The 1153433-nt window shown below is 42.2% G+C and overlaps 6 protein-coding genes, 1 long non-coding RNA gene and 1 pseudogene across 11 annotated transcripts; 5 read left to right on the top strand and 3 right to left on the bottom strand.

Annotated features, from left to right (window-relative positions):
- Positions 1-26552: 26552 nt before the first annotated feature.
- On the bottom strand, positions 26553-41544 carry LOC143988057 (uncharacterized). Its single transcript, XR_013276740.1, has 3 exons — positions 41325-41544; positions 34312-34452; positions 26553-30599 (listed from the first exon to the last, which is right to left on the bottom strand). It is a non-coding gene; the product is annotated as an uncharacterized LOC143988057 (long non-coding RNA).
- A 79-nt stretch (positions 41545-41623) lies between these two features.
- On the top strand, positions 41624-398135 carry ME1 (malic enzyme 1). The gene is made up of 14 exons (XM_077487320.1): positions 41624-41881; positions 109879-110012; positions 123313-123462; positions 199772-199847; positions 206220-206381; positions 238428-238531; positions 325584-325693; positions 350706-350803; positions 356528-356641; positions 383936-384041; positions 384124-384266; positions 388143-388316; positions 396079-396177; positions 397855-398135. The coding sequence occupies exons 1-14, from the start codon at positions 41765-41767 to the stop codon at positions 398020-398022; spliced, it is 1755 nt and encodes a 584-aa protein (XP_077343446.1). The 5' UTR covers positions 41624-41764; the 3' UTR covers positions 398023-398135.
- A 33859-nt stretch (positions 398136-431994) lies between these two features.
- RWDD2A (RWD domain containing 2A) lies at positions 431995-468499 on the bottom strand. Of its 2 annotated transcripts, XM_077487323.1 has the most exons (3): positions 468400-468499; positions 439074-439303; positions 431995-432715 (listed from the first exon to the last, which is right to left on the bottom strand). In XM_077487323.1, exons 1-3 carry the CDS (start codon positions 468407-468409, stop codon positions 432050-432052), a joined length of 906 nt encoding a protein of 301 aa, XP_077343449.1. In that variant the 5' UTR covers positions 468410-468499; the 3' UTR covers positions 431995-432049. The 2 variants fall into 2 exon arrangements, with proteins under 2 accessions (XP_077343449.1, XP_077343448.1); XM_077487322.1 differs by lacking the exon at positions 468400-468499 and having other exon boundaries at positions 439074-439322.
- On the top strand, positions 468427-516643 carry PGM3 (phosphoglucomutase 3). The gene is made up of 13 exons (XM_077487321.1): positions 468427-468563; positions 475492-475696; positions 475771-475955; positions 490351-490418; positions 492150-492283; positions 494931-495126; positions 495225-495382; positions 497577-497660; positions 505679-505777; positions 507487-507603; positions 507792-507914; positions 514355-514528; positions 516339-516643. The coding sequence occupies exons 2-13, from the start codon at positions 475493-475495 to the stop codon at positions 516426-516428; spliced, it is 1632 nt and encodes a 543-aa protein (XP_077343447.1). The 5' UTR covers positions 468427-468563; position 475492; the 3' UTR covers positions 516429-516643.
- A 2032-nt stretch (positions 516644-518675) lies between these two features.
- On the bottom strand, positions 518676-652042 carry DOP1A (DOP1 leucine zipper like protein A). Of its 4 annotated transcripts, none has more exons than XM_077487325.1 (38): positions 651951-652042; positions 632965-633150; positions 616597-616778; positions 616197-616367; positions 614670-614859; positions 610171-610269; positions 607671-607770; positions 601673-601755; positions 600253-600361; positions 599126-599246; positions 594898-595017; positions 587933-588044; positions 581475-581504; positions 574779-575009; positions 572821-573442; positions 569353-569627; positions 568227-568379; positions 567597-567697; positions 565454-565710; positions 555860-557819; positions 554001-554112; positions 552822-553004; positions 549254-549379; positions 548961-549095; positions 547815-547870; positions 544944-545048; positions 538315-538381; positions 534988-535132; positions 534827-534906; positions 533780-533889; positions 529584-529733; positions 528399-528460; positions 528073-528225; positions 526704-526840; positions 526104-526159; positions 525854-526018; positions 524237-524366; positions 518676-519271 (listed from the first exon to the last, which is right to left on the bottom strand). In XM_077487325.1, exons 2-38 carry the CDS (start codon positions 633100-633102, stop codon positions 518966-518968), a joined length of 7332 nt encoding a protein of 2443 aa, XP_077343451.1. In that variant the 5' UTR covers positions 633103-633150; positions 651951-652042; the 3' UTR covers positions 518676-518965. The 4 variants fall into 4 exon arrangements, with proteins under 4 accessions (XP_077343451.1, XP_077343450.1, XP_077343452.1 ...); XM_077487324.1 differs by having other exon boundaries at positions 601673-601782; XM_077487326.1 differs by lacking the exon at positions 581475-581504 and having other exon boundaries at positions 601673-601782.
- A 242-nt stretch (positions 652043-652284) lies between these two features.
- UBE3D (ubiquitin protein ligase E3D) lies at positions 652285-959667 on the top strand. The gene is made up of 10 exons (XM_077487328.1): positions 652285-652478; positions 658029-658225; positions 709708-709798; positions 743590-743815; positions 753922-753991; positions 779965-780034; positions 781437-781545; positions 829223-829389; positions 854040-854178; positions 956513-959667. Exons 1-10 carry the CDS (start codon positions 652417-652419, stop codon positions 956531-956533), a joined length of 1152 nt encoding a protein of 383 aa, XP_077343454.1. The 5' UTR covers positions 652285-652416; the 3' UTR covers positions 956534-959667.
- Positions 695613-695742, top strand: LOC143990639 (U2 spliceosomal RNA; annotated as a pseudogene).
- LOC143990155 (uncharacterized) lies at positions 764462-766803 on the top strand. Its single transcript, XM_077490305.1, has 4 exons — positions 764462-764828; positions 764923-765082; positions 765588-765732; positions 765827-766803. Exons 1-4 carry the CDS (start codon positions 764633-764635, stop codon positions 766637-766639), a joined length of 1314 nt encoding a protein of 437 aa, XP_077346431.1. The 5' UTR covers positions 764462-764632; the 3' UTR covers positions 766640-766803.
- Positions 959668-1153433: the final 193766 nt, after the last annotated feature.

Consider the following 1153433-nt stretch of genomic DNA (forward strand, 5'->3'; position numbering starts at 1 on the left):
ATCGCAGATCACCTCAACTAGTAAAAAAAAAAAAGAAAAGATAAAATAATAATAAAAATTATTATTGATGAAGTCACGTGACCGTGACGAACACGCGTCGGGACGCTACCGGAAGTGACGCAATCGAGCTCGAGGCTCGTTTATACACTGCATTTGAAACTTGTCTGCTTGTGAGTACATTACTGTTTTGCTGTAATAAATCATATGTGTTGAGAATTACTACACTATGGGGCTCCCTTCCTCCTTATTTCTTTAACCCCTTACATATGCACCAATTGCCGAGGTAAACCTACACCCCCCCCCCACGCTGAGTGCTGCTGAGCAAATACTTAAAGGGACCAACACAGCGTGATAGGCAGGAGACGCCAGGATCCGTGGATACCAGGATCTGTAAATATCGGGACAAGACCTCGAGGGATAAAGAACAGGAGTTCTGAGGATATACATATCACACGCTGTTACCTTACAGCTGTAAGGTAAGGGGACACCCATACTCCAACCACACAGGACCACGTGGGATATATTCACCTCTTTCACCACCATCACCGATTATATTGCTCTGTGCACTTATATACAGACACGGACATTATATGCGATTTGTCGACATATGCGACTTTTGACATAATCGCCACCGTTTATCGCACAAAGCAGAATGGTCACACTCTGATATATGCTATTGTTATTTTTTATATAATTTCTTGTAGGTATCGCACACAGTTTTTTGATTAGTTTGTGGGATTCTTTTTACTCCCTTAACACCAATATTACTTATGCGTTTATTTTGATTTTCTGTCATTTTCTTGCACAATTGAACTATTGAGCTGTTCACGGTCGCAGGAATATTGTTTTGATGATTATATGGTAGAGAACACCCGCACGGACCTTGTTCTACCACTTCTGTGACACTAGCACTTTATGCGACTTCTGGCAGCTACAACTCACCATTTCTTGCACATACGTTTTATCGAGTTGGTGATTGTTTTATACATATTATCCTATTTACCTTATTGTGTAATAGAATATTCCACACACCTTCTCACCTTTAGCACTGGCACTTTATGCGATTTTGTCAGCGTGAACAAATCGCACTGCGATTCACTATTCTTTGTGACTGCTTTATATATATTGTTTTATTTAATCTATGGTGTAGTTAATACTTTCATGATTCTATTTATTGTCTAGCACTGGCACTTTATGCGATTCTGTCAGTTATAAAATCGCATTAGGGATTACTTATTCCAAGCATTGCAATTTTTTCTTTTTTTCTTACTCATTACATTTGTCTCCTATCTTGAATATCATCATGCTATAGTGGTGAGAGTTGTCCACCACCCCCTTATAAAAATATAAAAATACGCACAACTTTTTATATACCTTTCTCTTACTGTATACGGGAATATATATATCACGCACAATCTTAGTGCCTATAGAATTTATTAAGCCTCCTAAGCCAACTCCCTATTATAGTACCGCGCATCACTACTTTTTTACCTCTTTACTCCGCTATTGGGACCCAAGCATCCCCATTTCAGTGTATGCAGCAGTACGATTATCGGATTCTTCCCTGATTAGGCGCAGGAATAACCCTTTTCTCAATAATAAAAATGCCATAAATCTATACCCTATTTTGTAGACGCTATAACTTTTGCGCAAACCAATCAATATATGCTTATTGCGATTTTTGTTACCAAAAATATGTAGAAGAATACATATTATCCCAAACTGAGAAAAAAAATATTGTTTTTTTTTTAAAATTTGAGATATTTATTATAGCAAAAAGTACAAAATATTGTGTTTTCTTTTTCAAAATTGTCGGTATTTTTTGTTTATAGCACAAAAAATAGAAACAGCAGAGATGATCAAATACCAACAAAAGAAAGCTTAATTTGTGGGGAAAAAAGGACGTCAATTTTGTTTGGGTACAACATCGCACGAGCGCACAATTGTCAGTTAAAGCGACACAGTGCCGTATCACAGAAAATGGCCTGGTGAATGAGTAGCCAAATCTTCCGGGGCTGAAGTGGTCAAAATAACAAACAGGTTTATACTTACTTGCAATTTGCAATAGAATTGCACAGAGTGGCCCCAAACCTGCTCTTCTCTAGTCCCACGCCAGCACTCTCGGCTCCTCCTCTTTACGGTGCGCCACCATAAGAAACTGGTTCCTGCAGTGACTATCTTGCATCTAGACAAAGGCGGTGTAGCTCTGTCCCACTCCCTGCTCTCTTTGCAAAGGATTTGATTGACAGCATCAGGAGCCAACGGCTTCTACTGCTCTTCGCCAAGCCTGGGAGAGTGGAGAGAAGGAAGAAGAGAGCCGCTGCAGATTGGCACAGCAATGGATCCAGTAAGGGCTTAGGTAAGTATAAGAAGGTGATGTGGGGGGCGTGAGGGAACATACTGCTACCTAAACATTTTTCACTTTAATGCAATTGTCTAGGCTTTAGAGCCACTTTAAATGTAGTGCCTACAAGAGGTTTTTTTTTTTTTTTTAGAATTTTCTCCTTTATTTCCATCTAGTTATCTGGCCAGTAATAAACTTCCCGGATCAGGGTGTCTCCACTCTGGATGGAGGAGAAACTGAGATTTCGGCAACATCGTCAGCCTGGTGGGAGGGCAGTGTTAGTTGCACTAGCAGATTTGGATGGGCATGACTGACAAATTAAAGTCCAACTCAAACTAACACCTAAGAATAGAAAACTAAGAATTGGTAAACTGCAATATGATACATTTTTAAATCTGTTTTTATTCCAAAAACATGACGGTTCGCACTGCTGTAAATACGCACATGAACATACGTTGCATAAACATACTTTTTTTGTTAAGGACCCATCATGCTATAATGTAATTGTATGTTATAATGAAGAACAAACAAATTAATTTATATTATTCTTGCACATTAAGGCCTCATGCACACGAGACGCAGTTAAACGCGCGTTCAGATGCAGTTGGACAGTTTTTTCAACTGCACCTGAACTCATTCAATGTTATCCTATGTGTCCATGCACACAGTCTCGTTTTTTTCCGTTTATATGCAGTTGCGTTTAATCTCGTTTTTCCAGAAGCAAAAAAATGCGTTCAGAAACAAAAATTTCTGCGTTTCAGACGCAAAACGCGGCTAAACGCGGCTAAACGCGGCACCCGCGTTTAGCCGCGTTTGCGTTTATATGCGTTTTTAAAGGTGACCTTTTTTTTTACATTAAAAATCTCAAAAATGATTGCAAATGATGAAAAACCATTAGAAAAATATTTTAAACAATTGCAATTGCAAGTGGACAATCCACAACTTGTGGCAAGTGACGTGGCAAGTGGACAATCCACAACTTGTGGCAAGTGACATGGCAGGTGGCAAGTGATGTGGCAAGTGGACAATCCACAACTTGTGGCAAGTGACGTGGCAGGTGAAGTGGCAAGTGACGTGGAAAGTGGACAATCCACAACTTGTGGCAAGTGACCTGGCAGGTGACGCGGCAAGTGACTTGGCAGGTGACGTGGCAAGTGGAAAATCAACAACTTGTGGCAGGTGACTGGCATGTGACGTGGCAAGTGGACAATCCATAACTTGTGGCAGGTGACGTGGCAAGTGACGTGGCAAGTGGACAATCCACTTGTGGCAGGGGACGTGGCAAGTGATGTGGCAAGTGGACAATCCACTTCTGGCAGGTGATGTGGCAAGTGACGTGGCGAGTGGACAATCCACAACTTGTGGCAGGTGATGTGGCAAGTGATGTGGCAAGTGGACAATCCACTTGTGGCAGGTGACGTGGCAGGGGACGTGGCAAGGGACGTGGCAAGTGGACAATCCACAACTTGTGGCAGGTGATGTGGCTGGTGACGTGGCAAGTGGACAATCCACATCTTGTGGCAGGTGACGTGGAAAGTGGTGTGGCAAGTGGACAATCCACAACTTGTGGCAGGTGATGTGGCTGGTGACGTGGTAAGTGGACAATCCACAACTTGTGGCAGATGGCATGGCAGGTGACGTGGAAAGTGGACAATCCACATCTTGTGGCAAGTGACATGGCAGGTGATGTGGCAAGTGACGTGGCAAGTGGACAATCCACAACTTGTGGCAGGTGACGTGGCAGGTGATGTGGCAAGTGATGTGGCAGGTGATGTGACAAGTGGACAATCCACATCTTGTGGCAAGTGACGTGGCAGGTGACGTGGCAAGTGACGTGGCAGGTGATGTGGCAAGTGACATGGCAAGTGGACAATCCACATCTCGTGGCAAGTGACGTGGCAGGTGATGTGGCAAGTGACGTGGCAAGTGGACAATCCACAACTTGTGGCAGGTGACGTGGCAGGTGATGTGGCAGGTGATGTGGCAGCTGACGTGGCAAGTGACATGGCAAGTGGACAATCCAAAACTTGTGGCAGGTGACGTGGCAAGTGACGTGGCAGGTGACGTGGCAAGTGATGTGGCAAGTGGACAATCCACAGCTTGTGGCAAGTGACGTGGCAAGTGGACAATCCACAACTTGTGGCAGGTGACGTGGCAAGTGACGTGGCAGGTGACGTGGCAAGTGATGTGGCAAGTGGACAATCCACAGCTTGTGGCAAGTGACGTGGCAAGTGGACAATCCACAACTTGTGGCAGGTGACGTGGCAGGTGAACAATCCACAACTTGTGGCAGGTGACGTGGCAAGTGACGTGGCAGGTGATGTGGCAAGTGACGCGGGAAGTAGACAATCCACAACTTGTGGCAGGTGATGTGGTAAGTGACGTGGCAGGTGATGTGGCAAGTCACGTGGCAAGTGGACAATCCACAACTTGTGGCAGGTGATGTGGCTGGTGACGTGGCAAGTGGACAATCCACAGCTTGTGGCAGGTGGCATGGCAGATGACGTGGAAAGTGGACAATCCACATCTCGTGGCAAGTGACGTGGCAGGTGATGTGGCAAGTGACGTGGCAAGTGGACAATCCACAATTTGTGGCAGGTGACGTGGCAGGTGATGTGGCAAGTGGACAATCCCCAACTTGTGGCAAGTGACGTGGCAAGTGGACAATCCACAACTTGTGGCAGGTGCCGTGGCAAGTGACACGGCAAATGCAAGTGTACAACTGCTCTCTATGCTGCTGCTGCTCACTCTGATCAAAATAGCAGAAATAGTTAAAAAAAATGCTTTGAGAGCTTGGGGAGGGTCTACATGATGTTATCTTTATAAACGCGTTTAAACGCAAACGCGTCTAAACGCGTCTAAACGCGTCTAAACGCGGCATGCAAACGCGGCAAAACGCGCGTTTCTAAACGCGCGTTTCAGCTTTTTTTTAACAGAGGTTTCATCTGCGTCTCGTGTGCATGAGGCCTAAAATTACAGTGCTTACTTTTTATTGGGATATTTGCTAATTTCCTTGACCTTGCATATGTAGAAAATTACATTTATAATAAAACAATCTCAAAACTGGCAACAATATGTCCTGCCTAAAATGAAATTACAGTGATTGTGTGCATTATCCCTGCATTAGATAATTTATTTTTAACAAACACTAACAGAAAACACTTATGGAAAAACTAAATACAATGTACATAAATACCCAAGTATAAAACTCAAATAAAGGAAAGTTCCACCAGTACAACAACTAGATGTCCATTAACCTTCCTGCTGATTAAATGTAATAGAGACAACACTCCATATTCATTACCTTGATTTTTATTTACAAGCCCATCTCTGACTAACATTTAAAGCGGAGGTCCACCCTAAAGTGGACCTTCCGCTCATTGGAATCCTCCCCCCTCTGGCGCCACAATTGGCACCTTTCAGGGGGGAGGGGGGTGCAGGTACCTGTACAGTACAGGTATCTGCACCCACTTCCGGGATAGCTCTCTGCGGAAAGGGGCGTAGATTACGCCCCTTTCCGAAAGTCCCCCGCTGCCTGCTGGGAAACACACAGATCCCAGAGGCAGCGGGTCCATCCTTATTGCGCAGCGCGACTTGCGCATGCGCAGTAGGGAACCGGGAAATGAAGCCGAAAGGCTCCACTTCCTGATTCCCATACCCAAGATGGTGGCGGCAGCACCTGAGAGACGATCGAGAGATTGGCTTCGGGTGCCGACATCGCGGGCGCGCTGGACAGGTAAGTGTCACTATTTTAAAAGTCAGCAGCTGCAGTATTTGTAGCTGCTGGCTTTTAAAAAAAAAAACGCGGACTCCCGGCGGACTCCCGCTTTAAGAAGAAAGAAGCAGCATCGGCTCAGTAAACATGCTAGTCTGTGAACTCATTAACGTGGTATTAAAGGTTTCAGCAATAAAAAAAAAACAAGTCATACTTACCTGTTCTGTGCAATGGTTTTGCACAGGGCAGCCTCAATCCTCCTTTACGCTTGTCCCCTGCCGATGCTCCTGGCTCCTCACCCTTGACTAGTGCCCCCAATAGCAAACTGCTTTCTATGGGTGCACTGATGCGTGCTCATACAGCATAAGACACATAGTGCTGCAGCTCTGCCCTCTTTCCTCATCTGCTCACTGGCTGTGATTGCGTCTCAGCCAATGAGGAGATGAAGTCACGGGACAGCCGAGGCTCTCATGCACATCACTGGATCAAGAGGAGGCTCAGGTGAGTATTGGGGGGGGGGGGGACTGTGGGGAGAGCAGCAAACAAAAGGCATAGAATGCATGAAGGTAAAAAACCTTCGGCCTTTACAACCACTCTAAAAAGTTTGTAACCCTTAAAAAAAATAAAAAAATACTGTTATTTTAAACTAGGTTAAACAGCACAGTGCTTGTGCTGTCTAATCTGTCCCTTTCTATGCTGTAAAAAAACTGTTTGATCCTGCCTGGTCCTGTGTCCCCCTATGTAAACTGACACAGCACGGTAATCATAGCTGCTGATCCATGATACCGTGGTCAGTTTACGTGCCTCTGTCATCCCTCTCCCCCCCTCCCTCCTTGCCTATGTGTGAGCCATCTTCTCCCAGCCCCTCCCCTTCTGCCGATATTAGTAGCTGGCAGTAAAGTCAGCTTAGGATCACCGCAAGCCCCTCTGTTATATCAAGATATACCACACAGTGTAAATTTTTGTTTAAAATTATGCTGCTAAATACCTTCTTTCAGATCGCCTCTGTGTGGTCACGTGCTCTCCCGCTGCCCTCCTGCCCTAGGGACTACAGTGGGAGGGGCTGAATGGACAGCACAGCAGTCACGTGACATCCTGGCTGACATCAGGGGGGGGATCTCAGCGCTTCCTGCTGTAGCCCTTAGATCGGGGGAGGAGAGCAAAGGGAGGTCACGCTACTGCACAAAGGCCATCTGAATTAAGTTATTTATTGGCATAATTTTGGCAACAAACATTTACACTTTGTAGTATACCTTGGTAAACAGAGCGGCTGCCAGCAATCCTACTCTGACTTTACAACTACTTTAAGGGTTCATGTTAACAGACAATGTTTTCTGCATTTAAAACGCATGTCAAATGAAGGGTAGCAAAATCCCATTGAATATAAGGCTCTGTTCACACCAGTGCGCTGTGCGAGATCACATTGCGATGTCCGTCTGTGCGATGCAATTTCACATTTTGACCAAACTCGCACAAGACCCTTTATTGGGTACACCCATGCGATCCGATTCCTGTCTGAATTGACAGTTTGCACTGCGATATGGATATGGCAGTGTGAACTGCCTGCGAGTTGGGTGTGATGCGGGAACCTGAAGTGGATTCGCACAGTTCTTGCATTGCACCAGTGTGAATGGAGCCTAAAGGAGGAATGCCCATGGCAGTTGAGAGGTTGTGTTTGACCTGCTTTGCGTTGTGTTACTTTGGATGCAGCATGCCCTAAGGGTTCTTTAACCACCTCAATACAGTGCACTTACACCCCCTTCCTGACCAGACCAATTTTCAGCTTTCAGCGCTCTCACAGTTTGAATGACAATTACACAGTCATGCAACACTGTACCCATATGAAACTTGCGTTCTTTTTTTGCACACAAATAGAGCTTTATTTTAGTGGTATTTAATCACTAGTGGGTTTTTTATTTTTGTGCTATAAATAAAAAACAAACGTAAATTTTGTGAAAAAAATGCCTTTTTCTTTGTTTCTGTCATAAAATTTTGCTAATTAGTAATTTTTCTTCATAAATTTTGGCCAAAATTTATACTGCTACATATCTTTGGTAAAAATAACCCACATTAGTATATATTATTTGGTCTTTGTGAAAGTTATAGAGTCTACAAACTATGGTGCCAATCACTGAAAATTGATCACTTCTGATCAGGCCTTCAGTACATCAGGTGTATCTCATTTCTTGAGACACTAACAAGTCAGGAAAGTACAAATACCCCCCAAATGACCCCTTTTTAGAAAGTAGACATTCCAAGGTTAAGTAAGTAGCATGGCGAGTTTTTTTAAGTTGTCATTTTTTCCCACAATTCTTTGCAAAATGAAGATTTTTTTTATTATTATTATTTTTTACAAAATGTTCATATTATCGGGTTATTTCTCACACACAGCATATGCATACAAAAAATTACACCCCGAAATACATTCTGATACTCTTCCCGAGTATGGCGATACCACATGTGTGAGACTTTTACACAGCCTGGCCACATACAGAGCACCAACATTGAAGTGGCACTTTCAGATGTTCTACGAGCAAAAATGACATCTCATTTCACAGCCACCTATTACACTTTTGAAGGCCCTGGAGTACCAGGACAATGGAATTGCCCATAAAATGACCCCATTTTGGAAAGCAAACACCCCAACGTATAATCTATTAAGCATAATGAGTCTTTTTAACAGTTTATTTTTTTCCAGAAGTTTTTGGAAAATGTGGAAAAAAATGAAAATGCATTTTTATTTTACACAAAGTTGTCAATTTATAAGATATTTCTAACACATAGCATGTATATAGCAAAAATTACACCCCAAAACACATTCTGCTACTCCTCCCGATACCACATGTGTAGGACTTTTACACAGATGGTCACATAGAGAGGCCGAACATTGAAGTAGTACCTTCAGGCGTTCTAGGAGCATAAACAACACATCTCATTTCATTCCTACCTATCACACTTTTGAAGGTTCTGGAGCACCAGGACAGTGATATTACCCACAAAATGACCCCATTTTGGAAAGCAAACACCCCAACATATATTCTATGAGGCATGGGCTGCAAATAGGTACTCAGGTACTCTGATGGGCTGCAGATAGGTACTCTGGTACTCTGATGGCCTGGTGACAGGTACTCGGGTACTCGATGGCCTGATGACAGGTACTCTGGTACTCTGATGGCCTGGTGACAGGTACTCGGGTACTTGATGGCCTGATGACAGGTACTCTGGTACTCTGCTGGCCTGGTGACAGGTACTGGGGTACTTTATGGCCTGGTGACAGGTACTTGGGTACTCTGATGGACTGTGAGTGACAGGTACTATGATGGGTGGTGACAGCTCCTCTTTATTGGGGGGGGGGCAATCAGTGTGCTTTGTGTGTACTGTAAGCGGTATCTCCACGATCGGTGAGTGAGGAGGAAAACCCGGTAACATCTCGTTACCGTGGTTTGTTTACATTTAGTGATCGGCTGTGAAAGGATCACAGACGATCACATGGGTAAACAGCCAGCCAATGACTGTTTACCAGCGTTGGTGACGAGCAGTGTTCCCGGGAACACGCCGCCACTGACGTGCACACGCAGTGCGCTCGCGGTCGCGCACACACGCGCCGTGCACAGTGGGGGGTGTAACCATCTGTGATCGGCCGTGACTTCATCACGGCTGATCACGTGGTAAACAGCCATGCCCAATGGCTGTTCACCCCCCTCGGTGGCGAGCGGTGTCTCCGTGACACGCCGACACCGAAGGAACAGGGATTGCCACGCACAATCGTGCGCATTCCCTGTTTAAACGGGAGGACGCCACAAAAGGTGCACCGCCTGGCCGTCATATGCCGTGAGTGGCTGCTTCCGTGCGCATGCGCGGGAGTGAACGTCATTGCGGCTTCGTCGAATGACAGCGGCGGTGCAGCGAGACCCACCGAGAAGATGGATGCTCCGGACTACAGGGGACAGCGGTGACTTCGCTGGCTCCTGTGTCAGGTAAGTGACGCATAATAGACTACTATGCGATGCATAGTAGTCTATTATGCTTTGCCTTTGCAGGGAATCAAAGAGGAAGTAAACTCATCAGGGTTTACTTCCTCTTTAAGAGCATTATAGGCCCCCGGGCAATACAGTGCACTGGGGCCCTGTCTACACAATCATGCACAAGAATAAAAATGCAAATTATCAATAAGGCTTCCAACAAAATCAATGTTTAAACAAGGTGCTGGCAAAGGTAATAAAAAAAAAAAAAACAGTACCCTAGGACCTATGAAATATAAAAAATAAAAAAAAATTTGTGTCCCAGGACCAGAATAACCATATAAATATAATAACAACTATAGATCTATATAGGGCATGTTTGATACAGATTGATTGGTTCGTTTACGTAATTACACAGTTTTGGTCAATCTAAAACTATATAAAAACAGTACAGTCAGATGGCAAAAATGTATGGAGCATCCTATCAAAAGTAATAAACCAATAGTGGGGATTGAGATGGAGAAGGAGGCTGCTGTGACCAGGAAGTTATTAGCAGGAGAAAAGCGCACTAATATTCAGGGATCCTGGAGGCTGGATTACTGGACAGAAGAACAGAAATGTCAAGTATCAGGGTTTTTTTTTGTAATTTACCCACTCTCGCCACTGCCACACTATTTTCCCAGTAAAAAAACACCTGTTTTTCTTGAGGCTTCTGTCTTGCCACTCTTCCATAAAGGCCAAATTATTGGAGTGCACGACAAATAGTTGTCCTGTGGACAGATTCTCCCAACTGAGCTGTGGATTTCTACAGCTCCTCCAGCGTTACCATGGACCTCTTGGCTGCTTCTCTGATTAATGCTCTCCTTGCCCGGCTGTCAGTTTAGTAAACGGCCATGTCTTGTTAGGTTTGCAGTTGTGCCACACTCTTTCCATTTTCAGATGATGAATCGAACAGAGCTCCATGGGATGTTCAAAATGTTGGAAATGTTTTCTTATAACCAAACCCTGCTTTAAAACTTCTCCCCAATTTTATCCCTGACCTGTCTGACGTGTTCCTTGGCCTTCATGATGCTGCTTGTTCACTAATGCTCTCTAACAAACCTCTGGGGGCTTCACCGAACAGTTGCATTTATACTGAGATTAAATTACACACAGGTGGACTCTATTTACTAATTAGGTGACTTCTGAAGGCAATTGGTTTCACTGGATTTTAGTGGGTATCAGAGTAAAAGGGGCTGAATACAAATGCACGCCATACTTTTCAAATTTTTTTTGTAAAAAAATGTGAAAACCATGTATCATTTTCCTTCCACTTCACAATTATGTGCCACTTTGTGTCGGTCTATCATAAAATCCCAATAAAATGCATTTAAGATTTTGGTTGCAACATGACAAAATGTGCAAAATTTCAATGAGTATGAATACTTTTTTAAGGCACTGTAGGTTGCATTTAGGAGGGATTCCGCTGAGCCCGTGCCTTCTCTATGAGTCCAGTGTACCTCCACTGCCTCACTCTCAATAACAGAATGGGGTCCCACTGGGCACATAGTGCAGACCTTATCCATGCACTTGTTAACTCCTTCCTTCCCATGCCATGTTGCCAGGTTTAGGGTCTCCGTAACGTAGGTTCAGTTATGGTTGCTTTGGGAAACTGACCCCTGGGGAGGTAGCCAGGTCACCGATCCCCTTGGTACTGGAGATGTACTTTGTACTAGTCCTTGGTTAGTAACTGTATTCCTTCTCTTTGTCTTGCTGAGGTAACCCTTTTGTAGCAGTGTTGCTTCATATCCCACATGTGCTTTACTGACCCAAGTTCTTTTGATATGCCATACAAACCCTTGAATAACTTCAGTCCAGGCTTTGAATGTTTTAAGACTTTAATGTGAGCTCCTCGTGGCAAAGATCACAACAGTACAACATGTTTAGTACAATACATCTCATCCCTGACTGTCCAAGCTAATGCTGCCCAGGCATACCTCGACACAGGTGAAGGTCCAGTTTTGGCATACTCCATAGCTTGGAAGACCTCTGATCATCTGGTGCCTTCTTGAAGCTCTTCTAGACGGTCTTCGGGACCAGGCAGCTCTACTTTTGGAGGGAAGAGGCAAGTGTGAGAGTGGGCTCTCGAGACCCGGCCTTCCCCATATATATATGACAGGTCCCAAAAAACCTGGGAAAGGAGCATATTACCTGCCTGGGTTGACTAACTCAGTAACTATAACAAGACCTACAGTATACCTATAGGCAACCTACCTACATGGAGAGCTCACTGAAGAGTCCCTGGTGGAAGTTGGAAAGAGGCATCCAGATGTCCTGTGACATTGTGAGCATTAATAATAAAGTAAAGGTGTTGGTGCTACTAAACATCACATATATGGTAAATTAGCATAATAAAGAATTCACATATGTACCATGTGAATAATCATTTGCAAACTAATAAAGCCCAATGTGACAAACCCAACACTAAATAAAACATAAAATATTTTCTTCTAATTTGATGTATCTTCAAAAAAAAATGCTTCACCACTAATGCTCATGAGGTAGATGGCAACTCACCAAAGGTGTTTGACCACTTTATACACTTACATACACTTTATTTGAATAAACCAGATGAATCCTGGATTTAAAACTCTTCACTTTAAGACTCCCTCTGCCAAAAGCTTGAGATGTGGGAACAGACTCCACCAGGGACACAAAGAAGAACTTTATGGTGTAGTACGTATTATTTAAAAGGTTTAAAAACATATAACAAAGGTTTCACTCACGTGAATGTGCCAATCCCGGCACTAAGGTATCTATAGCATGTGCGGATAGAGTATACCAGGCTCTAGGTAGCGTGCAATCGACTCCTCGTTCTGGATATACTACTTGGTTAAATGTCACGTATGGGACCTGGACAGATCCCCGCTGGGAGCCAGGGAGCTGGGATTCATAATTTCCGGGTCCCATATGTGACATCTAACCAAGTAGTATATCCAGAATGAGGCGTGCATCGCACAGTCGCATGAGCCTGGTATACTCCGCACATGCTGGGAGCGGGGATTTGTCATTTACAGGGTCAGATATGTGACGTCTCTCTCTCTCTCTGGATTGAGACAAGTACACACTATATAGGGATGTGTTTTGTTCATACATCATGTCTGAGGTTAACAACCACTTTAATGAGCCGTAGTGAATGAACTGTTGCTGTGTACCTGGCTGCCAACACACTCATTTTGGGATTGAACCAGTTAAAGTGAAGTTCCACCCAAAAGTAGAACTTCCACTCATTTGTCTCCTCTGCCTCTCCATGGCCACAATTGGCACCTTTCGGGGGGGGAGGGGGGACAGGATACCTGTTTTTGACAGGTATCCTGTTCCCACTTCTGGGAGTCCAGGCCGACACCTGTGACATCACCGCAGGGCTCCCTCCTCCTCTCCCTGTCGCCGGCCCAGTAGCAGAGAGGAGCGGGGCCTCGCACATGCGCAGTAGGGTTCCTGGGATGAAGCCTTAAGGCTACACTGCCGGGTACGCTTACCCGCAATGGTAGCGGCAGCACCTGACAGCTGATGGAAACATCAGCTGCGGTGCCGACATCGCACTACTCCAGGACAGGTAAGTGTCCTATTGTTAAAAGCCAGCAGCTGCATTATGTATAGATGCTGGCTTTTAATTTGTTTTGGGCGGAAAACAGCTTTAAATTACAGTGGTTCCTTCAGTGGCTGCGCTACATTTATGACATAACAAAAAATAAAGAAGATATATCATGCTTAGCGTCTAGTAGTATAGGGCCCATCTGTGAAGTGGTTATAGAAAGAGTTATTTTAGGAGCACTTTGATTTAAAACCTCAACAAGTAATGAATTATGACTATTTCAGAAGAACAAAAAATCTGCTGCCAGTTAGCAATGATCCACGTTACATTCTACTCCTAAAAGTTTATACTTAAGTTGCCAATGTTTTGTAGCAGCTGAGATATTTCCAAAAATATGCTAAACACGCTTTGCTTTTTCATTGAAAAGTGGCAGTCTCGTAGAGACTGTATACAATATATATATGAAATAAAATCTCCCAGCTGACTGCTTCCCAAAGCTTTTAAGCTTTTTTTTTTATAATGCTATTTATTTCTTCATTTCTGATTGAACTTGACATCAAAAAAAGGAAAGAGACATGGTGGAGGATTTGTTTAGAGAAACACTTTGACTATTTAATTGAAAACTTCAAATGGCATAGGGTATTTTTACCATTCACAAAACCAGCTGAAACATATACAGCAAGTCTGCGGTAAGTGAAAACTAAATTTCCATTATGAAAATTATAAATGTATATATCTGCCAATAATTAATGTCTATTTTAGTGGAAGCAATATTTATTTTTTAATAGGCCATTGTTATACAAAATATTGTATTCTGGTAATTGTATGCAGAAATTATATGTGATGAAAGCATTTAGTAGAAAAAATAATTTTTCTTTAATACACATGCCCTTCCTTACTGTATATTTTCTCCACATTTACACACAGACCAAGCTGTCCATCAAAAGCACCAATGGCAGGGGTTGAGATAATTTAGAACATTGCCTGTGATGGTCGAGCAATCGCAGCATCAGCTTTTTTTTTTCTTTTTTTAAAAGGGACTGTTCTTAGCCTTATCAGGCATTATTATGGTTTGTTTTGTTTGTTCTAACTCCTGTCGCTGGTATGTTTAGTGGACAGCTTGACCTGAGTTTCTCACAGTATGTAGCTACCACAGGCCAGATAAAGCCCACTTAATTTCCTGTCTGGAAGACATTCAGCATCATATACCACCTTCCTCCCCAGTCTTAGGGTGCAATTAATCAGCCTGCACACAAAATGCCCTGTTTTTTTGTTATCAATACCATATCAGTACACCATTTGCCTTTACCTATGCCATCAGGTTAGAGTATATTCCAGCTATCCGACCCAGCATCACCTCTCCCAGTCCAATATGTCTGAGGACAGAAAACATGAACGACCAGTTATCTCGGTCGAATGCCTTTTCTGCGTCAGTGTTCAGAAAGACACATGGGGTATCTGTGGACTGGGCTATATGTAAAAGATTTAGCACTTTAGAAGTACTGTCTCTTGCTTCCAGTGTGGGAATAAATCCCACTTGGTCTAGGTGGATGAGTTTTTGCAGGTGTGGAGCTAGCCGGGTAGCTAGAATCTTTGTGTATAATTTAAGATCCGTATTTAACAGCGATATGGGTCTGTAACTTCCGCATGCAGTAGTGTCCTTCCCTTCTTTGTGTATTACAGAGATGTGGGCTCTCAGAGTGTCTCTGGCAAAAACTGAGCCAGCATCAATAGCATTGAATAGTTGAATCATGTGTGGGCCTAGGGTTGGGAGCTGTGTTTTGTAGTATTGTACCTTATACCCATCAGGGCCCGGTGCTTTCCCGATTTCATGGACCCCAGTGCTTTTTGTATCTCCAGAAGAGAGATAGGAGAGTCAAGTCAAGACATAACCCACATTCTTCAGAGCAGGCGTGGTAATTGTGGGGACGGTCGATGAGGTAGTGTCCATGACATCCGGAGTGGCTCCTCCGGTAACGGTGGTGACAGCATCTCCCTCCGGGACACTGGCTGTTGTAGACCGCATACAAGTTGTAGGCCTTGCCACAGGGGCATACACAGCATACTCCTCGGTGGCAATGCCCGTGATCCAGTACATGCGGTACGCCCGAGGCGGCACAGTGGGTTGCTCCACTTTGAACAGATATTCTCCACACTGCAGGCATTAGACAAACTGCTCCTCCCACTGGTTCCTTGGTTTTGTGCTTATTTTCTTTTTTATGATTAATCATTAAGCTGGTTAGACACATTAAGACTTTCTTGTTTATCTCCATGGGCTGAATGAGAGTAACTTCACTCCCTCATCAATGATAAACAGTGTGGGGGAATGAATCTACAGTGCTGGCTATTGTATTCACCTGGCACCCACAGCTGTCAGAGTACCTGAACAGTGCCTGCATTTGATTAGATGCAGGCAGGGCTTTTTTTCAGCAGGAACATGGGGGAACGCACTTCCGGCACCTCCAACACTGTATGTAATGGCAAGGGGTGCTGGGGTGTGCTTGAAAGTCTATAGAAGCTGGCTGCGGGGGGGGGATCAGTTGTCATTGGAGGTGATATATTTATCAAGATGGTCTATTGTTGCTAAAGGTGAGTCTTATGTTGCTGGGGGGTCAGTTGTTACTGGGAGGAATGTACTGTTGGCAAAGGGGTTCGTTGTTGCTGGCTGCTGGAGAGTCTATTGATGTTGGCTGCAGAGAGATCAGTCGTTGCTGCTTGGGGTCTATTGTTGCTGACTGAGTATTTTGCTGCGGCTGGTCCATTGTTGTTGGGGGGGATCTACTGTTGCTAGCTGCAGGGGATCTATTTTACTGCTTTTCTTATCATCATTAACAAATTCCATAACCACAAAATTATACTTGGTTCTGTATTCTCTAAAAGGGTCGTACTGGGAAGTGGGTAGGGGATGGAACCAAGCAGTGGTGCTCGGATGTGAGTATGGGTGGAGACTAGGGATGAGCCGAACACCCCCCGGTTCGGTTCGCACCAGAACTTTCGAACGGACCCCGCGTTCGAAACGAACGTTAGAACCCCATTGAAGTCTATGGGACTCGAACGTTCGAAATGGAAAGTGCTAATTTTAACGGCTAATATGCAAGATACTATCCTAAAAAGGGTTTGGGGACCTGACTCCTGCCTCAGGGGACATGGGTCAATGCAAAAAAAGGTTTTAAAAACGGCCGTTTTGGCGGGAGCACTGATTTTAATGACGATTAAAGTGAAAAAAAAAGTGAAATATTCCTTTAAATATGGTGCCTGGGGGGTGTCTGTAGTATGCCTGTGAAGTGCCACGTGTTTCCCGTGTTTAGAACAGTCCCTGCACAAAATGACATTAAACGGAAATAACACCATTTAAAACTGCTTGCGGTTTTAATGTTATATCTGGTTCCTGCAATATGGTTGAAAATCATTGAGAAAAATGGCATGGGTAGCCCTCCCTGCCCATTACCAGCCTATTTGGGTCTTGTACGCATATTAAGGGGAACCCCGTACCCATATTAAAAAAAGGAAATGCGTGTGGCCCCCAGGCCCTATATGCTCAGAACAGCAGTATACAGGCGGTGCAAACAAGACAGGGACTGTGTAGGTTTGTTGTGTTAAGTTGAATCTGTTTGTCATTTTCAACCGGTACATTTTTAAAGTGTAGCTCCAGTCAAAAAAAAGATTTTTAAGCTTTTTGGAAAACATAGGGAAGGGTTATCACCCCTGTATAATTTGTTTTGTCGTCCATCTTTTTTCATCTCACTTGCTGCTGTCTCCTTGCGTTTGCAAGTAGGAGATGTTTGTAAGTTGGATGTTTGAAAGTAGGGGCCTGCCCTATATTATAGCGGTATGTACTGGGTACAGAGCACGCAGACAGCACGCACTATCTCCTAACACTACTGACTGCAAGCTCTATTATTAACCACTTGACCACTGGGCACTTAAACACCCTTAATAACCAGACCAATTTTCAGCTTTCGGTGCCCTCACATTTTGAATGACAATTACTCAGTCATGCAACACTGGACCTATAGGAAATGTTTGTCCTTTTTTTCACACAAATAGAGCTTTCTTTTGGTGGTATTTAATCACCTCTCAGTTTTTTATTTTTTGTGCTATAAAAGAAAAAAGACCGAAAATTCTGCGAAAAAATAAATTTTTCTTCGTTTCTGTTATAAAATTTAGCAGATTAGTAATTTTTTCTTCATAAATTTTGGCCAAAATTCATACTACTACATATCTTTGGTAAAAATAAGTACAAATTGGTGGATATTATTTGGTCTTTGTGAAAGTTATAGAGTCCACAAGCTATGGTGCCAATATCTGAAAATTGATCACACCTGAAGTACTGACGGCCTATTTCCTTTTTTTTTTTTTTTCCACAAAATTGTCATATCATCAGGTTATTTCACACACACAGCATATGCATACCACAAATTACACCCCAAAACACATTCTGCTATTACTCCCGAGTACGGCGATACCACATGTGTGAGACTTTTACACAGCGTGGCCACATACAGAGGCCCAACATGCAGGGAGCGCCATCAGGCGTTCTGGAGCACCCAGGCCAATTCTGACATTTCTCTCCTACATGTAAAAATCATCATTTATTTGCTAGAAAATTACAGAGAACCCCAAAACATTATATATATATTTTTTTTTTAGCAAAGACCCTGGAGAATACAATGGTGGTCGTTGCAAATTTTTATCTCACACGGTATTTGCACAGCAATTTTTCAAACGCGTTTTTTTGGGGGAAAAAACAGTTTTGTGCTTAAAAAACAAACAAAAAAAACAGTAAAGTTAGCCCAATGTTTGCATAAAGTGAAAGATGAAGTTATGCTGAGTAAATAGATATCAAACATGTCACTCTTCAAAATTGCACATGCCCGTGGAATGGCGCCAAACGTCGCTACTTAAAAAATCCCCATAGGCGACACTTTAAATTTTTTTTTACTGGTTACATGTTTTGATTTGCAGAGGAGGTCTAGGACTAGAACTATTGCTCTCGCTCTAACGTTCTCGGCGATACCTCACATGTGTGGTTTGAACACCGTTTTCATATGTGGGCGGGGCTTACGCATGCGTTCGCTTCTGCATGCGAGCACATGGGGACATGGGCGCTTTAAAAAAATTTTTTTTTTTTTATTGTTCATTTTACTTTATTTATTTTAGTTTGACATTTTTTTCCCCAAAAATATATTTTTGATCACTTTTATTCCTATTACAAGGAATGTAAACATCCCTTGTAATAGGAATATGGGGTGACAGGTCCTCTTTACAGTGAAATCTGGGGGTCAATATGACCCCACATCTCACCTCTAGGCTGGGAAGCCTGAAATAAAAAATAAAAAAAAGATTCTGGCTTTGATCGTACTGGCGAGTTGGTAGAAGCACCGGAGGGCGGTGAGGGGTGGGGGGCGTCTATGGCTGGGTATTTCAGGGTATCACCGAGTATGGCTGGGTATCTCTGAGTATGGCTGGGTATAGCAATTTATGGCAGGGTATGGCAATTTATGGCAGGGTATTGCAGAGTATTGGCGGGGTATTGGCGGGGTACTACAGAGTAATAGCAGGGTACTGCAGAGTATTGGGGGGTACTCCAGAGTAATGGCAGGGTACTGCAGAGTAATGGGGGTTACTGCAGAGTAATGGCAGGGTACTGCAGAGTAATGGCAGGGTACTGCACTGCAAAGTAATGGCGGGGTACTGCAGAGTAATGGCGGGTACTGCAGAGTATTGGGGGGTACTGCAGAGTATTGGGGGGTACTGCAGAGTAATGGGGGGTACTGCAGAGTAATGGCAGGGTACTGCAGAGTAATGGGGGTACTGCAGAGTAATGGCAGGGTACTGCAGAGTAATGGCAGGGTACTGCACTGCAGAGTAATGGCGGGGTACTGCAGAGTAATGGCGGGGTACTGCAGAGTAATGGCAGGGTACTGCAGAGTAATGGCAGGGTACTGCAGAGTATGCACTGGTATTGCAGAGTATTGGCAGGGAATTGAGGGGTTAAATTCGGTGAGCAGCGATGTGGGCACTGCAGATGCAGCCCACATCGCTGCTGACACCGATCTCTTTCCCCTCCGCTGTACCGATCGGTACAGAGAGGGGAGGGAGGAACCGGCGTCATAACATGACGCCGGTTTGTTTACAAGTGATCACTCCGTCATTTGACGGAGCGATCACGTGGTAAACGGCCGCGACGAGCGGCCGTTTACCGTGATCCGTGATGCGCCGGGTCCTGTGGAGTGGGGCGTGCGAGAGCAGAATTCTGGGAGGCCGTTAATTAACGGCCTCTCAGAGTTAAACAACCGCCCTGAAGCCGTTAATCGGCAATGGGCAGTTGTTAAGTGGTTAAAGCTAGATCACTAGCTATATAGGTGAGGTGAATATAGTGGTGTATACTGCGGTCAGGGCACAGACAACAACCACTACACAGCAGCAAGATAGGAAATCAGCCAAAAACGATTGGTGTGTAACTGTGTTGAAGGTACACAGAACACCCACTGCTTCAGATGCTAACACACTACACGAGGCCGCAAAAGGCGGCCTTATATAGTGTGGGGCGTGCACTACACAGCCTGAGCTATGATTGGCCACAGGCAGGATGCCTGTGGCCAATCATGGCTCTCCTCGCTGCTGGCGCTACGATTGGCCAAGCATGCACTGTGACCCCGCATGCTATCATGAGCCAGCAATGCACTGCGCCACCGCAGTGCATTGTGGTCCGCGCGCGCCACTCGAATTTTGACGCGAACGGCCCAAACGTTCGGAATTCGCCGAACGGCCGAACAGCCAATGTTCGAGTCGAACGTACGTTCGACTCGAACACGAAGCTCATCCCTAGTGGAGACAATGGGTGAAGCAAAAAGCATAAGTTCCAGCACCTATTCTCTGAGAAAAAAAAAGCCCTGGATGCAGGTATTGTTTGGCCAACAATGTTCTGCCCAATTGCAGCAATGTTTCAATTTAAAGGTGTCAGGTGGAGTAGTGCAAAAAATACCGCCCACTGATTGAATTTCAGCCGGTTCATTAGGATCTGAAAGTCACTTATTGTGCAGCCAGCTTTAGGTGATAATATGTGCAATATAATCAATTTTTACGGAAGCAGTAACAATTATGAAACTGCACGTGACACACAATACCTTGTCTATTGTCTTCCATGATTTGCATTAAACTAAAGCTGTGTGGATTCGTTTAGATAGGTATGATGGCTGTAAAGGGCCAACCACAGTAGAGTGAGTATTACTTGAGAAATTCTAAGATGGATTGTGTGCATCCATAGACACACACAGTGCCATTATGCCACACCTCTGCTTCCTCTTCACGGGAGTGTGAATGACAGCACTATGGATCCTACTGTTCTCAATGTCTCCTGTGAACCTAAGAAAAGAGGAGCAGTGCTGCAGCAGGGACAGCAATGGATTGGTGAGAAGAGCCAGGTCAGTGTTTAAGGATGGGGGCACATGAAGTGAGGTGTTTTTTACTTAATGCAGGGAAATCATTAAGGTAAAAAAAAATTCACTTTATAACCACTTTAGGATAGAAGTGAGAAGTATTTATACAGTTGACTAAGAGCTGTGGATGGCTAGCAAATCAGAGGACACTGGTGGTATTAGGGGGTTGGAGTAGGAAAAAGAGATATAATGTGATCCAACTTTAACAATAACTCTCTTTTTAGTCCATTCTTCTTTAATTAACACCACCACCGCCAGCATCCTCTTAAATTTTACACTTACCTGTCCCTGCTCCCCAAGACTCCATTCACATTTGGCATTTTTGGATCTCAGGCAGAATTGCTGCAGTTCTAACCGTAATCTCAAATAGCACTGCAATCGCTAAAACACAGGTTCAGGTTTTTACTTGCAACGTCACATAAGATATGGAGCGGTTTTGCAGCGATTGTGTTTTGCGACTGCAGTGTGATTTGAGATCGTGGGCAGAATCGCAGCGAGATCCCAAAATGCTGAATGTGAATGGAGTTTAAGATTATAATCTCAATGGATAGAAGAACAGCGGGTTAGCAGCAGGCCAGCAGAACAGCTCTCCTTCTTACAGTCAACTGTCACAAGATGGAACAGCCTGCAGCCGTTCATTCGCTTCCAACGCACTGCCCCAATACAACATTGGCAGCTCACATCACGCTTTGCCACTTTCATGCTGTATTCAGCACACATTAATACATGCTGTTTAAATCACAATTTCACATTTAGCCTAGACTTCTTTCCTTCAGTATCACAGGATCCTAAATTTCCTGGGGACTGGAATATAAAGCCAAAGTTGCTTGTAGGTGAGGTGTTGAAGAGACGCTTTATTTTTTGGAAGCGAATGTAAGCAGTGGGAAATTCACAATTATTACATTTCTGCCAAGAGAGTTATCAAATGGGGGACAAGATGGGTCATGCCAACCAGCACACATAAGATTGCTTCCCGATGCCAAAAAAAAAAAAAAACATGAACTAAATACTGGATCTGTTGTATAGTATCCTTAAACTTAGCAGTTGAAATGTCATTTGAAACTTTAGTCTAGTCCAATATTTAGCTGAGGTCGCAGATAATGTCAGATATGCAGCCGGGAGGGGTACATTTTGATCCATGTATGGGCAGGGAGGTTGTACAGATGTTAATCTACCAATTGACTTCTGTACAACCACCCTGTACCAAGTGCAACCCTGGTCAGTGTGTTCTGATGGCGAAGAAGTCTCTCCAGCATCAGAATACGATAGCTCAGCGGGGAGTATTCCCCCATCCACATTTACTTTGTGGATGGGCGAATCAAGTCCGTTTTTTCATTCTTCCCACTGGCTGAACAAAAAAACAACTGACTACTCTAGAGGTAAGACATGGATTGAAATTCTTTCGATCCATCTATGGGCAGGCTGATTGGGCAGAAGTCGATCAGTGTCGATCGATCAGGGAAATGTAACTGTCAGAATACAATATCTTAGCAGAGAGGGGAATCAGGTCTTTTTTTTCCCCCCTTCAACGTACTGGTTGAAGGAAAAAAAATGATTAATGTATGGGCTGTATTAGAGATAGACTAGAATAAATGATTACAGATGACAAATGAAGGTTTAATTGAATTGGACTTATAATATGATAACTGGAGACGATCCTGAGTCATGCAGGAGGGCAGTAAGAGGAGTTAAAAGCAGATACCTGAGAATTAAACAAACACAGATAGTCAACTGTAGGGGAGTGTAAATTAACATTGGTTTAGGATTGCAAAGAATGTTTTAATGGACAAAGTGAAGGCCACATGGATGACCTTTTTTCATCTCAGAAATGTTGGAGGCTTAATGATTTACTAAACTGTGCTAATGTAGTTATATAAAATATCTATACTTGCATAACAATTTGAACATGAAAATGAACAAATCAGTATTTCACACATCCCTTAAAGCAGAACTATACTGCATCTGAGCACTACAAACTAAAAATGCAAGTTAATACATTTTTAATACTCAAAGACATTTCACCCATCCATCCATGTCCATCTGCTTTATTTGGCTGAGAAATCAATTTGAAAAACACCCCTAGCATTTCTGGTCATGGCGATCTTGAGTAAGGGCAGATGATTCATGTAGCATTTACTTTCTGGAATCCATCTGACCTTAGCTCAAGCATGCGGGCAGAAGGGTGTGTTTAGCCAAGAACCCCCCCCCCCCCAAAGGGGGCTCTTTAGGGGCCAAACTATCACTTCCAGGACTCCTTGTTCTTCATTATGCTGAAGATAGTTATTAATGTCATTGGTTGTATGTTTGGGATCATTGTCCTGCTGAAAAGATTTGGGGCCAATTACACACTTCCCTGATGGTATGGCATGATGAATAATTGTCTTCCTGTGTTTCTCAGCATTGAGGACATCATTAATCCTGACCAAATCTCCAACTCCATTTTCAGAAATGTAGCCCTAAACTTGCAAGGAACCTCCACAATACTTCACTGTTGCCTGCAGACACTCATTATTTTACCAAACATTGTACTGATTCAGTGGAAAAACTGCCTCCTTCTACAGCCAAATTGCTGTCATTTTTCTGTACCCCAGATCCTATGCTTTTGTGCATGGCTACATCACTTATGCCCTGTATTCCGATGGAAAATGTGCGATCAGATCTTGTTGTCGGAAAATCCGTTCGTGTGTGGGCTCCATCAAACTTTTCCCTTCAGAATTTCCGACACACAAAGTTTGAGAGCAGGATCTAAAATTTTCCGACAACAAAATCCGATTGTTTAAATTCCGATCGTGTGTAGACAATTCCGATGGACAAAGTGCCATGCTCAGAATAAATTACAAGATGAAAGCTATTGGCTACTGCCCTCTTTTAGTCCCGTCTTACGTGCTGTAAGTCACCGCGTTCTGAACGATCGGATTTTCCAATAACTTTGTGCGACTGTGTGTATGCAAGACAAGTTTGGACCAAAATACGTCTGAAAAGATCCAACGGATTTTGTTGTCGGAATGTCCGACTGAGTACAGGGCATTAGCCTTGTGTCCACATTGGAGGTATGGCTTTTTGACTGCAAAACTTCCATGAGGACCACTTCTGGCTAGACTTCTAAAGACAGTAGATAAGTGTACCTGGGTCCTACTGGTTTCCATAAGTTCTGTGCTGACAGCACTGCTGGAAATCTTCCAATGCTGAAGGTATGTAAACATGATGCATCTTACATCTGCTACATTAAGTTTCCTTGGCTGACCACTGCATCTACAGCCCTCAGCAATGCTTGTTTCTTTGTGCTTCTTCAAAAGATCTTGAACAGCACTTCTTGGAACCCCAGTCTGCTTTGAAATCTTTGCCTGGGAGAGACCGTGCTGATCAATTAACAACTACAAGTTGCATAAATGGAAAAAAAAACAAATCAATATTTGCAGAATTTGTGTTAACCAACCTGTTCCTTTAAAACAGTATCAATTAGCCCTAGAAGATTTTCACACAGGCATACAGCATGTTCCATCGCATTAATAAACAAATATAGTATACAGATGCTTTTGTTTAATAAGATACCATGTAGTTTAAAATACAATCAGAGTCAGCTGTATAGGAAGAATGACACTGGGTGAGGAAGAGTCATACTTTACTAACAATTTGAGGTCGTTGAAGACAGTTCAGTGTAAAAAATCTTACACAATGGCAAAACTGAGCACCGCAACAAGATACAAGGTGGTCTTACTGCATTAGCAGTAGTAGTAGTAGTAGTCGCTCACAGGCAGAAATTTAAAAGAAGACAGGTGTTGCCAGATGTGCTGTCAAAGCTCTCCTGCAGAAGCACAAAGAAACAGGCAAAGCTAAAGAAAAAGCAGCGGTAAGCCAAGGAAATGTAATACGGCAGATGGACACATTATGCTGACTTCCCTTCACGCTTAGTAGATGTCCATTAGCACTCATCACATCAGACGTGGCAGAAACCAGTGGAACCCAACCCAAGGTATGCCCATCTACTGTCTGGAGATGTCTACTCAGAAGTGGTCTTCATGGAAGACTTGCAGCTAAAAGGACATACCTCTGATGGGGAAACAAGTCTATTGCTGCGTACACAGGACTGTTTTTTCTGTCAGAATAAACTCTGATGGTCTTTCTCATGGAGTTCCGCTGAAACGGACTTGCCTACACACGATCACACCAAAGTCTGTTAGTTTAGAACATGATGACGTACAACGGGACTAGAAAAAGGAAGTTCAATAGCCAGTAGCCAATAGCTGCCCTTGCGTTGTTTTTGGTCCGTTGGAATAGCATACAGACAGTTTTCCTGATAGGGATTGATTCCGTCAGAAAGATTTAAAACATGCTCTATTTCTAGGTCCATCAGAATTTTTGAAAAAAAAAAGTCAGATGAAGCCCACACATGATCGGAATATCCGATGAGAGGATTCCGTCGGACCATTTCTGCCGGAAAGCACAGTCGTGTGTACGCGACATAAGAGACTTTCCAATGCGCAAAAACACTAGAACTGGTGTGCAGATAAATGATAAATTTGAAATATTTTGCTGTAATAGAAGGTAGTTCAGAGAGCAGTACAAAAATAAGGCAAAAGTAAAGTAAGATGCAACTGAGCCTAAACCCACACAAGTACTATGGTTGGTGCTACTAGATGTTTAGAACAATCTACCTGCTGAATTACTTAAAAAAAAGATGTGCTAAGAAAATTGTTTTAAGAGTAAAGGGCACACCAAATATTGATCTGATTTCGTTTTTTCTGTTTATGTGCTTTGTAGTCTGTTAATTGATAAATCAAAAGAATTACTTGCATTTTTCTTGAAAGCATTTTCCCTTTACAGCAAGTGCCTACATTATATTATTAGATTTCTGGAACAAAATTACAACTAAAGACCCACTATGTTTAGTCAAACCTTTATGGAGTCACCTGTGTTCAGTATATATGTCAAAACAGACCACCATCTAGTATTTGCTTCATACTCTAATCATAAAACACATTCCTGCCAACAAATGAGGAGAAACTCTTTAAAATTCCCTTCTTTCATAAATAAACACACCTTACTAGAAATTCTAATACTGTATATCATAAAAATACCTTATAATACTTAATGGCATGAAACGCTGTAACATTTGGTCCTATTTAAGAGCACCCGTGCACAACAGTTTGGCTAGGTCAAATCTATTTCAGAAACATTTGATTACAAAGTTCTAGCAAATATACAGGGATTACGTTATTGTTACCAAACAGGTGCATAGTTAGAATCAATATTGTAAAACTGGTTCAGGATGGCAAAGAGCATGCATACATCACAGAGCAATGCAAAACAGATTCTAAAAGCTGCACAAACTTTGTTTCTCCCAAACAATGTGGCTCAATCAGGGTAATGTGGCAGCATACAAATATGGGGACAACACCACTCCAGGTGAGGAAAAGAATCAAATACCATCACTAATCCCTTCCAGCAGGTAGTGGCCTGGCTCACCACTGCAGTAAACCAAGAAGATAGAAGACAGCTGCACACCGCAACAGGATACTGAGAAATGCTTCTTTATTCCAAAAGATGACAGGTAATACAGCACAGGGTTCCAAAGGATGTTAACGCATTTCACACAACATAGCGCTTAATCATAACTACTAATGTGGCAGCATAGCGTCTGTAAAACTCTATAACAACAGAGAGTTTACCAAAAAATGAAAGCCACAAACTGTAAAAACCACATTATAGTTCTTTATTCCAGGTAACTGGCTTCCAAAAACACAGTTCCCGCCTTTGGCCACACCCTCTGACACATTTCACCCCTATTGGGTTTAATTATAGAGGTAGGGGTGGCCAAGGGTGGAGGTCACTTACCGTATTTTTCGCTCCATAAGACGCACCTGACCATAAGACGCACCTAAAAATATTCTGAACCAAATGATGTACTAAAATATTTTCCAGTGCCCATGAAATGCAGAGTGACCATTACCACAGAAAATGCAGAGTGACCATTACCATAGAAAATATTGGCAGAGTATTGGCAGGGTATTGCAGAGTATTAGCAGGGTATGGCAGAGTATTGGCAGGTTATGGCAGAGTATTGGTAGGGTATGGCAGAGTATTGGCAGGGTATGGCAGAATATTGGCAGGAAATTGCAGAGTATTGGCAGGGTATTGCAGAGTATTGGCAGGGAATTGCAGAGTATTGGCAGAGTATTGGCAGGGAATTGCAGAGTATTGGCAGGGAATTGCAGAGTATTGGCAGGGTATGGAGGGATGGCTGTGACTGCACTTGTCACAGAGCAGCGCTGTGGACACTACAGATGCAGCCCACAGCGCTGCTGCCATCCGATCTCTCCCCTCCACTGTACAGATCCGTACACAGAGGGGAGAGAGGAACCGGTGTTGGTTTGTTTACAAGTGATCGCTCCATCATTTGACGGAGCGATCACATTGTAAACGGCGGATGGGTGCACCAAGATGGCCTCCACTCCGGAGCTAGGCCGAAGCCGCGGCCTTTCCTAAGGCCGAGGCCGCGGAATGCTCCGGATCGCGGCAGGGGGTGGTGCCAATCGTATATTCGCACCATAAGACGCAGGCACATTTCCCCCCATATTTCTGGGGGAAAAAAGTGCATCTTATAGTCCGAAAAATACGGTATCTCCACCAAGTTGACATGCAATCAAGTACAACCAAATGTATTGCATAAAAAACTTGGTGGATATAAATGACCACTTGTTTGCGTGATTAGGATCTAAGGAATATTGAACAGAGCTTTGAGTGGTGAAACCTCTTTATGTGAATTCAACAGAGTCTACCTGAGAATCACTACTTTGGTAAAACAGTTCAGGACATAAACAGAAACGTGCACTTATTCTCATAGGCATCATGCCCAACACTGAAGTCTAGCCTAGCTCCGATAACATAGATGAACAGCTGGAGAAGCTATGTACTATTAGGCTCCTGCTTCACATACTGATTTTGACTGTGGAGGGCCTATTACCTGGCTGCAGATCATTTGCCCAGCTACCTCTGCATCATCTGAGCTTCTGATATATTTTAGGTACTGTTGAGCAGTAAAACTAAACAAAAACATTTAGAACACCAATTATCTGAAAGCCCCTTATAGAGAATACTACTCAAAATTTAGGTGTATGAGGCAGATTGTAGCGATGTGAGTTTTCCGTATGACTAAAATCTGTTATTTCTATACATTTGTTTGCTGATCTCCATGTATCTATCAGCCTGTAATATATTTTTTTTTCTAAAATAATAACTACTTAATATATGTAGCACCCTGGTGTTTAGGCAGGGTTGCTCCTAAATCTACCTGCCAGGTATAGCTGCCTTGGCTAATTGTTAAGCATCAATTGATTTCACTCTAAGTCTGTAATTGCTACACTTCTTTCTTTTGCCGCTAGGTGGCCGGGTACTTGGTGGCATTAGATATGAGGAGGGCAATGCAAGGTCAGATTATGGGTATATGGCGCATCCCAGCCAATGGACAGGGGTTTTCTTAAATCCCTTGGCCTGCTGGGAGAACCTATATATGTGGATGAAGTCAAGTGATCGCTGTTCTGTGCCACCTGGACAGCTGTCTGGATGGACTTGTGTTGCATTGTCCAGACTGCTAGGCTGGAGATTGATCCTATCCCAGGCACATCTGGCTGCTAGGCTGAAGATTGGACCTATCCCAGGCACATCTGGCTGCTAGGCTGTCTGAGGGCCTTTCTAGAAGCAAGAGAGCAGCGCAGGGTTGGGATTGCGGCTTGCAGGCCAACCAGAAGGGACGGTTCTGTCGGCCGGAGAACCTGTCGTGGTCAGAGGTAGAGGGGAAGCTGTCGCCACTAAGGGTCCAACCACCTTGTTACCAGGGACCACAGTGAGTAACTGAAGCAAGTACCAGAGCAGTATTCTCACCAACTGGGGATAGTGAAGAACCTGGAAACTTCAGTGGGTATCAAGCCAGGGACCCAGCCAGCAGAGGTGACGTTTGCATAGCAGCCTTGTGTGTCAAGCCAGGGACCGAGCAAAGCCAGCGGGGTGAAGCTTGAGAAGTATCTTGAGTGCCAAGCTGGGGACTTAGCAGGGGGGGTGATGCTGGAAGAAGATACTATCAGGAAAATTGCAGGAGCTCAAGTTATTCAGTGGCAGTGAATCATTTAGTCTAGAGAAAGAGAGAATGGGAGCTCTGTGGGGTGAAGAACTACAAGAAGTGATTTTAGTGGAAGTGAAGGAACTGTAAGCCCTTGTACACACGGTCGGAGATTCCGTCGGAATGTTTCCTATCGGACCGTTTTGTCGGATATTCCGACTGTGTGTGGTCTGCATCGGACTGTTTCCAATTTTTCCAACTTGCTGGTAAAATTTCCTGACAAAATGCTCCCATCGGACATACTCCGATCATGTGTAGCCTACTCCGACGGACAAAGTGCTCAGATCAAATTCCTAGACCAAAGCTATTGGCTACTAGCCTGAACGTAGTCCCGTCGTAACGAAATAACGTCATCACGTTATGTACAATCGGATTTTCCGACAACTTAGTCCGACCGTGTGTATGCAACATCACTTCCGGATCTCAATTAATCCGCCAGAATTACTCAGACGGATTTGGTTGTCGTAATCTCCGACCGTGTGTACAAGGGCTTACACTTTGTGTTAGGAACTGTTAAAGATGGTTGCCATATGAGACAGCACTTCTATACATGCAGATGTGACCAATTAATCTTTCAATTACCTAAGAGTGTCCTGGCCCTAACACTCTCTCCCAAAATTCTGTTAAGAGAAATAAAAACTTTTGCATTTAAGAAGTGTCTGGCGTCCAATGACTCTAACTGCTTTGCACCCACTATGCCTCACAACCCACCACATACAGAAGGGCGTCAGCTATCTCTGACCCTGGATATTCTCATTAGACCGAAGGAGGTCTGGGACCTTGCTACATGTATAATGGGAATATTTTGAAAGAAAGTCAGCAGGAGCTGGAGGATTACTAAACACAGACATATGAGAGAGTAGGGGCAAGCTGGATAGCAGAACCTACAATGGCTTCTGGGCAACCTAAGGAGTAAATAGCTGGAATGGAAAGAAAAAAAGTAGTGAGATGTTTGACAGAAAAGGCGTAGGGATACAAAAAAAAAACACCACCAATACAAGGGTTTAAGGGGAAAAATGAATGCTTTTCTTTTTTTTGTAATTATTATCAATGAAAATTATATGAAAGCTCCTGCGAGAGTGAATAAGTTGAAGATTGAAAGTGTATGCTGTAGAATGGTTTTCTATTGGAAAATTAATAAAGAGAGTTAAAAAAAAAAAAAAAAAAGACATATTACCTCCCAACATTGTCAGTACTGTAGAAGACCGCGGCAATGGGATAGGGCAGTGATATTAGCAAACATATATCACCTGTTTTAATCCATCCAAAAACGTATCTTTCAAGAAGTACAGCAAATTGTTAAAAGGGTTTAGGGTTTTAATCCTTATGATGTGTTGGAAGAAGTGCTGTAACCCAGAACAAGTCTTTCTTGGATGTTCAATAGCTTATACCTTCCAAAGACAGTGAAGTCATTCATACATCCAGGCTATCGCTATCATTATAGTTCTATAGACAAAATACAATAAATAAAAACAGCATTAATCTCATTGTGTCTGTTTTCTGGGAAATACAAATGGTAACCATAAACAATGCTAACCACATAGTATATTAAAAATCTACTTGCATAAACTATTTTTTAATGGAAAACACTACAGCATACATCTGTTTCTGCAAATGGTCAAACACGTGAATTAGTATGTCATGTATGATTAATCTGAAGACTCATCTAGACTGTTCTGTCAATTGTCTCTGTCACCAAGAGTATTTACTTACAGAATATAACTGACACATTTTGATGTTTTTTTCTTTCTTTTTTTATTCTTTTTTTTTTTTTATCTCTACCCCTCTTCCATACACCCCTTCATCCCCATCTTAATGCTATCTACCCATTTAGACAGTTAACACCGGCGCCAGAAGATTCATTCAAATTAAACTGTTTCCATAAGATTATTTGTGCATTTAAAGTGGACCTTCACCCTCTTCTGCTACTTCCCTCCTCTCCACCCCTCCTTCCATCTTCTGTAAGGCTCGATTCACACTAATGCATTTTTTGATGCATTTTGCAGAAATGCAGGGACATTTTTTAACATGGGTTCATATGGAACATGTTTACATCAATGCATTTTTGTGCCTCTGCGTTTTTGGAAAGGGTCAGGGACTTTTTTCCCACAAAATGCAGCATTTTGCATGTAATAGAATTCAATAGACCCACATTCAAAATGCAAGTACCGCGTTTTTACCGTGATTTTGCCACGATTTGCGTTTTTTAAATTCTTTTTTTACATCTTATATTGCTGGTTGCTAGGGATGGGGTGCCGGAAAGCCGGCCGCCACGTCCTTAACAACCGATGAGTCTTCAGCTGTCAGCTGGCTTCCCGCTCAATGTAAAAAAAAAAATGCTGGCTAAAAAAGAAATAGTGGGAAAAAACAGCATGGGGTCCCCCACCCAGGTCCATACCAGGCCCTTGGGTCTAGTATGGATTCCCACACACCAAAATTTTAAAAAAAAAACATGTGGGGTCCCTCAAAGTCCATAACAGACCCTTATCCGAGCATGCAGCCTGGTAGGTCAGGAAAGGGAGGGGACGAACGAGCGCCCCCCCCCCCCCCCCGAACCATACCAGGCCGCATGCCCTCAACATGGGGGGATGGATGCTTTGGGGCGGGGGCTCTGCGCTCCCACCCCAAAGCACCTTGCCCCCATGTTGATGGGGACAAGGGCCTCTGCCTGACAACCCTTGACCGGTGGTTGTCGGGGTCTGCAGGCGGGGGGCTTATCAGAATCTGGAAGCCCCCTTTAACAAGGGGGCCCCCAGATCCCAGCCCCCCCATGTGAATGAGTATGGGGTACAGTGTACCCATTCACTAACAAAAAAGTAGTTTAGTGTTAAAAAATACAGTAGACAGTTTTTGACAAGTCTTTTATTAAAAATCTTCTTTTTCTCCGCTTCTTCCTCCATCTTTTCCCGCATCTTCATCCTCCAGTCTTCTCCTTCTCCCTTGCTTCTTCTTCCACTCTTCTTCTGGCTTCTTTGTCTGGTGTTCTTCTTCCTCTGCCACCACTCCCACCGATGATCATCCTCCGATGCTGCGTCCTGCTGATCTGTCGGCACCGATGTCCTGCATTTCTTAAATAATGTTGGGGCGTGACAATCGGATTACGTCATCCAGAGGCCACAACCCCTTGTGATGTCACTGACCCATCATGCCTGGGCAGTGACGTCACAAGGGGGCTTGGCCTCCGGGTGACGTAATCCATAAGCTCCTGTCTTACAGTCCTGTTTACACCTTGCTTTTGCTTGGTGCTTTGCTTGGTGCTTTGATGAGACTTCAATAGGGCTTCAGTGAGGCTTTGGTGGAGCTTCAATGGGTGTTTCGATGAGTCTTTGGTGGGGCTTCGATGAAGCTTCATTGGGGCTGCAGTAGGGCTTTAGTGGGGCTTCAAGCAAGCTTGGCCATAGACTTCTATGGATGCTTTGAAGCACCACTAAAGCTACATATAATTTTTGAAGTGAAGCAAAGCAAAGCAAAGCAAAGCAAAAGCAAGGTGTAAACAGGACTGTAAGCTAACCATTTTATTTAGTGACAGCAGTTTTGTCTGGCGTTCAAAGAGCTTTAACAAAACCTGTCCGATGCCTTGTTTTGAAGCAAGTGTAATGTAACCGTTAATGTGTGTTGAAGCCTACCAAGTGTATATGAGCCCTAAGGGTGTACCTCCCCATGCGCGTAAGTCACCTTAGGCGACTGACATGCACACTACCCGCTGTGCCTCCCAGAATATGTGTGTCACATATCCCAGGAGGCATAGCCTTCTAGTCAGAAAAGGAGGAGGAGCGAGCCTATTGGTGAGTCATCGGGAGGCCCATCCGCTGAACCAGAAAGCACCGGCAGGCCTCTCGATAACGTCAGAAAGGACAGGGCTGTGGCCGGGCATGAGAAGATCTCAGTGTGACATCGCTGGATTCGCGAGTATCTGAAATCTGCAGATACCATTTTAAGGTGGGGGGGGGGGGGGGGGTGAATTATAAAAAATGCAGGTGGCAAATGCAGATCCTGTTTAACACATTTTATATATGTTATTTACCTGTAAAAGCTTCCCTCGTTTAGGCATCAAAACCAATGTTAATTTTGTCATCAAATTTCGATTTAGTTTCACTTATAGACTTTTGACTAAAATGTAATTTAAGTTTTAGTCGTATTTTAATCTTTTGACTAAAATGCCATTTTAGATTTAGTCGTATTTTAGTCATCTGCGCTGTTTTCGTTTTAGTCGTGTTTTATTCTACTAAAATTCCCAGTACATTTTAATCTACTAAAATCTGAGTTAAATTAAATTGTAATACATTCGTTCATTAGAACTGCCAAACATATATTCCTGGAGAAAAAATCTAATAAGATTATTTATTTATTAAGGTTTAAACATGAACTACAGACACAGATTTAGCCATTGTGATAGAGTGTATATATATATATATATTTGAGTTTTAGTCATAGTCTTTTGACTAAAATGCCATTTTAGCTTTAGTCGTATATAATAGTCTTATATATAATGTTATTTTAGTTTTAATCAAATTTTAGTCATCTGAATTGTTTTAGTCGACTAAAATAGTCTTAATTTAGTCAATGAAAATATTTTAGTCAACAAACTTAACACTGACCCACGCTGCTGGGCACTGCCATTTTGGATGTGATGTCAGCAGACTTAGATCTGTCACTCAATAGTATTCCCCTTTGCTCATTTTTCTGGCAGTTACATAAGTGGATATGTGAAGTGAAGGTCCAAGGAGCTAGGCCAGCACAGACAGTAACCAAACACTCCTAGAAGCGGTGAAGTTTAAGACATGCAAGGAGGGAGGGGGATATGCTAGGGAATTGACTCTCCTGGAGCTGTCAATTTTTGGAGTTGTCAAATTTTCTAGCCTGCCCAAAGACACATTACATTGCAAGTGAATAATAAAAAAAATTTACGGGCAGCAAAAACACTGCACGTAAGCATTTAAAAATGTTGCTGCTGCAGGCAAAATCTAATTACAGTGTAGCCCAAATGTACATTTTGAGTACAGATACTAATCCTCCTTTGATACTGGAATGTTTGTACATCTTAGCCACAGTTTAAAGTTGTACTATGGGCGAAAAAACTTTCATTTAAATAAATTCCTCAATAGAATAAAAGGATATCAATTTACCCTTTGTGCACCTTTCCAAACCCAGATATTACCTTGTAAAAGTAGTGGTGACATCATCCCTGTGATGCATATAGCCTGTGCAGGGAGCAGAGCTGTAGGTAAGACCAAGAAGCTCCACCCACTATATGCTGAGTGGATAAAACTGCAAGGGGGCGGAGACAAGACTAGTCACCCTGCAAAAGGAAGGAGGGCGTCATTGATTGGTCTGTAAGACAGGAAACTCCTGCATAGAAGCAAAGTACAGGAGATGTTTTATGCTGAATTACTGCACAGATCTGGGGCAAATACACAAAGAACAGCAAGATTAAGATTAAGTAAGATTACCCAAGCTGCTTAGATTCTACAATGTTTGTTTTATTTGGATTTCAGCTCTAAATGAAAAGGCCTATCTGCTTGAGGCCTCTATATGTGATACCAGCCAGGTGTACAATTTTCTGTAGTTTTCTTATAAACAAACTATGTAAGTTGTGTGAAAAGCTGGAGTACTTCTTTAAGGGAGCTGAGGCAAGAAATGTGTCATTATGGCTTCATTGAATTCTTCTGAATGTGGACAAAGATGGCTCTCACTTAAGCTAGGTTCATACCTATGTGTTTTTTAGGCCGCGTACACACGGGCGGACTGTTCGCCCAACTTTGTCCGTCCAACAGTTTCGGCAAACAGTCCGCTCAAAATTAGCATGGACGGACATGGCCACACACGAACAGTTTGCTGAAACCGTGCGCGATGACGTGAACGGCACGTACGACGGGACGAAAAATACGACGTCCTATACACTGCATTATAGCTTTCGGCGTGAAAATCCTTTCTGAGCATGCGCGCAACTTTGTTTGACGAACAAGCCTACACATGAGCGGACTGTTCGCTGAAACAAGGTTTCAGCGGACAGTTTTTCGGAAATTCCGAAAAACCTTGTCCGTCCAACTGTCCGCTGAAACTGTCCGCTGAAAGCCCACACACGAGCGGACTGTCCGCCCAAACACTGTTCAGCGGACAAAGTTGGGCGAACAGTCCGCCCGTGTGTACGCGGCCTTAGTGTGTTTGCAGAAATGCACTACAGTCCATTTAACATTAGTTTCTATGGGTTTTTTGGAGAGGTGTGCAAGGACTTTTTTACATGCAGTACAATGCGTTTTTGGCTTCATAGACTTCAATAAAAGATTGAATCAAAAACACATGTACATGCGTTTTTGGTGTGTTTCCTGTGTGACAACAGACGTCTCCTACTAGCAATATTAACACATCTCAAAAGCAACAAAAAAAAAAAGTTTTAAAACATGCATACAAAACACGCAAGATTCGCTGGAAAACAGGCCTCAAAAATGCATCAACCACACATGCATAGATGTGAACCTATCTCTAATGAAACAGTTACACAACCCCTCATGAGCCTGGTCCCACACAATTGATGATAAATGTCTATCCAGTTCGTCCCCTCCCATGGTCATGCAACACTGTACCCAAATGAAAGTTTTATAATTTTTTGAGAGGTGGTATTTAATTACCACTGGGTTTTTTATTTTTTGCTAAACTAACAAAAAAAGACAATTAAAAAAAAAAAAAATTAAATGTTTTTCATAGTTTCTGTTATAACATTATGCAAAAAAATAAATCTTTCTCCTTTACTGATGTGCGTTGATTAGGTGGCGCTGATGGACAGTGATAGTTGGCACTAATGGTCACTGATAGGCACTGACAGATGGCACTAATGGTCACTGATAGGCAGCACTGCTCATCAGGGCACTGATTATCAGTGTAAATGTCCCCTGTCGGAATTGCCGATTACTTTACTCTTCTTTCTTCACACTGTGACAGCACACCACAGTGAGGAAAGGAATCTCGATAATCATCAAGTTGGTTTACATGTGATCAGCTGTGATTGGACACAGTTGATCACATGGTAAAGGGCTGCTGTGATTGGCTCTTTACCACGAACTGTGATTAGCGATTACAGAACCTGCTGGGGAAGCCCTCCCAGAAATGGAAAACCACTCTGTAGCTGTCTTTTGGCTATAATGCGGTCGGGAAATAGTTAAAACAACCTGAAATGTAAAAAGTTTACTCTAATCAGCCCTAATTAACTCTTTATTAACTTCTTATTCTTCTAATTAACTCCTAATTAATGTAATCTCTTCTCCTTATCCTCCTCTCTTTACGAAATTTTCTTGCTGATTTTTTTTTTGCTTGTTTCTGTTTTACTAACTAATAATGTTTAAACTTTTTTTTTTTTTTGTTCATGTTTTTTCTTGTTAATATGTTTTACAGATTTAACATATATTTACATCTTACCCATTTAAAAAAAGTACAAAAGGGAAATAAAAATAAAAATAACTTTGCAATGCTTTTTACCAGAATGATAAGTTTAGGGTTATTTTAAACAGGACAAATTTCAGATTACAAACTACAAAATAAAATGTGCACATTTTATGTGCAGTAATACTATTTATTTTTAAACCAAAACTGCTAAAATAAAAAATATATATTTTGTTTAGTTTTGCCATACATTATTAAATTTCCTTTAGGCTTACCTTCTACTTTTGTACTATAGGGGCTTGCCTGATTGCATACAAATTTAAAGTGTTTAGGTTTGACCTCATATTATATGGTTTTGGTCAAATTAAAAGGAAAATTTTACAAGAATGTATAATGTATGACAAAGTTATTGGCGAATAAACAGGTCCAGAAATGTAAAAATTGCTCTGGTCCTACTGGTTATAGTCCATCCTTCCTTATAAGCAGGGGCATTGCTAGGTCTACAAAAAAATCTAGGGCTAGAGTCCATAGCAGCGTAGTAAAGAGTCATACGCTTGGGTGGGCATATAGTTACACACGTATATAATTTATGCATGTGTGTGTTTATTTCCCCAGAGAGCCCCCCCTTACATCAGGGTCCCCAGAGAGCCCCCCTTACATCAAGGTCCCAAGAGAGCCCCCCTTACATCAGAGTACCCAGAGAGCCTCTCCTTACATCAGGGTCCCCAGAGAGCCCCCCCTTACATCAGGGTCCCCAGAGATCTCATCCTTAAATCAGGGTCCACAGAGAGCCTCCCCTCCCCTTAGAGACCCCTGCAGAGACTTGGGGCTATGGACCCCAGATTCAGGGCTATAGCCCCAAAAGCCATCCCCTAGTGATGCCACTGCTTATAAGGGTACAAGAAAAATAACCTCTGCTCCAGGTGTATAAAGATAAGGCTGATTGGAGTATCTTGCAGAGTGCTAGCCCCGGCCCACCTCCGTGGGAAACTTGGAAAGAAGAAAGAATTTTGTGCACATCCAGAAGTTCTGATTGCCTTTTATTTTGTTTCACAAAGATAACACTAAAGACACCAAACTGTGGTCAAACTACGTGATCACAGTTTGGTGTCTTTAGTGTTATCTTTGTGAAACAAAATAAAAGGCAATCAGAAGTTCTGGATGTGCACACAATTCTTTCTTCTTTCCTTCTTTATAAGGGACAGTCTGAATTTCTGAGACAATATAACTGTTGAAAGTAGCTGAATGTAACTTTCTGCAGGTGACAGTTCTTGCAGATGGTACAGTACTTGGATTGATATAACAGGCAAAGGATCTACCCACATCTGACCAGTTGTAGATTAGCCCATTTTATCATTGTACAGTGATACATTAAGTAAGTCACATTTAGTGCATCCAGCATTTTCTGGAACAATAGATACAGCTGCTGCCACCCTGCTATTATAATGTAGATGTATTCACCACACCAGGGGCGGACTGACAACTCATGGGGCCCCCGGGCAATAGGAGATCATGGGGCCCCCCCTGTGTCCCAGCCACACTGCCCACATTACATACATTGGTCTCTACCCCCTTTAGCTGCAGAGGCAGCAGCTGAGGATGTACACATGCTGCGGCAGGAATTATACCCCCTGTTGCTTTTGATGGATGATCATGACCCAATCAAGTGAATAGGGCCACTCTGCAAACACCCAGCAACAATGTGTAATGCACGCAGTAGCATCATGCTAGTGTGAGATCCAAGGGGTTAAAGCAGGTTAACCCCTCCTTATAGCCTGCTTTAGCCACTTGGTCGCTGTACTGGATAAGGTTGCACAACCTTTGCAGAGCAAGCCCCATGCCAAGCGTGACAGGGTGTATAATTTCTGCTGAGGCTGCAACGTGTGTAAACCCCTGGACCCCTAGGATGGAAGCAGAGAGGGATCCCTGGGATGGGGGCCAGAGGGGGATCCCTGGGATGGGGGCAGAGGGGGATCCCTGGGATGGGGGCAGAGGGGGATCCCTGGGATGGGGACAGAGGGGGATCCCTGGGATGGGGACAGAGGGGGATCCCTGGGATGGGGGCAGGGGGGGATCCCTGGGATGGGGGCAGAGGGGGATCCCTGGAATGGGGACAGAGGGGGATCCCTGGAATGGGGACAGAGGGGGATCCCTGGGATGGGGACAGAGGGGGATCCCTGGGATGGGGGCAGAGAGCTGCAGACATGATAAAAGACAAGAGATGGTCAGATGCTGCGGACATGAAATAGGAGGTGGACAAAGGCTTCAGACATACTGCAGGAGGTGGACAGAGGTTGCGGACATACTGCAGGAGGTGGACAGAGGTTGCGGACATACTGCAGGAGGTGGACAGAGGTTGCGGACATACTGCAGGAGGTGGACAGAGGTTGCGGACATACTGCAGGAGGTGGACAGAGGTTGCGGACATACTGCAGGAGGTGGACAGAGGTTGCGGACATACTGCAGGAGGTGGACAGAGGTTGCGGACATACTGCAGGAGGTGGACAGAGGTTGCGGACATACTGCAGGAGGTGGACAGAGGTTGCGGACATACTGCAGGAGGTGGACAGAGGTTGCGGACATACTGCAGGAGGTGGACAGAGGTTACGGTCATACTGCAGGAGGTGGACAGAGGTTGCGGACATACTGCAGGAGGTGGACAGAGGCTGCGGACATACTGCAGGAGGTGGACAGAGGCTGCGGACATACTGCAGGAGGTGGACAGTGGCTGCGGACATATTGCAGGAGGTGGACAGAGGCTGCGGACATACTGCAGGAGGTGGACAGAGGTTGCGGACATACTGCAGGAGGTGGACAGAGGTTGCGGACATACTGCAGGAGGGGGACAGAGGTTGCGGACATACTGCAGGAGGGGGACAGAGGTTGCGGACATACTGCAGGAGGGGGACAGAGGTTGCGGACATACTGCAGGAGGGGGACAGAGGTTGCGGACATACTGCAGGAGGGGGACAGAGGTTGCGGACATACTGCAGGAGGGGGACAGAGGTTGCGGACATACTGCAGGAGGTGGACAGAGGTTGTGGACATACTGCAGGAGGTGGACAGAGGTTGCGGACATACTGCAGGAGGGGGACAGAGGTTGCGGACATACTGCAGGAGGGGGACAGAGGTTGCGGACATACTGCAGGAGGGGGACAGAGGTTGAAGACATGATAGTGTCCTCCTCACAGTAGCCTCCTCCTCTGTCCACCATCACTACTTCTCCACATGATCAGTGTGCTGTGTCCTCCTCCTGTGCCCCTTTCACCTCTCCACTGGTCAGGGCAGCACAGTGCTTCTCTGACCTGTGGAGAGGTGAAAGGGGCACAGGAGGAAGACACAGCACTGATGATGTGGAGAAGTAATATGATAGTTGACAGAACACATTAGTCTCTGTCCCTCCCCTGCATGCCACAGCTTCACCCTCCGCCACCTCCGGGCTCCCAGCGATGTCCTCCGCTCTCACTCACAGAGTTTACCCACAGTTTAACTCTCCTCTTCCCTCATCAGTAATCACCCCTGCTCGGCTGCTCTGCCAGTGTCCCGATCGTCTATTCGAAAATGGCGCCGGGAAGTTACTGCGCATGCGCCGCCCAGCCGAGCGCGTACGAACTTTCCCGAGCCCGGTCGGCTTTGGAACAGCGCATGCGCCATTCCACGGTCGGCTCGCGACCATCTTTTTTGCGGGCACCGATGCCCATAATAGATTTTAATGGCCAGCTCAAAAAAGGGGTTAACTCTACGGTCGGTTGCAAACACCGTGGGGCCCCCTGCTGGACACCGGGCCCTCGGTCCGCGCCCGACTGCCCTAATGGTCAGTCTGCCCCTGCACCACACTACTACATTACTCTAAAGACATGGTGGTAGGTTAATTGGATCCTGTTTAAAAATCGTCCCTAGTATATGTATGAATGTGTGTAAAGCTGGCCATACACCTATAGATTATCTGCAGATTTTCTACGGTTAGATGGAAAAAGTGCAACAGATTTCTCCATGTTCGCTAAACTGTGTGGATGGATTAATCTCCCACTTTTTTTTATCTAACCATAGAAAATCTGCAGATATCTATAGGTGTATGGCCAGCTTTAAGCCCCATACATACTATTAGATTTACTGCAGATTTTTGTCTTCAGATTTACCAAAACCATATAATATGAGGTCAAACCTTAAGCCTTTGTACACACGGTCGGACATTCCGACAACAAAATCCATCGGATTTTGTCCGAAACTTGTGTTGCATACACACGGTCAGACAAAGTTGTCGGACAATCCGATCATTCAGAACGTGATGATGCTATTTCGTTACGACGGGACTATGTTCAGGCTAGTAGCCAATAGCTTTGATCTAGGAATTTGATCTGAGCATGCGTGGCACTTTGCCCGATCGGAATTCTCTATAAACGATCGGACAAAGTCCAATCGGATCATGTTGTCGGAAAATTTTATAGCCCAGCTCTAAAACTTTGTCGGGCGGACATTCCGACGGGAATAGTCCGATGGAGCCCACACGCGGTCGGATTATCCGACAACACGGTCCGATCGGACATTTTCCGTCAGAATGTCCGACCGTGTGTACAAGGGCTAAGAGTTTCAATGTGTATGCAATCTGGCAGGCCCTTGCACTACATGGTTTTGGTAAATCTGAAGACAAAAATCTGCAAAAAATCTAATAGTGTGTATGGGGCCTAAGGGACCTTAGGTTGTAAGCTCCTTGAGAGTAGGGACTGATGAGAATGTACAATGTATATGTAAAAGCTGCATAAATGAATGTAGCTGAAATAAATAATTAATTACATGTTATGTCCCAAAGGAATTCTGCGGCCTGCTCTACGTGCTGTCTTTAACAAAGTAGGGATTGTAGTGCCTCACGTCACTTTTCCATCGGAACGGAGCTTGCAGCTTAACAGTTCCTGGCAAAAAATGATGACATGGCATGATGAAAACAGTATTATAAAAGTTTACAGCTTACAAGTGGGGAAAAGCAAAGGAAGCTTCTGGAGCTCAGCACTTTATCTTAGTGCCAGTGACTCAGCACTTCCCTCCTCCTGTCCTCTAATGTCACATACAATCTGTCAGCTGATCCTCCCAGCTCTGCCAGTACTAGCACCAGTTAGCACACACCTAGCCATTGAAACACTCACAAAAGAGAAAGCCCCAGTGCAGTCACATTATTTTTTTTTTTCTACATCTGAGCAATTCATTAGCATTGCTTTCTCCCTGGATCAGTAGCAGCAATGTCTTCTAAGGTGGTAAATAAAGACCAAGAAGGGAAGGAGCAGCATGACAGCCAGACTTTCACGTACACCAGGAAGAGAGGCTATGACATAACCCGGGACCCCCACCTTAACAAGGTAATTAGGGCTGGCTGCTTTGTGAACACTGCAGGCCCCAGTAGTGGAGTGGAGTCTGAGGCATTTGTGTCTGTGCTCCTGGCCTGCACTTAGGCTAACTTGCTGTTGGTTTTGAATGCCTGCACTGATTACAAGCATTTGTTTACCATGCTTGCTCTTCTATCTATTCATTTTATATTCAGAACAATGACATTATTTTTCTTCTGTACTGTTTTAGAAACGTGGAGTGACAAATGTGCCATTTCAATGTGAAGTTCATTCATTTTATTTCAGTCATTCAGTCTTCCTGAATGGAAACGTGAAAGAAAAACGAGAAATACTTCTGGTTGAAGTTCATATATTGTATTTATATTCCTGCTGCCATTTGCAAATGCAACATGTTCTTTAGGCCTCATACAAGCAGAATGTAGAAATACCCCTTCTTAGGCTGGATTCACACCTATGCATTTTTAGTGCATTTTGCAGATTTGCGCTACAGAACGTGTTCCATAGGAAACCATGTTAAATGGACTGTAGTGCAAATCTGCAAAATGCAAAAGGCACTAAAAATGCATAGGTGTGAATCCAGCCTAAATGCATTTTGTTGGGTTTTCTTTTTTTTTTTTTTTTTTTTCAGGCTGTAAGGCTGGATTCACACCTGTACTTTTTTGCATTTTGCAGGTTTGCACCACAGAACGTGTTCCAAAACCCCTATGAGAAGGGAGCAGGGGGTGTAGTGCAAAATGCAAAAAGCACTAAAAATGCATAGGTGTGAATCCAGCCTAAAAGCACCTCCTATGATAGCCTAATGTATGTGTCCATGCACATGTTAGACGTTTACAGGCATATTAGAAAAAGAGCGTTTGCAGGCTGAACCCCCCCTCCCCAGCACATTCTGAAGAGGGGCTTTTGGGCAAAAAATAAATGCATCTAAACACCAGTCACATTTTGCGCTTGAGTGTTCTTTCATTCCGATGGCCAGAATAAATTAATATTCTGGCCAATGGAATCCATAAATGCTCAAACACTTGATGTGCCTAAACGCATGTGCAATACGTGGCTTTTGGTGCGTTTTTTAAGCTGCTTTTTCCTGCCAGGATTAAAAATTTTAATTCCCAGTGTGCATGAGGCCTTATACAATGCATGTTTCAAAGTGCTTGTGCGCTTAGCTAGCCATAGACGCAGTCCCAGTAGGTGTCTGAACTCTCATTATGAGCTCAGCATGTAGAGAACATGTAACACCTTTTGTGTAAGACCCCTTTCACGCTGGGGCAGTTTTCAGGCGCTGAAAACCACCTTCTATTCATTCAAGAAGTGTGACTTTTCACACTCGGTTGGTGCGCTTGCGGGACGTTCCGAAAAGTCCTGCAAGCAGCATCTTTGGGTCGGTTTGGGAGTATTTAGTGCTTCCCAAAATACTCTGCCCATTGAAATGAATAGGTATCGCTTCCAAAGAGCCTAAAAAGCGCAACGACATGGCACATGTAAGCAGCCGAGAAGCGCCACTTAAACATTGGTAATGTGCCGCTAAAATGAGCAGCGCTTTACCACAAATGCAGCTGCGGCCCCAGTGTGAATGGGGTCTGAGTGAACCATACAGGGAGCAAATGGGGATAATGCCAAAAAGGCTGATGGTATAAAACTTGTACACCTGAAGGTGCATTGTTTAGTTATATAGTGAAAAGTTGAACAGGGACTACATAAAAATGGGTTTTAATGTCTACATAAATGTATTTATGTATACTATATAGTTAAGGTTATAGCTAAAGGCATTTTTTTTATTTAAAAAGGGATTATACTGATATTGTAATGATATTGCACAGAAAGGTCACTTTTCTCCTCTGCTGGCACTGTCTGGTCTTCCCTCCTTCGGTTTCCACTTGTAGCAGGCCGAGTGCTAAGGAGACACGCATGCATGCTTCTGAGCCAGGCTGTGTGTGTCTATAGACGCACACAGCACCAATAAGCTACACCCCTGCTCCCTCCTCATTGGGGTTTGACTGAAGCAGCAGGGACCTATGGGTAGGACAAATAGTGGGGGTTTTTACCTTTTTTAAAGTGTTACTAAACCTTTTTTTTTTTTTTTTTGTTTTGTTTTTTCTTTCCTTTTTATATTAAATAACAAACATGTTATACTTAGATGCTCAGAGGTTTTGCACAGAGCAGCCCGGGTTCCTCCTCTTTTCGGGTCCCACGCTGACACTCCTGGCCCCTCCCTCCCACCCCCACAGCAAGCAGGCACGCTCCCGAGCTGTGGCTCTGTGTGTCCATTCAAACACAGAGCCGCGGCTCAGCCTCCATCTCCTGTTTGGCTCACAGCAGCAGGAGACAATCAGAAGTGCCAGTCCCTGGAGAGCCAGAGTTCCCATGGACATTGCTGGATCGAGAGGGGGCTCAGGTAAGTTTTATGGGGGGGGGGGGGCGGGGGGAGTCTGCTGCACACAGGTTTTTTACCTTCATACATAGAATGCATGAAGGTAAAATACCTTGTACCTGTACAACCACTTTAATGCAGAGAATGCATTACGATAAAAAAACATTTAGGCTAGGTTAACACTTTGTGAATTGGATGCAGGTTTCCCTGCATCCAATTTGCAAGTCAAAAGATTGTGACCGGCTCTCAATGGAGCCGGTTCGCACATCCCCCGAGTGGCTCCTGTTTGAATTGCACAGGGGTCCTGTGTGTCTTCTCTGACGTTTCAGGTCCAAATTCATCTAAAATTTAGAGCTGAAATGGGACCTGAAACGGTGAACATGGACACAACGGACCCCTGCTGTGAGCCTCTCCCTGCTGTGGTATGAACCTGGCCTTCGACTTTAATTTTTAAAGTGGTTGTAAACCTTGGTAAAGGGAAAAAAAACCTGCAAGACAAAGGCATAATGAGCTAGTATGCATAGCATACTAGCCCATTATGAATTACTTACCTGAGAACGAAGCCCCCACAGCCGTCCTCGTCTCCTCCTCTGACCGGCGACATCCCTCCCAAGGGTTACTTCTGGGTATCACAGCTATGTGATTGGCTTGAGCCGCGATGATGTCACTCCCGCGCATGCACGTGGGAGCCGCTGGTAATGGCACACAGACTGAAGGAACGGCACATACATGCCATTGCTTCTGTTTGCCCCAGTGCACATGTGCCGATGTCATCGGCACATGCAGGGGACAAGGGGTATCTCCTAAACCAGGGATCCTCAAACTACGGCCCTCCAGCTGTTGCCATGAGGCATTGTAAAACTCTGACATTCACAGACATGACTAGGCATGATGGGAATTGTAGTTCCTGAACAACTGGAGGGCCGTAGTTTGAAGACCCCTGCCTTAAACCATGCAGGTTTAGGAGTTATCCTGGGTAGCTACTTAATATAGGCTTACCTGTAGCATAAAGTTGTTGTAATGGGTTTACAGCCACTTTAAAAACAGCTGTCATGCTGTTGACCGTAGGCTGGGCAGCTAACTTTCTCTTGTTCTGACATGTCAACGGCAATGGGGCAGACTGCAGAGAGGATGGGTGGCTGTCCACTGTGCGGATATGGCAAAGAGTGCTCTGCCATTACCTCTAACAGCAGCGACGCCGCCCCCTCACAGTGGGATAAGGAGTGGGACTGCCTCACTTTCTTTTCCTGTGGCACAGTGCTGGGGTTTATAGTGTGAGCAGGGGTGGGGGTGCAGACCAAGCCCTCTCTCCTCTCCCATCTGTGTGTGTGTGTGTGTGGTGGGGGGGGGATTGTTAGTGCTGGCTTTGGGCAGTGTGAAAGAGAGTGTAACAGACACTCGGCTTAGACAACTACAGCCAGCAACCCTGCTGGGAAGCCATAGTTCAGTCTGAATAATATGTCCAGGTTTCAGGCAGTTTGAAATCCGGACATATGATTCCCAACCCAAACTGTCCGGGTGAATCCCGGACAGGTGGCAACCCTACCTGGGGCCAACAGTTTGCACAACGCTTTACAATGTGAGATAAATTTTATATATGAATTCAGGTTAGAATAAATGGCAGGGTGAATCTCTCTCTCTCTCTCTCTCTCTCTCAAAATATCTCTGCAATAACATCCTCTCACTAGCTCTGCCCATACTGCACTGACTCTCCGGTGAAATTTTTGCTCTCTCCTCCTCTGAGTTGGCAAAGGATCCTGGGTAGTCTGTCCTGCCGCTCATCCTTTTTCTTTATACAGTGCTCTCCCCATGACTACATCTCCCGGTGTCCTTTGAGCAGCTGCATCTCTCGACAGAGCCACCTTTTCGTGGCTACCGGGGGGCACGCGGCAAGAGCAGGTGCAGATCCGGCAGAGCACCCGGCTACACTAGCATCAAATTTGAAATGGCCTAACTAAATCTTTTCAGTTTACCTTTTGTGTTTTAGAATATACTGTATGTACTGACATTCTTCTTGCAGAGGCTACCTGGTAGAACAGTTTAGAGGGTATTATTTATTTATGTATTACAGGCATTTAAATAGCAACAATGCAGCACTTTACATATTGGACATTCACATCAGTCCCTGCCTCAAGAAGCTTACAATGCAAGGTCCCTATTTCACCTGCATACGAAGGCCAAAATTAAACAGGGGCTGTTTAACCTGCCAGCATGTCTAATGCCGCGTACACACAATCGGAATTCCGGCCAGAAAAAGACCGATGAGAGCTTTTCATCGGAAAATGCAATTGTGTGTATGCTCCATCGGAATTTAGCTGTCTGAATTTCTGCCAGCCAAAAATTGATAGCATGTTCTCAATTTTACTGACTGAAAAACTTTCGGAAATTCCGATCGTGTGTATGCCATTCCGACACGCCAAAAATCACGCATGCTCAGATTCAACTACGAGACAGAAGCTATTGGCTACTGGCTATTGAACTTCCTTTTTCTAGTCCCGTCATACGTGTTGTACGTCACCACATTATAAACAATCGGAATTTGGTTGGACCGTGTGTAAGCAAGACAGCTTGAGCCGAATTCCGTCGGGAAAACCCACACAAGCACTGAGAGAACATGCAAACTTCATGCAGCTAGTGTCCTGGTTGGGGTTCAAACCAAGGACCCTAGTGCACGCACTGCAGAAAACTGGTTATGGCTTAAAAAGAGGACTTGCACACTGTAAACAAGGAGATGGTAAGCAGACATTGAAAATTCGGAAGTGCTACTGTGCATTGTCCATACATACAGAATAAGACCAGATACTGAGAATTAGGCCTGATTCACAACCTATGCAGTTTGCTCTTGATCCATTTCTGCAGTGCATTTTGCATTTTTGTGCACACATTTGTCACACTTTTTTTTTTGATGCGTTTTGCATTTTTTATGCTTTTTGTTTTTTAAAGGGGAGATGTTTTTGTGGTTAGGAAGATTAAAAAATGCAAAACGCATCGAACGCACTACATGCATTTCCACAAAGTGTCCGTTGAAGTCTATTGAACTAAAAACACACCATGTTGTACTTGGAAAAAAAAAGTCTGTGACCCTTTCCAAAAATAGAGCAGCTGGAAAACAAATAGATGTGAACTTGTCTCATAGGAAACCATAGACTATAGTGCGTTTCTGCAAAATCCCCAAAAAAATGCATAGGTCTGAACCAGACCTTAAACCCAGCATACAAAACAAGGGCCACCTCCAGCATTCAGGAGAAGATGGAAGTGTCTCTCCTCTAGACCTGCCCTGCTAATGGAGCCAAAAAGCAGGACGCTAATGTGTTTAGAGGGAACTGTGTGATTGGATGGCTCTGTGATGGGGGGGCCCTCTGGTGTGATTGGAGAACCTCTTATGTGAAGGGGGGCTTCTGGTGTGAAGGTAATTTCACCAGAGCGGTTGTGCGCATTGTCCCAGGCTCAGGTTTCCCATTGACACATAACATAACTGTAGTGCTGGTCCCCCGGGTTGCTACGTGTTACAGCATCCACACATTTCACCCTGCTGCCAGCCATCCATTAGACACACTTTTCAGTCAATGAACAGTCTCTAGCTTGTTTTTGTTGTTTTTTTTATTAGGGGATTGTACTTGGTTGAGGAAAAGGGACACGGGATGCCCATAGGATGTATATTGCTTGGCAGAATAAAAGTAGCTGCGTCGCACTTCTCAGCAGAGTAAAAGTAACTGCGCATATACTTCTTCAGCAGAACAAAAGATGGTTTACTCTAAACTTGACAGTCCTCTCCCCAGCACACTACTTAGGAACACTTACTTCACTGTCCAACTTTAGTCTCCTGTCGCACCATGACTAGGCCTCGCTCTGAACAAGTCCCAGTATTTATTACTTGATGGCCTTTTGTAGGCAGGGGTCTGCAGTACCCCCTTTCTGTGGTAGCAACCAATCCTGCCCTCCCTCCTGGCTCGATGTGATGTGACTCGAAAATTCCACAGTCTCTCCCTCTGGCTCTACATCCAGCTCCCCTGGAAGATCTCTTCCAGAGCTTTCCACTGTGCTTTCCACTCACCAACATCTGTCCTGGATCCTTCCTGAATGACTTTACTCTGGACGTGCTGACCAGCTCCCTGTTCCAATGACACCTCTCCATTATCATGTAAGGAGAGGCTCCTTACCAGCTCCTGAGCTCCCTGCCTGAGGCACCCCCCCCCCCCCCAGAGAGGGGGTTCCCTCAAACACGACAGTCTAACATGCCATCATACAGTTCACCCAGCCAACAACTCCTCCCCCAGTAAGCTGACCATGGGTATATGAAGGAGGCCTGCCCCCCTGCCAATCCTAGTTGGCGGTTGGTCAGAGCTCCCACATGCACCCCATGTCACTCCATCTCTCTGCCCTGCCACATTTCCAGAACCTTCTCCCTGGAAACATAGGAGGCACCCAAGAGCTGAAGCACATGTCAGTCACCTACTGCTATACTAAACCACTCCCCTGCCCCCAGATCAAAACAAACAGGCCTAGCTCACAGAATAGGCCTGCCTAAACTTACCTGCGTTGGCAGCTTACACAAAACCTACACCTAGCACCTACCTACCTACCTAAGGTAGAGGTTGCTACATAACATTATAGTTTTTGGGGTGCCTTGAGATTTTGCATACTTTTGAAGTGTACTGAAAAAAAAAAGTTTGACAAATGCTGCTCTAGACCAGTGTTTCTCAACCTTTTTTCAGTCAAGGCACGCTTTAAAATTCTGCACAATCTCCGGACACCCCATTCTAAAAACGAAACTAATAGCTGTATATATCTCAGCAACATCCTACACACTTAATACACCCAACGTCATTGGTTGTTAGGATGCTGGCGGCTGGAAGGTTGTAATAGTGCACAATGAAACCCTGTGGCTTTGTGTAACTAAAAGACAGGCTTCATCTCCACTGGCTTGCATACAAGTTTTGGGCAATTTTTAGGCATTTTCCCAAGGCAATCCTAAAGAAACCTGAAGGCACCCCTGGATGCCTGGGCACCCTGGTTGAAAAAGGCTGCTCTAGAAACTGCAAATTGTTTAGCACCGTTGTGCTCAGAGTATAGAAAAGCCAGAGAATTGGCATGATAGCCAGTAACTAGAAACTTTAGACCGGGGTTTGCTGTGGCAGCCAAAGCATTCTCTATAAACTGCACATGGTTAAAAATTAGAAGTGCATGCATTTTAAAAAAAACTCACATTTTCAAAATCTTGCTTTTTTACTGCTGGAGCTAATCCACATTAGACACTAGTCTTATAGGGGTGCCAATATTATTTTTTCAAAGAAACAGAGTTGGAATCTGATGTGTCATTAGCTTGGAGAAAAAAAAATAAATACAGATAGAAACTTGGACAAACTATTAGCAGGTTCGTTTAGTGTTCTACATACTCGCAGCTTATGTTTTTCATTATCTGGGATTGCACATTCAGCAAAATGAAACAATGGAATTGCTTGATTTTCAGAAAACAAGGACTTGTGTTGATGGCCAATGCAGCTTGTTTTAGGTACATTCCACGTGCATATGAGCTCAGTTTGAGACACTTCTGAAATCTGAGTTCACTGAAAGCGTCATATGAAAGTAGATGACCTCCTTCTCACCTGCGTTTATCCTCCTCATAGCTGCTTTTGCATTCCCATAGACTTGCATGAGGAGAGATGCATGTCTGACTTGAACAAATGGTTATCAACACGGGTCTCTTTCAGTAAAGGTCAGTTGGCAACCCTACATGTAAATTGCATGCAGTAACATTTCGGTGCATTTTTAGGATCTTGTTCAAATGAACTGTAGTCATCAATGTAGGGTAACAGACAGTACTATGTTTTGCCCCCTCCCACACATAAGGGGTTTATTTACTAAAGGCAAATCCACTTTTCACTAGACATGTGCAGTTCGCTTCGTTCCAAGTCCGTTAATTCTGAAATATCCAAATTAACAAAAACCCAAATATTCGTAAACTCATACATTTGTAAATCGGTAAATTCTTATTCGGAAGTTTGGAAATTCGGAAATCTGAAATAGTAACTAATAATAACTTAACTATTAAATTATAGGTATTGTTATTTCCTTTCAAATTTGGCTGTTAGAGAACGTAACGAATTCAAATTTATACGAAGTTACGAATTATCCAAAATAATGAATGCTGTATCCAAACGAATGGAGCACAATACATTAATAATAATAAATAACAATAAAAACGTTTTATTATTATTAATTTATTCCGCTCCATTTGTTTATATGCGGCAGACGTTATTTCGGATCAATTCATATTTATTACGTTTACTAACAGCCAAATTTGAAAGGGAAATTCCAATACCTATAATTTAATAGTTAGTTACTTCAGATTTTCGAATTTCTGAATTTTATAATTTACGAATGCACGAATTTACGAATTGCGATCATAACGAATGACCTGGAAAACTAACAAGGTTTTTGGCAGTGCACAGTGTACTTCTACTTTTCACTACAAGTGCAGTCGCTGTAGCTCTGAAGGGGACATGCAAGAAAAATAAAAAACGCCATTTTTTTTTTATTGAAAGATAAAATCAGCAGTGCTTCCCCTCATTTCAGATCTTCCCCTCAGATTTACAGCGACTGCACTTGCAGTGCAGAGAGGATTTGCCTTTAGTAAATCAAATCCATACTGTATTGCTCTTTCTCTCCTGCACTGCTGCTTCACTTAGCTGCCAGAAACAATGAAAATATTTGGATACATCCAGGTATGGGGAGCATATGACCCATGTCTTGTGACAGTGCTGGGCAAACCTACTTTCAGTGGGTAAATAGACTGGCTGGGGAGTGAAAGAAAGCTGAAAATGTGCTACTAGAGTGGAGGGGAAAATAAAGCAGAAATGTGGGCAAAGCACAGGTTCATTTTAACTCCGCTTAGCTAATGTTAATTAGAATAGTTAAAAACTGCATTTTGAAGATTAGGTTTAATGTAATAATGTTACTCACTGTACTAGTTTACCAATACTCTATATATCGTCCTTTTTGAGACCAGAACCGGGAAAATATCCTTCAAAATGCATTGCGTGCCCAAACAGTAAAGAATAATGTTTATTGCCCACACCAAAAAGTATGGGAGTGCAAAACATGTATTGAAATTCTGGAAGCCTATGGGTGGTGTTGGGTGTCACTGTGGGGGGAAGATGGGTGTTGTGGCATGGGTTAGGGCAGTTATGGAGAACCTTGGCACCCCAGATGTTTTGGAACTACATTTTCCATGATGCTCATGCACTCTGCAGTGTAGTTGAGCATCATGGGAAATGTAGTTCCAAAAGATCTGGGGTGCCAAGGTTTGCCATCACTGGGTTAGGGGCTCTGCAGATGACTTGGTGGCCCTGTAGGGGGCGAGGCTTCTGGAAGGAGCTAAGAAGCACTGTGGGAGGTTGGGGGGCACTGTGGGACACTGCAGAAGGTTGGGAGAACTATGGAGGGCTGGAAGCTCTACATTAGGCAGGGTGCACTGTGGGGGGCTGGGGGCCACTATGGAAACTAAGGGCTCTAATGTGGCCTAAGGGACACTGGGGGCACAAATCTGGAAGGAAACTTGGGGAGCAGGGAGAAACTGGAGGAGGTTATGTGCAGCTGGCTGGAGACCCAGGAGAGAAGTGGCTGGAGCCTGGCAATAAGCCACAGCCTAGTTGTTGAGATCCACTGAACTAGGATCCAAGAACTTTAACAGATACCAGAGTGGGGTAGGAATCAGCAATTTTAAAGATGGATAAACACAATTAGCTTTGCAGTTCCTCTCGCCCAATTGAAAAACCAAAGGAGCTGGGTAGAAAATTGTCTAACAAACAACCGACAATTGTTAGAATTGTTAAATTATTTATCAGTGTATGGCAAGCCTAAAGCTACATTATAGTCACGGCAAAGTCCTGGAACTCCCTAAAAACTACACTGCAAAGAAGCAACACATCCTCGTCAGGGACCAACTCAAGCCTGACTGGACAGTGATGGCACACTGATCCCTCATCACCCTGTCAGGGTTCTATTCAGAATAAAAATGAGTATGTGCTTAAAAGGAGACAGATAAATAAAAATGTGCAGGTGCTGAGGAAGACCTGGCATAGTTACCAATAATTTACATGGTCATGCTAGTTTGAATGTTCACACTGGTGCATGTTCATGCATACCTGCTACAAGAACTGGTGCCAAACGCCCTATATAAGGTCAGTGGCTGCACTTAGGCTTTGGATGATCTTCAGTTACCAGTACTCCTTGCATTCTTTGGATTACTTGTTACCGACCCGGCTTGCTCTCTGCTGCCCGATCTCTGGTTTTGACCTGGCTTGCTCTAAGGACTCTGCTTCTCTTGCTCTTACCTGCATGAACCTGGCTTGATCCTGTTTACCCTTCTGCATACTCCCTGGCTTGTCTTCCTGTGTATGACTTTGGCTCCCATCCTGAATGCGCCTCTTCAGTCCGGTCCTGCCTGCCTGTTTCTGCTTCTTCCTCGAGTGCCACCTTGGTTCCATTACACACCTGGGGATAAGGAGGTCCTGCAATCTGCCCTGACAGACCAGCTGACAGCTATCCAGTTCTGCTATGCTGCAAGCCGCGTCCAGCAGATCTACCTAAACGGCACCCAAGTATAAACATTATCAATTCCCCTGCATGAAAATACACTTTGCAATTCAGGAGGAGAAAACATAAAACATAGTGTTTAGGATGTTGGTGCAGATGACAAAATAATATAGCTGTTGGAAACGGTACATGAATTTGGAGCAAACACCACACATGGGGGAGTACTGGGGACTCCACTGCGCTCCTCCTCCGTTGCTGCAGCTGTCACACAAACAGAAGAGAATCCAGAAGTTTTGTTGCTAAGTGGCAGAGCAAGATGGTGAAGCTGAGACAGTAGTTTCTCATCAGTTTCACTCGATTGACCGCAGCCAAATGACAGCCTGCTATTGACCATATAATCTGCCCACTGCCTGTTGTCTGTCACAAGGAGAGAACACACTTGATGGGGAACTAGAATTGCAGCTTCTCCATCAGGTTCCATCCACTGTCAGCATCCTACAAAGCCAGTGACATAAGGGGAGGGGCCAGTGGCACCAAACATACCACCCTTTTACACAGCATACAGAAACTGGCACTCTGCCTGTCTCTATACGCCAACTTACATTTGGTCTTCATTACCCCAGTTTCGTTATCTATTATTTTTGAATCTGGTGCAGTAATAGTTCCACATGGTGAAAGTGGCACTATTATCAAGTACTTGAATCTACCACAAGTGTCGGTAAAGCTACTAAAACAGGCAGCAGGGATATTTGAATATAGCACAGCAAGACTTTTTATCCCCCTAATTGTGTGATTCTGTTTTAGAAAAATAAGAGAAGTAACAAGGGCAAATTGGTCAGAAATAGCCCTTTTGAACTGTAATATAACTGCGTTTAGTATGATTTAAAACATGCATACATCAGCATAGTTATAGATTGCTGTGTTGTGAGCATCTTTCTGCATGTCTTGTAGTTTTTAAACAAAAGCACACATCCAGAATACACAAAGCCATGTCTATAATAAACCACTGTGCTGTACAGCCCTTATGTTCTTGTCAGCTGATACGTAAGCATGTTTATTGGGCAGTGTGTGCATATGAAGGGAAGATGCTGTATCATCACGGACTTCCCTAGTTCTATTCACACAGCACAAACGACCTGATCTGTGCATTTACAACAAATACACCTCCACAGCACATAGTGACCTCTGTATTCCTGCAATGAACAGCATTCATTATAGAAGGGCTGGGGAGTACTTATATGCTTAGGTTTTGTTAACAATTCTCTCCAAGATATACTACAGAACCCCCTCTCAGGAAACAATTTGTGCAGTCTTGCAGCGCGCGGTGGTTGTTTTTCTGATTAGTTTGGCAGCTCGTTTATCTGCATGTGACTGTAGAAGGAAGCTGCTTGGGGAACTTCCCACTCTGTGCACAATTTTTCTAAAATAGAAAGTTAATTTTAATAAGTAAAATATTTACAAAAAAGAATACTGCACTTCTATTCTCATGGGGCAAATTAATTTGTAGTTTATAAAATAATTTGGGGAACTGGGTTATAAAAGGCGATGTAAAAACTTGAATGATGGCAGAAGATTCATTATTTTGACTACTATGACATAGTAAGACTTTTTAATGTTTTCATTAGGTTCTGAAGGACACATTCTGCCCCTTTCCCAGGGTAAAAACATGGCAATTATTTTATGGCAGTCTGGTAGATCCCAGTTTATTTGATAATTTTCATACATTGAACACTACAGAGCCCTCCTGCAGATTGTGGCACCTCGCTAACTGCCCTCTCAGATATTTCCAAGGTCTGCGTGCACCCAATTTCAGGGTCCCTCATACCATATTCCTGGTACTACCAAACTCCTGTCTAGCAGCTGAGACCCACTTTTAATCAGCTGTCTGTGAGGTTTAGGCCCTTGTACACACGGTCGGAGATTCCGACAACCAAATCCGTTGGAATTTGTCCGAAACTGCTGTATACACACGGTCGAACAAAGTTGTCGGAAAATCCGGCGTGATGACGTTATTTCGTTACGACGGGACTACGTTCACGCTAGTAGCCAATAGCTTTGGTGTAGGAATTTGATCTGAGCATGCGTGGCACTTTGCCCGTTCGGAATTCTCTACACATGATCGGAGTATGTCCGATCGGAGCATTTTGTCGGAAAATTTTACCAACAAGTTAGAAAACTTGGTCCGTCGGAGTATCCGACAGAAATAGTCTGATGTAGACCACACACAGTCGGAATATCCAACAAAACGGTCCGATTGAACACATTCCGTCGGAATCTCCGACCGTGTGTACAAGGGCTATGATGCCCTCTTTGGGTAATACACACTGTACTGGACCTGTGACGTGTTCACCTGCCTGTTCCATTTCAGTTCTGATCCACTGTAGCAGCTGAGTAATGAATCAATGGCCCCAGCCTCACTACCCCTACTTAGGGGGCCCACCTCAAACCCCATTGATGATATCATCGTCAATCAGATGTTTGATCCCCCCACTTCCTGTCAAGTCTCTTCTCTGCAATCAGGCACTTTGTCCTGCTAACCACAATCTTAAGTCTTGCACGAGGGCCACCCTCCACATGCAGCGCCACACCTGCTGCCATCTAGGGTTTAGATCTACTTTTAAAGGCATAATACAAATTTTGTAAAATAGTCATCTATGCATTTCATTATGATACTCATAATGAAAACCACACCTGTGCTGCATTGAAAACTTTGAGGGATAGATGGAAATTGTAATCCCTAGTTCTCCAAAAGGCATGATAGCCTTAACCACTTAACGACCAGCGCATGCCGATTTACGTCCTATTTTTGAGGAGGGATATCTCGGTAACAGCAGCAGCTGCTGCCACAATGGAGATATCCACCTCTTCAGGCGCCTGTCGTCTGTACGATAACGGTGGTCTCCGCGACGGGTTCATTTTTTTCAAATTACTTTCTTTTTTTTATTATTGCATTTAAGTCCAAATATGAGATCTGAGGACTTTTTAACCCAGATCTCATATTTAAGAGGACCTGTCATGCTTTTTTCTATTACAAGGGATGTTTACATTCCTTGTAATAGGAATAAAAGTGATCTATTTTTATTTTTTATTTTTTTTAAACTGTGTAAAGATAAATAAAATCAATGAAAATAAATAAGAAAAAAAAAAGGTTTTTAAGAACACCCCGTCACGACGAGCTTGCGTGCGGAAGCGAGCGCATACGTGAGTAGCGCCCACATATGAAAACGGCGGTCAAACCACACATGTGAGGTATCGGTAGAATGAGAGCAATAATTCTAGCCCTAGACCTCCTCTGTAACGCAAAAAATGCAACCTGTAGATTTTTTTTAAATGTCGCTTATGGAGATTTTTGAGGCTAAAAAGTTTGACGCCATTCCACGAGTGGGCGCAATTTTGAAGCGTGATATGTTGGGTATCAATTTACTCAGCGTAACATTATCTTTCACAATATAAAAAAATTGGGCTAATTTTACTGTTGTCTTATTTCTTTATTCAAAAAAGTGGATTTTTTCCAAAAAAAAAGTGCGCTTGTAAGACCGCTGCACAAATACGGTGTGAAAACAAGTATTGCAATGACCGCCATTTTATTCTCTAGGGTGTTAGAAAAAAAACTATATAAAATGTTTGGGGGTTCTAAGTAATTTTCTTGCAAAAAAAAACCTGTTTTAAACATGTAAACACCGAGTCTGAAAAAGAGGTTCGGTCCTTAAGTGGTTAAGCAGTCTATCTCTGGAGCTACAAAATTCTTTAATGTGTGGTGACCACATCTTCATATGCTTAGAAGGCCATTTTGTGCTCAAAATTGTGACATGTTTGTGCTATCTAAAAATGTATGAATAAAAGAAAAAAATCAGACCCCCCTATTCTTTGCTGTTCAGATACAAAACAAAGCTTGGCCTGATTTTCCTTTTAACAAGCCTTACTAGAATAACCTTTGCTTTATGTAGTTTCAATGACTGACATGATCTTGACCTTAGTGTTTTGTACCATAGATAACAGCTCTTATCTTCTATCATTGTTCAAACTAATGCTGACTGCAGCTTATTTGTATCTTCATGCAGAGTTCAGGCACACAATTTTGCTAATTTTTCTCTACTAGCTTATTTGCCTACTGTAGTTCTATAATACTCACCAGTGTTTTACTGGGTAATCCAACACATTAGGTAACTTACTAGGAATGTACAAAAACCAGTAAGGCCCTTGCACACAGGCTTTCCAATATAGTCCGCCTGTCAGTTTTTCAGGCGAACTCGATCGGACGCTCCATTCACCCCTATGGTGCAGGGGATGTCAGTGGTGACATGTCCACTGATATCCGATCCAATCACTGTCCATGAAATCCAGATGGATGAAAACCCTAGTTTCCATCCATCTGGAGGATCAGTCCTTTTTCATGCGATCTCCCTATAGAGGAGAGCCGGACTCTGAGGCCGCGTACACACGGGCGGACTGTTCGCCCAACTTTGTTCGTCAAACAGTTTCGGCAAACAGTCCGCTCAAAATTAGCATGGACGGACATGGCCACACACGGCACTTTTTGAGCGGACTGTTTCAGCGAACTGTTTGCCAAACAGTTCGCTCAACTTTTGAAATGAACGGACTCGCCCACGTAAGGCGGAGGCAAATCCGCCCATTTCGAGCGCGTGTACAGGTAGGCGGGGCCCGCGAAGGAGACGTCGCGGGCTCCGCCGCCTGGAATGGACTTAAAGGGGAACCCCAACGCCGAAAAAAATCGGCGTGGGGTCCCCCCAAAGTCCACAACAGACCCTTGTCCGAGCGCGCTACCCGGCCGGCCAGGAAAGGGGGGCGAGCGAGCGCGCCCCCCCTCCTGAGCCGTACCAGGCCGCGTGCCCTCAACATGGGGGGGTGCCTTGGGGAAGGGGGGGCCGCGCGGCCCCCCCACCCCAAAGCACCTTGTCCCCATGTTGATGAGGACAAGGGCCTCTTCCCGACAACCCTGGCCGTTGGTTGTCGGGGTCTGCGGGCGGGGGGCTTATCGGAATCCGGGAGCCCCCTTTAAGAAGGGGGGCCCCCGGATACCGGCCCCCCACCCTATGTGAATGAGTATGGGGTACAATGTACCCCTACCCATTCACCTGTGAAATAAAGTACAAAAAAAACACAACACAGGGAAAAAATATTTTATTGCACAGCTCCGGGGGTCTTCCGTCTTCGGGGGTCTTCTCGTCGGACTCCTCCGCTATCTTCGTGTAGCTCTTTTGCTAGCGGAGGAGTCCGGCTTTCTTCCTCCCCGCCGCCGGCCTCTTCTCCCGACTTCGGGGGTCTTGTCCCCCTCTTCGGTTCTTCTGCCGGGCCACCGCGCCTTCTTGTAGCTCTTTTGCAGGCGGTGGCCCGGTCTTCTGTCGCCGCTGCCTTCCGTTCTTCTGTCGCCGCCTTCGGTTCTTCTGCCGGGCCACCGCGCCTTCTTGTAGCTCTTTTACAGGCGGTGGCCCGGTCTTCTGTCGCCGCTGTCGCTGTCGCCGTCGCCGCCTTCCGTTCTTCTTCTTCTTCTTGTTCTTCTTCTTCTTCTCCAGGAGATGTTGACACGTCGCTCTCTCCGGCCGGAATGCCAGAGCCGCGCTGTGCGGTCACTTATATAGTGACAATGGGGCGGTGTCACATGGTATATGTCACATGGGTTGGTCACATGGGTTGATGTCACATGGGGACTATGACATCGTAAGGGGGCGGGGTCACCATGTGACCAACCCATGTGACATATACCATGTGACACCGCCCCATTGTCACTATATAAGTGACCGCACAGCGCGGCTCTGGCATTCCGGCCGGAGAGAGCGACGTGTCAACATCTCCTGGAGAAGAAGAAGAAGAACAAGAAGAAGAAGAAGAACGGAAGGCGGCGACGGCGACAGCGACAGCGGCGACAGAAGACCGGGCCACCGCCTGTAAAAGAGCTACAAGAAGGCGCGGTGGCCCGGCAGAAGAACCGAAGGCGGCGACAGAAGAACGGAAGGCAGCGGCGACAGAAGACCGGGCCACCGCCTGCAAAAGAGCTACAAGAAGGCGCGGTGGCCCGGCAGAAGAACCGAAGAGGGGGACAAGACCCCCGAAGTCGGGAGAAGAGGCCGGCGGCGGGGAGGAAGAAAGCCGGACTCCTCCGCTAGCAAAAGAGCTACACGAAGATAGCGGAGGAGTCCGGCGAGAAGACCCCCGAAGACGGAAGACCCCCGGAGCTGTGCAATAAAATATTTTTTCCCTGTGTTGTGTTTTTTTTTGTACTTTATTTCACAGGTGAATGGGTAGGGGTACATTGTACCCCATACTCATTCACAAAGGGTGGGGGGCCGGTATCCGGGGGCCCCCTTCTTAAAGGGGGCTCCCGGATTCCGATAAGCCCCCCGCCCGCAGACCCCGACAACCAACGGCCAGGGTTGTCGGGAAGAGGCCCTTGTCCTCATCAACATGGGGACAAGGTGCTTTGGGGTGGGGGGGCCGCGCGGCCCCCCCTTCCCCAAGGCACCCCCCATGTTGAGGGCACGCGGCCTGGTACGGCTCAGGAGGGGGGGCGCGCTCGCTCGCCCCCCTTTCCTGGCCGGCCGGGTAGCGTGCTCGGACAAGGGTCTGTTGTGGACTTTGGGGGAACCCCCACGCCGATTTTTTTTTCGGCGTTGGGGTTCCCCTTTAAGCCCATTCCAGGCGGCGGAGCCCGCGACGTCTCCGTCGCGGGCCCCGCCTACCTTCACACGCGCTCGAAATGAGCAGACTTTCCTCCGAGCGGGAACAGTTTGCTCATTTCGAAAGTAGCCTACACACGGGCGGACTGTTCGCTCAAACACAGTTTCAGCGGACAGTTTTTCGGAATTTCCGAAAGACTTTGTCCGTCAAACTGTCCGCTGAAACTGTCCGCTGAAAGCCCACACACGAGCGGACTGTCCGCCCAAACACTGTTCAGTGGACAAGGTTGGGCGAACAGTCCGCCCGTGTGTGCGCGGCCTGACAGGTCCATCTCTGAACAGTGAGCTGAGACAGATCCGTCATCTGCCTGCTCAGTGCCTGTTAAAGTATGACAACCTGTCAGATGTCTTGATTAGTCAGTTTTGCAGTATCAAATACAAGTAAAAATTTTTTGCATTTAAAGTAGAACTATAGGCAAAACTTTTTATTTTCATTTAGAGTAAGGCAGGGTTATAACCTCTATTAGCTTTATTGTTGCTCTTTTTGTCTCATTGGGGAGATTTCTCTTTATTTCCTGTTCCATAGTTAAAACAGGAAGTTAGAGGAAATTCCTGCAAATTAAGGGACCCACAGGTCGCCAGAATCCCAAAATGTGGGATTTTCTTTTACTTTTAGTTTCAATGATAATGGTAAACAGGACAAGTAGAGAGGGTTAATCTCCCTAACAGGGGCAGAGACAGCAATAAAAAAAAATGATACGTTTTCTAATCCCTCTCCCCTCTAATGAAAAAAAAAGTTTTGCCTTTAGTCACACTTTAAGGAAATAAAATGCTTTTTGTATTTATCTATAACATTTCAATTATCAATAATGTATGGCCACTCTGCATCTATTTTTTTAAAATGCTTCATTCATCTGTAGAGAAACCTGCTGCGTTGAAGAGCTAGTCCCATTAAAAGATCTTCTACGTTTTCAGGTGTGTTGGATGCTGACACCTGTAGTTCCATTAAAAGTTCAAGGCGGGGAACCAGGCATCCAACTCATTCAAAATTGTACCAGTTGCTGAAGCTCTTATAGTGTATTAATAGCTATATTGCATATTTATGATCATACATAATTCTATTAAATAGGTAAAATGTCACTATACCATCACATTAACATTGCCCCACAGTCATTAAATCTGCTTTCAAGAATATTGGCAAATAATATTCTCCTCAAAGGTAAGCCCCAAAAAGTTTCAGATGGCCTACATAAGAGTGTCCGGACTTTTCGATATTACAGTATCTCACAAAAGTGAGTACACCCCTCACATTTTTGTAAATATTTTATTATATCTTTACATGTGACAACACTAAATGATACTTTGCTGCAATGTAAAGTAGTGAGTGTACAGCTTGAATAACAGTGTAAATTTGCTGTCCCCTCAAAATAACTCAACACACAGCTATTAATGCCTAAACCACTGGCAACAAAAATGAGTACACCCCTTAGTGAAAATGTCAAAAATGGGCCCGATTAGCCATTTTTCCCTCCCCGATGTCATATGACTCGATAGTGTTACAAGGTCTCAGGTATGAATGGGGAGCAGGTGTGTTAAATTTGGTGTTATGGCTCTCACTCTCTTCTACTGGTCACTGGACGTTCAACATAACACTTCATGGCAAATAACTCTCAAAGGATCTGAGACAAATAATTTTTCCTCTGCATAATGATGGCCTAGGCCAGTGATGGCGAACCTTGGCACTCCAGATGTTTTGGAACTACATTTCCCATGATGCTCTGGTACCTTGCATTGTAGTGGAGCATCATGGGAAATGTAGTTCCAAAACATCTGGGGTGCCAAGGTTCGCCATCACTGGCCTAGGCTATAGGAAGATTGCCAAGACCCTGAAACTGAGCTGCAGCACAGTGGCTAAGACCATACAGCAGTTTAACAGGACAGGTTCCACTCAGAACAGGCCTCACCATGGTTGGCCAAAGAAGTTGAGTGCATATCAGAGGTTGTCTTTGGGAAATAGAGTAATGTGTACTGTTAGCATTGCTGCAAAGGTTGAATGGGTGGGGGGTCAGCCTGTCAGTGCTCAGACTATACACTGCACACTGCATCAAATTGGTCCGCATGGCTGTTGTCCCAGAAGGAAGCCTCTTCTAAAGAAGACTAAGATTCAGATGGTGTCAAGCTTATGTGGCACCACCCAGGTGAGGAGTACAAAGACCAGTGTGTCTTGCCTACAGTCAAGCATGGGGGTGGGAGTGTCATGGCCTGGGGCTGCATGAGTGCTACCGCGCTGGGGAGCTACAGTTCATTGAAGGAACCATCAATGCCAACATGTACTGGGACATACTAGAGCATGATCCCCTCCCTTCAGAGACTGGGCCGCAGGGCAGTATTCCAACATAACGACCCCAAACACACCTCCAACACGACCACTGCCTTGCTAAAGAAGCTGAGGGTAAAGGTGATGGACTGGCCAAGCATGTCTCCAGACCTAAACCCTACTGAGCGTCTGTGGAGCATACTCAAATAGAAGGTGCACAAATACAAGGTCTTTAATATCCACCAGCTTCGCGATGTCATCATGTTGGAGTGGAAGAGGACTCCAGTGGCAACCTGTGAAGCTCTGGTCAACTCCATGCCCAAGAGGGTTAAGAAAGTGCTGGACAATAATGGTGGCCACACAAAATATTGACACTTTGGGCCCTATCTGGACATTTTCACGTAGGGGTGTACTCACTTTTGTTACCAGCGGTTTAGACATTAATGGCTGTGTGTTGAGTTATTTTGAGGAGACAGTGTAGATTTTCTGTTATACAAGCTGTATACTCACTACTTCACATTGTAGCAAAGTGCCATTTCTTCAGAGTTGTCACATGAAAAGATATAATAAAATATTTACAAAAATCTGAGGGATGTACTCATTTTTGTGAGCTACTGTATGTACAACTTTATTACGGCAAATATTAGCACCGCTTGCATACTTGGCTTTTTTACTCCTCACACTGTTAGCGTGCGGAGAAAAAAAAAAGATTGCCAATATTCTGTTTACATCTTGTGATCAGCTGTCATTGGCTGACAGCTGATCATGTGGTAAGGGGCCGGGATACTGTGATCACCTGAGTCTCATTGACCTGACCTGCAGGGGGCGCGGGGAGCGTGCAAAGGGGGGGAGGTCTGTTGATGGCCTCTCTGCAAAGTAGGTCCATGGTGTAGCCGTTATTTGGCTATAGCACGGATCTGAGGGGGTTAACCAATAAGTCCAGAGTTAAAGTGTATGTTACCCTAAATATTGTTTTTGTTTATATGTGTGTATTTTCTAAATCATAGTCTCATTTTCATGTACTTCTATCTGAAGTATTTGGATAAACCTGTTAGTCACCTCTCTTCCTTATTTTAAACTGACCACACAAAGTATGGAAAGTGATCTGTGGTTAGCGTGGTCAGTTTTCATCCTTTGGCTGGCCATTCAGAGGTACAAGACACTGTGCAGATGCACCGTATGACGTTGGATAGTTTGTTCAGCCACCACACCCACCTCCCAATCACAACCTGCCTCTGGCACACATCCCCTTCTCAATCACAGCCTGCCTCTAGAACACTTCCCCTGCATCTTGAAAGAAGGAAGAAGAGATGCATGGTCACATGAAATAAAATGCTATAAAAAAATCCTTGTTGTCAGGTCTGAACTGTGCATGTGCAGTCCTAGAGCCAGCCAATTAGTCAACTGCAGAGTTTGGCCTCCACTAATGCAATGGGGAGTGTGAGTATAAGTCATGCCCATATAAGTGCCATGATCTCATTGCGCAGGCGCGCACCTGGCCCCCTCCTCTACCCAATCCAAGTCTGAGTCCAGCTGCTTATTAGAGAACAAGGAGATTTTTTAAAGGCACTTTTCTTGTGTCTATGGACATTTACGGACCCCAAATTTATAGATGGTTGGCAACGTCGTTAATATCTAATTCTAGGTAATCAAAATATCAACTCAGCATGTAAGAAACATTATTGCAAAAATAACATTGTAGATATTATTATTCCCTGTTTCCTTCATTGTATACAATCATTGTTATATAATTTCCTGTTAATTACACAATTCACACTGTGCTTTACAAATGATTTTCAATAACATAACCTGATGAAAAATTCTCCATGGCTCAAAGCACCAAATTTGCATGCATGTTTTCCTAGAAATCCAAAGGAACTCTTAGCCCTGGTTCAAACCGGTGCAGCTTTAAAATTGCACTACTTTTGATTTGCACTGCCAATTTCATTGCGGCTTGTGACTTAATTTAACAGAAGTCTATGCAAATCATAATTAAATCAGTAAAAAGTACTGCAGGAACTTTTTTCATAATCAGTGTGCCAGAAATGGGGTGCGATTTGGAACGCACGTGTGAAGGGGGGGGGCTTAAATGTGATTAAACAGGTGAACAGAAATCCTTAACAGGAAACATTTCTAGTACTTTTATTTATTTTTTATAACAAAAGTATAACTCCCTAGTTATGAAGTTGTCATTGAAGTGCAATATCGTCAGTTTTGGTTTTGAGATTTATGCATGCTATATGCTATAAAAAACAATGCTAGGCAAAAAATTTCAGTATCTTTCTTCCTTCTCTTTTACGTAGCTTTCTTGCTTGGGCCCCCCATTCAAAACATTCAGGTAAATGCAGGAAGAAGAATCAGCATTCTATCTGGAACTTTTTACATATTTTCACATAAAAAAATGCTATTCTCATAAAATTACAATAAATAAGCCAATATTTTCTGTCTCAGGCTCAACGTTCAATTTTTTTTTTTTTTTTTACTGACCACTGATTTTATACTCTAAACATATAGTTATATTGGTTCAGTTTTTATCAGTTACTATGTTACCATGGTTATACTTGTGGATGAAATGTCTATAATAAGATGCCCTATATGTATGAAAAATAACTTCACAAATATGATAGCATAAATCAAACACAAACCTACACATTTTGTACCAGCCTTGACAAAATCATTTTATGGAATATTTATTGGCAGTGGTGCACGATTGGTTAGCTAAACATACCACGACCTGAGTTGCCTGGATTACATTTTGTAATTCTCAGGAGTTTCAAGCCTTTCTCTCTTCTTAAGGTGGGCATCTTAGAGCTGGGATTTTTGGGTTGGTTTTTATTTTTTTTTGCTTCTCATTGTTTGGTCCCTGATTCTAAGTGTAGTACCCTCTACCTAAAGGTAGGTGTTAGAATAGGATTTTTCAAGCTCAGGGCCCAAGTGCAGGTAAATTTAGCCAGGCCTGTGATTTAGGCTAGGCCTGGTTGTTTTGATTTGGGACTGGGAGTGTTCAGTGTAGTGGTGGGTGTGGTCACCTGTGCTCTGATTTAGAGATGCCTCCCCTGCTTTCAGAAGGATGGTTCTGGAATGGGGTTTGAACCTGAAATCTGATTGTCGGGCAGCTCATGTGAGGAACCCTGACCAATTATCTTTCGGTATTGGCAGGGGGCAGGCCTCCCATATAAGCTGGGGTCACATGCTGCCAGGGAGCAGTCTGGAGTTCAGAAAAGACAGCATGGAGGATTGAGGTGCTTTTCCTGGTGTCCCCATGTGGGTATGCGCTGAGCACTGAGGAGAGATGGAGGAACCGCAGAGAGGGAGTCTAAGATAAAGATCTTCATCTTTAAAAGAGTATCAAGCTGCTTTGACCGGGGAACACGGGACTTGAATGCTGGACAAGATCAGAACTGAAGAAGTAGCAGTAAAGCGGAAGAGAGTAGAGCAGCATTCTGTGACCGGGGACACAGAACGGTCAAGTAACCAAATGTAAGTGTAACAGAACAAGAGAAGTTATCAAGAACAGTGTAGAATGTTGTGGCCGGGAAACACAGCATTGACAGCAAAGGACTGGCTGGGAGCAGTAGTTCAACCATTACCATGTGTCAGGTCATCGGGGGGGGGGGGGGGGGGGGAGATGCCGTGCTATTTCTGGTCTGGTTAGCACATTGGTAATATCTTCCAAAGACTGTGTGGCTGTCTAACTCATTGATCCATCGGGGATAGGTTGTGTTAGGCCTCTGGATCTTTGATTCTCAGAAACCATCATAGTCTGCAAGGTGGAATTATTCAGAGTGATTCTTCTTTGTCAAAATTGGAAGCAAAGAAATAGTGTTTCAGGAATTTTCTGAGAATACTAGATGTACTACAACTTTCAAGCTACGGCTATTCAGTATTGTCAAACAATACACCAACTGCTATGGGCGTCTCGTATCACCCCTTGTTCCACCCAAGTTGTACCTTCAATAAATGCAACAAAACCGCGCAAATGACTGTTCCTCGTCTTCTCTGAATGTGGGGAGCCTGGCAGCAGGGTGATTGGCAGATTGCTAAGTAACCAAATCAGCAGCCCTTATGAGGGTACCGCTATATAAGTTTTGGAGATATCTATTTTCTATTATGTTAGATTTCTGGGATCTGTATGGTTATCATTGGGTGTTTGGGTTCCCTTCTATTTATGGTTCTTACCCAGACATAAGGTTATTGGTTATGGTATTTCTCAGGATTACTTCCAAATCTTCGTACGCAACTGTGAAGCCTTCTTTGTACTTTTTTAAATCTCCTTCCTTTACAACAATAACATAATATAAAAAAAAAACTGTTTATTTAACTAGTTTAAAGAGGAGCTCCAGTAATTTTTCTGCAAATTAGAAGAAACTGTAGCTGCTGACTTTTAATAAACAAACACACTTCATAGTTTCATAGTTAGTAAAGTTGAATATAGACACCAGTCCATCCAGTTCAACCTGAGTGAGTGTCTACAATTGTCTCTATCCCTGTACATTGCACAATCGGTCCCTACCGTCAAGGAGCCCACAATCCCAAGGTCTCCATTCATATACTAGGGCCAATTTTGGACAGAAGCCAATTAACCTACCTGCATGTCTTTGGATTGTGGGAGGAAACGGAGTACCCGGAGGAAACCCATGCAGGCATAGGGAGAACATGCAAACTCCAGGCAGGTAGTGTCGTGGTTGGGATTCAAACCAACAACCCTTTTTACTGCTAGGTGAGAGTGCTAACCACTACACCACTTGTCCCAGGATCCAGCGCTGTGCTCGCCGGAAGGCATCTTAACTGTGGGCACCTGGCTGGGGACAGCTTGAAGCTTCACAGCTGGGTGCCCACAGCATATGCCAACATTGTGAATGGTCCCACAGTTTTCTGGGACCTTTGACGTTATTGGTTAACAGCTTGCAGCCATGGAGTCCTCAATTTGATTTGTTGGCCAGGAAACTATCTGCATAGGTCTCCTTGCATAATTACCTCCCACATTACAAAGACATGCTGGTTAGTTAATTGGCTCATGTCTAATATATGTGTGTATGTGAGATAAGGACCTCTAAACTCCCTGAGAACAGGGATTAAAGTGAATGTACAGTATGCTGGGCATTCATTATATTCACTACATAAATATCAATATTAAATGTGGACCAAACTTTTTTTTCAGTGTTCGAGTTAATGGGTTACACACTATGGAAAAACTTCCATACAAGGCACGGTCGTTTGATTTTGGTATAGTGTATACACACCTTTTCACATCCAATTCAGACTTTGAAAAATAAAATGAATGAAGAGACAAAATCCAAAATGTATTTTTTTGATGATTGATAAGAGCGTACACTTTTCGTTTTAATGTGTACCATTTTCATCCAATTTTCGTATGAGAAAAACCAAATATGAAAGACTGCGCATGATCAAAAACAATAAACAACAAATAAAGCCTTTGCAATACGAGAATTTTCATACATTATTTCCTTCCTTGGTTCTCAAACATTGAGGAAACCTGAACGACCCTCCGCCTGATTTTCTTATAGTGTGTACCAGCCTTAGGAAGGTTTAGAACTTTTGTCACTTTATTTTTTTGTTCTCTGTTCACTACCTTCCCAGAGATGCAAGAGGGATTAAGAGGAAATCTCTACAAAATGAGGGGAATGAACTTCTTGGACTGTTGTCACCAGAACAGGTGTCCCCATTGGAAGATTTGACCTCAAAACTTAAAATTTCCTAACAATAAAAATGTGACGGTGGCGCTAATACTTTGCTACTCTATCTAAAACCATAAAAACATTGTGGTTATACATTTTAAATCTATTGCCACTATTTCTTGTTTGTCTCATTTGTTCCATGAATCTTTCTTCCTAGGATTTTCTCAACCTTTTTTTTTTTTTTTAAGTGGTACTATTTAAAAGTATGCAAAATCTCGAGTCATCCCAGTCAAAAATGATCAGAAACATACGTTGTCATGGTGCAGGCAAGCCCTCGCTATTATAAACAATGATGCAGTGTGTCCCAGCTCTAGAGTGTCATTGATTGTTATAGCATGGCAATTCAAGATACTAAACTAGGGAAAACTGAATGAATGAATGAATGAATGAATACTTGTATAGCGCACAATGCGAACTGAATCGCCTCTAGGCGCTGTGGCGAGCTTTGATCATCTGCTAAAAGAGTAAGGTCTTGAGTTTTTTCCTAAAAGCCAGGTGATTTTCTTCCAGGCGGATGTTGATTGGTAGAGCATTCCATAGCCGAGGCCCTTGGACAGCGAATCTCCGATCCCCCTTGGATTTATACCGGGCTTTGGGCACGAGGAGGAGGTTTTTGTTGGCTGATCGAAGACTGTGGTTTGGTGTGTAATGATTCATTTTCTCCATTAGGTATTGCGGAGCTTCTCTATGCACGCATTTGTGGGTGAGGCACAAGGTCTTGAACGTGATCCGATTTTTTACGGTTAGCCAATGTAAGCTCCTCAGTGAAGGAGAGATGGATTCCCAGGGTTTTTTTCCTGTTATCAGCCTTGCCGCCGTGTTTTGGATCAGTTGTAATCGCGCAAGTTGATATTGTGGTAATCCTATGTAAAGCGAGTTTGCGTAGTCCAGTCGTGAATTAATGATTGTTCCAACTACCACTGCTTTTTCATTCTTTGGGATAAAAGGGATGAGTCTGCGAAGCATGCGCAGCAGATGGTGAGATCGACTGACTACAGATCCTATTTGCGCATCCATTGACATTTTTGCGTCTAAAATAACCCCGAGACTCTTCGCTTTGGTCTTTGGGGAGATAGTCTGCCCAAAGATGGTTGGTGGAGACCAGGAGGTTTTGGTTGCGGGCTTATGATTTGGGTGTAAGATAAGAAGCTCTGTCTTTGATTCGTTCAGCTGGAGGGAGTTGGTGGTCATCCAGTCCTCTATTGATTTGAGGCAGTTTTCAAGTTGTTGTTGGTGATCTTTTTTTCCATTGATCCGGAAAAAAAGTTGCGTGTCGTCAGCGTAAGAGTGGAAGCAGAGATCTGAGCATCTGATGATTTGAAGGAGTGGGCGAATGTAAATGTTGAAGAGAACGGGTGACAACGGAGAGCCTTGAGGGACTCCGCAGGTGACTGCCCGAGTTTCGGAGAGGAATTTTCTTAGTTTCACTGTCTGTGACCGATGTCTGGGTCCAGTGCTCTCAACACCCCAAGGGAACCAAGATGGCACACCAGGGTGCCATGGCACCTTGATTGAGAAGCACTGCCCTACGCAATGATATAGAGAAGCCTTACCTCATTTGGTCTCTGAATGCCAGTCAATGCCCCTGCCACTAAATAAAATGGTTATCTTATGGTCCTTGCTTTTGCTTGGTGCTTTGATGAGGCTTCGTTGGAGCTTCGATGAGGCTTTGGTGGAGCTTCGATGAGGCTTTGGTGGAGCTTCGATGAGGCTTTGGTGGAGCTTCGATGAGGCTTTGGTGGAGCTTCGATGAGGCTTCGGTGGAGCTTCAAAGAGGCTTCGGTGGGGCTTTGATAGGGCTTCGAGGAGCATTTGTTGAGGCTTCAATGAGACTTTGTGGGGCTTTGTGGGGTTTTAATGAGGATTCGGTGGGGCTTCGCCATAGACTTCTATGGAGGTTTTGAAGATGCATTGATACACCACTAAAAAAGGTATCAGTTTTGAAGCAAGGCAAAGCAAAAGCAAGGTGTAAACAGGACTGTAAGCTAACCAGTTTATTTAGTGACAGGAGCTTTGACTAGCGTCAAAACAAAGGCTGTCCGAAGCAAGTGTAAACTAGCCGTTAATGTGTGAAGCCGAAGCAAGTGTAAATGAGCCCTAAGAGAGAAATTCGATTTTTCAGCTATACCAACACAACAGGTACCGTATTTATCGCCGTACATCACGCACTTTTTTCCCCCTAAAATCAGGGGGAAATCAGGGGTGCGTGTTATACGTCGATCCCCCGCCCTTCCTATCCTTTTCTGCCGCTCTCGGCGGCTTTAAGGTATTTTCGGCCGTTCTCAGGTATATTCGGCTATTTTTGGCCGTTCTCTGCTATTTTCGGACACATTCGGCCATTCTCGTTGGCTTTCGGCTGTCCGGGTTGCGGCCGAAAATAGGTGAGAAGGGCCGAAAATAGCCGAGAACGGCCAAGTGCGGCCGAAAATACCGCCGCCGAGAACGAGCGCCGCTGAGATACACAGGACATCCGCTCTGTATCTCGGTGGCGCCATTTTTAAAATGACAAGGAGACAAGCCTGCAAGGCTGCAATGGAAGGCTGCAATGGAAGGCTGCAAATGACTGACAAGGCTGCAAATTACACTGACAAGGCTGCATTGATGGGCATTTAAATATACGTTTTTTTTTTCCCTTAAACTTCCCTCCTAAAAGTTTTTTTTTTTCTTTTAAATTCCCTCCTAAACTTGGGGCGCGTGTTATACGGTATATAGATGTGATATCCTCCTCCAATTTACTGCATAGCCTCAAGTAGTTGTCTTTGATTTATAGCTGAATTTATTGTATAAGGCAAACTTTTATATCTTTCAAATGAAAATCATTCTTCTTGTAAACAGGAATGGTAACTATAATAATATCAGCTTATTTAGGAGGTTAAAAACACATAAAAACTACTCCTGGAATATCAAGTAAATAAATGCAACTAACCAAAATGAGTTTTTTGATGACGTATACTGAATATATTTTGTGTAAAAATTTGTTTTTTGAATCACTTAGTAGCTCTGGCCTTTGGATGCCAAATCAATTTAGTTGAAAGTTTGTCCTGGTGAAAGCACAATCTGGGCATTCTTTCTTAATAATCAATTGCTTTCAATAGTACACTGTGCCTTTCTGACATTCTAAGTTTAATTTATGTCTAATGGGTAAGAAAAACAGCATGGAAGCCTTTATCTACAACCTCTTCAAAAACTGTTAGTAGAAGGAAATACGTCAGGAAAATAGGAAATGAAGGTAAAACCAAAACAGGGGAAAAGCCAAAGGAATATTTTACACTGTGAAATGGAACCTTTGTGAGTGTGTACAGACTCCTCGTGAGCAGCATAGTTTGGGTTAGGGCTTCTATATAACAGTAAACTTCTATTTTGCATCCTATTTAGACACCAAATCAATTGACTGTGTAGGCCCCAGCTGTATACACAGGAGAGAAAGCTCCTTGTGCACTTTGGGTTATTTTTATCTTGACCCCTTGTAGTGGTATACGAACGAGAGCATCTGAATTGGTTTTTGTGTACAGTATGAATGCTATATTCTACGTCAAGTTCTCTTTAAAGCTAATGAAGTGGTTTAACTTGAACACCTCTATTTTTCTCCTGTCAATAAGTTTGACCTTTCAGTGACTGAGTTGCTGGTTGTAGCATAGCACGTTGTTCAGCAGGTACAGTATACCAAGGCAATGCCAGACGATACAAAGAGTCTCTTATATTCCTCGCATTGCATAGTTTAAATAGCCAACCTTCACAGTGATGCAGCTTTCTTTATTTTTCTGACTTGTAAAGTATTACTTTACTTCTTATCTTCACCATGCAGGCTATCATACTTATTGCCAGTATCATGACATCTAATCTTTTAGATATGCTAGTATTACAATCAATGATTTAATTGAAGTTAGGTAAATGGAAGAATAATTTGTTTCTAAGATTACATAGATTGGGCTCTCCCAGAGCTGGCCTACATTCCCTTAGCTGAAGTATGTCATTTAAAACAATTAAAGTCTTGTGGCAATCTCTTCTGAAAACCATATGCAATAATGGATTGTCAAACCTGACAGTATAGCCAATAGTGGGTACAAATGTAAAGCGTGCCTCTAATGAAGCGTATGCTCTTTGGGTAATGTTATCATTTCCTGACTAATTCTTTTAAAATCAGCAAAATAATTAAGAATTTTCAAGGATGCTAAGGGGGTTGTAGGTTTAAAGTGTAACTCAAGATATTTTTATAATTTTGAACAAATATTTAAAGGGTACGATCCACTGTCAGTGTTTATGTTGATAACTGTGGGTAGATTTTCCATTTCCTTCCTGTACCAATGACTCTCTGTTAGGAAAAGTATTTTTTATTTTTTTATTTTTAGGTTTTATTGCTGTTGTGTCTCAGATTGTCATAAAAAATTCCTTCTAGGCACACTTTTGCTAACATTCAGGTACTTAAAGTGGAACTTTAGTTAGAAAATTAAGTCCTGCTAGATAACTTTATGCCAGCCCCTTTTGCAGGTATAGCTATGTAAAACAATAAAAAGAAGTGTCTATACTTTTTAAAATCCAGTAATACACTGTCACACCCTGCTCTGCAAATGCTCAGTTGCTCTCCATTTTTAGGCACTGCTGAATTTGTAAAGGCTGATCTGTAGACAGCCTTAAAGTGGAATTAAACCATCCTATCTTTTACAGCTGCTTCTGTTTGATCTACAACTGCCATGGTGCTGCACATGTGATCAGCCATTTGTGGTTTAACAGTTTGGTTGAGGACACAAGCAAATATAAGTTAGTGTTCCTGGCATTCCATCAATGTAGCTGTTTTTTTTAAAACCATTAAATCAATGGGTTTAGTTCCGCTTTATAATTTACTGCTGTTCAGGGGCTCTGGGCTTCAGCAGAATGGTGGCCTCCAGCAAGAAGAAACAAAAACAATGCTGGAGGCAATTTACAGCACTCACTATTTTGGTAGCATAATTATTAATGTGGAATGTATGTTCCTTGCTAAATAACATCATTTTTTTATCAAGTTTCTATGGGTAAAGTTCCACTGTAAAGTAAACCCATTGATGTAACTGTTTCCCAAAACAGTCACATGAATGTGTGCCATGAATGATAACTTTAACAATTGTTTTGGCTCTTAACTAATCTGTCAACTCATTAAATGGTTTGTTTCAAAACTGATCATATGTGCAGCCCTGCGGCTAATAAGATTAAACAAACCCCAAGATGGCAGATTCCTTGGCTGTAAAGGATAGGATAGGATAGGGTTTAGTTCTACTTTAAAGTAAGAATTTCATCAACTTAGTCTGCTGCCTGAAGGACTTGACTTGTCTACTCTTTTGCAACCTTTCCAGGACCCATTCTAGCCTAGCTGCAGAACATTAACAGATACAGTATAATAGTCCACCACCAGTTGATCGGGAATTCAGAGTTATTAGCACATCAAATCAAACAGAAGTCATATGCAAAATGCCTTGATGTGTCAAGGTGCTTTGAAAAGGATTGCTGTATAATTTGATGTGTTAATAAACCTGCTGGATTTTAAAGATCTCTCAGTGTTGGCCCATTTATGTTGCACTGTAGGTAGTTCAGGAGTCTGATTATTCCTGAGCAAGCTGTCACTGTGTAATTCTGTTAGCTTGTGAGTGGGGCTTACTCACTCTGCACATGGGGGTGCCTTTCATGTGTAGGCGCTCACCAATGTCCAGAACCAGGTGGGGCCACGTTCATGTAAAAGTCAACATTAAGGCGGAATCTCAGCTTAGAGGTGAGCCGTACATCGTGTGCAGCTATGTAACAAACAGATTCCCCCTGTGAAGCACTTTGTCCTCTGTCACTGTACACCTTGTCTTTCAGAATGTAGCATTTAGAGGGGGACACCACTGAGTCCTTGTTCAGCTCCACCAATTCAGCTTTTCTCTGCCACCTCACTTCTATTGACAGAATGGGGTCCCACTGTGCACTAAGCGCAGACCTTGTGTGCATTTTATAACTCCTGTACCTGCGTCTAGGTCCATGAGGTCTCTGCACTGCAGGTTTGGTGCCGATTTGCTTTTGGGGAACTGACCGCTGTGAGGAAGCCAGAACACCGACCCCCCCCCCCCCCCCCACGGCTACCTGGGGGACCTGTCACCCATGCCAGGTACTACTCCTTTGTTTAACAGCAAAACATTCCCACTGTTTCATGGTTACCTTCAACAACTACACTCTTCCAAGGACTTCTTTGCTCTGTTACCCCTTGTGGTGGACTTCCGTTCCTTACTCTTGTAACCCAGTGTGTGCCTTACAGGCCCTGTTCTTTCAATGCGCTTTATACCACCCCTTTGAATAACTTCAGACCAGGAATGAAACAGTTGACACCATTTACTGGAACTTTTTCAGTAATACAGTCTCAAGTGCATAACACAGTTTCTTCCTAACTAACTAGTCTCAGGCTTCCCAAGTATACCTTTCCAGGTAGTAGTCCATAATTGAAAGAGTCCTTGTCAGGTGGATTCCCGTGGAGGGAGCTCTCAGGTTGCTGGTGGCTACATCTTTACAGGTGGACTTCTCTCTTCTTTCCCGTGCTATCATGCGCTCTCTGAGCCCAACCCTCGGCAAAACCCAGAAAAGCCTGGGAAAATGCAGAACCCACAAAAAAAAGCGTTACTAAGCACACAATAGTAAAATCAGTCTGTATATGCAGTAAAGCATGCTTGTTATACTCACTGTGGAACCTAAGGGGTTAATCCTCCACATTGTGTAGAAAGTCTTCCCCTAATCCTCTCCTTCGTCCACTGTCACCTAACCATCTCCTGATAGTACAGAGCCTTGGGGGCAGTCTGCACATGCTCAGTTTGGTGTGCATTGCAAGAGAGTCTTTGTTTTGTTTCTTGGGAGGGTGCATGTGATCAGCACAGGACCAATCCGCACTGTCCAGACAGAGGGTCAGGGGTCATGCAGCCTCATTGGTCAATCAGTAGAGAATGAAAACTACTCCTACAAGCTTTAACAAGTGCTCAGCTGGACGTTGATAAAGTCAGGACCTGTCACAATACTGCTGTATAGTGCTGATGAGAAAAAGTATTTAGCAGTTTATATTTACTAAAATTATTGCATTCCCATGTTCTGTGTACTGTCGGAGACCATATATACTGAATGCAGGGTCCTGGCTTTAGTAACACTTTAACCATTCCCTCACCTTTTCAGACCAGAAGCTAGATCTAACAGCAGCCCTATTAGTAGGTACCTGCCTACAAGCTACCTTATGGGAAAATAGCAGCTGTAGGGTTTTCTTTTGAAGTGGCACTTAATCTGCAATCAAACTATTGGTTCTTGGTCCTATTGACTTTATTTTTCTATATGATAAATTAAAGGAATGCATGAGCCATTATGGCCTAAATTGTTCTTGCTGGAGAAGAGACACTTAAGATGATTCTAGCATAGGGGGAAAACTATTCAGTGTTAGGCAACTTAAGGAGAAATGTGGCCTCTCAGTGAAGTTGGACGAGAAGCTGTAAGAGGTTCTCTATTGTTAAAGTGGTAAGTATGTAGAACTCCCTTCCTTAGTAGTGTCAGTGGGAAGTGTTGATTAATTTCAAAAAGCTTTTAGATGGGCTTCTTAGTGAACGCAATATACAGGGATATGGAAAACGGTATTGACATAAACACACATATACACGTTGAGCTGGGTGGACGAGTGTCTTTATTCAACCTGTAAGGGATCTTCCCGGGGTAGGGTGTGTTTGGACACAGTTCACAGCAGACTTGGACTTTATAAAGCAGACCTTGGCGTTTATTCGTGGTACAAACAGTCCAACAAACAAAATATACAGCAACACCGTGCTTCTTGTGTATAACAGGAAAAAAATAATAACAAAAACAAACAACCTAGCCCGGCTGGGCGCTTACTAACAGGTTCTTCTCACCTATCTGACACTTATAAACACAGCGTCTTTCGCCTGGATATCGCAGGGTGGATTTTAGCTCCAGCAGTGGCTGTGCTTGCAGCTTCCTCAAACACACAGACTGTTCGTTTCCCTGGCTGAGAGCAAACACCTGCAGGCCCGCAGAGCCTTTACCTTCCCAGGCTAATTAGGATCAAAGCTCACCTGATCCAAAACCCAGAACTGGAACGAGGGATGGGGGGTGTGGAATGACAGGTCCCTCTACCAAACCTACCTGCCATTCCATATAAACCCAGGCCCGGCAAGATTAAATAACAACTCAGCAGCATATTGCTGCTGAGAAACTGATCCATCCTGGACTTACCATCTCACACTGTGTAGCAACCTAGGTGAGATGTACACCCCCTCAACCACTTCTCCAGTGACATGTCTACAAACCTTACCAACCATATAATACAGGTAATGTTAGCTTTTACTCTTCTTCCATGATTGCATGCATATTAGTGTAATCTGTTAAAATGGGTGCCACTTCCACCCTGACAAATTGGAACAAAATCCCCTCTAAAGTTAGCTAATAAGTAAAGTATAACTGGATTTCATGTTAAAAGCTCAATGTGTTTCTTAAAGGGAATGTGTCATCAAGCTACATTTTTAAATTTTTTTGATGGAGGCTATCATCGTTTTACCTCCAAGCTGGATGCTTATTATGAGGCAGTGAAAAACCTGTTTAGCATCACTGTGAGTGCCTTTCAACTAGTTTTTAGATCATAAGTCAGACAGCCCAAAAAGTAAGCTGTACAACACGAGCATCAGGTCAATGGTCAAAGAAGCCAAATTTGAGCTTTCATTGAGGTATAGTAGAGCAACATACATATGGGGGGGGGGTCTGTCACTCAGGGCCTAGATTTTGCATGAACTTGAAAATGGTATACTTGATTTCAAATGGAAGATTTTGTCAGGCTAACACACTTAGCTGCAGTGTCTCTGTAACTATTTAAGCAGCATAGTTTCAGTTTTGAGGTTTAGACTTTAATCACAAAATGTCATAGATATTAATATACTTATAGCAACTTTTAGTCACTATGGGGTTGATTTACTAAAGGCAAATCCACTGTGCACTATAAGTGCACTACAAGTGCACTTGGAAGTGCAGTCGCTGTAGATATCAGGGGAATATCTGATATGAGGGGAAGCTCTGCTGATTTTATCATCCAGTCGTGTACAACCAAAAATGATGATTTTTTTTTTTTCCTTGCATGTCCCCCTCAGATCTACAGCCACTGCACTTCCAAGTGCCCTTCTGCGTGCACTTGCAGTGCACAGTGGATTTGCCTTTAGTAAATAACCCCCTATGTGTTATATCCCTGTGGGATGGGGTCAGAAGGCACTTATATTCTTCACTACCAAAAAGTGAAGAAAGAGTGGTGTGACTCAAGGCAACACTGGAGGGGCGATAATTTGCATCTGCTGACAGTTTATCCTGCTGCCTACTTAATGCTCCTCCACAGATTTGCTTCACATTAAATTAAAAAACAACAGTACAATTCTAATTTAATATACTGGTTTTCACCCAGCCTGTCCCTATCCCTTTCATGTAATCAACTCAGAGGTATTAAGCAGTCCTTTAAATGTTAATCTTTCTTTATTACACAGGAAATTAAACTATAGGTCACACTCTTCTATAACCAACTAATGGAACTTTATATTCTAAACTTTACTTGTGGATAAAGTATCTCTTTGTACATGTACTATATTAAAAAAATAGCACATTTAACTTTATATTAACTATATTTTAGCTTGCTGCATTTTCACCTCCCAGTCTGTGTTTTACATGTAATTGGATGAAGTATTGTCAGTTATGTGGGCGCACTCACACCATACGAATGGTATTAAAAGTCAACATGAAACTACTCAAGAGGTTGTATTCATTAAAAAGGGGCATGCCGATATCTACCTTAAAGTGGAAACAAGCACTCACAACCACTATATTAAATGGCAGCCATCAAGGTAATCTAATGGACATAATTAACACATGATATATACTATGCCTTGATGTATGTACTTATGTTTTCCCACCAGCACTCCCAAATACAGAATGTTATCTTATTTCTTTACTTCCTGAAAGCAGGTATGCTGGGAGCAGACATCACAGGCTCTCTCGGACAAGGAGGCCCATCTCTGAAAACAGATGGCAGATATTCAATGAGCGTGCAGATCACCATGCTAACCATTGTCCGCTTATATTTGCACCCTCAACTTGTGAAACATCCTCCGTCATAGGAAAGGATGTAAACATGCTTAGCTTTACTTATGGTGTCAATCAAAAGCTGTTCTCTGGAATAGGGTGGAACAACACCATGAATCACCTGGTGTCGCTGAGAGTAGCCAGAAGGTTCTCATGCAGACTGGGGGGAAAATGGGAGCACAGCCCGACTACTAACTGGGCACAATAAAAATACATATATACAAGTTATATTAATGTAAATTGTGTCTTTCAAGTTTCAACAGTAAATTACTACTTTAATAAATGGAGCTCATATAATGTAGAAGCCTAGTTTGTCACTGTTGTGTTATTTTTAAGGGATATCCAGAAAATACTGGTGTAAGACTGCAGCTAAGAAATGATTATATTTGATTTTGCAGATCCAAATTAGAAAAGGGAGGACTGTCATTTTTTTTTTTCTTCTAAATTGCCAGCATAAGAGCTTAGTACAGGCTATTGATATTAGTGTAACATTGTTAAAAGATGAACTCCAACTTTCTTTTCACTAAAACTGAATGCAATGATCAATGCCAGCATAGATCATATCTCTGTACCATGTTGCTCTGTTGTCTGCAGAGCCCCTGATATTCTGGGTTTAGTTGTGGCTTTGTACCATGTGACACTCTGTATAGTCTGCTGTAGACTGAGACCCTTCCACAGCCACTTCCTGCAGCAACTAGAGCCTATAACACTGCTCTTTGTAGTATTTCTCACCCATCTCCTTCTTCTACTTTACAAGTGATGTGGTTCTGTAGTTCTGAGAAAATTTTACAGAAAAAAAAAACAGAGCACTTTCAATGGTTTATTTAGCCAACCAAAAGTGACCAAGTAAGTAAAGTTAATTTTTAGAGTTTACATAAACTTTAATACAAGGGTGCTCAACTTTTTGAAGAGCGAGGGCCACTTAAGTGATTTGGTAACTGGTAGTGGGCAATAATGAAATGAAATGGTTCTGAATTTAGAATTTTTAATTTTGAATAGCATAATGAACATTTTCCTTCTGCAGCTGTTAAAGGGAGAGAAGGAGAAGCCGGCTTTCAGTGGTTGCCGGAGGAGAATGAAGAGGACCAGTTCCTATATAAGCCACCTCTCTTGCCCAAATGGAAAACAGAATGCGACAGGGAGGCCGCATGGGCCCCTGGAGCATGGGGCAGGGTCACCATTGCGATCCCTGATGCTACACCAGTGGTGGGGTTCAAAAAAGGTCTCAACTATGGGGTTTTACCACCCCAAACTGCTAATGATTCCTTACTGTCCTAAGCCCCATATAAGGCATTTTACACTGATGTCCTGTGGGTAACCCGCACCGCAGGTGCAGCACAGTGCACATGTGGCTTTCCTGCAAGTTAGCTGTGCTTTGCCATAGACTTCTATTATATCTTGTGGGTGTGGTGCATTTTCATAAAGCGCACCAAAACTCCTGCATTCAGTTTCAGGTCGATGGCCACATGTGGCCCCCACCCCAAAGTACATTGTCCCCATGTTGATGAGGACAAGGGCCTCTTCCCGACAACCCTGGTCGTTGGTTGTCGGGGTCTGCGGGGGGCTTATTGGAATCCAGGAGCCCCCTTTAATAAGGGGGCCCATTGATCCCCCCCCCCCACCCTATGTGAATGAGTATGGGGTACATCATACCCCATACCCATTCACCTGAGGGAAAAAGTGTCAATAAAAAAAAGAACACAAGTTTTTAAAATAATTTATTAGACAGCTCCGGTGGTCTTCGGTCTTGGGGGTCTTCTCACCGGACTCCTCTGCTATCTTCTGCTAGCTCTTTTACTAGCGGAGGAGCCCAGCTTTCTTCTTCGTCGTCGCTGCCATCTGGGGGTCTTCTTCCGACTTCGGGGTCTTGTCCCGCTCTTTTGGGGTCTTGTCCCGCTCTTCGGTTCTTCTTGCCGGACCTCGACAGGCGGCGACAGAAGACTGGGCTGGTGCTAGTAAAAGAGCTAGCAGAAGATAGCGGAGGCCCAGCAGAAGAACCAAAGAGGGGGACAAGACCCCCAAAGAGCAGGACAAGACTCCGAATTCAGAAGAAGACCCCAGGATGGCGGCGACGGCGAAGAAGAAAGCCAGGCTCCTCTGCTAGTAACAGAGCTAGCAAAAGAGCAGAAGATAGCGGAGGAGTCCAACGAGAAGACCCCCCAAGACGGAATAAGAGAAGACCACCGGAGCTGTCCAATTAATTAATTTAAAAACTTGTGTTGTGTTTTTTTTATTTACACTTTTTTTCCCCAAGTGAATGGGTAGGGGTACATTGTACCCCATACTCATTAACATAGGGAGGGGGGCCAGTATCTGGGGGCCCCCTTATTAAAGGGGCTCCTGGATTCCGATAAGCCCCATGCCCGCAGACCCCGACAACCAACGACCAGGGTTGTCAGGAAGAGGCCCTTGTATTCATCAATATGGAGACAAGGTGCTTTGGGGTGGAGGGGCCGCAGGGCCCCCCTTTCCCAAAGCACACCCCCATGTTGAGGGCACGCGCCTGGTACAGCTCAGGAGGGGGGGCGCTCGCTCGTCCCCACCCCCTTTCCTGACCAGCCGGGCTGCGTGCTCGGATAAGGGTCTGCTATGGACTTTGGGGGGACTCTCACGCCTTCCCCTTTTAAGTCCATACCAGGTTACGGAGCTAGCGACGTGTCAATCTCATCGATGGAGGCGGCGACATTGACTTCCTTTGCTAGTCCCGTCTACTTGGAGCCACGTTAAAAATTAACAGACTTTTCTCTGTGTGTGGGCAAGTCCGTTTATTTCAAAAGTCTGCCGGAAAAGTCCGGTCGTGTGTGGGAAGGTCCGCTTGTTCGGGAAGTCCGGCGGACCTCAGCTGCAAAGTCCGGCTGTTTGTCTGCCAGACTACAGTGGGTGCTGCCGATATTATGTTTCCAGCGCGATCCTGTCGTGCTGGTTCCCGGCGACGGGCTTCTCTAACCAGCACAATCCCGTCACGCTGGTCCTCGCGCTGGCTGCAATAGGAAAATGTCATTTTCCTATAGTAGCTAGCGAGAGAGCGGCAATAATGTCGCCTCACTAATGAAGCCTGCATGCCTTCGGGGCATACCAGGCACTTAGGTCCAGTATGGATTTTAAGGGGAATCCCCTACGCCAAAAAAACGGTGTGGGGGTCCCCCCAAAACCCATATCAGACCCCATCCGAGCACGCAGCCCAGCCGGTGAGGAAAGGGGGTGGGGACGCCCCTCCTTCTGAGCCATATCAGGCCGCGTGCCCTCAACATGGGGGGTGGGTGCTTTGGGGGAAGGGGGCGCCCTGCGGCCCCCCACCCCAAAGCACCTTGTCCACATGTTGATGAGGACAAGGGCCTCTTCCCGACAACCCTGGCCGTTGGTTTCGGGGTCTGCGGGCAGGGGGCTTATCGGAATCCGGGAGCCCCCTTTAAGAAGGGGGCCCAGATACCGGCCCCCGGCTCTCTCTGGCCCCATGTTGAGGGCACGCGGCCTGGTATGGCTCAGGAGGGGGCGGGGCGCTCGCTCGTCCCCAACCCCTTTTCTGACCAGCCGGGCTGCATGCTCGGATAGGGGTCTAGTATGGATTTTGGGGGGCCCCCCATGCCGTTTTTTTAAGCGTAGGGGATTCCCCTTAAAATCCCTACTGGACCCAAGGGTCTGGTATGCCTCCGGAGGGGGAACCCATGCCGTTTATTTTTATTTATTTTTTTTTTATTTTTTTTTATTTGGCGTGGAGTTCTCCCTTAGGATTCATACCAAATACAGTGGCTGGTATTGGCGGGAATCCAATTCAGATCCCCGCACCAGTGTGAGCCTCAATGTCAGCGATGCTTGTCGCTTATCGGGAAAGGAAAATAAAAATTTTTCCTTTCCCGATGCAAGCTGGCTCCCGCGACAGGGCTCACATGTTGTCAATCTCACCAATCAAAAGCGGCGAGATTGACACAATATCGCGGTCACCTACTGTAAGTCTGCCGGATAGTCCGATCGTGTGTACGCAGCATTAGACGTACTAGCATATTTAAATCCAATAAACAAATTGAAGCTAAACTCCAGTTAATACTTTATAATCAGCTACAACATACAACATAAACGTTTTACATAAATAAAAGCTAAACATTTTAAGCACCCCTGACAGTATTAAATGGTCTGTCTTATCCCTATAACTGCAAGAGAACCTTTCTGTTAAAAAACAACAGACCAATACCCCACTCCCTTTTTTTTTTATATATATATCTGTTAGCGTTTGTTTTATCTGTGCATTCATTTCTATGCTTATACTGTATGATTTGCAACAATTAATTGTAACTCATCCATGAGCAATGTTCAAGTGCTTTTTGCAAGGGCTCTTTTGTATTGTACTTTACTTAAATTTTATAAAAATGTTGGAAATGAAAAACAGTAGGCTTACTGGTTGGATCACCAGATAAAAATAGAAGAAAGGAAGCCTAAAAAAGGAAACTAATAGAGCCATCACATCTTAGAATTGGTATGCTGCAGTATAATAAATGATGGCTTTTGGGTTTAATACTACTTTAAATTAGGTAATCTGGGGTACTATTCACCTAGGTATAAAATAGTTTATACAGTTTATGGTTCAGCTGGCTAATACAGTGAATCACATTCCTAGTTTATATCCCACACTGTGTACTGTAGTCTTGTGGGATAAATCAAATGAGTAATGTCTCGTTTTAAAAGAAAATTAGATCAATTGAATTCATGTGTTGCTCATGTTTATGTTTTTAATAAATCTTTTTTTTTTTCTATTATCACTGTTTATCTTCATTTCAATGGAACACATTTTTTCAAATTTAGAGTAAAAGTCTTGTCTAGGATTAGAATCTACTAATTGCCCCTAATACATTTGGAACCAGTCAGTGGACAGAGGGATCGGTTAGCAGGGAAAGTCGGGCCCAAACAACAAAGTGAAACAAAATCAGAAAGGGGTACAAAAGAAGCTTCTCTAGGCAACTAAGGTAATAGCAGGCAAAAGGGAAGTAATATAAATGAAATTAGGCAGAGAACACTTACTAAAAGAATAACAAATATAGAATTTTGAATCCTACTGCATATTCAAAAATCTAATTTTCATTTATATGTTACATTTCTCAGTACCGTACATGGCATGCATTCCGCAACCTAGAACATGACAGAATCTTGAGGTTAATTTAAAGAATTTCAAGTCGAAGAACATGTTAATGTATGAGATCATATGTAGAAATATTTAAAAGGTTGAGTTTGCAGGTATGTTTTTATTATCTTTGTTCAAAAAAATAATAATAACCTGCAAACATTCTTTATGTTGTATAGTTACATTATTAGTTTGATGCTTGTTGTGGAACGATAAAGGTCAAAATGCTTAATTTAACAAAGGTGATGTCAATATCTTGAAGCAAACATCCAAAAAAGCCACCATGCACATTGGTAGGGTATTGCAGTACATCCATTTTTTTGGGGCTCCCCAATGGACTTAAGCAACCCACATAGGTTGCTGCACACCACAACACAATGTAATGAAATAATGGGTTGTTTTGCAGTGTGTTGCCAAACCCATGTCAGGTGTTTTGAGATGGATCGACTTGGGTACAATCAGCCTTCTCATAGTCCTTGCTGAACCATCTATGGCTGGCGTAACAGTCTCTACTATAGTAAATTAACCTGAGGAGTTTTGAACAGAGGGCACTGAATTCATCAGCCATGTATATTTTACACAATAGGATACAAAAAAGTGACTATTAAGACTAATCACAATGCTTTTGCTGAATTTGTCTGTGAATGTTTACTAAGATTTCCACTTGTAATTCGACAAGCCTCTCAGGTATTGATCAACGCATAGTTGGATGTAATCAGGGGAGTGCATTTTCTTCCACTTTCAGGAAGCTGATAGCATTCCGGTTGCTCCCCTTGTACTTTTCAGAAACAATTAATACAGCTAATGGTATGTCCAGGCACGATATGGTGCCTACTGCCCAGTAACAGTGCTGTCTTATGGGTTAGATAAGAACATGTCTGCTTTACTATAACAGTGGTCTACTTTGGCACAGATACACTGTAACAAATATTGTGCTGGGTATACTCCAATAAATTGAGGGAACTATTTGCATCAGCTATTTAGATACTGTCAACTAATTATTTTTTTGTCTGACTCATTAGACTTTTCATGTTTTCAACTTTGTTGTTTTAAGTAAAGCCAACTAAAGTTTTTTTTTTTTTCAGTTTATAGACCATAGTGTTTTCAGTTAGGAATTCATACCTTAACTTGTCTGTTTTAAGTAAAGCCAACTCAATATTTCCAGTTTATAGACCATAATTTCAAGAAAAGCCAACTTGATTTTTCCAGTTTCTAGAAAAAATGTAATTAGGAACACATACATTAACTTATTTATTTCAGGTATTTATATAGCACCGTAAATTTATGGAGCGCTTTACATATACATTGTACATTCACATCAGTTCCTGCCCTCAAGGAGCTTTCAATATAAGATCCCTAAGTCACATTCAGGTGACATGCAGGTAGTGTTGTAGTCTGAATTCAAACCAGCAACCCTTTTTCTGCTAGGCAAAAGTGCTAACCACTACACCACTGTGCTGCCCTATTACTTAGTAATGTACCGTATTTGATATATGTTTGAAGGTTTTTATATAAAAATACAATAATATATAGTTTTTTTTTAAAAGGACTAGTCTCATGAAACAGGCTTTCAAAACAAATGAACATTTATTATTTATAAAGTGTTACAAATGTAATATTATTAACCACTTGCCTACTGGGCACTTAAACACCCTTCATGCCCAGACCAATTTTCAGCTTTCGGTGCTCTCACACTTTGATTGACAATTACTCAGTCATGCAACACTGTACCCAAATGAATTTTGTGTTCTTTTTTTTCCCCACAAATAGAGCTTTCTTTTTGTGGTATTTGATCACCTCTGGGGTTTTTATTTTTTGCGCTATAAATGAAAAAAGACCGATAAATTAAAAAAAGAAAACGCATATTTCTTTGTTTCTGTGACAAAATTATGCAAATTATTAATTTTTCGTCATACATTTTGGCCACAATTTATACTGCTAGATATCTTTGGTAAAAATAACCCAAATTAGTGGATATTATTTGGACTTTGAGAAAGTTAGAGAGTCTACAAGCTGTGGTGCGAATCATACAAAACTGATCACATCTGATATACTGGTGGACTATCTCACTTCTTGCGACCCGAACAAGTCAGGAAAGTACAAATACCCCCCCAAATGACCCCTTTTTGGAGAGTAGACATTCCAAGGTATTTAGTAAGAGGCATGGTGAGCTTTTTGATGTTGTAATTTTTTCCCACAATTCTTTGAAACATTAAAGCGGTTCTGCACTCATAATAAAACATTTGCCCATTCTGTTGCCTCTAGACCATATATTTGATAATGCCACCTGTTTTTTTTTTTGATTCATCTACCTTTTGTAATCCGTAGTCGTTTATTTTCATCCCCTGCGGCCATGGGCGGTCTCTTGCGGGGATCAGCATCATTTCCTGCTGAAGCCCGCACTGTCTCCTGGGATCTCATTCAAGTAATCCCAGGAGACATTGCGGCTAATGCACCCGACATCTCGCGAGATTTCGGCTAATACAGTGATGTAATAGCCGAAATCACGCGAGATGTCGGCTGTATTAGCCGAAATCTCGCGAGATGTCGGGTGCATTAGCCGCAATGTCTCCTGGGATTAATTGAACGAGATCCCAGGAGACAGTGCGGGCTTCAGCAGGAAATGATGCTGATCCCCGCAAGAGACCGCCCATCGCCGCAGGGGATGAAAATAAACTACTACGGATTACAAAAGGTAGATGAATCAAAAAAAAAAACAGGTGGCATTATCAAATATATGGTCTAGAGGCAACAGAATGGGCAAATGTTTTATTATGAGTGCAGAACCGCTTTAAGATTTTTTATTTATTTTTTTCCAGAAAATTGTAATTTGTGATAGGTTATTTCTCTCACGTGGCATGTGTATACCACAAATGACACCCCCCAAAAAATTCTGCTACTCCTCCTGAGTATTACAATACCACATGTGTGGGACTTTTTCACAGCCTGGCCACATAGAGAGGCCCAACATGCAGGGAGCGCCATCACGTGTTCTAGGAGCATAAATTACACATCTAACTTGTTGACTACCTATTACACTTTTGAAGGCCCTAGAGCACCAGGACAATGACATGTGGCACCGATGACAGATGGCACTGATGAGACTGATGAGACTTATACGTGGCACTGATGACAGATGGCACTAATATGTGGCACTGATGACAGATGACACTTATACGTGGCACTGATAACACATGGCACTGATGACAGATGGCACTAATATGTGGCACTGATGACAGATGGCACTAATACGTGGCACTAATACGTGGCACAGATGGCACTAATACGTGGCACCGATGACGCGTGACACTGATGACAGATGGCACTGATACGTGGCATTGATGACACGTGACACTGACAACAGATGGCACGTGACACTGACGACAAATGGCACTGATGACAGATGGCACTATGTGGCACTGATGACACGTGGCACTGATAACAGATGGCACTTATATGTGGCACTGATGGCAGATGGCACTGGGGACAAATGGCACTAACAACAGGTGGCACTGGGGACAGATAGCACTGGGAACAGATAGCACTAACAGGTGGCACTGGGCGAGGATGGCACTGGATGAGGATGGCACTGGGGCGGATGACACTGGGGGAGGATGGCACTGGGGCGGATGACACTTTTTTTTTCCTTTTTTTTTTACTTACGGCTGCTGCAGCCGTTGATCTCTCCCTTCTCACACGCTGTCTGTGTGAGGTGGGAGAGCGGCGCCGAGAGATGATCTAATATGTTTACATATGAGATCATCTCTCATTGGACACGCCGATCGTGCAGTAAACGGCCGCTGTGATTGCCCGTTTACAGCGATCTGAGACTGGCTGTGTCCGAGGGACACTGCCAGCACAGAACTTCCCCGATGCACGCTTGCGGGAGCGTGCATTGCGGAAGTAAACAGGAGGCCATTCAGGAACGGCCTCCCGGCAGTTAGCGTCCGCTCTGTAGCCGTCTTTCGGCTATAGGGCGGGCGCAAAGCGGTTAAAGCAGCATCAAATGTAAATGTAAACATTTAAAAAAGAAAATAAAAAATGCCTCTTTCTCCGCCAACAAATCAAACTGAAACACACGTGTATATACAGTATATATGTAAATAACATAGAATACAGAATGTGTTAACTTTTTTTTTTTAAGCCTATTAAGAAAGTAATTTGCATTTTAACCACTTCAGCCCGGAAGGATTAGCCGCCTTAATGACCAGACCATTTTTTGCAATACAGCACTGCATTGCTTTAACAGACAATTGTGCGGTCGTGGGATGCTGAACCCAAATAAAATTGACATCCTTTATTTTTCCCACAAATAGAGCTTTCTTTTGGTGGTATTTGATCACCTCTGCAGTTTTTATTTTTTGTGCCATAGAGAAAAAAAAAATCGTACTTTATACTATAATACATATCGAAAAAACATATATAAAAAAACTAATTTATTCATCAGTTTAGGCCGATCTACATTCCTCTACATATTTTTGGTAAAATATATTGCATTGATTGGTTTGTGCAAAAGTTAATGCATCTACAAACTTTAGGATAGATTTAGGGACTTTTATTTTTATTTTTTCTATTATTTTTACTGGTAATGGTGGCAATCTGCAATTCTTAGTGGGACTGGAACATTGCGGCGTACAAATCTGACCCCAAATTACACTTTTTTGGGACCAGTGACATTATTACTTTGTTCAGTGCTATAAAAATGCACTGATCAAGGTATAAATTACACTGGCAGGGAAGGTGTTAACACTAGGGGGTAATCAAGGGGTTAAGTGTGTTCCCTGGGTGTGTTCTAACTGTAGGAAGGGTGGGCTACCATGGACATGACAGAGATAGCTGTTCCCAATCACTGGAAACAGAAGATCTCTGACATGTCATCTGGAAGAATGGGGCATTGCCTTGTTTACAGATGCCCATTCTGCCTCTGTATACCGTGATCGTGGGTCGGTGGAGGACATCGAGTCTGCCGGACCCACGGGCTGGTCGGCAAGTGGTTAAAGTGATTAAAGTGTGAACTTTTGAAGATAGGTAGATTCCCCACATATAGCTCTAAAAAGATCTTCTGAGAAACTTCAAAGGTATATTTTAGGTTTTCAGAGTAGCTCAGGCTAAAAGCATAAATGAGTCCCGTAATCATTATGCAATATGCTTGTTTTTCCTGCCAATGCAGCATAAATATGGTAAATTTGTTTTTGAAATGTAATATCGTGCAAAGTGGGCAGGGCTTTAGGTTACATAATCTAACATGGTCCAATATCTCAAAAACCGAACAAACGGTAAGTTTGTTTTTGTGGTACAAATCAGCACAAACGCAGCACAAAGAAATTGTATAATTGTTTTTAAAATGTAATAACATGTGGTACACAGTGGGAAAGGTTTCATCAACTATTATTCGCAATATCCCTGAAACCAAACCAGCACATACGTTTGTTTTTTCAGCACAGATGCAGTGCAAACGTATGCTATCTTTGTTTTAAAATTTTAATAGCATTGGGAGCAAAGTGGGCGGGGCTTGATGTTACATAATCTGAATTTGAATTTCAATATCTAAAAAACTGAATTGGCTGAAACATTCATTTGTGGCACAAAATAAATTTTAAGCTTAACAGCTGGTGGTCCCTCACCCTGCATCTTTGTAGCGTTCTGCAGAATGCAGTAAGTGCAAACTTTGCGTGCGCACAAGTGAGTTGGCTCAGTAGGTGTATACAACGGGCGTTTGTCCATTTATTACAAATACATTAGTCTTTAAATAAAATAAAAAATGTGGATGATATGTTAAGCAACATTTAAAGCACGTCAATGATAATTTGTTCAATATTCACTCTTACCTTTCAATGGCATTACATAGCTTTGTAGTGACTTGGAAAATTTCTTGTCACTGGTGCTGCTCTTTTGTCCTGATGGGTCTTAAATGAATGGGAATGTAACTCAATTAGAACATGGAAATGCGCATACCTTAAAAGTTTTGTCTAGATTACTCAATATTACACATTATTTTTGTAAATGTAAAAGATGTGTTTTAAGAACTAATGAAAATTAAGTAAGGTACTTAAAATATCAAAGTAAATGAATTAACATTTATTTTTATGTTGAAAATTATAATATTTTTATGTTAAAATTACAAGCCAACATAATCATGCTTATCAGTGTATGTTTACCTGAGTTATAATATGAAAAGCATCTTTATTTTATAAAGGTATATATTATTTCAAAAGAATTAAATTGTATGTAAACCCTAACTTTTGGGTTTGAATTGAGTGAGGAAATTTTAAACCCCCCCCCCTCAGCTTTTTATTACTGTCTACGTCCCTGCTGGAGATTTACCCTCTCTGTGTCCTGGTGATCATTGTCCAGAAAGTGATGGGATATGCTAAATTCTAGAGAGGTCACAGGTACAGGAGATAAGGGCAAAGCATCTTGTTCCAGTGACAATTGTATAAAAGTGATTTCCCATGGCTTTAGAGAGATTTCTTCTTACTTCCTGTTTTGTCTCCGGGACGGGAAGTGAAGGGAAAGCTCCCTGACAGAACACAGAGACCAAACAAAACCCTGACAGAGGATCTCAACCCTTCTCTACTCTATCCAAAAATAAATTAAAAAAGGTTTGGGCTTTAAATATACTTTAAATCGTTTGTTTCATGCTGAGTAGCACACAAGGGTCAACAGCTGTAGGAAGTGATATGGAACATGTTACTAAGCCTTTCCAGTGTCCATGAGTTAAAACCAGAATTGCGTCCAAGAAATACATATGGCATGCTTCACACTTAACCACAATTCTGGCACATGACTATGTTTTCTTCTTATTTACTTAGCAATTTCAAAATCTGAAAAACTGTACAAACGACTAACCATAATTCCATCAGACGGCAAACAGACACAACATTAATGGGTTAGAAGGTTGTCAAGATCAATTTCTAATCACCAACACTTCCTGTCCAATAGAATTAATATTGGACTGTAGCATATTGTGTTTTGTAGTATATGGCCACAACACTAGGAAGCAAGAGTATGTGACAAGTGGGTTTTCATATTCTGCTTCAGGCCACAATAGTTGTGCTGTTGTATTTTTTTCTTCCAAAAGAAGTAATAAAAAAAAAAAAAAAAACAGGAAATGTATTTATAAGCACAAGGAATTGGCCCATATATTTGTAACCACATCTGACATTTCCAGAGTGTAGGAGGCACTCTATTTCAGAGAGTTTCAGATGCTCCCCTTTCCCAGGCCCAAGGTCCTTGCAGCAGCTGGGAAGCCTTGTGTCAACTGAAAAGACTACCAATGCAGATCCAGCACTTAGAGGATAGTTGAGAATATAAAGTCTATTTCTAGCACAGTGGGGTAACATAATTGATAAAGATGGCCAGCCTGACTTATGGCTATGTACCCCCTCCTGCATTAGACACTGTTGTTTGGTAATTGGCTCAACACTGTCACACGGAGCAATTTACCTCCACGTACTGATGTAATGTGCGGATTTGTCACTGTGAAGGGCTATTAAGGCATACTGGTCAGTTTGGCCTTCATGGGCAAAATACAAGTCTTCTTTAAAGTCAGCAGTAAAAAAAAATAAATATATATATATAATGTAGTGTTCCTCACCCCAAGACAGCAAGGGTTAAATGCTTGTTTATTCTAGGGACCATAGAGTAAGCTGAATTACCTATCCTATTTCTATGTTTTCTGGAAGCCAGCACTCTGTGAGAGAGACAGAGACACAGACGTATGTATGCGGGGGGTGGGGGGGGTGGGGGGGGGTCATTCCCGCATTCTGCATTCTGCCATTTCCTCCACTCAGGCCTCACATTACACATTACACTGAGTTTTTCTCTCTATCCTGTGCAGTGTGTGACATTAGATCCTCCTCCCTGTCTTCTGGACCTCTGAAAACTATTTTGATCTTCTGTTTTATAACGTTGTAGACAAGAGAGAGCTTCAGATAAATGGGTACTGTAATGTAGGAGGATTTGTTTTATCTATGTTTATCACCCAAAGGTTTCTTATTTTGACTGCTGATGTAGATACGGCTGGTCAGGACTAGTGATGGCCAAACGGTTCACCCGGCGGTCGTTTCGCGGCGAATTTCGGCTGTTCGCGATTTGCCCGATCGGTGGACTATTGCCGCCGCTCGCCCGGCGGACTTCCGTGTTTTCTGTGAAAAAGAACTTTGACCTATGATGACACATCCATCATGGGGTACAGGACAGCCAATTGAGACATTACAGCACATGGACACTTGGACATTCCCCCTAACTTATAAATACACCTGATCCGGCGACAATTTTACATTCTTTCTTCTGTCACTATAGGGAGATGTTGCTGTGTGGAGCAGGAAGAGATTGCAGTGACCCAAATTCACTAGCTATTTGGTACACAAGTTCTTTTCAGGACTGGTATAGGTGTTAGGTGTATATAGGTTTGCTGTGCTACTGATTGTTGCAGCAGCCTGAGTGTCTTTTGTCATTTTAGAGAAAGGGACAGGACGGTGTGTGCTGCAGGGAGAGTCAGTTTAATCATTAGCTGTTATTATCAGGTCCACAAAAGTGCTATTCCAGTAACCAGTTATTGTTCCAGCAGCCTCTGTTTTGTCAGTTTATATAGGGACAGGCAGGAAGCAGTGTGTGAGGCAGTGAGGGTCAGTTTAATCAGTAGCTGTTACTATCAGGTCCACAAAAGTGCTATTCCAGTAACCAGTTATTGTTCCAGCAGCCTCTGTTTTGTCAGTTTATATAGGGACAGGCAGGAAGCAGTGTGTGAGGCAGTGAGGGTCAGTTTAATCAGTAGCTGTTACTATATTAGGTCCACAAAGGTTCTTTTCAGGACTGGTATCAGTGGTATGGTAATAGGCTTGTACACGTATAATATTCTTTCTTCCAAATATAGAAAGAATATTATACTTGACTGCTGTCCTTCTGCTGCAGTCTGCTAATCAGTCACAATACATAGGGTTGAGGTGCACTACTGCTGACCGCTGCCCTATACTGCAGCCGTCCTTTATCAGTATAGGGACTGACGTACAGTCTGCTAATCATTCACAACCTACTTGTTCCACAAAGGTCCTTATAAGGACTGGTAAGGTATAGGGTACTACAGTACATAGGGTTGAGTGAGGTACAGTCTGCTATTCTATAAGGACTGGTATAGGTCCACAATACATAGGGTTGAGGTGCACTACTGCTGACCGCTGCCCTAGACTGCAGCAGTCCTTCATCAGTATAGGGACTGAGAGTTTTGTCACAGGGTCATTTAAAAAATGACAGGCAGAGGAAGAGGCAGGCCCTTCCGCAGGGGTGGTAGGGGTAGGGCAGGAGCAACAGGCTTGAGCCAAAGTGGGAAGTTGCAGAAGGTGCGTTCAATTACTTTAAAGGACGCACCAGACTTGTTTGAGTGGCTCACTCAGCCTTACTCTTCTGCATCCTCCTCATCCTCTCGATCTGCACCCTCTTCTTCACTCTCTGCTATGTGCACCCCCAAAGACACTACCACCAACAACACCACCACCACCACATACCTTCCGCTTGAGTCACAGGAATTATTTTCCGATCCATATCAAGAAGACATTTCTGATGTGCAGCCACTCTTGGTATTGGATCAGTAAGAGGAGGTAGCAACAACCGCTACTCAGCAGTCTGACGACAGTACCCAGATCAGCCCAAGGAGGAGGTTGGATGGTTGCTGCCTACTCCGAGATCTCTACTTATAGCGGTGGGGAAGGTGACGTCGATGATGACGTGTCTAGTGATGTCAAGTGGGTGCCCACAAGAGAGGAAGAGGAGGGGAGTTCAGAGGGAGATATGGACCAGCAGATAGGGAGAAGAAGCAGGCGGAACATAGATTGCACAGGGGGGACATAGCAGACTGCTAATGTATCAGGAGCAAGGCATCAACCATGTACGGTCACATCTGGCGCTCTCAAGACGCCGGCACATGGCTCCGCAGTGTGGGCTTTTTTTAACGTGTCCGCTGCTGACAATAGCGTTGCCATCTGCAATCTTTGCAGTCAACGCATTAGTCGCTGTAAGCCCAACACTCACCTAGGGACGACCGCCTTAAGAAGGCACATGAGCAGCCATCACCGAGCCGAGTGGGAGCAACGGAACACACAAAGCCACACTCCAGGCTCTCACCGTCCAGCCTCGTCTTCTACTTCTCCTTCTCCTCTCTCCTCACAATTGTCCTCCACTCCACCTTCCATCACGCCAAGCTCACGGAATGGAAGGTCCCAGGAAGGAAGTATTTCTCACAGAAGGGCATCCCAGAGCTATATGGCCATGTTCAGCGGCAAGTGAATGTATCTCTGGCACACAGTGTCAGTGCCAAGATACATCTGACCACAGACACGTAGTCTAGCAAACACGGGCAGGGAAGGTATATCACTTTTACTGCCCACTGGGTGAACCTTCTGACGGCCGTCAAGCATGTAACCCGTGGCACCCGTGTAGATTTGGTTTTACCGCCACGGATTGCATGCAGGCCTGGCTCTTCTTCTCCTCCTCCTACTCCATCCTCCTCCCTCTCCTCCTCGGCTGACTCCTCCTTTTCCGCTGCTAGCGTCTCTTCCGCTGCGCCGCCCAAGCTCCCCAGAACCTATTCGACATGCCAGGTGAGACGTTGCCATGCCGTGCTGCGTCTGTTGTGCCTGGAAGCCAAGAGCCACACTGGCCCGGCACTCCTTTCAGCTTTGCGTTCACAGGCAGATCAGTGGCTAACACTGCTCAATTTGACAGTTGGTAAAGTGGTGTGTGACAATGGTACCAATCTGCTTAGTGCATTGAAACAGGGCAAAATCATGCACGTGCCATGCATGGCACACGTCTTAAACTTGGTCGTGCAGCGATTCGTTGTCAAATACCCTGGGGTCCAGGACATCTTGCGGCAGGCAAGGAAAATCACGGCCCATTTCAGAAGATCTTACACGGCCATGGCTCGCCTTGCTGACATTCAGCGGCGACACAATCTGCCGGTCAGACGTCTTATTTGCGATTGCCCAACGCGATGGAACTCAACCTTCTATATGCTTGATAGGCTGCTCCAGCAGAAACGTGCAGTTAGCGTCTACCTGTATGAACTCTGCGGCAGAACAGGTTCTGGGGAGCTGTTTTTTTTTCACCGTGCCAGTGGCTGCTCATGCACGACGCATGCAGACTTCTGCGGCCATTTGAGGAGATCACCAAACTGGTCAGTCGCAGCCATGGCGCCATCAGTGACATGGTACCTTATGCCTTCTTTATGGAGCGTGCATTGCGTCGTGTCATTGATCAAGCTGTGGAGGAGCAGGAGCGGGAAGATGAGGAAGTCGCAATGCTGGATGAATTCCCAGGGGGGGTACTCTATCTGAGACAAGTCAACAGGAGTCTGAAGAAGAGTCAGAGGAGGATGGTGCCGGGGCGGATGAGGAGGAGCAAGAAGAGCATGCTTTAAACCTTTCTGGGACCCCTGTTGTTGTGCGTGGATGGGGAGAGGAGAATGAAGAGGACGACATTATCCTGGATGATGAGCAGGAGCCAGGCCACCACACCGCTTCCAGTTTAGTGCAAATGGGGGCCTTCATGCTCCAGTGTTTTAATAGGGACCCCCGTATAAAAAGCATAAGGGTCAAGGACCAGTACTGGGTGGCAACGTACTTAGACCCCCGGTACAAACACAAAATGGCGGAAATGCTACCGCCGTCACTGAGGGCTGTCAGAATGCAGCACTTCCAGGCCTTGCTTCGAGAAATGCTGCATTCTGCTTTTGCGTGCGCTGGCAGAGGAGCAATTCCCACTCCCAGAGAAGGAGTTGCGGCTACTAATCCAACAGCGCCTGCAAGAAGAGGCCGGTTTGAAGATGTGTTGGTGACTTTGGATATGAGGTCATTCTTTCAGCCGACCCATCGACAGGTGTCATCCGGATCCAGCATCAGGGAATGCCTAGACTGTCAAGTGTCCGACTACATCGGGTTAACGGCCGATGTAGACGCTCTGAGGAGTGATGAACCCCTGGACTACTGGGTGGGCAGGCTTGACCTCTGGCCAGAGCTTGCCCAATTTGCAATCGAACTGTTGGCTTGCCCCTCGTCCAGTGTCCTGTCCGAAAGGTCGTTCAGCGCAGCAGGGGGGATCGTGACCGATAAGCGTACTCGCCTAGCTCACGACAGTGTTAACTACCTCACATTTCTAAAAATGAATGAGGCATGGATCTCAGAGGAATTCAACACATGTGACCAGTAGACCATGTATATGTCTATAAACAATTTTTTTAATCGAGCACACAGACCTCCTTTCTTCATTTGGCTCACTTCCTTGTCAAAAAAAAGCACACCGTACTATATTCCCGTACCCTCCTCTTTGAAGAGGTTGAGCGGTGTCATATTTCTACTGGGGCTGCTTATTATGAGAGGCTCCCACCATCCCTGTGCTGTGCTGACTTCCTCCTGGGGCTGCTTATTATGAGGTGCTCCCACCATCCCTGTGCTGTGCTGACTTCCTCCTGGGGCTGCTTATTATGAGGGGCTCCCACCATCCCTGTGCTATGCTTATTATGAGGGGCTCCCACCATCCCTGTGCTGTGCTGACTTCCTCCTGGGGCTACTTATTATGAGGGCCTCCCACCATCCCTGTGCTATGCTTATTATGAGGGGCTCCCACCATCCCTGTGCTGTGCTGACTTTCTCCTGGGGCTGCTTATTATGAGGGGCTCCCACCATCCCTGTGCTGTGCTGACTTTCTCCTGGGGCTGTACCTCTGCTGTGCATATTATGAGGGGCTCCCACCATCCCTGTGCTATGCTCATTATGAGGGGCTCCCACCATCCATGTGCTATGCTCATTATGAGGGGCTCCCACCATCCATGTGCTATGCTCATTATGAGGGGCTCCCACCATCCCTGTGCTATGCTCATTATGAGGGGCTCCCACCATCCCTGTGCTATTCTGACTTCCTCCTGGGGCTGCTTACGGTGCAGGAGTCAGTGCTGTATATCACGGTGCTGATGTCAGTACTCTCTATCACGGTGCTGCTGTCAGTGCTGTATATCACGGTGCTGGTGTTAGTGCTTTATGTCACGCTGCTGATGTCAGTGCTCTCTATCACGGTGCTGTTGTCAGATCACGGTGCAGGTGTCATTTCTGTATGTCACGCTGCTGGTGATCATCTCCTGCACCCTCTTCTTTGCCTACCCTGGTCCCTGACCTTCCCTCTCCTCCATTGCCTTCATGCGCTCCACAGTCCTGAATTGTCACAACAATTTCCCATATAAAAAAAGAATGCTTGTAGTTGTCGATCCCAGATTCACCTCATACGTGTGTTATGTGATTGGCCATGTGGTGGGACTATGTTTGCACAGCTATTAATTATTTTGTGGCTGCAAATTTGACCTGTAGGTTTGCAAAGTTCGCCTGCCATTGAAGTCAATGGGGCCCGCCGCGAACGTTCCGGTTCGCAAACTATCGGCCGCGTTCGCGGAACGTCCCGTCGGAAGTTCGTCCATCACTAGTCAGGACTCCTAATTCAGCAATCAGCTTCCCTGTCCAGATTCAAACAAGAAAGCCTTACTTTGAGCCTTACATTCAAGGTTCTTATTTTTTACTGAAGCCCTGATGAACGGGGAGTACTTTGAACCCTGAAATGTGTTTGCACACCATCAATAGATTACAGGTATACCCCACTTCTAAGTACACAATGGGGTCTATTTTCTAAAGCTGGAAAGTGCAAAATCAGGCTCACTTCTGCATAGTAACCAATGCGCTTCTAGCCCCACCTTGTTCAATTAAGCTTTGGTAATAAAACCTGGAAGCTCATTGGTTTCTATGCAGAAGTGAGCCTGATTTTGCAATTTCCAGCTTTAGTAAATAAACCCGATTGTGTACTTAAAAGTGGGGTATGCCTGTAATTTGGACTCTTCTCTTTTGGTCTGGTGCTCCTGTTATTTATGCACTACACCCAAAGCTAGTCACTTTAGTGAGTATATATTGTAAGGGTTTACAACCACTTTAAATTATTACACAACTGGAAAAAATGGGTTTTTTTCATATCTGCATCGAATTTAGCCTTCTTTCATACAATTCACAGAAAATAGAACATTTCCTAAAAGATTTTTTAGTGGCCTAAGCTTTTAAAATAGAATGCAATGAATCTATTATTTCTTTTCCCTGTGTAAATCCATTCATCTCAAGATACAGTATGTAGCATTCCTAGTAAGGCACTGCATCAACAGTTCAACAAAAAAGCCTACATAAATACACTGCCAACGGAACTTCCAGAGTTTAAACTAAAACTTCTGGTGTTCTAGTTGGACAAAATTCTAGGTTTCTTTTTTTTTTTTTATTACCATATTTCACAGTTCCTTTCAGTCTAAAAACACAGTTCTTTTGTAAAAACAAAATTCCACAATTGACTTGTTTTGAACTTCATTTCAGAATTCCTGTACTAGTCTTGCATTTATAGTTATTGTTCAGCAACAAAGTCCACTGCCTAACCCTGTCCATCTTGTTATCAGCCACGCTATTTGCATATTCAGTTCGCATTGTGCGCTATACAAGTATGTCATTCATTCATTCATATTACCTTAACAGTTGCATCTTTTGTTGGGCAGACATTCAAGTGTCTCTCTTATAGTATACTAATTACAAACTAGACCCATACCCGGTCTGCTTTAACAGCAAAAAATGCATCACTGGAAGAATGAATATTTTTGTGCTCAATTAGGCAAAAAAAATATAAATATATATATATATATATATATATATATATATATATATATATATATATATATATATATATATATATATTATATAATTTAAATTTTTTAATGACTTTCATTCCACTGATTATAAAATACATTTGTGTTACTGGGAACCATTTCCATGGCTGTGAATGTATTACTCATAAATGTTCCTCAAGAAATCAAGAGCTAGATTGGCCACTGTGGGCACCACTTCATTCCTTTTTTGGTTTTGTGAATAAACCTCATTGATTATAACTTTGTACAAAAAGTGTAAAGAATAAAAGTGGTTCTAAAGGCTGAAGGTTTTTTACCCCAATGCATTCTCTGCATTAAGGTAGTAACCCTTCAGCATGCAGCAGTCCCCCACTATACTTAATTGAGCTTGATCTCGATGTCCCGCTGCCGTCAAGGCGCAGGGAGCTGGGCCATGGGGGGGGGGGGGGGCAAGGTCAGGCCATGCTCTGTGCTTGGGAGTGAGCCTGTGGGTGCCCTCATAGCAAGCGGCTTGCTATGGTGGGCACTCAGTGGAGGCAGGAGCCAGGAAAACCGGTGGGGTTCCAGAGAAGAGGAGCATTGTGGTTGCTCTGTGCAAAAGCATTGCACAGAGCAGGTAAGTATGTGTTTACAATAACTTTAAACAAAATAATTAAAAAGTAATATAGAGTTATTTAGAAAGCTCATATAGTGACCCTTTTCAATATCAATACTTTATTACCCTCTCCCCCCTTCCTTCCCAGCAGCATATACTCGCCTATTCTCTATAAGCGACCTGATAGGATAGTTTGCGCTTCCTAAATTTACAAAAATAAATAGCCTTTGGCTGGAGTTGGGCTTTAACAGCCCTTTTGAAGGCATAAGGTTTTTAAGACTGGACTTTTGTCACACCTATAAAAAGACTCACAACACCAAAATTCAAGCAGCCTTGGAGCTGCTTTTATACATACAAACAGCTAATTGCTAGGTACTTAAGCTGGAAATTCGAGCATTCCTCACCAGCGCATGGGTTGAAGTTTTTCTTGTTTTTATTTCAAAATGGAAAATCCTTTTAAATTAAAATACACTGTTATACTTTAAACCAAACAGCATAGTCAAAGTCCTGGAAACTGTTGCAATTAGTCTGTGTCTGAATTTGATACATAAATATATCGTTATAAGCTTCTTAAAAAAAAAAAATGGTCTTCAAAAAAGTGTACGATTTCTTTTTTGGGTGCCCTAAATAATTGGTGCAATGAGGACAGTGTTTCCATTGCCCATTGAGGATTTTTTTCTATTTATGTTAGGGTTTGGTGATGGCATTTATTTGGCCAGCTGGATACAGTGAATAAAATTCCATCCCATGTAATGCTATTCACCATAAAATGCTCAGTGTTTTCATAGTAATAAAAAGCAAGCCCCCTTTTACACACTGGGCAGCAGGTGCTGAATGCCTTCACTGATAAAATACTTAAAACACATTCACTCCTCAAATGTGATTATTTGCGTTCCTCATTGATGTGTACCATAATAAACGTACTCGTTTTTTTATCAGATTTTCTTCACATAACTATATTGTTAGCTTATTTAGCTTCATACTACAGCTATATATAAAAAAAAAAAAAGTCTTCAAGTCTTCATTCTTTTTAAAATGACAGTTCCTGGCCATTCTGATGATTTGGGAAGCCCTCAGGCTTAACAGATGGCAATGTGTTTCAGAAGTCCTACGTTTCAAAGTCTGATTAGATCTGATACCTTTAACCTTTGTTTGCTTTGGCCAGTCATAATATGAGTATTTGTTCATGATCCAATGTCAGATGCCAAATTTGAAAGTTCAGGATAGTAATATATTCACAGAACTGAGTGCTTTTATTGCCTTTTCCAAGTACATAAATATTTTCAGGTAAAAAGTGATGTGACTTGTCAGGATGACAATAGGGGTCCCATCTTTTGTTTTAGGGCCCTTTGCTTGTTAGATTTTCTGTATATTTCATTGGGAAACTAACCCTTATGAGGCCCCAGGAGACTTTCAATAACCAAATGTTGAGTCCTAATACACAGCTGTATTTTTAGCTTCAGTCTAGAGTATAATGCCCGTACACTCGATCAGATTTTCCGACAACAAATGTTGGATGTGAGCTTGTTGGCTGAAAGTCCGACCGTGTGTATGCTCCATCGAACTAGTGTGAACCTAGCCTTAAGCACAGCTACAGTGTATACATCTACCTGTAAGTCCATTTACAGAAGACCCATCCCTTAAGCCCTGGTTCACACCAGTGCAGCTTTGAAACCGTGCTATTTCAGCGGGATTTCAAAGCACATCAGTGCGATTTTCACTGCCGATTTAATTGCAGCTTCAGACTTCGTTTAACAGAAGTCTATGCAAGTCGCAATGAAATCAGTAAAAAGTAGTTCAGGAACTTTTTCGTAATTGCAAGAGTCGCGCCAATATGAACGGTTCCATTGCCAGCAATGGGGTGCAACTTGTCATACGATTTGGAACTGTCAAATCGCATGACAAGTTGCACTGGTGTGAACGGGGGTTAAATGTTATAGTAAGTTATAACAAGGATTGAAGACATTTCACAACTATCACAAGGTATACCATGTGGGAAAAAGATGGAAAACTTCATATTTATTATCATCATCACTTTCTTTAGTGATTTTTTTTTTTTTTAAAGCCATACTAAAGGGATCCAGGGCTCAATTAATGAGATAAATGAATTGGGTGAAACATTTTCAGCAATTATATCATGAGATGCTGAAACTGTCAATTCACTATCACCTCAAGAGTTATTTACCTCATAAACCAAACACATGAGGTAAATAACTCATAAAATGGGGTTAAAATCAGTTCACTAAAGGAAATAAATAAATGTATGAAGTAAATAAGTAGTGGTCCAGGCATGAGATATTTTTTAATTACAAACGTTTTTATTGGGTGCAAAAAAAAAAAAGTAAATAGAGCCACAGAAGCAGGTACATGACTGCATCAAGGAATAGTACAAAAGAAATACACTTCAGGCAATTATAGCTGGAACAGCAACGTACAAGGCACAAAGGAGAACACTCAATAGAAGTATACACAAATAGCCTAGTCCGTGTGCACCAGGTGATGCTTATCAAGTCCATGTAGGTTATTAATAAAAGGCAAGTAAAATAAAAAAAATAAAAAATAAACAGAATAACGTAACAGTGCAATTATTATTACCGCTGACTTCACATTCAAACAGCAAATATATCACAGCTCTGTCCCAGAGCAGGGGCTAGCCACGGCCTGGGGCCAAGGGGGTGGGAGAATAAACCATCCAGTGTGGCAATCTTGGGATTCATCAGGTCCGTCCGGACTTCACCGCATCTCCTACGGGGGGTGTTGGAGAGAGGGCTCACCCGTGGCACCGGGATATCAGGCATGAGATATTTAAAGACTTCCCACCCCGCCTATAGCAAAATGACGGCGGGGAAGTGGTTTAGTTATCCTGACTGGGTGTCATATGACGTTCAGCAGGATAAGCCGTGATCACGTTCTCGCCGGGGCATGCAGCGTGGCGATCCATCGTGTGGTGTGTCACTCTGACACACTGCATCTCCACTCATTGTAAAGAGCCTCTGATGGAGGCGCTTTACCACGTGATTAGCTGTGACCAATCACAACTGATCACAGCGTGAGCCAAAAAGTGCTAGTAATCGGCTTTCCTCAGTTTGCGCTGACAGGGGGAGCCGATCGGCATCTCTCCTGTCAGAAAGTGGGTGTGCACTGATAATCAGCATATTGATTATCAGTGCAGCTCCATCAAAGGTGCCTACCTCAATGCCAATCAGTGCCCATCAGCTGCCAGTCAGTGCCCACCCAAATTGCCAATCAGTAACATCTGTCAGTGCCCTTCACAAATGCCCATCAGTGCTGCCTTCAGTGGCATCTATTAGTGCCCATAAGTTCTGCCTATCAGTGCCATCAGTACTGCATATCAGTGCCACCTATCAGTGCCCATCAATTCTACATATTAGTGCCACCCCAGCAGTGCCACCTCATAAGTGCCCATTATGCAGCCTCATCAGTGCCATCAGTGAAGGAGAAAACAAAATGTTATAACAGAAACAAAGAACAACTTTTTTTTTTTTGATCTTTTTTAGTTCGTGTATCAAAAAATAAAAAACACAGCGGTGATCAAATACCACTAAAAGAAAGCTCTATTTGTGGGAAGAAAATTATAAAAATGTAGTTTGGGTACAGTGTTATATGACCGCACAATTGTCATTCAAATGCGACAGCGCTGAAAGCTGAAAATTGGTCTGCGCAAGAAGGGGGGAGGTGCCCTGTATTGAAGTGGTTAAGGAATGTAAAAATATAATAGGCAATTTGGAGGAGTCTCTACCTTTTTGGCTCAGTAATGCATATAAAAAACACAAAATCATTGGGGCTGATTTACTTCAAGTATAACTTTTTTTTTTTTTTTTGGATAAAGTGGAGCTGGATTAGCACCCCTGCCAGGTTTTTATTGCTATCTGTGCCCCCGTTACGGAGATTCATTCTCTATTTGTCCTGTTTACCATTATCATTGAAAGGGAAAGAAAATCCCTTATTTTGGGTTGTTCCCAGAAAAGTAATAGAGGGGAAATCTTCCAATGGGGAAATTAGTCCTGTGACCTAGAGGACCCCAAGGGATTCCCTTAAAGGGGAAGTCCACCCTAACACTAAAATCACTACATCTACAGACATCCACAATATAAGCCTAACCTATCTAGCCCTATAAAGAAGAAATCGGTATACAGTATCTGACAAAAGTGAGTACACCCCTCACATTTTTGTAAATATTTTATTATATCTTTTCATGTGACAACACTGAAGAAATTATATTTTGCTACAATGTAAAGTAGTGAGTGTACAGCTTTTATAACAGAGTAAATTTGCTGTCCCCTCAAAATAACTCAACACACAGCCATTAACCTCTTGCCGACCAGCCGTCGTCATTATACTGCTGCAGGTTGGCACGGCTGCACAAACTGCCCTGTAGATGTACGTCAGCCGCTTTAAGAGCTATAGGGGGCTTTAAACAGTAAAACAACTCTGTGAATTGAGCCACTAGTGTCAACCAAAATCAGTGCAACTACAAACAGCGCCTCCTGGCAATGCAGTCATTTGTGAGACCACTGAGCAGAATCAAGGCCTGGTATATGTAGTGGTTGATTACAAAAGGGAAATAGACTGTTTACTTACCATGGGAATTTTCCCTAACTTAATGATTGAGGTAAAGTTCTGCTGATGTGGTTGGTATTGTTTGTAAAATTTAATTTTTTACCATATTCTCTAAGCTAAGGGAAAAATTCCTTTGCAAAGTGAACAGCATGTTCAATCCCATAACCTCCAATTGGCTGTATAGCACTAACCAAGAGATTTAATAAGAGCTGCCTTGTGCTATATATTTTCTAAGATTTTTATTTTACATAAAGGATTTTTTCAGTGCTAACCTATTTTTTTCAGGAGCACGTGTAGCCGCTATGAAGCCTAAAGCTGGCCATACATGGATCAAAATTCAGCTGGGCCGGCAGGGGCCCATCAAATTTCCATCAATGTATGGGAACTGTAAATGTGCAAAAGTCAATCTACCCATTGACTTGCGTACACCCACCCTGTTGGGTTTTCCCTGCTTGATCAGTGCTGCAGGCTATCCGACACGGCTGATCAGTGTATTCTGACAGTGGAGTGGTTTCCCCGCTGTTAAAATACAATAGTTTGGCAGGGAGAATTCCCCCATCTACCCCAAGAGTTTGGATGGGGGTATTTAGTAAATTTTTTTCAGTCAACACACTGGTTGAATGAGGAAAATAAATAAATTTATTTATATATATATATATATATATATATATATATATATATATATATATATATATATATATATATATATATATATATATATATATATATATATATATATATAAAGCTTCTTTAGGTCTTTCCCTCCTTCCCTAAGGAAGTCTTTATTGTCAATAGATCTACAACAGCTAACGGGTAGCTGCCACAGTTCTTCAGGCTCTGCCTGTCAATGAACTTGAAAGGTTCTTAGTAAAGTTCATGGTCAGTCACTTTAAAGTGGACCTGTAAGTAATTTTACAAATCCGCAAGACACACTAGTTTGTTTTATTTTTTTAAATTGTACCTTTTCTGATTGATCAGTCCTAAATCTCCAAACAAGTGACTGATTGGAGGAACAATGCCAGTTTTGGAGCAGTTTGAAAGAACATTCTGCTGCAAGCAAAAGGAAGCATTTTCTGTGTCTCTTATCAAGAAAGATGTTGGTTTAAGTCATCCAAATCCTAGTAGTCACAAACACAAGCACAGTATATTAAGTGTATTTGCATATTTTGGCTTCATGTTTTATAGTTGCTGGACCTGCAGCAATAAAGATGTTGCATGATTGTACAGTAAAGGCCGAGATTCCACCAGAGAACATACCTATCTTTGAACTCATGGAAAAGTTGTAAAGTTTGCAAAAACAAAGTCATCAATTTCTTTGCCAATGGCTATTTGTTTTTCTGATTGCTATCACTTTCAAAGTGTATTCAATTGCAAACACTTTAATAAATAACCAGCTATTTGGAGTGATAAAAATTTAATTTGGCTTTGTCTCAGTACATTTGCTGTAATAAGTGAAGTTGAACTAAAGTTACATCTGACAAGGTTAACATTGACACACAAACGGTACACATACATATGAATATAAATTTGCATTCATTACTTTCTAGAAAAGTATGACAATGCTATTATCATTTGGTCATTAACAATAAATTAAAAGAGAAGTCCAGCCTGAAGTCATTTGGCTGGGCTTCTCCTATGGGTCAAAAGAGTGCAATTCGTTTTGCACTAATGTGACCCGTTTTTAGCAGAGAGAGGTCGGAATTCAGCTCTCTGCTGACATCACATGGATCAGTCTGTGTGACTGATCCGGACTGATAGGCATCTCAGCCTCTCAGTGAGCCCCTGAGAGCCTGAGACAGCTGCCCCTTGCCCCTCCACAGCTCAGCGCTCCAGTGAGCGTGAAGGAGCAGAGCAGGAGAGCTGCTGATTGACAGTCAGCAGCTCTCCACTCGGGAAGGTGAGAGAACCGAGACACTGGTGGTGTTCGGTGGCTCTGTTCTCAGTGAAGAGGTGGCGGGGGACCAATGCTGCATCCTCCTAGGTAAGTATGATTATGGGATAACAAAAATCCCATACTTCTCTTTTAAGTGGTATGTCATTTTGTTTCAAATGTCTTTTCAAAATGAATTGTTCCATTACAGGTGCCAGAAGTCAACGTTAAAGATAAATAAAACAATCTGAAAATCAGAATTTATAGCTAAATAAGATTGATAACAGAGAGTGAGGGACCTATGCCACCGTTTATAGTTTCAACAACGGCAGTGCACATAGACAGGGTAATATACAAAATAGTACAAAGGGGGTCCCCAGAGGGCACACCACCATTGTTACTTTTTTGAATTTGGTGTAAACATACACTGGAAGTCCTCAGCTACCTTGTAAAAGCAAAGTCTGGGCTTCTGGTCTGTTGCTCTGCCTCCAGGGGCTGCCAACAGGTGAGCCTGCTTAATGTTTCTGCATCACTATATAAAGGCCACTTTCTTCCATTGCTCCGAGGTCCAGTTCTTTACCAGGTCCAGGGTTAGCATGGGCACCCCAATTGGTCTGCAGCTATGCAGCCCCATACATAACAAAATTAAATCCCCATTTTTTATTCTTTCAACACATCATCTTCTGGGGCAAGTTTACTTCTTGCCTATTATATCCCACTGACTTTCAGTTGCCATTGTAAAAAGACAGCTAATGTTATTCACTTAAAGTGTTTCCAGAGCCCAAACATTTTTACTACAATGCATGCGTTGCATCAAGATAAAAAACGTTTAGGTAATATGATCACCGCCTCGTTCCCCTTATACCTACCTCAGTCCTCACTCAATTCAGCGATGTTCCCATCTGTAGCTGCTCTCAAAGGCTTTTCTGAGGCAGAGGAAGTCAGTGGCTCCCACCTGTGATGAGGAGGGGGGGATTTGGTGGCTGAGACATGCTGTCTGTGTCTTTGAATGCAGGCAGCGCAGCTCAGGATCAAGTCCAAAGGTATGTCACAATAGGAAGCAGCATCCTATAGTGACACAGGAAGAAGAGGAGGAACCAGGTACACCAGTGGGGGGTCCCAGCAGAAGAGGGTTGCTCTGTGCAACTCTTTTGCAGAGAGCAGGTAAGTATAATATGTTTGTCTTTTTTTTTTTTCTTTTTTACTTTACAATCACTTTAACCTGTAAGTGGTCATAAAGGTATGGCTTATTGGTGTATGTTCCCATAGTTGGGAAACTAAGATTGTTTATAGCTAGGAACCACAGATTTCAGATGTGCCTTGACATGGTAGTGTGGCTTCTAGATGTATCTGGAAATGTGTGCAACTGAAAACTCTGTAACCCCTTTTGCCATCCAATGGCTGTTTGCACCATTCTGCAGAATGTTGTGTCACAGGTGGATTCTCTATCACCTCAGTGATCTCCTAACACCTCAGAAGCAGCTGCCCTCTCTTCTGTGCAGCCAATCAGTAAATGTTAATGTTGACACTTCCCATATATAAAAACCTCAGCACATAGAATAAGGCTTTAATTTAATACTAGATACCTTTTGGAGAAGGGTGGGATAGGATGGTGGTTGCTGTTAGGTGAGTGTTAGTAGCTCAGGGCCCTCTGATCCCTCCTATACTGAATTGTAATGTAACTGTACTATCTACCCCCATGTTGTAAAGCGCTGTGAAAACTGTTGGCACTATATAAACCCTGTATAATAATAATAATAATAATAATAATAGTACAATTTGATGTCCTTTACAATGTAGATGGTAAAGTTTTACTGTATTTCTGTAAAAGCTTGGTGTCATTTCTGTTTTTAACACTACAAGTGGCATGTTTCAGAACCATAGCGTACATAGACAGCTGAGCACAGAACCTGTGCTTTTGGAAAACAGTTTTTCATAAACTGGCATGTCTATAGGTTTTGTCACAAGGCAGCAAAATGAAAAAGGGAGCTAAAAATAAAGCAATAGTCAAAATACCACATTAGTAAATGCACTTTTCCTGCCAATACATTCATCATTTTAATTCTTCAAGCCTTTTCAAGACGCATTTCAAAGTAGAGTAAGGGAGCTGAATATTGGAAGATTAAACAAGCAACACAATAAAGTAACTGTGGAGTAGATTTACTAAAACTGGAGCTGTGCATGGTAGCCAGTCAGCTTCTAACTTAATTTTGTTCATTCAAGCTTTGGCAATACATTTTGGAAGGTTTCTGTGCAGAGTTGCACCAGATTTTGCACTCGCCCGTTTTAGTAAATAAACCCCTATGTTTAGTAATTTGTCAAATTGTGAGTAAGTATTAATGTACATGAAAATCACGTTTTTAGTTCCAATTTTCACAGACCATTAGAAGTGGGAATTTTGACTGGCTCACTCATACCTAGAAGTAAACCAGTTTACCTTTTATGCACTTTATGAAAAAGTAATTTTAAAGACATCTTGGACTCTCTACTATTATGTTAAATGAGCTCTACCTCGGCATAGTTTAATTTCCCCCCTGCCAAGAGAAAGGCACAGTTTTCTATGTCTATCTGTGTCAATAAAATATCAAGTCATTAATTTCCATTTCACAGAGTTTGTGCTGGGCAGCCATCTTGGTTGGAGTTCATCAGAAAGTGAACCACAGTTACCTCTGTTTCTGGCAGTTCCAGCACTTAAAGTATTCTGAGCTAAAATCAGGGAATATGAGCAGATTTATAGCACAATTACTTCTTAAAACTTGGCTGTCAATGGTCATTTGGAGTTTATAAGAATGTGTTAAAGAGGAAAGCCAGTCTGGGCTTTTACGTGGTTTCTGATAATGAAACTGGTTTTTACTTACTTTACTAAAAATCTGTAAATGATTTTTTGATGCAGTGATTACTGGCAATATGCAAAACAGCTGAATTCAACCACAGCTGAAAACAACCAGAATAAGTTTTCGGCACTTTGCCTACTGTAAGATTATTGGGAGTCAAAGACAAATTGTGCCTGTGCCTACATCTAATAGCTAAAGTATGTTGGGGAAGTGTTACACTACTGAATATATCTGAGTGCTGAATGGATAATGCTTGTATTTGCATCTAGTGTGTACCTGTCTAATCTTCAAACATGGATATTGTGCTGTGATACTGCAATAGTCTTAGCCAAGGTTTCTTAACTAGGGTTCCATGGAACCCTTGCTTTTCTCCAGAGTTTACTAGGGGTTCCTTGAGCAATTTCTGCCTCTCTGATAAGTTACCACTGTTACAATTGATCTTTATAGCTATCTGTAAGGGGGCAATTCTTCTCAGTATCTACAAGTATAAGTAGCATTCCTCCCATTTTGTATCAACATTATTGTATCATGAGTTGTAGCTATAGTTATTTTTAGCAGGGTTTCCCTGAGACTGTAAAGTTACCGTAATTCACAATTTCCTCTGTGTTGGAAAGGTTGAAAAAGGATGGTCTAAGCTGTGTATTAACTGCTTTCAAAAGGACTGGCACAAACAACTTCCAAAAATGACATCCTGTCAATCAATGTCCTACCCACATGGTTACTGCTGGGCTCAATGTGCACTATGTGAAATTTAACATTCTTTAGCTGCATTGACACTATATTTCCTATTAGTAATTAATTTTTTTGCTTGGTCCCTGAGAAAGCAGAGCATTAATAAAGTGTTTTTGACTTTTCATATTTGATGAATACAGTTTGTTTTTCTTTTCTTTTAAATTAGACAAAGTACACTTTTAAACGTAAAAGTGTGAATGTGACCGCACGTTATTAACTCTTCATCACACACATCAAATCCTAGATCCATTCTTTTCTAATGTTCCTTCATGAAATTTAGAAAATATGATGATGGAGCCGATATAAATTTATTCAGTAAAACTAATTCTACTAGAGAAGGTATTTGAACACAGTGATTGTGGGAGGACTTAATAGAACTATTCTGTACTTGTCCAGTATTTGTTGGAATTAAACAATGCATTCTTTACTTTTTTTTTTTTTTTTTTTTTTTAATAAAATATATTTAACTCTATGCAAGTACTGTATTTGGCGAGCACTTTTCCCTGGAGGAAATAAGTATCAATTTCTGAAAAATAGAATAATGGGCAACTTGTTTCCTAGTCTGAAAAGAATAGCATTTGAGACTATGGTCCTCTGTTTCATGAGCAGTTGAAACAAAGTTCATTGGTAAACACAAGTTTAGAAAATATGTAAATCATGTTCACATAATATAAAAAGATGGTATTGCTGTGTACAGAAGCATATTTATATATAATCAGATTAAAAAAAAAATATTTATTTTAATTTATTTTAACAATTTCCAATAAGCTTCCAGTAAGTGTCCTTTTCCATTGTGCTTCTCCTTAACAGATGACTGCAATGTATGGATTCTTGGTGTGGCATAGGATCCATGCAGACTAGCATGAATGGCCAAGACTATTTAGAGCCACGCAAATTGTAAATATGCTCTTGTCAGGGTGCAATCCTCACCAGAGCCCTTGTCCCTGGGATAAACACACTGTTTCTATGGTAGCTAGTCAGGCTATAGTAAGGGAACATTCATTAGGCAAGTTAGTGATCAGCATTGGCCAAACGTCATTGCTAAAAGTTGTAGTTCTAGGTGAGTATTCTAAAAATATTTGTTTTAATACCGTATTAATCATGTTGCTCTAATGTCATATCTTTGGACACCTTTTTGATTTTCCAGATATGTGCCCAGACAAATATTGTAACTATCAAAATGGTTCCCATAAGTTCCATTTCTTAGAAGATTTTGGCCTAAATATACGAGTATATATGTTACCTCAACATAACTTCTGGAAAGCTAGTATATACATTACAGTATATACATATATGATAGTTAATGAGAGAAACTAATCAATATTGCAACAAAGGCTTAGCTACTGAGCTCTGAAAAGATTTGAAACATTAAGCTCCTAATGAAATTTCTATGACAACAATCTTAAGGAGGCACATTTCCACACTGGGTATGTAGCAAAAATATCTGACTCAATCACAAAGCCAACACACCATGATATGGATACATATTTTCAAAAAATCTTTGTGGTAAAGCTTTGTGAATTGAGCCTTTAGCAATCATGCAGTGTAGATCAGCTTTAAATGGCTAAAGTCCTGTTACATTTTGCAAACTAGTAGAAGCATGTGTCCCAGTTTCTATTGTTTTTCACATGAACTACTCCTCAAAAATGAGAGAAGTACCCATGGTGAAATTAGTGTTTGTATCTAGAATACTGTATATTTGTGTGGTTTTTAAAGGTATTTGCACACATTTGAAATATGGAGTTATTGGTAAATGATAGGTTGATAGGATTGCTTTTCTTCATATTTTACTGGTTAAAAGGTCACATATATTGTTGGTTTATATGCTTCACTTTGGCACATGTGAAAACATTTTGTTATTAATAGATGAGTAATCATTTTCTTTAGATTTGTCTAAAACTGTGCATTTATTATGTGTACTTTTTGTATTTTAGGGCATGGCATTCTCTATGGAAGAGAGACTACAGTTGGGTATCCATGGCCTTCTACCTCCCTGTTATCTCAGTCAAGATGTCCAGGTTTTGAGAGTGCTTCGAAACTATGAAAGGCAGAAAAATGACCTTGATAGGTAAAAACCTACCTCATAGGCAGTATATTTTCTGTGTTGCTGGTAGTGTTTTGTAGTACCTGCTTCAAATTGTACAATGACATGTATATATTTTGTGCTATTGTGCCACACGTACCAATGGGTCCATCACTATGATGGGCTACCTTGCTTGCCAATAGGAAAGGTGTCTGTAATCATGGCAGCATTTTAGATGCTACAGGTATGTGTAAGCAGTTAATGTACGTGCACTTTACACCTGACACTAGTTTTCATTACATTTTTTTGAACAAAAGGTTGCCTTATGGTTCACTGAAGTGAAAACTGAAAACGAATCCTTCAGATGCATATAAGGAACATAGTCCACCCGTTTAAAGTTCTTCCTTTTTTTTTCTTTTTTTTTTACACAGACATAGTTCTGCTGTACCAATCCACCACAATCTCATAGTCTGGTAATCCTGGAACACACCTGCTCATAATGCTGGATCATGCCTCTCACACATTGAAATCTGGATGAATAAATAACAGTACAAAAGTTTTCTTGCAGCTACCAATCAGATTCAAGTCTGTCAAGTACATTTTGAGTATGATTGGTGATGCAGTAAGCAGAGAGAGATAGGAATATACACTGATACTGCAGTCTCCTTTTGGTGCTCCATGGAAATGTGTTCCAGAGGAAGCTGCACCTGAAGTATTCTTAATTTTTTTTGCAACATGTACAGATAAATACTTTGTTCTACCAGTGGTAAGTGCATAGGTGCAAGATGGTTGTAGCACTGCCCCATCCACTTGAATAGGTCATGTTAGGTGCACAGGGGGTATCATTTTTGTTGCAGGCATGAAGCAAAGCATTGCAGCAGCATTATGGGTACAACCCTATCCAGCTACCTTTGCAGTTAAAGGAGTGTGGTAAAAATGTGACTCATTAACCCCTGACCACAAGTGTAAAGAGAAGTGTAGCAAATGCATACTAGGAAGTGGAAACTGCATACAAAAGAGTTTGTCCTATTGTGCAATGCATACAAAGTGAATATTGTGTATTAATTTAGTAGCTGTCAAAAAAAGCTTGGGATAGGGATTGGACTTTTAAAAAAAATATTTAGTAAGATTACACAAAGGCTAGATTCAGATTTATCAAGATAAAAAAGTTCTAAGTTTTTGTAAATTTGATCATGAAAACAAGAGTACAATCAGAGTCTGCATTGAAATAGAAATTGGTATGTGATATCATGCCCAGTAAGCTCATGCAATAGTTCTGTTAAAATACGCAGATGAGCCATAAATTATGACCACCCACCATAACTTGTTGAGGCATGGACTTCGCTAGACCTCTGAAGGTATGCTGTGATATCTAGCACCAAGCTATCAGTAGTAGATCCTTTAAGTCCTGTAAGTTGGGAAGTCGAGCCTCCATGGCTCAGACTTGTTTTTCCAGCACATCCAAGACCAAGTCAACAGCTGAAACCTGTTTTTATGTTCCTCAAACCATGAGTTTTTCAGGCCAGTCCACCTTCTTCCATTGCCCAGTTATCCAGCTCTGATGCTTATATGACCATTGTAGGTGCTGTTCTCTGTGGACACAGGTCTGCATGGGCACTCTGACGGGTCTACTGCTACACAGACCCATATGCAACAAACAAAGATACAATGTGTATTCTGACACCTTTCTAAACCAGCATCATTTTATTCATCAATTTGAGCTACAATAGCTCCTATATTGGATTGGACTAATCGGGCCAGACTTTGCTCCCCACATGCTTCAATTTAGTCTTGGCCACCCATGACCCAGTTCGCTGGTTTTTCTTCCTTTGACCACTACAGACCATGAACATCCCACAAGAGCTTACATTTTACAGTTGCTCTGCTTAAGATGTCTAGCCATTACAATTTAGAAATTGTCAGAGTCCTTCAAAACCTTATGCTTGCCCATTTTTTTCTGCATTGCGCACATCAACTTCAGAGACTAAATGTTCACATGCTGCCTTATATTTTCCACCCATTTTCAGATGTCATCATAATGAGACAATCAATGTTATTCACTTTATCTGTCAGTGGTCATAATGTTATCACTGATCGGTGTATGTTAGCATTGTGTTACATTTGTTGGGTGGTGTAACATTCTTCAGCATTGCTATTTTAATAATGTTCATAGTCATTTGCTAGTCAACCCTTTTCTTTAAGGAAACTATAAAGTAATTTATTCTGTGATGTAATAATATCTACTTATCCTCAGCAATAGCTTGCTGGCCATAGCCGGAGCCTGCTGAACCAAAGATTACAGCTTCTGCCTTGAATGTGACCTTTGGGCTCTGGGTTCTGCTAGAGGTGCTTTCAAGACCTTGGTGCACTGTGTTAGCTGTAATGCTCCAGGTCCAAAGCTGTGACACAGCCTCTGGTTTGACCCAGTCTCTGAAGACTCACTCTGTGAGTAAGCCTATGGATGGGGCAAAAATTACCTGCAATGTGAACTTTCAGCACTGGGCTCTGCATGCTTCTGCTTTCCAGACCCATGCGTACTATGTCAGAGCATTCTCCAGTTTCAGAGCTGTAGTGCAGCCTCTGGTGTAACCCAGGATCTGATGACTTACTGTGTGAGTAACCCACTGTAATTGGTTGGGTTAGCATGGTATGTAATATTCAGTCACTACACTCTGCATTGTGGCACTTTCCAGAATTTTGTCAGCCACGACAGAGTGCTCTCCAAGTCCAGAGCTGTGGTACAGCTTCAGCTGTGACCCAGTTCCTGCAGTAACAGCTGTCAAATTCAAAGCCTTTGGGCAATGAACTGTGCTTTATGGCACTGCCCAATCCTATGTATACTGTATTAACAAGATATAGAGTTTTAACTGTGTTTTGGCACCATCTATGGCAAAGTCTGCCTCAGACCTTACTGGGCCTTTATCTCTGACAGTGCCTGAGACCCCATTACCTCCTCTGATTCAGATTCAGTGCTTTTAAAATCTGCCTCTAACAAGACTGTATTTTAGTGGGTTCTTTAAAACTCCGCTTATGCAATCTGATGTTTCCACTCTTATTGATGGAGTATGTTCTCCTATTCATAGGGGATCAACCTGTTGTACCTGGTATGAGGTCTTTTGGGGCTTGTGCTGCCACAAAGTCCTTCCTATACAACACATACAGTATTGTACAAAAGTGAGCACACCCCTCACATTTTTGAAAATATTTTATTCTATCTTTTCATGTGACAACACTGAAGAAATGACACTTTGCTACAAGCAGTTTATTTGTATTCACACAGTATATATTGATTTACGGTGTATACAATAGGGTAGCGCAGCTTTCATAACCATTTATCTTCTCTATGGTATAGACATCATACACCATTTAAAGCAGAAGCAACCCAAAATTTGTAAAATTAGACAGTCTGCATGAGTAATTGATTGCATACATTGTCTTTAGGGCCCTTTCACGTGGGCTTTCCGATCCGGGCCACCTGTCAGTTTTTCAGGCGGACCTGATCGGAGACTCCATTTACCCCTATGGGGCAGCGGATGTCAGCGGAGACATACCCACTGCTATCCGATCCTGTCCGCCAAATCCAGACGGATGGTGATCCTATTTTCCATCCATCTGGCAGATCAGATAGGATCGGATGAAAATGGACAGGCGGTCATCTGATCTCCCCATAGAGGAGAGCGGGACTCTGACAGGTCTGTCTCTGCACAGTGAGCGGAGACAGGATCAGCAGAGCAATCCCCCACTGAGCAAGCAGAGTCTGTCGAATGGACAAACCTGTGTGAAAGGGCCCTTTTAGATAAACAAAATTTAAATTGTGGTGGCTGCAATAGTTTTTTTTAAGGCATTTTTTCCTTTATTTTCACCTAGTGATACAGCCAGTAACACACATCCTATCTCAAAGCAAATTAAACCCATCAGTTTACGGGTTCCCCAAACCATTTTAATCAAGGCATGTTGTGAATAATAATTGTCAGAACTGACCAACAAATTAAAGCCAAACTCCAGCTAACACATTTTAAGCCATTACAGCAAACATTTTTTTGTTCCTTTTGGGATAAAGATTTTGCATAATTAAATAAAAAAATGACCATTGTAAGAACCCCTGTCAGTGTTAAATGGTTTGGCTCAACTTTCTAATTACCACTTTTGTTGGACAGTTTGATCTGTTAGAGGAAACTGAAAAATAACAGATTTATTGGCTGGATCATTAGAGCAAAAAAAAGAAAACAGATTCAGCCTTCGCAGCTAGAAATTGGTATACTATAATATAATAAATATTTGCTTTTGAGTTTAATACTGCTTTCCAAGATTAATATTTGCATATTGTTTTCCTTCGGTCATATGAATGTATCACTTGGTGAAATTATCTTTTTAAAAGAATAACTTATAAATAATAAAATGACAAACCTAAGTCCCATATTTATGCTCTATGGATAATTATAATATTTTATGTAATACAGATCCAGTATTCTGAAATCCGTACAGTTTTTAAATATGCACAGTGTGGAATAGTGGATCCCTTTACAGGAGACATTCTTTTTGTCAAAGGAGGAATATTAAATGCCTCTATGTGTCAGCAGCTGGTCTGTCAGAATGAATGTGCATTTAATATTTGTTTGGTTTTAGTTACACATCTCTAACATTCCTTTTTGATGCATTTAAAAGGGACGGCCTCACAAGACCAGTCTTTATATCCCTGCCTTTATACTTTATGCACAGCTCACGGCAGGGTAAGAAATCCCAAAGACACTCACCTAAGCAAATTACAATAGCACATTTTGTTCAGTCTGCCAAGTCTTGCTTATTTTTCTTTCACAGTTCTACTGTTCAATGGAGGATTTCAGTGATGAAACCTACATTACATATCTGGAATTTTAAAACTAGGGGTGCCACTGGATATGTTACCTGATCTAACACATATGGGTTGATTTACTAAAGGCAAACATACTGTTCATTTTTCAAGCAAAATTGCTCTTTGCAAGGGAAGTTGCATTTTTGCAAGGGAATTTGCTCCAGAGCTGTCAACAAGGGGATACTCTGCTGACTACCATCATTTAATCATTTGGAAGCAAAAGTCCAGTTTTTTTTTTTTCATTATCCTTGATTGGGTATTCCTTGCAAAATAAAACTTCACCACATTCACTAAGTTCTGGTGCTGATTCTTTTGGAAATTTAACATTTTAACATTTTGCCTTTTAAATAATCAACAACATAAGGAGAATTTCTTCACTGTATGTGTAAAACTTATATTTGTTAAAGCCATATAAACTCACCGGCCACTTTATTAGGTACATCTGTTCAATTACCAATCGCATGGCAGTAACTCAATGCATCTAGACGTAGTGAAGATGACTTGCGGAAGTTGAAACCGGACATCAGAATGGGGAAGAAAGGGTATTTAAGTGACTTTGAATGTTGCATGTTGTTGGTGCCAGATGGACTGGTCTGAGTATTTAAAAAAAACTGCTGATCAATTGGTAATTTTGTGCACAACCATCTCTATGGTCCAAAAAAAGAGAAAATATTCAGTGAGTGGCACTTGTGTGGACAAAAATGCCTTGTTAACATGAGAGCTCAGAGGAGAATGGGCATACTTGTTTGAGATGATAGGCAACAGTAACTAAAAAAAACACTTGTTACAACCAAGGTATGCAGAATACCATCTCTGAATGCACAATGCCACAGACACACAACCGGACTTTCCGGCAGACTAGGTCCAACGGTCTTCCCGATGGACTTTCGGCGGAGTTCTGACGGACTTTCCAAACGAACGGACTTGGCCACACACGAACGGACAAAGACCGTTCAAAGTTTGTTTGTTTTGAATGTGATGACGTAAACGGGACTAAACAAGGAAGTTCAATAGCCAGGAGCCAATAGCTTCCCTTGCGTCGTATTTGGTCCGTCGGACCAGCACACAGACGAACGGTTTTCCCAATTTTAGTCCGTCGGAATTGAGTCCATCGGATAGATTTGAAACATGTTCTATTTCATGGCCTGTCGGATTTATTTTTCGAAAAATTATCGGACTAGCCCACACAAGATCAGATTGTCGAACGCACTAATTCCTTCAGACCGAGTCTGCTGGAAAGCCCGGTCGTGTGTACGTAGCACAACACATCCAACCTTGAAGCATATGGGCTAAAGCAGCAGAAGACCACATCAGGTGCCACTCCTGTCAGTTAAGAACATCAAACTAAGGCTACAATTCGCACAGGCTCACCAAAGTTGGACAATAGAAGATTGGAATAATGAAGTCTCGATTTCAGTTGCGACATTTAGATGGTGGGGTCAGAATTTGGCGTAAACCACATGAAACACGGATCCATCCTGCCTTTTATCAATAGTTCAGGCTGATGGTGCAATGGTGTGGGAGATATATTCTTGGTATGCTTTGGGCCCCTTCGTGCTAATTAAGCATTCTTTAACCACTTCAGCCCCGTAAACCAAATTTACGTCCTTTTTTTCCCCACAAATTTAGCTTTTTTTTTTGGTCATATTTGATCATCTCTGCAGCTTTTAATTTTTGCGCTATAAACAAAAAAAGGGACAATTTTGAAAAAAACACAATAGGGGTTATTTACTAAAGGAAAATCCACTTTGCACTGCAAGTGCACTTGGAAGTAAAGTTGCTGTAGATCCGAGGGGGACATGCAAAATAAAAAACAGCATTTTAGCTTGCACGTGATTGGATGATAAAATCAGAAGAGCTTCACATCATTTCAGATCTACCCCTCAAATTTACAGTGACTGCACTTCCAAGTGCACTTTTGGTGCAATTTCAAGTGCACTTGCAGTGCAAAGTGGATTTGCCTTTCGTAAATAACCCCCAATATTTTGTACTTTTTGCTATAATAAATACCCCCATTTTTTTATTTATTTTTTAAAAGCAATTATTTTTTTCTCAGTTTAGCCAATATGTATTCTTCTACATATTTTTGGTAAAAAAAATTGCAATAAGCGGATATTTATTGGTTTGCGCAAAAGTTATAGCGTCTACAGAATAGGAGATAGATTTATGACATTTTTATTATTTTTTTTTTTACTAGTAATGGCAGCGATCTGCGATTTTTATCGTGACTGCGACATTATGGCGGACACATCGGACACTTTTGACACATTTTTGGGACGATTGACAATTATACACCGATACGTACTATAAAACAGCACTGATTACTGTATAAATGTCACTGGCAGGCAAGGGGTTAACACTAGGGGGCAATCAAGGGGTTAACTGTGTTCCCTGACTATGTGTTCTAACTGTGGGGGGAGGAGACTGACTATAGGAGATGACAGATTGTGGTTCCTAGCTATTAGGAACTCATGATCTACTGTACATCTCCTCTCAGAACAGAACAGGGATTTGTGTGTTTTACACACAAACGTCCCTGTTCTGTCTCTCGTGCCCACGATCGCTTGTGGCCAGCGGTCATCGTGACCACCGGTCACGGGCATTGTCACCCCCAAAATGCAGCGGGTGCATGCACGCGCGCCTGCTATCCAGCTTAAAGTGGAAGTAAACCCATCGATTTAAATAGTTTAAAAAAAAAGGCATGCCGGGAATGCTAACTGCACATTGGCTGTGCTCTCAGCCAAACTATCAATCCATCCAATGGCTGGTGTCATAACGAATCACATGTGCAGCACCATAGCAGTTGAAGATTAAACAGAGGCAAAGATGGCAGCTTCCTTGGCTGAAAACGATAGGGGAGTTTACTTCCACTTTAAAGGAGCTGACGTATAGCTACGACAGCTCGTGGGATTGTGCCAACCTGCCGCAGTATAATGACGGCATCTGGTCGGCAAGTGGTTAATTGCCATGACCTACCTGAGTATTGATGCTGACCCTGTCCATCCCTTTATGACTACAGTGTACCCATCTTCTGATGGCTACATCTGGCAGGATAATGTGCCATGTAATAAAGCTCAAATTATCTCACCACTGGTTTCTTGAACTTGAACCTGAGCATTCTTCAATCCAATAGAGTGTTCATCAAACCTGTCATCAGGGCCCACTAACAGGCCAGGTTTGCAAGATAACTGAAATACATCACAGGTGATATAATTTGCTGCTCAGTGAATGCAGTATTCTAGTCGGCATCTCCCCAAGGTAATACATAAAACCTGGTCTGTTAGTGGGTCCTGAGGACAGGGTTGATGACCACTGCCATAGAGCACCTTTGGGAGGTGGTGGAGATTTTCATCATGGATGTGCAGTTGACAAATCTGTGGCAACTGCGTGATGCTATCATCTGAAATTGGATCAAAATCTCTGAGGAATGTTTCCAACCACTTGTTGAATCTATGCCACAAAGAATTAAGGCAGTTCTGAAGGCAAAAGGAGGTCAAACTCGGTACTAGCAAGGTGTACCTCATAAAGTGGCCAGTGAGTGTTTATGTTCTCTGTGACGTCCATACAGTGTATACACTGGGGAGTATTGGCATCACCTTGAATTGCATGGACAGCAATAAAAAACATTTCGCAATTTTTAACTCTTCAAAGTGTGCTTTATCTTTGTGTGTGTCCCCATTGGTGATTTTTCCATAACTTCCCATACAGACAGGAAGTGAGGGGGAATCTCCCCCCCCCCCCCCTTTACCTTCATTATTCAAAAAAAAAAATGTTTTGAGTTTTGAGCACTGAAATACAATCACTAGTAACTTGTGACCATCTTCAAAGCTCATACACTTTATTATATAAGAACATTTGCCATTTGGAGAATGTTAACAGTGTTGCCAAAAATAAGGTCATTGCAGCAAGCCAATTAAGTTTTGCTTATTCATATAAAACTGGCTTTTTATTTTTCAGTGCTAATCTCATCAGCCCAAGTTTTATAAAGTAGCTCGCCAACTGGCTCAACCTTGCCAAAGTCATACATACACAGAAATAATTTTTGGGTACATTACTCTGCTGATATGTCTTTGAATTGCATGAAGATGTACTGTGAAGATACAGGAAGGATATACAAACTCCATGCAAATATTGTCCTTGGTTCAAGCCAAACCCTGGACCCTTCTGCAAAGCTAGAATGTTAACCATTAATGTGTTTCTAAAGGATTGTTTTAACACACATGTTATACTTGCCCTGACCCTCCTCTTCTTGGGTCCCCTGATGGCACTCTCCACTCCACCTCTTCAGTATCTTGCTATGTCTATAGATACACATAGCATGGCCCATCCCTGCCCCCCCCCCCCACTCCCTTCTCACTGGATTTGATTGACAGCAGCAGGAGCCAATGGTTTTTGCAGCTGTCTTTATGTCCAGAGAGCAGGCCCAGGTAAGTATTCAGAGGAGGCTAATCTTGGAAGGTGTTTTACCTTAATGCAGAGGCAACATTAAGCTGAAAAACATTTAGCCATTACAGACACTTTAAATGTTTGTGTCACATTTATATTAATAGTTCAGTTTCAGTGCTAGAAAGGTGTATTTGATTAAATACAGAATTAAACAGGTCAGCAAATTGAATCATCCATGCTTTTTGCTATTTTGGAGAGTTTGTAGTCTATATCCCAGCTAATATTAAGTGTAGCACTTACCCTTGAAGATGCAGCTGATGTTTTGGACCTTAGATTTCAGATGTCAATGACCTTTCCAGCAATACCAAATCCTTTGGCACACCAAGGCTAACTAAGGGGAATTTATCTGGGAAATATTCCCAACAAGGCAATGAAGCAGAATAGCAATAACAGTAAAAAAATAGCAGCTAATGAATTGTCACAACACCACAAATAATAAAAGGACCTCTGCACCTGACCCCTGAAACTAGGGAGGTCCTAACTAAAGGGGTGGTACTTAAAGTGAAAGGTCCTTCAGCCCCTCCATACCCCCAACCACTGGCGAGTGTAGCTTAGCTGTTGGGGCCCAAAATTCCTGCATTGGAGTTCTCAGGTAAGGGTGGATCCCACAATACAGGTGTAGGTACCCAAAATATTTCCCAAGCTGGGGGTAACACTGTCCCTTTAGTTGGCAGGGAAGCTGTGGCCAGCGGACTTTCACCAACAAGTAGTCTATGATTACAACTTTTTCCGCTCTTGAACATTCAGAACCGATGATGTTGGCGATCACTCAGGATGCTCCCTGGCAGCTGTGACCTCTGTACAGATGTGGCAGTCCAGTCCTTCATTCTCTGACACTGCGGCAAAGAGTAGCAGGTAGCTCTCCAACACAGCAACTCTCTCTAGTGGTCCCCTCTCATGCTCCCCACGAGACTGCTCAGGCTCCCCTCTCCCCTTTACCTTCTCCTGCAGATCCCTGTACTCCAGGGACTTTAGTCCCTTCGAATGATTGACTTGCTAAAGCCCCATGTACACTATTAGATTTTCTGAAGATTTTTTTCTTCAGATTTACCAAAACCATATAATATGAGGTCAAACCTTAAAAGTTTCAATTTGTATGCATTCAGGCAGGCCCTTGCACTACATGTTTTTGATAAACCTGAAGCCAAAAATCTGCAGAAAATCTAATAGTGTGTATGAGACTTTAGAAACTGTATCCTGGGGACTATAGGTGCACAGCAGCCAACCAGTATCCTTTTTTATGCTCTGAGTTGGTAGGGGACCTGTCAAATGCTCTCTGCAGAGTGATCCAAAAGCAGATCGCTCTTCAGAGAGCAATGAGCGCGTGAACAAGCCCTTATTTATTTTTAAAATTATGTTTTACAATATTATTGTATTTAATTCTTTACATTTGTAACAGACCTGTTGGGGGACTTGGATGACTCAGCAGCACTGCAGAATAAATGAACAGGAAGCACTCTGTATAGATGCTTCCTGTTTGTTCACAAACTGAAGCATAGTAAACACAAGTAACTATTCTTAAATTATGAATGAATACAGAAGCAGTCGGTACCAATTTTTCACTGTGTTCATACAGAAAATGAAGAGACTCCTAAACATGTTTACTGGTCCCCCCACTTTCCATCTTGACACCTATCCTCCTGTGCCCCACAGTAGCTGAAAGTTAGAGGGAGGGAAAGGAAGATAAGCAAACAGTACTGCGGGAAGTGGAGGGTACACAGGGGGATCGAAGCTGTGTGAAGGGGGGTTGATTGGGGTGGTAGAGGGGTGAAATTGCAGGAACTGATCCCCCAGTGGCTGCAGCATCTACACACCAGCCAGAGAGAGAGGAGAAGAACGCTGCACTGGAGAGGGAGTCAAAGCCCCTGTACACACGGTCGGAGATTTCCACAACCAAATCCGTCGGATTTTGCCCGTCAGATCTTGTCTGTCGGATCTTGTCCGAAACTGTTGCATACACATGGTCGGACAAAGTTGGCGAAAAATCCGATCTTTCAGAACGTGATGACGTAATTTCGTTACGATGGGACTACATTGAGGCTAGTAGCCAATAGCTTTGATGTAGGAATTTGATCTGAGCATGCGTGGCACTTGGTCTGATCAAAATTCTCTACACATGATCGGAGTATGTCCGATCAGCCCAGTTGGTCGGGAAATATTTCCAACATGTTGGAAAATTGGGTCCGACGGATATTCCGACGGTATCAGTCCGATGCATACCACACACAGTCGGATTATCCGACGACACTGTCCGATAGGACACATTCTGATGGATTCTCCGACCGTGTATACAAGGGCAAAGAAGGATCGGTTTCATGGATTTCCCCCGCCACTCCAAACACTCTGTCCTGCATTTCAGTTGCCCAGGCTCCCCTGTTGAATTGATAGGGCCCAGGACCCATACAGGAAGGCCAGCATCGCACCCATATCAGTGGTCCTGGTCATGCCTCCCTGTTGAGTCGCAGCTAGAGCTGTGGAATGGGCAGGAGCATGTGTTTTGCTGATTGCACAGTTCTCTGCAGTTAGGACTCCTTGTAGGGGTCTATCTGACCATTGCAGCAAGGACCGTTGCTCATAGGCAGGTAGCATCAGTCTTCTCTAGAGCATGCCATTGGGATCTGAAGCTTTTATGTTGCTGGTGAAAATATTATCAATGGACTATATCTGTTTGTCAGCACATTCTGTGTATCTATGAGATATACCATAAGACTTTTAAATTGGGCTTTGACACACGTCATGAAGAAACTTGGATCTACTTCTGAAAATTGCTCGGTTGCCTCTGTTTTCAAAGCCCATCTCAACATACCCTCAACCTCACTTCCCTCCTGTCTCAACCCTTTTTGCAGTTTTTTAATGATCTTTTAGAGTGTGTTATACTAGCAAAGTTTCTTAGTGCAGAGGTTGGTAATACAGTGCTGCAAATGTGTCCATGACAGCCTGTCCTCTGCTAACATTATCGCCAACAGACTTCCGGACCCTAGGAGGCCTCCAGGAATGGACAGTAAATAGGAAGTGTCCACATCACACAGGTGATGAACTGGATACTCAAAGAAGAGCGAACATTTGGGATCCGAATGTCATGTGACCAAGGATTTAGGTGAGTAAAATGAGAAATTAGGTGGTTTATGTTTGTTTGTTTTACACCAGCAATTAGTTAGAGGGAAGTTGGGGGAGCAAAGAATTCAGCATAAATTAGTTGGCGTTGTATCCACAAAAGTCAAAATTCCTGATCTGCATACATATTTTGGGTGAGTAAATTTGGATGTTTTCAAAGCTTCGAAAGTTCATGCGGTTAGCAATGTGCCCAAGTATTTCCCTCAGGATTTGTTCAATTAAGCGGGGGCAGGGGGGGGGGCGGTGGGGGCTCGGGGCATAGCAGAGAACTGTGGTTTTACCCCCAGTGACCCAACAGAAAGTAGTGTGGTGGATGATATAGCATTAGAGGGGGGCTAGACCTTTAACAAAAATACTTTACTTTTGATGCTGTTAATACATGTAAACAAAGACTTTTTAATCTGTATTTGTAAAAATGTGATAAGTGCATGTCATTTAGCTGTTTCTGGTCATTGAACAAAATTGTAATCTGCATTCTGTAGCCAGAATTCCATGCTGATTGTCCTCAAGAAACCTGAACCACTATCCTAACTTGGCTTCTCCTGTAATAGTTCTGGCTCTGCTACAGACTTACAAGATGAAAAACTGTTTATAATAGCCAAGCATTGCGGTTTATTAATGTGCTTGGCAAAGGGTTCATTAACTGGCAGATGAGCTGACATGGCAAAGAATGGTTTGTAATCTTAAGCAGGTGTTCTCAAAAGAATTGCCTTGTTATGGCTTCCTGGGGACAGTTTATAATACCAGGACCAAGTATGGAAAATAGGGAGGTTGGTATTTTGGTGTATATCACCAAGGTTTCTCCCTTGGTATTGGGTATGTTTGTGGGTACATGAGAAGACATTTTAGAAAATGAATTGTATGTATAACAATCATCTATTACATCACATTACTATTTTTCAGGTCATTTTTTATTCATTTTTAATCATGCAGGTATATTTTGCTGATGGGATTGCAAGATCGGAATGAAAAGTTGTTTTACAAAGTTTTGACATCTGATATTGAGAGATTCATGCCTATTGTTTATACTCCCACTGTGGGCTTGGCTTGTCAACAGTATGGCTTAGCATTCCGAAGACCAAGGTATTGTGAACCAGCATTTCAGTAATTATTTTTGTAAAATATACAGTTACAATTGCCTTGAAAAAGTATTCATACCCCTTGAAATGTTCCACATTTTGTCATTTTACAACCAAAGACGTGAATGTATTTTATTGGGATTTTATGTGATAGACCAACAAAAAGTGGCACATAATTGTGACGTGAAAGGAAAATGATACATTGTTTTAATTTTTTTTTTACAAATATCAGAAAAGTGTGGCATGCATTTGTATTCAGCCCCCCTGAGTCAATACTAATAGACTAATAGAACCACATTACGCTGCAATTACAGCTGCAGGTCTTTTTTGGGTATGTCCCTACCAGCTTTGCCAGAGAGTGAAATTTTTGCCCATTCTTCTTTGCAAAATAGCTTAAGCTCTGGCAGATTGGACAGAGAGCATCTGTGAACAGCAATTTTCAAATCTTGTCACGGATTCTGAATTGGAGTTAGGTTTAGACTTTGACTGGGCCATTCTAATACATGAATATGCTTTGCTTTGATCTAAGCCATTCCATTGTAGCTTTGGCTGTAATGTTTAGGGTCTTTGTCCTGCTGGAATGTGAACCATCTTCCCATCAACTCTGACCAGCTTCCCTGTCCCTGCTGAAGAAAAGCATCCCCACAATCATGTTTCATGGTGTTATATAGAAAAGGGGAATGAGGGTGGGAAGATGGAACAGTTGCTGAAGCTGGCCATAAAGAAATGGGGTTAGAATTATGGCCAGCTTCAGCAACTGTTCCATCCCACCCTCATTCCCCATTTCTATATATCAATCTGGATGATGGTACTTTGTTAATTTTGACTAAATAAAAATGTTATAGGAGGCTATACTCCAAATCCAATATATGGTTCATGTAGGTGATGGTTTGCTCAGGGTGATTTGCAGTATTAGTTTACCGACATACATAGCATTTTGCCTTTAGGCCAAAAAGGTAAATTTTCATCTCATCTGACCAGAGCATCTTGTTCCAGGGGTGGACTGACTGGTTGGTCCATGGTTCAAGGGCCCGAGCACTGCAGCGCCACCTGCTGAAACTCTTAGGGCTCCTGCGGGCCCCCGACGACCATCTTTTCAGGCCTGAGCGCTGCCTCAGTGGGTAAGGGGGGGTGAGTGCCGCCGGATCACACAGAGTGTGGAAGTCCCACTTACAATCCATCCACTGTCATCCGATGAAACGCTTCTTGGTTCCTTTGACAAATGTCACACCAATGGTGGGGGACGTGTGAGCATAAGCCTATAGAGAGGAAAGAACACTGGTACACAAATTAGCAGTTAAGTTCCTTCAGCCACAGTGTATTTCAAGTTTTCTCCAGTGGTAATGAGGATGGAGGAGATGATGGTGAGGTCACTGATGCGACTTGGGTGCCAGATAGAGCAGAGGAGGAAAGTGAGGGTGAAACACAACCCCAATGAGGTAGCCATCATGGAAGAGTAGAGAGCAGCCACCCTATTCCATCACATTGTGAAGCTGTTATCTCCCAACCCACTTCCCGCAGCTGAGATGTCTGGGCCTTTTTTAGCACACGTGCAGCTGATCGTACTGTTGCAATTTGCAAACTTTGTCTCAAGCACATCAAGCGTGGCAAAAACACCAGCCATTTAGGTACCACATGCTTGGCAAGGCATTTAACCTCCACCACTCATTGGCAAGAGCACCTGAAAGCCACACAAAAGGGGCGCAAATGTGTTCCTCCTCCTTTCTTACTCACTTCAGTCTGCCCCTACTATACCTCATGACCTCTCAACAGCCTCCACTGACAGAGATGATGTTTTTGGGATGTGGAATTCCTGCAGGACTTCAAGGCTGCCTAGTGTTGTGGGTGTTGATTTTATCTGGAAGATTTTTTTTTGGTGTAGGTTTTATGGGCACAATTAACACCCAAAGAAAGACCAATCCCCCCCCCCCTTGTTTGGCAGACTTGCTTTCATCAAGAGTACCTATATAAGGTTACGGTGTGAAGGTACCACCGACATCCAAAGACCAATTTTTCTGCACTTGTCACTTCTATCCAAAGTCTGTGGAAGCGACACCAGAATTTATCCAAAAAATATCTAATCTTGTTCCCAGTGCACTACAGCCTCCTCATACAGACTGGCTCAACAAGCCAGTGGACAGTGCATGGAGGAAGAGGACATACCAGCCAGCCACAGCAGGGCCATGGTATGAGACCGATAAAGCCCACAAATTGTTTGACGGATTCGTTCCATCTGACCTTTGCTGTCAAAGTCTAGCCCTGTGTACACGGCATCATTTGTCCTGGAGGAGGGCCTCTCTAACAGAGACTCCCTAATGGACACTGTTGGAGAGAGACCCCTCCTCCCAGGTCCCATTAGACTCTGATGTGGACTCTAATAGGGTCTCAAAAGGTTGCTTTCTAACAGACTGTCTAATGGACACTGTTCGAGAGAGACCCCCTCTCCCAGGTCCCATTAAAAAAAAAAGACTGACAGGGGGCCCTTAGTTTATTCGGTCCGGGAGTCCTGACTCCTGAGTGTTTTCAATCTGCCCCTGCCTTCTTCCACTTGTTTGCTCTGTTCCCCATATGGCTTCTCGCAAACTTCTTATGGCTTTCTTTCAACAATTACTTTCTTCTTGCCACTCTTCCTTAAAGCCAGATTTGTGGAGTGAAGGACTTATAGTTGTCCTGTGGACAGATTCTCCCACCTAAGCTGTGGATCTCTGCAGCTCCTTCAGAGTTACCATGGGCCTTTTGGCTGCTTCTCTGATTAATGCTCTCCTTGCCCGGCTTGTCATTTTAGGTGGACGGCCATGCCTTGATAGGTTTGCAGTTGTGCCATACTCTTTTTATTTTCAGATGATACATTGAACAGTGCTCTGTGAGATGTTCAAAGCTTGGGATGTTTTTTTATAACCTAACCCTGCTTTAAACTTTTCCACAACTTTATCCCTGACCTATATGGTTTGTTCCTTGGCCTTCATTATGTTGTTTGTTCACTAAAGTTTTCTAACACACGCCTGAGGGCTTCACAGAACAGCTGTGTTTATACTGAGATTAAATTACACACAGGACACAGATGGACTCTATTTACTAATTAGGTGACTTATGAAGCCAACTGGTTCCACTAGGTTTTAGTTAGGGGTACCTTATGTCGGGAAGCATCCCAAACAAAAGAGTTTGAGTCCATGGTTTTAAATATTCAAAATGGCAAAAAGGTTGGGGAGTGCCAGATAAAAAATATTTAGGAGTTTTGGTAACAGAATAATTTTCAGCAGATTTATGCGGCCCATTACCCCATGGGGAAGGTGTGCCCAGTTTTGTGTTTTGCTTTTAATTAGTGCAAATAGGGGTTCTATATTTAGCTTAGTATAAGCTATATTTAATTCTGTTTCTGTAGTATTTGTTTCGGGGTAAGCAGGTGTGCATGGCATTTAAACATAGACAATCATCCCTGATTATGCCTTTTTTTTCAAAGGCTTCACTACACATGTTTATAGTGAAAGATGAAAAATGCTCATGATTTACCATTAGTAAAGTGGTAGGGCTCTTTCGCATGGGTAGCAGTGCCTACTGCCCTGTTAAAAATGATCTGTGGTGGACTGGTTTTCAGAGGGCAGTATAGCAATGGCTATCAGTTGCTCATCATGGGGTGATCCTGCTACCTCCTGATTGTCTGTATGCTTTTTTCTTTTTCTTTGTTTTAACCTGCTTGGTGGTATTCCCGAGTCTGGCTCAGGGTGGAATTTCAGTACCACAAGCGGTAGCCCCGAGCCAGACTCGGGATCACATTGCAGGATACAGGGAGACTTGCTTACCTTGTCCCCTGGATCCAGTGATGTCCCCCTGCTGTGTGTGCAAGCCTTCCTCCGCTCGATTCACACAGTGCCCGAGTGCCGCCGAGCTATGTTCCCTGCGACGTTACGACGCACGGGAGCGGAGATCGGCGCCAAATTCAAAAAAAGTAAAAACACAATACATATACAGTACTGTAATCTTACAGATTACAGTACTGTATAATAAAAATACACATCCTCTTTCTTCCTAGTGGTCTGTCCAGTGCCCTGCATGCACTTTTATGTTAAAAAAAGCAGTTTTTTTCTGCCTGGAATTTGGAGATTGTACATAGCAACCAAAAAGTGTCCCTTTATGTCAAAACAGCGATAATAAATTAGAATCACTTGCAGAATTGAGCGACAGCGATTTGTGGGGAGATCCGTCATCAAACACTAAATATAATGACAGCGACAATTCTGCAAATGAGCAAATTTCTGTGTTTTTGGATTTGATTACATTATTGAATAATTTTTATTATTATTTGTTATCATTTTTTTTAGTTATTTATTATATTATAAACTTTATCATACCCGGGATGTCTACTAGACTCTTGTTTGAACAGATTTAAGAGAGTTATTCCTAAGAATTGCAGGCCTACAATATAAAACGCCAAATTTCCATGCAAAATAATTGTACCGCTTTCATCACCTAAAATCAGAAATAATCATACCGCCAGGGAGGTTAAGCTGAAAATTTGACAGGTGGTACTACCTGTCAAACTTTGCAGACTGAGTTAAAATTGCCATGCCTGCAAAACAAAGCAAATTTACCATGGGATGGTAAAACAGTTTTTCAGCTGTATGTTTTTACTGTTCCTCAATCACCCATGTGAAAGGGCCCTTAAGTTTTAAGATAACATTTCTTTAGTAAGGGGTCCCTCCTTGGCATGGCATAATAGCACATTATGAAATACTTAGACCTTAGAACGAAGCCCCCACAGCGGCACCCGGTCCCCGCTGAGGAGGCTGACCTATTCCCCTGGCATTTCTGCCAGGTTCATGGGCTTCAGCGCTGTGAGTGGGCCAGAGCCGCAATGACGTCAATCCCACACATGCGGGCGGGAGGCCCTTGTACACACGGTCGGACATTCCAACAACAAAATCCGTCGGATTTTGTCCGAAACTGGACAAAGTTGTCTGAAAATCCGATCGTTCGTAACGTGATGACATTATTTAGTTATGACGGGACTACGTTCAGGTTAGTAGCCAATAGCTTTGGTCTAGGAATTTGATCTGAGCATGCATGGCACTTTGTGTGATCGGAATTCTCTACAAACGATCGGACAAAGTCCAATCGGATCATGTTGTCGGAAAATTTTATAGCCAAGCTCTCAAACTATGTCCGTTGGATATTCCGACGGAAACAGTCCGATGGAGCCCACACACGGTCGTATTATCTGACAACGCGGTCCGATCGGACATTTTCCGTCGGAATATCCGACCGTGTGTACAAGGGCTAAGACAGATTGTGTGGATTTACCGGTCCCTCTTCTGATTACAGATACCCAGTAGGCATACTTTTGACTTCATCCCAGAACCAGCATGAGACTATAAGCTGTTGGCCAAGCTGGAAGTGACTGTTGCTATACAGGCAAGCCTCATGCTGTTCCAAGGCTAAACCTACCCGTGTGCAGCTTTATACATTATTGCACCTGCTCCTAGACTAGCTTCAACCTCAGGTGCTGACCCCTACTAATAAGTCTTTCTAAAGAACTGTGCTTCCTAAAGAACTCTGGGAGTGTTGTTACCCTGCTCCAATCTGATGGGTTGTGAGTAACGCTGATAATGAGAACAAGTGGGTGTCATCTGTGTGTACAATGATGTAAAAGACTATCACATGGCCCATGTAACCCTGTCAACCCCAGTGGGAACTGCTGCACTTAACGTTGGAGTGATGCCAGGGTTGCAACATGACTTGTTTGTCTGGTGAGACTGTCCCTTATTCTGATTCTTATGGGTTCCCCTAAATGGGGGAACCCAATGATAAAATAACTAATTCTACACTGTAGCTTTAAAAAAAGGTTATTTCATGTCGGCAGAAATGTCATCCAGGAGAGAAAGACCTGGATCCCCTTGGGGCATTTGCAGGATTAGAAGTAAAGGCCCCCTTCTCTGAGCCAGACCTGTCTGATTTCGAGCTCTCACAACATTTTTTGTAGTGCTCATTTGAGAGACCCCAAACTGATCCCCGCCAGGGGCCAGGTCACAGAGTTAAACAGTTAGCCACAGCAATCTGGGACAGATTGCGGTTTTCCCATTTTGCTGTGAATAATCTGCTGTGCAGAGTAAATAAAGAATAATGAAGTGGTTGAACTAGTGGTACCTCAGCCTTTTAGGCTTGTGGGTCATCTTTGAGTGGCTAAAACTCAGCAGCTGCTTTGTTTGCCTGGAGTATACCAGGAAATCAAGGACTTTTGTGAGTCCTGGCCAACCAGTTCAAGTAACTGCTCCAACATGCTATTTTTGGAGTTTGCTGTTATTGCTTCCAAATATCAAGGTACCCTTCAAACACATAGGGGAAACCAATACATTTTAGTGGTCTTTGACTATGCTATTAGATATCCAGGTGGGCATTGATTTAAGTGTATGATATAAATGTAAAGTGCTGCGTAAATTGTCGGTGCTATATCAATACCTGTAATACATTTTTCAAAATACAATAAAAATGATGAAGGTCTACCAGCCCACAAAAGGGAAAGCTCTACCAAAACTAGCATGTTAACCTAATTAAACACTGGATAGAGAGAGAGACAGTAGGTCAGAAAATTCCAGAAGATCTTGACAGTCATATTAAAAAAGTAAGATTAGTAGAAACCTCCCACTCTCACTCTCAAAGAGAGGAGGCCTAGGAATTCTTGCAGAAAAATTGAGAAAAGTTGTAAAACTTGCCAAGCTTATCTAATGTAATTGAGTAGCATATTCTTGCCAACCTTAGTGTCTCTGTGAACCGCATTCCTGAAGCTGGACATGAGGTTATAACCATGTAGCTTAAAAATAAGTGGGATAATGCTGCATAAACGAACGTTAGCGGAAAACACGCTCCACACATTGCAGAAGGCTAGATTAGATCTCTTGGAGGAACTAAACATTCCAATCAGGAGGAAATATATCCTTATGCAACGAAATTATTATGAATTTGGTAACAAAACAGGAAAACTCTTAGCTAGAGCAATCCAAAATCGAAAAGCAATGTCCACGATTCATCACATAGTTGATCCGCAAGGCCAAAAGATTAAATCCCCATCTGGAATAGTAGATCAATTTAAAAAATTTTACTCAAATCTTTATAATCTCCCTCACCATCCCTCAGTAGGAACACAACATGACAGAATCCAAAAGATGACGGAATTTCTGGACGATAATTGTCCAGGGAGTATTTCTGACGACATAGCCACAGATTTAGAGAAGCCAATATCGAAAGAAGAAATCTTTACCGCCCTTAAACAGCTAAAACCGGGTAAAAGCCCTGGCCCAGACGGTTTGCCTACACTATATTATAAAACCTTCTCGGACATGCTTATTCCGCATATCACTGAACTATTTAACAAACTTCCTGACTCCCCATCGCTTCACATGGAACTCCATGAAGCACACATTACAATGATTCCGAAACCAGGGAAAGATGATTCTTTGGTCCCTAATTACAGACCAATTTCGCTTATAAACGTAGACATGAAGCTTTACGCAAAAATTATAGCGAATCGCATTCTCCCTTTCTTACCCTCCCTTGTTTCCTTGGACCAAGTAGGTTTCGTTCCGGGTTGGGAGGCGCGGGACAACACGCTAAAAGCGATCAATGTCCATAAGTGGCCATCTGCTTCTCAAACTCCGGGCTTCTTTCTGTCGTTGGACGCGGAGAAGGCGTTCGACAGAGTGGCTTGGGACTACATGCTGGCCACCCTCAGAAAAATGGGCTTCAAAGAACGTACCTTACAATATATTATGGCACTTTACTCATCCCCCACAGCCAGAATTACGGTTAATGGTTATGTGTCGGACGCCTTCTCCTTATCCAACGGAACAAGGCAGGGATGCCCACTATCTCCGATTCTATTTATTTTAACGATTGAACCCATGCTTCACAGGCTTCGAACAAACACGAATATTAAGGGAATCCAAATTAAGGGCGAGACTTACAAAGTGGCAGCGTACGCGGACAATATCCTCTTATTTCTAGCAGACCCAATCACTACCTTACCCAATTTACTCCAAGATTTCGCTCAATTTAAAACGATAGCGAACCTCCAAATTAATTTCAATAAATCCAAGGCCCTCAACATTACGCTACCCGACGCAGTGCTGACACAATGCCAAACAAACTTTCCCTTTAGTTGGGAAAAACATGCCATCACATATTTGGGAATTCAATTACCGACTAAGTTGTCAGACCTGTATCCCCGCTACTATCTACCACTACTTAACTCCATTAGGACAGACTTGCAAAACTAGAAAATTCCTACTATCTCGTGGTTCGGGAGAGCGGCGATTCTAAAAATGAATATCCTCCCCAGGTTCCTATACCTCTTACAAACGATTCCAATCACCCTTCCCTCCACGTTTTTCACGACATTCAAAACTCTCTGCTCCCAATATGTTTGGGCTAACAAAAAAGCTTGTATTAAGTGGGAGACTCTGACTCTTCCCAAATTACAAGGGGGTCTGGGAATCCCAGACCTATGAAAATATCAATGGGCATGCCAATTGACCAGAATCGTGGATTGGCACGTCCACAGACAGAACAAAGCCTGGGTAGCGATTGAAGAGGCATTTGCTCACGCACCGATACATCTACTCCCGTGGATAGGCACTGACCCCACTCCGACAACACTCTCATCTCACCCTTTGATAAGCACTACACTTAACACTTGGAAAACAGTTTGTCACAAAACAAAAATTTCTTCCACACATGGCTCGCTTACCTCATTAGAGTACAATTCGGAATTCACCCCTGGTATTCAAGCGCCATATACCACTGACGACGTCCCTAGAGATTACGTGCGAGCAGGGTCCTTTTTTGATAAGGGTAGAATGCTCACATTCCAATCTCTACTGACTAAATTTCCGGACAGGAAGATACCCTTCTTTAATTTCCTTCAAATCAGACATTTTTTACTCAATAAGTACCCCGCAAATACGTGGTGCAGGGAATTGACTCCGTTTGAACAGCTTTGTACTAGGAAAACTCCACAGAGACATCTCATTTCTGAGCTTTATGCTATCCTCTTTCCTACTACAAATGACTTAGTGGATTCGGTGCGCGCAAAATGGGCGTCGGATACAGGCCTGGAACTGACACAAGATGATTGGGGAAAAATACTGATAAACATTCACAAGGGTTCTAGGAATGTATCCGTACAAGAAAACGGCTTTAAACTCTATTCCCGATGGTATAGGACCCCGGATATTTTACACAAATACTACACGACGGTACCCTCAATATGCTGGAGATGCGGTGAAGCAGTAGGAACTATCTTGCACATCTGGTGGGACTGCCAAGCACTTAGATCGTACTGGCAGGCTATCCACCAACTCATCTCTACCATAACAACCTTTACACTAGACTTCACGCCTGCACAATATTTACTTCATCATACAGCCATGACACAAAGTCACTACAGAAAATCCGTTGTAATACACTTAGTTAATGCAGCCAAAATGTGCATTCCGGTTTATTGGAAATCTACTACGACTCCCTGTATTAAGGATTGGATACGTAGAGTGAAAAGGATAATGGAAATGGAAGAAATCACGCATCAACTCCTTGACACCTCACCCAAATTCACTAACACCTGGGCATGTTGGATACACTTCCAAACATCGGAAGAATATAAGCGGTACATGACTGACTGAAGGTTTGACCTGAGGGTTGCTTCCATCTGATACTTTAGAGGGCACCCCACTCTTTGACAAAGCCACGTATTGCTCTTAGAAAATAAACTTATACCTACCCTCCCCTTTCCCTTACACATTTTCCTGCCCTCTCCCCCCCCCCCCTCCCTGTATAATGATGCTGGTCATCACTTATTCTACTTATAGATATATAACTATAGCTCACACTCTAGTTGCAGCGAACAATTGGAAGAGTTGTAGAGGAATTTTACCGAATTACTCGCCTTATGCAGCTGGGGGTACTCCAGTTGCTAACTACTTCCACCCGCATAAAGGTTCTACGAAGTTAGATATTAAAGTTACTCGCACCTCGTAAGAGGAGAAATACGTAAACAACTATTTGACAACTTGTTGTTATGTTAGGAATTACTACTACTGTTGTTTGTTACAAATGTCATGTACCTACTGCTTCTGCTGTATGTTTTGAATCTCTCAATAAAAAGATCTTGAAAAAAAAATAAAAAAAATAAGTGGGATCATTGTGAAGTCCTCCAGTAGTTGGTCAAGCACATTAGTTCTAGTGTGAACCCTAAGAAAAGCAAGATTGGAGAAGGCCCAGGACGTATGGTATGTTGTAGGCAAATACATGATCAAACCAAAGCTGGACATGTTTCCTCACAAAAAGAGTAGGTATGCTCTTTTTCTCAGTGTAGCGCTGGCTCCTGAAGAGCATGCGCTATATGTTTTGAAAGTTAATGTTACACCTGAACTGCAGTTTGGTTTGGGTACAATTGTTCCAAATTTGGACCTCAGCATCAGTCTGACGGGACTATAGGATGTTCAGTCTGGCCATATGGGGGCACTGTCTCTTCTGGCAGGCATGGAACCACAGTTTGGTTGAGTGCTTTAAGGTTACTTTCTCTCGGAGCCCGCCCAGTGGGATTGTCACTCTTGCTGTGCTTTCTGGGAGAGGGCACTTAAGATGCGGATGTCACGTGGTTCGGGGTTCTGGTCCAGAAGTATGTTCTGACTCCATGGTCCTGGTCCTCCTGACCAGCCCCCGGGAAGGCTGTAGCCTGGGGTGTGGATCCACCCGACTTATTGTCTCGGGGCTGGCTAGCCCGAGGCAAGGAAACGAAAGAAGGATTCTGAGGTGGTCCGGTGCCGTCTCCGGTAGTTGGAGAGACCCAGTAACTTTGTAGCTAACCAGGGGAGGACTCTTCAGAAGAAGGCCACATATGGGTTGGTTTCTTAGCAAGAGCCTGGTGGGGCTGAAGTAGCTAAGTGAATGTAGTCTCGACAAACTGGCTGAAAGATCCAGGTATCACACGAGTGTTCCACAAGTTTTAGTTTCCTGCATGTTCTACAACAACGTCTGTGGCAGAGACTTGCTCCTGAGTTAAGCACCTGGTTGGCTGTTGGCCTTGTGAGAGAGGGACTATCCAACTTCAGTGAACATCCAGTTGTGAGTGGCTATTCTGTGGATTTAGTCAAAGCAAGCAAGTCCTTCATTATTGACTTTGACATTAAGAGTACCTGAACTTTATTCCTAACCCTCTGATCCTATTTTAAGAGACTGTTCGTTGACTACGTTTCTTGCAAATAAAAATCCCTTTATGCGGATCTGTCGTCAGTCTCTAGAGTTACTGGGCCATCTACCACGGGACACCCCTAGACACAAATCGAGCAGGAGAAGGTAACGGTAAGCCCAAATAAAACCAGCAGCTCCTTCGGGGGTTAGTGCTACATCAGCATTGTGGGGTATTAGAGTATCCTCAACTTTTCCAGCTTAGCCACTTCTTTGACAGACCTCAAAAAGGGATAAACTTCCACTGTAATTCACTAGAGTCCTGAGGTAGAAGCAACATTCTTTCAGTTGAGGCAGGCTTTTTTGCCAAGAACCAGTCCTTGAACCCCTGAATTTTCACAAAGAGTTTTTAGTCAAAACAAATGCTTCAAAACTGGTGCTGGATAGAGTCTTGTCCAAATTAGTTGATGAAGGAGAGCACCTTGTATACCTGAGCTCACTCTGGTCGAAAGGGAGTGTCTTGTGATAAAGTGGACTTTATGGACATTCTGGTACTACTTGTTGTGCTGACCCTTCATGTGTCATACCTGGATGGCACAAAATAAAGACAGGATTTCCCGGATCACAGGTGGTTGCTCACTCTTCATGATTTCAAGTTTACAGTGGTGCATAGACCAAGGAGAGTGCATCAGAATGCAAATGCCCTTTCTGTGTCCTCTTGTTGTTTTGTCTGAGGTGTTCAGACCCCTGAAATAAACTGTCAAGGGCAGGGTTAAGAGGGAGATAATTTTGGAGGGAAAATTTTCCTCTACAGCCCTGCCCAATAAACAGATGAGCTCAGAGAGTCACAGTTGATTGTGAAGAAAGCTGTTTGCACCTAGGATCATTGTGAAAGGTGACTCAGGGCTCATTGAAAGGTTTGCATATCATTCGAAGGGGCACTCGTCAAGGCTGCCCACTTTCGCCCCTATTATTTGTTTTGGCCATGGAACCTCTAGCGGAGTCGATTCGTTCACATCCTGACGTCAAAGGCATCGAAGTGGCGGGTTTTCCACATAAAATTTCGCTATTTGCAGATGATATCCTGTTAACTTTGACTTCACCCAGACTTTCCCTACCTAACTTGTTTTCTCTCTTGGAGACTTTTGCGTCCCTTTCGGGTCTACGAGTTAACCCTACTAAGTCCAAAGCTATGTCGGTAAATCTTTCATCCCTAGAATTATTCTCTATAAAAGCAAATTTCCCTTTTCAATGGCTTCCTTCATTACCCTATTTGGAAATTCATATCACCCCTAAGTATGGGTTTGTACCAGGCCAATTTTCCTTCTCTTTTTCGTAAACTAGATGCATTGCTGTCCTCCTGGTCCCACTGTCCGATCTCCTGGTTTGGCAGAATTACAGCGGTCCGTATGACCTATCTCCCTAAGTTATTATATTTCTTTAGGGTTCTGCCCATCCCAATTGCCCCCCACATACTGCGAATCTATCAGCGTAAACTTCTGAAATTTATATGGGGGTCCTCTCGTCCTAGAATTAACAAACAGACATTGTACGCCAGGCGGATTGAGGGGGGCCTGTCGGTCCCTAATCTTCGGGCGTACTATCTGGCGGCGAATATCGCCCCAATCACTCTCCTCCACGATAATTACCAAATGCCACGGTGGGCCACTATTGACCTGGTCGACTCACACCCCACACCCATCTCGTCCATACCATGGCTTCCTCCCGCGAAGCGCCCAAAGGGGCTTGGACCGTGTATGGTCCATTCGCTACGCCTCTGGGACTCGATAAAATATTCAGCGAATCTCATATCCCCCCATTTGCCTTTACTACGCCTTGCGCACTGCCTAGTTGCGACAATCCAGGCCAGTTTTCTTGGTGGGCGAATAGGGGCTTTACAGATGTTTATTCACTGCTTACCCCTATGAAAATAATCTCCTTTGAAACGCTTCGTTCCTCCCATGACATTCCCTTGCGGGAACATTATAGTTACCTACAAATTAAGCACTTTCTCCAGCAACTCCTTCGGGCCCAGCCTACTCCGTACACTCTGACCTCCTTTGAAAAGATATGTAGGGCTACTCCTCACTCCCCGGGGACTATATCCCTACTATACTCTTCTATCATTTCTATTAGCAAACCCCCCGTAAACAAATATTATCTCCAATGGGAGAAGGACCTAGCGAGACGGCTGGACCCGGAGGACTGGCAGACTATGACATTATCTCTCATGAAAAGTTCAAGGAATGTCCTTATTCTTGAAAATGCATATAAAGTCTTTTATAGGTGGTATTATACGCCCGACAGGCTAGCGAGATTTATCCCCTCTCATTCTTCTCATTGTTTTAGGGGCTGCCCGATAACAGGGTCTATGGCACATATTTGGTGGACATGCCCAAAAGTTTGCAGACTCTGGGTCAGGGTCTATGCACTGCTACGGAATATGTTTCATACCAACCTGAAAAGAGATCCATATGAAGCCCTACTTTGTAAACCTATCCAAGAGCTTCTTTGCTCAGAGCGCCAACTAGCCCAACATCTTTTTAATGCAACAAAATTGACCATTGCGCGCTCTTGGAAAACTCCTGTACTCAGCTTTGAGGCAGTTAAAAATCGTATGAATGACATCATGGTTAACGAGAAACTAACGTCTTTAACCTCCGACACACACAATAAATTTCTTAGAACCTGGAGTCCCTGGATATCTTGTAACCCGGCCTCCAGATTTGATAGTCGCTTGATGTCAATCTAAGGGCTCTGTGCGCACCCCCCCCCCTTCCCTAGTGGAACGGACTCTCTCCCCTCTTTTTCTTTTGGTCTTTCCTATTCATCTTCTCTACCCTCCTTCTGACTTTTGCTTCTAACCTACTTTTTCCTTTCTCTTGTCTATATGTGTACTCCTTCCTCTGACCTAGGTTGTGAAGGACCCACATGTGTCTTGCTGGTTATGATGGTTGGAAATAGTCAAACCCGACAGATTGCACTATATTTTAATTTTTTCTCCTCTCTTATATAACGTCCTTTTGATTTACTTATAAGTGATTGTTCATTTTGGGTGCGTTTGTTTTTTACCGTTTTCCAACACTCATGTTGATGTACACCATGCTAAACATGTAATATTCCGCTGTCGGGATTTTTTTTTATATATTTTTTTCTCTCTTTTATTGATATCTAATGTAACCAGCAACCATTTGGATATTCTTGTTATGTTTTACTTGTTAATAAAACTTTTGTAAAAGAAAGGTTTGCATATCTAGAACTTTCCTGGTTGGTGCACCAGAGTAGCTGTTATTATTTGAATCTGTACTGAAGTTAAGAACATATCTTCCTCTGTTTAAAGACTACATTGAAGAAAAAAAAAAGTGTTTATTTTATGGGCTTTTTTTTCAATAAATCGGACTTTGTTTATAAACTGTGTTCGGGAGACCTGTTTCCCCTCTGATTTTGACACATTATCAGTTATTTGTGTAGCCCTCTTTTGGGGGGTTATGGGAAATGGCCCTCCCCAAACAGGATATTGCGCTAAACCTGTAGGTAAATATGAGAATCGGAACCTTTGCTAAGTAGACGCGTAGGTTTGACAATAAAGTTGGCAGTACCTCCACCCAGGACAGGGAGGAGGGAATTCTATCCTAGGAAATTGTTGCATAATTCAGTCAAAGTAATTGGGAGCAGAGTAACTACTGCATCCAGCATATAACATTACCATAAATATAAAGATGCACACCAGTATGTAAATAATACAAGCTTTATATAAGAAAAGGTGAAATAATAGTACTTACATCCAATGTACAGTCATGTATGATCATCAAAGGGCCCAACAAGTGTCCTTTTGGAATTATGCACTTATACCTGGGTAAATATACACATTCACAAAAAAGTCGACGCTGTGTAAAATTTACATAAAACAGAATGCAATGATTGGCAAATCTCATACACCCATATTTTATGCATAATATAAAATAGAAACCAAATAAAATGTCTATACTGAAAAAATGTGCCATTTTAAGAAAAAGGTAATTTTGAAATTGATGGCAGCGACCCGTATCCAAAAAAGTTGGGACAAGGCAACAAAAAACTGGCAACGTAAGTGGCACTAACAACAAAGGGTTGGAAGCATATTTTGCAGCAATTTAGGTTAATAGGAAAAGGCCAGTTGAGTGGGTATAAAAAGGGCATCTTAAAGAGCCAGAGTGTCTCAGAAGAAAAGATGGGAGAGGTTCACCAATCTTCCACAGAATACAGAGTACAGGGTTCAGGAGTGCAGAGTTCATGAGTGCGCTACGTACAGAGTGCAGAGTTCATGAGTGCGCTATGTTCAGAGTGCAGGGTTCATGAGTGCGCTATGTTCAGAGTGCAGGGTTCATGAGTGCGCTACGTACAGAGTGCAGGGTTTATGAGTGCGCTACCTACAGAGTGCAGGGTTCATGAGTGCGCTACGTACAGAGTGCAAGGTTCATGAGTGCGCTACGTACAGAGTGCAGGGTTCATGAGTGCGCTACGTACAGAGTGCAGGGTTCATGAGTGCGCTACGTACAGAGTGCAGGGTTCATGAATGCGCTACGTACAGAGTGCAGGGTTCATGAGTGCGCTACGTACAGAGTGCAGGGTTCATGAGTGCGCTACGTACAGAGTGCAGGGTTCATGAGTGCGCTACGTACAGAGTGCAGGGTTCATGAGTGCGCTACGTACAGAGTGCAGGGTTCATGAGTGCGCTACGTACAGAGTGCAGGGTTCATGAGTGCGCTACGTACAGAGTGCAGGGTTCATGAGTGCACTATGTAGAGAGTATAGAATTCAAGAGTGCACTATGTAGAGAGTATAGAATTCAAGAATGCACTATGTACAGAGTTCATGGTTCAGGAGTGAGCTATGTACAGGTTGTTGTGTTCAGGAGTTTGCTATGCACAGTGTGCAGAGTTCATGAGTGCTTCATGCACAGAGGGATGGGTTCTGGAGTGCATAGAGTGCAGGGTTCAGGAGTGTGCTACATATAGAATGCAGGGTTCAGGATTGCATTACATTAGGATTACAAGGCTCAGGAGTGTACTATGTATAGAGTCCAGGAGTGCAATACACAGAGCTGGAAGCATATTTTGCATCAATTTAGGTTAATAGGAAAAGGTCAGTTGCATGATTGGGTATAAAAAGGGCATCTTAAAGAGCCAGATTGTCTCCGAAGTAAAGATGGGAGAGGTTCACCAAACTTCCACAGAGTACAGGGTTCAGGAGTGTATAGAGTGCAACGTTCAGGAATGGGCTACGTACAGAGTGCAGGGTTCATGATGAGTGCACTACGTACACAGTGCAGGGTCCAGGAGTGTACTATGTACAGAGTACAGGATTCAAGAGTGCACTATGTACAGAGGGTTCAGGGTTCAGGAGCGAGCTATGTACAGGGTGTTGGGTTCAGGAGTGTGCTATGTACAGTGTGCAGAGTTCATGAGTGCTTTATGCACAGTGGTGGATTCTGGAGTGCACAGAGTGCAGGGATCAGGAGTGTGCTACATATAGAATGCAGGGTTCAGGATTGCATTGCATTAGGATTACAAGGCTCAGAAGTCTAATATGTATAGAGTGCAGGGTTGAGGAGCATGTTATGTACAGGTTACAGGGCCCAGGAGTGTGATACACACACACACACACACACACACACACACACACACACACACACACACACACAGTGCAGAGTTCAGGAGTGTGCTAGGTACAGAGAGCAGAGTTCATGATTGCACTGTGTACAGAGAACAGGGTTCATAAGTGTGCTACAAAAAGGATGTAGGGTTTAGGAATGCACTACATCAAGAGTGGAGGAAAAACAAAAATAGAGCAGCACAACAGAATCCACTATAGTGTAGTACATTGTATTTAACGGCGCACATAAATCGAAAAAAACAAGCTAAAAGTAATGCACTTAAAAAGGGAGGAGGTCAAGAACAACACTGTCACAACATAAGGAAAGTGTCTTTGTGCATCTAGTCCAGGCTGGGGGATGTATCGGCATGCTTAAGCTGATCACACAAGAGATCAGAGCCATCCGTCCGTTGCAGAGATCAGGATGTGCAGGGCAAGGAGATTCTGTGGCAACTGCTGGGAAAGGGGCCCTGTCAATTGTAAACACTGAGTGACGAGCACAGGACGTATAAGCCCTGTATCAGCTCATGAATAAATAAAAAAAATAATTATATAAAACACAAACCGGGCACTTTATTCGTTACATCTTGCTAGTACTGGGTTGGTACCCCTTTTGCCTTCAGAACTGCCTTAATTCTTTGCGGTATAGATTCAACAAGGTGTTGGAGACATTCTTCGAGATTTTGGTCCATATTGACATGATAGCATCACGCAGTTGCTGCAGATTTGTTGGCTGCACATCCATGATGTGAATCTCCCATTCTATCACATCCCAAAGGTGCTCTATTGGATTGAGATCTGGTGACTGTGGAGGCCATTGGAGTACAGAGAACTCATTGTCATGTTCAAGAAACCAGTGGTGAGATGATTTGAGCTTTGTGACATGGTTCATTATCCTGGTGGAAGTAGCCATCAGAAGATGTGTATAGTAGTCATGAAGGGATGGACATGGTCAGCAACAATACTCAGGTATGACATTTAAACGATACTCAGTTGGTATTAAGGGGCCAAAAGTGTGCCAAGAAAATATCTCCCATTACACCACCATCTTCAGCCTGAACTGTTTATACAAGGCAAAATGCATCCATGCTTTCATGTTGTTTATACCAAATTCTGACCCTACCATCTGAATGTCACAGCTCAAATCAAGACTCATCAGACCAGGCAACATTTTTCCAATCTTCTGTTGTCCAATTTTGTTGAGCCTGTGCGAATTGTAGCCTCCGTTTCCTGTTCTTGGCTAACAGGAATGGCACTCAATGTGGTCTACTGCTGCTGTAGCCCATCTGCTTCAAAGTTCGATCTGTTGTTCATTCAGAGATGTTATTATGCATACCTTGGTTGTTACGAGTGGTTATTTGCGTTACTGTTGCCTTTCTATCATCTAAAACTTCTGCCCATTCTCCTCTGACATCAACAAGGCATTTTCGTCCACACAACTGTCACTCACTGGATATTTTCTCTTTTTTTGGACTATTCTCTATAAACCCTAAAGATGGTTGTGCATGAAAATCCCAGTAGATCAGCATTTTTTCAAATACTCAGACCAGCCCATCTGGCACCAACAACCATGCCACGTTCAAAGTCACTTAAATCCCCTTTCTTCCCCATTCTGATGCTCGGTTTGAACTTCAGCAATTTGTCTTCACCACGTCTAGATGCCGAGTTACTTCCATGCGATTGGCCGATTAGCAATTTGTGTTATATATATATATAGCGCCCTGCTCCTGATGAGCTATTCAGGGCACTACTCAGGGCAGACAGTACACTTGCAATACAAATCAATACAGGAGGGATCAGGGGACACTGCTCGTGTGAGCTTACAATCTAGAAGGGAGAGTGAAGTAGAAACAAAAGGGAATAACTGTGGGGGTGAGCTGATGGAGAAAATGGGAAAACAGTTGTTAGGTGTGGGTAGGGTAGGCTTCTCTGAGGAGAAGGGTTTTCAGGGATCGTCTAAAAGCTAATAGAGTAGGAGATAAGTGGACAGATTGGTGTAGGGCATCCCATAGGATTGGAGAGACTTTAGAAAAGTCTTGGAGGCGAGCATGGAGGAGGTGATGAGGGAGCTAGAGAGCAGGAGGTCTTGAGAGGGGCGAAGAGAATGAGTAGGTTGTTATTTAGAGACTAGGCTAGTGATGTAGCTGGGAGCTAAATTGTGGATGGCTTTGTACATAGTTGTTAGTATTTTGAATTTAATTCATTGGCTGAGCAGAAGCCAGTGGAGGGATTGACAGAGAGGGGTAGCAGAGACAGAGTGATTGGTAAGGTGGATGAGTCTGGCAGCAGAATTCGTGATGGATTGAAGAGGGATAGACTATGTAGAGGTAAGCCAATGAGAAGGGATTTGCAGTAGTCGAGGAGAGAGATGACCAGCAAGTAAATTAAGAGCTTTGTTGTGTCATTGGTTAGAAAGGGGCGTATGACACTGTACAAAGGTCCGGGTCAATGGAGTCATTAACGGAACCCCCTCTTGGGTGAGACAAATGGTGAATGAGCCAAAACTTGTTCGACTCCTTTTTGGGAACAACACCCAATGAAGAAACAACCAGATGGGACACTGACAGCGTCTCAAAGAGGCCAGCCAAGCGACCCAAAAAAACTTCTAACAACAAAGCCATCTCCCGATTAGGGTAATGCTCAGGAAAGACGCCATCCTTCCTACACTCACCGGCATCCTCCCTTTTTCCAGCATCCCCCACTCTACCCCTTCCTTGCTTGAAGCACCGAGACTGTGGGTGAGACCCCCAGCAACCTGAACATTCATGAGGTGAATGGCACTTAGCTCGGAACTTGCAAATACCAGCATTGTATTGCCAGCAGAATCCCATGCGAGTGCTGGCCAGTTGTGCAGCAGAGGCTGCACCCCGGCCCCATCCTGAAAGGGAGCAACCGCTCTCCACAGAGACAACATCATCTTCACCCAAAGACTGATGTCCTTATGGTCCCACTGCAGAGAAGGACGGACCGCCTTCCGCTGGCAGAATTGCTAATCATAACACAGCCAAGCAACCCCACCATACACTCGCTGCGCCTTGCCAATGAAATCTAGATAACAAAAGAGGGGGAGCAATTTTCAGGGGCCTTTTCACCGATGATGCTCGCCAATATCACAAATGCGTGGGGAATAAACCAAAACTGCCATTTCTCTTCCTTCTCCTTTTTACTCTCATCTGGTTTAACTTTGTCCAAGTTTAACTTCTCTAAGGGCAAAAAAGAAAATATCTCTACATACCCATCCTTCCAGATATGTTCCCTCATTTCTGGGTTCAAACACACGTAAAATTTGCCTCCAAATGCACCCCATCCCCCCCCAGCAATCCCTTTTTCCACCGCAGCGGCTTTGGAAACCATAGCCACTGCAATGGTCCCAGTCGCCACTGTCAGTTGAGGACCATGCAAACCCCTGGTCCCATTCCAGCATGCAAGCGTGCAAACCACAGCCTCACCCGAAACCAAAGGGGGTGCAACCAGAATAGCCACTACCTGACACTGCCTCGTGTAGTGGAAGCATGGGACATGGACCACACTGATACCGGTGATGAGATAGCCACAGACCAGCCTCATGCCCCATCCTCGCAGTGTGCCAGCGCCTCTCTAAGGCCTTCCAGCAAAGTGTGGATAACTCCATCTGTCCGGGCCGTCACCAAAGAAGGGAAAGATGAACCTGCACCATCACCCAATCCAGCAGCCCCCCTATGCCTCAAGACCCCCAGAGCCCCCACGCCGTCCTTGGAGCCCCCCAAGTCAGAGACAGCAGAATTAGAAGGAGACAAGACAGTTACAACAGTCTTACCTGGCTGCCACTGCCCTTCGGGGCATCCAGCCACATGTCCAGTTCCATGCGTTGCCTCCGGAATCTTCTGAGCCACTGATTTCTGACAGGCATTCCTGTGTCCTCCTGGCAGTCCCCCCGCGATCCACATGAGCAGGCAGGATGGATCCGGCCCCAGATTCCGCTGGGTCCACGCCACTGATGTCATCTCCCCACGCCAGACCAGAGACCTGGGCCTGTATCCTCTGGCAGCCATGCTGAGCTCTGTGCAGGGCAAGGGAAGCCCGCCAAACTGCGGACTGTTTCTCGTCGTCCCCGTCACCATCACCTCCGTGCCGGGACGCCTCCAGGGATCCTTGTCGTCCACTCCCTCCGGAACTGGGGCCCCTGGCTGCTCCAGGAACCAGGCTAGCACCCGCCGAGCAGTCTCTCCCACGCCGAGCCACCCTCTTAACAGGCGGAGAGCCCCCAGAGCTGGCCGCACTGGCCACATGGTAAGCAGAAGGGGGGTGGGAGCAGGGAGCAGGCATAGAGTCCCCACCCCAGGTCTGACGTGGATGGGGATTCCTCCCGACTCTCACACTGGGCAAAGTGAAGTCAGAGGGTGCTTAGAAAGGCTCCCCTGCCAGAAGTCGCTTCAGGGCTGAAACGTTCAGGAGGCCTGGACCTCCTAGCACGTGTGTGACCATGAGAGGGGCCAGTAGCTGGAGTAGGAGAGGCCTGGCTGGGCTCATGTAATAAATCGGAAACAGTAGCCTGGAGCCAGCCAGCACCTCTGGTCACAGCCTCGGCTCGGAGCTGGGAGAACAGGGTATCCAAATCATTCATGGCCCACCTTTTTTTTTTTTTTTTGTCTTTTTTCTCAGCAGAAGCCTTCCTAATGCTATGAGAAGCTCCAACTGGGCTCTGACAAGAACCTATGCCCCTTTACCCCCACTGGACACCCCCCTTTCCTCTGCACCCACCAATCCAGGTAAATGAATACTACCTCCCACATCACACCACTTTTATCTCTGCTTCAATGCCCACCCCAGTCTGGAGCTCCTCCAAGTTGCACTTTTGCTCCAGGCCATTGACTTACTGGAGTGTATTGCCAGCCTGACAGCATCTCTGTTTAGCGACATTCTCAGAGTTGATAATAATATACTGTAGATAAAATATGCCATATAATGCAATGGACATATGGCCTAATAAGAATAAAAAGAAATACATCTTAATTTAGCATGTTGTGTATTTTTCCAGAGAGCCCCTGGATTCCTATAATTTATGAGTTATTTAGGAACTCCCTAGTAAGGTGAAAACTGGAAGGCAAATGTATTATGGAGACAAAGAAAAGGAAATAAAATATCTGAACTGCCAGACTCCATAAAGACTTCAGATTTAATCCCAGGGCTCTTTTTATGTGCCAGATATATAAAAGTTCTTGATAAATTTCCTTTTCTAGTCTGCAGCACATATTTAATGGTGACATAACTAATTTAGCAGGACAGCCTTAGTTTACAAATAATATGATACACAGGCACACTTGCATACATAACAGTGTCCAGAATAGCTGCTCAGCAGTATGACTTTACAAACTATACATTTAATATATTTAGCAGTCAGGTATGACTGAATAAACTGAAATCTACTGCCAGTCTTTTTCTATATATTTTATTAGAGTTTTTCTCCAGATTATTGTATTTAGCAGTGCAAAGGAGATCAAGATACCTAATCGTATTTCTATGAATTTGAGAAGTTCATAATTTGACCTGTTTTAGACATACAAAGCATACTACCTATGTTCATGAACAAAAGAGCTCCACAACCAAAAGCCTGTTTTTCTATATTTTCAATGAACATTTGGAATAAAACTTGAAAAATGCTTTGTGGGGTAGGAGGATTCACCTCCCTTCCATCCACTGGAGTGGATCCAGCAGAGACCACAATGTTAGAGGGCAATTCCTGAAGCCAGGTTTCAGCAACGGCAAGTAGGTTAAAGAAACTGAAAATAAAAAGGTCATGGACATAGGTGAGTTGGTTGCAGACAAAGTGCTCATTCCAGGGGCACGGGCTGGTTTTTGGAAGCAAGGGAATAAAAATTTGAGTTTGTGGATTCTGACTTTCACCAAAGGAGGAGGGTGTGATTGGGGGTGAAAATTAGATAGGGGAGGGCCATGATTGGGGGAAATATCTCCAGAAGTTATAAGGAAAAATGGTGAGGGAAATATGATAGGAGTGGGAATTATATGAGCATACATGCCCAGTGACATTCAGGCTATGTTAGCAGGTGGGTTTGACATTAGCAGGAGGTAGGTATGAGCTTTGGACTCAGGCTGACCATGAGTACAACCTGAACCCAAGCTGTTTGCAGTTTACCAAACGGGCAAACGAAAGAACCAGACTGAAACCAGAAGTCATTCATTTAATGATGGCATTAATACTGCTGCTAAATGATGACTTTCCAGCCTTATTTCACACTGCAACATGAACAGGAATATCATTGAGCATTGGGTAATGTCATTTGCGACAAGAGTATCAGCAAGGAAGAAACATTGTGGTGCAGGTCATTGTGATAGATCGGGTTGGGCACATCACGGATCTGGTGGACAGATTACTGGGAGAGGCTGGGGAAGACATATAATGAATTTGGGTGACAAAAATATGAATGCAATCTATACACTGGGGGGAGAACCTCTGGGGGAATCTAGGATGGAAAAGGACCTGGGGGTCCTAGTAGATGATAGGCTCAGCAATTGCATGCAATGACAAGCTGCTGCTAATAAAGCAAGCAGAATATTGGCATGCATTAAAAAGGGATCAACTCCAGAGATAAAACAATAATTCTCCCGCTCTGCAAGACTCTACTAGACAAAACCTAGAGTATGCTGTCCAGTTCTGGGCACCGGTCCTTAGAAAGGATGTGCTGGAAATGGTGCAAGTACAAAGAAGGGCAACAAAGCTGATAAATGGTCTGGAGGATATTAGTTATGAGGAAAGGTTGCAAGCACTGAACTTATTCTCTCTGGAGAAGAGACGCTTGAGAGGGGATATGATTTTAATATACAAATACCATACTGGTGACCCCACAATAGGGATAACAGTTTTTTGCAGAAGGGAGTTTAACAAGACTCGTGGCCACTCATTAAAATTAGAAGAAAAGAGGTTTAACCTTAAACTACGTAGAGGGTTCTTTACTGCAAGAGCGGCAAGGATGTGGAATTCCCTTCCACCGATGGTGGTCTCAGCAGGGAGCATCAATGGTTTCAAGAAACTATTATAGAAGCACCTGAATGACCGCAACATACAGGGATATACAATGTAATACATATAATCACACACATGGGTTGGACTTGATGGACTTGTGTCTTTTTTCAACCTCACCTACTATGGAACATCATTGGACAATGTAATTGACCTTAGATTTACATGGTACACCTGGTACAATAGTCATTTATTTAAAGGAGATCCAAAGTTATAGCATACACTTTTTTTTTTTTTAAATGACATCGGCATTGTGGTAGCAATCCAAGCAATAGTTATTTTTGACAGTCCAAGTTTAACTGAAAAATCTCCTTTCATGTTGTATGTACTGGGCATCAACAGCTTGCTGGATTCCCTGCATGCTACATATAGTTGCAGACAGTTCAGACAAAAAAAGGCCTCTGGGAAATGAGTGACACTCAATGGCACTACCTCACTGCATTTAGGGAAGAAAATGTTTGGGTTCCTTCTAAAGATTGTTCAGATTAATTAATAGTCTAGAAATAAAGTGGAAATTAATCCATGATTTTACATTTTGACACACTTTAATAAAGGACTTTTACAATAGTGTCTGCGTGTTGTGGGGATGATGATAAGTTGTGAGGCGGGGGCACTTGAGAATGTACTTTCCCAGTGTGACCTAGTATAGTTCAGGGGGAAAAGAGGGTCTGGTATGGCGTTTGATGGGGACCCCAGGCAAAATAGAAATGCAGCCTGGCTGGCCAGGAAAGAGAAGAGCATGCATCCCTCTCCTGAAACAAACCAGGACATATGAACTCAACTCTGGGAGGTCACCTTAACAGGAGCCCCCCTGGCAAGGCACCATGTCCCCAGGTAAATGTAGCTTTAATTTACAAGAACATTACATTTTTGGAAAGATAAAATTGTATTTTCTCTAGCTGCCTAAAATGTTCCTAGCCTCAAAAATTTTAAAGTAAACCATGTAAGGTTTGGTATGCTGCAATATATTTCGTTTTTGTACTTGAGTTTAGACATCCATTAGTCACATCTCTGCAGAATTATTTATTATTAGTGATGGACAGATCTGCCAGGTTTGCCGAATCTGGTTTTAAGAGGACAAACTTGAATTTTGCTGGTAATCCTTCTGAAGTCTATGGGGACAAATCCTGCCTAAGCAAACTATTGTCAGAAAGGGAATGGGGAACTGGGCACTGCCATGAGCGACATCTAACAAAGCAAATGAAATAAAAAAATAAAAATACCATACATGGGGGGAGAGGGTCCTTTTTGATGCAACTTTGATAGCTACTTGGAATAAACCAATCCTTTAAATTACATACTTTAGAGATGCATTTAAACTGTGTAGCACTACCTCCTAGGAGCTGCTGATTAGAGTGGGTCCTCTGTTCTTTGCTCAAACCTTTAAAAAAAAAAAACTTGGGCCCTCTAACACACCAGGTTGAGTGTACAAACATACAATTTTACTGGAAATTAGCACTATATCAAAGAAATATCAAAGAAATACTAGAGTATAAGTGAGAAAGACATGCAGGTATTATCTTGAAATACATATTAGAGTGTATTATCTATGTTTCTTATGACTTATGCAGCGTACACATGACCGGACTTTTCGATGGTCTATGTGCGACGGTCTTCCCAACGGACTTTCGGTGGAGGTCCGACGGACTTTCTGATCGTTTTGAATTTGATGATGTAAACGGGACTCAACAAGGAAGTTCAATAGCCAGTAGCCAATAGCTGCCCTTGCGTCGTATTTGGTCCATAGGACTAGCACACAGATGAGCGGTTTTCCGGATTTTTTTATTTTTTTATTTTTTTTTTATCATGTTCTATTTCTAGGTCCATCAGATTTTTTTTCTAAAAAACAGTCAGACTGGCCCACACACGATCGGATTGTCCGGACTGATCCCATGGATCCTAGTCTGCCGGAAAGTCCGGTCGTGTGTACACGGCATAAGCCTATCAGTGGGAAATGTGTCAAGGGGGAGGGTCCCTGGGTAGGGACATTTTGTATGCCATTTATGGTTGAATTAAGGCTTTTAGAGAAATTGCCATGACCGAGTGTCCACAGCAGGGCACTTGGATTATCAAATATTGTATTATCTCATAGACAAAAGCCATACATGTTTTACAGTGGCTTGACGGTATGTAAGAAACTTGGTTAAGCCATAATATATGAGGTAGACAAGAGGCAGGTTTTATCTAAAATAAACATTAAAGTGATTGCAAGAGCACCGGAATAGGCCACAAGCGCTATGGTGCAATATAGGATATAGGAACGTTACAAAATTGCAGATATGGACAAGCTACAGAAACCTTGTATGCCCCATTAACAGTGCCAGAGAACTGAAACAGGCCACAGACTGAGGCACAAATTGGGTTATACCCTATAGTTAGCATTAGATATTTTGCAGCTGTGGCTGAGCTGTAAGAATATTATGTGCCTGTAACTGCCAGGAGATGTGCCAGGAACTGGTAATGGTGAGGAGTGTCTTTTTTTGGGGAATGGGTGATACATAAAAGTTTGGTCTGTAGAATCAGCAGCAGAGATTCAGTACTATGCAAGCTCCGCCCCATGGTCTCGCAAAGACCCCCAATAGTCCATTGGGTCCCCACTTCTGAGAGTTTCCTTACCAACCAATGCACTGTCTAATTGGGCGACTATGTGACAGATGAGGTTTAATGTTGATAAATGTAAATTTATGCACTTGGGGACTAAGAATATGCATGCATCATGCACACTAGGGGGGGTACAACTGGGGGGGATCTGTAGTGGAGAAGGATCTGGGGGTTTTGGTAGATCATAAGCTGAATATTAACATGTAATGCCAAGCTGCGGTTTCCAAAGCGATCAAAATCCTTTCTTGTATTAACTGCTTCAGCCCCGGAAGATTTTACCCCCTTCCTGACTAGAGCACTTTTTGCGATTCGGCACTGCGTAGCTTTAACTGACAAGTGCATGGTTGTGCGACATTGCACCCAAGCAAAATTGACATCAAATAGAGCTTTCTTTTGGTGGTATTTGATCACCTCTGCGGTTTTTATTTTTTGCACTATAAACAAAAAAGAGAGAAATTTTGAAAAAAAAGCAATATTTTTTTACTTTTTACTATAATAACTATTCCCCAAAAATATATAAAAAAAACGTTTTTTCCTCAGTTTAGATCGATATGTATTCTAATACATATTTTTGGAAAAATTCGCAATAAGCGTATATTGATTGGTTTGCGCAAAGGGGATAGTTTTATGGCATTTTTAGTATTAATTTGTTTTTTTATTGGTAATGGTGACAATCTGCAATTTTTATCGTGACTGCGACATTATGGCAGACACATCGGACACTTTTGACACTATTTTGGACTTATTACTGTGTAAATGTAACTGGCAGTGAAGGTGTTAAACACTAGGGGGCGATCAAGGGGTTAAGTGTGTCCTAGGGTGTGATTCTAACTGTGGGGGGTGGGCTTCCACTTACATGACAGCGATCACTGCTCCCGATGACAGGGAGCAGTGATTCGCTGTCATGTCACAAGGCAGAATGGGGAAATGCTTTGTTTACATCGGCATCTCCCCATCCTGCGGCTCTGTGACACAATCGCCAGGAGACCGGCGGACATCCCCTGCTGTAGCAAATTGGATCATACTTTGCTGGGATTTTTCGCCTTCCTCTGGATCAACTGTGGGTATAGGATTGGCTTTATGGGATTGTTTAATATTATTTTTTTTTATTTATTTATTTTATGGTTGAACTAGATGTGTTTTTTTTCAACCTAACTATGTAACCCTGAACCCTAAGTCAGCAATCATGTGGTTCAGGAGGTGCCTGTGAGTGTTGCCAGCAGCCAGGCCTGGTTGCTGGTGTTTAGAAAAATTCTGAAAAGTGGATTTGAAGGAGCCATCCCCACTGCTGCTGTTTTTTTTTTCCTTTTCTTTTTCAGCACATCTTCAAAGTGCCATATTTTTTACTCCCTCTGCGGTTCTGGCAGTTCTGGCCATTTCACCTTTGTATCAGGGATCTAATAGGGTGGCAACCCAATAGTTGTCCCTCCCATTGATGACATGAATCCTGGGGTTCTTGCACGGGCATTTGAGCATAAAAGACCCCATTCAACAAAAGGAGGAGCCAGAGCTCTCTATATTCATCAGGACACTGTAGCTTCAAGCCTTAAATGCCTTAATTCTTTGACCCAATCCACATCAGGAATGGATCACAAAGGACCTGGTGTGGATCAGGTCAAAGCATTAAAGGCCTGAAGCTATTGCACCAGACACTCCCTTGACAAAGCAGACTTGGGACAAAATGCATAGGTTCAAACCCTGGCACTGCTAGCAGAGTAAAGCTGTGTCCGAATTATGTGTTTCTCAAGAGGAGGATAGCTGGGAAGCCGCTGGCTGATGGAGGGCTTTAGCTCTGTGTATGTCAAGTTAATTTACACAGCTTACTTCTGCTTGTATAACAACTAAATGTGCTTGGGATCTGCTGGATCTTTGTATGCAGTATTTTATGTTTATAATAAATACTTTCTTATGGTATTGCACTATTTGGAGTCTTTCTTTCCTGCGTAAAATTAACATCCATCTCTGGGTTTGGAGGTGCTGTGAGTGGGGTGGGGGGGTGGGGGGCAGTGAAGGATTACTCCCTGAGACGAAATCCAAGTAGTGCAAGATCATCATCATACTTGTTGTTCATGCTGCGCTAGTCTGTCTTTAATTAGATTGGCCCACACTTTTGGTGAGTGTGTTTTTTTTTTAAGTGGTGTAATGGGATCACCACAGATGAAAATTTGTCATTCACAGAAGATTCACTGGATGTTATATACACGTGAAGATTTTTTGTACACATGTTTTATGAACTGTTTATGAACTGTTCTGATGTTAAAGATATATTATGTAGATTTGTTAGGAGCTCCTATTTTCATAGGATTTTTTATATGTTTACACCAAAAGATTGACCCAGTGTGCTCTGAATGATACGTAGCATACTTGCCGATTTTTACTGGACCATGCTTCCGTGGTCATGTGTACCCAGGCATTTTTGTTGCTGACTTGTCTCATTGAGATGCTGCTCTTTGGTAGCCAATTTCTTGTGTTTCCCCATGCATGCAGTACCCAAATTGCTTGTACTTTTACCACAGGTGGTACTTTGCAGGCAGGGGCAGTAGATTACAATTGTGCTTTCAGCAGCAGATATGTTAAAAAGTTCCATTCTGCAGAGGATAGTAGTGACTTGCCAGATGGTTTAGGACAGCTGCTCCCTTCAGTTCTTGTGCGATCGAAAATGGAGGGGAAAGGAATATACTGTATGTAGACTATCTACAATCCACAGTCATTTAGAAATATTTTTGTAATTTAGCAATATTTAGTAATATAGCATCATACAGAAATGGACTCTCCCTACATAGACTGCCAGCGCTCTCTAAACTACTTCAACACATATTGACAAATAGATGCTGGGAAGTCACGTTTTATTGTGAGTGGGCTGGCACATAAAAAAGCCCCTATTTTTGGCAATTCTAATCCTGCTGACCACAATTGAATTCTCAGGCAGGGCATTATGGGTTCTTTAAACTTTGGTCTGTCAAATTTATCAATAACCAATACACCCAACCACAAACCCCCCCCCCCCCCCCCTCCCCAATTTACAGCAAACCCAAGGGTGATTAGCAGTCTGAGGCACGGGTTCAATAGAAGAACAATGGTCAGTAGTCTTTGAGAATCCCTGTTTAAAAGCGGTTGTGCTTTACATTGCTTGCTGTAGAAATGTACGTAATGTAGAAACTCCTACACATACATGTAGTGGTATGCTGCACTTCACTAATGTATAAAATAGTGTGGAAGAAGTTGGCCTTAAAGGTCCATGTGAAGAACCAAACATGATTCCATACAGGAATGTTTCAGGTGGTTGAGGAATCACCAATCTAGTGTGAAAACTGCCTATGTGAATAATGATCTTTGACGGGGAATTCTTAAGAAATGACCCTAGGATTTTTCAAATTGTTCAAGTGGCTACAATAGTTACACCACTTCAGTTTAGTCAATGAATGACCAATTGAAGGTGTTTTCTTTCATTTGTAACTGTCTATAATGTGGTTGTCCGAAAATCAAGTCTTTCCTAATTGGTATTGGCAATAATTATTATTTTTGATCAATTGGTTTGGTCAGCAAATACTTAGCTACTATCTTTTATTACTATGGAATTTCTACATTTAATTAAATAGAGGTCAAAAACCTTAGTGAGATTTTTTGCCTGTTAAATTCTTATGACTGCAGTGTAACTAGCTCAAGGGAAGCAGCAGCTGCTGAAAGCTTCAAACTGGTGTTTTCGTGAACTATTCAAGCGTTGATGACACTAAGAGCCAATACAGATTACAAGTTAGCCTGTTACTGGCGACCACCTACAATGTGAAATAAAGTATGCCCATTATTAGGATAATCATTAGACATCAGGTACAAAGAACACCTTGTATTAAGCAGTGATCTTTAGCTTTTACAATCTGTAATCTTTTTTACAATAACCCCTGATCTTGAAATGACATGAGCTTGTGTTTTAATTTTGTAAGGCAATATCTTTTCTTATATGAGACCTTTACTGTTCCAGAGTCCTCTTTACCATCATTCGCTCAGAAAATGGTTTGTACGTTATTTTTATTTTTTTAGAACACTGGTGGTGTGTGACCAGAAAATGGTTTCTTAATCATTACCTTATTAACAATTAGGGATGGAATCTAACAGGCATTGCATCAACAGGCCACACACAAAGCTTCAGCCAGCCATGTAAGAAAAGACTAGTTAAGTGTGCTGTTGTTTGAATCCCAACTTTACTAAAAAATAAAAATGATGGGCTTGTATTATTAAAAACATACTGTATATAAAAATCAAATGTGATAATTTAATTAAAGAGCAATTCCAAGTGAAATTAATCTGTGGGCTACTTGTGTATTCAAATACACTTTAGCTGTGCTAAATTCAGAAAGTTCCCTGATTTAACCTAGAGCTACACTGGTGATTAAAGAGTTACTAAACCCACAACAGTAAAATCAGTCTGTATATGCTCTAAAGCAAGTTTGGTAATACTCACTGTGGAACCTAAGGGGTTAACCCTCCACAATGTGTAAAAAGACTGTTTGATCCTGTTATCTCTGATCCTCCCCCTCTTTTACGGTCTCCAATCTATCTGCTAATAGTAGAGAGTGTTGGCGGCACTCTGCACATGCTCAGTTTGGTGTGTATTGCTAGAGAGGTTTTTTTTTTTTTTTTGGGAGGGTGCATGTGATCAGTACAGGGCCAATCAGCATTGTCCAGACAGAAAGTCAGGAGTCATGCAGCCTCATAGGCTAGTCAGAGGAGAATGAATACTCCTACCAGCTTTAACCAGTGCTCAGGCGGACACTGACAGAAGTCACAAGACTGCTATTTACTGCTGATGAAAAAGGGTATTAGGGTATTTAGCATTTTATATTTACTAAAATAATTAAATTTTCATGTTCTGTGTACCAGAGGCCAGATACAGTAAATACAGTGTCCTGGGTTTAGTAACACTTTAAATACTCTTTGCTGCTGAGAGATTTAAAGTGGAGTTCCACCCAGAAATTGAACTTCCGCTGTTTGAATCCCCCCCCCCCCCCAGTGTCACATTTGGCACCTTCCAGGGGGGAGGGGGAAGCAGATACCTGTGAAATCCAGTTATCTGCTCCCACTTCCGGTGATCTATGCTATTTCCGGCAAAGCCTCGCCCCCCCTGCTGTCTTCTGGGAGACACACGGGTCCCAGAAGACAGCAGGGACAAATCAGAACATGCAGCGCGGAACCAGGAGTGAAGCCGAAAGGCTTCACTGCCTGGTTCTCCTACCAGGAATAGCGGTGGTAGCACCCGGTAGCACCTGGAAGTCGATGGGGTGTTGTTATTGCAGGCTCCCTGGACAGGTAAGTGTCCTTATATTAAAAGTCAGCACAGTATTTGTAGCTGCTGACTTTTTTTATTTTTTCCACCGGCGGAACTCTGCTTTAACTGCTTATTGACACTAACCTCATATGCAGCACACTAAATTATGTTGGTTGCTAATGAGATGGTGAACTACAAGCAGTATATCCCTTAGTAACAACTTGGTTTAATCATCTATGTAGGTTTATGATTTAGTTAGGCACACATGGCTTGAAGTTGGGCTGATTCCTGCAGAATCTTCTGAAATTCAAGCCACAAGTGACCCTGTTGGCACCGCCTGGCTTGCCAAACTTTGATTGAATTCCAATACCTCTTTTTCCAGCATCACCAATCAAATTTTCACTTCCACTTGAATTTATTTGCTGGATGTGAGAAACTTAATACTGCAATTTTTTACATTATAATGTTGTTATGTGAGAGGCAGAGAGAAGAATATGCCAGCATCATAAGGAGTTATGCTTCAAGATCACCAAATTAACAATAAAACAAAATCATGTACACTGAAACTAACAGACTGTGATGTTATGCTGTGCTCACTGTATGCACCTTAAAGCGGAACTTAACTGTAACTGAGCGCCACAAACTGAAAACACTATTTAATTCATATTTAATATTCAAAGCAAATTCACCTATCCATCCATCAATGTCTCCATGCTTTATTTTGTTGAGAAATCTCTTTGAAAAACACTCCTCTAGCATTTCTACCCATGGCAATCTTGTGGTTCCAAAGTGCTTCTTGTGCTAAGTCAACAACACTGCTACCTATAGATACAGTACACTAAATGAGTGTTGCCACTCAAGGGCTGTAAGGGGTGTTAAGAAAAAAAAAAAATTTCAGAGCTATTCATTCTGTGCGAATGCTGGCAAAATCAAATGTCACTGTGCTATTTTCTCTCCAGGATGGATGCTATTTATTCATAACAATAACATGAATCAGGAACATACTGCATTATGTTAATAAGTATTTATTTCCTATAATCATTGGCTCCATCTAATGTCCATGATACAGTATTTTCCTGTTTTGCGCTAATCCTATGAATGAAAAACATTTGGCCTGAAGATAAAATAGCGTAGTAACATTCAATTTTGCCAGCATTTGCACAGAATCAATGAACTTGCTGTTTTGTAGGACAAATAGATCTGCAATTTGTTTATAACTATACCCCCAAGTATGCTATTGGCTACAAAGTAAACTGATGATACCCTAAATAAGAGAAAGGATTGCAAATGGTTGGATTTCAGAAAGTCAACCCAATACTATTAAACAAAAGGTATTATAACTGATTTATAAACATGGTGATCATGCTGTATCTCAGTTCCGGGGTATTTCTTAGAAGTCTGAAACTCTCAGCATCTTAAAAATCTTACATGAAATTCTTTTCAGTAATGGCACATTATATATTGATATATGTGTAGCGCACCCCCTTAAGGGCCGCAGATGAACTGGGATCTCCCACCCTGCACAGCCAGGCACCAAATTTTCACAATCGCTCATATATCGAGTCAGATAACAGTCTGTGACTTTGTTTTATTGAGAATAATAAACTTGGATGTGGATGAGAGGTATTATGGGATGCCCACTTGACTTCAGAGATACTTCAGAGACAACTTCTCCTATATACAGTCTATATACAACTCCAACCTCTTCCTCCAGCACACACTTGTTTGCAAAACTCTAGCTGTGTCACCTTGTTGCAATTTGGTAGCTAAGGCCCATTACAGGCAGGGACACACAGCCCCTAACCTTGAAGATAGGGTGCAGCGCTAATAGGTCTTCCAAGTTGAGGAGTAACAGATGTCAGATAACATTATGGTGTGAAAGGTACAGTATCTCACAAAATGGGTACACCCCTCACATTTTTGTAAATATTTTATTATACCTTTTCATGTGACAACACTGAAGAAATGCCACAATGTGTAAATTTGCTGTCCCCTCAAAATAACTCAACACACAGCCATTAATGTCTAAACCGCTGGCAACAAAAGTGAAAATGTCCAAATTGGGCCCAATGTGTCAATATTTTGTCTGGCCACCATTATTTTCCAGCACTGTCTTAACCCTATTGCACATGGAGTTCACCAGAGCTCCACATGTTGCCACTGGAGTCCTCTTCCACTCCTAAATAATGAAAGCCCCTTTGAGAGCGTGGTTCTTTTTGTCACACACTTTTCAATTTTACCATTCCCTATAAAAGCGTTTGCCCTTGGTGTACCAGATTAGCCTAGCTCTGAGGAAGGGGGTGTGCCCCTGAAACACGTTAGCTGTACCCCGTGTTCTGTGCATGTCTATGCACTGTGTTTGTGGCCTTTTGTCAGTTGCATTTTGTGAGTACTCGCTTTTATAGAAAGGTTTCTTATTATTAAATTATCTCTGGTAAAGCACTAGGTGTGCATGCTTTCCATGTCTGTTTTTTATTGAAGATAGGGTGGCACAGCTTACACTTTGCCAGCATTTCTTCTTCCTCCCGCTGTCCCTGATCTCAGCACCACCTCTTCAGGCACTGCCAGCCCACCTGGCTGCAGCTGCCCCTTTCACTAGCCCTCCTGGCTAACTTCTCCATTGTCCTTCCAGACTGACACTCTCTCCACAGTTCTCCCAGACTGAACACTCACCAGCCCACCCGGCTGACTTCTCAGGAGATCTCCCGGACTTGCTGACCTGCTCCTGCTGTATTCTCTGCTGCTTCTATGCTTACAGGATAGGATTCCTCCATGTATTGTAGAGCGTCCCTCCAGCACCCGAGCCCCAGGCCCCAGGTCATCCTCAAAAAAAAAAAAATTGTCCTAGAATCCACCTTCACCTAGATAGAGTATCAGCTGATTCGTCAAATAAAAGACGGGATACCTACCGCACAGAGCTGGCTTAATAGCATCATGGGCCACAGGACAAAGTAATGCACTGGGGCCCCTATCAGTCTGCCCCAAATTTTCACACCTACTCCCAAGAATGAAAGTATAAATAGTTGATTGAATTAAACATATTTATTAGTACTTTAAAATTGATTTTAAATGGTAAGAAAACATGCCATAAATCAAAGACTAATCAACATAAAGGGCACAGAAAGGAGGGTGCAGAAGGGCAGAGCACAAAGGTAGTCAGGAGGGCACAATACTGAGATTAGGAGGGTACAACACAGGTTCTGGGACAGCATAGTAAAAAGCGTGATTGTCCCAGCAAATCCAGGACCGTTACCAAGTATGATGTAATGCAAGATTATCATGGGGCTCCCGTGCAATGCCCAGGGGTGCCCATGCATTAAGTCAGCCCTGCTACCGCATAAGCAAAAAGCACTATGTAATAGAAAAATTAGGGACAAGGGAGTCCCATGAAAGCAAAAAAGGGAAGAATCAACCACGGCTTTTGATACAGAGTAAAAAATTGGCTTTATTGAAACGTAGAGGGAGGGGCCACATACACAATATAACTAGTGTATGCAAAAAGGGAATATAGTAAATCCTATTTAACACTATATATCTCACTAAATATAACAATCCATAAAAATATGCTGCAGAATTATAAGATTAAAAATGCAGGGTCTTTCTACAGGAAATAAAACACACACCATGTATCCATAATACCCCAGATGAAAGTGACAGCATAATTCCGTCCATAATTAACTAATTTGTAATGTGGGTTTACATATATCCACACACAGAAATAGTTACACAAGTACCCAAGTACTAATTTTAGGATTAGAATTCACTTCCAGAGATGGCCTCCATAGGTACTACTCTTCCAGAGAAAAAAAAAATATACATATATGTTTCTTGTGCAAAGATAGCAATATTATTATCAAAGAAGCATAGTCTCAGAGTTCTGTGTAAAGCATCCAAGTATTTAAGTAGATTTGGAAACAGTTACATTTCTATTTATAAAGAATGTATCCCAATGTATGGAGCAGCTTTTCACAGTGTCTAATTCCTTTCAGACACGCATCTCACACCGAATGTATCCAACTGCATAGAGTGGCTTTTTATAGTGTCAAAGTTCTTTCAGAAACACATCTCATACCATGAGCGCAGGTTAAACCAGACAGAGCACTTAATAGATTCACCGCTTATGTCAGACAGTAAAAGGAGAAACAGCAGGATTCAAATATACTGAGTTATTGATAAGCAAAAGGGCTGCCCAGCTGGGCTCTCACCACTCCAATCGCTTTTTAATCTTATAATGCTGCAGCATATTTTTATGGATTGTTATATTTAGTGAGATATATAGTGTTAAATAAGATTTACTATATTCCCTTTTTGCATACACTAGTTATATTGTGTATGTGGCCCTTCCCCCTACGTTTCAATAAAGCCAATTGTTTACTCTGTATCAAAAGCCAAGGTTGATTCTTCCCTTTTTTGCTTTCATGGGACTCCCTTGTCCCTAATTTTTATATTACCCAGGTCATCTTCCCCCTAGGGGGCACCCTCAAGGGCCACCGACAGCCTCCTCAGCACTCCATCTTTCACCCGACTGCCCCTGCTGGCATGACTCATGCCTATTTATGAGGTGCCTACCCCCTTCCATCCCTTTTTTACTGGGGATTGGTCGAGGACCTCATAACTATGCCAAGCAGCCCCGTCTAGTCTCCACCCACTACATAGGGAAGCTTCTCTGAGGTTCTAGAAGAAGGGGAAGCCACCAGAGAAACTGCTCGCTGGATCATCCTGCCTCCCTGAGTCACTCAGCCCTGACCCAGATTCAACCCAGGCCTGGCTCTCAGACCGATTTTCCTACACTAACAAACCTATATACATCCAGCACACTAGCTAGAGGGTGCTACATATGATATATACAGATGATATGAGAGGGATCCTACCACTGTGTTTCTTCTTTTTAAATCACTGCAGTGTATTTGGCTTTAGTCTATGCCATCTGTCACACATTTTTTTGTTGATTTGGTGGCGTCCTATTCCACATTTAATGGCAAACCTTTCAAAATCATGAATTGCATCCTTTTGTGCATTGTTTTTTTCTTTCTGGTAAAAGAGTTTGCGTAGGGGACTTCCTTTCTGCAGGTTGAAGAAATGAAATCCGGGATTACATTATTTCTCAGTAGTCCATTACATCTATTCTGAGAGTCATTCTCTTCCTTGTATGATCAGTGTAGGCCATGATAGTAAATGACACTAAAAAGTGCTTTCAAAAAAGTTAGCCTCCCAAACCTTATATTTCAGTTTTATATATTGCATCAAATCTCACCACTGGAGTCTCTGACAGATATAATATACCACTATTTTTTATATGATAAAATTGGCTTTTAAACTCTGAGCAATATCTATTAATCCCTTTACTGGTGTATAACTCAAACTGTGGAGATATGTGCTACAGATAAAGGAAGACATCTACATGTAAATCATATAGTGTCAATTCTAGTGGAGGAAACTTTTGGGCGGAAAGTAAAATTCAAGCCAGGGTGAAATATTACCTTTCAACGTATATCTCCCTTATGGCCATAATTAGGTGTGAAACAGACTATGTTTAGCTCCAGCATTTCTACAGCACAATAGATCTAAGACCTTAGATTTCTGGCTAAAGAACAAGAATTTTACAATAACAAGATACAGAGGTAATATTTTCATTCACCTGATGTATGTCAATAGAACTGGAGCTAAGTTAACAAATGAGAAATTCTCTGCATAGAAAGACATGCACAAAGCAGAGGAGGAACGGAATCAGTGTAGGGCATACATGACAGGGTGAGAAGAGGAACCGGCTGTAAGAGGTTAATCTATTTAAAGTTAACATCTTAGTTCTGGCAATTACCTTATTGGCTCAGAGGAGGGTGTGACGGGATGGGGCTAGTAGTCAGTTGTCCGAAAAGGAAGGTCCCAGGACACTTTCTGAGAAGAAATCGTCAGAAGAGCGTCTACTGCCCTGTTGGTGCTGGTTCCTGCAATAGAGAAATAAAAAGAAAATTGCGATTTGGAGCATCTGATGGCTCAACCTAGGGCTGCTGCTGATATTCATGGCTCAGCCTGAGTCCAGAGCCAGGTTGCAGCCACTCTTCAGTAGTATTATATGATCCTTGGGTACTGGCATCCACCAGCGGGTGGTTACTGGCAGTGTGGGGCCGACATCATCTTCTGCAATTAGGCATCACCTGAGTAATTGCAGGAGGTGTGTATAAGTACCTGGCAGACACACCGATGCCTTGCCTTGCTATCTTCCTTGCGCCCTGACCCTGAATCTGTGAAGCTCTGCATCTGCATCTGAACCTGTTCCTGTTCCTGTCTGTTACCTGAACCCTGAGCCTTGTACCTGACCCATCCCTCCTGTGAAGCATCCATCCTCTCCTTGTCATGTTTGTCTTCCTTCCCCAGCTGCTGACCCCCCGTTGTTGACCCTGGCCTGGCCTGGTTTATGATTCTGGTATTCCCCTTTACTTGTATATATTTGTCTGTTATTATTTGTGGGTTTCTGTTGGTGGTTATTTGATTGCACATTGTAGTATATCACAGGTGGTTGTATTTATTCACTTATATATTTTCACCTTATCTGCGTTTGTTGCTCTGTTGCTGTCTACACAGGTCTGGTCACACCTGATACGTGACACAGACACACTTCAGGTACCACCATGGCACTATATATGGTTGACCATAGAGCACCGGGCCGACCTTCAAATTTGGGATATCTTTTTAGAGTCCTATAATGGACACTCCCTCTGGATGGCCGGTCCAGTGAGCAACGCAGACTTGGCTTTGTTTACCGATGCGGCAGGTTCAGCTGGCTATGGAGTGTTTTTTCAGGGGAAAGGGAGTGCCGAAGGGTGGCCTGAGGAGTGGCATTTGGCTGTCTTTCTCAAAAATCTGGTACTGTTGGGGCTGTTTCCAATTGTCCTGCTGGTTGAGATATGGGGGGAGGCTTTTCGTAATAGAAAGGTTCGCTTTCACTGTGACAATATGGGTGTGGTGTCAGTGATTAATTCTACATCTGCATCTTCTCCACTAGTGGTGTGCCTCTTGCATCATTTGGCTTTCCTCTGTCTTCGGCTAAATGCTTTCATTTATGCTGTGCATATTTCTGGGAGTTTGCAACAAAGTGGCAGATGATTTATCTCGATTTCAGTGGGACAAGTTTTGCGTGTTGGCACTGGAATCAGAGCGGCATGGAATGCCTTATCCCCGTGGACTTTGGAGAATTGCTTTGGAGTCGTCGCTGGATTGATTCGGGATTTGTGGACTACTTCAACCTGGGAGGCTTACTCAAGGGCCTGGAAGGAATGGATTTCTTTGTTGGAGGAGGTAGGCCATGGCGGGGTGGACGTTTCTTGGATGGTCCTTTATTTTGTGAGTCGCAGTTTTGGGAGGGGTGTATCGGCTTCTATGGTGGATAGAAAATTGTTCGGCCTGGCCTTTTGTTTCAAATTGCTTTGCGGTACGACAGGCCATGACAGGGTATCATATGGGTTGCAGAACGATCGATTTAAGGAGCCCAGTGTCTTTCTCTGTTCTAGGTGCTATCTTGGGTCAGTTATGCAGGGTCTGTTCGTCCTCTTATGAACCTACATTTTTGGTGGCCTTTTTTGGGGCTCTTCGCATTAGCGAGCTGGTCAGTCCTTCAAAGCGTGTAGCTGGGGGTTTGATGGTGAAGGATGTTGCTGCTTCCACTTCCTCAGTCAGGATTTTGATTCAGCGATCCAAGACTGACCAGAGTGGCAAGGGCTTGTTGGTACAGCTGTTTGAGGGTAATGGCCCTCTTTTTTGTCTGGTGCTTGCCTTAGAACAGCTCTTGCTGGTTCAACCTTGGACCAGAGGTGCCCCGTTCCTACATTCAGATGGCTTGTGTCTATCTAAGTTTCAATGTGTAGCTGTCTTCTGTACATGCCTGATGGCAGCTGGGTTTTATCCGCTTGAGTACGCTTCTTACTCCCTTTGTATTCTGGTGGCCACTGAGGGGTCCCGGTGGGGATTGGATGAGAATATTGGTAGGCAGGAGTCCAACCGATTCCGCTAGTATGTTAGGCCGCATTTGCTATAGACATTTTTATGCAGGTAGTTTTTTTCCTTCTACTGTACTGCTGTTTAGTGTTGTTGTACCTAGTTCCTGTTGGGGTGCACTGTGTTTTTATTTTTATCAGGTGCCCCAAGATGCCTCGTTTGGATCCTGGGACATTCTTTTGTGTTTTGGGGGGCCAGGAGGGCAGAGGTTAGACTCAATGGGAGGCAATTAGGTCTACCTTGTGCTTTGGGTAACATACGTTGGATCAGGGTCCCGGGCATGCTATGGGGCCAGCTAGTCCCGGAGGTCACTCACTTTGCCAGGTTGGATAGGGCCACTGATATTCTAATTCTTCATGTGGGGGGCAATGATTTGGGCCTCTGCTCCAGTAGAGAGCTCCTCAGGGACGTAAAGTTTGATTTTCTTAGACTTCGAACTGTTCACTGGCATGCTCATACTCTGAAGTCGTGGCTTGTACATCTTGGCGGATGGCCAGATTGGTCAAAAAAATTAATAAGGCATGGGTCAAGGTGAACAAAGAAGTGGGGAGGTTTGTTGTTTGGAATGGGGGTTTAGTTATTCGCCACTTGAATTTGGAGACCAACACCTGGCAGTTTCTTAGGGGTGATGGTGTCCACCTTAATGCAGTGGGTACTGATCTGTTACTGTTAGGTTTGGAAGATTGGCTACAACAAGCTGTTCGGGTGTGGAGGGGTGCACAAGTGTAAGGCTTTGTGCCGCTGTGGTGGTTGGGGGTGCTTGACGAAGGTCTATTTACGGTTATTGGGAAAATGGTGGGGATCCATCTGAGGTAAGGAGTCCTTGAGTGTGTACAGTACAATGCATATTAGTGTTAAGACCGGTGGGTGTCTTAGGTCAGCTGGTTTAGGCTCCGAGCCGGTGTTTGCAGCTAGGGTCGCAGCTCAGCTATCTGGTGCCTCAGACTCAAAATAAATTTGCCAAGGTGGCACTGTCAGGGCCCTCTAATCTTGATAGCTGGATAAGTCATGTATGGTTATGTTATGTTTATATAGAAAGAGTATGTTTAATAAATAGGCCGTGTTCAGCCATTTTAACTCCACGTATGTCTTGTATGGTCATTCCTGATAATTATGGGGGGGAAGTGGGGTTTACATAGGTAGTACAATAGCAGATGAGCTCTTACCTACCCTAGTCAGGTACAGTCATTTGTTTTTAAACTTTGAGTAACATGAACTGAGTAATAGATGGTGCTCAATTTCTGCTAGTTCAAAGTAAGTAATCAGTGTAGGTACAAATGTAAATGTGTTTAATGATTCACATGTAATTTTTTTACATGTAAAAACTGCAGAAAGGAAACCAAAAATGTCTCAAATTTGTTACGGCCAAAATGAGTTTTACTTTTGTAAAATAATCAAATTATACACTACAGCAGTTTGAAGCTTATTTGAAATTAGAGTACACTTTTATTGTCCAACCATAAATACTAATTTGATTCCAAATATCTGTACTTCAGCAATGAATCCTGCAGTTTTTGGTTCACCATCGGGAGCATGTATGCGATCCAAGGAGCTTATTATTGCAAGGGTGAGGAGGAAATGTGTTTGAAATGGATCTAGAGCAGATTAGACAACTATCTGGTACTGTTCTACTTGGCAGGAATGGTTTACTCTCAGATTACTGCATGAAAGAAAAAATACTCGGCACCATGAGGTCATTTATTTTTTACAGAGGAATAGCACAAGAATATTTTTTCTTCTATGGGTTAAGTTAATTTTTGTTGACCAAGCGCCAGATAAATTCCAGCTGTCTGATGTTTTCAAGTGTAACCTTAAGATGAAATCCATTTTTATCCTGGAGTTTCCATGGGCAACTATAAACCATTCTCACTGACTGATATACTGTATGTGCCATTACGGCTCACTAGTTTGTGATTTTTTTTTTTTTTTAGGGTTCAAACTTGTGCTGGTTTTAGGTGTAAATGAAGCAATCCTAGTCCATTTTTCTACTGATTTTGTAGAACATTATGCAGTCAAATGAGAGCAAAGAAATGTTTTTTTTCATTACATAAATACAAAGTAGGAATGTGATGCTTGTTAGCACACCATTGCCCAAAGTGACCATTCAAAATTCTTATGCCATGTCTCTATAAAATACGTGATGCTGCTTGCAACAACACAACTTTTGTTTGAGTACTATGTTTCAATTTTTCTATGTTAAGTGATGTCACTGTATGAGGGTATCAGTGCAAATCTGATTCCAGTGTAGTATTCTGAATAAAATATTACCAGGTTTAACTTCTATGTATCCAAACATAATATTTTAAAATGTATATGACACTGACTGTAGGCTACAGTTGTGCAGTGCTATACAATGCCCACTGTAGCACCATTTTTCTGTTCTTTTCTGACAGAAATTAAACCCAACATGGTCTTCTAAAGCTTTAGAGCAGTGGTTCTCCGCATTAGACCAGGGCTCAGTAAATTCTTCCAAAACCTTCCATGTTCCAACATGGCCGTGATCGATGGCTATATTGCTATCGACCTGTTGCTGAATCTCATTCTTAACCTTCCCTTAGCAAACAAACACAAGTTTGGCCTACAGATACACTTTAAAATCATAACGTATTGTCATAAGAATCTATAGGGCTGATCAATTAAAACTTAAAACAGAAAAATAGCACACAATTGTAGTTGCATTGCACAGCAAGAGCAACCAATCAAATTGTATTCTCACTGGTCAATTGTTTCCCTAAAAAATAAACAATTACATCTAATTGGTTGCTGTTAGTCACAACTCCAGTTGTCTGCATACTTTATTTTCTCATTTTGATAATGTAATGTTAGATCCCTGGAGCAGACATTTTTGCACAGTGACATGTCCCATATATGCATACATCAATCAAAATAGATAAAAACCATGAAGCAAACACTTTCAAGCCAAGTAAAAATGAAATAAATGAGTGATCACTAGGTCAGCCCAGAGCCTGGCAGACTGCAGAGAAAGGTTTTTAGGAAGAGTGCAGTATGCAGGTTTAAAAATAGATAATGGCATCCCAGAATGAGAATGTGAAAGCGGGTACATAACCCCAAGCTGGCCACTATGCCACCGCCTCACCAAGGAGGCTTCAGTGTATTCTGAGCTGATCAATAAGCTCCCCTCCCTGTTCCGGCTGCAGGTGGGACACCTTCCTGTAAATGGGGCTCCACTGCAGTGGTGCAGGCTTTGGTTTGCACAGGCAGGCATCAGCAGCATATAAATCAAGATCCTCCATGACACCGGGATCCACGCTGTCCTATATGTGGGCAAAGCCACAAGGCTCTCTCCAGCCAGTTCCAGCTAGTGTCCTGGCTTGGACGCAAAGCTGGACCATGGTGTGTATCACCTTGCTAGGACTGTCAGGCATGGCATCCAAAACCCCATTTCTTCACCCACTGTCCAGAAACCAGCAGATGTGCAGGACAGAACACTCCTGCTGAGCGGGAGCACCCATCTGCTCCAACAACTAGTCTAACTGTCAAAGCAGATATGAAACCAGGGCTTGACAGGAGGAAGGCTGTATAGCATTGCATTGTAAGAGGGAGACTTTTACTGTACAATATATCATTAATAGGGTAGATGAGTTTAGTATACATTCAAGGTTGCAAAAAGTAATAACTAATGAGTCCCTGGTGTGGAATCCGTTTTAAAGCCTTATTCGCCATTATCACTTAAAGGGTAACTCCAATTTTATCGGATAAAAAAATAATAATAATATAGCATATATAATTGTAACACAAGTCATATTGTAATTGAACGTTATTAAAATGACCTTTCCTTTTCAATCTGCAGCTCTGGAATTTTCCCTAAAATGCAATATGTCTACCTGGAGGTATTCTGTACACAGAATGTGTACAGAACGCCCCCCAGAAACGTAATATCCTACTTGTGTGATTGGCTCACTGATTTTTCCAGAAGTCTACACTAAGATACAAGTCAGATTATTGGCATCTCCTGCAAGAGAAATTTAATTTTTGATAAGATGCTCCCAATAGAAAAATAACACCTAAAGGGATGCAGACCCTGCAACGTTCTTCATTAGAGCTCTGATTCTGCAGCAGCTGGTTGATAATTATAAAACCACTCTCATGCACTGCATTTTATTTCTGCATCATAAATGCATGGAGAGTAGGTTATTTGGTTTCCAATGGCATAGGTCACACCAGTGTGGTCAGTTCCAGAGCTTTCCAGTTCCAGAAAAAAATTAGAACATTCTAAATTTTTCCTGCACGGTACTGTACTGGAACGCAGTAAAACGCAACAAAAACACACTGGAATGCTTTAAAGGTGCATAAAAATGTACTGTCTAATATAGTGGGAAAAAAAACAGGAAAAAGGAATAAAGAAAAAGCACCTGGAATGCATCTGGAAAGGCACCAAAAAACTTGCTAAAAACACACATGCAGAAAAAAGCATCTGGAATGGATCTGTACTTAAACCATATGGATGGTTGCAATTCCACTTCGAGGGAGGTTATAAAATAAATATATATAACAGTAGTCAAATCATATTATACTGTACATATTACCCTGGCAACTATGTATATTTTAAATTCTTTATTTGAGGGGGAAGGCACAGGTACAGAGATATGCTCTGTACAACCAGTTGGACTTTCAGACAGAAAATTTACTATCAGACTGTGTTGTTGGAAATTCTGATCGTATATGGACTCCATTGGACTTTTATCGTCAGAATTACCGACACACAAAGTTTGAGATCTGGATCTAAAATTTTCCGACAACAAAATCCGTTAAAATAGTTTAAATTCCAATCATGTGTAGACAATTCCGACCCACAAAGTGCTCAGAATAAATTACGAGATGAAAGCTATTGGCTACTGGCCTCTTTATAGTCCCGTTGTACGTGGTTTACGTCACCTCGTTCAGACTGATCAGATTTTTCGACAACTTTGTCCGACCGTGTGTATGGAAGACTAGTTTGGGCCAAAATCCGTTGGAAAAAATCTGATGGATTTTGTCGCCGGAATGTCCGACTGTGTGTACAGGGCATTAGAGTCATATACCGAAGTTTCTCAGACGCAGTTGAAAAAAAAATGAACTGCTAAACACCCCAATGCATGACTAGTACAAAACTGCAGCTCTTCATTACTGAAAAATGATGTTTACTTTAGAATACAAATGAGCAACCCTTTGGTTGGGATAGCAGTTGTGTTCCAAAACTGATTAGGTAAGATTAGTAACAATCAAATCAGGAGTATTCTATATCGTCTATTTTTCTCTTACTTACAGAACTACAGCTATGTTTGATTCACATTAAGAATGGAGACGTTGAAATTATTTGAATTCATTGTTCAATGTTTTGAGAACCATGTTCCAAAGCTTGCGTCGCAGGCCAAAACATCACTTTAGTTGTATTCTGAATTATCAAGAACTCTGTGTTCAATAATTTGATAGCAAGTATATATGTATGAGAACACCTAGCCAAGATAGTGAGTCGACAGATTTTTGGCAGAAAAATTGGTGGGATGGTTTTGCTTTCCTGGCAATCATCCTACATCATTGGAGGGTGCAGCACTGTGAGAATGTAGCTCATTACTTGTGCTATTTCTAATTTATTTGATTCTTGACTGAATATATTTTTACATGTAAAAAAGTGCTCAATTTCTAAGCTTTATTTTGATGCAGATGGATGCAATCGTCCATCCAGATTCTAAAATGGCGCTGATGGAGCCTGTGCATGTGTGGCATTCTCACCGGTCAATTAATTGAGAATTCAGATACCTGCATGAATTATATATAACAAGCAAAACGAAGGGTGTAGGCTTTTCACATGGGCCATGGGCCACGACCACATCAATAAACAAGGCAAAATATCTTTAAACTACTATGCTGCAGTTGCACTTATTACCCTGCAATTACTCTTGCACTGCTGACCCCAGCATTCTGTGCATTTGTGGGGTGTGGTTTAAAAGTGGGCATGGTTGGCAGGTGTCCTGTATTTCATTCTGAAAAAACTTTATACCTAATGTATGTTGTTTTTTCAATTAATGTCAATAGCTAGAGGGGGGGATTGGGGGAGGAGTTTGGGTATCAGTGGGGGAAGCCCAGAAAGTAGCTTTAAGGGGTTAACACTAGGAGGCGATCCAGGGGCTAAGTGTTCCCTGGGTGTCTTCTAACTGTAGGGGTGGTGGGCTACCAGGGACATGACAGATCACTGTTCCCGATCACTGGAAACAGAAGATCTCTGACATGCCATCTGGCAGAATGGGGAATCACCTTGTTTACATAGGCAGTTCCCCATTCTGCCTCTGTACACTGCGATCGTGGGTTCCCGGCGGGCATTCTCCTGCAGCGGGCATGCCCATGTCTGCTATCTCCTGTGCAAAGACCGACATACACCTATGGCTGTTTGCGCGGGAGAGCCAACCCGCTGCAGTATAATGACGGCAGCTGGTCAGCAAGTGGATAAAGTAGAACTATGACCTCTCATTAACAAATATATGCTGTGGTACTTATTCATAAGTGAGCGTGAACCTAGTTTAATCTTAGTCCCCCTGCAAAGTCCCACAAAGTGCTGTTGATCCTGTCAGTGAAGTCCACCTTATGCAAATTCTTGGGGAGGCAACAATGCTGCACTGCTCCTGAATTCAAAGCATTGTTTCCACGCTTATGTACTGCACTACCACTCTTATGTACTTGCGCTACAGCACTATATATATAAAAAAAAGTTGCTGGGGGTACGGCTGAATGTATTGTCACTGCTGATTTACAAGCCTGTATATTGTCATTCAGCACCTGGCCACACCTAGCCCTGCCTGCTGCTTTCTGAAACCCTTCCATCGTGAGCTGCGGTGTCTGAAAAGGGGGTGGGGGGTGGGGAGTGGGACACAAAGGAAAGGAGTTCACTAAAGCCCCATACACACTATTGGATTTTCTGCAGATTTTTGTTTTCAGATTAACTACAACCATGTAGTGTAGGGGCCTGCCTGATTGCACACAAATTAAAACTTATAAGGTTTGTAAATCTGAAGACAAGTCTGCAAAAAATCTAATGGTGTGTATGGGGTCTTAGGCTGGCCATACATTATACCATTTTTTCATTCAATTTTCCTTTAGATTTACCAAAACTATATAATATGAGATCAAACCTAAACACTTTCAATGTGTATGCAACCAGTAAGGCCCTTGCACTACATAGTTAAAGGTAAATCTAAAGAAAATTGAATAGGAAAATTCTACTGTATAGTGTATGGCCAGCCATAAGCCTTGTACACACGGTACGATTGTTGGCAGGGGATTGTCTGTCGACAGACTGGTGTCCTAAAATCTTACCATTAGTATGCTCCTTTTGACAATTGTTGTCCAATTTTCGGCCAACAAATGTTGGATGACAGGCTAGTAAATTTTCGGTGGACAATGGCTTGACATCAGATTTTTGTATGCTCAGTAAACAATTCCGTCACACAAAAGTCGAAAGTACAAACACGCATTCACGGAATCAATATTTGCCAAAGACGAAATTAACAGAAAAGGCCCAAAGGGTGTTGCTCAAGATCCTTCCATTCTTTGTAGTACGTGACTATGTTTGTGTTCGTGGCACGACAATTGAGTAGCGTTAATATACAAGATCCTGGCACACGCCCCTTTTGACAAAAATTTAGACTCTCGGTTGGCCAACAATCATACAGTGTGTACGAGGCTTCAGTTAGAGAAGTTAGGGACGTTTTTGTTTACTTTACGAGGAATGTGCATTGCATAATAACTTGATTTGGGACTTGTCCAGACTCATACAAGAACTGTTACCAAAAAAGAAAAAAATTGGGACCCCAGGAGCCATAATGCATTAGTATGCACAATGTGTTAGCACATTATGGTACACTTACCTTTCAAGTAATCCCTTTCAGTGATTTGATGTCGGTGCGCCCCTCTACCGGCAGTGCTTTCATCTTCTCCTAGCCTTCCAACTCTTTACTGGCCAGGCTGGGATGATGTAACTCCCTCACATTACATTGTCTTGGCACAGAACTCAGCTGTGTATGCATGACCCAGTGTACAGAAACCCTGACAGCAAGGAGAAGCAATTATGGGAGAAGATGCATACAAACTCTCTTCTGTCATAAAAACCTTAGCAGTTAAAAAAAAAAAAAAGTTACTTCACTTTCAATTGAAATAATATGTGTATGTATGTATATGTGTGTGTATATATGTATGTATGTGTATGTGTGTGTATATATATATATATATATATATATATATATATATATATATATATATATATATATATATATATATATATATATATATATATATATATATATATATATATACATACATACATACACACAGTACATAGAGACATAATAAAAGTGTTATTTCTAAACATATTCACAATCAATGTAAATATGTTGTTTGTATCATTTATACTGTATACATAATATATACAGTATATATAAATATGTATATACACACATTTACTCAAAATATACTGTGTCATTGTACATAATACCATTTTACACAAGCAAGATAATGTTCTTTGAAATCTCATAAAGTCTACTCTTATCTAAAGCCTTTTTCTTTTCAGTGGTATGCTTTTCATCTAGTTTTGAGTGATCTTGTTAACTGGAACTGTTTGAACGAATTTCTTGTTTATTTTCTCTTCAATCCTTGAAGGCCAAGTTAATATCGGAGCTGTTTTTCTAAGCTCTGTTAAACCAGCAACCAATTACACACCTAATATCCTTGCACCCAGATTAATTAGAATGGGAGGGGGTGCCATGCTATCAATCCTTAATTAATGTATACATTTGAAACACTATCTTAAAAATCATTAATAGCCAAATATTTCAATTTTTTTATTTATATTACTTCCCAAATGTTCTTAGATGAAGGGTATCCTGTTTAATTGTATAATGAACTACTGAGATTAAATAACACCTTATTTACTTGACCGCCTGGATAAAAAATATGTTTGAGTACAACAAATTGAGTGAGTACAATAAATCCCCCCCCACCCCAAAAAAAAAGTTGATAGGACTTTTAGTACATAATACACTGGTATGATTTACAAAAAATAAATAGACTATTCACCTTGTAAGGGAAGTTGCACTTTTCTGTGAATAAGATGAAGCTCAGTTGACTTTCATCATCCAATCACGTGCAAGCAAAAATTTTATTTTTTATTCTTTTACATAATTGGATATTCTTTGCTAGGTAAAATTTCACTGCATTCACCAAGCTTTAGGGAAGATTTCCATGCAAACTGCAACTTACCTTGAAAAGTGAACAGCCTATCTGCCTTTCATACAGTAAATCATCTGCATTGTATTCACATTCAATATAGAATACTGAGTTATACTGTTATTGTGGTAGCATTGAAGGCATATTTGGATTTTGGAAACATACCATGATTTTAAGGATACAAGCATGCATTTATTTAATTTTTTTCTGTTTTTTAACACAATTCCTTTGGGAACCAGGAGGAGTGAGGAATTTGCTTGGTAGCCTCCTCTTTTACTCCAGATAAGGACCTCCTGTAGCAATGCATGTGTTGCCTCCCTGGCCGGTACTAATATGTTAGGCTGGTAGCGCAAGTAGAGATACTTCCCTATTCAGACCTTAATCAGACAGTAACACCTGCTGAGCGTTATATAGTATCTGCTCTCTTGTCAGGCCTGATGTTATATGACAAAAGTAAATGCTGGAAAAATGTAGAACTGTGCAACGTGCTATGCTCATTTGTAAAAGGAGGCTAAATGATAAGACTAGCATTGGTGACATGGTATTTTATTTATAGTACTTATTTACAAGAGTCTGTCATTTTTACAGAGCTGAAGACACCATGTTTAGCTCTTAAAGAACTTTTTCATTTACAGTTCATTTCTTAAAATTCCTCCTTTTAAGCATATGTGCCATGAAAAGGTAAGTTGGTTGGGTTTTTCCTCCCAGTCCTTCCCAGCTGGTGACATAGCATATTCAACTTGCTACCCTAAGCACACTTGGGTGAAATGTGCTGGCGTCTGGTCAGGATGTGACCAAAAAAATAAAAAACAGGTTGTGCTGTTGATGGAAGCATGCCACGTGTTTATATAGAGATTTCTCTAAGGTCATTAAGACACAAACCTGCAGAAAAAATGGATACTGGCTGTGTGTGCTACTTTAGTGGCAGAGTGGATTGTGACTCCTCTCTACAGCAGTCTCTCTCTGCCTTCAGTCTGGTTATATTACAAACATGTACAATAGACTATGTAAGACAAGGACTAGCTATCCATGGACCAGGAACTTTTCTATATGCTTCATTTAATGTCTGATTCTTAATAGGATTATAATTCGAAATCGGATATAAATATATTCTTCAAACATAGTATTCCAGATTTCTGTATGCTTCATGTTTTAACACTGGAAAAGGAAATGGCTGCACACCATGGCTGGTCCTGAGTCCTTTTATTGAAATATCCCAATGTGACACACACAGAACACTGGCAAGTTATAGATGGTTAACCCGTTTCACACAAGACTGTGCTTGATCACGTTGGTTGTGATCAAGTAGTCTTTTGTGTGAAACGCATTAATCATCTGTAACTTGCCAGTGTGTGTCACATTGGGATATTTAAATAAAAAGACTCAGGACCAGCCATGGTGTGCAGCCATTTCTTTTTATCAGTATATGCTTTATGGGGCGAGCCGGGACGGGCACTCACGTGTGGAGTCTCAGAGGCTTCGTTATCTCACCTGGAGCGACATGTCTCTTGCCCTTCATGTTTTAACAGATATGGTATTTTGCATAAATCAACAAAAAAAATGCTTTCTATTAACATGATAGTACAGATATATTTATTTTCTATGTCAATCAGTCAATCATAACTTGCATAATATTCAGTGGATGAAATAGCATAGTTTGGTCTTCCAAACTATGCTTTAACCACTTCAGCCCTGGATGGATTTGCCCCCTTAATGACCAGGTCATTTTTTGAGATACGGCACTGCATTGCTTTACCTGATAATTGCGCGGTCGTGCGTCGCTGTACCCAAAGAAAATTTGACGTCGTTTTTTACCCACATATAGAGCTTTATTTTGGTGGTATTTGGTCACCTCTGCGTTTTTTGTTTTTTTATGCGCTATAAACAAAAAAAGACCTACAATTTAAAAAAAATATATATATTTTTTTACTTTCTGCTATAATACATATCCCCCCAAAATCAACAAATCTAACTGTAGGGGGGATGGGCTTACTGGAACATGAAAGAGATCACTGTTCCTGATCACTGGGAACAGAAGGTGATACACACGGTCAGACTTTCTGACGGAAAATATGCGATCAGATTATGTTGTCGGAAATTCAGATCGTGCGTGGGATCCATCTGACTTTTTCACTCGGAATTTCCGACACACAAAGTTTAAGAGCTGGATATAAAATTTTCTGACAACAAAATCCAATCGTTTAAATTCCGATCGTGTGTAGACAAATCCGACGCACAAAGTGCCACGCATGCTCAGAATAAATTACCAGATGAAAGCTATTGACTACTGGCCCGTTTATAGTCCCGTTGTACGTGTTTTACCTCACCTTGTTCTGAACGATCAGATTTTCCGACAACTTTGTGCAACTGTGTGTATGCAAGACAAGTTTGGGCCAAAATCCATTGGAAAAAATCCGACGGATTTTGTCGTCGGAATGGCCAACCGTGTGCACAGGGCATTAGAGTAAACTGTGTGTAATTGTGATATTAAATCATACAGCTTTAGTATGTTTACTTAAAGTTGGTCTCCAGCTTTAGTTTTTGTTTGGATGGACTCCCCCCTCAGCTGACCCATTCCTGAATTTAAAAAAAAAGTTTACAAAGTATTAGTTGCTCTCTCCACTCCCCAGCACTATCCTGCATGTTTATCTCTGCTCTCAAACACTGGTTCTCCAATGCCCAGCAATATTTGACCAACTAACTGTGAACCTAGGGTGTCATGGACACACTCCCTAAGAGGAGCACATCACTATGATGGCACCATAATGTGCAGCAGCAAGAAACCTCCCCACCACTGGAGAAAAGAATTGGAGGAAGAGGGCCCTGCTTGCCTACTACCCATTTTTAAAATTACATATGGGGGGTTTGAAGCTGGGGTTTAAACATCTTTGCCCCAAGGATATCGCTGTAACTATGTATTTGTACTCCTGCCAAGAAGTATAGATAATATGCAAATAATGTGAGCAGTTATTTTTCCTTTACATTTTTAAATGGTCAGTGCACACAAGTTTTCTTTTCAGCTCTTGTATATCTCAAGGGTTGTGATGGTGAGATCCATGGCTTGTGTTCCCAGGTCTTTACAACTGCCACAGTCAAAATTATGAGACTGCAATTTCCCTGTGGGGGTTTATATTCTAGAAAATGCAATAGGAAAAGTGGTAAAAAAAACAGATCTCAGAACTAGGTGAGATTAAAGCATGGAGGAATACCCAGGGGTTTTAAGATGTCAGTGGCTCACTAAGTACATTAGACTAAAAAATTATTTTAAATGGACTGGTTCTTGAAATGTTTCTGTTTGTATGTTAATTTCACCAAACCCTTAAAAAAAACAGTTACCTTTTGATACATATGTGCACACATGATACTAAGGTCAGATAAAGGTTAAATATTTATCTTCTTTTAAATAGTTTTAACAAGACACTGTTAGCAAAGACCAAGCATAACGCCCTCACATATATTTTTTACAATTTTTGAAAATATAAACATATATTCTTAGGTATTTTATTAATCGGTATTCTCTGGAGCCATCGTGGTTTGAATTATGTCCTTCCAGAAACCCCTGGCCAACCATGGAAAGGAAGCACCCTCAATATTAAATGCCTTCCCAGAAACTCTTGGCCAACCATAGAAGTAAGCCTCTGCAGTACGGAATGTCAATCTCTTAATTATGTCCAGGGTCGTTGAAAAAAATGTGAATAAAAAGAATTTTCCAAGAAAAAAAAAATTATGTCCGAGGTCTAGCCATGCTTTATTTATTAATACATATATGGCCATGAGCACTGTTGGAACACTCAACCAAACTACTGGCTTGCATCTGCTATCTTGGACAGCAGTGGTTTGGATCATGACTCTCCATACAATTTACTCACCTGCGTGCTAAAAAGATTTTAATCCAGTAAGGAAATCATTACAATGCATAAGGGTTTACAAAAGAAATATATACCATATCTTCTTTAAACACAGCACCTTTACCGTAAAGCCAATTAACTTAGCAGGATGTTTTTGGACTGTGACAAGTAACACTTCCACTACCATAGGAAATTCTCTCCATCTTTCCTCTGCAGCATATTTAAACAGTCTTGGTTCAGCTAACTTTTTGCTATTTTTATTTTTCAATATATGCACAAAGTCATTTGTACAGCGAGACTGTCCTAGGTTCACCAAGAGTCCACTCTGAAGGTGAGGACTCCTAAATACCGTACTTCACATTATGCAATAGTAGATAGTGAAGTGATAGACTGAGGGCTTTTGAACTGTAGATGTAAATAACAGTGTGGTAACAGCAGCATAACAATGTATGCTTTATCTTGGAAAGAGCACTAACACAGATTCCAGCTTCATTGTTTATGAATCTTGGAATGGAACCGGTTCATTTTTGGAAATGGAAATCTATGTGCAGCTGATAGCCAGTGGCAGCAGCACTAAGAATACTGTTAAGACCAGTGCCAAGGTAATGTCTTTGTCCTGATGTTTGGAAAAATTAAAATTTTCAGTACTTGCACAAGTACTGTTAGAATGTTTAGCAGCAAATGAACTGTTGAAATTAGACTATTAAACAGCAGACAAACATTATTCTGAGGCTAAAAATGTATGAAGCTAAAAAGGCTTGCGTCAAATACATTTCCAGCAGTCATACTGTATAATGTATTCGGCAGACTTAATATTATGAAGTTGATGATGATAATTTAATAGTGCTGTGGTTTAAAATGTCAGGTAATTATTCATATGGTTTGATGTCCACTATTGCCTGTTTTGTACAGTACATGACCTACTACACCAAGCAGTATTTGGAAGGACTATTTAATCATATTTATCGTTTATGCCCTAGTAAAATGCATAAACTTAAATTGATTGTAAACTTAATTTTTTATTAACAAATATGTCATACTTACCTGCTCTGTGCATTGGTTTTGCACAGAGCAGCCCTGATCCTCTTCTGCAGTCTCTTGCTGACACTCCTGGCTCCTCCCCCCTGCTTGCTATGGGGGCACTTGTGTGGGTTTGATCCCAAGCCCTAAACTGTGTGACCTTAGACACACACAGCGAGGCTCAGCACCCCCCCCCCCCCCCCCCGCTTACTCTCCTCACTGGATGTGATTGACAGCAGCAGAAGCCAATGGCTTTCACTGCTGCCTTCATGTTAAGTGAGGGGACAGTGTTGGATAGAGATTGTGCTCAGGTAAGTATGAGGGGAGGGGGGGGGGGGGTGCTCGCACACAGAAAAGACTTTTGAATTTATTGCAGAGAATGAATTTCTACAAAAAACAGAATGCAAAAAACTTTCACTTTAAACTGCCTGTGCATTGTGTGCAATAGGGCTGATTTACTAAAGAAACAGAGCCTATTCAGCTATCAAAGTGAATGTTCAGTTTGCAAAGTGAATGTTCACCTAGATTAGTTAAAATTATGAAGTTGTGTTCATCCAATCACATACAAGCAAAGCACCTGTTTTTTTCTTGTTTTTTTTCTCCCTTGCACATCACTGAGTAATCAGCTTATTCACTTAGTTTCGTGAACGTCCACCCTTTTTTAAGTCAGTGGTCGCTTCTCTTTTAGTAAATCAGACTTAGTGGCTGTCAAGCAGGTTTATAATGTAGTAAAGACCGATTAATGTGGCAGAGAAAGCTGCCACAATAATTGACCCATGTATAAGGAGAATTGACCCACGTATAAGGAGAAAAGGACTTGAACAGCAGACCGTGATTTGACTAGTGACTTGATATAAAATGGCCAGAATGGTAAAGCTGGTCCTTCTTGTATCAGTTTTTGGAGTTATCCTATGACTATTTATTGTGTTAGTCCAAATAAGACCTATAAACATTCACAGAAAACTTTTCTATTGATCCAGTAGGCTAAAGCCCTGTGTTTGAGAATTTTGAGCTTTTGTTGATGGCATCAATTTGATACCAGTTTCAGATTTGTCTGAAATCATTCAAAATTCTTGGAAAGGTACATTTGGCATGCAGTTTACCTCCTTTACCCTGCATGTTACTGGCTTCAAATATATTTTGTGTTCCCATAGACTTGTAACCCACTTGAAACAAACAAAAGGCCATTAGCACAGCCCCTGATGGTCATATCATGGAGGATCTTTGTTCACATGGATCTTTTTAAGCTGAAGCTAGGTGCAATATAATATGCTTTGGATTTACCAAAGGCATGCGGCATTTAAGTCTGGTTTAAAATAAACCATTTGTAATCTGCAAATTAATATTTTAATATATTTATATAACAGCAATTTAATTTATAGCATATTCTGAAACAATCTCGCTATCTTTTTTGTTCTTAATTTACTGTCCCTCGTTATTTAAAGCAGCATTTCTCAACATGTTGCCAGTCTTGAGGTACCCCAAGCTAAAAAGTTAAAAAGATATATATTTTTTTTTTCATCAATGGGCAACCTGCGCCTCATTCATTGCACACAACTGCCCTCTTCAGATTTCGCAAAGTACTCATTTGTGAGAAGACTTCTTTAAAGGCCCAAACCTGCCCAAAAATGATATTTTAGAGACATGTGAGGCCTGGGGGGATGCATACCTCCCAGGTGTGGGTTCTTCTGTTAACATTTGCCTGTGCAGGCTCCAGGGAACACATTTTATACATCTCTTTTTGCATTAAAGCGGAGGTCCACCCTAAAGTGGACCTTCCGCTCATTGGAATCCTCCCCCCCTCCGGCGCCACAATTGGCACCTTTCAGGGGGAGGGGGGTGCAGGTACCTGTACAGTACAGGTATCTGCACCCACTTCCGGGATAGCTATCTGCGGAAAGGGGCGTAGATCTACGCCCCTTTCCGAAAGTCCCCCGCTGCCTGCTGGGAAACACACAGATCCCAGAGGCAGCGGGACCATCCTTATTGCGCAGCACGACTCGCGTATGCGCAGTAGGGAACTGGGAAATGAAGCCGAAAGGCTCCACTTCCTGATTCCCATACCCAAGATGGCGACGGCAGCACCCGAGAGACGATCGAGAGATCGGCTTCGGGTGCCGACATCGCGGGCGCGCTGGGCGGGTAAGTGTCCTTATTTTAAAAGTCAGCAGCTGCAGTATTTGTAGCTGCTGGCTTTTAAAAAAAAAAAAAAAAACGCGGAACTCCCGGCGGACTCCCGCTTTATAAGGGATTTGCATAGAATAAGTTCTCCATGGGTCTCTGAAGTAGTGCTAGCTTTCAGGAACATATGTGTCACCTTGTCCCATATGTTCATTAGGGAAGTCCAATACTGCTCACGTGCTTGGCCATCCCTGTCTCTTCTCTCATTATCCATCATTATAGTTCAGTGACCCCAATGTTGATATTGTAACATGGGGTGGGGCAACTAAAGATGCTGTATGAGCTGGCCACTGGCATGCTGACAACCGATGATTGTTTTGCACCATAACTACCAATCATGCTGTTAAAAAAAAAAAAAAACACCTGTAATGACAGCAGCCCCAATGAAGCCAAATGGCTCTGCAGTTGAAAAAGGGGGATTTAAAGAATGCTTAATAAGAAGCTGAGCTACTGTTGTTAACTTGTAATATGTCTAATGTTATGTTATTACTGGCAACCGCAAAGTATACATATTTTACTCCCACCGACTTGTTTAAAATAGTTACTTTATTCTGAAAAACAAGGCTGTGAGAAATGTCTGAACTTGCGTTCACATGAAAAAATCACAAGCATGATATTGTCACTTAATTAATATTCTGTGACAAATATGTTTGCCTTCATATTGTAAACTGACTGTTCCAACATTTATATACAGTATACAGTTATATACAGTTCTTACTATAAAAATAAAAAATCTGCTGGGAATTGACATACCAGACATACAACATGATGAAAAATCAGTAATGACAGTTATATAGACTTCCTACAAATTCCCTTCATTATTGCTAGTTTAATGACAGTCATGGGAGCCTATATATCCTGTAATGTTTTTTTTTACCTCTGGGATAAAGATGACCCCCCCCACTAGCCCTCCCTCCCACCCTTTCTACATGATTGCTGTAAAAAAAAAAAAAAAAAAAAAAACTTTTTAGTTACTTTAATCATTTGACCCCCTGGAAGATTTACCCCCTTCCTGAGCAGGCCATTTTTTGCGATACTACACTGCGTTATTTTAACTGACAATTTTGTGGGCACACAAGGCTTTACCCAAAAAAAAAATTGATGTCCTTTTTTTCCCACAAATAGAGCTTTCTTTTGGTGGTATTTGATCACCTTTTTCATTTTTTTTATTTTTTTTGTGCTATAAATAAAAAAAGACTAACACTTGTTTGAAAAAAAAAATATATATTTTTTTTCTGCTATAAAACATATCTAGTAAAAATTTCAATGATCAGATGTCTTCATAAGTTCAGGGCAATATGTATTCTGCTACATAATTTTGGTAAAAAAAATCCCAATATTGTATTCTGCTACATAAGTTTGGTAAAAAAAATAAAAATAAAAAAAATCCCAATATGTGTATATTGGTTTGTGCAAACATTATAGCGTCTACAAACTATAGGACATCTTTATTTGTTTATTTTATTTTTTTACTATTAACCACTTCAGCTCCGGACCAATAAACACCTTAAGGACCAGAGGTCTTTTTGCAATTTCGCACTGCGCTGCTTTAACTGGTAATTGCGCGGTCATGCAATATTGCACCCAAACGAAATTTGCGTCCTTTTCTTCCCACAAATAGAGCTTTCTTTTGATGGTATTTGATTGCCTCTGCGATTTTTTTTTTTTGCGATATAAATGGAAAAAGAGCGAAAATTTTGAAAAAAAAAGATATTTTCTTCTTTTTGTTATAAGAAAAATCGAATAAACTAAATTTTAGTCATACATTGAGGGCAAAATGTATTCAGCCACATGTCTTTAGTAAAAAAAATGTCAATAAGCGTATATTTTTTGGTTTGCGCAAAAGTTATAGCGTCTACAAACTAGAGTACATTTTCTGGAATTTACACAGCTTTTAATTTATGACTGCCGATCTCATTTCTTGAGGTGCTAAAATGGCAGGGCAGTACAAATCCCCCCCAAATGACCCCATTTTGGAAAGTAGACACCCCAAGGAAATTGCTGATGGGTATGTTGAGCCCATTGAATATTTATTTTTTTTGTCCTAAGGGATTGAATAATGACAAAAAAAAAAAAAATAATTTTTTTACAAAAAGTTGTCACTAAATGATATATTGCTCACACATGCCATGGTTATATGTGGAATTGCACCCCAAAATATATTCCGCTACTTCTCCCGAGTATGGGGATACCACATGTGTGGGACTTTTTGGGAGTCTAGTCGCGCACGGCACCCCGAAAACCAAACACCACCTTCAGGATTTCTAAGGGTGCAAATTTTTGATTTAACTCCTCACTACCTATCACAGTTTCGAAGGCCATAAAATGCCAAAATAGCACAAAACCCCCCCAAATGACCCCATTTTGGAAAGTAGACACCCCAAGCTATTTACTGAGAGGCATGTTGAGTCCATGGAATATTTTATATTTTGCCAAAAGTTGCGGGAATATTACAAACTTTTTTTTTTTTTGCACAAAGTTGTCACTAAATGATATATTGCTCACACATGCTATGGGCAGAAGTCAAATTACACCCCAAAATAAATTCTGCTGCTTCTCCCGAGTACGGGGATACCACATGTGGGGGACTTTTTGGGAGCCTAGCCACGTACGGGACCCCGAAAACCAAGCACTGCCTTCCGGATTATATATAAAAAACAAACTAACCAGAGTCACCCGTAACACTTATACGGTGATCAGTGGTGAAAGGGTTAACTAGGGGCAATCAGGGGGTTCAAATTTTTATTAGGTAGTATATGGGGGTCCCTGGCGCTATATAAAAACCTGACGGGGAACCTAAATAACTAACTGGCTAACCAGCGTCACCAGTGACACTTATACTGTGATCGCTGGTGAAAGGGGGTGAAAGGGTTAACTAGCAGCAATCAGGGGGTTAAAACCATTATTGGGTAGTATATCGGGGTACCTAGCGCTATAAAAACCTGGCGGTGAACCTAAAAAAATAACTAGCTACCTAGCGACACTAGCGACACTGATGCAGCGTTCAGAAAAATTATCGCTTAGTGACACTGGCAAAAGGGGGTGAAAGGGTTAACTAGCGGAAATCAGGGGGTTAAAACCATTATTGGATAGTATATCGGGGTACCTAGCGCTATAAAAACCTGGCGGTGAACCTAAAAAAATAACTAGCTACCTAGCGACTGTAGCGACACTAATGCAGCGATCAGAAAAACGATCGCTTAGTGACACTGGCAAAAGGGGGTGAAAGGGTTAACTAGCGGCAATCAGGGGGTTAAAACCATTATTGGGTAGTATATCGGGGTACCTAGCGATATAAAAACCTGGCGGTGAACCTAAAAAAATAACTAGCTACCTAGCGACACATGCAGCGATCAGAAAAATGATCGCTTAGTGACACTGGCAAAAGGGGGTGAAAGGGTTAACTCTAGGGGCAATCAGGGGGTTAAATCTTTATTGGGGGGTGATAGGGGGCTACCCTGGACCTAACACTAACTGTCCTGACAGTTTTTACTGTCACAACTGACACTGAATGCATTGATCAGTAAAGAAATGATCAATGCAATCAGTGACACTGTGACTGGGGGGGGAGGAGGGGCGGGGGGGATCGGGGGGGGATCGGGGGGGGTTTGTGTGCCTGTGTGTACCTACATGTCAGTGTAGTGTTGGTGCACACTTACTATTAGTCTTCTCCTCGTAGTCCGGTCAAAAAGACCGCCCCGAGGAGAATGACATCACTTCCTCCTTCCTGTGTAAACAATACACAGGGGAGGAAGCTTCTCATTGGCCAGGAGCGATCCAGAGGGGGTGGCCGAAAACCAACGGCCATCCCCTCATCACGGAGCGCTCCTGGACCGAATCGGACCGCCGTAAACAGCGGGAGGGGGTCCGATCGGACCCCCCACCCGCTGGAAGGCAATCACGTAAATCTACGTGATTGTGCCTGCCTGTGCCATTGTGCTGACGTACAATGGCAATACGGCGGTCCTGAAGTGGTTAATGGCGGTGATCAGTGACTTATAGCGGGACTGCGATATTGCGGCAGACATTCTGCTGACACGAATGCCACGTACACATGATCAGACTATCCGGCGGACCGGAGTCCGCTAGACAATCCACCCATGTGTGGGCTTCGGTGGACTTTTTGTTCGCAAAAGTCCGCCGGACTTAGAAAGAAGTTTTGACTCAAAATTGTCCGCCAGACTACCCGTCTGTGTGATAGTCCGCCGGACTTTTGAAATGAACGGACTTGCCCACACACAGAGAAAAGTCCGTTCATTTTGAACGCGGCTCCAGGTAGACAAGACTAGCGAAGGAAGTCAATGTCGCTGCCTTCATCGGCAAGATTGACACCTCGCTATCCCCGTCACCTGGTATGGACTTAAAGGGGAAGCCCTACCCCGGAAAAATGGCATGGGGTCCCCCCAAAGTCCATTACAGACCCTTATACGAGCATGCAGCCCGGCCAGTCAGGAAAGGGGGTGGGGACGAGGCCCCCCTCCTGAGCCATACCAGGCCGCGTGCCCTCAGCATGGGCGGGTGCCTCTTCCCAACAACCCTGGCCTTTGGTTGTCGGGGTCTGTGAGCGGGGGGCTTATCGGAATCTGGGATCCCCTTTAATAAAGTACCGGCCCCCCACCCTATGTGAATGAGTATGGGGTACCCCTACCCATTCACCTGGGAAAAAAAGTGTAAATAAAAAAACACAAGTTTTTAAAATAATTTATTAGACAGCTCCGGTGGTCTTCTTCCGTCTTAGGGGGTCTTCTCTTCTTCCGCCTTGATGGGATCTTCTCGCAGACTCCTCCGCTATCTTCTTCTCTTTTACTAGCTCTTTTACTAGCAGAGGAGCCTGGCTTTCTTCTTCGTCGCCGCCGTCCGGGGGTCTTCTTCCGACTTTGGGGTCTTGTCCCACTCTTCTGGGGTCTTGTCCCCCTCTTCGGTTCTTCTGCCGGGCCTCCGCTATCTTCTTATAGCTCTTTTACTAGCATTGGCCTGGTCTTCTGTCACTGTCGTCTTCTTCTCTTCGCCTTCTTCTCTTTAGGGCATGCGGCCTGGTACAGCTGGGGGGGGCGCTCGCTCGTCCCCACCCCCTTTCCTGACCGGCCGGGCTGCGTGCTCGGATAAGGGTCTGTAATGGACACTGGGGGGACCCCCAAGCCGTTTTTTCAGCGCAGCGCTTCCCCTTTAAGTCCATACCAGGTGACGGGGATAGCGAGGTGTCAATCTTGCCGATGAAGGCAGCGACATTGACTTCCTTCGCTAGTCCCGTCTGCCTGGAGCCGCATTCAAAATTAACTGACTTTTCTCCGTGTGTGGGCAAGTCTGTTCCTTTCAAAAGTCCGGCGGAAGTACGGTCGTGTGTGGGCAGCTCCGCTCGGAAAAGTCCGGTGGGCCTCCACTGCAAATTCCGGCAGGTTGTCCGCCGGACTAAGTCCACTGTACTATGTCCACCGGATAGTATGATCGTGTGTACACGGCATAACTGACACTTTTTGGGAACATGTGACACTAATACAGTGATCAGTGCTAAAACTATGCACTGTCACTGTACTCATTTCACTGGCTGGGAAGGGGTTAACATCAGGGTTGATTAAAGGTTTAACTGTGTGCCTACCAGTGTTTATGTCAACTGTGTGAGATGCTTTTATTAGGGGAAGAGATGGAATTTATGGGAATGTAGACAGAAATAGTAACCTATAAATAAGAAACCAACAAACCAAATAGTGGAGTAAACTTGGCCGCGGCCTTTATGATTGGTATTCAATTTATTTTTATTAAACGTGTAACCATTTATAGTTGTATAAATAAATTATCAAATAACTTAATTACTCAAAACCACCTTACAATCACCAACCCAGCCACTACAACTCAGGTTAATGACAAGTATAACAATTTTTTATTAAGCACTTCAGCCCCTGACCAATTTTCAGCCAGAGGTGTTTTTACAATTTCGCACTACACTGCTTTAACTGGTAATTGTGCGGTCATGCAATGTTGTACCCAAACAAAATTTGCGTCCTTTTCTTCCCACAAATAGAGCTTTCTTTTGATGGTATTTGATTGCCTCTGCGATTTTTATTTTTTGCGATATAAATGGAAAAAGACCGAAAATTTTGAGAAAAAAATATATTTTCAAATTTTTGTTATAAGAAAAATCAAATAAACTCAATTTTAGTCATACATTTAGGGCAAAATGTATTCAGCCACATGTCTTTAGTAAAAAAAATGTCAATAAGCGTATATTTATTGGTTTGCGCAAAAGTTATAGCGTCTACAAACTAGAGTACATTTTCTGGAATTTACACAGCTTTTAATTTATGACTGCCTATCTCATTTCTTGAGGTGCTAAAATGGCAGGGCAGTACAAACCCCCCCCCCCCAAATGACCCCATTTTGGAAAGTAGACACCCCAAGGAAATTGCTGAGGGGCACGTTGAGCCCATTGAATATTTTTATTTTTTTTCCCAAGTGATTGAATGACAAAAAAAAAAAAGTTTACAAAAAGTTGTCACTAAATGATATATTGCTCACACATGCCATAGTTATATGTGGAATTGCACCCCAAAATATATTCTGCTGCTTCTCCTGAGTACGAGGATACCACATATGTGGGACTTTTTGGGAGTCTAGCTGCGTACGGCACCCCCCGAAAACCAATCACTGTCTTCAGGGTTTTTAAGGGTGCAAATTTTTGATTTCACTCCTCACTACCTATCACAGTTTCGAAGGCCATAAAATGCCAAAATAGCACAAAACCCCCCCAAATGACCCCATTTTGGAAAGTAGACACCCCAAGCTACTTACTGAGAGGCTTGTTGAGTCCATGAAATATTTTATATTTTGCCACAAGTTGCAGGAATATTACAATTTTTTTTTTTTTTGCACAAAGTTGTCACTAAATGATATATTGCTCACACATGCTATGGGCATAAGTCAAATTACACCCCAAAATAAATTCTGCTGCTTCTCCCGAGTACGGGGATACCATATGTGGGGGACTTTTTGGGAGCCTAGCCACGTACGGGACTCCGAAAACCAAGCACTGCCTTCCGGATTTAAATATAAAACGCTACCAAAAAAAACTGTTAGCGATCGCAGGGATCAGGCCTGACTCTGCGAACGCTGCAGTTATGTGTTTAGTGTTTTGTAAGTGACAGTGATCGATCGATACTGCACTTGGGTGGGCTGGGCGGAGGGGCAAAACGCAGGTGCTAGCAGGTATCTGGGCTGATCCTGCTAACAATGCGTTTTTTTGGAACCCTAAACTGCTGGGGACGCTAGTATAGATCTGATCAGATCAGATATTGATCTGTTCAGATTCTATACCACTACGGGAGGTTTATGCTTTGTGCGTGGGTGTTAGCGGTACTGGCACTAACCTAGCGCTGCCTGGGGCGACGCAGACCCTGACCCTAAAACCTAATTGATATCACCCGCCGGGTGATCAGGGGGTTAAACCTTTATTGGGTAATAAATGGTGGGTGCCCTGATGCTATAAAAAGAAAACTAACCAGAGTCACTCGTAACACTTATACGGTGATCACTGATGAAAGGGTTAACTAGGGGCAATCAGGGGGTTCAAATTTTTATTAGGTAGTATATGGGGGTCCCTGGCGCTATATAAAAACCTGACGGGGAACCTAAATAACGAACTGGCTAACCAGCGTAACCAGTGACACTTATACGGTGATCGCTGGTGAAAGGGTGAACTAGGGGCAATCGGGGGGTTAAAACCATTATTGGGTAGTATATGGGGGTACCTAGCGCTATAAAAACCTGGCGGTGAACCTAAAAAAAATAACTAGCTACCTAGCAACACTAGTGATACTAATGCAGCGATCAGAAAAATGATCGCTTAGTGACACTGGCAAAAGGGGGTGAAAGGGTTAACTTGGGGCAATCAGGGGGTTAAAACCATTATTGGGTAGTATATGGGGGTACCTAGCGCTATAAAAACCTGGCGGTGAACCTAAAAAAATAACTAGCTACTTAGCGGCACCAGTGACACTAATGCAGCGATCAGAAAAACGATCGCTTAGTGACACTGGCAAAAGGGGGTGAAAGGGTTAACTCTAGAGGCAATCAGGGGGTTAAACCTTTATTGGGGGGTGGTAGGGGGCTACCCTGGACCTAACACTAACTGCCCTGACACTTTTTACTGTCACAACTGACACTGAATGCAGTGATCAGTAAATAAATGATCACTGCAATCAGTGACACAGTGACTGTGAGGGGGGGCGATCAGGGGGGTGATCGGGGGGGTTTGTGTGCCTACATGTTAGTGTAGTGTTTGGTGCACTTACTTTCAGTGTTCTCCTCATAGTCCGGTCAAAAAGACCACCCCGAGGAGAATGACATCACTTCCTCCCTGCCTGTGTTTACTATACACAGCGGGAGGAAGCTTCTCATTCGCCAGGAGCCATCGAGAGGGGGTGGCCAGAAACCAACGGCCATCCCCTCATCCCGGATCACTCCTGAAGCGAAACGGACCACCGCATCCAGCGGGAGGGGGTCCGATCGGACTCCCCACCCGCTGGAAGGCAAGCACGTACATGTACGTGCTTGTGCCTGTACATGCCATTCTGATGACGTACATTGGCATGCGGCGGTCCTTAAGTGGTTAATCACTCCCTCAAGATACAGGGAAGGGTAAACCACATAATATTATAAGGCCACAACAAGGTAGAGGGGAGGGGAGCTCAGAGGTGGGATCTTGAGAAACTGGCAAAGAGCACCTGGTGCACTGCCTTATATAGCCTTTTGACCCTTCCAGAACATTCCAAAAGGTCATGTGACTTAATCTTCTGGATTGTTCCTTAAGGTCAGCTGACCTCCAGTGGTCAGCTGACCTTGACTTGACTATATGACCTTTTATTGGCTACCTAAACCTATACCTTTTAAACCTTACTATTGACCTTAACTGGCAGGAAATAAGCCCTGCCCACCTAACTAGTTGCCCAATTAACTACCTGGGGGTCTTGAAACTCCTTTTCAGCTTTAAAACAGAACCCATTACTTTTATTACCTGCTTTGCAGGGCCTCAAACTCTATCCTTTCTCCCTGCCAGAAAGGCAATCTACAATCTTTTCATTAGTAACACAGTTCTGTCTCTCTGCCTGATGATCGGAGGGTGCCGGAGGACATTGAGTATCTGACACCCGCCAATCGGCTTCCGCTGTGTCTAATCACAACAGAGGCGAGCCACTGTATATATACGTAATCCAGCACACAGCTGCCGCCCTGTAGCAGTAAAACTGTTATAGGGTGGATAGCAAGTGGTTAAGGTGATACTAAATACTTTTTTGTTTACCTCCTCATTGCAATGATACTGCACAGAAAGATTTATTTCCTCTGGCAATCCCCCACTTAGCCCTTGTACACACGGTCGGAGATTCCGTCGGAATGTGTCCGATCGGAACGTTTTTGTCTGATATTCCGACTGTGTGTGGTATGCATCGGACCAAATTTTCCAACTTGCCGGAAATATTTTCCGACAAACTGCTCAGATCGGACATACTCCTGTCATATGTAGCCTACTCTGACGGACAAAGTGCCACGCATGCTCAGATCAAATTCCTAGACCAAAGCTATTGGCTACTAGCCTGAACGTAGTCCCGTCGTAACGAAATAACGGCATCACGTTATGTACAATCGGATTTTCCGACAACTTTGTCCAACCGTGTGTATGCAACAGTTTCGGACAAAATTCGTCGGACAAAATCCGTCGGACAAAATCCAACGGATTTGGTTGTCAGAATGTCTGACCGTGTGTACAAGGGCTTACTCCTATTAATCTGAATGATCTTGACGGTTGTAAACTTCGTTTTTGAAGATCTCCATATATGGTTCCTTAAATTCTGTGAAACATATTCATTATGGTAAGAAGATAGAAATGACCAGGAAAAAGGGCAGCACTCACAACATGAAAGTAGATTTTAGAGAAATTAGTAGAAATTTAGTAGAAATTTAGATTTTTTTAGAAGTAAGCAAATATTGAATTGTCAAAAAGAAGTATTGTTATTACATTGCTGATGATCTAAATTGAAAGTATGCTGTGACCATAGATATCCTTTAAAGGGGTTGTATACCCCCCCCCCCCATTTTCTATACCCGTAAGGTAAAAGGCATAATGAGCTAGTATGCACCACATACTAGCTCATTATGAAATACTTACCTTAGAACGAGGGGTCGGCAACTCACCTGGTCCAGGCCGAGGTAGCTGGCATGTTGCCTTGGCGTGTCTTCCGGGTATTGCGGCTCCAGCGCTGTGAGTGGCTGGAGCCGCAATGTCGTCACTCCCACGCGTGCGAATGGGAGACTTCTTTCTGGCAAAGTCTGCCGTTTGCCGGGCTTTCAGCCGAGAATCCCAGGTGCGCATACGCCGCTGAAGTCAGCAGCTCATTGCGAGGGGAATATCTCCTAAACCGTACAGGTTTAGGAGATATTCTTTTTACCTACAGGTAAGCCTCATTATAGGCTTACCTGTAGGTTTAAAGTTATAAAATGAACTATACAACCATTTTAAGTTTTTTGGTGGAGATGCAACTGTGTTCTATTTTGTAGTGAAGGGGGATGTAATATGGTGCTGTTTTAGGGGAAGTAAGTGATGTGCTGGAAGTGTCATTGGGCGCTGAATGAGATCCTTCATGCATGGGGCTCTAAACTATTGCCATGAGTAGGGCCATGTTATTTATTAATGGAGTCCTAAATGCCAGTATTATTCTAGCAGAACTGTATTTATAAATTACCTGTGCACCAGCCAACTCCTTTCCTGGAAGCAGAAATTTATTCTTCAATATATTCTGTGAACAGAACCTCTGGAATGCGTAATCTCACTACTGGCAAGATCTGAAATGTCTACTATGTTTATATGAGACCATTTTGTACATGCCTCATGAAATCTGGTCATCTGATAATTGGAAATCCAGGTTTTCTGGAAACTGAGCCAAATCTACTCATGCAGCCCACAATGTGCACACTTAAACCAACAGTCTCTGGTTATCTTGAATTTACATTCTGACTCACCAATCTGTTATTATGTGGAGTCCAGAAATTCATCAGCATGGCCTCCAATGAGATTCCATTTCTATAAACAAACCTCTGCTCTCAGCCTGCTAATGCAAATCAAAGTAAAACCTTGATATCAATGATATATTCAGCCCAGATAACAATATTTGGCTGCAGGAGCCACTTTTAGCTATACCAATGATCAGCAATATTTTCATTTTTCTGACTTACCTACACTGATAAATATGGTTGCTATGGGTTATTCCATTTTGTCCGTCATCCTTGTCTTTGTACTGCATTTGCAAATGATTATAAGTCATAGCTACGGTATGGTGCAGCATATCAATCATTGTTTTACATGTAACAATCACAGGTTGTTCCAAATCAGTTAATGTGACTGAAAATCACTTGTACAAGCTCTTAAGGGCCCGTTTACTTTTCTGCTTGTATGCCACATGTTAAAGGGGTTGTAAATCCTTACATATACCCAGTGAAGTGACAGGCCTCAAGTGTTACACAGAGATTACCCCACTTGCCTACTGGGCACTTTCACCCCTTTCCTGCCCAGACCAATTTTCAGCTTTCAGTGTTGTCGCACTTTGAATGAGAACTGCACAGTCATGCAACACTGCACACAGGTTAAGTGTTTATCTTTTATTTTTTTTATTTTTTTGAGACAGATAGAGCTTTCTTTTGGTGGTATTTAATCACCACTGGGGTTTTAATTTTTTGCTAAACTAATGAAACATTTTTGAAAAAACAAAACAAAAACCTTTGTCTTGTTTTTTGTTTTAAAATTTTGCAAATAAATTTTCTTCTTCACTGATGTACACTGATGAGGATGCACTGATGGACACTAATAGGCTGCACTCATGGGCACTGATAGGCTGCATTGATGGGTACTGTTATGCTGCACTGATGGGCACTGATGAGATTGCACTAATGGGCACTGATGAGGCTACACTGATGGGCACTGATAAGCACTGATGAGGCTTCACAAATAAAATGGCACTAATGGGCACTGATGAAGACACACTGATAAGGCAGCATTGATGGGCACTGATAGGCTGCACTGATGGACGCGGATATGCTGCACTGATGGACACTGACAGTGCTGAAGAAAGGAAATGATGATAACTGACATTTGTTTACATGTGATCAGCTGCAAGTGGACACCGCTCATCACATGGTAAAGAGCCTACATCATTGGTTCTTTACGGTGATCAGTGAGTTGCTGTGTCGGAGGGATACATCATATAACATCCTCCCTGAACAAGAACAGTCCCGCTCTCCATATTGTACAATGACAGTCAGGCAGGACTGCTTGTCCCTGCTCTTGCAGTTCAACAAATCCTCCTACATGTTGTACCTTTTTGTGTCTGTGTTCTTCTCTTCTCTAAATGTGTTCAAAGTCCAGAATTTATACAATTTATCTAAGCTGTCAGAAAGCAGGGGATGAGGAGGTGAATTTACACTCTGCAGAGCTCAGTGAGGAGAGCTCTGACAGCTGATTGGTGGGAAGGGACACACCCCCTTTTACACAACACATAGGAACAGAGCTGAGTTAAGCAACTGGAACTCCTTCCCCATTACCTTTTGTCTTGTGGTGTCAGAAAAACTTCTCATAATGGATTCATGCTGACAACAGACAGAAATTACACTTAAGCCCCATACACACGATCAGAAATTCTGCCAGCAAAAGTCAGATGTGAGTTTTGGTCAGAAATTCCGACCGTGTGTATACTTCATCAGATTTTTGCTGGCAGAATTCCAGCCAGCAAAAGATAGAGAGCAGGTTCTCTATTTTTCGGTCGGAAAAATTTCCGATCGGAAATTCTAATCGCCTGTACAAATTCCAACACACAAAATTCCCACGCATGCTTGGAAACAATTCGACACATGCTTGGAAGCATTGAACTTAATTTTCTCGGCTCATCATAGTGTTGTACATCACCGCGTTCATGACGGTTGAAAGTTAAGAGAAATTTTGTGTGACCGTGTGTATCCAAACTTGAGCGGAATTCCGTCAGAAAAAAACATCCAATCCGCTCGTGTATAAGGGGCATTAGTGCTCTGGACAGAGCCAAGTACACAATAAGAGGGATATGCTTTGTTCATATTTCATGTCTGAGGTTTGCAACCACTATAACATGCATTGTGTACTGTACATGACCTTTTTTTTTTTTTTTCAACCCAATGCACTACAGTGCAGGTGTGTTGCCATAACACACAAGTGACCAAGCGTGGGAGCGTGACTTTGGCCTAAATTTAAGGCCTCATGCACACTGGACGTTTTGCTATCTTTCCTAGACGCCTTTCCTCCTGGCAGCAGAGTTTTGGCAGAAAAAACACTTCTTGTTAGTGTGTGTAAAACAATTAGGCACGTCAAGCAATTTGTCATTTATTTCACTGGCCAGAATAACCATTTATTTTGGTAACTGAAGTAAATTAGCGCTAAAGTGCTAAATGTATCTAGCGTTAACACATGTTTAGACGTGTTTAGGTGTGTCAAGTGTTTTTTTATGACAAAACAATGCAATGTCTCTAAATGCCCCTGCCACAAAACTCCTCTAAACGCCCATCTGTGACACATATGGGCAGAAAATAAAACGCCAAACGCCCCTATTAGCTGCAGAAAAAACATTCAGTGTGCATGAGGCATAACATGTACTGATTGAAATATGTAGGCTACTACTGAAAAATTTAGGATTCATCTGAAAAGGCCTTTTAACTGCGTGTATTCGGCTTCTATGTTTTTTGAGACAATGAGGCAGAACTAGCATGCAGCCAGTGACATCTTTCTGGCTTGAGAAAACACCTAAGTAAGGAAAACAGGCCACTGTCCGCAGGGGCCCTGAGGGCTGCACAATAAATGCAAAAGGGTTACATACAGCCCCGGTGACAGATTGGGCACTAAAGGTTTAAAGGAAACCAGTACTGAATGACACAGGTTGCTGATGCTAATCTCTTTCTATAAAATGGTTTGTTGTCAGTCGTGCTGTTTCAATGGCTGTAGTATAGGGTTGCTCCCTCATTCCATTAAAACTGAACACATATTAATTACGCAGGTTCTGTGGCTAATTAAGGTGGTAATTAAACTTGGTGCCTTATTTGTATTAAATTAGCCTTAGAACCTGTGTAATTAATATGTTCGGTTTTTTGCCCTGTACACACGGTCTGACATTCCGACGACAAAATCTGTCTGATTTTTTTTTCCGACATATTTTGGCCAAACTTGTCTTGTACACACGGTCACACAAAGTTGTCGGAAAATCCGATCGTTCAGAACTAGGTGACGTAAACCACGTACGTCAGGACTATAAACAGGCCAGTAGCCAATAGCTTTCGTCTCGTAATTTATTCTGAGCATGCGTGGCACTTTGTCTGTCGGAATTGTCTACACGCGATCGGAATTTAAACGATCAGATTTTGTTGTCGGAAAATTTTAGATCCAGCTCCCAAACTTTGTGTGTCAGAAATTCCGACGGAAAAAGTCAGTTGGAGCCCACACATGATTGGATTTTCCATCAACACGATCCGATCGCACATTTTCTGTCGGAAAGTCCGACATGTGTACAGGGCATTAAAGGGATGAGGTGGCAACCCTACTGCAGTACCCGGAGTGGTCAATGACCAGGAACAAGCATACATAGCTACAATCAAAGTGACGTGAGAGCTCCTGGACAATAATACTTAGTTTTTGTACATGACTCAAAGGCTTTGAATCTCTAGAACCAGCATACCAGGTAGGCAGGTGTATTTGCAGAATGAGAGATTACTAAGGGCAACCCACATATTTTCTAACTGTAGGCTAGCTTTAACCTCTTCCAGACTGCCCACTGTACGTACACTGCGGCAGGGCAGCCTGGCTGCACAAAATCACGTACCTGTGTAGGGGGCGTGCGCACCATGATTAGACACAGTGGGAGTCAATCAGTGGGTCCAGTGTCCGTGATGGCCATCGAGACCCACCGATTGTTCACAGGAGGCACGGAACAGCAGTGTGCCTATGTAAACAAGCACACCGCTGATCTGTCAGTGAGGTAAAGAGAGATCTTCTGTTTCAGCTAAGCGGAAACACGACCTCTGTTTTCCTCCAGTGTAACACTCCCCCCCACAGTTAGAAAGCACATCCCTAGGACACACTTAACCCCTTGATCGATCCCTAGTGTTAACCCCTTCCCTGCCATTGTCATTTATACAGCAATCAGTGCATTTTTGTAGCACTGATCACTGTATTGGTGTCACTGGTCCCCAAAAAGTGTCACCTAGGGTCAGATTTGACTGCCACAATGTTGCAGTCATGCTGATCGCTGCCATTACTAGTAAAAAATAAAATAAAAATGCCATAAATCTAACCCATGGTTTGTAGATGCAATAACTTTTCAATAAATCAATAAACGCTTATTGGGATTTTTTTTTTACCAAAATTATGTAGCAGAATACATATTGGCCTAAACTGATGAAGAGATTTAATTTGATTTTTTTATTGGAAATAAAGGAAAGTAAGGAACATTGTTTCAAAATTGCTGCTTTTTTTTGTTTATAGCGCAAAAAAACTAAAAAGCTGCTGAGGTGATCAAATACCACCAAAAGAATGGGAAAAAATAAAAAATGAATTTTATTTAGGTAAAGGAATTGCACGACCAAGCAATTGTCAGTTAAAGCAATACAGCGCCAAATCGCAAAAAATGGCCTGGTCAGGAAGTGGGTAAAACCTGTTTGTGATTTAAAATTGCAGCAGATAAAATGGTAAATTTGTTGCAAATGTATCTAAAAGCAGCTTTCTGAGCCTCTAGATCATTGGTGGACAATTTAGAAATAACAGAGGGCCTCAAAAGTGGCTCCCATCAATTCCATAGAGCTGCAAAATAGCTGCAAATTTTTGTGCATTAAGGTGGATTGCATCAAGTTACGTATTCAATTTAATGGGCCTTAACGTACCTCGAACCTAGAAATATCTGTCCTGCTACATTTTTTTACAGTGTATCGCAATGTACGCTAAATAGAAAGTTGGAGTTGTCACTGGTGTCAGTGACCACAATAAACACCCCCAGCATTCATGTCAGTGACCGCAATAATAACTCCCCAGCATTGGTTTCAGTAATCACAATTAAAAAAAACAGCATTGGTCACAGTGACTAAAATAAAAATCCTCAGGATTGGTGTCAGTAACCTAAAAATGACCTCCAGCATTGGTGTCAGTAACCACAATTATAACCTCCAGCATTGGCGTCAGTAACCGTAATTATAACCCCCAGAATCGGTGTCAGTGGCAGTGCTGTTAGCTACTCCTCCTCTGCACTTGTGCTCCCTAGAAGTGCTACTAGTAGCACTGGTAGTAGTGTTTCCTAATCACCTCCCTCAGGTGGTCAGTGCAATTACAGTGAAATTTACCCCCCTCCTTAACTGATCACACTCTCCTTTCCCCAAGAGGCCTGACAGTACTGTCTTTGTTTCAGGTCTGGATACTGAAAAACAAAGAGTGCTTTCAGTACCCAGCACCCCACTACTGCTCTGAAAATTTCACATGGCTAAATATACCATTGAAAGAGTTTTGGTATATTTGTTAAAGAAAAAAAAACTGTTGATCCTGCCAAAAATCCAGTAACTTCCTGTTCACTCTATTTTGCACTGCAATCTGAATGAGTGTTATCAGTCCTGTCCAGTTTGCCTCTGTAAACTACTGGTCACTAGCCCACTATATTACTGAGAAAAAGACAGGGTGAGGATTCCTGTAGTCTTGTCCTAGCGTGACAACGCTTCCCCTCCACAGATAAAGTACAGTGAGTAACCATTGTCACTCTAGGACAGGAAGTGTACTACGAACAGTATCACCAGGCAGCTGCCACATCTAGGGACTGGTAAGCTGCAATGTTTGCCATTTTTGTTCTTGAGTTTAGATATACTTTAATGGTATTAAAGTACTGTATTTTGTCATTAGTACGAATCGTTATAAGAGTTTGTTTACACTATGGCAGCCCTTGCCGTCCCTCTGGAAAGACGTCTGCATTGTGTTTTCCAGGAGGCAGGTGCCCATTTTAATGTCAAAAAGCTTGTGTTACCATGTTGCAACCGCATGTTGTGGTGCTCTCTCATTCACTTTAATGGGCTGATGCCCGCTGAACAGGACAGAGAGTATAATTTTTGCTGTGGCATGCACACAACCCTCTCTGGCTGCTGTTTTGGATTAAGAGGAGTAATTGGAGAGCTGCAAAACAGCCACCGCCTATTTTTAACGTCCCCCTGGTCACAAGTGTGAATGAGCCATAAATGTTTAAAATTAAGCACCACTTGATTTCTTACTTTCGTCCAACAAGAAAAGGAAACCATTTATATATATATATATATATATATATATATATATATATATATATATATATATATATATATTTATATAGTTGCAAACATTTAAAAAATGTAACGATGAATCATCCCTAGCCCCAAATGATTACAGGGCTTTCTAGGTACACAGAATGCTGCAACTAATCTGTTTTTCTAATTAAAAGCCAATATATATATATATATATATATATATATATATATATATATATAATAAACGCAATATTTTGATTCATCGTCCAGTATTTCTTCTTTTTTTTTTTTCACGTGTCTCATTTAGACCCCTTTCACATTGGGAAGTTTTTCAGGCGCTTGTGGGCTAAAAATAACACTTGCAATGCGCCTGAAAAGCACCTCTCCTGCAGCCCCAGTGTGAGAGCTCGACATTACAAAAAGTCCTGCAAACAGCATCTTTCAGGCGGTGCATGAGAGTTGTATACAATGCTCCGCCACCACCCCAGCCATTGGAATCAATGGCACCGAATACGAAGCACCCGCAAAGCAGCTCGGCATCCGCGCTTTGCTGGAGCTTTTTTAAAAGTTCCCCGCTAGCGGCCAAAAAGCAATCTATTACAGTGGTAAAGCACCGCTAAAATTAAACTTTACCCCCCGCCCCAGTTTGAAAGTAGCCTTAAAGTCCTAGAACCCTCCTTTTTGGGGCTAAAATGCTTAACAAAAAAAGTAATCCTTGGTACATAAGAAAATAACAGAAACTAGGGGTTCTAAGTCTGCTTAGACAAATATAGGATATTACCAGAATTCCATGAAATCCTAGGGTTCCTTCAGAGTTTGCTAGGGGTTCCTTGAACAATGAGCATTTTCCGCCTCTCAGATAAAATTCCACTGACACCATTGATCTTTTTAGCTATCTATAAAGGGGTAATTCTTCACAATTTCCACAAGTGTAAGGAGCATTCTTCCCACTGACCATCACACTAGTGTATAATGAATTGTAGATATAGTAATTTTTAGTAGGGGTTCCCTGAGACTGGAAAGCTATTTCAAGGGTTCCTCTGTGTTGAAAGGGTTGAGAAAGGCTGATATAGAGGGTCAAAAACCTCAAGTCCACCAATGAAGTAAAATAGAAAATGTCTTATTATATTGCAGTTTACCAATTCTTAGATGTGATGGCTGTATTCATTCTCTTTTTTAGTTTTTTTTTTTTTTTCTTCTATTTTCATCTGGTGATGTGGCCAGTAAGTTTGTTGTTTTTTCAAAAGAAAAAGCTCCCTTGCAGATGTATCAGTTACAACATTGGCAGGGGTGCTTACAATGATCAGTTGTATTTATTTGTGTAAAACCTGTATCCCAAAAGCTATTTGTTGTAAATGCTTATAAAGTGTTAGCTGGAGTTTGGTTTCATTCCGTTAGAATATTTAAATGTGCAAGTCCATTTAAAACAACCACCCCCCCAGACTGACAATTCTGCCACCCAGTTGTGCACTTGTGCTCCTTCATCCATACAGGAGGTTTGTTACTGGCCAGATCACCAGGTAAAAACAGAAGGAAGAAAACCTAAAAGTCTCTCTGGTCTGCCCCCCCATCCCCTTGTTCACTGGAGAATTGGCTGTGGAGGGGGCAGAAGTGGCCAGCTCAGGCTCTCAGCAGCTCACTGAGAGGCTGAGCCAGGTGCAGGTCCAGGTATATCGGCAGATCCCGACTTCATTGTTGCAATCTTGCCTGAGCCTGGACTAGCTCTGTGACATCAGGCGACAGTGGGATTCAGCCCGCTGTCTGCTGAAAACGTGTCAAAGCAGCGCAGAACGAACTGCACTCCTGTGATCCATAGGAGGAGTACAGCCAAAATTTGTTTCGCCTTTAAAAATCCATTGGCCAGGAATCCGGTTTCTAGGTATGAGATGGTCTAGTTACACATAGCAGTACAGGATACAGGCAACTAGGAGGAACCCCCATGTAACCTCCACATATGAAATTTCAGAACAGACATTAAACATATATAATATACTGTAGGTGACAAGTTAAAATAAGTAAGACAACTTAACTTTTTTTTTAAGGGAACTAGGCCCTTCTACAACCTCCTTCCTTTTCCATTCACATTTCACAGTTTTATGCTTAGTTTTTCATATTTCTATTATTATATTTAATATACAGTTTCTCTCTGTAGTAGCCATATAACTTAAGCAGTAGTGGAGTGAACAACTGTTGGGAAAAAGTTAGGCACTTGATGAGCCTCAATATGTCTTTTGTCCATTGCACAGTCATTGCCTAGCACTATAAAGCAGTCAGAATAAACACGCATAGCTGTCCACATAATTGAAAGAAATCCAGAATTCACTGCAACACTGCATCTTTACTGATCCTTCATGCAAAAGACATCACAAAGTGAGGGGACGGTAAAAGTTGATGCGTTTCACGCTGTGGCTAGTGCTTACTCATAACCTCATTATGAATATGATGTTATGTGTAAGCACTAGCCACAGCGTGAAACGCGGCAACTTTTACTATACCCCATACACTGTGATGTCTTGTGCATGAAGAATCAGTGAAGATGAAGTGTTGCAGTGAATTCCAGATTTCTTTCAATTGTGTATCCGCAGATGAGCTGTGCTAGCACCTTCACCCCAACCCTGGCTATGCTGTGGATGGATGGATAATGTGCTGACCTGGAGCGGTTTTCTTTGATGGCTATCCACATGTATATATATTAAATGATACAAAGTTTTTAAAACATTACCATACATCAATATGTTAGACTTACCACATTCACAATTTTATCTAAATGCATTTAGGGTTAACTAATTACAGCACACACACAAAGCCCCTTCTAAAGTCCTATCGCCATTTAACGTGTATAGCTAAACACATTTAAAAGACTATCCAGTCAGCAAAGCAATGTGTACTGTCCCTAGAAACCAATTATAAAGAAGAAAAAAAAATGTATACGGCTGAGATATGACACTTTATGGAAGGAAAGCAAATCTGTTTCTAAAATGGCTGATCTCATCAGATGATGGGTTTATCAGACATCTAAATTATATATTTCATAACTTCTATATGTATTTTTTCCCCACAGAGGCCTCTTCATTACAATTCACGATCGTGGTCATCTTTCCACAGTAATAAAATCATGGCCTGAAGACAATATTAAGGTAATGTATGCTCAGTTTCCTTTACATATAAATAGTCAGTTTAACACTATTACCTTGTAAATGTAAGCAACTATGGAACTTGAGCAGGTCACATAAGGACATGACCTCATAAGGAAGCTTCTTGTAAACCTGAGACCAGAAACATGCCCAGAAGGTGTGTGCCTATAGACGGCAGAGGCAAATGGGTGCTACGTCTTGTAGAATTATTGGTCACCAATCTTTTCCTATTATAAGTAGACATTTTAAATTCTTATCAAGATACTTACACATTATCACAACAGGTAAAAAAAAGTTGATTCTAGTGGAGGGTGTTACTTAGGGCATCAAAAATGTTGTGCCTTTATCTAGGCTCAAGTTATAAAAGTTAAGTTGCTAGAGATGCATACAAAGGCCACGGCTTAGATGGTCAGGTTTTTAGGTTTTTACCCAAGAATTACTGTAGAGTATGTTTATTATTATTAAAGATAAAGTTTAGTAAGAAAAAGTTTGGGAGGCCACAGCCTTGGTCAAATAACTCATATGTACTGAAGTGCAACCCACGTCCTGGTGTTGCTTACTGTAGAACTTTTCTCTCCAGTAAAGCCAACTTCTTTTCACAGCACTGAATTTCCTATGCTATGTAGGTAAATTGTCTATGAAGAAGGGAGGAGGTGCCCGACAGGGCCTTTATCAATGTACTTTAATGGTAGATCTGAGGCAATTAATCTGTGCAGCACCAGAAGTTCAGGATTGTGAAGAAGAGCCCGCTTCACTGGAGAGAAGATTTCTACAGTTAACAGCACTCAGAAGGGCATGGGATACCCTTCATTACAGGTACATTTTGAACAACGTGCGGCGTTCAGGGGTGCGCAGTGTACAAAATACAGAGTTAAGGGGTGCACAGTGTTCAGGTATGTGCAGTGTGCAGAGTTCTGGGAGTATGCAGTGTACAGAGTGAGGAGTTTGGGGTGCACTGTGTCCAGAGTGCGGTGTTCGGGAGTGTGCGCAGTGTACAGAGTGCAGAGTTCAGGGGTGTGCAGTGTTTAGTGGTGCCCAGTGTACAGAGTGCAGAGTTCAGAGGTGAACAGTTTACAGAGCTCAGGGGTCAGCAGTGTACCACCTCCCACCCCACATCTTTGACTGGATTGGCAGCCCAATGTTGGCACAAGCCCCCCTATCCCTCCATCTACTGTAAATCCTCTTCTCCCCCTCCCCCAGCTGTACAAATGCCACAAAAAAAGGAGATGTTCTTCCTTCCAGGCTCCTCTGCTGGGTCTGTGTTCAGGCAGTTAAGAGCCGAGGAGGAACTTAGTGGAAGCTTCTTGTGCTTTTTTACACTAGTATGGTGGTGCTGAGGATGCCAGGAAGGCATCCTCAGCAGGGCAATGTCTGGATGCACTGCACTGCACTCCTCCCTCCTGTATGTAACAGCACAGTGCCCGGAGATTGCGAGGAGGGTTCGGTGCAGCCGCTCAGAGGAGTGCTGTCACTTTTCAATACAGAAACTGAACATCTGTATTGAGAAGTGACAACGCTCTTTTGAGTGGAAATCACAGAGCTAGCGCTAGAGCCCTGTGTGCATGGGGTGAATAGGATGTGCCGAGGCACACCTGGCACACCCCATGCGCATGTCTATGGCGCTACCTACAGGGTGCAGAGTGCCGGGCTCAAAAGTGCACTACATACAGAGTGCAGAGTTAAGGAGTGTACTACATACAGAGGGCAGGGTTTAATAGTGACCTACATATAAATTGCAGAGTTCAGACGTGTGCGCCATATAGAGTGCAGGGCTCAGGGGTGTGCTTTATACAGAGTGCAGAGTTTGAGCATATGCTGCATACAGTATGCAGGTTTTAGGAGTGCACTACATACAGAGTGCAGAGTTAAGGATTGTACTATGTAAGTGCATATTTCAAGAATACATATTTCACAACTTCCTCCCAGTGCAGAGTTCTCCCACCAATCCCCCCCCCACCCTTTCCAGTACAGAGCTGTCCTCCCACCCCCAAATCCACTCCCCCCTCCCCCTCAGAGAGTACCAGAGAGAGGAAAGAGGAGCATGCTGGCTGTGGGCACAGGCTTCTGGAGGAGCTGCCCCTGCAAGACTAGAGTGGCTGTGCACAGGGTCGTCTTTAATATTGATTGGACCCTGGACAAACATTTTCTTGGGCCCCCCCCCCATGCAATTTCACTCTCCACCTGCTCTGAGACATACAATAAATAGCAGCTAGACTTAAAATCAGTTTACTGTATCAGATCAGGCAGAAATTGCTATTGGTTTTCAGCAGTTACAGCATATCATTACTGCTTACTGACTGGTTGCTAGAGGTTACAGCACACATTATGGCTCACTGATTAGTTGCTAGAGGTTACAGCACATCATCACCTCACTGCAGGGGACTATGATATACATATGAATGCTGCCTTTATTTACATATCAATGCCGCTGGCCACATCTATTTACTTACTAATGCCGCTGCTATTTACATATGAATGCCGGTTATTTACATGTAAACACAGGGTCTGCAGGTGAGTTACTTGTATACAACAATAGGACAGAGCTGGGCAGCATTAGTACCAGAATTTCACACTGAGATATCGGGACACAGCACAGGACTAAAACTTCAAGGAACAAGGGAATTTAAACTGGGATAGTTGGCAAGTATGAGACAGCTGCTTTGGGCCCCCAACAATGACAGGGCCCAGGGCAGCTGCGCCTTTTGCCCTGCCTTAAAGACGGCCCTGGCTGTGCACATCCCTCGCCCCCTCTTCTGCTGTCATAGGAATAGTCTAGGGCAGGGAGGGTTATGTGGGAACTGCCAGGAGAAGTTCTTCTGTGTGTGTGCAAATTACAGTAGTGAGCAAGAAGCTAGTGCGTGGAACTTCTGCCACACTCTGGCTGAAAAAAAGCCCTGGGTGTAGGAGATACACTCTAAAAAATTCAACAAAACTCCTAGGGCATACAGAAAGTCCTATATCCCACAGTATGTCCTATGCCTCTATGCCCTGCTCCTCTTCACCAGCAACGTCATTTTGTTAGAAATTCTGTATATAGCCCTACAGAACAGACAGTGCACAGTCCACATGGGCTTTGCTAATTAACACAGTGCTTTCCTCCTTAATGACCAGGCCATTTTTTGCAATACGGCACTGCGTTGCTTTAACTGACAATTGCGTGATCAAACAAAATTGATGTCCTTTTTTCCCACAAATAGAGCTTTCTTTTGTCACCTGTGGTATTTGATCACCTCTGTTTTTTTTTTTTTTTTTGCACTATAAATGAAAAAATAATTTTGAAAAAACAAAAACAAATTTTTCTTAGTTTCTGTGATAAAATTTTGCAAATTATGAATTTTTCTTCATAAATTTTGTCCACAATTTATACTGCTACATATCTTTGGTATAAATAACCCAAATCAGTGGATATTATTTGGTCTTTGTGAAAGTTATAGAGACTACAATCTCATTTCTTGAGACCCGAACAAGCCAGGAAAGTACAAATACCCCCCAAATGACCCCTTTTTTTAAATATATTTAGTAAGATGTATGGTGAGGTTTTTGATGTTCTCATTTTTTCCCACAATTCTTTGCAAAATTAAGATTTTTTTATTTTTCCACAACATTGTCATTGTAATAGGTTATTTCTCTCACACGGCATGTGTATACCACAAATAACACCCCAAAATACATTCTGCTACTCCTGAGTATTATGATACCACGTGTGTCTGACTTTTTCACAGCCTGGCCACATAGAGAGGCCCAACATGCAGGGAGCACCATCAGGTGTTCTAGGAGCATAAATTACACATCTAACTTGGTGACTACCTATTACACTTTTGAAGGCCCTGGAGCACCAGGACAATGACACGTGACACTGATGTGGCACTGATGACAGATGGCACTGATACGTGGCACTGATGGCACATGGCACTGATGTGGCACTGATGACAGATGGCACTAATACGCGGCACTGTCTGATAATGTTTGACGCTGATGTGGCACTGATGACAGATGGCAATAAGACGTGGCACTGATGACACATGACACTGATGTGGCACTGATGACAGATGGCACTAATACATGGCACTGATGACACGTGACACTGATGTGGCACTGATGACACATGACACTGACAGATGGCACTGATACATGGCACTGATGACAGATGGCAAAAATACATGGCACTGATGACACATGACACTGATGTGGCACTAATGACATGTGATACTGATAACAGATGGCACGTGGCACTGGAGGCAGGTGGCCCTGACAGGTGGCACTGGGGACAGATGGCACTGACAGGTGGCACTGGGGACAGATGCACTGATAGGAGGCACTGGGGACAGGTGGCACTGCGGTCAAATGGCACTGACAGGTGGCACTGGTGACAGATGGCACTGACAGGTGGCACTGGTGACAGATGGCACTGACAGGTGGCACTGGGGACAGATGGCACTGTGGGCATGTGTGCTTGTGTGTGTGGGCACTGTTTGTGCTCACACCCATGCTGCAGCCGGAGTTCGCTCTTCCTCCTCACACGAGGTCTCTGTGTGAGGAGGGAGAGCCGGCGATGAGAGATGATCTCATATGTTTACATATGAGATCATCTTTCATTGGACACTCAAATCCAGTGCTAAATGGCTGCTGTGATTGGCCATTTAGCATGATCTGTGATTGGCCGTGTCCAAGGGACACGGCCAACACAGATTTCCCCTGATGCAGCACGCAGGGAGGATGTAAACAAGAGGACGTCCAGGGACGCCCTCCCACCAATTGAGTGCCGCACTGTAGACGTCTTCCCTCTATAGCACAGGCGCAAGGTGGTTAAGTTGTTAAAGAGGAACTGCAGTCTGCTCACATAATTTGTAATAAAAACATTGTTGCCATTCTGAAGCTTCCCTCCAACCACTGCATATTATTTTATATATACTGTGTTTCTGTACTTGCTATATATGCTGCAAAGAATCCCCTCCAATAGCCTGGCTTCAAACATCTTAACTGTGGGCAGATGAAGCTGCTGCCTGTTCACTTCCTGGATTTACACAGACACACAGCACACCTCCAGCTCTGCAGCCCTGCAGCTCTCATTGGCCCTCTTATGTCTCACCCCCCCCCTGCCTTCCTGGCAAACGCACACGACACAGGGTAGATCTAATAGATGGAAAGTTGAAAAAAATTACTGAGGGTCTGCTTTAACTGCAGACAGGAACGTGAACTTTTAGAGAAAAGACAATACACAGTACAGTAGATGCAGCTACAAACGTATAAACACTTCCATCTACTGGCTGATGTAGTTGTTGCACAAAATAAATTAACAATATATTTTAACATGTAGCACTACTTGTTCTAAAACTAACTATGGTAAAGTGGTATGCCTATAGATTGCATAGAAAAATACAATAATGTATGCAAGACCATATTGCCAAATGACAGTCTTGCACACACATGCACTTATTATTTAGTTAAAGTGTAACTAAAGGCAAAACTTTGTTTCATTTTGGATAGAGTAAAACCCCACACACACAGGCCGAATGTTGGCAGACAACAGCTGGTTCAAAAAAAGTGACAACATTTGGCCCATGTGTATGTTGGTCTGTCCAACAGAAGCCGGCTGTTCAGCCAGCTTCTTTTGGATGTTCATGCTGGAAAACCATTATTTAGCCAGAATATGAATTAATTCTGGCTATTGAAATGAATTAAATTAATGCTTAAGTACTATACACACCTGGCAATAATGCGTGTTTACACGCGTTTCTACCAAAACACCATTGGTCCTGGATGCATTGGTAGTGGGGGTTTTTTCTGCCTCCAAACATCTAAGCCCTTGTACACACGGTCGGACATTCCGACAACAAAATCCGTCGGATTTTGTCCAACGAATTTTGTCCGAAACTGGTGTTGCATACACACGGTCGGACAAAGTTGTCGGAAAATCCGGCCGTTCGTAACGTGATGACGTTATTTAGTTATGGCTAGTAGCCAATAGCTTTGGTCTAAGAATTTGATCTGAGCATGCATGGCACTTTGTCCGATCGGAATTCTCTACAAACTTTGTCGGTCGGATATTCTGACGGAAACAGTCTGATGGAGCCCACACAGGGTCGGACTATCCGACAACATGGTCCGATAGGACATTTTCCGTCAGAATGTCCGACCGTGTGTACAAGGGCTTAGTGTGCACGGACACATAGGTTAACATGCAGGGGCATTTAGAGGCATAAAGAAAGCTCCACACTGCCATAAAAACAGTGTTCAAAATGTCCAGTGTGCATGAGGCAAATGGTATAAGCAATTCACACACTCGATTTTAAAATGTGTTAGCAAATAGTTTATGTTGTTTGGCACAGAGATAAAACAAGGCCAAAATAGTATAACTCTACTTTGTGTTTGTAGGCTATTGTAGTGACTGATGGAGAGAGGATCCTTGGTCTAGGGGATCTTGGAAGTTATGGCATGGGAATTCCTGTTGGCAAACTGGCACTTTATACAGCATGTGGAGGAGTAAAGCCCCAGGAGTGTCTACCTGTAATGTTGGATGTAGGAACCGATAATGAGGTAAGTGTAATATCAGTAGTAAAAATGTGCATTCAATCACTTAAAGCTGTTGTAAGGTTTATATTTTTTTAAACATTTAAATAACAAACATGTTGTACCTACATTCTTTTTGCAACGGTATTGCACAGAGCAGCCGCAATGCTCCTTTTTGGGGTCCCCCACCACTGCTCTTGCTGCTCTCCTTCTTGGTGTGCTCCCCAGGAAGCCACTTCCTATGGTAGTACATCTGCAGGTTTGCTCCAGAGCCATGGTGTGTGCATCCATAGACATAAAAAAAAAATATGGACAGCTAGGACTACCCCTTGACAAACTGTAAACAAGCCAATACCATTTGCTGCCATTCAAGCCTCAAATATTCTCTGCTTATCATTCAATCAAATAGTATGCCATTATAGATAAAAACCTTTATTGTTCTCCCAAATATAGCAGGTTTCCTTCCAGGTCTTAAGTTGTAACATGACATTTTATATATGGCACCATGACTGCTCTAAATTTGCTTGGTATAAAGAATTATCAGATACTTTCAGTAATCCTTGTGATGTATCAATATTAGATAAAATCAGGACTTTTTCCAGCGAGAACGCAGTTTCGGCACCTCCAGCATTGGATGTATGTAATGACAAGGGGTGTTCAGGGAGAGGTCTATTGATGCTGGCTGATAGATTTGTTGTTGCTGGGGGAAGTCTATTGTTGAGGGAGTTTACTGTTGTTGGGGTGGGGTCTATTTTTTCTCATTGCGCTGGGATTTATTTTACCATCTTTCTTGTTATCATTAACAAATGCCATACAAATGACTTAGTAACAGAAAATTATATTTGGTTCTGTATTCTCTAAAAAGGGCACTACTGGGAGGTGGGTAGGGGGTGGAACCTAGGTTTGGTGCTAAGAGGTGGGTAGGAGGCAGAGACAAAGGGTGACTCATAAAGATGGCGTTCCTGCACATATTCTCTAAGAAAGAAAGCCCTGGATAAAATTATTATTTTAGTACCTATGGATCTAGGGATTTTAGTATTGTTTCAAAAACAAACTTCTGGTCATACACTGTTCGGACAAAGCTGTGCTGGTGAGTGATGAACACTGACCTTATTCTGTGATTGATACTGTCGTAAGTATCAAGTTGTAACTCAATTTGTGAATAGGATTGTGCTTTATCCTTTTTAATGAAATTTAAATAAATTGAAGCACTGATCTACTTTACGTTTTTAAATACCTTCTTTACCTTGATGTGGATTGAAAAGTAATATGGGCATGTTTAAGAATGGTCTTGGTAGTTAATCATCACTCAAAAACTACTATTTTTGTAATAGAGAAAGCTGAGTGATTTTTCAGTTTGACCACCATATGAGATTTGGATTTGGAAAGCACTCTTCTTACTTGTTTAATTGGATTAATTAAGTGCATGATTGTAAGATGTTGATGCAAGAAATCTGGAACTGCATCTTGAACTGTCTGTGGCCAGCTTAAGGGGCTGTCACTTGCTGTCATCCAGAGAGCCCAACTATGCCCATCCTTTCCACTCACCTTCTCCATTCATAGAAACAGCTTCTATTATTGAAACAAGATTTATAAATGGTGGATAGGTGTATGATTGATAGGTCTGCTACTTGATTTCATAGATCACATTTCATTCAGATAAGCTGTAATATGGCTTCTATGATTGGAGCAGCTTGGCGGAAAGAGTGGGAATAGTTGGGCTTTCTTGATGAAAGCCTGTGACGGCCCCTTAGTAGTATTAATCCCTGCCACATTGGAAGATTTTGGTGACAAGCTTGGGGTTGGGGGTGGCATGGATAAAGGAGGATATCAGCTAAAAAGAAGGCATCAATACAAGGGACACATCCTACTGAATGTGAGTTACAGTATGTCCCTTATGCTGATTTGTCTACTTTTTTATTTTGTCTGCACTTAAGCTTTAAGTTGTGTGAGAGTAATAAATAGATCAGTGTGATTAATAGGCAGTGGGGTTTACTTATGGAGCTCTGCAGAATATGGCATGTTATACTTTTGAAATTAGATTGTTTTAAACCCCTTGCTGTAACAACTTAGTTAACTATCACATTTACACTTACATTGATCATTAATTTAGTAAGTGTTGAGTTGCATGGGAACATTGTAGAATGTAATTGTTTTCAAACCCATCTGTGGGATTTCCAGAAAATTGAGGCTCTCAATTGTCATCTTCTAGTGTATACAAAAATCAGAATGTAAAAAGTGGTCTTCAATAGACTGCATCAGTAAGTGTATATGCTCCCTTTATGACCAGTTCTGTTGGCCTCTGTTAAATTGATGCACTCACATTAGGTCATAACAGTTGATAGCCAATTGTATTACAGTGTCCTTTGTGCCTCAATTTCCTGATATATGGACATCTTATGAGCAAGTAAGAATTACATTTAAAGGAAACCACCAACAGGATTACAAAAACAAAGTCAAAATGTCAGTTAAAATTGATAATATTGTGCAAACAGGCCTATTTGTAGTGTAGAGTGCCATGCCTTTACATGATAACTCATAAAAATAATATAGGATGGATCTGAGTTCAGGCTTTTCCCGGAAGCCAAGGAAAATTGATCCTAAATTAGCTACCACCTAGCAGGTGGATTAAGGAAAGATTGTACCGATTGCATGCAATGTACAGTTTCAGTATTATTTAGATATACTGATGAAACAAACAGGCAAAATAAAACGGGACATTGCCAAATTTTTTAGAAAAGTAATCTTCGTACATAGTAGTAGTTATAAAGGTGGTATTTACAAGTGTTCACTAAACACTAAGTCATATTAATTAATAGATTCTGCTTTTAAAGTAATAATCTGTGGTCCTCCCTAAGAACATATTAACTATCAAAAACAGAGACCTACAGGATTTATTATGTTTGGAGAGTGACCAATTTCTTGATCTGAGATGTTTGACTATATATTCTATAATTAGACTCCCATGTGTTGTAAAAGGAAATCAATACACCAGTTTGCTCATTTCCTAAAAGCCACAGTATGTTTTCGTACAGGTGCCAAAAGAAACAAGAACTCTTATGATTTTATTCCACTAACTCACTTAATCCAGGTGCATCTGGAGTTTGTATTGTAGGACATAAGCAATCTAAATTAAATTGTTTGAATAGTACAATCCAAATTGATTAGTAAAAAATAGAAATTTTCCTTTATTACAGTGTAAGATCTAACTTTTATGAAAAAAGTTGTATGTAGTGTAGCGGGGTCGCTTTAAGAACTATAAAACTACTGTTCCCAGAACCCCGCTGGTTCCCAGGATGCTTTGAGTTATGCCCCAGAGACTTATGGGGGAGGAAATATAAGGAGGGGGAGAGGCCTAGTTCGCTCTCTTTGGACACCCCCCTCACTTCAAGCAAGAGGAGATCTGTGCTGAACTGCTGAGGCACAAGGCCTGAAGCCTGGGCCTTGTGCTCTTTTCCAAAGAGCTCTCTGCCAGCCTAGTTGCACCTGAGAGACATTTTCTCATTCCTTGCTGCTGTACACCAGAAGGATTGAAGACTCGGAGGTCGGTGGATTCCTGTTCCTAGACGAAAAGGCAGAGAAAACGGACTTGGACTTGTCCGGGTGGTGAGAGCTGTTTAAAGACAGATGCTTTATCTTTATTATTCGTTTGGATTACAAAGTTGTTCTTCAAGTGCACCACCGAAAGATTGCTAGCGAATATTGTTTCACTGGACTTCCATCTAGATCAGTCAGGCCTGACTGCATAGGTAGACAGTACTGGGTGTTTACCCATGTGGGGAAGTAGCTGAAAAAGGGCAGCGCTAGAGTTGCATAGCAATACTTTATTATGCTGATTACTCTGTTTATCTTTATTACTGGTTACTGCAGGGACCTGATTATGTGTTGCAATCCAAATGTTTGATTCATGTTATTCCTTTTATAAAAACAATAAGTAAAGTCAGTTATATACTTTCAAAGATTGTCTATGAGCTTGAGTTACCCACGCACGCACACATATTTTTAGAGTATAAGTGATTTAATGTGTATTGCTAGATACTAACTGTGCCAGAGTGGGTAGTGCAGATTGCCGGGGGGTTGGCGGAGATGTGCTCAGGACCCAAACCAAACTTGCGGCCCTCTTAAGTGAGGGCATCGCTATACGTGGGGGCTCGTAAATCCGGGATTTCTGAGACAGCGGTGAACACGCCAGAGGTACCGGCATGGACCCACAGGGAGTCAGAGCGTGGTGTGAAGCAGCTAAGGCCGACCCAAGGCAGTCAGTGGTCTTTAGCCTCCCAGGGGAGAAATGGTCGACTGAGACCGTAGAGGAGTTAATGAAGTCAGTGTCCCCAGACCATGAACCATGGGTGATGGAGATAAAATCAGACCCAGACATCTCATATCAGTACGCGCTAGTGGAATACTGGGATGAGATGCCGGAGGCTTGCAAGCGCAACTGTGTACGGACACAAGACAACAGATCCTATAGGTTGGCGCACGCAACAAAGGAGGAGCCATCGCCAATGGGATCACGCAGGCTGCAGCCCGTACCTCACCCGAGAGTCTCAGATCAGCACCGGCCACCCTTAGCGCAGAACTGTGTGCTGTCCTGGGGGAGATTGTGGCCCAGTGCAGGAAGGATCCCACAGATTATCCGATGTCGGGGTACAGAAAACTCCGGATGTTTTCAGGGAGGAAACCTGTACCTTCGGAAGAAGAGGGATTTGAAGATTGATTAGATAGCGCAACTCAGGCACTAGAGGAATGGGAAGTTCCAGAGCGCAGAAAGAAGCAGAGGATTGTGGAAAGTCTAAAGGGGCCTGCTCTAGAGGCCGTTCGCAACCTGAAGATGAGCAGGACAGACTGTAATGCGCAGGAGTACCTAGATGTACTACAGACTGTGTTTGGTGGGACAGAGAAAATCTCTGAGCTTGCTTATCAGTTAGAGCATTGCTACCAGAAGAAAGGTGAAAAACTATCAGACTACATGGGACGTTTAGATAAAATCCTGCATAGGATGATCCTAAAGAAGGGGATCAGCCCAGGAAAAGTAGATGAGGCCCGTGCTCAACAGGTACTGAGGGGAGCTCAACCCATGGATCCTATTGCATGGACACTGCGTGCCCGACTGGATGGGAAGAATCTGGAGTACACTGACCTCATCCGAATGATCAGAGAGGAAGAGGCCCTACTGGAAGAGAAAAGGGAAGAACATCTCACCGAGCCCGTCAACCAACCGGTAGCAATAGTTACACCGGCCATGACTCCCGCTAGAGATAAGGAGCTGGACACTTTGAAGTTACAGATGTCCCAGGTGATGGAGATGTTGACTGCTATGATGGCGAAAGGTCAAGGGGGAGCCGAGAAACCAAGTCCTAGGAGGGAGTTGTTTCCAGATACACCAACACCAAGCCCCACTCGAGACCGAGAAGAGATGCTATGCTACAACTGCGGGGGCAGTGGCCACTTCGCCAGTAGATGTTCCAGTCCCAAGAAGAAGATAGATAACCGCCAGCCGGCGGGAAACTTCAGAGGGCCCCGGTGAGGGAGTCAACCGGGTGCCCATGCCTTTCAGTGAACTCCAAACTGAATAGAAGGAAGAGAGAGAGAGGAAACCAGACCCCTCAGAAGGAATGTTTACAAATAAGAGACAATAACATCCCTCAGCGGGTTTGTACTCCCATTACTGTGGGCAGGGTCAATGCATACCAGGCTCGAAAAAGAGTAAAGTCAAAAACCAACTGGATGAAGACGGGTCCCCAGAAGAGGGTGGCCTCAACCCGGCCCTTCCCAGAAGAATTGGTCGGCCCGTCCCCCACTGTCTCCATCCAGGTGGAAGGAGTCTACACGAAGGCCCTCCTGGACACTGGAGCTCAAGTGACTTTGTTGTACAGAGACTTCTATGATAGGCACTTGAGCCATTTGCCTATACAGAAGATAGAAGAGCTGGAGATATGGGGCCTTGGAACTCAGAGTTTCCCCTACGATGGTTACCTGCCCATAAAGCTGACCTTCGATCCATCTGTGGCAGGGAAAACTGAGGTGTTTGACACCCTGGCAGTTGTGTGTCCTAGACCGCCCGGGGCCAGCAAGATGTCCCTCATCATAGGGACCAATACGGATCTGGGGCGAAGACTTCTGACCCCTCTAGTGGAGACGAGTAACCATCAAGATCCCAATATCCATCCCATGCTGAAGACAGCCTACCAACGGTTGGTCCTAGAGCAGAAGACCCCAGGAGAGGGGATAGGGAAGGTGTGGAGACTTGGGAGAGAGGGAGTGGTGCTGCAGCCCGGAGAGGTAGCCTGCCTCAGGGCCACGGTGAAGCTTACCTGGGAGCAGCCTGGCCCCTTTGTCATGCTGGAATCTGATCCAAGGGAGGATCACTCAGGCCTGGAAGTGATACCGGAAGTGATTTCAATCAAGGCCCTGAAGAAGGCTCGAGGAAGAGTCCCAGTGAGTGTGAGAAACCCTACGGAGAGACCCATAGAGATCCCTGCCAGAATGCTGTTGGGGCAGGTGAGTCCTGCGGCCCCAGTCAGCTGGTCTGAAGTAAAAGGAACGGGTGAAGGAGGAGATGTTTGGGAAAAACTTTCCATGGAGAACCCGGACCTACCTGGAGCCTGGAAGGAGAGAGCCAAGGCCCAGCTGACTAGATGGGAGAGGATTTTCTCAAAGGATGAGTTTGATGTTGGATGTGCCAGGAGTGCCACCCACCGAATCCGCCTCCAAGAAGACAAACCCTTCAGGGAAAGGGTTAGGCGGGTCCCTCTAGCTGACCTGGAGGATCTGAGGGAGCAGCTTGCGGAGTTGAAGACTGGTGTGATTCGGGAGTCTAGAAGTCCCTATGCCTCCCCCATAGTGGTGGTCAGGAAAAAGAATGGGTCGTTGAGGCTTTGTATTGACTACAGGACTCTCAACAGGAAGACCATCCCTGACCAGTATACCACACCGAGAATAGAGGATGCCCTACAGAGTTTGGCTGGTGCCAAGTGGTTCAGTGTAATGGACCTCAAGAGTGGGTACTACCAAATCCCCATGCACCAGGAAGACCGAGAGAAGACAGCTTTCATAACCCCAGTGGGATTATTTGAATTCAACAGAATGTTGGAGACATGAACCTCATAGAAGTCCTTGTGTACTTGGACGATGTCATTGTCTTCGGGAAGACTTTGGAAGAACATGAGGCCAGGTTGGAGAAGGTGTTGAGAAGACTCAGCGAAGAGGGACTCAAGCTTTCTCCCGAGAAGTGCCGGTTTTACCAATCCTCTGTGAACTATCTGGGACACATAGTGTCTGAAAAGAGAGTGGCTACAGACCCTGAGAAGTTGGAGGCAGTTACCTCTTGGTCAAGACCGACAACAGTCACAGAGCTCAGATCTTTCCTGGGGTTCTGCTCCTATTATAGAAGATTTGTGGATGGGTTTGCCTGGATTGCCAAGCCACTGAACGAATTGCTCAAGACTGAAGGAGAAGAGGATGGTTTGGGACCCAGGAGGGCCGGTGAGTCGGTTCAAGATCAGTGGAGCCCAAGGTGTGAAGAGGCTTTCCGAACCTTGAAGAGGAGCCTTACCACGGCCCCAGTCCTGGCCTATGCCGACCCCACCAGACCATATGAGCTACATGTCGATGCCAGTCATGAGGGCCTAGGCGGAGTGCTCTATCAAGAGCATGAAGAGCAGCTGCGACCAGTGGCCTATGTGAGCCGGAGCCTGACTCCCTCGGAGAAGAACTACCCCACTCATAAATTGGAGTTCTTGGCCCTCAAATGGGCAGTTGTAGACAAACTGAAGGACTATCTCTATGGGGCGGAGTTTACCGTAAAGACAGATAACAATCCTCTGACCTACCTCTTCACTACTGCAAAGTTAGATGCAACCGGACACAGATGGTTGGCTGCATTATCCGGATTCAACTTCAGTCTAAAATACAGACCAGGGGCTGGAAATAGGGATGCAGATGCCCTGTCCCGAAGATCTCATGTCATGGTCGATGACTGGGAAGACTGGACTCAGGTAGCACCAGAAGGAGTGCGAGCACTCTGTCAGGGTGCTGAGTTTCAAGCAAGAGGGGGCTCCAGAGCAGAGGAGATAGGAGTCACCGCAGTGGGAGTCCCTCAACCCTACTGTGGGGTAATTCAACTAGCAGAGGAACTCCTGCCAAAGCTGTCCAGAAAGGAGCTGAGCTATGACCAATTGGAAGACCCCATGGGGAGATTGGTCCTTGAAGCTTTGGAGAATGAGAATCCAGAGGGACTTCGACATCACCCTTCCAAGGAGGCTCGCCTGCTGAGGAAAGAGTTGGATAAGCTACAAGTACATCAGGGAGTGGTCTACCGAAGGGGCCCCTCTGATAACTCAGAAGATAAGTGGCAGTTGTTTCTCCCAGAGAAGCACCGAGAGACGGTACTAATTGCCTTACATGACCAGCATGGCCATCTAGGGGCGGAGAGAACTTTTCAGCTTGTCAGAAGCCGGTTCTATTGACCCTGTATGAGGGCAGAAGTGGAGGAATATTGCCGTTCTTGTGCACGATGCATCCAGAGGAAGACTCTACCCCATCAAGCTGCCCCAATGGGCCACCTACAGAGTCAGGGTCCAATGGATCTGGTGTGCATTGACTTTCTCTGCCTTGAACCCGATTTGAGTGGATTGGGAAATGTTCTGGTGGTAACCGATCATTTCACCCGTTATGCCCAGGCTTTCCCCACCAAAGACCAAAAGGCCTCCACTGTGGCCAAGGTGCTCATGGAAAAATACTTTGTCCACTATGGATTACCACAGAGAATCCACTCAGACCAAGGAAGGGACTTTGAGAGTCGTCTGATCCGGAACCTACTGGACTCATTGGGAGTAGAGAAGACCAGGACTACACCTTATCATCCACAAGGAGATGCCCAACCTGAGAGGTTTAATCGGACCTTACTAAACATGCTTGGAACTCTAGAGACAGAGAAGAAGCAACACTGGAGCCAACACATATCAGCTCTGGTGCACGCTTACAACTGCACCACAAGTGATGTGACGGGTTACTCCCCCTACCGGCTCATGTTTGGGAGAGAAGCAAGATTGCCGGTGGATCTGGCCTTTGGCATTTCCCTAGACCATGCCTCTGCTACCTCCCACAAGGGATATGTGGACCGACTTAGACACAATTTGAAAGTGGCCCATGAACGAGCTCAGGCGGCCTCGGACCAAAGGGGAGCCCGCAACAAGAGGAACTTCGATCTGAAGGTTCGAGTGCAAGACCTGCAGCCTGGGGACCGTGTACTGCTACGCAATCTGGGGATCCCTGGGAAGCACAAGCTTGCTGATAGATGGAGATCGGAGCCCTATGTCATTTGCAGAAAGCTACCTGGATTGCCTGTGTATAAGCTAAAACCAGAGGGGAAAATGGGGCCCTTGAAAACTTGGCACAGGAATCATTTGCTCCCGCTTACTGAGGCAGTCAGAATACCTCCAGTGAGAGATCCACCTGAATCTGTTTCCATTCTGGATACCCCAGGACCTAGCACTCGGTCTCAGACCTCCCGGGTTAGAGATGGACAAGATTCCCAACAAGGTGAAGGTGGAAGAGGAGAGCTTGAGTGGCTGTGGCCTTCATCAACTCCAGGAAATTCTGCCATAGATCTCCCACCTACTGAGGATACACAGGATGGGGCACTGAACCCAGAAGCTACAGAGTTCATTCCATCTAGTGGTGTGCCTGAAGGCTGGGAAGATATCCCTAGCATTTACTCAGAAGAGGAAGGAACTGATGTTCCAGAACCAGTGATGCTGTCAGAATGTGTTCCTGAAGTAGAGCCTGTGGCACCAGAGCCTGAAGTCCCAAGAGAACAGAGAGCTCGCCGAGTTGTGAGACCCCCCAAGAAGCTAACCTACTCTCAAATGGGAGAGAGCTCTGAGGACTCTGTTGTGACTGCTAGAAGAAGTGCTGAACGCTCTAATCCTTCCACTGACCATTTGGTGGAGGGCAACCCCAGCTCACTCTCTGGCACAGTTAGGCAGGCCACTCATGTCAGTGTGACCTGTGGGACAGGGAATCCCACCTCTGAGTTCTGGTGGAAATTCCCTGTACCAACATCATACTCGGCACTTTCAAAATTGGTACAGGATATGTGTTAAAAGTTTATCTTTGGGGACCAAAGAGTTTAAGTGGGGGGAGTGTGTAGCGGGGTCTCTTTAAGAACTATAAAACTACTGTTCCCAGAACCCCGCTGGTTCCCAGGATGCTTTGAGTTATGCCCCAGAGACTTATGGGGGAGGAAATATAAGGAGGGGGAGAGGCCTAGTTCGCTCTCTTTGGACACCCCCCTCTCTTCAAGCAAGAGGAGATCTGTGCTGAACTGCTGAGGCACAAGGCCTGAAGCCTGGGCCTTGTGCTCTTTTCCAAAGAGCTCTCTGCCAGCCTAGTTGCACCCGAGAGACATTTTCTCATTCCTTGCTGCTGTACACCAGAAGGATTGAAGACTCGGAGGTCGGTGGATTCCTGTTCCTAGACGAAAAGGCAGAGAAAACGGACTTGGACTTGTCCGGGTGGTGAGAGCTGTTTAAAGACAGATGCTTTATCTTTATTATTCGTTTGGATTACAAAGTTGTTCTTCAAGTGCACCACCGAAAGATTGCTAGCGAATATTGTTTCACTGGACTTCCATCTAGATCAGTCAGGCCTGACTGCATAGGTAGACAGTGCTGGGTGTTTACCCATGTGGGGAAGTAGCTGAAAAAGGGCAGCGCTAGAGTTGCATAGCAATACTTTATTATGCTGATTACTCTGTTTATCTTTATTACTGGTTACTGCAGGGACCTGATTATGTGTTGCAATCCAAATGTTTGATTCATGTTATTCCTTTTATAAAAACAATAAGTAAAGTCAGTTATATACTTTCAAAGATTGTCTATGAGCTTGAGTTACCCACGCACGCACACACACATATTTAGAGTATAAGTGATTTAATGTGTATTGCTAGATACTAACTGTGCCAGAGTGGGTAGTGCAGATTGCCGGGGGGTTGGCGGAGATGTGCTCAGGACCCAAACCAAACTTGCGGCCCTCTTAAGTGAGGGTATCGCTATAGTAGTAATAAGTGAATGCAATAAAATGTAATGAGTGAATCCATTCATTTATTGTACCGCATGTTTCCATTTTGTAAACCAACAGCTAACATGACAAGCCTAGGTACTTGCCAGCATTTTGCAGTTTGCAGTATGCAGTTTGTAAAAGAACAGCAAAGACCAAAGCTTTGTGAAACAGTAGAGGCTGTGTTCAGGTAGTTTAACAGTTTTAAATTATTTAATTGGTATGTATGTTTCTCCGACAAGGGATAGATGTATGCATGCTTACAGTGGAACTTTACTCTTCCAATCAACATGAATTACTTTTAATCCAAATGGTGCTTGCATTAGTAAATAGATAGGAATATATATTATATTTACTTGTTTTAAACTTTTTTTTTTTTTTTTACATTTTTTTAGTTACTTCTTGGTTTCCTGTCTAGGCAAATTAAAGAGGAAGTAAACCCTGATGAGTTTACTTCCTCTTTCATTTCCTGCAAAGGCAAAGCATAATGGACTACTATGCATCGCATAGTAGTCCATTATGTGTCACTTACCTGACACAGGAGCCAGCGAAGTCGCCGCTGTCCCCTGTAGTCCGCCGAATCCATCTTCTTGGTGGGGTCTCGCAGCTCCGCCGCTGTGATTCGGCGAAGCCGCGATGACGTCACTCCCGCGCATGCGCACGGGAGCCGACACGCACGGCAGCTCCGTCGTTGAGAATGCCGCGCTCAGTGCGCCTGCGCGCAGCTGTCTACGGCGCATGCGCCGTAGACAGCGGTGCATGCGCCGTAGACAGCGGTGCATGCGCCGTAGACAGCGGTGCCTGTTTTCAGGCAAATATCTCCTAAACCATATAGGTTTAGGAGATATTTCTTGGACCTACAGGTAAGCCTTAATCTAGGCTTACCTGTAGGTCAAAGTGGTTTGTAAGGGTTTACAACCACTTTAAGTCATATCTCAGGAGTCTTCAGGAGGGGAGAAGAGGAGGAGGATTTTTTTCAGCTAGGCACACTCTCCTGCATGCACGCTTGAGTTAAAGGCAGATGGATTCCAGGAAGTAAATGCTACTTGAATTGTTTGCCCTTACTCAAGTTGGCCACAGCCAAAAATGCTAGGGGTGTTTTTCAAAGTGATTTCTCAACAAAATAAAGCATGGAGTCATAGATGGATGGATGAGTTTGATTTGTATCATTTTTATTATTCAAAGCAAACTCACCCATCCATCCATGTCTCCATGCTTTATTTTGTTGAGAAATCACTTTTAGTTTCTGGTGCTCAGGTGCAGTGAAGATCTGCTTTAAAGCATCTCTATTGCCTGAATTTTTCTAAAAGCCCCTGTCAAATTAAAGGTAATAATACTACTAGTTCAGTGGGCAGCCTATGTGTTTTCCTTGTAGTCACTATGCACATTTTTTTCATTATCTGCAATATGATTATTTATACAATTTCACACTATTGTAGGTAGGACAAGTAAAACAAAGTAGTGATTATTAGCAGTGGAGTTTAGTTTTGGAACCAATGGTTGTTCACCTATGGGTTCCAGTGATGGGAATCCAGTTCTGACAATAAGGTTGACCAGTTCATCCAGAGGGCAATGTTAGATTTGTGGGAGTGCTGCATAACTCTTTATCATCCATAGGAACCCTTGAAAGCTCTGAGAATGTATCCAAAGGGAATACCGCAGCTGACATATATTTAAGATCCATGCTCCCAAGAAGTGAGCAACTGGAAAATTTGGAAAACTTCTTAACCCTCTGTAGCACTATCCCCACAGGGGCTGCTGGCAACTGGTACCCCTACTCCTGCACAGGCAACACGCATTCTCTGCTTGCATCCAAACACAGGAAGTTAGTTCCTTGGCTTTGTTTTGATGTTTTATTAGGGTTAACAACTTTTCTTCCTGGGCTCACACAGTCCTTAGTGGATAAATAGCAAAAGTTAATTACAGGTCTCTTAGCCTCTCTTGGAAATAGCACACAAATCAGGTAAACTGCATGCAGGAGCGTATACTTTAATAATGTAGATCTGCTTCAAGCTCAGCTGCTTGCAGGCAATACCAGCTCTCCTGGCTGCTCTGAAGGACTCCCAGGGCAAGGGTAAAAAGGGTTAAGCTCAGCGCTGTCCTTTAGAAAGCTTGCTACATGTGGCAGTCTCCCCCCTTGAAAATCCCTGGATGTGCTGACATACGCACTCTGTCCTCCTTGCCCCCACTGCTCTCAGGCGAGACTCCTGGACAAACCAAGATGCTGCAAGGGTCTTCCTAAGCCAGCCCAAGCCCAGCCTGGAGGTAGAGACCCCCCAAGACCTAGGGTATCCCTCCTAGGCCACTGACAGCCTCCTCAGCACCCCATCTTCCACTTGACTCCCTTGCTAGCATGACTCATCCATATTTAAGGGCTGACTCAGCCACCCTGCCAGGACATTCTGCCTGGGAATTGGTCATGTTCTCTCAAGTATGAAGATTATCCTTCATGGCTTCCGCCCACTAACTTCTAGACGTTTCTCCAAACTTCCAGATCGGGGGTGTATCAGAGACCTTCCTGTATGAATCATTCAGCCTGACCTGCAATAAACCCTGACCCAGATTCAGACTCTGTTTTCCATGAGTCAATACATTTGCCTGCACTATACTAGAGGGTGCTACATCTCTGTTAAGCTGACATCTATAAGACCCAGCAACAAGAATGTTGCTTGCCAGGATCAATGCCTGGTTCACTATAGTTCTAGCTTCTTCTTCCACCTATTCTACCCTTGACGATGTGATGAATAAAATGGAATGCGCACTTTTACACTGCAGTGGCCTGTGCCACCTCTATGTGACTACATTTCCAAGTATTCAGTGTGGCTTGCTGAATGATAGGGATGAGTAGAAACATTATATATGGAGGTCACTCAGTGTTTACTTCACAGGACAGAGCCAATGTGAAGTGCATTACTACCAGCAATCCAGAAGACCAGAGGATGTACTTATGTTAGGTAGGCAACTGATATGGTAATGCTGGGCAATATGCTGGGCAATATGCAGGCTGGAAGGGCAGCAACTGCTATGGAACTCAAGAGACTTTGGAGGTACACAGCAAGCAGGGGGAAAAAAACAGCGCTGCATATGTGGAAAAGATCACATCTACAAACAGAAAAGAAGAAGTGAGGCTAGAATTTGGCTATAAATGTAAGTACATGTCGTTGTTTACCTTTTTAAATACACCTAGCGATTGATCAGACCCATCTAGTGTGCTCTATTTCTTGTTCGTATATTATTATAAATACTCAAACATATATAAATACATTATAAGTCATTCTAGTTTAGATAGATAAATAGATAGATAGATATCCATATTGCTGTATAAAGAGATCACATCAAGTAACGGAATAAAACCAATAAAATATGAAAATTTTAGTGCAATCCTTTTAAAGCTGACATTTATTTTGGAATATATATTCACCTTGAACATGACATTTACGCCTTGGGTTCCTAATTTCTAGGCATGGATTACCAAGTATGTTCCACGAAACCATGTTGAAGCACAGCCCTGTGGTTTAGCCGGTAATGCTTGCAACCTTGGAAGTTACTAAAGATTGTGCCAGCTTGCCGTAAGCTGTACAGGCATAAACAAGCCACGGTGGTTTGACTCATTTCTCTGTGGCAACAAGAACACATCAGTGCCTTGAATAACTTCATCTTCCTTCTCCCTGAACATCTATTAACAATTATACATGCTTGCATTTATATTGAGTGAAAATACTAGGATTCTTTTCACTGTCTCATTTTAGATTGACATCACTTTGTTGATGTTCCAAATAATCTGAGCATCTTGTGTTTGCCCAATATTGCGTATGCCTACAAAATACGCACACAAACCACAACTTCTGTGGGTAATAAAGTAGGGGGTTTTGTAATGGAAAAAAGCTTTGTGAAGATATCAAGCATTGTATGCAAATGGGAGCAAGCTGTATTCCCGGGGGGCAGATAAACAAATATAACTTTTCTTTACAGCAGTCACTTTTCTCATCCTGGACAGAAAACAATGAATGTTATCCAGGAAAATGGAGGCATAAGTAATATCTCCTCAATTTCTTGAAAAGGTACTGTCAGGAAGTATTGCTAAACTTCATTGCTAGAATTAGCAGACACCAGAGGAATAGCTTGCAAAAAAATCATTCTTTGTTATATATGATACTAAATGCCAGGTAGCAAGTTTATTTGTTATACATGTCGATATACTGTAATACTTTGTTAAGGCCACAGAAAATGGCAGTTGTCCAAATTGTGACAGTCTTTAGACAGTCACCAAACTAAACAAACAATCTCGTGTCTTTTGGGATCACACTGACAAACGATCATTAGACAGGTTAAAAAATTTTTTTTTTTCTAATAGTCTCTCTCCCTGCTATTCCTCACTTCACTGCATTTCCCTGTTCAAATAACATTATAAAATGAACATAGACAATAACACAAGTTTATAGAAGCTCTGCAGTTCTGCCATCATTCCCAAGGGTCATCAGATCTGGCTGCAAGTCCAACTATCTCTTAAAGTTTATGGCCAGATGTACAGACCCATGTAACATTATGATTGTTCATTTTAGTTTTTCTGAAAGGGTCAGGCCACCCAAAACGTAAGTTTTTAATAGCTGCTGAAGAGTTAAAGCGGTTCTGCACCTAAAATAAAAATATTAAAAGCCAGCAGCTACTAATATTGCAGCTGCTGACTTTTAATAAAATCACACTTACCTGTCCCAGGGTCCAGCGATGTCGGCGGCAGGTGACGAGCGATCGCTCGTCTCACTGCTGCCCCTGCCGCCATCCTCTGTCAGGGAATCGGGAAGTGAAGCATTACAGCTTCACTGCCCGGTTCCCTACTGCGCATGCGCGAGTCGCGCTGCGCGTCTCTTATGGTCCCCCGCTGTGTCTCTGGGAACTGTGTGTTTCCCAGAACACAACGGGGGGGGGGCGTCTGCGGGGGTCTGCGGCGGTCTGGCCGGAAGTGGGTGCAGTTACCTGGATTATCCAGGTAACTGCACCCCCCTCCCCCCTGAAAGGTGCCGATTGTGGCACCGGAGGGGGGGAGGGATCAGATTAGCGGAACTTCCCCTTTAGAGTGAAGAACCGCTTTAAAGTGATAATAAACCCTTACATAAGCCCACTGAAGTGATTGGCCACAGGTGATACACAGTGGTGAGTTAAAGCCTCCTACACAAGTTGTACCTGTTTACCTGCATCTTTCTCTTCTCAAGAGCCGTTCAAAGTACACAGATTAGATGGTATTGGTCAGTTTGCAGGAGGCAGGGGGCAGAATCCGACGTCACACAATGCACAGCACAGAGCAGATATGAGTGTAATCTGAGACCTGAGTGAGAATAGACACATGCCCTCTACACAGCTTCATAGGAAAACATGCACATCTGAGGCTGTCGGTCACCTGCTGTGTGCTGCACAGGATTACTTGGTGTCAAGATAAACTGTCAAAAGTGGCTCAAGTAGATAGCAGAGGAAAGAGACAGCCCACAGAATTCACATTAGGTACTACAGATTGAGGCAAGTCTACACTTTAGATGGATATGATTTGTTAATTTTTCATTTTAGGGGTTTACAATGCATGCGTGGTGAGAATGGGAGGTCAAATGAAGTCCTCCCAGAACGAGAGTGCTCCCACCCGTCTATCATTTTACTATAAGCAGTTCAACTTGCCTATCACTTTTTTTTTATGTGTTGGGAATTTCAATACTAAGATTTGTACACAGCTGCTGTGGCTGTTTTAAAGGTTTAATCTTTTTACCCTGGGTTTCTTAAAAAAAAAAAAATAATAATGTGAGGTGCAAGCACTCAAAAGTCCCAGCTCTGAGAAAAATATATTAAACATTATTTCATTGAAGCTTCACTGCTGTACAATCCACGACAAATAAGAAGCTCATGGTTTATTTAGCCTGCCCGACCGGACCTTTCATGTTTGCGAGGACTGATTCCAATTATAATTATGTAAACAATAGATCTGTAGAAAATAATTAATTGCTGTAAATTAGGGCCCTTTCACACTGATACGTAAGGGAAAAAATTCTCCTGCGTTTTTCTTGCAAGGTAAAAACGCAGGACAAATTTTTCCCTTTAAATCCTATGGGACTTTTCACACCACTGCGCTGTGGAGTGGAGTGCACTTTGAAAAGTCATGCATGCTGAATCTTTGGGGCGTGGTTTTTGAAAACCACACCAAAAATACAGCTTCCCATTGAAGTGAATGGAAATGGCAAAATCACGGCAAAAACACACTTGTAATTTGTGGTTTTGAGTCACATGCCAATTTTTCACTGGTGCAGGCAGCCCGCACCAGAAACATGTGGGAAATTTGTGCGATTTTGCTACAGAGCAGTGTGAAAGGGGCCTTAATAAACATTCTTGCTAATGTAATAAACAGTTTTACCACTGTTTTTAAGAACTGGAAGATACAATTGGGGGTTACCAAATAAAAGACATCAAGTGTATCAAACACTTATTAAGCAAAAGTAAAGTCATGCTCGTAATCAACCGAATTCTTAAGGAACAAGTCTAGATTTACCACAGAAAATTAACAAGAGCTGAAATAGATTGCTATAGTAGGCTTGCATCGTTGGCAAATTACTGATGTTCCATGCATATGGTGCAGTTCTAGTTCACAGCACACTTTGAACATCCAAATAATGATGCTCGTGTGACTTCTGTTCTTACAAAGTACATTTGTGTGTCAACATTTTACCTAAATATGAAAAAAAATAAAAATGTTAGCAATAAAAATTCTACGCAAAGCAACAGCTTAAAAGAACTAGCACATCATGCATTTGGAGCAGAAAAGGGAATGTTTGTATGGGAGTTTATCCTCCAGTCCATGATGCTTGCCAGAGCCACGATGACTAAACCTGCACATGCACACAATAATACCCCTGTACAGTGCATTAGTACACACTTCATATGGCTTTATTCCTGCATAAAATGCACATGTAGAATCTTTAACAGCAGTCAGTTTAAGTCAAAATACACAAAAAAATACAGAAAACCTAATTTTTATTTTAGACACACCACAACTTAGCTGGCCTATCCATACCACTATTTACTGACACTTCTTACTAAATATAACATTTAATATATATGTTGAAGCCTCTGTAAGGCTCGATTCACACTAATCCATTTTTTTTATGCATTTTGCATTTTGCAGAAATGCAGGGATTTTTTTTAACATAGGTTCCTATGGAACATGTTCACATCAATGCATTTATGTGCCACTGCATTTTTGGAAAGGGTCGGGGACTTTTTTTTCTTCAAAATGCAGCACTTTGCATGTAATAGAATTCAATGGACCTGCATCCAAATCACAAGTACCGTGATTCCGATAAGCCCCCTGCCTGCAAACCCCCAACAACCACCAGGCAAGGGTTGTTGGGAAGAGGCCCTTGTCCCCATCAACATGGGGGCAAGGTGCTTTGGGGTGAGGGACGCAGAGCCCCGGTAAATAGTAACAAATAGTAGCAAATAGTAACACTAAATGTGTGAATACACTTAATATGCAGAAATAGTAGCCTTTAATGAACATAGAAATGATAACCACAGCAACCATGCAGCAGAATAATAATTCCAAGTCGAATAAGCCACCGAATTCTTCATATTCTCAAAAATGAAATCAGATACCGTAAATGGGGTGAGCATGAAGCCCCGACTAGTTCCCCCTCCGGCAGCAGGGAGAAAAACGGGTCCAGCTGCAGGCGAGTGATAGCGTCAGCTATGAAGTTAAACTTACCTTGAATGTATTTAGCCTTTAACCAGACGTTACATTTTAGACAAAGAAAGACTAAATGACACAAAAAGGAAACCACCTGTGGAGACTTGGAGGAAAGACAATTTACAGCAAAACACACACCTTTATTGTCTGTACTCAATAATATTCTCCTATTGGCAAACTGAGAACTCCATAGCGCTAAAGAAACAATTGATCAAAATAATTCTGAAAGCACTATATTTCCGCAGAAGCCACTAGCAATCCACCGACTTGGCCAAGCAGATACACACCAATGGCTTCTCCAGATTGCTCCAAACCCAATCGATTCCGCCGCATCTGTTGCTAAGCAAAATTCTCTGTCCTAAATAAATCTTTCTGCCACACTGTTTTCCCAGTAAAATGCTCCAGAAAATGTATCCAAACCAGAAGGTCACCTTTAGTCTCCAAGGTCAATCTGACATGTGAGGAAGGGTTTATAAACCTAATATAGCCATATACAACCTCCTGGAGAAAACTCTCCCCATCGGTAAAACCCTTGACGCAACTGCCAATTGACCCAAAAGCGATTGCATTTCTTTTAACCCCCCTGGTGGTATTCCCGAGTCTGGCTCTGGGTGAAAATTCAGAACCATTAGCGGTAACCCCGTGCCAGACTCGGGGTCGCATCTCAGGATCCAGGATGAGTGTGCTTACCTTATCCCCTGGATCCAGTGATGTCTCCCCGCAGTGCGAGCGGCTTGTCCTCCACTCGATCTATCATGGAGCCGAGCTCCGTTCTCTGCAAGCGTTGCGATGCACGGGGACGGAAAACAGCGCCAAATTCAAAATGTAAAACATACACATTACATACAGTATAATGTCATCTTACAGATTACATTGCTGTATGTAACTATTTCACATCCCTTCTGTCCCTAGTGGTCTGCCCAGTGCCCTGCATGCAGTTTTATATTATAAAAACTGTTCTTTCTGCCTGGAAACTGGAGATTGTCCATAGCAACTAAAACTGTGCCTTTTACATCAAAAGTGGTTTTAGACCAGCTAGAAAACAGCGATAATAAATTAGAATCACTTGCAGAATTGAGTGATAGTGATTTGTGGGGAGATCCGTCATCAAACACTGAAAAGTAATGACAGTGACAATCCTGCAACTGAGAAAATTTCTGTGTTTTTGATTTGATTACATTATTGAATCATTTTTATTATTATTATATTATTATTTGGTATAATTATTTATAGTTATTTATTATATTTTAATTTATGATTTTGTTTTTCAAATTTTATCATACCCGGGATGTCTACTAGACTCTAGTTTGGACAGATTTAAGTGAGTTATTTCTAAGAATTACAGGCCTACAATATAAAATGCCAAATTTCCATGCAAAACATTGTATCTCTTTCAGCACCTAAAATGCGACATAATACCGCTAGGGAGGTTAATGTTATTTTCTTCCTTCTTATGACCATTAATAGCATATGCATAAGCTTGTATATCTTATCGCTGGGGAGCCAAAACTTACCTGCTACTGTATCCAATGTGATACCTAAGAAATATATAGACGTCGTTGAAAAAGCTGTTTTTTCTTCTGCCAGTAGAATACCAAAATATTTACAAACTGAAAAGAATGAATGTAGTAAATGAAAACATTCCTCCAGCTCCCATGAAAAGAAAATCATCTAAATTTTTTTTTTTAATAAATGTTTATTGAAACAGTAGAGACAAACAACAAACAATGAACATAAAATAAATCGGTGGTACATATAGAATGGTACTGGTTACCTGAACATTTAATGGCCTCTGAGGGCCAGCTATACGTCCACCTGCATCTATATAGATACTACAGTATATGCTCCATCATAGCTTAACGTTTGGAAAGGTAAGATCATAGTTCTGTGCATATAATAAGGGTAGAAAAAGCAAGTGTAGTTTGTCTATAAAAGAGAGAAAAGTTTAAGCAGTAAAGTAGAGGGAAAGAGGAAGGGGGAGGAAACAAAGAAGGGGAGTTGAGAGGGAGGAGAGGGGAATGGAGGCTTGCATGTCAACACCTGGGAAAGTAATATATTGGATATTTGTACATGTACGACTAAATAATACGACTAAATAATAAGCTTATAGCTCAGATGGAATGGCTCTTGTACAAAAGATGTTGTTATTTCAAGTTCAGAGGGGTGGTCGCATCATCAGGATCTTGTGTTAAGAGTTCTTTGTAATAGGAGGTGGTTTTAAATTCCAGCCACGGGATCCAAGTTATATGATGTCTCTGAGCGGAAGTCCTGTTGTGGTGGGTAATGTCCTCCATGAGATGCACTTCTGCTACCTTTTGTAGCCAGCTTTTGATTGTTGGAATCCTAGGTTGTCCCCAAAGAGTGGGTATCAATGCCTTTGCTGTGTTCAACAAGTGAGGAATGATCGAGCGTTTACATGGGCCGACCGATTCCATGGTGGTGTGGAAAAGAACGGTCCAAGGGTCGTTATAAAGGCTGGTGCCTGAGTTCCGGTGTATAAGTTGGGTAATGGTGGCCCAAAACGGTCGGATATTGGGGCATGACCACCAGATATGTGCATGAGTTGCTTTAAAACCACAATTCCTCCAACAAAACGGGGAATTGTCAGGGAACATCTGGTGCAGCTTTGACGGGGTGTAGTGCCATCTGGTGAGCAGTTTATAGTTCACTTCCGCCATTTTAGAAGCAAGGGATGAGATGTGGGTTAACTGTAGGATTTTATCCTTACGATGTTTTGTGATTGGGGAGTTTAGATCGACTTCCCATTTGGCTAAGAAAGCCGGGTGTGCATTGCCAAGGAGAGAAATAAGAGCTTTGTAAAAAATCGAGATGCAGTGTAAGGGCGGATCTTCCGGATGGAACACCTCCTCGATAACATTTAGGTCCTCTAGCCCTCTTAGCGGCTGGGAGAGAGTTCTAATAAAGCACTGCAGCTGTGTGAACCTCCAATTATACAAGAATGTAGTTGATCTGGAGCCAATGATCTCAGACAGGGGTTTGAAAGCCTTTGCTCGGAGGACATGGTGTAGCAGTAATGGTCGGTCCGGGGACCATGTCTTAAAGCCTGGGTCAAGCAAGCCAGGTAAAAAATAGTTATGGTTAAGAAGCGGTAATGAAGGAGAATCTTATGAGCAAGAGAATTTCCTGTGCAAAGTGTCCCAGGCATCTAAGGTAGAAGTGGTGGGTGAAGAAGTTGTGTGGCCAAGGCCCCTGTGCAGGCGGGGTATCAAAGGAACCACCAAGAGATCAGTGCTGCTGAGGGAATGTTCCAGGTCAACCCATAATTTGGAGTGGACAGCATATTTCCAATCTGCTATTCTAGACAGTATTACAGCGTGATTATAAGCTCTGATGTTCGGGAGGGCCAGTCCCCCCGAGACCCTGGATCGGTATAAAACGTCCCTTGAGACTCTGGGGTGACTGTTCCTCCAGCTATAGCGGGAGATAATGGTCTGCAGTGTAGTAAAGAACCCTATGGGCACACCCAGTGGAATCATTTGGAAGAGAAAAAGTACTCAAGGTAATATGTTCATTTTAACAACATTCCCCCTGCCTAGCCAGGAATGTGCTAAGCTATTCCAATTCCTTAAGTCCTCTCTTACTTTATTCAATAAAGGGATATAGTTGTGTTTAAGTACTTCATGGTACATTGAACCCATCTAAAAGGGAAGAGGGGACATAGTAATTCCTCTTCTCATCTAGGGAGGTTGATGTTTAAGATCTCTGACTTGGAAAGGTTCATTTTGAAGTTGGAGAATGATTGGAAGGTGGAGAAAGCAGACATAAGGTTAGGTAGTGATATACGAGGCTGTCGTACGAAGAACAAGATATCATCAGCATATGCTGCATATTTGTGAGTTATAGAGCCTACCTGAATACCGTGTACAGCAGAGTTTCATTTAACTGTGGACAGAAAGGGTTCTAGGGTGAGTGCGAATAGGAGAGGGGCGAGGGGGCAGCCCTTTCTAGTCCCATTAAAGAGTGTGAATGAGCCGCTTAAAGTGGCGTTAATGCGAATTCGTGCCGTGGGATTGGAGTACAGGGAGGAGATGCAATGAAACATGCTTGGGCCCAATCCGAAGTGCCACAAGGTCGCTCTGAGGTATTCCCAGTCCACCCTATCAAACGCCTTTTCGGCAGAAAATCATCTAGATAATGGATCAAGAATTTACTACCCATTCAATGAATGATGAAAATGTTTCAAAATAGAGACAAAACAAACAGCCCATTGGCAGACACTTGTCAAAGTAAAACTTATTCTCAAAACAAATTACTAATGAGCTGAAACAATTTGTATTTAACGGTAGATGCCTAAAAGCTGACTTTATATCTGCTTTAGCCAATAACGCATTATTTTCCAATATATGCAGCTTTTCTAAAGCTGACTCAAAGGACGCATGAGTCACTGAAGGATAGATTATGGGTCTATCTGCTCATTTAAAGCTGGTTGAGTAGACGGAATTCATTCGGTTCTTTTTTGGGGACTACCCCAAAGGAGACACCCGAAAGTTCAAAAATGGCGGAGATTCAAAAGGGTCTTGTTAGTTAATTTAACTCTAACCACATAAAGAAATTCTCTAACTGAATTTAAATGACTTACTACCGTACAACCTGGGCCATCAAAAGGGGGTAAATTAAAACAAAACCTTTAATTAACAATGAAGCCTTCTGCTGGTTTGGATAAATTCTGAGCCAAGGGACCATTCTTTGAATAATCACAGGCGTTACCGCTTTTTTGAAAGTTGTCTTTTTGACCCGACTGAAGTTTCCAAGACCTATAACCTATTTGCCTCAAGGATTATATTGATGTTTTAGAATAGGGCAGAACTCTTCTTGGGATATCTCTCACATAATATGTGTTAGGGGGTTCCTTAAATAGCCCCCAAAAAGCCTTCCAGATGGTTCTAAAGGTCACCTGACCCTAACTAACCAATCCCCATTTAAGCTACTAACCTTCTGGAAGCTTCTCTATCATGTGACCCTATTCCACCAATTAGAATAAGCCCAATTTAAACTCCTTTAATATTAATAAAATAGCCGACGCCACGGTCCCATAAGGCAAGGAGGGGCCTAAATAGGCTACCCCCCTTTCCCTCCCCCATTCTCTGGAAACTCAATGGAAGTATGGTGATGTCACCCCCTGCACTACAGAAACAGAGGTTAAGGTAAGTATCCTTAAAAAAAAAAAAACTTTACAAAAGTTTGCTTGCACATGATTGGATGGTTATATTCAGCATCACTTCACCTCAATTGCTAAGCTAAGTGAATTTTGTATTTTGTATACCACACTAACAACTCAAGGTATTTAGGTTCTTTGGTGAGATTTTATCACTGATGTCCAGTACAGGCATATCCCACTTTTAAGTATACAATGGGGTTTATTTACTAAAGGTGGAAAGTTCAAAATCAGGCTCACTTCTGCATAGAAACCAATGAGCTTCTAACCCTAGCTTGTTCAATTAAGCTTTGGTAATAAAACCTGAAAGCTTATTGGTTTCTATGCAGAAGTGAGCCTGATTTGCACTTTCCTACGTTAGTAAATAAACCTCATTGTGTACTTAAAAGTGGGGTATGCCTGTATTGCAAGAACATAATACAAACCATCAGCAAATATCAATGAATTTAATATAAACCTTCAGATAATACACATAACATTCTATCCATTGAAAGTTCCTTTCATTTTATGGATACAAATCTACACAGGTAAACCATACCCCATGATGTGTACAGCATGCTCTTGATTTAGCGTTTCATCATGTGCTGCGCACATCTCAAGTATTTGTTTTTCTATCCCTGTAATGGACTATTAGCCCTGCAAATGCAAAATGTAATCGGGCATGCACCTTTCCAAGCCAATGAACTAGCGTGGACACTAACGTATTCATTGTATTACCACCTACTACCAAACTTCCCTGCCTTCAACAAAGGTAATCCTTGTTAAAGAAAAAGAAACAACTTTTAATCTCCAGTTGCTTTTCTATTGCACATATTTTGAACTTCACAATTCGTATACATCTGCTAATAAACACAGAGAATCCTTGCAAATAATTACCTACATAATATATACAATACGGTAAACTACAAAAAATGTCATTAAGACATTTTTATTTTTATAACCATGCAGTGAATAAAATTATATACAGATGGGATAAATATTGGTATTCTTAATAAAGTACATATAGTGTTACCAACCAAATGTTATGCAGACATATAAATAATAATTTAGTCTGTGCAGAAGGATATTTGGTTATTTTAGAGCCACTGGCTATAAAAAACTTTTAACGCAACACAAGTCAGTGTTCCTGCAAATGTTGTTTCTGTGAAAAAGTTGGATTATATTGAAGGTGTGTGGGATATTATAGAGATACATGCATTACATTTACAAACTGTGAAATACTTGCTGCATAATAGTTGGGCACACAGTTGTAATTTGCCTTCCTGAACCATCTTCTCCATCAAGAAATGATTATAGATTAAATGTTTTGGTGTAGAATTTTTGGTGAAGAATAGTAATCTGGACCTTTACATCTGTAGTGCTTGGCACTATTTGCCTTAAAGGGGCGTTCCGGCCGCAAAATATGAACAAAGCATGTCCTTCTATAACATGTACTTGTCTCAATTAAGAGCACTAAGGGGTTGATTTACTAAAGACAAAACAACTGTGCACTTTGCAAAATGCAGTTCCTCCAGAGCTTAGTAAATGAGCAGAAACTCTACTGACTCATCCAATAATGTAAAAAATAAAAAAAATGCAGTTTTTTTTAATTTTCCTTACACGTGATTGAGTACTCTTTGCAAAGTGAAGCCTTACCTCATTAACTGAGCTTTGGAGCACTTGCAGAAAAATGGCAGGGAAAGGAGCTCCAGTTGATTGACAGCCTCAGCTCTGTTCCTATGAGCTGTGTGTGTGTGTGTGGGGGGGGGGGGGGGGGGGGTGTTTCTTCCCTTCTTACAAAGTGTAACTTCAGCTCTCCATCTCCTTCTTATTACTGAACTCTTAGACAAACTTTATATATTCAGGACTTTGAACAGATGTAGAGAAGACTGCAGATAGACAGGTACAACTTATGTAGGGGGATTTGTTTAGTCTCTGTGTATCACCTGAGAATAGTCCCTTCACTGGGTATATGTAAGGGTTTACAACCACTTTAATGATTCAGCAGTACATTGTAACTTCCAAGTTTAAAGGGGTTCCAGCTCCACTCCAGAAACTTAAAGTGGAATTTGTGGGTATTATAACCAGGTTTAAAATGTTTCCCCAACCGCTCCCCTCCCCCACCACAACGCAAACACACACTGCATACTGTTTGTAATAGTTCAATGTAAATACCTTTTCTTTAACTCTCACATGATCACTAAGCTCTGTCAGCACTGTTGGTGAGGGGCTGAATTCACAGACATTTGACGTCACCTGCCAGCTTCCATTGCTCCCTGTTTGTTGGCACTGCCATCTTTCAGCTTTAGCAGCCAATCACTGATACAGGTGGGTTGGAGCTTAGAGATCACATGATCGCACCAAATAAGAGTAGAACAAAGGTATTTACACTGAGCCATTTAACAAACTGCATGCAGCATGTGTTTGAGCAGGGGGAAGCCATGCTTTAAACCAGACTGGAGGAAGCTGTATATTGACAGAAGCACCCAAGTTGACAGTTCCGTCACACTCCCCCACAGAGACAAAGAATGGAGTGCCACACTTTAACTGAGAGTCCAAAAATAGGGTTTTCATCCCTTCAAAACAGATTAGTACATTCTGCAAATGTAGCCTGATTGAATCGTGCTTTAACCACTTGGGTCCTGGATGCTATTTTACATGCCCCTTGGACCATGTAATTTTAAATTGTCAACCAGACTCAGCAGTTCTCTCAGGACCCGATGGTTTCAGTGTCCCAAAAAAAAATGTAATGTATAATAAATTGGGGTAGACTGCAAACACTAAAGGCATAATGTATGGAACAGAGACATTGCTAAACCCTGCCGAAAAACAATCTGGGGTTTAAGGGACAAAGAGACAAAAAGGCTTGGGGACTCAAGCGTTAAAGAACTTTGGGAAAGCTGCTAAAGGTTGATTTGTAAATGCTTGCCAAATCTGATGCTCTCAAGGCTTAAGTTTACAGGCTGAGATGAAGCAATGTCCATGTATATGAGACCTAACCTACCATTATTTTTTAGAATCCTAGTAGGGAACTGGAGTACCCAGACAAAATCACCACAAACACATGGAAACACACAAAGTCCTTGTAGATAATGTTGCTGGTGGAAATTAAACCCTGTTATCCATCAAAACAAATCCACAGAGCTAACCCTTAAACCACTACCACTGAGACATTCTTCCTTGCATGCATTTTGGAACTTACATTGTGGCAAAGTCATTGACATGTCATTCCATGTGAATAATGTGGTCGATGGAGATATAACACAAAAACTATTTTGTGAAAAGCAGTATCTAATGCTATATTAGGTCAGTCACCACACATTCTGACCTTTTTTTTTTCTCATGGTTTTTCTCAGTAATGTACGCCTCTGGTAATACATAAAATATCATGTGAAAGCAGAAAATCAAGCCAAATGCATGACTCACCATAACTAGGGACCAAATCAAAGAAACTGTTTCCTGAACTTCTTTATTTATATATTTCCTTAAATTTATTCTGCTGAAATGTAACTGAAATCGCACTTGCTGTTTTGCATGTTTGCTATATTTTGCAAACTACTTGTCATTATAGTGATGAGTGAGATTTTCATATGCTGGCTTAATTGTGTCATTGTACTGGGCAGTACTTAAATAGTTTTTCAATTGATGCAATTTTAAACCAAACAAAAAGAAAATGAGAGAAAAGAGAACAGAGATGTATTTTTAGATTTGCTTTATGTACTAAGAACACAGATAAGTACTTATCTGTTAACTAGATAAGTATAAATGAGCTTAACACAAGCAGGAAATTATGTTTTATATTTCTTATTGTGTTTTGTACAGAGACAGTTTGCAGAATGCCCCTAGACTGACACCTAGAAGAAAGTAAGACTTGATTATTTAGCAATTTTGGAAAAAACATATCAGCTGCAGGTTGACATGGAAAGGTACTTTTTAGTGACTACATATTACAGAATGGTTTATGTAGCCACTTTATATGTTTCTTATAATATTTTGTAGAAGTTCATTGAGGAACACAGGAATTAGGGATTCCTAAACAAAGCAGAGTTTGCAACATTGTAAAACAAAAAAACTTGAAGCCAGCCTCTGTATAACCTGGCCTCCAACTGTCATGCCACACGTTTGTGCAAACAGTACATGGTTTAGTCTGGGATGCTCCTCACAAATTTACTTGCCAGGAGTAGTTACCCTGGTCAATTGTTAGAGATCCATTGATTTCTCCCTAGTTGTACTTTTCTCTTCTACCACTAGGTGGCCGGGCACTTGGTGGTACTAGATATGAGAAGGACAAACCAAGGTCAGGTTATTGGTATATGGGGTATCTCAGCCATCGGGCAGGGTTTTTTTTTGTGATCCTTTGGTTTGCTAGGAGATATATATTCGGGTGGAGTCAGGTTATCTATGTTCTGTGCCAACGAATGGCTGTATGGGTGGATGTGTGTCATGTGCCCCAGGCTGCTAGGCCAGAGATTGGGCTTTTTCTGGGGGCATCTGGCCGCTAGGCTATGGGAGGGCATATCCAGAAGTAAGAGAGCAGTGCAGGGTTGGGATTGCGGCTTGCAGTCCAACCAGAAATTATGGTTCTGCCAACCGGAGAATCTGTCAGTGGTCGGAGGTAGAAGGGAAGCTGTTGCCATAAAGGGACCAACCACTTTATTACCAGGGACCACAGTGAGTAATTGAAGAAAGTACCGGAGCAGCATTCTCACCGAACGGGCATGGTGGAGAATCTGGTAACTTCTGGTAACATCAGGCGGTGATCAAGTCAGGGACCCAACCAGCAGGGGTGATGCTTGCAGAGAAGCCTTGTGCGTCAAGCCAGGGACCGAGCCAGTCAGCAGGGGTGAAGCTTGAGAAGTATCTAGAGTACCAAGCTAGGGACCCAGCAGGGAAGCATGGGTGACGCTTGAGGGAGATACCACCACAAATATTGGAGGAGCTCAAGGGGATCATTCAGTAAATCAAAGGGTCTAGTGAGAGACCAGGAGCTCAGTGTTGAAGAACTATGAGAGGCAGTTGTAGTGAAGCTGAAGGAACTGTTACATTTGAGTTAGGAACTGTCAAAGACTGTTGCCATAGGAGACAGCATTCCTGCATGTGCAGAAGTGATGTCTTGCTGGGGCCTTTCCCTGCACAACTGTCCTCTTATTGAAGTCTTGGAGTCTGCCAATTGGATCTGCAACTATTTAAGTGTGTCCTGGCCCTTTCCCCCAAAAATATAAAAAGGGCTGTTAAGAGAAATAAAACCTCTTTTACATCCAAGAAGTTTCTGGCACCCAATAACTTTGTCCACCTTGAACCCACTATGGCTCACAGCCCACCACTTTACAGAAAAATGTCAGCTATCTTTGACTGGGAAAGTTCTCATTAGACTGGACAAAGCCAGAGACCTTGCTACATAGGCTAAGGGACATTCTCATTTTTGTCCATAGAGCTTCAACCTATAATTCTGAATGTGGCATGAAAACATTTCAAATGATTAGTGGCTTGTAACCACTTCCTTACCTGTAGTGCACGATATGATAATCTGAGTGCTTAGATTATTCATATAGATTTAAAAAAAAACACATCAATAATGCTAATGGTAGAAGTCTTCAGAAGGTCCGGATGATAATCGGGCTGTCTAATGTCGCGTACACATGACCGGACTTTCCAGCAGACTAGGTCTGACGGTCTTCCCGAAGGACTTTTCAGCTGAGTTCCGACGGACTTCTGAATGAACAGACTTGGCCACACACGAACAGACTAAGTCAGTTCGAAAGTCTGTTCGTTTTGAACGTGATGACGTCACAGCGACTTCAGTAGTGTCAATTGGAACGGCTCTCACAGAGATACATGACATTTCACATGTCCTGCGACTTGGGATATCACAAGTTAGATCCTATGTTGCACTAGTGTGAAAGAAACCTAATGCCACGTACACATGACCGAACTTTCCGGCAGACTAGGTCAGACAGGATCAGTCCATGGGACAATCTGATCGTGTGTGGGCTAATCTGATCGTTTATTGTTATAAAAATCCGAAGGACCTAGAAATAGAACATATTTTAAATCTTTCCGATGGAATCAATTCCTATCGGGAAAACTGTTCCTCTCTATACTAGTGCGATGGACCGAATACAACGCAAGGGCAGCTATTGGCTACTGGCTATTGAACTTCCTTTTCTACTCCCATCGTACGTCATCATGCTAGAAAGGTGTGAATCGTGTGTAAGCAAGTCCGCTCAGTCGGAACTCCGTCGGAAAAACCATCAGAGTTTATTCTGATGGAAAGTACGGTTGTGTGTACGCAGCATTAAAGACTAAACCTTTTTCTGATACTTGTTAGTTTCAAGTTAAAAATCATTATTTTTTGCTAGAAAATTACTTAGAACCCCCAAACATTTTATTTATTTATATATATATATATATATATATATATATATATATATATATATATATATAAATATATATATATATATATATATATATATATATATATATATATATATATATATATATATATAATATATTTTTTAGCAGAGACCCTAGAGAATAAAATGATGGTTGTTGCAATATTTTAAGTCACACTGTATTTGCGCAACTGTCTTTCAAATGCATTTTTTTGGGGGAAAAAAATACACTTTAATGAATAAAAAAACTAACTGTAAAGTTAGCCCAATTTTTTTATGTAATGTGAAAGTTGATGTTACGCTGTGAGAATCGTGATCTTTATTCGAAACAAAAAAATCGTGATTCTAATTTTTCACAAAATCATGCAGCTCTAGCAGATATTTATAAATTCACTGATAGATCAAACTGTATCAGGTGGATCTCCATTCCCCCAAAAAAAGTCTCTTGAGCAATGACAACATAATGCCCATTCACACCGGGTACAGTGAATGGCATTTTTAAAATACATTTGCACTGCATATACAGTTCAAAATACATGTTATATAATGGGCATAGATTACATCATCACAGTGCAGTAAAAAGTACAGCAAGCTGCATTTTGTGTCCTTGTTACCTCCATAGTCAGATGGGGGGTTACCTAATTGCTGTAGGATTTTTTTTCTGCTTTACCTGTATTCCTAAAGATTAGTTTACACTGGTAGTTGGGGGTTGGGAAAAATCGCCAGTTGAGCCCCCCTCCTCATACACACCTTGGCCATGATACTTTCCAACTTAGCATATCAACATTTGTTCCCATTGTCACATTCGATGGGCAGTACTACCCACCCCATGTGACCCATTCAAGTGATTGGGGCCACACAACAACCACTCCTCAAGCATGTAATGTACATGGTTGCAGTACAGTTTTAGGGCTTTTAGGGGTTAAAACAGGAGATGAGGATCGCTCTTTAAGGCATGTGTAAATGAGCCCTAAGAGCCAAGGAGACACAGGAAAAGTTTTTTCATCAGAAGGGAGTAGACTTTATTAGCCACATTCTCATGGAGCACTGCCATAGGGCATGCCATACTATGCATCATTCAGAATACAGATGGCCAGATTTTACACATAATCTGTAATTATGTAATAATATGTACAGCATCAGTTATGTTTCTGGCAGTCCTTTTCATGAGAACATTGCTACCAATAAATATATAAACATGACATTTTAACAGTGATGACTTTGCAAGTTAAAGACTATGTACCACATAATGGAATGACATATGTCATTTTTGTATGCGGAGTTTACCAATGCTTTACCTTTCTTTGAGCATAAATACAAACACTTATGCCTTTTATATATAGTATGCAAGGCTTTTTTCAGCAGGAACATGGGCGTACCGCAGTCCGGCACCTCCAGCACTGAATGTATGTTATGGCAAGAGGTGGTAGAGTGTTCTGGAGGGTCTATTGTTGGCTACTGGGGATCTATTGTCGCTGGAGGGGTCTATTGTTGCTGGTGGGGATCTATTTTGCTATGGAGGTTGTATGTTGCTGCAAACGATCTACTGTTGAGGGAGGGGTCTTTTGTTGCAGGCTGCTGGAGAGTTGTAATTTGTTATAAGGGGTCAATTGTTGCTGGCTGCAGGAGATCAGGGACAGTGCTTGGAGGTGAGTAGGGGGCGGGGACAAGGGGTAAGTACTTGTACCTATTCCCTGAGAAAAAAAGCCCTGACTGTGATCCTTATAATGCTTTTTCTTCAACAGGAGTTACTAAAGGACCCTTTGTATATTGGACTAAGACACAAAAGAGTAAGAGGAAAGCCTTATGATGACCTTCTGGAGGAATTCATGAAAGCTGTGACTGACAGGTAAGCACATTTGTTGATTAGTTAATACAGTATTCAGAAAGAAATCCCCACTATTATTTAATGTTTATGGAATCAAGTTTATAACTGTAATGAAAACAGAATATTTGAAGAGCACAAATCGATAGGTGGGTTATCAAAATGCATTGTACATGCTCAAATTTGGTTTTTCCTTTTCCAATGCAATTTTTTTTACAATTTTACAAATTTTATTCATATTTTACAAATGTATAATTTACATCCAGTAGGCATTGACATAATCTGGTGATGAAGATTCTGTAAAGATTTTACTTTTTACTGGCTAGTGTAGTCAAACTAATAAAATGAAGGTGCATACTTTTCAGGCTCTTGTTCGACTAAGCTAAAATGCCGCAACAGTCATGGTCTTTGGAGTATTTTATAAAATATGTAATCTTTCAGTGAGGTCTGATAATATGAGGGAAAGAACACAGCATTAGACCCCCTCCTAACCCCTGTTACTAATTATTACTAAAAAATGTGCTGTGACTGCAATAGTACTTGTTCAAATAATGGGTGACATGGAGTCCTGGACTGATTTTTTTTTTCATGGGACAGCAAAAAATGGGGCTGTGGTTTGTGTTTAGTTAATAGAGAAAATTAAGTACTGTCCGTGATACTTTTTTTTTATTTGCACTAACATATCATTTTTCATGGACGAGCTTTTGGGGTGAGTCCCCTTCTTCAAGTTCCAAGCAGTACTGATTCACAAAAGTTTTAGCAGAAGGTAAAATGTTAAAACAAAACAAAACAATTGGGGGGAGGGGGGGGGGGAGGTGTGATAGTCACAGAGGGGGTCATAAAACTGTAGTATAATGGGTGAGTAAACCAATATCTAAATTTAGGCCATTGTTTTTTGTGTCAAGAAGTATCATTCTTAGCTCAAACATTTTTCCTTTTCTGGATAGTTCTGAAATTCCCTAAGAACTAAAGCATTGACGTCTTCTATAGTGTGGTCCGGTTGTGAGAAATGATGTCCCACAGGTGTGCAGAAAATGTCTTCTTTATGTTCCTTGATGGTATGTCTGTGCAAATGTGTCCTCACTTGCAACTTCTGTCCTGTTTCACCAACATAAGATCCTTTGTTTCACCTGTTGCATTGGATGAAGAACACAACATTACTGGAGGTACAGCTGTATGATCCCGTGATATTGAAGGTCCCGTTTGTGTGTGTGACACTTTTGGATAGGTTGATCTGGTTGCAGTTTGCAGTGTTTTTTATTGCAGGGTTTGCTTGGGTGGTTGGGTGGTTGTCTGAAAGCCAATAATGGGGGTTGTTGGAATATTTTTTTCAGAGTTTCATCCTCTGTTATAATGGGTTGTAAATCTTTGATTATATTTTTGATCCCTTCTAGTATTGGGTTGTATGGGGTGACTATAGGTACTTGGTTGTTTGTTTTTTTCTCTGTGTATTGGAGGAGATTTTCTCTTTGGGGTTTCAAGGCTGTGTTTATGCTGTTGTTGATGGTTTTGTCTTTGTAACCTTTCTTATGGAAGGAGTATGCCAGTGTTCTCAGATGTTTATCTCTGTCTTCTGGGTCTGAACATATTCAGTGGTATCTGATGGCCTGGCTGTGTATGATGGCTCGTTTAGTGTGTTGGGGGTGAAAACTGGAATTATGGAGCTGCATCGGTCAGTTGGTTTTCTCTGTCACAATTGCACTAATACGGCTACAGTCACCTCAAGTATGATTAGTTAATAGTAATATAAACTTATTGCTGTCAATAGAACTATGTAGTAGCATACCTTTCTGCGATGGGAATGAGGGACACCTATTTGCAAAAGTATGTAGGCATAAAACACACAATAATGCCACGCCCTCCATAAAGGAGAAATTTACAAACAATTTCACGTGTATCAACCCTCAGTGGGCCTTAACCATAGCCAATGATTAAGACCCACTGAGGGTCAATTCACTTGAGCCTGGAGGACTGTATGTTGTATTCCCTCAAGTAAATAAAGTATTGCAGGGTGCCAGTGAGTGCTAGCTATATTTATTCATGGTGGTATTGAGGCCTTGGTTTGGGGCAACAGGCATCAGTCACTTCGTATTTGACAGGTAATATTTGGCTTTTATTCACCACAAGCATACCATACATAATGTGGTAAGTGGTAATTGTAGTAAACCGATTGAGAGATCTTGATTTCTTGATCTATACACTGCCATGTGCTTGTTTTCCCATATCTTCTGACCTTTTAAAAATGTAACTTTGCTTTAGCAATTACGGAAAGTGGCATTTTCAGGTTGCACCACTCTAACAAAATAAGAAAAACTGACGTGTGTCTAAGTGATTTCTGCTGAAAGGTAATACCCATATTATAATTCACCATCTGTCTAACATGTTATTATAAAATGGCTAAAAAAGGACAAGCAAATAATAAATGTTACTCCATTGACAGAGAGCTCCTTTGTTTGACTTCATATCTCTAAATGGGAAAGAATGTGCTGGTGTTCTGTTATTTTAGTCTTCTAATAACTTTTCTATAAGCTAAATTTGGACTTTCGGTTGCAAAGGAGGAGACGCATTCTTTTGTTCAGAATATGAGAAGAAACTATTTATTAGAGCTTTAAGCCATACTGAGAAGTCTGGGACTGCGCTGAGGCTCTACTTACAGCAAATGGAAAATATAGCCAGGAATCAGAATCAAGATTCATGTTGATGTGGCAACATAAGTGCTGAATTTCATGGAAGCTGTTTTTATTAACCCTACCATCACATCTCTTGATGAAAAAAAAATATTATATACATGTCCTGCTTATTTTCTCTTTTGACCCCATTTTCCTAATATGTGACCTTAGGTTACTGTAACACAGCATATGTCTTGAGACCCATTAAAACACAGAGCACCACTCAAAGCTCCAGTATGTTGTTTCAGTGATTCAAACCCTTCCAGGTGCTAAATCCCCAGAGGCCTGTCTCACCCGATCACCAACAATGAAAAAAGAAAGGTGGAAGTACACACAGGAGGCTGGCTCGTTTCAGATATGTCAGAAAGGCTTCAGCTTTGCCCCCTCTCAAGCCACTTCCCCCTACTGAGTTTCACCTGCTCATGGGATTAGTATATGATTAAGCCCATGAGTGGGTGAAACATGTTAGCTTAGTATGTCTTGGGAGGAGGCAAAGCTGAAGCCTTTCTGACACATCTGAAACTGGGTGACCTCACAGAGTGCGCTTCCACCTTTCTTTTTACAGCATATTTCTTACTTGTAACTCAAAGTCTCATGTGTAGTACTATTGATATCTGCCCTATTGTCTATGTTGTGGTTGTGATTACAAGCATGCAATTATTTCAGTCTACCTAAACAGAAGAAAGTTGCTTTGAGATAAAGAGCAGCTGAAATTAAAGGGTACCTATGCTCAGGTGTTCCTATAAACCTTTGTAGCAGTCTTGCTAGTAAGGTTAAACATGATCGGAATTCCGGCCAGAAAAAGACCGATGAGAGCTTTTCATCGGAAAATGCGACCGTGTGTATGCTCCATCGGAATTCAGCTGTCCGAATTTCCGCCAGCCAAAAATTGATAGCATGTTCTCAATTTTCCCGACGGAAAAACTTTCCATTGGTAATTCCGATTGTGTGTATGCAATTCCGACACGCCAAAAATCACGCATGCTCAGATTCAACTACGAGACAGAAGCTATTGGCTACTGGCTATTGAACTTCCTTTTTCTAGTCACGTCGTACGTTTTGTACGTCACCGTGTTATAAATGATCGGAATTTGATGTGACCGTGTGTAGGCAAGACAGCTTGAGCCGAATTCCGTCGGGAAAACCATCAGAGCTTTTTCCAACGAGAATTCCGATCATGTGGTCAGAGTTCAGATTAACCAGTGTTTCCATTCCGCAGAGCAAACATGATCAAATTACTAGACTTTCAGACACTATTTATCAATCCAAGCAAGAGTGCCAATGTACTTTATGTTAAAGTGTGAGTATAGGTCCACTTTAGGTTATCCTTGCCGCTGATATGCAAATGAGTAAATGTGTAGTACAAAACGCTTTTGGACATTAGCCTCATATAAAAGAAAATGAGCACAACAGCGCAGTTATTGTTCATAGAAAGTCATGTTTCCATAAAATGAAAGTTGAAATCCGATTGGCTATGCTTATTTTCTTTTCTCCAATATTAAATCAGAAGTATGGCCGAAGCCTTTTTGGCTATAATTCAGATTTGAATCACAGGGGGGCAGTTTGTTCTGCACTCTTGTGACCCATTTTCAGCCAACAACGAGCTAAAGCCCGCTGTCAGCTGACATCACTCAGCCAGTCCAGGCTCAGATAAGATCCCAACCATATGGTCAGGATCAACCCAGATGCCTGGACTGGCACCCCGCTCAGCTTACCAGAGGGGGTCAGAGGGACTGGCCCAGGCTCTCAGATGAGGCTTCTTTCAAGCGCTTTACAGGCGCTTGAAAAACGCCTGAAAAACGCCCCAGTGTGAAAGGGGTCTTAACCATTTCCTCCCCTATCAAAAATGTAAAAAAAAGTTTCAGCTATAGATAAACTTTTAGAATATCAATCTGTATGTTTCATATTAGTCTGTACATTTATTTTCTATGTTGAACAGGAACATTACACAAATATAAATGTATAAACAGTACTTTTATTAAAAGGTTTGCATTTTTATTTTCAGTTTCTCTTCCACTTTCTCTGCAATTGTATTTGTCAAATTAGAGCATTTAGGTGTTCTATCACAGTACAGTTTAAGTATAAAATGATAATTTGATAATCACACACATAAATGGGTTTGCTTAGTTCAGCTCAATCCTACCTGTTTTGGCAGACTGCACTGCATGACTAAAGTTACAGTATAATGTGTACCATATGAGCTGACAAACCACGTGACTTTTTTTATGGAATGAGATCATACCTGGAAAGGACATATCAGTATAAACTAGGGAATGCAGGAAATATAGTGCAAACTGTTACATTGTATGGATTTTACACTCCAGGCAATAAATTATAACCATAACCATATAACACCTTCATTTCAAAACACTGACATTATTGGCAGGCCTTGTCAAAACAAAATTCATTTGTTAGTGAGCTTTCATGACACCTATGGAATGCATGCCAATATAAATGATATATGTATATATATGTGTGTATGTGTGTGTGTATGTGTGTGTGTATGTGTGTGTGTGTGTGTATATATATATATATATATATATATATATATATATAATGTGTGTGTATGTATGATAAGAGTCACAATTACTTCCCTTTAATTGGTTAAACTACAGTGCCTTGAAAAAGTATTCATACCCCATTGACATTTTCCATATTTTGTCATGTTGCAACTGAAAATTGAAATGTCTTTTACTGGGATTTTATGTGATAGGCCAACACAATGTGGCACATAATTCTGAAGTGGAGGGGAAATGATAAATGGTTTTCATTTTTCTTTACAAATATCTGAAAAGTGTGGCGTGCATTTTGTATTCAGCCCCCCGAGTCAATGCTTTGTAGAACCACCTTTTACTGCAAGTACAGCGGCAAGTCTTTTTGGGTATGAGTTAAAATTTTGGGCATTCTTCGTTGCAAAATAGCTCAAGCTCTGTCAGATTGAATGGAGAGCATCTGTGAACAGCAATTTTCAAGTCTTGCCACTGATTCTCAATTGCATCTAGGTCTGGGCTTTGACTGGGCCATTCTAACACATGAATATGCTTTGATCTAAACCATTCCATAGTGGCAGGCAGTGGTGGTACTTGGGGGCAGGTGGCAGCAGTGGTGGTGCCATCCTCTCCCACCACCACCTCTGCCTCTTACTATTCCCATCCCCACCACCACTGATCTCATCCCTACTGTATCCTCTCCATCACCTCTGTTGTAGAAGTGATGGTGGGTGGGTAGGGATGGAATCAATAAGAAGCAGAGGTGGTGGAGGACTTGGAATGAATCGATTCCACTGCAATTCGAATCATCAGACAGTCACTTAATTGAATGCCTCCGGGGGTGCCTTTCCTCATGGGGAGAGAGAGAGACCCTCCCCTTCACTCGATTGGTGTCAGCTGACTTCATTTTTCAGTGTCCGCCCCGCCTCCCTACATTCTCTCTCTCTGGATAGACGGGGCTAGATGGAGCGGTCCAGACAGTCTCTATGAGTCTCAGCCTCTTCTCAGCTCAGCGGACGAAAGCCCCCCTCCCGCGACGGAACGAACGGCGGGCCTCCCAGGCGGTAAATATAATTGCGGTAACACTGCCCAAATGGGAACTGAGTTACCATGAGGGGAAGAGTAATCAGTTAGATTACTCGTTACCCTCTAAAGTAACTGCGTTAAGTAGCTCCATTTATTTTACCTGAGTTACTTACATCACTGCTGATCACACCCCAATTAGTTCAGAGGTGCTAAATGGAGACAATCTCCCAAATCCTGGCATTGGAAACTAATCGAGTCACCAGTACATGATGAATAACTCAAAAATACCATACAAGCAGGAACAAAAATCATACATTTCCAAAGAGTTAACACCTCACTGGGAATATCCAAAAAGTATATATAGTACTATGCAAACATTTTAGGTAGGTGTGAAAACATGCTGGAAATTAAGAAAGCTTTCAAAAATAGAAGTGTTAATGGTTTATTTTTTCAAGTAACAAAATGAGTAAAAAATTAAAAAAAAAAAGTAAATAAACAAAAGAGAAATCCAAATCCAAATCCAGTGAATATTTGACGTGACAATGCTTTGCCTCTGAAGCAACATCAATTCTTCTAAGTACACGTGCACACAGTTTTTGAAGGAACTTGGCAGGTAGGCTGTTCCAAACATCTTGGAGAACTAACTACAGATCTTCTGTGGATGTAGGCTGCTTCAAATACTTCTGTCTCTACATGTAATCCCAGATCTCAGTTTTGTGGGGTTTTCCTGTAAGGATACTTCTTGTTCTAACTAAAATGAAAATTCTTAAGGCCATACTGGAGCCTAATAAACAGAAATAATTCAACACAATTGGTCTACACAGGAAATGGCGCCATCATTAGAGGAATTACACCTACATAGAACCTTGATACTTTTGGTAACCTCATCTCTATGCTCTGCATGATGCTTTATGTCAAATGATTTTCTATGTATCCTGTTTTTTCTTAGCTCTAACAAGCTTAACACAAATTTTCATGTAAAAAGTTTTAAGCATGGCTTCAAAGAAATAATTTATTTAAAAAAATGTAATCCAGCGCTTTGTGTCTTTTTGGCACAACGTTTTCTTCTATTTCCAGATACTTTTCAATAAAATGTTATAAGCCATATGTTGCATGCTCATATGTTGTTAATTCCATATGATGATGATTGAGCATACAGTATTTGGTTTTCTTCTAGCATTATACATTTAATTCCACATATTAATTCAGTCTTGGTAAATCAAATCTGTTAAAGATGGACAGACTTCCTTCTGTTCACTGTAATTCTTGCTACTGAGTTTACATATAATACATTCTTACATAGTTTGCAGAAGAAAAAAGCTGGTTTGTAGGCATATGGTTTTAGCATCCCCCCCCCCCCCCCTCTCAAATATCACCTATCCCTAAAACAAAAAGAACCCGCTCCAGGTGTCTACTTCCTGATGATCTCTCCTCTCTCCAGGCGTGGGTGCAGCTCAATATGCAACCATATGCAAAAATTGAACAAATAGGTCCGGATGGCCGCACTCCAATGAAAAAATGTCTTTATTGTTATAATCCATGCAGCAAGGATAAAACCACTGACGCGTTTCACAATGGCCATCTGGACCTTTTTGTTCAATCATCGCCTATACCTAACACTTAGGTTGACATCACACCATTCATTGCAGTAATGTGTGCTTAAATGCACACGTGTGTTCCTGTGTGAATGGCACCCTGTTGCACAAAAGCAATGCATGTGTTTTGCAGTACACTACAATACACAGTAATGCACAGTAGAGGTAGAGATACAGGACTTTGCTTTCTCATATCAGAGTCAGGAGGGGCAACCAACAACAGATGCTACATAGCAAGCCTATTGATAACATCCCAGCATAGACTCTGCAGCCGTTGCCGATCATCTTTGCTCTTCATTGTAGCCAGTCGCTGAAGAGGTCATGTAACCAGACTGGAACACCCTCAGCATAAGTAAGTATAGACATCTTTCAGGGTAGTTAGAATTGGCTTAGAGTGGGCGTGGGATCTGATTTAAGTATAGTTAGGATTTGACTGGACTTCTACTTTGATGATCTCCATACTTCATCATTGATAGGGGATAGTCTGAATACGAGTCAAGTGCAGGAAGACAACTTTGGCTGGGGATCAGTTCATCTTGTCTGAAAATACACCAGACAAAACTATTAAGAAGAATAAGTAAAAGAGATCTTCATGCTCTTGTCTATATTCAGAAAGGAAATACAGTATGTAAGAGATTTTGGAACCAAAGAAAATGCTTGACATTTTGGATCATGTAGTATAGAAATACCACAGGTTGGAAGAAGGGCCCCGTTTTTTATTTCAAATAAAAATATAAAAATAACACACATGAGCATGTTACAACAATCTGATGCCAGATGGTTTGCTAACAATAATAATATGCTGCATAAACAGCCTGGTCTAAACATTATTTTTTGGCCTGCCCAAAATTTAGAAAATCCCACAAAGCACAGTTCCTAAGAATTTGAATGCCAGGTTCCCAAAAATAACTTCAGCTACATTTAGGATACACAAAAGAGATAACACACAAATTAATAGAATGTAAAGGGATAATAAGAAACTGGTATAAGTAAAATACCAAGATAAAGAAGTATCTGCAAGTTATTTCGATTGTCAAGTTTTCTCATCTATTGCATTCCTACATCAATCAAGTAGAGCTTTAGATAGCAAAAGTGATTACCCTGATAATGTATTTAAAGAAATGTGAAAAAAAATGTAAATCTCAACAGGATGATTTCGGCTTTTAAATCTCTTCTACCAATCTAAAAATATGTGCAGTTCTGCCTATGTGGATAATGTGCTTCAAAATACACTTTGGAAGATAATAATAAAAAATAAAATCTATAAAAAATGGGTTGGGAACACAAATATTTTCCCATTATTTCTCTTGAGACCTACATATTTAATCTATTCAAATTTACATCAGTTAGTAATTACATACCAAAGGGACAGTTATGGGGAGCATAACATTAACGTAAAAATGCATTTCTGGAAATATTTTACAACCATCAAATAAAATATTCCCCCTGGTGCTGCATTTACAAATTCATACTGGGTCTGTATACGTCTAAGCCCTTGTACACACGGTCGGACATTCCGACGGAAAATGTCCAATCGGACCGCGTTGTCGTATAATCCAACCGTGTGTGGGCTACATCGGACTGTTTCCGTCGGAATATCCGACCGACAAAGTTTTAGAGCTGGGCTATAAAATTTTCCGACAACATGATCCGATTGGACTTTGTCCGATCGTTTGTAGAGAATTCCGATCGGACAAAGTGCCACGCATGCTCAAATCAAATTCCTAGACCAAAGCTATTGGCTACTAGCCTGAATGTAGTCCCGTCGTAACAAAATAATGTCATCACGTTACGAACGATCGGATTTTCCGACAACTTTGTCTGACCGTGTGTATGCAACACAAGTTTCAGACAAAATCCGTCGGACAAAATCCAACAGATTTTGTTGTCGGAATGTCCAACCGTGTGTACAAGGGCTAACACTTTCTGATCTGCAATGATTGCATGAGTGTGTTGTCGCAGATAAATCATCTTTTATGGCTTATAGTAGTGAATTCATGGATTTAGACAGCTACTGTATGTGAAGCAGATTCCTTCTTTGTTATAATGTCTTTTCTATTACAGTGTGAGCTACAGAAAAGCTGAACGCTAAATATTGGAATACTTACTCTAAACCGAGCCTGTAATGACAGCTCTCAAACCCCAAAGATAGAATAGAAAGAGGTTAATTTGGTTTTATTTTCTAGATTGTTCGGTATACCTAGACATGTTTTAAAATTTGTTACATATTAAAGCATTATTATCTTGTACTGTACTTTAAATCTTAGTAATTTATTGTCAATATTTCATTATGTCTGTTAATTGTAGTTAAAGGATAATTGTACTTTTCACTTGCCACTGCCTACTGGGCACTCTTACCCCCTTCCTGCACAGGCCAATTTTCAGCTTTCAGCACAGTCACACTTTGAATGATAATTGCCCGGTCATGCAACACTGTACCCAAACAAAACTTTTATCATTTGTTTCTTTTGGTGGTATTTTATCACCACTGGATTTTTCTATTTTTTTGCTGAACAAAAAAAGACTGAAAAATTTGAAATTTGATAGTTTGCTATCAAATTTTGGAAGCAGGTAATTTGTCCCTTTACTGATGTGCGCTGATGAGGCTGCATTGTTGGGCACTGATAGGTTGCATTGATGGGCACTGATAGGCGGCACTGATGAACACTGGTAGACGGCACTGATAGGTGCCACTGATGAGGAGGCACTGATGGACACTTATAGACAGCACAGATTGGCAGCACTGGTGGGCACTGATTGGCAGCACTGGTGAGCACACATTGGCAGCATTGGTGGGCACTGTTTGGACTGCACTCATTTAGGACACTGATAATCAATGTCCTAATTATTAGTGTACATATCCCTCTTAGAGAAGCTGATTATCAGCTCTCTTCTCCTCTCCTCATGCTGTCAGCATGAGGAAAGGAGTGCAGATAACCGGCTTCTATTTACATACGTGATCAGCTGTAAATGGACACAATTGATCATGTGGTAAAGAGCCGCTGATTGGCTCTTTACCTCAATCTGTGATCAGCAGTGTCCTCCGGACACTGTGGATCACAGAGCATGCCGCCCACGCCCGGCAGCGGGCACATAGTGGGCACGATCACGGGAGGCCGTCATATGGCGGCATCCCAGAACTCTCCATCTGCACTGTAGCTGTCATTCGGCTATAGTGCAGTCCGCAAGTGGTTAATATGAAACCGGAGGAAAGAGGGAGATGCACGTAGCTACCTGTAGTGCCTCATACTCACACTCTCCCTATTTACTACTGATCCCTGAGCTCTGCATAACTCTCCTGACCTCTGAACCCTGTGTTACTACTGACCTCTGAACTCTGTGTTACATACTACTGGCCCCTGAACTCTGAGTTACTACTGCCCCTGAACCCCACAAACTATGATTATTGTTTATTAGAACCTTTCTCGGTTTTCTCTTTAAAAAGAAAGCACACTGCACCCTGGTGCTTTTTAATCTCTTTCATGTTGTTGTAGATCTCTACAAGTCTGTCTACCCTGCTTTAGGTGTTTCTCAATGGACTTGAGTAGGCCAACTCCATCAAGCACCTATACAGGGCCTTTTCATTATTAACGATTTAAAGTGGAAGTAAACCCATCGATTTAAACAGTTTCAAAAAACGGCATGCCGGGAATGCTAACTGCTCATTGGCTGTGCTCTCAACCAAACTGTCAAACCACCCAATGGCTGGTGTCCTAACGGATCACATGTGCAGCACCGTGGCAGTTGAAGATTAAACAGAGGCAAAGATGGCAGCTTCCATGGATGAAAACGATAGGGGAGTTTACTTCCACTTTAATTAAGCTTTGGATAGGTAGTGGTACTTATTTGAGACAGACCAATTGTTTGGTTGGCTGGCATCGTGAATGTTACTTGGCACTCTGCAGTATCAGTGTGTGACCAGACTGGGGTACAGAGGGACACTGCAGCTGGACCTGATATCTGATAGTGGTCCACAGGCTGGAGGGGAGGACAGCACTGTGAGGTGTTGGAGGCAGGCACTGTAACCCTTTTTCTCCCAGAAGCCCTGAATATGACATACTCCTGACCACTTTACTCTGAATGTTGAGCTGTATATAACATATTCCTGATCACTGCACTTTGTCTGTTGGCTGAATAGGACATATTCCTGACCACTGCACTCTGTATGCCAGGCTGTATATGACATTCTTCTGACCACTGCACTCTAAATACTTTATATACTCAAGGCCAATGCACTCTATCTATGGTATATTGTGCAACAGTTGTTGTTCCTAAGTAGTCATTGACTATGGTAATGATGTTTTTCATCAAGCTAGGCTGTGTGCAAAAAGCATATGCAATGGAAGAGTTCAATTTTTTTATTAATGATTGTGCTGAGGTTTGTACGTATGTGTGAAACTCTCACTTGTGGCAGAGTGACTAAAGGAAGTGAACTGTGGGATATGTTACTGTCTAGAATTAGGCTTAAGTTTTATGGCCAGTATAATTTTTCCATATGCACAATTCACCACATCACGCAGTGCACGCTGCCTTATTATTCTCTTCTTCCTGCCCAAGACTGACCGCCCCAAACCCCCAAATAAGAGACCTTTTTTTTTTTTTAATGGAATTTACATATACTTTAAGGTCTATCTTCATCAAGGCTGTCTTGGATCGTGTATGGCAATGTTTATTACATTTCATTTTTTGGAGGCGCTTACTTTGAAAACCTTGTTCATTATGGAACCTTTACAGATTATTTTACTGAGGTGTTACCCACCTAAAAATTTGATATATGTATGCCTATGTAGTTTTTCTTTTATATAAGTTGTTATACAAAGTTATTAGTATTTATAACATTAGAATGTATCCTTAAATCATATCTGATATGAATTCTTTCACAGCTGCAAAGCATTTAACTTATTTTCCAAATGGTTGGCTGCGTTTGATTTGGCCCAACCTAGATTTAAGTAAGTGTAAACACAGTTTGGTTGTTTCAGCTTTATGACACTGGGCAGGGCAGAGCAAAAATGAGGATTTGCCATGATAAAACCCAAATGTTTTATAACCCTCAATATCATCTAATGTCTGTGTCTGATCTCTCTGAAATCTAGGAAACTTGATAAATTATATAATGGAAAATAGCTATCCCTGATATGCGGTAGGAAGACTAGGATAGCGTTTTGTCTCAAGCCACAACTTCAATTGTTTCATTTAGAGATAATCTGATCAGCATTGTTTTTTAGACCTCAGAGACTTTACTTCATAGAAAAAATCCTGCTATCTTACTGATTTAGGTTCTCTGGTGAAAGGACAGGTTTCCTCTGGGACTGCCTTGTGATTAGCATCTATTGGTTACATATTACAGACTTTATCAGTGAAAAAGTTGGCACTTCCAATATCTGTAGCCCAATTTGGTGTATTTTGGGGCCCACCAGGAAACTCCATCTGTTATCAGCACTGAAAGTGCTTTCAGGCTGGGTTCACACATGTGCGATGCGAATTCCTGCTCCGTTTTCTCTGCAAAGAGAAAAAGCAGCTGTTCAGCAATTCTTCTCCTCTGTATCTGCGGATTAGCTGAGTAGGGAGAGGGTGAGGTGTAGGAGGAGGAGAGAATTCTTGTCCACAACGGAATGCATTTGCAAATCAGATGCGTTCCCATAGAAAATTATAGGACTTAAATTCGCACCGCAATGCCCAGAAAATGCACATGTTTTTTGGGCAACAGAGTGTGAATGCAACACACATATGTGAACCAACCTCATTCAAATGTACAGTTTTTAAAATGTCCTGCGAATTACCGCATCCAATTTGCATAGGTGTGAACCCAGCCTTAATGTTTCTTTTGATTTATGCTAAAAAGCTAATACCATTACCCTGGAAATATCCAAGACAGTACTTAATCCTTTGACCCTTGGGGGGGGGGGGGTCACCTGAAGTTCCATTAGCTAATAATCTAGCTCTAGATTCATACTGGGCATTAACCTCCCTGACAGTATTCCTGTGGCTTGGGATGGATTTTCAGTACCAAAAGCGGTAACCCCGAGCAAGACTCGGGATCGCATCGCAGGATCCAGGTACAGTTACTTACCTTGTCCACAGGATCCAGCGATGCCTTCCCGCTGTGTTTGCGAGCCGTCCTCCGCTCAATCTATCACAGCACCAGGCTGAGTTTCCTGCGAGCGTTGCAACGCACGGGGACGGAGCACGGTGCCAAATTCAAAAAGTGAAACACACACAATACATACACTACAATCAAGACCGTCATCTGGGGGGTACAGATGTTACAACTGTAAGGGGCCTGCCTGGGCCAGAAGAAGGCAGGAAGGTCATGCGTGCTGTGCAGTATAGAAACAATCTCACAGTTTCTGCAGTTCTTGTGTCATTGATTTTAGACATCAAGCTCTTTACTGCCACCTCTGGCTACTATGTGCATGTGCACCCCTTGTGGGACAGTGATCTGCCTGTACTATGCTTCTCAGCAACATGTCAGCTTTGTAAAAATGAGCTGGGACCAGGTAGGAAGTTACAAGTAGGGGCTGTGAAAGAAAGGGAGGGGGGCTGTTTGTGTACAGGGAGGGGCCAGAGGCTTGTGTGTGTACATATTTGTGTATGTGGGGTTGCCATATATACAGGTGTGTGTGTGTGTGAGGGGGTGGCTGAAATATATACAGGTGTGTGTTTGTGGGGGGGGGCTGACAAATATACAGGTTTGGGGGGACTGATAAATATACAGGTGTGAGGGGGCTGACATATATACAGGATTGAGGGGGTAGCTGAGTGTGTTCAGGTGAAGTGGCCTATGTGCGGATTCAGTAGGATGGCCTATAGGCAAGCCCTGGGGAATGTTGGTGGTCAGGCTCGGGCACTGTAATTTTACAGATTACATTACTGTAATCATTTGTAATCAAATGATGTCACATCACTTTTGTCCCTAGTGGTTTGTCCAGTGCCCTGCATGCAGTTTCATACTGTTCTTTCTGCCTGGGAACTGGAGATTGCCCATAGCAACCAAAAAATGTCCCTTTATATCAAGAGGTTTTAGGCCAGCTAGAAAACAGCGATAATAAATTAGAATTATACGCAGAATTGAGCGATAGCAATTTGTGGGGAGATCCATCATCAAACACTGAAAAGTAATGACAGTGACAATTCTGCAACTGAGCAAATTTCTGTGTTTTTGATTTGATTACATTATTGAATCATTTTTATTATTTTTATTTGTTATAATTATTTATAGTTATTTATTATATTATGATTTATGATTTCGTGTTTCAAACTTTATTATACCCGGGAAGTCTGCTAGACTCTTGTTTGGACAGATTTAAGTGTGTTATTCCTAAGAATTACAGGACTACAATATAATACGCCAAATTTCCATACAAAACATTGTACCGCTTTGAGCATCAAAATTCTGAAATAATCATACCGCCAGGGAGGTTAATAGCATATACAGCTGACACAAACTGCCTTTTTTTCTTTATATGTTTGCATTGATCTTACAAGATTGAAGCAATTTCCAACTATCTTTGACCATTATATAAGTTGTTGTATGTGTCCATGACACTTTTCTAGCATGAATCCTTTTTGTTAACGTATTGTGCCAAATTCATGAAGCATTTGCAACACTTTTTGTTCTGACAGTGACTTGTGCACCAAATTCAGGTAGTTCTAAAATGTGCCATTTTTATATTGTGTTGCAATTAATATGCCAAATTCAAAATAAAATACGAACAGTTTGTATCTTATGAAAGTGTAGATAATTAGGAAACAGCATTTTTGCTAAAGTGTCTTGCGTGCATTCTAAAAGTCATGCAGCATGCGCAAAATTCAAATACAAGTTCTAGACAAGTACATAAATTTGACACGTTCTGCACCACTTTTGGAATGCATAAGGCTGCGTACACACGGGCGGATTGTCTGTCCAACTTAGTCCGCTGAACAGTGTTTCAGCGGACAATCCGCTCGTGTGTGGGCTTCAGCGGACTTTTTCAGCGGACAATCTGACGAACAAAGTCTTACGGAATTTCCGTAAGACAGTCCGTTCAAACTTGGTTTTGTCCGTCCAAACTTGGTTTTGTCCGTCCAAACTTGGTTTCAGCGGACAGTCCGCTCGTGTGTAGGCAAGTTGGACGGACTAAGTATGGCGCATGCTCAGAAAGGGTTTACACGGCCGAAGGTTGCATTGCAGTGTATAGGACGTCGTTTTTCTAGTCCCGTCGTACGTGCTGTACACGTCATCACGCACGCTTTCAGCGGACTGTCTGCTCATCGTGTGTGGTCAAGTCCGTTCATGCTAATTTTGAACGGACTGTCTGTCGGATTGTCTGCCGAACTTAGTTGGGCAGACAATCCGCCCGTGTGTACGCGGCCTGAGAGACATGTTTGCAAAATCTGTCTGCACCAGTCCTAATGAATTCCAAGTAATATATTTTAACCACTTGCCGACTGCGCTATAGTCAAATGACAGCTACAGCATGATCGTCCAGTTCTGGGAGGGCGTCCTACGGACACAGCTGATCACAGATTGGGGTAATGGGCCAATCACAGTGGCCCTTTACCACGTGATCAGCTGTGTACAATCACAGCTGATCACAATGTAAACACACTTGCCGGTTATCGGCATTCCTTTCCTCATGCACCGTCACAGCGTGAGGAGAGGAGAGCAGGTAACCTGCAATCCTGAAAGGGGACATCTACATTGATAATCAGGGCACTGATAATCTGTGTCCTTATTATCAGTGCAGTCCCAACAGTGCCAATCAGTGCTGCCTATCAGTGCCCTTCAGTGCTGCCTATCATTGTCTCCTCATCAGTGCCCATCAATGCCACCTATCACACAAAAATTCCAAGCTGCTCACAGGTCAGCTGGCACCAACAGCATGATCTACTCACTGCAAGGTGCTTGCTCAGTGCCAACTGAAGCAATGATGAAAGGAAAATCCGGATAGCTACACACCTAACTAAGATCCAAATACTAATATTCACATAAAACCATGAAGCACATGAAGAGCACTACATGTACAAGGGGGGATCAGCATACAATGTTACCAATTAATTAATTGATAAAGCACAATTCGAGTGCAAAACATATAAGCCAGTCTTCCCTTGCTTGTACATGTAGTGCTCTTCATGTTCTTCATGATTTTATGCGGCTAAAGGCATTTGGATCTCAGTTTCGTATGCAGCCATCCGATTTTCCTTCCATTAGTGCCGTCCATCAGTGCTGCATATCAGTGTAGTAGCCTCACCAGTGCCTCCTCATTAGTGCCCATCAGTGCCACATCAGTGCCCATCAATGCAGCCTCATCAACGCACATCAGTGAAGGAGAAAAATTACTTATTTGCTAAATTTTATAACAGAAACTAAGAAAACCTTTTTTTTTCATTTAGTTTAGTTAAAAAAAAAGTGATAACATTTTCATATGGGTACAGAGTTGCATGACTGCGCAATTGTCATTCAAAGTGTAACAGCAGTGGAAGCTGAAATTTGGTCTGGGCAGGAAGGGGATAAAAGTGCCCAGTAGGCAAGTGGTTAAAAAAATGATGTAAGGGCTTGTGCATCAAAATCAGTAGGGTATGCTTGGCAAAACTTTGTGCATTTCCTACAGTGCTCCCTCGTGGCTGTTGCATGGGAAACATAATATTCCATGTGGCATTGCATTTCTTTGGATGCAGCAAGTGAAAAGATTTGGATTGGATACAAATCAGGTCAGATGTAGGCTTTTCAAGTCAAATGCTTTGCATTGCAGCACGTATGTTTTAGCAGCGCTACATTTCAATGGAAAAGGCTCTGTTTGACTTGTCTACACAAGCCCTAAGATTAATTTTATTTACAAAAAAAACCTAAACACATGGGTTTTATTTTTTCACTGTCTGCATCTGCATGCATGTTTCTGTTTATACAGCATAAAATAGCAAAATGTGTTTATTCCCAGACAATGGTAATATCATGACAATTTACACAATTAGTAAATTGGATTATGATGCCCTAAACTAGTGAGATATTGGAAAGATGTAATTTCTAAAATGAATGACGTATATAATATAGGCATTAGTAACTCCTTGCTTCACAGCATTGATAGCACTGGTTTAGATAACCCCATTCTCACTGCAGTGCAGAGGTCTCGGTAGGTAGCACAAAGTGTAATAATACTATGATGGATGGCTAATAATATTACACCTATTTTTTATATCTTTACATCTTTATCCAAATGTATTTGGTTCTGTTCTGAGTTGCTGCCCTGCTGCATTGTGAACACAGAAAGTTGGCCATTTGGCTGGGGCACGAAAGAGAACGATTTGGAAGAGGTGGAGGTTGATGATTGGATGAGGTGGAGAGTGTGACTGTCAGAAACCATGAAATCAGACCGAGACTGAAGTACAGTTAAATCACACTTGTTTAATAATAAAAGTAAAAAGAACAAACATAGTCAAAACATAACCAAAGTTCAGTAACCGAAACGGATAATCAGCCAAGCCAGAAGATAGGGATCAAAGTAGTGGAACAGCAAGCAGGATCTGGAGCCAGAGGGGATGTCAGCAATGCCAGTCTTTAAACAGGAACACAGGAGATAGTTTCTTGTGATGTGACCAAGGTGAATTCAGAGCTCGACTGGACAGCTTAAGTAGGCAGGACTGACGAGCAGGATCATCAACAGCTGAGTAACTGTGGAGAGAGATGGGAGCTGGCAATTAGCCGACAGCTGAGTGGCTAGCTCAGAGAAGGAAGGGCTGAGCAGTGACATCACTGCCCTGCCTATTTACCTTGCCCAATCAGAGAACTTAGCACTTATCATTCATTGAAAAAATGCAAAGCAACCTCTAAATGGCGCCCTTGCCAAGAGGCTGACCTCCTGTGTTCAGAATGTAGCAGGACAGCCACTCAGCATGGGACCCAGAAGCTAGTGGAGATGGCTGTAGTAGCGGTGTCTACTACTCTACTACATTGATTTCCAGCTTCTAGAGGGATCCCACGGGTATAGTATATGCATAGTATAAGCTGGACCAATGTAACTAGGTAAAAATATCTATATCTGGAATTTTTATTTAATAAAGACAAGCTCACATTTTGGAAGCTACAAGTACAGAATTCCTATGGTTTGCAAATTTCTTACAACTATGTACAGTGCAGAATTTCAGTTTTTATAGGTGGTGATACAACTCTAAGATCACTTTCAGTCGTTGTTCTAGCTCACACTAACATTTCTATCCCCTGTGATTTGCACTGTCAGTTTAAATCAGGGATATGATTTGGCTTCACCTGTAGTTATTCTAAAACATAAAATGTGACCATACAGGAGAGCACTGGTTGCAGCTTCAATCATTTCTGTTTAATGCATAAGAAAACAGTTTAGACAATTTTTTACATATCCAGAACTAAATATGAAAAGGTTAGTTTACAGCTGCTTGTCTCAGAGGATTGACACTGATTCCTGTTTTATACCCTTCAAGCAGCTACAGAATAAAAATAATAGGTTCCAGGCACAAAATAACATTTTCTTTACCTCTGCAGTTAGCAAAAATGAATTATTTTGGGGCACTCTGTTCTAGCTGTTATAAAATAATCCGTAAATGTACTTTTACATTTCAGATCTTAATCTTGATGTATATTATTATGGGGTGTCTGGTTGTCATGCTGTTCCCGCTGAATGAAGTATGGCCATATGTGAGGTTACCTGCTGATTAGATGGGGGGGGAGACTAAAATAGCATATCATCCCACACGGGGGAAGTCAAACATTCACCTGGTAATGGTCATTACTATATATCAGGCATATGCAATTAGCGGACCTCCAGCTGTTGCAGAACTAAAATTCCCATGAGGCATAGCAAGACTCTGACAGCCACAAGCATGACACCCAGAGGCAGAGGCATGATGGTACTTGTAGTTTTGCAACAGCTGGAGGTCTGCTAATTGCATATGCCTGCTATATATGGTAACAAGCAATCATCCAGCTAAAGCAAGCACATATACAATTTTAGTCAAATGTAAACATATACCCATCAGCCACTTTATCAGGTACACCTGTTCAATTGCTTGGTAACACAAATTGCTAATCAGCCAATCACATGGCAGCAACTCAATGCATTTAGGCATCTAGACATGATAAAGGTGAATTTCTGAAGTTCAAACGGAGCATCAGAATGGGGGAAGAAAGGGATTCAAGTGACTTTGAATATGCCATGGTTGTTGGTGCCACACGGGCTGTAATGAGAATTTCAAAAACTGTTGATCTACTGGAATTTTCACGCACAGCCATCTCTAGGGTTTACAGAGAATGATTTGAAAATTTCTAGTGAGTGCCAGTTGTGTGGACGAAAATGCCTTGTTGATGTCAGAAGTCAGAGGAGAATGGGCATACTGATGATTGAAAGGCAACAGTAGCTCAAATAACTACTCCTTCCATCCAAGGTATGCAGAATACCATCTCTGAATGTACAACACATCGAACCTTGAAGCAGATGGGCTACAGCAGCAGAAGACCACACTAGGTGCCACTCCTGTCCACTAAAAACAAGAAACTGAGGCTACAATTTGCACGGGTTTGCCAAAATTGGGCAATAGAAGATTGTAAAAACATTGCCGGGTCTGATGAGTCTCGATTTCAGCTGAAACATATAGATGGCAGGGTCAGAATTTGGCGTAAGCAACATGAAAGCATGAATCCATCCTACATCATATCAACAGTTCAGGCTGGTGGTGTAATGTTGTGGGGGATATTTTCTTGGCACACTTTGGGCCCCTTAGTACCAATTAAGCATTGGTTAAACATCATGGCCTACCTGAGTATTGTTGCTGACCATGTCCATCTTCTGATGGCTACTTCCAGCAGGATAATGCACAGTGTCACAAAGCTCAGATCATCTCACAACTGATTTCTTGAACATGATATTGAGTTCTCTGTACTCCAATGGCCTCCACAGCCACCAGATTTCAATCCAATAGAGCACCTTTGAGATGTGGTGGAACAGGAGATTCACATGATGGATGTGAAGCCAACAAATCTTCAGAAACTGCGTGATGCCATCATGTCAATGTGGACCAAAATCTCTAAGGCGTGTTTCCAACACCCTGTTGAATCTATGCCATGAAGCATTAGGGCAGTTCTGAAGGCAAAGGGGGGTCCAACCCAGTACTATCAAGGTGTACCTAATTAAGTGGCCGGTGAGTGTATACCGTGTTTCCCCGAAATAAGCCCAGGTCTTATATATATTTTGGACACCAAAAACACACTAGGGCTTATTTTCGGGGTAGGGCTTGCCATACAGGAATCCCCAGTATGAACATACCAGTAAAAGTATAATATAATGCAAAGGGTGCTGCTGCAATACAATTGTGTAAACACCCTTACCGTATATTGCCCTTCTGTGCTTCCATGGCCTGCCCCGACGTGTTGAAAAGCAGGGCAGCGAAAATCAGCTGAGCACCTGCAGAGGGAGGGGGCGATATCCCCCGCTGACACCCATCTCTTCCATGGCCAGCCCCAAGCTGTCTTCTCTGCTTTGAACACTGCAGGGAGGGGGCCTGAGATCCCCCGCTGACACCCGGTGCTTTCATGGCTAGCCCCAAGCTGTCTTCTCCACTCTGAACATTGCAGGGAGGGGGGCTGAGATCCCCCACTGACACCCGGTGCTTTCATGGCTAGCCCCAAGCTGTCTTCTCCACTCTGAACATTGCAGGGAGGGGGGCTGAGATCCCCCACTGACACCCGGTGCTTTCATGGCTAGCCCCAAGCTGTCTTCTCCACTCTGAACATTGCAGGGAGGGGGGCTGAGATCCCCCACTGACACCCGGTGCTTTCATGGCTAGCCCCAAGCTGTCTTCTCCACTCTGAACATTGCAGGGAGGGGGGCTGAGATCCCCCACTGACACCCGGTGCTTTCATGGCTAGCCCCAAGCTGTCTTCTCCACTCTGAACATTGCAGGGAGGGGGGCTGAGATCCCCCACTGACACCCGGTACTTTCATGGCTAGCCCCAAGCTGTCTTCTCCACTCTGAACATTGCAGGGAGGGGGGCTGAGATCCCCCACTGACACCCGGTGCTTTCATGGCTAGCCCCAAGCTGTCTTCTCCACTCTGAACATTGCAGGGAGGGGGGCTGAGATCCCCCACTGACAGCCAGGTGAAGAGATTAGTGTCGATCTGTGCCGCAGCAAAGGTATTCACCGCAAACAGACCACAGCAACATACACAGTATAGACCACACAACACTGTAATACAGTGCATTTTAGGACTTCACAACCCTTCCAAACTAGAGCTTATTTTCAGGGTAGGGCTTATATTACAGCCCTCCCTGAAAATCACAGTAGGTCTTATTTTCGGTGGAAACATGGTATGTGGCTAGCTCTTCTAAATTCTTGCATATAGGTTGTAAATAGGCTGCTGTTAGTTAATACCTAGGCTATTATACATATTGCTATTGGCATCCCTAGCCCTGCGTATCATATTTTGTATTACTTCTTACTGCATCTCTTCTGTGTATCTTTCAACGAAGTTCCAGTTTTCTTTCTCTGTTTAAAACTTAAATCCCCTCAGTCAGCCAGGCAAAAGAAGGAATTTGTTATGCTGTAAGTCTTGGGGCAACCAGATACTGGCAAACATATAGTGGTTGATTTACTAAAGGCAAATACTGTATGCTGCTCACTTTGGAATGGAAGATTGTTACATTTGGTTAATTTATACTTTGCAAAAGAATACCCATCTTGTACAAGGAAAATTAAAAAAACAGCATTTTTGCTTGCATGCTTTTGGATGATTGAAGTCAGTAGAGTCTCACCTAACTTGCCTAACTTAAGTTCTAGGGCAACTTCCCTTGTAAGGTGAACAGTATATGCAGGTATATGCAGCAAATCTTTCTTCTTGTATGTGTTTGTGGTTTAGTTTACCTTTATAAGCCTGCTGTTTACTTCTTTTGGCTCTTGATCCTCTGTCTTGAGGATGAAGCCTTGTATTTTGTACCCTGATTATCTCACTAGTCCCAAATTTTGGAACTTCCAACCCTCTTAGATACTATCAGTGTAGTTCTGCTCATCATTACATGACTGTAAAAGTATATGAAAGGCAAAATAGGGAAAATAAAATATTAATTGCATAACAATTGTCTAATGGTTATGGGCATCTTGAAAAAAAAAGCCAAATAAGATTGGGTGGGAAACCTTTTTGAGAGCACAGGTCGGAGGGAAACCACTTTTCCCCTGTACACGCAACCTGTTTTCCCATCGGAATACACTCTGAAGGTTTTTCCGATGGAGTTCCCACAGAATTCCGCTGAAACTATCTTGCGAACACACGATCACACCAAAGTCCGATCGTCAAGAATGCGGTGACGTACAATACCTACAACGGGACTAGAAAAAGGAAGTTCTATAGCCAGTAGCCAATAGTTTCCATCTCGTACTTGCTTGAGAGCATGCGTCGTTTTTGGTCTGCCGGAACAGCATACAGACGAGCAGTTTTTCCAATAGGAATTGGTTCCGTCGGAAATATTTAGAACATGTTCTATTTCTAGATCTGTCAGAATTTTCAAAAATAAAAGTCCAATGAGGCATATACTTGATCGGAATATACAATGAAAAGCTTCCGTCTGACTTTTTCTGTCAGACATTCCGCTCGTGTGTACACGGCATTTCTCTTTTGTAGTCAACTGGTATGAGTTCCAAAGGGCCAGAGCAGAAATCCATCTGTGAAGTAAGTTTGGATTTTCTGGTTCACCACCAGAGTAAATCTGAGTAGAATTGGTCATCACTATTTTGATACATTCTTAAAACACCAAATTATACACTGCCATATTAAGACCTCCTAGATAGTACCTCTTTATGCTAATGTTCTTCATTGTTTCCACATTTTAAATTTGGATTTCATACCATACTCAACCACATCTTGAAACTAAAATGCTGTCATGGGAAAATAAATTCAACTACTAGCTATAAGTTTTATTCATTCAAGTCATGACTAGAAACTTGAATTGCAGATTCATTTATTTTAAAATTTTGTTAAAGCTGATAAGAAAACAAGACTGTAAAATGTCTCTGAGAAAAGGCCACTGTGTGGAAAGTAAAGAACAATGATTTTTTTTCTAGGTATATTGCCACTATTCAGTAGCATATATTTGCCATTGACAACTAAATATCAGAGGAAATCTCCGAGTCCTTTTTTTTCTTGCTACTCCTTTGTGCATATATAAATATATAATATAATATTTTATTAATATAAAAACAGCTAAAGATAACAAGTGGAATGTACTCAAACATCCCTTGCCAGGGTAGACAACAAACTAGATTTTGGATTCAATTATTTTTCAATCTATTCATTATTTACACTAAGAAAAATGTAAATTGTAGTAAGGTAGTTGAAGATTCACTTTTCAAATGGGGTTGATGGCATACTGTGTCCAATTTATTGTTTATCATTTCTTAAAGACTGCAGCCTGGAGGGAATAAAAACAGAACAAGAATGAAAAGAACTCATGAAAATGAGTTCTTTATGATTGGTTAAACTTGGCAAGGATCCCTGTAGTCTAATCTGGAGTGCACTGTTGATGTTAGATGTGATGCATTCTGGAAGGAATTGAGAAGCAGTTGATATAATGCATCCTTAGCTTAACAAGGATGATGCACCTTATGATCGATGCAATGATTACCATTCATTTTCAACACAGGATCCAGATAAATCAAGATTTCTCCCTAGCAGATGTCATATCTAATAGTACACATTGGTTACAATTACCAGCTATTTTGACTTGACTTCTAATGACATGTACACATGAGTGGACTGTCCGACAGAAAAAGTCAGACGGAAGATTTTCATTGTATATTCCGATCGTGTGTGTATGCCTCATCTGACTTTTTTTTTTCAAAAATTCTGACGGACCTAGAAATAGAACATGTTCTAAATATTTCCGACGGAACCAAATCCTATCGGGAAAAACGCTTGTCTGTATGTTGTTCCGACGGACCAAAAACGACGGATGCTCTGAAGCAAGTATGAGACGGAAGCTATTGGCTACTGGCTATTGCACTTCCTTTTTATAGTCCCATCGTACGTGCTGTACATCACTGTGTTCTTGACGATCGGACTTTGGTGTGATAGTGTGTACGCAGAAAAGTGTCAGCGGAATTTTGTCGGAACTACGTCAGAAAAACCTTCAGAGTTTATTCCGACGGGAAAACCTGTCGTATGTAAAGGGCATGCGGCTAGTTTCTGGTGTTTTTCTTTGACATATGAACCAAGAATGTACTGCCCATTTATCCTTAGACATAATAACGTAATGATTATTTTTTGTGTCAAAATGTATTTACATTTTGTTCAGTGTGCTTTTTGTTTGCAGCTTTAAAAAGAGATGTTGTAAGACTTTGTTGTTTCATCAGTGCTAAAGGATAGCCTTTTTATCTTTTACTGAAGAAAGGTGTTTTTGTTTATGAACTTAAGTTGGTCAGAGATGGTTCAAATCCTGCTGGACTGGCTGAGATTCTAACTATGCATGGGCAGGCTGAATGTACCCAAGTTGATTGATTCATCCAATTGGCTATACTACGACAAACGTGGTGAAGTAGCTTATGCACCTTTTTGAAGGTGGTTTGTGTAAATAAAAATAAAATTGCATGCCTGCTTGCCACATTTGGGGTGCGATTAACAATGATTGCCACTCCATCTATGAAGGAGCAACATAGCCACAATGTAGCCATCCTTAGACAGCAGCATTTTAACCTGTGAAGAGGGTAGTGTTAGCCCTTGTACACACGGTCAGAGATTCCGACGGAATGTGTCCTATCGGACCGTTTTGCGGGTTAATCCGACAGTGTGTGGTCTCCATCGGACTGTTTGCATCAGAGTATCCGACGGACCAAGTTTTCCAACTTGTCCATAAAATTTTCCAACAAAATTCTCCGATTTGGACATACTCCGATCATGTGTAGTCTACTCCGACGGACAAAGTGCCACGCATGCTCAGATCAAATTCCTAGACAAAAGCTATTGGCTACTAGCCTGAACGTAGTCCCGTCGTAACGAAATAACATCATCACGTTATGTACAATTGGATTTTCCGACAACTTAGTCCGACCATGTGTATGCAACAGTTTCGGACGAAATCCGTCGGACAAAATCCAACGGAGTTGGTTGTCAGAATGTCCGACCGTGTGTACAAGGGCTTCGGCTGGTAAATTTAGGTAGATTTTACAAAGTGACTTACAAATTTTGTTTTCCTTTTTGAAATAAAAGTTTTATTTAAACAAATAAAATCTTCCCACTGTAAGCACATCGTCAGTCTTGAATAGTTTGTCCCAATCATCTAACTGCCTTTTTTGCTGGACGGCCTGGCATGTTAAGTTGAAACATATTAGACTTCGTGGCAGGATGAACAGGTACAAATCTATGTTACAGGGGGGAAAATTACTGACGTATCATATACAGAAAGTAATTTCTTATTTTGCCCATAGTTCCACTTTATTTAAACACACGGATATACTAAATGGCAATTTATAATACTCAGTGAAGGCATACAGTTGTAATTTCTTTCTCACTCACTGATATATCAAACATACTTATGTCAACATATTTAGCTTCAGGCTAACTGGAAAGGCATAGAAACATGAAAGCCATTCGTAAGTAAATGATTTTTCAGGCTATAGGGTAAGCAGAAATAATGGATAAAGTTTCAAAAAATAGAACTTGGCATATGAGATTGTGCTCATTATATTTAGTCCTTTTATCTTAAACAGTTTCCACATTTTACTACTGAAGTTACTCCAAGATTAAACAAATTTGTGATATTTGGTATTTTGTACTCTTGACTTCATATATATTTGGTAAAATAAACAGTAACATGTAAAATAATACAAGTATTTTTTCCTTTACGACAGATGTTGAACTAATTTAATGTAAACAGTGTGAAAGAAAAAAGCAATTAAACTGTAATTAAGCGAGTTAATTAGCCATTAGGAAGAACCCGGCTATATGTGGTTTTAAACGGGGTGATGTGGAAGATAAAATAGTCCTGTATGCGGATGATGCGCTCTTTTTTTTGGGCGACACATCTACCTATCTGACAAGATTCATGGAATTGATACAGAGGTTTGGGACCTTTTCAGGGTTCAAATTGGGATAAATCCACATTATTACCACTTGTTCAGCTTTTGTCGCCCCTTGCCCAGATAGCAGAACAGATTAAGGTGGTAGACACATTTTGGTACCTAGATATAATCATTCACTCCAACTTAGACCTTTATATTAAACTCATTATAAACCCGCTACTCCAAAAATTTCAGGAAAAAACAGCCAGTTGAATTAAATTACCTCTCTCAGTAGTGGGCCAGACAAAAATTATTTGGAGCCCACAACTCTTGTGTGCGCTTCACAACGCACCCATCTGGATCCCTATCCATGTGTTTTAAAAGTGTAATACCATATTCCGCAGCCTGATATGGAGGAAACGAGTACCTCGTATCAAGCTGTTAACACTACAAGAGGCGAAGGACTTTGGTAGTTTGGCAGTTCAAAGCCCATAATATTATTATATACCAGCTCGATTGCAGCATTTGACGAGATGGCTAAACCTAGATAGAGTCCTCTGACCCTATAAGAAATATTGTACGCACGCAATTTTCTGGTGATGGCCTTGTGGAATGCATAGAAGCGGGGGAAATTGGAACATTTTCCCACATTGGTACTCATACTCGTGGTTCTCGACCTGTACAGGGTGAGGACGAGGCACTGAGGTTGTAAAGCAGTTGCAGACCAAAGGTTTTAATAAGGACACATGAAAACATTTAAGATAAGCTTATTAGAAGGAAGGCCTAATGCGTAAGCCGCAGAGTTAATCCTGCGAAGAATACGGAAAGGCCCAATAAACCGAGGTGCGAACTTCAGAGATGGAACACAAAGTCGGAGGTTGCAAGATGACAGCCATACCCTGTCCCCAACCTGGCAGGCAGGCGTCTGCGGTCAGCATGGATTCTGTACCTATAATTAGCATGTTGCAAAGCCTCCTGGACTTGTGCCCAAGTGGAATGAAGACCACGGAGATGCTTTTCTAATGCAGGAATACTCTGCTGAACAAAGTAATCAGGCAACATGGAAGGTTGGAAACCATAGTTCGCCATAAACGGGGACAATCGGGCAGCAGAATTCAAGGCACTATTGTGAGCGAACTCCACCCACAGAAAGAGGTCTGACCAGTTGTTATGATGGTCAGAAATATAGCAACATAGGAATTGCTCCAAGAACTGATTGACTCATTCTGCAGCCCCATTAGACTGTGAGTGATACACAGAGGAGAAAGCAAAAATGGAAGCCAGTTCCTTAGAAGTGGGCAAATTCTTAAGTTGAATACAATGAGACCGTTTCGAGAAATGGTCAACCACCATGAGGATAACTGTGTTGCCCTGGGAGTTGGCTAACTCCACAATGAAATCCATAGACAGGTGGGTCCAGGGCCTCTCTCCATTGGATCCTTAATCCTCACCAGATCATATGCCAAATCAAATCAAGTCTCGTGAAAACCATTGTTTCCTTGAGGTGGTCAAATAACTCCTTAATCAACGGAATCGGAAAGGCATTCTTAATTGTGAAACAATTGAGACCCCTATAATCAATACAAGGTCTTAGTTCATCACTCTTCTTTTTCACAAAGAAGAAACCAGCACTAGCAGGAGCCGAGGATTTGCGGATGAAACCTCAAGAAAGTGCGTCTACAACCTACTCCTCTATGGCCTTATCCTCCAAGACCGACAAAGGGTAAACCCGGCCACGAGTTGGTATGGCACCAGGTTGAAGGATGATTGCACAATCATACGACCGGTGTGGAGGCAAACTACCGGCTTGACCTTTGTCAAAGACATCGATCCTCCAGTACTCCTCCATTAGGGAGGAGAGTGAAGAGATGCAGAGGACCTTGGCTACCTTCTGGAAGCATGTCTTACTGCATTGTGGTGACCAGGAGAGAACTTCAGCACAGAACCAATCAAAAGAGGGGTTGTGCATCTGTAACCAAGGATAACCAATGATAACCAATAACCAGCGGAAACTTAGGTGAGGAAATAACTTGGAATTAGATTACCTCATAGTGAAGAGCCCCTACTGCTATGGACAATGGAACAGTCTCATGAGTTACATGGGCAGGCTGTAGAGGTCTCCCATCAAGATCCTCAATGGCAAGTGGAGTGTCACGCAGCTGTAGTGGAATCGAGTGCTTCGATACAAAGGCAGCATCAATGAACAGACCTGTAGCCCCAGAGTCGATTAGAGTCTGTATCTTGATGGATGACTCAGCCCAAGAATGGTTAACCGAAACCAGGAGCTTATCCTTCAGGATAACTGGGGACAAAACAACACCACCTAAGGTCTGTCTATGATAAGACCTCAAGGTTCAGGCATTCCCTGGACAGGTAGGACAAGACTTCAAAAAGTGACTTGCCTGACCACAATAAAAGCACAAATTCTTCCTCCTCGGAGTTCTCTCATCTGCATCTGAGACGTGTGAAGCCCAAGTGCATGGGTTCATCTTTACTGACCGACTCGGTACCAAGAGGCATGGGAGGTGAGGGAGGCATGAGTGGGACTGCAAAGCTTGGAGACAAATGTACAGGAGGCTTCTGCAAGCGCTCCTTAAAAGAGGGTCTTTCTTTGAATGTGGAGTCAATGATGTTGGCAAATGTGATCAACTTCTCTAGCTCAGTGGGTATAACTCAGGCTGCTATCTCATCCTTGATGGTATCCATGAGAAAAAGCAGCCACAAGGGGACTCATTGTTCCATGCAACCTCTGCTGCCAGAGTACAGAATTCAATGGCGTAATTGGCAACAGTTCTCATACTCTGTTTGATGGACATGAGGCACTTGGCAGCAGAAGCAGAGCACACGGGAACATCAATTACCCTTTTAAAAGAAGCTACAAACTTAGGGTAACTCAAGACAACAGGTTTTTGTGTCTCCCATAGAGGGTTTTCCCAGGCCAAGGCTCTCTCAGAAAGCAAAGATATCATGAAACCTACTTTGCTTCTATCCGTGGGAAACACCTGGGGCAGCATCTCAAAGTATATCTCAACCTGGTTGAGAAACCCTTTCCATTGGACTGGATTGCACCCAAATTGCTGGGGAAGCAGCACGGAACCAAGCATACCTCTCTTATGGAGGTAATACTCGAGGCGGGTGCCTGCACAGAGACTGGAGCAGCAGCAGGGAAGGCCTGCCACACAAGTTGTACGGGAGCAGCAACAGTGGGAGATTCCAGGTGAGCCGCGTGACTCAGGCGCATTTGTAATGCCATGTCAAACTGATCCATGCGGTGATTCTGCTCATTCAATCTGGAAAACATATTACCAACAAGTGGATTGACTGCATCTTCTGAATTCATGGCCTTTGCCTACTGTCAGAAACCATGAATCAGACTGAGACAGAAGTACAGTTAAATCACACTTGTTTAATAATAATAAAAAAAAAGGTAAACAGAGAAAACTTAGTCAGAGTTCAGCAACTGGAATGGATAGTCCGACAAGCTAAAATGCCAGGGAGCCAGAGAACAGCATAGTAGAACAGCAAGCAGGATCTGGAGCCAGAAGGAATGTCAGTCAAGCAAGTCTTTAACAGGAACATAGGAGAGTGTCTCTCTGAGGGTTTCACCAACAGGTGGCAATTAACCAACAGCTGAACGGCCAGCTCAGAGAAGGAAGGGCTGAGCCCCAGCCCTGACAATATCACCTAGCCTCCATACTTTCTGGCTTTCCTAAAGGGAACCTTTCTTTTTCTTGGGACCTCTCTGCCGTTTAAGCTTACATCTTTCTGTGCAATGTTAGTTGTGGGTACCTACTGTATATTACTGTGTTTCTTTCTCTGAAATTCCTGCCACAAACATGGTCCATGCAAATGAGCACTGCAGTAAAAGATGACCCTATTACCCAAGTTTCTGTAATATTTCAGAATGTTAGAATTATCCATTCTTTATTTTTTACCCTTTTAATTTCAAAGACAGATTCATTCCTTTACTTGGGGTTCTAGTAAACCTTGGACCCCTAGAAATATTCTTTATAGGCACAAAAGAGAGGAAGGTGTAGAACTCTACTATTCTACATTAATATTACGGTCATATTTTGCCCTTGCTTACTCTTCATCAAAGCAACAAAAGCGCTTTTATGCATTTTCCTGAAAATCTAAGTCACATTATATTATTACCCCTGCCTCTAAATTCCTCTAAATGCATGGACACATAGGGGGTTATTTACTAAAGGAAAATCGACTTTGCGCTGAAAGTGCACTTGGAATTAAAGTCACTGTAGAGCCGAGGGGGACATGCAAGGAAAATAAAAAGCGGCATTTTAGCTTGCACATGATTGGATGATAAAATCAGCAGAGCTTCCACTCATTTCAGATCTACCCCTTGGATTTAGAGCGACTGCACTTCCAAGGGCACTTGCAGTGCAAAGTGGAGTTGCCTTTTGTAAATAACCCCCGTAGGCTAACATACAGGAGCATTTAAAGGCAGGGAGAGAAATGCCAAACACCCCTAGCAGTAGCAGAAAAAACATTGAGTGTGCATGAGGTCTAAGTGTATGACCACATTTAAGAGGAGTCCAGAACTATTACTGCTGTCTTTAAACAAGGTTTCTAGTAATAGATCTCAGGAATACACAGCACACAAATGAACAATTCCTTAAGTGACCATAAAGGCTTTTGTATGATAGCATAACTAGAAATACTATCTAATCTCTTCTGTTCATTTTATTAACTTATGCTGGATAGAAATCCTAGAGGTATCCTCATTCAGTCATGTTTTAAATCATTTTTAGGATGCAGTTCTTCATTAGTGACATGTTGTTTCCACACACTATTTGAGTCTTAGGTAGTATGACAGCATATACAAATTTCTGTTTTTTTAAGATGTGCAATAATTATTTATTATGCTGAAAATCTATTTTTACAACTTCAGTAAATTATGTTTTATATAACCTTTAATGAGTGTCAAATTCAGTAAACTTTCTATAAAGACTGTTTCTACCAGCATTCTGATGACAGCATTCTTAGAATCTTGCCATAAAGCACTGCAAATAATCACTCTCTTGGTGAGCTAATACCAACATAAACATTATTTTACTTCCAAGAATTTATCCAGGATAATGCAGTACACATAGGGGAAAATGCACAAAGGTAGACATAAGGAGAGACTGTAGAATAAATGAAGGATTCAATGTGCAGCCAGTTAAGGGCAATTTACCATATGCATAAATCTTATTTCCTTACTAGTGATGAGGTTCAGATTTGGGTCTAATGTGGATTTGAGGTGAATTCAAGCCTTCGCAGACCCACTGAACTAATGCGCAATTTTACCTCCATAGGAGCCAACTTACCACAATGCACTTCCTGAACTTCAGACTTAGATCAGCTGGCTTGGAATGGCTAATAACGGAGCCATTTATCATTGTGTCAGAGTAGTTTAGGGAGAACTGACAGCCTGTGTGTACACAGAACTAAAAGAATAAAAAATGCAGCACTATGAAAAGATTTTTATTTTTTGTGAAAATCCCAGGAGTGACCCCCAGGGAAAGAGGTTATCAGATATTTGTGGAAATCCCAGGAGTCACCTCTTGAGATAAGTGCTAAACTAGTGACTACCAGCAGTATACAGGTGCACAACAAATATACAAATGCTTCTATAGGGAGTTCCTGGAGCAACACCCCAGAGATAAAAAAAATGCACAGGTGTCTGCTGATTAGTACTGTATAAACCAGTAACATGAAAATATGCAACAAAGTGTATCAGTATAAAACAAATACTGCTATAATGTGACCAAATGAGAAAGTCTTTGTAAGAAAAACCAACCAAAATAGTCTGTGAAAATCAGTGTGTAACAAATACTGCTATAATGTAGCCAAGTAAAAAAAAGTATTTGTGAAAAAAAGTCCAACAAGAACAGTCTGTGAAAGACGAATCACTGTAACTGGAAGCTCCTCCCTCAGATGTTATATGATCCTATTACGAGGAAAATAGGAGTGGCGCTTCTTCAAAAGTGATGATAAATGTAACCATATGAGTTTAACAACAAGCAGATTGGATACGCTTACCACAGGTGGTGGACACACACACCGTATAGTGGTGGGTCAAACGAGCCTTTAAGCCATCCACTCTAGTGGAACTTAACTGGGAAATGATGGTGTGATGGTATACCCAGGGGCCAAGTCCTGGGGAAAAAAGCGTGGGAACTCCCACCCAAGATCCACTCCCCCACCAAAAAAAAAAATGATACGCTCATATGCACGAACGCTTCAAAAGTGGTATTTTTCATCCAATTTTCATATTGTGTGTATGAAGCTTAACTGTTAGTACATAAAAAAAAAAAACAATCCTCAATAAACATAAATAAGGTAATTCTCTGAATAATCAGCATTCATTCAATTGTGCCTCCATGTAAATTTATCTTTATTGGGGAATGTTATTTTGTATATAGAGTGTTTATGTGGTGAGTTTACACTTTTCATTGAACAGAGTTTGGATAACACAGGGTTAAACAGAAAGGTCATAAATTATTTTTTATATAATTTTTTTATATAATTTTTAATATAATTTTTTAATATAATTTTTTATATAATTATTATCTGGACAGAATGCTTGGGAAGATAGTGATGTGTTCCTGCTTAGGAGATGTATGTTAGCTTGGGGGGCTGCAAACTCTGCAGGGCTCCAACACACACTCGCTGCTATTCCAACCCTTCACATATTTCCACATAACCTTCCCTCCTGGCATTAAACTTTGCCAGGTATTGTGCTCAGTTTACCACCCCAAACTGATGTTCCTCCCTCAGCTCACCTCTCTCCCTGCATGTCCTGTGAGCAGAATATCTGTGCTCCTCCTCTGGGTACTCTCATCATATGGCACTGAAGATAGAGGAGAGGGGGATTCAGCGGGACACACAGAGCAAAAATGCAGGAGACTGGGGTGGGGGGGAGATGAGGCGACAGAAAATCAGGAGGAGCCGGCGGGGAGGAGCACATCATGAGAGGTCTGACTAAATACAATCTCTTAGCAGCAGGGACCTGATCTACCCGTCAGCTAGCTGTGATTGACAGGTAGATCGAAGCGGAAGCTGTCATGGGGCCCCCTACTGGCAATGCCTGAATGGTTAGTCCACCCCTGGTGTGCGCCACTTACTATTGCGAGCTGTGTCGGCAGCTGCTGGTGTAGCACCTGCCACACGGCTCGCATACTTCAAAGTCACGCAGGACACGGCTGCTAATGGGAACTGAGTTCCTGTTGTGGAAAAAGTACAGGAACTCCGTTCCCATGCGTTCCCGCAGGACTTGAGCCCTGGGTATACCTCATTTAATAACCTCAACCCCCCACCACCCCAAAAAAGAAAAATATAAATTATTTAACACCCCAGTTTCGACCTCACCTCTCTAAGGGACTCCACTCCCCATCTCAATCCAACCAGATAATGTCCCTTCTATACTTTAAAACATCTTACATTTCAGGGCCCAATACCTCTAACCAGCCTTTCCAAATAGCTTCAAATTTACCTTGACAACTTCTATGTAGAAAAATAAATTTCTCTTTCAATATGGTTTCTTTTATTTGCGTTCTCCATTTCTCCACTGTCAGATATATGGAGATCAATTTCTGCGCTATTTCCATGCCTGGAACAAACCTCTCACTATTGTGAGATAGGCATTTTCCCCAAAAAATTGATTCCTCCATTATATTTAGCAGACACATTCCAGAATCCAGTGATAGTTTGATTCAAAGCACATTATTCATAGTCTTAATTATGCCCTGCCAGTATCAGTGGAGTCTGGAAGATCTCCATAACACGTGTATTAAATTTTCCGGGGTACCTCTACAATGAGGATATAGGGGGGATTCTTTACGTTTCCACTTAAACAATTACTCCGGGTTATGATGTGATCTATGTAGGATAAACAATTGCGTTAATTTTTGGGTAGTGGATAACAACACTTTTGGTGTCGCGGACAGAGCCATTAACCACTGATCATCTAACAGTCCCAGGTCTCGTTCCCACTGAACCCTAGGGGGAATATCAACAATGATATTATTTTAGAATTATTGAGTTTAAATTAGAAAATACGAGATTGAGCCTGTAAGGCATGTCTAAGCTGCAAATATTGGAAAAACCTTTGTATTGGGATCTCAAATTCATCAGATATTTGAGTGAAGGATTTTAGACTATCATTCCAGAACAGTTACTCCACATATCTCAACCCCTGTGTTTGCCATAGCTCAAACCCTTCTAACTTCTGCAATTTCTTACAGTTTGCATTGTTCCAAATTGGAATATAGGAAGTATAACTCGTGATATTGGTGAGTTTTTTAATTTATGCCAGACCTTAGCAAAAAGTTTACTTGTCATGAACTTTTGTATCCATTTGTAGGATTTTTGTCAATAGTAGGGAGATCAATATATATATCCCCTACATAGCGGCAATAATAATCCCTGTATAGGATCAGACTCCACAGCCTCCGTCCAACCAAAAAATTGTTGCATTTGTGAGGCTAAAAAGTAATTTATGGGTGGGGGAATAGCAAGTCCCCCTTCATCTTTAGCTAACTTTAAACTCAATAATTTTAAACGATTGTTTTTTTTTCCACCATATAAGCTCACGGAAGAGAGATCCTACCTTCCTAAACTAGATCGTTGCTATCCAAATAGGGAAATTATGAAAATTATACAGTAGCTGTGGAGCCCAAATAATTTTTATAAGATTAGCTCTGAGAATCACTGTTAATGGGAGCTTGCACCAACTCCAACACTTGTCCCTGAACCTGAGCAGTAGTGGTTTGAGATTCAAATCAACAAAGTCCCCCACTTTTCGTGTTCCCTCGATCCCAAGATACTTATCTTTATGTTTTATTTATATTTTAATGGCACCATATGGTAAGGAGATGTTCCCATCATGTAGTGGCATCAATATTGATTTCTCCCATTTAATACGAAAACCCAGAGATCTGTCAAAATGCAGAGACAAGCATCATACGTTTCTCTAGGGATTCTGCGGTATCACCTAGAAAGATAAGGGTGTCATCCGCATGTAAAGCTGTTTTTTCCTCCCCTTCCCGAACGTCAAAACCCCACTATCCCCTTCAACGGCTAGTGGTTCTACTGCCAAAGTAAATGTAGCACCCTCTACCAATAGGTAGGTGCTAGTAAGGGTTATTTTGCTAGGTAAATTTAGGCAGGCCTATGCTGCAAGCTAGGCCTGTCTGTTTTGATCTGGGGGCTGGGAGTGCTCAGAGTAGCAGTGGGTGTGACCACCTGCACTTCAGTTCTGAGGCGCCTCCCCTGCTTCTAGAGAGAAGATTCTGGAAGAGGGACTGGGCCTGGAACTGGAGTGGCAGGCAGCTTGTGTGTGAGCCCTGACCAATCCCCAATAGGTGTTGGCAGGCGGCGGACCTCATATATAAGCTGAGCAAATATGCCACTGGGGGGAGAAGTTGGTCATTAGCAGAGTCTTTCTCAAACACATGGTGTATGATGGGGAGTCCTGAATCAGAAAAGAGACTGTGGGGATCTGTGTCAAGTCATTATGGCCTGAGGGCACATGATTTGAAAGTTGGGCTGGCTGGGAACAGTAGTCCATTTCCTTCATGCTTTTAAACTACTAGGCCTCCAGGGAGAGGTTCTGCAGGCCTCAGGCCTAGTAGCAGCAAGCAACCAGAGCCAGTAAAGGGACTTATTCAGAGTGGGCCTCTATTACCCAATAGAAGAAGATGTGACATACTTAATTTCAGTAACTACAAGTATGTGCAGGAGGAAACCAGTGTATGTAGGTAGAAGTAATCAAGCTTTGTGCAGGAGGGAAGAAGTTTCTGGGAACATAATTTCTACACGGTCAGAAGTGATGTCTTCATTCTCTAACATGGTATTGAATGAGGAGTCCTTGGAAGCAAATGGTCTGCGGGAGGAGAGCAGAGGAGGAGCAACAGTCTGCATGGAGATGTAGGAGGAGATTTACATTTAATGTTTATGCACATCTAATCTTCTGGCTCTGTCATTGTGTTTTGTGCTTAAATTATAAATATGATGGAAATGATAAATCCTATGGGCATCCCATATTCCAATCCCTGGACATATACCGAAGGCAGTTAATATCATCCACAGATATTTCCATTCCACCATATCAAAAGCCTTCTGTGCATCCAGGGACAGAATGGCACCAGTTCCCCCATTATCCATTGGTAGCTGCAGGTTCAAAAAGAGTCTTTGAATATTTGTTGCTGCTAATCTAGATGGAATAAATACTGATCCCTGTGAATCAAAATGTTAATATGTCTGGATAACCTATTTTCCAATACCCTGGCTAAGATCTTAATGTCTGACGTAAAAAGAGAGATTGGGCGATATGAATCTGGTTTTAATGGGTCTTTACCAAGTTTTAAGATTACAATTATTATTGTTTCCATTATTGATTTAGGGAGTTCCTGTGTAATATAAGCTTCATTTAACACTTCAAGAAGTTCTGGAAGTAAAGTATGGCCATATATTTTATATATCTCTGCAGGAAGTCCGTCCATCCCTGGGGCTTTATTATTTCAAATGTACCTCACTGCTTCTTCCAACTCTACTAGAGTTATAGGGATATCCAGAGACACGTTCTATTGATGTCAGTTTAGGTACGAGATTTCAGATTCATAGAGCTGTGTATAAAAATCTAAAAAATGTACTCTGGATACTCTGTGTCATATACCACACTACACCTTTTATATCTTTGATAGCAGCTATACCAGACAGGCCTTCTTGATTCCGTGCTATCATAGCCAGCATATGCCCCAACTTCTCCCCCGTTTCATAATGCTTTTGACTCTGTAGGAATCTGCTATTCTCTGCCTTGACTATAGATACATTTCTGTATAGCTTCTGAGTTTCCTGCCAGTCTAAACATATTTCTTCTGTGCGGTCTAGTATAAACTGTTCTATTTGCTTAACTCTTTGCATTACTTCTTTGTCTCGTTGTCTTGTTAACTTTTTAATTCTAGAGATTTCATTAATTTCCATGCCTTGTAGATAGGCTTTTATGCCATCCCAAACTACTACCATGGAGGTTGAGCACTTATTATCTCAAAAAAAGCTTTGCAACAATAATTGTATATGACTCCTCTCTGGAATCAGGGTTGTCCACTGGGGGCTAACTTTCCACTGTGGACGAACACATTGTCCCCCTCAATTCTAGAGACAGAATCATTAGCCACATATATGCAATAATGCATCCTGTGTTCCAAGAGTATTAATGTCAACAGAAGAAGTTATTGGCTGTATAGCATCCTCTAGTGTGCTAGGTTTGTTGGTAAAGAATGGTTAGTGTAGAAAAATGTAGTTTAGGTCAGGGCTAAGCCTGAGCTGTGAATCTGGGTTAGGGTTCAGTGACTCAGGTCTGGGTAACTCATCCTAGCAGCCTCCCTGGTGCTGCCACCTGTTTTGCTGGACATTGGAGAATTTTTTACATATAGTGGGTGGAGGCTAGCAGAAGCTGCTTAGAATATTTATGATGGCCTCAGGGGGCAGGCTAACTCATAAATAGGCATGAGTCATGCCAGGAGGGGCAGTCGGTGGAAGATGGAGTGCTGAGGAGGCTGGCAGTGGCCTTTGAGAGTGCCCCCTAGTCTGGGGGGGTGACCCTGGGCTGGGGAAAAGGCACTGGAAGGATCCTGCCAAAAAGCATGGAGGAAGCCCTTCCCGGAGGCACAGAAGCAAGACGAGAGGACAGCAGGAGAAGGTCAGCACGTCTGGGAGAGGCTTTTCAGGGTGGGGGATCCCAGTTCATCTGCGACCCTTAAGAGGGTGCGCTACAGCTGTTTAAAATCACAACACAACAGGTGTAAAAGTGTCTCTATTGTGTGAGTATCCAGCCAACAAAAAGTTTAATAAAAGCGAACAACATATGGTCCAAGAACAAAAAAGTCCAGAACTGTGAAACCTAAAGCAAGAACTGTTTTCTTATTTATTTATCAGTCTTTACTCAGTGCTGTAAATTATTAGAGTAAACTCAGAATGAGGGACATGGCTGTTCAGACATACAGGAGTCACAAGTAATATTTTTAATCTTCTAAGGGAATTCTATAATCTTCCAAGTATGCTGTATCAGATTTCTCAGCATCTAGTTTATTTTTACATTTTAGCTGAAAAACAGATGAGAAGTTTTTGATGGCATTAACATAATGTGACCTTTAAATAATATATAAGCATCATACGCTGAATATAAAACAATATGTGGCCTGCAAAGTACAATGATTTGCCCAAGAAACAATACATTTCTGGTGTATCTGTATCTATTTTACACATATGCAGTAGTATTGGGCTGAGTTACAATTAAAGTGGAATTCCAGGCTACAACTATCTATTCTTAAACCTTCTCCCAACCCCCATGTAGACCCCATATTAAGCTCATGAGTGACATCATCGCCTATGCACTCCAGCCATTGTTGGCACTCTCTCCTCTTCCCTGAAGCCGGCCACTGAATAGATGATGTGACCAGACCAAAGTGCCCTGAGAAAAGGTAAGTACAAACAACTTCCTTCTACAGGGTAGTTAGAATAAGAGTTGGGGGGGGGGGGGGGGCAGATGTAAGAGTCGATAGTTGTAGCCTGGAATTCCACTTTAAAATGGGTTAGAGAGATCTTTAAGTGATTTTAGAGTCTTGGGTTTTTTTTATTTGTTTTTAATAAAAAATGTGTTATACAGTGGTCTTTCACAGAGCAGCCTGGATCCTCCTCTTCTCTGGTCCCACGCCAGCGCTCCTGGCCTCTCCCTCCTGCCGGGTGCCCCCACAGAAAGCAGATTCCAATGGGGGCACTCAAGCAGGCGATCAGCAGCTCTGTTTGTCCATTCACGCACGGAGCCCTAGCACCGTCCCCTCCATCTCCTGATTAAAAGACAATCAGGAGTGCAAGTCTTGGGATAGGCAGGGCTCTTGTGGACATCGTTGTATTGAGACTGGGCTCAGATAAACATTAGGGGGGCTGGGAGGGCTGCTGCACACAGAAGATTTTTTTTACCTTCATGCATAGAATGCATGAAGCTGAAAAACCTTATGCCTTTACAACCACTTTAAATTGAAAGTAAACTTCCAGCTCTTGCTTTTAACTATAAGTAAGTCTATAATAAGACTTAGCTATAGGCAGTGTAAATATCTCCTAAATGTGCACCGTTTAGGTAGTGTAAATATCTCCTAAACGTGCATCATTTAGTAGATGTTTAGAGTACATGCAGCCAGTGACATCACTGGCACATGCGCTCTGAAGAAGCGGCCACCCATGCCATTTCTTCAGAACCCTGTGCCATGGGAGTGATTTAATCGCGGCTCCAGCCAGTCACAGAGCCAGAGTCCGCAAATCCGGAAGCAAGATGAGTGAAGATGAGAGGGCCTACAGCCCTGACATCTCGGCACTGGAAGAGATTCATTTTTGGTAAGTTTAACATAATGTGCTAGTATGCGATGAATACTAGCACATTATGCCTTTACCTTGCAGGTACAAAAAAAAAATGTCCAGCAGTTTACAACACTTTAAGACAGAACAAATATCTTTCCAAAACATGGCAGATGACACAGCAGAGGCTTTCTAGAGAAACATATGTAGCCTTGGAAAATTGGAGTCTCAGTGTTCTGGATAAAACAGCCATATTTCTTAAATATTGCTGTTTTTTCATAGATTTATTGTGAAAAAAGCACTAGCACTAGCTGAAATATGAGCAGCTCGCAACATAGGTTTATATACATATGCCCATAACATCAGAGTGATAACAAAATGTTAGGGCTATAATCAAAATAAAAATATAAGCAAATCATAAAATAATATTGCACAAGTAAAGTCCTCATGCATAAACATAAAAATAGTTCCAATATGTGCGTCCACTGTGGACTTCCTCCACCGTGTAATGTGTTTCCACCCAAGTATGTGACAGTCTCCTTTCAACAAATAGCAGAAAATCACACGCATCACAAATAAATGTTGCCAGATTCTAAGCAGCAGGATAGCATAAAAAAATAAAACTTTTAAAGTTTGACTTATTTTTATTCAGACATCACAAAATTAGCATAAAGCTGTCCATAAACTGTAATGGCACGTACACACGACCGGAATTTCTGGCAGAATAGGTCAGACGGAATCATTCCGTCGCATAGTCCGATCGTGTGTGGGATAGTCCGATCATTTTTCTTTAAAAAATTCAGACGGACCTAGAAATAGAACATGTTTCAAATCTGTCCAACAGACTCATTTCCTATAGGGAAAAACATTCGTCTGTATGCTGGTCCGGACCTAATACAACGCAAGGGCAGCTATTGGCTACTGGCTATTGAAATTCCTTCTCTAGTACTATCGTATGTCATCACATTCAAAACTAACGGACTTTCAAACAGACTTTAGTCCGTTCGTGTGTGGGCAAGTCCATTTGTTCGAAAGTCCGTCATAACTCCATCGAAAGACCGTCAGACCTTTTCTGCTGGAAAGTCCGGTCGTGTGTACGTGGCATAAGACTTCATCTGGACAAGGACAAAATTAGCTTTGTGTATTGTCAACGCTAGGTCATCACAAGAGACAATGATCAAAAGTATAAAATAGATAAGAAACTTGCTCTTTTAAAGAAAAACAAAAAAGAGTAATGGGTAGACTAGGCGAATCATTTTTTTTTAATGTCCCGTGTACATACTGTACATAACACATGTCCTGTGTTATGTATGTATCAGGAACGGCTGTTTTATAGCACATACTGCCTAACCTGTCTTGTCATGGTTTCTATCCTTTTAAAATGATGTCTATAAGTATGGTTTTATCTTTTCTCAATAGTGTCTTTAAAATGTGTGTGCGCATTTGATTCTACTGTGTATGCATGTAAATCAATAGACTGCTAAACCTACCATTTTAAAATGTAAAAAAAGCATGTGCTAAGTGAGAGAGGCCTTAGCACATTATCAAACTCAATGTATGCATTTTTTTTTTATATTTATTTTACTTATGTAGTGACAACAAATGGCGGAGCATTCTCAGACCATGTAGAACATACACATTGGTTCCTTACCTGGAGGAACTTAACATCCACAGTAGTACTTACAGTGGTGTGAAAAAGTGTTTGCCCCCTTCCTCATTTCCTGTTCCTTTGCATGTTTGTCACACTTAAGTGTTTCGGAACATCAAACCAATTTAAACAATAGTCAAGGACAACACAAGTAAACACAAAATGCAATTTGTAAATGAAGGTGTTTATTATTAAAGGTGAAAAGAAATCCAAACCATCATGGCCCTGTGTGAAAAAGTGATTGCCCCCTAAACCTAATAACTGGTTGGGCCACCCTTAGCAGCAACAACTGCAACCAAGCGTTTGCGATAACGTGCAATGAGGCTTTTACAGCGTCCTGGAGGAATTTTGGCCCACTCATCTTTGCAGAATTGTCCTAATTCAGTTACATTAGAGGGTTTTCGAGCATGAACGGCCTTTTTAAGGTCATATCACAACATCTCAATAGGATTCAGGTCAGGACTTTGGCTAGTTTTTTGGTTTTTTGGTTTTTCTTCAGCCATTCGGTGGTGGACTTGCTGGTGTGTTTAGGATCATTGTCCTGCTGCAGAACCCAAGTTCGTTTCAGCTTGAGTACACGAACAGATGGTCGGACATTCTCCTTCAGGATCTCTTGGTAGACAGCAGAATTCATAGTTCCTTTTATCACGGCAAGTCTTCCAGGTCCTGAAGCAGCAAAACAGCCCCAGACCATCACACTACCACCACCATATTTTACTGTTGGTATAATGTTCTTTTTATGAAATGCAGTGTTCCTTCTACGCCAGATATACTTGGACACACACCTTCCAAAGAGTTCCACTTTTGTCTCATCGGTCCACAGAATGCTGTCCCAAAAGTCTTGGGGATCATCAAGATGTGTTGTGGAGAAATTGAGACGAGCTTTGATGTTCTTTTTGCTCAGCAGTGGTTTTCTCCTTGGAACTCTGCCATGCAGGCCATTTTTGCCCAGTCTTTTCCTGATGGTGGAGGCATGAACGCTGACCTTAACTGAGGCAAGTGAGGCCTGCAGTTCCTTGGACGTTGTTGTGGGGTCTTTTGTGACCTCTTGGATGAGTCGTCGCTGTGCTCTTGGGGTAATTTTGGGCGGCCAGGCACACCTGGGAAGGTTCACCACTGTTCCATGTCTTCGCCATTTGTGGATAATGGCTCTCACTGTGGTTCGCTGGATTCCCAAAGCTTTGGAAATGGCTTTATAACCCTTTCCAGACTGATAGATCTCAATTACTTTCTTTCTCAATTGTTCCTGAATTTCTTTGGGTCTTGGCATGATGTGTAGCTTTTAAGGATCTTCTGGTGGACCTTACTGTGTCAAGCAGCTCCTATTTAAGTGATGCCTTGATTGTGAACAGGTGTGGCAATAATCAGGCCTGGGTGTGGCTAGAGAAATTGAACTCAGGTGTGGACAACCACAGTTATAGTATGTTTTAACAAGGGGGGCAATCACTTTTTCACACAGGGCCATGATGGTTTGGATTTTTTTTCACCTTTAATAATAAACACCTTCATTTACAAATTGCATTTTGTGTTTACTTGTGTTGTCCTTGACTATTGTTTAAATTGGTTTGATGTTCCGAAACACTTAAGTGTGACAAACATGCAAAGGAACAGGAAATGAGGAAGGGGGCAAACACTTTTTCACACCACTGTATATAGTACCAACGTAAGTGGAGAATTTTAGACCATTTAGACTATACACATCAGTACCTTTACCTGGTGTCATATTAGTACTTATATAGTGCCAACAAACAGTGGAGAGTTTTAGACAAAGTGGACTATAGACATCAGTCCCTTTACCTGAAGGAACTTACCATCTTATGTCCATACCACAGTAGTACTTATATAGTGCCAACAAAAAGTGGAAAGTTTTAGACCATGTGGACTATACACATCAGTCTCTTTACTTGGAGGAATGTCCCTACTGCAGTAGTACGAGCACAAAAAAACAGTGTGTATGCTAATTAAGCAATCACTGTGATCATGTTTGTGGGAGGAAACGCCAAACAGGAAACATAAAAATTCCAAGGAGATAGTGACCTTAATAGAATTTGATCCCATAACCCAGTGCTGCAAGTGAGAATCCTCCAAAATTGATGAATGAGTGACACAAAGGTCAACAAAAAAGTAAGCAAAATAGTAGGGAAATTTCAGTTCTCAGATAACTATGTTTTGTTTTCCTACAGTGCATATCAGTATAATGAAGTAGCAATAGTACGAGGGGCGTGGCCTGGCAGCGCATGTAGGTGGACGTGTGTTCCCGGAGCTCCGCCGGCCATCCGTGCATACATCCTCCCCAGCCCGCTCTAGTGCGGCGAAACAATCCAGAAATTGCTCCACCGGGCACCGGGAGACGGGCGGGCTCTGCCTCCGGACGCCGTAGGACACCGGACATGTCTAAAGGACACAGACAGAACAAGGCCCCGTCGGATCCCCCTGACCAAGATGGCACGGGCGCGCGGAGGGCGGCGAAAGATTGCTACAAGGAGGCTGCACGGAAACTCCTGTATGGAGGGAAATCCTACAAGGAAGCCCTGGCTGGTCAACTCACATCGGGGGCTACCCCTCGGGGGTCCCCAGAAGCCGATGGCACTCTCCCCCTGGAGGATGCTGATGGATTCCCTGCGGTGTGGAACACAGTGAGTACCCCTAATGGCGATGTCCCTGAGTCGCAAGCTCACTCCCCTGCCGCTGATGTGCCAGAACCCACATTGAGAGACATATTTACTGCGGTCACCTCATGTAACCATTCTATAACTGCTCTCTCTGCTGATATTAAAGGTGTAAAGGCCAAAATTACTTTTGTCCGCCATGACATGCAAAAACTTAGGGAGAGGGCCTCAGCCCTGGAGGGCCGGCTGAGTACAGTGGAGGATGACATGTTACCCATGCAGAGAGACTTGAGATTTAATTGCCATCTCACCGAGCAACATGCTATGCGACTCGACGAAATGGAGAATCGCATGAGGCGCAATAATGTGTGTGCCCTGGGGATTCCGGAAAGGGCTGAGGGCAAGAGTCCTGTAGACTTTATTGAGAACTGGTTGATCGCAACATTTGGTAGAGTCCTTCTCTCCCCTCTTTGCTGTGGAGCGGGCCCATAGGGTGCCATCCCGCCCGTTGCCTCCAGGTAACCATCCGCGACCCTTCCTGTTCAAACTTCTCAACTACAAAGACAGGGATGCTATACTTTCCAAGGCCAGGGGCTTCTCTGACAAGATGGTGATTGATAATGCCAGAATATCGCTGTTTCCTGACTTCTCAGCAGAGCTGCAGAAGAAACGGGCAACGTTTATTGAAGTCAAAAAGAAGCTCAGGGATCTTAATGTTCAATATGGCATGCTATACCCAGCTCGTCTCCGGGTTACCGCCCTAGGCTCTACCCATTTCTTTGATAGTCCTGCTGCGGCCAGGCAGTGGCTGGACCGTGAAGATAAAGCGCTTAAAGAAGCCAGGCAACAACGTCCTTCTGTGTGATCCCGGATCCGGATGCCTCATTTTGACAGGGACTATCTTTCTACAGATTCGGCGGAGTGAAAAGAACTCAGAGTTTACTTCTACCTACTAATAGACTATGCTGCTTGTTCGGGTGAAACCCCTTTTGTTACCTGGGAATGTTTCCCCTGGGTGTTTCCGTGGCCTTCCCCCCCCCCCCCCCCACATAGAGGAAGTGGGGACGCGTTCCACCTTTGGTATGCAGGTCCAGGGCCTGGTTGGCTCTACAACTGACTTTCTTATCCCCTGCATGTTGGATTTTCTTTTTCTTTTTTGTTTTGTTTCCCTTCCCCTCCCTTCTTCTTTTTTACAGAGTCCCTCTGATTCCGTAACATTCTCGTTGCTGCAGAGACATCACCCACATGATTGGTTCCAGAAATATGGCGGGAGGCTCTTTTTTTTCCGGCATAGATACTTTGGTTCTCGGGGCGACTATGCCAGGGTGTTTTGGTTCAATGCTGCCTCTCTGTTTATCTTAACACTGTTATCACTTATACTGAGTATGTACATTTTTATGTTCTGAGCAATGTCAATCACCGTTAAGTGCCTTTCCTGGAATGTTAGGGGACTGAGCAGCCCTGTGAAGCGTCTGGCAGTCCTCCGACATTTGAAAGCCATGGGTGCAGGTATTATCTGCCTCCAGGAGACTCATTTCCCCCCGGACCATATACCTAGTTTTAGCCCGAGGGTATACCCTACTCAATTTCATTACACATTTTCTGCATTTGCTAGGGGAGTGAGTGTCCTGATTCGTCAGGATACCCACTTCACTTGTTCTCGGGCGGTTATTGATCCTGGGGGAGGATATATATTTTTGTTTGGTAGACTTGGTCACTGGGCATGCATTATTGCTAATATTTATGTACCACCCCCTTACTCAGCTGAAGTTCTCCGCTGTTTAGCCAGGTTTATGGCCCCACACCCCACGGTCCCCCTATTGGCACTGGGCGACTTTAACAACTATCTAAACCATAGATGGGATAAGATTCCTGTCCCCCCGTCCATGCCTTCTCACCCTACTGGTGATACCCTGTTTGCAGACCTGCTGTCCGAACTTGGGCTGACGGATGTGTGGCGGACCTCCCACCCCCGGGCCAGATGCTACTCGTGCTGTTCTACCGCTCATGGAAGCCTGTCGCGCATTGACCTGGGGCTGGGTAATGCGGCCTTACTCCCTTTTGTCACTGACTCTGGTTATGGGGATAGACACATTTCTGACCATTCATCTTTTTGGGTTGAACTTAAGCTATTCACTGCCGTTAGCCCTAGGATGTGGAAATTGAACCCTTTCTGGCTGGCGCTTTTTCCCTCACCCGACCCCATTAGTGATAATCTCCAGATCTTTCTGCAGGACAATCTTGGTACCGCCTCCCTGGGTATGGTTTGGGACACAGCGAAAGCCTTTTTAAGGGGTCAGTTCATTGCCGCTATTACTTCTATTAAAACAAATACCAAGGCCTGGGAAAGAGAGGTATGTAAAACCCTTAGGGATACAGAGGACCAATATGTTAACCACCCCTCGGACACTACCAAGAAGCTCTGGCTGGGTGCGCAGGCTATGTCTACTCAGCTAGCTCTGCAGTTAGCGGAGAATAAGCGTTTTTTTTTGCAGCAAACGCATTTTGAGGAGGGAGAGTCTACTGGTCACATGCTGGCTATGCTAGCGAGAGCCCAGGGATCCGCCCAGATGGTTTCTTCCCTGTGTGATACACAGGGGGTACTCCATACGGATGCCCCCTCTATATTGCAAATCTTTCACTCATTTTACGCTGATCTGTATGCCTCCAAGGTCCATCCCAGTGCAGATGAGATTGATGCTTTTTTGGCACGGTGTGAACTGCCTTGCTTATCTGCTTCAGATGCTCGTGAGTTGGATGCCCCGTTAAATATTGCCGAACTTGCTCTAGCACTGGAACAAACTCATAACAATAAATCTCCAGGGGCAGACAGGCTTCCTTCTGAGGTGTATAAGCGATATGCGGCCACTTTACTGCCAACACTTTTGAAAGTTTTTAATAGTGCGTTGGAATCTGGCACGCTTCCGGATTCCATGAATGAGGCAGTTATAATTGTGTTGTTAAAACCAGGTAAAGAGCCCACGTCCCCTGACTCCTACCGGCCCATCTCCCTACTTACGACGGATGTTAAGTTGTTGGCTAGAGTCTTGGCAACCAGGTTATCCCACGTTATTCAGAAGCTAGTGCATTATGACCATGATCAGGCTTCATACCCACAAGATCCACGGCACACAATATACAACGTCTCTATCTAAATATTCAAATCCCTGTACTGAATCCTGGTAACCGAGCCGTCCTCTCGCTGGACGCAGCTAAGGCCTTCGACAGCGTCGAGTGGCCTTACCTGTGGAAGGTTTTGGAGCGGATGGGTCTGGGTAAAAGGTTTATTAGTTGGGTCAGACTACTTTATGCCAAACCTGTGGCTAGGATCCGGGTTAATTCTGTAACGTCAGAGCCCTTCCCCCTGTTTCGTGGTACCAGGCAAGGATGCCCTTTATCTCCCTTGCTCTTTGCCCTGGCTCTAGAACCTCTTGCTGCTAGGATAAGGGGAGATGACTGTATTAGGGGATTTACTCGAGATACCGGACTGGATGTGGTATCGCTCTATGCGGATGACACTTTGTTATACCTAGGGGACACTCAGGGCTCCCTGACGGCCGTTATGACCCTGATTACGGACTTTGGCACTCTTTCTGGCTTTTCTATTAACTGGAACAAATCGGTACTTTTACCCCTAGATCCCCTATTGACCCCCCTCCCTGACTGTGCAGCTACGATTCAGGTAGTGTCCACTTTTAAATATCTGGGGGTACAGGTCTCCCAAGAGGTAGCACATTATATCCAATTAAATCTGGTTCCCCTGCTGGCTAAATTTAGGGAAAAATGCAAAGCTTGGTGCAAACTACCGTTATCAGTGGTAGGGCGGGCTAATCTTATAAAAATGGTCTTGGCCCCCCAATTGCTATACATTTGCCACAACTCCCCGGTGTGGATACCCAAATACTGGTTTGATAAAATAGATTCCCTATTCAGAGAGTTAATCTGGCGTAAAAAAGCTGCCAGAATTGGTCTAAGAATACTACAGTATGGTAAGGAGGCAGGGGGCTTGGCCGTTCCACATGCCAGGGCCTATTTTTTGGCTTCCCAATTGCAGCAGCTTGGTGGATGGGGACTGGAAGATTCGCTAGACCCTATTCGCAGGTTGCTGAGCCATACGGCTCGCCACCGTGTGGCATTTTCAAACTTAGAAGCGGGCTTCCCCTATCTCCCTAGGGGGGCTCCGACTGTGGTTTTACTGAACACACTTTGGAAATATGTTAAGCGGCTGCTGAAGATCCGGGGCTTTTTTTTCTCTTACTCCTATTTGGGACAATGGTTCTTATCATCAACTGCTGAGGCTCAAGGGTTTCCGCAGCTGGCAGGTGAAAGGTCTGGAATATTTTACCCAATTATACAGTGGCCCTACACTTAAGTCCTTTTTGGAGCTGCAGGGGGAGTTTGAAATTCCACGCACTGATTTCTTTAAATATCTTCAATTGAGACACGCTTTACAGTCCCAGTCCAGAACTACCCCTCTTGGCCTGGTTGATCATACGATTGTGCAATCTATTATGAGGACAGCCAGTAGGAAGGGTATGATTTCTAAGGGGTACGCCATTATTACTGGAGCGCTCCAAGACTCGGCTACATTGCCGAGCCGGCGTAAATGGGAGGGGGACCTAGGACCATTAGATGGAGAGACTTGGGATCTCTGTCTTGTCTCTGCCCACCGGGTGTCAGTGTCAGCCTCCCAGAAACTCTTGCATCTTTATTTACTACATAGAGCTTATAAGACACCGGCTAAACTGTATGATTGGGGCCTTCGGGACTCCCCCTTGTGCCCTAAATGTAAAAGAGACCACGGAGACCTTCTCCATATGTTCTGGAAGTGCCCTAAATTGATTCGCTATTGGACTGCGATTTTGGAGACTATTCATCAGGTGTTCAGAATCGTGATTCCCACAAATCCGGTAATCTGCCTGCTGGGGGCCCTGGACGAGGAGTCCCTTACCCCAGCCATCCACACGGCAATACTCCGGTTGCTTTATGTAGCTCGTAAATTGATAGCCCAGATGTGGATCACGCCCAGGGTACCCAGCAGGCAACAGTGGATTGATCAGGTTAATAGGATGCTGATACGTGAGAAACTGGCATACCAACATAGGAGCACCCCCCAAAAGTTTTATAACCTATGGCAAGACTGGCTAGACCTACCAGGCCTGGCTCCGCATCAGTTGATTCAAAATAGGTTGCTGCAGGGCTGATCTGACCTCGACCTCTGTCATGAGTTCTGAATAACCTGTCTAGAGTTTTTGTACACAACTGTTGGGGCATGATTTTGAATGCTGATAGATGTGGGTGTTATGTACGATACTATCTCCATGTGTTCTGTTTCTAAGGGATCTCTGACTCTCCTTCCCTTCCCCTATTCTCAGTTTTTTTCTTTTTCTCTTTTATTTTGTCTCCTATAAAAAGAAAACGAAAAGTTAAGTATTGTGAATGCACGAAAGACCTCTCCTCCTTCCCTCCTGTGTATTGTGCAGATATCCTGTCTGCTGACACCCTGTTTATTTTGTTTCTTCACCAACGATTCGGTCTCACTTATTCCCATTTAATGTACCTCCTTGATTTGGTACCTATGTGAAGAATATGTCTGTTACTCAGATTTCATATTATGTGCGTTGGTACATGGTGTGGTCATTGTCATGGATGTCTTGTACCATTATGTTTTCTAATAAAAACTTTTTCTGATTAAAAAAAAAAAAAAGTAGCAATAGTACTATGTCTTTATGTCATAGCAGGAGTTGAAGCTGGATTTTTCTTGACACAACTCCTTGATGCAAATGATTGAAGGATTTTTACAAAATGCAAGGCGATTGTCTATGAAATTAATATTTATTAGACAGTACATCTTAACTTACAGCTTTCTTGTGCTATGCTTTCAACAAGGTTTTGCTATATACTATATTTACTTTCCTGTATTATTTGTTTCTTATTTGCCAATGTACTGTTTCTTTAAATGCTAACAAATTGAAATAAGAGGAAATTCAATATGCAGATATACCTTACAAACATAGGAAACTTGCTGTACTGCATTGGCAGAGATGAACTAACCTGGTAACAATATCCATTTAAGGTCCGTTTATAGTCGGTGAAATCATCTTTAAATTGATTCATAACTTTTGGCTCTAGAGGTTTTTTTTTTTTAACCATAAAACATGTCACTTGGTAGCTGTGAATAATCCAGCTACATTCCATAAATGAACAAATCAGAACCCATACTAGATTACATCATGACACTTATTATCCATTCTGACAGCTCCAAAAGCAAAATAAAGCTGACATTTTCACCAAGCCATCAATCTTGATAGAGGTAAAAAAATAAAAAAAAATTGTCCATATCTAGTCATTAGGATGCAGATAGAATAGTAGATGGAATCCTGCTGAAAAATTGAAAATTACTCATCAGGAAATGTTTAATCTCTTGATGCAACAAGGCTAAACAAGTATCGCCTAAGGGCCTGTTCGAGTGATTTACTAAAGGAGTTGAAGGTGCTTACTTATTCTGGCCGAAGGTGGCTTGAATTTTCGACCAATAAGGAGCCAAAAGGAAAATTGCCAAAAAGTGGCTGCATTTATTCAAATGCAGTTGCTGTTCAGCCATTTTGATAGCTGTAGAGGCCAGTTGTCAAAATACAATGGCTGCAGCATGGATGGAGGAACCTGTTTGATTTTTTTTAATTCAGTCCATAGGCTGAATGAAAAAATATACTGTATGTGTATGACCAGCTTAAGGGAGATTATTTTAAACCGGCCAATGCCGCCAGACATTCGGCCTGTGTGTACAAGGCTTAAGCCTAGTTTTTTTTTTTGGTCAACAATTCGATGTTAGTACAGTGATCTCCCCTGCTGTGCTATTGTGTTCTGACGGGGGACGGCCCCCCACCAGAACACTCTGGTCAGCAGATATTTTTTGTTCATGACCCTTCTGTTGGACCGGCTGCCATATACATGGGCCAAATGCTGCACAGTTTCTATTGAACCGGCCAATGCTGCCTGACATTCGGCCCATGTGCACTAGGCAGTAAGGATTCTTATGACCCCAACCTATAAAAATCTAATGCTGTACCTGTAAGGTTAGAGACAGGATAATGATCAGAAAAAATTATCAGGGCATGGAAATCAGGGCCGGTACAAGGCATGGGTGGAAGGGGCACCTCTCTGTAGAGGCAGGGGTCGCACTTAGAGCTCCAGCAGTTTCCTTCTCTCTTTGTAGAGAAGCCAAAAATAAATACAGGAAAATAAAGTGTTTTATCCTATCCCCTCATGTGATAATAGAACACTCTCTGCACAGAGACTGCAGCCTGGCAGTAAAAGGCTGAGCCTGAGTGTGCAGTGATCATTCACTAATCAGGTGAGGAGATTTACTTCCGTGCATTTGTTTTCAGTATAGTCAGTGTTTATCTGACGCTCCAGGTGGAGTAATCCTTAGGGGTATAGTCTGTGGCTGTAATAGCTGGATAGTGATGTATCCTTAGAAATGGGTATTACTGGTCTACAACCAACTGAGTGACCACCTCGCTGATAATAGCCTTCTTCATCCCCTTCAGTCTGGATTTCGTCCTCAACACTCCACAGAAACTGCTCTCCTAAAACTAACAAGCTATCTACTAATGGCCAAAACCAATCGACATTATTCTGTACTCCTCCTCCTGGACCTCTCTGCTGCCTTTGATACGATTGACCATCCCCTTCTTCTCAAAAAACTCCACACCTTTGGTCTCCGTGACCGTACTCTACGATGGTTCTCTTCCTACTTATCCAACCGCACCTTTAGCGTTTCTTACAACTCTACTTCCTCCTCTCCTCTTCCTTTCTCTGCTGGGGTCCCCCAAGGTTCTGTCCTTGGACCACTCCTATTTTCAATCTATACCTCCTCCCTGGGTCAACTGATAGCCTCCCACGGCTTCCAATACCACCTCTATGCTGACGACACCCATATCTATCTCTCTACCCCTCAGCTCACTCCCTCTGTCTCCTCACGTATCACTAATTTACTATCAGATATATCAGTCTGGATGTCACACCACTTCCTCAAAATCAATCTATCCAAAACCGAACTTATAATTTTTCCTCCCACATATGCCCCTTCCTCTGATCTCACTGTCAAAATTGATGGCACAACCATAAGCCCATCCCCACACGCCAAGGTTCTAGGTGTAGTCCTGGACTCTGAACTCTCCTTCAAGCAACACATCCAATCACTGTCCAAATCCTGCCGCCTCAACCTCCGCAACATCTCCAAAATACGCCCCTTTCTAACCAATGACACAACAAAGCTCTTAATTCACTCGCTGGTCATCTCTCGCCTTGACTACTGCAACTACCTTCTCATTGGCTTACCTCTACATAGTCTAGCACCTCTTCAATCCATTATGAATGCTGCTGCCAGACTCATCCACCTTACCAATCGCTCGGTGTCTGCTACTCCTCTCTGTCAATCCCTCCACTGGCTTCCGCTCAGCCAAAGAATTAAATTCAAAATACTAACAATTACATACAAAGCCATCCACAACTCTGCCCCCAGCTACATCACTAGCTTAGTCTCTAAATACCAACCTACTCGTCCTCTTCGTTCCTCTCAAGACCTCCTGCTCTCTAGCTCCCTCATCACCTCCTCCCATACTCGCCTCCAGGACTTTTCCAAAGCCTCCCCAATCCTATGGAATGCCCTACCCCAATCTGTCCGCTTATCTCCTACTTTATTAGCTTTTAGACGATCCCTGAAAACACTTCTCTTCAGAGAAGCCTACCCCACCCACACCTAACTGTATTTTCATTTTCTCCATCAGCTCATCCCCCCACAGTTAAAACCTTTTGTTTCAACTTGACCCTCCCTTCTAGAATGTAAGCTCCAACGAGCAGGGCCCTCTGATCCCTCCTGTATTGATTTGTATTGTAAGTGTACTGTCTGCCCTCATATTGTAAAGCGCTGCGCAAACTGTTGGCGCTATATAAATCCTGAATAATAATAATAATAATATATATATATATACCCTTCACAATATAAATGCTGGTATACAGACCTATAAAGAATTGACATACAGATGAGAAACAATGCATAGTAGCTATTTAAACTGCTAGACATTGTCAACCAAGGCCAAGGGAAATAGCTTACCTAACTGAGAGACCTCGAACATATATGAAAGGGGATACTGGTGATCACAATACATCCTTATAGTAACCAGGGGAGTCCATACCACAGCCTTCACAATGGGTATTGATGACAGGCAAAAAAGCATAGGATGCTAACAAAGCAGTCCCCAATCATGATAAAACATTAGGTTATCTGGGAAAAAGTAAATAATTTGGCTCAAAAACTCATGTGCCACTAGCAAGAGCACAAGCAGCCTTGATAGATAATGAAGGAGTACAAAATACCTGACAGGGAGATCCATACAACAACCAGCCGCCACTGCCAAAGCAATCACATGAGAGAGTTCCATTTGTATACATGTCCTGTCCATAGTCAACCAATTGGCCGTGGCGTGGATGATATCATCCAGGCCAGCCCAAAATCTCCATTGCGCATGCGCCTGAGCCATCAGAAATCGACAGCATGGTGCACAAGGTGCAGGGTGGAGATGGCAGCGATGAAAGAGGGTCAGAACAGAGGAGCGCCCTCTGTCTGATCCTCAATGCGCCACAGCCCAATTACCCTATGAAGGGTGAAATGGAAAAACAGGCAGTAGCGCTGTGCCGCCACATAGTGAAGGGACGTTGCCTAAAACCACCAAGCAAGGGGATACAGAATGATGGCCATAAGGGGGAGGAACAAGAGGAATAAATAGAGAAACATATAATATAATGTCAAAAATTACAATATTATAACCATAATAATTACACTGTATATGAAAAAAAATGAAAAAATGAAAAACCAACCTTTATACAATAATAACCGCTGATGGAACATTACAATAAAGAGGTCTTAAAGCATTGAGCATAGACGAACTCTGGAAAATAGGGTGCAAGTGCAAACAGAACAATGGCAATAAAGAATGTGCTACATTGCCCAGTAATTACTTGGAGGTAATAAACCTTTGCAAATAGGTATAAACTAGAGACCGATTGTATTGACAAAGATGTTGAACCAAGACAGTGTAAAAGCACACATGATATATAGCAATTAAGATAGAACATATGTTAAGATTAATACTATCAAAAAAAAAATCTAATATATCAACTGGAGTACAGCATAGAGTGATGCCTTATGTTTACACAAAATAGGAAAGATTAATGAACTAGTTTTTATGATACGTATGACTGGGTTTATGCTACAAGAGAATATTTGATACCATAGCTAGGAATTTCAATGGCTTTTCATTCATTGGTTCCTGCTGAGTTAAACTATTTCTATCTCCCACACGCAGTTAGCTTGACATTTTTTCACATGGCAGTGGGAGTTTATTCAGTGGAAAAACAGATGGGTATCTGTCTCAGGCTAAGGCTTTGGAAAGAATAATAGACGTTCTCACTTAATAGTCTTCTTGGCAATAGTTGTTTCTAAATCTGGTGAACAACAGCTTCAGAGTTAATCATTGCATTGCTCTACCAGTCCATTACCCTGTAAATAGACTCCCAGCAAGGGACTTTATACACATTAACTATTGTATTATGGTAAGTCTTCATACATGCAAAAGTGGGTAACACGTGAACTTTTTATGCAGAACAATAATTTCATAAAGAATTAACAGTGGGAAGGAGTGCCGGAGTCAGGCAATTAACATATAACTCCAAGCAATCTGACAAATCATAAAAGGGTGAGGTCTAATTAACAGCATTTCTGCATAGTAATAGCATAGACGTCATCTATGTTCAGGTTTTCCTGGCATCATGTTAAATATTTAAAAGCCTCATACTGGCCAATAATCTAAAAATAGATGATTTCTAAAGACTAAAATGTAACTCCGCACAGCGGCAAAAGAATGAAAAATTATATTTTCTGTCAAGCTGCATGTGCATTTAATATTAAATATAAGTTGATCTTGCCCCAATCTATCATTTTTTTTTATACACTATTATCAGATGTAAAATGCACCAACTTTAACATACAAAGAAACCTGTGCATATTTTTAGTGTGCCAACTTAGGGGGGCCATGGGCAGGTTACCTTCATAACTCAGGTGTTTCCAAAAGGAAGGCCAAAGTAAAAATATGATCTGATCACCCTTCACTCAGAACACCAGCCCAGGAGAAAAAAAAGAATGTGGAAAGGTTGTTTATACCCAGTTTATCTATAAACTTGTTGCAACATTTACTATTATTGAATTAATTCATTTATTTAAATGAATGATTTAAATCATAAGCAAGAGCATTTCCCAAAAGTTTCAGAAGATGTGTGGCGTTCTTGAAAAAGTTATGATTTTGGCCTAAAATTTCTATAAAAAAAAAATGTTTAATATATTGATCTCAAAAATAGATTGTTAGCTTCTGAATAAAATAATAAGGTATGTTTTTAAAATAGGTCTCTAATTCCCCCCCCTCCCCAAAAAAGTTTTAATAATCTTTATTAGGTTTGTCCCCATTCACTTAAGGCCATGGACCCCTGGACTCCTGGAGGCAGGGCCAGGACAAAGGGCAGTTTGGCATGTTCGCCCCGGCTCTAGAAGACCTTGTCCTGGCACTGCCTAGAAGAAGATGTAAATTACCTTCTCGGGTCAGCCTGGAGACTAAAGAGTGAATGTTGAGATATGCATTTTGATGAATGCATTCCATAGAAGCTTTGGCTCCCCCACTCCATCCCCACCCTTTATGTGCTAGAAGAGAGCTTAGTTAGAGCATTTGTGACCCTGAAAGTTAATTGGTTGTGTTAATTGTACTGGCTCTGTCCTCCTTTTCCCATGCATTTCATCCCTACTGACTGGCTCCTGCATGAGAGGGGTAAACTCTTTCCTTTTCCAGAGGTGATGCTAACAATTGTAACCTGCCCAGCACTTGTAACAACAAATGTAGAACAATATAACAACAATGTACAACAATATGCTTCATAAACGTTGCAAATACTAGATCATTGATTATCTGAGAATAATGACTTTCTCAAATCAATTTGTTAATAAACAAAAAAAGCATATCTATTCCTCTGTAAAGAGAACGCTTTTAACAGAGACAAATTGCTATTTCATCAGCATCCTACTGCACAGAAACAGTAGTATAGAATTCCAAATTCACCTCAGCAGCCTGCATAGTTTACAGACAGGCCCTCTATAAAGAAGCCATGTATGGAAAATCTATTTCCACAGACCAATATCAGATTTTAAGACAAATGGGTAGGCTTTGATCATTTTCCACTAGCTTATTTTGATCAACTTTGAGTTTCAAAACTCATTTTTCATCAAGCACATGTATTTATTGAATGAAAAAGTAATTTTTCTCCAAAATTACAAGAATTCGATTTTGATATCAGAAGTGGGAACATTTATATCATTTGCATTGGTTTGTATCATTTTCTGGCAGAAAGAATTGTGTAGAAATGCTCAAAGCAGAAGGTAAATGCCCCATTAATATCAGATAATGACAGATTCAACTATCGCTTATGTTAGCTTTTAGCAGGGGTTAGCGAGTTTTCCTAAGAACAACGGAACCACTCTAAAGCCTCGTACACACAATTGGATTTTCCAAGGGGAAATGTGTGATGACTGGCTGTTGGCGGAAAATTTGACCGTTTGTACACTCCATCGGACAATTGTTGTCGGATTTTCCACGGACAAATGTTGGATGGCAGGTTTTAAAATTTTCCGCGGACAAATGTCTGTTGTCAGATTTTCCGAGCATGTGTACAAAAGTCTATGAGACAAAAGTACAAAGTACAAACACGCATGCTCAGAAGCAAGCACAAGCCAGAAGCGGTCAGTCTTGTAAACTAGCATTTGTAATGGAGAATTAACATGTGTGACATGGCAAATTATGAAATCTCAAAATGCAGCGCACATTCTTTTCTTCTTTAGTGGGATAATAATGAAGCTGCTTTGCTGGAGATACTGATGGAGTTATTGTAATCAAATTTTCAAAGACTTTTTTTTTCAAGTGATAACAAGAATAATAATAATATGCTTTTTTTTTTTTTGAGCAAGATACCACAACACCATTATCCTGTAATTTTTAAGATCAAAGATACAACTATGTTGATGTCCCTTGTCAGGGCCATCTTTAATATTGATTGGACCCTGGGCAAAAATTTTCTTAGGGCCCCCCTCCCCCCATGCAATTTTGTTTTCCACCTTCTCTGAAACATACAATAAATAGCAGCTAGACTTAAAATAAGTTGTATCAAGATGCTGTATCAGATCAGGCAGCGATTGCGATTAGTTGCCAGAAGTTACAGCATATCATTACTGCTTACTGACTGGTTGCTAGAGGTTACAGCACTCCTTAAGGCTCACTGATTAGTTGCTAGAGGTTACAGCACATTTCTGCTTGTTGATTGGCTGCTAGAGATTACTGTACAGTAATACTGCTCACTGGTTGCTATAGGTTACAGCACATCTCCTCCTCACTGCAGGGGGGCATGATATACCTATGAATGCTGCCTTTATTTACATATCAATGCCGTTGGCCTCAGCTATTTGCATATGCATGTCACTGCTATTTACATATGAATGCCGGTATTTACATGTAAACACAGGTCTACAGGCGAGTCATCTGTACACAACAATAGGGCAGACCTGGGCAGCATTAGTAGCAGCACTTCACACTGAGATGTCAGGACACAGCACAGGACTAAAACTTCAAGGGAAAAGGGAATGTAAACTGGGATAGTTGGCAAGTATGAGGCAGCTGCTTTGGGCCCCACAACGACAGGGCCCAGGGCAGCTGCCCCTTTAGCCCTGCCTTAAAGACGGCCCTGTCCCTTGTTAATTTTACATTGTATTTTTTTAAATGTAACTGCCTACTCCCAAACTGTCATTTGAAGTAAAACACATAGCCAAGTATTATTCTCCAAATTTTTATTTGATTGTACATTAAAAAAAGAAAACAAATAAAATTAGACATTTTTTCCTTTTTTATTTTTTTATTTTTTTTTGCAAAGAAGCATATTAGTATGAAAGGGCCCTAAGGGGTACATAGGACCTCTAGTTGCTCATAATAAAAAAATGGAGTACATCCATCAATCACATCATCCAGTGATGTAGAACCATCATCAATAAAGATAAACAACACTTAAAATGACTGCTGATACAAACATAATGTCCCGCACATGACAACACTGCTTTCGTTGTACTCATGCAACAACTCACAGATTGCTGGCTGGTTGCTGAATGGCACCAAGCCAGCCTGTGCTGGCTAACATCATTGGCAAAATGTGGTCTGGAGTATACTTGTTCAATGACATCACTTAGGGAGCCCATTGGCTTGCATAAAAACAAGTCAGCAGGCAGTGGGATAGTGGTTACTGGGACGCTGGCAGCCACCTGCAGCCTAGCAACCAAAGACGCTGCAAATGGTAAGAGTCATTGGTTGCTAAGATGGTTGCTAAGATGCAAGTGGCTGCATGACACCGTTGGTTGCTAGGACACAATTGGTCACCCGAATTCTAAAAATTATTATCCTGCTAATTGCTTGTATACAGAAAGTCATTTCATAGCGGTGATCATACCATAGTGGTGGTAGTACTACCGCCAGTAGGGAAATTTTCCTGAAGCCAGAGGTTTATGTAGCAAACAGGCCAAATCTGCCCATTTTGTTTGACCATTAACAAGCAACAAACAGCAAGAGTCCCTAGTGAATCCTATGTCACCATGAACTCACATGTGATCCCTATTCCTCAGTTAAGTGAACATTTACTATGTAAAGAGAAAATTCTATATATCTTAATATCTTAATAAATCAACCCCCTTGCCAATCTCTACTCTGGCTTCTTATGACTGGGCTCACTCAGGCATCCTTTAACCATTTCATTAACACTTTTGGAATTGGCATAATTACTTAAAACCTCCAAATATTATATATTTTATGAAATGAAAAAATGTCCAATGGTGTACATCCATAGTCAATCACATCAGCCAGCAATGTAGATACAACACCAAGAAACTCCCCAAACAGTGTATGTTTTTTGAAAGCAGATGGTGGCAAATACAATTTTTATGTCGCACAATTATTGCACCACTGTTTATTGAATCTCTATTTTTAGTAAAAAAAAATACACTCAGATTAATGTCGATGTACACAAGCACAATAAATGCTTACAATAAATAGATACCAAGTATGTCAAATCATAAAATTGTGCATACCCATGAAATGGCAAGAAACTAAGGACAAAAATTGTCCTTAAGTGATGCTTGAAAAGCCTATACAGGTCAGTAATTTACAGTTAACAGTAAACGATATCCCTAGACTTATTTCTCTCTCATCCTTGTGCAGTGATACCTAATATGTACATTATGTCAAAATTATTGTTTTCATATGTACAGGTAGGTGGGTGGGGCTTTAAAATATTTTTTTATGTTTCTTTAATTAAAGGTGATCTAAATGTAGTGCTACCCCCCGCAGGACTCTATCGCTCAACCCCAATAACAGTGTCAGCCCCCTCTGGCACACCTTGCAATAGTGTAAGTGCAAGGACCAATGAAAGCACACAGGTTATGATAAAAGATAGAAATTGTCTACTATAAGGTTTTCTGTGAAAAGTAACAGACAATAACAGTAGCTATATATCAAGCGAATCAACTGAGCAGTAATAACTAAGACCAAGAGCAATATAGCTCAATAAGGGGATTCCAGACCTAAGAATAACCCCAAAGCACTGGCAAACACTTCAACAATACGATCACTAATGGCAACTTATATCACATTCGTTACCTCCACTTAAATTGGCTCTATGAGTCCTGGCAAGAGGAGAGCAGAGGAATGACCCTCTTATGTCAGACCTCTCGCTTCTGTCCTCTGACACCACAGGCCCAACTACAAACAGTGTACCCAAATCAACATTTAGTGGCTTAACTCCCAAGTCAGACTATCCCCCCACATCCACTACATACACAGAGCCCTGAATCTGTGTGTGCGTGCCTGTATGGCACCAGTAACTTCAGTCCCTTAGAAAGAAGGATGAGGCTTTGGATCTTCAGCTAGCCACTTTAGTTGGTGCACTTAGAACTCCTGCTTGGTAAAGTGTAACTGTGGTACGATGACAGTATCTGGATAGCAAGCCGGACACTGGGACTGCTTAACAGGCCAGTAACAAGACCCAGGTTCTAGTAAGTGTAGGCAAAAGTGAGGTAGTTCTGTCTGTGTGTGTGCAGTGTCCTTGTGAGAGCCTCGGTCACCTTGACATGGTCAAGGGAGATGCGAGCTTCGGTCAGCTTGGCATGGCCGCAGGAGATGCGGAGCACCCGCTACATAAAGTCACAGCGTACTCTTTTTTATAATATCAGCTTTTTTGCTGGCCATCTCTTTCAACAACTTGCTAGATTCCATGCATTCATAGAAGCTTTTCCTCTGCTCATTGCCTTTTTTGTTTACTTGCAGTTTCTATGAACTACAACTCCCATTGCTCCTTCTCTCAGCACCTTTCTAGTTTAGAAAGTGGGCTTTGAAATGTGTGACATAAGCTGTGCATATTCACAGGGTATAGTAAATATGTGTCACTGAATTTCAGGAAGAAAATGTATGGGATTCTTCAAAATAGTACAATTTAAAACTTCAGGATCATGCACTTAAGGTCCGCCCTATAGCAGGTGTACTATCTATATCTATATCTATATATATATATATATATATATATATATATATAATGTATGTGACTGAATAATAAAGGATACTAGTGCGCACAACCCAAATGCTCCTACCTAAAAATTACACTAATAGAAAAATTTGTCGGGCAGCTGCCAGCATATAGAAGTGATCTCTCCACAGTTAAAGTTCATACATAATAAATATGTGGCACTACCTTACTTCCTATTAAATAGTATGTGTATATAAAAGATTTTTTATACCATCAAATAATTCATATCTATAATAAAGTGCAATCAATCATAAATGTGCAAACATATTACTGTGGTAATGTGCAAAAGCAGCTAAAAACAGTGCAAATCCACAAAAAAGTGCTCATACTCATATATCGCAATAATGTGCAAAACAGCTGTATAAAGTGCAAAATGCTAGTAAATAATTTCCAAAGTGCATCCGTGCATACGTGTATCACAATAATAAAATTATGTGACCAAATTCATTTCTTAACAAGTCCCAAAGTAATGAATGATCTTTCATAAAAAGTTCAAATTGACCATGCCAAAATAGGTGCAATTCACTTCAAACAGTGTCAGTCCACCGATGCTCAGTGTTCAATGTGCTCCAGAGTGCGCCCCTTGTTTCCCCCAGCCTCTCACCTCAAATAGCGGCCATTACAGGCCATATGTCACTGTATATACACTGGCTGTAGATTTCTCCTCCACTCCTCGCAGGTTCAGCCCATCATATGTAAGCATATGCCATCAATATTAAACTCCTCTGCTGTCACTTCCAGCAATGGCTCCTCTCTACTTCCTAGAGACAGGATGTGCTTCTAAATGCACAAATATAACTAACCATTAATACTATAAAAATACTCTGTAGATAGATCAGGGAGGAATTATTTCCCTACTGAAGCAAATTCAACTAAACTGAAGAGTTTTCTTGCCTTCTGGAGAAAGTAGGTTTCTAATTTTTTTTTTTGGTTCTTTGTGTTCAACTCAGAATGTTGTTGTATTTTGATATGTTCTTCTGATCCCCCCACCTGTTTTGGTGTTAGTGGGTACAGCTAGACACTCCCTTCCTCTCTGCTGTCCAGTTGTTATTTTCACTTTACAAGCAGATATAGGGCTTAGGAAAGTCACGGTCATTTGAGATAAAATTGCATTTGAATCAGTGTTAATTTAATCTATGAAAATATTTTAGTGGGCAAAATTAACACTATTTTAGTTGACTAAAATGCAACTAAAATTAAAACAATTTGCATGACTAAAATACAACTAAAATGCCATTGAAAACTACGACTAAAATTAAATTGAAATTTGATATCAAGATTAACACTCGTTGGAATTAACTTCGTGTCTTATTGGAGAGTTAAGCTGCCTGTGGATTCTGTCAAATCAGCAACTGGCCATACTATCCGCACAGACTGGGTCTAAGGAGATATGTCATTACATATCTGCTTAGACCCATTGTCAGAAACCCCGAATACTTGTTTATTAAATAAAAAATAAAAAGGTAAATAGAAAAAGCGAAGTCAAAGCATAGCCAGAGTCCAGTAACCGGATAGAGTAGTCAGCCAGGCCAGAGTTCAATAACCAGATTGGGTAATCAGCCAGGCCAGAAGTCAGGGATCCAAGTAGAGCAACAGCAAGCAGGATAAGGAGCCAGAAGGGATGTCAGCAAGCCAGTCTTTAAACAGAACCGCAGGAGATGGTTTCTTGTGATGTGACTAGGCGAAGGCAGAGGTGAAGTGAGCTGGACAGCTTTAAGTAGGCAGGTCAGACGAGCATGATCAGGAACAGCTGGTAACTGTGGAGAGAGATGAGAGCTGGCAATTAGCGGACAGCTGAGCAGCCAGCCCAGAGAAGGAAGGGCTAAGCCAGCCCTGACACCCATCTTCATATTTCAACTGGATCTATGTGTAAAACTTCCTTCTTCCTTTTAGTTAGAACCTTATTTTATTAATGGCTGTAATCACTGTTGAACTTTCCTCAATTTAAAACAGAACAATATACGTGCCGTTTTTTTTTACAAAAATAACCCACCCAACTCTTCAGTGACTTTACAAATAATGATTAGATGATGAAGTTGAATTTCCACTCAAAACATTTTCTTTGTTTTAGATAGTTGGGAATAGGTAGTCACCTGAAAGAAATATCAAAATCTTTCTACTAGAGTTGTATGGGGCTTTTGGTGCTGTCATTATTCCTATAACTAGATTTCTCTTCACTTCCTATTCTGATGATATATGGCCATGGTGACAGGAATAAAGAGGAAAGCTCAACAGTGATTACAGCCATTAATAAAACAAGGTTCTAACTAAAAGGAAGAAGGATGTTTTACACATCGATCCAGTTGAAATGTGAAGATGGTTCCATTAGAATGACTTCAGATAAAGCAAACATGTTCCATGTGATGATAAATCAGATTTTTTCATAGATCTAGTATTAAAAACACCAGTTTATAATGGCATTTAAAGTCTTAAATTTTGCAGCTTATCAAATGTTTTATAGGCTAGGTTGTAAAGTTTCGGCAGACTGATCCCAGCCAAAAACTGCGGTTTTAAAGTTAATGTGCTTACCAGAAAAATCAAAGTATTCTTTGAAATTGAGTGTGAAATAGGAAAATATAAGCTCTGCACAATACAGAATGCAGGGCAACGTGAGTAAGAGAAATGCATAAAAATATGAAGGAGAGCCACGGTATAAATTTTTAAAGCTGTTCTTAAAGGAGCTTTTTACTTTCACAAAAAAAAGGCCCAGGTGCTCATCCATCAACGATTGCTACCTACTATGAGGACACTATACATAACTTAAAGAATAACTAAAGGCAAAGCTTTGGTGGAGATAGATTAGAACACCTCTCAGTTTATGTGTTTTAAATTATTTTTATTATTTTTTTAGGAAAAGACAAACATAATACATAACAATCAAAAGTCTCGACATACTAAAAAAAAAGTACAAAAACCTTCACATTACAAAAAACATGGTACATGACATTCCTAAGGTATATAAATCATACAGCATTTCCACCTCCAATTGATGAACATTATAATTCTAAGGTGCCCCCTTCCATATACTGACATTTTTATGAGGGAGGGGGAAAAAAAACACCCCACACATATCACCTACCATAATCCACTCTTTTTATCAATATAAACCTAAAAAGTTGATAATTAAATTTAAATTAAGGGGTGGTTCTAGGGAGGATTGCACAAAGGCCTCCCTCCTGTTCCACCCTAATTCCATGCTCACTCATTCCCCTTAATCTACCTATCCCCCCTTTCTTTCCCTTTCTTTAAACTCTACTCCCCCAATGCTGTGAGGGAAAAATCACCCAAAACCCACTAACCCCAATCCTTCAAACCAGGTGAACCTAAAGTGTTATTTAGTATTCAATAAAATTAGATTAAGGGGTGGGTCTAGAGATCCACATTCTAGTTCCACCCTGATTCTGTGCACTTTTAGCCCCCTCTCAGTTCCTCATTTCAATTTACCCCCCTCCTTTTAACTCCTCTCCCTCCATGTGGAGAACCCCCCCCCCCCCCCCCAGCAGTACTTTAATCTCTTATATAGCTTAAGTAAGTCCCTGATTGTTTAAACTCAAGCCAACCTCTCCAAGTTCCATAGAATCTCTCTCTGCAGTCATTTTGCCAAGATATTAGTTCTTCCATCAATCTAGTTTTATCTACTTCCCTAAACCAATCCTTTATTGACAGGATTTCCTTTCATTTCTATTGCCTTGGAATTAGGGCTTTTGCTGCATTCAACAAATACGGAACCACTGCTGCTCTATATTTTGTATTGTATTTTCCTTTGTTATTGGAGCTGCATCCCCAGGAAGGTCCCTATATTGCCTTGGTACCCAAATTATTTGACCCAGGCATATTCCGCTTAGGTTTTCTTCCAATGATCCCCATTTTTTCTGAGAAGTACCATGAATCCAGTCAATTGTCCTCCATAACACCGCTGCCTCATGATACCTCTCAAAATCTGGGAGATATAACCCCCCCCGGACCTCGGTCTAACAAAAGTCCCAATGGAAATACAAGGATTCCTGTTTTTCAATATAAATCACCTTATCAATATTCTAATGCCACATACACAAGATCGGAATTCTCGTCGGAAAAAGCTCTGATGATTTTCGCGTTTGAATTCCAACGGAATTCGGCTCAAACTGTCACACGGTCACACCAAATTCCGACGGTCAATAACATTGCGACATACAGCACGTCGAATGGCACTATAAAAAGGAAGTTTAATGCTTTCGAGCATGCGTCGAATTGTTTCCGAGCATGCGTCGGAATTTTGCGTGTCGGAAATTGCATACACACGATCGAAAAATCCGATACAAAGGTTTTCTGTCAGAAAAATTAAGAACAGGCTCTTAATCTAAAGACCATTGGAGATGCTGACAGAAAAAGACCGATGGGCATACACACGGTTGGAAAATCTGACGAAAAGCTCCCATCGGACTGTTTCCATCGGAAATTCCGGCCGTGTGTACGCGGCATAAGAGTTTTTTAAAGTAGGCTTTTGGGATGTTTATTGGGAGGGTTTGAAAGACATACAGGGCTTTCGGAAGAGTCACCATCTTGATAACATTTATCACCAAGATATCCCCTCAAGTCTTGCTTAATTTTATTTAACAAAGGCAAATAATTATCTTGGTATAAATCTACTTGTGAAGAAAAACACCAAGATACTTTAAGCCCCATGAGCAAACAAGCAGGACAAAACTCTGGATAGCTGCACACTGGAAAAAGACTTGAAATCCCATCTTTAATTGAAACAACATGGGTCATATCAAAACGAAATAAAAAAATCCACAGCAAAAGAATAACAGGGTACAGGAAAACTGATGCTTTTTGCACTGTAATCAGTGCTCACTCATAGCTGCTTTTTCAGTGTGCGGCTATCCAGAGTTTTGTCCTGCTTGTTTGCTCATGGTGTGTGTAATGGTCAGCACCTGGGGCTCATCAATAGAAGACAGAGCTTCAGTCCTCAGGGATTACTTTGGATCGGTGGTTCTTCCTTTCTATACTTTAAGCCCCGCTGCTTCCAAGCAAAAGGATATAGAGCTCTAAGATCTCTACATTCTGCTAAGGGAACAGAGATCTTCAATATCTCCATCTTCTCTTGGTTAATCTTTCAATTTTTTATTTCTCCATACTTTTCAAATTCCGCTAAAATATTTGGGAGTGTTAGTCCCAGGTTGGAGACATAACATCATATCATCTGCACATGCAGAAACCTTATGTTCTTGTCCAGCCACCTCCACACCCCTGATTTCCTGATTTGCCCGTATAGTTGCTAGCATGGGTTCCAGAGATAGGACAAAAAGTAAAGGCGAAAGTGGGCATCCCTGACGTGTACCATTATAAAGCGTATAAGTACCTGAAAGGGTCCCATTAACTCGTACCTGAGCAGTTGGTCTGGAGTATAATGTCTCTATCCAATTATACATATGTGAACCTATGCCAGCATGTCTCAATGTTGCACACATATACTCCCAGTCCAATCTGTCAAAGGCCTTTTCGGCGTCTACTGACAGAAATAATAATGGTTTCTTTCCCCTTTTGCTCCATGGATTAAAAGTAATGATCTTTTTACATTGTCCCTCACTTCCCTCCCAGGGACAAAGCCCACCTGATGTTTTTCTATTCATTTTGACATAAAGAGTTTCAGCTACTTGGCCAATATCCTTGCATAGATCTTTATTTCTTCATTGATAAAGGATATTGGCCTATAGCAGGCACACAATATTGGATCTTTCCCTTCTTTAGCTAGGAGAGTTATACGGGCCCCTGGGGCTTCTTCCCGTATTTGATTGCCTGCTCTATTTCCTCTCTTGAGACCTCTATGTTCAACTTAATAGAACCTTCTTCTGGTATAGCCGGTAACTTTGCCGGTAGTATTGCTCTATTTTACTTCTTCTAAGTTGTATATCATCAGGATTGTGTATGTTATTTACTTTATACAGCATTTGGTAATATTCTTGAAAAATCTTTGTAACATCTTTTGTAGAGTATTTTAGTTCCCCTTCTTATCTTTCATTTTTGCTATATAATTCAAATTACTTCTGGATTTAATTACCCCTGCCAACAAGTTCCTGAGCTTATTCCCCATTTCATAATATTTCCTACTTGTCCTGTTAAATACCCATTTAGTATCTTGCTCCATCAGGTCCCTCAGAGTCTCTCTCACTTTTCTGTTGATGTAGCCATAATTTGAACTTCCTGTAATCCTTTATGATAACTGTTCCAAAGCCTGGATTTCTTGTAGAAGGGATTGTTTCTGGGCTTGCCATATTTTTTTCCCTCTTGGCCCTCTGCTATCAGTCTCCCCCCTCATATAAACTTTATGCGTTTCCGAGAGTACAGTCAGAGCGATATTTTCTCTATTATTTTCTTTAAAAAATAAAATAATTTCCTTCTCTAAATCACACATTATCCTGGAATCGTGCAAAAGAGATTCATCTATTCTCCAAGACCTCTGTCCAGTCAGGATGTTCTTTAACTCCAGGACTGCCACCACTGGAGCATGGTCTGAGAGAGTTATTGATTTTATTTCTATATTTTGTAACCCTTCTAATAACTGATGATCTAATAAGATATAGTCAATTAGAGTATGACAAGTGTATTAAAGAGTAATATGTAAAATATTTATCTCTGGGATGCAAAATTCTCCATGCCTCTACTAACTGCAGTTGATGACGTTTGTGTTTAATTGCCCTTAAATATTTTCCCTCTGACCTCAGAGAGAGAGGTTGAGTATCAAGAGCTGGGTCAAAGATAAAGTTGAAATCTCCTGCCTGTATCAATCTTCCCTCTCTGAAACCCTCTAATTTATTTAAGACCTTTTATAAAAAAGCAGAGGGACGTATATTAGGGCAGTATGCATTCAACAAGGTATAGTAGGTATTAAATAGGGACCCCTTGATGAATAGATACTGCCCTTCGGGATCTGACTCCATTGCTTTCAATGTAAATTGTGTGTTCTTATCAAACCCTATTGCTGTCCCCTTAGATCTTTTATTGGGCGAATAACCGTGCATTCACGTGGGGAAATTTTTCGATCCCAAACTAATTTTTGATGTCCATTTTAAATGGGTTTCTTATAAATAAAACTGTTTGCCGAAAATCCTTTCAACTAACCTCTGTTTTTTTTTTTTTGTTTTTTTTTTATTGTTTATTTATAACAATTATAAAACATCACATCATAAGATACAGAAAGTAAGACATTCGGAAAGTATAAAACAATATAGAAAACTAGCAAACAGAGCTTAACAGGGATACAAGTATGGGTGAATAAAAGCGACTTCCATCAATGGATCATCTAGGCAAAAATTCCATACATGTGTTAGATTATAATATAAAGATAGAGTATATTCAAAGGGTATTTCTAATGGGAATCATAAGGTTGTGTGATTATCAGATTCAAGAGGATATACTGAGCCATCCCAGGCTTTCCATGTCTTATCAAATAAGGGTAAGTTACCATCAGTCTTTGCAGTCAAATGTTCCATCCTACGTATATATCTGCTACTATAGAAAGAAAGTGGTGGAAAGTGGGAGGAGAGGTAGAGAGCCAGTGGAATGGCTCTTTTCGCTGCCAAAAGTATAAAGGACCCAAGTTTCTGTAATGTTTTGGAGATACTCGGGATAGGGAGGTCTAGAAGGAAATTATAGGATTCAATTGAATGGCTATGGAAAGTAATATTTGTAAAAGTTTTTGAACCTCCTTTCCAAAATATATGAAAATGAGAGCCTACAGACTCACCACATCTCCAGCATAGGTTAGAGATGGAGAGATTACAGGCATGTAACAAGTCAGGGGTTCTATACCAAAAGAACAATATCTTAATGGCAGTTTCTTTTTGTGCTACACATTGTGAGATTTTTGAGGACGAATCCCATATTTTTCCCCAATCTAATAATGAGTTTGGCCAGTGCAATATTCGGGACCATGTTTTCATGTAATTGTGTGAGTAGTCTGTTAAAAGGGGCGTCTTGTGTAGTATTTTATATATGGATGAAATTACTTTGGTTTCATAAGAGCCATTGGCACATAGTATTTCAAAGTCTGCGGGTTCCTCCAAGGATAGTGCGGGTGCGATAGCTAGGCTTGTGCAATTAGTTTCATAGCGAATCAAAATTCAGCCGAATTTTGCATCTTTCGGACATTTGGATGCATCCGAATAAAAAAATAAATTTCAACTAATATGAAAAAATTATAGCGGATATAACAAATGAAGTCTACATGATTCAGTAATTTGTTAAAGATCTAATGAAACGAAAGGTCAACTCAATGTAAATCTTACAGTCCAATCAGATGATTAATTTTGTGCTGGATTACTGGCAAAGTTCATTTCTGCGAACTGAGTGAGAAGGGTGTTGTATTGTATTTGAGCAGAGGAGAAGAGATATTGTCATTGTGTTGTGTTAATAGATTCAACAAGCAAACGACTTTCCAATAAACGTATTAACGTAAGAGAACGAAATTATGTATTTTACAAATGACAACGAATGTAAACTAAACTAAATTTTTTGTTGTGCACAAGTCTAGCGATAGCAAGGAAAAAAATTGTAAATTGTAAGAACAAGTACGACGAGGAGTCAACGAGTTCATGTTTCTTTTGTAGATCTGGGAAGCACAGTTTACGTGTAACCGGGTGTATGTGATGTTGCAACTGAAAAATGCTGAATCCATGGGAGCGTTTGTGTATAGGACATTCCATCTAGAATACCCGGGTTAAAAAGGACATTCAGGAGTGAGGAACAAGGGGAGGAGAGAGAGAACTGGTCTGCACATTTTCTCCAAATGGATAGGGTGAAAGGCATGGTGGCCAAACAAAGGGATCGTAGTTGGGGCATGAATTTATTCGAGGAAGGCCATAACGTATAACAAGGATGTACTGGAACAGTGATCCCCATTTTGATTTCAGCCCATCTATTTGGAGCTTTCCTTGAAGTCCAGGAAGTCAATGCCCTGAGGTGGGAGGCATAATAATATTTAATGATATCTGGTGCAGCCAACCCTCCTTTAGTTCTGAGAGCAAAAACTACTGATTGAGCTATTCTATGAAAGGCGTTATTCCATATAAAATTGAGGCATTTTCTCTGGAGGTTTTTCAGCTGCCAATTGGGACCTGGATTGGCAATGTTTCAAATAAGTACAGTAATTTAGGCAGGATCAACATTTTGCGAATGTTGATTCTGCCGAAGAGAGAGATAGGGATAGAAGACCAGAAGTGTAGAAGTCTGGTTATTTCTGCAAACATAGGGGGACAGTTGGCTAGATAGAGGGAGGAATATGTGGGGGTGAGATGAATGCCTAGGTACTTCAGCGTAGTTGAGCACCATTGGTATTTAAATCTGCCTTGTAGGGAGCTGAGCAAATCTGAGGGTAGGTTAATGGGTAGGGCTTCTGTTTTGGACTGGTTAATCTTAAAACCAGACAGAGATCCAAAGGTGGATAGAGTGTCGTGTAAGAAAGGTAAGGTGATGTCGGGATGAGTGAGAGTCAATAAGATGTCGTCAGCAAAAAGTGATAGCTTATAGTCCTGTTGTCACAGCGGGACCCCCCGAAATTCAGAGTGAGATCTAATGGCCGTTGCAAGAGGTTCAAGACTCAATATAAACAACAGGGGTGATAAGGAACACACCTGTCTGGTGCCATTACCAAAGGTGAACCGCTGTGACATATAGGAGAACATCTGAACTTGAGAGGTGGGGTGAGATTACAGGGCTTGTAGGGCCTGTATGAAGGAACCCGAGAATCCATATCTACCCAGGACCGTGAACATAAATGGCCAGCTTAAACAATGGAAAGCTTTTTGCGCATCTAAGCTTAAAACTATAGTGGGTTGTTTTGTTTTGGTTACTAAGTCAATCAGGTGTATGTATCTTCTCGTGTTGTCCCCTGCATGTCTTGTTGGGGCGAATCCCACTTGATCTTTATGAATAAAAGTCATCAGTAGGGGTGAAAGTGTATTAGCTAATATTTTGGTAAAGATCTTATAGTTCGATTTAATAAAGCAATGGGGCAGTAGTTGTCCGGTAGTGCAGAATATTTACCCAGCTTAGGAATGACTGTTATATATGCATGTATAAACTGTGAGTGTGGGATGGAACCCTTAAGGAGAGAGGAATATAGGGACTGTAAGTAGGAGTTTAGAGTTTGTGAGAAGGTTTTGTAATAAATGTAAGGGAGCCCATCCGGACCTGGGGACTTGTGAGCCAGCAAATTTTTGATCACTTCTGCTATTTCCTCTATGGTGATTGATGCGTGAAGTATAGAAATTTGTTCAGTATACAGTTTGGGTAATGTTAGGGAGGATATGAATTCATCAAACTTTGACTTTGAGAATTGGGAATTCAGGTCAGAGTTTAAACAGTTATATAATCGATTATGAAAATCACCAAAAACCTTAGACATAACTTTAGGACAGTATCTAGGGGTGCCATCTGACTGCATCAGATGGTCAGATATTGATAGAAAGGGCCGTGGTTTTAGCCTGTTAACTAGCATGCTATGTGGTTTATTTGCAAATTCATAGAATTTTTGTCTGGCCCATAACATAGATTTGGAAATTTTATTCATATCAAATGATTTCATTCGATTACGAATTGAGGTAACAGCTCTCAATCTTTCCACCATGGGGGATTCCAGTAAGAGCATCTCTGCAGTTTGTAGTTGAGCAAGGAGGTAAACTTTTAATTTGACAGAGTTTAGTTTCAGGCGAGAGGCGGTAGATATGCACTCGCCTCTGAAAAAAGCCTTGTGGGCTTCCCACAGGATGGAAATTTCTGCAACCCGACCCATCATTTAATTAAAAGAATTTGGTCAGCTTCTGTTGCAGGTGAATTTGAGATACTGGATTTTTGATTGGGGACTCGTTAAGACTCCAGTGGCATGTCTTGGGATTTGATGCCGTCAAAACAATGTTGAGTTCAATGGGTGCATGGTCTAACAAAGTGATAGGGTTTATCTCCGAGGAGACTACATATGGAAGGAGTGGGGCCGTAGTGAAAAAATGATCAAGTCTAGAATATAACTTATGGGGGGAAGTAGAATGTGTAACTCTTCTGAGTGGGGTGCTTTACTCTCCAGGTGTCAAAAAGGTTATGTGATCGAGTTAATTTACGAAAACTTTCTGGGTAGCAATCCGTGGGATATCTTGGAATAGGGCTCGTCTGTCCTTGGCCAGGGACATGCACACATTGAAATCACTTCCCATAATCATAAAAGGCTGAGAAAAGGATTGCAACTTCTCAAAAACTGTTGTGAGGAAACTGTTTTGTCCTACATTTGGAGCATATATGTTAGCCAAAGTGAAATGAGTGTTCAGTTGACTACAATTCAGGAGTATGAACCGACCGTTAGGGTCTAGATAAGATGAGAGAACCTGGATCTGGCAGGATCATTTAATGAGAATTGCTACTCCTGCCTTTCCAGATGGGTCTGAATTTGAATGAGCCACAAGATTTAAAGGGGGTTTCCTAAATCATAATCGCCTCTGCATTGGAGGACCTAAACTCCTTCAGAGCTTGCCATCGCTTCTCAATGGAGTTCAGGCCCTTGACATTACATGAATATATCTTGATGCCGCGTACACACGACTGGACTTTCCGGCAGACTAGGTCAGACGAATCAGTCCATCGGGGCATATCCGATTGTGTGTGGGCTAATCCGATAGTTTTTCATTAAAAACATCAGACGGACCTAGAAATAGAACATGTTTTAAATCTGTCCGATGGACTAAATACATATCGGGAAAACCATTTGTCTGTATTCTGGTCCGACGGACCAAATACAACGCAAGGGAAGCTATTGGCTACTTAGTCCATTAGTGTGTGGGCAAGTCCGTTTTGGAAGGTCCGTTGAAACTCTGCCAAAAGTCCGTCGGGAAGACCATCGGACCTAGTCTGCCGGAAAATCTGGTCATGTGTACGGGCCATATCTAAGCAGGTGTAAATATTGCTAGCATATTATAGACTGTAAGCAAGTATATAAACATCCAAGAGGTAAAACACATAAAGGCACACAGATACCGAAGTTGAAAAGGTGTCATAGAATTAGTATTTGCAAACGTATAAAGGTCAAAAAAAGGACCTGTAAATTGAAACAGTAAAAAATAACAAAAAAAAGAAAAAATGTAAAAAAAAAAAAAAAAAAACCTGAATATAAGAAACATTTCAGGATACCCAGGCAAAAGCCAGGGGTCATGGCGAGGGCCATAGCAGCCTGCAGGAACAGGCAGAGCATCCCCGTCTCTTCTAAAGTAGCAGACAAAACTGATCAGTGGTAAGAAACTGGTTAATCAAAAAAGGGGAAGGAAACGTCTTCCATTAAAAAATATGGGTGGTGGGTTCTATCAAACAGAGTAAGGAATGTGTCTCTATATGAGAGAAAGTGACCCGTCTCCAAGAGGGTCACCAGAATAGCCTGACTAAACATTGTCTGGCCATTGTATGAAAAATTAAAGAGTGATGGAGGAAGGGTCTCCTCAGGTCAGAAATCTGTGAGGATTAGCTCATTGAGAGGTAGAAAAGGGCTTCTGCGATCTTCGTTGAACTGGGGTCCAGATCTTGGCTGGGGCCGTGAGCGGCTTAGGATTCGGAGCATGGAGCTGAAGTTCTTCCTTAGGGATGGGTGGGAGATCTAGGTTGTGGACAAAGGCTTCACTTTCGTAGAGATCTCTCAGTGAGTATTGGACTCCATCTTTGGAAGCGGACAGGCGGAATGGGAACCCCCAGCGGTAAGGCACCTGATAGTATTGTAGATGGGTGGTGACAGGGCAAAAGCTGCGTTTTTTGGCCAAAGTAATCGGTTAAAGATCACTGAAGATCTGAATCTTGGTTTGTTTAAAGTCAATGCGTGACTTGTTGCGGGTTGCACCTGTGAGGGTTTCTTTACTCTCGTAGCAGTGGAAACGTACAATAACATCTCTGGGGTTAGCACTAGGAGGGGGGTTTGGAGCCAGGGATCTGTAGGCCCTATCAAGGCGCCAATCTATGTCAGGGATATGGGGAGCTAAGGTGTTAAAGACAGGCCTAAAAGATGAGGGTTGCAGCTCCTTGTCACTGACCATTTCTGGGATCCCTCGGATTCTCAAATTCTGGCGTCTTTCCCAGTTCTCCAAGTCTTCCTGCTGTAGCTGGAGTTGGGAGACTGTATGCTTCATGGTGGCATTGTCTTCCTCGAGAGCATGCACATACTGGGTTCATTTATCAAATTTATTCTCCAAAGTGTCAGTGAGTTCTCCCAGTTGATCTATCTCTCCCCGCAGCTCATCTGCTATTTTACCCACCTCCTTGGCAATATTGTGGGTCCGGTCCTGGAGTAATGATTGAAGTTTGAGATCCAGTATAGCCACGGTCACAGCAGCTGTAGTAGTATCATATGATTGGGATTGCTGGGACCTGTGATCCCCCGAAATTGCATTTCCAGCCATCAGGGGAGTACAGCAGTGTCCGGCAGTCTGGGTGGGTCAGTCGAGGCTGGGGATTGTGGCCTATCCAGGAAGTGCTCCATATTGTGAAAAGGCCGCGACGGTGGCGGCGGGATAAAACCTCTATAGATCGCATTTTGGAAGCCGATCTTTCTGATATGGTGCCCGGAAACCACTGGCAGTCGGCAGTTTCACTCATGGGGCTAGTGGTGCGGTGTAAGCTGAGCTGGGACCGGAGTTCTTCTCTCACATGTCCACCATCCTACACGCCATGCATGCACTAACCTCTCAGTTTATATTGCTGTCTGTGCCCCCCTTAAGGAGATTCCCCCTCTCCATTTGTCTTGTTTAACCATTTCAGAGCACTTTGCGATTCGAGACTGCCACCTAATCCTATCAGTTTCGCTTAAAGTGGTTGTAAACCCACTTTACAAAGTGGTTGTAAAGTGGTTGTAAAAAAAAGGCATAATGAACTAGTATGCATAACATACTAGCTCATTATGTAAAACTCACCTGAGATCGAAGCCCCCGCTGCGGTGCCCGTACACAGCACCGGCCGGCGACATTTCTCCCCGAAGTTACTTCCGGGCATCACGGCTCCTGTGATTGGCCAGAGCTGCGATGACCTAACTGTAACAGCACACTCACTGAACCAAACGGCATGTACGTGCCATGCTTCAGTGCGCATGCTGATGACATTGGCGCATGGAGATACAAGGGATATCTCCTAAACCGTGCAGGTTTAGGAGGTATCCGGGGTAGCTACAGGTAAGCCTTATTATAGGCTTACCTGTAGCAAAAAGTGGATTGTAAGGGTTTACAACCCTTATTTTTTTTTATTAGTGCCACCTATCAGTGCTCATCAGTGCTGCATATCAGTGCCACCTAATCTGTATTATGCTTTGAAAACTGTAATTAAAGTGGTATCGGGACAACCCTAAGACAGTCTGTTGTATTTTAGTTCAGTTGGATTTATTATATTACTCTGTTTTTCAAGTTGTATAGAACATGGAGGACGATGTTTTATGCCACATTATGCAATATACTTTTTATGATCTCCTTTCAAGACAATGGTCTATAATATGTATTCTGTATGTTCATAAATTTTCGTAATTAAAAACGAGATTATGTTACGTCTCTCTACGGTCCAGACAATAAATACATATTTATCTTTATTATTGACAAATTTTTTAGCCATACTGAGCATGCCTCATTTAAAGTCCCAACTTGCTGTATTTCTAAATCTTACCATCAGCCTTGGGCTATTTCCACATCTCCATGTTTGGATCACTTTTCAAAGGTGTTTGACAAGTGGTAAGGAGGTAATATGATGCCTGTTCTAACCCCATAAATGCCACACCATGTCTCAACTTTGTGCATTGCAAGTGGTTGTAGGGCATGTGCAATGTATTCACATTTGCTTGAATGAGTTGCGTTTGGCAGTGGTACTGCCTGCAGAATGTAACAGGAGTGATTATATTTGCTCTGGGTACAAACAAAAGCATTTAAACCATGGCATGTGAACACCTCCCTTTGATGCCTTTGCAGATTTTGGGGTGGGGGGGCGGTTGGGGGACTCAACAGCATGTTTTTTTAAGGCCCCATCCCCCAAACTGCAAGTCTAAATGAGGCCCTTACAGTACTCTAGTAGACAATGCCCAGCTGGAGCCCTATAACAAATACTCTGTTTCATAGTATGAGTATAGGCATGCCCCCTACCCTCAATCCAAATACTAAACAGCAGTGCTTTAAATTTAGTAAATGGACCAGTACAGGATCATTTTGATGGGAAGTCTGGGTGCAGATTCAATAGAAAGCTTCCAGGCTTCAAGAGGCTGTTAGCAGGCCTTGGAAGAATATTGGTCTTAGCTTAGATGATCATGTGTTTTCAATATACTTTGTAAATATCTGCTTAAGTTTGCTAAATGCTATTGGATATAATACTCTTCAGTCTTCAGACTTTTTGCAAGATGAAGAATTGTTCATGTCACTTTGCTTGAAGACAACACTAAAAATGAACTCAACTGAAATTAAGATCTCTGCTTATGGTGCCTCTGTGATAAAAAAAAAAAGGCAGATGATAAGACAGAGGAAGTAACAAGAACTGATACTTTCTAAACACAGATGTACACGTGTTAAGATACAGAACTTTTATTAAAAGAGAAACCCACAAACAGAAGGCATTGTTTCAAAAAACATTTCTGTGACAAAATCATTTAGCGTGCCATAGCAAATCCATTTCTTGCTGCAGACTGAAACAGTTAGTGTAACAAATTGTCAAAAATGTCTTATGTTAAAACTGTCCCAAGACATAGTATGGTACATTAAAATGAAAATGGATACTGAAAGTTATATACACCATATGCAATTTTTTCTTTATTTTTATTGTAAATGAACTGTAACTCATTTCATATTGTCTGTATGGATACAGTAATGGGATCCATGGAGAAAACATAGGGTTGTGTAGAACCTCCTTTACCCTTTTTGGCTTCCTCCCCCTAAGGTATTCCCAATTACCATCATGACACCATAAATATTATCATCATCCTTACGGATATCATCAGAAGTAGGACTTGTGGGTTTTGGCGCTTCTAACCTACCACCGACTTGTCAAGCTGTAAACAAAATACCCCAGAAATATGCATTCTTGTAAAATGTAGACTGTAAGAAGTATGGTTCCTCCAGTTACAAGGTCATACGTATCAGTCAGAGTTGTTGCCCTTGCTTGTACTGCAAAGAGAAGCAACAAAAAGGGTCCAGTGTCAGATGACTGTTCAGGGCTTAGAAGCCTTGTAGTTTGTAATGTCTTCTGGGAAGATGAACAAATCAGGCAATTGACTATCTAAGAAGATAGTTTGAAGAAATGTTTTGCAGAAAATGTGTAAAAAATGTTGGAACAGCACCAACATGTTGCTAATGTGCTCATCACCTCTGCCAGCACTAGCTTCCTCCCATCCTGCCCATTTGTATTTTAGGACACCTAACATTTTTATAAAAATTTTTACAGTTGCACTCTTTGGTGTTAATATTCATGAGTTTCTCTTCTCCCCAAGTTTCTCTCCCTCATTCTCTCCTTAATTTACCCAACGTCACCCCAGTGCGGACAGAGAAGAGTAGGGGAGGGGCAAACAAGGATATCCTCAGGCGCCCAATGTCCTCCTTATCAATCTAAAATGGCACTGGTTGTTAGCAAGCCAGCCACTGGCCCGCACGGTGCCCAAGGTTGTAATGCGGCACACTAAAACCTGTGGCTTTGTGTAACAAAAAATGCAGGCTTTACCCACCTTCCAGCATGTTGACAATTTTTGGGGATTTGCCAAGGCACTCCTGAAGAACCCAGAAGGCACCGCAGGCTTCGGCACCCTGGTTAAAAAAAGCTGGTCTAGACACCCAGTAGTATATTTTTGAAGTCTAATACCCTGTACACACGGTCGGACTTTCCGACGGAAAATGTGCGAAAAGATTGTGTTGTCAGAAAAATCTGATCGTGTGTGGGCTCCATCTGACTTTTTGCATCGGAATTTCCAACACACAAAGTTTGAGAGCTGGATCTAAAATTTTCTAACAACAAAATCCGAACGTTTAAATTTGGATTGTGTGTAGACAAATCCGACGTACAAAGTGCCACACATGCTCAGAATAAATTACGAGACGAAAGCTATTGGCTACTGGCCCATTTATAGTCCCGATGTACTTCTTTTACGTCACCTCATTCTGAACTATCGGATTTTCCGACAACTTTGTGCAACTGTGTGTATGCATGACAGGTTTGGGCCAAAATCCATCAGAAAAAATCAGATGGATTTTGACGTCGGAATGTCCGTACAGAGTATAACAATCTATCAAAAAGTAAATAATACAATTACCCATGTCATCCAGCATAGTACTTGTAATTACATGGAACCATTAGGACTTCACTCCTTATGATTTAGCTTACTGAATGAAACATCAGCTAGTGAGGTCTAGGTGGGGCCATGTACAATTAAGTACAATAAAGTCTTATACATGATAGAAGACAGAGTGATCCAGTCAGAGATCTTATTTGTACTGGCATTAAAAGAGGTAATATGAAGGATTAATCTCTAGGGAAAAAAAAGAACAACAGAATGCATAGTGATACGTTGGAATACAGCTCTGAAAGAGTATGGCTACTTAAGCACAGTGTGATATTATTTAACAGAAATATCCTAGTGCAAACCTAGTGCCACCACTGCAACAAAATCCAAAGGGTACTGTTAAAATGTGGCTTTTAAACTTTTTTATAAATTGTCACTTTTTTATAAATTGTTGCATGGTACAATCAACAATTCCCTTCTTCAAACCAGCTACTATAGATGAGGTTGCTAAACTTAACCATATGTCCCCTGGACCCTGTTTTCTCTGAAATACTGTGGTCACTCTCTGACTCTATCCTACACTCTTTAACCACTTGCTTACTGGGCACTTAAACACCCTTCCTGACCAGACCAATTTTCAGCTTTTGGTGCTCTCACACTTTGAATGACAATTACTCAGTCAAGCAACACTGTACCCAAATGAATTTTGTGTCCTTTTTTTCCCACAAATAGAGCTTTCTTTTGGTGGTATTTGATCACCTCTGGGGTTTTTATTTTTTGTGCTATAAATGAAAAAAGACCGAAAATGTTGAAAAAAAACGCATATTTCTTTGTTTCTGTGATAAAATTTTGCAAATTATAATTTTTTTTTCATAAATTTTGGCCACAATTTATACTGCTACATATCTTTGGTAAAAATAACCCAAATTAGTGGATATTATTTGGTCTTTGTGAAAGTTAGAGAGTCTACAAGCTGTGGTGCGAATCACACAAAATTGATCACACCTGATGTACTGGTGGCCTATCTCATTTCTTGCGACCCGAACAAGTCAGGAAAGTACAAATACCCCCCAAATGACCCCTTTTTTGAAAGTAGACATTCCAAGGTATTTAGTAAGATGCATGGTGAGGTTTTTGATGTTGTCATCTTTTTCCCATAATTCTTTGCAAAATTAAGATTTTTTTTTTCTCACAAAATTTTCAATGTAATAGGTTATTTCTCTCACATGGCATGTGTATACCACAAATGACACCCCAAAATACGTTCTGCTACTCCTTCTGAGTATTATACGATACCAAATGTGTGAGACTTTTACACAGCCTGGCCACATACAGAGGCCCAATATTGAAATAGCACCATCAGGCGTTCTAGGAGCATAAATTACACATTTCATTTCTCAACCACCTATTACATTTTTGAAGGCCCTGGAGCACCAGGACAATGGAAATGCCCACAAAGTGACCCCATTTTGGAAAGCTAACACCCCAACGTATAATCTATGAGGCATAATGAGTCGTTTGAATGGTTCATTTTTTTTCCAGAAGTTTTGGGAAAATGTGGAAAAAAAATGAAAATGCATTTTTTTTACGCAAAGTTGTCCATTTATAAGATATTTCCAACACATAGCATGTACATAGCAAAAATGACACCCCAAAATATGTTCTACTACTCCTCCTGAGTATAACGATACCAAATGTGTGAGACTTTTACACAGCTTGACCACATACAGAGGCCCAATATTGAAATAGCACCATCAGGCGTTCTAGGAGCATAAATTACACATCCTTTTTCTCAACCACCTATTACAGTTTTGAAGGCCCTGGAGCACCAGGACAATGGAAATGCCCACAAAGTGACCCCACGTGGCACTGACAGATGGCACTGGAGGCAGATGGCACTGGAGGCAGATGGGGCTGACATATGGGGCTGGCAGATGGGGCTGGCAGATGGGGCTGACAGATGGGGCTGGCAGATGGGGCTGGCAGATGTCGCTGGGGCTGGCACTGGCAGATGGTGCTGGCTATTTGCTCTGGCTAATTGCTCTGGCAAATGGGGCTGGCAGATGGCACTGGCGCTGGCAGGTGGCACTGGCAGGTGGCACTGGCGGCACTGGGGCTGACGGCACTGGGGCTGACGGATGGCACTGGCGCTGGCAGGTGGCACTGGCGCTGGCAGGTGGCACTGGCGCTGGCAGGTGGCACTGGCAGGTGGCGCTGGCACGTGGCACTGGCACGTGGCACTGGCGGCACTGGGGCTGGCGGCACTGGGGCTGACGGCACTGGGGCTGACGGCACTGGCGCTGGCAGGTGGCACTGGCAGGTGGCACTGGCGGCACTGGCACTGGCGGCAGGTGGCGCTGGCAGGTGGCACTGGCGGCACTGGGGCTGACGGCACTGGGGCTGACGGAACTGGGGCTGACGGATGGCAATGGGGCTGGCAGGTGGCACTGGCAGGTGGCACTGGCAGGTGGCACTGGCGGCACTGGGGCTGACGGCACTGGCGGCACTGGGGCTGACGGCACTGGGGCTGACGGATGGCACTGGGGCTGACGGATGGCACTGGGGCTGACGGATGGCGCTGGCAGGTGGCACTGGCGCTGGCGGCACTGGGGCTGACGGCACTGGGGCTGACGGCAGGCACTGGCGCTGGTGCTGGCAGGTGGCACTGGGCTGACAGATGGCACTGGCACTGGGGCTGACAGATGGCAGTGGGGCTGACAGATGGCACTGACACTGGGGCTGACAGATGGCAGTGGGGCTGACAGATGGCACTGGGCTGACAGATGGCACTGGCACTGGGGCTGATAGATGGCACTGGGAATGACAGTGTAACAATTTATCACTTACAGATCGCTCTCCCTCCTCACACGCTGTCTCTGTGTGAGGAGGGAGAGACACGGCAATGGGAGATGATCTCATATGTTTACATATGAGATCATCTCCCATTGGCAGCTGCGATCGCGCTGTGAACGGCCGCTTTGATTGGCCGTTCACGGCGATCTGTATTTGCCTGTCTCCGGGAGACACGGCGAATACAAAACTTCCGCGATGCGCGCCCCCGGCGGCGTGCATTGCGGAAGTAAACACGAGGCCGTCCAGGGACGGCCAGGCGAAGGAACCCGCCTGCTCTAAGGCCGTCATTCGGCCATAGGGCGGACGGGAAGTGGTTAACCCATATCTTCAATCTCTCCCTCTTTTCTGGCATCTTCCCCAAATCTCTAAAACATGCACTAGTCATCCCCAAATTTTAAAAAGTCTTCCATGGACCCTACCAATCTTAGCAACCTATGCCCCATCTCCTTGCTCCCCTTTTCCTCCAAACTCCTTGAATGCCTGGTCTACAACCAACTGAGTGACCACATCATTAAAGAGGGATTCCACTGGAAACAAAAATATTACAAGCCAGCAGCTATAAATACTACAGCTGCTGACTTTTAATAAATGGACACTCGCCTGTCCCAAGGTCCAGCGATGTCGGTGGCTGAGACCGATCGATCGCTCGGCTCTTGGCTACTGCCGCTATTCTCGGTGAGGGAATTAGAAAGCGAGTCACGCAGCGCAATGGGAATGGTCCGCGCTGTCTCTAGGACCCGTGTGTGTGTCCCAGCAGACAGCGTGCCGGGATAGGAAACAGCATAGACTCCCGTGGGAGTCTATGCCCGGAAGTGGGTGCAAATACCTGTCTTAAACAGGTATCTGCACCCTCCTCCCCCCTGAAAGGTGCCAACTGTGACACCGGAGGGGGGGAAGGTGCCGATGAGCGGAGGTTCCACTTTAGGGTGGAACCCCGCTTTAAGAATAACTTACTCGATATCCTTCTGTTTGAATTTGTCCGCAACATTCCACATAAACTGCTCTCCTAAAACTCACAATTTACTAACGGCAAAAACCAATGGACACTATTCTGTACTCTTACTTCTGGACCTTTCAGTTGCCTTTGATATGGTTGACCACCTCCTCCTCAAAAAAAAAAACTTTACTCCTTTGGTCTCCGTGATTGTGCTCTTCATTGGCTCTCATCCTACATATCCTACTGCACCGTCAGTGTCACTTATTATTCTACTTCCTCTTCCTTTCTCTGTCGGGGCCCCCCAAGGTTCTTTTCTTGGGCCTCACCTATTCTCAATCTACACCTCTTCCCTGGGTCAGCTGATAGCCTTCCATGGCTTTCAATATCATTTCCACACTGACAACACCTAAATATATCTCTTTACCCCTCAGCTCACAACATCAGTCTCCTCGCATCACTTTACTGAATGACATATAAGTTTGGATGTCACACCACTTCTTCAAACTCAACCTGTCCAAAACCGAGCTCACAATATTTCCGCCCATATGTGCCCCTTCCCCTGACTTCTCTGTCAAGATCAATGGCACAACCATTAACCCAGCCCTGAATGTCAAGGTGCTAGGTATAGTGCTAGACTCATCTTTTGACCCCACATCCAATCATTTTGCAAAGCTTGCCACCCCAACCTCTGCAACATCTCTTAAATATACCCCTTCCTAACCAATGACACCACAAATCTCCTAATTCACTCCCTGATTATCTCTCACCTCGACTACTGCAACTCCCTCCTCATTGGCGTACCTTTAAATAGGTTATTCCCTATTCAGGCCATAATGAATGCTGCTACCAGGCTCATCCACCTTACAATCCACTCAGTGTCTGCTATCCCTCTATGCTGATCCCTCCATTAGCTGCCACTCACCCAAAAAAAAATAATTAAAAATACTAAGAATAACTGATAAAGCCATCCACAACTTGGCCCCCAGCTACATCACTAATTTATTCTCAAAATACCAGCCAAAGCTTTCTCTTCATTCCTCCCAAGACCTCCTGCTCTCTAGTTCTCTTGTCACCTCCTCCCATGCTCGCCTCCAGAAATTCTCTCAAGCCTTTCCCATCCTTTGGAATTACCTACCCCAGCCCTGAAAACTTTTCTCTTTAGCCTATCCTGCCTCCACCTAACAACTGTACTTTTATTTTCTCCAGAAGCTCATCCCCCCACAGTTATTACATTTTGTATCACTTGACCCTCCCTTTTAGATTGTAAGCTCTAACGAGCATGGCCCTCTGATTCCTCCTGTATTGAATTGTATTTTAATTGTACTGTCTGCCCTCACATTGTAAAGTGCTATACAAACTGTTGGCGTTATATACACCCTGTATAATAATAATAATAATAATGTCACAGCACTTAAAGTCAGCTTGCATTGCACCATTCTGCATAACGTTATAAGAACCATCTTCCCTATGAGTGCTATATGAGAGCTGCCTAAAATAGTTAAACACTGTTCTGTAATTACATTTAGCATACATTAGTTATCTGTATCTTTGATATGCAAAAAAAAAAAAAAACATCTTTACTAGTTAGCGCTGTCAAATAAACAAAGAGTTAAATAAAATATAAACAGTGAAACAGAACAAGAAATTCAATTACATCGACTCAGATGATTTTAATATACATTTTTAAATTAGTGCCAGAATATTTATGTCTAAAGTTCTTTTTAGCTTCAGAAATATCTGTCTGGCCATATTTACTTTGGCTTCTTAACTGCATAAATTAATATATTTGATGTTATGTTGGAAGCAGGGTTCCAGTTAGAGTTCACATCAAAAAGAACATTGCTTCCAGTAAGAGTGGACAGTAAAGGAATAAAACCTTCAAAGTTATTTGTTTTAATAATGATCATGCTATATTAAACTTTTACTCATTCCTGAAACTTGAAGATGTCTTCTTTTGTTAATGTATGTGTAAGCAACCAAGAGAAGTGAATATCTTAAAATCCATTCTCTTGGTGATCAGGGACTCGTTTATGCTTGCTGTACTTTAGGCCAACTGTCTTACTGTGCCCCCTTTGTTACCTAAGCCACACAAGGTGGAGTGAGGTTAGGGGTGGAGAGAGTAATGCCGCGTACACACGACCGGACTTTTCAACATCAAAGGTCCGACTGAACAATTCCGGCAGACCATTTGATCGTGTGTGGGCTGCAGCGGACTTTTGATTTGCAAAAGTCTGACAGACTTTAGAAATGGAACATATTTCAAATTTTTCTGCCGGAACTCCACCGGACCCAGTTCCTACCGAGAAATCCGCTCGTGTGTATGCTAGTCCGACGGACAAAAACTGACGCGAGGGCAGCTATTGGCTACTGGCTATGAACTTCCTTATTGTAGTCCGGTCGTACGTCATCACGTTCGAATCCGTCAGACTTTGGTGTGATTGTGTGTGGCCAAGTCCGTTCATTCGGAAAGTCCGTCAGAACTGTGTCAGAACTCCGTCAGAACTCCGTCGAAAGTCTGTCGGACCTAGTCCCTCAAAGTCCAGTCGTGTGTACGCGGCATAAGAGAAACCATTCTTTGCTGGTATACCTATACTCCAGCTGAATAGTAAAAGTTACAGATCCTTTTTACATTTTTATCAAAAGCGTGCCTGTTCTAGAACTGGTAATTATAGGGATTTTACAAACTATGCAAAAAATAAATAAAAATTTTTTGTAGTGGGCAGTATGTGCAAGATGGGAATGCAAAGGAAATGACAGGGAAGTATGTACAGGAGACAATTATGGGCAGGGGAGGAGTGTAAATGGTAAAAACATGAGGAGCATGTACAAGAGAGGAGTGTGGTGGGTATGAGAGCAGGCAGTATTGTTCAGATGAGAGACTGAGCAGAGTTTGAAAGTGTACAGTATATGCAGGAGAGTAGCATGAAGGGTATGACAGTGTTACAGTATTGTAGGGGAGGAGTGCAGAGCGTGTGAAAATGACCAGTAATGTATGTGCAGATGAGGCATGGACATGCATTAATTGGCAATGGCATACAATATGATGTATGTTGATGTGCAATGTAAAAATGTGCAGCAGAGCAGAGATAGACAAGTCATTTATTCAGTAACAGGCATTTTAAAGTGATGAACTGGCAAAACAATGTATTCGATATTCTTCCAAACTGATCTCAGAAGCAGAAATTAGATGTATCTGTACACCCAGTCTAAAATATATGATATCATTGATTGTGCAGCAGAAATCATTTTTAAAAATAATAAAGAATAATGGGTTGTGGTTTCTGCCCTGTGAGTGTTTCCTGTTGTACTCAGGGACATGCCAAAGGGTATGGGGAGGCAGAAGGAGTAGCTTCCCCTGGTAGTAAACTCATGTGAGGGAGGGAGGGGGTTGCATGGTGAGTTCCCCTACTACTCATTACAGGAATGGTGACTCCGAATCCCTACAGGAGTAGTGACAGCAGCAGAGAGGAGGAGAGAGCCAAGAGGAGGTGCAGGCTGTGCTCTCCCCCACCCCCTCCAACTCTTCCCCCCTGTCAGAGCAATGTTTCTCAGTACAGTAGTTGATACAGGAATGCTGTCAGATCAGGACTGTACAGGGTTTGATTACCCGACCCCCATCTCCTCCCTAGCCTGTTCCCATCCTGGCAGCAGGAAATGTGGGTAGGGGGCAGGTAATATTACCCCACACAGTCCCAAACTGACATCACTCCTGGGTCAACTCCTGCATACCAACAGGGGAGAGTACAGCCTGTAGCCCCACCCCACTCCATCATCTTCTCTGCTGCTGTCACTACCCTGTTGCAAGTTCCAGCCACTATAACATCTAATGTCTGTAAGTTTCAGGTAGGGAGAAAGGTAGGAGGAAATTGTGCTGGTGATACAGTGGAAGGATGGGGGGGGGGTCGATTTGTGCTAGAAAGGGTTTGTGCTAGGAGGTGGAATTGGGGGAAGAGGATTTGTGGTCGGGGGAGGGTTTAGGAGGGGAATTTCTGCTAGAAGGGGGAGTTTGGGGGAGGAGTTTATGCTGAGATTGTGGTGGGGCACAAAGACTTGTGCTGGAAGGGGGATTTGTACTGGGAGGAGGGGTAAATATTTGCATCTTTGCTTAGGGAGAATTTTGGCTTGCAAAGGAAAGGGGAGGCTTAGGGAGATGAGCGTGCAGATTAGCGCTAGATGTTTTTTTTGGAAGGAAGGGATTTTAACTAAGATGCTTATTGTGGGGGGGGGGGGGGGGTAGCACAGTTTTTCATATTTGCCCTAGGTGCTAGGTGACTTTGTTCCAGCACTGATTGTGCTGCCATGCAATGCTTTCCTGACAAAAAGTAAAGGGACATTCATTGCGGTACAGTGGTGTAGTGGGTAGCACTCTCACCTAGCAGTAAAAAGGGTTGCTGGTTTGAATCCCAAACACAACACTACCTGCCTGGAGTTTTCGTGTTCTTCCTGTGCCTGCGTGGGTTTCCTCCAGGTACTCTGGTTTCCTCCCACACTCCAAAGACATGCTGGTAGGTTAATTGGCTTCTGTTCAAGTTGGGGACCTTGGATTGTGGGCTCCTTGAGGGTAGGGACTGATGTGAGTGTACAACGTATGTGTGGAGCTCTGTATAAATTGATGGCACTATATGGGTACCTTAAATAAAATAACAAATATAATAGATAAGCATATTAATGAGACACAATGTACAGGGGTAGGGACAATTGTAGACATGCACCCACACTCACTCAGGTTGAACTGGATGGACTGGTGTCTTCATTCAACCTTACTATGTAACTATGCTAGCCCTCGTCTGAAAATGGTAAATGCCTGGCTGTTTTGTTGGCCCACTGTCTTCAATACTTCTGAGCTACTGATTCAGGAAAGAAACAATACAGGTTTAGAAAGTCAGACAACAGTCTAGGGTTTGTATGCTTGTTCTAAGTATATAAAATTTACTCTCTTCCTTTCAGGTATGGCATGACCTGCCTCATCCAGTTTGAAGATTTTGCCAATGCCAATGCATTTCGTCTACTGAACAAATATCGTAATCAGTACTGTACCTTCAATGATGATATTCAAGGTAGGCAAATCACCTTTTTACTAATGGGTGTCTTTACTATTATGCTCTGTTTTAGCATTGTACATTTTAATATTACTTATGCAGGAGAATATGATTTCTTTAGAATAAAAATGACAAAACTGAGGTGATTGGAACTGGAACCAGAAACCATAGAAATTAATTTCATAGCATACTGAATACTTTGCCCTGTTAAAATGAGTGGGATAGCCATTTGACATACAGATATCTGGTTACATGATTTGTGGCTTAATCAAATTCAGGTTTTACAGTGTACCTGTAATCATAGAGAACATGATATACTGTAGTGGAAGCTATGCATATAACACCAGGCCCGGATTTACTCCCTTTGCCGCCCCAAGGCCGGGGCCTTCAATGCCCCCCCCCCCCCCCCCCCCCACACACACACACACACACACTATTCGCGTCCTTTATCGATATCTGCTACAATAGATCAATTAAAAACATATTTCCACACACGAGAACACTGAAAATAACTGCCTTTAATTGTACAGACTGAAAATACTCTAACACAGAAAATGCCTTTTAAAGATTATAGCAGTAAGAAACTCCCTACAATTTTTTAGTTCTTACTTTTCTTTTGGCAAACTCATTGATAATATCTTCGTAGGACAAAGTATTTAAAAGTTCTGACTCTATGGCAAGTAAAGCTAAACTGTTCAGTCTTTATTGACCCAAAGATAATCGTAAATAGTTCTTTATGCAAATACATTTCATTCATTTTTATGCACCACTGTTCAGTTGCAGTGCATAGAAACAGTATGCAGTGGTGCTGTTGCAGTGTGAACAGGACACATAGAAAACAATTGTTTTCTTATGCCCTTGCAAAGACCTGTGTTTTGCTAGTGCAGAGATCACAGACCCCCTTTTACATCAGTGTCTTCAGTCCCCCCTTCACATCACATCACAGACCCCCTTTTACATTAGTCTCCTCAGTCCCCCCTTTACATCACATACTCCCCTTTTACATCACGACCCCCTTTTACATCAGTGTCCTTAGCCCCCCCTTATGTCACATCCCCCCTGCCTCATCACAAACTCCCATCACAGACCCCCCATTACAGACTGACCCATCACAGACCCCCATTGCAGACTGACCCATCATAGACTGACCCCCCCTCACAGACTGACCCATCACAGACCCTCTCATCACCGACTGACCCCTCAAATCACAGACCCCCATTACAGACTGACCTGACCCATGGCAGACCCCATCATAGACTGACCCCCCCATCACAAACTGGTCCTGACCCATCACAGACTGCCCATCATAGACCCCCATCGCAGACTGCCCCCCCAAATCACAGACTGACCCCCCAATCACAGACTGAGCCCCCATCACAGTCCTCTCTCAATATCAAACTCCTTTACAGCACAGCACTCCACCCTCCCCAAAGAACCCTACCTTATTCACACAAGACATGGAGCCTGGCCGCTCTGGACAATGGGCGGGACTTAAAAGGGAGTGATTTATTGCTGGGACCGCCCCACTGCCTAGCAACCAATCACCCATTTCTTAACTTAAAAAGCCCTGCCTTTTGTTTAGAGTGGCCACGCTTCATGTTTTGTGTGAATAAGACAAGCAGCAGGGAGGGGAGGGGGCAGGGCAGTGATATTAGAGAAGGCACGGACCTGCCGCACCTGCCATGCTGCTATGTTAGTGCGGGGGGCGGCCGAGAAGTCGCCACAGGAGTGGCGCCGCCCTGTACCACTGCTGCCCGAGGCCTGGCCTCAGTGGCCTTGTGGGAAATCCGGCCCTGTATAACACCCTATATTCACTGCTGCCACCATATTAATGAATGGAAAGTTAGCAACATATGAAATAAAGGTGCACAAACTAGGGGTACACCCCAACTTTACAGTAGCGCTGTCGTCCAAAATATCACAATTTATCAATAAAGTCCATAAACCGCATAATAAAATAATAAGTCCTTAAATAGACCATAATAGTGCAAAGAAAAAATGCTGTGTCTCTTCACAAATTGTCCACCAAATGTGCTAGTGAAATCCCTCTCCTTTCAGGAAAAAAACACAACTTATATGACTGGCATTTCATCATCAGATCATTCTTCCTTCTGGTTCATTGGCCACCACCAATGATATGAAAAGAAAGATGTGGTGAGACAGCCGAGTTAGCACTATACTCCATGTCCTGATGCCATTATCCATTATCGATACGTTTATTTTTGTTTTATGCTGTAAGTGCCTTTTTATCAATAAAATAAGGTTGTTTTGGTTACTGTACAATTGGAGGCTATGAAAAGAAATAGCCTCCAATTGTACAGTAACCAAAACAACCTCATTTTATTGATAAAAAGGCACTTACAGCATAAAACAAAAATAAACGTATCAATAATGGATAATGGCATCAAGACATGGAGTATAGTGCTAGCTCGGCTGTCTCACCACCTCCACAACCATCAAGCGCACCAGCTGCTACACTTCCTGTTCCAACTTAGACCTTACTTTTGGTTGACGTGTAGCCACGGGTGCTCCCGATGGTTCTTTGTGCTCCTTTATGCAATGCAGACAGATCATGGCTGGTGGAAGTGGCTAGCAGGTTGTTGTACATAGCTTCATGAAAACATTACAACAGTCCTACTTTTATGAACACTCAGCCCTGGTAAATTAACCAAATAAGAAAAAATAACAAGAGCCTACAAGGAGAAGAACCCCAGCATTCAGTAAGGGACACCGTTCGTGGTAGGGACCGAGACTATTTCATGTTAAACCCTAACACTTGTATAACACAAATTATGGTAAGAAAGCTGTGCTTAGCCTTTAAATGTTTCAGAATTTTTAGTCAGTGGATCGCTCGTACTGTGCACAGGTTCCTGCAGACTATTTCTCCAGCTGCAGGTGAAGAATTTTTAATTGGCTGCACTTTACTGCAAAATACTAAATCTGTATAATGATTTTAATAATATAATTGCTGTAACCAAAAATCGAGAAAACCAGTTATTATGGCTGCACTGATTACACTCAATGCACATTTAAAACAAATAACTTTTTAATGAAACAAATGTAACAAAAATTAATACAGCAAATAAAAACGAACCTGGTCAAGGTAAAACACACAGTAAATACAACATGGCTGAATGAAATTTCAGCACAATTAAAATTAAAAATCAAATGATTGCAGCAGAAACTAAGCAAACTGGGTGCTCTCGCCAAAGCACAAATGAGCTATAGCAAACAGTTGGACAGAATGCTGAGATACCTGACTTGGAGAGGCAAGTGTATTAATCCTTTCCACAATCAGGGGCAGGTAGGAATTTCTAAATGGAGCTGCTGGGAGACACCTACTGGTTAACAGTGAAGTAAACCTACGAGCAATAGAGGGCCATTGTCAGCTAGAGGACTGCAGCTTTTCATCACAACAATGTAACTACCTCAGTGCAGGTATACTGTACTATAACCTTATGGAAGGTATATTTGCTGTTTGCTGGTTGCTTATGTAAATTGTAGATGCCCAGCATTTATGCTGATCTAACGGTTTCATTGTTTTCACTACACACTACAAGTATATTAATCGGGAGACCTGACTCCACTCTAAGCCCTTGTACACACGGTCGGACATTCCGATGGACAATGTCCGATAGGACCGTTTTGTCAGATAATCCGACAGTGTGTGGGCTCCATCGGACTATTTCTGTCGGAGTAACCGACGGACCAAGTTTTCCAGCTGGGCTATAACATTTTCCGACAACATGATCCGATCAGACTTTGTCCGATCATGTGTAGAGAATTCCGATCGGACAAAGTGCCACGCATGCTCAGATCAAATTCCTAGACCAAAGGTATTGGCTACTAGCCTGAACGTAGTCCCGTCCTAACGAAATAACGTCATCACGTTAAGTACGATTGGATTTTCTGACAACTTTGTCAGACTGTGTGTATGCAACAGTTTCGGACAAAATCCGATGAATTTGGTTGTCGGAATGTCCGACCGTGTGTACAAGAGCTTAGGCCTGTTTCACAGGGGCTTCAGTTTGTATAGGAGCAACGTGAAGCTGAAGCCTGCTAGCAGCATGTTTAAAGTGGCAATCAGCAGCCCCATTAGGGTTTGCGTTCAACATTTACAAACTGGAGCTGGATGGTATTTTAAAATCTTCAACAAAGCTTCCTGAAAGCTCTGCAAATTATTTATCAAAGCTTGCTGTTCACACTGCTCTTATACAAGCTGAAGCCCATGTAAAACAGGCCTAAGATTATAGTAAGCCAGCTTTTTACAGTTCAGTAAGCCTAGGTTCACACTTTAGGCTGATACATAATCCCATTTTTGTAACACAATTTTACACACATTTTTGATGCATTTTCATGCTTCGTGCTATTTTCATAGGAGGAAAATGGTTGTTAAATACAAAACCCTACCCATAAAGCACCAAAAACACATGTACGTATATTTTTCATGCATTTTCCATGTGCTCTCATTGAAGTCTATTGGGCCAAAAATGCATTATTCTGCAACAAAAGAAGCACCTGCACCTTTTCAAAAATCAAAATGCACCATGTAGCATTGAAGAGAAAAGAATAGAATAGAGAATAATTTAATTTCCATTGCCATGCATTGCAGAGCAACAGCAGACACGGGAGAAATTACACTAGTGTGAAAAGGTCCAGTCTCAGAATGTACCGAGGCCAGATACAAAAATAGCTGTTATATTTCTGGCAGTATAGGTTTTCAGTAAAAAGTCACATACGAATATCAGTTGAAAATAAGATATTCACATACATTATATTACAACACATGCATTTACAACAAGCTTGATGAAGACTGGTCCTCACTCTTCCTGTGTCTTTGGTTATATATTACTGTTATTATTCTTGTTCTATGAGCTGTTGCTATATACTGTACATAAAAGAAGACACTGTATTTGTGCCATAAAACATTAATGGTTCCAACTCCTATAAGTTATTTTAATCACTATTCCAGCGCTGTTTACTATCTCCCAGTGACTATAAAATTCTATAATAAACCTGCTCTTTCTCACGGGTCTTCCTGTAAAACTCATTTTCATTAAATTAAAACCAGAAACTGACTATGTTTCAGAACCCCACCTTCAATTTTAGGGAATGTTCTGATTAAATAACTTTTTCCAAATCATGTTCATGTCAGCTACTTCACTTCTGAACCCCAGGAATGTTTATAGATATATTCGTTTTTTTTCACATGTTCTTATCAAATTTCTTACAGCGTTTGCAATAGAAAACCAGCAGGCTTCATTATATGTGAGAAAAGTACAACAGAATATACAGTGGATATAAAAAGTCTACACACCCCTGTTAAAATGTCAGGTTTCTGTGATGTAAAAAATGAGACAAAGATAAATCATTTCAGAACTTTTTCCACCTTTAATGTGATTATTCTTTGCAAAAACACTCCAAATAGGTCCGATTGCGAGGGCAACCCCCGGGTACAGCCCTCTTCAGATCACCCCACGGATTTTCAATAGGATTCAGGTCTGGGCCCTGGCTGGGCCATTCCAAAACTTTAATCTTCTGGTTAAAGCCATTCCTTTGTTGATTTGGATGTATGCTTTGGGTCGTTGTCATGCTGAAAGATGAAGTTCCTCTTCATGTTCAGCTTTCTAGCAGAAGCCTGAAGGTTTTTGTGCCAATATTGACTGGTATTTGGAACTGTTCATAATCCCCTCTGCCTTGACTAAGGCCCCTGTTCCAGCTGAAGAAAAAAAGCCCCAAACCATGATGCTGCCACCACCATGCTTCACGGTGTGTATGGTATTCTTGTGGTGATGTGCAGTGTTGTTTTTGCACCAAGTATTTCTTTTGGAATTATGGCCAGAAAGTTCAACCTTGGTTTCATCAGACCATAACACATTTTCCCACATGCTTTTCAGAGACTTCCAATGTGTTTTTGCTAAATTTCGTAAGAAAAGGCTTCCATCTTGCCACTCTACCCCATAGCCCATACATATGAAGAATACGGGAGATTGTTGCCACATGTACCTCACAGCCAGTACTTGTCAGATATTCCTGCAGCTCCTTCAATGTTGCTGTAGGCCTCTTGTCAGCCTTCCTGACCAGTTTTTCATCTATTTTGGAGGGATGTCTAGTTCTTGTTAATGTCACTTTTGTGCCACATTTTCTACCCCTTGATGATGACTTCTTCGCTGTTTACCATGGTATATCTAATGGCTTGGAAATTCTTTTGTACCCTTCTCCTGACTGATACCTTTGAACAATGAGATCCCTCTAATGCTTTGGAAGCTCTCTGCGGACCATGGCTTTTGCTGGAAGATGCGACAAAGAAAATGTCAGGAAAGACCTACTAGAACAGCTGAACTTTATTTGGGGTTAATCAGGGTTACTTTAAAATGATGGCAGGTGTGTACAGACTCCTATTTAACATGAGTTTGAATGTGATTGCTTAATTCGGAACACAGCTACATCCCCAGTTATAAGAGGGTGTGCACACTTTTGCAACCACATTGTTTTATTTGTTTTATTTTTACTCCCCCCATAAAAGATTTCAACTTGTTTTTCAATTGAGTTGCACAGTTTAAGTTAGGTTGAGGGGGGTTGGAGCCCCGAGTGGGTCACCAAAAAGCCCCGGGTCTCGGGTATTCACAATTCTATTATTAGCCCCGAGCAGGGACCGATCCGACCCCGAGCGCAGCTGAGTGACATAGCAGGTCCCACCCTCTGGTGCCTGCAGCTCCTATGATGGATGTCCAACTTGTCCAATGGCAGGACTGCGGGACGTGTGACATCCATCATAGGTGCTGCATGCTCCAGAAGGCAGGAAATACGGTTGATGTGCCGCATCACTGTGAGAAGATCTCAGCTCAGCGCTCAGTCGGGCAGCTCTCCTCGCCTGTCATGGCTCTGGATCTGGCTGCCTGCTGCTGTCTACTCTACTGTGATGGGCACGCTGCACACTATGGCTGAGCTGTAGGAGAAGGTCCTGTCACCTGAAGTCTGGTCAGGTAGGTCAGTGTGTGTCAGTGTGGGTCAGTGTATGTCAGATAGGTAGGTCAGTGTATGTCAGTCAGGTAAGTCAGTATGTGTTAGGTAGGTCAGTGTATGTCAGCCAGGTAGGTCAGTGTGTGTCAGGTAGGTCAGTGTATGTCAGGTAGGTCACACCCCACCCACACAACCCCACCGCAATCCCCCTCCCCCGGTGCTGGCCTCTGACTTCGGGCTGAAGCCCCTGGTCTTTTTGCCACTTAGCAATGCCCCTGGGTCACATTAAAGGTGAAAATTATTTCTTTGTCTCATTTTTTTTCATCACAGAAACCTCACATTTTAACAGGGGACTTTTTATATCCACTGTATATATGCCTACCTGTCATTGCCAGTTGAGTTGTAACTGCCATTTTTAAAGCACGGGTTATAAACTGATAAGCAAAAGTTCCTTTTTTTTTCGACCAGACTGAAATTGAAAGCCTCATTCACACAAGGTGTACTAAAGGATTTGCCTGTGGAGGGCAGGTGTTCCATGCATCTCCGTGCAGGTAGTCCTATTGATGTCAATTGGGATGCAAAAGGTGCACTGACATCTGTGTGGATGTCTGATTACTGTCTATGCTGGCCCAGCATTTTCATCCCTCCTCTTACTTCTTATATACTCTTTTGTGAGCAGCCCAGGGAGTGAAAGGGACAACTACAGTGGCGGCCCATGCATTGTAGGTGCACCGGTGCCGCCCGCCCCCCCCCCCATTCATGTGCCCGGCCCCTTTCAGGACGCTGGACACATGGATTCCTATGGCGGGGGCGGGAGGAGGTGGTACATTTTGAAGCACCTGATTAGAACCAGAGGCTCTAATAGGTTTCAAAACAGGGTGGGCTTGGGGCCCAGAGAGTGTGCACTGATCCCACCCAATTGTGTGACAATAGCAAGTTCATTTTCGCTATTTTCACACTAACCTTCCTCCTCGCCAATCAGGAGGCAGGGCATCAGACCTGTTTCCTGATTGGCCAAAGCGCCAGACCACCTGCTTGCGGTGAGTGTGGGGGCAGGGTCTGTCAGAGCCGAGGGGGGAGGTGGTGGTGGTTATGGATGGAGTGCTGCAAGAGCCACGAGCCCCACGAGTGGGGGGGTCAGTGGGCACACTGGCTGCACATGCTGGGAACAGTGACTGTATTTGGTGGGCACAATGGCTGCATATGATGGGCACTGTGGCTGAATTGTTAGTGGGGACAGTGGCTGCACATGATGGGCACAGTGGCTGCATTTGGTGGGCACAGTGGCTGCATTTGATGGGCACAGTGACTGCATTTGATGGGCAAAGTGACTGAATTTGATAGGCACAGTGAGACTTCAATTGATGATTTTTTTTTTGTTTTAAGTATTTTTCAGACTTTTTCAGTTTTTGCTTGCACCCCAACCCCCCCCCCCCCAAAAAAAATTTGAGCACCAGCCGCCACTGAAATACTATATGGTGGCACCCAGCAGCTGTCTCAGGGCTTTTAGCTATCAACACAAGGGATGTGTTTACAAGTAAATTGTGGGGGGGGTTTAGCTCGGCAGCGGGTGTGTGTGACCCCCTGGATGGGTTCACAACACAAAATCAGGCACAGCAGACAGCGTTGTAGGTGCAAAAACAAAAGATGCGGTTTATTTATGCTACATGCAGTGATACATATAACAGCCAAACAAAAATAAAACATGAAAATAAATCCTGGTCAGCTTGACCTCTAACTACACACTTAGATTCCCTGTCTAACAACTGAGTGCAGCCTTGTGCTGCACCAGTCCCTGTCTCTGTTGTAGAGGTTTGCCACACAGGCATTAACTCACCGCACAGAACAGATATCACACTCCCCAGTCTATACAAACACAAAACTGGTTCCAGGATGGAGCATCTCCCTAAGCATGCTGGGGTTTTTTGTCGAGGTTTTAATGAGCCCACTTACTTCAGCTGGGCTCATTAACTCTTCCCCTCTAATTGTAAAAGTCTGCATAAAGCCTGAATCTAGGGCACACATATTTCCCATCCTGGATACAACCAGGTGACTTTACCTGCGTGCTGCCACAAAATATATATGTTGAATGGACATATAATTTTATTGTAAGATTGCTGTTGCAATGAATGATCTAGCGATAGCCAGATGGGGATCAAAATGGCCTAATATACCTAAGTGGCTTCTAGATAATAAATGTCTAACTCTATTTGAAACTATGGACACGATCAATTCATAGATCAAGGCAAACAGATTCTATACCTTACATGAAATATATATGTATATAAACTGTTTGCAGTTGATTTGATCTGTTTGACCATTTTTGCAATCAAAACCTGACTGGGCATTGTTGAAAGTGCTAGGAAAGTGGCATTGGGAAAGACCCAACCTAATTCAACCAGATTGTGGAGAAAGCTCAGTAAGAAAAAGTCAACAGAATTGAAGCACGCACCCACCTGACCTTGAAGGCATGGTGGCGACCCCCAAAGACAGGGTAGGCTGACATTTCACCTCAGGGTGCAAATTGTTAGGCATAGTGGGATATTAACAGATGGGTGCCAGTCACTTTAGGTACAGGAAAAATTCTCAGGAAGGAGGGGTAAGGGACTCAGGACACCCAAAATTATGCAGGCAGATTGGCAGACTCCCCAAAAATAGCAGTACGGAAAAGATCCTTTAGGCTGTATCCAGCGTTCTGTACCTTCTTAGCAACAGCTGTCTACAGTAGCAACCATGACTTACAGTAAACACAGAAACTGACTGGGTGAGTCAATTTTGACCCTTTCCCAGGTTCTCTACGGTTCTCCCCTGTGGCAGAGTGACTTGGTACTTCATTTCAGGTCCTCATCAGTTCCCTCCAGCTGGCCAAAATCACAGAGCCTTGAGCACACAGCTGCTACTCACACACCCAGACCAGACCAAGGTCTGAGTGGGTGGACCCCAATTACTTGGCCTCCCCCAAATATTTATAGTTTCCCCCAACATCCACCAGCAACCAAAAAACTCCTACTGGTTGGTTGGGAGATGTATGAATATTCATGAACCATTTTCACTGCAGCTGATAATACTAATACCAGAGGTACCAGTGACACCTGCTGGCAAAGCTCAGATACTACAGCTACACTGAATTTAGGGGAAACCCAAGTGATCAAATAGACTACAACTCACCTGGATTACCTACCACAGGCAAAGCTAAATTTAACCAGTAGTTTTTGTTTAGGAAAGGGTGGCTACGGACTTTTTTTTTTTTATATAGCTTGAAATAATTTTTATGCCAACATAGACTGCTGTCCAGTCTTCTAAGCAAAGTTTAGTAAAATAAAACAACAGAAGAAAATAAAAAAATATTGACTGCAGAAACCAGTCAGCTTCCAGCTTGTTTTTCTAGCATGGGTCACATAACAAAACTATCATCTGAATGTTTGCTATGGAAAAAAATGGCAGTGTTAATTTTGCTGTGACTGCAACACATTTATCTTATGGCAAGCAAAACACTTTCCAAAATATCCACTGCTTCAATAGTAGAGAACAAAGAGTCATTCAGTAGGTCAAATCCAAAAGTTGCCCATTATTTGGTCTTCCATCTAGCTGGACATAATGTAGATGAATTATTTCTGGTGATGGTCATTCTGCTTGATTTATAAGCTCCCAGATGTGTGATCACTCATTTCTTCTTAGCTTTCATCTTTCTCCATTTCCACATTGAGCAATCAGCATGAGTTAGGGTGGGGAACCACAATCTCATAATAGCTAACATGTAGTTACAGTTGGAGTTTTGAAATAAACATTACTGATGTTTATGATTTATGGAAAATTCTCATGGCATTAAATTAAAGGGTTTATAAAAATATTACATTTAAAAATATGATGTGGTAACTTTGGGATCGACGCAGTCTTAATATCTGTGGTGGAATTACTCATATGAGTAGGAAGAGTTAATCCCCTGTACCGGTGAAAACAAAGATCAGTATGGAACTTATTTATGTTGGGTCAGTCCTCCTAAAACCAATATTGTATAATGTAATGTAATGTAGCTACAGGTGAAACCTGGTGGGCTGAGTTTCTGATGTGTCTAGGATATTCCAACAGCAAGATCTCCTTTTCATATGTAGTTAGTATGTTCCGGTTCACCTGGGAGTTTCCACATTTATTTGTTCTAGCTCATCTAAAGTAACCTTTGTAATAAAAACAGGTATGCTCACCCAACCCAATGGCAAAGATCTCATAAATAGGGTTTCCAAGAGATATAAGAAATTCTCAGAAAGGTTAATTATGCAGTATCTACCAAAAACGGAAAAAAAATATTTTAGATAGGGAGATCCTCTATTGTGTTCCAAGTATAGCGATATTCTGTATCCCATAACTATCGGTTCCCATTAATCTGCTTTCACCTACCCACTAAAACTTCATTTTAGGCATCACTGTATTTGTGATTGTTTTATTTATTATATAAGAATATGTGTACATTTGCTGGTGTGTTAAGGAGCAGTTAATATGCAGGCTCTAGTATAGTGCGCTGTTAACTAGCACCTAAATTCTGTCGTTTTTATACTGTTGCCTTCCTCCCTGATCCTCACTGATATACAATCTAATGTAAGTGCTTTGCAGTTTACAGTGATTTTAAAGGCTCTTTTTTTTTTTAATAACAAACAGGTTTATAACTACCTACTCTGTGCAATGGTTTTGCACAGAGCAGCTCCAATCCTCCCCTTCCTCTTTTCAGTGTGCCACCATAGGAAGCCGCTTTCTATTGTGGCACACATGCGCGCTCGACCCCGAGCTGCACTGCCTGAGTCTATAGACATAGACAGAGAGGTTTGGTCTCCCACTCTCCTCACTGGCTGTGATTGACAATGGCTCCTGCTGCTGACACTGAGCCAGTGGGGAGAGAAAGAGAGATAACAGCTCTACTGCTCTCAGGCATAGTGCTGGATTGAGATAAAGAATTTGGGAGGGGGAAAAACATTGAAAGATTTTTTACCTTAATGCAGAGAATGCATTAAGGTAAAAAAAACTTTAGCCTTTACAAAACCACTTAAAATGCAGTATATTTGTAATACATTTATGTTCTGAAGAGTTCAACGGGGGCAGCTCTTCCATGTGGCAAGATGAGCATGGCAGCTCAGCTAGCTGCCTAATAGGAACCACAAGGGATACTGGCTCTCTTGCATATATAATAATGTCTTCCTTCTGACATAGGGAAGATGCACAGGTATGATTAATAAGGAACTGAAAATCTTCCACGTATGTTAGAGAGTAAGGCGAGGATATTTTCTTCTTATTGATATTAACAGGAAAGAAGGAATTTATTGATGAAAGTTTTATTATCCATCTGAAGTAACTGCCAATTTATACACTTAGGTGAAATTAAAATCTAATAACCCCCTTGGCTTTTGATGCACATCCAGGTTTGGGTAAATGAGCCCATAATACTCTAACGTGAATATTTAAAATGAGATTTTGGCCAATATTTTCAAATTACTTTTTATCCTTTATACTGTATACTGTACTTAGCCTTTACCAGGTATTCATTGTTTATTGTTGGGTTTTCGTGTTAAACAGCTGTGTTACTTTTTTTACTTTTAACTTTAAATTCCTGTTTAGGTAAGCCAGGCCAATATTTATAACAGTTTTCCATGAGTTTGACCTACTCATACTAACAAGATTAAAGAAGACGTTCATGCCATTTTGCTGTGGAAAATAAATGCATGCAATGCACAAAAAAGTATAAAAAAAAAAACAGCTAAAATATCAGACTACGGTAGCTATCGGCTTTCTCTTTAGCAATGCCATTCAGTTCAATAATGTCATGCTGATGATATTAGAGTGGTAGGGCTTTCCTCTACCTGGCTTCCACGTGTATGGTCACATTTGTGAGCTGGCATTCCTTTCTTCTGTTAGGTGAGCCAGTTAATTACCTTTTCCCAGATGTATGTTGTGGCTGGACAGCATCCTGCACCTGCCATAACACCTTGGCAAAAGAAGCTTTGTCCCACATTTCATGTGCCGTTACACCTGTACAGCAAGATCGGATAATGATCGGATCACAGCAGTGTGAACCTAACCTAAGATATATTCATATGCATATTCATTGTAATTAATATAGCATAATCCTCTTTTTCATTACTAAGATTAAAATTGTTGTATGTCTTCCAAAAATATAACAGACACCCCTGTGAGAACATATAAGGAAAATAAGACACCCATTCCATGCTGCTATATTAATGATTTTAGCAATAAAATAGAATACAAAGCCATATGTTACTGATGCTTCCCACTTTTTCCCACTTTTTCAGCAAAGTGAAAGAGATTATACATTCTTGCATATATAATCAGCCCAAATAGTATTAATTGTACAATAATTAAAAGAGAAGTATGGGCTTTGCATAAAAAAACACAGTTTACTCACCCGCTGGCTCTGCAGTGAGAACTGTGCTATCAAACACCACTGATTGCTCAGTTCTCCCCCTCCGCTCTGAGAAGAGAGCCATGACTGTCACTCTCAGGTGCTCTGCTCTGCCTCTCCAGCGCTCACTGGAGTGTTGGGCTGGGGAAGGGGCAGGAAGGGCTGGCTAAGGATCTCGGCAGATCACTGAGAGGCTGAGCAAGGTGCCTGTCCAGATTTCTGGGTGGATCCCGACCATAAGATCGGAATCTCTTCTGAGCCTGGGCCATCTCTGTGACGTCAGCCAACAGTGGGCTTTAGCCCATTATTGGCTGGGAACATATCACAAAAGTGCAGACTGAACTGCACTCCTGTGATCCATAGTAGAAATGCAGCCAAAAAAGCTTTGGCTGTACTTTTTTTTTTTTTTTTTTAAGTTGTTTTTATTGTAATTTCAAGGTAAAAAAAAAAATGTATGAGCCTAAATCATATAAGGCTTGCGCCAGATTTGAGTAGTTTTTACTACTGCTTTTTTTAGAATCTGTCACTATGGCTGTGACAGATAAGCAAACTGGCAGTAATTAACCTCTTGGCACAAATATGCTGTCTCTCGCGGGCAGGCCTTGGCATCAAATGGCCGCATATTTGTGTGTATTAGTGAAAAAACAGCTGTGCCGAGAGCGCACGCCCTGCGTGTTTCTGGCACAGTTACCGGCAGCTAACGATCATGCCAATCACCTCAGTTACATGATCATAAACCCTGTCTCCTGGCATCCAAAACCCCTTAAATAGCCTGGAGGCACTGGCTCCAAGGGGTTAAGACCAACTCAAAGTTGGCGTACAGGGGAGAAGGGGATGTTGTGTGTTCATTACCTTTTATTGATGCATTTTTCATTTACAGCATTGGTTGCTAGGACAAAGGCTGTCTGCGTCCTAGCAACCACTGAGGCAAATTGCACTGAACTGACAGTGGATGGGGCTGATGGGGAACTCTCAGACTAATTCTCCATCAGGTCTGCTTTGCCTGCAGATGGCAGTATGTGGAAGCCACTATTCAATCCAAGAGTGCCATGCCCCAATGGTATTCAAAAGACACACTTAATGAATTCCCCAGAGTATATGTTTATTCCAAAATGTGGATGGTAAACCAGTTGTAAGTTTGATCAATAAAAAGAGTCTTAAACCAGCTGAGAAGCAATTATATTAGCAAATCAGATTTCCTGACCTAAAAATATTTAGGTTTTTAATAAAGACATGTTAGGGAAGCATGTGTAGTATGGCCCCTTTAATATGGCATGGGTCAAAATATCATAGTCCTTGTTAAAAATGAATTGTGTGCCTCTAATATGAAAGGTACACAGTTTGAAAAAATATAACTCACATAAGTAGTCTTAAATGTGCTTTCCAACAGTGCTTCTGCTAATCATGCTCCAAAACAAATGTCTTTGCCAGATCAGCTCTTTCACGTTGTAACTAATAGACATAGTTGGCTGCTTCAGTTATACTGGATATCAGTATATAAACAAATATGTCCAGATGTGTGAATGACATGCTAGCACACATAGCCTAATGTTTCCTGAAATTGCTCTTTCCTTAGAAAAATTAAAGATTTATGAAACCCTAATTAAGATATTATTATTTTCCTTTAAAATTGTCAAATTTTTTCTGCTCAGACGGATCTCTAGGTTGATCTACCTCTCCACCCCCCTCGTGTCTCTTGAGCTAGCTGCTAAGGAGACACCCATGCATGCACTTTCCTGGCCAGTGTTGTATGTGTCCATAGAAACACAGTGCCCAAGAAACCACATCCCTGCTCCCTCCCTCCTCCCTCCTCCCAGCATTTTGAGTGATGGCAGCAGGAACCTACTTGCTCCACTGCCCTAAGTACCCACTTCTAGAACCCAGAAGATCAGGGAAGCAGTACAGATCTTGGAACACCCGGTAGCAATGACAAGGCATGGCAAGTAAGTTTTTGGGCAAAGAGGAGCATGGAAAGATACTGGGTTGATTTAACCTTTAATGCAGAGAATACGTTAAGGTAAAAAAAACACCAAAGCACTTAGAACTTTAACTGTGCTTACTTGTAAATTATGATAATTAGTGTATGGAAACAAATTTAATACACTCTTCATAAGAATATATTAAAATTCAGTTTTTTTTTAAAAATTGTGGTTTCTATAAACATGTTTGGCCTCCTATAAATTCGATTACAGAAAGTAATAACATAAGGACACCTGGTCCTTTCTTTTATGGCAAACCAAATTAGATTGGTTGAACCTGCATTGTTTTACCAAGTACTACGCATACAATATTATTATTCCTGCATTCTTGGAATGCCCAATTTATTTATTTTATTGCAATAATTAATTACATTTATAAAAACTATATTTAAAGACGTAATAAATTCCACAGAATAAATCTAATACTACTATAGGGTTCAGTGACACTACACATCACTGTATGTGAGATAGTTGAACAAATAATATGGGGGTTATTTACGAAAAGGCAAATCCACTTTGCACTACAAGTTCAAAGTGCACTTGAAATTGCACTGAAAGTGCACTTGGAAGTGTGGTCGCTGTAGATCCGAGGGGGACATGCAAGGAAAATAAAAAACAGCATTTTATCTTGCACATATTTGGATGATAAAATCAGCAGAGCTTCCTCTCATTTCAGATCTATCCCTCAGTACAGCGACTGCACTTCCAAGTGCACTTTCAGTGAAATTTTGAAGTGCACTTTGCATTTGTAGTTTGTATTTGTAGTGCAAAGTGGATTTGCCTTTTGTAAATAACCTCCATGGGGTCACTGCATTAGGCTTGTCCTAGACATACAAAAGGCTTCAGCACATTAAAATGTAACTACAAGCAAAACATTTTTTTGTGGAGAGGAATTAGAACACGTGTCAATTTATATTGCTAACTGTGTCCCCATTAAGGAGATTCACCCTCTCTATTTATCCTGTTCACCGTTACATTTGAAAGTAAAAGTAAAAGAAAATCCCAAATTTTGGGTTGACGCCAGAGCAATAATAAAGGGGAAATCTTTAAATGGGGACACTAGTTCTGGTGACATCCCAGGGTTCCCTCACTTTGGAGGGATTTTCCTATTTTGGAAGGGAAATCGCTCCTATGAGATAGATGGCAAAAAGGTTAACGAGGGTTATAACCTTTCCTTCCTCTATCCAAATGAATAGAAATGGTCTTTAGTTACATGCTAAAGTGATTGTAAATGATCACCTTGTAAAACAACTCATTCAGTTTAAAATAGAAATGAAAGGCAAAACATTTTTGTATAAATATAAAAAAAAAATGTAATGACTGTTGGAGTCATGATCAAGAGGTGGAAGAAGCACAGATTCACAGAATGAATGTAGCAGAAACAGGGAGTTTCATGCACTACAAGTATACAGGTACAATTTTCTCTCCAGCAACATTCAGAAGAACAAGGAGCTGCATGGGAGTGACATTGCCAAATATGTGGTTTGTAGTGTGCAGCCACTAACAATAGAATAACTTGGCCAGGTAGTAGAGTGGCTGGAGAATGTTGGGACTTCTCCCAGACAATGCCCCCCCCCCCCCCCCCCAGGTACCAAGCCTCTTCACTGTACCAATCAGTTCCTCAAACTCTCTCCTTCCAGTTCTTACAGCTCTCCACGTATACATCTGCCAGCATACCTCAGTGAGGAGGCTGACAGGTTCAGAGTGACATGCTGACAGTGAAGGCAGCGTAGGCTGGACAGGGACAGCCAAAAGGCTGGATATAGCCCCAGGGCTGCAATTTGCCAGGTCTGTCTTGAAGTGACACTAAACTCTGGTTTAAAAAAATATATATATATTCAAGTATGTATTCTTAACTCAGAAAGGTACTTTCTATTGCACCCAACCACCTTCAAATTATTATTATTTTTTTTTTACTGATGTGTTGTGACTTCCTGTTAGAGGGTTGCTACCATCATTATCCATGGTCCCATTAAATGAAGGATCATAGCCAGTCTCTCTTTCACATTTCCGGGCTGTACTAGGCACTATAAATTATAGACTACGGTATGTGTAGTGCACATGACCGCAACTAAAGTGTACTATTCTTTCCAAGCGGAAATAAGGGTGAAAGGAGAAGTACAGGAGCCCACGGAGGAGCTTAAAAAACAAAAACAAAATAATTCATGAAATGCAAAGTAGACTACATGGCCATTAAATAGTGGATGTGTATGGATTATGTTTGTAGAATAAAGATCTTGATAAGTGGCAAATGATCTCACTGTAGACATGCAACTATGAGGCTGTAGGCACAGGAGTGCTCAGGCACATCAATATGTCAGGGAGTTCCTTTCTTTTTTTCAAGAGAAACTGTAGATGACAACCTTTGTTCATTATAAGATAGGAAATGTTAGACTGTTTTAAGTATATCTCTACTTTTAAGAATTTGATTATGGAATTTATTAGTATAAACAGCATACGTATACATATGCACCTGATAAGTTCATCCAAAAGTACACTGTTTTTGTTTGTTTTTCCTCTACAATGTCAAATTATATTTTATAAAGCATACATACAGTATGTGCCTTAGCAGTGTGGTCCTATTTCGGCCTTGTGTATACAAGATTAAAGCAATTGGAAAATTACCAGCCAGAGACAAAATTCAGAAATCCAGATGAGGATATGGGATTTTAGGCCAGATTTCTAAGCCAGTGTCCACAGTACAGCAAATGAAAATTGCCAAAAAGAGCTGGAAGCCTGATGGAAAGAGAGAAACTTCCCTTTTTCAGTACTCAAGATGTTCCCAACATTTATACATCTTACAAAACAATTACTTTGATGGCAAACACAGAGCTGGCATTCAAACAATGGACGGGTCATGGTGAAACCTTCAATGCAGACACAACTAAGTTTTAAGAAATACAGTACTTTAGAAAATAACCAAAACAGCATGTCAGAGTTGCAGTAAAATTCTGAAATTCTACAAAAAGAATATTCATCCTTGGAGATTTGTAGTAAATGAACAGCATACCAAGTTTTAATCAGCAGTAATAAATCCTTATCTGAAACTGAAAATTGACTGTACCCCCTACAGTGTGTTTAGCATAGTAAAGAATAATTCAAAGTCCTTATACTGTGTATTTTTATTTATTAGCTGAATGTGCCAGTATGTCCAAGGTGAGAACATCGCTGGCATTGTGTGAAACATTAAAAACGCATCCAGTTGTTTTACTAAAACAAATGTAACCAGTTTGTGCCATTGTTCAAACATATTACTAGTGAGGAGGTTTGGGTTTACTGATATCCTCGGGTGATACCTGAGGGTTGGAAAATTAAGAGAATTTGTGTGCAGATATGCCCTGGAGAATCTTTTTAAAACCATAGTGTACTTCATAGTCTTTAACTATGGCCAGCAGGTTTAGAAGATACAATAAGGGGACTTTTGCATAAGCCAGACCCCTCATTATAAAAGGGGCTTGGGGCAGCTACAGTATCAATGTATTTGAAGCTGCTCTAGGAAAAAAGATAGATAAAGCTGGCAAGTTGCACAGGGAGAGATTAGGGACAGTTGGGAAACTGTACTTTTGCTAGTTGTCTGCTCAATTAATCCCTATTGCTACCCTTGTTTTTGTTCTCATTACTGGATTCTCATTTTGTCTTTAATTTTAGTTTGTAAATGATTTATGGCCAACAGTTATAATTATGACAACAATTAAACCTTTTGGGGGTTTTTTTGCAGAAAAACTTCCCTTTTTATAAAATGCCAGGAATGGTATTTTAGGGTTTGAAATGTCTTTTTTTTTTTTATGTTTTGTGTAGACAGGGTCTTCTTACGTTTGGGGTACAAAAAGAGCAGCATTCAGTTGTTACTGATCATTTGAGTGAAAGGAAAAGCAACCAAATGCACGGACAGTATGCACCTAAACCTGCTCACACTATATAATTTAGATTCAACTCACCCCCCTTATTCCCATAGTAAAAAATACAATTAGGCATACACTGGTTAGGCTTATTATCCCTGATTAAAAGAGAAGTATGTTTTTTTTGATTCATACTTACCTAGGTGGATGCAGCATCGATCCAATGCTGCATCTGTCCCCCGGCACCTCTAACACTGAGAACTAAGCGTTCGAACACCGCCGATCACTCGGTTCTCACAACTCCCCGAGCAGAGAGTTGGAGACTGTCAGTCACAGCTCTCTGCTCTGCCCCCTCCTTGCTCATTGGAGTGCTGGGCTGTGTAGGGGGCAGGAGCATCCGGCTCAGGCTCTCAGTGGCTCGCTGAGAGGCTGAGCCAGGTGTCGGTCCAGGGATCTGAACAGATCCCAACTCCGTGGTCGTGATGGACCCACTCTGTGACGAGCAGCAGAAAGTGGACTTCAGCCCGCTCTCTCCTGAAAATGGGTAACAGGAGTGCAAAATGAACTGCACTCCTGTGATCCACAGGAGAAGTACAGCCAAATGAGCTTTGGCTGTACTTCTCCATTAAAACTGTACTACTACTGACCAATTTTACACTGTTCTATCATTGACATCATTTTAATTCTTGAAGTAAATCCTTTGCCTGTGCTCTTTGTCTCTAGCAGGGGTGGCCCGTCCATTAGGGCACACGGGCACCGTCCCCCGAATCCATGCATCCTGCCCCCTGATCTACATGTAGGTGTGTCGGACCATGGATTCCAATGGTGGGGTTGTATTTTTTTGAAGCATGTGATTAAAGCCAGAGACTCCTTTGCCTGTGCTCTTTGTCTCTAGCAGGGGTGGCCCGTCCATTAGGGCACACGGGCACCGTCCCCCGAATCCATGCATCCTGCCCCCTGATCTACATGTAGGTGTGTCGGACCATAGATTCCAATGGTGGGGTTGTATTTTTTTGAAGCATGTGATTAAAGCCAGAGACTCTAATAGGTTTAAAAAAAGGGTGGGCTTGGGGCGCAGAGCATTGAATAAATATTCGCTATCGCGACACTGATCCTCCTCCCCGCCAATCAGGAAGCGGGTCTGAGACCCATCGCCCGATTGGCTAAAGGGACAGGCAATCCTATTGGATGCCTAGGAGGAGGGAGGAGGATCACACTAGGGCATGCTGCCACCACCCGTAGGACATGCTGCCTTCCCGCCCGCCCACTACCTAGATGGGGTAAGTTCCGGGCTTACCCCTTTCATCCGACCGGTTCATGGGCGCCGCTGACCGGAGGGTGGTTATTTGCCGCCCCCCTGCTCCCCAGTAAGAAAAACACCAGCTGCCATTACTTTCTAGTTAAGTTATGTTTTTTTTAATTCTTAATGAGAGTTTGATGGAAATCGGCCAGCAGCAGGGCAGTTTTACATCAAGAGAGGACAGGGTCAGCCTCAGTGAACTACTTGCCAATTTCTATCTGCTGGTCAAAGTGGGTCTATTACAGTTTGATGAAAAAGCTTGTGGTTCTGCTATGCATACCTGAAAAAAAAAGTTTTAAACTAAAATTAATCAGATTGGAGTGCTGCTGCTGTATGTAATCCAAGCTAATTTGAAATGAAAAGCTTAATTCTAAAGTCAAATATGTGCTGTCTCTGGAATTGTCTACAGAAACTGTACTGTTCCCTAAAACTATGTATACTGTAAGGCATTCCTGAAGCATACCTCCCAACTTTTTGAGAGTCACCTATTAGCAAAAGTTGTAGGCATACGACATACCCCCTGACATGCCCCCCTTAACCACTTAAGCCCCGGACCATTTTCCAGCTAAAGGACCAAGCGACTTTTTGCGATTCGGCACTGCGTCACTTTAACTGACAATTGTGCGGTCATGCAACGTGGCTCCAAAACAAAATACATTTTTTGCGCTATAAACAAAAAAAGAGTGACAATTTTTAAAAAAACACATTATTTTTTACATTTTGCTCTAATAATTATCCCCCAAAAATATATAAAAAAACTTTTTTTTTCCTCAGTTTATGCCGATACGTATTCTTCTACATATTTTTGGTAAAAAAAATCGCAATAAGCGTTTATTGATTGGTTTGTGCAAACGTTATAGTGTCTACAAAATAGGGGATAGTTTTATGGCATTTCTATTAATAGTTTTTTTTTACTACTAATGGCCGCAATCAGCGATTTTTATTGTGACTGCGACATTATGGTGGACACGTTGGACAATTTTGACACATTTTTGGGACCATTGGCATTAATACCGCAATCAGTGCAATAAAGAAAAAAGGGGGGGTTAACCACTAGGGGGCAGTGTAGGGGTTAAGTGTGTGTGTGTGTGTTTTTTTTTTTTAACTGTAGGGGGCGTAGCTTGGCGTCTGACGTCACTGATCGTCTTTCACTATATACTCGCTGAATCAAACCCAGGCAGAGTTGCTCACCCCTTCTCATTACAACCATTAGGGCCCGTTCACACTAGAATGCAGTGTGGCTTCCAACAACGCTTTCCAATCACATTGCCCTTGCGATCTGTTGTGGAGGGCAGTGCAAAGTTAACAACACCCCAAACGCAGGTCGCAAACACAGTGCGTTTGCCCACGCAGGCCCTTGCTGGATTGCATGGTACAAAAGTATCATGCAATGCAGTTGCAGTGCATTTCAGAAAGTAGTGCATGCAAAGCTTTTGGTGTTGCATAGAGCAGTGCGATTTCAGCCCATTCATCATGAATAGTGCTTAAATTGCACTGCATAAAACTGCATGTGAATCACACAGGAACCACATAGTGTTCTTGTGCGACTTACATGCAGTTTCTAGTGTGAATGGAACACCTAACATGGGATACTCTCTAGCTTATATATTGTATGTTTTGTGCTACCCTCAGAGAAGCCGCTGAATTGTTATGTGATTTCTCTGCAGATGGTACACCTTGCACACTCAGCACTTTCACACCTTGAGTATTCAAAGAACTTATTCAGCCAAGGAACAGCAAGTGTACTCATACAAAAAAATCTGACAATAATGGTACTCTGAGAGATATGGTTAAACACCTGCAATATTCTAACTAAGGCCGCGTACACACGGGCGGATTGTCTGTCCAACTTAGTCCGCTGAACCTTGTTTCAGCGGACAATCCGCTCGTGTGTGGGCTTCAGCTGACTTTTTCAGCGGACTGTCTGACGAACAAAGTCTTACGGAATTTCCGTAATTTTGTCCGTTCAAACTTGGTTTTGTCCGTCCAAACTTGGTTTCAGCGGACAGTCCGCTCGTGTGTAGGCAAGTTGGACGGACTAAGTATGGTGCATGCTCAGAAAGGATTTACACGGCCGAAGGTTGCATTGCAGTGTATAGGACGTCGTTTTTCTAGTCCCGTCGTACGTGCTGTACACATCATCACGCACGCTTTCAGCGGACTGTCTGCTCATCGTGTGTGGTCAAGTCCGTTCATTCAAATTTTGAACGGACTGTCTGTCGGATTGTCTGACGAACTTAGTTGGGCAGACAATCCGCCCGTGTGTACGCGGCCTTACAGTAATTAACAGAACTAAATTGCATTTACCTAGAAACAATATATAAAGACAGTCCTAACTTGTTATAACAGTCCCATTTTTTTCCCATGGGCCAACAATTGATGAAAAAAGAACATTGGCTGGCGAAGTTGTGGTCCTTAACCACTTACCGACCGCCCACCATCATTATACGGTGGCTATTTGAAGAGGAATACTGTTGTTATGGCTGCAGCTAACTGCCATATCCCTGGTATCCTCTTCTTGAGCCGTCAGTCAGCTTTCAGATAAAAGTGGTCTCAGCGGTGTATTTGCCATGAGATCACTTTTATCGGGGGTGGGTGAGGGGCCACCCACCGCATTCCGATCGTCTCTACTGCTTGCCGGAGCCGTCGGTAGCGGCGAAGATTATCGGGTCCTCTTCCCTCACAGGCTGGATGCCGAGTGAGGGAAAGATGTCCCCTGCTCAGCTCCACACCATTGGATGGCGGAAGCTACATCAAACGTCACTTCCGCCCAATGGTCTTATAGGGAATTTTTTACTTTATTTTTTGTAAAAACAAAAATTACATTTAATTATTTTTTTTTTTTTACAAACCCCAGATCTCACATTTAAGAGGTACGGTCATGCTTTTTTCTATTACAAGGGATGTTTACATTCATTGTAATAGGAATAAAAATGGCCCAAAGACAGTGTAAAAATAAAAATAAAAATCTAAAAAAAATTAAAATTAAAAATAAATTTTATTAAAAAAAATTAAAATTAAAATTTATAAAAAAAGTAAGTAAAATTAAATGAAAAAAGTTAATTAAATAAGATTTTTTTTTTTAAAGCGACTAAACTCTAAACTGGTAACCTGTAGAAATGTTTAAACTTCACCTATGGAGATTTTTAAGAGTCAAAGTTTGTCGCCATTCCACTAGCGGGTGCAATTTTGAAGCGTGACATGTTGGGTATGAATTTACTCAGCATAACATTATCTTTCACAACATAAAAAAAATTAGGCTAACTTTACTGTTGTCTTATTTTTTTAATTAAAAAAGTGTATTTTTTCCAAAATAATTGTGCTTGTGTGACCACTACGCAAATAGGGTGTGACATAAAGTATTGCAACACATTTAACATTTTATTCTCTAGGGTGTCTGAAAAAAATATATATAATGTTTGGGGGTTCGAAGTAATTTTCTAGCAAAAAAAAATATTTTAACTTGTAAACACCAAATCTCAAAAAGAGGCTCGGTCCTTAAGTGGTTAAAGAAAGCAAAACAGTACCCAGCAGAGTATTGTCTCTTCTGGGTCTCTGGACACGTGATCTTGTTCAGTTCAAGGCCACAGACAGGACTCCTGCTGAGACAGTCCCACTTCTCCTTCCTTACAAGTGGTGGGAGTGCTCTCTCTAGTACAGTCTGATCACAAACCCTCCCAGGTAGAAGGATCCCATTCTTTGGAGCAAGAATCTACACAATGAGCAGTCTCATTGCTTCTCTCAGTTCTCTCTTGATTGTGATCAGCTATGGAAGCCTCCTGTTCAGTTGGCAGCAGTCCAATCTTTTCTAACATCCCTGCTAGCTTTAATATTGTCCTCACTTTTCTCTTCGGTAACCTGCAGACGCAAGTCTCCTTGTTTTGTTATATCAGCCAATCACTGTACTCAGGGATCAATTCAGACCTAGCCAAGATGGCTTCCCCCTGCACTGGAGACGTTCTAAAGACAAGCATTGCAAAGTGATCTCTGTAAAACTGGCTGCTGTATTTCTGCATTCATGAGTATTCAGTTTATACCTGTCCACACTGCAGAAGGATAATACAGCAGCAACAAAGGAAGACATTCTGCAGCAATTATCAACTAGAGTCAAGGTTAAATATGTATACATGTGTATAAATGTATCTAAATCGCATAAAGTTCATTCATCCATATTATCAGAGAGCAGATCTCCTGTTGCACAATATTTTACCTAGTAGTGATTTTGGACTTATCAATTTAAATATGACAGTACAAAAAGGCATATACTGTATAATGCAAAGACCATGTAAGCCAATAAGCTGTATTTTCTCATATTTGCTGTTCAGTGGTTTTATTTTACAATTCTACCTTGAATAAATTTATTTAGCAAGCCCTTGGTGTTACCAGGTAAGGCAGTGATGTAATTACTGTTAATGTGTCATGCTACTATTCCCAAGAATGCAGTGGTAAAGCAAGTGTTTTTGTCTTATGTTCACCATGCTATATAAGTAACTAATATAAAGAAAAGTTCTTCTATGTCATAGCTTTCTGTGTCTTCTTTCAGGGACTGCAGCTGTTGCGGTAGCTGGACTTCTTGCAGCACTTCGTATTACAAAGAATAAACTATCCAATCACACAGTACTTTTCCAAGGAGCAGGAGAGGTAGGCTGGCTTTTTTTTGGGAATTGTGCTGTTTACCATTGCATTGCCATTATCCATCAAGGTCTTTTTCAATAATTATAGAATTAAACCTTCAATACTACCAAATAGCTGAGACCTTTACCAAATGCAAATGGAAATTCAGTTATGTTTATTCATGACTGATCTAGACATTAGTTTAGCCACAATGTTCACCGATGCAGATTTTTGTATTTTTATTTTATTTTTACTGATCTGCAGTATATGCAGCACCCATTTTCGTGACTGTGTGTACAATAAAAACAATGGGCTGTATTTAGATCAGTAAAAAAAAAAAAATATCTAAAAACGTGGCATTTTTAGGCATCCAGTGTGCAAGAGGCTTTGAAGAATATGTTACCCTAACATTTCATATTCATGATATGTGTCTGTTGTGCCACGCATTTGTGTTAAAAAACTATCCTGTTCTCTTTATATTGCTTCCATTGTGTGAAATACCTGGTGATCTTGCCAGTCCCTCTGCTTTCCTATTTCAAACTGACCACACTTGGCATAGAAGCACATCCTTTTATAATAAGACTATGGCGCTACTGTGACTCCCAAGTGGCAAACAGGAAATGGGTAGGGAATGAGGATGGATAAAACAAAGTCAATGAGATTGATGGTGGTTTCTCCTTCATGGACATGTTCTTTCGTATAGAAGCACATCCTTCCCTGCCTGGTCAGTTTTCTGGCTGTGCTGGGAGAAGAGCCTGTCTGTCCTTCAATAATCAGGCTTGTGCTGGCACACCCCCTCCTATACAACCATTCAATGGGAAGATAAGTCTAATGTTGTTTCTCCACCCCCATGTTTTGTATACCAGATACTGTATATAGACAAATGTTTTACCTATCATTTGTAATTTTAAAATGATTGGGCTGTTTCACAAGTTAAAGCATAAGCTCACCTTTCATAACATGTTACCCATATTCAGGGTGTAACATGTTATAAATTGCACCAGCCCCCGCACCCACTGCTCCCCCACTGTGCCAGCTAGTGGGGATCTTCTTTACCTGCTAGCTGTCAAAAAAATATTAAAACGCTCCGCCCACTCTGTTGCGTCACTCATTCACAGTGCTCTGTGAATAGAAAACTACAAGATCTGGCAGCCTTTGCAGCTGTCGGCTTGTAGTTTTCAATGATCTACCATGGCTCTGTGGTAGTTTATTCATTCTTTCTGTCAGCATGTATTGGCTTCCTCATACGAGGTAAGCGCAAACCTATACATTGACAGGTCTGCAGGAGATCTGCATGGCATTAACTATCTGCTGATCACTGGTGTAATGCTTTACAGGCTTATGCAACATAAAAAAATTAATGCAATTTTTTTTACCTGCAAAAAAATGTGCATTTATTCTTTTTCCTGAAAGGGTGAACTTATCCTTTAAGGATTCACATATACTTTAAAGGCCCAAACAAAGAGAGGTAATGCACAACTTTTATAGACATGAAAGGATTTACTGTTATGGCGCGTACACACGATCTGACTTTTTGACGTACTTGGTCCGGCGGACTGGAATCCATCAGACAATTCGATCATGTGTGGGCTCCAGCAGACTTTTTCTTCCCAAAAGTCCAATGGACCTAGAAATAAAACATGTTTCAAATCTTTCCGGTCCCGTCTAAAAAAAAGGTCGTCTGTGTGCTAGTCCGACGGACTAAAACCAACGCTAGAGCAGCTATTGGCTACTGGCTATGAACTTCCTTATTCTACGTCATCAAGTTCGAATCCGTCTGACTTTTGGAGTGATCGTGTGTGGGCAAGTCCGTTCGTTTGAAAGTCTGGCAGACCTCTGCTGCAAAGTCCATCGGATTGTCCGCCGGACCAAGTCAGTCGAAAAGTCAGATTGTGTGTATGTGGCATTAGGGGGCCTCTGTCTTTAGACCGTAAATGCAAAAAAAAAGCTTTTTACCTGTTTTCAGCCACACATTTTCCCCCATCTTTAGTAAAAATTTAGCAATTTTACAGACTTTCCAAACTAAAATTTCCTGGACAAAACCCCAAAATGTTTCTTGTATGTGAACAAAACTAACAGTTTTCATTTAATGTGCACCGTTTTCATACAGTTTTGGCACAAGAAAAATCAGATACAAAAGACTGCGCATGATCAGAAACCATAAACAAAACAAAAATAACCTTTGTCGCAGGAGAATTTTCATACATTAGTTCCATCCTCGGTTTTGACTTGCTGTGAAACATCGCGGAAACCCAGACGATCATTTGCCAGATTTTATTATAGTGTTTACCCACCCTAACATACAGGTATATCTCCTAAAATTAGAATATCATCTAATATCTCAAAGAGTAAAACTCATATATTTTATATAGTGTTACAGTGTTACTCATATAGTGTTTATATGTGTTACACACAGAATTATATATTTTAAGCATATCTTTCTTTTAATTTTGATGATTACGGCGTACAGCTAGTGATAACCCCAAATTCAGTATCTCAGAAAATTAGAATATTACATAAGACCAATAAAAAAAAAAAATTTTAATACAGAAATGTTGGCTTGGTGAAAAGTATGTCCGTGTACAGTATAGTATGCACTCAACACTTGGTCGGGGCTCCTTTTGCATGAATTACTGCATCAATTTGGCATGGTATGGAGGCAATCAGCCCATGGCACTGCTGAGGTGTTATGGAAGCCCAGGTTGCTTTGATAGCTTCAGCGCCTCTGCATTGTTGGGTCTGGTGTCTCTCATCTTCCTCTTGATAATACCCCACAGATTCTCTATGGGATTTAGGTCAGGCGAGTTTGCTGGCTAATCAAACACAGTGACACCATAATCATTAAACCAGGTATTGGTACTTTTGGCAGTGTGGGCAGGTACCAAGTCCTGATGGAAAATGAAATCAGCATCTCTATAAAGCTGGTCAGCAGAAGGAAGCATAAAGTGCTCTAGAATTTCCTGCTAGAGGGCTGCACTGACTTTGGACTTGATAAAGCACAGTGGACTAACACCAGCAGATGACATGGCTCCCCAAATAATCACGGACTGTGGAAAATGTTGCATTTCATTTGGAAGTCAAGGTCCCAGAGTCTGGAGGAAGGGTAGAGGGGCACAGAGACCAAGTTGCATGAGGTCCAGTATGAAGTTTCCACTGTCAGTGATGATTTGGTGGGCCATGTCATCTGCTGGTGTTGGTCCACTGTGTTTTATAAAGTCCAAAGTGAGCACAGCCCTTTACTAGAAAATTCTGTAGCACTTTATGCTCCCCTCTGATGACCAGCCTTATGGAGATGCTGATTTAATTTTCCAGCAGGACTTGGTACCGGCCCACAAGCCCGAAACTACCAATACCTGGTTTAATGATCAAGGTATCACTGTGCTTGAATGGCCAGCAAACTCGCCTGACCTAAACCCCATAGAGAATTTGTGGGGTATTGTCAAGAGGAAGATGAGGGACACCAGACCCAACAATGCAGACAAGCTGAAGGCCACTATCAAAGCATAACATAAAACCTCAGCAGTGCCACAAGCTGATGGCCTCCATGCCATGCCGCATTGATGCAGTAATTCATGCAAAAGGAGCCCCAATCAAGTATTAAGTGCATACTATACTGTACATGGACATACTTTTCACTAAGCCAATATTTCTGTATTAAAAATCCTTTTTTTATTGGTCCTATGTAATATTCAATTTTTTTGTGATACTGAACTTTGTGTTTTCACTAGCTGTAAGCCATAATCATCAAAATAAAATAAAGAAATGCTTGAAATATATCACTCTGTGTATAATGCATCTATGTAAAATATATGAGTTTTACTTTTTGAATTGAATTAGTGAAATTAATTAACTTTTAGATGATATTCTAATTTTATGAGATGAACCTGTAGATACCTAATTGCATAGTATGTTTATGTTTGGATACAACATACAGAATAATAGTCAGTGAAAAATAACGGGGTTGATTTACTAAAACAGAGCAAGAGGCTTGCTATTGGGGGCACTTGGCAGGGGGGAGGAGACAGGGCCACCAACAGGGTACCCAAAAAGAAGAGGATCAGTGCTGCTTTCTGCAAAACCATTGCTCAGAGCAAATAAGTATAACATATTTGTTATTTTGCTGTTTTTTTTAATTACAACCTTTAGCACCACTTTAAGATATTGTCAAAATAATTCCCCAATTAACCCATCTGCAGTAACCTTTACCCAGCCGAAAATTGGAGTTACACTTTCCTGATTAACTTCTTCATGACAAAAGGTAAAAGAAATCCTAATGCTTGAACACAGATTTGAACTTTGACATGCATTAGTAAAGCTGTACATATTATCACAATTACTTAGTGTATCCAGGTGAATTATACCTTGTGTTTTTTTAGGAAATATTGGGCTTTCATTTGGTCAAAAATAGTAATGGATCGCCTGTTTTTTTTATTTTTTTTATTATTATTAAAGAAAAACTGGCACAAAACCGTTAAAAACATTTTTTTTGATCTGTATTTCTTACTATCACCATAACCTACTACCAAAGAACAACCCAAAATAAATTCTCCCATTCCAGCTGATCACAGTGATACCACATATCTAGATTGTAAGCTCTAACGAGCAGGGCCCTCGGATTCCCCCTGTATTGAATTGTATTGTAATGTCTGCCCTAATGTTGTAAAGCGCTGCAAAAACTGTCTGCGCTATATAAATCCTGTATAATAATATCTACATAACATTTATAGTTTTCACTCATAGTAGGGCGTAGAAACAATAATGCACATTTAGCATTTTTTTGTCCTATGTCTACACTGACACTAATTTAATCCTACTTAAAATATACTGACCCCAACCTTTGACACTGCCCATGACTTTGACCCTAATTTTGACCCTAACCCTGACATAGATCAATCCCTGATCTAGCTATTTAATCTTTAATGTTTTATTTTTATATATTTTTTTTCTTTACACACATTTCTTTCTTTACAATTTTCTCCTATAGCATGGAGAAGAAGATACAGGACTAGTTCACCCCAGGAATTGCACAGGAATTGCACAGGAATGTGCTTGCATTCTTGTACAATTCCTGTGCATTTTGAGTGTAGTGTATTTTGAGCACATTCATTTGAATCAGCTGAAATCACACTGCATCACACCAAAAGTAGAGCATGCACTACTTTTAAAAATACACTGCAAATGGATGCCATGGTATTTTGATGCTATGAGATCAGGTTCAGACAGAAGTACTGTGTTTGCTATCTGCATTTGCGTTGTCATTAGCTTTACGCTGACACCTGCTGCAGATCGCAGACATAGTGTGTTTAAAATGCAGTGCGGGAAATGTGCATGGTTTCCCGCACTGTGTTACAGTGTGAACCGGCACACACTATCTTTTTCAGTATTAGTACCGGACCCGGGGCTCTTAATGAAACCCCAGTCTCTGTGCTGGGAGTGCATTGTGCAGTGTGCTACCAGCTTCCGTGGGAGCGTGTACATTATATGTGTACAGTCATCAGAAAGTGGGAAGTTTGATAATGTCGAATCAATGGGGAATCACAAAAACTTTCTGTATTTAAGTAAAACACCCACACTAAAAATAGTGATCCACACACTAAGGCTAGGTTAAAATTTGCGCATTTACATGTGTTTTTGGGTGCATTTTTACAAGTACTGATGTGCATTGTAATAATAACAATAGCAATATTATTAAAAATGTAGTAATGCTGAAAATATATATTACATGTTATTAATTTTTTTTTTCATTTGAAGGCTGCCATGGGAATTGCAGACTTAATAATTATGGCCATGGAGAAAGAAGGGACAACTAGAGAGGATGCAATTAGGAAAATCTGGATGGTGGATTCTAAAGGGCTGATAGTCAAGGTAAGAATGCCAAAATTACATTCTTTCACATTAAAGCGGTAGTAAACTCCGATCATTGAACCACAAATTATAGATAATGAATGACCTTTAGTTGTTTATAATCGATAGACGGTAAAAAAAGAATGCTTCTTACTTGATATATTTAACGTTTTTGTAAAGACCCGGCTTGTTTACAGCCAGCGCCATTGTTACTCCTGTCTTCCGTGTCTATAGAGTAGTTAATTTCCGACCCTCACTTGCTCTTCACGGCCATAATCCCGCGTGTGTGTGGTTGTTCCCAATCCAAGCCTCGTTTTCATTCTTTTTTTGCCAAAGCAACATAGTTCAGCGAATAGGAGCCGATCCTGTGCTCCGTTCTCCATTTCCACAACCCCTATGACATAGTGAGTCACATGGGGTTAAAGCTCATCTTCTGATTTAGGAAGTAGTATCGCAAGCTCAGACGCAGAGAAAATTACATAGCTCCGATGTTCTGCCGAGAACTGTCCCCCCATCAGATAGTGTCCGCCCCGTACTGTGCAGGCACAGCACAGAGGACAAGGAGACGCCGAAAGTCTCCGAAGATGAATGGTGCTTGCGCACTTAATAGTACCTTGTGCCCTGAGGCCAGGTTCAAGCCCCACCATGCAAGTGGATATACGGTAGATGATGTTAAACAGCACTTCGTAAGAGGGCCCCTCGCGGGCTTGCCACACTTTGGGCACGGCCTCGCTTTGCTCGGCAATTTTTTATTCTGACTCTATGTCCGCTTGGATGGTGGGGCTTGAACCTGGACTCAGGGCACAAGGTACTAAGTGCGCAGGCACCGTTCATCTTCGGAGACTTTCGGCGCAGTTCATCTTCGGAGACCTTCAGTGTCTCCTTGTCTTCCGTACAGGGCGGACACTATCCGACGGGGACAGTATTCGACAAGACACCGGCATGCACAGAGAGAGAAAGAAAAATTATACGAGCAGAGTATGTGCCAGCGACGTCATTGCACACAAAACACAGGATTACTACGATAGCAGGCAGGTAGGTAGTCAGGCTAACAAAGCAGACATTTCAATTGATTTCAATGAGTAATTTAACTGAACGTTAATTATATGATTTTACTACCGCCTTAAATAAACCCTACAATATTGCAAAGGGGCTATAGCAGAACGGCGGACTGCTTATTTTTTAGTTTAAAATGTGATTTAAATATTTTATCATTTAAGATTCCTTCCTGTTTTATGATCACTCTCCTTTGTGACTTAAATTTAAAATGTTAAAATAAGAGCAGTGTCATTCAGGGAATAAATTTGTGGTATACTGGTTTGAAATAAGAGAACCATATTTCAGTTTAAAACAGTAGGAGAGTACCAGAACAGTAATTAGTGGTTTCCTCTGGTTCTACTTCAATGTAAATCTGAAAATACACCACCTATATATGCCACTTCACGTGTACTGTTAAAGCAGCCTGTGTTTAGTTGGTTTCTTTAAACCACAATAGTCGTTTTGCCCATTCTTGCATCATGTTATATCAAAAATCAATATGTCATGTACTGTTTATGACTCTATTCAGAATATAGGATATTTCTCTAGGTTTTATTGTAGTTGAACATTGCTGTAGAGTGAACATCAAACAAAAAAGGGACACTTTCACGCACAGCTGTTTACGCTACAATGTTTAAGAACTCTGGTCTATGTAAAAACCGTTACATAACATCCAATTACAGAGCTGTTCTGAGATCCTCATTTCAATTGAGCAAATTTATGTCAATAAATTTGTATACAAATTAGCTGAGCTCCCAAACCAAACGCCCACAATAATGTACAAAATGTGCTATAAGATCATCAGAATTCAGTGAAATACCCATTCAGTCTGTCATTAGCCTTACAAGTGACAGGGTCATGTGCACTAAAGAGGAGGCATGGCAAACACATTTTGCTTTCAATTCTCTTATTTCTATGACTTTTACATGTATAGGCACCTTAAAAGCATGTATTCCTTTTATTTCCCAGAGTGGGGCACTTCTCCACCAACATTAAATTGGTTATTTGTTATTTTACCAGGTTAAACACAAAAAGTGTATTTATGGGATCAAATCTTTGAAATATACCATCACCAAGTCACAGGTTACAGACTTCTTCTTCCTCGCAAACAGCATTGCTCTCTATTCTCCCAGGGTTACACACCCATATCTGCACAGATCTTCTGTGTTTTTTTCATAACAGCAGCAAAAACTGTCATTCCTGGACACTGGAAAAACAAATGGTCCAGATACATGACAAACAGGTCTAGGCATCTAGACTACTCTATATAGACTGGAAAAACAAATGATCCAGATACATGACCAACAGGTCTAAGCACTTAGACTACTCTATATAGACATTAAAGTCCTCAAATAACTTAAAATTGCCTGATACCAACAAACCCTTCCTACTATGTTGCAGGGTTTAGTATAGCCCATAGCAACAACAAAAAAAAACAGTCCAGGACTTACATGATAAGGAACACAGAGTGAGCCAGGAAAGTCAGGGTTAAAATCTTTAGGTCAGTTAACTTAGCTTTATGGCTATTGGGCAGCTAGTGTGGGGAAGGGACTGTAAGGGTAGTATCTGGGGATGTGAAGGGGAGCTGGACATCCGGGGGAGGACATGAGAAGAAACATGCCCGCCCGCCCTACATTGGATTGGTTCGTTCTATGTTTGTTTTTTGTTTTGTTCTTGCATGCTAAGTGCGGTTGGGGTATTTGGAGGCATTTAAAACCATCTGCTGTGATTATATTATTATGGACCCATCTAATGTATAGAGTCACCAGTGGAATCCCAGTTATGGTGGATTAACTGGTAATTACAATGGTGGTATCTGCAGAGTGTGTTTCGTCCCCGGGACGGTGTAGTGCGGCTGGGGACCATGGAAGTAGTTATGCAGATATGAACTGGATAATTTGATACTCGGTACCTCCAAATTTTATGTTTTTTTTTGTAGTATTTGGTTACATAATTTGTTATTGTTTTAATAAAGAGGTTGAAACTGCCAATTTTACTTCAACCTTTGTGTCATGGTATTTTTGGTAAGTTTAGTTTGGGTAAAAAGAATGGTGGTGCTGCATTTAGTAATAGAAAAGGGTTAGGATGTCATGGGTATACCCTGCACCACATATATACACCTTTATATTTACCACTACTTCAAATGCTTGAGATTAAAATCAGGTACACCAAATTAGGTGCAAATAATTAGGACCTCATTAGAGGGTATGCAGGTGGAACCTATCTCAGATTCTGGTGTTTTCTTAGCAATTGACACATGTTGTGGTATCATGCTGAGTTTTAAAGTGGTTGTAAACCCTTAGACCCCTTTCACACTGGGGCACTTTTCAGGCACTTTAGTGCTGGAAATAGCCTCTGCTAAGCACCTGAAAATCACTTCCTATTCATTCCAGTGTGACTTTTCACACTCAGGCGCTGTGCGCTTGCGGGTCATTCAGAAAAGTCCTGCAAGCAGCATCTATGGGGCGGGTTCGGAGCACTGTACCTTTCCTGTACTTCTCCATTGCTTGGAGTCGGCAGAGGAATGGAGTCATGCAGATAGCAGAGGAATGGGGCGGCAGACAGAAATCATAGTCACAGTCGTTTATTTGTCATAGTCGGAGGATTACAACCTTTTAAAAGTTCCCTAAGGCCCTCAGAAATACAGTTATGGATACCTATGGGTTGAGGAAAATAATTTATAAAGATTACCAAGTTATTTGAAATCAATTATCTATTGTAATTGCTAGTCTGTCAAGGACAGGCCAGCCCGATAAATTCAGCCTAAGAGCTGACACTTTGATGCTAAAAGAAGTTTCCAAGAACCCCAAAATTTCATAAAGGGATCTACAGGTAACTTTTGCAGCAGTTGGCATCAAAGCCCTGCATCTACCATCAGATTAGGAGAAGTGCAGTAAAAATTACACATTTTAAAAAATTTTTAAAAATGGTACAACTGGTAAATGTAGTCAAAACATAGCAAGGGTTCAGTAGCCAAATCGAGTACTCAGAACAAGCCAGAAAAACAGGAAGCCAGAGATCAGCATAGCCAAAGGCAGCAGACAGGATCAGGAACCAGAAGGGATGTCAGCCGGGCAAATCTTCAACAGGAACACAGCAGAGAATCTCTAGATATGTTGACCAAGGCGAAGGCATTGAAGAAATTAACCAGGCAGTTTAAATAGCCAGAAGGGGCTGGCTGTGGGCTTGACTGACGAGCAGGAGATGATCAACAGGTGAGCCACTGTGGAACGATGAATACTGGAAATTGACCGACAGCTGAGAAACCTGAGCACCGAGAAGGAAGGGCTGAGAGCCCAGCCCTGACAGTACTCCCTCCTCAAAGACCCCTCCCCCTCAGAGGACCACCAGGTTTGAGGGGAAAATGTATATGGAAAGCATGGAAGAGGACAGGAGCATGTACATCTGAGGATGAGACCCAAGAGCAATCCTTCGGAACGTACCTTTTCCAATGAACCAGGCACTGCATGCGCCCACGGAACCTATGGGAATCAGTGATCGATTGTATCTCCTACTCCTCATGGTTCTCGATCTGCACCGGGCGAGGATGTGGTACTGAGTTGGTGAAGCGGTTGCACACCAAAGATTTTAATAAGGAGACATGAAAGACATTCAAAATATGCATGTTAGAAGGAAGCCACTGGTCCTACGGAGAATACGGAAAGGGCCAATAAATTGTGGTGCCATTTTCAGTGAGGGAACATAAAGTCGGAGGTTACGAAATGACAGCCAGACCCTCTCCGCTGGTAGGCGTTGGCGGTCAGTATGGAGTCTGTACCTCTCACTGGCACGTTGCAAGGACTCTTGGAACAAAGATCAAGGAGATACTCCTCTAACACAGGATATCTTTAAGGAACAAATCAGTCAGGCAACATGGATGGTTGGAAACCATAACTCACCATAAACAGAGACAATCGGGAAGTGGTATTGATGCCACTATTGTGAGCAAACTCCGCCCAATATAGGAGGTCTGACTAGTTGTTATGGTGGTCAGAAATATGGCAGTGTAGAAACTGCTCAAAGGCTTGGTTGGCTCGTTCTGCTGCCCCATTGGACTGTGGGTGATACACAGAGGAGAAGGAACGCTGAATTCCTAACTGTGCACAAAAGGCTCACCATAACCTGGAGACAAACTGGCTACCCCTGTCAGAGATGATAACCTTGGGTATCTTATGTAACCGAAAAGATCTCCCGAGCAAAAATGGATGCCAGTTCTTTGGATGTGGGCAACTTCTTTAGTGGAATACAATTTAACATTTTCGATAAACAGTCAACCACCATGAGAATAACTGTGTTGCCCTGGGAGTTGGGTAACTCCACAATAAAGTCCATAGACAGGTGGGTCCAAGGAATCTCTCCATTGGGTATGTGTATGGCTACAAAGGTAGTTTCAACAGCGCGGAGGCTAGGCTACCAGAATTGTTGAGAAATAGCCCAAATGAGTTGATGCTTCCCTTGGTGGCCAGCTGCCTTGGGAGAATTGTAAGTTTGGAGCAAAGCAGTGCGGAGATTCTTGGAAACAAAGCAGCGGTCACCAGTTGGGACTGCTGTCTTGTACGCCGGCCATGTAACCAGTCATGGTCAGAGGTAGAGGGGAAGCTGTGGCCACCAAGGGACCATCCACCTCGTTACCGGAGACCACTGTGAGTAAAACTGAGGACAGTACCAGAACAGACTTCTTGTGTGAAAGAATCAGTAAGTTTGAGGAGTATTGGTGAGTGCCAAGCCAGGGACCCAGCAGAGAAGCAGGGCGATGCTTGAGGAAGATACTGAGTGCTAGATTTGAAGAGCTCAGGGGATCCAGTGGCAGTGGAACAGGAAGTTTAGTGAAAGACCGAGTTTGGCAAAGTCAAGTTCTACAACAAGATATTGTAGAAAAAAGTTAAAGAGTTCATTGTAAACTTTGTTAGAAACTGTTACAAGACTGTTGCCATAGGAGACATTGTTCCTACTTATGCAGATGTGATGTCTGGCTGGATACCTTTACCTGCATGGCTGTCTGCCTATAGAAGTCTCGGAGTCTGCCAATAAACATTGCATCTACTTAAGGGTGTCCTGGCCCCAACCCTCTCTCCCCCAGTTCTGTTTGAGAAAATAAATCTCTTTGCATTCAAGAAGTGTCTGGCACCCATTAATCCACCTTGCATTACACCCACCATGCCTCGTAACCCACTATACACAGAAGGATGTCAGCTGTCCCTGACTCTGGAGGTCAGTATTGGGCCGAGAGAGGGCCGAGACTTCGCTACACCTGCAACACATGGTTACAGGAAAGAAAATTGCTTTGTCCATGGCCTGCCTTAGGTCCTGTTCACACCTGGGGATTTGATTTGTGTTTTAAATGTAAAAGGTAAAAAAAAAAAAAATCCTGCTTGTTCTATCTTTGCACTTTCATGAAAACTCTACATTCATATAGAATTCAATAGTACCATACCTAAAATTCACCACACAAATGTGAACCAGCGCTTGGGGTTATATGGTACTACCACTAAAGCATGCCAAAGGCTGCAAGTGACAGTGAATAACCAGAAAGCTCTCTTACTGTTCTTTATTATACATGAGCATTCAGCAATTTTATTTGGAAGAAATTAGCACAGAACTGCATCTCATACAAAAGATGGATACAGAGAGTTGTCTGAAAAAAAAATATTATTTTTATGATAACATTGCAGTCTACAAAACCAAAGAAAACACAGACTGTTAAAAACATTTACTTGCTAGAAACAGATATGCAACATTCTCTTAAGAAAAATGGGGACTATCCTTTGCATCTCTCTGGGACAGCCTGAAAACGAAAAATCAACTACAATCAAAACATAACCCCCTATTATCCTTTTTCAAAAATCCTGCCTTCTGCCCGGCATGGATATATCTGAAATCATTTAAAGTCTGGTCAAATGCCAACCTCTTAATGCACCATGAATTCATTACTCCTAATTCCTTCTGATCATTCACGGAACTTAGGGAAAGCTATGGTTTACCGCAGTCTGAACTATTCAGGTATCTACAAATCAAAAAAAAATATTTGCACCCCTCACAAATGCTGGATTACCCTTACCTCGCCTTTCCTTTTTTGAATCAATGTGCAAAAATTACCCACTTGCTAAAGTAATGATATCTCTTTACACACAACTTTTGACTAAATCAAAATCTGATAAATTAAGCGATGTCCAAAAGTGGGAGGAAGATTTGGGACGAAAACTGTCCAATGCAGAATGGTTTGAAATATGGTTAACTACTAAATCTTCCTCGCCCAATGTTACTGGGATGGAAGCAAATTATAAAGTTCTAACCCACTGGTACCTAGTATCTGCCAGAATGGAGTTGTACAGATTCAGGTACACACCTACATATATGGTGAACATGTCCAATAGCGAAATTTTATTGGGAGAAAATATTTGAACTAGCCTCCAAAATTTTCCAAACGCCTCTAACACCAGACCCTTTCATTGCATTACTTAATCTAAAACCAGATCATCTAACATTCTCCCAATTTAAGCTTTTTGTTCAACTTTCAACCATTGCTAAACAAACAATGGCAAAAGCATGGGAATCACCAAAACTGTCATTGGCTGAAACCAAGAACAGAATGAATTCTGCAATATCTCACACTAAAATGTCTGCTATTGAAGGCAACCAATTTCCAAAATTCAATAAAATATGGAATCCATGGATAAAGACTCATTTACCCCCAAATTTCAATGATTCAGTCCTTCAGCCATGGGTAACTGATTATTTAACTGGTTATCTGATTACTTAACAAAACCATGTAACCACATTTTATTCATACATGGAATAAATACACAGAACCATGCTCTGGTACATGGACCGACCTTGTGAACTTTACTCTTTATCTATTCTTTCTTCTCCTTCCTTTTCTCTTACCTTTCTTTTTTATCTCATTTTATGTTATGGTTCAATATTTGATCATCCATATCTGCTTTATATGTATACATATTAGACCGATATACTGTGTGTATATATATATATATATATATATATATATATATGTATGTATGTATGTATGTATGTGTGTATGTGTATATATATATATATATATATATATGTAAGTTTGTTATAAAGATATCTTCTGTTAGATATTTATAGTTACATCTTTCATATTTATTAGATAAATTAACATAGAGCAGTTAATTATTTAATTAAATGTATGTGATGAAGTTTAATGAAAACAATAACATACTATGTTACCTATATATATAATTTGTTTTATTGTTTAACAAAGAGCTTACGTTTATACATCCTTGTACATGTAACCAATGTACTTTCATTTTATTGTGCAATCAATAAACCCTTTTGACAAGAAAAATGGGAACTATTATGACTGTCCTAAAAATGCTAGTTGAGTTTTGTCCAGCTCTTCATAAACCATAGACTACATTATGGAAAAGAGCCATTTTGATTTAAATATCTAGACAGCTCTAGTATGTTTATGCAGTTTACTCAGTGCCTCTCTGGGTGACTCTGCCCTAGAATGTACTCCAAGCCTCTCAACAAGCCAGTAATCTACAATAGAATACTGTGCATGCCGTAAGTACACAACATGGAGATCTGCAACACAACTCAAGGGCATCTAGGGTTTACTAAGAAGTTAGAAAAGGTTGTGGCCATGTCTCCTTTTCCCTCTCTTTTATAATGCAAGGCAAAGAGAGCTGTGTATATTAATCAAAATTCAACCTTAGAAAACATAATTTAGTTATATATCTCAGGATCTCAGGAATCGGATTATATTCACATATGGTGGCTGGTGATAATTTGGGATGGAATATTAAAAGGACACGTATTTCATGGGTCCCTAGGACCACAGGAATGTAAAATACAGCCAGACTCTCAGTGGAATGCTAAATTTTTATTTGTATTTGCATGAATAGTCCACTATAATTTCTAGGGTGCTTAACTATAGTTTATTCGTTAATAAACATAATTTTTTTTAATTCACTTGCATTGCATTCTAAAAATAATATAAATAATTTTTTATCTTCATAACTAGGGAGATAAAGGCATATTTAGACAGACAGTCTATTTTTTCCCATGTGACAGTGGGATTTAAAATGAAAGTCTGCATACACCACAACCATTTTCAAAAGCAAAAGGCTGTAATTCCAGTCTGTGGTAGCATAGCTGTAACATGTAATATATGTAAGAAAAGCTGAATTATAGAGTAATCTAAGAATCGGATGTAAAAAGAAAAAGCTGTATTGTTGCATAAAGGTGTAGAGTAGTTCCTGTCCCTGTTCATCAGTATCAGCAAACTGGCCTTCTCCTGTACTAAAAACAATAAGAAAAAAAATACTTCCACATCATTAATGTAAATAGCAATGACAGTGACTCTAGCTACAGGCTGTAACCGCAAATTTAATACCATGGAGGCACTAATTTTACTGGTTTCTGGATTTGCCTCAGTTAATGCTAACCCTTATTTTATTATTTTTTGTGGATGTAACTGCAAATGGGCTGGGCTTTGTGAAAAAGATTTTTATGATTTCTTATTTGTTTCTTCTACTGTTGCCAAATGCCAATATACCTTTTATGTAGGTTTGGAAGGCTTTATTTTTTGTGAATGGGGCAACCCTCTTTTTATTTATTTCACGGATAGTACAGGATAGGAGTGAGTGTTTCTGTTTATTCTGTGGCCACTGTACTATTTAGACCCCAACAACCATTTAAAAATTCCCACCTTCTCCCTCTTATTTTCATGCCTGATGTTGCAGATCAAAGGTGGAGGACAACTGAGGGCGCGTGCTCAGGCAGTCACTGACTCACAAATGGGTACCATAAATAGACTTGGCTGTGAAAGTAACATCCCTTTTTTTTGCAGCAGTGCATGAACCTGTAAGCTCAGGTGGACCTGCAAAGGCAGACAATAGCTTTCAAGTGGCAAGCAGGGTAGATGCTTATTTTGACATAATATCTGCTCTCTTGTTTCTTTGCTGCAGTACATTTTTCACTCTGCCTTTCACCATTGTATTCTGTAACCTCTCATGGCAGCAGATACAGTCTTTGTGCACACTATCACACAAAGACTGCTTATTTTCATTTAGTTTTCTCCTAGCTAGAGCTCACGTTTTGTAGGTCTTCAGTTGCACATCAGCTAGCCTGTTTTCAAGATCACGGTATTGGGGCAGCATGTGCACTTGGCGCACCACTTGCAGTGAACAGTGGTCACATTTCTATAACCTTGGTTTTCCTTGTAGTGCTCCTGTGCTCAGCTGGTCCATCAATATTCCTGCAGGAGTTGAGTATCTTTTTTCCTTAAAAGTATAGCTTTCTTCTGTTACCAACACATCTGGTGTTGCATAGTAAGGCAGTTACCCTGCAAATGCAGGTTACCCACCTAATCAGGACCTAATTTGCACATTACTGTCCCACCCCGCCTTTAAATCCTCAAGGGATCTTTTCCTTTCCCCAACACACTGTCTGGGCTCAGTTTTCATAGACCTAGATTTTCTACCAAGATTTCCTCATCATTCCTTATTCTATGATTTTATCTAAAAAAGATTGGAAACAACTGGGCAAAAAAATCCTTACACCTAAGTGTTTGCTGGCACTCTATCCTATTGAGATTCTCCTTTTCTTTGTGTGCCTTATTCAAAAAAGAAATTGTGAGCAATTTCTCATTCTTCCCCCAACACATGCCTTTGATCACATTTCCCAGGCTCTGGTTGACTGGTCAAAATGCTTAAGCAGGGATCTGTCCACTGCTGCTGTTAACATTCAACATACTAATGGAGTTGACCAGATGATTGTTGCGTTGCATTGTCTGCATGATGCAACACTGGAAGCCAGCTCTTTTAACCCCTCCTTCGATACAAATCTGCATCTGTGCTGGTTGGCAGAGCAACAGTGTAGGAAGGCTTTTTTATGCCTACCCATTGTAGATCATTGTAGCACTTACCCCAGCTATGCTAAACGAAGGATCCATGATGCAGGTTTACACCTTACTATTCTTCATCAAAATATCAATTTCATTCCACTGTCAGGTTCCAGTTTTCAGGTCCACGTGACCCTCTAGCTCAGGGGGTTCTAAATACCAATGACAAACCAAAGGATTTAAGTCTATGTATAAATCTGCTACTGCATCCAGGTCCCCCCTCATCACTTTCATTAGAGGTGGCAGATGTTTCACGGCTTCTTCGGCCATTTGGGAAACTCTTATAGTCAACACCTGAGTGTGGGAAGTCGTTTAAAAAGGTCACAAAAATAGAGTTTTACCTTCAATCTCCACACAATTCTTTGCTTCATGTCTTCTCATGTCTTACCAAAATCAGATGGACCACCTTTCTGCCATTTGGGGGTTGTTGTCCCAGAGGGTTATTGTTTCTGTTGCCCTAGTTGAAAGGTTTCAAGATTTATCCTCAAACCAGATTTCCAGTCACAAAACCCAAAGGAAGTATTTGCTCTATTCAGGACTTATTCAACCCCAAATTTTTGGATGGAATCTATTTACACTTTCCCATGTTTTTAGGTCATCAGTGACTGTTCACTTTGCCGTGAATGACAACTTCTATCTGTTTGTGGCCCTTCCCTTCAGCCAAGCCTAGGTTCTGAGAGCATTCACAAAGGTCCCTGCACCAGTTCTGGATCTTTTTCATCTTTTAGGTATTCCAGACATTGAATACCTGAATAATCTGCTGAATAATACACAAGCAGACCTCTCTGACCTTGGACTGCAATATGTCTTTCAAAACGTGGACACTGGAGGACTTTGTATCGATCCTGAACTTTAAAAAGTCACCTCTGATTCTGTTACCGTAGGAAATACTTGGGCCTTCCCCTGAATACCTTTCAGGTCAAGGTCTTTCTGCCTTAGGACAAATTGGAAAAAAAACTGCCTTAGACACAGCCTTGTTTGCTCAATTCCACTATAGAAACTTTCAGCACATTCACTCAGAACATTGTCACAGAATGGGGCCAAACCATTTTTTTTTTCTGGACAAGAAGATGTGCTTACATACTTGAACCAAAAAGCCTCTGTCATGGTGTCTTCTGTCCCCAGCATTGTCGAAGGGCATCTTTTTTTGTTAAACTGGAAGATTTTTACAATGGATAGCAGTTTTCTAGGTTGGCATAAAATTCTGTATTACCTTTCTGTTCTGGATTGTTGGTCGCAGGAGGAAACAATGCTTACAGTCAAAATCCTGTAACTATAAGCATTTTCTCTATTCATCTGTACTTTCCCAGAACCGGTCATCTGGTCAGGACTCAATTGAACCATGCCACAGCTGCAGCTTACATCAACCATCAAGGGGGCACCAGGAGTGTTACAGTAGTGACAGAATTAGTGCCTATCCTGCCCTTGGCAAAGTTTCACGTTTCATCATTTTCCGTGGTACACATTCAGGCAGAGCTGCTGTTAGAAATCATGGGGCCCCGCACAGCCTACCTGACAGGGCCCCCTCTGAAAATGTTAAATGATTTATTTTGCTAAAGTTAAGAAATTATACCCCACATCAAACTATATCCATTCAGGTGAAGAGCACTGCTCTGCAAGCGTCCCACAAGTGAATACAAAGTGGGGTTAAAGCATGCAGTGAGGAGGCAATATGCCTCCTCAATGCCTGTCAAATGCTTAATGAAGACCAATCCAAATGTTGACTGCTCTTCAGAGGACAAAGCACATTTATACAAGTTCTTGATTTTTTTTCTAATTTATTTTTTAGAATTTTACATTTTTAAATCTTTTTTTAGAACTGTATTTTAGTTTTTTTTTTTCTTTTTTTTTTTAACTGCCAGTTAGGGGGCTTTGGTAAAATATAAGGGGTCTAAACAGACCCCTGATGTCTTATATTTGAGATAGAGAAAGGGACTGAGTACAGAGATTCACCAGTCCCTTTCTCTGCAGCCTTAGCTGCCCTCTACTGTGAATGAATGGGAGACTTCCTGTTCATTCACAAACTGAAGCATAGTAAACAGTTTTCTATGTATGCTTCATTGATGAATGGACACATGAGCGCTTGGAACCGATCGCTCACTGTGTTCATTTAGGAAAGGAAGGGACCGTTAAATAGAACATATTTTCTGCCCCCTCCCACCTGTTCTCCATCCCGAAATGTCCCTCTGTGTGCCCACAACAGCTCTCGGCAGGAGAGGAGAGATGGTAAGCCGGAAGCGCTACAGATAGTGATCCCTCTGTAGTGCAGCCAGAGGGAGAAAAAGGAGAAGCTCACAGCCTTTGCAGGCAGAGTAACAATAGTCGGCAGTATGCTGTACAGCTGGCCCTCCTGCTCGGCAAGTGTCCTGGTCCCTTTTTTCAACTGATATGGCCCAGTCCTGGTACAGGAGAGGCAGCTGCACTGCCTTATCAGTGGCCCTCCATTCAGGAGTAAAAAACTGTGAGGCAGATTTTCTCAGTAAACAAATTCTGACCTGAGGGAATCCTCTATCCTGCTGGAGGTGTTCCAGACATATATTATGTCTCTGTTTTAAATCTAGTGACGTCTGTGTTACTAAGACCTGATTTCAGTCCTCCTGTAGGGAGTCTCAGTCTGATTAAGGTGAAAAGTGGTTTCCACTTTTCACCTTAATAAGGATATTGTGTTGACTTTCCTAGACTGGTTTAGAGGATGTATGTGGCTTCCATCAATCATCAAGAGGGCACCAATAATTTTGTGTCAATGACAGAGGTACAGCCTATCTTGTATAACAAAGATGGTATAAAAAATAAAAAAAAGAAGCCCTGGCAGCATTTATAACCCTATTGTCATGGTTATGCAATAGTTTGTCTGCTTACCTGTTCCCATGTGTTCATCTAGAGACCAGCCGACCCTCACCTGTCTGCTTTTGTAATCCATCCTCTGGCATGGCTCCACCCTAGCTCCTATCAGGGAACTCTATATTAACCTGTGCACTGCAGGCCAATCCTGCTGATCAACTTTTGTGTGTTAGCTTCCTGTTACCTGCCGTTTGCTCTTCTGTTGTTCGGTTACCGACTTTGGTGTATCCTTGACTATCCCTGTTTGCCTGTGATCCTGACCTTTTGGCGTGTCCCTGACTATTCCTGTCTGCTTGTGGCCCCGACCTTGGCTTTGTCCCTCACTATCCCTATCCTCCTGTTGCCTACTGTGGGTGTGAGCTGGGGGACCCTGGGGGTCGCGACCTGGAGCCAGTTGCAGCCAAGTCCATCCTCACCACTAGAGATGCTGGTGAACACCTGCTGGCTCTTAGACTCCTCGCCCCAGGGAATCTTACGCTCTAACCCCAGTGGGATCTGTCCCCCGTCTGCAGCAGTCAGCCGTAGGGTCCACAACCTTGCGGTGCACTCCTGATCCCTACGGTGTGCATCTGTCACCTCGCCTCAAGGTGACCTGACACCTATCCCTTTGTTAGGACCTGGGCTTGAACCTGGGACCTCTGGTGTGTCTGGCAGTGACTCTGCTTGCTGAGCCACCTGGAATGCTGGACAGCTCCTTGGACAATTCCTTTAGTGATCATGTCTTGAATCTTGTTTGCCTTGAACCTTGAACCCTTTGCTCCTCCCATGAACTTCCTATATAAGCCATGTCTCTGCACTTCCTCCTTGCCAGAATATTGTGCCTTTACCAGCCAATATCTTGCTTCTATCTCTCCTGCTGCCGACCGTATCCTTGCTACCTTTCGTTACCGACATTTGGCTTGCTCCTGGACTACGCTTCTGCTGAATCCCAACCTGCAACTATTGGTTACCGACTTTTGGCTTGTTTCTCAACTACGCTTCTGCTTGATCTCTACCTGCTATATCTGCTACCAGACCCCCGGCTTGCTCACCTCCTGGTGGGGCTATCCTGAGGACCGCGACCTGGCACTAACACGCAGCCAAGCCCATCTCCACCTTTGGGAGCTCTGGTGAATACCGGTTAGTGCTTAGACCCCGCACCTCAGGTGAACCCGTGCCATCAGCCAGGGTGACCTGTGTGAATATCTGCTCTGCTGCTATAGCTATTGGTCTCTGAGCCTGACTCCAGATCGTGACACCCTTTCTATCCAATTTTCTTTCAAAAAAGTTTGAGATTTAGATTTTAATGCATGATCTGTAAATGTATATGTTATAAAAGAAGTATGTTTATGATGACTTTCACTGCACTTTTCTGTATACTGTATTAGCTAGTTCAAGCTCTAAAAATGTCTTTAGTATAAAAAATTATGGTAATTCAGCATTAAATTATAAGACTCTTATGCCGCGTACACACGGGCGGACTGTATGGCGTACTTAGTCCGTCGTACAATCCGACGGACAGTCCGTCATACTTTCGACTGAACGGACTTGACCACACACAGATACCCAAACAGTCCGTCAAAAGCTTGCGGGATGACGTGTACAGCACGTACGACGGGACTAGAAATAGGAAGTCCAATACACAGCAAAGCACCCTTCCGCCGTGTAAATCCTTTCTGGGCTTGCGCCATTCTTAGTCCGTCGAACTAGCCTACTGACGAGCGGATTGTCCGCTGAAACCAAAGTACGACGGACAGAATTTCGAAAAATCCGAAATACTTAGTACACCAGACTGCACGCTGAAAAAGTCCGCTGAAGCCCACACACGAGCGGACTGTCCGCTGAAATGTGTTTCGACGGACTAAGTACGCCATACAGTCCGCCCGTGTGTACGCGGCATTACACTGAAATCATGATACCCTGCATTGGACTTTGTACTAAACGGTTTTCATAATCCATAATGGCAGCTAGGGATGAGCCGAACACCCCCCAGTTTGGTTCGCATCAGAACAGCAGAACATGCGAACAGGCAATAAATTTGTTCGAACATCCGAACACTGTTAAAGTCTATGGAACTCAAACATGAAAAATCTAAAGTGCTAATTTTAAAGGGTTTTATATGGAAGTTATTGTCATAAAAAGTGTTTGGGGACCCGGGTCCTGCCCCAGGGGACAAGTGTCAATGCAAAAAAAAGTTTTAAAAACTGCAGTTTTTTCGGGAGCAGTGATTTTAATAATGCTTAAAGTGAAACAATAAAAGTGAAATATTCCTTTAAATTTTGTACCTAGGGGGAGTGTATAGTATGCCTGTAAAGTAGCGCTTGTTACTTAGAACTGTCCCTGCACAAAGTGTCATTTCTGAAGGAAAAAAATCATTCAAAAGCACTCGCGGCTATAATGAATTGGCTCCTGGTAATACACAGAACAGTCATTGATAAAAAAAGAAAAAAATGCGTGGGGGTCCCCCCAAATTCAATTACCAGGCCCTTCAGGTCTGGTGTGGATATTAAGGGAAACCCTGCGTCAAATTTTTAAAAAAATGACGTGGGGTTCCCCCCAAATATCCATACCAGACCCTGAAGGGTCTGGTATGAACTTTAAGGGGAACTCCACTCCAAATTTTTTTTTAAAATGGCGTGGAGTTCCCCACAAAAATCCATACCAGACCCTTTATCCAAGCACGCAACCTGGCAGGCCGCAGGAAAAGAGGGGGGATGAGAGCGCCCCCCCTCCTGAACTGTACCAGGCCACATGCTCTCAACATGGGGAGGATGCACCATGTTGATGGGGCCAAGGGCCTCCTCCCCGCAACCCTTGCATGGTGGTTGTGGGGGTCTATGGGCAGGGGGCTTATCAGAATCTGGAAACCCCCTTTAACAAGGGGACCCCCAGATCCCACCCCCCGTTTGAAATGGTAACGGGTACATTGTACCCCTACCATTTCACAAAGAAAGTGTAAAAAATTGTAAATTAAACACACAGACACCATTGCAGGTTTCCATTACATCAGAGGGGGGCAGGGTCACCCCAAAATCACTGGGGAAGCCTGGGTTTCCCCTTGCATCAGAGGGGGATGGGGTCACATGACGGGTGGCCCCATCCTCAGCTAAGAGACCTGTTAGGCTGCCGGGATTCCCGCGGTGTCTCCGGTGGAGACAGGATGCGCTGCGCTGGACATCATCATTGGATCCTGGACCTGGAGAGGAGAGATCATCCATTGCTGGGCCCCGGAGAAGAGATCACCCATCGCAGGATACCGAGAGTGGATTACCACCGCTGGAGTCTTTTTTTTAATTATTTTTTATTTTAAATAAAGGACTTATTCCAACTGTGTCTGTGTGTTTTTTTACAATTTTTACGCATTCTTTGTGAAATGGTAGGGGTACAATGTACCCGTTACCATTTCAAACAAGGGGGCTGGCATCTGGGGGTCCCCTTGTTAAAGGAGGCTTGCAGATTCCGATAAGCCTTCCGTCCGCAGACCCCCACAACCACCGGGCATCAACATGGGGACATGGTGCTTTGAGGGGTCACAGACGTCCAAAGCATCCTCCCCTTGTTGATGGCATGTGGCCTGGTACGGTTCAGGAGGGGGGATGCTCTCTCACCCCCCTCTTTTCCTGCGGCCTGCCAGGTTGCGTGCTCGGCTAAAGGGTCTGGTATGGATTTTTGGGGGGAACCCTACGTCATTTTTTTTTTAAATTTGACGCAGGGTTCCCCTTAATATCCATACCAGACCTGAAGGGCCTGGTAATTGAATTTGGGGGGACCCCACGCATTTTTTTTTATCAATGACTGTTCTCTGTATTACCAGGAGCCGACAATTCATTATAGCTGCGAGTGCTTTTAAATTACTTTTTTCCTTCAGAAATTACACTTTGTGCAGGGAAAGTTCTAAGCACGGGAAACAAGTGCTACTTTACAGGCATACTATACACACCCCCTAGGTACGAAATTTAAAGGAATATTTCACTTTTATTGTTTCACTTTTAAGAATTATTAAAATCCCTGCTCTTGAAAAAAATGGCCGTTTAAAAAAAAATTGCATTGATACATGTCTCCTGGGGCAGGACCCAGGTCCCCAAACACTTTTTATGACAATAACTTGTATATAAGCCTTTAAAATTAGCACTTTAGATTTCTCCCATAGACTTTTACAGGGTGTTCCGCAGCTTTTCGAATTTGCCACGAACACCCCAAATTGTTTGCTGTTCAGTGAACGGGCAGGCATGAGTTTGACTCGAACGCGAAGCTCATCCCTAATGGCAGCTATAAAGTTATGCAAATTGGAAGCCCAAAATACCATGGTCCTGTCTTTTGGCATCTGTATAGTTTATGTCCAAAGGCATAAAAGTCTTTGGTTGTGAATAAAATATATAGTGGGTGTTATTAGTCTTATTAGCATGGTTCTTATTATTTTAATATATTTTTTACACACTAACTAGTTCTTTACCCTGAGTTTAAATATTTTCCTTTTCCATATTAAGAATTTAATGCATCATATCTTGCAGCAGTTGGAGACTGGAAACTTCTTAATTAGATCCTGAAGGCCATCAATGCTTGGTATAAGCAGAAATACTGAGAAGCCACCCACTTGCTGCTAGTCATGTGGAGAATCAATTCACTTTTCCATTGGCTAGCATAATTCCAAGCTGTGCAATACTCTAGCAACTGTGATGACTTTATAATCTGTTTAGTTTTGCATTTGGCATTGGGTATTTCAAAGTGTAAGTTTATTAAATTGCTTGTATTACAGCCTAATATGAATGTAACTGTTAGGTCTGGAAAACAAAGAAATTACTTGTTTGCAGTGTACAAATCCCACATCCCAGATACAAGAACCATAGATTTGTTTTTCATTTAGCATTTAAAGCAGTAGTAAACTTTCAAAAAAAATAAAAAAATTGTCATCCTGCAGATTTATGCCATAATGTGCTGTTATGCACCGCGTACTAGCACATTATGATAGACTTATCTGTCAAACAGAGCCCTTGCTGTCACCGCTCCCGCTGATCCCAGGCGCTATAACAATAAAATATGTGCTTTTTGGGGGACTTTGTTTTTTAGGCCAATGCATAACTACATTAATCTCTTTGTATTTGAAGTGAACCTCTGTTCACCTTAAGTTTCCTAAACTGCTGACAAACCTGTATACAGTGCCTTGAAAAAGTATTCATACCCCTTGAAATTTTCAACATTTTGTCATGCTACAGCAATAAACTTAAACGTATTTTATTGGGATTTTATGTGATAGACCAGTACAAAATGGCACATACTTGTGCAGTGGAAGGAAAATGATAAAAGGTTTTCAAAATGTTTTACAAATAAATATGTGAAAGTGTGGTGTGTATTTGTATTCAGCCCCCCTGAGTCAATACTTTGTAGCAAATACAGATGCAAGTATTTTTGGGTATGTCTCTGCCAGCTTTGCACATCTAGAGAGTGACATTTTTGCCCATTCTTCTTTGTAAAATAGCTCAAGCTCTGTCAGATTGGATGGAAAGCATTTATGAACACCAATTTTCAAGGCTTGCCACAGATTCTCAATTGGATTTAGGTCTGGACTTGGACTGGGCCATTCTAACACATGAAGATGCTTTGATCTAAACCATTCCATTGTAGCTCTGGCTGTATGTTTAGGATAGTTATTCTATGTTTGCTTATGCATTACACTCAGAGATGAGAGTAATTGTAGATTTCATGATTAAGCTCATTGCTAAGTCAAATGCATTGAAGGGCACAGGTTCAGGTGATTTTGCATTTTAAATTCAAAAGGATTAATAGACATTTTTATCAGCTTTCATCTTGGAGTGCAGCTTCTCTTTTTTTTTTTTTGCAAATATTTTAATTGGGACAAAGAAGCTAATGTGGATGTAGATGGATAATGCTGATAGAAACAAACATTAGCTGCACATAAAAAAACAAATATTTTAGGCAGAGCCCCTTATAAGTTAAAATCAAGTTTTTATTTTTGATTAACACCCCTAAATCACAATTCGCACATCCTAAGGTATTACACACATGGTTAGTAAAAGTGGAATTTCAGTCTCCTTAACCATAGCTCCACCCCACGCCATCCCACACGGGGTGGCCATTTTTAATTGTCTGGCACTTTCACAGATGTGGAAAAGGGGCTCTGCCTGGCCTTCAGGACCTGGCAGAGTGTCAAGGCTGGGCTCAGCCCTTCCTTCCCTGAGCTGGCCGCTTAGCTGTCGGCTAATTGCCAGCTCCCATCTCTCTCCACAGTTACCCAGCTGAAGTTGATCCTGGTCATCAGTCCTGCCTACTTAAGCCATCCAGTCCAGAGGAGCTCTGCCTTTGCCTTGGTCACATCACAAGAATCTATCTCCTGCATTCCTGTTTTAAAGACTGGCTTTACTGGCATCCCTTCAGGCTACAGATCCTGCTTGCTGTTCCACTACTTTGATCCCTGACTCCTGGCTTGGCTGACGATCCATTCCGGCTACTGAACTTTGGCTATGTTTTGACTAAGTTTATTCTTTTTACTTTTATTATTAAACAAGTGTGATTTAACTGTACTTCTGTCTCAGTCTGATTTCATGGTTTCTGACAGTAGGCGAAGGCCATGAATTCAGAAGATGCAGTCAATCCACTTGTTGCCAATATTTTTTACAGATTGGATGAGCAAGATCACTGCATGGATCAGTTTGCCATAGCGTTACAAATGCTCCTGAGTCGCACGGCTCACCTGGCTCCCACTGTGGCTGCTCCGGTACAACCTAAGTTGCAGGCCACCCCTGCTGCTGCGCCAGCCTCTGAGCAGGCACCTGCCTTGAATATTACCTCTGTAAGAGGTATGTCTGGTTCCGCTCCACTTCCCCAGCGATTGGGGGGCTAGTCAGTTCAATGCAGAGGCTTTCTCAACCAGGTTGAGATGCACTTTGAGATGCTGCCCCAGGCGTTTCCCATGGACAGAAGCAAAGTAGGTTTCCTGATATCTTTGCTTTCTGAGAGAGCCTTGGCCTGGGCAAACCCTCTATGGGAGACACAAAAACCTGTTGTCTTGAGTTACCCTGAGTTTGTGGACTCCTTTTAAAGGGTATTTGACATTCCCGCTTCTGCTGCCAAGTGCCTCATGTCCATCAGAGTACGAGAACTGTTGCTGACTACACCATTGAATTCCGTACTCTGGCAGCAGGTTGCTTGGAACAGTGAGGCCCTGGTGGTCTCTCGGATTCCATCAAAGATGAGATAGCAGCCTGAGATATACCCACTGAGCTGGAGAAGTTGCTCACATTTGCCATCCTCATTGACTCCAGAAAGACTCTTTTTTAAGGAGCACTTGCGGAAGCCTCCTGTACATTTGCCTCCAAGCTTTGAAGTCCCACCCATGCATCCCTCACCTCCCATGCCTCCTGGTACCGAGACGGTCAGTGAAGATGAAACCATGCACTTGGGCTTCACGCGTCTCTCTGCGGATGAGAGAACGTTTAGGAGGGAGAGATTGTGCCTTTATTGTGTCCAGGCAGGTCACTTTTTTAAGTCTTGTCCTACCTGTCCAGGGAACGGCCGAACCTCGAGGTCCTGTCACAGACCGACCTTAGGTGGCATTGTTTCATCCCCAGTTATCCAGAAGGATAAGCCCCTGTTTTCAGTCACCTTTTCTTGCTGAGTTGTCCATCTAGATACAGGCTCTAATCGACTCTGGGGCTGCAGTCCTGTTCATTGATGCTGCCTTTGTATCGAAGCACTTGATTCCGCTGCAGCTGCGTGACACTCCACTTGCCATTGAGGCTCTTGCCGGGAGACCTCTACAGCCTGCCCATGTGACTCATGAGACGGTTCCGTTGTCCATAGCCATAGGGGCTCTTCTCCATGTGATAATTCCAAGTTATTTTCTCACCTAAGTGTCCGCTAGTTATTGGTTATCCTTGGTTACAGAGGCACATCCCCTCTTTTGATTGGCTCCATGCTGATGTTCTCTCCTGGTCACCACAATACAGTGAGACATGCTTCCAGAAGGTAGCCAAAGTCCTGTACACCTCTTCATTCTCCTCCCTGCTGGAGGGCTACTGTGATTTTAGCAATGTCTTTGACAAACGTCAAGCCGGTAGTTTTCCTCCACACCGGCCATATGATTGCACAATTGACCTTCAACCTGGTGCCATACCCCCTCGTGACTGGGTTTACCCTTTGTTGGTCTTGGAGGATAAGGCCATGGAGTAGTATGTTGCAGATGCACTTTCTCAAGGTTTCATCAGCAAATCCTCATCTGGGGGTGAGGGTGTTCCTGACTTTGTATGTAAATAACTAGCAGGTTTACTCCTGTACTGCAGTCACTAAATGGGTACATGGGTAAAATTATTGTGTATATAGTGCAGTTATGAGTTAAACCCCATACACACTATCAGTTTTTCTGCTGAGTTTTTCCTTTAGGTTTACCAAAACCATGTAGTGCAGGGGCTTGCCTGATTGTATACAAATTGCAACTCCTAAGGTTTGACCTCATATTATATGGTTTTGGTAAATCTGAAGGAAAAACTCAGCAGAAAAACTGATAGTGTGTACGGGGTATTAGTCATATGCACAGAAGAATAAATGGTAAACATGAATGTATTTATTTATTTTTTGAATCTATAATTAAGACCATATAGCCTTATATACTATATATTCACATTTTCCGGGTTCTAGAGCTGTACCTTAACATGTACCCAATGGTAATTAGGATTATAAAACTGAAAATATTTACATTTGAATCACATTGAATTCTGTACTGTTGGCTAGGATTGTACCTCTGGTAACATTTCCAAGCCACAACATAAATACTGAAAGTTATGTTTATTATTGAAAATGTTGTAACTGTTGGCATAATGTATATTTGCATATAGCTGGAACTACGACTCAGACTGTAGTGCCATCTACTGGAATGTTTAAAGTATGACAGTTTGGCTTGTACTTGAATTTCGGTCTCATAGTATGCCTAAAGCAATATGAATTTCAAGTGTAAATATGAATAAATAAAATGTATATTATAAAACATGACTAATTTAGCTGTTCAGTTAAAACACACACTAAATTAATAATGATTTAACCAATTTATTTAATAATACAGTTTCCATTAAACTGAATAAATAAGGAAGCTTCTCAGGTTACGCAATCTTTATGAATTCTCTATTACAGGCTTTGGACCCGCTATTTGCTTTCTTTTTTTTTTTTTTTATTACAATTTTATTAACACATGACATCTTCCTATAAAGATACCAGCACACCTATGAATCAATGAAACAGATCACAGAGCATTTGAAAATTCTCAGAATGCCTTTTCCTTGAGCTATAAAACATTTCTGTAAGATTCATCAGTTCTGCTGCAAACTGCAGAATAAAGATGTGGGAGAGCGTTTCGCTTCAGAATGTAATTAAAGAAATGTTTTAGAATTCAAGGAAGACCCAGCGCAATCATAACTCTTAAAAAAAAGTGTTAAAAGGCAGGGGAGGATGCTTTACTTAAAACAAGCGTCTCCTTTGTGCTGTAAAGAACTAGCAAGGGGTGCCAGGAAGCTAATCAGTCCTGGAGGTGCCCAACAGCACAGGGCTGATGTTTTGGAAAGGGCTCCATTTTTTTTTTTGCAGCACAGTTCAATCGCCACTTGACAAAGGCCAAAAAAGGCCAGTAACCTAGCAGGCAATCCTTTTTTTGTGACTCTCTAGCTGTAGAGATTTCAGACTGTATGCTAGGTGTTTTAGGTTGCTATAGTTTAAAGTAAATATAGGCAAAACTTTTTTTTGGGATAGAGCAAGGATGGGTCATAACCCCTGTCTGATTTTTTTTTCCCATAGCCAAACAGGAAATGAGAGAAAATCTCTGCAAATGAAGGGAATTCCTTGGGGATCCCCAGGCCACCAGAACTAATGTCCCCATTGGAAGACTTCCCCTTTATCACTTTTCTGGGGACAACCCAAAATTTTAGATTTTCTTTTACTTTCATTTTCAAAGATAATGGTAAAGGGACAAATCGAGACAGTGAATTTCCTTAACGGGGGCACAAACAGCAAAAAACGTGACAAGCCTTCTAATCCCTCTGTACTGTATCCAAAACTAAAAATACTATACTTTAAGTATTATAAAAACATATATATTTACCAGTCAGATTTTGAACCATCAGTTGTCACATCTCCAACATATATATCACCTATGAGGCACACAGAGCTGTTATACGTGAGTCTGTTTAATACTTAGAAGTGTGAGAGTAACCTTTTTTGATTTTCAATACAAAACAAGCACATGGATGCACTGCGGGGATGTGATTAGAACAGATGCTTCCCAGCTACAGCCTCCATCTCAGATGGTTTCATTATGGATGTGTTTCACACCTTTGCCTTTTCTTCAGTGTCATTAACTTTTCCTTGCATCATTCTTGCTTACATACTACATAACAGAGTAAAGTTATTCTCCAAATGATGACAGAAATTGTAAGAACTGTGACTGTGTTGAGATTTAGACGTTGGCAGGGATGCTGGGGCACTCCAAGTTCATTGGGTCCCTCGTACACATGAATTAGGGCTCATTCACAGGGCGCAGAGGGCCTTCTACGTGCAGAATTCAGCATGTTTCTGCACCCAGGAGTGACAGGTGTGTATGTACAGCTATGGCCAGCAACTTGTGTAGATGAATGACAGGCTGAAAGCGGCTGTGGCTGCACACACATATAGCATAAAGAGACAGATGAGTGTCCCAGAATGCAGACAGTTTGTATGTAAGTTTTAACAGCATGAAACCGCTTGGATGTGCGTACAGCTAGGGTATTTGACAGCCTGTTGTTGATTTGTACAGGCTGCTGGCCACAGCTATATGTAAAAACCCACGACTCATGGGTGCAGAAATATACAGAATACTATCTTTGTATAGCCCTCTGCACCTGTGTTAATTAGCCCTTAGAATGGCAGATCACCCAATTTATATGTAAAAGTCAGTTTATTGCATGCTGTAGAAAGTTATGTTTATGTAGTTAAATGAGTTATACAGTATCTCACAAAAGTGAGTACACCCTTCACATATTTGTAAATATTTTATTATATCTTTTCACGTGACAACACTGAAGAAATGACACTTTGCTATAATGTAAAGTAGTGAGTGTACAGCTTATATAACAGTGTAAATTTGCTGTCCCCTCAAAATAACTCAACACATTAATGTCTAAACCTCTGGTAACAAAAGTGAGTACACCCCTAAGTGAAAATGCCAATTCACAATTGTCCCTTCCTGGTGTCATGTGACTCATTAGTGTTACAAGGTCTCGGGTGTGAATGAGAAGCAGGTATGTTAAATTTGGTGTTATTGCTCTCACTCTTTCACTCTTTCATACTGGTCACTGGAAGTTCAACATGGCACCTCATGGCAAAGAACTCCCTGAGGATCTGAAAAAAGTGCTGCCAGCATTGCTGCCGAGGTTGAAGGGGTGGGGGGGTCAGCTTGTCAGCGCTCAGACCATACGGCGCTCACTGCATAAAATTGGTCTGCATAGCTGTCGTCCCAGAAGGAAGCCTCTTCTAAAGATGATGCACAAGAAAGAAAACAGTTTGCTGAAGACAAGCAGACTAAGGACATGGATTACTGAAACCATGTCCTGTGGTCTGATGAGACCAAGATTAACTTATTTGGTTCAGATGGTGTCAAGCGTGTGTGGCAACAACCAGGTGAGGACTACAAAGACAAGTATGTCTTGCCTACAGTAAAGCTACAGTAAAGCATGGTGGTGGGAGTGTCATGGTCTGGGGCTGCATGAGTGCTGTCGGCACTCGGGAGCTACAGTTCATTGAGGGAACCAGGAATGCCAACATGTACTGTGACATACTGAAGCTGAGCATGATCCCCTCCCTTCAGAGACTGGGCCGCAGGACAGTATTTCAACATAATGACCCCAAACACACCCCCAGGATGACCACTGCCTTGCTAAAGAAGCTGAGGGTAAAGTGGATGGATTGGCCAAGCATGTCTCTAGACCTAAACCCTATTGAGCATCTGTGGGGCATCCTCAAACAGAAGGTGGAGGAGCGCAAGGTCTCTAACATCCACCAACTCCATGATGTCCTCATAGAGGAGTGGAAGAGGACACCAGTGGCAACATGTGAAGCTCTGGTGAACTCCATGCCCAAGAGGGTTAAGGCAGCACTGGAAAATAATGGGAAAATATATTGACACTTTGGGCCTAATTTGGACATTTTCACTTAGGGGTGTTCTCACTTTTGTTGGCAGCAGTTTAGACATAAATGGCTGCGTGTTGAGTTATTTTGAGGGGACAGCAAATTGACACTGTTATACAAGCTGTACACTCACTACTTTACATTGTGGCAAAGTGTCATTTCTAAAATATTTACAAAAATGTGAGGGGTGTACTCACTTTTGTGAGATACTGTATATCTGATTGCATGCAAAATTGTGCTTCCCGGGATAAATTTTAATAACAGAACTATTATAAATTAGTATAGAAGGGGACTCCTGGCAGGAGGCATGGGGTAATTGCCCCTTTATAAATCCAGCACTGTCTGCGTAACCTGTAATGAGTCCCCTTGCTGAATGATAAAAAAACAAATCATCTATGGCCAGCTATACAGGTTAGGAAGGATGGGTAGGAGGAAGGGGAGGGAACATTTTTAGCTATAGTTAGGCTTTGTTTTTTTTTTGTATTTGTAGACAGACCTCTAAACCATAGGAGGTCTTACATGGCTCTGATCTTTCTCCCAGTGTGGTATCACATAAATCTTAATTTTCTTCCAAGTATTTCATATCCAGGCCCAAATTTCATACATGTTGCCATCAATAAACAAGCAAAGAAACATTGTGCTCTTGGTTTTGACTTTATTAAAAAAAAGAGCTCAGATTAATAACACTTACATGAGTTAAACAATACAAGTGCTTGTAAATCCTCTGCTCATTAATCAATGCTATCCACAAAGCCACAACTACACTCACCTGCTCGCTTCTCGGCACTCCTCTCTCTTTTAGTGGTGTCGGTGTATCGGCTCCAGAGCACACCTCTGACATCCTCTGACAAGGTCTAGTAGAGACGTAACGTATAAGGCAGAGCATTCCCTGGTGACATCGGCTCCAGAGCAATGATGTCACCTCTGACATCCTCTGACAAGGTGTAGTAGAGACGTAACGTATAAGGCAGAACATTCCCTGGTGACGACATTGCACTGGAGACGATACACAGACACTGCTGAAAGAGAGAGGAGTGCCAAGAAGAGAGTAAGTGAGTGTAGTTGTGGCTTTGCAGATTGATTAATGGGAAGAATATTTACAAGCACTTCTATTGTTTAATTCATTTAAGTGTTTTTAATCTGAGTTTTTTTTTTTTTTTATAAAGCCAAAACCAAGAGCACTATGTTTCTTTGCTTGTTCACTGAGAGCTAAGATCTACACCTGTGGCTGCACCCCAGGCGGCAGTGTGCCCTAAGCGGCTGCCTAGTTCGCCTGGTGGTAGAGCTGGCCCTGATTATACCTAGAGCACAAGCATCAACAACACAGTCACAGCTTTCTGAAATTTGGGTCACAGAGGAACTTCCATCATTACAGTCAAGTTTATTTGCGCATATCTTTCTTACAGGGCAGGTCTTCTCTTACCCATGAAAAGGAACACTTTGCCCATCCACACAAGGAAATGAAGAGTTTGGAAGATGTTGTTAAAGATATCAAACCAACAGCTTTAATAGGTGATATGTTAACTGTAGTTTATAGATGCTTCCTTGGTTTTGTATTGTGGTCATGTTTATTAAAGCATTGTACATTTTATAGGTGTTGCAGCAATAGGTGGAGCATTTACCGAGCAGATTTTGAAAGACATGGCTGTACTGAACGAGCGACCGATTATATTCGCCCTCAGCAATCCAACAAGTAAAGCAGAGTGCACTGCAGAACAGTGTTATGTCCTGACTGAGGTAAGAACAGCAGTCGCTGTTATAGTTCCTGAGTTCCTGCAGATTTCCACTAAGCAGTGAATGGAATCTATAGATATTAGTCTAATATTTCCTTTTATAGGTCACAAGATTAAATTAATTTTACTGGAACTCTCAAAAAAAAAACAAAAAAAAAACGTGCATTTGAGTTTTACAAGAGTGGTCAAATCAAATACTTCTCTTTAGGAAACACCGGCATTTGTGTGATTTACCTCACATGGTGTTGCACTCCGCTGTAAAATCCTCAGAAGAAATGATTGAAACAATGAATAATAAGAGCATCATGTCTATCGTGTAGCAAGGGGCATCTTCCTTTTAGTATTCTCACTGTATATTTTGGTCCTTCAGCTGGAGCCCCTACCTTTTCTTCTAAATTTAAGGAAATACTTGTAATTCCTGTAAGTGAATATCGTCTTATAATTAAGAGCATGTTACCTTGCTACTATGAGTGACAATGGACTGCAAATTCTATGCTATCCACCATAACAGCCTATTAGAAATAGTTCAGCAATATGGATTATTTCTTCTCTCACTTTATCGTATAGTAAAAGAGGTGAATTCTAATAACCCTCATAGTGTAAACATATTAAAATTAATCTTACATTTAGAGAGATACAGTATCAGTTAATGTGGTTTTAAACCCCCAAAGCAAACATTTACCTAACAATTCTTAGATGTGATGACTGTATTACTTTTCAGCCTTTATTTTCACCCGGTGATCTTGCCAGTAGGTTTGTCGTTTTTCAACAGAACAAGCTGTCTTGGAGCTGTAGTAGTTTGAGGGCTGAGACAAACCATTTACCATTGAGAGTCAGCTTATATTTATTTTTTACAATGGTCAGCTTTTATTTATTTAGTTATGTAAAATCTTTATCAGAAAAAGGAATAAAAAAAACTATATGCTGTGCTCCCCTTCCCCCATACTGGCAATGCTGCTGCCCAAGTGTGTCTCTGTTGCTCCTTCATCCAGAGTAGGGACACTCTAATACAAGATGTGTGTTACTGGCCAAATCACCAGGAGAAAATACAGGGGGTAAAGACTAAAACAGAAATCTGGTGTAGCTACCACATCTAATGATTGGTAGGCTGCAATGTATTACATTTTTGGCTTTGGGTTTAATACCGCTTTAAAGAGGTCCTGTCACTAGACCATTTATTTCAACACACACTTCCATAAGATTATATGTGCATTTAACATATTTATGCATGTTATTTACCTGTAATCACATCCAATACATGTCCAAAGAGCCCTGCGATTGGCACCCCAGATGTTTTGGAACTACATTTGTCATGATGTGCAGAGGAAATGTAGTTCCAAAACATCTGGAGTGCCGCTACATAAAATGTTATGTAGACAGGGGAGATAGGCCAGCACAGACAGTAATTAAACCCTTAGCGTCGGCGCATCCTGACCCTTCAAGAGGTTTCTGTTATTGGGAGGCAGGGTTTTAGATCATGTGACCGCTGTGATTGGTTGTCACATGATCGAAAAACTCCAGATCGCAAGTAGAGATCGGGAGCTTTCAGTTAGCCACCGGTAATTTTGCTGAGAGCGTGCAGGGCATGTGCTCTTGGCACAGCTCTGTTTACATTCTGGTTTGCACACATGCAGCCGTTTGGCATTAGGGCCCACCCTCTGAGATGCTGCAAAAATGTGTACCTAAAGAGGTTAAACGCACCCAGAAGAGGAGAAGGCTATGCGTGTATGGGAGGGGGTGGTCCTAGAAACTTGGCTATTCCCAAAGTCATCAACCTTTCTAGCATGTTCAAAGGCACATTGTAAGTGAATAAAATAGTCTATGGAAAGTAACATTTCTGCAAGTAAGCATTTAACATATGACATTTCTTTGTGATTTTATCTGCAATTTTTAGGTTGCTGCAAACTCCACCACTTGCTATTCACAGAACAAAACAGTTAATGAAAATGATTTTCCTCTTTACAGTAAATAAATAAAGCAGGGCTGAGGCATCTAATTTAAATCTCTATTATACAGTTGGTTTTCCTTGATCTGGTTTCCTCCAATCAGCAACCCCTCACTGCCAACTAGTAATCTTGTAGTGAAAGCTAGGAATGTAAAGCCTACTGTTTAACTGGAACTCTGCTATGGATGACAAGGAATAGTGCACATAAGTGATACAATAAGATTTAATCAACTCTAGCAGTATGTAGGATAAATGAGCGATGTACAGTACACACAGCCTAAATTTGCCTACAGAATACGGTATATATTTGCAACTAGACCAAAGGAGACTTTACATATAATGGCACATATAATGCCACCACATCCCTAATAATATTTTTACAACAATATCCAAAAAGCAGGATCTTAAAGCGGAGTTCCACCCAAAAGTGGAACTTCCGCTCATCTGATTCCTCCCCCCCTCTCCGGTGCCACATTTGATGCCTTTCGGGGGGAGGGGAGAGAGGATGTCTTTCTCAGGTATCCTGTCCCCACATCTGGGAGCCTGCGCCACAGCCCTTGGCGTCATCCTCGGCTCCCTCCTCCTTCCCCTGCCACCGGGCCAATAGGAGAGAGAAGCGGAGCCTTGCGCATGCACAGTAGGGTTCCCGGCGTGAAACAGTAAGGCTACACTGCCAGGTACCCTTACCCAAAATGGCGGCGGCAGCACCCGACAGCTGATGGAAGTTAAGGAGTTGGTGGACCTCTGCTTTTAAGGGTGCAAAGTAACGCAATATATTTAAAAAGTTTATGACAACTTTTATTCACATCAAGTTAAAATCACATTTAAAATATTTTGGTAGCATCCATGTTACAGCAATGAGTTTGGTGTCTCTCCATGACAACTACACTGATGTATCCCTCAACATATTTCATCAACAATGGCTTTATCAGGTGGAGTATTGTTGGTAATAACTGCATACATAATAATAAATACGATATAATATAATGCATGTATTATATGTATGTATATGTAACATAGATTTATTGTTTTGTATTCAGCTTATTAATTACCAGCAACACTCCTCCTGATGAGGTCAGCAATCATTGATATCAGTGTAGCTGTTATGAAGAGATACCAAGCTCATTGTATTTTAAATGTGGTTTTAACATGATGTAAATAAAAATTGTTATAAACTTTTTAAATATATTGTGTTACGGAATGCCTACAAAGATCACACTAGCTTTTTAACACTCTCTAACATGCCTGTCCATTTGAAAAATAGAATCAGAATTTCCAGAGCCCAGCAAAATGGGTTACTATGAATTACACAAAAAGATGTTCCACATTCTACTGTTTTGGTTGTACAAAATGAACAGTTAAAATAAAACACATAACCACCTCATGTGTAATGGCCTGTACACACGATCCGAATATCATACAACAGATCGTACGACCTTTTTCACTTAATAGTTGCAAGTAGAAATTAAACAGGTAAATAAAGTCACGAAAATTCTCATATGAAAGAGAAAAAAAAAAGTGATATCATGTGTTGTAATGTATTTGTATTGTATTTTCGTACGACAACTATAAATGTACATAAAATTCGTACAATCTGGTATCGTACGAGGAAAATTTTTGTGCTTGTCTGGTCTAATAATATCGTATAAACTGTCGTGATCGGCTCTCAAAAGTAGTGTACACACGATCTGAAAATCGTACGATTTTTCCTCGGACGACAGTTTTCGTACAATATTTGGATCGTGTGTACGGGCCATTAGACTCCCCAGGTATGCTGAAAATAAAGAAATCAAAATAAATGCAAGTTTTACGGGTAAGTAGTTTTGTTTACACAATCATTTTTTGCCAATTATTTAATGTGACTCTGTTTAATTGTGTAACAGTTCTTTTCAGAAGAACAAGTAAACCAAGCACTCTATCTTACATTAAACACAGGGCCGGGGGATTTTTGCAAGTGGAAGTCCTTTTGATCCCGTCACGCTACCAGATGGGCGAACACTGTATCCAGGGCAGGGCAACAATTCCTATGTGTTCCCGGGTGTGGCCCTTGGCATTGTTGCATGTGGCATGAGGCACATAAGTGATGATGTTTTCCTGACCACTGCTGAGGTAAGAAGCACCAGAGGAGTGAGATGAGAGGTCACTGTACACTTCTAATAGTGTTTTACATCCATAAAACATTGGATACATATTTCTCCTGCAGAGACTTCATGTGTTATTTTCCATTTTAGCAGCAAGTAATTCCATTACAGTTGTGGATATAAACTCCCCAAGCTTCGAGCATTAGGTCTGTCTGCAGCTGACTATATAAATGCTGAGAGAGGTTTACTATCATATTAGCACACATCAATGGACACATTAATGTGGAATATCTACAGGTTTAAATGTTTCTTTTTATTTTAGTTCTATTTTAGACATTGTATAACACGGTTTAGCAGGAGTTCAGTCCATTTGTAAACAGTATGAAGCTTTTTTTGTATTGTTGTCTATGTGTAACACTCAGTTTAAGGGTCGTTCAATGGAAACTATTGTTTCAGTTTTTGGTTAATGCTAAATAATTAAATCACTTAATTATTTTCTTTCTCTGTGAGGGACTCCTGCAGTGAGATCTCTGTGCTTCAACTGAACAATTACCAGGACAATTCCATGTGGGTTCCATGCTCTCTGTGTAATTTCTTTATGCTTTGGAAACAAAAAATATGTTGAAAAGCGAACATGCGATCAGATTTTCCGAAAACAAAACCGTGTATTTTTTTCCGACGGATGTTGGCTCAAACTTGTCTTGCATGCACACAGTCACACAAATGCTGGCCCAAAATTCCAAACATGAGAATGTGGTGACGTACAACACGTAGGACGAGCCGAGAAAAAGGAAGTTCAATAACCAGTGAGGTTCCTTCTGCTTGATTCCGAGCATGCGCAAACTTCTGTGCGACGGACTTGTGTACACACAATCAGACTTTCCGACAACAAGTTTTGTGTGTGGAAATTCCGACAACAAATGTTTAATGGAGCATACACATGGTTGGACTTACCGACAGCAAGCTCACATCGAACATTTCCAGACGGAAAATCCGACCGTGTGTACACAGCATAAGAGGTGGTCAATAACACCAAGAAAGGCAGGAAGAGATCTAGTAACTGTGAAAGGGAGTTTGCACCAGTGGAGTACCCAAGATACAATATATACAAGACTAGCACCCTACTACCCAGATAGCAAGCAATTGTGCTGCAAGTTTGATAATGACTTGCTATTGCTAGACTTGACAGGCTTTACGCATTTGTTGCACAATTGCAGCAAATCCACATTGTATGACTCCAGATTAACTTTCTTTACAAACATTCTGCAAGTCTGCTGCAAGTTCTGTTTCAGTTATGTTGTACAATAGTAATCCCACCACAGGGGTCACTGTGGCTGAGTTTTCATTCTGTAGACTTGCAGAGTTCTTGTTGTAGACTCACCACTGCAACTTTGCTCTTGCTAGAGACTTACCAGGCAAATTTGCTACCAATTGGAAACGTGTCAAATAGAACTTATGCTTCAAGTACTCGGCAAGTGTACAACTTTCCAGTGAAAATGTGCACCAAGTTAACAGAAATACAATTCAACATTGCCACAAATTTGTGGCAATTTATCCTTGCTATCTGGGTAAACATCATTTATATTTGAAATAACGTTTTCAGCTGTATGAAATCTTTCATTTTACACTGAAGTGAATATAAGGCATTCCTGGTCAAGTACTTAGACCAGAGACAATGGAGTAGCCCTAAAACCAAACTTTTAAAAGCCAACTCCACCTTTAAAAACATGTTACTGTACATATTGCACCTGTATTTAACACCCAACCCCCACCCCAAAAGCAGCCACCATTGTGATGGCCTGCAGGGGTTTTTCTCCACCCATACAGCTGAGTCTTTCATTCACCAAGATCTGTGAATGACTCACCTACACGTCCCCTCTTCCTCTACAGCAGACTTGTACTTCTCAATCGGATACAAATGTGGTAATTAGCGTGCTCATAGTCCTTTGACACTCGCAGTCCACCTTCCAGCTCTCCAACTAAAAAAGTCCATACAGAGGTCTGGACAGAAAGCTGAAAGAAAAGCCTGACATTGCATCCACGATCCAATGCTTTTCAGGCTCATGTGAAAAAAAAAAATGTATCCTGCAAAAATATATGCATTTATTATTATTTTTAAATGGGAACTTAGCCTTTAAAGTTGAACTTTAGGTATGGATATTTTTACTAGACATGTGCACTGCCAAAAAATTTGTTAGTTTTCGATTCATTCGTTTTTTGATTTCTTTTTTAATTTTTTGGGTCATTCGTTATGGTCGAAATTTACAAATTTCCAGAATTTAGAATTTCCGAAATTTTGAGTTTCCGTATTTTCGAATTTAGAATCTATGAATTTTGAAATTTCCACATTTGCAAATATTAGAAATTATGAATTTATGAATATTCGAAAAAAAACAAGAATTCGGAACAAAACAAATTGCACATGTCTTTTTTTTTTTCATAGTTCCATTGGTCCAGTTTGGACCAATGTAAGTATGTATACTCTATACCTGGCTGTGCCCAATAAAAGCTGGAATTTGCTCTAGTAGTCACTACTACTGCAGTGATTGCCGTTAGTTTCAGAGTCCCTAGCCAAGCCACTGCCCCACTGCTTAGGATACAGGAGGTCAAACGCACATTGCAGGTGCCATTCAGTAAACACTTTAAAAGGACTCTATCAAAACTGGTGCAGCTCTGGATCTTTATGGACACAATTACCTTCTATTTTCAGCTTTTTCAGTTAAGCTTAGATAATGAGAACTAGAAGCTGCTCCAGATTCTGGCAGCTCTACTTTTGAAATATTCTCCTCCTTTCATTTTTTCAATGGCATACAATGGCATTCTCTGATTGAATGAGATGGAAATTGTGGCGCCACTGTGCCAATTCTTTATGTTGTCAATCAGAGCATGCTTTGCATTCACTAAGAAAATGCAATGTGTTCTTCTGAATTGCACCTGTTCTGAATGACTAACCTCCTGTGTTCACTAAGCAGCAGGGAAGCCGCTCTGCGCTGAACCCCGGACGTTAGCGGCGATCACTGTAGTAGCAGTGTCAGCAAAAGGAAAGGAGGCTCATGCCATCAAAGGATTTGCTTTGCAAGGGAAGTTGCACTTTGCATGGCACTTTTCCACAGAGCTTAGTAAATGTGGCAAAACGGTCATTTTACAAAGGATAACAAATCCTGCATAAGGAAAATGAAAAGTAGAAGTTGGCAGAACTTCAGCTCATTCACTAAGCCCTGTAGAAAATATTCATGCAAAGTGTAACTTCCCTTGCAAAGTTAACAGTCTATTTGTTTTTACTAAATCAACCCCAATATACTCCAGTAGTTTTACCATCCTTTTACATGCACCAATAACAAAACAAATGAATTAATAAGAATGTGTCATGATGACTGTTACCTGTCTTAGCTGGAATGTTATCCAACTCTGGAGATAGCTCTTGTGTGACTCCCAGAATCAGTGCTAGTTTGGGATCAGAGTACACCTCTGCATTTACAATGATGTTCTTGGCCTGGATCTAACACCAGTCAGGCAATGGCAGCCTCCAGAGATGGACGAGAGCCATGGAGTAACCGCTATCCTGCCAGGTTCTCTAACCCAAATGTTTTCCTAAAGAAAAGATTTTGTAGAATCAAGCTAGTATCTATTATTTCTATGTCATACATTTCTGCTGTAAATGATTTTCAAAACTCTTTTAATCATAACTTTGTTGTTTACTTACTGTGTGTGAGATCCAAAAATAACAATATTTGGAAGGTTTGTTTTCACAAAATCTATTACTGTGTTCTACCAGGTAAAGCCCACTTTAACAATGACTTCAAAGAGCACCAAAACCTCTGCCCAAAAAATCTGGCACAGCTCTGCATAGAAACCAATCAGCTTCCATTTTTTTCTTTTTTTTGTCAAAGCTTAACTAGTTCCCACCCAGCCTATAACAGAATAAAGGCCGGGCGGTCCTCTCATTGATCTGGGTGGACATCATATGATGCCATCACGAATCGCTCTGCGGCTCGATTTGTCACAGGCTGTGTCTGATCAGTGTACCGGCTCACTGCTGGTACCAAGTGACTTCTGTGACCAATCACAGCAGGTCACATGACAGTTGTAAACAATATATGGCTTCCTTTCGTGCCATCCATTGTGTACAATTGGGTTGATAGCTGTAATTGTTCAGTCTGATCACATGGTACAGACAGGTCCAATCACAGCCCATCTGTACCATGTGATTAGCTCTGGCCAATCACAGCTAATCAAGACAAAACAAACTGAATTAATCAATCAACAATATATTGCTCTGGTCAGTGTGTTAAAAAAAGAAAGAAAAAAATGTAAAAAAAAGAAAAAAGAAGTTAATAAAAAATAATTATTATTATTTTTTTGTCAAAAAATTACAACTTCAAAAAACTTGCCATGCCTCTTATTAAATACATTGGACTGTCTATTTTCAAAAAAGGGGTTATTCGGGGCATAGCTCTACTGTCCTGGTGTTTTCAAGACATGATATAGGCCGTCAGTACATCAGGATTAATCAATTTTCCGATATATATATACCATAGTTTGTGGACTCTATAACTTTCACAGAGACTAAATAATATACACTGATTTGGGTTATTTTCACCAAAGAAATATAGCAGAATACACTTTGCCCTAAATTTATGAAGACCAATTATTTATTTGCTAATTTTTAGCATTTTTAGCAGAAATTAAGAAATAGAAATAGATTTCCCTTCACCTTCTGTCCTGATAAGAAAGGGGTTGATTTACTAAAACTGGAGAGTGCAAAAACTGGTGCAGCTGTGCATGGTACCCAATCAGCTTCTACCATCAGCTTGTTCAGTTAACCACTTCAATACAGGGCACTTTTACCCCCTTCCTGCCGAGGCCAATTTTTCAGCTTTCAGCGCTATTGTAATTTGAATGACAATTGCATGGTAATTCAACACTGTACCCATATGAGTTTTTTTTTTACCCAACTAGAGCTTTCTTTTGGTGGTATTTAATCACCACTGGGTTTTTTTTTTAATTTTTGCTAAATAAATGAAAAAGAAAAACAGAAAATTTTGAAAAAAAAACGTGTTATTTGAAAACATTGCACTGTAAAAATGGACCCCCTGTCCAAAACAAACCTATCCTGGAGTTGGGAAATAAAAACTAGAGAAGAAGGCTGAGCATATCGCCTAAGCTATGTCTGATCCCATCGACACAGATTTGGGGGTTTCCAGATTTGGTTTAGGGGTTTCTGTTATGGGTTTTCATTATGCCTCTCTTGATTGGCACAAAGATATCCAAGCACTGGTTGCTCATGGCTGGACTATGATGAATCACTTGGCATTGAATTGTCTGTCTCTCCTTATTTCATTGGTATCTAGTAAGGTGACATCTCTCTAAGATTTACAGTGATATATGTTTAGTAATTATGTTTTTCAGATTCAACAATGTACAATATTTGTTTTGTATTTGTGCACCCAACAAATTAGCTTTTCAAAAATTACCATGTCTCTTTGACACCAATGGCTATATACCAAGGATGGTATCATACATCAAATCTGTCATTGGTTTGCAGGAAACATGCTCGATAGAATCAAAATCTTTGGAATTACCTTTTTTTATTGTTATGCTTTGTAACCTGTATCATTGGAGCTAATCAACCCAAAATAATCAAATTTATAACAAAGACTTGATGGACTTTTTGGAATTGATTTACTAAACAAATGGAGAATGCTTAAGGCCCCTTTCACACTGGTGGACTGATCGGGTCCACCTTTCAGCTTTTCAGGAGGATCTAATCAAGCCTTCCAATCTCCCCTATGGAGCAGCGGGTGTCAACAGACATGTCTCCATTGACACCTGCCAAACATCTGATCCTCCCTGCTAAAAACAGATGGATAGGGGACCCTTACCCATTCATCTGGCAAATCGGATTGGCAGTTGGGTGTAAACAGATAAACAGATAGGCAGCCCATTTACATGTGACCGCCCATACAGGAGAGCAGGTTGTGTCTGTGTCCACTCTGCATAAGCAGAGCAGACATGGACCAGCCATCCTCCCTGCACAGTGGGTATCAGTGCACAGATTCCCTGCTGAGCAGGCAGATACCAACGGTGCCCATCCCATGTGGAAGGGGCCTTAATGAAATGTTCACTGAGCTTATATGATGAAGGTATCCGTGTTTTGTCATAAATGCCCTTATTATTTTCCCTATAACATGATTGGGTATTCTAAGTAAACACAGGTTTACCTTATATACAATTCTTAACTTTGCATACAGTGAACAGCCTCCACTGCTTTAGTGAATAAACGTCAATGTGTCGTTCTGATTCAGATATGGGTTTTCTGTACATTTTTCATTGTTCTGCGGCATTTCAGCTAATGACAAGCAGCACGTGCACATCTTGGCATCTTTACAGCATAGATTACATTTTTAAATGGGATTATCTACGAAGTTAGTCGGGCATCCAGGTAACGGTGCCAAAACTATTTTATTAGTTCATAAAATCCTTGACATTTTTGTTCTTGGTAAAACTCATAAAAACAGGGAACATAGCTTGTCATCACTGTGAAATTGTCTGCAATTAGAAGGTATTACAGCTTGAAATACCTTGCATTTATCAACTGAAATCAAAGTTACTCTCTGTTTTATTTGGCTTTAGAAAGTGAACACCTGAGTAATAGTCTGTCTTGCTGACAATAAATGTTTTAACCGCAAAAGCCAGAGAGGTGACAAAGCATGATCTAATACAACCTCATGGCTTCTTAATAACAATCATTCATAATCAGTTATATGATACAAGAGAGAAACAAGGAATTTAAAGGACAAAGCTACTTTCAGTTACATTGCTCTCACATTCATGCATCCAATCTTTATTTCTGTAGCTATTAGTTGGGAATATTAGTTGTTACAAATTGATTCCTTTAGGTCTCTCTAAGTTCATTATATACAATTTGCAATATTTGAGTCTCCACCCATTTGAGCACTGTTTACAATGGAGATACTGTGTTTCTACTTCCTTCCTGTTGTGTTTCCAGAACATAACGTGATGAGGAATCTCTCCAATTAAACACAAATGGTAAAAACAAAAAAAAGCCCCAAAAACCGATAAGTCTTTTAACCTCTGCACTCTATCCAAAACTAAAAAAAAAGAAAAAATACACAATGTCAGATATACTGTACTTTTACCTGGCAAGAAGAACTTTGCCATCTCCTCCCTTAGTTCCTGATACTGGAATGTCCCTATTAAAGTGTGCTACAGGAAATACAACACTAAGAGATATGTAAGGTAACTATGTCAATTATAATACACTAACTGCGCTTTGTGACTATTTATTTTTTCATATAAAATGATTATTACAATAAAACAAGTCCTAATTTGAAGATATAAAATAACTGTGTCCTCTGGTAATTGTTTGCAAACATCTTTTGAACTTTTGTTCAAACTGAATCAACTGTTAAACACTGTAAAACTTGAAATATTTTGGCAAATGTTTGGAGATGATTATATGTAGTATAGATTTTAATAGTCATGGTAGTTCTACAGTATATGCTTATGAAAATAAAAGAAACGGATTTTGTTTTCATAACTTTCACATGTTAACCCCCGAGAAAGACAATAACTGCATAATTGTTTGTAATGAGGTTCAATTCCAAACTCAGATTTGTGATGTTGTACAGTTTTAAAGTTTTTCATGCACCATTATTATGTATGTGTTACTGTTATGTTCTGTTAGGTTTATTTGGCTCCACATACTGTATGTTTGAAGCAGATTACCAATAGCTCTTTTTTTAGTTTACTTTTTTTTCTAATTCTAGATCATAGCTGATCAAGTTTCAGATGAACATTTGAAGGAAGGACGTTTGTATCCACCTTTGCAAACAATAAATGACGTCTCAGTTAAAATAGCTGTCAAGGTTAGCTTGCTATATTATTATTATCATTATAATGATTACACAAAGGGTCTTCAAAAAGTTTCTGCACTTTTTTATACTTAAAAGAGTTTTAAAAAGTGTGGAATCTTCTTGAAGAACCCCTGTATATGTATGTATTATAAGGATGTGTTAAATAACAGAGTGGTCTTGGAAATGTTGATATAGAAACCCTATGTGCACCTTCAAAGTATCTCTGGGGAAAACTGTACTAAGGTTATTTTGGTGCTCTCCCTTCTTAGTAATACCTGTAAACAGACAACAGTTGTAAAATTGAGGTAGAGAGCTCAGTACCTAATGACAAAATGGTATGTTAAAGACAAATTAATCACATTCAGATTATATATATCATACATTTAAAGCTTAAATTATTTAGACAATTTTGTTTAAAATCAGCACAAGGGATGGTACTTACTAATCACGAGAAGTGTCCCTTGTGCTACTGCCAGCTGGTCTAGTCCAAAGACAGGCTGGTAGGCTAATTGACTACTGTCTAAACTGGCCCCAGTATGTGCATGTATGAATGTGAGTTAGTGACCTTAGATTGTAAGCTCATTAAGAGCAGGGACTGATGTGAATGTACATTATATATGTAAAGCGTTACATACTTTAACGGTGCTATATAAGTACCTGAAATAAAAAAAAAAATCCAAAGTCCATTGCTCTCACAGCCCCACAGCTATAATCTTCCAGTGCTATTATGGGGGATGGACCTGTCATATGCACTCTGCAAGAGTGCTGACTATGTCCATTCTTTCCACCCCTTCCTCCTTTTATTGAAGCCCCACTATAAATTCCATGAATAAAAGTGCACTATGAATAGAAGAATGAATTAGGTGGCTAGCCCATTCATTTGCCTATCCTCTATTCATAGAACACTTTTCATTGATGGATGTTATAGTACAGCTTTTATGAATAGAGGAGGGGGCAGAATGGGCACACATTGTCGGCACTGTTGACAATTGCCTATGTCAGCTCCAGTGCTTGTAGTAACCCCTGCAGTATAGGAACATTGTGGCTTCAAGATGGGAGATGGCAGTGGACTTCATCTAGGACAGCCAGCACCAGCACAAGTGACACTTCTCATTAATCGTAAGTACCATCCCTTGTATTGATTTAAAAAAATACCTTAACCTAGGCTTTAAAATAGTCTTATTTAGTCTACAGTATATTTCAAATTAGCCCTTGAATTTCCAATTATTCAATATACAGCAAAGCTAAAATAATATATCACTGGGATTGTGAATTGCCACACAAGCAAATAGGTCCCACATCAAGCACCCATTGTACAACATACTTTCTACACAAAATACAGTATATATGTACATTCACTCATGAGGAATTAAAGAAAATATAAACATGAAACATCTACGGTATTTCCAATTGTCAGAAATATAAACAACAAACTATGATTATGGAATGGTTTCTTGAACTGAAGCCCCATCACATTTTTCCATATGACATATGGATGTAAATAAACCCCTCAACATATGTACCAGAACACTGGATCGTTTTCAAATAAACCATTTGATAAATGTACCTGTACCGCCGCTGGCTGCTTTCCCAGTGTCTATATGATGGATTAATCCATGGCAAATATCATAGATCATTCTTGGATATGACAGATTTTCTGTTAAATATTATTATGTTGTCTTCTTACAGGTTGTGGAGAATGCGTACAAAGATAACACAGCGTCTGTCTATCCGGAACCTTCAGATAAGGAGGCATTTGTCCGCGCTCGGATGTACAGTACGGATTATGACCAGTTTGTGGTGGATTCCTACTCCTGGCCAGACGAGGCTATGAAAGTCCAGACTGTCACACTGTAAACACTGGTGGAAGGAGACCTTTATTGGTTACTTGTGTTTTTTATTGATTTTTACATTGAAAAGTTTATTTTATAAATCACCCTTATAATAAAGATACAGTGCAGTGACTACAACTGTTTTGTCATTTAATATAAAAAAAAAAATTGCTTACACTTCGCACATTATCTAATTGCCGAATATACTCACCTTCATCAACTCAAAAACAGGGAACAAGAAAGAACTGTAGTTCTTCTGCTTAATTTATCGGTGCAAACTACAGACCCTGAGGTATTTTTAAACTACAGGTGAGAGGTGGAATTCATCAATAAGGGATTATTAAATTGCCAATTAAGTGTCCAATATCACAGCTGGAGGAGACATCCAATCTTCTACATGTATATGATACAGAAAAGGCAAGTGCATACAGATTAAAGGATATGTGGAAAATGAAAGCTATATATCAAGAGCTTTTTTGCAGCAGCAGCATTCCACTAAGACACTGTATAGTCTATACTGAACAAACATATGGAAGTGCTCAATAATAAATGGTCCATCTATAAAATGAGAGAGAAATTTACATATGGTCAGAAGGCATCCATGACTCTCATAACAGGAAAGAGTATGTATATTGTACATAGCAGCAAAGCTACATCTTTTACATTTATTATGGAGACATAGAGGTCATCTATTAGACCCCCATGTATCCCCTGCCCTCCAATGCATTTAATCAAGTACAGATTGCACAGCCTTTCTCAATACAGTAAAAGTGATTGGGTAGCTGTAAACTCTCTCAGATTACTTTTACATAACAGCCAATCGCTAGCTGTAAAAAAATAATACCAAGCTCATGGCTAGGGATGAGCCGAACACCCCCCGGTTCGGTTCGCACCAGAACTTTTGAACGGACCCCAAATTCGTACGAACTTTAGAACCACATTGAAGTCTATGGGACTCGAACGTTCGAAATTAAAAGTGCTAATTTTAATGGCTAATATTCAAGATACTGTCCTAAAAAGGGTTTGGGGACCTGGCTCCTGCCCCAGGGGACATGGGTCAATGCCTAAAATGTTTTTAAAAATGGCCGTTTTGGCAGGAGCACTGATTTTAATGACGATTAAAGTAAAAAAAAAAGTGAAATATTCCTTTAAATATGGTGCCTGGGGGATGTCTGTAGTATGCCTGTGAAGTGCCACGTGTTTCCCGTGTTTAGAACAGTCCCTGCACAAAATGACATTAAACAGAAATAACATAATTTAAAACTGCTTGCGGTTTTAATGTTATATCTGGTTCCTGCAATATGGTTGAAAATCATTGAGAAAAATGGCATGGGTAGCCCTCCCTGCCCATTACCAGCCCCTTTGGGTCTTGTACGCATATTACGGGGAACCCCGTACCCATATTAAAAAAAGGAAATGCGTGTGGCCCCCAGGCCCTATATACTCAGAACAGCAGTATACAGGCGGTGCAAACACGACAGGGACTGTGTAGGTTTGTTGTGTTAAGTTGAATCTGTTTGTAATTTTCAACTGGCACATTTTTCAAGTGTAGCTCCAGCTCCAGCTCCAGTCAAAAAAACAATTTTTAAGCTTTTTGGAAAACATAGGGAAGGGTTATCACCCCTGTATAATTTGTTTTGTTGTCCATCTTTTTTCATCTCACTTGCTGTTGTCTCCTTCCGTTTGCAAGTAGGAGATGTTTGTAAGTTGGATGTTTGAAAGTAGGGGCCTGCCCTATATGCTCTGCAGAAATGGCGGAACAAGGTGTTGGTTTTGCCACAACATTGTAAGCCCTGAAAGTGACTCTTGGTGGGCGCTGGAGCGCCCTGCTGTGAACGATTATATCAAGAATTGTAATTACATGCCATTGTTGAACAGTGGTAGAAAAATTGACCTTTGGTGGTTGTGGTGCTGGTGCCACAACACTATAAGTCCTCACAGTTACTCTGGGTGGGCACAGGAAGGGGCCCTCCTGTGAAATATTATATCAAGAATTGTAATTACATGTCCCTGTTAAACAGGGGCAGAACAATTGGGCCTTAGGCACTGGTGCTGGTGCCACCACACTGCAACCTCTCCCATATGCTCTAGTTTTATTGCAGGAATTAGCCCTGCTGCAAAGCATTGCATCAAAAATTGTACTTAAATGCCCCTGTTAAACAGGGGCAGAAAAATTGGGCCTTAGGCACTGGTGCTGGTGCCACGACACTGCAATCTCTCCCATATACTCTAGTTTTATTGCAGGAATTAGCCCTGCTGCAAAGCATTGCATCAAAAATTGTATTTAAAAGCCCATGTTAAACAGGGGCAGAAAAATTGGGCCTTAGGCACTGGTGCTGATGCCAACACACTGCAACCTCTCCCATATACTCTATTTTTATTGCAGGAATTAGCCCTGCTGCAAAGCATTGCATCAAAAATTGTAATTAAACGCCCCTGTTAAACAGGGGCAGAAAAATTGGGCTGATGGCATCACCCAGAACCAGAAATGTTCTTCCAACATATCAGCGGAGGAGGAAGAGGATAGACAATCAACATAACAGGACAGTCACTCAGCATCAGCATAAGCAGTCTTGAAGGGATGTGATATTTCAAAAAAAATTATTCGGTTACATCAGCTTCAGGTGCTTGGTAACTGTGGGTGATCCAAGACTGATTCATCTTGATGAAGGTCAGTCGATCAACTGATTCGGTGGACAGGCGCACCCTGTGATCGGTAACAAAGCCACCAGCAGCACTGAATGTGCGTTCCAAAAGAACGCTGGATGCAGGACAGGCCAGTAGCTCAATTGCATACTGTGCAAGCTCTGGCCAGTGATCCATCCTCAAGACCCAGTAAGCCAGAGGATTTTCGGTGGGAAAGGTGTCCAAGTCTGACCTTGCCCCTAGGTATTCCTGCACCATGTAAATCAGACGCTGGCGATGGTTGCTGGAACCGATCATACCTTGGGGCTGCGGACTAAAAAATTGTCTGAAGGCATCAGTCAGACGGCCACCTTCTCCACCACTCCTTCTGACCGATGCCTCAGCAACACGTTGTCCAGGACCAGGAGTTTGTAACCTCCGAGTCTCTGGGAACGCGTTGCACAGACCTTTCTGCAAGGCCTCCCGGAGATGTCTCATCCTCTGCTCCCTCTGCGATGGCAAGATAAGGTCGGCAACCTTACCCTTGTACCGTGGATCAAGGAGAGTGGCCAGCCAGTAATGGTCCCTCTCCTTGATCCGAAGAATACGAGGATCCTTCCGCAGGCTTTGCAGGATCAGGGAGGCCATGCAGCGTAGGTTAGCTGAGGCATTCGGTCTGGAGTCCTCTGGGTCACTAAGGGCAACTTGATCCGCAGCTACCTCCTCCCAGCCACATACAAGTCCACGTGTTTCTTGGGACTGTAAATCATCCCTACAAGACTGCTGCTGCTGATGCTGAGTGCCAGCCTCCACCTCCATGCTGACACAACCATCATCCTCCTCCTCTTCCTCCTCCTCATCCTCTTCCTGTGTGATGGGTGGCACAGCAGGAACACTGTCTGGATAAAGGGGGCCTTGAGAGGCAAGGAAGTCCTCCTCTTCCTGCCTCTGTTCTGCCTCAAGTGCCCTGTCCATTATTCCACGCAGCGTATGCTCCAAGAGGTGGACAAGAGGTACAGTGTCACTGATGCATGCACTGTCACTGCTCACCATCCTTGTGGCCTCCTCAAACGGTGACAGGACAGTGCATGCATCCCTGATCATGCCCCACTGGCGTGGTGAGAAAAAACCGAGTTCCCCTGACCCTGTCCTGGTGCCGTAGTCGCACAGGTACTCATTGATGGCCCTCTGCTGCGTGTGCAGCCGCTGCAGAATGGCCAACGTTGAGTTCCACCTGGTGGGCATGTCACATATAAGGCAGTTCTTGGGCAGGTTCAACTCCTTTTGGAGCTCAGCCAGCCGAGCACAGGCATTAAATGATCGGTGGAAATGTACACAGACTTTCCTGGCCTGCTTCAGGACATCCTGTAAGCCGGGGTACCTGCCCAAGAACCGCTGCACCACCAGGTTAAGGACGTGAGCTACACAGGGCACATGGGTCAGTTGTCCCTGTCGGAGGGCGGAGAGGAGGTTGGTGCCATTGTCACAAACCACCATTCCTGGCTTAAGCTGGCGTGGCGTCAACCACCTCTCGGCCTGCCCCTGCAGAGCTGACAGAACATCCGCCCCAGTGTGGCTCCTGTCCCCTAAACAAACCAGCGCAAGCACGGCATGGCATCGTTTTGCCTGCATACTTGCGTAGCCCCTGGAACGCCTACGGAGCACCGCTGGTTCTGAGGACAGAGCACTGGAAGAGGCCATGGAGGAAGAAGAAGAGGAGGGGGGGAGGAGAGAGGTGTGTCACAATCAATAGTAGCATTTTGGAGGCATGGTGGCGGAACAACCTCCAACACTACTGGACCTTGTCCTGCATCCTTCCCAGCTGCCAGAAGAGTGACCTAATGGACCGTGAAAGACAGGTAACGTCCCTGTCCATGCCTGCTGGACCATGAGTCAGCGGTAATATGCACCTTACCGCTGCCCGCCCTGTCCAGCGAGGCAAGGACATTGCCTTCCACATGCCGGTAGAGAGCCAAGATCGCCTTCCGTGAGAAAAAGTGGCGTTTGGGGACCTGCCACTGAGGAACCGCACATTGTACAAACTCACGGAAGGGGGCCGAGTCTACCAACTGAAAAGGAAGCAGTTGAAGTGCTAGCAATTTAGCCAAGCTAGCATTCAACCGCTGGGCATGTGGATGGCTGGGAGTGAACTTCTTTCGCCAGTCCAGCAGCTGGGGCAGGGACATTTGCCTGCTATAATCCGACATGGGTGTACTGCTAGCAGAGTGCCCGGAAGCACTTGGCTGTGACACACCTAATTCTACACCTTCATTCCTCTCAGAGCAGGTTTCAGAGAGGACTGAAGGTCTAGTGGGGTTGGAGATGCCAGCTGATGAGGAGTAAGGAGAGGTCCGCTTTGTTCTTTGGTGTGGGTCTTTGAGGTACGCTTGCCAACGAGCTGCATGGCAGGTCAACATATGTCTGGTCAAGCATGTGGTGCCCAAGAGGCTGATGTTTTGGCCACGCGAGATACGCTTGAGACATATGTTGCAAATAGCAGCGGTGCGATCTGATGTACTCGTCTCAAAAAAGGCCCACACCAAAGAACTTTTAGAATAACGCGCAGAGGCAACGCCCTGCACAGGCGGAGCTCTGCGGTGTGATTCAGTCGATGTGCTGCCCCTAAGCTGGCCCCCGGAGGGCACCCTGCCTCGTTGGACATGTGCCTCCTCCTCCTCTCTCCTACCAGGCACCCACGTGGAGTCAGTGCCCTCATCATCCCCTCCCTCTTCATCGCTGTAGCAAACCTGGCAATATGCTGCAGCTTGTGGAACATGACTGCCAGATTGCTGTCCTTCTTGAGCATCCCCTCTCTCTGCATTCACGCTACTGCCTTCCTCTAGCTGAGTGTCATCATCAGAGCCTACAAAACACTGGGCATCCTCCTGGAGCATGTACCCAACACTGTGCTCAAAGAGTTCAGGAGACTCCTCAGGAGGACGTGGTGGGTCTAGGGAAGAAGTCACTGATGATGACATTGAGAGGAGGGAAGACGATGAGTTGGCAGCTGCTTTGCTAGTACCCTGAGACGGGGTGAGAGAGGATAAGGAGGATGAAGAGGGCTTGGTCATCCACTCTACCAAGTCGTTGGCATGTTGCGGTTCAACGTGTCTAGCTGCCGAAAAGAAGGACAAGCGTGTCCCATGGCCACGTGCTGATGACAATGCACCGCGTCCACGACCAGCACTGTTGTCTCTAGACACAGAGCCTGCTTGCCCTCTTTTATCGGCTCGCGCCTGTCTGCCTCTCCTTGCTGGCCTTCCAGACATGGTAATGGCCTGAAGGGAGTTGGGTAAAACAGCAGTTGGGTAGTGTATATTGTGCTGGAGGCACACAACACCCACTAACTCCTGCAGATGCCTTTATTATAGAACACCAGAGATAAAGGGGTATACTGTAATGGAGTCACACAACACCCACTAAGCCCTGCAGGTGGCTCTATTAGAGAACAGCAATAAAGGCTAGATACAGGTGTATATTGTGCTGGAGGCACAAAACACCCACTAACTCCTGCAGATGCCTTTATTATAGAACACCAGAGATAAAGGGGTATATACAGATGTATACTGTGCTGTGCTGGAGGCACACACAACTTCCAATAACTCCTGCAGATGGCAAGTGGGCCCAAATAGAGAAGAGCTATGTAGGTGGATATAGCGGTATGTACAGGGTACAGAGTACGCAGACAGCACGCACAAGCTCCTAACACTACTGACTGCAAGCTCTATTATAAAAGATAGATCACTAGCTATATAGGTGAGGTGAATATAGCGGCAGTGGCGGAATTATCAGGGTCGCACCAGTCGCATCTGCGACTGGGCCCTTGAGTTCCGCCATTGTAGGGGGGCCCGCCGCCCGGAATATAGTCATTTACACGGAGAGTCCTGTAAGCCCCGCCCATCCTTTCCGGCTGCTCCTCCCATCCTCCCCGCCCATTCTCTCCACCCATCCTCTGCTCCCGCACTCACGGGGACAGTCCCCGCCCGCTTCGCCCATCTCCTCTGTGCGCACAGTCTCCGCCCATCTTCTCTGTCCCCCCTCCCGCTCCGCCCATCTTCTCAGGCCACACCTTCACTCACAGGCTCTGCCCAGCCTCTCTGCTCACCCAAGACCAAGCACGGAGGAGGAACGAAGTTATCTGCAAGTGAGTGGCACCCATCGCTTAATAACAACACTGCCACTGATACCCCCTCCACACCACTACTGCCCATGATACCCTCCACACCACCATTACTGCCACTGATACCCCCCACACCACCACAACTGCCACTGATACCCCCCACACCACCACAACTGCCACTGATACCCCCCACACCACCGCTACTGCCACTAATACCCCCCACACCACCATTACTGCCCATGATTCTCCCCACACCACCATTACTGCCACTGATACCCCCCACACCACCATTACTGCCACTGATACCCCCACACCACCACAACTGCCACTGATACCCCCACACCACCGCTACTGCCACTGATACCCCCCCACACCACCATTACTGCCACTGATACCCCCCACACCACCACAACTGCCACTGATACCCCCCACACACCACCACTACTGCCACTGATACCCCCACACCACCGCTACTGCCACCGATACCCCCCACACCACCACTACTGCCACTGATACCCCCCACACCACCACAGCTGCCACTGATACCCCCCACACCACCGCTACTGCCACTAATACCCCCCACACCACCATTACTGCCACTGATACCCCCCACACCACCATTACTGCCACTGATACCCCCCACACCAGCACAACTGCCACTGATACCCCCCACACCACCGCTACTGCCACTAATACCCCCCACACCACCATTACTGCCCATGATACTCCCCACACCACCATTACTGCCACTGATACCCCCCACACCACCATTACTGCCACTGATACCCCCCACACCACCATTACTGCCACTGATACCCCCCACACCACCATTACTGCCACTGATACCCCCCACACCACCATTACTGCCACTGATACCCCCCACACCACCACAACTGCCACTGATACCCCCACACCACCGCCACTGCCACTGATACCCCCCCACACCACCATTACTGCCACTGATACCCCCCACACCACCACAACTGCCACTGATACCCCCCACACCACCACAACTGCCACTGATACCCCCCACACACCACTATTACTGCCACTGATACCCCCACACCACCACAACTGCCACTGATACCCCCCACACACCACCACAACTGCCACTGATACCCCCACACCACCGCTACTGCCACCAATACCCCCCACACCACCACTACTGCCACTGATACCCCCCACACCACCACAGCTGCCACTGATACCCCCCACACCACCGCTACTGCCACTGATACCTCCCCACACACCACCACTACTGCCACTGATACCTCCCCACACACCACCACTACTGCCACTGATACCCCCTCCACACCACTACTGCCCATGATACCCTCCACACCACCATTACTGCCACTGATACCTCCCCACACACCACCACTACTGCCACTGATACACCCACACACCACCACTACTGCCACTGATACCCCCCACACACCACCATTACTGCCACTGATACCCCCCACACACCACCATTACTGCCACTGATACCCCCCACACCACCACAACTGCCACTGACACCCCCCACACTACCACTACTGCCACTGATGCCCCACACACACACCACCACTACTGCCACTGATACCCCCACACACCACCACTACTGCCACTGATACCCCCCACACACCACCACTACTGCCACTGATACCCCCCACACACCAACACTACTGCCACTGATTCCCCCTCCTCCCACAACACCACCACTAATACCCCCCACACCACCACTGATCCACCACACCATGACCGCTGCTGCCACTGATCCCATTCTGCAACCACCATCCTTGCCACTGATACCATTCCCTTCCCCACCACTCATCCCATCCCACCCCCCCAACCACCACCCTCACCACAGATCCCATCCTCCCACCACCACTGCCACTCATCCCATGCCACCCCCCTCCAACCATCACCCTTTCCACTGATCCCATTCCCACCACCACATCTGCCACTCATCCCATTCAACCCCCTCTATCACTGATCCCACCCCCCAACCACAACCCTTGCCACTGATCCCATCCCCCCTCACCACTGCCACTCATCCCATTCCCCCACCACCACCGCTACTACTGATCCCATCCCCACCCAACCACCACTGCTGCCACTCATCCCATCTCTCCCTCACCACTGCCACTCATCCCATCCCCCACCACGGATACCACTGATCCTATCACTCCTCAACCACCACTGCTGCCAATAATCCCATCCCCCGCCACCACCACTGGCACTCATCCCAGGGGCGTAACTACAGGGGTCACAATTGCCACTGAACACCTGGATGGGGGAGGGGGGGCGTTTAGAGGAACAAATCTCCTCAATTTTTCTTCTGCAGCTACTAAAAGTCTGCTTCTCCTCCTGTCCCTCTGATAGGCATTAAGTGACTGCAGGAGGAAAATGGAGGGGATTTGTTCCCCCTCCTATCCAGGTCCTGCTGCCCCCGGGATCAGTGGGAAGAGCCCTGGCTGGAGGTCAGGGGGGCCCTCCATGGTTTCTTGCACTGGGGCCCTGAAGGTTCTAGTTACGCCTCTGTATAGCGGTGTATACTGCGGTCAGGGCACGCAGACAATAACCACTACAGAAGAGCAAGATCGAAAATCGGCCGATAACGATCGGTGTATACTGTGTTGAAGGTACACAGAACACCCACTAACTGCTTCAGACGCCAACACACTACACAAGGCCGCCGCGCTGGCAGCCTTATACAGTGTGGGCGTGTACTACACAGCCTGAGCTATGATTGGCCACAGGCATCCTGCCTGTGGCCAATCATGGCTCTCCTCGCTGCTGGCGCTGTGATTGGCCAAGCATGCGGGGTCACAGTGCATGCTTGGCCAATCATGAGCCAGCAATGCACTGCGATGACGCAGTGCATTGTGGGCCGTGAGTGCCACACGAATTTGGCGCGCATGGCCCATAACGTTCGGAATTCGCCGAACGGGCAAAAGGCCGATGTTCGAGTCGAACGTATGTTCGACTCGAACACGAAGCTCACCCCTACTCATGGCCACAGCTACAGTCATGACCATGTTATAACTACTTGAATCCAGGCCATTTTTATACCTTTAGTGGACAGAAAGTGGTTAATGACAATATAGATAAATCGGTAGCTGAAATAATAAAAAAAAAAGCTTAAACACGGTCAACTAATTCCGAAAGAAAAATCTTAAACATGGTCAACGAAATTTCCGTCTTGGATGGTTTTTCTAAGGGAATTCCGCTCAAGCTTGGCTTGCATACAGACGGTCACACAAAAGTTCTCTGAACTTTCGACCGTCAAGAACACGGTGATGTACAACACTACAAAGAGCCGAGAAAATTAAGTTCAATGCTTCAGAGCATGCGTCGAATTGTTTCCGAGCATGCGTAGGAATTTTGCACGTCAGAATTGGTACAGATGATCAGAATTTCCGATCAGAACTTTTTCCGAACAAACATTTGAGAACCTGCTCTCAATCTTTTGCTGGTGGGAATTCCACCAGCAAAAGTCTGATGGATCATACACACGGTCAGAATTTCCGACCAAAAGCTTACATCGGACTTTTGCTGGCGGAATTTCCGATCGTGTGTACGGGGCATAAGTGTGCGAAAGACAAATATATAAATTAAAAGCTATGAGTAAGCACTAGCCTTAGTGCAAAACACGCCAGCTGTTAGCATCTTTCGCTGTGATGTAATTTGCTGTGTCCTAAATATTATTTGAATAAAGCATCGTTTTAGCATTGGAGTGCGGCTGTCCAGAGTTCTGTCATTATCTGCATGCTGTGGCTTGCATCCGGATCCCTTCACCTGGAGCAATTATTTCTGAGTTCCCAAGACCTGCCTTTGAGCAGTGGTGTATATCTCTCAACAGATGAAAAGGACCTACACAAGTCAAACAATGCTGAGGAACTTTTAAGGAACACCCAAGTTTCAGATATGTACCCTAATTATCCAAAAGGTCCTGCTTGGGGAAAGTCCTCATGCTTCTTGGAGAAGCCCTCACCCTACCTTTTACAGAATTTCTATGACACAGGAGATCACTCTGGCCATTCAAAGGCAGCCCTGCCTTTTGGCCAATTATGGCTCTCTCAGTACAGCGTGCTGTGATTGGCCAAAGCATGCAGGTCAGGTGCATGCTTTGGCCAATCATCATACAGCAATGCACTGCGATCTCGCAGTGCATTATGGGGCATTCCATGGTGCTCCGATTTTCTGTGAACGCCCCATATGTTTGGTTTGCTTTAGATCAAATGAACACTTTATGTTCGAGTCAAACGCGCATGCTCATCCCTATATATTAGAAGGGTATACAAGCAGTATTAAACCCAGCCAGCAGGTCTGCTGCTTTTCACAGCACAAACTCTCCAGCAGAACGTATCAGTTTACATGGATGAGACAAAACACTTAACACTAGCAGGGGTGATTAAAATAATCAGTTTTTTTTTTTTATTCATGTAAAACATTGATCCCAAAAGGAAAAAAAAAAGCTGCTGTAACTTCTTATAAAGTGTAAGCTGACGTTTTTGCTTTAATTTGTTAGTGGTTCTAAATCTGCTAAGACATTTAACACACCCCTCACTCTCCGAGTGACAATGCTGCTGTCTGCCGTGCCTCCTGTGCTCATCCCTCCAGAGTTGTCTCTCACAGGAGATGGGTTACTGGCCAGATCACCAGATGAAAACAGAGGGGGGAAAAGCCAAAGAAAAGAAAACTGATGCAATCACCACTTCTAATGATTGGTACTGTAAGTTGCAATATATTACATTTTCAGTTTTGGACTTAATTTCGCTTTAATTATGTTGTCACCTAATGGTGGCTCCTTGTTGAGTAAGGATGAGCCGAACACCCCCCTGTTCAGTTCGCACCAGAACCTGCGAACAGACCTAAACTTTGTGTGAACTTTAGAACCCTATTAAAGTCTATGTGACTCGAACGTTCAAAATCTAAAGTGCTAATTTTAAAGGCTAATATGCAAGTTACTGTCCTAAAAAGTGTTTGGGGACCGGGTCCTGCCCCAGGGGACATGGATCAATGCAAAAAAAAGTTTTAAAAACTGCAGTTTTTTCGGGAGCAGTGATTTTAATAATGATTAAAGTGAAACAATAAAAGTGTAATATTGCTTTAAATTTTGTACCTGGGGGGTGTCTATAGTATGCCTGTAAAGGGGTGCATGTTTCCTGTGCTTAGAACTGTCCCTGCACAAAGTGTCATTTCTGCAGAAAAAAAAGTCCTCGCGGCTATAATGAATTGTCGGCTCCCGTAATACAGAGAACACTCATTGAAAGTCATTGATAAAAAAAAACAAGAAAACCTGGGGTTCAAATTCAATTACCAGGCCCTTCAGATCTGGTATGGATATTAAGGGGAACCCCGCATCAAATTAAAAAAAAATTGACGTGGAGGTCCCCCTAAAAATCCATACCAGACCCTTTATCCGAGCACGCAACCTGGCAGGCCGCAGAAAAAGAGGGGGGACGAGAGAGCGCCCCCCCCCTCCTGAACCGTACCAGGCCACATGCCCTCAACATTGGAAGGATGCTTCAATGCCTCAAAGCACCATGTCCCCATGTTGATGGGGACAAGGGCCTCATCCCCACAACTCTGGCCGGTGGTTGTGGGGGTCTGCGGGCGGGGGGCTTATCAGAATCTGGAAGCCCCCTTTAACAAGGGGACCCCCAGATCCCGCCCCCCCCCCTGTTTGAAATGGTAAGGGGGTACAAAAGTACCCCTACCATTTCACAAAGAAAGTGTAAACAATAGTTAAATAAGACAAACACACTTTTGAAAAATTCCTTTATTAAAAATATTTTTTTTTTTAAAAAGATTCCAGCAGTGGTAATCCACTCTTGCTATCCAGCGACGGATGATCATCTCTCCGGGGTCCAGCGATGGCTGATCTGATCCAGCGACAGGTGATTTCTTAGTCAAGCACAGCGAATCCATCCATCCATCTTCTGTCTCCACGGAGGAGACACTGCGGGGATCCCGGTGGCTGGCGTTTCTTATATGAGGAGGGCAGGGCCACCCATCACTTGACCCCGCCCCTCTCTGAAGCTAGTGAGGGAAGCTGGGCTTCCCCAATGACGTATGGGTGACCCCGCCCCCCTCTGATGTAACTGAAACCTGTGTTACAGGGACAGGGACAGTTCTAAGCACAGGAAACATGCGCCCCTTCACAGGCATACTATAGACACCATGTACGAAATTTTAAGGAATATTACACTTTTATTGTTTCACTTTAATCATTATTAAAATCACTGCTCCTGAAAAAACGCCAGTTTTTAAAAAAAATTTGCATTGATCCATGTCCCTTGGGGCAGGACCCAGGTCCCCAAACACTTTTTAGGACAATAACTTGCATACTAGCCTTTAAAATTAGCACTTTAGATTTCTCCCATAGACTTGTACAGGGTGTTCCGGCTTTTCGAATTTGCCGCGAACATCCCAAATTGTTCACTGTTCGCTGAACAGGCGAACAGGCAATGTTTGAGTCGAACGTGAGTTCGACTCGAACTCAAAGCTCATCCCTATTGTTGAGTATTCACTGTGACAACTTATTATAGTAATCACTGATAGATACATTGGAACTATTTTGTTACGCTGTAATTAGTTGCAGCTGTTACATGCAGATAGCAGACTTTTAATTTCAGTGCATTCGTATTTAACATTTGGGTAATCCTAATTATCCCTAATTTCCTTCCTAAGGCTAGTTCAGGCATTTATTTTTCTTTGCCCAATTATGCTACCTGTTGGGTTATCTTTTTGTAATTAAAGCTAAGTGTTCACACAGCTCTATCAGTTCTTGAGGAAACCAAGCCTGCATATACACACACGCTTGTCTAAGAGAAGTAATTCCTTAACCACTACAATACAGGTCACTTTCGCCCCCTTCCTTCCCAGCCCAATTTTCAGCTTTCAGCGCTCTAGCGCTTTCAGTGACAATTGCGCGGTCATGCTACACTGTACCCAAATGAAATTGTTATCATTTTGTTCGCACAAATAGAGCTTTATTTTGGTGTTATTTATTCACGACTCCGTTTTTTTTTTTTGCGATATAAGCGCAAAAATAGCGGAAATTTGGAAAAAAAACTATATTTTCTTTTTTCTATTTGAAAAGAAATCCAATAAAATCAAATGTTGTCATAAATTTAAGCCAAAATGTATTCTGCTACATGTTTTTGGTAAAAAAAATTCCGTTAAGTGTATAATAATTGGTTTGTGTGATCACGGACATATGTACGCAAATGATCATGTACATATGTGTGCAGGTGATCACGTACATATGTGTGCAGATAATCATTGGGACATGTGATTTTAGTGGGACATATGTGGGGGACATGTTTTTATTATTAGGGACATGTGTTTTTATTATTTGGGGACATGTATGTTTTGGGGACATGTGTGTTTTGGGGACATGTGTGGGGACTGTGTTTGTACTGTGTGGTGTGTTGTGTGTTTACACTACACTGATGATCAGTGAGTAAAAAGCTGTAAAAAGCAGCCCATACTCACTGATCATCAGCCGGCTGCAGCGTTCTGCTCTCCTCTCCTCAGCGGTGACTTCCGTGTGAGGAGAGGAGAGCCGATTGCCTAGCAACCGGCTGTTTGTTTACATCACATGACGGCCGTGATTGGACACGGCCGTCATGTGATCAGGAGGGCCAATCACAGAGCCCTCCTGCCGATCTGAGATGTGCCGTGTCCGGGTGACACGAGCACTTCGGGATCGCGCCGCTGCGCGGGCACGCGCGCGCACGATCCCGCTACTCCTGAATGACGTTCCTGAACGTCCTATCAGGAGTAGACGGCTCCCACCCGGCCGTATATATGCATTGGCCGGGTGGGAAGTGGTTAAGATCATTTTAATAGTTTACTTCTCTCAGACAAGTGACTGTTTGTACATATACACACAACCTTAAAATGATTGTAAAGTCATTTTTTTTTCTTATTAAAATATTAACCACTTAAGGACCAGCTGCCCAGTGTCATTAGTACAATAACAGTGCATATTTTTAGCACTGATTACTGTAATAATGTCACTGGTTTCCAAAAAAGTGTCAAAAATGGCACTTAGGTGTCCAATCTGTCCGCCGCAATGTCGCAGTCCCACTAAAAATGACTGATCACCGCCATTACTAGTAAAACATGAATAAACAATAAAAATGCCATAAATCCATCCCCTATTTTGTAGACACTATAACTTTTGTGCAAATCAATACACGCTTATTGCAATTTATTTTACCAAAAATATGTAGAAGAATACATATTGGCCTAAACTGATGAAGAAATTAGTATTTTTTATAATTTTTTGGGTATAATTATTATTAAAGCAATTATTTTTTTCAAAATTGTCGCTCTTTATTTGTTTATAGTGCAAAAAATAAAGCTCTATTTGTGGGAAAAAAAGAACATCAATTTTGTTTGAGTACATCGTTTCACGACCGCGCAATTATCAGTTAAAGCGACACAGTGCCGTATCGCAAAAAATGGCATGGTCATTAAGGGGGAAAATCTTCCGGTCCTTAAATGGTTAAACAGGTGCCACAGAGCAGCCCCAAACCTCTGCGCCCCCCCCCCCCCTCCGCTGGCAATCTTGGTCCCTCCTCTTCTGTGTCTGTCCTGTGATCCGAAGCTGGACTATGCGTGCCCAGAGACAAACACAGTGTAGTTTGGCCCCACCCCCTGCTCACTGGATTTGACTGACTGCAGCAGGAGCCAAAGACTCCCGTTGCTATCACGCAAAGTCTGTGAGAACAGGAAGAGGTGAGAAAAGACTTGCAGCTGAGCACAGCGCTGGATCGATAAAGGACTTAGGTTAAAGTGATTGTAAAGTCTTCTTTTTTTTTTCTATAAAAATAACAAACATGTTAAACTTACCTGCCCTGTGCAGTGGATTTGCACAGAGTGACCCAAATCCTCCTCTTTTCTGGTCCCTCTTCCATGCTCCTGGCCCCTCCCTCCTGTCGCGTGCCTCTACAGCAAGCAGCTTGCTATGGGGCCCCCAAGCCGATTCACAGCTCCCTGTGTTTATTCAGACATGGAGCTGCGTCCCAGGCCCTTCTCTCTCCTGATTGGCTGACTGACTATGATTGACAGCAGTGGGAGAAAATGGTGCTGCTACTGTGTCTCAGCCAATCATGATACAGAGTCTTGGATGGCAGAGAGACTCGTGGACATTGCTGGATAGAGATGGGACTCGGGTAAGTATTAGGAGGACTGGGAGGGGCTGCTGCACACAGAAGGCTTTTTATCTTAATGCATAGAATGCATTTAGATAAAAAAAACCTTCTGCCCTTACAACCACTTTAAGCCTGGGTTCACACTGTAGCGATGCGGGAACCAGCGCGATTACAGCATCGCTCCCTGCACACTGCACACTGCCCTCTGCGAACCGCTGCAAGTATCAATACAATGTTAATGACACCCCAGATTGGATCGCAGATCGTAGTGTGAACTGTGGATTCGGACAGGGATTAGATCACAACACCCATGCAATCTGATTCCACTGCAGGAAAAAAAAAGTCCCTGCACCTTTTTTGTACGAATCCAATGCAAGTTCAGCCATACAACTATATGGCTGAACCGATTGCACAGACATCGCATGTGATCGGCACCACAGTACTGGTGCGAATCACATGCAATGTCTGTGTTTGCTACAGTGTGAACCCAGGCTTTGTGTTGGGGGGGGGTAACAGACAGTGCAAAGTTTATTACCCTAATGCTGAGAATGCATTAAGGTAAAAAAAAAACACACTTTGGTGCAGGGGTGGACTGACAACTCATGGGGCCCCCAGGCAATAGGAGATTATGGGGCCCCCAGGCAATCAGACATTATGGGGCCACACAGTATACACAAACACACACACACGCAGTATACAATCACACAGTATACACAGACATGTTTCTAATGGCTGAGAAGGTACTGGAGAAGTGGGGCAGCTATAATCTCGGGATTTTTAGACCAAAAGGATGTCGGTAAGGGACATTTCAGAGACAGATGTAAAAAAAAACACAGATTTTTACATACTGTCCCTGGTTTTATTGAGTTTGGCAACCCTGACGGGGCCCCCTAGTGGCACGGGGCCCTCGGGCAGTGCCCGAGTGGCCCAATGGTCAGTCCGCCCCTGCTTTGGTGTTAAGAACCACTTCTTCAAAAGCACAAAGCTATTGTTTTTTAGAGGTAGATACAAGGCCACCTACCTGTCAGATGGACTTGAACCAGATAGCCTGCCTCACTTCATTTGCTTAAGAAAGCCTAGCATCATCTAGCTCTTTCCTTCCTATCCTGACTGTCCCTGACCCATCCTTTCCATTGGCTGGATTTCTGTTTTTCAATTACAGATGCTTAGCATCACATGTGGGCATTGTTAAGAAACGAGCACTGCTCCAGACCAACACTGTCCAAGCACTTTTATATTTGCATAACTTCTCCACAGATACAGCCCGCTGCTTGCATCAGGGCTGAGGGCTCTTTAGAGAACTACATATGCAGGGTGCTGGGATGTTTTCAGGGAGCTATGTCCAGCACTCTATCTCCTCCCATCAGCCATAATCTGCCTGCATTGCACAGGGAAGCACTGAGATCCAGCAATGGTGTTACTGGGTCTTAGGGTATGAAATGAAAACAGAAAAAGGGCATTGGCATGTTGACAAGGAATGTGGAAAGGGAAAATATAAGCAGATGGAACGTCAGCTTTAAGAGACACTGAATTAAAGGGAATATAGTAATCCCTCCACTGGCTTCCACTCACCCAACGAATAAAATTCATTGTACTAACAATAATTTACAAAGCTATCCATAACTCTGCCCCCAGCTATATCACTAATCTAGTCCCAAAATACCAACCAAGCCGCTCTCTTCAGTCATCCCAAGTCCTCCTGCTCTCTAGCTCCCTTGTCACCTCCTCCCATGCTCGCCTCCAGGATTTCTCCAGAGCTTCTCCTATCCTTTGGAACTCCCTACCCCAATCTGTCCGACTGTCCCCTAATCTATCTTTAGACGATCCCTGAAAACCCTTCTCTTCAAAGAAGCCTGTACTGCTTCTAACTAACACTGTTTTACTTCCTACATAAGCTCACACCCCAACAGCTATTACCTGTTGTATCAATTGACCCTCCCTCCTAGAGCAAGGCCCTCTGATTCCTCTTGTACCAAATTGTAATGTAACTGTAATGTCTGCCCTCATGTTGTAAAGCACTGCGCAAACTGTTGGCACTATATAAAACCTGTATAATAATAATAATAGTGTTTTGTTTTTTTTATATTTTTTTTTATTGGTTTTCTGAATATAGTAGTGTTTGAACATGTGGCAATTACATTAAATTGTTATATTTAACAATTTCATTAAGATCCAACAGTGACAATTCTATTCACATCTGTTTAAGAGGCTGTTTGGGCTGTATCATTAAGTTCCATCCAAATAACGTCTTTTTTTTTTCTGTAAACATTTTTCATGCTTTCTGAATGCAGGGTGTGCTCTGCATTCCAAACACTACAGAAAAAGCAATAAACTAACTTTATATTGCGCAGCCCACCCACCAAGATATCTGTTAAGATTAGTAACTATGTAAGTATATATTAGATATTCAACTTATTTTTGAGCAAATAATATCACTACTCATCATGATTAGATTCCCAACAGCTGTTTAGATGCACATGAAATACTGCAATCACATTTAACAGAACTATGCACAGATACAGGGAATTTTTCAAAGCGTTATTTGTGCAAACCTAAACCATTCAATTCAATATATTTCAATAACTGTACCATCATTTGTAAGCTACATCTGTTGAATTTAATGCACTGGGGCATAATTGTGTTGAGAAAATAGACATTAAGTCAAATAAATCATTTAAAGCGGTTGTAAACCCTTACAAACCACTTTGACCTACAGGTAAGCCTAGATTAGGGCTTACCTGTAGGTCCAAGAAATATCTCCTAAACCTACACGGTTTAGGAGATATTTACTAAAAGACATGCACTGCTGTCTACGGCGCATGCGCCGTAGATAGCGGCGCGCAGGCGCACTATCGCCATTAGCAGCATGCCACTGCTAATGGCGATATGTCGTTAGTGGCGGCTCCCATGCGCATGCGTGGGAGTGACGTCATCGCCGCTCCGGCGCTGTGAGTAGCCGAAGCAGTGACCCCCGGAAGGAGATGGATGCTCCATACTACAGTGGACAGCGGTGACATCGCTGGCTCCTGTGTCAGGTAAGTGACACATAATGGACTACTATGCGATGCATAGTAGTCCATTATGCTTTACCTTTGCAGGGAGACAAAGCAGAAGTAAACCCATTAGGGTTTACTTACTCTTTAAGGTTCCCCCAGAATCAGTTGCAGTATCCAGGCTGTTGAGTTGCAGTATCCTGGCTAGTTTTGCCTTATAAAAGCTTAATATACTCTAGCTCATGACTTTTCAAGTCGTAAAAAAAGGCAATGCAACATTTTAAAATGGCACTGCAAAAAAAAAAAAAAAAACCTTTAAACTATATATTGTTTATGCAGGGCAAAGCAACATGTTTGCTTTAATTCTCGCTCCATACTTGAATTCTGTGTGAAGAAAAGCTGGTTGTTAAAGAGCAGGACGGGAAGCCAGCCAGCCATCGCATTTTTTAACAACCGATGACACATCAGCTCTCAGTGGGCTTCCCCACTGAGAGCTGAAATGTAAACAAAAGAATGGCAGCAATAGAACATTTAGGGAAAAGGGGCGTTCCCCCCCCCCCCCAATCCATTCAAGGCTCTTAGGGTCTGGTATTGCCTTTTCAGGGGAACCCTATGCCAAAACTTAAAAAAAAAACAGAGTAGGATCCCCCCCCAAAATCCCTATCAAACCCCTTATTTGAGCATGCAACCTGGCAGGCCAGGAAAGGGGGGGCGGCGGCGAGCGCCCCCCTCCTAAACATACCAGTCCACATGCCCTCAACATGGGGGTGTGCTTTGGGGCAGCCTTGTCCCCATGTTGCATGCCATTGCTGAGCCTGTAATCTACTAGGACCCCCAGATCTTTTTCCATCCTGGATTCCTCCAAAGGTCCTTGCACTAGTGAGTGATTTGTGTTCATATTTTGTAGCCCTCAAGTGCAATACCTTACATTTTTCAACTTTTGCGATGTAGTTGCCCATCCCTTTATTTTTATTGAGCTCTATTTTATTGAGCTCTGCTTGTAAAGCTTCTACATCCTGTTAGTTTTGTATCCTCAGCAACCACTGAAATGTAACTATTTATACCCACCTTTATAATATTTATGAATAAATTAAATAGAATTGGTCCCAAAACAGAGCCTTGTGATACCACACTTGCAAATCCAGTATATTCTGAGTACATTCTATTTATTATCACCCTTTGGACATGCCCCTGTAACCAGTTTTCTATCCAGGTACATACACAATCGTCAATACTAACTGACCTCAGTTTGTAAATAAAATGCTTATAAGGAACTGTATCTAATGCTTTGGCAAAATCCAAATACACCATGTCCACAGCCCTTCTTTTATCTAGCTGACAACTCACTTCCTCATAGAATGTTAACAGATTGGTCTGGCAAGAGCAATTTTTCATAAATCCCTGATGATTACTACTAAAAATACTATTTTCATAAGCAAATTCTTGGACATTGTTCCTTATCATCCTCTCCAATAATTTACATACTATTGATGTTAGACTGACAGGCCTGTATTTCCCAGGTATATATATTAAATATTGGTACCACATTGGCTTCTTGTCAATCATCTGGTATCATTCATGTCAGTTAGCTGTCCTTAAAAATGAGGAATAATGGTTTGGTTATAACCTGGTTAAGTTCCTTGGAGTCTCTCAGGTGTAAGCCATCTGGTCTTGGTGATTTATTTAGATTATGTTTTTCAATTATTTTCTGGACACTATTTTCTCCTAGCCACAAGGTTGCATTCCCTGTTGTGTTACTAACAACACTGTGTTGTCTATTATATCCCTCCATTTCCTTTGCAAAAAGTGAGAAGAATGCATTTTGTACAGTTGCCTTCTCTTTGCCATTTGTAACCAACTTCCCCTGACCACACTTTATTGGGCCAATATGGTTTGACCTTGCTTTCTTATTATTAATATATGTAATACAATTTGGATTTTTTTTCTTTTACTCTCCTCCGCTATGTATCTATTGTGGTCTTTTTTAGCTTGCCTGATTGCATTCTTACATTTTTTATTGCATTCATTGTAGTGTTGGAATGCTGATGGCCCCTCAGCATTATTTTTTTAAAGGCCTTTTTTCTCTTTTATATGCCTTTTTATGCTAAAGTACTGGCTAATGCAGTTATTTAATATGTTTTTAAAGCACTTCCATTTTTCCTTAGTTTTCAGTATTTCTATAATTTGATGCCATTTAATATCTTATTAGTAGTAGTAGTATGAAGAGCAGTTTAGAAAAGTTAGCTCTTTCAAAATTTAGTGTTCTTGCACTACCCTCATGACTCTTTTTTTCAATGATTTACAATGAATGTAATTTCTCTGTGATTGCTGTTTCCTCTGGAGTAAAAAGAAGGTGCTATTTATTTTTTACGCCCCATGGTACTGGCGCAAATGTTTATCAAAACAATATTTTTGCTAAAAATACACTAAAACCATTAACAGATAAAAACACAGCTAATTTACAAAATTCCTGCTAAATTCCAACTAAATATAAAAGCTTAGCCAGTATGGATTTAATAAATAACAAAAAAAATATTTTTTTACATTGCGCCTTTTTACAAAATGGTGAAAATCGAACATAGACAAAAATGTAAATATCAACATTTCTCAAAAAATCTGAAGGTTTTCATTTTCTCCCTTACAGCTTTCAGAATTTGTGAAAGACCCCAACCATATATTTTCTAAAAGCATATGATCTCTAGAATAAAAAGAAGGTGCTACTGATTTTTTAGACCCTGTGGTATTTGCGCAAGTGTTTATCGAACCAATATATTCTCAAAAAACACAGCTAATTTTACCAAAATTCCTGATTAATCCCTACTTATAAAAGCTTAACCTGTATGGAGTTCATAAATAACAAATATTTGTAATTGCGCCATCCATTTAGCAGATCAGATTGGATGGTATCCAATGGAACTGGACAGGCAAGCCGTTTGACCACCCCATAGAGAACAGTGGGCTGTGTGCGTGTCCTCTCTGCATAAGAGGGTTTATAAGGAGCGGACACAGACCTGTCATCCGCCTGCTCAGCGGGGATCGGCAGACAGATCCCCCCTGAGCAGGTGAATCTGCTTGACAGAGTCCACTGCATGAGAAAGTGGTCTTATCAGGAGCCAGTACATTAAGGGTGCTTGGTCGCCACCCCCTGCAGGTTGCCGGACTCATACCTTTTATATGAGGTTTTTTTTTCAAGCCACATGATTAGAACCTGAAGCTCTAATTAGCTTGAAAAAGGTTGGGCTCAGGGTAGAGAGCATTGCACCCCAAACCCACCCACTTATGACAATAGCAAATTAATATTCACTATTGGCTTCTCCTCCTGGCTAATCAGGACAGATCGGGTTGGCCGGGAGGAGAAGCTGAGGGAGCTGTGGAGGGGTGAGTGTGGGCGGACCTGGGGGGGGGGTCTTGCTATGTTTGTGTATTTTTTATATATATTTTTACTATTTATATTTTTTTACAGTTTTTTTTGTTTTTCGAGAGGGGGTCTTTGGTGAGATAACAGAGGTCTAAACAGACCCCCATATCTCTTTTTTGAGATAGAGAAAGGGACTGAAGTCTCTTTTCTCTGCAGCACTTTACTTGAATGAGGAATCTGTATAGAGATTTCTCATTCATTCATAAAATGACAGTCTGATACACAGTTTACTATGTATCAGCTGTATAGGAGCGATCACTGCCCATATTCACTGTACTACAGGGGGCAGCTTGGTAAACACATTTTTACCAAGCCCCCCCCCAAGACACAACTTCAAACCCGCTGCTGTGTTCCCAAGCCTGACAGATCAAGACGATCAGTGCAGAGTCACAAACCTCTAGAATGTCAACCAGCACCTGGTGGTCACACACAGTCCTGCCCACTGCTTTCTGTATTGAAAGCTTGCAGAAAACCTCCCACTGTAAGCTGCACTGTTTGGGGCAGGGAAGGTAAAGGTTTTTTTTGTTTACTTTAAGAGGATTGTGCATTATATAGTAACTGCATTTGAGACTTGTTTAGACTAGGGTGCCTTCAGGTGTCTTCAGGGGTGCCCTGACACCAGTCTCCTAACAACCAATGATGTCATTGGTTGATAAGGAGGATGTCTAGCACCTGTCCTTTCCCTTCAGCACCAGGGTCAGATTAGCTGAGTGAGGGAGAGAAACTGAGGGAGAAGAGAAACATTGGAATACTAATCAGTACCAGTGTGCAAAGGTGTATTTGCTTTGGAAAAATAAATCACTGCTAATGTTGGGTGTCCTATGCATGTGGCTGTTGCTACGTTATGCAAATCTATTGGTTTAAATTTTTACATTTTAGAATGGGGTGCCTCAAGATTGTTCAAAATTTTAAAGGTTGCCTTGACTAAAAAAAGGTTGAGAAACACTGGTTTAGACTGTCATACGGGAGCATTTTGGTCCTGGTTCATGCTAGTGTGATTTCAGATGTGACTTGAGTCAAACAGAATTGCATGACAATGGAAATCACATTGTTTTCAATAAAAGGGTCAGAATCTCAACACAGCTTTTAAATCACATATTAGTGATGCATCACTTTAGTTTATGACACAATGTAAAATGTTCAGAATCAACATATAAAGTCAAAATGTCACATACTGCCATCCATCGAAGAAACAAAATAAATGCTTTTCAAGTGGCTAATAAAATTCCCCATCTCACAAAATTGTTTTGTATATTGCAGTTGGCCCTTCAGGACTGCCACGTTTCACAGAATACTGCAGCAGACCTGGCAAGTGACAATGTGTCAATTAGAACCATAGCTATATTGTTACATCCACTCTTGGTCAGGGCAGATGTTTGGTTCTTCCAACTCACTGTAATTACTTGTAATGTAAAGTTGTAATGCCAAGTGTTGCAGAACCTATCATTTTTGCTAAATGTTCAATCTGCTCAGAATAATGATGTAGGAAATGTGACAGCTGCACTCTCTTTTGTATACTTTACCTTTGGTTACAAGCACATTTAGATATATTATGTGGATCAATGTGCAAGTTTGGCCAAAATGTTTAAAGCCATGATGCTTAGTTGTGACAATACCAGACGGCCTCTTTACCCAATGGAAAAACTCCAATGGAATGAAGAAGTTAAATAACTTTTTGGAACTGTCAAAAACCAAAGCAGCCAACAATAATGATGGCCGAGTTAAAAAATGTTTATGTTACTAAAAGTACATTAATCATGGTAAGGGAATATTTTGCTATAACAGGCACTCAATTTTGTAGTTGAGAAGTGTTACATGTTGGAAAAGTATGCTGACTTCTTTTTTTTTAACCCAACATTCAGCATACCAAAATGCTCTAAGTCATTTATTTGAAACAATTATAAATGAAGTAAAATATGTCTTAAAATATGCAACAAATACAAAAGCAGCATAGATGGCTTGGAATGGTGACTAGCAAATGTGGACTGTTTTCACTGATCTGCGGAATAATCAACACATTATAAAATGTGAAAAATTCAGATCCTGAGTCCATCATTATCCTATCCCATGTGTCCAGAGGATTCTCTCTTCCTGTACACAGCTTTCTGAATGTTTTCGCTTGATTTGGTTCTTCTAGTATTTATACATAAAATGCATTCAGTATCCTATCTAAGAAATGTTTGTTACATTTGATTTGCGACAGGTAGTGGAATCATCCTACTCAATAAATCCTTGAGGATTACTTGGTCCGGTTTGATGGCCTTTGCTCATATTACTGCAGAGATAGGGAGTATTATATGTGTATGTATGATTCCTTTGTACATAATCTGATTTCATCTGTCAATGACATCAACTGTTATTTGATCTTATCCTGCATACTTGTTGTTCAAAGGTTCTGATTACCTTAAGGCCCCGTTCTCAGCTGCGATTCTGAAAGTGAGATTTACATGCATTTTTGCGTGTCAAGCATAGGGCAATCTATTCGCTTCAATGAGCTGCCCTATGCATGTTTGTCACCCAAAAGAAGCTCCTCTTTGGAAACCAAGCTTAGCATGATTTTTAACCACTTCAGCCCCGGACCAATTAACAGCCTAAGGACCAGAGGTTTTTTTACAATTTCGCACTGCACTGCTTTAACTGGTAATTGCGCGGTCATGCAATGTTGTATCCAAACGAAATTTGCGTCCTTCCTTTTCTTCCCACAAATAGAGCTTTCTTTTGATGGTATTTCATTGCCTCTGCGATTTTTACTTTTTGCGATATAAATGGAAAAAGACCGAAAATTTCGAGAAAAAAATATATTTTCTACTTTTTGTTATAAGAAAAATCGAATAAACTCAATTTTAGTCATACATTTAGGGCAAAATTTATTCAGCCACATGTCTTTAGTAAAAAAAAATGTCAATAAGCGTATATTCATTGGTTTGCGCAAAAGTTATAGTGTCTACAAATTAGAGTACATTTTCTGGAATTTACACAGCTTTTAATTTATGACTGCCTATCTCATTTCTTGAGGTGATAAAATGGCAGGGCAGTACAAACACCCCCCCAAATTACCCCATTTTGGAAAGTAGACACCCCAAGGAAATTGCTGAGGGGCATGTTGAGCCCATTGAATATATTTTTTTGTCCCAAGTGATTGAATAATGACAAAAAAAAAGTTTACAAAAAGTTGTCACTAAATGATATATTGCTCGCACATGCCATAGTTATATGTGGAATTGCACCCCAAAATATATTCTGCTGCTTCTCCTGAGTACGAGGATACCACATATGTGGGACTTTTTGGGAGTCTAGCCGCTTACGGCACCCCGAAAACCAATCACTGCCTTCAGGATTTCTAAGGGTGCAAATTTTTGATTTCACTCCTCACTACCTATCACAGTTTCGAAGGCCATAAAATGCCAAATTAACACAAACCCCCCACCCCCCAAATGACCCCATTTTGGAAAGTAGACACCCCAAGGAAATTGCTGAGGGGCATGTTGAGCCCATTGAATATTTTTTTTTGTCCCAAGTGATTGAATAATGAAACAAAAAAAAAAAAAAGTTTACAAAAAGTTGTCACTAAATGATATATTGCTCACACATGCCATAGTTATATGTGGAATTGCACCCCAAAATATATTCTGCTGCTTCTCCTGAGTACGGGGATACCACATATGTGGGACTTTTTGGGAGTCTAACCGCGTACGGCACCCCAAAAACCAATCACTGCCTTCAGGATTTCTAAGGGTGCAAATTTTTGATTTCACTCCTCACTACCTATCACAGTTTCGAAGGCCATAAAATGCCAAAATAGCACAAAACCCCCCCAAATGACCCCATTTTGGAAAGTAGACACCCCAAGCTATTTACTGAGAGGCATGTTGAGTCCATGAAATATTTTATATTTTGCCACAAGTTGCAGGAATATTACATTTTTTTTTTTTTTTTGCACAAAGTTGTCACTAAATGATATATTGCTCACACATGCTATGGGCATAAGTGCAATTACACCCCAAAATAAATTCTGCTGCTTCTCCCGAGTAAGGGGATACCACATGTGAGGGACTTTTTGGGAGTCTAACCACGTACGGGACCCCGAAAACCAAGCACTGCCTTCCGCATTTAAATATAAAACGCTACAAAAAAAACCTGTTAGCGATTGCAGGGATCAGGCCTGACTCTGCGAACGCTGCAGTTATGTGTTTAGTGTTTTGTAAGTGACAGTGATCGATCGATACTGCACTTGGGTGGGCTGGGCGGAGGGATAAAACGCAGGTGCCAGCAGGTATCTGGGCTGATCCCGCTAACAATGCGTTTTTTTGGAACCCTAAACTGCTGGGGACGCTAGTATAGATCTGATCAGATCAGATCTTGATCTGTTCAGATTCTATACCACTACGGGAGGTGTATGCTTTGCGTGTGGATGTTAGCGGTACTGGCACTAACCTAGGGCTGCCTGGGGCGACGCAGACCCTGACCCTAAAACCTAATTGATATCACCCGCCGGGTGATCAGGGGGTTAAACCTTTATTGGGTAATAAATGGTGGGTGCCCTGATGCTATAAAAAGCAAACTAACCAGAGTCACCCGTAACACTTATACTGTGATCACTGGTGAAAGGGTTAACTAGGGGCAATCAGGGGGTTAAAATCTTTATTAGGTAGTGAATGGGGGTCCCTGGCGTTATATAAAAACCTGACGGGGAACCTAAATAACTAACTGGCTAACCAGCGTCACCAGTGGCACTTATATGGTGATCGCTGGTGAAAGGGTTAACTAGGGGCAATTGGGGAGTTAAAACCATTATTGGATAGTATATGGGGGTACCTAGCGATATAAAAACCTGGCGGTGAACCTAAAAAAATAACTAGCTACCTAGCAGCACTAGTGACACTAATGCAGCGATCAGAAAAATGATCGCTTAGTGACACTGGCAAAAGGGGGTGAAAGGGTTAACTAGGGGCAATCATGGGGTTAAAACCATTATTGGGTAGTATATCGGGGTACCTAGCGCTATAAAAACTTGGCGGTGAACCTAAAAAAATAATTAGCTACTTAGCGGCACCAGTGACACTAATGCAGCGATCAGAAAAATGATCGCTTAGTGACACTGGCAAAAGGGGGTGAAAGGGTTAACTAGGGGCAATCAGGGAGTTAAAACCATTATTGGGTAGTATATTGGGGTACCTAGCTCTATGTGTGCCTATGGGTGCCTACATGTTAGTGTAGTGTTGGTGCACACTTACTTTGACTCTTTTCCTCGTAGTCCGGTCAAAAAGACCGCCCCGAGGAGAATGACATCACTTCCTCCCTGCCTGTGTTTATTATACACAGCGGGGGAAGCTTCTCATTCGCCAGGAACAATTGAGAGGGGGTGGCCAGAAACCAACGGCCATCCCCTCATCCCGGATCGCTCCTGAAGCAAAACAGACCGCCGCATCCAGCGGGAGGGGGTCCGATCGGACCCCCCACCCGCTGGAAGGCAAGCACGTACATGTACGTGCTTGTGCCTGTACATGCCATTGTGATGAAATTTACAAAATAATATACAAAATATTGAAAAAGTGTTTAGTGAAGCCCAGAACTTTTCTGTTAGATTGGGGTCAATTCACTAATGTTTACTGATAGCTTTACCGAACGTTTAGCGATAACATGGTCACGTGACTCGTTTGCATAAATTATTTCATGCAGTAAAAGTCAAAGTCACCCACAAAAGTTTTGATGATTATGTGGTATTTATGGCAAAATTTTAAATGTGCCTGTAAATATTGCCAAAAAAACATGCAGTAAGCTCCTAAGTCCAATTCACAAATGGAACGGAAACATGCAATATTAATCACCAGAGTTTTGCTGGCGGTATCACATGCGGTATTTGTCAGAAACAGTGTGGGGGTCCCCCCTCCGATAGCTGGTTGCTCGGGGGGACCAGAAAACCAGCTGCCGCATCCTTAACCACTTTCAGACCGGACCATTTTGCTGGCTTAAGACCAGACCACTTTTTGCGATTCGGCACTGCGTCACTTTAACTGACAATTGCGCGGCCGTGCGACGTGGCTCCCAAACAAAACCTTTTTTTCCCACAAATAGAGATTCATTTTGGTGGTATTTGATCACCTCTGCGGTTTTTATTTTTTGCGCTATAAACAAAAATAGAGTGACAATTTTGAAAAACCGTTTGTTATAATAAATATCCCCCAAAAATATATAAAAAAACATTTCTTTCCCTCAGTTTAGGCCGATACGTATTCTTCTACATATTTTTGGTAAAAAAAAATCGCAATAAGTGATTATTGATTGGTTTGCGCAAAAGTTATAACGTTTACAAAATAGGGGATAGTTTTATGGCATTTTTATTCATTTTTTTTTTTACTAGTAATGGCGGCGATCAGCGATTTTTATTGTGACTGCGACATTATGGCGGACACATCGGACATTTTTGGGACCATTGTCATTTATACAGCAATCAATGCTATACAAATGCATTGATTCCTGTGTAAATGACACTGGCAGTAAAGGGGTTAACCAGGGGGTGGCAGTGTAGGGGTTAAGTGTTCCTAGGGGCGTGTTACTAACTGTGGGGGGCTGGGCTTTGTGTTAGTGAACACTGATCTCTGCTCCAATCACATGGAGTAGAGATCAACGTCACTTGTTGCTAGGCAGAACGGGGGAATGCTATTTACAATGGCATCTCTCTGTTCAGCCGCCCCATGAGATGATCACGGGTATCCCTGTGGCGATCGAGTCTGCGGGACCCGCGACCGAACTCACGGGGGTCCCGACCGGCGGTGCGCACGCGATGGCAGGGCGGTATATTAAAATGGACGTACCTGTACGCCAATATGCCTGCCCATGCCATTCTGCCGACGTACATCGACGTGCGCCGGTCGGGAAGTGGTTAATGACGGATGACTCATCAGCAGTCAGCAGGTTCTCCGTTGACAGCTGAATGTAAAGAAAACATGCCGGCAATTAAAAAGATAAAGAAAAAGAAAACTGCGTGGAGTCCCTCCCAATCCATACCAGACCCTTATTCAAACATGCAGCCCGGCAGGTCAGAAAAGGGAGGGGATGAGCTAGCACCCCCCCTCCTGAACCATACCATGTTGATGGGGCAAGGGCCTCTTCCCCACAACCCTGGCCTAAGGTTGTGGGGGCTGTGGGTGGGGGGCTTATAATCTGGAAGTCCCCTCTAACAAGGGGCCCCCTAGATCCCGCCCCCCATGTGAATGAGTAAAGGATACATTTGTATCCCTACTCATTCACCAAAAAACTTTTCAAAAATAAATAAAAACACACACACAGATTTTGACAATTCCGTTAACATATATATATTTTTTTAAATGTCCCCCCCCCCCCCCCCCCAAGTAGATCCAACAACAATCTCGATGCTTGCCGCACCGCTGGACTTGACTGCCTGCTTCACCCTCTGACAGTTATTAAATAGCTAATTGTGACATCATTGGCCAGGAGCATGCATGACGTCACAAGGGGATGGGGCCACCCAATGGGGGGGACCCCACGCTGTTTTTTTCATAACTTTTAATTGGCAGCATGTTTTCTTTACATTCAGCTGTCAGCAGGAACCTGCTGGGGAGCTAATGAGTCATCTGTTAAGGACGTGGTGGCCGACTTTCCTAGAAAGCAAGACGGTGTAGCAATATGCTAAGGGGGCGGGCCCCCTTATTATTATTTTATTGCTACAGGTACACCATTTATGCCCCATAGACCCAAAAAAAAAAAACACTCTTGAAATAGATAATGTTCTAATACATCAAGCCATGTGAAAACACTCGGGTCATGTGATTCTGGCTCTTTATCAATTTTTATTCTTCTTGACCTGAGTTCTGCATTTGGCACTGTAGCCCACAAGCTCTTACGTTACCATACGTGGAGTTTTAGAAATTGTTCAAGTCTCTATCTGATGATGGTACTGAACTTTAACTTTAGTCTAAATTGAAACTGAAATCAGGGATGACATTGGTGCTAGCTTAACATTTGATCCACATGTACACAATGTGCAGAGACAATCTTTCTCCACTTGAGAAATATCACTTGACTATGTCCTATGTTATCATAGTGTGCAATGTACAGGGATAGGGACAATTGTAGACACTCAGGTTGAACTGGATGGACTGGTGTCTTTATTCAACCTTGGTAACTATGTAACACTATGGCTGAAAAGCTGATCATTACATTTGTGTTCTCCCTACTTGACTACTGTAATGCTCTACTTGCTGAGGTACCTTTTATGACATTAAACAGACTACAGTATGTACAGAATTTGTCAGCCAGAATCCTCACTAGGTCTAGTGCAAGTGATCATATTGCTTGTTTAGTCCTTGCACTGGCCACCTGTCAGGTTTTGCATTGATTTAAAAATCCTCATGTTCTATAAGGCTCTGCATGGTTTAGCACCCCTTTATCTGTCTGAACTTTTATCACCCTACTGCCCCCCTCCCCCTTGTAACCTTCCCTTCTCTAAATCTGGTCTTTTGTTTGTCCCTCAAACCCATCTACAATCTATGAGGGACATTATCCTGGTATCCCCAAAACTCTTCCTAGGTAGAACAGACATTCACCTTTTAAACACTTTCAGATCAAAACATGAAAGCCATTTATATCCCTTGACAAGTGTTCACCTAATAGTTCCTTTTTTGTGCATCTCTTGTTTTTCTTTTGTAAGGCACTTTGAGAAGGTAACATTTAAAGGTCCTATATACAATTCATTGTAAAGGCTCAAGGTTTTTTTTACCTTAATACATTCTTAAGCCATTGGCTCCTGCTGCTGTCAATCACAGCCAGTGAGCCAATGAGGCGAGAACCGGGGGAAAGGCCGAGCCACGCTCTTTGTGAATGGACATACAGAACGTGGCTCTGGAGTGACAGCCTCGCTATTGAGAGCACTCGGCAAGGGTGAAGAGCCAGGACCGCCAGAGGGGGACTCAAAAAGAAGAGGCTCGGGGCTGCTTTGTGAAAAACCATTGCACAGAGCAGGTAAGTTTAACATTTTTTTTTTATTCTTTCATTTAAAATCACTCAAATGAGATGTCTAAGCCCATGTTTAGATACACCAATTTTAAGTAATTTATTTTTGCTAGATCATTTGTAGGCTTCAGACATGTTTTAAAATATTGTTAGATCTGGCATCCCATGATGCCTCCTCATACACAGACTTGATTACAGTTTAGTTAAATTAGCTACATTAGAGAAAATAATCCTTTAAATTCAACAATTGAGAATTCTAATACTGTACTAAAGAATAGTAAAATACGGATTTTATTTTACTCTTACTATACTCTGGTTTTGATTATTTATACCTGTACAGACTCATGAAATATTGATTATAATTAGCAGGAAGAAATGTTATAACAATAAACCATGACTAAGGGAAGGTGGCAGAGGAGAGCCCATAAATGGGCAAAGCAGCTAGGGCATATTAAAAGCGTAAAAAAGTAACAGTACAGCGCATAGATAAATAATATAAGTGAATAATAAAGTGACACTCTATTAGTGCATCTAAAAACAAAAGTCCATAGATAGAAAAAAACAAGTAAAGTTGTCAAGGAAAAGATCCGCTTGTGCAGTGTGCCTTCAATCGACAAAACAAGTGATGATGTGATTCCTTCACCAATAAGCAAGATGGACTCTCACCTCAAAATATGGACCCCTGATTTAACAGACAGGTCAGAAAACGCATGTTCCCATCATGGGTTAATCACAGCATTCAGTAGATATAGCGGTTGTGCTCAAAGATTGAATCCTTTTCAGTATCCTCAAGTTAATGTGATTCCATATAAAAACATAAAGAACAAAATCTAGTGCTCTCCGTTTAAACAAATTTATTTTAAAACAGAAATGAAAGAGATACACTCACATTCTGGTGCACTGATCTCCAGTGCTGAGTGCTGGGCATGAAAACAAATATAGCACAGCGTCCATGCATGGATCAGTATAGCAGCTTGCGGATGACGTCACGGCTTAGGTCACGTGGTCCGTACGCGTTGCGTCCCCGAAAGTAGGCGGGACTTCATCATTAAAAGCGTAGTAAAGTCTCCAGGTTTTTTACCTTAAAGTGATTTTAAAGCGGGAGTCCGCCGGGAGTCCACGTTTTTTTTTTTTTTAAAGCCAGCAGCTACAAATACTGCAGCTGCTGACTTTTAAAATAGTGACACTTACCTGTCCAGCGCGCCCGCGATGTCGGCACCCAAAGCCGATCTCTCGATCGTCTCTCGAGTGCTGCCGCCGCCATCTTGGGTATGGGAATCAAGAAGTGGAGCCTTTCGGCTTCATTTCCCGGTTCGCTACTGCGCATGCGCGAGTCGCGCTGCGCAATAAGGATGGACCCGCTGCCTCTGGGATCTGTGTGTTTCCCAGCAGGCAGCGGGAAACTTTCGGAAAGGGGCGTAATCTACGCCCCTTTCCGCAGAGAGCTATCCAGGAAGTGGGTGCAGATACCTGTACTGTACAGGTACCTGCACCCCCCTCCCCCTGAAAGGTGCCAATTGTGGCGCCGGAGGGGGGGGAGGGTTCCGATGAGTGGAAGGTCCCCTTTAGGGTGGACCTCCGCTTTAAAGGCTTGTTTTTTTCCAATAATAAAAAACATGTTATACTTACCTGCTCTGTTGCAGTGGATTTGCACAGAGCAGCCCGTGCTCTTGGCCCCTCCCTCCTGTTCAGTGCCCCCACAGCAAGGAGCTCGCTAAGGGGGCACCCAAGCCAAGTCACAGCTCCCTGTGTCCATTCAGACACAGAGCCCTTACCCGGCCCTGTCCCCTCTCTCCCCTGATTGGCTAGCTGACTTTGATTGACAGCAGAAGCAGCCAATGGCGCCACTGCTGCGTCTCAGCCAATCAGGAGGGAGAATCTCGGATGGCTGAGACCGTTGTGGAAATCATTGGATAGAGATGGACCTGAGGTAAGTATTAGGGGGGCTGCTGCACACAGAAGGCAGAATATAAAAAAAAACTTCTGCCTTTACAACCATTTTAATGCATTCTTTGCAATAAACACTTCAGCCCCAAAAGGATGTGCCCCCTTAATGATCAGGCCATTTTTTGCGAGACGGCACTGCGTTATTTTAACTGACAATTGCACGGTTGTGCGATGATGTACCCAAATAAAAATGATGTTCTTTTTTTCCCCACATATAGAGCTTTCTTTTGGTGGTATTTGATTACCTCTACGTTTTTTATTTTTTGCTCTATAAACAAAAAAGACTGACAATTTTTAAAATAAAAACAATATTTTCTACTTTCTGCTATTAAACACATCTAAAAAAATTTCTTCATTAATTTAGGCCAATATGTATTCTTATATTTTTGGTAAAAAAAATCCCAATAAGTGTATATTGATTGGTTTGCGCAAAAGTTATAGCATCTACAAACTATGGGATAGCTGTATGGACTCTTTTTTTAATTGTTTTTACTGGTAATGGCAGCGATCAGCGATTTTTAGCAGGACTGACATTGCGGGGGACAAATCTGACACTAAGTGACAGTGCTAAAAAAAATGCACTTACAATCACTTTAAGGAAGAGGTCATTCAGTTTTCTCCTACTAGTACACCTGCCCACCATCTGAGACATAAGCATCTTATCGTTCCATGATTTGATTTAGATATCCGGAAAACATGACTTGTTTAGTGGTTCCCGCATTGTACTACTGTTGAAGAATGTGTTATAACAACAAACATACAGTCATTTGGGCGATAACCAATTTTTATTCTGGAAACAACCATAAATATGTTTGGGTTGGTCAGGCTCTCCCCTCAATGCCAAACAGTATCTGAAAAATGTGCTCACTTTGATGCTGTTTGAGATAGTCAAAGAACTGCCCAAGGTCCATGTGATAATCATTCCTGAGTCCATAGTCTCCATGAGCAGCAAATGTCAGTTCTTCAAAGGAAGAGAACAGGCGCAAGTTATCTATGGTGCCGGTTACTTCCATGGTCTCAGCATGTTTGCAGGAGATATGCTTCCAATTAGGATAGCGGATGTCTCGCCAGAACTCTTCACATTGATCCTTCTCCCCTTCTACACATATAATGCCTGGCTTTCCTGTCAAACAGAAACCGGTCAGATTCAAGCGCTTAGCAAAATCCAAGATCTTCTTCTTTAATTCCTGGCGATATATATGGTGGCTGTAAATCCACATTCGATGGAAAGTGCTAACTCTTTTCAGGTCTGATTCAGGCTCGGTACTGTGCTTGGTGCTCTGTATGAAAGAGGGAAGGTTGTCTTTCAGCCACTGTATGGCGTTCATGATGCACAGGTCCCCACGGTCTAAAGAAGTGATGAAGGATGACAAGCATTTGTTGAGATCATTATGCTGCTGCTTTTCTAAAAAATCTGATCGGACAAACAACTGTGGCTCTTTTGTAGGGTAACTGTGAGGAAGCGTCACATGCATTTCAGCCTTCACCTATGGGTACAAAACTGGTTGTTATGTCAGTCATAATGACACACTGAGATCAGTCAGAAGCATGAAAAAGCCAGTGTGAATTTTCACTTCAGTTATCCGACCGTGTACAAATGAAATAAGAAACAAGAATGTATTTTCTTATGGCTGAATAATTGAATACAATCTTCACACAGTATATTAAAGTGATAGTAAACACACAGTGTTTAATTTACATTTTCCCTTCTATTTCTGTATGTGGATGATGGCACTGTACTTATTTTAATAAAAAAACATCCAAAGTACCTTTTTTACTAATTGATATACAGCTGTCACATGACCCAGATCTTCCCCAACCTGTCTGCAGGGAAACATAAGCAGGAGGAGCTTCTAGTCCTCTGCTGCTGGTCACATGTGCAAAAAAAAAACCCTTTAAAATACAGAGTAAAAATAATTAATAGCAATAAACAGTTTTAAATTGGCATACAAATATATATTTGAAATCAAATATTTATTATTTTGTGGAAATAATATGGTGCGGGCGGAATTTGGGCTGTGTCACGCCCCCCCCCAGCCTGTGTCTTAGACCCCTTTCACACCAGGGCGTTTTTCAGGCGCTATAGCGTTAGAAATAGCGCCTGAAAAACGCCCTAAAGAAGCTGCACCATTGTCTGTGGTGTGAAAGCCCTGAGGGCTTTCACACTACAGCGGTGCGCTGGCAGGACGTCAGAAAAAAGTCCTGCCAGCAGCTTCTTTGGAGCGGGGAAGGAGCGGTGTGTTTACCGCTCCTCCACCGCTGCTGCCCATTGAAATCAATGGGGCAGCGCTGTATTGCCGGCGGTTTTAACCCTTTCGCGGCCGCTAGCAGGGGGTAAAAGCGCCCCGCTAGCGGCCGAAATGCGCCGCAAATCCGGCGGTAAAACGCCGCTAAACATAGCGGCGTTTTACCGCCGCCGCTATCAGCGGTGTGGTGTGAAAGCAGTCTTAGAATAACAGGGAGATGAAGACTCCATTAATCTACATGTAATATCCCACCCCCATTGTGTTTAGCTGATTAGGGGGAGGAGGGTGGGAGTGGGCTGTCATTTACCATGGAAGTCATTTACCATGGAACCATCGAAGGAAATGCTCAACATATAAACTCACTGAAAACTGAGCATGTGCAGAGTTGCCACTAACAGCTGAAAAATCCCTATCTGAATCGGGGACAGACGGGGGAGATAGACAACAGGATCAACCAGGTTTTTTGCAGAATTCTGAAAAGGAATCTCATAGTATCAAACAGTATGTAATATACCATTTATTGAGAGTTTTTTTATGATGTGGGTTTAGTGACGCTTTAAGTGAACCCTCAAATCAATTAGTAAACCACCCTCTGTATTTTCTCTCCAGAATGTTAATTGTGTATATTTTTTTATTTAAAAACCACTATTTTAATCTAAAAATTACAAAATGTGATAAAAGACATGCGATGCATACTAGCACATTATTCTTTTAATTTGCAGGGAACAAAAAAAGGAAGTAAAAGCCATCAGGGTTTACTTCCTCTTTAAATCTGTTCACACGCAAGCTTACATACAAATAAATTTTTGATAAGGATCGACAAAAAATTAAAAGAGACAAAAAGGTGTCTCTGACCTTTGGAAAGACTTTACTGTTTTTGAGCACAGAAAGACTTAACGCAACTGTTGGAGAAAAATTAGAATACTGAGCAGGCCGACCCTGGATGTGAGGATGACGAGGACCAACCATCCTCGCCGCTCTCTCCCCCGGACCCGCCTGTTCAGGCCTCCATCCCACAGTTACCTCTCCCAGCCCCCTCTCTAAAGAAGAAGTCTAATAAATTCCCCCCACTTCAATCCAATCCGAATGCATGGGATTTTCTTACTCAAATCAGTTCCGACATCGAAAAATGTAAGATTCCGAAAGGACCCCTGGCTAGGGATGATTTTAGTCCTCAACAAAGACAGGTACTAACATCTTTGAGCAACAATTCTCAAATAATCATCAAACCGTCTGATAAAGGCAGGAATGTGGTGATCATGAACACTTTACAATATAGAAACATGTGCTGGGATATATTGAAAAGCATGCAGTGGTATAGGCCTATAACTGAAGATAAAATGTTGGGCTTTCAGAATACGTTTTTAACCCTGATCAACGAGGCCTATATAAATGGGGTAATTGATAAGGACACATATGAATATATTAAAGTACAACACCCACGGAGGGATCATACTTCAGATTACCAAACGGCAAAGCCCGATTTGTCAAACAGCACGTAACATGCCAGACAAGGGGAGCAGTGAATATAGGAAAGGGATGGGCAGAGCTGCTGCTTTATAAGCAAGCAGTGTCTCTCCTGTCAGAGTGCCGGGAATATAATGATAGCTATACTACCAGCACTCAGTAAAAGTGTCAATTGTAAATAAAAGAGATAAGACCACAAGGTGGCACACACCTCATTGGACCTAACCCAGTGATGTATTTAGGTTTTGTGCTGCCCTAGGCCTGGCTAAACTTCCTAATTTAAATATGACCCACGCCTTACAGTCAATGCCACACCCCTTCCTGTTTAAGACCCACCCTGTCATCTGTAAACCACACCCTTTATCTTTAGGCTACACCTCTTCATCTCTGTGCCCATCAATGCAGCCTCACCAGTGTCCTGCAGCACACCTTACCAGTGTCCATCAATGCAGCCTCACCCGTGCCCATCAGCACAGCCTCATCAGTGTCTATCAATGCAGCTTCACCAGTACCCATCAATTCAGCCTCATCAGTGACCATCAATGCAGCCTGATCATTACCCATCAAGGCAGCTGCACCAGTTCCCTTACTCACCAATTTTCCAGCCTCTAGTGTGCATGTACTCCAATTTGCCACCTGTCCCACACAGCTTAACATACACACAGAAAGTGCGCGCATGTGTGGGTGTGTCTGTGTGCGCATCAGGGGGTGGAGTATGGACGTGGCTGATAGGGCAGGCACAACAGGAGGAAGAAGATGGACATGGTATTGAAGGACAGAGCTTGCATGCATCACCAGGGGGCAGGTTACCTGAACCTGGAAGAGAGAGTCAGACTACCGGTGATGTCAGAAAGAATATGGTTAGGCAGGTCACAGTAGGGCAATGCTAGATTTCCTAAGCAGGTTAGTTGGTTTACGTAGCTACCAGCAGTGACATAGGAAAAAGGAAAGGGAAAAAAAAAATCACACACACACACAAACAAAACACAGGGAATGAAAATTTTCTTTAGGTTTGCCACACATGCCTCAATTTTTGGCACCACCTGGCTCACTAAACTCTGATTAACAAAAATAAAAGGAGCCGCATTAGAAATTTTGGGCTGAACAGTGACTGCATCACTATTTGTCTCCGATGCTGCAGCTGTCTGAATATTATAGATTTGTATATTCACTCTGGCGAAAACTATTCGATTTCTCTCATTCAGTTCAAAAGTGTGTATGGCTAGCATTTGTATTTAGAGAACTATTAAGCACTTTTAATGGATAACAGATCTCAATAACATATCTCAGGCAGATCCCAACCACCCGATAAAGAATGTGAACATTAAATTTTAAAATTCAACAAGCTTTATACCATTGAAATGTCTTCCAAGCTAAACTACTCCATAAATGATCTGCATTGCATAATAACATTTGTCCAGCTTACCACAATAAAAGGAAGCATATTTCTTACCTGATGGGCTGCTGGGGAAGCTGACAATCACTGTAGCGTTAGCCACTACTACAGTTATAGCCGAAATCTTCTGGGTACTAATAGGGTTTTATGTGAGCAACTTCCCCTCTACACACTAATCACAGGGGGTTGCCCGATCAGCACGGCCTCCATTCACAAAACACATTGCATTGTTTTCAAATAATACAAGGCATGGTCTGAGTGGATGCCAACTACTACAGTAATTTTCAACTTTCCCAATGGCCCATCAGTTGTATGATATGTGTACTTTTAATGTGCCAAGTTGAATCAATGTACTGCAAGTAGGCCATACAGATCATTGCTTAAGTTCAACTTTAAAACTACAGCAGCATCCTTGGAGGCAAAAAAAAAAAAATGTTGAATAATCTTCACATAGCAAAGAAAAAAAAAACATTATTGCGTATACAATTGCGACACAAGTCATATTCTAATCAAATGTTATTAAAAATGACCTTTCCTTTTCAATCTGCAGCTCTGTAATTCTCTGTAAAGTGCAAAGCAATATGGCTACCTGGCGGTGTTCTGTACACATAATGTGTACAGAATGCTCCCAGAAACATAATTTCCTGCTTGGGTGATTGGCTCACCAATTTTTCCAGAAATCTGTACTAAGATAACAAGTCAGATTTCAGGCATCCCCTGCAACAAAAATGTCATGTTTGGTAAGATGCACGGCGGATGCAGGCCCAGCAGCTTTAGTCTTAAAATCAGGGGAAAAATGTGGGCGCATGTTATACACCGATCCCCTGCCAATTGTGAGCCTAATGGCCGCTCTCTCGGCTTTCGGCCGTTCCCGGCGGCTTTCGACCACTCTCAGCGGCTTTCGCAGTCCCGCGTGAGCCGATGAAAGACGCCAAGAATGGGCGAGAGCTGCCGAAAGTGGGCAGGACTGGCCGAAAGACGCCGAGAAGGGCCAAAAGCCGTCGAGATACAAAGGACATCCGGTGCTGTATCTCGGCGGCGCTATTTTTAAAGTCTGCAAATGACACTGGGGCAAGGCTGCAATGACAAGGCTGCAGATGAATACTGACAAGGCTGCAGATGGACACTGACAAAGCTGCAATGATGGACAAGTCTGCAGATGGACACTGATAAGGCTGCATTGATGGGCAACTTCGGGTGCGTGTTATGCGCCGGCGTGTATTATACGCCGATAAATATGGTAATTATTAAACCACTCCCATTAGACTCACTGAGCACAGGGGAACAGAGAAGCAAACTGCGATTTCTTCAGAATAACAAAAGGTGGGAATCTGCAATAAAGTTTGTTAAAATCCTTGCAATATGCATAATTACCCAGAGGGGAATGTTTTTTTCTCAACAAAATTGGACTTACGCTTTAAATATTCAGCCCAATATATATTGCAGGCAATTATTTAGCACCAATAATTTACACAACAATTCACATACTGTACATTCATATCAGCCTCTGCCCTCAAGGGTTTTATGATCTAAGGTCCCATCTCACCTGCATACCATTCATATACACGTGCACACACACACAAACACACACTAGGGCCAATTTATAAAGGAGCTAATTAACCTACCAGCATGTTTTGAAGGGTTGGGGGGTTGGGAGAAAACTGGAGCACACAGAGTACCCAGAGCAGCCTTTCTCAACCTTTTCAGCACAGAGGAAACCTAGAAATAACATTAGTGTGATGGTAGTGTGATGGCCAGTGGGAAGAATGCTCGTTATACTTGTTGTCATTGGAAAGAATTGTACCCTTACGGATAGCTACAAAAGATCAATGGTGTCAGTGGGAACTTATCCGAGAGGCAGAAATTGATCAAGGAACCTCTAGCAACCTCTGGAGAAACACTAGGTTTCCATGGAAGCCTGGTTGAGAAACCCTGACGCAGAGTAAAGAAATGCAAGCACAGGGAAAACATGCAAACTCCATGCAGGTACATTCTTTCTGAAAAATAATAGTATCAATGTGCCCTCTTAATGGTATTAAGTTAATTCCTACCGAATTATATCTTTACATTTTAACTTTCATGACAATAGGTGGAGTCAAACTTTTAATGGACTTGATTATAACTAATACAAAAACTGAAATTTTGGGTTTTTATTGTTTCAAATTATTTTATTTTTTACCTTTACCATTTTGCTATGACTTTCACATATTTACGTGTAGCAGCTTTCACATTTTTGTTGTACAATGTAAAAAATATAGAGATATGTAGATTAGCCACTAGAGGGAACTTCAATTATATCCTGAATAATAATAATAATATCAACTGTTGATTTAAGCTATTATCCACATAAGGAGTGCACTGATTTCAATGAGCTGGCTGACTTTTAGGGTGCATTTACATTAGTGAATGCACCCATATGGTGATTAGCTGCAGAACCCACAGCAGGGGCCCCTGCAATTAGCAGTGAGTAGACAGCCCCATTGAAAGCATCAGGAAGCTGTCCACTTGCATGTAATCACTCATGCAATGATCACGTGTGAGTGATTGGCCCTTGATGCAGTCCCTTGGAGATATGCTGCAAAAACCCAGTGGTGATTATCAGCACCTATCCAGAATTAAAATGTAGATGGCAAATTAAGACCTTTAAAAGCTTATTTAAGTTGCAAGGACTTGAAATGACCCTAAAATAAAATAATATGGATTGAGAGAAACTATTGTAAAATGAAAAATTCTTACCTTCTCATCCTCTGTCTTAACAAACACCGTGTATCCAACAGATGGTGGCAGAGACTGATAAATTCCTTCGACATACTTTCTTATTAGGGGAACAGATTTGGCATCATTCAGTATAATGTCTTCTTTGTTAGGAAACATAGAGAAGAGCATTTCCATCTCTAGTAGCTGAAGTTCAAGGCATTCCTTAAAGGTGGCACTCATAGTAATAACAGAGCTTCTTCCAACCTTACCTATGATAACATACATAAGATAAATCATATAAGTTATGAAACGCATCTTCTTATTCTTGACAGTAGAAAAAAAAGAACATGTTAAAAGATGGGTAGGTCCAGAGATTTACCAGCTAAAGGCTTCTTCGTGTTAAGTTGAGCTTGTATTCACCCTTCCTGCCTTCCTATTTTAATGTAATAGCCTTCTTTATGAACAGATATTCTCAGGAGGTAGGTAGGGTGGGTCATATTTATTTATTTTTCAAGAAATGTCAAGATTTAAATACAATTTCAGCTGCTTTTATCTCTGATCTGCTTATCATTTAGACATTTTCACACAGTTTTCATAGAATGTGATGTATGTTTCATCCTATGATCAGTTACCATTATCCTGGTTTACTTTAGGCATGGTTATAACCTTTTTCAGCAAACATTAATCACATTAGCTCCTGATCTCAAAATTTCTAGCTATGATCTGTACTCCAGGCAATGGCCCAATGTGGTATATGAAACCAGGAAAGAAGATCAGCGGAAATATACGGTAATTGATTTCAAGATATCATCTGTACTCCAGATAACAGCCCAGCATGGTAGGTAAAACCAGGAAAGAAGGTCACATGAACAAATTATTGATTTCAATGTATGATCTGCACTACAGATAATGACCCAGTATGGTAGGTGAAACCAAGAAAGAAAACCAGAGGTAACAAAACTGATTTCTAGATATTATACGTATTTCAGATAATGACCCAGTATGGTAGGTGAAACCAGGAAAGAAGGTCAATGGTAATATACCAGATTTTTAGCTATGATCTGTACTCCAGATAATGACTCCATATGGTAGGTGAAACTAGAAAAGAAGGTCAGAAGTAACACAACTGATTTCTAGCTATGATCTGTATGCCATATAATGACACAGTAGGGTAGATAAAATCAGGAAAAGATCAGATGTAACATAACCAACTTCTAGGTATGATCTGTACTCCAGATAATGGCCCAGTATGGTAGGTAAAACCTGGAAAGAAGGTCACAGAAACAAATGATTGATTTCTAGCTATGATCCGCACTACAGGTAATGACCTATTATGGTAGGTGAAACCAGGAAAGAAAGCCAGAGGTAACAAAACAGATTTCAAGATATTATATGTATTTTTCAAATAATGATGCACTGAGTAGGTGAAACCAGGAAAGAAGGTCAATGGTAATATAACCGATTTTTAGTTATGATCTTTACTCCAGATAATGACTCCGTATGGTAGGTGAAAATAGAAAAGAAGGACAGAAATAACATAATTGATTTCTAGGTAGGATCTGTACACCAGATAATATCCCAGTATGGTAGGTGAAACCAGGAAAAGTCAGAGGTAATATAATTTATTTATAGATATGATCTGTACTCTAGATAATGGACCAGTATGGTAGGTGAAACCAGGAAAGGTCAGAGGTAACATAATTGATTTCTAGGTATGATCTGTACTCCAGATAATGGACCAGTATGGTAAGTAAAAGTAGGAAAGGTCAGAGGTAATATAATTGATTTTTAGGAATGATCTCTAGATAAATGCCCAGTATGGTAGGTAAAAGCAGAAAAGGGCAGAGGTAATATAACTGATTCTTAGGTATGATCTGTTTTCCAGATAACGGCCCAGTATGGTTGGTAAAAGTAGGAAAGGGCAGAGATAATATAATTGATTTCTAGGTATGATCTGTACTCCAGATAATGGCCCAGTATGGTAGGTAAAATCAGGAAAGGCAGAGGTAATATAATTGATTTCTAGGTATGATCTCTATATAATGGCCCAGTATGGTAGGTAAAAGCAGAAAAGGGCAGAGGTAATATAATTGATTTTTAGGTATGATCTGTTTTCCAGATAACGGCCCAGTATGGTTGGTAAAAATAGGAAAGGGCAAAGATAATATAATTGATTTTTAGGTATGACCTGTACTGTACTGTAAGGCAGAGGTAATATCATTTATTTCTAGGTATTATCTGTACTCCAGATAATGGCCAAGTATGGTTGGTAAAAGTAGGAAAGGTTAGAGGTAATATAATTGATTTCTAGGTATGATATGTACTTTAGATAATGGCCTAGTATGGTAGGTAAAATCAGGAAAGGGCAGGGGTAATATGATTGAGTTTTAGGTATGATCTGTACTCCAGATAATGGCCCAGTATGGTAGGTGAAATCAGGAAATAGGGTCAGAGGCAATATAATTGATAAACTGCCTCTGTTGGTCACCATGTTTGTGAGTTTGACCTGGTGACAAAAGAGGGTACAATGCTCCACAACAGAATATCAGAATCTACAACAAGTAAGAACATGAAAACCACATACAGTACATGTGGAACTATTTTGTTATTTAATAAGTATCCTGCAAAAGAAGTGCAAATAATTTTAAAATAATTAGACTGCTCAGAAAGTCAAGAAGACTGCAGAATATTCATGGAAATGAGAATAAAACAGAGGCCCTGGTTATAGTAGTATGCAGTTTCCAACAGAATTGATTCCAACCAAATTATACCGTATGTCATTATCTTAAGACCAAGTCCCAGCAGGAGCAGTGCATGGCATCACATCTTTCCTTTCTTTCCTCCTAGAAATACTGTACTTCACAAGACACTAGCAGCAAAGTGGACATCCTGTTTTCTTTTTAAACTCTGTGTACTTTCTCATCACATGGAATGACCTGCTATACAAAATAAACCCTTCATATTCCCTTATCTGGATGCCACATGTACAAGCTATGCAAACTGTGGTAGACGAAAGGCATATCGCTGCCTATCATAACAACATAAAGCAGCAGTTAAGGGGCCATGTCGGTATATAAATTTGGGAGCTGCTATTGCTAACCTGCCTTAAAAAGGTGGGAGTTCTGGGGCTGATTTACTAAAGGAGTTGAGATTCCTCACAAAAAACAAAATTGTGTTGATATTTACTGCAATTATCAAATGATGTATAAATCCAATTACGGTTTACTTATTTCGTCTGCACGATTGGATAACTGAGGGATATATTCAAACAAATACACATTGGGGTCTATTTAAAAAAAAAAAAAAGTCGCTGAGCAAATATCTTATGTAGGATACACACTATTAAAAAAAATCGGGCGAATGATTTTCCTAGTTGTTTCAGAGCAAATCAGAGCCGATGAATGAAAATTCGTACGAAAATTCTCGTACGATAAAGGCTTTTTTTGGTTGTTTTTTGTTTCTGATCATGCACAGTTTTTCTTTTCTGATTTTTCTTGTATGAAAATCATACGAAAACGGGACACAATAAACTAAAGTCGTTTTTTCTGTTCCCGTACGAGAAAAATTTTGGAGTTTGTCCCTTTGGGAATTTTCGTATGACCATTTGGAATCGGCTGTCGAAAGTTGTGTACACACTATACAAAAATCATACGACAGTTCTTTTGGATGAAAATTCTCACTCGATTTTCTTATAGTGTGTACGAGCCTTTAAGCCTTCACACAACTGTCACAAATAATGTAATATGTTTATTTTCTATGATCGCCAGTTCTATCTAGTCGCCATTAATATAACTGCCAGTTCCATCTAGTTGTAGTATTTTCTTGAAAGACCCCATTATTGGCACCAGATAACAAAACACAGCAATTATTCGAGACAGCAATGTGAATATTTGAGACATTCACTCAGCAAAAATTTTATAGAGAGACCCCCCATTATGTCAAGATTCTCAACTCCTTTAGTACACAGTACACACACCTCTATGTAGCTATTATTTTTATCCTGACTTCAATACATTGTGAGTCATTGGGGGTTATTTATGAAAGGCAAATCCACTTTGCACTACAAGCACACTTGAAATTGCACTGAAAGTTCACTTGGAAGTGCAGTCGCTGTAAATCTGAGGGGAAGATCTGAAATGAGGGGAAGCTCTGCTGATTTTATCATCCAATCATGTGCAAGCTAAAATGCTGTTTTTTATTTTCCTTGCATGACTCCCTCAGATCTACAGCGACTTTACTTCCAAGTGCACGTGCAGTGCACTTGCAGTGCAGAATGGATTTGCCTTCAGTAAATCAACCCCTCTGACTTGCAATAAGCACTAAGCACAATCATACTTTTTTTGGAAAAAATACACTTTTTTTAATTAAAAAATAAGACAACAGCATAGTTAGCCCAATTTTTTTTTTTTGTGAAAGATAATGTTATGCCGAGTAAATTGATACCCAACATGTCTCACTTCAAAATTGTGCCCATTCATGGAATGGCGACAAACTTTTAACCTCCATATGCATTGTTTAAAAAATTCTACAGGTTGCAGAGGAGATCCAGGGCTAGAATTATTACTCTCACTCTAACGATCGCAGTGATACCTCACATGTGTGGTTTGAACAACGTTTACATATGCGGGCCCTACTTAAGTATGCGTTCGCTTCTGCACACAAGCTCGGTGGGGCCGAGCACCTTAAAAAATATTTTTTTCTTTCTTATTTTACTTTTTCTTTATTTTTACACTGTTCTTTAAAAAAAAAAACACAAAAAAACAACAACAACTATGTCACTTTTATTTCTATTACAAGGAATGTAAACATCCCTTGTAATAGAAAAAAGCATGGCAGGAACTCTTAAATATGAGATCTGGGGTCAAAAAGACCTCAGGTTTCATATTTACACTAAAATGCAATAAAAAATAAATAAATAAAAAAAATATAGTTTGAAAAAAAAATTAAAAATAAAAATGTTCCTTTAAGAGCTATGGGCAGAAGTGAGGTTTTTACGTCACTTCCGCCCTGCAATGGTATGGAGCCAGGTGGGGGCTATCTTCCCCTCACTCAGCTCCATACCACACAGGGAGAAGAATCCGATTGCGTCTGCTGCTACCAGCGGCTCCGGTAAGCGGCAGAGGGCACCGGAGCGTGGTGGGAGGGGACCCTCACCCGCCACTGATAAAAGTGATCTCACGGTAGAGACCACATCTTTGCCGCATAGACCACTTTTATCTGAAACCGCCTGCTGTAGAAGTGGATACCGGGGTTATGGCAGCTAGCTGCTGCTATAACAACGATATTTCACTTCAAACACCCAACGTATAACGACGGCGGGCGGTTGGCAAGTGGTTAAAGAGTAACTCCACTTTGTTTGAGGAAAAAAAAAACAATCCCCTCTGGGTGATCACTGTACAGTACATTGCAGGGATCTTAGAACTGAACTTTAGTAATTTTTTCACCAGTGTGCAGAACTTCCCCAGAAATGTAATTTCCTGCTTGTGTGATTGGTTGACCGATTTTCCCACAAGTCTGCACTAAGATACCAGTCAGATTTTAGACTTCACACGACCGGACTTTCTGGCAGAAAAGGTCCGACAGAATCATTTCATCGGATATTCCGATCGTGTGTGGACTTCATCTGACTTTTTTTTTTTCAAAATCTCTGACAGATCTAGAAATAGAACGTGTTTTAAATCTTTCTGACGGAATCAATTCCTATCAGGAAAACCGTTCATCTGTGTGCTATTCCGATGGACCAAAAACAACGCAAGGGCAGCTATTGGCTACTGAATATTGAACTGCTTTTTTCTAGTCTTTTTTCCATTGTACATCATCACGTTCTAAACTAACGGACTTGGAATTCCAAAAATTCGGAGCGGTTAGCAATTTCAAAGTTAATTATAGTAAATCAGAAATCCTTAATATATCCATGCCTAAGTCGGACATACAAAGACTCTCGACTACTTTCTCCTTCAAAACTGGTTCCTCTTCCATTAAGTATCTCGGAATCCAAATACCGGCGGACGCGTCCCAACTCTTTGCTCTGAATTTTGCCCAGGCAGATCTAGCTACATATACGTCAAAACGGCTCTCATGGCTAGGTAGAGTGCATGCCTTGAAAATGGACGTTCTTCCTCGTTTCCTGTATTTGTTTCAAACCGTTCCTATCCACATACCCAATTCGTACTTTAAGAAATTACGCCAGCTGTTCTCCAAATTTATTTGGAATGCTGCCCGCCCCAGAATACGGTATGAAACATTATCTCGTCCAAGGGATCGGGGGGGGGGCGGAGCCCCGGACGCCTCCCTGTATCATAAAGCAGCAGTGCTCACGTGCATACTAGATTGGTTCCATCACTCTTCCACCAAGCTTTGGGTTTAATTAGAAAGTTATATGAACCCAATAGACCTCTCCGCCCTTCCATGGACCTTGCCCACGGTCCGGGGGGGGTCGGGCCCCCTCAACGACCTTACTCGTCACACAATCCAGATTTGGGCCCGTATGCTGACCAAAACGGGACTTATCAAAATATATGGGGCCTATGACTCCCTTCTTTGGGACCCCGACCTTTCCTCCAGCTATGGGTGTATCAAAATTCGGACCATGGCAAAGAGAAGACCATAGGAGACTTGCCCAAGTTCTTCAGGCAGATTCCACTTTAAGGATAGATACCCCTACCAGTCTGACCTCCCGACATCCCATGCAGTGGATGCAGAGACAACAGACCACCTCCTACATCCAGATATACTTGCTGAACCGACAGGGTTTGTGGAACTGCTCTTGCAGGCAGGACCCCCAATGCATGTGGTGTCTCAACTTTACTCCCTCTTGCTCAATATCTCCTCCCCTGACCTCCCTCCGTTTATGGCGGCCTGGGAGACAGAACTACAACACCCATCTCTCCTATTGACTGGCAGAAATGCTTTATCCTGACGCACAAAATATCCCTTGCCACTAAGACCCAGGAAAAGGGATTTAAACTGGTAACGAGATGGTACAGATGCCCATCGACTGTAAACCATTTCAACCCGGGAGTACCAGATACCTGCTGGAGGTGTCTTAGCTCCCGGGGAACCATGCTCCACATATGGTGGGAATGCCCTCCGGTACAAAAGTATTGGCAACAGATATTCAAACTTTACTGTAAGCTGATGGCGACCTCTCTACACCCCTCCCCTGAGGTGGCTCTCTTATTTATACTCCCTGGTACATTCAAATCCATCAAAAAATATATTTTACGACACTTCCTGGCGGCGGCCAGGGTAGTGATCCCCCGTCACTGGAGATCGACGGACATGCCTTCCCTTGGGGACTGGGCTACGGAGGTGGACCGCATAAGGGACCTGGAACGTCTGTTGGCAGAGGAATGTGGTAAAAAATGAACAGTTTACTCTCACCTGGACATCATGGTCCATGTTCCGATATTCCTCTGAGTTTATCTCCTGGGCTGAACATGGCCTGGACGGCGTCGCCCTGGGTCCTTGATAGAGTGATTCTCGTCCCCTATCTCTATGCCCCCTCTTATATGTCCCTGATTCTTTTTCTTTTTTATATATTTCCACACACCCCTAGGAATACATCTAGCTAATGTACCATGGCTTCGACTTATCTAGTGTTCCTGAATTGGTGTAAGAACCCTACGTAATATTTTTCCTACAGATTTTTATATAATTTCGTCTGGAGTTCTGCGTAGGGGTTAGCTTTGATCCCCCTGGCTGTACTGAAGACGAAAGGTTCTTTAGCTTATACGCTGTATTTATTTTATTCTATATGTATGTATATATCTCTCTATATATATATATATATATATATATATATATATATATCTCTATATATATATATATTTTTTTTTATTTTTTTTTTTTTCTCTTTTCCTTTTCCCCTTCTCCCCCAAACATGGATTGTTATCATTAACGGTTTCCTGGTAGGCTCTATATACATGCTTTCAATCCATTTATATGTACCATGGACATGTTTTTGTTCAGACACATACGAAGCATATTGTTGGTGTATCTTGTTATTGTTTGTGATGTTTAACTTCTCTTTCTCAACTTTCTTTTCTGAATAAAATAAGATTGAATTAACTAACGGACTTTGGTGTGATCGTGTGTAGGCAAGTCCGCTTCAGCGGAACTCTGTCGGAACGCTGTCGGAAAGACCGTCAGAGTTTATTCTGACGGAAAGTCCGGTCGCTTGTACGTGGCATAACTGTGTACAGAATGCCTCTAGGCTGCCACAGTAAATTGCATTTTACAGAAAATTACAGTTTGAAAAGGAAAGGCGATTTTTAATCACATTAAATTCTAACATCACTGTAGCAATTGTTTAGCTATATTTTTTTATTTGCTATTTTTTCCCCCCATAAAAGTGGAATTATGCTTTACCCCCATAAAAGTGGAATTATGCTTTAAATCAGTCCAGTGGTTCACTAAGAAATAAAGACAGGTTAAAGATAAAAGGCCTAAAGCTTACATGTTTATTAGCAAGAAGCTTCTATAGGTGAGATAACAAATGTAATCACATTCATAGAAAACTGTTAAATATAGAACATTATTAGAAAAAATATAGTAGACCTGTAACATAGAGTTATGAATTTGAATGGCTTGGGTATTTCCAGATAAAAAGTGTGCAGAGAGTGTGTGCCTTGGGATTGCTCTATGGTGCTTTGAATCACCGGTGTTCACAATACAGAAGCATTATTGTAATCAAATCATTCCTTGCCATACTGAAACAACAGACAGCACTGAGTATACTCAGACAATGACTTCACTATAATATGTCTGCTAATGGTACATACTTATTTCATTAACATTTAGCATCACATACAATGAATTAACTAGTCTACTACTAATGTGACACTTTTATGGGTTTGTCTAGACATTTTTTTGCTCTACCTGTGGTGGTATATAGAAGAATCTCTCATTAGGAGCCAATACTTTAGAAAATGACTGAAGCAGATGGGGCACATAGATTGATTTACAAAAGGAATAGGGACTGTTTTACCAAGAAGAGTGAGTGTTAGCAATTAAGGTGAACTTGTGTATACATTGAACACCCACTTATTTTAGGGGAAAATTAAAAAAAAAGATTCTTGCTAGTAGGCGACTGCATATTAAGTGAACTGGCTCTACCCGTTTAGTAAATCAACCACATGGTCTATTAGAGATGTACTCTTCACAGCATTTTATTACCAAAACCATTATCATTTTAGAAGAAACTCTAGCCAGCTTATATATGCTTATTTACACATCACTGGAATATTCTAAAAGCCAGCTTAGATCCAGTAGAGCACCAAAGGTGGTATACCTGTAGGCACCATTTATGGAAACCTGGCTCTGCAGACATGTGAAACTACCATTTCCAAGTTCTGATTTGCAGTTTACGCTGTCGCCACTCCATCACTCCAGTCTCTGTTAATAATAATTGAATTTCCTGGTTCCTTCATGGCAGCATATGTACAGTTAGTTTCTCTACCCCCAGGACCATTATAACTCTATAAAAGAAAGTGACCCTCCCCCCCCCCCCCCCCCCCGAGACAATTAAAAATTCTGTTTCCTTTAGCATTCCCTCTCTGGTAGTGAGTTATTTACCATGTGTATGCTGCCATGAAGGCACCAGGAAAATGGAATACTTACCTTTCTGTAATTTTCCTTTCCTGGTGCCTTCACGGCAGCATATGAACGGTTGGTTGCTCCACCCTTGGCCAACCCACAGGATCATTATAACTCTATAAAAGAGAGCGACCCCCTCTTGTATATAGTCCCTTATCATCCCCTCGAAGAGCTTGCATTCTACTGAGGTTAGGCTAACTGGTCTGCAATTACCAGAGATGTATTTTAGCCCTTTTTTAAATATTGGTGCTATATTGGATTTTCTCCAATCAGCTGGTATCATTCCAGTCAATAAAAAATAGGAACAATGGTCTGGCAATTACTTTACGGAGTTCTGTAAGGAACCTCGGGTGCACGCCATCTGGTCACGGTGACTTATTAATGTTATTCAAGTCTATTCCTAATTCTGTCCTCTGTTAGCCATGAGGGTGCTTCCTGTGATGTGTCATAAGGAAAAACATTGAAGTTTTGGTTACTGAAGCCCCCCGATTCCCTTGTGAAGACTGAGGAGAAGAATAAATTCAATACCTTCGCCATCTCACCATCCATTGTAACCAGATGTCCTTCTTTATTCTTATATGTGGCCAATATGGTCTATCCTCCCTCTTTTACTGTTTATATACTTAAAGAATTTCTTAAGATTTTTTTTTCGCTCTCCTCTGCTATGTTTCTTTCTTGTTCTATCTTAGCTGCCTTAATTGTACCCTTACATTTCTTGTCGCATTCTTTGTAAAATTTGAATGCTGATGATGATCACTCAGCCTTGTATTTTTTGAAGGGATGCCCTGGCTAATGCCCTTATTTATTATGCTCTTAAACCAAACCCATCTCGACTCTGTGTTCTTTTTCCCAAGATTTTATCCCACTTAATATCTTCTAGCAAATTCAGTGTCTTTGTATTCCCCTTATGTTTCCTATTTGTGTGATTTATACTGAAGCTAATTGACCTGTGATCGCTGTTTCCTAAATTGCCTCGCATTTCCACATCTGTGATCAGGTCTGCATTGTTGGTTACCAGATGAGAGCAGGCATCGCCATGGTCGACCGAAGAAGTTAACTGCACTTGCTCAGCGTCATATCCAGAGGTTGTCTTTGGAAAATATGCATATGAGTGTTGCCAGCATTGCTTCAGAGGTTGAAGGGATGGGGGGGTCAGCTTATTAGTGCTCATACTATATGCCACACACTGCATCAAATTGGTCTGCATGGCTGTCGTTCCAGAAGGAAGCCTCTTCTAAAGCTGATGCACAAGAAAGCCCGCAAACAGTTTGCTGAAGACAAGCAGACTAAGGACATGGATTACTGGAACCATGTCCTGTGGTTGATGAGACCAAGATAAACTTATTTGGTTCAGATGGTGTCAAGCGTGTTTGGCGGCAACCAGGTGAGGAGTACAAAGACAAGTATGTCTTGCCTACAGTTAAGCATGGTTGTGTTAGTGTCATGGTTTGGGGCTGCCGGCACAGAGGAGCTACAGTTCACTGAGGGAACCATGAATGCCAACATGTACTGTGACATACTGAAGCAGAGCATGATCTCCTCCCTTCAGAGACTGGGCACAGGGCAGTATTCCAACATGATAATGACCCCAAACACACCTCCAAGATGACCACTGCCTTGCTAAAGAAGCTGAGGGTAAAGGTGATGGACTGGCCAAGCATGTCTCCAGACCTAAACCCTATTGAGCATCTGTGGGACATCCTCAAATAGAAGGTGGAGGAGCACAAGGTCTCTAACATCTACCAGCTCCTTGATGTCATCGTGGAGAAGTGGAAGAGGACTCCAGAGGCAACCTGTGAAGCTATGATGAACTCCATGCCCAAGAGGGTTAAGGCAGTGCTGGAAAATAATGGTGGCCACACAAAACATTGACACTTTGGGCCCAATTTGGACATTTTCACTTAGGAGTGTATTCACTTTTGTTGCCAGCAGTTTAGACATTAATGGCTGTGTGTTGAGTTATTTTTAGGGGAAAGCAAATTTACACTGTTATACAAGCTGTACACTCACTACTTTACATTGTAGCAAAGTGTCATTTCTTCAGTGTTGTCACATGAATAGATATAATAAAATCTTTTCAAAAATGTGAGGGGTGTACTCAATTTTGTGAGATACTGTATAGTCACCGGCCACTTTATTAGGTGCACCTTGCTAGTACCGGGTTGGACCCCCTTTTGTTTTCAGAACTGCCTTAATTCTTCATGGCATAGATTCAACAAAGTGTTGGAAACATTTCTTAGAGATTTTGGTCCACATTGACATGATAGTATCATTGGTCCCTCCACACATGCCAGGGTCCTGGGTGTAACTGACTCTGACCTCTCCTTCAGTCCCCATATCCAATCACTGGCTAAATCCTGCCGCCTTAACCTCTGCAACATCTCTAGAATTCAACCCTTCCTGACTAATGACACCACAAAGCAACTTATTCACTCCTTGATTATTTCCCACATTGACTATTGCCACTCTCTCCTTAATGGCCTACCCTTAAGCAGGCTATCTCCCCTTCAGTCTATTATGAATTCTGCTGCTAGACTAATACAGCTCACTAACTGATCCGTGAATGCTGCCCCTCTCTGCCAATCCCTTCACTGGCTTCCCCTACCCCACCGTGTAAAATTCAAAATGCTAACCATAACATACAAAGCCATCAACAACATCGCCCCCATCTACATCACCAACCTCATCTGCAGCTATCACCCAAATCGTCCCCTCCTCTCCTCCCAGGACCTCCTGCTCTCTAGCTCCCTTGTTACCTCCTCCCATGCTCGCCTTCAGGACTTCTCCAGAGCCTCTCCCATCCTCTGGAACTCCCTGCCCCAGTCTGTCTGATCAGCTCCTACCCTGTCCACCTTTAGGAGATCCCTGAAAACTCATTTATTCAGGGAAACCTATCCCACACCCACCTAACAGCTACTGTCCCCGAGCCACCCCATCAAATCATTCTCTGCAGCTATTACCTTTTGTACCACCACCCCCTCCCTTTAGAATGTAAGCTCTATGAGCAGGGCCCTCCTGTACCTTTTGTATTGTACTGCAATTGTGTTGACCCCCCTATACATTGTAAAGCGCTGTGTAAACTGTTGGCACTATATAAATTGTGTATAATAATAATAGTATCACGCAGTTGCTGCAGATGTGTCAGCTGCGCATCCACGATGCAAATCTGCTGTTCCACCACACCCTTAAAGGTGCTCTATAAGATTGAGATCTGGTGACTGTGGAGGCCATTGGAGTACAGTGAACTCATTGTCATGTTCAAGAAACCAGTTTGAGATGATTTGAGCTTTGTGATATGGTGCATTATTTTGCTGGAAGAAGCCATCAGAAGATGGGTACACTGTAGTCATAAAGGGATGAATATGGTCAGCAACAAGTTAGGCCATTGAGTTTAAAGGATGCTCAATTTGTACTAAGAAGCCCAACGTGTGCCAAGAAAATACCCCCCACACCATTAAACCACCACCACCAGCCTGGACTGTTGATACAAGGCATGATGGATTCATGCTTTCATGTTTTTTACACCAAATTCTGACCCTACCATCTTAATGTCGCAGCTGAATGCAAGACTCATCAGACCAGGCAACATTTTGCCAATCTTCTATTGTCCAATTTTGGTGTGCCTGTGCGAATTGTAGCCTCAGTTTTCTGTTCTTAGCAGACAGGAGTGGCACCCAGTGTGGTCTTCTGCTGCTGTAGCCCATCTGCTTCAAAGTTTGATGTGTTCTGCATTCAGAGATGGTATTCTTCATACCTTGTTTGTAACAAGTGGTTATTTGAGTTACTCTTGCCTCAATCATCTCAAACCTGTCTGCCCATTCTCCTCTGACCTCTGACATCAATAAGGCATTTTCGATCACACAACGGCCGCTCACTGGATATTTTGTCTTTTTCGGACCATTCTCTGTAAACCCTAGAGATGGTTGTGCATAAAAATCATAAAAAAGTAGATCAGCAGTGTTGGAAATACTTAGACCAGTCCATCACTTAAATCCACTTTCTTCCTCATTCTGACGCTTGGTTTGAACTTCAGCAAGTCGTCTTCAACACGTCTAGATGCCTAAATGCATTGAGTTGCTGCCATGTGATTGGCTAATTAGCAAATTGTGTTACCAAGCAATTGAACAGGTGTACCTGATAATGTGGTCAGTGAGTGTATATATAGTGGGTATAGCACATAATCACCCCCTTTAAAATAATCACTTTTTGTTTCTTTGCAGCCCGATATGAAGACAGACACAGTTTTTGTTTTATCCAGCTGTATTTACTCAGTACTTATAACATCACAAGTGAAAGATATAATGCCAACATGTCATAAAAAAATTAAAAACAGGGTCACTGATTCATAAAAAGCATCACCCCCCCCCCTTTCCCGCCTCCTAAAAATAACTTGTAAACTCAATCAGGTGTAGCTAATCACCTTTTCAATGGCACACAAAGCCATGTGACTTTTTCAACTGTGATCAGCTGTGGTCATTATGATTAGCTCAGCATGAAAAGAGGTTTTCTGGAGCATACCAGTCCCTGATAGTGCAACTGAAGCAAACATGGGGTGGCAAGGCACTGTCAAAAGATCTCCGGGATAAAGTAGTTGGGAGATGAATGCACAAACCCTACCTGGATCAGAACATTGCTCCAAACTGGATGAAAGAGCCGAGAGGCTACTAAGAGGCCTACAGCAACTCTGAAGCAGTTGGATTTATGACAAAGAGTGGTCATTGTGTGTATGTGACAACAATATCACAAATTCTTCACAAATGTGGCTTGTATGGGAGGGCTGTAAGAAAAAGCCACTCATCAAGAAAGGCAACATGCAGTCATGATGGAGCTTTGGCAACACACTTTGAAAATTCTGAGGTCACATGGAAAAAGGTGTTATGGTCAGATAAGACTAAAATTTAAGTAAAGTAAATTTAAGTAAGTAAATTTAAGTAAAAAATACGAGTAAAATTTAACATATCATTTGGTCTCAACACCAAATGATATGTCTGGCAGAAATCCATCCAGATAGCACCATTTTTACAGTAAAGCATGGTGGTGATAATATCCTGTTATGGAGGTGTTTCTCTGCAGCAGGGCCTGGAGAACTTGTCAGGATAGAAGGAACAATGGATGGGGTAAAATACAGTCAAATTCTTGAGAAAAATCTGCTGCCCTATGCCAGAAAGTTGTCAATGGGAAGAAGATTTACCTTCCTACATGACAATGACCCAAAGCACACAGCAAAAATGAGCATACAGTGGTTGAAGGAGAAAAAGGCGAATGTCCTTGTATGGACTAGTCATAGCCCAGACTTAAACCACATTGAAAATCTGTGGAAAGACTTGAAGACTGCAGTCCACAAACAGTCACAATCAAATGTAACTGAACTTGAGCAGTTCTGCAAAGAAGAGTGGGCAAATATTGCAAAGTTAGTAGAGGCGTATACCAGCAGACTAATGGCTGTAATTAAAGCAAAGGGTGGTTCAACAAAATACTGACACAAGGGAGTTATCCTTTATCCAACTTAGTGATGCTATTTTTATGACATGTTGGTATTTTATCTTTCACTTGGATGTTATAAGTTGCACTGAGTAAATACAGCTGGATAAAACAAAAATGGTGTCTGTCTTCATTTCAGCTGCAAAGCAACAAAATGGGATTATTTTTATGGGGATGATTATTTTCTATACCCACTGTGTGTATATGGATCTGTCGCTGCACCATCTTTTATTCATCTTTTAGGGTGTGCCCCTCAAACATCTTGTTTGTATATGGATCTGTGGTCTCTTCTCCAGTTGCAATTTTTTATATCACAAAGCTATTTACATACTTGCAGTTTACATTTTAGCAAAACAAAACCCGATTTAGACATAAAAAGCTCTCAGGATTCTAATCATTCGATGTGATAATTGTAATGAATGCAAAAACTGGGATGTCTGACTCTGGCATTACCATTTAGACATTTGGCATCCCTGTGTAAATGACCTTATCTGATTTTTTATACAACCATCAAGCTACTACATTTTAACTTTCTTCTATAAATGAGAGGATATATATTGAGGCTGGAAAATCAAGCATGCACCATACATGTGCTGATTATTGCAGCAATGCAGATCTAAAACACTCTGATTTCCGGTTCATTTATGGCCATCTAAACATTCAAATATACATTTGCAGATACAATTGTACAAGGAAAACAAGTCAACAGGTTAGAACAGTAGTAGTCAACTTACTTGATACAGGAGGCCTGAAAGGGGCCCCCACAGAGAGCCACTTTCCATGAGGGCACCCGTGCGGGCACGTGCACTCCCAAGTCCCGCTGCTGTGTCCATTGACAGTGCCCCCCTGCTCTCATGTCACTGGATTTGATTGACAGCGGCTCCCATGCTATCAATCTATCCAATGAGGACAAAGGCAGTGGCAGCTCAGGTAAGAAAAACGGGGTTCTGTGGGGCAGCTGCAGCAAAGAAAGTTTTTCATCCTAATAGTTTCATAGTTAGTAAGGTTGAATAAAGACACCAGTCCATCCAGTTCAACCTGAGTGAGTGTCTACCCCTATCCCTGTACATTGCACACTCACATTGGTCCCTACCCTCAAGAAGCCCACAATCTAAGGTCCCCATTCATACACTAGGGCCAATTTTGGACAGAAGCCAATTAACCTACCTGCATGTCTTTGGAGTGTGGGAGGAAACGGAGTACCCGGAGGAAACCCACGCAGGCACAGGGAGAACATGCAAACTCCAGGCAGGTAGTGTCGTGGTTGGGATTTGAACCAGTGACCCTTCTTACTGCTTGGTGAGAGTGCTAACCACTACACCACTGTGCCGCCTAATGCATTAAGGTGAAAAACCATGAGACTTTACAATCGTTTTAAGAGTTATTCGCTACCAGTTTCCCCACCCAACCCCTACCTTGCCCCTAATCACGCCCTCGTAAATTATCTCATAAAATTACACTTAAACGTTTTATGCAGAAATAAGTTACAATAATAAACAACAATATTAATATAAACTATATCAGTGCAACCCCGTCAGTGCAGCCTATCAGTACCCATCAATGCAACCTCATTAATACCCATCAGTGCAGCCTCATCGGTGCCCATCAGTGCCGCCTCATCAGTGGCCATCTGTGCCACCTCATAGGTGGCCATCAGTGCAGCCTATTAGTGCCCGTATCAGTGCCGCCTTATCAATGCCCATCAATACAGCCTATCAGTGCAGTCTATCAGTGCTGCCTCATCAGAGCCTATCAGTGCAGCCTATCAGTGCCCATAAGTGCAGCCTCATCAGTGCAGCATATCAGTATGTACAAGTGCAGCCTCATCAGTGCCAATCAATTCAGCAGGGGTCACAGAGAGGAATCATGAGGATTGCCAGATGACACAGTTTGTATATGAAAGGCCAGCCGCTGCCAAACAAAGTTCTCCTGGACCTGCACTGGACCAGTGTTCTGTCTATCATAAGAGCTGGTCCAGGAGGCGGATCTTTGTTTGATAGCAGCCGCTATTTCATATACAAGCTGTGTCTCAGTGGGAGAGCCCCACTCTGTGTGATCTTGCCGGTAAGCCTCCTGGCGGTTTCCTGGCTAATCGCTTCTGGCAAAAGCAGTGCAGCCTTTTTTTTACAGGGCATCACATCAGGGCTGATGTAGATTGGAGACACTTAAGCCCCGTACACACTATCAGTTTTTCTGCTGAGTTTTTCCTTCAGATTTACCAAAACCATGTAGTGCAAGGGCCTGTCTGATTGCATACAAATTGAAACTCCTAAGGTTTGACTTCATATTATATGGTTTTGATAAATCTGAAGGAAAAAAATCATCAGAAAATCTGATAGTGTGTATGGGGCTATATAGTAGAAGTTGTAGACTGCAGACATGCATAGTAGATGTTGTAGTGCAGTATATCAGTACCCATCAGTGCAGCCTCATTAGTGCCCATCAGTGCAGCCTCATCAGTGGCACTAATGTATGAAAGTCTAAAAGAGAAAACATACATAAATGACTTTCTTGTACAACATTTTTATGTGTTTCCTGCATTTTTGTATAGCTCCAGTTTTTCTGCTCTACAAAGTAGGTGCAACAATGCCATCTGGTGAAATAACTGTATCTCTGGAAGGTTTCTTATAACTATATATTTTATGAACTTTACAATCTTAAATATTAACAGTATGTTTGCTGGGTCTTTGTTCATCTACCCTGTGATGGCTTCTAGGTCACTACTGACTGTACATTTTAGTGCATAGTTACAGTAGCTGTGACTTATTACTAATAAGAGGTACATAGAGAAGTGTGGCTACTGTCTACAAATCAGCTAGTTCCTACACGTTGTATTTAGCACAGGGTAAAAATGGAAGCAAACCCTTCATTCTCTGTGTGTGCTGGCATTACAGTATTTTCCAGTGTTGCACTTCTGCAAATGAGCTTTATCTTTCCTCTTAACTTGTCTCAAAGTAGCATCTTTGGATACCAGGACCTCAGCGTGGAACCTGCATACCATCAGTTTAATGGTATCCAGCCTTAGAAAAGGAGAATATGCAGCAGAAGAGGGTTAAGTATTATGCCCCATACACACAAGCGGATTTTCCGTCGGAAAAAACTTGGATGTTTTTTCCCACGGAATTCTGCTCAAGCTTGGCTTGCATACACACGGTCACACAAAAGTTCTCTGAACTTTCGACTGTCAAGAACGCAGTGACTAACAACACGACAAGCTGAGAAAATGAAGTTCAATGCTTCCGAGCATGCGTCGAATTGTTACCGAGCATGCGTAGGAATTTTGCGTGTTGGAATTTGTACAGACAATCGGAATTTCCGACCGAAAAATAGAGAACATGCTCTCAATCTTTTGCTGGCTGGAATTCTGCCAGCAAAAGTCTGATGGAGCATACACACGGTCAGAATTTCTGACCAAAAGCTCACATCTGACTTTTGCTGGTAGAATTTCTGATCGTGTGTATGGGGCTTTAGGCAGAAGGGTAAGCAAGGACTTGTTTTAGGGGATAAAATATCTGTTATGATTGGGGAAGTTAAGTGTTAGCAGCTCACTGTAGGGGTCTGCTTAGGTGTTAGGGGCTCACTGTAGGTGTCAGGTGTGGTATTAGAGGCTCACTGTAGTGGTCCGATTAGGTGTTGGTGGCTTACTGTAGGTGTCAGGTTTGGTATTAGGGGCTCAGTGTAGGGGTCTGATTAGGTGTTAGGGGTATGGTTAAGCATTAGGCGCTCACTGTATGAGTCAAGAGTCAGGGCTCCTTGAGTCTGGTTGGTGTTAGAGGCTCACTGTAGGTGTCAGGTGTGGTATTAGAGGCTCACTATAGGGGTCTGATTGGGTGTTAGGGGTATGGTTAAGCATTAGGCGCTCACTGTATGAGTCAAGAGTCAGGGCTCCTTGAGTCTGGTTGGTGTTAGAGGCTCACTGTAGGTGTCAGGTGTGGTATTAGAGGCTCACTATAGGGGTCTGATTGGGTGTTAGGGGTATGGTTAAGCATTAGGCGCTCACTGTATGAGTCAAGAGTCAGGGCTCCTTGAGTCTGGTTGGTGTTAGAGGCTCACTGTAGGTGTCAGGTGTGGTATTAGAGGCTCACTATAGGGGTCTGATTGGGTGTTAGGGGTATGGTTAAGCATTAGGCGCTCACTGTATGAGTCAAGAGTCAGGGCTCCTTGAGTCTGGTTGGTGTTAGAGGCTCACTGTAGGTGTCAGCTTAGGTGTTAGGGGCTCACTTTAGGTGGACATGTGAGGTGTTTGGGAGCTCAATGTAGGGGTTTACTTAGGTGTTAAGGGCTCACTGTAGGGGTCAGCTTAGGTTTTAAGGGCTTAATTTAGGGGTCAGGTTAATTGTTGGGACTTACTGTAGAGATCAGTTTAACAAGGTGCTCTCCAAAATGCATTACCTAGAAACTGTAGACTCTACCCTGTCACCCAGAGGACTTTCGACTCACTAGTGACTGAGCACAGCACAGACACTGTGGTACATCAGCCACTAGCTGTTCTCATCTTGTTGCTAGTGCACTTGCTTTGGAAGTGACTCTATCCTGCTCAACAAGCTCTGCCACAGACCATAGAAAGCTGTTAGTGCTTGGAGTGATCTTTTTTGTGACTCTCTCTTAATTGTAAGTGGAACCTGGTACCACCACTTTAGGTGTCATTCACATGGGGGTGCCCACACGAGGGCCTTGTTTGCTCCTCATAGGAATGCATGGGTGTCCTAAGCATATGCATGCAGGCAGTCCCATTCACATCAATGGATAGAGTCGCTTCTCCCTATCGTTTGGGCAAGCTGTGAAACTGGGAGGCAGTGGTTGTGTCTGTACAGCACTTTGTCCGTCGGAATTGTCTACACACGATCGGAATTTAAACAATCGGATTTTGTTGTCGGAAAATTTTAGATCCTGCAGACAGTCCCATTCACATCAAATGGGACGCAGGGGCTGTACAGACACAACCACTTCCCCCCAGTTTCACAGCTTGCCCAAAGAAAGACATTGTGACTTCTGGGACCCACACGGATGTCACATTGGAAGAAGCGACTGTATCCATTGATGTGAATGGGACTGTCTGCAGGATCTAAAATTTTCCGAAAACAAAATCCGATTGTTTAAATTTCGATCATGTGTAGACAATTCTGCCGGACAAAGTGCCACGCATGCTTTGAATAAATTATGAGATGGAAGCTATTGGCTACTGGCCTCTTTATAGTCCGGTCGTACATGTTCTATGTCACCGCGTTCCTGACGATCGGAAATTCCAACAACTTTGTGCGACCGTATGTATACAAGACAAGTCTGAACCAACATCTGTCAGATGGATTTTGTTGTCGGAATGTCCGACCGTGTGTATGGGGCATTATACAGTATGTGCTGCAACTGCTGGCTCATATTTGTGTGGTGCGCTTTCATAAAAGCTCAAAGATGCAGTGAGTTAGAGTAGGATTTTTTAAACACATAGCACATAAAAAAGTGCAGGTGTGAATGGGGGTATATTTTCGGTATGCTTTAGGTGAGGCGTGTCAAAGAAAGTCCTGCTTGATGTGCTTTTATCAAAATCTACTTTATATAGGGTTCAATGGTAAAGCACCTACATACAATAGGCCCACCAATTACACTATTAGCAGTATTTCTGTGTGAAAAAAGCCCAAACACACCATTGATCTCCAGAATAGGTCCAAATTGTTATTCAGCAATCACATTGCTACAGCAAAAGCAATGTCTTGGAGTCTCGCAGGACCACATGTCATGTCTGAAGAAGGGGTCCTGTGAGGCTCTGAAACGTTGCTTCTGCTGTAGCAATGTGATTTCTGAATAAAAATTTGGACCCAGTTTGGTGATCCATGTTGTGCTGGTGATGTTCTCTCACTCTGTCTATGGTTTCAGCTGTTGGTTGCTGCAGCACCCACTTACATACATTGCCATTTCTACAGGAACATGTGTGTTTGGATTAATGTGCAGCAGAGGGAAAGGATCAGCAAACTTCGCAAGCAACCCACTGGCTGCCTGCGGTTGATGGGTAGATCGCGATTGACGGGTTACTGACTCCCGATTTACTGGTTTAAAAAACAGATACATTTAAGGCATGTCGTGAATGCTTACTGTCACATTTGCTTGTGCTGTCAACCAAACTGTCAAACCATCAAATGTCTGATGTCATAAATGATCACATGTAGCACCATAACAGTTGCAGATCAAACAGAAGCTAAGATGGCAGCTTCCCTGGCTGAAAATAATAGGAGGGCTTAGTTACACTTTAACCACTTCAGCTCTGGAAGGTTTTACCCCCTTCATGACCAGGACATTTTTTGCTATGCAGGATTTTGCTACTTTAACTGACAATTGCACCACTGCAACACTGTACCCAAATTAAATGTACAATTTTACACAAATAGAGTTCTCTTTTGGTGGTATTTGATCACCACTGGGTAAAAAAGGCCAATTAAAAAAAAAAAAAAAAATGCTATAAAACATATCCCATAAAAAAAAAAATCAAATCTCTTAATAAATTTTGGCCAAAAAGTATTCTGCTACATGTCTGGTATAAAGAAATCCCTATCAGTGTATATTGATTGGTTTGTGTAAAAGTTATAGCGTCTACAAACTGGTATATACAGTATGCTGGAATTGTTTTTTTTATTTATGGTGGTGATCAGCGACTTATAGCGGTACGGTTGTCAATCTGACACTCTGTGGGAACTAACTGCCACTGACCTCACCAGTGACATTATTACAGTGATCAGTGCTAATAATATGCACTGCTACAGTACTAATGATACTGAGCAGGAAGGGGTTAACATCTAGGGCCATCAAGGGGTTAAATATGTGCCTAACAAGTGTTTATGTGTTTACTGTGTGCTGCTTTTACTGGGGATCTATTTGTTTTCAGGGAATAAAAAAAACAACTAGATCCACTGTCTCTGAACACAGCTCTGTGCTGTTTAGACTCACAAAGCTGTGTTCGGTTACGCTCTGAGCCAGTTGCCGGGCGGTTAATCACTGGCCCGGGACCTGGTGATCGGCACATGCTGTGACAAATGACAGCACAGCTAGGCGCCCGGCCCTACAATGAAATGCGAAATCTATACACATGATTCTGCACAGCCGGCCTGCACTGTGGCAGTAAATGTGCGCCTTTGGCAAATGGATAATTCCGGTAGCTCGCAGTAATCGCCCCCCCCCCCCCCCCCCCCCCATCCAGTACTGTGCTGTCTTCGACTCTGCTGTACACATGATGTCAGGTAGGAGAGTGCTATCTACACAGTCAGTGGTGGCTGGTGCTCAATATTTGGGGGGGGGGGGCAAATAAACCTGCCCCCCTCACTCGCACCGCCGTCACCCACTAAGACTCCCTGGCCAATCGGGTCTCTGGACCCACTTTCTGATTGGCCAGGAGAATCAGGAAGACAATAGCAAATATTAATTTGCTATTGTCATACAACTGGGTGGGATCAGGGCACAGTGCTCTGCGCCCTGAGCCCACCCTTTTTTTAAGCCAATTAGGGCCTCCGGCTCTAATTGCGGGCTTAAAAAAAAACAAAAAACATTGAAATCCATGTGTTAGGCGCCCTGCATGTAGATTAGGGGTCAGGCCGCCACTGTACACAGTACTGTGTGTTTGTGAAGGGGACAGAGTCCACTATTGTCAGTGTGGGGGGAAGAAGAAGACCCTACTTTGACACACTATGGGGGTTATTTACAAAAGGCAAATCCACTTTGCACTACAAGTGCACTTGAAAGTGCAGTCGCTCTAAATCTAAGGGGTAGATCTGAAATGAACGGAAGCTCTGCTGATTTTATCATCCAATCGTGTACAAGCTAAAATTCAGTTTTTTATTTTCTTTACATGTCCCCCTCGGATCTACAGTGACTGCACTTCCAAGTGCACTTTTAATGCAAATTGGATTTTCCTTTAGTAAATAACCCCCATGTGTTCTTCATGCCGCTTAAAAGTTATTATTATTTTTTTTCCAAAGGATGACATTATGGAGTTTAGAATCGTATATTATAGGGTAGTGTTTGGGGGCACAGTAAGAAAAAAAAAAGCCTCAAACATGAGTTCAAAGAGAAGCATATGCTGTACATACACAGGCTGGTGGTCAGAACAAATCAATATTCTAGGAAGAAATGTAGGTGTGTATCTAGATGTAAAGAGCATGCACACAAAATGTGCATTAAAGAGGAAGTAATCCCTGATGAGTTTACTTCCTCTTTCATTCCCTGCAAAGGCAAAGCATAATGGACTACTATGCATCGCATAGTAGCCCATTATGTGTCACTTACCTGACACAGGAGCCAGCGAAGTCGCCGCTGTCCCCTGTAGTCCACCGCATCCATCTTGTTGGTGGGGTCTCGCAGCTCCGCCGCTTTCATTCGGCGAAGCCGCAATGACGTCACTCCAGCGCATGCGCACGGGAGCCGACACGCGCGGCAGCTCCGTCGCTGAGAATGCCGCGCTCAGTGTGCCTGCGCGCCGCTGTCTACGGGGCATGCGCCGTAGACAGCGGTGCCAGTTTTCGGGAAAATATCTCCTAAACCATATAGATATTTCTTGGACCTACAGGTAAGCCTTAATCTAGGCTTACCTGTAGGTCAAAGTGGTTTGTAAGGGTTTACAACCACTTTAACCACTTGCTTACTGGGCACTTAAACACCCTTCCTGACCAGACCAATTTTCAGCTTTTGGTGCTCACACTTTGAATGACAATTACTCAGTCATGCAACACTGTACCCAAATGAATTTTGTGTCCCTTTTTCCCCACAAATAGAGCTTTCTTTTGGTGGTATTTGATCACCTCTGGGGTTTTTATTTTTTGCGCTATAAATTAAAAAGGACCGAAAATTTTGAAAAAAAACGCATATTTCTTTGTTTCTGTGATAAAATTTTGCAAATTATAATTTTTTTTTCATAAATTTTGGCCACAATTTATACTGCTACATATCTTTGGTAAAAATAACCCAAATTAGTGGATATTATTTGGTCTTTGTGAAAGTTAGAGAGTCTACAAGCTGTGGTGCGAATCGCACAAAATTGATCACACCTGATGTACTGGTGGCCTATCTAATTTCTTGTGACCTGAACAAGCCAGGAAAGTACAAATACCCCCCAAATGACCCCTTTTTTGAAAGTAGACATTCCAAGGTATTTACTAAGATGCATGGTGAGCTTTTTGATGTTGTCATCTTTTTCCCACAATTCTTTGCAAAATGAAGATTTTTTTTTTTTCTCACAAAGTTTTCAATGTAATAGGTTATTTCTCTCACATGGCATGTGTATACCACAAATGACACCCCAAAATATGTTCTGCTACTCCTTCTGAGTATTACGATACCAAATGTGTGAGACTTTTACACAGCCTGGCCACATACAGAGGCCCAATATTGAAATGGCACCATCAGGCGTTCTAGGAGCATAAATTACACATTTCATTTCTCAACCACCTATTACATTTTTGAAGGCCCTGGAACACCAGAACAATGGGAATGCCCACAAAGTGACCCCATTTTGGAAAGCTAAAACTCCAACGTATAATCTTTGAGGCATAATGAGTCGTTTGAATGGTTCATTTTTTTTCCAGAAGTTTTGGGAAAATGTGGAAAAAAAATGAAAACGCATTTTTTTATGCAAAGTTGTCAATTTATAAGATATTTTCAACACATAGCATGTACATAGCAAAAATGACACCCCAAAATATGTTCTACTACTCCTCCTGAGTATAACGATACCAAATGTGTGAGACTTTTACACAGCTCGACCACATACAGAGGCCCAATATTGAAATAGCACCATCAGGCGTTCTAGGAGCATAAATTACACATCTTATTTCTCAACCACCTATTACAGTTTTGAAGGCCCTGGAGCACCAGGACAATGGAAGTGCCCACAAAGTGACCCCACGTGGCACTGACAACACGTGGCACTGACGACACGTGGCACTGACGGCACGTGGCACTGGAGGCAGATGGCACTGGAGGCAGATGGCACTGGAGGCAGATGGGGCTGGAGGCAGATGGGGCTGGAGGCAGATGGGGCTGGAGGCAGATGGGGCTGGCAGTGGGGCTGGCAGTGGGGCTGACAGATGTCGCTGACAGATGGCACTGGGGCTGGCACTGGCAGATGGTGCTGGCTATTTGCTCTGGCTAATTGCTCTGGCAAATGGGGCTGGCAGATGGCACTGCGGCTGGCAGATGGCACTGGCAGGTGGCGCTGGCAGGTGGCACTGGCACTGGCGGCACTGGGGCTGATGGCACTGGGGCTGACGGATGGCACTGGCGCTGGCAGGTGGCACTGGCGCTGGCACTGGCAGGTGGCACTGGCACGTGGCACTGGCGGCACTGGGGCTGACGGATGGCACTGGCAGGTGGCAGGTGGCACTGGCAGGTGGCACTGGCGGCACTGGTGGTGGCAGGTGGCACTGGGGCTGACGGATGGCACTGGCGCTGGCAGGTGGCACTGGCGCTGGCAGGTGGCACTGGCGGCACTGGGGCTGACGGCACTGGGGCTGACGGCACTGGGGCTGACGGATGGCACTGGCGCTGGCACTGGTGCTGGCAGGTGGCGCTGGCAGGTGGCACTGGCGGCACTGGGGCTGACGGCACTGGGGCTGACGGCACTGGGGCTGACGGATGGCACTGGGGCAGACGGATGGCACTGGCGCTGGCAGGTGGCACTGGCGCTGGCAGGTGGCACTGGCAGGTGGAACTGGCACGTGGCACTGGGGCTGACGGCACTGGGGCTGACGGATGGCACTGGTGCTGGCAGGTGGCACTGGCAGGTGGCACTGGCGCTGGCAGGTGGCACTGGCAGGTGGCACTGGCGGCACTGGTGGTGGCAGGTGGCACTGGCAGGTGGCACTGGCACTGGTGGCACTGGGGCTGACGGCACTGGGGCTGACGGATGGCACTGGCGCTGGCAGGTGGCACTGGCGCTGGCAGGTGGCACTGGTGCTGGCAGGTGGCACTGGCAGGTGGCACTGGGGCTGACGGCACTGGGGCTGACGGATGGCACTGGGGCTGACGGATGGCACTGGGGCTGGCAGGTGGCACTGGCGCTGGCAGGTGGCACTGGCGGCATTGGTGCTGGCGGCACTGGGGCTGACGGCACTGGGGCTGACGGCAGGCACTGGTGCTGGCAGGTGGCACTGGCGGCACTGGCACTACTGGCAGATGGCACTGGGCTGACAGATGGCACTGGCACTGGGGCTGACAGATGGCACTGGGGCTAACAGATGGCACTGGGCTGACAGATGGCACTGGGCTGACAGATGACACTGGCACTGACAGATGGCACTGGGGCTGACACAAGGCACTGGGGCTGACACAGATCGCTCTCCCTCCTCACACGCTGTCTCTGTGTGAGGAGGGAGAGACACGGCAATGGGAGATGATCTCATATGTTTACATATGAGATCATCTCCCATTGGCAGCTGCGATCGCGCTGTGAACGGCCGCTTTGATTGGCCGTTCACGGCGATCTGTATTTGCCTGTCTCCGGGAGACACGGCGAATACAATACTTCTGCGATGCGCGCCCCCGGCGGCGCGCATTGCGGAAGTAAACACCAGCCCGTCATTCGGCTATAGAGCGGGCGGGAGGAGGTTAAAGCAATCAATATTCCTGGCAGATAAATTAGGGTTGCCACCTCATCCCTTTAAACCCCAACACATATGAATTACACAGGTTCTGGGGCTGATTAAGCTGGTAATTAACCACTTGGGTACCGCGCTATTGCCGAATGACGGCATTAGCGCGGACCTAGATTTCCGGGACGACGTCTATTGACGTCGTCCCGGTTACGAGCGGCCTGCGCGCCCCCTGAGGGGCGCGCACGGCGCGCTCTGTGATCGGCGAGTCCGTGAGACTCGCCTGATCACCGATCCGTGTAAGGGGTCGATCCCGACCCCTTATCACGTGATCAGCTGTCAGCCAATGACAGCTGATCATGTGATAGAACGGAGCCGGTAATCGGCTATTATTCCTCCTCGCGCTGACAGCGCGAGGAGAAAAAAAAAAAGCCGATCACCGGCGGCCGTGATCGGGACATCAGTCCCGATCACGGCCAGCAATGAAAGTCACCACATGCCACCTGCCAGTGCCCACCTGCCTCCCGCAGTGCCATCCTGAAGTTTAACAAAGTAAAAGTAAGTGCCCCCCGTCTGTGCCCATAATGCCCACAGTGCCACCCACAGTGCCACCCACAGTGCCACCCAATCTGCCTCAAAGGTGCTGCACCCCAGTGCCGCCCATCAGTGCCCAGCAGTGCCGCCCATCAGTGCCCAGCAGTGCCGCCCATCAGTGCCACCTATCAGAGCCACCTATCAGTGCCACCTATCAGTGCCCATCAGTCCCATCTATCTGTGGTACCTATCAGTGCCCATCCGTGCCACCCATCCATGCCACTTATCCGTGCCACCCATCCGTGCCATCTTATCTGTGCCCATCTTTGCCCATCAGTGCCGCCTTATCTGTGCCCATCGGTGCCGCCTTATCTGTGCCTATTAGTGCCGCCTTAACTATGCCTATCAGTGCCCACCAGTGCAGCCTATCAGTGCCCACCAATGCAGCCCATCAGTGCCCACCAATGCAGCCCATCAGTGCCCACCAATGCAGCCTATCAGTGCCGCCTTATCAGCGCACTTCAATGAAGGAGAAAAATGACCCGTTTGCAAAATTTTATAACAAACTATTAAAACATGATTTTTTTTTTTTTGCATCTTTTTTTGTTTGTTTAGCAAAAAATAAAACTCCGAGCTGTAACTAAATACCACCAAAAGAAAGCTCTATTTGTGGGAAAAAAATTATAAAAATTTCATTTGGGTACAGTGTTGTATGCCCGCGCAATTGTCACTCAAAGTGCATCAGCGCTGAAAGCTGAAAATTGGTCTGGGACTGAGGGGGGTTTAAGTGCCCAGTAAGCAAGTGGTTAAACTCATTCGGTGCCTTATCTGCATTTAATTATCCACAGAACCTGTGCAATTCATCAATTCATATGTGTTCTGGTTTTAAAGGGATGAGGTGGTAACTCTGAAGGCCCATATACACAATCTGACTTTTTGACAACAAACATGCAAATTAGCTGTTTTGGAGCAACATCCGACCGTGTGTACGCTCCATCGGACAAACTTTTTTGGGTTTCATCAGACTTTTGTTGGCTGTGCGAACGGAAAAACTTTCTGGAAACAAAAGTCAGATGGAGCAAAGTCCGATCGTGTGTACAGAAAACCATAGGACTTTTGTACAAAGTACAAACACGCATGCTCAGAACCAATGCAAAAGATCAGACAACAATACAGAAGTTGACCAAAGGTGGCAGTAAAGAGCAGAAAAAGCACGTGATTTGGTGAAAGTTGGTTGAAAAAGTCCTGCCGTGTGTATGCAATACAAGTTCACGGCCTACACCCTTTGTACAAAAATCCACGGGAAAGTTTGTACAAAGTCCGATCGTGTGTATGAGGCTTAAGATAAATCCACCGCAAGGGCCCATTCACACCAGAGCCTACTGCATGTTTTGTCATGCACATTTGCATGCATGTGATGTGCGTTTTCCCCTTGAGGTCACGTCTTCGTTTTTTTGGTGGGTGGGGGGCTTTTATGTTCACTCAGCCTAGGTTCACACTTGTGCGATGTGACACTGCATGTGATTTGCACAGGAATCGCACCACATTCCTGTGCAAATCACGTGATGCTTATGCCGTGCGATTTCAGACATACATTTTCTACGGCTGATATTGCATCCACACCAAAATGGTGCAGAACACCCCCCCCCCCCCCCCCCCACACACACACGAATGGGTTGGGACACCTATGTGGTTCGATTCTGCAATCGCACTGCGTTTTGCAATCTGATGATGTTGAGATAACATTGACACCTGCATTAGATTGCAATGCGGTGCAGAAAACGCACAGGATTCGCTGTAAGTGTGAACCAGGGCTGAGATGCGTCATGTTTGCAGGACAGAGAAATGCAGCTGCTATACTTTTTTTGCACTGTAACTGTCTGACCTATACCCATAGGATAAGCTGGATTTTGGACTGTATATATCTATATAGTCGAAATGCAACTGTATGTGAGTTGACTGGTCCCTACGTGGACATATATTAATATGCCAGTGTGCAGGCAGCCAATGGCCGGCCCTGTCTGCAATGACACGTGTCATCTGAGTGCCTGACCATCTCACGTTCTATCTCCGTGAAAGAAAACAACTATATCCGCCATCGGCACGGACACCGATCATCCAATCACATGACCTGCTCCTAATTGACACACCGCGACCACGGCGTGCCTATCACTACAACAGCTGACCTGACCGCATCCAGCGTCTTCCTACTTCCCGGCTCTGATTGGCTGCGGGGAAAGCTGCCTCTTCCTATCCAGCATGGGCGAGGGGCGGGACCAGGAAATGGTGAGTGCTGATTAGACACGTCACGAGGGTCGGCGTCACCTTCCTGGCTGTGAGAAGAGAGCAGGTAATACATAGAGTGGGTTAGTGCTAGCAGGGTCTGTGCTGTGTGAGTGGGGGGAGGGCGCTCCATCTCTGGAGGTAGCATTGTATAGCTCACATTGGGACTGTGCTTACTACAGATACTTGTACTGCTTTACTTCCCCCTCTGTCACTGTCTATATGCCATTTCCAGGGACATTCATCCTCACTCACTGGAAGCCCTCTATAGCTCGTTGTTATCATATTCCTTTTTTCACACTGACCACTTCAATACAGGGCACTCTTACTCCCTCTGGCCCAGGCCAATTTTCAACGCAGCACTGTACCCAAATTACAATTTTATCCCTTTTTTTTAAATTTTTTTTTTAAATTTATTCATTTATTTTCTTTTGATGGTATTTATTCACTACGTGTGTGTGTGTATCCACTTTGCATCCAGGCCAATTCTGACATTTCTCTCCTACATGTAAAAATCATAATTTTTTTTTTTTTGCTAGAAAATTACATAGAACCGCCAAACATTTCTATATATACATTTCTATATATATATATATAATTTTTTTTTTTTTTAGCAAAGACCCTAGAGAATACAATGGCGGTTGTTGCAACTTTTTATCTTGCACGGTATTTGAGCAGCAATTTTTCGAACATGTTTTTTTCAGAAAAAAATTTCATGCTTAAAATAAATAAATAAAAACAGTAAAGCTAGCTCAAATTTTTTTGCATAATGTGATAGATGAAGATACGCCGAGTAAATACCCAACATGTCACGCTTCAAAATTGCACGCGCTCGCGGAATGGCACCAAACTTTGGTATTTAAAAATCCCCATAGGCGACTCTTAATTTTTTTACTGGTTACATGTTTTGCGTTACAGAGGAGGTCTAGTGCTAGAATTATTGCTCTCGCTCTAACGTTCGCGGTGATACCTCACATGTGTGGCTTGCACACCGTTTTCATATGTGGGTAGGACTTGCGTTCGCTTCTGCCTACGAGCTCACGGGGACAGGGGTGCTTTAATTTTTATTTTATTTTTATTGTTAATTTTACTTTTATTTTTTTAAGTTTAACACTTTTTTTTTTTTTTATTACTTTTATTCCTATTACAAGGAATGTAAACATCCCTTGTAATAGGAATATGACATGATCGGACCCATTTACAGTGAGATATGGGGTCAATAAGACCCCACATCTCACCTCTAGGCTGAGAAGCCTAAAATTAAAAAAACAAAAAACGATCACGGCTTCCCAGCCAAATCGGTGCCGTTATTTTGAATGCAGAGGCCTGGGCGTGACATCATAACATCGCGCCCGGCCTCCAAACGATCATAGACTCGGGGGACGATCTTGTCCACTGAAAATCTCTATGGTATTATCCGGGGGCCGGCGGATCCTGTGACCGACTCACCGATGGAAGCAGTGAGTCGGTAGAAGCACCGGAGGGTGGCGGGAGGGGGGGTGTCCCCTCCCGCCTCCTGTAAGAATGATCAAGTGGCGGAACAGCCGCTATGATTGTTCTTATGGGGCAGGGAATCGCCGGCTGAAAATGCCGATATCTGAATGTCTGTGGCCTCAAGCATCATTCACATATAACCACCGAAAGCCGAGGCCGTCCCTGGACGTCCTACCGGCGCAAAGTGGATATATAATTGCTAAACAAACAAAAAAACAGAAAATTTTGAAAAGAAAAAACATTTTCTTCGTTTTTTTTTTTTGTCCTTCACTGATAGGCTGGATGGACACCGATGATAGTCAGGGTAAATATCCCCTGTCACACTTATTTGTTACCAGCTCTCCGCACGTGAGGAAAGTAATGCCAATAACTGGCACCTTTGTTTACATGTGATCAGCTGTGACTGAACACGGCTCATCACATGGTAAAGGGCCACTGTGATTAGCTGTTTACCTCAATCTGTGATTTAGTTCTTGGAGAAACTGCCCCACAGCTAGAGAGCTGTGCTGTAGCTGTCATTTTTAGCTATAGCATGGTAATCTTTTTTTTGGGAGGGCATAAAAATGAATGTAGTTGCATAAGTGTGCACGCTCTCTTATAACTGGAGATGTAGCTGTGTTCAAAATTCAGCAATCACATTCAAACTCATGTTAAATAGGAGTCATTACACACCTGCTGTCATTAAAGTCCCACTGATTAGCCCCAAATAAAGTTCAGCTGTTCTAGTAGGTCTTGACATTTTCTTAGTCGCATCCTACAGCAAAAGTCATGGTCCACAGAGAACTTCCAAAGCATCAGAGGGATCGCATTGTTAAAACGTATCGGTCGGGAGAAGGGTACAAAAGAATATCTAGGGCATTTGTTATACCATGGAACACAGTGAAGAAGTCATCATCAAGTAGAGAAAATATGGCACAACAGTGACCTCACCAAGAACTGGACGTCCTTCCAAAATTGATGGAAAATACGAGAAGAAAACTGGTCGGAGTCTGACAAGAGGCCTACAGAAACAATAAAGGATTTGCTGGAATATCTGGCAAGTACTGGCTGTGTGGGACATGTGACAACAATCTCCCGTATTCTTCATATGTCTGGGCTGTGGGGTAGAGTGGCAAGACGGAAGCCTGTTCTTGCCAAGAAAAATGTCTAAGCCCAGCTAAATTTTGCAAAAACGCATTTGAAGTCTCCCAAAAGCATGTGGAAAAAGGTGTTCTGGTCTGATGAAACCAAGGTTGAACTTTTTGCCTATAATTCCAAAAGATGTGTGGTGCAAAAACTGCACATCACCAAAAGAACACCATACCCACCGTGAAGCATGGTGGCAGCATCATGCTTTGGGGCTGTTTTTCTTCAGCTGGAACAGGGGCCTTAGTCAAGGTAGAGGGAATTTATGAACAGTTCCAAATACCAGTCAATATTGGCACAAAACCTTCAGGCTTCTGCTAGAAAGCTCAACATGAAGAGGAACTTCATCTTTCAGCATAACGACCCAAAGCATACATTCAAATCAACAAAGGAATGGCTTCACCAGAAGAAGATTAACATTTTGGAATGGCCCAGACCTGAATCTGATTGAAAATCTGTGGGGTGATCTGAAGAGGGCTGTGCACAGTAGTTGTCCTCGCAATCTGACTGATTTGGAGTGTTTTTGCAAAGAGTGGGCAAATATTGCGAAATATTGCGAAGTGAAGATATGCCATGGTGATAGACTCATACCCAAAAAAGACTGAGTGCTGTAATAGTAAGCAAAAAGGTGCTACAACAATGTATTTGTTTAAGGATGTGCACACTTGTGCAACCATAGTTTAGTTTTTTATTTATTTTTTTTTTTTTTTACTTCCCTCCACCTAAAATATTTGTTCAACTGAATTGTACAGTTTATAGGTCATATTAAAGGTGGAAAAAGTTCTGAAATTATTGTCATATTTTTTTTTTTTTGCATCACAGAAACCTGACATTTTTAACAGGGCTGTGTAGAGTTTTTATATCCACTGTACCGGACAGGGACACACTCGCACACTATCTAATACTAAAAAAGTGGTGTCGTTAGTTTAAAACAGTAACTAAACTCTCCTCCTGCTAGTATGAGGTCATGTCCCTGTGTTCTTGATCTTGGCTTCATATTAAATACTGCCTTCCTGAACAATATTCACCCCCCTTTGTGACAATTTTTTGTTATTCATCACTGTGCTACTTTAGCCCGTAACTGTACGCTCATGCAACACTGTACACAAATTAAATGTGGCAGAAAAAGTGGGTGGAGTATCAGTATACCAAACAAGTAGTTTCCAGTTCAGATACTGGCAACTGAGACACGCCCAATTTCCTGCCCCTTTGACTTTGGAACCGGACTCCATTGAACGTCTACTGACTTCCAGGGTAATGGGGAGACCCCTCTTGACCTTATGCCTTTACATCACGGTGGAACACGACACAAAATTTACCAAATCCTGGGAAAAATGGGGAGCAGACATTCCATCCTTAGATGAGGAAGATTGGGAGGAGTGCCTAACCTCTTGCATTCCATCAACGATGGCTGCAGAGGACAAGTTCATACAATTTAAGTTCCTGCATAGGGCCTATTTCACCCCACAGCAGCTGGCGCGTATTTACCCTCAAAGGGACCCCAACTGTCAAAGGTGTAAACACGAGACAGGTACTTTCTGGCACATGGTCTGGTCTTGTCCCAAAATCCAGCCCTACTGGATGGAAGTGGTTTCTATGCTGAATGTGACCGGGTCGAACCTCCAGGTTGACCCTCAAACCTTACTATTAAGCCACTTGGCAGACGTTGAGGGAGACGGGTATTGTAAACTGTGCCTTACCTTCACATTGTATTATGCCAGATGCGAGATTCTGTTGAGATGGAAACTAGAAGATTCCCCCTACCCTTGCCCCGTGGAGGCAATCTGTAAACATGGTGCTCCCCCTGTATAAACTGACCTATGAAAGTAGCCAATGCCCAGGGAAGTATGATAAAAAATGTGGTCCTCCTGGATAGACGCATCTGCTGATCTTGGTCCCCCCCCTCCCCCTGACTTTGACTCCGACCAAGACAGTTTGGGATCTTCCCCTCTGGTTGACCATCATATCCTCTCTCTCTCTCCCCTGTCCATTTCCACCCTGACATCCCTGGCCCCTCCCCGGGGGCTTGCGTGAATGTCGGGTACCTGCAAGATGAATGTGAGATTTCACTGAGGATGACATGCATTTATGATAGTGTAACAGCTACTTCTGACATCTGTACTGCTGGATCACTAAATTTAAGAACGACTGCCGGATGAAGGTGGTTTCTCCTGTCTAGAACTGTGTAATACCAGACTTATTGTACTCTGCAATTAAATGCTTCTCTCTCTCTCTCGGCTGCTCCTCTGACAGGGTGGTCTGTGCTGATCGATTATCAGCACAGCCCCCCCGAGGATGCCCACACTGGACCACCAGGGATGCCACCGGACCACCAGGGATGCCCAGGACAAGGTATGCCACCCTAGACCACCAGGGATTCCAGTCAGTGCCCATAATGGATGCCAATCAGTGCCCACAATGGGCATCACTGATTGGCATGCATTATTGATTGGCACTGATTGGCGTCCATTAGTACAATATATTATAATACAGTGCCGCCTATCAGTGCCTACCCATGCCCACCTGTGCCGCCTACCCATGCCCACCTGTGCCGCCTACCCATGCCCACCTGTGCCGCCTACCCATGCCAATCAGTGCCACATATCGGTGCCACATATCGGTGCCACATATCGGTGCCCATCAGTGCAACCCCATCAGTGCCCATCAGTGTAACCCCATCAGTGCCCATCAGTGAAGGAGAAAACTTACTTATTTGCAAAGTTTTGAAACTGAAACTTTTTTTTTTTCAAAATTTTCTGTATTTTTTTATTTGTTTAGCAAAAAATAAAAACCGCAGAGGTGATCAAATACCACCAAAAGAAAGCTCTATTTGTGGGAAAAAAATGATAAAAATTTCATTTGGGTACAGTGTAGCATGACCGCGCAATTGTCATTCAAAGTGCGACAGCGCTGAAAGCTCAAAATTGGTCTGGGCAGGAAGGTGTTTAAGTGCCTGGCATTGAAGTGGTTAAAAAAGGCAATTCTTAAATATCTGTATGCAGTGGTAAATATAATTATATAGTTGGGGAGCAAAATCTCTAATTCACTCTGAGAAGAACACAGAAGAGATATTACTGTGTAAACTACTAGAGGTTGAAGCTGGTAAATATCTTCAGACCCAGGGATAAAAATTTTATTTAAAGGAAATTATCGGGAATATGAAATGAGGTAACCTACTTTTAACTACTTCCCACCCAGCCAATGTGTGTATATATACGGTCGGGTGGGAGCCTTCTACTTCTGACTGGATGGTCCTTCAGAAGTAGGGGGATCGTGCCCGTGCAGCGGCGCGATCCCGATGTGCATGTCGGGTCTGTGATTGGCCCTCCTGATCACATGACGGCCATGTCCAATCACAGCCGTCATGTGATGTAAACAAACAGCTGGTTGCTAGGCAATCGGCTCTTCTCTCACGGAAGTAATCGCTGAGGACAGCAGATTGATGCAGCCGGCTGGTGATCGGTGAGTATGAGCTGTTTTTTAGCTTTTTACTCGCTGATCACCAGTCTAGTATAAAACGGTGTAAACACACGTCCCCAAATAATAAAAACATGTCCCCCACATGTCCCAATGATTATCTGCACACGTCCGTGATCACCTGCACACATCTGTACATGATCATTTGCGTACATGTTCACACAAACCAATTATTATACACTTAATGGAATTTTTTTTACCAAAGACATGTAGCAGAATACATTTCGGCTTAAATGTATGACAATTAGGTTTTATTGGATTTCTTTTAAAATAGAAAGAAGAAAAAATATTGTTTTTCCAAATATTTACACAATTTTTTTGCTTAGCGCAAAAAATAAAAAACCAAAGTCATGAATAAATAACACCAAAAGAGAGCTCTATTTGTGCAAACAAAATGATAAAAATTTAATTTGGGTACAGTATTGTATGACCGCGCAATTGTCATTGAAAGTGTGAGAGCGCTGAAAGCTGAAAATTGTCTGGGAAGGAAAAGGGCGAAAGTTCCCTGTATTGGTTAAAAATCAAGTTTCTCAGTAGTAGAAAGGGAATTTGGGCAGCCAGAGATTTGTTGTTTATTTTTTATTTTTTTTTGTCAGTTGCTGACCAGGTAAAGTGTCTGGCACACTCAGGAGCTGTACAACAGTGCGTGAGGGCAGGTATTGGGCAGACAGCAGTTGTTGGCCTTTGGGGTGACCCATGGTCCCTAATAAAAACTGGAGTGCCAAACGCTGAGAAAGTAAATCCAAATAAGAGGGGTAAATATTAATCTTTTTATAAGTAAGCCTGTCCAAGACCAGCCTATTACTAGTCAGAGGATCCATACTTTATCTCCTAAAAACTCAGATCCAGTTCATATTCAGAGATATTAGAGATTGTGTTAATATTGTGTTAAATTTTAGGATGCATTTGGAAGCAGTACTGAGATCATCTGCTCGCCATGCCAAGCCTGCTGGACTCGTTCTTCAGTATGGCACTGCAGGATTCCGAACCAAAGCAGAAAATCTGGACCATGTTATGTACCGTATGGGCTTATTGGCAGTCCTTAGGTCCAAGAAGACCAAGTCTGTCATTGGAGTTATGGTGACCGCCTCTCACAATCCTGAGGTTCGTTCTTGAGTGAACATTTCTTATTTGTTATTTATGTACTACAAGCCTAATCTATCAATATTCCTGCCTAGGAAGACAATGGTGTTAAATTAGTGGATCCCATGGGAGAAATGCTAGCTCAAGAATGGGAGGTGTATGCTACTAACCTGGCTAATGCTGAGGAGCATGGACTGCAGATGGTCCTGACAAATATAATCAAGCAAGAGTCCATAAATATGCAGCAAGAAGCCTTCGTAGCTATTGGAAGAGATACACGGTATGCCAGATTGATTACTAGGTTGTTGTGTTTTTTTTTTTGTTTTTTTTTTGAGCCATCATAAGTGTATTACAGAGGAAATGTATTTTAACGTATAGAAGTGCGTTGCTCTAAAACGAGATGCTAAATATTTATAAATGTCACACTGTCAGAACATCAATCATGTGACCAGCTATTGAACAATTCAAAATGTTGTGCTAAGCTGTAGTACTGAATATTCATAGATGTGACAATCGGTGTATATAAAACCTATACAACAATATAAAATAAGGTATAAAAGTAAAGTGCTGAAAATGAAATAGAAATCCAGTTCCCTTGTGCAGGTTATATTCAAGAAGTGCCGTTCACCATGTGGACCCTTCACCTCCCCTCTTAGGTGTTCTTTCACCCTAATTATCTGACCCCATCTATCACATAGGTCAGATTTGCATGTGTCTTTACATAAGTAACCTGCTCTTTACATAAGTAGACAGCTAACAAGACTCCATATCCTGCAGGGATAGATTCCTCCCCAGAATTCAGTATGCAGTACCAGGCTTGAATCAGCAGGTGGAATGACCAAGCTCAAACAGTCTCCTCAATCAAGCTCACGGAAGTCTATAGAATATAGTGCTCTCTGCTAGGTTTACTAATGGGGGGGAGAGACAGTATTGCACTTTTCATAAAACATGAACACTGGAATAGAAACAGGATATGGAGCTGCTGGGCATGCTTTTCTGTATTACATCAGACATGAACCACTAGCTGGCCACTACAGTCCTCCTTTTCAGAATGTTTGTGTCAAGATTGCAAAACTCTGCCCAATGTATCTCAGTAGGAATATCATTGATGACTGTACGAGTGATGAAATGCATCGGGGCGACGCTTTGCGATCAGCTGGTGGTTTCATGTCTTTGATGCGATACTGGAAAGAGAGCCCGGCTGCTCCATATCCTATTTCTGTTCCAGGGTTTTGTTTTGTGGAGCATGTAAGTAACCCTAGCAGAGAGCACTAGTCTTTATTTTGTCTTCTTAAACCTGATTGAGGAGAGTGTTAGAGACTGTACACTGAATCCATCCTGGGGATTGAACAATCCTTGCAGGGATGCTTGATGTGAAGCCTTAACACAGAAATAAGCTGCGCTGAAAATTGTAGTGAAATGGATTATGATGCCATATATTCACATCTCAAACTTACTGTGCACTAATGCTACAAATATTGAACATAAAACAAAAGCAAATATATGAAAAACACAAAACGATAAATATAATTGTTTAAAGGTTATGAAACCTAATTCCAAAAAGTCCAAAAAATATCAAGTTCTGAATGATAAAATAATTCCAGACAAAAGTTCAAACTAAAAATACTCCATTCATTGGTCAATGGTGACTTCAAGCAGAAAAAACACCCAAGAAATGGTGAGTTGATTGGGATAGAAAAGATTCCTCCACCATGAAATATAACTGCCGCTTACCAGCTGCGATCTCTTTTTAAGGCGATCTGAAATCGCCTGTGGCTTACTCCCCAGCCTGGGTCTCTATGCTCGCCAACACAATGTCCCCACTTCTCAGTCAAAAATTCTTGAAATTGCCCGCAGTCAGTTTACCCCCATATTAATCATAAAATGAGAAGGCTTCCATAGCGTAATTCAATTTCCATTTAATAGTATAAAAAGCAGAATTTGCGCTTACATTTTATAGCAATAAAAAAGGTGTTCGGTTTAAAATCCAATCGAGCCGGCCGGCTCTCAAAATACAACCCGTTCCTTCCAGGACCTTGCGTTTGTTTGTGGTGACGTCAGCACGCCGCTCCTCCCTACACCGTTTCGTCACAGATGACGTCCCTCTTAGGTGAGAAAACACCTAAGAGGGGCGGTGAATGGTCCATGTGGAGAGCACATCTTGACTATAACCTGTTTGTTTTTGTTTTTTTTCCCAAATCTAGGCCCCTTTCACATGGACTGTCTGATCAGGTCCACCTGGCCATTTTTTAGGCAGACCCCCCAGTCTCATCTATGGCGTTCTAGGTGGTCACGCGATAATGTCCTCTTGCCTTTGCCAGGTTTATGAATAATTGGTATCAGGTTTTGGCACGACACACATTTCTTTATCGTACCTCACAGGACACAGAGCACCATAGTAATCACTATGTGGGTATATACGCACCTTCAGGAGTTGGACACTGGTATACCCGATACAGGAAGTTCACTCCCTATATAACTCCTCCTCCTACCAGGAGTACCTCACAGTTTTTTTGCCAGTGCCTAAGGTGTTGGTCACAAGTGATCTCTAAGGAGATCCAGGAGGGACCCTTGCTGGATTTTAATGGCCTTCACAGACCGGATACATCCAAAGTGCCACTGAGACCAAGGTAGATGGTACCTGGGCCTCATATACAAAGCACAAGGTTTTGCCTGGAACGCCTCTTTCCAAAGCTGGACCTAGGGCTTTGGTCATGCTTACATTACCTAAATTTTTTTCCTGGTTTGGTGCTATTACAGGTCCAAGGGTGTGGAACTCTGATAAAAATAGACTCGGTCCTTGAAGGTTTGCTAATGCAGCCTGCCCTGATGGGTGAAGGTTGGATCTGTCCAGCAGAATCCTGCGACAGGGATAACCTAAGGGAAGAAGCCTAGGAACTATAAAAGTCCACCTATGGTTTTCTTTAGGGAAAAAGGTCATGCCTTCTCCACTCGAGGGAGTATGTGCACATACTTAATCTGTTGTCTTCACTTCAGTCTGTGTGTGACCGCAGCAGCTTGCACAGGGGGAAGCCTCTTGAGGTAAGATCTGCCATGCTTTTCTCCCCTCTGAAGGGACCAGGAGGGTTAGGGAATCAGCAATTGCAGTTACACCCCCCCCCCCCCCCCCCACGCAGGGAGGTCCTGGGTTTTGAGCTCTGCCTTCCCCCCCTCTCATTTTGGGTCTGCGGACTCTAAGGCCACCCGCGGCATGCACAGGAGCGTTTTTTTTTTTTTAATTTCAAATGAAAGGGGGGCCTTGGCATATCGCCTCTCAAATTGCTGGTACAGTCCCTTATGGAAAAGGGGTATCTTGAAAGCAGAACAAACCAAACGGAGTCAGCTGAAAGTGCAGTTTCTTCCTTGGGTTCCTTAAAACCTTCACATCCTTTGCATGTGTTTACTGTCCATGCATTACTAGAACAGCTTATTTTATGCTGAATGGGATCACCCGGATAATCATTTTCTCCCTCCAAAGAGATTCACACTCTATCCCATAGAGGAGACATTCACCAAAAAATGGAATGTACCAGCAGTTGACGCTGCGATTTCCAGTGTGAATAAAAACCCAGCTTGTACAGTAGACAATGCTCAAATGCTTAAGGATCCAATAGATAAAAGGTTGGAATTCCTGTTAAGATCCTTTTTTCTTTAGCAGGTGCCATTACTCAGCCTTCAGTCTCTGCAATAGGCATCTGTCAATCCCTTTTTTAAAGGTCTGTCTAAACAGTTTATTTTTATTTTTTTTTAAAGAGCTTTCTGTACAGCAAGCCCGGGATTTAGCCGAACTACCAAAAGCATTATGTTTTGCCATAGATGCCATTAAAGATTCTGTTCACCAGGCATTCCGCCTTGAGCTTGTGCTAGTACTGTGGTTAAAAAATTGGTCAACCGACGCACAATGCAGAAAGCTCCTGACTGGTTTTCCTTTTCATGGGGATCGGGTATTAGGGGATGATTTGGGCAAATACAGCCAAATGATTTCAAGTGGGAAAAGTACTCTTGCCAGGTAAGAGAAGGAATAAATGCCCTTCATGCAAACAGACTTTCTCCTGCGCCAGGGGCGACAGCCTCCACTGTCAGACTCTAGAGGAAAGCTTTAGGGTCAGGTCCAGGCACAAAAGTTGTCCTGGGGGCCGGAAACCTACAAAAACACAAGTCTGGCTAGAGGAAATTCAGGACAGATGGGTCATCTCCACTGTGTCTCTAGGGTACAAACTAGAATTTCGGGACTTCTACTGTCTCATTTTCTGAGGTCAAATGTTCCCAAAGATCCAGGGAAAAGGAAATCTGTTTCGGGCAGGAGACCAATTACTGGCTTAAGGGGTGATCATACAAATCCCCACAGAATTACAAGGTTTGGGGTTTTATTCAAACCTCTTTACAGTACCAAAACCAAATGGAGATATCAGACCCATTCTAGATCTAAAGAATCTAAATCGGTTCCTGAAGATCCGCTCCTTTCGCATAGTTGATCAGGTCAGTGGTTTCTATCCTACAAGGAGGAGAACTTCTGGGGTCTAGCGACATCAGGGATGCATGTCCTTGTATTTCCCGCTCACCAAAGGTTTCTGCGGTTCAAGATGGAACAGCATAATTTTCCGTTTGTAGGCTTGCCCTTCGGGCTAGCTGCAGCATCCTGGGTGTCTACAAAAAGTTCTGGCCCACCTCTAGCCAGGTTAAGGGCACAGGGCATAAGTCTTCGTGTGCCTAGATGGTCTATTGCTAATAGACCAGTCGGTGGCTCTTTTGGAGAAAAGTGTATGCATTACAACCAGTTAACTGGAAAGTCTAGGTTGAATTTTCAACCTAGAGAAGTCTTCCTTGAAACAGCTAAAAAGGCTGGAGTACTTGGGTCTGATCATACACAGCTCAGGAAAAGGTGCAGCTCCGTAAGATCAGCTCCGTAAGATCAGCTCCGTAAGATCAGCTCCGCAGATGGTCAGTTCGAAAGGAGATCCTGCCATTCACCTTTGCATGAGGTTGTTAGGAAAGATGGTGGCCTCATTCTAAGCTGTTCCATTTAAGACTGTTGCAAAACAGTAGCTTGTCTGCTTGGAACTAGACTATTCAAGCTTTAGACATGCCAATGCGGCTGCCACTTAGGGTGTCGCAAAGCCTCAGTTGGTGGTTGCTAACCCAGAATATGCTGAAAGGAAAATCCTTCAGACCAGTTATCTGGAAGGTGGTAAAGACATATGCCAGCCTTTCAGGCTGGGTAGCAGTGGTCAAGGACAGAAAGGACCTTGCCCGTCAACATACTAGAGATCTGGGCAGCGGGTCTAGCTCTAAAGGCCTGGACATTCAGGTTACAGGGTTGTCCTGTCAGGATCCAATCCGATAATACCACAGCTGTGGCTTGCATCAATCACCAAGGGGGCACCCGGAGTCTCTCAGCACAGAGGGAGGGGAACCATATCCTAACTTGGGCAGAGAGGAATGTTCTGTGCCCATCAGCAGTTTTCATTCCAGAAGTAGAGAATTGGCAGGCAGACTTCTTGAGCTGCCAGCAGTTGCTCCTGGGGGAATGGTCTCTTCACCCTGACATTTTTCAGGTTGTTTGTGAGAAATGGGGGACTCCAGATATAGATCTTCTGGCATCTAGGTTCAACACGAAGTTGATCAACTTTGTGCCCAGAATGAGGGATTCACTTGCACGTGGAACAGAAGTGTTGGTGACCCCATGGGATCAGTTCTCGCTGATTTATGTACTTCTTCCTATTCAGTTGCTGCCACGAATTCTTTGCAGGATCAAGCTGGAAAGAAAGCCGGTAATTCTGGTAGCCCCAGCGTGGCCCAGAAGGTCCTGGTATGCAGAAATTGTAAAAGATGGCGGTGGAGGATCCCTGGTCCCTTCCACTATGGCAAGACCTACTCTCACAGAGGCTGATATTCCATCCTACCTTATGAACTCTAAATTTAACGGCTTGGCTATTGAAACCCACATATTATAGTCTGGAGGGCTTATGTTTCCTGGTGTGAATCCAAGGGTTGGCACCCTGGGAAATATATCATGGGCAGATTTCTTGCCTTTCTACAATTGGGGTGGAGATGCAGCTGGCTTTGGGTACTATCAAGGGCCAAGTCTCAGCTTTAGCGGTTTTATTTCAAAGACCGCTTGCTTTGGTCCGGGGTTTTTTTTTTTTTTTCAAATATAAACTTTATTCAATATCGAGGAGGGGGGGGGGGGTTCCCCACAAGACAGATAAGGGAAGGTCCAATGTCACGATTATATAATCAGAATATAACATTTATGGTAAGTACCAATACAGCAGACTTCACTATACATAATCACATGCACAAGAAAAACAAGTATTGTGTGGAGATACGTCCACTCTCTTGCATTCCCTTATCAATGGCAGAGGACAGGGCCCCCTGCCCCTAGTTCCTCTTCCTTCTTTTTTTTTTTTTTTTTTTTTTCCCATTAACGATAATGTAAAAGTAGGGAAGGGTGGGAGGGGGGGAGGAAGCATGACGGGGGCTCCAGGCTATGGGCTTGGTACAGTTGGTGAGGTGTTCTGTGTCCCTAGAAGATGCTGACCCTCTGCAGAATAGTGGAAGATCAGCCATTTGTCCCAGGTCTTCTTATAGGTCTCTTTCCTGTTTTGTGCCGTGAGGATTAAATCCTCCATTTTCCTCACATCTTCCACCTTTTGCAACCAGTGCGATATGGGGGGGGGGGGGGGGGGTTGCAGTAAAGGGGTATGCACGCCTTTGCTGCATTCAGTAAGTGTCCTATTGGAGACTTTTTGTATATTTTGGTAGGGATCTTTGAATGGTGTAACAAAAAGAACGCCGCCTCAGCTGGGACGATTATAGTCAGTAAATTCCTGGGAAATGCGACCAACCGTGCTCCAGAAGTCTTTCAACTGGGGGCACGACCAGAATATATGAATTGGTGTACCCTCCTCCTCTTCACAGCACCAGCACTGGTTCAAGGCGGTGGGGAAGCATCTATGTAGTCTGGAGGGAGTCGGGTACCAACGTGAGAGCAATTTGAAATTTGTCTCTTGAACTTTAGTGCACATCGAAGTTCAGAGAGCAAGAGTAATGATGCTTTGTTTTTGTGCCATAGAGAATGTGCATTGTAGGTTCCTTTCTCGTCTGGACAGGCAAGGAAGGTGTGGCTGGTCATGTGGTGTGTTCAGTAAGGCATGCGTTTGGGAGAGGGTGTGGGAACTCGAGTCAACACCTGAGAAAAGGTCTTCAAATGGCGTCAACTGTCGCTCAAAGTCTTGGGGGGGGGGGGGGGTTAGGAATAGAATGTAGGAAATGATGCAGTTTTGCCGCCTTCGAAAAGGGGAGGTGGAAAAGTCCTGTTGGGTCAGATAGCTCTGATTATAGTTGGTAATTTCCCATTGACAACAAACTTTGCTGCGTGGTCGAGGTTGGAGTCTCTGAGATCGGCGTACTCCCTGGAGTGTAGACCTGGTTCAAATTTCGGGTGGCCAAGTATTGGGAGAAGTAGGAAGGTTTTGGATGTAAGGGATGTTTGGTTGGTGGCCAAGAAACCATGTCTCAATGTTGTGCCTACCAGCGGGTGCAGTTTCAGGTCTGGGGGTAAATCACTGCAGCACCAAAGAGCCCCTTTCAAAGGTATGTGGGTCTGGGCCTGTTCAATCTGTATCCATAGTTTGGCTGTCCTGTTGCGTCTCCAGTCTAGTATGCGGCCTAAGTGGGTAGCTAGGCAGTACTGTCTTATGTCGGGCAATGCCAGTCCTCCGTAGCGATTGGGCAGTATCATTTGCGCCCTGTTAAGTCTGGGTTTTTTGTGGGACCAAACAAAGCGGGTGAAAAGGGCCTGTATCTGTTTGAATAAGGAAGGCGGGATCTGGATAGGTAGGGCTTGGAGAAGGTATATACATTTGGGAAGAATGCTCATCTTAATCGGGTTGAGAGAGGTTAATCTCCCGAACCATGAGTGAAGGCTCGTATGCAAATTGCGAGGTTATAGAAAGTAGCAGGGGGAAATTTAAATCGAATGTGTGCACTATATCTGGTGAGATTTTTGTACCCAGGTATTTTAAAGCTGTGGTGGTCCATGTAAAGTGAAAGATAATTTGTAAGGTATGAGGAGGGATAGCAACGCCCATCGCCTCCGACTTGGAGAAGTTAATCTTTAGGTGTGAGAATTTTCCATATTTTTTTGAATTCGCTGAGGCGGTTAGGCAGGGAGATTTTAGGATTTGTTAACGTAAAGAGTAAATCATCAGCATATGCCGATATCTTAAACTGAGAATTGCCCACTTGGATTCCTGTTCTATCTGGGTTTAGCCTTATTGTGCAGAGAAATGGCTCCAGGGATAAGGCAAAGAGGGGGGGGGGGGCAAGGGGCATCCCTGTCTAGTACAATTTCTTATGGAGAACAGGGATGAAAGCACCCCGTTCGCCTTCACCTGGGCTGTGGGGTTTGAGTAAATGTTACCTATCCACCTCATCTTCTCTCCCAGGCCAATGTGTCAGAACTGCGAACATGAAGTCCCAGTTAACCCGATCAAAGGCCTTTTTCGGCATCAGTACTCACAAATATACTGGGAACTTTAGTTGTGTTTGCTATATGGAGGAGGTTGAGAACCTTAATGGTATTGTCCCTCGCTTCTCTGGTGGGTATGAATCCCACCTGGTCTAGATGAATTGAGGACTGGAGGTGCTGTGAAAGTCTGGTGGCTATTATTTTGGCGAACAGTTTCAGGTCCGTATTTAAAAGTGAGATGGGCCTATAGCTCCCACATAGACCTGGGTCCTTTCCCTCCTTATGGATGGATATATGAGCTCTTAAAGTGTCTCTGGAGAAGCTAATGTCTGACCCCAGTGCGTTTAAAAAAAGGTCACCATGCGCGGGCCCAGGATTGAGAGGAAGGTTTATAGTATTGGGCGGTGTACCCGTCCGGGCCAGGGGCTTTGCCCAGTTTCATGGAACCAACTGCTACTTGCAGTTCCTCTAAGGTGATTGGGTCATCTAGGAGCTCTTGTGTTTCCGTGGGAAGCGAAGAGAGCTGGGAGTCCGTGATATAGTTTTCTATGTCCTCTGGTCTGGTGCTAGATCTCTGCAGGTTGTAGAGGTCGGAGTAAAAATCTCCGAACCCCTTGGAGATTTGCATCGGGCATGAAGCCTTCTGACCGTTGGAGCATGTTATCTGGGGGATGTAGGACATGGATTTTATTTCTTTGACTGATCTGGCTAAGCTTTTCCCACACTTGTCCCCCGACTCATAGGTCAACTTGCGGCAGTACTGAAGCGCAGCCTTGGCCTTTATAGTGCAGTAGGTCTGTGATCTGTGATCGCAACGTCCTCGACTGTTTCAAGAGCTTGCGAAGGGGCATGTTTGTGTTTCGCTTCTGTTGAGGCTAGGCTGGAGAATAACCTATCAAGATGCGCATTCCTCTCTTTTAATCCGCGCTCCGTGTCCGATAAGGACCCCTCGAAGTACACACTTGTGGGCCTCCCATACTACCCCAGGGTCACTGTCCTGCGTATCATTCTCCTGAAAGAATAGGTCCAACTCTTTGGTCACTTCCGCCAGTACTTGCGGGGTCTGGAGAAGGCTTTTAGATGCCATAATGGGGACCTGGGTGAGGGTCTCCTTAGAATGTAAGTGAGGGATATGGGAGCATGGTCCGCCCAGGTGATGTGGCCTATGGATGTACTGCCCACTAGGTGCATTTGATCATGGGGTATCCTAAACGGGTCTATCCTGGAGTATGACCTGTGAGGGGTTGAATAGAAAAGTGTAATCTTTCGCCTGACTGTTGCAGGCACCAAATGTCCAACAAATAAGCTCTATGAAGGGTTTGTGCTATTAGCTTTCTATGTGCTGGGGGAATTGAGGAGTTGCCAGTGGAGGTATCCAAGGAGGGGATCAGCAGAAGATTAAAGTCTCCCCCTAAGATCAATTGTCCTGTTTTGTATTCTATCAGCTTGTCTATAGTCTGTTTGAGAAACCTGTCTTTGTGCTCATTAGGGGCATAAAGTGTAGCCAATGTGAACTGGATCCCGCCTATTAGTCCCTTAAGGAAAAGGAAGAGTCCCCCCAGAGCTATAGCCACCTCCTGGCACTGCCATGGAAGTCTGCTAGAGATGAGGACGGAGACCCCTCTAGTCTTGGAGGTGGGGTTAGTGGCGTGGTATGTTTGAGAGAAGTGTCTATTCTGGAGGAAAGGGAGCCTACCATCCTTAAAGTGTGTTTCTTGAATGAAGGCTATATCCATGTGAGATTTCTTAAGGTCGTGCAACAGCATAGTCTCTTAGGTGTGTTTAGCCCTTTGACGTTGGGAGAGGTCACTTTTATTGAGTCCCCCATCATACTTGGGAAGTAGAGGGGTGGGAAGGTAGTGAAGAGCACAAGGGTGGCTTAGCAAGAGGCAAAGGTGTAGATCCAGAGAGACAATCACACACACACACAAAAAAAATAAAAAAGAGGGAGGGGGGGGAGGGTGGCAGGGATGGGGAAGGAGGGGAGTGGAGCAGAGGCCGGCTAATTCCCGGCAGGTCTGTCCCCACAAAAAAAACTAGATAGAAATGAGAGTCTAAAAACTCTTGATGCATACGGTCCCTGGAAATGGGTGTATACAAAGGCCTAATTGGGGTGAAAGCAGGTAATCGTTGGCAGCAGGAGCTCCGGATCTCCCACCCACCCCAGCAACACTTAAATAAGTCGTCATATATGTGTAAACCTTAAATTCTTCCAACAATAGGCTAAGGTAATTCAGTTAAACCAAGAAGCGAAAAGAGAACAGCAACAAAAATCAACAAAAAAAACACAAACCAGATCTTCATTCATGATGTGGTCATGGTCCCCGCTGGTGTACCTCACCCGGGCAGCGTGTCACAGGCGGAATGAGGTCGCCATCAACCCCACACACTCTGTAAACTCTAATAAAAAAAAATAAAAAAAAGAAAACGTGAATTTACCCTCTCCACTCCCTCCCAGAATCAAGGCATGAGCCGTGGGGCCCGCAGGCACCCCTTCGGATCATGGCACCTACAGACAGGTGTCCATGTCAGATCAGAGCATACCCACTCAAGGCGTGCTTCGGCCCCAACCACCCCCACCAGCCAACCCACCAGCGATAACTATCTCATGGGCCGCCGGGGGGGATAGACCCAGAGGGAGACAGGAAGCCACTGCAAATGTCCAGGAGGCACCTCCCCCACCCAAGTCCTATAGCTACCCCCTGGGATTCCTCAAAGCGGAGTCAGGCGGGCTGACCCGGGGTCTGTAGTGCAGTCAAAGGAGTGTGGCGGAAGACACTGCCCAAGCGTCCCCCCCCGGTTCTCCCCTCCGATTAAAACATGTCCACTAAGAACCAATTGACTTGTAGCAGCCGCAGGTGTTCCACAACGTCTGCGTGTGGGCTACTCCTATAGGTCCAGTTCTGGAGAGAGCGGGGTGACCTCGTCAATGGGGCATGGTGTCCTGGCAGAGGGCCGGGGGTACACCGAGGCGGGGCCTCAGTCCATAGGCCGCCGGAGGAGCAAGAGGGGTTGGGTGGCAGAGGCCAGCATATCCATCCCCCCCCCCCCCGCAAGTGGCAACGGTATTATCATGGTCCCCCATGACCGGCGTCTGCCCCCGGAATAAAGTGCCAGCACTCCGTGAGGAGCGAGACTGGGGTAGAGAGGAGAGGGCAAGTGAACAACTGGGCTAACATGCCAACAAGTGTCAGAGTTGTAGGGAAGTAGGAGGATTGTAGGTTACTCATGACTCTAGTACCTCTTTCTGGGGGAGAGAGCGCAAACGGCGTTCACCCCTTTGGGGGCCTCTGCGGACGCGGTCCTCTGGAGTGTTGCACACTCAGGCGGCCCTGGAAACGTGGGAGATATCCCAACCAGTTGGGGAGAGCAATAGGTTTGGCTTCCAGAAAGGAGAAGAGAGCGGGAAGTGCCTCTGGGGAGCGCAGCTGAAAGGCTCTCTGGCCCTTGTGGAAGGTGACTGACAGTGGAAATCCCCAGCGATATGTTGTGTCATGCCTCCTGGCCAAGTCCAGAAGGGGTTTCAGCAGGGCTCGGCGGTGTAAAGTTGCTCTAGATAAGTCAGGGGGGATCTTTATCTGTACACCATCAAACTCAAGGTCACCTGCCGCCCAGACCCGGCGTGCGATGGCCTCCTTGTGGATATAGTGGTGGAGGCGGCAAATCACATCTCGGGGGCTGGAAGGGTCAGCCGAGCGAGGGTCCAGTGCCCTGTGGACACGATCCACCTCCACACATTCTGGCAGGTCGTCACCTGCCACTCAAAGATATCCACCAGTGGCCAGGAGATCCAATGGGCCGGCTGCCTCCGGCAACCCCCGGAGGCACAAATTATTCCTGCGGCTACGGTCCTCGGCCTCCATCCGCAGCTGTAGCTCCACAGTTGATTCCATCTGGACCTTTTGCTGAGACTCTATTGTGACGATCCTACATTCAAAGGCTGCAAGGGAAGACTGCCGTCAGGCGGATGTTAAATGCCTGCACGTCCTGCCTGACCCTTTCGATCTCCCTTTTTGTGAGCTGCCTTAATATCTGCTTTTGTAGGGAGAGCCCTCAGGATGGCTCTGAGCTCCGGATCAATCCTGTGGCTGAGCTGGAGGTGTGAGGAGTTCATCGGGTCTATAGTGGGAGCTGCCAGGGAGATGGGGAAGAGCGCTGGACTCCGGGGGCTCCCGGGGATGGAGGGTCCGACATGAGGTCTTGGCACTGCGGCGGCAAGCCACGAGGGTCTGCCATATTGGGGTCTGGTGAGTCGGGTCTTGCTTGCCTGAAAAGGCACTGTATAGCGCCCATGGCTGGAGCTATGGAGGTCGGGCTGGTTCTCCTCCGGTTCCGCCTGCTCGATCGCTTCTTGGATGACAGCATTCTAATGAGGAAGAAGTGTTTTTGCCGGGGCAAGTGTGAGATAGTCCGGAGCTCGGTACAAAGAACGTCTCTACACGGCCATGTCCAGGCCACGCCCGCTTGGTCCAGGGTTTTATGCAAGGGGTGATGTGGCTTAATCCGCCAGTCAGACCTCCTTTGAACCCTTGGGACTTGAACTTGGTTTTGTCAGCGTTACAAAAACAGCCATTTGAACCGATACAACCTTGGTCCTTCTGACACGGAAATTGGTGTTCTTGGTTGCTATATCCTCAGCAAGGAGGGTTTTGGAATTGGCTGCTCTTTCTTGTAAAGAGCCATACTTGATTATTCACAAGGACAGAATGGTGTTGCACCCTCGTCCAGGTTTTATGCCAAAAGGTCTCAGGTTTCCACCTGAACCAAGATATTGTCCTGCCATGATTTTTTTCCAAAACCATGTTCCAGGGAAGAGAAGTCTCTACATTGTCTTGATGTGGTGAGAGCGGTCAAAGTCTGTTGAAAGATGACTGCTCAGATCCGGAAGACTGATTTCTTATTTATACTGCCAGAAGGTCCTAAAAGGACCAGTTATAATTCAGGCTTATGATTTAAGGGGTAAGATTCCACCTTTTCGAGTCAAAGCGCACTCTATCAGAGCACTTAGTGCTTCTTGGGCAGTGCGTCACCAGGCCTCCGTGGCTCAGATCTTTAAGGTCGCAACTTGGTATTCAGTACACACATTCACCAAGTTTTATCAGGTGGCTGTAAGAAGGCATGAGGATATCGCCTTTGGGTGCAGTGTGCTGCAGGCAGCAATATAGGTTTTAAAGTCTGGGAGTGCCCTACAGATTGTCTCCCTCCCCTCAAATAGCATTGCTATGGGACGTGCCACATGGTGATTACTATGGTGCTCTGTCCCATGATGTACGATAAAGAAAATAGGATTTTTATAACAGCTTACCTGTAAAATACTTTGAGTACATCGTGGGACATAGAGGTCCCTCCCCTCTTTCTGGGGTTTAGGTATATTGCTTTGCTACAAAAACTAGGGTACTGCTGGTAGGAGGAGGGATTATATAGGGAGTGAACTTCCTGTATTGGGTATACCAGTGTCCATCACCTGAAGGTGCCTATATACCCACATAGTGATTACTATGATGCTATGTATCCCGTCATGTACTCCAAGAAAAGGATTTTACAGGTAAGTTATAAAAATCCTATTTTGGAGTGATTTAATCACTTTGTATCTGTGTCTTGCTTCTGCTTTGTGTTGCACAAATTTTCTTTTACACATTTCTTACAGATCTTTTGTTAGGTAAAGTATTCCTTTGTAGTTTGGCAAGAGCATTTTTTTTTTCTTAAATTATTTGGAAGGCTCAAGTGGAGCATGTGAAGGGATCAGTCCAAAAGTTATTTCGGGTATTGGGAGCTTTTGGGATGAGTCAACACCTAGCTTCATATGTCTTGGATATGGGCACCTGTGAGATACAGTTGCTATAATTCCTGAATCTGTCCACATGGGAGATTTCACACCTGTTTGCATGTTCTAGTACATTCCGTTAGTGTCTGTATGTATAACCTAAAAGATTCAGTAGGGAGAGTGGGTACCCCCTTGTAAAGGGACTAACAGGTGCGCAGACACAGGAACTCCAACTCATCAGAGTCCCTAGGAAGTATGAGAAGTCGTCAGATGGTTTAACCCTGCAACATCTACCAAGAAATTTGAAGTTTCAATTTTAAATGGATTGGTTGGTTCTTTCAGGATTTGACAAGTTTTCACATAAATGTATTTGAAAGTTTTTTTACACTTTTTTATTTATTTATTTTTTTATTTTTTTTATTTTTTTTTTCCCCTCAGGCCAAGTAGTGAAACACTTTCTTGTGCTGTGATAGATGGAGTGACTTCCTTGGATTCTAAATTCCAAGGTAAGTAAAATAAAAAGGAAGCTATAGTGTATTTTCAGTTAATGCACATTTTAAGTTATTTTAAACATTTCAGACTGTTGGACCAATGCAACTATGTATATATCATAACTGGCCGATGCCCCTGGAAGCTGGGAATCGCTGAAGTAGATACCACTACGTCTGTGATCTCCACTTGCTTCTGGGTCCTGTGCCTAGTGCCGGTACTTCTGCATTCTCAGCACAGGATGTCAGCCACTTGGCATGGGTCCTTTTTGCATTTAATGAATTCAAAAAGTTTGGACGAGGTGAAGAGCGTGACAACACCACCCTATCTTATCCACGTTTTGCATGCACTTGGCACGGATAGGCACTGGTGGGCAGCACTGATGGGGAAATGTTGGGACTGCAGTGATAATCGGGACACTGATATTCAGTGCCCTGATTATCCGGGCCAATGTCAAGGTGGTTATTGGCCCTTTCTCTTCTCACGCTGTCAGCATGGGGAAAGAGAGAAGCTGATAACGGGCTTGTTTACTCCTGTGATCCGCTGTCATTGGATACAGCTGCTTACATGGTAAAGGGTCGCTGTAATTGGCCCTTTACCCTGATCTATGATCAGCTGAGTCCGAAGGATCACAGAGCGTGCCGCAGGTGGCGTGTGAGCAGCGTGATCATGGGAGGACATCCATGGAAGCCCTCCTGGCAAACTAATCTTGCGCTGTAGCCATTTTTCAGGAAGTGGTTAAAGGAGTGTCTTCGTGGTGGTCAAGAGAAGATCTCTTGGGGCATGAGAGCCAGCAGCATATGCAGGAGTGCAGAGGGTATGACCGCAGGCATTATATGCAGTAGAGGAGTGTGCCGAACATGGCAGTAGGTGCATGAGAAGAGTGCAGAGGGTGTGAATATGGGGCAGTGGGTATGACGACAAGCAGTATGTGCTGTAAAGAATTCTGAGGGTAGGGCGGATGACAGTATGGCAGTAGGCAGTATGGGCGGGAGGGGAGGGCAGTTAGTATGTCAACTGTATGTGTTAAAAAGTGTGGATATGACAGGATGTGCAGAAAAGTGCTGACGGTAGGACAGCAGTCCGTATGTGCAAAGGAGGGCAGTGGGTATGAGCGCAAGTAGTATGTACAGGAAAGATGACCCCAAAACTAGAAGCTTATTAGCGGGGACTTTGAAATAAAGTCCAGGAACAATGGAGGTGACATGTTATAGGCAAATCAGGCAGGACTTTATTGCTGGGCAGTGTTTAAGCAGGAAATGGTGCAGTGGATTTGTAATTGGATTTGGATCAGGGTTGATGGAGATTAAACTGGTAATTGGTGTGGTGGAATTAATAATATGGGCAGACAGGAGACGGCGTGCTGAGAGGTTATCCCATATGCCCTGAAGAATGGGTGCAGAGTGGTTAATGCACATGAGCTGTGGACTGTGAGCTAAGGGGTAATGTTAATACTCTGGGGGCAAGTCATTGAGAGGGGACATCGCCTATTAAATTTCCTCTGGATTACCACTTTTGCAAAGTTTTTTTTTTTTTTTTTTTTTTGTAATGTTGTAAAACCAATTTGTGTTGCTGTTTTTTTACATGTGTTTATAATAAAGTAAAAAAAAAGACAATTGGTAATGAACACACAACTGATATAAGCTTGCATTTATATTCTGTGTGCTGCATTATGGTTATAAAACCATAGACAAGAGAACCTACTAGAAGTCTTCTATTCACTTTTTTTTTTTTTTTTTTTTTTTAAGACTATGGACTGGTGACTACACCTCAGCTACACTATGTTGTCTGTTGCCGAAATACAGATGGAGGATACGGTGAACCAACAATTGAAGGATATTACCAAAAACTTTCAAAAGCATTTAAAGAATTGGTCCAACAGGTAATACATTTTACAGCGGTGGTCAAGTGAACATGCTAGTTTAATGGTATACGGTTTACAATTCTTATACTGGCAGTTTTCTGATAATCTGGTCTTCTACAGTGCAAATGCGCTAAACCTACGATTGTTCAGTCCTACGTGTACTACAACGTGAGTGCCACGTACCTTAATGTTCAAACCCATTTCAGTTCTACGCACCATAGGCTTGCCTAGGATTTCATTTGTTCATGGATTCTTTCAGAAAAAAACTTGCACCCAGCTCTATGCCCACTTTACAAGAAAACTATCCTTGCAGTGAATTGTAGATTTTATAAAAAAATGCAGAGACTCTAGAAAAACTGTTGCTCACACCTTGCTTTTCTCCTGTCATACTATACAGGAAAACATCGCTATAGTAGGTTTCAGACAGGAAAAATGCAGACACTGATAGCAGAATGCTATTGGCACCCTGCTCTACTCTTGTACTGTACAAGAAAACTTGCCTTGCAGTGAGTTATGGTTATAAATGGATTGCACAGACTGTTGACAAACTGCAGTCACACCCAGAGACTCTTCTGAAAAGAATCATGACAGTTGCATAAAAAAATATGAATAAATCCTAATTCCATCCAACAAGTGAAACCAGCCATTGATGCTATGACAATTTTGCAGTTCTTCTAAATTCCATAATTGTATTTTCCTTTTTTAATTTGTGTTTTGGGAGGTATCTGCCCCTAAATTGATTAAAAACCGCTTTGGCAACTTCATATAATCGTCCTTCATTCCTAATGACAGGTGCTCCTGTTTTTTTTTTTTTTTTTTTTTTTCTTTACCTAATGTTAGTCTCCCATCTGGCAGCGGGCAGTGCTGAGATTCCCCCACTGACGTCAGATGGGATGAGAGAACTGGAGATGCTCTGCAAAAGTAAAGGCTTTGTCTTTTTTTTTTTTTTTTTTTTTTTTTTGACAGGAGCACCTGCCATTGGGGAAAAATGGAGGATTATATAGGACAGTAAAAGTAGTTTTAGCAGCAGGAGGGGAGGGTGTGGGCACTGACACGAGAGCCAGGAGGGGGGAGAGGACAGAGGGACAGGAGAGCTGTGGCTTACGAAGTAACGTAAACTGACCATGGTTTCAGGGCTCAGCAACCATGATATACCGTGGTCAGTTTTTGGCCAGGCAGAATCATCCAGGTTTTTTAGGTGATACGGGGGGCCAAATTGCACAAGCACTGCATTTTTTTTTTTTTTTTATTTTATTTTTTTTTTTTTTTGGGGGGGGGGGGAGAGAGACACAAAGAACCCTACAATGGCTTTGTTTTGGCGTACCTCATTATAAATGGGGATATCCAATTTAGATTACTGGCTAATAGACTTGTGGACTGGAAAATTTTAAAATGACAGTATATCTTGAGGAAAAATTTGATACACTGAGCAGGTTGACCTTTATGGTTTGTGTGATCTGATGGTTTTCCTATATGCTAATCCTTAAGGCTATGCCCGTGATCAACTCCTATATGCATCTACAACCTTAAATAATAATGATGCAGTAATTTGCATACGTGCATAATGTGTGTAAACCAAATGCAATTAATGATGCATCAAAGAATATGAAGTGACAATAAAAGTGCATAAAGTGATACTGGTGCAATAAAGTCTTTTAGTGCAAAAGGTGCTGTAGTGCTCCAACAATGTAAATTCTTCCTCCTGCTTAGGGCGGTATAAAAATACAAACTCACCAGATGTTGGACTCCTTTTGTCTTATAGCAGTAGGAGTCTACTGTGCCTGTAGGTCATTTTACTGGGGACTAAACCCAATTCAGTATCTTTTGGTGTCCTCCACTATCTTCTCTGTAATAGCCTCCAATTGTGTCTCGGGGGTTCCGGAATGAATAGTGTGCAGCATATGATGTATGGAAGAGAGAGCTACTTCTAGAGCAGTGATGGTGAGCCTTGGCACTCCAGATGTTTTGGAACTACATTTCCCATGATGCTCATGAACTCTGCAGTGTAGTGGAACATCATGGGAAATGTAGTTCCAAAACATCTGGTATGCCAAGGTTCACTATCGCTGTCCTAGAGTAAGATCATTGGGTTTATTGTTAAAAACCACTTTACAAATTGTTTAAACTGTCACAATGACAGAACCGGCGTCGCTAGAAAACTCTTGGCTCTGCTAGTATGGAGACGTATACAAGTTATGCAAATAACGAATTACTGCGTTATTTATTCATCCAAGGTTGTAGATGTACATAGGAGTTGATCATGGGTGTAGCCTTAAGAGGGATTGGCATTGAGAAGCAGGCGCTGCTTAGTATTTTAAATGCCATTTTATTACCCCTATAGAATGCTAAATGAGGGATGGAGCTCAGTCCTTCCTACAGGGCATCTGCACATGCATGGCCATTATCAATCATGACTAGGTGTACACTGATGATTGTGTACAGTATATAGTTTGGTAGACCCTCCCCTGGTGAAATTTGCATTGCCCAAAGAACATACACAGGACTAAAGTAATGTTACAAAGTCCATCAATTTACTTGCAAGAAAGGATTAAATAAGAAAAGATGTTTGTGTTTTTCATTTGAGAACTGCTTCTTTCAATAACGTTCCTTCCAATGTTTATCATGGTCAGAAATTTGGTTTTCTTTTACACGCCGTTGTCTTTAGGCTCCTGGCTGTGGTGATGAGCTCAGGTGCTTGAACGTAGATGGAGCTAATGGTATTGGTGCTTTGAAGCTAAAGGAGATGGAACAATATCTACAGTCTGTGCTTTCCATACAGTTTTTTAATGATGGTTCTAAAGGCAAGCTCAACTATATGTGTGGTGCTGACTATGTGAAGGTGCAGCAGAAATCTCCTGAAGGTAAGGAATTTACTTGTGGGAATGTTTTTGCAATTTTGCCATACCTAGTTTCAGATTCTGTTTTTATACTGAGCCAAACTTCTTGATTTTGTTTCCAGGCATGGATATTAAACCTACTGAGCGGTATTGCTCATTTGATGGGGATGCTGACCGCATTGTCTACTATTACCACGACATTAACAATGTCTTTCATCTTCTTGATGGGGATAAAATTGCTACTTTAATAAGCACTTTCATCAAAGAACTTTTATTGAAGGTATTGTATGAATTTATCTTGTATTGTCTGCAGTTTAAAAAAAGTGTGCTAGATGTCGAGGACAAGGCTATGAGAGGTCACAAGCTGCTGACCTAGTCAGTTGCCTCCAGAACCTTTCCCAGCAAGCTTTGGGACAAGTCAGTGTCATGGGAGGGTTGTAGGTGGTATACAGTGCACCTGGAAACTTTCCTCTAAAAATCACTATGCACAGACCCTTCCGGCTCCAGCGGAGTAGTGTGTGGGTTAGTGACCACTCTTGCAGCACCTAGTACACCTTATGGATAGACCAATGGCCACAGGTGAATGGCCCATTACGCCATTAAAAAAAAGCACAATCCAGGTTGACTCTACATTAATCAGCAAGGCAGTTAACAGTGTAGCAAGTGTCATACCTCAGATTGACAGCTAATTCTCAGAAGTGAGAAACCACATACGTCCACTCGTTGGCATCTTACTTTCAGGCTGGGTTCACACCTATGCAAATTGGATGTAGGTTTCCCCGCATCAAATTTGCATAGCAAATGTAGCTGATTCACATATCTCTGGGGCGGTTGCGGCGTGCACTGAACAGAAACCCTTGTGCGTCTTTGGCTCCATTTCAGGGCTAAATTCAGGCAAAGATTCGGCCCTGATTCATCCCTGAAATGCAGACTAGGGACATACAGCGTTCCTGTGCGATCTGCAGCCGGTTTAGGTATGAACCAAGCCTAAATATTTGGGCAGGGTTTAAAATTTAATAGAATATAATTCATTTTATAATATATAATAGAAAATAAGACCACCAATGTCTCTGTGCTTGCTATGTTGGTATAGCAGCTGACCTCTTGGCGCAACGGTAGCGCGTCTGACTCCAGATCAGAAGGTTGCGTGTTCAAATCACGTCGGGGTCATGTCAGTTTTCATCGTCACCCACTTAAGCCAGGTTCCTCCAGCCCCTCTGCGTTGTCCCATTGTTCCACTCTGGCTCCCACCCACGCAGGCTCCTGATCACCTTCAGAAGGCTGGGTGAACAGCCGAACCCAAACGGCATGTGCCGTAGGCCTGGAAGAAGCTCCACACCTGGGCTCACAGCATTGGGTGGAGGCTTGCAAAGCCTCAAATTAATAAGAATGAAGCATGTAAAACCTGCAAGGGTCAGAAGGTGCTTTATGGCTTAATTTAAATTATAATTTATAGGACCACTATCATGACATATAATAGTCTCTTTGCTCTTAGCAGTACTTGCATATAGTCCCTATTTCACATGATTAGTGGTAACATGCATATTTGGACTGCAGTATGTTTAGATGAGTCATGCACCAGGATATTCTAGAAAACCAGCCAAACCATGAGGTGGAGCTGTATTATATACTTCTAAACATCTGTGACATCTTGGCTTGACTAATGTGAATTTTCCATAGAAAAGCATCTGAGGGCTTGGTAGCTGGGGATGAAAAGGAAATGGTTCAGTTAGGAGCTCCTCTGCTGTTGCACAGAGAAATAAAATGCAAGCAAGAAGTATAAAGACAATCCAAGCAAAGGAATGAAAGTATACTGCAATGTTATGTTACAAGCATCAAATGTGGTTGTAAAATAAATTTGGGAACCAAATTCTTGATGGTTGCCTTTTAACAGCCTTTAGAATGTGTATATGTAACAGTCCAAATGGAAAAAATCTGGCAACTCCCTGTCCATATCCAAATATAAACGTTTATTAGTACATGTATAAAGATACAAGGGTTGACTCGTTTCTGCACACCGCCTTGGCCACAGTTCCTATTTTGACTGTTGCCTAAGTGTTGTCCGGAGGACACAACAGCCTGAGAACTCTATTGTGGACTCTACGTCTATACTTGGGATATGCCCTTGGTCAGAGCACTGCATTCCTTTTCATTTATCCTAGATTGTATATGTGGCCTAGGCTATTTAATACAGGTATGTCATAACAGCTATGATTAAGCACTGTTTGATAGTGTGAAACATGTCAGCTCTTCTGTCCGTTCTGCTGTAGCATGTATTTTTTGATTCCTTTTGACAAATAAAGGCTATTTTTTGGAGTACGGCTGTCCAGAACCTTTCTCAAATTTCATTGCTATATGCATTGGCAGCACCTGTGGCTTCCAAACTAGAGGAGAGGTTCATTCCACTCTGACCTGCCTGGAGAGGTGATATCCCTTTTCTCTATTGTCACAAAAGTGTTTATTTTTTTGCTTAGGCCAAGTTAAATTTGAAAATGGGAGTTGTGCAAACAGCATATGCAAACGGAAGCTCTACTCGTTACTTGGAGGAAGTCATGAAGGTAATTGGAATTTTTTTTCCCTAAGATTTGTAACTCGTATACATCTAATACCCATTATTGAAAGGGGAGGAGTGGTACTGGAGCAGATCATGTCCAATAAAGTGATTGTAAAGTCTTGTAGTTATTTTTATAGTAAAAATAAACATGGTATACTTGCTCAGTTGCAGTGGATTTGCACAGAGCAGCCTGGATCCTCCTCTTCTCAGGTCCCTCGTCTGTGCTCCTGGCCTCTCCTGTCCAGTGCCCCCACAGAAAGCAGCTTGCTATGGGGGCACCCATGCTGAGTCGAAGCTCCCTGTGTCCATTCGGACACTAAGCCCCCGGCCCCACCCGCCTCTCTCCCGTGATTGGCTAGCTGACTTTGACAGCAGCGGGAGCCAATGGCACCACTGCTGTCTCAGGAAAGAGAATCCCAGATGGCTGAGACACTTGTGGACATCACTGGACAGAAAGGGACCTCAGGTAAGTGTTGGGGGGGCTGCTGTACACAAGGCTTTTTATCTTGATGCATAGAATGCATTAAGAGAAAAAAAACCTGCCTTTACAACCCCTTTTAAGGTAAGGTTATTGCTTTTCTGGTTTTTATTCAGTTTGTGAAGACTCTTGACTCTTTTTAATGACTTGGTATCAGAATCTACCATTGTATTTCAATGCTGAAATGTTTTTATTTTTTTTTGTAAGTGCACATAAATCAGTTCTGTTTGAGTTTACGCAGTGAACTGCCAGTAGAGTTTAAAGGTGCTCCCTTTGGCTCTCCAATAGTTTGGGATTGAAGGTGTAGCTGTCCTGTAGAATTTGAGTTGAAGTATGCCAAGTACAGGGAGCGAACACATTCTCTATGTTCTTCCCAGGGGAAGGTGAAAGGTCACAAAGCATATTCATACATTCATTGCATTTCACAGAAAATTAGAGCTGCAGATTTGAAAAAAGGTAATTTTTTAATAACGTTCAAATACAATATGACTTGTGTCGCGAGCAACAGCGCCCTGTCCACTAGCGCCGCCCCTCCCAATCCATGCGTCCGACCCCCCCTGATCTACATACAGGGCTGATGCATGGATTCCAATGGCAAGGGTGTTCTTTTTGAAGCATGTGATTAGAGCCAGAGGCTTTAATAGGCTTCAAAAAAAAGGGGGGGAGGGCCTCGGGGCACCCCAATCCCACCCAGTTTTGTGATGATGATGAATATTCATTATCGCCAATCAGGAAGTGAGTCTTGAGACCTGTCACCCGAAACGATAGGCGATCCTATTGGACACCGAGGAGGGGGAAGCCGCTATGATGCAGAAGGGAAGGATACAGGAGCTGCTGCCTGCCCGCAACCTATATGGGGTCAGTACTGGGGGGGGGGGGGGGAGGAAGGTTAATGCCACCAACCAACTGGGGGGGGGGGGGGGGGACAGTTGTTTGCCATCCCCAAAAACAACAAGTTTACAGCAGAGGGCTAACAAAATCAGAAAACGTATACAAAAATCCAACAGATTATATATAATTTCTGTACATAAATTCCTGCAATCAGTAGGATGAGATAAGGAGCCAAGACATGGTTTAACCGACCAAGTTACTAGCCCTAAGGACCGCTGGGTCCACAAAAATGGGCTCCCAATGTGTTGAATGTAGACCAGGTCATAGTTTACATATCAATTCTGGAGGGACTCCTCTGAAGTTCTGTCCATGGATGCACAATCTGTCTGGAAAAGTGGTCTCTGCCCTCAATTGATTTGTCCAAGCCAACTAAGCCCCTTGACTAACTTGATCCGCACCACTGTGATTGTCTTTAATGGACAGTGATCGTCTTTCTGATGCCGTTGGGCCTGAAGAGCCTATTTGCTCCTTGAAGGGCTGATTCTGTTCCTGGTGCAGGAAGTCTTGCTACAAATCCAGTTAATACAATTGTTAACCTTCCATTGGGCCCCTCGGATTACATGGGTTACTACAGGCTACTTTACCCTTTTGCGACTGTGTGATGCAACCAATGGTAAAGGGCTATAATTTGTTCAAGTGGGATACTTCTACTGCTGCGCTCTCTCTGAGGGTAACTACTGTATTCTTTAGATTCAGAACTGCTTCCAGGTAGGCCATTGCTGTAATGAGACTAGTTGGTCTCTTGATGGCTCCACCCAATTTAAGCAGAGTCTGAAATGGAACGTTTTTTTTTTTCTCCAAGACCTGGAAGGCATTGCGCCAGGCTGTTGCACAAACCAGGTTCACCAGAAGTCCTTGCTCCCACAAGATGGCCACTACTGGACCCAATATCCTGAGAAATGGCCGGAGTGGAATGGCCACAGTCTGCCAAATGAACTCGTAGTGAACTCTCAAACGGCCAAGCGAAGGTACTTTCAGAAACAGGGGTCTCTGAAGTGTGTGTGTGTGTGTAATGGGGCACGATTTGTGGAAGCCCAAGCTTTACTGATGGCCTGAGAGATTGATTGCAACGATGCCATATGCAGTTTTGGATCCTAATCCTTCTGCTTGTTGAGAAAAGTCTTACTTTTGACTAGAACATGCAGTCGTAACCCTTGTGCTCTAATGCGTCATGGAGGGAATGAAATGAGTTGGAGGAAGAGGCATGAACATTCCAATGGCTTCCTTGATGCACAGGACCCACGGATTCTAAGCTCAAATTTACATATAATTCTGTCAGCTGACCCTACTAGGCAACTTGAGTAGACTTTGGTTTAGACAGACAAATAAAGAGGATTTGATTCTTCTCCTCCTATAGTTTTTTTCCCAGGTTTAACCTGTCATTCAATCTTCATTACTTTGCCTTTTGGCTATCCTCTGGTCATTGGCGATTTTAACATAAGGGATTAATTCCCCTTCTAGATATAACCAGATCTGACTTGAACAGTCACCACTCTGACTTGAAAGTGGTATGTTTTGTGGGATGAGCCATAAGGGTTAATTGACCACAACTGAATACCAGAGAAACGGCATACAGTCTTGTATCCACAGTGGCTGAACTGCATTACTGGCTACTTCAGTTTCACTCTAGGATCAGCCATCATAGAGTGTTTATCACTGATCAGAGCTCTGCTTTCATCTTGTCTGGGATCCTGACAGTCTGGCTACCGAAGTGAGCTCAACCGCAGGTCACAAAACATTACTTAAAAAGTAGTATGAACCTTCATCTCCAGATCATTCGCTGTCCCAGGGTCTGTGCAAAGGATGTTTTTCTGCTGGCAGAATGGCACCCTTGGCTAATCTGATGAAGCCTGTTTGGCTGCTTTTGAGGCAGAGGTGCCCTTTAAACAACTGGTTGTTTAGCTTGGTACCTAAGCATTATTGAATATAGCCACACAGTTTGGACAGAGTTAAAACATCCACTTTTTGCTTCTGATATGCCAAATTGCCATAGCAACTTCCTAGAAGCAAGCAAAGGCTGACCCATCTGGCCAGTCTGATAAAGACTCCCTGGTAAACTGCTTCTGAGGTAGAGGTTGCCTTTAAATAAATGCAGCTGTTTGATTAGGCTTGGTATGGAACCATTAATGACTGTAGGCCTTCTCAGTCTCTGCCCATTTTCCACTACCTCTGGCCTGCAACTTGGCTTACATCTTGGTCGACACACCAGTTACTATGATTATTGTAGAGATTTCCTTGGTCTGCCTCTTCTGGCAGTTAAATACATATTGGTTCCTTTAGGGCTAAAGAGGACCTGTCCCCTGTTGCAGAAGCAGGTTGACTCTCCTCTTCCTGAGAAGTGGTGTTGAGGTCTGGAGAAACTTTCGATCCATTATGCCCATAATGTGCACTCTTTTAGGATATAACTACCTTCACCTTAATGAACATTGCTGGTCTCTAGGAAGGCTGATAGCTACTGGCCAACGGATGAGCTGAAAAGCTGGAGTCGGGCCTGGGAATATTTGTTTAAAAAAAATAAAATTTCAGTAGTAACCACTACAAGCAGCGAACTCCATATCTCCATATCCCTCTGTAGTATAACGCAAATAACCAAAGCAATTACACATTAACAAGTAAAGTGCTAAGGAAATATAACTAAGCAGATCCTGACTTTTTCATTTTAGCATAAAGGTCAGCATGTAAATGCATAGCAGTCATTAGTACTGTATAGTCAATGTAATCACAGCCAAGCAGTGCAGGTTCATAGTCCTCAGACAATTGGCACTAGCAGGTTAAACCTACTTTACACATGTACCACAAGGACCATACCACAACCAAGCATTAATACACAATAAGCCCAGCTTGCAGGGCCAGACCCTGCATTAACAGGTGGTGATCAGCCTTTCCTATTATCAGCCTAAGCATTAGCAATATTGCAGATACAGACCACAATCTGTGAAGCATTAGTAAACAGAGTGGCACTATGGGCAGCTAGTAAGATTCAAATGTGTGATTATATGCTTTCAGTGGTGCAAGCTAACGGCATACCCGCAGAAAATAAGTGAGGCCTTTCTGAGTTAATAGGAAAGCTTCAGCCCAGTACAGCACACCTGCTATCAGAATTAGCAGTATTGCAGATGCAAACAACCCATGAGGCAATAATAAACAAACTATGGACAAGCCAGAAAAATTCACATGTGTGACATGTATGCCTTCAGTGATGCAAGTTAACAACATACTTGTAGCAGTAACTGAATGCTATGGATTTGTGCACAGTGTGGTGTCTTACCACCTGCATGCTTCATGGCCAAAGTCCAACGAATGTCCATCCATGGAGTCATGATGGAGCAATCCCTAGATACCAGATGCCATCACCCCCCTAATCCTGGATCCTGAGGGGGAGAGGTCTCGCCCATAGGGGTTCGTACAGTGGGGAGCTTCATCACAGGAGAGGCATGAGCTTGTGCGACTTGGGCAGATGAATCCGGCAATGTGAGGTAAAAGAGAAATTCTGCTTTCAGCAGCAGCCTAACTGGCTGTAGCAGTGGGGGGAGAAAAGAATGCTGCCTGCAGGGAGACTGACTTGTATAGTATGAACCGGTCCTGGAATATAGGGCAGGGGGCGGAGCCTACCCATACGTATATGCTGTCATGCTGTGTCAGGAAAGCGTGTGTAAATGAATGCAAAGTGGCAGTAAAAGGGTTAAAGATGAATTACAGGTATTTATATTTTTGCGTACTCTGCCTGATCAACCAGCCAGTAACAGCGCTCACACTAAAAAAATTGTAAATTCATATAGCTTTTCACAAACGGCAAAAAATCGCACACCAATATAAAATCGCTTAATCACAAAAGGGATCATTACTGCTATATAGACTCATGTAAATTGACCGTCCATATATCAATATTTAGATACAAAAAAAAAACGCCCTAAAATACTATAAAGCAGTTCAAACAGTATTGTAGCAGAAAACAATGTCCATATCTGTTAGAAAGAATATAGAGTAGTTAAGTCACGCAGTGTCCCACAGCTTCCCAGAAGTGAAAAAAGTCCTTTGCTTCTGTTAAACCTTTACCATTCACACCATGTGCAATATCCCACAGGTGGCCGCTTAGCAGAGGGTTTATGCAAATGAGCATTAAACAATGGTATCCGTTTTATCCAGGCAGTCCCCTTCTTATAATCCAGCAGGTTTACGCAAATCAGTGTTTATATAAAGGTATCTCTCTGCATTATCTCAACACTCCACTCTTATACTCATTCCGGTGTTCACATATAGCATCATGCACATGTAGAAGTAAAGATAAAGCTTCCAATAGTGTTATACTGTTTATTAAAACTCCTATCCCAAAAAATCACAAACTACATGCGCTTACATCAAAATATCTTTAAACCAGCGTATCACACTATGTAACACAGTACACTGTCCTCTCACCCCCAGCCGAATGAACCAGCGGCCTGATTGGTTGGAAGGATGAGTCCTGGGAGACAGTCACTATGTTCCTCAAGATAACATTGTGTGGCCACGCCCTGACGCGTTTCGTCATTCCGTCGGCGTGCCGCTATCTTGAGGAACATGGTGACTGTCTCCCGGGACTCATCCTTCCAACCAATCAGGCCGCTGGTTCATTTGGCTGGGGGTGAGAGGACAGTGTACTGTGTTACATAGCAGTGTGATACGCTGGTTTAAAGATATTTTAATGGAAGCGCATGTAGTTTGTGATTTTTTTTTTTTTTTTTTTGGATAGGAGTTTTAATAAACAGTATAACACTATTGGAAGCTTTATCTTTACTTCTACATGTGCATGATGCGATATGTGAACACCGGAATGAGTATAAGAGTGGAGTGTTGAGATAATGCAGAGAGATACCTTTATATAAACACTGGTTTGCATAAACCTGCTGGATTATAAGAAGGGGACTGCCTGGATAAAACGGATACCATTGTTTAATGCTCATTTGCATAAACCCTCTGGTAAGCGGCCACCTGTGGGATATTGCACATGGTGTGAATGGTAACGGTTTAACAGAAGCAAAGGACTTTTTTCACTTCTGGGAAGCTGTGGGACACTGCGTGACTTAACTACTCTATATTCTTTCTAACAGATATGGACATTGTTTTCTGCTTTATAGTATTTTAGGGTGTTTTTGTGTTTGTTTGTTTTTTTTGTTTTAGTATCTAAATATTGCTATATGGACTGTCAATTTACATGAGTCTATATAGCAGTAATGATCCCTTTTGGGATTGAGCGATTTTATACTGGTGTGCGATTTTTTTTTTTTTTTTTTTTTTTTTTTTTTTTTTTTTTCCTCTATTTGTTTGTGAAAAGCTATATGAATTTACAATTTTTTTTTTTTTTTTTGTGTGAGCGCTGTTGCTGGCTGATTAATCAGGCAGCGTAGATGTAATAAGTTTTTTATTTACTATTTTTTTGTGAGAACGGCTGCTGCAAGTATAATATACATATAATCCATTCAGTGCTGGGTTCAGGGATACTTTGTGATTTCTGAAAGTTTGTTGTTTGAATATATTTTTGCGTAGTTGAATCTTTCCTGCTTGGACCAATGGAACTATGCATATACTATACCCGAGCACTCCTAGTAGCAAAGGGAAGGCAAGAATAGTAGCTGAGCAGCACAGTTTCCGTTTAGGTTGTTTGGAGATTAAATAATGTTTCGATGTGGTTGTCAGTACAGTAAAACCTTGGTGTGAGTAACTTGGTTTGAGAGCATTTTGCAAGACAAGCAAAATGTTTAAATTTTGAACTGATGTACAAGTAGCATCATGTCACAACTGAGTATATAAAAGAGAAGAGGGGCGCTTCTAAGTGTAGCAATATGGTTACTTTTAATGAAGGTACAACATTTAGCAACTCACATGGTTGATGAATAAAACGCACACATCTAAGTATGCAGGCATCTGGTGTAAAGCTGTCCACATAGACCAGTGATGGCGAATCTTGGCACCCCTGATGTTTTGGAACTACATTTCCCATGATGCTCAAGGACTCTGCAGTGTGGTTGAGCATCATGGGAAATGTAGTTCCAAAACATCTGGAGTGCCAAGGTTCGCCATCACTGACATAGACCATCCTACTCACTGCCATCGTCGTACCTTCCACGCCGCACTCTACTGCCAGTTCAAGACACGCTTTCAGATCGCTCTTCTGCAGGGTAGTCTTTCCGGTCACGATTGCAGACTAACAGTGGTGAGAGCCGGAGGTGTGGGGGATGGTCTATGTGGACAACTTTACCCTGGGTGCCATGTGCCTCTTTTAACCATCAACCATGTGAGTTGCTAAATGTTGTACTTTCATTGGATGTGACCAAATTACTAAGAGGTGCCTGTTTTCTCTATTCTGTAGCTCCTTGTGGAGTCTTCCATTTGTGGATGCGCAACCCATCACATTGCTATAATCTTTTTATATAGACTATAAACTGAAAGACTTGTAAGTAAATGGTTGTGGAATTAATAATCTGAATTTCAATTATGGGGAAATTTGCTTTGATATACAAGTGCTTTGGATTACAAGCATGCTCCCAGAACAAATTGTTTGCAATCCAAGGTTTTATTGCATGTCTATAGTTTGGATGTGTAGTGAAATGTCTGTTACACTGTGGTTTTATTAAATTTTTGCTATTTTTAAATCTATTGAATTTTTCTTTTTACAGGTACCTGTATACTGTGCAAAAACGGGAGTGAAACATTTGCACCATAAAGCACAGGAGTTTGATATTGGGGTATATTTTGAGGCCAACGGTCATGGAACAGTGAGTTTTTTTTTTTTTTTTTTTTTTCCCATGGAATAGATTTATAAAGCCTTGAATTTGCTAAACATTTACTGTAAGTGTATCATTCTGGTGCATGTGTTTTTCAAATTGGTGATTCACTTCTGGTGAATGTCACATTCACTGATCAATAAATATGGCCTTTATATTTTAGTTTTTAACATATTTTCATCTGTGTATCTAGTAAATGTGGTGTTTGGTTTTTTTTTTCTTTTCTTCTCACTGTTTGAACAGTTTTTATACCTTACATAGTTTGTAAGGTTGAAAAAATACATCAGTCTATCCAGCTCAACCTATGGTGTGTGTACTTGTGTTTTGTCACTAGTACATTGTATATCCCTGTAGATACTATCGACTCTTCCAATTGATACCACTGCTTGTGGAAGAGAATTCCACATCCTTACCTCTTTTACAGTAAAGAACCCTCTATGCAGTTTAAGGTTAAACCGCTTCTCTTCCAATTTCAGTAAATGGGCACATGTCTTTTTGACATGTGCTCATGCTGGGGTCACCATGTTTTTTGTACATCGCTATCATATTCCCTCTCCAGAGAGAATAATTTCAATGTTTGTAGTCTTTCCCCATAGCTGAGATCCTCTAGTCCCTTTTTAGTAGCTTTGTCCTTCACTGGATTCTCTCCAGTTCCAGTACATCCTTCCTGAGGACTGGTGCCCAGAGCTGGATGGCATTCTCAAGATACGGCCGGACCAGAGTCTTGTAGAGTGGGAGAATTATCATTTTATCTCTGGCGTGAATCCCCTTTTTTAATTCAAGCTTTTTCTTGCAGCAGCTTGGCATTGCATGAGCCTGTCCTCCTACTAGGACCCTCGGGTCTTTTTTATTTTTTATTTATTTTTTTTTTTTTTTCTTCTATCCTAAATTCCCCCGAAGTTCTCCCCCCTCCAATTTCAGAGTCTTTATAGACAATCGTGCCAGACAGTGATCGTCTCTGGACCCAGCTTTTCTATCAGAAGTGTCACTGGACTTTCATAGGAAGTCACAATTCCCTTCTTTTGTGGGAATTGCACAAATACAAAGTAATAACAGTTCAACATGACAGATGTTAGACGCTTACTGGGGTACATTTGAATGTACCAAATATTGGAGAACGCCCAGTATGTTTGACCAAAAATGGAGGCGTCGGGCTCTGAAAATACGATTGTAAGATGAATGTGGTGTGGATCGGACTCTTCCTCACCGACAGGAATACAAGCACATTCCACAAGGGCTATGGCCACAGCCTGGGTGGCAACGCAGGAGCATCGTGAGCCAAATTTACAAAGCTGCTACCTGGACGAGTTTTCAGACATTTGTTCGACCTTCTCTCCAGCTGTGGCCAAGCTTTCGGGATGAAAGTGCTTCAAGCTGTGATGTCCAATGTGGGTCGACAGCAGACAATGGCAGTGGAATGCCTTTGTCAAATTTTATTTCAATCGTTTTCCCATCCTAATTACAAAAAGCGCTGTATTCTGAGTGCACTATATTGCAAGTGAACATCTGGAAATATTATTGGGAAGGAGGATTATGCTTTAAGATGGACAATTACAGAAGGGAGAATAATAGGACTGAGTATAGTAGTATGTGAGTTATACGTTGGAAAAACTTTTTGTACAGTCCAAATATTTTTTAATGAAAAAGCAACGTTTGTGGTACTGTAGACAGATACTTGGCATACTGTTTATCTTTGGCAGGTGCTGTTTAGTAAGAATGCTGAAGAGCAGATACAACGGCTGAATCGTACAGGGGCCACTGAAGAAATTAGAAAAGCTGCTCAGATGTTGGAAAATGTCATTAATCTAATCAACCAGGTAAGTGTAGAAGTTTCTTATTGACTACTGCAGTGTGTTGCCAAATTAGCTACCGAGAATAGCTACATATTGTATTCTCCTTTTTGGCTTAATTGTGAATGTTTGTTTTTGTTTTTAGCAAAAGATGGCTAATTGTATTGTCATTTAAAAAAAAACCAAAAAAAAAAACCTCAATTGTATTTTTCTAGACGGTTGGAGATGCTATTTGTGACATGTTGGTTATTGAAGCAATACTTTCCTTGAAAGGTCTCACAATACAGAAATGGGATGAAATTTATACCGACCTCCCTAATCGCCAGCTCAAAGTGACAGTAAGTAAATCGTGTGAGATTGCTGTGTATATGGAAATAGAAAATGGGAGCTACAGTATCTCACAAAAGTGAGTACACCCCTCACATTTTTGTAAATATTTTATTATCTTTTCATGTGACGACACTGAAGAAATTACACTTTGCTACAATGTAAAGTAATGAGTGTACAGCTTGTATAACAGTGTAAATTTTCTGTCCCCTCAAAATAACTCGACACACAGACGTTATGGCTTGTTCACACTTGACTAAATTTCTGACGCTCAACAAATGCGCCTATAGTGTTTGTATGGCGTTTAGTATGGGCGCCAGGAGTCGTGAGCTTTAGAATGGGGTGTGTTACAAGGGTTAACGCTCCTCAAATGACCCATGTGCAGTTTTGTAGCGTATGATGAGCGTTGGGGTGCTTTAAAACTGCTCCACAATGGAAAGTGACAGAAATAAACAAACTTCAATGTGCTAAAACCGCACCGATGACGCCTGCCAGAGTGTTTGAGGAGCATTACCATAGACTTGAATGGGAGGCATTGAAAGGCTTCAAACTCCTGATTAGACAGGCTTCAATTTTTGAAGTAACGCTTGGTGTGAACAGCGCAATGTGCTGTCTATTATATCTTGTGCATAGGCGTTTTGAGGGGCATTCTTAAAGCCTTTCAAACGCCTGCTCTTAATGTCTAAACTGCTGGCAACAAAAGTGAGTACACCCGTAAATGAAAATGCCCAAATTGTGCCCAATTGGCCATTTTTCCCTCTCTTCTGTCATGTGACTCCTTAGTATTACAAGGTCTCGGGTGTGAATGGGGAGCAGGCATGTTAAATTTGGTGTTATCGCTCTCTCATGCTGGTAACTGGAAGTTAAACATGGCACCTCATGGCAAAGAACTCTGAGAATCTGAAAAAAAGAATTGCTGCTGTACATAAAGGTGGCTATGAGGATTGCTAATATCCTGAAATTGAGCTGCAGCACAGTGGCCAAGATCATACAGCTGTTTAACAGGACAGGTTGCTCAGAACAGGCCTGGTCATGGTCAATCAAAGAAGTTGCGTGCACGTGCTCAGCATCATATCTAGAGGTGGTCTTTGGGAAATAGACTTATGAGTGCTGCCAGCATTGCTGCAGAGGTTGAAGTGGTGGGGGGGGGGGGGGGGGGGGGTCAGCCTGTCAGTGCTCAGACCATACGCCGCACACTACATCAAATTGGTCTGCATTGCTGTCCAGAAGGATGCCTCTTCTAAAGATGAGGCACAAAGCCCCGCAAACGGTTTGCTGAAGACTAAGGACATGACTTACTGGAACCATGTCCTGTGGTCTGATGAGACCAAGATAAACTTCAGATGGTATCGCGCATGTGTGGTAGCAACCAGATGAGGTGTAAAAGACAAGTGTGTCTTGCCTACAGTCAAGCATGATGGTGGGAGTGTCATGGTCTGAGGCGGCATGAGAGCTGCTGGCTCTGGGGAGCTACAGTTCATTGAGGGAACCATGAATGCCAACATGTACTGTGACATACTGAAGCAGAGAATGATTCCCTCCCTTCAGAGACTGGGCTGCAGGGCAGTATTCCAACATAACGACCACCAAACACACCTCCAAGACGACCGCTGCCTTGCTAAAGACCTGAGGGTAAAGGTGATGGACTGGCCAAGCATGTTTCCAGACGCAAACTGTATTGAGCATCTGTGGGGCATCCTCCAAACGGAAGTTGGAGGAGCGTAAGGTCTCTACCACCCACTAGCTCCCTGATGTCATCATGGAGGAGTGGAAGAAGACTCCAGTGGCAACCTGTGAAGCTCTGGTGAACTCCATGCCCAAGAGTGTTCAGGCAGTGCTGGAAAATGGTGGCCACACAAAATGACACTTTGGGCCCAATTTGGACATTTTCACATAGGGATGTACTCACTTTTTTTTGCCAGTGGTTCAGATGTTATGACCTTCGGCACTGGATTTTCCCATAACATGCTTTCCAGACACAGGTCTAGTAAAATTTTGGTCACGGCGTGATTTCTAGATCCAGAACTATTGGCATTCTCAGTTCTTGCCTTGACAACTGTAGGTAGGCCAATCAGACAGCACCAGAAGCTACCTCATTGCTCAGATTGCAGGAAATTTTTTTTTTTTTGCTTATTTGTGTATGGAGTTCATCTGCTGGATATACTGGCACATTATTTGTGCTCTTTCCCTCTCCATCCTACAGTGACGTTTATCACCTCTGGCCATCCATGGCCTTAGGTGATCACGTCTTGTGATTGAGGCCTTGCTTCGTACCCTGAGATAAAGTTGCTTTTACTGTTATGTTTGCAGCATATCTGTTTATAGTACTGAGGGGAGGTCCTGCTGCAATGGGTGACCCCAACTTACACTCCACTAATTGTTCCAGGGACAATTGTTTTGTGCCTCCTTTTTGAAAGTGTCGCTGTCTGCAGCATTGAAGCCCATTTTTCTAATGGTCATAACGTCTTGTAGAGATGGTCGTAGAGTTTACCTGTTCAATGGAATCCTCTGGCTCCGCCAGGGCGGGGTTAAGTCCTCTTCTTTGCCGGCCAGAGTCCCTACTACAGTCAGGCAAGACCTTGTGGTCCAAACTACTGGTTGGCTGGTGCCAATAATAGAGGCTTTAAACACGCTCATGCACTCTCCCCAACAAATTCTACGGCAGATCTGCTCGTGGCTTCTGAGCCTTTAGTCACATTGGCTATTTCTGACACTGATTCTGAGACCCTTTATTCACTACCTAACAGGATTTTCCTGGAGGAGTCAGTCTTCTGCTACTTGTTCCTGCATTAAGAGACCTTGTTGGAGGTTGCTGGATGTGGGCCCTTGATATACTGGTTTAGCTGCATACAGAACAAGTCTGTCTCCAGGGGAAGGAATTGGTGTGCTGTTAAGGAATGCTCTGGTGACTCAGGAGCAAAGGCCTAGATACAGGCATATAGATTCCACTAACACTTAACAGCTTTGAGAGGGATGGGCATTTTGAAATATTGGGAAATTGAAAGAATAATCCCTTTTCATTCTTGTGTAAGAGGCACCAGATATCAGCCATTGCTCAGTGTTAAGAATCTTCTTAAATGTGGCAAAGATATGAGTAGTAGACATGTGAGGCGTTTACAGGAAATGTCAAGTGTGCCTTAACGGGTTCAAATCCAAAGTACTTGCAATATCTTTGGCCTTGCTTATTGACTTGGCTTCGGAATCCAGCGAGGTTCCATGATGAGCATAAGTAACATTTGTAAGCTTCAGGAGTTTACCGAATTTGAAATGAGTCTCTTGGGAGGAAAAGCTGAGTGCTTTTTTTTTTTTTTTTTTTTTTTGTCTAGATTACTGAAAACCATGGAAAGCTTTTCATGAATGGAGCTCTTGTGTGGAAACAGGTTTACTTATACAGTTGCAAAAAAAGTATGGATTTCTGCACAAATCGGTCATGAAATGTGATCCGATCTTCATCTAAGTCCCAACAATAGACAATCAGTCTGCTTAAACTAATAAAACACAAAAGAATTAAATGTTACCATGTTTTTATTGAACACACCATGTAAACATTCACAGTGCAGGTGGAAAACGTATGTGAACCCCTAGACTGAGATCTCCAAGAGCCAATTTGAGCGAAGTGTCAGCCAACTGGAGTCCAATGAGATTGGAGGTGTTGGTTACAGCTGCCCTGCCCTACAAAAAAAAAACCACATCAGTTCTGGGTTTGCTTTTCACAACAAGCATTGTCTGATGTGAATGATGCCTCGCACAAAAGAGCTCTCAGAAGACCTGCAATTAAGAATTCTTGACTTTCATAAAGCTGGAAAGGGTTATAAAAGTATCTCCAAAAGCCTTTCTGTTCATCAGTCCACAGTAAGAAAAATTGTCTATAAATGGAGAACATTCAGCACTGCTGCTACTGCAAGAGCACAGCGCAGACTGCTCAATGAGGTGAAGAAGAATCCTAGAGTGTCAGCTAAAGACTTACAAAAGTCTCTGGCATATGCTAACATCCCTGTTTGCAAATCTACGATATGTAAAACACTAAAGAATACATTTCATGGGAAGATACCACAGAGGAAGTTACTGCTGTCCAAAAAAAAAAAAAAAAATGCTGCCTGTTTAGTTTGCACAATAGCACCTGGATGTTACACAGCAGTACTGGCAAAATATTCTGTGGACAGATGAAACCAAAGTTGAGTTGTTTGGAAGAAACGCACAACATTATGTGTGGAGAAAGAGGCACAGCACACCAACATGAAAACCTCATCCCAACTGAAGTATGGGGGTCTGCGTCAGGGCCTGGACAGATTGCTATCATCGAAGGAAAACTTTTTTTATCAAGATATTTTGCAGGAGAACTTTAGGCCATCTGTCCACCAGCTGAAGTTCAACAGAAGATGGGTGTTGCAACAGGACAATGACCCAAAGCATAGAAGTAAATCAACAGAATGGCTTAAACCAAAGAGAATACGCCTTCTAGAGTGGCCCAGTCAGAGTCCTGACCTCAACCCTATTTGAAATGCTGTGGCATGACCTCAAGAAAGCGTTTCGCACCAGACATCCCAAGAATATTGCTAAACTGAAACAGTTCTGTAGAGGAATGGTCAAGAATTACTCCTGACCGTTGTGCACGTCTGATCAACCAAATGTTTCCTGTAGTTGTAGAAGTTATTGCTGCCAAAGGAGGTTCAATCAGTTATTAAATCAAAGGGTTCACATACTTTTTCCACCTGCACTGTGAATGTTGACATGGTGTGTTCAATAAAAACATGGTAACATTTAATTCTTTGTGGTGGTGTAAATGAAGATCCGATCACATTTTATTACCAATTTGTGCAGAAATCCATCATTCCAAAAGGGTTCACTTTTTTTTTGCAACTGTATTCATTGTAAATTGTCAGCGCTGTTAGGTAGAGTAGTGTTAAGCCTCAGTGGAAGCAGGGCTCTTCATTTACTCCATCAATGATTGGAAGTGTTGGCGTCTCTGGCCTTGTGGTAGCGATGGCTGCCAGGGTGAAGGATTGGAGTTAGCCGGGGGCACCTCATCTATGCTGAGGAAGGAAAATAATGCAGGAAGCTGGTCAGGCAAGTGTAGATTGAACTGAGGTACACCTTTTTAACCTGGTTGTGGAATAGGTGACCCCCAATGTTTTTATGTTTTAGACTCCCTGATGCATTGAAGCAGGGAAAGAACTCTACCATCTCTCCAAACTACATTTTTTTTTTTTTTTTTTCTATCATACCTTCAGCATCACTTCTTTCAACCCCTCCCCCCCCCCCAAAAAAAAAAATAAAAAAATCCAAGGACAGCAATAAATGTATTTTGGACAATCTTTTTGCAGGGTTTGTTGGTCCTGTAACTCTATGGACCCTATCTATGCCAGATGTTAGAAGAGGGGTCTATGTCTAGCAGTGCTGTCATAATTACCATCAGACATCTACAATTTTCACCTGAGTTGTATGAGAGCATGGAAATGCAAGGTCTCCAGTGCAGATGATTGGGATTCCACTGTTGCTTTTGAGGTTTGTAAGGCATATTCCCTAGCATCCATGTCATGTAATTCCCCTCCATTCATTGTGTCATTGAATTGAGGTCTGATCTAAGTGAGGAGACCAGGATTCCTATCTCCTTGCTGGAGACCACCATAAGATAACCCAAAGGGTCTGTGACTGTCAGTGAGCCTGAGTGCAGGATCTGTGGCATGTGTAATGACGAATCTGCTGGATTTGTCTTGTGGGCACTTTTCATTCTGATCTCCTGTATGGTTCTCGCCATGTGCAGTGGTTGGTGGTTTGAGCAGATGAGTCAGTATGGTTTGCAACCTGGGTTGTATAAGGAGCTTTTTTGCTTTTGGCCAGGTTCACTTGGCTGAATTAATAAGCTCACCGTTGTCTGTGTGCTGATCTCCCAGCATCAAAAATCCCACTTCTAGGCTACAACTTGGCCTTCCTTTCCCATGTTTTTTTTTAAGTTGGAGGTTGTGGCCAGCTTTGGGTGTACGGTCCCAAAGATGGCTCTTGAGCTACATGCAGTGCTCAGCTTTCATTTTTTTTGTTCATATTGAGCCTGTTGCGATTACCCACCCCCTCAGTCAAATTGGTTTTGGGCATCACAAAAGTACAAGACTTCCTGTGTCCTTTTAGTGGGCACCTTACAAATTTGGATAATTTCTACTGCTGATGGTGTATGGTGGTACATGTGTTAATTATTGCAGCATTGTACTTGTGTTTTGAAAGTGTGTATTTCTCTATTAAGGGGTTCATGGGGCAGCTATTGCTGAGAGATTGTAAATGACTTGCCTTGGGGAAAACTAGTTTGAGCATACAGATAAAGCATGTTAATTTTCTAGGGATCATAGATGTTGGGTTCAATAAAGATCTTGCTGTTCCTAAACCAGCATGTTTTCATTCTTCTGGATATGAGCCTCTCCAACATTCCTAAAATTGGGTCTTTTTGTGCTTTTTATAGGTTGCTGATAGAAAGGTAATTGAAACGACTGATGCAGAGACGCGTACTGTAACACCTCCAGGACTTCAAGAGAAAATAGATGAACTTGTCAAGACTTATAATATGGCCAGATCATTTGTTCGTCCTTCAGGAACAGAGGATGTAGTACGCATTTATGCAGAGGCAGACACTCAGGTAAGATGTTACTGCCAATTCACTCTTTTGTGTGTATTTCATGACTTCTGTACTAAAAGTGTACGACATAACACCAGCACCATTACTTGGATTAAAGCTGTGCTATTGGTAACCGGTACCAATTAGCCTTATTTACAAGGAGCTCTCAATCTTAAAGTGAATATAACCTGGCCTAAAACGTATATAAGGCAACAATGCTGAAAAGCTTGCTCCATTTGGTGCTTGTATCTGTTTTTAAATTAATCCCGAGTCTTCAGTCAAGTCCCTTGGATCCCAGGCAACACAAGTACTTGCAGGCCCACACACTATCTGCATTTTAGCAGTGTTACCACGCATCTTGTATGCCAGGACAAGTTCACTTTAGGGACTTCTCTATAAGCATAGACTTCCAGGTGAATTCAACCATCTCTGTGCTTGGCCCGTCTGCAGTGTACAGCCATGGCCAAAAGTTTTGAGACTGACACAAATATTAATTTTCACAAAGTATGCTGCTGCTGTGTTTTTAGATCTTTTGCCAGATGTTACTATGGTATACTGACATTTAATTACAAGAATTTCAGAAGGGTCAAAGGCTCTTAATTGTCAAAAAAAAAAAAAAAAAGTCTATGCAAAGAGTCAATATGTGCAGTGTTAACCCTTATTTAAAAAAAAAAGCAAAAAAAAAAAACCCTCTGCAATTCGCCCTAGTATGCTGTCAATCAAATTCTTGGCCACATCCTAAATGATGACAGCCCATTCTTGCATAATCCGTGCTTTGAATTTGTGAGAATTTTTTTATTTTTCATCCGCCTCCTTGGGGATTGACAAAGTTCTCAATGGGTTTAAGGTCTGGGGAGTTTCCTGGTCATGATGTGGTGTTCCCCTAGCCACCTAGTTATCACGTTTGCCTTATGGCAAGGTGCTCCATCTTGCTGGGAAAGGCATTCATCACAAAACTGTTCTTGGGTTGGGAGGAGTTGTTCTCGGAGGCTGTTTTTGTACCATTCTTTATTCATGGCTGTGTTCTTAGCCAAAGGAGTGGGCTCACTCACAATTGTGCCTGAGAAGCAACCCCACACATGAATGGTCTAGAGATGCTTTACTGTTGGCATGACACAGAACCGATGGTAACACTTGCCTTTTCTTCTCTGGACAAGGTTTTTTCAGAAGCCCCAATCGGTAAGGATTCATCAGAGAAAATTGCTTTACTCCAGTCCAATCCCTGTAACTTTTGCAGAATATCAGTCTGTTCCTGATGTTTTTTCCTGGAAAGAAGTGATTTTTTTGCTGCCCTTCTTGACACCAGGCCATCCTCCGAAAGTCTGTGTCTCATGGTGCATGTAGATGCACTCAGACCTGCCTGCTGCTATTCCTAAACAAGCTCCGCAGTGGCAGTGCCCCGTTCCCACAGCTGACTGAACCGTGGGAGAAGGCCCTGGCAATTGCTGGACTTTTGTGGGTGCACTGAAGCCGCCTTCACAAATGCAGTGGGAAAAAAGGGATTAAGTTCATTTTCATGGCAAAGAGGGACTTTGCAATGAATTGCAATTCATCTGATCACGCTTCATAATATTTTGGAGTATATGCAAATTACCATCATAAAATCTGAGGAAGTAGACTTTGTGAAAATTAATTTTTCATTCTCAAAACTTTTGGCCACTGCTGTATGTGTGAGTGACTGTAGAAACAATGAAGATGTGTGGAAATGCTTTGCTTATCTCAAACAAGGCTGCAGTTATGCCAAACGGTTATTCCAACTGGAATAAGAATCTCCATTTTGTGTCACTGCTAGTATTACTATACTTGCTGTTTTTCTCTATTTGACTGACAGGAAAATGCTGATTCCTTGGCACATGAGGTCTGCTTAGCGGTGTTTTTCCTTGCTGGAGGAGTTGGAGAGCAGCCAATGCCTTTAGGATGAAACATCTATGAATAATGACTTATGGCGGTATCCTAGTTAAAGTACTATATTTCTGGGAAGTGGAATCTGCTGGAAATTAAAATGTTTACATTACTAGTGAAATGTATGTATTACTCTATATTATGCATTATTAATGTGTTTTTTTTTTCTGATATGGTGCCTTTATATCTTTCAAAATGAAATATTTTACATGCAATACACTACTTTATAACCAATTTTCAGTCTTGCGTTTTTATTTTTTATTTTTTATTTGGCTTTTTATGCAATGCAACCATCAGCTCCTGGGTTTTAGAACCTGCTATAGAGCACACTATATCACCCGACAAAAAAGGCTTTGGTTTAAAGGTGAAATTCTGTCGCCTGTGATTTCATCAGCACATCTTGTCACAACTGAATGCGTATTTAGATAAAGCAGAACTGATACCGTTTACTTAGATTAGTGATCTAATGCTCACTGTTATCCATTGCTGCAAGACTGAGGGGTCTGGATCTAGTTCCTTGGAACTGATCCAGATCCCCCATTTAGAAAACTTAAAAAAAATTAATCAAATATAATAAAACGTGATTTTATTGTCTCATAACCCCCTTTCCCCATTAATATCCAGGCCCCAACAAATATGATGAATGACATTCCTTATCTGTGAGGGTCAAACACTGATGCGACTGTAATGTCTTCTTTCTCATCCATGGAGGGACTGATATTTCAATTTTTCTTTTTTAATAAACCTGCAAAAAATGTCAACAATTGTGTTTTTCTGTCAATATGGGGTGCTGTGTGTACATTTAATGGAGGAGAAAATTAACTTAAATGATTTTAGAAAATGGCTGCAATATAACAGAGAGTGAAAAATGTAAGGGGGTCTGAATACTTTATCCCCACTGTGTGTGTGTGTAATTTTTTCGCTTGTGGCCTTAGAGACCGGACATCTTTTTTCAGCTCTTAGAGCTAAAAAGTGCCTTCCCCCCCCCCTCTCCATTAACCTAAAACGCCTGCTGCTTGAGCTGGTCTCTACATGGCAGCTATACAGATCAGCCTTTCCTTAGCTTGACTTTTGAGCACTTATATCTGACCATTGCAGGTCTAGTGTGGAATGTGACATTCAGGCACCAGTTTCCATTTGGCTAACTTAATATGAAATGTTTGGGAAAATACTCCATGGAGTGCTTTCCTAGTTCAGAGTTGTATCATTGCTTCAGTGCTTGCCCACTCTGTTTAGTAGGTGGATCATGCTGAGCACTGGGAGCTACTTGTCTTATTGAACCCAGGGGGGTATCTGTCAAATTTTCTGCTACTGCTGGTTTTATCAGTGTTAGCGGCTGGGTGGAGTATTGTCTGCACGTTTTCCTACCATTTAGTGCAGAGGAAGTGTCCTGCTTTGCAGAGAGCCACATGGAACTCTGCTTTGTTACTTTTGGGTGGCTACAGTGACCTGTCCCCTTTAGGCTAATTGACCCTCAGCAGTTCCATGGATTTGTGGGTACCTGAACTCAAGCCTTGCACTTTAGGCCTAGTTGCAACATTTCCCCTCTGTTTACAGAAGGGACAGTGCCACTGCTATGGATGACCCCAATTCATACTTTCATGGGTGTAGACCTGGTATCCTCTGAGGGGTACCCAATGCCTGTAATGTGCAATCGAGTGATCCTGTAGTTAAAGTAGACCCTATATCTCCCACGGATGAGGCTTTTGGTTTACCAAATTAATTGCCATTGATGTAGAGCCTTTTGGAGAGAGATCTTTATCTTCTAAAAGCAGGTGACCAAAGGGTAGATAAGCTATGATCTGAGCTTTGCTTCTGAAAATGCTAGTTTCCTTGGCTGTTATGTGGATCATTTTGGCTTCAAGAAAGTCACTTACCAAGATCATGTACATTGGTCAAAAAGTCTACCTTCATGTTACAAATTTATTTCATATATCTGGACATAACAAAGAAATTTATAAACACTGTACATTTCTTTTAATCCTGTTTCCAAACCACGTTCCACCAAGAACTGATGCCTAGGTAGCCACAGATGCCTAAATCTAATTTCTAAGATGTAAATGGCTACATACAAAATATACGACTGTTGCTGGAGAAGAAACATGTCTTCATTTACAAAAAAAGGGGGGGTTTGCTGGTTTCCAGTAATTTACTATGTCACATAGCCCTTTATTTTTAGAATACAGTAGTTATGACTAAACTCCTAAGCAGCACTAGTTTGGCACATAATTGTAGACACAAATATAATAAAAGAAATAGTCCAAAGTGAAAAAATGTCAAATCTATATTTGCAATATTTTGTTAGCGCAAACAACAACATAGGACAAATTTTATGTTCTTTAATGTAAGATACATATGTATTGGGTCACATCCAGAATCCTCACTTGTATTTACAAATAAAAATATTTAAATTAAATACAATCAAATCATAAGTAAGAAGCTTGTTACTATAATACAGAGTTTTTTTTTTTTTTAAAAAGTCCCCACACAACTGTGTATAAGGAACGTCAGTGACATTAGGAGTGAGTGGTGCATCAAAGTTGCAGAACGGATGGATCAGCTCTTAAGAACTCCTTCTAGAAAATCCCTCTCCAGCATCTCCTCAATTCTTTGCCTGGCTTTACTACAGAACATTTTCTGGTTTTCCAGTTTAATATCCTTGTTTGTAAAGGAGTTCTGATAAAGGACTGGGCTCCCTGAGTCTCCAACACATCTGCTTGTGACTTTACTATTGAAGACTTGACTGAGTACATTGAAAAAAGGCAGAAGCTGTTCCATACTGCGAATGGTGGAAACTGTAAGCAGGAGGTGTCCTGGGTCCCAATCTAATATTCTCCCTGAGATGTCCTCTTCTGGGTTTTTCTGGGTCACAACAACAAAAAAAACAATATGAGCCAACATCACATTAACAGACATCAATATCTGTTAATAATTACCAACGTTTCTAGACTTATTTATAGTGTTTGAACAACAAACATGCAATTGGAGAGCTGGAAAAGGAAACCATTCTTTAACACCACTTTAGACATTATACCATATCTTTTACTACAAAAGGTACATTCAGTTTTTGGAAAAAAAAAAATGTGCATTAATTTTTGGAGCCTGTAAAGCAGGTGTCACTAAATGACAGACCGAGTGACGGTTCAGGCCAAATCGCAGCCTGAGCAGACTCCTCTTGCAGCTTTTAAGGATCACTGCCTCAGAGGGTGGGGCGATCCTGGACCTGCCGCTATTATCACAGCAGTGGGCATGAACAATGGTAGGTCTAGAGGGGACACGTCAGCTGCTGAACTCACAGCAAGTAGGACCCATATTTATTGATAGTTCTCTCTATTCCCTCCTCCTTATCTTCTGCTGAACCCACAGCAAGGAGGAGGGCAGCAGATGAGCATGCCCAACAACACTGAGTTAATGTGGGGGGGGAGCGAGCTGTTATTATTGGCAAACTGTTTTTATAAAGAGTTTGTGATGCAAGGGGGCCTCCAATGTGACGTGAAAGACCTGATTCATAGAAAAAAGGTTTCAGCCCTCCACAGAAAGGAAAATGTTACCAACCAGAGCTCTAAATTTTAATTTGGTACCCTCGCTGTAAAGCATTGCACCAGTGATCAGCAGATCTGCCAGTGTATCTGTCTTCCCATATGGGCAAGCGGACACAAGATGAGAACGAACTATACTGTAGAGTGCCGTAGTAGTTCGTTTTAGGAAAACTTGTCCACAGTGACTCGTGCAGAAAGAAATGACAATGTTCTGGATTGAGAGACACTATATAGAGGGCTATGCCTTTTTCATATTTCAGGTGTGAGGTTTACAACCACTTGACCTCCAAAAGATGTACCCCCACCCCCTTCGTGACCAGGCCATTTTATTTTTTTTTGCAATATGGTACGGTGTTGCTTAACTCAAAATTGTGCCTCATGCACCACTGTAACCAAATAAAATTGACCTTTTTTCCTCTCTCCCCCACCTACAAAGAGCTTACTTTTGGTGGTATTTGATTACCTCTGCGGTTTTTATTTGTGTGCTAAAAACAAAACTTTTACTTTCTGCTATAAAATACACCCAATAAAAAAAAAAAAATCTACTTCATAAATTTAGGCCAATAGTCTATTCTGCTACACATTTATGGTTAAATTTGTTAGTAAGCATCTATTCATTAGTTTACACAAAGGTTATGGTGCCTACTAGTAAAGATGATAAAAAAAAAAAAAAAAAAAAATCGGTCAGTTTGTAAAGTAGTTCCTAGCCAGTGTTGGTGTACTGTGCTTTTACTAGGAAGATACGGATCCTAGTTCCTACTTTGCAGACACAGGATCCATGCCTTTCCCCCTGTCAGAATAGTGATTTGCCTTGTTAACAACTGCCATTCTGGCTCTCTGCCTAAAGATTGGTGGGTACCAGAGGACATCAATTCCATGGTACCCACAGATCAGCTCCCCACTGTTTTTATAATCAGAGGGAGCGGGCCACTGGCAGAATGCATCCTACCTGGTAGTATCAGATAATGTACTAGGTACGCGATCAGTGCTGCAGAGCCACCTTACCACCGTATATGTAAGTTCTAACATTGGCAAGTGAGTAACCGGTTCCTGCCCAGTCCATTATACAATGAAGGCTGGGTGAGACCACTCTTGTTCTGGGAGGACATCACATGATGTCCTCCCATTCTTGGCTTGCAGCACGGCAATTGGTGGCGAGCTGTGTCCCTCGGATTGCAGATCAGGGCAAAGAACCAAAGAAAACATGTAAACAAATTCCATTTATTGCCATTTCTTTTCCTCAGTGCAGTCACTGTCTGAGTAAAGGAAAGCCAATAACCAGCTTTCCTGTATAAGGGCACATTTACACTGATCAGTGAAGAAGAGAAAAAAAAATAAAAATTTTAACCGAAAGAAAAAGGTGGTGCTTATTAAAATTTTTGGTCTTTTTGTAATTTATCACAATAAAACCCAGTGGATATTAAATAATATCAAAAGAAAGCTCTATATGTTTCAAGAAAATGGAACTAGGAACATGGTCCAAACCCTTCCTACTCTACGTAGAAGTAAAAAAATGAATTTCTTAGAGTTGGGACTTAATTGAACATGATCACCAATTGGGTGGTGCCTGATCTGTACAGCACCTGAGACTGCTACCTGTAGCTTGGGCCCTAATCTGTGTGCTTTCAAAGTGCACAGCTTGACTTTGATCCCCATCACTGGCTAAGCATGGTGATCATATAAGGAACCACAGTGAGAACTCTATAGTATCGTGCTCAAGACTGTTAGTAATTTTGAGGAACTGGACAGTGTAGTGTTTTTCTGCTCAATGGTAATTTGACTGAACAGTTATCAAAGAATGTTCTTTCTTAGCAATAAATTGCTTGCTATGCAGTTCCATGGTAAAATGATTGGATCAATATAGTGATTTGTGAAATATTTTGCATTACATGCCACTGATGTTTTCTATTGATTATTAAGCCCAGCACGTTGTCCTCAGTTGATGATGTACAGTGGATATAAAAAGTCTACACACCCTAGTTAAAATGTCAGATTTCTGTGATGTAAAAAAAAAAAAAGGCGAGACAAAGATGAAGTCTTTTCAGAAATTTTCCACCTTTTAATGTGACCTATAAACTGTACAACTCTGTTATAAAACAAGGGTGGAAAAATAGAAAAAGAAATAAAGTAATGTGGTTGCCTCAGTGTGCACACCCTCTTATAACTGGAGATGTAGTTGTGTTCATAATTAATCGCATTCAAACTCATCTTAAATAGGAGTCAGTACACACCTGCCATCATTTAAAGTGCTTCTGATTAACCACAAATAAAGTTTAGCTGTTCTAGTAGGTCTTTCCTGACATTTTCTTAGTTGCATCCTACAGCAAAAGCCATGGTCTACGGAGAGCTTCCAAAGCATCAGAGGGATCTCATTGGTAAAAGGTTAAGGGTACAAAAGAATTTCCAAGGCATTAGATATATACCATGGAACTCGGTGGAGAAAATATGGCACAACGGTGACATTACCAAGAACTGGATGTCTCTCCAAAATTTGAGAAGAAAACTGGTCAGGGAGGCTGCCAAGAGGCCTACAGCAACATTAAAGGAGCTACAGGAATATCTGGTAAGTACTGGCTGTGTAGTACATGTGACAACAATACATATTCTTCATAGGTATGGGGTAGAGTGGCAAGAGGGAAGCCTTTTCTTATGCAGAAAAACATCCAAGCCTGGCTAAATTTTGCAAAAACCCATCTGAAGTTTCCCAAAAGCATATGGGGAAAATGTGTTATGATCTGATGAAACGAAGGTTGAACTTTTTCGCCATAATTCCAAAAGATATATTTGGTGCAAAAGCAGCACGTTACATTACTAAAAACACCATACCCACAGTGAAGCATGGTGGTGACAGCATTATGCTTTGGGGCTGTTTTTATTCAGCTGGAACAGGGGCATTAGTCAAAGTAGAGGGAATTATGAACAGTTCCAAATACCAATCAATGTTGGGAAAAAAAAACCTTCACACTTCTGCTAGAAAGCTGAAGAGGAACTTCATCTTTCAACATGACAATGAGCCAAAGCATACATCCAAATTGACAAAGGAATGGCATCATCAGAAGAAGATTAAAATTTTGGCATAGCCCAGCCAGAGACCAGACCTGAATCCGATCCAAAAATCTGTGGGGTGATCTGAAGAGGGCTGTGCACAGGAGATGTCCTTAATCTGACAGATTTGGAGTCTTTTTGCAAAGAAGAGTCTGCAAATATTTGCAAGTCAAGATGTGCCATGCTGATAAACTAATACTTTGTTGAAGCACCTTTTTGATTTTATTACCTTTTGGGTATGAGTTTTAGGGCGTGCCCACTTATGTAACCATATTATTTTACTTTTACTTCCCTCCACCTAAAAGATTTCAGTTTGTTTTTCAATTGAACAGTTTATAGGTCACATTAAAGCTGGAAAAAGTTCTGAAATGATTTATCTTTGCCTCATTTTTTTACATCACAGAAACCTGACATTTTAACAGGGGTATGTAGACTTTTTATATCCACATGGCCTCACCTGCCGAAATGTGGGCATTGGGTAGGTGAATATCACTTTTTTGCTTCAGTTCTACTGTTTGTGCAAGTTAAAGTGTATCCGAAGACAGAAAATATCTGCAATACATGCAACATTTCCTCATGCTTTACTTCTTTAAACATCCTGCAAGTACAGAAATAGAATGGCTGAGGTGCACCTTCCTCTTTGACATGACAACGCAGCTCTGAATTCCTAAGCATTTGATGGCAGTCCTGTCTACTTGATTTCTGATTGATTACAAAAGTCTTAGCCCTTGTACACACGGTCGGACATTCTGACAACCAAAACTGTTGCATACACACGGTCGGACAAAGTTGTCGGAAAATCCGATTGTACATAACGTGATGACATTATTTCGTTAGGATGGGACTACGTTCAGGCTAGTAGCCAATAGCTTTGGTCTAGGCTACACATGATCGGAGTATGTCCGATAGGAGCATTTTGTCGGAAAATTTTACCGGAAAGTTGGAAAAGTTGGTCCGTTGGATATTCCGACGGAAACAGTCCGATGGAGACCACACACAGTCGGAATATCCGACAAAACGGTCCGATAGGACACATTCCGTCGGAATCTCCGACCGTGTGTACAAGGGCATAGACTTCTCCTCAACTTCCCCCATCTCCATAGCGCCCTCTTGTGTACAGAAAGTTATCAGCTCATAAGATTTAAAAAAAAAAAATCAAAGAGGTACGATTTGCACTTCTTCAAGAATTTAATTGTCAGTATTTACATACATTTTAATGATAAATTATGTTCAGTATTTATACCTTGGCTCTTTTCCTTAAGAGTTTTGCTAGCCGTACAACGTATGGTTTGAATTCCCTTTGATGTGTTCCTTGCCGTCGTACCTCTAAACCCGAGTCATCTGAGGCTTCTGGAATAAATGCCCAGCGATACCTAAAGTGCAGAGCAAGATATTCTATTACATGTCATGCAATGAATTTGAAAACAGGACAAATTTGTACAATAAAAGATATCACTATTATTAAAAAACATTTAGATGCTTGGAACAACCCCCCTCCCCCACAGCAGACTCTATGGAGAAAAGTGAAAAAAAAAAAAAAAAGTTGAACATACTAAAGATAAACACAGATCTATCCTTGGCTAAAAGCTATCATTAATGTAGGATTTATCTAAGGGTATTTTTGAAATGTTTAAAACCACGACAATTTGGAGGCCCACTTTTATACCCTGGGTATACTCTGAGCCGTATTACCATAGTCATAGTGCAGTGTATAATGACCAGCTGTTGGATTGTTATATTATGGATCTGCAATGTCCATATAATGAAAGAATGCGCTGAAGTCATGTACAATAATATATTCACACGTGCGTTTTAAAGTGGTTGTAAAACTCTGACATGAAATATGAACAAAGCATATGCCTCCATAGCAGTGGTATGCAGCCTTTCAGAAGGTTGAGGTATACATGGAGGAAATCAAAAGATCCCCAGAGGGGCATTGCCCTTTACAAAAATAAACAAACTATCAAGTTCCCAATAAAAAGACAGCTAAGTAATGTACTCTGCCTCTCTCCACACTCCCCCACAATAGTGTTCTCACCCTCTCCGCTCCCCCACAGGAGTGAGTAGTGTCCTTTGCTTCCTTCACATCATCCCCCTTACACTGCAATGCAAAGGAGGTAGCACTGTCCTGTTTTACAAGGGCTGTACAGCAGAGCGAAGAGTGAGAGACAGCACAGTACTGGAGGAGGGTGGGAAAGGAAGCTGCCATAGTTCACTTTTCATCATAACAAGCTGGTGAAGCAGTTCCCATCCAGTGCTGTTCTGCCTCTCACTTTTCACTCTGCTAATAAGATGATAGCAGAGGAAGATCAGGGGAAGGATCGGCAATCAACAGGATGCTGGCTCTGTAGCGTGTACTTGTCTCAGTCCAGAGCACTATGTGTTATTTCTTTCTGCTCTCTGGCTCTTCTGATATCAGAAGGTCTCTTCTGATCCTAAGAAATAAAAAGGTGACACTGGAGGGATCTCTGGCACACAACTCTGTTCCTTTTGCACTGTGTGGAGTGGGGAGTGTGTCCCTTCCCTCCAACTCTCTACCCCCTGCTTTTTGAAAGCTCAGACCAGCTGTATACATTCTGCACTCTAAACAGCTGTAGAGAAGAGAAGACTGCAGATAAACAAGTACAAGTACAACTTCTGTAGGATGATTTGTTTAATTATATATATCACCTAAGGCCAGTCACTTCACTGGTTTTTATGCTTGGGTTTACAACCACTTTAAATAAAGAATAATAATAATAATAATAATAAAGTAATTATGTGGTAACAATATAATACAATGTACTTACATGTTCAACAGAATACAAAACACACTGTTCAACTGTAACTGCAAACATGAATAAAACAGTGCCCAACTTACATCTGAAACTGGGGTAAATTATCAGAGGGTAGTGCCAGGGCTAGATCCAGGAATTTACAAGCTGACAGATAGAGGTTTAGCCAGCGCTGACTGTTATAGGATGTTGAAAAGCCATTTCCACCAGTGTATGTTGTCTCCAGAGCAGCAACGGATGGTCCAGATGTTCTACAGGAGAAGAAAAGGATAATAGTTATTGGTAAGCCATTATGCAGAGCACTGAAAACTATTGAAAAGAAATATAGGAACATACCTGCTTATGTCTTCGTCAGCAGTAAGTTCCTGCTCCATTAACAGAAAAACTTGTACCTGATAAAATGATATCAAGAATTACTGTTAGGGGCCTTTCATATTACTCCAATAAAAAAATAAAAATAAAAAAAAAACGCTGTAAAAATGCATACATGTTTTTGCTGTATCTTCTGATCTCCTGACTCCAATCATACACCTGTGCAACTTGGAAATGTGATCCCCAAAAAAAAAACAACCATACTGCAAGTGCATTTTTGGTTTGTTTTCTATAGAAATCAATGGGAGATGTGTTTTTGGTGTACTTTTGAAATGCGCAATAATGATGCAGCATGCAGAATTTTTAAAAATGCAACGCACTGGTGTGAAGAGTTTCATTTTTAAAGGAATACATTTCTTATACATTTTGCAACCCAAAAAAGCAGTGTGAAAGAGCCCTTATAAAACAAACGTACTGTGATCATAAGAGGTGCAATGCAAAGAGAAAGGGTTTTTGTCTTTACGTCAAACTACATCATTTCACCTGCCCTTAGGTGAGATTCTTTGTAGTCTTGACAAGAAGGACATCAAAGAAGTAAAGGACAGATAAACACCGGGTACCCACCAGTTCAGTGATCATGGTTGGCCATAAGGAGGTGAGGTGCTGAGGAGACATTCTCAGGAGCAATACCCGAAAAAACAGGAACACCTGGGAATGAAGGGTGGGCACCTGGGGCAGCCGCAAGCTCTCCACCAGCCTCTCTTAAAAGCAAAGACACACAAGACTGATTGTTCATTGAAAAACAGACATTCATGTACCAAGTTCATTTGTTATACTCTAAAAAATGTAATCTAGGCCCCCTACAATATTACAGTAAAAACACTGGGGATATTTTACATCCTGTGGACTACAGGAGAGAGGAAATCCCCACTTTGACTGTTGTCTATAGGGGACACCTGTTCCAGTGACAACCCTTGTGTTGGGTTATGGTAACATCTATACATTTTTGGATTTTACATGACATTCGGCCCCAGTGACAATGGCCACCAGCAAAAATAAAAGGATACATTTCCCCAGTGGGGACACAGGGGTTCTATTCTTGTACCAAACTAGTAAAATGAAAATAGATTATAATGGCTGCTTTTAAAATAATAACAAAAGCCTAGATTTCCGATGCCTTCATGTTTCTCTTTAGCTTAGAGCAGGGATATGCAATTAGCAGACCTACAAGTCCCATCATACCTCTGCCTCTGGGTGTCATGGTTGTGGCTGTCAGAGTCTTGCTATGCCTCATGGGACTTGTAGTTCTGCAACAGCTGGAGTTCCGCTAATTGCATATCCCTGGCTTAGAGTATGAAAAAAGTGCAGATACCCCTCTGTTATCAACCTACATTAACAATGGGCCTGTAGATAAAGAATGACCAATACAAATATCAATAGCAGAGTTAATTAGGTACTGCAAGTACAGCACTGGAAATCTGGGCAAGCAATGACTAGTTTCCAAGTATCAGGTCACAGTGACCACTATTTGCCTTCTACACAAAACGCACATTTAGCTCAAGGAGCAAAAAAAATAAAAAAAATAAATAAAAAATAAAAAATGAATGTTTCACATTTTGCAACACGTTAACTCTTAAACTGACGACACAAGTTACAATTTGATAGTGTAACCTCTGAGATATCTCCTTTAGATTTACCAAAAACAAGATGCGATGACCTACAGTATCTAAACATTCCATTCAATTTAAATTCAGTCGGGTAAACTTGTATTAAATAATTGACAGTAAATCTAAACGGTATTGTTCAATCAGATTGCACATAATCAGGTTTACAAGCATACGATCGACCTACAGTAAGGCCAAATTGCCCAATCTGCTGTTTTGCATTCAGAGTATAACTGAATATTAATGAATTAAAGTCAATATGCAGTAAATCTCCAAGTCAGTAACATATAAAAAATAAAGTTTGATACAGATAAGTCAGCAGGTCTCACCTTGTATATCTGGCAGGAATTTCTGGTACTGATCAATCTCACTGCTGAAGATAGCAAAGGCAAGTCTCTTTAGCAGCATTGCTCTTTGCTCCAGCTCTGCATCTCTGTTAGTGAACAGACTAAGAGAACTGCTCTGAGCAACGGCCACACGTGCTGCAATACAATGGTAGTGGTGTGAACAGTGAAGGTATGCCAGCATATACCTTAATAAGAACTATTTCAATTACGGTTATAGACAGATGGTGACAACTACAAATAAAAATGGAACAGCTGACTAATTGTAGTCTACAAACAGCTTGGAAAGAAAGGAAGAGAAAACAACTTACTCATTAGGTCACGAAATGTGGTTTTGTCATGTGTCATCAGATGGTCCATGATTGCCCTCCAGCTACAAGATGTATGGAAAATTTTTGTCTTATTTATTCATCAATTGAAGACCAGATAAACAGAACATATGCATACTATGCCAAATAAATGCTCTTCATAAGAAAAATAATGGCCATGTGCTGGAAGTATGCTTTCAACTAAGCAATAAAATATGTAAGTCTTGGACTTGTTCCTGTAATATCCTAACAGTGGAGAAATTAGAAGAGTCTTATGATGTTAAAAGAGAAGTATGGGGTTTGAAAATAAAAAAAACAAAAACCTACATACTCACCTAGGTGGATTAAGCATTGATCTGATGCTGCATCTGCCCCCACTGCCTCCAAGACTGAGAACTGAATGATCATAGGTCACCGATTGCTCAGTTTTTCCATGAGCAGAGATCCTGTGGCTGTTCGTCACTGGCTCTCTGCAACACTGGCCTGTGGAGTGGGCAAGAGCAGCTGGATCAGGCTGTCAGTGGCAAGCTGAGAGACTGCATTAGCTGCTGGTCAAGGCATCTGTGTGGATCCAGACACTAAAATTGGGATCTCTCCAGAGTCTGGACAGGCTGAGCGACATCAGCAGACTCGCTTGCAGTTGCCTTAATCTGGTCACAGGAGTGCAGAAGAAAGTGCACTCCTATGATCCCCAGGAAAAGTAGGGCAAAAAAATAGCTTAGACCATACTTCTCCTTTAATTATTATTATTATACAGGATTTATATAGCGCCAACAGTTTGCGCAGCGCTTTACAACACGAGGGCAGACATTACACTTACAATACAAATCAATACAGGAAGGACTAGAGGGTCCTGAATGCAAATGTATGTACAAATCTAAAGTATCAAACGTGCAACAGTTGAATCCTAAACAGTATGTGTAAGGGAATTCAGCAGTTGACCTTTACCAGGATTGTCAGCCTGTCCTCATTTTTCTGCACGCTAACATTTAAAAAAAAATACACACACACACACACATCATGGATAATACTCCCATTTGAATACATGCAATTTTATAATCAAAATGTGCTTCTTTTTTTTTTTTTAATGCATAAGTTCCAAGACAAATAAAGAATCTAAGTCTGAGGTTCAATGTGTCTTAAGTCATTTTACATGTAAATGTTCAGAAGAATTAAAAGGAGTCTTACTGACTGACGCAGGAACTGTCCATCTGAAAGAAGTTGTGATCCATGAAAAGGTCAAATGCTTCCTTCTTCCAGGTCCGCCTGGTGTACTGATAGCCACTCAGGCTACTCAATAGCTGTACACAGGCTCGGTAACTGGGAGCATTATGAGCACTGGAATAAATAAAGTACAGTTCTACTATAGTTCATATTCAAGACTTGTTTTACAAAGAGCACATTACATTTAATATGATTTTTGTTATCTGATATATATATATATATATATATATATATATATATATATATATATATATATATACCCTTCATAAATGTCACAGCTATACCTACTTACAGAGGTAGGCCTGCTTAACAGCCTGTCAGTTGCAGCCTAAAGCTAAAAGCACTTAAAGTATAACTTTTAAATACACATTTTACAATGCAACCTCTCATAAAGTGACTTTCAAAGCTGCAAGAAGGGAAGGATAATTGGAAGCAATAATTTAACCACTTCAGCCCCGGACCAATTTTCAGCCTAAGGACCAGAGGTCTTTTTACAATTTCGCACTGCCCTATTTTAACTGGTAATTGTGCGGTCATGCAATGTTGTACCCAAACGAAATTTGCGTCCTTTTCTTCCCACAAATAGAGCTTTCTTTTGATGGTATTTGATTGTCTCTGTGATTTTAATCTTTTGCGATATAAATGGAAAAAGACCCAAAATTTTGAGAAAAAAATATATTTTCTACTTTTTGTTATAAGAAAAATCGAATAAACTCTAGTCATAGTCATACACATAGGGCAAAATTTATTCAGCCACATGTCTTTAGTAAAAAAAATGTCAATAAGCGTATATTTATTGGTTTGCGCAAAAGTTATAGCGTCTACAAACTAGAGTACATTTTCTGGAATTTACACAGCTTTTAATTTACGACTGCCTATCTCATTTCTTGAGGTGCTAAAATGGCAGGGCAGTACAACCCCCCACCCCAAATGACCCCATTTTGGAAAGTAGACACCACAATGAAATTGCTGAGGGGCATGTTGAGCCCATTGAATATTTTTTTTTGTCCCAAGTGATTGAATAATGACACAAAAAAAAAAGTTTACAAAAAGTTGTCACTAAATGATATATTACTCACACATGCCATAGTTATATGTGGAATAGCACCCCATAATATATTCTGCTGCTTCTCCTGAGTACAGGGATACCACATATGTGGGACTTTTTGGGAGTCCAGCCACGTACGGCACATCGAAAACCAATCACTGCCTTCAGGATTTCTAAGGGTGCAAATTTTTGATTTCACTCCTCACTACCTATCACAGTTTCGAAGGCCATAAAATGCCAAAATAGCACAAAACCCCCCCCCCAAATGACCCCATTTTGGAAAGTAGACACCCCAAGCTATTTACTGAAAGGGATGTTGAGTCCATGAAATATTTTATATTTTGCCAAAAGTTGCAGGAATATTACAATTTTTTTTTTTTTTTGCACAAAGTTGTCACCAAATGATATATTGCTCACACATTCTATGGGCATAAGTCAAATTACACCCCAAAATAAATTCTGCTGCTTCTCCCGAGTACGGGGATACCACATGTGGGGGACTTTTTGGGAGCCTAGCCACGTACGAGACCCCGAAAACCAAGCACTGCCTTCCGGATTTAAATATAAAACGCTACCAAAAAAAACTGTTAGCAACCGCAGGGATCAGGCCTGACTCTGCGAACGCTGCAGTTATGTGTTTAGTGTTTTGTAAGTGACAGTGATCGATCGATACTGCACTTGGGTGGGCTGGGCGGAGGGGCAAAACGCTAACAATGCGTCTTTTTGGAACCCTAAACTGCTGGGGACGCTAGTATCGATCTGATCAGATCAGATATTGATCTGTTCAGATACTATACCACTATGGGAGGTGTATGCTTTGCGCGTGGGTGTTAGCGGTACTGGCACTAACCTAGCACTGCCTGGGGTGACGCAGACCCTGACCCTAAAACCTAATTAATATCACCCGGCGTGTGATCAGGGGGTTAAACCTTTATTGGGTAATAAATGGCGGGTGCCCTGATGCTATAAAAAGCAAACTAACCAGATTCACCCGTAACACTTATACGGTGATCACTGGTGAAAGGGTTAACTAGGGGCAATCAGGGGGTTCAAATTTTTATTAGGTAGTATATGGGGGTCCCTGGCGCTATATAAAAACCTGACGAGGAACCTAAATAACTAACTGGCTAACCAGCGTCACCAGTGACACTTATACGGTGATCGCTGGTGAAAGGGTTAACTAGGGGAAATCAGGGGGTTAAAACCATTATTGGGTAGTATATGGGGGTACCTAGCGCTATAAAAACCTGGCGGTGAACCTAAAAAAATAACTAGCTAACTAGCAGCATCAGTGACACTAATGCAGCGATCATAAAAACTATTGCTTAGTGATACTGGCAAAAGGGGGTGAAAGGGTTAACTAGGGGCAATCAGGGGGTTAAAACCGTTATTGGGTAGTATATCGGGGTACCTAGCGCTATAAAAACCTGGCGGTGAACCTAAAAAAAGAACTAGCTACTTAGCGGCACCAGTGACACTAATGCAGCGATCAGAAAAATGATCGCTTAGTGACACTGGCAAAAGGGGGTGAAAGGGTTAACTAGGGGCAATCAGGGGGTTAAAACCATTATTGGGTAGTATATCGGGGTACCTAGCGCTATAAAAACCTGGCGGTGAACCTAAAAAAATAACTAGCTACCTAGCGACACTAATACAGCGATCAGAAAAATGATCGCTTAGTGACACTGGCAAAAGGGGATGAAAGGGTTAACTCTAGGGGCAATCAGGGGGTTAAACCTTTATTGGGGGGTGGTAGGGGGCTACCCTGGACCTAAAACTAACTGCCCTGACAGTTTTTACTGTCACAACTGACACTGAATGCAGTGATCAGTAAATAAATGATCACTGCAATCAGTGACACTGTGACTGGGGGGGGGAGGGGGGGCGGGGTTTTGTGCCTATGTGTTAGTGTAGTGTTTGGTGCAGACTTAGTGTCCTCTCCTCGTAGTCCGGTCAATAAGACCGCCCCGAGGAGTATGACATCACTTCCTCCCTGCCTGTGTTTACTATACACAGCAGGGGGAAGCTTCTCATTCGCCAGGAGCGATCGAGAGGGGATGGCCAGAAACCAGAGGCCATCCCCTCATCCCGGATCGCTCCTGCAGCGAAACGGAACGCCGCATCCAGCGGTAGGGGGTCCGATCAGACCCCACACCCGCTGGAAGGCAAGCACGTACATGTACGTGCTTGTGCCTGTCGGTGCCATTGCACCGACGTACATTGCCATGCGGCGGTCCTTAAGTGGTTAAGCAATCTGTCTGTGGCTCTAACAGTTTTTACTTCAGTGACTGCTGCTATATTAGGAATGGGGAATAATTAATGGCCAGCCCAACACATCCTGCAGCCCTATAGAAGTACACTTTCTGCTTTTACTGCCTATGCATTAGACTCCACTAAACTAAAAACTGTAGCAGCAATGGGGAGGCTAGGGCAATGAGCAGACAACCAAAGGACAGCTTGCAGGTAGCACTTTCTTTATTCATCAATAGGTAGTCCAGGTCATCCATTTACCATGGAAAATATGCATGGTATCCAAAACGATATAATGTATTCACTCCATAAGTTTTATTGCCTCCATACGCTGTATAACTTGCGACCAAGGAACTGAGGGGGATCGCCAATTCAGAGCTATAGCCCAATGAAATGTGCAAAACAAGGTGTGAGCTAGTTTCTGACGGGAGTAATACCTCTGGTATATCTGCAAAAAATAAAGTGTTTGGCATTTTGCTGGTAGAGTAGGGCTGGCTAGGAAAGGATCACTTTTGCACAATTAGTCAGCGTAAACATGTAATTTAATATGTTTAAACCAAGAATCCCAGTTTTTAGTTTGGTATCGGCAATGTGCGCAGGGTTCACTGAGAATCTCTAGATCCTGTTGCGACTTTCTTGTCACATAATGTTATTACCAATAAACGATTATTAGAAATACATTTTTTCTGGGTCGCAGAACAAAGTCAACCTGACAAGATCTCAACACAAACAAATGAAACTTTGATGTACATCCATGAAAAGGTTGGATACCACTGCTCTAGTATGCTTAAATGTAATATAAAAGGTATTTTTACAAAAAGAAGCTAGAACCATAACCAATTTAAATGCAGTGTAAAATTACCTGTGATTACGTAAATAAGGTACTACATAGTGCATGATATTGACAAGTAATGGAATAACTTTCTCCTTTTCATCGCTGTAAAACACCATATCCAGCAAATGAGCAAGGACCTGGAAAAACACAGAGAGAATACACAAAAGAGCCAACATGAGCACAAAAGTGTGTTCTGAACATCATGATATTTTACTCCAAAAAGGTGGAGCATTCTAAAATAAAGCCAGAACAGAGCTTCCAAGGAACAGAGATTTGGACGTGACTCTTACTTCCTTTACCCCTGCTGTACTACAGTATAGTATTTTTAAGATAGGAAAGAATATGTATACTGTGCATTATTAGCGCGTTTACAATAAAATGGACCTAAAGCCAAAACATTTTTGTAGTGTTGGATACCACAGGGAAGGTTTAAACGGTTTAAACGCATGTTAAGTGTCGATCCCCATCTTGCTTTTTCCTGGTGACCACTGTCATCAGGGCAGGAATTGATAAGCCAACATCTTGTATTGTCAATGGAACAGAAATATAGGGAACTATTTCCAATAGGGACATTTGTTCCAGTGAAATCTCCGTCAGGGGATTTCCTTCCCCAAGAAGAAATAGTGTATATTGTCACTTTCTAATGTGTCCCTGGGACAGTCAGAGGGCTAATACTAGTCACCAGCATTACCTGTGGTCTTCCTTGAGCTAATTTTTCCCCAAGGCTTTGCTTCCTCATGCTCGAGGCTCCAGCAAGGAGAACAGTGAGCAGCACAGTAGTGACATCAAGGAATCTTACTTAAAATCGGATGCGATTAGCAGTCAGAGGCACAGTGCCTAAGATCTCACATTGCAGATATTGCTAGTTTTAAGGAGGAATTCCAGACAAAAAGGTAAATTTTTCAGGGTACTGCTTATGCACAATCAACACTTCTAGATACTCCCTATAAACATAGCAAATCTACACTTTTTGAATTTAGATAGGTGTACTATGTATGTTGCAAGGCTATGTATGACAATTCTTAGCTGGGCATACAAAATTATGCAACAGCCTGGAATAGTCACTACTCTTACCTCAGAGAGTAATGTGAGAGCATGTACACTATACACTGATGGTGTGATGTTTGAGATTTCCAAGGCTGGAGACAGCATGTCTGGAAGAAAGGCAGGAGAATGTATTAAAAAAGGGCCTATTAGCTACACGACTTCACTCTGTATTGTTAAGATAACTATACCTTCAACATCGGATTCAAGAGTGGTACCATCCACTGTTATTTTTGGGGATGGCTTCACCTCTAGGTTCCTTCTTAACCATGTAGTCTGCTCCAGTGATGACCCTGCAATTGCCCCAATAGCATCTACGATTTTGTGTGTGACATCCTAAAGAGACAGAAAAAAGTAAATGTGTAAAATACTGCAAAAAATAATGCACAAGTATTATCATTTACATAGTGACAAACAATTTGGTGGATTTTTATACACAGCATTAAAGGGAAACCTTAACTAAATGTATTTTATTGTAAGCAGCACAAACAATTACTCTCTCTGTGTTTATGGTTACAATGGTAAAAGTCCTTATTCAGAGCTTTTGGGGAACCACTGGAAGTTCACCTACCTTAGGCTCCACGATGTTCTCATTATAAAAGTGCAGACAAACATGCAGGCCAACAGGATCCCAAGTTTAAATTAGGCAGATGGTGGGATGGTAGCACAAAGGTATAAACACTGTTTACAATCAATTCATACTCAGCAATCCGACAATCAATATCTGCTGTACACTTTCAGGGTGTATGATGTTACAGATGCACCAGCCCCCACTCCCCCGATCCCCCATTCTGACAGCTAGCGGGGGGAACTCCCCCCACTGCAAGCTGTCACAATCTGCCATAAACGCGGCCGCGCAGGGTTCCGCCCACCCAGCCATGTTATCCATTCACAGTGTTCTGTGACTGGGAAAACAAAAAGGTCTGATAGTCTTTGCGGCTGTTGGGTTGTAGTTCTCAATGAACTACAAGGGTGCTGTAGAACACTGTGGTAGTTATTCAAGTTGTCCTCTCATCATGTAACTGCCTACCCATGTCGTAGGTAGAATCAGATGACTGAAAGACCGTAGCATTACACCCACAATCTGCTGATCGTGGGTGCAATGCTTTACAGGTGCATTACAAAAAGAACAAACAATAAATGCATGTTTTTTTACCTGCAAAAAAAATAGGTTAATTGAATAATTTTTTTTGTACTGGTGAACTTATCCTTTAACTACTTACGAACCGCCCGCCATTGTTTTATAGCGCTACTTTGAAGAGGAATATCATTGTTATGGCAGCAGATAGCTGCCATAACCCCGGTATCCTCTTCTTCAGCGTGTGGTCTGCTTCAAGATAAAAGTGGTCTCTACAGCGGATTTGCCGCAAGATCACTTTTATTGGCAACGGGAGAGGGACCCCCCCTCCCGCCGCTCTTCGCCACTACCAGAGCCGCTGGATCCTGTCCCCTGCTTGGAATGGAGACGGGTGAGGGGAAGATAGCCCCCACCTGTCTCCAAATCATTGCAGGGCGGAAGCGCCGTCAAAACGTCACTTCCACCCATAGTTCTTAAAGGGACTTCAAATTCCATTTTTTTTTATTGCAGTGTAAATATGAGATCTGAGGTCTTTTTGACCCCATATCTCATATTTAGGAGGTCCTGTCATGCTTTTTTTCTATTACAAGGGATGTTTACATTCCCTGTAATAGGAATAAAAGTGACACAGTGTAAAAAAAATAAAAAAAATAAAAAAGTAAAATAAATAAGAAAAAAAATATATAATTTTTTAAACAATGTAATATAATTTTTAAACAAGCCCTGTCCCGCCGAGCTTGTGCACAGAAGCGAACACATATGAAAATGGTGTTCAAACCACACATGTGAGGTATCACCATAATTTTTAGAGGGAGAGCAATAATTCTAGCCCTAGACCTCCTCTGTAACTCAGAACATGCAACCTGTTTTAAACATCGCCTATGGAGATTTTTAAGGGTAAAAGTTTGTCGCCATTCCATGAGCGGGTGCAACTTTGAAGCGTGACATGTTGGGCTAACTTAACTGTTGTCTTATTTTTAAATCAAAAAAGTGATTTTTTTTCCAAAAAAGTGCACTTGTAAGACTGCTGTGCAAATACGGTGTGACAAAACTTATTGGGTGTTAGAAAAAAAAACATCTATATATATATATATATATATATATATATATATATATATATATATATATAATGTTTGGGGGTTCTAGGTATTATTTTCTAGCAAAAAAAAATATGTTTTTAACTTGTAAACACCAAATCTCAGAAAGAGGCTCGGTCCTTAAGTGGTTAAGCTTGTAAAGGGGAAGCGTAAACATCAAGCTTTTTTGACAAAGCATTTACAGAGCTTTCAGCAAGCTTTGTTGACACTTTTAAAGTACCATTCAGCCCAGTTTGTAAACTATTGAACACTAATTTTAATGGAAGTGTTGATTGCCACTCTAATGCCCCGTACACACGTTCCGATTATCGGACCACAAAAGTCGCTTTCGGACAGATCGTTCGATAATCTGATCGTTAGTACGCAGCTTTCGACAGCCGATCACGGCAGTCTGTCCAACCATATTCGAAGGGACAAACAAGAAAACTTTGCTTGGACGACAGTCCATCGTACGACAATCGTGTAATCAGTACAGTATGTAAGCAAGCTGCTAGCAGGCTTCAGCAGACTTTCAACAAGCTTCAAGAAATGCTTAAGCCTGCTAGCAGCATGTTTACAGTGGCAATCAGCAATCCCATTAGGATCTGTGTTCAGCATTTACAAACTGGAGCTGAATGGTATATTAAAAGCTTCAACAAAGCTTTCTGAAAGCTCAGCAAAAGTTTTCTGTTCACACTTTTATGCAAGCTGAAGCCTACGTGAAACAGGCATTACCATAGCATTACCATATGAACTGTATTGTCTGTAGTGTACGGTGTATGCAAGAAAACATTAATACACTGCACCTGTCTATATTACAAGCGAATATTACACAGTATACAAACATGTTAAGGCAACTACCGGTATATAATGCATTTATACAAGCACAAAGACGCTCATCCATGCCTGTAAGTAACTCCTCAATCAACTTTTAAAAGAGCTCAGTTTAGGTGGGTGAAACATTAGGAAAAGGCTAAATGTATCAGTCTAACAACTATACCTAAAAGGAGGGCACAGGGATGATCATATCAATGTAATGCTTCCCTTTCAACATTTGATCACAGGTTAGGGTATGTCTTTGGCTACTGCTCAACTGCAGTGTAGTCTGCAGAGAGGTCACAAAGAAGGAAGGTCCTAGTAGTAACGTTTGTGGGACGTGGCATTATAGTTCACATGCTATCACTAACCTCTTGTACCTCTGCTTGCACTGGATTAGCTAAAAGTATATACTGTATGTCAGGTGTACAGCGAACCTTCCTATACAAAAAGTAGCTGCCACCTATTGTTAACTGCATGCATAATGATATATACTGTGTATAGATGTATCAATAAAAGCTACAGAAAAATGCACACTGATTTCTCACCTGCAGGTCTCTCTGGTCCTTCTTGTTGTCAAGAGTGGGGTTCTTCATAATGAACTCATTCAAAACTCTGCAATGTGTAAATGAAAACCAACAACAATAATTAAGGACCGTGATGCTGAAAGCACATTTCATCCAGACAAAACTGACTACATATACAATTCTTTGGTAGGCAGTTTTTACCTTCATTTCAGCTGAATCATACAATATTACTAGTTCCATCATAAAACTGGTGCAGATTTAAAGTGGTTGTAAATGATAATAAAATAACTTGCATCCCCTCTGTTTCTTTAAGATCTAAAGTGCTGTGTCCCTGTTTTTTTTGTTTACAATTCTAATCCTAAATACCTAATCATAGCACCGATGTGAGGTCACATGACCTTCCTCTGCTCTCCTTCCCTGATCTAAGGAATGTGGAGGGAGGGGCTGAGATGACCCTCTAACATCAGCCGGCCAGCAGAGGAAGGTCACGTGACCTCCCATCGGTGCTGTAAGAGACGGTATTTAGCATTAGAATTGTAAAAAAAAAAAAATGACATGCAGTACTTTAGATCTCCATAAAACGGGATGCAAGTTATTTATTAATGCTATTTTCAAGCCACAGGAGGGATGGGTCAAGGAGGAGATCAGCTCTCACACACAGGCTTGGGAACTGACAAACAGGGAGACAGGGGGAGAGGGAGAGACTCAAAACAGAGAGCAGACAGTGTGATGACAGAGGCACGTAAACTGACCACGGTATCATGGATCAGCAGCCATGATTACTGTTGTCAGCACACACAGGAGGACAGAGGAACAGGCAGAATCAACCAGGTATTTTACATTATACAACGGCACAAATTACAAGCACAAACATGTTTAACAATGCTTTAAAAGGAAAAGGATCTTTTTTAGGGGTACAAACTCTTTAAAGGCACTCTGGCCAGAACTTTTTCACTTTGAATAGAGAGGAGAAGGGATAGACCATATCTTAGATCTTTACTGAGATAACTCCCCATACAGCAAAAAAAAGATTCAGGTAGAGTGTATAAGGGCGCTCTGAGCATAAGGACCAAGCAGACAGTATCTCGAGAGAGGCAATGGTCCAATGATATATATCCAACACTGACGGCTGCACTCAGAAAAGAGGAGCAAACTCTGAAACAAAATAAGACAGAATAGAGAGGCGCCTCTAAGTGCAGAATTAGTAGCTGTTTATTTCCCCAAACAAGATAAAGATTATAAATATTTAAAACAGCACCCACTCTGCTAATAAATGTTTTTATTAACAGAGAAAAAACAATTATTAATTCTTTCCTGCTATATCATAACTAAAAAAAGTTTCAGGTTTTGTGCCCATTACTAGAAAAAGGCATTTTGCTGTTCTAGGTACTTGTTTTTTTCCTGATCCATATTGGTTTTATTTGTTAATCCTGAGCCTGATGGGTCACTCTTGTTTTGTACCTGTTGTCATTGTTCTTCATTGTCACTCTCCTTTATGTATGAATTTTGCACACATGCTTATGCACTCTTCTATGTAGACGCATGTGTTATGTGATTTGGTCTTTATCCTGAAGTGTTTTTTTTTGTCTTTTGCTTATTAATAAACACTTTGAACAAGAAAATTTTTCAGAAGCTTCATTGGAGTTCAACTATGAACCAACATCAAAGAACCATTCTTTACTTAGTTGCAATTCTTTAAAAAAAAAAAAGTTAATTGCTGATCTCCATAAATTCAGCTACTTTGTAAAATGTGCTGTATTAGTAGGGGTAGAGTCCAACGAGGTGCATGCCAGCAACTCCAGACAGGCTGTCATGTGCCTTTTACTGAGAAGTGGCTTCCATCTGGCCACTCTACCATACAGGCCTGATTGGTGGAGTGCTGCAGAGATGGTTCTTCTTCTGGAAGGTTCTTCTGTCTCCACAGAGAAATGCTGGAGCTCTGTCAGAGTGACCATTGGGTTTTTGGTCAACTCCCTGACTAAGGGCCTTCTCCTGCGATCTCTCAGTTTGGCCGGGCGGCTCGCTCTAGAAAGAGTCCTGGTGGTTCCAAACTTCTTCCATTTAAGGATGATGGACACAACTGTGCTCATTGGGACCTTCAATGCTGCATACGTTATTCTGTACCCTTCCCCAGATCTGTGCCTTGACACATTCCTGTCTCGGAGGTCTACGGACAATTCCTTGGACTTCATGGCTTGGTTTGTGCTCTGACATGCACTGTTAACTGTGGGACCTTATATAGACAGGTGTGTGCCTTTCCAAATCATGTCCAATCACCTGAATTGACCACAGGTGGAATCCAATCAAGTAGTATAAATATCTCAAGGATGATTCGTTGAAACAGAATGCACATGAGCTCAATTTTGAGAGTCATGGCAAAGGCTGTGCATACTTATGTAGATGCGATTTTTTCTTTTTCCTTTTTTTTTAATTTGCAAAGATTTCAAACAAACTTCTTTCATGCTGTCATTATGGGATATTGTTTGTAGAATTTTGAGAGAAAAAAAAAATAATGTAATCCATTTTGAAATAAGGCTGTAACATAACAAAATGTGGAAAAAGTGAAGCGCAATGAATACTTTCCGGATGCACTGTAAGTCCACTAAGTGGCATGTACCTCCTTGGACTTTACTCGTAATAAGTCACTGAATTTTACAAAGTGTCTGAATTCCTGGAGTTCATCTTTAACAAAACTAGATAAGATATAAAATTACTATTTGGAAATTATAAAATGAGGCCCGACTGCCTCACACAAACAATGCCAAGAAAATAAACAGAAAAACTCCTATTAACTATTTTAGGAGTATGTAGAGAAGCACACAACACAAACTGGTATAGCAATTCTAAAAAGACAAAAAAAAAAAAAAAATCGTATAAATAAGAAACTGATAAGCAAATTAAAAAAAAGTGGTAAATGAAAACAGGCTCTACCTAAAAGTGAACCATTATTAGATGACACTATTTCTTTTTTTTTTTAACCAGAGTGAAGTTTATTGAGCATATATGAAAAAAGATGACATAGCAATACTCAAACAAAAAGTAGGCGCAACAGGCGCCACACACCATGAAGAGGGATACATTCCACGTCCAACATGACAGGCAAAGAAACACAGTGTACACAAGAATCATGACTGCGGGTAATACATGTATACATGCAATAGAGCGCCCAGGCAGAATTGTTAAAGAGGATTGTTGCCAACCCCCTGTGTACATCGTCTACCCCGTACAGCTATGGGGAGTATCCAGCCACCCATCCCATATTTTATGGAATTTTGTAGGGCATCCTCGGTTGGAATAAATAAGTCTTTTGTAGGGTAGAGTTTGGTTAACAGCTCTCTTCCACTGCTGGACCGTCAGGGGGTCTGGTCTGAGCCATAAGCGAGCTATCTGCATCCTGGCAGCGAAGAGAGTCTCTTGTAAAAGTATCCTAAGATATTTACTTTCTTCCTGAAGGGGGAGGAGACCGAGAATACATTGGCGTGGGCAGAGTGTGAGGGGAGACCCCATATGGTCGTGCAGGAATTGGATTATCTGAGCCCAGTACCTTTGGATGGGGGGACAGGTCCAAATGAGATGATAAAATGTGCTGGCTGGGTCGCCGCAGCGGGGGCATGCAGGGTCAAGACCGGGTTTGTACTTAGATAACCATCCAGGGGTGACATAGGAGCGATGAAGTATATATAGGTGGGTCAGCCTATCCGACAATTTGGGGGAGACCTCAGTCGACACCGACAGCATCTCACCCCAATGCTCGTCCTCCATCGGTCCAACGTCAGCCTCCCATCTAGGTTTAAGACTATAAGCATGGGCCGTAGCCCGAGGGGTGAGAAGGTGTGCGTAAATGGTGGAAGTGAGCTTATGGGAATCACCACCAAAGGCCAGACTCGCCAGGGGGGCACGCGCCAGGATCGGAGGCGCATTCCTAAACTGAGTTTGCAGTGCATGGCGGACCTGCAAGTAGCGGAAAAACACATAGTTCGGGAGGCCAAACTCATCCTTAAGAGCCTGGAAAGTCTTAACACCCTGAGTCGTGTAAAAATGAGACAAATATATGACCCCCCTACATATCCATATTTTGTAATCCGGGATCCCCAGCAGCTCCGGGATATCAAGGTTATCCCAGAGAGGCGTATGTGCGTGCAAGGAGGGGGCCCCAGACCTAGCCTGCACCACACGCCACAATCGGCAATGGTGCGCAATCATGGTATGCTTATAAGTCAGGCGGGGGACAGCTCTATGTCTGCAAAAGAGTATTTGGAAGGGATGCGCAATGACATCTGTAATCGAGGCGCACACCAGGAGGGAGTACCTCAGTTTGTCATATGTGTTCAAATAATAAAAATGGGAAAGCTGGGAGGCCAAATAATACGTCTCTAGGTCGGGAAGGGCAGCGCCGCCGAGGCGAACCGGACACTTGAGGGTCTGCCAGGCCAACTTATGCCTGGAAGAGCCCCAAACGAATGAGTTAAGAATCGATTCCATATCACGGAACAGTCGCGACGGTACATGGAGCGGGGCATGCCAAAAAATGTAAAGGAGCTTGGGGAGAAGAATCATTTTGACGAGACCAAGGCGGCCCATGACCCCGAGGGGGAGCCTGGACCACACCTGGGTCTTCCACTTCAAAAGGGGGTAGAGGGGCTCAAGATTAAGGCCGATGTAGTCCGCGAGGGAGCGAGAGCAGTGTATGCCGAGGTATTTGATGCGGTCCGTACGCTCAAGAGGCAATAAGGCCTGCGCCCTCGTGGGGGCGGCGATATCAATGGGGAGAATTTGAGACTTGGACCAATTAATGCGGAGACCTGAAAAAGCACCAAAACGACGAACCACCTCCAAAACCGCCGCCAGAGAGGGGCCGGCATCCTCCAAATATAACAACATGTCATCCGCATAGAGGCTGATAACCTCCGACAGCTGACCCACACGGAGACCCCGGATACCCGGATGCGCTCTGATGGCAATTGCCAGGGGCTCCACCGCCAATGCATACAACATGGGCGAAATGGGGCAACCCTGGCGCGTGCCCCTCGCTAGGGAAAAGGGGCTGGAGATCTGGCCATTGACAAGGACTAGATGACACTATTTCTTACTGAAGAATAACAGATGGAACATATTAATACTGTATCTGTATATCTTTAAAGAAATCAGCTATAACAAACTAGTCTCTTCCCCCCTTCTTCCCTGATAAGTGGCTTCTTTCCTTTATTCTCTTCCGTCTAGGATTATATATTAGGTCAGTTTGTGCCTTTCATTCCTAAAGTGAATCAAAAGCCAAAGTTTAGCTTGGTTGCCTGAAATTGTTAAAACCTCTGAAATCCCTTCATTTTGCTTTTGAGTGGCATTAAGGTTGGTTGGTGGAAAATGGAAAACAATTTGGTTGAAAGCTAAATAAAAGCCATCAGATTTATTTATTACAGATATTTACATAGTGCTGACAATTTACATAGTGCTTTACATATTGTACATTCACATCAGTATGTGCTCAAGGAGCTTGCAATCTAAGGTCCCTACTTCATGCACACACTATTAACTATTAAAAAGTGTTATACCCCCTGTGTGGGGTGAATGGTTCAGGTGAGTGCATTATCTATAGGGCATCTATAAGAAGCACAGAATACAGCTTATGAAGAGTACCTCTCACTTTTTTTAAATTGTTCTGCTATTTTTCCCTACTATGCCATATGGACCATTTGTGCACATAATATATAGTACAATTTATTATTCGTTACTAGAGGGTATCACCATAAGGTCATCCAGTTTTATGTTTTCACATATGTTTCACTAAAGGATCTCAAGTCTTATGCTTAAAGACAGGCACTGTTGCTCACATATTCATGGGACTGCCTGCACTTTATTGCATGGTTTACAAATCACATGGAGACGTTTTAAAGTAGCGTCACACCAGATTGTCGTATTAGCATATACGCCATCTGTATATTGGAATTGCACTTTATTTTATTTTGTTTTTCATTTGGATTGTTTGGAGGCCATTTTTTAGTGGCACACCAGATTGTTATATTAGGACACAGGTTATATGTGCATTGGGTTTACACCAACATACAGTATACATATTTTTTCACGCTTTGTCCCATCAGGGATTTTTCCTATTTCAGGGGTGCAAGACATTCCACCCCAAAACAGTGCCACTTCTACCCTCCTGTCTTTACTTGCCTCCTATTACCGCTTAGATGGATATATTGGTAGAGGCAGCAGTTCTTTTTTCTTCTAACTTTACTTCCCATAAGCGCAGGACTCTGTTTTTCACACTATTAACTACCAACACTTCTTTGGAGGGTGGGAGGAAACCAGAGTACCCAGAGGAAACCCACACAAGGTTAAGAAGCAAATTCCATGCAGATGGTGCCCTGGCCAGGATCCAAATAGAGGACCCAGTACTGCAATGCAGAAGTGCTAACTACTAAGCCACTGTGCTGCCGTACATTAGTTATAAATCAGGTTAGTGTGAACAAGCCCTCCCAATCTAGTGCTAAGGATTTAGTAAAGAGTTGCTAAAATGTTTCTAATATATGAACGATGCGAATTGTACAAGATATTCCCATTTGTGTTAGTACACCAGCTTTGTCAGTTAAACATTTATTATATATACAGAAAGCACTCATCATAATACTGTATGCAATTAGTAGCCTTACCCCAATATAAGGAACTGGCCAGGGGCTGGAAGACTGAGCTGGTTTGAGTCTTTTAGCAGGACGAGAAAAGAAGCCCAACTATCCACTAGATTAGAGACAGGAATCCTGCAAGAATAACATTTAGGGAAAACATGAGAACAATGAAAAACAGAACATAAAAAAACAAAACCAAAAAAAAAAAACTTGCTAGAATACAATATAACATTTCCATGACAAATCTGCACACAAGGCAAAATATTAAAGAACCAGTCCACTCAAAACTGATATTTTGGTGAAACCTACAGGGCTGTCTTTATATATTAGTTATACTCCAAAAACAAGATCTCCTTGCCATAATCCTTATTGGCAGAGAATGCTTTACTGAGTCAAACTGTCTGGTGGTTCAGTTTTCCATATACCAAAAACTGAAATATCAGTTTAGTTGGCCTTAATCCATTGAAGTGGAACTACAGCCAATTAAAAAAAAAAACTTTTTTAGTGCATTTAATAAAATTACTGAAATCTGTATTTATACAGTGGGGAAAATTATTATTTGATCCCCTGCATATTTTGCAAGTTTGCCCATTTACAAATAAAGGTACATACATTTTTATCATAGGTGTATTTTAAAAGATAGAGACAATATAAAAAAAAAAAACACGATACAACAGTTAAAAATTTAGTTGCTGTTCAGTGAGTAAAATAAGTATTTGATCCCCTACCAACCAACAACAATTCTGGCTCATGTGGTACACAGGTTAGTCCTGTCAATTTAAGAAGGTGCTCCTAATAACAACTGGTTATGTGTATAAAAGACACCTGTCCACAGAATCTCTTTCTTCCATTCAAACCATTCCATTCATTAAGGTCAAGAAGTGGCAAGTCCAGACCTTAATCCAATAGAAAATGTATGGAGGGAGCTGAAACTTCAAGTTTTTCACACATATCAGGAGGGATTTTGTCCCACTACTCTTTGCAGATCCTCTCAAAGTCATTAAGGTTTCGAGGCTGACGTTTGGCAACTTGAACCTTCAGCTCCCTCCACATATTTTCTATGGGATGAAGGTCTGGAGACTGGCTAGGTCACTCCAGGACCTTAATGTGCTTCTTCTTGAACCACTCCTTTGTTGCCTTGGTCGTGTGTTTTCGGTCACCGTCATGCTGGAATACCCATTCACGATCCATTTTCAACGCCCTGGCTGAGGGAAGGAGGTTCTCACCCAAGATTTGACGGTACATGGTCCATCTTCTCTTTGGGAGTTTTTTTTGCTAAGTGGACAGGACAACTTTACCGAATCAAAGTATGATGTTTCCAACTCCATGTTTGATGGTGGGGATGGTGTTCTTGGGGTCATAGGCCACACTCCTCCTTCTCCAAACACGACGAGTTGAGTTGACCACAACACTTTCACCCAGTTCTCCTCTGAATCATTCAGATGTTCATTAGCAAACTTCAAACGGGCTTGTACATGTGGTTTCTTGAGTAGGAAAGGGCCTTGTAGGCGCTACAGGATTTCAGTCCTTCACGGTGTAGTGTTACCAATTGTTTTCTTGGTGACTATGGTCCCAGTTGCCTTGAGATCATTGACAAGATTCTCCTGTGTAGTTCTGGGCAGATTCCTCACCGTTCTCATGATCATTGAAACTCCACGAGGTGAGATCATGCATGGAGCACCAGACCAAGGTAGATTGATCGTTATTTTGTATTTCTTCCATTTGCGAATATATACCAATTGTTGTCACCCTCTCACCAAGCTGCTTGGCGATAGTCTTGTAGCCCATTCCATCCTTGTGTAGGTCTAAAATCATGTCCCTGACATACTTGGACAGCTCTTTGGTCTTGGCCATGATAGAGATTGGAACTGATTGCCTCTGTGGTCAGGTGTCTTTTATACAGGTAACAAACCAAGATTAGGAGCACTCCCTTTAAGGGAGTGCTCCTAATCTCAACTCGTTACTTGTATAGAAGACACCTGGGAGCCAGAAATCTTGCTGATTGATAGGAGATCAAATACTTATTTCACTCATTAAAATGCAAATCAATTTTTGACTTTTTGGAAGTGCGTTTTTCTGGATATTTTTGTTGCTATTCTGTCTCTCGCTATTAAAATAAACCTACCATTAAAATTACAGACTGATCATTTCTTTGTCAGTGGGCAAACGTACAAAATCAGCAGGGGATCAAATGCTTTTTTCCCCTCACTGTAGTGTACTGCAAATCTGATAAAAAAAAGTGTGGTTATGTGCTGCAGGCCAGTCAGATAAAGAGCAACAATGCCAAGCTAACATGCTTTCAGGCACTGGGGGGTGGGAGAGTGCCCTCTGCATGATATAAAAGCCCAGGGAGGACTTCAGAAGTGATATCATTCATAGTCCAATCAGCAGGCAATTAACACAGAAAGCTGTACTAGTAAATAGTGGTGTCACTATCCTGGCTATGCAGTTATAAAGAAGTATATAAACTATGCAAGTTAGCTGAAAAAAAATACAAATATATTGGCAGATAACATATTCACATATACTAATATTATATTCAGCCTACTGGCTGAACTCTGGCTCCAATTTCCTGTTAGAAATGATTTTCAAGGTAGAAAGTAAGAGATTTCACCACAAGGTGGCATTTATTAACTGTATATACACATAGAATCTGCCTAGACATGGAATCATATATATTTCCTATACATACCCATGCCCATTTTACCTATTAGCATACATTTTTCTCTCTAATAAATCAGTGTCAGAGGCACACCTTTGAAATAAAAATGATCACAGCCTAAAGAATACAACGTAAAATGAACCTTTTTAAGAGACCATAAAAAGCATAAAATAAAAACAATAAGTTGAAAAAGGGAAGGCTATCGTGCAAGTAATACTTTAAAAAGTTAGTCTTACCTCTGAACATAGGCATAAAAGAACTGTAACATGCAGACCTCAAGTGAAAGGTGCTTCTAAAAGATTAAAATCAGAGGAAACGGCTTAGTAGCAAAATAAAACTGCGTGTTAATGTGGCCTCCAAGTGCCACATAGCTAAAAAATAATTTCAAAGGCTTGCTGCAACTTTTCATGCACAAGCCACAGCACACATATCAGAGCTAGACAAAATAATGCATTGTGACTGGTCAGAGCTCATCTGGCCTATCGTCCAGTCAAAATGGCTTCCTAGCAGCAGATTATTTTTTTTTTTATTCCATCTTTATTGGTGGCTATACATGGTACATAGTATTGAACAAGAACATGGTAGCCCATAGCTAAAAACATTACTTGTAAAAAGCCAAAATTTCTAGCAGCAGACTTCAATACCAATGTATTTAGTTACAACCCTGAAAGGAATAGAAGGAATGCACTTATTTTTTTTTTTTTCATTAATTTTTCAAGTCCAAATGATGTACATTTTATAATCCATTATGCAAGGAAGCCATAACAATATGGTGAACATAGAGGTATGTGGGTTTGTAAGAGGAGGTAAGAATTTGTTATACCAAGCAAAATAGCTATTGAGCAAAATTATTCAAATTTAGCAACTGCTATTGTGATTGTGCCCAATGTGAGTCAGGCTGTAGATTTTTCTTGGATTGCTCCCTCTAGAGGCAGCATTAGATAAGGTTCTCATCTCCCCTTTGGTAGCTGCTTTAAGCAACTTATACCCCGATACAACAGCTATATTTCTGGCGATTTTCCATCATTATGCCTCAGAACTTGCAGGAAACATGTCCTCCCCAAGTAGCACATAAGATAGAAAACTTCCTTTGTGTCATTAATTAACGTTGCAGTAAAGTATAACATGGCCATAATTTCTCTGCAGCATATGCACCTTGTATACAAATAATTTGCAGTAAAGGTCAATAGCATGCATTGTTAATAAATCTAATTGTACTATAGAGAAGATATATAGAACGTACAGGCCGGCAACTCGACCGCTTCTCCATAGAAAATATTTATTTAAGCAGTAACATCATCCAAAAACTGACGCATTTCAGCCTTAGGCCTTCATCAAAAGCCTATAAAGAAGATATGTACAGCAACTCCTGAGAGATATACCTTGTCTTTAGCTATGGCGGGTGGCTGTTTCAATACCTCCTTTACTGTTTGTATAACGGTCTCTGTTCTCATCACGCTGATGGAACGAACAAGTTCAACAAGCAGAAGTTGTTCTTCACTTGCTAGTGGGATAACCTAAGAAAACATTAAAAATGTAAAGAGTAGACTTGAGATAAAGATAATGAAAATAACAAGACAGCTAAACCAATTTCACACCATTGTATTTCAAATTCTGATTCGGAATAGTACTATTAAAGAATGCCAGAGCCAGAACGCCAGTGTAAAGCAAATACCTTTGTGCGCGCACAGTTTTTATTGTGTCTTCTTTCATTCCAAACAAAAGCAATGGCAGCCATAAAATGAACACCGTGATTCATTGAAATGGGTCCCAGTAGTTCCAGGATTTGCTGCCTTAAATTCTGGAAATTTGAGAAAGACAAATAAATTAGAAAATAGAACATACAAGCTTTGTTGTATTTTTAAGCAAAAGTGTGAGCAGTTATTCTCAACCTTAAAACACGTTTAACCGCTTGCTGACCATATCTGCTACTACTTACAGTAGATTTACGGTGGCAAGGTGACTAGGTATGTGATCTGGCACTTTCGGCGACCCAGCCGTGCTGTGATTAAACACAGCAAATGCCGATCAGGGGGTGCCAGCCAATGGATTACCGCAAGCACCGGATGACACACAGGACAGAGCCCTGCCTATGTAAACAAGCAAAGCAGGGAATAAAATCTTCTATGCCCCTTAGTAAAAGCACCACACACTGTACACTAAAACACTGGCTAGGCACACATTCAACCCTTTGATCATCCTAGATGTTTAACCCTTTCCCAGCCAGTGTCATTAGTACAGTGACAGTGCATATTTTTAGCACTGATCACTGTATTAGTGTCACTGGTTCTTAAAAAGTGTCAGATTGTCTGCCGCAATATCACAGTTCCGATATAAGTCACTGAAATTACTGGTAAGAAAAATAAAAATAAATAAAAATGCCAGTATATATATATATATATATATATATATATATATATATATATATATACATATATATACATACACACACCATAGTTTGTAGATGCTATACCTTTGTGCAAACCAATCTATATACTTGATTGGGATTTTTTTGACCAAAAATATGTTCCAGAACACATATTGGTCTAAAATTATGAAGAAATTCGATTTTTTTTATGGATGTTTTATAGAGGAAATAAAACATGTTTTTTTTTTTTTCCTTTGCCTGTATTTTTTTTTGTTTCTAGAAAAAAAAAAAAAACGCAGTGGTCATCAAATACCACCAAAAGAAAGCTCAATTTGTGTGAAAAAGGGACATAAATTGTATCTATGTACAGCGTTGCATGATCGTTCAATTGTCAGTAAAAGTAACGCAGTGGCCTGGTCATGAAGGGGGTTAAATCTTCTGGAGGTCAAGTGGTTAAAATTTTGAAAAAAATAAAACCAACCAGCTCTACTAATATAGAACTCAAAATACAAGTAGTAAAACTTGTCAGTTTTCTTTATCGAATTAGGCTTAGTAGACCTGTTGTAGAACATAATGATTACATAGATGTAAACAGTTGTCTGCCGTTCCATTTAGCTCTATTTGTAGTAATAAAATTCTGAATATAGTCAACCTCATGTAGAGACAATAGAAAAATCGGCAAAAACTTGGGCATTTCTACACTGCAAAACAAACATAAGAAGGCGCAGCAGCCCAGTGCTTTGTCGCAAAACTCTTTAATGATTAAAATAAATGCCAATATATTCACAAAATATAATAGTCAGGTGTATAAATCATTTCCCATTACACCACCAGACACGTCCATCTGCCAGGGAGCAGCTAATGCATTTAAAGCCTTCCTCAGAACTAATCAGAGCGCCTTTGAGCCTGGATCCAAGAAATCCCAAGAAAAGGACTCTTCTTTCTCTGTAGTAGAAACAGGGAAATCCTTATATCTGTGTGCAGCAGAATCTGTAGTATGTCTCTGTCCATCATGGGCAGTGCCCCAGGAGTCATATTCCTGTGATTTCTTGTATCCAGACTCCAGGGCCATGGTTAGCTCTGAGGAAGAGGGCATTGCCCTTGAAATGCATTAGCTGCTAACTGGCAAATGGACATGAGTCTGTTGGTGTGATGGGAATTGATTTATGCACCGACTATTTATTTTTGTGAGTATATTGGCATCTATTTTGATCATTAAAGCATCTTGTGGTAAAGCTCTAGGCTGGTGCACCTTCTTTTTATAATGCACATGCTTTCAGTCCAGGCCATTTTTCAGCGCTGTCACATTAAGGAATAATCAAAGAGTTTCTGTGGCACCAGGAGTGCAGTTGTCCACAGGAGATGGCTGGGAATGCTGCCTTGCAGGAACTTAGTAAGTCAGACGTGTAGATGGGTCAGTTCAGGCACAGGCAGAGACATGGTCAGCATACAGGAAAAGGATTAGTCCAGGCAACAGGCAGAAAAGTGGTCAGTACAGGTGACAATCAGGGAGACCAACTGTCACTGGTTGTGCTATTAGAGCTTTACTATACCCCCCTGTATGCTTGCCAATTGCCATCCATTCAAGTGAATAAGTGTGCTTGCGTAAAGCAGGTGATGAGGAGGTGAGATATAGTGCCTAAAATGACTACTTGGGGGGGGGGGGGGGGGAATGGGGGTGTGTGATTAGGGATTTACTTGTACACTTTGATTAATAATTACAGTGATGATCACTGTATAGGCAATCCGTAAAACTGTTCAAAAGGTTTCATTCATTCACTACTGTAATGTTGTGATTGGTCACAACTATTACAAGGTTCAGGGCTTGCTGCTATTGGCCCTGATACCATGCGATTGCTGTGACTAATCACAGAGAGTACATAGTAGTAGACAAGAATGACAGCCTTGCTTACTACTGTAACTGTGTCATGTTGTACCAGGGCCGCTCACAGTGGCAACAAATCATGCCACTGCATGCTCTAGAGAGCACGCAAGAGCAGCTGATGTAGGAGAAGGACATATGTGTACATCCACTTGCATCCGTGCTGTTCCTGTCTGGTTGTTTATGTAAAGTGGCCGGACAGAAGGTGGTTAAAATAATTGGAAGGTATGCTGGGAATGGGGCACAGGATGAACCCTTGGTATGCTTTTCTATTTTCAGACAGGCAGTCAGGACTGCTGTGATTGAGGGTAGAGCATTACATTTAATTTGGAGATAGGGGAAATTACACAAAGCATGGATCAGGGACTGCAACCAGAGGTAGCAAAGCCCATCTGTACAATGCCACTGGTGACACGTAAAAAATAGGCACCTATTACAGGCACAAAGTTGACTTCATGGGGTTGGTTGGCTTATGCACTCTTGAAACTATTTGTCAGAAAGCATTTTTTAGAGCTGCAGAAGGCTAGGAGCAGTGTAGCACAATGCATTTTTTTTATTTCTGATTTCACTCACTGTACTCTATATATTACATACCACAAAATTTCCTTTATCATATCCCATAATACTTGAAATGTACCACCTCTCTACATTTCTAAGATAACAGATTTTCCCAAGACTTAAAGCGGAAGTAAACCCATTGATTTAACAGTATCAAAAAACAGTTACATTTCTGGCATGTGCCGGAAATGTAACTGTCACATTGGCTGTGCTCTCAACCAAACTGTCAAACCATCCAATGGCTGGTATCATAACGGATCACATGTGCAGCGCCATAGCAGTTGAAAATTAAACAGAGGCCAAAATGGCAGCTTCCTTTGCTGAAAAAATGATAGGAGAGTTTAGTGTAGATTGCAATGTCTCAACAAGCTTCCTCAGACGTCAAGTTGTAAAACACCAATAAAAGGATATTTTGAGTGATCAATCATAAATTACCTTTGTTGAGCCAAGATTGACAGTGGTGACAGAAGCAGCAGCAGCTGTAAAGTTTCTCTCAGAAGAGTCTGCTTGATGAAGAATGCTCCAGAGCAAGGTAACTGATGACATTATTAAATGGAGTATGGACAGGATTCCGCTGCGAGCTTCTAGAAGGTGTTTCTGATCTACATTTACCAATAGCTACAATATAAGACAACATTAAGAAGAAGAAAAAAAAAAAGTGCAAAAAATATTTAGTTCAGCTAAGATTAGAAAAAAAAAAAAAAAGAACTTCACACACAAAAAGTGGTTATGCACCTCAGACATAAAATATGAACAAAGCATATCCTCTATAGTGTGTATTTGTCTCAATCCAGAGCACCAAGTGTGATTTTTTTTCCTGCTGCCTCATTCCTCTGCTATCTGTATGAGCCACTTCTGATAAGTTAACCTGACACCAAGAGGTAAAAAGGTGACAGGGGAGGAAGCTCCAGCACACAGCCTGTGCTTGACCATCTCAGCTCTGTCCTTGTATGCTGTGTAAAGAGGGGTGTGTCCCTTCCTTCCCATTAGCTTTCACAGCTCTTCTTACTGAGATCTGTAGAGTGTAGATTCAGTTCCCCCTCCCCTGCTTTTTGAAAGCTTAAGCCAACTCTCAGCTGGTTCGGCAGGGACCAGCCAAGATTTGAACCATGTATGGGCAGGCTGATTGTACCCAAGTTGATCGATCAATCAACTTGGGTACAACTATCCTGTCCGATTTTTTATGCGATTATTGCCAGTGGCTATAGCCGTTGGCAATAATCACTGTGCGTTCTCCCGGCAGGGGCAGCAACCCCCTAGGGAGAACAAAATAGCTCTGTGGGAGGGATTCCCCCCACAACACTGACTGTGTTGAGGGGGGAATCAAGGAAAGAAAAATCGCACCATGTATGGCCGGCTTTAGACAAGCTGTATAAATTCTGCACTGTAGCTGCAGAGAAGAGAGGGCTGCAGATAAACAGGTAGAACTTATGCAGGAGGATTTATTTCATCTCTGAATCAACTGAGAACAATCACTTCTCTGGGTATATGTAAGGGTTTACAACCACTTTTTTTTTTTCTAAACATCTATTTAAAACTTTATGGAAAGTAATTTAAAATTAGTGTAGCAACAGAAGATACCAAGACAACAGGCAAAGCTTAGGTTCCATTTACCTGATGGTACTGTCCTGATGGATCAAGTAGGCAGTAGTGAATAATTGTTGTGATGCCTTCAAGAAGGGTCAGGATCATGTCCGGAGGTATGGAGGATGCCATCCATAAAGGCCTATAATATATACATATAGCAAAAACAAATTTTAACCAGCTGTTTCTCTTCAATATTTTTATGAATTAAGCAAAGTGGCATATAGTACAATACCATAGAGCAAGCATGACATTGACAACTCAAAAGAAGGGTCACCATACAGACTGTAGACAAGATTTGAAGGGAGAACAGCAGTAGTATATATAGCATCTCAGTGAAGATCAAATGATACTCAGAATCCCCTTACACATATAATGAAATTAATATCAAGAAATCTCTGTGAATAATAGGGACCAGTAGGATGTTACCCTACAACAAATGAAAGTGAGGAGAAGAAAAAAAGACCTAGGAGAAAGGAGAGAAAACAAAAACAAAACAAGTAACGTAGGAAAAGAGACCTAGAGATCTCATTGAAGAGCTGATATACTACAATAGGGGGAGAAGTCAGCAGGGCTTGCACATATTGGGCCCAAGGATCCCAAGTCTACTTAAGTTGCTTTGCCATATCATTGAATGTACTGGCAAATCTTCTCATGAATCATAATCCAGATTTTATGCATAGCCTGCCATAAAGATGATTTTTTTCCATGCTCCTACTATCAAGATTTTAGCTGCAAGAAAAATGAAAAATATCAGCTGCTGCCTACTGCGAGAGGCATTAGCAACTGGTTCAATAAGCTGTTGCTGCACAGGTAGCCCTGTTACTCATTGAAGAAGGTAAAAAATCCTAATCCAAAACCAAGTCTGATCTCGGGGCACACACACCAGATGTGATCCAACGTGCCCCATGTGGCACATTTTTGAAAACAGAAAGGAGGAGCTAGGATACATTTTTGCCATGCGAGAAGGAACTAGGTAGCATCTGGTCAACACTTGCCTTCAATTAATGGAACATTCAAAATGCCTCGAAAAAGAAGACAGAAGACGGTTGTACCATTGCGCCAAGTTCTAGGCCAACCAAAAGGTCTCTGTCCCACTCTGCCATGTAAGGCAGTTTATGCAAAGTACCGAGTAGGAGCCCATAGATCATAAATATACTTCCTATTTGGCCTGTGTCTTTAAAGTGGTTGTAAACCCTTACAAACCACTTTGACCTACAGGTAAGCCTAGATTAAGGCTTACCTGTAGGTCCAAGCAATATCTCCTAAACCTATATGGTTTAGGAGATATTTGCCCAAAAACGGGCACTGCTGTCTACGGCGCATGCGCTGTAGACAGTGGCGCGCAGGCGCACTGAGCGCTGCATTCTCAGCGACGGAGCTGCCGTGTGTGTCGGCTCCCATGCGCCGAATGACAGTGGCGGAGCTGCGAGACCCCACCAACAAGATGGATGCGGCGGACTACAGGGGACAGCGGCGACTTCGCTGGCTCCTGTGTCAGGTAAGTGACACATAATGGGCTACTATGCGATGCATAGTAGTCCATTATGCTTTGCCTTTGCAGGGAATGAAAGAGGAAGTAAACTCATCAGGGTTTACTTCCTCTTTAATGCACCATGTCTCATATTTAGTAAGAGAAAGGGGTTCCGATACCTCAGACCTCCAGAAATGAGAAATTTGATGAAAGTTGAGGATTTTAGATTTAGGCATTTCCAGTTTGGTAAGGAAATGCTGTAGTGTAAAGGGTCCGAAGTAAATTAGTGCCCAGTACAATATAGCCTCTTGTCAAGCCACCATTTAAACACCTTTGCATTTAAAACAGCTTTTTATTGAAAAACATTGCAAAACAAAAAAAAGACAGGTATGTTAACTGTGATAAAACATCTTACCTGTTGTCTGATAACCCAGTTTCATATTTGTATTGCTGAATTAAGTTATCAAGATTTCTACAAAGCTGCAATGTCACAGAAACAACCACTTTCTGCAGGACTTTCCCCATATAAGGCAAGGTAGACGTGATGAGGCCAATCCACTGTAGATGCATTTTACATGTATAATGCTGGTGTAAAGCCCTAATTACAGCACAGAGGAACATTCCCTGGCATGTGATTGGATGGGAGTGCATGTACTGGAGAGAAGTCATTGGCTGCTGAGGGTTGATGTGCTCCAGATCGGTAATGACAAAATCAAAGCCACCTTCATTGTCTTCTGGGACTGTTAACACACGATGTTCCAAAACAATAAGGCCTTGGAGAACTTTTAATAGCTGGGACTGTAATGTGCTGCCATTATCAAGTTCATCCTCTGAAAAATTAATGAGGCTGTCCTCAGAAAAACCTTCTTCGATGGCCACTATGTTCTTCTCAGCCATGCGTTCACTGTGCCACTTTTGGGCGCTAAAGATTGAAGAGAGTAAGCAGTGGAGAATAACCTTCTGAACTTTGCACTTGGACAACAGATCTGAGATGAAGCTAGCAAAACCCTTAGCCGAGCTCTCGATCACCTTGGCCAGCTCCGTAAATAGCAGGGTCAGAATTTCAATACTCAACATTTGCATGTTGCGATTGCCCACCAGATCTTGCTGAGACACCTTAATATGAGCAGGATAGTGGCTTCTCATAAAATACAAACACAATGAAATAAGAATCTCTATATACATGGAGCTCCGGAAACTGTGGTTAGAATCCAGGGGGATATTGCTATAAAAGTCTCTTCCCATGACCGAGATCCGATGCCTTGCTAAGAGATTCTGAAGCAGAGACAGCTGTGGAGTGTATGCGTTATTAACACTGGTGGTGGAAATAGCACTGACAAAGACTGTTGGGCATGTTTTTAATATGGCTTTGATTGCAGACAGAGCATATAATGTCCTTGAGGAGTCGTAAAGTTGGAGATACAAAAGCACATGCTGGTAAAGGGGGTGGATATTGAAATGTGGTGATTTCCCTATACCAGGAGAGCCCACATCACTTTCAATTTCAGAGATTTCCCCCTCTCCACAACTGTACCAGTTCTCCAGGTCCAAACCGTCACTGAAAAAAACATTTGTCTGCTTCATCTTCTCATTCTGGGCCTTTTTCTTGTCATCATCTTTTCTTCTGGATATTTTGACTTTAGGCTTTGTTCCTGTTGCTTTATTCACCTCTTTGTTAACTGCATCCTTTTCGGACACTTTTCCTTTGAAATTAAACTGGATGCTGCTGTGAGTTCTTTTCCTGCTCTGTCTTTCAATCACATCGCCATTAAAGTCACTGAGGTTCTGATGATGCAAGATCGAAGGAGAAGACAAGTTTCTGGTAATTGCATTTGCCAAACTTTCAATACCAGAGTCTGAAGACACCGAGAGAAAGTTGGGTGGGTCTCTAGCTGAAGAATGAATTTCAGTCCTTTGAGCGATTTCACCCTCATTATTGGCGGCACTACCGGAGTCACAAATTACTTTTATCTTGCTAGAGGTGTCAAGCTGATTATTACATGAATAATTCAACTCAGGATCCTCCCCAACATTTTTAAGAACTGTGCCTATCAAATCAGAAATTACTTGTTGAACAATCTCATCTACAGAGTCCTCTCTGGAGATTGAACAGTTATCTTGAGCAGTTAAACTTTCAGCATCTACTTCTTCTCCTGCTGAAGACTGAGAACCACCAGAGTCTGAGCTCTGCAGAATTTCTATATGCTGGTCTGGGAGATCAAAGTCTGATACCACCATTGGGATGGTTTCACTGCTGGTGCTCAGAAGGGACAGTCGGTCACTGAGTGGGTTGACTGTAAGACTAAAATTTTCCATCTCCTCCATAAGAGCTGACTTGATTGTCATCCCAAAAGAGATGGGCGTATTTGAGAAAGCTGCAATGTGTAAAAGAAAAAATATTTAAAAAAAGCATATTTTCAAAGCATACAGGATTAAACGTGTCACTATACCCACGTCCTAAAAAACTATTAATAAATGCTGTATTACATGCTGTTCATACTCACTCACAATGAGATTAATTTTAGGTATTCTGCAAAAAAAAAAAAAACACCTGGTTGGTCCTGCCGCTCTTTATCTCCCCCTTCTCTCCAAGTCTGCAAGTCAGCTAGGGATTTTGCAGCTGTGGTGGCAACTGTGCACATGCTCAGTTTTCAGCGAGTCTCTAGGCTGAGCATTTCCTCCCTATCACATCTGAGCAGCCGATGTAACTATAGCGGAACACATGTGGGTGTATACACAATGGTAAATGGCAGCCCACTTCCTCCCTCCACATCAATGCACACAAACCAGCTAAACAAAATGGAAACGGGATATTACATGTAGATTATTGGGTGCCAGGGGTTACCTCAGACGTGCCCCTGGAAAGCAAGAAAAGGGTATGGACTATCTCGGTAACTCAAGGACATAAACAAAAGTATGTATAATTTGTATAAAAACAGTTTAATAGTATATAGAATATAAAAAACATGGTGGAACAAAACCACATTGACAGAGTTAATACAGTTGATAGTTACAGCCTTACGTGTTGCTTCAAACAATTGTACAGACAATAGGATGAAAATGACCCCCCAAGGTTAAGGTGGGGTGTAAAGTATGATGCGTCTTGGCAAATGTCCTTTACTAGGTTTGCAGCAAAAGCTAAGGATGGTTTGAACTTGTAATTACAATTGCAATTTATTTCATTAGATGCTTATAACTGGCTCCTTCTAAAGAAGCAGCTTTTGCTGAAAAACTAGTAAAAGGACATTTGCCAAGACGCATCATAGTTTACACGCCACCTCAACCTTGGGGGTCATTTTCATCCCATCGTCTGTACAATTGTTTGAAGCAGCATGTAAGGCTGTAACTATCAACTGTATTAATTATGTCAATGTGGTTTTGCTCCACCATGCTTTTATATTCTATATACTATTAAACTTTCTTTTATACAAATGATACATACTTTTGTTTATGTCCTTGAGGTACCGAAATAGTGCAAACTCTTTTCTCGCTTTCCAGGGGCACTTCTGGGGTGACCCCAGGCACCCATTTCTATGATATATGGATGATGGTACCCACCCCCTACCCTAGAATATACCCTAAACGGAGGCAATACTGATATTGATAAAACATGTAGATTATTGGTGGCTTCACCTTCCTCTTATTCGCTCTTATTCTAAGACACAGGCTGGAGGGGCATGACACAGCCTGCGACTGGCATAAATCCGCCCACACCATGTTATTGCCACAAAAATAATAGGCACTGAAAGCACTGTAAAAAACTGAATTTAACCTGGCATCAATCTTTTGCAGTGCCTGTAGTGCAGAGCTTAGACTGCTAGAAGGTGAAGCAGCACAAGAATAACATTAGTTGTTCTGTAGAGCAATGGGCATGCTGATATGAGGAAAAAGTAGAGGGCAAGGGAGATGAGCTCTTCAGTTTGCTGCTGCTTCTTTCACTGTCCAGTCACAGGAAAGAAGAAGTGGAAGGAGACTTGTAAGTGAAAGTAGAAAGTAGCAGTGAAAGTTCAACTCATCTCCCTTGTCAGGCAGGACTGTGATGTATGAATGGACAAACATACAGATCAACTGAAAGGTAAAGGTGTCCGTTTAGTAAACTTTGATAAGCTGAGATCAGGATGATCTCTGCTTATCTCAGAGCATTGCAGGTTTAATATACCGAGATGAGTGCTGGAGAACTATTTTTTCTCTTCTCATCTCAGAACACAGAACGGCTGCATTGACTGCAACAGAAACGGCATGTTTAGTAAACAGAGATGCCACTTTATCTCTGTGCTTCTCTTTCAAGTTCTCCTTTCTGGCCTCTCCAGCCCAGAGGTGGAGATATCAGGAGATCTCTGCCAGAGAATAGCTTCTTCCTTCTCCCGTGGCCAAAAATGAAAGTAAAAACTTTCTTAACTGCAGTGAAAAATACACCAACAGCAGGTTACAAATACATTAACTATACAATTACACACAGAGATTATATATATATATATATATATATATATATATATATATATATATATATATATATATATATATATATGTATATATATGTGTGTGTGTATATATATATCAGGGGTTGACAAATTTGCTTGGATTCTAGGAGCCAGCTAAAAAAAGTGAGGAGCCAGGTCCGTGACGGCGATCTGGACCTGTCCCTGGCCTGACATGGAGACGAGTGAGGGGAAGATAGCCCCCAGCCCCCCACATATGAGATCACCTCTCATTGGACACACCGCTTGAGTGCTAAATGGCCGCTGTGATTGGCCATTTAGCATGATCTGTGATTTGCTGTATCCAAGGGACACGGCCAATACAGAACTTCCCCGATGCGCGCCCATGGCGGCGTTCAGAGGGGAAGTAAACAGGAGGATGTCCAGGGACGCCCTCCCGGCAATTGGTGTCCACGCTGTAGACATCTTTTGTCTATAGCGCGGGCACGAAGTGGTTAACAAAAGAATGTGACTTTTATTTCCGCCATGTTCCCGCTTATTAACGTCATATCCCCGCTAAGGGTTAGATCAGGTCCGCCTGAAAAACTGACAGGTGAACCTGATCAGACAGCCCTTGTGAAAGGGGTCAAGCAGGGAGGATTACAAATAATAATATTTTTTTTCCCCTTAATTAAAATAATTTTTTTTACTTTTTACAAAAAAAAAAAATAATAATAATAATAATAATAATAATAATAATAATAATAATAATAATAATAATAATAATAATAATAATAATAATATAATATAATATATATATATATATATTTACCAGCCACCACACTCACCGTTGGGCAAAAGGCGCCAGATGACGCCCGCAATCACTTCCTTCTCTTCACTTTGGGAAGGAAATGGGCGGGCAGTGAAAAACAGGCAGGGGAGCTTCACTCCATTAGGATTAGCATTATTGGAATAGGGTGTAATTTCTACATCCACCACAAGATGGCGCCAGACTACCGAAAGATTTTAGAAGGCCGCAAAGCCGCGGCCTCAATTACTGGCCGGCGCGGCCCGATGCAATTGTGCGGCGGAGTTTGGGGTCCAAATGGAGACAGGATACCCCAGCAGCGTTGCCCCAGGCGCCAGGACACGAACTCTAGTCGCAAATGCGACCGGGTGCCCGGGGTTTGTCGAGCCCTGATATATATATATATATATATATATATAGATATATATATATATATATATATATATATATATATATATACATATACATATATACACACACACACACACTATATATATACATACAGATATATATATATATATATATATATATATATATATATATATATATATATATCTGTGTGTGTATATATTTATATTTGTGTGTGTATATATATTTTCAAAAAACTCACGGAACAGATCGTTCCTGGGATCAGAGTCACGGATTGGATCATTTTTCAGATCAGTAAATAATAATTGGCTGAGCATGACTGGGTATCGCTGAGTATGGCTGGGTATGGCAGAGTATTGGCAGGGTATGGTAGAGTATTGGCAGGGTATGGCAGAGTATTGGCAGTATTGGCAGGGTATGGCAGAGGATTGGCAGAGTATTGGCACGGTATTGACGGAGTATTGGCACGGTATTGGCAGAGTATTGGCACGGTATTGGCAGAGTATTGGCACGGTATTGGCAGAGTATTGGCACGGTATTGGCAGAGTATTGGCACGGTATTGGCAGAGTATTGGCACGGTATTGGCAGAGTATTGGCACGGTATTGGCAGAGTATTGACACGGTATTGGCAGAGTATTGACACGGTATTGGCAGAGTATTGACACGGTATTGGCAGAGTATTGACACGGTATTGGCAGAGTATTGACACGGTATTGGCAGAGTATTGCAGAGTATTGGCAGAGTATTGCAGAGTATTGCAGAGTATTGCAGAGTATTGCAGAGTATTGGCAGAGTATTGGCAGGGTATTGGCACGGTATGGCAGTATTGGCAGGGTATGGCAGAGTTTTGGCACGTTATTGGCAGGGTATGGCAGTATTGGCAGGGTATGGCAGTATTGGCAGGGTATGGCAGTATTGGCAGGGTATGGCAGTATTGGCAGGGTATGGCAGTATTGGCAGGGTATGGCAGTATTGACAGGGTATGGCAGGGTATTGACAGGGTATGGCAGGGTATTGACAGGGTATGGCAGAGTATTGACAGGGTATGGCAGAGTATTGACAGGGTATGGCAGAGTATTGACAGGGTATGGCAGAGTATTGACAGGGTATGGCAGAGTATTGACAGGGTATGGCAGAGTATTGGCATGGTATGGCAGAGTATTGGCAGAGTATTGGCACGGTATTGGCAGGGTATGGCAGTATTGGCAGGGTATGGCAGAGTATTGGCACGGTATTGGCGGAGTATTGGCACGGTATTGGCAGAGTATTGGCATGGTATTGGCAGAGTATTGGCACGGTATTGGCAGAGTATTGGCACGGTATTGGCAGAGTATTGGCACGTTATTGGCAGGGCATGGCAGGGCATTGCAGAGTATTGGCAGGGTATAGCACTATTGGCAGGGTATGGCAGAGTATTGACAGGGTATGGTAGACTATTGGCACGGTATTGGCAGGGAATTGCAGAGTATTGGCAGAGTATGGAGGGATGACTGTGACTGCAATTGTTACAGAGCAGCGCTGTGGACACTACAGATCCAGCCCACAGCGCTGCTTCTATTCGATCTCTCCCCTCCACTTTACAGAAGGGAGAGAGGAACCGACGTTTGTTTACAAGTGATCGCTCCATCATTTGACAGAGTGATCAAATCGTAAACGGCTGATGGGTACACCAAGATAGCTGCCGCTCCAGAGCTAGGCCGAAGCCACGACCTTTCCTAAGGCCGAGACCGCGGATCGCTGCGTGTGCCGATCAGAACAGGGTGACCCATTCGAATCACGGATCAGTGACGATCTGTTGCACCCCTAATATATATATATATATACACATATACATACATACATACACACACACATACACTTACACAGATATACACATATATATAGGCATATATATATAAAGGCAGTGTTGTGGCTACAGAAGTACAACTGATGCTGTAATTTTGACAGCTGCGCAGATGATGCATCGCTGATAACGCAAGGTGGCTGTAAAATTCAGAGCATCAGATGAGTCCAGTACACACTGCGTTTGCATAAGTGTATATGTTAATACGCCGGTATTATTTATTTTTTATATTTATTATTATTATTATTATGTATTTATTTATTATTATTTTAATTGTTAATTTAATATTTTTAATATTAATTAATATAAATTAATTATATAATATTAATTAATTAATATTTTTATTGTTATGCTTTTTTAAAATTACTTTGAACTATTTAATATATATATTTATTGTTTTTATATGAATGGTGCATATCTGCATGACAAATAGGGTACTATCATTTCAGAATACACCAATCGCATAAATATGCACATATGTTATGTATTAATTAGAATGTTTTACAGTTATGGGGTGTCTGTTTATTGGGTAGGGGGATTATATCTTTATTATTAACTTAATATGTGCAGTGTATGTGGAGTGCTTCGTATTTCACTTTGGGATTCTGATACTGAAATCTCCTGAGCTATTGTGAGATTACAGAAACAGAAGCCGTTCAGGGTTCTCAGAGCGTTTGTAGATCACTTCTATTCTCAGTGGGAGAAGTGATCTACATGTTATATTAAACTGCCACATGGGTGAGAACAAATATCTCTGAGAAGAGCAGAGAACTCCAGAGATGTAAAATATCAAAATATACTAAACGGACACCAAAAGCTGTTTGCCTGGAGTTGGGTTTTCAATTCAGTTATGTTAAAATTCATAAAGCATTTAATGTGAAGATATTCTGAAAGTACACATAAAAAACACCATCCTGAGACCAACTAAGCAAAGTTAAATATGAGGTAAATATAAATCTTTTAAGCCTAAAAATTATAATAATTTAAGCCTAAAGGGGTTTATTTATAAAGCAGTTCCCATCACATTTACTCCAAATGTATACATTACTAATTTAAAAAAACATGCACCATAAAGATTCACATACAGTGCTTGCTTGTTAAATGTGCTATGATTAGAAACAACTGATCTTTCCGAAAGTGTGTTTTTGTAGAAGGGTGTGCATACCAGTCATGACATTAATGAGAAAAGAGGGTTGAGACTTCACAGCACATGCTGATTGGCATTTCATGAATGAGCCATAGTCTGGTTCCACACTAGCAACAAGGGTGGTTTCACATGTTATTTTATTCATAACTCTAATGCCGCGTACACACGACTGGACTTTCCGGCAGACGAGGCCCGAAGGGATTAGTCCGATCGTGTGTGGGCTTGTCCGAACGTTTTTCGAAAAATAAATCCGAACATGTTTCAAATCTATCTGACGGACTCAATACCAATGGACTAAAATCAGGAAAACCATTGGTCTGTGTGCTGGTCCGACGGACCAAATATGACACAATGGAAGCTATTGGCTACTTGCTATTGGACTTCCTTGTTTAGTCCTGTCTTACGTCATCACGTTCAAAACGAATGGACTTTCAAATGGACTTAGTCCGTTCCTGTGTAGTCAAGTCAGTCCGTTTGGAAAGTCCGTCGGAACTCTGCCGAAAGTCCGTCAGGAAGACCATCGGACCTAGTCTGCCGGAAAGTCCGGACGTATGTACGCGGCATAAGGCTTCATTAACACGATCGTAAAAATATTACTGATGCAGTGACACGTGTTTTCTAGGAGAAAAGTTCCATGCGGAAAGGATCAATAAAATACTTGCATAAAGATGTGTTTAAATGCGTAAGATGAATATAATTTGTTTTCATGATCATTTATTCTTTCCCTTTATTTAGACTTAATTTACGCACTTCCAAACATACAGATTTTTGGATTCTGTGGTATGGATCTAAAAGCAGCTCATGATTACCCATCTGTGTGAATGGATCCATTGAAAAAAATGCAGTTGCATTCAGATCAGTATAAAAAAACACTTGTATATGCATTTTTTTTTTTTTTAACGTCTGTGTGAATGAAACCTATGTGAAACTAAATTGTATATATGTAGTAGCGCAGAATTGTTTAAAGAGGGTATAGGATTCATGGTCATAGATTGGTTAGTTTAATTTCAAAGCGCCGATATGCTAATGTATTTTCATACCTAAACAGGCTTAGTCTTTTTTTTTGGACCAGATCATAGTATTTTCTCTGTGGCTCACTCAACATGTGAGCTAATAAAACATTTAAATGTACTGGTTATGAATAATAATAGTAATGCTAACAATATTAACACTTATTAATATTATACTATTCTATACCATTACTCCTGTTGCATGAACAATTATTATACAACCACAAATTACCTTATATAATATTCCATGAACAATTATTAATTATACCACCATAAAATTACCCTATATAATATTCCATACTATTACATGAACAATTACTATTAATTATACCACCATAAATTACCATATATAATATTTCATACTATTATATGAACAATTATTAAGCCACAGCAAATTATATAATATTCCATACCATTACTACCATTACATGTCTTGGTAAATATTTTCCTGTTTTCTTCAAAATGCCTCATGGATTTACTCCAGTGTCTCTCCGCCTGGACTCGCTGTACAGACACCCGCTGGGTTTTTGGATGGAGGAGTAAAAGGAGAAGTGGTTCCAGGACTCTTGCTATGTCATGTCTCTGTAGCACTTGATGTAACCAGGCCTGACCCACAGAGGAGGTGCAGCCATCTAAGCTGCTGAGACTATCCAGCATGATGAATAAAGACCTGCAAGGTAAGAGATTTACATCTATAATGCATATAGTTACATAGTTAGTCTGGTTAAAAAAAAAAAAAAGACACCAGTCCATCCAGTTTAACCAATACAAAGTTGGAAAATGTTAGTATTGTGATAAAATCATAGTGTACATTTAGGACGTTCACACCCTGGCAGGGGGTCTGCTTGTGCATTGTTCTGCAGTAAAATTGCATATATTTTGGTAGCATAAAAAACACTACCTGTAATTTCACTAGAACCTGTTCATAAATATTCACAAGGTTAAAGCGAAATGGATTTTTCAAAATTACATTTATGTTGAATTATTTTGCAGTCCCCTGAAATAAATGGGGGGAAAAAAAAACAATAATACATAATGTATATGTTATTTTTTTGTGCTGTCAGCACATCTTTTATCATGGAAAATGTCTGTTGATTAATCTTCTTCATTAAATAAAAAAAATGATGTGCACCAAAATTGTATGTTAAAGTGGTTGTAAACCTCAGACATGAAATATGAACAAAGCATATCCCTCTATAAAGTGTACATATCTCAATCCAGAACACCAAATGCCATTTCTGTCTGCTGCCTCATTCCTCTGTTATCAGCATGAGACACTTTTGATGAATTTTCTTGACACCAAGAGAAAAAAGGTACCAGGGGAGGGAGCTCCAGCTGATTGACAATCAAAGATCTCTTCCTGTGAGCTTTGTAGGGGGTGGGAGGGTGCATGTCAGTCAGCTCTCAGAGCTCTCCTCAATGATGTAACTTCAGCTCCATGACCCCTGCTTTTCAGAGCTGAGAAATCCTGCACTTTGAATGGTTGTAGGGTAAAGAAAGCTTCACAGGTACATCTTATGTAGGAGGTACAAGGTACACATGTTCAACTTATGTAGGAGGATTTGTTTCATCATTGTATATCACCTGAGGCCAGTCACTTTCCTGGGTATACGTAAGGGTTTACAACCACTTTAACATAAACATGTGAATGTCACATTGACACCTTAACACTGCTCATTTTTTTTTAATGTAATGTGAACTTCATAAACATTTTAAAAGTAAAAAGATATTCAGCTATAAAAAAAGTTGGCATAACATGCTTTAGTCATACATTTCTCAAGTTCAGATATTGACTATGCTGTTTTATATTGGTAACAAACTTTGGTGGTGTCAGCTCAATAATACTTTCTGAAGTCGCATAGCTAAAAGACTGATTCACCTAAAGCCAATCCAGGCTGCAACACTCTGTGGCTTCTTAGCCCTTGTACACACGGTTGGACATTCTGACGGAAAATGTCCGATCGGACCGTGTTGTCGGATAATCCGACCGTGTGTGGGCTCCATTGAACTGTTTCCGTCTGAATATCCGACCGACAAAGTTTTAGAGCTGGGCTATAAAATTTTCCGACAACGTGATCCGATCAGACTTTGTCCGATTGTGTGTAGAGAATTCCGATCGGACAAAGTGCCACGCATGCTCAGATCAAATTCCTAGATCAAAGCTATTGGCTACTAGCCTGAACGTAGTCCCATCGTAACGAAATAATGTCATCACGTTACGTACGATCGGATTTTCTGACAACTTTGTCCGACTGTGTGTATGCAACACCAGTTTTGGACAAAATCCGACGGATTTGGTTGTCGGAATGTCCGACCGTGTGTACAGGGGCTTAAAGATTCAGAGACTCCAACCATATCTAAAAAAACAATGTATGGTCTCTTTAGATTTAAAAAAAAAACAAACAGTCTTTTAAATTCTCAGCTTTTTCCACTATCGAGAAAAACACATTTCGGCCTGTGTCAAAATCTCTCTTATTTATAACTACTATAAACTAGGTTTATCTTGTTATTTCAAAGTCATTTCATTTCTGGAGTAAGGAAGAAAGTAAATGCTACCTGTCAAACGTGCGCCCATAGGATGAAGACTTGTTCACATGAAGATTTCTGGTGAGGTGCCACAGGACTGAAAATCGACCATGAGCTTCCATCCTGATTTTCTGGAATAATGTAACATCAGCTTTAGAATTAAAGTCACTAGCTGTATTCCAGTAATTCTAGTTCTAATGAAAATGGGCAGAGCCAGTATGCATGATGTCCTTGTAGATGTTATAAATTGATCCCATCATACTTGCAAACTACAGTGTACCATAATATACTGCCATTCCCAGATCCAGGTTTTAAAGCACAGATCCAGTGTCTACTCTTGCTTTGGTTGCCCAGAATTCATACACACCATAGATGCTAAAAAGCCTATAATAAGTTACTAGAAGCAAGTTTTTTGAGAAGACAAGATCATGCTCCCACTCAGAGAAACACAAGGTTGGATCACATGATCTGCCCCCCTATCCATACAGATAAGCAGTGGTCAAGTCTCAGTATACTAAACTCCCAAGTCACACGCAACACCCCCCAACTCATCTGAAATATACTTTCTTTAAATAAATAAAATAATCTTTATACAGTTGTATAAATGTAAAGAAGATTCCCCCCCCCCCTTTCTTGTGTACAGCGCAGTTGTAGCGATACCTTGTCTTTGTGGGTTAATTGCTGGCTAATAACATCCTCACATATACTGGAGGTCGGGACCAGATTGTGGAGCTGATAGAAAAGTTCCACACTTCTTTGATGGTGTTGAGGAGTCCGATCTCCTAATTGTTCCCAGAGCGTCAGTGCCACATTCTTAAAAAAAAGAAAAAGAAAAAAAGTCATATAAGATTTGTTGAAATTTGTAGCAGTCATATCACATTTTATTAGTTCGGATGTCTAAAGTACCGTATTTTTTAGTACAAAGTTTGGTGATTATCTATATCTATATATATATATATATATATATATATATATATATATATATATATATATAGATATAGATATAGAGAGAGATAGAGATAGAGAGAGATAGAGATAGAGAGAGATATTTTCACGTCACCAAGCTGCAGCCCTTTGCTTGCCTTTATCCCGCCCTTGAGACATTGGGGTTATTTACTAAATCCACTTTGCACTGCAAGTGCACTTGGAAGTGCAGTCACTGTAGATCCGAGGGGGACATGCAAGGGAAATAAAAACCGCATTTTAGCTTGCACATGATTGGATGATAAAATATGCAGAGCTTCCCCTCATTTCAGATCTTCCTCTCAGATCTGCAGCGACTGCACTTCCAAATTGGATCTGCCTTTAGTAAATAAACCCTATTATTCCTGCCACTGACCCCAACAATGGGGCATTATCCCTGCCACTGACCCCAACAATGGGGCATTATGCCTACCACTGACACCAACAATGGGGCATTATCCCTGCCACTGACCCCAACAATGGGGCATTATCCCTGCCACTGACCCCAACAATTGGGCACTATTCCTTCCACTGACACCAATGATGTGGTATAATTCCTTCCACTGACAAAAAACAAAACAAAAAAAACAGGGCAATATTCCTCCCACTGACACCAACTATATCTCACCCTTATAAAGATCAGGCATGGTTTACTCCCACTGGGCACAGTACCCCTGATATATATTATTTATACATGCTTGACTTTTTACCCCACATAAGCACAGAGAAAATAATTATAGGCAATAGAACAAATATCAAGAATGCAGAAAAGAGGTGACCACTATGTGATGGGTAAAAGGATTTATAGTGAAAATCTCCCTACCTTGAAGAAATCGGTCTTCTCTGCCATGTATCTTAAATTGCCTTCAGTAAGAGGAGGGTGAATAACAACAGAAACACGCCCTTGATTTGGACTTAACGGCTGAGAGGACTCCAAGCCATTTGCCGTTTCTCCAGCCTCCACGGCCACAGACTGGGTCAGGCCAACCAAGTCCATCACTAGAGATATGGCCACGCTCTGAATACTGAAGTCTACTGCTGCACTGCAGGCGTTCATGAGGGTCTGCAGCCACACAGGCGGTTGAACCTTCTCACAGTCTGGTTAAAAAAAAAGCAAATAAAAATGATAAAATTTATTTTAAACAAATGTTATAGTGCTTGACTGGCACCAACTAGGTATACTACACCAGATGAAAGAGTGGAACTGTTGGCAATGTCAGAGCAGCCAATCACTTTTCATATGAAGCAAAGATCTGATTGGTCTGAATGAGCAAGGATTTCTCTATTTGTATACCAGTTTTCAGCACCACTGGCTTTAATGGTAGCACTCATGTGCCAAATAACTCCTGGAAGCCTAGAAGAGTGAGACTTTTATGAAATGTGCCATCTAGTCTTTCTATAGATAATATAATGCGTACAACTCAAATAGTGTTAAAGCCTTGCACAACAACATATAACGGGATTCCATGAAAACTTAAGGAGATCTATTTTCCATCATACAGTACATGACAATGGCATACATCTTCGCAATCGGCAAAGAACAGGTCATCCAACAAAACTTTCAATCTTAGGGGATTACTTTCAAAGGTGATGCCAATACCCTTAAGCTGCTATACACTAGTACATTTTTTTTTTGCTTTTAACATTCGATTTTGGCAAGAATGGACTTTACTGAACGAAAACCAGATACACGGTTAGAAACTCATTTGTTGGTTCAAGCAAAATGACCAGCTTGCCGTTTCAAGATTATATTCTCTTCACAGTGAAATCTTGCAAAAAAAATGTGCACTGAACAATGGCTTTACCAGGCCAGCTGTTAGGTATTATGGTTCATACAATATTTGAATCCAAAATTCCAAAGTGCCTTTTTTTTTTTTCATTTTAACTATACTCTTTCTTGAGACAAGCTTTTCTGAAGTTGATACTATTTTTTCTGTGTTAGTGGGGTTTTGATGGGAAGCTGCTGTGGAGTGGAAACTCATGATGAACAGTACTGCATATGAAACTGATAGCTGCGTACAATGGCTAAATTAACCACTTGAGCACCAGAAGATTTTACACCCTTCATGACCAGAGCATTTTTTCCTATTCAGCACTGTGCTACTTTTATCGTTCCCCGACTGCCCACGAACATTTACTATGGTGGGGCGGCCGCTCTGCGCAGAATCACGTACTGCTACATGATTATACACTTCCAGGGTCTGGGGCGTGCGTGCCCCCAGCAACCCCCTCTTGATGTGATTGGACACAGCGGGAGCCAAACAATGGCTCCAGTGGAACTCAATGTCCACCGGTACCTGCCGATCATTCGAGACACAAACAGAATGGCAGCCTGCCTGTGTAAACAAGGCAGACTGTTATTCTGCCGGAGGGGAAGGTACTGATCCTGTGTTTCTGCTAAGCAGGAACATCAATCTTTGCCCTCCCCTCAGTCAAAGCACCTCCCCCACAGTTAGTAAGCACAACTTAACCCTTTGATCACCCCTGTTAACCCCTCCCCTGCTACTAGTACAGTGACAGTGCATATTTTCTAGCACTGAACACTGTATTAGTGTCACTGGTCTGAAAAAAGTGTCAGTTAGGTGTCCGATTTGTTCCTGCTATAAGTCGCTGATCCCCGCCATTATTAGTAAAATAAATAAATAAAAATATCCAATAGTTTGTAGATGTTATAACTTTTGCAAAAACAAATCAATATATGCTTATTGGGATTTTTTTTACCAAAATATGTAGCAGAATACATATTGGCCTAAAATTATAAAGAAATAAGATTTGTTTATATTTTTTTATTGGGTATGTTTTATAGCAGAATGTAAAAAAGATTGTTTTTTGTTTCAAAATCAGGTGATTGAATACCATCAAAAGAGAGCTCTATTTGTGGGGAAAAAGGGACAATTTTTTTTTTTAAATTTGGGTACAGGGTCGCACAACCACGGAATTCCGTATTGCAAAAAATGGCCTGGTCATGAAGGGGGGGGGGGGGGTCAGCCTGTCAGTGCTCAGACCATACACCGGTGCACTGCATCAAATTGGTCTGCATGGGTGTCATCCCAGAAGGAAGCCTCTTCTAAAGATGATGCACAAGAAAGCCCACAAACAGTTTGCTGAAGACAAGCAGTGTCTTACCTACAGTCAAGCATGGTGGTGGAAGTGTCATGGTCTGGGGCCAGTACTGGGGAGCTACAGGCCATTGAGTGAACCATGAAAGCCAACATGTACTGTGACATACTGAAGCAGAGCATGATCCCCTCCTTTTGTCATGGAGGAAATGGAGGAGTGGAAGAGGACTCCAGTGGCAACCTGTGAAGCTTTGGTGAACTCCATGCACAAGAGGGTTAAGGCAGTGTTGTAAAATAATGGTGGCCACACAAAATATTGCCACTTTGGGTCCATTCTGTACATTTTCACTTAGGGGTGTATTCACTTTTGTTGCCATAGGTTTAGACATTAATGGCTGTGTGTTGAGTTATTTTGAGGGGACAGCAAATATACACTGTTTTACAAGCTGTACACTCACTAATTTACATTGTAATTGTAAATTGTAATTTCTGTCACATGAAAAGATATAATAAAATATTTACAGAAATGTGGGGGTGTATTACATTTTGTGAGATACTGTATACACTGGAATTTGTATGTAATTTTTTTTTTATATACTACTATTGGCAGTGATCAGCGACTTATAGTGGGACTGTGATAGTGCGGAGAGAAATCTGACACTAACAGATACTGAGTGGGAACTGACATTGACAATACCAGTGACATGAATACAGTAATCAGTGCTAATGTACATGGCCCACTGTACTATTGACACTGGCCAGGAAGGGGTTAACATCTCGGCTGAACAAGAGGCTGAATGTGTGCCAAACAATGTGTAACGTGTGCTGATTTTCACTAAAAAACTGATCTGCAGGAATAAGAAACAGAGAGATTGTTCCCTCTATTCAAGCCGTATGTTGATTGTCAACACAAGGCTCTGGACTGTAATTGGACACAGCCAATCAGCAAGTCCTTCCATGAATCATTGGCTGGAGCATACTAAGGCCCGCTATGTTCAAAACACTTCAGATTCAGCGGTCGGGGGCGCATGCGCCCTGAACCCGGAAGAAAAAGCTGCAATGTACAGGTACGTTGCAGTGTCTGTATAAACAGCCCTGCCGCAGTATATGTACTGTGGCAGGTTGGCAAGTGGTTAAAGAAGTTAACATATCCAGGTGTTTAAAATGTAGAACTATGGGAAGTGTAAATATACAGTATGTGTTTTATACTTTTTTTCGCTCAAGCACCTTACCTCCATCCACCTTCTCTGAATGAATGTCTGAAGGATGGCTGCACTCTGCAATGTAGACTGGGAAACTGGAACATTCAAGGAAAAGCTGACATGCAGCAATGAAGGCAGGACGGTATTCTTTTGGTGAAACTGGTTTGACGGTTTGCTTTTCTTTACCGTTTTCTGATGTGGACATCTCCCATTTCGCACTATCTGTATGAGCTCCAATGGGTTCTCCTTGAAGGTCTACAGCAGTGTCTTGGGATGTTGGGCTCTTGGGAATAATATATAGAGTGATAAATCTTGTAAGGAACTGCTGAAAATATTCCAAGCAGCATTGCATTGCAGTTTTTTGTGTTCCCTTTATATTACGTGGAGCCGTTCCTTGTGTACATTTGGAAGGGTGCTGTACCACTGTCTCCTCAGACCCAACAGTGGATGCCGTTTCAGTTTCTGAAGAAGTGCTACCCAAGGGAAGACCAGCTACACCCTGCCCATCTATCAGAGCCCTGTCAATGTCATCAGCCTTATCAGCTTGGTACTGCACAAACTCTGTAAATCCACTCTCTGATGAGCGACTGCTTGGGGGATTCTCGCCATCTTCAAAGACATCCCCAGGATTTTCAGGAGTGACAGGAGACAGCTAGGAATTAAACACAAGGTCAGTAAATAACAGACATTAGAAACCAAGCACAACAATACAATTCTGACTTGATAAAAATACCTAACGTTTAGCAGACTTCAAGGGGTTTTTGAGGTTCCGAGGAATCATTGTATAAAAAACTAGGGAGGAAGCTACCGATTCCCATCCTCAATTTGATCCCAAAAATCTAAACTTAAAGCAGAGCTCCATAATCCCCCCAGTCAGCAGCTAGAAATACTTTTAATATTAGCACATGTACCTATCCTGCAGATATTTCAAACGGCTCTTTGGTGCTGCTACTGCCATTCCTTATAAGGGAAGCCGTCACAGCCTGTTCCTTAATGCGCATTTGCAAAGCGCACTACGCTTTCTGAATGGCCTGGTGGCGGTGGAAGGAAGGTGGCTGAACTTCCGGGTGATCTCACCACAGCGAGGTTTCCCTGAAGTGGGGATGGGAACCAATCAAAAACAGGTACCCGCTCCCTCCCCCCTCCTCCCCGATGGGTGCCAATAATGGCAGCAGAGGGGAATAGGAAGCAAACAAACAGAGCTTCCCCTTTGGGTGGAGCTCCACTTTAAAGCAAAAAGTAATGCTGCTATTATAGTTATAACGTTGTGTAGCAAGAGACATGCTGAATGTATTTGCCAGGCTCCAAACAGATCTGCACTTCTTGCCCGGCAGCCTTAATATTCTTTGGACTCCTTCAATGTCAAACTCTGAACACTTCTTTGCCCTGACTGCTAAAAACTGGCCATGGATAGGAAATATATTTTTGCGAATTCTAAGAAGCATTAGACAGGAGAAATTTTTTCGCAAAACACTAAAACGTACCAATTCACCTTAAAGTGGTTCTAAAGGCTCAAGGTTTTTTATCTTCATACATTCTATGCATGAAGGTAAAATAACAACAACTTCTGTCTGCAGCCAGCAGCCCCTAATACCTAACTGAGCCAAATATTCCTCTAGCGATGTGTACGAGAGCCTCGGCTCTCCAGGGACTCTCCCTCCTCATTGTCTGAGACATTGGCTCCCATTGCTGTCAATCACAGCCAGTGAGCCAATGAGAAAGAGGGCAGGCTGGGCTGAGCCGTGGCTGTGTGTGTGTGTGTGTGTGTGTATGGTCACGCCGAGCTGCGCCTTGGTGCCCCCATTGCAAGCTGCTTGCTCTAGGGCACTCAGCAGGAGGGAGGGGCCAAGAACATTGACGGTGGACCAGAGAAGAGGAGGATCGAGGCTGCTCTGTGCAAATCCACTGCACAGAACAGGTAAGTATAACACGTTTGTAATTTAAAAAGAATGCCTTTACTATTACTTTTACTTCATTACTTTATTTACCTTCCTCTCTTCTTTGTCTTTACTGGAGCAATACCCACCAGGGAGCTGGACAGTACCTCCTGGGCTTGCAGACAAGAGAGGAGGCTGGACCTTGCTGAGAATTTTTGAGCAAAGTCTAAGCGAATCAGTCAGTTCTTTGAGATCCAGAGTTTGAAGATGACTGGTTAGTGCAGAGATCATTCGAAGGAGCAGCTGAGGCAAATGCTCTGTCTGTATTTCAATATATGTCTCCTAAACAAAGAAAAAAAGAGCAGGCACAGTATGGTTATTCTCATAGCCAATATCAATACTGCATCACATTCATTTTTACCTTGCTGAAAGAAAATGGCCTCTTAGGAAAGGTTGCAAATGCACGATTTTAAGGTGCATTTCTAAGGGAATAATTTTATGTTAATGACATATTAAATCCAAAAGCAAACAATTATATTATTGCAGCTCCAATTCTCAGATGTGATTCTTTTTAGGCCTTTTTCTTTTATTTTACCCTTGTGACCTGGACAGTAAGTCTGTTGTTTTTCACAAAAAGAAGCTCTCTTGCAAATGTGACCATTAGAGGGGTGAGACAAACCATTTACCACTGACAGGGGTGCTTACAATGATCATTCATGATCCTTTAACACAAAAGGAAAAAAAAACTACTGTAACTGCAGTGTTGGCTCGAGTTTGGCTTCAATCTGCTAGTGCATCTAACACTCCCCTCCCCCAGATTAACAATTCTGCTATGCAAAGGTGCCCCGTGCTCCTTCATCCAGAGTGGGTACACGCTAATACAGGAGGTGTGTTACTGGCAAGATCACTAGGTGAAAACAGAAGGAAAAAACCTAAAAGAAGAAAACTAATGCAGCTACCACATTTAAAGGAGTTGTAAAGGCAGGAGGTTTTTTATCCCAATGCATTCTACGCATTTGGATAAAAAGCCTTCTGTGTGTAGCAGTCTCCCCCCTCGCCCCCCTGCCCCTATGCCCACCTAATACTTACCTGAGCCCCATTTCTGTCCAACAATGTCCACGATTCCCTTGGCCATCTGGGACTCTCCTTTTTGATTGGCTGAGACACAGCAGTGGCGCCATTGGCTCCCGCAGCTGTCAAAGTCAGTCAGCCAATCGGGAGAGAGAGGGGACGGGCCAAACGGCAGATCTGTGTCTGAATGGACAGATAGCTGCAGCTGGCTCGGGTGCCCCCATAGCAAGCTGCTTGCTGTAGGAGCACTCAACAGGAGGGGGATCTGGGCTACTCTGTGCAAAACAAACTGCACAGAGGAGGCAAGTATGAAACTTTACAAACACTTTAATGATTGGTAAGCTGTGATATGTTACATTTTTGGTTTTGAGTAGAATACCTCATGAGACCTAAACTCCTGGCACAAATACTTTTGTTTAAATATATTTCTCAATAGCCACAAATGATTTAAATCCATGTCATGTGTACCTAAATCCAGATGTTATTTTGTAAATGTAGTGGCCACTACAGGCTGCCTGCAGAGAACTTAACGCAGGGCTGGTCTAAGACCAGTCACCCTTCCCATGGAGAGAGCAGCAGTGACTGGTCTTCATTACTGGAAACTCCTGCACAGAGGTCAAGTGCAGGAAATACTTCATGCTGGATTACTGCACCGATCGCAGGAGGAAACATACACAATGGCACCAAGATACAAGCTAGATTACACATCTCTTGTATTCAAAGAGTTGAAAGTGGTTGTAAACCTTTACATACAGTATGTCCCAAAAGTGAGTACACCCCTCACATTTCTGTAAATTATTTTTATTATACCTTTTCAAGTAGTGAGTGTACAGCTTGTATAACAGTGTAAATTTAAGAGAAAATGTCCAAATTGGGCCTAAAGTGTCAATTTTGTATGGCCATCATTATTTCCCAGCACTGCCTTTTTTTGTAAATTCTTTTTATTGAAAAACTTTACGAGTTATAGATACAAAACAAAGCCAGTGGGGCATACCCCAGCTAAATGGTGCAAAAAGCCATGTGTCTAACCAAATACAACTCACAGCTTTACTTACCAACCAGTTATCACAAACGTCTAAACATTTAAAAATACACCACCCAGGATACAGTTGACAGGATAATGATATGGAATAATGCTTTTTGGAGGACCGTCTTCACCTTTCAGCTATCAGAACAGGACATTATAAGAGTAACGAGATTTAAATATTGGTACACTATCTGTAGGGGCCTACCCAACCACTTACATAACCTAGGCATAGATCCCAATTTCATGTAGAGGCATGTATAGCTGTAGGGAGTTTAACTAGATTGGTCTACTAAAGGTCTGATCGTCTAACGTAGAGTCTGAGTTTGTCCACAAATGCCAAACGTTTTAATATTTCTAGGGACAGCCACGGGATAGGTACTTTGCTTTATAGAGAGGTACCACAGCATTGACTGACTGCTTCCATGACAAGCTAGGAGGTCCAGCAGACTTCCATTTGAGAACTTTGGCCTTTCTTGCATAAAATAGGAGGATACTTAACGTGAGTGTTGCCTTAGCGAATGCCAGCGGCTCCACTAGCCCAAGGAGACATACACTTACCATCAGGGGGGACAGGAATAGTGATTTACCCATGAATGAATTAAGTCACCTCCTGACAATAATCTTGAATCTGTGGGCATTCCCAAAATATATGCGTGAATCCTGCAGGAGTACCAGAACATCTCCAGCAGCCAGCTGAGGAGGCTGGGTATATGTGATTCAGGCATTGTGGTGTATAATAAATCTGATGTTGGATTTTGAATTAAATTAGTTTGTCTCTAGCCGCTACCAATGGCTGGAGCAGGTAATCCCACATATCCTCCCAGTCTTCGTTGTCCATCTCCTGCATCTCTGCCCGCCACAAACCACACAGATTGTCCAGACCGACCTGGATGGACGGCAGCATTGCTCGGTATATTTGGGATAATGGTTTTAGGAGATCGGCGTCTCCTAATATGGCCTTCAGGTCATCCTGCTCCAGCCGAAGCTGGATGTATTTATATTGCGAAATTGAAGGCATGACGGAGTTGCAGGAACCTGAAGAAAAAAAAAAGAGTTCGGTAATTGGAATTTTTTTTTTCAATCAAATGTGAAGAGTCCAGTTCTATCACATATGTCCATCAGATATTTAATGCCCCTGCTGGCCCAGAGCCCTGGGTCCTGCATTGAGTGAAATTTCCATAGCCTTGGGTTACACCAAAGTGGTGTGTTAGTGGACCAACGGCCTCTTGCAACGTTGGGTTTAATCACTACAATATGCCATGCTGCAATAACTGCTTTCATAGCAAGTGTTATAGGTGTGTGGGAGCACCCCGAACCACTACAAAGAGCATTACGGAGGGCCTCAAAAGATCCCATATGTGCTGCCTCTAGGACAACTGACGCAGTGTCATCCAAGACCAACCACGTATGGGCATGAGTAAGCATGGCTGCTAGATAGTATGTGTGAAAGTCCAGGCAAACCAGGCCTCCCTGTGTCCAGGGTCTATGTAAGGATCTTCCTACTGAACCTGGCCGGGTGGGATTGCCAAAAGAAGGAAGCTACTATGGAGTCTAATTGTTGAAATAGAGTCTTAGGTATCCAAACCGGAGACTTCTGTAAGTGATACAGCAAGACCGGTAGTGTTTTCATTTTATTTAGATTAATTTTCCCTATGAGTGAGAGTGGGAGATTCGACCAAGCTTTCAACTTTTGTTTACACTATTGTAACACAGGGGATAAATTGAGTTTACTAAACTGATGGACGTTGGAGGAGATATTGATCCCCAGGTATTTGATGGTGTGCGCCCTTCCAACGCTGCCTTAACCCTCTTGGACAACATCACAGCACTCCTTTAACTTCCATTTGAGGAAGGCCCACAGATGCTCAATAGGGTTTAGGTCTGAAAACATGTTTGGCTAGTCCATCACCTTTACCCTCAGCTTCTTTAACAAGGTAGTGGTCATCTTGGAGGTGTGCTTGGGGTCGTTATGTTGGAATACTGCCCCGTGGCCCAATCTCTGAAGGGAGGGGGGATCATGCTCTGCTTCATTAGGTTACAGTACATGTTGGCCTTCATAGTTCCCTCAATGAACTGTAGCTCCCCAGTGCCGGCAGAACTTGTGCAACCCCAGACCATGACACTCCCACCACCATGCTTGATTGTAGGCAAGACATACTTGTCTTTGTACTCCTCACCTGGTTGCCATCCCACATGCTTGACACCATCTGAACCAAATAAGTTTATCTTGGTCTCATCAGACCACATTACATGGTTCCAGTAATCCAGGTTCTTAGTCTGCTTGTCTATATTTCCGAAAGACAACCTCTGGATATGACGCTGAGCACGTGCACTCAACTTCTTTGGTCAACCATGGCGAGGCCTGTTCTGAGTGGAACCTGTCCTGTTAAACCACTGTATGGTCTTGGCCACCGTGCTGCAGATCAGTTTCAGGGTCTTGGCAATCTTCTTATAGCCTAGGCCATCTTTATTTAGAGCAACAGTTCTTTTCTTTAGATCCGCAGAGTTCTTTGCCATGATGTGCCATGTTGAACTTACAGTGACCAGTATGAGAGAGTGAGAGCGATAACACCAAACTTAACACACCTGCTCCCCATTCACACCTGAGACCTTTAACACTAACGAGTCACAGGACACCAGCGAGGGAAAATGGCTAAGGGCCAGTTCACACCAGATGCAGCTCCATGCAGTTCCGTACAGTTACGTTTTTTCTACACCAATACAGTCAGTTCCGGTCAGTTTCTGCACCAGAAACTAATTTCTTCAGTGTTGTCACATGAAAAGATACAATAAAAGATTTACAAAAATGTGAGGGGTGTACTCACTTTTGTGAGATACTGTATTTCCTACACAAGTTGTACCTGTCTATCTGCAGTCTATTCTCTAAATCCCCTCAAAGTGCTGAAATGTATAAAGCTTGTCTGAGAGTAGAGCTGCACGATAAATAGTTAAAAAAATTATGATCTCACCTTAAAAAATTACTTGGAACCCCCAAACATTTTATTTATATACATATGTGTATGTATATATATATATATATATATATATATATATATTATATATATATATATATATATATATATATATATATATATATATATATTTATTTATTTATATTATTATTATTTTTTTTAGCAGAGAACCTTTAAAAAAAAAAAAAACTAAACAGTAAAGTTAACCCGATTTTTTTTTATTTATTTGTAATATTCTAAGCAACCAAATAGTAATTCTCATTTTAGTCAGAATCATGCAGCTCTATTTGAGAGTTCTGAAAAATAGATGTGGAGAGCTAAGATTACACCCTGCAGTGCTCAGTGAGGAGAACTCTGAGAGCCGATTGAAGGAAAGTGACAAACCCCCTTCGCACAGCACACAGGGTCAGACCTGAGACTGTCAATCTGCTGGAGGTCCCTCCCCTGTAACCTCTTTTTCTCTTGGTGTCAGGAAAACTTGTCATAAGTTATTCTGTTGACAGCAGAGGAATGAAGCAGCAGACAGAAATGACACTTAGTGCTCTGGAGAGAGACAACTGCACACTATAGAAGGATATGCTTTGTTCTTATTACATGTTTGAGGTTTACAACCACTTTAAGCTTGAATTTCAGCTTTACCTTGGCACCAGTGAATGAACCAAAGTATATGTTGGCATTTACAATGTAGTAGTGAATAGCATGGCATCTGTTGATTCTTCAATGTTCACATGACATTATCAAAAGCTGCAATGCACATATGGAATAAAAAAGAGGTAAGGTGAAAATATTTGGTATATTACAGCCACTGCTGTAGTATTAGATATGGCTGCTTACAACAAAAATAACTGAATATTTGTATCAGTTTAAAATATAAAAATGTAAAGACTAGCTAGCTACAAATATAAAATGACAAAAAGTACACAAGTATGCAGCTGTCATTTATTTGTCCGACATAGTGGCTATTCAGGAAGAAAAAAAAAATCAATAATACACTAGTCGGCTTAAAACGATGCATCATTTGAAAAAAATAGTTTGCCATTGTCCGTTATCACACAATTATTTGCACTAAAGGTCATACTAATCAACAAATTATACTGCAAGTCCAGTATTCAGCATAATTATATAGAAGAGGAAAAAATAGGATTACATTCCAGCAAGAGATGACAAATATGGAGTGAACATTTAAAAGGACAGAGAAGAGAAACCCTAACCATTTAATGCAGACAACCTCAGGACCTGCCAAGGGTTAATCATGTTAGGAGGGTAGCCTTGCAACAAGCCGGGAAATGGGAACTAAACCGATCTCCCCTCAATTTTTCAGGGAATTATTATTTTTTTATTCCGAAAGGAAATCACGATAGATGTGTTTGTAAGCTAACTAATGTCAGTATGATCAATCATAGTACAAATGTTCCTACTGTGCAAACATCAAAACGTTTCGATTCTTCAGAACTGCCTGTATGAGAGAACGGCTAAAATAATTAAAGCTCTGTCCATTAGTATATGGGTACCTGAAATGCAATATTGAGAAATATGTATTTTCCATATGTACTAAAAAAAAGAATAGTGCAAAGGAGCTCCTAAGACAAGCTAAAAGAAACAAACTGCCAGGAAATCCTTTGAGTAATCATTACGTCCCCCGTCCCCCCGCTGTGTGATGAAGGCACAAATACACAGATGTGTTGGTGTAAGCATATACGTCTGAAGGCAAGGAAAGAACAAGCTGTCATACAGTACCTGACAAATCACTCTCATACTTCTAGTAGGCTTGGGAAAGGAAAGCAAAGATTTAAAGAATGGAAAAAAACAGACTGAGCGGTTATTTAATACAATGCATACAGCAATTCACAAGACAACTTCGGGACATATTATACAAATGATTTCCTTTCAACAGCAAATCCTGACGGCAAATAAAAACACACTTTATATACTTCAGATTTATGGAAGTTTTTGCTGAGTGCCAGAGATGTCTTCAGTACAATTTTGAAATGTAGATGTTTACTGACCTACATAATGTCTTGCGGACATATATAATAATAATAATGGGCTGCAATTCGTGTGTGAAAGGATTTGTAGAACCTTTGAGGTACAATTTTATATAGAAGGATGATGGGGTCCTTGGAATGAAAGGTCCATGCAGTAGATGTCTATGGGCAGACTACAGCCAGCATGCGTACAGCTAGGACAAGAAGATTCTCCACTTGTCAAGCTGTAGGACATAATCTAAGAAAGCATGAATGATTCACAACCCCAATGCATCAACTGATATATCAAATATTACTTAGAAGAAAACTCTGAGTTCTACAGGTCTACCATATATAGAGATTAGGGATGAGCTTCGTGTTCGAGTCGAACGTACGTTCGACTCGAACATTGGCCGTTCGGCGAATTCCGAACGTTTTGGCCGTTCGCGTCAAAATTCGAGTGACGCGCGCGCGGACCACAATGCACTGCGTTGGCGCAGTGCATTGCTGCCCGATGATTGGCCAAGCATGCACTGTGACCCCGCATGCTTGGCCAATCGCAGCGCCGGCAGCGAGGAGAGCCATGATTGGCCACAGGCATCCTGCCTGTGGCCAATCATAGCTCAGGCTGTGTAGTGCACGCCCCACACTATATAAGGCCGCCTTTAAGGCGGCCTCCTGTAGTGTGTTACTTTGCATCTGAAGCAGTGGGTGTTCTGTGTACCTTCAACACAGTACACACCAATCGTTTTTGGCTGATTTCCTATCTTGCTGCTGTGTAGTGGTTGTTGTCTGTGCCCTGACTGCAGTATACACCACTATATTCACCTCACCTATATAGCTAGTGATCTAGCTTTAACCACTTAACAACTGCCCATTGCCGATTAACAGCTTCAGGGCGGTTGTTTAACTCAGAGAGGCCGTTAATTAACGGCCTCCCAGAATTCTGCTCTCGCGTGCCCCGAGGTGTGCGCACTCGAGAGCATCCGTGACCATAGCGGCCGTTTACCACGTGATTGCTCCGTCAGATGACGGAGTGATCACTTGGAAACAAACCGGCGTCATGTTATGACGCCTGTTCCTCCCTCCCCTTTCTGTACCGATCGGTACAGCGGAGGGGAAAGAGATCGGTGTCAGCAGCGATGTGGGCTGCATCTGCAGTGCCCACATCGCTGCTCACCGAATTTAACCCCTCAATTCCCTGCCAATACTCTGCAATACCAGTGCATACTCTGCAGTACCCTGCCATTACTCTGCAGTACCCCGCCATTACTCTGCAGTGCAGTACCCCGCCATTACTCTGCAGTGCAGTACCCCGCCATTACTCTGCAGTGCAGTACCCTGCCATTACTCTGCAGTGCAGTACCCTGCCATTACTCTGCAGTGCAGTACCCTGCCATTACTCTGTAGTACCCCGCCATTACTCTGCAGTGCAGTACCCCGCCATTACTCTGCAGTGCAGTACCCCGCCATTACTCTGCAGTGCAGTACCCCGCCATTACTCTGCAGTGCAGTACCCTGCTATTACTCTGTAGTACCCCGCCAATACCCCGCCAATACTCTGTAATACCCTGCCATAAATTGCCATACCCAGCCATACTCAGAGATACCCAGCCATACTCGGTGATACCCTGAAATACCCAGCCATAGACGCCCCCCACCCCTCATCTCCCTCCGGTGCTTCTACCAACTCGCCAGTACGATCAAAGCCAGAATCTTTTTTTTATTTTTTATTTCAGGCTTCCCAGCCTAGAGGTGAGATGTGGGGTCATATTGACCCCCCAGATTTCACTGTAAAGAGGACCTGTCACCCCATATTCCTATTACAAGGGATGTTTACATTTCTTGTAATAGGAATAAAAGTGATCAAAAATATATTTTTGGGAAAAAAAATGTCAAACTAAAATAAATAAAGTAAAATGAACAATAAAAAAATAAAATAAAAATTAAAGCGCCCATGTCCCCATGTGCTCGCATGTGCCACACATGTGAGGTATCGCCGAGAATGTTAGAGCGAGAGCAATAATTCTAGTCCTAGACCTCCTCTGCAACTCAAAACATGTAACCAGTAAAAAAAAAATTAAAGCGTCGCCTATGGGGATTTTTTAAGTAGCGACGTTTGGCGCCATTCCACGGGCATGTGCAATTTTGAAGAGTGACATGTTTGATATCTATTTACTCAGCATAACTTCATCTTTCACTTTATGCAAACATTGGGCTAACAAGTGGTTAATAATAGAGCTTGCAGTCAGTAGTGTTAGGAGATAGTGCGTGCTGTCTGCGTGCTCTGTACCCAGTACATACCGCTATAATATAGGGCAGGCCCCTACTTTCAAACATCCAACTTACAAACATCTCCTACTTGCAAACGCAAGGAGACAGCAGCAAGTGAGATGAAAAAAAGATGGACGACAAAACAAATTATACAGGGGTGATAACCCTTCCCTATGTTTTCCAAAAAGCTTAAAGATAGTTTTTTTGACTGGAGCTACACTTTAAAAATGTACCGGTTGAAAATGACAAACAGATTCAACTTAACACAACAAACCTACACAGTCCCTGTCTTGTTTGCACCGCCTGTATACTGCTGTTCTGAGTATATAGGGCCTGGGGGCCACACGCATTTCCTTTTTTTAATATGGGTACGGGGTTCCCCTTAATATGCGTACAAGACCCAAATAGGCTGGTAATGGGCAGGGAGGGCTACCCATGCCATGTTTCTCAATGATTTTCAACCATATTGCAGGAACCAGATATAACATTAAAACCGCAAGCAGTTTTAAATGGTGTTATTTCCGTTTAATGTCATTTTGTGCAGGGACTGTTCTAAACACGGGAAACACGTGGCACTTCACAGGCATACTACAGACACCCCGCAGGCACCATATTTAAAGGAATATTTCACTTTTTTTTTTTCACTTTAATCGTCATTAAAATCAGTGCTCCCGCCAAAACGGTAGTTTTTAAAACTTTTTTTTGCAGTGACCCATGTCCCCTGAGGCAGGAGGCAGGTCGCCAAACCCTTTTTAGGACACTATCTTGCATATTAGCCGTTAAAATGAGCACTTTCCAATTCGAACGTTCGAGTCCCATAGACTTCAATGGGGTTCTAACGTTCGTACCGAACGCGGGGGTCGTTCGCAAGTTCTGGTGCGAACCGAACCGGGGGGTGTTCGGCTCATCCCTAATAGAGATGCATGGGGTGCTCAATTTATCAGTTGGAGCTGTTTTACAGTGAACCCGTGGCCAAGTTGTGGACATGAATGGTGAATGAGCATTAAAACCATTGCTGACCTCTGTAGCTGAAGGAACGTGGAACAGTTCATCCTCAGCAGAAACACTGAAAACAGCAGAAACACTCATCTCCCCGAGCTTCCGCAAGCAACAATGACCTGGCAGTCTGCAAGCCTTTTAATGTAAACACAGCAACTTCTGAAAGCTATTTAGAATCTAATTGTAATTGGACTTCAAAGATTTCAGCAGAAACTCTGAAGTTAAATTACTTAACAATGCCTGTAACTACAGAGGTTGGCAGGGGCTTGATTTATACTGACTTTGCTGTTTGCAAAGGCCAGCCATAGACGGAGTGATTTCACCATGGTTTCAGGAAAGAAAAATCGCTAGATTCCCCCATCAATACAGACAGTGTCCACAGGGAAATAAGTCGCTCCTGTGGAGCTATTGTGTTCTCCCAGTGGGGGGGAAGCCCTCACCACCAGGAGAACACAGTGATCATTGCTAGTAGCTATAATAGCCATTTGTAATAAACGCATGTAAAATTAGGCAGGCTGGTGGTACCAAAGATGATCAATCAACAACTTGGGCACATTCAGTCTGCCCATACATGGTTCAAATATCATCCGGTTCCTGCTGAACTGGCCAAGATTCGAACCGTCTATGACCGACTTTAGAATATGTAATCTACAGCCTGCCCACAGATTCATGTTGAAAAGAACCTGCGAGGATAGAGATACAAAGGCGGACACTGCTTATATGGTTTATAAAGCTGCAGCATCCAGAAATGCAATTCTGATCATGGCTTCACTAACTAGTGAGTCAGTGACTTAAAATAAAGTATGCAACCAGCGAAGTCTTAACAGTGTGATGCTCCATTGTGCACGTTTTTGATTCAGGTCAGTAGCTTACTAAGTAGCGAGAGCAGCATAAGAGCGTCAGGCCAGGAGTATTATAAACCAAGCTACAACCTTTTTATCCTTGTAGGCTCGCCTTGCCCTCAAAAGGCTTCAAATAATGCTATTTAAATCCCTACAGCATAAACCTGCAGACATTCTGGAACTCACAACAATACTTTGTATCTTGACAGATAATTATCCAAATTAGCATTACATTTTACCAGGGCACAGGAATACTTGGGAAAACATGCTATTTTATCTATTTACTGAATTTTTGAACATCTGAGCACTCACCGATAGATCTTTTTTCAAGAAGACTTTTTAATTAATCCCCCCATGAAATCCTGGTCAAGGCAGCAGTTATTTAGTCATTTCTTTACTATTTTTACACAGTTCTGAATATATTTTATTAAAAATTAACCCCTGAGGACAGACACTTTTTTTTTGGCCTCATGTACACAAGACATCAAAAATGACACTTTTTTAGGCATTTGACTTTTTTTCAGTCTCTAAGCACCTCTCCAAGTTAGCCTATGTGTCCATGCACACATAGGCGTTTACAGAAAAGCACCACCAACGCATTTAAAAGAGGAATCATTTTGTGAAAAAAAAAATGACAAATTTGCACGTTAATGCATTCTAATGGCCAGAATAAATATTTTGGCCAATAGAATGCATTACACGCGTACAAATGCGCCTAAACACACCTTTATGGGCATGCAAAACGCAGCAATGTGCAAGTTTATTCAAGCGAGTTTTCTTATATTGCAGCCTTGGAGGGTACACCTTTAGACCTCACGCACACAGAATTTTTTTTTCCCCTCGCCTTGATGCCTTTGCTCCAGGGGAAGAAAAAAAAATAAAAATCTATCCATATATGGTTGTATACCGCATACTTATACAAACATATGCACATAAAATATTGGACCCAATTGTATAAACATATAAAGTTTTCTGTAGAAATTGGTTGGTCCACACTATCCCAGAGACACATTCATATATAGGCACCTCATCCCCTAATAATTCTGAGAATACTATGTATTGGAAAGGGAGGAAGAAAGGAGGGAGGGATGCGACAGGGGATTTTTATACGGTGCAATTTATAGAAGAAAAAAAGAATTATAAAAATTCATGAAAATTTTATTTCAATATATTAAAAATATTTGACATAAACATTGATAACAAATACACAGAGTGTACATAGCTATGAAATATGAGGGATCCTGAAAATGTTTGTTGATAAAATAATCGCACTTCATCCCAACATGTTTCGCAATGTGCTTCTTCAGGGGAATGTGCAACTAACACACAAAAAAAGGGAAAATTATTATACATATTAAAAAAACATGGTATAATGCATAAGCAAGTACAATATAAAACATTTGTGCTACACGATTATCTCAGTATGCCTGGTCCAAAGGGGCAATGCTTACCCAAGTTCAAAAATCTAAACAGCGCAACCCAGGAGCCGGTTAAAGATGGAATTGGTTGTGGAAGCTATGGGAGTAGGGTCTAATAAAGATTTAGATTTTTGTTAGTTGCACATTCCCCTGAAGAAGCACATTGCGAAACATGTTGGGATGAAGTGCGATTATTTTATCAACAAACATTTTCAGGATCCCTCATATTTCATAGCTATGTACACTCTGTGTATTTGTTATCAATGTTTATGTCAAATATTTTTAATATATTGAAATAAAATTTTCATGAATTTTTATAATTCTTTTTTTCTTCTATAAATTGCACCGTATAAAAATCCCCTGTCGCATCCCTCCCACCTTTCTTCCTCCCATATAAAGTTTTCTAGTTAGTTTTTTTATTAATGGCTCTGAATGCATTGCTGCATTATGGATCTTTATGCAGCAGTGTGCACTCTTCCAAAGAATACAATGCACCCATGTTAAGATCAGTTAAAAAAAAAAAAAAATGCTATGATGCCCATGTGTAAAAGGCCTTAAAATCACATCCGTTAAAATAAATAATACTGTAAACAAATGTGTTTTGTGCGAATATCTAAAACTGTAGACACAACCATTATATAACCTTACATGTTTGATACCGACATCGACACATTTGATATATTTAGAGGGGTTCTTACCAAAGACACAATGTCCAGCAAGAAATCTACTAGTAAGCAGAAGTTGATGAGTGGTAACTCTGGTGGATTACTGCTGTCATTAGGAGTCTGGAGCCTGGCATGCAGTGTCCTCCTAGATAAAAACAGGACCATAATAGGAAATAAAGAACAAGCGTATATACTGTATATTGACCCAACATATTATTCCACGCATTAGGAGTTCTAGAATATGTAAAGTCTAATCTTTCAAGTGTAAATAGGCAGGCTGTGCATTTATAATAAATGTCTGTGCATTCCTGAGCTCAGCAATACATATTATTTATTGCCAGTCAGCTTTGCTGACTAAAAAAAGGCAGTTTGTTAAAAATAGAGATATATTATAAGCAATGCCCACAGTTTTTTTTTATGCTCAGTGTTTAGCAATAGATATCAACTTTTCTGTCCAATTTTCCACAATGCTACAGATTTCCGACACCTATTGTCTGCTAACATCTTATCTTCTGACTGCTTCAAATAGCAACAGATTATTATTATATAGGATTTATATACAGTTTGTGCGCTTACGACACGAGGATCGACAGTACAGTTAAAATACAACTTAATACAGGAGGAATCTTTGTTTTTAGGCAAAGTATACGGTAATTGCCACAATTATTATATTTCTTGCAAAATTGTCCAGTATGACCCCCTCGGAAATTTTTCAGACAAATAGATACTTTGTTTAGGGAACTTATTTGGAGACATTAAAAAAAAAACCTTGGAAACTTTGCAGCTGCATAAAGATGAGGGAGGGCTGGCCGTTCCGAATGCTAGACTGTACTATCTGGCATCTCAACTGCAGCAACTGAATGGATGGAATGCTATAGATTATGAGGATCCCATACAGCACATTATATATTCCCAGCTGCCTATAGATCCCCTGGTACAGTTAATAGAAGCTCATCATTTCTATAGTAAACGTAGGTATCCTACATTTAATACATAAGATCTGGATCACTACCCAACAAGTTACTCAATGCGAGGTATATACTCAATATTACGCCTATATGGAAAAATGTGCAATTGCCTGAGGTTGCGAAGTTTAAAAATGTTTATTTATGGAGGAAGGCTGGTTGTTTGTTTCTCTGTCAACTCTTCGAAAATGAGGTACTGCAACCATTTGATAAGTTGGCAGAGAGATATCATTTATCTAATAAGCTATTTTTTCAATGTCTACAATTACGGCACGCTCTGCAGACTGAGGCATGGACATTTTTTTATTAAAATATAATCCTTCATCAATTCCAACGCTGGCAGTAACCATAAAACTCTCTAAACAAGGACTTATAGGGAGTATATATTCTATTTTTCAAATGACTGCTAGAACAAATCCACAAGTGAATAGCTTTGGGCGGTGCAGAAGGGACCTAGAAAACACTTATGCCCTGTACACACGGTCGGACATTCCGACTACAAGATCCGTCGGATTTTGGCTGAAACTTGTGTTGCATACACACGGTCGCACAAAGTTGTCGGAATTTCCGATCGTTCTGAACGAGGTGACGTCAAACACGTATGTCCAGACTATAAACGGGCCAGTAGCCAATAGCTTTTGTTTCTTCGTTTATTCTGAGCATGTGTGGTACTTTGTCTGTCGGAATTGTCTACACACGATTGGAATTTATGCGATCGGATTTTGTTGTCAGAAAATTTTAGATCCTGCTCTCAAAAAAAGTCTGATGGAGCCCACACACTATCGGATTTTCCGACAACATGATCCGATCGCACATTTTACATCAGAAAATTCGACCGTGGGTACAGGGTATTAGTGACGAGGAGTGGGAACAAGCATTGAAGAATTGATTTAAAGAATCTCTTTGATCTTTGCAGTGTGAACTATCATTCATAGATCCCTTTATACCCCTTTAAAGCTATACTCTTGGGGTAAAGCGGATACACCAAATTGCCCAAGGTGCATTACTGATACAGGCAACTTATACTTATCCTGTGGAGATGTCCTAAACTGCATCGCTACTGGGAGGGTGTACTGCATCGCTCAGTGCACCTGCGCGCCGCTGTCTGCGGCGCATGTGCTGTAGACAGCAGTGCCTGTCTTTCAGCAAATATCTCCTAAACCGTGTAGGTTTAGGAGATATTTCTTGGACCTACAGGTAAGCCTAGATTAAGGCTTACCTGTAGGTCAAAGTTGGTTGTAAGGGTTTACAACCACTTTAAGGAGTATAAATGAGATGAAAGGCCCTGTGTAAAGATAGAATCGGAGTCTGGTAGGCGCAAACATAGAAATGCGTGGTTTGATTTTTTTTTTCTTTTTTTTTTCTAGATGTGATAGGATGGGGTTATTTGTGGGAAATGTTTTTATGTTTATGTATTATTGTTGTATTGTGAAAAAAAAAAAAAAATACAAATTATATGAGTGAAAAAAAGAAATGCGTATGAAAACTGATGTAAACTCTCATCTGTGCAAGTGAAATCTGCGCAATTTCTTTCCATCAATTTTTCTGCATGCATGGTGTCAACGAGGCCCCAGTTGCGTTACACTGCACTTTTGTATGTGCATTTGTACGCAACGTTGTGGAGTGAAATAAGCACATTAAACACTATGTAAGGCCTATGTTGATCAGGTGTAAAAACAAATACAGGTCTTTGCACATGTAAATGAGCCCTGAATGTTACGCTCCGAAGCCCCTTCAGCTAAAACCACATGGCCCAGTGCTGGCATTATTAAAGTGATTGTACACCTACGATTTTTTTTTTCTTTAACCCCTTCGCAACCGCCTCATGCTGATATACGTCAGTAGAATAGCACAGATGAGCAAAAGGCCGTACAGGTATGTCCCCCTTAAGATGCGGCATTGTGGGCACACGCGCCCGCCGTGTGCTCCGCGACCGTGGAACCCTCGGACTCGATGTCTGCCGGTTCCACGATCATGTCGCAGAGTGGGAGAACGGGGAGATGCCTTTGTAAACAAGGCATTTCCCTGTTCTGCATAGTGATATGACAGAGATCACTGCTCCCTGTCATCGGGAGCAGTGATCGCTGCCATGCGAGTAGTAGCCCATCCCCCCCACAGTTAGAATTACTCCCTAGGACACACTTAACCCATTGATCGCCCCTTAGTTTTTAACCCCTTCCCTGCCAGTGTCATTTACACAGCAATCAGTGCATTTTTATAGCGCTGATCGCTGTGTAAACGACAATGGTCCCAAAATAGTGTCAAAAGTGTCTGATGTGTCCGCCATAATGTCACAGTCACGATAACCGCCATTACTAATAATAAAAATGCCATAAAACTATCCCCCATTTTGTAGGCTCTATAACTTCTGTGCAAACCAATCAATATACAAACATTGCGATTTTATTTTGCCAAAAATATGTAGAATACATACATATTGGCCTAAACTGAGGAAAAAAAATATTTTTTTAATATATATTTTTGGGGTATATTTATTATAGAAAAAAGTAAAAAATATTGCGCTTCTTTCAAATTTTTGTTGAATTTTTGTTTATAGCGCAACAAATAAAAACCACAGAGGTGATCAAATACCACTAAAAGAAAGCTCCATTTGTTTTTTTTAAACAAGACTTTACAATCACTTTAACGCCTGTGATTGGCAGCAGTGGGAGCTGTCCAGAGAGGAGAGAGCCGCTGTTCTCAGACACATCACTATATGAAAATCAGGCTCAGGTAAGTATAAGGGGGGCTGGGGAGGGAGCTGCACCCAGAAAGTTATTTTACCTTGATGCAGAAATTGCATTATGGTAAAAACCTTCTGCCTTTAGACCCACTTTAACTTTCACCTTCAGTCCCATCACCAGACACTGAGCAAAACATTTTATTTAGTGCAAGCACATTACAGATGGGCACAATGTATGTATATAATAAGGCAGAATGAGATAAATAAAAAGGAGTGGGAAATATAGTACCAAACACATTTTTTATAATTTTCTTCATACAAATAGAGCTCTCTTTTATTTATTTTTTTAATCGATGCTAGGTTTTTTATTTTTTACAAAAAAAAAAACAGACCAAAAATTTTTGAAAAAAAATATGTTTTTTTTTTTACTTTTTTTCCATCAGTAAATTTTAGAACTAATTAATGTTTCGCCTTCACTGATGTGCACTGATGAGGCAGCACCAATGGGCACTGATAGGCTGAACTGGCGGGCATTAATGAGGTGGCACTTATGGCACTGACGAGGGGGCACTTATGGGCACTGATGAGGTGGAACTGATGAGGAGGCACTAATATGCCGCACTTATGGGCAGGGTGAAATAGGTAGCACTGATGGGCACTGTTAGGTGGCACTGATGGGAGACACTGGTGGGCACTGATGGTCAGCACTGAATGCCAGCATTGAATGGCATGGCTAATAGGCACTGATTGGTGGCACCTTTGGGCACTGATTGCTGCCACTGGTGGGCACTGTATTGTGACACTATATTTCTTTATTGTAATCAGGGCGCTGATTATCAGTGCCCCGATTACATTCCTACGCGTCTCCCTGTGAGGGGATGTCGCTTATCGACTCTCCTCACACACTTTCAGTGTGAGGCGCGGAAAGTCAATTACCGGCACTTCCTTGTTTACATGTGACTGGCTGTGATTGGACACCGCCGATCACATGGTTAAAGAGCCGCAGACGCGGCTCTTTACAGAGATCTGGGTCGCGCCGTGTTGCCGCAATCATCGAGCTGCGTGCCCCTGCGAGAACGGTCATTCTGGGACGTCATCCCAGAACAAGAGCTGCACCGCCCTGCTGTCATTTGATGGTGGGTGGGGAGCAAGTAGTTAAAGCAGTACTAAACCCCCCAAAAAAATCCTTTTTTTTATTTTTTTTTAGACATTTTCTTTTTTTTTTCACCTGAGGTTAATCTGTTCTTTTTCCAACTTATTTAACAGACCAAGCTGTTTAGACAAAGTAGCAGGTAGCAGTTAGCCTAGATCAGTTATGGTGAACCTTGGCACCCCAGATGTTTTGGAACTACATTTCCCATGATGCTCAGCTACACTGCAGAGTGCATGAGCATCATGGGATATGTAGTTCCAAAACATCTGTGGTGCCAAGGTTCGCCATCACTGGCCTAGATTCACACTGAAGCAGTTCAAGTTGAATCTGTTTTGTGTGATTTCAAGGAGCAGCTGCAGTGCGAGTTGATGTGGTTCAGATGTGATTCAAATGCATTTTTTTTTCTCTCTCTTAATAACATTCAAAGTCTATTGATCTTAAAATCACATTGCAGCACACTAAACTCACACAGGACCCTTCTGAAAATCACATCAGATTTGCAATGCATATATGTGAACGCCCCCCACAGAAACTCATGTTATTTCACTTGTCGTGCAATTCCATGCGTTCTGGAATGCATCCGTGCGAACCAGGGCTTAGTGTTGAAATAAACCATTTAACACTGATAGGGGTGCTTACAACGATCAGCTTTTGTGCTTACAATGATTAGCTTTTGTAAAACCCTTATCCCAAAAGAGAAAAAAAAAAAAAGGCTTTCTGTAACTGCTTAAAGCGGAGCTCCACCCAAAAGGGGAAGCTCTGCTTGTTTGTCACCTCCTCCTCCCCTCTGTTGCCACATTTGGCACCTTTCGGGGGGGGGGGGGGGGGGGTGCAGCGGGTACCTATTTTTCCCACTTCTGGGAGACCCCATTGCAGGGAGGTCCTTCGGAAAATCGACCGCCCCACCCCCCCTCCTCGCATGCGCAATAGGAAACCGGCTGTGAAGCTGCAAGGCTTCACTATCTGGCCTGCCTTACAATGAATGGCGGCATCAGCTTTCGAGAGCCGAATGAAAAATCTTCTGGAGTGCCGACATCGTGGGAGAGGTAAGTGTCCTAATATTAAAAGTCAGCAACTACAGTACTCGTTTTTGTAGGTCAGAAGCTACACATAATGTAGGTGCTGACTTTTAATATTAGGACACTTACCTATCCTGGAATCCAGCAATGATGGCACCCCAGCCGATTTTTCCACCGGCTCACCGCCATTACCTGCAGCTGCGCTTTCTGAATGGCCCAGTGGCAGGGAAGAGAGGAGGGGGGCCATGGCGTGATCCCTCACAAGTGGGGGCGGGTACCTGTCAAAAACAAGTACATGCTCCCCCTCCCCTTCTGAAAGGTGCCAAATGTCTCTTTTGTTCCTCCATCTCGAGTTAAAGTGATACTAAACACACACAGTTTAATTTACATTGTCCCTTATATTTCTGTAAATGGATAATTGCACTGTAATTATTTTAATAAATAAAAACTTCTAAGTACCCTTTCCTAATCGATATACAGCTGTCACATGACCCAGATCATTCCCAGCCTGTCTGCAGGGAAACATAAGCGGGAGGAGCTTGTAATCCTCTGATGCTGGTCACGTGTTCAAAATAAAAAAAACAGCCTTTGGAATACAAAGTAAAAATAAACAAACAATATCAACAAGACGGTTTTAAATTGTCACACAAATATATATATATTTGAAATCAAATCTTTATTATTTTTTGGCAACAACACAATGTCACGCCACTCCAGCCTGTGTCTTAGAATAAGAGAAAGATGAAGCCTCCATCAATCTACATGTAATATCCCACCCTCGTTGTGTTTAGCTGGTTGGGTTTAATACCTACCGCTTTAAGAAGTAAAGAAAATAAACAAATATTTTCTCAGAGGTGGTGAAGAAATTAAACCTGTTAAAAAGCTAAACTAATCCATATAATTTAAGCACCTTCAAAATATATTTTAGCATTTAGCGTGAGCAAAAGCTTGGGGGGGGGGGGGGGGGAGGGGGGAAGAACGGAAAATCACAATAATATGCAGTCTGCATCTCAGTTGAATTGGAGGAGATTTGTCACTGCTTTGTTAATAAACACTTACTGCCTGAAGGACAAAACATACTTGGGCTGTAATAAATCATTTGTACAGCTTGAGTGGTATTAACTAAAAAGCCAAGTGAAGTGGCAGGTTTTTACTCAATACAATGCACTTGTGCCTACCTGCAGCATTCTTCAAACCAGCGTGCAATGTAATCCCACATGTAATAAGGCTCAAAAGAGTTAAACAAAAGGTTGGCCGTTTTAATGAGCTCCGCAGTCCTTTTGTTTTCCCGTAATTTACTGAAACAAACAAATAAAAAGGCACTGTCATCATTTTAAGTCACAAATTAAAAGCCCCAAAGGAGTTGGCACAGAAGGTCAAAAAGGAGGAGAAAATAATTAGGAACGAATAAAACAGGTAGAGGCATATGTAATAACTCCCCCTAATACTCAGCACTTAGATAAGATCTACCCATGAAAATGCCCATATAAAAAGGATCAGATTGTGTCAATGTAACCACAATACATTGAGAAACAGGCAGTTGACTACAAGGAAAAATGAGTTCCTACTGGTTCCTGTGTATCTGAATATTGATGACCTTCACACACCGCCATTTATCCTATGTGCTTTATTGTACATGTACAGTATCTCATAAAAGTGAGTACACCCCTCACATTTTTGTAAATAATTTTATTATATCTTTTCATGTGACAACATTGAACAAATGACACGTTGCTACAATGTAAAGTAGTGAGAGTACAGCTTGTATAACAGTATAAATGTACTGTCCCCTCAAAATAACTCAACACACAGCCATTAATGTCTAAACTGCTGGCAACAAACGTGAGTACACTCCTAAGTGAAATTATCCAAATTAGGCCCAAAGTGTCAATATTTTGTGTGGCCATTATTTTCCAGCACTGCCTTAACCCTCTTTGGCATGGAGTTCACTAGAGCGTCACAGGTTGCCACTGGAGTCCTTTTCTACTCCTCCATGATGACATCACAGAGCTGGCGGATATTAGGGATCTTGTGCTCCTCCACTTTCCATTTGAGGAATGCCTCACAGATGCTCAATAGGGTTTAGGTCTGGAGACATGCTTGGCCAGCCCATCACCTTTACCCTCAGCTTCTTTAGCAAGGCAGTGGTGGTCTTGGAGGTGTGTTTGGGGTCATGTTATGTTGGAATACTGTACTGTAGCTCAATCTCCGAAGGGAGGGGATCATGCTCTGCTTCAGTAGGTCACAGTACATGTTGGCATTCATGGTTCCTTCAGTGAACTGTAGCTCTCCAGTGCCAGCAGCACTCATGCAGCCCCTGACCATGACACTCCCACTACCATGCTCGACTGTAGGCAAGACACACTTGTCTTTGTACTCCTCACCTGGTTGCCGCCACACATGCTTGACACCATCTGAACCAAATAAGTTTATCTTGGTCTCATCAGACCATAGGTCATGGTTCCAGTAATCCATGTCCTTAGACTGCTTGTCTGTAATGCTGGCAGCACTCATATGTCTATTTCCCAAAGACAACCTCCAGATATGGCGTTGAGCACATGCACTCAACTTCTTTGGTCGATCAATAGCGACGCCTGTTCTGAGTGGAACCTGTCCTGCTAAACAGCTGTATGGTCTTGGCTACCATGCTGCAGCTCAATTTCAGGGTCTTGGCAATCTTCTTATAGCCTAGGCCATATTTATGTAGAGCAACAATAATTTTTTTTCAGATCCTCAGAGAGTTCTTTGCCATGAGGTGCCATGTTGAGCTTCCAGTGACTAGTATGAGAGAGTGAGAGTGATAACACCACATTTAACACACCTGCTCCCCATTCACATCTGAGACCTTTTAACACTACGAGTCACATGACAACAGGGAGGGAAAATGGCTAATTGGGCCCAATTTGGACATTTTCACTTTGGGGTGTACTGACTTTTGTTGCCAGCGGTTTAGACATTAAGCGCAGTGTGTTGAGTTATTTTGAGGGGACAGCAAATTTACGCTGTTATACAAGCTGTACACTTACTACTTTACATTGTAGCAAAGTGCCATTTCTTCAATGTTGTCACAAGAAAATATATAATAAAATATTTTCAAAAATGAGAGTGGTGTACTCACGTTTGTGAGATACTATATATAGGATTGTTTCTGCGCTTAGTGCATTCTACTAGTTTGGATGCAGCACACAATTCATCGGAATATCCAATAAGCAAATTAGATCATAAGTGCACTTCCTCAAAGTATACAATAAAGTGATTGGGTGATTCATTTATTCATTTTTGCACAATCTAAACTAAATATTTAAAAAATTTAATCAAGTGCAAATGCCATAAAAAGTTTATCATAATAAATTAATACATTAATACATGTGACATAAATCCATTCTCATATTATCCAATAAGTGAGTAAATAAAATCATCAAATCAGAGCAAAGGATTACTGAATTGAATCAAAATGTTCATGCCATCAAAAGTTATTTGTTGTAATGGTGATATAAGTCCATGCATGCTGTTATGAGCCATAATAACAGTGTTATTTAATTATAAACACCTCCTGAAAATGTCTGTTGCACCAGACAAAACAGGCGTAGGGTGAGGCCAGTGGCGTATGATTTTGTACACCCGCTGTTGATCCCTGGTGTGGTGTGTTTGGCCAGTGTCAGTCTAACTTTTTTGAGTATATATACTTCTAATAAATCATGTGTTTTTTTTTATATACAACTATATGGTTATTTGCTCTTTCTGCTAACAAATATTACATTGAGCTGCTGGCTTTGGATAACCAGTGTAGGACCGTGGAGGCGGTGGAGACAGTGGTAACCTGCAATTGGAAGATTTCTGTGCTGTTGATGTCTTATTATTTGGATATCATTACTGTTTGGTAAGGGAACTGGCACACTTGTCAATGAGGCGGTTTGGGATTCCTACATATGGATGTTCATCATTTTCAAGATATCACAATTTTATATATATGTCTCTTTGAAGTTTACGTCTTTGTTATGCATAAGTAAATTATATGGTATGGGACTGCTATCTTACCATTTATTTGATGCGCATTTATTATGTTTTAATATGAGTTAACCTTATTTTTTCATACACGGATTTTGTATTGATCACTTATCATTAGATATTTGTTTTGCCCTCCTTTTAGGGCTGTCAGGTATGCTGTACAGGGCCCTGTGACTTAACGGCAGCCCTAGTGGTGGATAATACAATTTGTGGCATATCACATGTGCTCTCCTACTCCTACTTTTAGGTATGGGGTACCTGGTGTTCAAACATATTTAGAGAATTAAAGAGGAGCTCAGAAACTAGGTGAAACTAGCAGTCGGAGGAAACAGTGCCTTAGATCTCAAAATGCAGATATACAGCTATAGGGCTGTAGGCACAGGAGTATCTAACCAGGGCCGTCTTTAATATTGATTGGACCCATGCAATTTTGCTCTCCACCTGCTCTGAAACATACAATAAATAGCAGCTAGAATCAAAATCTGTTTACTGAATCAGATCATGCAGCTATTGCGATTGGTTGCCAGAGGTTACAGTGTATCATTACCGCTCACTGACTGGTTGCTAGAGGTTACAAGGTATCATTACAGCTCACTGACTGGTTGCTAGAGGTTACAGCAGACATTACAGCTCACTGATTAGTTACAGCACATGATTTCTGCTTGTCGATTGGTTGCTTGCTAGAGATTACTGTGGATATGACCTCAGGTGGCATGATATACATATGAATGCCACTGGCTGCCGCTATTTACATATGAATGCAGCCGCTATTTACATATGAATGCTGGTAATTTACATGTAAACACAGGGTGTGCAGGTGAGTCAGCTGTACATAATAGGGCAGAGCTGGGCAGCATTAGTAGCAGCACTTCACACTGAGATATTGGGACACAGCACAGGACTAAAACCTCAAGGGATGAGGGAATTTCAACTAGGATAATTGGCAAGTATGAGGCAGCTGCTTTGGGCCCCACAACAATGACAGGGCCCAGGGCAGCTGCCCCTTTTGCCCTGCCTTAAAAACAGCCCTGTATCTAACCATTCTCATATACCAGAAAGTGAATTGCTATTTTTTAGTAGAACATTTAGGACAAAGGGTATTTTTCAGGGTACTGCTTAGGCACAATTAACACATCTAAGTAAACCCTTTAATATAGCAACTTTTTTTTGAGTTCAAGACCACACGTGTAGGCCAACTCATTCATGTGAACAGGCTGTGCTATGCGCGACAAGAAGAAACATTTAAAAAACACACAGAAAAAAAAAACATGAGAGAGAATGAGAATTCCCACTAGGCTCAGGCGTGAACTCTGTAAATGCCAGCTGCTGCCATGTAGAGATACGTTTTCTGCACATCAATTAGGAAGCCAATTTAAAAGAAAGAATAATGGAACCTACCTACTTAGCTGTGCAGGGTCCTTACTAAAAGGTGCCTGTGTTTGAAGATCTAATTCTGCTTTACACTGGGTATACAATGTTCTGAATACTTCTATTAAAACATCTTCCAGAATTGCAGGACCTGACAAAGTATGTACACAACCTTACATAAACAATCAACTTGTCATGAACATATACAGCACTTAATATATCTAAATCTGCAACAATGATCAAAAAGGAGGAGACAGCTACAGTTATACAAAGGTCATTAGCTACCTGCATATGAATTTAAACAATATTTACCATACACGATACAGTTTAAATAGCCCAATAAACCTCATCTACACTCACTGAAAAAACAAATAAAAAACAAAAACAAAGAAAAGCACATACTAACTGCTGGAAGAAGTGCATCAAGGAAAAAATTAAAAACTTAAACATGGGGCATATTGCCATTCGATGTTCTGCCAAATAATTTGCTGATTTGATCCTGTATGCCTATGGCCAAATCCAAAAGACTACCATGTGAACAATAGGAAAGATAGTACAATTACCTAAACACAGACATCCATGGACACTGTCAGAACATTTCTACAATATTAGTCATTTAATATTAGATGCCGTTTATAGAATATCAAGGGCCATAGTTGCTAAATATTCCTGGCACACACTACAAATACTGTATAGGCCCTCCTAGTCTGGTATTATTAAGGCCGGGTTCACACCGCTGTGATGCGGGAACGCCGCGAATCCGCAACGTTTTCCCGCATCGCACACCTCCCGCCGGCAGTTCACCCTGCCCTATGCGGACGGCTGGGAGTGTCAATGATATGTTAATGACACCCCCAGATCCGTCCGCATATCGCAGTGCGATCTGCCGACTCGCACAGGAATCGGATCGCATGGTGTGAACCCCCATGCGATCCGATTCTGTTGCGGACCAAAAAAAGGGTCCCGTGCGAGTTTGCTGCGGGACCGATGCGAATTCAGCCATACTATCTGTATGGCTGAACTCGCATCGCTACGGAGATCGGATGTGATTTGCGGTGCGAATCACATCCGGATCTCCCCCCGCAGCAGTGTGAACCCAGCCTAACTCAGAACTGCCATATTACTGTATGTGGTAGTATAAAACAGAAGGGAAATACCAAGTTCAGGTTTATCCAATAGACTAATTAGGATCCGGAATGGTTTTAAATCTTGCATTAGTGAGTTTTCTCTGCTCGTTTCTTTTCCTTGTAAAATTCCCACCATAGCCTGGAATGAAAATAAAAATATTGTGTTCACATATATACGGCTAATAGCAATTACTTTTTATAGGAGGAAAATATAAAGTTCAACAGTCCTAGCAGTGTACTGGTTTGAAAGTTATTAGGCTGTAACCAGAGGTGCCCGCTTGCAATCATAACTCTTTTCTAAAGTGACCCCTAAATAAAATGCACATATTATGATTGACATTTTTCCAGGGACTTCTCCCTCTTTTTCAATTGCATCCAGGGGTATTTGAAAAAGTGGGCGAAGTCCCTGGAAACACGTCAAGCACACCCCCATCTCCTGACATCTACCAGGCATTTTGACACATTTCATCCTCGTGCACCCTCAGCCGCTGCCAATATCCATACCTTGAGCTGGCTGGTGCCCGGTCATCCTTGGTCTCGGTTTGCTCAGTGATGCCTACAGCCTCACACTGATCACAGCTACTTGGTCTCAGGTGTTCCTTTTTCATGCGGTTTCATGCTAACTTTAAATTTAATAAAGCAATTTTTTTTTATCTTATACTGACCTCAGTGCCCTGCTGTTCGTTTTCCTCTGCATTGCGGTGATCCTACCCAGATCCTCTGCGGAAGCTGCACAGATTCCAGTCTCTGTCCTTTCTCCTGCTCAGCTATCTATCCATCCAGTTGCCTCATCCCTTCCTCTATCCTTATGATGGTCTACAGATACAGATGAAGGTTCCTCATCTCAGATCTTTTCTGGCTGGTCACATAACCTCCAGCCTCTCTCCTCCTCTGATCTAATGGCTACAGCAGGAGCGCCCGAGATCCCCCTCGGACGTCAGCTGGGGAGGTGACGTGACCATCAGCACAATAGAAATGCATACACAGAGATATTTGATGAAGTCTCATGATCCTTACATAACCGGATCTTTACTGAATAAAACCTGCACATACGGAGCCTGGAGGGGGCAATGCAAACCAACTGGTTTTCATACGTGACCAAAGTCTTTGTAGTTTTGTAAATTCTCAGTGCGATTCTGAAGCCCAGTATTGTATGAGGTCAGACAAAAAAAAAAAAAAAAATAACGTCTTTTGAAAATGGGCATTTTCAATCTTGTGAGGTAAACAATAGAGGTGATCAATTATGACAACTGCTACTACTATTAATTGGAAAAGTAAAGATGTACTCCATTACTTCTAATGAAATTTAAAATGTAATGAAAGCTCCACTGAAAAAAGGATTTTCACAAATAAAGCCATACATTTCAAACACATACTAAATTACTGAATGCACTCCACCCCCATCCCTCGCAACTATTTTTCAACAGATAACTAGTTTTCAAATACACACCTGTACTAAAAGTTCCTTGGAGAAGGTATTGAAATAGTAGCAGGCATGTTCCTCTGGGTTGCTTTGCCTTGTACTCCTTGGTCCTATAATGGTGCCATTGTTGTCAAATCCTTAGATTAAAAAGTACACAAGATAAAATCAAAAAGTGCTCAACCAATCTAATGATAGAAATAAATACAGACAATCTCTGACAACTCACCAAAGTTGTATTTCCCATAATGACAGCAAAGAGAAAATGACATTGGAGTTAAGGGAATGGCTTACCAACTCCATACTGAACACCTAAAGCTAATGGTGGTAACAGGATTTAATAGGAAATCTTGTTTTTCATTTTTTAGATCCCGTCTGTCCAAACAGTTGCTGCACTGCAGACTTCCCATAAACATGATCATATGTAATATTAAAGTTTCATTTCATCAAATTCTGCTTATATATTTACTGAGGTTTTTAAAAATACAGCCCAGCAATGAGGACATGCAAAGTAAAGTACCATAGCAGCCAATACTCTTTCCCAGTATCGGAGAAGTCAGAATAATGAATGAATGCTGCGTGACTTTTATGGGTCATTGCAGTTTCCTCTTTTCCTTACTAGAGATGAACTTGGGCATCCGTCAAACTCTGCTCCAATCGAACGTCAAATGTGCTCTCCTTTGTTTTTGTTTTATTTTGTAACTCCAATCATTCCCTCCCGACAGATTGCCTCTTTGTTCACGTGAGCTACGGGGCAGGAATGACCTGGCTGCAGTTCATTAAAGTACACAAAAATGTAAAAAAAAAAAAAAAAAAAGAGCACGTTCAGGGTTGGAGTTTCTTTTTGGAGGACCCACAAGCGCATCTCTATTCCTTATTTAGCAGAATACTGGAACCCGAAAATACTAACTGCTTGGCTGTCATGCTAATTAAATGACGTTAATACTGGCTGAGGCCTTGACACAGAATAAGTATGTACAATAGATCACTTCTAATTTTAACATACAGTGGATATAAAAAGTCTACACACCCTTGTTAAAATGTCAGGTTTCTGTGATGTAAAAAAATGAGACGAAGATAAATCATTTCAGAATTTTTTCCACCTTTAATGTGACCTATAAACTGTACGACTCAATTGAACAACAAACTGAAATCTTTTAGGCGGAGCGAAGTAAAAATAACAAAATAAAGTAATATGGTTGCATAAGTGTGTACATCCTAAAACTAATCATTTGTTGAAGCACCTTTTGATTTTATTACAGCACTCATCTTTTTTGGGTATGAGTCCCAGTCTGTCAGCATGGCAGATCTTGACTTGGCAATATTTTCCCACTCTTCTTTGCAAAAACACTCCAAATCTGTCAGATTGCGAGGGCATCTCCTGTGTACAGCCCTCTTCAGATCACCCCACAGATTTTCAAATCGGATTCTGGTCTGGGCTCTGGCTTTAATCTCCTTCCAGTTAAGCCATTCCTTTGTTGATTCGGATGTATGCTTTGGGTCTTTGTCATGCTGAAAGATGAAGTTCCTCTTCATGTTCAGCTTTCTAGTAGAAGCGAGAAGGTTTTGTGCCAATATTGACTGGTATTTGGAACGGTTCATAATTCCCTCTACCTTGACTAAGGCCCCTGTTCCTGCTGAAGAAAAACAGCCCAAAGCATGTATGCTGCCACCACCATGCTTCACTGTGGGTGCGGTGTTCTTTTGGTGATGTGCAGTGTTTTTGCACCAAACCAATCCTTTGGAATTATGGCCAAAAAGTTCAACCCTGGTTTTACCAGACCATAACACATTTTCCCACATGCTTTTGGGAGACTTCAGATGTGTTTTTGCAAAATTTAGCTGGGCTTGGATGTTTTTCTTCATAAGAAAAGGCTTCCGTCTTGCCACTCTACCCCATAGCCCAGACATATGAAGAATACGGGAGATTGTTATTACATGTACCACACAGCCAGTACTTGCCAGATATTCCTGCAGCTCCTTTAATATTGCTGTAGGCCTCTTGGCAGCCTCCCTGACCAGTTTTCTTCTTGTCTTTTCATAAATTTTGGAGGGATGTCCAGTTTTTGGTAATGTCACTGTTGTGCCTTATTTTCTCCACTTGATGCTGATTGTCTTCACTGTGTTCCATAGTATATCTAATGCCTTGAAACATTTTTTGTACCCTTCTCCTGACTGATACCTTTTTACAATGAGATCCATCAGATACTTTGGAAGCTCTCTGCGTACCATGGCTTTTGCTGTAGGATGCAACTAAGCAAATGCCAGGAGAGACCTACTAGAACAGCTGAACTTTATTTGGGGTTAATCAGGGGCACTTCAAAATGATGCCACCAGGAATGTACGGACTCCTATTTAACATGAGTTTGAATGTGATTGCTTAATTCTGAACACAGCTACATCCCCAGTTATAAGAGGCTGTGCACACTTATGCAACCACATTATTATAGCTTTTTATTTTTACTCTAGTATCTATGATAATAATTGTGATATCTGTATATGATTCAAATTCTATATGCAGATAAGTACACAGATAAAGACTGAGGGATCTCTAGATATATAAACCTCTAGACGTGAGGAGAAACGGTAACAAGGGACAAGACGGTCTTGCAAAAATACAGATGTTCAACAGAATAAGAATACATGCAGTAATATCAAAGGTATAAATGAGGCAAAATTGTCTGAGAATGGTTATGAGAGGTTTAGTCAGAGAGGAAGTAGTCTATGATGTAAACTTAGGAAGGAAGTGCCATAGAGTGGTGGGAGAAGAGAGAGGGGAAGGAAAGAGGGGAAGTCCACGAGGATAGGCTGATCGATAGATTAGTTGGGGGCGGTGGGATGATGGCTACCATGTTTAGTGTTGGGACCCTTACTTTTTAATGTCTTTATACATGATATAGGGGTCTGGGATTAAAAGTACCATTTCTGATGACACCAAGCTATGCAGTGAAATAACACCCTTACAGAATGTCTCCAATTTACAAGCACACCTCAATGCACTGTCCAATTAGGCAACTATGTGGCAGATGAGGTTTAATGTTGATAAATGTAAAGTTATGCACTTGGGGGCTAAACATATGCATGCATCATACATACTAGGGGGAGTATAACTGGGGGGGATCCATAGTGGAGAAGGATCTGGGGGTTTTGGTAGATCATAAGATCAATGATAGCATGCAATGCTAAGCTTCAGTTTCCAAAGCAAGCAAAGTAATTTCTTGTATTAAGAGAGGTATGGTCTCCAGAGATATAGAGATATCATTTTGCCCCTGTATAAATCATTAGTAAGACCTCATCTGGAATATGCAGTTCAGTTTTGGGCACCAGTTCTCAAAAAGGATATCGAGGAACTGGAGAAAGTGCAGCGAAGGGCAACCAAACTGATAAGAGGCTCGGAGGAACTCAGCTATGAGTAAAGATTAGATGAACTGAATTTATTCTATCTTGAGAAGAGGAGATTAAGGGGGGATATGATCAACATGTACAAATATATACGGGGTCCATATAGTGAACTTGGTGTTGAGTTATTCACTTTACGGTCAACACAGAGGACAATAGGGTACACTCTTTACGACTAGAGGAAAAGAGATTTTGGCTCCAAATACAGAGGTTTCTTCCCAGTAAGAGCTATGAAAATGTGGAACAGACTCCCTCCTAAACCGTGGGTATAGGATTCGGTATATGGGACTGTAGGATATTATATATATTTACATTTTTATTTTATTTTTTATGGTTGAACTAGATGGATTTGTGTCTTTTTTCAACCTATCTAACCATGGCAGGAGGACCGAATGGCCAAAACATAGCAGTAAGAATTGTGTGATCCAGGGTTTCCAGATCCGGTCAAACTGAGGGAGCAGATCTCTTTCAATGGCCTCCATTTTGGCATGGATCATGGCTCGATTTACTCTGTGCTTGGTTTCAGCTACAACTAAAGAAGGGACACTTCCACGCTTTAGCAACTGTTTGTTTAGCTGCTGTGGATAAAAATATTAAATTGGGTGTGTGATGGGGGTCTGATTTTAGATTATAAGTGCTGTGATTGGGTCCGGTTGCAAGGGAACAAACATTTTAGAAGCAAGGGCAAAAATATAAAATTCCAGAAAGTTTGGACTATTGGGTAGGTCCACCATATTTGTTTGTGTGTACCTTGTTTCGAACAGCCACGAAAGCAGAGGACTGAATAGGAGGGGGCAAATTTGGCTATTCTACCGGTCACCAAGTATCAACGTGTCAGTACTTCATAGATGGTTTCAACTGCTAGGATATTGGGTGAGGATGATTTAGTTGCGGACCATATCCCAGACCAGTCTGCATTTTCAAGGTCCTCTTCCCATTTCTGTGTGTATTGTGGTTTCTCTGAGTCCGATTTGACTCTATTGATTTAAATTCAATTCAAGTACATCACATTATGTTGTTTCAGAAATCTTGGTCTTTTTATTTTATTTTACACTAAACAGGAGGATAGAATTTCTTCATGTTGCACCATGATGTGTGCTAAACTAAATGAGGAGGCGCAGACCATAGGTGGCACTACATCTAGAAATTACAATATTACATAAATGTACTCAATCAATGCTGTACATTTATCAATGAAAAAAAATGAATTTTGAATGGTCTGTACATTTAAACGTTTCAGACACAGTTTGAAGTTAGTATTTTTTTTTTTTTTAAAAGGGACATCAACAATATAACAATTGTTATTTATAATATTTTTTATCATTATTTTTTTACTTTTCAGATTTTTTTAATTTTTTTTTTTACCCGGGGTATATTTGAGTTGAGTTATTTTTTTATGTGTTTTTGGCTTTTTGGCTACAGTGTAATTTTGTGATATAAATTGAGTAGGTGGTAACTTCAAAGATATCCCCAGAGAAATAAGAGGGTGGTTGGCAGCAGAAATGATAAACATCCACCCGTAACCTTTATGTCATTTTCACTTTATATTGTAATTATTACCTACACTGCCAAGCAATTTAGTGGACACTGTAAAATAAATGTGCCTGTCTAATATTCATAGACTTGACTGCATACACTATATAGAATGTGTTTTAGTGACAGATGGCAGTCCATGATACAAAAAAAAAACCAAAACAGCATTTTGAAGTCTATATTAGCTTTCTGATCATTTTTACGCAGGTAAGGTTAGCTCAAATATAGGGCTATGTTTATAGAAAAGGTCAAATACATAAGAGAAATATATATGTTGCCATTGTATATTTTCTTGTGAAAATACCAATGTTTTCTGAGTCACTAAAGCATCCACATTAGGAGTTCTCACTAAGACCAAAGGATCAGCATGATATTTGTGAAGCTAGAAAGGACAGCAATGGCAACCAACATATTTCTCTTATAATAGGTTCAAGAAGTTAATTTTTTGCTTCCTAATTGAATGCAGTGAGAAAACAATTTGCTGGAGCTTTGAACAAACTAGGTACATAATTGCTTTTCATGTTGGTTTAATAACTTTTCATGAGTCAGGCACCTGATGTACCTTTGTATGAAGATTATCTAGTGGGAAAGCTCATTTCACTATTGCCTACTGAATTAGAGCATGCATGGACCATCATTGGCTTTTCAATTCTAATAACAATCTGCACAGATACCATTTTGGAAGTATGATCATTCAGAGGCCATTAGAAAACGGATTTGGCTCTCAAATAGCCTTCTCTATCCGCAATATGGAGTTCACATGCTTCCTACACCATTGACATTTGTCAAAGTTGGCTCTCACTGTAGACTGTCAAATCAACTGCAGATTGGGCCGCTCACTACCAATAAGCTCTTGAGTAGCTTTATCTGCAAATCCTGAAATAAGGAGCTTATACGTTTTAACAAAATAATTCTGTAATAGGAGATCCAAGAAATGACAGCATCTTCCTGGCACAATGCAAAAAAATATATCACAAAAAACAAAAACACATGGCATATTAATTAATATAATCAGTTATTTGGCTTTAAGGCATTTCAAAATATAATGGAATTTTACCCCAGAAACTATGAAAAACACAGCACTGAACAAGCTTACCCAGGAGCCATGCATAAAGCCGCCGATTTAACGACATATCTCTGCGCAAGACCACACGCAGTGCTGCTGACAGGATCCGAATCATATCGGGACGGGTTGCCTAGGTAACCAAAGAAAAAAAATAGCCCAAATCACTGAAATATTTTAAGATCATACAGTGCTGTGAAAAAGTATTTGCCCCCTTCCTGAGTTTACATATTTTTTGCTTATTTGTCACACCTAAATGATTCAGATCAAACAAATTTTTAATACTACAGAAAGATAACCTGAGTAAATACAAAATGCAGTTTTTAAATCATGAATGAACTGTGATTAACCACGTTTTGGAAAGCGGAGTTAAATTTCACTTGCCACACCCAGGCCAGTTTACTGCCAGACCTGTTTAATTAAGAAATCACTTAAATAGAAGCCGTCTGACAAAGTAAATCGCGCTCAAAGATCTAAAAAAGCAACACACCATGCCTTGATCTAATGAAATTAAAGAACCGATAAGAAAGTAATTGACATGCATCAGTCTGGAAAGGTTACAAAGCCATTTTTATTGGCCCGTAAACACGATGCGAAAACTGGACAGAAAATACCGCTTTCGACATGATCGTGTGATAATCGGATCGTTAGTACAGAGCTTTTGAGAGCAGATCCCGACAATTCATCCGATATTAATAGACCAGACAAGCAAGAAAATGTTCCTCGTACGATACCAGAACGTACTATTTTAGTTTAGGCAGTACAGTTGTCATCAGAAAGTACAATACAAATACATTACAACACAACATCACTGGCCACATCTGTAAAAGTATTTACTCTGAACTGGTATATTGTATAGTTTAAAAAATATATATTTTGGCAGCTCAAGTGAACCACATATAGAGCAAAATGACTGTGCATGTGTCTGTGACATCAGAATGACATAGTGTCATGCATTTTAAAAATGTGCAACTGTCATTGAGAATATAAACCAACTCTGTATGAGGCCCCCCCCCCCCCCCCCCAGAACCTGAAGTGTCCTGGGCCTCCCTAAGGTTCCTTTCACACTGCAGCGCCGCTCATTTTTGCAGTGCTTAAAAACAAGGTAAAAAGCACAGTTTTGCGGCGCTTTCAAATCCCTTTTAATGCACTTCAAAAGCGCTCCCCATTCATTGCAACGGGCAATGTATTTAGAAAAAGCGCTATTTACAGCGCTCTCAACCTGCCCCAAAAATGCTGCATGCAGGACTCTTTATAAAGTACTGCCCGTGTGAAAAGACACACTGCAATGAATGGGAGGCGGTTTTCAGAGGCTATTTCTAGCGCTAAAGCGCCTAAAAACCACCTCAGTGTGAAAGGGGTCTAATGTCTAAAATCGGCCCTAGCTGGAGTGCTTTACACAATCACCACAAAAAACAATGGGCTTTAATGAAACATGTATAGTTTGTTTTACAAGGGAAAATGTCTACTAAGTGACATATGGCAGAAGGAGGTCGGTAATAAGATCAGAGAGATTTCTAACACAACAGATTTATAAGATAGAAATGCTAATTGGAAGTAAACAGGATAACAGCAGAACTTTCTACACGTAACAGAGAGAAGCTCAAAAAGGGACTAAAACAGCTTGGTGTTACCAGGGCACAAACAACAGAACACGTATGGTCATAATAGATGTGTACTGTATGACAGAACAAAGCTCTAAGTGTGACTAAGAGAAATTGGTTCCCACTATAGGACTGTATAGGATAAGAAGCTCCATTTTCTGGGGAGATGTAAAGAAGAAACACTTCACTAAAGGATCCACAACATACTTTGTCCTTGGTAGGTTTCTACAGCTGCTTTAGACATATTGGACAAATGAAGATAGAACCTATTCACCTACTAAATGGGCAGATTCTCAGCCTATTAGCTAGTTTTATTGTTAACATGTCGGGAATGCATTTGCATCATCCATGAAAATATTTATAGTTTGTAGTCATGCAAGAGAATATCTTGCATGGCACCCCCTCCCGTCTTCATTTATGAGACCCACATGGACCAGTACGATAAAATGTGAGACTGGAAAAATTCAAGAAGGCATCTAACCAAAGTGAGTGTCTAACCATCTGGAATGTTATATAATTCTGTCAGCTGATATATTTGATCCATGAATCCCTAAAGTGGCTCCAGAATTGAACTGAATGGCTCCCGATCGATGTTTTAATATGTTAACCCCTGAAAGGAAATTACAAGAAAATAGAAATAAACTGCATATAGATGTCAAACTAAAATATGAATGCACAAAACCATATGGCATTATTTATGAAAGTCAAAGCAAAGCTGAAGTTTCTACCCAACTAATCAGATATTAGCTCCTACGTAAAATAAAAACCACGACTAGAACAATGGAAGCAGTCCCACTTCTGCTCTGTTGTACATAAATCAACTCAGCTAATTTATGTGGTTCTTTGTATTTTACCAAATATTTCTAAAGAGAGTGGTTTAGAATCAAAACATTCACAATGAATAAAAAAATTGCCTTTGTCACCAGTACCTGACTCATATGGAAAGGGAAGCAAAACAAGATGAGATCCAAAGTGCTCCTCTGAACCAGCACACTGGAGTCCTGCACAGATGTACTCACGGCTTCCACCTGAAAAGGCAAAGGAAATATAAAATAAAATATATATATATAAAAAATGTATTTTAATATATATTATAAATAGAAGACAGAAGATAATATACCAAAGATAGTATACAGAATTGTGCACTGAAATATTTGTTTGATCATGTGGAACCTTTGTTCAATAAACCTTACGGAGGCCACACACGGGAAGAAATTGGTGTGTAAATAATTATGCAGTAGTCATGGTAGGGTTTCCATGTTGCAAAACAAATGTTCAATCTTTCAGTTATTAAAGTGTCCATTCAACCAAACTTTTTTTTCATTTTGGAAAAAAGGTTTATAACATATGACAGGTTTTACTGACCCCCTTAAGTGACACAGGACTAGTAGGAGCACATCAAAAAATCTAAAGCTTCCTAACCTTCCCCATACTTTTTTTTTTTTTTAAAAGGGCTGTTCTTGTGGTCTGTATTTCAATTGAAGAAATTTCCTCGTCCTTCCAGGCCTGCTGATCATGACCACTGGAACATGAAGTAATGAAAACCTTCCCCAAACCACTGTCCACATATATAAAAAAAAAAAAAAAAGGATTGGTGGCGAGGCACCCAATTAACATTGCCCGGGTGTGTATTTTGCCTTCATGAAAGTTGGTGCACCATACCCTACAGCACTGTTTTTTTTAAAGTGGAGGACATTAAGGAAATGGAAGGTCTGACTAGCGCGCTAAAAGATACAACTGAAAGGTTTACAAAAACGTGGTTTCCTGTACGGATTAATTCAAAAAGATTCCAGGGGATAATCTTCTGCACTTCTACACTTTCCTTACATCATTGACCCTCAATGGTCTTGAACCCCATTTGTCTGTCGGCATAATTTCTTTAGAAGATAAGTGCACTTTTGCTCCTCCTCCCGCTGGTTGTGCTGCCTCACCTGCCCCCTTCCTTTCCCCCCACCCTCTCTTTTCCCTCTTGCCCCTTTTTCCTCCCTCCTCCCTTTTTTTTCTCCTTCTTGTTCCCTTTTCTTCTATTTTAGGCTCACATTTCTTTTAATCGTCCATCCCGTATATCCTTCCACATTGCATTGGATTTTATGATGGGCAATTGATTAAGGAACTATCTACTTTCTTGGAGTCTATCGGGCTATGCTTTTGGCCCAAGATAGGTTTATGTTGTACCTATGTTGAATATTCCAAACCTAGATTTATGGTGGTATCCTGGTTGTACGCTTTCTAAATTTATACATAAATGGTTAGGTCTATATATCTTGTGTATTTCTATGTTTTTATGCTTATTGTAATTGTAAAAACATTCTATAAAGAATGCATAAAAGAAAGCTCCCCCAATGGCAGTACAGACTGCAATAGAAAAAAATGAGTTTCTAACCTTTACTATGTGACCATTTGCAGACATTAGGCATGCTACGTACAAGCAAATAAACTTTATCAAAATACACCAAACATACAGTGGATATAAAAAGTCTACACACCCCTGTTAATATGTCAGGTTTCTGTCATGTAAAAAAATTAGACAAATAATTTCAGAACTTTTTTCACGTTTAAAATGTGACCTATAAACTGTACAACTCAGTTGAAAAACAAACCACAATCTTTTAGGTGGAGGGAAATAAAAAAAATAAAAAAATAATAATAATATGGTTGCATAAATGTGCACACCCTTAAACTAATACTTTGTTGAAGCATCCTTTGATTTTATTACAGCACTCAGTCTTTTTGGGTATGAGTCTATCAGCAATATTTTCCCACTCTTCTCTGCAAAAACACTCCAAATCTGTCAGATTGCAAGGGCATCTCCTGTGCACAGCCCTCTTCAGATCACCCCACAGATTTTCAATCGGATTCAGGTCTGGGCTTTGGCTGGGCCATTCCAAAACGTTAGTCTTTTTCTAGTGATGACATTCTTTTGTTGATTTGGATGTATGCTTTGGGTCGTTGTCATGCTGAAAGATGAAGTTCCTTTTCATGTTCAGCTTTCCAGCAGAAGCCTGAAGGTTTTGTGCCAATATTGACTGGTATTTGAAACAGTTCATAATTCCCTCTACCTTGACTATGGCCCCTGTTCCAGCAAAAAAAAACAGCCCCAAAGTATGATGCTGCCACCACCATGCTTCACTGTGGGTATGGTGTTCTTTTGGTGATGTGCAGTGTTGTTTCTGCACCAAACATATCTTTTCGAATTATAGGCAAAAAGGTCAACCTTGGTTTTATCTGACCAGAACACATTTTCCCCACTTGCTTTTGGGAGACTTCAGATGCATTTTTGCAAAATGTAGCCTGGCTTGGATATTTTTCTTGGTAAGAAAAGTCTTCCATCTTGCCACTCTATCCCATAGACCAGACATATGAAGAATACGAGAGATTGTTGTCACATATCCCACACATCCAGTACTTGCCAGATATTCCTGGATCTCCTTTAATGTTGCTGTAGGCCTCTTGGCAGCCTCCCTGACCAGTTTTCTTCTCATACATTTTGGAGGGTAGTCCAGTTCTTGGTAATGTCGCTGTTGTGCCAGATTTTCTCCACTTGATGATAACTGTCTTCACTGTGTTCCATGGTATGTCTAATGCCTTGGAAATTCTTTTGTACCCTTCTCCTGACTGATACCTTTTTACAATGAGATCCATCTGATGCTTTGGAAGCCCTCTGCAGACCATGGGTTTTTGCTGTAGGATGTGACTAAAAATGTCAGGAAAGACCTACTAGAACAGCTGAACTTTATTTGGGGTTATTCAGAGGCACTTTAAACGATGGCAGGTGTGTAGTGACTCCAATTTAACATGAGTTTCAATGTGATTTCTTATGTTTTTTATTTTTACTCCACTTCCCTCCCCTAAAAGATATAAGCTAGTTTATCAATTGAGTTGTACAGTTTATAAGTCACATTAAAGGTGGAAGAAGTACTGAAATTATTTATCTTGGTCTCATTTTTTTTACATCACAGAAACCAGAGATTTTAATAGGGTGTGCAGACTTTTAATATCCACTGTATGTAGCATGCCCAGTCCCTCTCCTTCTGCTTACCCTGCTGTTTTTCATGTTGTAACGGTTGCAGTCAAAAACTGAGCATATAAACAGTCAGTAAACTCTGTTCAGAAGTGCAAATCACAAAAACAAAGCAACATTATTGCTACTTTAAAATTATCATTCCAAAGCATAGGTGGGCAGTGGGCAAAGATCTCCAGTATTGTCCATTATCTCCCTGCAGTTAAGCTTTTCCTCATTACTGAATTAAAGCAAAGCTCCACCCAAAAGGGAACACTCTGCTTGTCTGCTTCCTCTCCCTCTCCGCTGCCACATTTGAAAACTTTTGGGGGGGGGGGGAGTGGGTACCTGGTTTTGACAGGTACACGCTCTCACTTCCGGCTGAGTTTGATGCAGTAAAGTAAGCCAGAGGTTCAGCCCCCTCCTATCCCTGCCGCCGGCCCATTCACAGAGCACAGCACGATTCACACAGGCACAGTAAGAAACCAGCTGTGAAGCTGCAAGGATTCAACTGCAGGCTTCCCTTAGCTGAGATGGTGGCGCCAGCACCTGAGAGCCAATTCAGATGAGGACACAGCTGGATGCGCTAATATTAAAAGTCAGCAATTACTTTCACATGGCTTAATTCTGCACCTAATCTCTGTGTGGAGGGGTCCATGGTTAGGGTAGGGCTTTACTTCCTCATGTCAGAGATTCCAGCAAGGAGAACAGTGAGCGGCACAATAGTGACATCAAGAAATCTCACGCCAAATCTACTGACACTAGCAGTCAAGGAAGCACAGCAGTCATACAGCAAAAAGGTACATTTTGTCATGGAACTGCTTAGGCAAAATAACTTTTCAGAATTTTCTCTATAACATAACAAATAGTCACTTTTTGAGTTTAGTTCTACATTAAAGCTTAATTCGAGGAATTGAACCACTTTGATAAATGACATTGCTTGCCTTCTTCTGAAAATGTGGCTTGCTTGGTTTTGTCGGTGTTCAATAATTCTGAATCACAGACCCAGAATAAACATGTTGTAAAGGTGTCAATATTCCTCTTTTCTTTGCTTATTCTGGGTCAGTAACACAAAAGCAACTGGATCAATGAGAATAGCATGACAGCTAAGGAACTAGCAGTCTCAAAAGGAGAGGTAAGCAATTATTTTCTAACAGGTGTACTTTAATATATCCATTTATTGTAGTCATTTTTCGAACACAAGACAACAAAAGTATGTGGGTGTTAAGTGAGGTATATGAGGCACTGTCACCTTGGCAGCTATCCACCATGCTCAAAACTTCTGTGAATGGAGAATCATGTGACTGTGCTTGCGTCTAAAAGTCAAATGTTGGGCCCAAGTACTGTTAACTGACCAGGAGAGTAACACCATCACCCACTAAAAAAAAAAAAAAAAAAAGGCAATGGAATTTTTTAATATAACAGTACCATTAATTCAATGTCGCTTCCTATGATGTACAGCTGGTCTTCCATTGACAGTTTCCGATTCAAGTGTGATAAGACATAGGTGATGCCAGGAAGGCGCACGGCAGGGCTGGTGAGGAGACTGCCCCACAGGGCACTGTAGAAAGCAGACTGCTCCACGGCTGAGGCCACTTTCTCCAAGAGGGTGTTTGTTCTGAAAGAGGAACGTGTACGTTACTCAAAAAATCTAAAATGATATATACACAGATATATAAGAAAAAGAGATACTCTATGCTTGTATGCAGAGTAATCTTTTCCTTTATCTACTCTTATCTTGATTTTATGTATTTAAATTACTAGGGACATTCTTGTTTCCAGCTCGCTACAGCTCCTCAACTTTACTGACTGACATAAGCATCGCCTCCCTAGGTTTGCATTTACCAATATGGCAGCTGCTCCAGTAAAGTCTGGTGATCCAAATACATGAAAGTCGTGATTTTACCATTAGGTTTAAAATGTCAGTAATGTATAACGTAGCTACAAAAATGTCTGGATCCAACTACAGATAAACCTGAATTTTTACCTATAAAAAGTTAAAGTGTCACTAAACCACATCATAAAAACTATCAACAAATGGTGTATTACATGATGTTAATATTCACTCAAGTCACTATGAGATTCGTTTTCTATATTCTGCAAAAATAAAAACTGGTTGATCCTGCTGCTATTTCCAACTCCTGTCCATGTCCCCAATTCAGCTAGAGATTTTGCGGCTGTGGTGGCAACCTTGCACATGCTCGGTTTTCAGTGAGTTTCTATGCTGAGCCTTCCCCCCCCCCCATCACATCACATCGAAGCAGCCCATACAGTGGTAAACGACAAACCACTCCCTCTCAGCTAAACACAATGGGGGTGGATATTACATGTAGATTAATTGAGGCTTCACCTCCCTCTTATTGTAAGACACAGGCTGGAGGTGAATGACACAGCCTGTGACTGGCAGAAATTCGCGCACACCGTGCTATTGCAACAAATAATAAATATTTGATTTCAAATATATATTTGTATGAGAATTTGAAACAGTTTTGATATTAATTATATATTTTTACTCTGTACTCCAAAGTATTTTTTATTTTATTTTAATTTATGTGAGCAGCGGCAGATGACTAGAGGCTCCTCCTGCTTATGTTTTCCTGCAGACAGGCTGGAAATTATCTAGGTCATGTGGCAGCTGCATATTAATTAGGAAAAGGTACTATGTTTTTTTTTTTTTATTACAGTGCCATCATCCACATACAGAAAGAGAAGGGACAATGTAAACTAAACACTGTGTGTTTAAAAGTATCACTTTAAACCAGGGGTCTCAAACTGATGCGAAACTACAAGTCCCATGAGGCATTGCAAGGCTGGCAGTTACAAGCCTGACTCCCACAGGCAGAGGCATGATGGGACTTGTAGTTTTGCAACAGCTGGAGGGCCAGTTTGAGACCCCTGCTTTAAACCAATTAGAACACACAAAAAAGGTAGTGGGCTCTTTCTGTAATCACTTACCTGTCGTAGTATTCAGAGCCCTCTTCCAAGCCAGGCAGAATACCAGTGAGCAGTCCTTGTAGGCCTGGCTTTAAGGTCTTGCCCAGAGGTAGATAGTACATCTCATACAAACTAAGTAATACTGGTTTCACAGACATTGCAGCATTTGTAAGCAGAGGGAAAAGGCCAGCGCTAAAAATAAATACAATAAAAGAAGAGAAAATTAAGGACAATGCCTAGAAAAATATGTATTAAAATACTCCAAAAAGGTACATAAGCCTTTAAAGTCCACATTTTTCAATGAGCTAGCACGACTCAAAATGTGCGCTACCAAACGGTGGAGCAGAACATTAAAAGGTGAAACCATATACTTGTTTTATAGAAGTAAATTAAAGGTCATAGGTTTAGCTCTTTTACTTACCTGTACAGAAAGAGATCTTTGGCGAGGCGCTTTGGTCCAATAATTTTGAAAATGATTTCGTACGTTTCCAGCGCTTTCCTGTGAACTCCACCTGGCAATGCTGGATGAAGACATTGTGCCAGTCGTTTCCCTATGGTTAACTTTCTAGGGACTACTTGATATTTCGCATTGTTCTGTAACACCTAGAAAAAAATAACAGCGTGTCAGTTTTTGTAAGGTCACATTTGATTACTACCTAAAGTTCTCCCTTGGTTATTGTAATTGCCTAGCTTGTCAGTTATGTTGTTTTCATTTGTCAAAGCCTGCCAGGGTCTTCTAATACATTAGTAACATGCACACACAATATATCATATAATAATATATATATATATATATATATATATATATATATATATATATATATACATATATATATACATATATATATACATACATACATATACATATACATATATATACACACATACACACACACACACACACACACGCCATAACATTATGACCACTGACAGGTATGCCCTGTACACATGGTCGGACTATGGAAAATGTGCGATCGGATCTTGTTGTTGGAAAATCCGCTCACGTGTGGGCTTCATCTGACTTTTTTTCGACACACAAAGTTTGAGAGCAGGATCTAAAAATTTCCGACAAAAAAACCCGATCGTCTAAATGCCGACTGTGTGTAGACAATTCCGACGTCAAAGTGCCACGCATGCTCAGAATAAATTACGAGACAAAAGCTATTGGCTACTGCCCCCTTTATAGTCCCGTCGTACATGTTTTACGTCACCGCGTTCTAAACGATCGGATTTTCAGACAAATTTGTGTGATTGTGTGTATGCAAGACAAGCGTGGGCAAAAATCAGTCGAAAAAAAATCTGATGGATTTTGTCGTCGGAATGTCCGACCGTGTGTACCGGGTACAGGGCAGTAGAGTGAAATACATTGTTTATCTTGTTATAATGGCATCTGAAAGTAGGTTGGATATATTAGGCAGCAACTGAACATGTTGTCCATGAAGCAGATGTCTTGAAAGAAGAAAAAAACTTAAGGATTTGAGCGATTTTGACAAGGGCCAAATTGGGTCAGAGCAACTACAAAACTGCAGCTCTTTTTGGATGTCCTGATTTGCAGTGGTCAGGACCAACCAAAAGCTGTGAATGGAAGGAAAATTGATCCTTTTTTTCCAACTCAGTGATTCTGTTTTTTATTTTTCTTAGCATGGTGGTGTCCTATCTCTCACTTAGATGTTATAAGTTGCACTAGTAAATACAGCTGTATAAAACTGTCTTTATTTCAGGCTGCAAAGCAACAAAACGTGATTATTTTAAAAGTATCTTTTTATACCCACTGTATGTAAGGGTTTACAATAACTAAAGTGGTTCTAAATGCAGAAGTTTTCTTACCGTAATGCATTCTCTGCATTATGGTTAAAAAAATTAAAAAAAACCTTCTGTGTTCATCTCCACTCCCAGCTCCCTTATGGCTGGGTTCACGCTGCTGCGGAGACCAGATCAGATGTGATTCGCACCGCACTGCAGTGCAAATCACATCCGATCCCTGTGCGATGAGAGTTCAGCCATACAGATAGTATGGCTGAATTCGCATCGCATCCGGCTGAAACTCGCACAGGACCCTTTTGTTCACACCATGCGATCCGATTCCTGTCCGAGTTTGCAGATCGCACTGCGATATGCGAACTGATCTGGGGGTGTCATTAACGTTTCACTGACACTCCCAGCAGTTTGCATAGGGCAGTGTGAACTGCCACCGGGAGGCATGCGATGTGGGAACCCGCAGCGGATTCGCAGCGTTCCCGCATCACTGAAGTGTGAATCCAGCCTTATACTTACCTGAGCCCCATCTCGATCCAGGGCTGAGCTCAAGAGCAATCGGCTCTCTCCTCTCTTTCTCCCTACGCACTGTCCTTGGAGGCAGCAACGGGAGCCATTGGCTCCTGCTATTGTCAATCACGGCCTGCTAGAAGGAAACAGGGCTGTGCTGCGCTGTTTGTGTCAACGGACACACAGAGCGTGGCTCAGGATCAAGCGCGCATGAGTGCCCTCCTAGCAAGTGGTTTGCTATGGGGGGTTGGTGCAGAAGAGGGGGATCAGGGCAGCTCTCTAAAAAATTATTGCACAGAGTAGGCAACTAGGATGTGTGTTATTTTAAGAAAAAAAAAAAACACATTCTACTTTACAAACACTTTCAATCAAAAACAAAAAACAAACAAACAAAAAAAAAAACACACACACACACTTGTCAAAAACAGCCAAACAGATTTTTGTTCACATACGATTAGATGATTGAAGTCAGGAAGGCTTTAAGTTTAGTGAAAATCTACTTTGCAAAGTGAAAAAATTGCCTTTGCTAAGTGAACACCATATCCTTCAGTAAATAATTCCCAATTTCTCCAAGCACTGTGGTGAATAAGAAATGGCTGATTAGCACAGCACAAGTCAAGGTATTATGTATAGCTATCTAAAGCATGTCTGCATGTATGCAGTATGCAACAGTAAAGTTATAGAAACTATTTGAATTCATTGAAGAGGTTTATGCTCGGCTTGTCTCTCCCCTCTTACAATGTTACAATAACTCATTCACCTCCTGATCTGGCATCTTTTCATAAAAAATAAAAAATAAAAATTCTTATGCTATATTAGGCTGAAAACCTGACTAGAGTTATTTTAATGATGTAGAGTACAGGTTCGCCCATGGGAAGAAGCTGATCGATAGAACTGATGACTTTGCATTGTTCCAAATAAAGGGCAGGCTGTGGAAAATTAAACCTGTGGGAGTCTGAACGGGTGCTAGACATAATAAAAAGCCAAAAGCCAAGTAAACAGATCTATAAAAATCCTACATGTATATATGAAATATATTAAAACCTGTCTGATTTAAATAACATTTTGATGTGGGTTAAAATACACCAGTCCCCTGACAACATATCTAGGCATATGCAGTTCTGCAACATTTCACATAAAACCATCACTGAGAAAGAAGTGTTTAAAGTGAACCTTCATTCCAATGATACCCTTTATCCAAGTTGAAGCATTGCTCAGGGCTCCGATTTATGAGACCGCTCCCAGTTTGGAGACCACTCCCCGTGTGGGAGACTGAAGGTCTCATCAGGGGTCAGAGGGCCCAGCCAGAAGAGACAGAGGTCCCAGCCACAAGCCAGGAGACAGCAGGTCTCGGTTCCAGGAGTTAAGTCAGCTCCTATCTTTTGGCTGGAGGTGAGCCATGCAGCAGGGCACTGCGACTGAATCACCCCAATCTCACGCCTCATAATGGGACTTAATGGGGCTATAGCATTTTAGACCATAATTTATAAAAATACACACACATAAAAATTGGTCAAAAAAAACTAAAAACAAAAAAACAAACACCATTCAAGAAAGTGTACCAGCTATTTTAGCATATGCTTATACCGTAGGAATGTAGGTTAAAAATAAAAAGTATAAAAGGTTAAGATGTATATAAAGAAAGGGACACTCTCTCTCTCTCTCTCTATATTATATATATATATATATATATATATATATATATATATATATATATATATATATATATAGTCCAATCTTTAATGGGCTGCCCGGCAATAGTGCATAAAAGCACTGCTAAAAATATGAATAATCAGATGCTCTGCAATGAGTATCCCAATCGCGTAAAAGAAAAGACACAACCGGATAGCCAGGAGTGCCATAGGGCTAATGCAGAGCGTCCCACAGGTTTGACTAAACAAGTCAGCATTGCAGACCTGCCCGATTCTAAAAAAATATAGGCCAGCATTCATCTGGAGTAATTTGCAGTAAGTGCATAGCCCGCCAAACCCCCAGGTTTATAAAGCCATGGGCAGTGTAGATTGGAGAAGAGTGGAGGGGTGCCGCCAGCCAATCAGTGGCGGTGAGCTTTCCCCTTAGCTGGTACTGGCTACACAGGCAATCGCGGCCCCCTTGCTGTGCGACTCCCCGCCTATTAGTGGCTTGCATGGACTACTGCCGGCAGCCCATTAAAGATCGGACAATACAATATATATTCCCTAGGGAATTGTGAGGCACTTTCTTTATACACATCTTTTAATTTTATTCTTACCATATCCCTCAAAACATTACATTACATTGCATATTGGTGATTTTTTTTTTATTGTTTCTGTGCTACACATATGCCTGGCTGACCCCAGTTTCTCACAGAGGTATGGCTTTGCTCTGCCGACCCCTGGTGGTATTTCTGGAGGGTGAGACTTATTACTTTGGATTTTACCTTACGCCAATTGTGGCTAGGTGATATAGAAGTAGCTTTTACTTGGTGTAACGTGTATTATACAATATGATGTAATGAATACAAGTGTTAAGCTGTTTCTAATGATACAGCCCTGAAGAAGGAAAATAAATCACATTTGGAGTGCAATAACAAATGTAAAATCGCAATCAGAGGCTAAAAAAAAAAAGATTACGAAACACATAGTGGAAGAAAGTAAAAATAACCCAAACTTTTTTTTTTTTTTTAGATATATTAACAGTAAAAAGACAAAATCGGCGCACATTGCACACTTAAAAGAGCAGGATGGAAGGATGGTTACAGATGACACAAAGAAGGCAATTGTACTAAATGCCTTCTTCTTCACAGGTTTTACACAGTAAAGAAAGGGGTTTACAAACAGTGACTGCAGTGTTAGTGACACAACACGTGACATACCCATGTGGCTAACAGAGGTCGGAGTCAACGAAAGACTTAACCACTTCCGGACCGCCAGATGCTGATGTACGTCCTCACTTTGAGGCATCAGTTAGCTGTCATAACCCTGGTATTGGCGTGTTCGGCCTGTGGCCTGGTACAAGATAAAAGTGGTCTCTGCAGCAGATTCGATGTACGATCACTTTTATTGGCGGTGGGAGAGGGGGCCCCACACCGCAATCCGGTGCCCTCCGCCGCTTACTGGAGCTGTCGGCAGCAGCGGAGGCGGTTGGATCCTTCTAAGGGCTGTGCATGGAGACGAGTGAGGGGAAGATGGCCCCCGTCTCCATGACATTGCAGGGCAGAAGGGACGTCAAAATGACACCTCCGCCCATAGCTCTTAAAGGGCCATTTTTTGTCTTTTTTTTTTTTATGATAATATTTTTTATTGCATTTTAGTGTAAATATGAGATCTGAGGTCTTTTTGAGTTTAAGAGGTCCTTTCATGCTTTTTTTCTATTACAAGGGATTTTTGCATTCCTTGTAATAGGAATAAAATTGACACAATTGTTGTTTTTTTTTTTTTTTTTTTTTTTTAAACAGTGTAAGAATAAAAACTAAATCAGAAAAAAAAAAAAAATGTAAACGTGCCTTGTCCCGCCGAGCTCGTGTGCAGAAGCGAACGCATACGTGAGTAGCTCCCGCATATGAAAATAGTGTTCAAATCACACATGTGAGGTATTGCCATAATCAGTAGAGTGAGAGCAATCATTTTTTAATACAAGGGCAGAGACATATTCCTGGGAATTATAGGCCAGTCAGCCTGGCATCAATAGTGCGTAAATTATTGGAGGATTATATCCAAAGTTTACTGAGAAGAAGAATAACATTAGTGGTAATCAGCATGGGTTTATGGGAGGACGTTCCTGCCAGACCAATCTGCTAACATTCTATGAGGAAGTAAGCAGTAATCATGATAGCGATTTACAAATATCTCAATGGGGATCCCAGCATAGGAAATAAATTATTTAGTCCTAGGGAGTGTAAAAAGCCACAAAATAAGACTGGAGGAGAAGCGGTTTAAACTCAAACTGCATAGGGGGTTCTTCACTGTTAGGGCAATAGGGATGTGGAACTCTCTTCCACAATTGGTGGTGGATGCAGAGAGTATGGATATCTTTAAATGACTCAAAGATGTATATCTTAAAAAGACACAACATAGAGGATATGGATACACATGCACCTACAGTTTGAACTGGATGGACTATTGTCTTTTTTTCAGCCTTACCGACTAAGTAACTATGCTATTGGTTTTTATTTGCTGTGGGAATATTGTACTACATTTCTATGGTATACACATATGCTAAAAAAGCCAGTACACTTTCCTGGATGTTTTTATCATTTGTACCAATAAACATTGAATATTTTTATACATTATGGCCCAAAATGCTATAACTTACCCTTTTTGTTGCCGATAAAATCTCATTATGAGGGTTCTTTGTTAAAGAATATTTAGGGTAGTTTAGACAGGGTATATCTTAATGCTTGGAACACATTTACACACAATCAGGAAGTGTGGGCAATAGGACTACAATCATCAGCGTTGGTGTCTTCCGGCATGTATTTGTTTTTATTTTTTCTGCTTTTCTCTTTTCTAAACTAATTTTCAGGCTTGAACATTTTTGTTTTAGCCCATGGAAAGCTAGCAACTAGGTTAGGTTACTGAGGAGATGATTAAGTGTGAAATAAAAATAAAATGCACATTTCATGTAGTTTTAATGCACTCCAATTGAAGTCTATCCAGGCCAAAAATGTGTGATCATGACCCAAAGAAGATCTTGTACTTTTTCTGAGCATTTGGTATCAGCACATCATTCCGTTGTGAACAAGCACTGGGTTAACCCAAATACTGCTGCATACGCAAGCACCAGCGGCTGCTTAGGCACGTAAAAAAATTCTGAATTTTATACTAGAAATATTTTTAAAGAAATACATCTTTACAAAAAAACTGCCTATGGAGATAAAGGGTGCCTGTAGATAAAAACAAACTGTGCAGCTTTGACTGAAGTTGAATAATGCCTTTGCTATAAGTGTAGGCTATTTATGTAGCTCCTGAGGCCTGATGCCTCACTGTTTACCTCCACTATCACAGGAGCGAGCTCTCAAATGCAGAGCTACTACATCAGGGAAATCGCACGTGAGGAGGTTTGAATCAAAGAAAGAGCTCGCTCCTGTGATGGTGGCAGTGAATAGTAAAAGCTAGGAGGCTCATAACAATGTCCTAGTCACAAGACAGGATGGGATGATGCGATCTCTGGGAGGTTTTCAGTCAGGAGATACATAAACAACCTACACCTATAGTAAAGGCATTATTCAACTTTGGTTTAAGCCTCTAAATGTTCATGTGCATGTAGCCATATACAGTGCCTTGTATTCAATACCATATTCAATTGTATTCAATACCTTATTCAATATTCAATAAGTATTCATACCCCTTGAGCTATTTTGCAAAGAAGAATGGGCAAAAATGTTAGTAGAACCACCATTCACTGTAATTACAGCTGCTAGTCTTTTTGGGGATTTCCCTGCCAGCTTTGCACATCTAGAGAGTAACTAAGTATTGACTCAGTGGGGCTGAATACAAATGCACGCCACGTTTTTCACATATTTATTTGTAAAATAATTTAAAACCATTTATAATTTTTCTTCCACTCCACAATTATGTGCCACTTAGACCCGGTTCACACAGGGGCGACACGACTTTCAACACGACTTTTGGAGGCAACTTGGACACAACTTCAACACGACTTGGGGCGACTTACAACACGACTTTAAGTCTCCCCAGGCCAGGCGACTTTTGCCATGGCCAATCAGAGAATGAGCTCTCAAGGGGGAACTCCATACCAAATTTAAAAAAACAAAACAAAAACGCGTGGGTTCCCCCTCCAGGAGCATACCAGGCCCTTAGGTCTGGTATGGATTTTAAGGGGAACCCCCTACGCCGAAAAAACGACGTGCCCCCCCCGGATCCATACCAGACCCTTATCCGAGCACGCTACCCGGCCGGCCAGGAAAGGGGTTGGGGACGAGCGAGCCCCCCCCTTCCTGAGCCGTACCAGGAAGAGGGGGGCCACGCGGCCTTTCCACCCCAAAGCACCTTGTCCCCATGTGGATGTGGACAAGAGCCTCTTCCCGACAACCCTGGCCGTTGGTTGTCGGGGTCTGCGGGCAGGGGGCTTATTGGAATCCGTGAGCCCCCTTTAATAAGGGGGCCCCCGGATCCCGGCCCCCCATACTATGTGAATGAGTATGGGATACAATGTACCCCTACCCATTCACCTGTGAAAAAAATGTACAACAAAAAAAACAACACAACACACAAGGGTTAAAATAGTTTATTGCACAGCTCCGGGGATCTTCTTCTGTCTTCAGGGGTCTTCTCCCTGGACTCCTCCACTATCTTCTGCTCTTTTGCTAGCTCTTTTACTAGCGGAGGAGCCCAGCTTTCTTCTTCGCCGCCGCCCTCTTCTTCCGACTTCGGGGGTCTTGTCCCCCTCTTCGGTTATTCTTGCAGGGCCACCGTGCCTTCTTCTAGCTCTTTTACAAGTGGTGGCCCGGTCTTCTGTCGCCGCTGCCTTCTGTTCTTCTGGAGATGTTGCCTCATCGCTGTCTCTGGTCATAATGACAGGACATCACCAGATGATGTCCCCACTCAATATGATGTCACAGTCCCAGAGGATGCTGGGACTGTGACATCATAATGGGCGGGGACATCATCCCGTGATATCCCTATATAAGTCGCCGCGTGTCCCGTCATTGTGACCGGAGACCGCGACAAGGCAACATCTCCAGAAGAACAAAAGGCAGCGGCGACAGAAGACCGGGCCACCCCTTGTAAAAGAGCTAGAAGAAGACGCGGTGGCCTGGCAAGAAGAACCGAAGAGGGGGACAAGACCCCCGAAGTCAGAAGAAGAGGGCGGCAGCGAAGAAGAAAGCCGGGCTCCTCCGCTAGTAAAAGAGCTAGCAGAAGATAGCGGAGGAGTCCGGCGAGAAGACCCCCGAAGACGGAAGAAGACCCCCGGAGCTGTGCAATAAACTATTTTAGCCCTTGTGTGTTGTTTTTTTTACATTTTTTTCACAGGTGAATGGGTAGGGGTACATTGTACCCCATACTCATTCACATAGGGTGGGGGGCCGATATCCGAGGGCCCCCTTATTAAAGGGGGCTCACGGATTCCAATAAGCCTCCCGCTCGCAGACTCGAACAACCAACGGCCAGGGTCAACAAGGTGCTTTGGGGTGGGGGGCCGCGCACCCCCCCATGTTGAGGGCACGGGGCCTGGTACGGCTCGGGGGGGGGGGGGGGGGGCGCTCGCTCGTCCCCACCCCCTTTCCTGGCCGGCCGGGTACCGTGCTCGGATAAGGGTATGGTATGGATCTGGGGGGGACCCCCACGACGTTTGTTCGGCGTAGGGGGTTCCCCTTAAAATCCATACCAGACCTAAGGGCCTGGTATGCTCTCGGAGGGGGGACCCACGACAATTTTTTTTAATAAATTTGGCGTGGAGTCCCCTCTTGAGAGCTGATAATTCTGTGAGAGTCGCCTCCGTATAGATGGAGATCGGACTTAGAGGCGACCTCCATTGAAATCAATGGGTACCAGTCGCCTACAAGTTGGATAGAAGTAGTAAAGGAACCTTTTCTGAAGTCGGAGCGACTTCAGTAATGTGCATTAACTTAAGACGGCTCTCATTCACTTACATTGATTTTTACATCTAGCGCGACTTAAGGCGACTAGGGGCGACCTGAAGTCGGATCTGAGTCGCCCCTGTGTGAACCGGCTCTTAGTGTTGGTCTATCACATACAGTGCCTTGAAAAAGTATTCAAACCCCTTGAAATTTTCCACATTTTGTCATGTTACAAACAAAAACATAAATGTATTTTATGTATGTGAGAGACTAACACAAAGTGGCACATAATTGTGAAGTTTAAGGCAGGGGTTGACAAATTTGCTTGGAATCTAGGAGCCAGCTAAAAAAGTTAGGAGCCAGGTCCGTGACGGCGATCTGGACCTGTCCCTGGCCTGACATGGAGACGAGTGAGGGGAAGATAGCCCCCAGCCCCCCACATATGAGATCACCTCTCATTGGACACACCGCTCGAGTGCTAAATGGCCGCTGTGATTGGTCATTTAGCATGATCTGTGATTGGCTGTATCCAAGGGACACGGCCAACACAGAACTTCCCCGATGCTAGCCCATGGCGGCGTGCAGAGGGGAAGTAAACAGGAGGATGTCTAGGGACGCCCTCCCGGCAATTGGTGTCCGCGCTGTAGACATCTTTCGTCTATAGCGCGGGCACGAAGTGGTTAACAAAAGAATGTGACTATTATTTCCGACATATTCCCGCTCATTTACTGCCATTTCCCTGCTAAGGGTTCGATCAGGTCCGCCTGAAAAACTGACAGGTGAACCTGATCAGACAGCCCTTGTGAAAGGGGTCAAGCAGGGAGGATTACAAATAATATTTTTTTTTTTCCTTAATTAAAATAAATTTTTTTTTTTACTTTTTACAAAAAAAAAAAAAATAAATTACAAAAAAAAAAATTATATATATATATATATATAAAATTAAATTAATAAATAAATTAATAAATTTAATAATATATATATAATATAATGAGAAGCCATTTACCAGCCACCACACTCACTGTTGGGCAAAAAACAGGCAGGGGAGCTTCACTCCATTAGGAATTAGCATTATTGGAATAGGGTGTAATTTCTACATCCACCACAAGATGGCGCCAGACTACCGAAAGATTTTAGAAGGCCGCAAAGCCGCGGCCTCAATTACTGGCCGGCGCGGCCCGATGGAATTGCGCGGCGGAGTTCGGGGTCCAAATGGAGACAGGATACCCCAGCAGCGTTGCCCCAGTCGCCAGGACACGAAATCTAGGCGCAAATGCGACCTGGCGACCGGGGTTTGTCGAGCCCTGGTTTAAGGAAAATGATAAATGCTTTTCAAAAAAATAAAAATAAAATAGCTGAAAAGTTAGGCGTGCATTTGTATTCAACACCCTTTACCGATAGCCCTAACTAAAATCTTGTGGAACCAATTGCCTTAACAAGTCACATAATTAGTAAATACAGTCCACCCGTGTGTAATTTGATCTCAGTATAAATACTGCTGTTCTGTGAAGCCCTCTGAGGTGTGTTAGAGAACCTTAGTAAACAAACAGCATCTTGAAGGTCAAGGAACTCAGGGATAAAGTTGTGGAGAGGTTTAAAGCAGGATTAGGTTATAAAAAAAAAATAAAAAATATCCCAAGCTTTGAACATCTCACAGAGCACTGTTCAATCCATCATCTGAAAATGGAAAGGGTATGGCACAACTGCAAACCTACCAAGACATGGCTGTCCACCTAAACTGACAAGCCGGGCAAGCAGAGCATTAATCAGAAAAGCAGCCAAGAGGCCCATGGTAACTCTGGAGGAGCTGCAGAGATCCACAGCTCAGGTGGGAGAATCTGCCCATAGGACAACTATTATGCCACGTACACACGATCGCACCTTCCGACAACAAAATTCAATTTTTTTTTCCTGATGGATGTTGGCTCAAACTTGTCTTGCATACACACGGTCACGCAAATCTTGTCGGAAACGTCAAGAATGCGGTGACATACGACAAGCCTAGAAAATTGAAGTTCAATAGCTAATGCGGCTCTTCTGCTCGATTCCGAGCATGCATGGGATTTTGTGCGTCGGAATTGTGTACACACAATCGGAATTTCCGACAACGGATTTAGTTGTTGGAAAATTTGAGATCCAGATCTCAAATTTTGTTTGTCAAAATTCCCACGCAAAATGTCCAATGGAGCCTACACATGGTCAGAATTTCCGACAACGAGCTCCCATCGAACATTTGTTGTCCGAAAATGAAATCATGTGTATGCGGCATTAGTCATGCACTCCACAAATCTGGCTTTTATGGAAGAGTGGCAAGAATAAAGGCATGGTTAAAAGAAAGCCATAAGAAGTCCAGTTTGCAGTTTGTGACAAGCCATGTTAGGGACACAGCTAACATGTGGAAGAAGGTGCTCTGGTCAGATGAGAATAATATTTAACTTTTTGGCCTAAAAGCAAAACGCTATGTGTGGTGGTAAACTAACACCGCACATCACCCTGAACACACCATGAAATCGTGAAACATGGTGGTGGCAACATCATCATGTTGTGGGGATGCTTTTCTTCAGCAGGACCAGGGAAGCTTGTCAGAGTTGATGGGAAGATAAATGGAGCCAAATACAGGGCAATCTTAGAAGAAAACCACCAGAGTTACAATGGAATGGTTTAGATCAAAGCATATTCATGTGTTAGAATGGTCCACTCAAAGCCCAGACCTAAATCCAATTGAGAATCTGTAGCAAGACCCGAAAATTGCTGTTCACAGACGCTCTCCATCCAATCTGACAGAGCTTGAGCTATTTGGCAAAGAAGAATGGGCAAAAATGTCACTCTGTAGATGTGCAAAGCTGGTAGAGACATATTCAAAAAAAGACTTTCGACTGTAATTGCAGTGAAAGGTAATTGTACAAAATATTGACTCAGGAGGGCTGAATACAAATGCATACCATACTTTTCACATATTTATTTGTAGAAAAATTGGAAAACCATTTATCATTTTCCTTCCACTTCAAAATGGTGTGCCACTTTGTGTTGGTCTATCACATAAAATCCCAATAAAATACATTTATGTTTTTGGTTGTAACATGACAAAATATGGAAAATTTAAAGAAGTTATGAATAGTTTTTAAGGCACTGTAAAATCCCATCTTACATTCCACAATTAATAGAACCACAAAAACAAACACTGATCAAATGCACAAAGTGCAATTTAATCTATATCAATCACCAGTGATCATTTTGACGTCAATTGTTGATTTCATTTTAGTCATAGTCTTTTGACTAAAACGCCATTTCCGTATTTTAGTCATCTGAATTGTTTTAGTTTTAGTCATATTTTAGTGGACTAAAATCTCCAGTACATTTTAATTGACTAAAATCAAATGGGTTTAGTTAAACTGTAATGCATTATTTATTGTAAATGCACTCCATTCTGGATGCAAGCTTTTAACGAGTTTCTGGATGCATTCCAGATGCTTTTCTTCTTTTTTTTCCCCTTTTCACTGGACTACAGTCCACTACAGTCCAGTGCAGGAAAAATGCAGCATGTTCTACTTTTTTTCTGGAACTGGGAAGCCCTGGAACTGACCACACTGGTGTGAATTATGCCAGAAACCATATAACCTACTTTCCATGTGTTTTTGATGCAGAAAAAAAAATGCGCTAGACTGCATGTGGTGTGAACTGGCCCTCATACAAAATGAAGAATAAAGCATAAATGTGACAAGATTAAGAGCAGAACTTCAGCCCAACGCTAACTCGTCTTAAAAATTTCTCCTCGCCCTCCTGCTACCTGTACTGCCTAACGTATATATAAAAAAAAAATGATGTCTGGTCACGATCCCCTGTGTCATTAAGTGGGCGCTGCACGGAGAGTATGACACCAGCTGGGAATTCTGGGAGCAGTGATGTCACTCACAGGATCCCATGTTCCAGCCACTATCGGTACTCTCTCCTCTCCCTTTCAACCACCACTGACTGACACAAGAGAGGCGGGGCTGCGGATCACGTGACTGGGCCGGAGAAGAGTAAAAATAAATATCTTTTTTAAACAGGTTAGACAGCATAGGTAGCAGGAGGGGGAAAGGAACATTTTTAGGATCAGTTAGTGTTAGGCTGGAATTTTACCTTCATTTAATCTTGGTTACAGTCTGCAGATGGGTAGAAAAGCTGAAGTTTAATCTGCTTATATGTTGCCTTCCAAGTTTCTTTCAGCTTTCTTGCAGCAACACATTTTTTTTTTTTAAGTGGTTGTACAGTCAGAAGTTTATTTATTTTTTTATCTTAATGCATTCTATACGCTATTTTCTGTGTAGCAGCCCCCCTCAGCCCCCCCCCCCCCCAATACTTACCTGGGCCTCTTCTGATCCAGCGATATTGCATGAGAGATTCGGCTAGCCGGGACTCTCCCCCCTGATTAGAGACAGCAGCGGAGCACCATTGGCTCCCGCAGCTGTCAAAGCAAGTGAGCCAATGAGGAGAAAAGGGGGGCTGAGCTGGGCCAGGCCAGAAACAATGGAAATGAATGGAAACACAGAGCAGTGGCTTGGGTCGCGTGCCCCCAAAGCAAACAGCTTGCTGTGGGGGCCCTTGGCTGAGGGGAGGGGACAAGAAGTGCCAGCAAGGGACCCAAGAAGAGGAAGATCTGGGCTGTTGAAAACCACTGCATAGAGGAGGTGAGTATAAGGCCCCTTTCACACAGCCTGTCCATTTTCATCTGATCGGAAGGACAGATGACAAACGTATCGTCATCCGTCTGGTTTTGAGCGGATCGGATGGCAGGTGGGTGTCAGCGAATGCATATCCACTGACATCCGCCTGCCCATACAAGTCAATGGATGGACCACTCGGATCTGTCTGAAAAACAGACAGGCCATCCATTGACTTGTATGGGCAGGCAGATGTCAGCGGATATGAGTCCGCTGACACTCACCTGCCATCCGATCGGCTCAAAACAGACAGATGAGGTTTGTCATCCGTCCATCTGATTGGATGAAAATGGATAGGCTGTCCGTTTTCATCCGATCTCCCCATAGAGCAGTGGTCATCAACCCTGTCCTCAGGGCCCACTAACAGGCCAGGTTTGCAAGATAACTGAAATACATCACAGGTGATATAATTTGCTACTCAGTGATTGTAGTATTCGAGTCTTCATCTCCCCAAGGCAATATATAAAACCTGGCCTGTCAGTGGGCCCTGAGGACAGGGTTGAAGACCACTGCCATAGAGAACCGTGGGGCTCTGACAGGTTTGTCCCTGCACAGTGAGCAGAGACAGACTTATCATCCTGCCTGCTGAGCTAGCAGAGTTCGTCCAACATACCAGCCCCGTGTGAACCCAGCCTAACGTTTATTATTTTTAAATGGAAAAAATAAATATACATTAGTATCACTTTGACTCAAACACCTACACTTGCTTTACACACCTTATTTTAGACCCTAGTGACCTCATCACTAGGTTTCTGTGTTTCTCTGTGCAATGCAAGCAGACCATGGCTGGGGTTGGGAATGACAGGGTGCTGTAAATAGCTTTCTAAAAGCTCTGCCATAGTACTACTCTCGACATCTTTCAAGCCCTTATTCAAGCAGTAGGTTGGTTTTTTGGAAGAAGTTAGCAAATATCAAAATTAGGGATGAGCTTTGGGCATGTTCGCATACTCCACGTGCAGAGCCCAACAGGAAGTCGGCACTGCGCTGCGCTAATCACAGGCAGTGAGACATTGCCCGATCTCGGCAGCCGCGCATCGCGGCAATGTCTCAATGCCTGTGATTAGCGCAGCGTCGACTTCCTGGCAGGCTCTGCACGTGGAGTATGCGAACACGCCGGAGCTCATTCTTAATCAAAATGCCTTGATGGGTAGATGTCAGTCTGGAGGAGTGGGTGCTCCTAGGCAGGCTGATTTTGCATGTAGACTGCTCGAGGTAAAGCTCACATGTTATGCTGAGCTTCCATGACCGAAATCCAATGAATCAAAGTGGAAGGTCATGAACAGTAAGTCTAGGGAGGAAGATGATGCTGGTCAGTCTCCATCCAAGAAGTATAGTGGGCTCTATCTGAAGTGCTGCAGCTTCTAATGCAGTGTGAGAAGCTCACAGTGTGCAGATAAATCAGAGTGAGCATTTTCGGTGCAGGAGAAACTAAAAAGGTAAAGTTGTAGTGCAGATATAATGATGCAAGAAATGATATAACAGAATATAGTCATGCATAGGCACTATAAAAGCGATAATGGTGTTACCAGTACCGATTTGAGTTTGCTCTCCCGCATTTTCATCATTTAACAACCATGTCATACTGGGGGTTATTTACTAAAGGAAAGTCCACTTTGCATTCAAGTGCACTTGAAAGTAAAGTCGCTGTAGATCCGACGGGGACATGCAAGGAAAATAAAAAAACTGAATTTTAGCTTACACATGATTGGATGATAAAATCAGCAGAGCTTCCACTTATTTCAGATCTACCCCTTAGATTTAGAGTGACTGCACTTCCAAGTGCACTTGTAGTGCAAAGTGGATTTACCTTTCATAAATAACCCCCATTGTGTTATTATTATTAGGGTTACACCAATACCAATTTTTTTTTTTTTTTTTACTGCCGAGTAGAAACACTGATACCTTTGCGGTGCAATTTAAGCCCATACAAAATAAATGGGCTCAAATTGCACTGAAAAGAATTGTATAAAATTTGAACAGGAATGCGATGCAATTCCTGTCTGAATTCGCACAAGGTTTCCCGCACCGCTCCTGTGTGAACCCAGTCTGAAATCACTCTGACAAGCCTGGGTTCACACAGGAGCAATGTGAGAGACTTCATGCGAATCAGATAGTAATCACACTGAATTCCTGTTCAAATCGTGTATGATTCTTTCCAATGCAAATTGAGCCTATTCATTTTTTTTTATAGGCTCAAGTCGCACTGCAGAGGTATTGGTTTTGGATACCAGAGCATTTGTACGAGAACTGGTATCAGTGCAACCCAAATTATTATTATTAGCAAATAAAGGACTCTTACCTTGTTGAGTTTCCCAAGCGCAGATATCAAGTCAGCCCATTCGCTGGAGTACTCAAAATTCTTCAACGCTTTGTCCACAGCAGCCACATAATTCCTGTATTTGGAGTCACTTAGTAACTCCACTTCTTCAGTGTTCATTCTCCCTCCACGTCCCACTAGAGACCAGCTCTATTCTCAAACCATCACCTGCAACATCAACATAGGTCTGAGCAGGAGAATAGCAAAAAAAAAAAAAAAACACAACATCCCCAATATATAACTTATACAGTGCTTTGAAAAAGTATTCATACCCCTTGAAATTTTCCACATTTTGTCATGTTACAACCAAAAACATAAATGTATTTTATTGGAATTTTATGTGATAGACTAACAGAAAGTGGCTCATAATTGTGAAGTGGAAGGGAAATGATAAATCGTTTTCCACATTTTTTACAATTAAATATATGAAAAAATTTGTATTTGTATTCAGCCCTCTTTACTCCGATACCCCTAACGAAAATCTAGTGGAACCAATTGCCTTCAGATGTCACCTAATTAGTAAATAGAGTCCACCTGTGTGTAATTTAATCTCAGTATAAATACAGCTGTTCTGTGAAGCCCTCAGAGGTTGTTTTTTTTAGAGAACATTAGTGAACAAACAGCATCCTGAAGGCCAAGGAACACACCAGCCAGGTCAGGGATAAAGTTGTGGAGAAGTTTAGACCCCTTTCACACTGGAAGTGTTTTTTCTGGCCCTACAGCGCTAAAAATAGCGCCCGCATAGCATCTGAAAAAAGCCTCAGCTGCAAACCCAGTGTGAAAGCCCGAGTGCTTTCACACTGGGGCACTGCGTTGGCAGGGCGTCACAAAAAGTCCTGCCAGCAGCATCTTTCCAGCAGTGTAGGAGCGGTGAATACATGGCTCCTTCCCATTGAAAACAATGGGGCAGAGCTGTGATACCGCCTGCAAAGCGCTGCTGCAGTGGAGTTTTGCAGGCCAGTTTAACTCCATTTCGACTGCTACCCTGTTTCCCCTAAAATAAGACCTAGTGTGATTGTCGGTGATAGCTGCAATAAAAGCCCTACCCCACAAATAAGCCCTAGTTAAAGTCCTTGTAGGTCTTCTTTTCAGGGTAGGGCTTTTTTTTGAGGAAACAGAGTAGGGCTTATTTGGGTGGTAGGGCTTATATTGCAGCCAACACCGACAATCACGCTAGGTCTTATTTTAGGGGAAACAGGGTAGCTAAAACGCCAGTAAAGCGGTGCTAAAAATAGTGCCGCTTTACCGCCGACGCCCAGGATGGCTCAGTGTGAAAGCAGGGTCTTAAAGCAGGTTAGGTTATAAAAAAAATATCCCAAGCTTTAAAACTTCTCACGGAGCACTGTTCAATCCATCATCCAAACATGGAAAGAGTATGGCACAACTGCAAACCTACCAAGACATGGCCGTCCACCTAAACTGACAGCCGGGCAAGGAGAGCGTTAATCAGAGAAGCAGCCAAGAGGCCCATGGTAACTCTGGAGGAGCTGCAGAGATCCACAATTCAGGAGGGAGAATCTGTCCACAGGACAACTATTAGTTGTGCACTCCACAAATCTGGCCTTTATGGAAGAGTGGCAAGAAGAAAGCCATTGTTGAAAGAAAGTCCCATTTGCAGTTTGTGAGAAGCCATGTGGGGGACACAGCAAATGTGCAAGAAGATTCTCTGGTCAGAAGAGACCAAATTTGAACTTTTTGGCATGAAAGCAAAACGCTATGTATGACGGAAAACTAACACTGCACATCACCCTGAACACACAATCCCCACCGTGAAACATGGTGGTGGCAGCATCACGTTGTGGGGATACTTTTCTTCTGCAGGGACAGGGAAGCTGGTCAGAGTTGATGGGAAGATGGATGTAGCCAAGCTCAGGGCAATCTAAGCAGAAAACCTGTTAGAGACTACAAAAGACCGGAGACAGGGGTGGAGGTTCACCTTCCAGCAGGACAACGACCCAAAGCATACAGCCAGAGCTACAATAGAATGGTTTAGATCAAAGCATATTCATGTGTTAGAATGGCCCAAAGTCCAGACCTAAATCTAATTGAGAATCTGTGGCAAGACTTGAAAGTTGCTGTTCACAGAAGCTCTCCATCCAATCTGACAGAGCTTGAGCTATTTTGCAGAAAAGAATGGGCAAAAATCTCACTCTGTAGATGTGCAAAGCTGGTAGAGACATCCCCAAAAAGACTTGCCGCTGTAATTGCAGCGAATGGTGATTCTACAAATGAATACAAATGCACGCCACACTTTTTAGATATTTGTAAAATATTTTGAAAACCATTTATCATTTTCCTTGGTCTATCACATAAAAAACATTTACGTTTTTTGGTTGTACCATGACAAAATGTGGAAAATTTCAAAGCATTTGAATAGTTTTTCAAGGCACTTTATATATAGTTCTGGTTAGAATTATGGTATATATAGTTCTGTCCCCCCAATTACAAAGTACATATAGGCTCCTAGGTGCATTAAAGCTTAGCTGAGGGGGTCAAACAGGGAGCCCCCTCTCCCTCCACAGCTGCCTGACAAAGTGGCTAGCAGGGAGATTGCTGCTTGGTAACCAGCGTTTGTCTCAGCTTCAAGCATTTGCTTGTGACAAGCGGCAGCAAAAGGAATGCAAAGGAATAGGAGGCTGACAAGCCACCACTTATCACATGTAAGTGTTTGGAGCAGAGACAAGTGCTAGTTATCAAGCTAGCAACGTTGTCGGCCAGCTATGGCGCAGTTGGCCTGCTTTAAAGAGTTTCTAAACCCAGGACCCTGCATTCACTTTATCTGATCTCCCACAGTACACAGAACATGGAAATGCAATCACTTCAGTAAATATAAACTAGAGGTCGACCGATATGGGTTTTTCTCTGGCCGATGCCGATGCCGATATTTAGAAATCATGGCGGCCGATAGCCGATATATGATGCCGATTTTTTTGGGCCGATATGTTAGGCCGATTTTATTTTATTTATTTATTTTTAATCCCCCTTGATCTAACACACCTTTCCCACTGGGGCGTTTTAAGGCGCTTTTGGGCTAAAAATAGCGCCTGTAAAGTGCCTGCAAAATGGCTCCCCTGCAGTCTGTGTGAAAGACAGAGTGCTTTCACACTGAGGCGATGCGCTGGCAGGATCTTAAAAAAAGTCCTGCAAGCAGCACGTTTGGAGTGGTGTATACCACTCATCCACCACTCCTGCCCATTGATATGAATGGGCACCACTGCCGAAGCGCATGCAATGCGATTTGGCAGCGGTGCTTCATGGGCGCATTTAACCTCTTCCTTGGCTGCTAGCTGGGTTATATGTGCCCCACTAGCAGCCAAATAGCACCGCTAAAATTATGGTAAAGAGCCGCTAAAACTTGCGTTTTACCATCAACGTCTGCCCGCTCCAGTGCGAAAGCAGTCTTCATAAGTGATACAGAAAATTTCTTACACTTAAAGCGGAGGTCCACCCTAAAATGGACCTTCCGCTCATCGGATTCCTCCCCCCCTCCGGCGCCACAATTGGCACCTTTCAGGGGGGAGGGGGGTGCAGTTACCTGGATAATCCAGGTAACTGCACCCACTTCCGGGCTAGCTCTCTGCGGAAAGGGGCATACATTACGCCCCTTTCCGCAAGTGCCCGCCCCTTCCGCAAGTGCCCCGCTGCCTGCTGGGAAACACACAGATCCCAGAGGCAGCGGGGACCGTCCTCATTGCGCAGCGCGGCTCGCGCATGCGCAGTAGGGAACCGGGAAATGAAGCCGAAAGGCTCCATTTCCTGATTCCTATACCCAAGATGGCGGCGGCAGCACTCGAGTGTCGATCTAGAGATCGGCTTCGGGTGCTGACATCGCGGGCGCGCTGGACAGGTAAGTGTCACTATTTTAAAAGTCAGCAGCTGCAGTATTTGTAGCTGCTGGCTTTTAAAAAAAAAACGCGGAGTCCCGGCGGACTCCCGCTTTAAACATTTATTAAACAAAACAAACCTCCAATCAGTTTACTTGTATGTATGATCTAGATTTAAAAAAAAAAAAAAACCTATATATTAAATAAAAACGGGTAGTCAAAACTTTTGGACAAAAAAAAAAAAAAAAATGGGCTAACTTTACTGTTTTTATTTTATTTTTATTTTTTAAATGGTGTATTTTTTTCCCAAAAAAATGCATTTGAAAGACCTCTGTGCAAATGCCGTGTGACATAAAATATTGCAACAACTGCTATTTTATTCCCTAGGATCTCTGCTAAAAAAATATATATAATTTTTGGGGGGTCTAAGTGATTTTCTGGCAGAAAATACAGGATTTTTACTTGTAAGCAACAAGTGTCAGAAAAGATTTAGTCTTTAAATGGTTAAACTGAGAACTTCTACACAGAGATGACTTCATTCATTCAGAAGTGTAAACATTGTATCATTTAGTTCTTTTCTTGGCAGTCTGCCCAGAGAGGAGGAAAGTGTTGCTATGACGACTCAGGCAACTCACACTGACTTCTTACAGAAGTCATTTCAAAGTCCCAATCGGCTTTTTATCAACACAATCGGCCGATGCCGATTATTTAAAAAACGGCAAATATCGGCCGATATATCAGTCGACCTCTAATATAAACTGCTAAATACCTTTTCTCATCAGTAGTATATAGCAGTCTTGTGACTTCTATCTGTGTCCAGCCAAGCACTGGTTAAAGCTTGTAGGAGGAGTTTTCATTCTCCTCTGACTGTCCTATGAGGCTGCACGACCCCTGACCCCCTGTCTGGACAGTGCTGATTTGCCCTGTGTCAATCACATGCACCCTCACAAGAAAAAAAAAAAAAACCTCTAGAGATACACAACAAACTGAGCAAATGCAGCGCCCCCAAGCCTGTGTGCTATCAGGAGATGGATTGGGGATTGTGGAAGAAGGGGAGGATCAGGGGAGACAGGCTCAAACAGCCTTTTTTACACAATGCAGAGGATTAGGTTGCACAGTGAGTATAACAAGCATGCTTTACTGTATTTTACTGACTGTGTTTAGTAACACTTTAATAAGTATTGCGATGTTGTGTGTGTACAGAACTCCCCCCAGAAAGTCTGCACTAAGATGCATGCCAGATTTTTGCCATCCTCTGCAACAAAAATGTCATTTTTGGTGAGACACTCCCAGTAGGAAATCTCCTATAAAAGAGATGCAGACCCTGCAGTTTTCCTCATTAGAGCTTTGCAGCTTCAGCAGCTGGTTGATAGTTATGAAATCACTGCCATTAGACTCACTTAGCACAGGGGCACAGAGTAACAAACAGTGATTTCTTCAGAATAAAGCCCCATACACACTATCAGATTTTCTGCTGAGTTTTTCCTTCAGATTTACCAAAACCATGTAGTAGAAGGGCCTGCCTGATTGCATCCAAATTGAAACTCCTAAGGTTTGACCTCATATTATATGGTTTTGGTAAATCTGAAGGAAAAAAAAAAAATCAGCATAAAATCTGATAGTTTGTATGGGGCTTAACAAAAAATTTGTTAAAATCCTTGTAATGTACATAGATCACCCAGGGGGATGCTTTTTTCTCAACAGAAGTGGAGTTACGCTTTAAGTGGTTAAACTGACCTCATTTGCAGATCGAAGTTTATCCCTTTGATCTAAATAAGAACCGAATGATACAATGTTTTTTGTTATCTCAGCACTGAGCAACGTTGTGAACTTTGCCGACACTTTTTTTTTATTTTTTTTATTTTTTTTTTTTAGATGTGAGCAGATAAATGTAAGGTAGCCATACACACTATGGAACAAGAGAAAATCCATGCTAAAGTGCAGACGAAGGAACCTTCCCTGACAGTTATTGTATTCAAGCAGCCACAGTACTAGAGCTGCACTATTCTGGATAAAATGAGAATCACAATTTTTTTGCTTAGAATAAAGATCACGATTCTCACGGCGCAACATCATCTTTAAAATGATACAAAAAAATCGTTCTAACCTTACAGTTTCGGTTTTTTAATTCATTAAAGTATATTTTTCCTTATAAATTGCTTTTGAAAGACAGCTGCGCAAACACAGCGTGACATAAAATATCGCAACGACCACCATTTTATTCTCTAGGGCAGTGATGGCAAATACGTGGCACGCGTGCCGCTGCCGGCACGCCGAGCTGTCTCTGTGGGCACGCCGTGACAATTATAGTTATCGTTAAATCCTCCGCTCCCGTGAACTACATCTCCCACAGTCCTCTTGGGATAGCGGTGACGTGTCCGAGTGGGCATGGTGCATGCTCCGAACGCTGAAGCCATGCCCCCCCGTTCTCAAACATCTGACGCACCTGTTGACATGCCTGCGTGGGAAATCTCCTGACACATGGACACTACCGGAGCGACTGAAGCCTGACCCCACACCGATTTCAACAACTCAAATGTGAGTTTTATAACCAATTGCCGACTGGGCCATAGCCAAAAGATGGCTACAACATGGTCAGGTTATTCTGGGTGGGCGTCCATCGACACCCTCCCAGAATCTTGCTCCCGCGCACCCTACGGTCTGAGGGGAGAGGGGAAGAGGGAGAGAGATACAATGCTATGTCCATACTCTGTCCATACTACGCAATACTCTGCAGTACCCTACCCATATTATGCAATACTCTGCAGTACCCTGCCCATACTATGCAATACTATGCAGTACCCTTCCCATACTCTGCCAATACTATGCAGTACCCTGCCCATACTCTGCCAATACTATGCAGTACCCTGCCCATACTCTGCCAATACTATGCAGTACCCTGCCCATACCCTGCCCATACTATGCAGTACTCTGCCCATCCTATGCAATACTCTGCAGTACTCTGCCCATCCTATGCAATACTCTGCAGTACTCTGCCCATCCTATGCAATACTCTGCAGTACTCTGCCCATCCTATGCAATACTCTGCAGTACTCTGCCCATACTATGCAATACTCTGCAGTACTCTGCCCATACTATGCAATACTCTGCAGTACTCTGCCCATCCTATGCAATACTCTGCAGTACTCTGCCCATACTATGCAATACTCTGTAGTACTCTGCCCATACTATGCAATACTCTGCAGTACTCTGCCCATAAACTGAATAAAGCCTTTTGTAACTAACTTACAACTCTTGGAGCAGCACTGCTCTATCTATTAAAAAAAAAAAAAAAAAGGGGGGGGGCTCATTATTAGTGTCATTGTGAAATGACTGTGCAAATTATTTTTTCTAAACTAAAACCTCGTTAGTCAGGTTTAATTGCAGTGTTGGCACTTTGAAAAAAATACGTTGTTTTGGTTTGCAGTTTGGGCACTCGGGCTCAAAAAGGTTCGCCATCACTGCTCTAGGGTCTCTGCTAAAAATTATTTTATTTTATTTATATATATATATATATATATATATATATATATATATATATATATATAATAAAATAAAATAATTTTTAGCAGAGACCCTAGAGCAGTGATGGCGAACCTTTTTGAGCCCGAGTGCCCAAACTGCAAACCAAAACAACGTATTTTTTTCAAAGTGCCATGACAGCGGTGTGGGGGCCGCTGCAACAGCTAAGTTTTAAGGTAAGCATTTCATAATGAGCTAGTATGCGATGCATACTAGCTCATTATGCCTTTGGCTTGCAGGTTTTATTTGGGGGAATTTTTTTCAGAGAATTACAACCTCTTTAACCACTTCCCACCCGGCCAATGCACATATACGGCCGGGTGGGAGCCGTCTACTCCTGATAGGACGTTCAGGAACGTCCATCAGGAGGAGCGGGATCGCGCGCGCTCGCATGCCTGCGCAGCGGCGCGATCCCGATGCACCCATGTCACCGGGACACGGCGCATCTCAGATCGGCAGGAGGGCTCTGTGATTGGCCCTCCTGATCACATGACGGCCGTGTCCAATCACGGCCGTCATGTGATGTAAACAAACAGCCGGTTGCTAGGCAATCGGCTCCTCCTCTCCTGACACAGAAGTCATCGCTGAGGAGAGGAGAGCAGATTGCTGCAGCCGGCTGATGATCAGTGAGTATGAGCTGTTTTTTACAGCTTTTTACTCACTGATCTTCAGTCTAGTGTTAGCACACAACACACCACACAGTGTAAACACAGTCCCCACATATGTCCCCATAACACACATGTCCCCAAAACATACATGTCCCCAAAAAATAAAAACACATGTCCCTAATAATAAAAACATGTCCCCCACATATGTCCCACTAAAATCACTTGTCCCAATGATTATGTGCACACATATGTACGTGATCACCTGCACACATATGTACACGATCATTTGCGTACATATGTCCGTGATCACACAAACCAATTATTATACACTTAACGGAATTTTTTTTACCAAAAACATGTAGCAGAATACATTTTGGCTTAAATTTATGACAAAATTTGATTTTATTGGATTTCTTTTAAAATAGAAAAAAGAAAACATTGTTTTTTTTCCAAATTTCCGCTTTTTTGCGCTTATATCGCAAAAAATAAAAAACGGAGTCGTGAACAAATACCACCAAAATAAATCTCTATTTGTGCGAACAAAATGATAAAAATTTAATTTGGGTACAGTGTAGCATGACCGCGCAATTGTCACTGAAAGCGCTAGAGCGATGAAAGCTGAAAATTGGGCTGGGAAGGAAGGGGGCGAAAGTGCCCTGTATTGTAGTGGTTAAGATTGTGGGAGGGGGTTGAATCGCGATCAAGCTTTTTAACGATTAATCGTGCAGCTCTATGCAGCACCCGTAGATATTTGAACACTCGAACAATGACTTCATCGAATAGAAAGATTTTGGCTGGCAAGTTACCACTCGGGTCCTTTGGACCTGAAAAATCCTTCCTGATCCTCCGCAAGGCATTTAGATATTCACTGGATCAACTTTGCCTATACATTTTAGTATCCAGGTATTATTATATTAGTACCCTATGGTGGCCACTAGGGGTGTGTGCACCCAAACCCCCCCCCCCCCCCCCCCCGGAGCCGATGCGAGCGTCACCGAGACCGGAGAGATCCCGGTTCTCTGAGGGGAGGAGTGACAGATCGTCTGTTCATACAAAATATGAACAGCGATCTGACATCTCCCCTAGTCAGTCCCCTCCCCCCTTCAGTTAGATCACACACTAAGGAACAAAATTAACCCATTGATCACCCCCTAGTGCTAACCCATACACTGACAGTGAAATTTTTACAGTAATCAATGCATTTTTATAGCATTGATCGCTGTATTCTTGCCAATGGTCCCAAAAATGTGTCAAAAGTATCCGATATGTCCACCATAAGGTCGCAGTCACAAAAAATAAATAAATAAATAAATAAAATAAATAATAAAAAAAAATCGCAGATCACCGCCATTACTAGTAAAAAAAAAAAAAAAAAAAAAAAAAAAAAAAAAGATAAAAATGCTATAAATCCTTCTCCTATTTTGTAGATGCTATAACTTTTGCGCATGCCAATCAATATACACTTATTTCGATTTTTTTTTTTACCAAAAATATGTAGAAGAATACATATCGGCCTAAAGTGAGGAAAAAAATAGTTTTTATATATTTTTGGGGGATATTTATGATGGCAAAATTAAATTAATAGTTTTTTTTTCTTAATTTACGTTTTTTTTTGTTTATAGCGCAAAAAAGAAAAACTGCAGAGGTGATCAAATACCACCAAGAGAAAGCTCTATTTCTGGGGAAAAAAAGGACGCCAATTTTGTTTGGATGCAACGTCGCACGACTGCGCAATTGTCAGTTAAAGCAATGCAGTGCTAAATCACAAAAAGTGCTCTGGTCAGGAAGGGGGTAAAATCTTCCAGGCTGAACCGGTTAAAGCAATCTACTGAGCTGGAAAGAACCAGGTCTTGAGATAATATATTCCACATTTTCACAGCTCTTACTGTGAAGAAACCTTTCTCCATTTGGAGTTCACATTTCTTTTTCTCCAGACATAAAGAGTGCCCCTTTGTCCTCTGTGATGACCTTAAAGTGAATAAATCAACACCAAGTTCACTATATGGGCGTTATACATGTTGATCATATCCCCCCTTAATCATTCAGTTCCTCTAATCTTTCCTCATAGCTGAGCTCCTCCATGCCTCTTATTAGTTTGGTTGCCCTTCTCTGCACTTTCTCCAGTTCCCCGATATCCTTTATGGGAACTGGTGCCCAAAATTGCATGATCTATGGCCTGCCTAAGAATCAAATTCTACAACCTGCTTTAGGGATTGTTTACATGAGTGGCACTCTGTACCGCAATCCGCTGTTCAGAGGGAGGTAGGGCAGCAGCTGTCAGGCTTTCAGAAGACAATACTGCCAAAGTGTGACATAAAATATTGCAAAGACCACCATTTTTTTCTCTAGGGTCTCTGCTAAAATATATATATATATATAAAATGTTTGGGGGTTCCAAGTAATTTTCTAGCAAAAAACACAGATTTTAACTTGTAAGCAACAAGTGTCAAAAAAGTTTTAATCTTTAAGTGGTTAAACTGACCTCATTTACAGACCAAAGTTCATCCCTTTGATCTAAAAGAACGAAGATACATTGTTTCTCTTTATCACTGTTGAGTTTTTATTTATTTATTTATTTACAGCTTTGCTCTCCTCAGCACCTGTTTAACTTGAATCAGGGAAATGCTGTATTAAAGAGGAAATAAACTTCTGCTGCAAACTTTTACCTATAGGCAAGCCTATAATAAGGCTTTCCTATAGGTATTGAAAATATCTCCTAAACCTTTACAGTTTAGGAGATACTTCAAGCGCATGCAGCCAGTGACATCAACGGTGCATGCACTCTGAAGGAATGGCTCACGTGCGGCATACCTTCCGAGCCCCTGCAGTGAACGGTAGCTCCCGCGTGCGATAACGTCACTTGTGAGTGACATTATCACAGCTCCGGCCAATCACAGCGCCGAAGCCCACAAACCTGGAAGAAGCTTCGGGAAAGATGTCAGCTGGGGGGGGGGGGGATTTGAATCGCTGAAAATCGTTGATTTTTTTAACGATTAATCATGCAGCTCTGCACAAAACCCGTAGAGCAGCAGCTGCCAGGTTTTAGAAGACAATACTTCAGCTTGCAGTTGTGATGCAGCCCAAATTCACTTGAACTGCACCAGTATGTACCAACATGGTAACCTGTGAACAAACCTAGAGGTAACATTTTGGTGCCAACATCACCAATTAAAAGGCAACCTAGCACCATCTGTTTATACACTTTAGGTTGCATTTGATCTGGTTGTTCATTTCTGCTAACAAATACTGGCTAACATTGGTTGACCAAAGTCCTCTCTGAACGGTTATAAAGGTATGCCACCAAATGGTACTTCACAAGCGTGCATTGATTCAAATATCGATAACATGAATCAATATAGGAGAGCAAACACTTTCCCAGCGATTACCTCACGTTACCACAGTCCATTGTTTCTCAGTGTCTCATGTGAATACAAGAAGGAGATGCCAAGAACAGAGGAAAAGTGAGGGTGGGCTGGTTCCAAACGTCACCTTCATCTTCCCCAACAGTGTCTATAGTTGTAAGTCACACATACCTTATCATTGGACTTTATACCTTGGTTCCATACTAATAAAATAAATGGTTTTACAAAATGTATGCTCTCATCACTGTAGCATCTGAAATGCCCCTCTAAAAGATTTCTATGCGTTGTTGTCAAACTGCCTACTGACAGATCAAAAGTCGTCAGGTTCCTGCTGAACTGGCTGCATTTCGATCCATCTATGGCCAGCTTAAAGTGGAGGTCTACCCTTAAAAAAATTAAAATAAAATGCTTACTTCTGCAACCCCAGCATTTAACACTTGCAGCGCTGTGGCCACTGCAAGCATTTAGTGTGTCTAACTCCAGGAGTCCAGATTTAAGGCTGGCTTAAGCCCCATACACACTATCAGATTATCTGCTGAGTTTTTCCTTCAGATTTACCAAAACGATATAATATGAGGACAAACCTTAGGAGTTTCAATGTGTATGTAATCAGGCAGGCCCTTCTACTACATGGTTTTGGTAAATTTGAAGGAAAAACTCAGCAGATAATCTGATAGTGTGTATGGGGCTTTAGATGACTTGAAGTTCAGCCAATTTTTGCTGATTCAGCTAAAATGTAAGCCATTGTTGGCACCATCTAGCCCAGTGATTCTCAACCAGGGTTCCGTGGAACCCTAGGGTTCCTCCAGATGATGCTAGGGGTTCCTTCAGCATTGGGCAATTTCTGCCTCTCAGATAAGTTCCTACTGACACCATTGATCATTTTAGCTATCTGTAAGGAGGTAATTCTTCCCAATGACCACAAGTGTGAGGACCATACTTCCCACTGACCATCACACTAATGTATCATAAGTTGTAGATTTATAATTTTTAGCAGGGTTCCCCAAGACCAGAGAACCATTTCAAGGGTTCCTCTGTGTTGAAAAGGTTGAGAAAGGCTGATCTAGCCTGACAAAGTTTGATTTTTCAATGGAATTTTGGTTGGGTGGAAAACGGTCAGCAAAATGCTACTGTTTCAGAATCCTGACGGTCGCACATGCTGTGGTTGTCTAAATACAATAACTGTCTTGGGGAGCTTTCTTCATTCATGTAGCTTAGTGTGGATGGTGGAATCTGGTAAATGACTCTTCTTTAGCCCGGGGGCTAGTAAGGCTAGCTTTAGTGACTGGCAGTAAGCTGTAAATAATAGGAAGGCTACCTGAGATATAGAAAAGATAGTATATGTAGAAAAATAGATGCAGGTGTATGCATAAAGAATACATAAATAAGTTTGGACATACTGTATATGTTGGGCGTTTGGAGACTCTCTATCCTTGCTAAAATCAAGAGATGAAGATTAGGGTTCTGAAGAGACTCATAGGGTTATTATTAGTATTTTATGCATACAGTGTTAGACCTGCCATTTGTCTTTAGAGCAAGGGTAGGAAACCCCTGGCACGGGTGCCACAAGTGGCACGCAAAGTCTCTTTTGTCTGCACTCTATTCCCTTCCCATCAGCAGAGCAGCGTAGGGAAGTGTCAGTGAGACACTAATGTATTTTCATCTCAGAATTCCCCACGCCACACCTGCACTGAGGGGGAGGCACTGTGCCCCCACACATTGTAAAAGATGGGAAACATTGTTTGTTCTCTAACTTTGCTGTAGCTGCGATTAGAGCTTCACAATTCTGGCTAAAATGAGAATCACAATTTTTTTGCTTAGAATAAAGATCACGATTCTCGTGGTGTAACATTATCTTTCACATTATACAAAAAAATTGGGCTAACGTTACTGTTTTTTTAATTCAAAGTGTATTTTTTCCCCCCCCAAAAAATATGTGTTTGAAAGACCGCTGCACAAATACAGTGTGACAAAAAATATTGCAACAACCTCCATTTTATTCTCTAGGGTCTCTGCAACAAAAAAAAATTGTAATGTTTGGGGGTTCTACATAATATTCTAGCAGAAAATACTGAATTTAACTTGTAAGCAACAAGGTTTGGTCTTTAAGTGGTTAAACTAACCTCATTTGTAGACTGAAGTTCAGTCCTTTGATCTAAAAGATACCAGAGATACATTGTATGTCTTTTCCATCTCCCAGCACTGAGGAATGTTTTGTTTTATTGACAGCTCTGAGCGGCTCTGCACTTGTCACATAGAATCGAGGAATTGTCGGGTTAAGATTGTGAGGGGGGTTGAATCAAGATCCCGATTTTTTAACGATTAGACCCCTTTCACACCACACCGCCCATAGCGTCAGCGGTAAAACGCCGCTATTTTTAGCGGCGTTATAACGACGGATTTGCGGCGCATTTCGGCCGCTAGCGGGGCGCTTTTTCTAACGCTATAGCACCTGCAAAACGCCCTGGTGTGAAAGGGGTCTAAATCGAGCAGCTCTAGCTGCGATCATCAGCTCTTGTGATGGGGAAGAGATTGGGTGCAGTTCTGCTAGGAGGGCGGTCCCTGCTTCCAGGAGGAGGAGAACTGCGATTGGCCACTGCTAAAGCCAATCACAGTCCTAGTAGCTCTGGCCACCATCTGGAGGAAGATGACTCGCTTGGTTGCCACTACCAATCTCAGAAGTGATTTTACTGTGATTGAGAAAAACACAATCAGGGGACAATTTGTGGAATTACTGTTGAGCTTCTAAGAAATTTGTTGAAGTGTATGTGTGTGTGTGTGTGTGTGTCACTACCAACCTCTGAACTCTACATCACTTACACCGGACTCCTGAACCTTTGCGTAACTTATTACTGAACCCCTGCACTTTGTGTCCCCTTAAACCACAGCCTGTATTTAGCGCAATGAAAATCACACCCAACTTTTGCTGCGGCGCACTGCACCACACTTTTTCTCAGCTGCAAGGGCCCAACTTATGATCCTGCATACAGGCCCACTGCTTTTAGAAAACTGCTCTGACCAGAGTCCATCATTGAGCATCTATTCCAGATGCTTGTATGTGATATCACATAAAAGCATGAGTGTGCCAGGACAGGTAGATGTGTCTCATCTCTGCTTCCTTGCACCACTCTGCATATCACGCATATCATAAATGAGAACAGGGTACAGCAGTGAAGCAAAGAAGCAGGAGTCTACAGCCATGGGGTAGATGTGCAGGGGGGTACAGTGGCGGGGCAGAGCAGAAAGAAAGTGTATTGGGACAGATGAGCAGGGGGTTACAATTGTGGGGCAGAAGAGCAGGGGGGAACAGACAGAGGTGAGACAGGTGTGCAGGAGGTACAGTGGTGGTGGAGCAGATGAGAAAGGGGGTTACAGTGGTGGGGCAGATGGATTCAGTGTTAGGACAGATGAGAAGGTGGTTCAGTAGTGAGACAGAAAAGCATAGGGGTGTGAAGGTGCAGGATTGGGGCTGATCCGAGGACTGGAGGAGAAGGAATTGGGGCTGATCCGAGGACTGGAGGAGAAGGAATTGGGGCTGATCCGAGGACTGGAGGAGAAGGAATTGGGGCTGATCCGAGGACTGGAGGAGAAGGAATTGGGGCTGATCCGAGGACTGGAGGAGAAGGAATTGGGGCTGATCCGAGGACTGGAGGAGAAGGAATTGGGGCTGATCCGAGGACTGGAGGAGAAGGGTGTGGGGCTGATCCGAGGACTGGAGGAGAAGGGTGTGGGGCTGATCCGAGGACTGGAGGAGAAGGGTGTGGGGCTGATCCGAGGACTGGAGGAGAAGGAATTGGGGCTGATCCGAGGACTGGAGGAGAAGGAATTGGGGCTGATCCGAGGACTGGAGGAGAAGGAATTGGGGCTGATCCGAGGACTGGAGGAGAAAGAATTGGGGCTGATCCAAGAACTGGAGAAGAAAGAATTGGGGCTGATCCGAGAACTGGAGGTGCAGCAATTGGGGCAGATCTGAGGACTGGAGGGGAAGGAACTGGGGCTGATCTGAGGACTGGAGTTGCAGGAATTGGGGCTGATCTGAGGACTGGAGGGGAAGGAACCGGGGCTGATCTGAGGACTGGAGGGGAAGGAACCGGGGCTGATCTGAGGACTGGAGGGGCAGGAACCGGGGCTGATCTGAGGACTGGAGGGGCAGGAACCGGGGCTGATCTGAGGACTGGAGGGGCAGGAACCGGGGCTGATCTGAGGACTGGAGGGGCAGGAACCGGGGCTGATCTGAGGACTGGAGGGGCAGGAACCGGGGCTGATCTGAGGACTGGAGGGGCAGGAACCGGGGCTGATCTGAGGACTGGAGGGGCAGGAACCGGGGCTGATCTGAGGACTGGAGGGGCAGGAACCGGGGCTGATCTGAGGACTGGAGGGGCAGGAACCGGGGCTGATCTGAGGACTGGAGGGGCAGGATGTTACTCAAGTAATTTACAGCATTTACTTTATAAAAAATCCTTTTCCTGATTAAGGGCCGGTTCACACTGCTGTGTGTTGCGAGATCGCATGTGATTCGCACCACACTGCAGTGCAAATCACATGCAATGTCTGTGCGATGCTAATTCAGTCATACAGATAGTGTGGCTGAATTTGCATCGCATTCGGACCAAACTCTCACAGGACCCTTTTTTTTGATCCGCAGCAGAATCGGATCACATGGGTGTTCACATCCATGTGATCTGATTCCTGTCTGAATTTGCAGATCGCACTGCGATATGCAAACTAATTTGGGGGTGTCATTAACTTTTAATTGACACTCTCAGCGGTCCCCATATGGCAGTGTGAACTGCCGCCAGGAGACATGCGACGCGGGAACCCGCAGTGGATTCGCACATTGCAGCAGTGTGAACCGGCCCTGAGAGTGTGAAGTTCACATCTTTTTTGTTATAACATCAGCACGATCAATTGGTTTCAAAACATTTTTTGGCACACTGTGCTCAAAAGGCTGCCTCCCCTGCTCTAGAGACCCCAATATCCGATACTCACTACACTCTGGAAAATGAACGGACGTTCCCTGTAACTTGTTTGGAGGTTGTATTCTTTACACTTTTGTATCTAAGATGACACATCCCCCTGTGGTCCAACATTACAAGGGGAGGCCCGCTGACCTGTGTACATAAGCCAAGTGTAGTGTTGTGCACAGGGGATTTATAGATTGTTTGTTAAATGTTTTGTATGCAGAGCTCTATTATTTGTAAGTACAGTATATGATCACTAAGAAAATATAAAATGTAATAAAGCAATGAAGGTGACTCAAACATTCACAGGTGGCAAACCAATCGCTGTGATTTAAAACACATGCACCAGGAAAGGTCAACTTCAGAGAATGTTTGCTGAGTGAATAATGTAAGCATCTGATATTGACTTGGTATCAGCTTTTTGCAGCCCCTCTTCAGAATAGCTCAGACTGGGGAAGGGAAAGCAGAATAGTGCAGTCTGAGAAAAAGAAAAGCAGAATAGCTCAGAGAAAGGGAAAAAGCATATTGAGGTAATCAGGTGTACTGCAGTATTATTAATGATTATATATATATATATATATATATATATATATATATACTCTGGGTGGACGCAGCCTGCCCCCCCCCCCAAAGCCTTCAGGACAGTAAACCAGCCCTTTGTTTAGAAAGTTTGGAGGCTCCTGCTTTAAACCATAGACTTCTCTATTCAGTGATAAACAAAATACATTTACAGCCTAGTACGCCAGCACAACACATGACATGAAATGCTTTGTAGTATTAACATTTGTGTTGCTTTATTGCTCAGTTCTACTAGGTGCAAGGCACTAAAAAAAGGTAATATAAAATGTATGTCTTGCGAGTCTGAGATACACACCCACATGATCATACCTTCACCTGGCCCGATCCAACAACACTATTATGCTTTCACATGACCTAATCTATAGGGGATCCCAATTATAATACCTAATCTGATCAACACATGACCTAACTTATAGGGGATCCAGATTATGATACATGATTGTACCTTCACATGACCTGACCTATAGGTGAACCAGATTATGGTTCCCGAATCAACACATGATCATACCTTCATATGACCTGACCTATGGGGGATCCCAATTATGATCCCTGATCAACACATGATCAGATCTATAAATGATGTCAGTCATAATACCTGATCCATATATGAACTGATTACCACATGATCATACATTCACATGACCTGATCCCACATGATCCTGAGCAGGATACCTTGTCCTGTCCAGATCCATATATGAGCTGCTCAACGCACAATTGTGCCTCCACATGACCTGATATATAAAAGATTCTGATTAGGGTACCTGATACTGATCCGATCAACACATGCTCATACCTTCATAGGACCTGATATATTAATGATATCAGAATACCCGATCAATGCATGATCATACTGCCAAATGACCTGATATAATAATGATGGCGATCAGAATACCCGATCAACGTATGATCATACAGTCGCACAACCCGATATTATAATGATGGCATCATAATAACTGATCAATACATGATCATCCCTTCAAATGACCTGATCTATTAATGATAGTGAGCATAATACCTGATCATACCTTCACATGACTTGGTCCTGAGCAGGATACCCGGTCCTGTCCAGATTCATATACAAGCTACTCAACACATGACCTGATATATAGGAGATCCCAATTATGATACCTGATCCTAATCTGATCAACACATGATAATACCTTCACATGACCTGATCTATTAATGATAGTGATCATAATACCTGATCATACCTTCACATGACTTGATATAATAATGATGGTGATCATAATACCTGATCAATATATGATCATACCTTAACACGACCTGATCTATTAATTATGCCAATCATATTACCTGATCATACCTTCACATGACTTGATCTATTAATGACAGCGATCTTAACACCCAATCAACACATGGTCACACCTTCACGTGACCTGATCTAGAAAGTAATCCCAAATATGATACATGATCTTGGTCTGATCATACCTTCATATGTCCTTATCTATTAATGATCCCAGTCACCATACCAGAATCTAATCTGAGCCATACATGAACACACCTTCACAGGGCCTGATCTACAAGTGATCCCAAATATGATACTGGATCCTGGTCTGATAAACACCCGATTATCCTCCACATGTCCCGATCTATACATGATCCCAACCTAATCAACATATGATCACACCTTCACAGGACCTCATCCCAATCACGATAGCTGCTGAACACAAGACAGTGCCTTCACATGACCTAGATATGATTCATCAGGTGTAATACTGCTACACACCTCAGTAGCACAGATATGTAGATCAAATACAATGATTGGGGTGTACATCCACCATATCTGTCCAATGTTTGATTATGATCATCCATGGTGATCTTTATCGTAGATCTTACCCACAGATAGAGCAATCAGTGCCCAGGCTGTGGTCAGACAGGGGGGATCTCAGCACCAGATGATATGTCTTGCTATGCCTATCTATTACCCCGATATCATTTGCCCCGCGTGACCCCGCACAGCTCCCACACTCTCCATTCAGGGCCGCCATGTACAGCCTGTGCCCGGGGACAATGCCAGGTCCCCTGTGCCATTACTGTGACCCCCTACACGGCTCCCTGTCCTGTCCAAGCATCATCTGAGTGGGCTCTCACCTGTGCAGTGCAACGACCAGCTGACAGCTCCCGGCATGCATCGGGAAAGCAAACCAGACCGGGGAGAGACGCTTGGACTATGCGACAGGAAGTCAATTCTAGATCTGCACCCCGCACGGCCATTTTTGAGACGGGAACTCTGCCCACACTAAGTAGTTGCAAATCGAATTACAGTTCGAACTGTTAAATCGTATTATATTGCCATATGTTAAGAAGGTCAGCGATGTGTTCACAGAGATAGCAGCCTAAAAAGACACACATTCGATAAGGTTTACTTGTGATTTGTGCCCCAAGCTCAGCGGATGTACAGGAAGCTCAGGTGACAACTCGGACCATTGCTGCAGACAGGCTCCTAGGCTGCAGTGTGTGATCGCGGCCGAATGGTGGCGCTGCAGTAGTTGTCTGTGAGAAGAGATCACACTTGCAAAGCTTCCTGCATGCTGGGACGGTGGCGGGATCACTGAACATGGGTTCTAGGCTACGGCTGGAGATAAGGAAGAACATGGAGATTGGCAGCCTGATACTGGGGTAATGAAATCACTTGGCTCAGATCTCTAGTGATTGTACATAGTGCTCAACTCATGTGGGAGCTCACAGGTATCAGTGCTGGCATGTGGGAGCACACCCCTCGCCTCTATATACACACATATTCCTGTATACACATGCATACATACCCCTGTATACACATGCATACATACCCCTGTATACACATGCATACATACCCCTGTATACACATGCATACATACCCCTGTATACACATGCATACATACCCCTGTATACACATGCATACATACCCCTGTATACACATGCATACATACCCCTGTATACACACACATATACAGTTGTGCTCATACGTTTACACACCCTGGATTTCTTGGCAATTTTTCAGAGAATATGAATAACACCAAAACATTTCTTAAACTCATGGTTAGAGTTTGGGTGAAGCAATTTATTATCATTCAACTGTGTTTAATCTTTTTATATCATAATGACAACAGAAACTACCCAAATATTCCTGATCAAAAGTTTACATACCCTAGTGATTTTGGCCTGATAACATGCACACAAGGTGACACAAAGGGGTTTGAATGGCTATTAAAGGTAACCATCCTCACCTGTGATCAGTTTGCTTGTAATTAGAATGTGTGTGTATAAAATGTCAGTGAGTTTCTGGACTCCTGACAGATCCTTGCATCTTTCATCCAGTGCTGCACTGGAGTTTCTGGATTCTGAGTCATGGGGAACGCAAAACAATTGTCAAATGATCTGCAGGGAAAGGGTAGTTGAACTGTATAAAACAGGAAAGGGATATAAAAAGATATCCAATGAACTCAGAATGCCAATCAGTCTTCAGACTCAAATCAAGAAGTGAAAAATTAGGGGTTCTGTTGAAACCAAACCCCAGTCAGGTAGAATAAAATTTAAGCCACAACTGCCAGAAAAATAGTTTGGGATGTAAAGAAAAACCCACAAATAACTTCAGGTGAAATACAGGACTCTCTGAAAACATGTGGTGTGGCTGTTTTAAGATGCACAATAAGGAGACACTTGAAGAAAGATGGGCTGCATGGTCAAGTCACCAGAAGAAAGCCATTACTTTGCAGATGCCACAAAGTATCCCACTTACAATACACCAAACCGCACAGAGACAAGCCTCAAACCTTCTGACACAAAGTAATTTGGAGTGATGAGACCAAAATGTAGCTTTTTGGCCACAACAATAAATTCTACATTTGGAGAGCAGTCAACAAGGTCTATGATGAAGGATACGGAGAGTGAATTGCTAATGTTTTGGGGATGTGTGGGCTACAAAGGCACAGGAAATTTGGTCAAAATTGATAGCAAGATGAATGCAGTATGTTATCAAAAAATACTGGAGGAATATTTGCATTCATCAGCCAGGAAGCTGCACAGGGAATAAAGTGAAGGTTCTGGAGTGGCCATCTCAGTCTCCTGACCTCAATATCATTTTGCCACTCTGGGGAGATCTCAAACGTGCAGTTCATGCAAGACAGCCCAAGAATTTACAGGAACTGGAGGCTTTTTGCCAAGAGGAATGGGCAGCTTTACCATCTGAGAAGATAAAGAGCCTTTTCCACAAATACTACTAAAGACTTCAAGCTGTCATTGATGTTAAAGGGGATATATATATATATATATATATATATATATATATATATACGCACACTATTAAAGTGGTTGTAAACCCTTACAAACCACTTTGACCTACAGGTAAGCCTAGATTAAGGTTATATATAGGTTTAGGAGATATTTGCCCGAAAACAGGCACTGCTGTCTACGGCGCATGCGCCGTATACAGCGGCGCGCACTGAGCGCGGCATTCTCAGCGACGGAGCTGCCGTGCGTGTCGGCTCCCGTGCGCGGGAGTGACGTCATCGCAGCTTCACCGAATGACAGCAGCGGAGCTGCGAGACCCCACCAAGAAGATGGATGTGGCGGACTACAGGGGACAGCGGTGACTTCGCTGGCTCCTGTGTCAGGTAAGTGACACATAATGGGCTACTATGCGATGCATAGTAGTCCATTATGCTTTGCCTTTGCAGGGAATGAAAGAGGAAGTAAACTCATCAGGGTTTACTTCCTCTTTAAGAACTGGGGTATGTAAACTTTTGAACAGGGTAATTTGGGTAATTTCTGTTGTGATTATGATATAAAGAGTAAACACAGTTGATTGTTAATAAATGGCTTCAGCCAAACACTAATCATGAGTGAAAGAAATGTTTTTGTTTTATCATTCATATTCTCTGATAAATGGCCAAGAAATCATAAATTCTGCCAGGGTATGTAAACTTATGAGCACAACTATGTGTATGTATATGTGTGTATATAATATACATTGCTGCAGAGGTTGAAGGGGTGTGAGGTCAGCCTGTCAGTGCTCAGACCATACGCTACACACTGCATCAAATTGCTCTGCATGGCTATCGTCCCAAAAGGAAGCCTCCAAGATCAGCACTGCCTTGCTAAAGCAGAGGGTAAAGATGATGGACTGGCAAAGCATGTCTCCAGACCTAAACCCTATTGAGCATCTGTGGGACATCCTCAAATGGAAGGTGGTGGAGTACAAGGTCTCTAACATCCACCAGCTCCGTGATGTCATCATGGAGGAGTGGAAGAGGACTGTGGTGGCAACCTGTGAAGCTCTGGTGAACTCCGTGCCCAAGAGGGTTAAGTCAGTGCTGGAAAATAATGGTGGCCACACATAATATTGACACTTTGGGCCCAGTTTGGACATTTTCACTTAGGGGTGTACTCACTTTAGTTGCCAGCGGTTTAGACATTAATGGCTGCATGTTGAGTTATTTTGAGGAGACGGCAAATGTAGACTGTTGTACAAGCTGTACACTCACTACTTTATGTTGTAGCAAAGTGTCATTTCTTTAGTGTTGTCACATGAAAAGATCTAATAAAATATTTACAAAAATGTGAGGGGTGTACTCACTTTTGTCAAATACTGTATGTGTGATATATAAATATACCGTATTCATCAGCATATATCGCGCACCTTTTCCCCCTTGAAATCAGGGGAAACTCGTGGGTGTATGTTATACGCCGATCCCCCGCCGTTTCTCTGCTTTTCGGCCGTTCTCGGCTATTTTCATCCAAAAGCCGCAGAGAATGGCCGAAAATAGCCGAGAGCTACTGAGCACCGCAGAGATGCACGGGACATCCGCTCTGTATCTTAGCAGTGCCATTTTTAAACAGCAAGCCGGCAAAGACACTGTGACAAGGCTGCAAATGACATTGACAAGGCTGCATTGATGGGCATTTAAATGAAAGTTTTTTTTTTTTTTCCTTAAACTTCCCTCCTAAACTTGAGGTGCATGTTATACGTCGATAAATACAGTATATACTTTTTTTATATATATCTCGTTCACAAATCTGTGTATATCTGTGTTAGTGAGCACTTTTGCTTTGCCAATATATTCCATCCACCTCACAGGTGTGGCATATCAAAATGCTGATTAGACAGCATGATTATTGCACAAGTGTGTCTTAGGCTGGCCACAATAAAAGGCCACTCTAAAATGTGCACTTTTACTGTATTGGGAGGTCGGGGGTGGGGGGGGGGGTCTGAAAACCAGTCAGTATCTGGTGTGACAACCATTTCCCTCATGCAGTGCAGCACATCTCCTTCACATAGAGTTAATCAGGGTGTTGATTGTGACCTGTGGAATGTTGGTCCATTCCTCTTCAAAGGCTGTGCGAAGTTGCTGGATGTTGGTAGGATTTGGAACACGCTGTCATATACGCCGATCCAGAGCATCCCAAACATACTCAATGGGTGACATGAGTATGCTGGCCATGCAAGAACTGGGATGTTTTCAGCTTCCAGGAATTGTGTACTGATCCTTACAACATGGGCCCATACATTATCATGCTGTAATATGAGGTGATGGTCGTGGATGAAAAGCACAACAATGGGTCTCAGGATCTCGTCATGGTATCTGTTAATTCAAAATGGCATCAATAAAATGCACCTGTGTTTGTTCTTAGCATATGCCTGCCCATACCATAACCCCACTGCCACCATGGGCCACTTGATCTAAAATGTTGACATCACCAAACCGCTCACCCACACAATGCCATACACGCTGTCTGCCAACTGCCCTGTACAGTGGAAACCGGGATTCATCTGTGAAGAGGACACCTCTCCAAAGTGCTGGATGCCGTCGAATGTGAGCATTTGCCCCATCAAATCGGTTATGATGATGAACTGCAGTCAGATTGAGACTCCAAAGAGGATGACAAGCATGCAGCTGAGCTTTCCTGAGAAGGTTTGACAGTTTGTGCAGAAATTCTTTGGTTATCCAAACCGATTGTTGCAGCAGCTGTCTGGGTGGCTGGTCTCAGAAAATCTTGGAGGTGAAGATGCTGGATGTGGAGGTCCTCGGCTGGTGTGGTTACATGTGGTCTGCGGTTGTGAGGCCGGTTGAATGTACTGCCAATATCTCTGAAACGCTTTTGGAGATGGCTTATGGTAGAGAAATGAACATTCAATTCAAGGACAACAGCTCTGGTGGACGTTCTGCAGTCAGCATGCCAACTGCATGTTCCCTCAAAACTGGTGACATTCTGCTGTGTGATAAAACTGCACATTTTAGAGTAGCCTTTTATTGTGGCCAGCCTAAGGCACACCTGTGCAATAATCATAATAATCTAATCCGCACCTTGATATGCCAAACCTGTGCGGTGGATGGATTATCTCGGCAAAGGAGAAGTGCTCACTAACACAGATTTAGACAGATTTGTGAACAATATTTAAGAGAAATAGGCCTTTTGTGTACATTACATACAATTGTGTAGATCTCTGTGTTCAGCTCATGATAAATCGGGGCAAACACAAGTTTTGCGCATATATGTGTGTGTGTGTGTGTGTGTGTGTGTATATATATATGTGTATATATATATATATGTGTATATGTGTGTATATATATATACATATACACACACATAGGATTCTTCTGTCTTCTCTTATTGTCATTAGGGGCAAATGAAAAGCACTGCTTAAAGAGGAACTGCAGTCTGCTCACATAATTTGTAATAAAAACATCTTTGCCATTCTGAAGCTTCCCTTCAATCACTTTGTATATTATCCAGCAATGTAATGGGCTCGGCAGCAGTCTTTTATAGGCCAGTAAGTGGCCATGTCTTTAACATTGTGCGCCTATTGCGTACGCCAATTAGCACCGTCACACATGCAAGTTTGCACATTAGCACCATCACTAACCCACGTATGCCCATTTGTTCTAATTGCACCAGTGCGCATGACAATACGCTGGAAGCAACCATTACCAGTACTAGCACCATCGTGCCTTTTAAATGATATTTTTGCCATATGCATACTTGATGGTTACAGATATGTCTTATCTTAATTGTTTCCAAGAAATAGGTTGATTTATTTATGCTGTATTCACTTTGGACCTGATGAAGAACAGGGAATGTCTGCAACTGATGCATTTGTTGATTTGAATCAAAAGTGAATAACTTTTGAAATGTTTGCTGTAACCTGTACACTCTCCTTTTTCATACTCTTTTATGCGTTTGTCTTTTTAGTGGCCTTGAAGGAAAAAGATTTCCAATTGATGTTTCTGTGAGTCAATCAGCTTTGCAAATTCAATCTCCGGATAGCTGTGACCAGCTACATCTGCCACAAGAGGTCAAGCTAGTTCCTTCAACGTGTAGATATGTACAGCACGTCTCTGGGGAAGGTTTGCATGTAAGGATGAAGGCTCACGTTGACTACAAAAGAGGTACTGGCTCTGTAAACGAAGAATTTATGAAGAACTGAAAACAGATTATTAAAAACCTAATCCAAGACCAACAAATTACATTGGCAAATGTTATTAAAGTTGAAAAGAGTGTTAGCCTATGGCAGGGCTTGACAAATCCCAGGCGTGCCATTCTCCCCCCCCCCCCCCCCACACCCCCCCAGCAGCTGATCACAGGTCAAGGTAAAGGGCCAATCACAGCAGCTCTTTTATTTATTTCCTCAGTGCTGTCACGGTGTGAGGATAATCGGCTATCCGGTGATGGAGACATTTACACTGATAATCAGGGCACTTGATCAGTGACCATCAGTGCAGCATATCGGTGCCACCTTTCAGTGCCAATCGATGCTACCTTATTGGTACAGCCTCGTCGGTGTCTATTAGTGCATCTTGCACCACACATCAGTGAAGAACAATTACTTATTTGTAAAATTTTATAACAGAAAAGAACAAAAAGGTTTTGTGTTTTTCATAATTTTTGGTCTTTGTTTAGCAAAAAAACTAAGTAAATACCCCCAAAGAAAAGCTCTATTTGTGTGAAAAAATAAATAAAAATGTAACACGTTTTCAGCGTTGCATGACCACACAATTGATTCAAAGTGTGACAGCACTGAAAATTGGCTTGGTCAGGAAAGGGGGTGAAAGTGCCCAGTAGGCAAGTGGTTAAAAAAAGCTGACTTCTAGATTTAAAGAAATTGTCAAGCCCTATCCTATGGGGTTGCTTTACTAAAACCGGAGAGTGCAAAATCTGTTGCAACTGCATGGTAGCCAATTGGCTTCTAACGTCAGCTTGTTTAAGTGTTGACAATAAAACCTGGAAACTTTACAGTTTGCAACCCCCCTCCCCCAAACTGCAAACATGTTTCATGTTAACACAGTGGTAGCATTAATGATGGCCATAAAGATTGACTTCTCTTTTAAAACTATGCATTTATTTAATTGAGAATAACATTCAGGTCTTTAGTTAAATTTGGGATCCTCAATTTCATTGGAGTACCACAAGTTTAGAATATATCCAAAAAAATACAAAAAACACTTTGACCTACAGGTAAGCCTACACGGTTTAGGAGATATTTACAAAAAGACTGGCGCACTGGGCATGCCACTGCTAACGGCGATATGCCATTAGTGGCGGCTCCCGTGCGCATGCACGGGAGTGACGTCATCGCTGCTCCGGCGCTGTGAGTGGCCAAAGCAGCGATACCCGGAAAAAGATGGACGCTCCATGCTACAGGGGACAGCGGTGACATCGCTGGCTCCTGTGTCAGGTAAGTGACACATAATGGGCTACTATGTGATGCATAGTAGCCCATTATGCTTTACCTTTGCAGGGATACAAAGGGGAAGTAAACCCATCAGGCAAACAGCTTGCACAAGATAAGTTCCAAATGCCAATTTATTTTACAGTATATTTGGATGTGGAGCACGTAAAGCAGAGTTCCAAGCTTTTTTTGTTTCAGATACAAAAATTATAGCTGCTGACTTTTAATAAACAGGCTCTTACCTGCCCCACAATCCAGCGATCGCTTTTTTCCTCTGGCAAGTTTGGGGGGATATTGCTTCACCAGACACCCCCCACCTGGACTGAACTCTTCCCCCTCTTCACAAGGCTAAACATTAGGAGAGAGCTAAAGCACAATCGGTGATGATGTTTTTTTTCTTTCACCGCCCCTAGCGTGGCAGCGACTTTCAGGTCTCCTCCCTGCCATCCCTCCCTCCCACACAAGCTGATCCCGGCGGATAGGAGTCCCACGTGGGAAAACTTTTTTTGAGAAAGAGAGAAAGGAGGGGGGCAGGGCTTAGCGCAGCGTTGGCGTCCTCCAACGCCGCCGTGGGAGTGTGTTGTAAAAACTCAATTTGTGCTGGCTGCAAGTTGTCGGAGGGACACGAGCTAAGAGGGGCATGAAAGTGATTTGGTGACACAGGCATTTGCTATTTGACACATTTATGATTTGCATCAGGCTGAGCATTAATCGCAGTGGCTGAACTATTGCTCAAGCAGTGGATGTGATTTCTTCTGATAGTACTTCTGCTATTGTGCATAAGGCTATGGTCAGAAGGGGGGTTGAAACACCCCCAAAAAAGGGCTAAAAGGGTCTCCCTCAAGCTCTGGAAAGCCTACTCATCGCTACAATGGCATCCTTCCCTGAGAGGGGGTAGCTGGTCAGAGTGAGCATCAGGGCCATGAAATGTTTGCAACTGTCTTCAACACTGCAGCCCCTGTTTGTTACTAAAAAGGTATTTTTTCCTCAGCCATGATAGGATTTAAAAAAAAAAAGGTTAGCGGTTTTAATCGCATTCCCAGTGTGGGACAAAATGTGACCGGTTCTCTTCCATTACCAAGGACCCTCAAATTGAGGAACTAGGGGCAGGAGACAATGAAATCCCTCAGGGGACCATGGTGTAAGGCTAATGACTCCTCTTCGGAGGTTTCAAATACGGGTGTATCAGCTTTCACAATCTAAGATTTATGGTGTAATTTCTTGCTGAATGGTCCACTCCACATTTATGTACCTTTTTAACTGAGTGTTTGGGTTCGCTAAAGCCTCCTCAATCTGTGCATACCTTTCCTGTCCATTCATTGCTGGAAAAGCTTTTTTGTATCTTATTGGATCACCCAGATAAGCATTTTTTTTTTCCCCCCTCCTAAAAGTTTTCATGCTTTATCCTGTGGTGGAGGAAATTCACTAAAAGTGGGGTATACCAGCAATTAATGCTGCTATATCCTCTGGGAATAAGAGTTTGACTTGTCCGGCAGACAATGCTCAAATGCTTAGGGATCCAACGGATAAAAATTTGGAATTCCTATTTAACCACTTCAGCCCCGGACCAATTAACAGCCTAAGGTCCAGAGGTCTTTTTGCAATTTCGCACTGCATTGCTTTAACTGGTATTTGCGCGGTCATGCAATGTTGTATCCAAACTAAATTTGCGTCCTTTTCTTCCCACAAATAGAGCTTTCTTTTGATGGTATTTGATTGCCTCTGCGATTTTTACTTTTTGCGATATAAATGGAAAAAGACCGAAAATTTAGAGAAAAAAATATATTTTCTACTTTGTTATAAGAAAAATCGAATAAACTCAATTTTAGTCATACATTTAGGGCAAAATTTATTCAGCCACATGTCTTTAGTAAAAAAAAATGTCAATAAGCGTATATATTGGTTTGTGCAAAAGTTATAGCGTCTACAAACTAAGTACATTTTCTGGAATTTACACAGCTTTTAATTTATGACTGCCTATCTCATTTCTTGAGGTGCTAAAATGGCAGGGCAGTACAAACCCCCCCCCCCCAAATGACCCCATTTTGGAAAGTAGACACCCCAAGGAAATTGTTGAGGGGCATGTTGAGCCCATTGAATATTTTTTTTTTTTTTTTTTGTCCCAAGTGATTGAATAATGACACGCAAAAAAAAAAAAAAAAAGTTGTCACTAAATGATATATTGCTCACACATGCCATAGTTATATGTGGAATTGCACCCCAAAATATATTCTGCTGCTTCTCCTGAGTACGGGGATACCACATATGTGGGACTTTTTGGGAATCTAGCCGCGTACGGTACCCCGAAAACCAATCACTGCCTTCAGGATTTCTAAGGGTGCAAATTTTTGATTTCACTCCTCACTACCGATCACAGTTTCGAAGGCCATAAATGCCAAAATAGCACAAAACCTGCCCAAATGACCCCATTTTGGAAAGTAGACACCCCAAGCTATTTACTGAGAGGCATGTTGAGTCCATGAAATATTTTATATTTTGCCACAAGTTGCAGTAATATTACAATTTTTTTTTTTTTTTTGCACAAAGTTGTCACTAAATTTATATATTGCTCACACATGCTATGGGCATTAGTGAAATTACACCCCAAAATAAATTCTGCTGCTTCTCCCGAGTACGGGGATACCACATGTGGGGGACTTTTTGGGAGTCTAGCCATGTACAGGACCCCGAAAACCAAGCACTGCCTTCCGGATTTAAATATAAAACGCTACAAAAAAAACTGTTAGCGATGGCAGGGATCAGGCCTGACTCTGTGAACGCTGCAGTTATGTGTTTAGTGTTTTGTAAGTGACAGTGAACGATCGATACTGCACTTGGGTGGGCTGGGCAGAGGGGCAAAACGCAGGTGCCAGCAGGTATCTGGGCTGATCCCGCTAACAATGCGAACCCTAAACTGCTGGGGATCTGTTCAGATTCTAGACCACTACGGGAGGTGTATGCTTTGCGCGTGAGTGTTAGCGGTACTGGCACTAACCTAGGGCTGCCTCGGGCGACGCAGACCCTGACCCTAAAACCTAATTGATATCACCCGCCGGGTGATCAGGGGGTTAAACCTTTTTTGGGTAATAAATGGTGGGTGCCCTGATGCTATAAAAAGCAAACTAACCAGAGTCGCCCGTAACACTTACACAGTGATCACTGGTGAAAGGGTTAACTAGGGGCAATCAGGGGGTTAAAATCTTTGGTAGTGAATGGGGGTCCCTGGCGCTATATAAAAACCTGACGGGAAACCTAAATAACTAACTGGCTAACCAGCGTCACCAGTGACACTTATACGGTGATCGCTGGTGAAAGGGTTGGCTAGGGGCAATCGGGGAGTTAAAACCATTATTGGGTAGTATATGGGAGTACCTAGCGCTATAAAAACCTGGCGGTGAACCTAAAAAAATAACTAGCTACCTAGTTTGTGTGCGGTTTGTGTGCCTATGTGTGCCTACATGTGCCTACATGTCAGTGTAGTGTTGGTGCACACTTACTTTCACTGTTCTCCTCGTAGTTCGGTCAAAAAGACCGCCCCGAGGAGAATGACATCACTTCCTCCCTGCCTGTGTTTACTATACACAGCGGGGGAAGCTTCTCATTGGCCAGGAGTGATCGAGAGGGGATGGCCAGAAACCAACGGCCATCCCCTCATCCCGGATCACTCCTGCAGTGAAACGGACCGCTGCATCCAGCGGGAGGGGGTCCGATTGGACCCCCTACCCGCTGGAAGGCGAGCACGTACATGTACGTGCTTGTGCCTGTCGGTGCCATTGCACCGACATACATTGCCATTGCCTTAAGTGGTTAAAAAAAAAAAACACACTTTTTCTCTGGCAGATTGAGTGTCTTAGCCTGCACTGATTAGTAACTTGTTAATCGTTGAGAGACCAGTTTAAACAGGTGTTCAAAGTTATCCTGCTCAGCAGCTTCAGGATCGGGCAAGCTACTAGCAGCTTTGTTTGCAATAGTTGCTATGAGAGATTCTATCCTTCAGGCCTTTGTGCCCTTCGCTAAGCACCATGCAAGAAGCTCCTGGCTAGTCTTCCTTTTGCGCTAGCTATTTGGGGATGGTTTAGGTAATACAGCCAAAGAAATTTTAGGGGAAAAAGTACCCCTTTGCCATTTAAGAAAAGGAGTAAATGTATTTAATTTTAAACACTCCAGGCAGTCACGACAGCCTCTGCCATCAAGTTCAAAAGGTAATCCTCAGGGTCACCCCCAGGGACAAAAGAGGTCTTGGGGGAGGAAGCCTACAAAATACTGAAGCCTCCTTTTTTTTTTTTTTAAGGAGGCGCCCCCGCTTGCTCGAATAGGGGGAATTCTTCTGCAGTTCTCAAGGATCTGAGGAAGAGTGTCGATGGATGGGGGACTTCCTCAATAGCTCCAAGGTACAAACTGGAGTTCTGAGAGTTCCCGTCTCCGCGTTTTCTCTGATCAAATGCTCCTAAGGATCCAGAGAAAAAGAGATCTTTCTCTCAAGCATTCGACCATCTTTTGGCAGAGGTTTGTTGTGTTCAAACCTTTTTTTCCAAAACCCGAATGGACGTTCTGGATCTCAAAAATCTAAATTTCCTGAATATAACCACTCTTTTTTTTTTTTTTCACATGGAGTCAATCCAGTCAGTTATATCCATCCTTCAAGGAGAACTTCTGGCATCAATCGACATCAAAGATGCATACCTCCATGTGCCTGTTTCCTCAAGCACTAGTAATATCTACTTTCAAGGTGGAAAATCTTCATTTTCAGTGTGTAGCTCTGCTTTTTGGTCCAGGCACTACACTTTGAGTGTTTACAAAGGTTCTGGCCCCTCTTCTAGCCAGATTAAGGGCCCAAGGTATAACAATTATGGTTTACCTAGGTGATCTGTTCTTGATGGTCCATTCGGTAGCCCGCTTAGACCAAAGTATGGTCACCACATTCAAATACCTAGAATATCTAGGTCGGATTCTCAACCTAGAAGAAATCTTCTTTAAAACCATGAAGAAGGCTAAAATACTTGGGTTTGATCATAGATACACCCAGAAAAGGGTATTCTTGCCCCAGGCAAAGATCAGCGCTATAAAAGGAACTGATTCAGGTGGTCAAAGCAAGATGAATTCTTCTATTCAGCTTTGCATGAGGTTGTTGGGAAAGATGGTGACTTCATTCGAGGCCATTCCTTATGCTCAGTTGCATTTGAGACTGCTGCAAAAGGTGTCGGACTCCAAAGATCTACAGCCACATTACCCTGAAAGTGCCCAATCTTGGAGGCTAAGCGGGGTCAGGTCTGGTTAGTGCATGGATGGGAGACCGCCTAGAAATACCAGATGCTGTAGGCTGGGTGCGCTGGAGCCTCAGTTCATGGTTAATAACCAAGAATCTGCAAAGGGGAAAATCCTTCCTTCAGTTACCTGGGAAGTGGTAACAACATATGCCAACCTTTTTTGGGTTGGGGAGCAGTCCTGGAAGAGGCAACTGCCCAAGAGAAATGGCCCAGATCAGAAATAGCCTTGCCCATTAACATTCTGAATTTCAGGCAGAGCACTTGGTTCTGAGGGCCTGAATTTTCACTTTACGAAATTGTCCTGCCAGGATTCAATCCGACAATGTCACAACACTCCTAAACTCCTGCATTTGCAAATGAGCTTGTTCTGCTGAAACACTTCAGAATTACTGGCTGGATCACCAGGTGAACATAAAAGAAAGCGAGCCTAAAAAAGGAAACGTATGTAGCCATCACATCTAAGAATTTTGAGCTGAAATATAACGGTTTGTTAGCATATTCTTTACTGGTATGTTCAGAAAGAGTTGCTTTCTCCACACTGTATAATACAATAAATAAAACATGGAGAGTAGCAGTCCAGCATAATGGCTACAGCAGGTGTTAAGACTTTTAGGCTCTGTTCACACCATGGCGTTCCAGATAAGGGGAGGAATACCTGCGACTTTTGCCTGTGATCCCGAATCGCTGAAAAACAGACGCGTTTGCGATCCCCGTTACTTTTAATGGCACCCCAATTGGTCTCAGAACTTCTTTTGGGTGACAGGTGTCCCGTCATTCTGTTTGTGCAATTTTACTGCTATTCATTGGGCGACAATCGCTGCAAAATCGCTCCACAAACGGAGTGACATTGAAAGTAATGGAGATCCCCAGTGCATCCTGCATTTGGCGGCAAATGGGGATCGTGGGCAGAATCGTGACTATTCTGCCCCCCGATCCGGAACGCCATGCTGTGAATGGAGCCAGAATCTCAATCATAATGTCTTACCAACATTAGCTACTGTCGGGTAGTTCGACTTTCCAGTATCTACCAAAAACCGAGATTATTTTGGGTAGGTCTTCACGATAGGTGGGACTTCTTGACGTGCCTCTGGATAGCCATGTGCATGCGCGCACCGGACCCGTGTTGCCATTGAGATATGGACCATTCACCATACTTTTTGGACCCACCTCGTAGTGCCCCATCTTTGGTGTCAGTAGAATAGTGTGCCAAGGGCCACATCCGGTCCGTGCGCCAAAGTTTAGAGACCACTGCTCTAGGCTGTCATTTAACTGAATTTTTTACAAGATTAGAGTGTTCTTTTAATATAGGCTCTGACTGTAGTTGACCTGCACCAACTACAACCAACTGAATAACTTCTGTCTAAAACTTCAGTGGTGGGCAGTTTTATTGGTATGTAGCTGTAAGGAGGACTTAGTATTTTCCTAGTTTCATTGTTGGAAGAATGCAGTGATTTGTGTTATCTGGGTCAAACAGAAATTTTTTGTTTGTGTCTCCAATAAACCTTCCTAAAAGCATTATGCCTCTGCTTCTATTCTTCTTATTATAGAAGTATTTCACTTTTGTTGTAGAAGTGATGTCTTTGCAGTTTTTATATGGCCACTTTATTTTTTGTTACTTTTAAAATGTTTTGAGATATACAGTATGGTAAAGCTAAAGACTTCTTTATGCTTAGAATAAAATAGTGCTTTTATTTTCTACCAGAATGATGAGCTCTATTGTAGGGGCTTTTTTAAAATACTCCTAAAGCTTTTAACTGTGTAAAGTAGAAGTATAAAAGCGTGCTTGGAATTTTTCTATATGAAAAGCATAAAGCTTATGTATAGATTTTTGGTGACTGCTGGAGGAAATAAGCCCCCCGTTTTTATAAATTATAATTATAATGTGGCGCTTGCTTGTGCAATATATGCAAAAAATAAAAGTAAACTGACAAGACAGAGTATTATAAACCTGCTGGGTAATGTGCTCCAAGTGCCGGTGCTGCAAGAAGCTTCAACAAATGTGCAAATAAATATACAATGTACTTTCAGATCTTAATCAAAATTAAAATATTAATGTGATACCCCTACTGGGTCGTGCATCCAATCACCAGTGCTGCAAGAAATACAGAATAGTGCAAAATGTGCAAATGAGCAAATAAGGATACAATTATAAATTCATCAATAAATTGAAGTGTCAATCCAGTTCAGTGATTAAACTTTCACAAAGATATGTGTCCATGAATTAATAGACTGAAAATCCAGTGATGTTGATTGTACAAATACAATCGCCTTCCTGTGTGGTATGATCACTCCCATACACCACAATTCAATCTGTGTGTGCTAGCAGCCCACCTCATTCCTTAGACAGAAAAAGGTCTAAATAACCTTTAGGATGTAAAGGATTCCTCTCCGTGGGTCACTGTGTTCTATTGTCTCTTCCAATTAGTAATGCAACACTTTAAGACCATATGAGTCTGTCAGCGTTTCCTCCCACTATGCATCTCCTCCAGTAAGTGATGTCATTTTTTAAGAAGATAAATCCTCATAGTGTAGAATAGTGTAGAATTTATTTAAAAAAAAGTAGTAACTCACAAGAAGTACATTACAAGTAATATCAAGCAAGGTTTGGTATTCAATAACATAAAGACATGGACCTTCCGATCTCAGCCGTAAACCGGAAATTACGTCTCCGTTCGGGAGGAGCTGGGTAATGTCACTTTACGGCTGAGACCAGAAGGTCCATGTCTGGATCATGAGATAATGTAAAATGAGGTGCCACACCACTGCTAAAAGGTCCAGATACAACTTCCAATAAAAATCAGGAGTGCAATCCATAAAGTATCTACCATGTTTTGGGGGTCTAAAAATGCCTCCATCATCAGGGCTTGATTGAAAAACGATGTGATCGGACTAGAAGCGAGTTGGACCTTTTTTAATAGTATTTTTCCTGTGCGATAATGAGTACAGGCCTTTTCAGATAGGTATTCTTGGAGTGCTGGGGACATGGGCTTGTGTTGTGAGGACCCGCCTTATACTAAAAAGCAACGTGTATTTTGTTGTTTCTTGTGATTATCCCTGATGATTAAGTGTTTGTCAACCCAGAAAAAAAAAATACAGATCCTGGTCCCTTAAAGCTGATTACACAGCACAGCGCTTGTGCTGTATAATCTGCTCCCCTCTAAACTGTAAAAAAAAATCTTAATCTGCTACTTCCTGTAATCCCTCTCTGTGCAGACCATGAAAATTAGGGCTGCTCAACCCTGATCACCGTGGTCAGAGTACGTCCCCTGCATTATATGTTGCTGTCCCCTCTGCTCTCCCATCACCCCCTCCTCCATGCCTGTCATTTTATTCTCTGTCTCTGCCCCAACCCCCCCCTCCCGCTGCTATTCTGGAAAAAAAAACAGTCACGTGACTCGTGCCCGCTTTACAGCTACATGACAGAGCTCTGCGGAGGAGACAAGCGACTACATGATTTCCCTGGCTGACGTCAGAGGGAGATGATGGTCCGTCCCACAGAAGCCATCCATCGGAGCTGTAAAGCTCCCGCGAGTAATGTGACTGGCCTGGAGACCGCTCAAAATGTATTTACTGATCTATTGTAGAAAGCACACTATGAAAGTTGTTTTAAAAAAACATGCAATGTCAGCCTCTAATAGAGGGGCTGGCATAGTCTTCTACAAATGGGTTCACAAACTCTTTAATCCCTTCCCAGCCAGTGTCATTAGTACAGTGACACTGCATATTTTTTAGCACTGATCACTGTATTGGTGTCACTGGTTCCCAAAAAGTGTCAGGTGTCAGATTTTTCTGCTGCAATATCACAGTCCCGATTTTAGAAGTTTCTGATCACTCCCCATTACTAGTAAAACATGTATAAATTAAAATATTCCATAGTTTGCAGATGCTATACCTTCTGCACAAACCAATCAGTATATGCTTAGAGTTCTTTCACACGGGCGGTTCGCCCGGCGGATTCCGCTTTGCTCAGCAGGGAATCTATCCACTGATTTCCACTGAGCAGGTGGATGACAGGTCCGTCTCCATTCACTGTACTAAAACTGACCTGTCAGAGCCCCGCTCTCCTCACCAATACCACCAAAATAAATCTCTATTTGTGGGGAAAAAAGGACAAACATTTTATTTGGGTGCATTCTCGCACGACTGCGCAATTGTCAGTAAAAGTAACGCAGTGCTGTATCGCAAAAAATGGCCTGCTCATGAAGGAAGGCTAATCTTCCGGAGGTCAAGTGGTTAAAGTAGAAGTCCACCCCAACACCTAAGGCCCCTTTCACACTTGTGCGACTTGTTCTGCGACTTGGGACTGCAAAATCGCATGACAAGTCATATCCCATGATTTGCAATGAGTACCATTTATATCTGTGCAACTTAAAGGACACATACATTCATATGACTAGTAACAGCCTATTGATTTCAATGGCACCCGTTTCCATCTATGCGACTTTGAAAATGTACCTGCACTACTTTGATGCGACTTTGATCCAGAGAGTGTAAAGTTGCGTCAAAGTCACACTCTAAATCTTTGGGGTCGCAATAGTGGAAATGTAGACTAAGGCTCTGTTTTCACTAGTATGACTTGTCATGTTACTTTGGACACAGTCGAATGACAATTCACAGCCCATTTATTTCAATGGCACCCATTCCCATCTATGCGACTTTAAAAAGGGTCCTACACTACTTTGGTGCAAGTTTTGATGCAAATTTGATCCAGAGAGTGTAAAGTTGGATCAAAGCTGCACTCAGTCACACTCTAGTCTTAGGCTACATTTCCACTAATGCAACTCCAAAGCTGTGCGACTTTCAGTGCAGCTTTGATCCAACTTTACACTCTGGACCAAAGTCACATGACCAGTTGCACTAGTGGAAACTATCCTTCCAGACTTTCAAAAATGTTCCTTTGTACCCCATTTTTTTCACATTTCTTTCCCAGCTCACTCTGCTGTTCACAGCAGCTGGGCGTGTGCCGCAGTGTGCACACAGTGCCCATCGGTCCCATCACAGTGCCACACCATGCCCAACAGTACTCATCACAGTGCCCATCAGTGCCACACCATGCACACAGTTCCCATCCGTGCTCATCCCAGTGCCCATCAGTGCCACACCATGCACACAGTGCCCATCAGTTCCACACCATGCACACAGTGCCGCACCATGCACTCTGTGCCATCACAGTGCTACCATCACAGTGGCGCGACATGCACTCTGTGCCATCACAGTGGCGCGACATGCACTCTGTGCCATCACAGTGGCGCGACATGCACTCTGTGCCATCACAGTGGCGCGACATGCACTCTGTGGCATGCAGAAACCACCATGTCGTTATACACTGTAAAGGCAGCATGTTGCATTGTAATCTCCACCCCCCCCCCCCCCCCCCATAAGAGCATTATGTTTTGCCATAGACATCATGTGCTAGTACACATGCGTAGGATCCTGTGGTTAAAAAAATTGGTAAGCCAAAACACCATGCAAAAGGCTCCTGACTGGTTTTCCTTTTTCATGGGGCGATGACTTGGACAAATATATCCAAAAGATTTCAAGTGGGAAAAGTACTCTTTTTGCCAGTCAAGAGAAGGATTAAATGCCCTTCATGTAGGCGGGCTCTTTCTCCTGCGCCAGAGGCATCCGCCTCTAGGCGGTGGTGATGGCCTCCACCGTCAGTCTAGGGGAAAGCCTAAGGCTCAGGCCCAGGTGGAAAACTTGCAAAACAGATTTCTAAAGCCTCGTTATGAAAGGGTGCCCCCCCGGGTGGGGGGGAAGACTTCTGCAGTTCTCAGAATTCTGACAAGAGGAAATTCAGGACAGATAGGTCATCTCCACAGTGACTCTATGGTACAAACTGGAATTTAGGGAGTTTCCACCATCTCATTTTCTGAGGTCAAATGTTCCCAAAGATCCAGGGAAAAGGCAGTCTCTGTTTCAGGCACTAGACCGATGACTGGCTCAAGGGGTGATCATAGAAATCCCTACAGAAGAGCAAGGTTTGGGGTTTTATTCAAACCTCTTTACGGTACCAAACCTGAATGGAGATGTCAGACCCATTCTAGATCTAAAGAAATGAAATCCGTTCCTGAAGATCCGCTCTTTTCGCATGGAGTCGATCAGGTCAGCGGTTTCTATCCTACAAGAAGGAGAACTTCTGGCGTCTATCGACATCAGGGATGCATATCTGCATGTCCCTATATTTCCTGCTCACCAAAGATTTCTGCGTTTCGAGGTAAAATAGCAGCATTTTCAGTTTTGTTGCCTTGCCCCTCGGGCTAGCTACAGCACCCTAGGTGTTAACAAAAGTTCTGGCCCCACCTTTAGCCAGGTTAAGGGCTCAGGACATAAGTCTCGGCGTACCTAGACGATCTATTGCTAATAGACCAGTCGGCTCATTTGGAGCAAAGGGTGCGCATTACAACCAGTTACCTGGAAAGTCTAGGTTGGATTCTCAACCTAGAGAAGTGTGACTTAAACCGCTAAAAAGGCTAGAGTACTTGGGTCTGATCATAGACACAGCTCAGAAAAAGGTGTTCTTGCTTCAGGCAAAGATCAACTTCATAAGAGAGCTGGTGCAGATGGTCAGGTCGAAAATAAATTTCTCCATTCGCCTTTGCATGAGGTTGTTAGGAAAGATGAAGAAGCGGTTCCCTATGCCCAGTTCCATTCAAGACTGTTGCAAAGCTGTATCCTGTCTACTTTGAACAAAACGATTCAAGCTTTAGACTTGCCAATGCGGCTGTCCCTAAGGGTGCCCCAAAGCCTCAGTTGGTTGCTAACACAGGATCTGCTTAAAGGAAAATCCTTCAGACCAGTTATGTGAAAAGTGCTAATGACAGATGCCAGCCTTTTAGGGTGTGGAGTAGTGCTAGAAAAGACAACGGTCCAGGGACAATGGTCAAGAATTGAAAGGACCTTGCTCATCACATCCTAGAGATCCGGACAGTGGGTCTGGCTCTAAAGGCCTGGACATTCAGGTTACAGAGGTTGTCCTGTCAGGATCCAGCTGTGGCGTACATCAATCACCAAGGGGGCACCAGGAGTCTCGCAACACAGAGGGAGGTGAACCATATCCTAACTTGGGCAGAAAGGAATGTTCCGTGCCTATCAGCAGTTTTCATTCCGGGAGTAGAGAATTGGCAGGCGGACTTCTAGAGCTGCCAGCAGTTGCTCCCGGGGGAATGGTCTCTTCATCCTGGCATTTTTGGGACTGTTTGCAAGAAATGGGGGACTCCGGACATAGATCTTCTGGCGTCCAGGTTCAACATGAAGTCCAGGATGAGAGATCCACTTGCATGCGGAACAGATGCATTGGTGACCCCGTGGGATCAGTTCTCACTGATTTATGCATTTCCCCCTGTTCAGTTGCTGCCACAAGTTTTTTTGCAGGATCACGCTGGAAGGAAGGATGGTAATTCTGGTAGCCCCAGCGTGGGCCAGAAGGTCCTGGTATGCAAAAAATTGTAAAGATGGCGGTGGAGGATCCATGGTCCCTTCCACTACGGCCAGACGTACTCTCACAGGGGCCGATATTCCATCCTACCTTACGAACTCTAAATTTAACAGCTTGGCTATTGGAACTCGCATTCTGAAGAAACGTGGGCTTTCCGGGTCAGTTATCTCTACCTTGATTAATGCAAGGAAGCCAGCTTCCAGAACTAAATATTAGAGTCTGGAGAGCTTGTGTTTCCTGGTGTGAATCCAAGGGTTGGTACCCTCGGAGGTATATCATAGGCAGAATTATTGCCTTTCTACAATTAGGGGTAGAGATGAAGTTGGCCTTGAGTACTATTAAGGGCCAAGTCTCAGCTTTATCAGTCTTATTTCAAAGACTGCTTGCTTCACATTTTTTGGTCTGGGGTTTTATTCAAGGGTTGATGCGGCTTAATCCGCCAGTTAGATCACCTTTTGAACCCTTGGGACTTGAACTTAGTTTTGTTAGTGTTACAAAAACAGTCATTAGAACCGATACAGCATGCTCCCTTCTGACAAGGAATCCTGACATGCTCCCTTCTGTCCTTCTGACAACGAAGTTAGTGTTCTTGGTTGCTATATCCTCAGCAAGGAGGGTTTCGGAATTGGCTGTTCTTTCTTGTAAAGAGCCATATTTGATTGTTCACAAGGACAGGGTCGTGTTGGGTCCTCGTCCAAGTTTTTTTGCCTAAATTGGTCTCAGTTTTTCACCTGAACCAAGATATTGTCCTGACATGGTTTTTTCCAAAACCATGTTCTAGAGAAGAGAAGTCACTATATTGTCTTGATGTGGTGAGAGCAGTCAAAATCTATTTAAAGATGACTACTCAGATTCGGAAGACTGATGTCTTGTTTGTGCTGTAAGAAGGTCCTAGGAAAGGACAGGCAGCATCCAAATCCACTGTCTCTAAGTGGATTTGGCAAGTTATAATTCAGGCTTATGATTTAAGGGGTAAGATTCCAACTTTTCAAGTCAAAGCACACTCTACTAGAGCAGTTATTGCTTCTTGGGCAGTGCGTCACCAGGACTCCATAGCTCAGATCTGTAAGGCCACAACTTGGTCGTCAATACATTAACCAGGTTTTATCAGGTGGATGTAAGAAGGCATGAGGATATCGCCTTTGGATGCAGTGTGCTGCAGGCAGTAGTATAGGTCCTCAAGTCTGGGGGTACCCTATGGGTCGTGTCTTCCTCACCTCAAAATAGCATTGCTGTGAGACGTCCCACATAGTAATTACTATGCCTCTCTGTGTCCCGTGATGTACTCCAAGAAAAGGATTTTACAGGTAAGCTGTTATAAAAAACCTATTTTTGCAGAATATACAGCTTTTTTAAATCCCCCCGGTTTTTTGGCCCCATAGATTTCAATGGGAGCACATGAAAAACATATGGTGCCTTCTGCTGCTTAAAATACAGCCTCTACATTCTAACAGTGATGTCACAGCAGATTTTACAAGTAATTTGAAAAAACAAAAATGCATGAAAAGAGATTAGAGACACAGCTAGACACGCTACAAAAACGCACTGAAAGATGCATGATTATGCAGCAGCACTATTGTGAACCTATGCTTGGGAGACTTTCTGGACAGCTCTGCAGTAGTGGCTCAGGACAAAGAACAAACCCAAGGTTACCATGTAATAGTTTTGTTTTGCAAATAACACTAAAAAAGTTAATATTTTATGTAGCTATTATGTGGAAACTCCAAAATAATTCTTTCTTGTACTTTTTTTGAATAAGATTATCTCCAGGCCGCAATACACTAATGCATTGTAGTGTTTTCCAAACGTATCAGTTCTATTATAATCAGGTGCTATGGGAAGAACTCGGCACCCGGAGCCATCAATAAAATGTTTAACTCCCGTCCTTCCTGTATATACATGTCGCTTTTGTGCAGATTATTAATAGTTGAGCAGTTAAAGCCAAAAAAGATGCTCTGTAATATCAGTGTTCATATTTTTGAGCATTTTTTGCAAACCTTTTGCCCAGTTGACTTATCCATAAAATACATTTACAGTAAGTATTTTTTTTGTAAAAGTCTACGAAGGTCCTGAAATTATTACTATGCAGTATTTCATTAAAATTTTGCCTTTTTGTTAAATTTCAGTGAAAGAGTATCAGAGATTTAGAATATGCAATGAAAAATACTATATTTCATCTATAGGGAAGCACCTTACACAAATTAATTTTTATGTTTAGATTTGTCGTATATATTAGATCATCAGTGTACTAAGGTTGAAATAAAAGTGCGAGTTGATATAATAAATTGGACTATACAGTATGTATGTGTGGCATAACAGGTGTTCAGGGGTGATAAGTGTTTTTGCATGTTTGATGTACGGACCAGAGAAAGGCGGGAAGTATAAAGGGATGACAAGAGGTAGCCTGGAAAAAATATTGAAAAACTAGAAAAGCTACAATTTCTGGGGAAATTGGGTGAAGTGTTTTTGCCTCCACCTACTAGAGCAGGCAAAGTGACTGGGTAGAGTGGCTTTAGTAACTGAAAAGTGTTAAAAAGCTTAATATTTTAAAAAGTATAAATGGTAAAAAAGTTGAAGTCCCATCATTAGCTGAAAGAGCTGAACATTTTTGTCAAAAGATTTTTTTTTTATATTTTTTTTCATGGGCTTGTCATAATATTTTGGCTGATCATGGGTCCTCATAATGTTTTGGCTGATCATGGGGGGGTCATAATGTTTTGGCAGATCATGGGGGGGTCATAATGTTTTGGCTGATCATGGGGGGGTCATAATGTTTTGGCTGATCATGGGGGGGTCATAATGTTTTGGCTGATCATGGGGGGTCATAATGTCTTGGCTGATCATGGGGGGGTCATAATGTTTTGGCTGATCATGGGGGGGTCATGTTTTGGCTGATCATGGGGGGGGTCATAATGTTTTGGCTGATCATTGGGGGGGTTATAATGTTTTGGCTGATCATAGGGGGGTCATAATGTTTTGGCTGATCATGGGGGGGGGGGGGTCATAATGTTTTGGCTGATTATGGGGGGGTCATAATGTTTTGGCTGATCATGGGGGGGGGGTCATAATGTTTTGGCTGGTCATGGGGTTGTCAGCTTTTGTCACCTCCCACTCTAGTTTTGAACATTTCACAATTCATTCGTATGGGACAAATTTTGCCGCAAACGAAACAACGATATTTTGTGAACCATTTGGCGAAACGTTCCACAAAGTAATAGCACACCAATCTGGAACAATCCACACGTTTTGGTATATTACTGTCCATGTAGTGTAAAAGATGTGGGAGGAGTTAGGGTGGTAAATTTGGCTATAATAATAATATACATGTGAGATAACAGTAAGTGGTCTTGGTATGCAAGAACACGTAACTACAGGAAAAAAAGAAAAAAGAGGGTAGAAGATAAGTGACGATGAGATTTTAAAAATGTGTGGGAGAGGGCTTCCTCCTCAACCACCTCTTGCCTTGCATTAGTGTCTTGGCCCCAACTGCAGTGCTAAATGGCCAAGAGTGGGTTCCAGAGTCCATTTGTGCATGTGTTATCAAGCCTTTAGAAGTTTATCTTGAGTGTCCTGAAGAAAGAGGGTCATCTATTCATTAACTATGGTGCCCATTCTTCTTTGCAGTACTTTCCAAAAATTGGAAATGGATGACTTCTATGCCACAAAGTAAAAAAAATCAGTCTAAGTTCAGGTTTTGTTAAAACATTGAGCTTGTGTAACAGGGTTTCCCATGGTTCTTTATGTAGGTTCTGTTGGTTCTAGTTAGATGATAGACCTTCATCCAAAATCTCTGTACCTTAGGATATATCCACCATATATGGTACATTGTGCCTTGATCTGTGCATCCCCTTCCGGCCATTTGAAAATATAATAATATATTTGCTGGGATGTGCAGTGGTGGCTAGAGTCTGATACAGCTGTAAAATAAGGCCGCATTTGTAGGAAGCTTGTTGACAGACAAGCTCAAGATTAGTAAGAAGGGGGAGAGTTTTTTTTTTTTTTTTTTATTTCTCTTTCATTCATTGACGGACACAGCTCCATTAATCTTGACCGTAGGGTTATTACACCACCTTCAGGAGAGGCCTAGGCAGAACATATGTAACAAATGTGAAAAACAGAACTGTACAGTTCCGCCCAGGGGGCAGTCCCTCTGGTAATAACCTCTCAGCCTGCTTCCTGCAACTCCATTTTTTTTTTTTTTTTGCCTAGTGAAGGAGAAGAACCTAGGCTCCCCGCCTGGCCAGATTTTTTCTGTTTTTCTGCCTTTTGTGCAAGATTTTAAGATCCTGTGATCCTCCTCCTATCAACAGCTGGCTGGGTGACAAGCTGGATGATATAGATCCTTGTCTCCCCAGCCTAGCCATTGAGTGTGTGCAGACCCTAGCTATGCTCTGGGTCGGCCACGACATGCCCCTCAGGCTCCAGGGACAGCCGGCGAGCGCAATGCTCTGGGGCACACATATGCCCGGACTACGGATGTCTTTGTCACAGTGTGCCGTGGCCCACAGCCACCCTGAACTGCTCGGGTGTGGGTCTGTGATGGGATGCCTCCATCTCGTCCGGATGGTAAGTACAGCTCTTCCTGCCTTGGCGGGATAGAGCAGCTGGGCATTCCCTGGGAGGTCGATAAGGGGGTCCCTCTGCTCCCTTTCTTCTATCCCGCCCCCCCCCCCCCCGTGGGGGATGCTGCATGACTGGGCTGTTGAGCGGTCAGGGAAATTCCTTTGACGGTCTCTCAGAAAGTGGTCTTTCTAGTGGCCATTACATCTGCCAGGAGAGTTTCTGAACTGGTGGCCTTGTCTTGCAAGTCACCCTATCTAGTTATCCACAAGGATTCGGTGGTGTTGTGTCCGCAACCTTCTTTTCTGCCGAAGGTGGTTTCGGCTTTTCACCTCATTGAAGACATTTTGTTACCATCTCTGTGTCCAAAACCGATACACCCTAAGGGTATATCTGTCTGCCACGGCTCCCTTCCGGAAGTCACTCTCTCTGTTCGTTTGGGTAGCTGGTCCGAAAAAAGGACTGTCGGTCTTGTCGTCCACCATTTCCAGGTGGATCAGACAGATCGTGGTCCAGGCTTATGCCTTGAAAGGGCAGGTGCCCCCCTTTCCTGTCATGGCCCATTCCACCAGGGCAATTGGGACCTCTTGGGCCTTCCAACATCAAGCGTCAGTCGCTCAGGTGTGTAAGGCGGCGACTTAGTCGTCCGTTTACACTTTTACAAAGTTCTACAAAAGTTGATGTAAGCACATCTTCTGTTGCCTGCTTTGGCCGAAAAGTTTTGCAGGCGGCCGTGTAATGTTGCAATTTTACACTCTTTCTTCTTGTTCAGAGAAGGTTACCTTTTGGTTGTCAATGCACTCTGCTGCATATGTTGACCGCAAGTTCTGATGCAGTTGGTTCAGATTGTGACTCCCCATTAGGGAGCACCTCTGGTTGTGGGGAAGTTATGTTGCTGTTCCCACCCCTCGTTATGACACTGCTTGGGGACGTCCCTACGGTCAAGATTAATGGAGCTGTGTCCATCAATGAATGAAAGAGAAAATAGGATTTTTGTACTACCGTAAAATACTTTTTTCTGAAGTTCATTGACGGACACAGCACCCTCCCCTCCTATTGATTTACGTTATACTGCTTGTTGGCGTACTGAGCTGCAGGAAGCAGGCTGAGGGGTTATTACCAGAGGGACCGCTCCTTTGGGTGGAACTGTACAGTTCTGTTGTTTTTCACATGTATTACATGTTCTGCCTAGTCCTCTCCTGAAGGTGGCATAATAACCCTACGGTCAAGGTTAAAGGAGCTTTGTCCGTCAATGAACTTCAGAGAAAAGTATTTTATGGCGAGTACAAAAATCCTATTTTTTGCTTATTGCTGAAATTTAATGTTTCTGTATATATCTGAAGATTTCACCTGCCATGGCCTTGTACTTTCTTTGTATTACAGATTTTCCAACAGCATTGACCTAAGTGGTGAGACCCTTTATTTCACAACACCTGAATGTTTTTGTATGCTTAAGGGAAAAGTGGGGAACCATAACTATAAGTGGCAGATGTGGAGACATGGTGTTGGTGGAATAGCATGCTGAATCCCCCAAGTCCAAACAATGTTGACACATTGAAGATAAAGAGTCGAACACAATGCCCATGGAAGCCATAGAAGTGATGTAATGTGAATTGGGTAGCTGTCGACTACTGTATATGCTGTAGAGCCCGCAGTAAAATGTCAGTTGCATGCAGTAGGGCTAGATGGAAGTTTGGGCAGCTAGGAAATCTTTACAGTCAGGGAAAAAAAGTATTTGATCCCATGCTGATCTTGTTCGTTTGCCCACTGACAAAGAAATGATCAGTCTATAATTTTAATGGTAGGTTTATTTTAACAGCGAGAGACAGAATAGCAACAAAAATATCTAGAAAAATGCATTTCAAAAAAGTTATACATTGATTTGCATTTTGATGAGTGAAATAAGTATTTGACCCCTTCGCAAAACATGACTTAGTACTTGGTGGCAATCAGAGGTCAGATGTTTCTTGTAGTTGGCCACCAGAAATGTCTGACACTCATCTTGGGAGGTATTTTGTCCCACTCCTCTTTGCAGATCATCTCCAAGTCGTTAGGTTTCAAGGCTGACGTTTGGTAAAGCGAAGCTTCAGCTCCCTCTACATATTTTCTATGGGATTAAGGTTTGGAGCCTGGCTAGGCCACTCCAGGACATTAATGTGCTTCTTCTTGAGCCACTCCTTTTGTTGCTTTGACCGTGTGTTTTGGTTCATTGTCATGCTGTAAGACCCATCCACGACCCATTTTCAATTACCTGGCTTAGGGAAGGAGGTTCTCACTGCGTCAATCGTCCCTTTGATGCAGTGAAGTTGTCCTGTCTCCTTAGCAGAAAAACACCCCCCCAAAGCATAATGTTTCCACTGCCATGTTTGACGGTGGGGATCGTGTTCTAGGGGGTCATAGGCAGCATTCCTCCTCCTCCAAACACAGCATGTTTAGTTGATGCCAAAGAGTTACATTTTGGTCTCCCCTGACCACAACACTTTCACCCAGTTCTCCTCTGAATCATTCAGATGTTCATTAGCAAACTTCAAACATGTGCATTCTTGAGCAGGGGGACCTTGTGGGCGCTGCAAGATTTCAGTTCTTCACAGCATAGTGTGGTACCAATTGTTTTGTTGGTGAGGGAGATTGACAGTTTTTTTTGTTTTTGCTTCCATTTGCTAAATAATCACACCAACTGTTGTCAACCTGTTATTCTAAGACACAGGCTGGAGGGGTGTGACATAGCTTGTGACTGGCAGAAATCCACCCACACCATGTTGGCAAAAATAATAAATATTTGATTTCAAATATATATTTGTATGAAGATTTAAAAATGTTTTATTCTGTTTTCCAAAGGCTGTTTTTATATTTTTGTTTTGAACATCAGCAGAGGACTAGAAGCTCTTCCTGTTTTGTTTCCCTGCAGGCAGACTGGGAAAGAGCTGGGTCATGTGACAGCTGTATGTTCGATTAGAAAAAATATATATTTATAATTATATAATTGTTTTTTTTTTGTTTTGTTTTTTTATTAAGATAATTACAGTGCCATCATCCATATACATATCCATATACAGACGGGACAATGTAAATTACACTGTGTGTTTGAAAATGCTATAAGGATCCCTAGATGGGGTAGTTTAGGTGCTTAGTTTAAAGGGCAATTTTGCTGGAGGCAAATATATAGTTAGTGGCTTTGATTGAAGGATCGTATGTACCCCAGAGAAGCTTGCAAAGTAAAGGTATTAAAAAGCTTGGGTAATGTACCATGAGGTTGTGCCGAACAGATCAATAAGTTATTTGAAAATAGAAGGTTTTTTTTTCTGTGCCGCCAATGTGCTCAAGGTATTAAATCTTTGTTTTGGTGTATAGATATTGCCAGGGGTTCTCTAAAAGGAATATTATTGGGGATATAGGGCACCTCTTTCTGGTTCCCCTATTTATAAAAAAAAAGGGTTTGACATGATTTTTGAGAGTTACCATATGTACCATACAAAGCTTGTATCCAGATGTGGACGTTTCCCCAAAGAGAAAATTACATATAAAGCTATAAAACAGAATTCAAAGAAGTTGGGCCAAAGCTCTTTGGATTGCAACCCGTAATGACCTGTTTAGTGGTGACAGCAGGCTAAAGTTTACTTTCAGCTGTTGTCACTGAGTCGGTCCAGGCTCTGGAGACTTTAATTTTGGAATCCAACCAGCTGTCTCAGCCTCTCGGCATGCCGTTGAGAGCCTGAGCCAGCTGCTCCTGCCCCCTGCACAGCCTGGTGCTCCAGTGAGTGCTGAAGGGACAGAGCAGAAAGTCTGACACCGGCTTTCTGCTCACTGAAGACCAGAAAACTAAGCAATCGGCAGTCATTGAATGCTCAGATCTCGGGCTTACCGTCTTAGAGGTGGCGGGGGACAGAGGCAGCATCGGTCTGATGCTGCACCCACCTAGGTGAGAAGTACACTCCTATACTTCACTTTGAAGGCTTTTGACTTGTCTAACAATAAAAACATACATTCCTGGCTTTCCATTTGGTTATGATAGATTTGATGGTGCTCCTAAAGATCATCAAAGATTTGGATATTTTTTTATAACCTAACCCTGACTTGTACTTTTGTCTCTTACTTGTTTGGAGAGTTTCTTGGTCTTCATGGCAGTGTTTGGTTAGTGGTGCCTCTCGCATAGGTGTTGCAGCCTCTGGAGCCTTTCAAAAAGGTGTGTATATGTAATGACCGGTCATGTGCAATTTAGATTGCACACAGGTGGACATAATTTCACTAATTATGTGACTTCTGAAGGTAATTGGTTGCACCAGAGCTTTTTATGGGCTTCATAACAAAGAAATAGTTTTATGTATACATTTTTCTAATTTTACTTCACCAACTTAGACTATTGTGTTCTGATCCATCACATATAATTCTGATAAAAAAAAAAAAACACTGAACTAAAGGCTGTAATGTAACAAAATAGGTAAAATGCCAAGGGGGGTGAATACATTTGCAAGGCACTGCATATGCGCTGGGCAGTCCTTAAGTGGATAAAGACCTCCCACACTGTGGTTGGCGAAGAAAAGGAACCAATGTTAACGTAGAAGAACTTTATAGCTGTAAAGTAGTTGTAAACCTCAGAAATGAAACATGAACATAGCATATACTTTATAGTGTGTATACTTGCCTCAATCCAAAGCACCAAGTGTGTATCTTCTCTCTCTTCCCTCTGCTATTTTCATTAGTCACTTCTGACAGATTATTCTGACACCACAGAATCTCAGGAGATGCCCCTCCTCCAGCACACAGAAGGTGATTGACCTCAGTGCACGTTTCGCTATGAAACTGTGTAGAGGGCGTTTGTCCTTTTCCTCCACTCAGACCTCAGATTACACTCGGCTCCCTGCTTTGTGCTGTGCAGTGTGTGAAGTTAGGTCAATGCCCCTTGCCTGCTGGTATTGAGAAATAGCCTTTGATCTTTTTGTTTTAGAAGGGTGTGGCTGTAAATAAGAGTGCTCCAGATAAACAAGTACAACTTGTATAGGAGCATTTGTTTCATTTCTGTGGATCACCTGAGGCATGCCACTTTAAGCCTCGTACACATGATGAGAATATCGTACAAAAGATCGTCAATTAAAAAAAAAAATTAAGAGATTACTCAATTTACAAAAATTCTCATACGACAAAATAGAACTTTGGAAGTGTTGTATTCTTTTCTGGAATCATACGAGAAAAATGTTTGTGTTTGTTCCTTTTTGGATAATTTTGGATAAACTGTTCTGATCGGCTCTCAAAAGCCACGTACTAAAGTTCAGATTATCGTACAATTGCTTTGAAATTGGTATTTTGTCTGATTTTTTTTTAATGTTTACTAGGCTTTACTAGTTTGTGTATATAGAGCATACATTTTAAAACACTTTTAATATCAAGATCTTCAGTTATATGGGAAATAGAAACCAGGCAACCATTTATGCCCCAATGATTTGCTGCTATTTTTAAGAACAAGGAAGGGACACAAAATGACTGTGGACACCCTCATGGATGATTTGTTGTTGGAAGTTCCTGGTTTGAGCCTTTGACTTGCTTCCATGCAAGTGTATCTCTGATCAGTGTTGATAAGGTGGTAGGCAAAATGTATATTTTGCCTTTATTTCTACTATATTTATTTAACATTTCATATTTACTATTTGAAAACAACAATAAGGATGTTCCTTTTTTTTTTTACATTTTGAATGTTTCAACTGATTATTTGAAAAAGCCTGTTTTGAAAGAGCAGAGCAGCTGAAGCTTAAAGTAGTTGTAAATCCTTTACAATCACTTTTGCCAACAGGTAAACTTGCACAGTTTATGAGATATTCACTGTATGCGCATGTGCCGATGTCATCGGCACATGTGCACCGATGAAACGTCTCTTATGTGCCGTTTCTTTAGCTGTTTGAGCGGGAGTCACGCTATCGTGGCTCTGGCCAATCACATCGCTGGAGCCCACGAATCCGGGAGTAACATTCCAGAGACATGTCACATCCGTGTACGGGGACTGCTGCAACAGCATTGTTCTGTCACGTACCTGGTAGGAGTCTGATATGATGAGGTCGGCCTCCCTTGTATCTCCGACCCAAGCTCCACTGAATGTGGAACAGGTGGTAGCTAGGGTTAGGAGGAACACGAGTGCCTGGGTATGTTGTTTGCAGAACTTGCAGCGGAGGCTGTAGGGTAGACGGATCAGGCAGAACAACAGGCAGAAGTCTGAGATGAGATTCAGTGGATGTCAGGATTTCCTGAGGACTGGAGACAGAAGCAGAGTCGCGAGGATAGCCGGGTTCGGTAACAGACGGGCAACAGGATACAAGGCATCAGGCAGGAGCAGAGTCAGATCAAGCCGGGATCAGGAAACCACAAGTCACAGGTATCAGAGTCCAAAGGCACAGTCAGGGCAAGCAGGGTCAACAACGGGTATCAAGCAGGTTTTCAGGCAGAGTACAGAGGATCAGGACAAGCTGAAGACCAGTCAGCACTGTTTGTGAGCAGAGCGCCCTTTAAATAGCCCATCTGGCGTGAATTGGGGGGCGATGCATACTAGCTCATTATGCCTTTGTCTTGCAGGTTGTTTTTTTTTGCGTTTACGTTTACTTTAACATGTGTATATAGAGCATACATTTTAAAACACTTTTAATATCAAGATCTTCAGTTATATGGGAAATAGAAACCAGGCAACCATTTATGCCCCAATGATTTGCTGCTATTTTTAAGAACAAGGAAGGGACACAAAATGACTGTGGACACCCTCATGGATGATTTGTTGTTGGAAGTTCCTGGTTTGAGCCTTTGACTTGCTTCCATGCAAGTGTATCTCTGATCAGTGTTGATAAGGTGGTAGGGTTATGTCTGGGAATAGATAAAACATCAGAGGTAAGGGGGCTGTGTCTTCTCAGGGAGGCAGGGTTTTGGAAATGTGGCAGGATAATGTTGGTGCCAATCATGTCGATTCAAATCATGATTTTAATCACTATTAAGAAGGCTTGATTTAAATCATAAATTTTAAAGAGCAACTGTAATCTCTGTCCCGCGGCTGCTCCTCCTCTGACCTGGTGTTGACTCACGGACAGTCCCATTCACTTTAATGGGGCGGGTGGGGATGCGGCAGTGACACAACAAGGTGAGGGATGTGGTGGCGGCAAGTGAGTGGATGCCCGCTAACAGGCGCTGCCATTAAGGATCTAAAATAACAGGGAATCTTTAACCGATTGTCAACCAGCCGCCGTCATTATACTTCGGCAGGTCAGCACAATCCTGCGAAATGTCATAGCTGTACGTCGGTCCCTTTAAGCGGGATAGCAGGCACGCGCACCCGTTGCACTGCGAGGTTGGCGATGCGCATGATCGGTTGTGATCGAGAGCCAGAACAGAGACGTGTGTGTGTGTGTGTGTGTGTGTGTGTGTGTGTGTAAACACACAAATCTAATAGCTAGGAACAACGATTTGTCATTTCCTCCTGTCACTCCCATCCCCCTACAGTTAGAAAACACACTAGAGAAAAAATAAAAATGCCATAAATCTTTCCCCTGTTTTGTAGATGCTATAACTTCTGCGCAAACCAATCAATATACACTTATTTTGATTTTTATTACCAAAAATATGTGGAAGAATAAATGGTGGTTAAATGCAAGGACTCATTCTTGCTGGTAGTTGGAATCTTTTATATTTGCAAACAAAATGAAGGTTTCCTATTTAGAATAATAAGCTCTCAGGTTAGTAAAACCAGTGATTATCAGAACCGATTTAATCATACAGTTTGTACATAGATTTGCAAAACCATGGGAAAAAGGAATATTCCTGAACTTTGTTTTATCTCATGGTTACTGTGAAATTGTGTGAATGCATCAAAGCAGTGCATTGTCAGTTTTATCTCAGCTTGCAGAGTTTGGATTCATTGAATGAGTTTTCCAAAAATGTAAATATTGCAGAATATACAGCCTCATGCTACATAACGAAGCTCCATTTCACGCTGAATAAATTAAATTATTAATGTATCTTAAAAAGAAAACTATCTTTTAGATTGATTGATTTTACTCCAAAAGCATTTTATTAAATTTACGTTTTGATTTTTTTTTTTTTTTATTGATTTTTATTCACCCTGGTTTCTCCCCCAAAAAACTCAGGACTGGACCTTCCCAATGTTTTTTTATATCTCCAATCGCTATCTCTTATCTATCATTTTTTTTCTTAAAGGTTTTCAAATTTGTAGCCGTGTAGAAACATACAGCTGTCATAACAAGTAAAACAGTTTGGCTCACACTACATCAATTTCTGAAAAGAGATCTGTAGATCCCCTTTCAGAGAGCCATTAAGCAGTGGCTTCCAAGTGTTTATAAAGCAAACCTGCCACCTCCCGAATGCCTGTATTTTGTTGCTTTCCTTTCTGAGAGGCAATTTGTAATGAAGCCAATGTGCTGCATTTGTGATCGGGTAAGTTAAACTTGCTGTGGCATGTGTACAGCTCAGTCACCTATTTTTACCAATCATTGGCTGCCCATGTGAAAGGTCTTTTATTGCCAAAGAATTAAGGTTTACAGTTATGTGACTCCTTGTAAGCTATACAACTCAGATGTGCAAACACGAGCTATAACAATTCCTGCTGAGCCTGGAAAGCACAGGCCCTCTTTAGTATTTAAAGAAGAGCTGCACCTTTAAAAAAAAAAAATATTAAAAGCCAGCAGCTACAAATATTGCAGCTGCTTACTTTTAATAAATGGACACTTACCTTTCCCAGGGTCCAGCGATGTCGGCGGCAGATGACGAGCAACCGCAATCCTCTGTCAGGGAATCGGGAAGTGAAGCATTGCGGCTTCACTGCCCAGTTCCCTACTGCGCATGCGTGAGTCTCGCTGTGCCTCTCCACTGGTCCCCGCTGTGTCCTGGGAACTGTGTGTTTCCCAGAACACAGTGGGGAGGGGGCATCTGCGGCTAGCTTGTCCCAGAAGTGGGTGCAGATGCCTGGATTGAAAGGTGCCAATTGTGGCACCGGGGGGGGGGGGGGGGAATCGGATGAGCGGACCTTCCACTTCAGGGTGGAGGTCCGCTTTAAGGACTAAAACCAGTGTGAGAAATTCATCATGTGATGAAAATAGGACTGTCTAGCTCTTTGTTTAGCCTTGCTGGTGAGTCAGTGATAATAAAGGATCAGATAGAATAGTTGATCATAAGGTATAAAAGGGACTGCGTGGGGGGATTCATGGCGGCAATCTGCACAATACAGGCCAACTATGGGGATGAGGCTTTCAAACGACCAACAAGTACCAGTCAAGGTCCCTAGGAAGGTAGTGTTCAACGCATAAGGTCCAGATCTTTCTAAACTTTCCTTAAGAGGTCCTTAATAATCTGAACCATTTTGTTGTTAATTAAGAACCATGTTTTTTTTTTTCGTTTTACTTGCAAAATCCTGGGAGTAGAGGACTGCCATGCCTTACATAAAACCTGTTTTGCGACAAGTCAAGAAATGGAATTGTGACTACTTACTTTCTGACAGTTTAAGGTTCAACAGTTTGTTTTGTGGTATACTTTAGCCCAGAATCTCGTGATCTTAGGGTATTTCCACCAGTGTAAATGTATATTTAAAAGGATGCCTGGGAAATTACATCAACTAAAACATTTGGTAGAGGAGCTGAGCAAAACAGGGGGTTGTAGGTTCATATACCATTGCATAAGCAATTTAGAACTAAATTCTATGATTGAGCCTTAATGGGACAGTAGACTATGGTCTGCCAAATTAGTTTCCAGTCCTTCTGGTCCATGCCCCTTCCTAAGTTTTTTTCATTTGGAAATAAGGTATAGGATTAGGTGTCTGTCTTCTAATATAGAGGCAAATATAGTGGAAATAGTTTCTCTGAACTCTAGGGTTATGCAAACGTATACTGTGCTTTTTAACTGAAAGCACTATGAAATTCTATTTCCCAAGTGTTCTTCCAGGACAGCCCTTGAGAGATGGAGCTCCTCCCATCGACACAGGAAACACATTGCCACAGTTCAAAAGGCGGTCCCTCAGGTCCCTGGTCAGTCATTTGTGTTTCCTCCGTCGGAGGAACATGTTGCCAGGAACCTGGAGGCCCCTCTCAGGGGCTGCCTGAGAACCTGTTAGCCATAAGGGACCGGGTCCTGTTTTTTGGCTGCAGTATTGGGTCCATACCTTTTTTTGTGGCTCGGGTACCGTCCAGCTGATTCGGAGCAGACCCGTTACCCTCCTCCTTCCAGTGCCGAGGTGGCCAGGGGCAGAATGGCGCCGGTTTCCCCCAGGAGCGGTGAGTGGAACCTTCCATCTCTGCTCCTTGTTGCGGTGGGGTCGGAGACGCCGAGCGTCACTTCCGGCGGAACCGCGTCATCACTGCGTGCCGAGACTTCCGGTTCCGGGTCTCTAAGGGTACAAGGAGGAGAGGGAGAGCCAGCGCTGTGCCTGTGAAGCCCGACCAGCGTCCAGCTATACCGGATTAGCGGCGGGATCCGGAGCGTCAGAGGGGGACCATGGAGGCTATTCCCCAGGATACTCCGGCGGAGACAGGCACCAGCCAATCCCAGGTAGGCTGCTGGGCATGCTATTACTCTGGTGGAGCGGTGGTGTTTGTAGGCTGGGCCCTGTAGTGCCCCACGGTGGCGGTTTACTCACAGTGAGATTGTTTGTTAGTGGTGATTCTAAGAGGGACATGGTGCTGACGCTAAGAAATCCTTTGTCTTCTTATTTTCAGGCTAAAGAGATACCAAGGGAAGACAAGACAGGCCGCAAAAAGTGCCCTAATTGTGGGAATAGGTTGTCCTCTGGCTCTAACAAAGCCCTATGCAAGCAATGCATTGCAAGCTTGCTTAAATCTGAGGCAGATTCCCCTTTAGCAAAATTTTTGGGCTCCTTTAAAGAGGAGATGGCGTCGACCTTTAAGTCCCTCCGGGAGTTAATCACTGACGTGGGATCAGCTGCAGCTGCCTCCACGAGTAAAACAACTATAATCTCCTCCTCACCATGCCTTACAACACCCAGCTCAGGGGAGCCCCGTATGGTCAGGGAGCCTAGCCCCACGTTGATTAGCCCCGAATCCTCTGACACTGACTCGGGTCAGGAAGAGGATCAAGCAGCATCTAAAGCCTCAAAATATAGATTATCTCTCGAGGAAGTAGATGAGCTAATGGGGGCTATCTATGATACACTGGAAATTGAGGAGGAAGAAACTCAGTTATCCAGACATGATCAAATGTATGAGGCTCTGGGGAGAAAGAAAGCAAGGGTTTTCCCTATACATAAGGTGCTTTCTGACCTTGTCCTTAAGGAGTGGTCTGAACCAGATAAAAAGGTTTTCTTTCCTAAATCCCTTAAGAGAAGGTTCCCTTTTGATGAGAGCCCAGAGGCGTTCTGGAATAAAAATCCTAAACTAGACGCCCCTCTGTCCAAAATCTCAAAGCAGGCTGATCTGGCCTTTGAGGATATGGGCCACCTGAAAGATCCCATGGACAGGAGAACAGACATTGTCTTAAAGAGGGCCTGGGATGCCTCTATGGCAGGCTTAAAACCAGCTCTAGCCACTTCTTGTGTAGCTAGAAACCTGGAGTTCTGGTTATCGCAACTACAAGAACATTTAAAGGCAGGCACTCCTAGGGGGGAGCTTCTGAAATCCTTCCCTATGCTTTTTAAGGCCACCAGTTTCATCTCTGACGCCTCCACGGACTCCGTAAAATTTACGGCTAAGTCTGCAGCACTTTCAGTGGCAGCAAGGAGGTCAGTATGGATGAAAACCTGGGGGGGAGACACGGCGTCTAAAACCCGCCTGTGCAGCGTCCCTTTTACAGGAGACTTAGGCCGCGTACACACGGGCGGACTGTTCGCCCAACCTTGTCCGCTGAACAGTGTTTGGGCGGACAGTCCGCTCGTGTGTGGGCTTTCAGCGGACAGTTTCAGCGGACAGTTGGACGGACAAAGTCTTTCGGAAATTCCGAAAAACTGTCCGCTGAAACTGTGTTTGAGCGAACAGTCCGCCCGTGTGTAGGCTTGTCCGCTGTACTTTCGAAATGAGCGGACTGTTCCCGCTCGGAAAGTCCGCCCATTTCGAGCGCGTGTACAGGTAGGCGGGGCCCGCGAAGGAGACGTCGCGGGCTCCGCCGCCTGGAATGGGCTTAAAGGGGAACCCCAACGCCGAAAAAAATCGGCGTGGGGGTTCCCCCCAAGTCCACACCAGACCCTTGTCCGAGCACGCTACCCGGCCGGCCAGGAAAGGGGGGGCGAGCGAGCGCGCCCCCCCTCCTGAGCCGTACCAGGCCGCGTGCCCTCAACATGGGGGGTGCCTTGGGGAAGGGGGGGCCGCGCGGCCCCCCACCCCAAAGCACCTTGTCCCCATGTTGATGAGGACAAGGGCCTCTTCCCGACAACCCTGGCCGTTGGTTGTCGGGGTCTGCGGGCGGGGGGCTTATCGGAATCCGGGAGCCCCCTTTAAGAAGGGGGCCCCCGGATACCGGCCCCCCACCCTATGTGAATGAGTATGGGGTACAATGTACCCCTACCCATTCACCTGTGAACTAAAGTACAATAAAAAACACAACACAGAGAAAAAATATTTTATTGCACAGCTCCGGGGGTCTTCTCGCCGGACTCCTCCGCTATGTGTGTGTAGCTCTTTTGCTAGCGGAGGAGTCCGGCTTTCTTCCTCCCCGCCGCCGGCCTCTTCTCCCGACTTCGGGGGTCTTGTCCCCCTCTTCGGTTCTTCTGCCGGGCCACCGCGCCTGGTCCGGTGGCCCGGTCTTCTGTCGCCGTCTTCCGTTCTTCTGTCGCCGCCTTCGGTTCTTCTGCCGGGCCACCGCGCCTTCTTGTAGCTCTTTTACAGGCGGTGGCCCGGTCTTCTGTCGCCGCTGTCGTCGCCGCCGCCGCCGCCTTCCGTTCTTGTTCTTCTTCTTGTTCTTCTTCTTCTTCTCCTGGAGATGTTGACTCGACGATCTCTCCGGCCGGAATGCCAGGGACACGCTCCGCTGCCACTTATATAGTGACAATGGGGCGGTGTCACATGGTATATGTCACATGGGTTGGTCACATGGGTTGATGTCACATGGGGACTATGACATCGTAAGGGGGCGGGGTCACCATGTGACCAACCCATGTGACATATACCATGTGACACCGCCCCATTGTCACTATATAAGTGACCGCACAGCGCGGCTCTGGCATTCCGGCCGGAGAGATCGTCGAGTCAACATCTCCAGGAGAAGAAGAAGAAGAACAAGAAGAAGAACAAGAACGGAAGGCGGCGGCGACGACAGCGGCGACAGAAGACCGGGCCACTGCCTGTAAAAGAGCTACAAGAAGGCGCGGTGGCCCGGCAGAAGAACCGAAGGCGGCGACAGAAGAACGGAAGACGGCGACAGAAGACCGGGCCACCGGACCAGGCGCGGTGGCCCGGCAGAAGAACCGAAGAGGGGGACAAGACCCCCGAAGTCGGGAGAAGAGGCCGGCGGCGGGGAGGAAGAAAGCCGGGCTCCTCCGCTAGCAAAAGAGCTACACACACATAGCGGAGGAGTCCGGCGAGAAGACCCCCGGAGCTGTGCAATAAAATATTTTTTCTGTGTTGTGTTTTTTATTGTACTTTAGTTCACAGGTGAATGGGTAGGGGTACATTGTACCCCATACTCATTCACATAGGGTGGGGGGCCGGTATCCGGGGGCCCCCTTCTTAAAGGGGGCTCCCGGATTCCGATAAGCCCCCCGCCCGCAGACCCCGACAACCAACGGCCAGGGTTGTCGGGAAGAGGCCCTTGTCCTCATCAACATGGGGACACGGTGCTTTGGGGTGGGGGGGCCGCGCGGCCCCCCCTTCCCCAAGGCACCCCCCATGTTGAGGGCACGCGGCCTGGTACGGCTCAGGAGGGGGGGCGCGCTCGCTCGCCCCCCTTTCCTGGCCGGCCGGGTAGCGTGCTCGGACAAGGGTCTGGTGTGGACTTGGGGGGAACCCCCACGCCGATTTTTTTCGGCGTTGGGGTTCCCCTTTAAGCCCATTCCAGGCGGCGGAGCCCGCGACGTCTCCTTCGCGGGCCCCGCCTACCTGTACACGCGCTCGAAATGGGCGGATTTGCCTCCGCCTTACGTGGGCGAGTCCGTTCATTTCAAAAGTTGAGCGAACTGTTTGCCCAACCTTGTTCGTCAAACAGTCCGCTCGTGTGTGGGCAAGTCCGCTCATGCAAATTTTGAGCGGACTGTTTGATGAAACTGTTTGCCGAACAAGGTTGGGCGAACAGTCCGCCCGTGTGTACGCGGCCTTAGTCTTCGGGCCTGAATTAGACTCCGCCTTAGAAAGGACGGCGGATAAAAAGAAAACCTTTCCCGCAAAAAAGAAAAATTTTGAAAGAAAAATTTTTCGTCCCTTTAAGGAACCCTCTAAATCAGAGAAGAGTTCAACCCCCAAAAAACATTGGTCGGGACATAAAGGGAAAGGAAAAGGGGGCATACTGTTTAGCCGCCCCAATCAGGATCCCAAACCCCAGTGACGTCAGGGTTCCTGTGGGAGGAAGATTAAGCAAGTTTCTTCCACAATGGGAAAAGACAACCTCGAACGAGTTTGTCTTAAATATAATAAAAAGGGGTCATGCGCTGGAATTTCACAGCAACCCTCCTTCCAAGTTTCTGGTGACAAAGCTTCCAAGTCACTCAGAAAAGGCCAGGGCCTTACCTTTACTGATAGGGGAAATGGTGGATCAAGAGGTATTGACACCAGTCCCTATTCAGGAACAAGGAGATGGTTTTTACTCGCACATTTTTGTGGTAAGAAAGCCGTCAGGGAGATTCAGACTAATTATGAACCTCCGACCACTGAATCGCTCCATCCGTTACAAGAGATTTCGGATGGAGTCCATTTATTCCATAAAGAATCTCCTGCAGAAAGAGATATTTATGGCAACCCTGGATCTAAGGGACGCTTATCTGCATATTCCAATAAGGGAGGAATGCCAGAAATTCCTTCGGATGGCAGTGCAGATAGACGCAAAGGTTTACCACTTTCAGTGCAGAGTACTTCCCTTCGGTCTATCATCCTCCCCAAGAATCTTTACCAAGGTTCGGGGAAAGGCTTTAGTTCCACTGAGGCTTCAATCAGTCTCAATTATCCCCTATCTAGACGATCTGCTCCTAACAGCACACTCGGAGAGTCGTCTTTCTCAGGATCTGGAATTGACTCAACTCAGCCTGAGTCGATTAGGGTGGATTGTCAGTCAGGAGAAATCCAAGACAACCCCAACACAGGAGATCCTGTATCTGGGTTACTGGATCAAGTCTGTAGATCAGAAAATTATACTGCCGGAAGAAAAGATTTTGAATCTGTGGCAGAGAATATCTTTTCTTCAATGCAGCCCCAAATGTACGGTGAGGGAAGTAATGTCGGTCTTAGGTCTTATGACGGCAGCCATTCCAGCCGTAGAATGGGCCAGGTTCCACCAAAGAGACCTTCAGGGTTTTCTGTTAGAACAATTAAAAGGCAGAGATCTGGAGGAGGAGGTATCGATCCCCTCAAAGATAAAACGCTCCCTCTGGTGGTGGAAGGACAGGGAGAACCTAAACAAAGGGGTTCATTGGGTCCTTCCTATCACTTCAACACTAACAACGGATGCGAGCAGTTGGGGCTGGGGAGCCCACCTCGGCTCAAGCTGGGTCCAGGACAAGTGGACCCCGGAGGAGAAATGTTTTTCTTCCAATTGGAAAGAGCTAACAGCAATCCTGAGAGCTGTTCTAGCTTTTCACCCCACAATACAGGGTCACCATCTACAAGTCCGTTCAGACAATACGACGGCTGTAGCATACATAAACAAACAAGGAGGTACCAGAAGTCCTCGTTTGATGTTGGTAGCCAGACGCATTCTCCAGTGGGCAGAAGCCAATCTGGAATCCATTTCTGCAGTTCACCTGAAAGGGGAGCTGAACAACAAGGCGGACTTCTTGAGTCGACAAAAGATTTCGAACCAAGAATGGTCCTTACACCCAGAGGCATTCAATCTCATAACAACTCACTGGGGAGAACCAGAGGTAGACCTTTTTGCGAGCAAAAAGAATGCAAAGGTTCCCAATTTTTTCTCGCTAAACCCAGGAGATCAGCCCCTGGCGGTAGATGCCTTGCAAACTCCATGGACTTTCAGTCTGGCGTATGCATTTCCCCCTCTTCATCTCATTCCGAGGGTCCTAGCAAGATTCCTCAAGGAGAAAACCTGTTTGATTCTAGTAGCACCTTTTTGGCCCAGGAGACCGTGGTTCACAACGTTGGCTGAATAGCCGTGACATAAATACGGCTAATATTCTACAGTTTTTACAGGAAGGTGTAAACAAGGGTTTAACCCTAAGTACTATTAAGGTACAGATAGCTGCCTTAAGTGTGTACTTAGATGAACGCTTACAGGAAAATCCTTTTGTCGCTAGATTCTGTAAGACAGTCGCTAGACGTAAGCCAGTCAGAATCACCAAAGTCCCATCCTGGGATTTAGCAGTTGTACTAAAAGCTTTCTTGGGGTCACCCTTTGAGCCTATCTCAGAGGCCTCCCTAAGGCTTATTACATTTAAGACAGTTCTCCTGGTGGCAATCACTTCAGCCCGTAGGGTCAGTGAAATCCAAGCCCTATCCATCAGGGAACCATTCCTACAGATCCTAGAAGACAGAGTCATACTAAAGACAGACCCTGGGTTCTTACCAAAGGTAGCATCTAGCTTCCATAGGTCCCAAGATATTGTCCTCCCTTCATTTTGTCAAAATGCAGCAAATAAGAAAGAGGAACGTTTTCATTTATTGGATGTGAGGAGGTGTATTCTAGAATATCTTAAAATAACAAATCCATTCAGAATCTCAGACTCCCTTTTTGTCCTTTTTTCCGGACAGCGTAGGGGACAGAAAGCTTCAAAAGTAACCATAGCTAGATGGATTAGGCTATAGCTGAGGGGTATAAGGCCTTGGATAGAGATCCTCCTGAGGGTGTTAAAGCTCACTCCACAAGAGCGTTGTCTGCATCCTGGGCAGAAAGAGCTGGTGCCACCCCGGAGCAGGTATGTAAAGCAGCCACATGGTCAAGCTTTTCCACCTTTACAAGGCATTACCGACTGGACTTAATGTCTAGTCAGGATCAGGCCTTTGGGAGGAAAGTCCTCCAGGCCGTGGTCCCCCCCTAATCTGGTAAGTACTTGGGGATCCTCTCAAGGGCTGTCCTGGAAGAACACTTGGGAAAACTGGAGTTAGTACTTACCGGTAACTCCTTTTTCCGGTGGTCTTCCAGGACAGCACGATCCCACCCTTTATTTGATTATAGTGATGTACTAATGTTATTACCTGTTATGGTTTATATGTTTTTCAGTTCCATCCTTCGGTTCTTGGTGAATGACTGACCAGGGACCTGAGGGACCGCCTTTTGAACTGTGGCAATGTGTTTCCTGTGTCGATGGGAGGAGCTCCATCTCTCAAGGGCTGTCCTGGAAGACCAGCGGAAAAGGAGTTACCGGTAAGTACTAACTCCAGTTTTCTTTTCTATTCTTGAACTTCGCACCTGCTGTTGAATAGCACTAGTGTTCTTCCATGAGTCAGTTATATTGATCATATGAGATTTTTTCCATGGGCTGTTCAGGAATGTGAAGTCAGGGGAGGAAGGTGAGGCAGAGCCATTAACATAGAAAAAAAAATATACAAAAACAATCGAGGGTCGTAGCCTGGCGACCTGGGGTCACAGAGATCCCAAATTAGCTGAAATCCTACCCCACCACTGGTCAAAATTTTGGGCATCTGCCACCCCTATAGTTAGGTAGAGCTGCACGATTCTGGCTAAAATGAGAATCTCACAATTTTTTTGCTTAGAAGTTAGATCACCATTCTCTCATGATTCTCGCGGCGTATCATCTTTCACATTAAAACAGAAAAATTGTGGTAACTTTACTGTTTTGTTTTTTTATTTTATTTATTGAAGTGTATTTTTTCCCCAAAAATTGCATTTGAAAGACTGCTGGGCAAATACAGTGTGACATAATATAAATATATATATATATATATATATATATATATATATATATATATATATATATATATATATGTTCGGGGGTTCCAAGTAATTTTCTAGCAAAAAATATTGATTTTAAATTGAGAAAGAAGTGTCAGAAAAAGATTTAGACTTTAAGTGGTTCGACTTCCTGCATTTACACGGTTGAAAGCTTGGCAGACTGCCCAGATTATTTGCTTACACAAGAAGTTCTTTCCCTTTGATCTAAGAAGTAAGTTTAGTTACAATGTTTCAAGTTCTACACTTGGCAGATTGCCCGGGATGCTTTCTTTTGACAGCTGAGTGAGCAGATAATCTCTCCACTTGTTTATATGAAAGAATCGCCTACTCACAGCGGGAGAGATCGTCAGAGGGGGTGAATCGGGATCACGTTTTTTAACGATTAATCGCACAGCTCTATAGTTAGGTGATACCGGGCTTCTTGTGCAGTCTGTCAGAAGCGACATACAGAGTGGGCAGTTTAAATACAATCTGGCACGCTCTGTTTGCAGCAGACTGAGAGGCTGAACTCACAGTGCCTCTGACTTCTTGTCAAAAGCACTGAGCTCAATGGACAGCTTGGTACCTTGGACAAATGGTTAATGCGCCATTGGAACAAGCTGTCCAATAAAAATGCTGCAGTGAAGGCTGTCCTCTCACTGGAGTGTCATAGAAGGGGACATGTGTCTAAAAGACACATGCTCCCTTCCAGACCAGCCCTCTTAACTAGAAGGAAAAAGCATGAGTTTATGGTTATAAGATGTACCCATAATCCCATGGTTTTTCTCACACAGTTAAGAGGGAGAATGAGAATCTGCAACTGCTGAAAAGGTACATAACACTATATGTTATAGCCCAATCATGTATTATTTATCGCTACTTGGCCTTTTGGCTAAGATCAAGTGTAGTATCTGTTCTTATCAGTTGCCAGGAGGTAGCGCTTGCTTCCTTCCCTGATTTACGGCGAGGTGGATTAAGGGTGGCGGCTATGCAAAACCAGCTGGTGTAAAGGTAACCTGGAGTGGCTAGAGATGGCCGAAAGGGAAGCCTTCTGATGAGGATGGATAACCACTGGGTCCGGCTGAAGGGTCAGGTCCCCGGCCTAGATTTGTGTTGTTTCCCCTTTCAGTTTTTCCCGTGGTGAATGTGCCCCTGGAGTGGCAGTCCAGGCGTGCCATAGCTCACACAAATGTTAAGGGGCACTTCGAGATTTGGCACCTTTGGTCACTTCACTACACACTTTTTTTTTTTCAAACCTGCCTCTAGGACCGATCATTTTGGCTAGGACCAGAGGATTTTTTTTTTTTTTTTTGATTCCTGGATAAAAGGCCAGCCATTGTGTTGCACAATGGCCACTTTCACTTCTCCCACCTTCCTTCTCCCCACTTTCTTTTTATTTATCCCCGTGTTTGCCACTTTTTTGTATTTTTTTTGTTTGGTTTTGTCAGTGTGATGAGGGTCCTCAGGGAATCCCTGAAAGTTTTGGGAGGGGGGGACATAGGCCTTTTGTCTTGGTTGGCCCTCACTCATGGGATCTCTTTGGGGGAGCCCCACCTAATACTTGGGGGGGGGGGGGGGGGGTGTCTGTTTCGTCAGACCCTCCAGATAAAGGGGGTCCATCTGGTTTCGGCCAGGTGGTCCTATGTGATGTACCTCAGTCCCCGTCTGGAGGCTAACGTCCCGGGGGATCAGGGTAAGGTCCTTCCTTAGTGGAGGACAGTGTAACACTCGTTGCACGTTTTGTGTTTCACTCTTTGTGTGCGCGCTTTTTTTTGGCACCGGGTGGAGTTTTTGGGTGTGTTTCACATTCCACTGGCTTTTCAAAAAATAAAATAAAAATTTATTATTTATCTGTTTACTGTGAAATTACTGGTTTGAGGTTCTTTGTCTGTTAAGCCACCTGAGTACAGTTATTGAAAAATATAGTAGATTACCTTAAAAACAATATATAATAATTTGTGTATTACTTACGGTAATTGACCACCTGCCACCCAGGCCAATTCTGACATTTCTCTCCTACATGAAAAATGCATAGAATCATCAAAAAGCTGCGCTGTAAAATTTAAAATAAATAAAAAATAGTCCATATACACTGCCAAGAAAATTGTAGCCAAAATCGCAGTCACAGGTAATATGAAGATGTATACAAGTCTGATTAATGAACACCACAGTGCACATGCATGAAATCCAAAGGAATGCCCGATCACCATAGAAGTAGATTATGCTAACCAGATAGCAAGCAGTTAAAGGCGATTGGCTAAACCCAGCCTAGGTAGAAGTAGAGGCCCTAGGCTGGGTTTAGCCAATCGCCTTTAAATTTTTCAAACTATATCATGAATACAAAAATACTAAAGCTGGCCCGTTTCTTTTTTTTTTTTATTATTTTTTTTTTATAATGTTAAAGGTGGTTAGCCAGGTAAATAGATACCCAACATGTCATGCTTCAAAATGGCACCAAACTTCAGTACTTAAAGATCTCCATCTCCATAGGCCACACGCTACATTTTTTTTATAGGTTACATGTTTAGAGTTACAGAGGAGATCTAGTGCTAGAATTATTATTCTCGCTCTAACGTTCACGGCGTATGTAACCTGTGTGTATCTGACTCTGATACTAGACAGTGTCTCAACAGCCACTGACCTCACCACATGTCCCTGGGGGTTATGGACCACCCTATAGCAGATTTACCGCTACAGGATGGCCTTCCTGTGCAGAATATATATATATATATATATATATATATATATATATATATATATATATATATGTATGTTTGCACGCCACCGGTGGGCTGCTTCTGTTATTACTAACAGCAGAAGCCGATCTGCACCAGATGTCTGCCGGCACCCTCCGTTCGTCAGGCAGAGAGACATAACTGAGATTTTTTTGTGATTTTGTGTCCCTTCCAAACAGGGAATTAAATATATCACTTCCCTGAGTAAGAGTAGCACACATAGCACAGTAAAATACTGCTAGGCACACGGTTAACCCTTTGATTTCCCTAGCTGTGTAATCCCTTCACAGCTAGTGTCAGTACAGTGACAGTACATATTTTTAGCACTGATCACTATATTGGTGTCCTTGGTTCCCACAAAGTGTCAAAGGTGTCAGCTAGTGTCCGGCTGTGTGCTGCAATATTTCAGTCCCGCTATAAGGCTAAAAGCCTAAATTGATGAAGACATTTTTTATTGTATATGTGTGTTAGTAGCAGATTTTCTCAAATCGCCTTTCAGGACAACCCCGGAGAGAGTAGCTCCACCTTGCAATCAGGAAACACATGCCCACTTTAAAAACACCTCCTCCTCCTCCATGGCTTCAGTTATTGTGTTTCCTCCTTGGAGGAAGCATGTGCCTGAACCAGGGAGAGCTACACTCTCTGCAGGGGAGTAAGGCTTACCTTTTGTTGCAGGTTGTTTCTCTTTGACCCCCAGCAGCATCTCCACGGGGAGAGGACTCCTGGAGCTCCTGGTCCCGCCATCTCACGGGAGTAAGGACCCTCGGAGTGCCGGCGTCGGGTGCCCGGTGTCCGCTTGTTAGCGCAGGGAGGGCTCTGTTGCTGGCGGAGGCCGCTGCAGGTCAGCGGCATGGCTCCGTTTTCGGCGCCGGGTCCCGGGCGGCGACGGCGTCGTTCACGGTGACGCGCGGGCGCTCTGAGGGGGCGTGGCGCCGTGGTTCAGCGCCTGGAACGCAGGGGTCATGGGGCGGGTCAGGTGACCGCGTGCTTCCGCTTCCGGCCGGCCCTGATGACGCGGCGGCCGGGAAAATTTAAAATGAGAGCTGTTTGTAAAATAGCTGCCTCACTCAAACGATGGAAGAGTGCAAGCCAGCTATGGCGGAGACAGGCGCCCCCAGCACCGGTCCAGCCCAGGTACGTAAGGTGCACTGGCACCCTCTGCTTTACTGTGGGTATGTCTTTGTTTGTTCCCCCCTCTTGGGGGCCTGTCGCTGCAGGTCAGAGGTGGACTTCGCTCTGACCTTTTGCAGCCTAGTTCTGGGGTCTCACTAGTAGGTCTGTTTGGTGGTGGGTCTCTGCACTGGCTTGGTGTTAAGCAACTGGTTGTTGAGAGCTTTTAGTGAATTAAACCTGTATGTCGTTTCAGGAAAAATCACTAGGAAAAGCTAGACCAGGTCAGAGAAAATGTCCTTCTTGCAAAACCCCCCTCAGAGATTCATGGCAGAAGGCAATGTGCAGAAATTGTATCAGAGAATTGGTGGAAGAGGAAACATCTCAACAATATAAGGATTTGTTTTCTTCGGTTAAAGAGCTGACAAACTCTTTGAGTTCAGTCAAGTCCATCCTGATACAAAACCCTCCCGCACAGACCGAGCCCCAGAACTTACCGCCCAGCCCCAGGGCGTCGTCATCCAGACAAGTGGAAACTGAAGAGTCTGGAGACGAAGGGGGTAGTACTCTCATCTCCTTCAGGGATTCTGAGGAGGAGGAAGAGGAAGAAGATAGCAGGGGCTCCAAATTCAAGCTATCACTAGAGGAAGTAGATGATATTTTAAAAGCAATCTACACTACTCTAGAAATTCAGGAAGAAAAAGTACAACTGTCAGTTCATGACAAAATGTACCAGGGGTTGGACGAAACAAAACGGCGAGTTTTTCCTGTCCACAGGGTCCTCTCAGACTCAGTGAGAAAGGAGTGGAAGGACCCAGAAAAAGCCCCTTTCTTCTCTAAAGCTCTCAAAAGAAGGTTTCCCTTCGAAGATAAGGACTCAGAGGTTTGGAACAAGAAACCCAGAGTCGATGCAGCTTTCTCGCAGGTATCCAGACGAACGGATCTAGCCTTTGAAGATATGGGGATCCTTAAAGACCCAATGGACAAAAAAGCTGACTCCATCCTTAAAAAAGCTTGGGATGCTGCGTCAGTCAGTCTAAAACCAGCAATGGCAGCTACGGTGGTGGCCAGGAATCTGGAATGTTGGGTAGAGAAGCTGAAGAGCCATATTGAGGCGGGGACACCCCGCAAGGATCTCTTAGAGTCCTTTCCACTGATCCTGAATGCAGTCAAATACATGGCGGATGCATCAGCAGAATCAGTTAAACTGGCCGCTAGGTCTTCGGCTCTTGTAAATTCAGCCAGGAGAGCAGTTTGGCTGAAAACATGGTCTGGGGACACTGCCTCTAAGGTCAAGCTGTGTGGTCTTCCCTTCTCGGGTGACTTGCTCTTTGGTCCTGATTTAGAGTCTGTGCTGGATAGAACAGCCGATAAAAAGAAGGCTTTTCCAGTTAAGAAAAAGCAGATTGCTAAAAAGAATTTTCGTGCTTTTCAGCAGTCCCATAAAAAAGACCAGGAGCACAAGAGCAGATGGGGTTCACAGAAGGGCAAAGGCAGGGGTGGAGTCCTCTTTAGATCCCCCACAGAGCAGTCCCCTAAGAACAAGTGACAATATCTCCCCAGTGGGGGGGAGACTGTCAGCTTTTCGCGAACAATGGGACAGGCTGTCTCCAAATCTGTTCGTGAAGAGCGTTGTCGATCAGGGGTACAGGTTGGAGTTTTCAGAACTACCCCCGAGCAGGTTTTATGTGACAACATTGCCAAGGGATCAGGAGAAGGCCTCTGCAATGAAGCTGTTGTTACAGGAGCTGATATAGCAAGAGGTTCTGATTCAAGTCCCAGTAAACCAGCAGGGCGGGGGTTTTTATTCACATATTTTTCTGGTGAAAAAACCCTCAGGGAAGTACCGTCTAATCCTGAATCTGAAATTCCTGAACAGGTTCATTCGGTACAAACATTTCAGGATGGATACAATTTTCTCCATCACAAAGCTGTTGACCCCAGAATGCTTCATGGCATCCCTGGACCTAAGGGATGCCTACCTTCATATACCAATCCATCAGGCATCGCAGCAGTTCCTGCGCCTGGCATTGAAGGTAGGGAGTTCGGTATGGCACCTCCAATTCAGGGCTCTGCCGTTCGGACTCTCGTCCTCTCCCAGGGTCTTTACGAAGATTATGGCAGAGGCTTTGGAACCCCTGAAATTGAAGGGGATTCCAGTCGTTCCTTATCTGGACGACCTTTTGTTTTTTGCAGACTCCAGGGAGCAGGTCCTAGTCAATCTCCAGAGGGCCCAGTCTCACCTCGAGGGCCTGGGATGGCTTCTAAACCTAGAGAAGTCAATCCTGACCCCCTCACAGGAAATGAAATTTCTGGGGTATACATTAAATTCGATTCTCCAGAAAGTTTTCCTGCCGTTGGAAAAACAGGAAAAGTTACAGCTAGCTGTACAGCGGATACAGAGCAACCAGACAGTCTCAGTCAGGATGGCTATGGCAGTTCTGGGCCTGCTTACGGCAGCAATCCCGGCTGTTCAGTGGGCCAGGTTCCATTCCAGACCCCTTCAGAGGGAGGTTCTGTCAAGCTGGTCCCATCAGGATCCTTTGGAAAAACAGCTAAAAATTTCGTCAAAGACAAAAAGGGCTCTTTGGTGGTGGAGAGACCAGGCAAACCTCTCAAGGGGCCTGGTGTGGACCTTTCCTGTGGACAAGCGCCTTACTACAGACGCAAGTGCCTGGGGCTGGGGAGCCCATCTGGATGGTCAGACATCTCAGGGGGTCTGGTCCAAACAGGAAGCTCAAAGATCATCCAACTGGAGGGAGTTGAAGGCGATCTTTCTGGGTTTAGTGGCATTTCAGCAGAGTTTGAGAGGCCACCATGTTCAGGTGTTGTCAGACAACACAACAGCGGTTACCTACATTATGAAGCAAGGGGGAACCAGAAGCAGGAGCTTGATGGAGCTGGCCAATCTGTTGTTAGCCTGGGCAGAACAGAACACAGCCTCACTATCGGCAGTGCATCTGAAGGGTTCTCAGAATTTGTTTGCGGACCTCCTAAGCAGGCGCAAATTGCTAGAGGCAGAATGGAGTCTGAATCAGGAAGTGTTCCTGATGATCTCCGAGGCCTGGGGGGTTCCTCAGGTAGACCTTTTTGCCAGCCAGCAGAACTCAAAGGTGGACAGATTCTTTTCTCTTCACCGAGGAGATGCAGCAATAGGGTTGGATGCATTTGCTCACCCCTGGCATTACCAGCTGTGCTATGCCTTTCCCCCCTTTCCTCTAATTCCACTAGTACTGAGGAAATTCAGGGAAGAAAGGACAGACTTAATACTAGTCACTCCTTTCTGGCCAAAAAGACCCTGGTTCGCGGGTCTTCGAAACCTAGCCTCGAAGCCCCCATGGAGGTTACCACTCAGAAAAGATCTGTTATCCCAGGGGACAGTAAGTCATCCAGAAGTGGAACTCCTGCAGCTAACCGCCTGGTTTCTGAGGAGGACCTGTTAAAGGCTAAAGGTCTCTCAGATAAAGTAGTAAAGACCCTGCTGTCCAGTAGGAAGGCAGTTACACAGGCAATTTACATGAAGGTCTGGAAAAAGTTCAACTCCTGGTGCAGTTCTAGAGAACTCAAGGTCAAGAGCACGGTGTCAGTCTTGGAGTTTCTCCATGAAGGAATGGAGAAGGGTCTCGCAGCCAGTACCCTGAAGACTCAGGTGGCTGCCTTATCAGTTTTCTTTGAAAAGACTTTATCTAAAGAAACTTTAATTTCTAGATTTTTTAGGGCTCTTGCTCGAAATAGACCAGTAGCCCTTAAAGACTTTCCCAGTTGGGATTTGTCTACAGTTTTACAGGGTCTCTCGGGAGCACCGTTTGAACCCTTACAGGAAGCTTCTTTGCAGAAGGTGGTTTTAAAAACAATCTTTTTGGTGGCCATCACCTCGGCCAGGAGAGTCAGCGAGCTCCAAGCTCTAGCTATTACAGAACCCTTCCTTAGAATTTATCAGGACAGGGTGGTACTGAGGACGGATCCAGCATTCCTACCGAAAGTATCCTCAACTTTCCATCGATCACAGGAAATAGTGTTACCTACATTCTCTGCAAGCCCAGCAAATGCAGGAGAGGAAGTTTTTCACACATTGGATGTGAGAAGATGTCTTTTACAGTTTCTGAAAGTTACTAAAGAATTTAGAAAATCAAACGCCCTCTTTGTGATATTTTCTGGATCACGCAAGGGGGAGAAAGCTTCTAAAAGTACGCTGGGTAGGTGGCTTAAGTTGGCTATAACAGAAGCCTATAAAGCAAAAGGAGAAATACCTCCCTCAGGTATTGCTGCCCACTCTACTAGATCCACGGCAGTTTCCTGGGCTGAAAGGGCCGGTGCCACGCCTGAACAAATCTGCAAGGCTGCCACTTGGTCCAGTTATTCGACATTTCTCCGGCATTACCGGTTAGATCTACTGTCTGCAGCAGATCAGGCCTTCGGCAGGAAGGTACTGCAGGCAGTAGTCCCGCCCTAGGGTAAGTTTCTCGGTTATCCTCTCCGGGGTTGTCCTGAAAGGCGATTTGAGAAAGACTCAGTTAGACTTACCGGTGACGGTATTTCTAAGAGCCTTTCAGGACAACCGTTACTTCCCTCCCTAGGTTATGCTTAGTAAATGTATTAAGTTCTACCATGGTGTTGTGCTTTCTGTGCTTTGTTTTCCAGCGTCGGAAGGCCACAATAACTGAAGCCATGGAGGAGGAGGAGGTGTTTTTAAAGTGGGCATGTGTTTCCTGATTGCAAGGTGGAGCTACTCTCTCCGGGGTTGTCCTGAAAGGCTCTTAGAAATACCGTCACCGGTAAGTCTAACTGAGTCTTTTTTTTTTGTGTTTATAGCGCAAAAATATAAAATGCAGTGCTAATCAATTAGCACCTATTTGATGGGGAAAAAAAACTATAGAATTCTTTTTTGGGTACAGGGTTGCATAACCGCGCAATTGTCAGTTGAAGTGATGCAAAAAATGGCCTTGTCATGAAGGGGAGTAAATCTTCCGAAGGTCAAAAGGTTAAGAAAAACTTGTATGGGACTTTTTTTTTCCACTGATATTTAATATATAGCACTTTTCATATTGGTACCTTGGACAAATGGTTAATGCGCTATTGGAACAAGAAAATTGTTTATTACCTGAGAAATTTGTTTAATTTTCAACATCGGAGTTCTACTAAAGTCTAGCCAGATTTACAGATCTAGTTTTAGTATGCCTCTTGCACTGAATATGCTGTTATATTGCCTATTTGAGAAATATAGTCTCTGTGCTAAATGAAATATTTATTTTAAAACTTAGAAACCAAGATTGCTTTAATTCCTTACATCCTAGTTTCAAAGATAACCTATTAAAAAATGAAAACAAGTTCTAATACTAAGGCATCGATATATCATATAATGTAAAATTGGTCATCACATAATATGTTTGGAGTGAAAGGCTTTCTGTGGTTGTAATTGGCCAGCTGGGGGCACTGTTTCCTTGTGTAATCTTATGGTAAATTTTCTGTCCAATTCAGAAGCGCTCCAGCAGCAAAGAAAATCAATCATTTTACCAACCTACAGTTCTTCTAATGAGCATCACGGAGAGAAAGGTGCTATTGAACAACTGATTCAGACACTACCTTAGCTGAAAATAATATGAATCCCTTTGGCCCTTTTATACTTGCAAAGGAATTGTACAGTTCTTAAAACTTATTGGCCTCAGTTTCATTGTGTTCCTTCTGCTACAGCATGTGATTCAGCTTGAGCTTTCCTGTTTCAGTAGTGACATGAATCCAGTGATAAGAGGTGTAGAGAACACACACTTGGGTATCCTTAGCCACACGTGACTTTCATATCTGCCGTGTGTTCTTCAGATGTGTCAAGTCCCTCTTTGGTTTGGCTAATTGGATAGAAAAAAATCTGCTTGACTCAACCTTTTACCTTTTTATTGAGCGACACTCCTTTCCTTTTTAAGTTACTCTGTTGCTTCCAAAAACTTGTAAAAAACATGATATACACTCTTATCTGTAAAATAACAGATTGTTTATAGTAACTGTAGTCCTCTAAAGAGCAATTCATGGTGGAACACTTTTCAGAGGATGTTTGACAAGTATTTTGCCACTATGCGTGCATTTACATACCCCCTGTACAGCTGCCTTTTCAGCTTGGGGGGAGACAGTAAACACGTGACTTAACTGCCTGTTGTTTTTTTTTTTTTGATCATCCCCAATCGCTATCTCTGTTTATACATGCACATTTTCCATATTTTGTCTCATAAAAGATGTTCCAAGCAAGGAATAAAAACCTGTTCATCTGCCAGAAATCCAGTGAGCTCCCAACTTCATGTAATACACTGATAATGCTGCCTCCGCTGCACTTGAAATTTTAGGCAGTGTCATCAGTCTTTCCTTAGTTCTTCCCTGTTAGACTACAGACACCCCCCCCCCCCCCCCCATTGGGAGAGGATTAAATGTGCTGACGTCTAGAGAACGGCAGAGGGATAACTAACTGCTTGGGATTTCTTTGCACCAGATGCCCTGTGATGGATTTACTAAGACTGGAGAGTGCAAAATCTGGTTTAGCGGTGCATGGTAGCCAATCAGCTAATAACTTAAGCTTGTTAGGTTAACCCCTTTCCATCTCCCGGCCCTTTAGAGGGATACAGATTCCGGGAGGTGGGGCAGGGTTTATGATAATGTGACCAGTGTGATGGGCTGTCATGGAGGTCACATGATCAAAAAGTTCCTAATCGCAAGCAGCGCTCTTGGCAAAGCTGTCATTTCAGTGTCGTACGCAAGGGCAACCCACCGAGAAGCTGCATATTTGCATACTGTTAGTGTGAAGGAGGTTAAGCTTTGACAAAAACCTGGAAGCTGATTGGTTCTATGCGGGGCTGCGGCAAATTTTGCAGTTTTAGTAAATCAACCCCCCCCCCCCCCCCATGTCAGCTTAAACAGGAAGTTAGGAGCTCATTGGATTACTGACTGCTTATTTTTGTACCTGAAGAGTTTATAAAAATAGAAAACATGGGAAATGTGCATGAATAGTGAAAATGTACTGTAGTATTTTTTTTTCCTTTTTTTTATTTTTTTTTATTTTATTTTTTTGCAAAGTCATACACTATAACACCTATCAAGCCCCCTGCCTGCACTATTGCTCCTTACTAGAGGTCTCCAAAGGAAAGAGCCAGTTTACTGTCCTTCAGGCCTTAGGGGAGCCAGACTGTGGCCAGTGGGAGTAGACAATGCTTCAGCATCAGTGCCCCGTTGGTTTTTATGGGAGGAATAGTGCCCCATTGATGGTGTCAGTTGATAGAATAGTGCCCCATCATTTGTGTCAGTTGGTGAAATAGTGCCCCAAGGGCTAGATAAAGGCAAGCAAAGGGCTGCATCTGGCGCCCGTCCCACAGTTTGGTTTGGAGACCACTGCTCTTTACCATTGATAAAGGATCTTTTCTACTCCCTATTGCATGTGCTAAATGCGAAATCCTCTGTTGAGCTCTATGGTTCTATCCCCTAGCCCTTACATTACTGCTCGATAAACAGGCAACTGACATTACTCTCATTCCTCATTTTTCTTGAGAGCAAAGATTGCAAGTGCAGGCAGTGTGATAGGTAAGTATTAAAGCTGAAGTTTAAGGGCTTTATTTTTTTGGGAATACCACATCGAGCACCTTTAGTTAACGTATATGATTGTGTGTGTGTGTGTAGGGCTGCCAATAGGGGTACGACCAGTCCCCCTGTACAGGGCCTGGGCCTCATCAGTTCAACAGCCCCTTCCTTTTCTAAACAAACTCCAAACTCGGTGAGTGATTGTTACTGAACACACACTGTGTTCATTTAGAACTGAAGCACAGTAAACTGCACAGTTTGTAAATGAACAGGAAGACTGTGCAGAACGCTTCCTGTTCATTCATTGTATGCAGCTGAGGCTGTAGACAGCGTATGAGGACTGTGTCCTCAATCACTTTTGCTGTCTCAAATGTGAGATGTCAGAGTTCTGCTTAGTTCTCTGATATCACCAAAGCCCCCAACAAGGCAGCCAAAAAATATGAAGACATTTTAAATTATAACAAATAAATAAATTGTATGAAATAATAGTAAAATGAAAAATATATAATTAAGGGCTCATTCGCATGGGTCCTCTGGGCTATGCAGCACGAATGAACGGTATGTTTGTGCGACTGGAGCCGACTGTTACTCTATGGGAATGCAGAGGCTGTATGAACACAGATGCAGGTCTTAATTATGACAGGTGTGGGCGAGTGGCCCCCAATGCACACTGTCTTTATTTGGGGCCATACACCTGTCAAAGTATGTCCTCTGGCTGTCTTTGTGTCACCGTAGCGTAGCATAGAGTGCCTGCACACAGCTCCAGCCACATAAAAAAAATAAAATGAAATAATTCATGTGAATCGGCCCTAAGACCCAAAGCCATGACAAGGGGTGGACAGGAGGGTCGGCTGCCCGGGGCGCAGTAGTTTATTGCAGGGATGGGAGTGCCCTGACCCTAATCCTAAGGGAAGGGATGAGGAGCAGTTTGGCTTCTTTGCCCTGGGCGACTTTGTCCCAGCACTGCTAAGATCTCATTCATACACACTAGATTTAGCAGGAATTTTGTAAGTTATGTTGTGTGTCTACTGATAATGATTTTATTTTTGCCAAAAATATTGTTCTGATTTTTTTCTTTTTTTGGTGGGGGTGGGGGGGGGTGGTTGTCACGTAGGCTATATTGGGCCCCATGATTTTAAACTGTGGCCCTGGGTATGTATCCCATTATCTGCAAGTAGCCGTTGTGGTTAAATACCTTCTGCTGGGCCTCCATCAGAGAAAAGTTGCACCACACACCTGCCCCTTCTGCCCTCTCCGCCATTTACAGCACTCTTAATATTATTTTCCTACAATGCATTGGGCGTATGGGAACAAGAGCTGGACCATAAAATATTGTAGGAACAAAAGCATAGGCTATTAGAATTGAGTCTTGTTACTTCTGTGGATTCTAGGATAAAGGAAATAAACTTTAAACTCTTGACTAGATGGTATTATGTTCCATCCAACAACTACTGACTTAATCCTTTCTCATCAGCAACATGTTGGAGGGGTTATAATATCTAGAGCTCTTTTGCTCATGTCTGGTGGCATTGCCCAATTATAAATGAACAGAACCTTTAGAAATATAAGGGTACACTTGTAAACACTTTCATTCATCATTTCCTTGCACCTACATACGCTGATGAACTTGAGTTGCCTAGCTCTGGCTACCCCTTTTCTTTCCTTATCTCCAACCTTCCAAATCCCCCCCCCCCATTTTCTTTTCTTTTCTTTTTTGGAGCATGCTCTCACTTCCCGTATCCCAGCGCAGCCAAACTTAGCATTACTGGGATAAGGTTAGGGAGAGTTTTGGTGGGCATGTGGTAAAAGTGTGTATAAAAGAGATCACAGGATTTGAGATTCCAGATAACCCTTGGTGTTGCTTCATTCACGATATAAATGTGGAAAAAAAACACAATACAAAGACACAATATTACCGTATTTATTAAATGCTGCTAAAGGCGTGATACCAAAATAATGGCAAGATAAAGAAAGATCCACGACAAGGGAATGTTTTAATAGGATTGAGTATACATATAAAATGGAATACTTGAGTAGTAGGGAGGAAGCGCAGTTAGGAAGATTTGAAAATATATGGGAAAGCTGGACTACAAGCTTTTGTTATACAAGGAAATACTCAGAAGTGTGAGTAGAGAAATGAGCAAGAGAAGGGCAGAGTCGGAGAGGTCATGGTGGAGCAGAGGAAAATCTGACATCTTCCAGTCCTCCCTACCCTCTCTGCGATAATATACCAGTGCTGCGGGGCAAAATAGAGCCAACGGATCTGTTAAATATGCTTATTAAGAGAAAGGAAGTAGACCCTTCATTCCTAGAAGCTATAGAACAGCTATGAATGGAAGAGGTGGGCAGAAAAGGCAAGCATAGTTAGCACTCTTTCTGATTAAGCATGTGGCAGGTTTTTCTGCTTGTATTAACCCCCATGGCACCTGGAAGATTATGGTAGCAAGGGTAGGCAGGAGAGAATTGGAGTATGAACATTTTTAACTAATTCTGTAGCTTTCAGCACAAGAGACGCATCACTTTTGAGTGTAAGTACTGTTCCCTGTACTGATTTTTTTAAATTAAAACTTCTTTTAGTAAACGTTGACCAAAATTTGGCCTACTCAGCAGGGGCAGATTTAGCAGGAACCTAGTGCTTCTGGCTATAGCTAGCAATCCCAATCATTGTGTTCTTTCCTCCCGTCGTTGAAGGGAAGCAAGTTACATAATCTATTGACGGTCTTGGGCTGTAAATTTTGAATACGAATACATAAAAAAAAAAAAAAATCATGAAGGGTTTCTGTAAGTGATGGCATATGCAAGTCAAGGGTCACAACTTTGGTCTACAGATGACACTTCCAAACTACCTACAGACTCGTTTATACAGGAGCAGGTACATTTTGACAGCTGTTCTAATTGTGTAATACAAAGGAATTCATGCCTGCCAGTATTAGCAGAGGGAGCTAAAGCAGCAGCAGTTTTAGCTGGCCATGAGAGAATCGTCCTTAAGGCTGGATTCACACCTATGCATTTTTAGTGCTTTTTGCATTTTTCAGGTTTGAACTACAGTCCATTTATCATGGTTTCCTATGGAACACATTCTGTAGTGCAAATCTGCAAAATGCAAAAAGCACTAAAACTGCATAGGTGTGAATCCAGCCTAAACTTTGTATCTCACTTATTTAATCCTTAAGTAGTTAAATTAAAATAAAGTAAATCAGTAGATTGGGGGGGGGGGGGAACTTACCTTCTTACCTTAGCTTCTGACGACTTCCTAAAGGTATCTGTGACATTACTGTGTTTCATTCTGCCTCCTCGGAGAGCTGAGTACCCATAATCCCATGAGAATGATTGCCAGCACTGTGCACAATCACATTCTTGTCGCTCCATTCTCCCTTGGCTCTGTCCTGCATTTTGGTCTTGGCTTGTACGGCTCTTGTTTATCTAGGTGTGAAGTTATTAATAATTGTTCTGTATGAACAGCTGTGTAGTATTGCTCTCATAAGCTACTTGTAATTTTAATCATCAATCTGTAACTTTTTTTGAAGTGTCAATAAATTGTTCAATCCCTATTATATTTGTTTTACAGAAAATACTTCAACGGTTAAGGAAATACTAAAATGTGAAGAACAATACACTTTTTACTGCCAGTCATGTGGAGCAATTGTTGTTCATCAACAGTAAGATTATTTATATATTCCAGTAAGGTTTCATTGACTTTGCCTGCTATACAGTATACTGTCTATTATGTAAACCTAAAATGTCTTTCTTATGCGTTATGATTTTTGTATATCTAGCTGATCATCCTATATCCTATCATTCAAGATAATTTCAGCCTTATGATCATTACTTTCATCAAAATGTTTCATATTTTAAATACCCTTTTTATCACCATAGGTAATTGGTGCCTAGATGCCCAGGCAAAAATTAGCATTTTCACAATGTATCAGTTAACTTAAAATGTTACTAAAGGCAAATGTTTTTTTTTAGATTTGGCTAGAGTGGTAAGGGACTAGAACTGCTGTCAGTTGTTTTTTTTTTTTTTTTTTCTTTCTTTATTGCTACCTGTGTCTGCAATAAGTAGATTTTTTTTTCTCTATATTTGGGGTGAATGCAAAATTTGACTGATTGCTGAGCATCATTGGGAACCGAGTTGACTCTGACTGAAGGTATTGAAACCCAAAATATATATTAATATACCATCGTTGGCAAGGGGCATCATACTGGGAAACGTTCATGTACTGATTTCATGCAAGCGAGGTTAAATTGATAAATGCCAAGCTCTCCTGACCTAAAGAAAACCCACAGTCCCCCACCATGGATACATGCCTGAATCATAAAGCTGGCACCTGCCACAGTGTAGACATCCTGTGGGCGAAATCTTCTCACCGCTGGCTGGCAACAAGATTATTTTTCAAGAAATAACTATCACGTTCTATTGTTCTGTGCATAAATTAGTACAGGAACAGTAGAAAAAAAAACTTTAAGACTCCATGCACACGGGCTTAAAAAACTTTGGTTCTACAGGAGTTTTGTGTTCTGTCTGTAGAAGCAGCTGAATGTTATCCTATGTGACCATACACATGAGGATGTTTACAGGCATATTTTGAGTTTAACATTTGGAGGCAGAAAGGAAAAACCTTCTGGTTCGCGTGGCACTGTGGTAGCGTATTATTTGCATTGGTGGGCTGCAGCACTGTTTATTAATTGCTCCCCTACACACCTTAACAATACACTTGTGTTGCAGCATACTACAACTGCAGAGCGTGCAGTAACATGCTAGCATGTGTTTTGCTGCACCGCATTACAGAATTGGTGCATGTACCTTTTTTGTACATTAAGCTGCCCATACAAATAAATGGGCAGCCTTAAAGAGGAACTAAAACTATTGATATAATTGTTTCCCAAAATAGTTACATTCAAGGCATGCTGTGAATGAAAACTCAAATTTACGTGTGCTCGAAACTGAACAGTCAAATGGTTGGTGTCGTAATTGATCACAACCACAGCACAATAGCAAATGCAGATCAAAGAGAGGCTAAGATGGCAGGCTTCTTGACTGTATAGGGTAGGAGGGTTTAGTTCCGCTTTAGTGCAATACATGATAACATGCAACATAATGCATATCAACACACTGCACATAGTGTACTCAGTTTTACGTACACCTCTAGCTATAAGATACGATAAACACATTGTGGTGATAAATATGTAAACTATGTTATCTGAAAATATATTTGGAATTTTGTTGCGCCATCCCTCAGACAGTAGGGTAAGACCACTATTGCAGCTCTACAGCTTCCTTCATCTTCTCCCTCTCCTTAGATTGGTCATTGTCTGTGGCTTAGTAAAATGACACTAGCACAGTTCTCCCTGTACTTTTCCGCCTTTTAAGACTAAACGAGTCCAGCTTCCAGTGCCCAAATATATTAGGATGGTAGCACTGTGCAATGCAATTTACTGTACATTAACTGTTTTTCAGTTCTGGCATTTCCCCTCTCAGCTAAATCTTTGAAGTGCAGGGAATTTTACAAAATAATATAAAAAATACAACTAATTTAATGAACATCATTTCAAAGTGCATTAAGGCTCTCCTTCCTAGCAGCAGCACATATTTTCTTTTTCTTTACTTCTTGGCTGCTCTACTAAGGTGACTCCTGGAAAGGAATCCTATTTGACCAGTCTTATCTTAACCCTGTCAAACAGGTTAGCCAGATTCCCAATTTTCACTTTCCAGCTCCCTGGTATAAATGCAGATTGGTCAAGAACACTTGCCCCAGCCTGCTGATTAAAAAAAAGAAAGAAAGAGGCAGCAGAACATTGATGCCCCAACACTATGCTTACCCTGCCCTCTCCTCATGTTTGCACATGTGCATGAAGCAGATCCTGACAGTTATTTTTGCATCCACTCTCTTTTGCAGTCTGAGTGCTACTGTGTATGGGAATAGATGAGGCTGATATTAAGACAGATTCAGGTACATGTTCCAATTTTATTTAAAAATACTTTTTAATAACTCCTAATGAATAAATAGTTGAATCAATTGGTATATTTGCTTGTAGTTCAGCGTAAAAAGTTTGCCATAACACCATTTGTGGCGATAATGAGGTCTGCCAAACCCAAAACTGTGTGCAGAGAGTAGTAAGCTTCCTTAGTTTCCCTGACAGTCACAAGTCAAGAACACAGTCAGATTTAAATCTTATGCTTGTGCTAAGCATTTATGGAAGGTGGCACATTTGATAAAACAAAGCAGAGTTGCCATAAAACCCAACTAAAACAGTCCAAGCTAAAAGCTAAGCAGAGATGTAAACCTACCTTAGCAGGGTTGTCAAAAGACTCCTACTAAAGCAGGGGTGCCCAACCAGTGGCCCAGGGGCCACATGTGGACCGCGGAGCCTTCTGATGTGGCCCGCGACATCCTGCTCTAGGATGGCGAGTTTGCAAGCCCAGATTGCAGGTTGCCCACCCGCCATGCCAGAGCTTCAGTGTTGTGAATGAAGCCAGCGGTAGAGCACGCAAGCAGCTGCGGAGCAGAGCCGCATAAGCTGACGCTTCCTGTATAGCACCGGTTCCTGTCATGGGTGGTGTGATTCCAAATGCACTCTGCCTGGGACAGCAAGTTTATTAGTAAAATCACATTATATATATATATGGACATATCTGTTCTGCAGTGTTACTGGGCTGCTTTCAAACGGTTTTGCAGGTGTAGTGCAGTGTACCTGCAGCTTACCTGTACTGAGCCGTAGACTTCTGGTTTTACCTGTGGGTTTGGTGCGCTTTTAGAAAGTGCATCACACCTGCAGGATATAATAGAATTCTATGGCAAAGTACAGCTAACCTGCAGGAAAGCCATAGGTGCATTGCGCTGCATCCATGGTGTGGGTAGACCACAGACCATCACTGTAAAGGTAGCCTTAGGCCCCTTTAACATGATCTGTCTGACCCAATCGGACCCTCCATTCACCTCTATGAAGAGGAAGATGTATAACAGACTTGTGTCAATTTACACCTGCCTATTTCAATCCGATCTGCTAAAAAAAAAGTTGATCCTTCCCCTTTCATTTGATCAGATGAGAGGGACCATAGAGTAGAGTGGGCTGTGTCTGTGTCCGCTTTGCTTACGCAGAGTGGACACAGACCTGTCATTGTGGCCCGCGACTGGTTACTAAGTCGCTTAAGTGGCCCCCGCTCTTTTTAATACAAACATTTTTATTGGGTGAAAGAAAAAAAAAAAGCAGAACATGAGATAGTTACATTGCTATATCAGAGTGCAATAAATAGAATACTTCACATCAGTTGCTAGGGTTCAGTATCTCAAGAGGAGAACGTAGTGCAGCCAAAATAAGCATACATTAAACTGTCTACAGTGTGAGATAACACGCATGTCTATCCGAATGATTGTCAGAGAGCTGATACAACAATGAACCAACAAACAAAGCTGACCATCATGGCCCCCGCTCTTTAAAAGGTTGGGCACCTCTGTACTAAAGCCTAGGTGTTCTGTTTTTTTGTTTTTTTTTGTTACTACCAGATCCAAACTCCATCTATATTTCATAATTCCTCTTGCTATGTAGTTACATTCATAAAAAGTGGTTACTGTATATGAAAATATGGAAATAATCCAATGTCAAGCAATAAGCCACCAAACATGACTATACTACAAGGTCCAGAAGACTGATGGGACACATTTTCCGTCCTAAAAAAAGACCTATATAATAACTACAGTATATCATGTTTGGTCTCAAACAAATAGTTTTTTCATTCTGTGCAATAATATGTTGGTTTTCGATCTAATGTGAAACCTTATCAGATGGAAAAATAGACGTAATTAAAATAGTTTGCACAATAATCGAGTGTCCCTTGGAGCATAAAAAAACACTCCTAAATCACACGCTACATCACATCCCTAAGACCATTTGATTTTTAGGAGGTTGGCTCTGCGATACCCTCTCTGTTGCATTTGTTGCTCTGGAGCGCGCGTTACTATATGAAACTGCTAAAAGTTATTTATTAGGGCCTGTGATGCACTATTAGACTGGATTTGCTCAGCATGCGAGACTGTATGTAACAAATGACCATTCAAACAGTTTTTAACCACTTCAATACAGGGCACTTTCGCCCCCTTCCTTCCCAGCCCAATTTTCAGCTTTCAGCGCTCTAGCGCTTTCAGTGACAATTGCGCGGTCATGCTACACTGTACCCAAATGAAATTTTTATCATTTTGTTCGCACAAATAGAGCTTTATTTTGGTGGTATTTATTCACGACTCCGTTTTTTATTTTTTGCGATATAAGCGCAAAAAAGCGGAAATTTGGAAAAAAAAACAATATTTTCTTTTTTCTACTTCAATAAAAATCCAATAAAATCAAATTTTGTCATAAATTTAAGCCAAAATGTATTCTGCTACATGTTTTTGGTAAAAAAAAATCCGTTAAGTGTATAATAATTGGTTTGTGTGATCACGGACATATGTACGCAAATGATCATGTACATATGTGTGCAGGTGATCACGTACATATGTGTGCAGATAATCATTGGGACATGTGATTTTAGTGGGACATATGTGGGGGACATGTTTTTATTATTTGGGGACATGTATGTTTTGGGGACATGGGTGGGGACATTGTGTTTATACTGTGTGATGTGTTTACTGTGTGGTGTGTTTACTGTGTACACTAGACTGGTGATCAGTGAGTAAAAAGCTGTAAAAAGCAGCTCATACTCACTGATCAGCAGCCGGCTGCAGCGATCTGCTCTCCTCTCCACAGCGATGACTTCTGTGTGAGGAGAGGAGGAGCCGATTGCCTAGCAACCGGCTGTTTGTTTACATCACATGACGGCCGTGATTGGACACGGTCGTCATGTGATCAGGAGGGCCAATCACAGAGCCCTCCTGCCGATCTGAGATGCGCCGTGTCCGGGTGACACGGGCGCATCGGGATCGCGCCGCTGCGCGGGCGCGCGCGCGATCCCGCTACTCCTGAATGACGTTCCTGAACGTCCTATCAGGAGTAGGCGGCTCCCACCCGGCCGTATATGTGCATTGGCCGGGTGGGAAGTGGTTAAATATTTTTCACTTTTAATCCCTTGTTTTACTATTGCATAGATCTGTTTTGTAATATTTTTCTGCTATTTTCTTTAGTTTCAATAAAATTATATTTAAAAAAATTAAGATTGATGTCTGAATGCTCTAATTAAAAAAATAAAGAACTTTTTCATCTTTGAAAATACTTCCATGTTGTAAATTCTGTTGTATTCTTGTTTGGGCGTGGCAACAATTAAAGCGGGAGTCCGTTTTTTTTTTTTTTTTTTTTTTTTTTTAAAAGCCAGCAGCTACAAATACTTTAGCTGCTGACTTTTAAAATAATGACACTTACCCGCCCAGCGCGCCCGCGATGTCGGCACCCGAAGCCGATTTCTCGATCGTCTCTCGGGTGCTGCCGCCACCATCTTGGGTATGGGAATCAGGAAGTGGAGCCTTTCGGCTTCATTTCCCGGTTCCCTACTGCGCATGCGCAAGTCGCGCTGCACAATAAGGATGGTCCCCGCTGTCTCTGGGATCTGTGTGTTTCCCAGCAGGCAGCGGGGGACTTTCGGAAAGGGGGCGTAGATTCTGCGGAAAGGGGCGTACCTTCTGCAGAATCTACGCCGGAAGTGGGTGCAGATACCTGTACTGTACAGGTACCTGCACCCCCGCCCCCCTGAAAGGTGCCAATTGTGGCGCCGGAGGGGGGGAGGATTCCAATGAGCGGAAGGTCCACTTTAGGGTGGACCTCCGCTTTAATACACTCAAAGCTCAGAATTGCCACAGAAAATGCTGTGAACTGTGAATGGTGGTGACTACCCTGTGTGTAAAGTGTTAACTTTGTGGTTAACCTGCCTCAGTGAGGAGCACTCTGTTCATGCTTAGATTGTTGTCCCATAGCATAGAGTGTGTAATATGTCATATTCTGGTTTTTAGAGGTGGGATCTGTGAATACAAAAGCTGCTTGAAACCACTCCTAAATTGTAGGTTCCCCCAGCATTTCACATTTCTTTGCACCACTTGTACTTGTACTTGTATTAAAAGGTTTCCTGTCCTCCTTTGCATTCCTTTCCTTTTTTTTGGTGAAATACCCAGTGATCCTGCCAGTCCCTTTGTGCTCTTATTTCCAACTGACCGCTCCAGCTCATGGAAGCACATCCATTCCAGTATGGTCAATTTTTTCCTTTTGCATTCCTCTTGGAAGCACAGCCTGTCTGTACTCCAATGGTCAGACTTGTGCTGGCCTCCACCCCCCCACCCCACCCCCCCGCACAGCCAATCACTATCAAGATCCTGCAGCCTCCTCCCCAAAACAGAGGTCCTGTGATTGCTTATAAAGAAAAAGTATGTGTGTGTGTGTGTGTGTATATATATATATATACACACACACAGTGCATTGAAAAAGTATTCACGCCCCCTTAAAATTTTCCACATTTTGTCATGTTACAACCAAAGCCGTTAATGTATTTTATTGGGATTTTATGTGATAGACCAACACAAAGTGGCACGTAATTGTGACATATGAAAGGAAAATGATAAATGGCTTTCAAAATGTTGTACAAATATATGAAAAGTGTGGCGTGCGTTTGTATTCAGCCCCCTTTACTCTGATACTGCTAATTAAAATCTAGGAGAACCAATTGCCTTCAGAAGTCATTTATTTAGTAAACAGAGTACACCTGTGTGTAATTTAATCTTGGTATGAATACAGCTGTTCTGTGAAGCCCTCAGAGGTTTGTTAGAGAACCTTCATGAACAAACCGTATCATAAAGGCCAAGGAACACTAGACAGGTCAGGGATAAAGTTGTGGAGAAGTTTAGAGTAGGTTATAAAAAATAAAAATAAAAATTGCAAGCTTTGAACATCTCACGGAGCACTGTTCAATCTATCATCCAAAAATGGAGAGAGTATGGCACAACTGCAAACCTACCAAGACATGCCTGTCCACCTAAAGTGACAGGCCAAGCAAGGAGAGCATTAATCAGGGAAGCAGCCAAGAGGCCCATGATAACTCTGGAGGAGCAACAGAGACCAACAGCTCAGGTAGAAGAATATGTCCAGTCCACAGAACAGCTATTAGTCGTGCACTCCACAAATGTGACCTTTATGGAAGAGTGGCAAGAAGAAAGCCACGGTTGAAAGAAAACCATAAGAAGTCCGATATACAGTTTGTGAGAAGCCATGCGGGGGGACATGGCAAACGTAGAAGAATGTGTGCTCTGGTCAGATGAGACCAAAATGTAACTTTTTGGCCTAAAAACTAAATGCTATGTGTGGCAGAAAACAAACACTGTACATCGTCCTGAACACACCATACCCACCATGAAACGTGGTGGTGACAGCATCATGTTGTGGGGATACTTTTCTTCAGCAGTGATAGGGAAACTGGTCCGAGTTGATGGGAAGATGGATGGAGCCAAATACAAGGCAATCTTGGAAGAAAACCTGTTAGTCACTAACAAAGATTTGGACAGATTTCTGAACAATATTTGAGAAAAATAGGCCTTTTGTGTATGTAAAAAAAAAAAAGTCATAGATCTTTGAGTTCAGTTTGTGATAAATAGGGGCAAACACAAAAGTTTTTTGCATTATATAATTTTGCTCAGTGTGTGTGTGTATATATGTTTGTGTGTGTATACCAGTACCAGTGTCACCAATACCATCCCTCCACCACCATCACCCCTCTGCCTCTGGTCCCATCCATTCTAATGCCCCCAACCATCCCTATGCCTCTGATCCCACCATCCCTGTCTCTGATCCCATCCATCTCTCTGCCACTGATCCCACCCATCCCTCTGCCACTGTTTCCACCATCCCTCTGACCCTGGAGAAAAATTGATTTTTTTCTGATTGCTTGAATTTTTGGTAAAACGTTTTTAACCATGCACAGTAATCGCAATGCATCATCGAATCGTGGACAGGATAATCTTAATTGAATCATGAGACCAGTGAAGATGTGCACCCCTAATGTTCAGTGCCAAATGGCCCTGACAGCTACTATGAGCCTTTTTCAGTAGCCAATATAGCCAATTCAGTAGCCAATATTGTTCTCTATTATTTCTAGTTTGTTTTGCATGTTCAAGTGGCATACAGATGATATGGTTTTAATGAAACCAAAAACATCTAGGGTATTTAAAAATAGTATTTTCTGAATGTAATTTTGAAGGTTTGTTGATTTTGTTTTCTTAGATAAGCATAAGAAAACAGACAAAAAAAAAATGGTTGTAAACGCCATTCATGAAAGTTGACCTAGGCACATATACCTGTAGTGTTTACTTAAATCTCTCCAAAGCGCTTTCTGATGCTTTGTTCCTCTGTTATCAGCATAGTCACTTCTGACAAGTTCTCTGACACATGAGCTAACATGAGCTGAAAATTTGTGTCAGGGATGGAGCTTAGATTGGCAAAGGGCTTGTCTTTTCAGACTACAGCGCTGCATGTTCCTTTGTTCCTCTACCTAATGTGGAGTGGGGATGTATCCCTTTCCTCCAATCCGCTTATACACAGTGTTAGCCCAGACTCCACACCCACTGCAGAATGAGGAAACAAAATTTCCAACACCAGCTGCACTTTCTAAAGAGTATAAAAAGGGAAAGACAGCAGATATACAAGTAAAACCTTCTTTGCTGCACCTGCCCCCAAAGCCCCCCTTTTTCTTACCTGAGCCCACCCAATCCAGTGATGTGCACAAGCCCAGTTGCTCCAGCAGTTGTCTGTCCTGATTGAACAGATTTATAGAAGCAGATGCCATTGGCTACCTCTGCTGTGTTACAAATCTAGTGCCGTGGGGTTGAAGCCAAGTCCCGTTGTCTGGCAGCAGCAGCTGGACTGGGAGGCAAGCCTGCACAGGTGCCCCCATGGAAAGTGGCTTTCAGTGGGGGGCACCCAATGAAGGGGGGGAGTTGAGAACAGACGGGCACCCCAGAAAAGGAGGATCGGGTATAGTATAGCAAAGATGACAAGAAGTCTTATGGTTGCAATAAGCAAAAAGATAACGTGATTGTCTTCATATAGTGCCACAATACTAAGACATAGAACAAAGTTCCCCCTTGTGTTGTACTTTTTAGGAACTTGACTCTTCTCACAATAGTAAAAGTAAAAAAGTAATTTTATTCATAACAAATTGATTTAAAAAACAATTGCATGGAATGTACATAACTAGAGGCAACTAAGAACACACCAACTGTAACATGATTGACAGTGCAAAGATATTCTTCACTCGACACGTTTCAGAGCCTATTTTACTTACATCGGGGGAGATGAGATATCAAATCTAATCACTTCAATAGTGTATATGTGCCCATTCCATGTAAGATATGTGAAACATAACTTTCCCAACTGCATCTCCTCCTAGCAATACTAACAAGTCGAAAACAGCAAAAAAAAAAAAAAACGGGGTAAGGGGACATATTTACATATAAAACTCACCTGCTGCCTTCGACTCTGGTCCCCTGACCTCCAGATACCCACTTGAATGTACAGTGAAGACAGGTTTTTCACTCTTCAACCAATTTGATTAAGATCCATTGGATAAGGGGAAACCCGCAGCAAATTCACATGTGTGAACCCAGCCTTGGGGTTCTCACATACTTTCAAGTAGTTCTTCATCACAACCTATGCTAGCTAATTTTTCGTGGATTTTAGAGTTATTTAATTCTTTAAAATGTTAATGAAAGTTTTTTTAAAGGGTATTTTCAGTGCATTGGTATTTTGAGTTATTATTGCAGTGCTTACTTTAAAGTAATTTAAAGTTTACGGAATGGCTCCAGGTTGCCATATTGCATTGGATTTTTTAGAAAACGACAGCGGCTGCAGATTGAAAAGGAAATGTTGACCCCACGCACGCTGTCGGCATGAAACTCCATTTGCAATCTACCCGTTGGTATTTTGGGAGTTTTCACAGCCTCCCCCCCCCCCCTTAGCGGATGCAAGGGAACAGTTTACCGTTCAGCCTTCTTGGCTGAGAGCCCGGTTGGCTCATACAGTTGCATTCTGCATTACAACCCTGTGTAGACTTCAGCCCTCTGGTCATAGTATATTGTTGAGCTTTCGTTCTACCCCATAAGTAATTAGGTATAGCTCTCCGTTGCATATGGACTTTGCGCAGATTATCACTGCTGACACTGGTAAAGTCAGTCTACAGCATCACCTTTGCTTTTTTATGCACATTATGTGGAGAAGTCAAAATATGTATATGTGGATGTCATTGTTAAAGTATAATTATGGCAGCTAATTTAAAGGTATTATCATGGAATGTTAGAGGTCTGGGGGCACCAGTAAAGCGGCTGGCAGTCCTCCGACATCTTAAAACAATGGGTGCAGGCATTGTATGCCTGCAGGAGACACATTTTTCCCCGGACCACCCCCCTAGTTTGTGCCCAAGGAAATATGAAATGCAATTTCACTCCACTTTTTCCGCTTACTCCAGGGGAGTAAGCATTCTAGTAGATAGAAATGTACAATTCCAGAAAGGTGATAGATGCAGGAGGGAGGTATATATTTTTGCTATGTCGGATCTATGGCATGACTTGTATATTAGCGGGTATATATATATATATACCACCACCATATACATCTGAGGTCCTTCGGTGTCTGGCGGGGTTTATGGCTCAATATCCAGAGGCTCCACTGCTTGCAATGGGAGACTACAACAATTACCTGAATTACTTTCTAGATAAATTGCCAGTCCCAGTAACTGCCAAAACAATTGGGGCGGGACACACCTTCTTCGTCAGGGTACTGGAGGAGCTCGGACTGCTGGATATATGGCGAGCGAGACAACCAGGCACAAAAAAATACTCCTGCTATTCAGCATCTCACGGTGGACTGTCTAGGATTGACCTGGGGTTAGGCAACAGCGCCATGTTGCACCGGATTGTGGACTCTGGATATGCTGACAGACATATTTCTGACCACTCCTCGTTCTGGGTGTCTATCTCTGTGCCTGCCATGATTAAAAAACCTATGTGGAGACTTAATGCCTTCTGGCTTGCTCTGTTTCCAGAGCCAGACCCAATTCGCAAAGCACTCGACCTCTTTTTACAAGAGAATGACGATACTGCTACTCTTGGTATAGTGTGGGACACGACTAAGGCCTTTGAGGGGGCAAGGTATTAAATCAAATAAAAACTGACACCAAGGCGTGGGAGACCATGGTGCGAGGAATGGTAACGGAGACAGAGGACAGGTATATTGCTGACCCAACAGAAGCTTCCAAACGAGCCTGGTTGAGCGCACAGGCGATGTCTGGCCAATTGGCGTTGCAGCTGGCCGAGAACAAACATTTTTTTTCTACAGCAGTCACATTTTGAGGAGGGGGAGGCAACTGGGCACATGCTAGCGGTAATGGCGCATGCGCAGCGGTCTTCCTCCACCATCTCTGTCATCTGTGACGTCCGGGGCAACCTGAAAACCCAGACACCGGACATAGTGCAGGTCTTTAGGGACTTTTATGGGGACCTGTATACCTCTAAAGTAGGGCCCACTGACATCGAAATACACGACTTCCTGGAGAGTTGTGAACTCCGTAGTTTGCTGCGGGATGACATGAACATGCTTGGTGCACCTTTTGAAGGAGGAGGAATTAGCAGTGGCCATTTCCCAACCCAAAATAATCGCCGGGTATGGACGGCCTTCCCTCAGAGGTTTATAGACGGTACTCAGGCACACTTCTACCATTTATTGTTGCAATGAGGCATATGAGGGAGGGTCTTTACTGTGCTCCATGAAAGAGGCAATTATTATTGTGTTGTTGAAACCGGGTAAGGATGCACACCAACCGGACTCATACAGGCCCATATCGCTATTGACGGCAGACGTTAAAATACTGGCCTGGGTGTTAGCTAACAGACTGGCAAGAGTAATTCATAAAATAATACACAAGGACCAATGTGGGTTTATACCCACAAGATCCACAGCGCAAAATATTAGGAGGCTTTTTCTCAATATGCAAATTCCAGTGAACAAAACTGGCAATAGGGCAGTTTTCTCACTGGATGCAGCTAAGGCCTTCGACAGCGTTGAATGGCCTTTTCTGTGGAAGGTACTGAAGTAGGTGGGACTAGGAGATAATTTTATTAGATGGGTGAGGCTATTGTATACCGAACCCTGGGCTAGGATCAGAATAAATAGAGACCTCTCAGAGCCCTTTCCATTATTTCAGGGCATGAGGCAGGGGTGCCCTTTGTCACACCTGCTGTTTGCCCTAGCCCTGGAACCCTTGGCGGCTAGAATTTGGAGGGACACCAACATTGTAGGCTTTCAAAGGGGGCTGGATGCCGACAAAGTGTCAATGTATGCAGATGACACCCTGTTGTATCTGGGATACACCCAGGGTACACTACGGACAGTCATGACTCTGGGGCTTTTGGGAAGCTTTCTGGCTTCTCCATTAACTGGGTAAAGTCTGTACTGCTCCCACTGGATCCCCTGGACGCTCCATTATCAGCATGTGCGGGAATTGTACAAATAGTATCCTCCTTCCACTACCTGGGCGTCCAAGTGACATCTGACATGGCTCAATATATACAGCTAAACCTGGTTCCTCTCCTAGATAACTTTAGGGAAAAATGCAAAGTGTGGTGCAAACTACCCCTATCGGTGGTAGGGAGAGCCAACGTTATTAAAATGGTTTGGGCACCGCAACTGCTATATATATTCAACAACTCCCCAGTATGGATACCATGTAAATGGTTCCACAAAATAGAAACTCAATTTAGAGAACTCATCTGGTGCAAGAAGAACGCCAGAATAAGTTTATCAACGCTGCAACACACCAAAGAAGAGGGTGGGCTGGCTGTCCCGCATCCAAGGGCATATTACCTGGTGTCTCAGTTGCAACAACTGGGGGGCTGGGGCTTGCTGGAGTCAGAGGACCCTATCCGCAAGCTCTTGGACCTACCAGGTGAGAGTGTATCTGCTCTCACCAGTCTAGAAGCAGGCTATGTGCACCTGGATTCCGGGGCAACCACAGTGAAATTACTAAACACATTGTGGGCGTACGTCAAAAAGCTGCTGGGGATTCAGGGTTTTCTAGCCCATACCCTCATTTGGTAAAACAGACAATACAAGGAATTATTGAAACTCAAAGGTTTTAGGAAATGGGAAGAGGCAGGTATAAAATGTTACCCAGCTTTTCAATGGTCCCACTCTTAAGTCATTCCTAGAACTCCAGGGGGAATTTGGCCTTGTACGTACTAACTTCTATAAGTATTTGCAGCTACGACGCACTATGCAGATTCAGGCCAGAACCACCAAAATACAGCAGTTGGACCACCCGCTCATACGAACCATCCTTGTGGGTGGGGACAAAAAAGTCATGATATCCCACTGTTACGGTCTTCTGCTACACAAACTGCAGGCCTCTTCTAAACTACCCTGCAGAAAGGGGTGGGAGAATGACATAGGACCCATTGATGGGGAGACGTGGGCAAAATGCCTCTCTGCTGCACCCCTAGTGTCGGTATCGGCGTCACAGAGATTATCCCACTTGTACTTATTACATAGATCATATAGAACCCCCCCCCCCTACAACTTTTCAAATGGGGGCTCAGGGATTCACCCCTGTGCCCAAAGTGTGAACGTGACAATGGAGATCTCCTTCACATGCTGTGGAAGTGCCCTAAACTCTTCAGGTACTGGAAGAAGATCATTGACACAGTATCCGAGGTTTTTACCACTTCATTACCACAGGACCCGATTTGTATGTTTACTGGGGGCATTGGAGGAGGAGACGCTGAGCCCCCCCCCCCCCCCCCCCCCCACCCATACGACGATGCTGCGCCTATTATATGTGGCGCGTAAAATGATAGCACAACTATGGATAACCCCAAGGATACCTTCTCAGAAAAAATGGATGGAGAGTGTTAAATTATTAATAAGAGAAAAATTAACATACCAACACAGAAATGCCCCTTTCAAGCTATGTGGCGACCATGGCTGGAATCCTGGATTGGCCCCACATCAATTAATCAGTGACAGACTGTTGATGGGGTGATGAATGGTGACTGACTAGGTAGAAAAAGATAACATATATGAGGGATTATGCAAGCCATACAAACGCAGGAGACCTAGGGGTAGAGGTACTATAAACAGTTCTTCAAGTTCTTCAAGTTATGAGATAGTGTGGGACTGGACTGGCTCGGGGTTCATCACGTGTTGTTTATTCTTATTTTATTTTTCTCTATATATGCCGTATCTAGATAATGTTTTTTCTTTATTCATCATACTATGATACCAACAGTGTTAATCTGTGAAAGTTTTGCACATAACCTTATAATGCACTACCTTAGCTGTGTGTTCGCCATTGATTGGCTTATTCTGATCTCACTGACCTATGACAGAATATTGTCTACTGTGATTGTAATCTGTGCAAACAAATACAAAATAAAGAACCGTTTCTGACAAAAAAGAAAAGGAAATGTTATTTTTAATAACATGAAATTACAATATGGTTCGTCTAGCAATTGTGTGTGTGTGTGTGTGTGTGTGTGTGTGTGTGTGTACACAGGGGTTGACAAATTTGCTTGGAATCTAGGAGCCAACTAAAAAAAAAGTTAGGAGCCAGGTTGGTGACGGTGATGTGGACCTGCCCCTGGCCTGACATGGAGATGAGCGAGGGGAAGATAGCCCCCAGCCCCCACATATGAGATCACCTCCCATTGGACACACCGCTCGAGTGCTAAATGGCTGCTGTGATTGGCCATTTAGCATGATCTGTGATTGGCTGTATCCAAGGGACACAGCCAACACAGAACTTCCCCGATGCGTGCCCATGGCGGCGTGCAGAGGGGAAGTAAACGGGAGGATGTCCAGGGACGCCCTCCTGGCAATTGGTGTCCGTGCTGTAGACATCTTTCGTCTATAGCGCGGGCACGAAGTGGTTAACAAAAGAATGTGACTTCTTTTATTTCCGCCATATTCCTGCTTATTTACTGCCATATCCCCGCTAAGGGTTCGATCAGGTCCGCCTGAAAAACTGACAGGTGAACCTGATCAGACAGCCCTTGTGAAAGGGGCCAAGCAGGTAGGATTACAAATAATATTTTCTCCTTAATTAAAATAATTTTTTTTTACTTTTAAAAAATAAAAGCTGTTATGAAAAAAAATAATTATATATATATATATATGAAGCTATTTACCAGCCACCGCACTCATCGTTGGGCAAAAGGCGCCAGATGACGCCTGCAATCACTTCCTTCTCTTCACTTTGGGAAGGAAATGGGCGGGCAGTGAAAAACAGGCAGAGCTTTGAAGCTCCATTAGGATTAGCATTATTGGGTGGGTTGTAATTTCAACATCCACCACAAGATGGCGCCAGACTACAGAAAGACTTTAGAAAGCCGCGGCCTTAATTACTGGCCGGTGCGGCCCGATGCAAGCGCACGGCGGAGTTCAGGGTCCACACGGAGACCGGATAACCCAGCTGTGTTGCCCCAGGCGCCAGGATGCAAATTTTAGTCGCAAATGCGACCTGGCGCCCGGGGTTTGTCGAGCCCTGGTGTGTGTGTGTGTGTGTGTGTGTGTAAAAAATAAAATAAAAAAATATTTTGTGTGTCTGTGTATGTATGTATGTATATGTGTGTGTGTGTATATATATATATATATATAATATTTTTTATTTGCTGTTTTGTTTTCATACAAGTCTGTTTGTATATGTACTGCATAAGAGTGCATGTGTGCCTTTTTAATGACTCAGGAGTGCAGTTATTGTATAAGAAGTGTGGATGGTGTAGTATGATTTCTGTCAATGCTGAGTGAAAGCAAAAATAGTCCTTTCCAGGAGACTGTACAGCATCTGGTATAATCCAAAGGAGAACACCCTGCACTTGCCTCTGTCATTGTCAGTTCTGATGCTTGGACAGATAATTTAAATGTAATCCAGTTTGTAAAACTTCTACAGATATGTTGATTTATGGCCATAGTGGGAGTAATTGAATCATCACTTCATTGCCATTACAGAGGGAGCCTGCCTTGCTTTGTAACACTCGGGTTTGTTTTGATTAAAGAGGATTCAGCCAGGGAATGTAGAGTACTGACAGATGTTTTGCTTGGGTAATATATGGATAGAAATAAATAAGGATATTGTGCTGTTAATATAAGAATAATTGTCAGGCAGAGACTTGTACAGCTGCAAAAGGAAAACTAGCTGTGCTAAAAAATAAATCTAGTGCATTTTGACCTGTTTTCTTGTTACATGTGTGCATGTGTATACGTTACAAAAAAAAGGTCCAAATAAACAAGACTTGATTTGATACGTATTGGTTCTAAGGCTGTGCACGTTTCTTGCAGCACAACTTTTAATCCCATACTTATGCAAAGCAGTGTTGCCAGCCGTCACTAGTTTTACTGGCACCCATAAAAAAGGGTCACGTTACCCGTCACTGGCAAGAGCAAAGGTTGTCGGTAAAAAATATGGCTGTGGCGCTCGGATCGCAACTGCGCATGCAGCGTTCCAGTCTGGAGCCAACTGAGACTATCCAAATGCCTGCTACAGTGTGTTTGGGTGGTACCGGCGGGAGGTCAGGTGTGGCGGTGTCTGAGCATGTCGTGTGATGTCATGGTGCTTGGAAACTGAGCGAAGTGGCCAGAGCCTTGTGTACGGATCTGTGGGACAGGAGCAAGACAAGCCGGGAGCGGGACTGTCAATGCTGTTTGTACTGGAGTGGACTTAAGGGACCACCTGCCGTGGATAGAGACCGTCACTGTGACTCAGGAGGGGACATGTCGGTGAGGTGTCATTATCATCCCTGCTACTGCACACTGCTGTCAGTGTCACTGTGAGCGTCATTTTCCTGAGTCCTGTCCTGAGCTACTTATTATATCAAAAATAAAATAAGAAATAGGTTTTCCACCTTAAAGTGGTTGTAAAGCCATTATCTCATCTTTATATCATCCCCTCTGTCGGATACAAAGCTGCATCCTGGTGCCTGTGCTTTATTAAAAAAATAAGTCTACCTGTTTTAAAAGTGTCTTCCAGCAAAAAGATGACTCCAAGCTCTCAGCTCTCCCTGTCTGATAGCTCCAGTGGGCGGGGCCGTCATTCCCCTGCTGACGTCAGCCAGGGAGGAGAAGAGCTGAGAGTCATGTGATCGCTGGAAGACACTGTTAAAACGGTTAGAAATCATGTTTTATTTTGTATAAACACAGGCACTAGGAATCAGCTTTTTATGAGGATTGTACTTAAAACTGTAATTTTGGAAGCTTGGCTGTGCCAGTAAATTTCAATTTGATTGGTAACACTAATGCAAAGCTCTTGATGCAAATAAACTAAGACAGGAGTGTCCAACCTTTTGACCTTCCTGGACCACATTGGAAGAAGAATTGTCTTGGGTCACACATAAAATACAAGGATAGTTTATAAGCAGAAAAGGTAGGGCAGACCACACGTTAACAATCACATCCACCCCAGACAGCCGTCCAGTTGGCACAGAACCCCAATCACCTGACTCCTCCAGAATAAATAGGCTCTCCCAGCAGGCCAAGAGACTAAAGAAACCCCCCTGCCAATTGGCTAAGATAACTAGTCTGAATTCACTATGCCGTCTGATTTCACTATGCTGTATGAATTCACTATGCCACCTAGTGACAGAAGAGAGAGGTGCATCAAATCCAGAGTTGGGGAAAAGCCAGCGAATCCCCTATCATATATATGTGTGTGAGTGTTATATTCTAAAAAGAAGAGGGTAAATTAAAACTAGTGTGATACTTGACACTGTTTTTGATAAACTAAAGAACCAATATATGGTTTGATGAATGTTGTAGCAATTCTCAATAAATTCTCAAGGTGCTCATCACATATTACATAGAAAAGTGATGGCAGAAAAAAGACTGAGTGGTCCATAGATTCTGCCATTTATTTTATTTTATACAATTTTTTTTTTTTTGTCTTTTTCTCTGAGTATAGATCTAGGTTTGAAGCCATATACTGTTGACTGACTCACTACCTCTGCTGGAAGTTTATTCCAAGCATCAACTTTTTTTGGTTCTAATTTTGCCCTTTGTGTGCTTTATCCTTGCATGCGCCCTAAACTCAGAAGTAGACAGCAACGTATGGGTATGCCACTTTGCCTACAGCTGCCATTCGCCTGCAGTACAGTGAAGGCGGGCAGTTGGCAAGTGGTTAAAATCACTTTAAATTACCGTATAGTATAATTTATTTAGAAATTTTAAAAGGCAAAAGCTAAAGTGTTGTCCCTCGACTACGTTCTTGAGCATGTGCAGTGGGTAAATAATTATTTGATCCTCTGCAGATTTTGTAAGTTTGGCCACTTACCGTACAAAGAAATGAAGGGTGTATCATTTTTATCATAGGTGTATTTTAGATAGAGATAGAACATCAACCAAAAATCCAGAAAAAACACACAATACAAATGTTATAAATTGAGTTGCAGTTCAGCGAGTAAAATAAGTATTCGATTCCCAAGCAAAACATGACGTAGCGCTTGATGGAGAAACCCTTGGTGACAAGCACAGAGGTAAGTCTTGTAGTTAGTTACCAGGTTCACACACATCTCAGGAGGGATTTTGGTCCAATCTTTACAGATCTTTTCTAAATCCTTAGTGGATGTAAACCTGGTTCATGAAATTTGACCTAAGCACATATATCTGTATTGTTTTCTTATCTCTCTCCAAAGCAAAGTCCTGTGTGTTTCTGTAGTTGTGTTGCTCTCTTATCAGCATGAAAACTTCTGACAAGTTCTCTGTCAAACAAGATAAAACCAGCCTGGAATTTGTGTTGAGGGAGGTTGCTATAAATAGGTTAGCAGAGAGCTTGACTTGTCACAGCACAGCTCTGCACATTACTTCTTTCATTTGCCTATGTGGAGTGGGGGTGTGTGCCTTTCCTTCAATCAGCTTACAGGAAGGGCACTTTCACACTGGGGCGTTGGGGGCATCGGTGGCAACGATGCTATTTTTAGCAGCATTTCAGCAGCACTTTTGGGCCGATTTTGGGGCACTTTTAACCCCCCGCTGCCCCATCACTTCACCATTCATTTCAATGGGCGAGGGCGCTTTAGGATCGGTGTATAGCACTCGGGCTTTCACACTGGAGTGACAGTAGAGGCACTTTACAGACGCTATTTTTAGTGCTAAAAAGCGTGAAAGTAGCCGGAGAGAAAATGTCTAACATCATGTGCACATTCTATAGAATATATAAAGCTCATGACAGCATATATCAGTGATGGCGAACCTTGGCACCCCAGATGTTTTGAAACTACATTTCCCATGATGCTTATGCACTCTGCAATGTAGTGGAGCATCATGGGAACTGTAGTTTCAAAACATCTGGGGTGCCAGGGTTCGCCATCACTGGCATATATGCATGTAAAACTTATGTAGGGAGATTTGTTTCATCCCTGTGCATCATCTGAGGCTGTTCACTTCACTGGATATAAGTGAGGGTTTACATCCATTTTAAGGTTTCTTGGCTGTGGCTTGGCAACTCTACGTTTCAGCTCCCTCCATACATTTCCTATAGGATTAAAGTCTGGAAACTGGCTTGGCTACTCCATGACCTTAATGTGCTAATTCTTGAGCCACTCCTTTGTTGCATTGGCGGTATGTTTTGAGTCCTTGTCATGCTGGAAGACCCATCTTCAGTGTTCTGGCTGAGGGAAGAAGGTTCTCATCCAAGATTTTACAATACATGGCTCTGTCCATTGGCCTCTCAATGCAACAAAGTCTGCTTGTATCTTTAACTGCTTGCGGACCAGACACCGCTGTTTTACTGCGGCAGGTTGGCTCCACTGCACGAAATCAGGTTATATTACGTTATCTCACGAGGCTTGCATAGCAGCCGCGTGCCTGCCGCAAGCTCTGCAAGTCCGACCGCGGGTCCCGCGGACTTAATGTCCGCAGGGATACCCACAATCGTCTCTTGTAGAGGAAGAACGGGGAAATGCTGATGTAAACAAGCATTTACTTGTTCTGTCTAGTGACAGTACACTGATCACAGCTCCCTGTAATCGGGTGTGGTGATAAATGTTGTGTCACAGCTAGCCCATCCCCCCACAGTTAGAATCGCTCCCTAGGATACACTTAACCCCTGCAGCACCTCCTCCTGGTTAACCCTTTCGCTGCCCGTGACATTTTTACAGTAATTAATGCAATTTTATAGAATTGATCGCTGTATTAATGCCAGTGGTCCCAAAAATGTGTCAAAATTGTCCGATGTGTCCGCCATAATGTAGCAGTCATGATAAAAATCGCTGATCGCCGCCATTACTAGTAAAAAAAAATGTATTAATAAAAATGCCACAAAACTATCCCCTATTTTGTAGACGCTATAACTTTTGCGCAAACCAATCAAATGCCTTTTGCAATCTTTTTTTCACCAAAAATATGTAGACGAATACTTATCGGCCTAAACTGAGGAAAAAATTTTATATATTTTTTTGGTGATATTTATTATAGTAAAAAGTAAAAAATATTGCTTTTTTTTTTTAAATTGTCTCCTTTTTTTTTCTTTATAGCACAAAAAATAAAAACCCGCAGAGGTGATCAAATATCCCCAAAAGAAAGCTCTATTTGTGGGGGAAAAAAAGGACGTCAACTTAGTTTGGGCGCCATGTCGCACGACCGTGCAATTGTCAGTTAAAGCAACACAGTGTCGAATTGCAAAAAGTGCTTTGGCCTTTGGCCAGCCAAATCCTCCCGGGCTGAAGTGGTTAACAGAGAAGCAGCTCCAAAGCATAATGTTTCCACCTCCGTGACTGACTGTAGGGATGGTGTTCTTCAGGTCACAGTCAGCATTTTTCTTCCCCCAAACATGACAAGTTGAGTTAACGTCAAAGAGCTTAATTTTGTTCTCATCTCCAATCTCCCTTTCTTCCAATCCTTCACTGAATAATTTCAATGTTAATTGGCAAACTTCAGGCGGGCCTGCACATGTGCCTTCTTGAGGAGGGGGGCCTTGCGGGCACTGCAGGATTTCAATCCATGGTGGCGTATTGTGTTACCAATGGTTTGTTTTGGTGACTGCGGTCCCAACTGTCTTGAGATTGTTGACAAGCTCCACCCATGTAGTTTTGGGCTGATTCCTCACTATTCTCATGATCAGCCTTACCCCATGAGGCGAAAACTTGCATGGAGATCCAGACTGAGGGTGATTGATGGTTATTTTGTAGCTCTTCAATTTGGAAATAATCGCTCCAACAGTTCTCCCCTTCTCACCAAACCTCTTGCTGAGGATCTTGTAGCTTCTTAAATTGACAGGACTAATCTGTGTACCAGATGTGCACATACTGTAGCCAGCCTGTGAGAGCCAGAATTATTGTTGGTTGGTAGGGCATCAAATACTTATTTTACTCAATGAACTGCAACTCACTTTGAAGTAGATTGTGCTACTTCTGCAAACTCCATGTGAGTCATGTAATGAGTGGCGGTCCTGTTACATTCTGAACAGAGAAGATCAGCTGGGACGTCACCGACCTGCCTCTTCATCACGCCCAATCGGAGAACGCTGGGCATGGGCATCAGAGCGCGCTTTGCATTTTCTGAGTGAATGCAGAGTGCCTGATCTCCTATGTACAGAATGTAGCAGAGCAGCTACTCGAGGGATTTGACATTCTGTTTATCTAGTTTTGAGTGCAGAGGGAAACGTGAGGGGAAGAGCTGCCATGTGGGTCAAGTTTTGTCATTCAGTAAAGTGCGGGTTGTCTACCTATGTCTCACTGCTGTTGATACCTTTACAATGTTTTTTTTTTGTCTTCCTGCTTTTGTGTGGATGAGAATCTCAAATTGGCAATCTCTAGTACCTTCAACTGCAAGGGATAGACCACTGAACAGTAATTGTCAGGTTACTTACCCATGAAATGCACAAAATCCAGCAGTATTGGTGAGGATGCGTCGGAGACAGTGGATGTCATGAAGATATTAGCGTAAAAGGTCCCTGGTGTGTAATTAATCTTGTCTCTTTTTATGGCATCATTTGTTTGTTTATTTTCACAAAAATTACAAACTGTTAGTTTAGGCTTTTTGTTGTTACTGAATGAAACAATGTTCAAGCCAGAATTCCCTTTGCACCAGTCACAATTAGGCATATGCAAAAAACAAAATATTCAGTCCTAAATTATTCTAGTTGTTCATGCTTACCGATGAAAGGATCCTCATTGTTTATATATGTATTTTTCTTAAAGCAGACCCTCCGTCCTATTTTCAACTTTTCATCTAATACATCATCTGCCCTTGTTTTAACTTTAGTTAGTAAAACCTTTTTTTTTTCTGCCATTCAATATCTATCTATACTACTGAAAAATCATAATTTTTCAGTAGTATAGATAGATATTGAATGGGTTGAAAATTAAATTAAATGCTTTTTATTTTTTTTTATTTTTTTTTTTGGGTGTGGTCCGTGGGAGTGTTTTGGGTGGAGCTCTGTGGTATTTTCCGGCCACATACACTCAGAGACCCATATATACACGTATGTATGTATGTGTGTATGTATATATATATATATATATATATATATATATATATATATATATATATATATATATATATATAATGTTAACCTCTAGCGAGAAACCATTGCCCGTCTGGGCTCCGAGGAAAGGGGTTTTCCCCTGAAACGCATCAGCCATTGTGTTGGGGTATCGATCGACTTACTTGACATCAGATCCGGGCGTGTTGATGTTCAGTGAGATGGACCCGGGTGTATTGATTATGCCTTTTATCAATACTCGTTTGTGAGTAACCATTTTGCTATATGTTTTGTTTTTAATAAAGCTCTGTCTATGGTAATGCACTAGGTCAGTGCGCCCTCCTTTCTTGTTTTGATACTTCCTGGGGTGCCAACCCCTGGATTCCTCCCAGGAGACTTTTGTCTTCCAGACTCTATAATGTGTGATTCTGGAAGCCGGCTTCCTTGCATTAACCAAGGTAGATACCACTGAACTTGACAGCCTACCTTTCTTCAGAATGTGGGTCCCGATACCCAACCCGTTAAACTTAGCGTTTGTAAGGGAGGATGGAATACCAGACCTTGCGAGAGAAGGTCTGGACATGGTGGTAGGGCCCATGGAACGCCTACCACCATCCTTATGATCTCTGCATACCAAGATCTCCTAGACCACGCTGGGGGCTGCAAGAATCACCAATTTCCCTTCCTGCTTAATCCTGCAAAGAAGTCGTGGACGTAGGCAGAGTAGGAGGGAATGCATAAATCTGTGAAAACTGATTCCATGGGAACACCAAGGCATCTGTTCCACATGCTAGTGGATCCTTTGTTCGTCACACAAAGTTGTCAATTTCTTTGTTGAACCTGGAAGCAAACAGATCTACGTCTGGGACCCCCCCTCTTTGACATATTGACAGAAAGATATTGGGGTGAAGGAACCATTCTCCCAGGAACAACCGCTGGCGACTCAAGTAGTCCACCTGCCCATTTTCTATACCTAGAATGCCGATGGGCAAAGTACATCGTTTTCTGTCCAAGCTAGGATATGATTCACCTCTCTGGGATTCACAACTTCTTGTGCCCCCTTGGTGATTGAAATAGGCCATTGCTGTTTGGATTAGATCCTGACAGGACAATTCCGTAAACTGAACCTTCAGGCCTTCAGGGCCAAGTGCTCTACCCGGAGCTCTAGAATGTTAATGGGCAAGGTCATTTCTGATCTGGACCACTTCTCTTGGACAGTTGACTCTTCCAGGACTGCTCCCCAAACTAAAAAGGTTGGCATATGTTATCACTTCCCAGGTAACTGTAGGAAGGATTTTCCCCTATGCAGATTTTTGGTTATTAACCATAAACTGAGGCTCCGGCGGTAGGATACTGTTTTACAGCAGCCTCGAATGAAACTGAGCATAAAGAACGGCCTCAAATGAAGCCACTATCTTTCCCAACAACCTCATGCATAGTTAAATAGAAGGATTCTTCTCTGCTTTGACCACCTGAATCAGTTCCTTTATGGTGCTGATCTTTGCCTGGGGCAAGAATGCCCTTTTCTGGATTTATCTATGATCAGACCCAAGTATTCTAGCCCCCTTCATGGTTTTAAGGAAGATTTCTCTGGGTTGAGAATCCAACCTAGGTATTCCAGGTAGTTGAATGTGGTGACCATACTTTGGTCTAAGCGGGCTACCGACCAGTCTATCAAGAGCAGATCATCTAGGTAAACTATTATCGTTATACCTTGGGCCCCTAATCTGGCTTGAGGAGGGGCTAGAAGCTTTGTAAACACTCGAGGTGCAGTAGCTAGTCCAAAAAAGCAGAGCTACAAACTGAAAATGAAGGTTTTCTACCTTGAAAAGTAGGTATTCAGGAACCGGTTTAGATCTTTGAGATCCAGAATGGTTTTGCATCTCCATTTGGTTTTGGCACGGTGAACAAAGGTTTGAACAAAACTCCAACCCCTGCTCTTTCATAGGGACCACCATGATCATTTTTTTGCTAAAAGATGGTCCAATACTTGACAGAAAAACTTTTTTCTCTGTATCGGAGAAAACGAGGAAACGGGAACTCTTGGAACTCCAGTTTGTACCCTGGAGCTATTGAGGAAGTCTCCCATCTGTCTCAACACTCTTCCTGCCAGACCCTTGAGAACTGCTTATATGTCCAAATCGAGTGAGCAGGGGCGCCTACTCAAAAAGGAAGCTTTAGTATTTTGTAGGTTTCCTCCACCAAGACTTCTGTCCCTAGGTTTGACCCTGAGGATTACCTCTTGAATTTGACAGATGAGGCTGTTGTGACTGCCTGGAGGCTGTTGCCCCTGGCACTAGAGAAGCAGCTTGTTAAAATTATGCGTTTACTCCTTTTCTTAAATGGCAAAGGGGTACTTTTTCCACTAGAAATTCTTTGGATGTCTTACCCAAATCATCCTCAAACAGCTATTTCACTGCAAAAAGGAAGACTAGCCAGGAGCTTCTTGCATGGCGCTTAGCGAAGGGTGCAAGGCCTGAAGAATAGAATCTCTCATAGCGACTATTGCAAACATAAAGCTGCTAGTAGCTTTCCGGATCCTGGGCCTGCTGAACAGAATAACCTTGAGCACCTGTTTAGCGATCTCTCAAGGATTGACAGATTACTGTCAGCGCAGGCTGAAACCCTCATCCTGGCAGAGAAATCACTACATTCTATTGACTTGGTGAGAGCAGTCAAGGTCTGCTTAAAGGCGACTGCTCAAATTCTAAAAACGTGTTTGTGTTGCCTGAAGGTCCTAAAAGAGGACAGGCAGCATCAAAATCTACTATTTCTAGATGGATTCGACAAGTAATCCTTCTAGCTTTATAGTTTAAAGAGGAAGATTCCACCCTCTCACATCAACGAGCACTCCTCCAGGGCTGTTAGTGCTTCGTGAGCAGTGCATCACTAAGCCCCCATGGCTCAAATCTGCAAGGCTGCAACTTGGTCTTCAGTCTATACATTTACCAGATTCTATCAGGTGGATGTAAAAAGACATGATGATGTCGCCTTTGGATGTAAAAAGACATGATGATGTGTGCTGCAGTCCTCTGATCTCATGTTGCCCTACTTTGGTTGTGTCTCCCTCCCCTCAGTTGACATTGCTCTGGGACATTCCACATACTAATTACTATGGCTCTGTGTCCCATGATGTACGATTAAGAAAATAGAATTTTTATAACAGCTTACAGGTAAGCTGTTATAAAAATCCTATTTTTGGGTGACAACTGTACTGATTAAACAAATTCCATTTCACACTACAGTTACACAAAAAAGTTACAGCAACTTTTTTTTCTTTTTTGATTAAGATTTTAAATGATTAAATAAAAACGATCATTGTTACCACCCCTGTTGATGTTAAATCATTTTTCTCAACACTCAAACTGCTACATTTGCAGGAGTGTTTGTTCTGTTGGAAAACACACTTACATGCTGGATCACCAGATGAAAATAAAAAGAAAGCTTAAGTTTTCATGCACACTAGGGTTTTTTAAGCTTCTAGAAGCCATTAGCTCCTAGCTGCTACTAAAATGCTGCTAATCGCTTTTTTTGAGCTTTTTCTATCATGTTCATGTACTGAAAAAACACCAATACAATGCTAATGCTCCTAACTGCTACTAAAATGCTACTGGAAGCTGGCACAAAAATGCTATTATCAGCATTTTTCATCCAGTGTTTTTCTGACTTTTTTCTTGGCTTATGTAGTGCATGGAGCCTAAAACGAATTACTTCTCAGAATTGTTAAGTTGCAATATAATGTTTGCTTTTGGGTTTAATACTACTTTAAATCCTCCTACATAAGCTGTACCTGTTTAACTACAGCCTTCTCTGCTCCACCGCTTTCCAAAGTACACAGATCTAGGATATGTCTCGGCTTCCAGGAGGTGGATATGTCACACACTGCTCAGAGCAGAGAGCTGAGTGCAATCTAATACCATATACACAGGACCAGACTTTCCGGGAGAAAAGGGCCGACGGTCTTCCCGACGGAGTTACGACGGACTTCCGACCGAACGGACTTGCCCACACACGAATGGACCAAAGTCTGTTAGTTTTGAACGTGATGACGTTTGACGGGACTAGAAAAGGAAGTTCAATAGCCAGTAACCAATATCTGCCCTAGCGTCGTATTTGATCTGTCGGACCAGCATACAGACGAACGGTTTTCTTGATGGAAATTGATTCTGTCATACAGATTTGAAACCTGTTCTATATCTAGGGCCATCTGAATTTTTGAAGAAAAAAAGTCAGATGAAGCCCACACATGATCGTAATATCCGTCGGAATGATTCAGTCGGACCTTTTCTCCCGGAAAGTTTGGTCATGTGTACGTGGCATAAGTGGAGAGAATTACAACCCCCCTCTGGACAGTCTCATACGAAAACGTGCACCACTGAGGCTGTCAATCACCTGCTGTGTGCTCAAGGGAGGCAGGGCTGTCTCCATGGACTGTTTAGTGACTGTTTAGATTTAACTCATGCAAATAGCAAAGGAAAGAAAGAGCAGACAGAAATCGCACTGCTTTGGGCTGAGGCAAATACACATTATATGAAGCTATGCCTTGTTCATTTTTTTTATTTCAAAGGTATACTAGCCCAGCATAGATCAAAGCCAGCTAAAGATCTTCAGTCTGTGTCTGCAAAAAATCCATCAAAAGCGACAATGGCAGCTGCACAGAATCAATTTAAAAATGAGAAAATCCCAGTAAATAACAAGATAGTCAGGTATCCCTCAGAGGTAATGATACATTATCATAACAATTTAAGTGCTCAGTCGTGCCAAGTTTTCTTAGTATACTTGCCTTAGAATGAATTCACATTGCCACTTCTATTTACAGCCTATATAATTCACGGTAACATAATTACTTTTCTTACATCCTGCCTTTACATTTATTCAGCCGTTGTTATATACATACTTGCCTGTCCCAAGTTCCAGAAGATAAGTTTTCTGTTTTTATGTAATGGTTCCCATAGGAGGCTTTCTAGCTAACCACAGACACGTGTACATCGGTAACCTCGTCTAAGGTTCTGCAGCTGATGTACACTGCTGCTGGTAAACAGACATTTAAGAGCAGTTGGGCATTTTTGTTCAGCTGCCCCTGAACTCTCCTCTGTTATCTTATTAGTACATGTACACAGGATTCTAGGCAGTTGAGTTTAGAAGCATTTTTTGGAACGCAAAAAAATGTGTTCAGGATGGATGTTCAGAGGCTTTTGAAACGCCAAATGCCTGTAACAGCTTGTAAATGCCGCTAAACACGGTTACTCGCATTTAGCAGTGTTTCATTTACAGACTTTTTTTCATTTTAACAAAAAAAAAAATGCGGAATGTAAACACGGCTAAACGGACCTTTTTAAACGTCAGTTTCTAGCTATCATGTTAAATTGTTCAGGAGAGGTTAAACAACGTCCCCTGTACATGAAGCCTAAGAGGAAAACATCATGGCTGTTCTATCTGCTACGTATCATGCAGACTATCTAAATATTTTTTTAATAACCCCATACTTTTTTTTTAATTGTATCTTCTTATATGAAATACCATTTTCTATTTCTCTACATACACTACATGTACATCTCTCCTGAGGCAGTTGTGAGCTTTACTGTGTATTTGCAGAAAGGTTAGTGGGCCAGCAGTCATCACAGGGGCACTCGCGTTGGCTGGTGGGGTTTTTTTTTTTTTTGGCGGGGGGGGGGGCAGCAAACAACGCTTTAATTCATGTGCCGCCGGACACATGAATAGGGGGCTGCCGTGCCATGCATGAATCTATCCACTGCATATAGAGGGTGGTGAGGAGAGAGGTGGCGGCCATCCCTAATGGACGGGCCGCCATTGTACTGTTTTATACTGTACTGTATGTGTTGCACTGCAAGCAATATATTTGGAAGAAGAGGGCCGAAAAAAGGGAAATACTGAGAAAATGAAAACGCATTTTTTTAATTGAAGTAATTACAGTGCCACCATCCACATTCAGAAATAGAAGGGACCATGTAAATGAATCAGTGTGTTTAGTATCACTTTAATGGTGTGGTGCTAACAGGGCCATAAACTGATTAAATGCAGGAACCAGCTGAAATCCAAGCACTGTATGGCCAGCTTTAGTCTATGCTGGCCTGTGAAATCTGCTTACAAAGGTATTCCTTGTTATTGGTTATTGTTTAAAGTATGAAAGCCTTAGCATTATTTAGCTTAACACATTGAACACAATAAAATAAACATTCTCCAGTAAACAAGTTAATATTCCTACCCCAGCACTTGCAGTTTCAAACTTTCAATGCTGCAGGTTCCTGCTGTTTCAGTGCTGCTTCCCTGAATTTCTGATCTTCACAGAAAAGAGGTAACCGTGGACAGTGCAGTCTTCAGCCAGGCTGTTGGAGAGGTGCTACCTTGCTATCCTAGGCAGTGGGACTGTGCGTCTACTGATGCACATAGTAACACGCATATCCTGGATCCAAGGGTGGCTCCATATGTTGCTGCAAGAGACTGGAGTCACCCTAAAACGGCAAACCTGGAGCAGTGGTCATGGCAGCAGCTTCACGTAACCTAGACAACTGTTAAATGATAAAGAAGCTGCATACTCAGTAAGTGACTAAATCAGCTGCTGAAAGTGCTTAAAAGAAGTAAGGGTTCAATATCACTTTAAGATTGTAAGTTGGAAAACTTTTGTACGGTTGCAAAATATTGTATGGTTTCTGTTACTCCTGTTAACATGGTTTCATATAGTCTGACAAACAGCAGACTTACTCCATCTGAGATTAAGTTTCTGGCTAAATGCAAACAAGAATAAAATGTAAGCAATGTCTAACAAGTGAGATTTATTACCGTTTTTCCACTGTATTATTTGAGCACATTACTATTCCTAATGTAATCTATTGAAAAAGATATATGTAATTTTGATTATAGAACAATTATAGTTTAATTTGTGGAGTAGGCTGCAAGTTGTATCATCCAATTCTCCTTTCACGCTTTTTTTTTTTTTGCAGTTATTTATGACTTGAATCTGTAAATTGCTGTCGCCAAGTGTGTCTTTCGGAATTCAATGTACTTACAAGTTGAAAATGTAGGGCTGTTGATTAAATGGCTGGAATTTTTATAGATAGTCATAACTCTTAGCCACTCTACCTCCAGGATTCTGCCTTCTTAAAATATAAGCCGTTAAAGTGAGAACGCCTGAATGGGAACACCTTCATAAATGTTACAAGTGATGTATGAGATATTTTTTACAGTTATTGGTTTCAGCTCCACCTAGAGCTAGTGAGGTTTTGTGATCATCATTTTTAGAAGAGAACAGGTGATCGTCATTCCGTGAAAAAAACATATCATTAGTGTACTTGATAGTCCAAATGTCTCGGCTGACAGATAACTAACAAAGCCGAAAGATTGCTCAGACAGGGACTGTCAGATACTGCATGAATATGTTTGTCAGTTAACATAGTTTACTTGTTTGAGAAGACAACACTGCAAGAAGCAAGATACCGCTGCGTCTAAGTAGAGAAATCTTTCCTTTTGGGCTTAATGTACATGGGACTTTTTTACAACCTCTCATGGATGATTTTGTTTTGCCGTGTTTGCGTTTTAGAAGCGTGTGTGTGTGTGTATATATATATATATATATATATATATATATATATATATATATATATATATATATATATATATATAGAATTTATTTTTATTTTTTTCAAAATAGCCAAAAATGATAAAACGCCTGTAAATGAAACACGGCTAGATGCGAGTTACCACGTTTAGCCGCATTTAGAAGCGTTTGGCACTTGAAATGCCTCTCAACTCAGCGTCTGAACTCATTTTTTTGCTTTCCAAAAAAGGCCTCTAAACTCAACTGCCTAGAAATGACTATAAACTACCCTGTGTACATGTACTGATAAGATAACTTAGAGGAGAGTTCAGGAGCAGTTGAATAAAAAGCCCAACTGCTCCTAAACGTCCGTTTAGCAGCAGCAGTGTACATAAGGCCTTACCATAAATAAGGATGCAGTACTCAGTGTTTTAGTTCTCACGTCTAATAAGGATTTCATCTTATTATGTAAGATACTGTATATAAAGCATGTGACAAAAAATGATCAAAAAGTTTAAGAACCATGTAAAATCATGAGAAATGCATCCCCAGCCATTCTACTTGTTACTTGACTCCATTGTGCTTTAAAATATTTTTATAGAATTTTTTTAGAAAGACACAACATTACATTCAACGATCAATATATACATGACATTCCTAAAGTGTATACCTGTAGTTTGTTTGGACCAGCTTGTCTCAAACAATATAATGTATAACAAAAGCTGGAGTTCAGCTTTAAAATTGCTGGGTCAGGCAGGAGCGTTTGCCGCTTGCAATAATTTTCCTTAAAGTGCAAAGATTTAAAATAATTTTTTACATTTTGCAACTTTGGCATGTTAGTAAACCAAATCTCAAATTGAGGCTGGATATACCCCGTGATGCGCCACCATCCCTATATTACATACAAAAATGCAGAAATTTGCCCATGGGACTTTATACGAGGCACTACACAACCAATTGTAAAAACAACAATGTAAAGATTTATTAAATGCGATACCAAAGGGTCCGCAGAAATTGGTGCTATATTGCCAAGAAAATTGGCCTAGATATACTTTAGATATCCATAGTTAAATACAGTACTTCAGCCCCGGAAGGCTTTGCCCCCTTCCTTACCAGACCATTTTTCCGATATGACACAGTGTCACTTTAACTGACAATTGCACAGTTATGCAAAGTTGTACCCAAACAAAATTGATGTCCTTTTTTTTCCCCCACAAATAGAGCTTTCTTTTGGTGGTATTTTATCACCTCTGCAATTTTTTTTTTTTCGCTTTTACCACCTCCCACCCAGCCACTGCACATATACGGCGAATGGGAGCTTCTTCCTTCTGAGTGGACGTTCAGGAACGTCCCTCAGAAGGAGGGGGGGGGAATCGCGAGTGCCTGTGCAGTGCTGCGTGTCACCCGGACATAGCGCACCTCCGATCGGCAGGAGGGCTCTTTGACAAAATAATAAAAAATTTATTTGGGTACACTGTTGCGTGACCGCAATTCTCATTGAAAGTGCAAGAATCCTGAAAGCTGAAAATTGGCCTGGGAAGGAAAGGGGTCAAAGTGCCCAGTGTGGAAGTGGTTAAACAAAAAAAGCGATGATTTTGAGAAAAAAAGCAATATTTTTTACTTTTTGTAATAATAAATAACTCCCACAAAAATAAAAAAATAAAAATTTCTTCCACAGTTTAGGCCGATATGTAGTCTAAATATTTTTGAAAAAAATCTCAATAAGCTTATATTGATTGGTTTGCGCAAAAGTTATAGCGTCTACAAAATAGGGGATAGATTTATGGCATTTTAATTATTATTTTTTACTAGTAAGGGCAGTGATCTGCGATTTTTATTGGGACTGCGACATTTCAGCGGACAGATCGGACACCCTTGACACTTTTTTGGCACCATTGACATTTGTACAGCGATCAGAGCTAAAAATAGCCACTGATTATTCCATAAATGTCACTGGCATGGAAGGGGATAACACTAGGGGGCGATCAGGGGTTAAATGCATGTCTTAGGGAATGATTGTAACTGTGGGAGGATGGGACTGCCTGAAGGAGGAGACCGATCACTGTTCATACTTGGAACAGATGTCTCTCGGGAGCGATCACGGGTGCCCGGCGAACATCGTGGCCACCATGCACGTGCATAGCCTCTGTTGCCATTTGGCTCGTGCGCCCCCTAGTGGTCTTAAAGCGACCAACTTATACCTACGGCGATTTGTTCAGGTGAACCAACCTGCCGCAGTATAACTTGCAGGTGGTCGCCTAGTGGTTAATGATCAGTCCTTGATTAATGTAACTTTGCATCTTTTCTTACCCAGGCGCATTTCATGAATTGATTCTCACTTCTTCAGGGGTTTATGCATATACCCATATCTATAAAGTAAAATACCTGTAGTTTAGGAATGTATGACAACAGTAAAATATGTATTGCATAAATTCAAAAGTTAGGGCTCACCATGAAGGGCCCATACTTAGAAAACTGCAAGATGTTGCATGCTCACATCCCAGCTGCAGGTGCCAGGGATGTCTGAACCGGGAACTGTGGGTATAGGATCCAGAGAGACCCAGCAGTGCAAACAGGGCTGAATGTAATATCTGGCTGTGAGGACAATCCAACACAATCTCCAAGATGATGGCTGAAAAGAAATGTGACTGTGTGTTAGTGTGCACAAAAATGCAAAGTAATGTAACCAAGAGCAACATTTTGGTTGCATTACTTTGCATTTGTGGTCTTTCGGGGAGACCCCGGTTTTTGTGCTGGGAGCGTGCCGCGCGCTCCCAGCACAAAAGGAGATACAGAAATATGCAGCCCCAAGGAAAAAAGTCCATTGAAGTGGGGTAGCGTACAGTCGTTGTGACTTTTTACCATCCAAAATCTTTTATCTGATGGCCTTATAGAAATTTCTAGATCTTGGCATGATGGTACCAAACAAGTCAAAAAAAAAAAAAAAAAAGACCCCAGTATCTAAAGTTTTATGATAGCCTCCACCTCCCCAAGGAGGAGGTTCTAATCACTGAAACCTAATCCAGACCAGATTCTTATTTCATGGATTTGAAGTGGTGGTAAATGTAGTAATGTAGCACTTTTTTCACATGGCAAACCTGCTTTTTTGTTAAATTAGATTATGTGACCGTTCAAATATGTTAAAAATGTCAACAATTTTCTGATTTTTTTTTTTTTTTTTTTTTTTTACATGGCTTTATGTATATCATACTGTATGTATGGGGAAAAAAAAAAAAAATAATTATCAAGAAAATAAAATCCTTAGATAAGCATAAGGTCTGGAGCAATGAGATGTAATAAGTTTGGAAAAATCAACTGATAATAAATTGTATGATTTACTTTTCGGAACAAAAAAAAAAAACAGGTGCTTTACTTTACATTAATCAGCATACCTAGTCTAGTGCTGACTAGGTTCATAATGGTTTCTTGGTATGTGATGAAGTGTTGACTGCATTTCCCTGATTCTATTCCAGGCAGTTCCTCCGAGTACTTCCTTTGCCCACTGAAAACTGGAGCTCTTTGGTTGAAGAATGGTGCTGCCACCCTGATCCCTTTGCCAATCGACGATGCTTGCCCAAGGTTAACGACTGCTTTCTGGGAGACACATTCCTTTTGGTGAATAAAGCAAATATCTCAGACCCCCCTGGAGAGACTAATGAGATGTCAGCTGGTCCTCATCTAGTTGATGCTAATGTCTCAGTAAGTTATTAGTGTTAATGACATTAACTAATTGGTACATTTATATTGCCCAGTATAACTTTATTATCTCAAATGAGGTTTGTTTCAGACAGAAAGGGGGCTTTTTTTTTTTTTTTTTTTTTTTTTTTTTTTTTTTTTTTTTACTTTCAAAATATTTTATTTTATATTAAAGGCACTTACATACGTAAAACAGTACACAAACTAGCAGTAGCAGGGAGGGCCTGCTGTCACAATGTAAGTAAAAAAAACATGAGACATTAGTGAAAAACAGACAATATCAAGTGTGTACAGTCGGCAAGCCCTTCCTTATCGAGGGGCTACATCAATAAGAGGTAAACGGAGGGTGTCCCCCCCGGGAGAGCCCACCAGGTAGAACTATTAGGGTAACTCCCAGGAGCCCCCATCCCGACACCCCTAATAGGGAACTTGCTGTGCCAGGATGAGGGAGTGTCCTCCCAGGCCCCTCCCTCGCAGAGGGGAAAAACAGTCGGGGGATCGTCTGCCGTGGGTACCGCAACATTAAATTGGACTGTATGGTGAACTTGTCAATTACAGCTCTGTTGAGCAAACCAAAATCTTAGAACGACTAGAAGGACAGAGAAGAGAAGAAAGGAGGAGAAGAGGAGAACAGAGGGGTCGGGGGAGGTAAGCTATGTCCTGAAAGGGTGAAAGGATATAGCGAGGGAATGTTTCACAATCAATGTAGGGATGGGTGCTTTAGGGGTGAGGTCTGGTTCCTAGGGGAGGGCCTGGGGGTACCCCCGGCAGCAGAGAGATTCCCATGTAACGGGCCCAAGGGTCCCACACCTTTCGGAATTTAGGTGTGGTGTCTGACAGAATACCTGATAGTTTTTCTTGGGACATTATCCACGATATCTTCCTCTTAACTGCGAGGAAGGAGGGTTTGGGTTGCTTCCATGCGGAGGCAATCGCAATTTTGGCTCCTAATAGAATAAAATAAGTTAGTTTCTGAATGTTACCAGACATCAAAGGAATCGGGGTATTGAGTAACGCAACCTCTGGAGTTCTCGAAACCCGGCAGCCTGTGACTAAGTAAATCAAGTTGAATATTTTAGTCCAAAACGAACGGAGTCTAGGGCATTCCCACCAGATGTGGATCATGGAGCCACGAAGTTGGCACCCCCTGAAACATAAGGGATTAGCCGTGGGATATATTCTGGCTAGCCTTACTGGAGTGAGGTACCACCTGGTTATCAATTTGATGCTAGCCTCCATTAGTGAGGTGTTCTGGATCCCACGAAAGGATCTGGCTAAGGCCAGCTGCCAGGATTCGAGACTCCCAGAGGTCTGGAGATCAGATTCCCAAGCCGTCATATAGGGGGATTTACCCGTTGGGGAAGTGAGAGCCGTGTAGATCACTGAAATACCACCCCTCTGCTCCCCGACTCCACCACACCAGGCTTCATATTCAGTAAAGGGAGGAGGAAGGGGTTTGTTTTTCCAAAGTGAGTTCAGGTAGTGAGATATTTGGTGGAAGCGGAACCTCTCTGTGTTTGGTAGCTCTAAGTGTTCGATACAATAAGCTAGGGAAATCGGACCCCTGGAATTAAAAAAGTGACCTATCCGGTATAGTCCCTTGTCCAACCACCATCTGAAGGCCTCAATGTTCAGACCGGGGGGGAAGTCATGATTACGGAACATGTGAGCAAGGGGTCTTATAGTGGAGACTAGGGAAGGCTCTTTGCGGAGGCCGTCCCATAGGGCACAGGAGTGAGAAAGGGATGGGGACATGATGGGCGGCCTGGCTTTGGGCGGGCACCATAATAAAAAATCTAGTGTATAGGAGGGTACCGCACAGCGTTCTATGGACTGCCAGTCCGGTTTCTCATATTTGGAGTAGATCGAGGAGAGTTGGGCTAGGCGAGCTGCAAGGTAGTATTTGTGGAGGTTAGGCAGACCCAGCCCCCCTCTGCGTCTATGCAGGAAGAGCGTGTTTTGCGGTAGACGGTATCCCTTATTACCCCAAATATATTTCAGTATTTTGCTTTGCAGAGAGCAAAGGTGGTCCTTCCGAACTGGTATTGGCAGGGCTCGAAAGTAGTAAAGGATTTTGGGGAGAAAGGTCATTTTTATGGAGTTAATCCGGCCAAGCCAGGATAATTCATGTTTAGACCATGAGGAGAGGTCGGTTTCCAGCTGTCTGTATAATTTGGGGTAATTGTGGGCATATAGCATCTCTATTTTAGGTGTGAGGGAGATACCCAAGTATTGGATGGCAGTGTCACTCCATTGGAACGGAAAGGATTGTTTGAGAGAGAGGACTTGGTGAGTGGGGAGAGAAACATTCAACGCCACAGACTTGGAGTAATTAACCCTCAAGCCTGAGACCTTGGCAAAGTCGTCCAATACCCGGGATAAGTTGGGTAGGGTTGTGAGGGGGGAAGTGAGGAACAACAGTATGTCGTCCGCGAAGAGTCCACATTTGTGCGTTTGACTACCGCATTGGACACCTCTAATGTCTATATTGTGGCGGACTGCGATCGCCAGTGTTTCAATGGCTATTGCAAATATGAGGGGGGATAGGGGGCACCCCTGTCTGGTCCCCCTGGTGATGGGAATTGGCTCAGAAAGGTATCCCTGCATTCGAATTTGGGCCCTCGGCTGGGAGTATAAGGCCTGTAATAAGCCAATGAAGCGAGCCCCAAATCCCCACCTGTCAAAGAGCTGGAAGATGTACTGCCATGAGACCGAGTCGAAAGCCTTTTGAATATCTAAGGAAAGGAGGAAGCCAGATTGTCCGGATCCCCCTTCCCAATTAGACTGCAAAATGGAGATAATGTCGATCGCCCTCCGAATTTGATCAGGTCCCTGTCTGCCGGGAATAAAACCAACTTGATCCTTGTGGACATAGCGTCCAATAAAGGAGGCTAACCTATTGGCCATAACTTTCGTAAGAATTTTGAGATCATTATTAATAAGGGAAATCGGTCTGTAGTTGCTGACATCTTCCAAGTTCTTGCCAGGTTTGGGGATGACCGTGATATACGCCGTGTTAAGGTGGGGATCCAGGGGGTCTCCATTAGCTTTATGGTTACCGAGATTGGCCAGGTGGGGAGCTAGTGTGTTGGCAAAGGCTTTATAGTAAGGGATCGAAAGGCCGTCGGGACCAGGGGCGGAGCTTTTTTTAAGAGTCTTAATGACTTCCAGTATCTCCTCTGTCTGGAAGGGGGCTTCCATAACTTGTTTGTGAACGTCCGATAAGGCCGGGATGGGCAGACCCTCCAAAAACTTTGGGAGGAGGTTATCTTTGGGGGGTGGGGAGCTACTGTAGAGAGAGGTGTAGAATTTCTGAAAGGCATTCAGAACTGTGACCGGATTAGACGTGGGCGGGAGTCCCGCGCTTCTGATCCGAGGGAGGGTGCTCAGCTTGGTTCTAGGGGAGAGTCTATTGGCCAGGAGAGTGCCTATTTTATCCGCCTGTGAGTAAAATTTGTGGCCAGCCCACCTAACTGATTTTTCAGCTTTCGTGGTGAGGGCGAGATTTAGTTCTAAGCGAGTCCTGTCTAGTATGGCCGTGGGGGTACGGAGGGGGTCCTTTTTGTGAAGAGCTCTGAGTTTAGAGTATTCCTCTTCTAGCTTCAGGATGGTTGATTGCCTTTCCCGTTTTATTTGAGAACCCAATTGCATGAATTTTCCCCTAATGTAAGCTTTGTGCGCCGCCCACAGGGTCTCGGGGGAGACATCAGGAGTCGCATTAATAGAAAAATATTCCTTCAATGCTTTGTCGAGATCTATAACTCGTGATGGCTCCGAAAGGAGGGATTCATTTAACCTCCAATGCCTAGGATGTCTCCCACTCGAGCCCCCCAGGGCCGTCACAATTACAAGAGAGTGATCTGAGATCACTGTGTCAGTGATGGAGGCTTTGAGCATCCTGGGAAGGAGCGAGGAGGGGACAAGTATGTGGTCTATGCGTGCATATGATTGGTGAGGCGCTGAGAAGTGAGTGTAGTCTCTCTTTGTGGGGTTTAATTCCCGCCAGACATCGGATAGCCCATGAGCGTGTAGCAATTTGGCAATCCGTAAGCTTGCCTTTGTGGGCCTGGTTAAGCGGGGACGTGAGGGGGAGGATTTATCAAGTCCTTGATCAAAGGCGACGTTAGAGTCTCCTCCGACAATAACCGTCCCCTCTAAAAGAGGTGCTAAGGTACGTAGCATGGATTCGAAAAATTTGGCCTGACCCGTGTTCGGGGCATAGTAGGAGACCAAGGAGTACAGTTGGTCCCCCACAGTGCCCTTTACAAGTAAAAATCTGCCCTCCGGATCCGCTTTTTCAAAACTCTTATTGAATTTGCATGTTTTGGCCATCAAAATGGCCACCCCCTTGGTCTTGGATTCCGCGTTGGCTAAGAAGAACTGAGGGAAGTGGGCATGTAGGTACTTGGGACTATACCGGATAGGAAAGTGGGTTTCCTGAAGCAGAATTATATCTAGTTTCAGGGATTTGTAGTAATCGAGGGCTTTTCTCCGTTTGATGGGGGAATTAAGACCCTGAATGTTGTGGGAGGCTATCTTAAGCCTAGCAGCCTGTGGATCAGCCATGGAGCAGAGGGGGAGCCCAGCATCTGAAAACGACCTCACTTACCCAATCTATAGCTGGGTTCTTGGTAAGGGCATTGAGAACGGTGGCCCGAGGATGTCTCCCAGGATACCATGTCGACTGGGTTGGCTCAGCCCAACCTGAGGAGAAAAAAAATAGTGTCATGCAAACATTCAACGGGGGAAGCTTACCATCAAGGGGGAAGAGAAGGGGAGAAAGGGCAAGGAAAGAAAGGGTTCCTGAGAAGAGAAAGAGGAGATCAGGGCAGGAGACACCCCCCGAAATCCCAAGCAAACACAATGAAGACAACCGACCCATAAGGTCAGGAGTCCCGACCCTCAGACGCCTGGGAAAGGCCGAGGGAGGGAGAGTTACACATGTGGTCCCTCGCGGAACTGGGGACCCCTAGTCGGGTAACTACCCGAACTGTGAAATCAACTTTAAATAGCAATAACATAAAAGCTGCAATATACATAAAAAGGAACTTTTCTTTTGAGGCACGGCTAAACATAATGCCTAGAAGACACTGGGGCTAAGAAATGAACGCTGTTCTTAAGGCATAAGGAAGGATGGTACATCCAGGGGGGGTGCTGAGGAATGCAGCCCCCTGGGAAATCCTCAAAGCAACCTTAGGGCCCATTTCGAGGGTATGTAAACAAAAAAAAAATATATGCGGGGTTACGGGCAGTCCAGTAGATGGACAAAGTACTGCATAGCGTCCCGGATTATTGGAGGCAATGGGGATAAGGGTAGAACAAGGGTAGCACAAGTCCTAGGCAAGGGGAGGGCAAAAAGGGTTGGAGGGCCAAACTTTCCAAGTTTGGGGAGCAGTCCTCCGGCCCTCTCCAGGACCTCGGACGGTCAGTCACAAAATGGAGAGATTGATAATGGGACTGGAAGTTGCTCAGGTGGGTGCATTATCCTTGACCTTCTTGGCTCTTCCGGAGGTCCATAACGGGGATTGTGGGCTGTTAGGAGTGGGTCGTTTGTTAGATCCCTGGCTAGGGTTAGAAGTGTCCATGTCAGCTTCTTGAGAGATGATTTTCAGCTTGGTGAGGAGCTTTTCCCCCTCGGGAAAAGTGGAGAAGGCAAAAGACTTCCCTTTGTCCGTGAACCTGACCGCAAAAGGGAATGCCCATTTGTATTTTATGTCTTTGTGGGACATTGCAAGCAAGAGGGGTTTTAGAGCTCTTCGTCTCTGTATCGTGGAGGGGGAGAGGTCCGCAAAGATCTGAACCTGGTGTCCCTGGTAATTGACGTGTTGCAGGGATCTGGCTCTCTTCATGAATTCTTCTTTCACCGAGAAGTGATGTGGCTTGGCCAGAACATCTCGCGGGGTGCCATCCTTCCTAGGGGGGCCGAGGGTTCTATGGACCCGGTCAAGTTCAAGCTTGGTAGCTGGGATGTCTGGGATTAGCTGTTGAATGAGGTCTTGCACCGCCCTGGACACATCAGTTATTGATTCTGGAAGCCCGCGAATTCTGACGTTATATCTGCGTGACCTATTTTCGAGGTCATCTATACGGGCCATGGCTATGTCCAATTGCTCCTGTACTGAGTAGATGTGTCTGGAGTTTTGGATGGATCTGGCTATGGTATCCTCCATTTTATGTTCGATCGTTTCGATCCGGGAGCCTAGGTTAATAAAATCAGCTTTCAATTCCCCCGTGATTTGCAAGGCAGTTTGGGAGAGGCCCCTCTCTAATAATTCAGAGAATTTGCCAAACAGGGCATCCATGTGGGAGACTGGGTCTGTATGAGCAGCCTCGTGGGGGGCCATGGCGGTCTGGGTAACTCTGTAGGTCCCCGCTGGGGAGGGAGAGAACTCCTGGATGGTGCGTTCCAGCAGAGAGACCGTGGAGGCCGGGGACGGTGTGGCTTCCTTGGGAAGACCCCTGGGGTTGCCTGGGGTGGCGTGGAGAGGAGGAAAGTCTGTATCTGACCTGAAATCCACTGTGCCTGCGGATCTGTGATCCTGAGACAGGAGCTGTGCTGCGGTGGCCATCTTGGATTTCTCCCTCACGTCCAATGAAGCGAACAGCGGGCCGAGATTGCGTTTAGCCAGTCCACCGGTCATTCAGAAATGTGCCCCAACACTTCGGGATTCCGCCCCTATAGCTCGGGAAGCGGAAGGGTAGCCGTGCCGTGCGGTAAGGGTTCCGTTGTTCCGCGAGGCAGCGGAGCTTTAGATGATCGCGGCCATCTTGGAAGCCTCGCGCATGCGCACCAGAAAGGGGGCTTTTTAATCTTTCTCAGCTACTGTTTTCAAGTACTCTTATCAAATTGTGGTTTGTGAGTGAATTGAAGTTGGTTTAATAATTATTCTCTGAGTATATTTCATTTCATTATAAGATTATATCTTACTGTAGGAGTCAACGTTTATAGTCAACCCTGCTGCTACCATTCTATTCATCTGTTTAACTAGAGAATGATAAAGGAGTTTCTTGATTGATTACAATGACTTTTTGGCCTTTAGTTAGAAAAGTGTACTAAAGTGTAAATCTACAGTAGTTTCTTCTCATTAACAAATATATCTGCAAGGAAAAACAACTTTTTTCATTGCCTTGTGACCCTCAATAGTGTTTGATAGGTTGCATTTAAAGGGGACAATCAATCTGGTTATGCTCAAACCTTGCTCAATGTCTGCCTTTTGTTTCCTCATTCTTTCTTTTCTTGTTCCACTTTACACAATTATGGCAGATGATTTGTCTGTCTAAAAAGGACAGAAGGTAATAGTCTTTTTTTTTTTTTTTGGTGTGCATAGACAGGCTTAGGAATTAGACTTTTAACATCTTATTTTGGAAAACTGTTATTTTAGAGAATTGGACGTTTGATCCAGACTAACACAAAAACACCCAAAATATACATGAATAAGTATAGTTGGTTAATAAGTCATAGAATATTCAGGTTGTGATTTACATTTTTTTTTCCTTTTTTTATCATATAAATTAAAATACACTTTTATTGTATATACAATAAATAAAAAATAAACATGACTTGGGAAACTTGCAAAAGCTAATATATACCAACCTCCACAGAGTTCCCCTTTACGTTAGAGTCTGCAGGAAGCAGGATTCCCCCCTTACATTGCAAGGAGGAAGTCTGCGAACCCTGATGTAAAGAGGAACGCTGAAAACCTGCTGTTTTTAAAAAGTATCAGTGAGTACGGGGAGAAGATCTCCTGCCTCGCAGTCACAGAGAGGAGCGCTGGCAACAGCGGGTGCATAGAAGCATGTTACACCCCAAATATGGGTGTATCATGTAACATGCTCTTAAAGGTGAATTTATCCTTTAAAGCTGTACTCCAGTCATGATCTTATTTCATACTTACATGCGTCCAGGTGTGACTAATGTATTTATGCATTTCTTTTACTTGAAAGACCGCTGTGGAAGTTGAAAATCACTTTAATAGTTGTTGCTACTACAATGATGATCACAGTCATTTGTGTCCTGTGTTGAACGACTGCCCCACTGCAAACTGACCACAGTGAGTCGACTGGCACTGCTGCAATTCTCATAACACTTTCCCAGGCATTCTCTTATTGGACAAGGTTGAGATCATGACATCACTGCTCCTCCTCTCCTATGTCAGTTCCTGACTAATATGTTGACTCCCAGTGGGTTCAGCAGGACCTGGGGGTATGGGGTCCAGTGTAGGTTCACCTTACAGATTTTCTGTAAAGGTAAACTTACACTTTAAGTAACATACAGAGTTCATGGGTCAGTGTTAAGTAACGCACAGAGTTCAGGGGTTAGGATTAAGTAATGCAATGGCTGGAGCAGTGTGTGCAGCAGCATGATTCGCCATGCAAGGTGCCTTAGTGCTGCCATTTTTGAGTTTTCAGAGCCTGAGCACTACAAACTTAAGACATTCAGTTCAAAATTTACAAACCTGGGGGTAGCCATTTCCCAGGGACGATTAGCAACCTTATTTTTTATACTGTAACTGGTAAATGCATTGTTTTTGCAGTCTCCTGGCTTGTTTAGGATTTTGGTACTACGTTTCTGATAGTATATGACAGGGCTCGACAAAACCCGGGCGCCAGGTCGCATTGGCGACTAGAATTAGCGACTGGTGCCTGGGGCAGCACAGCTGGGGGTATCCTGTCTCCGTGGACCCCCCCAGCGTGATTGCGTCGGGCCGCGCCGCCGGCGGCCGGTTATTGAGCCCCCGGCTTTGAGGCCTTCTGTGATGCTATTCCCTTCTGTGATCCTATTCCTTCTGGAATCTGGCGCCCTCTTGTGGTGGCCGTTTGAATTACAACCATTAATGCTAATGGATCTCCTTCCATTTACTTAGAACACCTAAACATTACATACATATATACACATATATATACACATATATATATATATATATATATATATATATATATATATATATATATATATATATATATATATATATATATATATATATATATATATATATATATACACACACACACTTTTTTTTTCTTTTTTATTCTAACACCCTGAGAGTAAAATGGTGGTCGTTGCAATAATGTCTGTCACACCATATTTGCACAGCGTACTTACAAGCGCACTTTTTTGGGGGAAAAAATAATTTATTAAATAAGACAACAGTAAAGTTAGCCCAATTTTTTGTTATATTGTGAAAGATAATGTTACGTCGAGTAAATTGATACCCAACATGTCATGCTTCAAAATTGCGCCCGCTCATGGAATGGTGACAAACTTTTACCCTTTAAAATCTCCATAGGCGACGTTTAAAAAATTCTACAGGTTGCACGTTTTGAGTTACAGAGAAGATCTAGGGCTAGAATTATTGCTCTTACTCTACCGATCGCAGCGATACCTCACATGTGTGGTTTGAACATCGCTTTCATATATGCGTTCGCTTCTGCACGCAAGCTTGGCGGGACAGGGCGCATTTAAAAATTTTTTTTTTTTTTTCTTATTTTAACTTTTATTTTTATTTTTTTTCACTGTTCTTTTAAAAAAAAAAGTGTGTCACTTTTATTCCTATTACAAGGAATGTAAAAATCCCTTGTAATAGAAAAAAGCATGAGAGGTCCTCTTATATATGAGATCCGGGGGGGGGGTCAGAGAGACCTCACATCTCATATTTACACAAAAATGCAATTTAAAAAAAAATCGTCATTTGAAAAAAATAAAACAAATAAAATGTCCCTCTAAGAGCTATGGGCAATGACTTGGAGACAGGTGGGGGGCTGGGGGCTATCTTCCCCTCACTCGTCTCCATGTCAGGCCAGGGACAGGTCCAGATCGCCGTCACGGACCTGGCTCCTAACTTTTTTAGCTGGCTCCTAGATTCCAAGCAAATTTGTCAACCCCTGGTATATGAAACCCACATTTTCATACAAGCACTTTTTTATATGTAAGTTTTATCTGGCAAGTTTGGGCATGTACACACTCAAGAAGACAGATGTCCCAGAATGTCAACATTAAAGGAAGAGCAAAATAAAGTTCAGACTGCCCTCCAGAGATGGTATATAAAAATTATACATTCTTTTTCTAAAGGTGTAATGTGACATTTAAGTGACATTTTTCTGCCTTACAGAAATCAAAGGAAAATACCAAAGTCGTTTGCAAGCGTTGCAAAGCAAGACTGGGAGAGTCGATGTCATCAGGTATGTAAAAAGGAAACAGTCCTAATACCAGCCTGACAATAAAAGATACTGAAGACACATTTGGCTTAGTTTTATGGCGACACTCAGCAGTCTCCTACATAATGTGCTGTATTGTAAAACAAAGATAAGCTAAGTTTTCAAACTGCTGTGACACCAAGTTATGCTGCTTCTTTTTTTTTTACCTTGGAAAAAAAAAAAAGAGTCTTTTCTGTACATTGTATAACTTTTTCTAAATGGCTCATTATTTCTAAATTAAACCCAAGAGAGTGCCGCTGGAATGATTGATCAGTGCATTGAATTTTGAATGAAGCGATTAGGTGCTCACTCTCATTGTCAAGGGCATTGCTGACCCAGATTATATTTCCAGTAAATCTTTGGATTTCTTTCTTGTGGTCTTTCTGCATTATACAGCCAATTTTGTATTTACTAGCAAGTGTGGTGTGTTTCGTAGTACTTAAATTTTATAGATATGTTCTGGATGCAATATCAGTTATTTGAAATGCTTTTTAAAAAAAAGTATTAAGAGATTTCTATTTTAACTACGAATCCCTCGGCTTCCATAATACATGTCCTACAGGCATACCAGCACCTTTATGAGAAACTTCTTTACACTTTGTGAGACAGCCCAACACAGCGTGATGTGCATTAGAGGGGAAGCCGAAGGCTAAGGCCCCTTCACACGGACGTTCCCTATGTCTATTTTTTATCCATCCCTTGAGAGATGAAAAACGGACATACATGTATCTCTATGGGATAGCAGACGTTAGCAGATGATCATCTGCTGATATCCGTCTCCTCTAAGCTCATTTTTTATGAAGGAAGAAAACCCTATTTTTTCATCCGTAAAAGAAACGGAACAGATAAAAAATGGATGTTAACGGACGATCCACTTACATCCAATCCGCTGATATCCGTTTTTCAACCCCTTTTTTTTTCTTCACTGTATATAGCTGGTTGCTAAGGAGGGGGCCATAAAGCCGATTGCCTCGTCCTTAACCGTTGAGTCATGAGCGGTCAGCAGGGTTCTCCGCTGACAGCTGAATGTAAAAAAAATAATAAAATCGCTAAAAAAAGGCGTGGGGGTCCCCCCCAGTTCATACCAGGCCCTTTGGTTCTAGTATGGATACGGAGGGCACCCCCCCATGCTAACATTTAAAAAAAAGCCATGGGACCCCCCCACCACAAAATCTGTACAGGACCCTTGTCTGACATTGCAGCCCAACAGGTCAGGAAAGGGAAGGGACGAGCAAGCGCCCCTCCTCCTCCTGAACCATACCAGGCCGCATGCCCTCAACATGGGTGGTAAGTGTTTTGGTAGGCAAGGGGGACTCTGCGCCCGCCACCCCCTAAGCGCCATGTTGATGGGAACAAGGGCCTCTTCCTCGTCAACCAACGGCCAGGGTTTTCAGGAAAAGGCCCTTGTCCCTATCAACATTGGGGCAAGGTGCCATGCAGCCTGATATTTTTCAGGAGGGAGAGCCTTCTGGCGTGGGTGGTCCCCTCCGAATCCATACTAGACCCAAAGGGCCTGGTATGGACCTGGAGGGAGGCATCTTATTTATTTTTTTTATTTTTTTTACATTCAGCTGTCAGTGGGGAAGCCCGCTGACAGCTGATGACTCATCGATTGTTAAGGACACGGCAGCCGGCTTCCCGAACCCCTCTTTAGCAAGCCGCTATATATAGTCTTTGAAGTTCAGTTCAGTCACTTTTTTTTTTTTTTTTAAACGGATGTCAGCGGATATGAAAACAGATGTAAAAATTGACATCCTTATCATCTGTCATCTTACAAAAAAAAAACGTAACTGAACAAAAAAGGAACGTCTGTGTGAAAGGGGCCTAAAGGTTCTGCGTTTCAGTAAAAGTTTTGCAACATGACCGACCAATATGTGCCAAAATCGTTATTTGAATAACATCTTTGCATTGCAGGGCAGACTATTTAGGAGTCATGTAGCCATACAAGATTTTACCTCCAAGATAGCACAGTATCTAAAGCCTTTATTTGCACTTCCTGCTGCCCATAAAACCCATGAGCTCTAAAAGGAAAATAAGGGGAAAATTCTATACAAATAAAACCTGCAGAGGCAGATTTTTTTTTTTTTAAATATACACCCTCTGGATGTCATTGTGATCCAATGGCCTCTGTACTTTTTACATCACTCAGGAATGCAGAATTTTCTGATATGCGTTTTTTTTTCCAGGTCAGTGTCTCAATGTATTGAACCAGGGACAGCCAGGTATTTTCAGAAGGTTTTCAGCTCTGATGGCCTCCAATTTTTTTGCCATACATTTGTCTTTTAAGTGGAAATGCCCTTTACCTGAATTTTATAAAGTGTTTCAAGTGGAACCGTAAAAGCCCACTGATGGAAATACGTTAAAAGCAGATGATATATATCTCTATTTCCTTATAGGCACAGCAAAAAATTATGGACATTCAGTGCCTTGCAAAAGTATTCACACCCCTTGAAATTTTCCACATTTTCTTCATGTTAAAACCAAAAAATTAAATGTATTTTATTGGGATTTTATTTGATAGACCAACACAAAATGGCACATAATTGTGAAGTGGAAGGAAAATGATAAATGGTTTTAAATTTTTAACAAATAAAGATCGGAAAAGTGTGGCGTTCATTTGTATTCAGACCCCTTTACTCTAATACCCCTAATTAAAATCTAGTGCAACCAATTGCCTTTAGAAGTCACCTAATTTAGTAAATAATCCACCTGTGTGTAATTTAATCTCAGTATAAATACAGCTGTTCTGTGAAGTCCTCAGAGGTTTGTTAGAGGACCTTAGTGAATAAACAGAATCATGAAGGCCAAGGAACACACCAGACAGGTCAGGGATGAAGTTGTGGAGAAGTTTAAAGCAGGGTTAGGTTATAAAAATCCCAAGCTGTGAACATGTCACAGAGCACTGTTCAATCCATCATCTCAAAATGGAAAGAGTATGACATAACTGCAAACCTTCCAAGACATGGCCATCCACTTAAACGGATGGACTGGGCAAAGAGAGCATTAATCGGAGAAGAGGCCAAGAGGCCCATGGTAACTCTGGAGGAGCTGCAGAGATCCACAGCTCTGGTAGGAGAATCTGTCCAGAGGACAACTATTAGTCGTGCACTCCACAAATCTGGCTTTTTTTGGAAGAGTGGCAAGAAGAAAGCTATTGTTGAAAGAAAGCCATAAGAGGTCCTGTTTGCAGTTTGTGAGAAGCCATGCGAGGGGCACAGCTAACATGTTAGAGTCTGCAAAACACTTGAGACTGGAACAATGTTTCACCTTCCAACAGGACAAAGACCCTAAACATACAGCCAGAGCTACAGTGGAATGGTTTAGATCAAAGCATGTTCATGTATTAGAATGGCCCAGTCAAAGTCCAGACCTAAATCCAATTGAGGATCTGTGGCAAGACTTAAAAATTGCTGTTCACAGATGCCCTTTCTCCAAAAACATTTCACTGTCTAGATGTACAAAGCTGGTAGAGACATACCCCAAAAGGCTTGCAGCTGTAATTGCAACACAAGGTGATTCTACAAAGTATTGACTCAGGGAGGCTGAATACAAATGCATTCCCCACTTTTTTAGATATTTATAAAAAATAAAAAAAATTGAAAACCATTTATCATTTTCCTCCCACTTCAAAATTATGTGCAACTTTGTGTTGGTCTATCACATAAAATACAATACATTTACGTTTTTGGTTGTAACATGGAAAATGTGGAAAATGTGGAAAATTTTAAGGGGTATAAATACTTTTTCAAGGCACTATATTGTAAATGGAGGCATTAAGACATTTTGGTTATTGGGTATGCGCCAGACTCTGCTCTGTATGCAATTTAGGCAGAGAAAATTGAGTACTGTCCGTGATACTTTTTTTTATTTGCACTATATACAATTTTTCTCCAGTCATCTTCCAGGACGGCACACCTGAGATGACTGGTCCACCTGACAGGAAACACAATCAACAACGAATTTAAAAGTCCCCACCCCTCCCTCAGACCCTCAGTTCTTGATTGTGTTTCCCACAGGATGACAGCGAAACCAAGTTTCTTTCTAAAAGTTTTTTCCTTGGGGTCTGGGACCCCGTGTTTTTCTCGTGAGGTTCTTTTTCTTTTTAGGGACTTAAACAGACAGGGTCTGTGGTGCTCCCTTGTATACCCCCAGGAGAAATCTTGGGGGGGGTATTCCTCACTCAAGGTCTCCTTAGGGAGCCTTGTATGAGCCTCGTGGGACAGGGGAGTTGTCCCAGTAGGCTATTCCCCTGTTGTATTGGCCTACCTGCACATTCGTTGGTGGAGTGGTGAGGTGATGCCTTTCCTTATGCGGACGCGGATGGCGTGCGTTCCAACGCCACAGCGCATGTCCGGAAGTCCAAGGGCGTCACTTCCGGGTAACGAGTTCCGGAAGTTGAGATGGCTGGACGCACCGACGTGCGTTCCAGCCTCAGTGCGCAGGACCGGAAGAGGCCGTGCGTCATTTCCGGGCGACGGACCTCCTTAAAGATGGCACCGATCGGCGCGTTTTTTCAAACAGAACGGGTGTGCTGTGATACACCCAGTCTCCTCGTCCTGCAAGACGCTTTCCTGGCACTTGGAAAAGACAACAAGGGGATGCTCGAGACCTGATCCAGCGATCCTGCAGGGCAGCAAATCGCCATGGAAGAGGAAGGTCCGTCTGAGCAGACAGTCGTTGAGGTCGCCACTGGGGGTGAGTGATCCAACTTTATTTAGGGGCAGGGTTCTCGGGGTAGAGCTCCTGTGCCCCTTTTAGGACTTGTGTAGCTAAATTGTCTATTTTTTGACTATTCCCAGGGACCGAAAGCTCTGCCCAGGGGTCAGCTGCTAGGTCTAAGGGGAAGGTTACTTCAAAGTCCAGGCGTTGTGGTTACTGTAACGCTAAGTTAGCACAAGACCACTCCAAACCTTTCTGCGATCGATGTATCATCAAGCTCGCAGGCAAGGAGATCGCTCAGGTCGTGAAGGAATGTAGGGCCTTACAAGCAGAAATGTTGGCTACCCTTCAAACTTTTCAGTCCACCCTTGTGAAGGGTTTGCAGGAAGTACCGTCAGAGAGAGAGACTCCTCAGTTACAGGAAAACCTTTCCACATCTTATGCGGAAAGTTCCCAGGGCCAAGTCTCCCTATTATCTGAAGTGGAGGAAGGCCAAGTACCAGATTGTAGTTCTGGAGAGGAAGATTCAGACCAAGATAGCCAGGGGGAGGCTAAGCTTGGGGGATTTTTGTTCTCGAGTGAGGACATGGAGGGTTTATTAAAAGCCATTTACGCCTCAGAAGATATTCAGGTTCCCTCTGCTCAAGTCTCAGCTCAAGATAGAGTATATAGAGGTTTAGGAAGGTTACAGACCAGAACCTTTCCCATCCACCAGTCTCTGAAGGAGATAATCCTTAGAGAATGGAAGGAACCTGAACGCAAGCTTCTCAAACTGAAAGCTTGGAAAAGGAGGTGTCCCTTTAAAGATGAGGAGGAGGAAAAATTTTTTAAAGCTCCTCGCTTGGATGCAGCCTTAGCGCAAGTATCTAAGAGGTCCGATTTATCCTTTGAAGATTCCGGAAATATCCAGGATCAGATGGATAGAAAGTCGGAAACTTTACTCAAAAGAGCCTGGGAGGCGAATGCGGCAGCAAGGGCGCCTGCCCTAGCTTCCGCCTGTGTAGCCAGAAATGCTGACACCTGGCTGGGCAAATTAATGGATCATGTTTCCCGCAGTAGGGAGGCTAAAGAGATTGTAGACTCGCTGGAAGTAATCAGTCGAGCAGTAGCATATGTGGCAGATACAGCTGTAGAAACTGTTAGGACCACAGCTAAAGCAGCAGCACTTTTGAACTCTTCCAGGAGAGCTCTATGGGTCAAGACCTGGGATGGGGATTTTACTTCCAAGTCTCGCCTATGCGGCATCCCCTTTGAGGGTTCCTTGCTGTTTGGTTCAGGCCTAGATCAGGTTTTGTCCCGATCTACGGAGAAGGGCAAGAAATTTCCTGTAAGGCCCAAGAAAGAAAGGGGTAAGAAATTTTTTTCGAGGCCCCTATTCAAAGACCCATCATAAGGGGAAAGCTGAACCAAGGAGGAAATGGAACTTGGGGAAAGGAAAAGAAAAAAGTGCAATTCTTTTCTCCAGCTCCGGAGCCTCTCAGAAAGAAGGCAAATGACGCCACCGTAAAGGTAGGCGCAAGACTCAGCGATTTCCTTCCACAGTGGGAAAGGATTACGCAGAGTCCATACATTCTAAACCTTTTAGAAGTGGGGTACAGACTGGAATTTCAGACCCATCCCCCACAGGAATTTCTGGTTACTTTTCCTCCCAGGGACCCAACCAAGGCAGAAGGGTTACTGAAAAATCTAAAGGAGCTAGCAGAGCAAAGGGTTATTACTCCAGTACCAACCAATCAGCTTACCCAGGGTTTTTACTCACACGTATTTGTGGTTCCAAAACCCTCAGGAAAATTTCGGTTGATAATAAATTTCAGAAGACTCAACCGTTACCTGCTTCACAAGAAGTTCAGGATGGAGAGTATTTACTCAGTAAGAAAGCATCTGCAGAGAGGAGTCTTTATGGTCACCCTGGACCTAAAAGACGCTTATCTACACGTACCCATTGCTCCCGAACACCAGAAGTACCTACGCTTCGCAGTTTGCATACAGCAGAGGATACAACACTGGCAGTTCAGGGCTCTTCCCTTTGGGCTGGCGGCAAGTCCAAGGATATTCACAAAGGTGTTAGCCGAAGTAGTGGCATACCTACACCTGCAGGGGATAGGGTTAATACCCTACCTGGATGACTTGCTGATCTACAGTGTGGATCAGAGGCAAGCAGTAATAGACAGAGACATCGTGTTGGAAACTCTGGAGACCTTGGGCTGGATGGTCAGTCAGGAGAAGTCCTCACTGACTCCATCTCAGTCCAAACTATACCTAGGCTACCTGTTAGACTCGCAGGCACAGAAGGTATTCTTACCAACAGTAAAGGTAACGAAGGTCCAGAATGCGGTTGTCACCCTTCTCGAAAGAGGAGAAGCCTCTCTGAGATATATAATGAGATTGCTGGGCCTCATGACGGCCTGCATTCCGGCAGTAACCTGGGCACAACTCCATTCTCGGGAGCTTCAGTCTTTTCTACTTGCCTCATGGGGAGGAAAAAGAGAAACATTAGAGAACAGAGTACCCATCACAGAGGAGGTATCTCGTTCTCTGCGGTGGTGGCTCGACCCACAGAATTTGTTGAATGGTCGCCCCTGGTCTCAGGTAAACCCTTTGGTCTTAACCACGGACGCCAGCGCCTGGGGTTGGGGGGCTCATCTGGGAGACCGATATACCCAGGGGTCCTGGAACCACAGCCAAGCCAGGGAGTCTTCCAATTTCAGGGAGCTTCTGGCAGTAGGCAAAGCCCTAGACTATTTCCGAGAGGAACTGCAGGACAGGGAGGTTCAGGTCCTCTCGGACAACCTGGTCTCGGTGGCATACCTAAACCACCAAGGAGGGACAAGGTCGGACAAACTAAGACGGTTAGCGCAACAGATCCTTGTGAAAGCAGAAAAGAGGGTCCTTTCACTGTCAGCGATTCATATAAAGGGCTCACTCAATCTGCAAGCAGATTTTCTAAGCAGACAGCCCATCCTTCAAGGGGAATGGGGATTGAGCAAAGAAATCTTCTTCCTGGTGTGCAGACATTCTGGCAAGCCAGAAATAGATTTGTTCGCTTCCCGGGAGAATGCGAAGGTTCTCAGGTTTTTCTCCCTTTACAAGGATCAAGAAGCAGAAGGGATAGACGCTCTTGTACAAGTGTGGGATTTCAGACTGGCTTATGCCTTTCCCCCATTGGTGCTCCTTCCCAGAGTCCTACAAAAATTAACCTACTCAAGGTCAGTCCTGATACTGATAGCACCCTGGTGGCCCAAGAGAGTTTGGTTTCCCACCATTCAGAGTCTCGCGATAGCTCCCCCGCTGCGTCTGCCTGTGCAACGAGACCTACTCAGTCAGGGTCCAGTCTTTCACCCCGACCCGGGTCGTCTCTCTCTGACAGCATGGCTATTGAAAGGGAAATACTCCGAGACAGGGGCTGTTCGGAAAAAGTGATAGATACTCTTCTCCTCAGTAGGAAAGGCGTCACCAGAAAGTTTTATGCAAAGGTCTGGAAAGTCTTCTCCCACTGGCTACAGTCTAAGGAGGGGGCTCTCCAGATGATACCCACCATCCTAGACTTTCTTCAGGAGGGGGTGGACCAGGGTTTGGCAGTTAGCACCCTAAAGGTCCAGGTGACAGCCCTGTCCGTGTTTTTTGATAGGAAGCTAGGACAGGAGCCGCTAATAAAAAGATTTTTGTCGGCCAGGGAAAGGGTAGTTCCAGTTAGGTCGGTCAGTTGCCCTCCATGGGATCTGTCCCTGGTATTAGATGCCCTAACAAGGGGGCCTTTTGAGCCGGTGGCTCAAATTTCGGTTAAGCTTTTATCATTTAAGTTTGCCTTCCTCCTGGCTATCACTACGGCCAGGAGGGTGAGTGATATACAGGCTCTGTCGATTAAAGAGCCGTTTTTGCGCATCCTAGAGGATAGGGTAATCCTCACTCAGGATCCTCTTTATTTGCCAAAGGTAGCTTCATTATTTCACAGAACACAGGAGATTATTCTCCCGTCCTTTTGCCAGAATCCTAAGAATAAGGAAGAGGAAAGATTTCATTTCTTAGATGTCAGGCGTTGTCTCCTAGTCTATTTAGAAAGGGTGAAAGACTTTAGGAGATCCAGTCATCTATTGGTCACTTTTTCAGGGAAGAAAAAGGGTCTTCAAGCATCTAAGTCTACGATAGCTAGATGGGTTAGACAGACCATATCCATCGCTTATAGACAGGCAGGTAAACCAGTACCAACCCGCCTTAAGGCGCATTCAGCTAGATCCCTAGCGACCTCCTGGGCAGAGAGGGCAGGCGCCTCAATTGACCAGATCTGCAAAGCAGCAACATGGACGAGCCATAGAACATTTCTAAGGCACTACAGAGTGGAGCTGTTGTCCCCTCAGGATTTGGCATTTGGCAGGAAGGTCCTACAAGCGGTTGTCCCGCCCTAAAGGTAGGCCTGAACTTCTTGCTTATCCTCTCAGGTGTGCCGTCCTGGAAGATGACTGGAGAAAATGACCAGTTACACTTACAAGGTAACGTCTTTTCTAGGAAATCTTCCAGGACGGCAGGCCTACTCCTTACCCTTGTTTTATTGGTGTGATATATTAATTCTTCACAGAATGTTCCCTCTGACACTGGTGTGGGATTTTCTTTACCATAACTGAGGGTCTGAGGGAGGGGTGGGGACTTTTAAATTCGTTGTTGATTGTGTTTCCTGTCAGGTGGACCAGTCATCTCAGGTGTGCCGTCCTGGAAGATTTCCTAGAAAAGACGTTACCGGTAAGTGTAACTGGTCATTTTCAGGGCAAGCTTTCGGGGTATGTCCCCTTCTTCAAGGTCCAAGCAGTACTGTATATAAAAAAAAGTATCACGGACAGTACTCAATTTTCGCTGTCACAATTGCACTAATACGGCTACAATCACATCAAGTATGCAATTTAGGGAAGTGTTACCACAGTATAGTAGTGCAGTACCTATGCTATAAACTAGCAAATATGTTAAAACAATGACATGATGACATAATTTAAATTTTTCTGTGTACTAGTCCTAAAGTGAGTTTTTTTTTTTTTTTTTCCTTCACTTTGGATTGGTAAGAAAAAAAAATGTGATATGAGAATTCGAAAGGTGAGGTTGTTCTATACTTAAATATACCCTGCTATAAGAGAAACAAAAATCCAAATGGCAGAATATAACGTTAAATTTGCCCTCTAGTGTTTCTCTAGCAATTATTAGTCAAATACAAAAGAGATGTACCTCTGCGCTGTGGCGAGGCGGCAGCTGACATTGATAAGTAATATACCAAACTTATAAATAATCTAAAAAAAAAAGTGTGTAGCGCCAAAAGTAAATGAGCAACAATGAGATGAGAATAGTGTGTTATAAATGGACAGTGAATTGAAATAGAATAGACGAGGTTGTGTGTATCTGCTTAAAAAGGCCACATCCCTAGTATGGATAAAGAAAGAAATCTCCCCTCAGAAAAATTGGGACTTTAGGCTCAAGGAATGTGCAACGGTCAGGAATAGTAGTATTAAAAATATTGTATTTATTAGTATCAAAAAAGTATTTAAAAAAAATTAACAGTATAAACATACATACAAAATACATTAAGGCTCCATGCACACTGGAGCTCATAAACTGCAGTTTATTGGAGTTTGGGCGTTTTTTTTAAAAGCCCATAAACTCCACTCTATGTTAGCCTATGTGTCCATGCACACATGGACGTTTTTTAGCTTTAATGAGCAGTGGAGTTTATGGGCTTTTTTCTGAACGCCAGAAATTCGCGTTCAAAGTGCCGTTTTTGACCGGGAAAAAACGCCGATAAACGCCGATAAACGCCGATAAACGCTCATAAACGCTCATAAATGCTAGTTAATCAGCGTCTGACGTTTTTATGATAAAAAAAATTACAGGACATCTTGTGCATACAGGAAGCAACATTTGACCTCCCATCCACACCTCTTGAGCAGTTCACTTCCTCTCTTGCTGCACACACATCTTCTGAGTCGCCCTATGCATACAGGAAAAATGGCAAAAGATGTTTCTCAATCACAGCTCATTGCTGCAGTACAAATGCACCCTGCAATTTGGGACTTATCTCACCCTGGACATGGGGACCGTGTTTCCAAAAGGAACAATTGGAATGAAATTTGCTGCAGCCTAACGGAGGACTGGGATGAAATGAGCCAAAGCATGAAGAAAGATCGACGTAAGTGCATATGTGTGCTTGAATAATTTTTTTGTTTTTATGTGTATATTGTATATAGTTTCAAAAATGCTTAATGTACCTTTTTTTTTGTCAGTTGCAGCTTTGCAGTCTCGATGGAAGTCACTAGTTGACAGAATAAGGAGGGAAGTGAAGGATAAGCTGCTTACGGAGCGAAGTGGAGCACCTTCAAATATTAGACCGCACCCCTTAGCTGAGGAGCTTTCCTTCCTAAGACGCTCCATGGAGTCAAGAGCGTAAGTAATTTGCATTGCAGGGAGGGGCCAGTGAGGTGACGTACCATTGGTAATGAGCATATTTTTATGTTAACAATTTTTTTTGTTAAAATTACAAAAAGAAAAAAATAATGCATTTTTTTTCAAAATTGTCGCTCTTTTTTTATAGTGCAAAAAATAAAATTAAATGATCAAATACCACCAAAAGAAAGCTCTATTTGTGGGGGAAAAAAGGACACAATTGTCACTTAAAGTGACGCAGTGTTGAATCGCAAAAAGTGCTCCGGTCTTAAGCCAGCAAAATGGTCCAGTCTGAAAGTGGTTATTTCAATATTTCAATAAATATTGTGTACAATTTTTTTTTTCAATTAAATTTTCTTTTTTTTCCATTTTTTTTAGAGCTTGATTTTGTAAATTTTAAAAAATATTATGTAATTTTTTTACAAAAAAATTAACATTAATATTTTTGTAATAACTAAAACGTGGTTTTTATCAGTAGTCACAACCTTTCTGTTATCTTTATTAGAACCACATCAAACTGGAATGCTACAGAGGCAGATGAGGAGGATGATCAGAGGGAAGGAAATGTTTCACGGGCGACTGCTTCCCCAAATGTTAGCACATTGTCCACGCCATCAGAAGTTGGGAGTGTGGATCTAGAAACTGAGCAGGTATGTTTATTATTATTATTATTATTATCTAATATATCTATTCATCTATCTATCCCTTTTGTAAAAATCAATTATCTGTTTTTTTTCTTCATAGGAAAATAGAGTTGGTAACGCATGCTCTTCCAGTGGTGGTCGTGGACGCGGTAATCGTCGGCAGCGTAATCCAGACAACAGAAACCAAATGGACCAACGCATTGTACAGCTGATTACGGACTTAAATAAACAGAGAACCGAAAGCGACGTGTTTATGGATCATAGTCATCCTCGTGTGACTTTCTGTCGCAGCCTATTCATGCTGCTGTCAGATCTAGATGCTGAACGGGAGAAGCAGTGCATGGAGAACATGTACACATATGTGTTGGCCTGTAGGGTGGCGCAAAGGAGTGGGATGCCAACACCACCCATTTTAGTTCCCTCTTCCACTGCTCCTCCTGGGCCAGCAGTCTACCACTCCACCTATGCGCCTGTTACCTCTTGCACTGCTCCTCCTGGGCCAGCAGTGTACCACTCCTCCTATGTACCCGGTCCCTCTTCCACAGCTCCTCCTGGGTCAGTAATGTACCACTCCCTAAACGTACCAGGTCCATCTTCCATTGCTCCTCCTGGGCCAGCAGTGTACCACCCCCCCAACATGACAGGTCCATCTTCCACTGCTCCCTCTGGGCCACCAAGGTACCACTCCACCAATGTGCCAAGCCTGTCTTCTAGCAGCCCTCCCACTGGTCAAGGTTCCCCTTCTGCCTACTCCTACAATGTACCAGGTCTCTCCTCCTATATACAAAATGTGCCTCCTGCAAGTATGCCACCCACACCTCAACACCAGAGACATCGATTTGATACCACTAATCCCTCCAAATCACCACGCCTGGAATCACGGAGTGATGATCCGGTTTATGAAGAATTATGATTTTATTTTGACTAAATTTGCATTTTTTTGAACGTGTCACCCATTTTGACATTCTATAAAGTTTTTGGCCAGTTGATGGTCAGTTGTCAGTTATTAGCTATCAGTTTTGACCTCTTTTTTTAGAAAAAGTTACACTATACACTGTTTGGTTGTATTATTTTTGATGATCAAAAAAGAAAAGAATAAAAAAATCTGAACTTTATTGTAATGTAATGATTTTTATTAAAATTTAGTTAACTTTATTGAAATGAAAAAAACATATGCAATTTTATTAATCTGGGAGAACATTCAAGGTAAGTAAAGGCTAGTATCAAGAAAAAGTAAACTAAATATATTGGTCTTGCCAGGCCAAACTACCAGCAGGGGAAACAAAAAAAATTGGCAAACTGATTTCGGATGTTTATAACTCTAGCAGTACTGCGCAAGTCCATGAATTGCATATCATGTCCTGGGTTTGGGGGTGCAGGTTCTGTGGAGACTCTCTCGTTGACAATTAAAAAGTTATGCAACACGCAGCATGCTAGGACGACTTTTATAGCGTTCTCCACATCAAGCTGCATGGCGGAGAGAAGTACACGCCACTTTGCTGTGCATACTCCAAAGGCGCACTCCACAACACGTCTGGCTCGGCTTAATCTATAGTTATAGATTCTCTGCTGGTAAGTAAGTCCTCCTCCACTATATGGGCGCATTAGATTTTCTGCTAAGCCAAAAGCTTCATCGGCTATCATCACCAGTGGAAGACTGGGCTCCGTAGTGCCTGGAAGTGGTCTACAAGAAGGAATCCCTAGTCGTCCTTCATGCAGACGACGACCCAGTGCAGACTCCCGGAATATTCGGGCATCCCCCTGACTCCCGTAGGCCCCCACATCCACAAATATGAAGCGCAGATTTGCATCCGCCAATGCCAGAAGTACAACAGAAAAGTACTTTTTATAATTGAAATAATGCGACCCGGAGTTAGGTGGTTTTTTGACTCGGACATGCTTTCCATCCAGAGCTCCTATACAGTTTGGAAACTGTGTCTTTTCCCAAAATTCTTTAGCTACTTTTTCCCATGTTTCTTCTGTAGGCTCAGGCATCATATCAGTTTTTAACTCCTCCCACAGAGCAAGGCAGGTCTCCCGGGTCACTTTTGCCACTGTGCTTACACCCATCAGAAAATAGTGGTGCAGCGAGACAAACGATTGTCCTGTGGCCAGGAACCTACAAAAAAATAAAAAATTTTTGTCAATAACATTTTAGAATTGGGAAAAGGTTACAAAATAACTTTTTTTTTATATACAATCCTTTTTATTTTATCAAAAAATATAAAAAAATCAACAAGCCAGTAAATTTGTTGTGGATAAAACATTGTCCAAGCAAAAAAAAATTGGTAATGTAAAAAAGGCAAATATTTAAAAAAAATTATATTTTTTAGGCCGGGTTCACACTGCTGCGGGGGGAGATCCGGATGTGATTCGCACCGCACTGCAGTGCAAATCACATCCGATCTCCGTAGCGATGCGAGTTCAGCCATACAGATAGTATGGCTGAATTCGCATCGCTCCCGCAGCAAACTCGCACGGGACCCTTTTTTTGGTCCGCAGCAGAATCGGATCGCATGGGTGTTCACACCATGCGATCCGATTCCTGTGCGAGTCTGCAGATCGCACTGCGATATGCGGACGGATCTGGGGGTGTCATTAACATTTCATTGACACTCCCAGCCGTTCGCATAGGGCAGTGTGAACTGCCGGCGGGAGTCATGCAATGCGGGAAAACGCCGCGGATTCGCGGCGTTCCCGCATCGCTGTGGTGTGAACCCAGCCTTAAGGACAATTGTGGAAAACATGACTGTTTAAAAAAAAAAGGAACATTTTAAATACACATGACAAAAATAATGAAATACCTGAGTGTCACCAGGAGTCGTTCCTCAGGAGACACGCTCATCCTCATCTGGGTGTCCATTCGAGTGAGACGTGGTCGCAGCCTCTCTAACAGATTGTCATATGTGCCAACAGACATCCTTGTGAAGTTAAAAAACTTTTCAGGATAATTACGCAGATGAACATATAGGTTGGTGAAATATCCTGAAGAGATGCGTTGGTCAATCAACGGATGGGTCCAGTACCGACGAACTCTGGTCCTCTCATTAATTTCTCTTCGTCTTCTGATCCGACGCAACAAAATCAGGAGGAGTATTTCCTGCATTGTCTTCACGGCTGGATCCATAGTCAACGCAGCTAGCAACAGTAGACAGCTCTCTGCTGAAGACAGTGCTTTTTCTGGTCTAAAATGGCTGCTAGGGTAAAAAATGCTATTGTTTCAATGCATTTTGGGAGTTTGGGAATGCATTGTGGGATTTTGTAGTGTCCTCTGTGTATTTTTATAAAAAACGCCCATTAACGCTAACGCTGTAAAACGCTCATAAACTCTCATAAACGCTAGTATAAAACGCTGTTAAAAGCAGGTTTTTCAACCAGCGTTTTCTGCCAGCAATCTGGCGTCCAGAAATAGCTTTTTTGAGCTTCAGTGTGCATGGAGCATAAAAATGAGGTGTGTGACCACACGGCAAAAAAAACACTAAATGTGAGTACAAATGTATGTAAACCAATCTCCAACGTATTTCAGAGTCCTTAAAGCTCCTTCTTTTGGGAAGGTTTTAATAATCATAGTACATATGTTCTTTAAAACAAAACATGCATTAGAGCATTCATTATCATTTACATATGTATGACATGGTCTGGGTGGGACAAAGATAAGGGTGCTTAAAATACCTTGATGAAAATTGTCAACACAGCCAGCGATGGGATAAAAACAGTGGAAGTCAGTCAATGAAAGGTGGCGAGTATGTGAAACAAAGGAAAAAGACAGAAAGGCCTCGCCAGACTTCAGGGTGAATCAAGACACACACACACACACACACACACACACACACACACACACACACACACACACACACACACACACACACACACACACACACACACACACACACACACACTTGGTCTTTCTGGTGTGAGTATGCAATGCCTTGCCTGTGTTTAGCCACTAGAGGGTGTAAAGCTACAAACCTGGCTCCAACTTTCCATGCTTCCCCTGTGTGTGCTCAAGTGTCAGCAAAGATCTTATGCAGCAGCATTGCTCTTTTCTCCTGCTCTGCGAGCCATCAAGGGGTTTTGGGGGGGGGGGAGCATCCTCCATCTAAGAGGTCAGCTTCCCCCCTGCTGAGACCCGCCCCCCAATCCCCATGTACGGGTGTAAATGGATTATTTTTTTTAAAAAGGGGGGGGGCGTGGCTTAGACGCCGCTGGCATGCACTTGGAGCTGTGAGACATGGCCCCAGGGCAGGGCTCACTGCTTAAAGGCTTTACACTCTGGAAGTGTCTGGTTGGCTGATGGAGGGACGGAGAGTACACAAGGGCATGTAAGCTTATGAGTGTGTAGATACAGGCATTTCCAAGGGGCACGTTTGCTCATCATTGAGTATGAGCATATATAGCAGCATATTTGTAATTGCTATACTAAAGCTCAGCAGTAGTTTCATTTTGTTTAGTACCTCTGCTTTTTTTTGTGCTTAGGACTATGTCTGCCCATAGGAGGGGTAATTCATCAGGGGGGAGTGCAAAGTCTGCGGTCAGAATCTGAGGCTACTAGTCAGATGCCCGCAGTTCCATCCTCCCCTGAAGGACCTGGAGCATCTGGCGAATCTGAGCCATCTTGTCTCACAGGCATGGCGGCTACCCCCAACATGTCAGCTTCTGCATACGTCACTAAGGGCAATTTAGCTTTGGCTCTGGCTGGTTTGGAGGGAAAAATAGCCGATTTGTTTGCGTCATCCTCCCAGGAGGTAAGAAAATGTGGTCCTATTCTCCTGCCCTTGACCTTCCCGTTTTGGAACAACAATGGGCAGATGATAGTGGAGTACCTTTTGAGGGAAGGAGGTTCAGGTGACTCCTCTTCTGAGGATTCAGCATCTGAAGAACCTTTCTCAACTTCGCAATCTCAGAAATTGCTAATTCAATCCCTTACGGACTTGGTCCGCTTAGGATATAAGCTGCCTCCTGCAGAGGTGGATGAGGTTTCCTTCTCCTCTTTGAGTTTGCTAAAACCCTCACAGGGTTTCTCTATGCACCCATTACTGGAGCAACTTATTTATGCTGATTGTGATCACACAGAGAAGCAGTTTTCTCCCCTAAGAAATTTTAATTTCTTTACCCTATGGAGAAAAAGTTCTCAAAGAAATGGGATTTGACAGCAGTGGATGCTGCTATCTCCTCTGTGAACAGGAGTTAAACTTGTCCTGTGGACAATGTACAAGCATTTAGAGATTCAGCTGAAAGTTGGAGTCTCTACTAAAAGTCTAATTTGCTGTAGCCAGTGCGGTGGTCCAGCCTGCAGTAGCAGCAATAGGCATCTGTCAATCCCTTCAGGATGAGCTCAAGCAGGTTATTAAAAAGGTTCCTGCTCAAGCTGATGAGGCCCAAAGTTTAGCTGAGCTACCCACCCTATACTTTGCAGTGGACGCCATCAAGGATTCCATCCATCAGGCATCTCGCCTTGTGCTTATGTCGATACATATGCACAGGGCTCTGTGGCTTAAAAATTGATCAGCCGAGTTACCATGCAAGAAGCTCTTGGCTGGGTTTCCCTTTCACGGAGAGAGGTTGTTTGGGGAAGATTTGGATTAGTATATCCAAAAGATTGCTGGGGGTAAGAGTACTCCCCTGCAGGTTAAGAAAAAGAATAGACTGCATTTTGTCAAAACGTCCCCCTCCTATGCCTGGGACAATAACCACAGGCAGTATCGACTGCCTCCACCGTCAGAGGCAAAGGGTAAGCCTCATAACCAGACACAGGGCTACAAAAAGCCCCGGGGTCAGAAGTCCACAAAACAAAATCCCAAGGCTTCCTTATGAGGGTGCGCCCCCTTCAACGTGGCAAGAGGAAATCCGTAACAAGTGGATCCTCTGTAGTAGCCCTAAGCTACGAACTAGAGTTCCAAGAGTTTCCACCATCGCGTTTTCAAAAATCAAACCTGCCCAAGGACCCAGTGAAGGAAAAGTCCTTATTTCTGGCTCTGGACTGATCACTGTGTCAGGGAGTAAGAATAGAGGTTCCCGCAGAAGAGATGGACATGGGGTTTTATTCAAATCTCTTTATGGTACCAAAACCAAATGGAGATGTCAGACCCATTCTAAATCTCAAGAATCTGAATCGCTTCCTAAACATCCGCTCCTTTCAAATGGAGTCAATTCGGTCAGTTGTTTCCACCCTATGGGCAGGAGAGGTTCTAGCATGCATAGATATCAAGGATTCGTATCTACGTGTGCCAATATTTCCTGCTCACCAGAAGTTTCTGCATTTTGAGGTATAATAGCGTGACTTTCAGTTCGTGGCCTTGCCTATAGGGTTAGCCACAGCTCCCCGACTGTTTACAAAAGTACTAGCCCCAGTGCTAGCGAGACTAAGGGGCCAGGGTATAGCAGTAATGGCATACCTAGACCACCTGCTACTAAGGATGAGCGCCGGCGTGTTCACACACCCCACATGCAGAGCCTGGCAAGAAGTCGGCTCTGCACTAATCACAGGCAGCGAGACATATCCCGATCTCTGTAGCCGTGCAACGGTACAATGTCTCACTACCCGTGATAAGCGCAGTGCCGATTTACTGGTGGGCTCTGCACACGTGGGGTGTGTGAACATGGCGGAGCTCATCCTTACCTGCTACTGGTAGATCAATCAATAGCAGGGTTAAATCAAGGGGTGTCCAGAACAGTCATTCATCTAAGACACCTGGGTTGAATTCTAAAACTATAGAAATCATCCCTACAGCCAGTTAGTAGGCTGCAGTATTTGGGCCTGGTCATAGACACAACCCAGGAAAGGGTGTTCTTGCCTCAAAGGTCAAAGCTCTAAGAGAGCTGGTCCAGGCAGTCAAGGCAAAGAAGGGTCCTTTCATTTGCCTTTGCATGAGATTACTAGGGAAGATGGTAGATTCCTTTGAAGCGGTTCCCTATGCCCAATTTCATTCAAGACTGTTGCAACACAGTATTCTGTCTGCTTGGAATAAACGTATCCAAGCCTTGGATTTTTCAATGAATCTGGCTCCAAAGACCAGAGTCTCAACAGGAAAAATCCTTCATTCCAATTTCCTGGAAAGTAGTAACAACGAATGCCAGCCTATGGGGCTGGGAAGCAGTTATAGAAGAGACCACTGTTCAGGGGAAGTGGTCAGAGTCAGAGAAGACTTTGCCCATCAATATACTAGAGATTCGGGCAGTATGTCTGGCTCTAATAGCCTGGACGTCCAGGTTGCGGAATGCCCCTGTCAGGATACAATCTGACAATGCCACGGCAGTGGCCTATATTTATCACCAAGGGGGCACCAGAAGCCACACAGCCCAAAAGGAGGTGGACCATATTCTGTCTCGGGCAGAGAAACCTATATGATTTTTATAAAGGCTTACCAGTAAAATTCTTTCCTTGGACTACATCATGGGACACAGAGGTCCCTCCCCTCTTATTGGGATATGTATATATTGTTTTGCTACAAAAACTGAGGCACTCCCTGTATGGGAGAGGTTATATAGAGAGGGGGACTTCCTGTTTCCTTTTTGGTTATACCAGTGTCTATTCACCTAAAGGTGGCCTATAACCATATAGTTATTCCAAGAGAAGGATTTTACAGGTAAGCTGTTATAAAAATCCCATTATTAAAGATGAAAAAACCCTCAGCCTATGGTATAGCCTTTAGATCTTTTAAAGAGATCCTTATGGGACATCAATCCTATATAGCCTATGAGTAGTATGCAGTATGATTGCAGGATAGTCATGTACTGGTGTTTCTCCAGATCCAATTGAATAAAAAATAAAATACAAAGTACTATTATATAATAGGAAAGAAATAGAGATGATATTCATTTATCTTGTTCTCAAATTAAAAAAAATCTAACTAGAGTATTCCACTAAGTAAATGCATACCTGCTAAGATGATCCTCACAGCTTGTCACGCTCTGCTCATCTGAGACCAAACTACTCCCTGAGCTGAAGGGGTTGTCTATATGTAGTTAAATCACCTGTGTAATTAATCCACCTCCTGTGGGAGGGGAGGAGAGGGTCTGCTCATCAAAGCCTCTACATTCAGGGTGTCAGCACACGCCATAAATGGTAGATCCCCCGGGAACAGCGCGTAGAGAGTGACTCCGCAGTGCCTGGGAGAAAGGGGTGTGGTGAGATGGACGGAATGATCACGTGGTAAAGGGCTGCTGTCATTGGCCCGATCCGTGGCGCACTGGGTCTGGAAGACCTGATGGTCACGGACATTCCCGGGGGCACGTGAGAGCACGGTACTGGGAGGACGTCATATGACATCCTCCCAGAGTTATCTGACCACTCTGTAACAGTCATTCAGCTATGGCCCGGTCAGTAAGTGGTTAAGGTTCACATGTTGTGCTCTATGAAAGCTATTACCTGTACATATGTAAAAAAAATTGAGACTATTATGGGCAACTGCATATGGAAACAGGGATCACAGATGGAGATTGCATAGGAACCATGGGACCTTTCATTTTTTTTTTTTTTATTATTTCACCTTAAATAAAAATTTCTGTTTTAACCACTTGACCACTGGGCACTTAAACACCCTTAATAACCAGACCAATTTTCAGCTTTCGGTGCTCTCACATTTTGAATGACAATTACTCAGTCATGCAACACTGGACCTATATAAAATTTTTGTCCTTTTTTTCACACAAATGGAGCTTTCTTTTGGTGGTATTTAATCACCGCTGGGTTTTTTATTTTTTGTGCTATAAAAGAAAAAATACAGAAAATTTGTAAAAAAATGAATTTTTCTTCGTTTCTGTTATAAAATTTAGCAGATTAGTAATTTTTTCTTCATAAATTTTGGCCAAAATTTATACCACTACATATCTTTGGTAAAAAGAAGTACAAATTGGTGGATATTATTTGGTCTTTGTGAAAGTTATAGAGTCCACAAGCTATGGTGCCAATATCTGAAAATTGATCACACCTGAAGTACTGACGGCCTATTTCAATTCTTGAGACCCTAACATGCCAGAAAAGTACAAATACCCCCAAAATGACCCCTTTTTGGAAAGAAGACATTCCAAGGTATTTAGTAAGAGGCATGATGAGTTTTTTGAAGTTGTCATTTTTTCCCACAATTCTTTGCAAAATCAAGATTTTTTTTTACTTTATTTTTATTTTTAACAAAATTGTCATATTATCAGTTTATTTCTCACACAGCATATGCATACCACAAATTACACCCCAAAACACATTCTGCTATTACTCCCGAGTACGGTGATACCACATGTGTGAGACTTTTACACAGTGTGGCCACATACAGAGGCCCAACATGCATGGAGCGCCATCAGGCGTTCTGGAGCACCCAGGACAATTCGGACATTTCTCTCCTACATGTAAAAATCATCATTTATTTGCTAAAAAATTACATCGAATCCCAAAACATATGCTTTTTTAGCAAACACCCTGGAGAATACAATGGTGGTCGTTGCAACTTTTTATCTCACACGGTATTTGCGCAGCAATTTTTCGAATGCTTTTTTTTGGAAAAAAAACAGTTTTGTGCTTAAAAAAAAAAAACACAGTAAAGTTAGCCCAATTTTTGTATAATGTGAAAGATGAAGTTACACCGAGTAAATCGATACCTAACATGTCACTCTTCAAAATTACACAGGCTCGTGGAATGGCGCCAAACGTCGCTACTTAAAAATCCCCATAGGCGACGATTTAATTTTTTTTTTACTGGTTATATATTTTGAGTTACAGAGGAGGTCTAGGGCTAGAATTATTGCTCTCGCTCTAACGTTCGCAGCGATACCTCACATGTGTGGTTTGAACACCGTTTTCATATGTGGGCGGGACTTACGTATCCGTTCGCTTCTGCATGCGAGCACATGGGGACAGGGGCACTTTACTTTAAAAAAAAAAAAAAAAATTATTGTTCATTTTACTTTATTTTAGTTTGACATTTTTTTCCCCAAAAATACATTTTTTGATCACTTTTATTCCTATTACAAGGAATGTAAACATCCCTTGTAATAGGAATATGGCATGACAGGTCCTCTTTACAGTGAGATATGGGGTCAATAAGACCCCGCATCTCACCTCTAAGCTGGGAAGCCTGAAAAAAAAAAAAAAAAAGATTCTGGATTTAATCGTATTGGCGAGTCGGTAGAAGCACCGGAGGGCGGCGGGAGGGGGGGTGTCTATGGCTGGGTATTGCAGGGTATCACCCACTATGGCCAGGTATAGCTGGGTATCTCAGAGTATTGCGTTGCAGAGCATTGCAGGATATTGGAGGGTGTTGCAGAGCATTGCAGAGTGTTGCACGGTATTGGCGGGTGTTGCAGAGTGTTGCACGGTATTGGTGGGTGTTGCACGGTATTGGTGGGTGTTGCACGGTATTGGTGGGTGTTGCACGGTATTGGTGGGTGTTGCACGGTATTGGTGGGTGTTGCAGGGTATTGGCAGGTGTTGCAGGGTATTGGCAGGTGTTGCAGGGTATTGGCGGGTGTTGCAGGGTATTGGCGGGTGTTTCAGGGTATTGGCGGGTGTTGCAGGGTGTTGCAGGGTATTGCAGGGTATTTGCAGGGAATTGAGGGGTTAATTTTCGGTGAGCAGCGATGTGGGCACTGCAGATGCAGCCCACATCGCTGCTGACACCGATCTCTTCCCCCCCCGCTGTTCCGATCGGTACAGAGAGGGGGAGGGAGGAAGCGGCGTCATAACATGACGCCGGTTTGTTTACAAGTGATCACTCCGTCATTTGACGGAGCGATCATGTGGTAAACGGCCGCTATGAGCGGCCGTTTACCGTGATCCGTGATGCGCCGGGTCCTGTGGACCTGGCGGTCACGGACGCTCTTGAGTGCACGCCCCAGGGGGCGCGCGAGAGCGGAATTCTGGGAGGACGTCATATGACGGCCTCCCAGAGTTAAGAAACCGCCCTGTAGCCGTCATTCGGCTATAGGGCGGTTATTAAGTGGTTAATAATGCTTGAGGTCCTGAAAAATGTAAAGTTCAATCTGTAGATAAGAATAATTATGCTGTTGCTTCTTCTCTTCAGCAAATTTGGAGGTTAGATTGGGTTAAACTGCATGATCCCACTATATTATTTAGGTTTTCTTGGCCTTTAAGGCTTAATGTACACGGGACGTTTTTTTACAATCTCTGCTGAATGATTTAACTTGGCCGATAGTAACCCTGTTTTGCCACGTTTACATGCCGCATTTAGAAGCGTTTGAAAAAAAATAGCCAAAAATTAAACGCCTGTAAACTAAACGTGAGTTACCGCATTTAGCTGCGTTTAGAAAAATTTGGCGCTTGAAATGCCTCTAAAATCAGCATCTGAACTAATTTTTTTGCTTTCCAAAAAAGGCCTCTAAACTCAACTGCCTAAAAACGACATTAAACAAACCTGTGTACATGTACGCATAAGATAACATTGGATGAGTTCAGGAGCAGCTGAAAAAAAAAGCATCCAACTGCCTCTGAATGTCCGTTTACCAGCAGCAGTGTACATGAGGCCTTAATGTCCCTTGCGCTTGCTCCATTTCTCTATTTGGGAGACTGGCAGGTGTTGTGAGGCTGACTCAAAATGAATAGTGCCCAACTCATCATAATGACTTCCCATCTCCTAGAGAACAGAGACATGCAGCAACCTTTTGCTATAAACAATTTACTGTAATTGGGTTGTTTAGGCTGTGCTGCTCTGCAACTAAGGTCTTCAGCCCATAAAAAAAAAAAAAAAAATACACATTTTTAGGATAAAAATTTTTTTTTGTGGTTTAGAGTTTGACAAAACTACATTTATCCATAAGTTTACTGCATTTGTGCCGTGTCTGTCCATTTGTAAGACGTACAGTAAGCAGTGTTATTGCTGTATTTTTGGCTACAATTTTTTTCTCAAACACAATATTAACCACTTGCTTACTGGGCACTTAAACACCCTTCCTGCCCAGACCAATTTTCAGCTTTCGGTGCTCTCACTTTGAATGACAATTACTCAGTCATGCAACACTGTACCCAAATGAATTTTTTGTCCTTTTTTTTCCCACAAATAGAGCTTTCTTTTGGTGGTATTTGATCACCTCTGGGGTCTTTATTTTTTGCGCTATAAATGAAAAAAGACCAAAAATTTTGGAAAAAAACGCATATTTCTTTGTTTCTGTGACAGAATTATGCAAATTATTAATTTTTCTTCATAAATTTTGGCCACAATTTATACTGCTACATATCTTTGGTAAAAATAACCCAAATTAGTGGATATTATTTGGTCTTTGTGAAAGTTAGAGAGTCTACAAGCTGTGGTGCGAATCGCACAAAATTGATCACATCTGATGTACTGGTGGCCTATCTCGCTTCTTGTGACCTGAACAAGTCAGGAAAGTACAAATACCCCCCAAATGACCCCTTTTTGGAAAGTAGACATTCCAAGGTATTTAGTAAGAGGCATAGTGAGCTTTTTGATGTTGTCATTTTTTTCCCACAATTCTTTGCAAAATTAAGATTTTTCATTTTTTTTTCTCCACAAAATTGTCATTGTAATAGGTTATTTCTCTCACATGGCATGTGTATACCACAAATGACACCCCCCAAACAATTCTGCTACTCCTCCTGAGTATTACAATACCACATGTGTGGGACTTTTTCACAGCCTGGCCACATAGAGAGGCCCAACATGCAGGTAGCGCCATCATGTGTTCTAGGAACATAAATTACACATCTAACTTGTTGACTATTTATTACACTTTTGAAGCACCAGGACAATGACACGTGGCACTGATGACAGATGGCACTAATATGTGGCACTGATGACACGTGGCACTGAAGACACGTGGCACTGATGACAGATGGCACTAATACATGGCACCGATGACGCATGACACTGATGACAGATGGCACTGATAAGTGGCATTGATGGCACGTGACACTTACAACAGATGGCACGTGACACTGACAGGTGGCACTGATGACAAATGGCACTGATACGTGGCACTGATGACAGATGGCACTGATACGTGGCACTGATGACAGATGCCACTAATATGTGGCACTGATGACAGATGGCACTATGGGGCACTGATGACAGATGGCACTATGGGGCACTGATGACACGTGGCACTGATGACAGATGGCACTTATACGTGGCACTGGGGGCAGGTGGCACTGGGGGCAGGTGGCACTGGGGGCAGGTGGCCCTGGGGCAGGTGGCACTGCTGGGGGAGGATGGCACTTTTTTTTTTACTTTTTTTTTTTTTTCCAAAACACAGCAAAGCAGAACGGCTGCCGCTGCAGCCGTTCATCTCTCCCCTCTCACACTCTGTCTGTATGAGGAGGGAGAGCGGCGCTGAGAGATGATCTCGTATGTTTACATATGAGATCATCTCCCATTGGACACGCCGATCGCGCTGTAAACGCCCGCTGTGATTGGCCGTTTACAGCGATCTGTGTTTGCCTGTCCCTGGGGGACACAGCGAACACAGAACTTCCATGATGTGCGCCCGCGGCGGCGCGCATTGCGGAAGTAAACATTAGGACGTCCAGGGACGGCCTCCCGGACGAACGCGCCTGCTCTACGGCCGTCATTCGGCTATAGGGCGGGCGCGAGGTGGTTAAACGCAATATTTTCCTTTTATGTATTTTTGTAAATGTTAGTGTTAACCCACACCAGTAAAATCAGTCTGTATATGCAGCAAAGCATGCTTGTTATACTTACTGTGGAACTTAGGGGATTAATTCTCTGCATTATGTAAAACAGCTGTTTGATCCTCCCCTTTTTCCACAGTTTTCAATCCATCTGCTGATACTACAGAGCCTTTGCAGTCACTCTGCACATGCTCAGTTTGGTGTGTAGTGCTTGTCAGATATAGTGAATGTGGGAGCCTGGGTTTAGTAACACTTTTTTTAAGTAGTGGAATAGCAGACTATATAACTAATATCATCTCCAGTATTGGCCAATGTTTAGTGTTTTTTGTTTTTTTTTAGGTAGCAATTACATTTCAGAAAATATCCTTTTTTTTTTTTTTTTTTTTTTCAAAATGAGAGACTCATCCAATATCAGTGTCATTATATTGCAGTGCTACTGAATATAAGAAGATAAAACCATAATCCTCATTTATTCAATTTTAACCCAATGGTCTTTTTAGTAGGTAGAGTATGACAAATACAATGTTAATAACTTTCAGTGCTACCTTGCTTCTACATGTTCTCCATTGCATATTATTTAGTATGTTGTTGTTAGTATGCTCATATATTAACGTATGTATTAATTTTGTATTTTATCATTTTAGACACTATCCAGTACTATATCACCGAAATAATGATTCGACCATCGTATCATGCATACACCATGATTTCAAGGTAAATTTATGCTATAACATAATACATTTAATAATCCATAATTCTGTGTTTATTATATTTACTTATATTTTGATATAATATACTGAATAACCCATGATTCTGTGTTTATTTTAATTATGTATTGTATATTTTTTTTATAAATATATTTATTATGTTTTTTTTTAAAATACTTACCACAGCAAATATTTGTAATCATCTGTAATTAGAAGAGTGCAGTCTTGCGTATGGAGCAATATGTTGACAATTCTGTAGTTACAACAGTTAAATTTGGCATCATAAATAATTCTTTCAATGTGCTAGTATATTTAAAACAATTTAAATATTTAGATTTTCTGTTTGCTTAATTTAGGCCATTGTATTCTAATATAAAAAAGGTGGTATTGAGGCAAGATTACAGTGGAACTCTTTTGATTATTTTTATTTTTTTCTTTGTTTAATTACGGGAATATTCCAATCAACTATAGACCTTTATCCCAAATGGCTTATTTTTTTTTTCTTTTTTTTTTTTTTTGCTGAGCTGAGCACATTTGTCTCCTTTTTCCCCTTTGTATTGCTTGTGTCTTAGCTGGCACATTTCACTGTGACTGGAAGAGTGGGTTGTGAGATAACAAAGGCAAATGTAGTATGGTCTAGTATGTGTAGTATGTGCCACACCATTTGAGAGGCTGTAGGAGGATCTTTGCAAATGACTAGAGCAAAGTGATTTTAGAAACATACATGTGGATTATGAAAAATGGGTTAAACTGCAGTCTTCCTTTAATTGGATTTTGCAAGGGAGAAAATTATGCCTCATAAACCACAACTTGTAGAAAAAATATAAGGAAATAATAAGTTCATTGTAGAAATGACTTGTGTGTGATTTATTAATTTTACACCAAGAAAACTTTTTGTGATATAGTTATAAAACAATAAATATAACATTCAGCATACTGCCTACTGATGAATAATTGCTGTAATTTACAACACATGAACCTGGAATTTTCAGTGAATGTTTGTTTAATGTCAGATTCACTGTTGTATAACTTTCCCCACACGTGTTCTCTTTCCATTGAAAAGAATACTATGAAAACAAGCATTTCCTTCAATCAGGATTTTTTTTTTCTGTAATGTGTTGTAACTTACATTTGTTTTTGACACTGAAATACTGTGCCCAGGACATAAGAATTCCCTGTGTTTTAAAAATCAAAAATGATATAGGACATGGTCGACTTCATTATCTGGTAACTATCCCTGACCAGAGGCTCTTCTATTTTATTCAGTGGGGTGCTGACAGCACATAAAGGAAAATGGATAATGTGGAGGTTTTGTTTTGTCCTAATGACCAGTTACCATTAGCTGCCTAGCTTTTCAATGATAGTTAATATGGACACATGCTGTGAAGACTGATCTTTATTTTCTACAGGAACCAGTTTGTGGAGAGTATGATTGTCCAGATTCTCCTGAAATTCTCATCCTCCAGAAGCACTTTCAGGTTTTGTGTTCAAGGACAAAATGGGAAACTTTTCCTGCTGGTAAGACAACAGTAATTACAGTCACCTTCATTTTAAGTTGTCTTACATAACAAAGATGTAACAGATTTAATGTGTGCTTTATTTTGTAAAGCATTTCCCAAATAATTATATGCAGACGTATCTATTAATCTATCTGAAGCCAACATTTTTTTTGCTTGGATAGTTAAGAAAATGGCTAAAAAAAAGGTTTTTTTTGCCGTCTCCACTGTGGAAGTGAAGATAAATCTCTCCAAAGTGCGGGCCAAAAGACAGTTGTCACTGAAACAGGTGTTACTTTATGAAGCTTTTTCCTCTGTTCCAGTGACAGCTGTAAAATTTTGGTACAATCCTCTGGGCATTCATCTTGACCTCATTAGGGAGCCCTGACAAGGTCACAAACTGCATTATCTATTTCTGCTCCAACATCGGTTTGTGAGTTCCCCTAATAAGCAATCTCTCACTTGCATACTTAGACTGCATAATAAGCACAAGAGCAACAATCCTGCAGGCCATGTCTGCTTAAAATCCACTAATGGTGCCAAAGGTACCTTTTTAAGGTACCTCACAACGATAGCCCAGACCACTGCCCTCTATCACAGCACTCCTCAGAGTCTTCCTTAGCTCCCTCAGTAGTGCCATCCTCTGTCTTATCTAGGGGAGAATTCCCTGCTACTATGTGTATTTATAAAAAATTTAAAAGCAGGATTCCTCTAAGTGGGACTTTGAAAAGGGTAGGTGGCTAATGAGATGTGAAACGAGTATTAAAATGTAAATGATTTAATAAGTTTGAAATGGTGAGCACATACAAAATATATAAACAAACAACAATTTTGCAATCATACTCTGAAGGCTGGTAAACAGACAATACAAGATTGTACAAGAAAAAAACCACAATTGATCTGTTGAACTAAAGGTGAGTACAACAAAAGTACCCGACACGTTTCAAGATTTACAAAGGTTGCTTTCTCTTCATCAGGGGTTTATGCGATTTATCGCAAAGCGTGAATACGTTGTACAGTCTGTATAGCTATTTGATTTGTCATGTATCCAGATTATTAATCTTGTGCTGCGGCTGTTAGTTCAATCGGCATTCGGCTTGGTGTAATAGATCCACACATCATCCAAAACGGCATATCCCAAAGCAGGATGGAGAAATGGTCCTTCACAAAGGACACCCTGGTAAAGCCCTCTGGGAGAGTACCCTCTTGCCAAAAAGGAGCCAAAATAAGGGCAGAGAGAGAGATGTATATCTAGGACCAGGGGCCTGCCAAGACCGTCAAAACGCCAGGATATACCAGGCAGTTTGCAGGGACCAAGAAAAGGTCAAACACAGTGGCCTGCAGTCTGGTGTTGCTGGGTTGGATTGAGCACAGATCTGCTTTATTCTGTCCAAACATCATGGCAGTGGCTTACATCAGGCATCGTGGAACAACCAGAAGTCCAGCTTAAAGAGAAGCCAATCAAATTAGTGCTTGGGTGGAACTTCATGTTCCAGCCCTGCCAACCGTGCACATCTCTGGTGTGGAAAATTTTCTGGTGGACTTCCACAATTGTCAATGTCTGGACTCTAGAGGATGGTCTGTTCAGACTGAAGTATTTCAAGACCTCTATCAGAGAAGGGGGACACTGGACATGGACCTGCTGGCTTCCATGTTCAACAACAAACTGAGAAGGCTTGCTCCAGGTCCAAGAATCCTCTGGCCATTGCAGTGGATGCTCTGGTAACTGCCTGGGATCAGTTTATCTTGATTTACTCTTATCTTTTAGAATTCCTTCCTCAGCTGCTCTGTTGGATCTAGATAGAAGGCAGTTTTATGATTCTTTTTACACCAAACTTGCCCAGATATATACTTCAATGAATAAAAAAAGAAACAGTGAAGCTAGCCCAGTTTTCATCAGATGTTATCAATAAATCACCTGCCAAAGTGTTGACACTGGGCCCAAGGGCCACCAGCCATGCCCTGGACTTTTAGCAATTCCAGAGCCTGGGGATTTAATAGACATTTCTGTAGAGGAGGAACCACCTAGCGAACCCCCAGCAGAAGTGCTGGCAGCAGGACAGAGTACTGCAGAACCCTGCTCCACACCCGTAGCAGCTTCGGAGGCCCGAGGTAAAGAGGTGGTGTTTCTTCTTTCCCAATGGATTGCACAGATACAGGGAGTGGAAGCAGCCATTCGCCCTCCCCAACAAGGATTCTTGCACCTGGGAGACGGTGCTGCAGAATGACACCAACCAAGCTGAAGTGCTGGCAACCGGACAGAGGGTCCAAGACCTCTTCCCCACACCTGCGGCAGTTATGCCGGTCCAGGGAGAGGAGGTTGTTGTCTTTCCTCCCCAACAGTCAGCCAGAGTGGTGGAAACTGTCTTCTCTCCCCAACAGTTAGCCGGAGCGGAGGATGTGAGCGCTGAAGCGCTAACAGGGTAGAACACTACTGGCCTCTGCACACAACAATCCACTCCGCAGGCACTCCAGGGAGAGAATGCAATTGGCACCTTACCACTGCAACTTGATCTGTTAGGCAATGGGACTCCGGTCTCCATCTGTATACCCCAGGGATTCTGGCCATTCGGCCCAGATCCCCAACAGCATGATGGAGTTAGCATAGCCACCCAGTTTTCTCTTCAGTGGGTGAAATGACTCCGGTCAGTCCGCACTTCTCCCCAGCGACAAGTATGTTCTCTGAGAGAGGCAGAGGTTGGTTGGGTGAGTAATGCTATGTTTGGGACAATTTATTTGGGGTACTCTGTGGATACTGGCATTGGGGGACTGGAACTACTGACTAACTTTGGGGGGGGGGGGGGGCTGTGGAACCCAGCATCCCTTGGTGAGGTTGGGAAACCCTTGTTTCAGCTCCCCATGCACCCCCTATGTCTAAGTCACACTGTGTCTATTAGGGGCACAGGGTGACCGAGAACCCCAGTCTGATCTGTACTAATCGGACTCACTGTACAACCACAGTGGAATGGTGGTGTGTGTGTGTGTATATAATATATAATGTCTCATACTATGGCGTGCTCCCTGTTGGGTCATTTGGGGTGTGGCTATATATCATTATTCTCTTGTTTTGTGTCTGCCTTGGGAACAACCTATTATGGGATATATATATCTTTGTGGTTTAGCTGTGGGTTGGGGGATTTCCCCAGCAGCCCTCCCAAAGACAGTCTACTGATGAGAAGTTTGACTACACCTGTCTCATGCTACTGGTGGAGGTAAAGTCTTCGCCATCCTGTTTCATTATGCAAAGAAGGGGGCTTGTCCCCTGAATGTATCTCTGTACCTGTGTTCAAATAAACTGTTAGTACTCATTTTGGCTGCTGAACATTATCTAGTTTGTGGTTGCAAGCAGCTGGAAGATCTGATATCTATAGTCAGACTGGAAGGAAGCATTATATGATGAAAGCACTCAAGCGGAGTGTGGGACTTTTTGTTACAGGTATCATTAATTGTGTTTTCTTTTTCATACATCATGGGACACAGAGTTAGGCTAGTATTCATTACCTTAGACAGGAAGTGATCCCCTATATAACCCCTCCCATACACGAAGTGTCTGTAAGGTGGATGGGCACGTTTGTTTGAGCTCCAGGTCTCTAGTCCCACAAACGGTTCATGAATGAATCAAGGGATTGACCGATCAGATCCATTTGACACAGGCTCTGTATGCTTAGATAAATGGTACCCGAGCCTCGCAAAGAAGACACAAGATCCTGCAAGGTTTTGCCTTTAATGTGACCTCTGGGTGCTGGACCCTGTAAAGTGGAATACTGGACTCCACAGCTCTAAGGCCGCGTACACACGGGCGGACTGTTCGCCCAACTTTGTCCGCTGAACAGTGTTTCAGCGGACAGTCCGCTCGTGTGTGGGCTTCAGCGGACAGTTTCAGCGGACAGTCTGACGAACAAAGTTTTTCGGAATTTCCGTAAGACAGTCCGCTGAAACTTGGTTTCAGCGGACAGTCCGCTCGTGTGTAGGCTTGTTCGACAAACTAAGTTTCGCGCATGCTCAGAAAGGATTTACACGGCGAAGGTTGCATTGCAGTGTATTGGACGTCGTATTTCTCGTCCCGTCGTACGTGCCGTTCACGTCATCGCGCACGCTTTCAGCGGACTGTTCGTTCATCGTGTGTGGTCAAGTCCGTTCATGCAAATTTTGAGCGGACTGTTTGTCGGATTGTTTGACGAACAAAGTTGGGCGTACAGTCCGCCCATGTGTACGCGGCCTAAGGCATTCCTGCAGGGTGATGTAGAGGTCCAAGGGAGTGGACCCTGAACATGAAAAGTCCTTGAAGGTCCTCAAGTGACAGGAACCCATTGTGATGGTTGAAGATTAGGCTCTTGGGTTCTAAGCTGCCTTGTGCCTGGACGGTAAGTGAAACCCCCTCATTTACTTATTGCGGGGTGTCTCAGTGATTGTAACAATCAGTCAAGCTAGCTAGAGGCTGGACACCTGTGTGTAGTGACCATACGGGGGCGTTTTGGACTAGCTGTGGGTATTTTCAAAGTGTACCTTTTTTTGCTTTTGTCTGGCTGTTTTTTACATTTATGATGGCACACGATGGTTCACCATTTCGCCTCTTGGTTCGTCATGGCGCATACGCAAGAGCACTGCTGTGCTCAGCAGTTTGTTTGGCAGCCATGGTGTGCGGATCCGCCATAGGCATTATGCGCGCTCTAAGCTGTGCATGCGCCGTAGCCTAATCTGGCCACACAAAGATTTGCATCATATGCGAATACAGCCGCACCCGTTTGCGCATACGCAGAACGACCCAGCGCACACGTAGCTTATTTAAGCTGTGTATGCCAAGCATGCAGTGTTTTCAGAAGGCAGCTGTGGGACACAGAGCAGGCTCTGAACCAGGCATTTGCAGCAGTTAATTTCTCCTTATCCGGGTCACGTGAGTCACCAGGTGTTGCTTGGCAAGATAAGATGCTTAGCAGGATTGTTGCATAGGGGCTTGGTGAGCCCTGTCAAAGGGTTTCCCTTTTGAGGTGTGTTAATACAACACCCTGGTACTCTTTTTAGTGGCTTGAAAATGTCTTTAAAAAAGAGGAGCGGGACTATCACTACAGGCAAGGGCACGCCTATGTCAGTAGCTCCTGATGAACCTAGTCATATCCCTAGTGTTGTATCCCCTGAAAGACCAGAGGGTTCCCGGGCAATCTGAGCTGATGCGCCTATCTGGTATGGTGCCTACAGTCAACGCTGCTGCTTCACCCTTTATCACCAAGGAGGAACTGTCCTCGGCCCTTCTTGCCATCCCGCAGGGTGGCAAAAAGCTTGATAGATCCACCTCCCCGAGCCTCCTAGTTTGGAGCAGGAATGGATTGAGGATGGGAAGAGCTAAAAGCTCAGGATTCTGTAGAGGGCCTGGCGGATGAATGTGCTTCTGAAAATATCCAGTTGGTGTATGCCTCTGTCGCAGAGTCTTTTGATCCAGACTCTTATCGAGATGGTTCGTTCTGCCTTTAAGTTGCCTCTTGCAGAGGACACTGAGCCCCCCTGGCCCTCTTTGGGTTCCCTGAGGCCTTTTCAGGTCGTACATGCTTTCCCCTTACACCCACTGTTGGTGTATGCTGGTTGGGAACATCCTGACAGGATTTTTCTTCCTCCTAAAGAGGTTTTCCCTTTTATATCCCGTGGATTAAAAGTTAATCAATAAGTGGAATATGCCAGCGGTAGATGCAGCAGTCTCTTCCTTAAACAATAACTTAACTTGTCCAGTGGATAATGCACAGGGATTGAAAGACCCTGTTGACAAAAAACTGGGTTCATTATTAAAGGCTTTCTTTTCTTTGGCCAGTTGAGCTATTCAGCCAACTGGTATCTGCCAGTCCATAAAGGATCAGGTCAGACAGCCTGACAGGCCTAACATGGAGGATGATCTTACTGAAAATAAGACAAATATTCCTTGAGCACACTGGACACTGTACAGTACACTGTAAATTGGATAAAGGGAGAGGCACCTCTGGGTGCAGAAGTATAACAGGTTTAACCGCTTGCCCACTGCCTCACGCCGATATACATCGGCAGAAGGGCTCGTGCAGGCAAACTAACGTACCTGTATGTTGCCCTTTAAGAGGCGGCCTGCGGGGTCCAGCAGACTCTATTGCCGCTGGGATATACCCGTGATCTTCTCACAGGGAGATGTTAATGTAAACAAGCATCTCACCATTCGGCCTAGAGACAGTGTCACTGATCTCTGCTCCCTGTGATCGGGAGCAGAGATCAGTGACATGTCACACGTAGCCACACCCCCCACAGTTAGAATCACTCCCCAGGATACACTTAACCCCTACACTGCCTCCTAGTGATCAACCCCTTCACTGCCAGTCTCATTTACACATCCGGTGCATTTGTATAAATGGCGATGGTCCCAAAAATGTCCGCTGTGTCCACCATAATGTAGCAGTCATGATAAAGTCACTGATCGCCGCCATTGCTAGTAAAAAAATAAAAATATTAATAAAAATGCCATAAAACTATCCCCTATTTTGTAAATGCTATAACATTTGTGCAAACCAATCAATAAACGCTTATTGTGATTTATTATTTTTTTTTTTTACCAAAAATATGTAGAAGAATATGTATCGGCCTAAACTGAGGAAAAAAAAGTTTTTTTAGATATTTTTGGGGATGTTTATTATAGCAAAATGTAAAAAATAATGCTTTTTTTTTTTTTTTTATAGCGCAAAAAATAAAAACCGCAGGGGTGATCAAATACCACCAAAAGAAAGCTCTATTTGTGGGGAAAAAAAGGACGTCAATTTTGTTTGGGAGCCACGTCGCAATTGTCAGTTAAAGCGACGAAGCGCCGAATCGCAAAAAGTGCTCTGGTCAGGAAGGGGATAAATTCTTCTGAGGCTGAAGTGATTAATGGCACAAAAGGTACAACTCACATTTGTATGGGGCATACTACATGCCTATTTTTTACCTCTCAAATGTGAGTTATTTGCCTTTTATGCCATTAAACCTATTATACTTCTGCACCCAGAGGTGACTCTCCCTTTGTCTATTCTCATTTGGTTCTCTTGTCTGTACATATGCACAGACTTTTGTGGCTTAAGGACTGGTCAGCCGAGCTTCCTTGTAAGAAGTTATTGGCAGGTTTCCCCTTTCATGGGGAACGTTTGGTGATGATTTAGAAGAGCTTTCTACTTCCTGTAAAGAGAAGCACCAGACATCCCCCATTTAAAACCTCCGGGACTCCTCAGGTGTCTCAGTGCCAAGGAAGTACCGCCGCCGACGGAGCGCTACAGCCAGGGACAAGACCAGAGCCAGAAAAGGCCCTGGGTCCAAAGCTCTTCCAAACCCGGCACCAAGGCTGCTGCACTTTGTGGACATTTGGAGAACAGTGGTTCATGACGAGTGGATCACCTTGACTATATCTCGCAGTTACAGGTTGGAGTTACAAGGGGATTCCCCCTCAGAGGTTTCTAAGATCCAGCGTTCCCCACGGATCCTCCAAAAAGAAACTTGCTATTTCAGGCACTACATCATTTAGTGCATCAAGAAGGGATTGTACAGGTTCCTGTATCTGAAAGGGGCACAGGGTTTTATTCGAATCTGTTTACAGTTCAAAAACCAAACGGGGACACAAGGCCCATTTTAGAACTATGATCCCTGTACCTAGTAGTACCAGTATCTACTAATCCGGTAATTTCAGATGGAGTCTGTCCGCTCTGTTGTAGCCTTTCTCCAGATGGGAGACTTTCTAGCCTCCATCAATATAAAGGGTACATATTTACACGTACCTACCTTTCTTTTCTTACATCATCACTATGTGGGTTATAGGGCCACTGATAGGTGATGGACACTGGCAAAGAAGTGTACTCCCTATATAACCCCTCCCACTACTGGGAGTCCTCAGTTTTTTCGCTAGTGTCTAAGGTGTTGGTCACGAGTAAATATGTGCTGTGCTGAGCTCCATTGGAAGCTTCCCTGCTGGGGTTAGCCGTGCTGACCGGTTCTGATATCCTTTTCATGGGCTAAATGAATGGTACCCGGGCCTCGTGTCCGAAGAAACAAGGTTTTGCGTGCAAATGCTTCTCTTTAGTGAGTTGGACCTTTTGGATCCAGTACTTTTTGGTAGTAAGGGCATAACGTTTTTACTGGCGGGGTGCTGTCACAGATCCAGGATTGTGGGTAACCTGAGGTTCCCCTGTTCCTGAAGGTCTCGTAGTCCACCGTGAAGGGTGAAGATTGGGTTTTTATCTTGGATAACCCTGCTGCGAGTTAAGGTGATTTTCTTAGGAATTTCGCCTTCTATGTATAAGGCTGTCATGCCTATGTGTCACCACTGGGGGCTGTATTGAGCACTCACCGCCAGATGCTGGAAACAGAGCAGAAGCCTTAATTTCTCCTCTACTCTGGCCACAAGCAAATCCTCTGGTAAGAAGGGGGGTCTGGTTCTCCTCCTGCACCACCAATGTTGGTCCTTTTCCCCTTCGGGGGATTGATTTGCCAAAAAGCAGTTTCCTTTTTAAAAACAAAAGGGGGACAGAACACGAGGCCACTCGGCGGAGGATTTACCCCCCTGCCATGTCTGCTGTTTCACATGACGCCTGAGCTGCCGCTCGTCCGGGAAAACAATTTCCTTTAAAAGGAAAGGGGGGGCGTAGTTTGGGCGTGGCTAATGGCGTCAGACGCTGGCCACACATGAAGTGTTAAAGCACTGTGTGTGTAACTGCTGCTGGCTGTGGAGGGACAGAGCAGGAGGATGGCTTGTTTCAGGTTAGTGGCACAGGCATTTCCCTTTGACACATTATACTTTACCAGGCTAGGATTAATAGCAGCTTTCAGCGCTGAACTATAGCCTAGCAGTGTACATTATTTTGCTGGTAGTGCCTCTGCTTTATGCTTCAGGCTATGAGTGGTAATGGGACCAGGAACTCCTATAAGGGTTCTAAAGGGGTCAATGGTTTCACAATAAACTAAATCCATTTCCAAAAGAATGTCATTCTCCTCTGAGAGGTATGTGGCTGGTCAGATTGAGCTGTCAGGGGAAACTGTTGTTGCATAAACCTTCAGTCCCTGTATATATCATACAACAGTTTTTTTCTTCTACCATTTGTAATTTGGAAAGAAGATTGATGCTATGATGTCTCTCCATAGTGGAGCTAAACATAGCAGATGCCCATCTAGTGCTCAGGACCCCCTTATTGAGGGGTAGGAGGCTGGGAATCTGGTAGATCTTCCCAAATATTTGGAATATACTTATTTATCCTCTTCTGAAGATCCTAATATAGAAGGAGAAGCATCACAAAACAGGTTGCTTGTGTACTCCCTTACTCAACCCTTTTTGCTGCCTGCAGCTCAGGCTCTTGAGGAACCCACCTCTAATTGGGTTCATTAGAACCTCCCCCATCTGGGGTAGTTTTTTTCCTATTCATGCATGGTTAATGGTTGTATTCTGAATGGGAACATCCGGATAAACAATATTATCCTCCTAAGAAATTCTCCACTCTTTATCCTATGGAAGAGGATTTCTATGAAAGAAAATGGAAGGGGGGGGGGGGGTTTCCAGCAATTGATGCTGCAATTGCCTCAGTGAGCAAAAATCTCACATGTCCGGTGGATAATGCACTGATGTTAAAGGATCCAGCAGATAACAAGTTGGAACTTCTTTCTAAAAGCAATATGTCTTTAGCAAGTTCAGTAGCGCAGCCGGTTCTTGCTGCAATTGGTGTATCTCAGTCCATTAAGGAACAGTTTGTGGAGATACTTAAAATTCTGCCTGATCAGCAGGCCCAGCAATGGGCTGGTGTATCGGACACACTGTTTCACAGTAGATGCTATGAAAGATTCCATCATTTAAGCTTCGTAGCTTATGTTTGGACTAGTGCATTCTCGCAGAGTTCTGTGGCTGAAAAATTGGTCAGCCAAAGCACCGTGTCAAAAGCTCTTGGCCAGTTTTCCCTTTCATAGCGAACGGCTATTTAGAGACGATCTGTATAAATACATCCAAGGGATCTCTAATAGGAAAAGCTCTCTTTTACCAGTAAAGAAGAAGTTCAAATATTTCTCCTTTTAATCGTGCTGCCTCCCTGTGCCAGGTCTCGACAGCCTCAACCATCAGGTTCAAAGGGAAGTCCCCAAGGGCAGCACCAGGGTCAGAAGAGATCTTGGGGCAGAAAGCCCACAAAGCAGAATGCTAAAGCCTCCTCATGGAGGGGAGCCCCCGCTTGCTCACGCGGGAGGAAGGCTCCTGCAGTTCTCAAAGATCTGGCAGGAACAATGTCAAGACAGATGGGTGACTTCTGCAGTTTTTTTCTCTAGGTTACGACTAGAGTTCCGAGAGTTTCTGTCTCCTCGTTTTTTCTAAGGGCAAATGTGCCGAAGGATCCAGCAAAAAAGAAGTCTCTCTTTCTGGCTTTGGATCATCTATTATCCCAGTCGGTGATATCGGAGGTTCCCTTAGTGGAACAGGGCACAGGGTTTGATTCATACCTTTTCAAGGTTCCAGAACCAAACAGAGAGTTAAGACTCATTCTAAATCTCAAAGATCTGAATTGGCAAACATCCGATCCTTTTGCATTGAGTCAATCCGATCGGTTGTGTCCATCCTGCTAGGAGGGGAGTTTTTGGCTTCAATTAATATCAAAGATGCAGATCTCCATGTGCAAATATTTCCCGCTCACCAGAAATTTCTGCGCTTTTGATATATAAAATCATAATTTTAAGTTGTGGCCCTGCTATTCGGTGTAGCCACAGCACCACAGGTGTTCTGAAAGATTCTGGCACCTCCTTTAGCCAGATTAAGGGCTCAAGGCATAACGGTCCTAGCCTATTTAGATGATCTACCTTTAATGGATCATTCAGTCTCAGCTAAACCAGAGTCTAATCGCAGAATCTCTGGGTTGGATGCTCAACCTAGAAAAATCCTCCTTAAAACCATCAAGGAGATTACAGTACTTGGGGCTGGTTATGGATACCGTAAAGAAGGTACCCCAGACAAGAATCAGTTCCATTATAGGACTAATTTAACTTATCAAAACAGAGAAAAATCCTTTCATTTGGCTGGGCATGTTTTGGGAAATGGTGGCCTCCTTCGAGGCCGTCCCTTACGCGCAGTTTTCACTCAAGACTGCTTCAAATCACCATCATGTCGGTCTGGAATAAAAGGATTCAGGCCTTGTTTTATTTCCTAATACACGTGGCTCCCGACGTAAGTCAGGGACTAAATTGGTGGTTGTTAGCCAGCAAAAGGAAAATCTTTTCTACCTGTATCCTGTAAAGTGCCAACACAAGTGACAACAGATGCCAGCCTTTCTAGGCTGGGGAGCAGCCCGGGAAGAAAATTCTGTCTGGGAGAAATGGTCCAGGTTAGAGGACCCTGCCTATCAGCATTTTGGAAAATACAGCCAGTACCTCTTGCCCAAGAATCTGGGACGATCAGGATTCAGTCGGACAAGGTCACGGCTCTGGCTTACATCAATCACCAGGGGGGCATGAGAAGTCGTGCAGCCCAAAAAGAGGTGAATAATGTTCTAGCTTGGGCAGAACATAACATTCCTTGCCTCTTGGCAATTTTCATTTCAGGAATAGAAAATTGGCAGGCAGCCTACTTGAGTCGTCAACAGTTATTTCCGGGAGAATGGTCTCTTTACCCCGACATCTTCCTAGCGATATGTCAAAGATGGGGTATTCCAGACATGGACCTATTCGCGTCCAGATTCAACAACAAAGTCGACAACTTTGTGTCGAGATAAGGGATCCGCTAGCAGGCAGAACAGACGCATTAGTCTTCCCATGGGGTCAGTTTTTCACTGATCTATGCATTTCCTCCAGTTCTGCTACTTCTGCGCCTTCTTTGCAGGATCAAGCAGGAATGAAAGGAGGTAATTCTGATGGCCCCAGTGGGTCCCAGAAGATCTTGTTTTACTGAGATCATAAAGCTGGCAGTAGGAGTCCTTCGGACTCTGCCATTATAGCCAGACCTTCTCGCACAAGGTCCGGTATTTCATCCTACCTTACAGACGAAGAATTTAACAGGTTTGACTGTTGAATCCCACTTTATAAAGGATCGTGGGTGATCTCCTTTGGTAGTGTCTACCTTGATTAATGCCAGGATTCCAGAATCATTTACTATAAAGTCTGGAAGGCATATGTTTCTTGGTGTGGATCCAAGGGTTGGCATCCCAGGAAGTATTTCATAGGCAGGATCCCTGTTTCCTGCAAATGGGATCTGAAATTAAGCTGGCCTTGACTTTTTCTATGGCCTCTTGCTTGGACTAACATGGATTATTCCCCCTATCAAGGCACCTCTAAATCTTTGGGATTTAAATTTGGTCTTATCGGCTTTGCTGAATAAGCCGTTTGAGCCTTTACGAGAAATTCCCTTGGTTCTTTTGATAAGAAAAATAATCTTTCTGGTTGCCATTTCTTCTGCTAGTAGAGTATCGGAACTAGCGGCTCTGTCTTGTAAAGAGCCATATTTGATCATGCATAAGGATGAGGTGGTTTTATGTCCTCATCCTGAATTCCTACCAAAAGTGGTAACAGGTTTTACATTTAAACCAAGATATTATTCTTGTTTCTTTCTCCGCAGAGCCTCCATCTAGGGAAGAGAAGGCACTACATTCCCTTGATGTAGTAAGAGTGATCAGAGTCTATTTAAAGGTGACCGCTCAGGTTGTTTGTACTGCCAGAGGATCCAAAATGTGGACAGGCAGTGTCAAAATCTACTATTTTCCAAATAGATTTGTCAAGTGATTGTTCAAGCTTCGACTTGTAGAATTCTTCCTTCTCATGTTGGAGCACACTCATCCAGGGAGATTAGTGCCTTTTGGGTGGTGCATCATTAGGCCTCTATGGCTCAGATCTGTAAGGCCGCGACTTGGTTTTCGATTCATACGTTTATCAGATTTTATCAAATCAATATTAAAGGTCATGAGGATATTGCCTTTGGGCGCAGTATACTGTAGGCTGCAGTATGAGTCCTCTGGACTCCTGTTTTTTGTTGTCTCCCTCCCTTCAGTTGCCATTGCTATGGGACATTCCACATAGTAAGTACTATGGCTCTGTGTCCCCTGATGTAAGAAAATAAAACAGGATTTTTAAAACGGCTTACCTGTAAAATCCTTTTCTTTGATGTACATCAGGGGACAGAGAGGTCCCTCCCTTCTTGGTATACACTTGTATTGCTTGGCTACAAAACTGAGGACTTCCAGTAGTGGGATGGGTTATATAGGGAGTACACTTCTTGCCTTAGGGCGTGCCAGTGTCCATCACCTATCAGTGGCCCTATAACACACATAGTAAGTACTATGGCTCTGTGTCCCCTGATGTACATCAAAGAAAAGGATTTTACAGGTAAGCCGTTTTAAAAATCCTGTTTTTAGCCTCATCCTTGGTTCCTGTGATTTGCAGTAGAGGAACGTCATTTTCAGTTTGTGGCTCTACCCTTTGGGCTTGCCACAGCTTCCCCGGGTGTTCCTTGGTGCACAGTATCTGGATGACCTCCAGCACAGAGATCAATCACTAGAGGCTCTAGATCAGAGCCTAACCTGCGCAGTGCAGTATTTGGAAAGCTTAGGCTGGGTCATAAATACTGGAAAATCGGCCTTGAGACCAACTCAAAGTCTGAAGTATTTAGATCTGATCCTAGATAAGGTCCAAGCAAGGGTATTTTTTGTCACCCGTAAGGATCTGTGCCCTGAAGGATCAGGTGCGTCAGATAAGAGGCACCAAGGCAACCCTCCATTCGACTCTGTAGGAGTCTTTTAGGATGGATGGTGTCCTCCGATGCAGTGCCCTATGCCCAGTTCTATTCCAGGCCTATACAACAAGACATCTTGTTGGCATGGAACAGGAGAGGACAAGCCCTTGATTATCCAATGTTCTTATCTCCTCGGGCACGCTTAAGCCTAAACTGGTGGCTGCAGGATCAGAACCTGCGAAAGGGAAGATCCTTCCTCCTGGTAAACTTGGAGAGTACTGACCACAGATGCCAGTCTCTCAGGCTGGGGAGTGACCCTAGAGGGAGGGTCTCACAGCTCAGGGGAAATGGTCAAGTACAGAACAGGTCCTGGCCATCAGCATCCTGAAGTTACAGGCAGTACATCTGGCCCTACGATCCTGGACAGTGGAGCGTCAGGACTGCCCTATCAGGGTTCAGTCTGACAATGCCACTGCAGTGGCCTATATAAACCACCAAGGCTATACCAGGAGTCATTCAGCTCTGAAGGAGGTGAACCACATACTTGTCTGGGCAGAGGGACATGTGCCAACTCTATCGGCAGTCCATATCCCGGGAGTAGAGAACTGGAAGGCTGATTATCTCAGCTGCCAGCAGATCTGCCCAGGGGAATGGTCCCTACACCCAGGGGTGTTCCAGGAAATTTGCCGGCGTTGGGGATGGCCAGAGGCCGACCTATTGGCATCCAGGTTCAACAACAAGCTACAGCAGTTTGTGTCCCAGGATCCTCTGGCAATCGGAGCAGATGCTCTGGTAGTTCCATGGAGCCAGTACTCCCTGGTTTATGCTTCCCCTCCTGATCCCTCTCCTTCCAAATTTGTTGTGCAGGATTCGGAGGGGGGGGGGTTCCGGTCATTCTGTTGACACCATATATAGCAGTGGTCATCAAACCTGTCCTCAGGGCCCACTAACATGGAGTTTGCTAAAAAATAAATAAAAAAAACACACCCGAAGGACTCCAAGATGGTGAGACATAAGATTCTCTGGTCTGATGAGACCAAGATAGAACTTTTTGGCCTTAATTCTAAGCGGTATGTGTGTAGAAAACCAGGCACTGCTCGTCACCTGTCCAATACAGTCCCAACAATGAAGCATGGTGGTGGCAGCATCATGCTGTGGGGGTGTTTTTCAGCTGCAGGGACAGGACAATTGGTTGCAATCGAGGGAAAGATGAATGCGGCCAAGGGATATCCTGGACGTAAACCTTCTCCAGAGTGCTCAGGACCTCAGACTGGGCCAAAGGTTTACCTTCCAACAAGACAATGACCCTAAGCACACAGCTAAAATAACGAAGGAGTGGCTTCACAACAACTCAGTGACTGTTCTTGAATGGCCCAGCCAGAGCCCTGACTTAAACCCAATTGAGCATCTCTGGAGAGACCTAAAAATGGCTGTCCACCAACTTTTACCATCCAACCTGACAAAACTGGAGAGGATCTACAAGGAGGAATTGCAGAGGATCCCCAAATCTAGGTGTGAAAATCTTGTTGCATCTTTCCCAAAAGGACTCATGGCTGCATTAGATCAAAAGGGTGCTACTATAATACTGAGCAAAGGGTCTGAATATTTAGGACCATGTGATATTTCAGTTTTTCTTTTTTAATAAATCTGTAAAATTTCTACAATTCTGTGTTTGTCAATATGGGGTGCTGTGTGTACATTAATGAGGGGGGAAAATGAACTTAAATTATCTTAGCAAAGGGCTGCAATATAACAAATAGTGAAAAAATTTAAGGGGGCCTGAATACTTTCTGTCCCCACTGTATGTTGTAGGACAAAGGGCACTGTGTGGAATGCAAGCCACTATTACAAATATCTTTGACCTGTCATAATCTGGTGATTAATGGAATTTCTACATAGGGTAGTTTCTGCAGATTGCCCCATTGGTCCTAATTTTATTGCAGAAATCTGAGATGCAAGAGATATGCAAAGAAGTGCATGTACACAAACTTTGATTAACCACTTCAGCCCCGGGAAATTTGGCTGCTCAATGACCAGGCCATTATTTGCGATACGGCACTAGCTTGCTTTAACTGACAATTGCGCAGTCATGCGACGCTGTACCCAAACAAAACTTATGTCCTTTTTTCCCCACAAATAGAGCTTTCTTTTGGTGGTATTTGATCATCTCTGTGGTTTTTATTAATTTTGCTATAAACAAAAGAGCAACAATTTAGAATTTTGCTATAACAAATATCCCACATTTTTGTTTTTTAAATTTATTTTTTATTTTTCCTCAATTTAGGCCGATATGTGTAATTCTAAATATTTTTGGTAAGAAAAAATCGTAATAAGTGTATATTGATTGGTTTGCACAAAAGTTATAGCGACTACAAAATAGGGGATAGATTTATGACATTTTTTTTTTTTTTTTTTTTTAGTATTGGCGGCGATCTGCGATTTTTATCAGGACTGAGATATTGCGGCAGACAAATTGACAAATTTTTGGGACCATTGGCAACTATACAGCGATCAGTGCTGTAAAAATGCACTGATTACTGTATAAATGTCACTGGCAGGGAAGGGGTTAACTGTGTTCCCTAGGTGTGTTCTAACTGTAGGGGGAATGGGGCTGTCTAGGAGGAGAGAGAGATCGGTGTTCATACTTAGTATGAACACACAATCTGTGTCTACTCCCCTTAAAGAACCGGGATTTGTGTGTTTACACACACAGATCCCGGTTCTCGCTCTGTCACAAGCGATTATGGTTGCCTGGCGGTCATTGCCCCCATGGGCACTCTCATCGGCTCCGGGCACACGCAGGCGGCATGTGCTCTCCCCTAGTGGCCGAAAGGCTAAGCGACGTAAGGTAACGTAGTTACGCCCAGCTGTGCCATTCTGCCGCAGTAAAACTGCGGCAGCTGGTTGGCAAGCAGTTAAAGAAACTTTCTGACTTCTTTAATAACTTCTGTCAAATGTCTTTGAATGCTTTCAGATTATAATTCATAATCTATCCTGCTCATCCCCTATTGCTACTTTTATAAAACCACCATGATAGCAAGGGTTACTGTAAAATAGCTTAATTTGGCAGAAGAATTTAGGACCACTGTAAGTTTTATTGCCTGTTTAGGCTAAAAACTATACTATAATGAAACAAATGCTGATGTTGTGGTGCTGGCGTCTCAAAGATAATAGAGTGCTAGCTAACTTTCTGATCAAAAATACATTAGTGTGTGAGCTTCCTGTGGCAAGAGGGCTCACATAAAGTATTCTGGAAATGTCTACAATCACTATTCATATCCATGCATTGTTCCTGTTTATTGTAATGTTCTTCTACCAGTTTGTTCACTCATACTGTAGCTTTATTTAATTCTAGTTTCCTCAGTACTATGGCACTATGAAGCAGCCATATGTTAGTCTATTTATCATCCCAGAGAGATTAAAAATCCCATCTGCATTGCAAGGTGATTGCGTTGTGGATATGTTTCCCTTGTGCATACTTGGCAGTCGTAGTGGCCATGACTACATTACACACCTGTTAAGAAAGAAAAAATGATCTCAAATAGCTCTTATCTTTCAATTGTCATTGGGTTGTAGTATGTAAGGGAATAGCAAATGTATTAAACAAAATACATCTCTCTGAATGTCAAAAATACAATAGCTTATAAGCTTTTTCGCATGTAGCTAAACATTAGATGAACTGCACATATCTGAGTGGTGTACCGGCAAGTACTTTTTGTAGACATTAGACCAATTCCAACCCCTGGCTTTACGTAATGACTCATCTTTTGAATTATATAGCAGAGAGTACTGTTTCCTCCCAATTGACAGTCAAATTACATAACCTGCACTGGTTACTGGCAATGGATTGTTAAATCGTTGGTGTAGAATTATGAGGGCTATATGTACAGACAGAAACGCGCGCCCTTGGGATCCCGATTATATTTCAAAACATAATGCTTTGAAACATTATGCTTGTCAAAACGCTTTCTGATGTTGGCTATATGTTCCGCCAACCTGACATGTAGCATACGAATGTTACGCCCTGCATATTCTAGGCCACAAGGGCACCTGAGAAGGTAAACGACACATTTGGTTGTACATGAAATGAAAGACTTAATAGGGTAAATGACTCCTGTACCCACCAAAGTGAATTCAATCATCTTCCTCCTTCGATATGTGTTGATTTTGCAGGCTTGGCACTTCCCACAGAGATGGCAACCCTTCAGATCACCAACAAAGGTGGGTCTGGTAGGGGGATTTGGGACATTGGTGCTACCGTATTCATTAGGTTAGATGCCCCTCTGAAAATGACTTTTGGACGATCTGATGCTAGACATTCTTGATGGCTGAAAAAAGTAGTGTATCTCATGCGACAATTTTAGGTGAAATGAATACAAAAAATTACTAAAATATAAATGAGCTGCTATCCCCAAACTATATGATGGATATCATTAGTGCAAGTGAGACAAAATATATAGGGGGCACTTATTGTGAAACCCTTTAGTGGTGAGAGTTAATAAAATTGATATTAATAAAATATACAAGTAAAAAAGCACCAGCCTGCCTATTTGAATAGTGACAAATTCATCTGATTAACTAAATTAGTCCATATGCAAACAAATAAAATCTGCTTAACACAAAAACAGCAAACCTGTGCACCTAAACACTCATTAACAATCCTCAGAAATGTCATCATGATGAATTGCTTTATAATGTGACGCAATAGTCCTGAGAATGACCAAAAAGAAATGGTGTTGCATAAATATTTAAAAATTCCAAATCAAAATAAATCTTTTATGAAGCTTCCAATCCTGAAGATAAATGGCAAACCCTTCACCGACTATACCAATACCCAAATGTGCTCGATATAAGGGTGGCAGCTTACCAGATGGTGTTGACCTACCCTGTTTCCCCGAAAATAAGACCTAGTGTGATTGTCGGTGATGGCTGCAATATAAGCCATACCCTCCAAATAAGCCCTAGTTAAAGTCCTTGTAGGTCTTATTTTCAGGGTAGGGCTTATTTTCGTGGAAACAGGGTAGGGCTTATTTGGGTGGTAGGGCTTATATTGCAGCCATCACCAACAATCACACTAGGTCTTATTTTCAGGGGAAACTGTAAATATTGAAAAAAAGGTCAAATAGACATTGGCAAGATTTTGCTTGCTGCAAATTTTGAGACTGGACGCTGGATAATCCCCTCACTCCGTCAGGGATCGTAGACTTGATATGGAAAAGAGGAAAACCAAATAGTGTGATCCCATTTATTAAAAAAGTTAAAAGACAAAACAAAAAGCCAAATGGCTGCTTACAATTGACTGAGGCTGAAAGCGTAGCACAAAAGTTTGATGTAAGTCAATGTGAGAGCTGCTGTGCGTTCCACCTGTGAGGGAGGACTAAGTAGGACAAAAGGGTTTATGTTACTTGTGCCATTACCGTATATACTCGAGTATAAGCCGAGATTTTCAGCCTCTTTTTTGAGGCTGAAAGTGCCCCCCTCGGCTTATACTCGAGTCATCGCTGTCTGCCCGCTCGATCAGCGTGTCGAGCAGACAGACAGCGGCCATTCTATTCAAAAGCCGCGCCTCCGGCGCCGCCTTCGCCTGTGATAGGCGGAACACTGAATTTCCCAGCAGCCTGTGTTCCGCCTATCACGGACATCGTATCATCCTCGTACTACGGACGAGGATGATACGACGTCTGTGATAGGCGGAACACAGGCTGCTGGGAAATTCAGTGTTCCGCCTATCACAGGCGAAGGCGGCGGCGCAGCTTTTGAACTTTACAATGGCCGCCGACGAAGAGGGCACGGGACGGCACGGCACGGGACGGGACGGGACGGGGGCAAGGCAAGGCAAGGCACGACACGGGACGGATGCAAGGCGGCAAGGCACGGGACGGAGGCAAGGAGGCAAGGCACGGGACGGAGGCTCGGGACAAAGGTAGGCTGGACACACACACACACACACACACACACACACACACACACACACACACACACACACACACACACACACACACACACATGGATGGAGACACACACAGGGATGGATGGATGGATGGATGGAGACACACACACACAGGGATGGATGGAGACACACACACACAGGGATGGATGGATGGATGGATGGAGACACACACACACAGGGATGGATGGATGGATGGACACACACACACACAGGGATGGATGGACGGACACACAGGGATGGATGGACGGACACACAGGGATGGACGGACACACAGGGATGGACGGACACACAGGGATGGACGGACACACACACAGGGATGGACAGGCATGTCTCACCCTCGGCTTATACACGAGTCAATAAGTTTGCCAGTTTTTTTGGGGGTAAATTGGGGGCCTCGGCTTATATTCGGGTCGGCCTATACTCGAGTATATACGGTAAATACAATATAAAATACACAAACAACAAATTTGATGATAACATTTTACCAACTAGATTTGGATAATACCCAGTATTGTGTAATTCAACCCAATTGCTACAAATATTAAATAAACCCTAATTGATTGAGAATTACTTGGAAATAAAACATTTTTTTTAATCAAATTTAAAAATCTAAAATTAAGAACACAAAGGTCAATCTTATGGCAGGAAGTGTGATGATAATTAGGCTATTGATATGTATCTGGAAGAACTTATTCTTTGGTCATAAAACAAGGTCCGACTCAATATTGAGCCCCTGGGGCTGCATAGAACATAAACGATATAGCCACTGGGTCTCATTCTGGGAGATAGCCTTCTATAAATCCGTACCCCTCCAAAGTTGGGTTATTCAGTCTATCCCATAGAAGGTAAGTAGACGAGGATCCCTATCATGAAAAAGACGGAAATGTCGGGAAACACCGATTCAAAAAACCCTTGGAAATTTTTGCGTCATATTCATTAATCCGTTCCCTTAATTCCTGTGTAGTTCTCCCCACATAGTGAAGGGAGCAAGGGCACTCCAACACATAAGTTACTTGATTGGAGTTACGAGTTATCAAGGGTTTGATAGTAAATTTGTGTTGTGTAACATTGGATTGGAATTTGGTGGTTTTCTTTCTCAATCTTTTGGTGGTATGACATGCCTTACACCTGGTACAATAGTGGAAACCCGATCTGTCAAGAAAGGTGGAGGTTTTTTTTGGAAGCTCTGGGACATTAGGGGCTATCATGTGCCTTCTCCCCGGTGCTCTGTAAATAAATTTTGTTCTCAGAGGTAGCGAGTTTTGTAGATCTTTATCTTTTAAACGTATAGGCCAGATATACTTTTTTTTTCTACACTCCTATATTGCCTGTGGAAACGTGAAACAAATTCTCCATTAAGGGTTTTTTTTTCCTTTGTAGTCAATAGTGCTTCCCTATCCATATTTAGAACTGATTTTGATAAGATTTTCTTGGGAGTAACCCTTTTCACAAAATCTGTCAGTCAGTACCTCAGCTTGTATATGGTAATCGGTTAAAGAGGGAGTCCACTGGGAAAAAAAAATATTAAAAGCCAGCAGCTATAATTACTACAGCTGCTGACTTTTAATAAATGGACACTCACCTGTCCCAGGGTCCAGCGATGTCGGCAGCCGAGGCCGATCGATCGCTCCGCTCTCTGCTGCTCCCGCCGCCATTCTCTGTGAGGGAATCAGGAAGTGATGCGTTGCGGCTTCACTTCCCTGTTCCCTACTGCGCATGCGTGAGTCACGCAGCGCAATGGTCCGCACTGTCTCTGGGACCCGTTTGTGTCCCAGCAGACAGCATGCCAGGACAGGGAGAAGCATACACTCCCAATAATATCTGTCTTAGACAGGTATCTGCACCCCCCTCCCCCCTGAAAGGTGCCAACTGTGACACCGGAGGGGGGGGGAGGGTTCCGATGAGCGGAAGTTCCACTTTAGGGTGGAAACCGCTTTAAATTATCACAATTCCTCCTGATACCCATATATTGGCCTTTTGGGACCGCTTCCAGCCATTGAGGGTGATGGCAACTCTTAATTAGCACAAAACCGTTTCTGTCAGTTGCCTTAAAAAATGTCCTTGTGCCAATTTTATTCTTATTCTTAACCAGGGTGAGATCCAAATAATTAAGGTTTTGAAATTCCATTCAGATGTGAATTTGAGCCCATATTTATTGTTATTCAAATATAGTAGAAAAGTCTCTAGTTCCATCTCTGCTCCATAATAGAATAATCTCGTCGATGTACCTTTTATAATAAATTAGTGCCTTAATGGGAGTCTTGTAAATGATTCCCTTTCCCATTTGTGTAGCACTATATTGGCTTCACTGGGTGCATAACGTGCTCCCATCGCCACCCCTTTGATTTGGTTATAAAACCGGTTTTAAGCCCAAATAATTGTTCCCCATAGCTTGTTGGAGACCCTCCACAAGAAAATTAATTTGGGGCTTTTTTTAGTTTGTATTCCTCTATCAGGGCTGTTTTACCGCAACCATAGCATCTTGTTGCTTTGTATTGATGTAGAGTCATTCAATATCAACAGTCACCATAAGTTTGTTGGTTGGCACGTCAATGGTTTGGAGTGATTTAATTAGTTCTCGACTATCTTTCAAATAGGACCTGCCCTTGACAGCCAAGGGCTGGAATTTTTTTTTGTCATATTCCCCTAACCAAGAATAGAGGGAACCAATCCCACTAACTATGGGCCATCATGGGGGTTGGTCTCTACATTTATGAATTTTTGGCACTATATATAAAATTGTAATCCGGGGGACACGTGGGATAAGATAATTGGCTTCTTTCGTGTCTAATACTCCAGTATGGATACCCTTGTTTACCCAAAGTGACAATTCAGCTTTAAGATTGACTGTGGGATCCGTTGGAAGTGGTTTATAAGTGGCTGTATCTTTTAGTAGTCTTTGGATCTCTGTGTTGTAACTTTGGTGAGTACCACCACACCTCCCCCCTTGTCCGCTGGTCGGACTACTATTTACAGTGCCTTGCGAAAGTATTCGGCCCCCTTGAACTTTTCAACCTTTTGCCACATTTCAGGCTTCAAACATAAAGATATAAAATTTTAATTTTTTGTGAAGAATCGCCAACAAGTGGGACACAATTGTGAAGTGGAACGAAATCTATTGGATAATTTAAACTATTTTAGCAAATAAAAAACTGAAAAGTGGTGCGTGCAAAATTATTCGGCCCCTTTACTTTCAGTGCAGCAAACTCACTCCAGAAGTTCAGCGATGATCTTTGAATGATCCAATGTTGTCCTAAATGACTGATGGTGATAAATAGAATCCACCTGTGTGTAATCAAGTCTCTGTATAAATGCACCTGCTCTGTGATAGTCTCAGGGTTCTGTTGAAAGCGCAGAGAGCATCATGAAGACCAAGGAACACACCAGGCAGGTCCATAATACTGTTGTGGAGAAGTTTAAAGCCGGATTTGGATACAAAAAAATTTCCCAAGCTTTAAACATCCCAAGGAGCACTGTGCAAGCGATCATTTTGAAATGGAAGGAGTATCAGACCACTGCAAATCTACCAAGACCTGGCCGTTCCTCTAAACTTTCAGCTCCGACAAGGAGAAGACTCATCAGAGATGCAGCCAAGAGGCCCATGATCACTCTGGATGAACTGCAGAGAACTACAGCTGAGGTGGGAGAGTCTGTCCATAGGACAACAATCGGTCGTACACTGTACAAATCTGGCCTTTATGGAAGAGTGGCAAGAAGAAAGCCATTTCTCAAAGATATCCATAAAAAGTCTCGTCTAAAGTTTGCCACAAGCCACCTGGGAGACACACCAAACATGTGGAAGAAGGTGCTCTGGTCAGATGAAACCAAAATCTAACTTTTTGCCCACAATGCAAAACGATATGTTTGGCGTAAAAGCAACACAGCTCATCACCCTCAACACACCATCCCCACTGTCAAACATGGTGGTGGCAGCATCATGGTTTGGGCCTGCTTTTCTTCAGCAGGGACAGGGAAGATGGTTAAAATTGAGGGGAAGATGGATGCAGCCAAATACAGGACCATTCTGGATGAAAACCTGTTGGAGTCTGCAAAAGACCTGAAACTGGGACGGAGATTTATCTTCCAACAAGATAATGATCCCAAACATACAGCCAAATCTACAAAGGAATTGTTCACAAATAAACGTATCCAGGTGTTAGAATGGCCAAGTCAAAGTCCAGACCTGAATCCCCTTTACAATTGTGTCCCACTTGTTGGTGATTCTTCACAAAAAATAAAAATTTTATATCTTTGTTTTGAAGCCTGAAATGTGGCAAAAGGTTGAAAAGTTCAAGGGGGCCGAATACTTTCGCAAGGCACTGTATTTGTGTTCAGGTTTTCTAATTCCCTCCAATATAGTTTGATTAGTTTTGAATTTGTTAACCTGAAGTTTTTTTTACCTCATCTTGAACCATGTTTTTAGATACCTCGATGTGAGGATGTGTTCCCTTCCTAGGTTTAAAGACCAAATTATTTTTCAACCCACTGTGTTGACACATAGTATCTCCTGCACGTGGTGGAAAAGTTAATTGGTTGAGAAGCAAAATGTTTTTTCTCTTTCGTTCATTGACTGACACAGCTCCTTTAAATCTTGACCTTAGGGTTATCACGCCACCTTCAGGAGAGGACTAGGCAGAACATGTAAAAACAGCAAGACTGCAGAGCACCGCCCAGGGGGCCCTCTCTCTGGCTATAACCCCTCACCTTCCTGGCGCTCAGTTTTTTTCTGCCTAGTGTAGAAGGACTTGGCTTCCTGAGGGGACCATTGGTCCTGGGAATTTGTTAATTTTTTTTCTGCAATTTTGATCCTGTGATCTACAATCAACAGCCGGGCTGGGTGACAGGCTGGATAATATAGATCCTTGTAGTCTCCCGAGTCTGGCCATCGAGCGCAAGCAGACCCTAGCTGCACGCTGGGTCGGCCATGACATGCCCCTTCTGGTCCAGGAGTGGCTGGTGGGCTACATGCTCTGGGGCACACACATGACTGGGCTACTGCTGTCTGTGTCGCAGTGTGCCATGGCCAACAGCCACCCCGTACTGCTTGGGTGATGGGTCTGTGGTGGAATGCGTCCAGCAGTCCCGACAGGACTTCCTCCGCAGGATGGAGCAGCTGGGCATTCCCTGGGAGGTCGACTAGGGAGTCTCTCACTCTCCCTTTCCTCTCTCCCTATCCCCAATTCCCTCCTCCCCCTGCTGGGGCTGCTGTGTAACTGGGCATGAGGGGCAGTGTATGTACCTGGCCGGTGGTCCTCCGGGCCTTGGCGGGAGGATGCACTAGCTGTCAGGATCCGCTCTTTTTTTTTCCCTGCTTTTTTCCTGTCAGTGTGGTATTCAAGCTGTTTTCCGTGAGGGGAGGCCGCCGCACAGGCCGCAGCCATTTTTCTGAGGCCGCAGCCATTTTCCTGTAGCCTTATGCAGAGTGTATATGCTGTCAGCCTTTTTCTAGAAGGTTCAGCAGCCATTTTCATAGTGATATTTTTGTTTTTTGATAGAACGGCCAGTAGCCGTTTTCTTGTTGCCTCAGCGAGGTTTACCTCTAGTGTTGGTGTCTGTATACTTCAGAACAGCCCGGGTTTTCCTCTGAGCACTTGGTGACTGACACAGGGCAGAGCGGACGGTGGCAGCACAGCGCAGTACTCGGTCAGGGTGGTGAGTTCTGTGGGGGCCTCTCAGTCTGTGAGCAGCTAGGAGGGTGGGATTTTGTGTACCTTGCCTTAAGTCCCCGAGTTGTGGCAGGCGAGTGAGGGTCAGCAGTGCTTCTTCCCCCAGACATCCCTGCTATTGCAACCTACTCACCTGCACAAAATGCGGTGCCTATGGATGCTTCTGGAGACCTTTGTTGCCAGGGTGGAAGCAGCGTGCAGATGCAAAGAGGGTTAAAAAAAACGTTTTTAGTCCCGAGAAGAATGGAGGTGCGTTACCCCTTTGAGGAGAGCCTCCTGAAAAAATGGTCGTCTCCTCCGGTTGTTGATCCCCCGGTATCCAGGTTGAATAAAGTAACCACGATTTCGGTAGAAGGGACTCCTGCCTTCAAGGACCCTGCCAACAGGTGGGCCGAGGCAGTGGCCCAGTCCATGTTTATGGTAGTGGGGTCAGTGTTGCAACCTGTGCTGGCCACGGCCTTGGTGTCGCAGACCCTTGCTGAATGGGCAAAGTTTTTGCACTGTGAATTGGAAAAGCAGCAGACTTTCTCGGTCTGCGTAGAACTGGCAGATAAGTTGGTGCATGGCCTTAAGTATGTCTGTGATGCGGTCCCCCTGCTCTCTGAGTATCAGTATCAGCAGTGGTGCTACGGCGCCTGATTTGGCTGAAATGCTGGTCTGCAGACCAGGCATCTAAAAATGCACTGGCGGATTTGCCCTTCCAAGGTGAGAGGCTATTTGGAGCCTGGCTGGATGACATTACTAAAAATTTTACTGGTGGGAAGAGTACATTGCTCTCACAGTCCAGAAATGGTAAGGAGCCATGCCATAGGCAAGGGCCCTCTTTTTTTTCCGCTCAAACAGCTTTTTCACCCACCTGGGTCGGCAGGTGTGCGTTCCCAGTCCGACAAGGCGCCGGCTGAAGGACAAAATCGTCCCTAATTTCGCAAGCCAGACAAGTCTGCGAGCAAAAATTTTACCGCATGAAGGTTTGCCCCTGCCCGACTCTCGGGTAGGGGGTCGCCTTTGGGAGTTTGCAGCTCGGTGGACCTCCCTACTGTCCAATGGGTCTGCGAACTAGTTTCATTGGGATACAAGATAGTTTCTTTCTTGTCCACCAAACAGATTCTTTCCTTCCAACCTTCATCTGCTTCCAGATTATCAGGAAGCCTTGTTCGGGGCAGTACAGGACCTGCTGCTGCACAGGGTGATAGTACCTGTACCAACAATGGAAAGGTTTCAGGGATTCTACTCCAATCTGTAGGCCCAAAGCCCAAAGAAGGAAGGGGTATGGCCAATCCTGGACCTCAAGGCCCTCAACAGCTTTGTGAATGTGCAAAGGTTCAGGGTGGAATCAATTTGCTCCGTGGTCGCTAAACTCCATCAGGGGGACTTCCTGGCATCCTTGGATATCAAGGACACTCACTTAAATGTACCAATATGCCTCAGGCATCAGAGGTTTCTGCGATTTGCATTGGGGGAGGAGCACTCCCTATTTGTGGCTCTCCCTTTTGGCCAGGCGTCTTCTCCAAGGTGTTAGCCCCAATTTTGGCATTAAGGCAACGTGGGATCACAATCGTGGGTTACCTAGACGACAACCTTCTGAGGGCAGCTTCCGCCTCAGAATTAAGGGAGGATGTAGCGATCACCATACAGACTCTCCGGTAGTTTGGTTGGGTACTGAACCTAAAAAAGTCGGTATTAGTGCCGACTCAACGCCTGGAGTACCTGGGCTTACTGCTGGACTCCTCAGAAGTGAGAGTATTTCTCCCTTCAGACTGCGGTGAAGTTGTTGGTGAACCGCAGGTAGTCGTCAATGCGCTTCTGCATGCGAGTCTTGGGCCTCATGGTAGCCACTTTTGAAGCAGTACTGTATGCTGAATTTCACACTCGAGTCTTGCAAAAGGATATTTTGTCAAAATGGGACAAAATTTCGTTATCCCTGGATTATGAAATTCGGGTGAGCCAGCTAGTCAGGGATTCCCTGCTCTGGTGGCTGAGGTCTCTGGTGGCTGAGGTCTGCTGGCCCTTCGGTCAGGGAGATCATTCCTTCCTCTCCATTGGACGTGATCAAAACAGACGCCAGCCTGACCGGTTGGGGGGGGGGGTGGGCATACAGTCGGCCCAGGGCCTTTGGATGTGGGAAGAATCCCAACTGCAGATCTATGTGTTCGAGCTTCAGGCAATGAGGCGGTGCCTCTCCACATGGTCATGGAGGCTGCAGGTGTGTTCGGTCAGGATCCAGTCAGGCAATGCCACGGCAGTGGCGTACATCAACCATAAAGGAGGAACAAGGAGCTTGGCTTCAGCACGGGAGGTTGCTCACATCCTACAGTGGGCAGAGGGGCATGTGCCGGCCCTGTCGGCCATATATGTTCCGGACGTAGAAAACTGGTACGGCTCCTTTCAGGAGGTCAGACTGTTTGTCTCGGCAGCTGGTCCGAAGAAAGGTTTGTCAGTCTCGTCAACCACCATCTCTCGGTGGATCAGACAGATCATGGTTCAGGCCTATGCCTTAAAGGGGTGGGTGCCCCCTTTTCCTGTCACGGCTCATTCCACCAGCGCAATTGGAACCTACTGGGCTTTCTGACATCAAGTGTCTGTCTCCCAGGTGTGTAATGCGGCGACTTGGTCGTCCGTTCACACTTTCACTAAATTCTACAAAGTTGACGTAAGCACATCTTCAGATGCTTGCTTTGGCCGCAAGGTTTTGCAGGCGGCGGTCTTTCATTAAGTTACAAGTTTGTTGTGAGCACATCTTTAGATGTATAAGTTGGCCGCAGGTTTTGATGGTGGCCGTTTAAGGTGGCATCTTCTCTGAGGAGTTCCTCTTTTTGTGGGTGAAGTTAGTTCTTGCTGTTTCCACTCCTTGTTTTTTTTGACACTGCTTGGGGACGTCCCTAAGGTCAAGATTTAAAGGAGTTCTGTGAATGAACGAAAGAGAAAATGGGATTTTTTTTACTCAACGTAAAATCCATTTCTCTGAAGTTCATTGACGGACACAGCACCCACCCCTCCTAGTTTTGTTTGTACTGCTTTTTGACTAACTGAGCAGCAGGAAGCAGGGTGATGGGTTATAGCCAGTGGGACCTCCCCCCTGGTCGGTGCGGTGCAGTTTTACTGTTTTTACATGTTCTGCCTATTCCTGAAGGTGGCGTGATAACCCTAAGGTCAAGATTAAAAGGAGCTGTCCGTCAATGAACGAAAGAGAAAAGGATTTTACGGCGAGTACAAAAATCCCATTTTTATATTCTATTTCCTGACATATTTTTCTATGTCGACAAATAAATCAAATTTGTCGACATTTTTGTCAGGTGCAAATTTTAAACCTTGGGCCAGTACTTGCAATTGCTCTTCCGAAAAATTCACCACGGCCAGGTTAAAAATACCTGTTTTTAGTTGTCTCTTTTTCTTTTTTTTTTCTCCCTCTTCTACCTCTTTTTCTAAATGTTCCCTGGGATATTGGGGTGCAGTAGGGGGGATCCTGTAGCATTCTTTCCTTTCCCAGCCCCCCCGTTGATGATTCTGGTAGGGCAACGGTCTCTCTCTAAAATTGCCCGTAAATTTACCTCTAGGTGGCCTGGAATGATACTGGTTGGGCCCTTGGTTATAATATTGATAACCATACTCAGATGGTCGTGTCCAGTGGGGTATATCTGTTCTGGGTGGGTACTGAATAGGGTGTTGGATAGGGGTATGGATTGGTATTCTGAGATGGATAATTATATTAGTATTCTGGGGGGTAATATTCTTCAAATGTTTAGAGGGCTCCCCTGATTATTTTACTGGAGTATGAGAATTGTTTTTTTAAGTTCTCGGCTAACTGTGCAACCACCTTATGGACTTCCATATCTCTCTGCACTGATGATTCTTTAGAACTATATTGAATTAACTTCTTCCTGCCATTTGTATACTTAATTTTCTTCATAGTCTTTAATGTCCCTCTGATTTTTTTTTTATCTCTTTGTGGTGTTAATAATTTCTTTTTTATTTAATTTTTATAAAACAATATTTTTATTTCTAAGTAATTCTCAATCAGTTAGGGTTTATTTAATGTTTGTAGCATTTGGTTTGAATTACACAATACTGCACTTATATAGTGGGTATTATCCAAATCTAGTTGGTAAAGCCAGCTTTATTATCATCAAACTTGTTGCTTGTGTATTTTATATTCTATTTAATGGCACAAGTAACATAAGCCCTTTTGTTTGCTCATCACCTGCACCGAGGCTGTTAATTACTATACTGATCTCTTCTGATATTAATTAAACCAACACTATTTAAGTACAACTATCCAGTGACCAAGTATGCTTCCTGATGACGCGTTAAATGAAATGTACGTCGAGGCGGTACTTGGTCACGCTACAACATCACATCCGGTTCCTCTGGTCGTCCTCCGTTACAGGTGGAACGCACGCCAACTCTCACAGCGGGACTTACATCCATCTTTTCGCTATGCTTTCAGCCTCAGTGCCAGTCAATGGCACCAACAATTGTAAGCAGCCATTTGGATTTTTGTTTTGTCTTTTAACTTATTTAATTAATGGGATCACACTATTTGGTTTTCCTCGCTCTTTTCCATATCCTGTCTGCAATCCCTGACGGAGTGAGGGGATTATCCAGCCTCCAGTCTCCATATTTGCAGCAAGTAAAATCTTGCTAATGCCCATTTGACCTTTTTTTCAGTTTTAGGTCAACACCATCTGGTAAGCTGCCACCCTTATATTGAGCACATTTGGGTGTTGGTATAGTCGATGAAGGGTTTTCCATTTATCTCCAGGATTGGAAAGTTCATAGAAGATTTATTTTGATTTGGACTTTTTAAATATTTGTATGACACCATTTCTTTTTGGTCATTCTCAGGACTATTTCGTCACATTATAAAGCAATTCATCACGATCACATTTCTGAGTATTGTTAATGAGTGTGTTTTATGTGCACAGGATTGCTGTTTTTGTCTTAAGCAGATTCTATTTGTTTGCATATGGACTAATTGAGTTAATCAGATGAATTTGTCACTATTTAAATAGGCAGGCTGGTGCTTTTTTACTAGTATATTTTATTAATATCAATTTAGTTTTTTTCTACTCTGTTGATTTCACAATTTCTAACTCTCACCACTAGAGGGTTTCACAATAAGTGCTTCCTATATATTTTGTCTCATTCTTGATGACTGGCCAGTTTCTCTTGATAATCCTCTTTGTGCCTGATATCTTGGTTATAGTGCTCAGCTGCTGGATATTTTATGTACTAAGCGTGGATATCTCTTTACACTTATTTAAATGGGCTGCAGTACCTGCAAGAAATGGGCAAAAAGGTCCCTATACCTTTTTAAAATCGCAGCCACATGTACATTTCTTGCACCGGAAAACGCGATGCGTTTTTAGGGTTGAATATATTTTTATTGTATGCCAGGTAGTGTAAAATAACATACAAGAAAACAGTCAAGTATACAATTTGTCACCAATAACATCAAGTAAGGCACATTGGTAGGCACAATAAGACGGGGGGGGGGGGGGGGGGGGAGAAGGTGAATACAGCAAGAAAGGGGGGAGAGAAAGAAAAAGAAAACAAAAAGGGGGGGAGGGGGAGAGCACAGCAAATGCATTTAACTGAAAGGGTATGAGCAGGATATGTACCATTGTTGTTGGTATAAGATACACCATAAATGCCCAACTCAGAGGCAGAAACAACCAAGTTTCTCCTTCCAGTGTCACTTGTGGCCATCACGACGTCACCACTCTCCGCCCAATCTTGGCGGTAAGTTTGTTTAGGAGATCTTAAGATTATTAAGAAATAGTTCCGTCTGAGAATGGTGTCGCCAGACGGACCACAACATGGTGAACCTATCATAAGTATCATCCGCCTTCGCCTGCAATTCCTCCATGAGCATGATATCATTAAAGATATCCACCCACTTAGAAATAGGAGGGGTGGAGACCTTCTTCCAGCATAAGGAAATGGCATGACGAGCTGCTGAGAAAGAATCTCAAAAGACTACTCTTCTGGGACCGAATTGTCCCAGGGAGGATGGATAGGAGAGCAGACAAAGGTGAAGGAGGTAACGAAGTCTGATATACATCATTATAAATCTCAAAGATCTTATCCCAAAATGGACGAACCTTGTCACAGTCCCACCAAATATGGATATAGGATCCCTGTGCCCTGTGACATCGCCAACATACGTTTGTGGTTGATGGGAACATCCTGTGTACCGAGACCGGAACCCTGTACCACCTCGACAGCAATTTGTAGTTCTTCTCTTGGGTAAACCCTGACCTGGATGAGTGATGCCTGTGGGTAAAGGAGGTAGACCACTGTGTTGGGGAAATCTCTATATTCAGGTCTCTAGACCATTTACTCGTGTATGCAGGGAGAGCGTCATATAATCGAGTTTGGATGTCTTTGTAAATTAACGATAAAGTGTGTCTTGGGGTTTGAGCTAGATTGCAGAGGTCCTCAAATAACGTGACTGGTCTGTGTGTTCTACCTGAGAGGTGAAGGTCTCTGCAAAGCTGGTTTAACGAAATTGTAGTCAGCCAGTCTGTCGGGATAGCGGTCTGTGGGTCTGGAGGGGGATGGAAATGTCCAGTAGTAGGATGGACAAACTGATTAGCTGTCGGCCAGTTTTCACGTTTGTAGTTCCCGCAGTGCATCTTGGCAGCGAGGGACGAGAGGGCCAGATTATCAAATAGGGGCGATAACGGGCTGGGATCTGTGGACAAGGCGTAAGGAGTAGCTTTAGTATACCACAACGTAAGGGCTGCCCTCGTTAGAGGGGAGATCCCCTGCATCGTGCGAAACTCGGTGTTATACCCCCATAACAGGGCTCGCAGATCTACTGTAGCCATGTCCTGTTCAATTAAGGTGGAGGGTTTAATACTTGGCCTCGGGAACCAGTCCAGGAGTCGGGAAAATACCGCAGATGTGTGGTATAGTTGGAAGTCCGGGAGACCTGTACCCCCCCTAAGTTTGGGGGCACATAAAACTTTGTGTTTAAGTCTAGGAGGGTAGTGCTGCCACAGGAACTTGCCCACCAAAGCTCGTAATGCGAGGAAGAAAGTCGTCGGAAGGAGAATGGGAAGAGTTTGAAACAAGTACAATGCCCTTGGAAGGATATCCATTTTGATAACACTCATTCTCCCCCACCAGGAGAGCTTGAGGTTGTGCCAGCCCTCGAGGGAACGTCTAATAGAAGTCAGTAGTGGACTAAAATTTAGGGCATACACGTCATGAACGTTGGTAGGAATCTCCGTCCCAAGGTATTTCATCGAGCGCGGTTGCCATTTAAAGGAGAATCGCTTTTGAATAAAGTCTAGGTCTTTCGGTGGTAGTGATATATTTAAAGCTTCCGTTTTGTTCAGGTTCAATTTGAAATTGCTATGAGCTCCGAACCGGGCAAGCTCCTCCAGTATGGCAGGGAGACTAATTCGGGGTTGAGTGACATATAAGAGTAGATCATCTGCATAAAGTGACAGCTTACGGGGAGCCGAAGGGGTGTTGATCCCATGAATAGAGTGATTGTTTCGGATGGCTTGAGCCAAATGTTCAACAGTGATTGCGAACAGGAGTGGCGATAGCGGGCATCCTTGCCTGGTGCCGTTCTGGATCCCGAAAGCCACCGACGATTCCCTGTTGGCTAAGACCCTGGCAGATGGGCTCGTATATAAAGCCATGATTTTAGTAAGAATTCGTGGGCCTAAGCCTAGTTGCTGCAGGGAGGCCTGGAGAAACGTCCAGTTCACCCTATCGAACGCCTTTTCGGCCACGATGCGTTTTTAGATGCATGGGGGTGCCATTAAAAATGCCAAGGCTGCCAACTAAGTTGCTTAGCATCAGTGCTGTTTGCCTGCAGGTGCAGTAATTCATGCTCATTCGTGCGGCCGCATATCTGTGAACATAGCTGTAATGTAGACTGGTGGTAAAGTGCATCTATAAAAAAAAAAAAGTGCATTGTGAAATTTAAAGTGAATGTTTACGCTCCTGCTTATCGTCCTATTCACCGATTAGAAAACCACCATAATAGCAGTGGTAACTGTAAACTAGCTTAGTTTGGCAAAAGAATTTAAGTCTACTGTAAGTTAAATTGTCTGTTTGGGCTAATAAGTGGTATTTTGAGAGTTGGCAGAGCTTTGGATAACTACAGGTAAGGTTTTACCATCAGGTTTGCCATGTGCCACGTTATATACAGAGCACACTACCCACCCTCATACTGCAAATGATGTTGGGGAAAAAAGGGCTTGTAGGTTAGCAGGATCCACATCTGTATAAGATTCCAAGAGACCCTGTTGACTGATAGTCATAATGCCACATATAAGAAAAACAAAAGTCGAGAAATACTATGCATATTGCGTACATTTCCACAATGCAGAAATGGGCCCTGAATGTTGCACTAATTAAAAGTGAATTGGTTTACATGTACCCAGGGCCATTCATTAACCACCTCAATACCGGGCACCTGCCCAGACCAATTTTGAGCTTTCAGCGCTGTCGCACTTTGACAATTGCGCAATCATGCTACACTGTACCCAAATGAAATTTGTATCATTTTTCTCCCACAAATAGAGCTTTTGTTTTGGTGGTATTTGATCACCTCTACGGTTTTTATTTTTTGCTAAACAAATAAAAAAGACCAACATTTTTTTTTAAGTTTTTTTTTTGTTTCGGTTTCAAAACGTTGTAAATAAGTACGTTTTCTCCTTCACTGCTGGGCACTGATGGGGCTGCACTGATAAGGCAGCACTGATGGGCACTGATGAGGTGGCACCAATGAAGTGGCACTAATGAGGTGGCATTGATGGGCATTGATGGCACTGATGGGGCGACACGGATGGACACTGATAGGTAGCACAAATTGGCACTGATAGCTGGCACGGATAGGCGGCACAGATGGTTATGGATAGGCGGCACAGATGGTTATGGATAGGCGGCACAGATGGTTATGGATAGGCGGCACGGATGGTTATGGATAGGCGGCACGGATGGTTATGGATAGGCGGCACGGATGGTCATGGATAGGTGGCACGGATGGGCACTGATAGGTGGCACGGATGGGCACTGATAGGTGGCACGGATGGGCACTGATAGGTTGCACGGATGGGCACTGATAGTCAACATTGTATTGTATTGTTTTGTGCTGATGGATGCCAATCAGTGATGCCCATTGTGGGCACTGATTGGCATCCATTGTGGGCACTGACTGGCATCCCTGGTGGTCTAGGGGGCATACCTGGTGCTGGACATCCCTGGTGGTCTGGTGGCGTCCCTAATGGTCCAGTGTGGGCATCCTAGGGGGGGCTGTGCTGATAATCGATCAGATCGAACCCTCCCCCGTTAGAGGAGCAGCCGATTGGCTCTCCTCTACTCGCATCTGACAGACACAAGTGAGGAAAAGCCAATCACCGGCTCTTCCTATTTACACTGTGATCAGCCATGATTGGGCATGGCTGATCACGTGGTAAAGAGTCTCCGTTGGAGACTCTTTATCGAGATCGTAGTTGCGGGGTGTCAGACTGACACCCCGCAACAACGATCGCCGCGATGCGCACCCCCGGGGGCGTGCAGTGGCTCAAAATCCTGAGGACGTCCTATGACGTCCGGTCAGGATTTTGAAACCCTTTTGCAGCTGTCATTTGTATATGGGGCGGGCGGCACGTGGTTAATATCAAAAATTGTGTTACTGTACCCACTGCTTTAGGAGAGATGCATCATTTGTATGCCAATTGTTAAAGTTGTATTTTAAAAAGTATTACTCTTAGTTTCTCCTTGCTATCATTTTATAAAGTTCTTTCATTTTACTGTAATTTTGTTACCAACCTTAAGGAAATTGTCTCTGTACTCTTAATTTTGTTTTTGCTTTTTTTTCCTCTTTAGAAGTAAATGCATTTCAGTGAACTGAAAAGTGTTGATATAATTAGTTTTTTATTGTGTGGAAGATAGATTAGGTTTAACGCCCATTAAAGTAAGCAGAAATAGAACAGAAATATGGGACTTAATTTTCCTTTTGCAGTTAAGGAACAGTTTGGCTGCAGTTGCTTAGTCTGTTTAAAATTAAACATCTAAAGCTTAAATGCTACTTTGTGATAAAATAAATTGTGTTGCATCTCTTACCTGGTTGATTTCTGCTCAGTAACTTGCAGTCCTGAAATAATAATTTCTCAAGTCTAAACATAAAACTAGCTAATAAAATGAGTTCCCAATTGGGGCCAAAGAAAGAATAGGTAGGCAGCCTGCATCTGTTGGACTAAGCTCACTTTCACAAAAAACAAAAGTTGTATCTTCCTCAACCTTCACATCAGAGGTAAAATGTATTGTGATGCAAAGTAAGGATCAGGTATCCTGCCAAGAATAGTCCAGTGAACTAAAGATGGGGTCTGGCAATAGAAAGTGATTTCTTGGTGCATCAGAACTAAAGATGAGGAGGAGACCTAATTGCCTCTGGCCCAGTGCCGTTTTCAGCTAACAAAAAGGGATTACCACTCCAGCCTCTGACACACCACAAATGTATATATGCCTAATGAGACACTCAGGTGCTGGCTCTGCGCAGTGTAGAAAATAAAAAGTTCCTGGATGGCCGCACGTCAGAGAAATTGCATCTTTATTGGTTGATAAAATCCAAATGCAGTCACATATCAAATATGGAAAAACAGGATAAAAAACTAACACATTTCACGCCATGTTCTGGCGCTTATTCATAGCTAACGATAGAGAGCGAAATCACAGATATAAATAATAGTCTTAAAAGTGTCTATGGGATGAACAGCCAATCAGACATCGCAAAATGAATTGCAGGCTAAAGTGTGCACGCTTCTAATATACTTCACCTGGAAAATATGGAAAATAGAGTACACCTGAGCTAAAAAGGAAAAATAAAGGAAAAACATCCATAAAGATACTAATATACAGGCTCTGTGTAAACCTCTATAAACCAGGAAGAAGCAAACAGTACACAAAAATAGATAAAAACAAAAAACACACACAGCATACTAAGATATGTTGAAAAAGAAAACAATGTATACAAACTTATTTCATTGTTAAAGCATTAGTGACAAAAACCCTGCACGCATGTTAACCCCACCAATACCGATCTGGATCTAGTCAAAGAACAAATGAGCGAACAGCAGAGGTCAAGTGGCATGTATACATGTTGTATAAACAGGTCAATTCAAACAGATCATTAGGATGTGTGAATATGATAAAAACACTGTTATACAGGAAGTATGTAAATATTATGTACATCATAACCTCATATGTATACCTAAATTAACCCCAACCTGGCTCTTTGCATAACGACTTTTACATCACTGAACCTGTTATAATAGCCAAATGTATCTAAAATCAACAAGTGACCACTTGAATTAAACAGGGAGAGAGACATTCACAGATGGGGGGTGGGGGGGGGGGGGGCACTAAAAAGTGTAGAAAAGAAAGTCTCCCCATAGATCAGGAAAAACATATGAAAGAATGGTGACTAAACTTGATTATAAAATATCAGCCTTGGCATAAAGATATATAAAGGACAAGCCCTAACAAAAGATGGAAAGAAAATCCTGCAAAAAAATGTCATATTATATGGAGATCATAAAGGGAATACCCTTCTTGCTAATAGAAACAAAGAAGGAAAAGAAAAGAACATCCAGTGTAACAAAGTGTGATATAAATGCAAACAACCGCAACCGTTTTTCAGCTAAGTGCATGTTTAGAATCAGAAAGAGCGTAGGTTGCCCTAATGCTGCCCTAATGCTACCCTAATGCTACCAAGACTGCTGGGAAATCCAGGAAAGTAATACGTAGATTTTTTTTTTTTTTAACTCAAGGCAGACTAGTCTGTTAAATAAGCTTCAGGGTTGAAGTTTGATAGTTTTCACTTTTTGGGTGGAGCTCCGCTTTAAGATTCAAAATTGAGACTTGATTTTCAAAGACGCAGATTTCAGATCTGTCATAATGGTTGTTCATTATTAGAGAGTCAACAAAGAGTCCTTGACTAGGAATAATCATGGAGAACAAGAATTTGGACTTCCTCCTCTGCATGTCTGTGATTCCTTATCTAGACAAGGCATGGTCAGAGTAATTGTAACAGTGCCTACGTCTCTAAAAAAAAAAAAAAAAAAAAAAGTCTGCTTCATTTCACTTTGAAGGGAAACTTTTTTTTTTTTTTTTTTATCCACATTTCAGATATGTTTTTAATTTTAAAAGACATTCTTTTTGCAAAGCCCAGCAAAAAGGGTAATTTTATCCAGATCTATTTTTACAACATAGTATACCATTTCATATTTTAAGTTGAACTAAACACTCCTACCCTTTACAGCCAAAGAAGCTGCAATCTTAGGCTCTGTTTGATCTGTGGTTGTCATGGTGCTGCACATGTGATCATTTGGCTTAATGGTTTAGTTGGGAGCTCAAGCCTTGAATGTAATTGTTTTGGGGAACTATCAAATAGATAAGTATATTTCCACTTTAAGTATAAAATAGGTTTACATTGAATGTATTAAATTTTTTTCTTTTTCATATATCATGGGGAAACCAAGCAGGCAATCAAAGACTGGAATTCCTCCTCTATATAACCCCTACCCCCTAGGGAAGCCTCAGTTTGTTCACCAGTGTTAAAAGTCATGGTCTCTAATGTGCAGTTTTCTACACAATTTGCCAGATCCTCAAAGGTTCCCTGTATGAACCAAGAGACTGCTATTCCGGATCCAGTCAGGCAGCTGTCGTGCTAAGATAATTGGTTCCCAGGCCTCGCTATAGAGGATGATCAATTTTTGAGGGTTTTTGCCTGTAATGCAGCTTTCTGAGCTCGACCCTGAGGATACAGAACCTTGTGCAGTGTTACTGACCAGGGTGCTTTACAAGTCCAAGGCAGTGGACCCCCAGGAAGAAGGGTTTGAGTCCTTGAAGGTCTGGTTAGACTTGGCCCACTGTGGTAGATGAAGATTGGATGTTGATCTTTTACAGACAGATCCTGCGTTTGGGATTGGTAAGTGCCTTTGGTAGCCTGCTGGCGCTCATCAACAATGATCCCTCCTATCCTCTCCCTTTTTTCCTACTGAGCAAGGTTATTGAAGGATTAAGTCTGAACTACCTGTGTGTGTTCCAGTGAGCTGTGTATCTGGAACATGGTGCCAGACTGATTCGGCTGGCGGGGGAGCAAAGCTGAGATGGTGATCTCCACCCTCCACACTGTTCGCTATGAACTGCATGTCTCCAGAACATCCGCAACTGCAGGGTGCTCAGGATAATGTCATTGGGAGCAGCAGTGTAGTGCCAATTTTTACTGTTGGTAAGATTTAGCCACACTAGTGGCTTAGCAGTGATGACAATAGCAGGGGTGGCAGCAACAACATATGTTGGTATTGGTGGGACACAGGATTAGGCCACCCAGTTATGGAGTTTGGATGAACACGGGGATGGGTGAGGACGTCTAATGAAAAAATGTGTGTAGGATGTGTTGTTGGAGGCATCGCTGCCACGTTATATTGGTAGTCTTCTGGTGGTATCAAGAAATCCTGGATAGACCCATATATAATCCATGCCTGTTTAACAGTGTTGGGAAACACCTTGAAATGTTAGTGCTATGTGGTTTTAATAAAGCAAAGATACTTTTTTTTTTTTAAAGGATTTTATGCTTTGCTGCGCTTTTCTTTATTTTGTGTTTTTCCTCTCTGGAGAGATTGATTGTTATTAGCAGAGGAGAGTTGGGATCGGCTTTTTTGGATCTGCAAATTATTGCACCTTGCAAAGGGAGCATAACTGCTTGCTCAACATCGAAATTGATTAGTAACAACGGAGGAAGATTTGAGATCATGATTTACAGATCTGCACACTATTGTGCCCCTATCAAGGGAGAATGCTTATTTGCTGGTCCCTCATCACCAGCCATTATTATCAGTGAGTGATTTTAATCATAAGCAGTTAAGAATATATCACTTGGGATGGTGTTCATATTATGAAAAAGGCATTTTTATCCACACATGTGGGTTTTAATAAAAATACTGAACTTTTTGATACACACTTGCTATTTTGTCACTATATATACATTTGGGACACACTTATTTTTTGGGTTTTATATATATATATATATATATATATATATATATATATATATATATATATATATATATATATATATATATATATATATATATATATATATATATTTATAATATATTATGAGAGAGTTTAAATAGGTGTCCTTTATGGGTTTATTTATCCACCCTTCAATTATTTGTTGGTGTGGTCATATAACACTGAGTTTTTGTTTTTTTTGCTACATGGTTTTATATACATTTAGACACAATTACCACTGCTATATTGGTACACTAGATACCATATGATTTGTGTTGTGTTTTGAGTTTTCTACTTGATTAATTTCAGATTGACTTACACCTGGGCACAGCACTGTCTTCTTTTACACCTCTGTGGTTTCAAAGTACCCACCACTGGGCTTTTGGCGGCCTCCAGGTTGGGCCCACTCATTTTTGGAATGGGCTCATCCAGATAGGGTGTTTTCTTTCTCCCAAAAGATTTAAGCAACTTTATCATATGAGGCAAAACTTTGTTTTAAGATGGGTTTCTCCCTCTGTGGGCTCTGCTGTATCCGGTCTTTACAAGAAGTTTGTATGTCCAGTAGATAACACTCAGGTCTTTAAATATCCAGTGGTTAAGAAACTATCGACCTTGATTAAGGCATTAGCTAGCAGTAGCAGCCATTGCAGTCCGTTAGTCTTAAGGCTGCATAAAGCTCCTGGTTAAGAAGACTTCTGCAGGCACCCAATGTCATGAAAAGGTCCACATGTTGGTGGCACTGTTGGTCTCTTGGATTACAGTACCCGTGTCCACCAGCGGGTGTCTTCTAACACCCAGAGCCTTTAATGAGAGGACCTACCTCCTGGAGGCGCTGTTGGATCCTTGGACTGTAGTACCGGTGTCCACCAGCGGGTATACTTCGGCAGTGTGGAGCAGACAGCACCTTCTGCGCTCAGCTGTTACGTGAGGTTAATAATTGGCAAGCCCTCACATGCTTTCCTTGGTATTGCTCTCTCCATGTGCCCTGACCTTGTTGCCTGTACTTGGACCTTGAGCCTGCATCTACCTGACCCCTCCCGATTCTGAGCCCATTCTGGACCTGTTCCTCTTGTGTCCTGTTACCTAAAGATCCCTGCTCTGCAGCCCATCCATCCGTCCTCTCCCTCTCCTGCTGGTTTCCCATCCTTACCCATCTACTGATTCCCCAGTGTATGACCTCGGCCTGGCTTTTTTTTTATGACTCTGGTATTTCCCATTTATTGTATATATTACTTGTTGTTTGTGGTTGGTAGTGCACTGTTTGTTTTCACTTTCTTGTCACTTATTATAATAAACGGTATTGTTATTTCACCTACATGTCTTTTGGGTTTCCTCTGTGCAGTCCACACAGTCTGGTCTACTAATTCCCTGATACACAGGCAGACTCAGGTGAGGATTTGCCTCAAGCCCTTTGTTTTGCAATTGAAGCTTTGAAATATTTTATTTAGCAGACTCACACATGGGGTTTTTAGCTTTTCACATGCGTAGAGTGCTGGCCATCAGAATTGCCCTGCAGAAAGTTGTTGACAGGCTTTTTGTTCCACAGAGATTGCTTGTTTGGAGCAGAATTAGACACTTATATTCACAAGATTTCTGGAGGAAAGCGTTCCCTTCAGGGGAAAAAAAGGTAAGCATCCATTTTATAGCCAGCCATGACTCAGTTGTCAGAAGCTTCCTTTGTGTAGGGGTTTCGTCGGTAACAGGGCTAATCCATAGGGGAAATCCTCAGGGCAAATTTCACTGAAAAAACTGGCCCCTAAACCAACAAAGTAAAATTCCAAGTCTGCCGCCTTACGTTTGGGTGGGTGGGCAACTATTGCTGGAGTTTACGGAGGCATGGTTGAAGGAAATACCAGACTGTGGGTTGAGAGGTGGTGTCGAGATGGGATTCCCGCCTCCATGTGTCATGCGTTCGCATGTATCTGCAAATTCACCGAAAAGATCTCTGCCTTTTTCAGGTTCTTCATCAGCTTTGACTGCAGAGAGTAATCAGGCCAGTTCTTAAGGTCAAGAGATTTTGAGGATTTTATTAATATCTCTTCACAGTTCTGAAGCCAGATAAAAGTGTGCATCCGATTCTGGGATTGAACTGGCTGAACAAGTTCCTTCACGTGAAGTGAAGGAGTTGAATGGAGTCTGCTCTATGGAAGACCTGCATTATCAGTTTGTGGCATTGTCATTTGGTCTGGGCACTGCCTCACATGTCTTTACAAAGATTCTGGCTTCTGTCCTGGGGCTCTTAAGAATCCAGAGGGTGTCCATCCTTGGATGACTGGATGACCCGCTGATCAGGGAACAGTCAGTGTTGCTTCTAATCCAGAGGCTGGAATGTCTGGGCATGACCTAGGATACAGTTCAGGCAAGGGTTTTTTTCCTCCATAAAAATGTGTGTCCCTGAGAGGGCAGATCAATTCACTTCATTTGTTTTTGTATGAGGGTTCTGGGGAAGATAGTGTCCTCCTTCAAGGCAGTACATTTTGCTTGCTTTCACTCCAGACCTCTGCAACTGCATTTTCTGTCAGCTTGGTACAGAAGATCACAATCTTTGGACTCACTGATGTCTTCATCTCATTGTTCTGTGGTCACTGCATTGGTTAATGTTGCTGTGGACATTGGAGACAGGGAAATCACTTCTTGCTAAGCAGTCTGTCCGGATGGGGAGGTATGTTTGAATCCTCTTTCATTACAGGGGATGTGGTAACCACAGGAAATATTGTTGCCCACCAATGTATTGGAGCTAGCGGCAGTTGGCTTGGTGCTTCTGCATTGGACAGATCTATTACGGGGTCTTCCAGTGAGAATACAGACAATGCTACAGCTGTGTCATACGCCAATTATCAGGGAGGCACCAGGAGTCGGGTAGCCCAGGGAGCGGTGGATCTCCTTCCATCCTGGGCAGAAGTTCGTTTCCAACCCATCCACAGAAAATTGTCAGGCAGATTTTCTCAGCCATTGGTGGTTGAGCCCAGGGGAATGGTCCCTCCATTCTGAGGTTTTTATGGTGCTTTGCCAGTGTTGGGGAATGCTAGATGTGCACCTGGTGGCTTCCAGGTTAAACATGAGGCTAAAATTTGTGTCCAGAGCCAGGGGTCCGCAAGCATTTGCCCTAGTGATGCCTTGGCATCAGTTCTCTCTGTATGCTTTTCCTCTGATCCAGCTTCTTCAGCATCAATTGCACGGTATCAAGATGGAAACCTGTATTTATAGTCACTCCAGCTTGGCACAGGGAGGCCTTTGTAAAGCTTGCAGTGGACGGGCCCTAAATGCTTTCAATTAATTCGGACCTTCTGCCTCAGGGTCCAATTTGCCATCCTTCTTTACAGTCACTGGCTTTAACAGCTTGATTATTAAAGCCAAGGTCTTGATGGACAGAGGGGTATCCAAGGCATTTATTCCAACATTATTGAGGGCCAGGATGAAGGCCTCTAGGTGTATTTACCATAGGGCTTTGAAATCATATGTAGCCTGGTGTGAGGCTAGAAGATTCTATCCCTGTAAGTATGTTAAAGTGTGTCTTTTTTGTTTTTTTCAGTCTGTAGTAGACTTGAAGCTGGCCTTGAGAACAAATAAAGGGGCAAATCTCAACTTTAGAGGTGTATTTTCAGAGATCAGTTGCTTGTTGTTCATTGGTCCAAACATATGTTCAAGGGGTTAACTGGATGGTTCCTCCATTTAGACCTCCATGGGATCTGAATTTGATTGTCAGTCCTAAAAAAGGCTGCTTTTGAACTAATTTAAGATATTCCTTTGGTGCTTTTCACCAGAAAAGTGGTCTTCACAGTTGCTATTACCTAGGTAAAGAGGATGTCCGAATTGGCTGCTCTTTCCTGTACAGAAGTATTTCTTGTACTCCATAGGGACAAGGTGGTTTTGTCCTGTTCCATCCTTTTTACCACATGTAGTATAGTCTTTTCATTTGAATCGGGACATTGTTTTGACATCTCTTTTCACCAAACCTAGGTCACCAGGGAACAAGGCCGTTCACACACACACACACACACACACTGGACGTGGTTCCAGCCGTAAGGGTGCATTTGAAATCATCTGCCATAATTAGGCAGTCAGATTTACTGTTTGACTGAAGGTTCTAGGATCTAGGGCAGAGATATGCAATTAGCGGACCTTCACCTGTTGCAAAACTACAAGTCCCATCATGCCTCTGCCTCTGGGTGTCATGCTTGTGTCTGTCAGAGTCTTGCTATGCCTGATGGGACTTGTAGTTCTGCAACAGCTGGAGGTCCGCTAATTGCATATCCCTGATCTAGGGTAAGGTGACCAGATTCTTAATATGAAATCCAGGGACATTTTTTTTGGCAAATGGTAAACTATTTTATAAGCATATTTTCCTCAAATTATATATGCAGTCTATGTGGTGTGTGTTTATGTAATGATTGTATGTTATGTACGTTATTTCTGGAAATCATTTCATACCAGCCCCATAGCATTATTATGCCAGCCCCACTGCATAACGTCATTTTCTTGTTCATAAAAGGGAAAGCCATGCATTTTAAAGCAGATTTGAAGAGTATATTATACTCATCAGTGCTCATCGGTGCCAATTAATGCAGCCTCACCAGTGGCCACCAATGCAGCCTCACCAGTGGCCACCAATGCAGCCTCACCAGTGGCCACCAATGCAGCCTCACCAGTGGCCACCAATGCAGCCTCACCAGTGGCCACCAATGCAGCCTCACCAGTGGCCACCAATGCAGCCTCACCAGTGGCCACCAATGCAGCCTCACCAGTGGCCACCAATGCAGCCTCACCAGTGGCCATCAATGCAGCCTCACCAGTGGCAAATCAGCTCAGCTTGTTCAGTGCCCATCAATGCAGTCTAATCAGTTCCCATCATTTCAGCCAGTTCAGTTCCCATCATTTCAGCCAGTTCAGTTCCCATCATTTCAGCCAGTTCAGTTCCCATCATTTCAGCCAGTTCAGTTCCCATCATTTCAGCCAGTTCAGTTCCCATCATTTCAGCCAGTTCAGTTCCCATCATTTCAGCCAGTTCAGTTCCCATCATTTCAGCCAGTTCAGTTCCCATCATTTCAGCCAGTTCAGTTCCCATCATTTCAGCCAGTTCAGTTCCCATCATTGTAGCCAGTTCGGTGTCCATCATTGTAGCCAGTTCGGTGTCCATCATTGTAGCCAGTTCGGTGTCCATCATTGTAGCCAGTTCGGTGTCCATCATTGTAGCCAGTTCGGTGTCCATCATTGTAGCCAGTTCGGTGTCCATCATTTCAGCCAGTTCGGTGTCCATCATTTCAGCCAGTTCGGTGCCCATCATTTCAGCCAGTTCGGTGCCCATCATTTCAGCCAGTTCGGTGCCCATCATTTCAGCCAGTTCGGTGCCCATCATTTCAGCCAGTTCGGTGCCCATCATTTCAGCCAGTTCGGTGCCCATCATTTCAGCCAGTTCGGTGCCCATCATCTCAGCCAGTTCGGTGCCCATCATCTCAGCCAGTTCGGTGCCCATCATCTCAGCCAGTTCGGTGCCCATCATCTCAGCCAGTTCGGTGCCCATCATCTCAGCCAGTTCGGTGCCCATCATCTCAGCCAGTTCGGTGCCCATCATCTCAGCCAGTTCGGTGCCCATCATCTCAGCCAGTTCGGTGCCCATCATCTCAGCCAGTTCGGTGCCCATCATCTCAGCCAGTTCGGTGCCCATCATCTCAGCCAGTTCAGTGCCCATCAATGCGGCCAGTTCGGTGCCCATCATCTCAGCCAGTTCAGTGCCCATCAATGCGGCCAGTTCAGTGCCCATCAATGCGGCCAGTTCAGTGCCCATCAATGCGGCCAGTTCAGTGCCCATCAATGCGGCCAGTTCAGTGCCCATCAATGCGGCCAGTTCAGTGCCCATCAATGCGGCCAGTTCAGTGCCCATCAATGCGGCCTGTTCAGTGCCCATCAATGCGGCCTGTTCAGTGCCCATCAATGCGGCCTGTTCAGTGCCCATCAATGCGGCCTGTTCAGTGCCCATCAATGCGGCCTGTTCAGTGCCCATCAATGCGGCCTGTTCAGTGCCCATCAATGCGGCCTGTTCAGTGCCCATCAATGCGGCCTGTTTAGTGCCCAGCAGCTCAGCCTGTTTAGTGCCCAGCAGCTCAGCCTGTTTAGTGCCCAGCAGCTCAACATGTCCAGTGTCCAGCAGCTCCGTAGGCATCAGCTCAGCCTATTCAGTGCCCATCAATTCAGCCTGTTGAGTGCCCATCAATGTAGCCTACTCAGTGCCCTTCAATGCAGTCTGATCAGTGCCCATCATCTCAGACTGGTGGCCCTGGTGTTCTGCCGTTAGAACACCTGCTTTTGATAGCACTGTTCTGGCTTCTCTATTTCCATGGCAGCGATGACAGTCTGGTTACATTATGGGTCTGATGGGTGCATGCGGGGGAGGGCTGGCACTATTGGTTGTAGACAGCTGAGGCCCCCGTCGGTCACCTAGTAGCAGTACTATTGTCATGCCGATCGTGATGTGATCCAGGTGACACTGCTAGACGGATCTAATAAACACAGTGTTTATAAGAATCAAAAGTACAATCTTACTGTATATATTGAAAATATGTTTAGCGGCCACGTGGGCTCCATGCAAGTTGGGGCTCTGATCAATTAAATCACTATTGTATTTAATATTAGATCCGACTGGGAGCATCACCTGGATCGCATTCCTTTCAGCATGTCAGACGGCTAGGCGGTGCTACCGCTTCTAAGCAACCTGCGGGAGGCTCAACTGTTCACAACCAATTGTACTCCTGCTTCTGTACATGTGACCATCAGCCCAATAAAGTAACCAGCACTGGGCACCAATGTGCTGCCATGGAGACAGAGACCAGCGCTGTTTATTACAGGGGCAGAACCGCTACCCTGGTTGTTTGGCCACTGGTCCACAGTGGGAGGATTCCCCCATCCACTTGGAATGTGTAGATGGGGGAATTGGATCATATCTTTTTTTTTTTCAGTGTACTGATTGAGCAAAAAAATAAATGAATAAAGCAATCAAAGTATTTGCTGCATAAAAGTGCTAAATGGAAATTGGAAGAACAAAGGGGGAAGGAGATAAGGACAATTCACTGATCAAAGTGTAAATGCAGAGCTCACTCATTGGAGGGAGGAGGCTGGATGTTGGTGTCTCAGGCTACTTCACACAGCTTGGAATGTGTAGCTGGTATTATTCTTATCTCCCGCGCACATCTCTCCTCTCTACTGCACACAGCTGTATGTCGAGATAGGAGAGTGGGCGGGGGATCGGGAAGACACAGGGGGAACAAGGACAGGAGGAGGAGCTGTATGCATCGCTCACCTCCTGTCAGTTTCTGGGAGGGGGGGTGAACTCGTTGAGCTGTGTGTGAGATGAGTGTCATAGACACTTCCCTCAGCTGCAGCCACCGCCCCCTAATGTACAGACTGATTCTCCTGTCCTACGGATGAGAGAAAGCGGTCTGTTCTCTTGAACGGTCGATGACCAGACTTCCCCAGCCAAAGCGTTGACAAACACGGGGGCAAACTCCCCCTGAGGACTGTATGCTCAGTCCGGGGACTGTCCCTGGAAACCGGGAACGTCTGGTCACCCTAATCTAGGGTCAGCCTGCTATTAAGTCTACTATTATACATTATTACTCAGGCCTATAGTTGAAGGACAGGAATCCACCATTTTGCGTGGCGGCTCACTCCAGCAAGAGTGTAGGGGCTTCCTGGGTGATCTATCATCAGGCCTCAGTGGAACACGTATGCAAGTCTTTATCTGGTCATCTATTTATAGCTTTCCAAATTTTTATAAGGTGGATATAACTGAGCAGAGATTGCTGCGTTTGATTGCAGCGTCTTGAGGGTTGTGGTGTAACTTTGGACCATGCAGCCGTGGCTATAATTCCCTCCCCCCTGTGTAGCAGTGCTTTGGGACATCTCAATTGCTCATGATTAATTAAGCCTGCTCTGTGTGCTGTGATTTCCAAAAAAATATATATTTTTTGTCCTTACCTATAAAAATCAATTTCTTGGTGTACATCACATGACACAAAGGTTCCTCCCCACTATTTTTGGGGGTATTGCTTGCTACAAATTTGAGGCTTCCCTCGGGAGGATGTGGTTTTATAGAGAAGGACTTCCAGTCTGAACGTGTCCGTTCATCTGAAGGTGGCTAATAACCCGGGTGGTCATGATTAATTAAGCCTGCTCTGTCCCTTGATGTACTCCAAGAAATGGATTTTACAGATCAGGACAACAATCTTTTTTTGTACATTGCTCTAAATACACATTACAAGAGAAAGGTGGGGTTGAAATTTAGATTTTTCAGCAGTGAAACAGCTGCAGCCCCAAGATCTTTTGCTTAGACTCCGATTTATGTACCTTTTTAATCAATCAAGTGAATATTTGTACCCTTTTCTTTCAGCTCTGGTTACTCAATGTTGACACAGTTTTGATAGAATCAACATCATCTGGAAGAAATAATTCATATTTTTTTTCTGGAAATGCATCCAGTGATTCTTCACAGTCCTTAGAAGTTCAGAATTGTGCAAGGCTACTATACATACCATGTATTGACAAAAGTCATCCAGAGTAAGTACATTTGTATTTCATCAATGTATGTGTAGTTGCTTCTTCTTTTTTTCCACTTTTTAATAAGTGGCGCGTAGAGAATCTGTGTGACCTAAGCATTTGAGCACTCCAAAGTGTATCTAAACCCATGGAAAACATATATATTGCTGCTTTCCTTTCCTGAATAAAGAACTCCTTAGAATTCCTAACTTCACTCTCCACCTCTACCAATATTCATGCCAAGCTCCACTGAATCCTCCATTATTTACACTTCAGTGAAGAGAAAAGTGAAATTAAATTGTTTGATGCTTCATTGGATTACTTAACCACTTTCAGACCGGACCATTTTGCTGGTAAATGACCAGAGGTCTTTTTAAAATTTGGCACTGCGCTGCTTTAACTGGTAATTGCGCGGTCATGCAATGTTGTACCCAAACAAAATTTGCGTCCTTTTCTTCCCACAAATAGAGCTTTCTTTTGATGGTATTTGATTGCCTCTGCGATTTTTATTTTTTGCGATATAAATGGAAAAAGACCGCAAATTTTGAAAAAAAATGATATTTTCTACTTTTTGTTATTAGAAAAATCCAATAAACTCAATTTTAGTCATACATTTAGGCCAAAATGTATTCAGCCACATGTCTTTGGTAAAAAAAAAAGTCAATAACTGTATATTTATTGGTTTGCGCAAAAGTTGTCACATCTACAAACTAAGGTACGTTTTCTGGAATTTACGCAGCTTTTAGTTTACGACTGCCTATCTCATTTCTTGAGGTGCTAAAATGGCAGGGCAGTACAAAACCCCCCCAAATGACCCCATTTTGGAAAGTAGACCCCCTAAGGAAATTGATAAGTGGCATGTTGAGCCCATTGAATATTTTATTTTTTTGCCTCAAGCGATTGAATAATGACAAAAAAATTCTTTTTTTTTTTTTTTTTTTTTACACAAAGTTGTCACTAAATGATATATTGCTTACACATGCTATGGGCATATGTGAAATGACACCCCAAAATAAATTCTGCTACTTCTCCTGAGTACGGGGATACCACATGTGTGGGATTTTTTGGGAGCCTAGCCGCGTACGGGGCCCCGAAAGCCAAGAACCGCCTTCAGGTTTTCTAAGGGCGTAAATATTTGACTTCACTCCTCACTACCTATTACAGTTTTGAAGGCCATAAAATGCCAAGATGGCACAAAACCCCCACAAATGACCCCATTTTAGAAAGTAGACACCCCAAGCTATTTGCTGAGAGGCATGTTGAGTCCATGGAATATTTTATATTTTGCCACAAGTTGCGGGAAAATTACAAACTTTTTTATTTATTTTTTTTTTTCACAAAGTTGTCACTAAATGATATATTGCTCACACATGCCATGGGCATATGTGAAATGACACCCCAAAATAAATTCTGCTGCTTCTCCTGAGTACGAGGATACCACATATGTGGGACTTTTTGGAAGCCTAGCCGCTTACGGGGCTCCGAAAACCAAGCACCGCCTTCAGGCTTTCTAAGGGCGTTACAGTTTTGAAGGCCATAAAATGCCAAGATGGCACAAACGCCCCCCAAATGACCCCATTTTGGAAAGTAGACACCCCTAAATTTAGGGGTACACTAGTGAGACTAGGTAATAAATGGCGGGTGCCCTGAAACTATAAAAAAATAACTAACCAACCAGCGTCACCTGTAACCGTTATATGGTGATCACTGGTGAAAGGGTTAACTAGGGGGCAATCAGGGGGCTTTATGCGGTAGTATATGGGGGTCCCTGGCGCTATAAAAAGTTGCGGCGAACCTAAATACCTACCTGCCTAACTAGCGTCACCTGTGACACTAATACAGCGATCAGAAAAATGATCGCTTATTAGGCTGGGTTCACACTGGAGCGATGCGGGAACACCACGAATCCGCGGCGGGTTCCCGCATCGCATGCCTCCCGGCGGCAGTTCACACTGCCCTATGCGAACTGCTGGGAGTGTCAGTGAAATGTTAATGATGCCCCCAGATCAGTTCGCATATCGCAGTGCGATCTGCAAACTCGGATCGCATGGTGTGAACACCCATGCGATCCGATTCTGCTGCGGACCAAAAAAAGGGTCCCGTGCGAATTTGCGGCGGGAATTCAGCCATACTATCTGTATGGCTGAACTCGAATCGCACAGAGATCGGATGTGATTTGCACTGCAGTGCGGTGCGAATCGCATTCGTTCTCATAAACTGCTGCAATGTGAACCCAGCCTTAGTGACACTGGCGACGGGGGGTGATCACGGGGTTAAACCTTTATTGGGGGGATTAGGGGGGCACATTAGAACTAAAGGGTGCTAACCCTAACTGCCCTAACAGTTATTACAGTCACAAATGACACCAATGCAAAAAAAAAAAATGCAATTGGTGTCACTGTGACTGGGGGGGGGGGGGGCAGGGGTAATTGGGGGGGTGATCGGGGGGTAAAGGGGGGGTGTGAGTGTGCCTGGCATGTTCTACTGTACGTGTGGTGTGTTGGTGCAACTCACCGATCCTCTCTCCTCGGTGCCGGAATGAAAAATACCGACACGGAGGAGAGATTACATCACTTCCTCTCCTGTGAGGAGAGGAAGTGATGTCACGGAGCATTTCTATTCGTCGGGAGCGATCGCGAGGGGGTGGCCATGAATGAATGGTCGCCCCCTCATCCCGGATCGCTCCCGAACAAATGCCGACCGCCGCAGGCATCGGGGGGGGCCCGATCGGGCCCCCCACCCGCGGGAAGGCAGGGACTTGTATATACGCCCATATGCCTGCCCGTGCCATTCTGCCGACGTATATCGTCGTGCGGCGGTCGGCAAGTGGTTAAGCAATGTAAGTTTTTGCCATTAAGATTGACAGAGACCCATTTTAATTTGGTGGAATTATGCTTTAATATACATTTTTTTGCTTTTTATAGTAAACATCCAGGTTCCACACTCCATGATGTACTGTAAATATAAACTGTATGACTGTGCAATAAATATTGGTTCTACCAAAACTTTTTGGTGAGTAAAAGTAAGTTTAGTCATCAACTGTTCAAAAAACCTTGATGATTCCAAAGGATAGATATCAACTCCCACTCACAGCTGGTTCCACTTCCAGCACAACTCTTCATTGGGTTTTGGATATGCCACTGGGAAGAGTTTTATGGTACATTTAGTTGGCAGTGGTAGACACTGACAAATAAAGGCAAATAGACACTGCAGTTGCACTCCTTTTACCCAGTTTAGTTAATGCAGTGAATCTTAACTTTGTAAAGAATACCAATCAAATGCAAGAAAAAAAAAATATATATATATATAACATTTTTGCTTGCATCAGCAAAGCTTTACCATATTTACTAAGCACTGGGGATAATAAGTACAACTGCACCTGCAAAGTGCACAGTCTATTTGCCTTTTGTAAATCAACCCCTTAGTCTTTACCTTTTGTAGCTTAGTGCATTCTGAACAAAAAAATATTTCTAATGTGAATTTAAAACTTTTCTTTGTAAGAACCGTTGTGCATTCTTTGCACTAGTGAGCGAGTGGGTCATCATAAAGAAGTGATTTATGATAACTGGTTTTCTGTAAGTGCCGTCTGAATACTAAAATAACCTTTTGTTTAGGTTTAAGATTTACACATGCAGATAACCTTTTTATGCTTACCACATCATTACTGTATACTTTTCTTTCATTTTCTCTTTTTTGCTTGTATAGCAAATATTTTCAGATTTTCTACAACTGAGTTTTACTTTTCAATAATGAATAAAATCAAAACGAGCTCTGAATAACGGGCAGAAACTAGTTTTTGTTGTAATTGTGTGTTTTCTGCTTGCCTTTCTCTAAATTACCATTTGAATTGGTCTGTTCTCAATTCTATTTCTGCTATCAATTTTCAAGAGCTCTATTTCCAGTCAATGGCCATCAGTGTTGTCAAAGAAGTCTCTTCTGCCTAAATGTTTGAGCATTCTTAAAAAAAAAAAAAAAAAAGTGTATTTTTGAAATGGGTTTATTTTTGTTTCTGAAGAATCTTTAATTTGACAACCCTCACAATGATTTATCACAATAGGCTGCTTAAAACTGCTTGGAATAATGAGCAACGTGAATTTCAATACTTCCTTAAGGCTAAACGAGTCAGCAGGAGCTCAAATTGCAAGGTAGACACTTTTATTTCAGCTCATATACAAGTGAAAATTTGTATGAGGCTACTTTAACGAGGCCAGTAGGGATTTGGGATTATTTATTTAAACCCTCAAGAAATGTAAACTGTTTTCGCAGTATGTTTAGCGGTGCAAAGAAGAGATTAGCACAAGATGCACCACATTGCTCGCAAACAAAATTGACAAATGCAGGAAAAGTATCAAACAATAAAAAAAAAATTGTGTTATTTGGAAGAGGTATATTCAAGGTCTCTAGTATACTAGCCTATTTAATGTTCAGAGATTTTTCATTAATAATAGGGATAACTGTAGCTAGCGTAAATGGTGGTATTTCCCAGCAACACTTCATATTGATGAAGAACACATTTCCCATATAAATCCCTCATGCGTAAGGTTTATTGTATCTTTGTAGTTATCAGGCTTCATACTGCTGTTTACAAATGAAATATTCAGTGAAATTGAACATTTCAAAGTTTCACAAAACTTTTTTGTATATAAAGCTTAGTGTTTGAACATTCTAATTTAATAGCGTGATGCTCAGCATAAAAAGTGTTGGTTTTTCTTGTTCATTTCATGTTCATTTGTTTATTTCTTGGTGAACTTTATTTGTGCTAAATACATTTTTAAAAATCTATTTGATTGAAAAAAAGTGAGTATATAATGGCAGGAGCCCTGATTGATTGTCTTCTGTTTGTGGTTAAAAATTGGTTACAGGCATATCTGTGTGCCTTTTAAAGTGGTTGTAAACCCTTACAAACCACTTTGACCTACAGGTAAGCCTAGATTAAGGCTTACCTGTAGGTCCAAGCAATATCTCCTAAACCTATATGGTTTAGGAGATATTTCCCCGAAAACGGGCACCGCTGTCAACGGCGCCCAAAAATGGAGCTGCCGCGCGTGTCGACTCCCATGCGCATGCGCGGGAGTGACGTCATTGCGGCTTCGCCGAATGACAGCAGCGGAGCTGCGAGACGCCACCAGCAAGATGGATGCGGCGGTCTACAGGGGACAGCGGCGACTTCGCTGGCTCCTGTGTCAGGTAAGTGACACATAATGGGCTACTATGCGATGCATAGTAGTCCATTATGCTTTGCCTTTGCAGGGAATGAAAGAGGAAGTAAACTCATCAGGGTTTACTTCCTCTTTAAATGCAAAAGTGAATATTTTAATCATAGAGTACAGGATTCAGGCAAAGTATTTAACTCATTACTGCCTTCTAATGCCACAAACAGAAGCAAAGCATTCAGATTGTCGTAACTTTGAACATAGGAGCCATACCCAGACCCCATGCTTTGGGGATGGTCTGTAATGTTGCTTTGTGCACTGGATCCTGCATAGTCAAATCTGTGTGGAACATAGTGCCTGAAGACCCCTTTGTGGATATGCCCACTGTGATGGGCGAAGTCTGGACTCTACAATCCAGCTTCATAGACCAGTAAGACACGTCACCCTGTATGCGTCTGAGTGTTATTGTTAAAGACTGGAGTGATATTTCAGTTGTATTCACTATGGTGTAAACTTTTCGAATTGAATGCTAAATATTTAACCACTTGGAGCTTAGTCTCAGGTGGATGACCAGGTGTGACATTACACCTCAAATCATGCATTTTGCTACCAGTTCCACCTAGAGCACTTTGAATACTCGGGTACTTCCTCCCACCCTTCTGTCATGAGGGTTAACTACAGGATGGTTTATATCCCAGTTGCTGGGTTCTCCTTTTGGACATGCTTACCCTATATTATGCACCAATACTCCTTCAATGCTCCACAGGAGAATACTATCACGTTTAGCTGTGATGGTGATCAAGCCTAACGGAGCCATTACACAACACTCAACCTTAGAGTGACAATGTGGCCTTTGCACCCAAGCAGGAGTCGGCTCTAACACTAATCTCTGCATTCGATTCAACCTCTATTTCAGGCACAGAAGTGCCTTTTTGACAAAAGTAGAATTTAAAGTGAAAGTAAACCCCCTATTGTTTTCAGCCAAATAAGCTGCCATCTTTGCCTCTGTTTAATCCATAACTGCCATGATGCTGCACATGTCAGTTTGGTTGAGAGCACAACCAATAGGAGTGTTAAGTTTCCAGCACATGCTGGAAATGAAACTTTTTTATGGATGGGTTTACTTCCTCTTTAATGTATCTGTCATAATTCCTTGGAAAAACAGTGGTCTTAATTTAATACAGTCATCTTTGTGCAGGGCTCAAAAAAGCCATGTCTCTCATCTTTCTCCCCGAGTCATATCCTGATATGTAGTGAGGGGGCACTCTCCCTCCTAACAGTGGGGGAACATCTGTTACAGTTTGCCAGGTTGCTTTCTTCTCTAAAAGCAACCAGTATTTCCACAAAACAGATTCAAATAGTTCCATTCAAACCTATTTATGGTAACAAAGCCAAGCAGCAATGTTCAATGTATTTAAAATCCCTCAACAAATACCTTCAGATGCCAAAATTCTCTCTGACACAATGGGAATACATGACATTGGTAGAATCCAAGATTCCTATCATGTATCCACTTAATCAGGGCTTTCTATGCTTCACAGTGGTAAAAAAATAACTTCCAGTTTTTCGCACTGCCCTTTGGCCTAACCCCTCCTTTCGCCCTTCTCAGAACTCAGGGGATCCAGCCTACAGTTGACCTAGATTACCTTCTCCTGAAGGACTAAGCTGTCAGCCTATGTCCACAGGACAATTCAGATACTTCAGGCTTTCCGTTGGGAAATTGATTTAAAAACAATCTTTGCCTGGAATACTTGCCCTGGACACATACCAAGCAAAGTTTTTCCTTCCAGAAAATAATCCAAGGATCCTCTAGCCCACGGGTATCAAACTGGTGGCCCTCCAGCTGTTTGCGAAACTACAAGCCTCATTGAGGCATTGCAAGGCTGACAGTGAAAGCATGACTCCCAGGCAAAGGCATAAAGTTTCTTGTAGTTCCACAACAGCTGGGGGTCGCCATTTTGACCCCCCTACATCTAGCCCTAGCCTTAGATGCCTTGAGAATTCCCTGGACTCAGCTCAGGCTTATCTATGCCTTCCCTCCAGTGCAAATTCTGCCTCATCTGCTCAAAAAATAGAGAAAGAGACAAACGATTCTAATAGCACCAAATTGGCCAAGAAGAATGTGGAGTCATACTCCTATTTCCAGCAGATGATCCCTGGCTTTTTTCCAACAGGTAAGATCTTCCATCTCTAGGCCCTTTATTCTATCCTACTTCACAATCTGGCTTTAACGCATAGCTGTTAAAGCCCAGGTCTTAAAAGATAGAGGATTCTGTGAGTACTCCTACCTTGCAACTTGATTACTCTGTGCTTTGTATTCTGGTCTTCCTACACTTGGGTACTTGGCCTTAGGCACTCCAAAAGGACCGGTCTCGGCCTTGTCCTTTTGACCACTGGCTTTGCTCTCCCTTTGTAAAATAAATGTTCTTAAAGGTGTATACACATTATGCACCCCTTGCAGCACCCTTTGCTTCCTTAGGATACCAACATGGTTTCTCTGCTCTACAGAAACCACCAGTTAAGCCCATCAGGAATATTTCCTTAGAAGATCTCTCCTGCAAAGTAGGCTTTTTGGTTGATGTCACAGTGATCAGGTGTGTGTCTGAGTTTGCAGCCTTTTCTTGCAAGGAGCTGTTTCTCATTCTTCACACAGATTGTCTTACACCCAAGACCATCCTTTCTTCTTATTGTGATAGTGCTGCCAGTCTTCCACCCTTTTGCCCTGCTCCAAAGCATCTCTCTTCATTGCCTGTCTGTAGTTAGAGCCATTCGCGTCTACCTCAAAATGATATCTTAGACCAGAGAGACAAATTCCTTATTTGTCTTGTTCCTAGGACCTTGCAAGAGACATCTCTGCTTCCAAGTCCACCATCTTGAGATGGATAAGAAAGCTTACGCTCTCGAAGACAAATCTGTACATTTACGCACCTACTCTACAAGATTAGTGAGAGTTTTCTGGGCATTTCGGCACCAAACATCTGGTCCTCTGTTCATACTTAAAGTTCTACCAGGTGGATGTCCAGTCTTCCTCCGTAGATGCAACTTTCAGCCACAAAATTCTTGCAGCAGCGTTTGGGCCTTCTAGCCCTTGTCGTCTGGCCTGTTGGCACAGTTCTGTTAGCCTATTTGTTGATCATCCTCCTCACTCATTTCTCAGAAATATCCCAGGGGCTATGAATACTTTGCCTGTGCACTGTACTGTATGTAAAAAATTTAGACTTACCTGTAAATTCCATATCCCAAAGTACTGTACAGGACACACTCCCTTCCATTCCTTTGTTATTCTGCATTGTTGTCTGCAAACTGGGTAGAGGTACAAGGAAGGTGCCCAGGGGTCATGTCCTTGAAAGCTTTGCCAGTGTCCAATCACCAAGAAGTATGAGTATTTAACTCTGGGTCTATAAATACTTTGCCTGTGCCCTGTACTGTACTTCTAGATATAACATTTTCAAGCAAGTAAAAATGTATTTTATTTAATTACATTTGCATGTATGTATGGGGATATACTGTATCGTGAATATGAAAGCCTACAGTTTTAAGCAAAGCATTTGATTTCTTTCAGTTTTTTTTTTTTTTTTGACGATTCATAAGCTGACTTGAAATTCAGTTTCTGGCTGCAACCAGATTATTTCTATATTAGAGGGGAGTCAGCATCACTGAGCAATATCACCTAAATATCTAACGGAGAACTTTGGAAGTAATGTTAGCTCAACACCTGCAGCAGTTTTTGATGGATTGTGTTAATAACCACAAAGTAAGAGCAACGCAACCTTTTGTGCCAGAACATGCCTGTTCATCGCTAGCCAGTGCAATAAGAAAACATAAACGTTAGCTCTTTCTTCCACCACCCACTCAGTTGCTGTGTGAATAATTTTGTTCAACTTTTAATAGCAAGGAATATTGGTTCACTGCTGGGAGTTTTTCAAATTATTTCCTGCTGGGGAATTATACCACTAATTTTTCCTTGGCATGCAATCATGTTAATGAGGAGTTACAGTAGATAGTGGGCATTCTTTTGAGTCATTTGGCTTCTACATAATTCTTGCAAAGAGAAATTAAAGGGGAGAATTATTATACTTAAGTAGGTGAAATGTAGAGAATTGTGAGGCCCTGTGAGAAAAACTTGTTATGCTAAATTTGTTCAAGCTTGATGTGGTTTCATAAAAACTGCACACGTACAGTGACTCCTGAATGCTCAAATTTTCACTACATGCACATCCACTATTCACTGTGGGCCAGGTGATTCCCTTGCCTGCATAGAAGCAAAGAAGCATAGCACACCACCAGCTATAACCGAAATGGACACGTGAAGCATAGTTTGCATGAAGTTTGTATTGTTTCACCAAACTTGTGTGGATTTCTCAGTCTGCTCCAGTTTCTTTGTTAGTTAATACCTAATCAAAATGATCTTAGTCTGGCCATACACGTTCTGAATCTCGGCCGGTTTAGCAGGAGCCGGCCTAGGTTCGAACCTTTAATGGGCAGGCTGAATGTACCAAGTTGGAAGATTTAACTTGGGTACAACCAGCCTGCTGGATTCTCTTGCAATTATCGCTAGCTAATCGCTGTATTTTCCTGGCAGACGCCCCCCCCCCCCCCCAAAACAATTGCCGATTCCCCTTTCAACACTGTCTGTGTGGATGGGGGAATCGTGGTTGCAGGAAAGAAATTTGCACTGTGTATGGCCAGCCTTAGAATGTATAGCTAAGGTAATATTACATTGTAAGGAAGTCTTAAGGAGTTTTACTGAACTTGTTATGGTACCAGTCAATTCAGTTTTTTTTTTTTTTTTTTTTACATTTTATTGTTAGCGTATACAAAATGTAGGCCTTTTTACTGTTTGAGTTCTAAAAAGACATTTCGTTAGATAAGCGTAGTTCTTAAGCTACAATTTAACAAATATGATTAGTGCGCTAATATCAATAAATGTGAGTAAAAGTTACTAAGTAACACAATACCTCAAATACCATACTCAAAATAAAATCACCAATTGCGTGTATATAAAAATTAAAAGATTAATACTCATCACCTGCACCTGATGGAAATATATAGTGAACCAAAATGTTATAGGTTAAAACTCCTGTGACTAAACTGCGAGCAGGAGTCCCACATGGGATATAAAACCACAGAGAACAAGAGGAAATATATCTAATATATATAACTCAGTCCCATATAAAAAATCCAAAAGTACCCTGTGGCAAACCAAAACTGTCAAAACCAGTTTCAATAATGTCCCACTTCTCCGGGTGTGCTCTGTTTCTCTTGATCCTTTCTCCTTGACTCCCAGTAAACATAAATGGAAAGAAAGAAACGGACAATAGTGTACTACTGCAAATGAGAAGATAGACTTGATATGAACACAACAATACACTCAGACACCCGGTCCTGTCCAAGCATAGAATCGCAGCAAACAGTCAGGCTCACTCCTCACAGCCTCTCCGTGTATGCAAACACCCGTGGCTGACATCACTGGCTCCTCATCCCGACGTGTTGCGTCAGGTCATGGAACATTTTAATTTTTATATACACGCAATTTTTGACACAGGAATTTTATTTTGAGTATGGTATTTGAGGTATTGTGTTACTTAGTAACTTTTACTCACTTTTATTGATATTAGCGCACTAATCATATTTGTTAAATTGTAGCTTCTATAAGTGAGAGATCACTGTCATTGGTGCAGCTTTTATTCTTTTTTCACATCACTTTGTTACCTTCACTGTATTTCAATTTTCACTACACCAGCGCTTGAGTAACATTTTTAGCATTTAGTAGTAGTTCTTAGGCTGGCCATACACTGAACTAATTTCTCTATATATGCTATGAAATACAGAAGGATAAATCTCCCTTTGCTGGACTCCCGGCTGTGAAAATGCCTGAACAACTGCTGCATCAGTAAGAATGCGGTCACATTTTGGCTTTCAATTTTCTGTCCGGCTCCTTTGATTTTTCAGTTGAGCAATGCTGGGTGGGAAGGGGCCAACAGGGCCATCCACTGAATTCCAGTTTATCAGGAACTGCCTGAAATTCATGCAGTGTATGGCTAGGTTAAGACTAGCTTATGATTTACTTGCATGGATGAGTAGATGATAGTCACAGCTAGAATACTGGGATGCCTTCTTGCATATATCTTTCATTATCTGGCTCTCCTTCAGTGTACATGCTAGACACTTTAGAGAACAAAGGTGCGCTATATAAATTGCGATTATGACTTCTGCCTGTGAAATAACCTGGCATAACAAATAAACATAACCTTCAAAATTAATAGTAAAGGACAGTAGCGTGTATGTCCAAACTAGAAATTCCTTTGGGATCAGTAGAATTAATACAATTTTTAGAATGTTGATTTCACTGCCATTCTCTTTGTGTCAAATTTAGCAAGGTCTTTAAGTCTAGAAAATAATATTGTGCTTTTTTTTTATTCTTTATTATTCAGCATAGCCCGTCCCCTAGTAAATGTGCAGGTTTAGATTTATGATTAGAAAGAAATATGAAAAGTAGGAAACTTAGGCTAAAATATTCCCTTTTTAAGTCGAATACTTTTTTAATTACTGTAGCACATCATATAACTAGTACTTTTTTTCTAAGTCACTAATATTATATAATTGACCATTGTCTTGCATTTACTCTACAATACTTGAAATATGAGCCCAGGATAGGTCACATGTACTTTTGATTACTGCAACCAGCAGTGAGTTCTGATCTGAACACAGTGGGATTTATTTACTAAAGGCAAACGGGCTGTTCATTTTGCAAGAGAAATTGTATAGTGGAGGGTAATTGTCCCCACGGCTTAGCCCTGATGACACTCATCCAATCACGTGCAAGAAAAATTGCGTTTTATTTTTTATTTTTATTAGCCTCCTTGCACGTGATTGGGTATTCTTTGCAAAGTGAAATTTAATCACATTTACTATTCTCTAGGGAAAAGTGTCTTGCAACATGAACATTTTTTTTTAATCTTTAATAAATCAATCCCAAAAACGGAATTTTAGCAAAATAGCAACGTTTAAACATTTGTGTTCACTGATCTATAAGCTTGTAGTTTATACTATCTATATATGCTATATATGTTTATCTTTTAAGTCATGGCCTGCACATAAAAAGATTGGTGGAGGTATTTTCCGTATACTAATGTCATTGGTATCTCTAACCAAAAAGCTAAATAAGCTATTAAAACACCTTTAAATTAAATAAAAAAAAAAATATTTGTAAAGTGATATACATATCTACCTTTCTTTTCTTGTTGCATGGCTGGTGTTAACACTTTGCACAGGCTTCCTTTCTGTAGACCTAAAGTTTCTCCCCAGCTGAGATCCTTTCACGCTAGCCCTATCACCTAAATGAACAGCAGCACGGCTGCCAGCACTAAAATGTGAACACAGATGAGTAATCAAATAAGATATAATTTATGTAGTACTTTGTAGTCACTAGCCTCCTCCATATGTAATCCACATATAAAACCCATAAACCAGTGATGTGCAAAAAAGACTATGAATCTGTTTTCTGAGAAATACATGTAAGGCTTTTTTACAGCCGAAGCGTGGCAGAACTCCGTACCACCACCTCCAACAGCCCTATCCTCTCCTTGTCATTTAACAGAGCAGGTGATAGCAGAAATTTTCTTCACCTTCTCTACCAGCTTCTGTATGCTAGTGCCAAACACCCAGGGCATGTGCCCTTTATTGGTGGGAGTCCTGATGTGCAAATGCCCGCGACATGTAGCCCCAAGTCAAGCAAAGCACACTGAAACTCCACCTCGGTTCTGTGACAATTTTCTGATAGGCATAACTGCCCAAATCAGACTGCACTGTGCTGAAGAAAAAGCCCACTCATACCTAATATAATAGCTGTTCCATTCTAAGACATTTTTTGAGGTAAGAAGTTGTGGAGGGGATGAGAAAGTTGTTGTGAAGAAGTTAGAGTTGTGGGGGGCAGTTTTGCAGAGAGGCAGCTGTGGGAAACTTGAGACTTTAGTGTAGAAGTGAGAGCTGGGGAGGAGGGGTAATGTGTGCTGAGTAGGGCAGAGAGGGAGGGTTCTGCAAAGTGAGAGGGAAGGTGAGGGCAGGTTGTACAGAGGTTAGAGCTGTGGAGGGGGGGAACAGGTTATATGGAGGGGGGAGATGGATTGATGGATTTGTGCAGAGGTTAGAGCTGGGAAGGAATGTGGGGGTGAGGTTAGAGCTGTGAAGGAAGGTTGGAGTGGTTGGGGGTGTATCGTGCAGAGTTGAGAGCTGTGGGGAGGGGTGCAGGTTGTGCAGAGTGAGAGTTGGGGGTAAGCAGAGGTGAAAGCTATGTATGAGGGGATTTGTGCAGAGGTAAGAGAGCTGTGGGGGGATCTGATGGTGCAGAGGTGAAAGAGGGGGGGCGGAGGGGTTTGCACTGATGAGAGCTGTAGATGGGGGTGCAGAAGTGAAATGTGGAAGGTGGGCAGAGGTGAGTTGTGGACTGGAGGGTGTAAACTGTGATTAGAGATGTTGTCAGGGGGTACAAAGGTGAGTTGGGAAGAGGGGGGTGCTAAGGTGAACTGCAAAGGTGCAAAATTGAGCTGTGGACTGGGGGAGAAGAGGTGAATAGTGGATGTGGGGTGGAGAGGTCAGGTGAGCTGTGAATGGGGGGGACAGAGTTGAGCTGTTGCTTGGGGTGTGCAGAGGTGAGCAATCCATGGTTACTTTGGCAGGGGGATTTTTGATTGGAGAGGGTGAGGGAAATTTGTTGGGGACAGCAAAGTATACATAGTTCAGTGACCAGGAGTATATATTTTATGGCACAGCATGCAGGGTGCAGTAGTGAGGATTTTGTAACATACCATGTACATTACATACTCAGAACAACTATACTGTGTATGCTGTTCTATATATTACATACCTCTTACAGTCATGTTGCTTTGTACATATTAATGGCCCCTAGACGGTACTCCTGAGTGCTGCACTCTGTGCAATGGGTTTTGAGTTACATATTCCTGCACTCTGTATGCTGGACTGTGCATTACATACTCTTTACCACTGCACTCTGAGTGCTGGGTTGTACATGACACATCTCGAACCACTGCACTCCATACATTATCGTCTCCTGCTCCCTGCACTGTATATGCTATATTGTAAATACAAACTGCGGACTAAACTGTTTGAACAGTTTCCAGTTGCTAAGTAGTCTTTGACAATTTTAATGACGTTCTTCTTAAAAGTAGGTTTAGAAAAAGTGTTGGCTCTCTGGTTATATTCTGCGTGCATATAACCCCTGGTTCTGTAGGGGTTAATAGAGCCGAGGGACCTGCCACAGGGGGAAGTAGACTTCAGATTACAACTATAGCAGCAGCCCGTAGCACAAGGGATGCTTTGCATTGAATGTATGCAATGTCCCTTGAGCAGATTTTTTTCTGCACCCTGTATGATATGCACTCCTCGGAATTGCACAGTACGCACTTTTGAGCCATTTGTTTTATGCACTTCAGAGCGCTGTACTTTTGAAATTATAACCATGCCTGACCTTGCCAAATGTTAGTAAGCATTGGTCTGAGCAAAAAGCTTGATAAGTGACCAAAGGCACTGAGTACTGGGAGTGTCGTAGAGTTTGTGCATATGGACCACAGTGATTTTGGTAAAAGAAAGTTTCACAAACGATTTGCAAAGTGTACTTACAGTATATATTTGTATTTCTTACTAAACAGATTCACTGGATTTTTTTGTGATTATTAAGTTTGCACATCAGTGGTTTGAGGGTTTGATGTGTGGATCACATATGGTGGGGGGATACTAGTTACTACAAAGTGGTATGGTATTAATTTTGTAGACCTTGCACCTTACCTACTTCTAGGGGAACAATTAAACACCACATTTTTAATATACATACTGAACTCAATTGCTTCTATGGGCCAACCCCTGGCAGTCAACTACATGGCATGTTTAGTTTAAAAAAAAAATGCATTTAATGTTGAATTGATATATTTGAGTTTATCCAAGGACAGCATAAAGTTTTACCCATTTTTTTAATTTTTTTTAAGTACTTCACAAAGGCAAGAAACCTTTGAGGAAAGAAATTAAATTTTTAATAACAGAGTGTTCACTTTTGTTCTACTTTTTGATCATGGTTATGCTTTACAAAACCCTGCTTTATGCAGCAGAACTGAAAAGATTGATTAATTAATAATTAGTAAAATTATAGTAGGGAAATGTTTGTTTTTGGCTAATTGATGCAACTAATTGTAGGTTAGGAGGTGAGTTTTTCCCATGATAGACAAATCTGGCTAAAGCTACTTGAAAAGCGGGGATGTTTGCCTTTTTGTAGTTTGTAAGAGTTTGAATTTAATGAACTTGTCTTTTATTATTATTTTATAATAGTTTCTTAGTTTAACAAGCTAATATCACGAGAAGAGCAGGCACTCCTACTGTAAGTTTGATACTATTCTTTAGCATTTGTGTATGAATGCAACATAATGACATTGGGAGAATACTAAAGCCTCTATTGCACCGGTTTTGGCAGTTGGATGACAGGGGTAAGGTTTAATCTGATCAGATGCTTTGGAGGCCAGAGGAGGGATATGGGGTTTGAGAGACCACAGATCTCCATAAAGAGTACTAGTTACGGCCCATGCTGCTATTAGAAGGAATGTTGTCCATCCCTTGTAGAAGCAATAAAGTACTATAAAAAAATAAATAAAAAAAGGTTCCGTGTAAAAAATAAAATAAAAAAAAGTAATGCTCCAACATTTCACCATGCTCACGTGCATATGTCCCATACGTATGTAAACGGTGATTGCACCACGCATGTGGGTTGACGTATTGCCACGAACATCAGAGTGAGAGCAATATTTTTAGTGCCTGACTTACTGTGCAACTCTAAACTAGTAACCCATAAAGGCTTTTAAAACCTTGCCTGATGAGATTTTTAGGTACTGTAGTTTGGCGCCATTTCATGCCCTTACCCACTTTTAAATTGAGACATGTTTGGTATCCATTTACTTGACATAACATCATCTTTTACATTTTTTTTTTGTCAAATAACTTTTTATTATTATAGGAGAAAACATTACATATCATACACTTCAATGCAGCAGTGGCGGAGCCAAAGGTGAAAAGGGAACGTACAGTAAGAGCTTATCGGCCTGCGGAGTATAGCCACTTGGAGCAGGTACAAACCAGGCCAGGCAGAGCTATCCACAGGCAGTATGTTCATCAACATAAGTAAGTCAGGGATAAAGTCCAACCAATAGTAAACTAGTCCTCAAAACTCTACTTCTAGTAAAGAGTGGCATTCCGAGGTTACAGGTATCGACTGAATGTGTGAGATACTTGTACTACTAACTAACCTATTCAAACACCCTCCCTTGGGGGAGTTTGGAAGAAAGACGGAAATAAGAGAAGAGAAAAAAGGAAAAAAAAAGGGGGAAGAGGGAGCGAAAAGAGGGGGATACCAAAAAGGATGTAAAGAAAAGAAGGGAAGGAAAAGGAGGGATTAGAGGTGGGTAGTCATCCTAAGTATTCCGCGTGTCTGTCAGGGCCGATCGCCCTTGAGACTCCAGGGGTTCCAAACCACGTCATGCGCTTCCAGCCGGTCCTGTATCCTGGCGGTCATCCTTTCCATTAGCTCCACGTCTCTAATTCTAGCGTATAGTGCGTCTGGAGTAGGAGGGTGCGTCCTTTTCCAATGAAGTGCAACAAGACACCGCGCTGCAGTCAGGATATGTCGGGATAGTTTCTGTAGGGATCTGGACAGTTTGGGGAAAGGGACTCCCAGTAAAAAGTGTTTGGGGTTCAAGTCCTGGGGTTGGTCCAGGATACTGGCCAGGAGAGTATGGACTTCTGTCCAGAAGGGGACTATGTGGGGGCATTGCCAGTAAATGTGCAAGAGGGTGCCCTTATGCTCCAAACAGCGCCAGCAGCTGTCTGTTGTGGAAGTGTAAATAGCGTGTAGAACATCCGGGGTCATATACCAGAAAAATAAAATTTTGTATGCGTTTTCCCGGTAGAGTGTACACATGGAGCTCTTGGATACCTGTGACCAAATCACCTGCCATTGCTCCTCCGTGAACACTTCACCCAGAGCCTCCTCCCATTTAAGCATGTATGCATGTTTGCCTTTAAGACCCATAGGAAAAGCGTTAAGTATTTTATAAATATCTGAGATCATCCCTCTCTGGGCCGTACCTGCTGAAACAACATTTTCAAATGAGGTAGGCGGGGAGAAGCGGAGGTCTGATGAGATGGTCTGGGCGAAGTGACGGATTTGTAAATAACTATAAAAGCTCTGTCGGGGGAGGTCGAACCGAGATTGGAGTTCAGCGTAAGTCAGTAGTCTCCTTGATCTGGGGTCCACTAGAGTCCCCAGATGGAAGAGGTTCCGGGAAGACCAAGGGTGTTGCATCTGGCAGGATAGGCTATCTGGCACTTGAGGGTTGCATATAAAAGAGGTCAGGAGCGATTTATCCGAGGTCAAGCCAAACACCTTGGAGGACCTACGCCATAGGCTCTGCAGATGGGACATAGGTCCCAGCAGTTGGGATCTTTTACATTTTAATGAACATTGGGCACTATATTGTGTATGGGTTCACTAAAAAAGTGTATTTTAAAAAAAAAAAACCCTGGTTCAAATATCGTGCAACATAAAAAATTGCAGCATCAACCATTTTTTCCAGGGCCTCTGCTTAACCAGTTCCCGACCAGTACACGCCGATGTACGTCGGCAGAATGGCACGGGCAGGCATATTGGCATACAGGTACGTCCATTTTTAAATGCCGCCCTGCCATCGCGAGCGCGCCGCCTGAGGTGCGCTTGTGTGGCGGTCGGGACCCCCGTCAGTCCGGTCGCGGGTCCCGCGGACTCGATCGCCGCAGGGATACCCGCGATCGGCTCACGGGGCGGCTGAACTGGTAGATGCCGTTGTAAACAGCATCTCCCCGTTCTGCCTAGCAACAAGTGACGCTGATCTCTGCTCCATGTGATTGGAGCAGAGATCAGTGTTCACTAACACAAAGCCCAGCCCCCCACAGTTAGTAACACGCCCCTAGGAACACTTAACCCCTACACTGCCACCCCCTGGTTAACCCCTTCACTGCCAGTGTCATTTACACAGGAATCAATGCATTTGTATAGCATTGATTGCTGTATAAATGACAATGATCCCAAAAATGTGTCAGAAATGTCCGATGTGTCCTACACAATGTCGCAGTCACAATAAAAAATCGCTGATCGCTGCCATTACTAGTAAAAAAAAATTATTAATAAAAATTCCATAAAACTATCTCCTATTTTGTAAACGCTATAACTTTTGCGCAAACCAATCAATAATCGCTTATTGCAATCTTTTTTTACCAAAAATATGTAGAAGAATACGTATCGAACTAAACTGAGGGAAAACAATTTTTTTTATATATTTTTGGGGGATATTTATTATACCAAAACGTAAAAAATTATGCTTTTTTTTTTCAAAATTGTCGCTATATTTTTGTTTATAGCGCAAAAAATAAAAACCTCAGGGGTGATCAAATACCACCAAAAGAAAGCTCTATTTGTGGGAAAAAAAGTATGTCAATTTTCCTTGGGAGCCACGTCACACAACCGCGCAATTGTCAGTTAAAGCCACGTGGTGCCAAATCGCAAAAAGTGGTCTGGTCTTAAGCCAGCAAAATGGTCCGGTCTGAAAGTGGTTAAGCAAAATATGCAGTGTATATATATATATATATATATATATATATATATATATATATATGTGTGTGTATATAATGTTTGGAGTTCTAAGTAATTTTCTAGCAAAACAATGCAGATTTTTACATGTGTGAGAGAAGTGTCAGCATTTGCCTGGTCTGGAGGTGGTTAACAGAACCTCCCAGCAAGCATGCACTCAGTGCTGGGCTTTCTTACTGGATGCGTTGAAAACAGATTGTCATGAATACAGTGTTATCATAAAGAAAAATGTATTCTGCATTTTGTAAAAAAAATAAAAATAATTAATAACACAATATTATCTGAAAAACAACTTCCTTAAATACAGTATGTAGTATATGATCTGAATTGGAGATAGTGTTTGTTTTTTTGGTGACAAAACTTGCCCTAAGCAGTCCTATGAAAAACCTCAATTTGTACCTCTGAATTTTGGAATTAAAACCACCAATGAAAGAACCCTAGATTATTTAAATGAGAAATTCCTGATATTGCCTCATACTTTAAAAATATTTTTACATAATATGTAATGATTCTAAAATTGCTGTTTAAGTCGCCTAAACAAACCATGTCAGCAATTGAGGCTGGGTTCACGCTACCGCCGCATGTGGCTCACAGCAGGAGTCCGGTGTGTCCCTGTACACCCTTTCATGTCCAATTTCAGCACAAATTTTGGGGTGATTTCAGACCTGAACTGGACCAAAAGACACAGAGGGCCCCTGTGCATATTCGTAATGGAGCCGCAGTAGAGATATGGGAACCGGCTTCATAGAGAGCCGGTCAAAAAAATATCCTGTTATTGCAAATTGGATGCGGGGAAACACACATCCAGTTCGCAATAGTGTGAACCCAGCCTGAAGTCAGCTCTTTTGTCAAAAATTCTGTTCAAGTAATTAGGAGAGAGGCTTTTTTTTTTTCTTTTTTTCTTTTTTGTGGTTTGTGATACTGCATAGTCTCTAATCAAAAGTCAATGTCAACAACAAAATGTTTTACAATGATACAGCTTGTTTATCTTTTAATTCTTAAAAAAAAAATCTGCCTCTGAATATATAGTATCTTTTGGAATTGGTTTTATGTAAGTTTTTAAACCCAATAACATACAATGCAGAAAACCATGTTATTATTTAAATCAAAACAAAATTCATAGTTGCGTTCATTACTTTTTACATTGGTAAGGTGGGAGTGTGGGGAAAAAATGTAGACAGACAGAAGTCATGTAAATATAGTTGTTCTTTTGCAAATAGAAAAGATTAATTTTGTACCTTGATGGGGAGTTGTGTTTTGGTCTTTCTTTCAGCCTCTGTTGAATATTTCATTAGTACAAGCTTTGAACAAGACTTAGAAAGGGCAAGGTTTTATTTTTAGCTCATGGAGCGGGATGTGTTTTTCCCAAATCAATAGGTGGCATGCTGAAGAAATTTCATTATGATAATTTATTTATATAAAGGTTTTGTCCAACACATTCTGGTGTGATACTGATTATAGAGTTGCAAAGCCAGGTCCCAGCTTCAGCTGGAGATTGGATTGTTCTGTACCTGTACACAAAGCTGATCAAACAGTAGCATTGTTGGTGCCAACCATATTCATTGCAGAGACCTTGGTTTATCACTGTAACTGCCATGAATGACGAAGCAGATGTTTTATCTTCAAAAACACTTTGGTTTCCCATACTTGTTTCAGTTGATATTATGATGTTCAGCTTGTTTTCTTATTTGTGATAGTGCTTTCCATCCAGTAGCTAAGGAGCTCGTAGCTAAATTCTCTATGGCTTGTGACAGCTTTTCAAAACATCTCCTGCATTATGCAATTTTCTTAACACCTATTTGATTTTTATTTGTATAACCTTAACATAATTTTTAGGCACTTGTTCATCTATCTCTCTTCTATGAGTTGTATCCGTATCTAATTGTTGAGCTGAAGCAGGTTAATAACCTTAAAACAATAATTTGAAGTGCTGCTTACTTGACTAAACTTGCTGGCAAAATCCAATGGATTTTCTTTTAGCATTTTTTATTTTATTTTATTAAATTGCAAATATTTATAAAAAGAGAATCGAAGCAATTTGTATTTTTTTATTTTTGTTTGAAATTCATTTTGATTTGATCTTTGCAGACCAATAGGCCAATGACTAGTGGTTAACCACAGCCTTATGCATGGATTACATTAAAAACTGTTAAATAGAATATTGTGCATAATGCCAGTTACAAGTTTTTTTATAATTTGTTGTGCTATATTAAATCTAAAGTTTAAAAAAAGCTATCATACATTATACTCACAGGTTATATGCATTGGACTGTACTAGAGCTGCCACAACGAGTCAACGTAATAGATTACGTTGACTACAAAAATACGTGCAGGGCGTCGATGCGTCACAGTGCTCTGTATCTCCCGCTCTCCTCCGTGCTGCCGTCCCCCTCTCTTCTCCCCCTCCGTGCATCTGTCCCCCTTGTGCCTCCGCCCCCCTCCATGCTGCCGCCCCCTCTCTCTTCTCTGTGTCCCCCTCTGTGCTGCCGTCCCCCTCTCTCTTCCCCCCCTCTGTGCTGCCGTCCCCCTCGGTATCTCAGGATGGAGAGCAGAGGTAGGAGCTGGTAAACCCAGCTCCTCCGTTTTCAGAATTGGCAGAGTCAGTAACCACTGACTCTGTCCATTCACATAACTGAAACATTGTAACCGCCTGTGATTATGATGTCTCAGTTAATGAATGGAGAGAAGCCGCTGTCTTCTCTCCATTCATTATCTGTGCAGCAGAGGCTGCAGAGAAAGGGACTGAGGAATCTTTGTCCCCACTCCCTTTCCCTGTCTCAAATGGGAGATGTCAGAAGTCTGTTAAGACCCCTGATATCTCACCATAGCCCCTCCCAACAGGGCTGATAAAAAAAATTGCAATAAATAATAAAAAAATAAAAAAAAAACACACTGACCCTGTTGCCACACACCCTCCCCCTTAAAAAAAAAAAAGAAAACATTGTAAAAAATAAATTGTAAACATTCATGAACTTCTGAACAGAAAATATAAAGCTAAGATAAAAGAATATATATATATATATATATATATATATATATATATATATATATATATATATATATATATATATATATATATATATATATATTAATTCTTTTATCTTAACTTTACAAAAAATAAGTACATAAGAAAAGGCAAGAATATAAGTACATACTAGATTGTACTGTACAATGTGCAGAGGTACCATTCATAATGAATAGAGCAGGCGCGTTGCCACAATGCACAAATGTACATGGGCCTCACTTTTTTTTAAGCAATAAGCATCCCTGTATTTTGGTAACTTGTCAAATACTATTTTGAATTGCTTCAGTAACTGACCAAGGATAAACGAGCTTCGTATCTTTTCAGCTGTTGCTTACATTACTTATGTGTCTTGTATTGGTTATGTTGGGAAAATCTGTCACTAACAGATTTTCAAGTGTTATTGGACACGATTTGTTTTTCTCTTTTTTCTTATTAAAAGCTATTGGTTTATTTTGTTATTCTGTGTCTATAAGTACGCAGAGATTGAAATCATTGGTAGATACCACGTGACAGTGCAATTTTAGGTAACTATACATATCCCCAAAGTGCATTTGAAGATTTATACAGTTATCCTGTAAGCTTGAGTGTCCCCCGAGAACACTGTTTCTGCACATTTTTATTGTGAAATGAGCATCTTGGTAAATAAGACTTGAAAATCATTTTTTACCATTTGCTATGTTTATACAGGCTTTGAAGTTTATAATTACTGTAGATAGTATATTTGTTATTGCAGAAGAAAGTAAAATACATTTAATACACCAAAATCTGTGTATAAGTGGAAACACATCTAAAAGTTTATAGATAACTGTACAGTGTAGGACACATGCTTGATTTTCTTAGACCCTGGGTTTATAGGCTGATACCTTCAGGCGACTGGATACTGCCAGTGGACATCTAGTCCTCCTGTGGATGTAGTTTTTGGCCACAACTTTCTTGTGGCAGCACTATGAATTAGGTCTCTTGCTCCTTATATTATGAATTCATAGCAGTATTACATATGTCATTGATATTTAAAGCTCCTGAAGAAACTAGTCTATGAGTGAAACATGTTGAGCATCATATCATACTGACCAAGCTTTAAAATGATTCTCCAAAATCATCATGGTACTGGATGGATTTGTATTTGTGATGGTGTTTTTTTTAGCAAAATTTGTTATTTTTTGCTTTGTTTATAATACATTTCTAAGATTTTTTATCTAAAGTTTATTCTGAGTGATCCCTATGTGAGTTTTTCTATTATATATCATTTTTGATACCGTTAAAAGTCCCTTGAGGTTGGTTACCTCTTCCCATGTTCTATACTAAACAACTGCATATAACCCATAGTAAAGACTAAAGATCATGTGTCCCATACTCTATTCCAAGAAACAGATTTTACTGGTATGTAAAAAGATCTTAATTGTTACATTGGATAGAGCAGGCAATAGTTATTTAAAAAAGAAGAGAAAATCTGCGCTACAGTGAAAAAACAAACAAAATTTTTTTGTCATGCAGCAATTCAAAATATATACCAAAATGCTATATAAAAGACCTGAAAAAAGGAAGTAATAGAACTGCGCAATCCTTAATATTTAAATTAAGGTGTGAATAAACAATGAAGTGCATGTGTGCTCAATGTTGTGCAAAGTATTAACATAAACCCCAACATAGAAAATGCATTAGCAACATATACCCATGCAGTGCAAGTAAGACCACATATAAAATAACACCAATTGTTATAAATAATCACTAATAAGATCAATACTGAAATCTCAATGGTACTAGTGCTTCAAAGAAATATGTGCAAAAAAATACTAAATAAAAATCAAAAATCAAAAATAAATAAAAATAAAAAACTCGTTAAGTCCAGGTAAGTGAGTTCAAAACAAACAAATGTCCACAGTGACTTGTCCAAAAATCCAAAACAGGTGTAGTCGTGAGGCAAAGATTAAAGTGCACCACCACTGTGTAGATAACAAATGGCTCCTTACCAGATGCCCCAGTAAGGAGTGCGTATCTTAAAGGTCAAGACCAGGTATGCATCAGACTCAGATCTTCAAAGGATAAGAGACCACTGGTGCCGCACTCAAACGAATTTCAACCAAGAAGCAGATGTTCACCATAAGGAGGAAACAAACAATCCAAAATAGTGTAACACCGTTTATTAAAAAAAGAACATAAAAAGGAGTGCACTTACAGAAGTAAATGGACACAGAGCATATCGTCAATGGAAAAGCGTCGGCCGATCGCAAACTCCAAACGATATCCTTACTCAGTTGCAACTTCCAATGAGGTAGAAAGCGTGTCACGCCACCCAACGCGTTTCGTGAAAAGATCACGTCGTCCTGGCAATAGTTATGTCTGATTTCTGTTGCTGTCTGTCTCCCCATTGTGAAGATTTTCCTTGACTTCCAGTTCTGATATCATCCAGGGCATAAATGTGAGTTTAACTTTGTTTTCACCTCTCTGGAAGCCTGTGGCACAAAAGAAACCTATGAGGGTGACACTCCAGAAAAGGAAACCTTTAAGTTTTTCCTTGAGTTCAACTTTTTTACTTAGGGTTTAACCTGTTCACATTGCTTTCTTACTGCCCTTTAAGTGGGCTTTATTGCTCAGGAGGTGACATGGCTTCTCACAATGGTCACACCATCCACAGCCTGTCCTATTTAAATGCATATGTACAGTGGCTGGGCATTAATACCCACTTTTCTTGACACTGAATATATGAGTTACTCCGGTAGCAAGAGGTTGATAAACATATGTGCAAAGTTTGTGATTTATTTCAAGGTAGTCCAATAATATATCATGATTTTTAATTTTTGTATCTTTCTAGGCTTGAGAATAAATGGATGAATGAAACTGGAGCTCATTCATTGACTTTCCCATCCAGGACTTGCTTAGAGCTGATCTTGTTGCTCTCTCTCAACAATGCCTCTTTGCCTCATTCCTTGCGTTTTATGAATGAATGGCAGGTAACTCATGTCTACTAAAGGCTTAAGTTGTTGTTTTGTTACACCATTTTTTACTTTTCTGTTATGATTAAATGTAAAGTGTGTGTGTCTGTGTGTATGTATATGTATATATATATATATATATATATATATATATATATATATAATCTATCTTCTATAGTCTTTAACACGTTGATGTAATTTTAAATAGTTTTTACTTGTGATTCTGCTAGGAATGTCTATGTTCAGACACATCCCGTTATAGGCTGACAGCACTCTGTCATTTTCTCCCAATTGTACTTATGCTTTGTCCCCCTTTCAGAGCTTCCAATGGGAGAGTATAGGTGGCCATTTCAACACATATTATGCAGGCATGTCACCATCAGGAAACATGCCCTAAGAAATGCTATGCAGCGTTCGCTTGAGTTCATGCATGTGGATTTCAAAAGAACCTACAAAAAGTCTGCAAAATATCAGTAGCTCTGAGATGCAGCAAACAATGAAAAAGTTAAAACAGTTGTAAAGTCTTGTTTTTTTATTTTTATTAAATGAAACAGGATTATATGACCTGCTCTGTGCAATGGTATTGCACAGAGAAGCCCCGAACCTTCTCTTCTGGGGTCCCCCACTGACGCTCTCTGCTCCTTCTTTTCTGTGTCTTTCCCACATATAAAGCAACTAGCTATGGAGGCAGACCTGTGGGCTCACTCTCAAGATGGGCTTTGTGCATCCACAGACACACACAGCCCTGCCCCCCGCCCCCTCCTCACCAGAATTGATTGACATCAGCGTTAGAGCTGTCTGTGTATACACTTTATTTTTAGTTAAGGATCTAAACCCAGTGCATGTTTACACACATTTTTGCAAAATAATACACCTGCATTCAAATCCGTAAACAAGTAAAAGCTTTGAAATTTGTTTTTTTTACAGCCATGAGGCCATAATCTCATATGTTGCAGTAAAGTTGTATTGTTATTTTTTGTTCATTTTTAGTCTATGAAGCTCTTGGTATAAAATGTAATGCAAGGACATTAAAGTTAAGATGTAGAACTATATTGCAATACCAAATTCTAAATAAATTAAGCTGTAAATATATTGACCTGAAATATAAGGTTTTGATAACTTTTCAACCAGAAAGCTATGTTGTATTCCCATTGTTCTTTAATGGTAAATCATTTTGTTATGATCGATCCTTTTTAATACCTTGCGATCCTGCTTTAGAAAGGTCACTGGAAAGTAAACTATTTTTTAGAAGGGTTATAGCTTTTATTGCCTGAAATTCCCATATGTCATAGAAATATTTCAGACTCCTCATAATTCCATTGTCCTTCCTGTATGTGCAGTGTGTTGGTGAGAAGAGGTGGGTATTCTTCTTTTGTTCCAAAGTTCTTAAAAGGCTTTCTTAAAAATAACCAGTAAGTTATTGAGGAGGAATAAAAAAAAAGACTTAATATGCACAATACAGTTTTTTTCAGACTTTTTTTTATGTTGTCGCATAACTATCAGAGAAGTACAAGTACACATATACCTGTAAGAGTTTTCCATTACATATTTTTATTCACATTCCAATACTGACAAGGAATACAAAGCCAGTAAGCTTCAACTTATCAGAAGCCATGTTGTCTTCATACACTAAAATGTGCCTACAAATCTGGATGAAGAGGTTCTCTAATACTAACACCCCTTTCACACCAGGGCGTTTTGCAGGCGCTATAGCGTTAGAAATAGCGCCTCCAATCCGCCCTAAAGAAGCTGCACCATTGTGTAGTGTGAAAGCCCAGAGGGCTTTCACACTACAGCGGTGCGCTGGCAGGACGTCAGAAATAAGTCCTGCCAGCAGCTTCTTTGGAGCGGTGAAGGAGTGGTGTGTTTCCCGCTCCTCCACCGCTGCTCCCCATTGAAATCAATGGGGCAGCGCTTTATCACCGCCGGCAAAACGCCGCTATTGCGGCGTATAGCCAGCAGTTTTAACCCTTTCGCGGCCGCTAGCGGGGGGTAAAAGCGCCCTGCTAGCGGCTGAAATGCGCCGCAAATCCAGCGGTAAAACGCCGCTAACAATAGCTGCGTTTTACCGCCGACGCAATGGGCGGTGTGGTGTGAAAGGGGTCTAAGAGTGTTTTCCAGAATACTCAGGCTTAACCTTGAAACAAAGGGTGCTTCAAAGAGGGAGGTAGAGAGGGGAGAAGATAGAAGAGTACTGCTCTCTAGGGGTTTGGCTTTTGGAAAGAACAGTGTCTCTGATTTATTTTTGCCTCACCCTTCCCCGTCAGCTGTGGCAGCAGGTAACAGGTGCGTCGCCAGGGACAGTTCAGACCTCTGCAACAGCGGATGGCAGCAGATCTAGGACTGGACAGACAACAGGCGGCAGATGCTTGACAGGCAGCTAGCAGGTGGCTGTTGCGACAGGATTGGCAACACTCGGCAGGTGAAGAACCAGCAGGGATCAGGTAGCATGTAGACTCGAGTTGGAGAATAACTGGATGCAAGGTCAGATATAGACAGCAGCCAGAGAATGGTCCGGGTACAAGCAGGGGTCAGCGATGTAGAATCAGGCAGATGAACAGGAGACAAGCAAATATAAGGTCAGGCCAGGAAGCATTTAAGCAAGGTCAAGGCAAGCCAGGTCAAAAACGGGAGTCCATACTCTGCAATACCACTGCTGCAGCTGAAATAATGTAATTAGCGTCAATGTTAGCAGCAGGTGCATGCGCATTTGCACACGGTTATGCACAGGAAGATGGGCACCTGTGGACATCTAAAGACTGCAGCTGTATTAGGACTAATGCCTTCCTGACAGAAAAGGTTGGAGCCTTTGATTTATTTTCCTGTATATGCCCCCTTTGGGGGAAGCGAGGCAAATCTGACATTTTAGTTGTTTGTGAAACTTGGGTAGAGGGAAAATTGGGACCTGTCCTGGTGACAACTGTAAGGTGGCAGTTCTGTTACCCTCTGTTGTGTCTTAGTAACTGAAAGTAATAAGTTGCATACACAGGAGTAGTATATATGTCAACAGCTTCTTTAAATAAGCAAACTGGCACAGTGGGGGGACAAGGAGTAAATTACTTTTTAACCATGTACATTGTTTAAACTGACAGATAATACCCTTTTGCATGTGAAACTGCTAGATAATAAAAAATGTGAGAGGCTCATAAATTGCTTGCATACAAAGTTTTGTCTACAAAGGATGTACTCACTAAAGACTACAGCTGGTATTCTGTGGTTTATAAACTGCTATGAATTCCAACATGAAACTCTTTTGTGTCGTGCTGTGTGATGTACAACACTTTGAGGTGATATGGTTTTATTCTAGACTGGAAATTGTATATGTGTCAAAGTTTATACTGTGGCTACATGTTTTCTGTTCGTAATAATAGAATATCGTAGCTGCGTGCTTAAATTTGCAAACTTGAGGCTAGGTTCACACTGGTGCACCATTTTGTTGTGAATGCAATGCGATTTCAGGCATACAAACTATGGCTGAAATCGCACCACATAGACATTGCATATGATGCACACAGGAATGTGGTGCAAATCACATGCGATAACTGCAATTGCATTAGTGTGAACCCAGCTCGAATTATCTGCGGTCACTGTACAACAATGTAAGGAAAACACGTAGGTTAATTTGTCAACATAATTATAGTGTCTTTGTAGTACATCTCTAATGTCTATATCTTTTCATAAAGAATTGGACATTCTGTGTATGTTTGGTATGTTGACTTGTAACTGTTAGGAAAAAATAACAGTTTGATCAGAAATTACTCGCTTGTTGATTAGTTGGCATTGTACAAATTATTTATTTTCTTAAGAGGGCAGTCAAGTAAATTTAAGGGAAACTGTCTGTGTTACCAGGTTAGCCAGTTGGCTTTTCCCATACATTACTCAAATACAGCTATCGGTAGTTGGTCACATTCAACTGAATTTCTACTGTAATGTTGATGACTTTTTATGGCTTCTCCAATCCACTTTTCAGAAGCTCCAAATCTTCAACAGTACAGAAATAGTCTATCTAAATATGACAAAATACTATGAACTATATACCATGACCTGGATAAATGACCGTTGTTACTAGAATACATGTATCCAGGAGGAAGAGGCTTATTTGTGTTATTGGGCAGCATAGACGGCTCTCCTTTGTTGCACGAATGAGACCACTGGTTAGATAAAGTTGACAGTCCCTCTGACTCGTTATGGATATAATTGTTACTTTCTGTTATGCGTCATTTAGAATCTTGAATGCAAGTTTAACACATGCTTCTGACAGTTATTTGCTGTACTTGCGTGCTTTGTTAACACAATAAGTACATGTGTACCCACTGTTACATAGCAGCACCTAATAAATATTTAAGATGATGTAAAATATTTATAAGGTCTTAGGAAAGCTTAATATCCACATATTCATTTGAACTTCAGCACCATCAGGTGGCATGCAAGTACTAAACATGGTAACGGACAGCTGAAGTGTCCAGTTTTTTTTTTTTTTGTTTGGATGGTGTTACCTCCAGACTGTAAACACTGGAAGCAGATTTTGTATTGGCCGGTGTCAGAGCCATGCTAGGCAATCAAACTTGGATTATGTTTGTTAGTGATAATTGTCTGGGGAATGATTTAGGCCTTAGGTACACTGTTGCTGCTAAACGGATGTTTAAGAGCAGTTGGGCATTTTTTTCAACTGCTCCTGAACTCTGCTCTGTTATCTTATCAGTACATGTACACAGGGTCGTTTATAGTAGTTTCTAGGCAGTTGAGTTTAGAGGCTTTTGTTGGAATGCAAAAAATGGGTTCAGAAGCTAAGTTTAGAGGCATTTCAAGCGCCAAACACTTATAAGCGCAGTAACTCGCGTTGAGCTGCATTTTTTCGTTTACATGCGTTTTTTAATTTTTGGCTACTTTGAAGAAAAGAAAAACCTTTTTTTTTTTTTTTTAAACGCTTCTGACGTCGTTTTAAACATGGGTTATTATCTGCCAAGTTAAATCATTCAGGAGAGGTTGTGAAAACACACCGTGTACATGAAGCCTTATAGTATAACACATGTTGTTAAAGGCGCGTGTATGGACTGGTAGTTGGTACGGGATGTCACTTCCCACACTTGTCATTCATGTATGGAAATCGAAGTAGATGGGTGTTTGTGATTCCAAGTAGTATATTTTATAAAATGTCAGAACTGTACAACAGTAGTGATCAAAACAGCTAACGTGCATGGTGTACTAGGCAATGCTATTTGTACCATACTCTCAGATTTCTGGAAAGAGAGCGTTCATGTCCATAACTTTAATTGCAGGGATAATGTTTTTTTCACATAGTGGTCTGTTTATCACCCAGTATCCACACAACTTTCCCCCAAATTTGCTCATTTTCTGCTTCAGTCTTGTGTAAACCTTGGATGAAAAGATTGATGAGTAGACCCACATAGTCTAAAGGTTTAAAAAAAAAAAAAATAGAGGTAAAATGGATAAAATGTAAATAAAAAGGTATATTTGTGAATGTATCACTCACAATGCTGTAAAAAAAAAGTTCTTTCATTTATATTTATCAGAATTTAAAAGTTAAATGTCCCTGTATCTCTGAAGTGGAAATTTTAAAAATTTGTTTGCAAATGATGGTTCAAAACTGTTTCCAAACATTCCTTATAACACCATCTTCTGATAAATGATCCTTTATTTTTACCATCTTATGATAAATAGTCAAAATTAGTAAGACGAAGCATGGGATTCTTTTTCTTTAAAGCTCATTTTGCACAGAAAGTTACAATTGTGACCTTATTTTTTAGGAACTCTGCATTATCACCCGCAAAACTTATACTGCTGCCTGTTTAGGAATTCACTGATCTGATTTAAGGCGATTGTAAAGTCTCCTTTAAAAAATAAAAATAACAAACATGTTATACTGACCTGCTCTGTGCAGTTGTTTTGCACAGAGTGGCCCGGATCCTCCTCTTCTCGGGTCCCTGTTTGCTGCTCCTGTCCCCACCCTCCTGTTGATGGCCCCACAGCAAGCAGCTTACTATGGAGGCAACCGAGCTGAGCTGCTGCTCCGTGTCTCCATTCAGACACGGAGCTGTGGTTTGGCCCCGCCCCCTTTCTCTCCTGATTGGCTAACTGACTTTGATGGATAACAGCGGGAGCCAATGGCACCGCTGCTGAGTCTCAGCCAATCAAGAGGGAGATTCAAGCTGATGGACTCGTGGACATAGGTGGGGCTCAGATAAGTACCGTATTTGCCGGCGTATAAGACGTCTGGGCGTATAAGACGACCCCCTATTTTTCAAGTGAAAACATAGGTTTTGGGCAATACTCGCGGTATAAGATTACCCCCCTTCTGAGGCAACACCATTTTAAAAAACATTAGAACGATTAAAAAATGCAAAGCAAGAATGCCAACTACTCATACGCGATGCTGTGTTATGTCATAAAGTAAATCAAACAATAATAACACAAACAGAGATCTATTGAATGCCACAACTCTGGAAAGTAGAATTTTTCACTAACCAAACCTATACCACTTTTGGGTTACATTCTATGGGAATTGTCCACCAAAATGCATTTAATAACCCCCCTGTCATATGTCCCAGATTTACCTGTCCCTCTTGGGTGCCTGGGACTTGAAAGGCAAACAGCAGGATGTATAGTAGTAGGAGATCAGTGAATGGATTTACCCAGGGAAGTATGGTGAGCGGTGTATTATTTTAATGAATACAACGCCTGCTTGGATTGGCAGAGGCTGTAGCATCACCAGCCCTTGCCGCTCTCTCTCTCTCTCTCTCTCTCTCTCTCTCTCTCTCTCTCTCAAAGCCAATCCGAGCAGGCTACTCTATGTAGCCTGCTTGGATTGGCAGAGGTTGTTACTCCAATCCAAGCAGGCTCTGTATTCATTAATAGAATACATTGCTCACCGGGATTGGTTCAACGGCGTATACTGTTTGTAGGTAAAACCACATACAGTATTAGCAGACATTTGGGGGCTGACATCCATCGGGCAGCATTGTATACCTGTATACCCGGCGTATAAGACGACCCCCGATTTTTGGGCATTTTTTTTAAGTGTAAAAGGTAGTCTTATACGCCAGCAAATACAGTATCAGTTGGGCTGCTGCACACAGAAGATTTTTTTTATCTTAATGCAAAGAATGCATTACGATAAAAAAACAAACAAAAAAAAAACTTCTGCCTTTACAACTCCTTTAATGAAGAACGCTTATTCTAAGTGCACTATTGTCTGGAATATGGACCTTAAAGTTTTTACACATTCTTAAAATGCCGTAAAATAGATTTAAAATAAGTGATTTCTAGCTTGTACTGTGAAGTAATTTATTCTCAAAGATCACAATAGTCGGGTTTCATTTGGACCCCTAACTGTTTTAGAAAGGCTGTCAGACTGTCAAGATTCTGCTACCATAGAGAATAATAGGGAACAAGCTTTCTGTGCTTCTTTTTTTTTCTTTTTGCTTGACGCATGTCACTGTATGTGTAAAGATGCACATCAACACGTTACGACATGCATTATGATTCATTTTTGCAGTTAGTAAAAAGTGAATTGTAACAACACATCACCCGCTAATGCATGTTGATGTGTGTTTGCCATATGTTTTGATGCGTTATCATTGATTTCAATAGAAATGAATGATCAGAGGGTAAACACATGCAAATGTATTTCTTAACAAAGCCTATAGCTACATAGGTTCCTGTGAGCTTGCTTTAAAGTACTTTTACTGCTTGTTCAGCCTAAGTAAACACTTTGGTGCACATAGTCTAAATACAGGTTTACGTTAAGTTATATCTTGGCAACCTATTAGGATCTACTCTGCTAGTCAGACCAGTGCAAGATGTATTCTTATTCGTTGCTGTGGTTTGCACTTAAGAACCAACAATCAACAAATAAACTCTTTATTACGTAGGACCATTCCTGCACATTTCTTTGTCTCATGCTAAATATTGGTGTGTTACCGTTAAAAATATGCACTTAAAAAAAATCTACATACATTGTCACTTCAAGAAGCTGTGCTGTGCATCTTATTCAGTCTGACCTGTATAGAAACATGGCGAAAACAAAACAGAAACAACACTACTCTTTCTAGTTTTTATCAAAGTCTTCTGCTTATTTAATTGGATCATTCCCATCTAAAGTAGTATCAAATGGAAAGCAAACATTTTATTATTTTGCAGCATGCCTTATATGTGATGGCTGCATTCATTTTCTGTTTTCATATTTCTTTCTTCTATTGTCATCTTGTGATCTGGCCAGTAAGTCTGTTTTTTTTTTTTTAAAAGAACAAGCTCTCTTGCAGGTACAGGTATGAGACAAACCATTTAACATTGGCAGGGGTCAGCATTTATTTATGTAAAACCTTCAAAAGGAAAAACTTGTTTGACATAACTGCTTACAAGTATCAGCTGGAGTTTGGCTTAATTTTTTACTGTATTTAAATCTGTTATAACATCTAAGACTCCCCTCCCCCCAGACTGTCAATGCTGCTGTCCAAAGGTGTCCCATGTGCTCTTTCATCCAGAGTGGGGGCACTCTAATACAGGAGATGTGTTATTGGCCAGGTCACTGGCCAAAAAAATAGTTGGCCAAAAAAAAGAAACTACCACGTCCACCACGTTGGGTTTAACCTCCTCGCGCCCGCCCTATAGCCGAATGACGGCCGTAGAGCAGGCGCGTTCGTTCGGGCGGTCGTCCCTGGACGGCCTGATGTTTACTTCCGCAATGCGCGCCGCCGCGGGCGCGCATCGCGGAAGTTCTGTGTTCGCCGTGTCCCCCGGGGACAGGCAAACACAGATCGCTGTAAACGGCCAATCACAGCGGCCGTTTACAGCGTGATCGGCGTGTCCAATGGGAGATGATCTCATATGTAAACATATGAGATCATCTCGCAGCGCCGCTCTCCTTCCTCGCACAGACAGTGCGAGAGGGGAGAGATGAACGGCTGCAGCGGCAGCCGTTCTGATTGTGGAAAAAAAATAAATTAAAAAAATGAAATAAAAAGTGCCATCCGCCCCCAGCAGTGCCATCCGCCCCCAGCAGTGCCATCTGCCCCAGTGCCATCCACCCCAGTGCTACCTGCCCCCAGTGCCATCCACCCCAGTGCTACCTGCCCCCAGTGCCATCCACCCCAGTGCTACCTGCCCCTAGTGCCATCCACCCCAGTGCTACCTGCCCCTAGTGCCATCCACCCCAGTGCTACCTGCCCCTAGTGCCATCCACCCCAGTGCTACCTGCCCCCAGTGCCATCCACCCCAGTGCTACCTGCCCCCAGTGCCATCCACCCCAGTGCTACCTGCCCCCAGTGCTACCTGCCCCCAGTGCCACCTGCCGTCAGTGCCACCTGCCCCCAGTGCCACCTGCCGTCAGTGCCACCTGCCGTCAGTGCCACATAGTGCCATCTGTCATCAGTGCCACGTATCAGTGCCATTTGTCATCAGTGCCACCTGTCAGTGTCACGTGCCATCTGTTGTCAGTGTCACGTGTCATCAATGCCACTTATCAGTGCCATCTGTCATCAGTGTCACGCGTCATCGGTGCCATGTATTAGTGCCATCTGTCATCGGTGGCACATATTAGTGCCACGTATTAGTGCCATCTGTCATCGGTGCCACGTTTCAGTGCCACGTGTCATCAGTGCCACGTATTAGTGCCACGTATAAGTGCCACGCGTCATCAGTGCCACATATTAGTGCCATCTGTCATCAGTGCCACATATTAGTGCCATCTGTCATCAGTGCCACCTGTCATCATTGCCACGTATCAGTGCCATCTGTCATCAGTGTCGCGTGTCATTGTCCTGGTGCTTCAAAAGTGTAATAAATAGTCAACAAGTTAGATGTGTAACTTATGTTCCTAGAACACATGATGGCGCTACCTGCATGTTGGGCCTCTCTATGTGGCCAGGCTGTGAAAAAGTCCCACACATGTGGTATTGTAATACTCAGGAGGAGTAGCAGAATTTTTTGGGGGGTGTCATTTGTGGTATACACATGCCACGTGAGAGAAATAACCTATTACAATGACAATTTTGTGGAGAAAAAAAAAAAATGAAAAATCTTAATTTTGCAAAGAATTGTGGGAAAAAAATGACAACATCAAAAAGCTCACTATACCTCTTACTAAATACCTTGGAATGTCTACTTTCCAAAAAGGGGTCATTTGGGGGGTATTTGTACTTTCCTGACTTGTTCGGGTCACAAGAAGCGAGATAGGCCACCAGTACATCAGATGTGATCAATTTTGTGCGATTCGCACCACAGCTTGTAGACTCTCTAACTTTCACAAAGACCAAATAATATCCACTAATTTGGGTTATTTTTACCAAAGACATGTAGCAGTATAAATTGTGACCAAAATTTATGAAGAAAAATTAATAATTTGCATAATTCTGTCACAGAAACAAAGAAATATGCGTTTTTTTTCAAAATTTTCGGTCTTTTTTCATTTATAGCGCAAAAAATAAAAACCCCAGAGATGATCAAATACCACCAAAAGAAAGCTCTATTTGTGGGAAAAAAAGGACAAAAAATTCATTTGGGTACAGTGTTGCATGACTGAGTAATTGTCATTCAAATTGTGAGAGCACCGAAAGCTGAAAATTGGTCTGGGCAGGAAGGTGTTTAAGTGCCCTGTAAGCAAGTGGTTAATACCACTTTTAATGGTTGTATTCCAACAAATCCCTCACACATTGCATACCCTTTTTCTGCTGTTCAACGAATTGCTCCTGTCCACCCCCATACATGTAGGATAAACACCAGTTATATGAAAAACAAAACTCCTTAGAAGCTCTTCCCCTTTGCAGCAGGATTGGCCTGGACTTGGTAGTGCATGCTAGCATTTACTCCGGCTCTTTAAAACGGCGCACTTTCTCTGTAGCAACAGTGGCTGAATTAATCTGCTAAGAGAATGCACCTGGAATGGGTCGTGTTTAACGAGCTGGAGCAGCCACTGGGGGCTCATTTGTAATGTCCGGCCCATCCTGCCGTTGGGCTGAATCGAGCACGCTAAACTACCAAAGTTTTTTTTGTTTGTTTTGTTTTTTTGGAATGCTCACTGCTGACATGTATGGAGGGAGATGGGAGCAACTATTTTAACAGAGGAGTGGAATGTAATGTGCTGGGATTGCTGGAACACATGGGGAAAAATGGCCATTAAAGGGTAACTAGCCCTTTAACTACCTCCCGCCCGCCGTATAGACAAATGATGGCTGGCGGGGAACTCTGTTGTTCCAGAACAACGTCATATGATGTTACCCCAGTCTCACTGTTCTTGCGCGCCCCCAGGGTTGTGCCGTGCGGCGGGTGCGCTGTGTCACTGAGACACGGCGCGACTCTTTCCTCGGTAAAGAGCAGATGATGCAGCTTTTTACCCATGTGACCAGCTGTGTCCAGTCACAGCTGATCACATGTAAACACGTAAATGCCGGTTATTGGCTCGCCTCACACTAACAGTGTGTGAGGAGAGCCAATCAGTGGAATTTCCTCACTGGGAAGACCTGTACAGATAATCGGGGCACTGATCATGAGTGCTCTGATTATCAGTGCAGCCCCAACATTGCCCATCAGTGAGTCCAATTTGTGCCCATCAGTGATGCCTATCAGTGCCACCTATCAATGCCTCGTCAGTGCCACTTCATCAGTGCCCATCAGCACACATCAGTGAAGGAAAACAATTACTTACCATATATACTCGAGTATAAGCTGAGTTTTTCAGCCCATTTTTTAGGCTGAAAACCCCCCTCAGCTTATACTTGAGTGAGCCGTACAGCAGCTGTACCTTTCATTAATAAAACGGCCTGCGTCTCCTGCTGTGTTATGCAGTCTGTTTGACCGTCCATTGTAACAAAGCCCCGCCTCCACCTTGTCTGTGATAGAGGAACACTGATACAATGCTGGGAAACTGTATCAGTATCCCGTCTATCAGACGAGGAGGAGGCGGGGCTTTGTTACAGCGAATGGCCGAACAGACTGCATAACATAGCGGGAGATGTACGCTGTTTTATTAATCAAAGGTACGGCTGCAGTTGGACACTGTTAGACTGCAAATGGGCACAGTGAGGCTGCAGATGGGAATTGTTTTCCCCAGTAGCTGCTGCATTTTCCCACACTAGGCTTATACTCGAGTTAATGTTTTCCCAGTTTTTTTGTGGTAAAATTAGGTGCCTCAGCTTATATTCAGGTCGGTCTATACTCAAGTATATACAATATTTACAAAATTTTACGACAAACTAAAAAAAACTTTTTGTTCAAAATTTTCAGTCTTTTTTTTTTTTTTTTTGCAAAACAGACAAAACCCTGCAGTGATTAAATACCACCTCTATTTGTGTGGGGGAAAAAATTCAAATTTCATTTAGGTATAGTGCTGCTGTCAATCAAAGTGTGACAGCGCTGAAAGCTGAAAATTGTCCTAGGCAGGAAGAGGGTAAATGTCCCCTGTATTGAAGTGGTTAAAGAACAAATAGGTGACCAGCTACACCTGCCCATTCTTTATTCTAGGTTTAGTGGGCAGAAAAGCAGCTACCTGTATGTGAAGGACTCATGTAGGAGTTATACATATTATAAGTGACTGTTAGTAAAGCCTGGTAAGCACGATGAGAATATCGGATGAATGATTGACGTTTTTTTTTTATTATTATTATTATTGTTTTTTTTGTTTTTTTTTGCATGCTAGTCTCATATTGAAAACCAATAGGTTTCTAAAGTTACAAAAATTCTCCTACAACAAAATACAATTTTGGAAGTGATGTAATGTGTTGTAATGTTTCCTAAGCATGCATGGTCTCGGTCTTCCATTCTTTTTTTTTTTTTCAATACTGTTCTGATTAAACGAAAATCATTCCTTCTGGTATCTTACTAGAAAATTGTTTGTGTTGGTCCATTTCTATCATTTTGCATTAACTGTTGTGAGTGGCTCTCGAAAGCTGTGTACGAACGGTCAGATTATCGTAGGCACGCTTTGAAAGCAGTATTTTTCATGCAATTTTCTCATGTTTATAAACCTTAAACAGCTTCCAAAAAAAAGGGTGTTGTGATTGTACTATTCCTTTTAAGTTCAGACAAATTTTTTATTTTGGATTTAAAATGGGAAAATGTTGCCACTAGGCAGGTTTTTATTGCTATTTGTCACCATGTTGGACAGTAATGTCTCCATTGAAGACACAACAGGTTTAGATTCCCCTGTCTTTGTCTGCAAAAAGCAGATATCGGTCACCAGGACAAGAAATTAGGATGTTTTTTTCCTAAAGGCAGCCACTAAAATGCAACATTTTCTATAAAAGAAAAAAGTAAATCAATCATTTAATTTTGGCTGTAGTTCCACTTTAAACAGTAGAATTATGTCTCTCTAACAGGATATATAGCCAATCAAAATCAGGATAAATTGTGCTATACTGTTCCCCAATCACAAGTGATATTTTTCCTCCTTACCTGGTAGTCGAAAGTCACTTGCATATATTTTTTTCGGTGTCCCTGAGCTGTTCAGTCATTACAACTCAGCTGAAGATGTGACCTGACACCAGTCTCACTTTTCTGCTAATCGCACAAAATCACTTAGTGTAAGAAATACATTAAACTGACACAATCTGTGTTCTATTTTGTTAACCTCATCTCTCTGTGCCTCACTTGCTGGTACACAGACTTTCTGCTAGTATTGGATTCTCACGATGATGTATGGCTCTGTTTAGCTGTGGAATATTAGAACATTTCCGTTTGATCACTTCTGTTATTACTGAAATGTCAGGCTTTCTATTTTAAAGCTGGCTATTGACTAGCAAGGTCACAGGACTAAATTATGACTCTGAATTTAATGCTTTGTTGGGGAAAAGAGTGCTTACAATTTGCAGACCTGAGACATATTATCTAACAATATTTTATCAGAATAGGCTTAGAAACTTTCTTAAAAAAAAAAAAGAGAATACTGCTTGATTTGTATTTTTATTCCATTACAAGTGTTCAAGGTCTTCAATAATTGTAAAAAATATACCAGTAACTACTCAACAGAGAACATAGAGAGTCTAATAAGGAGAACTAATATCGGTGTGCCACATCCTAAGGAAAATGTCACAAAAGAGAGAGAACCCCTAGAGTGGGACTTTGGAAGCACTAGCACACAATATATAATATAAGATAACAAAAGCTATTTTATTTCAAAAACATATAAATATAGCACATAAATGTGGATACAGTATGGATAAGACAATGAACAGGTTCAGTAAGTCATATTTTTCATTGTAATTTTTGCTGTAGCATTTGGTGGGCTTCTTACACTTATATGTAGAAAACCATTTTCACTTTCCTAAGATTTAAAAAGGTCTGCTCTGGCAAATATTCAGGAATAATCTAATGAAGAAGAGAGAAGCAGCTTTACTACACTCAGGCCCTTATGTCACCTGGCCCTGGACAGACATATACGGTATTCAGAAAATGTGAATATAGTTTGTTTACCTAAAAACATCCAATCATCTTGGCCTTTCCATTATATCAATTGACCTTCTCTAATAAGGGCTCCCTGCAGAGGTTCAATAAAATGTTGGTGTTCATGATCTAACTTACCTCTTACAGCTACATCCCTAGGTAGTCAATAAGTCAGGAGACTATATTATCACTCTGTCCCTGTATGATACGGACATTCCTTACTTGTATGGTTCAACCACCCTTCTAGAATCTTCCATGTACCCAGTAATGAAAGACATAAGGCTTTAATTCTTTTGATGTATTCTTTATTGTGTGATTTAGATGTGAGTTGTAATAAAAATAGCGGTGGGGGAGAAGATCCCCCGCCACCTGTCACAATGGGGAGCCAGGTGGTGCCTGGGCCGGTGGATTAATAATAACATGTTACACCCCGAATAAGTTCACCTTTTCAGACAGCATTTTACTTTTCACAATATAGAAACCTTTTCCAATGTCTTTTCTGCCCAAGCCATCTCCATGCGGTTATCTGTCACTTAACTAGTCCTTGGCAGCCTTGAGTCTGCACCCTCTTTAAAAAAAAAAAAAAAAAAAAAAAGCATTCTGAGCCCTGACTTCCTGTAGCGTCAAATGACCATCCAAGAAAATTCATATCCCATCATGTACTTCCTTACTGTATCATAGAATAGGGCATGTTAACCTCTCTGAACCACTCCTCCCTTATTACTAAACCACCTCTTTTTTATTTATTTTCACCCACTGTCCTACTTCTTCCTTTATAGTGCCCATACATAGTACAATCTGATTGTGCAATCTCTTTTAGATCTCCTATTAACAGTGTAGTGCAAGGGCCTGCCTGATTTGATAGAAATTTGGTAGATTGTTCAGGCAAGTCCTCTTATATCGTTTTGGTAAATCTAGAGGGTATTGTAAACAGATTGTACAATCAGATTGCATAGTGTATGGCCAGATTTGTACATGGGAGGAGGACATACAACGGTCAATGTTGTAATGCAGCTCAGGGGGCACTGTGTAAACACACCAATTTCACTTTTAGGCCCCATTCTCACCATAGTTGGAGCACACGTATTTTGACATGTTTTGCCACACATTGGGCAACCCATTGGTTTCATGCAATTTCTGTGCCTGCCCCTACCCTCCCCCTGTCCTGCTATATTAGATGAACTCATTCACAAAATACAAATGCTTCAGTGAATGGGCAGCAGAGGAGAGGGGCAGACAGAGATGCTGTATGTGTGAAGACAGCATCTCTCCCCTCAGACCTCTGTAGTGTAGTGATAACTACTTCCGGAGCTCCATAAAACTGTTATATGTAAAAATTTAAAAAAAGATAAGTCCATGAGGTGGAATGCATCTTGTTGGACTTAACTCATAGTGTATGTAAACATTTTTCAGAGTGGCTGAATTCCTGGATTTCAGCTTTTATTCTTGACAGGTCACATATAGGCCAAACAAAATGTAATTTCTAATCTAAAAGTGTTAATTTAGTATGGTAGACAAAGCAGGCTTCGCTACTCACGCAGTATTAAATATATGGAATGGGTATTACTACTTTGCAAACTTATTTTTAATACAATTATCCTTAATAACTGTCTATGCTCTAGGAGCTCTCATCTACTGTGTCAGCCCTGTCAAAGGCGACTCCCCAAAAATTTGGGTAAAAGTTTCATGACATTTATGAAGTCAGTGAGATGACATTGAGAACATTTTGACTTCTGGGTTGCTGATGGCTTTTGAACAGTATGTTCCTCATGGACAGGAAGGAGCTGTCAATATGTAATAAAATGTATGTCACGCTCTTGTCAGGAAAGTTTTAACATGGAAGGTATTTTTTTTTTTCTCAAATTTAAACACCAAAGTTGTTTTCTTTGGTATATTCTGTATATCTATCCTTTGCAAATACTAAAACATTTGTAGATCCTAGGATTGCTTGATAGGTCCATGCAGAGAGCAATAATGTTTGAGGTAGAATCATTTATAGAAACCACATTTCACTTTCAATTATAGCCCTTTCACATTGACAGTGCGGGGGCATCGGCGGTAAAGTGCCTTAAGTTTTAGTGGCACTTTATTGTTTTAGAGGTGCTTTTCGACCGCTAGTGGGGCATTTTAACCCCTGCTAGTGGCTGAAAAAAGGGTTTGCAGGCGCTTCGGCACCGCTGCCCTTTGATTTCAATGGGCACGGGCGCTTGAGGAGCGGCGTATACACCGCTCCTAAAGCGCCTCATAGAAGCAGCTTGCAGGACCATAATCCCTCCTCCAAATGATTTGGAGCAGTGCACAAAGCAAGGTCCATAAAGACATGGATGAGCAAGTTTGGGGGGGACGAAATTGATTGGCCTCAACCCAACAGAACACTTTTGGGGTGAATTAGAGCGGAGACTGTGAGCCATGCCTTCTCGTCCACATCAGTGCCTGACCTCAAAAATGTGCTTCTGGAAGAATGGTCAAACGTTCCAATAGACACACTCCTAAACCTTGTAGACAGCCTTCCCAGCAGAGTTGATGCTGTTATAGCTGCAAAGGGTGGGCCAACTCAATATTGGACCCTACAGACTAAGACTGGGATGCCATTAAAGTTCAGGTGCGTGTAAAGGCAGGCATCACAATACTTTTGGTCATCTAGTATATGTTACATGCTGTCTTTTTTGCTTTTTTGAATGTATTTGGTTAAGAGCATTGGGAACATCTCCGTGATTTTAATGCACATTAGACACATGAAATATACTTCCAATATACAACTTGATTGTTTTGACCTTTTCCATAGCTTAATTATGTTTCTTAACCACTTCAATACAGGGCACTTTCGCCCCCTTCCTTCCCAGCCCAATTTTCAGCTTTCAGCGCTCTAGCGCTTTCAGTGACAATTGCGCGGTCATGCTACACTGTACCCAAATGAAATTTTTATCATTTTGTTCGCACAAATAGAGCTTTATTTTGGTGTTATTTATTCATGACTCCGTTTTTTATTTTTTGCGATATAAGCGCAAAAAAGCGGAAATTTGGAAAAAAAAAAAATATTTTCTTTTTTCTACTTCAATAAAAATCCAATAAAATCAAATTTTGTCATAAATTTAAGCCAAAATGTATTCTGCTACATGTTTTTGGTAAAAAAAAATCCGTTAAGTGTATAATAATTGGTTTGTGTGATCACGGACATATGTACGCAAATGATCATGTACATATGTGTGCAGGTGATCACGTACATATGTGTGCAGATAATCATTGGGACATGTGATTTTAGTGGGACATATGTGGGGGACATGTTTTTATTATTAGGGACATGTGTTTTTATTATTTGGGGACATGTATGTTTTGGGGACATGTGTGGGGACATTGTGTTTATACTGTGTGATGTGTTTACTGTGTGGTGTGTTTACTGTGTACACTAGACTGGTGATCAGTGAGTAAAAAGCTGTAAAAAGCAGCTCATACTCACTGATCAGCAGCCGGCTGCAGCGATCTGCTCTCCTCTCCACAGCGATGACTTCTGTGTGAGGAGAGGAGGAGCCGATTGCCTAGCAACCGGCTGTTTGTTTACATCACATGACGGCCGTGATTGGACACGGCCGTCATGTGATCAGGAGGGCCAATCACAGAGCCCTCCTGCCGATCTGAGATGCGGCGTGTCCGGGTGACACGGGCGCATCGGGATCGCGCCGCTGCGCGGGCGCGCGCGCGCGCGATCCCGCTACTCCTGAATGACGTTCCCGAACGTCCTATCAGGAGTAGGCGGCTCCCACCCGGCCGTATATGTGCATTGGCCGGGTGGGAAGTGGTTAAGAAGCCGTGGCTCATTTTCCATCCACAAAATAGGATTAATGAATACATCGCATTTCTACATTACACGCCATGCCCTACCCATTATGTTTTTAAAGCATCAAAATTGCTTAAAGCGGAGTTCCACCCAAAATTGGCACTTCCGCTTTAAGTGAAGGTGACCCTCTGACATGCCACATTTGGCTTGTCATTTTTTTGGGGGGGGAGCGGAAACCCTCTTTTTAGAGGGATCATGCTCCCACTTCCGGGGAACCACGATGCCTGAAGCAAGTTGACCTCTCCTTCCTCCCTCGCTGGGACACGTCATAGATGCTTGCCTGGCCAGTCACAGTGCGCAGCGAGGATCGCACATGCGCAGTGCATGTCCGGCTGTAAATCCACAGCCAGGTGCCCACAGTGAAAATGCCAATACCGCAGAGAGGAGAGGGAGAGGAGCGGGGCTCTGTACGCCCACATCACTGGACCGTGAGACAGGTGAGTATCCAATTATCACACTTTTTGTAGCTTCTGACTTTTATATGGGTGGAACTCCGCTTTAACTACAGTAATATATCGACCTCTGCATTGTACATTTTCAGTTTCCACACAAGACGAGTGGTTCTGCTCAGCATGTGATGTAACACAAATGAGTGACTTCATAAAAAAGATGCCAAGAAAATTTGCTTATATCCCTCTTCAAACAGAATGCTAGGTACACACTGGGAGGGGGGGGGGGGGGGGGGCTTTCCGTTCAACTTAGTGGGCTTAAAGTGGTTGTAAATGTAGAAGTTTTTTTTTTGTTTTTTTTATATCTTAATGCATTCTATGCTTTAAGATAAAAAGTATTCTGTGTGCAATAGCCCCCATAATAGTTACCTGAGCCCATTTCGATCCAGCGATGTTGCAGGAGTGTCCTGGACTCTCCCTCCGAGTTGGCACTGCAGAGCCATTGGCTCCTGCTGCTATCAATCAAAGTCACTCCAATGAGGAGAGAGGGGACGGGGCCGAACCATGGCTCCATGTCTGAGTGGACAAACAGAGCCTCGGCTCGGGTGCCCCCATAGCAAGCTGCTTGCTGTGGGGACACTCCTAAAGAGGGGAGGGGCCTGACTCGCCAGCAGGGGACCCAAGAAAAGGAGGATCTGAACTGCTCTGTGCAAAGCCATTACACAGAGCAGGGAAGTCTAACATGTTTGTTATTATTAACCACATCAATACTGGGCGCTTTCGCCCCCTTCCTTCCCAGACCATTTTTCAGCTTTCAGCGCACTCACACTTTCATTGACATTTGCGCGGTCATGCTGCACTGTACCTAAATGAAAATTTTATCATTTTGTTTCCACAAATGGAGCTTTCTTTTGGTGGTATTTATTCACTACTCCATTTTAAATTTTTTGCGTTATAAGCGAAAAAACAATATTTTTTTCTATTTTAAAAGAAATCCAGTAAAATCTAATTTTGTCATAAATTTAAGCCAAAATTTATTCTGCTACATGTTGGTAAAAACATTTCCACTAAGTGTATAATAATTGGTTTGTGTGATCACAGACATGTGTACGCAAATTATCATGCACAGATGTGCGCAGGTGATCACGGACATGTGTGTGCAGATAATCATTGGGACATGTGATTTTAGTGGGACATATGTGGGGGATATGTGTTTATTATTTGGGGATGTGTTTTGGGGACATGTGTGTTTACACTGTGTGGTGACGTGTTTTTACACTAAGTTGGTGATCAGTGAGTAAAAAGCTGTAAAAAACAGCACATACTCACTGATCACCAGCCGGCTGCAGCGATCTGCTCTCTTCTTACCGACAACTTCCGTGTGAGGAGAGGAGAGCCGATTGCCTAGCAACCGGCTCTGTGTTTACATCACATGACGGCGGTGATTGGACATGGCTGTCATGTGATCAGGAGGGCCAACCACAGAGCCTTCCTGCCGATCGGAGATGTGCCATGTCCGGGTGACATGAGCGCATGGGGATCGTGCCACTGTGTGGACACGCTCACGATCCCCCTCCTTCTGACGGACATCCCTGAATGTCCACTCAGAAAGAGAGAGCGCCCACCTGGCCATTTATATACATTGGCCAGGTGGGAAGTGGTTAAATAAACAAACTGAGACTTTAGTATCACTGAAACCTGTTGCCGCCTGCCTATCATATGAACGGTGCGGCTCTTGTTCTGGGCTGACGTCATATGACATCAGCCCATTAGCACAGGGCATGCGTGCAATCGCGGGCGCACAGCTCTGCACTGTCAGTGGCGTTTCCACGAGACACAGCGCGTCACCGACAGGGGTGAACAGCCACTGTTCACCGAGTGATCGGCTGCGATTACGTCACGGCCGATCACAAATGGGTATTACCCGCTCCCCAGGAACACTGCTTGTCACCGACAAGGCTAAACAGTCAATGGCTAGCGGCTGTTTACGTACGAGCCGTTTATGTGATCGGCTGTGATCCATTCACAGCCGATCACTAAATGTAAACATAGACCGGTTACTAGCGGTTACCGGCTCTTCTCTCCTCACACACCATTTCTAGTGTGAGAAGAGAAGAGCCAGGAGCTATCTATATACTGTAGTGTATTGCACCAACACCACAGTAAAGAGAACCTGTCACTGTCGCCCATTGGTGACCATCAGCCCATCAGAAAAATATCCAAAAGATTATATACAAGTGAGGAGGCGTTCCAGATCCTCTCCATGACTGATGAGAGCAGCGGGGAGTTCTCATCAGATTCAAATGCCAATTCCGATTGGGAATCAAATTCAGCATTTGAACCGATCGATAGTAGTGGATCGGCAAATGAATCAGGAAGAATGGATCCCTCCTACAAGGGCATGGTGCTCTGGAAACCAGGCAGCCGCCAGCAATATACCCCAGGATCAAATTCCCAGGCCAAGTACCTGTGCTGCCGCCAGCGATAGACCCCAAAACCAAAGGCCCACTACCAGCGCTGCCGCCAGCAAAAAACCACAAGAAATGACCAGGCCCAGTAACAGCACTGCCGCAGCATCACACCCAAATGCAAGCACAGGAACTTCAAATCCCCCAACTACTAGCACTGGAGTGCCACGTCCCCCCAAGAGCCAGGGCCGCTACACATCTTTGAGCTAGTGTTGCTAATCCAACATGGCTGCCTTCCGACTCAGGATCAGCAAAAATTCCCCCTTTCACCACACAGCCAGGTGTGCAGGTCAATACCCCAAATTTTACTGAAATCGATTGTTTTTACTTATTTTTGCCCGACACTTGCATGTGCTGCAATTTATCGTGGACCAGACCAATTTATATGCCCAGCAGCATATTGTCAACAACCCCAATCATAATATGCCCATTCGTTTGAGTGAAACGATTTGACTCTGGGGGCGTTGAAAGTGTTTATGGGCCTCACCATAAACATGGAGCTTACAAAAAAAATGAAGGACATGCCTATTGGTCCACCAACCCCTTCCACCACATGCCCATTTATTTTTCCGTAATGTCCAGGTCTCGATACGAGTTAATGCACTTTCATCATTTCAGTGACAACACCCAGTGCCCTCCCTACGATCATCCAAATTATGATAAATTATATAAAATTTGCCCACTCAATAATTTATTTTCCCAACGATTTGCAGAACTCTGTCCCCAATCAACATATATGTGTAGATGAGTCCCGGGTACCCTTTTCAGGCCAGCTAGGAATAAAGCAAAACATTCCTAGCAAAAGGGGCAAATACGGAAGTAAAATTTTATAAGCTTTGCGCAAGAGTCACGGGATATCTGTATGTGTTCCGCATATACGAAGGAAGAGATTCCCAGCTCCAGCCTCGAGTGCCTGGCCTATATTGGCACATCTGGTAAAATTGTATGGGACCTGACATACCCACTGCTGAAGAAAGGTTACCGTATATACCTGGATAACTTCTACGCCAGCCTGCCCCTTTTCAAACGCCTATACCTTGCAGACACCCTGGCCTGTAGAAACTCCAGAAAGAATAAGAAGGTCTTCCCACAAGCGATAGTGCATAAGATATTGCGAAGGGGAGAAAAAGCAACTTTGAGATGCAATGAAGTGCTGGCCTTGAGGTGGAAGGATACCAGGAATGTGTACATGATGTCCACCATCCATGATGACACTACAGTTGAACTTCAGAGAAGACAAGGTCCCATTGAAAAGCCAACATGTGTTACAATCTCTACATGGGGGGGATTTCAAAGACCAAATTCTTCAGTCCTATTTATCAATAAGGAGGTCCCATTTCTGGTACAATAAAGTAGCAATCTATTTAATTAATTTGGCCATTTTTAATGCCTACATAATTCACACCAAATCCACAGAAAGCCCTGCCCACTTCCTGAAATTCATCAAAGTTGTCATGTCCCTCATCTACCATCAAAGACACCCCCCCCCCCCAGAAAACCTTCACTCTGATGCTTTTAGCCGACTTCATGAACGCCACGTCCTGGACAACATTCCACTATCTGAAGCAGGCCGAAGACTCCAAAAAAAGATGTTGAGTATGCAGCAAAAAGATTTTGAAGAGATACCAGCTACCATTGTCCAGTGTCCCTCCAAACCCGGCCTTTGCATTGGTTAATGCTTGAGATTATATCACAGATCCCTAAAATATTAGCCCATATTCTTAACCATTTCCCCATTTTCATCATCTGTGCTGACCATTTCCCATGCTTCCTCAAATATTCATGCCACTGCCTTCCATGTGAACTGACCTTGGCCTGTTTTTTGACTATGCCTCTGCCTACTGCTTGGACTGCATCCATGTGAACTGACCATGGCCTGTTTTATCAACTGCGCTTCTGCCTACCACTTGGACTGCTTGCACGTGAACTGACCTTGGCCTGTTTTATGGACTATGCTTTTGCCTACTGCTAGGACTGATCTGTTGCCCTGCTACTGTAGTACACAGGGGTCTCACATGTGAGGGGTCCCAGAAATGTTTTTCCGTATGGAGAAACCAATTTTTAATTTTTCGTACATCATGGAACACAGAGCCACAGTATTTACTGGATGGTTTATATAGGTACCTCTAGGTGATGGACACTGGCACACCCTAGACAGGAAATTTAGCTCCCTATATAACACCTCCCCTTAATGGGAGTACTTCCGTTTTTTTTGCCAGTGTCTTAGGTGTTGGTCACAAGTAAAGATGTGCTGTGCTGAGCTCCGCTGGAATATTCCTTGTTGGGGCAAGCCATGCAACTGGATCCTTCAAAGTGTCTCTTCCAGGCTGAATTAAATGGTACCTGGGCCTCGTATCTGAATAAACAAGGTTTTACCTGTAACTTTTCTCTTTTAAAAGAGCTGGACCCCCAGATTCAGTATTTGTTTTTTCCTGGCGGGTGCTTTTTACAGGCCCAGGACTATGGATCCCCCGATTAAAAAGGAGGTCCCAGTCCCTGAAGGTTTTTTAATGGAGCCCACCGTGAGCAGTTAAGGTTGAGTCTGCAGCCAGATAAGGTAAGGGAGATTTTGAAGGGCTGTCAAGAGTATGTACCTGTTCCATGTTTGTCAATCTTGCTCAGTGTCACAAGCTGCACACTTCATCCGAGCCCAAGCTCCAGGTAGGATGTGGGAAAGGTTTTTTTTTTTTTCTTTTTTAGTTATGTCCCCCCACAACTTCTCCTCCAGGCTAGAGGCTATGGGTCAGTCGGTGGTATGCCACACCGCTTCTGCTTGCTCCATTACGGCGGCTCTCCATCCACCTGCTCTCATCTGCCCCAGCCCCCTCTCCACATGTGATCTGGTCGGATTCGGACCCCCCGCTTGCGCGGGAAAGCAGTCTTTTTTTTTCTTTTTTTTTTTTTCTTAATAGAGCGCAGTCAGTGTGGTTCAACACCCACAAGCATGGGCCATGCTTAGCTATAAAGGTGCACTTTTTCCTGCAGCACTCAGCTAAAGGAGTAACACAGAGCAGATGACAGGCATGTGAGTGTGGTGACACAGGCATTCCCAGGCACAATTACTTAGCATCAAGCTGAGCTTTGATAGCAACGGCAGTTGCTGAACTATTTTGCTTAGCAGTGAGTGCATTTCTGGTAGTACCTCTGCATTTGTGCTTAGCACTATGGGCAGAAGGGGCGGTACAAATACCCCGAGAAAATAGGGGCTCAAAGGAATATCCATCTCCCCCTGAAAGACCTAGGGAGGTTGGCCAGGGTGATCCGTCGGGGTCAGGTGCTGCAAATGCTTCCAGCATTTCAGCCCCTGTATATATTACTCAGAAGTTTTTTTTTTTCCTCAGCCATAAGGGGATTAGAGGAAAGATTAGTGGCCTTAATCGCATCTTCACAAAGTGGAAGAAAACGCATTAGGTCTCCGTCTACCACTCAGGACCCTCAAACAGAGGAACTCTGTGAAAGGGGAGACGAATCCCCCTCAGAGGACCGGGATGAGACTGATGACTCTTCTTCTGAGGAATCAAGTGGGGAAGGACCCTCTAAAGCTTCACAGGCTGAGAAATTGCTGGTGCATTCTCTTACTGAAATGGTCCGCTCCACACTTAAGTAACCCGTAGCTGAGTTGGTTGAAAGGCCCACTTCTTGTTTAGATTCACTGAAGCCTCCTTCTTGTTAAACATTTTTTCCTTGGCAGGTTCAGTAGCTCAACCTGCAGTGGTGTCAATTGTCAATCCTTGAGAGATCACTTAAAACAGGTACTCAAGGTTTTCCCTGAACAGCAGGCCCAGGAGTTAGTCGAGCTGCCAGCGACTTTGTGTTTTGCAGTGGACGCAATCAGAGATTCTATCCTTCAGACCTCTCGCCTTACGCTTGGGTTTGTGCATATGCGTAGAATCTTATGATTGAAAAAGTGGTCAGCTGAAGCGTCATGCAAAAAGCTCCTGGCTGGTTTCCCCTTTCATGGTGTAAGGCTATTTGGGGATGATTTGGAAAATTATATCCAAAAAATCTCAAGTGGGAAAAGTACCCTTTTGCCACTTAAGAAAAGGAGTAAATGTCCCTCATTTAAACGGCTCTTTCTCCAGTGCCAGGGGCAAAAAGCCTCCGGGCAGTGGCGTCGGCCTCCACCATCAGGTCCAAGAGGTAAACCTCAGAGTCAAGCCCAGAAGGAAGTCCTTGGGAAGGAAATCTACAAGACAGAAAGCTAAAGCCTCTTTATGAATGGGCGCTCCCCGCTCATTCGAGTGGGGAGAAGACTGCTATAGTTCTAAAGAGTCTGGCAGAAGGATTTTAAGGAAAGATGGGTGGTCTCCACAATAACGCTAGGTTACAGACTAGAGTTCCGAGAATTCCCATCTTCTTGTTTCCTCAGATCAAATGTTCCCAAAGACCCAGATCAAGCATTGGAGCGACTTTTGTCGCAAAAGGTAATCATGGTGGTTCCCATGGAAGAGCAGGGGTTTGGATTTTATTCAAACCTTTTCACGGTGCCAAAGCCAAATGGGGATGTCAGACCCATTCTAGATCTCAAAGATCTAAACTGGTTCCTAAAAATTTGTTCTTTTTGCAATTTAATTAATCCGATCAGTAGTCTCCATCCTACAAGGAGGAGAACTTCTGGCATCAATAGACATCAAGGATGCATACCTGCATGTGCCTATTTTCCCCGCTCATCAGAAATATCTGCGTTTCGAAGTGGAAAAACACAATTTTCAGTTTGTGGCTCTACCTTTCGGTCTAGCTACTGCACCTCGGGTGTTTACAAAGGTCCTGGCCCCTCCTCTGGTCAGATTAAGGGCCCAGGGTATAATGATTATAGCGTACCTAGACGACCTTCTCTTAATAGACTAGTTGGTAGCCCGCTTAGATCAAAGTTTTGGTGTCCACAGTCAACTACCTGGAACACCTAGGTTGGGTCCTCAACCTAGAGAAGTCTTTAAGAAGACTAGAGTACTTGGGTCTGGTTATAGATACAATCCAGAAGAGGGTGTTTTTACCCCAGGCAAAAATTAGCGCCATAAAGTAGCTGGTTCAGGTAGTCGGGGCAAAGAAGGGCCCTTCTATTTGCCTTTGTATGAGGTTGTTGGAAAAAGTGGCTTCATTCGAAGCTGTTCCCTATGCTAAGTTTCATTCGAGACTGCTGCAAAACAGTATCCCGTCTGCCTGGAACTAGAAAGTCCAGAGTTTAGATTTTCTGATCCGTTTGTCAGCAGTAGTATGTTAGAGCCTCATTTGGTGGTTGGTACCCGAGAATCTGCGTAAAGGGAAATCCTTTTTACCAGTTACCTGGAAGATGATGGCAACAGGTGCCAGCCTTTCGGGTTGGGGAGCAGTTCTGGAAGAGAAAGGGAAATGGTCCAAAATCGAGAGGACCTTACATCAACATTCTAGAGATTCGGGCAGCATACCTAGCCCTAAAGGCCTGGACATTCAGGTTGCAGGGTTGTCCTGTCAGGATCCAATCTGACAATGCCACAGCAGTGGCTTATATCAATCAACAAGGGGGCACTAGGAGTCGTGCAGCCCAGGGAGAAGTAAATCAGATCCTAACCTGGGCATAAAAGTATGTGCCATGCATATCGGCAATCTTCATTCCAGGGGTAGAGAACTGGCAGGTGGACTACTCAAGTTGCCAGCAGTTGTTCCCGAGAGAATGGTCTCTTCACCTCAACATCTTCCTGGCTATTTGCCAAAAATAAGGGATTCTGGACGTAGATCTGTTTGCGTCCAGGTTCAACAACAAGATCAACAACTTTGTGTCAAGGACAAGGGATCCACTCGCATGCGGAACAGATGTGTTGGTGACCCCGTGGGATAAGTTCTCGCTGATTTATGCATTCCCTACTATTCTGCTGCTACCACAACTTCTTTGCAGGATCAAGCAGGAAAAGAAGTCTGTAATTCTGGTGGCTTCAGCGTGGCCCAGAAGATCTTGGTATGCAGAAATAGTAAAGATGGCGGTAGGGCCCCCATGGACCCTACCGCCACATTGACACCTGCTATCACAGGGACCAGTGTTCCATCCTACCTTACAAACGCTAAATTTAATGGTTTGGCTATTGAAACCCACATTCTAAAGAATCACAGGCTTTCAGGGTCGGTGATATCTACCTTTATTAATGCAAGGAAGCCAGCTTCTAGAGTCGTCTATTATAGAGTCTGGAAGGCATATGTTTTCTGGTGTGAATCCAGGGGTTGACATTCCAGAAAGTATGTCATAGGTTGAATCCTTGCTTTTCTGCAAATGGGGTTAGACAGGAAGCTGGCCCTGAGTACTATCAAGGGCCAGGTCATGGCCTTATCGGTGTTGTTTCAACGTCCGCTTGCTTCGCATTGTTTGGTCTGAAGCTTTATACGGAGGTAACGTGGCTTAATCCACCGGTTAAATCACCCCTGAACCCTTGGGACTTGAATTTAGTTCTGTCAGTATTACAGAAACGGCCTTTTGAGCTGATACAACATATTCCCTTGGTCCTTTTCACAAGGTAGCAAATTTTTCTGGTAGCCATTTTCTCCTCAAGAAGGGTATCCGAATTGGTGGGTCTTTCTTGTAAAGAGCCATATTTAATTATTCACAAGGATAGAGTAGTGTTGCGTCCTCATCCTAGCTTTCTACCGAAGGTGGTTTCAGGTTTTCATCTAAACCAGGATATTGTTCTGCCTTAATTTTTTACAGAACCCTGTTTTACGGAAGAAAAGGCATTACATTCTCTGGACGTAGTGAGAGTGGTCAAAGCCTATTTGGAGGCGACTGCTCAGATTCGGAAAACAGATGTTTTATTTGTGTTGCCTGAAGGTCCTAAAAAAGGACAGGCAGTGTCGAAATCTACTATTGCTAAGTGGATTTGGCAAGTAATTATTCAAGCTTATGATATGAAGAGTAAGGTTCCACCTTTTCAAATGAAAGCGCACTCCACCAGGGCTGTTAGTGCATCATGTCTGTGCAACTTGGTCTTCAGTCCATACATTCACTAGAATCAGGTGGTTGTGAGAAGGCATGAGAATATCGCCTTTGGGTGCATTGTGCTGCAGGCAGCAGTATAAGGTCCCCCGGTCTGATAGTACCCTACCTTTTGTTTGTCTCCCTCCCCTCAGATAGCATTGCTCTGGGACATCCCATCCAGTAAATACTGTGGCTTTGTGTGCCGTGATGTACGAAAAAGAAAATAGGATTTTTATAACAGCTTACCTGTAAAATCGTTTTCTTCGAGTACATCGCGGGACACAGAGGTCCCTCCCATCTTCTAATACATGTATATTGCTTTGCTACAAAATTGAGGTACTCCCAGTAAGGGGAGGGGTTATATAGGGAGCTAAACTTCCTGTCTAGGGTGTGCCAGTGTCCATCACCTAGAGTTGCCTATATAACCCATCCAGTAAATACTATGGCTCTGTGATGTACTCGAAGAAAAGGATTTTACAGGTAAGCTGTTATAAAAATCCTATTTTTTGTTTTTTACGGGTTTCGTAATTTTTGGATTAGGGTTTGGAGTCTGGAGGTTTCATAGAGATTTGGGTGGGTTAAAGCCTCTACCCCCGTGCCCCTGTGCGTAGGTCTTACCTGTTTGCGGCCCTCAGCCTGCTGCTCACTTACTGCCATCATACCTCTGCCCACCGCATAAACTGACCACACCTGCCTGCTACCTGGACTATGGAAATAATTAGTTGTAGCAAGAGACAGTATGTTTATGAAGGGCTGGAGAGCGGTACAATGAGTGCAGGCAGGTAATGGACCAATATTATGGCTGTGCTGGCTGTCTCTGCCTAGACAAATTCTGTGGACAAATGCTTTGGCTGTTCTGACGATATCCATGTGCTGACTGTAGACAATATTGCTGCATGGATAATTACTATTGTTGTTGCTATGCACATCCCTGCCTACTGCCTGGACCAATTCTCTCCTCTGGGGACACTACTAAAACCACAGGTAATACTTTTTAATTTACCCTTTACTCAATAGAATTTATTTTGGGGTGTAATTTTTGGTTTGTAAATGCTATGTGTTAGAAATATGAAGGGCCTTCAAAAATTATAGGTTTTTCAGGAAATTAGTTGTGTAATTTATGCTTGTAGAATGCGCTACTTCAATGGTGGGCCTCTGTATGTGGTTAGGCTGTGTAAAAGTCCCACATGTGGTATTGCCATACTCAATAGCAGAATGTATTTTGGGGTGTGTCATTTTTTGCTATGTACATGCTATGTGTTGGAAATACCTTAAAAATGGACGACTTTGTAGGAAATGCGTTTTCATTTTTTTTCCACATTTTCCAAAAACTTCTGGAAAAAATTGAATCGTTCAAAAGACTCATTATGCCTCATAGATTATACTTTGGGGTGTTTGCTTTCCAAAATTGGGTCATTTTGTGTTTATTCGTACATTCCTGGCTTGTTGGTGTCTCAAGAATGAGGTCTTCAGTACAATAGGTGTGATCAATTTTCAATGATTGGCACCATAGCTTGTAGACTCTATACCTTTTGCAAAGACCAAATAATATACACTAATTAGGGTTATTTTTGCCGAAGATATGTAGCCGTATAAATTTTGGCCAAAATTTATGAAGAAAAATTACTAATTTGCTAAATTTTATGACAAACAAGAAAAGGGCATTTTTTTTCACCAAATTTTCAGTCTTTTTTTATTTATAGCACAAAAAATAAAAAAGACACTAGTGATTAAATCCCACCAAAAAAAGCTCTATTTTTGTGAAAAAAGAACGCACATTTCATTTGGGTACAGTGTTTCATGACTCTGAAAATTGGTCTGGCAGGAAGGGGGTAAAATTGCCCTGCAGGCAAGTGGTTAAGAAAAAAAAACGAGAGGACGCTGCACAAACTAAGCCATGTTCATGAGTCAATCTACCCTATGTTTTTTTAAAGGGTGGACTGCCCCTTCCTGCCAGCACACACTGATGATCGCTCACAGCCATTGGCAGCAAGCGTTGATCTGAAGCTGGTTTTCTAGCATGCCCCTTTGATAAAAGCTGACTGTTAGATCATCTACTGTTGGACAGAGTGCTGTATACATGGCCTGTACAGTATTGAGTTGTACCGTCAGGAAGATTACAGGCGCAGAGCCCAAGGAAGACCGAACAGTTGGTGACACTAGATGGTGCTGTTGCAGAGTCTTTTGGCGCGGAAGTCAGTACTGGGACCATGTGGAGTGAGAGGGAGTGTGTGAGCAGCGAGCAGAGGACTGGACCCCCCCACCCCCAAGTGCGGCTGGCGGACCCCCCCCACAACCGGACCAGACCCCCTCACAACCGAGAGCAGCAGTGGATGACCAGGGGGCCTACAGCGGTGGTAGAGCAGGACATTGTGGTTTTCGGGAGCAGGTATACTAAGGACAATAATCACCTCACAGATGCGGACAGAGGAGGGAGGAGGACATCCAGCGGTACTGGGAGGTGGAAGGCTGACAGGGAGAGATGGAGCAGTGAAGTGCAGACAGGAGGGAGATTGTGAGGCTGATCAGTGAAATGGCAGCACTGAAGGTGACTCACTGCTAGTGTCAGATTACAAGCGGAGGCTGTGCAGAGTGTCACAGACACAAACTACAAAACCTGACTGACAGTGTTTGTGAGTACCTGAGTATTGGGAGTAACTTTGTATTGGAAGTGTCGGGAGTACCTGAGTGGTGTGTTTATCTGCGTTGTGTGTGTGTGGATCATTAGTACTCAGTATTGTGAGTACACGAGTGCTGTGAGTGTATTGAGTATTAGTGTCAGTAAGCTAGTTTTTAGTTAATTTGGACAGGGTATAATCCTCATTAAATTAATAGGTATGATGCCTGGCAGGTGTGGAGATGCGACTTGGTGTTCATCTTGCGGCATGTATGCATTCCTTGATCATCTGATAGAGGGCAAATACTGCTGTGCAAACTGTAAGCTCATTGTTTCCCTTGAAACCCGGGTTCTGAATCTAGGGAAGCAACTGTTGGCACCGAAAAGATCCTCCATACTAAAGGAGAGCCAGGAACGTACCTGACAGGGGCCAGCACAGAGGCGGGGGGAGACAAAGAGGTACCGGCACTAGAAAAGAGTAGATGGGTGGCAGGAAGGGTAGAGGGGAAAGTGCTAGGGAGGCCGATCCTGTGCTGGAACATCCCAATAAGTACACTCCATTGAGTGACATTGGTGAAACCAGTCAGGGACCAGCACTGTTGGAGCTGAGGGACTCCCCTAGCTGCCAGGGTAAGAACTCCAGTGAGAGTGGGGGGGAGGGAAAGGAAAGACAGATTCTGGTGGTAGGGGACTCATTTCTTAGAAGGACACAGGGCAATCTGTGACAAAGACCTGAAGAGTCTAACTGCATGCTGTCTACTGGGTGCTCAGGTTTAGCACGTCACAGATCTGGTGGACAGATTACTGGGAGAGGCTGGGGAAGACCTGGCTTTCATGGTGCACGTTGGCACCAACGACTAAATCAGAGGCAGATGGAGTGTCCTAAAGAACGATTTTAGGGACTTAGGAGTTAAATTGAAGAAAAGGTCCCCCGAGGTAGTATTCTCAGAAATACTACCGGTACCTTGAGCTACATCAGAAAGGCAGAGGGAGATTAGGGAAGTAATCAAATGGCGGAGGGGTTTGGGTTCCTGGAGAACTTGGCTGACTTCTTAGTAGGTCACAATTGACGGACTGCACCTAAATGAGAAGATTGCCGATCTGCTGGGAGTGAGAATGGGCAAAAAGTTAGAGGGGCTTTTAAACTAGGCTACGGGGGGGGTCCAGAGGCATTGATATTCAGTGCGGAGCATATTCCAGAGGGTAGTATTGGGGGCATTAGTGATAGGTTGACTAAAGTACATAAACCTGAGGTAAGTTTTAGTAACAAGTCCTATTTGCAATCTCGGAAAACATTCAATAAATGGACAGTATGCAACCGGTCTAAACTACGTGGCATGTTCACCAATGCCAGGAGCCTGGCAGACAAGATGGAAGAACTAGAGATACTGTTGTACGAGGATTTCGATTTTGTGGGAATTTCAACCATTCAAGGGTATTCCCTTTATCGTATGGTTAGAGAGGGTAAAAAGGGGGAGGGGTATGCCTGTATATCAAGAAAAATGTACAAGTGAACACACACGTCGACTAAGAAAATATGTCGACGTGTGTGCAGGGCGTCGATGCATCACAGTGGGGGCAGTGCTTAGTATCTACCGCTGCCTTCTGTCCCCCTCTCTTCTCCCCCTCCGTGCCGCTGTCCCTAGGGGTGCAACGGATCGTCACCGATCCGTGATCCAAGCGCACGTGCTGCGATCCGCGGAGCGCTCCGAGGATTCAGCCTTAGGAGAGGCTGCGGCTTCGGCCTAGCCCTGAAGTGGCGGCCATCTTTCTACACCCAGGCGTTTACAATGTGATCGATCTGATGGAACGATCACTTGTAAACAAACCGGCGTCATGACATGACGCCGGTTTCTCTCTCCCCTCTCTACTGATCTGTGCAGTGGAGGGGAGAGGTCGGATGGAAGCAGCCATCCCTCCATACCCTGCCAGCCAATGAAATACTCTGCAATACAATACTCTGCCAGCCAAAATGCAATACTCTGCAATTATAGATGATAGTGTCGCGCAGTGTAAGAAGAAAAAGGGGTGAGAAAGCAAGAGAAAAAAGGAAGGAGAAAGTGAACAGAGAGGTTAGATATTAAAACTATAGATGAGAAGTAGTGAAAAAAACTATATAAGTGAATAAGGACTTGCTTACTTAGTGTCAAAAAGTCACCTTTTATCATATATGTTCCACAGTGAACATAATGTGCTATATAACAATACAATACAATACTCTGCAATACAATACTCTGCCAGCCAATGCAATACTCTGCCAGCCAATGCAATACTCTGCAATACAATACTCTGCCTGCCAATACTCTGCAATACAATACTCTCAAGGTTATCCAAAGGATTAATTAGCTAATCAAAAAAAAAACACTATATTCATAAAAAAATAAAAATAATAATCGGATAGTCGTTGACTAATCGAAAAAATAATCGATAGATTAGTCGACAGACAAATTAATTGTTAGTTGCAGCTCTAAAGTGAACGTGAGAGATGACATCGCTAAGGGAGCTAGGGAGGAGGTGGAATCCTTATGGATAGAGCTCCAAAGGGATGAAACTAAAGGGTAAATAATACAGAGAGTATGCTATAGGCCCCCTAATCTGAGGGAGGAGGGAGAGAGACCTCCTATCACAATTTGGATTAGCAGCAAGGTTGTGAAGTGTCATCATAATGGGGGATTTTAGTTAGGCTCGTCTGTTCCTAAATGTCTTGCAGGAAAATTTCATGGGTCAGATGGTAAACGCACCAACTAGAAACAAAGCATTACTAGACCTACTGATTACCAACGATACAGACCTGATCACGGATGTGGAAATAAGGGGCAAATTAGAAAACAGCGATCACAGGTCAATTAGCTACAGTATAAATCGCACAAATAGGAAACATAACAGGAATACAAAGACACTGAATTTCAAAAGAGCCAACTTCCCTAAACTAAAAGCCTTGCTAGAACATATACATCGGGATAAAATCTTAGGAACAAAGAACACAGAGGAGAGATGGGTTTGCTTTAAGGGCATTAGCCAGTGCATCCTATTCGGAAATAAATTTAAAAGAGAGCGAACAAAAGTCCTGGATGGCTTAACTCCAATGTAAAAATGCATATAAAAGCAGAAGGCCTTCAAAAAATACAAGGGTGAGGGATCATCATCAGTATTCAGACTTTACAAAGAATGCAACAAGAAATGTAAGGGTGCAATCAGGCGGCTAAGATAGAATACAAAAGACATATAGCGGAAGAGAGCAAAAAAAATCCCAAGAAATTTAAAAGGGAGGACAGACTATACTGGCCCCATAAAGAATGAGTAAGAAAATCTGGTTACATAGGATGGGGAGATCGCAAAAGTATTGAATTTATTCTTCTCCTCAGTCTTCACAAGGGAATTTGGGGGGGGGGGGGGTTCAGTAAACAAAACTGTAGTGTTTATCCTCATGAGACATCTCAGGAAACACCCTCATGGCTAACGGAGGACAGAATTAGAAATTTACTTGCAAAACTTAACATTACTAAGTCACTGAGGACGATGGCTTGCACCCGAGGGTCCTTAGGGATCTCAGTCAAGTAATTGCCAGACCATTGTTGCTAATTTTTACTGACAGTCTACTAACTGAAATCGTACCAGCTGATTGAAGAAAAGCCAATGTAGTACCAATATTTTAAAAAAGGGCCAAAATACATCTCTGAGAATTAGACCAGTAAGCCCAACATCAATAGTATGCCACCTCTTGCAAGGGATGATAAGGGACTATATACAAGATTTTAGTCATGAAAATGGTATCCTTGGCAGTAATCAGCATGAATTCATGAAGAATCGTTCTTGCCAAATCAATCTGTTAACTTATGAGGAGGTGAGTTGCCATCTAGATAAAGGAAGGCCCATAGATGTGGTGTAACTGGATTTTGCAAAAGCATTTGACACAGTTCCCCATAAACATTTACTGTATATGCTGGTCCGGAATATGCTGTCTAATTCTGGGTACCAGTTCTCAGGAACGATGTACTGGAAATGGAGCGAGTACAGAGAAGGGCAACAAAGCTAATCAAGGGACTGTAGGATATTAGTTATGAAGAATGGTTGTGAGCACTGAACTTCTTCCCTCTAGAGAAGACGCTTGAGAGGGGATATGATTTCAATTTACAAATACCATACCATACTGGTGACCACACAATAGGGATAAAACGTCCACGGAAGGGATTTTAATAAGACAAGTGGCCACTCATTAAAATTAGAAGAAAAGAGGTTGTGCTAGAGCATGTGTTGAATAGGCAGGTTGTGATTAGGAGGGAGTGTGTGCCAGGGGCAGGCTGTGATTGGTCTGGGGAAGTGGTGGCTAAACCAATGACCCAATACAGACATGCGATGTGTCTGCACAGTGTCCTGTACCTCTGAATGGCCAGCCAAAGAATGAAACCTGATCGCATGAACGCATATCAGCTTCTGCACTTTGTGTGGTCAGTTTAAAACAAGGTAGAAAGATGATTGGGGGGGGGGGGGGGGTGGGGGTCAACCAGATAGTTCAGAAAAAAAAATATAGAAAAAAAATATTGTTAGACCATCTTCTGTTGGACAGACTGCTGTACACATGGCCTGGGGAGTACTGAGCTGTACAATAAGGAAGACTGCAGGTGCAGAGGCCAAGGAAGACCAAACAGTTGGTGACACTAGGTGGTGCTGTTGCAGAGTTTTTTGGCGCAGAAGTCAGTGCTGGGAAAGCGTGGAGTGAGAGGGAGCGTGCGAGCAGATGACCGGATCCCTCCCCCCACCCCCGAGAGCGGCAAGGAATAAAGATGATTGGGAGGACCAACCAGGTACTTCAGAAAAAAAATCTTTAGGATGACATACACCTAAAACTGTCATTGTGCTATGCTCGACTAAGCCTGATATCAACCTCAAACGTGAGAGCGTTTTATAATTTTGCATTGATCTAATTAATAAAATGCACACTGTATATCCATGTATGTATGAGATTTTGTAAAACATTTTTAACATTTATTGCAACAATACATATTTGCTTTGTTTTGTATGCAGCATTGTTAAATTTAGTTTATTTTCTTGTTTCTCACACAATCTTGGAAATATATACTTTAAATAGAGTAATGTATCACTGCTTATTTCGCTTAATTAGGGTAGCTGCCTCCCATCAAACACTTGGTAATCTTCTCTGTTCCTGAGCATTTACGTCACCATGTCTCCCCAGAGGTTGTGCAGACCTCCTCCACAAATGATAATGGCACTGGTTTCTTGAAATGCTCTGTGGGCTAAGACAAAATTAATGTTGCATAAAATGCTCAGCTACCACATTCAAGCACAATGCCTAGGTCCCAAGAAAACACTAAGGTATCCCGTTGCATATTAACAGTTACTTTCAACCTTCGTCATTACTTCTGCATTTGCTTTTGTGTTTAAGGCAGAGATCAGCCAGAATGCTTTTTCAAGTCGTAAACATCAATGTTTCTTACAGCACAAACAAAGGTTTCAGGCATTTCTATCCGTAGTATTCTTAGAGGTGAAAAATATACTGTTTATTACTGTTATGTTCATTCAATGTGTTTTTATTATTATTATGCGAATAGTATCACCCGTCACTATAATGAGAAAGCACCACAATCCAAATGAGGAAAATCAGTGATTTTCAGGTCAATTTACTGAAGGAAATACAGTATGTTCACTTTCAGACCCCTTTCAAACTGGGGCGTTTTTCAGGCGTTTTTCATGCGCTTTAGCGTTAAAAAAAAGCGCCTGAAAGAAGCCGCAACTGCAATCCCAATGTAAAAGCCCGAGTGCTTTCACACTGAGGCGCTGTGCTGGCAGAGCATCAAGAAAAGTCCTGCAAGCAGCTTCTTTGCAGCGCTTTTGGAGCGGTGAATACAACGCTCCTAAAGCGCCCCTTCCCATTGAAATCAATGGGAAGCGCCTGTAAAACGCCTGAAAACGCTATTGGCAGCAGCGTTTTGTGGGCGCTTTTAACCCTTTTTTTGGCCACTAGCAGGGGTTAAAAGCGCCCCAATAACGCTCAAAAAAGCTGGTAAAGCGCTGCTAGTTTAAGCGGCGCTTAACGAGCGTTTTTTGGGCACTGACATTGTGAAAGGGCTCTTAAAGCACTTGGGCTTTCACATTGGGACTGCAGATGAGGCTTCTTTCAAGCGCTTTTCAGGCACTTTTTTTTAACGCTAAAGCGCTTGAAAAACACCCCCCCCCCCCCGTGTGAAAGGGGTCTCAGAGTGAATTTTCACTTAGTGGTTGAAGTCAAACAAAATAAACATTCACTTTGCAAAGAATACTCAATTCTGTGCAAGTAAAATAAAGAGAGCGAGATTTTTGCTAACCCATCTTGAGATCATTAAGGCCAGTGCAATTGCACCTCATTCGTTAAAATAAGTAAAAATGTTCTTCTCCTTTAGTAAAGCAGGAGCCATGCATCACCATTAATCACATTGTAAGTTTTACATTTTCATAGCCAGTCAGATTTCGAAAGAAATACAGCAAATATTTTATTGATTTACATGTTATTCTGGTAATAGCGTTTTTTTATTTTTGTTGAAAATATCCCCTTCAATAATGGAAGCTCTAATAACCTAAGCCCAGGACTTTTTTTTTATGTCTGCACGTGTTATGGTTATGGGGATGTGCAAACTATGTCTAGATGGATTCCAAGCTGTTAGCTGTTTTCATACTAAGGAACAGCTAATGGAGCACAAGAGTGGTGTACTTGAATACTATACATTTGGAAAGTAGAAGACTGCCTATGTCACTTGCCTCATTGATTTTTTTTTATGAGTGTTAATCTATATGACTGGAGCAGGAACTAAATGATAATGTGCCATACCCCCATGTCATACTCAGCACCCAGCATACCCAGTACATTCCTCAACACCCATCCAATGCTTGACTTCCTTGCTTAACATTTGCTAACCTAGTTTACAAAAGGCAATCAAAAATCACCCACACTTCTACATATACATTGTCTAATGCAGTTCACAGTTTAATAAGGACTATATTTCACCTTTTAAACAGTAGCTGCATTAACATTGCATTACTTATTAGTATTAATCACTGTAATATTTTCTTGACGTTATCTTCTTCCTATTCTCCTATATTTTATATGTACCCTTTGTGTAAATATTATCTTAATATGCTTCATACATAATCTAGTTATATACATGTGTGCATGTAATTTCATTGAAGATGGGTTTTCAAAGAGAAAAAACAATTATGAACATCCAGTGTATTTTATGAGCCATATACAGATTTCTGGGCAATGGTCCGCTTGGGCCCCCAGGGCCGCTGTTAGAAATCATGGTACAAATCATGGAGCCCCATGCAGACTACCTGACAGCACCACTAAACCCCCCCATCCTGAAGATATCAGATCAATATTTTCACAAAAATTTCACTAAAGTGATTTTTTAGCAGACACACATAACATCATTTACACAATTCCTGCTAAATATAAAATTGTATTTACTTAATAAATGTTCTGTGTGCGAACTCAGTTTACTATGCTTCATTTATGAACACTGTACTGATCACTCACTGTGTTGTGTGAACATTCCCCCACTCTCCATCCTGAACATTCTCTCCCCACCCCTCTGTGCCCATAGCAGTCGGCAGGAGAGGGAAGTCAGAAGCGGGGGATTTGGAGGGCAGTACAGGGAGTATGACTGGTGTGGCAAGGGTGCAATTACAAGAATGATGCCCTGTGAGTCTCTTCCTGCAGCAGGGAGACATGCACAGGGCATCATTCCTGTAATTGCATGCCTGTCGCTCCAATCATCCTCCCTGTCCTGCCCACATCTGATCCCTCGTACAGGAGGACTGTTGGTTCCCCTTTAGCGGCCCTGTTGTCCCCATTCTTCTGATCCTGAGCAACCACCCCTTCCCCCCCCCCCCCCCCCCCAAAGGTCTGCTGTTTGGTAATCCACCTATACTTGCCTCAGTCATTTGAACTGGCTTACTTTCAGATCATTCATACACAATTCTGTTCCCCCTGGTTCCTTGGAAGGCCTCACTCACACTGGGCATATAATATTGTATGCCCGTGTGGGACCGTGTTTACCTCCACTATGATGCACAGGTGTTCAGTGCTTTTTGTGCACAGCCAGGCCCATTGATGTCTTTTGGAACACAGTGGCTGCACAGACACAGCCACTGTGTCCCAATATGATCAATATGTGGGTGAACACACACTATCTGCATTCAGAGGCCTCCACCAACACAGATGTCATATTGGGACACACAGGGTGTGTCCCAGTAGACATTAATGGGACTGTCTGCATAGGGATAAACAGAACACCTGTACATCCTAATGTGGGTAAACACGGCTCTGCACACCCATACGGTATTGTACGCCCAGTGTGAGTGAGTCCCAACAATACTATATCCAGATCATCCTTCACATAAACTGAAGTGCTAAGCATTTTTCAAATTTTTTTTTCTAATGAAAACATAGATCTAGTTGTTATTTGCAGGAGACTGTGTGAGTGAGTCCCAACACTACTAAATCCAGATCATCCTTCACACAAACTGAAGTGCTAAGCATTTTTCAATTTTTTTTTTTTTTTTATGAAAACATAGATCTAGTTGTTATTTGCAGGAGACTCATGGGATGTACAAAATCAGAAATACTATAATTTAATGCTATAAATTCTACAAATGTTAATTTCAGTAGTGTATGGCAGAAATTGGTTTGGTTCAAAATATGAGCCTCCCACAGCAGTGAAAGGGATACAATTATAAAACATGTGACCCTTATACGGTTGTATATTCAAATTGTACTTAAAGGGGTTGTAAAGGTAAATGTTTTTTCACGTTAATGCATTCTATGCATTAAGGTGAAAAAACATCTGACACTGCCTGTGCCCCCAATTCCCCCCCCCCCCCCCGTTTTACTTACCTCACCCCTCGAAAATCCCGTGCTCGCCCCCCTTGTTCTTTTCACCATTCAGCCTGGCCGCAGATTGGCTGGAGTGGATGGATGGAAAGCAGCGCAGCCATTGGCTCGTGCTGCTGTCAATCACATCCACTGACGCGGAGCGCCAGGGGGCGGGCCATGTGATATAGCGAGCGGTTATAGCCACCGGCTGTATCACGGGAGCGTGCTCGCAGGTGCTTCTCACCATGCGAGGGAGCTCGCATGAATGTCAGAAGTACCTGCGGGAGGAAGCCGAGGCAGCAGTCGAGGGACCCCAGAAGAGCAGGTTCGGGGCCACTGTGCAAAACGAGCTGCACAGTGGAGGTAAGTATAACATGTTTGTTATTTAAAAAAAAAAAAAAAAAAATTCACTTTACAATCCCTTTAACATTGCTTCTAAGTACAGTATAGTTTGTCATTTTAAATGTACATGGGACAGCCATATTCATACCCAGCATCTGCTTCATGCTTTGCAGTGTGTCAAAATAGTTGTGTTTTAGGGCTCTTTCACACGGTGTGGACTCTGCCAGCAGATCTGTCTGCTCAGAAGGGAATCTGCCCACTGATCCCCACTCAGCAGGCAGATGACTGGTTCATGTCCGCTCCGCTTTTGTAGCCTGCTTTTTTTAATTGGTGGTCGGATATAGAGTATACGGGACCACCTGTCTGTTTACATCCAACTGTCATCTGATCCGATCTGCCAGACAGATTGGCTACGAATCCCGCATCCATCTGTTTTTAGTGGATCGGAATGGATGTTGGCGATTATAATGGACATATGTATGTTTTACATCCGCCACTCCATAAAGGGCCTAAAAAACATCTTATGTTAGAGGAGGTTAAGACAAAGAATAATTGCAACCGCTTCCCGACCGGTGAACGCTGATGTACATCGGAAGAATGGCACGGGCAGGCATATTGGCGTACAGGTACATCCAGTTTTAAATGCCGCCCTGCCATTGCGAGTGCGCCGCTGGTGTTGCGCTCTCGCGTGCCGGTCGCTTGCCCCCGTGAGTCCGGTCGCGGGTCCCGCGGAATCGATCGCCGCGGGCATACCAGCGATCGTCTCACGGGGCGGCTGAACGAGGAGATGCTGTTGTAAACAGTTACTTCCGGGTATCGTGGGCTCCGACGCTGTGATCGCGCATGTGCGCGGGAGCCACTGGTAACGGCACACTGACTTAAGCAACAGCATGTACGTGCCATTGTTTCTGTTTGCTTCAGTGCTCATGTGCCAATCGTGTCGGCACATGCATATACAGGGGATATCTCCTAAACCATTCAGGTTTAGGAGATAAACAAATAAATCATATGCTGCACTATCCCCTTTATGATTTGCTGAACTTGCAGCAAAAACCTAAAAACAAAATTGTTAATTAAAGTGATGTGCCTATAAATCAAATCCAAAATATAATATATAAGCGACTAAAGTTGCCATTCAGCTTACACCATCATATAGCATAAATATACAATTCGTAAAATATAAATATTGATACAAAAGTGATACATAAAATGCTCAAGTGCATATAAGTCCATGATACTCTGACCACCCAGGATCAGTTTTCAGTGTCCTTAATACAACAATATTAAACGTGACTTGATAAGTGACTGTGAATATAGTGATCTGCAGCAGTGATTGCTCTCCACCCCAAGGTAATGGCCACTCACCTCAGAGGGTGTCACCTTGCAATGAAGTTTGGTCAGTACACGCTTTTGAATCATCAAAATATATTCCAGGTCAGGTTGCAAGGTCCAAAGAGTGCTCAAAGCTGTAGCCTCCTCGCATATACATATCAAAAAGAAACTCCATAGTGTGATACTGTTTTAAAAGATTTTATTTACTGCAAACAAAGCTCTATTATTGGGTACTCACGTGGGTCTGGTGCATTAGTGCACTGCTCTATAGCATGCCCTAATAGCGCCAAGCAGTGGATGAGATGATGTGCTCCTACTCCAAAAGGTAGACCAGCTGTCTCCTGCGCCGCCCAGTCCCCTCCCCTACGCATGTCAATACAAGGGAAATATCGTATCTTCATCAGGGGATGCTAATTGGACGGTGGTGCTGTTTGTTAAATACCTGGCCATCTGCGATTTTCTTGTGGTTCAAAACATAGGATTTTCTGTCTGCCATTTTCTTGTGGTTTATTACATAGAAATGTCCGATGGCCATTTTATTGTAGTACAAGGACATTCAAATACTCATAAGCTTAATCTAAACTACCCTAACAGGTGACGGCAACAAGACTATCTACGCTCCTTCTGAGCTGCAGTCTACCTGACCAACCTAAAATAGTTTACAAGCGAGCCCCTAATTTAAGGGATAAGCTGGTGCACAATGTAGTTGAACCGCCTCCAGTTAAGCCATTGATGTTTTTGGATGCGGTAGATGTTAGTTGTGTAAGGTTCCCAGGGAATATTTGAAAACTAGTAATAACTTCTCACATGTAATTAGGGAGTTAATTTCATGCAACACTATAGGGGTGGTATATGAAATTAAATGCCCCTGCAATCTGTTATATGTTGGCAGAACCAAGAGGGCACTGAAAACAACAATGGAGGAACATGTGAGAAACATTCGAAAGGGATATGATGAGCATTATTTGTCTATCCACTTTAGGGACAACCATCAAAAAAAAACTGAGGGAATGCAATTTTATTTTTTTGGTATTTAGAGCCCCTAAGCATCATTGGAGCGGTTCAGAAAATCATGGTGGATACACCAGTTAGGCTCTCTTTCACGGTGTGTGTGTGTGTGTGTGTGTGTGTGTGTGTGTGTGGGTGTGGGTGTGGGGTTGTGGGTGTGGGTGTGGGGGGGTTAAATAGGGAATTTGACTTAAAATGTTTCCTTAGTAATTATAAAAAAAAACTTTTTCACATATTTTTATTTTAATTTTATATTTATTTTTATTGTTTATTTTAACCACTTGCTGGCTGCTGTACACCAAAATATGTTGGCTCAATGGCAGCGGTGGGCAAATGGGCATACCTGTACGTCCCCTTTAATTGGCAGGGTTAGCGCATGCGACACGTACAGAATGACCGTGCCCTGGAGAGTCAACTGGTCTCCCGGCGATCGTGTCACAGAGCCGCAGAACGGGGAAGTGCCTATGTAAACAAGGCATTTCCCCGTTCTGCCTTGTGTCATGACAGGGATCACTGCTCCCTGTCTTCGGTAGCAGTGATCGCTGTCATGTGAGTTGTAGCCCATCCCCCCTATAGAATCACTCCCTAGAACACACTTAACCCCTTCATCGCCCCCTAGTGGTTAACCCCTTCCCTGCCAGTGTCATTTACACAGGAATCAATGCATTTTTATAGCACCGATCGCTGTATAAATGGCAATGGTTCCAAAAATGTGTCCGCTATAATGTTGCGGTCCCAATAAAAAACGCAGATTGCCGCCATTACTAATAAAAAAAATTAAAAATAATAATAAAAATGCCATAAAACTATTTTATAGACGCTATAACTTTTGTGCAAACCAATCAATATACGCTTATTGAGATTTTTATTAAAAAAAATTTTTACCAAAATTATGTAGTAGAATGCATATCGAGGAAATGGATAACTGAGGAAAAAAAAATGTTTTTTATATATATTTTTGGAGGATATTTATTAGTTGAGCTGCCATTACCTTGGGGTGGGGAGTGTAATCACTGCTGAAGATCACTATATTCACAATCACCTATCAAGTCACGTTTATTATTGCTGTATTAAAGACACTGAATACTGATCCTGGGTGTTCAGAGTGTCATGGACTTATATGCACTTGAGCACTTTATGAGCACTTTTGTATCAATATTTATATTTTATGAAATGTATGTTAACACTATATGATGTTGTAAGCTGAATGACGACTTTAGTCATTTATATATTATATTTTTGGATTTGATTTATAGGCACATCACTTTAACAAATTCATTTTTTTAGGTTTTTGCTGCAGGTTCAGCAGATCATTAAGGGGCTAGCGCAGCACATGATTTATTTATCTGTGATTCTCACACATTAGTATGGGACACGATTAGTGCTAGCAGCTGTCATCATACTATTATAAGATAGTAGAACTTTGATTTGGTAGCTTGCAAGACCTTTACTATATTTTTTGTCAGGTTTAGGAGATATCCAGGGTAGTTACAGCCTTATTATAGGGTTACCTGTATCAAAAAGTGTCTTGTAATGGTTTACAACCACTTTAAAAAAAAAAGCACCTGGGAAAAGGTGCCTTTATTTCTATTTGCAATAAAGAGGAAGGTTTTGGAACTTTAAATGAGGCAGATGAAAGGAACTGGATAATGGATCAAAAATCATATTTATAAAACAAGTGCATATGGCATAACACATCTATATTTCAGGGTATCAACATGGCTCTATGCAGTATGTGATATCGCAAGCCAGTATTGCTCCATAAAAAAAGATCATTAAAAGGGCAAAAAATACATGACATAAAGGGCATTGTATGTTAAAAACATATATGCATCTTGAAGAGCTCAACGCATTTTGTGGATTTGTCCACTTCATCAGGAGCGGAGGCATAATGTGTGTCTGTGGGAAAAATATAAAGACCAGTATGATCTAATATTGGACACGGTAGAAGGGAAGATAATAAAAGAGGAAAAGGAGCAAGAGCCAGGAGGAAAGAGAATACCCATCTCCCTACTTACATATAGGCTCAGAGTATAAACACGTGGTACTGGACATGGGGACCATCTCGAGTGTCTATTCCGGGAGCTGTGGCGGCGAGGACTCACAGGTAGGCCGGGCGCACGCCTACAACTTCCCAAAGGGATGAGGATGTCCATGTTGACGTCCCTGGTAGTGAACAGCAGTGGCTCCAAAGGTGTCTATAAAATAATATATCTGTATAGCTATAGTGTAATAGATGGCAAGTACCATATTTAAGTAGACCCATAATGACTGGTGACTAGGCACATAGGAGCAAGTGTGGATGAAAGAACATGGGTTAAACCAAAACCACTAAATAGACAGGAGATTTCAGAGTAGGTGATCAGGTTAAGTTTTGCATGGAACACACTATGTGGTATCCCAAGAAAAACAAAAGAATGAAAAGTGCGACTGAATCACTGAAAAAACAAGCTCCCAATATGAATACCTGTGTTCCCAAAGAGGGAGATCTGGTACAAGAGTGGTGTGCAGCAAACCCACAAATGACATCCAACAGGACTGTCGATTCCGATGAAGATGTTTATAGGCATCCAGCCCTTCTCAGGGTCCTCCTCCAGCGTCACATTAGCATGGTTCAAAGGGCGGTGTGCCCTCGCAGGAGCTGCATCCGCCGCCCGCAATGGTGTCAGAAGGCTCCCCCGTGAACCAGCCAAGAAGATGAAGTAGTACAGAGGCGTTGTGGCACCAGTATGGCATCACAAGCCCTCTGTGGTTCCTGGTGCCAATGAGCAACAGGCCAAGCCCACCCAGATCTCTGTGTGTCTATGACAACGAGGGGGAGGGTGCAATGAGTAGGAGGTGCCCGGAGCGCATCGCAGCTCCCGGGCATATAGACAAAGGGATAGCTCCGACATCTAACATTTAGGAGCATTCAGCATTGCATGTTGCTGTTCCAATATAGGGCATTAGTTAGCATTCCCTCAACACAGAGATGAGAAACATTAAGGGCCTACTCACACTTGTCAGTTTTCATACAGCAAAACTAATGCAAAAATTAGAAATTACATTCTTTCCTTTGTGACAGGTTCACTTCTGTGCACTGCAATTTAGTTGGAAAGGGAAAATACAAAGGGCCCATTCGCACCTACAAGTGTGCATTACCATGCCTGCTGCGACACACATGTGAATGCACACAGATTGTGGGCAGTAAGGGGTTAAGTGCCTAGATTAGGCATATGTAAGCACACTTAAAGTTTGCTGTATAAATTGTCGCTTTTCATGGAGTTTAGTTTCTATTTTATGAGGCTGCCTGAGCGATGAAAAACAGTTTCTAAGTATTGCAATCATCCAAATCACATGACATTTTTTAGTACAATGTAGCTAAAATGCGTGTTCCAAAATTTTTTCTCTGCACTAAAAAAGATAGAACACCTCCGGCTACTCTAACATTTTCTATCAATAGACATAAATAAAATTTGCTTGAAACTCTTGCTACTAACTTGACAATTTAATAAGAAGCAATGGATGTGCATTACTTTTGCTGAGTATGCATAAACTATTTCTGCCTTAAAGCAGAACAGCCATGACCAAATGATGTTTGTTTTCTGGTTCCTTTCCAAGTTTACTGTTATGTATTTTAACGCATCTCATAAATAGATTTTTTTTTTCCATTGACAAAATTACATAGTACTTTACTGAGTGCCCCTGCGCTTGAATAAACTAAAGCTGACTACACATTATACAATTTTATAATATATTTTATAATATTTATTTTGTATTCAATTTCCTTTAGATTTACCTTCAACTATGTAGCGCATGACTCCATACAATTTAAAAGTGTTTAGGTTTGACCTCATATTATATGGATTTGCTAAATCCAAAAGAAAATTGTACCAGAAAATTGTATGTGTAGCCAGCTTTAGTCCATGATCTCTCTAGCGCATTATTGTCAGTTTGCATTAAAATCACAATAGCCTTCCAATGTGTATTTAACCACTTAACAACTGGCCCATAGCCGAATGACGGCTACAGGGCGGTTGCTTAACTCTGGGAGGCCTTCATATGATGTCCTCCCAGAATTCCGCTCTTGCGTGCGCCCCCTGGGGCGCGCACTCGAGAGCATCCGTGACCGCCACGTGATCGCGTTTACCACGTGATTTGGCGGAGCGTTCTAAACAAACCGGCGTTGTTATAATGCTGGTTCCTCCCTCCCCTCTCTCTACCGATCGGTACAGTGAGGGGAGAGATCGGTGTCAGCAGCGCTGTGGGCTGGATCTGCAGTGCCCACAGTGCTGCTCACCGATAATTAACCCCTCAATTCCCTGCCAATACTCTGCAGTACCCAGCAATGCCCTGCCAATACTCTGCAATACCCAGCAATGCCCTGACAATACTCTGCGATGCCCTACCAATACTCTGCAATACCCAGCAATGCCCTGCCAATACTCTGCAATATCCAGCAATAATCTGCAATACCCAGCCATAGTCGGTGATACCCTGCAATACCCAGCCATAGTCGGTGATACCCTGCAATACCCAGCCATAGTCGGTGATACCCTGCAATACCCAACCATAGTCGGTGATACTCTGCAATACCCAGCCATACTCTGTGATACTCTGCAATACCCAGGCATACTCGGCCATGCTCAGTCATACTTGGTGATATCCTGCCATACCCAGCCATACTCTGTGATACCCAGCCATGCTCGGCTGTACAAGGCCTTTGTATGTGGCCAGGCCGTGGAAGTCTCACACGTGGTATAGCCGTACTCAGGAGGAGTAGGAGAATCTATTTTGGGGTGTCATTTTTGCTATGTACATGCTATGTGTTAGAAATATTGTATAAATGGACAACTTTGTGTTGTTAAAAAATGCATTTTAACCACTTCCCGCCCGCCGGCCTTCATATGATGTCCTTGACTTTGTGCGGGGATATCTGATGTCTGTAGCTACAGGCATCATTCAGATATCAGCTTTTTCAGCCGGCGATTCCCTACACCATAAGAACAATCATAGCGGCTGTTCCGCTGCTTGATCGTTCTTACAGGAGGCGAGAGGGGACACCCCCCCCCCTCCCTCCCGCCGCCCTCCGGTGCATTTACCGACTCTCCAATACGATCAAAGCCATAATCTATTTTTTTTTTATTTTTTTATTTTTTTCAGGCTTCCCAGCCTAGAGGTGAGATGTGGGGTCTTATTGACCCTATATCTCAGTAAAGAAGACTTGTCATGCCATATTCATATTACAAGGGATGTTTACATTCCTTGTCATAGGAATAAAAGTGATCAAAAAATTTATTTTTGGGGGAAAAAATGTCAAACTAAAATAAATAAAGTAAAATGAATAAAAAAAAATAATTTAAAGCGCCCCTGTCCCCATGTGCTGGCATGCAGAAGTGAACGCATACGTAAGTCCCGCCCACATATGAAAACGGTGTTCAAACCACACATGTGAGGTATCGCTGCGAACGTTGGAGCAAGAGCAATAATTTTGGCCCTTGACCTCCTCTGTAACTCAAAACATGTAACCAGTAAAAAAAAATGTAAGCGTTGCATATGGGGATTTTTAAGTAGCGACGTTTGGCACCATTCCACGAGCGTATGCAGTTTTGAAGGGTGACATGTTGGGTATCTATTTACTCTGCGTAACTTCATCTTTCACATTATGCAAAAACATTGGGCTAACTTTACTGTCCCCCCCCCCAAAAAAAACACGTTCGAAAAATTGCTGCGCAAATAACCATGCGAGATAAAAAGTTGCAACGACCACCATTGTATTCTCTAGGGTCTTTTCTAAAATAAACATATATAGTGTTTTGGGGTGCTATGTAATTTTCTAGCAAATAAATGATGATTTTTACCAGAACGCCTGATGGTGCTCACTGCATGTTGAGCCTCTGTATGTGGCCACACTGTGTAAAAATCTCACACATGTGGTATCGCCATACTCTGGAGTAATAGCAGAATGTGTTTTGGGGTGTAATTTGTGGTATGCATATGCTGTGTGTGAGAAATAACCTGATAATATGACAATTTTGTTTAAAAAAAAAAGGAAAAAAAATCTTGATTTTGCAAAGAATTGTGGGAAAAAATGACAACTTCAAAAAACTCATCATGCCTCTTACTAAATACCTTGCAATATCTTCTTTCCAAAAGGGGGTCATTTGGGGGGTGTTTGTAATTTTCTGGCATCTTAGGGTCTCAAGAAATGATATAGGCCGTCAGTACTTCAGGTGTGATCAATTTTCAGATATTGGCACCATAGCTTGTGAACTCTATAATATCCACCAATTTGTACTTATTTTTACCAAAGATATATAGTGGTATAAATGTTTGCCAAAATTTATGAAGAAAAATTACTAATCTGCTAAATTATATAACAGAAACAAAGAAAAATACATTTTTGTACAGAATTTTTGGTCTTTTTTTTCTTTTATAGCACAAAAAATAAAAAACCCAGTGGTGATTAAATTCCACCAAAAGAAAGCTCCATTTGTGTGAAAAAACTGAGTAATTGTCATTCAAAATGTGAGAGCACCGAAAGCTGAAAATTGGTCTGGTTATTAAGGGTGTTTAAGTGCCCAGTGGTCAAGTAGTTAAAGCTGAATTCCAAGAAAACTGTTCATTTTAATGTTTAAATACATGTATGTGAACTTATCTTTTTATTTTGATACATTTGTATTTTTGTTAATTAGGCATTTGATTCTCAGGCAGCATTATCCAAAACATAAGATAGGCTGTGGGAACAATCTTATAAAAGGGGAGAGCAAAATAATCACAGTATTGTTGCACCTCCATTGTCGGTTTAACAATACACTGATAAGAGTGATATCTTCTCCCCTTTTGTAAGATTGTTCCCTGTTTTAGACACACCGGGGGTATTTACTGAAACTGGAGAGCAAAATCTGGTGCAGCTCTGCATAGAAACCAGTCCGCTTCCAGGTTGCATTGTCAAAGCTTAACTGAACACACTACACCACACAGCTGCACCAGATTCTGAGCGATTCAGATTCTTTAGTAAATCACCCCCACTTTGTTTGCACAATAAACTAAACTAAATTAAAAACGTATATCTGCCTTGACATTCGCTTTAAATTAAACCTGTGTTTAACAAAATCCCTCTCTCTAGAATGTTTGTGGAGTGTTATTTTTTATGCACCGTAGGTTAATACGTAATATCGACATTAAGCAAACTATTTTAAAGATTTGTATAACAAATATTAGTAATACTGATAGAATTATTAGCTGATCTGTACTGTGTGTTACTCTTCCAAGTTTAAAATTGATCTATGTATATGCAAAAAGTTAGTGTTTGGTGGCATGGTGACTAATTCTAGCATCTTCTAGTGTTGGGCTCCCGAACTTAATTTTCACTAAGCCTCCAGTGCATTACTTTTGGATACTTTTAGAATTGGGTACTATATCTTTAGTTGTAATGTAAGTGCAAATCCAACTAAGTATAAAATACCAAACGTATATTACAAAATTACTTGCAAACTGTGAGAATCCTTGGGTTTCACAGCAAACCTATGGTAGCAACTAACCTTAACCTCACCCTTGCCGCACATTTTAGGGCAAATGTATTTATAAAAGTGTTTGATATAGATGTTACTATTAAGAAGTAGAGCTAAGCAGCTGATATGAAATTTATTTCACTAATGATTTTCCCATTCTGCACCACAATGGACCATAACAAAAATAGCTATCTGCTCAAAATAGCTAATTGCGATCACGGGGAAAAACTATTATGTTTTTGCATTCTCTCACATGCTATTATTTGACTGAATAAGCATTTAGAACATGAATCCAAATAACAGTATAGTAGAGCATGTGCTTTGCTGAGGACTTTATTAAATTTCTATCTTTCAATTACATTTTTTTGGGGCGGGAGCATTATTCAGGCGATCGGGATGTAAGGAGGTAAAAATGAAAAATAAAGAAATGCTTTTGTTTTCCTCTTGGTTTGCATAGCACCAACAGAAGGGGCTGATGCCAGGGGCATTGCTAGGTGAGAAAAAGACCAGGGGCTTCAGCCTGAAGTCTGAGCCTGACACGGGGGGGGGGGGATGTTGTATGGTGGGGGTGGGTAAGCTCACCTGACACGCACTGACCATTACACTGACCTACCTGACCCAAACTGACCTGACAATTGCACTGACCTACCTGACACATGATGACCATTATACTGACCTACCTGACGCACACTGACCTACCCGACGATTACACTGACCTACCTGAGCCACACTGACCTACCTGACACACACAACACACAGAATTTTCTTTACTTATGGAAGGAAACCTGGAGAAAACCCAAAAAACTTTGCGAGAACATAGCAACCTCAATGAATGGATTTTGCATAAAAAAATGCTGTTTTCTATACAAGTTAAAATATAGTACATAGCAAAATGTAGTGAAAAGTGTCTTTTTACAGCCAGAATTGGCCTTATCTGCTACATCCCAACCACATTCAGTTGTGCTATTCATTTAGGTAGTCTAGCTCTATCAGTGGAGGAGGAAGTAAGACCAACATGACCGCCATAATCTTTTAATGCTGCTGAACCTGCAGTCCAAGGCGCAAAAGTTACATTCCCTTGAATGCCCCTCTAACACTTTGCATGGGAGTGCTGGGGTTAATGGTATTCTACCTCGAGGCAGTTCAGTTTAATAAAGGCTGTTGAAACTCAACACCCTGACAACTTCGTTAAAGCAGACTGTCTTTGGATCGCTTTATGTATTTGAACACCAGGTTAACCTTGGATTGGTGATTGTGCATCACAGCGCTGTAGGTTTCTTCTTCTTTTGTGGTGGAAGGTGCTGACAACAGAATCCTAGATTACCTGTCAGTTCAAGGGTCATCAGAGGAAGCCCAGATACCGATCACCCATTCAGTTTTACCCTCAACATTGGAGGTGCTACAGCAGTGGTTTTCATTAATTATCAAGGAGGTACCAGGAGTTGGGCTGCTCTTGAAGAAAGGGAGTTAATTCTGATTTTGGTAGAACTACATGTTTCAGCCGTGTGCGTGATCCATATTTCCGGCTTGGAAAACTGGCAAGCACACAGCATGGTCCCTCCATTCGGAGGTATTTCACCAACTTTGTCTTCAGTGGGGGAAACAAGACATAGACCTACTGATGTCCAGACGTATCTACAAACTGGACAGATGTATGTCCACGTACAACAATCCTTGGGCCTTCAGGGCAGATGTCCTAATCATTCCGTGGAATCCATTCAGACTGGTATAGCATTCCTACCTTGCCTTCTGTGAAGGAAAGGAATATCATTGATTCTCATTGCTCTAATTGGCCCAGAAGGGCATGGTTCTTAGACCTAGTCGGACTCCTAGCAGACCCCCTACAATGCTGTCCAGACTTTTTTCTTTTCATACATCAGGGGACACACAGCCATAGTAGTTACTATGGGGGTTATAGGCCACCTTCAGGTGATGCACACTGGCACGCCCTAACACGAGAAGTGCACTCCCCCCCCCCCCCCACACTACTGGGAGTACCTTAGTTTTTTTGCCAGTGTCTAAGATGTTGGTCACGAGTAAAGATGTGTTGTGCTGAGCTCCACTGGAGGCTATCCATGCTGACCGCATCCATTCAAAGTGTCCTTTTTTGGGCCAGATTGAATGGTACCTGGGCCTTGTATCTGAAAAAAACAAGGTTTTGCCTGCGAATGCTTCTCTTTTTAGAGAGCTGGACCCTGGGATCCAGTACTTTTTGTTAGGGAGGTCATAAAGTTTTACTGCCAAGGAGCTGTTGCCGGTCCAGAATTGTGGGTTTCCTCTAGGATCTCCTGCTCCTGAAGGTTTAACGGAGCCCACCGTGAAGGGTGAAGATTGAGTCTGTTGGTTTACCACAGAAAACCCTGTGGCGGGAAGATAAGATGAGTTTTCTAAGAAATTTTTTAGAATTTTCTTATGAATGTCTCCTTTAAGAAAAATGTCGTCATGCCTATGTGTCACCACTGGGGGCTGTATTGAGCACTCACCGCCTCATGCTGGAAACAGCACTGTCAGGAGCCGATTACTTCCTACTTTCTTCTGGCCAAACAGCAGATCCTCTGGTAGAAAAAGGGGATTTTATCTCCCCACCTGTTACCCCCCTATGCTGGGATTTCCCCCCTCGTGGGGTAAAAATGCCTGGATCCATTTGTTTGGGGGAAAAAAAGGGAAAATGCAGCAGCCGCTCGGCGGCTTGGGTAAACCCCCCCCCCGGCCATGCTTGCTCTAGGTCTGAGGGTACATGTAGTCTGCCGCTCGCGTGGGAAAACCCATCTTTTTGAAAACAGGGGTGGAGCCGTAGGCAACGTGGGGGGCGAGGCTAGCGGCGTCAGCATTTTCTGATGCCAGGTGCACGTGGAGGCAAGCTTTTAAAAGCACACTGTGTGCTGCTGCTGGCTGCAGAGGGGCACAAGCAAAGAGGTGGCATTTTCTCAGGTCTGGTGACACAGGCATTTCCTTTTGACACATTGTTACTGCTTCAGGCTGGGCATTAATAGCAGTGATATTTTGCTGGACTATAACCTAGCAGTGTATGCATTCCTTCTGGTAGTGCCTCTGCTTTGTGCATCAGGCTATGAGTGAAAGGGGGACAAGGAACTCCTCAAAGGGTTCGATTGCTTTACAATAACCTAAATCCATTTCCAAGAAAATTTCAACCTCCTCTGAGAGTGTCAGTCAGAGTGAGCCGTCAGGGGGACTGGTGTTAAAGCAGCGCTGGACACTTCAGCCCCTATATGTGTATGTGTGTATGTATATATATATATATATATATATATTATATATGGAACAGATCCCCATCCAGTGCTCCGTGCTATCCTGAGGTACAAGGGCCGGGGGATCACAAAGTTCTTCCCAAAGATCAGGAAGACGCTATCTCCTCTTCCGAGGATCCTAATATAGAGGGTGTAGTCTCACAAGACAGTTTGTTGGTGCACTCCCTTACTAAATTGGTTCGCTCAACTTTTTTGCTGCCTGTAGCGCAGTCTATTGATGAGCCCACCTCTGATTTGGGATCACTAAAACCTCCCCCATCTGGGGATGCTTTTCCTGTCCATTCATGGCTAAAAAAAGCTGATGTATTCTGAATGCAAACACACGGATAAGCAGTTTTTTTTCCTCCAAAAAAGTTTTCTACACTTTATCCTATGGAGGATGAATTCTATAAGAAATGGGGGGTTCCAGCATTCAATGCTGCAATTTCCTCGGTAAATAAATTCTCACTTGTCCGGTAGACGATGCACAAATGTTAAAGGATCCAACAGATAAAAAGTTGGAATTTCTTTTACGAACAGCATGTCTCTGGAAAGTTCAGTAGTGCAGCCGGTTCTTAAGGCAATTGGAGTGTCTCAGTCCGTAAAGGACCAGTTTGTAGAGATACTTAGGATTATTCCTGATCAGCAGGCCCAGCAATGGGCTTGGCATATCAGATGCACTATGTTTTACGGTGGATGCTATAAAGGATTCTATTATTCAAGCCTCACAGCTTATGCTAGGACTAGTGCATACAGGCAGAGTCCTATGGTTGAAAAATTAGTCAGCCAAAGCGCCGTGTAAGAAGCTCTTGGCCAGTTTGCCATTTCTTGGTGAACGGTTATTTGGAGACAATTTAGATAAATATATCCAAAGGATTTCTAATGTGAAAAGTTCTCTTTTACCAGTAAAAAATAAGTTTAAGCATTTATTCTTTAAACATGCATCTTCTCCTGTGCCAGGAGCATCTGCCTCTAGGCAGTCTCGATGGTCTTCACCGTCAAGCTCGAGAGGAAGACCTCAGGGGCAGTCCCAGGGCCAAAAGAGGACTTGGGGCAGAAAGACAGCAAAACAAAATACTAAAGCCTCCTTATGAAGGGGTGCCCCTGCTCGCTCGGGTGGGGGGAAGGCTTCTGCAATTTTCAAAGGTCTGGCAGGAACAATGTCAAGACAGATGGGTGGCTTCCTCAATTTCTCAATTTCAAACTAGAGTTCTGATTATTTCCATCTCGTTTTTTTTTTTTTTGTTTTCTAAGATCAAACGTTCCCAGAGATCCGGAGAAAAGGAAGTCTCTTTCTAGCTCTGGACCATCACTTATCCCAGAAGGTGATATCAGAGTTTCCCACAAAGGAACGGTGTTCAGGGTTTTATGCAAACCTTTTCACGGTTCCAAAACTCAACAGGAAGGTAAGACCCATTCTAGATCTCAAAGATCTGAACCAGTCCTTTCGCATGGAGTCAATCCGATCAGTTGACTCCATTTTGCAAGGAGGGAAATTTTTGGCATTGGTTGATATCAAGGATGCATATCTCTACCTCGCCGATATTTCCCACTCATCAGAAATTTCTATGCTCTAAGGCAGAAAATTTTAATTTTCAGTTTGTGGTTCTGCCATTCAGTCTAGCCACCGCACATGTGTTCACAAAGATCCTGGCACCTCCTTTAGCCAGGTTAAGGGTTCAGGGTATAACTGTCATAGCCTATCTAGACGATCTGCTTTTAGTAGATCAGTCTCCGGTCTAAACCAAAGTTTACTCTCAGCTGTAAGCTACCTGGAATTCTGAGGTTGGATTCTCAACCTAGAAAAATCCTCCTTAAAACCATCAAGGAGATTACAGTACTTGGGGCTGATCATAAATACCATTCAAAAGAAGGTATTCTTACCCCAGGCAAGAGTCAACTCCATAAAGGAACTGATTCAACAAAGAGAAATCCTTCCATTCGGCTGTTCATGAAATTGTTAAAAAAAAAAAGATGGTGGCCTCTTTCGAGGCCGTCCCTTATGTGCAGTTTCATTCAAGATTGCTACAAAACACCATTCTGTTGGTCTGGAACAAGAAGGTCCAGGCTTTGGTTTTCCAATTCATTTATCCCTCGAGGTGTGTCAGAGCCTCAATTGGTGGTTGATATCCAGCAACCTCCAAAAAGGGAAATCCTTTCTACCAGTATCCTGGAATGTGGTAACAACAGATGCCAGCCTTCTGGGGAAGTGATCCAAGTCAGAAAGGACCTTGTCCATCAACATTCTAGAAATTTGGGCATTACCTCTGGCCCTAGAGTCCTGGACACTCAGACTACAGAATTGGCCTGTTAGGATTCAATCTGACAATGCCATGGCTGTGGCTTAAATCAATCACCAAGGGGGCACGAGAAGTCGTGCAGCCCAAAAATAGGTGAATCATGTTCTAGCTTGGGCAGAAAGCAATTTTCCTTGCCTATCAGCGATTTTCATTCCAGGGATAGAAAATTGGCAGGCGGGCTATTTGAGTCGCCAACAATTGTTTCCGGAAGAATGGTCTCTTCATACCGGCATCTTTCTGTCGATATATCAAAGATTGGGTGTTCCAGACGTGAATCTGTTCATGTCCATATTCAACAACAAAGTCGACAACTTTGTGTCAAGGACGAGAGTTCCGCTAGCGTACGGAAGAGACGCCTTGGTCTTTCCATGGGATCAGTTTTCACTGATCTATGCGCTTCCTCCGGTTCTGCTGCTTCCGCGCCTTCTCCGCAGGGTCAAGCAGGAACAGAAAGTGTTGATTCTGGTGGCCCAGAAGATCTTTTTTTACCGAGATCATAAAGATGGCGGTAGGAGACCCTTGGACCTTGCCGCTGTGGCCAAACCTCACGCAAGGTCCGTTATTCCATCTTACTTTACAAACACTAAATTTAACGGTTTGGCTATTGAAACTCACGTTCTAAAGGACCATGGGTTATCCGCTTCAGTAGTGTCTACTTTGGTTAATGCTAGGAAGCCGGCCTCCAGAGTCATTTACTATAGAGTCTGGAAGGCATATGTCTCCTAGTGTGTATCCAGGGGTTGGCACCCCATGTCATAAGTAGGATCCTTGAATTCCGGCAAATAGGATTGGAAATTAAGCTGGCCTTGAGTACCATCCAGGTCTCTGCCTTATCAGTATTCTTTCAATGGCCTCTTGCGTCTCACTCTCTGGTACGTAGTTTTATTCAGGGGGTAACATGGATTAATTCCCCTGTCAGAGCCTCCCTAACTCCTTGGGATTTGAATTAAGTCTTGTTGGCTTGAGCCAACAAGACTAATAATCTTTTTGGTTGCCATATCCTCTGCCAGAAGGGTTTCGGAATTGGCGGCTCTGTCTTGTAAAGAGCCATATGCATAAGGATAAGGTGGTATTGCGGCCTCATCCTGAATTCCTACCGAAGGTGGTGATATTTTTTCATTTGAACCAAGATATTATTCTGCCGCCTTTTTTCCCAGAGCCTCCATCTAGGGAAGAGAAGGCACTACATTCCCTTGATGTAGTGAGAGGGGTCAAGTTCTAGTTAAAAGAAACCGGTCAGATTTGCAAAACAGATGTTTTGTTTTTACTGCCAGAAGGTCCTAAAAGAGGACAGGCAGCATCAAAATCTACTATTTCCAAATGGATTTGTCAAGTAATTGTTCAAGCTTATGGTCTAAAGAAGAAAATTCCTCCTTTTCATGTTAAAGCACACTCCACTAGGGCTGTTAGTGCCTCTTGGGCGGTGCGCATCACCAGGCTTCTATGGCTCAGATCTGCAAGGCCACAGCTTGGTCTTAAGTCCATACATTTACCAGATTCCATAAAATCGATGTAAAATGTCATGAGGATATTATTGCCTTTGGGCATAGTGTGCTGCAGTAAAAGTCCTCTAGCCTTTTAATGCCCTACCTTTTTTTTTTGTTGTCTCCCTCCCTTCAGTTGCCATTGTTATGGGACGTCCAACAAAACTGGATTTTTAAAACAGCTTACCTGTAAAATCATTTTCTTTGAAGTACATCAGGGGACACAGAGGTCACTCCCTTCTTTGGAATACATGTACATGCTTGCCTACAAAACTGAGGTACTCCCAGTAGTGGGGGGGTTATATAGGAAGTGCACTTCTTGTCTTAGGGTGTGCCAGTGTCCATCACCTGAAGGTGGCCTATAACCTACATAGTAACTACTATGGCTCTGTGTCCCCTGATGTACTTCAAAGAAAAGGATTTTACAAGTAAGCTGTTTTAAAAATCTTGTTTTTTTTACAAAGTCCTGTGTGCCATCCTACTTCATGGTTGCTGACTTTGACAGCTTGTCCGTTGAAGCCCCAGTTCTGAGGGACAGGATCTGTCAAGTTCAGTGATTCAGGCGTTGCTGAAAGCCAGAAAATCCTCAGCCTGTAAGGTTTACCACTGCACATGGAAAGCATACCTTGCTTGGTGTGAGGAGAGGACACTTCATTGCAGGAAATACTTTGTGGGATCGGTCTTATCCTTATTTCAGTCAGGGTTGGATAAGTATTACATTCTTGGCCATGATAATTATTATGGGCATGGTTTCAGTCCTGTTGGCGCTGTTCCACAGACTGCTAGCTTCCCATTCCTTAGTCAGAGCCTTTGTACAAAGGGTTGCTCACATTGCTCCATAAGTACGCTCTCTGTTAACTCTGTGGGACTTCAATTTGGTGTTGTCAGTTCTTCAGAGGCCACGATTTAAACCTATTTGGGACTTTTCTTTCCTTCTTCTTTAAAGAATTTCATTGTGTTTCATAACGAAAGGTGTAGAGCGGAGCTTCCAGTGTCAGTGCGTCACAGTCCTTGGAGCGCATATGTGTCCTGGACTTCCTGATTTTAAACGCTGTAATAGTCTTTTACGCAATGGGCAAGTGCATTTCTAAACCAATATTGAAATAAATGGTAAAACGGATTTATACTATGGGGCCCCTTTGTTGTTGTCTCTGCATGTGAGGAGTCTGGAGGGACAAGAGATCACAGGAGAAGCTGAGTAAGCCTTGTATCTGGAAATTGTGTACAGCCACAAAGTGCTGTAAATCCTATTTTACCCCTTAACAGAGGAGAAACTCTAGTGAGTTGGAGAAGGGGTATGAAAACCACCAGCACACCACAAAATGTATGAAATTCAGTCAACATTGTATTATGGCTCTATTTTGTTTTTTAGCATGTCACCTTATGGACTTTTTATTGTATCATAGCATGTGTCACTTTTCACAGATGCTAAGGAATATTTTAAAGACAGCACAGTCACTTTATTGTATATTGTGTGTTATGCATAGTTTGATAAACTCAGTGATTTATGAATTTGTTCACCGATAAGGCTCAGGGCGCCCCCGCCCCAAAGCACCTACCTCCCATGTTGAGGGGATGCAGCCTGGTGCGGTTCAACAGGGGGGGTGCTCTCTCGTCCCCACCCCCTTTCCTGACAGGCTGGGCTGCATGCTCGGATAAGGGTTTGGTATGGATTTTTGTGGGAACCCCATTTTTTCGGCAAAGAGGGTTCCCCTTAAAATCCATACCAGACCCAAGGTCTGGTATCGTTCGAGGGGGGGAACCCCACGCCAATTTTTTTCATTGGAATGCATGGGCAGCGCTTCCGAAGCGCCGCAACATAGGCGGTTTCAACTCTTTCTTCGGCCGCTATGAAGTGCGTGCACTTTGAGCACAAATGCTGGTGCACGTATATGAAGCACCTTGGAGGAAGGGTCACTTCCATGCTGTTGCATACAGTATACTGTATGTATTATGCCGGTGTCAAGGGGTTAAGCATGTTGTTTAAACCACATGGTAAACATACCAAATAAACTAATATTTATATGCATATGGCTTTTCCACGAGGGTCTTCAAAAACAAATGGTCATGCACAATAAAACAAAATTTAACGTTTTGTAATACATTTTATGTATTAGGTAAGTTGCTAAAAAGCATGATGCTGGTATAATGGCCACCCATTAAGCAACCATAGATATCTAAAGCTTCAGTTTATGCTTTAAAGTATTGTTGTGTGTCTACTCAATAAAACTGTTTTGCATGTGTTTTTATTTTTATTTTTTTAAGCGATGCTTCTTGTCTTGAACAAAAAAATGTTACATTGTATATTGATATTAAGCTTTCAAAACTATTATTCACTATCTTTTGACTACATACGTAGGAGCCAGGAAGCTTGACATTGGTTGCCCCCTGTTTTAAAGCATAACAGCATGCACAAAAGGGGAAATTGTATCTGTCCTATTTTCCAGTTATTTTTCTTGCATACTTTATATTTTCTTAGTGATATTTACATTACCATGCTATAGATTTTGTATGATAGGCCATTTCATACGCCCTCTAGCTATTTAATCGCTCTATTTTACAGGCAGGATGATTTCCATTTAATGCTGCTGAGCACAACATTCTCAATAACCCTTCTTAAACTTTCTGTATTTTTCACCATCTATTTGGATTTGGTAATCTGTGCACTGTTTTAAAGAGAAACTCTGCCAGGTATTGCATTAGACATGACTGTCTAACTTGACATCTTGGTTCTGCTTCTGAAAAATCGACTTTGTTTATTTAAAGTTAACATTTTATAAGTATGAAGTGACAAGTCCTATTATAATTGAATGGTATTAAAAATTTCCTTTCCTTTTCAATCTACAGCTCTGTTATTTTCTGAAAATGCAATGTGGCTGCCTGGAGGTGTTCTGTACACAGAGTGTGTGATTGGCTCACCAATTTTCCCATAAGTCTGCACTAAGATATAAGTCAGATTTCCGGCATCCCCTGTAACAAAAATGTCATTTTTGGTGAGATACTTTCAATAGGATATCATGACTAAGGCCAGGTTCACACTGGTACGACAAACGCTCCGACATTGGGAGCTCATGACGTGTGAAAATCAGTTTTTTGGTTTGCGAGCCGTCTTAAATGGTCCGACTTTGAAAATGCTCCCTGCACTACTTTGGTCCGACTTTGATCCTACATCAGCCCGTTGAATATCACTGAATTCAGATCATTAAAGTCCGATCGGCAACTTGACTGATCTAACTTTGGCATGCAACTTGTTCTCTAATGATCTTGAAGGGGAACTTCACGCCAAATAAAAAATGTCATGGGTTCCCCCTCCAAGAGCATACCAGGCCCTTCGGTCTGGTATGGATTCTTAAGGGGAAACCCCACGTCGAAACAAAATGGCATGTTGGCCCTCCCCAAAATCCATACCAGACCCTTATCCGAGCACACAGCCCGGAAGGTCAGCAAAGAGGGTGGGGATGAGCAAACACCTCCTGCTGAATTGTACCAGGCCGTATGCCCTCAACATGGGGGGATGGGTGCTTGTGCCCCTCACCCCAAAGCACCTTGTCCCCATGTTGATGAGGACAAAGGCCTCTTCCCGACAACCCTGGCCATTGATTGTTGGGGTCTGCAGGTGGGGGGCTTTAACAAAGGGACCCACAGATTCTGGCCCCCACCCTGTGTGAATGAGTATGGGGTACATTGTACCCCTACCCATTCACCCGAAACAATTTAAAAAGCAAAACAAATTACACAGGTTTTCGAATGTAATTTATTAAGGCAGCTCCTTTGTCTTATTCGATTTCTTCTCCCTTCTCTGGCTCTTCTGCCTCCACTGACATCTTCTGCCTCTGCCGGTTCTTCTCCGCTCTCTGGGTCTTCACTACTCTCCGCTGATGTCTTCTAGCCCTCTCTGGTTCTTCTCCCTCTGTCCGCTGTCCGGGTCTTCTCCATTATCTTCTCGCTCTTTTGCTGGGTCTTCTCTGCTGTCCTCCTTCCGATGTTGATGCTCTCTCCCGCTCTAATGCTGGGTGCACGGTGTGCCACTAATTATATTGGCATGGGGTGGGGTCATCAGAGGCTCGCCCCTTATAATGACACCACCCCATCATGCCCTGGCAGTGATGTCATTAGGGGCAGGGCCTCCGGATGACATCACCCGGTGACCCCGCCCCATGTCAATATAAGTAGTGGCACATCGCACACCCAGCATTAGAGCAGGAGAGAGTGTCGAATTAACATCGGGAGAAGACCCAGCAAAAGAGAGAGAAGATAGCAGAGGGAAAAGAACATTGTTAAAGGGGGCTTCCAGATTCCAATAAGCCCCCACACAGATCCCCTTACCACTCTGACACAGCAGATTACAATTACAGATTACTGGGTACCGGGTATTATGTGATCGCTCTAATTGGTCATAGCGACCACATGATAACAATGTAAACACATCGTCATGGATGGATTTCCATTCATGAATAGCTTGCTTACAGCTGTGTTCTGTGATTGGCTTAAAGCAATCACATGGTACTTTGCTACCTGTACCTTGTGATTAGCTGTAGCCAATCACAGATCACAACCATAAGCAAGCTGTTTATAAATGTTACCCATTCATGACAGCTAAAACTATCTTCACTGTATAGGCAATAACAGAGTTAAAAAAATAAATCCTGATCACCCCATGGTGATCAAATACCACCAAAAGAAAGCTATATTTGTGTGAAAGAAATTCTATAAATTTGCATACAGTGTTGCATAACTGTTTTATTGCCAGTTAAAGTAGTACAGTGCTGAATAGCAAAAAAAATGCCCTGGTCATGAAGGTGGTAAAACCTTCAGGGGGGTCAAGAGCTAAACTCTTTTCATGTTTATACTACATTATTTTACACTTTACTTTGAAACTAGTTTATCTTAATTGAACAGTACATGACACAGGTATTCATAGACCCTAGGCTGAGTATCTGTGGGGCATCCTCAAACGAAAGGTGGGAGAACGCAAGGTCTCCAATATCCACCAGCTCCGTGATATCGTAATGTAGGAGTGGAAGAGGACTCCAGTGGCAATCTGTGAAGCTTTGGTGAACTCCATTTTGCACTCAGGGGTGTACTCACTTTGGTTGCCAGCAATTTAGACATTAATGGCTGTGTGTTGAGTTATTTTGAGGGGGCAGCAAATTGACACTGTTATACAAGCTGTACACTCACTACTTTACATTGTAGAAAAGTGTCATTTCTTCAGTGTTGTCACATGAAAAGGTATAATAAAAGATTTAAAAAATGTGATGGGTGTACTCACTTGTGAGATACTGTACCTTGAGGACTTAGAGTTGGGTTTCCCAGGCATCAACTGATCGCATACTTCCTGCGTGGAGAGGGTTTTCCATGTCTTTTTCAGGAAGGTTGTGTTTTACCATTAACTTTGGTTATTTACATGTAAGTGTTTTTGTTACGTTTTAACATCATATACTTAACAACAATGTTAACGTGCCATACCATAAGGGATCTCCCTCCTTTTTTTTTTTTTTTTTATATTTCTGGTGAACATTGCAGAGATTTTCCTCTCCACATATTATACTAAGGACCACCACCCCACAGTTCTCTCCATTCAGCAGAAAGTATTCATTTTTTGTAGCGTAATAGTAGTGACTTAGTAGAGGCCACATTTGACCCTGCAATTTGGTGCGCTGCATTGCAAAAAAAAAATACATGCACCTTTTTGGTTCATTAGGCTGCCTTTTCAAATAATTGGGCTACCTTTAGCACCATGCTTCACATGCATTAAAACATATGGATGATCACTTATAACACGAAAAAGATTACCAAAATAATATATAATTTACCTGAACACCTTCTCCAAGAATATTGCTAACAAAAAAAAATCTATTTTTTGCATGTTGCTTGGTTCCCAATTACAGTTGAAGTGTAATGTATGTATAAAATACCTTTCCATGTCTCCCCCAATCGAAATGCAATTACAATTTTTCAATAAATACCTCTTTTGAAATCCAGTGGCATCCCAGATAGCAAAGATAACTTGCCACAAATTTGTGGCAGTGTTGAATTGTACGTCTGTTAACTTGCTGCACATTTTCACACGGCAAGTTGTACACTTGCAGAGCATAAGTTCTAGTTTACACTTTTACAATTTGTTGCAAATTTGCAAGACAAGCCTCTAGTAAGAGCAAAGTTGCAGTGGTGAGTCTACAGCAAGAGCTCTGCAAGTTACAGTGACCCCTGTGGTGTGTAGACTATTGCACAACATAACTGAACTAGAACTTGCAGAATGTTTGCAAAGAAAGTTGATCTAGAGTCATGCAATACAGGCTTGCTGCAGTTGTGCAACAATTTGTGAAGCCTGGCAAGTCTAGCAATAGATTAGCAAGTCATTTTTAAACTTGCAGCTCAGTTGCTTCCTATCTGGAAAAATCGCTCTACTGGTCTTTGTTCCTAGTTTGGTTGGGAGGAGGCCTTTCCTCTAAATGCCACTGCACCCTGCCTTGGATCTCCTTTCAGGAGTGTTTTATGGAAGAACACATCTCTAGCGTCCCTTTAGACATGCACAATCTCCCTAGATGCTGCAGATTTATGCAGTGATATCTGCTGATCATGCTTGACCATGCATGTCTAAAGGTATCCCAGAGATGTGTTTTATCATATAATGCTCCGGAAAAAAATGATTGATCGACAGAGAACGTTTAAAGCTGAGAGAGGTGGACAACAACAGTACTCATTATTAGGTGAGGGGATTGGTGATTGAAGTCATTCAGGCAGGAAATTAAAGTGGGCTCAAGATACTATAGCTGCTGCAGCTTCAAAGAGTTGTATTGCGGAGATGCAAGTTTGCACGGAATTGAGAGTAAGCGGTTTCAACACAGGAGATGATTTTCTTCAACTGTGGGGGGAAAAAGGGTAAGGCTGGAGATCAGCTTTAAATAATACTGAAAGAGTTTTATTTATTTAAAAAAAAGTGACTTTTGTCATTATGTTTTGTTGATTTATCAGTACATCATCGGTGGTTGATTAAAAAGCAGATGTTTCTGCTCATGTCCTAGATATTCACAGTAACTAATTTCAGTGATATCACTTTCTTTGCTCATATAGAGTAAATGCTGCATTTGTGCTTTTGTGTCATTTCATGTACATATATTGTGTTGCTGTCATAGTGAGTTAATCATTTTTTCAAAAAAAAAAAAAAAAATTAAACACTTTTGTATTTCCTTCCTTTGACCTCATTTTTTATGCAGCAAATTATTTTGCTTTCCCTCTGTGACATTATGGGTTCAGCACACTTCAGTGGCTCCTGGAGTGTTCAATATTACTAGTGTGAGTAATATATCTCCTTAGACTGCTGATGCATCAATTCTGTATGTGCTTTCTATTTGTGCCCTGTCTAAATATAGCCAGGCATGTGGGAAAAGCCATTCTGTATAGGAGAATTTCAATAAAGCAAAAGCTATTAAACACACAAACACATGCACTATGTCTAAAAAATAATCTTCATGCATAGCGTTAAGGCATTTGTTACCAGTTAAAATATGCTTGTTGAGATACATCTTCATTCTTAATTTAAAGTTCAATAACAGTTTATCAATAGTGTAGTTGGTCCCAGTTCCTTTTTGAAAAAAATTTTTTTGGATTCGTAAAATATACGGTTAGCTGCTCATTGATTGCAATTTCTAGGCATACTTTACTGGCAACATTGAACCCACTTAGTTCATTGGAGGACTGTCTGTTTTGTGGCTCAAGGGGCCATGGTATTTCTATAACAGACCATGTTTACAGCAGCAGGGTGTTTTGGGAAAAAATATGAAGTTAATTGGCTGTGAACATTTATAAGCTTTATCCTTTTGCAGAATAGCTATGGTCATAGCTATGCAATCTCTTGATAAATTTTAGTGGGAAGTTAGTAAGATTATTTGTATTGTTAGCCAGTGGCATCTGTTAGGCAGAAATGTACAGATTACCTGCTTGCAAGGTCAGCAAGCTAAAATAGTAAATATGCTTATGGCTGAAAAATATATAACTTTGAAGGGAGCTCTTTCCCTATTTAAAGGGTCCCTAATTTCTCAAAACATAAGTGTCCTAAGGGATTTACCTATTCTGCTGCCTTGCTATTTCAAGTTGGTATTCACAGTAACCTGATGACCCCACATTCTACCTGACCAACCCTTTGACCTCATCTAGCAGTATGCCAAATAAGATTGGGGTCAGCTTTCTTGGCATGCAAAAAGGAAGCCTTTTTCTAGTAATCAAATTAAATAGAATGTTTATTATACTTTCTCCGAGCACCTTTAATTATTTTAATCGTTTTGTTTTGTATATTTTTTCTTTATATTGAGGACTAATCTTATAAATTATAAATGTTGTATAGCAATATGTCATATTTGCATCCACCATGTGTTGCACTTGAGGCACTTCTCTACAACTCTTAGCCAGCAGCCTCTTGAGATTCTCAGTTAGACAAAGGCAGTCAAAAATGTGAGAAGCCATGCTGTACAGTATTAGAAAAACGAGGAGTGTATTGTCAGTGGGATAGCACCCATGTAGATTTGCATTGTGAGAAGGTGAGGGAGGCGCAATCATTGTGTAGTACTGAAAAGCAGGAAGCAGAGCCAACAAATATGGATGCCACAATGTACATATAAAATTAAAAAAAAATTATAAATGGTTAAAAAAAAAAAAACTTTGGCAAGACTTTACTAAAATGTGACAAATAATATAGTGAGGCAAATCTCTCAAACACGTATTTTGGAATGCTTACTGTTTTTTCCTTTTTCTCATTTTTATTTGTCTAATTTTCATTCTTCAATTTTATGAGTGCTGACAGTTTTGTCTGCCCTAGCTGAAGGAGCATCTGTGTCTTCCCTGACTCAGCAACTTGTCTTAGTTGTACAGTGAGGTTTGACAGTAAAGAGTTGCTTTTGTCACATACTTGTTTCTGTGTAACCACCTTCATAGCACATCTCGACAACACAAAACTTTTTTCCCCACTTACAAACAAGTGATATTGCTAGGCATTATCACTCCGAAGGCTGCACAGATGCATTGTGCCACTGTTGGATTTATTCACCACCTTGCTATTAATGGCCTTATACTTGCAATGTTCTCCGATGAGAAAATGTTGTCCTCTCAGTTACTGATAACCTGCTTGTCATTTCATTATTGTGACCTTTCATTATAAATGTTCCACTTTCCATTATATTTTTTCTGGCCATGTTAGAAGGGCAGTTGTGCAGGCTTTATTGACTTCTAGAAGTCTCATTATCCGATGGATACTTGTATTAAACTTGTGCATTTGGGTGCCTGTTTATAATACTAGACTCGGTTTACACCAACGCAGCATCTGGCTCACAGCAGGGGTCTGGTGTGTGCTGGTTCACATTTTCAGGTCTGATTTTAGCCCATATTTTTGGCTAAATTCGGACCTGAAACGGACCAAAAGATGCACAGTGTTTTTGTGCAAAACGCACTGGACCCACTGCGGAGATATGTGAACCGGCCCCATAGAGAGCCAGTGAAAATCTCTGATATTGTGAATTGGATGCGGGAACCCCGCATCCAATTCGCAGTGGTGTGAAACCAGCCTTAAAGAGGGAATAGCACAGGGTGCCAACTTTTTCTCTAGGAAAACCAAGGTGTTAAAAAAAAATATTCAATTAGAACCACAGAGAATAGTGCACACTAAATTGCTTTTAAATCGCCACAGGCTTTTTAACCACTTCACGCCCGCCCTATAGCCGAAAGACAGGCTACAGAGTGGACGCTGCCGGGAGGCCGTTTCTGGATGTCCTTCTGTTTACTTCCCCTCTGCGTGCCGCCGCAGGTGCGCATTGGGGAAGTTCTGTGCTGGCCGTGTCCCCCGGACACAGCCAGTCACAGATCGCTGTAAACGACCAATCACAGCAGCCGCTTACAGCGCGATCGGCGTGCCCAATGAGAGATGATCTCATATGTAAACATGTCATCAGTGCTACATAGTGCCATCTGTCATCAGTGCCATATCAGTGTCACGTGTCATCAGTGCCACATATTAGTGCCACCGGTCAGTGTCACGTGTCATCAATGCCAGGTATCAGTGCCACGTATAAGTGCCATCTGTCATCAGTGCCACATATTAGTGCCATCTGTTAGTGTCACATGTCATCAGTGCCACGTATTAGTGGCATCTGTCATCAGTGCCATGTCTCATTGTCCTGGTGCTCCAGGGCCTTCAAAAGTGTAATAGGTAGTCAACAAGTTAGATGTGTAATTTATGCTCCTAGAACACGTGACGGTGCTCCCTGCATGTTGGGCCTCTCTACGTGGTCAGGCTGTGGAAAAGTCCCACACATGTGGTATCATAATACTCAGGAGGAGTAGCAGAATTTATTTTGAGGCATTATTTGTGGTATACACATGCAACGTGAGAGAAATATCCTATTACAATGACAATTTTGTGGAAAAAATTTAAATAAAAAAATCTTCATTTTGCAAAGAATTGTGGGAAAAAATGACAACATCAAAAAGCTCACCATGCCTCTTACTAAATACCTTGGAATGTCTACTTTCAAAAAAGGGGTAATTTGGGGGGTATTTTTACTTTCCTGGCTTGTTCGGGTCACAAGAAATGAGATAGACCACCAGTACATCAGATGTGATCAATTTTGTGCGATTCGCACCACAGCTTGTGGACTCTCTAACTTTCACAAAGACTAAATAATATCCACTCATTTGGGTTATTTTTACCAAAGATATGTAGCAGTATAAATTGTGGCCAAAATTTATGAAGAAAAATTAATAATTTGAAAAATGCGTTTTTTTTTTTCAAAATTTACGGTCTTTTTTAATTTATAGCGCAAAAAATAAAAAACACAGAGGTTATCAAATACCACCAAAAGAAAGCTCTATTTGTGGGAAAAAAAGGACAAAAATGTCATTTGGGTACAGTGTTGCATGACTGAGTAATTGTCATTCAAAGTGTGAGGGCAACGAAAGCTGAAAATTGGTCTGGGCAGGAGGGGTGTTTAAGTGCCCAGTAGGCAAGTGGTTAAAAATGCCTAAGCTTAATCAGAAATATGGGGATTTAGTCAGACCATAGGGCCATACCATGCCTAAGTTCACCACTGCGTCAAAGTACCCCACTTTTAGTGGGTCCTACACTATCCTATAGAATTAAAAAATATATATAAAAATATTCAACACATTCCGTCAATTTCAGTTGGATCCAGTTACAGTTTCATGCCGATGGTTACATTAACACAGATGCTTTGTCAAGCTTTAAGAGATTGGAGGGAAGATGCGTTTGATTGGCACCTAGGATACTTATGGCAGGGCCCAAGTAAAGGCCAGCACTTTGTTTTAGTAGAGCATCCCATTAATGAGTGGGGAAATCCTCAGCTTGTAGTCTTTTGCTGAAAATGTGTGCTGGAGACAGAGTTACACTTATGTCAGATAGCTGAAAGGATTACACTAACAAGCTTCACAGTGGTAGCTCTGTACTCTGCAGGAATTCCTCTGTGACAGACTACGAACATGCAGAGGTCAGCAAACTAAAATAACAAATGCAAAGTCCCGAGGAAAGAGTAAGTATCTATTAACTGTGAAATCCCATGTTCTTTTTGACCTTTACCGACTGTAGCTTTTCGTGACACTGGGAAGAGACGTAATTTCTCATTGCTGTCAGGACTCAAAGTCACACTTACGCTGTAGGATTCCAGAAACCCTATCAGTGTAGCTGTTGGGCACAGACATTTCCTTTCTTTTATCACTGTTGTAACAGACTGGGCAAAAATTTAGTAAAACTGCTGAGCTTGGAGTGATTGTTAGCAACCACAGCATTGGAAAAGCTAATCTAACCTATTTTTGCTCCTAAATTGAGCCAGCTTTGAGAGACTGTTTGAAATACTTTACAAGTTAGGCCTCGTGAACACAGGAGCGTTTATTTCAAGCGTTTTTTTTTTTTTAACCTGAAAAGCAGTGTCATAATGTGCTAGTATGCATTGCATACTAGCACAATATGTGAAACCTTCCAGCGGCGTGCTGTCACCACTGAAGGCATTTCCATGTTCACCCGGTCTTCCTTCCAGGTTCGCGGACTCTGTGTGAGTGGTCGGAGTCGCAATGATGTCACTCCCACGCATACGTGCAGGAGCCGTTGTTTATGGCACAGGACTATGAAGGAACGGCACGGGTATGCTGTTCCTTCACAGGACATGCAACGGTGACATCACAGTGCACGTCTAGGAGATATTTACAGTACCTATAGGTAAGCCTTGTTATAGGCTTACCTATAGGTACAATTTACGCATGGGAGTTTACTCCCACTTTAACTCTCCTAGAAGCGTTTTTGCAGAAAAAATGCCTAACTCTTGTAAAAGTGTCTAAGCTTTTAGGAGCTTTTACAGGCACCAAGCTCTTGAGTGTTCATTCAATTCATTGGCCAGAATACATTTTTCTGGCCAGTGATGTTAATGCTTAAACACTAGCATTTGGGCCCCTTTCACACTTGTGCAACCTGAAAATCGTGCGATTTTGATGTGACCTTAAACAATGCCTGTGTGAACATGAGGTCTGTGGACCTCAAATCGCATTGAAGTTGGACCAAAGTAGTGCTGGAACTACTTTGAAGTCGCTGAGACTTCAAGATATGAATGGTAGTCATTACATTAGAACCAACCAGACTATAACAAAAACAAATGAAAGGTTACAGTGGAGTACTATTTTATAGCTTATACCTAAAAGCTAAACCAGCCTTTCTCAACCTTTTCAACACAGAGGAACCCTTGAAATAGTTCTTTGGTCTCAGGGAACCCCTTCTAAAAATTAGAAATCTACAACTCATGATACATTAGTGTGATGGTCAGTGGGAAGAATGGTCCTTACACTTGTGGTCATTGGAAACAATTGCCTCCTTACAGATTGCTAAAAAGATCAATGTGAGAGTGGGAACTTATTTGAGAGGCAGAAATTGCTCAATGCTGAAGGAACCCCTAGCAACCTCTGGAGGAACCCTGGTTGAGAATCACTGAGCTAAACTATAGGCTGACAGCTAAATACATAAATCAAATGCAACATACATACGTGAGCTTGTTTACTTTCCAAAAGATATGTATTTGTTCATCCAATCCTAACATGTTCACAGCATTGCCACACAGCACAACCCTGTTTTAACAGTGGAGGGGACATTGTTTTTTTAACTTTAGCTTCCAACCTTTTGACTCGACAGTGAACGATGCGGCAGCTCATTAATGAGACAGTTTTTGTCACTCTGTTCTCTCCTTCTACCGTCAAGGCTGCTTGCACTGCAGCACACCTAGCTTGTTGAGAGGGTAAAGTGTTCTGTAGTCCTGAACTTTGCTTTAGAGTATAATGCAAGAGTCTGATTCCAGGTTAAAATCAGGTACTTGCACTACCTTCATTTAGAAAAATGCAGTTATTGATGTAACTAGAATTGCAGGCCTGCATTATACTGTGTATATACACAGTAAATATCTGAAAATTAATCAGTCCTGATGTACTGAAGGGCCTATCTAATTTCTTTAGGCCGAAAGCATCAGGACAGTACAAATATCCCCAAAAGTACCCAGTTTTTGAAAGGAAGACAGGTCAAGGTACTGTATTTAGTAAGAGGCATGGCAAGTTTTTTAAAGTTGTAATTTTTTGTCACCATTGTTTGGAAAATTAAGGCATTAAATAAAATTATTTTTTCTTTTTACTTTTTGTTATTTTTATGTACTATCACCAGTGCAGTACAGCGTCGTCATAAAACTGGTGATCAGGGACACGGACTAGTGATGGTATGTAAAAAAAAAAAAAAAGTAGTAATTTTTTTGATTTTGAATTTTTGATTATCTTTATAAAACAGCTATTGGACAGTGATTGACCCTGTCTGTGCCATGTGGTCACTGTAAAAATCAGAGAGATCAACACAACAGTGCACATTCGATAACATGAATGAAAACCATTCACTGTGTACAATTGTCATGTGATCTGTTGTGATTGGCCACAGCAGCCAGTACACTGATCAGTAATCCGCTGTGTCTGGTGGACATTTTAGGAGAACATCATATGGTCACCCAGCCCTGCCTCTATTTGTCTATAGGCCAAACGGAAACTGGTTAAAGAGCTTAGCCCAGACAATAAATTCATTTTTCTAATACTGTAGGTGTGGCCACTGTCAGTACTCTTCATACAGTATATCGCAATGTATTCCGGCAGCAGTACGGGAGCTTCAAATCTTCTGCTGGAACAAAACTGAGTTGGGCTGAGCACTGCTCAGCCTTTCACAGGAAGCTTTGTCATCCATCTTCACCTCAGTTAATCAGAGGAAACCTTGCATTCATTGATAAAGATATATTCATGTGAATGGCTGAGTAGCCCTCGGCCTTTCTTGATTTTATTCCAGCAGTGGGCATGAAGTCCCTGTACCTCTGCCAGAACACAGCAATGTATGTAGCTGATGCTACATGCAGTTTATATAGAGCTGACAGAGGGCACATCTGTTAGTAAAGGAAATTGTAGATATGGGCCAGCTTTGTTAAAGTAAACATGGAGTTATGATTTAGACCACATGGTACAAGTTGGCATTCACCTGATAGAGGGTATGTAAACCTTATATAGAATCATTAACTCAGTTTTGGGGTTTGTTAAATATACAATTAAATGCAAGTTCATTGAGCTCCTAATTTCTTGTACTGTCTGCCTATGCTGCACATATGTTACTTTTTTTTCTTCTTGAATTAGATTGTTGGTCAGTCGTTTAGTTGTGTTCGATGCTTCGTGACCTCATGGACCATTGCTTGCCACTCTTTTCTGTCCTCCACAGCTTCCCGGAGCTTTCTTAACTTCATGTTCATTGTTTCAATGATGCTATCTATCCATCTTGTTTTCTGTCCTTTTTCCTTCCATGTTTCCCAGCATCGGGGTCTTTTCCAATGAGTCTGCCTCAGGATTTGTCCTTCCAGTGAATTCAGGGTTGATTTCCTTCAAGATTGACTGGTTTAAGCTTCTTGCCATCCAAGGGACTTTCAAGAGTCTTCTCCAACACCATATTTCAAAAGCATCAATTCTTCTGCATTCAGCCTACCTTTATGGTCTAACTTTCACAACAATAAGGTTACTACTGAGAATACTATAGCTTTCACTATATGGCACTGTGTCAGGGTGATGTCTCTGCCTTTTACAATGTTGTCTAGGTTTGCCATTGCTTTCCTCCCATGAAGCAAGCCTCCTAATTTCATGGCTACAGTCACCATCTGCCGTGATGTTGTAGCCCAGGAAGATAACGTTTGTTAAATCTGAGTTAGCAATCAAGCATGTTATTCTTTTATAAGTGGCTTATACACAAGCTATATACTGCAGTGTTCCCTTTAATAAGAATCGTTTGTTACTTTGTAATTATCACTTCCCGAAGACATTATATGCCCCATCATAATGCGGTGCAATCTAATTTGACACTTTTCCTTCAATATGTATTAAAGCATGCAACAGCGGTTTATTCATTATAGAGCCCACCCCCATCCACTGCTCCAAACTGTCAGAAATGTGTGGGGAAAATGTTTTCAGTTGTACCTAAATCTTTTAACATCTGCCCTGCCCCAGCTTACAGAATCCTGCTAAGCATTTGTTAATTGTCCACCCCACAAGCACAGAGATTTCCATGCCATAGAACTGTTGCAGTCTACTGTCCGAAATTTGCACAGAGGTCACAAATACCCAGTAAAAAAAGAAATACTAGTAAAGCTCTCTGCATTTCACTATATTCGCACCTGAACTGTAAATATTGTGTAACAAAAAGATTCAAGTGTGTTGGAAAGCTTGTGTAAGGAATATTGGCTCTATGACATTCACCCGTTTGTTTTCCCTGTTTCCATAGCTATGTGTATCTTGTATAAATATTTGCATCAAGTGCTTGAAGTGCTGAGGTCTAGGATGATGCTATTGATTAAGACTTCATGCCAAGTCACCTGATTTAAACTTTTAACGCAGTCCTACTCCCACCTTTTATACTTTACGTTGTCCTGCTCTCGAGGATCTTGGATGGCTAGGATCACTGTAACAGAGCAGCTCCCTGTTAAAGCTCAAACTGTTAAGTATATATTTAAGACTGTGTTTGATCTCATACTTTAAGCCTCCTTTAATCTAGCTGTTTAAAGATTAGTTTTACATAGTTGTGTGATCATCTTGTTTCTGTTACTATAACACTCTGTAACCATTTACAGTGGTGCTTTGAGTTCCTTGCCCTGTGAATCCAAATTACATATCATCAGACTACAACGTCATTTATTTACAGTTGGTTCCCTTTAAAATACCTTGCACTTTTTCATTTATACATTTGAAAGCCCTAAGATTCAGAATGATTTAGCATTATTGAAAAGATATATTTTCATACTATATACTTATAGCCTTGATTGTTGTAGGATAACTGCAGGTTTACGGCAGACCATCCATGAATGGTCTACTTTACTCATACCCCACCATCCTGCAAATATAAATGGTGTTAAGGCCATTGAAAAATAAAGTTGGTTTATGCAGTATATATTACTTAGAGTTAATTACTTAAATACTTACCTTGGCTTGGCTTCTAATGGTTATGGGAGAGGTGCCTCCCAAGAGAGCTGGGTGCTCGAAATCTTAGAATGTGATCCTGCAAAGAGCTTGGACCACATTCTTGCAATATCTCTAGCACCTAGCTCTCCCAGAAGGCAGGGGATAGGCACAGTTACACCGCCTGCATCTCTCAGAACCATGATGTGCTAGGTGTTGTCCATGAGTACTATTAAAGTCTATACAGCCTCCAAATCTTATCTTTCCACACAATGATTTTTGGGGTGAAGATACTTTTTAAGTGTAAGTTCACCTTTACAGAAAATCCGTAAGGTAAACTTACATTGGACCTTGTTCCCATCGCACCCTGTCCAACGAACCTGGAGGTCGACAATTGTCCTTTCTGACAAATCATCACTGCTTTACCAGTCGGGATTTGAAATCCCACCGGCTTTCTCTCCTCTTTGCCCGCAGTGACAGTATGGGCTATGCAGATTTTGATTGGTCGGCGCCGACACATTAGAATGCCCCTAAACGCACCTCCTGACGAGTTACGTTTTGGAGATTAAGCCGAGGGGATTTCTAAGCCTGGACTGGTGAGGCGGCTATACGAGGTGTCAGAATGGGTGACCACATCGATCCAGGTCAGGGGTAATGGGGGTATTGAGGAGGGGGTCCTGTGTAAGTTCATCTTACAGATTTTTCTGTAAAGGTGAACTTGCCCTTTAACCACTTCACTCCGGTAGGACGTCCAGGAACGGCCTCGGCTTTCGGTGGTTATATCTGAATGATGCCTGAGGCCACAGACATCATCCAGATATCGGCATTTTCAGCCGGCGATTCCCTGCACCATAAGAATGATCATAGCGGCTGTTCCGCTCATTGATCGTTCTTATGGGTGGCGGGAAGGGACTCCCACCCCCCCCTCCCGCCGCCCTCCGGTGCTTCTACCAACTCACCGCTTCCATCGGTGAGTCGGTCACAGGATCCGCCGGCCCCCGGATGATACCATAGAGATTTCCGGTGGACCAGATGGTCTCCGGAGTCTCTATGATCATTCGGAGGCCGGCGCGATGTTATGACGTCACGCCCGGCCTCTGCATTCAAAATAACTGCGCCGATTCGGCTGGGAAGCCGTGATCGTTTTTTTATTTTTTTTTATTTTAGGCTTCCCAGCCTAGAGGTGAGATATGGGGTCTTATTGACCCCATATCTCACTGTAAATAGGTCTGATCGTGCCATATTCCTATTACAAGGGATGTTTACATTCCTTGTAATAGTGAATAAAAGTAATCAATTTTTATTTTATTTTTTAAGTGTCAAACTAAAAATATAAAAGTAAAATTAACAATAAAAAAAAATAATTAAAGCGCCTCTGTCCCCGTGAGCTCGTACGCAGAAGCGTACGCATACGTAAGTCCCGCCCACATATGAAAACGTTGTGCAAACCACACATGTGAGGTATCGCCGCAAACGTTAGAGCGAGAGCAATAATTCTAGCACTAGACCTCCTCTGTATTGAAAAAAATGCGTTCGAAAAATGACTGCGCAAATACCGTGTGAGATAATAAGTTGCAACAACCGCCATTGTATTCTCTAGGGTCTTTGCTAAAAAAACATATATAATGTTTGGGGGTTCTATGTAATTTTCTATCAAAAAAATTATGAATTTTATATGTAGGAGAGAAATGTCAGAATTGGCCTGGATGCGAAGTGGTTAAGTATTAAACACCGATTGGCACATAGATAAATTATATGCTAGGCTGGGTTGTATTGGAGGACAGGGAGGCTGTTTGTAAAGGAAACGTATTTTCATACTCCTAAAAATATAAAAAAAATAAATAAAAAAAGATCATAAACAAGGAACTTCACTTATTAAGAATATTGCCCCAGCTTTATTACATTTGTGGACACTCATCTCATGACATTTATTTAAGAATATAGTACCACTACAGGTGCCCCATCACAGTATTAACCAGTAAAATGCATGAAGTTATATTTGTATACTTTTAAATCTTATTAAATGATCACAATTGTGATGTGACAGTGGTGGTGTAGCTCAAACCCTAGTGACTATTTTTATTGCATGATAAAAAAATTGTTTACATGCAATTGCCTAGGGACATAGCATTACATCAATGCAAAATACTGGATAAGGTTAGTCATATACTGTACATGTTGGTACATTGTTGCAGTATAGAAGTAATCATACACAGCAGTTCCATATTCATACAAAATATACATTATTTAGATCTTTTAGAACTGTTTTTAAATATTTAGTGATTGGTATTGTACATCTTCAAATCTGTAACTTGTTATTACAGTAAACCGTTTTAAATGGTTCAACTGTATTAACAAAAGTAAAACTATAAAGAAAACCTTAAATCAAAAAAATAATTCAGCTGCCTCTTCTAAAGTGCCAGTCTTTGACAAGTATCTGCACCCCCCTCCCCCCTGAAAGGTGCCAATTGTGACACCGGAGGGGGGGGAGGGTTCCGATCAGCGGAAGTTACACTTTAGGGTGGAACCCCACTTTAAACATATTGTTTTATCAAATTAGCACAGACAGAATAACAAACTACTGTGGATTAATATGGGTGTAGTGGTAGACTTATAATTCCCTTAATTGTGCACAGACCTTGGTTCAGATACTGTTCCCACAGCCATATTGAAAATGGAGAATTTAGAGTTTAGGTGGACAATTTATATAAAAAAAATAGAGCATGAGAGACATTCCAATCTTCTTTGCACCTTTTAAAAATTTTTGTTTTTCATGTTATGAAATGCAAATGGTTAGATTAATATATGTAGAGTCTTCGGGATTAGTTAGATCCCATTATAAAGATAGTGTGGTGATGTAAAATGTCCTACCTCTCCGTGAGGACGTTGAATGAAAAAACGAGTAGAACGGGTCTAGGACACTGGGATCATCACGCTTGCTGGGCTTGCACTCACAGCTTGTATATTACAGCCGGAGATCATTGACGTATATGATCACTAAGCACTTCTTTCCTAGTGTCAGGCAGACACATGATTGTTCTTAAATGTTTTTAATAAACAAGTAATTTTGTCGTAACGATTTTACGCTATGGATATATTCGTTCCTCTTCCCCATGCAAACCCCATATATGATTGAGCTGCATTCAAGAGAGGAGTCAGGAGCAGGAGCATAGAGGCTTTTTAGCTGGATGATTTTGCACAGAGCGCTTCTGCTTGTTTATAATTTGACCAGCCATTATTTCTGGTGAGTGATCTTGGAGCATATGGTGAAGGAGCAGAACGGGTGTCAGCGCACTTGGATGGATGTTTCACTGCCGATCACTGTTTGGATTCATATAACTTATATACTTTTTTGAAAAGGACTTTTTTTGATTATATATAGATTCACCTTTATAATATTTTTTGGACATTCATTAGATGCTTTTTCTGCACTAAGGACTTTTTACTGCACAAATTATTTTCACTTTGTTATATTTGTACATTTTATTGATAGTTTGATTGCTCGTCAGTTATTATTCATATTTCTGCAGCATTTTTACATTTATTAGATATTTTCCTCTGCACTAAGCACTTTTTATAGCCCTGATTTTTTTGCACTTTGTCATATTTGTACATTCATGGAGAGTTTGATTGCTCATCAATTATTATTCACATTGAGGTGTCTCACCTCAAGACACTTAAATTATGTTTATTTAGTATGATGTATGCACTGCACGGTTCGCATATTTGTGATCGGGCCATATTTGTGATCAGTTATACTAATGGGTCACTATATCTGGTTGAGACATTGCATTTTTTCTATGCATAAGGATCTCAAGACGTAATTTGAGAGTAGCTGCATCCATTTTACCTGTTGTTCCCTACCAATCTCCTGACCCTTTTGTGTGCCCGGTTTAATGACGGTTGGGTTCCAGTCAGCGCAATAGCTTATTCTTTTTCTCTGGACTTGTAAAAGGCTGTTCCCTCATAATATTTTTTGTGATTTTCAGCAGTTTTGTAAAGAGGGATGAGTAAAATATTGTAGTGCCCAAATGTGCAAAGTTGATAGCTTTCTGTGCACATTCTTGACTGTAATTTACTGCCAAAGGTCCATTTATTAAATACTAACTTGAAGGGCATGTGTACAGTGCCTTAAAGTATTCATACCCCTTGAAATGTTCCACATTTTGTCATGTTACAACCAAAAACTTTAATGTATTTTGGTGTCCGTTTATGAAGCAGTGAAATCTATTCACTGCTTCACTCTCTGGCATTCACAGAGGAGATCTTTCTCCTTTGTGTGCCTGTTTATGAAGCAGAGTAGATCGATTCACCTTCTGAGGAGTGAAGCGATGTACTAATGCTTCCAATACTGGAGAACGGCCCCTGATACTGGAATCTCGTGAGACTTTACAAGATTACAGTACCAGAAATTCACCGAAACACAGAGATGAAATTCAGCAAAACACAGAGATGTCAGTTTATTAAGCAGTGATAATTTATCACTGCTCAACACACTGACAGGCGGTGTGGTCCATGTTGGTAAAATAAAGATTCCCCCTTTATTTTATATATATATATATATATATATATATACACACACACACATTATATATATGTATACATATACACACATTATATATATGTATACACATAAATATGACAGGGGGACATGGTTACTGTCTTGGGGGGTCTGAACGAGTCATAAGGAAGTTAATTATCTTCCTCTTTCCCCCTCAGATTCCCCCCCAGATTCTCTCTTCACTCCCCAATTCTCCTCCTCTGAGCTGGTGAATCGGGGAGTGTTAATTCTGACACAGATCGCCAGTGAAGTGCTAAGATCACAGCTTCATAAACTGGCCGTTACTGTGTCAGTCTATGAGGATTCTCTGTGTGTGGAGATAATTGCTGGGAGAACATATTCAAACACTTCTCCCCCCGATTATCTCTGTTTTATAAACTGTTTATGGGCTGTGATCAGCGGCGATCCTAGGGATCACTGCTGATCACTGGTTCATAAACGGACACCTTTATTGGTATTTTATGTGATAGACCAACACAAAGCGGCATATAATTGTGGAGTGGAAAGAAAAAGTTTAAATGATTTTCATAATTTTTTACAAATATGTGAAAAGTGTGGCATGTATTTGTATTCAGCCCCCCTGAATCAATATTTTGTAGAACCACCTTTCGCTGCAATTACAGCTGCAAATCTTTTTGGGGATGTCTACCAGCTTTTTACATCTAGAGAGTGAAATTTTTGCCCATTCTAATTTGCAAAATAGCTTAAGCTGTCAGATTGTATGGGAGAGCATCTGTAAGCAGCAATTTTCAAGTCTTTTCACAGATTCTCAATTGGATTTATGTCTGGACTTTGACTGGGCCATTCTAACACATGAATATGCTTTGATCTAAACCATTCCATTGTAGCCCTGGCTGTATGTTTAGGGTCATTGTCCTGCTGGAAGGTAAACCTCTGGCAAAGTTTTAAGTCTTTTGCAGACTCTAACAGGTTTTCTTCTAAGATTGCCCTGTATTTGGCTCCATCCATCTTCCTGTCAGCTCTGATTAGCTTCCCTGTCCCTGCTGAAGAAAAGAATTCCCACAACGTGATTCTGCCACCACCATGTTTCACAGTGGGGATGGTGTGTTCAGAGAGATGTGCAGCGTTTGTTTTCTGACACACATAGCGTTTTGCTTTTAGTTCTAACCAGAGCACCTTCTTCCACATGTTTGCTCTGTCCCCCACATGGCTTCTTGCAAACTGTAACTTGGACTTCTTGTGACTTTCTTTCAACAATGGCTTTCTTCTTGCCTCTTCCATAAAGGTCAGATTTGTGGAGTGCATGACTAATAGTTGTCCTGTGGACAGATTCTCCAACCTGAGCTGTCAATCTCTGCAGCTCCTCCAGAGTTACCATTGGCCTCTTGGCTGCTTCCCTGATTAATACTCTCCTTGCCCGGCCTGTCAATTTAGGTGGGTGGTGATGTCTTGGTAGGTTTGTATTTGTACCATACTCTTTCCATGTTCGGATGATGGATTGAACAGTGTTCCGCGAGATGTTCAAAGCTTGGCATTTTTTTTATAATTGAACCCTGCTTTAAACTTCACAACATTATCCCTGACCTGTCTGGTGTGCTTCTTGGCCTTCGTGATGCTGTTTTTTCACTAAGATTCTCTAACAAACCTCTGAGGGTTTCACAGAACAGCAGTATTTATACTTAGAATAAATTACACGCATGTTGACTATATTTACTAATTGCAGTTAGATCCATATATATTTGGACACAGGCACAATTTTCATACTTTGGGTTTTGTATGCCACCAGCATAAAATTAAAACGAAACCAAATTAATTTGAAGTGCAGATTTTCAGCTTTAATTCAAGGGGCTGAACATAAATATCAAGTACAACTTTTAGGAACTGAAACCATTTTTATGCAGTCCCCCCATGTTCAGGGGCTCAAATGTAATTGGACAAATGAATATAATTATAAATAAAATGTTAATTTTTAATATTTTGTTGAGAATCCTTTACTGGCGATGATTGCCTGAAGTCTGGAACCCATGGACATTACCAGAGACCGGGTTTCCTCCTTTCTAATGCTTTGCCAGGCTCTAACTGCGCTGTCTTCAGTTGATCTTTGCTTGTGGGTCTTTCTGCCTTTAGTTTTGCCATCAGCAAGTGAAATACATGCTCAATTGGATTGAGATCAGGTGATTGACTCGGCCATTGCAGAATATTCCACTTATTTTCCTTGAAAAGCTCCTGGGTTGCTTTTGCAGCATTTTGAATCATTGTCCCTCTGTACTGTGAAGCGCCGTCCAATCAACTTTTCTGCATCCTTCAATCATCCACCACCAGGGACGGATTAACTTAGGGGTTATTGGAGCTACAGCTCCAGGCCCCTACCTTAATATAGGCCCAGCAGGTTTGGACTGACCATTTGGGCACTGCCATTGCCCTACTGATGCAGTCCACTGCCAAACCCAGCCCCAAATGCATTTAAAAAAAAAATGTAAAAAAAATAATTAAAAAATGAAATAAAAATATTTAAAAAAGTGCTGACACTGACTCCATCCACTGACCCCCCCTCCCCCAAGAAGCATTGTGGAAAAAAATACTAAAAAGTTTAAATTGTAATTTTTTTTAAATAAAAAAACAAAACAAAAATAGAGATGTAAACCATAAAAGATTGCAACAAATAAATAAAAAATTTAAAATGTAAAAAAAGTATAAGGAAAATTTGGGCTCATTCACAAGGTTTCTCTTGAACATACAATGTGAATGAGCAGTTTGTTAAAAATATCTAATTTGTATTAATAAAACATTTTGTGTTTAATCACATTATGAACCATAAAAACGTCCCTCCAAAATCCTCAGCACCAGGCCCATGATGCTCTTAATCTGGCCCTGTCCACCACTGTTGTCTTCCATGGACGCCCAGGCCTTTTTATGTTTCTGAGCTCTCCAGTGCATTCTTCTTTCCTCAGTCTACCAAACTGTTGATTTGGTCACTCCTAACGTTGATGCTATCTCTCTGATGGATTTTTTTAGTTTTTGAAGCCTTACGATGGCCTTTTTCACTTGCATGGACAGCTCCTTTAAACGCATGATGTAGATTCACAGCAATTGATTCCAAATGCAAATAGCACAGTTAGTATCAACTCCAAACCTTTTACCTGCTTAACCACTTGAGGACCGCCGTATTGCCATTGTACGTCAGCACAATGGCACAGGCAGGCATAATCACGTACATCTACGTGATTGCCTTCCAGCGGGTGGGGGGTCCCATCGGACCCCCTCCCGCTGGATACGGCGGTCCGATTCGGTCCAGGAGCGCTCCGTGAAGAGGGGATGGCCGTTCGTTTTCGGCCACCCCCTCTGGATCGCTCCTGGCCAATGAGAAGCTTCCTCCCCTGTGTATTGTTTACACAGGAAGGAGGAAGTGATGTCATTCTCCTCGGGGCGGTCTTTTTGACCGGACTACGAGGAGAAGAGTAAAAGTAAGTCTGCACGAACACTACACTGACATGTAGGTACACACAGGCACACAAACCCCCCCCGATCGCCCCCCGATCCCCCCCCCGCCCCCCCTCCCCCCCCCAGTCACAGTGTCACTGATTGCATTGATCATTTCTTTACTGATCAATGCATTCAGTGTCAGTTGTGACAGTAAAAACTGTCAGGACAGTTAGTGTTAGGTCCAGGGTAGCCCCCTATCACCCCCCAATAAAGATTTAACCCCCTGATTGCCCCTAGAGTTAACCCTTTCACCCCCTTTTGCCAGTGTCACTAAGCGATCATTTTTCTGATCGCTGCATGTGTCGCTAGTGTCGCTAGGTAGCTAGTTATTTTTTTAGGTTCACCGCCAGGTTTTTATATCGCTAGGTACCCCGATATACTACCCAATAATGTTTTTAACCCCCTGATTGCCGCTAGTTAACCCTTTCACCCCCTTTTGCCAGTGTCACTAAGCGATCGTTTTTCTGATCGCTGCATTAGTGTCGCTACAGTCGCTAGGTAGCTAGTTATTTTTTTAGGTTCACCGCCAGGTTTTTATAGCGCTAGGTACCCCGATATACTACCCAATAATGTTTTTAACCCCCTGATTGCCGCTAGTTAACCCTTTCACCCCCTTTTGCCAGTGTCACTAAGCGATCATTTTTCTGATCGCTGCATGTGTCGCTAGGTAGCTAGTTATTTTTTTAGGTTCACCGCCAGGTTTTTATATCGCTAGGTACCCCGATATACTACCCAATAATGTTTTTAACCCCCTGATTGCCGCTAGTTAACCCTTTCACCCCCTTTTGCCAGTGTCACTAAGCGATAGTTTTTCTGATCGCTGCATTAGTGTCGCTACAGTCGCTAGGTAGCTAGTTATTTTTTTAGGTTCACCGCCAGGTTTTTATAGCGCTAGGTACCCCGATATACTACCCAATAATGGTTTTAACCCCCTGATTTCCGCTAGTTAACCCTTTCACCCCCTTTTGCCAGTGTCACTAAGCGATAATTTTTCTGAACGCTGCATCAGTGTCGCTAGTGTCGCTAGGTAGCTAGTTAACTAGGCTCCCAAAAAGTCCCCCACATGTGGTATCCCCGTACTCGGGAGAAGCAGCAAAATTTATTTTGGGGTGTAATTTGACTTCTGCCCATAGCATGTGTGAACAATATATCATTTAGTGACAACTTTGTGCAAAAAAAAAAAAGTTTGTAATATTCCCGCAACTTTTGGCAAAATATAAAATATTCCATGGACTCAACATGCCTCTCAGTAAATAGCTTGGGGTGTCTACTTTCCAAAATGGGGTCATTTTGGGGGGTTTTGTGCTATTTTGGCATTTTATGGCCTTCGAAACTGTGATAGGTAGTGAGGAGTTAAATCAAAAATTTGCACCCTTAGAAATCCTGAAGGTGGTGATTGGTTTTCGGGGTGCCGTGCGCGACTAGACTCCCAAAAAGTCCCACACATGTGGTATCCCCGTACTCGGGAGAAGCAGCAGAATGTATTTTGGGGTGTCATTTCACATATAACCATGGCATGTGTGAGCAATATATCATTTAGTGACAACTTTTTGTAAAAAAAAATTTTTTTTTTTTTTTTGTCATTATTCAATCCCTTAGGACAAAAAAAATAAATATTCAATGGGCTCAACATACCCATCAGCAATTTCCTTGGGGTGTCTACTTTCCAAAATGGGGTCATTTGGGGGAGATTTGTACTGCCCTGCCATTTTAGCACCTCAAGAAATGAGATCGGCAGTCATAAATGAAAAGCTGTGTAAATTCCAGAAAATGTACTCTAGTTTGTAGACGCTATAACTTTTGCGCAAACCAAAAAATATACGCTTATTGACATTTTTTTTACTAAAGACATGTGGCTGAATAAATTTTGCCCTCAATGTATGACTAAAATTTAGTTTATTCGATTTTTCTTATAACAAAAAGAAGAAAATATCTTTTTTTTTCAGAATTTTCGCTCTTTTTCCATTTATATCGCAAAAAAAAAAAATCGCAGAGGCAATCAAATACCATCAAAAGAAAGCTCTATTTGTGGGAAGAAAAGGACGCAAATTTCGTTTGGGTGCAATATTGCATGACCGCGCAATTACCAGTTAAAGCAGCGCAGTGCGAAATTGCAAAAAGACCTCTGGTCCTTAAGGTGTTTATTGGTCCGGAGCTGAAGTGGTTAATTGATGAAGAAATAACAAAGGAGTAGTCCACACCTGCCCATAAAACAATAACACGACTTTTGATTCAATTGTCTAATTACTTATGGTTCCTTTAAAAAAAAAGAAAAGGGGGTGGCTATTCTAAAGAGCTGTAATTCCTAAACCCTTCCTCCGATTTGGATGTACATATCCTCAAATTAAACCTGCGAGTGTGCACTTTCAGCCCATATCCATTATATAACTGTAGCTTGAATATGTTTTAGTAAATACCTGGAAAAACTAAAATTGTGCCTGTGTCCAAATATATATGGCCCTAGGTGTAGGTGACTTCTGAAGGCAATTGGTTCCACTAGAATTTTTAGATAGGGGTATCGGAGTAAACGGGGCAGAATACAAGTGCATGCCACACTTTTCAGATATTTATTTGTAAAAAAAATTGAAAACCATTTATCATTTTCTTTCCACTTCACAATTATGTGGCACTTGTGTTGGTCTATCACATAAAATTTCAATAAAATACGTTTACGTTTTTGATTGTAACATGACAAAATGTGGAAAATTTCAAGGGGTATGAATACTTTTTCAAGGCCCTGTATGTATGCAGACAGTTATTTTGTGTTTTTTAATTGTAATCCATTTAAATTATTTTGCAGATATCTGGTTTCAGTTTGGCATGGATATGTATTTGTTGATCAGTGTAAAATAAGAAAATATATACACAATTTTCACCATGGTCCATTGCAGGGGGTAAATGCTTTTTTTTTTTTCCTGCACTGTATAAAACATGTATTTTTATAGCGTTGGAAGAGTTTCTGCCGTAACCCCTTTGTTTACATTTTTCTCCCCTAGAAAGCACAGAAATGTAGTTTTCTCTCCATTCAGAAGAGAAAGAACACACAGGGGCGGGATTTACAGTGACTGATCATTGTGATAGTCAATCAGGAGGCTATCACAGCGATCAGGTGACAGGAGACCAGGCTTTCTGGTTCTCAAACGTTGGTACAGGAGCACGGTCCCTATGCAGGTAGGGCGCTGTGCAGCCCACTACCAGAACAAAGACAGATACACCCATAGACCCATTTGTTAAGCATAGTAACAGTGTGGTTCTGCTGAGCAGATCCCTAGAATGTTTTACTTTATTTAATGATCATTGTGCCTTCTATCTCATTCAATGTGGAAATGAAAAAGGTCAAAATAATGTATTCACATTGCTTATGGTAGAAAAAAAATCCTACAAATTCACCGTATTTTGTGGATGCTTTACAGCAGTATAAAAAATACTTTCCACCTATTTTTTTTGCCTTTCCTTCAGGGGTTGCACTGTTGTTCATTTAATTCACCGTATTTTATCTACAGTACGTTTACTTCTAGGTTTACAATCTATCTGTTTTTTTTTTATTCAACAGTGTAACTTCTGTTACCAATTTGTTATAAACGGAGGGAAAATCAGGTGAGAGATTGTAGAAACACTTGCGGGGTATATTGAAACAAAAAGCTATTTAATTTTTATTTTTAAAAAAACATGGATTTCATTTGCTTTTTGAAAACATAGTTGAGTACCTTTATCTCAAGGGCAACATCTTTTCTGATTTTGACATAAGGTTTTCTGGTTTGCTTTTTATATCTGAGAAAAGCACTGTTTATCTTCCATGCAAAATAATATTTTGAGAATGAGACACAAAGCTAAGTGGGATTCATACTATTCACCTTCAATTCACCACTAATAAGCTCCTCACCAAGGCTGTCATCCTATAACTAGGTTCTTGTCCCAGTCTGATCTCTAGAGAGCTAGTTAAAGTTGGTGTTGAAATTTAGCAGCAATTCCATGGACCCAATCTGTATGCTACTATCTTTACTCCAAATGACTAATTCATAAAATGAGTAGTTTACTTTATGAATGAGATTACCGTATATGTCCCAGCTTTTGTAATATTAATTTGGTGTTACTATACAACGTACTTTGCAAATTTTGTATATTTCTATTGGTGTAAAGATTAACAGCTGCAATTTCATACATGGCCTTATTCTTAAAAGTGTCTAAAGATAGAATAGCTCTTGTTTATAGTAGCCAATGGCATTCTCTTTCATTCTTCCTTACTACGGTGACTAATTGAAATGTAGTCTGTCTTTATGGTGAGCAAAGTGAGCTGCTGGTGTTGCATACAAATATATGCATATGTCCATATGTTTTCTTTAGCTTTCTACTGATTGCCAGTTAGCTTCAAGACTTGCTAGAGTTACCCTACATCCTAAAAACATCTTCAGAGCCCGTTCACACTGAGGCAGCACGACTTGCAGCGCAACTGCCTCTGGCGACCGGGATCCGACTTTAGCGGCGGCTTGTGAAATGACTTCTGTATAGAAGTCAATGCAAGTCGCCCCAAAAGTCGTACAGGAACCTTTTTCTAAGTCGGAGCGACTTGAGTCGCTCCGATTAGAACGGTTCCATTGCATAGAGCGGGACACGACTTGTCAGGCGGCTAAGTCGCCTGACGGGTCGCCCCTGTGTGAACCGACCCTAAGGGTCTTTGTATGACAACTTGGATATGTGGTGTTTTTGTTGTGTACAAATTTACACTGTATATAAAAGTTGTAGATTATAAATGTGAATATGATCTACTTTGTACATCACAATACAGTCTCTAGTTACTTTGTGTTGTATTCAGTTGGGGAATATTTTTCATAAATTAAGTCTGTTGCCAATGCTTATCCTCCCTTCAATTCTGAACTGCAGGCCTCATGTATAAAAAGGGGCAGGTTATATGGCAGGGTTCACCATAGTACATTTTTTTGCTGGTCGGGCTCAATTTTGATATAGATCTTATCTGGCTGGATCTTGAAGCACATGTCCCTGTCCTGTTGCCAATGATATTATATAGCTGAAAAAAGAAAATTCAAGAAATTGTTGTAGTGTATTGTTTTGGAAATAGACGCTAGTCTGAATATTGAAAAAATTCTAAAATTAGATTCGCTCCATAATGTGAATGCTGAAAAGAGCAGATTGTTGGTTGGCATGCCCCTCATGAATGGTCGACCTGAGTTAAAGTGATATTAGTATAAGTCAGTGCAGAATCCTGTCACAACTATAACGGAACCAGCCTAATACTTTCATTTTTGATGATGCCTTAGCAGTTTGGAGTGCCTATACAACAGAATTTCAGGGAGATTTTTTTCTGGGGCATACTGTTTAGGCACAGTATTTTCTGGAAGAAGAATGAAATAGCTGCCTGGATCTTCTTTTCCATAAGTAAAGCAACTTCTGATTCTCTTTGAAATTCAGATTCTGCCTCTAGGGAGGGACAGTAGCTTAGATCAAGCCAGTTCCCTAGTTGGGGTTGCAGTAATAGGTAAAGCCCTAGGTGTACACAATATAGCAGGATGAGCATTGTTGGAGATGAGGCACTGATATTTTCTGCCCTTGGTATTCTTTGACTGGTGTCAGGAAGCAAATAACACATTTTTACATAGACAACATTGTGGCCCATGCAACTTGGCACCCTGCATTAAAATGGTAGTAAAGCATGCGCAGGAGTGACGTCATCGCAGCTCAGCCAGTCAAATGACGGCTGCTTGCAAACCCAGAAGGAAAAGCAGATAAAGATAGAAGCACTGCCAGTGGTGACAGTGTGATGCTGGAGGGCTTTGTTTTCAGTTAAGTCGTTGATAATGTGTATAAGCTTAAAGCAGAACTGCACTGTATCTGAGCACCACAAACCAAAAACACCATTTAATTAAAAAAATATATATACTCAAAGCAAATCATCTATTCATTCATGTCTCCATTATTTGTTGAAAAATCACTTCATAGCTATCTTGAGTAAGGGAATATGCTTTATGTAGCATTTGCTTCCTAGGATCCATCTGCTCTTAGCTCAGGCACGGAGGCAGGAAGGTGTGCTTAGCTGAGAAAACCCCCCCTGAAGACTCCTGGAATGTATGACATTACTTTCTTAGGTCTGTACAGAAGAAATATAAAAAAAATGTAAACAAATAAAGATGATCTACTTTCCTATCTATTTACGACTGCTAGCAGCATAAGGATTAGTAATAGTCATTGTTAATTGAGAGAGAAGTTCTGCTTTGAGATAAAACAAAGCAAAAGAATAATGCTAGCAGCCTGTTTGGTTAAGTCAATCAGGGTATATTAATATTGCCAGAAACCAAGTGTAGTTGTTATCCTGCCATACAAGTAATGTATAGTAAACAAAATATGTAAATGTGGAATTGGAACCCAGCTGTTGTTGTACCAGTTATTCATACAGTTCATTCTCAGCTTACAGAGGATTAGGTACATTTAAGTAGTTCAACAGCATCCCTACCAATGGCCAGTCCAAGTATATTGCATTTAAATAGCATTGTCACAGGGTCACTTCTGATGCAAGATCTTTACCATCGGCAACCACAGTAGATGGGGAAACAATTTTTATTAAAATAAACAGTCAACCCTGGTTCACACTAGAACACGGTGTGGGAAACCTATGACCCGTTCGTGTTTACTGGACCTCAATCAAAATGCACTGCTCTTGTGATCTTCAGAGAGTGTCAGGGCAATGTTAAAGTGGTGTTCAGGCAAAAAAAAAAATTAAAAGCCAGCAGCTACACATACTGCAGCTGCTGGCTTTTAACAATAGGACACTTACCTGTCCTGGAGTCTCATGATGTCGGCACCACAGCTGACGTTTCCATCAGCTGTCGGGTGCTTCAGCTGCCATTGCAGGTAACGGTACCTGGCAGTGTAGCCTTATGGCTTCATGCCAGGAACCCTACTGCGCATGCGCGAGGCCCCGCTCCTCTCTCTTACTGGCCTGGCCACAAGGAGAGGAGGAAGGAGCCCCACATGATATGCCATGGCCCGGACTCCCGGAAGTGGGAACAGGATACCTGTCTAAGACTGCAAACACTTCATACTTACCTACTCTTTGCTTTATTTTTTCTATAGTAGCCAAGATCCTCCTCTTCTCTGGACCCCTGCTGCCATACTGGGCTTATTATGGTGGCACACGTGCGGACTCGATCCCGAGCCATGCTATGTGTGTCTATTGAAGCATACAGTTTGTCTCGGCTGCGCCTCCTGGTCCCTCGTCACTGAATTTGACTGACCGCATCAGGAAACAATGGGTACTGCTGCTCTTATTGAGTCCAGTGAGGAGGGAGTGAGCGAGAGCAGCGCCGCTACTCTTGGGCACAGCTCTGAGATCAGGCTAAGGTAAGTATTGGGGGGTGGCAATAGAAGATTTTTTTCTTTACCTTAATGCAGAGAATGTATTAAGGTAAAAAACTTTCAGCCTTTACAACCACTTTAAAGGATCCCTGTCTCTGAACTGTACTGTAGCTCTACTGTACTGCAAAGCTCTGCATACTCTTGCCTGTGGTGATAGTGGATATTACAGATATCTATTAGGAGTCATAATGGTTATTGTGAAAGTGATTGATTTGGGGTATAATGGGTTAACAGCATAGTTAATCAAACCTAGCGATGATCGCTGTCACGCTGTGGTCCCACGAGCTAGAAAATCTTTGTGCTAGGAGAGGCTGCAAGTGCCATTGTTGTGTGTCAGTGACAGCACGGTGTGAGTTTGTCCAGCTATTTGTCACAAGTTGATGAAGCTGGCTGGGGTCTGACGCCGCGTCTGTCACACCAATGACTAGTACATATGGCTGCCAATTGCCCCATGTTACAAGAGGCTATGAAATGTGACCTGGGAGGCCTATTTATTTGCCAAGCCCAGCTAGGAACTGAGACTGGAAGGCAGATATGTTCTGTATTACAATATAAGGCATTATTAAACTCTGGAAGTTTTATAGCAATGGTCCATGCCAATCTGATTCAATCTGCCAAGCTTGGCTCAGAATGGGTGAACTTTGTAGAAATCCTTTGCCAAATACTATTCTGCTGCAGTGCTCTCAGTGCAACTGTAATGCATGCCATGAGTGTGCTTAAGAACTCGCTATAAGTTGTTCAACTTGGCTGTGATTTTCCTTTGTTTTGGATACTATGGGGGGGGGGGGGGGACAGGTAACCAGTTTTCACCAGCTCTTAAAATGTGCCTGAAATGAATATTGTCACTATTTTGTCTGAACTTGAGGGTAATGTTGATAACCCCACATCAGAGGTGCTTAACAACAACCTCCTACAAGCGGTCATGGTTGGAGTGTCAGAGGAAATGACCCCAGTGCCAGAAATATTGGTGACCATGGAAGATTTTGGGACAGCACAGTTACAGGATCCCAATTTGGCAAACGCATAGTAAAATGTACCAAAGTCTACCAAATATACCAGAAGTTAGCCTGATATATTCACATTTTTCTGTAGAACATAACACAAACTGTATCCTATAAAGAAGTAACAGCAGAAAGTTGTGAAGCAACTGTTAGTTTTGTAGCCTCACATAAGGATGGGGTTGTATCTAGCCTTACTCAAGTGTTGGGTGGTCATTTTGGGAGAGAAGAAAACAGAAGCAGAGTGAGAAGTGTTTTTTCAGGCCCAGGTATTTACAAAGCAGTCGAGGAACAGTGTAAACCTTTCCCTGCATATCAATTTAATTTACCACAACCACTTTTTCAAAGCCCTTTGATAACTTGCCTGTAATTTGTGATCTCTTTTGAGATGGTTGCTTAGAATTTGGTACGGCCTATGTGGATGTCTGCCAGTGGACACAAGCACATTCAGTAAAGGTAGTCCTTGATTATACCAAATAGAAACGAAAGAGCTGTTCCACATGTTTTCCCATACGAGTATTCTTAAAGAGAGTTTGACAGACCAAGGAACCCGTTTTATGTCAAAGGTAACCTCAGTGTACCACCCCCAAAAGAATGAGCTGATATATAAAATATGGAGAAGGCTGGGACGATTTGTCACTGTACTTAATGTTTTCAATAAGATAAGTGCCACAGTCCTCCACTGGGCTTTTTCCCGTTTAAACTTTTGTTTGGTAATGTCCCTGGGGACTCCTGGATTTATCCTGTAAAACATGGGAGCATGAGGCCACAGTTTAAAAAAGTGTAATTAAAAGCGTTGGTCAGACGCAGAATTGCATAGTGGCAGAGAACAGAGGTTAGGATGTCAGAGACATATGCAATTCAGATTCAGGAGATAAGAGTGTTCTTCAGTAAAATCAAGAAGTGTTTTAAGAATTATCTGGCCTGGCTAACATATTTTAGCATGACAATGAGCCTTATGCTGAAGTGAAGTTAAGACCTTATCAGGTACCTAAAACTCAGAGAAAAGCAAACAAATGCACCTTGTGTCCCTGTAAAAATAAAAAATAATGTTTTTACTACTTCTAATTTTTAGGTAAATTTAGGAAATAGATGCTCGTTGTCCTAGGCCTCCAGTATTGAAATGTAGGGACAAAATTTGTGGAGTCCATGGGATATCTGTTAATATGGGAACAAAGGAGAATTAAAAATAAGTATTACTTTGACATCCATGTCTCCTTTTGTACAATAAGTCTTTGTCTAAATATTTTTTTTTTTTTTTTTGTTCTACTTCTGAAAGGAAATCCACTCAATTTGACTTCTAAAATACTTGTCAGATTTTTAATGCAATGTGTACTCGCATTTATCAGAAACAATGCTATTAGACATATGCTTTTGGCAAATAAAGGTCACTTCAGATTGGATTGGTTTATCCCCTTATTGTTTTGTGGTCTTTCAGCACAATTTAAGTTGTGTTGTTTTTTTTTTGCTTGCTTGGGTATTTTTTCCAATGTTCTTCCAGATTTAATTTAAACACTTACTCCTCCAGGCTAAGGGAGTGAATAAACAGGATTTATTTCTTCCAGGCACAAATGATTAAAACAACTGAAGCACTTCTATTTCAGGTTATAAACTGTGTATGTCTGCTTTTTTCCACTAGATATAGATATAGATGAAATATGTGCCAGCTCACACGAGTGTACATTCAAACGATTTTACGTTTGGATTTTGTCATTGCTAATAACTAAGGTGACGCTTGGTCTACATGGTTGACGTGATTGCTTATTTTTCTACTTATGACTTGAGGTTTTGAATTATTGATAGGCTCATTGTATTTCTAAAACCAATAAATCATGCCATAACTGTATGTTGTTTTGTCTACAATGCATAATCTATCCATGGTCAAAGCTGGATTGCATGCTGTTTGCGTATTTCTTGAAAGGGATCATGCTGTAGATGTTGTTGTAAGATGTATATATGGTTAGTTTTATATAAGAGTTTTAATTGTACTTTGTTTTGTATTCACACTCTGAGTGCACCCACACAGCCAATGCAGCATGGACACAGTCACTGTAATACATCAATTTCTTACTATCACATCAGCCGTGGGGTTTTATTATCCTGCACCACCTCATGATTGCTGGCTCAATAACACATGAGATACACAGAGATTAGAACAATTTCTTTTTGCTGGGAAATCTGTTTTTGGATATAATGGAAGAAAAAAATTTTTTTTTACAAAATAGCCATATAATCTATTCTTTCTAAAACTACAGTGAGGATTCTTATTTGGTTACACACATTGTGAAGCGTGACTCTACGTTTCTGACCTACACTAAGAGAAGGAACAGGAAATGAACACATTGTGTTAATATTTATCACCCAATATTGTGCTTGTACAGAATCAAAAGGTATTTCAGATTGTTGCTATCAAAGTATAGAAATGGCATAATAAACACTTTGTGTTCAGCAGAGTTTTCCAGACAATTGTTATCCGTTTTTTTTTTTGTTTGTTTTTAAGTACCCATATCTAGAAATTTAAGCATTCTTCTACCAAAAACTGTTTCTTGGGTTACATCAGTTTTAAGCCAAGTTGACTTTTAGAGCCTAATACAAGCTGTTTCTTTTCAACAGTACTTGGTGGGTTCCTGATTTTCAAAGAGTAAACTTGAAAAAGGTGAATTGTAAGACCCGAGAAAAGCATTGGAATATTTTATAAGCACTTAGTGATTGTAACCGATCACTTTGTAAAACAACAACATAGAAATGAAAAACAAAACATTTTTGGTATAGCTATAAAAAAATACATTATAAATAAGGGTATAAATACCTTTTTTTTCCCCCTTTTTATAAGTGAACACATTCCCTTTGTTCTCAGCTGCATAAGAGCTGGGGGAGGAGAAGCAGCAGTACACTGAATGGAGGAAGGGGCGGGGGCGTGTCAGGACAAGCCTGATCATTGGAGGAGAGTACACTGAGTTCCCAGCATAGCTAGAGAATGGACCATGCTGTGCTATCTTGCCTAGTGTGGTCGTTTTTAATAGGAAAGCATGGGGCCTAGCAGGATCACAAGGGATTTCACATAAAGGAAGCAGTACAAAGAGAACAGGATACTTTCTCATACAAGTACATGGTACAGCAGGCACATTTAAGGAATAGGAAGTGTTGGGGTACCAAACACTTTAAGCTAAAAGAAAGGGACAGGATATAAAATAAACTGGCTGCAAACTCTAACGTTGGCATGCTCACGCTTGGAATATTATGTTAAAAAAAATGTAATCTTTTATCTGCTTGGGTTGTATGTGCTAAAGCTCCACTTTCCCTTGCTTAGATTTTTTATATATAAGTTCTGACTGTGTCCTGACAATCTGAAGCTAGACCCTGATAAGTAGTAGAAAGCTGACATGATATTCTTGGTCCATAAATACCTGCCACATGGCTAAATTCAGAAGTAAAACAGTAAAAATCCTTTCCATTGATTTAGATATTTGTTGTAGTAGAAGCCGCATAGAGGACATGGTGGTTAATTTATAAAAATTCAAATGTCTGCACAAAGAGTTATCGATGAATCCCTAGCTGTTTCCACTTTACGTTTAAAACATAGGTTTCTGAAACATACACGTTTCAATATTGCTTCCTTTAACAGAAGGTTCCATTTATATTTGGGCGACTTTTCATGTGACTTTAAACTCCAAATTTCCCTATGAGTATCATTCATATCTGTGCGACTTTGTCAGTTCCTGCACTACTTTTGGTCTGACTTTCATGCAACTTGAGGTTTTTACACAATGTAAACCCTCAAAAGTACGACTTGTGCAAAAATGAAAAATTTTGTTTGTTTTTTTTCTATTATATAACGAATGCCAAATTTTCGATTAATGATCAGTAATCAAATTGGTCAACAATAACGATATGAATTCTGTGTAAAGAAGATCTGTTTGTTAAGCAGCGGGTCAGGAAGCCAACCGCAACATCTTTAACAATCAATGACTTATCAACTGTCGGGTGAGTTTCCCCACAGACCACTAAATGTAAATTTTTTTTTAAAAATGGCGGCAATAAAAAAAGACGTCAGCTACAACTGTCCCCTACCCTATCCCTCCTCAAGAAGGTTACAAGCCTACGTGCGACCCTGAGCGACCTGGCATTGGGCCGTGTAGAAAAAGCGCTGATTAGATTAAAACAAGTATTCTACGACAAAGGTATCAAGGCCCACTCCCTACTGGTGAAGAAGCTACGTGACAACTCCCACACGACAACACCCCACCAGATTAAGAACAAATCAGTCTGCCTACTATCCCACCCCAGAGACATAGCCCATACCTTTTCAGAATTTTACCTCTATAACAATCCTGACATCCCTAGTAACCCCTTCCCCCTGACCTTTCACATCGCATGCAGCAATATCATGAACAGAGCGGAGTTCCCCAACTCCAATCCTCTGACTTATCATCCAGATGAAGAAATAGAACAGACCATTACATCTCTACCATCCCTCAAATCCCCAGGCCCGGATGGACTGCCTTATGAATATTACAAATCTTTCCTTCCCCTCTTACTCCCCCACATGTGCAAATTCTTCAATGCCTTTCTCCAAGACACCCCCATCCCATCAGACATGCAGCGATCCTTTATCACTCTGATCCCCAAACCAAACAAAGACCCCATCTTATGTGCCTACTACAAGCCCATCACTCTGTTGAACTCGGACCTTAAAATTTTTACATAACTGCTCTCAATCCGCCTGAATGTAGTCCTCCCCTCTCTCATCCACAAAGATAAAGTGGGCTTTGTCCCACTCAGACAGGCGGGGCGACAACACCAGAAGGGTGATCGATCTGGTAGACATGGCAAACAGGGAGATCTCGGCATCCTTGCTACTTAGCTTGGATGCCGAAAAGGCCTTTGACCGTCTTGGGTGGCCCTTCCCTTTCACCATGCAACATCATGTTGGGTTTCGAGGACCTTTCCTACGGGTGATCCAGCACCTCTACTCCTCCAACCCTTCTTCCCAAGTTAGGACTCCCTTTGCCCTCTCCTCCTCTTTCTCCGTAAGTAACAGCACCCAGCAATGGTGCCCATTCTCACCCCTGCTATTTGCGCATTGAACACTTAGCTGCCTCTATCCAATGTAATCCTGCTGTCCGGGCTATATCAGTCAGGGGTAGAGAGTTTAAAATTTTACTATTCGCTGACGACATCATCCTCACCCTGACTCAACTAGGATCTCCCTCCCAAACCTCCATGCAGAACTAGACCGCTATGGAGCCCTTTCAGGATATAAAGTGAATGCATCTAAATCGGAGGCCCTTCCAATTACTACCCCCAAAGCGGAAACTGCTCACCTGAAAGCCAACTTCTATTAGCATTGGAAACTCACCACCCTGAAATACCGGGGGATACACATCGCCCCAAAATTCACCACACTATACCAAGAAACCCCCCCCCCTCCACTCGATCAGAACCCTGCTTCTGCAGTGGAAGAAATGCCACATCTCCCTTTTAGGTCAGGTCGCCTCAGTTAAAATGACGATCCTCCCGAAGTTACTGTACCTCTTCCAAACACTGCCCATACCTGTCCCCTACAAACACCTGAGAACTCCAGTCTGACCTATTTCAATACATCTGGAACTACAGAAGGCATAGAGTGCCCCAATTGATACTGTTGATGGGGACAAGGGCCTCTTCCCCACAACCCTGGGCGGTGGTTGTGGGGTTCTGCGGGTGGGGGGGCTTATCAAAATCTGGTAGCCCCCCAGATCCAGCTCCCCATGTGACTGAGTATGGGGTACATAGAACTCCTACCTATTCACCAAAAAAGTGAGTAAACACAGTACACAGGTTAATGACAATTCCCTTTTTAAAAAACGTAAACAAAAATGTCCTTCAAGTAGATCCATCATCAATCACGCAGAGTGCCTTACCAAAAAAATAAAAATAAAAACTCGGTCCTGACGATCGCTCCCGCGGACTGCCTACTTCGTCGTGTGACAGCTCTTAAATACCTTATGTGCGGGGCCATGCTGTAATGCCACTGGGTGCCCCCACTCAGGGCGTCTTTAATATTGATTGGACCCTGGGCATGCAGTTTCGCTCTTCACCTGCTCTGAGACATACAATAAATAGCAGCTAGACTTAAAATCAGTTTACTGAATCAGATCAGGTAGCTATTGCGTTTGCTTGCCAGAGGTTACAGCGTATCATTACTGCTCACTGACTGGTTTCTAGAGGTTACAGAACACATTACAGCTCACTGGTTAGTTGCTAGAGGTTACAGCACATGATTTCTGCTTGTTGATTGGTTGCTAGAGATTACTGTGGATATGACCTCAGGGGGCATGATATACATATCAATGCTGCCGGCCGCTGCTATTTACATATGGATGCCGGTAATTTACATGTAAACATAGGGTCTGCAGGTGAGTCATCTGTACAAAACAATAGGGCAGAGCTCTGCAGCATTAGTAGCAGCACTTCACACTGAAATACTGGGACATAGCACAGGACTAAAACCTCAAGGGGCAAGGGAAATTAAACCAGGCAAGTATGAGGCAGCTGCTTTGGGCCCCACAACAATGACAGGGCCCAGGGCAGCTGCCCCTTTTGCCCTGCCTTAAAAACGGCCCTGCCCCCACTCCCTTGCGGCATCACCGACCCCGCATGCCATCAGTCTGTGATGTTACAAGGGGTGGCCCTGCCCTTTAGGTATTTAAAAGCTGTCACACAGCGGTGCAGGCAGTCCGTGGGAGCAATCTTTATTTTAATTTTTTTCGGGCGGCGTAATTGACAATGAATCTACTTTTTTTTATTTATATTTAAGAAAAAAAAATTGTCAGATCTTATGTACTGTTTTTACTCACTTTTTACACATTTTTCTGTGGAATAGGTAGGGGTGCTATGTGGGGACAAGGTGCTGGGGAGTTAGTGGGGGCAGATAAGGGTCTGGCATGGATTTTGGGGGGGACCCAATGCCTTTTTTTTTATTTTAGCGTAGTGGTTCCCCTTAAAATCCCCAAAGGGCTATGCATGGGGGTTTTTTTTTTCATAATGCTGGCATTCTTTTTTCTCTTTTTTTATATTCAGTTGTCCACTGATCATTCAGCGGTTGTTAAGGACGCAGCTGCTTAACAACCAGCTATTCTTCACACAGATTTCAAATCTGTCGAACAATTTATTTACACTCCGATTTGAATTCTGATCTTTCTGAAAATTTGGAATTTGTTAGAAGATTTGAAAAAAAATCTAGCAAATTTTTCATTTTTGCACAAATCGCACTCATCCAAAGTTGTATTAAAAAAGCATCTAACTCCTGTCAAGTCACAATGGAAATGGCACCAATTTTAACCACTTAAGCCCCAGACCATTTTGCAGCTAAAGGACCAGGCCCCTTTTTGCGATTCGGCACTGCGTCGCTTTAACTGACAATTGCGCGGTCATGCGACGTGGCTCCCAAACAAAATTGGCGTCCTTTTTTTCCACAAATAGAGCTTTCTTTTGGTGGTATTTGATCACCTCTGCGGTTTTTATTTTTTGCACTATAAACAAAAATAGAGCGCCAATTTTGAAAAAAAATCTATATTTTTTACTTTTTGCTATAATAAATATCCCCAAAAGATATTTAAAAAAAAACATTTTTTTCCTCAGTTTAAGCCGATACGTATTCTTCTAAAAAAAAAACAAAAAAAAAAAACACAAGCGTTTGGTTATAGCGTCTACAACATAGGGGATAGTTTATGGCATTTTTATTAATAATTATTTTATTTTTTTACTAGTAATGGCAGCGATCAGCAATTTTTATTGTGACTGCGACATTATGGCGGACACGTCAGACAATTTTGACACATTTTTGGGACCATTGGCATTAATACAGCGATCAGTGCGATTAAACATGCATTGATTATTGTAAAAATGTCACTGGCAGTGAAAGAGTTAACACTAGGGGGCAGTGAAGGAGTTAAATATGACCTATTGTGTGTTTCTTACTGTAGGAGGGTGTGGCTTGGCGTGTGACATCACTGTGACAGGGAACAGAAAATCAGTGACAGGCTCACCAGAAAGCACAGGGAGAGGTTTGTTTACACTTACCTCTACCCTTTGTTCAGCTCTGTGACCCGATCGCGGGACACCGGTGGTGATCAGGTCCCGCGGGCGTGGTCACGGAGCTCAGGTTCGGGCCGTGCCATTCTGCTGACGTATATCGTCGTGAGGCAGTCCTTAAGTGGTTAAAGTAGCACAAGTGTGAATGGAGCCTAGCTCCCTTCTAAAGTTGGTGTCAGCGGGGAGCATAAATAAATTGAAAAACTTTTAGATGTGTTTCTTATTGAACACAATGTACAAAAAAAAGTTGTGCATCCTTAAACACTTCCCGACCAGCGCACGACGATGTACGTCGACAGAATGGCACGGGCAGGCATATTGGCGTACATGTACGTCCAATATTCGTTGCCGCCGTGCCATCGGGAGCGCGCCGCCGCCGGCGCTCTCCCGCGCTGGTCGGGACCCCCGTGAGTCCGGTCGCGGGACCCGCGGACTCGATCGCCGCGGGCATCCCCGCGATCGTCTCACGGAGCGGCCGAATGGAGGAAATGCTGTATAAACAACATTTTCCCATTCTGCCTAGCAACTAGTGACGCTGATCTCTGCTCCATGTGATTGGAGCAGAGATCAGTGTACACTAAATGAAAGCCCAACCCCCCCACAGTTAGTAACACACCCCTAGGAACACTTAACCCCTACACTGCCACCCACTGGTTAACCCTTTCACTGCCAGTGTCATTTACACAGGAATCACTGCATTTATATAGCAGTGATTACTGTATAAATGACAATGGTCCCAAAAATGTGTCAAAAATGTCCGATGGGTCCCCGACAATGTCGCAGTCACAATAAAAATCGCAGATCGCCGCCATTACTAGTAAAAAAAAAAATAATAAAAAATTAATAAAAATGCTATAAAACTATCCCTATTTTGTAAACGCTATAACTTTTGCGCAAACCAATCAATCGCTTATTGCGATTTTTTTTACCAAAAATATGTAGAAGAATACGTATCGGCCTAAATTGAGGGAAAAGTTTTTTTATATATTTTTGGGGGATATTTATTATAACAAAAAGTAAAAAATAATGCGTTTTTTTCAAAATTGTCGCTCTATTTTTGTTTATAGCGCAAAAAATAAAAACCGCAGGGGTGATCAAATACCACCAAAAGAAAGCTCTATTTGTGGGAAAAAAAGGACGTCAATTTTGTTTGGGAGCCACGTCGCACGACCGCGCAATTGTCAGTTAAAGCGACGCAGTGCCGAATCGCAAAAAGTGGTCTGGTCTTTGACCAGCAAATTGGTCCGGTCTGAAAGTGGTTAAATAATAAATTGGTTTTTAAACTTTTATCTGAGCAAAAAAAGGTAACCCTAATCTAAAATAAACATAAACATTTCATTTTGCTCAGAAAAAAGGCTATACGTTGATAAGTTGATTATATTAAATTCCCTATGTCTTTTGAGGTCTTCTTTTATATACAGGTCCTTCTCAAAAAATTAGCATATTGTGATAAAGTTCATTATTTTCTGTAATGTACTGATAAACATTAGACTTTCATATATTTTAGATTCATTACACACAACTGAAGTAGTTCAAGCCTTTTCTTGTTTTAATATTGATGATTTTGGCATACAGCTCCTGAAAACCCCAAAATCCTATCTCAAAAAATTAGCATATTTCATCCGAACAATAAAAGAAAAGAGTTTTTAATACAAAAAAAAGTCAACCTTCAAATAATTATGTTCAGTTATGCACTCAATACTTGGTCGGGAATCCTTTTGCAGAAATGACTGCTTCAATGCGGCGTGGCATGGAGGCAACCAGCCTGTGGCACTGCTGAGGTGTTATGGAGGCCCAGGATGCTTCGATAGCGGCCTTAAGCTCATCCAGAGTGTTGGGTCTTGCGTCTCTCAACTTTCTCTTCCCAATATCCCACAGATTCTCTATGGGGTTCAGGTCAGGAGAGTTGGCAGGCCAATTGAGCACAGTAATACCATGGTCAGTAAACCATTTACCAGTGGTTTTGGCACTGTGAGCAGGTGCCAGGTCGTGCTGAAAAATGAAATCTTCATCTCCATAAAGCTTTTCAGCAGATGGAAGCATGAAGTGCTCCAAAATCTCCTGATAGCTAGCTGCATTGACCCTGCCCTTGATAAAACACAGAGGACCAACACCAGCAGCTGACATGGCACCCCAGACCATCACTGACTGTGGGTACTTGACACTGGACCTCAGGCATTTTGGCATTTCCCTCTCCCCAGTCTTCCTCCAGACTCTGGCACCTTGATTTCCGAATGACATGCAAAATTTGCTTTCATCCGTAAAAAGTACTTTGGACCACTGAGCAACAGTCCAGTGCTGCTTCTCTGAAGCCCAGGTCAGGCGCTTCTGCCGCTGTTTCTGGTTCAAAAGTGGCTTGACCTGGGGAATGCGGGACCTGTAGCCCATTTCCTGCACACGCCTGTTCACGGTGGCTCTGGATGTTTCTACTCCAGACTCAGTCCACTGCTTCCGCAGGTCCTCCAAGGTCTGGAATCGGTCCTTCTCCACAATCTTCTTCAGGGTCCGGTCACCTCTTCTCGTTGTGCAGCGTTTTCTGCCACACTTTTTCCTTCCCACAGACTTCCCACTGAGGTGCCTTGATACAGCACTCTGGGAACAGCCTATTCGTTCAGAAATTTCTTTCTGTGTCTTACCCTCTTGCTTGAGGGTGTCAATGATGGCCTTCTGGACAGCAGTCAGGTCGGCAGTCTTACCCATGATTGCGGTTTTGAGTAATAAACCAGGCTGGGAGTTTTTAAAAGCCTCAGGAATCTTTTGCAGGTGTTTAGAGTTAATTAGTTGATTCAGATGATTAGGTTAATAGCTTGTTTAGAGAACCTTTTCATGATATGCTAATTTTTTGAGATAGGAATTTGGGGTTTTCATGAGCTGTATGCCAAAATCATCAATATTAAAACAAGAAAAGGCTTGAACTACTTCAGTTGTGTGTAATGAATCTAAAATATATGAAAGTCTAATGTTTATCAGTACATTACAGAAAATAATGAACTTTATCACAATATGCTAATTTTTTGAGAAGGACCTGTATTGATCCATTGTCTTCTGGTTTTTGTGTTGTGGACAAGTTGGATTGCCTGAAAAAAAAAAAAAAAACCTTTGGGATGGCTACAGTATGTGTGATTCTGTGTGCCATGTGTGTTCAAGCTTGATGCAACATCTGTGCTAGTGTGAGAAACGCAAGCTACTGCTCCAGAGATCTGCAAACCAGTGTTCCACCTTTCATGCCCTATACTGTCCTGTGTATATACAGTGTGTCCCATGCTCATAAGTTTTTTTGTTTTTGTTTTTTTTGCAATCATGCATTCATACCCATCACTAATACTTGTGCATTTTTGTCTAGATTTGGAATGATGATTCCTGCTAATCATTATTTTTAATGACTAAGAGAGTAGCAAGAAGAAAGAGAAGTGTCAGATTATTTTCCATTAACATTCATTAATCCCACGGCCCTCTTTAAATTGTCTCTTATTCAGTGATCATCTATGTGTTTGATTCCATTTGTATGCCTATCCATTGACAAATGTCTTTCTATCTCTCCCATATTTATAATCATTTTTTATATTTTACATCCTTAATCAGTTATTTTCTTATTAAATATTCTGTCAATTCGTTTTCCTTATGTGCAAAAACCTGGAGAAGTACAGAGAGACATGTTTTGTTAATATAACATTTGTATTTCTTTATCTAGAGATCAAAGATTTCTTTTTGGGGGGTGGGGTGGGGGGTGGGGTTTTGCACTTAAGTTTTCTATTACATATATTTTGTTCCTGTAATCTTTGAATTCCATACACCCCATCCCAAAATTTTCATGAAGCAAAAATAGAACGCAATCTAGGGGGCAATTTTGAGGTGTTCATATTTTTATCAATAAATTATTTACACCGATAAGCCCCTTTTCACACAACTTTGAAACCGTGCAACGTCAAGTGATTTCAAAGCTGCAGGTCAGTGTGTTTTGAAGTCGCACCGGTGTGAACGGAAGTTAAAGAATTGTGGTAGTCTTCGAAATAAAAAAAAAAGTGCCCCAATAAAACCAGGTCTTCAGCTGCTGTTCCTCCTTCCACTTCATAGTTGTGGTGAGCTGCTCCATCAGGTGGATCTCTTTGATTACAGAGAACCATTGACCAAGCCAGGGGGGCTCAGTACACTTCCATCTCTGAGCTATACAGACTCTTGTTGTATTTATTAGATGCATGCCCCCTGGGGCACAGATCTGGCGCATTCTGTGAGCTTTTACCACCTGACCAGCTATGTCCAATCAAAGCTGATCACAATGTAAACAGAGTTGCCAGTTGCTGTCACAGCATGAGGAGAGGAGAGCTGGTAACCAGCAATCCTGATGGGGGATATCTACTCAGGTAATCAGTGCCCTGATTATCAGTGCAGCCTCATCAGCATTTTTTGTGTGTAGCAAAAAAATAAACCCAGTGGTGATTAAATGCCACTGAAAGAAAGCTTTATCTGTCTCATAAAATAATAAATATTTAATATACGTACAGTGTTGCATGACCATGCAAATGTCATTCAAAGTGGGATAGCGCTGAAAGCTGAAAATGGCCTGGGCAGGAAGTATAAGTGGACAGAAAGCAAATGGTTAATATATAAAATGTAAAATGTATTATTTGCACTGTTGATTGTGTATCTTTTTCTATTTATTTATTTATTTTTTTATTTTTTTTGCAGGTAGCTTACTTGAAGATATGAGCAACGAGTCAGAAATGTCCCATGTTCATTACAATTAAATGTGTTAAAAAGAATGAATGTAAATATCGAAGAAGACAAATGGCAGCTGTCATATTATTGGAAGCACAGATGAGAGGCTGTCATCTTGGGCATACATAAGAGTTCTATTTTTTGTCCAGAATTCTTTGGAGAATTATAGATAACCTTTAAAAAGAAATGTGATCCATAATTCTGCAGGGATCCCATTATCAAATTCCCAAGCCTGGTTAGATCATACATAGACATTCCTAATGATAAGCTCCAGGTTGTAGAATGTCCCTAAAATCACCTCAGTATCATTATAAGTATAGTGGTCTGCTATTGCAAGAGATGTAGAGTCTATACGATGTTAATGGATGATTTTTATCCAACATTCTCTACTTCTGCTTTTACCTTTCTAGGTGCAGATATTTCAAAGAGTTTGTAGTTCTCTAATACTTAAATTAATGCAGATCCAGGCAATCCTGTGTTGGCTGATTATGTCTTTATTACAGTACAGTACATACCTACCTAATCATACTTCCTATGACTAACACATTTTAGTCAAATACAAAATCAGATTAACCAGAACCTGTGTGAGACCTAGACATGTAAACTAAGAGAACTTTACTAGCTGTTAGGTCGTACATTTAATTTTATTATCTACCCCTTCCATACTGCCAGGGACCATCTTCTGCTGATGAGTCACTTAAGCCCATGGCATTGCTTTGCAAGCAATCTGAACTTCCGGTTTGCCTTGTCTCCAACATGAGGAAATGGATGGGACATCAGTAAAGTTTAGGCTACAATAGATCAAACCATAGTGGTTCTGAACTTTCTGCTTGTTTTAACATGCATTTTAATATACTGTTTATGTACCTTAGCAGTCAGCTGTATTTACCCAGTTTAAATTGCTTTACAAGTTTGTTTTTCTAAATGCATGTAAATGCAATGCAAAACAAAACAAGACAATGTTTGAAAACATTCACGTAATAAATGCCTGTGTGTAAGTTCTTTAAAGAGGATTTTGAATGGTAATTGCATATGGCACACACTGGTGAAATCTAGTATTATGACACATTGGTAATTCACAATGATTCTGCATGGTTGTGAATGGTCAGATAATTATGTACATTTCCATGGCACCATACAGGTCTTGATAGGGATGTAGGTCTTAACCTGATATTTACTATCATGTTTGACATCATTGCCTTGAATCTAGTTTGGGGTGCTCATCCCAGAATACCTTGCCTAATGCAGGAGATTTTACATTCTGCATGTATTTTTAGATTATACCACTGTGTTTTGTGCTGAGGGCTATTGTTCCCTTCTTGATCTACACTACCCTACCCTGACAATGGCCATGGGAAAACGCAAAATGTGGTAAAAGCGTAAACCACATTTTTGCCGTGCTTTGCGCTTTCCCGTGACAGGTGGTCAAAAAGTTCCTTTCCTGAATATGATTCTTCAGGAGAGGGAGGTTTAACCTCACCTAAACATGACAGTTCCTAAACTCTGCTAAAAGCCTATGTGTACATAGAAACATAGGTTTTTTGCTTCCACAGGAGTGCATTATGGACATCAGCAGAGTGTTCCACTTCTTTAACTAAGCAAAAGGCAATTTCCCTTGCAAAGAATACAAACTATTTGCCTTTTGTAAATCAACCTCATAAAGCCATTCAACTAGTCATTTCTGATTCCATTTGAGTAAAACTTTACAACTGTACATCAAGAATAATACAATATAGACAGGTGAAAAAATAAATAATCACAGTGAAGAAAAATGAGCATTCCTGTTTAAGGTGAATAAATAATTGCCATGATGTGTGCCACGTTTAAATGTCTATTATCCATGAAAAAGAAGATCCGAAGGACCTCTGTCAGTGAGGTCAACTGCAAGCCAAATACACCAGTCAGTAAAATGTGAATGCATCTCACACCAATATCTAGTGTAAGCTGAATTCATCTGAAAGCAAGCTGCATCTTCCCATTGACACAAGCTCTTTTTAGGATATTGATTGGCAGAAAGTATCAACAATTCGCTTTTAGCTAGACCCCTTTCGCACTAAAAATAGCGCATGGAAAGCGACTGAAAACTGCCTCCCCTGCAGCCCCAGTGTGAAAGCCTGAGTGCTTTCACACAGGGGTGGTGCGCTTGCGGGATGGAAAAAAAAGTCCTGCAAGCAGCATCTTTGGGGAGGTGCAGGAGCAGTGTATACAGCGCTGCTACAACGCCCCTGCAATTGAAATCAATGGGCAGCACTGCCGAAAGGCCTGCAAAGCGTATTCGGCAGGAGCACTTTTAACCCCTTCTGAGGGGTTAAAAGTACCCTGCTTAAACAGCGGTAAAGAGCCGCTGAATCTAGTGGCACTTTACCGCTGACTCCCTACCGCCCCGGTGTGAAAGTAGCTTTATTGGTCAATACAATTTTCACATCATCATTGTACCAGCTTACTGATTAGGCCATCTAACAGAGGTTAGACTTTCAGCTGTACTGAATAAGATGGGTGAATTATTTTAACTCTTCCTTATTTTATCTCCTGCTAATTTACCCTTAAATTCAATTCACAAACAAAAATATTGTTTATAATACTTATTTTTCCATATAAAGGGACATTTAAATGGTAAAAGCCTTAATTTTTCCATAAATATTTAATCTATGTCACTAGGAGCCCTGTTTAAAACTGAGAGGATACTGCTATCTACTGGACTCCACACTGTGGCCTGTATTCTCTGTGCCATTCATAAAATGCAGACTGGGTTTTGCAGCCTGTCTCATTAAATGTTGCTGGGAGAGCTCCATAAAAAAATATTGGCCAAAAAAGAGAATTTTTAATTGAGCTTTTATATGTGGGAATAGAAACCACAGAGAGAATAAAACCTTTACCAAAAACACACAAAAGTTTCATACCAGCATCTGACAGTCAGTCCAGGAAAGACAATTTTTTAATAATCTGTAGCCAACTAAATGGAGATTGAAAAAGCTTCAACTTTTTCTTTAAATTATTTAAATGTCTGCAGTTGTCACTTACATGTTTCTATGGCATCTTTTAATATTGTGCCAAAGCTGTTTCCATGTTATTGGCATTATTGCCTGTGTATCTTATTTTGTAAAATAAAGCAAACCATTTCTAAAGTACTGCATCTGTGTTCTGGTCTGTAATGAAGGCTTTAATTGCTTGATTAGTAATGTGAGCTGCTGTGTTAGCGTTTTTTGGTGTGTTGATGTAGATGCACATAAAACAAGATGTACATCATATAGCTTATATATTTCTTATGCACTGATAGACATGCTGTATAATATTTGAAGAATCATGCAGGCAAAAATATATTTGAAGCCTTCAGTGAAATTAAATGGAGCATGTGACCACTACTACAGGAGATGCATTAAATTTTGACTTGCAAACTTGAAGGAAATGGTATTTTAAACACATCTAGGCTGCCATATTGCAAGAAACCAGTTTTTTTTCTTCTTTGGATCAGTGTTTCTTAACCTTTTCCCAGTCTGGGCGCCCTTGAAAAATACTTTCAGTCTTGGAGTGCCCCAGTCTAAGGCTTGGTTCATGTTACTGCGTATCGCAGTGCGCACACAAAATTACACTTGTTCCTGAAACGCAGACAAATGCTCCCCTTTTTAGCAAACACACTAGGTGACATTAATTCTTAATTATACCCCATACAATGGCAAATACAGGGTGTTTTTGGTGCGGCGCAATTCTTAAAAAAGGGTCAGGGACTTTTTCCTCTGCATTTCTTTCAATTAGTTTTTATTAGAGTTTTAACATATTACATGTAAATCTTGTAAATTGTTATATTTTATAGAAGGTACATGCAGGCACCTCTAAGTTAACATATGAAAGCATATAACAAACTAAAAAAGATATTTTTATATATATATATATATATATATATATATATATATATATATATATATATATGCCTTCAACAAGATGCATAATTTTACTATGCCATATCCACCTATAGCAGGGCATTGGACTTCTTTATTTTGCCTTTCAGGGGGATGATGCCAAATGTTGGCACAGACCTGGTGCATGGACTAGAAAGTGAAGGAAAAACAACAAATAATAACTCGAAGTAAAAAATGAAACACTTAATATTGCTTGCACCATCTTTAAGATTAAATTTAGTAATTCAGTAGCTTCAGAGCTGTAAACATTCTCAGTATTATAATTCTGATCATTTGAAAATAGAATCCCAAATTTTCCACTTACATTGAAAAGCCTGTTAATTGCTAGCAATTTCTCATAGTAATAGTGGGAGATAACCCTTCTAATAACTTCAGATACATTGAATACGTTGGATGTTTTCCAAGCAGAATTGATAGCCTCACTGCAATGAGAATATGGGACACTACAGTCTTATACTGTATGGGGTGGAGTCTATTGTCTGGCTTAACGGAGCCAGGAGTGGGGTTGGGTTGGTTTGTATACTTGTGACTTGTGAAATAAATGAAAAAACTGAGTTCCAAAAACGTAATGGATTTGCAGGTTCACATGATGTGCATTAAGTTATCTACACTGTCACATTGTCTCCGATACAAGGAGGACGAATCAGAGTGCCATTTAGATCATTTATATGGTGTGCGATAGTTTCTATATAGAATTTTTATTTCCTCTGCATTTCTGCGGGTAGAAAAGCCCATTGAAATGAATAGGTTGTCCTACACATAGCATGCAGGCACACAAATGTGAACCAAGAGCTTGTTCACATATGTGGCTTGGGGATGGTAAAACCACACATTTGAGCTGTTTTCATCACCCTTAACTGCTCCTTCTTTAGCTGGGTGTGTACTCAGAGTTGAATGAGGCTGCACTGCAACTACCCTGCAACTGTGTGCATTGCACGTGGTTTTGAGGTGGTGATGCTGCATTTATAAAACAGGTGGGGAGGAGGCAACATATTGCCTCTTCACCAACTGCCGAATGCCTTTGAAAAGCAATCTGAACATGGATTGCTTTTCAGAGGGGTATCAGTCCTTTCTGATATTACTAACAAACCCTGTTAGTAAAAACGCTACAGGGGTAGGGGGTTAGGATTAAAAGTAACATGCATACGTGCATGTAAATTCTGCATTACAAAATATTGAACTGCGAACCATGCATTCAGAGTTTCGCAGTTACAGAGTTCAAAGATTAGTAGTAAGGAGTAGTTGTGCATAAATATTTTTTGTTTTATTATTACACTTACATAACACTTGTCGATAATAAGAGCACTTTCACATTGACTGACTGTTTGGCCACAGCGCAGGTGTCGCACAGGGTACCCATGATTTTCATGTGCGTTACCTGCGGTTTCCTATAGACTTCTATTATGCCCTGCTTTTTGGTGCTTTTTCTGAAAGTGCACCTAAAATGCAGAATATAATAGAAATCTATGGGAAACCACAAGTACCCTGCTCTACACCCACTACCGCCAAACTGCAGCAGGGCAATGTGCAAGTGGAATACAAAATAAAAAGAAGCAAAGTGCTATAGTAGCTACAGGACCATCAATACCATATAGAGTATATATATATATATATATATATATATATATAAGGATTAAGCAGGTGAAACCGCGCTATGGAATGGGTTCTGGCCAGCAGGAATATATATAGGTGTTAATTTATACCTGTAACCTTGTATTTTATATGATTTTTTTTATGATGTTTATTGGTTACAATTCTACTTTCTAATTCTTTATCCTAAAAGGTTTATTAGGAGTTTTCTCTGATTTTATGAGGTTGCTGCCACCCTAGTGTGCACAGGCTGCATTGACAACCTGCTTTCATGGAATGGTTCTTAATTATAGGTTACTGGCGCTACCTCCAACCAACTTATTCCAATACCACTATTTATTTCCTCAAACTTTTATGTCTATTACCTCAACCTGTCCCCAGGGACTACGTGAATTGAACCCGTGTTCCGTGTTTTAATTCAGCACCACCCCACTTATCCAACACCTCAAACTCAAACCAAAAGTGATTAAGCACCACTTTATATCTCCTCTACTAGGTGAGCTGATACCACTTATTCTACATATAATTTCATTAGTACTTCAAATCAAAAAATGTAAGTATAAGTGAAAAAGTGATAAATGATTAATAAAAACCTCTACCGCAAAAAAACCAAAACCAAAAAATTTTTTAAAAAATCCAAACAAAAAAAACACAAAAAAAACACAAAAAACCCAAAAAAGAAGGTAAAAAACCCCCAAAAAAAGGGGGGAGAGAAAAAGCTTCCAGGTGTTATATAGTGCAAACACTTCCTAACTGGGAAGCAAAACTACCTTCAATTTTTGTACAAATTACTTGTGCTAATTATTAAATATCCCAAATATCCCTACATTAGTAAATGTGAAAAATATAAAGAAATATATAAAAAGTCCGATTACATCCAGTGATATATGTACCAATCCAAAACCATATAAAATTGTGAAAGGATCAATAAGGCAAATATATATACAAAATAACCAGTGTATGTATCATAAAAATATTTCAGTCCACAGTGAGTCTTCTATAGCCGTATCAATGTGCCATTACACCTCTTCAAAATACAGGAAAGGTGACTTTCGTGAGAGTGCCTGCGCTTTATTAGTGACTTTCGTGCTTGTTCCCCCTCAAGGATCCCCACTCACCAGATCCATTCACCCCCTAAGGGGTTATACGCCCATAATCTGTATCCCGTTTGTCCGGAGATTCCACCAACTAGTTGTGTCTTCAGCGGATCCTTCTCAGGGTTTTTTGTAAAGAGATGCAGGTAGATCCTTATATCCACTAGTAATTCCTCAAATAAAAGAAAATTCCCTCATGGTGTAGTATTTTTGATTATACTTGGGAAAGAGGGGAGAACAGTCTGATATTCTTCTTTAAGGCAGGTATTTTTAATTATGTAGAAACAGTAGGAGGCTAGTATCCACTTAAAAAAAAAAAAAAAATGCTTTATTACCAAAAACTTTATACAACACTGTATGCAAAACAAGGGTTTTTTTTTTTTTTTTTATGCAAGATGCAGTTTAACAAACCATACATCAGCATACACCGTATATGAATTGTATTATACGGCTAACAAAAAAAGAACCAACCCTTTTCAACAAAAACAGAAAAACAATATATCTTTAAAAAATGTAAAATAAAAACAAAAATACAAACCAAAAAGATAAAAATAAATATAACGCACTGATTCCGGAGTGCAAAAAATATATATATATATATACCAAAAAATCCACAAATTGTAAGAGTAAAAAATGTAAAATAAAAATAAAATCCAAAGTCACCTACAGCCCTTGCAGCAATAACTGCACTTCGTCCCAAAAAAGCCCTATTCCCCCAGTGCTAGAGTCCCCTTACTGCAATGGAGTTAGATGATGGTCTCCCCAGGGGACCGTTTATCAGGCTTAAGTAGGTTAAGAATGGGGCTATGTAGGTGAAAACAGCCAATATAGGATGAAAAAACCATAAAGGTTAAAAGGATTTGAAAGGTTGTTATTGGGCTCGCTTTCTTCAGCCCAAGTATTCAAACTAGCCGGTCCGCCGCGATGCAATTCCCCTGAACGCTCGGCGTGCGCTCCAGGCTGCGTTCCAGCGGGTCTGGCGCACCGGAAGTGACGTGTGTGCGTAATGACGCAGCCTCCTACTGTTTCTACATAATTAAAAATACCTGCCTTAAAGAAGAATATCAGACTGTTCTCCCCTCTTTCCCAAGTATAATCAAAAATACTACACCATGAGGGAATTTTCTTTTATTTGAGGAATTACTAGTGGATATAAGGATCTACCTGCATCTCTTTACAAAAAACCCTGAGAAGGATCCGCTGAAGACACAACTAGTTGGTGGAATCTCCGGACAAACGGGATACAGATTATGGGCGTATAACCCCTTAGGGGGTGAATGGATCTGGTGAGTGGGGATCCTTGAGGGGGAACAAGCACGAAAGTCACTAATAAAGCGCAGGCACTCTCACGAAAGTCACCTTTCCTGTATTTTGAAGAGGTGTAATGGCACATTGATACGGCTATAGAAGACTCACTGTGGACTGAAATATTTTTATGATACATACACTGGTTATTTTGTATATATATTTGCCTTATTGATCCTTTCACAATTTTATATGGTTTTGGATTGGTACATATATCACTGGATGTAATCAGACTTTTTATATATTTCTTTATATTTTTCACATTTACTAATGTAGGGATATTTGGGATATTTAATAATTAGCACAAGTAATTTGTACAAAAATTGAAGGTAGTTTTGCTTCCCAGTTAGGAAGTGTTTGCACTATATAACACCTGGAAGCTTTTTCTCTCCCCCCTTTTTTTGGGGGTTTTTTACCTTCTTTTTTGGGTTTTTTGTGTTTTTTTGTGTTTTTTTTGTTTGGATTTTTAAAAAAAAATTTTGGTTTTGTTTTTTTTGCGGTAGAGGTTTTTATTAATCATTTATCACTTTTTCACTTATACTTACATTTTTTGATTTGAAGTACTAATGAAATTATATGTAGAATAAGTGGTATCAGCTCACCTAGTAGAGGAGATATAAAGTGGTGCTTAATCACTTTTGGTTTGAGTTTGAGGTGTTGGATAAGTGGGGTGGTGCTGAATTAAAACACGGAACACGGGTTCAATTCACGTAGTCCCTGGGGACAGGTTGAGGTAATAGACATAAAAGTTTGAGGAAATAAATAGTGGTATTGGAATAAGTTGGTTGGAGGTAGCGCCAGTAACCTATAATTAAGAACCATATATATATATATATATATATATATATATATATATATATATATATATATATATATATATATATATATTGTACAGGATGCCAAGGTTGGGTCCTGGACAGGTGCTATGTAGCACCTATGTTCGGATTGTGGTCCCTTTAAGGGAATCCCGGTAGGCTTCAGGGGGCCACCCGAAAATGGGTGAGAAATTCCAGGGATGGTCTTTAGCAGAGGACTCACTCGCGGTCCTCTCTATATTAATTTTTTGGGGGTTTTTTTGTGTTTTTTTTGTTTGGGTTTTCTTTGTTTGGATTTTTTTTAAAAATTTTTGGTTTTGGTTTTTTTGCGGTAGAGGTTTTTATTAATCATTTATCACTTTTTCACTTATACTTACATTTTTTGATTTGAAGTACTAATGAAATTATATGTAGAATAAGTGGTATCAGCTCACCTAGTAGAGGAGATATAAAGTGGTGCTTAATCACTTTTGGTTTGAGTTTGAGGTGTTGGATAAGTGGGGTGGTGCTGAATTAAAACACGGAACACGGGTTCAATTCACGTAGTCCCTGGGGACAGGTTGAGGTAATAGACATAAAAGTTTGAGGAAATAAATAGTGGTATTGGAATAAGTTGGTTGGAGGTAGCGCCAGTAACCTATAATTAAGAACCATATATATATATATATATATATATATATATATATATATATATATATATATATATTGTACAGGATGCCAAGGTTGGGTCCTGGACAGGTGCTATGTAGCACCTATGTTCGGATTGTGGTCCCTTTAAGGGAATCCCGGTAGGCTTCAGGGGGCCACCCGAAAATGGGTGAGAAATTCCAGGGATGGTCTTTAGCAGAGGACTCACTCGCGGTCCTCTCTATATTAAAAGAGAGATAGTTGGGACCCGGAATTTGGGGGGCTCTGAAGTGACATTTGGGTGGGAAGGAGCCTCCCTCTCTGACCACAGGGATTCAGCACACAGCGGGTTAAAGGTCTCCAAGAAGACGGCTCATAAGACAGGAAGTAGTAGAGAGGTGGTGGTGGTGAGGAGGAGTAGGAGATTAACATCTGTCTGAGGAGCTGTGTTGCTGTCTTGCTATGTTGGAGGCTACAAAAGATTGCTGTAAGGACTTTGAAAACTTTGGGGCGAAGACCCGACAACCGAACTGTAGGTGCTTTCTTTTCTTGTTCTTTTTGTCCTGAAGATAAGCGGACTTTCATTTACGTTTTGATTTGTATGCTGAAGAAAAGCCTTATTTTGATTTAAATAAAAATAAGTATTTTTTTGGTTTCACCTTTGACCGGTTTATGCACTTGGTCCCGTGGAGCTAGTATCCCCAAACTTTGATGACATGAAACAACATAAAGTGATGAAAAAAAACACATCTACTCTACAGTATATATACATTACATGAAAAAATACTAATCACCATGCCGGCAATTAAACTGGTCATGCTAAAAATTACTACAATCACAAACATTGTTATACCTCACAGATGCAGCCCGCTGAACTGTCTCCTCCCTGTTTTTTTTCTATCTTTCCTCTCACACCTGCATGTGCCTTCCCTGCTACACCAACAGAAGAGCGCCAACCAGCAGATCCTAGGAAGCACCAGAGCGTATCCCAGAAAGCTGTGCGGGTACCTGACCGGCCCTTGGCAGGAAGTGGTCGGGAGGCCCTCACAGCTTTCTGAGTTCCTGTGGCGGAGAGATGCAAGTTCGAGACAGCGAACTGGCACCACTGTAATCAAAAAATTGTTAACCTGTGGCAAGAGGAATGTTTCACTAGATGTCTGCTGTAGTTGGGGAATTTTTTGGTCATTTTACCGTGGCACCCCAGTTGAGAAACTCTGCTTTGGATTATTACAGTGGTTACAAATTGAATGGAAAGGTAACATTTAATAATGTTAAATTACAAAACGGCTTAAGTAACATTTATATCATTTCTTTTTTTGCAAAAGTGGACATTTTTGTTTAAACTGACAATCATGCCTGATGTCTTGTTTTTGAACAATGTAACAATATTAGAATTGCAACATTGTAGATATGTCTGAGCTGCAACTTTGTGCAGATTGGTAATCCACGTCTTATTGTTAATTGCTAGTTTTCAACTAATATTTAATATTTGTGTTACATACAGCATAATGAACTTGTTCTCTTTAGCAGGTGGGTTTCCAACAATTTTCTGTTATCAAGCCAGCATTATTATTTTTTTCAATGACTTCAGGTGTTCTAAACCATGTTACTGTTTTTTTTTTTTTTTTTTTTATTAAACAACAATGGCTGAAAAATTCTAATAGAGCCATCAATCACTCTGGGTGTTTCCTTCATGTACTTGTCAGAGTAAAAGACAGCTTTGTCACCTGTAATGTCATATTAATACAGTGGTTTTGACATGTAAGCTTAGAAACTCAGGCAATATTTTATTATTCTCCCTTGAATAAAATACAGTCTAGCCATACCTATCAAGTGGACTTCTACTTTTCTTTTTCTGTAAGGTGTGTTCTTTTTCCTCAGATGTGTTGAAAAATATACAACACCCTGAAGAAGGAAACTTTTAAACCCACAGAAAATGGTATCAACATCATTTAAATGTGAAAAGGTTCAGGAGGGCAATAGTTAATAGGCTTTTCTTTTAACTTTATCAAAATTATTACCATATCAGATGTGCTTATTTCATATGACAGTGCAAAAAATTATTTGACCTGCAGGCAAAAATATTTTAGTTTACAGATATCAGATCAATTAGGAGATGCAAAGTAACCTCACTTGGAACATCGCTGTTGCTCTTTTTATCTGTTTTACTGTTGCCTCATTTTATCAGGTGAAAGCCTGTAACCAGGAATGTTGATCACATCCTAAATAAATAACGTTATGCTCAGCATAAGTGAGTACACCCCAACAAATTTGTCAGAAAATCTATACTTCCCTTTCAGAATCAACGTTTTCTATGGGATACTATACTACCAAATACTCCCATAAATGTGGGCCATTGATTGCAACTAAGATTTGTTAATTTGCACACAAAAAACAATTTCTCCTAACAAAATCATTCAAGACCATGTTGCAAAAATGAATACACACCAATATAAGTCTTGGGAGCAAAGTGAAATTTTAGACAACAAAATCCTAATTAACATGAATTCAACTACATGTGAGTCTAATTATTCATTAAACAGGTGTCCAGCAGACAGTTGATCATAAAAGGGTGTTACTTGGCAAAAAAAAAAAACCCTTCCCATTTCATGCTGTCTGCAATGGCACCACATGGAAGAGAAATGTCACAAGGCCCAAGGGGAAAAAAAAATCTTTACAGAAGAGAGGCGGTCTCCAAGGAGGATCAGCAAAGCTTTAATTATCAGTCAGAATACTGTAGCAAAAGTGATACAAAAATGTAAGAAAAATGGAACTGCAACCATCTCAGAGATGTCCAGGCCATCCACAGAAGTTAACACCTCGACAGGCGTGTCTTCTGATGAGAAGGGTTGAAGAAAATTGGCATGCAAGTTCACTGCAGTTAGCTAAACAACTAGAAAGCCAAACTGGGGGGATTGTTTCCCATGACACAATACGGTGTAGACTGCAGAGAAATGGCATGTATGGGTGTCATCCACAAAGGAAGCCTCTCCTAAAGCCCATGCACAAAAAAGCCTACCTAGAATTTGCCAGGGCCCTTGCTAAAAACGAAGACTACTGGGACACTGTACTCTGGAGTGATGAGACCAAGATAAATGTTTTTGGAACTGATAGCTTCAAAACTGTATGGTGTCACAAAGGTCAAGAGTACAAAGAAAAATGCATTGTACCTACAGTGAAACATGGTGGTGGCAGTATCCTTCTGTGGGGCTGCATGATTGTTTTCTCAGTTTGTGTAGCACTGTCTTTACGTGTGACCGATGAAGCTCCAGAGTAGCTGAGAATATGAGGCTGTCATCCAGGTAGATGATGATGAAGAAATCCAGATATTTATGGAAAATATTGTTTATAAAATGTTGCAACGTAGCCGTGGAGTTGCATAGTCCAAAGGGCATTACTAAATACTGAAAATGTCCAAAGCATGTTGTAAACGTCTTCCATTCGTCTCTCGGATGCGAACGAGATTGTGAATATCTGAGCAGTACTGAGTCTCTGGAAGAGTTCAGGAACTAGAGGGAGGGAGTAGCTGTTCTTTATGGTGATTTTTTTAAGCTCCCTGTAATCCACACATGGCCTTAGGGTTTTGTCCTTTTTTCAACAAAAAAGATTCCTGCACCAGCAGGAGAGGAACAGGGCCGAATTAAGCCTTTTTCTACGTTTTAATAAATATATTGACATAGAGTTCCTAATTCCATCTCAGAGAGAGGAAATATACATCCAAATGGAATTTCGGCTCTAGAGAGTAACTCAATTGGACAATCATATGGCCGATGTGGAAGTAGAACATCAGCTTTAATCAGCATTCATGAAGACGTCCGAAAACTCGCAATAAGCTGGTGGCACATTTGGGTAATTGGCAGATACAGGTTTCAACTGACAGACAACTGGTAGTGTCCCTGAGTCTAGGAGCTAGGCAGTGCTGCAAGCAGTAGGGATAGGTAAGCACAATTTCTTTCTTGATCCAGTTGATCTGGGGGTTGTGTGCTTGGAGCCCAAGAGTACACAGGATGATTGGGAACATGGGCGAACTCAAGACGTCAAAAGCTATGAACTCCTGATGGCCATCAGGAGTAGTGACAAAGAGAGGAGCAGTCTTTTGAGTAACGGGACCAGAACTAGGCAGGGTACCATCAGCCAGGAGAACTTTCAGTCTGCGTTTTTTGGGGAGCAGGGGATAGGCCAAGTCTTCTTGCCAGGTTCAAGTCCAGAAAACAGCTGCATGCCCCGGAATCAACTATGGCCTGAAGCTGGACCCTCTCTTCAGCCAACTGCAAGGTAATGGAAAGGACAAGGTGGGAAGCAGAAGTTCCAGAAACCTGGAAGTACACTGGAGTGTATTTGAGTGGCTTGCAGGGCCTAATGGGACAGTTGCACAGTGTCCATTTCTTCTGCAATAGAGACATAGGTTGGCTTGACGCCGATGTTGTTTTTCCCTGGGGGTCAGTGCAGCTCGCACCATACTAACGGGCATATCCCCAGTCTCTGGAGTGGTTGTACAGAAAGTCTGTGACCGGTCGGCCTGGCGCTCCCATAGACGTCTATCTAACTGGATGGCCAATTGAATGAGACCCTCAAGAGTAGTAGTAATACCACTTCTGGCCAATTCAACCTTGAGGGATTCAGAAAGTCCAAGAGGAAACTGATGTTTTAAAGCAGCCTCATTCCAGCCTGTACCTGCAGACCATTGGCGGAAGTCCACGGTGTAGTCCTCCACTGGCCGTTGTCTCTGCCGTAGAGAATGCAGAGCAGCTTTAGCAGTGGCTGTGAGCTGGGAATCCTCATAGAGCTGTGACATGGCTGCAAAGAAAGTGTCCACTGAGCTGATAACTGGGTCTTTTTGTTCCCATAAACTGTGGGCCCATGCCTGGGGATCATCAGATAATAGAGAAAAGAGGAACCCAACTTTAATAGTCTGTGGAAAAAGTCCAGGGATGCAGAGCCAGATATAGCAAACAAGCATTTTTGAAAGATCTAAACTTTATTTGATCTCCAGTGAATCGCTATGGGTTGGTACTTGTGGTTCTGGAGGCAGGTTCACCACCGTAGGGGTAGCTAGTTCTCTTAATTGTTGTAGCCTACCCTCTGACTGGAGATATCCTTCTTGTAGTTTTTGAAATACTTGAGTGAGGGTAGAGGCCTGTTGGCACAAAGCCTCTATAGGGGATGCACCTCTGCCGGCCTCAGTCATGGCTGGATTATACTTTCAAGTCTTTGGAGTGAGGCCGGATTACTGAGAGGGCGCCTCTTGCGGCTAAGTGCAACGCACCCCTAGGAGTGAGTCAGGGAGTGCGATTGACAAAGGTGCAGGTATTGCCGGATGCTGTTCGCTGGGTTGCTGAGGGCAGCTGGGGTGCGCTGGTAAGCTGATTGGGCAGCCGTACGAGGAAGGATCCCAGTTGAGCAACCAGGAACAAGGTTAAGCCAGGTCAGGGGTCCTGTGCAACAGGATCAGTCTGAGAAGAGGTACAACAGGATAAACCAGGAACAGAGTCGGTAGCCAGACCAGGGGTCAAACACCGTGCAGACAAGCAAAGGTACAAGTGTGGAAATTGGACAGTAGTCAGATCCAAGCCAGGGGTCGATGCAGGCGGACAGCAGGAAGAGTCAGGCAAGCCGAGTAGTCAACCGGAATCAGATACAAGCAGCAGGTACAGGGAAAACACAGTAAACTGATGATAATCCAGCATCTTGCATGCATCTGCAGCAGGCTTAAATAGGCCAGAAGGTGCCAACAGCTGTCACTGTGCTTGTGCGCACCTGCCATAGCGCACCTGAGTGCACCCCTCATTGCGCCCCTGTTCACGTGCATGCGCACGGGGATTCGCACAGCTCAACCCACGACGGTTACTGGCAGGATCGCCAGTCCTATGGCCATTTCCCTGACATAAATCATCTCATGAAATGACACTTAAATGTTTTATGCATAATTAAATTACAAAAATAAATATTAACAAGACCTTTATCAGTTCCCCTCAGCACAGCCTCACCAGTGCCCATCAATGCAGCATGACCTATGCCCATCATTGCAGCCTCGCCGTGCCCACCATTGCAGCCTCACCGTACCCCTATTGCAGCCTCACTGTGCCCAACATTGCAGCCTCGCCAGGGCATAGAAAGAGAGAGGGTGGCCAGGCCAGATCATGACTGGAGGAAGAGGAGAGCCGCGGGATGACTTGCTGTGCCCCTATTACAGCCTCACTGTGCCGACATTGCAGCCTCACCGTGCCCCAATTACAGACTCACTGTGCTCAATATTGCAGCCTCGCCAGGGCGGAGAAGGAGAGCGGAATGGCCGGATCATGACTGGAGAAAAAGGAGAGCCACAGGATCACAGAGCGTGAATGTTACAGCTTACATGAAATTGCCACTGCTCTGCTCGCTGTCGCACACAGCCCTGCCTCCTCCTGACTCCACGCTTGTGATAGACAGAACACATCCCAGCATTTGACCCTCATTCTGTCTATTACAGCCGCAGGGTTAGGAGGAAGCGGGCCTGTGTGTGTAACGGTAAGCAGAGCAAAGGCAATTTGAATGTAAGCTCTAACAGCATGCTATACCGCTCGGTGACCCTGTGGCACTCCTCTTCCTCTATGTTCTCTTCCACTGGGGCGATCACTGGAAGAACGGCTCCCAATCAACCCCACCCGCCAGCGGTGCTCGCCCCCCCCCTCCCCCCCCCCCCCCCCCCACTCACAGGCAGCTCAGCTCTTCGCCAGCCCTCATTTTCCTCTCGCAAAATATGCAAGTAGACGAGTGGAAAATTTGAGGGCTATATATATATATATATATATATGTATATATATATATACATATATACATACATACATACATTATATCACAAAAGTGAGTACACCCATCACATTTTTGTAAATATCGTTATATCTTTTAATGTGACAACACTGAAGAAATTACACTGCTTCAATGTAAAGTAGTGAGTGTACAGCTTGTATAAGATTGTAAAATTGCTGTCCCCTCAAAATAACTCAACACACAGCCATTAATGTCTAAAACGCTGGCAGCAAAAGTTAGTACACCCCTAGGTGAAAATTTCCAAAATTGGGCCCAAAGTGTCAATATATTGTGTGGCCACCATTATTTTCCAGCAATGCCTTAACCCTCTTGGGCATGGTGTTCACCAGAGCTTTACAGTATTCCACAAGAGTTATCCTCCATGATGACATCACAGAGCTGGAGGATGTCGGAGACCTTGCGCTCCTCCATCTTCCATTTGAGGATGCCCCACAGATGCTCAATAGGGTTTATGTCTAGAGACATGCTTGGCTAGTCCATCACCTTTGTGTTTGGGTCGTTATCATTTTGGAATACTGCCCTGTGGCCCAGTCTCCGAAGGGAGGGGATCATGCTCTGCTTCAGTATGTCACAATACATGTTGGCATTCATGGTTCCCTCAATGAACTGTAGCTCCTCAGTGCCGGCAGCACTCATGCAGCCCTAGACCATAACACTCCCACCACCATGCTTGACTGTAGGCAAGACACACTTGTCTTTGTATTCCTCATCTGGTTGCCGCCACACACGCTTGATACAATCTGAACCAAATACGTTTATCTTGGTCTCATCAGAGCACAGGACATGGTTCCGGTAATCCATGTCCTTAGTCTGCTTGTCTTCAGTGAACTGTGTGCGGGCTTTCTTGTGCATCATATTAAGAAGAAGCTTCCTTCTGGGATGACAGCCATGCAGATCAATTTGATGCAGTGTGTTCTGTATGGTCTGAGCACTTACAGGCTGACCCCCAAGCCCTTCAACCGTTGCAGCAATGCTGGCAGTACTGACACGTCTATTTCCCAAAGACAACCTCTGGATATGACGCTGAGCACGTGCAACATCAACTTCTTTGTTTGACCATGGTAACGCCTGTTCTGAGTGGAACCTGTCCTATTAAACCGCTGTTTGGTCTTGGCTACCATGCTGCAGCTCAGTTTCAGGGTCTTGGCAATCTTTTTTTAGCCTAGGCCAGCCCTCAATTTTTCCACTCCCATTTTGCGAGTGGAAAATGAGGGCTTGCGAGCTGGGCTGCCTGGGAGTGGAGGGTGAGCACTGCCGGCGAGTGGGGTTGATCAGGAGCCGTTCTTTTGGTGGTCGCCCCGGTGGAAGAGAGCATGGAGGAAGAGGAGAGCCACGGAGTCACTGAGTGGTATAGCATGCTGTTACAGCTTACATTGAAATTGCCTTTGCTCTGCTCTCTGTCACACACAGCCCCACCTCCTCCTGACCCCATGCCTGTGATAGACAGAATGCGAGTCCAATGCTGGATGTGTTCTATCGCAGGTGCGGGGTCAGGAGGAGGCGGGGCTGTGTGTGACGGCGAGAGGAGGCAATTTCAATGTAAGCTGTAACAGCATGCTATAACGCTCAGTGACCCCGTGGCTCTCCTCTTCCTCCAGTCATGATCCGGAGCAATGGGGACACAGTGAGGCTGCAATGTTGAGCACAGTGAGGCTGCAATGGGGGCAGGGTGAGGCTGCAATTTTGGGCACAGTGAGGCTGCAATGATGGGCATAGGTGAGCCTGCATTGATGGGCACTGGTGAGGCTGTGCTGAGGGAAACTGATAACATTGTTAATATTTATTTTTGTAACTTAATTCAATTGTAACTTAAAACATTTAAGTGTCATTTCCTGAGATTATTTATGAGGCCATGATTAGGGGCGGGGCAAGGTAGGCATTGGGTGGGGCAACTGGTTGGCCAGTAACCCTTGAGGCCTGGCCAGTAGCTCAGGACTTGACATTTTGAGCCCTGGCCTAGGCCATCTTTATGTAGAGCAACAATTCTTTTTTTTCAGATCCTCCGAAAGTTCTTTGCCATGAGGTGCCATGTTGAACTTCCAGTGACCAGTATGAGAGAGTGAGAGCGTTAACACCATATTTAACACACCTGCTCCCCATTCACACCTGAGACCTTTTAAAACTAACAAGCCACATGACACCGGGGAGGGAAAATGGCTAATTGGGACCGATTTGGAAATTTTCACTTAGGGGTGTACTCACTTTTGTTGCCAGCGGTTTAGACATTAATGGCTATGTGTTGAGTTATTTTAAGGGGACAGCAAATTTACACTGTTACACAAGCTGTACACTTAATACTTTACATTGTAGCAAAGTGTAATTTCTTCAGTGTTGTCACATGAAAAGATATAATAAAATATTTACAAAAAGTGAACGGTGTACCCACTTTTGTGAGATACCGTGTGTGTGAGTGTATATGTATGTGTGTGTGTGTATATGTGTGTGTGTGTATATATATATATATATATATATATATATATATATATATATATACACACACCTAGAGTCCACATACCAAAAGTGAGTTAGCATGTTTTGGAACATGTCTTGGTGGTTTGTATAATTTGGTAAACCTAAAAATGTTTGGAACAAAATTAAATTATTGGCAAAATTATATTTGGTAAATCTAAAAATAATGACATAACCATGTTCAGTAAATCTAAAAATAATGACAAAATGTTATGTTGTATTGTTTACACTTTCATTAAATTCTTTTGAAGCTGTGCGGAATATGAAGTTCCCTAGGGTGGTTAATTCTAGAATTCATTGTGGACTGTCACTATATTTAGGTATATATGCTGCTTTCATAGCTTTCAGATTTTTGTCATCTTGATATTTACTCTGTAAAGCTTCAGGTATATAAAATATTTAAATCATTTTTAAAAATATTATTTATTGTATCAGTTAGAATATAAATAGATATAAATGTTAGCTTCCTTTACAATTAACAATACATACTGTAGCTATCACTTAGCTTACTTTTGCAATTCTATAGTTGTATAGTGAAAATGTAACGGCTCAAAACAACATTTTGTTAAATAAAAACTGAAGAAAACACAGAAGGTAAATACATGTCACTAAATGCAGTATAATGTATCATGTTAACTAGTGAAACAGTCAATAAAAACAGCAGCTTGATGTATTAGAAAAAGGCAACATTGTGACACATATCAGAAATGGGTACATTTTTTATTTAATGCTTTGCCTTAATATTACTATTCACACTGTTTTGTAGTATTACGAGCTAGGTTTATACGTAATACTTTAAAGATGCAATTTTTTTTTTTTTTATTATTGTAATATTGTTAACTCATAAGTCTGATAAGGCCATCTTTCTGTTGTCTTTTCCTATCAGTATGTTCCTTGTCATGTAGGGCACCTGATGTGAATGCAGGGCACCTGATTGCCTACAGTGCTGCCCTTCTATCTCCCAGTCTTGATTGCTAATATACAGAGAATTGCATGAGGCTTAAGTCAAGTAAAATTTAGGAAAAATTTTTTAGTTGCATTTAAAATACATTTAGGAATTACATGAGTGTATTCAATGGTGTTTTTTGTGACATTGCTTCATGTTCAACATTAAAATAGACTGTTCAAACTTTAACAAGGAGCCATGTTTAAGGTTGTTGGGATGGATAGATGAAGTAATGAAGAGTTTAAAAGCATAAGCAGATGCAACACGGGCGAATCATCCCCAGCAGAAAATTTTCTTGGTTGAGGCTTCCATTGACCCCTAGAGAATTGCTCCTTCATTGGTCCAGAATGCTGCCAAATGTTCCCCAAGAGAAACATTACGCTGGTCTGCTAGCAAGGGGATCATTTTCATAAAAACAGGTATGTGGAAAGTTAGCAGCCATGTCATGGTATGTTGTCACGAGCAACAGAATTGCTAACATGGTATGGCCCTTATATTTCCTGGAAAAAATGCTGCCATGAGCTCCCTTCAATACAAATTACATTTAAAAAAAAGCCTGGTAATTTAGTCATGTAATCTGTGTTGAAAGATTTTTTCAAACCTTCGATTATCTTCCCATCATTGGAACTTCACAAGAGCTGTCCATGATTTGTGTCTGTTTTTATAGGAACTCTACTAATGAACTGTAAATTAGGGCGCACAGTCAGTGCAGATAGCTCTTTTTATGTGACTGATATGTACACATGCATGCACAATCGTGAGTATGCTTATCCATGTACTCAGCAGACACCATAGGTATTGCCCTCATCTCAAACTGTATCTGATCTCTTCTGTTACATAGCTAATACTGAATAATTGAGGGCTTTAGTGCTTTATTTTTTTTATAAGAGTAGTTTGTATAGCAAATGTTCAAAAAAAAGTCTCTAGTCCTTGACAGATATACATTTTTGTTCCCTTTTGCCTGGAAATTGCAGAGTAAAATTTATATTGGGAGTTTATTCACTTAAAAAATAAATGCCTTCAGCTAAGGCAGCTTATAAAGACATATTTTTGGTCTTTGTAAGTAGAACGTCAGCTTTGCAGATGAAGCAAACTTTTTTTCAGACAGGTCGTAACTACAAAGCTTTTGTACTACTTCAGCACTTAAAAAGTAGAGATAAATGATAGAAATTCAATCACAAGCTTATCGCTTCCAATGTCACCAGGTTGTAAAATACAGAAACAGACAGCGATTACTAATTTGTGGTGTACCATAGCCCCTGGCTAACCTACGCCTCTGCACCCCCTGGTAGACAGGTGCAGTTTATCTGTGGATAAAGTGTGCTGTGACATACACAATGATTCCTTTGTGTGGTTAGTAAAATCTGCTTTGTCTGATTAGCAAGGTTGCCCTTTAACAGAGTTTGATTTGTGTGGCATAAGGGCAGGGCCGAACTGCTTTCCCTTCATATGGAGGTAACTTCTACAATAATTTATTGTGCTTGTTTTCCTACAATAGATAAAAAAAATGATCTAAACCAAACAAACACAGGAAGCTGATTGCTGAGATGAAAGCTTTTTAGAGCATGAGACCTTTCATTTTCTATAAATTTGCTACAAAGTTCTAAATCAAAGTTTCAAATTGGGTATTCGAAAAGACATTCATAGCTATTGGAAACTCTTATCTTAAATTAACTTACAGCTACTGTCACCCTCTTATAAAAAAACACTTTAACATGTCTAATGTCAGTGGATATTTACAGGATGTCTATATATGTAGATAAGCCACCAAGGGCAGCTAAAAGGACAGTTCAACCAGTGGTTCAATTTGTTGGAAATTGATGTTATAACGCATAAGGATGTGACCTGTTATACCCCACAACAACCAATTAACTCTTATCTTAAAGTGATACTAAAGTCTCTCTTTTTTTTTTTACAAATAACAAACATGTTATACTTACCTGCTCTGTGCAGTGGACTTGCACAGAGAAGCCTGGAATCTCCTTTTCTCAGGTCCCTCTTTGGCGCTCCTGGGCCCTCCCTCCTTGTCTCTGGTGCTTCATTCCTCTGTTATCAGCAGAGTCACTTCTGAGAAGCTCTCCAAAACATGAGATAAAAGCAGCTTATTGGGGAGGGAGCTTAGTGGTAGAGTAGCAGAGAGCTTGTCTATTCAGATTACAGCTCTGCATGTTCCTTCGTTTTTCTGCCTATGTGGCCTTTCCTCCAATCAGCTCACACACAGTGTAAGCCCAGATTCCCCTCCCACTGCCTAAACAGGAAGAAAGATTGCTAACACGATCTGCACTTTTCAAAATGTGTAGAAAGCAGAAGACATCAGATATACAAGTAAAACTTTTGTAGGGAGATTTGTTTTCATCTCTGTGTATCATCTGAGGCTATTCACTTCACTGGGTATATGTGAGGCTTTACATCCACTTTAATGCTTTCCTTGCATTAAAGTAAAAATGGCCTACTACTTTTTCTGCCCCCCCCATCCTTAACCACTTCAATAAAGGACACATTCACCTCCTCCTTGCCCAGGACAATTATCAGCTTTCAGCTCTGTCGTACTTTGACAATGATAATTGTATGTTCATGCAACACTGCACACAAATTACATTTTTATAATTTTTTTTGAGACAGACAGCACTTTCTTTAGGTGGTATTTAATCACCACTGGGGTTTTTGCTAAACAAATGAAAAAAAAAAAGGTAACATTTTGAAAAAAAAATCTTTTTCTTCCTTTCTGTTAAATTTTGCAAATAAGTAATTTTTCTTCACTGATGGGCACTGATGAGGCTGCACTGATGGACACTGATATTGAGCACTGATAGACACTTATATATGGCACTGATCATCATCGGCTCTTTACTGTGATCAGTGGGGCACTGTGTCCGAGGGACACAGTGCACCACCAATGCACCGCAAGGGGACATTATATGACATCCTCTCAGAACAAGAGCAGTCCCACTCAACCGTCATTCTATAATACGGTGGGCAGGAAGCAGTTAAACACTTACCTATCTCCTTTCATACTCCAGCACTGTCCCTTGCTGTAGCAGCACACTTCTCTCTGTATTCAATCTCAGGATACACTAGGAGCATAGGCTTCTTCTGCTGTCAGTGAAATGTCAGTCAGACCAATCCTGTCAGGAGAACATATGGGGGAGAAAAAGTAATGGGACTTTTTTACCTTAATGTAAGGAAAGTAAAAACATTTTGAGTTTACTGTATATCCACTTTAATTTGCTTAGTTTGCAATGTATTCATTTGATTCTTTACATCTACATGGCATGCAGCTTGCTATGGGGGCTCTCAGAAGGAGGAGTGGACAGCGCCTGCAGTAGACCCCCAAAGAAGAGGTAAGGGACCACTCTGCAATATCCTTGCGCAGAAAAGGTAAGTATAACATCCTTTTTTAGTGTAATAACAATTTTTTTACCACTAATATTATTTTAATGTTTTGTTCATTAATACAATATTCAATGTATTTTTGTTAAATGCAAATAGTATAAGTTAGAGAAATACTGAAAACTAATTTGGTATCCTGCTTGCAAACAAGCTGACAGAATAAGAGAACAGAGAGATGAGCACATCGATCTGCTATTCCACCTTTCCTGTCAAGTCAAACACTGGGGGAGGGACAAGACATGGAAATGTTACTCAATCTGACCTGTCAGGGCTGTTGTGTGTAAAGCTCGCCATACACAGCTTGAATTTCAAGCCACGGGCGGCCTTGTCCATACAGCCTGGCTCCACAAAAGTAAAAAAAAAATCAAAGGAGTTGGGGGGAAAATTATTTTACACTGTCCTTTTAGATAGCAGGCTGGGAAGATTCCTTTATCCATGTTATTTAGCCCGTATGGCTAGCTTAAATCTCAGCACTGGATGGATTGCAATACAAATCCTTTGTCAGGTAAAACCACTTCCTTACGTGTATATCATTTGTGTATGTAGCTCTTTGCCTGGAGTTTAGCTTTCATTTTGTGAAAGTTGATATTCTTTTTAGACAAAATACAACCCTTTTGTGTGCAGATTTCCTAGATGAATGTTCTTCCCATAAATCCCTACAGTTATTAGAATATTTGTCAATGTAGCGTTTTAGTCACTTTAATTAGTCTAGTCCAAAAAATGTCCTCTTAGTTCAACCAATAAAAGGGGGGGGATTATACAATCCCATATACACAATCCATTACTCACAGTTGATCCAGAGGAAGGCAAAAACCCCCAACAAAACATGATCCAATTTTGTTCCAGCAGGGGAAAGAAATCCTTCCCGACCCCCCCCCCCCCCCTTTTGTCAAGTTCCACAAAAGGCAATTTGAACCAAATAAGCCATCCCTACAGACCACCCACCCATAACACAGCACATTTTACATACATATAGATAATTACTGAGTTTCTCATCACCTCAATCTGGAGGCTCTTCCTGATGACTGAGAGTCTCCTGACAGCTATCCCTATCCACTAACCAGCACTGCCACTACCTACTGTAGGTCCTGACACTTTGATACCTCCCGCCCATGCCTCCTATGTTTTTAGAAGTATCTGTTGCTGGACCAGGCTACCACTGTGTGTGGCTCCAAATCATGTGATCACCAAGAGTATCCAATCATGCTGTTGACTTCCAAAAGTAGAATTCTTGTTATTGTAACATACTTGTTATTTAACCACCTCGTGCCCGCCCTATAGCCGAATGACGGCCGTAGAGCAGGCACTTTCGTCCGGGAGGCCGTCCCTTGACGTCCTAATGTTTACTTCCACAATGCGCGCCGCCGCGCATCGCGGAAGTTCTGTGTTCGCCGTGTCCCCCGGGGACAGGCAAACACAGATCGTTGTAAACGGCCAATCACACCGGCCGTTTACAGCGCGATCAGCGTGTCCAATGGGAGATGATCTCATATGTAAACATCATAAGATCATCTCTCAGCGCCGCTCTCCCTCCTCACACAGACAGAGTGTGAGAGGGGAGAGATGAACGGCTGCAGCGGCAGCCGTTCTGCTTTGATTTGATAAAAAAAAAGTGCCATCCTCCCCCAGCAGTGCCATCCGCCCCAGTGCCACCTGCCCCCAGTGCCATCCACCCCAGTGCTACCTGCCCCCAGTGCCATCCACCCCAGTGCTACCTGCCCCCAGTGCCATCCACCCCAGTGCTACCTGCCCCAGTGCCATCCACCCCAGTGCTACCTGCCCCCAGTGCCACCTGTCATCAGTGCCATCTGTCATCAGTGCCACATAGTGCCATCTGTCATCAGTGCCACGTATCAGTGCCATTTGTCATCAGTGCCACCTGTCAGTGTCACGTGCCATCTGTTGTCAGTGTCATGTGTCATCAATGCCACTTATCAGTGCCATCTGTCATCAGTGTCACGCGTCATCGGTGCCATGTATTAGTGCCATCTGTCATCAGTGGCACGTATTAGTGCCACGTATTAGTGCCATCTGTCATCAGTGCTACGTATTAGTGCCACGTGTCTTCAGTGCCACGTATAAGTGCCACGTGTCATCAGTGCCACATATTAGTGCCATCTGTCATCAGTGCCACATATTAGTGCCATCTGTCATCAGTGCCATGTGTCGTCAGTGCCACGTATAAGTGTCATCATTGCCACGTATCAGTGCCATCTGTCATCAGTGTCACGTGTCATTGTCCTGGTGCTTCAAAAGTGTAATAAATAGTCAACAAGTTAGATGTGTAATTTATGTTCCTAGAACACATGATGGTGCTAGCTGTATGTTGGGCCTCTCTATGTGGCCAGGCTGTGAAAAAGTCCCACACATGTGGTATTGTAATACTCAGGAGGAGTAGCAGAATTTTTTGGGGGGTGTCATTTGTGGTATACACATGCCATGTGAGAGAAATAACCTATTACAATGACAATTTTGTGGAGAAAAAAAATGAAAAATCTTGATTTTGCAAAGAATTGTGGGGAAAAAAATGACAACATCAAAAAGCTCACTATGCCTCTTACTAAATACCTTGGAATGTCTACTTTCCAAAAAGTGGTCATTTGGGGGGTATTTGTACTTTTCTGACTTGTTCGGGTCACAAGAAGCGAGATAGGCCACCAGTAACATCAGATGTGATCAATTTTGTGCGATTTGCACCACAGCTTGTAGACTCGCTAACTTTCACAAAGACCAAATAATATCCACTAACTTGGGTTATTTTTACCAAAGATATGTAGCAGTATAAATTGTGGCCAAAATTTATGAAGAAAAATTAATAATTTGCATAATTCTGTCACAGAAACAAAGAAATATGCGTTTTTTTTCAACATTTTCGGTCTTTTTTCACTTATAGCGCAAAAAATAAAAACCCCAGAGGTGATCAAATACCACCAAAAGAAAGCTCTATTTGTGGGAAAAAAAGGACAAAAAATTCATTTGGGTACAGTGTTGCATGACTGAGTAATTGTCATTCAAAGTGTGAGAGCACCAAAAGCTGAAAATTGGTCTGGGCAGGAAGGGTGTTTAAGTGCCCAGTAAGCAAGTGATTAATATTTTGTACCAAAGCCAGAAGCATGAGGATGCATTCGGGGGAAAAACCTTCTCAATCTAAATTAAGTAGTCACTATGGTTGCCCATTGAAATGTTCTCTGTAATTGCAGCAGTGCTCTGTACCAGCTCCAAAATTAACCACTTGCCGCCCGCCCTATTACAAATTGACGGCGGCAAAGTGGTTTCATAATCCTAACCGGACGTCATATGACGTGATTAGGATTATGAGCCGCTGCGCGCCCCCGGGGGCGCGCATCGCGGCGATCGTTGTTGCGGGGTGTCAGTCTGACACCCGGCAACTACGATCTCGGTAAAGAGTCTCCGACGGAGACTCTTTACCATGTGATCAGCCGTGTCCAATCACGGCTGATCACAGTGTAAATGGGAAGAGCCGGTGATCGGCTTTCCCTCACTCGCGTCTGTCAGACGCGAGTAGAGGAGAGCCGATCGGCTGCTCCTCTGACAGGGGGGGTCTGTGCTGATCAATTATCAGCACAGCCCCCCCGAGGATGCCCACACTGGACCACCAGGGACACCACTAGACCACCGGGGAAAAGGTAATAAAAATCCATAATCCTCCCTAGACCACCAGGGTGCCAGTCAGCACAATGGGTGCCAATCAGTGCCCATAATGGATGCCAATCAGTGGCCACAATGGGCATCACTGATTGGCATGCATTATTGTTTGGCACTGATTGGCATCCGTTACTATAACACCGATGCCGCCTATGAGTGCCCACCTGTGCCGCCTATGAGTGCCCACCTGTGCCGCCTGAGTGCCCACCTGTGCCGCCTGAGTGCCCACCTGTGCCGCCTATGAGTGCCCACCTGTGCCGCCTATCCATGCCCACCTGTGCCGCCTATCTATGCCCACCTGTGCCGCCTATCCATGCCCACCTGTGCCGCCTATCCATGCCCACCTGTGCCGCCTATCCATGCCCATCCATGCCGCCCATCTGTGCCAGCTATCAGTGCCAATTTGTGCCACCTATCAGTGTCCGTCCGTGTCGCCCATCCGTGTCGCCCATCAGTGCCGCCTATCAGTGCCACTTCATTGGTGCCACATTGGTGTCCATCAGTGCCACCTTATCAGTGCCCATCAGTGTAGCCCCATCAGTGCCCATCAGTGAAGGAGAAAACGTACTTATTTACAAAGTTTTGAAACTGAAACAAAAAAAAACATTTTTTTTTTCAAAATTTTCGGTATTTTTTTATTTGTAGCGCAAACAATAAAAACCGTAGAGGTGATCAAATACCACCACAAGAAAGCTCTATTTGTGGGAAAAAAATGATAAAAATTTCATTTGGGTACAGTGTAGCATGACCGCGCAATTGTAATTCAAAGTGCGACAGCGCTGAAAGCTCAAAATTGGTCTGGGCAGGAAGGTGTTTAAGTGCCCTGTATTGAAGTGGTTAAACAAATCTCATCCAAATTCTCTCCAAGTCACTTGCCCTTTCTTCCCCAGTGATGTACAGTGGGTATAGAACAGAATCACCTCTCTTTAAATTAATCACAAATCGTTACCTTGCAGCCTAAAAATAAGATTGGCACAGTTTTTGTTTTATCCAGCTGTATTTACTCAATGCAACTTATAACATCCAAGTGCAAGATTTAACACCATGTCAGAAAAAAATAAACAACATGCAAAAACAGAATCAGTGAGTTGCAGAAAGGATCTGCTCCTTGCGTCAGTATTTTTCTGAACCACTTTTTGCTTTAAGAACAGCCTTTAGTCTGTTGGGATATGTGTAACCTAACTTTGCACAGGATATACAGTGCCTTGCGAAAGTATTCGGCCCCCTTGAACTTTTCAACCTTTTGACACATTTCAGGCTTCAAACATAAAGATATAAAATTAAAATTTTTTGTGAAGAATCACCAAGTGGGACACAATTGTGAAGTGGAACAAAATCTATTGGATAATTTAAACTTTTTTAGCAAATAAAAAACTGAAAAGTGGTGCGTGCAAAATTATTCGGCCCCTTTACTTTCAGTGCAGCAAACTCACTCCAGAAGTTCAGCGAGGATCTCTGAATGATCCAATGTTGTCCTAAATGACTGAAGGTGATAAATAGAATCCACCTGTGTGTAATCAAGTCTCTGTATAAATGCACCTGCTCTGTGATAGTCTCAGGGTTCTGTTGAAAGCGCAGAGAGCATCATGAAGACCAAGGAACACACCAGGCAGGTCTGTAATACTGTTGTGGAGAAGTTTAAAGCTGGATTTGGATACAAAAAGATTTCCCAAGCTTTAAACATCCCAAGGAGCACTGTGCAAGCGATCGTTTTGAAATGGAAGGAGTATCAGACCACTGCAAATCTATCAAGACCTGGCCGTCCCTCTAAACTTTCAGCTCAGACAAGGAGAAGACTGATCAGAGATGCAGCCAAGAGGCCCATGATCACTGTGGATGAGCTGCAGAGAACTACAGCTGAGGTGGGAGAGTCTGTCCATAGGACAACAATCAGTCGTACACTGCACAAATCTGGCCTTTATGGAAGAGTGGCAAGAAGAAAGCCATTTCTCAAAGATATCCAAAAAAAAGTCTCGTCTAAAGTTTTCCACAAGCCACCTGGGAGACACACCAAACATGTGGAAGAAGGTGCTCTGGTCAGATGAAAGCAAAATCAAACTTTTTGCCCACAATGCAAAACGATATGTTTGGCGTAAAAGCAACACAGCTCATCACCCTCAACACATCATCTCCACTGTCAAACATGGTGGTGGCAGCATCATGGTTTGGGCCTGCTTTTCTTCAGCAGGGACAGGGAAGATGGTTAAAATTGAGGGGAAGATGGATGCAGCCAAATACAGGACCATTCTGGATGAAAACCTGTTGGAGTCTGCAAAAGACCTGAAACTGGGACGGAGATTTATCTTCCAACAAGACAAGGATCCCAAACATACAGCAAAATCTACAAAGGAATGGTTCACAAATAAACGTGTCCAGGTGTTAGAATGGCCAAGTCAAAGTCCAGACCTGAATTCAATCGAGAATCTGTGGAAAGAGCTGAAAACTGCTGTTCACAAACGCTCTCCATCCAACCTCACTGAGCTCAAGCTGTTTTGCAAGGAAGAATAGGCAAGAATTTCAGTCTCTCGATGTGCAAAACTGATCGAGACATACCCCAAGCGACTTGCAGCTGTAATCGCAGCAAAAGGTGGCTCTACAAAGTATTAACGCAAGGGGGCCGAATAATTTTGCACGCCCCACTTTTCTTTTTTTTATTAGTTAAAAAAGTTTCAAAGATCCAATAGATTTCGTTCCACTTCACAATTGTGTCCCACTTGTTGGTGATTCTTCACAAAAAATAAAAATGTTATATCTTTATGTCTGAAGCCTGAAATGTGGCAAAAGGTTGAAAAGTTCAAGGGGGCCGAATACTTTCGCAAGGCACTGTATATATTTTTTTTCATATATTTAGTTTTTTCCCTATTATTGGTTGAACTAGATGGACTTGTGTCTTTTTTTTTTCAACCAGACTAACTATGAAAATAACTATGCACCTCTAGACTTTGCAATATTTGCCCACTCTTCTTTGCCAAACTGCTCAAGTTCAGTTAAATTTGATGGTGACCGTTTGTGGACTGCAGTCTTCAAGTCATTCCACAGATTTTAAATGGGGTTTAAGCCTGGACTCTGACTAGGCTATGCAAGGACATTTACCCCTTTCTCCTTCAACCACTGTGTGGTCATTTTTTCTGGGTGCTTTGGGTCAGTCTTGTTGGAAAGTAAACCTTTTACCCATTGGCATCTTTATGGCAGAGGGCAGTCGATTCTTATCTTCATATTCTCAATAATTGGACAGTATTTTTGCCCCAACATTTTTCCTTCTATCCTGACGAGTGCTCTAGTTCCTGCTGCAGAGAAACACCTCCATAACAGAATATTAACACCTCCATGTTTGACTGTAGGAATGGTGTTATTTGGATGGTGAGCTGTATTGGTTTTATGCCGGACATATCATTTGGTGTTGAGGCCAAATAATTCAATTTTAGTCTCATCTAACCATAACACCTTTTTTCACTTGGCTTCAGAATCCTCAAGGTGCGTTTTGGCATAGCTGCTTTTGACTGCTTGACGAGTGGCTTTTTTCTTGCAACCCTCTCATACAAACCACATTTGTGGAAAATTTGTCATATTGTTGTCACATGCACATAATGACCAGTCTTTGTCATAAATTCCTGCAAATGCTTCAGAGGTGCTGTAGACCACTTGGTAGCATCTCCGACCAGTTTTCTCCTGGCTCTTTCATCCAGTTTTGGAGCAACGTCCAAATCCAGGGAGGGTCTGTGTTGTACCAGTTACCTTCCACGTCTTAATAATAGACTTCACTGTGATTCTAGGCATTGGTAAAGCCTTTGACTTTTTTGTATCCATCCCCAGACTTGTGCCTGTCCACAACTTTATCCCAGAGATTTGTTGACAGTGCCTTGCCACCCATAGTTGATTGTTTGCTTCAGTTGCACTACCAGGGACTGGCATGCTCGAGGAAAGCTCTTATGCTGCGCTAATCAAAATGACCACAGCTGATCACAGTTAAAAGTGAAATGAGAAGGTGATTAGCTACACCTGAGTTTACAAGTAATTTTTAGGAGAGTGGGTGATCCTTTTTCCAACTCAGTGATTCTGTTTTTTATTTTATTTTAATTTTTTTACATGTTGGTGTTGTTTCACTTGAATGTTATAAGTTTCACAGAGTAAAAAACAGCTGGATAAAACAAAAACTGTCTTCATTTCAGGCTGCAAATCAACAAAATGTGGTTATTTTAAAGAGGGTGTGATTCTTTTGTATACCCACTGTACGTGATTTCCCAGCTACCCACTCAAAGCTGTAGTCTGTGAATGTAACTGTTTAACCCCACTGACAGTAAAAGCAATTTGGCATGAAATGATATAGGTGTTTTAAAGGTAGCTGTAGGGATGTAAATATCTCTGAGGGTATTACATGTTGTATTTGGAATGGAAATTAATTCTGCCGTGGAGGGTTTAATGCTCTTTGGGTTCTGAAATGCCCTTGACTGCTATGATCTACTGCTGAATGATGTTATGTCTCAGGTAGATAATACTCCATGCCTTATTTTTCTGGAAGGAGAAAGCACGTGGGTATTGAAATCCCAGAGGAGGTAAGAATTCAATCAACTAAGTAGCGTGGATAAGACTGAAATGATACTTGCGATTGAGCCAGACTCCATTTACAGATGATATGTTTACCCCCTGATATAAGCAATCCTGGTGCAGTAGAAAGGCATACTTGCTGATATAAAGCATTTGACTACAAATGCTGTACTGTAACAATAAACATGAGTTTTTCCCATTCAGGATAAAGCTACAGGTTTGTTTTAAGCTCCTTTCCCAGCAGCATATATTTGTCTTTCCTATGCTTCCCTGCCAGGAACTGAATGAATCTGTGACAGTACTGACTATGCCTTTTGTCATGAGATACTTGAATTATTTAAAACACTTGCGGATAAAAGGACACATATTGCTATTCTTAGTGAATTTGACCTACACGTTGACTCATCTGCCCAAAATATTTTACATATTTAGAGAATCTCTAATGCACAGATTGTCAATTTAAAAAAAAAAAAACGTAGTCTGCACCAAATATATAGGGGTTGTCATTGCCAAACTTCTAAAAAGTCCAGATGACTGGCTGTCATGCTGTTTCAATGGCGTCATTACTAACTCGATCAAAGTATGCAGCTCTGGAGTCCTAACCTTATCTAACATTATATGCTGCATTATTGCTTTGGGTCCACAATTCAAAATATTGAATCAAGAGAAAGAATGGTATTTTTAGGAGGAGGCCCACAATGGCAGCCAACATATGTTTTGCTGTACAGGTGCTTTTTAAAGAATGTCGCAATGTTCTGTTAATCACTTTAAATCCCATAGTAAGATTTATGTCAGTTTCCTTTTATGCCTTTATTTTCTTTGCATAAATAGCAAAAATAGTTTATTTCAACACAATATCCACATTCTGACACTTTATTACTGAATAATGAATCTATTTGCTTAATGCAAATAGCATCCATTTCCAGGAACCCAAGATTATGTGGCTTTCTTGAATGCTAAGGGTTGTATGTACTTTGTAGACCATCTTCTGTGAGTGTGCTAAACATATACAGACCCAAAAGGATGCAGTCCTGCTTATGTTGACTCAAAAGATATTTGGATGAATTCAGTAGTTTAAAAATAGAAGCAACCATTACTTTTTAACAGTATCACATATTACTCTGGTGCTATGAAATCTGTAAATGCCCCCTAGGGAAAGGTTCATTCCAGGCTATCTAGCGCAGTACTTTCCTCAGTAGCAAAAGTCAAAAAGTATGAAATTTATAGAATTTTAGTATTTCTAGTGAAAGATAATACAGGATTATATTATTAGGATTAGTTAAAAAAAACGGATTTAGAATTTGTTACACGGCCCTTCCCATAAATGAGCGAACCCAGTCACTAACTTGTTCTTTTCAACTGATATTGACACTAATGCTTGCTATATCCAAGACAATGATCTTTTCTTTAGGAGCCTGATCCTGTTGTAAATCAACACAGAGATTCAATGTTCAGTGCTAGTCTTCTAAAGATCTGTGTCATCATTTTGGGCAGACTTTCCAACTTTCTGGAATAAGGAAAAAGACAGATCCCTAGTTATGTGGAACATCAGGAATTAATTTGTAAAAATGATTGAAAAATCCGCTAGAAACCATGAGTCATTTTTTTTTTCTTACTACTTTTCCTTCATACTGGCTTTTCAAAATAATACAACAGTTTAGAGATTATATAAAAAGTTTAATGCAAGATAACTTTTTTGGTAGTTAAGTTGTTCTTTTTATGGAAGTCTATACATCAGACCTAAAATAGGGACAACTGAAGAGGAGAGTAGGGCCAACAGATTTAGTTCCAAAAGAGTAGGACGGTTCCTCCAAATGAACAGTTGGGAGCTATGGTTGGTAAGGCTGCAAATTCTGAAGGGGACTGATTTTATATAATGTTATATCATTCTTTGAGTAGCAAATTGCAAATGATGCACACAGTGTACTTAATGAAATTGTCCATGATAAGTACACTCCACAAGCTATAGCCATGTTGCTTACTCCCTCATTAATTACAATTGTTGGTTCTAACCTATTTTCTTTTATGACTGTGACCCCCGTACATACCGCATCTTATAACCCAGTGAAGCTAGAAGTATGCCAGGAGCACATTAGAACATTCAGACGATTTCTCTAACCTTCCCCATGAGACCTCAAATATTTACATTCTGCTTAGCTCAGTTTGATTAGACTAATTATATTGGTTAAGTTAGTAAGACAGCTGCAATAGTTTTGTTCTGCATTCAAATCTGATGTAAAGAGTTCGGTCCAAAAGGATTTGTGGAAGTGCAGCGATCTGGAATTATTTCTTTATGTTACACAGCATGCGAGCTGTGCTAGAACATGACTAGTGTGTGTGGGGATTAACCAGAGGCTCACTCACCTGGAGTGGTTTTTCTTGTTTCACCAGAACAAGTGACTATTGATTAACTGCATAGGTTGCTGACCTGGCTATAATGTGTAGCAGGGGTGCCTGGATCACAAGGCTGGTTTAGGAGAAATAAGATGGATTCACATTTATGCACATGTATTGTGGCACATTTTTGACGCAAAGTTATGCGTTTCCGTTCCTATCTGAAACCCCTATTAACTGCAATGACACTTGAAATAATGTACATGACATGAGAAAGTCACATGGTCAGTGCTGCAACGATTTGGGAGGAGCCGGGTGACGTCACTACTGGTTGTAGGCGTGACTGGAAGTTCTTGAATTGTATTGATGCTGAATGTTCTGTATTTACATGTAAGTTGCTACTTTTAAGACATTTTTTTATACGGCATTGCTGCACAATTGAGATCGCCTTTATCTTATATGACCTTTGAATGGAGGAGAGTGAGGAGAACGTACTTAGCATAGTGGGAGAGTACCATATACCGAATATCCCCAATTGCTGCCTTTACACCATATACCTGGTTTGGTGCTCCGAGAAGAGGAGTGGGGATTGCCATTAAGGATATATTTACCAGAAGCACTGCTAGACCCACTGGGGTCTTTGCCTAAGGTGAGAGGCTGGGGCACACTCCTGGTGGGTTGGGGATGGTGGAAGCAAGTGTGACCACATTATAAGAATTTGTTTTTCCTGCACCTGATTGCCTCGCTTTCTACTATCAATATTGCACTTTTTTGCACTCTAATGTTTGAGTTATCCTTTTATATATTTTTTTGCACATGCACTTTTTTGCACTTTTAGCAAAATTCTTTGGACTGTATTGGACTTGATTTAATTATTTATTTTAGCTGACTTCATGTATGTGTTATTTATTGATCAGTTGCTCACTATTGCTCATCTATTATTACTTATTTGTTCTGAGTTAGCGCCACATTTACTTTTTATATATATTCTGTTTTATGTGGGGACACTTTTTAATATAGGCTGACACTCCTTTAGTATTGTAATTTTTTACTTTGGTTTGCGCATTCATTTTTTATCCATTTAATTAACAGAAAATGTAAAGCTCTTAAATAGAAACACCAAAAGCAATAAAGATAATATTGGGTATTGCTGTTTGTTAACCACTTCCGGACTGGCCCATGTACATATCCTGCAGCAGGGCGGCCCAGCTGCTCAAAACTCACGTACCTGTACGTGATTCGCGCCCCCTGCTAGGGGCCCCTCAGTGATCAGATTCAATTCAGTACTGATCAGTCATCAGTTCTAGGCCAATAATTTATGGCCTGGGCCAGCTCATCGGGTCTGACGAATGACAGAACGTCCTGTGCCTGTGTAATGTAAGCACAGGAAATAATGCACTCTCCTGTCCTGGAACACTTTTCGGTTTCGGCGTGAGAGTAAAGAGCATGTGCCATGAGTAAAGGACTACGCTGACACCAGGACACACAGGCACATTTAACCCCCAATCCCCCCTCCCAGTTAACCCTTTAACTCCCTGCCACAGTGTCAATAAGTACATTGTACAGATTTTTTTTACTGATCATCTTATTGATGTCACTTGTGACGCTAAATAGTGTTAGCAGCACTCCCAGATAGGTTCAGGGTACCCACCATATATTCCCTAATAAAGTTGTAACCCCCTGATTACCCCGGTTAACCCTTTCACTCCCCATCAGTGTCATTAGTACAGTGTACATATCTTTTTTCTGATCACTGTATTAGTGTCATGGGTGACGCTAGTTAGCATCAGCGTCAGTCTTCTATAGAATCAGGGTCAAGCCACATATCTCCTAATAAAGTTTTAACCCCCTGATCACCCTAGCTAATCCTTTCACTTCCTGACAAAGTGTAATTAGTAAAGTGTACAGATCTTTTTTCTGACCACTGTATTAGTGTTACGGGGTGACATTCAATTAGCGTCAGTCCCAGACATCGTCAAATTGCCCACCACATATTCACTAATCAGTTTTAACCCTTTGATTGCCAGTAACATTAACATACACAGCACCTCCATTACTAGCATAGTCTGAATGAATCGATATCTTTAATCTGATCAGAACTATACTAGCATCCCCAATAGTATAGTGTTCCCAAAAATGCAGCATTAGCAGGGTCAGCTCGACACCTGCCAGCACCTGCATCTAGCCCCTCTGCCCCCCCCCCCCCTAAACAAGTGCAGTATCAGTAGATCACTGTTACTTCTGATATACAGTACACAAAACTGCAATGTTAGCAGAGCCAGGCCTGATCTCAGATAGCGCTAGCAGTTAAGTTTTTTTTTTTATGTAGTGCTTAAAACAGTCCTTGACAACCAGGTGCTTTTTGACCTGTGAGTAACACAAGGTACCTATAAATCTATTAGCCAAAATGTCAAACGAAAGATACACTAGTGAAGAGGTCTAGAGGCTACTGAGCAATGCAGATGAGTGATGGGGACTTCTCACTGCAACGGCACCCTGACAGATAGCTCTGATGATGGAGTACGCATACACGACCCTGATCCTCTGTTGCTGAGGTGCTACAATTGCATGATTGTCTTATGCAGCAGTGTGTTGGTACTAGTGCCACTCTACCTTCCAGTGAACTGCCAAGCACCAGTGGCCTAGTACTTCCTGGTCGTAGACAAACCAGCACTAGTCCCATTAATGCAGTTCAAGCTGGTGCGACAGCTAGCACAAGTAGTGTCCCGCAGCCACTAAGAATTCAAACGCAGGCCTGTACAGCCCATAGTGCTGTTCCTAATGTGCTTGCAAATCCTAACTGGCAGCCCACAGATTCTGCAGTGCCCCTACTTCCCCCATTAACTGGCCGACCTGCAATTCAAGTGTAAACCGCAGCTTTAACGCCCCTTGTTTTTTTTTTTAGCTGTTTTTCCCAGAAGATAGGTAGGGATCTATTGTGAACCAAAGCAATTTATATGCTAGTTAATTGATCACCGCAAACCCACATTTGATCCTGCACTTTAACGACAATGAACTCTGTCGCTCTCGGGGGGTGACCTTGGATATGATTGGCTCCACAAAATTCGGGCCCTTGTAAACCATTTCAACCAAAAATTGGCAGTCTTGTATATCCCCCAACAAGGTGTCTACATAGATGAGTCCCTGATTAAGTTTTTTTGCTGCCTTGTTTTCAAACAGTTTCTCCCCAGCAAGCATGCCAGATATGGGGTCAAAATGTATAAGCTCTGTGACAGGGCAACAGGCTATACATGGACTTTCCTTGTTTATGAGGGAAAAGATAGCAACGTAGAGTCCCCCAACTGCCCAGACTACATAGGGAGCTACGACAAGATTGTTTGAGACTTGGTGTCACCCTTATTTGGAAAGGGGTACCACTTGCACGTGGACAATTTTTAGACAGGGGGAGAGAGCCTGCTTGAGGTGTAATGAATTGCTTACAGTGAGGTGGAAGGACAAACGTAATGTTTTCGTTCTGTCTCCCAATCACGCAGCTACGGCAGTCCAATTTACAACAGCAACTGGTATTGTTGAGAAGCCCCCCCTGTGTCCACGACTACAACATTAAAATGGGAGGGGTGGACTTCAACAAACAGATGATGGGGCCATACTTGCCCGTAAGGCCAGACGCTGGTACAAAAAATTGTCTGCATATTTATTCCAATTGGCTCTGTTCAATGCTTATGTACTATACAAAGCGTCAGGAAGAAGTGGATCCTTCCTAAAATTCAAGGAAGAGATTATCACAGCCCTTTTTTATCCAGAAGGTCCTGGTGCCCAATTTCCCAATTTAGATGCAGTGAGCCGGCTGCATGAGAGGCATTTTCCAGATGTCCTCCCTGGTACCCCTACCCAAAGAGCACCCCAAAAAAGATGTTGTGTCTGTAGCAAGCGCGGATTTAGGCGTGACACCTGCTATTTTTGTCCCTGCTGTCCTGGCAAACCTGATCTCTGCATCGGGACTGTTTCCGTCACTAGCACACATTAGTGGATTATTAGTATAGGGTACAGCATGGCACAGTCTAGGGCAATGGTTCTCAACCCTATGCTCAAGTACCCCCAACCGGCCATATTTTGGGAATTTCTCTTAGATAAAATAGCTGTCCAAAATACCAATCCATTGACTTCGATTTTAAGCACCTGTGCAAGATAAAGGAAAACCTGAAAACGTGGCCTGTTGGGGGTACTTGAGGACAGGGTTGAGAACCACTGGTCTTGGGCACATATTCACACAGGTTCTTGAAAGATGTTAGATGGCTATCGCATTTTGAGAGACCCTAACCTGGAACATTTATAGTTACAATAAAAATGTTTAAAAAAAAGCCAAACGTTTTTATTGTTCTTACAGTTTTACTCTATTTTATGCTATACTGTAATGCTTTATTATTACTGTGTTTTATTGTTAACCATTATTTGCTTTTCAGGTACCCACTGCACTACTGGTTTGTTTATTTTGACAGCAACAGGGTTTGCTCTAACATAATGTAAATCCAGTACTTCAGGAAGCAATTTTAACATCACAATTAAAAAAAAAAAAAACTTGCAAAAAAGCAAAATAAATAATAACAAAAAAATGTAATCAAGTGCCCCTGTCCCACTGTGCTCGCGTGCAAAGGCAATTGCAAGCATCGGTCTTTTGTCGTATGTACACAACAATTGCACAATGCATGTGAGGTATCACCATGAACGTCAAGTCGAGGGCAGTAATTGTAGCAGTAGATCTCCACACGGGTGTGTGCAAATTTTGAACTTGTTTGGTATCTATGTACTCGGCATAAGATCATCTTTTATATTTTACCAAGCATTTGGCCAATATAGTGTGTTTTTGGGCATTAAAAGTTTTTTGTTTTTTTTTATGCGTTTTGAAAATTGCTGTGCAAATACTGTGTGAAAAAAAAATTCAGCACCCACCATTTTAATTTGTAGGGCCTTTGCTTTTTAAAAAAATATATAATGTTTGGAGGTTCAAAGTAATTTTCTTTTGCAAAAAAAGTTCATGTACACAAAAAGTGTCAGAAAAGGCTTGGTCTTCAAGTGGTTAGAAGAGTGGGTGATGTGGGGCATAAGCTTCTAACGTTGGGCATGCCAGGACAGTTCAACCCCCCACATAACCCCTTTTTTGGAAAGTAGACACCCCAAGCTATTTCCTGAGAAGCATGTTGAGTCCATGGAATATTTTATGTTTTGCCACAATTTTCTGGAAAATTAAATTTTTTTATTATTTTTTTACACAAAGCTGTCAAATGATATATTGCTTACACATGCCATGGGTATATGTGAAATGATGCCTTAAAATACATTCTGCTGCTTCTCCTGAGTTCGGGGATACCACATGTGTGGGAATTTTTGGGAGCCTAGCCGGGTTCAGGACCCTGAAAACTAATCACCACCTTCAGGCTTTCTAAGAGCGTAAATTGCTCAGTTCACTTCCTCACTACCTATCACTACCTATCACTTCCTCACTACCTATTTCAGGCCCTGAAATGTCAAGTTAACACAATCCCCCCCAATGACCCTGGAAAAAAGATACCCCAAGGTATTAAGAGGCATGGAGAATATTTTGCAGATCTCATTTGTTGCCACATTTTTTGGAATGTTAAGAAAGAAAAGGAAAATTCATTTTTTTCTTTTTTCAGGTTCCAAAATCTTTGTGACAAAAAGCGAGATCTGCAAAATACTCAACATGCCTCTCAGCAAATACCCTGGTGTGTTTACTTTCCCAAAAGGGGTAATTTGCAGGGGGTTTGTGCTAGACTGTGAAAAAGTCTTGCATGTGGTATCCCCATACTCGGCAGAAGCAGACAATTTATTTTGGGGTGTCATTTCACATATACCCATGACATGTTTTAGCAATATATCATTTAAATGACAACTTCCTGAAACTTGTGGCAACATTTTAAATATTCCATGAACTCAACATGCCTCTCAACAAATAGCTTGGGGTGTCTACTTTCCAAAAAGGCATCATATGGGGAGGGGGGGGTTGCTCTATCTTGACATTTCAGTGCCTCCAAAACTGTGATAGGTAGTGAGGAAGTGAAATTAGCAATTTAAGTCCTTTAAAATCTTAAAGGCAGTTATTGGTTTTCGGCACCCGTACGCGGATAGGCTCCCAAAAAGTCTATCAATGTGGTATCTCCTTACTCAGGAGAAGCAGCAGAATGTATTTTGGGGTGTAATTCCACATATATCCATGGCGCGTGTGAGCAATCTATAATTTCAATGATAACTTTCTTTGGTCATATTTCAATCACTTGTGACAAGAAATAAAATATTCAATGGGCTCAACATACGAAGCAAATTCCTTGGGGTGTTTCAATTTCAAATAATGTGGGTCCCTCACCTTCTTAATCTTCATGGACTCTAGATCACTAGAGACCATGTTCTTAAAGACTTCAATATGTCTATGGTCATTTTTGGGTGGATTAAAAACGGATTTGTTAGCTAGATTCAAATGCACCCTTTGGGCTACCGCCTCTTGGGGTTAGTATTTAAGAACATGGTCTCTAGTGATCTAGAGTCCATGAAGATTAAGAAGGTGATAGACCCCCATTATTTGAAATTAGGGATTGCTACCTTAGAGAAGAATAAAAATGTTGTGATTCGGCCGGCCGACTAAGGTGGCGGTTTGGTTGTTATAAGTAAAACTTATTATAAGGAGGAAATGGATAAATTACTATCCGATTGATCCACCTATACAATTTTGGGGAATGATCCAGTGTTTACATTTAAAAATGAGCTACAAATACTTGTTAAACAGGGTAGGTCTTGTGGTGTTATTGATAAGAAGCAATCGCTGTATCTAGACCCAAGTGCATGCAGGAGGCCTATTATTTACTTCCTACCTAAAGTTCAATAAAATGCTTAGAAACCGCCAGGAAGACCCATTGTGAATGGGATCGACTCGGTGACTGCACGATTGGGTCATTTTTTTCTTAAACCACTTGTTTCTAATACTATGCTTTTCTTAAAGACACTAAGCACGCTATCCAAATTATTGAATACACGCCTGCATGTGAGGATAGTATTCTTGTCACAGCAGACATGGGTTCTCTATATACTATACTTGGTCATCAGGATGCTGTAAGATCTGTAAAATGGGCCCTTGATGGCTCTGATCTTCCGGTTATACATAAGAATTTTCTTTTGGATGCCCTAGAGTTCTGCCTGACAAAAAATTACTTTTGGTATGACAACAAATTTTATTTGCAGGTACTTGGAGTAGCTATGGGTGCACGTTTCGCGCCCAGTGTTGTGAATTTGTTTATGGTTTTGTGGGAGGAGGAGACCATCTTTCATAATAGGCCAACAGAACGTTATTTTAGGTATATTGATGATTTAATCATTATGTGGGAGGGTAATATGACCAGCTTACAAATGTTCATGTCTAAGTTAAATGGAAATACTAAAAATATTAGATTATCCTGGAATGCTGACCCCTCTCATGTATCTTTTTTAGATCTAGAAATTTTTAGGGAAGGCATGTCTTTCAAAACAAAGAACTTTTTTTAAGAAAAACAGATAGAAACGGGTTTATACCCTTGGGTAGCTGTCATCATAGATCGTGGCTGTGCAATATGCCTAGAGGCCAGTTTATACATCTCAGACGCAACTGCTCTCTGAAGGAAGATTATTTTGCACAGTCAGAGATACTGGCTGAACGATTTATTCAGAAAGGATATCAAAGGAATGTTATCACAAAGGAAATCCAAGACATTGGTGACATTGATCGAGCTACACTGGTATCTGAGTCTAATGGTAGAAAAAACAGATGGATGGATCAGAATTTAGGATCATTCTAGACTATAATATCCAGCACAGGAAATTTAAAAAAATCGTAATGAAGCACTGGGATATTTTGAAAAAATACCAGATTTTAGGTACCGTTTTACCATCACAGTTTATTTATAGAAGTGCGATTGCAGTTTGCAATATGTAGGTAGAACCTCGAGACCGTTTAGCGGTCGCATTGGCGAACACGTAAACAACATCAAAAAAAGACTGACTCATAACGTCTCCAGACATTTTAGATATTTTCATAATAGAGACCCAAAGTGTTTAAATTTTTGGGGTTTGGAAAAGGTTAATCAATCATGGTAAGGTGGGAACTTTATACGTCAACTTAGTCGGCGTGAATCATTCTGGATCCATGAAATGTGGGTATTGGTTCCAGGGGTGATGAACGTCGACTTTGACTTAAATTGCTTTATTTCAGATAAGTAGGTTGAGTTTCTGTCCCCCCCGTTCCCCCACACTCATCTTTTAGTGCAGCATGATATTACATTTCCTTATTTAGAATTTTCTTATTTATTTATTGATACCTTTCAGATGGTCGTGTTTTTTTTGTCCATGTACATGTTTATATAAAAAATATTTCTGTATTATTTATTTTATGAATTCCTGTATAAAAATGCTTTACGATTTGTAATGATTATTTTTAGTAATTTAATATGACAGTAGTGAATATGCACTGTTTGTAATGTATGACACACACTATTTAGCCTAAAGGTGTCCTCATATCTTTTTGGTGCTGGTGTATAATGTGTGGATGTTTCCACTTCATGGTCTTCCGGTCACGGCATCCTTTACACTGTGGACACCTCATCTGGACCTTAGGCTCCTATATAGGTACTGCTGGGTGACGTAGTAGCTCCACCCACCGCTGACGAAGTCCGTTCAGACATAACGTACCATAGCCAATATAGTAATCACTTTACTCTCACAGCTGTTTGCTTGTTTGCTGCTATTTTTAAATTAAAAAATGATCTGTACAGTCTGCACTGAGATCGCTTCCCCTTCTTTTTTGTATGGCTGATTTCCAGGGGTGACTTAAGCTAGTTAGTTGATTCTTGGTTCAGCTGATAATATTCCACCCAGCTCTGTTGATGTTTTTGATTTTTCTTCAGATCGACAGTGAATTGGCCAGGAATTGGCTAAAATGAAAGTAGTCTGGCCAGTCGAAAAAAATTATTCAAAAACTAAATTATTTATTTCACCTGAGTTGGGGAATATTTATAGTGTGTGGTCTTTCAGGACACATTTGGAAAACACAGACTTTTTTTTAGACTATTAGAATATTGCACTGCTTAAATTATGTTGAGAAAAAAAACATCTGAATTGCAATATTTCTGAGATATATACTATATATATATATATATATATATATATATATATATATATATATATATATATATATATACATACACACACATAATCTGACTTAAATTGCTCCACTTCATGATTTCTTGCGTAATATCCAAGATGTGGAAAGTTATTACAATATTTGGAAGGTGCATCATTAATCTGGGTAATTTAATTGTAAAATGTGGAATTGGTTAGCTTCTTTTTTATCCGTAAAGATTCAGGAAAAGCTATTAACCTGGGGATAATACCATGCTGGCCCATAAAAATGTGGTTTAATGAGATAAAGAAGGTAATTATAACATGAATTGTCTTCCTTTGTTAGTGTAAACTCATAATTCAGTCACATTAATTCTTTCTTTGTACCTTTCTGTTTTAGTAGTCACTCTGATAATTTTATGTTACAAAAGTACAAAACACTGCAACTTGGGTATATGTTTAAAGCTGAACTCCAGGCAAACTGCTAAATCCATAGATGAGACACATATAAGGAAGCTGTTATCTATCAACATTTTTGTATTTATTTCCATCTAGTTCTGTGTTGTATGACACAAATCCTTGTCATAAAACAGAGCCAGGCGAATGGCACCAGTGTTGATGATAAAATTTAGACCTGGGGTCCATAAACCATTGTCCATAAACCATTGTCCGTAAGCCATATTAGGCTCATTAAAGAATATTATCTGTCCCACAACTAATGAACACAGGCTCAGCCCCCCTACTCAATGGCTGATATGCCTTAGTCTCTGCTGTTCAACGCCCCCCAACAGCCTCTGACCACACCCTTCTCCTGTGCAGTCAACAGGCAAGAGCGCAGGATTGCCTCCCTGTACGCTATGTTGTTGGTAGCTAGTATCGTAGATGTTCTTGCAACTGAAGATGTGCATATCCCAGCATCCACAGAAGAATAGAACAGAAGGAACCCACCCTGTTGCTACACTACCTAATTTCACAGCTATGGGGACTCTGCATGGGGTACTTTTGATGAAGACTCTGATGGGCACTAATGTATGGGGTGCCTTTTTTGGGGAATCTGATGTAAAGTATACTCTAAAGAGGATGCTAATGTAAGGGGGGCTATAATAGGGACTCTGAAGTAAAGGGGAATACTTATGTGGACCCTGATGTAAAGTAGTCTCTGATGATGAGCAAATTGCATTTATTTTTGCCCAGCCTTTATTAAAGTGATAATGTCTTGTTTTTTTTGCATTAAAAATAACAAATATGTTATACTTACCTGCTCTGTGTGGTGGTTTTGCACAGAGCAGCTCAGATCCTCCTCTTCCCAAGTCCCTTTTCTGTGCTCCTGGCCCCTCCCTCAGAAAGTAGCTTGGTATGGGAGCACCCGAGCCTCAGCTCCCTGTGTCCATTCAGACGCAGAGCCACGGCCCCTTTCTCTCCTCATTGGCTCACTGACTTTGAGAGCAGAGGGAGCCAATATGTGAGCAAATATTTATCAGTTCCATTTTTTTCAGCAAGAAATGCACTCAAATCATTTGTAAAAAAAATATAAAGGATAAGACACCTATAAATGCTTTTTTCAATTTTATTTAAAAAAACTAATATATATATATATATATATATATATATATATATATATATATATATATATATATATATATATATACACACACACACAGTGCTCAGCATAAATGAGCACATCCCGGCAGATCGGTCAGAAAACCTTTCCTTTCAGAATCAATATTTTCTATGGAACACTATACTACAAAATACTCTCACAAATGTGAGCCATTGAATGCAACCAAGATTTGTTAACTTGCATGCACAAAAAAAAGTATTTTTCCTAACAAATTCATTCAACCATGTTGCAAACATGAATACACCCCAATGAAGGTCTTAGGAGAAAAGATAAATTAAATAACAGGATAAAGGGTGGATAAAAGACTACCTTTTGTGTCCCATTATCATTCATACTCCTTTCGAGTACATAATATTCTTTAAAAAAATTGGTATATATTAAGGGACATTTTTTTTTCCGTCAAATTTATGAATTTATTAAGCCCCCTTGTCCCTCATATCATAAGGGTAGGGCCACACAACAGATTCGTTAGAGCTGACCAATTTCAATAAAAAATATCAAATTTTACTCTTTTAGGACCACATAATCATGGGTCATATGATAAAAGGGAAATATTTCCCACATCCACATCAAGGCCTTTTATATGTAGGAGAGACAACACAGAAGGTAAAGAAGAAAATAGGTCAAGAATTAAAATGAAGAAAATTGGAAGTTCAATGGATAAATCGCCTTGATACATTACAGTCTAGGGGCTTAAACTCTGATTTTGATTTGCAACTAATTTTATAGGAAATTCATTGTCATATATTTATTTTCCAGAGGGATGTAATGTAAGGATTTTCTTTTTCATACATCATTGGACACAGATTCAGGCTGATATTCATTACCTGCTGGGTTATACTCCATCTCCAGGTGAATAGATTGGTAGACCAAAGGTCTTAGACAGGAAGTGATCCCCTATATAACCCCTCCCATACAGGAAGTACTTCAGTTTTTTTTTTATCAGTGTCTGCAAGGGGGATGGCACGGTTTCTTTGAGCTCTCTGAGCTTCAGGTCTCTAGTCCATTTTGGACCTAAGATCCCTGAACAAGTATCTACTGATACAGTCCTTTCGGATGGAGTCTGTCCGCTCAGTAGTAGCCTCACTCCAGAGAGGAAACTTTCTAGCCACCACTGATATGAAAAGACATATTTACACATACCTATCTTTCAGCCTCATCAGAGGGTTCCTACGTTTTACAGTAGAGGAACGTCATTTTCAGTTTGTGGCTCTACACTTTGGGCTTGCTGCAGCTCCTCGGGTGTTCACAAAGGTCCTAGCACCAGTACCCAGTACTAGATCTTTTAAGGGCCCAAGGGATCCTGGTGCTCGAGTACCTGGATGACCTCCTGCTCAGAGATCACTCATTACAGGCTCTACAACAGAACAAATATGCACAGTGGGGTATTTGAAAAGTTTAGGATCATAAATACCGAAAAGTCAGCCTTGAAACCAGCTCAAAGTCTGCAAGTATTTAGGTCTGATCCTAGATATGGTTCAAGCAAGAGTATTCTTGCCACCTGTAAGGATCTGTGGCCCAAAGGTTCAGATGTGTCAGATAAGGGGCACCAGACAACCCTCCATTCGGCTCTGTATGAGTCTTCTAGGGAGAAGTATAATATCCTCCTTCAAGGCAGTGCCCTATGCCCAGTTCCATTCCAGGCCTTTACAACGTGACATCTTGTTGGCTTGGAACAGAAGAGGACAAGCACTGGATTATCCATTGTGCTTATCTCCTCGGCCACACTTAAGCCTAAATTGGTGGTTGCAGGATCAAAACCTGTGAAAGGAAAAATCCTTTCTCCCGGTGACTTGGATAATACTGACTACAGATGCCAGTCTCTCAGGCTGGGGAGCAACCCTAGAAGGGCTCACAGCCCAGGGGAAATGGTCAGGGACAGAACACATCCTGCCCATCAAGGTACTGGAATTACAGGCAGTATATCTGGCCCTACGGTCCTGGATAATGGAGCTTCAGGACTGCCCTATCAGGGTTCCGACCGACAATGCCACTACAGTGGCCTATATAAACCACCAAGGCGGTACCAGGAGTCGTTCACCTCTGAAGGAGGTGAACCACATACTAGCCTGGGCAGAGGAACATGTGCCAATTCTATTGGCAGTCCATGTCCCGGGAGTAGAGAACTGGAAGGCAGATTATCTCAACCGCCAGCAGATCTGCCTGGGGGAATGGTCCTACACCCAGAGGTGTTCAGGAAATTTGACAGCATTGGGGATGGCCAGAGGTCAACATATTAGCATCCAGGTTCAACAACAAGCTACAGCAATTTATGTCTCGAACAGAGGATCCTCTGGCAATCGGAGCAGATGCTCTGGTAGTTCCGTGGAGCCAGTACTCCCTGGTTTATGCTTTCCCTCCAATCCCTCTCCTTCCACATTTGTTGCACAGGATTTGGAAAGAGGGCATTCCAGTCATTCTGGTGGCACCAGCCTGGCCCAGAAGACCCTGGTTCCTGGAGATTGTGAGACTGACAATAGACGGGCCATGGGCGCTTCCACATCACCCTGATCTACTGTCTTGAGGTCCTATATTCCACCCCAATTTACAGTCTCTAAATTTGATGGCATGGCTATTGAAGCCAGGGTGCTGAAGGACTATGGCATCTTGGGACCAGTAGTGTCTACCCCAAGTGAATGCTAGAAAAGCTGTCACCAGGAAGATATATCATAAGGTCTGGAAGACTTACAGTATCTCACAAAAGTGAGTACACCCTTCTCATTTTTGTAAATATTTTATTATATCTTTTTTTATGTGACAACACTGAAGAAATTACACTTTGCTGCAATGTAAAGTTGTGAGTGTACAGCTTGTATAACAGTGTAAATTTGCTGTCCCCTCAAAATAACTCATCATACAGCCATTAATGTCTAAACCACTAGCAAAAGTACACCCCTAAGTGAAAATGTCCAAATTGGGCCCAATTAGCCATTGTCCCTCCCCGGTGTCATGTGACTCATTAGTGTTACAAGGTCTCAGGTGTGAATGGGGAGCAGGTTTGTTAAATTTGGTGTTATCGCTCTCACTCTCTCATACTGGTCACTGGAAGTTCAGCATGGCACCTCGTGGCAAAGAACACTGAAGATCTCAAAAAAAGAATTGTTTCTCTGCATAAAGATGGTCTAGGCTATAAGGAGATTGCCAAGACCCTGAAACTGAGCTGCAGCATGGTGGCCAAGACCATACAGAACAGGCCTTGCCATGGTCAACCAATGAAGTTGAGTGCAGGTGATGAGCGTCATACCCAGAGGTTGTCTTTGGGAAATAGACATGTGAGTGGTGCCAGCAATGCTGTAGAGGTTGAAGGGATGGGGGGTAAGCCTACCAGTGCTCAGACCATACGCTGCACACTGCACCAAATTGGTCTGCATGGCTGTTGTCCCAGAAGGAAGCCTCTCCTAAAGATGATGCACAAGGAAGCCCGCAAACAGTTTGCTGAAGACAAGCAGACTAAGGACATGGATTACTCGAACCATCCTCTGTGGTCTAATGGGACCAAGATAAACTTATTTGGTTCAAATGGTGTCAAGCAGATGTGGCAGCAACCAGGTGAGGAATACAAAGACTAATGTGTCTTGCCTACAGTCAAGCATGGTGGTGAGAGTGTCATGGTCTGGGGCTGCATGAGTGCTGCCGGCATTGGGGAGCTACAGGAACCATGAATGCCAACGTGTACTGTGACATACTGAAGCAGAGCATGATCCTCTCCCTTTGGAGACTGGGCCGCAGGGCAATATTCCAACATAACCACCCCAAACACACCTCCAAGACGGCCACTGCCTTGCTAAAGAAGCTGAGGATAAAGGTGATGGACTGGGCAAGCATGTCTCCAGACCTAAACCTTTTTGAACATCTGTTGAGCATCCTCAAATGGAGGGGTGGAGGAGTGCATGGTCCCTAACATCCACCAGCTCCATGATGTCGTCATGGAGGAGTTGAAAAGGACTCCAGTGGTGGCCTGTGAAGCTCTGGTAAACTCCATGCCCAAGAGGGTTAAGGCTGTGCTGGAAAATAATGGTCGCCACACAAAATATTGACACTTTGGGCCCAATTTGGACATTTCACTTAGGGGTGTACTTACATTTGTTGCCAGCGGTTTAGACATTAATGACTGTGTGTTGTTATTTTGAGGGGACATCAAATTTACACTGTTATACAAGCTGTACACTCACTATATTTGAATTGTAGCAAAGTGTAATTTCTTCAGTGTTGTCAAATGAAAAGATATAATAAAATATTTACAAAAATGTGAGGGATGTACTTACTTTTTTGAGATACTGTATATTGCATGGTGTGAAGCCAGAAAATGGCATCTTCGGAAATACATGATTGGGAGAATTCTCTCTTTTCTACAGTCGGCTGTGGAAATCAGATTGGCTTTGAGTAGAGAGGTCAGATGTCAGCCTTGTCAGAATTCTTTCAAAGGCCTTTAGCATCCCATTCATTAGTCCGAACCTTTATGCAGGGGGGTGACTCATTCGCTCCCCCCCCCCATTAAGTCACCTATGTGTCCTTGGGACTTGAACTTGGTGCTGTCTGTGTTAGAGAAACAATCATTTGAACCTATCAACGAAATTCCATTATGCCCCGTACACACGCGCGATCCGTGATCCGCGAGCCGGGGGGTTTACCAGAGCCGCCATCCGGGCGCTGCTACAACAGAGCCACAAACAGTGCGCGGGGGGTCGGTTGTTTACAGTGGCTGCATATGATGGGCACAGGGGGCTGCGTATGATGGGCACACATGGCTGCGTATGATGGGTACAGTGGCTGAATTTTAAGGGAAAAAGTGGCTGCATATGATGGGCACACGTGGCTGCATATGCTGGGGGCAAGTGGCTGCATATGATGGGCACAGTGGCTGCATATGATGGGCACAGTAGGTGCATATGATGAGGCACAAGTGGCTGCATTTGATGGGCACAAGTGGCTGCATATGATGGACACAGTTGGCTTAATTTGCTGGGCACAGTGGCTGCATTTACTGGGCATAGTTGGCTGCATGCGATGGGCACAGTTGGCTGCATTTGCTGGGCACAGTTGGGTGCATGTGATGGGCACAGTTGGCTGCATTTGCTGGGAAGATTTAGCTGCATTTTCTGGGCAGAGTTGGCTTAATTTGCTGGGCAGAGTTGGCTTAATTTGCTGGGCAGAGTTGGCTTCATTTGCTGGGCAGAGTTGGCTTCATTTGCTGGGCACAGTTGGCTGCATTTGCTGGGCACAGTTGGCTGCATTTTCTGGGCACAGTTGGCTGCATTTTCTGGGCACAGTTGGCTGCATTTGCTGGGCACAGTGGCTGCATTTGTTGGGCACAGTTGGCTGCATATGATGGGCACAGTTGGTTTCATATTATAGGGAAAGTCTCCTGCATATAATGAGCACAAGTGGCTGCATTTGCTGGGCACAGTTGGCTGCATTTGCTGGGCACAGTTGGCTGCATTTGCTGGGCACAGTTGGCTGCATGTGATGGGCACAGTTGGCTGCATTTGCTGGGAAGATTTGGCTGCATTTTCTGGGCAGAGTTGGCTTCATTTGTTGAGCAGAGTTGGCTTCATTTGCTGGGCAGAGTTAGCTTCATTTGCTGGGCAGAGTTGGCTTCATTTGCTGGGCACAGTTGGCTTCATTTGCTGGGCACAGTTGGCTGCATTTGCTGGGCACAGTTGGCTGCATTTGCTGGGCACAGTTGGCTGCATTTTCTGGGCACAGTTGGCTGCATTTGCTGGGCACAGTGGCTGCATTTGTTGGGCACAGTTGGCTGCATATGATGGGCACAGTTGGTTGCATATTATAGGGAAAGTCTCCTGCATATAATGAGCACAAGTGGCTGCATTTGCTGGGCACAGTTGGCTGCATTTGCTGGGCACAGTTGGCTGCATATGATGGGCACAGTGGCTGCAATTGATGTTTTTGTTTCTGTATTTTTCAGAATTTTTCAGTTTGTTTGCGGCCGCCACTGGTGTCCATTCACCTGGAGATGGAGTATAATCCAGCAGGTAATGAATGTTCGCCTGACTCTGTGCCCCATGATGTACTCAAAGAAAAGGATTTTACAGGTAAATATGATGAAATTTTTTTTTATTTTTTGTCTACAGTTCTTTGGGTAGTCATCTATTGATAATTTATTGGGCATATGTGTATGTATGTGGGTATAGATAGATATATATTTTTATATCTGTGTGGGTAAACCTTTATTAGAATAATACTTGTATGGCTGTCTCTCTAAGAACAGGATGAAGTTATGCAAACTTCTGTTTTTGATTTAATTGTCTGAGTACCTAATTGATTCCTGGTGTATGAAATGTGTTTATATAAAGAAATGTAAACCTATTGCCATTATATGTTTGTTCCAACCTGAAGAAGGGTGCAAGCTTTATAGCCTGCCCAAAGCTGTTGAACTGGAACTGGAACAATATACAATTTATTTGTATATGAATATACCTAAGAAAATCATTTTAAGTGCAGCAATACTTGAACTCATTTCTATATAATGGCTGTTTTGGAAGGCCTGATTGCATGCATCGGAAGACTGCCGTGGTGCTGTTTGCCTCACCTTGAAGCTATACAGCAGGCATGTCCAAAGTCCGGTCCACGAGCCAATCGCGGCCCGCAGTCCGGCCCGTCTGGCTATCTAACCAGCCTTTCTCAATCAGTGTGCCACGAGATCAGGGCTATCAGATGAGCCTGATCCCCGGCACTGTGAGAAGCTCCGTCAGCTTCAAAAGTGAAAGTAAAGTGTAGGGAAGTGTGTTGTGCTCTCTGCTTCCCAATACAGTGCAATACCTGGCTGAATGAGGAAGCAGGAAAGGTAGAGTACTGTGCTGGAAGCTAGATTCCTATTAAAAGGGCTTTATTCATGTGTCTGTGCATGTGTGACTGTATGTGTATGCATGTGTCTGTATGTGTGTGCATGTGTCTGTATGTATGTGTATGCATGTCTGTATATATCTGTATGTATGTGTGTGCATGTGTATGTATGCGTATGTATGTCTGTATGTGTATGCATGTGTCTGTGTATGTGTGTGCATGTTTCTGTATGTATGTCTGTATTATGTATGCGTGTGTCTGTATGCATGTGTCTGTATGTGTGTATGTATGTGTATGCATATGTCTGTGTGTGTGCGTATTTGTGTGTGTCTTACTGCTCGAATGAATTGTAATGGTTCTAAGAATGTCAGGCAAAATGGTCGGCCCTCACACATGTTCGCCTCATCAAATCTGACCTTTTTTGAAAAAAAGTTTGGACACCCCTGCTATGTGTGTGTGTGTGTGTGTGTGTGTGTATATATATATCCTCTGTGGTCTAATGGAACCATGATAAACTTATTTGTTTCAAATGGTGTCAAGCGGATGTGGCAGCAACCAGGTGAGGAATACAAAGACTAATGTGTTTTGCCTACAGTCAAGCATGGTGGTGAGAGTGTCATGGTCTGGGGCTGCATGAGTGCTGCCGGCATTGGGGAGCATGTTCGCCTCATCAAATCTGACCTTTTTTGAAAAAAGTTTGGACACCCCTGCTATGTGTGTATGTATATGTATGTATATATATATATATATATATATATATATATATATATATATTAGGGCTGTTACTAAAATTTTCCTGTTTGATGAATCTATTTTTTTTTTATCTACTAATTTTGATTAATTATATTGCACATACAGATCCAACTACTTTTAGCTGATCTCCTTGCATTGCAACTCTGCATTAGTCAGTGATAAATGTGGTATACACTGTATACAATCACCCGACACTAGTTTTTTTCCACAATCCATGACTTAACTTCACAGTTCACACAAATACATTTTTAAATTCAAACTGTAGCACTGATGTAAGTAATTTTTTTTTCCACAGTAGTGTGACAATCCCTCCACCTCCGGTCTAACTAATCACTCTCACCTTATGGCATGGACGCCTGTGTAAACAGGTGGTCATGCAAGCGAGTATCAAAAGGTTTAATATGGACCATAAACTTCTCTCACGTCTCCTTAGGTCTCAACAAGGACGCCACGTCATGGGTAAAAAGAACAGATCTAAAAACCTAAAAAATACAGCGCTGTTCCTATGTAAACTTAATGTGAAGTAATGAAACAAAAAAAAAAAATTGTGAATTATAAACGCAGCAGCAGCTTTAACCGTGAGATACCCACAATTCAAATAATTATTCCCAAATAAGCTGCGCTATACTGATCCGATAAATGCTATGTGAAGCAAATGAGTGAATAAATAAAGCATGAAATCAAAAAATATTAACAAAGTGCAGACAGGGAAATGCATATACTAATGTTCAAATATTAGTCCATCATCCCATCAACAAAAAACGTTTTGCTTGTAATCTCCAACGTGTTTTAAACACACCGCACCAATATAGGAAAAGTGTCATCAGAGTTTGCAGGAAAAAAGAGGACTTCCACCACCAACACTACTGCCGCTTACCAGCTACACTGATCCCATCTCAGAGACCAGATATCGCCAAATCAAAAACGCTTCCTCTGAGTCAGGACTGCATGGAGGGTGTATCCTCTTTAAGCGCTTGGTTCAAATGGTTAGAAGAATCCTACGGCCACACCGCTTATTCCAATGGTTAGAAAAATCCTACGGCCACACCGCTCATTGCCCAGCACATATAATAACGAAAGGAATCGCCATAGTGTGATATAGTCACGAAATTTAATATAATAAAAAAGATTGCACTTACATCAAGTAGAAAAAACTTTGCTTTGTAAAACAAACAAATTCGCCGGCCGGCTTAGTAACGCTGCCCGTCGCTTCCGGGTCCAGCGTAGATCGCGGTGACGTCAGTACGTCGCTCCTCCCTACGCCGTTTCGTTATAGGTAACGTCTTCCAGGGGTGCCCCTGGAAGACGTTACCTATGGGCAATGAGCGGTGTGGCCGTAGGATTTTTCTAACCATTGGAATAAGCGGTGTGGCCGTAGGATTCTTCTAACCATTTGAACCAAGCGCTTAAAGAGGATACACCCTCCATGCAGTCCTGACTCAGAGGAAGCGTTTTTGATTTGGCGATATCTGGTCTCTGAGATGGGATCAGTGTAGCTGGTAAGCGGCAGTAGTGTTGGTGGTGGAAGTCCTCTTTTTTCCTGCAAACTCTGATGACACTTTTCCTATATCGGTGTGGTGGAGATTACAAGCAAAACGTTTTTTGTTGATGGGATGATGGACTAATATTTGAACATTAGTATATGCATTTCCCTGTCTGCACTTTGTTAATATTTTTTGATTTCATGCTTTATTTATTCACTCATTTGCTTCACATAGCATTTATCGGATCAGTATAGCGCAGCTTATTTGGGAATAAAAAAGAACAGATCTAACTGCTCAACACTTAAGTATAAGATTTAATCTTTGTGTTCAAACACAAACTACTCACATAAAGATGATAAAAACACAGCATGTAAAGCCGACAATCGTGTTAGTTCCATAGAGCAGTAGCGGGTGACGTCATGTTACGTTCAATGAGAACTTCTACATCACCGGACTCCTCCCCCCTTCCCTTCATTAGCAGACGGAGGCACTTGGGGAAGGGGGGAGGAGTCCAGTGACGTTGATGTCCGTGATGACACGGGATCTCTGACGGAACTCCCTGAAGACCCGGAAAGCCAGCGGAGATGTGAGTACCGATCAAAAGAATTTTGATCAGAAAAATGAATCAAGGAATTAATCTTTAATTTCCACAGCCCTAATACATATGTATATACAGTGCTCAGCATAAAAGAGTACATCCCAACAAATTTGTCAGAAAACCTTTACTTTCCTTTCAGAATCAACATTTTCTATGGGACACTATACTACAAAATACTCTCACAAATGTGAGCCATTGATTGCAACCAAGATTTAATTTTCACACACAAAAAAAGTATTTTTCCTAACAAATGAATTCAACCATGTTTCAAAAATGAATACATCCCAATAAAAGTCTTAGGAGCAAAGCTAAATTTTAGATAACATCCTAATTAACAAGACTTCAACTACAGGTGAGTCTAATTATTCTTTAAACAGGTGTCCAGCAGACAGTTCATTCCAAAAGGGCGTGAATTAAGAAAGAAAACCCCTTCCCATTTCATGCTGTCAGCAATGGCACCACATGGAAGAGAAATGTCACAAGGTCTGAGAATGAAAATACTTTCTTTACACAAGAAAGGTGAATGCTACAAGAAGATCAGCAAAGCTTTACTTATCAGTCAGAATACTGTAGCAAAAGTGATACAAATATGAAACAAAGATGGAAATGCAACCATCTCCCAGAGACATCCAGGCCGTCCTTGGAAAGTAACACCTCGACAGGAGCGTCTTCTGATGAAAAGAATTAAAGAAAACCGCCATGCAAATCAACTGCAGTAAGCTAAAGAAGTAAAAAGCCAAACTGGGTGGGGTGATTGTTTCCTGTGACACAATACGACGTACACTGCAGAGGAATGGCATGCATGGGTGTGGTCCACAAATGAAACCTCTCCTAAAGCCCATTCACAAAAAAGCCCGCCTGATGACTTCAAAACTATATGGTGTCACAAAGGTGAGGAGTGCAAAAAAATGCATGGTGCCTACAGTGAAACATGGTGGTAGCAGTGTCCTTCTGTGGGGCTGCATGAGTTCTGCTATTGTCAGGGAGCTGCATTTCACTGATGTTATCATGAATTCACAGATGTACTGCTTTATATTGAAAGAGAATATGCTACCATCATTCCATGCCCTTGGTTGTCGTACACTTTTTCAACATGACAATGATCCTAAAACACACATCTAAGGCCGCTGTTTCTGACGTAGAACAAGGTAAAAGGGATGTAGTGGTCAAGTATGTCTCCTGATCTGAACCCAATCAAAAACCTATGGGTAATTCTGAAGAGACAAATTGATCATCACTCTCCATCCCACATCCAGGCTCTAAAAGAGGTAGTTTTTGAAGAATGGAAAATGATAGCTGTTGCAATATGTCGCCAACTTGTTCGTTCCATGCCTAGAAGACTTGGTGCTGTCCTTATAAATCATTGAGGTCATACAAAATACTAGCTGTAGTAGTTTTTATCTGTTGGGTGTATTCATTTTTGCATTAACAAATTTGAGTAAAACTGAAGATTTTGTAATCTGTTACTGTATATTATTAACTTTACTTTCATGTAATGTGCTAAACAAATGTTCTATGAAACTCAGTTTTGTTTACATTTTGGAAATTGTTCTTGTGTTTATTGAGATATTAATTAAAATCTTACTTTTCAAAAGGGTTGTACTCATTTATACTGAGCACTGTATATTGCAAGGTGGCTGGAAAATGTCCTATGTGAAAGTACAGTACAGGTGGTAGATACTCTTTACAGAAACATCAGGGGTATATTAGGTCCCTCATGTTCCCTGAACTAATTTCAAGCAGATCATGGCATCCTGAGGTAATTTTCACTGGTCCCAGTTTTACATGCTTCTTCTGGGAGCCTAGGACAAGTGAAAGCCATAGCATCAGAACAGCCATTTGTGATGTCTATAGAACTGAGCAGGTGACTTTGCAGTCCCCCAGATCACTTCTACACTACAGAGCAGAGTTGGAGAGTGTATTTCCACTTTTTCAACCAAGTTAGAATAACACCTAATTTATATTTGTTACATGTTCTAGTTGAGAAGCATAACTTAAAAATATTTTAAAATAGCTGCTTATCATTTTAGATGCTATGTTAAGATAATTCTAGCATTGAAAAACTCGGCTTGGTTTTTATTTGTTGAGGAGCAGGTTGGGGAACTGTACTGGGCTGGCAGTTCTTATAATTAGTTGTATGACTAGATATGAGATTTGTGCTTCTCTATTGTTTGTTAATGTGAGGAAACGGAACCTGTCCTAAGCCTTTCTATTCTGACAAACTCACTGTGAATTTGTCATAACACCACCTCCTGTTTAGAAACATCTAAAATGTAAGATGTATTTTTCTAGAAATGTTATAGGTATGCTGTGTGAGTAGGGAACACATGACAAACATAGTCATGTTTTCAAAAATTTGACTGCAAAATGGAAACCTATGTTGCGTAAGGCACATACTTGCCAGTGAAAGTGTTAAAGCTCAAAAAAGGTTCCTGTGACAATCTTCTTTGAAACAAAAGATTTGAGAATGCCAGCATCTCTAGAAGTTGGGTGAAAAAAATATTATTATTTCACATGATTTATATAGCACCAACAGTTTGCACAGCACTTTACAATATGAGAGCAGACAGTACACTTACAACACAAATCAATACAGAAGGGATCAGAGGGCCCTTCTAATTAGAGCTTACAATCTAGAAGGGAGGGTCAAGTGGAAACAAAAGGTAATAACTGTTGGGGTGAGCTGATGGAGAAAATGAAAATATATTTGTTAGGTGTGGGTAGGGTAGGCTTTTCTGAAGAGAAGGGTTTTCAGGGATTGTCGAAAAGTTAATAGAGTAGCAGATAAGCGGACAGATTTGGGTTAGACATTCCATAGGATTGGAGAGGCTTTGGAAAAGTTCTGGAGGTGAGCATGGGAAGAGGTGACAAGGGAGCTAGAGAGCAGGAGGTCTTGAGAGGAATGAAGAGAATGGTTAAGTTGTATTTAAAGACTAGGCTAGTGCTGTAGCTGGGGGATAAATTGTGCATGGCTTTGTAAGTAGTTGTTAGTATTTTGAATTTAATTCTTTGGCAGAGTGGAAGCCGGTGGAGGGATTGACAGAGAGGGGTAGCAGACACAGAGCGATTGGTAAGGTGGATGAGTCTGGAAGCAGCATTCATGATGGATTGAGGTGGTGATGGACTATGTAGAGGTAAGCCAATGAGAAGCGAGTTGTAGTAGTCGAGGCAAGAGATGAAACATCAATCAAAAAAAGGTAATTGGCGCACAAATGAATGGTCCCTTTGTAAAAAACGCTTATCTATATAATAGGATACTCGTTATTTAGGTAGATGTCCTGTAGTTGGTCTCCATGTGCAGCTGCGAACCCACTTTGGACTTGGTGGAAATTAATACAGAAAATAAACGATCAAAAAACAGCGCATCAAAGAAACTTGTGGTGTAATATGAAAAAAACACTTAAAAAGTCATTTATTAAATATAAAACGAAACAAAGACATCTGATCCTCCTAGGATCTGGAAAGCGTAAAGTCCATCAATCGTAAAAAATGACAGATGCTTGGTGATAAGTACCCCTCGGGTCTCTCAGTTGTGACTTTGAGATGATAAGAACAAAGACAAGACTGCACTGCTAACAGTTCCCTGCACCTGGTAACTTGGTGACTGTAAACAATCCTCTCTCATAAAGAAGGGGAAACAAAAAATATATATGAGCCAGTGCAAATGGATGGAACTGTGTTCCAAAAGTCACTCACTTTATGGATGATCTGTTGGGCTGGGGCGCCGCCATGCCGAGCCTGTGGAGTGGAGGGGAGGTGTTTAGTTCTGCTCCGTATGATGTGTTCGGCTCTAGGGTGGAGGTGCAGTGCGCGCTGGATGGTGTGTATCCAAATTGGACACAAGGTGGCGTCCGCCTGGCGTAATGGGAGGCTTGGAGCGCACCGCACTGCGTGTGACGCCGCACTGTCCGAGCGACTGTTTGTCACGTGGAGGGCTCCGAGAAGGGTTGCCATGCCGACTCTCCTGCTTACATGTTTCACGCGCCTGCGCTTTGTCAAAGCTGGAGCGGCATACGGCAACAGGGAGATAAGAAGCATCGGGTTGTGTGAAGGGGCGGGGATTATCAGAGTGACTAAGGTTAACAGTCCAGGACTAAACCTAGAACCTTGGCATGTGGGGATGGGCTTATAGTTGTGCCATTGATTTTGACAGCGAGATCAAGCGAATGGGCATATGGGGGCTACTAACTATCCATGGCTGCTAACTGTACAGGAAACAGATTAGTCTGGTAATGCTTGCTGTGTTTGGTAAGTTATTAATTGTGCGTGATATAACAGTTTTTTTAAATTCCAAAACTCATAGCCTGAATGAATTTTAATTGAATTGATTAAATAGAGGCTTGTGTGTTCTGGAATGGTGATGTGTGGGCCTTGACATATACTTATCTCAAAAAGCTATACATTCCAATGAGTCTCTACACTCACTATTGAGCAAGAAATGTTTGGGAGTGAGGTGACTCATAAAAATGGTGTGTGTGTGAGTGTGTGTGTATATATATATATATATATATATATATATATTTGTAGTCAGAGTCTGGATACTGGTTTGAACATGACCCCCAACCCTGGCGACCTGAGGTGTGCCATGGCCGGCCATGAGAGTATGCTTAAAAGAGGGCATACCCTGAATGTAAATGAATAAAAAGGGGAATGGGTGGGAGGGAACCTGGAAATGCAAGCCGACAAGAACGTAGGGGAAGAGGGGGCGATTATGAAGCCCCACACTCCTCCTACAAATACAGGCTAGCCAATGGCCAGCCTTCTAACTTGTAGTCAGAGTCTGGATACTGGATTGAACGTGACCCCCAACCCTGGCGACCTGAGGTGTGCCATGGCCGCCTGTGAGAGTATGCTTAAAAAAGGGCAAAAAGACACCACCTAGGTACAGTAAGTGAATTTAATGAAAACCAACATGATAATTAATCCAACAAAATGGCAAAAGCACGTTTGACCTCCAGGTGGGGATCCGGAATATACCGACTGTAGCAAGATGATTGCCAGCGTCCCATGTACTTAATGACATGGGAAGGGACCCCCTGCTTGGAAGCCGCAGATGCTGCCCCAATCCTAAAAGAGTGCTCTGAGAACTGTCTCGGGTTAAACCCAAAGCTACCAATCAAAATCCTGATATGGGAAATTAACTGACTGGAGGAGAGGCCCTGCGTAGGAAAGGGAAGCAACGGGGCTATCGAGAGGGGCTGAAGAGAATAAGCATTTGAGCTGATCCAACACCTCGACCGGACACCATGGAGTGTTGGTTCTGTAGTAGTTGATGACAAAACCTGGCCCCACCTGGCAGTTCTTGTTGTTGGGGAGTTGGAATGAAAAATGATCCGGCAACCTTGTGAGACTCCTTGCAGAGAACTGGTGCATGGAGCCCGGCTCGGGACACTTCCCCAGGTCTGAGGAACCCAAAGAAACAGAGATACACTGCTGCCTTCAGGACCAAACTGGGACCCAACCCAAAGGGTGAAAGGGATAATAAACCAGCTAGCCCCCAGAACATCTGCCCGGAAATAGGCAAGCGTGGGGCAGCTGGCCACCCCTGAGTTTTCTGAATACACTTAAGCATGGCTCTGATGGGGTGAGCCACAAAAAATGATGGTGATTCAGGATGGAGCAGGGAAAAGAAATGTTGGGACACCAGAAAGGTATAGTTTGATAGTGTTGTAGGATAATGACAACCTGTCATGACAATAAGCCATGAAAACCAACATGTATTTGACACCACACCCCCTGTAGTAGGGGTAAAGGGACATGAAGCCACAGAAACACCTCCAAGCCGTCCTATATGCCCTGAGCATGTTCCTGGACAATAAAGCGTTGATTAGGCAGGCCGCCTGTGCCCAGAGAGCGTTTAATCCAACCTCAGCTGGGCAAATGGCGGAACTGGCATGCCCCTCTGGATGCTGTAAAAAGAAACGCCAAAAATAAGCTCTGGATAAAGCATCAGCAGCCCCGTTATAGACCCCACTAATAAACTCCCCCTGGAAATGGAAATTAAACTTGAGGCCCAACCATGTCAATCTGCGCATGAATGCCATGATCAAGAGAGACCCTGACCTCCACTTATTGACAATCTCAGTGGTGGGAACATTGTCCATAAAAAAGATGACTGTCTTCCCAGACTACGAGGATCCCCAGGTGCAAGCAGCGGCCACAATGGGGAAAATCTCAAACCGTGCGGACGTCTGGGAAAATCCCAGAATATATGACAACTCCTAAGGCCAGGGGCCGCGATCCACTGGCGCCTGAAAATGACTGAGAAACTTACCGATGCGGCAGCATCCGAAAAGACCCTGGGGGAAGCTGTCGTGGTTGAACGAATGAACATGGAAATCCTGTTTCACTCACACAAGAACTGATCCCACATTAGAAGATCAGCCCTAGTGTTGGCCTGCAACCACACCACCGAGTCAGCATCTTGAAAGAGTGGAAGGAGAGCCAGAAGTCTGGACACGAATGACCTGCCCTGAGGAATGATTCTCATGGCAATATTGAGCATGCCCAAGAGAGACTGTAGCTCTCTCTTAGAGCACACCGGGGACCTGACCAAATTGTGAATGATCCAGTGGATCCTAACGAGCTTGTCCTGCGGCAAACTAGCAATCATGCAGATGGTGTCCAAAGTGATCCCTAGAAAAGGGATCACGGTGGAAGGCCCATCAATCTTGTGGGTGGCCAAAGGGACGTTCAGATCCCTGAACAGCTCGGTGAGAGTGGCGAGATCTTTGGGTGGCAGCACCGGGCTCTCCAGTAGCAAGAAGTCATCCAAATAATAATGAATGACCTTGCCACACCCCAACTGTGAAGATAGAACCCAATTGAGCGCTGAGACAAATGTGTTAAAAAGCCAAGGGCTGCTCTTGGAGCCGAACGGCAGCTTGATGACAAAATTAAACTGTTCCCGCCATTTAAACCCATGCCACTGCCAGATTGATGGTTTGATAGGGAGGAGTTTGAAGGCATCCGAGATGTCAGCCTTTGACAACCATGCGCTCCCCGCCTAACTGTAAGATATGCTGAATAGCAGAATCACCCGGTGCGTATTGCAAGGAGAACTCCTTGGATGGTATGAGTGAATTTAAACTAGGAATTGGTGATGGATGAGGAGCCCACAGATCGTAAATCAACTGATATTTATTAGAAAATTTTCCTTTGACAACACCAATGGGGCTCACCCTCCACAAACTAAATGGTGGGGACAGAAAAGGTCCAATGACAAGCCCTTTGGACAACTCATCCTGTAACAACTCATCCACTAAGCTGGTATTGGAGGCAGTATACACCAAATTGGCACATTCATGTTATTGCAAAGGAAAGGTGATCAGGCTCGTGTGGAATCCCTCCGAAAACCCATCCACCAAGAATCACTTAAGAGCCGGGGACGGGTGGTGACTCAACCAGAACTCCAGCCTGGGGAGATTGACCCAGCTCAGTCAGGATATCCCGGACAGCTTGATCGGACAGGTGGTTTTGGGATGGGCCCTAAAACAATTGGCACAAACATGAAGCAGCCTAGATTGGTTATAATTGCAGGCAGTGTAGTTAGTTATTGCAAAGTTGAGCCTTGCCTAGCAAATGCATGGGTCTGCCAAGTTTGTCAAACTGCCCTGAAGGCCCGGAGGAAAGTCTGCTGGACCCTGGCCTGTTGGCCCCAGAAGCCCCCAGGTGATCCAGGTTGGGACACCAGTTGGCAGTGTGGGCAGCCAATTGACAGTTGGCACATGTTTGAGATTTTTGACTGGCAAAATTCCTGCAGAATAACTCTGTGTCAATGTTGCTCCAGCATGTGACCAACTGGAACTGAGCCCACGTGGTAGCGACTTTGGATGAAAAAGTGTTTGTGATAGTCATAAAAGGTGGTACCGCCATACTGGTGGGCCAGATCTACCACTTTGTGAAGATAGAGGTCTAGCTCCTCCCTCCTGCCATTACTAACTGTGCAGATTATATCACTGAAGATACCGAAGGCAAGGACACACTCGACAATGCTTAGCTTGCGGTTAAGCCTGGGATCACGGGTTCTGAGGACCACCGAGACTTCCCCACAAGCATAAGCCTTATTCTCCACTACATCCTGCAATGCAATGAGCAGGGATGCCAGATTAATGTCCTTCCCCTCCAAAATGTCTTTTTTTAGATTGCCCAGAATAAAATGGGCAGGAGAAACAGATGGTAACATAGCAGAAGGAACCTCCAGAGATAACGGCCCACTGGTGTTACCTGCAGAGGATCCGGATGGCCCAAGATCTGAGGGAGCTGCCGAGACCACCACACTGGCTGGATGGGCCTCCTGCACATCCATCTTGTCCTGCAACAGCTGGACAGAAGTGGAGAGGGTATTCAACACCATGTGGATCTGTGTCAGCGAGGTGATCAGGGATGCATGTTCCATGTAGGTGGAAGGCTGAGGCTGGGATGGGACCGGAAAGAGGAGTCTGAATAATTCCGCTTTCGTGGCTGTGACCGGGAAAGGAATGCCCCTGCAACGGACCTCGACAATGAGCTTAGGAATGGTCCAGTTCCTCAAGTATGGAGTGCTGCTGTGCTCTGAGCCCCTAGCTGGAGTGGAAGGGATGACAGCAAACTCAGTCGAAGTCACGCAACAGTGACGTAACGCGTAGGAGAGCAGATGGACACCGGAAGTGACGTTCGTACACGAGCACGCCGCTCGTATCCATTTACTGTGCATATTTTTCAATGAAATGTGAGTAGTATTATAATTTCCTTAATAAATTGTGGATTTTACGAAAATACTACACCATAGCAGGCTCTATTATTTATTTATGAGTTTCTCAAGTTACTCCCGATATTCACGGAGGACTCAAAGGAGGTGGTTTTGAGTAAGAGAAGCCAGAGACAGGAGCCAGCCCTAAGTGGATGATCTTATAGTATACGCTGCTCACCTTACAACAGTAAGGTAATTATTTAGCACTCTCACGGGCTTTGTGGACACCAGAAAAGCACTAGTTTTTACACGGTTTGCCACCTGTATGTGATTTCCACTGGCTTCACTACTGTATAGAAGAGTTTCTTCCATCACAAGAGAACTATTTGATTGATACTGCGAGGCACAGACTTGTTTTATACCAATATATCACATGTGTGGTTATCTTTGTTTTGTTGACACTTATGTCATTTTTGGTTTTTATATCAATGCTTGCAGGTATTTGTTTTAGATATTGATTTTATTTATTACACATAGATTGTAGCAATTATTGTGGACAGTTAATAGCACGTTTGCACTTTATTAGCACTATTCACCTTATTTTTTCACAATTTTATAGTGATACTGTTACGTTGGGAGCGCAACACCACCTTTTGTTTTTAATTATGACGGCAAACTCGTCACTTTCAGAGATGTGAGACATGTTCCAACCTGTGGAAAAAAATCGACAAGTAACTCCACCCCGGATCCGAACAACCCTACCCTCACTAATGAAATGGTGAGTGGTGCTGACAACAAATGAACATAGCGCATGAGAGATACCGTGATCACCTGCATGAGTGTAGCGTGAGCCTGAGCAACCTGTGGCGCTGAACAGGTAATTAAAGATGAACACTCAGGGCTTAGTACCTTCAGACCGTGGTAGGCAGAAAATAGGTATGTACGCGACGTGCAATGTATGAATGTACAGGCGAGAAGATCGCAAAAATACAACCAATTAAAAATGAAACCTCAGCCTGTACGGATCTGTAGATGTGACAAATGAAACCTCAGCCTGTACGGATCTGTAGATGTGACAGATCCTGGTGTGTAAGCCACTAACTAATGACCTCTGAGCGAATAGATAAACAGAACACACCTTGCCGTTCCTGAATGAAAAGTGGACTCCACCTGTAACAACAACATGATGTATGCCCTGAATAAGGAAAATAAATGTAATCCGAGATAACCTAACCATGACGTATCGTCCCAATGAAAACCACCCGACCAGAGTGGAACGTGCTCTGTGGTGGGAAGCAACCTTGAGTCCTTGTGAATGTGGCATGAAGAATCATGGCCAAGTGCTGACCCGTGGCCACCAGGCTGGGACTAGAAACCCGCAGCTCTCCACAACTGCCTCCACCGGGAAGGGCGTGAGATGAACCAGGCCGAGTGTGCCCTGCCCATCCCCTGTCTGGTAACCATGAACCTGAGAAGATGCACCGCAGACCTTGCAAGGGAAAAACACCAAAACTCAGACCGCCTAACAGAGCCCGTGACCCCCTGAACCGTGGTCCTCCCTTGAGAGATGAGCGGCAGCCCGAGTGAGGGGCTAGACGTGGCCACTCAGCTGAGGAACTGCATCCCGCCAGACACGCTCAGACCCAGGCACAGAGCCTGTGACCCTCCCCTAACAGTGATCCTCTGGTGAGGGCTAAATGGCAGCCCAGTGAGGGCTGGATGTGACTACCCAGCTGAGGGACTATCAGGCTCAGCAAGGCGCATGATGACACCCGTGAAGTTCCCAGTACATAAAAGACTGTGACCCTCCAAGCAGGGCAACCTAAGAAAGGTGATGCAGAGAAATGACAATGGATGCTGTGTCCTCCCACTCCTAAGCACAGAAAGCGCACCTACCTGGGAGAATATGCTGCAACTCTGGACAATCTGCAGAGAGAATAACACCCTGTGCGTGGGGTGGAGGAGGCAATGAACCTATGCAGCAGATAGATGAAATATGCCACACTGACAGACAACCCCCCCCCCAGAATCCTGCCACACAGCAACTAATAAAACCCTGCTGTGAGCATCAGCCACCCCCCCTAACCTCTGGCCCTAGACCTACCTGAACCGACCGCTGTGCAGAAAATACACCAGCTGGTGCCCCACGAACAACCGAGCCAAACAGCTGACGCGAGCTGGAAGAGCATCCTGACTGACGAAAACCCGGACGGCCGATACCCCGGAAGCCAACACCTGTGCATGGGGGTTAAGCAGAGTGTGAGCCCCCCGATCCATCCCCGCTGACAGGAAATCATACCGACCCACAGGAGGCCGGTGCAGAAAGTCCATGCTGCTTGCAGAATGCTGTACAGAGTTCAACCCGGACCCGGAAATGACACGCTGACAGCTCTTGCAAAACGTAAATGCAAGCTGACAAGAGCATAGGGGAGATTATGAAGCCCCATACTCCTCAACATATATAACTTTACAGTAGTGGTTTCTACTGTTCTCTGTTTTTGGAACTCTGAATTTCTTGCCACCTCCTTTCCTAGTACAGATTGGCTGTGCACTAGCCATGTTACCCCCCTAGACTTTGTATGTCTTAATCTAGTGCATTTTTTGTATGATGCAATTTATATATCTCAAGGACTATTTATAAATGTGGGGTACATTTTGGGATATCCTGTCCTGGAATTGTCTTAATCCACTGCCAATTAACCAGAAGCATTTCGAGCTGAACTTAGTGAATGTGCGAATAATATGGGATGCGTTTTAACCACATGCCGACTGGCTCACACTGTTATACGACAGCAAAGTGGTTGGTTATTGCAAATCGCCATATGGGTATGTCTGTACCTTTAAGGGCGATAGCAGGCGCGTGCCCGCTACACAGCGTGGAGCCCAATGCCCACAATCACGTGCACGAGAGAAGTAGGAAGTAGTACTAAGTAGCAATAATGATATGTCTCCTCCCCCAGTCAGTCCTATCCCCATACAGTTAGAAACACTATCTAGGGAACACATTTAACCCCTTGATCGCCCCCTAGTGTTAATCTCTTCCCTGCTAGTGATATTTACACAGTAATCAGCGCATTTTTTATAGCACTGATCACTGTATAAATGTCAATGGTCCCAAAAATGTGTCAAAAGTGTTTGATCTCGCCCTGGTGATGGAGCCCTTAGCCACTGCCATCTGTCACGCTAATGCTGTGGTAGGCATACGAGTAGGCTTCATCATTGAAAAATTGGCTTTATACGCTGATTACTTTTTCTTAACAACCCTGGGCCCTCCCTCCGAGAGGCTCTTCATTTTTTTTTCCTGTTTTACAATTTTATCTGGACTGAAAGTCAACTGGGAAAAATCCCAACTCCTACCTATTGACTCAGCGGCTGACCAGGTGGCGGACCCCCCATTATCCCTGTCCTGGGCCTCGACAATCCGTTACCTGGGGATCAACATCACCAAGGGGAAAACCTTTATATCAGTGCCCCCTTACATTATTGTATTCACTTCCCCCTTGCATCAGTGACCCCCCTCAGACTGGCCTGGGGGTGCTTTCACTGACCTCCTCTCAGGTGCACCATACAGGGTTCAGTCAGTTGGCTCTAGCTTGGTGATCTGGTTTCCCATAGTCTCCTCTCCACAGTCCACACAAGTCTGACTTCTCTCATGACCCCCATTCTGGCAGTGTTCCCACTGTTAACTCCTCTCCAGACATGATATAAAACAGGAGATGGTCAGAGGTTGCAGACATAAAACAGGCAATGTCAGAGGCTGTGGGCATGGTACAGGAGTTGTCAGAGGCTGTGGGCATGGTAAAGAAGATGTCAAAATGTCAGAGGCTGTGGGCATGGTACAGGAGATGTCAGAGGCTGTGGGCATGGTACAGATGATGTCAAGATGTCAGAGGCTGTGAGAATGGTACAGGAGATGTCAGAGGCTGTGGGCATGGTACAGGAGAGGTCAGAGGCTGTGGGCATGGTACAGGAGATGTCAGAGGCTTTGGGAATGGTACAGGAGATGTCGGAGGCTTTGGGCATGGTACAGGATATTTCAGAGGCTGCGGGCATGGTACATGAGATGTCAGAGGCTGCTGGTATGGTACAGGAGATGTCAGAGGCTGTGGGCATGGTACAGAGGATGTCAAGATGTCAGAGGCTGCGGGCATGGTACAGGAGATGTCAGAAGCTTCGGGTATGGTACAGGAGATGGTTAGAGATTGAGGACATGATACTAAAGATGTTAAGATATGTAGACATGGTACAAGAGATCAATGTAGCCTCACCAGTGCATGGTACAGAAGATGTCAAGATGTCAGAGGCTGCGGGCATGGTACAGGAGATGTCAGAGGCTTCGGCCATGGTACAGGAGATGGTTAGAGATTGACGCAATTAATAGCCTCGCTGTTAACAATCTCAATCCCGCAAACTGTACCAGTCTGCTTGCTGGGTCTGGCGGGCTCTTTAGCGCACCACACAGCAACTAAGACCCTCATAGGACTTCTGCTCTTTTACGCCCTTAAGCAATAGTACTAAAATGGAAACAATCAGATGCGCCCTCTCTGAATTCTTGGAAAGCCCTGGTAAGTTCTACAATACCATTATATAAAGCCACATACTACTCCCATAGGTATACTGCTAAATTTGACAAAGTGTGGAAACTATGGCTTGAATTTGCCTCCACTAATGCCACTCTAGAATAGACTGTTTATCTGATATCCATTAACTACTCCTTCCGTGCTAAGACCCTCATGACACCCCTATAGTTGAACCCTTAGTATTCTAGGCCTAGTACCTGAGTTCCCTCTTGGGAAACCTTACCTCTATCGAAGACGAGTAGCCTGTTCTCCTTTCGTAATTTCTCCAAATGGAATGACTGAGCAGTGATGTTTTATTTTTTGTATCTTTGTTTTTTTGGGGGGGGGGGGGGTTGTCTGTTTTTCTGTCGCTAACAGTACTATTTAGGCAGATAACCTGTTGTTAGGTACTGATTTACGTGGTACTTTTTTAACCCCGTGAATGCCCCGAGGCTCTGTTTTTGTAAATATATTGAAAATCAATAAAGAGAATAAAAAAAAGTGTTTGATCTGTCCACCGTAATGTCGCAGTACCGCTAAAAATTGCAGATCAATGCCATTACTAGTAAAAATATATATATATATATATTATATATATATTCATTATATATTATAATGAAAATGCCATAAAAATGCCATAAATCTTTTCCATAGTTTGTAGACACTATAACTTTTGGGAAAACCAATCAATATACGCTTATTGCATTTTTTTTTCACCAAAAATATGTAGAATATATATTGGCCTAAACTGAGGAAGAAATTTGTATTTTCAAAACATTTTGGGGATATTTATTATAGCAAAAAGTAAAAAAAAATATATATTTTTTTCAAAACTCTTCTTTTGTTAATAGCGCAAAAAATAAAAAAACGCAGATGTGATTAAATATCATCAAAAGAGAGCTCTATTTGTGGGGAAAAAAAAGGATGTCAATTTTGTTTTGGTACAGCATCTCGCAATTGTCAGTTAAAAAGACGCAGCGCCGTACTGGAAAATATGGTCATTAAGCAGCCAAATCTTTCGGTCTGAAAAAAATGTTCTTGGGACAGTAGTTTTTTGCCCTTGTGCCATTTCAAAGTGACCTCTGGACTCGGGGTCATGGCTAGTGCCAGAGCTGAAACTACCAGCTTTCAGTGACAGCCAGGATACAGCACTTAGCCCTAGAGCTGAACCAGATAAAATCATGGCCTTGGGATCCAGCTCCAGATGATCGCTTTGTAGTAGATGTAGAACAAGGAAAAAACAATGTGTAAATGAATAACTCCCGCACTGTCTAAAAATTATATTAAGCCTAGGGGACATTTCCGCAAACATGTGCTAATCTGATCCTAGACAGAAAAAAGTGAATAAATGGTGGTATCTGCGCTGTGTAAAATTACAGAGAGTACACTGTGAAAGCAAAATTAATAATACATGTGTATAAGAAATATGTACTCAACAAATATTTCTTGTGAAATATGTGACAAAATACTCAAACAAAAAGGTCCGTGTCAATATACAAAATAATAAGTGACAAATCCAACAAAAGTCTATGTCAGGTAGGCAAAGTACATCTCACCACCAACATGGCAAATGAAGTGCTGAAAAAACAAATCTTTAGTGGTGACACCTGTGTATCTGCAAACATCTCACCTTAGAGCCGGTTCACACAGGGGCTCAGATCCGACTTCAGGTCGCCCCTAGTCGCCTCAGGTCGGACAACATGTAAAAGTCAATGTAAGTGAATGAGAGCCGTCTTAATGCATGCTACTGAAGTCGCTCCAACTTCAGAAAAGGTTCCTGTACTACTTCAATCCGACTTGTAGGCGACTGGTACCCATTGATTTCAATGGAGGTCGCCTCCAAGTTGGATCTCCATCTATACGGAGGCGACTCTGACAGAATTATCAGCTCTCAAGAAGGAACTCCACGCCAAATTTATGAAAAAAATTTGGCGTGGGTTCCCCCTCCTAGAGCATACCAGGCCCTTAGGTCTGGAATGGATTCTAAGGGGAACCCCCTACGCCGAAAAAAACGGTGTGGGGGTCCCCCCAGATCCATACCAGACCCTTAACCAAGCACGCTACCCGGCCGGCCAGGAAAGGGGGTGGGGACGAGCGAGCGCCCCCCTCCTGAGCCGTACCAGGCCGCGTGCCCTCAACATGGGGGGTGCCTTGGGGAAGGGGGGGCCGCGCGGCCCCCCCACCCCAAAGCACCTTGTTCCCATGTTGATGAGCACAAGGGCCTCTTCCCGACAACTCTGGACGTTGGTTGTTGGGGTCTGCGGGCAGGGGGCTTATCGGAATCCGGGAGCCCCCCTTTAAGAAGGGGGGCCCCAGATCCCAGCCCCCCACCCTATGTGAATGAGTATGGGGTACAATGTACCCCTACCCATTCACCTGTGAAAAAATGTACAAAAAAAAAACACAACACACAAGGGTTAAAATAGTTTATTGCACAGCTCCAGGGGTCTTCCGTCTTCAGGGGTCTTCTCGCCGGACTCCTCCGCTATCTTCTGCCTGGCTTTCTTCTTCGCCGCCGCCCTCTTCTTCCGACTTCGGGGGTCTTGTCCCCCTCTTCGGTTCTTCTTGCCGGGCCACCGCACCTTCTTCTAGCTCTTTTTGTATTCTGTTTTGGTATTCTGTCGCCGTCTTCTGTTCTTCTCTTCTTCTCTTCAGATGTTGCCACGTCGCTGCCTCTGGTCACAATGACAGCGACTTATATAGGGACATCACCGGATGATGTCCCCGCCCATTATGATGTCACAGTTCCAGCATCCTCTTCATCAACATGGGGAAAAGGTGCTTTGGGGTGGGGGGCCGCGCGCCTCCCCTTCCCCAAGGCACCCCCATGTTGAGGGCACGCGGCCTGGTACGGCTCGGGGGGGGACGCTCGCTCGCTCATCCCCACCCCCTTTCCTGGCCAGCCGGGTAGCGTGCTCGGATAAGGGTCTGGTAAGGATCTGGGGGGGCCCCCACATCTTTTTTTTCGGTGTAGGGGGTTCCCTTAGAATCCATACCAGACCTAAGGGCCCTTGTATGCTCTAGGAGGAGGAACCCATGCCATATTTTTTATTTGGCGTGAAGTTCCCCCTTCAGAGCTCATTCTCTGATTGGCCACGGCAAAAGTCGCCTGGCCTGGGGCAACTTAAGTCGTGTTGTAAGTCACCCCAGGTCATGTCTAAGTCGTGTTCAAGTCATCTCCAAGTTGCCTTACAAAGTCGTCCTGGAAGTCGTGTCGCCCCTGTGTGAACCGGCTCTTACTGCCATGAGGTATACAGCATGGATAGATCACAGGTGCAGTACTCAGTAATTCCCTCCTGGATTTGATAGTTTAAGTCCTTCTTAGATGGTCTCAGTAGCAAGTTTAGCCATATAAGAAAAAATAAAAACTTGTAGCATAATTCCATAAAAGAAAAAGGGGAATGGATAAAGGCAGACCCAAAAGAGATACACTCACGTGACCTCCCCTGATAAAGTCACGTGACGACATGAAAGAATACAAGCTTGGTGCTCGTTGTTGGCTGTACGTTTATTCTACTCCAAATGTGAGTTTGTTTTATTGTGTGTTACTTCAATAAATTTTTTAAAATACAGGATCACGCTATTGGCATCTCTCTTTCCCATCTTTAAACCCATTATACCGAGTAGATACCAGAAGGGTTCTTGATTAAAGGCAGCACCAGGATTACATTAGAGGCTTACAAACTCTGCATTCGTGGATTGATGTCTATGCTATTATTTTAAAAACTGAGTGTACTGCCTTCATCCTTTCCCTTTTTCTTTTATGGAATTATGCTATGAGTTTTTATTTTTTTCTTATATGCCTAAACTTGCTACTGAGCCATCTAAGAAGGACTTAAACTATCAAATCTAAGAGGGAATGCTGTATACCTTACGGCAGTATGGTGAGAGGTTTGCAGATACACAAGGATTACCACTGAAGATTTTTTTTTCAGCACTTCATTTGCCATGTTGGTGGTGAGATTTACTTTGCATATATGACAGACTTTTGTTGGATTTTGCACTTATTATTTTGTATATTGACATGGACCTTTTTGTTTATTTTGTCACATATTTCACAAAGAATTTATCATGCTATTAATGCAGTTATGTTTAATATATTTGTTGAGTACATATTTCTTACACATGTGTTTTACACAGCGCAAATACCACCATTTATTCAATAAAAAAATGCTTCTGCATTTTGTCGCTTTTTAAGTGGTGTGACATCAAGGCATTTTTTAAAAGTTTTTTTGCTAGTTATTCTAAATAAAAAACAAGTTTTTTTTATTTTTAATTTTCAGAAACAAATGACAGAGTAAATGTTACTTTGGCACAATGTTATATACAAAGTAGATCATAAGGGTTTCTTGTAGGGGAGAAGTGAGAATTTTGTACAAAGTAATCACAGTTCTTACCGTTACTTTACAGCGATATGGTTGAATTTAAGTCGATCAGTCAAACAAGATCAGATTAAAGTGAAAGCACCAAGAATAGGTTTTGTCAATTTTCTAAAAGATATTTATCAAAGTGAAGGAAAGTTAAAGGAATTCTCTTAAACTATATTGATGTAAGTAGAAAGAATTCAATAGAACATGCTGAAAGATATTTATGATAGTAATTTGGTGTATAAACTTGGGACTTTTTTCTTAAAGTCTAAAAATATTGGAATCAAATAGCATTAAATCTTCAACAAAGGCTTTAAAGTTTTTTGTTTTTAGTTACACTTCAGTGAAAATTAAGCTTTGTAATGCATACAGGAAACAGAGGAAGCCTGCTTAAGTTTTCAGTTTTTCATGTTCATAGTTCACTAGGCAACACCACTTCTTACTTTCAGTGTTTTCTTAGACCCCTTTTGGATCCACATTCGAGAGTTATTCTGAAACCCACCTACCGTAAAAGCTTAATATGTCAATCAAATTCAAACATGCTTTAGCAGTTTGAATCCAGTTGGTGATACAGCACACAGACAGAGAGAAAACACTGCGCAACACAATGGGGTTGATTTACTAAAACAGCAGAGTGCACAATCTGGTGCAGCTCTGCATAGATATCAATCAGCTTCCAGCTTTTTTTTTAATTTTTTTTGTCAAAGCTTAATCGAACAAACTGAAGTTAGAAGCTGGCTGCCATGCACAGCTGCACTAGAGTTTGCGCTCTTCAGTTTTAGTAAACCGAACCCAAAGTATAGGAAAAAGGCACACCACTGCCACAGCTGTGCCAAACTTGACTATTTGTAATGCCCCAACTGTAAAATAGCGTTAGGAAGTTAATATAGCCTGAAGGAGGAGAATTTACCTGGCAGGGAAACAGCAGCAATCAATCACGCTGAAACTAATGGGAGATCATTAGTCTGCCAATGTGCTTAGAAGTCTGCTGGTACCCATAATATTGCCACTCATGAGTCATCTCATGTCTAGGGATATATTCACCTCTTCCTTGTGACAACAGGTTTGCAATGTTTGGTCCCTCTATTGTGCCACTCTCCAGAGAAGTGTTTTGAGGGCAGAGTCAAAGGTGGAAAGACTGCATATATACCCATGGCTACTGTGTAACCAGGTAATTCCAGAAGTGCAGCTCAGTGGACATTCTAAAGAAAACTGTGACCTGGAAGGTAGGATTATTTTATTGCTAATGAGACATAGCAAGTCTTTTCTGCAATAAAAAGCATGCCTTCTTGCAGTTTTTTTATTTTCCACTATAGTTCTACGTTAAAGGGCACCTATACCCAGTGAATGTTTCAAAGTTGTGGTAAATAATGACCACCAATGTAACAGCCAGACAGTAGAGAATTTACAGCAACATACTGCAGTCATTTAAAGTGTTGTGCACTGAGCCACTTGTGGCTAGTGTTTTGCAGAAATGTATATATGTTCTCTTTTATTTTAAGATGTCATGTCTCACTATTTGAACCCTGAAGGTTATGACCCAGGTCTTCCTTACCAGCACAGAGGCTACCAGCCACACAAGCACAGATCCATGCACACTGACAATAAAAGCTCAGTCTAGGGAATGTCTTTTTAGAATTTATTGCTGAAGAACTCAAACAGGAGAGGGATTTATGGTCATAGACTACTCAGAAACAATTATAACAATCATTGGGAGGAAACTACTTAGTAGAAAATCCTTATGGGAAAAGCATACACTACAGTCCCAAATCAAGTCTCACTCACAATATCCCAGGAGCTGTCTGATCCTTCTCCAGATCTGGACTTAAGGACAGTGCCCTCCAGCAAAAGTCCATTAGTAATCTCATCTAGGCCCTCAGCCCAGCTACTGCTGCTGTTGACCAGACTGCAATCTCTTGTCTCAGTGGCTTTATCATAGGAACAGCAGCCCAAGGAGAACTGTAACCCTTCCTGAAGAGGAAAGAACACTCTGGAAAGGCCTCACAAATACTCATCACCTCCTCATACCTCCTTCCAGAAATTGGTTGGAGCATGATAAATATTCATGATGGTCATTTGACCATCATGAATATCTTCCCTATATTTGGGAAGCTTTTTTCAGAAGAGTGTGGGAGAAATCAAATTCCCGGGGTGTATTGATGTATTGCCAGAGGCAATAAAGGTGCCTTTTTTTATATGATGCATTATATTGAGACTTATGTGTGTCTGATGCTTGTAGCACAGACATTATGGAGTATTTAATTTAGTGGTTACAAATACTTCAGCATATGTATACGGTGTAAACAAGCTTAGCCTGTACTTAACTATGTCTCTTTAAGCCATTCCAACTTTTATGCTAAACACCACGTATCAACCTCCTCACTGATCCAGAGTCTCCAATAAAGTTAATATACACACCTGAAAACTAGTACCTTTTTACCAAGCTACAAAGAACTAATTATTCAATATCTTATAGTTAAATGTATGAAAACATATACAAAAACATTCTAACAAAGCTGTGTCCCCATAAAAATTGCTAGTATAAAACATATTTTTAAATTTTTAATCCAGACCACCCAATGCCTCATATCTTTAGACCTGTATATCTGTATTTAGACCATCATCTTCACCTGTGACAACATACATTGTTATGTAGGTAAAATACATGGTATAATATTGACTTCTAGAAACCACTGAATAATCTTCCCTGTTAATTCCAGCTGCAAACTGTGATCCCTTGATAACCACAAAACAATGGCTCTACTGGGCACAAATAGAGGACCATAGAAGTGAGATGTACAATCACAGTGCCAAAGTTGAAGATTAAAAAATTGTAATAGACAGTCATTAGAGGGTAAGGTAACATTTATATTTCCTTGTGTGTGAAGGAGAACCTTTCATATTCAAGCAAACATTTCCAGAGTAAATCCTAAAGATGGTAAATATTCTGATGTGTATGCACAAGGTACACTTCAAAATCATGAATGGAGGCTGGGTTGTACCAACAGCCTGATGTATAGATGGAAAAATTGTCCCCCAATGCAAGGAATGGATGTAGCTGTGTAATGGACTTTTTCATTTATTTTATTTTTTTAAAGTCTCTCATAAGCACCTAACATAAATATTTCTAGCATAAAGCACCATCTGTACAGCCATGAATTAACCAATGGACATTTCTCACTGGATCTAATATCCAATCTCTCATCAGCACCCATTGTATGCAAATATTTCCAGAACAAAGTTCCATATGCACAGTTATTAATTAACCAAGGGACATTTCTTATTGGATCTAGTATAGTTTTTTTATACACTGTGAACGCTATATAACATCACAAATAACCATAATGGTCTGAATACCAATTTACAGGTCTAAAAATCTGAGGCATTAGGTGGTCAGGTTTTTAAAATTAGCCATGGTAGGGTTTTTTTTGTACAAAATATTTTTTTTGAATTTGCTTGTATATATGCTCATACATTTAGTTATAATGTATTTAATAATCAGGCTATTGCAGTTTTTAAACAAGTATTGGGTTTGCAGTGTGATTTAATTGTTAAATAAGTAATTGAAGCAGTTTTTTAAGGATGAAGGAGGGGTAAATGAGTATTGCACATATCTGCACCAAAGTGGGGGTTTGTAATGAAGCAGGAGCAAATGCGTGGTGATAGATTGAGTGTGCGTTGATAGAAAGGTCAGGCATACTGCAAAGTAGCAGAGAAGAATGTTAGATGATTGTATTGACAGCAGATTGCTTAAGCTGCCATATATGTAATATAGTTAATGCAAAGGTGCACATGAACATGATAAAACAATGCAAAATATTTCTCAGCATACTTTCCAGCTAGTCAGTAGTAAAAGCCTATTTAAACTGTTTAACATTTTTGGAAAAAAACAGACATTTTGCTGCTTACATTTGCAAATTTATGTAAAGCTACAGTGTTTCTTTGTTTGATATCGACATACACAGAGGGTCTTCAACAGCCTTGAGTGATGTTAGAATTGCAAATGCTAGACTTGTGTGCTGCTGCACTTTTAAGAAGCAAAGGGCTACCTCCAAGGCATATCTGACAATCACAATAATCTAAGATTGTCATTCATCCCCATTTCCTGGCGACAGTCCCTGTGAGGATTTTGTGCCCAGGAAAGTGGCATTCCCAGGTTTGTCCATGGGAGCTGGGCACTGGCTCCCAGGGACAATGCTGGGCCCCAGATAACTGCGACAACTCACAATCTGTGAATAACTGCTTACCTGATCCCTGTGTTACCTAATCCTGACCTCTCCATTCTGTACATGTTTCTCTAAAGGTGAACTTACCCTTTAATTATGATTCCTGGGATCTCTGCATTACTTAATCTCTCTGCATTACTTAAAGTTTGACTAAACCCAGGACCCTGCATTCACTATATCTGATCACCCACAGTACACCGAACATGGAAATACAATTATTTTAGTAAATATAAACCAAATCAAATAACCTTACAATATTCAGTTGTGGGAATATACTAGTTATTAATGAGTGGATGGGATTTAAGTAAAGTATGTTACTTTCAACATCTCAGACACAAGGACTTTTCCTACTAATATTGTAGCCTGCAAATGTTTTTGTATTTTTTAGATCTGATAGCAGTCAAAGTCAGAGAATAGTAGGGTTAGCCACAAATGAATGCTGAATGTGTGAATTATTCTGTTTTAGTCATGTAAACCTTTGAAATTATGTAGGACTTTATTAAGCAAACATTTGGATGTAAATGGTGTTCCTGGAGTTACATGATTACATTCATAATGTCATAAATTTTTCTTTCTTTTATCTGAATATAGATTAAAATAATTTCCATTATTAACTGGCTCATGTTAACCTGTAATTCCATTTATTTTTCCTTAGTTACCTAATTGAAAGTCAGCTCCTTAAATGAACTGTAGAGTTTACTAATTTTGTACAAGTAAGGAGGGGAGAGCTATGCAAGAAAGAGTAAATAATTAATCAATGCAACGACATAAGTAATTAATCTTCCCCTATGTGATTTCCTGTTATAACCCAACTTGGCAGCAACTACAGCCCAGGTCCCCCCTGATATTTCACTACTAATTTCCTTACAGTTTCCATATTATAGTTTCTTTGACAGAAAAAATACCCTAATCATTAATTGCACATTTTCAGTATTTTATATGGAAATATTAACAATATAAATAGCACTATGGCAATTGTTTACATATGATTAGTGGTGATGACATTAGCTGTCATAATAAAATTCTCTGGCAATGTCAGCATTTGTAGAAAATGTGTGTATGAATGTGTCAAGGGTAACTGTATAGCTTACCTACAGGGATCATGCATTCCAAATAATATGTACTTGGCTTTAATGGAAGAAAGAACAGTATTCTCATTGCTTGCAGCGGTATTTGTTGTCTTTGGTCAAACTTAAATATAAAGAAGGTTTAATGGTCTTTCACTCTCATGATGAAAGGAGCTTATAAAGTTTATCCACCCCCCTCTTAAACCCCACACATCCTGCACTATAGAATGTATGATGCTATATCCCCAGTAGTAATTTGGAGTATTTTTCATTTCTTTCTTTTTTTTGCATTTTAGTGGGATGGCAGCTCAAAAACTCATCATATTTAAACATTACCTATTGGAGATGTCATCTTGCTCATGGCTCCTATAAACAATACAGTATATGGCTCTTTTGTGCTCAAATTACATTTTATTTGATATATTGTAACAACCATTTTCTGGAAAATCTAAATAAACATATGGTAAAATAAATTTTATTTGATAAAGTTGCATTACTAGATGCATTACCCATTATATGAAACAGATTTTTTTTCTACATATTTTAAAACATGGTCCTACACCAGCAAACCCTAATAAAACATTCAATATTTGTAACAACCAAATCTTTGAACACTAAATAGTTGAAAACATCTAAATCTATGCTATATCAAGAATGGTTGAACATATATTAAAATGGTAAGACAATTTTTATGCAAATATAAATCATAAAAAAATTTTTCTAAGAAACCATGCCATATACTTTATGAATAAGTTATAACTTTCAATATTCTATTTAATTTTATAACATATCTGGATTGTTTATATCAATAGTTAATTAAGGTTGAATTGTTTTATAGTAACTAAATCATATTTTCAATCTGTTTTCCCCTAGGTATTCCAATGGAGTTTTATTACAATATACTGTATATGTTACACCTTTAACTCACATATTTGATTTCACAAGCTTTTCAGGTTGGTTCTGCTCATATGGATCGGAAATAGTCCAACCCTAAGTTCCCCCTCTTCTTTTAATATTCTTCTTGTGTTAATTTTTATTGTACTATTCTCTTTTTGTAATTTATTATACATTATATGAACATTTGAAAACATAGATGTATGCTATGATTTTATGTACTTCACTTTTGTATTATTGTTTATTTTGTTATTTCAACAAAAAAAAGAAAAAAAGTAATTAATAAAATACCATCACATTGTATATATAACCAATCTGGGCAATTCAATGCTATGGGAATCAAATAAATTATAAAAGTGATTCTAACCTTATTAAACTGATATGTCCAAAAACTGATGTAGTGCAACTTAGAAGAAATAACCACAATATAATAAAAATGCAAACAATTTGTGAAAAAATATGATATATGTGCAAAAAAATAGTCCAATAAATAACCAAAAATATCAGAAAAAACAATATCCAAGTCAAACGATATCCAATTTAACCACTTAAGGACTGAGCCTCTTTTTGAGATTTGTTGATCACAAGTTAAAAACATTTATTTGCTAGAAAATTACTTAGAACCCCCAAACATAAGCACTTTTTTCTAACACCCTAGAGAATAAAATGGTGGTCATTGCTATACTTTCTGTCAGACCGTATTTACGCACCGGTCTTACAAGCGCACTTTTTTTTTTTACAGTTTTTTTTAATTAAAAAATAAGACAACAGTAAAGTTAGCCCAATTTTTTTTTTATATTGTGAAAGATAATGTTATGCCGAGTAAATTGATACCCAACACGTCACATTTCAAAATTGCGAGGTTTAAAAATTCTACAGGTTGCATGTTTTGAGCTACAGAGGAGGTCTTGGGCTAGAATTATTGCTCTTGCTCTGCCGATCACGGTGATACCTCATGTGATTTGAACACCATTTTCATATGCAGGTGCTACTCACGTATGCGTTCGCTTCTGCACGTGACCTCGGCGGGACGGGGCGCGTTTAAAAAGATTTTTTTTCTTATTTATTTTACCTTTTATTTTTTATTTTTACACTGATCTTGTGTCACTTTTATTGCTATTATAAGGAATGTAAACATCCCTTGTAATAGAAAAAAAGCATGACAGGACCTGTTCATATTTTTTTTTTGATCGCTGTACTGGTGTCATTTGTGATAATAATCAGTGTTAGGGTAATTAGTGGTAGGTCCATATAGGTCTAGGGACCCCCTAAATCCCCATATTAAAGGTTTAACCTCTTGATCACCACCTGTCACCAGTGATCACCGTATTAGTGTCACGGGAGGCGCTGGTTAGCTAGTTATTTTTTTGGTGATATCAGTTAGGTTTTTGCGCCTGTCAGGGTCTGCGTTGCCCCAGGCAGCATCAGATTAGTGCCAGTAGCACTAACACCCACACATGCACCATACACCTCCCTTAGTAGTATAGTGTCTGAACAGATCAATATCTGATCTTATCAGATCTATACTAGCATCCCCAGTAGTTTAGGGTTCCCAAAAATGCAGCGTTAGCGGGATAAGCCCAGATACCTGCTAGCACCTGCGTTTAGCCCCTCCACCCAGTTCAGCCCACCCTAGTGCAGTATCAATCGATCACTGTCACTTACAAAACACTAAACACATAACTGCAGCATTCGCAGTCAGGCCTGATCCCTTTTTTTTTGTAGCGTTTGAAGCAGTCACTGACAGTCAGGTGCTCTTTTTACCTTTGAGTCTCACTAGTGTACCAGTAAACTTAGAGGTCAAAATGTCCAATTGAAGGTACACTAGTGAAGAGGCCTACATGTTTCTGAGCCTGACAGATGAGAGTAAAGAGGAAGTCACTCATCTGTCCGATTCTGGCTCAGAATACAAACCAGTAGACAGCAGCAACACCCTGACAGATAGCTCTGATGATGAAGTAGTGGTCCCTGCCAAGGTCAGACATACTCGACCCCGTTCTGCTGTTGTTCAAGTGCAAGAACCGCAGGGCTCTTATATGAAGCAGAGAGACAGTACTAGTTGTCTTCATCCTTCTGGTGAACTGGCAAGCACCAGTGGCCTAGTACATCCTGGTCGTACATCCAGCATTGCAGTAACACTTGGTCATGTGGTGAGTCCCATAAGTGCAGTTCAAGCTGGTGAGGTGGCTAGCTCAAGTAGTGTCCCACAGCCAACAAGAAGAAGACAAACACCAACCCATCAAGCCCATAGTGCCCTTCCTGCTGCATTTGCCAGTCTGAATTGGGAGCCCACCAGTACCTATACTTCCCCCATTCACTGGCCAACCCATAATTCAGGTGGAAACAGTTGATTTTATATCACTTTATAGATCTATTGTGGACCAAAGAAATTTGTATGCTGGTCAATTAATTGCCACTAATCCCCAGTTGACCCTTGTCAGAGATTGGAAACCTATTACGGTTTCTGAATTTAAGATCTTCCTGGGCCTATCCCTCCTCATGGACAAAAAAGTGAGTTACGATCATATTGGTCCACTGACCCAATTCGTCAAATGCCCGTGTTCTCTGCCTCCATGACCAGGACATGATATGACCAGATCTTGCGGTTCATGCATTTCAATGACAATGAACTCTGCCCTCGGGGTGACTCTGGATATGATCGGCTCAACAAAATTTGGCCCCTTGTAAACCACTTCAGCCAGCAGTTTGCAGCTTGGTTTACTCCCGATCAAATTGTCTGCGTTGATGAGTTCCTGATTGCGTTTTCTGGCCGCTTGTCTATCAAAGAGTATCTTCCCAGCAAGAGTGCCAGATATGGGGTCAAGATGTATAAGCTCTGTGAAAGGGCCAACAGGCTATACATATAGTTTTATGGTTTACGAGGGAAGAGATAGTCACATGGAGCCGGAGAACTGCCCAGACTACATAGGGATTTCCCTGTAAGATTGTGTGGGACATGGTGTCAACCTTATTCAGAAAGGGGTACCACTTGTATGTGGACAATTATTACACAAGCATTCAACTTTTTAGTCACCTTTTTGATTGTAAAATTGCCGCATGTGGCACTGTGCGATCTAGTTGCCGGCGCTTACCCCAAAGGCTTGTAGAATTTATTAATATAAAGTGAACTGTTAATATTATTGTAATTAGGATTCATTTAATTATGATTTTATTATTCCTTATTTAATGTTATAATCTTTTGTTATTTGCGGTGATCCATTGGCTTCCTTATGCTGTTTTTCTTGCATACCATCTATCCTATTAAGGTTTCCTTTTCTTGCCTCGTCCACTGTTCTTTATTTGTTGCCAGCTGTTAATACGACAACGCCCTTTTGTTTGCCTATAGCAGCCAGGAGTTAAGATGGCGCCGCGTGGGTATTTATATCCTCAGCGTGATGGTGGCGTCACTCGGCCAATCCCCAGACGACGTCCCCTTGTGACAAAACGCATAGGGTGGAGCCAGTGACGCTGACGTCATCACACTGATAGGCAATTGGTAGATAGCAAGACTACAGCGGGAAGCCTGTGGAGACGCCGCAATTTCAGCTTTTTTGATTATACGCGCAAATATGATGTTTTCTTTTAAGTGCAATACTTTTATATTTATTAATTAAGTGTTTTATACGATTACACTATGGGGGCATTTTCTGTTTTTATCTCCTGAGTGGTAACATTGTCATATCTACTGTGTGAGCTACCTGAGAAGCCAGCATAGGTATTGGGGATACCTGAGAATTTTTCCCCATGCTTGGAGTGACCAGTGTGGTCATTTGGAGTCGGTAAGGGTTATTATTACTCACTTATGGTGTGCCACCTGTTTGGATACAGTCACCGATTGGGATAAAGGAATCTGTCTTCACTAACCTGAGATTGGATTGTGTTTTCAGCACTTTATGTGGACTTTTTCCTGTGCACTTTAACATATATTTCACGTTACATTGGACTTTTTGATCCATTTTCTTTTTTCGTTAGTATTTATTTATTAAAATTGGTTGTATTAATTATGTAGTGTTGTTTGTCACTTAAATATGGACCTTTCAACACTTGATAGGTTGTTTATGAATTTCTGAGGGTGTCTGCCTTAGTTTTATTTTTAAGCAATTTTTCACCATCACTTTATTTCAATATTTCACTTCACTTTGGTGGGATATTTTTCTGAATAAGCATATTAGTTTTTGTTTATACATTTTTGTTTATTATTTAATTTTTTTATATCAATTCATGTTTACTGGTGGGATTTTATTTATTTATTTACATTCGTTTATTTAAGTAGGATTAATTTTGCTTGATAATTTCATTAGCGCTGCACTTCTTTGCACATTAGTGGCGGATTGCCCCATGCTTCGGCATATAATTTTTTTTAGCACAGGTTGAGTTAAAAATGTTTTATTTTTACTATGTTTTATTGTATTTACTTTGCAGGTATAGTACTTCTTACTGTTATACTGTAATGTTACTTTGTTTTATTGTTAACCATCATTTGCTTAGCAGGTACGCCACTCAGCTGCTACACTGATTTATTTATCTTGACAGTTACAGCGTTTGCTCTAACGATATGTAAATCAGCGACCCCAGCGCTGTAGGAGGTGATTTCACCACCACAGTTAAAAAAAAATGGTGCAAGTATGCCCATCATTAGGCGTGGGTAGATGAAGGGCGGTATTCTAATGGTGGGCATACCCACCAATCAATCTCTTTTCTTTTTCATACATTAGGGGTCACAGAGTCAGGCTAATATTCATTACCTGCTGGGTTATACTCCATCATTAGGTGAATGGACACTGGTAGACCAAAGGTCTTCAGACAGACAGGAAGTGATCCCCTATACAACCCCTCCCATACAGGAAGTACTTTACTTTTTTACCAGTTTCTGGAAGGTGGATGGGATGGTTTGTTAGAGCTCTCTGAGCTTCAGGTCTCTAGTCCCACAAATGGTTCCAAAAATGAATCAAGGGATTGACCGATCGGATCCACGTGACGCAGGTTTTTATGCTTAGATACATTAAATGGTACCCGAGCCTCGCAAAGAAGACTCAAGATCCTGTAAGGTTTTGCCTGTAATGTGGCCTTTGGGTGCTGGACCCTGTGGAGTGGAAATCCTGGACACTACAGCGCTAAGGCATTTCCTGCAGGGTGCTGTACAAGTCCAAGGGAGTGGACCCTAAACATGGGTACCCAGTCCTTGAAGGTCCAAGTGACAGTAACCCGCCCTAAAGGGTGAAGATTGGGCTCTTAGTTAATAAGTGGCCCTGTGCCTGGACGGGTAAGTTAAACCCCTTTATTTTATTATTGTGGGGTGTCCCAGTGATTGTAACAATCAATCAAGCTAGCTAAAGGCTGGACACCTGTGTGTGGTGACCATACGTGGGAGTTCTGGGTGTTTGCAAAGTGTACCTTATTGCTTGTGTCTGGCAGTTTTACACCTGTATGATTAGGCACGACAGTGCGCCATTTTGCCTTGGTTTGCAAGAGTGGCGCTGAGCTCAGCAGTTTGTTTGGCAGCCATGGTGCACGTGGCTTCACCACACATGCGCCGTAGCCTTTATCTGGGTGCATGAAGATTTGCATTGTATGCGAATACGGTCACTCCTACTCGCAGGACCGAGCACATGCGTGCACACACACGCATAGAATGTTCCCAGCACACACCCAGCTTATTTAAGCTGTGTAGGCCAAGCATGTGGTGCTTCCAGAAGGCAGCTGTAGGATACAGAGCAGGCTCTGAACAGACACTTGCTATGGTTCATTTTTCCTTACCCGGGTCATGTGAGTCACCAGGTATTGCTTGGCAGGCTAAAGGTGCTCAGCAGGATTGTTGCATAGGGGCTTGGTGAGCCCTATTAAAGGGTCTCCCTTCTGAGGTGTTTTAACTACACCCAAGTAGTCTTTGTTTGCAGGCATTGAAGGTCTTCCAAAAAGAGGAGTGGGACTAACACCATAGGGAAGGGCACACCTATGTCATCAGTAGTTCCTGATGAATTTAGTCGTATTCCTAGTGTTGTATCTCCTGAAAGACTAGAGGCTCCCGGGAAATCTGAACCACTGCGCCTATCTGGAAACCTTCAGGTGGGGGCTGAGGACTTGCAGGGTGGCAGCAACCTATTACATACCTAAGAGCGGCTTTCCTAGCACTTTTTACTTTGCCTATCTGGAATTGTGCCTACAGTAAACGCTGCTGCTTTACCCTTTATCATTAAGGATGAACTGTCCTCAGCCCTAGTGGGGTTAGAGCACATGATTGCCTCCATCCTGCAGGGTGGCAGGAAGTGTGACAAATCCCCCTCCCTAGAGTCTCCTACTCTGGAGCACGAATAGGTTGAGGATGGGGAAGAGCTTAAAGCTCAGGATTTGGTGGAGTGCCTGGGTCTGGTCTGGATGGGTCTGCTTCTGAGCAATCTGGACAAGAAGATATCCAGTTGATGTCTACTTCTCAGTCACAGAGGCTTTTGAGCCTGACTCTGACCGAAATGGTTTGTTCTGCCTTTAAGTTGCCTCTTGCAGAGGTGACTGAGCCCCCCGGTCCTCTTTGGGATCTCTGAGACCTTTTCAGGTCGCACAGACTTTCCCGCCACATCCCCTGTTGGAACAGGCAGTGTATGCTGATTGGGAACATCCTGACAGGACTTTTTTTGTCTCCTAAAAGGTTTTCCCCTATGGGAAGCATGGGTGTCCGCAGCAGGGGGCAAGGGGGGTCAAGTGCCCCCCCTGGAATCCCCAAGGTGTTGCCACCGCCACCGCCGCCATGCTGCATTTTTTTTTCTGAGTCTGTTCTCTCCTCTGGATCACAGCGCTGGATGGCTGTGTTCGGCGGCCGCTCTGTAACACAGTCCCGCCCCCCCCCCAGACCAGCTAGTGTGATAGTAGAGAGAATCAACGTTCCGCCTATCACATAAGCCGGTCTGGGGGGGGCGGGACTGTGTTACAGAGCAGCCGCCAAACACAGCCATCCAGCGCTGTGATCCAGAGGAGTAGATGTCCATCCGTGCTACAGTGCCTGGATAGGAGGATCGAGGGGGCAGGGGGGGGGCTGCAGTGCTCTCCTCCACCACCGCACTCTCCTGCCCCCCCCCAGTGCTCTCCTCCACCACCGCACTCTCCTGCCCCCCCCCAGTACTCTCTTCCACCACCGCACTCTCCTGCCCCCCCAGTACTCTCTTCCACCACCGCACTCTCCTGCCCCCCCAGTGCTCTCCTCCACCACCGCACTCTCCTGCCCCCCCAGTGCTCTCTTCCACCACCGCACTCTCCTGCCCCCCCCCAGTGCTCTATTCCACCACCGCACTCTCCTGCCCCCCCAGTGCTCTCCTCCACCACCGCACTCTCCTGCCCTCCCCAGTGCTCTCCACCACCACCACACTCTCCTGCCCCCCCCCCAGTACTCTCTTCCACCACCGCACTCTCCTGCCCACCCAGTACTCTCTTCCACCACCACACTCTCCTGCCCCCCCAGTGCTCTCCTCCACCACCGCACTCTCCTGCCCCCCCAGTGCTCTCTTCCACCATCGCACTCTCCTGCCCCCCCAGTGCTCTCTTCCACCACCGCACTCTCCTGCCCCCCCAGTGCTCTCCTCCACCACCGCACTCTCCTGCCCCCCCAGTGCTCTCTTCCACCACCGCACTCTCCTGCCCCTCCCCAGTGCTCTCTTCCACCACCGCACTCTCCTGCCCCCCCAGTGCTCTCCTCCACCACCGCACTCTCCTGCCCCCCCCAGTGCTCTCCTCCACCACCGCACTCTCCTGCCCCCCCCAGTGCTCTCCTCCACCACCGCACTCTCCTGCCCCCCCCCCCAGTGCTCTCCTCCACCACTGCACTCTCCTGCCCCCCCAGTGCTCTCCTCCACCACCGCACTCTCCTGCCCCCCCCAGTGCTCTCCTCCACCACCGCACTCTCCTGCCCCCCCCCCAGTGCTCTCCTCCACCACCGCACTCTCCTGCCCCCCCCAGTGCTCCCCACCACCGCATTCTCCTGCCCCCCCATGCTCTCTTCCACCACTGTGCTCTCCTCCACCACCGCACTCTCCTGCCCCCCGTGCTCTCCACCACCACACTCTCCTGCCACCCCCTTCAGTGCTCTCCACCACCACACTCTCCTGCCCCCCCAGTGCTCTCCTCCACCACCACACTCTCCTGCCCCCCCCAGTGGTCTCCATCCCCACCACACTCTCCTGCCACCCCCTCCAGTGCTCTCCTCCACCACCACTCTCCTGCCCCCCCCCCCACAGTGCTCTCCTCCACCACCACCACACTCTTCTGCCCCCCCCCAGTTTTCTCCTCCCCTGTTCTTGCTGCTCTTCAGCTCTCCCCATCCTTCTCTAGCCACCATCCCAGTGCTTTCCCCCCCAGTGCTCTCCCCCCTGTTCCCCCCCCCAGTGCTCTCCGCCCCAGTTCCCCCCAGTGCTCTCCCCCCCGTGCCCTCCACTCCCCCCAGTGCTCTCCCCCAGTGCTTTCTCCCCCCAGTGCTCTCCTCTCTCCCCCTGTTCTTCCCCCCCAGTGCTCTCGCCTCAGTGCTCTCCACTCCCCCAATGCTCCCCCCCTGTTCTTCCCCCTCCAGTGCTCTTCGGCTCTCCCCATCACTCTCCAGCCCCCACCCCAGTGCTCTCCAGCCCTCCTTACTCCCCACCCCTGTTCTTTCTGCCCCCCTGGTGCTCTCCAGCCCCCCCAGTGCTCTCTACCCTCCGTGCTCTCCACCCCTGTTCTTTTTTGCTCCCCCCCAGCACTCTCCACTCCCCACCCCTGTACTCTCCACTCCCCCTGCATCTTGCGCACACCCATGTGCTCTCCACCCCCCATAGTGCTCTCCAGTCCCCCGTGCTTTCCACCCCTGTTCTTTCTGGCCCCCACTGGTGCTCTCAAGCTCCCCCCATTGCACTCCACTCCCCCCTGCTCTTTGTGCCCCCCCCAGTGCTCTTCACCACCCCACACTCTTACCCCCCCAGCCTCTCAGCCTACCGTGCTCTCTACCCCTGTTCTTGTTGGCCCCCCAGTGCTCTCAAGTTCCCCCCAAGCGCTCTCCGCTCCCCACCCCTGTGATCTCCACTCCCCCTCGCTCTTTGCCCCCACCCATGTGTTCTCCAACCCCGCCAGAACTCTTTGCTCCCCCTTCTCTCCAACTCCCACTCAGTGCTCTCCACTTCCCCAGGACCAGAGGGCAGGCTGACTGGGGCCAGAAAATGAGGACGGCTGAAGGTGCAGGTGGTCAGGGACCACTCCATCTCACAGCAGACAGATCCTCTGGAAGGAGCACCGTCATCATCCAAAACGAGAACAGACCCTGCCTGCTGCTGGCCATCATGGATATCCTGCTGGCATGCAAGGTACTGTACCGAGCATCAACAACACACCTTCCCACAGACAGGGACTGCAGACTGGGACATGGGGCACAGGAGGGGCTGCAATGATGGGCACAGTGAGACTGCATTCATGGCACAGTAAAGCTGCATTTGAAGGGCACAGTGAGGCTGCATTTGAAGGGCACAGTGAGGCTGATTTGAAGGGCACAGTGAGGCTGCATTTGGTGGGCACAGTGAGGCTGCATTTGGTGGGCACAGTGAAGCTGCATTTGGTGGGCACAGTGAGGCTGCATTTGGTGGGCACAGTGAGGCTGCATTGGTGGGCACAGTGAGGCTGAATTTGATGGGCACTGGTGAGGCTGCATTGAGCTCTTGCATCAAGTCTGCAGTCTCTGTCCATCTCCTGTAGCATGTCTGAAGTCTCTGAGGGAGTCTGGAGAGGAGTCAAGAGTGGGAGCACCGCCGGGATGGGGGTCATGGGAGAAGTCAGACTTGTGTGGACTGTGGACAGGAGACTATAGGATAAAACCTCTAAGCTGGAGCCGACTGACTGAGCCCTGCACAGTGCACCTGAGAGGAGGTCAGTGAAAGCACCGCCAGGCCAGTCGGGGGTCACTGATGTAAGGGGGGAGTGAATACGATAATGTAAGGGGCACTGATATAAAGGGTTTCCTCCTTGTATTAGTAACTCACCCCCCCTTACCTTAGAGTATTCTTTCTGCAGAAGGTGGTCCCCCCCACGTTCTGAGTTCCTGGGGTCCCCCTTGATGATTGATCACTTACCACTATTAACTGGAATTTTAATATATATATATATATATATATATATATATATATATATATATATATATATATATATATATATCCCTATGTGATTTCATATCTATATCTAATACTCTCTTCATCAAATGTACTTTAAAATGCATGTTTTTTCCCTTTCATGAACAAGAAAATAATGACGTTATGCTGTTGGGCTGGTATAATAATGCTGTGAGGCTGGTATGAAATTTTTTCCAGGGCTGGTTTTTGAAAGCATGGGCGTCCGCAAGGTTACTCAGGTGGCTGCGTATCATGCCCATATAGCCTAGAGAATGTACATCTTTTTACATTGCAATACATCTGTTGTTGCCATATTTTTATCTTGATGAAAACAGCCTATACATTGACAGTATGAGATCAAAATATGGCCACAACAGATGTATTGCAATGTAAAAAGATGTACATTCTCTAGGCTATATGGGCCTGGAACACAGCCGCCCGAGTAACTTCCAATACAAAGTGAAGATGAATTATCTGTTATATAACACATATGTATTACCAGTGGAAAGATTTTCATGAGATTGTCAAAAAGGGGCGGAGCATGAGTGGCCTTGAAATGATGCCCCCCCCCCCCCGGAAAAAGTTCTGCGGACGCCCATGATGGGAAGAATTCCCCCAGGGTTTTTTTTAGCAGCAAGATCAGTAATTAGAATAAGTCATTTAATATAGAAAAATAAATTTTTCATTAAAGTTTACATAAGATAATATCAAACGATAAGAGATATTTGTAAACTACCACGCACAAAAAATAATCCCCAGAATCTAACGATGGAAGAAAACAAAGCTTTCGAATCACTATGCAATAACGTAACAATCGTAATAAAACCTTTGGATAAGGGTGGCAATGTTGTCTCTATGGACAAACAGGACTATATATCTATGTGTCAAAGAATTTGACAACAAAGACTGGCACTGAAGTATCCTAGCCAAACTTATAGAATCCTACTACACGGATTTCTATGCTATGATTGATCGGGCTTATGAAAGACGCGTTATCACGAAGGATCTATATGAATTCATTATAACTAAATACCCTAGATTGGCTACGTTCTACAGCCTGCCAAAAATCCACAAAGGACACAAAAACCCCCCCCGGGCGACTTGTAGTTTCCGGCAATGGGGGAATTTCTGAAAACTTCAGTAGCGTTATTGATTCTTTTTTACAAGCCATCCTTCTTGAAGTATACCATTCACTTCCTACAGTCCTTTGAGGAATTAACCCTTTTGGAGAAATCTTTTTTTGGTTGCCATTGATGTCAAGGCCCTGTATAGTTCAATCCCCCATATTAAGGGAATCGCTACTATACAAAAGATCCTCCAACAGGGCTCATATTACAATCGAGCCCTGAATGAGTTCATAACAAATGGACTCCAATACATCCTCAATCACAACTTTTTTACCTTCAATGACTCCCACTGCCTCCAGGTGCAGGGCGTGGCAATGAGGACTTGTTGTGCCCCATGTTATGCCAACCTGTACCTGGGGGACTGGGAGCAGTCCCTACTAGGTGACGAGGACCTTGCCGAATACACGAGCCACATATTCGTGTGGCTCCGGTACATCGATGACGTCTTTTTCATCTGAGAGAGACCAGAGGAGACTCTTTTGGAGTTCTTTGATCTCATTAACCAAAATAATTACAACTTGAAGTTTACAATGACATACGATCACAATACCATAAACTTCTTGGATGTTCAGGTGAAACGCAACTGAGGGGGAACTGTGTAGCATGTTGTTCCGTAAGAGTACTGCTGGCAACACCGTGCTGCATGCGGATAGCTTCCATCCTACGCCATTAAAAAAACTCCATTCCATACCGACGCCCTTTTTAATGAGAAAGCTGGTTATCTCCAATGGAGATTATTAGCATGTGGCTACGAAAAGCATACAACAAAACTGTGACACAATCTAGATTTGAATTGCTGTTCAAAACCAAAATGAGGAATAACTCTAATCCAGATCCAACTTAGATTATTCAGTGTTTCTCAAGACAACATAATGTAATTAAAGATGTAGTCCATTAACATTGGATCATACTAACGGATGACCCTAGAGTTAACACATTTGTGTCAACTAATCACTTATAAACAAGCTTAACCTTAATCAAAGATAAACTCGTTCAGAGCAAGTTTAAAATGAACAGAAAAGGAAGGAACACTGTCCAGCTTTTGCTTCGTTCCCATGTGGACATTTTGCGCATTGTCCCTTAATAAGAAGAGAAAAGTTCTTTCATCTTCCTAATGGGGAAACTTTCAAGCCCTCGCATTTTGTGAACTGCCAGACCCGCGGGTTGGTTTATTTCATGGTTTGTGACTGCTGGGCCTATTATATAGGCAAGACTAAACAGGAGTTTTGGCATTGTATGTCCCAGCACGTGTACAGTATGCAGATCGGAAATCGGCATCTTCCAATCAGTAGACATGTCGTGCTTGAACATAAGTATAAAGTACCCAGAGTCTCCTTCACTGCACTCGATCGAGTCCACATTCCCGATCGAGGAGGAGACTCGGGGAGGAGAGAATAAAATATTGCTCCAACATGAGCAAAGATAGATTTTTAGATTACAAGTCACCTCCTTCGTAGGTTTAAATTAATCCATTTCTTTTGCTCCTTTTCTAAGGGGTTTTTCCTCTAAGTTTAACTGACAAAAAATGTCACTATTTCTTGTTTTATCGTGATGTCTCTCATCCAAAAGGACAGTGGTTAATAGACAGTGCACAGTTTACAAAATCTTTTTTGTTATATATGAAATACTTAATAATAAATGTAACAATGGAAATAATAATTTTATTTTTGATATTCTTATATTGTGTATATGATTCTATGTGCACTTAAAGTTAATTATAATGCTCTTTATGAATTATTCTTTTATCTGTCTCTCAGTTCCTTTGTTCCCCCGTTGCTTTTGTACGGTCCTGGTGTGAAGATGCTCTCTATGTATGTCTTCCTGGCAGGGTAGGGAGCGTAGTCCTGTGTGCTGCCATTAAGCTCCATTGGGCGGCCGTCCATGGGTGCTATTTCTCTGCCAGCGGCGCCCCTGATCACTTCCTGGCATCAGTGGTGCTCGCTTATGCGCAGTTATCCGCAAGTGCGCATGACGTCATGGCAGAAGTGACGTCATTTTGGGGCTCTCTGCCTTCCAGGACACCGAGGGAGCCACACGTGGCACGCTAGCATGGCGGCCATAGCCCCCTTCGGTTGGTCAGGTAAGTGGGAGGAGGCACGGCACCTGAGGCACATCTCCAATTTATTTTCTCAATTATGTCCACCTTTTTTTTTTTTTTTTGCCATCTCAGTAAGTTACTTTCTTCTGACAGATTCTAATCAGCATAACGCTCAGAATCTTGCTTATTCTACTTAACATCATTGTGGCATTCTTTCTTTTCCCCCCCTTTTTTTTTTTTTTTCTTTTTTTCGCAAAAAAAAAATAAAAAAATTATGTCCACCTTAAAAACCCTGTGATGACTATGCATCCTGAGATGATCCTCTGCATTCCTTCAGAACGTTCAGACTATTTCCAGCATCCTGGAAGTAAGTCATTGAAATGGGACTACTTGCCCTTGCATATTTCCTGCGATACTGTCAGATTATGCGATAATATCATTTATTCATATTAATTATTTTTCAGAACAGACTTGATGGTTCTTTCTCTGTTTACACACAGAGCCATATATTTTCTATGCAAACCCCTGTCTGACTAATCAGCATGGCTTGGATTATGCTTTTACCATCTTATCAGTAAGGTAAAAATTAAATCATAAATATGTGTTTGGCACTTATTCAGCACTCACTCACCATATATATAACATTTTGTGGTACTTGGTTAGCATTCACTATTTACATCATTTGTAACATTTGTGACTTCTTGTAAGCCGTACCTTCTGGAGTGTCATCTCCCTTCGAGGTACCGTCTGGCCGGGGAGCATGCGGAATCATTTGACCGCATTTAAGGGAATTCTGGTTTAGGCTGCATTCACACCTGAGCGTAGCGCGTTTGAACGTTTTTACCGGCGTTTTGTCGCGCGACAACGAGCGTTTTGTCACACTACAACGCGCGACAACGAGCGTTTTTTAACTTCGGCGTTTTTTTTCAGCCAATAGGAAAAATATTTTTCATCTGCTTATTTTTTCTTGAGCAGATACAGCGTCAAAACGCCCGTAGAAACGCTCGTTGTCGCGCGTTGTCGCTCGAATCGAGCGTTTCCATTAGTTTCTATGGGAATGAAAACGTCCAAATCAGCCCGATTCGCGCGACAAAAAAGGGTCCAGAACTTGTTTGAGCTTCAGGCGTTCGGCTTCAGGCGACATGGAGTGGAGATGTGAACGATCTCCATTGAGAATAATGTATTTTTTCCCCTCCAGCGTTTTGTAGCTTCAGGCGTAGGGCTACAAAACGTTCAGGTGTGAACGGGCTGTCAGGAGGGTTTTTCCCGAATACACCTTCCATTGGTTAACTTTGTCATACGTCATATTCTTTATATTATAAAATTCTGTGTTTGCATTTTTATGTATTTGGAATGTTTCTTACTCCCTTACCAGAGCTCATATTTTAACTGCCATGGTAGATCCATAGCTCAGGTGGGAGAATCTGTCCACAGGTCAACTATTAGCTGTGTACTCCACAAATCTGGCCTTTGTGGAAGAGTGGCAAGAAGAAAGCCATTGTTGAAAGAAAGCCATACGAAGTCCCATTTGCAGTTTGCGAGAAGCCATGTGGGGAACACAGCAAACATGTGGAAGAAGGTGCTCTGGTCAGATGAGACCAAAATTGATCTTTTTGGCCTAAAAGCAAAATGCTATGTGTTGCAGAAAACTAACACTGCACATCACCATGAACACACCGTCCCCACTGTGAAACATGGTAGTGGCAGCATCATATTTTGGGGATGCTTTTCTTCAGCAGGGACAGAGAAGCTGGTCAGAGTTGATGGGAAGATAGATGTAGCCAAATACACAGCCATCTTCAAAGAAAACCTGTTAGTTTGCAAAAGACTTGAGACTAGGGTGGAGGTTTACCTTCCAGCACAACAACAACCCTAAACCTACAGCCAGAGCTACAATGGAATGGTTTAGATCCAAGCATATTCATGTGTTAGAATGGCCCAGTCAAAGTCCAGACCTAAATCCAATTGAGAACCTGAGGCAAGACTTGAAAATTGCTGTTTACAGACGCTCTCCATCCAATCTGACAGAGCTTGAGCTATTTTGCAAAGGAGAATGGGCAAAAATTTCACACTCTAGAGGTGCAAAGCTGGTAGAGACGTACTCAAAAAGACTTGCAGCTGTAATTGCAGGGAAAGATGGTTCTACAAAGTACTGACTTAGGGGAGTTGAATACAAATGCACACCACACTTTTCACATATTTATATGTAAAAAAATATATAAAACCATTTATCATTTTCCTTCCACTTCACAATTGTATACCACGTTGTGTTGGTCTATCACACAAAATCCCAATAAAATACAAATTTACATTTTTGATTGTATACTTTTTAAAGGCACTGTATATGTGTCTAGATATAGCGTGACAAGATACTGCAGTGACAAAGTGGCTAAAATATAAAAATGTGAAAATAATCCATCACAGAAAATAGTGACGGAAAAAGGAAAAAGGTGCATGTATGTCTATGGAAGAAGAGGAGAAAAAAGAACCACCAAAACCACAAAGCAATAGGTGAAGTGTGGTGATGGTTTATGTCTGTAAATAAATTTAGAAAGCACTTTATTATGCTGTCTTATAATAGCAAAATTGTCAGATTGTGTTATGTCTTTACTGAATAACCTAAATGTTCTAGACTAGAGATACAATTTACATGGAATTTTAATGTTCTTAAATGTATGTCTAATGGGAAATGATAATACAGATTTTCTTGCAAGGCAAACTAACCAGAATATTTCTTATCATATTGCTGAATACATATAATTGGGCATATTGTTTATGTCCCATCCCACTGTTTTTGAAATTCTAATCAACATTTTTTTCATCCTTATTACAATTGCTTTCTTTCCAGACAGTTTTGTGTTCCCTAACACAGAATAGTACATTTGATATTGTTATTATTGATATGCTGTTGAATATGGGGATTTTGAATCTTGAAATTGTCCCTTGAAGCTGCTGGCTTTATTAACAGCACCGTGCGATGTGTGTCCCCTCTAATGGTTTAGTTACTTTGCAGGTTTCTAAAAAGTAATACTGCTTCAGCAAAAGGCACATTTTAAGAGTGTATTCCCACATGCGCTGATGAAGTTATAACATTTGGCAGGACCAGCGGGGAGTTCAAGACGCTGCCGTGAAAAATGGGCTCCGTCAAAGAAAACTGATTTGTAATCATAAAAATGCACACCAGGCTAAGTGTTGTGCAGTCTGTTAGTTGTCCATTTGCAGATATACCTAGCATCCCAGAGGAGATGTTTCTGATGAAATAAATCTGTGAACTTTCATCTGTCAGCTATTGCTCAATGGCAATTCACTTTGAAGCCTTTTCTGTCAGAACTGATATCCACTGATACTCGTTGATAGTGGATCTCCTTGGAAAGTAAAGCCGTGGGTGTGTAGGTCACAAAACGCTTTCAAATATATTTTTCATTTCAATTAATAATCCTACATGTTGGGAAATTAGCTCATGTTCATTAGGCCAGTATTTCTGTAATTTTTCAAATAAAGTTCTCTGAGAGGAAAATATTGTTTAGAGTGGTTTATGTTGCTACACCTTTCATAGCTCTTCTGCTTTGTCATTTATAAGCTGTCACAAAGCATGTGTAGCGGATGTCTCACTCTATTGACCTGCTATCCTGCCAAGCTGGCCGGAACGATATACGCAGGCTTTCCAGCTTAAGTTAGTGAGAGCTGCCTACTAGCAGTTGTAAGGGAGATATTTCACCCCCCCATTTCCTGTTTTCACTGAGCCAATGTAATATGAGCTGACACACACAGAGGTCTGCAATCCATAGCCTCTCTTGTGCCCCTATTGGCCGGAAGAGGAAAGCCAATTAGGAGCACGGTTACAACAGCCAATGGAAGAGTTTGTACTGAACTGCAGGGAGAGCAGCAGTGGATTTTTTCATTTGACATAGTACATGGGAGGGTTATAACCACTGTCAGATTTTACCTCCGTCATCTATGTTTATGTCTTATTGTGGAGATTTTCCGTCACATCCTGTCCCATAGCCAAAGCAGGTTATAAGAAGAAATCCCTGCAAATTAAGGGATTCTCTTGTGGACCTCCAGGTCACCAGAATTAGTGTCTTCATTGAAAGCTTTCCCTTCTATTACTTTTCTTGGGACAACTCAAAATTTGTGATTTTCTTTTACTTTCACTTTCAATGATAATGGTAAACAGGACAAATAGGGTGAATAGCCATTAACGGGGCATAGACATCAATTAAAACTGATAGTAGAGAAGAAACGCTCCTGCGCACAAGTGGATAACCAGATAAGCTATGTAATAACACAGGCCTTGCTGCCCTCAAGATGGGGGACCCTAATAGTCAAAGATATAAAAGAAAGAAAGAAGGGGATCACCAGCCTTGTTCATTATGCTTTGGATTATATTTATTAAAAACGATAAAAAGAAAACTAAAATCAGCTGAAGGAGTGTCCACTGCTGAGCTCTGAGTAAGGGCCGGTTCACACAGCGATGCGCGGCGAGGCGTCTCCGACTTGCCTCGCCGCGACCTGCACGGACCTCAGCGGCGACTTGCAGAGGACTTCTGCATAGAAGTCAATGCAAGTCGCCCCCGAAGTCGCCCCGAAGTAGTACAGGAACCTTTTTTCTGAGTCGGAGCGACTCGAGTCGCTCCTCTCAGAACGGTTCCATAGCACTGAATGGGGGCGACTTGCGGGAGCGAGGCGAGGCGAGCCGTGTCGCCTCGCCTCGCGTCGCAGTGTGAACCGGCCCGAAGAAGGGATGTTCCCTTCAAAACACATCAGGGCAGCGATCTCTGTGAGTTCCTCTGTGACCCTTGGAGAGTTCCGTTCATCCTAGACTGAATGTTTCTACTTGATGACTATTCATATTGCAAAAATTTTCACTATTGTTTGTGAGTAGTAGTTTTCTTTTTATCGTTTTTAATAAATATACATCCAAAGAATAATGCACAAGGCTGGTTTGCCCCTTCTTTTTTTCTTTTATATCAATAAAAACTGACAGTTGTTTTAATCCATCTCTGCTCTATCCAAAAATAAAAAAAGGTTTTGCCTTTATACTTTAAAGGATCAGTCAGCAAACAAGTAAATGTTTACTTATAGATAGAACCTAGTGGACAGAGTCAGCCCCTGGTTTCTTATATGTCTTGGATATTCCGATAGTGAGATATGCCTTATAGAATTCTATGGCTGCAGTATGTGCCTACCTTTGTTTGCCTCAGTTCCTTCTTTTGCAGTCTCCATTATATAAAATAAAAAACACATATCTCACCAACAGAATTCCCAAGAAATATGACAAACTGTCAGGTAGTTTCAAAGCATATCTAAACTAAAAAACAAAAATGAAATATATTGAAGCTCATCAGTCCACATATACAGTATGTCACTTCATGTCTACACTTACTTTTCAACTGAATCTATAGATGGAGCCATTGTTGTCGAACAGGCTGGACAAACATGACTGCCTTTGTTCATCTCTATGACATGGTGGATTGATGGGACTAGTAGCTTACACAATGAAGTTAAGGTTTTTTTCTCTTCAGCTCACAGAAAGTGACAAGAACACTGCATTTCTGGCAAGATCAACAGGTATTTTCTGCCTACTTGCTGAAAAAAAAGAAGAAAGGAAAACACAGCCACCACATCTATGGACTAGAAAGCTGAAATATATTATATTTTTGTATTTATATATTTTAATATTATATATTATATCTCCAGCATCACCAAAATATCACCCTTTCTTTGCCACTGATATAAGGGTTACAGCAGAACAGATCTGCTTGCAACCGGTCATTCAGTATCCCTTATGGGGGCTGCAAGCCCTTAGGCTATAAGCTCATATTTGCTTCAGTGACCATGAACTTATCGCAGAAGGGTTCTCTAGACTCTGCTGATTAAGGAATAGCTCTGATCAGCCGCTGATTGCAGCCATTCATAAAGAACACACATGCCTTTTCACACCAGCAGGCATGTGTTATGGTGTGTATAAAACACACGCTGGTGTTTGTTGTGCATATACACTGCGATGTGTTCCGTGGTTACAATGCATCATTGTGCTTGATTTTTTCTTTTTTTTACTTTAAAACATTTATTCAACCTTATGTATGGTAGACAATGAAAGTTACGTTTTCACCTTTAACCACTAGTCCTGATTATTATCTTATTATGTAATTATAATTACCTTATCGCTCAATTTCATTGCTTCCATACCCAAATATATCTCTATGCATAGGGGGACAGTGTTTATGAATAACTGACACAGCACAGTTGCTCCATACACTGTTCCACTTTATTCTGACTCAGACAAGGGGTTAAGTATTGATGAAAGGTGGGCGTTACTGACCATCTTCCACCAATAAGGAGTAGATATTTAAATGACACATTTCCTTTTAACATACAGTCAACGAATATTAGTCATTAACAGTCTATTTATGCAAACCCATCATGTCACATTATTTTATGTCACCCATACAGATATAACGCTAGACTATCCCATGACAACTAAAGTCCCCTATGTCTGGTTTCAAATTCAACACAAGTTCACTTCTTAAACAACAATATATATTTACTCCATCGGCAAAATTATATTTAAAGGAGCAGTTGTGTATTAGATTGCAAAACATAATATGAACATAAAGGGGGCTTTTTCCATGATCTTTTTAATCCTCTCTTTTGCCACTAATGTGCCCCCGAGATTCACCTGAACTACTTTCCCATTGTCCATTAAATGTAAAGGGGGAAGGGGTGTGACAGTCCATAAAAGCAAGTGAGAGGGGCATGACAGCCTTTAGGCCAAATGAAAAATAATCCCAAAGAAAAACATGAATGTCCATAAAATTCAAAAAAGAAGAAAAAGGAAAATGTCCACATTATAATTTTCATTCTCCTAAACTTTTCCCAATCTTTTCCCAAACTTTTGGTTTGATTCTGTGCTCATCCAAACTCTGCCTCTTTGTAAGGACAGAACTCGACATCCACATACAGACTGATGCATTGGGCTAGACTTGGGTGTTTGGGCTGGCATCTGGATCTCTTCCTTGTGATGCTCCCTGTAATTTGTAGACATCAGGTTTGCGGCATTTGGCTCCCCCTCAAGGTGTCATTTCCAGGAACATTTTTCCAGCAGGAGTCCGCCTTTACTCATCTCAGCACCTCCCTTGGCATTAGAACAACAAAGATGAACAGTGAAAATTTCCATGTAAAACATGTAGTAATTTCTTCAAGTAACTTGACATCTGGCTAGCGTAGGGTATGAATGGGGGGGGGGGGGGTATTTCTTCATGTGCACGGGGGTGAATGCTGGTTGGGGTGGATGCTCCTCATCCAAAATGAATAACCACACAATCTACCTGATCAATTCAGGCCTTAACCATTGGAGATATTAAAAATATTCCACATTAATTCAAACATAAATCCATAAAGCATGCAGAAATAAAAATGTTTCTCAGCAATAGTTTCCATAATATAGATTCAATATATTTAACTGGACATTTTTTACCTAGCCCAGTATTACAGCAGGATTTTAACAAAACATAAACACTATTAGTTCCTTCTATCCCCGAGACCCAAGTGGACCCAAGGGTCTCAGAACAGGTCTTTTTTTACCCAAGCACATATTCTGACACAGAAGTCAGCCTCCCAAATTTGCAAATATATCTGACCATCAGCAACAAACAAAGCATTTGATGAATAAACAACATTACATCATTAACACTTCACGGTTGACATTCTGGGAATTCAAAAAACTTATATATCCAAAATAGTCACCCAGACTGCTATTTAACCACTTACAGACCGGACCATTTTGCTGGTCAAAGACCAGACCACTTTTTGCGATTCGGCACTGCGTCGCTTTACCTGACAATTGCGCGGTCCTGCGACGTGGCTCCCAAACAAAATTGACGTCCTTTTTTTCCCACAAATAGAGCTTTCTTTTGGTGGTATTTGATCACCCCTGCGGTTTTTATTTTTTGCGCTATAAACAAAAATAGAGCGACAATTTTGAAAAAAACACATTATTTTTAACTTTTTGTTATAATAAATATCCCCCAAAAATATATAAAAAAAACTTTTTTCCCTTAGTTTAGGCCGATATGTATTCTTCTACATATTTTTGGTAAAAAAATCGCAATAAACGATTATTGATTGGTTTGCGCAAAAGTTATAGCGTTTACAAAATAGGGATAGTTTTATAGCATTTTATTAATCATTTTTTATAATTTTTTTCTTCTACTAGTAATGGCAGCGATCAGCGATTTTTATTGTGACTGCGACATTGTGGGAGACCCATCGGACATTTTTGACACATTTTTGGGACCATTGTCATTTATACAGTAATCACTGCTATATAAATGCAGTGATTCCTGTGTAAATGACACTGGCAGTGAAGGGGTTAACCAGTGGGTGGCAGTGTAGGGGTTAAGTGTTCCTAGGGGTGTGTTACTAACTGTGGGGGGGTTGGGCTTTCATTTAGTGAACACTGATCTCTGCTCCAATCACATGGAGCAGAGATCAGCGTCACTAGTTTCTAGGCAGAATGGAGAAATGCTGTTTAGACTGCTATTTAACCACTTACAGACCGGACCATTTTGCTGGTCAAAGACCAGACCACTTTTTGCGATTCGGCACTGCGTCGCTTTAACCGACAATTGCGCGGTCGTGCGACGTGGCTCCAAAACAAAATTGACGTCCTTTTTTTCCCACAAATAGAGCTTTCTTTTGGTGGTATTTGATCACCCCTGCGGTTTTTATTTTTTGCGCTATAAACAAAAATAGAGCGACAATTTTGAAAAAAACACATTATTTTTAACTTTTTGTTATAATAAATATCCCCCAAAAATATATAAAAAAAACTTTTTTCCCTCAGTTTAGGCCGATACGTATTCTTCTACATATTTTTGGTAAAAAAATTGCAATAAACGATTATTGATTGGTTTGCGCAAAAGTTATAGCGTTTACAAAATAGGGATAGTTTTATAGCATTTTTATTAATAATTTTTTATAATTTTTTTTTTCTACTAGTAATGGCAGCGATCAGCGATTTTTATTGTGACTGCGACATTGTGGGAGACCCATCGGACATTTTTGACACATTTTTGGGACCATTGTCATTTATACAGTAATCACTGTTATATAAATGCAGTGATTCCTGTGTAAATGACACTGGCAGTGAAGGGGTTAACCAGTGGGTGGCAGTGTAGGGGTTAAGTGTTCCTAGGGGTGTGCTACTAACTGTGGGGGGGGTTGGGCTTTCATTTAGTGAACACTGATCTCTGCTCCAATCACATGGAGCAGAGATCAGCGTCACTAGTTTCTAGGCAGAATGGAGAAATGCTGTTTACAGGGCATTTCCTCCATTCAGCCGCCCCGTGAGATGATCGCGGGTATGCCCGCGGCGATCGAGTCCGTGGGACCTGCGACCGGACTCACGGGGGTCCCGACCAGCGCGGGAGCGCGCCGCCGCCGGCGCGCTCCTGATGGCAGGGCGGCATTGAAGATTGGACGTACCTGTACGCCAATATGTCAGCCCGTGCCATTCTGTCGACGCACATCGTCGTGCGCTGGTCGGGAACCGGTTAAACAAGCTTTCCCCTCAAATTTTAGCATTTCACAGACTCACTATATATGCAGCAATTTATTTTGGTCCTGTTAATAATGAATGCGGCGCTGCCAGCAAACTATACTAAAATATTAAAAAAACACTAAGCAAACAACAAGTGAAAAAAGTGAATCCACCTCACCAAGTGTTCCAATGTGCAATATAGGGCGATATACTAGAAACACTAAAAATAGTGCGTGTATACAACAATCATGAGAAAATAAATATATAAATAATCAAAAAATGATAAAACGTGGCTGAAATAAAATGTGCACATAGATGCAATAAACAATATAACGTGTCGACTTAATATAAGTCCATAGAGTTGCTTCGTGAGCATACAATAAAGTCCATGCAAAAAACGTGATTTTCAAACAAGTGATATTCCAGTAGCCAACTTCAGTGCCAAACAGGTGCACCACCAGTTTCCCCCAGCCTCTCACCTCAACAGCTTAATAAGCAGACTCTGAATAAAGCCAAAAGGTTATTCCTTTCTCCTCCATCCAGCAGATAGTAAATGGCTGAACATTCCTTTCCCAGACTCTTCAGTTATCTCCCAGAACAGTGAGCGGCACGTAGAGTATGAAATAAAAGGACAGGGGGGCTCTCATGTGTAGTAATTCACATAGATAATTTAATAAAATAACTGGTCACTTACATATAGGCTAAGAAAAGCAGATAGCGTCGAATCATCCGAACTTCCGGTCTCGGCCGCGACCGGAAGTGACAAGTGTAACACCACAGCTCCTTCCCTGACGCGTTGCGTCACACCCTCGTGACTTTCTCAAAGGGTTATGGGAGTTGTGGTGTTCGATGGAGCTTATATGTGGTCAGCGCCGTCGCCATGGTAACCACGGCGGCGCCGCCACAACTACATAATCGATGTGAACTGTAACATTCGATAGAAGTAATCTTGGTCTACATATACTATAAAAGACATGTGGAAAGTAATTACAATACAAATATAATCCATAACTTTCACACACAGATACTAATGTATATAAATAAATACAGATCGACATCTAATATATATAAATACATATAGAGCGACATCTAGTGGTAAAATACCGAATCTCTTCCTCTAATGCAATTAAACCTTCAAAATAATAAATATAGGTACAAATTATCTATACATCATTAAAAAAGTGTTAGATAATAAAAAAGGTGTCCTTTTAATATGTAATGCAAAAAATAATAATAAAAATAAAAATACATTAAAAACCTTAAAAATAAAAATGGAAGAAATAGTTGAAACTAGATCTAAAAAAGATCTAAAAAAGGAAACGAGATGTTTCTAATGTCTTCCCCCATTTACACTACCATCTACACTAAAACTCTTGTAGAACTATACAGTACCAAATATAAAAAATGTATAAAATATCTGAAATATGAAATAATATAATATGGGTGCGGTGCCAATAAAAAATGTGTGAATATAACACTACCGCAAAGTTTAAAACTCACATAAATGTAAAATTTTAAAAAATTAAAAAATTAAAAATTCGAGATGAAACAATTAAGATCAAATTCAACATTGTGGCCTAAAGGTGTCAAAGTGCGAAGTTCATGTATCCAGCGAGATTCAGCCTGGCTAATTTTGATCACCTTATTGTCACCCCTCCAGTGTGGCTTGTACTTCTGAATGCCACAAATAATTAATGATGAAGGATCTTTTTGATAGAATTTGGCATAATGTCTGGACAAGCTATGTTTGTCGAAACCTTTTTTGATATTCTGAACATGTTCCCTAAGTCTTTTCCATAGCTGTCTTTTTGTCCTTCCCACATATTGAATATGGCATGGACATTCTAAAACATAAACCACCCCTTCACTGTAGCAGGTGATAAGATCATCAATTATATATTCTTTTTTAGTTACTGTAGATATGAAAGACTTCTTTTTATTTTTTTCTTTTACATGTCTACATGCATAACACCTTTTGCATGGAAAGAAACCTTTTCCTTCAAAAAAAGAAACAGGTTTTTTAGGAGGATCTAGGACATTTTTGGCCAAGCTGTCCCTCAAAGTAGGATATCTCCTATAAACAAACTTAGGTATCTCTGGTAAAATGTCTCGAAGATGACGATCCATTTTAATAATTCCCCAATGTTTTTTTATAATCTTTTCTATCTGTTTATATTGAATGTTATAGTCCATAATGATGGATACCCTATCCTGTTTTTCTGAAATAGTGGTATTATCCTGTATTAATTTCTCCCTATCTAATACTAAGGGATATCAGATTGGATAATGGCCCCACCTACTTAGTCACTGCCTACTTAGTCACTGCCGATGTGACCTCGTTATACACTATTATTAATCATGAGGAGGCAATAGAAGCTACTAAATGGGGCCTAAGAAACCTAAGTAGCCTTAAATGTAAACAAAGAAAGTTTGTTACTGACTGTTTACGTTTTGGTTTAGAATCGAACTACTTTTGGTTTGATAATTGCTACTTTAAACAAATATGTGGTATCGCGATGGGAGCGAAATACGCACCCAGCGTAGCGAACCTGTATATGGCTCAGTGGGAAGAGGAAGTGTTATATAAAAACCTACCCAAACAAGTTACATTGTATAAAAGATACATTGATGATATTATTCTTATCTGGTCAGGCGATAGAAATAGTCTTAATGATTTCTGTTTTAATCTTAATATGAATGAGAAAAATATTAAGCTAGTATGGGATATCAATGAAGAAAAAATTAACTTTTTAGATCTAGTGATTGAAAAAGAAGGGACAACATTGAATACCTCTACCCATTTTAAAACAGTGGACAGAAATAGCTACCTGCCTCTAGATAGTTGCCATCATCATAGATGGCTTGACAATATACCCAGGGGACAGATGATCAGACTAAGACGCAACTGTTCTAATGAGTCAATGTTTCTTGTACAAGCCAAACGAATTGGTGAGAGATTTGTCCAGAAAGGGTACCACACTGACTCTATTGAAGAACAAATAAAAAGCGTGGCACTATTAGATAGGGAGAAATTAATACAGGATAATACCACTATTTCAGAAAAACAGGATAGGGTATCCATCATTATGGACTATAACATTCAATATAAACAGATAGAAAAGATTATAAAAAAACATTGGGGAATTATTAAAATGGATCGTCATCTTCGAGACATTTTACCAGAGATACCTAAGTTTGTTTATAGGAGATCTCCTACTTTGAGGGACAGCTTGGCCAAAAATGTCCTAGATCCTCCTAAAAAACCTGTTTCTTTTTTTGAAGGAAAAGGTTTCTTTCCATGCAAAAGGTGTTATGCATGTAGACATGTAAAATAAAAAATAAAAAGAAGTCTTTCATATCTACAGTAACTAAAAAAGAATATATAATTGATGATCTTATCACCTGCTACAGTGAAGGGGTGGTTTATGTTTTAGAATGTCCATGCCATATTCAATATGTGGGAAGGACAAAAAGACAGCTATGGAAAAGACTTAGGGAACATGTTCAGAATATCAAAAAAGGTTTCGACAAACATAGCTTGTCCAGACATTATGCCAAATTCCATCAAAAAGATCCTTCATCATTAATTATTTGTGGCATTCAGAAGTACAAGCCACACTGGAGGGGTGACAATAAGGTGATCAAAATTAGCCAGGCTGAATCTCGCTGGATACATGAACTTCGCACTTTGACACCTTTAGGCCACAATGTTGAATTTGATCTTAATTGTTTCATCTCGAATTTTTAATTTTTTAATTTTTTAAAATTTTACATTTATGTGAGTTTTAAACTTTGCGGTAGTGTTATATTCACACATTTTTTATTGGCACCGCACCCATATTATATTATTTCATATTTCAGATATTTTATACATTTTTTATATTTGGTACTGTATAGTTCTACAAGAGTTTTAGTGTAGATGTTAGTGTAAATGGGGGAAGACATTAGAAACATCTTGTTTCCTTTTTTAGATCTTTTTTAGATCTAGTTTCAACTATTTCTTCCATTTTTATTTTTAAGGTTTTTAATGTATTTTTATTTTTATTATTATTTTTTGAATTACATATTAAAAGGACACCTTTTTTATTATCTAACACTTTTTTAATGATGTATAGATAATTTGTACCTATATTTATTATTTTGAAGGTTTAATTGCATTAGAGGAAGAGATTCGGTATTTTACCACTAGATGTCGCTCTATATGTATTTATATATATTAGATGTCGATCTGTATTTATTTATATACATTAGTATCTGTGTGTGAAAGTTATGGATTATATTTGTATTGTAATTACTTTCCACATGTCTTTTATAGTATATGTAGACCAAGATTACTTCTATCGAATGTTACAATTCACATCGATTATGTAGTTGTGGCGGCGCCGCCGTGGTTACCATGGCGACGGCGCTGACCACATATAAGCTCCATCGAACACCACAACTCCCATAACCCTTTGAGAAAGTCACGAGGGTGTGACGCAACGCGTCAGGGAAGGAGCTGTGGTGTTACACTTGTCACTTCCGGTCGCGGCCGAGACCGGAAGTTCGGATGATTCGACGCTATCTGCTTTTCTTAGCCTATATGTAAGTGACCAGTTATTTTATTAAATTATCTATGTGAATTACTACACATGAGAGCCCCCCTGTCCTTTTATTTCATACTCTACGTGCCGCTCACTGTTCTGGGAGATAACTGAAGAGTCTGGGAAAGGAATGTTCAGCCATTTACTATCTGCTGGATGGAGGAGAAAGGAATAACCTTTTGGCTTTATTCAGAGTCTGCTTATTAAGCTGTTGAGGTGAGAGGCTGGGGGAAACTGGTGGTGCACCTGTTTGGCACTGAAGTTGGCTACTGGAATATCACTTGTTTGAAAATCACGTTTTTTGCATGGACTTTATTGTATGCTCACGAAGCAACTCTATGGACTTATATTAAGTCGACACGTTATATTGTTTATTGCATCTATGTGCACATTTTATTTCAGCCACGTTTTATCATTTTTTGATTATTTATATATTTATTTTCTCATGATTGTTGTATACACGCACTATTTTTAGTGTTTCTAGTATATCGCCCTATATTGCACATTGGAACACTTGGTGAGGTGGATTCACTTTTTTCACTTGTTGTTTGCTTAGTGTTTTTTTAATATTTTAGTATAGTTTGCTGGCAGCGCCGCATTCATTATTAACACATATTTTTCACGTAGTATTGAGATTACTATTTATTGCCTGGCTGCTTCCACTTATTTAATATATTTATTATTTTTTCCACACATATACAAAAAAATAGCTTTTTTAAGTGTACTTATATTCATTATTACACACCTTTTTGTTCACATTTTTTGAGTGAGGTGAAGCGCATTAGCACTTTTTACTATTTATTTTGGTCCTGATTACTTAATTTCAGTAACTCTTCTAACATTTATAAATTCACCCTTTATTACTCATTATTAAATTTTAGTTTAACCCCAAAATTTTACGCAAATGTTTTGTAAATACACATATATATTATCAGGAACATGGGCCTAGTAACCTCTACTCCCAAAATAAGAGAACACAATATCCAATGAGATAACCATCTCTGTGTGTACATTTTAAATAAACTTGGATACTTTACTAATCAAATAATACCTTTTGCATTCAATAACCACTTAAACCCCGGACCATTTTGCAGGCCAAAGACCAGAGCACTTTTTGCGATTCGGCACCGCGTCACTTTAACTGACAATTGCGTGGTCGTGCAATGTGGCTCCCTAACAAAATTGACGTCCTTTTTTTCCCACAAATAGAGCTTTCTTTTGGTGGTATTTGATCACCCCTGTGGTTTTTATTTTTTGCGCTATAAACAAAAAAATAGCATCAATTTTATAAACAAATGATATACAAGAAAGTGTATACCTAGACCAAAAAGAGGGTACCCTCTCCTGATCACATAGAAATAAACTTTAGAATTAAACAAAAAATATATATAGTAGTAAACGCACTACAGAGCCGGCTGTAACATACGTTATATCAGAATGAATCCGGCCTCTATAGATTAAATATACATATTGAAATCCATCAAAATGAAAAAAAAAAATATATAAATATTCAAGTCCATAAATAAACAACAGTCTCCTTTAAGTGCAAGTGCTTTGTGCAAACTTGTGCAAATTCAACTGAGGTGTGGGTCTCCCAGTGCTTAATCCCGCTGTGATCACACTTAGGTGGGCAGTGGCCCCTTACCTATAGCAAGGAGGGATTCGCATAGAGGTATATAGATTTCTTTATATGTCTTCTCTCCTGGTAAATTCGGTCACCTTCTCCTTTAAATTTTATTCTTATTGCTCCATAGGACCCAATAGATTAATAGAGAGGGAATACCATAGTGTAGTATTTCACAAATAGCATTTATTAAAAATTTTCATACACAGGGTACTCACACATTAATAGATAGAAAAAAGCCTTTTTCTAGAAATCAGCAGAAAGTGCATCCACAGTCAGCTTCCTTCCCGTCCCTACGCGTGACATCACATCACATGACTTCATCAGGGGACATTTGATAGATCACCAGTGGTAGCGCAGGAATAAAACACTATAATTTAATCCTCATTTATACCCACTGCTTTGGATTATCCAAAAACTTCTTTCTGTCATTTCTTTCTAAAAAAAATTTACAAGTTGAGAGATCTTTATACCTATTTTAGGTTAATACAATAAGCTTTAAATGGCTATTTAGGGTCATGGATTTTTGCTATAATCTCTATCTATATATTTTTATGTGAGATGCTTGTGTTACATCTCTAGCAATTTGTTATTATGTTCTGTATGTCCTGGTCATTTTTTTCCTGTCTGGCTAGTTTGTGCCCGTCCTTGTGACCCTGGGGAACGTCCAAGACATTTTTGTCTTCCTACAGTAGTTGCCTGCAATATTGTGTAAATCTCGCCGATTTTATCGGTGAGATTGACACCCTGCAAGCCCCGTCGCAGGAGCCAGTGCCGAACCGGCTCGCATCGGGAAAGGAAAAATGTTTCTTTTCCTTTCCCAATGAGCGACAAGCATCGCTGACATTGAGGCTGGGTTCACACTGGTGCGAGGATCTGAACTGAATTCCCGCCAATACCAGGCACTGTATTTGGATGAATCTTAAGGGAGAACTCCACGCCAAATTTTAAATAAAAAACTGGCATGGGTTCCCCCTCTAGAGGCATACCAGGCCCTTAGGTCTGGTAGGGATTTTAAGGGCAATCCCCATGCCAAAAAAATGGCGTGGGATCCCCAAAATCCATACCAGACCCCTATCCGAGCACGCAGTCCGGCCGGAAAGGAAAAGGGGTGGGGGTGGGTGAGTGGCCCCCCTCCTGAGCCATACCAGGCCGCATGCCCTCAACATGGAGGGGTGGGTGCTTTGGGGGAATGGGGGCACCCTGCAGCCCCCCCACCCTAAAGCACCTTGTCCCCATGTTGATGAGGACATGGGCCTCTTCCCGACAACCCTGACCGTTGGTTGTTGGGGTCTGTGGGTGGTGGGTTTATTGGAATCCGGGAGCCCCTTTAATAAAGGGGCCCCCAGATCCCGGCCCTCCACCCTATGTGAATGAGTATGAGGTACATGGCACCCCCTACCCATTCACCTGGGGAAAAAAGTGTTAATAAAAAAAACACACAACACAGGTTTTCGAAGTAATTTATTAGGCAGCTCCGGGGGTCTTCTTCCGACTTCGGGGCACTTCTACCGACGCCTTTGCGCTGTCCGGTTCTTCTCTGGGCTCTCTGGTGTCTTCTCCCGCTCTCTCTGGTTCTTCTTCTGGGCTCCTCAGCTATCTTCTTCCAGCTCTTTTACTAGCAGAGGAGCCCGGTCTCCTCTGTCCTTCTTCCCTCTTCTCTCTCTTCTGTCCCAAGGCTCTGTTCTTGGACCCCTTCTCTTCTCTATGTTCACCTCTTCCCTTGGTCACTTGATAACCACCCACGGCTTCCAATACCACTTATACACAGGTTACACCCAAACCTATCTGTCTACTCCTCGCCTCACTCCTTCAGTCTCCTCTCGCATTACTAACTGACATATCAGCATGGATGCCGCACCACATCCTTAAACTATATCTCTCCAAAAATAAGCTAATAGTATTCCCCCCACCCGTGCCCCCCTCCCTGACTTTTCCATCAAAATCAACAATGCAACTATCAGACCCTCCCCTCATGCCAGGGTACTAGGTGTAATCCTAGACTTTGACTTATCATTTCAACCCCAAGTCCAATCATTGTCAAAAGTTTGTAGAATTTACCTCCGTAACATCTCAAAAATGTTCCCCTTTTTAACAAATGAAACCACCAAGCTCCCCATTCACTCCCTTGTTATCTGTGGCTTTGACTATTGCAACTCCCTTCACATACAAAGCCATTAACAACTCTACCCCAAGATACAACACAGTGGTGGCTATCGATGTGGAGGCACTCTATAGCTCCATCCCACACACTAAGGGGATTGAAGTGATACAGAGTTTACTCCAAGTCAGTGGGAAACACAAACATGAGGTGAATGAATTCATTGTGGATGGATTGAACTATATTTTACATCACAATTTCTTTCTATTTAACAACTCCCACTACCTCCAGGTGCAAGGCGTGGCCATGGGTACTTGTTGTGCCCCGGCCTACGCCAATTTGTACCTGGGGGAGTGGGAGAAATCCCTCCTGGATGATGGGGACCTTGTCGGGTACACGCGTCACATTGCTATGTGGCGCCGGTACATCGATGATGTCCTCATCATCTGGGAGGGATCAGAGACTGCTCTGTTGGAATTCAAATCTTGCATTAATACAAACAAATACAATTTAAAGTTCACCATGACTTATGACAGCCAGAATATCACTTTTCTGGATGTTGTTATAGGCCGTACTCCAGAAAACTCAATCTATACATCACTGTACCGGAAGAGTACCGCGGGAAACACGGTACTACATGCGGATAGTTTCCACCCCATTGCCTTGAAACGGTCTATACCCTATGGCCAATACCTACGTCTCCGTAGGAACTGTTCAAGTGACAGCCTCTTCAAAGAAGAGGCCCATAAGCTTCAGACCAGATTCCTAGCACGAGGGTACAGCCGCTCATGCCTGCGCAGGGCTTATAAGAAAGTTGTGATTCTACCCCGCAGGGATCTCCTGTTCTCCAAGAGGACACGTGGTGACCCTACTGGGGATCCACTTAGGATCACGATGCGTTTTACCAAACAACATAATATCATTTGCAATATTATTCAGAAATACTGGCCCATTCTAAAAGATGATCCCAAAATCGGATGTTTTGTTTCTACACGCCCCTCTATTTCTTTTAAAAGGGCTTCTTCGTTATATGACAAACTAGTGCAGAGTGAATACACAAGTGAAATAAAAAGATCCAAACACTGTTCAGTTTTTGGCTCTTTTCCTTGCAACCACTGCTCGTGCTGCAAACACATTAGACGGGATAAGACCTTCTGCCTACCGAATGGTGGCACTTTTCGACCTATCCATTTTGTAAATTGCCAAACACGAGGTGTAGTATACCTCATGGAATGCGTATGTGGGGCATACTATGTGGGTAAAACCAAACAAGAATTCCATCGTCGCATATCTAAACATGTGTACAGTATGGAAATTGGTAATCATTATTTACCAATTGGTCGACATATTGTAACAGCACACAACTATAGAATGCCCAAATTCACATTCACTGCCTTAGACCGTATACACATACCAGTCCGGGGGGGGGGGGGGGGATTGGAATAAGACCTTATTACAACGTGAACAGAGGTGGATACATAAATTGGATGCCACCTCTTTCCCAGGTCTTAATGAATCGGTCTCCTTTGCTCCCTTCCTAAAGGGGTTCTCTTCCGGAAGGACACAGTAGAAACCATTCACTGACCCTTCCAACCCCCCCCCCCTCCCTCTGCTAGGCTCTTCTCCTCATCATCACATCTCAAAGATCCTTTTCATTCCCGTTTTTTCTTCTTTTTTTTTTCTATTTTTTTCTATCTCTAATCATTATGATTATACAAGTTTTAGATAATGTGCCATTCTTGGCTGTTTTGTAATAAAATGTATCTCTATATTATCAGTTACCCAGAAATGTCATTTATCTAATTGTTATATATATTTGCTGTAACTGCATACTTACTATGTCCGTGTTCTAGATAGAGACATGCACTCGCATGCCAATAGATGCACGCTAATCAAGTGAAGTATTATGTAATCATATAATGTGACTGGTGAATTTGATGTAGCTCTTTGTGATGTTGTACCTTGACCTGCCGCCTGCCCTCCCCCCCCCCCCTCGGACTTCCTTCTCCCTTTTTACCCCCCCTGTTTAATTTTTATATCATTTAAATATTTTTTTTTCCCTTCCCTATGTTCCTCACTTCCACACTCCCCACCCCATCTTAGCCCTGGTGGTCCCTGGGAGGGGTTTTGGGACGGACGCGGTATGTCTCGGTATTTGCATCGCATAACTTTTTCTCCCCCTGGATAAGTGCTTCCCCATAACCAGTATGGTCCTTCCGCCAGTTACACTCCAATGGTGGGGGGGAGAGGGTTGGGTCGGCGCTCTGTCGTGACTCCCCGGCAAGGGTAGGAGAGGTTCTTGTCTGTTTTTACACACAAGCCTCTCCGCAGGTCCCTCCTCGTTTTAATGGGCGGGCGGGTCCCGCCCAGGGATGGGGGATACGTATTCCCTTGCCGGCGGCATCCTCGGACACTTCCGGACGCATACCTCACGCACGTCCGCATGTTTTGCGGACGTGCGTCACGTATTGACGTCACGCATTTGCGACGGAAGTGACGTCATTTCGGGGCCGCTTTGCGGCCTTCCAGGACGCCGGGGCGGCCACACGTGGCTGACCTAATTAGGCGGCCAGCGTGATTGGGTATATACCGGCTGAAGGGTGGGCGGTGTGCACCTGCAAGTAAGCCACAGGCTTCAAATAGAAACACCCTTCCTTACAGGAAGTGCACATTCACTCTAGGTGAAAGGATCGTTTGAACCTCCACCTGTCGGATGGTAAGCATGGCTATTTCCCTTTTGTTTGACCTGTATTTGCTGATTTATTGCACTTAATTAAGTCCTTGAAATTAGTTGACCAGCATTCTGATTAACGTACTAAATTACAGATTGGATGACTCTAGAGAATACGAGTCAGTGACTGCGCCAGTTACTCCCTTTGGGTTAACTTTTTGGTCGCTGTCCTTCCCCTTTTTTACTTGGATAATCTTTCATCAGGCCCAACAATTCAGGTAATAGCCTCTAATCTTACCACTGACACTGTCTATCTAATTAGGCTAGTATGCCTGCTCGGTGGCTTTTCACGTAATCATCATCTACACACACCTATTTTTCACGCATGTACTTTAGTTCAGGCACATGGTGGTTTTGTTTGTTACATCACTTTTTCATTGATTCCCCGTTCCCCCTTTTCCCACTCATCACTTTCTTGCATGCATTTTCTGTGCCTTTTCATTTTCATTTTTCTCACATGTAGTTTTTCCTTGTTCACCATTTGCAGCCCTTCAAATTCTTTGCCACCACTCTGTGCACTTTCTTTGTTAGCTTCAGTGTTTATTCATCACACATTCACTTTCCTGTCAGCAATTTACTTATCACACCATTTTTGTAATTTCTCATGCACTGGCACTATCAGCATCACGCACACACACATGGTCCCCGTTTAGGCATTTTAGATACCATCAGGGTAAGGTCTTCTCTCCTTTCTTCGCTTTTTCCTTATAAAGCATCCTATATAGGCATTCAGACAATTAGGGGTGTATTCTCTATATACATAGAATAAGGACATGATGTTAATAACTTCATGCCATATACACACCCTACGCTCAAACATTAAATAATATATGTTTTTAATTCTAGTTATTGTCGGGATTCTGCTGCAGGTGTGACTCACCACATTATCTGGGTACCCATATCTGCACCCACTCCCCAGATCCATGGGGGGTGAGGTATTCGTGTGACCTCCCGCGAGCCACGCCATTGGGTCTCTGACGCTGCCTTCCTCCCCCTTGGCATTTTGGCGATATATATGGACCAGGCAACACCTTAAATGTGTAAAGGAAATTGAGGCACTATCCTATGGGGGAACTCCATCAGAAGTATTACAACCCACTCTGTCTTCCTGGAAGTACACCATTGGGTAAACTATATTAATTAATATGAGGTATTCCCAATATGAATAACACTTGATATATTTATTTAGTGTAATTTTGCTTTATCAACAGACCATCATTTCTCTGAAGAAGACCCCTTAGGGGGTTGAAACGCGTTAGGGTTAGATATATATTTTTACTGTCATTATGTTATACAGTGTAATTTATAGCTGTGTCTGTTAGTATACTTCCATGTGATGCTACTGTACTTTGTATATATGAGTTTGTTTTTTAAATGCTCAGGTGGAGCTCATGTCTTTTACCAAAAAATGTTAAAATACTTTTCATACTACTTCTACCTGCATCTATCATTGTCTCTTGCTGCCTAAAAACCCCGTTTGTGGGGGAACTGGTTCTGCTCAAGATACAACACCAACCTTGTCTCCAAATATCACCAAAATCATCCTCTCTGCTGTTCTCAAGACCTCCTACTCTTACGCTCTCTCATCTCCTCCTCCCAATAATAATAATAATAATAATGTGCATTCATGGTTTTTGACCAACTATGGACCCCTATGCTATGTTATATCTGACCATTTCAGTTTACATATATTATTATTCTGGCCATATTTTGGCATATATACACAAAGTTCTAGGTACTACACTTCTTTCCTTCTTTTTCCTCCTTTTTTTTTTACAGAATTTTCAATATTGAGGATTCTCTGTCTGATTTATATTCATACAAGATCCCTACAATATGCTACCTTGAAACATTTCTTTACTATGTAAGTATCTATTTCTATGGAATGTACTTTCTAATATCTGACGTGTAACTGATTTTCTAGTTCATTTCTTTATATTAGATTTTACCCTTTGTTTACCCAGTGGCCACTGGGCTTGGGCTTCCTGCTCAACTCTTTTAAAATGACAATTTCATTGTTTATATGGCTTTTGTTTTATGTATTGGATATTGTGTCATACTATTTTGATTTTTTTACATGTTTATTAGATCTGCAAGGTCCTGAAGAAGCGCAATTGTAACAATCGTAACATGTAGAGTGAAATTTCTCTGTGCCCCCCATTGTGACTCAACTACTCCACGCACTTTACTCCTTTTGGATGCTGCTACTAGTTATTTCTAATTGCACCAAACTGGATTAGAATATCATATTTGGAGGTGTTATTTGAGTCTCTGGGGTCATGCATTATGATGATGTTTTCATTTATGTTTGCAAAGCATGATTTTATTCTTATCCAATTAAAAATTCTAATATTTTTTATTCTATGCAATCTCCAAACCCTTTCTCATTAATACTGGGATGTTGGCCTATTGTTATAAGTGTGTCCTCAGTGTCTCCCTGTGAGGATACACGTTAAATTCCAAATTAATTTTTTTAAATATTTTATCATTTTTGTCTACTTTAATTTCCAACTTCTATGATTGATTATATAGAACTAAGATGGCAATATTATATGTGTTAAAACTAAGTGTGTTAAAATGGTCTGTACTTGTTTAACCACTTGCCACCCGGCCACTGCACATATACGGCCAGGTGGGCACTTCCTCCTTCTGAGTGGACATTCAGGAATGTCCCTCAGAAGGAGGGGGATCGAGCACATGCCCTCGCAGCGGCGTGATCCCAATGCGCTTGTGCCACCCTGACATGGCGCATCTCCGATCGACAGGAGAGCTCTGTGATTGGCCCTCCTGATCACATGAGGGCTGTGTCCAATCAGAGCCATCATGTGATGTAAACAGAGAGTTGGTTGGTAGGCGATCGGCCCTCATCTCCTCACATGGAAGTTGTCAGTAAGGAGAGCAGATTGCTGCAGCCAGCCGTGATCTGTGAGTATGAGCTGTTTTTATAGCTTTATACACACTGATCACTGGCACAGTGTAAACACACACAGTGTCCCCAAAACACTGTCCCCACACAGATGTCCCCAAACAGTAAAAATACCTGTCCCCACATATGTAACACTAAAATCATATGTCCCAAAAATCATCTGCACACATATGTCAGTGATCATTGCGTACCTATGTTCGTGATCACACAATCAATTATTATACACTTAATGAGATTTTTTTAACAAAGACATGTAGCAGAATACATGTTGGCTTAAATTTATGACAAAATAAGATTTTATTGGGTTTATTTAAAAAAAAAGAAAGTAGAAAATATATTTTTTTCAAAATTTCCGTTTCCCCGCTTATATCGCAAAAAAAAAGGATTTGTATATAAATACCACCAAAATAAAGCTTTATTTGTGTGAACAAAATGACAAAAAATTCATTTGGGTACAGTGTTGCATGACTGCGCAATTCTTATTGAAAGTGCAAGAGCGCTGAAAATTGGCCTGGGAAGGAAGGGGGTGAAAGTGCCCAGTATTGTAGTGGTTAATATTTATTTAAACTAGCTTTTAACTTTAAGTAGCAATATTATGCTGAATGGCAAGTTACCCTTTTCTTAGTTTCAATTTTAATACATGAGCTTACATATATATCTCAAAATTTCTCAATATATATTGCGTAGATTGAGACTAGCTGCCAAAAAAATTTACTTCCTTGTTTTAGACTGAAAACTTTTCAAATCAGTCTAGCTTGAACTGCTAAAAAACTAGGATCTGGACTGTCCTTGACGATCATTCCTGACCATCCCTTGGTTTAAATACTACATAATCATCAAAATATGGATATAGTTGAATATCCGCATAGCTACCGCAGACATGGACACTTTGCCAGGAATGGTACGCTTCGCCATTGATGTTTTCCAATGTCCCCTTTCAATCTCACAGCACCGTAATGTCACTTCCCATTTTTAAAACTAATTTTACTTCTGCATGTCTTGACTCTGAACTGTATGGCAGATATGTTGTTTGCATACTAAATCACCTTCGATAATGGATTTAACTGCAGGCACAGTGTTCCTAAGCTTCTAGATGTGAGTTCTACCTGGCCGATGAGAGGTAAGGTCCGTTAACTTTTCCACTGCAATCCTAAGGCCTTAAAGCGGGAGTCCACCGGGACTCCGCGTTTTTTTTTTTTTTTTTTAAAAGCCAGCAGCTACAAATACTGCAGCTGCTGACTTTTAAATAGTGACACTTACCTGTCCAGCGCGCCCGCGATGTCGGCACCCGAAGCCGATCGCTCGCTCGGCTGCCGGGTCCCGCCGCCATCTTGGGTATGGGAATCAGGAAATGGAGCCTTTCGGCTTCATTTCCCGGTTCCCTACTGCGCATGCGCGAGCCGCGCGGCGCAATCCGGACGGTCCCCGCTGCCTCTGGGAGCTGTGTGTTTCCCAGCAGGCAGCGGGGCACTTGCTGAAGGGGGCGGGGCATTGCAGAACGGGGGCGTAACCTACGCTCGTTCCGCAGACAGCTAGCCCGGAAGTGGGTGCAGTTACCTGGATTATCCAGGTAACTGCACCCCCCTCCCCCCTGAAAGGTGCCGATTGTGGCGCCGGAGGGGGGGAGGGATCAGATGAGCGGAGGTCCATTTTAGGGTGGACCTCCGCTTTAATACTCCCTGAGTTTTCTTGACTGCTCTTTTTTTTATTTAATTTAACTTTCATTAATACCTCCTCTCTTTATTTTTCCTTCAAATCTTAACGTAGATTACCCTTTACAATGTAGGGTGTTCTTATGAAAACACTTTTTAAATGTACTTACTTTATCCTTACCACAATGTAGGGTGTTTTCAACAAAACCTTTCCAGTATACACAACCCCCAGCACACCTAAAACACTTTCATTTGTACCCTTGAAATCATTCTATTCCTTTACCTTCCAAGAGTCATCACAACACATTTAGTATGCACTTTAAACAATTACACATCTTGCAAGCAAATTAAGCACTTACTGTATATTCTATAATTCTATATACAAATATTAGTAAAGGGGAGACCTACCTCACATACTACCGTAATGTCAATGTCACTGTACTGACTGGTCCATTAATATTCATTCTCTTTATGTACTGTATGTCTGTATTATTATTTTCTCGAAATATTTCTTGACACTAAGTAAGAATATAAATATCCATTTCTACCCCTCTGTTACAATGCATCAGTGACTGTGGTAACCTAAGCAAATAATCATTCTCTTGGTTAACCCTTAAGATATCCCTTCAAATTTTCTGTGTAACTCTTGTTATAATTTTTTTTTTTATAGTAGTTAAAGCTTTAAGTTTACATAGCATAGCCAAAATACCCTTTGTCCCATATGCATAACAACAACAAAATGCTTCTTAATTTCTTTAGTCTTTTTAACACGTTAGTTAATGACCTAACCACATTTGAAATTTCCCCCATTGTGATGTATGCTGGGTGTTCAACATGCCCCTGTACCTTTAAGAAGGGGCGGGTCCCCTACAGTCCACCTGCTCTCACCCCGGCCCGGCGCCGCTTGTGGATTGGTCTGGGTGGCGTGGGGGGTGTGGCCCCGCGCACACCGCCCAGGGGGCTGACCTGTAGCAGGGAGATACGTGCTCACCAACAGCTGATGCTCTGCAATCAGCATCAGCTGTTGATAGTTAAAGGGGCCTTTTTATCAGAGCCGCCCTGACCGGTGTCTGCAGACCTTATTTGCAGGACGCCGGCTGGACGAACCTCTCATCCTCTCCCATAACTCCATATGGTGAAGTAAGTTATCAAAGTGCGGTTCACCCTGCGTTTTTTACTCCTATGCAATATTGATCACAGCAGGTATAGTTTTTCCCTGTTGTTCTATACTTCTAAGGTGAATTGCTTGTGCTATTCAGTGTATATTTGTTTATTTATACAGATGATATCTGATATCTCAATACTCTTTACTCCATTACATAATAAGCAGATTTGTCTGATACACATAATATATAGGGAGGCCCCTTTTGCAGCACTGTCGGTGCCGAACCTTTTGTTACTACATTGCTGGCTGTCATCTTTTCATTTACTCAGATGCAACCTATACTTTAATTAATTTTTTTATTTGTACTTTTTAAATGACGCGCTAGTTTCTGCCCTGCACTGTAATTGTCAGCCCTAGTGTTTCCCCACTTGCACCGCTCACCCGGTGGGGTCAAACCTTTTACTTTTTATTTATTTTCTATTTATTTATTATTTTTTATTATTTCATATATTTTTTTTGTTAGCATTGTTTAATGTTTAACTTTCAGTCTTTATTTATATATATTTATTCTTACCCCATTCAAATTACTATCATTACTTTTTATTTCTCATTTTTTCCTATCCAGGTGTTATTCTGGGTAAAACAACTATAAAAGTCCCAGTTCATATGAAAAAAATCTTCTTCCCCCAATAGGGGACTGCAGACTTGTTTTCACACCACTCCTGCAGGATCTCTACAACACTTTATTGAATAGAGATAGACTGGGGCATATACCTCGAGCATTGGCGGAGTCAAATATACCCATATGGTCCTGTACAATTGTTTGTTCTTTTATCAAATGGTGCCCAGCGGCTATTGTCATATATGTTAACAGTATTGTAAGTATTTTGAAATTGTGTCTGTTTAACAATTTTTTGTACCCATGTGTCACCACCTGTTTAGATACTATATAACTGTGCTACCCTGTTCCTTGCCATTTATTAGATTCTACAGAAACATTGTATCCACACACCCCTGAAGAAGGACACGCTTTTCCAAGCTCCGAAACGCATAGGGTGTTTCTGTTCAAATGAATGATACGACATAGCATCAATACTGGTTGTATATATACCTGTTGGTGTACTTTTTAATGTATACTGTATATTCAATTACCTTTTGTTGGTTTTATGTAATAAAATAATTTGTATACTATTATAATTTGTACGTGCCTTAAAAGTCCACCCCCAGGGGACCCCCTCTTCTTTGTTGTACCTTTAAGAAGGGGTGGGTCCCCTACAGACCACCTGCTCTCACCAGCATCCATCAGAATGCATGTGCCTCCACTGTGGGGACACTTATAAGTTAATGTTAGGCAAGTACTTTCATATGTATGTTCCTATAATCTACTAAGTTTTCTTTAAAGAATAAAAGAAGGTATGGCGGAAATTTCAAATGTGGTTAGGTCATTAACTAATGTGTAAAAAAAGTCTAAAGAAATTAAGAAACATTTTGTTGTTGTTATGCATACCACAGATACCAGGGTGCCTTGATGAGGCTCTGTGGCTTACGCATGCATTTGCAAATGTATGCAGACTAAACCCCTGCTTTTAACGCATACTGTTAGACAGGTTATATGGTTGTCTGCAAGCTGGCGGTAAGTTAAGTTTGGTATTTTCCTTGGATTTATCCTTGGCTTTGTTTATACCTGTTGTTAGCCTTCCAATGTTTCTTACTGTGATAGCCAGCTATAGATGGGGACAAGGAGCGTCCATTTTATATTCTATAAGTTAAGTTGTGTTTGTGTGCACCAATAATGATTTTAGATTTTTTTTTATGGAAAATATTGTTTTGATAAACATTTCCACAACCATCATGAGATGTACAAAATCAGCAGCACCACCTTTTTATTCTATCAGTATGCTTTCAGAAAATGTATGAATTGATAAAGTGAAAATAGAAAAAATTGTCCAGCCACCTGAGGTTAAATGTGAAGAGCAGGGCCTGACTGCATTTGCATGAAAATGTTATTAAGAGATTTGGAATTTATTGATTAAAATCCAGATGTGATTTTACAAATAATTTAGGGCATTTTATTTGCAGCCATATATTTTGTGGTGTCCCAAAACAATGGCAGCCTGTTTTTTTGGGGGCTTCAAGGTGAACTACATAGCACTATCCATCCTACTTATTATTCATTTAGAGTTTTTTCTACACAATTAAACAATTGAATGAACATTTTCCAACTTTTGCCAGGGGTTGTATATGTAAATGTGTATGTATTGTGGCAGGTCGAGCCTGTGCCACTCTTTTATAGCATTCTGGGCCAGGTTTTCTCGGAAGCAGGCACACTAATGATGCAGGCGTGTGCTGCCTTCACATTAGAGGTCAGTGGCCCCACCCTTCTGAGGGGTTCAGTGTGTGAAGGGAGCTGTGTAGTACACATTGCACCATACTGTCCAGGTCAGGACAGACAAAGGCTTGAGCCTGTGAGGATGCAGCAGCAGAGGGCTGCAGGAAAAACAGTCAAGCTGACAAAGGTATGGCATTTTGTGCATGAGCACTGGGACTGTGTGTTTGATGGTCTAGAGGACCAAGGCAAAGAGAATCAGGAGGCTGAATTCTATGTTTTGTTGCATTGATGGTGAGAACTCCCTGCATGGGAAGCTATTCAAGTGTAATCGTTTTGCTTTGTTTTAAATAAGAATGGGCAGAAAAAGCCCTGAAACGTACTTCTGGAGTTAACTTACTGTTTGGCGCTATTAATGAGCTACAAATTCCCCAACTTGTCACAGTATGTATAGCTCTCAACAATATACATAGGCCATTCACATAAGACCACTGTCCGAAAAAAACTCAGGTGTCTTTCCTATTTATTTCAGCAAACCTTGATGAATACTATTTATTTCTTTAATTCCACATTTTTTGCAACCTAATATTATTTCAGTCCACTTTTAGGGAAAACATCTAATCCCTTCAAGACAAACCTTTTGTGTTTTGGCTTAGTAAAATACATTTTATCCGTGCCTTTGCTCAGAAAAAAGAGAACCTTAGAATGGCTAATATGTTGTTAATTTAACCACCAGGGAAACTGCTAAATCTTTTTCTTTGTTTTAGTCAAAATAAAAAGAAATTTTAAATAAAATTCTAACCTGAACACATCGTCAGACACAGCAAGGCTCATTTAAAAGCATACAAAGTATTTTTATTTTTAGTACAATAGACACTGGAGAGCACATAATGTGCTGAAGGAGATGGGATAGAGATTGAACTTCCTCTCTGTACAATATAGGTCCATGAAGAGTAGAACAAATCTGCCCTCACTTTCCCCATGGCTTTCATCTATGAGTATATCACAGGGATATGCTGCTTCTCTACTAGAACTCGTGCTTTAAACAAAGATAGTAGGCTACTGGGAAGGGAGTGCTAAACTTTTGTATACTCTGGGAAACAAAATTTAAAGCAAGGCTGAGTATTTTATTTGGCAAAGGGTGAAGACACACAAAATTACTTAGTGCTTAAAGTGGAGCTCCAGCTGTTTTAGTGTTTATTAAAAGTCACTTTTTGTAGCTGCTGACTTTTAATAAACACACACTCACCTGTCCCACGATCCAGCAATGTGGCCGTCTAAAGCGGCGGCTCTCTCCCTCGTCTCTCCCCGGGGTCGGCATTCCAATACTGGCTGTGACAGTTTGCAGCTTCACAGCTGGGGGTGCACTGCGCATGTGCAAGTTGCGCTGCACCGCCTCAACAGCCGGGCAATCTTCTGGGATCTGTGACGTGTCCCAGAAGATTGCAGGGACTGCATCTACTGGCCCCCTGGACTGGGATCAACCTTTCTGAATGACGTCTCTGCCTGGCTACCCTACTTTCTCTCTTCTGAAATCCCCATAATCATTCTCAGTGACTTCAACATCCCTGTTAATGGCAATACTATTTCTAAACGTCTCAGTCTAACCTCATCTCTTGACCTGAAGCAATGGATACAGGCTCCTACTCACTGCAATAGCAAAACCCTTGACCTTGTCTTCTCCCATCTATGCACTCTGTGCAACCTCTCCAACAATCCTCTCCCACTCTCTGATCACCACCTGAATAGTTTCGCTCTCTCCCGGTCTTCCACTTCCTCTCCCTTCCACCACCTAACAGTTACCCGTGGAAACCTTAGCCACCTCAAATCTTCTCTTCTCTACTCTGCTACTGACCATATCTATGACAAAATCTCACCCCATCCTGCCCCAACCTAGCCACTTTCATCTACAACAGTTAACTGTCATTCTCCCTAGACAAGCTCGCCCCCCTCGCTACACAAACAATCAGGCCCCACCACTACCCTGCTGGCAAACAGATGACACCAGAAGTCTCAGAAAATTTAGCCACACTCTTGAGCATGTGTGGCATAAGACTAATGCCACATACAGATGATCAGAATTTCCGACAACCAAACCATGGATTTATTTCCCCCAGATGTTGGCTGAAACTTGGCTTGCATACACACGGTCGCACAAATGTTTTTCGTAAATTCTGATTGGCTAGAACACGCTGACATACAACATGTACGACGGGACTCCTTCTGCTAATCTCGTGTTAGTAGAAGTTTGGTGAGAGATGATTTGCAATTTTCAGCCTGCTTTTCTGATTGTTACTGCTCTTCAGTTCGTGCTTGTGGGTTCGTATCTGGTTTTCAGTGCGTGTAGTCAGTTTGCATCTGGTTTTCAGTGCGTGCTATTTCTAGTACGTATTTGATTTTCAGTGCGTTCTTGTCCACTCGTTTCTGATTTTCAGCTCGTTCTTCTCAGGTTCTTTCTGATTTTCAGTGCGTTCTGTTAGTTCATTCTGGCCAGCCAACCGCTTTGAAACCATGTTGTGGTTAGGTACTTGTCATAGAGTTCGTGTTGTGAAGGGACTTGTTGTTGGGGCTCTAACTTTGACCCAAGCCCAATCCATGAACAGTTCATGGATGAATAATTGGTTGCTCCAGCATGACCAATTCTCACAAGCCTTTGTTGCTTGAGATCCGTGAGAATAATCCTGATGATTTCAGGAATTATCTCCGGATGGCGGACCCCGTTTTTCACTATTTGTTGGCTTTGCTGTCCCCTTATATTACAAAGCATGACACCTGCATGCGGCAAGTCATCACTCCTGAACAGAGGCTTGTCACCACCTTGCCATACTTGGTGATGGGAAGAAGTCAGCAGGACATCAAGTTCTCGACAGGCATCTCTCCCCAGGCCCTGGTAATCATTATTCCAGAGACCTGTTCTGCCATCATTCAGTTCCTGCAGAAGGACTATACTAGGGTAAGTTTTCTCCTTTATAATAACATTCTATGTATTTAATGTTTGCTAATGTATTGTATTTATTTCATCATTCCATAATTAACATGATTGTAATATGCTGTGAAGGCCCCCTTTATCCTCATGCATGCTTGAATTTTTTAATGCTCCTTTTTTTGTCCTTCATGCATATTTGCCTTCACTAACCTCCCCAGCATGCTATCCTGGGCCCATACACACCTAGTCTAGTCACTTATAGAGGAAGTAAACTTTGGGTTTACTTCCTCTTTGATTCCCTGCAAAGGTAAAGCATAATGGACTACTATGCATTGCATAGTAGTCCATTATGTGTCACTTACCTGACACAGGAGCCAGCGAAGTCACCGCTGTCCCCTGTAGTTCCGAGCGTCCATCTTCTTGGTGGGTCTCCGTTGGCCTCGCTGCTCCGGCAAATCACAGCGCCGAAGCAGCGAGGCCAACGGAGACCCACCAAGAAGATGGGAGCCGACAGTCGTGGCATATCGCCGCGATCTGCGGCTTACCCAGTGCGCCTGCACGCCGCTGTCTGCGGCGCATGCGCCATAGACAATGGTGGCTGTCTTCAGGTAAATATCTCCTAAACCGTATAGGTTTAGAAGATATTTCTTGGACCTACAGGTAAGCCTTAATCTAGGCTTACCTGTAGGTCAAAGTGGTAAGGGTTTACAACCACTTTAACAATGTATTTTGTCAGCTCCATTGTAGTGTTTTACCCTAATCACCCCTTAAAATGTGTAAAAAATTTATTTTTGTCCTTAAATTCAGGCAGAGGGCAACAGACTTTTTTTTGGGCCCAAACCAATTTGGAACCCCCCCTCCCCCCAACCACTAAGTCAACCAATACTCTATCTGCTGACTTTGCCAAACCCATACACATTATACTACCTCTTTTGTGGTGTGGTCAAATTTATGAATGAATTCACCAAAGCATGTAGTGAAAGGTTCTGCCTGAATACTTTCAAATAGTACTGTTTAAAGTTTTGTTCTCCTATTATCTTGATAGGTAATTGCAGAATGTAAAAATGTGCTTCAATTTGGGCTGTGTGTATTCATATTTTTGGAATATAACACTTCTTACCTGTCTAGTGGGCTGCAAATAGTGTAAGTAAGGAGGGGCTGGCCAAAGTAGCACACATTACGTATGCATTCAGCTTTCAGTGAAGTGGAGAGGGTTACATGTCCAAAACACCCCCCCTAAAAATTTTAAATGGGCCATCAGAGGGGGTGAGGAATCTAATAAGTGGACCTTATATTTATGTCTTTAAATACTCCTTAAAATAAATGTTTTATACTTATGTTGGCCAAGCATGTTTGTGTCTAATCTGCTTGCAATGTTGTGTGGAAAAGTACTCATTTATTTTTTCTTGACTCCACTGTTTCCTTCAACGCCACAGGAATGGCAACTGTGGCTTCCCAATTTGCCCAGCGGTGGGAATTTCCCAACTGCAGAGGGGCAATTGATAGGAAACACATTTACATTTTGTCACCCCCCCAACTCTGGGTCATACTATTATAATTACAAGGTGTTTAATAGTATTGTGATGTTGGCGGTGGTGTTGGCGACAGACGAGTTTCTCCATGTGGACGTGGGGAAGAACGATCATATGAACAAACAAATTGAACAAACCAACAAATATGTTGGTTTGTTCAAAAACCCTTTTCTAGCGCACATGTGAATGTGCCTAACATCAACATGTGCTAGCTCCCATCATGGGGGATCAATGGACGTGTTTTGGGGGTGTAACCCCTTCCTCTCATCTACTTTAGTTGCGAGGAAGGGGTTGCACCCACAAAACGCGTACCTTGATATCCCATGATGGCGGATAGCACATGTTGACACACTGTGTGCATCTTCAAAATTTGGTTTTCTAAAAAATATTTTAAATGTGTGAAACTCTGAAAAATACAATAAAACTAGAATAATTTTGGGGTGTTTTAGATTCTGCCTAAAACATCAATGATGTTTTTGTCTTTTTTTCCACATCATTGATGTCTTTCTTGATCTTCTGTAAATCATGATTGCACACCATTGTTGTGATTAAAATGGTATTTCTATATACCTGACAAAGACCAGCTAGGTGTAACTAATGCAATTACAATACTCACGAAACCCTTTATACTAATGCTGCAGCATTAGCAGACAAACATCCCGACAAAGACAATAAAAGATGAGTTGAGACCAAATGTCAGGAGATGTCTAATATATTGTGGGAGGGGCTGCACGTTATATGCACCCTTATCAACCAATCATTGCATAGAACATGGGTGTGGTTAATATAGAGGCGTACATATCATTACATATCATTAATAATGAAACAGTCTATTACCATAATGCTATACATGCCTATAATGTAAATAACCTTTGAGACATAGCTGTCACAAGGTTACCAGGACGAAAATACCATCTGGTGATATCTAATACTTGGTTTCCTGTCCCGAGTCTGTGTACCCCAATAAGAGGAAGGCGGGAGATACCACAACTTATTTATACATTATAGAATGCTCACAAAACACTTATGCAAGCAAGTTTATGCATGCTATTGTGACACATAGCTCAATACTAGACTTGAAGGACATAACTTCAAAATATGTTCTCAAAACTAAGTTAAAAGCATATTGCTCTATAGCCAGAACAATATGGAGTCACTTTGGTTCAGCCATATTACTACAATCCCCTCTAAGTCATGACAAACCACAAACATGACTTACTTCTTCTCACGGTGACATACTCATCCCGGTGGCCATAGTAAAAGTTAAGATATATTCTATTAGCTGCAGCTGGGTTGGAAGGTCAAGTACCTCGGAAACCATGCACATAATAAACCTGAAGCAGGCATATAAAAGTAATACCATAAGCAAAATTAGTACAACACAGATTGCAATATCCCCAATCCAGGATTAATCCAGGATTCAGCATTGAGACCAAATCCCCCCATGTTACCCAGGGGGCTCCCAAGCAATTATTTTGCTTTTTCATCATGTCAATACCCCCTCAGGCTCCTGAGAGGAACCATGCCCAGGTCATGTTCTTTTCCAGAAACAATGACCTAGCATAACGGTGTTTGAGGGGGCATCCAGGACGAACACTAGCCTTGAGCAAGTGATGTTCCTCGCTGTCCCTGAGAATAACCACTATCAGAACCAATGAGGCCAAGTAACACCATCCCCTGGAATCATTCAGAATCCATGGGTGGCATGGTCTTCCACAACAAATGTACGTGCTGTTGTCCAAGGCCAGTGGCTGTCTGCTTAAGGACCTGTTGGGCACCCTCAGAGAATCCTGCAAAAGCAAGCTGTGAAAGTAGCTTGGCCATCTCAGTATGGGGGCCAGAGGCATGCATGAAGTGTGATGTAGGGCGCGATCAGAGGTGTCAAGCACTGTGGAGTTCCTGTAGACTCTGAATGCACATCCCCTCTATGTCCAATAAGTGTGTTACTAGTGATTTTATCAGGTAGGCCACATATAACCTTAAGGCTCCCCCTAGAACACAGAGGCTGGTAGATGACATGTGAACCAATACATATACAATACAGTGCCTACCTTCAAACAGTATACACTGAAATGGTCGAGCATGTCCTGGACACACTACAACAACAATCCCAATATTACCCCCTGACCCTCACCCGGATCACCTTCTAAACATACAAAAATAGGAAACAACAAACATGTAATCTTAGCTGTATAGCAATTGTCCATGGAATGCAAAAGGGAGGAAGGGGGCGTGACAGTCCATAGAAACAAGTAGGAGGGGCATGATAGCCTTTAGGCCAAATAAAAATAGTCCCAAAGAAATACTCAAAAAGAAAAGTCTCTTGGATGGCTTCTGAATGTCCATAAAGCCCCATACACACTATCAGATTATCTGCTGACTTTTTCCTTCAGATTTACCAAAACCATATAATATGAGGACAAACCTTAGGAGTTTCAATGTGTATGCAATCAGGCAGGCCCTTCTACTACATGGTTTTGGTAAATCTGAAGGAAAAACTCAGCAGATAATCTGATAGTGTGTATGGAGCTTTAGATTTGCAGAAAAGGAAGGAAAAGGAAATGTCCACATTATAATGCCTATTCTGCTCAACTTTTTCCAAAACCTTTTAGTTCAATTCTGTGATCACTCATATGTACAGACAAGAATTCTCTACCCCAAAACACTGCCTCTTTGTAAGGACAGAACTTGATATCCACAGACAGACTGGAACTGATGCGTTGGAGCGAGACCGGGGACTTTCGGCTGGCACATCTGGATATTTTTCATGTGGTGCTCACAGGAATTTTGTACCCCAGGTTTGCGTCATGTGGCTCCCCCTTGAGGTACCATTCACAGGAACAGTTTCCAGCCGGAGTCTGCCTTTAGTCACCTGAGCACCTCCTATGGTATTTGAACAACAAAGATGAACAACAAAGATTTCCATGTTAAAGCTGTAGTCATCACTTCATTAGGATAGGATATAGGGCAGGGTATGGATGGGGTGTAGGGTATGACTGGGGTGGGCATTTCTTCATGTGAATAGGGCTGTGGGTGAATGCAGGCTGGCTGGGGCAGATACTCCTCATCTGACATGAGTAGTCACAGAATCTACCTGATCAATTCAGGCCTTAACCATTGGAGATAGTAAAAATAATATTCTCAATTGACTCAAACATAAGTAAAACATGCAGGAATGAAAATGTTTCTCAGCAAGGGTTTTCATTATATAGATTCAATATATTTAACTAAACATTTTTCCAAATCCAGTATTATAGCAGAACTTCAACAAAACTTAAACCTCTTTAGTTTCTTCTATTCCCGGGATCCAAGTGGACCCAAGGGACTTAGGACAGAACATTTTACCCAAACACATATTCTGACTCAGAAGTCTCCCAACTTTGCAAATATGTCTGATCATCAGCAACAAACAAAACATTGATGGATAAACAACATTTCATCATCAACACTCTATGACTGACACCCTGGTAATTCAGAAGGTAGATATCCAGAATAGTCATTCTGATTGCTTATTTCAAATAAATCATTCCCATCACATTTTAGTACCCCATGGACTCAATATACGCAGCAATGTATCTTGATTACAGTCATTTAATTTCTTCAAACATTTTTTCAAATTTTCACCCTTTCTTTACCAAAATCCCTTTATCAATTCTTTTAATTTAATTTAACCCCAAACTTTTAGGGAAAGTATAACATGGGCCTAAACACAATATGAGACACCTTGTTGTGCACATTCCAGACACACATACAACAACTCTCTCTCATCCCACATTCATCTGGCCATTCCATTCTTTCTTAATTTCATTCATAACACCTTTAAACCTTAATATTTTTCTTTCTAGTGTCCAGAATTACACAACACAGTTACTTCTCTTTTTCTTTACTAAACACAATTCCTCTGGCGTAGTGCCTGGAATATACAACTTCCCTTTTATTTACTTTCGAATTCTGGATTTCTTAATTATAATATTCTCAACCCTGTCAGAATCAATATTTCAAATAAATCATTGTTAATACAGCTTAAACATTTAACAATTTGCACAAATATAGCACATTTGCTGTTATCAGAAAAAAAACACACCTTAACTCTAATAATGTAAGGATAGGCAACCACACCCAAAATAGTCTTAAAGTCAGACTCTAAAAATTTGCATCTGATCAGATTCCTTTAAAAAACATTTGGTAATTTTATCAGTGACATGTCACATTCCCCTTTTAATGTTCCCAATTTACTATGGAGTAAATATCGGCTTAGTATATGCCCAACATATTTCATGAATAGACTGACACTAGTTGCAACATTTTAACAATAAACATGTACCTTTTATAGATAACTTTTCTGAATCAGATCCTTCGTTAACATTCATTTTCCACTTCAGCAAGTCCCTGACTCGCTGACTATGGAATACAAATACAAAAATATACTCCCCACAAAACCCGTGGTGAAAATGTAGTTGAAAATTGTTCCCCTCTTCCACTCGAAACAAAATACAGATCTCTGCGAGCGGATATGTACCTCCGTGCATTGTGCTAAACAGTACTTTGGACAGGAGGGATCACTCAAATAGTAATCTGTCTTTGTCCAAATCCACGATTCAATCCTCTTAAAGCACCACTCACAGATGAGTACCCTACTCTGTCCCTTTTGCCTGCCCACTTTAGCAATGCTCTCTGTCTTAGCAGGATCATAGGACATATATCAACTACCCAACCATCTATCTGAATTCAGAAAACAAAAACAATCTTATACTCTAAATTGGAATTCCAAGACAAGACAAAAATTCACATACACATAACATTAAGCATTTCTCTCCATTAACCAGTTCCCTCTTACCATGTGTCCGTCTTATAAAACTGCAAACAGGGCGACCCAAGGACTGCCACTAACCACAGTCCATAAACAGTCCATGAAGCAGAGACAGTCGTGGGAGAAGGGTTTAAACATGTTCTCCCTCCGACAGAAACAGTCAGTCCATGAAGCTACGACCCTAGTGCCTCACCGGAGATCCATGTCAGAATTCACACCCCCAAACCCACCAGCTCAGAGGTGGAGAATCGGAGAGCGATGAGGGAATCTGGGGGAATCCGAGGGGGGAAGCAGGAAGATTCATATTCTCCCTCTACCTAACTCAGACCCCCCAAAACAGTAACCATGTCCCCCCTGTCAGTGCATCCATCAGCAATCTAATCACTGCCCAATAAACCAACATCTTGATGTCTCTATGAATCTCTGGTACCGTAATCCCGCAAAAGTCTCACGAGACCCCAGCACCAGGGCTGCTCATTTCATGAGGTGGGGTGCTTTTAACAAGGTTTCTAGCCTCCCCACCAGCTCTCTCTCTTTTTACCCTTGGTTGAACCTTTTTCTCGTGCCATTGCCAAACAGGGATCTGCACTGATCTGCACATCCCACCAACCCACCTGTACCGACTCATTATAACTTCAGCAAACAACAATAAACAAATAATCAATGAACAGACACACAAATAAACAAAAAAGGTAAGTACACTAAAACATCTTGAGTTTAACAACACCTTCTATCTGATAATCCAAATAAAACTAGCTGTGACACTTTAAAAATCCTTATTTTAAACAAAACTCTCTCTGTGTTAATTTCCTTACCTGCCCAAAACCTCCCATCCCGGCTGTCCTTTAAAATCATTTCCTCAACGCAAATAGAATGTCCCCTTTAACTCTCAAAACAAGCTCTGCTAACTTCCCATTTTTAAATGTACTTTCCTTAACTTTTTTTTTTTTTCTTCCTTCTATGTCAGTTCTAATATGGCTCTGAAACCCGGCTTGTATATAAAAAGAACAATGCATTGAAAAACCTTGCAAAATGCACACCTTCCTTTAATAAATAACTCAAATCTCTCCTTTACCTTCTAACTTCACTTACTTTACCCTCAACAAATGTAAGATATTCTTAATTAACATCCTACTCACTTACTTAAATCTCATCACTCCTGGGCATTCTTCCAAAATACCCACTTGTCTTCAACCCCCTAACACATACATTTTACAACCTGCAAAAAATACCATTCCGATACCCTTTCAAGAGTTACCAAAACACATGTGAAACATGTGCAAACAAATTATGCACTTCTCAAGCAGAATCAAGCACCTATAACTTCAGAGTTCTATAGCCAACATACTAGCAACCAACATACTTAAAAGGGGAGAAGTCATATTATTCATATACTTTACCATTGTCTCTTCAAAGAATACCTTAGCAAACTTATATGAACATGCATATAACAGTAATCACCCTTCCCACAATACCGTACCTAAATTTAACTTCACTCTAATCTAATTTTCCCCTTTTGGGACATCATATAACAGTGAAAACAGGGCTGTCTTACCTTCCAACCATGTTTCACACAACACATATCTTATTACTTAATGCAAATGCGATAGACAAGAAAAGCCAGATAGAGCAAAAGTTTGTAGCAGTTTTGTGGGTTCCGGTAGTAATTGGTAATTGCCCCATTACCCTTTTTTCCCCTTCTCCTTCCGTAAAGGAGCCTAATATTAGGTTTTTAAACAGAGTCCCACCAAGGACACACACAGGCTTCTCATAAGCCACTTCTTAACAGCCTGGTCCGTCTCACAATTCTCTTAACTAAAATTTATCTGGCCAGGGTTGTGTGTGTCAAAGCTTTCCACGCTTGACCACACCCTGCCAAGTCCTAAATTCCTAAATCTCAGCGAGTGCCTCCATTCTGTTGTGATTAAAATGGTATTTCTATATACCTGACAAAGACCAGTTAGGTGTAACTAATGCAATTACAATACTCACTTAACCCTTTATACTAATGCTGCAGCATTAGGAGACAAACATCCCGACAAAGACAATAAAAGATGAGTTGAGACCAAATGTCAGGAGATGTCTAATTTATTGTGGGAGGGGCTGCCCGTTATATGCACCCTTATCAACCAATTATTGCATAGAACATGGGTGTGGTTAATATAGAGGCGTACATATCATTACATATCATTAATAATGAAACAGTCTATTACCATAATGCTATACATGCCTATAATGTAAATAACCTTTGAGACATAGCTGTCACAAGGTTACCAGGACGAAAATACCATCTGGTGATGACTAATACTTGGTTTCCTGTCCCGAGTCTGTGTACCCCAATAAGAGGAAGGCGGGAGATACCACAACTTATTTATACATTATAGAATGCTCACAAAACACTTATGCAAGCAAGTTTATGCATGCTATTGTGACACATAGCTCAATACTAGACTTGAAGGACATAACTTCAAAATATGTTCTTAAAACTAAGTTAAAAGCATATTGCTCTATAGCCAGAACAATATGGAGTCACTTTGGTTCAGCCATATTACTACAACCATGATCTCCCCAATGAGGACGTGTGCACTTTCACTTCTTCTTCCACAACATCCACATCACCTAAAATAAAAAAATACACCATGAATTATAAATATACAGGCATCCATCTATTACCTGAAGCTGGTCTCGGACACTTACCTGTTGTGGTCACTATTGCACCCACCTCATAAACCTCTCTTTCCTCCACATTATGAGGTTGTGGTGTTGGAATTTCCCTTCTTTAGGAGGTTGGGGGTCCTTGGTGACCTCAGACGTCCCGAGTCTTTTCTCCCCTATGTGAATTAAAAAATAGGTATACTTAGCACACAGATATTTGAGGCCAGAAATAAGAATATGAAACATTGCTTGGAAGTGACGTACAATTGTCTGTTTTGGCGTGAGTTCTTTCCAAGCTCAAAACATGATTTATTTGCCTTTCTAAAGCTGGAATAATTACCTTTTTTTGTGTAAGTTTCACACATGGAGACACCCCTAGTATCCACTGGAGCACTTGTGTGGAACACCCTAAAAAGTTTGTTCTGGTCTCCCACACTAGTGCTCCTACGTGTGTGTCCTGCTCCTGTGTCCTCTCCTTACACTGAATCAAGTTTGCATTTCATTCTAGTTACAAACCCATCTAGACAACAATGTAATAAACTTCTTTTAAAACAAATAGGCATGAAAAAATGTAGCTAACCTGCATCTGCCAAAAACATCATATTAGTGGACGAACAAACAATGTTTACTACGAACGATTACTGTGCCCACAAACCTGAAACTTGCCAATTGAAACTGTACAGTAAAGAAAAGCACATGGAGCAGTATGAACGTAATAATAATAATAGGAACACACAACAAAATACTTTTTTGCAGCACTCTCTTGATTCTTCTGTACTGATCCTGCTCCCTCAATTTGAGGTCTGACCATCGTTTCCTCAGTTGATCCTTGGCTCGCTGTACCCCAAAATTCTTCTGCAGACTTTTCACAATTTTAGCCATGATCCTGGCCTTTCTTTGGGTTTGGGTAAGGTCCATGCTAACCTTTATAGTAGGCCATTTTCAAGATGTCTACCATGTCTACAAAGGACATATTTTTTAGGCCTCAAATCTCCTGGATCAGGAAGTTTGTGGCTCCGGGCTTTTGCCGTCCTCCTCGTTGCTGCTCTTATCTACATGCACCTGCTCTTTCTTCGCCATGTGCTCTCCCACTGTGCCAAAAGAGAAGGGGCTGGGAATATACTAGAAAGAAGGTCAGGGGTGGGTGGAGTTTCATGCATGCGCAGTGTATATAAAGCGTAACACGCATGCATCGTACGTACGATCTGTGAGTGGAGGACGGAGTAGGGTAAGCGCCAATCATGATAACGAAGGTACAATTTGAACTTGGGGCATCAGTGGTCTTTACTGCTTCTAGATTAGGGCCTATATTGGGACAAGATTAGGAGAGTTTAGCCTGACATTAGGGTTTGTCTTGTGTTGTGTCTTGCAGATAAAATGGATAGATTCAACAATCGCAACTTCTTCCCCCAATTCATTGATATGTATAGAGAGCTTCCCTGTCTGTGGCAAGTAAAACATCCCTTTTATACTAATAAAAGAAAGAGGCCGGCAGCGCTGGATCAATTGCTGGAATTGGTGAAGCCATAGATCCCTACAGCAAACATCAACTATTTGAAGGTCAAAATTGGTGGCCTGAGGAGCACATATAAAAGGGAGCGCAAGAAGGTCCAGGATTCCATGAGATCGGGAGCAGCAGCAGATGATGTTTATGTCCCCAGGCTACTACAACAGACTGCAGTTTTTGTCAGACCAGACTGAAATCAGGCCATCACTCTCAACCCTTCCTTCCACACTTCATTCCATTCTTCCACCTCAGATGAGGCTTCAGAAGTCCAACCTGTTACTTCCACCCAGGAAGAAGATGTGAAGGAGCCCAGCTTGAGTCAGGTATAGCATTGTTTAACATATTTCTCAAAATATGAACAATAACTGAAAATATGTCCCATTTTCATACACAGGAAAGCCTCAGCTAGGAGGAGGCTGTGGAAAGTGGCACCCAGGAGGTGGTGGAGTCCAGTAGCCAACACCAGAGCCACAATATACAGCAGAGACAGCAGGGAGACGAACAGTCAGACACTGCAATCTGACTCCCGGGACGGTAATGAACAGAAGGGCTCAAGGTCAGTCTAAAAAGGGTCACTGAAAGCAGCCTAAATCTAACGGAGGAGCAGTACCCTCCACAGGCACCAGGCCGCATTCCAAGATGGCGCCAGGACAGCCGACACACGAGGCAGTAGAGCCTCTAGAATGGAAATTACCCCCAGAAGACAAACAAATCAGGCCACCCTGCACAGATGAGGGATCCTTTCTCATCTCAATCATCAGCAGACATGGATACTGAGCGGAGGGGTGAGTCAACATTACAGCCCTTGTCCCCAGGCAGCTACACTGTGTTGCAGGAGCCAGTAGATTCCCCTGGATCCTCTGTGGATGGGAATATGGCTGAGATAGCAGAGGCCCTGTTCGGTCACTCCAGCCAGAACATAACAGCACCTCCACAAGCTCAGCAAACCCATTATTCCCCTGATTCAGTGCTGCTAGCTCGCTTTTCCACAATGCTCCAGCAGGAGCACTCGAAGGCTTGCACTCTAATAACCACAGACCTAAAGAGAAACATTCATACCTTTGGAGAACACTTTGAACACATAGCAGCCAAGGTGGATAATAAAGGTCAATCAAAATGCTAACACGAACACTGACCTCCAAGACAGATTGGCAGAGGCATTTACCAAAATAGAAGATCTGGAGAACCGCTCTCGCAGATATAATATACGGATACGTGGCCTCCCAGCAACATTCACGGACCTAGAAGAGGTCATGAGGGAGTTGATGAAAGAATTGATTCCTGACATTGTACCCCATCATATGGAGATAGACCATATTCACAGAGCCCTAACAGCTCCGAGGTCAGATGGCTTGCCACAAGATACCATAGCCAAGCCTCATTATTATCTCATAAAAGAGAAGATGATGTTCGCAGCACACAATAGACAGGACCTCACAATACATGGATCAACGATACAGCTTTATACTGACCTGGCACCATCAACCATACAGAAACGCAGGACATTGAGACCCCTGTTGCAACAGTTGGCGAATAAGCAGATTCGATACAGATGGGCATTTCCCTTTAAGTTATCCTGCACCTTTAAAGGATGGTCTCACTTGTTCTCAACGTTCCAAACGGGCAAAGAACTTTTGATCGCTCTGGGTATTATTACTCATGACCCCCCATCTCAGTTGCCTCAACATCCAGAATATCGGCCTCTTTTTCCACTATGTCAGGAACGCAAACAATCACAGACCAGGAGGTCACAACGCAATACCTGAATATTTATAGGACATTTGACCCCTTTTGGGTCTTGCCAAAGTCCCGCTGCAGAGAGTAAACCTCTATTGGTTCATCCAAAAGGTCCCCTGGCAACCATATTGGTCACACCCTGGAGAAGCAACTTAATGCTCTTGATTTTTGACTTATAACTTTTACATTTTGATTTTTGATCTCCTTTTGTTCTTACTTTTTATTTTTTTTATACTAACTCTATTTCTGATCACGTTTTAGAAGGTTACAAGGATGAAATAATTGATATTCAGTGGATGGACTGGGATATATTTGTTAAAAGGCTAGATAGACCCTGTGGTGGGGAACTAATTGGTCCCCTGGGGTTGGTGACCCCGGGGCAGGAGTAACCGATGGGGACCCTGTCTGCCCCGGGGCCACGGCCCTTGTAGGGATGAGCTGACCCAGCCTGTCCACATTACATAAACAGAAATGTATAATGGTTAAGAATGTACTTACAACCTGTTTGTCTGAACAGAGGCTCAGTTTCTTGGGCTGGAGCGGTAATACATGCCGCTCACTTGCAGGAATATTCATCCTCTAATTAGGATGATACCCTTGCACAAGTTGTTCCGGACTTTAGGTCTGGCGGGGGACATTCCCCATACAGTTGCTGCTATATTCAGACTTGATAGGCTTGGCCGTTAAGTTATTTGTTTTTTCTTTATTTGTTTCTTACTCTCTCTTCTCCTATTCTTCCCTCTCCTCCCCAACGAGCTCTGGTCTGCTATTCCATCCATGCAACAAAATCCAGACAGGAACAAAAGTGGACAACCTCAACCTTTCCTGATCATCTTGGGATACAAGGTAAGAGTGCTCTGCCCTACCACAATGGCTAAGATGTATTCTACAGATTATTCAGTGATCACACATAATTTGCATGGCTTTAATTCCCCAACTAAAAAGACAAAAGCCTTCCAATTTTACCATATACAAAGAGCTGAAATCCTCTTATTACAGGAAACCCATTTCTCAAGGACATCGGCTCCCTGATATCTCAACGTGAAATACCCACAATTTTTTTTAGCTTGCGGCCCTCAAAAAAGGGAGGGGTAGCGATTTGCTTTCCTAAGCGAACTCCTTTCACCCCCACCATAGTAGTGAAAGACAAAGTGGGTAGATACCTCATGCTAGTAGGCCGTCTCCATGATAAGTAGGTCTCATTTATATCATACTATGCCCCAAACACAGGACAATTGGAATTCTTTTTCCTCAGTTGTAAAATAGATGAGGCTAGATTTGCACTAAACCTTAGCTTAACTACACAGGCTGAAAAACGAATTAGTTGGTCAAAATATAAATATTATATTATGGGAGATAAACCCATCACAATGTTAGCAAGGAAGTTGATACCTCGGCCATACACGGCAACATTACCCAAATTAAGAGTGTCGACCGGTCACCTTACCCATAATCCAGCATTGCTCATTGAAGAATTTTACAAATTTTATACTAGACTATATAGTGCACAAAATAAACCTGAACCACTTAAAGTGAACGCCTTTTTTCAAGATATACAACTGCCAAAATTGTCCCAGGACCATGCAGATTTAATGAATGAAGCTATCACAGAAGCAGAGATCAAGGCAGCCATAAAGGCAACCCATCCCTCTAAGGCACCCGGACCAGAAGGTTATCCCGAGTAATATTACAAAAAATTTCAACACATACTCGCCCCTCACCTCTGTGCATATTTTAATGACTTAAGACAGGGTACTAAGCTCCCTAATTACGAAAATTCAGCTTATATAAATGTCATACCAAAACCGGGAAAGGACCATGGAGACTGTACAAACTACCGTCTGATCTCACTGATTAATACTGATCTAAAAATCTTAACTAAGATCCTGGCCCTAAGACTCAACACTTTCCTCCCACACTATATCCACCCTGACCAGACTGGATTTGTCCCAAATAGATAGGCATTGGACCAAACCCGCAGACTAATAAACTTAATTTCAACTGTATAGTCTAATTGGGATGGTGGGGGATCTAGAAAAGGTATGCTGTTGTCGTTGGACGTTCAGAAAGCGTTCGATTCCCTTTCTTTGAGGTATTAAGTCGTTTTGGTTTTGGCAAGCACTTTCTGGACCTCCTCCGAGTACTGTATGATGCACCAACAGCCTCCTTGATGCTACTCCTCCCAGCCCCTTCCTATTCGAAGGGGAACCAGGCAGGGGTGCCCGCTGTCACCACTATTATTTGCTCTGGCGATTGAGACACTGGCAATAAAAATTCATACGTCAGGACATTAAGGGGTTTGTCTGCGGCAGGTTTGAGCACAAATGCCTGCTTTTTGCGGATGATTTATTACTAACTATGACATCCCCAATTACATTTCTCCCTAACCTGTACAGGATCTTAAATCCATTTTCAGAGATTTCAGGGTTGCACATAAACCATGACAAGTCCAGAGCATTAAAGCTCTCATTACCAAGCTCCACTCAAACAACACTTGATCAATCACATCAATTCGGGTGGGAACGTGAGGCTCTCCCATATTTAGGTATACACTTGACCTCTTCTATACAAACGATGTACAAGAGGAACTATCCAGCTCTCATTAAACGGCTAATAGAGAATATGGCGATCACTATAAAAAAAAAACATTAATCTGGAGATCTGGGGAAAAAAAAGAAAGATTATTCATGAGATCACGAGAAATAATAAAGAAATCAGTTTGTCAGAATGCACTGCATTAAAAGCTTAAAAACTTTGCAGCGTGACGAATGTGCTATCTCTGTTACAAACGTTAGTTTTACCAGACCGAGTGCTTCCGTCTTGTACTTGATTGAGCGCATGCGTAGAATTTTGTGAATCGGAATTGTGTACACACGCTCGGAATTTACGACAACGGATTTTGTTGTCAGAAAATTTGAGAACCAGCTCTCAAATTTTGTTTCTCGGGAATTCAGACAAAAATGTCCGATGGAGCCTACACACAGTTGGAATTTGCGACAACAAGCTCACATCAAACATTTGTTGACGGAAATTCCGATCATCTGTATGCGGCATTAGTCCCAGGAAGACTTCAACCAATATAAATCTGCCCTCCAAAAATACTATTCCTGTCTCCTCACTGCCAAACAGACCTATTTTATCATGCTCATTAACACATTATCATCCAGTCCCCGTCAACTCTTCTCTAGCTTTAACGCTCTACTCTGTCCTCCCCTGCCTCCACCCACTAACTCACTCACTGCCCAGAAGATCTCCAATCACTTCAAAAATAAGATTGATACAATTTGTGAGGAGATCTCCAATGCGCCGAAACCTCCCCCACTTAACACCTCATGTCCACAGGCACAATCATTACTTCCCTCGTTCAACCCTGCTAGTACGATGTTGCTAAACTTTTTTCTAACACCCATCTAACTGCCTTCCCCCTGGATCCTTCTCCCTCACAAATGCAATGCTCACCCTCTGACTCTATTCTACACTCTCTAACTCACATCTTCAACCTCTCTCTCTTCTGGCATCTTCCCCAACTTTCTAAAACATGTGCTAGTCACCTCTATCCTTAAAAAGCCCTCACTGGACCCCACCAATCTTAACCTACTCCCCTTTTCCTCCAAACTCCTTGAAAGACTGGTCTACAACTGACTGAGTGACCATCTAAGAACAAAATTCTTGATCCCCTTCAGTTTCGGATTTCACCCTCATCACTCCATGGAAACTGCTCTCCTTAAATTCACAAACAACCTACTAACAGCTTAAACCAACAGACGCTATTCTGTACTACTTCTCTTGGACCTCTCTGCTACCTTTAACACAATGCACACCCCCTCCTCCTCAAAAACCTCAAATTCTTTGGTCTCTGTGACTGTACTCTTCTCTGGTTCTCATCCTACCTATCCCACTGCATCTTCAGTGTCTCCTCTTCCTTTCTCCGTCAGGGTCCCCCTGTACCTTCCATGGCTTTTAATATTATCGCTATGCTGATGACACCCAAATCTATCTCTCCATCCCCAGCTCACTCCATCTGTCCCCTCGCACATCACCAACTTACTAACAGACATATTAGCCTGGATGTCACATTGCTTCCTCAAACTCAACCTATCCAAAACTGAGTTTGATATTTCCTCCCAATGTGCCTCTTTCCCTGATTTCCCTGTCAAAATCAATGGCTCAACGATCAACTCTTCCCCCATGCCAAGGTCCTAGGTGTAATCCTGGACTCTGAACTATTCTTTCGACCCCATATCCAATCGCTGTCCAAAGCTTGCCACCTCAACCTCTGCAACATCTCCAAGATATGCCCCTTCCCAACCAATGACACCACTCCCTGGTCATCTCTGGCCTCGACTACTGCAACTCCCTCCTCATTGGCTTACCTTTAAATAGGTTATCCCCCCTTTAGTCCATAATGAATGCTGCTGCCAGGCTCATTCATTTTTAAAACTGCTCTGCGCCTGCTACCCCTCTCTGACAATCTCTAAATTGGCTGCCACTCAATCAATTAATTAAATTCAAGATACTAGCAATAACTTACAAAGCCATCCACAACCTGGCCCTCAGCTACATCACCAACTTGCTCTCAAAATATCAACCAAATCATTCTCCTCTCAAGACCTCCTGCTCTGTAACTCCCTTGTCACCTTATCCAATGCTCGCCTCCAGGACTTCTCCTGAGCCTTTCCCATCCTTTGGAATGCTGTACCCCAATCTGTCTGACCATCTCCTACTTTGTCCACTTTCAGACGATCCCTGAAAACTCATCTCTTCAGAGAACCCTATCTGGCCCCACCTAACAACTGTACATTTATTTTCTTACTCAGCACTTCCCCCACAGTTATTACCTCTTGTATCTCTTGACCCTCCCTCTTAGATTTCAAGATCTAATGAGCAGGGCTCTCTGAGTCCCAATGTATTAACGTGTATTGTAGATGTACTGTCTACCCTCAGGTTGTAAAGTGTTGCATAAACTGTTGGTGCTATATAAATCCTGTATAATAATAATTTCACTTTGATCTGTATTTAATAACCTGAATATGATTGGGTTATTCTACTTTGCATATAGTTTATATTGTTTCTATGGATGTTTTATATATATATATATATATATATATATATATATATATATAAAAGAAAGGTGTGTGATACATATGTTTACACGATTACAGTTGTATTATATATTGAATTTTCATTGACTGCATATTTCTTGTGATATGCTGGCAATTTGGTGCTTGTTCAGTATATGGACATATACTTTTAGTGAAACTCATAAGTGAGGATGATTACCAAAAAAGAGTCATTTTTATCCAAGCACTTGTGCATTTCAAATACCCAATCATGTTCTGGGGATTAAAAAAAATACAAAATTCTAAGTATTGTTTTAGTAAGTCAGCACTGCTATTTGTTCTCTATAAATGCAGCACTCCATGTAATAAGGATATTTTAGAGCATACTTTGGACAGCCAGTAAAACCTTGTAGGTAATTCAACATAAATTGTCTGACTAAACCCATAGCAGCACTCTTACCTTCTTTTGTGATGAAAGCAACTAAGAATTGGGTTCATTATTTAACATGTTAAAACAGTCTTTTTCCAAGTCATCTTCCAGGATGGCTTACAGAGAGAGGCTCCTTCCACCTAGCACAGGAAACACATAATCCACGTCATAAAAGCATCACACATGCATTAGCCCCTCAGTATTTGTGTTTCCTCCGGCCAGTCAGGAACTCCAAACAGATGTTTGTTATTTTTATGGCCTTCGTGCTAGGTGGCAGGGGCCTCCCGACATCCATACCCAGGGCAAACGGGTAGTACTCCTGGGGTATGAGTCAGTTTGGGTCACCCAGAGACCTGATAGAGCGGTCTGAGTTGAAAGTAAGGGACCCTCTCTCTCTCGATTGAGTTGTAGCCTCAGTGAGGTACCTGTGAGGAGTGGAGGAGGTGATCCAGTGGGTCCATCTGAAATGGCACAGCAGGGTGTTCTCCTAGTGGAGGAGCAGGCCGTTGCATGGTCCGGCTACCTTTTTTTCTGCTGTTTGCAGAGATCTCCATGTGCAGGGCTTCTCTCTCCCCAGCATGTGGATCATGCTGGTGGTGCAGGGTGATGAGGTATCTTCCAGGGCTGGCGACAGGAAGTGATATGGCAAGGAAGTCCAGCAGCGGCCATCTTGGTACACCCAGGTGAAGCCTAACTGGGAATAACAGGGCTGTGCCAGAGGGCGGCGTCAGATCCACAGCGCTGCCCTAGATTCTCCCCACCTCCTTATAGAAGGGCCAGAATAGCAAGATGGCGCCAAAGGCTTCCAGGAGCATGGAGACACCAGGATCCATGTAAGCAGGTCTGGAGGCGCCATCCATTGATTCAGGCCCTAAGATAAGAAAATAGGGGACAAGACTGCTCCTTCCCTTTTCTTATCCTCCTGTGGAGGGGCACAGGGGGCGTAGTGTTTTCTTCCAGAGCCTGTTTACTGTTATGCTTAGTGTGGACAGGTGTCGCACATACTAGCATAGGCTCCGGTGGTGGGTACTTTTAAAAAGGTTCTTAGATTCGAATTTTTATCCACAGGGTGTTTTTGTTATGGGTATTGTCTTCAGTGGAAGCAATGTGCTGGCGTTTGTCATGTGATTAATTTCAGGACAAAGCCCACGAGCCCAGAGATAGCAAAACAGAGACACCAAGAAAATGTCTTATGGGTGGAAGAAAAGTGCATGTCAGGACTGTATAGGCAAGCTCATAAAAGGTTCAAAGATCCCTTTATCCTGCAGAGGAAACAGAGGAACTATTAAAGACTATATACGACACCCTGGAGCTGGAGGAGCCAGAGGGCCAGGAGTTGTCTGTACATGACTTTTTACATGCAGGCCTTCAGCCTAAGCAGAGCAGAATCTTTCCGGTACATACATCCCTAAAAAGAGACAGTACTTCTGAAATGGAAGAAACTGGAAAAGGGAAGTCTTCTTCCCTAAAAATTTGAAAAGTAGGTTTCCATTCAAAGAGCAAAATACAATGTAAAAGTACTCCAGACTGGACGCTTCCCTATCTAAAGTTTCAAAGGGTTCAGAGCTTTCCTTTGAGGACTCAGGCATCCTAAAGAAGCCAATGAACAGAAAGGCGGAAGGGTATTTAAAGAAAGAAAGGGTTTCCTTTCACCAAAAAAAATAAAAAAGTTTCCCTTCCAGAGAGCTATGTCTTCCCTCCTACAGAGTATGCTGGAGGAGAAGGTGATAAGCTTCATCCCCTAACCCTAAGAAAAGGGAGATTTTATTCTCATGGCAAGTGAACATGTACGTAAGGTACAAATGATTCAAAATGGAGTCTATTTACACCACCAGAGATTTGTTAACCCCTGGGGTCTTCATGGTTTCATTGGACCTAAAAGACGCCTATCTTTATGTCCCCATTCGACAGGAGTCCAGGCAGTTTCTCAGGTTTGCAGTGAAGAAAGGGTTCAAGACCCTCTTTTTTCAGTTCGATGCTCTGCCCTTCGGATTGGCATCAGCACCACGCATCTTCCCGAAGATTTTGGCAGAAGCTCTATGGATTCTGAGATTGGAGGGAATTCATATAATTCTCTATCTGGACGACCTGCTGATCTTTGCAGACTCAGCAGACGAGGTGAAACAAAACCCGAGCAGAACTATCAGACACCTTCAGCAGCTGGGGTGGCTGGTAAATAAGGAGAAGTCGCAGTTTGTACCTACTCAAAGTATAATATTCCTAGGATACCTAATAGACTCAATTACATTCAAAATTTTTCTGCCAAAAGAAAAAGTGGCAAAGATAATTGCAGAGGTGAGCAGCCTCTGCGTATGTACAGAGACCTCAATTCAGGGTATAATGAGGGTTCTTGGTTTGATGACAGCAGCCATCCCAGGAGTTCAGTGGGCACAATTCCATACTCAAGCACTTCAGGCATTAATGCTTTCTGTCTGGGATGGAAGGAAGGAATCTCTTCAGAGGCAGACAGAGATCCTGCAGGAAGTAAAACTCTCAATAGAATGGTGGTTGATCCCTGCAAATCTCTCTGCAGGTCGACTTTGGTCCCAACATAACCCTCTGGCGGTCACCATGGATGCCAGTGGTCAAGGGTGAGGAGCCCATTCAGGAGCACAGATGACCCTAGGGGTCTGGAACTGGCAGGAAGCCAGCCTCTCCTCCTATGCAAGGGAGCTGAGTGCAGTTCTAAAGGCTCTAGTAGTCTTTGGTCCGACTCTGAGGGGAAGACACGTGCAGGTCCTTATTACCACAGTAATTTACATCAACAAGCAGGGAGGTACAAGAGTCCCAGGTTTTATGAGGATAGCAGAAATGATCCTTCAGTGGGCGGAGGCAAATCTTTTATCCCTGTCTTCAATTCACATAAAAGGGGAATTAAATACTTTGGCAGATGTCCTAAGCCGTAAGATTCTGTCTTAGACAGAATGGTGCTTGAATTGAACGGTGTTCGAACAGAAGTGGGGAATCCCACAAATAGACCTTTTTGCTACAAGGCAGAACAGGCAAGTGGAACAATTTTTCTCCCTACAGAGAGATCATCTCAGTCTGGACCTAGATTCCCTATCCCAATCATTGGAGGGAAATCTGGTGTATGCATTTCCACCTTTTGCGCTCATTCCAAAGATTATCCGGAAGATAAGAATGTCGAGCGCGAAACTTATCCAGACCACATAATTCTGGCCAAGGAGGTCTTGGTTCTCAGGACTACTAAGACTCAGCATCTCGGAGCCTTGGAGACTGCCTTACGGGGCAGACCTCATATATCAGGGAGAGGTGAATCATCCAGAAGTGAGCTCTCTTTCTCTGACGGCCTGGCTTCTGAGAGGGAAAAATAATCAATACCATTCTTAACAGCCGGAAGCTGTTCACTAACACTATTTACAATAAAATCTGGGAAAAAATTTGGAGCATGGATCCTGCTCAATAACAGAGTGTCAGGAGCCATGATCCCGGGGGTCCTAGATTTCCTCCAAGCCGGAGCAGATCAGATCAAACCTGGCAGTCAATACCCTTAAGGTACAGGTATCGGCTCTATCTAGCTTTTTAAACTGACTGTCAGAAGAGCCACTGGTCACGAGATTTCTTGCATCCATCAGCCGTAATTGGGTCCCCAAGTCAAGGAGGTTCCCTCCCTGGGACTTATCCACTGTGTTCCAAAGCCTTTGTAGAACACCATTTGAGCCAATAGACAAACTGCCCATAAAGCTCTTAACCTTGAAAACAGTGATTTTAGGGTCCCTAGTCTCTGCTAGGAGGGTTGGTGAGATATAGGCACTTTCAGTGATTGAGAATTTCTGCATCATCTTGCAAGACAAGATTGTCCTCTTGCTGGATCCGGCATTTCTCCCCAAAGTACTGTCTAACTTCCATAGGTCGGAAGAGATCGTGTTACCATCATTTTGCAGTAATCCTGAAAATGATAAGGAGGCAGGATTTAATATGATAGATGTCAGGAGATGTTTGATTGCTTACATAGAGCGCACCAAGGAATGGCGACGTTCCACCAGCCTGTTTGTGTTGTTTGCAGGTTCAAACAGGGGTAAAAGGGTATCTAAAAATACCATTGCAAGGTGGATGAAGTCGGCCATCGCGGAGGCATACAAAGCAGCATCCCAGACACCTCTATTAGGGATAAATGCTCATTCCACAAGAGCAGTTTCTATTTCTTGGGCTGAAAGGGCAGGAGCGTCTTCCATCCAGATTTGCAAGGCCGCAACCTGGTCCAGGTTTCAGGCAATTCGTAAAGCATTACAGACTGGATCTGCTTGCCAGGCAAGACCAGTCTTTCGGCAAGAAAGTGCTGCAGGCTGTGGTGCCTCCCTGATCAGGTAGTCCTAGTTTGTCCTCTTTGTAAGCCAGGGGTGCTCAAACTGTGGCTCTGCAGCTGTTGCGGAACTACAAGTCCCACGAAGCATAGCAAGACTCCTTGTAGTTTTGCAACAGCTGGAGAGCCACAGGTTGAGCACCCCTGCTGTAAGCCATCCTGGAAGATGACTTGGAAAAACAGTGTTATTACCTGTTAACTACTTTTTCCAGGAATCTTCCAGGATTCAGTTCCCTCCCTTCTTTGTTGGTGATTAGTAATGTAAAACATAGAGTAACGATAAAGCTACGCTAATGAAGGTTAATGATTGCTTATTCTGAAGCCTTCGGTTATTTGTTAATACTGAGGGGCTAATGCATGTGTGCTGCTTTTATGATGTGGATCATGTGTTTCCTGTGCTAGGTGGGAGGAGTCTATCTCTCTGCAAACCGTCCTGGAAGGTTCCTGGAAAAAGTAGTTAACAGGTTATAACACTGTTTTCTTAGTTGTGTTGCCTAAACTTTTCTGTTTGCTAGACAGTACAAGAGTCCCTAAACTGTATGTCATGTATATCATAAATGATCTGTTGCCCCATTATGTGTATAACCATTGATAGATATTGTACGTGATTTTTGAAGTCTGAAACTGGGCTGAAAATCTAGAAATTTACATAATTTATTTGATTAATTTGCAGGATTCATCAAAGTGCCCTCACAAAAATGATTGTACGTTTTTTATATGTGTATTATGTTTTCATTTTTTAAACTGTTTTATTTAATTTTTTCATAGATACATAGCAAAGATTGAGAAAATATAACGTGAAAGTTATTTTGCAAATTGAACGTGTACATCCCATTGTATTGTGGTCTAAAGCATTGTAAATAGTAAAACTTGACAACTGAATCTACTGAAATATAAAGTTGGAGATTTTGTTGTCTTTCCATTATACGGTATATAGAATGTGATTTTAACAGGAAATTTTTTTTTTATACCTAGCAGTTTTTTCAGATTTTAACATAAAACATTGCTCTATAAGTTGATGATTTAGCCCAACTCCTCATTAAACATATTGTCAGTAAGCCTTCCCCCAGGGTGTATGTCATCAAGCTGCCCGAGGTTCACAGAAGAATGTTTCAGAGGATGCACCACATCATTCTCCACAGCATTCAGGACCTGCCCACCACTGGATGGTGAAATGTAGGAAGGGGACAAATAATGTGTCGGCATGTTAAAAAAGCCTGTGATAGTATAATTGTTTTTTTTTTGACCAGTGTAAGTTTTCTGTTTACAAACTTTTTATTGCATAACTATAATTGAAACATTACATAGGCAGGTGATATAGAAGTAACAATAATACATGCAATTAAAAAATGACTTCCGAGAGTAAATATAATATGATGTAATAAATATGTTTATACCAATATCAAGTAAAGTAGAAGATAAACAATAAAATAATGAATTTTCCAAAGAACTAAATAATTATTTTGTATGTCGGTAAATAAACCAAGGTGTCCATGTAGCATCAAAAGAGGGATTGGAGTTAAGTAAAGTGTGAAAAGCATAATTTGGTTAATACTTGTGAAAATGGTACTACTGCAGTTTTCCAATTTAAAGCAATGGTCCATTGCATGGAAACACATATAGTATGGATAAGTCCTCAAAAAGGCAGGTCATTTATTACTACAGAAAGAATGTCCAGTCATCTGAATGGTGACTCCACAAAGTGAGTGACTCTTCTTGGGTGAGTATGCAAATGGTTAACTTGTGCCTGTTCCCGTGATCACTTTTACAAAAATGATAAAAAGTGTATATTCAGCCTGTGTCTTCATAATTCATATGTAATACATTAATAAAGCATAGTCCATTAAGGAAAGAGTGTATCAAAAATAAAAATGATTATTAAGAAAAATACTAATAAATTCCAGTCTTTGTATAGTGCAAAAAAAAAAAAAATCGCAAATTAGAAACCCGACTTGTGGCTGGATTTGTCCACCAATGTGCAAGTGACTTCCCCTAGCACCCCTGCAGGGGTAAGAAGTGTATACTAAGTATACTGGCTGTATCCGGAATGGGCACCTCCACCTTTAGCTTGACGGACACTGGGGTATTCTAATCCCTCACCCCCTCCTCGGGTGGATCTCTCTCGCTGCAATGCTCTCTTCTTCCATGGCATAAACACAGGATATCCTCATAAACCAAACAAACGGAACCTCATAGTCAAATCTGGATGGTTATTTATTAAAAACTTTTTAAACTATAAAAAAAAATAGATTTCCAAAAAACCTGACTCAGGTACAAAGCTAGCGTGTCTTGGTTGCAACACCTGAGCTCCCGACCAGCGTGCATTACACTATATTTTAAAAAGTTTTTAATAAATAACCATCCGAATTTACACTATGAGGTTCTGTTTGTTTGGTTTATGAGGATATCCTGTGTTTATGCACAAGTCACTTTCTAATTTGCAATTTTTTTGTACTATACAAAGACTGGACTTTTTTCTATTAGTATTTTTCTTAATAATCATTTTTATTCATTTTTTTAAAAACTTTTTCCTTAACTGCTTCCCGACCGCCTCACGCCGATATACGTCCGCAGAAGGGCACGTACAGGCAGAATCACATACCTGTACGTTGGCCTTTAAGAGGCGGCGGGGGCACACGTGTGCCCGCGGCGAGCTCCGTGAGTCGGTTTGCGGGACTCGCGAACTGCCAGGATACCCACGATCACCTCACGGAGAGGAAGAACAGGGAGATGCTAAAGTAAACAAGCATCCCCCTGTTCTGCCTAGCAACAGTGACACTGATCTCTGCTCCCTGTGATAGGAGCAGAGATCAGTGATGTGTAAAACACAGCCACGCCCCCCTCACAGTTAGCAAGATGCCCCTAGGACACACTTAACCCCTACACTGCCACCTAGTGGTTAACCCCTTCACTGCCAGTGTTTGAAACCGCGCAATTGTCAGTTAAAGTGACGCAGTGCCGAATCGCAAAAAGTGCTCTGGTCAGGATGGGAGTAAATTCTTCTGGGGGTGAAGTGGTTAATGGACTATGCTTTATTAATGTGTAAAATATGAATTTGCACAAATATGTATCTTTGTGAATGAATTTTGTCTATATCAGATGAAATAATGAGATTAATATAACTTTTTGCACGAACACCTCAGAATTAGATGTTGGATATACATAATATAATATATACAAAGAATACAGTCACACTAGCACTTTACCTAATATCGATCACATGCTAAAGATACACTTTTTATCCTGTTGTAAAAGTAATCACGGGAATAGGCATAAGTTACCCATTCGCATACTCACCCAGGAACAGTGACTCACTTTGTGGAGTCGCCCTTCAGGTGACGGGACATTCTTTCTATAGTAATCAATTACCTACCTTTTGTACACTCACTTGGAGGAGTGAGTTATTGGAGAGAATTACTCTTCAGGTGATAGGTAGTGACATTTCCCCATACACACACACACACACACATCTTTTCACATTGGAGCTTTTAATGAAAGCACTTAAGGGGAGGCAGCAGCCCTTTTTTCAACCTAAGCACGGAATATAACAACTTAAATATATAGTATGGATAAGCCTCAAGATGCATATAGGAACATCGGGAACGTTATCAAAACGAAGACAGTGGTCATATGTTAAAACAAGAGTTTTACCAGTTAGTATATTAAACACAGAAAATAATTCACTATAGGTAGGTAACAATTACTCAGAGTACCAGAATACATGTAAAAAGGTGCCTGGAGTAGGACATAGGACATCATCAAAAACTAGAAGAAGAAATACGTGGGACAATTTTATGCAGACATTGGGGAGTATAGTACCAATGTGTAAGAAGTTTAAGAGCAGTCTCGCATATTATTAATAATTTTGGTGCATTTCCTAATGTTAAGCCATTTAGACTCCCATGTTTGTAAACTATATTGTATATTTAATTATTCTTCCCATTGAGACATATAAATTAATTTACAGTTATCAGAAGAAACCAAAATTGTATAAATAGTGGAAATGAAACTTCTCTGTCTAGGAGAGTTGCAACAAATATTTTCGAAAGGAGTATAAGAATTAGTCAAATTAAGGGAATAATGTGTTAAGTAAAAATTATGGATCATCAAATAATGATCTGATTCTCTTAAAGGGATATTATTTTGAATCCTCAAAAGAGTAAAAGAGATACATCTATTTTCCATTTGTAAATCTGCTAAATTGGTCAATCCATTATCTATCCACCAATGAAAGTAGTGGTAGTCATTAAACGCTAAAGAAAACCTAGGGTCTCCAAAGAAGGATGTTAAATGGGAGATATCAGATATAAGTGAGAAATGCCATTTGTATTTAATCCAAGATCTTAAAGTGTAAGAAACTATTAAGTTACGTCTCAAGATATCTGTAAGTTTCAATTTTGAGGACCATAGAAGTCCAGGTAAAAAATATGGATATATTGATTCTTGTTCAAATCTAAACCAAGGGATTTTTAATATTCCATAGGGCCAATTGAGAAAATCTACTAGGAAGATAATATAGCCAGATTTGTGGAACACCAGGGCCACCCAATATATGTGAACGATGTAAAACATTTTTAGCAAAACGTGGAGGTTTATTGAGCAATACAAATTTTGAATTGATTGAATTTGAAGAAGAAAAGGTTTGGATAAAATAATTGGGTAAAGATCAGAACAAATATAAAAGTTTGGGAAGGATAGACATCTTAATAGCCACTACTCTACCTAAACAAGGAAATATGATATGAGGACCAAGTTTTAAGAAGTAGTTTAATTAAAGGTTAGTTATAATTAAATAAATTATAGTCAATGCGAAGGGTAATTCCCAATAGGAGAGAGAAGAAATGGACCATGTAAACGGAAACTACGTTTTAAGGGAATCAATATCAGAAGGAGAGAAATGAATCAGTAAGGCTACAATCTTATTAATATTAATTGTAAGGCTAGATAACTTATTGAATTTAGTAAGAACCTCAAGTAAATGTGGTAAACAAATAACAGGATTGGACAAAAACATCAGAATGTCATCTGCATAAATACAGAGTCTGTAGTTAGAACTTCTAGTAGAATAAGCTGTAATATCAAGATGACTTAAAATGGCAATTGAGGTTCAATGGCTAGTGCAAAAAGCAATGGGGGATAAAGGGCATCCTTGTCTCGTAAATTTTAATTACAGCCTGGTAATTGAATACGAGTCTTAGGATGATGGTATAGAGCAGGGATATGCAATTAGTGGACCTCCAGCTGTTGCAGAACTACAATTCCCATGAGGCATAGCAAGACTTTGACAGCCTCAAGCATGACATCCAGAGGCAGAGGCATGATGGAACCTATAGTATTGCAACAGCTGGAGGTCCGCTAATTCCATATTCCTGGTATAGAGTATGAAAGGCATGAATAAATTCATCTGGAGAACCGTAACATTGTAACAATAAGACCATATATTGCCAAGAAACACTGTAAAATGCTTTGTTAATATTGAGGCCAAGAAGCAATTATTTTTTTGAAGTCAAGTTTGCATCCTGAATAATCTTGGCTGCCAGAGGCGTTGCTAGGTGGTGGCTATTGGGGCTATAGCCCCGAGTCTCTTGCCGCAGGGTCCCTGCCTACCCAGCGGGCTGCGGCGGACAGGCTGGCTGCATGAGAGAGGCGGAGGAGAGGAGAGAAGCGAGTGGGCGGATGAGCAGAGTTGACATCAGCTCTCTCTGACTGCTCCACATCAGCGCTCTTTACAGCCAGGCCTCTTCAATGTGGGAGCGAGGTGCAAAAAGATGGCATCATCTCTCACTGCCCGCCACTTATCAGCGCTCTTCCACCCTCACAGTGCTGTGGAGTGGAGGTCACATGCTTCCTGTTATCGGTGGAGCTCCACTCTGCAGCTAGACCCCCTTACTTCCATGTCGGAGGTGCGTCCTGGAGCAGCGAGATGACATCATCTTTCACTGCCTGCCCCGCTTCAATGCTCTCCTTCCCTCACTAAATGGACCAGTGCTGCCAGCCTGCCACCAATGCAGCGACAATACACATTTGGTGGCGCTGGCTGGCATGGCAAGTTACGTTCCACATTAGTTGGCAAGTGACAATCCACATCTGGTGCCAGGTGATGTGGCAAGTGAAAACCCACATCTAGTGGCAGGTGACGTGGCAATTGACAATCTGCAAATGGTGGCAGGTGAAGTGGCAAGTGAAAAGCCACATCTGGTGCCAGGTGACAGTGGCAAAGGACAATCCATATCTAGTGGCAGGCAATATGGCAAGTGACAATCCACATCTAGTGGCAGGTGATGGGGCAAGTAACAAGCTGCATCTGGTGACAGATGATGGTGGTAAGTGATAAACTGCACCTGGTGACAGGCATTGGTGGCAAGTGACACACTGCATCCAGTGGCAGGTGATGTGGCAATTGACACGCCCAGGGCTCCGACTGATTCTGCATTATGGTGAGTTGAACCACTTGCTTATCACCAGTGTGCCCCTGCCTTACCCTCATGGGCCTGCAAAAAGGTTGGTGACTGCTGCTATGGGCTCTAGCCCCAGATCTTTTGCAGACCTAGCAACACCCCTGTTGGCTGCTAATCTAATATTATCTGTAATATATCGTTTGTGAATAAAACCAGATTGATATAGTGAAATCAAAAAGGGGATAATAGAGAATAAGTAATCTGCTAGAATTCTGCTAAATATTTTAAGATATTTGTTAATGACACATATGTGTCTATAATTTGGGGGTAATAAAAGGTCTTTATTGGGCTTTGGAATCAAGAATATATTGGCTAAGAGCATTTCTGCATGGAATTTATGACCCTTAAGAATAAAATTAAAAAGCTCAACTAATTTAGGGGCCAATTGAGAAGAAAATGTTTGAGACTGTAGTGATGAAAAAACATCAGTTTCAGGGGCAGAATTTGTTTTCAGAGATTTGATGACATTCACTATTTAATGAAAGTGAAAGGTGCATTTCGGGTAATTAATTATAAAGGTGTTAGAGTGGGAATCTAAAGAGATGTAAACCAAGAAACCGCATCAGCAGAGATTTTATGTTCGGGGAGGGGGCAAGAAGTTTTCAATAAAAAGTTTCAAAAATGTTCAGAACCCACAGAAGTATTTCATTTATAAATATGAGGAGGGTTAATAGATTGATTCATTTTTTTTAGCAAACATGGCGGATGAGCTACCGTATAATACAAGTTTCGATTTAGACCATCTTAGTACTTTTTCAACTTTAGCAGATAATAAATAATCAAATTCCAGACTTTTCTGTTTGTTCAATAATCTAATGTTTGAAGTAGTAAAGTCAACAGAAGTTTTATGCCTAGAAGAAGCTAAACTAATGAATTTTCCTTGTAGAACAGCTTTATGTGCAACCCATTCAGTTGTAATTGGTATATCAGGAGAAGAATTAATGACAAAGTATTCTTCTAGAGAATGTAACACCTCCTTTTCCATATGTATATCAGAAATGAATGTTTCATTTAGTTTTCAATTATATGGAGTAGGAGCAAGTCCAATACATTTAGTGTTAAAGGAAATGATCAGACCAACCACAACAATGAATGACAGCATCAATTTAGTTAGCCAAAATGTAGGTGTAGAGAAAACATAATCAATGCGGGAATAGCTGTTGTGAGAAGAATGTTAATTCTTTAGTTCCTATATTATGAGCTCTCCAGGTATCATTTAATTGGGAGTTATGATTGAATTTAATGAGGGATTTAGGAAATGTTTTAGTGTGAGGAGTGGGATCGCTCCTGTCCAAAGATGGACTAGCGACCACATTAAAGTCACCACCCACAATCATATGAGGTGAACTATATTTATCCAGAACTTCAAAAAAAGTAGCATAAAGGCAAGCAGAAGAATCATTAGGCGCATATAAATTAGCTATAGTAATATTATGACCCAAAAAGATACCTTCAATGATAACAAATCTACTGTCCAACCAGTGTCAGTTTTAAAACAACTAGTGTTATATTGGATAAATGCATATTTTATTCTATAAATTGTATAGGGCCTTTTCTCCAATTTTGTGTGTGTGTGTTTTTTTTTTAAATGTACCGCTAAAAAGGTTAAAAAAAAATAAATATTAATGGTTAGAAGAAAAAGAAATAACACAAATTAGCAGGAAAATAATAGCTAGGTAGAGGGGAAGGAGTTAATTAGAGCTGATCAGGGTTAACAAGGAGTTATATAAGAGCACATTTATTTTTATATTTTGTACATTACAAAGTTAGTTTAAATATCATATTTAGATAAAATGTCATTACTTTAATCTGCTATGAATGAACCATGATATTCACATTTATGTGTTACATATAGTCTATATATTTTTGCACATGTAGAATAATTTATATCAGTGTGAAAAAATACTGTAAAGAACTGTGGTAAGGTAATAACTGATCTGCTAGTGTCAGAAGCAGAGGAAAAAAATGTTATTGTGTTCCTAAAGAACTCCTGGCTGTCAAAATGACTGCTGGGATTTGCTAAGAAACAAAGCCAGAGAGCACACCATCATTCAAAGTTTTCAAATGAAGTTTTTGAGCATGTGTGGAATGCCTAAAGTCAAAGATCGATTAAGGAATTGCCCCACTGGATCCGGGTGACAGCCATCAGAAGGTGCCACCTTTTATATAATTTATTTTTATAGTATATCCAACACAAAATTTTAAAACATCAGATAATTTAAGATTATATAATATACATATTTAGCTTTCTCCTTTTCAGTCAACAGGTTGATAAAGAAAAATGATTATTTTAATGCTTTACTGATGGTTAAAATGGCAATATCAGGTGCTTATATCTTAATGTTAATAGGTTAATGTTAATAGGGTTCACTTTTCAGAAATTACTTTCCATAAATATGTTATTAGAACAAAATGTTCTTCTTTAAGGTCAAATTCAATGTTTAGAGAGACAACTAGTCTACTACTATTTTACAGCAATGCACTTCAGAGTCTGGATTATGATCAAGTAGATGAGGTAGTCCACAATAAGAAAAATGAATGTCTCTTGTAATAATTTTATGTTTTGCTTGTGCAAATTCTTAAGTGATTGTACTAAAATGTAAAATGTTTTTATTTTTTGGGGTCCTACATGGTGGCTGTCCAAGATTGGAACTCAATTTTTGTGAGAAGGCTAGGTCTTGACACACTTGCTATAGCAGACTTCCATGTGTGTGTCAATTTTTCTTGTTTGTAATCTTTCTTTTTCTTTATAACTCTTCACTTCTAAATAGATTTTCAAAAACATACTGTAGATAATGAGCAGAAGTGGTTGTTTTATCAGTTGGTGGAATCATCTGGGACTTCTTTCAAAAGTGCCACCAAAAAGACTTACATGCCTGCGCCTCTAACTCCATATGTGATGGGGGTTCAACAAAGTGCAGCAGAGGTATTACTTTCAAAACAAGGGAGGGGTGTATGTAGATTGCACCCAATCTTACAAAAGCCAGAGTCAAATGATGATTTTGAAGGAGAGAGAGTAGAACCTAGTGACATTAGAAGTCAGTGTTCATTCCAACAAATTGGCACATGATCTTCAAATTCCATTAATGGGGCTTCAGTAAGGGTGTCTACTATTGAAGGGGGTCATTGACAGCTAGTAATTTGAGAGCAATTATAAAAAAGACCCTTGTGTCCCGAAAATATTCTTATGGCTTTGCCCAACACTTAATTTGTCTGCCCTTGTCACAGTCGCAACATACCTGCTACAAATATAGCCATTATGACCATTTTTTCCTAGATTATAGGGCTCCCAAACTTAAAGGACAGTAGAAAGAGAAGATCAGAACTAAAGTTAAGGAAAATTAAAAACAAAAAGTGGTACAGAAAAGCCTCATAATGTAGTAAGTATAATTTATTGGATACACAACAATGATAACTCACAATAGTCTTGGATGGAATAACCACAGATACAAGCTTCACTGATGTCAAATCCAGCATGATGAAACTCCAAGCTGGGGTTGAGTCGCCATCTTCCACCTGTCAGATGCCTTAAACAACACTTCTCTACACAGCCACCAGTCTCTGGACTTTCAGGTAAGCACTGGATATGAAGCTGCCTGTTCCTCTCTACACCACCAAGGCAAACTGGGATGTGTTCCAGGGAGGACCTCCCCTTCCTCAGCTGAGATTCTATGATATCTGTACCCTGCCATACCCTGGAAGGAGCTCTATTGTAATGAAACTGGACAGCTAAAAGGTTCATCTCCTGTCATCCCATTTGGATTGAGCCAACATTCTTGTTTTTGGACTGAGGAAGATTGTATCCATGTAATGGCATGCTATGCATTACTTAAATAAAGCTGGCTTTTAAGGATTTTACAATATTGGTGTTTCTCTTTACATTGATACATCCCACTGGACATCTTGCTTCGGGATCTGAGGAGTATCACTCAGGGGTGACTGCTGGATGATTCCTCTTGTTCTCTGATGTGGAATAGCAAGCATGGACTGAACATATTAGATATACAAGCCATATTTAACCCTCCCGTAATAGGTGGTCGATATGTTTTGGTAAGGGTATGTCCTTATGGTGGTGGTTATTACAAGGTGGATATATTGAATGAATCAGCATTCAAGCACTTTTGATTAAAGTGAAGGCATTACACTGATGGCATTACACTAATGGCAGTTGGAAGACATATCGACTCATTGTTCTATATTTATATTCACATTTATATATTTTTTTAGTGTAACAACTTTTGCTATATATTTTTTATTTATGTTATCCTATCTCACGTCAGTGGTGCTGCTTTACACAAGTTTAATACACTTACATAAGTGCAGTTTACTTTCATTTTTATATCTGTACAATGGAAAAATGTAATTTATATTTGTTCTAACTGGATTTCATAGAACCCAAATCATGGTTTTCTTTTTTTGTGCTTTATTTCAGAGTCCTTGATAATAGTAATGAGAAGTTGGATGGTGTTGGAAAGGGTTTAGAATAATTAACTAATTTGTAAATTAACCAAATTGTACTAGAAGATGAATAGTACGGAAAGATAAGACATGGCAACATAGGTGGCATGAAAGGGGAAAGGGGGTCATTAACTATCCCGATGCACATACTCTTATATTAACCACAAGTCACATTCCAATGGATCACCTCCTTGATCTATCATTAGGAAAGAGTCCTTCTTTAGATAGTATTTAAAAGCTGTCCTAATACCTTTTATATGTTTAAATCCACACCGCTATTTGTTGCCTGTTTGTACAAGTTGTCACTTTGCAGTTTAACATCACCCTCCTATAGAAATCAATTTAAATTGCTTGAACAATTGTCACGCTCTTTAGTTCATTGCTAAATATAAAATATTATAGAACACAGCACACATTTTTAGTTTACTTCTCTCCATGATATGATCAATGCAATGAAAAGCAATAACAATCATGATTAAAAAATCAATCCTTAAGCTTCAAATATATTGGCAGTTTTTTGGTCTTAAAAATGTAGAACATTTATGCTAAATAATGTTACTTTCATAAATAATAAATGGTGTCGACTGGAGGCCTCTGGAGAAAATCCATTAAAATAATTTCTTTCACTAAAAACAGCTCATTGCTGATAAAAGTCCACAGGAGCAAATATTAAATGATTAATGAGCTGTTTCCTCAGCACGTTTTCTACTATGACTGCCTGCCTTCACGGTAGCTGAAATGCTTTATTAGAACACAGGAAGGGTTGATTGGCAAACAGCTAGAAACATGGACCACATGTGACAGGATAGATGTGTCCTTTTAATTGGGACACAAATTACAGTTGACAATCATTGGTTCCTGAGAAGATTCTGTCATCACCCGGCTTGCAGGGTACACTGAAAGTTAGAAGGAACTATGTGTGATAGTTAAACAAAAAAAAAAGAAATAGGATGATAATTACTACCTATATTATTTTCCCAGCTTAAATTGTCTCACCATTCACAACCATGTTCACTAGCAACACAAACGATTAGCATAATTTGTTTCTAACAGTGGTTTCATTATAATTAGGGAAGAGCGAAGTATTTGGTCTGAGTGTAAGTTCAGACTAAACATGCCAAATCCTGAACTTTTGGGACTTTCCGTGGGAATTATTCTACTGAACATCCCTTAATGCATTGCCAAAGTCATCATTGGCTAAAGTCTTGCATCTGAACTCTGGTCAAGTGCAAGACTTTGGTCAATTATGGTTTTGACCTAAGCTGCTGCTTTTCCAATAGCCCTTTGTCAGTCTTTTCAGAGTTTAGTGAGGGACAGCTGGCATTGCTTTTAGGGAGAGAGAGTGTTGGTTAGTGTAGGGTAGTGTGCTATTACTGCTTTGTGCTTTATACAGTACTCAGTGCTATAAACAGTACTATATTTGTACATTACATTTGCTACTGCTACTTTGCAGTGAATTGCAGTTTGTGTGGCTAGTGAGAGGGCTGCTCATTCATGGGTCACTGGGTGACTCTGCTGGCATTTGTGAAGGATGCAGTATAAGGCACACCTCTGGAGCTTGTTCAGTCTTTACAGGTGGTATTGACAGTGTGAGAGCTGTTCCCTCCACCTCCTCCTTCTGTCCTCCACAATGCTCTATTCCACTGTGTTGTCCTATGACCCACTAGCTCCCCTAAGTGTTCAAGAGGCTAAGCAACAGCTCAAGCAAAAAGATGGCAAATACTACTGCAGCTGGCATTCCTAGGGGACAGGGGCCATGCTGGGGCAGAGATTGTTTTAGCTATACAGAGGCAGGCCCAGAGGGGGTTAACCTTGGGGCAACTTGTGACAGGAATTGTGCTGTGCTGCAATGATACCAACCTTCTATCCGCCCTCTGGAAGGGAAAGCTGACCCCAATCCTTAATCTGGTGGTGCAGTAGTTCCTGGATAGATATCCTGGGTTACCTGGGTCTAAGGCAGACCAGAAGAGATTGTATCTATTTTACGCAGCCCTGTTAAGCTGGGTGAAATGCAGCAGGAATTCCATCTGCCAACAAACAACCTGATCTGTGGCATACCCACCAGGTGGAGCTTTATTTTGCCATGATGCAGAGGCTGCATAGCCAACAGAGATCCATCAACACTTGTGCGAGTATAGCACAAGGACAGGCTCAGGGAAGCTTCTTTTCCCCACTCCATTGTCTGCAGAAACAGGATGTGAACACTGCATTGTTCCTGTTTAAGGAGGTGACAAAAATGGTAAGCTGAGACAAAGCATGCACTTTAGCAGTTGTATTCCTGCTGGAACACACACTGTGTGGCATCATGAATGGGGCACTTGTGGCAGAGCAACAAAAGGAAGAGGACTTCTTTCCATTTCAGGGCCACTTTATCCACACAGTGTCTCTGTGATTTAAAATTGCAACATGCTGCACTGTCCCCTTTGGATTAATATTACTTATTGGTATAATATAAATCAGTTAACAGTGCAAAGAAAACTATGAAAGCACACAAATCCAATAAGCAAAATGCTCAGAAAAGTAAAACTAACTATTGTGAAAAGTTAAAGTCAAAACCATTTATTCATAAAACAACAAATAGTCCGTAAAAATCCATGGAAGACTCAGACAACACACAAGTGTAGTATTTCTCTTCTGTAAAAGTGCTTCAACGCTTAACCTCCACCACATGAATGCACTGCCAGATACTACCAGAGATAAAGACCTCAAATTTAGGAGGTCTATCAGCGCTCGTATTGTACTTGGGTATTTACAGCTATAGTGAGGTATAAATCAACACAATTTATTGGAGAAAGAGGGTACTCACAGGTTTAAAAAACTGAGACTGAGTATAAGAATGACACTGTTCTTTTTTGGTTGAATTGCAGTGCATCATCATTAAAAATGAGCAACAAATTATGTTTCCTAATGCTATTTCTCAGCTGCGCAATTTGGAATACACGCTCTTTAAAGTAGAGTGGCCTAACAGTGATTGCTCACTTGTAAACCATTTGGTCTTACTATATACCTCTCAAATTAAGGCCTATAAAATTAAATATGTTCAAATTATTCATCAAAACATTTTTCTTTTTTCCCCCAGGGAAAATACAATATATTTTTGGGATTTACAGATAAAGCCTGCCTGCTCTCTCCCTCTCAAATTGACTTGGATGAGAATCTATTATATTCTGTGTAGAATTGGTATGATTTCTAGATTAAGTATCAGAAATTAAAAGTCTGAATGATTATTACGGGATGAAATAGGACATCTCCCTGCCTCCTGAATTGCCTTCTCTTAAAAAATAAATAATTGTTTTCTAGCTGTAGTGTTTATCTGTATTCTATTTTCACATATATATATATTTTTTTCATTTATGGATGCTAAATGTATGTCCAATTGCTCATAAATCATGGCCTGTCCACACAGGCTTAATAACTGTGCTGCAAAACTGTCACAATTTATCCATCTTTGGTCTTCGATAGAAGACACAGATTTTAGGTTTAAGGAAGCAATACCATTTCTATCTTGCCTTCTAAAAATTGCAGCCTACCTGATAAAGGCCTAAAAAGTGTCTTTTAAAGCAATTCAATTTTTGGTGTTTGATAAATAGCTCTAAATTTTCTTCTTCTTTTTTTTCATCGAATCTGCCTGCTCCCTCCCTCTGGTATAATAACATAGCAAAAAGGCTTCAATAAGTCAAAGTTCTACAGTCTGAGAAAAAAAAAACATTGGGATTTGTTTATTGCAGATCAGATATCTCTCTGACAAAGATTCTTTACATATGAGGAGTACGTATTGTCCAGCTAATCAGTTCAGTTTAACTGGCTTGTTCATCTTAAAGAAAATACTCTCTATTTTAGGAGGATTGAACTTGCCAAGTCTCCTCATCTTGCATGGCGTGCTGCATGTCTCGACAATATATTTGGCAAGTATGTTGGACTCATTGGTAATTATAATACTGCAACACTATTTAATGGGCTTGTCATGCTTTCCTGCGATACTTTATCCGTGTAAAAAGTTCTATAAGCAGGACGTACAGTTTGGGAAGTCACGCAGTCAAGAGCTGAATATTAGATGGCTATACTCTGGGTTAAAAAAAAGCTAAACTCAGGGGTGTGCATGAAGCCTCAATTAATAATTACAGAGCTGAATTTTTTTGTATTTTTTAGATATGTTTTAAAAAAAAAATACTGTCCAGACCTTCTAAAAACAAAAAAGCATCTCTGGCTGCAATACTCATCATATCTGCAGTGCTGCTTTCCACAGACTCACTGCTCCAAGGTCCAGTACCGTTTCTCTTCCAGATCAAATAACTCTTAAAACCATGCATAGCTCCCAACTGCCCCTGATTTTGAGGGACTGTCCTTGATTTGGAACAAAGTCCCTCTTTCCCTCATTTTGGTCTGACCCATATAGTTGTATATAGAATGCACTTTTTATCTTTCAAAAAGTGTTTCCTAGTGTTAAACATTTTATACAATTTCTAAAATGCTGCATTTGTAAATTTCAAAAGTCAGTATAAAGGAAATTTGTGGGTTAAACTAATCATATTTGTTGCATAATTCTTCTTTAAGGGGTCATAGCATGTATCCTATACTCACATACTTTTGCTTATAGGTGTCCCTCTATCCATTCTCAAAAAGTTAGGAAGTATGACCATGGCATTGCAATGCATAACACTTTGTGTAACTTGTGGTAGCTGCAGTACAATAGGAGTAATGTAAGAACCTAAATTTGACTTGGTATAAGCTACTTGGTTTCTACTGCATAGAAAAATTTGGAGAGGGAGAAGCAGCACAAGTCAATGCTGCAGTACTCACATGCAGAGGGCATGCCAGCAGGAGTAGATGACAGAGTGAGAGATTTGATGTCATTACTTTGCTGCACCTCTCACTGTCTAGACACTGACTGGGGGTTAAGTGTTACTTAATTGCAGAGAAAAAACAGGTCACCTGCCCTGCCATAACTGGATAAACAGAAATACAAATCCTCTGATAGGCTAACAAAAAAAATCTTCTTTATATGTCTCTTATCTTTGTACTGTATTTAGCTGTTTGCTTGGAGTTAAGCTTTAAAATAGAAAACATGTTTTTGCCATGTAGACAGAAAGCTGACAAAGTAAAAAGCTCCTATTTTGATGACCCTTATAAATAGATCTCATATTCTGTTTAATTGTGCATTATTTAATTAAGTAACCAATCAAGGCGATTTCATTCTGACTTACAGAAATGTGGAAACAGCATGATGAAAGGAAAAGTCTTTGTACTGCAATTTTGCGTTAGATGCAGGAGAAACAACAAATAGCTACTAAATATAGATTAGGTTTCATAATTGTGCCCTGTTAATTACCTGGTAAAATGAAGGCATATCAAATGGAAAAGTCACTACATTACCGTCCAACTCATAACCCAGACAGCTGACTGCTTGCCATCGCTCCCAGAAATTGCTTTAAATGTACCACTGAACAGAGGCAAACGGTGATTAATTACTGGCTTAAAAACCAATTTGCTTTAAATAGTGTTAACATTTTGAATTTCGTTTCTTTCACACGTATTCTGTTGGAAGGCAGCTCTTATCTGCTAACATAGCAAATATTTTTTCCCTTTCTGCGCTTGGCATTTGACTCTCGAATCTATGGTATGTTTTATCTTTGTCCTCAGAAAAATAAACTGGTACGGTCATATATTTCCAACGTGCGGGTTCTTCAACATTTTCTTGAAACTACATAATAAAATATGAAGACAGCCATGAGTAAATGACTTTGATACAAGGCAGGCCATAAGCAAGCAAAGCTGCACTGCATTCATGTTTTACAAGGTAAATGCCATCTTACCATATTTTTAGGCTCATACTGTATCTTCAACCAAAGATCATTTGTATCAACTTATTGCTTGCTGGTAAATTAAATACAGTGTATATTAAAATGGACACTGAAATGGCACATTTATTGCATATTAAAATAATGTAAGATAAGGTACCAGTTGATCCAATTAATGGTAAAAAAAGCATGCTACATCCAGTGGACCAATTGAGAGGTCTGGTATGTTAGTATTACTTTGGTGTATTATTCACATTGAAAAGAATTATAGTAGTCTGCATACAGAATTTATACTCCTAGTGATGTTCAGAAACGTCACACAAGATGAACTTGTCTTAAGGCCAAACTATAGTATTTTTTCAGTGTAGTCAAGATATTACTTAAAGCTAATTGCATAGTTACATTGTTCCAGCTTGAACAATGTAAGCATGCATATTGTATACCTGAGTGATCCCTGTGGAAGCACCCACTGTAGTGATAGCAATCTTTTCAGTCTAGTGCCAAGCAGCTGCCCTTCTGCATAATTACCACAGGGGGTCGCTTTCTCCACATTGCAGCCATTCACAGAATACTTTATATTTTTTTCTATGAACACAAGGCAGTCTTTGATTAGATGAGGTGGAGATCATGATAACACTGCCCCATCTTTCCACCTTGTTCAGAGAACGCTTTGTATTCATTGAACAAATAAAAGGCATTCTGGTAATGCACTTCTTTTTGTGTAATTCTTATTTTTGTTTTAATGTTTTTGGGATGGCTTACTTTATTGTGGTACTTGTTTATTGAAAATAATAAAAATATATATAAAAAAAAATAGACATTCTTTGAATGGCATCAGTGCTGAGCAAGCATCCATCCCCCTGTGGTTACTATGCAGAAGGACAGCTTCTTGTTGGACCCAGAAGACTTCTGTTATCGCTGTAAGAGTGACAAATATTACAGTTGCTTTCAGCTTTAATAGGCATTCCTCAGGTATGAGATGCATGATCCTTGCTGGACCTATGTAACTATGTTGTAAAATTCATACTTAAACTTGTTTTGAATGAATAATGCAGGTTTTGCTTCCTCAAACACTCACTACTCTGTGGACCTGCACCAGTCTTCTTTCAGGTTAACCTACCATATTTCCTGTGAGCTTGTAGCCTTATAGACAAATATCCTAGGGTTGCATCATCACATTGCCCAGGGTTCACAGATTGTTGCTGGCAAGTGAAAACTGCCCACAACTTGAAAAGGGGTGAAGAGGATGTCATGTAACCAATCAGAAGACATCTGAACGAAGGTATGTATAAAAAATAAACCAATAAATTCATCAAATGACCCAATAAATTGGAAAGCATTACTACTGCAGCACTAAAGTCATTCTGGCAATGCTACAATTTAAAAGAGAAGTGCATGAATGCAGAAAAATAAAAAATCCTACTAACCTAGAGATCTGCAGCACCATTCCCCGCTGTAGCTTGCCCCCGCCAACTCTACTAAGTGCTCAGTTCTCCCCTGCTCTGAGCTGAGTGTGATGACTGTCAGTCACTGGCTTTCTGCTCTGCCTCTCCAGTACTCATTGGTGAGTTGGGCTGGGGAGGGAGCAGGAGGGGATGGCTCAGGCTCTGAGCTGCATGCTGAGAGGCTAAGTCAACTGCTGGTCCAGGCATCTGGGTGGATCCCGACTGTAAAGTCGGGATTTTTCTCCAGCCTGGACCAGCTGACTGATGTCCGATGACAGAAAATGTGTATACACTGCTACCCCACCGCCCGAAAGACGCTGCTTGCAGGTCTTTTTCTAACGTCCTGAAAGTCCACCGCTCCAGTGTAAAAGCACTGGGGCTGCAGGGGAGGCATTTTTCAGGCGCTTTACAGGCGCTATTTTTAGCCCAAAAGCACCTGAAGAACGTCCCAGTATGAAAGGGGTCTAAGATATTTTTCAAAAGTTAAACATTTTCAAATAAAACACCTATATGTATTTTGTATTTCGAGAATCAGTTTTAGGGGATTTAAATTATTTGGCGTAATAGACATTGGCCTGACCTTGGTTGCAGATCTGTGCTTTATGATGTTTGTAGACATTTTTAACATGTTCAATAAAACGCCTAGGGGGTGAATTTACTAAAAGCAAACATCCTGTTTACTTTGCAAGTGCAGTTACTCCAGAGCTGAATAAATGAGGTGAAGCTTTGATAATTTCCATCATCCAATCACGTGCAAGCAAATTTTTTCTTACATGTGATTGGGTATTCTTTGAAGAGTGACATGTCACCTAATTTATTAAGCTCTGGAGAAACTGCACTTGTAGCGTGCACTGCAGCCCATTTGTCTTTAGTAAATCTACCCCTATGCTGTTGATGTAAAAATGAAAATCAATAAACACATGCAGGGGAATTGGTTTTTGGGGCTGGAGTTAGGCCTTAACCACTAGGGATCCGCGCTATAGCCGAAATGACGGCTACAGCGCGGACCTACTTTGCCGGGACTATGTCTATTGACATCGTCCCATGCACGAGCGGCCTGCGCTTCCGCTGAGGGGCGCGTGCGGCGCACTCTGTGATCACCGAGTCTATGAGACTTGCCTGATCACGGATCGAATCAAGGGGTCGATCCCGACCCCTTACCACGTGATCAGCTGTCAGCCAATGACAGCTGATCATGTGACACAACGGATCCGGTAATCGGCTATTTTTCCTCCTAGCGCTGACAGCGTGAGGAGAAAAAAAAAGCCGATCACGGCCAGCTTACCAGTGCCCACCTGCCCCCTGCCAGTGCCACCTCAGTAATAAAAAAGTGCCACCCATCAGTGCCCACAGTGCCACCTATCAGTGCCCACAATCTGCCTCAACAACGGTGCTGCACCCCAGTGCCACATATCCGTGCCCATCAGTGTCATCTACCAGTGCCCATCAGTGCCGCCCAACAGTGCCACCTATCAGTGCCCATCAGTCCCATCTATCAGTGGTACCTATCAGTGCCCCTTAGTGCCACCCATCCGTGCCATCTTATCTGTGCCCATCTTTGCCCAACAGTGCCGCCTTATCTGTGCCCATCAGTACTGCCTTATCTGTGCCTATCAGTGCCACCCTATCTGTGCCTATTAGTGCCTCCTTAACTATGCCTATCAGTGCCCACCAGTGCAGCCTATCAGTGCCCACCAGTGCTGCCTCATCAGCACACTTCAATGAAGGAGAAAAATGACCTGTTTGAAAAATTTTATAACAAACTATTAAACATGATTTTTTATTTATTTTTTATTTTGCATCCCAGCTGTAATTAAATACCACCAAAAGAAAGCTCTATTTGTGGGAAAAAATGATAAAAATTTTATTTGGGTACAGTGTTGTATGGCCGCGCAATTGTCATTCAAAGTGCTCCGGGCGCTGAAAGCTGAAAATTTGTCTGGGCAGGAGGGGGGTTTAAGTGCCCAGTAAGCAAGTGGTTAAAGTGTAACTCCAGGCAAAACGTATTTCTATATTTTATTGCAGTTGGGGCATTCATTTGTTTCTCTGTCATAGTGACTATATTCTTCGGGACAGGGTATGTCCCCTTCTTCAAGGTCTCAGCAGTACTGATTCACAAAAATTTTAGCAGAATGTTAAAAAAACACAATCTACGACGGAAAGGAAAAAAAGAAAAACAAACATACACAAACAAATGTACATGGCAAGAGTAATAAAACTAACATAGTGGATACAAAGTGAAGTTACAGTTGTCACAGCATAGGCGTTAAAGAACAAAATCTCCCAATGTGTTTTGGTGACAACTTTCAAATGTTAGACATATTGTCTTGCAAAAACGATTTTATTTTCAAGGCAATCTCTAATCAAAAAGATGTACTTTTTTGTCTACTGTGATCCGTGTTCATGTAAGAAAAAAATAGTGTTACTGTAGATAAAAATGATATATTTTGTAGTTTGTTCTGCTTATGGTGAAGCTAAGAACTGTTTCTCTGGTACAAATAATTTCAGGTAATTACAAATTAAATAAAGGCTTTTTTTTTTTTCAAATATCGTAAGGCACATGCATGCTCTCAACCTTCAACATACAGTATGTGTGGCTGCTGTCTCTAAAATAATACATTATAAAATGTATTTCAAGATAAAACCTGCTTACATACTGCCCAGCCAATATACAATATGTGTGGTTATTGTCTCTGAAATAATACACTGTTTATTTCAAGATAAAACCTGCTTTGTTCGCCCTCTTACGGTGCAACCTTATTTAGGGTGCTTACATACTGTCCAGCCAATGATCAATATGTGTGGCTATGGCCTTCTAAATTAGTGCACTCGAATTTTTATTTACAGGGGGAAAAATTGCTTCATTTCCTCCTCTTATAGTGCAACCTTAAACAAGCTACTGGCATACTGTTTAGCCACAGTACAATGTGTGTGGCAATTGTTTTAAAATACAATATAAGGGATTAGCCCAGCAGCCAGGTGTGAGTGACTCCCTGGATGAGTCTATAGCATGGTAAACAAGCATAGCAGGTTTTAGCTAAAATATGTGCTTTTTTTTTTACAGATTCTATTTACAACATGTTCAGGCATCAAACAGTTAAAAACAAAACAAAAAAAAAACTGAAAATAAGTCTTTGTCACGTCGGTGACTAACACACTGGGCCCTGACTAACTGCTCTAACTCAACCTACTGCTGTCCAGGCACTTGTCAGCTAAACATATGTGTGGCTTTTGTCACTCAAATTATACATTCTAATGCTTATTTCAAGATAAAACTTGCCTTGTATTTTTCTTTCATATAGTGGGCTATACAGACTGCTTACAGTCTGTCCAGCCATGGGGAATATACATTTTTGGTTTTGAAATGTTTGTGCTCTCTGTTTTTGCCATTTTTTTTTTTTTTTTTACTTTTAAGACAATAAAGTGTGATGCTGCAAAAAAAGAAACTTACAATCTATACTATGAAACTGTTTTGCCACTGGTCAATTTATCCGAAGTTAGGAGCTTTATTTTTTTTTTAGGATAAATTTCCCTAGAGCTTTAAGATCCGTTATGCCTGCTTCCTCCTCTGGTCAATTCAGGGCTAATACTGGATGACAAAAAATAAGGATCAATGTGGAGATATGTAGGAATGATGAAACAGCCTAAGCACCATTTTATGGTACATAATCTGTTTGATTGCTCCCAAGGATAAACATAATACTTTTAAAAGAGTGTCCACTTGAGACTGTCCAGTCCACTTGTATTCAGTCCAGTCATTGTACAACGTGTATAGAATAGACATGTGCATTCGTTTTCGTCCGAATGCATTTTCGTCCAAATTTCAGCTATTTTCGTTTTCGTTTTGACAAACGATAACGAAAGCACAAAATCCGAAAAACGAAAGATCCGACATAAATAAATGCTTTATTTTCGTTTTCATTGTTACAACAGTTCGATATAGAATAGGAGATTCGACATGACTCTGACAACAATCTGTGTCTATAAAACCTGTGGTCGATTGTGCTTAACCTTACCTCTATTAGTCCAAGATTATATAGAGAAAATATTCGACAGAGAAAAAAGATTTGACAGAGAGAAAAGATTCTGCAAGTTACTGTCCTAAAAAGTGTTTGGGGACCCGGGTCCTGCCCCAGGGGACATGTATCAATGCAAAAAAAAGTTTTAAAAACGGCCGTTTTTTCGGGAGCAGTGATTTTAATAATGATTAAAGTGAAACAATAAAAGTGTAATATTCCTTTAAATTTCGTAGGGGGGGGGGTTGTCTATAGTATGCCTGTGAAGGGGCGCATGTTTCCCGTGCTTAGAATTGTCCCTGCACAAAGTGTCATTTATGCAGGAAAAAAAGTCCTTTAAAATCACTCGCAGCTATTATGAATTGTCGGCTCCGTAATACAGAGAACACTCATTGAAAGTCATTGATAAAAAAATAAATAAATAAAAAAGCGTGGGGGTCCCCCAAATTCAATTACCAGGCCCTTCAGGTCTGGTATGGATATTAAGGGGAACCCTGCCTCAAATTTAAGAAAAAATTTGACGTGGGGTTCCCCCTAAATATCCATAACCAGACCCTTCAGGTCTGGTATGGATATTAAGGGGAACCCCGCATCAAATTAAAAAAAAAATTGACCTGGGGTTCCCCCTAAAAATCCATACCAGACCCTTTATCCGAGCACGCAACCTGGCAGGCCGCAGGAAAAGAGGGGGGACGAGAGAGCGGCCCCCCCTCCCTCCTGAACCGTACCAGGCCACATGCCCTCAACATTGGGAGGATGCTTTGGGGGTCTGTGACCCCTCAAAGCACCTTGTCCCCATGTTGATAAGGACAAGGGCCTCATCCCCACAACCCTGGCCGGTGGTTGTGGAGGTCTGCGGGCGGGGGGCTTATCAGAATCTAGAAGCCCCCTTTAACAAGGGGACCCCCAGATCCCGGCCCCCCCTGTTTGAAATGGTAAGGGGGTACAAAAGTACCCCTACCATTTCACAAAGAAAGTGTAAAAAATGGTTAAATAAAACAAATACACTTTTGAAAAATTCCTTTATTAAAAATAAAAAAATAAAAAAAAGATTCCAGCGGCGGTAATCCACTCTTGCTATCCAGCGACGGACGATCATCTCTCCAGCGATGTCTCATGTCATCCAGCGCAGCGAATACATCCTTCTTCTGTCTCCTCCACGGAGACACTGCAGGCATTCCGGCGGCTGACGTTTCTTATATACGGAGGGTGGGGCCACCCGTCACCTGACCCCGCCCCCCTCTGACGCAAGGGGAAACCCGGGGTTCCCTGTGACGTAGGGGTGACCCGCACCCCTCTGATGTAACACAGGCAGGTTTCCGTTACATCAGAGGGGGGCGGGGTCACCCATACCTCACGGGGAACCCCGGGTTTCCCCTTGTGTCAGAGGGGGGCGGGGTCAGGTGACGGGTGGCCCCGCCCTCCGTATATAAGAAACGTCAGCCGCCGGAATGCCTGCAGTGTCTCCGTGGAGGAGACAGAAGAAGGATGGAGGATCGCTGCGCTGGATGAGATGAGACATCGCTGGAGAGATGATCGTCCGTCGCTGGATAGCAAGAGTGGATTACCGCCGCTGGAATCTTTTTTTTATTTTTTTATTTTTAATAAAGGAATTTTTCAAAAGTGTGTTTGTTTTATTTAACCATTTTTTACACTTTCTTTGTGAAATGGTAGGGGTACTTTTGTACCCCCTTACCATTTCAAACGGGGGGGGGGGGCGGGATCTGGGGGTCCCCTTGTTAAAGGGGGCTTCCAGATTTTGATAAGCCCCCCGCCCGCAGACCTCCACAACCACCGGCCAGGGTTGTGGGGATGAGGCCCTTGTCCTCATCAACATGGGGACAAGGTGCTTTGAGGGGTCACGGACCCCCAAAGCATCCTCCCAATGTTGAGGGCATGTGGCCTGGTACGGTTCAGGAGGGAGGGGGGCCGCTCTCTCGTCCCCCCCTCTTTTCCTGCAGCCTGCCAGGTTGCGTGCTCGGATAAAGGGTCTGGTATGGATTTTTAGGGGGAACCCCACGTCAATTTTTTTTTTTATTTGACGCGGGGTTCCCCTTAATATCCATACCAGACCTGAAGGGTCTGGTTATGGATATTTAGGGGGAACCCCACGTCAAATTTTTTCTTAAATTTGAGGCAGGGTTCCCCTTAATATCCATACCAGACCTGAAGGGCCTGGTAATTGAATTTGGGGGACCCCCACGCTTTTTTATTTATTTATTTATTTTTTTATCAATGACTTTCAATGAGTGTTCTCTGTATTACGGAGCCGACAATTCATAATAGCTGCGAGTGATTTTAAAGGACTTTTTTTCCTGCATAAATGGCACTTTGTGCTGGGACAGTTCTAAGCACGGGAAACATGCGCCCCTTCACAGGCACACTATAGACAACCCCCCCCCTACGAAATTTAAAGGAATATTACACTTTTATTGTTTCACTTTAATCATTATTAAAATCACTGCTCCCGAAAAAACGGTCGTTTTTAAAACTTTTTTTTGCATTGATACATGTCCCCTGGGGCAGGACCCGGGTCCCCAAACACTTTTTAGAACAGTAACTTGCAAATTAGCCTTTAAAATTAGCACTTTAGATTTTGAACGTTGGAGTCCCATACACTTTAATAGGGTTCTAAAGTATGCTATATAGTTAGCTCCGTCGAATCTTCTTTATACATTCGACAGACACCATAAGCCTTCCAAGACAGATTCGACCGTAATTCATGTGGATTTTCGGACGAATGCAATTTTTGAACGAAAAACGAAATAAATAAAAACGAATTTCGGGAGTAACTAAATAAATTTAGTTTTCGGACGAAAACAAAATTCCGAAATAGTTCAGTGGTTGTCAAAAAACATTATGTAGACTTGAATCTGTTAATTTATCTGGGTTGGGATAGCTTAGAAGTGTATTCAGCGAGTTTTCACAGTCTTTACTGGAGAGTTTTTTTTAATAATAGTAATATAGAATTGTACTCTTAGGAAGAGGAATGGATTGTTGGATAATTATGGATATTACTTGAAGGCTACTATGGAAGGAAGTGATTGTTTAGCATCAATATTGTGTCAGAATTGTATATAGTGAAGAGCTTTGTTGTGCCAATATTTGAGAGTAGACAATCCTGTTAATTCTGGGAAGTCCAAGTTGATCCACAAGTGAAAAAGGCATACATGGCTATTCAGCACACAAAGAGCCTGGATTTTGTACCATGCCATCCATGTGGGATACAAGAGGGTGTCTATGGCCACTATAGTGCACAGGATTTTTTTGCGAATAAGAAGGATGTAAAACAAATTTGATATGAGGTGTCATGTTTGGTCATGTACAGTGGTGCCATGAATCCAATTCTTTACATATCTGGTTAGATATGCTAAGTTATACAGTTCAAGATCAGGATAACTGAGCCCCTCATTACTGGGAGGTTGTTGCATGTGTATAAGCTTAATGTTGCTCTCCTACTGTCCTAAAAGGACTCTCAGAACATTCTATAGACATATTTGGCATCATAATATATAGGAAATAGTGGGAGGACCTGTATGGCATAAAAGAAAATTGGAAAAAAATACAATTTTTGTTACACTTATTCTACCCATGCTGGAGTCATTAACATGTGTCCAAGTAGCAGAATTAGCTTTGCGTGCAGCAAAGGACGGTTCTTGGTCTTGTATAGCTTATAAGGGTTTTTGGGTATAGAAACTCAAAGGTAAGACATTTTGTCTTAACAACACATAAAAGCGTAGCATTTGCTTCAAGAGGGCTTATGATGATTTGTTAGGTGCATTGCCTTTGATTTATCAAAATAGTGATAGTATAACTGGAGATTGGGCCAGGTGATTTGATGAGAGGCAATATACTGGAAAGTGAATGGGAAATATATAAAAGTAAGTAATCTGCAAAAGCTGTAATTTTTATAGATTTATGGCCTATAGTTTTGCCCTAACAGGAATTTGGGATATTAATAGTCAGAGAAGGGGGTCCAGTGTGAAATTAAAGAGGAAACAGCCTTGTCTGGTGTCTTGGGACTATGGTATTGAGGGTTGGCTGTTTTTGCGATGGGGGTTATGGTAAATGTATTGTATATAATAGGAAAAATATGGTCAGTTCTATTTTGTTGAAAACCTTCTCAGCATTGAGGCTTGGAAGCACCAATGAGGGAGAGAGGAAGAGTGTTGATTAGATTGGATCCTAGTTGAAACTGCAGTTTGAATGCCAAAAGTAGATTTCATCTGCCATGATTTTGACTAGTAATGTGTAACCCGTATTACGATTTTTCAATAGTTTTAGCATTACAGCAGTATAGGCTTATTAAATTTGGGATATGGGGTATTGTAAATGAGAATGGAACTGTAGAAATCTGTGAGTACTGGGGATATTTCCATAGATAGAAGTTTGTGAAAACTGGATAGATAGCCACCCGGGCCGGGGGAGGGGGGTGGTTGTTGGCTGAATATTTGATGGCCTGTTGGATTTCCAAGGTAGTATGAGGATAGTTAAGATGTTCAGATTGGTCAGGGGTGAGCTTGATTAATCTGGCTTGATCTATCAGGTGCTGGAATCAGGAGTGATTGTGAAGCTTTGGTGAAATAAAGGTGGGCGTAATAGCGCTCAAATAGTACAACTATTGAGTTTATCAGGTGGTGCTTGTTTGAAGGTTATGGTCCTTTATTTTAAGGATGTGATATTTTGGGCCATGAGGTCTGTTTAGTTTGGCCAAAAAAGGACCGATGTTGTTTCCCCCATCTGTAGAATTTATTGTTTGTGTGCTTTTGTTTTGTGTGAGAGATTGCAAAATGTAAGAACTATTCTTAATGCCATTGTTTTTTATATATCAAGCAAATTCTCTAAAAGGGGCTCTCTGTAAATTAGAAAAATAGAAAAATAGAAAAAAAAGAGTATTGTTGGACACTTTTTTTTAAAATTATCATTCTATTATATGGTCCCTGAAAACCACTGGATTTACCAAAAGAGTACAAATGAATCTCTACGGAACATATTATCATTGAGATAATTTGCCCAGTGTAGCTGAAAGAAATATTTAAACTGCTCTGATTTAGAGAAATAAGTGAGAAATTTCCAGGTGGGGGGATTGAATGTTCAGGCTGCCATATTAAAAGAGGCCTATGGAAGAGAAGACCGCTCTGGAGAAGAGAGAGTCTGCTACCAAAAAGTAATCTGTTCTGGAAAAGTTTGCATGAGTTTTGGAGTAACATGTGTAATCTCACTTAGTGGCATGGAGCAACCCTCAAGCATGGACTAATGGATCGGTAGTTATGAGGCATTGTAGGCCCTATTTAACATTTAAAAAGGGGTTTGAGTATCAGTTTGAGTATCAGTATCAGTTGAGTATCAGTTCATAATTTTTAGACTTTACAAAGAACCTGCACAAACTAGGCCCAGGCACATTTTATCATCCCTAATCTTCATATTTCTATATAAAATCTACCCAAGTTCCTCAAGAAAAATAACAGTGCACTTGCTGACATATGGCTTTACATAGGCACTACTGTTCTGTAGCCTAGTAGTTGTCTATCTGCAGTGTAAGATCATCTAAGACACTGCTGCCTCACAAGATATGGATGAGATTTGGTGAAGTTACTACTGTATGTCTCACTGTTTTCCTTCCTGGGAGAAAAACTGTAATTTATGACTTGCAGTGTAATATCGCCCTACTTATGTTTCATCCATTCTATGCATCTGCAAATTTTGCCCCTCTCTTGCTGCTTCTTGATCATTACCCAACCAGTCATTAGCCACCTGGACTCTGTAATAGCGAAAAGATAAACTGCAGGGAACCTATGGACAATGCTTGTGTTTAGTCCTCTACTTGCCTTATTGGACACCACAGGACAGTTCCTCATTAACCGGTTCTCGACCGGCCGCCGCAGTTATACTGCGGCAGAATGGCTCCCCTGGGCGAGCCATCGTAGCTGTACATCAGCCCTTTAAGACACTCTAGGAGGTGCGTGTGCCCCCGCAGCATGTGAACAGAGCCGATGCGAGTGCCCGGCGGGCGCAATGACCGCCGGGCACCCGTGATTGCTTGGGACAGAGTGAGAACTAGGATCTGTGTGTGTAAACACACAAATCCCAGTTCTTTCAGGGGAGAGGAGACAGATAGTGTGTTCATACTAAGTATGAACACTGATCTCTCTCTCTCTCCCCTAGTTAGTCCCACCCCCCCACAGTTAGAACACACCTAGAGAACACAGTTAACCCCTTGATCGCCCCCTAGTGTTAACCTCTTCCCTGCCAGTGACAGTTATACAGTAATCAATGCATTTTATAGCACTGATCGCTGTATAATTGTTAATGGTCCCAATAATGTGTCAAAAGTGTCCAATTTGTCTGCTGCAATATCACAGTCCCAATAAAAATTGCAGATCACCGCCATTACTATTAAAAAAAAAACAATAATAAGAATGTCATAAATCTATCTCCTATTTTGTACATACTATAACTTTTGCACAAACCAATCAGTGTACGCTTATTGAGATTTTTTTTACCAAAAATATGTAGAAGACTACATATCAGCCTAAACATAGGAAATTTGTTTCTTTGAAAAAAATGTGGGATATTTATTATAGCAAAAACTTAAAGATAGTGTTTTTATAAAAATTGTCACTCTCAATTTTGTTTGAGTACAACGTTGCACGACCGCATAATTGTCAGTTAAAGCAATGCAGTGCTGTATTGCAAAAAATGGCCTGGTCATTGAGCACCCAAATCTTCTGAGGCTGAAGTGGTTAACTAAGGAAGACCTTGGGTACAGAGGTAAATACTTTTTTCTGTGGTATAGACTGCATTTTCAGGGGCAGAGAGTGGAAGATTTGAGGGCTGATTATCTGACCTGTGTGAGTTAAAAGTATCAATCTGGATACTAATAAAGATACGTTGATCTTCTGAATAAGACATCCAGAGTAATTTGTTATATATGACTCTCATAGGAAGCCGTGTTGCCTCTGCACTCAACCCCACTATTGCAGTCCTCAAAATTTCTGCTTGCATTTGGCTGTTGGAAATAAACTAAGGGCGAGTGGAGCACACCTGTCAGGAAGAAAGATGGCGTGGCTACCCTGTGTTTCTCTAAGCATGCATTTACAACAGAATATCCGGCAAAAGCTGCTCTCTGTTATTTTGCTCACATCAGGCTCTTCACTACCAACTGTGGCTGCTTCCTTAAAGTGGAAGTAAACCCTCTGATCATTTTTAGCCAAGGAAGCTGCCATCTTGGCCTCTGTTTAATCTGTAACTGCCATGATGCTGCACATGTGATCCGTTATGACACTAGCCATTGGATGGTTTGACAGTTTGGTTGAGAGCACAAGCAGATGTGACAGCTAGCATTTCCGGCATCCCAGGAATGTTAACTGTTTTTTGAAGCTATCAAATCGATGGGTTTACTTCCGCTATGCACTCCTCGTGTGAGTGCTGCTTGTACTGCATTCTGGATTGTGATGACTGCAGATCCTCTGAGTCTCAGGGACATATGTCAGCTTTGTGGAAACAAATTGGGACTAGGAAGACCTCCTTTACAAGTAGGGTCTGTGTGTATAAGTGAGTGGAGGGGTTTGTGTACAGGGGGACCAGAGCTGTGTGTGGTGTGTGTATGTGCGTCTTATGTATGTGCGTGTTGTGTGGGTTATGTATGTGTGTGTCAGATGGGGCTGAGTGTGTAAAGGTGTGTGTGTGTGTGGGGGGGGGGGCTGCCTGCAGTACTGTGGGATGGCTGTGTAAGGGGCCCCACAAATTATGATGGCTGCCCTGTCCACCCAGCACTCAGTATAATTTGTAATTAGTACTATGAATAAAAATAACCAATACCAGCAATCAGCAATCATATTTCATTCATCTGACTGTGATAAATAAAATAAGGATAAAATATGATAATTTACGAGGATGTGTTTAGTGGCAGAATTATGGGTGGGGCAGGGCAAATGGTGGCGAGTAACTCAGGCCTGGCTAGTAGCTCAGGACTTGAACATTTTGGGCCCTGCACTATTGCATCATTGTGGATGCACACATGAAATGTGAAAAGAAAGGATGCCATTGGTTCGTGGAAGCAGAATTGCTGTTAATGCTTCTGACCTTTTCAATAATGATAAGTTAAAGAGGAGCATGACTGTTCACAGAACATGTGGACCCCATTAAATGTAAGTGATTTATAATAGAGTCATTCTTTTTAAATCTCGCTTGCGTATTAAATCGCATTTTGTGACTAGATGCAAGCATTATTTATTGAAGCTCCTCTGGTAAAAGAGTTGTTAGAGCCCAAGTTGTATGCTTTGAAGCATCCCTTTTTTCTAACCTTACAGACTACTTTTTTTTCCATTATGACTCATTTGGTAAAAGTAAGTCAGTTTGACTTTTCCCATCAAACAAAATTGTGCTTTTCAAAAGTAAAATATGTAATAAGCGGTGGCAGCATAGTAAAATGTTTTGTGTAAAGTGAATTTCTATATAATGGCAATCTGGGTGAACAGCTGCAGCATAATTACATTCTGCAATTTGTTCTGTAGTACATCTAATTAAAGGTGGTGTGAATATTGAACTTAATACTAAAGCACTGTGTTAATTACTTGATATTGTAGATAAAACAGTTGTCCTTTCTTAGAGACCCATTAGGTATTGCTTTAAATAGTAAAAAAAGAAGAACAGTAATATCCTTTGTTGTACCATGTCAAAGAGGACACTCTACTACAATGTTAGAGAGCAATTTCAGGCAACAAGTGAAAGTCTGTGAGCTATTTAAGTGGTATTGAACCCAAAAACAATAATTTATTAAATTGCAGCTTACCAAATCTTGGATGTGATGGCTGCATTCATTTTCTGTTTTAGACTTTTTCCTTTCTTTTAATCTGGTGATCCAGCAAGTAAGTCTGTTGTTTTTCAACAGAACATGCTCTCCTGTAAATGTATCACTTACAGCAGGGCTCAAAATGTCAAGTCCTGGGCTACTAGCCATACGAGTTACTCGCCACCAGCTGCCCCACAAACCCCGCCCCTAAACACACCCCTTGTAAATGATCATATACAGAAGAAGGTCAGATACTCCACACTTACTAAAGGGGAGGACCAGAGAGACTGCAGGCATGGTAAGGAGAGGGTCAGAGAGACTGCAGGCATGGTAAGGAGAGGACAAGAGAGACTGCATACATTGTAAGGAGACGACCAGAATGACTGCAGACATGGTAAGGAGAGGGCCAGAGAGACTGCATACATGGTAAGGAGAGGGCCAGAGAGACTGCATACATGGTAAGAAGAGGACAAGAGAGACTGCATACATGGTAAGGAGAGGAACAGAATGACTGCAGACATGGTAAGGAGAGGGCCAGAGAGACTGCATACATGGTAAGGAGAGGGCCAGAGAGACTGCATACACGGTAAGGAGAGGGCCAGAGAGACTGCATACACGGTAAGGAGAGGGCCAGAGAGACTGCATACACGGTAAGGAGAGGACCAGAGAGACTACATACACGGTAAGGAGAGGACCAGAGAGACTGCAGACACGATAAGGAGAGGACCAGAGAGACTGCAGACATGGTAAGGAGAGACTGCAGACATGGTACAGGTACTGTGGATGCCCCCCCTCCCTCCACATCTCTGTAGAGGGGGAGTGGTTGCAGATCAGTGTATGTAGCTCTAAGACCTGGGGGAGCTTGTCCTCCTACTACACTTGTTCAATGTGACCCCTGTTCCTTCCCCCTGCTTTGAGTGCCGGACACCTCTACTCACTTTCTCCCCAGAACCCTCACTCACATCATCAGCAGTGTCCAAATCCAGACAGCTCACAGGTCCCCTCATAGTCCCGGCCAGTCAATTCAGCAATGTTCCAGTGCAGACAGCAAGTCCTCTCCTGTCCCCTTCCATTGTCAGCAGGAAGTCAGGAAATACAGCACTTGAGGGGGGAAGAAGAAGTTACATCTTCCACCTCTGAATGCTTGGTCAAAGCACCTTATTGGTTACTAGGACACTAGCAACCAATCGTTTTGACAGGCGGGACTTGGGAGACAACAGGGGGAAGCCAGTAGTTGCACTCTTCTCCTTCCTAAGGATATAATTGTCCTTCCCCTTCCCATTTTAGGCTGGACCTGACACGTCTATCTCTTGGGGGAATCTTTTTCTCCCATAGCACCAAAATCCTTGGACTACAGAGAGATTGCGGTGACTTTAAGCCAAATAGATTGCCTTAAACATTTAAGATAGTTGCAACATTTGGGTATCTCATTTTAACAATTCTAACATAGGAAGGTGTTTTCCCTTCGGGACACAGCAAACTACTCTATGAAACGCTTTTGGGTAAGATTTTTTTTTTTTTTAAAGATTTTGCAATATTATTATCTTTTAGAATGATCACTATGAGATAGCTTTTTTAAATAAAGTTCCCCCCTTTCTTTAGGGGTGTTTTCCTCTTAGTACAAATGTAATGACGGAAGTCATACAAGAGGGTTAACATATAGAACCTTTATCTGCCATTATTGGCGCTGTAGTAAAATACATGCAATACTGCTTTAAAATCTAGGCATGTGAAAATTTGACATGCATTTACTTTACTTGTACACCTCCTCCCTTACAGTCCGCCTATCACTGCGGCCCCGGTTCCCATCCAAGAAGGTGGTCAAACATCCCCCCCTTATTATGAGCCTAGACCTGCATCTTGGAGTGAAGATCGTATATATAGGTGATGCGTTTTAGTGGTGCGTTGTTTTTTTATTTTTTTATTGTACGTATATATATATATATATATTTATATATATATATATATAATTATTTCTTATGTTTTTATAGATTCTACTATTTTGTAAATTTAAGTGTGCTAAAATGGATCATCCCTGAAGAAGGAGTAAGATAACTCCGTAACGCGTAGGTTACATTGGATGCACAATATTAACGCAATCTGACCTTGTTTGTAGAATGCTTTGAATACTCCTATATGCAATGTCATAGAAGTCTGTTCCTTTGGAATAAGATGTAGGAAGCAAATGTTTTCTGGTTCTATAAATATATGCACATGGAGGAAGTAATGTGTCCCTTTCTCCTGTTCGGAAATGTATGTTAATATATTATTCTTTGTTTTTTCTTTCTATGTTGAAATAAAATAATTTTTTTATATATTTTTACCAAATCAGTTGGTGTCACAGTCTTTGCCTAAAAAGTCCCGCCTTCTTTAAGGGGAAAACTTCTATAGTATTTCATGTTGGGATGTTGGCTACTATTAAGCGGATCTTAATTTATACCTCGTACAATTCTGATTTTTATCTTCTCCTTCCTAAGGAAGGATCCTGGCTGCTGCTACTCACAATCACTTTATATGTACTCATCAAATGCAAGCAGGCGAGTACAAATTTTGAGGACTGACTTACATTGTTGAGACAAACCATTTACCACTGATGGGTGCTTACAATGAACAGCTTGTATTTATTCATCTAAAACCTTTATCACAAAAGGAAAAACAAACTGTTGCTGAAACTGCTCATGTAACTACAGTGGGGGAGATTTACCAAAACTGGAGCAGCTGTGCATGGTAGCCAATAAGTTCACTTCTGTATTACTTGATCCCCGTTTAAAGCCAATTCTGGTGGGATGGGAGAGCCCGGGGGAGCCGAGGTAGGCGGTGGGAGGGGGTAAGGCCCCCCACGCTGCATTGGATAACAGCCGAGCAGCTTCCTAGCTGCAACGGTTGTTATCCCAAGAAAGCAAACTTCCGGCTTTAAAAAACAGTCCCGGGGTGATGCCTGCAGCTGCAGGCATCACCCCAATACAACCCCTTAAAGCCGTGGCAGCATATTTGCGTGGTTAAAATGTCTGCGGGCCAGGGTGTACCTGAATTCATCACATGCACTGACAGGCCAGACATTTAGCAGCGGCAGGCCATAGGTTCCTGACCCCTGATCTAGCTCAACCAATAAAAGGGAAAAAAATAATTTGACTGTAAAATTCGTTCATATTTACTTTTGCTGTTGCCCCCCTAAGGCTGCTGGGAAATTGAAGATCAATGTTACTGGAATTATCTATTTCCCCTGCAGCACTCACTGGTTCTTCCTGCTGACCTCCCTGTTTCTGGACACAGGACTGATATGACGGTATGTGGGAGGAACCAGTGAGCATTGTAGGAGACACAGAAGATCAACATTTGAGGTATTTAGAGAAAGTAATACTTCAAGTATTATTTGCAAAATTACCCATTTTTTCTTTTATGCCGCGTACACGTGACCAGACTTTTCGAGGGACTAAGTCTGACGTTTTTTCCGACGGACTTTCGGCTTAGTTCCAACGGACTTTCCTAATGAACAGACTTGGCCACACACAATCACACCAAAGTCCGATGGATTCGAACGTGATGACATACGACCGGACTAGAATAAGGAAGTTCATAGCCAGTAGCCAATAGCTGCCCTAGCGTCGGTTTTTGTCCGTCGGACTAGCATATACACGAATGGATTTCTCGGTCCGGCGGAGTTCCGGTGGAAAAATTTAAAACATGTTCTATTTCTAAAGTCCGCTGGATTTTTGGCAAGCAAAGGTCCGATGGAGCCCACACAAGATCGAATTGTATAACGGACTCGTTCCGTCTGACCTTTGCTGTCAAAAAGTCCGGTCGTGTCTACGTGGCATTAGAGTTTTTCTAATTTTGACTTCTCACCTGGTTTACAATCATATGCTTACTGGTAATGGCAGGGAAGGAAATTATTTAAACTGTGCCATTTCTTGCAGGGAAATAAATTAAACACCTTAAAACAATTAAGTACAACTCATTAACCAATGAACACCATTGAGCTTGTATTCACATTTGTTTACATTGGAGAGATCTGCATCCTGTGCCCAGTGACCGTTGTTCTCCACTTCAGGTAAGTGTAACACTGCTCCCACTGACCACAAAGAAAAGGGGGCACATTAACCATCAATGCAATATAACTAATACCACCAATGTAATGGGCTACACTGACCACCAATATAATGAGGGAACACTGACTACCAATGTAATTGAGGCACACAGGCCACCAACATATGGGGGCACAGACATTGACCACTGATATTAGGGAAGCACAAGCACTGACCACCTGTGCAAGGGGGCACAGACTCTAAAAAACGATGTAAGGAGGGGCACAGACACTGACCATAAATATAGGGGGGGCGCAAACACTGACTGCCAATATAAGCCACCACACTGAACACCGATGTAAGGGGGGCATAGACACTGACTGTCAAAGTAAGGGGGCACAGACACTGAACACAATGTAATGTAAGGTGGTCAGACACTGATAAACAATGTAAGGCGTACACAAACACTAACAAAAACAGCAGAAACTTTATTCAGATACACTTACATATAAGTATCTTGCAAGCTGCACACAGGGTGGATGTGGATCACCAATCACAACCACAAGGGATGAGAAGTCTTCTGTGGGGATAAGCTTGGACCCGCCGTGTGGAGGTGTATAACCGGCGGAGTCTCCAGCTCTCACACTCGCTTTCACACACCTAGCATGAGACCGGAACAGGATGGGGATGGGCCGCAATGTGTTTTTTTGCCAGAAGGAGGTGGGGTCTCAAGCACATTGCAGGCAGCCCTTATCTAGTTCTGGTATCGTGCCAGCCCTGTGAGAGTGGGTGTAAGACAGTTCTGGCTGGTGGATTTTTGTTTGGGGGGCAGAAAAACAAGCACCCCCTGTGGCACCTCAAACCCCCCCCCCCCCGCTGTCTGCCTGTCCACAGCACTTACACACAGCTGTGCAGATCAACGGGCACATCGGGTAGGGGATCAGGCTGCTGCAGGCATCTGGCAGGATCTCCTGGGTCCTCTTCCCTTCTGAGATCACAGTAGCTTCCGCCGTGCATCTCCTCCCCTCCTCCTAGGCGTCCAACAGGACCGCCTGACCTTTCAGCCAATCGGGAAAGGGGTAACACACCTGCTTTTCCTGATTTTCAGAGTGGTGATTCATTGGTAGAAAAGCGAGAATTAATTAGCTTTTCTAACATACCTGGGTGGGCTCCAAGCGCAATGATCTGCTCTCCGAGTCCACCCTATTTTGAAGCCTATTAGAACTTATGGCTCTGATCAGGTGCGTCAAAAAAACACACTTGCTGCTGCATCCTGAAAGGGGCCAAACACCTGAATAGCGGGTGGCCAGGGGAGCCTTGGATAGATTCATGCTATGCATACCCATGCGCCTTTAATGGATGGGCCGCCCCTGGTGTGGGAGCTGGAGACGGGACCAGTTTTACACCTCTACACGGCAGGTCTGAGCTTATCCCCACAGTGGTCTTCTCATCCCTTATGATGGCTGGCTGCTTGATTGGTGATCTACCCTGTGTGCAGCTTGCAAGATACTTATATGTAAGTGTATCAGAATAAACAGAATCACACTGACCCAGGTGCCTTCTTTCTGCTGTTCTTGTTTGAATCTGAGGGAATTCCCATTTCTTGCTAAAGGAGGTGCCAGTGACTGTGTGTACATTCCCTATCCATATGTGGATCCATCTGTCTTTGAGAACTTCTCTTTGATTTTCCTTACCACTATTGACTGTATGAACTCATTCATATTTGGAGTATATCTTGTTCACTCCCCCTGTTATTGATTCCTTATGGTCCACCTCATAGCTGCCAGTGAGTACTGACTCACACACTACCTGCCAGTTCTGTGTGATATATCTCAGGGCACAAACACTGACTGTGAATGTAAGGGGGTACAGACACTGACCAATAATGTAAGAAGGGCACAAACACTAACCACCAATTTAAGGGGGCACAGACAGTGACCATCAATGTAAGGGGGGCACAGACACTAGTCACCAATGTGGGAGGGATACAGATATTGACTGACTGGATATTTCTTCCCTCTCATTAATCACCAGAACCAGAATTTTTTTTCTTCATATTTACTTCTAATGTTGTCTTTTTTTCCTCTGGCTGACCACCAATACTAGGTATTTTTCTCTTCCTGACCACCAACACTTGCCATTTTTTCCTCCCCCTGAACTTGATGGCAAACCATTTTCCTCCCAGTGACCATCAATACTGGCAATTTTTCTCCCGCTGACCACCGACCCCAGCCATGTTATTCCTCCCATTGACCACAAACATAGGTCTACTTTTTCCCCTGGTGACCAGCAATGTAAGGGGCACTGTGACAAATACTGATGACCGATGCACTCTACTCATTCTGTTGTACGTAACAAAGTACTTCAGAGGCTGAGGTTGGGGGTTATGTCTTTGAAATTCTTGACTGTGGCACAGTAAATAATTCAGGAAAATATTGCATCCATTGCTGGTTTGTTATGATATCGTGGATCTTAAGCTGATCATACCTCTTGCAATCTGATTATTCAATCTCTTTCACATCTGCTTCCAACTATGTAGTGCAAAGGTCTGCCTGTTTTGAGAGAAGCTGTATGTATTAGGTATGTCTTCATATTACATATTTTTGGTAAATCTAAAAGAAATTGTTTAGTGTTAGGTTCCAAGAGACATGCCTTATTTCGTAAGGGCACATTCTTTTTGGTTATGTAGTAAACATTTCTATGCTAACTTGGAGCTTTGTAAGCACACATCTGGTTTGTTATTGTCCCTTGTTTTCTTTTTCAAAATGGGTTCAATTTTCTGTTCTTTTAAAATTAAAACAATTCAAACTGAAAGTATAAGTTTATTGCCTGAATTTACTTTTAACTTGGAAATGGCCTTTAAAACACTTTCAATGTTTTTAACCTCAGAAACAGCATACTTTATACAGCAGTATTAGTTAGTATTGGTAAAATACTTAGGCATTAAATGACCTACAATTTTACTCTGTAGTTTTGCATTAAATCTGATCGCTATGATTTTTTTTATACACCTTTGAATATCTGTAACATTTTTGATGATTGCAATAATTAACATTTTATATAACACTATGTAGATATTTTGTTGCATGTGTGCAATACAATAATTGCAATGATTAAAGGGCATGTTACACTCGTTGGTGCGTTGGCGTGCCAATCATTTTGAACCAACCATCAACACACTAAGGCGAAACATCTGCCTTTCAGTATGCTGCAACACATGACAACACACAGTTTTGTCCTGCAATGAATTGTGTTTCAGAAAAAGGCTCCCGTGACGAGTTTGCTGCAATTATTCATGACTTATGTCAGATAAACATTATCTAACTATTCAAATCCAGCCTAAAATTTAAGACATATGTCAATATTGATAAATTTGTGAGAAGCATAAATATAAAAAAATACATGTTAAGTGACTCAGGAACAGGAAGAGGTATAAAACTCCCAGAAACCAATGGCGTTCAGTTCAGTAATTTACGTAATAAATCTCTCTTCAATTCAACGGGAGGTAATGATGGACACATTGAGGTGTTAAAAAAAATGGTTTTAAAGGATCTACATGAGTTGAAGATAAAGAAGGTCTTGGACCCTATTGATATTAGAAAAGGTATAAGAAAATTGGAATCCAGGAAAGACATTGTTATAAGACAAGCAGACAAAGGTGGGGCCATAGTTATACAATCTAAAGAAGATTATAATGATGAACTATATAGGCAGTTGAATGATAAGACCACATATCAGAAACTGCCAAGCAATCTGACTATGCGTTATAAAAAAGAACTAGCTAGAGTTATTCAAAAAGGAGAAAGGCTTACTTAACAAAAAAAGGAGCTAAATACTTAATACCCAATGTGTGTAGAGTGCCAGTAATATACACTATCCCGAAGATACATAAAAATGACAAAACTCCCAAGAAGGCCCATAGTGAATGGGATAAATTCAGTTCCTGCAAGGATAGGTGAATATGTGCATTTCTTTTTACAACCTATAGTAAAAGAAACAAAATCATATCTAAGGGGCATGAAACATCTCATTCAACCTATGGGCTGCACAGTGGTGTAGTGGTTAGCACTCTCACTTAGCAGTAAAAAGGGTCGCTGGTTTGAATCTCAACCATGACACTACCTGTCTGGAGTTTGCATGTTCTCCAGTGCCTGCGTGGGTTTCCTCCGGGTACTCCGGTTTCCTCCCACACTCCAAAGACATGCAGGTAAGTTAATTGGCTTCTGTCCCAAATGGGCCCTAGTATATGGATGGGGACCTTGGATTGTGGGCTCCTTGAAGGTAGGGACCGATGTGAGTGTGCAATGTGCAGGGATAGGGACAGATGTAGACACTCACTCAGGTTGAACTGGATGGACTGGTGTCTTTATTCAACCTTACTAACTATGTAACTGCTAAAAGATATTTCTCTAGAAGAAGGACCAATATATCTGGCAACTGCAGATGTTACCTCAGTATACACTATTATTAATCATGAGGAAGCAGTGCAAGCTACTAAATGGGGCCTAAGAAATTTGAGCAATTTAAAATGCAAACAAAGAAGATACCTACTGGACTGCTTACGATTCAGATTGGATTCCAATTATTTTTGGTTTAACAACACCTACTATAAACAGATTTGCGGAATCGCCATGGGAGCTAAATACGCACCTAGTGTTGCTAATTTATATATGGCAGAATGGGAAGAGGAGTCACTGTATAATAATATGCCCCATCAATTAAAATTATACAAACGGTATATTGATGACCTCATTGTAATTTGGTCTGGTAACAGAGAGGGTCTTATGGATTTTTGTTTTAAACTTAATACGAATTAGAAAAATATTAAACTCACATGGGAGATAAGCACAGAGAATTTTTTTTTTTTGATTTAGTAATTGAGAGAGAAGGCAATAAATTAAATACTTATACCCATTTTAAAACAGTAGACAGGAACAGTTATTTACCCCTTGACAGTTGCCACCATTATAGATGGTTGGAAAATATACCTAGGGGCCAGCTCATTAGATTGAGACGGAACTGTTCCAACAAACAAGTTTTCCTCCAACAAGCAGAACTAGTTGGAGAGAGATTTATGCAAAAAGGATACCAGGCTGATTTTATTAAAGAAAAAATAAATAGTGTAGCACAAGTAGACAGGGAAAAATTGATACAGGATACTATTAAAAATACAGAGAAACAGGATATGGTACCCATTATTATGGATTATAATATTCAGTATAAACAAATTGAAAAAATAATCAAAAAGCATTGGGAGATTATCAAGACAGATCCTCATCTGATGAATATTTTACCTGAAAAACCGAAGTTTGTTTATAGAAGGGCCCCAACCCTCAGAGATAATTTAGCCAAAAAAAACCTTCTCCTTTTTTGAGGGAAAGGGATTTTATCCCTGTAAAAAATGTTACGCATGCCGACACACAAAAGAAAAGAAAAAAAAAGAAATCTAGCTTCTCATCAACAGTAACTGCAAAAGATTATTTAATAGAAGACTTCATAACCTGTCATAGTGAGGGAGTAGTGTATCTTTTAGAATGTCCGTGCCACTTTCAATATGTGGGGAAAACAAAAAGAGAATTGTGGAAGAGACTAAGAGAACGTTAAAAAAGGTTTCGACAAACATCATAAGAAGGACCCCTCATCACTAGTCATTTGTGGTATTGAGAAGTATAAGCCTCATTGGAGGGGTGATAATTAAATTATTAAGATTAGCCAGACCGAATCTCGTTGGATTCATGAATTATGCACTTTAGCACCTCTGGGACACAACATAGAATTCAACTTAAATTGCTTTATTTCCAATTATTAGATCTTTAGATGTAATTTTGTAATTTTTAAAGTAATATTTTTTCATATAAACACAATTGGGAGTCTTTCAAAATGTTGGTATTTTTCTATTTGCATATATTTTTAGATTTTACATCTTAATTTTAAATATTATTTTATCTCTAGTTCGATTAGGAGTTTTATTTTGGTCATGATTTTAATTAATATAGAAAATTAATTACAATATTACCTGTAGGAAGTATATTATGCAGCCATTATATTGGTTGCCCACTAGATGGCTGCAATGAGTAACTTTAAATAATTGCTGCGAATGTAGGCAGAGAGATCATCATCATATATTTCTTGGGCAAATTGACATGATAGTCATTATAATATTTGCCCACTAGATGGCTGTAATGAGAAACCAAAGGAATTAGGACTTATTTGGGAGATTATTGATGAAAAGATGTAGTAATTTGATTTAACCACTAGATGTCTCTATATATTATACAGTGTATTTTAGATATGATTTTATATTGAGATTGTTATTATCCATTCATCGTTATTATTATATTGGGATGTTGACTAATATAGTAGTATGAAGAATAAGTTAATGGTAGTTCACAATAGGACTATATGGAATGAATATTATTGCAGAATTATTAATTGTTGCCATGACAGCGCAGCGGACTATATAAATTGGTTTGCAGACACCTGACTCCTTGACCCTTTGAAAAAGTCACGTGAACGGTGACGCAACGCGTCAGGGAGGAGCCAGGTGTCCTTGTCGTCACTTCCGGTCACGCCCAAGACCGGAAGTATCATTTGTTTACAAGCTCTTTGTACTCTGCTTAAATGTAAATGTGGATATTGTTTTATTAAAGTTTTATTAAAGTTAATTTTTACATACTACACCCTCTTCTTCCCTTATCATATATGAGCTTATATTATCGATGATACACGTTAATATATGATGGGCTGAATCTGCGAGGAGTGAAGGAGGAGTTATTTACAGCCAATTCATACACAGCGTCATACGGCCCTTAGTGGCCGATTATTGAAGTGAGAGGCTGGGGGAAACAGGGGGCACACTTCGGAGCACTTTGGAACATAGATCATCAGTGGACTGTCACTGTTTGAAATGTTTTGCACTCAGTTTTATTTGCATGAATCAATTGAACTTTTGGAAGCATTGCGGATCACTTTTGTGACTTTGCTAAAATAAATTAATTTGCTAACCAGATCACAATATTAGTGTGATACATGGATTGACTTGAATAATTATTTGCTAAGATATTTGCACTTTATTTGCTTTTTGCACATTATTTGTCTCATAGGATTTGCACATTTATTTGTGGATTTGCACATTGTCTCAGTATATTTTGCACATTATTATGTTATCATGTTTGCACATTTATGATTGATTGCACTTTAATATTGATGTGAATTACTGCTTTTTTTTTTAGGTATTATTTATGAGTTTAAGAATTTAGGTAGCGCCACATACCATTTATACATGTTAAAAAGAGGAACTTGTCCATTGAGTTGGCCCTAATAATGCATTACATGTTGCTTAAAATGTTTACTTAGTTTTGCTTCAAGTGGGGAAGGCTGACCACCTTCTGAAAATATCAGATGTCTGCCATTCTTCAACTTTATTAATTGCCGAGACACTGTGCATGTAGCAGTGAGTACTCCTGATCTGCTCTCTTCTTTCAGATCAGTGAGTAAAAAGTATTGAAGCTGTCATCATGACAGCCAAAGAACTGACATTTTTCAGAAGAAAAGTGATTATCTTTCTAGAAATGCATCTGGCTGGAGATATCGGACAGCAAGTTTTTTGTCATTCCTCTCCTAGAGGTTGTTTGAAACCTAGAGTTGCTACATCCCATCCTTCACCACCATCCACTGGACCTTATCCTGCAAGCCACATTGGGGTTTCTCACATATGGCCTCATTATGAATCTTTAAATTGAGCGCAGGTCTCCAATCCCTGAATACATTCTGTTAGACTTTAGCCTGCCTGTACCATTCTGTATTACTTTTGTGATTTAAACATGTCATTTTCCATATATTTAAGAAGTTGTAGTGTGGTTATGTTTTGCTTTCTACAGTGTCTTGTGCTTACATGAATGAACCTTAAATCCTTGCCAAGCTTTGCGGTTCAAAGATAGCTGAATATAATTGAGTTAAGCAGAACTGAGAAATTGTTATTCGGAGTAAAAGTAAGTGTCATCCATAGTACTCTCCTTTTAAAGAAAGCAAGGCAGCTTATTCTGTTGTAGTATGCAAAATTTACAGGCGCACCCTTTGACGTCCATGGTGGCAAATACCGCTGCACATTCTAAAAATCGCATTTCCTTTTTAAACGTAGGGTGACTGAGCTTTTTTAAGCATAGGGCGAATGTGACTTGGGACATTTAGAAAAAATTGGATTATGTGGCTAAGTGGTTAGCACTTCCGCCTAACAGCACTAGGGTCGCTGGTTCAAATCCCAACCTACCTGCCTGAAGTTTGAATTTTCTCCCTGTGCCTGCGTGGGTTTCATCCCATGCTCCAAAGACCTGCTGGTAGGTTAATTGGATTCTGTCTAAATTGGTCCTAGTGTGGTTATGTATGAATGTGAGTTAGGGAACTTAGATTGTAAGCTCCTGGAGAACAGGGACAGATGTGAATGTATAATATATATATATGCATATATATATGTATGTATAAATTGACAGCATGACAGCGCTATATAAGTACCTATAAAAAATTCTACATTTTGTGCATAGTCGGGTGTAAGGAAACAAGCTGAAAAACTTTAAATTGTGAATAATGGTTCTGAGTTCATTCTGTACTTCATATTACACCTCTAGGTAATGGGCAGCATATTCTGTACTAAACCACTTGCGCTTACAAGCATATCTGATACATGTCCTGCAAGAAGTAGCCTCCTGGCAGTATGATTATGTCAGATTTTTGAATCTCAAAGCGGTACATTGTTTTGTATAGAAATTTGGAGTTTTATATTGTAGGCCTGTAATTCTTAGCAATAACGCACTTAAATCTGTCCAAACAAGAGGTCAATAGATATCTTTAGTATGATAAAGTTTGAAACACAAAATCATATATTATAATGTAGCGCCGGTTCTCCTAATGAGTACGCTCTATATGTGTAAATTTAGTTTTTGCTCAAAACTTTAATGAGTTTTGAGACTAATTGTGCTAAATTGTACTTTGTACTACTTTTGTTGAAGTCAGCAATTCCAAGCACCTGAGCTAAACTCTACCCTGATATCCTCTGTTTCCAATTAAGAGACTGAGTTGTTCAAACATTTTATGCTAAATAAAAATCCTGACAAGGAATTCAAGTGTCCATCTCTACAGTTACTGGGTTATTAGCCCTGGGAACCCCTAGACCAGGACAACGAGTATGAGCTGGAGGAGGTAATTGGTAAGCCCAGAAAAAAATTGGTATTTGCCGTTACCTCAAGCAATGGAGAAAGGCTTTACTAAGGCAAAGACTTTCACTGTGGTGCTTAAGTGTGGGAGGAGTCCTACAAAAAAGCCTGCGAAATTACGCAACCAGTGGAACTAGTGGGAGGAGTCTACACCTGTTTTATCTTCCAGCACGAGCCACCACGTGAGTGTGTCGCAGGAAGAGAGTGGAGTTGGTCACGTTTGCTGAGCTGCAATTATGTTCCGTTTCCCTGGTGTGCCATCTGTTCCAGGACCTAGGATGCCATTGGTCAGAAGTCCTACCAGCATACAGATGCCTGGCACTGTATTGACAGACACGGGTGTGGTTCATACTTTATACCGCCGGGGATGTTGAGGCCCTCGGTATACTTTGTGGAGGTTGTGACGGCCTGATTGCCAGTCCTCGGCCGTTTGCTCGCTGTCAGAGGTGTGTGGATTATGCTTTTAAAGTGGAGCAGCCTGCTGAATCGCCTCGGGCATGGCAACCAAAGAGGCTATCGTGTATGCTACGGCTGTGAGGCCTACTGTTCCAGCCCCACCAACTGTTGCTGATGCTTTAACTGAGGACCTCGCCTCTTCGCAAATCCGGAGGTCTACCCCAGAGGTCGTGGAGACGACCTCGGCCATGGACACTGCTACCCCAGTTCTGCCTGGTCCAGAGACTCCTTTCCGACGAGGTGGCAGGCCACCCCCAAGTCCAGCTGGACCCAACAAGTGGAAAATGATTGCCACGGAGATGCACTGGAGAGCCATGAGCACCACGGTAAGGAATTATTCAGCCGCCCAGAGCCCTTCTTGCGGCTTTCGGCCGCTCTCTGACCTTCGCGATGGCTTTCGGCCGCTCTCGGCGGCTTTCGGAGGCTTTCGGCCACTCTCGGACCTTCCAAGAGCGGCCGAAAGCTGCCGAGGTCCGAGAGCGGCCGAAAGCCGCCGAGAAGGTCCGAGAGCGGCCGAAAGCCGCCAAGAACTTCCGGGTGCTGCCGAGATACACGGGACATCTCGGCGGCGCCATTTTTAAAAACATAAGCGGACAATGCACTAAGACGGACCAGCTGCATGTCAAGGCTGCAATGACAAAAGGCTGCATGACAAGGCTGCAATGAGGACAGGCTGCATGACAAGGCTTCAATGAGGACAGGCTGCATGACAAGGCTTCAATGAGGACAGGCTGCATGACAAGGCTTCAATGAGGACAGGCTGCATGACAAGGCTGCAATGAGGACAGGCTGCATGACAAGGCTGCAATGAGGACAGGCTGCATGACAAGGCTGCAAATGACGCTGACGAGGCTTCAGATGGACACTGATAAGGCTGCATTGATGGGCATTTAAATGTAAGTTTTTTTTCCTTAAATTTCCCTCCTAAAAGTTTTTTCCACAAAATTCCCTCGTAAACTTGGGGTGCGTGTTATACGCCGGCGCGTGTTATATGCCGCTAAATACGGTAGTCGTTTTAGGAAAAAGAAAAAGTTTTGAACTGAGAAGACAGCTCTATTGAGTCTGGGATAGAATTCTGCTTTCTAATAAATAGTGTAATGCGTTAGTATTGTTGTTGTGTTTCTTTTTCAGGATTCACCGAGATCGTCTGTCAAGCTGCCGGAGAGTGGGTGGTGTAGATAGATAGGACGGGGGGGGGGGGTATGTGTACATTCTGCTGATGTGAAATGTTTTACTGTGAAAAAAATCTTAGATCTGTTATTACTTTTTCCCTTTCCTTCCCCATCCCAACACTTTCAAGCGCTCAGGTGCTTAACAATATTTTTGTAGTGTTAGGTTTTTCTCCTTAGCGAGACGATGAGGGCATCGTCTCAATGACCGAGGGGACTCCTAACGAGTACGCGCTATATGTTTGAATGTAGTTTTTGCTCAAAACTGTAATCAGTTTTGAGACTAATTGTGCTAAGTTGTACTTTGGCATCAGTTTGGCTGGGCTGTATAGAAGTTCTGCCTGATCATAGGTGGGGTTGCACACCTGTGGGAGGCTATAGAATTCAGTCTGGTTGGACACATTGGGCACCAATCTCTATCTCGGAACCAATCAGCGGGTGCGTTTGTCTCACTGCGTAATCCGGAAGGTGCCGAAGTCATGTGCTTCTGGGTTCCGGTCCAGAAGTTGTTGCTGACTCTGTGGTCCTGGTCCTCCTGACCAGCCCCCAGGGGCCCTCGTAGCCTGGGATGTGGATCCATCCATTTCCGAGCCTCAGAACTGGCTAGTTCGATGCACAGTAACTGGAAGGAGGATTCTATGGTGTTCTGGTGCCGTCTCGGGTTTGGAGAGGCCCCGCAACTCTACACACGACCAGGGGAGGACACTTCAGTGAGAGAGCCACGCACAAGGCTGGCTGCTTGGTAAGAGCCTGGAAGCTGAGCTGCCATGGACATTGATTGAATCCACAATTCTTACAGTATCGCCGGACCGGCTGAAAGATTCTGGTACAGTAAGAAAAGTTCCTACTTCTACCCTTCCAGTTGTAACCAAGTTTCCAACCAAGTCTGTGTGAGAGACTTTGAATGCTAAAATTACCTGTTGGCTGCTAAACCCAAACTTAAGGATTTATCCAACAGTTAAAAAGGCCAGTTGCGAGTGGCTGTTCTCTACAGTTTCCAGGCAGAAAGAACAGTATATATAATATAAAAGTGCAGGCAGGGCACTAGTCAAAGCACTAGGAACAAAAGGCAGGTGAAATGATTTGATACAGTAATGTGTACTATATGTATTATGTTTGTTGTACTTTTTGAATTTGCCACCGGGCTCTGCCCCTATGTGTCGCGATGCTCACAGGAAATGGAGCCCAGCACACAGAGCATCGGGCGGGTGATCCAACGGGGGACACAGTGGGGGGACATCGCAGGATCCTGGTGACAAGGTAAGTATGCTGTACTAGGATTCTGCAAAGCAATCCCGTGGCTCAGGGTTACCACTAATGGTACTGAAATTTAACTCCGAGCCACACTCAGGAATACTGCCAGGAGCATTAAGAATTAACTAATTTAAATTTAGCTAACTAATATTACATCTAGTATTAACAGTTACAAGAACAAACAAAATATGATTGACACTAATTATTTTCTTGTAATGGGTTTATTAAACATTTTTTCCTGTGCATTACACTTGTGACAATTGATAAATTGCTTTAAAAGTCTGCTACTAATCTGTTGCAATATCAATGTCTTATTAGGTCATGATCCTACAGGCTTTACATTTTCATTAGTATATTAAAAAATAATGTTAATTAACAGCAACCAATTATTAATGGCATTTACATTTTTGGTATGAAGTCAGCACTCATGTTATAAAGTCCACTACTTACAGCAATATATAGTAATAGTGAAAACTCTTTACAGTTTCGTTTTTATTAATACAGTGCTACACAATGTGGAATGACAAATGGTATCTATTAAATGTATCTAGACTCAGCAAGCATTTTTAAATTACTGGCATATTAATAAAAATAAATGCCCTTCAGTTATGTTCTTCAGTGTTCTCAACCTACTAGAAGACAGCAGTTATTTTTATTCTGCTCTTGCAATATCCAATGCAGTCACAAAAAAAAACAAGTTATTGACCTTTTCCAATTAACTATGGTAATCAGACTTTAAGGCTGCATTTACACCTGAGCATATCAATTTACTGGTGATTTTCAGGCATTTTAAAAACATTTTTGCAGTGTTTTACATACGTTTTTGAAGTGGTTTTGTGTTTTATGTACATGCGTTTTGAGGTAGGCATTCTAAAAAATGACCGAAGAAAAAGCAATGTTTTTTTTTTTTTTAGCATCAGTGATCCTGTGCTTTTCTATATGTCTCCAAGCCTGGTGAAGATGTCTGCCAATCATGGTTTTCTCACGTATGCAGCAGCTGCTTTACTCATGCTGAAGGAAGAAGAGAAAGAAAGCAAGCGCAGATACTTGGTCCATCCTGTATTGCAAATACAAAGCTTGTAAATTTATAACAATGTACTGTATGAAAGATTATTTACGTACTAACAACCAATATTTTTTCCCACAGTTTCGATGAGTTGATGGGCTACTCTTTCTGCAGTATTCCTAACAATGGAAAAGCTCTTCATCACACTGAAGTAAGCAACACCTGACCTCCCTTTCACACTCCCCATCCTCTCTCTCCAACCCCCTTTCCTCCTCCTCCCTACCCCTCCACTTCTCCTTAACTCCTAACCGCCTCACCCCCTCCCCTAAACCCTTCCCCCAACCTCCTCACCTCTCCCTTGCCCTCTATGAAAAAGAGACAAGCAAACACAAATGTTACAGGAAGTGTACTTTTATCACACACATTTATTTATTTCTATATTTTTTCTTTATTTTTTTATTTATTTTTTTATAAAAAAGCAATAAAAAAACACACTTCACAAAAGCAACACTCAACCTGGGAGAGCTTTAAGTTTTACATATTAACATTCCAACATATAACTGAGGTATATATGATTTCTTCAGAATACCAAAAACCCCAAAAGATCCGATATTGCATTATCAAAAGTGAAAGCAGCAACTCCCAAAATTTAGGTTTTCACAAGATTTGTTTGAAAATGTTTCTATGAGTACACTTCTGTTGACCCTGGTGACACCTTCATAGTGACATCCTCTCATTTTCTGTTTTGGTCATGGGACATGAAATGATTGGCAGTCTCCCTAATGCAGTGGTTCTCAACTCCTGTTCACAGGACCCACTAACAGGCTAGATTTTAAGTATTACCTTGGGGAGATGCAGACTAGAATACGGCAATCACTAAGCAGCAAATTATATCACCTGTGATGTATTTCAGTTATCTTGCAAGCCTAGCCTGTTAGTGGGTCCTGAGGACAGGAGTTGAGAACCACTGCCCTAATGGGACACAAATGGCAAAAACAAAAGTAACAGGGATTCAAATCCTCCCTCCTAAAAACACAAGCCATGTCAGAGCTTATGTAAAGAAAAAAACAGAGTAGTTTACAGATTCTGATAATGTTTTGGAGAGGATCCATGGCAATGAACTTGCATTTCCTAATTTATTCCCTGAATGAGATTGTTGAAGGGGCAGGGCTGGAGGATGTGCTAGGTAGACCAGAAAAATGTGGGGAGGAATGCATGGAAGTTGAGGGATGGGAGGAATACATTGAAGGGGCGTGGTGGGAGGAATGAATGGAGGTTGAGGATTGGGAGGAATGCATGTAATATAAGGGTTGGGAAGAATGCATGGAAGTTGACTGGTGGTAGGAATGCAAGAAAGTTGAGGGGATGGAGAAATTCATAGAAGGTAAGAGTTTGGAGGAATCCATCAAAGTTGAGGGTTGGGAGGAATGCAAGAAAGTTGATGGTTCAGAGGAATGCATGGCAGTTGAGGGGAGGGAGGAATCCATGGAAGGCAAGGGGTGGGAGGAATCCATGGAAGGTGGTGGTTGTTAGTTACAGGAAGGCTATGGAGATGATACATATTTTGGTATAGGGTTGTTGAAGTTTGGGTATGGGTGGTATGTGGAAGGAGCAGGGAGATGGGTAATTCTAAAATGGGTGTAGGAAGCTGTGGATGGTGCAGGTGTATCTGGGGATGGAGCAGGGGGTGAGAAAAAGGTGGATTACATGGAGGATGAGGTAGTCAGTGATGGAAATGGTGGGTTTGGGGACTCAGCAGGTGGGGGAATAAATGAGGAAATGCAGTTCATCACTGTTGTTCTCATTTCTAACTGCCGATTGTCAGCCACTTTTTTGAGAACTTTCAAGATTCTTGAGGAATTAATTGATTTTGTTACTCTCTTTTTTTATGGCAATTCAGCCAAGATATCAAAAAGCCTGTTGTATTGTTTCCCCCTGCCTCTATCGGCACTCGATACTGATCGCCACACAGGAACTGTAGGAGAGGTTATGTTTTTCGACTATTATCATGTGACATTTCCGGTACCATTTCCTGGTTGTATTCTTCAACTTCCTCATTGTTATCTACTGGGTCCTCCCCTTCAGCTGTAGCTTCCCAGGAACTTTCGTTATTGACATTTCCCACTTCTGAATTGCCATAACTGTCTATGATAGCGAGTGTAGGCATCTTTCAAACTCTTACACTTCTTATTGATGAGTATACCAGGAAAAAAAAAAAAAAAAAAATATATATATATATATATATATATATATATATATATATAGTATACATTGTTTCCCCCATGGGTACTTAGCAACTGTAAAGTCCTTAGCCAGTTTTCACTTTGCATTCATAATTGGAAAACCTACAGCATGCTGTAGACACACAACGAGCTGTATGGGACAGGTGCACTATAATTTGGGATGTTATGCACAATCTGGTCAGGGCAAAGCCTAAAAAGGAGGAATGGCTATCTACAGCAAATCTGTTTAAGGAGCGGGACAATTTCTCCAACTGCATTGGAGCGATAGACGGGAAACAGATTATTAAAACCAATTTCCAGTGGTAGCAAATATTTTAATTATAAGAAATATTTTTTCTTTTTTTAAATAAACAGTTTTTATAATGTGAAAGATGATGTTGCGCCGAGTAAATAGATACATAACATGTCAAGATTTAAAATTGCTCACACACATTAAATTGCGACAAACTATGGTGCTTAAAAATCTCCATAGGCAAGGCGTTTGATAGGGTCCATTGGGGCTATTTACAGTCAGTGCTTTTAAAATTCGGCTTTCATGGAAATATTTTATCGGCAATTTTTGCACTGTAAAAGGGCCCCTCAGCAAGAGTATACACAAATGATATGATGTCTAGGCCCGTTGGCATCTCGAATGGAACACGACAAGGTTGCCCCTTATCTCCTTTAATATTTAATTTAGCCATCAAACCTCTAGCAGAACGTATACGATCTGACACAAAACTATCTGGTATAAAAATTGGGCAAATAGATAATAAAATAAGTCTGTTCGCAGATGACATAGTGCTTATAGTGTCTGATCCTATTTCATCTCTCCCGAATCTCCAAAATATACTAACGACATTTGGAGCAGCATCATATTATAAAATCAATGAAACCAAGTCCCATATTTTAGACCTAGGATTAGATAACACAACCAGGCAGTTATTATCTAATAAATACCCCTACCACTGGAAAGACGAGGGGATTTCTTACTTAGGAATCACTCTCACTAACAAAACAAAACAGTTATTTAAAACAAACTTTTTACCATTTAAGAAACATTTTGAAACAGATCTGACAACACTTAGTAAATTCGAATTTACATGGGCTGGTCGCCTGGCAGCTTTCAAAATGATGACCTTACCAAAATTATTATATCAACTCAGGCCCCTTCCAATATGTATCCCTAAATACTACTTTAAATCCTTACAAAGCAGTTTGGGAAAATATCTATGGAATGGCAAAAAATCCCGTCGCGCATACCATATACTAATTAAACATAGAAATATAGGTGGTGCGACCGTACCTGATCTACAGGATTATTATGACGCAACTCTTTTGACCCAATTGCAAGAATGGTTCTTGCCTACTCCTAAAACTTTATGGGGACAAATTGAGAAAGACATCACACGACAGCCTAATATGCAATTCTGGTTACTTAGTAGGAAAATTAAGTCCACAATTACAGCTCAATACCCACCAACGGTGAAAGCGACGCTACACTCTTGGCAGAGAATCATCACATACAAATGGGATAAAACTCCAATCACGGTGTTAAACCCTCCTCTAACAATCATACCAACATTAATTCCTGGCGTACAAATACACAACTGGAATTTGGGTCGGGATATCAAACTTGGTTCCTTCTTCCAACAGGGCTCATTAAAGTCTTTTTCTCAGTTAAGTAATGAATTACAGCTTCCGAATTCTGAGCGATCTACATATATTCAAATAGAAAAGTGTCTGCTACACAATCCACAACTCAGAGCTTCAATCCCGGTTAAAATATGGTCTTTCCTCAATAACCATGCCACCTCACAGAAAGGAGTAGCTACAATATACCCAATTCTAGGGGAAAAAAACATACCCAGCAAACTACCTTCCTTCCTTAAATGGGAACAAGATTTGGGGCAAGACTTTTCAATTAAACAATGGATGGCTTCCCTACGAAGCATATATAGGGCTACTGCATGTGTTACACTATGGGAATTGGCACAAAAAATTGTTCAAAAACAATACCTGACTCCACATATCCTAGCAAAATTCAAGGGGAACTCGTCAC

Source organism: Lithobates pipiens, unplaced genomic scaffold (genome assembly GCF_037356315.1).
Source record: "Lithobates pipiens isolate NorthernLeopardFrog02 unplaced genomic scaffold, aLitPip1_a1.2 Scaffold_18, whole genome shotgun sequence".
NCBI classification, from domain to species: Eukaryota; Metazoa; Chordata; class Amphibia; order Anura; family Ranidae; genus Lithobates; species Lithobates pipiens.

What these genes read in the sequence shown, in the direction of transcription:
- DOP1A (XM_077487324.1), bottom strand. Translation starts at nt 633,102, where the DNA reads ATGAACACTGAAGAAGTGGAGTTACTAAGTGACTCCAAATACAGGAAT. An exon ending in AAAACTGTGCGCGCACAAAG is followed by an intron (nt 549,096 to 549,253) that starts GTATTTGCTTTA and finishes ATGTTTTCTTAG; the next exon opens with GTTATCCCACTAGCAAGTGA. An exon ending in TCTTAAGGAAAAGAGCCAAG is followed by an intron (nt 519,272 to 524,236) that starts GTATAAATACTG and finishes GTTGTGACCCAG; the next exon opens with AAAAACCCAGAAGAGGACAT.
- PGM3 (XM_077487321.1), top strand. Translation starts at nt 475,493, where the DNA reads ATGCATTTGGAAGCAGTACTGAGATCATCTGCTCGCCATGCCAAGCCT. An exon ending in TCAAAGAACTTTTATTGAAG is followed by an intron (nt 495,383 to 497,576) that starts GTATTGTATGAA and finishes TTTTTTGCTTAG; the next exon opens with GCCAAGTTAAATTTGAAAAT. An exon ending in AGGCCAACGGTCATGGAACA is followed by an intron (nt 505,778 to 507,486) that starts GTGAGTTTTTTT and finishes TATCTTTGGCAG; the next exon opens with GTGCTGTTTAGTAAGAATGC.
- RWDD2A (XM_077487322.1), bottom strand. Translation starts at nt 439,319, where the DNA reads ATGTATGTTATCATAGGTAAGGTTGGAAGAAGCTCTGTTATTACTATG. An exon ending in TTAAGACAGAGGATGAGAAG is followed by an intron (nt 432,716 to 439,073) that starts GTAAGAATTTTT and finishes TTGTACCCATAG; the next exon opens with GTGAAGGCTGAAATGCATGT.
- LOC143990155 (XM_077490305.1), top strand. Translation starts at nt 764,633, where the DNA reads ATGCATACAGGAAAAATGGCAAAAGATGTTTCTCAATCACAGCTCATT. An exon ending in AAGCATGAAGAAAGATCGAC is followed by an intron (nt 764,829 to 764,922) that starts GTAAGTGCATAT and finishes TTTTTTTGTCAG; the next exon opens with TTGCAGCTTTGCAGTCTCGA. An exon ending in TGGATCTAGAAACTGAGCAG is followed by an intron (nt 765,733 to 765,826) that starts GTATGTTTATTA and finishes TTTTCTTCATAG; the next exon opens with GAAAATAGAGTTGGTAACGC.
- ME1 (XM_077487320.1), top strand. Translation starts at nt 41,765, where the DNA reads ATGTCTTCTAAGGTGGTAAATAAAGACCAAGAAGGGAAGGAGCAGCAT. An exon ending in GGCCTGAAGACAATATTAAG is followed by an intron (nt 199,848 to 206,219) that starts GTAATGTATGCT and finishes TTGTGTTTGTAG; the next exon opens with GCTATTGTAGTGACTGATGG. An exon ending in CAAACCAACAGCTTTAATAG is followed by an intron (nt 384,042 to 384,123) that starts GTGATATGTTAA and finishes TACATTTTATAG; the next exon opens with GTGTTGCAGCAATAGGTGGA.
- UBE3D (XM_077487328.1), top strand. Translation starts at nt 652,417, where the DNA reads ATGGGTTCTAGGCTACGGCTGGAGATAAGGAAGAACATGGAGATTGGC. An exon ending in ATTGGCAGCCTGATACTGGG is followed by an intron (nt 652,479 to 658,028) that starts GTAATGAAATCA and finishes TTGTCTTTTTAG; the next exon opens with TGGCCTTGAAGGAAAAAGAT. An exon ending in GTTTTATGAATGAATGGCAG is followed by an intron (nt 854,179 to 956,512) that starts GTAACTCATGTC and finishes TTTTTTTTGCAG; the next exon opens with GTAGCTTACTTGAAGATATG.